General features: G+C 45.5%; 2 protein-coding genes, 1 non-coding gene and 4 pseudogenes across 14 annotated transcripts; 4 read left to right on the top strand and 3 right to left on the bottom strand.

Annotated features, from left to right (window-relative positions):
• Positions 1–29,337: 29,337 nt before the first annotated feature.
• LOC142437365 (phosphatidylinositol N-acetylglucosaminyltransferase subunit A-like) lies at positions 29,338–33,425 on the top strand (annotated as a pseudogene).
• A 25,958-nt stretch (positions 33,426–59,383) lies between these two features.
• On the bottom strand, positions 59,384–59,487 carry LOC142438219 (U6 spliceosomal RNA). The gene has a single exon (XR_012782642.1). It is a non-coding gene; the product is annotated as a U6 spliceosomal RNA (small nuclear RNA).
• Positions 59,488–129,397: 69,910 nt separating this feature from the next.
• Positions 129,398–130,754, bottom strand: LOC142437364 (actin, cytoplasmic 2-like; annotated as a pseudogene).
• Positions 130,755–154,273: 23,519 nt separating this feature from the next.
• Positions 154,274–654,298, top strand: KCNH1 (potassium voltage-gated channel subfamily H member 1). 2 transcript variants are annotated; one of them, XM_075540569.1, is made up of 11 exons: positions 154,274–154,352; positions 198,482–198,605; positions 204,647–204,753; positions 227,333–227,461; positions 237,167–237,285; positions 276,440–276,832; positions 369,361–369,790; positions 529,061–529,260; positions 534,834–535,086; positions 554,470–554,666; positions 653,438–654,298. In XM_075540569.1, exons 1-11 carry the CDS (start codon positions 154,274–154,276, stop codon positions 654,296–654,298), a joined length of 2,892 nt encoding a protein of 963 aa, XP_075396684.1. The 2 variants fall into 2 exon arrangements, with proteins under 2 accessions (XP_075396684.1, XP_075396683.1); XM_075540568.1 differs by having other exon boundaries at positions 276,440–276,913.
• An 8,401-nt stretch (positions 654,299–662,699) lies between these two features.
• On the bottom strand, positions 662,700–1,071,135 carry HHAT (hedgehog acyltransferase). Of its 11 annotated transcripts, XM_075529933.1 has the most exons (14): positions 1,071,021–1,071,112; positions 1,048,458–1,048,547; positions 1,029,341–1,029,474; positions 1,017,525–1,017,592; positions 973,271–973,384; positions 959,206–959,400; positions 949,302–949,517; positions 935,712–935,883; positions 904,920–905,070; positions 856,805–856,840; positions 754,590–754,791; positions 725,780–725,924; positions 685,477–685,547; positions 662,700–663,642 (listed from the first exon to the last, which is right to left on the bottom strand). In XM_075529933.1, the coding sequence occupies exons 3-14, from the start codon at positions 1,029,429–1,029,431 to the stop codon at positions 663,349–663,351; spliced, it is 1,755 nt and encodes a 584-aa protein (XP_075386048.1). In that variant the 5' UTR covers positions 1,029,432–1,029,474; positions 1,048,458–1,048,547; positions 1,071,021–1,071,112; the 3' UTR covers positions 662,700–663,348. The 11 variants fall into 11 exon arrangements, with proteins under 11 accessions (XP_075386048.1, XP_075386058.1, XP_075386043.1 ...); XM_075529943.1 differs by lacking the exon at positions 1,048,458–1,048,547 and having other exon boundaries at positions 1,071,021–1,071,135; XM_075529928.1 differs by lacking the exons at positions 1,048,458–1,048,547; positions 1,071,021–1,071,112 and adding an exon at positions 1,044,424–1,044,569.
• On the top strand, positions 839,993–847,438 carry LOC142429578 (small ribosomal subunit protein uS3-like; annotated as a pseudogene).
• On the top strand, positions 907,834–908,376 carry LOC142437362 (vacuolar ATPase assembly protein VMA22 pseudogene; annotated as a pseudogene).
• Positions 1,071,136–1,072,479: the final 1,344 nt, after the last annotated feature.

Raw genomic sequence — 1,072,479 nt, 5'->3', positions numbered from 1 at the left:
CAACCACTCAAACACGTTTTCCTGTCGCCTTTTGGTCACCTTTTATTTATTTTTTCCATTCTTCTGTTTTAAGAAAGAGCGAGTGCTGTCATAGAAAATAAAATTAAGACATGCTCCTCGCCCACCGCTAAGCTACGCGGACCAGTGATGCAGGAAAGGGTGCAGAGGTGAGCCCAGACCTGCTGCATTCTGGCAGTTTCCTGTCAGGAGAGGTGCTTGGTGATGTCTTAACGAATTACATTAGGCAAAAGGAATACGAAAACGCACACTGAGTCAAATCCGACTTACAGAGAATTACCCCTGTGAGTTTTCCAGGCTACAATTATACAGGAGTAGAATGCCTCATCTTTCTCCCGTGGTGGGGGGCGGGGGCGGTTTCGCACTGCTAACCTCTTGTTTAGAGGCCTGGGTAGGCCCGTCACAGCTCCTTGGCAAAAAGAAGAGAGATCTGTATTTATTCCTTCGCCACATTTGAGGTCGTCTGCTGCTATGTGCTAACCAGGTCTTGGCATGGAGGTTAATTTTTCTTTCTTTTTTTGCTCTTGAGAAGTAAGGATTTAGTGTGGACGTCATAATTAGGAATAAGATGCATGCAAAGTAGTATTTGGGTCCGCAGGGAAGTATTTTCCAAACCGTAGAAGAGAAAGATTACCTTTTCAGAATCCTTTTCACAGGTCAGTCCAGAGTAGATCAAACCAGATAGAAGGCTTTCTAGGCAGAGCAAGACTTTACTAAAGTGTAAGCATGGCAAGAGCAAGACTATCACAGTCAGGAAATTAGAAAAACCCAGGAAGCACGTAAATACTTGGCCGTGCCCCGGCCTAAAGGGCAAAGTCTCCTGGGCAGGTATAAAACCTATGTATGGTTATTTAAAGCAGCGAGCATTTCATCGCTGCCAAAGCTTGTTAGGGTTCCATTAAATATTTTAATCTTACAACTAAGTCATATTTTGCACCTTTTCACAACAGTTCAAAATTTGGAATTCCCATGTTGTTGTTTTTTTCCTACAAGGAGGAATTCCCGGCTAATTGCTGTGGCTAACCATTTTCCTTGACACTTATGACTACATTGGCGTTTTGAATCTTATGTACATGCCTGATGAACACAATTCAATCTCTCTGGACAGACAAGGGAACTGAGTGAATGTACTAGGATAAATTACACTCTGATAAATTAGACTCTTGCTAATCCCCGCACCTCATTTCTAACTCCTTCTAACCCCAGTTTTGCAATCCCTTCCATGAACTTTTCTCCATACCCGCAGGAGATCAGAGGCCAAAATCTTGTGGAGATTTGATGAGCGTTGTCACTCGTGTTTGCACCCCTCTTTGCGTTGCTCACGAAGCCCTTCAGTGGACAAGAGCTCACGCTTTCCTTGAGGACGGCGTGAAAGCCGCCGCAGAGCGGGAAAGACTTCATTCCACCTTTGGGGGAACAACCGCAGAGAGAGGAGGTGGGTTATGGCAATTTGAAATAAAGTAAATCAGATTTCTGTTTTGCCCTTAAAAACAGGAAAACACGGAAGCCAATCTGCTTCTGGAAAAGTATTGATGGGTCTTAACCCTTGCAAGACCAACTTATTTCCTGTTTTGAATTTGTTGTTGGAAAACCGTGCATTTTCAGTTATGAAGGCATTTTGAATGAAGTGGAAAAACAATGTTTGCAGTCCTACGGATTTTGATCCTATCCGTGGAACATTTGCTTCAAGGTGTGTCTGGTGTTGAAGGCCAGATGCACTAAGTGGGATGGCAGTTTCCCACTAAATCACTAGAACCAACCAAACTCACTGCTATCGAGTTGATGCTGACTCATTGCAACCCTATAGGACAGGGTAGAGCTACCATTGTGGGGTTCTGTGACTGTAACTGTGTACTGGAGTAGAAAGCCCCATCTTTCTCCCTTGGAAGGGCTAGTCGCTTCGAAATGCTGTCCTTGTGGTTAGCAGCCCAGTTTGTACGCTAAACCACAAAGATGGAAACTGTAGGTAGGCACTGTATGTCCCATGCACCACAAAAAAGTTCAAATGTTTCCCCCAAAGTTAAGGAGGGTAGTATAGCAAAGAGCTAAGGAGAAAATCTTGGGAATACTGACCTACAAGTAAACCAACTGCCCTCAAGTCACTTCTGACTGAAAGCAAACCAATGGACAGGGTAGAATTGCCCCTTTGGGTTTGCAAGGCTGTAAATCTTTACAGGAACAGAAAGCCTCATTTTCCCCCACTGAGCACGTGTGGATTGAATTGCTGACCTTGTGGTTAGCAACCCAGCGCATAACCCACATTGCCACCAGGGCTCCTTAAGGTGTTTCAAAAAGTGTGTGGAAAAGTGGAATTGAAAGATAATGGAATTTGTCCACACACTTTATTGAAGCCCTGTAATACATAGGTTTAGAGGAGGAATACACTGAGCAAGGGAGGAAGCTTTAAGAATGGTTTATAGAAAATGCTCAATGATAGAGAGTCTTGAGAATACTTGCTGGTGGTCGAACTGCCAACCATGGGGATCACAGCCCAATGCTTAACCACTCACTACACCACCAGAGCTCCATATACAAATGCATCAAAAATTAATTAATTAATTCCTAGTGGATTAATTGCCCAAGGCTGTTGTGATAAATTACCACAGGTTTATGACTTAAAACCAATGAAATTAATTTTCTCACAGATCTAGAGGCCGGAAGTCAGAAACACGTTTCACTGGGCCCAAATTGAGGAGTTGGCAGGATTGTGCTTCCTCTGGAGGCTCTAGGTGGGACTCTTTCTTCTTTCGACTTCTGGCTGCTAACATTACCCCAGCCTCTGCCTAGGACCTTCTCCTTGACATAGATCTCCCATTTTCTCCATTTCTCACTGGTTAAGCACATGGCTACCAACAGTTCAAACCCACCAGCAGCTCCACAGGAGGAATAAAGATTCGAGGCTAGGAAACCATTTAGGATCATTCTACCCCTCCTACGGGGTTGCTGTGAGTCAGAATCCACTTGATATGGCACACAAAACAAAGTGGCATTAAGGTTCATCCAGATAATTCACAGTTACCTCTTCGTGTCAAGATTCTCAGTCACATCTGCAAAGATTTTTTCTAAATGAAGGAACATTTTCAAGTTCCAGGGATTGAAGCTTCTTATATTTGGGCCGCCATTCAGCATAAGGATAAATCTTGGGGAAACATATGTAAGGATGCTAGACGAGTGCATGCATACTTTCATTTAGAAGGCTCAGCACACAGCGAGTTTTTGTGAGGCAGAAGTTAAAGATGTCCCAAATGGCCAACTTTGCCATAAACCTGCACCTCTGCTATCTCTAACATCAGCTCTTTCTCCTCCCTTCAGTAGCCCCCCCCCCTCCTTTTCCTGGCTTTGAGTTCTGTATTACTTCAGTGTCACAGAGAACTTCATACCTGCTTAAAATAGGACTTACATGTTTGTGGAGACTGCTATGTCCCAAATATGTGGACCAGGTATCAGTCCTCAGGCCTCTCCTGACTTATGTCGTTGCAAGAACTGATGAATCTGTAGTTTAAACAACAGGCTGCTGGCTCACAAAGCTGTGACTGTGGGTGAACTGGCAAATGATAGGATTCTGGCTCGAGTCCCAAGAACAGGTGTCATCCAGGCAACAGCTGCAGGATCCAGAGCAAGTGAGAGAACTTTTCCAGAGCATTTCTGTACACTGAATGCACACTATACCCTCAAAAGAACTGTACAGGGGTGCAAAGGGTAGTGATTGGGGTAAGGGTAGTAACTTGAGTCAATCCTCTAATAAGGCAGTGACTCCCGATGCATCTCATCGTAATCCTGCCTCGTTAACATAAAGGGCAACCCACTCTAAAATGGGACCATAACCATAGGCATAGAGGCTAGGATTTACAACACATCACACAATGGAGGACTATGTCTAGAAGGGCCATAGTAAATAATTCACTGTATTACAACTGAAAATTGATTTTTGAGAAACATAAGAAGATTCATTAATGGGGGTGGACAGGAGTGCGGAGTAGAAGCCCAAAGCCAATCTGTAGGCAATTGGACATTCCCTTACAGAAGGGTCGTGGGGAGGAGACTGGCCAGTCAGCATGCACTATAGCACTGGTGAAACAAACAGTTAACCCCTGGTTCTTGAATGCTTCCTCACACCCACTATCATGATCCCAATTCTACCTTACAAATGTGGCTAGACCAGAGCATGGACATGGCTACAGATAAGAGCTGTGTGTTAGTCTGGGTAAACTAGGGAAACAAATCCACAGAAACTCATATATATTTATATGTGAGAGAGTTTTATATAAAGGGTAAATATACAATAAGAAAGCATCCCAACCCAGCACTATCCAAGCCCTTAAGTCCAACATTAGCCCATAGGTTCAATACTGATGTATAAAGTCCTCAATCTCACAAAACACACACAATGAACCAGTGAGTGTGTAAGCATCTCAACGCTGGCAGGCGTCTCCACAAGGCTGCTCCAGCACCCAGGGCCACATTAGGGCAGGTCCATGTGGCTTCTCTTTAGGGATGTCTTGCAGGAAGTGAGCCTTGCCTGCTGAAGCAGGGAACTGGCTAAGGCAGCTGCACCCTGGTCTAACCATCAGAAAGCAAGAGACCTGAGAACTAGAAAGTTGAGGCTCACTGAGCCATTTATCTCACCTCTCTTCAATTAATCCCATGTGTTTACTGGCCAGGTTGGCACAATCAGCCTTTTCTATCTCAAGCTGGAAATACAGGGAATACAGGACAGACAGACTCCTCAGGACCAATATTGAGAGTAGCCATACCAGGGGGCAAGGGGAAGTATGGTATGAGTTGGGGGTGCCAGCCCTCCACCACTAATCATGGGTTTAGTAAGCACAATTGTACAGTCGAGGTATATAAATATTATATTAAAGTCATTTAGAGCATGAGAGAGAAAAGAGAGAGAGATTGAAATAATGGAGTCAGATACATTTCGTGGTAGCATGCTTACCTCAGCTTCGCTTGATGGTTCATGTGGAGAGAGGGGGAAGGGAAGAAGGACAAGGGGAAAGGGCTCCGGGGAGAGGGAACTGAGGAGAGGAGAAGAGCCTAGCAAGTGAGAGAGGTCTCTATCACTAACCCAGGCCTATATACCTTTTGGGGGCATGCAAGCCCACTAGTTACAGGTAAAGACATACGTCACAGGAAGGGGTTGCACTATAGGTTATACAGCAATGAGAGGGATATACACACAACAGGAAGAGGAGGGATTGGGGGTAGACATGTGACAAGATGGGCGGATCCTAGATTTAGGATGGCAGCCTAACTTTGGCCTAGTCTCTGGATCTCCATGGGAACCATTATCAGTAGGGTGTGAACTCCACCTACAGGAACCAAATCGATGACTGCAGGCCTGTCCATTATCCTTAACATCAGGGAGCAGGGTCCACTGCAGTCTGGCAACTGATCGTCCTCAGGGAGGATGCCTGTAAGCATCTGACCTCCCCTCACAGGGAAGATAGGGGGAGAAAGGGGGAACCAATCACAATGACCTATCTATAACCCTCTGCCAGGAGGATGGACAGCAGACAAGGGGGTGGGAGGGAGATACTGGACAGTGCAAGACATGGAAAAAGAATAATAATTTATAAATTATCAAGGGTTCATGAGGGAGGAGGGGAAAAATGAGCTGATACCAAGGGCTCAAGTAGTAAGAAAATGTTTTGAAAATGATGGTGGCAACAAATGTACAAACGTGCTTGACACAATGGATGTATGTAGGATTGTGATAAGTTGTACTAGCCCTTAATAAAATTATTTATTTAAAAAATATATATATATAATCAATAAGTGAATATCAAGGTAGGTTTGGGGGAAGAATGAGACATTTAATATATATAAGTCATCAAAATTATAAGATTATAGACTTATACTTAGATAATCAAATAAAATTTTACTTCATGTATAATAAATTACCATGTATACTTGAATATAAGCTGACCTGAGTATAAGCCAAGGTACCTAATTATTACCTGGGAAACCAGAAAACTGATTGACTCGAGTATATGCCTAGAGTGGAAAATGCAGAAGCTATTGGTGAGTTTCAATAATCAAAACAAATAAATTGAGACATCCGTGGGGTAATGTATTTAAATATTTTTAAACAAGACTTTGAAAAAGAACGTTCATAGTAATGCGCCCCCCTCTCCCCACCACCACCCTCAACAACGTGTTAGCCTGGAGGAAGGTGGAGAGTCCGTGTGGGTGGGGGATACAGGATGTGAATTAACACAGACCAGAGGGGAGAGACAGAGCGCAGCCACAGACACATCCTTACCAGTTCAGCTGCCAGCGTTAAGTGAATCACTACAGGTGCTTCTGCGAATTGGAGCTGTCCACGTCATAGGACGGCTCTGATTGGTTAGATGTGAGTAAACAAACATTCAAAGCCCTGCAGTGTCAGCGGGACTTTGAATGAACAGCGGAGAAATGGCAATCACCCATGAGATAATGGGCGCTCATCCCGTTACCTCAGAGGGGCCCCAGCGAGATGTTACACCTTGCTGGGGTACCACTGATCCATGAATAAGCTGAACCCCAGTATAGATGATACTTGAAATTAAAAAAAAGATTAAAATAAATGGATGGGCACATGTACTATGCTTATGGATTGGAGCACTCCATAGTGGGAAGATCAATTCTCCCCATATTGGTTGGTAAATATGTGAGGTTTTTCAAGTGGGTAATACCTCGGATCTTGGCTTCGCACAATAAAGAATTCACTCCGAAGCCCATTTGTAATCCAAGTGGGTTTTTATGAAGGACGGAACAAGTTTCGTGTTTTACAGTCTCACAGAATACATGCTCTTTCAGGGAAGCATGCCAAGCTACTCGGTAGCCACGTGAAAGTTCACAACTGGATACAGCAACCTCTAGTGAACTGCACACCCATGTGTGCAGAACGAAGACCAGAGAGAACTCAGCACACACAGCGGGTGCTGGGAGAGTAAGTGAGGAGAGGAGGTCCCGGAGCGTGCTTCCTTCCTTTATTCTAGCCCACCGTGACGGGGGGGAGGTGTGCTTGAAGGTATTGGTTGGGTTGAGCCCACCTGAGTGATGTGATGGGTCCAGGGGTATTTGGACTGACAGGTGTACCTCCCCTCTGGTTGGGGGCTTACATTGGAGCATGATCAGTTCCGGGGTCCTCATAAGTGGTTAATGGTCGCCTGAATCCTTCCCAACCTCCTTTATGGGGTCCTGTGCAGGCAGTGGAGGGACAACCCCCTGTCCCTGTCCTGGCTACTACCATCTGCTTGCTTGTTTAGTCTCTTATGGGAAGGTGCATCGTCACGAGGGTTCCAGGTGATGCATGCACAGCTTTATTCCAAATGGGGCTATTTATACCTATCTCTGGAATAAGGACATGACACAGATAAGTTCTCTCCGTAGTACACTTGTCCTAGGCTTCTAAGGGTGCCTTCAACAGGCCAATCAAAGAGTGGCTTCCAAGGGAATCTGCGGGGCCAGTTCAATTCAAGGGGGAGAGGGCAGCTCAGAAGGTCCCGGCGACTGTGCTTTGGGATCCCCAAGGGGATAAGTGGGTCGATTCTGTAGAAGGGCAGGACAATCAAGGGGACTTAGGAAGTTTTGAGACAATTGAAAGTGACATTGATAAGGTAGAGACTAGGACATTTGTCCTGAGAATTTTTTTCCTCCATCTCAACAGTGTACTGGGTCATTTTTTGAAGACAATAAGGACTGTCCTCCAAGAATTTCTTTGTGAAACTTTACCCCTCCTACCCTACAGCCTAATCTTTTTGCCTTTAGACTATTTTTTTTTGGTGGTTCTCCCAGTCTCTAAGAACAAATAAAAGGGACGTGATTCGAGCCTCTCAAGAATGCCAAAACTGCCCTTTTGACTTGGTATCAATCGAAGAGAGCAAAAATCTTTATTGTACAAATCTCCAATAAAATGATTTTAAAAAAATCTTCCGGGAAGGATTAGAGAGATGGAAACTCCACCATCAGGAGTGTGTAATGTAGGCGGAGGATATGTTGAAGAGGAAAGTTTCACATATGATTTTTTTGTTTGTTTATAAAGGTTTGTATGATTTTTCGCAGTACTTTTGGATTTACCCTTGTGTATCAAGATATTTACTCCATATACATATTACATTATTCTTGACTCAGTAACATAACAAAGAGCTCGTTACCAAATGGATTATAACTGTAGGCATAGAAGTTAGAATGTACAACCAATTTTTTTGGGGGGGGTGTTAGGCAGGTTTCTCTAGAGAAACAAAATCAGGACATTTGTGATTTTATATATATAAGAGGATAGATTTATACAGCACGGAGAAATAAAACATCTAATTAGTCCACACAGCAGTAGAGGGGGCTCAGTTCAATTCACTTCCATGAAACAGTATACTGGAGGTCCTTCAAAGCAGGAGGGCTTCTGGGTCCAAGGTCAAGGAAACAGGAGTCTTTGCTTGGGCAATGCAGAGTCCACTCAGAGACAACAAATAGCAGGGCAGATCACCACCAGCAGCTCAGGAGCTTAGTGAAGCATGCCTGGATGGGATATCGAACACAAACAATGCTAGATGACAGAATCCATCAGCCTCAAGCTCAAGCAATGTATATACCAGCAGCTTGGTGAAACAGGTCTTGAAGGAACCTCAAGTTCTAGTGACACAATTCACAGGCTGGCTGTCCCACAGGTAGAGTAGCTCACAGAGAACTAGCTAATGCGGCCACATGCCAGATCACCAGAGAGCAAGGGACAGGCCTTGCCAAGTCATTTATCTCTTTGTCTTCCAATGAAACTGTGACCTGGTTAATTCCACATTTCTATTGGCCAGGTGGGCACAATAAACCTATCTATCACAGGGAGATATAGTTCAAACCATAACAGTGGTACTTTAGTAATGTGGGGAAAAGGACTCTTTAATCGATGTTGCTGGGTAAATTGAATATACATGTTGGAATCAAGAAACCCTGATATGTACTCATGCCATACTGAAAGAAAATCTTAAATAGATTTTGGACCTGAATGTAGAGAATAAAACAATAGAAGATCTAGATGATACAATAGTTTTTACTTTTATGACTTTCTAAGAAACCACACCCACTGTCATAGTCAGTTCAGACTCCTAGAATAACGTAGAACTTCTCCTTAGGGTTTCTAAATCTGTACATCTTTATGGATCCAAACAACCTCATCTTTCTTCCACAGTGCAGCTGGTGGGTTTGAATTGCTGACCTTGTGGCTAGCAACTCAATATATGACCCACTGTGCAAATATTTCTTAAATAAGGCATAAAAAGGGAAAACTACAAATTCCAGGTACAGAGAAAGGTATGAGAAATGCAAGGAAACTTGAATCAAAGTGTTATGTCATTGCTTTGTATTACTGGAATAGGACATGACCTCAGAATGAGACTGGAGAGATAGGCAAGGGCTGAATCTTTTTTTTTTTCCCTTTATGGTTCCAGGTTTTCATGGCTCTTCTATCAGTCTCTGGGTAGTCTTTTTTCATTTTTTTATTTTTAAAAGTTTTATTGGCATATAATTCACAAATCATGCATTCAATAATTAAATCATATTAAGAGTTATACCATCATCACCACAAACAATTTTATAGCCTATTGTTTTTGTTTGTTTTGGTTTTAGTTAAGTCAGTTCTAGTGCTCTCCTCTCCTCTGTATTCATTGCTTGCTCCCCAAGTCCCCTCATTCTCCCAATCTCCAGCCCCCACCCCTACTTCCCATATAAACCCTTGCATCCGTTATTATCTCTATGCATTTGCTTCTTCTGTGCTTCACAAACTGGGAAATCCAACAAAAACAATAAGAAGCAGAAACAAAATCAAGTGACAAGGATAAAAAAATAATATAAAGATAAAAATACAAATAATGAGCAAGAATGAAAAGAACATCAATATTTTAAAAGCCAGGGAATAAATTTTTGTCATGGCACAAGCAAGAAATAGTTGAGTCAGGAGGGAGGTCATCTAGCCCAAGTATCAGGTTCGCTCCAGCATAATCAAGGTCACAATGATCTCTCTCTGATGGTCCGTCTGGAAAACATGCATTTTATAGCATTCAAAAGTTGGGCAGCTTACCCTGGAGATATTGGAAAAGGGTCAGAGGGATAAAAGTAGGAGTCTGGTTTAGGTAAAATAGTATTTTAGGTGAATCGAATTTGGCAAATAAATCAATTACCAGGATATTTAAATAGTTCAGAATCAATGGGGCCAGTGAGAGACTACTAGGGCAATGATAGCAAGAATAGAAGCAGGGACAGATACCAATATTTAGTTGGTATAAGTAGCAGAATCGGGATGGATTGAATATGGGGGGGGGAAGGGAAGGGAGGCGTCTATGCTAACAAGTCTATTAGTGCCCTGTGACTGCTCTAACAGAGTATGACAACCTGGACACTTCCACAACAGAAGGTCATTGTCTCACAGTTCTGGATGCCAGAAGTCCAAATTCAAGGTGTTGGCAGGGCCATGCTCCAGCTTCTTGTGATTCCTGACCGTCCTTACTCGTAGATACATCACTCCAATTTCTGCCTCCATCTTCACATAAACATCTACTCTGTCTCTTCTCTTATGCAAAGACATCACTCTATTGGATTAGGGCCCACCTTCCTCCAGTATAATTTCTCTTCACTAGCTACGTTTTCAAAGATTCAATTCCTAAACGAGGTCACATTCATAGGCCAGGGTTATGACTGCAATATATATATCAAGGTTAGGACTTAACCATATCTGTCTGGGAAGTACTCTAACACTAGTACTTTGGCTTGGATGTTTGGATGTAGGATGTGTCAACAACTGAGGAGATGTGAATACTGAAGATTTACAAATGTGCAGCCCTAGTGGTGCTGTCAGGTAAGCATTGAACTGCGAACCACAAGGTAGAATGTTCAAATCCACAGCTGCTCCGAAGGAGAACATTCGGGTTATGTGCTCCTGTGAAGATTTACAGCCTAGGAAATCTTATTTCAGGTTGCTATGAGTGCAGTCGTGCACTCACGATTCAGTGGTGGTGAGTCTTTTTGGGGTTTGGGACCAGCATGGAAGAAGAGATGGTGAATTCATTTGGGGATATAGCAGGTACTCTGGGGAGATGTGCCTTATGAAACTATGTACATAATTAAGGCAAGGATCGGAGAGAGGAATTTGTTGTTTAATGTAGTTAACTGCAGTCATGAGATCACATAGGAAGAGCATGTAAAATGAGAATTACAATTAGAGAATGAAAATGTTTGGTGTTGAGTTGGTTCCAATTCATAGTGACTCTGTCTTAAGCAGAGCAAAACACTCCCTCAGTCCTACCCCATCCTCACAAGGATTATGTTTGAGCCCATTTTTGCAGCAACTATGTCAGTCCATCTTATTGAGAGTATCCCCCCTTTTTTGTGACCCTCTACTGTACTTCCCCTTAACCAGTCTCGTTTTCGGGGACTGGTCCCTCCTGATATATGAGATCACATCTTGCCATCCTCCCTTCTAAGTATCATTCTGAATGTTTTCTTTCCAAGAGATCTTTTCACTCTTCTGATCCTCTATTGTATATTTCATAATCTTTGCCAACACCATCATTCAAAGGCATCGATTCTTCTTCAGTCTTGCTTATTCTTGCTTGCAACATTGAAGGCCCCCAAAAGGGGAAAGAGATCTGTAGAAGACACAGAGGAATAATAAAAGAGCTAAAAGAGTGTGATTTCCTGAGACCACAGGCATAGAGACGTTCGATGGGAAACACAAAGTCCCAACCTCCAGCATTACCTTAAGCTTACTCCCTGTGGGGAGTTGGACTAACTCACCAGGTTTGCCTTGTTTCTCAACTCAGTCACTTTGGAATTTTGATGACTCTTTATTCTTCAATGCAGCCCAGGTGGCATAGTGGTTATGTATTGGTCTGCTAACCACAAGATCAGCATTTCAGAACCACCAGCCTCTGTAGGAGAAGGACTCGGTTTTCTACTCCCGTAAAGAGTTACAGTGTTGGAAACCCTCTGGTCCAGTTTTACCCTTTTCTGTAGGTTTGCTATGAGTCATAATCGACTCAATGGCACTGAGTGAGTGATATTGCTCAAAGACACATATTTCGGGTGTGATTGGATATTTCAGCCTGGAGAAATCAGGACAACTCTGCTTGTAGGGTCATTAAGATATAGGAGATTTTGCGTGTGCATCATAAATGGTATGATTACCCTTTTATCAGATTCTTATGGTCAGTTTTTACATCTTGTGATTGTTTTGTGACTGGAACAATGGAAAGTACCTGGAAAAGTTCATGACTCTCCCAGCACAAAGTACGTATTCTGACAGTCTGCATTTCTTTCAGACTCCTCTTTGGTGTCACCTTCTCAAACTTCTCTGTTTCCTCTCAAACATGAAGTTAGTGAACTTGGTTCAGAGTAATACGGTCATGAGGACCGCAGAGGAGTCAAGTAAGGAAGGGACGACTTAAATGCGCATAGTGCTTTGACAAGTAAGCTTGATCTTGGTAAGAGCGGTTTTTCTGGGATGATGGGCTAAAGAGCTGGGTTACTGTGGATGAAGAAGTGAAAGAAGTAAGGCAATCGGAACAACAGATACGTACCCATTCACTCCAAGTGAGTTAACTTGATGAGTAACTGTTAGGCTGATAACTGAAAAGTCAGTGGTTCAAACCCACCAATTGCTCCACAGGAGAAGGATGAATTAGTTTGCTTCTGTGAATATGTACGTTTTAGATACTCTATGGAACAGCTCTACTCTGTTTCATAGGGTCTCTATGGGTGAGAATTGACTCAAAACAGTGGGTTTGTCCACCCCGCGCCCGCCCCCCCAACTCTAGAGAAGAACTTAAATGAATAAGAGAAGGGAAAAAGAACTACACTTAGTTGCTTGAAGCAAAGTAACCATATAGTTTTAGCCAAGGTTACTCATAGAAGTAATGCTTTATGGGTGAATGAGTAAGTATTGTGATGTCACCTTATATCAAACAGACGTTTCAAGCTGTCACTTTATGCTAAAGAAAAAAAAAAGATAAAAATTATCTGGGTCTGGGTATGTAGTAGATGGTCAATAAATGTTTACTAAATTAAGGAACAACACTTTCTAGGTTCTAAATTTTAGTGCGTTTTTTCTGTAGTAAAATTAAGGAATTTTTCATCTGAATTTTTAATGTTAATTTTGGTTTTATTAGGCTGTGTTTTCTAGAGAATTAAAATCAGTGAAGCTTATATATGTATATTTAGAATGAGATTCATATCAAGAAAATGTCTCACACAATTGTGTAAACAGGTAAATTCCAAGTCTGTGGGTCAGATGTTAGTCTGGAGTCTTCTCACTCACATAACTGCTAGGGCTGGTGAACCCAAGATTGACCGGAAAAAAATGACAAACTTGGGTCTATAGAAATAAATGACTCTAAGATCAACAGGTAAGATGGCAGGAGCAATTCCAATGAGTAACAGGCAATATGGCAGGCTGTTGGTTGAACTCAAAAGAACCAGAGGTCGGGTTGAGCCAGATACAGGAGCTATACACAGCAAAAAGCAAGTAAGTTTTTCCAGTGTCTGTTCATATTGGAAACGGTGCACCCTTGAGGAGGCCTCATCAGGGGGATTACCAGATCTTAACTGCCAAACCACTGAGAATCCTGCCCCAGACAAGTTGATACATAACCTATCACAGTCCACCATTTGTCAACTTGGTACCTGTGTATATCTTGTTAAGTCAAACACAATCTCTAAATAAAGATCCTACTAGTACATAATGATATGAGTAAGACATGTACAACCAAAAACAAACAGTCCATGTCTACATCTTATATTTTATAAATTAATGAAACTAAAATATTTGGTATTTTATTGAGGAAATAAAAAATTACAGTCCTTGTTTCTGAAAATGTCACATGACCATAGCTGATATTTAGAACTACCTTCATCCACTATGATTCCATATTCCCTTTGCCCTCAGCAACTAAATTGACTGCTCACGGTTCTTTGCCTTTTAGAACCCAAAACCAAACTCACTGCCATCCAGTCCATGCATGACCCCCTGTGGACTTCTGCGATGGTAACTGTTTAAGGGAGTAGAATGCTCAGTCTTTCTCCCAGGTTGCTGCTGGTGGTTTCCATGCAGATTGCTGCTCACTGAGTTAACCCACTACACCACCAAGGTACCCGGATGACTGAAACCTTCATTCCTGAAGAGTCTGGGCCATCAGGAGTCATGTCAGACGTGGGTTGCTGTTTACCATTGACTTTAATCGCAAGACATGGTAATACTAACAGACAACTTAAGGAATCTCCTGGGTTTAAGACATATCCTTTTTTACCTCCATTATGTAATGCCAATGCAATTTCCCTTTGGTAATCAGGATCAATCACATTTCTCACAACAGTAATATCATTCTTTGCCTGTTGATCCAGAGGCAGGAGAATCCAAAATGGCCAGGAGGCATTCTTAATTTCAAGTTCAATGGGATCTCCAGGTAGCCAGATTTCCATCATGCTTCTCCAAGACCCTGAATATCCAGCCAAACCACTGGACCCAGCCCATGAACCAGTATATAGTCACCCAGCTAGCCAATTCTCCTTCCAAGAAAAATAAACACCCAGGTGCTCTGCTCAGAGTTCTGTACATTGAGGTGATTTCCCTTCACCACTGTCCTTCAGGGAAGTCCCACAAATGGGCCTATTACTGATGCTATTGTACAGAACTATCTATAAACCAAGCATCAGTTTTCCTCAGCCAGCTTATTATAAGACACTTCCCATGTAGCCATAGCTGCACACTGCGGGAGAGAAGCTAATGTAACAACAGAGAAGACCATGGGCCTGTGAGCCTCTACCTCATGTAACTTACTTGTACCTTCAGCTCCTGCTCAATCCCAATGACATATCAACCCCTTTCATTTAATGATGAAGTATTGCTGCATGACTATGTGGGTCAGACAACACCCAGTTTATGATGGGAAACTAAGACTGCATGGTGAGTTAGTAGCCAGTGGTTAGGTGTTAGGTCTCTACTAAGACCCAGTAACAAACCAAAAGCTGGGTCTCAAAAGAAGAGTAAGTGTCTGCTGAGGACAACAGGGCTTTGCTCCAAAACCCTAAGGGTCTACCCTCTGATGCACCAATAGGTGCCAGGACTCAAAACTTCACATCTAGCTCACACTCTAAGCTCCCTTTGGTCCACTGGATCTTCTGGCCTGAGTGGCAGATTGGGTTGCAAGAAGGTGAATCTATTGCAGAGCCTTCTCTGGTCCGGGGCCCCACTTCAGTCTAGCATCTTTTCAAGCCACCTGATAAATATGCTGCAGCAGCACAATCAAGTGAAGGCTCCGTTGGCTCCAAAGTCCAGGGACCCCGCAGCTCTTGTCTTCTTCTTATTCCTAACTCCCCATCTGTTATTAATCCAAGTGACCGAAGACCAAGGATTGTGCCTCCGGTGACTAATTTTGATCTTTTAAGACCCGAGGCATGACACAATGAACCAGGATGTATAACAGACACCCTAAACAGAATTTTAGGATAATTAACTGGGATGTCCCCATGAAACCATGACCCTAAAACTCTGACCAAGGAATCCAAATCCCACAAGGTGTTTGGTTATACATAATTAGTCTCAGTACCTACTCTTTTGTTGTTTGTTTGTTTGTTTGTTTTTCTGTTTTGGGTTATTGTTGTAAATATACCCATCATACTTTTGCCAAGTCATTTTTACAGGTGTACAGTTTTGTGACAATAATTACAATGTCAAGCTGTGCAATCCTTATTCAATGTGATTTTTTTAGACCACTGTTAAATCTCCCTTCTGCCCCTGGTAATCACTGAAAACTGTTTTGTTTTTTAAGAAGAGACTCACCAGGTGTTGGGCTTCTTTTTTAGTTGTGGGAGGAGTTATATTCACTAACTTATCCTTCACTTTAGTGGGACTACCTTGACATTGTCTCACACCACCAGACCCTAGAAATTTCACTGATGTGGAAGGTGCCTGTGCTTAGTGACCCATAGCAGCAAACTCAGACTGATCCACTTTATGTACCTTGCACCATTATCCCACACCCTGAAGAGCCATCCCACTCATACATTCGAGGTTTCTGTTTGTGTATATTAGAAAACCCTAACAGATCTTTTTTTCTTTTAAAAATCATTTTATTGGGGGCTTGTACAACTCTCATCACAATCCATCCATCCATCCATTGTGCCAAGCACATTTATACATTTGTTGCCCTCATCATTACCAAAACACTTTCTTTCTACTTGAGCCCTTGGTATCAGCTCCTCATTTTCCCCCTGCCTCCCCTCCCTCACAAACGCTTGATAATTTATAAATTATTATTTTGTCATGGCTTACCCTGTCCGACGTCTCCCTTCCCCTCTTTCCCCCAGAAGTTCTTTTGGAGAGTAATGCACCTCTCTCTGGGTTGCCATCCGTACTTCACCTTTTGGTCCTTGCTGGGACTAAGTCTAGTTGTGGGTGGTAAGGCTGTTTCCTGGGAACACTCAGCCATATCTTATAAAACATCTGCCTCAGGCAATGCTGTCAATTAAAGTGACAGGTGCCTTTCCAGTATGCACAGTTGGGTTAATCTCAAATGTGGGAGAATGGGATAATATTTTTATTGATAATAGGTTAGCAGGCAAGATGAAGTAATTTCTTTAGATAGGAGGGGTGGCTGAAGTGATTCAGTGAAATTTAGAGCCCCAGTGTTTGCATTTTCCTGATTAGCTGCCAATATTCCCCCAGTCCATGTTTCAGCATTCTCTTTCTTCCCAATTAATGCTCTCACGTTAATATCAGATGCTGTTTGAAGTTGGGAATTTGGTTGGCACTGTAATTCAGCCACTCTTATGATATGACTCAGGGTTTGGTTTTTAGTAATATCATCTCTTAAGACAAGAAATAAGCCTTTCTTCCAGGGTACAAGAGGAACCTTTGAGGTCTTTATACAGACTTTGAGGAGTGACTTTAAATCTCTGAGTTCATCCCTTTCTGTTATCACTTTATTTCCTGTAAGTAGGTCAGCTAACCAGTTTCCCTGTGCTTCCCATCCTGACAGATTATCAAACACACCTAGAGCAGCGGTTCTCAACCTGTGGGTCACAACCCTTTTGGGTGCTCAATGACCCTTTTACAGGGGTCACCCAATTCACAACAGTAGCAAAATTATAATTATGAAGTAGCAACGAAAATAATTTTATGGTTGGGGGTCACCACAACACAAGGAACTGTATTAATGGGTCGCGGCATTAAGAAGGTTGATAACCACTGACTTAGAGCCTTGTATCCTGTCAATACTTGATCTATTGGTGATATTTTACATATAACTATTGCCACATCACCTTATGTATTATCAGTGCCCCATTTACTAATGGAGGTTAACTTATCTGTACTATTGGAAGCAAAATTGCCAGTGCCTTTAAAAATCAATCAAACATGAGAAAAGAAATTTAGAAAACTTACCCTTACAATGTTTCTCTTGAACCATTCTTGGAAACGAATGCCTTCGCGTGAGGTTCCTAGAGAAGCAAAAGCAATGATGCTTATATGCGTTTCTCCATAGAGAGGTTTGCATCAAGGAAATGGTTCACCCAGTTGTAGAAGTGGGCAAGTTCCACATCCATGGAACAGAAGTGAGGCTGGAGTTTTTTCCCTACTCACATAGCTTCCCAGACTGATGAAACCAAGATTGGCAAGAAAACTACAGGCTTGAGGGTGAAGAGGTGAATGAATTCAGGGTTTGTAGGTCAGGCTTGTAGCTGCAGAGGCAAATGAAGCAAAGGTTGACAAGTAAGAGGAGGGGTCACTGACAACTCCCAGAACCAGCAGGCACTATGGCAGGATCCAGCAAAAAGCATCGACAACGCTGATTTTGTCGCTTGTCATGGTGTCAGTTGTGGGGATGACTGGTCTAGTTGCAAAGCGTTTTGTTTTCTTTACATTGAGGAGTAATCCATACTGAAGGTTGCAGTCGTTGATTTTAATCAAGTATCTTTGTAGAAGTAAAGATAAAAATCAACATGAATCTATGATCCCACCCTTAAATAAGTTAAGCAGTTTTGATTTTTCTTTGCATATATGCATAATTAATTTAACTACAGCATAGACACAGAGATTAGGAAGGCTGGTTCTGGAAGGGAAGACTGGAACCAGACTTAAGAACACTGCTGGGGCTCTTTCCCTCTCTGGCATCTCCTTTGCGTCCAGCGCCTCCTCTTCACCATGGACTGCTTTTCTGCTTCCTTATCCACACAGCAGAACACGCAGCAAGGGAAGGGACAAGTTGTACCTTACGGTGCAGCTGTGTAAAGCCACGCTTATGGATCTCATTTCCAAATCCCTATGTGACAGACTCATTGCTACTTGTTCCTCTTCCCGATTGAATCAACTAAGGCAAGGGGTGGGGAAGAACATCTTGGTTGACATTATCATTGGGTTAATCCAGCGTGACCTGCACAACATTGCTGTGCCCAGAGGACACTAGCTTTAGGCCCCAGAGTTCTTGGTTGGCTCGTGCTGTGAGGCTTAGTCACGAGATCCTCTGCTACATTGGAGCACAGGTCTTTAAGAAAGAACATACATATTGTAATAATTCATGAAACAAGCATTAATAATTTCCATAACCAATTGGTCCAATTTCTAGCAAAATATTTTTAAACTTTTAATTATGAAATTTTACAGGGAAGAGCATGAGTTTTACATTCAATAATTTTCCCATACATTTTTCCGCCAGCTCATCCTGCCAACTCATCCCCTAACTCATCCTATCCTCCCCAAATCCTATATATTTTTCCTCCAACTCAGCCATTTCAACCCCCTATCATTTATCCCACTTCCTCCTAGCATTTCCTGTTTCCATGTCTTTTTCTTTCCTAACTCTGTCCTTGGTTCAGTGCTTCTCTTTAGATTTTAAGTGGCTGTTTATTCTAACCCAGTGATGCCTTCAATTCCAAACCCGAAGGGTGACTAAGGCCCATGGTTGTAGGGGTCCCGCCAGTCTCTAACCAAACAAGCCTGGCCTTTTAAAAATAATTTTGAGTTCTGTACCACAATTTTCTACCCCTCTATCCAGGACCTTCTAATATAGCCCTTTAAAAAGTCAGACACCATCTAGTTCTCAGGGCCTCAGGGTTGTAGAAACTGATGTTTACACGGTTCATTAGTCCATTGGACTGACTGCTTCCATGTGCCTTTTGATGTTCATTGCTATTCTTTACTCTGGCCTGGGAGAAACCAATGTATATGTATTTTTTTTTACCAGCTTTTAAGACCTGAGCCACTACTCACCAATGTAGCATGCAGAACATTGATTTGTGAATGATAGTGTGCCAATTGAAACTTGGTGTCCCTCTAGACGCCCTACTGTTATGATCTCCTGAGCCTACTGACCATTCCCTCAAGGCGTTTGGTAATGTCTAAAATGTCTTACTATCTTTTCCCCTTGTGTGCTCCACCACATCCATGGGTATATTGGCAGAAAAGGTAAATACACCTATACAAATATCTTCTGCCCAAACTATATATATTCATTAGTATATTCCCACTTTCCCTCCCACATCTGTTCAGCCTGAGTGTCTATCCAAGGGTTTACTCATAGACCACTACTTTGCAGGGTTGTACATATAACAGTATTCATCTTTGTTGCCTCAATCTTGCAGGCCTCCCTGCCCTCCATCAGTTTTCCTCATTTCCCTCTTTATTGCAGTCGCCTTCACCCACGTTAACCCCTTTCTACCCTTCCTTTCTTCCTCTCCCATCTCTGGTAACCGTCAAAGAATGTTTCTTTTGGTATGAAAACCTTTCTTGATTTTTTTTTACAACATAACAAAACTTTTAACACATACAAGAGTTGTCCTTTTGGGATTGACTTATTCCACTCTGCATAACGTCCTCCAGGTTCATCCATGTTATAAGGTGTTTCACAGAGTCGTTGCTGTTCTTTAACATTGCATTGTGTTCTGTCGTGTGCATATACCAATGTTTCTTTAGCCAGTCTTCCTCTGATGGACATTTCGGTTGTTTCCATCTTTTTGCTATTTGCGAATAGTGCTGCACTGAACAAATATTCATCCACTCATGTGGTGACTCTTATTTCTCTAGGATAAACACCACATAGAGGGGCTGGGTCATATGGTATTACTATTCCCATTTGTTTCTAGGAAGTGGCATACTGCTTTCCACAATGGCTGCAATGTTTCACAGTCTCACCAGCAGTTTATGAGGGTTCCAGTCTCTCCACACCCTTATTCGCATCTGCTGTCTTCTGGAATGTTGCTATTAATGCTGGGGTGAAGTATTATCTCATTGTTTTGATTTGCATCTCTCTAACGACTAATGATTTCTTCATATGCTTGTTGGTCACTTGAACATCTTCTTTGGTGAAGTGTCTGTTTATGTCCTGGGCCCAATTTTTAATTGAATATTTATGTTTTTCTTGTTGAGGTGTTGAATTTTTCTACAAATTTTGGATTAGGCCTTTGTCTAATATGTCATTGCCAAAAGATTTGCCCCAGTCTGTGGGTGGTCTTTTATTCATCTGGTGAAATCTCTGGATGCACTAAGTGTCTCATTTTCCAGCAGTCACAGTTACCTAGTTTTTCCCATGATGTGTGTTTCATTATATTCCCTAGTGTGTAGATGTATTAGGACCCCGAAGGTCCCTATTTTTCCATTGATGATCTTTATAGTTCTAGGTTTTACATTTAGGTGTTTGAGTTATCTTGAGTTCGTTTTTGTATATGGTTTGAGATACAATCCTGTTTCAGTCTTCAGCACTTTGGCTGGAAATCTAATTTTGCCAGCGCTATTTGTTAAAAAGGCTATCTCAGCTTCATTTAATGTTTTCTTGTCGGAGGAGCCCTGGTGACATAGTGCTCGCAAGTTGGGCTGTTAACTGCAAGGTCAGCAGTCTGAAACTACCAGTCACTCCTTAGGAGAAAGATGGGGCTTGCTGCCCCCCTGAAGAGTTACAATCTCAGGGACCCACAGGGATAGTTTGACCCTCTCCTATAGGGCCACTATGACTTGGCATCAACTCAATGGCAGGGAGTTTTGTTTTTTGCTTTTTTGAGGGAAGTCCTTTGTCAAAGGTCAGCTGTCTGAAGGTGAATAGATCTACTTCTGGGTTCTCAATTCTATTCTGTTGGTCTAGTCATCTATCATTTTATCAGTACCCGGCTGTTTTTGTGTAGTAGTTTTTGAGATCAGGATGTGAGATCCCCCTTATTTTGTTCTTTTTTGATAGTGCTTTGCTTATCTGGGGACTCTGTCCATTTTATATAAAGTCGGTGATTAGTTTTTCTGGATCAGCATTATATTATCGGCTGCTTAAGTAGTATTGACATTTTCCCAATGTCAAGTCTTCTGATCTATGAGCATGGAATCTCATGCATTCTTCCATTATGTAACTCTCTTTTGGGTTCTTTGTAGTTTTCTAGTTTTCTTTGTACAAATATTTTGTTTCTCTTGTTAGATTTATTTCTCAGTGTTTCATATTTTGTGTGGCTATTACTCATGACATTGTGTTCTTGGCTTTTTCAGGGTTCTCTTTGTTAACATACAGAAATTCAACTACTTTTCGTAGATCGAGCTTATATCCTTTGCTGAGTCTTTCAATTAATTCTGACAAGTTTCTTGCTAAGCCTTTGAGGTTTTCTATATATGTTTGTCATTGTTGTTAGGTGCCATCAAGAAAGTTCGGACTTATAGTGACCAATGCAGAACAGAACAGAACAGAACAGAACACTGACAGGCCATGGGATGTCCTCATAATCATTGCTATGTTTGAGTCCACTGTTGCAGGCACTGTGTCGATCCATCACCTTGAGGATCTTCCTGTGTTTTGTTGATCCTCCACTTCACCAAGCATGAGGTCCTTTCTCAAGAACTGCCCTGCCCCCACCTCCATGGCATGTTCAAAGTACATGATGCAAAGGAGCTATTTGCTCCCAGAAGATTTTAGCTATGTTTTCCCCAAGAAGTACAGTATCAGATAATCTGCAAATAGAATTTTACTTCTTTGCCAATTTGGGTATCTTCAGTTTCCCTTTTTTTGCCTGATCCATCTGGCTAAGGTTTTCAGCACAATGTTGCATAGGAGTGGTGAAAGGGCACCCTTCTTTGCCTGGTTCCCTTTCGCAAGGGGAAGGCTTTCAGTTTCTCTCAGTTGAAAGTAATGTTGACTATTGGTTTTGCATATATGCTCTTTATTATGTTGAGGAATTTTCTTCTATCTCTATTTTGTTGAGCATGTTTGCTAAATACCTTTTCTTCAACAATTGATATGATTGTGTGTTTCTCTTTGTTTTATTTATGTGATGTATTACATTGTATGTATTTCTTTTTAAAAATATTTTTTATTGTGTTTGGGTGAGAGTTTACATAGCAAATTAGGATCCCATTAAACAATTTATATTCATATTGTTCAATGACATTGTCTACATTTTTCACATATTAACATTCTTTTTTTAGTGGTGTTCTTGAGACAGTATTCCCAAATCGTACACCACCTTTGTTAAATTGCTTTTAAAATGAGTTATATATACATAATTGTTAGGTAGCTTAGCCTAGGGATTGGGAAGTCCATTGACACATGCCCAGGAGAGCCAGCATAGGACAAAGCTGGATTTTCCCGTCGGTGGGCACGGATGGGCGTTAAGCCTGGAGCAGCCCACCTGGGCCAGGTGATTGCAATTCAGTCAATGGGATCGACCTGGGGTCGTTCAGCACGCCTCCCCCGGGAATCCTTGAAAAGGCAGGAACCAAGAGGGAGAGGGGCTTGTCTTGGCTTGGCTTGTCTGGTCTTTTTCGGAGGAAAACTTGGGAGAGAGATCCTTGCGTGACCCTGAGCAGTCTCTGCCAGGCCGCGTGGTCAAAGGAATCCTATGGGTGCCGCGTAAAACCTGAAGCTTCTTTTAACTGTCATTAAATTCACTTGGATCACGAGCCCGGCTTCAGCATGAATTCTTTCTCATGTGGAGCCAAGGACGGAGGCTGAAATCTAGCCAGGAGAGAGAGACCTTACATAATTACTGTGTAAGGGTGGGTTGACTAGAGAAACAAATACAGTGATACTCATATATGTGTAAGAAAGAGCTTTATGTCAAGAAGTAATTATATATTAGGAAAACATCCCAGCCTAGTCCAACTCAAGCCCATATGTCTGATACAAGCCCATAAGTCCCTCTTTAGACTCAGGAAGCCACATTCAGTGATGCAGCACGCAGGACTATCACAGACCAGTGGGTGCAAGTTTTATGGAGACTATGATGGTGGATGTATCTACAGGGCTCTGGTACCATCAGGGTCAGCAAGTAGGAAGGAGAAGGCAGAGAGAGGTGGGGGGAGGTTTCCAGGGCCCTCCTTATGAGAAGGCCAAGCCCACAAGGAAGTGATTGACAGGCTAGACTCAACCCCTACATTTTTATATTTCAAGTTGGCATGAAATTACGTAACTACTACAATCACAATCAGTTCCAGTGCTCACAGCCGCCTTCTGGATTCCTTGTTTGCTCCCCAAATCCTCTCATCCTCCCTATTTCCCATCCTCCCACCACCACCCACACTCCCAATAAACCATTGCATTAGTTATTATCTCTATGCATCTACTCCGTTTGAGCTTCAGAAAATGGGAAACCTAGCAGTAACAATAAAACACAAAAACAAGATAAAATGGCAAGAATAAAATAATAATTATAATAGTATAAAAATACAAATAAAGAGTAAGATGGAAAGACTTCCATCAATGTTTTAAAAACCAGGGAAGAAATTTTTGTCATGGGACAAGCAAGAAGTACTTGATCCTAGATCAAATTCAGGTTGGGTCAAGATGGAGGTCAGCTTGCATCAAATTATACCATGTTTGATCCATAACCCAATTTACAATAATCTCTGTCTGATGTGAAAGCTCTTTGAGTCCATTGCCTGTGACTAAAGGGGATCTGCCGGAAGCAAAATTTAACTAGAGACTCTGCAGATGGATTTTGGGCTCCCTCGGCCCTCCATATCCTTCTATAAATTGGGTGTTCATAATTTAACCTCTGATACTTTTCCCTTCACCATATTTGGATTTTGTTAATGTCATCATTGGATCACACAAGCTGGTGCACTTCTTCCAGGTGGACTTAGTTGACCCCTCCTTTAGATGGTTCTTTGTACACAAGCCATTAAGATCCCAGACACTATTCCAATTGATAGCTGGGCACCATCTGCTTTCTTCACCACACTTTGCTGTAGCACCCTTATCTTCAGTGATATGTTCATGAAGGCGAGTATCAAGCAGAACCATGTTATCAGAAATAATTGTTCTTGGATTGGGGCTAGGGTTAAGTGGGAGTCCAGAAACTATCTGCTTATCCATGGGTTATGCAAGATTCTGGTTTATTTAGCAGTCATATATTATGACAAAAAACAAACAAACCCACAAGACCAACAGAAACAACAGCAATAAACCAGCAAACATACAAAGGGGAAACAAAACCAAACCAAGAGTAGAAACAAACAAAAGGCAGAACAAAAACCCAAAGAAACAAAAAAAGAACATTTTCAATCATCTGCCCGGAGTATAAGGCGATAGCATTGATAGCATCAACAATTTTTCCAAAGACACAAAACTCAAGCCACTGTTTATATGAATAATTTATGAGAGTATAATTCTGCTGTGAACCACAACCCATGAGTTGTTGCCCTTCACAGTTCAATTTCTCAATCGATTGAGATCTGTTTGCACTGAGCATGGAGATTGGTACAGGAGAAAACTTCCTGGCTCAATTCTTTCAAGTGCAGATCCTTGCCCAACAGTTCAAAACCTATCATATCAATTCAAGGGTGGCATCAAGGTACTAAATATATGGTGATTCTGGGTCCTTTCTATTGGACACCCACGAAGCCAGGAGTTCCAGCAATGTTCAGTGGCCGCCACTTGCACAGCCTAAGAGCAGCCACTCACTCTCTGCTTCCTCTCTCATCAGAGTATCCCAGTTCTCAGTCCAAGGTGCAGGAAACTTCAAGGCAGAGCTCAGTTCATCTAATTAGGCCCCTGGTGTGGCCCCTGGGGAGTGCCATGCTGCCTGCAAGGCCCGAGTCCAAGGTCATTGTTGTGCTTAATCCATGGTGTGCTTCGCTGAGTGTTGGGTAGAAATGCATTCATAGTGTCCACCAACAGAAATATGCGTGTTTCCTCCAAAATGTAGATGCTCCCCTTCGCTGGTCTCAATTTTCAGCAAGGTTCTCCTTCCATTTCTGTGGAGGGCCATTGATTTGTCCCCGCCTTCTCTCATTGTAGTACAGGCTCAAGCGCATGGTCTTCTCCCTTTCCCCCTTCTTAAAGGAGTGAGTCCAGCCAGTGTGAGGTCTCCTCCTTCAAGGTGGTGCTTGTGAAGTGCACATAAGGAGGTGATGTGTGCTTCGTGGCCAGTAGGTAAACATCTACCGTTTTGTTCAGGAATTGGTTCCTAAGATTTGTTTAATTGGTATTTTTCCTTATAGCATTGGACTCAGCTATACTTGCCCTTTTGTGATTGACTTACTTCACTCAGCATAATGGTTTCCAGGTCCTTCCATGTCATGCAATGTTTCATGCCTTCATCACTGTTTGTTAAGGATGCATAATTTTCCACTGTGTGTGTGTACCATCGTTTCTTTATCCATTCTTCCACCGCTGGGCATTTGGGCCGCTTCCAGTTTCTTGCTATTGTGAAACGTGCTGCTATGAACATGGGAGAGCATATAGTCACTTGTGTTGTGTCACTTATTTCTTTAGAGTATATGGCTAATCATGGTATTGCTGGATCACACAGGATTTCAATTCTCGCTGCTGTAAGTATTGCCATACCATTTTCCACAGTGGTTACATGTATTTACAAGGCCGTTGCATGTTTTTTAATGACGAATTGTACTTGCAAATTTGCTATGACTCCCACTTGGGAGTTTTATTGATTTTTTATATTGCTTGATTCTATTGGCTAATATTTGATAATTTTTGTATCTATGTTCATGAGATATTGATCTATAATTTTTTTTCAGTGATGTCTTTGCCTGCTTTTGGTATCAGGGTTAAGCTTGAGTTATGAGGTAGTTAAAGTTTATTATGCCAACCTGGCCAATAAATACAAGTGGGGTTAATTGAAGGGCAGAGGGATAAATGGCTCAGTGAGCCTCGCCTTTTGAGTTCTTGGGCCTCTTGCTTTGTGATGATTGGACCAGGGTGAAGCTGCCTTAGCCATTTCCCTGCTTCAGCCGGCAAGGCTCACTTCCTGCAAGACATCCCCAAGGAGAAGCCTCATGGACCTACCCCGATGCAGCCTGGGAGCTGGAGCAGCCATGTGGAGACCCCTGCCAGTGCTGAGATGCTTACACGCTCACTGATTTGACTTTCCTCCTGCAGTCAGCGTCATAGTGTGTATTTTGTGAGATGGAGAAGGACTTTGTTGATTGATGTCAGACATCTGGGTTAATGTTGGACTTGTGGGCTTGGGCAGTACTGGGTTGGCATGTTTTCTTGATGTGCATTTACCTATTTATGAAATAGGTGAATGTTGACCAATTTTTTGGGGAGTCAACATTCTTATATATATGAGTTTCTGTGGATTTGTTTCTCTAATGTACCCAGACTAATACAAGTTATAAAATGAATTCAGGGGAGTCCCATCTTTTTCTAAATGCTGCAATCATTTGAGCAGAATTAGAATCGACTCTTCTCTGAATATTTGGTAGAATTCAGGAATGAAGCCATCGGGGTTTGTACATTTTTTTTTTGCTGTTGTTGGGAATATTTTATTGACTGATTGAGTTTCATTGTCATACAATATTCTGTCCTTATAGTCAAGTCAAGATCCATTCGATGTCAGGAAGTATATACTTAGTTCTGGAGCAGTGTTTTCTCAACCTTCCTAATGCTGCAACCCTTTTATACAGTTTCTCATGTTGTGGTGACCTCCCAACCATAAAAGCATTTTGTTGCTATTTCATAACAGTAATTTTGTTACTGTTATAAATCCGGCGACCCTGGGAAAGGATTGTTCAACCCTCAAAGGGGTCGCAACCCACAGGTTGAGAACCGCTGTGCGAGAGCCTCTTCTGAATGTGGCTTTAATTGTTGGCAGCTCCCTGTCAAGCTGCTACAGCATCTATTTAAAATTATCTTCAGCAAAATTTTACTCATGTGCATTAAGGATATTGATTATTTGTACATTTGGGAGATCACATTTTTTTGGAATAGGCACAGACAAAGGTTTCTTGTCTTCTACATTTCTTGACATAGACTAGTGAGTACTTCCAGTACTTCAACCTTATTAAAATATCTAAATTGGCGCTGTCAATTGCTAGAGCCTTGTTTTGTGCATATTTTCAATGCAGCTTGGACTTCTTCCTTCAATAGCATTGATTCTTCATTATGGCTTAAAATGGGTGAATGTTGACCAGTTTTTCTTGTTTTGTACAGTGACTAGGTATTTCTTCCATCTTCCTTTGCTGCTTTCTGGAGTTTAACATTTTGTCCATAGAATCCTTCAACATTTGCAACTTGATGTTTGAATTGTTTTCTTCCGTTCTTTCAGTCAGAGAAATCTCAAGGCTTTAAACTCCAAGTCTTTTCACATTTCAGTATAATGCTTTACATTCTCTTCCCAGGTTGCCTTTTGAAATTTTTTGTTCAGATCCTTTATTTCAACATGTCTTCCATTTGCTTCAGCTGCTCTATATTCAGAAGCACATTTTAGAGTCTCTTTTGACATCCACTTTTCCTGCATTTAAAATGACTTTCTGCTTCCTTCCCAGGTGATGTTCTTGGTATCTTCCAGCAGCTCCTCTGGTCATCCGTCACTAGTGTTCAAGGTGTCAAACCTGTTCCTGAGATGGTCTCTAGATTCAGGTGAAATACACTCAAGGACATAGTTTGGCTCTCATGAATTTGTTTTAATTTTCTTCAGCTTCAGTTTGAACTTACTTATAAGCATTTGATGGTCTTCCATAGAAGACCCATTTGTCTTATTTTGGCTGCTGATATTGAACTTCTCTGTGGTCTCTTCCCATAGATGTAGTACATTTGATTCCTGTGTATTCCATCTGACAAAATCATATATATAGTCGCTCTTTATGTTGCTAGGGGAAAATGGTATTTGCAATGAAGAAGTCATTGTTATAGAAAAATTATATCATGGGCTTTCCAGCTTAATTTTTACAACCAAGGCTATATTCTCCAGCTACTGATTTTTCCCATTTGTTTCCAACTTGTTCATTCTAATCACCAGTAATTATCAGTGCATCTTGTTTTTGCATGTTTGATCAATTTCAGATTGAAGAAGTTGGTAGAATTCTTAAATTTCTTCATCATTGGCTTTGTTGGTTGATGAGTAAATTGGAATAATACTGACTGGTTTTCCTTATAGCAGTATCCCATCCCAGACAGCAGGATACTTGGAGATAGATCTTGAAATATCCTCTTGAATGTGCCATTTCTGGCATAGCAAACCATGACGTTGTCTGATTCACAATAGTCCATACGAGTCCATTCTGGCTTATTGTGGCATAGATGTCTTTCTTTATGCATCCCATTTCATTTTGAAGACTTCCAGCTTTCCCGAATTCATGGTCATACATTCCACTTTCCAATCAACGGATGTCTGCAGCTCTTTTTTTCACTTTGAATCATGCCCCATCGGCAAATGAAGTTCTGACAACTCTGCTCTAGCCACATTATTAAGATGGTCTCTACTTTGAGGAGACAACCCTTTCTGAATAATTTTGAGTCCCTTCTAACTGAAGGGTTCCATCTTCTGACACTATCAAACTATTTGTAAGCTTTTCAATGGTGAATCCCTCAGGAGTGGACCACCTATTCCCTTCTCCAGTTCTGGTTTTATTATGGCTGTTCAGCTGAAACCATTTCATTATGGTGACTGTACTGGTATTGAAGGACCGATGGCACGACTGCCAGCATCACAGCAACACACAAGCCACCACAGTATGACAAATTGACAGACACATTCATATTTGTATCTACCTATACATGATGAGAATATTTTTGAACAGGCACATACGGATTAGTTACCTCTGGGGACTAGTTGTCAAAAGTTGAAATGGAAGAGGAACTTTATCTTCCTATGCGTTCCTTTAGAAGTTTAATTCTCTTACTTTCTGCATGTATTTTTATCATTTTAAGACTGTCATTTTAAGAGACATGCATTTAAAATACATGCACGCATTTTATCGTGTGAAACACATATGAAACTGCTCACTACAGAGCAGTAACCAAGCACAAGCAAGGCTGTGTTTACCTTGCTTACTGGGAAGTCAACTCCTGTCAGGGATTACACATTTGAAAAGAGACTTTGGTTCTGCAGAAAAGTGATGCAGAGTTGGGAATGAGACATTAGTGTGGTGGCAAAATGGGAAATAGTTTACTACAGATTCATAAATAAGCAAAATCAAGACCATGCTTTACATGCTGATTGAGTAATCTGACACTGGCTCCATCCATCACCACCCACCCTTTTCTTTTCCCAGGGTTTAATTTTACCCTTGTGATCCAAGATGTCCCATACGGCCTCAATCATCATTACCGTGCACTGTGTAGCAGGACAGAGGAAGAAAGGCAGAGGAACCACATCTTCTCTCTTAGGGAGACATTCTGTTAGCAGCACACACCACAAATGCTGCCAGGTCAGTGTGCAGAGCTACATGAAATCCAAAGGAGGCTGGAAGTGCCAGAGTGCCCAGCTTAAAATCAAGGTTGCTTTGCTGAAGACAAAAGAGGAAAGGCGTGCTGAGAGGCACCTCACCATCTCCGTCACGGCAGTTCTTTATATGTTTGAAAACAGCAATCATGCCCACTCAAGCTTCTCTTTCAGAGTGAACATCATTCTGCACTTCACCAAATCTTCCCTCATACTGTTTCAGTAGATCTGCTGTACAAGGCCTCTTCAAAGTGTTAAAGAGCAAGGCCTCAGGTGCACCTAACCGAAGTATTGGTATTCTAAATCACCTGACATGCATGCAAAAGATGGACAATAAAGAAGGACGACTGAAGAAGAGCTAATACCTTTGAATTATGGTATTGTGAAGAATATTAAATATATCAAAGTCAGAGTCAGACTGGTCCTTAGAAGCTGTTGCTAGAGGCTATCCAGTCGGTTCGGAGTCATAGCAGCCCTGAGCGTGGATGGACACCGCTCGGACTTGCACCGTCCCCACAATTGCTCTGCTTGCATCCATTATTGTAGCCACTGTGCCAATCAAGTTCAAGGGCCTTCCTCTTTTCTCTGCCCCTCTCCAGGGACCAAGTCTCACCGTCCTGGCCTCTGAGGAGCAATTTGGCTGTACTTCTTCCAAGACAGAGCAGTTTGTTCTTGGAAACCTGTGGTATTTTCACTTCTTCACCAGCACTATATTTCAAATGCTGCATCTTGATCTTGTTCCACTGCTTTCCATGATTTGAACAATGCCATTGCACTGAGCGCTGATTCAATATGTGGCTCTCAGAGTTGGAGTAGATGTGGGAGAGCAATTCCTCTTCTTCACACAAGTATTTACCGCTCTGCTGTGAGTCTGGGAAGGAAGAAGAGGGAAGGTGAACTGTCTTCATCACAATGCACACACACTTTTATTGGTTCAAACCACAGCATCCGTGTCTCCTATGCAAGCAAGGAGATCACCGTACTCAGAGCAATGCTGAACCCCCAGAGGTTGTGTCTATCCTCCCAAATGCAGTAGATCCTACTGACCCCATTCCCAACCCGTTTCGAAGGCACGACAACTTGGTGACCATGGTCATCAGCAGGCTTGTTTACAGAAGAGGGACTGACTTCCACAGAGGCATAATCTCTGAGCACTGTCAGAAATAGCCAGATTGGAGCTTCATGCTTAGGGGAGAAGGACCAATGAGAATCATTTTGGAAGAAGTGCAGGAACGATACCAGCAACACGACAGGGTGCGTCTCTGGGGGAGCTTTAGAACACAAGGATATTCAAAACCTTGGTTCAAGGACAAACTTTTCTTTTTAAATATAAACCTTTATAGAAATTTGTGACAATTTCATTCTTACATGAGAACTGAGCTTATAGATTTAGGAAACACAAATTTCACTCATGTACACATGTATGATGCTGTGATACAGCAGTTCTCAACCTGTGAGTTTTGACCCCTTTGGGAGTTGAATGACTCTTTCACAGGGGTTGCCTGATTCATAACAGTAGCAAAATTACAGTTATGAAGTATCATGGAAAATAATGTTATGGTTGGAGTCACCACAACATGAAGAACTGTATAAAAGGGCCGTGGCATTACGAAGAACCACTGCTATAATAGAATATTAAAAAAATGTATATATCCCAATGTGACATTGTTCTATGCATATTCTTAGTGGAATTTTTTCTTCTTTCTTTTATTGGGGGCTCCTACAGCTTTTATCACAATCCATATATTCATCAAGTCTATCAAGCACATTTGCACATGGGCCGTCATCATCATTTTCAAAGCATTCTCTTCCCATTGAGCCCCTGATATCAGCTCCCTATTTATTTAACCCTCCCTCCCCCCACCTGCCCTCCCTCACAATCACTTGATAAGTTATAGATTATTATTTTCATATCTTACATTGTCCTCCATCGGCCCACACCCACTTTTCCATTATTTGTCCCCCTGGGAGGGGGTTATAGATTGATGCTTGTGATTGGTTCCCCCTTTTTCTCCCACCCTCCCCTAATCCTCCTGGTATCTCTACTCTCAATGTTGGCCCTGAGGGGTTTATCTATCCTGGGTTCCCTGTGTTGTGGGTTCTTATCTGTAGCAGTGTGCATGCTTAATTGAGGTCATGATAGTAGGATGAAGGAAGCACCAAAGAACTAGAGGAAAGTTGTGTGTTTCATCGATGCTATTCTGCACCCTGACTGGCTCATCTCTTCTCTGTGACCCCTCTGTGAGGGGATGTCCAATTGTCTACAGGTGGGCATTGGGTCTCTATCCTATGCACCACCCCCCATTCACATTGGGTATGATTTTGCTCTGGGTCTTAGATGCCTGATACCTGAACCCATCAACACCTCATCATCACATGGGCTGGTGTGCTTCTTCGATGGACATATTTGTCTTAATACCTCCCTTACCAATGCATCCTGCATGGCGATCATGGAAGCAGTCAGTTGTGGTTTACAGGCTGTAAGTACGAGGGTTGGTAGAATTCTTGAATAACAACCAGAAAATCTTACTATTTTGGATGAGCCTTTATAAAATCTCAGTATGAAGACCTGGAAAAGGCCATTTTTCTTTTTCTTTTTAAAAATCATTTTATTAGGGGCTCAGACAACTCTTTTTACAATCTGTAGATACATCATTTGTGTCCAGCACATTTGTACATATGTTGCCATCATCGTTCTCAAAACACCCACTCTCCACCTGAGCCCCTGGCATCAGCTCCTGATTTTCACCTCCCTCCCAAACCCTTGATAATTTATAAGTAATTATTATTTTATCATATCTTACACCATCCGACGTCTTCCTCACCTGGTTCTCTGCTGTCCGTCCTCTAGGTAGGAGGTTACATGTAGACCTTGTCATCTGTTTCCTGTTTCTCCCTCACCCTCTCTCCACCTTCCCGATATCGCCACTGTCACCACTGTTCCTGAGGGGCTCATCTGTCCTGGATTCCCTGTATTTCCAGTTCCTATCCGTGCCAGTGTACATCTCCCGGTCCAGCCGGTTATGTAAGGTAGACTTGGGATCATGATAGTGGAGGGTAGGAAGCAGTCAAGAACCAGAGGAAAATTGTATGTTTCATCGTTGCTACACTACACTCTGACTGGTTCGTCACCTCCCCACAACCCTTCTGCAAGGGGATGCCCAATTTCCCCCAGATGGGTCCTGGGTCCCCACTCTGCACTCCCCCTCATCCACAATGCTGTGATTTTGAAAAGGCCATTTTTCAACTGAAATCAGGAACACTCACCGCCACCTCAGAGAATATCCACAACATGGCCAAGACTTCCTACACGTGGAGGAATGTTGTGGAGAGGACCAAAAAGTGTGTGACCAGGTGGCCTGCGAAGCTGTGTTACCCACAGACAAAGGACTAGATAGACCTATCTCGCAGTGTGGCCCAATAACCAGCTGCATTTGTGCCTTGCTGGCAGTCTTCCCCTTCCCCTTCCTCATTTTTCTGTGTGGATCACCCCAGATTCCATTACTGATGTTGCAATAGATGCCGCTGGGCCGCAGGGGACCTGAACTCCTCGCCAGTGAGCTCACAGTAAAACGGGCCCAGAATAACGAGGCTTCTAAACCAGAGAGAAGGAGGCTGGAGCAGTACGATTTCAAAGATGGGGGCTAGTTCTAGGAAGATAATTGCAAAGGAGTTTAGTTGCTATTATTAACGTTAATTTGGTCAATTCTGCTACCTCTTTTTTTTTTATTATCATCCAGCGTTTTATTTTGAGGAGAGGAAAAAGAATGCAAACCCCAACTGTAGAAACTTCTTGTCCTTGTTTGAGAGGTGAGACAAGACATTGATGCCATTTGGACATTCAGCTTCTCAGACACTGAAACACAGCCCTCTAGCCGAGAGCTTTGGGCTTTCCTGTTTGGGAGCTTGGGGTGTGGAAGGGCCAAACCTTTTCTGGGTCTTTTTTGGCCAGTTTTTAATGTTACACCATTCATTAGAGATTCACCAGATGTTTACAAGTTTTCTTTAGGGAAATTCAATAACTATCTGAGCTAGGCTAAGTCCAGTTCTTAAACCTTTGCAGGGATGCTCAGTAAACATCTCATCAGACATCTCATCTTGGGAGACGGTCTGTTCATTATCAGTGTCTTTGGAGTACCTGCTCTGTTAGATCGTTAAACTGGATACCTGCTGCTGGTGAAGGACACGAGGGGCAGCCCCTCTTTACTTGGTACGTGTAGTAGTTACATTATCTGTAGTAGTTACATTATCTGTTGTCAGTTTGAGAATTAAGAGTGGAGGGGTGGAGTTTAGCCTGTCAATCATGTCGCAGCACGATGACCTATTTGGAGGTGCTAAGGTGATAAAGAGCTGCCTGGAGGAAGGACACATGCTCACTCCCTGCAAGACATTACTGATGACAACAAGCCAGGTGGGGCTACACTGATGAAACCAGAACCTTGAGCTGGAGGAGCCACATGGAGACCCACGCCAGTGCTGAGATACTTACACCGCCACTGGATCCACAAGATTTTCCACCCACTGGCCTGGGGTCTTCCTGCACTAGGTGTCATTGCATGTATTGTGTGAATCTGAAGAGGAATTTATAGACTGGTACTGGACATATGGGCTAATATCAGACTTACAGATTTTATCTGGACTGGGCTGGGATGTTTTCTTAATGTACAATTACTCTTTATATAAAGCTCTTTTCTATACACGTATGAGTATCTATGAATTCGTTTCTCTAGTCTACCCAAACAGCTGACTTTATCGCACACATTCTTGCCATGGCCAGGTGTAAATAAATAGCTGCCATGCCCCAGTGGCTGGCCGAATCTGAGCATTTTGTTGATTCAGTTGTTCAGGTTTACGTAGGGCGTCTTTAGGAGGCGTCTTACAGTAAGGACTGCTGTTTATTGGGCAGAGAAACTCCACACCTTTCGGTGCATGAGTTCATCTTCTGCAACTGTCTTCTTGCGTTCAGAGCAGAATGTGCAAGATATGCGATCCTTCAGTCAGCTGCTAGCCCGCACCTTGGCGCAAAGTCATTCCCCTTTGCTTGTGGCCACACTGATGTTGATAAGTATTGTTGTGTGCAAGTCACACCAAGAATTACCTGTTGATCTCACTCTGCATCAGACCATTACAGAACACAGTCTCTCAGTGGATGAACATTGTTATTTATGCAGTTATGGTTGTCCAAAGCCATGGGTTTTTGAACCTCAACTTTGTTGACCATGCAATGTGTCCAGGACTCGTTCTTGGAGCACTTGTCAATTCTGTTTTATTGCTACAAGCCTGGGCTCAAAAGGGTGAAGCACTTGTGGGTGGATGGGGTGAATTCTGTCAGTATGGTAATGTTAGCATGCACAAAACATCTTAAAAGTACCATGACCATAAACAGTTGTTATGAATAAAAAATAAGTTGTGTTTTATGAGTATGAAAACAACAAATGTAAGAATGTGACTTGTAGACTCTAGAAATTAAACTATGGGCCAGCTCACACCATTGAAACTTCCTGGGATGTGACTATGAAATGTGACAGTGTCAAAATTGGTGAGAAACACTAACAATTGGTTTCTTTTCTTCAGTTTTGCAATTGTTAAAGGCACATATCCTACTGTACATTGTTTATTTTTATAACCTCTAAAATTTTCATGTATATTTGGTGCTTACCTCATTTAAGACAGGATTTCAGTTGTTTTTGCCTGTAAAAACTATTGTTTGCAAATGAAAGTGATTTTCCTTGGATTTGTATGTGTGTGAAAATAAATGGAAAGTAAATTGGTTGGGCTTCTAGAGATCGTCATTTCACGCTTCCCAGATACCTTACTTGGAATGCAGTGGTGCACTGGTCAGCACGTGAAACCATGTTTGTGCTACTTCTCTTTTAACATTATACTAAACTGAACTTGGACGGCTGATGAATAGAAACATGCTCCATGTCCAAATATAAATCCCCAAATAGCATTTTGAAAAAAAGAAAATTAAATATCAGAAACAGAGAGTGGCGATGACCTTATAACATTGAGAATGTGACTAATGCCACTTAGTTGTACATATAAAAGATGTTGAATGACCATTTTTGGGTTATTTATATTTTATCACAAAAAAGCAAAGCAAAATCTCTTCTGTATTTGTGTGTGTGTGTGTGTGTGTGTGTGAGTGAGAGAGAGAGAGAGAGAGAGAGAGAGAGAGAGAGAGAGAGAGAGAGAGAGAGAGAGAGAAATCGAGGATCATTTGAAGTGGAATAAAAGGGAAATATCTGCAATTAGCTAATAACCATGTTGTCCCCTTGCAACTGTTATGAAGTTTGAAAGAGCTTTTTTAGCATCTTGAAAACATTTCACAAGAATAAGATCATTACCTGACAATATCCAGCTGACATAAAAAAATACTTACTTTTAAGAGATCATGATTTTATTTTCATGATCGCATCTAGTTTTAAAATTTACATATTGTTTCCTTTAGTAAGTTTGTAATGATTTATTAATTGTGTGTACTAATAACTGAATGATGATTTATATTTATTGCTTATTTCATTGTTAGTTCATGTCTTATTTTTTATTTAAAATGAACTAAATACCTACTCCTCTGCTTTTAGTTTATGAATTCAAAAAGCCAAGAAGAAAATGCTAATACCTTCACTGTTATGTTATATAACTGTTACATGAATCAAATGCCCCAATTCTTGTATTATCTTTATTTTTAATATAATTCCTACATAAAATGATCTTTAATATTTACCATAGGAAAATTAGGAGTTTACACCCCACCCTAGGCTGTCCAGACTCTATGAGAATAATCATAAAGCTTCATGGAAATGATTGTGTTGAATGTGGTGAAGAAAGCTGATGGTGCCTGGCTATTACAAGATATAGCATCTGGGGTACTAAAGGCTTGAAGTTAAACAAGTGGCCATCTAGCAGGGAAGCAACAAAGCCCACATGGAAGAAAACCAGCCTGTGTGATCATGGGGGTGTCAATGGGATCAGGTGTCAGGCATCAGAAGACCTAAAACAAACAATCATATCGATGCTAACATGGGGGGTCAGAGTGGAGACCCAAAGCCCATCTGTAGATAATTTGACATCCCCTCACAGAAGGTCACAAGGAAGGGATGAGTCAGTAAGGGTGCCCTACAGCACTGATGAAACACACAACATTCCTCAAGTTCTTTAATGTCCGCTCTCCCCCAGTCCCCCGGTACCTCCTAATGTCATGACCCCAGTTCTACCTTATAAACCTGGCTAGACCGGAGCATATACACTGGTAGAGATAAGATCTTTCATCACATGGAGTCCAGGACAGATAAACTGCACAGGAACAGTAATGGGAGTAGCAATACCATGAGGGCAGGAGGCAGGTGGAGGCAGAAGGTGGAGAAAGAGGGAACCGATCACAGGATTGTCGCATAATGTCCACCCCCACACCACCTCCTGGGGAATTAACAAAAGAAACATGGGTGAAGAGTGACAGCGGACAGTGTAAAATATGAAAATAATAATAGTTTATAGTTTATCAAGGGTTCATGAGGGCGGGAAGTGGGGGGGGGAAGAGAAGCTGATACCAAGGCCTCAAGTAGAATGAAAATGTTTTGAAAATGATGATGGCAACATATATACAAATATGCTTGATACACTTGATGTATGGATTGTTGTAAGAGCCCCCGATACAAGGATGTATATTAAAAGAAAGAAAGAAAAAGAATTGGGGGACTTCCAGCAAGATGACGCCTAGGTAAGCAGCTTGCATTGAGAGCTCCATGGTGATCAGTAAATTCGCCAACTAGGAGACTGAATGGGGGGTTCAGGTAAGTGAATTAACTCATGTAGCAATCCAGAGTATTCCCTAGGTCAGGGAGGTGACCTTTCCTCCATCTGCCATGCTCCGGAGCCCATAAGCTCAGCCCTAAATTCACCCGCGACACTCACTGCCGAGATCAGCCCTCTTCTCCCCACACAACGCCCACCTCTACACCTGGGACCCTCCCACTGCCAGGCAGTGGCCCCAACGGCTGTGGCTAGACCCCATCTGCAGTCTGCCCAAGCAAGCCCTGCGGCGAATTGACCCCCACACACCGCCAGCCCGTGGGCGTACCCACTGTGGTTGGAACCCACCCCTGACCCATGTCACCCACATGTAGCTCAGATGCCTGCTCTACGGTTTCATTTACTTACCAACCGCGGCCTATGCCACTGCAACCAGAGCCCACCAGCTATCCGTGCAGGGTTCCAACAGCTTGGAATGGCACACTTCAACAACTATACAGAGTCCAACTGTGACTGGATCCCTCCTCAATGAGTGGCCGCAGTTCTTAAAATAGCAGTCTGAACCCATTGCCTTCCTCTACAGATTGTCTCACAGGGCTGACTTGGATACCACAGCCCTTTGGTGGATCTGTCCCAGACTAGTGGTTTCTCTGCCAGGCCACCTTCATCCCCAAAGTTTTCCCACGCAGCATCTATAATCTTGCAGCTTTGCTGATAGGTTGCTTCTGCCCCCCAGGGCCTTATATGTAGTAATGTGGTGACTGAGCAGCTTCTCTGCCAGCTCACCCCCAACACTGGGACTTTCCTGTGGCACCACACAGCTCTGAAGACTCTTTGTTGGGCAGTGACCAACCCCCGGGATTACCCACAGTATTTATGTGAGCCTGCAGTGTCCCGGCCAGCCTATGCACAACCTGGCCTGGTTCAAAATCAAATACACAAGTGATGGCTACAGGCCATCTTCTGAGCACCCCCCCTGCTGCCAGCCACCAAACTGCAACAGCATCTCCCTTACATAGTAGCCTGATACTCGGTCCCTGTGTCTTTGGGGAATATGGTGCCAAGTGCCACCAAAACAACACACAAAGAGCAACCTACCTCCACATCCTTGACAAGAAAACAAGAGAGAGAAAATGCAACATCAAAGATAGTTCTAAACCTAACAAAACTGATAGAAGAAGCAGACGTTGATCCACCACAAAATGAGATCCTCAGAATGCTTCTTGGAGTCTTATAGAATATGAGGGAAGCAATACCGAATAAAGATACAATGATTGAAGAGATGAAGTGAATGATCGATGGGATGAAGTCCACACACCAAAGGGAAATACAAGCATTAAGGAACAAGGTAACAGACCTCATCAACAGAATAGAAGAGGCCAATAATCGTACCAGTGATCTGGAGGACAATCAGGCAGACTTAAAAAACCAGGAAAGACAGTCAAACAAGACAATCAAAGAGACAGGGGTGAACCTGACATCAATGACAGATGCTATGAAGAGGAACACTATTCAAGTAGTAGGAATACCAGAACACGACAAAATAAGGAAGTCAACAATTAGAGTAGTGAGGAAATTCCTGGAAGAAATCTTCCCCAACTTAATGAATGAGAGTCAGACAATAATACAGGAAGCAGATTGGACACCAAGTGAACTAAACCCCAGGAAGAAATCACCAAGGCACATAATAATGAAGTCACCTAACTTTGAGGAAAAAAAAAAACTCATAAGAGCAGCTTGAGAAAAAAAAAGGCAGTCACTTACAATGGTACTCAAGTAAGAATATGTCAGACCTATCAGCAGATATGAAGAGAAAGAGAGAGTGGAGTAGCATCTTCCAAAAGATGAAAAAGAACAATGCCAATCCAAGATTCCTCTATCCCGCCAAACTGTCTATCAAGATAGATGGAGAGATAAGAGTCTTCCTGGACAAAGAAAAACTCAAAGAATATGTTATAAGACTTCCAAGCTCTGGAAACACAGGGAATCTAGGACAGATGAACCCCTCAGGACCAAGGGTGAGAGTGGCAATACCGGGAGGGAAGGGGCAGGGGTAGAAAGGGGGAACCGATCTCGGGATCTACATATAACCTCCTCTGGGGATGGGCAACAGGAAAGTGAGTGAAGGGAGATGCTGGGCAGTGTAAGATAAGATAAAATAACTATTTATACATTATTAAGGGTTCACGAGGGAGGGGAGGGAAAAAAAGGAAAATGAGCTGTTTCCAGGAACCCAAGCAGAAGGCGAATTTTGAGAATGATGAGGGCAACAAATGTATAAGGGTGCTTTACTCAATTGATGTATGTATGGATTGTGATAAGAATTGTATGAGCCCCAATAAAATGATTTTTGAAAACATTTCTTATGTAGTAGAAAAAAAGTATAATTTGGAAAATTAAAAAAACAAAAAGACATCTAAACTTGCGAAAAAAATCCTTGATGACTCAATGTGGTCAGAAGATGAACATTCACCAAGAGAAATAGGAGACCACCACATAGCGCAACCCCACCTGGGAGTCATCTTGTTGAAACCAATCATCAAGATAACATTGTATCAGTGGGGAAAAGAATGAAGGCTCCCCATATATATTCAGCACAATGCTATGTGGGGAATGGGAAAAGACGCAACACAAAAGGTACAGGATGACAATGAATACAGAGTTGGCGATAATAACTCTGAATGTCAATGGTCTGAATTCACCCATTAAAATATAAAGGCTTACCGACTGGCTCAGAAAACATAATCCAATAATCTGTTGCCTGTGAAAGACACACCTTCAGCTCAAAGACAAAAATAGGCTAAGAATAAAAGGCTGTCAAAAAATATACCAAGAAAAGTGTAATAACAACAACAAAAAAACCCAAGTAGCGTTGTAATCCTAATCTTCGACAAAATCAATCTCAAGGTGCAAATTATAAAAAGAGATAGATGGTCACTATATAATGCTAAAGAGATCAGTAGATCATGAACCAGTACAGATAATAAATACATTCATGCCTAACGAGAGACCTGTGAAATTTGTCAAACAAATTCTTCAAGAAATGAGAACAGAAATTACAGACACAACAATTATAGTAGGCGACTTTAATACACTGCTAACAGAGAAAGATAGGTACCAGGAAAGAAACTCAACAAGGAAGCAACAGAGCTAAACACCGCAGTTAGGCGACTCAACCTGATAGACACATAGAACTCTCTACTCATATGCAGATAAATTCAACTTCTTTTTAAGTGTACATGGCTCTTATTAAAATTTAGACCATATGCTGGGGCACAAGTTGAGCCTGAATACATTCAAACACACAGAGATCACTCAGCCGTCCTTCTGTGACCACCATGCCATAAAAGCTGGAGATAAGCAAAAGAAAAATCAAAATAACAAGGACAAATAATTGGAAGATGATTAATGATCTGTGGAATGAGTGGCTATGGGCCCAAATTAGAGAGGAAATTAGAAAATTTTTAGAAACTCTCAAGAATGAGAACACAACATACAAAAACCTATGGGACACAGCAAAAGAAATTATCAGAGGTTGTTTAAAAGTGATTAATGCACATATGAAAAAAGAAGAGAGACTCATGACTGATACACGGTGACAAAATCTTCAGCAACTAGATCAGAGTTAACAGAACAATCCCTTCAATAGCCAAAGAAAAATAATAAAAAGTTAGGGTGGAGATAAAGGAGTGGGAAGACAAGAGAACAGTACAAAAATCAATAAACAGAAAAGGCTGATTCTTTTAAATGATTAACAGAATTGGTAGACTACTGGCAAACAGAACCAATAATAAGAAGGAGCCAACAGCAATGGCCAGGGATGAATCAGACCTTAATGAGATCAAAAGGATAATTACAAACTACTATGAAAATCTGTGAATTCAACAACCTAGAAGACATGGACAGTTACTTAGAAAAAATCCCTCCCTAGAATATCCCAGACAGAAGTAAAGAACCTCAATAGACCCATAGCAATACAATAAATAGAAATGGTTATTCAGAAATTACTAATTAAAAAAAAAACACCTCCCAGGCCAGACAGCTTCACAGGAGAATTCTACTCAGCATTCAGAGAAGAGACACCAATCCTAAATAATTCCAGAACAGAGAAAAAGATGGGAAACTCCCAAACTCATTCTACAAAGCTAGTATAACACTGAGACAAACCAGGGAAAGGATTCCACAAGAATAGAGAACTACAAATCAATATCTCTAATGAACTTTGTTACAAAAATCCTTAACAAAATATCGGCCAATAGAATACAAAAGTATATTAAACAAATCATCCATCATGACCAGGTGGGATTCAGGGATGGTTTAACATGTGAAAGTCCATCAACATTGAGAAAAAAAAATTGATACAGACCACATGATAATAACAATAGATGAAGAAAAAACATTTGACAACATCTAACACCCATTCCTAATTAAGACACTCAAGCAGATATGAATGGAAGGGGAATTCCTCAAGTTAATACACGCTATTTATAAAAAACCAACAGCCAACATCAATGGAGAAAAGACTAAAACAATCCCACTGAAAAAGGGGACCAGAATAGTATGACCCTTGTCTCCACTTCTATTCAACATCATACTGGAGGTCCTAGAGAACAACATAAAGCAACAAAAGGACATTAGAGGCATTCATCTGGGGGAGGAAGTGGTGAAACTATCATTATATTTACAGATGACATGATTCTGTACATTGAAAACCCCCAAAACTCCACAACAGGAGTGCTGCCAGCAACAGAGGAAGAGTGGCTGGATGCCATAGCAACAAACAAAAATCTATTGGATTGCTATATTCATCAGACAAGACCATGGAAGAGGAGATTAAGAAGGCAGTGCTCTTCACAATAGCCAAGCACAAATTGAAATACCTAGGGATATACCTAACAAAACCCACAGAGATTTGTACGTGGAAATCTACAGAACTCTACTACAGGAAGCCAAAAGTGACCTCCACAACTGGAAGAATATCCCATGCTTATTGACTGAAAGACTCAATGTGGTAAAGATGTCAATCCTACCCAAGGCATTATATAAGTTTAACACTATACCAATACAAATACCAATAACCTTCTTCAAAAAATGGAAAAATTAACTACCAACTTTATATGGAGAGGGGAAAATCCCAGAATTAGCATAGAACTCCTTGAGAAAAAAAGACAAAGCCAGAGCTTGCTTTACCTGACTTTAAAACATATTAAACAGCCACAATGGTCAAAACAGCGTGGTACTGGTATAATGACAGATGCTCAGACCAATAGAAAAGAACTGAAAATCCAGAAATAAAACCATCAGCATATAGACAACAGATCTTCAATCAAGGCCCAATAAACATCAAATAGGAAGTGGATGCCCTCTTCAACACATGGTCCTGGGAATAAAATGGATATCTACATGCTGAAAAATGAAGCAGATCTTTACCTCAGCCCATGCACAGACGCAAACTCAAGGTGGATGACACACTTTGAAGTAAAACCCCAAACTATTAGGGCCATCAACAAAGGAATAGGGACAAACCTGAGAACCTTGGCACAGGTAATATATAGGCTAACCCAAACAGGGAAGGACACACACACACACACACACACACACAAACACACACACACGAATCTGAAATTGATAAATGGGACATACTAAGGATAAAACACCTATATGCATCAAGGAATTTACCAAGAGAGTAATAAGAGAACCCATGGTTTGGGAGAAGATCTTTAGCAATGACAGATCACACAAAGGGCTTATTACTAAAATATACAATACCATAATAACCCTGCAACAAGAAAAAGGAAGAAAGTCCTCTGAGGAATTGGGCAAAGGACCTGAACAGAAGTTTCATGAGGGAGGAAACCCCAATGGCCAGTAAACATGAGAAAGTGTTCACAATCATTAGCCATCAGAAAAATGCAAATAAAACAAGTATGCGATACCACCTAGCACCCCTGAGGATAGCCCAGTTCAAAAAACCAGAGAGCAACAAATATTGCAGGTGATATGGCATGATAGGAACTCTCATCCACTGCTGGTAGTCTTGTAGATATGTACAGCCACTGTGGAAAGCAATCTGGCGATATCTAAAGCAAATGGAAATTGAGCTACCTTACAACCCAGCAATCCCCCTATTGGGCATATACCCAGGAGTAAGAAATAGACTGTGACCAGTCATCTGCACTCCAATGTTTATTGCCACACAATTCACAATCACAAAGATCTGGAAACAACATAAATTTCTATTGATGGATGAGTGGATTAGAAAAAATCTGGCACATACACACAATGAAGTACTACACAACTGTAAAAAACAATGATGAACAGATGAAGCACCTTGTCTCATGGGAAGAGTTGGAGAAAATTATGCTAAGTGAAGTTAGCCAAGCACAAAAGGACAAGCACAAGATGAATCCACTGAGGTAGGTCCCATCAATACAGTGCGATCAGAAGAAAAACTATTTAATACATAATTTATGGGTTGAAGGACAGGAAAACAGGCAGGGGACAGACCAAGCCCAATGATGCATACAGCATACCAACATAAAGAAGGGGGAAAGAGGGACAGAGGGGACAAGGAAAAAAGCCAGAAAGATGAAGGCAGTGGGGGAACAGGGCACTAATCCACCATGGAGAGGGTCCTGTTTATGTCTTCACAGGAAAGGGAGAGAGGGACCAGACTTCAACCTAGTGAGTCAAGCCGTTAGGGAAAGATACTGGAATAAAGCAGTGAACTAACAGAAAGTTTTGGGAGACCAGCCTGGCCCCTATCCCAGCTATGTATATCCCACCCCACCCAACCTCTCCAGAAACATGCACTACAGAAGACAATATTGAAGATACAGCCTGGGAAGAGGGGCAGGTTTTCCCAGACCACACCGGAGCAAATAACAGGGAGAGAAAGATTGAGACCAGCATCCTGGCCCACCAAGCTTCGAGGCTGACATTCCCTCTTGGAGCAGCCAATGCACAGAAAGGACCATAGGGTCAGTCTCACAATAAGATACAACGTTCCTTTACTGACTGACAACACTATGAGGGGTAGCACTGGAGAAACAGTGCAGGAATTGTGTCCGGCCTGCTCCCCCCCCCCACCCCCCGTCCCCCACCCCAACACACAAACACATCAGGGTGAAACATGAAGGGAGCTTGTGTTAGTTTAGGTACTCTAGAGAAACAAATCCACAGAAATCCATGTATAAGAGAGAGTTTTATATAAAGGTTAAGTGCGCATCAAGAAAACATCCCAACCCAGTGCTGCCCAAGCCCACATGTCCAACATTAGCCCATTAACCGATATGTCCAACACCAATCCCCAAAGTCCTCATCCATTTCACAAAACAGACGTAATGATGCCGACTGCAGGAGGAAAGCTGAGTAAGAATCTCACTCTGACAGGGTCTCCACAGGACTCCACAGGGTCTCCACAGGTCTGTTCCAGCACCCAGGGCTGCATGGGGGTAGGTCCATGCAGCTTCTCCTTGGGGATATATTGCAGGAAGTCAGCTTTGCAAGCTGAAGCAGGGAACTGCTAAGCCAGCTGCACCCTGGTCCAACCATCACAAAGCAAGAGACCCAAGAACTCGAAATTCGAGGCTCACTGAGCCTTTTATCCCTCTGCCCTTCAATTAACCCACATGTGTTTATCGGCCAGGTTGGCACAATAAGCTACCTCAGAGCTCAACAGAGCAGCAAGGGGAGCAAAGCAACAAAGTCCCCAAGGAATTCTGAAAATAGACTTCGGACCCAGGGAGGTGGGGAGCAGGGCTTGGCATTGCATCAGACTTGATCAGAGAACATTCATAAGGGTCAGTAGACAGACCTGGAACTATTCATAGCCTTTTTTCTTTCTTTCTTTCTTTTTTTTCTATATAAGATAGGCAAGATAAACAATCCCAGAGAGAAAACAATGCTATTTACAGTTGACAGTTTAGTGGGGTGGGGGGTTGAGGGGCAGGGAGAGCAGGAAGTGCGGAAAAAGGAACGGGGAGGCAACAGGGACAAGGGAACAATAAGAGATCTAACATCGAGAATGTAGAATGCCTGGTGTGGTTCAATCAAGTGCAGAGGAAATACAGAGAGCCGAATGAAGGATAAACATGATAGTGGGACAGGAGGAAAGTAAAAGGAAATAGAGGAAAGAACTAGGAGGCAAAAGACATTTATAGAGGAATAAACATAGGCATGCACATTTGTAAATATATTAATATAAAACGATAGTAGTATAGGTCTATGTACATATATTTATAGGTTAAGTATTACGGTAGCAGATTGACAATGGGCCTTTACTCAAGTACTCTCTCAATGTGAGAACATTTTGTTCTAATAACCTGGCATTTCATGATACTCACCTTTCCAACATGATCGCTAAAGACAAAATGGTTGCATAAGTTATGTGGTGAAGAAAACTGATGGTGCCTGACTATTACAAGATATAGCTCCTGGGGTCTTAAAGATGTGAAGATAAACAAGTGGCCATCTAGCAGGGAAGCAACAAAGCCCACATGGAAGAAGCACACCAGCCTGTGTGATGAGATCAATGGGATCAGGCATCAGGCATTAGAAGACCCAAAACAAATAGCTATTTTGAGGTGAATGAGGGAGGTTGGAATGGAGACCCAAAGCCCATCTGTAGACAATTGGACATCCCTTCACATAAGGGTCTCAAGGAAGGGATGAGCCAGCCAGGTGCAATATAGCACCAACAAAACAAACAACATCCCTCTAGTTCTTTAATGCTTCTCTCACCCCCCCTCCCATTATCATGACCCCAGTTCTACCTTACAAACCTGGCTAGAGCAGAACATGTACACTGGTACAGATAAGAGCTCTCAACACACGGAATCCAGGACAGGTATACCCCTCAGGACTAATAATGAGAGTCGTGATACCATGAGGGTAGGTGGGAAGGTGGGAGAGAAGGGGAAGAAAGGGGGAACAAATAGAGATGATAAATGTGGGTGAAGGAAGACAGCAGATGGTGTAAAATATGAAAATAAAAATAATTTATAAATTATCAAGGTTTCAAGAGGGCGGGAGGGTGGGGGAAGGAGGGTAAAAAAGAGGAGTTGATACCAAGGCTCAGGTAGAAAGAAAATGGTTTGGAAATGATGATTGTAACACATGTACCAATGTGCTCGATACATTGATGCATGGATTGTTATAAGAAATATAAGATACCCCAATAAAAGTATTTATTAAAAATTTTTGTAAAGAAATAATTGTGTTTATCTCTCTCCGCTTATTGATCATAAGGTATTTGATATGTATAAAACAGCAAATAATTTTATTAATTACTCTGGGGGAGATACAACGTTTAGTTTTGTTGAATGCTTGTTGAGCAAGAAAGAGAAGCAATCTGAAAGCTGGACCAACTCAGACAAACACGATTGGATTGTGGAGATCCTAAGGACCAAAAGCCAAACCCACAGCCCCGGAGACCTACTACTGATGTCTCACCAAGGCACAGCCAGGGAACCAGGAGGTGCAGTGGTTAGCGCTCAGCTGCTGATGAAAAGTTTGGCAGTTTGAATCCACTATAGATTTTATTCCTTAAAGAATACATCCTAGGACACCCTGTGGGGCAGTTCTACTCTTTCTTGTAGGATCACTCTGAGGTAGCATCCACTCCACAGGTACAAATCACACAGGACAGCCAGCCAGCTTTGTCTTATCTGCCTTTATCTTATATGCCTAAAATCGGAAACCTTCTGTGCTATATAATAAAAAGTAATAGTCATTATACTATAATAACTATTTTGAAATTTAATCTAATTGCCTGAAGTCTGTATTTATAAAAATCATCCAAAGACCTTAAATCGCGTATAAAATTTTAAAACCCGGTTTTCCTTATTATCTAAATCCTGTTTGGAGAACACCTTAGTCATGCTGAAAACGAGACAATGTAGAGCGAGCACAATAAAAGCAGTAAAATGCTACAATGGATATCTTCTAGTTAGGAGCTACAATGCAAGACCTGAGATTTCTTTCTCTTTTGCAGGGAGAATGATGCTAAATCTGTTCATCTTTCTTAATGAATTTTTCTTTCCAACCATGTAGGTTTTTGATACTGCCTTTTGAAACCCTATTATTAAACTGCTGGTGGAAATACAATAAAACCTTGAAAAAGCTGGAAACTCAGATGGAACACCGTCAGAGTGAAAGCTCAAGTATTTCCCACTAAAATGAATGGAGGCAGGAAATGTGTGTGGCCTGGAAAAACAAGGCAACCATGCCAAGTTCCCCAGCTCCGCGTTAGACGTGATGTGTCTTTAAGCAGGCCAGACAGGCCATCGAGGCCTGCCTTGGGCCGGCTGAGGCTTGGCATAGAGTTCCAGTCTGTAGAGACAGGCAGTGCACTCTGCAAAGTTACGTACACCGCATGGTAGCCTTAGGCTCAATCTGCTGCCATTCTCCTTTGAAAACCCCCAAAACTTATAGAAGATACTTACCCAGCACCCCTTAATATAATGGCAAAAATATACACATTATTTATATAAAAATATGGGTGAATTTTACGTTGGGGAAAAGTTATGTTTCTTTCATTTCTGCCCAACTGTAAATATCAGCCTGAATACTTTTTTTTGTTGAGTTGTAAAATTTTTAATTTGTTGTACTAAAACATAGAATAACATCTAAAAATCCCACACCCATCGCTTTTACTTGCACACATCACCATGGTGTGCAACCTTCAGTACAAAGGTTCTGTACGTTTGTCCGTCACAGCAAGCAGAAACTCTACCCAGTAAGCAGGGACTCCCTTTGTCTCCTGCTTGCCCAGCCTTTTTTTTTTTTTTTAATCATCTTACTAGGGGCTCATACAATCTTATCATAATCTATACATACATCAATTGCACATAAAGCACATTTGTACATTCATTGCCCTCATCATTCTCAAAACACTTATTCTCCGCTTAAACTCCTGGCATCAGCTCCTCATTTTCCCCCTTCCTCCCCACTCCCCCTCCCTCATGAGCCCTTGATAATTTATAAATTATTTTGCCATATCTTGCACTATCCGACGTCTCCCTTCACCCACTTTTCGGTTGTCCATCCCCCAGGGAAGAGGTCACATGTAGATCCTTGTAATTGGTTCCCCCTTTCCAACCCACCCTCCCTCCACCCTCCTGGTCTCGCCACTCGCACCCCTGGTCCTGAAGGGATCATCTATCCTGGATTCCCTGTGTTTCCAGTTCCTATCTGTATCAGTGTACATCCTCTGGTCTAGCCAGATTTGTAAGGTAGAATTTGGATCATGATAGTTTGGGGGTGGGGGGCAGAGGAAGCATTTAAGAACTAGAGGAAAGTTGTGGCCATCTGGCTCAGAAGCAACAAAGCCCACATGGAAGAAGCACATCAGCATGTGTGATCACAAGGTCTTGAAGAGATCAGGTATCAGGCATCATCAGAACAAAAAATCACATCATTGTGTATGAGGTGGGGAGTGTGGAGTGGATACCCAAATCCCATTTGTAGGCCACTGAACATCCCTTACAGAAGGGTCTCGGGGAGCAGATGAGCCAGTCAGGGTGCGATGTAGCAGCCTTAATATTTGATAGCAAAAATTGTTTCCAAACCTCAAAAAACCGCCTATCTATAGCCCTTAACAAACAAACAAACAACCCCTTTTTATTGTGAATTGGGTGAAGGCTTACAGAGCCAGCTCAGTTTTCCATTCTATAATTTTAATGCATTTTGTTTCATCTCATTGATTGCAGTCACGACAATGTGACATCACTTATCTCACTTCCTCTGTGTGTATCCTCTTTCTACTCCTTCTCTCCGAACCCTTCTGAACTTTATCCTTCCTCAGGTAAACGCTGCCCTTTTCATCTCAAATGGATGCTTGCTCTGAGGTGTGCTTACCTCACTAATGCTGTTGTCACCTTTACAGATCTATCTACTGTTTGGCTGAAAGTTAAGCCACAGGAGTGAATTTATTTCCAGACCAGAAGGGTAACTAAGGGCCATAGACTCAGGGGTTTCTCTGGCATCTATCTGATCATTAAGCTTATTCTTTTTAATAATTTTTAGTTATGTTCCATTTTTCCCACCCACACAGTCTAGGACCTTTTGTCATGATGCCTTTCAGGGGAGTTGTTGATAGCATCCAGGTACCACTAGTCCTTCCCATCTCAGGTGCCTGTGGTCCATCAGTCAACTGGCCTAATTACTTCCACAGCTCCTCAGTTTTCTTCAGGCTTCTTTCCTATAGACATAGAGGACTAGTAACTGCACCTTAGATGGTCCTTCAAGAGGTTTGAAGATCCTAGTTCCAAACACCTATAGATGTTTAAGTGGTTTGTTCTTAACAAAAAAAAGAGTAGTATGAGCCCCCAGTAAAATGATTTAAAAAAAGATTTAGGCATTTACTAAATCTTATGAACTTGCAGATGTAATATTAATACTTACTTAGTTGTAGCTTATACCCTGAGTTTTACTTCTCTCTAAAAAAACTTTCCATTAAATTGCAGCTCACAGTGTCCCAATGAGTGGGTAAGATCTTAAGGGAGTGTGTATAGGAGAGGAGGCATTAAGAGACTGTGAAGAAGTAGGAGGAAGTCCAAGAGAGAATGGTGTCCTGGAAACCAAGACAACAGAAGGGGAAGGTGATGAACTGGATCAAATCTGCTGAACAGTCAAACAAAGTGAGGACAAAGAATTAACCACAAGATTAGTAATTGATGAACTTTTAGTAATATGCAATTAAAAAGTAAACAACTGTAATACTTGGCATATGTTGTTATTGCTGCTGTTAGGCCCCATTGAGTCCATTTTGACCCATGAGCACGCTGTGTGACAGGTAGAACTGTTAGGTCTTTCTCCTAAAGTGTGACTAGAAAACTTTGGACTGCCAGCCTTTTGGTTAATCAGTGTTTATTCGGTTAGCTGAAAGGATGGCAGCTCAAACTCATGCACCAAATTGTGATCTGTTTCTGGTAAGATTGAAAAATTAAGAAAGCACTACCATTGAGTTGATTATGACCCATAACAACCGCATAGGACAGAGTAGAACTTCCCCTGTAGATTTCTGTGGCTGTAAATATTTTAAAAATAGTTTTATTAGCATATAATTAATATATCACACAACTTAGATAAGCTGTGTAATCATCACCACAATCAATTTCAGAACATTTTCTTCTGTCTCAATACTTACCCTCTCTTGGAATGGCCCTACATAATTATTAATCCAGTTATTATCCTGGATTTTATATACAGAAAAGTATACAAATTATACAAAACAAAATGAGAAACAAATAAACAAAAACAATAATGACAAAACACAACTCATTGATATTCTCACTCTCTTCCCATCTTGAAAAACTGACCCCAACTAAGGTCAGGCTTTTCTTTTGAAGTGTTTTTAAGATGTATAAGTTAAAGGATGACGGTTCATGGGCCATAGGCTGGCTCACTACCTTGTGGTTTAGGAGACCAGATTAGACGATAGCATGACCTGAGAGCAGGAGCCTGCCTTCACCTTGGCGATTATCCTTCTAGTAGTGGACTTGTACAATATTTGCCCTTTTGCGATTGACCAGCTTCACTCAGCATAATGGTTATCAGGTTCATCCATGTCATCAGGTGTTTCATTTCTATTTTTTAGGGATGCATAGTATTCCATTGTGTGTATATACCTGCATTTCTTTTTCTATTCTTCTACTTATGGGCATTTGGGCTGTTTCTAGATTCTCGCTATTGTGAACTGTGCTACCATGAACATAGGGGAGCATGTGTCTGTTTGTGCTCTGTCTCTTGCTTCTTTGGGGTATATGCCCAGCAGGGGTATTGCTGGGTCGTATGGTACTTCTATCCCTTTGGCTTTAGGTAGGGCAATAGTTTCACATGTTTACAGACTCACCAGGAATATGAGTCCCAATCTCTCCATATCCTCCCTAGCATTTGCTGTTTCCGATTTTTTTTGTTTTTAAATGGGGTAATTGTGGGTGTAAGTGATGTCTCATTATTGTTTTGATTTGCATCTCTCAGATGGCTAGTAATCATATATTTAGTACTCATTCGTGTGTCCTTTCTTGGTCAATTGTCTACTCATGTCCTTTGCCCAACTTTTGATTGGGTCATCAGTTTGTTTTTCTTATTGAGGTGATGCAGAATTGTACAGATGTTTAATAATTAGACCTTTGTCCATTGTGTCAATACTTAATATTTCCCCTTCCCAAATCGATGACTATTATTTTACTCTTTTTATGAAGGCTTTTGCTGTGCATAGTGTTTTATTTTTAATAGGTCCTAGTCATCCATTTGTCTTCTACTGTGTGTGCTTTCTTTATTATATTTGGTAGTCCATGTATGCCCTGCAATAGGGCCCATGATTTTGTATCGGTTTTCTAATCGACGGTCCTTATAGCTCTGGGGTTCGCATTTTGGTCTCTAGTACACCTTGAGTTTGCTCTTTGTGTTTTGCACGGGTGGGGTTCTGTTTCATTCTTCTGCAGATGGAGATCCAATGATTCCAACACTACTTGTGCCAGCAGAGAGTGTCCCTTTCACATTTCTTTATTTATGTTTTTGTCCTTTTTAAAAAAATCAGTTGCCAGTACGTGGATGGTTTTATTCTGGGTCTTCTTGTCCATATCTACCATTGTACCAGTACCAGGCTGTTTGGATCACTGTGGCTGTGTAATAAGTTTTGAGGTCAGGAGGTGCCAGACCTCCCACTTTGATCTTTTTGAGTATTTCTTTACTTATCCTGGGCCTCTTCCCTCTCCATATGAAGTGGGTAATTAGTTTTTCCATTCCTTTAAAGAATGAATTTGGGATTTGGATAAGAATTGTGTTGTATTTGTTGAATGCTTTAGGCCAGGGGTGTCAAACTCAATTAAAACGCAGGCCATTTGGGGCAACAGGCAAAATTCACGCGGACCACATCACATTTACAAATTTTGTTAAATTTATATTTTGAAGCGAGGATTCAGGAATATGGATAGGATAATTAAAACACTATATAATTGCTTTTATTTAAATATTAATTTAATTTAGCTATAAAACTAAAATGATTCTTTTTTACCCAAAACTTGCCAGCACTTTCCTCCTACTAGTTTTCACTTATCAATTGTGTTGTGACAGAAAAATATAACAAAGTAACTAGTAAAAAGCACAAAATGCTGGACAGCTAATAAACGTGATGCACAATCTTAATGGCTTCCCTCTAAAAATGTTAACTAGCGCTGCCGCTAGGAATGATTCATAACACCACAGTCCAGAGTGCTCTTTTTAACCTTTTCGCTGTTGGGATCTGCTATAGTTTATTGTGCCAGCCTGGCCGATAAACACAAGTAGGATTAACTGAAGGGCAGAGGGATAAATGGCTTGCTTGTTCTGTGCTTCAGCTTGTTCTGTGCGCTGTAAGTTGAGGTCCCTTTAAGCCCACACGGTTGGAATGTTCATCTCTGGAGCTGGGGACTGACAATTGACAGTTGGGGACCTGCCCTGCAGTTTGCTTTGGGTATATATAGCCCAGCTCTCTCTACAGAAAAAAACTAGTAACTGGCAGCTCTCAAAAACTTGAAGGACTGCTAGTGTCTCACTGCTTTATAGCTTAACTGTTAATTTCTTGTATTATCTATCTGTATATTATTTAATGGTTTATTTCTTGAATTATATATCTACCTTTATAAATATATTTATATATAATTACTAGCAATCTGGTTTGTCTCTCTAGAGAACCCTGTCCAATACATTTTGGTACCAGGAGTGCTTCTAGAGAAATAAACTATAAATATGGATTTCTTAAATTGGTTTTCCAACCTATTTAGTCTTGACGGGGATACGTCTACTACCCATACTAATCCATGGTGTGAAATAGCAAAGATAATACCTAAAGTAGCACCTAAAGTAGATGATGTGCTGGATAAAGGAGATGCTCTAGGCAATCATATATTTGATATTTTCCAGGAGTTTTGTGATAATGATAAGTATAGGGAAGCTGGTTGGCTGGTCCTTCGTACAATGGAAAGTGTTATTAAGGAGAGGGATGATCTCAGAGCCTCAAAAGCACGCCTCACATGCAGACTAACAGATTTGAAAACTTCCATCTGTGCTACAAAGGAGAGCCTTCTCTCCTCTAGTGAAAGAGCTGACATTGCTGAGAACCAGGTCCAGAGTCTCATTATACGAGTGGCTGAATGACAACGGCAGCTGAATTGCAGATCTAGAGTAGTGTCTGAAACCAAAGTAAGGGCATTAATTGGGAAAAGTTGGGACCCTGAAACATGGGATGGGAACATATGGGCTGATGATCCAGAAGAAGAGGATATTGAGCCCTTAGAAACACCTGAGCAGATTAGCCAAACTATTCGAGTTGATATGCCAGGTGGGGCTACATCAGTAGCATTACCTGAGGAAGATGCCTCGCAAGATATTGCTGAGAGCACCCAGGAAACAACCTCACCACCGATTATTTCCGCTAGACCTGTCACTAAAATTAAGTCTCAGAAACCTCCTAAAGGTGAGGTTGAGAGGATTATCCAAGAAGAAGCGCGCTACACACATAAAGACCTGCTCAAGTTCTCAAATACGTACAAGCAAAAGCCTGGAGAATACCGCTGGGAATGGTTACTAAGGGTGTGGGATACTGGTGCACGAAATGTAATATTAGACCGGTCTGAGTTTCTGGATATGGGACCCCTAAGCACAGACTCTTCTTTCAATGTCTCTGCGAGACAGGCTAAAAAAGGATCTAAGTTTTTATTTGGTTGGTTCAATGAAGCATGGACTGCCAGATGGCCTAGATTAGACCAACTTGAAGTACCTGACCTCCCTTGGTACACTGTAGAGGAAGGCATCCAAAAGCTTAGAGAAATTGGTATGTTAGAATGGATCTATCAAGATATTCCCATAGATCTAAAAAGGGGGTGCCCTGAAGACATACCCTTTACCACAACCATAAGGAATAAGTTTGTGAAGTGGGCCCCAGCATCTCTTAAGACTCCTGTAATTGCTATTCTATGTGCACCAGGATTAACAGTGGGCACTGCCTTAAGCGAACTCCGACATTTGCCCACAATGGGGCTGATTGGTCCCCGTGATGGTAGAGGGCAGGTGTCAGCACTGAATCAACAGAGACAGGGTGGGCGTGGTTATAATAGACAACAAGTTTTCAATAATAATCAAAGCAACCTGTCTCGTGTGGAATTATGGCATTGACTACTTAGCCACGGTGTCCCTAGGAATGAAATAGATGGGAAGCCTACTAAATATTTACGTGATCTGTACAGGCAAAAGAATGGTAGATCAGGTGAACAGCAGAATAGACAGTCACGATCGCTCAATCAATTCCCAGACCTGAGCCAGTTTACAGACCCACAACCCCTTGAATGAAGGGGAGGCCGGGTCCCTTGTAAGGAGGATCCTGCTACATCACTGAAGGTTTATACTGTTAGTTTTTTTTCTAGCCTTCCCCAAAGGGACCTGCAGCCTTTCACAAGTGTGACTGTTCATTGGGGGGAAAGGAAATAATCAAACTTTTCAGGGATTACTAGACACCGGCTCAGAACTGACACTAATTCCAAGAGACCCAAAATGTTTTGAAGGCCCACCAATCAGAGTGGGGGCTTATGGAGGTCAAGTTATCAATGGAGTTTTAGCTCAAGTACGCCTCACTGTGGGTCCAGTGGGCCCCCGGACCCATTCTGTGGTTATTTCCCCAGTTCCAGAATGCATCATTGGAATAGACATACTTAGTAACTGGCAGAACCCCCATATCAGATCCCTAAAATGTGGAATAAGGGCTATCATGGTAGGAAAGGCCAAGTGGACACCATTAGAATTGCCATTACCTAGGAAAATAGTGAACCAAAAGCAATACCACATTCCTGGAGGGATTGCAGAGATTAGTGCCACCATCAAAGACTTGAAAGATGCAGGGGTGGTGATTCCTACTACATCCCCATTTAATTCACCAATTTGGCCTGTAAAGAAGACAGATGGATCCTGGGGAATGACAGTGGATTATCGTAAACTTAACCAGGTGGTGACTCCAATTGCAACTGCTGTCCCAGATGTGATTACATTGCTTGAGCAAATTAATACTTCTCCTGGTACATGGTATGCAGCTATTGATCTGGCTAATGCCTTCTTCTCCATACCAGTCTCAAAGGACCACCAGAAGCAGTTTGCCTTCACCTGGCAAGGGCAGCAATATATTTTCACAACTCTCCCCCAGGGGTACATCAACTCTTCTGCCCTGTGCCATAATTTAGTCCGAAGGGACCTTGACCACCTGTTTATTCCACAAAATGTCACACTGGTCCATTATATTGATGACATTATGCTGATTGGACCCACTAAGGAGGATGTATCAAAGACTCTAGATTCATTGGTACAATATCTGCGTACAAGGGGTTGGGAAATTAACCCAACAAAGATTCAGGCACCTTCCACATCAGTAAAATTTCTAGGAGTCCAGTGGTGTGGGGCATATCGAGATATTCCTACTAAAGTGAAGGATAAGTGATTACATTTAGCTCCCCCAACGACTAAAAAAGAGGCACAAAGCCTAGTGGGCCTCTTCGGATTTTGGAGGCAACATATTCCTCACTTGGGTGTTCTACTTCCACCTATTTATCAAGTGACACGAAACGCCTCCATTTTTGAGTGGGGCCCAGAACAAGAAAAGGCTCTTCAACAAGTTCAGGCTGCCGTGCAAGCTGCTTTGCCACTGGGACCATATGATCCAGCTGACCCAATGGTGCTAGAGGTGTCAGTTGTAGATAAAGATGCAGTGTGGAGTCTTTGGCAGACCCCTATTGGTGAATCACAGCGTAGACCATTGGGATTTTGGAGTAAAGTCTTGCCATCCTCTGCAAACAACTACTGCCCCTTTGAAAAACAGCTGTTGGCCTGTTACTGGGCCTTGGTGGAGACTGAATGCCTCACCATGGGCCACCAAGTCACCATGAGGCCTGAATTACCTATCATGAACTGGGTATTGTCTGATCCATGTAATCATAAAGATGGACGTGCGCAGCAACACTCCATTGTTAAATGGAAGTGGTATATACGAGATCAGGTCAAAGCAGGACCTGAAGGAACAAGTAAGCTGCATGAAGAAATGGCCCAAATGCCAACAGTCTCCACTCCTGTCACATTGCCTCCTTTCTCCTAGTCTGCACCTATGGCCTCCTGGGGAGTTCCTTACCATACTTTAAGTGAAGACCAAAAAAGTCATGCTTGGTTTACGGATGGCTCTGCACGATATGCAGGTACCACTCGTAAGTGGGCAGCAGCAGCACTACAGCGCCTTTCTGGGATCTCCCTAAAGGACAGTGGTGAAGGGAAATCTTCTGAATGGGCAGAACTTCGAGCAGTGCACCTGGCCGTTCAGTTTGCATATAAGGAAAAATGGCCAGATGTGAGATTATATACTGATTCATGGGCTGTGGCTAATGGCTTGGCTGGATGGTCAGGGAATTGGAAGGACCATGATTGGAAAATTGGTGACAAGGAGGTGTGGGGAAGAGGTATGTGGATAGACCTCTCTGAATGGGCCAAGAAGGTAAAGGTGATTGTATCTCACGTGAACGCTCACCAAAGGATTACCTCTGAAGAGGAGGACTTTAATAATCAAGTGGATAAGATGACACGCACTGTGGAGACTGGTCCTCCTCTTTCCGTTGCCACTCCTGTCATCACCCAATGGGCACATGAACAAAGTGGACATGGCGGCAGGGAGGGAGGTTATGCATGGGCACAGCAACACAACCGAGGCTGACTTGGCCACTGCCACTGCTGAGTGCCCCATTTGCCAGCAACAGAAACCAACATTAAGTCCAAGATATGGGACAATTCCTCGGGGAGATCAACCAGCAACTTGGTGGTAGCTTGATTACATAGGATCACTTCCATCATGGAGGGGACAGCATTTTGTTCTTACTGGAATAGACACCTACTCTGGATATGGATTTGCCTTCCCTGCACGTGATGCTTCTGCCAAAACTACTATTCGTGGACTTACAGAATGCCTCATCCACCGGCATGGCATCCCACATAGCATTGCTTCAGATCAAGGAACTCACTTTACAGCAAATACAGTGCGGCAATGGGCCCATTCCCACGGAATCCACTGGTCGTATCATGTTCCTCATCATCCCGAAGCTGCCGGCTTGATAGAACGATGGAATGGGCTCCTAAAGACACAATTACAGCGCCAACTAAGTGGCAACAACTTGCCGGGCAGAAGCAATGTTCTCCAGGAAGCTGTATACGCTCTAAACCAGCAGCCAATATATGGCGCTGTGTCTCCAATAACCAGGATTCATGGGTCCAGGAACCAAGGGGTAGAAGCTGGAGTGACACCACTCACTATTACTCCTAGTGATCCCCTTGCAGCATTTTTGCTTCCTGTCCCAGCAAACCTTTGTTCCTCAGGCCTGGAGGTTCTGGTCCCGAAGAAAGGAACTCTCCCACCTGGAAACACAGCACGGATTCCACTGAACTGGCAGCTAAGAATGCCCCCTGGGCACTTTGGACTTCTCATGCCTTTGGATCAACAGGTCAGGAAGAGTGTCACCGTACTAAGTGGTGTGATTGATCCTGATTACCAAGGAGAAATTGGACTGGTACTACATAATGGAGGTAAAGAAGAATATGTCTGGAATCCAGGAGATCCCATAGGCCGACTCTTAGTGTTACCATGCCCTGTTATTAAAGTAAATGGTAAGTTGCAGCAACCCAATCCTAACAGGACTTATAATGACCCAGACCCCTCAGGAATGAAGGTCTGGGTCACCCTGCCAGGCCAAAAACCACGGCCAGCTGAGGTGCTTGCTGAGGGCAAAGGTAATACAGAATGGGTAGCAGTAGAAGGTACTTCTACCTATCAATTACGACCACATGATCAATTGCAAAAGCGAGGCTTGTAATTGTCAATGTATTTTCTTTGTATGTGATTATTGCATATATTTCCTTTGTTCAAGTATGTTATATCAGATATAATTTGACTCAGTGTGTTTTCATCTATATGTATGATAGATGATTGATTATAAGTATAAGTGTGATTTCATTAATATCTGGAAATTATATAAGTATGTATTGGTAAAGAATTGTGTACAGGTGCCAGGCTGGCAAGGGGTGGATTGCTATAGTTTATTGTGCCAGCCTGGCCGATAAACACAAGTAGGATTAACTGAAGGGCAGAGGGATAAATGGCTTGCTTGTTCTGTGCCTCAGTTTAAAGGGGTACACTACCTGTGGGATGCCTAGCCTGTGGACTGTGTCGCTGTAAGTTGAGGTCCCTTTAAGCCCACACGATTGGAATGTTCATCTCTGGAGCTGGGGACTGACAGTTGATGACAGTTGGGGACCTGCCCTGCAGTTTGCTGCCTGGGTATATATAGCCCAGCTCTCTCTACAGAAGGGGACTAGTAACTGGCAGCTCTCAAAAACTTGAAGGACTGCTAGTGTCTCACTGCTTTATAGCTTAACTGTTAATTTCTTGTATTAACTATCTGTATATTATTTAACGGTTTATTTCTTGAATTATATATCTATCTTTATAAATATATTTATATATAATTACTAGCAATCTGGTTTGTCTCTCTAGAGAACCCTGACCAATACAGGATCTGTTTACATTACGTGACACTGAGAGTGGCAGACATATCGCTTCCAAACGTCACTTAGACACGTCCACAGACCCCCAGGAAAGGCACTGGGCCACATGTCTACTCGTCTTCAGTAGTTAGAGGGTTAACGAGGGAAATGTGTGTACAGTATTGCCTCGATCTCCCCTAAACTATTTTCTTCATAACAATTTTTTTCTATTTTCATTTCATTTCAGAGCATCACGGGCCACAAAAAATTACCTTGGGGGCTGCAGGCAGCCTACTGGCCGCTAGCTTGACACCCCTGTTTTAGGTAGTATTGACATTTTCACAATATTAAATCTTCTTATCCATGAGCACAGGATATCCTACCCTTTGCTTAGGTTTCTTTTTGTTTATTATAATTATGCTCAATAGTTTTCTTTCTTTCTTTTTAAAATATGGAACGCTTCACAAATGTGCGTGTCATCCTTGCGCAGGGGCCATGCTAATCTTCTCTGTATCGTTCCAATTTTTCTTCTTTTTTTTTTTTTAGTATATGTGCTGTCAAAGCGAGCACTCAATAGTTTTCTTTGTACAGAGCTTTTGTTTCTTTAGTTAGGTTAGTACAATTTTCACTGTGTTAAAGTATGTATAACAAACATTTTGTGGTAAAAAATTGAGGATGGATGGGAAATACACATGGATGAAGCCTCTGGTGAATCCCCTCTGACAGACCATAACTGTGATTAGTTTGGATATTATGCAGAATGCATTGCAAAGTGGATTATGGCAGATACAGTTAGATTAAAATTTCAAATAGTATTATTTTATTTCCCTTTTGACCAATTTTAAATTTGTTCTAGATTTTGATATTTTCTGATTTTGGATTGAGGTTTTTCTGTTTATGAAATTCAGGATAGGTAAGTCTATAGAGACACTCATCAATTATTGGTTCCTGTAGGGATGACAGGAAAGGTTGGGAGGTGATGGGAGCTAACAACAGGTACAAGAAAGAAGAAAATGTTCAAAATCTGACTTTGGTGATGATTGTACAACTCTCCTTAATATGACTGAACTTTCGAATTGCACAATATATGAATTATATGCCAATAAATTGTTAAATAAAGAAAAAATAAAGACTTCCACCAAGACATGTTAAAAAATTTTTGTTGTTACTTTAACTTCTCAGTGTACAATTTGCTGACGTTAGTTACCCTCATTCTGTAGTACGGCGACTGCCACTAGACATGTCCAGATGGTTTTCATCATCCTTAATGGAAACTCAAAGGCCCTTAAGCAATAACTCCCCATTTTTACCCTCTGGTAACCACAAACAAATTTTTGTCTCTATGCATTTGCCTATTCTATATATTTTAATTGTGAGTACTTTTGTTCTTTTGCATCTGATTTCACTCTATAAAAATCTTTCAAGGTTTAGCTGTGTCATACCATGTGTTAGACTGCCATCTTTTTCATAATTGAAAATATTCACATATATGTATATCTCACAATTTGGTTATCTATTGATGTATAACACTTGGGTTGCTTCCACATTTTGGTTATTGTGAATAATGCTTCAATAAACGTTTGTGTACAGTATCTGTTTGGGCTTCTGCTTTCAAGTCATTGAGTGCACGAGTTTAGCTAGGAGTAAGATTGCTGGATCAGATGGAAGTGCTATGTTGAACTTTTTAAGGGGACACAAACTGTTTTCCAGCATTAAATTATATTTCTTATAAAAAGCAGCTAAAGAACTATGAGGATATTACAAATATCCAAACTATTTGGTAGTCTATGAAAACATTGAGCCATTTTCCGCTGTTGTATAAACTGTCCCGAAGTAGGCCACAATCCCATAATTATTGTTATGCGAGTAAATGTATATTAAAATCATGGTAGATTTTGAGCATATGAAATCCTACTATATTTTACATTTGTTCTCACATTTTCCCACAGTTTTTTGAAGAATAACTTTCTCGTCTGGTATGAAGTATTTATGAGATGCTGATAATATGTCATAAAATATTATTTTGTAGATAAATTTAAGACCCTTAAAAGATTGTTTCTTGAAAAACCAATTATTTTACTGTTTTAGTTTCAATTGCATCTTATTATATTTCCTCAAGATGCTTCGGTAACAGGCTGATAAGGAAGGGCTTTAAAGTAAGAAGAAAGTCTCTCCAACCTTGAATTTGAGGTCATTATAATTATCCATACAGTGGGGGTGGGGTGTCTAAGAACAAAGCTTTGTCTGTTGCCTGCTCTCATGTATTTTAGTGCACTGTATTCTAGGACTAAAGAAAAAATGTTCAACGAGCGTCTGACTTTTGATTAAAATTATTTGGTAAGGTTTTCCACATAAACATTTTATAACCCAGAGAATTGAGGATGTACTCTGTACATGCTGGCTTTGAAAAGCATTCTTATAAAAACCTAAAACTTGGCTAACTGCTTCCTGGTTTTAATATATTTCTATGCAGGGGGAAAAGCAGAAGCAGTTTACATCCGGAGAGATTTACAACTTCGGAAGTCCTGGAAAAGGTTTGTGTGTGTGTGTGGGGGGGGGGGGGGAGGGGCGGGGGGATTGGGGCAGTCCGGGTGGATTCTACTCTGTTCTATAGGTTAGCTATGAGTAGTTATTTATTCCAAAGCAATGACTTTGATTTTTGTGCTTAACAGGCTACCACAAAGAGAGGGCATCAAAAGATGGAACATTTACACCTTGGCAATAGTAGTTTTGACTTTAATAATGAAGGTGCCTTTACAGAGCATATTTACAGTTCAAAATCAAAGAAAATTCAGTAAAGGTCCTCGACCACTCCCAGACTCATTACCCGAAGTCTATCACCATAGGTGACTCTTTTGCTAATTATCCTGGTTTTGCATAAGGATTCTCTCTACATGGACATTTGAAACACTGTAAGGAATGCTAGGTTAACTTTTAGAGGCAAGCAATATAGAATATTAGAACTGAAGGCTGTTTATGAATTGTCTTTCTCTGAGGAGCAGAAACTAGTCAATGAGAGCCTGGTCAAAACAGAGGCTGGTATAGAGAGATGGGAGATACAGGGAGCGACAGCAGACCAAGCTGTGTGTGGGATGCTCAATGCCTACACTGCTAGATGGTGGTCTGATGATGCCAGTCCAAACCAGAGAAGTCAAGTGCCTGCCATCCTCAAAGAGGATGGCAGGATTAAAGTCACCTGCTGCTCATTCCGATTTTCATTTATCATTGCCAAACTTTCATCCCTTTGGCCCTGTGTTAAAGTACTTGGCCTCTTGTTGTTGCTAACTGCCATCCAGTAAAATCTCCACTCAGGGTGATCTCCATCACAATGAGACAAAACATTGCTCGGTCCTGTATCATCTCCCCGTGATCTATTGCACTGTTGGGAGAAACAGAGTTTTCAGTGGCTTATTTGTGGAAATAGATCAGGGGTCTCTCTTCCTAGTCCATCTAAATCTAGCTTTACTGCACCCTGTTCAGCACCATCACAACCCATAAAGCTTCACTGGCAGTTAAGAGGTAGTTACACATAAGCTGTTTTGACCAGAACGGAACCCCATCTACCGCACGAAAGGCATGCATCTACCACCCTCTTTCCCTTCATAAACCATTCTTTTGAACCCCCAAAGCCCACTTTACTACATGTTGCTATTAGGTGCCATCGAGCCAATTCCAACTCCTAAGAACAGAATGATACACTTCCTGCTCCTGCACCATCTTCCCAATTGTTCTTATGTTGGAGCCGTTGTTGCAGCCGCCATGTCAAGCCATATTGTTGAGGGCCTTCCTCTTTTATGCTGTCCCTTCACTCTTCTGATGTCCTTCTCCAAGAACTAGTCACTCCTGATAGCATGTTCAAAGCATTTAAGTCCAAGTCTCCCTATCCTTGCCTCTACGGAGCATTCTGGCTGTACGTCTTCCACCACAGAACTGCTTGTTCTTTGTCTATGGTTCTTTCAGTCCCAGGCATTCCAAACTGGATCAGTGGGTGCACAGGGAGTTCCACACATGACGTCCTCTCCTTTAGACCGCTAGGCCCATCACAAATTCTCAACAAGGCTAGCCCAAGTGGGCTAGGCTAAGTCTTTGAGAAACTCTTTCAATTACAGACCAGCAAAACCACTTTCTTCTCTCCTTTAGTCCCTGTGAACAAGGTCCATGGGTATCAGTGGCCAAACCGGACCTCTCTACTGCTGTTTCCCCCAATTCCACTCAACAAGTGAATCCAGTTGGTCACCTAGCAAGCATTTCAGGCTGCCTACAGGTTCCTTTTAAAGTTCAGTCCATGACAGAAGAGTGCCTTCATGGTCCCAGACTTTCTCAGCATACATGCAAAACTCTTGCTCAAAATTCAAAAAGCCAAAGTCATCTATATACATATTTTTCATCAGTCTTCTACCAGTTCTTGAGGCAAGTCTTTTCAAATGCATGGCATTTCAGAGTTGTAATATTATTATAGTTTTAAGGCAGACAACAATGATCCTCCTGTTCTGCATGTTTCTCTATCTGTGCAATGTTATATCAATATGGAGAAAGATTTAGGTTGGTCTTATTGGACGCATGCTATTTAGAGAGGAGGATGTGGGAAGGAGAGGGTTGTATGAACAGCATATTTCTGCAGGGATTCGTTGTTATTGTTTTGTTTAATTGCCATATCTCTCCCACACTCCTTAACACAAATGATGCACTGCATTGGGTAAATCTGCTGCACAAGACCTCTTTAAAACGTTGAAAAGCGAGGATATTATTTTGAGGACTATGGTGTACCTTACCCAAGCCATGGTATTTTCAGTCACCTCATATGCATGTGAAAGTTGGACATTGAATAAGGAAGACCAAGAATAATTGATGCGTTTGAATTTTGGTGTTGGCAAAGAATATTGACAGTGCCATGGGCTGCCAGAGAAAATGAATGTGTCTGGGAAGAAGTGTAGCCAGAATGCGCCTCAGAGGGCAGGATGCAGAGATTTGGTCTCACATACTTCGGATATGTTCTCAGGAGAGGAGACAAGCCCCTGGAAAAGGACATCATGTTTGGTGAAGTAAAGGGGTGCAAAAAATAAGGAAGATCCTTGACAAGATCGATTGACACAGTGGCTACAAAAACTGGCTCAAACATAAGAGCAATTGCGAGGATGACACAGGACTGGGTAGTATTTTGTTTGCTTGTATACAGGGTCACTATGGGTCAGAATAAGCAACATTGATATGGGGAGACCTGGTAGCATCATTCCACATTGGGCTGTTAACTTCAATGTTAGTTATTCACAACCACTAGCCACTTTATGGGGGAAAAGAAGAGGCTTTCTACCTCTGTAAAGATCTACTGTCTCAGAAACCACTGGGGCAGTTCTCCTCTGTCCTTTAGGATCACTGTGAGTCAGAATCTACTCAGTGCCACAGAGTGGCATAGATCTAGGGGCAAGAAAGGGACTTAGCATTTCAAACCAATAATCGAACCTAGCTGAACCATGGAGTAGATTCTCAGATTGTAAATCTTTATGGGAGCAAACAGCCTCATCTTTCTCTCAGAACCGCTGGTGGGTTTGAACTGCTTTACTTTGTGGTTAGCAGTCCAGCTCTCATCCCACAGTACCACCATAGCATTTATATAAACGTAGTTAAAGCTAAGCAGCACTACGTATGCATGAACAATTCTATGAGCAGATGGGCCTAAAATTGACAGGAGTTATTTGAACATGGTAGGGTTTGTCATTATTTTGACTTTCTCCCTTATACATTAGGTGTTGTTCATATTTTAATAAATATGAATATATTTTACTGGATATTGAACAAATTCAGACAAAAGGAAGGAGAGAAGGAAAAGGGTTCCAGGAATTAAAAGGACCCCAGAGTTAGGCTGGCTGTATAATGGCCACAGAACCATCAATAACTCCATAACATTTTCCTGAGTTTGCCAGGAGTATTTTGGTTATTATGAGAAACCACTGAGTTATGTAGATACATCTGTAATCTGGCATGTGATCAGCCTAGTTTAACTTAACCATTATCTCAAAAAAGTAACTGACCACTGAAAACCCAGGCAACTTTTAAATTTGTATAAATGTCAAAGCCTTACTGCTATCTGAGGTCTCTGAAGTGGGGCATAGAAATCAACTATTCACAAGCTCCCAGATAAGATATTTTTGCTTACTTAAACTTGGGAAGTCCTGTCTAAAGCCAGGGTTTTCTTTTTAAAAACTTGTTGTGAGGTAGGTAAAGCGTTCGGGAGCAAATGTGTTTTCCATTAAACAATTCAAACACAGTGCAGTCCTCAGAATGTAATACTATTTATCTGACTTCTTCCCCATTTCCTGTTTCTGTTCCCCCTTCTTCCCTAACACTTCTGATTTTTTTCCTTGTGTAAATACTGCCCTTTGTATCTCAAATGGTTGATTATTCCAAGTTATTCACAGCTAACTAGTGTTATTGTTCTCCTGATAGATCTGTCAATGTTTGTCTGAAACTTGAGCCAAGGGGATATGTTCAGCTTCATAAATATTTTCCTTTCAATACTTGTTCAGACTGTGTGTCTAACTTTCGTTTTGCACACTTTCCCTGCATCCTCTCTCTCATACGATGATTGTTCACAAGATGAAAACAACAACAAACTATGTTTGTCTATCGTCCTTTCAGTTGTTTTGAACATTTCTGAAGGGTCTGGGGGTTCAAATTAGAAGGATTCTACAAGTCTTTATCCAACTATTAAACCTAGTCTGTTTTGTGAATTTGAATTTTTCTCCTACTTAATCCAGGATTTTCTATTTTGAACCCTTTCAGAGTAGTTGGAAATGGTAGCCAGGCACCATCTAGTTCTCCTGGTCTCAGAGTTGTGGATTCTGATGGTACATTAGTCCACTAGAGTAATGCTTTCCATGTGTCTTTGAATTTGTTGCTCTTCTTTCTTCTGGAGAGGAAGAGATCAATAATTACACTTTAGATGGCTGCTCAACAGTCTTTAAGACTCCAGTCACTACTCATCAAAGTAAGATGCAGAACATTGTCATGTGGACAGCGTCATGCCACTTGATATTGGTATCCCTGAGACTCTGCTCCTGACTCCCTGGGCCCAATGAGTCATTTCCTTAAGATGTTTTGTTATGGCTAAGAACATTTCATAACTTTGTCCCTTTTATGCTCCATCACATTCCTGGACATATTTGCAGAAAAGGTAAAATACACACATGTCAATACCCACAATACCCTCTGTGGTTATACTCCCCATTTGTCCTCCCACATAAGTTCAGACTCTGTATCCAAAGCCAGTTTTTTGTAGGCTTTTTCCAGCATCATCTCTGTCACAGATAATTGCTCACAAGATGAAAAATAAATAAATTATATGATTATCCAGGGTCCTTTTTATTGTTCTTAACACTCAAGTAACCTCATATACAACAAGCAAATTGCCTTACCCTCCAGTTTGCTTGACTGTGTAGGCTCAGACTCAACCTTAGGGGTAACTCATGTATTTGTTCAGGAGATTGATCTAGTCATATGTGGGTGAGATTTAACAGATCATAGAATTTCTAAACTAGTCTGACCTTCACATAGAAATATTTCTAATGGTTTTGGGAAACCTCTAAGGAGTACCCTCTCTAACCAGAAAAGACACATTGGCTGTCAAGCACGTATCAGTGGACCTGGGAGCACATTCATAAATGTAGATATAGAAAAATTTCCTGAGTTTAGAATTAAAAAAAATTATATGCTCCTCTTATATTTTGCACTTAAAAGTTGGGTCTGATCTATCCCCCAGGTTAGTAGGAGGTCAGGCCAGTGGAACAAGGAGAGTCAATAAATTATAAGCCTGTTCTCTCCACTTCAATTAACTCGACCAGGGCACGGAAGCACATGTCAAGAGCTGCGGCGTCAGAGACTGTGAAGAGCATTTAGAGTGCTTGGTGTGCAGAAAAAGAACTCCAGGAGCGGGATCGCAGAGGAAAGCCCACGAGCTACAGATCCTTCAAGAAACCCGTCAAGTTGGTCTCAACAAGGGGAGAAAAATCAAATGGACAGATGCTTACCAATCTGAGCCCATTTTCAAAATGTTTCAGTCTTACAGTGAAGGAGTCTGGAATTTACAGAGCTCCAGTAAAGTTGAGTTTTCTCCTCATATTTCACATGGGTACAGTATACTGAAAAAAAAACACACACTAAAAGTGTCTGGCTCTTGTCCTCTTCCTTAATTTCTTTTCAAGAACTTAGAAAAAAAATTCATCCTCCCTGTTGTATCTTAAAAAATCTCATTTGTCTAGTTCTAAATGGAGTCATGTACTCCAGTCTATAAAACATAAGCATACAGTCCCATTTTTAGCAACATATTTGGCCAACCTGTTCCTTGTGTCAGTAATTAGAAGGGCCAATAAGAAAGTGCCAAACAAATAAAAATGTGATTAGCATGACATATGGTAACAAGTTACCCAATGGCCCTTTCTCACCCTCAAGTTTTCCACCCATTTTTCCCTTCACAACATGGCATTTGTCATTATATTAAAGTGATTGATTTCACATAACAAATCCACATGCACCGTGCGTGCACACACACCCACAATGTTCCAACTTTCTTGGCGAGAGATCATGTAAAAACATAGGGTAAAAATATATCCCCACTTTTCAGAGGACGCAAACTCAATCAAATGAATACCATGTGGCTTCAGGTTGTTTTGGAGAATCTGTAGTCTAAATTTACAGAAAAGTTTTATTTCAAACACCACACTTTCACTTCCATTTGACTGTGGTAAATGCTTTTTAAAAATTCTTCAAATTTATTTGAACTGAAGCTAAGAAGTCATATCTGCTTCACAAATGGGTATAATGTGTTTTAAGAGTTGATTTATTTCTATTTTCTTCCAATGTCAGCCTAGGCTATTGCAGTTAACTACATTTTAGAAATAAAAGGATAAAGTCAGTTAAAGTTGTTGTTGTCAAAATGACACTTGGTTTCTCTGAGAAACAAAGAAACACAAGTCAGAGTATTTTTATTTTAGCCAAATTCATTCTTTCCCCACATCCCAGGATTTAGGATGCCAAGACCACCGAGGAGGCCACCGATCCATGGCTACCTCATGATGTCACAGGAGAACTGTGCGCTGTGGGGGCTTCCAATGGATTCTTTTTAGAAGTACACCGTTAGAGTGCATTAAACAATTCATGTATGTATGCATGTGTTTTTTAATGTTAAGGACTCAACCAGAATGGTCTTAAAACTAGTACAATGATTCAGACTGTAATTCTGGCTTTAAAAGGCCAGGCGATAGATTCTAATGAGGACCAGCAGCAGTCATTTGATAGTCAGATAGTCCTGAAAATAAATGATAACTAGAGTACATATCTAGTGCGTAACAAACATTAATACCATATGGCGACACGTTAATCAATCAGTTTTGTGAGCGCCAAACTTTAGACTTCACTTCTAACCAATCCTGAGTAATTAGTGCTGCATTTGCCTTTTACCCTATACATTAGGGCAACCAGACAAGAGATGCTTTTGAGATTTTATTTAATTTTGGTTTTCAGCTCTTTGACTTTATTGTGATTGCATTCATCCTGCTTGAATCCTTGTTGAGATTTTGGATTAATTAGTCAATATGTTGCACAAAATTTGGGAATTGTCAATCATTATTCTTCAAATAATTTACCTCTCTAGTCACCATGACAGTGAATGAGTCCTCTCTCGAGAGGATAGCTGGTGTTATAGTAGGCTACATTGTTGGGCTGCTAAACACAAGGTCAGCATTTCAAAACCACTAGCTACTCCAAGGGAGAGAGATGAGGCTTTCTTCTCTCATAAAGAATTGCAGTCTTGGAAACCCACATGGACTGTTCTACTCTATCCTATAGGGTTATTCTGAATGGGAATCCACTTGATGGTAGTGAGTAGTCATCTTACCTTCAATCATTCTGAAACTAATTACATTGTCAGACAGGTTTTTGAAATGATTCACTCTTTTTTCTTTTTGATCTTCAGATAGAGTAATTTCATTTAACTTCTTTCAAGTTCAATAATTCTTTCTGCCATCTCAAGTAAGATGTTGAATCCATGTAGTGAATCGTTGTTTCTATTATTCTATTTTTCTTTTTTTTTTCATTCCACATTTCACTTTTTAAAAACGTTTTATTAGGGGCTCATACAACTCTTATCACAATCCATACATACATCAGTTGTGTAAAGCACATCTATACATTTATTGCCCTCATCATTTTCAAAGCATTTGCTCTCCACTTAAACCCTTTGCACCAGGTCCTCTCCCCCCCCTCCGTTACCCTCTCCCTCATGAGCCCTTGATAATTTATAAATTATTATTTTGTCATATCTTGCCCTGTCCGATATCTTCCTTCACCCACTTTTGTGCTTTTCAACCTAGAATTTTCATTTGTTCTGTTGTGTTTTCTGTTCACTCATGGAGACCACGTTTTCTTTTAATTCTTCAAACAAATATTCTATGATTTATTGAATCATATTTATAATAGTGACTTTGAAATCTCTGCCTTATATATTGAACATCTATCTGGCCATGCTTGAAATTGTTTCTACGAATTTCTTTTCTTCCTGAGTTGAACCATACTTTTGTTTATTTGCAAGACTACTAATTTTTGGTTGAAATTGGATATTATAGGCAATACCTTCTAACAATACTGGATAATATTTAGTATTTTAAAAAACTTGTATTTTAGTAATCAATGAACTTTCCTGGGGGGGAAAAAGTTAATATTGTCTCACTGGTTTCTTCCATGTACTCAGTTCAGGGGTTTGTTGGGATATTGGCAGATTTATATTCATATTTTGGCATGGTCTTACTTGTGGAATTCTATTACAACATTTCCAGCTGCTCTTTTTCTTTTGAAAAACTCTGTCCTCTGCCACCTTGACCCAGTAGGGTTTCATTTTTCTGCTTCTAGAGATGTGGGTGTTTGGGGAGACATTCTAAATCAAGACCACCCCCAAATCAAAATTCTTATCCATTGCAGTTGTGGATTCTCAAATACAAACTCTCTTCTGGTTTCTACCAACTATTGGTCACTATTTAATGCTGTGAAACAGTTGTTTATAAAAAATATTTTCTACAGTTATTTTTTTTAATCTGTAGTAGAATTTTTTTTAACACTTCACCCACCACATACCAGGAGTCAGACTGTCATATTTTTAAAGACTATTTTTTGCTGCGTATACATTTTGGTGCTAACAGCTTTTTCATTTTTTTATCTAAACATTTTAAGACATGTTTATTGCTTTCTGGCCTATATTGTTTCTAGAGGTAATTTAGCAGTCATTCTTATCATTTGTCCCTAGTAGCATCTATTTTCCTCTAACAATGTTTAAGAATTTTATTTATTTTTGGTTTTCCGAAGTTTGACTGATGTGCTTGATTTGTGTGTGTGTGTGTGTGTGTGTGTGCGTGCACGCGCATGCGTGCGTATGTTTGTGGGGACGGGGGCGGTGTAGGGGGTTAGAGAATGAGAATGTGTGCTGTTTTTCCCTAGTATGGGATTCATTGAGCCTTTGGATAAACCTATGGATGTGTTTTACATACTTAGGGGAATGTTTTATTAAAAGTTTCTTCAAATATATTTCCTTCACCATTCGCTCTCTACTCCGCTTCTCTGGTGTTAGACTACTTAATTTATATATCTTAATTTCATAAAACAAACAAACAAAAATAACAGAAATAACCCTATTATTTAAAAGCAATAATAACATTTTTAGTGGAATTTCTCCACTTGACTGTGAGTTTGTTATACTTTAATAAATTATGTGTTGTGTGATACTGGCAACTATACCAGCAATATTTCAAATACCAGCAGGGTCACTCGTGGTGAACAGGTTTCAGTGAGGCTTCAAGACTAAGGACAGGCTATGAAGAAAGAAACATTGGTCTATTTCTGAGAAAACAGTCATTGGAAACCATAGGGATAACAGAGAAAAATGGTTAGATATCATGCGAGAATATGAGCCTTTCAGATTAGAAGGCACTCCATACACAACTGGGAAAGGGTTGCCTCATCAAAGTGGAGCTGACATGCTCTGCAATCATGCGGCCAGCATCCCCTGAGAGAGCCATCCAACGTGCCCTCCAAACAGAATAGGGTAGGGTTAGAGGGAAACACCAGAGGGAAAAAGCCATATCCCTACTCCACTGCCAGGGCAGTTGGATACAGGCAGTCTGCAGAAGCATTCCTACCAACCTCCCCAAGAGAGAGCCGAGGGCTCTTTCATGCCTGGAAAAAATGGTGCCGAGATCCTCCAAAACCACATGCAGAAAGCACTGTCTTACTTTCAACAAAAACGGAGGAGAAACAAAAGCCAATGTTGGAGGAAGTCCTGAACTTAACCAAGTTCATAGAAGTATCAGACATTGATCTGCCACAGAAAAATCTTCACAGTGCTGTTTGGAGTCATACAGGATATGAGAGAATCAATACAGATAAAGGATGAAATGGTAGAGGAGATAAAGACCACTCACCAAAGAGAAGTGATGTGGTAACCAAAGCAAAAAGCAAAATCTCAGATGTCACCAACAGACTAGAACAGTGGTTCTCAGCCTATCGATCATGACCCCTTTGGAGGTCAAACAACCCTTTCACAGGTCTCCTAAAACCATCGGAAAACACATAAATATTTCACAATAGATAATTATATATTGTTTTGTAATTAATCACTCTACTTTAATTATGTTTAGTTATGTTCAATTTGTAACAGTGGAAATACATTCTGCATATCAGATATTTACTGTTAGCAAAATTACAGTAATGAAGCAGCAATAAAAATAAATTTTATGGTTGGGGTGGGGGGGTCACCACAACATGAGGAACTGTATTAAAGGGTCATGGAATTAGGAAGGTTGAGAACCACTGGCCTAGAAGAAACAGAGAATCATACCAGTGATGTAGAGGATAACCAAGCAGACTTGAACAAATGGGAAAGACCATCAAACAAGATAACAAGAGAAGCTGAAGAAACCCTGAGAATAATGTCTGATGCTCTGAAGAATAATGTCTGATGCTCTGAATAAGAACATTAGAATAATTGAACTAAAGTAACAAGACACAACAAAGACAATGATAAAAATAGCAAGGGAATTCCTAAAGGAAAACTTCCCCAGATTAATGAATGAAAATCAGATAATCATTCAGGAGGCAGAAAGGACACGAGGAAGAATGAATCCCAAGAAGCATTTGCCAAGGCATATAATAATTAAACTATCCAACTTTGAGGAAAAGGAGAAAAATCACAAGAGCAGCTAGAGGAAAACAACAGCCACCCACAAAGGTGCCCAAATAAGAATATGCTCAGACCTATCAGTGGACACCATGAAAAAGAGACAGTGAATTGACATATTCTGAAAATTGAAAAAAAAAAAGCAAAACCAAGAATACGATACCAAATTATCTATCAAGATAAATGGAAAAGTAATAGATTTCCCAGACAAGGAAAAACTAAAAGATTACATTAAAAGAAACCCTGAATTTTCTTTAAAAAATTCTTACTGACCCAGTATAGGCAGAAGAACAACACTCACTGAGCACAAATAGGAAACCACCACATAGAGCAACTCCACCCAGAGGTCAACACATTGGAAACAGCCCCCAAGATAACATTGGCTCAGCAATGCAAAGAAGGCAAGAATGAACCCCAAACACGTACGCAGCGCACTGATAAGAAGGGATGTAGGAAAACACCCAATACAATAGGTACAAGATGGCAGAACAGAGCCCACAGTTGGATGTAATAACTCTGAATATCAATGGACTGATTTTGACCATTAAAAGACAGAGACTAGAAGACTGGCTCAGAAAACACAACCCAACAATCTGCTTCCTACATTAGACACATCTCAAGTCTGCCAACAAAAATAGGGTGAGAACCAAAGACTGGAGAAAAATATACCAAGAAAATGGCAATTCAAAAAAAGCAGGGGTTGCAATCCTAATCTCTGACAAAATTGATGCCAAGATGTAAACTATAACAGGAGTTAAGGAAAGGCATCATACAGTGCTCAAGGAAACAGTGTACCAAGAAGCGGTGAGCATAATACATATATACGTGCCCAAAAAGAGACCCACAAAATTAATAAAATATTCCAAAAGATGAAAAAATATTACAGGCTCAACAATCATAGTAGGTGACTTTAATACACTGCTCTCTAAGAAAGGTAGATCACAGGGAAAGACACGTAACAAGGAAGCAACAGAATGAAACTCTGCAATTAGGCAACTTGATCTAATAGACATTTTTAGAGTTATCAAACTAAATGGAAAAAAAATCACATTCTTCTCAAGCCCACATGGCACATACTGGAAAATAGACCATGTGCTGGGGCACAAGTTGAGCCTATGTAAATTCAAGCCCAAAGAGATCACTCAGACTTCCTTCTTGGACTACAATGCCTGAAGCCTGGAAATCAACTAAAAGATGATTCACATAAAACAAGGACAAACTATTGGAGGATGAATAACTTTCCACTGCAAAATGAGTGGGTACTGGCACAAATCAGTGATGAAATTTGGAAGTATTTAGAAACCAATAAGAATGATAACTCTACATATTAAAACCTTTGGGAATAGCAAAGGGCATCTATAAAGATCTAAATAAGGCATATACATATGTAAATATATTTATCTATGATGATGGGGAAATAGATCTATGTACATAAGGAAGCAGATGGATATTGGGCCTCTGCTCAAATACTTAACAAAAGAACATTTTGTTCTAATAATCTGACATTCTGGGATGCTCACCTTCCTGACACAATTGCTGAACACAAAGTTGGTGCATAAGCAAATGTGGTGAAGAAAGCTGATAGTGTCCTGCTATCAAAAGCTATAGTGTCTGGGGTCTTAAAGGCTTGAAGATAAATAAGTGACCATCTAGCTGAGAAGCAACAAACCCCACATGGAGGAAGCACACCAACCCGTGTGATCATGAGGTGTCTATGGGATCAGGTATCAGGCATCAGAGATCCAGAGCAAAAAATCATAACATAAATGAGGGGGGAAGTGCAGAGTGGAAGTCCAAAGCCCATCTGTAGTCAATTGGACATCCCCTTACAGAAAAGTTGTGGGGAGAAGACGGGTCAATCAGGGTGCAGTATAGCACCGATGAAACATATAGCTTTCCTCTGGTTCTTTAATGCTTCCTTCATCCCCACTACCATGGCTCTAATTCTACCTCACAAATCTGGCTACACCAGAGCATGTACAACAGACAAGGGGGTAAAGGGAGATATCAGAGGCAGGGACAGGGAGGGGGGAGAGGAGGAAAGAGAAGAAAATGAGGAGCTGATACCAAGGGCTCAAGTAGAAAGAAAATTCTTTGAAAATGATGATAGCAACACATGTACAAATGTGCTTGACACAATGGATGTATGTATGAATTGTGATGAGTTATATGAGCCCCCAATAAAATGATTTATAATAATTTTTTTAAAATACCTTTGGGTATAACCACAGGGAGTTTGAGAGCAATAAATGCACATATGTAAAAGGAAGACAGACGTATGAATGATATGCTGGCACAAAATCTCCAGCAATTAGAGCAGAGTCAACAGGACAACAAAAGAAATCATAAAAACCAGCGCTGAGATACAGGAGATGGAATACAAGAAAACAGTTCCAAAAATCAGTGGAACTAAAAGCTGATTCTTTGGAAGGATTAACAGAATCGATAGATCATTGGCAAACCTAACCAAAGAAAGGAATGAACACATTTTAAAAGCCCATATGAGGGATGAAATGGGGGACATTACAATGGACCCTGATGAAATTGAAAGGTTAATTACACAGCACTATGCAGACCTCAAGGACAACACTCATGCTTGGAGCAGCCAACACACAGAGGACCGTAAGGTTGGCCCCACTACCAGACTGACATCCCCTCCCTGACCCACAACACCGCAGTGCACAGCACTGGAGGCACAGCTCTGGAAGAGTGCCCCGCCTGCCTCTCCCCACAACCTGGGCAGAACACGAAGGGAGCTGTGGTAGTTACATAATCTGGTGTCGATTTGGGACTTGAGAGAATTAAGAGTGAAGGGGTGGAGTCTAGTCTGTCAATTGGACCATAGCCAATGAGGCCTCTGTGTGGGCATGGCCTTCTCCTGAGAATCCTGGGAAATCCTGCATTCCTGCTTGGAGGTGGAAGACACCATCTCTCGGCTCACTTCATTGAAGACTCTCTACTGACAAGGCTGACCCTGTGTGAGACATCCCTGAGAAGAAGCCACATGGACCTACCCTGATGCAGCCCTGGGAACTGGAGAACTCATGTGGAAACTCCTGCCAATGCTGAGATCCTTACAACATCACTGGATCCAAAGACTCTCTGTTTGTCCTACATTCGGTGTCATTGCATGTGTTTCGTGAGTCTGAAGAGGATTTATAGATTAATATCAAACATATGAGCTAATATCAGACTTAAGGGTTTGGACTGGACTGGGTTGGAATGCATACTTAATGTGCAATTATCCTTTATATAAAACCCTTTCTTATACACATACGAGTTTCTATGGATTTGTTTCTCTAGTCTATCCAGACTAAGACAGGAGCGCAGCAGAACAACAAAGGGAGCAATAAAAACCCCAAGGAATCATGAAGATAGACTTTAGACTCAAAGGGCAGGCATTGGAACCTCATCAAACTCAATTAGAAAACAAGCATAGGGGTCTGTAGACAGACCTGGAGTTATTTATAGATCCTTTTTTTCTTTCTTCTTCTTTTTAATGTCTATCTATTTAAGATAGGCAAGATAATCATTCCCAAAGAGAAAACAATGGGACCAATGGTTCCAAAGGGACAGGGGAAAGGAGAGCCAACAAATTCAGGGCCAAGGGAACAACAAGAACTGGCAAGAAGCGTGTAGAATGCCTGGTGGGGGTTAATCAAGTGTAATGTAGCCCGGAGCAAATACTGAGAGCCGAATGAAAGTCAAACATGATAGTGAGACTGGAGGAAAGTAAAAGGAAACAGAGGAAAGAACTAGGAGGCAAAAGACATTTATAGAGGTATAAATATAGGCATGTATATATGTAAATACGTTAATATATAACAATAGGGTTATAAGTCTATGTACATATATTCATGTATCAAGGTAGCAGATGGGCATTGGGTCTCTACTCAAGTACTCCCTCAATGCAAGAACATTTTGTTCTATTAAACTGGCATTCTATGATGCTCACCTTCCCGACATGATTGCTGAAGATAAAGCAGGTGCATAAGCAAATGTGATGAAGAAAGAGGATGGTGCCGGCTATCAAAAAATATAGCGTCTGCGGTCTTAAAGGCTTGAAGACAAACAAGCTGCCTGTGTGATCATGGGCTGTTGATAGGATCAGGTATCAGACATCAAATAACAAAAAAAAAATCATGTGATTGTGAATGAGGGGGAATGCAGAGTGGAGACCCAGAGCCCATTTGTAGACAACTGGACATCCCCTTACAGGAGGGTCGCAGTGAGGAGACAAGCCAGTCAGGGTGCAGTATAGTACCAATGAAACATACAACTTTACTCTAGGTCTTTAATGCTTCCTACCCCCCAATTCTACCTTACAAGTCTGGGTTGAAGCAACAAATGAGAAAGGAAGGAATGAAAGCCTTTCTATCAAAAAGAATTAGTAAGCATTCGCCCATTTTAAGAAGTGTTGTACGATCAAGAACTGATGGTATTTAAAGAAGTTCCAACAGCACTGAAGGTATTAGTAAAAAACAAGTTGGCAGTTTAAAGCCACATGATGATACCTCAAAAGAAATGGCCGTCAGTCTGTTCCCACAAGGTCATAGCCTTGAGAACGATGGTGTAGTACTACACTGAAACATGAGTCGGAATTGACTTGATGGAATAGACTTCGTTTGGTTCTCAGAAATTCTTACAGCAAGGAGATACAACAAGAAGACCCAAGTCCATAAGGATGTAGGAGATAGGCTACCAACTTGTTGTAGCTGACAGTTACAGAATATTTCACCTAATGATTGGAGAATATGAATTCTTTTCAATTAAACATAGGATGTTTGCCAAAGTGCTGTCCATATTCTCTGGTCATAAAGTAATTCTCAATAAATTTCAAAAAGTTGATATTTTACAGAGAGTACTCTCATAATATACTAGAATGAAATTAGAATTCAATCGTAAGATGTTGAGAGGATCTGAATATATTTGGCAAACAAGTCACTATTATATAATCCATAAAACCCAAACCAAACTCACTGTCATCAAGTCGATTCGAACTTAGAGCGACGCTATAGGACAGGGTAGAAGGGTTTCTGTGGGTTTCTGAGACTGTAACTCTGTAGGAGTAGAAAGCCTCCTCTTCCTCCCACAGAGCAGCTGGTGGGTTGGAACTACTGACCTTGTGGTTGGCAGCCCAATGTGTCACCACTACATAGTCACATGGACCAAAGAAAAAACATCCTACAAAATGAACATATTTTAAACAAAGCAATAAAAATAATGCATCAAAATTATTTAGAGAAAATAATGCTCAAAGTAAAGTCAATTTTTTAAACTACTTATGTTAAAAAATGAGAGATATCTCTAATTACTGACCTAAACTTCTGCTTTAAAAGATACAAAAAAGAGGAGTAAACTAAAGCTAAGAAATATTAGAAAAGAAATGATAACGAGCAGAAATCAATGAAATAGGAAATGCATGAAAAATGGACAATTATTAGTTTGTAGACATTGATCTTTATAAGAAGATTCATGAACTCAATAAAGAGTTGAACCACTCAAGCATTACAGCATCAATTGGGCTCACACTTGGGCATCTTTGATTCTCTGTCACTTAAGAACTGCAACCTTTTTAAATGATAAAAAGGTGATAATTTTATTTACTTTTTCTTGTAAAGTGACTTTGGTCTTCTGTTTGAAGTCCAGGGTGATCTTATTTCTGATTTGTGTACAACATAGATTTCATTCTACTGATTACCTGCTTTCAGCATGGTTGGGGTTGTACACTTTAAGGTTTGGTTCATATGTAAAGTATCGCCTGGAAGAATTCTAATAAAAATTTTCTTTCTTTGAAAAAGAAAGAAAGAAAAATCAAATGGCAAAAATCAGACATAACAGAAGGATATTATATAGATCTGGCAGATGTTAATGAACTTTCTGGGCTGACAAGAATATTCTAAATCTTGACTGGTGTTTTGTTAGCAGACTGCACACATTTGTTAAATTGCACTGTATTGCATGAGAAAGGGCTGAATACTTCACTGTACATAAATTGAACCTGGTTTCTTTTTTTAAAAAGAAAGAATGCATTTTGCTCTCAGCATCTTTCTTTTTGTGTATGCTTTTATGCAAACCGGTGTTTAGGTGGGACTTGAACTTATTCAATCCATTCTTCAACTTGAAAGTGCAGTCTCTGACCTATTCATTTTGTAGTTACTATAATTACATGTTCCTATTTCCTTTCTTCTTAGATGATAAACTTCTTAAGAAGTGAAATCTGACTTCTTCAGACACTATTTTTCGGAAACCTCATGTGGTTCCCTGAACTCTACACGTGCTTGACAGATATCTGGATTATTTGTTGTCTCTCAGCAGTTGTTCCTAATTGAAGCTTGAGGACTTTACCAAGATAGAAGAAAATATCAGACAGTGAAGACAGTGAATTAGAGCATGCTGGGAGTGTTTGTGGGAGGGTTTCTGCATGCTTGTCTCTCCGTTCCAGAACACTCTAATGATTTCTTTTCCTCTTCGCTTCACTACTGGGTATGCCTGACTTTCACTTTGTACAAGATCAGCAAACTTCCTCAAACATGTGATTCTGTTGTATGGATATGTTTAACTAAGTTAGAGATTACTGCGATCCACCTCTTTGTCCGAATTTCATTAACGATGCCATCTCATAGGATGCATAAGAAAAAGTCGTGCAATGCCAGTATTTAATACTAGTCAAGTACATATAAAGTATGCGTAACCCCCTGAATCAAACACCAATTACAAGAAAATAAAATATGTGGAAAGCATTAAAAGTGCATTGGTATCTTGAACCTAAGGATCCTTAGCGGTGCGGTGGATTAAGTATTGGACTATGAATGGCAAGGTTGGCAGTTTAAACCCACTCGCCGGTAGAAGTTATCTGTGCCTGTAAAGATTTACAGTCTTGGGAACTCTATGGAGCAGTTCTACTCTGTCCTATGTGGTTGCTATGTGTTTGAACCTATTTGCCTGCAGTGGTGGCAGGTATCTTGAACCTAAGAGAGCTCACTAGGTTAACTTCTAAGGATATGTCTGGAGGGACAAGCAGGGATAGAGGAACCTTTCTGTCAGAGTTACAAGCCTCTGGAAATATCACGGGTCCATAGGCACAATTGTATGGTGATAATATATAAAGATTATAGTAAAGTCTTAGAGAATAAGAGAGATTGGAGAGAAGATAAAATTAAGGAGTCAGACACATATCATGGTAGCATGCTCAACCCTTGGATGGCCATGATCTCTGCAGCCAGGTCCATGCAGAGAGCAGGAAGAGAAGAGAGTAGGAGGGAGGGAGATTTATTTGTAACCAAGGCTTATATATACTTAAGGACATGCAAGCCCCCTGATTACGGGTAACTACATAGTCACAGGAAGGGGCTGGACCATAGGCAATACAGCAATAGGAAGGGGGACAATCTAGGGTTGTACATGCAATAGGAAGAAGAGGGATTAGGGTACACATGTGACAGATGGGCAGACCCTAGACTCAAGATGGCAGCCTGACCTTGGTCTTCCTTGAACTGTTTTGATTTGTTCTGAGCTCTTCTTCAGGAAAGCAATCTGCTCTTCTTATCAGCAGGGAGTGAGACCTGCCTATGGTGGAACAGTTATCCAGAGATAACTTCTAAGCCGCTTGCTTCTGAGTGTGTTACAATCATTTACTATGTGCTGCAAGCAGTGCTCTAGGTCTGACAGATATTTGGGGGAGACACCTGGGGAAAAACCTTTTTGTATCCTACACCTATCTGTGGGCATACAAAGCAGCAAGAGAAAGAAGTCAGAGAAGGATTTAATGGAATAAGTAAGGGGACTTATTTTAATTAATTATGTTCTTCTCCCTCCCTGGCTTTTCCTCACCCCCTATGACCCCCCTGCCAACCTCAATAATCATTAGTCTGTTTATTTTCATATGAAAACTCTTTGTCTTGATTTTTTTCGTTTATACTGGTGGTCTCATGGACTATTTGTCTTCATGGATTGACTACCTTTCCTCAGTATTATGTCTTCTGAATATATCATGTCTTGAGGTGTTTGATAGTTAGGGATGCATTGTATTCCACTGTATGCTTGTACAAATGTTTCTGTGTCCATTCCTCCAGGGATCTGCATTTAGCTTGTTTCCTAGGAAGGTGGACTCATTGTAAGGCATTCATCAGTTCAGAGGTTGTGTGCTCTTTTCTTTCACTCTCAACCATGGTGTGCGCTGATATTGCAGCAGACGGTCTGCAAGAGTCTGCAGTTCAAAAGACAGTTCCTGCCTTTGGGGGCATCTAAGGCTCATGGGGATATAGCGGTTATGTACAAAATGCTTTTTGGAAACCTGAGGAGGGATCTACTCTGCACTGGCACTCCATGAAGTGGATGTGCTTCTGGTCAAATGTTGAAGGATGAAGAAATACACTCTCATTGGGTCTCTGGAAAAGTGTTCCAGCCAGAGGGCACAGAATGTGTAAAGGCACAAAGGGTTGTGAGAAGAGGAAGTGTTTGGATAAGATCAACTATGTTTTCTGACTGGAATAGAGAGAGAGATGGGGGCTTGGGTTAGAGGGTTGGTCAGAGTAGGCTTGTAGGGCTTTTAGATCTGTTCCATTGTTTCCTAATATGCAGGTATTTTACCCTGAAATGGCACAACCAATGTACTCTTTCTAAGTTAGAGGAAGAAAAGAAGGCTTTTTAGAAAGTGCTATTGAAGAGACCAACAAGAACACGGGCTGTCTTTGTGGTGTCCTGTTTGAAAGCAAAATACATAGAGAACATATACTTTGTTTATGAATTTGTTGTACTTTTGTGGCTTATGTGTTTCTGGAAGCAATGTCACTGATATTTCAAATGTCAGCATGGACATCCAAAGTAAACAGGTTTCAGCAGAGTTTCCAGACTAAGAACAGACAACTAAGAAGGACTTGGTTCCCCACTTTAGAGGACAAAGCTACTGAAAATCTCATGTATAGCTTGGAAACATTGTCAAATACTGAATGCCTAATGAATGGAAGTAGAACATTGTCTGATACTGCTGGAGGATGGGCCTCTTGGGTTGAGCACTTGAAATGTGCCTGGGAAGCTGATTTCTCAGAGTGGAGTCCCCCATGGTAACATGACTTTGGTAAGGCCTGTTGGAGGGCAGCATTCAGGATCTCCATTTGCTGATGGGGCACGACTCAAGGTAAGGAGAAACAGCAGCAAAAATCTGCTGATGATCCGAACTTGGAATGTGCAGAGTATGATTCTAGGAAAATTGGAAGTGGTCAAAAATGAAACGGAACATATAAAGATCAATATCCTAGGCATTAGTGAGCTGAAATGGTCTGTTATTCTCCATTTTGAATCAGAAAATCATATGATTTGCTATGTTAGGAATAACACAATCAAGAGAAATAGCATGACATTCATCGTCAAAAAGGGTAGTGAAAGCTCAATTATGAAGTACAATGCTGTCTGTGATCTGGAGGATCATATCAATCTTCCTTCTAGGAAATCCAATCAATGCAACTATTATTCAAATTTATTCACTAACCACAAAAGCTAGTGATATAGAAATTCAAGAATTCCATCAAGGACTTGAGTCAGAAATTGATGAATCATGCATTCAAAATGCATGTATAATTATTGGTAATTGGAATGCAAAAGTTGGAAACGAAGAGAAAGGAATAGTAATCAGAAAGTATGGACTTGGTGATAGAAATGAAGCTGGAGATTCCATGAAAGGATTTTGCAAAAAGAATGACTTATTCATAGCAAATGCATTTTCCAGCACACAGAAGCCAATTACACACATGGACTACTCCAAATGGAACACACAGAAATCAAGTTGACTATATCTGAGGGAAGAAATGATGGAGAAGAAATGACGGAGAAGCCCAATAACAGCAGCTAAAACCAGGGCAGGGGCTGTTGGTGGAACACACCATCAATTCTCATATGTAAGTACAGGTTGAAGAAAATTAAAGTCAAATCCATGGGAGCCAAAATACATCTATGAGTCTATCCCACCTGAAAATTGAGAGTTTTCAAGAACGGATTTGATGCATTGAATACTGATGACAGAAGATCTGATGAGTGTAGGAAAATATCATCATGAAGAAAGCAAAAGACCACGTAAAAGACAGAAAAAAATCAAAGTGGAGCTCAGAAGAGACTCTGAAACTTAATCTAACCATAGAGTATATAAGGTGAATGGAAGAGATGATGAAGTCAAAGAGCTGAATAGAAAATTTCAAAGGGAAGCTTAAGAAGACAAAGCCAAATATGACAGTGCAAAGCCCCAAATTAGAAAACCCAAAGGGAGGAACCTGCTCAGCATATCTTAAACTGAAGGAACTCAAGAGACATTTCAAGCCTTGAGTTGCAATTTTCAAGGGCTCTATGGACAAAATGTTGAATGATGGAGGAAACATCAAAAGAAGATGGAAAGAACACACAGAGTCACTGCACCAAAAAGAACTAGTTGACATGCCACCTTTTCAAGTGGTAGCATATGAGCAAAAACCAATGGTGCTGAAGGAAAATCTAGCTGCACTAAATCATTAGCCAAAACCAAGGCTCCAAGAATTGATGGAATATCAATTGAAATGTTTCAATAAGTTGATGAAGCACTGGAAGAACTCAGTAGTCTATGGAAGATGGCTATTTGGCCAACTGACTGGAAAAGACCCATATTTGAACCCATTACAAAAACTGCAACTCAAAAAAAATGCTCAAACAAGATCATTGATATCACATGCAAGTAAAATTTTCCTGAAGATCATCCAACAACAGTTTCAGCAATACATTGACAGGGAGTTTCCAACTTCAGAAGAGAATGCGAAACAAGCGATATCATTGCTGATGTCAAATGGATCTTGACTGAAAGTAGAGAATTTCAGAAAGATATTAAATTGTGTTTTCGTTACCAAAGCATTTATTTGTGTGGGTCATAACAAACTATGGGTAACCTTGAGAAGAATGGGAATTCCAGAACATGGTGCTCATGTATCAAGATGCAGTTGTTCAAATGAAACAAGGGAATACTGCATGGCTTAAAATCAGGAAAGGGGCACATCAGGGTAATACCCTCTCACTACACTTAGTCAATCTGTATGCTGAGCAAATCATCAGAGAAGATGGCTTATATGAAGAAGAATGTGGCATCAGGATTGGTGACAGGCTCGTATTAACAAACTACAATCTGCAGATTACACAATCTTGCATGATGCAAGTAAGGAGGATTTGAAGCACTTGCTGATGAAGAGCAAGGATTGCAGTTTTCATTATGGATTACAACTCAATGCCAAGAAGACTCAAATCCTTACAACTAGACCAATAGGCAGCATCATGATAAATGACGAAAAGGTTAAAGTTGTCAAAGATTTTGTCTTGCTTGGATTCAACCAATGCTCATGGAAGTAGCCGTTAGAGATCAAAGGATGCGTTGTATTAGATACATTTGCTGCACGAGACTTCTTTACAGTACCGAGAAGCAAGGATGTTACTCTGTGGACTAAGATGTTCCTGACACAAGCCATGGAATTTTCTATAGCCTCATATGCATGTGAAAGTTGGACATTGAATAAAGAAGACCAGAGAAGAATCGATGCATTTGAATGGTAATGCTGGAGAAGAATATTGAAAGTACCTTGGATTACTGAAGGACAAATGGATCTGTCTTGGAAAAAGTTTGGCCAGAGTGCTCCTTAGTGGCAAGGATAGCGAGACTTCATGAAGTAGATGATGAAGTCCCTTCAAGTAGAGGGGTAGTGAAAAAGAGGAAGGCACTCAAGGAGATGGATCGACACAGTGACTGAAACAATGGGCTCAAGCCTAGGAACAATTGTGAGCATGGCGCAGGACAGGGCAATGTTACATTCTGTTGTACATAAGGTTGCTGTGAGTTAGAATGGACTCAATCACACCAAACAATGGCAACAACATGAATGTTAGAAGTTACAATTTGGGGAGTCATGCATAGATGTTTTACATTAACTCAGGTTTCAGGGTAACAACAGGAAACAACTCTTGACCATGAGCATGCAAATAGAGAAATAAGAATTTTTAAGTCTTAGGCCAGTCTTAGCATGTCACGGTTGCAGGGTCTAGCTTTTAACTAGGAAGAGACAAGTAAATAAGAGAAGACTCATTGTCATCTGGCCCCTCTAAGGGGCATGTGCATCCAACCTGCTTTTGTCTTGGAACAAGTTTTGAACTTTTCAGCGACTGCATTTAGTAAGGGATCCCTCCATTGAGTAAAGTAGCTTAGGTTACACTCTAATTGGAACCCTTTTCCATTGGCCAGTAAGGGCCTATAACCCTGCTTTGAAGGTACCACTTCCTAGATGGCTGCCTGGTACTTAGAGAATAAAGTCCAAACTCCCAAAGATTGACTCTAAGGTCTCCTGCAATGAACATCTAGCATTCCTCTCTAGCCTTATTCTTTTTTTTAATTATTTATAAAATTTTTCAGAGCGCGAACGCAGTCCCCTTATTCTTAACTCTTCCCCATCAACTAGATTTCCCCCATGGTATACAAGATTAACACAGCTGCTAATGGAAAGGTTGGAGGTTCCAGTCTCTTCTAAAGAATGGCCTGGTGATCATGAGGTTCCATAAGTATCAGGTATATCACGAGGTGTTGAAGGGAACAGGTATCAGGCATCAAAGAAAAAAAATCATATCATTGTGAAGGAGGGGGAATGTGGAGTGGGGACCCAAAGCCCATCTGTAGGCAACTGGACATCCCCTTACAGAAGGGTCACATGGAGGAGACGAGACGAGCCAATCAGGGTGCAGTGTAGCAACGATGAAATATACAACTTTCTATCAGGCATCAAAGAACAAAAATTATATCATTGGGTGCACATTTCCATGATACGATCGCTGAGGACAAACAGATGCATAAGCAAATGTGGTGAAGAAAGCTGATGGTGCCCGGCTATCAAAAGAGATAGTGTCTGGGGTCTTAAATGCTTGAAGGTGAACAAGTGGCCATCTAGCTCAGAAGCAACAAAGCCCACATGGAAGAAGCACACCAGCCTGTGCGATCACAAGGTGCCAAAGGGACCAGGTATAAGGCATCATCCAATATATATATATATATCCCATAGCGAATGAAGGGGGAAGTGCAGAGTGGAGACCCAAAGCCCATTTGTCGGCCACTGGAGATCCCCTCACAGAGGGGTCTAGAGGAGAAGATGAGTCAGTCAGGGTGCAACATAGCACCGATGAAGAATACAGCTTTCCTCCAGTTCCTAAATGCCCCCCCCCCACTACCATGATCCGAATTCTACCTTGCAAGCCTGGATAGAGCAGAGGTTGTACACTGGTGCAGATAGGAGCTGGAGGCACAGGGAATCTAGGGTGGATGATACCTTCAGAACCAGGGGTGTGAGAGGTGATATTGGGAAGGTAGAGGGTGAGTGGGTTGAAAAGGGGGAACCTATTACAAGGATCTACATGTGACCTCCTCCCTGGGGGACAAACAACAGAAAAGTGGGTGAAGGGAGACATCGGACAGTGTAAGATATGAAAAAATAATAATAATTTATACATTACCAAGGGTTCATGGGGGGGCAGGGAGGGAGGGGGAAACCTGATACCAAGGGCTCAAGTAGAAAGCAAATGTTTTGAGAATGATGAGGGCAATAAATGTACAAATGTGCTTGACACAATGTATGTATGTATGGATTGTGATAAGAGTGGTACGAGCCCCCAATAAAATGATTAAAAATAAAAGAATAGCCTGGTGATCTGCTTTGAAAAAACAGTCATTGGAAATGCCCTGGAGCACAGCACACACAGGGTTTCTCTGTGAATGGGATTTCCTTCAACTCCCCGGACACCTTTCGTCGACTTTGGCCGCTTTCCTGTCTGTATGTTGTTGTTCTTTTCCGCCACCTCTCCCTGTTCAAATTCTGCCCACTCTTTGTATGGTTGCCAAGCTGCTGCTCTGTGAATTGTTTTCAGAGCAACCCCAGGAATTAGACAAAATCCACTGCTACTGGAGCTCCTGTCATTCAGGAAGTACAAGGGCCTCCCTCTTCACAACAGTTAAGAACAGAGACTCTGGAACCATCCATTTGGGTTAGATCATCAACTCAGGGCAAGCCACATAGCAAGTCTGAACCTCAGCTTCTGTATCTGTGAAACAGTGAGATGGTAGTACCTCGTTCAGAGAGTCTGTTGGCCTTAAGTAAGATAATGTCCGATAACTTCCAACATAGCTCCTGGCAAAGAATAAGGCAGTTTGTTAGCTGTTGTTGAAGATTTAATTTGCCTCCAGGCTTCTGGTAGATGTTAAGCAGCTCATGAAATATTTTCAGCTCATTGCTCTCCGGGCATACACACAGCAGGATCACACTTCCTGGTTGTCGGTGAGGGGTGATGTTAGGATCCGCTTGTGGGTGCCAGTGCCAGAACATCTGGGCCAAGCAGCATTTCACTGTTTTGTGGGAACCATTCATGCTTTATTTATGTTGTGACAGTAAGCAAAATTTGAAGTGATGACTATGCCATCAGCTGAGGTCCACGAATGCCTACAATGAGTGGAGTTCCCTACTGGCCTCAGCAAAAGCATGAATGATTTTTTATTGTTTTAAGCTACTGAGATTTTGAGGTTTTGTTGTGCAGCATAAACTGGTTGCTATAGAGTTATTTCCGACTCCTGTGCTCCCCTGTGTTTCAGAGGATAGCTGCACTCTGTAAGGTTTTCAAAGGCTGTCATCACCAGGCCTTTCTTCTGAGGTGCCACCCGGTGGATTTGAACTGCCAATTGTTCAGATTGTTGCTGAATGCGTCGTCATTTGTGCTACCTAGGGACCATGTCCTAAGTACCTATATTTTGTTTCCAATTAACCCTGATTTAAAAATTGCTCATCATTTAGAACATTTTATTTATTCTGTCTTCCTGTTTCTTCTTTTGAAATTACCATTCTGAGATCAGGCATCTGAAACTGATCACTCAGAAGGATGTTTTCCCAAAATGTCAGTCTTTGATTTAAGTCCTGTTCCATTTTATGTTTTTGTTGATTATCAAACTATTGTTTCTCAATTCTAAATCCTGTTCCATATTCTGCTTTGTGATGATGGACCAACACAAATTACATTTCTCAATGGTCAATTGACTCCCTGTCAGTGGACAACAAGCAGGGACCCCTGGAAGGGGAAGGGAAGGCAGGAAACTGGGGAGAAAGAACTTCCTGTCTGTGTTCCCTGCCTCCAGTTGCAGCACTTCAGCAGGCACCAGCAGCTTCTTCTGCACCACCTCCCACCTCACCGTTGCCAGGCAGCACCCCCACTTCCAGCTCAGCAAGACCCTTCCTCCAATGTTTTCTTCAGGTAGCTGAGCACCAACTCTGAGCTGCTAGGCTCTGGTAATGGCAGCCCTTTCCCTTTTGCTTCCCCAGCACAGAGGGCCACATCAGCTTCTTACAGCTGTTACCTCAGCTTTACCCTTTGCTCACTCAGGCCTCCAAAAGCCCAGAGCATAATGAGTAAGAAAAGAGGATGCAAATTCAACGATGATCTAAGAAGTGAATTTCCTTTTATTAAAAAAACCAAAAGTGGTTACATGGTAAAATATGAGAAATGTAATGGTGAATTTTCTATTTCGCATGGCAGGAAGAATGATATTTCAAAGCACTTGAAGACACAGAAACATAAAAGATATTTAAATACTGTTGCATCTTTTTCCAAAATACAGGAATTTTTTGGGAAAACAACTAATGGTGACAAAGAAGAAAAATTAGGATTAGTAGAAGGACTTATGTCTTTTCATGCTATTAATCACAATCATTCCTTCAGATATATGGACTGTACATGGCAAGTTGTCAAAAAGTTAATCAACAAAAAATGGCCTGTGCTATAACAAAATCGGAGGCAATTGTGTATAATGTACTTTCCCCACATGCCTTTTCAGAATTAAACAAAAATCTAGAAAAAATTAACTTTCTATCCATATATTCTGATGCATCTAATAATAAGGATATAAAGTTGTTTCCAACTATTATTAGATTTTTTAAATTTGGAAACTGGAATAAAAGTTAGAATTTTAGATTTCGTTTCTGTGCCCGGCGAAACTTCTGAAATAATTTTCAGTTCCATTATTAATATTCTGGGGAAAAAATTAAAAACATAAAATGATTGCATATTGTGCAGACAACACAAATGCAAATTTTGGAGGAAAAGCAAGAAGAGGTACAAATAATATTTTTTATAAATTAAACTAAAACCTTAATCAAAACATCATCGTGTTGGTTGTGCAGTTCACATAATACATGATGCCATTCAAACAGCTGCTGATTTGTTGCCCGTAGACGTGGAAAATATTGTTATTAAAATATATTCTTATTTATACATATACACTGTGCATGTTGAAATGCTTAAAGAATTTTGTGAAACTGCGGAAGTCGAATATCAGAAAATACTTGGGTACAGTAAAACCCGCTGGTTAGCTCTTTTGTCAGCTGTAGAAAGAATTTTGAAACTATACAATCCTTTGAAATCCTACTTTCTATCACAGGACAAATGTCCTAGAATTTTAGAAGAGTTTGTTTATTAGAATCTTCAAAAATTTGGCTAGAGTTTGTACGCAATCAAGCAGCTCTTTTTCAACATGCTATAAAACTTACTGAAGGTGACAAAATTTTGGTAATCGAAGTAGCAAATGAAGTTAATAACTTAAAATTTCAGTGTCAAGAGCGGTTAGAAAATAATTTTCTTCCATTAACTATCCCTAATAGTATAAGCCAGCTAGAAGAACAAGGTGCAATAAATCGTGTAGCTATTATGAATCATGTTTAAAAGTTTGATAGTAACTGCATAGATTATTTAGAAGAGTGGACAGTACATTACAATGATATTGAACATTTTCATTGGGTTACATTGAAACAAGAACTTAACTGGAATGATGTACAAAAATCATTCGATCATATTACTCAAAAATTTCCATATAATAATATTTTCTAAAATGATCTTTTAAATGAGGTATCATTATTAAAAATATATATTGATAAGGAAGAGGTTAAATCTTGGGCATCAGCAAAAATCACAATAGAGAACAAATGGTTAGAAATATTTCATCATTTTGTAACAAACCATGTTCCATCCAATAATGCACCAAGAACTAATGCTGCGACTGAATGTGTTTTTTCTACAGTAAATAAAGTGTGCACATCAGAAAAATCATAATTAAGTGTTGAGACTTTGAAAGCCATTTTATGTGTGAAATATAATTTAACAAATTTTTGTGAAAAATTTCATGACCTTTTAAACAATCTACTACAAATTTCACTCAAATGAGAAATATGCCAATGCATAAAATAATACTATACATAATTTTTAATGTATTATATTTGTAAAATGTACTTATGTTGAAATTAAAAAAATATTACAATACTGTTTTTTGCATTCTATGAAAATTTTTGTTGCTCCATATAGACCAAATTTTTAATCAAGAACACACACCCCCTACCCCCATCTATGATATCTTGCTTTACCAATGTTAAAATCTGGTCACTTTAATATAACCAGAAGAGGCAAGGAACTAACCACGTCTAAACATTTGTGCTCCAATGTTCATTGCGGCACAGTCACAATTGCAAGGAGTTGGAAACAATCCATATTTGTATCAACGGATGCATGGAGTAAAACACTGTGGTTCATACATTCAATGGAGTACTATGCATCCCTAAAAAGCAGTGATGAACATATGGCGCACATTGCTGCGTGGGAGAGGAAATTATGCTAAGCAAAGTAAGCCAAGCACAAAAGGACTAGTACAATATGAGTCCGCTGAGGTAAACTTAAAAATGCAAATGAGTCATAGGGTAAAAGCTACTGTGTACATATATTCCTGGGGTGAGGTTCAGGTACTATGGCAGGGGCCAGACCCAATCCAGGGACACATATGGCAGCCAACACAAAAGGAGGGGAAAATGGGAAAAAACATACATGAGTAGTGGGGTAACAGGGCAATAACCCATCCAAGGGGAGGGTGTTGTTGATATCTTCCCAGGAGAGGGAGAGAGGAACCAAACTTCAACACAGTGTGCCAAGACATGAATGTAACACACTGACACGAAGCAGGAAACAATAGAGAGGTCTGTGGGGCTGGCTCCCAGCCCAACCACCTGGACACCCCCTTTCCCCTCCCAGAAGAATGCATTACAGAGGACAGCGTTGAAGCTACAGGTTAGGGAGAGGGGCACATTTGATCAGAGCACACAGGAGCTAACAAAGAGGGCAGGAGAGAGAGTGGAACACATCCTGGCCCACCAAGCCCCAAGACGATATTCCTGTTCAGAGAAGCCAATGTACAGAGAGGACCATAGTAGAGCTGTCCCACCACAATACAAGATGTCCCTCATTGACCCATATCTTTATGGGGGACAACATTGGAGGCACAGTGTGGGAACTGTGCCCACTCTGACCCCACCACACTGAGGCAAAACACTAAAGGCATGCAACAGCAGCGAGGAGAGCAAAGTAATGAAGTCCTGAGGGAGTATCAAAATTAGACTTTGGGATCAGGATGTGGCATCCCATCAAACTTGAGCAGAAAACACTCCTAAAAGTCAACAAACAGATCTTGAATTATTTATAGGCTTTTCTCTTTTTTTTTGTCGTTGGGCTTTTATTGTTGTTGTTGTTGTTTAATTTGTTTTTGTTTTCTTTTGTTGTTTTGCTCTGTGCCTTGTATTGGTGCTTATTATTGTCTCTGCATGTCTATCTAGATAAGATAGGTGGGATAAAAAATGCAGAGGAGAAAACAACAGGACCAATGGTTGGGGGTGGGAGGGCATGGGAGAGGGGAGGAGGAGAAAGGAAGTGGTATTAATAAACCCAGGGACAAGGGAACAACAAGTGATCTGAAATAAATGGGGAGGAGGGCCTAGGATGCCTGGTAGGGCTTGATCAGGGGCGATGTAACTGAGGGGAATTACTGATACCAGAATAAAGGCCGATTATAGTAGTGGGACAAGAGGGAAGTAAAAGGAATTAGAGGAAAGACCTAGGAGGCAAAGGGCAATTATTGAGGTCTAAATACAGACATGTACATATGTAAATATATTTATATATATAATTATAGGAAAATATATCTATGTACATCAAGGTAGCAGACGGACATTGGGCCTCTACTCAAGTATTCCCTCAACGCAAGAACCCTTTGTTATAATAAACTGACATTCCACGATGCTCACCTGCCCAACACGATCGCTGGAGACAAAATGGGTGCATAGCAAATGTGGGGAAGAAAGCTGATGGTGCCCGACTAACAAAAGATATAGCATTTGGGGTTTTAAAGGCTTGAAGATAAATAAGCAGCCATCTAGCTGAGAAGCAACAAAGCCCACATGGAAGAAGCACACCAGCCTGTGTGATCATGAGGTATCGATGGGATCAGGTATCAGGTATCAGAACAAAAAATCATATCAATGTGAATGAGGAGAACATGGAGTGGACACCCAAAGTCCATCTGTAGACAATTGGACATCCCCTTACCGAAGGGTCACAAGGAAGAGTCTAGTCAGTCAGTGCAGTATAGCACCGATGAAGCATACAGCTTCCCTCTAGTTCTTTAATGCTTCTCCCCACCCCACCCCACTATCCGGACTCCAATTTCACCTTAGAAATCTGGCTAGACCAGAGCATGTACACTGCTACAGATAAGAGCTGGAAACACAGGGAATCTAGGACAGATAAACCCCTTGGGACCGACAGTGAGAGTAGTGGTCCCAGGAGGGTAAGGGGAAGGTGGGAAGAGAAAGGGGAACCTATGACAGTGATTTACATATAATCCCCTCCCTGGGGGACAGACAAGAGAAAAATAGGTGAAGGGAAACATTGGTCAGTGTAAGACATGAAAAAATAACAGTTTATAAATTATCAAGGGTTTGTGAGGGAGAGAGGGTGGGGGTTGGAGGGAAAAAATGAGGAACTGATACCAAGGGCTCAAGTAGGCAGGCAATGTTTTGAAAATGATGATGGTAACACATGTACAAATGTGCTTGACACAATGTATGTATGTATACATTGTGATAGGAGTTGTATGAGCCCCCAATAAAATGATTTAAAAATAAAATAAAATCAAAGACTGCAGCCTTCAGTATGAATTACATCTGAATATAAAAAAGTTAAAATTCCTACAACTGAACTAATAGACAGCTACATCATGATAAATAGAGAAAATATTGAGGCTTTAATTTTATTTGGATCCATAATCATTGCCCATGGAGGCCGCAATAAAAGAAAACAAATGACGTATTTTGTATCAGACAAATCTTCTACAAAAGACCTCTTCGAAGTGTGAAAGAGCAAAGCTGCCAGCCTGAGGACCAAGACGCACCAGAATCAAGCCATGCTATTTCCATTTGCATTATATATGTGTGAAAGCTGGACAACGGACAGTGAAGACCAGCGAAGAATTGGTGCCTTTGAATTATGTTGTGGAGGAAGAGAGCGAATACGTTGTGGACTGTCAGAAGAATGAATGGATCAATCTTTGAAGACTTATAGTCAGAGTACTCTTTATAAGGGACGAGGATAAGCCTTGTCTCACATAGTTTGGACATGTTATCCGTGAAGACCACTGCCAGGAAGAGGAGGCAGCCCCCAACAATATAGGTAAATATATTGGTCTCAACAATGAGCTCAGACATGGCAATGCTTGTCAGGGTGGGGCAGGCCTGTGCAGTGGTGTGTGTGTGTGTGTGTGTGTGTGTGTGTGTGGGTGTGGGTGTGGGTGTGGGTGTGGGTGTGGGTACGTGCAGGTGCATGTGTGTCATACACAGGGTTGCTGTGAGTTGAAACCGACTCAATGGCACCTACTAAAAAACCACAACAATGCTTCTGCTCTTATTATTATCTCATTAGGTATTCACAGATGATGCACTTGGCATCCTTTCCTATCTGTAATGGTAAGATCATCGCAGGGGATCCTTCCTTTAGCAGCTGAGTTCAGTGTTCTCTGTGGTGGAATTCACCGGTACAACTCTCTTGTTTCCTTGTGTGGCTGTGAGGGGTTTTCCAGTCAGTGCCGACTCATAGGGACTCTGTACAGGCCCCTGTAAGCTCCCCTTAATGACAGAGCATCAGTGCTGACTGTGGCCTGGCCCCAACCTTTCATTCTGATGCCAGACCTCCCCCTGCCCAGCTGGGAGTCCTTGGCTAGCACATCTAGAATGTACCGTATAGACTCGAGTATAAGGTGGCACAAGTATCAGTCGAGGCACCTACTTTTACCACCAAAACGGCATTAAAATTGTGCTGAAAAACTCGGCTTATACACGAGTATACATGGTATCTTATATTTTCCGGCAAGTGGTATATTGTTTTTCTTCATGTGACCTTGCCTTTTATGTTCTTCCTTTTGGAGCTAAGCAAACTGTCTGGGACTATTGAGCAAATTCCTCCTCCTCTTTGTCTCACAGAGCTTTGCAATCAGCCGAGTGTCTTCAATGTATTTTCAACAAAAGTGTGTTTTCATTTTTGTTTGAAGCTTTGTATTTTCAATAACCATTTAATGCTCAGACCCCAAAGGTCTGTGATTATAGAGCACTTAGAACACTGACCCAGGAGAGGCTATATGATTTTCTTAGGATTACATGGAAAAATCTAAGTTCTAATTACTGTTATCAGTCAGACTTTGACGGAAGTTCTTATTTATTTGCAACTGTTTATGGAATTCATTTGGCCGGCTATTTTATGGTCTGTGACTCATTTATAGGTGCATTTTATTGCAATGTCATTGTGAAGAGCAGATGGCAGGAAATACGCTTTGTCTTGATTTAAAGACTTGAATTTCGTTGCATTTATAGATTGCTATTTTGAATGCTCTCGTCTCTTTTAAAGTTGTTTTCCTCTGAACTTCTGGGAATATAGAGTAAAAGCTTAATTTCCCTATCTCTAATATAACATTTATGCATATATATATATATGTCATTAGAGCGAAAATTATTTTCAGAGTCAACTACATCAGGTTTTAAAACTTGGTCTTTGAAGAAGGTATCCCCCAATGTCTTGTGTGAGTTTAGGCAGGTTCCTTCATCTGTAAAGTTGTGATATTGACTGCCAACTCCACACAACATTACCAGGAAACAAAACTATTGATCAAATCAGTCTAAATGTGTGAGACTTAATGTCATCGGAACAGACATCCTTGTGACAGAGATTCAATACTAAAAATAAATAATAAAGGGAGGTTTGGGGAGATCACAGTTAAAGAGACTAGGGCCATGGCTAGATGGATACTTTTTTAAGGTGGAGAACTGGCTGAGATTGAGTAGAATTAACATAAAGCTTTGACATATGTGTATAATGCAGTGGTTCTCAACCTTCTTAACGCTGCCACCCTTTAATACAGTTCCTCATGCTGTGGTGCCCCGTATGTGGGTATATCTGCATGTGGGCAGACCCGCCAGGAGACGGATAGAGGAGAAGTGTCTCTGTTCCTAAGATCTCCAGAAATATGGTCTTAGGCGACCCTTGTGAAAGGGTTGCCCAACCCGCGGGTTGAGAACCGCTGGTATAATGTCATTTAGCCCTGGGTTGGTGGGCTCAGAGAAGCAAAGGTCTTGAAGTGAGTCTTGTTTAACACAAAATTAAATATGGAGTTAAGATACTTTAGTTGGTTCTCAGCCATATCTCCCAGGAGTAAGTATCGAGGCTATTTTTATTATGGTGGGTACTCGTTAACACATAGAAAGGATGGTGTGCTCTTAGTCCCAGGAAAGGTTGGTTTCAGTTCTCAGTGATATTGCTAACTATGTCAAGGGATTACTGTGCATAGGAGACAGGATAGTGCATATAAATGAGGTTGGCGCTGAGTAGGTGCTCATGGACATGTAGTTTCTGATCTCTTCCATCCCAGGAGCTCTCCATGCCCTCCACCCTCCGCTGTTTTTATGTGGCGATCTCACCTTCACATCTGTAGCATGTGAAGCAGTGCTATGCCAATCTAGATACACAAGCTGTTGTCTTGTTTAACAAATGAATGAAAATCAGAAGGCAAATTAAAAAAAATCTAAACCCAATACTTTGTAGGGTCTTAATGCCAGTCTGAGTCCAGAAACTGGCTTCTTCCAAACCTAGTTCATTGTTTCCCTAAATGCAACTTTCTCATTAACTACTAGAAGAAGTCTGTCTCCTAGAAGAAGACAGGTCAGTTCTGGGAACTTGAATAACCATGGGAGAGAATGTTGGTTTTGGTTTTAAATATTTAGGCGAATCATTCAGTTTTGTTCATTCTTGTGGGACAGCCAAAACCAAACCCAACCCACTACACTGGAAAAGATTCTGACTCATAGGAACCATAGAGGACAAAGTAGAATTGCCCCATTGAATTATGCCAAGCTTGTATATCTTGATGGGAGCAGACAGTTAGTTATAGACTATTACAGACAGTTCTTTCAGAGTGGTGAATTCCAGCAACTGATCTTGTGGTTAACAACTCAACTTGTAATCCATGAAGTAGTTAGTAGCATAACCACTAACCAGGATTCCTTTTTGTGGGAAGAGTTACCCACATTTAGTAAGAGCAATTACCCCCCAAAGTGAAGTGTTCTAAAGGCGCTATCTTACAGGGATAAATTGGTAGGGGTGGGAGTGAGTAGGTCTGAAGGTGAGGTTTCTTCCTCTTTGAAGAAGTAGTCTTTACTTCCGAACACTTTCATTAGAGAGCAATTAAAGTAACTTTGTACTAAAGTAACCACTCATTCGGTTGCTATCTACTTTTACTGATAATCATTTAACACATTTGGCTTCTAACCAATGCCTTGGCAATTTGATTCACCCAGTGGTGCCTTGGAAGAAAGGTCTGATGATCCAATTCTTAAAAAAATCAGCAATTGACAACAGTGTATCACAGTTCTACTGAGCCACACGCATGGGGTAGCCATGATTCAGAGTCCATTCAATAGCAACTGGTTTGATTTTCTTAAAGTTTGATTGACACATACTTCCCGTATCATACAATTTAATCATTCAATCATGTGGTAAAGATTTATGCCATCATCATCACAATCAATTTCAGAACAGTTTCTTCTTGCACTCATTGTAGTTAGCTCCCCATTTCTTCCCTTCCCTCATCTTTCTGTGACATTCCCCTAGGCAATTAGCACTCCAGGTACTGTCTCTGTAGATCTACCTATCCTGGATTTCATGTACAGGAAATTATGTTAATCACAGACAGGAAGCAAACAAACAAGCAAGCAAAACCCAACAATGGCTGGACAAAAATTAGAAAAACCTCAATAAAAAAGGAAGCAGAAAATATTAAAAACCAAAACAACTTAAAGTTGGGTTAAAAAGATAAGGTATTACAATTTAACCTAGTGATAGATAGCTGCCACAATCAACTTTACAATGTTCTTTGTCTGATAACACACAAGTTTAATCACATCCCCGGACTATTTTCAGAAGGGATTCACTCGAGGTTTAATTGGTGTTTGAACCCTGAAAATAGATTTTAGGTTTCCACTATTGTGATAGGTAGGTTTACTGTGCCAACCAGGTCAATAGGAACATGTGGGATTAATAAGGTTGCAGTTTGATTGGAGGGCAAAGAGATAAATGGCTTGGCAAGCCCCACCTGTTTCTCTCTTGCTCTCTGGTGATTGACCAGTGTGAGATTTCCTTAGCTGGTTCCCTGCCTTACTTGTGAGCTACACTACCTGTGGGACACCCAACCCGTGATCTTGTCACTAGAGCTTGAGGCTCCTTTAAGACCTGCTTCACCATGCTGCTGGTGCATACATCGTTTGAGCTTGGGACTGTCAGATCCTGTTGTCTGGCTGACTGTTGGTGACCTGTCCTGCTGTTTGTTGCCTGTGGCCAGACTGCCTGCATTGCTCTGTGGAAGACTCAGCTGTTTGTTCCCTTGGCTTTGGACTCAGCAGCCCTTTTGGGTTGAAGGACCTCCAGTATATTAACTGTTCCATGCAAGTGAGTTTAACTGAGCCCTCTGTACTGCTTTGTGGACTCATTAGCTGTTATATTTCTTCATGCCTTATCTATCTATCTATAATCATATAAATATAAAATCACAAGTGTCCTGGCTTTGTTTCTCTAGAGAACCCTGTCTAACACAACTATCATCCATAGCCTTCTGCAAACCAGGTGTTCAAAATTTAAGTTCCGATACCATTCCTTTCTCTGGCTTTGGACTTTATTGTTCCCAGTCTGTGGCATTTACATAATCCCCTGTCAACCTAAGCGAAGGGATGGAGTCTAGCCTGTCATTCGGGTCATAGCTAATGGTGCCTCTCTATGGGCATGGCCTTCTCCTGAGGATTCTGGGAACTCCTGTCTTCCTCCCTGGAGGCAGGATACACACTCTACCTGCGAGACATTCCTGTTGACAAGACACATGGAGCTACACTGATGGAGCCAGAGCCCTAGAGCTGAAGGAGTCACATGGAGACCCACCCCAGCACTTCCACCGCCACTGGATCCACAAGACTTTCCACCCATTGGCCTGTGATCTTTCTTCCTGCATTTGGCATTATTGAATGTGTGAGTCTGAAGAGACTGATATTGGACTAATATTGGACTTATGGACTTGATCTGAACTGGGCTGGGATGTTTTCTCAATATATAATTGATCTTGGAAAGAAAACTTTTTCTTACACTTATATGTGTCTCTGGATTTTTTTTCTGTAGTCTATCTGGACTAACACATAGTCCTTGGATCACAGAGGTGGGTTTGCTTCTTCCAAACGGACTTAATTGACACCTCACTTAGATGGTTGCTTGTTTGAAGACAAGTCTTTAAGACCCCAGAAGATGTTATTTCTGACAGCTGGGCACCATCTGGTTTCTCCACCAAATTTTGCTATAGAATCCATATCTTCAGTGATCTCTTCATGGGATAGAGCATTGAGCAGAGCCATGTCATAAGAATGAATTGTTCTTTGGTTGGGGCTAGAATTAAGTGTGAGCCCCCAATCCATTCATATATCTATGATTTATATATGGCTCTGACCTACTATAGAGACATCATTATCATTTGAGGGTAGGCAATATTACAAATCATACCCCTGGAGCATAATGGTACTGTTGGAAGTGACATTAATTTAGCCAATGGTATAGCATTTAAAATATTGTTGAGAAAAGGGAATTATCCATGTATAGGCCAGCTTCAGACTGCAATACATAAATTATTGACTTTGTAGTTTAAATCTTTAGTGACTGGACATTATTTACACAAACAATAGGAGTTGATGATAGGATAAAACTTTCAAGAACATTTATTCACAAAGGCAGAACCGGGCCTATTAGAAAAATACATGCCATAAGAGAGCAGGGAAAGCATTCAAATAGTAAGTATCTAGGAGTCCTGGGCCACCATCCATTGGGAAACTTCAAAACAAGACATCTGACCCAAAGGCCAATGACTCCCAATTCCACATCCTTGGGATGGAAGTCATCTGCTTATTCTCACATGCGGGAGCTTCAGCCGTAAGTTGAAGAGAGTATACTATTTCCTTAACTCTGCAGCAGGTGAGTTTGAGGTAGCGCCCAGTTCAGTTAATGGGCTCTCCATATCCAATTGTTCCGGTGTGGCCTACGAAGGAAGTTGGGAGCCTCGAAAAGACAGAAACTAAAGTGCTAGTGGTCTATAGCACATGGCCTGGATCACCAAGGGCTGGATAGAAACTAGGTCTAAAGTGTCCAATTAGGAACATAGTGCTGGGCATACTCTCCCCTTGGGTTCTATAAGTATTGTTCAGTGTATTTTCCTGATGGGAGGTTGCTCCACTCAGTTTACCCACAAATATTGCTTGGGAGAACAGGAGAACAGATTAGATTACATGACCTGTATTTTGTCTTGGTGTTTATTCTTATAGTCATGGACTCATACAATATTTGTCCTTTTGTGATTAACTTACTTCACTCAGCATAATGGTATCCAGGTCCATCCATGTCATGAGGTGTTCCATCTCTGTTTTTCAGGGATGCATAATATTCCATTATGTCTATGTACCAGAGTTTCTTTATCCATTCTTCTACTGGTAGGCATTTGGGCTGTTTCCAGCTTCTTGCTATTGTGAACTGTGCAGCAACAAATGCCTGTCCAGTTCTGTCTCTTGTTTGGGGGGTGGGGGTTATCTGCCTAGCAGAGGCATTGCTGGGTCATATGGCATTTCCATTGCCAGTTGTCTTAAGTAGCATGATATCACTTTCCACAATAGTTTACATATTTACAAGTTCACCAGCATTTGTTGCTTTCTGTTTATTTTTAATTGGGCTATCATTGTGGGTGTAAGATGATATCTGATGATTGTTTTGATTTCATCTCCAGGATGATTGGTGATCAGGAGAGTTTCCTCATACATTTGTTAGCCATTCAAGTGTCATCCCTTGTAAATTGCCTATTTATGTACTTTGTCCACCTTCTAATTGGATTATTTGTTTTTAGTTTGATTCTTTTGTTTCACTGATAAAGGCTTTCATGTGATATGATGCTCACTTTACCCACAACTCTGACATTAATTTTCTCTCTCTCCTTTGAAAACACACACACACACACACACACACACACACACACTACAAAGAGGCTTCTGTAGGGAGTGATCTAGACCAGCAGCTTCCAACCCTGGTTAAATCCGAACTTGTCAGAAAATTTAAAGACACACATATCAGAATCCCTTTCTCTCCATTATCCCTTGAGAGATTCTGATTCAGTTAAGTCAAAACTGGGTATTAGGAATGTGTTCTTTGAAAAGCACCAGAGGAGATTCTGGGGCTCCATGAGGCTTGGCAGCCATCCCCTGAAGAGTCAAGTCTTAAGGGCACGTACAGTCCTGGAGTCCTGTGGTGTCTGCAGTGCCCCACATTCCCTGAGAGTCAATCATTCACATCAGGAGCAATCGCGTACATGCCTTCTCGTTCTGCCACTTTCCTGGTTTCAATCAGGCAGGCAGGACACATCTGGTTGCAGGCATGCTTCGTTAGCTGCAAGGTTAATAGAACTGAGACTTTTTTTGCAGGGACAGCAGGAGGGGAAGGTGAAATGAGAGGAACGGGAAATTGAATGCTGCAAAATTCAATTTTTTTTTAAAAAGAGCTGTAACCCCCTGTACTCACTCATATACACTAGATGCAAGGATTTGAAATAGTAGCTGACAACTGATTGTGAAAGCCTCACAGAGAAATGTCTGGGTGTCTACAGAATTTAGAGCCCCAGGCTGGTCTATTTTAGTTTCCAGGCAGGTGCTAATTCTTATGGCTACTGCAGGCCTCTCACTCTTTCATGTGGCATTGGACTAATAATAGCTATTCATTGTTGGCCGTTGCTATGTGCTGAGGATAACTTCAGTTCTGCAGTGTCTGGTTTAATCCTCATGACATGAGACCTATTATTCGCATGTCACAGAAAAGGAAACTGAGGCTTGGGGTGATGCAATAACTACCCCAAGGTTGGGTGTAAAGCAGAGTACAGAGCCAGGATTGATACCCTGAAGACAATGCCATCTAATTGATTAAGAGGCTGCACTCTGGCTTCTGTTTTCTGAGTTTAACCCCAGCTGTGTGACTTTGAAAAAATTGTTCAACGACTCTGTGCTACAATTTCCTCAACTGGAGAATGGGATTATTTCAAGGGTTTGATGAATAAATATAAACATTTAGAAAAATCCCTGATACATGGAAAGTACAGAGTAAATATTAGTTATTATTATCCTAATCATAATTATTAACCCAATTACTTCCTTGGAGGGAATCAAATCATTCACCTTCTTATGTGTTGGACAGCTTGAAATTTAGATGGAGGAAAGTAGTGGGCCCTTGACTACATGATGGAAACTTTCTATATATTTGGTTCCTTTTCTATAGAATGGGGAGAATGATTGTACCAACCTTTTAGGTTCTTATGAAGATTGGATAGATAGTGCTAACACATCTAAGTGGTTTAGAACAGTGCCTGGCTCGTAGTAAGTATTATTAAATGCTGTTGTGATGTGCCTTGAAGTCAGTTCTAACTCACAGCAATCCTCTGTACAACACCACCCCTTCCTCACCTTGGTTACGTCTGTGCCCATTGTGGCAGCCCCTGGGTCAATCCATCTCATGGGACATCTTCTTCTTTGGTACTACCAATCTATACCAGCCATGATGTCCTTCTCCAGGGACTAGTCTCTCCTAATAACATGTCCAAAGCATGTGAGACAGTCGCACTTGCACTTCCAAGGAGCATTCTAGTTATACCTCTTCCAAGACAGACTGGTTTGTACTTTTGGCAATACATGGTACTTTCAGTATTCTTAGCCTACACCACAATTCAAATGCAAAGATTTTTATTCAGTCAGCATTATTCAGCTTCCAACTTTTACTTGCATGTAAGACAATTGAAAATGCCATGGCTCGGGTCACGCACACTTTAGTATTGCTTCCATGAATATTGATTGTGGATGCAAGAAGAAGGAATCCTAGACAACTTCAAGTTGGCAATCTATTCTCACTAAGATTCCAACCTAAGAAGTTATGTGGGGAAAGTCGATTCTGCCATACAGGATTACTGTGAGTTAGAATCGACTAAATTGCATACACTGCTAATAACACACTATCACCCAGCCTCGGCATTCCTTGAAACTGTTCTTAAATGCACCTACCTACCTGTGTGTTTTCCTTTGCCCACTCTCCTTTCTTTCTTAAATACCTTTTGATTTAGTATTTCTGGCATTCATTTAAGGAAGAGCACATGGAAGATGCTCAATAGCTATTGAACAAGTGAGTGGACAAAGCTATAGAACTGAAACCTGGCCACAACACTTCACCTGAAAGGAGTTGATTAGATACAATATTGTTCAAATGAAAGAAGATCCAATGTTTATGGATTGGAAAACTCAATATAGTAAAAATGTCAGTTCTGCCTAAGGCACCATTTAAGTTTAATGCTATCCCAATACAAATACCATCATCTTTCTTCAAAGATTTGGAAAAACTGATTTCAAACTTCATAGGGAGAGGGAAGAAACCCCAGAATGAGCAGAGAACTCCTCAAGAAGAGGGACACAGTGGGAGGGCTTGTTTACCTGACTTTAGCACCTATTCTACAGCCACAGTGGTTAAAACAGTGTTGCATTGGTATAATGACAGCTATTCAGACCAATGGAAACACTGAAAACCCAGAAATAAAATTATCAGCATATAGACAATTGATATTCGAAAAGGGCCCAAGATATATCAAATGGGAAGCGGATGCCCTCTTCAACAAGTGGTGCTGGAAAAATGGATATCTACCTGCAGAAAAAATGAAGCAAGACCCTTACCTCACTCCATGGACAAGAATAAACTCAAGGTGGATCACAGATCTTGAGGTAGAACCCCAAACTAGTAGGGCCATCAATGAGGGAATGGAGAAAATCTGAGAATCTTGGCACAGGGAATACATAGGCTATCAGAGATAGGGAAGGACACAAAAACAGATGAGGCACAAGTTGACAAGTGGGATATACTGAAGATAAAACACCTGTGTATATCAAAAGAATTCACCAAAAGAGTAATAAGAGAGCCCATGGACTGAGAAAACATCTTTAGCAATGATACATCAGAAAAAGGCCTTATTACTAAAATCTACAGTACTCTGCTAGCTTACAAAAAGAAAAAAAAACAACAACCCTAATTGCCCACTGAGGAGGTGGGCAAAGGACCTGAACAGAAGTTTCACAAGGACAGAAATCCGAATAGGCAATAAGCATATGAGAAAATGTTCATGACTACTAGCCATAAGAGAAATGAAAAATTAAAACAACTATGAGATACAACCTAAAACCGTCAAAGATAGCCCAATTCAAGAAAATCAGAAAGTAACAAGTGTTGGAGGGGCTATGGAGACATAGGGACTCTCATCCACTGCTGAAGGACCAATAGGTATATAGAGCCATTATGGAAAACGATTTGGCAATATCTAAAACGTATGGAAATCAAGCTACCATATGGGTCAGCAATACCAGAAGAGGCAAGAAACAAGCCACGGTCAGACATCTGTGCTCCAATGTTCATCATGGCACAGTTCACAAATGCAAGGAGTTGGAAAAAAACCAAATTTCCATCAACAGACAAATAGATTAAAAACGGTGGTACATTCAAACAATGGAGTACTACGGATCCCTAAAAAGCACATTGCTGCATGGGAAGAACTGTAGGAAATTATGGTAAGCAAAGTAAGCCAAACACAAAAGGACAAGTACAACATGAGACCGCTGAGGTAAGCTTAAAAATGCAAACGGGGCATAGGAGGAAAGCTACTGCACACATACACTCCTGGGGTGAGGTCCAGGTACTATGGCAGGGGCCAGACCCAATCTAGGGACACATATGGCATCCAACAAAAAAGGAGGGGGAAAGAAAGAAAGACAGACAGACAGATAGACATGGATAGAGGGGAAACAGGGCACTAACCCATCCAAGGGGAGGGTGTTGTTTATATCTCCACAGGAGAGGGAGAGAGGGACCAGACTTCAACGCAATGCACCAAGACATGAATGCAACATACGGGCATGAAGCAGGGAAGCAATAGAGAGGTCTAAGGGGCCGACTTCAATTCTAACCATGTGGATAGTCCCTCCTCCCTGCAGAAGAATTCACTTCAGAGGACAGCACTGAAGCTACAGCTCAGGGAGAGGGACATCTCTGATCAGAGCACACGGGAGCAAATGAAGGGCGAAGAAGAGAGAGTGGAGCACATCCTGGCCCACCAAGCCCTAAGGATGATATTCCTGTTCAGAGCAGCTAATGAACAGAGAGATCATAGGGCAGACCCTACTGTGAGACAAAATATTCCTCACTGATCCATAGCACTATGGGAGACAACACTGGAGACACAGTGTGGGAATTGGGCCTGATCTGATCCCACCACATCGAGACAAAACACTAAGGGCATGCAACAGAACTGCAAGGGGAGCAGAGCAAAGAAGTCTTCAAAGAATACCAAAAGTAGACTTTGGGGCCAGGCCATGGCACCCCATCAGACTCGACCAGAAAACACTCCTAAAGGTCAACAAACAGACCTTGAACTATTTTTTAATCATTTTATTAGGGGCTCATACAACTCTTATCACAATCCATACATACATCAATTGTGTAAAGCACATCTGTGCATTCATTTCCCTCATCATTCTGAAAACATTTGCTTTCCACTTAAGCCTCTGACATCAAGTCCTCATTTTCCCCTCCCTCCTCGTTCCCCCTCCCTCACGAACCCTTGATAATTTATCAATTATTATTTTGTCATATCTTGCCCTGTCCGATGTCTCCCTTCAACCACTTTTCTGTTGTCCATCTCCCAGGGAGGAGGTCACATGTAGATGCTTGTAATCGGTTTCCTCTTTCCAACCCATTCTCCCTCTACCCTCTCAGTATCGCCCCTCACACCACTGGCCCTGAAGGGATCATTCGCCCTGGATTCCCTGTGTTTCCAGTTCCTATCTATACCAGTGTTCATCCTTGGATCTAGCCAGACTTGCAAGGTAGAATTTGCATCATGATAGTGTGTGTGTGTGTGGGAAAAGCATTTAGGAACTAGAGGAAAATTGTACTTTTCATCGTTGCTACATCACACCTTGACTGGCTCATCTGCTCCCCTAGACCCCTCTGCAAGGGGATCTCCAGTGGCTAACAAATGGGCTTTGGGTCTCCACTATGTACTCCCCTCTCATTCACTATGGTAAAATTTTTTGTTCTGATGATGCCTTATCGCACAGGCTGTGTGTTTCTCCCATGTGGGCTTTGTTGCTTCTGAGCTAGATGGCCACTTGTTTACCTTCAAGCCTTTAGATCCCAGATGCTATACCTTTTGATAGCCTGGCACCATCAGCTTTCTTTGCCACATTTGTTTATGCACCCATTTGCCTTCAGCAATCGTATCATGGAGATGTGCACCCAATGATATGATTTTTTGTTTTTTGATACCTGATAATTGATCCCTTTGGCACCTCATCATCACACAGGCTGGTGTGTTCTTCCATGTGGGCTTTGATGCTTCTCAGCTAGATGGCCGCTTGTTTATCTTTAAGCTTTTAAGACCCCAGATGCTATATCTTTTGATAGCCGGGCACAATCATCTTTTTCACCATATTTGCTTATTCACCTGCTTTGTCTTCAGCAGTTGTGTCGGGAAGGTGAGCATCATAGAATGCCAATTTAATAGAAGAAAGCATTCTTGCATTGAGGGAGTCCTTGAGTGTAGGCCCAATGTCGTTCTGCTACCTCAATACTAAACCTATAAATATATGCACATAGATCTATTTCCCCATCCTCATATATAAATATATTTGCATATGTACATGTCTTCATCTAGACCTCTATAAATGCCCTTTGCCTTCAAGCTCTTTCCTCTATTTCCCTTGACTTTCCTCCTGTCCCACTTAGGCTTTTCTTTTCTTTTTTTTTTGTCATTGGTTTTTGTTGTTGTTTTCTTTTTTTGTTTTGTTGCTTTGTTTTGCTCTGTCTTATTTCTGTGCATATTATTATCTCTGCATGTCTATCTAGATAAGATAGGGGGGATAAACAATCCAGAGGGGAAAACAGTGGGACCAACGGTTCTGAGGGGAAATGGGAGAGGGTTGGGGCGGAGGAAAGGAAGTAGGTGCTAATAAATCCAGGGATATGGGAATAACAAGTAAGCTAAAATCTGTGAGGAAGAGGGTGTAGGAGATTTGGTAGGGCCTGATCAAGGGCAATTTAGCCAAGAAGAATTACTGAAACCCAAATGAAGACTAAACATGATAGTGGGAAAAAAGGAAAGTAAATGGAAATAGAGGGAAAAACTAGGAGGCAAAGGGCATTTAAAGAGGTCTAAATATAGGCATGTATGTATGCAAATGTGATTATATATGATGATGGGGACATTGATCTATGTACATATATTTATGTATTAAGGTACCAGGTGGACATTGGGCTTCTACACAAGTATGCCCTTAACACAAGAACATTTTGTTCTTTTAACCTGGCATTCCATGATGCTCACATTCCCGAAACGATCCCTAAAGACAAAGTGGGTGCATAAGCAAAGGTGTTGAAGGAAGCTGATGGTGCCTGGCTATCAAAATATATAACATCTGGAGTTTTGAAGGATTGAAGAAAAAACACAGCCATCTAGTTGATAAGCAACAAAATCCACATGGAAAAAGCACACCAGCCTGTGTGACCAAGAGGTGTCCATAGGATCAGGTATCAGGCATCAAAGACCCAGAAAATATTGTGAATGAGAGGGAGTGCGGAGAGGAGACCCAAAGCCCATCCGTAGGCAACTGAACATACCCTTACAGAAGAGTCACGGGGAGGAGACGAGCCAGTCAGGATGAAGTATAGCACCAATGAAACATATATAACTCTCCTCTAGCTCTTTAATGCTTCCTCCCCACCACTATCATGAGCCCAATTCTACCTTACCAATCTGGCTAGACCAGGGCATGTACATGGCCATAGATAAAAGCTGGAAATACAGGGAATCCAGGACAAATAAACCCCTCAGGACCAATATTGAGAGTAGCCATACCAGGAGGGTAAAGGGAAGGTGGGGGGAGGGAGGGGTAACTGATCACAATGATCTACCTACAACCTCTTCCCGGGGGGATGGGCAACAGAAAAATGGGTTAAGGGAGACATTGGTCAGTGTAAGACATGAAATAATAATAATAATTTATAAATTATCAACGGTTCACGCGGGAGGGAGAGTGGTGGAGGGTAGGGGAAAATGAAAAGCTGATATCAAGGGCTCAAATAGAAAGAAATTGTTTTGAAAATGACGATGGCAACAAATGTACAAATGTGCTTGTCACAATGGATGTATGTACGGGTTGTGTTAAGAGCTGTACGAGCCCTCAAGAAAATGATTTTTAACAAAAAAGAATTCAATGTTGTTAGAGCAGTTGAGTTACTGATCTCACATATGGTGTAAGTGATAAGCAGAAGGTTTTATTTTCTGAGGGGACCATGCCATACAATCTAATGTGTCTTGAATTCTTCTTTTAATTTCTTGTGCTATTCTAAAATCTAGACAGTTTTCCTGTATCTTCCTTCTACTTCTTCTGAGGTTTACTGCTTTGATTATGCCACATGAATTTCAGTATTACAGAAAGCCAGTGGTCGCAGTCCTGTGATTGATTTTCTTATTTGAAGGCATCCTTTCTGGCATATTGACTTTCCTTTAAGTAAAGAAGTTTATCTATAGTTTGATTTCTCACAAGAATGTTATGAATTAATATTCTGACTTACCAACCAAATCCACTGCCATTTCATCAATACCAACTCATAGGCACCTTATATAGGGCTTCTCAGACTGCTGATCTTTACGGGAGCAATTCGCCTCATTTTCTTCCTGCAGAGCAGCTAGTGACTTTGAACCAACTACCTTGTGGTTATCACATAAATACATTCACTGTCTAATTGTAATATGCTTCACATGTTTATTGTGAAAACTAAATGTATATCCAGTGCTTTACACAGTATGGCAGATAGTAAGTGATGCAGTCTTAGTTATTATTGCTGCTACTATTGTTTAATCCATAAAACTCTTTAGAGAGAGTCATTGCTTATTGTCCTTTTATAAATGAAAAAGAAGGTACCGAGAGTTTAAACAATTTGCCCAAGTTCACACAACTAATGAGCAATAGAGCTGGATCTCAAACTGTATTCTGTTTCCAAAGCTCATATTCTTAACCACGATACTGGCCTCACACCTTTGCTTTCCATTTTCTTGAATCTTTGAAACCTCCTTGCTAGTTGATCCTCAAAAAGTGTTTGTAGTTGTTAAGAAAAGTGGTCCTTTTATGACTAATTTCTGGAAAATAACGATGGTCCCTAGAAAACTGTTCATACATCATATCCTTTTGCTTTTGCCTGCACTGATGCCAATATGATTTCTTACATGCTGACAACATGTGACAGGCTAGTTTTAGACTGACCCTCTCTGCTGGAAACCTGAAGATTGAAACAATGAATCGGTGATTCAAACAGCTGTCTAGTCTTCTCCCCATTGCTTCATCAATCTCTGTCCTGGATATTATGAGCTCATTGTGTGTGTGTGTGTGTGTGTGTGTGTGTGTGTAACACAGAGTTTTATGTCAAAGAGCAATTTTATGTGGAGAAAACATCCCAGCTCAGTCCTGATCAAGTCCATAAGTCTGATATTAGTCCATTATGTCTGATACCAGTCCCTACATTCCTCTTCAGACTCGTGTTGCCACTCGCAATGTTGTTGAATGCAGTAAAATCACAGGTTGGTGTGCGAAAACTCTTATGGATCCAATGGCAGTGGAAACATCATAGGGCTGTCTCCACTGGTGTCCACCGCAATGGCTCACTCAGGTCTCAGCGTAGCTCCACATGGCTTGTCCACAGGAAAACAGAGGCAAAGAGAGAGAGAGTGTGGCCCACCTCCAGGGAGAAAGAGAGGAAGTTGCCAGAATCCTCATGAGAAGGCTGCGCCCACATAGTTGCATCATTGGCTATGACCTGATTGACAAGCTGGACTCCACCCCCTCACTCATAATACCCTCAAATTGACACCAGATTATGTAACTACTACAAGCTACATATCTAAAAATATATTTATGGGCACACAATTATGAGTTCATTTTTTAATGTCTCTGTGAAAAAGAATATTTTCCTGTTTGCAAAATGAAATTTTTATAATTTGAAATTCTTCTTCTGTTGCTCCATAACTCTGAGTCAACACTCCATTGCCATTCTTTTCATGTGTGTCATGACCTCTAGAAGTGGCTCTCTTGCCACATCAGCTACTCCAGTGGCTTGCTAGCATCTTCAGGACCATGGTGAAATTCTCTATGCTTGTTTTGTGTAGTCCACATGATAGTTGCAGATCCATTACCTATTAGGACTTAAATAAGATCACCTCAAACCCTAGGGAATTTGTGGTCTTCTTTAATATGTCTGTGTCTCCCTGAGGGAACATCTTCCACACAGGCAATCCCACCTATGGGGTCTGGTCTTATTGGGTACTGTCTCTGCATAAACTCAGATATGTAATTTTTTACCTCCTTAAGTTAAATAAATGAGAGAGAGAGAGAGATAGTGTCACCTGAGGGATGACAGTCCTGCTGGAGCAGCCAATGCACAGAGGACTGTAGGACCAGCCCCATAATGAGATGCAGCATCCCCTCATGACCCATAGTGATACAGGGGACAGCACTGGAGACACAGAGTGGGAACTGTGTCTGGTTTGACCCACTCCACCCCCAAGCTAGGGCAAAATATGAAGGTAGCAAAACAGAACAGCAAGAGGAGCAAAGCAATGAAGTTCTCAAGGAATCTAAAAAATACACTTTGGGGGCAGGGTTTGGTACTTCATCAGAGTCGATCTGAAAGCATTCTTCAGGGTCAACAGACAGACCTGGAACAATTTATATTCTTTTTCTTTCTTTCTTCCTTTCTTTCATTTTCATGTTTATAAGATAGGCAGGATAAGCAATCCTGAGGAGAAAACAATAGGATTAATTGTTCCAAGGGGACATGGGAGGTGGGGAGGTGGGGGAAAGGAATGGAGGACCCAACAAACTCAGGGACAAGGGAACAACAAGTGATCAAAAATTGATAACGAGGTCAGCGTAGACTGCCTGGTGAGGCTTCATCAAGTGCAATGTAGCTGAGAGGAATTACTGAGAGTCAAATGAAGGTCCAGCATGATAGTGAGACAGGAGGAAAGTAAAAGGAAATAGGGGAAAGAACTAGGAGGCAAAAGACATTTATAGAGGTATGAATTCAGGCACATACATTTGTACATATATTTATCTATAACGATAGGGATATAGGTCTATGTACATATATTTATATGTTAAGTATTAAGGGAGCAGACAAACATTGGGCCTCTACTCAAGTTCTCCTTCAACACAAGAACATTTTGTTCTAATAACCCGGCATTCCGTGGTGCTCACCTTCCCAACAAGATCGCTGAAGTCAAAATGGCTGTATAAGCAAATGTGGCGAAGAAAGCTGATGGTGCCCAGCTATTAGATGATGTAGTGTTTGGGGTCTTATAGGCTTGAAGATAAACAAGTAGCCATCTAGCATTGAAGCAACAAAGCCCACATGGAAGAAGCCTTTTTGATCATAAAGTGTCAACAGGATCAGGTATCAAGCATCAGAAGACCCAAAACTAACAATCATATCGATGCGACGAGGGAGGAGGTGGGGGGAGTGTAGACCCAAAGCCCATCTGTAGACAATTGGGCATACCCTTACAGAAGGGTCACAAGGAAGGGACAAACCAGGCAGGGTGCAGAATAGCACCAACGAAACATACAACATACAACAATCCTCTAGTTCTTTTAATTCTTCTTCTTCCCCCACTATCATGATCCCAGTTCTACATTACAAATCCAGTTAGACCAGAGCATGTATACTGGTACAGATAAGAGCAACCAACACATGGAATCCAGGACAGAAAAATCCCTCAGGAACAGTAATGGGAGTAGTGATACCATGATGGTAGGGGGCAGGTGGGGGGAAAACGGGGAACCAATGATTGACATATAATCCCCCCCTCCCCAGGTGATGAAGAGTGGGTGAAGGGAGACAGTGGACAGGGTAAGATATGAAAATAATAATAATTTATAATTTATCAAGGGTTCATGACTAGGTTCATGGAAGGCAAGGGGAGGGAGGGAGGGAGAAAAATAGAGCTGATACCAAGAGCTCAAGTAGAAATAAAATGTTTTGAAAATGATCATGGCAACATATATATATATATAAATGTACTTGATTCAATGGAGGTATGGATTGATATAAGAGCTGTAAGAGCCCCTAATAAATTGAATTACTAAAATAAATTAAAAAAGAAAATCTTCTGAAATTTTTTACTCAAAGCCAATTTTAGAAAAATTTACACTGCACGAATACAAATTTTGAATTCCAACTCATGGCAACCCACGTGTTTAGGGTAAAACTGTGCTCCATGGGGTTTCAATGGCTGGTTATTCAGAAGCAAATTGCCAACCCTGTCTTCGGAAGTGCCTCTGGATGGACTTGAACCTCTATCCCTTTGGTTTGCTAGTAGCTGAGTGTGTTAGCTATTTGTACTACCCAGGGATTGCAATTGAGTAAGGTTGCTGTTAGTTGACATCAATTTAATTCCAACTCATGGCGACCCACCGAGCACAGAGTGGAATTGCTCCTTAAAGCTTAAGTCATTTTTCTTTCTTTCTTTTTTTAAACTCATATCCCAAAGTGGAGAAGCCCTGGCGACATAGTGGTTGCATGCTGGGCTGCAATCTGTATGGTCACCAGTTTGAAACCATCTGCAGCTTTGCAGGAGAAAGGCTGGGCTTTCTACTTCTGTAAGCAGTTACATTCTCAGAAACTCACAAAGGGTCACTAGGAGTCAGCATAGACTCAATGGCAGTACTGTGGATATTTTTGTTTGGTTGGCAACCTGACAGAGCTGATCACCCCGAGGCCAGTGTGTGACCTAGAATTGCCAACTTTTTGGTTAGCAGCCCACTAGGTTTCCTCCATAGGATTGTTTTGTGGTTGTTTGTTATTGTTATTTTTTATTGTGAAATGGGTAGTCACATGGATTTTTAAAGCTGTGACCTTTAACAAGCATATTTCCAGGCATTGCTTTCAAAACACCTATGTGCAAATTTGAACTACCAATCTCTCAGTTAATATTATAGAGCTTAACTGTCTGCAGCAGCCAGGGAGCAGGACTAATTGGGCCTTAGGAGAGCCTTGAAATGACTTTTAGCTTCCCAGATACCAGGAATTTCTACTGACTGTTCACTCCATAGCATTTGATTTATCTCTCCCTTTCTCTTCTCCTTTCATCAGCAAAAACGAGTGTCTTCATTTTAGGCTGGTTATGTTAGCAACCTCCTAAAATGTTTGCCTTAACCCCAGCTGACAACCATGCTGTTGTGTTCTGTCATCAAACCGCATAACAAGTGTTGTCTCAAACATGGTTATTCCTGGGAAAAAATGACAGGGCTAGCTGCTAACCTGATACATTTCCCACCTGCTTTAACTTTAACGTTGCTTTTTTCTTAACCATTTTATACTCTTTCAGCCTCATTTATTCACCAGTCCACGTCTTTCTTCTACTAGTAACGTGCTCTTTCTCAGTGCCTGGGAGCCTCTTCTGAACCCCTATCAGAGCAATATAAATTCAGCTAAAAGTGAAGCAAGGAGCCATGGAGGAGGGGCAAGATGGTGGTCAGGTAGGTAGTTCATATCCAGAGCTCTGTGGAGATCAGTGAGTGGGAGATTTCGGGGCTGAGTAAGGGTGTCATGACTGTCAGTCGATCCTAGAGACAGTCCAGAGTACTTCTCTGAACCAGAGTTGACTTCAACCCCATCTCCTGCACTCCCTGTGGACTCCCAAACTCTCAGGCCCACCAGCTGCCTCTTTTGCAATGTTCCAGGTGCCCGAAAGCCTGACTATCACCACAGGCCAACCAGTTATACAGCAGGGGCTTCCACCCTGCTGCAATGCTCTGCACAGACTAGTCAGCCGGTCACAAACCACTGAGGTTCCCAGTCCACCACGGCGCTCCATCAGACCTGCCAGCCAGCACCCCTCCCCTGCCCCCACAAGGTTCCCACCATGCAATGATGCTCTGAGTCTGCCAGGCATCCAGAAAAAGTCTGGTGAAAACCTGTGCAGCTGTGGCTTAGGGACCCAAGCCTGCGGGGCTCTCTCACTGCATTCTCCCTTCTCCCTCCACAATCACTCCTCTCCGTCCTCTCTACTCCAAGCAGTGGAACTGTACACTAACATAATTAGCAGAGCCCCCTTTCCCACCCGCCTTCCTGTCAAAGGTGCCCCTAGCCAGGAACAGACCACTCAATCCCCACCCTATCCCCAAATAACATGCACCCTATACCCTGTTCAACACTTTCCGTCAGATCGCAGTCTGCACAGCTGCGGCCACTTTCTATGGACGCCCGTGGGTGGTTGGAGCACCAAACATAATCCAAGGTGAGAAGGAAACCCCAGCAAGACAAAGGTAAACACAATCCCTCAAGGCAGTTGGCTATAGGCAGCCTACAGAAACACCAACACCAACCTCCCAAAGAGAGAGCCCAGGGCTCTGAGACACCTGGGAAAATGGCACCTAGCTTCAATAAATTGACCAAAAAACAGAAATCTGCTTCCACAGCTTCAAAAGGAGAAACAAAATCCAATGTCAGAGTACAACCTGGACCTAACAGCTGCCATAGAAAAGGCAGACATTGACCTCCCACAGAAAGAATTTTTCAGAATTCTGGGGAGAAGCAATTGAGAAAAAGGACAAAATGATAGAGGAGATAAAGGCAACACACCATGGCCCATCAGGCCTGGAGGATGATATCCCCACTCTGAACAGCCAATGGACAGAGTAGACAATATGGCTGATCCCACTATGAGACACGCCATCCCTTGATGGCCCAGGGCCCTAAGGGGGACAAAACTGGAGACTCAGTGTCAGGACCGGCCCAGACTGACCCTGTGACACCGAGGCAAACCGCTAAAAGTGTGTGGCAGAGCATCCGTGAGAGCAGAGCAGGGAGTCCCTGAGGGAGTACAAAGGACAGACTGTGGTTAGAGCATGGTACCCCATTGGACCTGACTGAAGGACACACCTAGAGATCAAAAATCAGACCTTGATCTATTTACAAGTTTTTCTTTCTTAAAAAATGTTTTTTAATTAATTTATTCTTGTATGGGGAATTGGTTTCCTTTTTTGTTGTCATTGCTGTGTTCTCACCCATCGCCTATCTTGCTATGACTTGATTTTTGGTGCATATTATTATCTCTACAGATCTATTTAGATAAGATAGACTGGATAAATAGTCTGGAAGAGAAAATGGGACCAATGGTTCCAGGGGGACAAAGGAAAGGGGGAGGTGAGAGTAAGGAGGTGGTGCTGACCAACCAGGCACAGGGGAAAAACAAGTGATCCAGAATCAGTGGCAATGAGGGTGTGAGAGGCCTGATAGGGATTCACAAGGGCAAGGTAACTGAGAGAAATTACTGAAACCCAAATGAGGGCTGAGCATGATAGTGAGACATGAGGAAAGTTAAAGGAAATAGAGGAAAGAACTTGGTAACAAAGGGTATTTACAGAGCTCTAAAGATTGGAATGTACATAGGTAAATATATTTATGTAAGAGTGTGAGAAAACAGATCTATGTGCATACATTTATAGGTTTAGTATTAAGGCAGCAGATGGACATTGAGTCTCTACTCAAGCACTTACTCAATGCAAGAACACCTTGTTCTATTAAATTGGCATTCCAGGATGCACACCTTCCCGACACGATTGCTGAAGAAAAATTGTGTGCATAACCAAATGTGGTGAAGAAAACTGACAGTGCCCGGCTATCAAAAGATATAGAATCTGGGGTCTTAAAGGCTTGAAGATAAACAAGTGGCCATCTAGCTCAGAAGCAACAAAGCCCACATGGAAGAAACACACCAGCCTGTGTGACCACGAGCTGTCGAAGGGATCAAGTATCAAGCATCAAGGAACAAAAAGTCATATCATTGTAAATGTGGGTGAGTGTAGAGTGGAGATTCAAAGCCCATTGGTAGCCAACCGAACACCCCCTTACTGAAGGGTTGTGGGGAGGAGATGAACCAGTTAGGGTGCAGGGTAGCAACGATGAAACATATAACTTTCCTCTAGTTTTTAAATGCTCTCCTCCCTCCCCCCCACTATCATGATCCCAATTCTACCTTACAAATCTGGCTAGACCAGAGAATGTACACAGGTACAGATAGGAGCTGGAAACATAGGGAATGCAGGACAGATGACTTCTTCAGGACCAGTGATGAGAGTGGCGATGCCTGGAGGGTGGAGGGAATGTGGGGGAACCAATTTCAAGATTCTACATATAGCCTCCTCCCTGGGGGATGGACAACAGAGAAGAGGGCGGGGGAGACTTTGGAGAGTGTAACATAGGACAAAATAATAATAATTTTTGAATTATGAAGGTTTTGTGAGGTAGGTGATAGTGGGGAGGGAAAGGGAAAATATGCAGCCAATATTAAGGGCTCAAGTAGAAGGCAAATGTTTTGAGAATGATAAGGGCAACAAATGTACATATGTTCTTGACACAATGGATATATGTATAGATTGTGATAGGACTTGTATATGCCCCCAATAAAATGATTTTAAAAAATGTCACACACCAAAGGGAAATGCAAAGCTAAGGGGCGAGATAACGAAAACTAATAGCAAGCTCACGGATCCCGCCCATTGAATGGAGGAGGCAGAGAACCGCATCAGTGAACTAGAAGAATCCCAAGCAGAAATTAATAAACGTGAAAAACAGTTGAACAAATCCATCACAGAATCTGAAGAAACTCTGCGAGCTATGCCTGATGCTATGAGAAGGAACAACACCAGAATAATTGGATTACCAGAGGAAAACACATCAAAGAAATCAACATCAAAATAGTGATGGAATTCTTGGGAGAAAACTTCCCTAGCTCAATGAATGAAAACCAGGCAACCATACAGGAGGCTGAAAGAACACCAATCCCAAGAACTCACCAAGACATATAATTGTTAAACTATGCGACTTTGAAGAACAGGAGCAAATAATGAGAGCAGCTAGGGAAAAACTCAGACCTATCAGTGGACACTATGAAGAAGAGAAGAGAGTGGAGCAACATCCTCGGAAAATTGAAGGGAAATAACACAAACCCATAAATACTCTATACAGCCAAATCACCTATCAAGGTTGATAGAAAAGCTAGAATCTTCCCAGACCAGGAAACTCTCAAAGAATGCTCTAAAAGAAACCCAGCACTGCAAAAGTTCCTTACTGACCCAGTGTGGACCGAAGGAAAACATGCACCAAGCACAAATAAGAGACTGCCACATAGAACGACTCCACCCAGAGCCATCAAAGGGAAAACAGCCCCCAAGATATCATTAGTTCCATGATAGAAAGAAGGCAAGTAAGAGTCACACACACACACACACACACACACACACACACAATCCACGGAAAAGAAAAGGAGGTAGGAAATCACCCAAAACAAGAGGTATAAAACGACATTACAAAGTTCAGAGGTAGATGTAATAACCCTGAAAATCAATGGAATGAACTCAGGCATTAAGAGACAGAGGCTAACAGACTGGCTTGGAAAACACAACCCCTCATTCTGCTGCCTACAGGAGACACATCGCAAGATTACAGACAAAAATAGGCTGAGATCAAAGGCTGGAGAAAAACATACGAAGCAAATAATTTTTAAAAAGCAGGGTTTGCAGTCCTAACCTGATAAGATTGATCTCAATGTGCAAACTATAAAAAGAGATTAGGAGGGACCTTATATAGTGCTCAAGGGAACCATAAACAAAGAACCACTAAGCATTCTAAAAATACAATCGCCGAATAAGATATCCATGAAATACGCTAATCAAACACTCCAAAATATGAAAAAAGAAATCACAGGCTCAAAAGTTATAGTAGGTGACTTCAATACACTGCTCTCTGAGAAAGATAGTTCACTGGGAAAGAACCACAAGGAGGTTACAGATCTAAACACTACATTTAGATGATTTGACCAGAAAGATATTTACAGAGCTCTCCACCCAAATACAAACAAATTCACATTATTTTTTAGCCATGGTACATATTCAAAGACAGACTGCATGCTGAGGAATAAATTGAACCTGCACATTGATATCTTACAGACCTCTCTCTCTGACCACTGTGCCATAACACTGGAAACAACGAAAAGGAAGATGAGGAAACAAGAGCAAACAATTGGAGGATGAATAACGATTGCAAAAGGACTGTGTACTGGCCCAGGTCAGAGATGAAATTAGGAAATTTCTAGAAACCAACAAGAATGACAAGACGATGTAACAAAACTTGTGGGACACAGCAAAGGCAGTTATCAGAAGTTTCATACCAATATATGCACACATGAAAAAGAAGAGAGACTTATGATTGATATACTGGCACAAAATTTACAACAACTTGAGCAGAGTCAACAAGATAATCCTACTAATCACAAAGAAAAGAAATAATAAAAATCAGGGCTGAGATTCAGGAGAGGGAAATAAGAAAATTGTGGAAAAATTAATGCTGCTAAAAGTTGGTTCTTCAAAAGGAAAAACAAAATTGACAGACTGCTGGCAAACCTAACCAACGAAAGGAAGGAACAAATTTCAATAGCAAGGATGAGGGATGAAAGAGGGGACATTACAACAGAACCTAATGAAATCAAAAGGATAATTACACAGTACTACAAAGGACTGTACTCCAAAGAATTTAACAACTTGTAAGACATGGACAATTTCGTGGAAAAGCAATCCCTCCCTAGACTATTCCCAATGGACGTCAAGAATCTCTACAGAATCATATGAATAGAAGAAATAGACAAGCTTATTAAGGGGTTACCAACCAAAAAAAAAAATCCCCTGAACCAGATGACTTTATAGGAGAATTCTACCAAGCATTCAGGGAAGCACCGATACCAATCCTACAGAAATTCTTCCACAACATAAAAAAAGATGGCAAACTCCAGAACTCTATGAAACTAGTATAATTCTGATACCTAAACAGGGAAAAGATCCCCAAGAATTGAGAACTAAAGACCAATATCCCCAATGAACACAGATGCAAAAATCCTTTAAAAAAATACTGGCCAATAGAATACAAAAGTATATAAAACAAATACTTCACCATGACCAAGTGGGATTCATGCCAGGGACTTAGAGATGGTTCAACATAAGAAAGACCATTAGTATTATTTGCCACATTGAAATGAAAAATTATAAGAGCCACACAATATCAATAGATGTGGAAAAAACATTTGACAACATCCAATGCCAATTCCTGTTTAAGACACTCAAGAATATAGGAATGGAAGGAAAATTCCTAAGCTATATATGAAAAACCAACAGCCAACCTAGCAATCAATGGAGAAAAGATGAAAACAATCCCTCTGAAAAAGGGGACTAGACAAGGATGCCCCCTGACCCCACTCCTGTTTAACATAGTATTGGAGGTCCTAGCTAACAGTATAAGGCAAAGAAAAGATATCAAACACATTTGTCTGAGCGAGGAAGAGGTGAAACTCTCATTATTCTCAGATGATATGGTTTTATATATGCAAAACCCCAAAACTCCACAAGGGGAGTGTGCTATAAGTGACAGGGAATATGGCAGAGTGGCAGGATACAAGATGAACAGACAGAAATCTATTGGACTGCTTTATACATTGGACAGGAGCACAGAAGAGGGGATAAAAAACACAGTGCCCTTCACAATAGCCAAGCACAAATTGAAATATCTAGGGGTATACCTGACTAAAAAACCAAAACATCTGTATGAGGAAAACTACTGAATATTATTTAAAAAAAAAACAAGAGTGACCTCAACAAATGGAAGGATGTCCCATGCTCGTGAATCAGAAGATGCAATAGAGTAAAGATGTCAGTTCTGCCCAAGGCACTATATAAGTTCAATGTTATCCTGATGCAAATATCATCACCTTTTTTTTCAAAGAATTAGAAAAACTGATTACCAACTTCATATGGAGAGGGAAGAAACCCAGAATTAGCAGAGAACTCTTCAAGAAGAAGGACAAAGTTGGAGGGCTTGCTTTACCAGACTTTAGCAACTATTATACAGCCACAGTGGTCAAGACAGTGTGGTATTGGTATAATGACAGATACTTAGACCAATTGAAAAAGATTGAAAATCCAGAAATAAAATCATCAGCATACAGACAACTGATCTTTGATAAGTTCCCAAAAATATCAAATGGGAAGCAGATGCCCTCTTCAACAAGTGGTGCTGTAAAAAGTGGATATCTACCTGCAGAAAAATGAAGCAAGACCCTTACCTCACTCCATGGACAAGAATAAACTCAAGGTGGATCACAAATCTTGAGGGAAAACCCCAAACTTTTAGGACCCTCAATGAGGGAACTGGGACAAATCTGAAAACTTTGACTCAGGGTATGAATAGGCTCTCAACAATAGGGAAGGACACAAACACAGAGGAGGGACAGATTGACAAGTTGGATACACTAAAGATAAAACATTTGTGTACATCAAAAGAATTCACCAAGAGAGTAATAAGAGAGACCACAGACTGAGAAAGCATCTTTAGCAATGACACATCAGACAAAGGCCTTATTACTAAAATCTACAATACTCTACAAACATACAGCAAGAAAAAAAACCAATTGTCCACTGAGGAAGTGGGCAAAGGACCTGAACAGAAGTTTCTCAAGGGCAGATATCCAAATGGCCAATAAACACAAGAGAAAATGTTCCAGATTGCTAGCCATAAGAGAAAATCAAATCAGCTCTGAGATACCACCTAAAACCCTCAAAGATAGCCCAATTCAAAAAAATTGGAGGGACTGTGGAGAGATAGGAACTCTCATCCACTGCTGGTGGACCTGTAGGTATGTACAGCCACTATGGAAATCAATTCGGAGATCTCCAAAACAGATGGAAATTGAGTTACCACACAACTCAGCAATCCCCCTACTGGGCATATACCCAGAAAAGGCAAGAAAGAAACCATGGCCAGACGTCTGTGCTCCAATGTTCATCGTGGCACAGTTCACAATTGTAAGGAGTTGGAAACAACCCAAATTTCCATCAACAGATGAATGGATTAAAGATCTGTGGTACTACACATCTCTAAAAAGCAGTGATGCACACATGAAGCACATCGCCGCATGGGAAGAACTGGAGGAAATTATACTAAGAGAAGTAATCCAAGCACAAAACGACACATGCAACATGAGTCTGCTGAGGTAAGCTTAAAAAATGCAAAAGGGACATAGGGAAAAAAGCAACTGCATACATGCATTCCAGGGATGAGGTCCAGGTACTATGGCAGGGGCCCGACTATAATCCAGAGAACATATGGTAGTGAACTAAAAAGGAGGGGGTTAAAAAAAAGACACGGGTAGCGGGGAAGAGGGGAGGGTGTTGTTTATATCCCCACAGGGAAAGAGGGACCAGACAAACCTGGTGTTCCAAGACGTGAATGCAACATATTGCATGAAGCAGGGAACCAATAGAGATGTCTGAGCCCAGAAGAATTCACTTCAGAGGACAGCACTGAAGCTACAGCTCAGGGAGAGGGACATGTCTGATCAGAGCACACAGGAGCAAACGAAGAGGGAAGGAAGAGAGAGTGGAGTCCATCTGGTCACCAAACCCTGAGGATGATATTCCTGCTCAGAGCAGCCAATGCACAGATAGGACCACAGGATCAGCCCCACCAGGAGACATGGCATCCCTCACTGACCCATAGCACTATGGGGGACAACACTAGAGACAGTGCAGTAACTGTGCCCGATCTGACTCCACTACACAGAGGTGAAACACTAAGGGCATGCAACAGAACAGCAAGTGGAGCAGAGCAAGGAAGTCCCTGGGGAATACCAAAAATAGACTGTGGGGTCAGGGTGTGGTACCCCATCATACTTAACTGGAAAACACTCGTAAAAGTCAACAAACAGACCTTGAACCATTTATAGGCTTTTCTCTTTTTTTGTTGTTGTTTTGTTTTCTTTCATTGCTTTGTTTTGCTCTATCTTATTTTTGTGCATATTATTTTCTATGCATGTCTATCTAGATAAGGTAGGTTGGATAAACAAACCAGAGGAGAAAACAATGGGACCAATGTTTCTGGAGAGACATGAGAGGGGGTGGCGGGGTAAAGGAAGTGGGTGTTAATAAACCCAGGGATAAGGGAACAACAAGTGATCTGAAATCGATGTGGGCAGGCTGGGAGATTGTAGGAGGCCTGGTAGAACTTGATCAAGTGCAATGTAACCAAGAGGAATTACTGAAACTCAAATGAAGGTTTAACATGATAGTGGGACAAGAGGAAAGTAAAAAACTAGGAAGCAAAGAGCATTTATACAGGTCTAAATACAGGTATGTGCATATGTAAATATATATGATGATGGGAAATAGCTCTATGTACATATATTCATAGGGTTAGTATTAAGGTAGCAGGTGGACATTGGGCCTCTATGCAAGTACTCCCTCAATGTAAGAACATTTTGTTCTATTAGCTTGGCATTCTATGTTGCTCATCTTCCCAAAATGATCGCTGAAGACAAAACGGGTGCATAAGCAAATGTGGCAAAGAAAGCTGATGGTGCCCAATTATTAGATGATAAAGTGTCTGGGGTCTTAAAGGTTTGAAGATAAATCAGCAGCCATCTAGTTGAGAAACAACAAAGCCCACATGGCACAAGCACACCAGCCTGTGTGATCATGAGGTGTCGATAGGATTAAGTGCCAGGCATCAAAGACCCAGAACAAAAAATCATATCATTGTGAATGAGGAGGAGTGCAGAGTGGAGACCCAAAACCCATCTGTAGGCAACTGGACACCCCCTTACAGAAGGGTCATGGGGAGGAGACTAGCCAGTCAGGGTGCAGTATAGGACCGATGAAACATACTACTTTCCTCTAGTTCTTTAATGCTTCCTCTCCCCACTATCATGACCTCAATTCTACCTTACAAATCTGGCTAGACTATACCATGTACACGGGTACAGATAAGAACTGGAAATCCAGAACAGATGAACCCCTCAGGACCAATATTGAGAGTAGTCATACCAGGAGTTTAAGGGGAAAGTGGGGGGAGAGAGAGGGAACTGATCACAATGATCCACCTATAACTCCCTCCCAGGGGGATGGACAACAGAAAAGTGGGTAAAGGGAGACATCAGTTAGTGTAAGACATGACAAAAATAATAATTCATAAATTATCAAAGATTCATGAGGGAGGCGGGGACAAAAATGAGGAGCCGATACCAAGGACTCAAGCAGGGAGAAAATGTTTTGGAAATGATGATGGCAACAAATGTACAAATGTGCTTGGCACAATGGATTGTGATAAGCCCCCACTAAAATGATTTATATAAAAAAAAGCGAAGCAAGGAAAACCATCAAATTTATGGTGAAGCTTGAGGGGAAGCATGCTGAAATCATTGATGCTTTCTGGAAAGTTTATGAAGGCAACGGCTCAAAGAAATTAAGAGTTTACAAATAGATGATTTATTTATTTATTCTTCCGTTTGTTTTTTTAAAACTCATTTTATTGGGAGTTCATACAACTCTTATCACAATCCATACATACATCAATTGTATAAAGCACATTTTTACATTAGTTACCCTCATCATTCTCAAAACATTTGCTCTCTACGTAAGCCCATGACATCAGCTCCTCATTTTTCCTCCTCCCTTCCCACTCCTCCCTCATTCATGAACCCTTGATAATTTATAAACTATTATTTTGTCATATCTTACACTGTCCGACATCTCCCTTCAACCACTTTTCTGTTGTTCACCTCCCAGGGAGGTGTTTTATGTAGATCTTTATAATTGGTTCCCCCTTTCCAACTCACCCTCCCTCCACCCTCCTGGCATTGCCACTCTCATTACGGGTCCTGAAGGGATCATCCTTCCTGGATTCTCTGTGCTTCCAGTTCCTATCTGTACCAGTGTACATCCTCTGGTCTAGCCAGATTTGTAAGGTAGAATTGGGATCATGATAGTGGATGGGAAGGAAGCATTTAAGAACTACAGGAAAGTTGCATGTTTCATCGTAGCTGCACTGCACCCTGTCTCCCCCTGGCGGCCATTCTGTAAGGTGATGTTCAGTTGCCTACAGATGGGCTTTGGGTCCCCATCCTGCACTCCCTCTTATTGACTATGATATGATTTTTTTGTTCTTTGATGCCTGATACCTCATCCTTTCGACACCTCATGATCACACAGGCTGGTGTACTTCTTCCATGTGGGCTTTGTTGTTTTTCAGCTAGATGGCTACTTGTTTACCTTCAAGCCTTTAAGACACCAGATGCTATATCTTTTGATAGCGGGACACCATCAGCTTTCTTTGCCACATTTGCTTATGCACACATTTGTCTTCACTGATCATATCAGGAAGGTGGGCACCCACTGATATGAATTTTAGTTCTTTGATGTCTGATAACTGAACCCCTCAGCACCTCATGATCACACAGGCTGGTATGTTTCTTGTATGTAGGCTTTGTTGCTTCTGAGCTAGGTGGACGCTTCTTTACCTTCAAGTCTTTAAGACCCTAGACACTATATCTTTTGATAGCTGGGTTCCATCAACTTTCTTCACCACATTTGCTTATGCACCTGCTTTGTCTTCAGTGATTGTGTAGGGAAGGTGAGCATCATAGAATGCCAGGTTGTTAGAACAAAGTGTTCTTGCGTTGAGGGGATTCTTGAATTGAGGCCCAATGTCCATCTGCGAACTTAATACTAAACCTATAGAAATAAATATATGCACATAAATCTATTTCCCCATCCTCATATATAAATATATTTACATATGTACATGCCTTTATTTAGACCTCTATAAATGCCCTTTACCTCCTTGCTCTTTCCTCTATTTCCTTTTACTTTCCTCTTGTCCAACTATCATGCTCAGCCTTCAATTGGGTTATAGTAATTCCTGTTGGCTACATTACCCTTGATCAAGCCCTACCAGGCCTCCTACACCCCCCTCACCACTGATTTGGATCACTTGTTTTCCCCTTGTCCCTGGTAGATGATTTATTTTAAGAAGGATTGAGATGATGTTGAAAATGAAGCTCACAGTGGCAGGTCATCCACACCAATTTGTGAGGAAAGACTTAATCTTGTTGTTGGCCTAATTGAAAAAAAACACCAATGATTAACAGCAGAAATAATAACCAACAGCATAAACATTTCAATTGGTCCAGCTTCCACAATTGTGACTGAAAGAATTAAAATTGAATAAACTGTCTCCTTGTTGGGATCCCAAATAGTTGCACTCAGATCATTTTCAGGCAATAGCAGAATATTCAGTAGAAATTTTCACAAGTGGGAATGAACTCTTGAAGCACTTGTTGGAGTAATTATAACATGAGATGACACATGTCCTTATCATCCTGAAGACAAAGCAAAATCAAAACAATGACTACCAAGAAACAGAAGTGGTTCAGTCAAGGCAAAAGTAGGCTGGGCAAGAGAAAAGCTGATGGCAATAGTTGTGGTTTTTTGGGGGATGGGAGGTGCTTGAGGCATTTTCAAGTTATTTTGCCTTTTTTTTCATGAGTTTGTTTTTTTCTTTTTTGGAGTAAGCCAAAACTTTAGCAGTAATAAATCCAGTAAAGCTTTATCAGAGAGTCCTTCTCTATCATAACAATGCCCTGTTAAGCCAGGGAAATTTTGTGAGAGTTTTGATTGGAAACCATTAGATACTCACTTTTCAATCCTGATTGGGCTCTTTATGATTTCTTTCTTTATGGTTTCCCTATAAATCTTTAAAGGGATTCCATTTTCTTCAATTAGTAATGAAAAACTATTCTATTAAAATGGTTAAATTCTCTGGATCCTTGATTCTTTAGGGCTTTTAATTAAAAATCACTAAAGCAATCAGAATAAAGTTATTTGAAAGAATATTATAATTAGTTTAATAATACCACCCAGAGGCAGGAAAACATTTCATTTCATAGCTTATCTTCTTTATGCTTTAAATAATTATCTACATGGCCCTGCTTGATGCTCTCTTTCATGAAGAGATAACTGAATATATTAGAGCTATAGCAAAGTATGGTGAAGAAACCAGATAGTGACTAGCTTTCAGAAATGTTAGTGTCTGGGGTTTTATAAGGCTGTCTTCAAACAAGCATCCAACTGAGTGAGGCATCAACTAAATCCATATGGAAGAAGCACACCAGCCTGTGTGATCAAAGGATTGTAAATAATAAATTCCTAATCAGAAAGGGAATGGTGCCAGAGCTTAAATTGTGAACACTTTTTTTCAGAAGTCAATGGATGATAGTGTATTCTCAACATCTATTTGCAAGGATTCACTGGATTAAGTGAATTCACTGGATTAAGTCTGAATGCACTGGATTAAGTCTCCAGTGAATGCCCTCTGAACATAGTCCAGGGCTGCGAATAGCCAGTCTTGCTATCGGACAGAGAGCTTTACAAAGTTGATTATGGGAGATCTGGTTAGATTAAAATGTAATACATTATAATTTCATCTTCCTTTTGATCCTTTAAAAATGTTTTCCAATCGTTAATCTCTGCTTTCTTTTTGTTTGAGATTTTCTGTTTTGTCTAGTCTTTCCCTTTATTTCTCTCCTTGCTTTTTGTTTGTGTTTTGTGTGGTTTTCTCAATGTTAAATCCAACTTAGGTAGATCCATAAAGACAGTAACTGGATTGATGATTGCCTAGGGGCATGTTAGTGGGAGGATGGGGGAATTGAGGAGCTAACAACAATGAATATCAGAAAGGGATATTCTGAAAGTGGTTGTGGTAATGGTTGTAGAAATATTCTTAGTATAAGTGACTGATTAGATTGTATGACATGTAACGTGTATTCCAATTAAACTTTTTTTTTTACAAAAGAATCTCTTAGAGAGGTAAATTTAGTATCTCTTCCCCTCTTTTTGAGTTCTCATTATAGCAACCAAAATAAACAATTGATCCTTTTTTTAAAGCACACTTTTCAAATGAACTAATTTATTTAAAAGTTTTTCTGAGTATCTATCAATGATCCAAATTATAAGATACATGTGAGAAACAAATTTCTCTCTTAAAGTGACCTCACAATTAGTTAACACACAAGGCTCAGCCATTGTAACAGTACACAGAAATACAAAATACAACACAACCAAGACAGAGCATTGTCTCTTGATTGGAGCTAAAGTTTTATATACAGAATCTCAGCCAGTTTTTTTAATGTGACTCACTGCAAAATTCATCCATGAGGTTGGCATTTTGATATGGATCACACATTCATGTTTGTAGAGGAAGCTTGAACAATGAGGTCAATGCTTGTGCTCTACTTTTTTCTTTCTTCTACTTGTAATGGCTATCAGCAATAGCATAACTATCTTAAGGACAACCCAAGATCGATCAATACATACCGATGTAAAAGTAGCTACTGAAATTTTGAACAGTTTTCAGTAAGATCAACCACTTTTTATTTATTTAATTTTATTTTATTGAGAGCTCTTATAGTCCTGATCACATTCCATACATATATCCATTGTGTCAAGCACATCTATACATCTGTTGTCATCATCCTTTTCAAAACATTTTCTTTCTACTTGAGCCCTTTGTATCAGCTCCTCTTCTCCCTCCCCTACCTCCCCCATATCCCCTTGATAGTTTAGAAATTATTCTCTTTTTTTCCCCATGTCTTACACACCGACTACTGTCTCCCTTCACGCACTTTTCTGCTGTCTGTCTCCCTGGGAGGCGGGGCATACATGGATTATTGTGATTGGTTCCCCCTTACTCCCACCCCTTCTCTCCTCCTCTTACCCTCGTAGTATCGCTGCTCCCCTTATCGGTCCTGAGAGGGTTTATATATATATATACACACACACATTTTATTAGGGGCTCATACAACTCTTATCACAATCCATACATATACACACATCAATTGTATAAAGCACATCCGTACATTCTTTGCCCTAATCATTTTCAAAGCATTTGCTCTTCACTTAAGCCCTTTGCATCAGTTCCTCTTTTTTTCCCCTCCCTCCCCGTTCCCCCTCCCTCATGAGACCTTGATAATTTATAGATTGTTATTTTGTCATATCTTGCCCTATCCGGAGTCTCCCTTCCCCCACTTCTCTGCCTTCCATCTCCCAGGGAGGAGGTCACATGTGGATCCTTGTAATCAGTTCCCCCTTATCCAACCCACTCATTCTCCACTCTCCCAGCATCACCCCTCACACTCCTGGTCCTGAAGGTATCGTCCACCCTGGATTCCCTGTGCCTCTAGCTCCCATATGCATCAGTGTACAACCTCTGCCCTATCCAGTCCTGCAAGGTGGATTCCCTCTATTGCGAGCTCTAATCTGTACCAGTATACAAGTTTTGGTCGAGACAGATTTGTAAGAGAGAATTGGGGCCATGATAGCGCAGGGGGTGGGGTGGGGAGGAAGCATTGAAGAACTAGAGGAAGGTTATGTGTTTTGTAGGTGCTATACTGCACCCTGACGGGCTCATCCCTTCCTTGTGGCTCTATCTGACAGGGGGTGTACAAGTGACTACAGATGGACTTTGGGTCTCCACTCTGCTCTCCCCCTCATTCCCACTGATATGATTTTTTTGTTTTGTTTTGGGTCTTTGATGCTTGATACTTGATCCCATTGACACCTCATGATCACAAAGTCTGATGCGCTTCTTCCATATGGGATTTGTTGCTTCTTAGCTAGATGGCCACTTGTTTATCTTCAAGCTTTTAAGACCCCAGACACTATATGTTTTGATAGACAGACACCATCAGCTTTCTTCACCACATTTGCTTATATGCCCATTTTATCTTCAGCAATCAGGCCGGGAAAGTGAACAGCACAAAGTGCCGTGTTAGTAGAACAAAGTGTTCTTGCATTGAGGGAGTACTTGAGTGGAAGCCCAATGTCCATCTGCTGTCGTGATACTTTATAAATAAATATATGTCCATAAATCTATTCCCCTCTCATTATATATAAATGTATTTACATATGTGCATGCCTGTATTTAGACCTCTATAAATGTTCTTTGATTCCCAGTTCTTTCCTCTATTTCCTTTTACTTTCCTCTGGTCCCACTATCATGTTTGACCTTCATTCGGGTTTTGCTAATTCCTCTTGGCTATGTTGCCCTGAAGATCAATCCATTTTAAGAACTTTCTAAGTCTTTTCTTCAACCCATTTCAATTTTTTCTTGAGCCCAATACAAAATTTTTTCAAATAAAATTATTTGAAAAAAAGTTATCTGAGACCTCTAAGAACAGATCTGACTCCACTTACTGAACTCCAATTTATTGAATTTATTTGATATTCTTTGAATCTACTTGAAGAAAAGTAGTACTCAATAATCCAAAATTCTGATTACCAAACATAAATTCTCCACAGTGGAAAGAAAAGGGGAGAGCAAATGGGAACCTGATTTCTAAAACCAACAGCATTTAAGGATAACTTTCCAAGGGGAGTACACCCTAACTGTTTAGATATAAACTCAGAGGCTTTGACACAAAACAAATAGGACTCAAACTTGGGAGAGATTAATCAAGATTCCTACCCCTGGTGAAGGAACAATTGTACACAGAGGGCTCAAATTTAGTGCTATATTTGGTCTCTCACCAAAAATGAGAGTTAGAGTGATATCCTTTGGGTCCCACTTCTGACGGCAAAAACTTATAAAATAATCAAAATGTAAAGAAATTAAAAAGCAGGGTTTATTCTGAGAAGCTATTATCTATGCATATAGGAAAACTATTATTATTTCCAAAAGATAATAGTTTAAGGTGACCGGATTTTAACATTGGTAAAGCGGGACACCATTGATGGGGCGGGGGGGATTCTTGATTAAAAATTTGGTCTATATGGAGTAACAAAAATTTTCAAAGAACGCAAAAATTGTATTGTAATATAAATATTTTAAAATTTCAACATAAGTACAATTTACAAATATAATACATTAAAAATTAAGTATAGTATTTTATTCTTTGGTATATTTCTAATTTGAATGAATTTTTTTAGTAGATTGCTGTCATTGTTTAAAAGGTCATGAAAATTTTCACAAGAATATGTTAAATTTTATTTCACACATAAAATGGCTTTCAAAGTCTCAACACTTAATTGTGATTTTTCTGATGTCCACACTTTATTTACCGTAGAAAAAAATGGGTTCAGTTGCAGCATTAGTTCCTGGTAAAGACAATGCATATTCTACAAATTTTAGTGCATTATTGTATGGAACATGGTTTGTTTCAAAATGATGAAATATTTCTAAACATTTGTTCTCTATTGTGATTTTTGCTGATGCCTAAGATTTAACCTTTTCCTTATCAATATATATTTTTAATAATTATGCCTCATAAAAAGATCATTTTTGGAAATATTACTATATGGGAAATTTTGAGTAATATGATCAAATGATTTTTTTTTTTTGCCATTCACTGCGGCACTTTATTTTCCTTACACAACGCTGTGTTGCTGGGGCCTATTGTTCACACATAACAGTAGAAAACCAAAATTTGTTGTGTCATCTCAAAGAGTTGAGAATTGCGTACAAAAATAAAACCTTACATAAATTAAAAGAATGAGTAAATTTACAGGTTTAAATGCAAACCGTCTTCCAACTCAAGGCAAGTAACAGCCCCCGGGGCTCCAGCGGCCAACATCAGCTAAAGAAAGGACGCTTGGTCCCAAGCCTTAGATTCTTCTGCCCCGCAGACCGCACACAGCAAGGACTGGCTGCTTCCAGTCCCCTGCTGGCCTCGGGGCGATCCTGGAGCCTACAGCTCTTCCGTGAGCACCCTGAACACACTGCCCAAGCCTCCTGCACCCCTGTTGCCGGTGCTAGGGTTGAAATCAAAGGATGTACAGAGCATTGAACACAGACCAGGGGGACAATTAACGTGAATACAAGGTCGAGATCAGCAGCAAGTCTGACGATCGGTGCTTCAAGAACAATTCTTCCAAAGGCTTCTTCCAGTTTCACGAGCCAGCATGAGGGGCCGACCTGAGCTGTCATCGCGCTCAGGCGGCAGGTGGCAGCACCTGCGGGCAGTCTGTCTAGAAGCATTTGCAGTGGACAATGGAGGGGCCTGACTCGTCGTACTCCTGCTTGCTGATCCACATTTGCTGGAAGGTGGACAGTGAGGCCAGGATGGAGCCGCCGATCCACACGGAGTACTTGCATTCAGGGGGCGCAATGATCTTGATCTTCATGGTGCTGGGCGCCAGCGCTGTGATCTCCTTCTGCATGCGGTCTGCCATGCCAGGGTACATGGTGGTCCCGCCAGACAGCACCGTGTTGGCGTACAGGTCCTTCTGGATGTCCACGTCACACTTCACGATGGAGTTGAAGGTGGTCTCGTGGATGCCGCAGGACTCCATGCCCAGGAAGGAGGCCTGGAAGAGCTCTTCGGGGCAGCGGAAGCACGCGTTGCCGATGGTGATGACCTGGCCGTCGGGCAGCTAGTAGCTCTTCTCCAGGAACGAGGAGGAGGCGGCGGTGGCCGAAGTCCAGGGCGATGTAGCAGAGCTTCTCCTTGATGTCGTGCACTATCTCGCGCTCGGCAGTGGTGGTGAAGCTGTAGCCCCGCTCCATCAGGATCTTCACGAGGTAGTCCGTCAGGGCGCGGCTGGCCAGATCCAGACGCAGGATGGCGTGGGGCAGGCGTAGCCCTCGTAGATGGGCACGGTGTGCGTGACACCGTCAGCAGAGTCCATGACGATGCCTGTGGCTCGACCAGAGGCATACAGCAACAGCATGGTCTGGATGGTCACGTACATGGCCGGGGTGTTGAAGGTCTCGAACATGATCTGGGTTATCTTCTCACGGTTGGCCTTGGGGTTCAGGGGAGCCTCGGTCAGCAGCACGGGGTGCTCCTCGGGGGCGACGCGCACGCAGCTCGTTGTAGAAGGTGTGGTGCCAGATCTTTTCCATGTTGTCCCAGTTGGTGACGATGCCGTGCTCGATCGGGTACTTCAGCGTCAGGATGCCTCGCTTGCTCTGGGCCTCATCGCCCACATAGCTGTCCTTCTGGCCCATGCCCACCATGATACCCTGGTGCCGGGGGCGCTCGACGATGTACCGGAAGACGGCGCGGGGGGCGTCGTCGCCTGAAAAGCCGGCCTTGCACATGCGGGAGCCATGGTCGATGACCAGCGGCGATTTCCTCTTCCATGGCGGCTGGAGAGATGGGCGGTGGTGGAGCGGAGAAGAAGCTGAGAGAGGTGGTGGCAGGGACTTGATCGAATGATTTTTGCACATCATTCCAATTAAGTTCTTGTTTTAATGTAACCCAGTGAAAATGTTCAATATCATTGTAATGTACCGTCTACTCTTCTAAATAATCTAGGCAGTTAACATGATTCATGATATCTGTACGATTTATTGCACCTTGTTCTTCTAGCTGGCTTATACTATTACAGATAGTTAATGGAAGAAAATTATTTTCTAACCGCTCTTGACACTGAAATTTTAAATGATTAACTTCATTTGCTTCTTCGATTACTAAAATTTTGTCACCTTCAATAAGTTTTATAGCATGTTGAAAAAGAGCTGCTTGGGGCAATCCTACTAATAGCAAAAGAAAAGAAATGATAAAAATCAGGGCTGAGATCCAGGAGAGGGAAAATAAGAAAACTATGGAAAAAATTAATATTGCTAAAAGTTGGTTCTTTGAAAAGATAAATAGAATCGATAGACCACTGGCAAACCTAACCAAAGAAAGGAGGGAGCAAATGTCAATAGCAAGAATAAGGGATGAAAGAGGGGTCATTACAACAGACCCTAATGAAATCAAAAGGATAGTTACACAATACTATGAAGGATTGTACTCCAATGAATTCAACAATTTGGAAGACATGGACAAATTCCTGGAAAAACAATCCCTCCCTAGACTATCCTCGGTGGACATCAAGAATCTCAACAAACCCATAGCAATAGAAGAAATAGAAAAGGTTATCAAGGGATTACCAACAAAAAAATCCCCTGGACCAGATGGATACACTGGAGAATTCTATCAAGCATTCAGGGAAGAACTAATACCAATCCTACACAAACTTTTCCAGAACATAGAAAAAGATGGCAAACTCCAGAACTCCTTCTATGAAACTAGTATAACTCTGATACCCAAACCGGGCAAGGATCCCACAAGAATCGAGAACTACAGACCGATATCCCTAATGAACATTGATGCAAAAATCCTTAACAAAATACTAGCCAACAGAATACAAAGTATATAAAACAAATAATTCACCATGACCAAGTGGGATTCATACCAGGGATGCAGGAATGGTTCAACATACAAAAGACCATTAGTATTATTCGTCACATTGATATGAAAAATGATAAGAACCACATGATAATATCGATAGATGCAGAAAAAGCATTCGACAACATCCAACACCAATTCCTGTTTAAGACACTTGAGAAGATAGAATGGAAGGAAAGTTCCTCAAGACAATACAAGCTATATATGAAAAACCAACAGCCAACATGGTAGTCAATGGAGAAAAGACTAACACAATCCCACTGAAAAAGGGGACCAGACAAGGATGCCCCTTGTCTCCACTCCTATTTAATATCATGCTGGAAGTTTTAGCTAACAGCGTAAGGCAAAGAAGAGACATCAAAGATGTTCTTCTGGGGAAGGAAGAGGTGAAATTATCATTATTTGCAGATGATATGATTTTATATATGGAAAATCCCAAAAGTTCCACAAGGGGAGTACTGGAAGCAATAGAGGAGTTTGGCAGAGTGGCAGGATACAAGATCAACAAACAGAAGTCTATCGGACTGTTATACACATCAGATAAGACCACAGAAGAAGAGATCAAAAAGGTGGTACCCTTCACAATAGCCAAATAACAATTGAAATATCTAGGGATATACCTGACTAAAAAAACAAAAGATCTATACGGGGAAAACTATAGAACACTATTACAAGAAACCAAGAGTGACCTCAACAAATGGAAGAATATCCCATGCTCATGGACTGGAAGACTCAATATAATTAAGATGTCAGTTCTGCCAAAAGCACTATATAAGTTTAATGTCATCCTGATACAATTACCCTCATCTTTCTTCAAAGAAATGGAAAAACTGATTACCAACTTCATTTGGAGAGGGAAGAAACCCAGAATTAGCAGAGAACTCCTCAAGAAGAAGGACACTGTGGGAGGGCTTGCGTTATCTGACTTTAGCACATACTATACAGCCACAGTTGTCAAAACTGCATGGTATCGGTACAATGACAAATACTCAGACCAATGGAAAAGAACTGAAAACCCAGAAATAAAGTCATTAGCATACAGACAACTGATCTTTGATAAGGGCCCCCAAAATATCAAATGGGAAGCAGATGTCCTCTTTAACAAGTGGTGCTGGAAAAAATGGATATTTACCTGCACAAAAATGAAGCAAGACCCTTAGCTCACTCCATGCACAAGAATAAACTCAAGGTGGATCACAGACCTTGAAGTTAAACCCCAAACTATTAGGGCCATCAATGAGGGAATTGGGACCAACTTGAGAACTTTGGCCCAGGGAATACACAGGCTATCAGAAATAGGGAAGGACACATACACAGAGGAGGCACAAATTGACAAATGGCATATACTGAAGATAAAACACTTGTGTACATCTAAAGAATTCACCAAGAGAGTAATAAGAGATTCCACAGACTGGGAAAACATCTTTAGCAATGACACATCAGACAAAGGCCTTATTACTAAAATCTACAATACTCTGCTAGCTTTCAAAAAGAAAAAAAACTAATTGCTCACTTGAGAGGTGGGCAAAGGACTTGAACAGAAGTTTCACAGGGGCAGAAATCCAAATGGCCAACAAACATATGAGAAAATGTTCCCGATCTTTAGCCATAAGAGAAATGCAAATTAAAACAACAATGAGGTACCACCTGACACCCCCAAAGGTAGCCCAATTCAAAAAATCAGAAAGCAACAAGTGTTGGAGGGGCTGTTGGGAGACAGGAACTCTCATCCACTGCTGGTGGACCTATAAGTATGTACAGCCACTATGGAAATCAACCTGGCGATATCTAAAACAGATGGAAATAGAGTTACTATATGACCCAACAATCCCCCTACTGGGTATATACCCAGAAGAGGCAAGAAACAAACCAAGACCAGACATCTGTGCTCCAATGTTCATTGCGGCACAGTTCACAATTGCAAGGAGCTGGAAGCAACCCAAATTTCCATCAACTGACGATTGGATTAAAAACTGTGGTATATACATACAATGGAGTACTACGCATCACTAAAAAGCAGTGATGAACGTATGAGGCACATAGCTGCATGGGAAGAACTGGAGGAAATCATGCTAAGCGAAGTAAGTCAGCAACAAAAGGACAAGTACAACACGAGCCCACTGAGGTAAGTATTAAAAAAAATGCAAAAGGGGCATAGGGAAAAAGCTACTGTATACAAACATTTTTGGGGTGAGGACTGTGTAGTATGGCAGAGACCAGATAAAATCCAGGGATGCACATGGTAGACAACTGGGGAGGAAGTGGGAAAGGAAAAAAAAAGGATGAATATAAGGAAGAAAAGGGGAGCAGGGTCATAGGGCACTAACCAACCCAAGGGGAGGGTATTGTTTATGTCTCCACAGGGAAAGTGGGACTAGACATCAATCCAGTGCCTCAAGGTGTGAATGCAACATTCCGGCGTGGAGTATGGAACCAGTGGAGAGGTCTGGGAGGCTGGCCCCAGCACCAAATATTAAGTGAATGCCTGCCCCTCCCCCCAGAAGAATTTGTTTCAAAGGATGACATTGAATCTGCAGCTCTGGGAGAGGGACATATCTGATCAGAGCACACGGGAGCAGATAAGGGGGAGGAGGAGAGAGTGGAACACAGCCTGGCCCACCAAGCTGTGAGGATGATGTTCCTGATTAGAGCAGCCAGTCCACAGAGAGGACCACATGGGTGGCCCCACTATGAGACATGACGCCCCTCACTGACCCATGTCCCTGTAGGGGACAGCACCGGAGACACAGTGTGGGAATTACTCCAGACCTGATCCCACCACACCGAGGCAAAGCACTGGGGGAGTGCAGCGGAATAGCAAGGGAATGGAGTGGCAAGGTCCCCAGGGAATGCTGAAAGTGGACTTCGGGGCCAGGGCATGGTGCCCCAACAGACTGGACTGGAAAACGCTCCTAAAGGCCAACAAACGATCCTTAAAAACTAAAAAAAAAAAAAAAAGAGGAGGAAAGAAAAAGAGCTGCTTGATTGTGTACAAACTCTAGCCAAATTTTTGAAGACTCTTCTTAAAAAAACTCTTTTAAAATTCTAGGACATTTATCCTGTGATAGAAAGTAGGATTTCAAAGGATCGTATAGTTTCAAAATTCTTTTGACAGCTGGCAAAAGAGCTAACCAGCGTGTTTTACTGTATTCATGTATTGTCTGATATTCAACTTCCGCAGTTTCACAAAATTCTTTAAGCATTTCAATGCACACAGTGTATATATAGAAATAAGAATATATTTTAATAACAATATTTTCCACACCTACGGGCAACAAATCAGCAGCTATTTGAATGGTGGTATGTATTATGTGCGCTGCACAACCAACACCAATAATGTTTTAATTAAGGTTTTTAATTTATAAAAAATATTACTTGTACCTCTTCTTGCTTTTCCTCCAAAATTTGTGTTCGTGTTGTCTGCACAATATGCAATCATTTTATATTTTTCCCCAAATATTAATAATGGAACTGAAAATTATTTCAGAAGTTTGGCCGGGCACAGAAACAAAATCTAAAATTCTAACTTTTATTCCAATTTCCGAATCAAAAAATCTAATATTGGTTGGAAATAACTTTATAGCCTTTTGTATAGATGCATCAGAATATATGGATATAATATTAATTTTTCTAGATTTTTGTTTAAGTCTGAAAATGCATATGGGGAAGGCACATTACATACATTTGTTTCAGATTCTGTTCTAGCACAGGCAAATTTTTTGTTGATTAACTTTTTGACAATTTGTGATGTACAGTCCATAGATCTGAAGGGATGATTGTGATTAATAGCATGAAAAGACATAAGTCCTTCTGCTAATGCTAATTTCTTTTCTTCATCTCCATAAGTTGTTTTCCAAAAAATTCCTGTATTTTGGAGGAAGATGCAGCAGTATTTAAATATCTTTTATGTTTTTGTGTCTTCAAGTGCTTTGAAATATCATTCTTCCCACTGTGCGAACTAGAAAATTCACCACTCCATTTCTCACGTTTTACCATGTAATCGCTTTTGGTTTTTTAAATAAAAGGAAATTCACTTCTTAGATCATTGTTGAATTTGCATCTTCTTTTCTTACTTATTATGTTAAAAATCTAAAAAACATCATTTAAAATGATAAATTATTATATCCATATTGCTTAAAAACACAGCAAGTAGGTACATAATTACATGAACATATTTTATTGTTAGTTTATAAATTAAATTAAATTGATTGTTATGAAGTAAGTATATTAAAATTATTTTAATTTTCATCATATTTCTTTCTAAATAATAATAATACTAACTTGTATTATTTTTTCTCTGAATTTGCCGTAACGTAAGTCATAAGTATCACTTTCAAGGCCGGTGCTAGACTTTTTGTCGCCACTATAAAATATAAATAATACGAGTACTGTCTGCTAAATTCAAGAAAATTTATGTATTTATGAAATAAATAAATAACTTACCTAATTATCTGAATAGCTGATTTGTTGACATAACTTGTTTAACTAGTACTAGCACGCAGTACTATGTGGATCGTCTTAGAGACAGTTACAAAAAGTTTTCGTCGTTGCAATGCCAAAATTGTCATTGTTCATTAAGTCTAACAATGGTGGTCGAATTCTAACAACTGATCAACAATGTGAACTTTGATAAGCACTTCTCGATAATCAGTTCTCAACAATTATTTGTTATTATTAAAGTTTAACATTATAAAATTAACAAAAATAATATAAAAGTCATATCCTGGTGAAATAGCCACATGGCAGCTGAAAATCGTACACTCTAGCTTCTTTCCAAAAATCGGGACTTTTTAAAAACGCCGCAGGACTTGGGACAAATTGTTAAAAATCGGGACTGTCCAGCCAAAAGCGGGACGTCTTGTCACCTTTTAATAATTTTAAGTGGGGCTAGTTACAACAAGGCTTATAAAGAGACGAGGAGGGAGGAAAATTGAAGATCTACTATTGACTCGTAGTAATATGATTGATTTGCTTAATCGATGAAGCAAAGGAGATGAGAATTGGTTTCTCTAACTACAGCCTTCAGAAACCTAGAAGCGGAGAGGCTTGGGGAAGGAGCATTGGTAACCATGCAGCTTCATTCCTGGATAGCAGGGTTTCAATACCACGCCCCCTTCGTATGGTCAGTTCTGCTCTGATGGCCGTTGCTGCTGTGCCTTGGAGAGGCTGACAGAGACGGAATGATTTATCTTGCCTTTTCCTGGGACTCGAAGAATGAGCTTTAGTCTGCTTAACTCGTTAACAAACACTGCTAGTTTCTGGCCTAAAACCACCAACTATTTGTTCACCCCAATTCTTAAAATGATGACAACAAAAACAAATAATACTTTAATGATGAAACTCATCACAATAGTCTTCTATACACCTAAGTAAATTATTTTTCCTTAAATTATTCCAATAATAATTGCATGAACCTCTAGCTTCTAGGGAAACACAACAAAGGCAAATTAATCAATTACAAAGCAAGCTATAGAGGTGAGCAAAATGCACAAGACTCCAGCAGTTTACTCAGGCCTAAGGTAAGTTCAGTCCATATGAAATTGATGCAAGGAGCCTGCTGGTGTCCTGGAAGATACAGGTGGTTGCTAACTACGGAGTCAGCAGTTTGAATCCACCACCAGGAGAAACTATGAAGCTTTCTGTTTCCTTTATCCAGCTTTCTCCCTTAGACTCTGGTATATTTAGCTTTCAAGTTGTTCTCTGCAATTCCTGGCTTCCTAGTCTTCCCTTCATGTTGCTTTTATCCTGGTTGTTATGTAGAGAGGGACCCAACTGTGCACACTTTCAGTCAGTCATCTTACCCCAGAAGTCTGCCTTATCTTTTCCCCACAGAAGGTATCAATAATCTTTTTGATTCATTTAAGAGGCCTTTACAATTTTCCTTGTTGTCCAGTTTTCTCTGCTGTCTAATCATCTCTGCTTTGTTTCCACTTTACACATTCCGGTTCCTAGGGTTAAACGTTTTCCTTTTTAGTTATTCCCCACCCGTGAATGAAAATAGTTTCTTTAAATTTTATTCAGAATTAGCATCAAGATACATAGTGGCTTTAAAAAGAATGTATTTCTTACCTCTTCTGAACAAAATCACTAATAATTTTTCTTGTCTTTAGGCTTCCGGCAGCTCAACATTTGGACAAACTTTAACAATACACCTTCTTTTAAAAATTTAATTTTTAATATCATTTATTGGGCCCTCTTAACATCGTTTTACATATCTTAGGCTTCAATTTCTTCTATATGAGATTGGAAGGTTGAGTATAGCTGAAATATGATTCTCCTTAACCCTTTTGTGACCCACAGAACACATAGTGTCCACATATACTTTTGTCCCCTGGGGTTTCGTAGGAAGTTGCTATCCCACTTTTAGTGCATGCTGCCATGTCGTCAGGCCTGTATAACTTCATGAAACTGAAGAAATAGACCTCTTCTTACCAACCTCAGCACTACAGCCTCCTTGGCTATGTGTATACCATTAATTGTTTTATCATATTACCTCAAAAAAGACATTCCATAAAAACTGCCTTCCATTAGTGGGAATACATGGAGTAGGGAGAAAAAAGAGGGTTTTTTGAAGCTGAAAATATTCAGATTTGAAGGGCTTAACAAAGCAGGTAATTGCAAAATGGACCTTGAGAAGCCACACATTGTCATTTATTACATTTATATGCATAAATGATAGTTCTCTGTTTTACATATTCTCTTTTTTTTTTTGCTTGAAGAATAACATTTTAGTGACCTGCAGCATTTTCTAGAATTCCCAGAACACTATGGAAGTTGTATTCTGGCATTTGCCTCACTGGTAGATGTGACTCTTGGCATTCATCGTTTGATATTTTGGCGCTATGTTCCTCCAAATACGCACATGTGGAGAGCTGTAGTCCTGGTCGCTTTATATTGCTCTTCGCTTCCTTCCTTATTGGGATGATTTATAACAGTACTTTTAGAACTGTATCTTAATAGCCAATACTTACTTTACAGAGGTAAATTGAATCAGCTTACCAATAATGAACTCTATGCAGTTCTTACTAAAATATCATTTACTAAGCAATTTACTAGATTGCCCCAGAAGGGCCGATTAATGCTGAGGTAGCATTTGCAGAAAAAGATGACCACAGTGAGTAAACAAAATGGCATTTGATGAGCAGAAGTTAGCAGACCCCATGGTGGTAAAGGGAGAAATCATGTGGTAACAAGGACAGACATTGAGTGGAGGGTGAGTGGGTTGGAAATGGGGAACTGATTACAAGGATCCACATGTGACCTCCTCCCTGGGAGATGGATGGCAGAGAAGGGGGTTAGGGAGACTCCGGATAGGGCAAGATATGACAAAATAACAATGTATAAATTACCAAAGGCACATGAGGGAGGGGGGAGCGGAGAGGGAGGGGGAAAAAAAGAGGACCTGATGCAAAGGGCTTAAGTGGAGAAAAAATGCTTTGAGAATGATTGGGGCAGGGAATGTGCGGATGTGCTTTATACAATTGATGTATGTATATGTATGGATTGTGATAAGAGTTGTATGAGCCCCTAATAAAATGTAAAAAAAGAAAAGGAAAAAAAAGAAAATGATTAGGGCAAAGAATGTACAGATGTGCTTCATACAATTGATGTATGTATATGTATGAGTTGTGATAAGAGTTGTATGAGCCCCTAATAAAATGTTTAAAAAAAAAGAAAAAACAAACAAACAAAAAACAAACCAAAGGTATACAAATAGGTTTCTCATGATTCTCCATCGACTTGAAAGCACAAATCAGTCATTCCTCAGCTGGAGTTTTGGTTCAGGATCTCACTCAGGAGAGCCCCTGTGCAGTGCTCCTCGATTCTCTGGGGGTGGTCAGCTAGTCATTCGCGTGCTCTGGACTGTAACAACCTCTGCTCACAAGGGTAGTAGTCGTGATCTGGGGCGAATTCGGGAGGCACTGCCCAAGGCAGCACTGCACAGGTAGATCTTCGCCAAAGTAGGTAGCAACACAACAGGCACCCTCCACACGGCCCCTTGAAACTTTCACAAGACGGCTACACCTGTGGAAGGACTGGGATGGGGTGGGGACAATGGCACACTTTTAGCTTCAAAGACGCTGGTGTTACGTGTGTAGCCCACGTTACTCACTGCAGTTAGCATGAGGTACTTCACTTAATGCCGTCTCGATGGAATTTTTACAGCTCACTACATTGCTCAGAGGCAAACAGGTTGGATGCAGATGTCACCAGGAAGGGCCAGATAACTCTTAAGCATCTTCTCCTATTTGCCAAACTGATAGTGTTCAAAATGGCTAGGTCTTGCTATCTGGTTAGTTAACAGACATTCTGAGACTGGCCTAAGACTTAACCTCATTATTCTGTTTGCTTGTTCATGGTGAGCAATGATTTCTTGAGATTATCATGAAACCTGAATTAACATAAAACATCTGTATGTGACCCCTAAAGTGGACTTTCAAAAGTTTTCCAAAGGTGTATCTTCCTCGGGTATCCTGCAAACAGGATGCCGTGAAGACAGCTGGTACTGATGCTGGCCTCCTGGTTGATGACCTTCTCGAACAGATTGTGTTAGTCTGGGTGTTCTAGAGAAACAAATCCACAGAAACCCATGTAAAAGAGAGAGGTTTATGTAAAGGTTAAGTGCACATCAAGAAAATATCCCAACCCAGTGCTGCCCAAGCCCACAGTTCAATATTAACCCGTTAACCCATATGTCCAACACCAGTCCACAAAATTCTCCTCCACCTCACAAAACACACACTATGATGCTGACTGCAGGAGGAAAGCTGCGTCAGTGAATGTGTAAACATCTCAGCGCTGGCAGGGGTCTCCACACGGCTGCTCCAGCATCCAGGGCTGCATCAGGGTAGGTCTATGCGGCTTCTCCTCAGGGATGTCTTGCAGGAAGTGAGCCTTGCCAGCTACAGCAGGGAACTGGCTAAGGCAGCTGCACCCTGGTCCGACCATCAGAAATCAAGAGACCCAAGAACTAGAAAGGCGAGGTTCACTGAGCCATTTATCCCTCCGCCATTCAGTTAACCCCACATGCGCTTATCAGCCAGGTTGGCACAATAAACGAACTACCTCACAGATTGAGTAAATTGGGTATGCTGCCGTAGTATGTGAACCCTTACCCATGGTTACAAGTGCCTTCAAGTCATCTTAACTCATGATGGTCACATGTCATAGAGTAGAACTGCCCCATTGGGATGTCTAGGTTCTTCCTTTACAGAAAGAGCCATGCTGGCACTGTGGTTAGAAGGTTCAGCTGCTCACTAAGAAGGGCAGTGGTTTGAACTCACCAGATTCTCAGTGGGAGGAAGATGCGGCAGTCTATTGGACAGTTCTCCTCTGTACCATAGGGTCTCCATGAGCCAGAATCAGCTCGACAGTAAGCTTGGTTTGGTTGATATTCATGGAAGCAGATTGCTAGGACTTGCTCCTTTGTAGCCTCTGGATGGATTCCAATGACGAGCTTTCCCGCCAGTCTTGCAGTTTATCAGCCAAGCATTTGACTGTTATGGTCTTTCTTCTTTCTCTTCTCACGCAGGGCACCTCTCCTCGTAAGCCCTTGAAGTGTCGGCATTTTATTTGTATAAACTCCTCTCAGAACAGTGACAGGGCATGGAAGAGTATGAAATGTATGGTAAAAAAAACCAGGTTCGTAAAGAAACAGGCAAACAAATAACGTTGTCAGGCATTGCTTTCATTGGTTGACAGTTTTATTAGCTTATTTCATCTTTATCACCACGAGGTGAAATACATATTACAGTAACCTCTTTTTACAGATATGCTGATTATAAAAGATTTCACATTTTTCCCCATTGTTTGGAGTTATTTGAACTTGCAAAGTGGCAATTCATTTAAAAAAAGACTCTTCTCATTTTACACAATTTACAGTCACAACTATCTCCCAAACCAAGTCAACCTCCCTGCCAATGAGTCCATTCCAGCTCACAGAAGGACCAGATAGGACCAAGTAGAACTGACCCCTGGGTTTCTGTAAATCTTTACCGAGCAGACAATCTCTCAAGGAGGAGTGATTCTGAAAAGATGGGGAAGAATGAGCTCGCCACTTGAAGAATCGTACAAGTAGACATTGTTGAACTGGTGGAAACACAGTCTTGAAAACACACAAGGGCAGCTCTACTCTGTCATATGGGGTTGCTATGAATTGGCATTGACTCCATGGCAGTGATTTTGTTTTTTGGCTACTGTGCATATGCTTGCATTTATCTGTAGTTCATTAAATTTTATTGTCAATAACATTCTGTTGTATGAATATACCAACATTTGGGTAGAGATGAACTGTTTTCTATTTTCATTTATTATGAATGAAGCTAAGATGAACATTTTTGAGAAAGTCTTGTGATGGATATTGTGTTAGTCTGGGTAGACTAGAGAAACAAATTCATAGAGACACTCATGTGCGTATAAGAGAGAGTTTTATATAAAGGGTAATTGTACATTAAGAAAGAATCCCAATCCAGTCTAAGCCCATATGTCTGATACCAATCTATAAAGTCCTCTTCAGACTCATGAAACATATGCAATAATGATGAATGCAGGATGATCACATGCCAGTGGGTAGAAAGTCTTTGGATCCAGTGGTGTTGTAAGCATCTGAGTGCTGGCAGGGTCTCCACGCAGCTTCTCCAGTTCCCAGGGCAGCATCAGGGTAGGTCCATATGGCTTCTCCTCAGGGATGTCTCACAGGGAGTGAACAGAGAGTCTCCAAAGGTGTGAGTGGAGTGAGAGAGGCGTCTCCCTCCTCCAAGGAGGAAATCAGATTTCCCAGAATTCTGAGGAGAAAGCCATTCCCACAAAGAGGCCTCATTGGCTACGATCCGATTGACAGACTAGATTCCACATCTTCACTTGTAATCCTCTCATATTGACAATATGTAACTACCACAGATATATACAGAATTTCTGGGTCATAAAGGCCAACAATTAGTTTCATAAGAAACTTTCAGGCTGTGTTTCCAAAGAGTTTTTTTTTAAATCATTTAATATTTTTAAATTAAGATGATAGTTGCTGGTGGTTTTAGATACTTTTCGTGTTGTGAATATTTTGAATTTCAGCTATTTGAGCAGATGGAAATGGCAACTCACATGTTGTCTATTGTTTTTCTGACTGTTGCTTCTGTGATATCCGTGTGTCAATATGATTTTCATTTTTTTGTAATGAATCTCCATTTTCATCTGGAATTAGTTAAACAGTGCCTTTTAAGATTTCTCCCCCTTTCCCTCTTACGGTGTGAAGCTTCACTGCAAATTGTCTAGCATTAGATTTGCTTGTTTGCAGTTACCTTGCCTCATGTATCTAGGCTGCCAGTCTCTTTCTTCACTTGAGAAAAACTCTTGCTCATTGAATATTCAAATACGTATTCAGATATTGCTTCTTCCTCATTCTGGCCTACTTCCCTACGGAACGCCTTTTGGACGTATGTTGGAGCCTCTCACTCCAATCTACTGTTACTTATTACACTTCCCACCTATCTGTGTATGGTCTCCAGCTCCCTCTTTACCAAGTTTCCTTTAAATTGAGTCCAGATATATGTTTAACATACTTATGGGGAATTTCGTTTTCATGAATAGTATTTTTTTAGTTCTTTCAGTTCTGTTTAGATCCCCCCCGTCCACCCCCCAAAAATATGCCTCTTACTTTGTCATGACGCCTTCCTGACTTTAAGGATTCTTTTTTCCTTTACTTTCTAAATATTAAAAAAAATACGTCTTCAAGGCTTATTTCAGGTTGTTCCAGTATGCCTTACTCCTAAGTTGTCATTTCCGCAGAGTTGCTGTCTCTCCTGCAAACATCCATTAATTACCTGGCCACACCTGGAACATGCCCTCTCCGTCTTCCAGCTCCTCCAGCCCAAGCCCAGGCCTCAATGGCCGAGGCTCGCAGACCTTCCATCAGGAGGGGCCCAGCCACACGGAGGGGCAAAGCTGTCCCTTTGGAAGAGAAGACTTCCTTCCTTGCTTCTCACTTGACTCCTATGGTCCGGGAGCCTGCTGCGCCCCCTCAAGTCTCCTCATTAACTGCTTACTGCTCAGCCTTGCATCTTTCACCAACATCACCCTCCTCTTTTTCCTCTTCCTCTCCTCAAAACAAACAAACAAACAAACAAACAAACCAAACTCACTGCCTTCAAGTGGATGACAACGGATAGCAACCCTATAGGACAGGACAGAACTGTCCCTGTGAGTTTCTGAGTCTATAACACTTCATGGGAGTAGCAAGCCCTATCTTTCTCCCACAGAGGGGGCTGATGGTGTCGAACTGCTGACCTTAAGGATCGCAGCCCAACGTGTAACCACGATGCCACCAGGGCTCGGATAGTAGATTTTCCCATGGTCATACATGTGAAATGTCAGACTGAGATCCGGGTAATAAGTGAGGAGGGGGCACCTTCTATAGGCGAGGAGTTCGGGGTCCCCTTCTCCCCTTTTGACATGGTTAGGCTGTAAGGACCAGGTTGTTATGCAAATTTTGGCAATATTAGAAAAAGGAAGAGGACCACATTGCCTCAACCCACCTCCCCAACCTGCACTTTGAATGTCCTATTGGGCCTTGTGGAAGTCACCCGCTACAGCTGTCTCTCTTTCTCACTGTTGCATGCAGAGGGACGAGGGCCCACGCTTCCCAGTATTCCCGAGCCAGGATGCCCCAAGCTCCACCAGCTTTTTCTCCCTCTCCTGCCCTCACCTTCTAGGGCAGGGGACTTCCTGTTTGTGGACAGGAGGAACTAGGTGCCATGGTGAGGAGGGTGTGCACACTGCCTTCTGGGTCCCCCTGTGAGTCCCCCACTGGAGAATCTCCTAGCTCCCACTGGTAGCTCTCTCCACCCCATGTCCCCATGAGAAATGACAATCCACAGCTTCCTTTGAGGTCTGGCTGGCCTTTGCCATTGACCTTTATGCAGTGACTGCAAGTCACTCAACCTCTGAACCCAAACCTGTTGACCCTCCCTCACATGTGCCTGCCAGCACAGGGCAATGAGGAAGCATTAGGGGTGCCCGGGGTGTGCTGGCCACTTGATGTGGGGACCCACAGGCTCCAGGCACCTGAGTGTCCCACCACAGGGCTCCTCCTGACCATGGTCTATCCTGTCTTTGCTATCCCTCGGGACTGGGGCCGAGGACCCAAACCAGGGTGTCCCTCTTCCTCCTCAGCCTTGAAGGCCACTCCCCTTTAAAACACCAGCTGTTGCTGATCTGTCCTTAGCTCTTTGTGTGCACCCAAAACCCACTGGGCATTGCCCAGTCATGGCAGGCCCCATGGTATACCCCTTCCCCTCTGCTTGGCACCCTGGTGGCCTTGGGACACCCTGATCCCTCTTACCTCCTGGGGAGGAAAACACTACACACCACAAGCCTCTTGACTATGGGTCCACAGGGTTCATCAGTCAGGGACGTTGCCAGGGACCTCAGCATTTGCACAACCAGATGTACATCATGGATGTGCAGGACAGACAATGCACTGATTCACTACTGTTGCAACTGCAAAATGTCACATAACAAGATAGTCGATAAGGAGGCGTGGATGGACCCGGGAAATGTTTCTGCACTGCTAGGGAGTAGAAGCCAATGGTAACCATCTTTTCTCTCCTCGTGCCTGGGGTGAGACTGTTGGAAACAAGTACTTTTCCATGAGGGAGAGTGGTGGTAAGAGCTCTTTCCCTCTTTTGACAGAGGCAATGAGAAACCAGGATAATCGCTTTGGCTAACCTAGATAGATTCTACAAACTTTTAAATATACCTGCTAATTAGCCACCACGCAGTCCTGAGGGCTTAGTGGTTCCGTGCTGGGCTGCTGACCACCACGTCAGCCGTTCTAAACCACCTGAACCACTCTGTGGAGAAAGATGGGGCTCGCTACTCCTGCTACCCTGTCCTATGTGGTCGCTATGAGTTGGGCATCAATTCCATTGGACTGAGTTTTGTATTTGGTTTGGTCTTTGCATGATGCCCCGCCATCTGCTCCTCTGGTCCAAAGCATTTTCTGTTCACTTGCTAGATTTTTCTTGTAGCTGTTTTGGGGCCAAGAATTTTTCAGTCATCTCTTGGACCATCTCTTTTTCAGATGAATCTGTAGTGCTCCAACTTCAGCATCTCTCTGTAGCAGCCTGCCTTCATGACTCTCCATCTTTTGTGAACCCACCAATTACGAAAGAGTTTAATTGTATGTATAAGAGCATGAGGATTGGTAGGAGTTTGCCTTTTCTCTGGGCACGAGTGTGTGATAAGGAGTACCATCCGTGCGGGGCACCCACACTGCTGAGGGAACCACTGTGCAGAAAGGGAGAGGCTGCAAACATTGCAGTAACACCGGAGCGGGCCCCACTCTTCCCATCTCAGACTCTGTGGGTCTTTCTAGGCAGTTGTAGCTCTTTTATTTGTTTGCTTGTTTGTTTGTTACAAGGAGGGACATACATGATTACATGAGAACGCTGGTCAGTTATTTAAAAGTATCTTTTAAGTGAAACGTGATCCCCCCTCCCCTGCTAGGTCAAAATATAAGGTTTATCGACTGCCATGCCAAGACACTTTGGGTGTACTGGGAATCCCTCACAAATGGCCCCCAAATCCTGACAAATGTGGAAGGTTAGCCTTAGCTCTGAGGCTCCTACAGGACACTTATAGAACCTGCAGCCACGTGGGTCCTGGACCTGAACAGAGAGTCGGGGACGGGAGCTAAAAACATAGTGTGCCCGCAAAGAAGCACCGCCAAAGGATGGTGTTTATGGAAATGCACGATTCCGCTTCTGAAAGTGCCGCCATTCTCCTCTCCCCATGTGAGAATGTCGACGCCCATGGGGCATGGACAGGTGTGGCTTCATAGGCACGAGAAGACATTCTGCCACCGTGAGTGACCTCCAGGGAAGCCCCTCTGACCACAGACCACAGACAGCCTTGCTTTCCTGCAGAATGCATCATTAAATTGGATTATTGCCGATGCAATTAGGTTACAAGCGATCATTTGATCTCCCTTTTGACCCATTTTGGAGTTTTTGTAGTTTTTCACATTTTCTAGTTTTTTTATAAACGTTTTATTAGGGGCTCATACAACTCTTATCACAATCCATACATACATCAGTTGTGTAAAGCACATCTGTACATTCATTGTCCTCATCATTTGAAAGCATTTGCTCTCTACTTAAACCCTTGGCATCAGGTCCTCTTTTTCTTGCCCCCCCTCCCCGCTCCCCCTCCCTCATGAACACTTGATAATTTATAAATTATTATTTTGTCTCATCATGCCCTGTCCGACGTCTCCTTGTTTTTTCTTTCTATTGAGCTTTTCGCTCCCTGTGCTGCTCTGTTGTTGTTGTTAGGTTATTATGATTATTTTTGAGTATGTTTTTCTATCTAAGAAATCCAGGGTAGGTAAATCTGTAGAGACAGTCACTGGACTAATGATTCCTTGCAGGGATGGCAGCAGGGGAGGTTGGAGGGAATAGGGAGTTGATAGCAGAGTAAAAGCAAGAGGAGATGTTCTAAAATTGATTGGGGTAATGATTGTGTCTCTCTTCTTGATATGACTGAACTATTGAATAGTATGCTATACGGATTGTGTTGTTTTAAAAAGATCACTGGTAGTTTAGTGTTGTTTTTGGTCTTTCCATTCCTCCAAGCATGCTCTAAGTTGTGGTACTCTAATTTTATTCCCAATTATATCGATAATATTCAAAAAGGTCACACACCTGCCCGGAGTAACTCTGTGGTGGTCTCTTTAAGATGAAAGATGCCCCTTGTTCTTTTTTCTTACCGAGGAACTGACATGTTTCATCTCAAACGAATCTTGTCCTTTTCCTCTGTGCTACAACACATGTGAGCTCAGCCACATCTGAGGAATTTTATCAACTTTCTGTGCCAGTTTCCCATTCTTTTATCTGCCTTTCACCAGCAGGATTATGAGGCCGTTCAGTGGGGTTTCAACATCTTCCTGAAAACTTCCCCCTTGGGCACGTTTGTGCAGCTGGAGAACAGCCAGTCAGAGCCTCGTTTACATGATGCAGGGAAGTGGACCCACACCAGAGGGCTCTGCACCAAATACACGCACTGTAAGTAAGTTCTCCTCAAACCCTGCTGTCTCATTTGTAATAGACTAAAGATCCACTAGACGGCGCTAGGGTTTAAGAAATCACAGCTCTAAAGCCTGTGACTGATTTTGACGTGAAGACCATTACTGGGTGAAAGAACTGTATCATTATTTCCTTTTCAAAGTATGAAGGCCTTATCCAACTCTGATAACAGCAGCCATCTGTTTATGTTGTGTCAGGTGGGAGAAAGGGTGATGTTTGGAACACCTTAATTTATTTAGTCTCTGAGGATGACGTCTGACCTTGGCATGCTGTGATTGTTTCAAGAAGATCCCCACTCCTGGGCACTCTGCGAAGAAGCTGTGATGGCACAGTGGGTTACATATTGGACTGCTAACCAAAAGGTCGGTGGTTCAAACCCACTTGCTTTTCTATGGGCGAAAGACGAGACTGCTTCCATAAAGACTTGGGGTCTGGGAAACTCTGGAGCAGTTCTACTCTGTCCCCGAGGGCGGCTGGGTCTGGACGGAGGCATTGGTGGGGAGATTTTATATGTAGAGCAGACTTGCTCAGAGGGGTCTGAAGGCTGTGATGTTTTGGAAGCAGATCCCCAGGCCTCCAGCGCCTCTGGGTGAGTTTGAACTACAACTTGGTGTTGGTAGTCTAGGACTTAACCACTTGTGCCATCCAGGGATCTGAACCTTGCCACAGCACGTTACAGAATTTAGTGATCTCATTCCATCTTTGTGAGATTGGCTGGGTGAGGATTACTTCCTCTGTTTTTGAGACACATCTACTGAGACGGGAGGTCTTTGGAACACTGGTCTCTGGGTGGTTAATGGAGACATTTGAGTTTCCAGAGTTAGGCCCGTCCCCCCCTTTTTTTTCCTGGTAGTGACTGCAGACAAGTTCTTTCCATAACAGATGCATCTTGCTCTTGAAGGGCGCCATTAAAAATGGGGGGAGGGGGAGAGGGGGGTGTCTAGTAAAAACCGTAGCTTCCAAGTAGATTCTCTGGGCCGGTTCCACTCAGGGCAGAGAGGTCAGTTCAGGGGGTGATGGTGACTCGGTATTTCCCAGGAGGACTCTTGGAGGCCCAGTGGTGTAGGGGACACTGTCAATGGACAGTGGTTTTGGTTTTTAAGTTAAAATATTTATGTTTTCTCAAAGGACACAAAATAAACATTTGAGCTTATTCTGAAGAAGTTTAATGAAAATTGAGAACTTCATTAGTGAGAAGGCCAACAAAACTTACATCGAGGTATCCCCCCTCCCCCAACAGAACTTACATCGAGGTATCCCCCCTCCCCCAACAGAACTTACATCGAGGTATCCCCCCTCCCCCAACAAAACTTACATCGAGGAACCCCCCCTCCCCCATTACAACAATGAACTTCTCATTCTTCAAGGGCAGCAAGGGCTTTCCTAGGAGAGTTTCAGTGGAAGCCTCACCTGACCGACCCCAGGGTCCTGATAGTTTCCCCTCAGACTTTGTTTTGTTTCTGAAAGTCAAAGAATATTTCTAAGAGGCACGATCTGAATTCCTCGAGGAGGCCCAATTGCCTTTGGACATGGTTCATGGAGGGCAGATCTATTCGGGGAAAGGCTAGTGAGACGGACACATCTCCTTTGGACGTGTGTACTGAATCAAAAGCTGAACCCACTGCCATGAAGCCAGTTCCAATTCATAGAACCCCTAATAGAGTTTCCAAGGCTTTGTAAATCTTTATGGGTGGCAGCAGCCTCATCTTTCTCCTGTGAAGTGGCTAGTGGGTTTGAACCACTGACCTTTCTGTGACCAATCTTATGCTTACCCAACAGCACCACCTGGATTCCTGTGCACAGAGCTAGTGAGCTGCTATGTCAAGATACAATAGCTTTAGCTCTGGATAATTTTTGTTTAATAAAGGTTTCTTTGATTCGTGGCAATTTTTTGTCTGTATTTTGAGTTTCTATAATTTTTATTCCTTAAAAAAACCCAACTTTTTATTGTGAAGGTTTACAGAGCACACTACTAGTTTTACATTCAACAATCCATACATACATTGTTTCAAGTTATCCATTGCAATCCCCTTAATGTGCCATCACTTATCCCACTGCCTCCCAGGGGTTCCTATTTCCATTTCTCCTTCTTTCTTAATCCTCTGAATTTTGTTCTTGGGTAAATGTTACCCGTGGTCTTAAATGTTAGATTACTCTAACATTAGGGTGAGTTAAGGACCAGACATGAGGGTGACACGGAGCCAGAATCTTGGGAGTTCTTCCAGTCTCTATCCAACCAGTAAGCCTGGCGTCTTTGATGATTTTGAGTTGGGATCCACATTGTTCTCCATTCTAAGATGATCCCTCTCCAAGCAATTGTTAGTGGCAGCTGGGCACCATCTACTTCTTCTGGCCTCAGAGCTGTGGAGACTAATTATTTCCATGTGTCTTGTGATTTTCATCATGATTCTTCTGGACAGGGGGAAACCAATAGTTAGTATTAACATGTTCCTTTTATAGCAGACAAACAGTCCCTGACTACACTCACTGGGGCATATATGAGGGTGAGCCAAAAAGTATGGTGGCGAGGGTTTTATGAATCAGGTTGGCTACTCACCAAATCAGTATACACACCATCGTCTTTGTGAACTATGTTATACCCATTGACCTTGGTGTCCCCTGAGATGATCATCCTGATCCTTAAGGCCCAGCAGTTCATTCCTTCAAGGCATTGGGTTATGTCTCAGAAGTTTCAGTAATGTTGCCCCCTGTATGCTCCACCCCATTCATGGACATATGTGCAGCAAAAGTAAATACCCCTGTAAAATATCTTCTGTTAAAATCACATCAATTCATGGTCATCCTCTAACTCTTCTCACCTGCCTGTCCAGCCTGCTTGTCTATCTAAGTATCTACTCAGAGATCCCCACTGTTGCGGGATTGTGTGTATAACAGTGTTTGCCTCTGTGGCCTTTAGCTCCTGCAAACCCAGCAGTGTCTTCTCTGCCTCCATCTGTTTTTCTCAACCTCCGCCTCACATGTGACCTCTTTCACACAAGGAAACACTAGTCCGCCCTTTAGCTGATGACTTGTCCCCCTTTTCTTTCCACCCCTGGAACCATCAAAGAATATTTTTTTTAACTGAAAACCTATTCTTGACTTTTCATAATAGTCATCTCAGACTACAGCTGCCCTTTTGTATTTGACTAATTTCAGACAGCATACTATCCCATAGGTCCATCCATGCTGCGAGAGGTTTCAGACCCGTCAGTATTCTTTAAGGGTGTGTAATATTCCATTGTGTGTTTGTGTCAAATATTATTTAGCCATTCGTCCACATATGGGCATTTAGGTTGTTGCCATCTTTTGGCTATTGTGATGTGTGCTATGATGAACATGGGTGTGCATCTGTTTATTCCTGTCACAGTTCTTATTTCTTCAGGATACATCCCAAGTAGAGGGATGGCTGGGTCATATAGTATTTTTATTTCTATTTTTTGAAGCAGTTCTCTATTGCTTTCTACAGTAGTTGCACTATGTACAGTCCCACCAGCAGTTTATGAAGGTTCCAGTCTCTCTGCACCTTCACCGACCGATATTTGCTACCCCCCCCAACTTTTCTATTAATCTGAGGTGAGGCGATATCTCATTGTTGTTTATATTTGCACATTTCAAATGGTTAATGATATAGGGCATTTCTTCATGTTGTTTGGCTGCCTGGTTGTCTTCTTTGGTGAATTGTCTATTCATGTTCTCTGCCCATTTTAAATAAGAATGTTTGGGGTGTTTTATTGTTGGTATTGATGTTTTCTATAAATTTTAGAGTGTAGTTTGATATGTCATTGTCAAAGTTTTCCCCAGTCTGTGGGTTCTTTTTCCCACTCTTTTGGTGAGATCTCTTGATTCACGTAAGTGTCTGCTTTTTTTTGTTTTTAAAGGAGGTCCAGCCATCTATTTTAACTTCTGCTGTTTGTGTCTTTTCATGATGTTTGAGTGTGTTTATGCCATGCATTAGGGCCTCTAAGGTTGTCCCTCGTTTCTCACCGATGATTTTTATAGTCCTAGGTTTTGATTGAGGCCTTTGATCCATGAGATCATTTCTTTTGGCAAGGAAACATTCTCTTGACTTTTTACAAGAGGGGTCTCATACAACATTTGGGCTTTTGTGATTGACTAATTTCACGCAGCACATTGTCCTCCAGATTCACTGCGTTATGAGGCGTTTTGAAGGCACACAGTCGTTCTCTCGCAGTATTCCACTGTGTGTATGGATTGAAGTTTATCTATCCCTTTTTTTCTGCTTCCACATTTATTTTGCCTCCATCTCACTGGTATTGTAAATCATTCTGTAATAAGCATGAGTCTGCAGCAGGACTTATTGACCCACCATTGTTTAGTAAAACAACAGATACAGGGAGTATGCAGACAAGTATTCCCTCCAATTAGGGAGTCAACAAGGATTTATTTAGATCTCGCCCCAAATCTCCCGTGTATGTGATTCTTCATTACACTGGGGGGCAGGTGTCAAGACTTGGAGCACCCCACTCAAGGCTCCTGTTGATTAGCGAATGCTAAGCAGAACTCAGGCCCCTTCTCAAGCATTTGTCCTGGAAAGAAGCCCAGTCTTTTGATACCTGCCGGTTTGTTCCTGTTTGCTAACACACTGCAATGCACTTAGCTAAAACACGTTATGTATGTATTTACATGCATAACTTCTTGGCATTTTGGTATATTTTTCCTGAGTGAAGCGTGAAAATCAGGTGGTCCAGTCAGTGAATTTATCAAGCAGGCAGGGGCTGCAGTTATGTCTAGACTCTAGAGGTACCTTGAAAACTAACCCAAGGAAACGCTTCCACAGTTGAATCCACCAGTCACTCTGAGAAGCCTGCTTCTTAAAATTCAACTGCCATAGCTACTAGTAAAAAAAAAAATGGCTTTATAGAATCAGGCATGTGAGGCACCTGCCTCCACAATCAAACAGGTCAAAGGGGCAGTTGTGTAATTGAGGGGTAAAATTAAAGAGACATCAGAGAAGATAAAGCATGCAATTGCTCACCTGCAGAACCGCCATGACTCCAGGATCCAGTTTCCCGCAGAGAAAACGAATATATTTCCAGCATGCAAGCCCCCTTAATTACAGGTAACCACATACGTAACAGAAAGGGGTCCTACAATAGGCATACCAATAACAAGAGGGGGACGAGCTACAGGTATACATGCAATAGGAAGGGACGGCACTAGAGGCATACATGTGACAGGCGGCATACACATAACAAGATAGGTGGGCTCAAGTCAAGATGGATGACTCACCTTGGTTGTCTTGCATTGGCTTGATGTTTGGTCTACCCTTCGGGGAAACCACCCATTATCCTACTTAGGGTGGGACAAACAATAGGGCAGGGGTTCTCAACATGTGGGTCGAGACCCCTTTGGGGGTTCGAACGACCCTTTCACAGGGGTCGCGTGATTCATAACAGTAGCAAAATGACAGCTATGAAGTAGCAACGAAAATAATTTTATGGTTGGGGGGGGTCACCACAACATGAGGAACTGTATAAAAGGGTCGCAGCAATTAGGAAGGTTAAGAACCACTTAAATAAGGGCTGATTGCTCCAGATGGCTGATAACCTTCAGGTAGATAACCTTTAAGCAATTGACCTACAAGTCTATAGTCATTGACCATGTGTTAGCAAGCAGCACCTTAGGTTTATGGCAATATATTATGGGGGCGGGGGGCAACCTGGGGAATAACTTTTCTGTTTCCCACACAGGCCAAGTAAACATAAAGCAAAGCCAGAAAAGTGTTCCAGGAGCCTTTGTTTCCACCTGACACAGAGCAAAGGAAGGGGGAGGGCTCCTCTAAGATTCACATCGCCGTGACCTTGCTGGCGTGTGAATCCAATCACTTGCACCAGAACCCACTGCAATGCTTCCAGCCTCTCGCCTCCACCTGCGTTTGCAGCGTGTGCCCAGAAGGTGGCGACGCCACCGCAGCCCCAGCCCTCGGCGGCCCGTCGCTCTCCAGCCGCAGCGGGCGCCTCCCGCGAAGCGCGCCAGCAGGCCGGCAGGGGGTGGGGGGACCCGCGCCCGGCAGGGGGCGCCGCCGGGCAAGGCGAGGCGCCCCCCGCACCCCGGCCCCCGCCCGCCCGCCCACCCGAAGGCGGCTGCAGGGAGCCGAGCCCCGCGCGAGTGCGCTGCGAGGCGGGCCGCCGGGTGGGAGGCGCGCAGAGGGCGCGAGGGTGGCTGCCGGAGGGAGTCGCCGCCGCCGGGGCTCGCGCGCCCGGCTTCCCGCGGGGCGCATGGAGGGCTTCCAGCTGCGATCGCGCGCGGACCCGGCGCGCAGCCGGCTGCTGCGGTGAGAAGCCGTGCCGGGACGCCCCCACCGCTCGCAGACCCCGACCCGCCGGGAGGATGACCATGGCCGGGGGCCGCAGGGGGCTGGTGGCCCCGCAGAACACCTTTCTGGAGAACATCGTCCGGCGGTCCAACGGTAAGCGGTCCTCGGCGCCCGGGGACACGGCCACCCCGAGCCCTGCCCGGAGCCGCGGCACGGCGCCCCGCTGCGCCCCGCGCGTCCGGCCGGGCCAGGTGCGCAGCGCGGCGGGCTCTGCCTGCTCCCGCCCCGGGGCAGCGCTCCCTCGGGGCCTGCCCCGCGCCTTCAGGTCCCCAGCGCTGGAGAGCGCGACGGCCGCGGAGAAAGTCGGGGGAAAGTGAGGGCGAGCCGGGCGCCGCGGACCGCAGGTCCCTTCGCCAGCGCTCCCGGGCGGGCGGGCTGCTCCCCGACCCCTCCTACCAGCGGGCAGCCGCGGCGGGGGAGACCGGCACCTCTGGGTGCGGACCCGTCCACCTTCCATCCCCGCACCGAAGTCCGAGGGGTACAAGTCTCCTCCCTGGTCTCCCTGCCACCGAGGCCAATCCAACTCCTAGCGACCCTACGGGACAGGGCAGAACGGCCTCTGCGGGTTTCCGACATGGTCACTCTACGGGAGCAGAACGCCTCGTCGGTCTCCCGCGGAGCGGCTGGGGGTTTCGATCTGTTGACCTTGTGGTTAGCAGCCCAACCGGACGGCGTGCAGGTGTGTGTGTGTGTGCGTGTGTGTAACTTGGGGACAGGCTGTGGTCCCCGATTCCACCCCTCTCTCCCCCCTCCCTCCCTCCAGCGCCCTGTCGGAGGTTGAGTTGCAGCAGGAGCTGGCTGACAGTTCCTCGGACTTACAGTGGGGACGACGTGTGGCCTGGGGGCAGAGCTGGTGAAGAAGTGATCGCTGATACAAACTTGCCTTCTTTCCTCTTTCTTTAGCCTCCTGCATTGTTTTACTCTCGCCCCGCCGCCCAGCTCTTGGTTCACCTATAGATCCCCAAACTCACAAACTCATACACCTCTCCCTTACTTCGTAAGCCCACCGTCAGCACGCGGAGGACTCCGGGTTCCTGTGGCTTTAGAGTCCTGGGAGCGGGGATGCGAAGGGAACACTTTCAAGTACCTTTCCGACCACAGCACAGCGATCGCGGCAGCTGAGCAGATTGGAGCTCCAGCCGGTGTTTGGAAAGCGCGCAGGCTGCTCTGGACCCTCTAGTCTCTTAGCGACAGATAACATTCTTCCTCACAGAAGGACTTGAGGGGCAACTCAGGAAATGGGTTTGAAATGTCTTTCGATCACCGCGGTGGAACATTAAGGAACGTGTGTTTAAAGCGATAAGCTTCCGCGGAGATTTAATTAGGGCCCCAGGAGTAAGGGCACAGAGAATGGCATATGCTACTATGAAATACTCCATACCTAACAAAACACCAACTTCAACAGGATAGCAAAGCATTAGGTAACACTTACGTACTTTAAAAAAGAAATGTCCATTTCTTTATATGGGGCTCCCGAGACTAAGAGGGCTGAAGGGTATTTTTGGCTACTCAATCCCCGTTCCCTTCAAGGCCTTTCTAGCACCCCATAAGAGGACGCTTAGAGCAGGTTGCGAACATCACCTGGGGACAGTAATTGCTACCTGGACAGCTCCGGGAACTCTTCTGCCATGAAGAAAACGCTGGAGGTGATCCTGGATTTCAAAATAGACTTGCTCGTTCCTTCTGGTATTGGACTGTCAGAGGGTAGGAGACCGTCCATTTCCGGTTTCAACAGCACTTCCGTTTGGGGGTCCTTTAGTAGAGGAGAGAAAGGCCATACTGAAACAACATGGCACCTGTTTTCATTAGGTATACGTAGTGTGCACTCACACAGACTTTCAGTGGGGAAAGCTGTCAAGACCAACTCACCGTGACCCTGTAGGATAGGCTGGAATGGTCCCTGTGGACTTCCGAGACCCTGAGTCTTTATGGCAGTCCCTCCAGGAGCAGCTGGTGGTTTTGAACCGCTGATTTTATGGTTAGTAGTCCAGTCCATAACCACTGTGCTACCAGGGCTCATGTTGCAGTCACAGGGTTCCTTGGGGTTTTAGGAGGACTCTAGAATCCTTGCATGCAGAGGGCAGAATACTTTCTAATTTAGTGCATTGCCTTAACGCCACCTCCCCTCTGTAAGTACATATAGCAGGTCAATAGAATATGTAGTCAGGAATATTTTTAGCAATGGCAGTTTAATTTCAGCATCAATCCGATGGCTTGCTTTCAATTAAACAACCAACCAACAATAATAAAAACAAAATGTCTTGGAAGAGTTGGATAAATTTTAAATAACTTAAAAGAAAATTTTTTGGGATCCTGAAATATGAGATTTTCATTTTTTATGAAGTCCCTTTCCTAATCTTCCCAAAACACAAATGGAAGAAGACCATGGCCCCTTCGAAATATCAGTGCATTACATTACTTTACTGCCTTGGGTCAGGCCTATTTAAAAGTATTGATTTGTCTCTGTGTAAAACCCGCCAGTCTTTTTTTGGACGTTATAGTATCGGAATAGCAGCCTACCTTTAAATAGCAACACTTTATGATTGTTTTATTAGCTGCTTTTTCTCCCAGTGGTTCTATGCAGTGTTATTGCCCCTTTTTGACAGATCTGAAAGCAAAGTCCTAGGAATATTAAGTGACGTATTCAAAGTGGCAGAGCAGACAGTGCTGGAGGCCCAGGGGTTCCTCAGGCTTTCTGATTTAGACTCTTCAACAACTTTCATCGTCCTTAACACAAACCAGCGACCCATAACGTGCGGCAGTACGTGGGGGGAAGGCTTCGTTTGGGGGTTTGTCTATCTGGTCTATGACAGAGCTGTGGGAAAAGACAGGGCTTGGGTTTTATCTCCCTGCCTGCCTTCGCCATCACTGTGCAGGTAAAGAGCTAGCAGCAAGTACTTTCTCCGGGTGCTCCAGCACAGAGCAGATGAGGGCTCAGTCTCCTGATCCCAGAGCTGTGCTCTTTACAGCCTTCCTTTCACCACCCTCGCGTTCCCTCGAGAAATATCATTTCCCAGCGGAGAGAACATAAAAATGTAATCACAACAAGAACAACATCCATTTTGGCTAACAGCCTTGCTGCCATATCCAAACAGAGTAGCAGGGCAAAGGAGCAGCTGAGTCGAGTTTCAGGAAGGATGGTGGAGCTACCTTTGTGGGTGACTTAGTCGAAGGCCTCGGCAAGATAATGAGCATTTATATTTGTGTGGCCCATTACAAAGCACCAAGCTAATTTTCAGAGGACGACGCCTTTGGCCTCATAAGTCAGCATGGAAGGTGCAATATCTCCATCACATTAAGTGATTCACCTCCAGTTAGTAAGAGGCCAGGAGAGCTAGTGGTTAAGAGTTGGGCTGCTAACCACAAGATCAGTAGTTCAAATCCACCAGCCACCCTTCAGGAGAACAATGGGGCTTTCTACTCCCAGAAACAATTACCATCTCAGAAACTCGCCAGGGCAGTTCGACCCGATTGCTATGAGTCGGCATCGACTCGATGGTAGTGAGTTTGAGCCAAAAAAGGTAGTTACAGGTAGATCAGGGACTGGCCAGTTGTCATGGATTTATTCACTAACACAGACTTATTGAACATATTTTTATTTATTGAGCGTCTTCTTGAACACTAGGGGCATAGTGGAAATTGAAACCTCTTGCCCTTAAAACAAAACAAAACAAATAGCTCGACTGTGGTCGTTGACTACAAGCTACGTCCTAAAGAATCTTGTCCCAGGGTTCTTGCTGCCATGTCACGATGTTTCTTAGTTCCTTCAGGTCCGTTGCATTCGAGAAACATTTTTTCCAGTCTTGACTGGTCTTGATGGCACTGGGATCCAGTTTAACTGTACTTGATCTGTTCTGAATGATCCAGGAAGGAGAGAGTTAATGGGTATTGTTTACCCATTAGATTGTGATCCGAAAGGACGGCAGTTTGAAACCATCAGGCTCTTTGAGAGAAAGATGGGCTTTCTACTCCTGTAAACAATGGAATTCCTGGACGCTCACAGGGCCAGTTCTACCCTATCCTGCAGGGTTGCTGGGAGACAACATGGACTCGATGGCAGTGAGCTGTGTTGTGTTGTGTTTGGGGTTTTTTATGGCTGTAATATGCATCTACAGGAGTAATCCCGACCTCAGCTGTGATTTGATTTTGCTGTGGACATGACACTCCCACTCGGATCATCTCCTAGGCTTCTCTTGACTTTGTGGCTCCGTAGGCAAAGCCTCTGGTTGCAAAGTGCAAGTCCAGAATCCTTTTGGATGGCTGCTCAATCTGCAGGCACGGAAACAAGTAGGAGATCTGTTTTTAGGAAGGCTGGCAGATCTGGGTGCCAGGAAACCACACACACACACACACACACACACACACACACACACTCATATGCACACACTATTACTGCAAAAGGTCCCATTCTAGGAGAAGCATATGTTTTGGTGTTCAGGAACCTGCAATTGGAGGTGCCAGTAAGAATCCATGCGCATTAACAGGAGTGAAATGCAGCACATTTGGGTCCAGATTTATGTACCTGTCGAATTTACAGATTGCTCAATCAGCTGTGTTTTTGTATAGTGTTAAGTTGGTTCAGGTTGTTGATATAATTAGTTAGCAAACAGGATGAGAGCCGCAGCTAATGCTGTGTATCCCCACGGGGCTGCGTTGGGCCACGGTAATGTTTATAAAACAAACGGTTGGTTCAAATCCGTGGTTGCTCTATAAGGGGAACAGATGGCAATCTAGATTATGGCCAGTTCACCAGAGTGGGGGCTCCCCCCCTTGGAGTATGTTCTAAGATAACCTTCAGCCAAGGTTCAGCTGACAGTAGCTGAAAGTGACAAAGAGTTAACTTTACTCAGTGCTCTGAGCTGGGGTAGTGGGGATAAGAGGAGGAAGGGCTTGCGATTTCACATAAGCCCATAAAAACTCACTGCCATTCAGTTGATGTTGACTCATAACGACCTTATAGGACAGGGTAGAACCGCCCTTGAGCGTTTCTGAGACTAACCCTTTCTGGGAATAGAAAGCCCCATCTTTCTCCTGTGAGAGTAGAAAGCCTTGTCTCTCCCTGGGAGTCACTGGTGGTTTTGAACTTCTGATCTTGCAGTTAGCAGCCTAACACATTTTCACTAAGCCTCCAGGCCTGCACGTAACACCAGAGAGTTTCTGAGCTCTATGCTCTTTTATGAAACCCATGCACTCTAGTAATCTGTTTTAAAAGACTCGGTGCGTCTGGGGAGCACCATGGTAAACTGAACCCTGGCTTTGTGCCTTCCAACATCAGCTGGTCATTTATGATTGGGCTTCATTTAGTAGTGGTTCCTTGGAGAGATCTTAAATTTCCTCCATTTGTCTCCAAGTTTTACCTAGTTAATGGCCTGCAAGCCAGCATTTGTTTGAAACAGAAGTTAGTTATTCATTTAAAGGAATCATTTTTATTGTTGTTGTCGAGTATCTCATTTGTACATGGCAGATACTTAACTCAGGGATTGCTTTTGTTCCTTAATTGGCCACATTTTAGTAGGAAAGAGGATAGAATAGCGTAGAATTGAATCACGGCCTCTTAGGTCTGAGAGGGCATTCCATGGAACTCCATTCCCGTGCTTGAGCTCCTGCAGGACCTCCCTCCCACCAATTACCTGGATGAGGTTCAAGGTTTGTTGATGAGACACCCACTGTCTTACAATGAGTGTTCCATTTGAAGCAATTAAGATGGTGAACTTGTTTTTCTTTCTCCTCTTTCTCCTCCTCCTCCTCCTCCTCCTATTCTTTCATTCCTGCCTGTGCTGTGTCCCCTCTTCTTTGTCTTTCTCCTGCTCCTCCATCGGTTCATCACATTTATGTCCAGAGAGCTGTTATCCATTCCAGCTCCACCCTGTGGAACAAACGGACTCCTTCTTTCTGGTAACAACGTTTGTTGAAAGAACAAACATTTTACAACAGCTTTCTTGTATTGCTTCTTCTTGCTTTTTAACATCTTGGTTGTTTAATACACAAAACACAGAAGTATATAAAAATTTTGTACAACTTAATACATTTTTAAATAAACCTAATACCAGGTAATCACCTTGTCTATCATAAAAGAGAAACTTACTAGCACTCCAGAAGTCTTATGACCCATTTGCAAGCCGAGTTATTTTATTTGAATGTAGCTAGGGAAATAACCCCTCACAAAACACAGTCCAAAGTGCTTTACCTAGTACAGTCTCTATGGAATTTTTATAACTCACCACATTGCTGAAAAGCAGACAGTTCAGGTGCAGATGTTACCTAAAAAGGGCCAGCTAATGCTGAGAGTCTTCTCTTATTTACCTGTTAGTGATTAAAAGCTGGGCCCTGCTTTCTAGTCAACCAACAAAGACATCCTGAGACTGGCCTGAGCCTTCTTGAACCTATTGTGCGGTTTGCTTGATCATGGTCAATAGTTGTTTTCCTTGTTAGCCTGAAACCCGAGCTAACATAAAGCATCTATACTTGACCCCCAGCGTGTAAATTCCAAAGTCAAAAGGTAGCGCTAGGCTAGGCTCGGTCAAGGATTCTGATTTCCAACAGGACACCACAAAGACCGTCTGTTTGGCACTGCTGTGATCTTCCTGCTGGTGCACATTCTAAACAAAAACTCCCTTCTTCCTCTAAGCCTCACCACCTTGGAGTCCTCTCCATCTCTGCACCTCCTGGCCACCACAGGGAGAGAGCCCTCCGTAACCAGGGGAAGGGAACTCCCTCTCTCTCGCTGGGGCAGTCCTGGCGTCCAGTCCTTGGGGAGATGGAACAGGGCTGCTCTGGTTCTGGGGAGTGAGCCCACTCCTGGTGCAAATTTTGTAACCTGAAATGTAGGTATTTTACCCTGGAGCTTCGGGGTCAGTTCACTCACTCGAAGTCAGAGGAAGAGAAGGCTCTTAGCTGGCCCTTTTAGGTGACATCTGTATTGAAACTGTTTGTCTTTGAGCAATGTACTGAGATATAAAAATCCCATCGGAACTGCAGTAGGTAAAGGACCTTAGGTTAACTGTATTTTGTAAGGGGGGGGGGGTTGTTCCTAACTACACTTCACTAAGATAACTTGGGTTACCTATTCCTCCATTTGAGGTTAAACATTATAGCCAACCAATTCATTTTTCTGAGCTTCAAGTGTCCCACTTTCCTGATCCCAGCTCCCTTCTCTCCTCCCCAAGGGTGCCACCTTCTGAATTCGTGGTGATCACTCCCTAGCTTTCCTCTAAATGTTACCATCTTGCTTTGCACATTGCAGTGCCACAGTTGATTTGGTCTGCCTTTGAGTCTCCCATCAGTGGAACCATACAGCATGTGTTCTTTTGACAGTGGGAGAGCTGTACATGTGCTTGCAGATCCTAGTGGTTCCTGTTCACCATGGTGTTGTGCAGGATGGCAGGACCTCCAATGCTGCTGATCCATGCTACTGCTGACGGGCATCTAAGTTGTTTTTGGCTTTATTGCTATTAGAAATGTAACCATAAACATGGGTGCATACGTCTTCTTTTATTTATTTAAACTTTTTATTGTGAATTAGAGAGGCGCTTACAGATCAGATACCATTTTGCATTAAATACCTTAAACAACTTATCAAACATCCCAAAGGCTTGCCCTGCCCCTTCCCCTTCTTCTTCTCCTTCCCCTCATTCTCCTCCTCCTCCACTTGCTCTCCACCCCCTTTCTTTTTCTTCTTCTTTTTTCCCTATCTCCTTCTTGCATATGCTGTGTGGAGGTTCTCGGCACATGTTTCCCTCCATGTATACCATATATACATGTGTGTAATATAAGCTGAGTTTTTCAGCACATTTTGATGCAGTTTTTGTTGTAAAATTAGGTGTGTCGGCTGGTAGTCGGGTGGGGTTATACTTAAGTATATACGGTACGTACTTTTAGCGCTTACAGACTTAGTTACAGCTCGTGGCCATGCCATGGAAATGACATTCCCAGGTAGACCAGAACAGTGAGTGCGGTCCAGCCCTGTGCCACCTTCCTGATCGCTGGGGTTTCCGTCCGTTGTTGTGAATGTGTGTGTTTTGAGTGTCTTCTACTCTAAGGGGGTTCTCTTCTGGTATGATATTGGACAGTATTATGTTGTGATCCCTAAGGTTTTCACTGGCTTGCTTATGGAAGTAGATCACCAAGTCTCTTCCTTTAGCCTGTCTTAATCTGGAAGTTCCATCGAACACTACCCACCATCGCTGACCCTACTGATGCTTGGAAAGACCAGTGACAGAGCTTCCAGTATCATAGCAACGCACAAATCACCACAGCACGACAAACTGACCCCCGAGGAGCGGATGTAGATCCAGGATGCATATATTTAACTACGGTATTCATTGCCATTGAGTTGATGCAGACGCATAGAGGTCCTATAGCACAGGGTACCTTTTGAGAAGGAGGTAACTTGTTATTGGAGTAGAAATCCCCATCTTTCTCCCTTAACTATGGCAGATGCTGCCAAATGCTTCTCTGGAGGGTTTGTATCCATTTACTCCCACCAGGCATGCACAGAGGTTCCCATGACTCCACATCCTTGTCAGCATTTGGTGTTTTCTCCTTTTAATCTTAGTAGTAACATTGTCCAAACAGTCTAAGAACTAGCCAGGCAAAGTCATTTAGGGTGATGTTAGTTGTGGGCACGTGATCCAAATGAAACGGAAATGACTTGATTCGGGTCCTTTGGGAGGTATCAGTACGTAGACTGTGTGATTAAAGGTTCTTGCTGCGTGAACCAAGCTCGCTCACACATGTTGCTCAATGACGTAAGAAGTAGATCTGGGAGTCAGAAGGGACTAGCAAATGATTTGTTTATTTCAGTGGCCGGAAGCAAAGCAATTGCAGGCAAGTCGATTCTGACTCAGGATGACTGCTTCTGGCCCAGAGCAGAAAGCACCGTAGGGTTTGCAGTGGCTGTGACCCTTTGGGAGAAGATTGCAGGCCTTTGTTCTTTCTTTTTTTGGTAGGAGAATATTTTATAACCATTGCAAACAAAATAGCACACTTTTAAATTTTTCTGACTATATACACATATAATCATTTTATTGGGGGCTTTAACAGCTCTTACAGTAATCCATACATTAACTGTATCAAGAACATTTGTACATTTGTTGCCATCATTTTCAAAATATTTTCATTCTACTTGAGCCCCTGGTATCAGCTCCTCTTTTTCCCCTCCACCCCCACCCTCGTGACCCTTTGATAAATTACAAATAATTATTCTTTTCATATCTTACACCGTTCACTGTCTCCCTTCACTCACATTTCTGTTGTTTGTCCCCCTCCCCCTGTGGTGGGTGTGTGTTATAGGTTGATCCTTGGGATCAGTTCCCCAGTTCTCCCCCTTCTCCCCACTCCTTCCCCTTACCCTCATGGTATTGCTCCTTGCATTACTGTTCCTGAGGGGTTTAACTGTCCTTAATTCTGTGTGTTAAGAGCTCTTATCTGTACCAGTGTATACACTCTGGTCTAGCAGGATTTGTAAGGTAGGACTGGGGTCATGACAGTGGGGGGTGGGGTGGGGAGGAAGCATTAAAGAACTAGAGGAATGTTGTGTGTTTCCTGGGTGCTGTATGCACCCTGGTGGGCTCGTCCCTTCCTTGTGACCCTTCTCTGTATGAGGGGATGTCCAATTGTCCACAGATGGGCTTTGGGTCTCCACTCTGACACCCCCCCCCAATTCACATAGATATGATTGTTTTTGCAAGCAATTTTTCCAAGGTACCTCTGAGTGGGTTCAAACTACCAACCTTTGAGAGACGATCTGAGCATTTCGACATTGATGACATACTGTGCTCAAGGCTGGGAATACCAACATGAGTGAGACTTTCATGATGCGGGGGCTCATAGAGCAATTTGGGACAAAAGCCAACGTGCATCGGGAACTCCCTCAAAGATCAGGAGGAGCTCTGGTGGCGTGGTGGTTCCTCTTTCAGCTGCTCACTGTGGTGCCAGGGCAGCGGCTCCCAGGGAGAAACGCCAGGCTTTCTACTCTCCCAGTCTCAGAAGCCCACAGGGGCAATTCTACCCTGCCCTATAGCGTCACTTGGAGCCGCAACCAACGATGACAGTGAGCATATGGACTCAACACTGACCACTTATTTCCCCATCTTTACACACCTCACATCAAGTTATTTTTACATTCGGTAGCTCTTTCGTTGGTGAGGTTGGAGGTGTGATGATTTACCCCCCAACTCAATTTAAGAGAAGGGTTCACAAGGTGTGAAGCTTTGTTTTGATGTGGTGGCAGTTTGTTTAGAGAGCTATCGCTCTCTGACTCCCTCAGCATCTGTCGTCTTGGGCAAGCTGTCTTGGGTTGCTTGCATCTCCATTGTTTCATCTTCAGCACATCCTGGGGGCCGGCCTTTGTTGGATGACTGGCAGTTCTCAGTGTAAGAGTGGTCTCGCAGGACAGTGCTCTCTCTGGTCAGCTTCAGCAGCCCCCTCTGTCCCCAGGTCTCTGCTCCAACAACCCTTTGCTTCTGTGAAAGATAAAAAGACAGGTGCAGCTCTTCTGATCGGATAGTGTACAGCTACGCCAGTGACAAACTTGTTTGCTCCTATCAAGCGTATTCGTCATGTAAATGAAAATCAACTCGATGATCTGTGATGAACGGGCTAATCTTACTGATGGAATGATTAAATCCAGAGTGCTTCTACCCACCATGTCTCATCATTTCTTAAAGGTACTGCAGTGACATCTGGCGCCCTGTAAATGAGAGATGTGTTCTGCTACCTCTCTCTCTCCTGAGGGCAATGGCACAGGCCTCTTCCACTGGCATTCTTGGAGTGTTGGATCCAGCCTTTGAAAATTGATGAGCTGAAACCAAACTCACTGCCCTTGAGTCGATGCTGGCTCAGAGCGACCCTATAGGGCAGGGTAGAACTTCCCCGGCGAGGTTTTGAGACTCTAGCTCTTTACGGTAGTAGAAAGGCCCGCCTGTCTCTCATGGAGCCGCTGGTGGCTTCAAACTGCTGATCTCTTGGATGGCAGCCCAATGAGTAACCACTCACGAACTGGCAAATTTACTGGGACTTCTCTCCTGCCCAATTTTGGTTTCTATTAAGAGTGACTTTGAAAAAGATATTTTGGGCCATAAAGTTACAACCCTGGCAAAGAAAAAGGGATTCATTTGGGTGATTCCCCATTGCTGTTGAGTCTGTTCTGATTCATAGTGACACTGTATAGAGTTTCCAAGAATGTGAGTTGTTTTGTCTATATCTCACCCCCATCTCTGAAAATTGGTTCTTTATTAAAGCCAGTGATAGTTAAGTCAAGTCTGACTCACAGCGTCCCTCTGTGAGTCCCAACTTTCCATGGTCTTTGAATGGCTGGCTTTTTAGAAGTGGATCTCTAGGCCTTTTTTCCAGGGTATCTCTGGGTGGACTTGAACCTCCAGCTTTTTGGTTAGCAGTGAAGTATACCACCCAGGGACTCCTCCTTTATGAAAAACCCTTCCTATCTGAGTGGGCATGCTTTCCTTCTGGGATTCTGAGTGATACAGTCACCTCACCATTTTCTGGATGAAGTATTTCCTTAGTCTTTGGTCTGGACCCATAATAGACATGGCGGTGAACTTGGTGCATTCAGGTACTCCTCTCAACTTGAAGCATTGTTTGTTCTCCCTGATGAGGCAGCAGCATATGCCTGTTGGTTTTCCACTCAGCAGGTTTCATGAACTACTTGGATTGTTCTTTTTCCATTTTTTTGCACCTTTTTAATAGTAGAAGTCAAGAAATAGGCTAAAAAATGAGTTTATCAGTGATATTAAACTCCCAAGCCAAACCTATTAGCACTGAGCCAATTCTGATCCATGGCGACCCTATAGGACAGACTAGAACTACTCCCCAGGATTTCCAAAGCTGCAGTCTTCATGAAAGCAGACGGCCTCTCCTGGTGGGTTCATACCACTGACATTTCATTATCAGTTGAGTGGTTCACTAAGATGCTCCCAGAGCACTCAAGTGCCAGCTAATACTAGTTATAAACAGTGGTGGGGCTCACATAATTCAACAACCAATTTGCTGCCCTAATGACTGTTTTTAGTATAAAAAAAATAATACACCGAAAGGTAGTTTGTTACTTCGTACAGTTAATACTTAAATACAAACAATAAAAGAGATACACAAAACTAGATTATAAGAATGAGTTTTAACAGTGATGAAGCCATAAGACACTTCATGACATGGAGAGACCTAGAAACCGTTTTGCTGAGTGAAGTGAGTCAATCGAAAAGGGACAAGTATTCTAGGAGTTCACTACTATAAGGACGAACACCAAGATGGAGATAGGCTTCTGCTCAGGCTATGCAGTTTTCTTATCTAGTCTCCCAACCAATGAAGTCAAGAGCCTGGCCAGTGCCCATGAAGCATCCTCTTCAAGAGAGGAGGCCTCACTTCAGCTAGGGCCAGTTTTTTTTTAAGGTATGGGGGCGAAGGAGATGAAAACTTAGTTGATACAAAGCAAAGTTGTGCTAAGATCACCCCAAGCCACTGGACACTCCTATTGCAGTGATAAGTGAACTTTACTGGAAATTCAACTCAAGATGGGGAAGGGGAGTATGCATGTCTCTGAGAAGGAAAGTCCATTCCTATTGGCAGGAAAATGTGAAGAAAAACAACAACACCTAACAATACTTATATAGAACTCAAGGAGAAAATATGCCTGGCACTAGGTTCCCAATTGGACACTTTGACCTAGTTTCTAAGCAGCCCTTGTTGACTTAAGGAATGTGCTACAGGCCAGGGGTGCTCACACTTTTTCAGCAGGTGAGCTACTTCTAAAATGATCAAGTCACAATGATCTACCAATTATAAAAATGCAAAGTATATTTATCCATCTATTTATTAATAACATTGATTCAGAAGTGCATTGAGAATTCTTTACATGTGCAATGCATATTTATATGCCTTGCATAACTGCATGAGTTTGTATTGCACAACACAATTAACTATGTACATTTTTTGTCATTACTTCTGTTTACTCTTATGACTTGCACTGAATGGACTGAGCCAGGGATGCATAGTCCAAACAGTAGCTGCTGACAGCTAGCCTCAAGCACACTTCCAAATGAGCATCAGTCACGGTGGAATGGAACTTGGACTTAATGATCTTTATGTGGGCAAAGGCTGACTCACATAAATAAGTAGAGCCGAATAATGCAGTCAAGGGGGCAGCACATTTTCTCATGTTGAGTACTTTCCCTCTGTGAGTAAGTTCCAGAACTGTTCCTGCGCTCTAGACTTCAGCTGAATGTCGGCTTGTAGTGTCAAAATCTCCCATTCCGTATGAAAGTGATACATTTTTGTCTTCTTACTTGGTCCAGCTCCCCCACTCACTTTAATTCCCTTTCTTACATTTAAGAGAAAAACCAAGGTCTAAAAATTGGCGATAACTTAGTTTGACAGTTTTCCTGCACTTAGTGCAGTTGTTTGCGCATGCGTTTGACACCTAAGATTGCATCTGATTGGCTGCCCGTACATCAGTTAAGTGACAGGATTGATGATAGGCTTACATCTATTTTTTTTAATGCCATGTGGTTTACCCATACTACATCTCCGATCGACTAGTAGATGACAATCGACGTATTGAACACCCCTGCTGTAGACTATTGGGACTTTAGACCCAGTTTTTTCAGGCACCCAATACCCTTCATCGACCACACTCAATGTGGAAACCCCACTAAGCTAGCCTGGCCCCATCTCAAACTCACCTGTAGCCCCTGGACTAAGGCCAATCTTCATGGTGTGAGAAGAAGCAGATGGCTGCTATATCAAGGTGTTGGAACTAGTGGTCATTAAATCTTGGCTCAGATATCTTGCCTTGAGGATGTCCAATGAATGGTGACCCGAGACTACCACATACTTACTATTTTAATGCCCTGCTTGCTTTATTAAGATATGGCAGGCCTAGTTTTGCCACTATCAAAGACTATTTTTAAAAGTATTGCCTTATTCCCAACACCCATACAAGTCAATAGTTCAAGTATTTCTGTTCATAGTCAGTTTATACCTATTTAATCTCCCTTTCTCAACCATGCTTTAAATTCAATATCATTGGCTAAATAAATGAAACTATTGCATACTCTAACATAAAATGACAATTATGTCTCTCAGGTGAATCGCTTAATTCTAGTCCCAATCTAAGAACAATTAGTTCTTATGAGATGACCTTGCTTGATACTCACCCTCATGAAGAGATCACTGAAGATATGGCTGCTATAACAAAAGTATACTGAAGAAACTAGATAGTGCCCGGCTATCAGAAAGAATAGCATCTGGACCCTTAGAGGCTTGTCTTCAAATGAGCAGTCATTTAAGGAGTCATAAACTATATCCACATGGAGGAAGCATACCAGCCTTTGTGATCCAAGGATTATAAATAATAAAACCCAAATACGAAGGAAGGAATGGTATCAGAGCTTAAATGGTGAACCCTCGGTCTGAAGAAACCTACTGATGACAGAGGAAGCTCAAAATCCCTGTGCAGGAACCACACAGAGATTAAGCCTCCTGTGAATCCCTTCTGACCATTGTCGAAGGATATGAATATTCTTGTTATGAGACAGAGTATTGTAGAGATGATTATAATAGATAGAGTTAGGCTAAAATGTAACATCTTATTTGATCCCTCTTTTGTCCCATTTAAAGGTTATGTCAGTTTAAAAAAAAAGTGAAGAAGAAACACACATGAATTAAGCTTCCAGCGATTCCCTTCTGAACATAGACCAAGCACGTGGATAGCCTTGCTATCATGCAGCGTGCAATGGAAGTGGCTTGTGGAAGATGTAGCTAGGTTAAAACTTAGCATCTTGTCATTTGATCTCCCTTCTGACTCATTTTAAAGTTTTTCTAGGTTTTAATATTTTCTGATTATTAAAATTTGAGGCTTTCTCTATTTTATTCTATTACTGTTTTTAGCTTTTTTTGTTTCTTTGTTTTTGTATGTTTTCAGTATATGAAACCCAGGGTGGGTGAATTTATAGAGACAGTAACTGGCTTAATGATTTCTTGGAGTTATGGAGATTGGGAGGAACTGGGGAGCTCTTTATAAGGAGTACAGGTAGAAGAAAATGTTCTACAATGGATTGTGATCTTGATTGTATAAGCTTTCTTGATTGAATTATATGATATGTAGCTTGTGTCCCAATAAAACTGTTAAAACATAGAGTTTAAAAATGCTAATGAAAAATATGAAATAATACCTGACAAAACCAATAAAACCATAACTTAAGATTTTCCCATATTGCTTCTTGATTGGCATCCTCACTTGCGACATTCTTCTACTTTATCCAAGCATCATCAGCTGTGGGATTTATCCTTAACCATCTTTCGCTGTAGGACTAGGATGCCATTCCTTAGAGATAGGTCAATAACACATAGTCATTGAGTTTAATATATTAGAAACAGGCCACTTCTCTTCTCAGCATATGTTCTGTTCACCAATGAAAAGCTCCTTTCTCTTCTGCTGAACTTAGCAATGGTTCTGACAATATTTTTAGCTCTTTGAACACTCTTAGGAATTGCAGAATTCACTCATCATATCTTGTAGGAATTTGGGGTGTGACACAAAACCGGTTGTTTTGATGTTTTTCCTATTTATGTTATATGCTTATTTACTGAAGTAACACACGCAAGGGAATGAATACGTACTATTTAATCAAAAGTATGGTGAGTTTTATGGACTGAACAACTAAATATTACAATTCTAGTTCTGTCTAATTTTTTGTACCCATGCGCAGAAGGAACATGAGCACTTACTGCAGGCGCTTGCGCAGATGAATGTTAAAAAGGATACGGAATGGAAATTTGTGATTTCCACGTTGGGTGACTGCTCAGCCGCCCACCTTTGAAAGAACTCTGATTACAAGTGCCCCTTTAACAGCCAGTTTGTGGAACTCAACAAAAAATCAGATGCTGATCTTGTGAAACCAGTGTAAAATGGCTGAATCCCACCAGTGGTTAGGGTGGGATTGAAATCATCATTCAAAATGATTGTTTTTCAGAACAAAAAAAATCATATCGATGTCAATGAGGGAGAGGCAAGATTGGAGACTCAATGCCCATCTGTAGACAATTGGACATCCCTTCACAGAAGGAAGAGATGAGCCAATCAGGGTTCAGCATAGCACCGACAAAACATACAACTTTCCTCTAGTTCTTTAATGCTCCTCGCCCCCACTATCATGGCCCTAATTCTTCCTTAAAAATCCAGCTAGACCAGAGCATGTACATGGGTACAGATAAGAGTTCGCAACACAGGGAATCCAGGACAGATAACTCCCCCAGGACAATAATGAGAGTAGCGATACCAGGAGGGTAGGGGGAAGATGAGGGGAGAAAGGGAGGACTGATCACAATGATTGACATATAATAGCACCACCCCACCACTGAGGACAAACAACAGAAAAGAGGATGAAGGGACACAGCGGTCAGTGTAAAACATGAAGAAAAATAATTTATAAATTATCAAGGACTCATGAGGGAAGGGAAGGTGGGGAAGGGAGGAGAAAAAAACAACGAGAAGCTGATACAAGGGTTCAAGTAGAAAGAAAATGTTTTGAAAATGATGATGGCAACAAATGTACAAATATGCTTGACACCATGGATGGATGGATGGATGGATGGATGGATGGATTGTGATAAGAGCTGTAAGAGCCCCCAGTAAAGTGATTTTAAAAAATATTGGCTAAAATTATGAAGTTGGACAAACTGAATAGCCATTCTCACCTGTGTGTCTGCTGTGACCCAAAGGCCTATAGATGGTATCTCCTCCAATCTTTGCTCCTCCCGCCGTCTGTGGTCAGATCACTATTTTTCATGTGGTTTAGAGATTCCGTGGATTACATTCAGTTACTTTGTGGTAGTAGAGCATCCAATGCTGGAGTCTCCCTCGCAGTGTGGTAGGTCTGAACAGTGGTGTTGAGAATAGGAAGACCCGTGTATTAACTCCTCCTCTTAGTAGCTCTGTGGTCTTAGACTTACTAGGTAGGCTTCTTAATTCATGTCATACGGAGGGGTCCTTTCTGTTCTCTTGGTTTGAAGCTCCTGTGTGTTGGACTCTATGTGCTCCTTTTCCTTATTTTGCTGAAGTCGTCCTTTGTTAATCTGATATTTTTGTTATGTAGATACCTCTCCTTCCTGCTTTGAAAGCTTATAGTTTCATCCCTTTTCTCTTGGTGTTTTGAAGCTTGTGATTATGTGCTTCGGTAGTTCTCTTTTGTTCACCTATAATGTGGGACACTCAAGGGGTCTCTTAAAATATGAAGAATTAGGTACTTTCCACAGTCTCGAGGGACAGCTAGATGAACTGGCATTGGTCCATCTAGACAATATTCTATATCCTCCTTTATTTATTTCATTTATTATTATTGATATTTTTCTTTATCTTCCTTTAATGAATAGCGAGTAGGGGTTTACAAGCTTGGGAGCGGCCATCGAGGATGCAACTATGGGTCTCTTCTTGACTAGAGCAAAGAAGAAAGAAGAGACTCTTAGATGGGAAAAGCCACCAAGGACTCATTAGTCACAGTCTCCACTACCCTGAAACAAGAACCAACTGCTTGAGCTAGGATTACAATAGAGCGACTTGGACAGAGTGGGGGGGACACAGAACAGCACATGAAATCATCCAAGAGGCCCGGCCTCCCCACTGGGCTGCTCCCTGCAAGGGCAGCCATAGAGAGGAGGCTTTCTGCCCCGGCGAGGTTTCTGGTGCAGTTCTGTCTTCTCTCTCCCACAGGGTTGCTATGAGCGGCCATCCACTCAATGGCAGTGAAAGTGAGAGTGGCATCCTCAAGACTGACTTTAATGCAAACCTGGTCATAAACCTCAGGGTTCAACTTGTAGAGAAACAAGAAAGAGACTGGTAAAGTGAATAGACCTGTAAGATGAACCCCGGGTGGGTGGGGATTTGTACCCCTCAGAACCACCAACTTTGTGAGAATTAATGGACAGCTTTTGCCCAGAACAAAGCTCAGCAGGCAGTCGGAGGCCAGAAAGGAGGATGAATGGAGACATACAAATTCCCTATGGAGGAAGTGGGAAGAGTGCTGTTACATTGTTGGGATTGCAACTAATCTCACTAAATGCAATGTTTACAAATTGTTGAATGGAAAGCTAATTTGCTCTTGTGCTTGTATACTTTCACTCAAGCCCAAATAAAAAGCTAAAAGAAAAAGGGAAAAATTTAAAGTACAATTATGTCCTTGAGCTCTGGAAAATTCTGTTATAGCTTTGATCACTCTGGAGTTGCTATTATTCAGGTAAGAGTCTGCCCCACCTGGATTAATCGTCTATGCATCTTCCTTGCTCTTTCATTTCTAGTCTTTTCTTGCTTGTTCTTTTAGAAGATTTTCTTTAAGTCATTTAAAATAATTTGGCACCCCAAGTTTTATTGCCCAACCCCATTTTCCTTCTCTTTTGAGTTTTTAAATTTCTCTTACAAGTTGCCACATTGTTCTTCTTTTAATGGGTGTAGAATATTAATTTTCTAAATTAAAAGCTCTTATAATAACCCCTACATCAATTGTATAGTCTTTTTGTTTCTCAAATTTATATTTTCTTTCTTTCTTTTTTGTTTGTGGGGTGGGGCCTGAAAGACTTATCTTGATATTTGTCTCCGTTGTTTCTGGCTGTCCTCAAAGGTCAGGGGATCGTTGGTTATTTATTTTTAAGAGTGGGAGAGAAGGAAATTTACCAATACCATGTAGATAGGCAGCGGCCTGAGGAGAAAGTAGATGGCACACATGGTTAAGAGGTGGGCTACTAACCCCAAATTTGACTGAAGCACCTCAGAAGAAATACCTGGCAGTCTGCTTCTGAACAAAGCAGCCAGTGGAAGCCCTGTGGTACAGTTTTGCTCCGACACTCTTGGGATAGCCATGTGTCAGCATCAAGTGGGTTTGTTAGCTAGAAGGTTCCAATTTGGAACCCAGGAGAGAGAACTAGTTGTTCTGTTTGGGATTCTCCTGTACTGGAATAAGCAAGCCTTTGCTTGGGGGTAATTCCCTGATCTGCTGCCTTAATTAGCCCTGTGTGATTCCCTTCGTTTCTGTCGAGCAGTTTTTCTCAGCGTGTTCCCTCCACCAGCAGTACAAGCATTACTCGGGAGTGTGTTAGACATGCAGATTTATGGGCCTCCTCTCATACTTACTCAATCAGAAACTCTGGGGATGGTCGTGTCCAGTAAGCTCTGTTATAATGAGCCCCGGAGTCTTGTTAAATCTCTGCTTTAGAGATAACCCCATCTTTTTTTCCTCCCAATTAATGCTGTCAGGTGTGTGATGGAGAGAGTAAGTGAACTTTTCCTTGATCGATTTTGGATTCATTTCCATATTTTTGCACCCATTTCATTCCTGCTCACACACGACTTAGCATTTCCCTGTCCCTGGATGAGCTCTGGTGGCATCGTGATTGCGAGATGAGCTCCAAATTTGCAAAACCCCAGCTGCTCCGAAGGGCTTTCTACTCCTGCAAAGAGTGACGTCCCCGGACACTTGCAGGGCAGTCCTACCCTGTCCTATAGTGTCACTTGTGGTGACTCAAGGACCATGTGTTTGGGTTTTTGGTTTGGCTGTACCCATTAGCTTCCTCGTTAGTAGATCTTAGTGGAATTTTGAAGCGGTGATTTCCTTGTTTATCCATCTATTTCTATCTCCCAGAAACTGTTTAGGATTCATGCCTGGCTGGTACCACACTTCTCTTTGTTGTGGTTGCGTGTATTTCGTGTAGCTTTTCAGTCATCACTCAGGAAGGAGGAAACTACTCTGTGCGCTCAATCTGCCATTTTGATCACTGAGACATTAAAAAAATTCCCATTTTAAAAAAGAGGAGGTTTATTTCTTTTTTTTCCTTTTAACAAAAAAGGGGAGGCCTGCCTTTTGTCAGATGAAGTTCCACTTTATACCTTTTCCACCTTACTAGGATGTCCAGGGATGAAGCATCCTCCAGCTCCATTGCTCACACACGACATAGCATTTCCCTGACTCTGCTGTGCCTTTTCTCTCCCCATTTTCCTCATTTACAATGCCTTATGCCCTCCCTTGAAGAGCTACGGTCGTGGAAACTCACAGGGCAGTTCTATGTTGCCCTCTAGGGTCACTAAGGGTCAGCACTGAGCGGATGGCATTGACTTTGGTTTTTGGGGTCTCCCCCAGTCTCCCGATCTCTGCCCTCCACGCGTCTCTAGTGACGTCATCACGTTGAGTTTTCTTTCTCTCCTTCTTGGTTTCGTTCTCCCTCCTGGTTCTCTCATGCACGCTCTCCCACGGTTTCTCGGCCACGCTCTGCTTTGAGCCTGTGAAGGACGACGTTGGCAAAGGGAGGAGCGCATCTGTGCTGGAGCAGCAGTGCTTTACAACGTGCTTCTCACGTACCGAGCGTGCCCGTTGTTGGGAGGGGTTGTTCTGGAGAAGGACTTTATGATTGGTCAAGCAGAGGGTTGACGAGAAAGGGGAACATCCTTCCTGAGATGGATTGACTTGGTGGCTGCAGCAGTGGACCCCAATACAGGAATGATTGTTAGGCTGGTGCAGGCCTGACTGTTGAGTTCTGTTCTCTCTGGGGTCGCTATGAGTTGGAACTGCCTCAGGGACACCAAACAATAACAACAACCCCACAACGACTATGCACTTGATCCTGAGCCATGTATCCAGAAAAACACACTTTTGCCCTCCTTAGTACTGTTAGTTATTTTTACAATGGTTACTTTGAATCACTCTTTGCTTTGAGTTCTGGGAATGGAATTTTTGTTGTTATTCAGTAATGGCCCATTATGCTTTGTTCAAAGTGCCTAGAATATATAAAAATATTCACAGATAAATTATTATAATTTTTAAAATAAAACCAGATTGATTACTTTATTGAACCTTATAACAATCACAATAATATATGTTAGCAGTAATTCAACATATCACTGACTCTTTATTAAATAAAATACCACTAAGTGATAAAAAAAGCTTATGGCATATTTTCATGTGTGCCCTTATTTATTTGCATATTGTTTGTGAAAGTATTCATCTATCTTTATTATTGTAGAATCCTTAGTTTGATTCGGAACAAACAGGGAGGTTATACTTTCGAAGCCATGCACTTGGGGGGTAACCACCCAGTAAATGAAGCATTTGAGTTTGCTTTTGAAATTGAAATCTCTTTCTTCATTGCAACTTACTGACTTAATCAAAACTGTATTTCTGTAGGATATTAAAATGAGAGGCAAAGCAAATAACTGCTCACCCTCTTGGGAGTTCAGTTGGTCGAGTGCACACATCGGGCCCTTGGCAATTTAGAAGAGTCATCCTTGCAGACTTGTGTTATTGAAAACGCAATAGGGCCACAAAATGGCTTTTGCTGCTGTTAGGATTTTAGGTGTTTTGCTTAGGCGTATCTTACTAATTTAGCCTCTTATCACTTACCCTATCCTTGCTATTCTCCCAAGTTGAATTAAAAAAGTATTTTCTAGTGCTATTTTAAGTTCAATTAAACAAAACTGTTGCTTCTTGTTCTGTGTTTAGTGCTCATGTGAGTATACATCCCAGCGCTTTCCATCATGTCTCTCCATTACTAGCTTTCTATTATTTTATTGTTTAAAAATGAAGGAAAAATGCTTTTATTGAAATTTCCTTTTTCAAAAGCACCGGAGGGGCTATGGGTTCAGCATGGAGCTTCTAGTTGTAAGGTCGACAGTTCAAACCTATCAGCCCCTCCAAAGGAGAAAGATGAAGCTGTCTGTGCCTGTAAAGATTCATAGTCTCAGAAAACCTATGTAGGGTCACTGTGAGTTGGAATCGACTTGATGGCAACGGGTTTTGTTTTGTTTTTTTTGTAGCCTTAGTAATCTCTGATACGTCAAAGTGTAAGGGGGATGTGTTATCTTGGAAGTAAAATTTCTCCGGTTTTAGAAGTATATTGCGAAGTATTTACTGCACCCTTCTAAATAACCAGGGTTGGCAGGGAACAATAAATTTGTGGGAACCGTTTGCTGAATGTAGCTTTTATCTGTGTAATTGCCCTAACTGAGTCACTTTTCTAAGTCATTGCTTTAGTTAGTTTCTCCTTTGTTATTTGTGGTAATTATGATGAAAAGCAATTTTCTAATAACTTCTTTTTAGCCTATCTCTGTGTTATGCTTTATGGGCAAATGGTAGGCTTGGAGTGCTTTTGACATTTCTGAGGACTGCAGTGTGGTTTGGCTCCTGCCCCGGCGGCTGAACAAACTTTACATGGCTGGGGGAGGAGAACCTTTTAAATATTTCGAGGATGTGTGTTTTATTCTGTGAACCAGAAGAAAACTATGTGTGGGCTGAGGAAGGTTGACTTTAGGAAACCTTACGTTTAATTGCATGTGCTCTGGCAGCTACCGGCCCTCGGGGTGGGGGTGCGGGTGGTAAAAAGGCATCAGAGGAAGACACAGAATCTGCCTAATTTGCATCAAAGACCTGGAGACACTGGGACGTTTCAGATGAGAGCCAATGAATAAATCATGACAAGGGCAGCCAGGTCGAACCTTCATATTTTACTGAACAACGAAGGAGGGGCCTGATTAGTTCAGAGAATCTGAATTTGGAGACAGGTGTGGTGCGTCAAAATGGGCTTCTGACTGATGGTTTGCTACAAAGTCTACTTGCAGAAGCACCGTATACGAAGGGGCTCCAAAAATTCTGTGGAAAGATCGAATGAAAAGGTAATGGAATTTTCCCATGAACGTTTGGAAATCTTTTGTATCTTATGTGCACACCCATACACGTATGCATAGACAGTCACACATAGCACATACATACACATTTCTTACAACACGTCAAGAGCATGAACATATGTCTTTCCTGGGCTGCACAGATTCCAAAGATACACTTAAGCATTTTCCGTTTTTGTAAATAAGCTCACCAATATGTGAGTTTTTCCTATTGTAGAATCCTTTCATAACAGGGTGTAGTTTCACACGAATACTGCACATCAGGTCATGTAGCACATCCCCACCATTTTACTAAGCAAAACCCTGAACCGTGTGGTTTACCAGAAACATGAGTACTGATTCCCACCATGTGAAGTGTTTCTTCTGTTCTCAGTGATCCAGGCTCTCCATGGTCCAGCATTTAGAGAAGTGATGTTTGCAAGACTGCCTCTGGTTGGCTTGTCCCCATGGAGGTGGCTTGCAGGTGGGGGAAGCCCCTTTTGGTTTGTTCTTTTTTATGAATCAGGTTACTTGAGCATCTTCTTTCATTGCTGTCAGTATGGAAGTTTTCTGATTCTTCCCTTCCGGAGACACATTGAGCTGAAGTGACTTCTCACGTCGGTCATCACTGCCTTTGAGGACCCGCTCTCAGCTCCCCATTGTGCGCCTTCCATGGGTGCTCTGGGAAGCCAGGGGCTGCTGAGGAAGAGGAAGGATGGCTTATGTAGGGATCTTCTCCCCTTTAGTCTTCCATTTGCTCTCCTTATTGGCCAGGGCCTTCGATCTTCTCTATGTACACACAGGACCTCTTTCTCAACAACCTGGCATCTGCATGGAGGCTCTCCATGGAGTCTCTCAGCATAGCTGGGCTTCTCACAGGACAGCGGGGAGGCTGCCAGACCCTGAGGTGTAACCCTGCGCATTGTTTTGCTCCAGTCACTTGGTGCAAGCAAGACACAGACCCACATTCAAGGGAAGTAGACTATGCACTGGCATGAACTGAGGAGGCATGGCTCATGGGGGGGGGGGCACCAGTGTAACCTTAGTGATGCATTGGCTGTATCAGTCACAGGATAGAGGATCTGAGACAAGGGAGGAAGGGGTTGGCTTCTTCTTAAAAAGGATTTCTTTTACATGAAAAGAGAGAAACTGAAAGTATTTACACAGTCCCGGCAGTGTTTTATAAGGCACCCCTCTCTATTGCTTCTTTCTCGGGAGATAATTTGTGAAGGCTTTCGCTAGTGTAATTTGGCAAGACTAGGAAGCAGGAAATTGGATTGACCTCTCAACACCCTCTGGGTCCCAGAGCTTGGGTCCTTGCTAATGTGTTGGAGCCTATTTTACCCTCATTCCCTCCAGATTCTTACTCAATTAAGATGGTCTGAAAGAGCCAAATGGAGTTCTTAATACAGCATCAGCTGCAAGGATGGCCTGGAGAACAGCACAGTGCTACCTGCTTCCTTCCGAAGATCTAGCCTGTAGTTCTAGACTGTGGAGGACCCACCGCCTCCTTGGGCATGATGCTAAAATCGAAAGAGCAGAGGTCTGGCTGGGTCTGGCAGAAGGAGGCTCTAAGTACCACAGGACACAAATCGCGCAAGCTTTCTCTTCTCCTACCATTGCTGGCGGTCGACAGGTATCAGTGACCAAGACACGCAAAATGCATTTCTCTTAATTTTGATCAATCTGATTAGGGATACAATATATAAGTGAGAATGATGAAGAGAGGAGTTGCCATTACCAAGTAAGTGGGTGGCCTCCCCTTCCCCCAGAACAATTGATTTCAGAGGGCAGCACTGAAGCTACAGCTCATGGAGAGGGGCATGTCTCATCAGAGCACACAGGAGCCAACCAAGGGGAGGAAAAAAAGAGTGAAGCACCTCCTGGCCCATCAAGATCTGAGGACAATATTTCTGCTCAGAGTAGTCAATGCACAGAGAGGACCATAGGGCCAGCCCCACGATGAGACATGACATTCCTCACTGACCCCTAGCTCCACAGGGGACAACACTGGAGACACACGGTGGGAATTGTGCCCGCCCTGACCCCACGACATCGAGGCAAGATGCTGGGGGCGTGCCACAGAGCAGCAAGGGGAGGAGAGCAATGAAGTCCCCAGGGAAAACAAAGAATAGACTGTGGGGTCAGGGTGTGGCACCCCATCAGACTGGACTGGAAAACACCCTAAAGGATAACAAATAGACCTTGAACTTTGCTGCTTTGTTGTGCTCAGTCTTATGTTTGTGTACATTGTTGCTGCATGTCTATCTGGATGGGATAGGCGGGATAAACAAGCTGGAAGAGAGAACAATGGGAAGACAGTTGGGGGGGACACTGGAGAGGGGGAGACGGGGGAAAGGAAGTGTGTGTTAAACCCAGAGACAAGAAAACAACAAGTGATTCAAAATTGATGGAAAGGAGGGGTAGGAGGCCTGGTAGGGCTGGATCAAGGACAGTGTAGCTGAGAGGAATTCCTGAAACCCAAATGAAGGCTGAACATGATAGGGGGGGGGGGCAAGATAAAAGTAAAAGGAAATAGAGGAAAGCATTAGGAGGCAAAAGACATTTATAGAGATCTAAATACAGATCTAAATACAGATTCAAGAGAAGTAGACTATGCAATGACATAAATTGAGGAGGCATGGTTCATGAGGGGGCCACTAGTATAACCTTAGTGATGCATTGGCTGTATCAGTCACAGGATAGAGGATCCAAGACAGGGGAGGAAGGAGCTTGATTCTTCTCAAAAATGATTTTTTTAATGAAAAGAGAGAAAAATATGTAAATATATTTATATTTGATGATGGGGGAATAGATCTTATGTACATATATTTATAAATTTAGTATTAAGAAAGCAAATGGACATTGGGCCTTTACTCAATTACTCCCTCAGCACAAGAACACTTTGTTCTAATAATCTGGCACTCTGAGATGCTCACCTTCCCGACACAATCACTGATGACAAAGCTGGTGCATAAGAAAATGTGGTGAGGGAAGCTGATGGTGCCCGGCTATCAAAAGATATAGCGTCTGGGGTTTTAAAGGCTTGAAGATAAACAAGCAGTTATCTAGCCGAGAAGCAACAAAGCCCATTTGGACAAAGCACACCAGCCTGTGTGATCATGAAATGTCGATGGGATCAGGTATCAGGCATCAAAGACCCAGAGCAAAAAAATCACAATGTGAATGAGGTGGGGAGTGCAGAATGGAGGCCCAAAGCCAATCTGAAAGCAATTGGACATCCCTTTACAGAAGGGTCGTGGGGAGAAGACAGGCCAGTCAGGGTGCAGTATAGGACCGATGAAACATACAGCGTTCCTCTGGTGCTTTAATGCTTCCTCTCCCCACCCCCACCCCACTATCATGACCCTAATCCTACCTTACAAATCTGGCTAGACCAGAGCATGTACATGGGTACAGATAAGAGCTGGAAATGCAGGGAATAAATTACAGATAAACTCATTGGGACAAATACTGAGAGTAGCCATACCAGGAGGGTAAGGGAAAGGTGAGGGGGGCGGAGAATGAGGGAACTGTTCACAATGACCTACTTATAAACCCCTCCCAGGGGCATGGACAACAGACAAGGGGATGGGGGAAGACATTAGCCAGTGCAAGACATAAAAAAATAATAATTTGTAAATTATGAAAGTTTCATGATGGAGGGAGGAAATGGGAGGGAGGGGAAAAATAAGGAGCTGATATTAAGGGCTCAAATAGAAAGAAAATGCTTTGAAATTGATGATGGCAACATATGTACAAATGTGCTTGAGACAATGGATTGTGATAAGAGTTGTATGAGCTCCTAATAAAATGATCTTAAAAAAAGTATTCACTTGAATGTTGTCTCCTTTAGGAGTACGAGGCCACCCCTTCCTCTCCATGGAAACCCCAGGTGTGGTTGTTGTCCCCATAAATGGTCTGCCAGAATAGTGTCTTACCTTGTTGCCACTGTTACTAGCTGCTGTTGAGCTGATGCCAACTTACGGACACCCTCATGCACAGATGAGGTTAAATGCTACCTGGCCATGTGTCATTCCTGTGAGAGGCTGCAGACTGGGCAATGTTATGTTGTGATTGATGGCCTTTTAAGTGGCCGGCTTGCAGAAACAAGTGGTCAGTCCTTTTTCCAGTCCTGTAGAGGCACTCTAGTCTGTGAAACCAGGACTCCTGGAACACTATCAGGTATTCTGAGAGAGTTGCAGAATTTGTGAGCTATCATCCTGCTGATTCAGTTAAAGAAAATTGCAGAGTGCTATAAAATTAAGAATATTAGCTTTGGTGTTAGAAGTCCTGACTTTACTCAATGTGTAGCCTGGGAAAATTCCCTTCAGTTTGCTAAACCTTGTTATTATATCCATAAAAATGGGTTCAGCCTAAGGCCTCCTTCATGGGGCCGGGATCCAATGAGTATTAAGACATTTAGTCTTGGTGATGGTGGTACCACTTCATAGAGGAGGAATGGCAGATATCCTGATGTTTCTGCGTTTAAACTCTCCAAACATATTGCATCCAGATCAGGCTAATTCTGATGAAGATTTGGGTGATATATATATATATATATATATATATATATAGCAGGAATATATATATATATATATAGCAGGAATATATATATATATAGCAGGAATATATATATATATAGCAGGAATATATATATATAGCAGGAATATATATATATATAGCAGGAATATATATATATATAGCAGGAATATATATATATATATATCAGGATATATAACATTAGTTTTGCTTGGGTTTAAATAATTGTTTGCTTACAGAGTGTGGAAAATGCTTAACAATCTCAGAAAAAAAGTATTCACTTGAATGTTGTCTCCTTTAGGAGTACGAGGCCACCCCTTCCTCTCCATTTGTCATTTGTCTCTGAAGGTAGAATGTACATCTGTACTAGAAAGTATACACCTTCACCAAAGCTCTCTGGCTTGGCATTCTCAACCAACCACTTGTAGGCATTCAGAAGTGATGGGTAAGCAAAATTGATGTCATGGAGTCCCTTGAAGTAGAACTTCCAGATATTTCTCCAGAGATCTTCATTTTCATAGTCATTCTGTCCTAATACAGACAGCATTTTATTGAACATATCTAATCTCTCTCCCCAGTCCCCTCCCCCACCCGCTGAACAGCAAGGGGGAGGATGGAAAGGGTCCTCTAAACTTCATAGTCATTGGTCTCAAGCTCTTTTGGTGGGGGGGGGGGGGTGGGGGTGTCTCTGCTTACAATTCCACCCAATCCATTTCTTACTCCCTGATGTTGTCAATTTAAGGTGCTTTATAGTTGTTAGATACTAGGTAGATTTATAGGTTCTTTAGATGGTCACATACAATACAAAGGCAATTAGATAGATGAAAGACACAACTCTTTGTTTCTTCAACTCCAAACAAGAGAAAGCTGACATGTAAGTTCAAGTTCACACAGAGAGTTGCACTGGGGACAAAGTAGCAGCAAGCTGGAACTGCAAGATGGCTTATGTGTTGTAAGTGGGGTTGGACTAGCTAGATTTCATGGACTTCCTGGAAATCTTATATTTTGAAATATTCCCTGGGTCCATGGAAGAAGGGGCCATTCCTGGGTGTTAATTATATGGGGGATCTGGCAGTCAGGCATGTCTTATGTGATCCCAGAGCATTAGAGTCTTATAAGAAAGCGGTTGATATTGTTTGTTGGTTTTTACTTCCTTTATTATTTTATTTGGCTTTGCCTGGTTTTTGCACTTCTTAATGTATCTATCTTCACATCTTTCTGGATAAGATAGGCAGAATAAATAATTCGGAGATGAAAAGAATGGGACCAATGGTTCCTGGGGGTTAAGGGAGAAGGGGAGGTGGGAGAAAGGAAGGGGCCGGGGAACCAACCAGGGACAAAAGAACAACAAGTGAACTAAAATCAATGGAAGGAAGATCATAGGATGCCTAGTGGGACTTAAACAAAGGCTATGTAGCAGCGAGGAATTACTAAACCCGAATGAAGACCGAACATGATGGTGGGACAAGAGGAAAGTAAAAAGGAAATAGAGGAAGGAACCAGGAGGCAAAGGACATTTATAGAGGCCTAAATACAGTCATGTACATATGTATATGTATATATATATATATATATATATATATATATATATATAAAGGGTAATAGAACTATGTACTCATATCTATATGTTAAGAATTAAGTTTGCAGATGAACATTGGACCTCAACTCAAGTACTCCCTAATACAAGAACACTTTGTTCTAACAATCGGCTTTCAGTGATATTCACCTTCCCGACGCAATCGATGAAGACAAAATGGGTGTATAAGCAAATGAGGTGAAGAAAGCTGATAGTTTCTGGCCATCAAAAGATATAACATCTGGGATCTTAAAGGCTTAAAGATAAACAAGTGGCCATCTACCTCAGAATGAACAAAGCCCACAGGGAGAAGCACACCAGCCTGTGTGATCATGAGGTGTCAAGGGAATCAGGTATCAGACTTCTAAGGCCCAGAATAAAACCACACCCAAGGTGAGTGGGGGGACATGGAGTGGAGACCCAATGCCCATCTGTAGACAATAGGACATCCCCTCACAGAGGGGCCACAGGGAAGAGATGAGCCAGTCAGGTGCAGTATAGTATCAATGATACACACAACTTTCCTCTAGCTCTTTGGTGTTTCCTTCACCCCACTATCATGACCTCAATTCTACCTTACAAATTGGATTAGACCAGAGCATGCACACTGCTACAGTTAAGAGTCTGCAACCCAGGAAATCCAGGATAGAAAAACCCCTCAAGGCCAACAAAGAGAGTAGAGATACCAGGAAGATTAGGGGAGGGGTGGGGGCAGAGACAGGGGAATCGGTCACAAGGATCAACTTAGAACCCCCTCCCAGGGGGATCAATAATGGAAAAGTGGGTGAGGGGCAACAGAAGATGATGTAAGATATGGAAAAAATAATCTATAACTTATTAAGGATTAATGAGGGAGTGCAGGTGGAAAAGGGAGGGGGAAGAAATGGGGAGCTGATATCAGGTGCTCAAGTGGAAAGAGAATGCTTTGAAAATGATGATGGCAGCATATGTGCAAATGTGCCTGACACACTGGATGAATGTATGGATTGTAATAAGAGATGTAAGAGTCCCCAATAAAGTATTTAATAAATCAAAAAACAAAAAAAAGCAGTTAAGGTGTAGGCTTAGTAAAGGGGGGAATCAAGAGTTACGGACCAAGATAGCACTTTTGAAATATTGAATTCCAGAAGGCAAGTGACACTTGCATGACCTCTGGGCCCTCGGATCTACACACATATGCCTATTGTCCCCTTCCTGCTCCTTGGGTCTCTGGTCATAGTCCCTTGTCTGTGTCGGCCACTGGGTGCATAGCTGATCTGTGTGGATGGAGTCTTCAGCTGGTGGATTTGTATTCTGTTCTCCTGGGTGAACCAGAACGTGGTGCCTCTTTTCCCAATGCGCACACTCTTTCTTTCTCTGTGCATATCTATCAGAGAGAGTGTGTGTGTGTATGCATGTGTGAGTGAGATTGTGTGTGTAGTGATCTAATGTAGGCTCTTTTAGGCCATCTAGCTCACTCCTGACATTTGCCTAACCCCCTACTTGATTCTAGGGTTGGACAGTTTGACATGCAGCTCTGGAGAAGGTCACTTCTCCGCTCTGTGAGAACCATCCTCTCATGTAACGTCAGCAGCCAAGAGGCAGTGGGAGTTGCTGACTCTTGTATGGGTCTCATGGGAGCTGGGGAGGCCCAGGAGTACAAACACAGCCAGGTTGGCCTGGCAGCAGCTGTGGGCTACGCAATATGGCATTTTGAATGGGGAACCAGATACAGAATCCCTTCCCTGCCACTCTCTCCTTGTATCCTTCTTCCTCTTCTATACAGTGATGAGTGAATTTGGGTTAGCGAGGTTGGTATGGAAGTGGGATTGTTGGAGAAATTGGCCAACACACTACATTTCAAAGAGTAAGAGTCAATAGTTTGCAAGTGAGAGAAGAAACAAAACATACAAAGGACAAATAAGAGAATCCACGTATTTAAAGAAGGAACAATTATTTCTACCCATTTCAATATTCCCTGAGAACACTGATGTGTATTATAATGTAAAATAAGGATATCTGTTGATAATAAGGGTAATGTTGAGTAATTAATTAGCAGTCTCATGCATAGTATTTTTGAAAAATAAAAAGGCAGAGTAATAATTCACAAAAGATCTTCATAAAAATATTTCCATTTTAGTACTTTATAGACTAAGGGGTCTAGTGTCATGATTGAAAGCATGGATCCTGAAGTTAGAAAGGCCTGGGGGCATGATCCTTCTCTATCCTGGCTGTGTCTTCAGACACAGATCTGTTTCCTTGTGAATATAATGATAAAATTTTTGATAATAAAATAATACCATCTCACAGATATTGTTTAAAGATTAAAAATACAGCATCCTCTCTCTATATATATCTATATATATGTGTGTGTGTGTGTGTGTGTATTATTAAAAACCAAAGAGGAGATCTCAGCTCAGCTAGGATTGGTTTTTCAAGATGTGGGAGGAGGGAAAAGATCATCTAGTTGCTGCCATGCGAAGTTGCTCCAAAGTCACCCCTCACCAACAGACACTCCTACCAGAGTGATAAGGGTACTGGAAAGTCAGTCAAGATGAGGGAGGGAGGCATGTATGTCTCTGAGAAGGCAATTGCATTTCTGTTGGTAGGAAAACGGGGAGGAGCAATCACCCACCAGGATAAAGTACTTAACAATAATTATATAGAACTCAAGGGGAGAATATGCCTAGTATTATGTTCCTACTTGGACACTCTTGACCTAGTTTCTATCTAGCCATTGGTGACCCAGGCCAAGTGCAGTGGGCTACGGGGACATTAGATTCTGTTCTTTTGCAGTGCACACCATCCTTCATCGACTTCATCACAAGGACTCAATGTGGAAACCCCACTCACTGAACTAGGCTTTGCCTCACACTCCCCTGTAACCCTTGGACTTAAGGACGACATCCCTAGTGTGAGAAGAAACATGGCTGCGGTCCCAAGGGCATAGTGATGGTGGACAGGTCTCTTGCCTGGAGGATGCCCAATGAATGATGCCCTGGCACTACCATGTACTTACTATCTTAAGGCCCTTCTTGTTATATTATGACAGCTACTCATCTGATAAGCATAGCTCTGCCACTGTGAATGAGTGTTACTGAAAGTTTTTCCTTTCACCACCCACCCACTGTTTGTGTAAACAGTGTCCAGTCACTTAAGACTTTAATCTGTACAAGTCAGCAGTTCATATATTGTGGCTCATAGCTGGCTTATGCTCATATAATTTCCTTTACTCAACAGAGTTTTAAATTATATACCATTGACTAAACTAATGATGCTGGCAGCAGAATGACCTTTTTTCCTAGGGGATGATTGACAATGTCCTCAATACAAAATGACAATGATGTCTCTGAGGTGAACCAGAGATGCATATAAACCATAGGTATATGAATGGATTTTGGGCTCACACATAATTCTAGCGCCAACCTAAGAACGATTAGTTCTTATGACTTAGCCCCTTAAAGAGAGATCACCACAGATATGGGTGCTGTAGCAACGTATGGTGAATAAACTAGATGGTGCCCAGCTATTAGGAAGAGTAGTATCTGGGCCCATAGGAGCTTGTCTTCAAACAATTAGCCATCTAAGTGAGACATCAACTAAGTCCACAGTGAAGAAGCACACCAGCTTGTGTGATCCCAGGATTGTAAATAATAAAACCCAAAGTCGAAGTTGGGAATGGTATCAAAGTGTAAATTCTAAACACCTGGTTGGGAGAAGACTATGGCTTACAGTGGAAGCCCCAATGTGTAGGGTCTGCAGATGGATTAAGCTTCCGATGAATCCCTCGAGATGTATAACCTTGGTATCAGACAGACAGCATTGTGAGGTCATTTATGGCAGATGTAGTTAGGCTAAAATGTAGGATCTTATCATTTTATATCCTCCTTGATCCATTTTAAAGTTGTTTCAGTTAAAAAAAGTGAAGGGGAAATATATGCAGATTCAGCCTTGGGTGAATCCCCTCTGAACATAGACCAGTTAGTGAATGACCTTGCTATCATGCAGAGGGTATTGTGAAGTGGAAGACTGTAGATAGAATTTGGTTAAAATTTAGCACCTTATCATTTGCTCTCTCTTGACACATTTTACATTTGTTCTATTTTTTAATGTTTTCTCTTTCTTTTCCATTGAGGGTTTTTAATCTGTTTTGCTTTGTGATTGTTGTTGGTTTTCATTTTTAATGATTTTCTGCATATGAAATCCATTATAGGTAAACTATGGAGACAGTAAACTGGATTAATGGTTTCTTGGGTGTATGTCAGGGAAGGTTGGGGGGAAATGGGGAGCTAATAATGATGAGTAAAAGAACAAAGAAAGTGTTCTAAAATGGATTGTACTTCTGTTCTTAATATGGTTGAACTTTTGAATTGTATGACTTGTGATATACATATAAATATATATAAATATAAATATATATATTTAAAGGTAGTTGGCCACAGCTGACCTTCTATGTAAATTCCTTTGGGTGAAAAGTTTAGTATGTTAAAGAGCACATAATTATGGACTAAGGGAAACTAGAAGGCCAGCTCATACACTTAAAGGCAATTGTCTTTCTTCAAGATAAATTTCATTTCCTCCCCTTCTAATTACTTACAAGTTTCAAAATCTTTTAGATTTTCTTCAATTTTTCATCAAGAACAAGTCACTGAAACATATAAAAGTATGTACAGCAAGTCTCTGGCACAGAGTACATGTCCATAAATCAATTCCATTCTCCTTAATACCTGGAATATCACTTATGTGGAATCTCTTAGTCCCTGATAATATATGTGATCTTATATTCGCATGCCCCCTGTCTATATGTTTATTATATTGTAGTGGCTTGTGTGTTGCGATGATGCTGGAAGCTACACCACCAAATTTTCAAATACCAAGAGGGTCAGCCACAGTGGTCAGAGTTTCCAAACTATGATGGGCAGGAAGGTCGAGGGATCTCTTTCTGAAAATCAGCCAATGAAAACCCTATGGATTGCAACCTACTATGATGTGATTTATTGACCTTGGACAGGTCATCAGGAGGAATCCACTATTGGAGGAAGAAATCATGTCTGGTGATGTTGAAGGCTATGTGGGAATGGGACGTGGGAGACCCTCCATAGACAGATTAGCACAATAGGCCTAATGATGAACTCTAACATGCTGGTGACTGTGAAGACGGTCTAGGATTGGGCAGTGCTTCCTTCTATTGCTTCTGTTTCCTTCTTTCACCCTGAGTTGGAGTTCATTTAAGCAAACTAACAACAACAATGGCATTTGTATGTGTAGCCCTAATTTGTAAAGAAGTTGTGTGTCAGGCTGGGTTCTCCAAAGAAGCCAGACCAGTGACACTTGTATGTGTATGTGTGTAGAACATGATTATATCAAGAAATGGGCCTAGACTTGTAGAATTGTCCAGTTCAAGGATGTAAACCGGAGGTTCCTCCTGACCCAGACGGCCATAGGGGCTGATGAACAGGAAGGAGGAAGATAAAGCAGGACAACCACACAGCGTGGTATTTGTTGAATGACTCCAAGGATGGCTTCTGGGTCCCCCCCCTCCCCCCGCAGGCAATATCACCGGAGGCCAAGGAATCAGATGCGGGATCTAGACCGAGCAGTGGAAGTGAGCTAGTTTCCACACAGTGTGAATTTATACTGAGTGGACCACACCCCGCAATGCAGCATCCCCTAATTCTTTCAAAGTTGTGGCCAGATTAAGGAGTTGTTATTCTGCCGCATTCTTCGCACAACTGCGTGGCTGCTTCCCAGCATATCCCATCATGGAGTTGACCACGCTGTGTCAGCACCCATCGTGGGAAGAATCTTGGTCCAGCCCCGTTGGCATAGAACTTATCACAGAGTATATTCTGGAAAGTATTTTCCTGGCCAGGTGTTTGTAAATTAAGAGAATCCAGAATGTTTCCTTCCTCAAGCCAACCATATTAGGGTAGGTGCATATATGTGTGTGTGTGCATGTGATTGTGGGCACCGGATGCAAGCAAGGGCAGGGAAAGGACTTCTTTTTTAAAAAATTCATTTTATTGGGGCTTGTAAAATTCTTATCATAAGCCATACATACATCCATTGTGTCAAGCACATTTGTACATTTATTGCCATCACCATTCTCAACACATTTGCTTTCTACTTGAGCCCTTGATATCAGCTCCTCATTTTTAACCCTCCCTCTCCGTTTCCCCCTCCCTCATGAACCCTTGATAATTTATAAATTATTATTATTTTGTCATATCTTACACTGTCCAACATCTACCTTCACTCATTTTTCTGTTGTCCATCCCCCAGGGAGGAGGTTATGTGTAGATCCATGTAATTGGTTCCCCCTCTCCACCCCACCCTCCTTCGACCCTCCCAGTATCGCTACTCTCACTACTGGTCCTGAAGGGATCATCTGTCCTGGATTGCCTGTGTTTCCAGTTTCTATCTGTACCAATATACATCCTTGGTCTAGCCAGATTTTTAAGGTAGAATTGGGATCATGAAAGTGGGGGGAGGAAACCTTTAAGAACTAGAGGAAAGTTGTATATTTCATCATTGATATCCTGCACCCTGTCTGGCTTGTCTCCTCCCTGTGGCCCTTCAGTAAGGGGGTGTCCAGTTGCTTACAGATGGGCTTTGGGTCTCCACTCTGTACTCACCCTCATTTACAGTGATATGATTTTTTGTTCTTTGATGCCTGATACCTGATCACACAGGCTGGTGTGCTTCTTCCATGTGGGCTTTGTTGTTTCTGAGCTAGCTGGCCACTTGTTTATCTCCAAGCCTTTAAGACCCCAGACGCTATATCTTTTGATAGCTGGGCACCATCAGCTTTTTTCACCATATTTGCTTATGCACACACTTGTCTTCAGTGATCATATTGGGAAGGTGGGCACCCACTGATTTGAATTTTTGTTTTCTGATGTCTGATACCTGGTCCCTTCTACACCTTGTGATCACACAGGCTGGTGTACTTTTTCCATGTGGGCTTTGGTGCTTCTGAGCTGGATGGATGCTTGTTTATCTGCAAGCCTTTAAGACCCCAGATGTTGAAAAGTGGTTTTTGTTGGGACTAGAATTCTTTCTTCCATTCATTCCAAATCCCTGGGTCAAAAGAGAATTCCTAGACTTTCTATCATATAGTGGAGTAGCAAGGATATTGTGCCCCGGGAGCTATAATTTCTTGCTTGGGCTACTGTCTGGAGAACCCTCTGAATAGATGATCGATAGGTTGGTGATGCGATTTCTATTGTACTTGCTGCTTTTTTGATTTCTTTCGTGGAGTCAAAGAAAATGCTTGTGGGCTTGCTTTTCGCAGGATGGGCTGTGCCCTATACCCCAGAGACAATAGGAATCCTGGTAGCATGAAAGATGATCAGAAACCCTTAGGAGAAATTGCAGTGACATCTGGAGCTTGAAGCTTATTCTGTTCTCATTTTATACTATGTGACAAATTAATCAGTACATTAATTTCTTCCAATTAAGTTCCTTTATCATTAAGTATATGTTATAATTTTATGGACATACTGTGTGCTGGCTGTTAAAAATCAAAGAGCGTATAATGTAAAAGAACCATCCTATGCTTCCCCCTCTCCCTGGTTTGCTCTCCAAAAATCATGTCTTCTATCTTTAGCTCCTGCTTCTTATAGCTTCTGCCATGTCTCTAAATAAGAAGCATTATGGCTATTTCCAGATTTATCAATTTTAGATATTATTTGTTGACTTCTATGAGTTCAGTTGGGCTTTTTTGTCATCTAAAGTACTTCTTGTCCCTGGGTGGACAGTGCTTAGCTGCTCACTGAAAGGTTGGAGGTTCAAGTTCACACACAGGTATCTCAGAAACATCAACAACAACAGCAACCTGGAAATTCACTTGCCGACAGTCAGCTATTGATAAGCCTCTGGAGCACAGTTCAGTGGACACACAGGGATCACGCTGTGTCACAACTGATTCTGTGGCAACTAGTTTTTATTTTTTAAATCATTTTATTGGGGGCTCATACAATTCTTATCACAATCCATACATCCATCCATTGTATCAAGAACATATGTACATTTGTTGCCATCATCATTCTAAAAACATTTGCCTTCTACTTGAGCCCGTAATATCTGTTGTTCACTTTTCCCCTCCCTCTCCACTCTCCCTACCTCATGAACCCTTCATAATTCATAAATTATTATTATTTTGTCATATATTACACTGTCTGACATCTCCCCCTGCCCTCTTCTGTGCTGTCCCTCCCCCAGGGAGGAGGTTTTATGTAGATTCTTGTAATCAGTTTCCCCTTTCTACCCCACATTCTCTCCACCCTCCAGGCATCACCACTCTCACCACTGGTCCTGAAGGAGTCATCTGTCCTGGATTCCCTGTGTTTCCAGTTGCTATCTGTACCTATGTACATCCTCTGGTCTAGCCAGATTTGTAAGGTAAATTGGGATCATGATAGTGGGAAAGAGGAAGCATTTAAGAACTAGAGGAAAGTTATATGTTTCATCATTGCTACCCTGCACCCTGACTGGTTCATCTCCTCCACACAAGCCTTCAGTAAGGGGTGTCCGGTTTGCTACCAATGGGTTTTCAGTCTCCACTCTGCACTCACCCACATTTTCAATTATATGATTTTTTGTTCCTTGATACTTGATACCTGATCCCTTCGACAGCTTGTGGTCACACAGGCTGGTGTGTTTCTTCCATGTGGGCTTTGTTGTTTCTGAACTAGATGGCCACTTGTTTATCTTTGAGCCTTTAAGACCCCAGACGCTATATCTTTTGATAGCCGGACACCATCAGCTTTCTTCACCACAATTGCTTATGCACACGTTTGTCTTCATTGATTGTATCAGGGAGGTGGGCATCCATTGATATGATTTTTATTTCTTTGATGTCTGATAACTGGTCCCTTTTGCACTTTGTGGTCAGACCAGCTGGTGTGCTTCTTCCATGTGGGCTTTGAAGCTTCTCAGCTAGATGGCTGCTTGTTTATCTTCAAGCCTTTAAGACCCCAGATGCTATATCTTTTGATAGCCGGGCACCATCAGCTTTCTTCACCACATTTGCTTATGCACACATTTTTTCTTCAGCAATCGTGTCAGGAAGGTGTGCATCCTGGAATGCCAATTTAATAGAACAAAGTGTTCTTGCATTGAGTAAGTGCTTGAGTGGAGGCCCAATGTCCATCTGCTGCCTTAGTACTAAACCTATAAATATATGCCCATAGATATATTTCCCTATATTTATATGAGTGTAGGCAACTAGTTTTTAAATTAACTCCATTCTCCTAATATCATTAATAATATTACTCCTTTCTTGGTTATCTTTGCAACTCAAAGTAATATATTTATACCATTCTAGCCACCATCTCCTAATTGTTTTTCTGTTTCCAACCCGCTCTACCACCAGGGCTCCAAACTTTTATTATATGTCTATTGATAGTGTCAGAGCTGATGAGGTTACACTTCAGTACTTTAATACTTGGGATAATTAAATGTTCCATGCTTTGATTATGTGCTGGTTCTAAAATTGAAAATTAATAGGATATTCAATTATTATGGCAATTATAGGTCAGTGTGATTTTGTTTCCCTTCCCACACAGTTATGTCACTTTTTCCATTCCTTTCTTGCCACCTCTCCCCAATCTGCCCCAAATTGTATACCGTCATATGTAATGGTCTACGTCCTTTGTCTTTAGATGGATCTTTTCTGGAACTAAGGTTTTCAAGATTATTCTGTATTGATTGCTTTCTATGATTCCCTTCCCTGCTTGCTACATTTGGAGGCACTTTTCTTTCTAGGCTCCCATGTTGCCTTCTTTCCCCTTATTATGATGGTACATAGCCTCAAGTGATTCCCTAAGAAATACTATGTGGAAAGCAAATTTCCAAAGCCTTTGTGTATCTGAAAACATTTTTATTTTACCTTCACCTTTGATATTTTTAAAGTTATTTTGGTGTGTGTGATAAAAAATATTTTTCAAGGTAACATTTTTTTTACACGTGGAGGTTGGTAACATGAATTGCATTAACCACGATGTTCATGGTCTTTCTTCATGACCAAGTTTCTCCTCACCATAAAGAGATAATACTTCTTAAAAATGATTCCTCTTTCCTCCCTGCCATTCCTGGTCACTACTACTAAGCTCTGTCTCTGTATGTTTCCCCATTGTATATATTTCATATAAGATTTATTCACATTTCATTTTTAAAAAAATCTTTTTATTGGGGCTCATAAGGCTCTTATCACAATCTGTGCATACATCAAATGAGCAAAGCACCCTTATACATTCGTTGCACTCGTCACTCTCATAATTCACCTTCCACTTGGGTTCCTGGAATCAGCTCGGTTTCCCTTTTTTTCCCCCATCCCCCTCCCTCCCCGATCCCACCCCTGGTCCCTTGATAGTTTATAAATAATTATTATATCTTATCTTACACTCCCCGGCATCTCCCCTCACCCGCCTCCCCCTTGACAATCTCCCAGAGAGGAGGTTACACATAGATCTCCAAGATCGGTTCTCCCTTTCTACATGCCCTTCCCTCCTGGTGTCGCCTCTCCCACCGCTGGTGTTGAAGGGTTCGTCTGTCCTAGATTCCCTGTGCCTCCAGATCCCCACTGCACCGCTGTACATCCTCTGGTACAACCAGGTCCGCAAGGCAAGGTAGGATTGGGGTCATGATGATTGGGAGGGGAGGAAGCGTTCAGGAACTAGAGGAAGGTTTTGAGTTTCATTGTTGTTACACTGAACCCTGTGTGGCCCATCTCCTCCTCGCTACCCCTCTGGAAGGGGTGTTCAGCTCTCTACAGGTGGGCATTGGGTCCCCATCATGCACTCCCCCTCTTTCACGGTGATGTGATTCTCACCACCACCCCACCTTTGATGTTGGAGACCTGGTCTCCTCTGTCCTTCATGGTCACCTATGTTGGTGTGCTGCTTCCATGTGGGCTTGGTTGCTTCTGGGCTAGATGGCCGCTTGTTTGCTTTCAAGCCTTTAAGTCCCCAGACGCTATATCTCTCAGTAGCCGGGCACCATCCGCCTTCTTCACCACACTTGCTTATGCACACTTTCGTCTTCAGCCATTATGTGAGGAAGTTGATCACACAATGATTGTTTTTGTTCCTTTGTATCTGCTACATGGTCCATTCAACACCTTGTGTTCGCTTAGGCCGTGTGCTTCTTCTCTGTGGGCTTTGTTGCTTCTGAGCTAGATGGCCGCTGTCTGCGCAGCTGTCCGAGGGGCCTCCCCGCGCCCGCTCACAGCCCGGGCAGATCAAACATTCTACCTGCAGTGGAGCCTGGGACTCGGCTTTGCAGTCCCTGAGGAGCTGTCAGTGAGCTCCAGCCAGCTCTCACCACCTGGGGGCCCTGTGGGGTCCCCAGTGCCAGCCCTAAGCCTGCCGCAGCCCGCCCCAGCCACCCCAGGAGACGGCACAGTGGCCTGAGCCTCCACACAATAAGGTTACTCCTGTCTCCCAGAAGCATGGGGCCTATGAAAGGATCAAGGAAAAATCAACAGACCACATCACTCCCAACAAAAAAATCAGAGAAACGAGGCACTTTAACAGACCTAACGTCACTCATAGAAGAAACAGATATAGATCAGCCACAAAAGGAAATCTTCAGAACTCTGCTTGCAGTAATACAGGAGCTTAGAGAAGCAAACCAAAATAAGGATGCAACGATAGAGGGGATGAAATGCACAATAGAGGGGATGAAGTCCACAATAGAGGGGATGAATACTATCCACCAAAAGGAACTGCAGAAACTAACAGAGGAGGTAGCAGAGGCCACACAAAAGGTCACAGAAGCTATATCTAGGCTTGAGGAGGCTGAGAACCATATCAGTGAACTCGAGGACGCTCAAACCAAACGAAGGAAGCGAGAAAAACAATCACATTTCATTTTAAAGTAATTTTAAAATATTAAAAAGTTAATAAATCATCTGGTCTTTCTGAATTTCCTATTAAAATGTTGTTCCTTTAGATTAATAGTCTTGTTTACTAATATTTTAATTTCTTGTCCTGTTTTATTTCTCTTCTACTTTCTGTGAGATTTTATTTTCCAACATTTATGTTGATTTCTTTATTTTCATTCATTTTAAATTTTGTAAGGACTCTTAGTGCTTCTGTTTGCACGTGTGTGTGTTTTCAATAACATCTTGTTTTTGTTTTAGAGATGTAAAATCTTCTCGGATCTTCTTGAGGATGATAACTAGGACATTTTTCAAAGTGTTTCTCAGTGTCTTCTGCTATTTCTATTAGTCTCATAGTAATTTTTTGCTGTTTATTTAGTTTTTTAACCCAGTTTTTATTTGGGGGTATATTTTTCATCTCTTCTAAACTTATGTTTTAGTGGCGTGTAGGATAGAAATGAACATAAGCACAGATAAAAACCAGCTTTTTAGCACAGATTTAACCATGAACAAGTATAGTCTGTATGCACATCCTGCTCTTGGTATATTAAAGGATGTTAAGGACTCTGCTTCAACAAGACAACTGGTTAAACTGACTAGACTTCATACACACTGGGAGGTAATTGAGTAAATTTTATACTTCTTTTAAGGTTTAGTAGATCAATTCAAGAGACAGAGCAATGTAAAGATTCATTCAGCCTTCAGAATAAGTTGAAGCTTTTGGATATTCAAGACCCTTCACTGTCTGTCTCGATTCATCTCCTGGTCCTCTTCTAGAATGCCCTCATTCTGTCCACGTTCACATTCTCTGCCTTGCCTGCTGCCATGTCTTTGCTCATGCTGCAGTGGACCCTGGCTACCAACTCCTCTTGAATTCATTGAAAGCCATGATCATATTGTTTGTTTCTGTAACTATTACTTTTGTACCCCTTATGCCAATGTCTTATGCCGCTTGTTATTTTTGGTAGATGCGATTGATTCAGTTCTGACCCATAGTGGCCCTACATACAACAGAAGAAACACCACCCTGTCCTGTGCCATCCTCCTAATTGTTCCTAGCTTGAGCCCATTGATGTAGCCGCTGTGTCACTCCATCTCATTGAGGGCTCGCCCTTTTCTCCATGGCCCATCCACTACACCAAGTATGGTGTCCTTTCCCAGGGACTGTAGACATGGCAATCAACGTATTCCCCAGAGGCTTTGATCCACGTGTGGATTCTGAGTGTGGATGTTGGACGCCCACTGCCATATGTAGCCTTCTGAAACCTGGGTGTGCACGATTTGCTTCCTTAAGATTTGGATTTTATCATTCACAATCCTTGGATCACTTAGGGTGGTGTGCTTCTTCCACAAGGGCCCAGGGAATGTCTCACTCAGACGGCTGCTTGTTTGAAGACAAGATGCAATTCTTTCTGCTAGCCGGGCACCATCTGCTTTCTTCACCACACTTGGCTAGAGCACCCTTATTTTCAGTGACCTCCTCATGAGGGTGAGCATCAAGCAGGGCCATGTCATAAGAACCTATTTTTCTTAGGTTGGGGCTAGAATTTGTGTGAGCCCCAAGTCCATTTGTTTTTAAAATTAATTTATGTTTTAATCATTTTATTGGGGCCTCATACAACTCTTATCACAGTCCATACATCCATTCATTGTGTCAAGCACATTTGTACATTTGCTGCCCTCATCGTTCTAAAAACATTTGCTTTCTACTTGAGCCCTTGGTATCAGCCCCTCACTTTTCCCCCTTGCTCCCCACCCCCTCATGAACCCTTAATAATTTATAGATTATTATGATTTTGTTATATCTTACACTGTCCGACGTCTCCCTTCACCCACTTTTCTGTTGTCCATCCCCCGGGGAAGCATTTATTTATCTACAATTTATTTATGTCTCTGGTTCAGCTTAGAGACATTGTTATCATTTTATGTGAGAGATAATTATTGATCTTCCTCTTGGGGCTTAAGGTACTGACCCTATTGATAATGTCGTTGATTTAGCCAATGGTGGAGATTAAAACACTGTTGAGAAAGGGCATTATGAACTTGACCACCGACCAGGGATGTGTAGCTTTGCTATCATGCAAAGTACAGCGGTGTTGTTGTTTTTCTGTCACTTGTTGTCTGTTTTTCTGGATATGAAATCTAGGATGAATAGAATGATGGAGACAGCGACTGCACCGATGGCTTCTTGGGGGGTAGAGGGAAAGACAGGGCAGAGGGGAGCTGATAACAATGAGTGCGAGAAGGAAGTACGTGCTCTCCTGTTGACTGTGGAGATGACTCGACAGCTCTTATTCATATGATTGAGTTACTGCATTGCATGATATGTGAAAGATATGCCGATAAAACTGTTCAACATTTAAAAAAATCTAAAATATTAACTGCAGCAAATTAAACTGAAATTAAATTTTAAGACATGTTTAAATGGAGCCTATACTTCTAGACTAAGATAAACTCAAATATTACCCTCCCTGCAATGTGGTCCTTTACTTCTTTGAAACAGAATCAATGATTTTCTGAACTGGCTCTTTTGCTAATTATGTTTTCCTTTCAGTTCTGTGAGCGCAGGGCCATGTCTCATCAATCCGGATATCCCCCACGGCCTCTGACTGTGTTTGGTGCCCACCCGACACTAAAGAAATATTGGTGTATAGATGGGAAAGAAGGAAGGGCTGGTGATCCATGTTTTATTAAAGCAGATTTATAAAGGAGCAGGTTTGTAGTTTACTTCATGAGAGAGCGATAGCTTACATTTTTTTTTTCAACAGATAAAAGCATTCTGTTGGCTAGATTTAGTTTTTCTTCTTCTTTTCTTTAGTCCTCTTCTCCTTTTACTGTTACCAAGCGGATAAGGTATCTATTGTGAATAACTGAAACAATACTGCCCTAGAATAAAGTAAAGCTCCCCATTAAGTGAGAGTTTCATATATCATCTTTATTTCGATTGGCATTGTGTGTGTGTGTGTGTGTGCATATAGTAGAATGGGGAAGAACTGTAGCAATAACATCTAAGCCTGGGGAACTTCCAGGCACTAAGACCCACACCGTGGCTACCACAGGGACTAAGCATCAGAATCAGGACCGAGCGGGGCTTGTTCTATTCTGCATGTGTTGAAGTTGACTCAATGTCACTGAACAACAACAGTTAGGGTCAAGAATAGCCCAAGATTAACCTCTGTGACCTAGAGGTCAGAAACACTACTCCAATTTTTTCCATTTCTGACATGAGCTCCCATGGACTGCTCTACTTCTTTGCTGCATTCAATAATCCATTGTGATGGCCATACACAACTCGCAGTCCAGACTTACCATTAAGTCATTTGTTAAAGACCAGGTACAACTTGAGGTCATGGTCAGCAGCCATACCCAGGCATCAGGCTTGGCTGGCTTAATGCACTGCCCTTGCTCCTTGGAGCAGAGTGGCCGTAGCATTGCATTCAAATGTTCGGTTCTAACAGTGCCATTTCCCCCTTCTGGAGACTATCTGGAGACCCCTGGATTGGCCAACCTTCCTCTACGTTCTCATAGATTCTCAACTAATGTTCGTGCCTCACATGCCTTCTCCTATTTTGTTTGTGTTTTTTAAACAGATACTAATTTTGTGTTGGGGAATGCCCAGATAGTGGACTGGCCTATCGTGTATAGCAATGACGGATTTTGCAAGCTGTCTGGCTACCACAGGGCGGAAGTGATGCAAAAGAGCAGCACCTGCAGGTATTTATGTTTGGGTTGCTTGGTGTCTTCCGTGTGTTGTTTGAAAAAAGGAAAGGGTTTACTGAGTTTGGGGATTTCCTTTATCTACTCAGTTTTCAATAAGGAATATTTATTGCAACATCTTTCAGTCGGGCACAATAAAAATCAAAGAAAGCCCTCATGCATGGTCCTAAAACACTGTCACCTGGCCGTCAGAGATGAGGAGGAGGAAAAACCCCAATGAGCTCATAGCAATAATTTAAAAATTGTGAATTCAAATGTTATGGAGTTTTAGATCAGATTATAGAATATTGCATACAATGAAAACCTGGAAGATTAAATTGATTTAAAGAAGCATCGGTATACTTCAAAAGATTAAACAACGTGTCGAACCCGATGGACTCGATGATTGAGCTTTTCCTCAGCCAAGATTCCTTCCATCAGAAACAGAGAAAAGAGAAGCAATATTGTGCTGTCTCTAATTCATGCTGTTACTGCTCTCTGATCTCTAATTGAAAGGCAGAGGCAGATTGTGCTCACAGTGTGGTTTGTGTAGCTGGCAGGGTTACTAACCAAGAAGGACCCTTGGGTCATGGTGTTGGACGAGCTCTTTCAAAGCCTCTGCAGGTACTGAGCTGATTATGGAGCTTGGCTCCACCAGCTGTTCCCCTGAAGGGCCTGGCAAGGGCCTGCCTCAGCCTAGGCTTTGGCTACGCTCACTCCTGGCCTTCCTCACCGTTTTCTGACTTCAGTGGCGGTTGCCTGAAGTGGAGTCCATTTCCCAAACCCTCCAAATCAGGGGATTAACACATCTTTGAATGGCAGAGAAGCCCGACTGGCCCATGTGTGGTCTTTTGTTTTCAAAAGTCGTACTTTCAGGGTATGACTCCAGGAAGGGATCTCTAGCTTGGTGAGAAGTATTAAATGTGTCAGAAATGCTTCTAGCTCATTAATTTTTAGATTTGGGGAGACTAGGAAATAAAAAATATCAATTTCTCACCCATATTGCTCAAAGCTGTAGAAGTTAGAACTCTTGAGTAATACAGTAGAACACTGTTGCTTTCTCAAAGTGCTTTTTGACTCTTCTCTATCTATAACTATCTCTGTCTCTCTCTCTCCATCGGCATCATTAATGACTGACCTATATCATCTGTGATGTACTTAGATCATGCATGTATGATAACTCCTATGCCCCGGTGGCAGAGTGGGTTGTGCATTCACCTGTTAACCACAAAGTCAGCAGTTTGAAATCACCAGCCACTTTGAGGGAGAAAGATGAGGCTTTCTACTCTTGCCAAGAGTTAATCTTGGAAATCCACTGGTGCAGCTCTAGCCTGTCCTGTAGGGCTGCTATGAATCGAAATCGACTCCATGTCAGTGAGTTTTATCATCTATCGTGTATAATCTATGACATTTACATATTCTAGACTTAGCTGCAATGTATCATCTATGATATAGCTTTCTATTTGTATCTATATAATCTATGCTACATCAATCTCTGTGATTGATCTAAATATTTTTATGGATATAACCTGTGATACATCTGTCCACGGTATAGTTTTTAATCTATTTATACACACATGTATGTACACACACACACACACACACGCATCTCATCAGAACAGATCTGGCAAGCTTGCCTCACTATTTAGTGGTCCTGAGCAGCCCTTCCTGCCTTATCGCTCATGCTTTTATTTGCTCGAAGCAGACACTAAGGGAAACAGGCAAAAGGATTTGCTAATGTAGCCAATTTTGCCATTACAATTCTATGTAACTTATTGATTTGAGAGTAGATCCATTTCCTTCTCCAGGAGGAAAATCAACACACACACACACACACACACACACACACACACACACTCAAACACCTTTGTGCTGGCTAAATTCCTAATAATTTTAAAACCCTTTTTACCGACTTGTTGCCCGGCTGGCATTTAAAATCTGATGTCCAGGCAAAGGCTACCCCCACCTACCAGCTGGGAACTGCAGCTTTCGAAAGACATGCGGCGGAGGAGAGCGGGAGTAATGACAGCACTCGGTCTTGGAAGATTCAGCTGTATGCGATTTGTTTAACCCTGGGGAGGAAATTGGTAGCATAACTGCTATCACTTCACTTACTCAGCCAATGTTCCCAGACAGAGAAGGGGGAGGATGGTAAAAGCCTTCTGAACAACTGGCTAAATCAACTGATAATAGTTTAAGTTTTTAACTCCTGGGAGAAGTCAATCTTGTTTCCCAAGCAGGGCTGATTTAGGCGCTATCTGCTTTTCTTTCTTGTGTAAGATAATTTGCCAAGCTCGGCTGTCTGTTTCCCTGGTTTTATGGGTGAAAAGCACAGCCCGGCAGCAGGGTGGTCCACAGGGATGGTGCCAGCCGTAAATGATAAGGTCTTTCAGGGTGCTGGGAAGGGACGAAAAGTAACTCAAGATTTCTAAGGTCAACAGCCAGCATGCTGTTGATTTTAGGAGTGCTGACACCCAGACGCAGTCATAAGCCACATGTGTCCCCGTGTCAAGTGGTAGTTTAGTCTTGGACAGGATTGCACTGGACAGCCTCTGAAATGCCTTTTTTTTCCCTCAGAAATTCTGTGAATCTAGTGATCAAGAAAAAAGTTAGATGGTATGTGGCATGCTCTGTTCTGGGGCTGGGAAGTGTCTTGTTTAAATCCCATACCACTTTCTGAGCTGGCCTGAGACTTGAGGACCCAGTGATGCTGTCCCTTCTTGGTATTGTAGGGCTCAGCGTGGGCAGGCTTTGTGGGAGCCCTGGGCAACCTCCATAAACAGCTCAGACTTCCCAGCCTTGTTGAGAGATGGCCCTTCTCATTTTGCATGTGACCAGAGTCCTGTGCCACAGTTTATTGTATGCCTGGTGAGGGTGGATCTTATCTCCAGATGGAGACACCCTTGTCTCTAGACCATTTCTCTAATGTCCCATGGAGCCCAGAAAAAGGAATCACCCTGTCTATTTCCCTACCTCTGCCCCAACCAGTGTTTATGGTTAGGTGAATCTGCTATCCAGAGATTGGCTCCCCCACCCTCTTTTTAAAATCATGTTTTGTCTTTACTGCTTTGTCTACTTTTCTCCCAACATGAGCAGTCGGCAGGCACATTCATAAGAATTTGTAGGATTTGTCATCTCAGTTTGTGTGTGTGTGTGTGTGTGTGTGTGTGTGTGTAGGTGGGGGCAGGTTTGGAAAGGGATAGGCTATGAAACTTCACCTATGGTGGTTGAATTGTGTGGTCCCTCCGTACCTGTTTCTTAATGTGTACTGGATAAAATTGTACCCCTTTCTTTGGTGAATTTTGACACCCCCACCCCATGCCCCATCCTCATTACTTGTTTATTTTCTTGGGAAATAGAAAAGGGGAAAAAAAAATCCCAGATTTCCTCGGTGGCCCACTTTCACCAGGAGGAGTCCTGGAATTGCATTTCTCAAAGGTGTGTCCTGTTCGTTAACTCCTTTGCTGCAAGCCTCGCCCCCCCCCCCCCAGGTTTCCCTGTGACTTTCAGAATAAAATGTAAATGACCTCACACAGTTGCCATGGTCTCCTCTGCCCCCCAGTCTTTTCATGCCTCCCTCCAGTGACCCCAGCGAACAGTCATTCCCCTTAGTCTTTATTCTACTTCTGTAGAGCCGACCTCTTCTGAGGCTCCGGGAGTCACAGTGTTCTCACCTCTGCATCTTTGCATCTGTTCATCTTTTGCCTGGATGTTCTTTACCCTCCTTTGCACAGTGAATGCGCACCTGCTCGTTCGATGTCCCTGCTGTTTGCAGAATGGTCTCTGGTCATTCAAGACAATGTTCCATGGCCTTTCTGTGTGTTCAGTAGCTCTTTATGTGTAACATAGCATGGATCATGCTTCTTTCTAAGGGCTAACATGCATCTCTCATTACACTACTAGCTTTGGGGAGGATAGGGATGGAATCTTGCTCACAGTTGAAACAATACATCTTTTTGGGGGGTGCTGATAAATACTTGTTTTTGTTCTCTCTCAGTGTGTATTCCCTAGTGCTGAGTACGATGCTGGGTAAAGAAGAGATATTGAACATACACCTGTAATAGAAGAAAATCCCTGGTGACACAGTGCATTAAGTACTGGGTGGATTACTATTAGGTTGGTGGGTCAAGCCCAACAGCCACTTGACAGGAGGAAGATAAGATGTTCTGATTCTCCACAAAGGCCCTGAGGAGCCTCCAAAATGGACTTCAGCCTAGGAGGGGCAGCTCCTGGAATTCCCCGAGGACAGCGTTTCTAGTAGCAAAATTGTAGTTATGAAGTAGCAACAAAATAATTTTATGGTTGGAGGTCACCACCACATGAGGAGCTGTATTAAAGGGTCGCGGCATTAGGAAGGTTGAGAACCACTGCCCCAGGACCAGTGGGGAGACAGTCATAAAGGTCAGCAGACAGACCTAGAATTATGTATGTTTCCCCCTACTTATTATTATTATTTCTCCTTTTACTTAATCTTCGTTTTGTCTCCATTATTGTTGGATTTGCCTACCTATATAAGATAAGCATGGGAAGCAAGCTTGAGGAGGAAGCAACTGGACTCACAGTTCTGGAGGGACTTGGGAGAAGGAGGAGGCAGGGAAAGGGAATGGTGAGCAAACAGCACCATAGACAGGGGAACAACTAGGGAATTAAAACCAACAATGAGGAGGACGTAGAGATATTGTGGGTGTTGGAGCAACAGCAATCTAATTGAGAGGAATTACTAAGAGGCAGAAGAAGGGTGAACATGATGGTGGGGCAGGAGGAAGGTAAAAGGAAACAGAGGAAAGATCTAGAAAGCAAAGCTATGGATAGAGGTATAAGCAGAGGTATGTACATATGTAAATACATTAATTCATAAAAATAGAGGTATTGGCCTATGCACATATATTTCTAAGGCAATACACCAAGGGAGTGGATGGATTTTGGGTGTCTGCTCAAGCCCTCCCTCAATACAAGAACACTTTGTTCTGACAAGCTGGCATACTGTGATGCTCACCCTCCTAGCACAATCGCTGAAGACAAAGCGGGTGCATAAGCAAGTGTGGTGGAGAAAGTGGATGGTGCCCAACTATCAAAAGATGTAGCATCTGGTGTCTTAAAGGCTTGAAGTTAAACATGCAGACATCTAGCAGAGAAGCAACAAACCCACATGGAAGAAGCACACGGGCCTGTGTGATCATGAGATGTTGACAGGATTGGGTAACAGGCATCAGAAGACAACAAACAAACAAACAAACAACAGCATATTGTTGAGAACAAGGAGGGTCAGAGCAGAGACCCCAAACCCATCTATACACAATGGGACATCCCCTCACAGAAGGGTCATAAGGAAGGGATGAGTCACACAATGAAACACACATGAAACACACACTATTCCTCTGGTTCCTTGAGGCTTCCTCACCCTCCACTATCATGACCTCAGCGCTACCTTTCACTGCAGTCTAGGCTAGAGCATGCGCCCAGGTACAGATAAGAGCTGATGACACACAGAATTCAGGAACAGGAATGGGAGTAGCAATAGTAGGAGGGTAGGAGGAAGATAGGAAGCAGAGGGAAGGAAGGGGGAGCCGATCAGAATGATGGATACATAACACCCCCCTCAAAGGGAACGAACAACAGAAACCATGGGGGAAGGGAGATAGCTGTCAGTGTAAGATATGAAAATAATAATAATTTATCAAGGGGTCATGAGGGTGGGAGGTGGGAGGGAGGGGAAAAAGAGACACTGATACCAAGGGCTCAATAGAAAGTGAATGTTTAGAAAATAATGATGGCAAATATGTACAAATAGACTTGATACAATTGATGTATGGATTGTTATAAGAGCTGTAGGAGCCCCAATAAAATGATATTTTAATAAAAATTTAAAATAAAATAGCAACAACAACAAAAAAGACTTTCTGTGCCTGTAAAAAGGTGCTGCGTTGGAAAACCTATGGGGCAATTCTGCCCTCGCTCTCGGGTTATGGTGAGTTGTAATTTACTTGATGGCAGTGGGTGGGTTTTGTAGAGGTATAAATACTCACTAAGCTAACTGAAACACTTTGGTTGATTTGTAGCTTTATGTACGGGGAGCTGACTGATAAAGACACAATTGAAAAGGTCCGGCAAACCTTTGAGAACTATGAAATGAATTCCTTTGAAATTTTGATGTACAAGAAAAACAGTGAGTATTCACATTATTCAGCACTGTTTCTTTATGTGTCTGGAATAATAAAATAGCTTTTCTTTTTCTGTTTCTGACTTTTATATTTCTTCTTTCCCAACATTTAAGTAGTGTTACTTGAAGCCATGGTACATTTGGGGGAAAAAAACCCAGTATGAATTAATTAATCAGTTATACTGTTCCTGATAGAAATGTTTTATAAAGTTATTGTTACTAAATGCTATAGATTCAATTGTGTCACCCACAAATATATGTTTTAAATCCTAACCCATTCCTGTGGTTAAAATCCCATTTGGGAGTGCATTGTGTTTGCTGAAAGACATAGGGTTAGAGTAGGCTATATTTTGAGTCAATAGCTTGTGGGAATGAGAGATTAAATAAGTGAGCCCAGCAGAGATGAGGGAAGAATGATATTAGGCTACATGAAGCTTGTCCAGGAGCAGAAACTCAGAAGAGACAAAGACCTTTCTTCAAAGCTGACAGAGAGAAAGTGTTGCCCTACAAGCCAGCATCCCCAGTGCAGACTTGTAACTAAATTTCCGTTGTTAAAGCCACCCACTTGGGGTATTTCTTTTTGTAGGAGCACTAGATAACAAAGACCCCAACTAAAACTTCTCGCCTGCTACCAAGAATTAGAGTTTTTCCAGTCCATTTACTTATGGTGAGCGGTTGACTTAAAGTCCTTGTAGACTTTCAGCCGCTTGGGAGGGAGGAAGGGAGGGAGGCGATGGGACAGAACCCTGTTTAATTCATCTTTGAATCTATCTTCCACAGCATCTGTCATGGAAAGACATCTGTAGGTATCCAATGAAAAGTTTTTGAATGAAAATTGGTTCTCCTGGTGACAAGCGCTCCTCCCTCAGTGTCAGTGCTAGCAGCCGTGCACAGCTAACTGGTGTTTGTTTGACTGCCCTTCTTTCTACCCAAATATGCTGATGAAATAGTCTAAACCTTGCTTTTCTGTTGAGCATTTCACTAGTGAATGGAGGTCTTGTATCCTTTAGTGTATTGCTAGAAAGAAGCACACACATTTTAGTGGATTGTTGTTCGGTGCCGTCTCATTGGTTCTAGCTCATAGTGGCACTGTGCACAACAGAAAGATGTGCATCTCCTTATATTGTTCTCCTGCTTGAATCCATTGTGACAGCGACTGTGTTAATACACCTTGTCAAGGACTTCCATCTTTTCCCATGCTTCTCCATTTTACCAAGCACGATGGCCTTCTCCAGGGATTGGTCTCTCCTGACAACATGTCCAAAGTATGTGAACTGAAGTCTCGCCATCCTTGCCTCTAAGGAGCATTCTGACCGTACGTTCAAGATAGATTTGTTATTTCTTCTCACAGTCCATGGTACTTCTCAATATCCCCGGCAGCAGCGTAATCCAAAAGCATCAGTTCTTCATCTTCCTTATTCAATATCTAACGTTCACACGCTTATGAGAACTTTGAAAATACCACAGCTTGAATCAGGCACAGCTTAGTCCTCTAAGTCACACCTGTGCTTTTCAGCACTTGAAAGGGTCCGAGTGCAGCGGATTTACCCAGTGCAACGCATCATTTGATCTCTTGACTGCTGCTCCCATGAGCATTCATTGTGGATGCAAGGAAGGCAAAATCTTTGACAATTTCAATCTTTTCTCCATTTATAATGATGATATGGAGATTTGGGTTTAATTTACAATGAGATGTAATCTATACTGACGACTGCAATCCTTGATCTTCATCAGCCAGTGCTTTAAGTCTTCTTCACTTTCAGCGAGCAAGCTTATGTCATCTCCAAAGCCCAGGTTGTTAGTCCACCTTTCTCCAGCTCTGATGCCGCATTCTTCATGTAGCCCGGCGTCTCTGATGATTCGCTCAGCATACGGAGGGAGTAAGGGGGTGAGAGGAGCCCATACTGCTTTTTGACCCAAGTTTTCACAACTCCCTTTGGATCCATGTCGGTGAGCACTAGGAAGTGGTCTGGAATTCCCATTCTGCTCAAAATTATCCATAGTTAGTAAGATCCATCCAATATGCTGCCTGGGCATACTCAATGAAGCACAAGTAAACATCTTATAGTTTCTGGTTTCCACCAAGATCTATCTGACCGCAGCAATGATATCCCATGTTCCATTTCTTCTTTTGAATCCAGACTGCATCTCTGTCAGATCACTGCCAATGTACTGCTGGAACCATTGCTGGACAATGTTGAGCAACATTGTACTTGCATGTGATATTAATGATATTTTTCTATAAATATGCATTCTGTCGGGTCGCCTTTCTTTGGAATGGGTACAAAGATGACTCTCTTCCAGTTAGTCAGGAAGTGGTCTTCCAGATTTCCCAACATAGACAAGTGAGTGTTTCCATTGCCTCACCAGCCTGTTGAAACATTTCTACTGGCATTCCACCAATTCCCAGAGCCTTGTTTTGGTGAAGGCTTTCAGTGCAGCTTGAACTTCTTCCACCAATACCATTGGTTCTTGATCATATACAACCTCATGAAATGGTGCAATGTCAGTTAGGTCTTTTGGGTACAGTGACTCTGTATATTCTTTCTGTCTGTTTTTTATTCTTCCTGCATCATTCAATCTTTTGCCCATGGAATCTTTCAATATTGCAACTCCAGGCTTGGAATGTTTGAGTTCTTTCATTGTAAGGCGGTTCTTTCTTTTTGCTTTTCCAACTCCAGGGCTGTGCACATGTCATTGAAATGTTTACTTTGACTTCTCGAAGTTGCCTTTGAAAATTTCTGTTCAACGTTTTGACTTCATCACTTCTTCCATTTGCCTTAGCTACCCTGCAATTAAGAACAAGTTCCAGAATCTCTTCTGACATCCATTTTGATCTTTTCTTTATTTCCTGAGTTTTTAATGACCTTTTGCTTTCTTCATGAATAATGTTCTTGATGTCTTCCCACAGCTCATCAGTTCTTCTGTTATTAGTGTTCAATGTTCCAAATCTTTACTTGTTCTCAAAGTTCAGGTGGGATAAACTCGAGGTTGTATTTTGGTTCTCATCGACTTGTGTTGACTTTCTTTAGCTTCAACCTGGACTTATACACGAGAACTAGGTGGTGTGTTCCACCATTAGCCCCCAGCATGGTTTTAGCTGCTGATAGTGAATTTCTTCACCATCTCTTCCCCAGATGTAGTCAATTTGATTTTTGTGTATTCTGAGTTAGTTTATTGTGCCAACCTGGCCGATAAACACATATGGGATTAATTGAAGGGCGGAGAGATAAATGGCTCGGGAGTCTCGGGCCTCTTACTTTGTGATGGTTGGACCAGGGTGCAGCTGGACTTCCTGCAAGACATCCCCAAGGAGAAGCCACATGGACCTACCCCGATGCAGTCCTGGGTGCTGGAGCAGCTGTGTGGAGACCCCTGCCAGTGCTTACAAATTCACTGATTCAACTTTCGTCCTGCAGTTGGCATCATTGTGTTTGTTTTGGGAGATCGAGGAGGACTTTGTGGACTGGTGTTGGATGGGCTATTGGGTTAATGTTGGGCTTGTGAGTTAGGTCAGCACTTGGTTGGAATGTTTTCTGAATGCACACTTAACCTATATATAAATCTCTTTCTTGTACATTAATTTCTGTGGATTTGTTTTTCTAAAGTACCCAGACTAATATATTATGGTACCTTGGGAGTGGGGTGCTGGAGAAACAAATCATAAGATGGAGAGTAGATGTTTGCTTGACCTCTCCCTCATGGTTGTTCCTTTTCTTTGTCTAGCCAGGGGTCAGATAAAGCCACACAGTTTACTCTGTTGTTTTATGGGGGGAATATGGGAAGTAGAAAAACAGAAAGTTTGTAAGCCCACTTGCTTCAGCCATTAAAATTTGATCTTTATATAGGTTTAGGCTATGCCTGAAAAGAAAGGTTTGAAATATGCCCCACCCAGTGCTTTGGAGTACCCAGGAACCAGTAGTCTTTGTGAGAAGTTGGAAAAAATCTGGAACCATGAAGAAAGCTCCTCTCTGGGACTGAATGTTAAAGGGAGCCTGAGAACTTCTGGCACTATCTTGGAAAATGTATTGCTTCTACTCATTACGCCTTCAGTATCTGACAGTATTTCTATATTCATAAGGTTTTGAAGTGGACAGCTCGTTCCTTCTTCTCAGTCTGATCTTAGTCTGGAAGCTCTACTGCAACCTGATTGTGCCGGGTACTCTGCTAGTATTTGAAATGCCAGTGACATAGCTTCCAACAGCACAGCAACGCAGAAGTCACTACAGACAACCTGACAGATCAGTGGTGGATTAGGAGGAAATTAGGGCCCATGGTTGTAGCAGAGCTGGTGTTGAATAGTGCTTTGTTTCTGTTGTACAGCTGCAGCCTGAACTGTAAGGGATTTTGTTATTTCCATGTAGGATTGGCTGATAGGTCATCGAATCCACAGAACATTTCCACAGTGGCCCATATGATGCATAAGGATATGTGATTATCTTGGTGGAGTACATGCCTGAGTGACAAGATTTTTGCTTTGTAGAGCAAAGGGCATCTGTCTGTGTTATCTGGAAGGAGATGGGACTCTGTTCAGACTGGAGATGAAGTTGAGGCAGGGAATTGAGAGAACTGTTGGTGTGGAGGCCTGGGCAGGAGCCCATCTGAGAAGTTAGTTCTAGATATCAGGCACTTCAAGAGGTTGGTCCAGCAGTTTTCTCAGTACATTTTTTTTGGTCTAGCTCCAGTTTACAGTAGGACTATTTACTACCACTACTATGATTCAGAGGGGAACGAAGTGAAAGGGAATAAATGGCTTTGTGCCAGCCCTTCTGCTCTGGGGCATACAATTCAAGGCTCCAGTTTCTCCCAGCAGTGGGCCTCTCCTGTGAAGATGTGATCTGCATATCGTGCTCAGACTCTAGGTTTCTACATCAACATCTTAGTGTGCTGAACAGCGCCAATGGCTCATGACGCAGAGCACTGATTGGACATGCACATTACAGAAAACATGCCTTGCATTTTTATTTTGCTTTAGAGTTTTCAAGCTCCATTAGACTATGTATTTACCATGCTTGAATCCCACTATCTGAGTTTGGCATGAAAAGGAGAGCATAGGAAACATGATTTAAATGGACTTAATGATGTTGCTTATCATTCTGTTCAGTGAGTATGTGTCCCAGAGAGAGCAAGTGATGGGTGAGGGGAATCTGCCATTCCCTCAGCAGCCTTGAAGCCTGATGGCCTCAAGGCTGTGGGTGCCTGTGGGCAAGGACGGTGGTTCTACTAGAGAGCAGTGGTTGGCCAGTGAGAGAATTCTTGCCTTCCACTCGGGAGCCCTAACTTTAACTCCTGGCCAATGCATCTCATTTGCAGCCACCACTCTGCTGTCAGGGGAGGCTTGCAGGTTGCTGGAATGCTGAATAAGTTTCAGCAGGGCTTCCAAGACTAAGGTAGTCCACTGGAAACCCCGGGGATCACGGCGGCACGCTCTGTAGCTGATCACAGGGCCCTTGCCGGATGGGGCAATGTTTTATTGCATGGTGTTTGGAGTCCTTGTGTGTTGGAGGCTGCCTTGACGGCAGCTAACAATCATACCTTTGGGTCGACATGGTCTATCATGCAAGCCAAGCAGCTAATCAGATGTACTCCCAAAGAACTCGCATCTCTTCCCTCCCCGGAGTGGCACAGCTGTCTGACCATGTGATTCTACCTGATGGCGATGCAAGGCATTTTCAAGTCAGTGTGGCCATGTGAAATTTTTACCTTACTCATTGATTTTGGAAGATAAAGTCCATGTAAGACAGGAATGTGATCTCTATTTTAAAATGCCCATCCTCAAGTCCCATGGACTACTAAAAAGGCAAACCGATCTGCTTTGGAAGAAGTACAATCAGAAATCTTAGAAGCCAGGATGGCAAGACTTTGTCTTACATACTTTAGACTTATGAGGGGGTACCCCCCCCAAAAAATACCCCAGGAATTGTGTGAGCTTTCATAGTAAACATTTTTCCTGCTAGGTTAGCATAGAACAACTCACTCTGAGTTAGTGCACCCAGTGACATCACCTGGGAAGGTTCTCTTTGGTCACAGTGAATTTTTTCATAAAAGCAGTTTTGCTGGAACCTCATTTTTTAAAATTATTGCTGATTTAAGAGAATAGCGGTGTGAGGCTGGGAAATTTTGTTTCCAGTTTGGGAAAGATGCCACAGAAACTGTTGTGATGTTGAACATAGCTCACATGGACAACACTATGGGAACAACTCAAGTGTATACGTGTTTTTGTTTTTTTCCATTTCAAAAAAGGTGAAATGTTCATTGATGACAAACCTCATTCTGGATGTCCATCGATTTCCCAAATGGATGAAAATGTTGACTTGTAGCGCATTTGGAGTGTGTTCCACCAGGACAGAGTGTTAATCAAGCATTCTATTTAGAGGTTCTGATTGCATAGTAGCATGCAACAAAAATGGCCTGACCCGTGTCAGATGGGGGATTGGTTTTGCCACCATGACAATGCACCTACTCACACAACAATCTCCGTGCATCAGTTTTTGGCAAAAAACCCCAGCATGCCTCTCTTGCCCCATGCACCTTATTCACCTGACCTCACTCTGTGAGACTTCTTTTTGTTTCTGTGAATGCAGAGGGATAGCGATTTAAATGAATAGCTTTGAAAGAAACTTTTGTTTTTTGGGGGTACCTCCTCAGATTGTCAGAAAAGCTCAGTCCCTGGAGAAGGACATCATGTTTGGTAAAGCGGAGGGGTGATGAAACAGAGGAAGGCATTAGACGGGATGGATGGACCCAGTGGCTGAATCAGTGTGCAGTGGCATGGGAACAATTTTTTGTTCTCCGGTGTTCAGGGTTCTGTAATGCGTAGGGTCGATGTGCATTAGAGCCAACTCCCTGGCACCTACCAGCAATGAATCTAGAAAAGTTAAGGAGGGTCAGCAAAGCAGCTACATTAAAAAGCTTACAATTGGCCGTGAGAACAGCAGTGGTGGATATAGGGAAGGTGGGAATGAGGCAGTTTAATGGGTTTCAAGCAGTGTATGTTTATAATCCAATTTTTGTTTTAGAAAGATGATTCTCCAGCCAGGCTGTGGAGAGGCACTGGAAATGGAGAAATCATTCTGGCGACTGGATGGTTGTGGCATGGTCCAGAGAGGAGGCACTTGGATGGAGAGATAGCCACACTGTGGATGTGCAGATGTTGGCGCCATCGAGCTAGCCAGAGTCAGAGCAGTCTCTGTGAAAATCTGGCACTCTGGCTTCAACCCATGATCAGTTATGGATGGGGTGTCATGATTAAAGGGGTTTTGTTGGCTGTTTCTTGGAAGTGGGCAGAGGCGCAGTGTCTCAAGGTGCCCATGTTATTTTATCATCATTTTATTGGGGGTGCTTACAATTCTTATTACAATCCATACATCAGTTGTGTCAGGCATATTTATACATACATTGCCATCATTCTTTTCTAGACAATTACTATATATACTCATGTATAAGCTGTTTTTAAGCACATTTTTAATGCAGTTTTGTGGTAAAATTAGGTGCCTCAGCTGATACTCGGGTCAACTTATACTCAAGTATATATGATTTTTTCTATTGAGTTCTTGGTATCAGTTCCTCTTTTTCCCCTCCCCCACCCTCATGACCCTTTATAGATTACAATTATTATTATTTTTATATCTCACACTGACCACTGTCTCCTTTTCCCCAAAGTTGTTCTTCCCCTGGAGGGCTGTGCATGTGTTCATGTGTCCATCATTATGATGGGCTCTCCCTGCCTCCCCTTCTCCCCTCAGCCTTCTTCTGCTCCATACCCATCTGGTATTTGTTTGGTGTATGCCATTGTTGGTATGCCTACTTACATAAGACAAGCATGGAACCAAGCTCAAGGAGAAAGCAACGGGACCAATGGTCCCAAGGGGACTTGGAGGGAGAATTGTGCGGTGGGCAAACAGTGCCATAGATAGGGGAACAACTAGGGAATTAAAATCAACAATGAGGAGACATAGAGATCCTGGGAGTGCTGGCACAACAGCAATCAAGCTGAGAGGAAGTATTATGAGGCAGGGCAAGCCTGATGGTGAGGCAGAAGGAAGGTAAAAGGGAAACAGAGGAATGATCTAGGAAACAAAGCTATGGATAGAGATATAAGCATAGGTGTGTCCATATGTAAATACATTAATCTATAAAAATAGAGGTATTTGCCTATGTACATATATTTATATGGAAATACACTGAGGTAGTGGACAGACTTTGGGCCTCTGCTCATAATCTCCCTAATACAGAACACTTTGTTCTAACAAATTGGCAATCTGGGATGCTCACCCTCCTGGCACAATTGCTGAAGACAAAATGGGTGCTTAAGCAAATGTGGTGAAGAAGGAGGGTGGTGCCCAGCTATTAAAATATATAGTGTCTGGGGTCTTAAAGTCTTGAAATGAAACAAGTGGCCATCCAGCAAAGAAACAAGCCCACATGGAAGAAGCACACCAGTCTGTGCAATCATGAGGCATGAATGGGACTGGCTAACAAACAAACAAACCCATATGGTTGATAACGAGGGGAGTCGGAGCAGATACTCAAAGCAGTAGACAATGGAACATCCCCCAAAGATGGGTCACAGGGAAGGGATGAGTCAATCAGGATGCAGTACAGCACTGATGAAACACACAATATTCCTCTGGTCCCTTGAGGCTTCCTCACCCCCCACTACCATTACCCCAGTGATGTCTCTCACTTCGGACTAGACAAGAGCATGTACACAGGTGTAAATAAGAGATAAGAGATTATGAGGTGTCTGCTTTGATTGGCTCTCCTAGAAGTTGACGGCACCTGTGGACACCACAGCCCCTCTAGAAGGAGCTTCCCAGCCAGCCCGGAGGGAGTATAGCACAGGGCAGGCAAAGAGTGGGGGGTTGGTGAGTGCTTGGTGAGTGACTTTGAAAGGAAATAGGTAGTTATCAAGCATCAGATGAGGGAAAGACAATGAGGGACTTGAGCAGAGGGTGGGCCTGAGCTGACTGGAGAGACTCCCCTTTAAGCCAACTGTAGAGAGAAGGATGGGGTACAGAGAGGCAGGAGGAAGGAGTTTGTGTTCTTCTTCGCCTCTGTGGTGGCCAGAGTGTGCTTCTCTCCCACCATGCATTGTTCAGTAGAGTGGATCCTTCCCATTTTAAAGCAACACAGAATCTTAAGATGGACAAGCCACTTCCATTGAGGTTAAAAACATTGAAATTTCATAACCTAAAAGAATACTTTTCTGACTTCATTTTAGTGCATTAAAAAATATGGAGACTACACATAGGCATTAAGAAGAAAATCACCCGAAAGACTCAAAAAAGTAATCATAGTAATCATCAGTTCACATTGTGGTGTGCTCCCTTCTAGCTGTTGGATGGGCGTGTTTTACATAATTAGGACGTTGCTGTGCACACCATTTTAAACCAAGTTCATTTAAATTTTTAACACAACTGTTCCTCATTATTAGAAGTCCTCAGAAATACAGCTTAGGAAGAATTTTGTGTATGCTGCTCCTGCTACTGGGTATTTATGAGGGCTTCGTTTTTCTTTACGGATTAAAGAGGCGAATGTCATTTTGCCCCAAACTTGTCAACACTCTAAAACATTTCTTCGAAGGTGAGGATTTCTGTGTCACCGAATGGGGCCTGTTTCTGGGACATTTTGCTAGACAGTTTCCCAGAAGAAGTGAGCCCATGTCTAAGTCCCTATGCAGCAGCAGGCAGAAGCGTGTGACTCAGTGTACCTCGGCAGCAGCGAACAGCGTCAGCTAAAAATTATGAGGTTGCCGACAATTAAGTTTTGGTGAATGTAATGAGCGTTTCTAGGATGCTATTGACTGAAGCGCTTCCCCTATTGATGGCTCACTTAAGATCCCCTCTCTGGGTGTGAATCACTTGTTCTATCAATTCCAGTGATTGTCTTATTGATCTTTAGAGTCTGACTCTCAGGGACTCTGGCGGGTAGAGTAGCGCTGCTTCTCAGGGTTTTCCGAGCCTCTGAATCTTTATGGGAGCAGAGACTCAGTGTTCCACCCACCGCCTGCCCCCCGCCCCCCCCCCCCCGCCACGCTGACCTTGCGATTAGCAGCCCAGCATTTAATCCACTGCGCCAAGTGGAAACTTTTTCCACTTGTGTTTTTTCTTTTTCCTTTGTTTTTTTTTCTTTTTCCTTTCCCATTCTTTTCTATTTGCAAGGAAATCTTTGTTTAAAAAAATGGACGTATCATCCATCCACTGACCATGTTAATGTTTGGCCTTTCCTTTTGCGGACCTGGGGGTATTCTCAGAAGGCCTCACTGTGGTTTGGAATGAATACATGAGATGCACGTATATATCTTGATGGATGGGCTATTTGAAAGGTTTCTTATTCTGTAATGCCACGTGTTTTGTATTGTTATTATTTCAGGTTCAGTGTGCTATATCTCATTTTTCCATCAATGTTGGAAAACTCACCCCACTGCTACTGAGTCAATCCCAACTCACAGTGGCCTATAGGACACAGCAATACTGCCCTGTAAGGTTTCCCAGGCTGTAAATCTTAGTGGAAGTAGACCACTACCTCTCCCCGCACCCCTCGGCAGGTGTGAACAGTTGGCCTTTCTGTTCGCAGCTGAGTGCTTGAGCCACTGCCATCAGGGGACCGACATCGATGATATTCATTCATCATTAATCGAGTCATTCAGTAAATGTTTGCAGGCTCACTGTTGGGCTAGGCAATTGGTTTTTCCACTTTTCAAACAAGGTAAAGAGTATCAGCCTATGGGAAACCAGCACGCGATCTTGCTCACTCTCCTCAGCTTGGGACTCAGCCTTGTGTTGTGACTGGTGGCCCTTTCTGGAGATCTGGCCCAGTTTCCCCATCAGAGATGCCTAGGGAAGGGTGTCACCAGTGAGGAGTGGCTGCTGACCGAGTCTTTAGCAGGATTCCCTGGGTGGTGCCCAGGCTAACTTGCTCAGCGTTCGTCCGGAGGCGTGAGTTCATCCAGAGCTTGGGTGGCAGAAAGGGGCAGCAGTCCACTGTTGACAGCCCGGGGGTGGGGGGTGGGTCACAGTTGCATCTGACACTCATAGGGCTGGGCCTCATGAATCCAAGCTGATCCAAAGGCAACTGGTAGGCCTCGCACTGGCTGGACACTGTGGGCCATGGAGATACAGATGTAAGAAACTGACCCTGCCTTCAAAGCTTTAGAGTCTGGTGTGACCACAAATTCAATAGGGAAAATAATCATATTTTACCTGCTTTCTAATGGATTGTCTTACTCCAATCTGGGAACTGCTTATAGCTAATGGATATTGATTCTACGTCATACACATATTGAGAAATATTTTTCCTATTATAATTTGGCCTTAAATACTTTTTTTGTCATTGTCACTTTTTTCCTTAAGTAATTTTATTGGGGGCTCATACAACTCTTATCACAATCCATATATACATGCATTGTGTCAAGCACATTTGTACATTTGTTGCCATCATCATTCTCAAAACATTTGCTTTCTACTTGAGCCCTTGGTATCAGCTCCTCATTTTCCCCCCTCCCCGCTCCCTCATGAATCCTTGATAATTTATAAATTATTATTATTTTGTTATATCTTACACTGTACAATGTCTCCTTTACCCACTTTTCTACTAGAAAAAATTTGTGTCAAAGTTTTCCTTTATGATTTCTGAGCTTTATGTAATTCTTAGGAAAGTTTCTATCTCATTTAAATAATAGAAACATTCTTCAATTTTTCCTTCTGTTACTTTTAGAATTCAGTACTAGGCCATTTAGAATATTAAAGCCTCTGGAATTTATTTTTATCAATGAGAGGAGAAAGCAATCTAACTTAATTCAGTTTTCTATATTGCTTATTTAGTTATCCCAGCACTAGTTATTAAATCGTCTATCTTGTCTTCTGGTTTGAAATGTCCTCTTCTCTGTAGACTATATTTCTACACATCTATGGGTTTCCTGTAGACAGTTTCAGGGGAGTGCTGTAGAGGTAGCGTAATGGATTGTGCACTGAATGGCTAACCCCAAGGTCAGCAGTTAGACCCCATCAGGTCCTCCATAGACAAAGGTGAGGCTTTCTGTCCTCCTAAAGAATTACAGCCCTGGGAACCCAAAGGGACAATTCTGTCCTGTCCCATAGGGTCACTATGAGTTGAAATTTGTTTGTTTTTTACTCATCCATGTGGTTTCCACATCCTTAAAACACGGAGAATACTGCAGTTCATAGTCCACCTCCGAGCCCTCGGAAGTGCTCAATAGATGACACTCTTTCATTGTCCTTCTTTACTTTGGGTTCATGCCAGTGGCTCGTCCCCATTCTATTACGTATTTATTTATGCCTGTGAATTTCAGTTTCCCATGGATTTTTACAGCCCCTTTGTATACATATAAACACAACATACAATGGAATGTGTGTACTTCAGTGACCTTGATTACATTCTTCAAGCTGTGCAACATTCTCACTCCCTCCTTCCAAGCTAGCCCACCACCGGTCAACAACTCCCAAACCCACCTCACTGCCGTTGAGTTGACCCTAACGCAGAGTGACCCTTTAGGACAAGGTCGAACTACCCCTGTGTGTTTCTCAGATGAATTCTTAAGGGAGTAGAAAGCCCTGTCTTTCTCCTGCAGAGCGGTTGGTGATTCAAACTGCTGATGTTGGAGACCAATTATGTTAGACAGAATTCCCTAGAGAAACAAACCAGGACATTATTGATTATATATATAAAACATAAGAAATAAACCGTTAATTTATCTATAAAGCAGTACAAATGGCTCAATGCAACTCACTTCCATGAGACAGCTAATACACTGGCACTCCTTCAAGTCTTGAGGGTCTCCGGATAGTCCTCTGTAGAGCAATTCAGGCTATCTGGCCACAGGCAGCAAACAGCAAGGCAGGTCACCAACAGTCAGCCAGATGACAGCAGCCAACAGCCCGCAGTTCAAGCTATGCATACTCCAGTAGTGTGGCGAAGCAGGTCTTGAAGGACCCTCAAACTACAGTGACACAGTCCACTGGTTAGGTGTCCCACAGGTAGTGTAGCTTGTAAATTGAGACACAGAACCAGCTAAGGCAGCTGCACACTGGTCTGATAAGCAAAGAGCAAGAGACAAGAAAGGCAAGGCTTGCCCAGCCATTTAGCTCTCTGCCCTTCAATGAATCCCACCTGTGTTCATTGGCCATGTTGGCACAATAAGCCTACCTATCACACCAGTGTTAACGTTCAAACAAAAACTCACTCCCATCAGGTCGATTCTGACTTATAATGACCCTATGGCCATCAATGAATTCTAAGCAAAACCTCCCACGTTCCCCTCCTTCTTACCCCTGATAGACACTGATTGCTATGGCTTACACATCATTGTTTATTTCGTGTAAGTGATGTCATACAATATTTACCCTTTCATGCACGCCTTACTTCACTCAGTATAATGTCTTTGGAGTTCAGCCTGTCGTGGCATGCACCAAGACTTTATTCCTTTTCGCGGCTGGGTGATATTTCCTTAGGTGTACGTCCTACGTTTCATTACTTCATCTGAATGTTTGAGTTGTTTCCACTTTTTTTGACTATTGTGAGAAATGCTGCAATGAACACCATTGTAAGTATGTCTGTCTGTGTCATCACTTTCAGGTCTTTTGAGTGTATGCCGCAGAATGGAATGGCCAGTGAATCTTAATTATGTAAGGGCCCCTTCCGCACATTACTTTTCTTTTCAAAAATTTCTTGACTATTGTTATAATATTTAGTTTTATTTTGGAGTTGAATGTAAAATGACTACATTCTAAGGAGTGGGGGAAAAAGAACTATCAAAGTTCTGTTAAAATTTTATCAAATTTTATATATAAAGTGGGGGAGATTTGACATCTTTACACAATAGTATCTTCTCATCTTCAGTGTGACTCTTGCCCATTATTTTAAGTTTGGCTTTATGCCCTTCAATAAAAAGTTAATTATGCTGAGTCATAAGCATTGATTTTTCTAGCTTCTGTTATGGAGATGTCTGGCCCTCTTTCCAACGCAAAGATAGAACCATAGAGACAGTCTCAGAGTTTCATTAAACACCTATCGACATGCTCTTTTTTCTAAATCATTAAACGAGTTTTGTGGGGTGAGCTTTATCATTTCAATCCTACTAGACAGTGTGAACAAAGGTACCACTTTTTGTTTCCTTGGGCACGTGGTCTGCTGAATACAGAACCACACCTCCATCAAAGCCATTGCTCTGTGTGTCAGAGCCATATCAAACTGGAAGATAGAATCCCAGGATCAAGGCAGAAGGGCCACCAGTGGAACATGTTAAAGATCTCTGTCTGTAGGGGTTGAGGCTGAGACCAAAGGTACCAGAGACTGCGGTACCGAGAACATGAGACAGAACAGAGGAGCACCAAGACTATAAGACTGTGAGGCATTCTAATCAAGTACTCCCTCACTGCAAGAACACTTTGTTCTATTAGCCTGACATCCCATAATGCTCGCCTTCCTGACAGGATCACTGAAGACAAAGCGGGTACATGAGCATATGTAGTGAAGAAAGCTGATGGTGCCTGGCTATCAAATGATAGAGCATCTGGGGTCTTAAAGACTTGAAGATAAACAAGTGGCCATCTAGCTGAGAAGCAACAAAGCCCACATGGATGAAGCACACCAGCTTGTGTGATTCACCAGGTGTCGATAGGATCATGTATCAGGCATCAAAGAACAAAAAAATCATATCATTGTGAAATGAGGGGGAGTATGGAGTGGAGACACAAAGCCCATCTGTAAGCAAATGGACATCCCCTTACGGAAGGGGCACGGGGAGGAGACGCACCAGTCAGGTACAGTATAGCACTTATGAAACATACAACTTTACTCTAGTTCTGTAATGCTTTCTCCCCCGCACTATCATGATCCCAATTCTACCTTTACAAATCCGGCTGGACCAGAGGATGTACACTGGTACATAGAAGAGTTGGAAACACAGGGAATCTGGGACAGATAAAGCCCTCAGGACCAATAATGAGAGTAGGAATACCAGGAGGGTAAGGGGAAGGTGGTGTAGAAAGGGGGAGCCAATCAAAATGTTCTACATATAACCCACTCCCTGGGGGACAGACAACAAAAAAAGTGGGTGAAGGGAGACACTGGACAGTGTAAGACATAAAAATAATTTGTAAATTATCAAGGATTCATGAAGGATGGAGGTGGGGGATGGAGGGGGAAAATGAGCTGATACCAAGGGGTCAAGTAGAAAGCAAATGTTTTAAGAATGATGATGGCAACAAATATACAAATGTACTTGACACAGTTGATGTGTGTGTAGATTGTTTTCAGAGTTGTACGAGCCCCCAGTAAAATGATTTTTAAAAAGCTGAAGAAGGAAAAAAAAGACTGTGAGGCAGACCAGTGGGCTGGCTTCTTGGCCCACGGAGGCAGAGGTTAAGCGACCACATGACTGAGAGGCTGAGGACTAGAGAGAGACTTGGCTGCAGGTTGAGGAAAGATGTTACTGTGACCAATGGCAGTATCCTTAATATTTTCTGGTCCTGGTTTTTAACTTCCCTAATAAATCCCCATCATTGTGAGTGTTGCCTGTGAATTCTGTATGGTAATTGCGACAGGCTATCAAACCCAGCGTGGGAGTAGAGTGTCCAGGAGGAATGGTTGGTGTCGGAATAGGCAAAGCAGGGCAGAGGGTGTAGGCATGTCTGACCTCTGCCTCATGGCAATAGGACAGCCAGGGAGATCAGATATCACCCCCATGTCATGTACCCTGAAGGAAAGTAATAGTTTTAAGACACTTATAGATCAGACATATGTGTTTTCACATCTTCCAAATGAGGAACTTGAGGTGGAGAGAAAGTAAAGTGATGTGGCTAAGACATGCAGTAAACAGAGAGATAGGACTCAAACCCAAGGCTTGGGATTCTAATTCTGAGATTCTCATGGGCCAATATCCGCCGTGGCTTCCTGCTGCTGCCTTTTTCTTTCTGCATTTATCATTTGTCACAAAAAAGGACACTTTGGATCAACCAATTTATTTCCTGGGGAAAGCTACCATCCTCTAGTCTAGCATGTGCTAGCACCACGCTGCCCTTTCTGAGAGTCAGTGCACACTGGTTTGATTGGTTCTGTTGTGTTGGATGCGGTTTCAAGGTCCAGCTGCCTGGTTATAGAGAGGCCGGCGGTAGGATGAAGGCTGTTGGAGGTCCCTGGTTCTCCTGTTCCTGCTGTTGTATCAGCTGGCTATCAGGGCTGAGGAACTCCAAAGCCAGGGTAGGTTGTCAAGTTCATTACTACATGATTCAAGGGAGCGACAGAAAGGATGAGAATCACAGAGCGATCAGAGAAGGCGTCGGGATGGAGTGCCTGCCCCCTTTGGCACGATGGCCTGTAAAGAGCCTCCTCTGGCGGCAGCCTGGGCCACTAGTAAGGCTGTCAGGGGCTGTGTTTTCCTGGCTTTGTGCATCGATCTTCTTATATAGAGGGTTTCTTATCGACCCTTTGTCCCTTTTCATAGAAACAGGACGCCGGATGCTGTTCTTCCATGGTGACCACGTGCACGTGGAGGCAGATCTTTAACTCCATTTTCCTGATAAGTGTATGTTAATATCCCCGCATTCACTGCCACTCCTGTGTCTTGGGATGGAGCTTGTGGCAGAATCCGAGCTCAGAGAGGCCCCCTGAAGTCCAGCCTCTGGCTCAAGGCTGATGAATTGTAGTCCAGCGTCAAAAGGTTCCTGAGGAACGATGGGGCTTCTAGAGGGCCAGGGGGGTCTGAGAATGGAAGCATTCTACTTCCATGGAGGCGATTGCTTCATATAGAGACTGCACATACTATTGTAGATAACAACACTTGGTTCTTTTAAGAGGAAAGAGTTGAAATCATTGGTCATTGCCGCTTAAGAAGGACTCATCTTTTTTTCTGGAAGAGTTTCAGAATTGAATGTTGTTTACTTGATTTCTTAGATTGATTGGGAAGGAACATGATAAAAGTGAAGACTCAAAAAATAGAGTGCATTTCCGAATAAGGGCAGTCGGAGTGGAGACCCACAGTCCATCTGTGGACAATTGGACATCCCCTCACAGAAGAGTCACAGGAAGGGACGAGCCAGTTCAGGGTGCAGCATAGCACCAACAAAACATACAACATTCCTCTAGTTCTTTAATGTTTCCTTCCCCCCACTATCATGACCCCAGTTCAGTCTTACAAATCTGGCTAGGTTTATACTAAACCTATAAATATATGTACATTGGTACAGATATGAGCTCTTGACACACCAAATCCAGGACAGATAACCCCCTCAGGACAAGTAATGAGAGTAGTGATACCATGAGTGTAGGAGGAAGGTGGGGGAAAAAGGGGAGAAACTGGGAACTGATCGCAGTGATCAGCGTAAAAGCCCCCACCCCACCCTGGGCATAAACAACAGAGATGTGGGTGAAGGGAGACAGCGTATGGTGTAAAATATAAATAATTTATAAATTTCCAAGTGTTCAAGAGGGTGGGAGGTGCGGGGAGGGAGGGGAAAAAAGGAGCTGATACCAAGGGCTCAAGTAGGAACAAAATGTTTTGGAAATGATGATAGCAACATAGGTACAAATGTGCTTGATACAATTGATGTATGGCTTGTTATGAGAGCTGTAAGAGCCCCCAATAAAATGATTTATTAAAATTTGGGGGAAAAAAGAAAAGAAAAATTAGAGTGCCTTTCATTGAAACTCAGTAAGCATCCCAAGACCTCCCAACTAAGATGGTCATGCTGCACAAATCCATCACAGTGCCTGGTGTGGAGCAGGTCCACAGCCTCACATGTGACTCCCTGCCTCCCACGGCATTTGGTGAGTCCCCTATAGGGCTCAGGTTAATGAGAGGGAGCCAGAGATCATAGCCCTGCTTTAGGGATGGACTAGGACCTCTTCAGCAAAGGTACTCGAATTATTAAAGTTGGAAAGGGACAATGCTTAATACTCTATTTAGAACCCACTGAGACCGATACGGGGATCTGGTTAGTAGAAGTTAAAGAATTACCTTTGTCACTAAGAAATCTGACCTCAGAGGATGTAGTCTATGCCTGTCAGCAAATGATTTTCCAAAATGACCCCCTAGAGTCAGACAGATTTCCCCATCTGCCACAGCTTGCACTAACCCCCTAGCCTCCCCTTTGACCACCTTTGTCCCCGCCCCCCCCCCCCTGGAGCATTTATATCATAGGGGAGCAGAGAGGAATGCGGACTAATCTCTAGGAAAGCAAGCGAAGAAAGGGCCAAGCTATGCATATAATTTCCTGTTTCCCAAATGATGCTTCAGGGGGAAAAGCCCGGGCACTAATTTTTAAAAAATCATCTTATTGGGGGCTCATACAACTCTTATCACAATCCATCCATCCATCCATCCATTGTGTCAAGCACATTTGTACATTTATCACCACCATCATTTTCAAAACATTTTTATTCTACTTGAGCCCTTGGTATCAGCTTCTTGTTTCCTCCCCCCTTCTCTCCCCCTCCCTTCCTCCCTCATGAACCTTTGATAATTTATAAATTATTAATTTTTCATGTCTTACACGGACTGATGTCTTTCCTCACCCACTTTTCTGTTGTCTGTCTTCCTGGGAGGGGGTTGCATGTATATCATTGTGATTGTTTTCCCCTTTCCCCCACACCTTCCCCTTCCCCTCCTGGTTTGGCTACTCTCAGTATTGTTCCTGAGGGGTTTATCTGTCCTGGATTCCCTGTGTTTCCAGCTCTTATCTGTACCTGTGTCCATGTTGTGGTCTAGCTGGATTTGTAAGGAAGAATTGGGGTCATGATACTGGGGGTGGTGTTGGTGGTGGGAAGCATTAAGGAACTAGAGAAAAGTAGTATGTTTCATCATTGCTATACTTCACCCAACTGGCTCATCTCCCCACGACCCTTCTGTAAGGGGGTATCCAGTTGTCTCCAGTTGGGCTTTGGGTCTCCACTCTGCACTTCCCCTCATTCACAATGATATGATTTTTTGTTCTTTGATGCCTGATATCTGATCCCATCAACACATGGTGATCACACAAGCTGGTGTGCTTCTTCCATGTGGGCTTTGTTGTTTCTTAGCTAGACGGCTTGCTTATCTTCAAGCCTTTATGACCCCAGATGCTATATCTTTTGATAGCTAGGTACCATCAGCTTTCTTCACCACATTTGCTTATGCACCCGCTTTGTCTTCAGTGATTGTGTTAGGAAGGTGAGCATCACAGAATGTCAGACTAATAGAACAAAATGTTCTTGTGCTGAGGGAGTACTTGAGTAGAGGCCCAATGCCCATCTGCGACCTTAATACTAAACCTATAAATATATGCACATAGATCTATTTTCCCATCATCAAATATAAGTATATTTACATATGTACATGCCTGTATTTTGACCTCATTGAATGTCCTTTGCTTCCTAGTTCTTGCCTCTATTTCCTTTTACTTTCCTCTTGTCCCACTATCATGTACAGCCTTCATTTGGTTTCAGTAATTCCTCTCAGTTGCATTGCCCTTGATCAAGCCCTACCAGGCCTCCCGTACCCTCCTTGCCATCGATTTTAGATCACTTGTTGTTCCCTTGTTCCTGGGTTTGTTAACTCCCACTTTCTTTCTCTTGCCTCCTCCTCTCCCATGTTGCCTGATCATTGGTCTGGTTTTCTCTTCCAGATTGTTTATCCCACCTATTATATTTAACTAGATATGCAAAGACAATAATATGCACAAAAACAAGACAGAGCAAAACAAAGCAATAAAACAACATCAATGGAAACCAATGGCAAAGAAAAGAAAAGCCTATAAAAGTTCAAGGTCTGTTTGTTGACCTGTAGGAGTGTTTTCCTGGATAGTCTGATGGGGTACCATGCCCTCATCCCAAAGTCTATTTTTGGTATTCCCTGGGGACTTCATTGCTCTACTCCCATTGCTGTTCTGTTGCACACCCTTAGAGTTTTGCCTCCGTGTGGCGGGGTCAGATTGGACACAATTCCTGCACTGTGTCTCCAGTGTTGTCCTCCAAAGCGCTGTGAGTCAGTGAGGGATGTCATGTCTCATGGTGAGGTCGGCCCTGTGGTTTTCTTGGCATTGGCTGCTCTGAGCAGGAATATCATCTTCGGGGTTTGGTGGGCCAGGATGTGTTCCACTCTCTCTCCTTCCTTCTTTGTTTGCTCCTGTGTGCTCTAATCAAATATGTCCCTCTCCCCAAGCTGTGTATTCAGTGCTCTCCTCTAAAGTGAGGACATTTATCCAGCCTGCTGGGTGTTTTTGCCCCATTTTTTTTACTTCAAAATAAGATATGTGCGGTATGCAAAGGAATTTGCTCATAGTTATTTCTTAAACTATAGTCCTGCCCTCCAACGGGTCTGAGGGACACTGAACTGTTTAAAAAGTTTGAGGACCCCTGCTGTAAGCATTGGCCTGCTGTAAGCATTGATACAGGAACAGTTCATGGTAAACTGGACCTGAGGAAAAATGAAAAATAACACATGACTAAGGCAATGGCTCTCACCATATGGGGGGTGTGGGCTGGTGTCATCAACCCCGGTGGCCACACATGGCATGGAAAGATCAGATGGGCAGTCCCAACTGGAACACGTGTGCGGGCAATCTTACGCTGTCCAGGTGCAGGAGATGGTTTGGGGATTCTAGCAGTAAAGCCTCCTGCTGCAGGACTTCCTGAGCTGGGCCTCTCAGCTGAGTTATTACTCTTTGGATAGGTTAGCAGTGTTTTACAACTATTATTACTACTACTAAAATGACCAGTTTAACGTTATCTTTAGAGAGAATATTTTTAATTAAATAATGTGTTTGCTTTTCGTTACAACTAAGAGCTGTACGTATAGCCTGATCAGTGGGACACTTCCCGCCGCTATGGCAACAATGGTTTAAAACGCTGCCCGATCTGAGGAGGTGACTGAGGAACACAAGTGTCTAAAGCTCAGTGGCTAATCCACAGGTCACATTCTTCTGGATTTCTAAATGCTAGGTGTGATGCATAGCTAGTGGATTGTGCTTTCACAATGCCCCTTTCTTAGGGTGACATAATAACCAGTTCATCTTCGCTGAGCAAATCGAAACTGGCAGCTGGTCATGGTGTGGAAACAAATTGGACGAAGGAGTAAAATTAACCTCAGATAAATATGTAGATAATCAAGTTTTAAGGAGAAAAGATTTTCATTTGATCTACTAACTACCTGCTCACACATTTTAGGATGGTGAAATATATGACTAAATAGCAAAGCCCAGTCTTTAAACTATGTTCAAGTTATATTAGCTAATCTTAATGTTAATCAGAGGTGTCTGTTTATTTGTATTGTATAGTAAGAGTTTAATGTGATTGCAAACAGAAAGACCCAGATGACCCCTTAGGTGTTCTTTTTTCCCCCCAATTAATTGGGAGTTGATACATTATATCATTCCATAGTTCACTGAAGGGATTCATTTCTTTCTAAAGAAGTTTAGTGAGTTTTCTTGTTGCTATCTCATAAAATAAATTACATAAAATGCTGAATACAGGGGGAGCTTATCTAGCACATGGAGCGTGAGGAAATTTTTACTGTATTTTAATTTTAAAATGATTATACAACAGTATATAATGTGCTGTTTCAATTATGAAGAACATGACAAATAGCCCCCCCCCCCCCCGACTATTATGCGTGCCAGATGCATGTGCGAAGAGACAGGAACTGAGAAGGAAAGAACACACCATTGCTCGGTGTCTCAGTTCATACTGAACACAGAAGAGAGGCAAGGCCTTTTTTGGATAGAAAACACTGGTTTATTTTCCGTCATTACTTTTTTTGGAGGCCAGAGGTTGACTTAGTGTAGGCATTTGGCCGTAGGTACCTGACTGGTGACCTTCCTCTGTGGAGTCAGTCAGATAAAGTCTGTCCATCTTCTTCTGTGGTTCATGGCAGTGTTTCAGAAAGACCTTGTTTAACCTCCGCTCTCCACAGAAGCAAGGGCTGGCCGTTTACACACATTCCTTGGGCTTCCTGAGACTAGACATGGATGCAGTCACAGCCACAGCTTCATGGAGGCCCTTCCTTTGCTGAGGAGCCTCAGCTGGGAGAATCAGGAGGAGGCATTGGACCCTTTGGATTTCTCTTCTAGGGAGAGGGATTGAGAACTGCAGGTTCTGATCATTGCTGATTGAGACTTTGGATCAAAGTGACAGACTCCTAAACTGGATTTCGGCACTGGGACTCTTTAGCATCGGATGGAATTTGAAATTGGAGTTTGCCTGGGCTGTTGGCCGCGATTGGCAGCTTCCATTGTGGCCCCCACTACTTAGTTGCCCTGTGTGGCCCAAGATTAGTCTTCACGTGGTTAAAGCTTTTTCTATAAGATTTAAAGGGATTTACAGCCATTTTCTCACAGTGTCACAAGGGTTAGGATAAGACATCTGCTTTTATGAAATCCTTTGAACAGAAGAAACCTCCCACCAACTGGTTCCAGCAAAAGTTTTCATTCTAGCAAGAAAAGAAATGAGGGGTGTGATGCCCTGACACCTGAAGGAACGAGTCCGTTTTTAAAAATAATTCATATTGGTACCTACTCATTCCTAAGTCTTTGCCTCTTTAGCCTCTCAAAGCCGAATGCAGATACTGACCACCTTTTGCTATTCCTTTCAGGGACACCTGTGTGGTTCTTTGTGAAAATCGCTCCAATTCGAAATGAACAGGATAAAGTGGTTTTATTTCTTTGCACTTTCAGTGACATAACAGCTTTCAAGCAGCCAATCGAGGATGATTCATGTAAAGGTTTGTAATTATGATTTGTACAAATACATTATTGCTTTTTTCTTGCCTTAACATGGCTCTTGTGACAGAGAATTTGAGGTTGCCAAGGCAATCACTGCACAAAGATCAAGATTTCGTCCCTGATTTTTTGTTGGGAAGAATGCTATGTCGTTCTGGAATGTATTGGGGGAGGGTAAAGGGATGAAGAAAACACCTAGCTTTGTTCAGGAAAGTATTTGAATACATTTTATCTATTTTTAGATGAAACCTTTCTACAGATAAAAAAGTTAGCGAGGGGAAGGTAATTAGCCGGCTCTGGTATCATCAAACTCGTTCCATGTCTTCCCATGAGAGATCGCAGTCGCCCTAGCGGGCAGTCGCTTTCCCCACATTCTCACATTCAACCCACATATATACAAGCGTCCTTCAGTTTCATTGAGGGCTAGCCTTTCGTGAGAGCTCAAATAGATCTTAGCACACCTCTCCCTCTACGGCTGATTAAGTCTGTGGCCAGCTCTTTCATTTGAAATTATTAAGACTGTGACGAGAGTTCCGTTGTTAGATGGGCATCCAGGAGAGGATGAAAAGGTCCGCCTGGATGTGCTGTCAGGGGCCGTCTCCTCTGAAGGTATGAAAGACGCCTAGCACGTGTGGTTGCTGTTGCTGCTTGCTGTGGGATCTGACTCAGCAAAGCAACACGGAATTCCCACTCCTGGACCATCCTCACAATCGTTGGTGTGGTTGAGCCTAGTGTTGCAGCCACGGTAGCAGTCCATCCCATTAATGACCCTTGACTTTACCAAGCACTGTGTCCTTCTCCAGGGACTACCCTCTCCTGCTAACATTCCCAAAGTCGGTGGGATGAGGTCTGGCTATCCTCGCTTCTAAGCAGCAGCATCCTGGCTGTATTTCTTCCAAGACAGAGTTGGGCATTCTTCAGTAGTTGCTGGTCTACAAGGACACCACTATTGGATGCATCGGTTCTTCGGTGTTCCTCTTTTATTGTCCAGCTCTCACAGGGATGCCAAAAGATGAAAAATACCCTGGCTGGGGTCAGCTGCACCTTCGTCATCCAAGAAACATCTTTGCTCTTATAAGAGCACATGGGTACACTAACATTTATGGGGTTCAGTGCACAGTGCTGTATACACTTAAAAAACTCACTGCCATTGAGTTGATTTTGACTACGACAACTGCTTACACTAGAGTGGGACTTAGGGCAGAGTAGGACTGATCTGAGGCTGTACATCTTGATGGAACACAGCAAGCCTTGTCTTTCTCTACAGAGTAGATGGTGCCCTTTCAGTCAGCCGCCTAGCACTGAACCCAATATGCTGTCAGGATTCTTTGCTATATACATTAGGGTGTCCAGATTTTTAAAAGCATTTTATAGCTCAATAAAGAGCCCTAGTGTTGTGGTGGTTATGTGTTGGGCTGCTAACCATTAGGTTGGCAGTTCAAAACCACCATGCACCCCTTGGGAGAAAGACAAGGTTTTCCACTCCCCTAAAGAGTTACAGTCTTGGAAACCCATAGGGACATTTCCACCCTGCCCTATAGAGTTGCTCTGAGTTGGAATCGACTTGATGGCAGTGAGTTTGGGTTGGATTTTTAGCTCAGTAAATTAAATTTACTTTTCCTTTTGGTTTCAAGATTATAGTAGACTTAGACTCTTAAACAGTACCTCAGTCTCCTCAACTTGACCTTTCTCCTAAAGATTTATAATTGATTGATTTCTTCTTTCTGATTTGGTGATTGCTTAAAGTAATAGTAAAGTAATATTACATGACTTTGAACTTACTAATGATTAGATGTCATTTTACTGCTGTGAATGTCTTTTTTTTTTTTACTTTTCGTGTGGTTTGGGTACAAGTTTACAGAGATCGAAATAGTCTTCCATTCAGCAGTTCATTCTCTGCTTTTTGACCTGTTTCACTTGCCCTTCGATGTAAAGGCACTCCTCCCACCTTTGCCCTGGGTGCCCTGTCTCTATTTGCCCTTCATTCCTGATTCTTTACACCTTCCAAGTTTTGATTTGGGGGAAATGCTACCCGCTTTGGACTATGATGGTTGATTGTTTTGAGGAATACCTTCTTACCTGGTGTTACCCTTCACTCCATTGGACTGTTCAGTTGTTGGTTCAAGTTGACCACTGGGGGTGGGTTCAGTTTTAGGCTTGAGGGGTGTCAAAGGGCTTAGAGATTCCATTAGATTCTACCAGACCAACAAGTCTGGTCTCTTTTTATTTTTATCTATCTCTGTCTAGAACCTTTACTGGGATCCTGATCAGAGCAGTTGGTTGTGGTAGCCTTGTTGACTCTTTCTATATAGTTTAAATATTTCATTTATAAGGGGGTTCAAAAGTTCAAGATAAAATGATCTCAAAGGATAATGGAATTTTTCTACAAACTTTTAGAATCTTCCTTGTATATTTATTACAATCTTTATTAGTTCCCTTCTTCTGGTAACTGTTGGCTTGTTGTTGTTGTTGTTGTTATTCCTTCTCTGAGCATTGGGGTTTGGGGAATAGGTGTTGATTTTGGTTCTTTCTTCTTGTTTGATGTGTGTACTTAGTGCTTTTCATTGCCTTCCGAGTACCGTTGCTGCCCCAAAGGTTTTGGTATGTTGTGTTTTCACTTTAACAATTTAAAATTTTATTTCCTCTATTACCCAGTAGTTTTTAAGCAGGGTGCTGTTAAATTACCATGTATTTGATTTTTTCTTCTTCCTGTTATTGAGTTCTAATTTTATATTATTGATATCTGAGAGAATACTTTGTAGTATTTCAATGTTTTAAAATTTCTTGAGGCTTGCTCTATAGCCTAACATATATTCTATTCCAAAGAGTGATCTATGCACACTGGAAAAAATGGTTACCATGCTGTTGTTGGATGGAGTGTTCTGTACATGTCTATGAGATCAAATTAGTTGATTGTGGGGTTTAGTCCTTCAGGATCTTTGTTAAATTTCTTTCTAGCTGGTCTGTCCATTGAAAATGGTGTATTAAAAAGTCTTTTATTAGTAATATGCCTGCTTTTTTTTAACCTAATGGACTTGTAAGCATTAGTTTAAAGACCATCATATATTTTGACAGTTATTTTGCATCTTCTCTTAAAAATTTGAAATATACAATTTGGATGAATTGTAATGCTCTTCTCCCCACTATTATGAGATATTTAGGTGCCATGCAGCTATTATTAAATTTGAAAAGCATACCCAATAGAAAAATGCTCCTTCTTCACTATACAAGGGTCTGCATTTAATTCTCTTGAAGCTGAAAATCCACTGCCATCAAGTTAATTCTGACTCCTAGTGACTTGATCTAGGGTTTCCAAGACTGTAAATCTTTATGGGGACAGAGAGTCTCATCATTCTCTTATCAAGAAGCTGGTGAATTTGAACCACTGACCTTGTGGTTCACCACTCAGTGTCTAGCCTGCAGCATCATGGGATTCCTATAGAACCCGAAAGAAGAGAAACATCACCGAGGTGTAGTGAGACCCTCACTTAGGCTTATTTTCCAGGAATAAAATGCCCTCCTGTATTTAACCTGCAGTAACAATACATTTCCTTTGTGGTAAGAGTTTGGGTGAAAGTGGGCTAAAGAGAGTTAGTGAATCATGTGCAAAATGCTAGTCCCCACTACAGGAAGGTGGCTAGTGGATAAAACTTACTGTCTCCTCAAAGTCATGCCTCAATTAGCCCGTCCTTTCCAAAGCTCATGGTGGGTGTCTTCAGAACCTCCCACACGTCCTGCCACTATGCACTGGCTTTTGTTGACTGCTTAGGACAAGGTCAGATTTCCCCTGTGTAAGAGCGTGATCATTGTTCAGCCTTGGCTGGTCGCAAGTGTGTAAACTGCAGTTCTGACCGCAAGACCAAATCTAGACGGAAAATATGCTGCCAGGGGCTGGCTTGTTCTCCTGACTGGACATTTCTCATTGACGCAATCTCAGCACTTCATGTCCAGCAGACCCAGCGTTAAGTCTGCAGAGGCTTGCTGACCCAGGCATTTCAAATTCGCCTTTGAAATGGACTGGAGGGGTTGATAATCTGATCAAGCAACCACACCTCGCTGCTGTCGAGCTGAGTCTGACTCCTGGTGACCCTACAGGACAGGGTAGGGCAGTTCCATAGCGATGCTAAGGCTGCAATCTTTATGAAGGCCACTGGCCACATCTTCCTTTTGTGGAGCGGCTGCTGGGTTTGAACTGCCATCCTTTCTTGTACTAGGTGGGCATGTAACTGCTGTTTCATCAGGCGTCCTTGGATAGTCCTAGACCCCAGGAACTCCTCCTTTTGTTGTTCGTTGGCATGACAGCATGGGGCATTTTCTCTCATGGGGTTAGTCTTTTAAGTCAATTATGATTAGATGGTTTTTAAAATGACTTTTTCTCTGCTCATGCACTGCCTCATGTTCGGGTGGGATGCATCTGAATAGTGATGAGATGCCAGTTCGTGCCTGACCTTTCCCCACAAAGCACTCACATGGCTACCCTCCCTCCCATTGCTCCGCAGATGCCCTCTTTCATTTAATACATCCCTTCTCACCACCATGGGTGGGAATGAGCCAGAACACCCGCTTGTTGCTGTCCACCTTTTGACTCATTCCCTCTCTAGCTAACAAGTAACACCCACACATGGTATGAAGCAGGAGATGAAAGTTGAGTGCAATTTGCTCTTCAGTAACTATGAGCTCAAATACTCAGATACCAATGATTATTAGGATGGTAGGGGACTGGGCCATGTTTCCTTCTGCTATCTGTGAGGTCACCATGAGTCAGAACTGACTCAATGGTATTTAGGAAGGACAGCTCTGATGTGTGTGTGTCTATTTAAAGGCTGAATGAGTGAGTAGGTCAGTTTCTTGGCCCAAATAAGACACCATATGCCCCAGGGGTATCCATTTTCCTTCATCTCTTGCTTGTCTGGCATTGTAGATCTTTGGAAGTGGCCAGCAGGACAATCTTCTCTGTCACATCCTCTTCTGAGCCGGGAAGCTTGGATAACTGGGAGAGAAAAATTAGACTGTACAGCTCATTGTCTTTCTAAATTGTTCACCAAGGATGAGTTGCCTCTCCCATTTTCTTTCTTTCCTCCCCGCCCCCCCCACTTAACTTACCAAATAATCTTGTATTAAAGGAGCAGATTGATTTTTTTTTTTAAGGAACAGATTGATTTTTTAGAGATTTATATATTTATTTCTAAGTTCAGAGCTAAACTTAGCCAGATGCAGACAGCAAAAGGGATCTAGAACTCTAAGGGGGTTATTAAGGGCCAACGAGTGAGACTCTCCAGGAGCGAGGTCTCTGGCAAGCCATTTGGACTGACAGCCCTTCCTTCCCCATGTGTCGTCACTGAGAATGTTTATGGGGCTCTCTTGGGAAAGAGAGAGAATAGTGGGCACAAGCTACAGCCCCTCCTTTCCTCTCCCCAACACTAACCTTCTAGCGCTATGCCTCAGGATGCTGGGAAGGTGAAACTTTAGTAAATAGGGTTGAAAAAAGCCATTCTAGAGACTTGGTTATTTGTACATTGTCAGAGAGAAGATCTTGGGAGCAAAACTTAAGGACACTTAGGCAAGAATCACCTAGGCAGGGGTCCCCCAACTTCTCATCCTAATCCCCTGTGTGCAGTGTTCTCAGCTGGGTGCTGACCTATCACCCCCAACTTCACCAAAAGGAGGCTTGACTCCACCACTTACAACAAGACTGGTCTCCCTTTCCTCCACAGGAGGAATAGATCTTCCAAGACTCTGTTGTGACTTCTACTCAAAGCGACTTGACAGACTTGCCCAGGGAGTGAGCCTATAGATGGGTCTTTTATCTGGTGTTGCTGGACTTTCCGTCGGAGCAACTGAGATTCAGACTTATCTCAAGACCATCTCTTCTGGCCTAGAGAGAATATAGTGGTGTGTAGGCTACAGCAGCCTAGGAGGGGCGTACCAATTAGAAACCCAGCAGATCTGTGGAGCACACAGGGGGGAAGCAGTTGTCTTTACTGAGAATTGAGGGAGAAAAAGAAAAACCAAACAGGAGTGTAGGGAGTGTAATGAGCAGCTGGGGCAGTCTCTACGTTGTGCTCCTGCCCCCAGTTTCCCGGTGAATAGATATTGAGATTCTGACACCATCAAGGGTCAGCAGAAACACCTTCTCCCTGTTGTCCGGCTACCCCACCCAGGCACCTTTCATGTTTGTGGCACCTCAGAAAGTCATTCTTTATCTCATCTGGAGGTTCTCTTGGACTTGGACCAGGGCACAAGTGCCCCCCCTCCTGCCTGCCCATCCCCCCAGGCGTATGACCCTTAATGTTCCTTGAGGAAGGGCATTGGGAAGTACAGGGTTAATAAAAACTGCTCAGGGGCACCCCACTTTATGGGGTTCTCAGAGCACACGCCAGACCTGCCAGACCTTAGGTATACCCCTGGAAAACTCCAAAACCAAATTCACTGCCATCGAGTATCGGGCAGGGTAGAACTGTCCCTGTGGGGTTCTGAGATGATAACTCTTTACAGGAGTAGAAAGTTTTGTCTTTTTCAGGAGGAGCTGATGGTGGTTTTGAACTACTGACCTTGTGGTTTGCAGCCCAGCACATAAACACTATATTACGAGGTCTCCTCTCCCTGGCAATACTTACATCTCAAAAATTTATTTAAAACATTTAAAATAATCTTTTAAATAAATCTCACAGATAGAGAGCAAACCCTGTGCTCCTAGCTAGGCAGGTCCTGGGATATTTGCCTGACCCTCTTGCTCCCAGAGTATGACGCTGGATGCGGTGATGCTGGGTGGGGTGTGTGTCTCTGTGTTAGGCAGGGTTTTCTAGAGAAATGAAACCAGGACACTTATGATTATATATATATGTTTATACCATATGAAGGAAATAACAGCTAATCAGTCCACACAGCAGTACAGAGGGCTCAGTTCAACTCACTTTCATGGAACAGCTAATATACTAGAAGTTCTTCAACTCATATGGGTTGCCAGGTCCAAGGTCAAGGAAGCAGACAGCAGAGTCCTCCCTGGGCAAGGCAAGCAGAATCTTCCCACAGACAGCAAACATCAGGGTGGGCCACCAACGGTCAGTAGCTTGGGAACTTAGCAAAACAGGCCTGGACAGGGTATCAAAAGCAAGCAATTCAAGGTGACAGAATCCATCAGCCTCAAGCTCAAACAGTGTACAGCATGACGAAAGCAGGTCTCGAAGGAGCCCTAGCTACACAATCCACAGGTTGGCCTGGCCCACAGGCAGTGTAGCTCATAGGTTGAGGCAGAGAACTAGCTAAAGCAGCAGAACGCATGCTCCAGCATGCTCTGATCGGAAAGCAAGAGATAAGGAGGCAGGCCTTGCAGAGCCATTTATTGCTTTGCCCTCCAATCAAACTGTGACTTGATTAATCCCACATGGTCCTATTGGCCAGGTTGGCACAATAAACTTAACTATCATAGTGTGTGTGTGTGTGCACATGTGCAACATTCATGCACAACTGATTGAAAAACCTGCTTAACATACTTTCTGTTCTCGACACCGTTGCAGGATTCAACCCCACTTTCATCAGAACTGAGAGAGTCTGATTCTGAAAGAGATTTTGCAAACTCTAGTTCACGGTTCCCACAGATGCTTTCGAGTGAGCCCAGTCATAAAGGGTGCTGTCTGGGGAGGTTCAGAGATCCCCTGCAGCGTCTATGCGGTCTGCTCCCATTGGCATTAATAGGACACCCACAGGCTGACCACCACGAGGCAAAACTCGGCCACCTCCAGCACTTTCGTTTCTTTGTTTTATGACATCCGGAGAAATGGAAGTACTGTTAGCTTTTATTAAAGCCCAGAATTTGGGGAACAAGATGAAAAAGAACCAATGTGCCATTCTGGCTGTATTCATAAAAAATTCCCCCAGATCAAGAGTTTTGAAATTTGTACCAAAGGCCAATAACCTGTTTAATGCTACTGACCTCTGGACAGCACCAGGAACTACGGGGCTCCACGTGAGGAACACTGTCATTGGCATGCTCCCACCCAGTCATCTGCCGGGAGCTGCGAAGACTGTGGGTAGAAGAGCCCCAGCAAGTCATCCAGTGTACCCCAGGGTTGAATAGACTGGGAAACGGCCAGGGGTTCACTCTTCCTGGGAACTAATTCAGCAGGGCCAACTGGGCCTCAGGACAACCATGTTGTAGTCCATGGTCTATAGGCAGGCATTGTTGGGTGCCATCGGGCCGGTTTGGACCCGTAGCAACCTGATGTACAACAGAGTAAAACCCTGTCCAGTCCTGCGCCAGCCTCACAATGGTTATATTGGAGCTCTTTGGAGCTGCTGTGTCAATCCATCTCATTGGATTCTTCTTCTCTCTGGCTGGTCTTCTACTTTACTGAGCATGATGCTTTTTGCAATATTCTTCACCAAATCATCCTCAACTGCATCGGCATCTCTGTGGTCTTCTTTATTCCTTGTCCAGCTTTCACACGTGCATGAGTTGATTGAATAGAGCATGGCTTGGGTCAGGCACACCTTAGGCAGGGAGAATGTTTCAATTTCCACTTTACGGCTGTGGTCACGGAGCCCCAGAAAGCTTAAACAACTTGTTGGAAATTGTGAAGCAAGGCAGAAGTGGATTTATACCAGGATTTCTTTATTCCAAGTCCAGTACCAAACTGTTTGGGCTTCTTATTTAAAGAGGACCTGTCAGTGAAAAATAAATAAATAAAAATAAAGGGGACCAGCCATAAGCCATCTATCCTGAGCCCAGAGCAGACTAAAATCTGCCCACACTTTCTTCCCACCTACCTAGAGTTTGATTTCAGTTCTCATTTCTTTGGCCTTGGAGAACACAATCCAGTGTGTGACTATGTGGGAAACATGTCCATAGGGAGCCCAGAACTGGCTGGGCCTTTGCAAGGTCAGAGAGTATGGCGACCGAGAACACCCCAAAGTGAGTGGGCAAGTCAGCAAATAAAGCTTTGGGCCAGAATGAAGGGTCTCAGTTCTAGACTCTTTCTAGTTACGTAGCCACCTCTGGGTCCCACCTTCCCTATTTGTTAGAAAGATAGATCATCACTATCAAGTTGCCTTTGACTCATGGTGCCCCTGTGTACAACAGACCAAACTCGGTTCTCTGATTGCTGGCATGCGTGAATCCATCATGACCACTGTGCTGATCCAGCTCACTGAGCGTCTCCCTCACCCCCCCCCCCCAGCCCTCTACTGTGCCGCACTTGATGGTTTACCTTCAGCGAGTGAGCCGTTCTGATGAAGTGTCTACAGCAAAAGCAGGAAACTTAAACAGCAAAGCCATAAACACGCCTGGCAAACTTTCAGAAGACGTTCACTAGAAATCATTTGCCAGACTCTTCTGAGTCTGCGCTGAAAGCTCTCCAATGTGGGTGACCCTGCTGGCATGGAAATACCAGTGGCACAGCTTCCACATCACAGCCACACACCAGCCACCGCAGTGGGACGAGGTGCCAGACAAGCGGTGGACCCTGTTTGTAAAGTGCTACTGAAACCACCTGCGTGCAATTTGTTGAGCTCTGGTTAGGCACAGGGAGAGCGAGGGTGTTGGGGTGCCTTTGTGAGCAGTGGGTCCCAATGGTGGGAAGGCAGAATGCGTCATGGACACCCCAGGGGACAATTGGGTATGTGCTTCAGCAGTGTTCCTGGTGATGTAAACATCTGTGCTCCTAGGAGACATGGCTGACCCTGTCTTTCCTCTCTCCCTTGGGATCTAGGTTGGGGGAAGTTTGCTCGGCTGACCAGAGCGCTCACAAGCAGCAGGGGTGTCCTGCAGCAGCTGGCCCCCAGTGTGCAAAAAGGCGAGAACGTCCACAAGCACTCACGCCTGGCAGAGGTAAGGGCAAAGGGTTAACTGCTCTGAAACCACACATCTGTGGGTACACGGCCTGCAAAACGGCTAATGTGCTTGCTGGCTTGGAAGGAGACTCCAGCTTTCCCAGACTCTTGTCTTGGCTAAACCGAGTACCAAGATGTATGACTTTGGGTGAGTGACCTGGTTTCTGTGAGGTTAGTGCTTTTTCACATTTTAAAAGGGATAGGTTGGTACCTGCCCTCACAAAGAGATCACTGAAGATAGTGGTGCTGTAACAAAGTGTGGTGAAGAAACCAGATGTTGCCCGGTTATCAGAAAGGTTAACACCTGGGCTCTGAAAGGTCTATATTCAAATAAGTAGCCATCTAAGTGAGTCATCAACTAAGTCCACATGGAAGAAGCACACCAACCTGTGTGATCCAAGGACTGTAAATCATAAAATCCAAATCTAAAGGAGGGAACGGTTTCAGAGCTTAAATTGTGAACATGCAGTTTGCAGAAGGCTATGGATGACAGTGGAAACCCCAAATCCATTTGCAGGTTCCACACATGGATTAAGCCACTAGTGACTCCCCTCTGGCCACAGTCAAGGGATGTGATAGCCTTGCGATCAGACAGAGATCTCTGCAAAGTCAAGGATGGCCGATGTAGTTAGATGTAGAGGTAATCATTTGACATTCCTTTTGACTTTTTAAAGTGGTTTCAGTTTTCATTATTTCCTGCTTTCTCTTTGAGGTTTTGCTCTGCTTTGTCTACTCATTGTTGGCTTTTCCTGTTCTTTGGTTTGATTGCTTCCGTCTGTGTTTTGTGTGATTTTCCGTTTATGAAATCCAGGATAGCTAGGCCTATAGAAACAATAACTGGATGGGTAATTGCCTAGGGATATGGCAGGGGAGGATGGGGAGATATGCGGAGCTAACAACATTTAGAATGAGGAGAAATGGATTGTGGTGAGGGTTGCACAAATCTTAATATGACGAAATGATTAAATTATATGATAAGTGAAACATGTGTCAGTAAACATTTTTTTTAAGTGGGAGCCAAGGATGGCTCTGTTCTAACTTTCACGAGGCTACAGAAATCAGCTCAGTTTTTTTGAGAGCACAGTTTTTTTGAGAGCTCCGCACATGCATGAAGGGGTCTTATTTCAACTGTGCTAATTTTGAGGGAGCTTAAAGCATTCAAGGAAAAGTGGAATGAAAATATAATAGGTTTTTCTCAGGAACATTTGGAAACCCTCTTTGTATGCAATGTGTAACAAACATTTACTATTTCCACCATCTTCACAGAAACAATTCAGTGAAATTAATTATGTTTCTCCTGCTGGTCCATTATCACTGTTATCCATTCCCCAATTTTCCCATCACCCTTAGTAGAAAGGTCCCACCATGAAAGGGGCACTTGAAAACTAAACTTATAAACTAAAATCAATTTTGTTCCTTGAGTAATACATTCTCTCATGGGAAAGGAAGACACAGGAGGAAAAAGAAATAATAAAATCACCTAGAGCCCCAGTAACGAGACAGCGTTGTGATAATTTTAGTGTCCTCCGTCATTCTTTTACTGGTACACAGCCTGTTTCCTTAAGTCTAAGACATGTATTTTACTATAATTAATGCTTATGAAGTGGGGATGCACCTAATATCAGCGTGCATGCTCAATATGTTGTGTTGCTTTTCTCCCCTTAATGTAATCAGAGACCTCTTTCCAGGTTGATACATCTACTTGATAAGTCATTGTTCTTTTTCACCACCCCTGTGGTTGCTTGTCATTGAGTCCATTGTAGCACATGGAGACCCCCTGAGAGAGAGTTGAACTATCCTTTTCTGGGCTGTAATACCTTTTAAAAAATTAACTAAGTTATGATTTGGGCGAAAGCATTGTAGAGCAAATCAGTTTTCCATCCAACAACCCATAGTCACTGTTCCACAACGTAACAGCACTCATTTAACATCTCTGTGTGTTCAGCGCCATGCTTCCCACTTCCTGCCCCTTCCTGCCTTTGAGCTTTGCATCTGGGCAAATGCTACCATTTTGTTCTTGAATGGTTTGTTGTCTACAGTGTTTATCTCCCGGATGCTATTGTTCACTGTATCCACCTGTCTACTGGTTGAGGGAAGCGAGTCAGGTTCCGGGCTGACACAAAGAGGATTAGTTTCAGGTTTTTCACCAGTCACTATTTGACCAATGGGCTTTTAAAAAAGGAGTTTGAGTTTTGTTCTATGTTTTATCCCCACTCTTTCCAGAACCTTCTAATGTGGCCCTTTTAAAGTGGTTGGTAGTGGTGGCCGGCACCTCAGCGTCCTGAAACTCAGGTGGGGCATTAGTCCTTTGGACTAATTGTTTCCCTGCGTCTTTGAGTATCTTCACTTGTCTTTGCTCCGGATGGGGAGAAACTAATAGCAGCTTCTTGGATGGCTCCTTGCAAGCCTTTAAAACCCCAGTCCCTTCTCACCAAAGTAGAAGGAAGCACATTCTCTGTGGACTGTGCTATGCCCACTGACTTTGATATTACTCCACCCAGACTGGTCTTGAGTCCCAGGCCCAGTAACTCATCCCCGCACGGGGTTTCATTATGCCCTAGAATCTCCAGAACTTCTGTGTACTCCAATATATACGGACACATATACATACACCAAACTCACTGCCGTTGAGTCGATTCTGCTCAGTGCCTATGCATTGGGCTGCTAGCCAGAAGTTATATCGTTATATGGGAGAGAGATGATGTGACAGTCTCAGGAACCCACGGGAATAGTTCTACCCCGTCTTATAGGATTGCTATGAACATATGAGTAAATGCCCACGTAGCTCTAGCCTCTGTAGAATTTATAGCTCATAAGTATGTTGCTATTGTTAGGTACCTCCGAATCGCTTCCAACTCAGCTACCTATGGACACATTACCTGGTCCTGTGCCGTCCTCACAATTGTTCTTATGTTTGAACCCAGAGTTGCAGCCACGGTGTCAATCTCTCTCATCCAGGGTCTCTCTCCCTCTTTGTCACTGTCCCTTTACTTTACAAAGCATGATGTCTTTTTCCAGGGGCTGGTGTTTCTGGATAACATGCCTGAAACAGTGTCACCATCCTTGATTCTCAGGAGCATTCTGGTTATAATACCAAAATATCTTCTCCCAAGACAGATGTGTTTGTTTTTTTGGCAGTCCATGGTGTCTTCAATATTCTTTGCTAGCACCTTAATTCAAATGCATCGATTCTTCTTTGGTCTTCCTTATTCAATATCCAACTTGCACATGCATATGAAGTGTTTGAAAATACCCTGGCCTGGGCCAGGCACACCTTAGTCCTCAAAGTAGCATCCGTGCTTTTCAACACCTTAAAGATGTCTGCGTAGCAGCTCTACCCAATGCAGTGGATGAAGGTCTTGGCTTCTGCTTCCTTGATCATTGATTATGGATCCAAGTAAGACAAAACCCCTGACAACTTCAATCATTTCTCCATTGATCGTGATGTGACCTATTGGTCCAATTGAGAGGATTTTTTTTCTTTACATTCAGTTGTAATCCACATGGAAGGCTGCAATCATTGATCTTTATCAGCAAGTGTTATCAGCAAGCCCTCCTCACTTTCAGCAAACAAGGTTATTTCATCTTCGTATTCCAGGGTATATGTAAGCCTTTCTCCAATCATGAAATTGAAGTCTTTTTCATATAATCCAGCTTCTCTGATTATATGCTCCGCATAAAGAAGATGGAATAAGCATGGTGATAGGATGGATATAACTCTGATGCATGCCTTTCTTGATTTTGAACTATGTAGCGTTTCCTTGTTCTGTTCACGCAACTGCTTCTTGATCCACATGTAGGCTCTGCATGCACACAACTACGTGTTCTGGAATTCCTGTTCACCTCAAGGCTATCCATAGTTTATTAAGATCTCCACCAGGGGTCCTCACACTTTTTAAACAAGGGCCCAGTTCACTGTCCCTCAGACCGTGGGAGGGCCGGACTATAGTTTAAAAAAACTATGAACAAATTCCTAGGCACACTGGATGAGTTGGCTGCTAAGTAGGTCAGGCAGTGGTGGCAAAAACACCCGGTGATCTGCATGTAGCCCGTGGGCCATAATTTGAGGACCCCTGATCTACACAGTAGATCTACACATTACATATTCAATGAAACACAAGTAAACATCTTTCTGGTATTCTCTGCTTTGAGCCAAGATCCATCTGATAACAATCATGATATGCTTTATTCTGTGTCCTCTTCTGAATTCAACTTCAACCTCTGCCAGCTCCCCATCAATGGACTGCTGCGACTACTGTTGAGTGATCAGCAAATGTTCCTTGCATGCTATATAAATGATATTTTTCTTTTTTTTTGTTTTTTTTTTCTTTTTTAAATTATTTTTTATTTTTTAACAAATTATTGGGGCTGATACAATTCTTTTCACAGTTCATACATATACATACATCAATTGTATAAAGCACATCTGTACAGTCTTTGCCCTAATCATTTTTTTCTCCTCTTTTCTTCTTTTACATTTTATTAGGGAATCCAACAACTCTTACCACAATCCATACATATACATACATCAATTGTATAAAGCACACCCATACATTCCCTGTCCCAATCATTCTCAAGGCATTTGCTCTTCACTTAAGCCCCTTGCAAGAGGTCCTCATTTTTTTCCCCCCCTCCCTCCCTTTTCCCCCCTCCCTCATATGCCCTTGGTAATTTATACCTCGTTATTTTGTCATATCTTGCCCTATTCGGGGTCTCCCTTCCCCCCTTCTCTGCTGTCCCTCTCCCAGGGAAGAGGTCACATGTGGCTCCTTGTAATCAGTTCCCCCTTTCCAACCCACTCACCCTCCACTCTCCCAGCATCATCCCTCACGCCCTTGGTCCTGGAGGTATCATCCACCCTGGATTCCCTGTATCTCCAACCCTCATATGTACCAGTGCACAGCCTCTGTCCTATCCAGCCCTGCAAGGTAGAATTCGGATCATGGTAGTTGGGGGGAGGAAGCATCCAGGATCTGGGGGAAAGCTGTGTTCTTCATCGATACTACCTCACACCCTAATTAACCCATCTCCTTTCCTAAGCCCCTCTATGAGGGGATCTCCATTGGCCGACACTTGGGCCTTGGGTCTCCACTCTGCACTTCCCCCTTCATTTAATATAATATATATATACGCATACATATATACATATACACATAAATACACATACATACACACACTTATATCTTTTTTTTTTTTTGCATGATGCCTTATATCTGGTCCCTTGGGCACCTCGTGATCGCACTGGCCGGTGTGCTTCTTCCATGTGGGCTTATTTGTTTCTGAGGGAGATGGCCGCTTGTTCACCTTCAAGCCTTTAAGACCCCAAACACTATCTCTTTTGATAGCCGGGCACCATCAGCTTTCTTCACCACATTTGCTTGTGCACCCATTTGTCTTCAGCGATCCTATCATGGAGGTGTGCAGTCAATGATATGATTTTTTGTTCTTTGATGCCTGGTAACTGATCCCTTTGGGACCACTCGATCACACAGGCTGGTGTGTTCTTCCATGTGGACTTTGTTGCTTCTGAGCTAGATGGCCGCTTGTTTATCTTCAAGCCTTTAAGACCCCAGTCACTATCTCTTTTGATAGCCGGGCACCATCAGCTTTCTTCACCACATTTACTTGTTCACCCATTTTGGCTCCAGCTGTTGTGTCGGGAGAGTGAGCATCATAGAGTTCCAATTTAATAAAAGAAGGTATTCATGCATAGAGGGAGTGTTTGAGTAGAGGCCCAAGGTCCTTCCGCCACCTTAATACTTGACCTATAAATATAGACACAAAGATCTATTTCCCCAACCTCCTATATATATTTGCATGTACATGTCTTTGTCTAGACCTCCATGAATGCCCTTTGACTCCTAGCTCTTTCCTCCATCTCCCTTGACCTTCCTCCTGCCCTACTACCATGCTTCATTGCCACCTGGGCTAGAGTATACCTCTTCTCTAAGCAACCTTACCCTTGATCATTTCCCACCTGGCCTGCCACTCCCCCTTCTCTACCCTTTGGGGTCCCATGTTTTTCCCTTGTCCCTGGGTTTGTTAACACCACTTCCTTACCCCCCCCTACCCCCCACCCCAAGTCCCCCCGGAACTGTCTATAATTTGTGCATTTTGTTGTGTCACCTCTCTTTGGAATGGATACAAATATGGATCTCTTCCAGTCAGTGGGCCAGCCTTCCAAATTTCTTGGCATAGATAAGTGAGTGCTTCCAATGCTTCATCAGCTGTTGAAACATTTCATCAATTCCTGGAACTTTTGGGGGGTGGGGGTTGGGGGGAATGCTTTCAGTGCAGCTTGGGTTTATTCCTTCAATACCATTGGTTCTTGATTATAATTTAGCTCTTGAAATGGTGGAGTGTTAACTAGTTCTTTTTGGTCCAGTGATGATGATTCTTTGATAAATTTGATGCTTCCTCGACTTTTCAGTGCTTTGCCCATAGAATCTTTCAAGATTGCAATTCCAGGCTTGAATTTTTTCTTGAGTTCTTTCACTTTAACATATGCTGAGTGTGTTTGTCCTTTTTGGTTTTCTAACTTTAGATCGTTAAACATTTCATTATAATATTTATCTTTGTCTTTTGGGGCTGCAAGTTAATATTTTTTATTCAGTTCTGTGACTTGATCATTCTTCTGTTTGCAATGAGTGCATACATGTATATTTATTATATACATCAATCTATACATGTAGTACTTAAAATATATATGTTTTATATATGCAGTCCCATTTTCCTTCCTACACTTGTTCAGCTTATGTGCCCACTCATAGATTACTGTTATTATTGTGAATGTAGGATTGTGTCTGTAATACTGTTTACCTCCCCTTCCAGAGTCTTGCTTTACCTTGGTAATACCTTGTAGATCTCCTTCTTGTATATATTGCCTTCCCCTTCAGCCAAGGTAATATGTGTCCACCCTTTACTTAGTGACTTATCCTCTTCCTCTTCCCCACTCCTGGTAACCATCAAAGAGTGGGTTTTTCCTTTGTGAAAACTTTTTCTTGAATTTTTATTTTATTTTAATTTTTGAATGTATATATATATATTTATTAATTTTATTGGGGAGGCTCTTACAAATCTTATACAAACCATCATTCAATTGTATTAAGCACACTTATACATATGTTTCCATCAACATTTCCAAAAGATTTTCTTTCTACTTGAGCCCTTGGTATCAGCTCCTCTTTTTAAAAAATTTTTTAATAATAGTGGTCTCACACTAGGGTAAGTCAAAAAGTATAGCCACAAAAACCATATCAACCTTTGTTAAACAAATAGTATGCACATCTGCAGCTGCTGCTCTTTTGGTGACCTATCCTCAGCAGGTCCACCACTTCGGAAGGCGGGGTTTCCATGTCTCTCACTCTTGGCTGAAGACTCTGCACTCTCCCCTTTGCAGCACGGCCAAGCAACAGGTTGGGTCTCCTTGAGGGACTCAATTCATATTCCTGCAGAATGTTCTTTGAGTTTAGGGAACAAAATACCTTCTGAAGGAGCAAGTCTGGAGGGGGATGGAGTAAGAATTTCCGGTGGTGCTGTCTCAAGATAGCTTCTGCTGCCCTGACTGAGTGAGCCAGTGCACCGTTGTGATAGGAAAAAAACCACCCAGCCAGACAATGCCTCGATGTAACTTTCCTGGCTATAGTTTCTCCCCAGTGCAGTTGTCCATTTCTTAAACTTCTTCATAGTAATTCCATGTGGCCATCCTGTGTCTTTTGAGAAACAACTTATCAAGATTAGTCCTTTGGAATTATAGAAACAAAAAACAAAAAACACCAGTTGTCAAAACCTCTGAACTAACCTTTCTGCCTTGAATTGAATGGGCCCAGCAGATCCCATGGAGGGCCAGTGTTTTGACTGTATGGTTTTGAAGGCCTCCTAAGGGGACTAAGACAAATGCAGTACTGGGAGAACTTGTTTACAGCCATCGCTGATTGTAGAGACAAGGTTAAACACTTTTTAATTGGAATAAACCTGTTTATTCCACATAGGAATTATAGCCTTGGCATTAAAATTATTTTATTTAAAACTCAAAATCCAATCCCACTGCCATTGAATCCATTCCAACTCGAATAAGAACGTGTAGAACGGAGTAGGACTGCCCTTTGAGTTTCTAGGAGGCTGTGTATCCATACAGGAGCAGAGAGCCTCGTCTTTCTCCTGCAGAGCATTGAGTGTGTTTGAACTACTGACCTTGCAGTTACGTCCCTAATATGTAACCTATTATGCCACCAGGACTCTTTACTTTCCTACTTAGCCTCATGCAATATCTGTCCTTTTATGATTGACTAATGTTGCTCAGCATCAAGCCCTCCAAGTTCATCCATGTTATAAAATTTATTCTTTAGCATGGCATAATATTCTATTGTGTGTATGTAGCATTGTTTTTTAAAAATCATTTTAGTAGGGGCTCATACAACTCTTATCACAATACATCAATTGTGTAAAGCACATTTGTACATTCATTGCCCTCATCATTCTCAAAACATTTGCTCTTCACTTAAGCCCCTGGGATCAGCTTCTCATTTTCCCCCTCCCTCATGAGCCCTTGATAATTTATAAATTATTATTTTGTCCTATCTTTCCCTGTCCGATGTCTCCCTTCACCCACTTTACTGTTGTCCTTCCCCCAGGGAGGTCACATGTAGATCCTTGTAATTGGTTCCCCCTTTCCAACCCACCCTCCCTCTACATTCCTAGTATTGCCACACATATGTAGCATTGTTTGTTTACCCATTCGTCCATTCGTGGGCATTGTGCTGTTTCTGGGGTTCGCTGTTGTGAACATGTGATGAACATGGGTGTGCATATAGCTACTCATGCCACAGCTCTTCGTTTCCTTGGACAGAAGTTTACTTTCTCAGAGTTTGGGAGGCTAGCAGTCCAGGCTCAGGGCACTGGCTCTAGGACAGCGGTTCTCAACCTGGGGGTCGCAACCCCTTTGGGGGTCAAACGACCCTTTCACAGGGGTTGCCCGATTCATTACAGGAGCAAAATGACAGTGATGAAGTAGCGATGAAAATAATGTTATGGTTGGGGGGGTCACCACAACACGAGGAACTGCAATACAGGGTCGCGGCGTGAGGCAGGTGGAGAACCAGTGCCCAGTGGGAAGGCTCTCTCACTCTTAGCTGTGAGAGAAGGTCCTTGTCTCTTTTCAGTTTCTGGTTTCCATTCCTTGAAGATCCTACGTGATTTGACAATGATCTTCCCCTATCTGTGTGAGTTTGCCTTTTGCTTAGCCTGCTCATTATATTCAAAAGAGACGGACTTAAGACACACCCTACAATAATATTGGCTCATTAACATATTAAAGAAAGGCCTAGTTGCACAAGAGATTGCAATCACAAGTATTGTCGGATTTACCTCACATGTCTTGGGGAGTTGGTGGGTGTCATAATTCAATCCGTACAGCCCTGCTCTATGTGCTTCTCCATATCATGCCTTTGAGGGTACTATGTAACTTACTTATTGTTCACTGGTGTGTCCTAAGCGGTATGTGCCTGGCACAAAGTCCTACTCAATAAGCACTTTCAAAAAAAATAATTGAATGAAGAAATAAAAGAAAGAGAATGACATCAGTGTTTTGTTTGCCGGACTGGGTGTCAATAGTTGTTCATTGATTGGCAATATGAGGCAATTCTGACTCATAGCGACCTTATAGGACAGGGTGGGACTGCTAACCTCAGCTGTCTCCTGCAGAGCAGCTGGTGGTCCAGAACTGCTGACCTTGTAGTTAGCAGCCCAACGCGTAACCCATTATACCAACAGCAACAGTCTGTTTTAATTAAGCAGAAATAAAGCTACCCCTGCCCGTAGCCTCTACCTGAGAATCTACTCAGTTTTCTCATTAGTGAGCGCATTGGCTAATTGGCCAAGGAATGCTCGTGGCACAGCGTTTACACAGTAAGACCTGCAGTTTCAAACCACCAGCCACTCCGAAGCAGCAAGATGGGGGGGGGGGGTTCTACCCTGTAAAGAGTTACAGTCTCAGAACCTCAGCGGCTCTGTCCTACCCTGCCCTGTAAGGTTGCTCTGAGTTGGCGTTGACTTGACGGCTGTGGGTAGTCTGAGAAGTGCATTGGCCAGATGGAGACTGAGTACGCGCAGGATTACCTCAGGGAACCTTCTCCCATCTCTAGGAAAAAAGAACTAGACTTGCTTTGAAAAGGTTCTCACGCCCTGTGCTTTCAAGGCTGGCTCAGCTCCCTGCGAGGCTACTCCTCAACCTTGAGCAGTGACCCCTTCGCAGGAGCAATTGGGCTCCAGTCCTGCCCATGTCTGTGCCCTCCCCCAGGCTCATGCGAGTAAAGAAGGAAGCATTCCTCTGGCCAAACCCAAACCAGACATGCCCTGGAGTTGGTTCTGACCCACAGTGACCCGAGAGGACAGACGATAACTCCCCCTGTGGGTCTCCAAACCAGTCACCCTTTATGGGAGTAGAAAGCCTCCTCTTTCTTCCTTGGAGCAATGGTTTCAAACCACTGACCTAGCACTTAGCAGCCCAACCAGTAACCCACTTTAGACTGTGTCCCGGCTCCATTATGCCTCATAAAATCTCAGATGGCCAACACTGAGGAGGAAACTGAGGCACAGGGAAGACAAGTCACTTATTCATTGGGTGGTGAGTGGTGGGTTGTGGATCATTGAGAACCACGTTTATTTGACATCAAACCCAGGGCATTTCCACTTAGGGGCCATTCCTTCTGCACATCGTCCCTCCTCTGCCCTCTGCTATGGCTTATACCATGGCCACCAGGCTTACCTGTTGTGGGCCTGATGAACCCAACCCACTCTCATTGAGGGTGTTCAGACTCAGTGACCCTATAGAGGATTTCTGAAGCTGTGCATCATATATATATGTATATGTGTGTGTATGTATATGTGTGTGTGTATATAAATATATATTTCTATCGGGGGCTCTTAAAACAATCCATACATCAATTGTATCAAGTATATTTGTACATATGTTGCCATCATCAATTTTAGAACATTTTCTTTCTACTTGAGCCCTTGGGATCAGCTCCTTTTTTCCTTGTCTCTCCCACCCTCCATCCCTCTTGGCCCCTTGATAAGTTATAAATTATTATTATTATTTTCATATCTAACACCATCTGCTGTCTCCCTTCACCCATGTTTCTATTGTTTGTCCCTCTCAGGGCAGGGTTATATGTAGATTATTGTGATTGGTTCCCCCTTTCTTCACCCCCTCCCGTCTTCCCCCTACCCTTATTGGATCGCTATTCCCATTATTGTACCTGAGGGGTTTATCTGTCCTGGATTCCATGTGTCAAGAGCTCTTATCTGTACCAGTGTACACGCTCCGGTCTAGTCAGATTTGTAAGGTAGAACTGGGGTCATGGAGGTGGGGATTGGGGGTAGCATTCAAGAACCAGAGGAATGTTGTGCGTTTTGTCGGTGCTGTGCTGCACCCTGGGTGGCTCGTCCATTGCTTGTGACCCTTCTGTGAGGCAATGTCCGATTGTCTACAGATGGACTTTGGGTCTCCATTCTGGGACCCCTCATTCACGACATGCCTGCTTGTTGGGGGAGGCTGTCCATCGTTTCAGAAACAGACAGCCTCATCTTCCACCTGTGCATCAGCTGGTGGGTTTGTACTCCCAACTTGGGTTAGCAGCCCACGCCTAGCTCCCAGCACTATTAGAGCTCCTCTCAGGAGACTACAGCTCCCTCATCAGGGAGGGAAAGCAAGTCAGCCACTCCTCTTGTTCTTTGGCATACCCCATTCCATTCCCCTCTGATCCTATTTCCTTCAAGGGCTGGCTTATGTTCACGTTTTAAACATGCCCGATGTCAGCACATCCCTTAGGAGGAGGCCCATCATGGACTGAGTTCTCCGGGATGCAGCGTGACGTGAAAGGGGATCACAAGGGATGTCAAAGACCCAACAAAGGCTCTGCTGGCCCATCAGGGAGTTCTGGAGCACAGTGCCCACCAGAGGGGACTGTATGGGGCAGACAGAACCGAAGTCTGGACCTGCTTCTTGTTCCGTCATTCAGGCTGCCCCAAGAAGAGCGCGGTCTCCCAGGGAGGCAGAGAGTGACTGAGAGGCAACAGCTGTGGGCTCTCAGCCTGTCACACGCCCCACAGCTGCGCAGTGAATCCTTTCGGGAAGATGGAGATGAGCGGTGGGTCTCCTTGCTGCTGTGTGCTTTCTGCTGTTTCGGAAGGAAGGCCAGTCTCTGTCAGAAAAAGCCACATATCTGCTATGCAGGACTCATTGTCCGACCTTTGTGCAGGAATGACCTTGCTGGCGTGGCCTGGCAGGACAACCCGTTGCTGCTAGTCAATTGAGGTCTCTCTCTTCTCTTTATCTCTCCTCCCTGCCCCGCTCACACCTCCCCGCCCCACTGGCCAGCTGTGGGAAAGAAGTAAAGGGGAAACCACCTTGTCCATCAGATCTTCCCACGGACGGTCTCCCCCCCAAGGAAGCCGGCCGAGGGACTTGCGTTCCTCTGCGGTATGCAGTTGTGTGGCGATGGGTTATCGAAGGCAGTCGGGAGTAAGTGGTACCAGTTCACCGGTAGGCTCTGTCTTTAAGCAGAATCAGAGAGAACACCTGGCAGAGACCATGTCTGTCATGTAGGGGAGTGGCATAGTGGGTTACAACTGATTAAAGACCATGGCCCATTTAGCAGTTTACCTGTCTGTGTGATTTTGGATAGGTCATTCCTCCACTTCCACATGGAGATAATAAGTTCAAGTTGTGAAGAATAAACGAGATTTTGAATATAAATACACGGGACATTCAACAAATGGTAGTTTGACCTTAGTTAAAGTTCAGCAAGTGTTAGTGAGTGGATGTGGGTGTGATGGGCTAGTAGAAGCAGGATTCCGGAGACAGAAGTCGTTAACACTGGCGCCCTGGGGGCATAGTGATTACACATCGGTTGTTCCTTGGAAACCACTGGCTCCTCTGTGGAAGAAGGATGGGCTTTCTACTCCTGTCAAGAGTTAAAGCCTTGGAATGCCCCAGGGGCGGTCCTACCCTGTCCTACAGAGTCACTTTGAATCTGCATGAACTTGATGGCAGTAAACTTTGGTTTTGAGAGTGCTGAGGTTTCCATTGAAAAGTTACATCGAAAGATTTTGCAGTGCCTAAAATCGCACCCCCCAGGGACCACTTTTTCAGTATTAAAGCCATTACTCAATATTAAAAGTTGACATTTTAATTAGTTTCTAAAGCAAAAGCACATGCTTTTCTTTTTAAATTTTCAACAGTTTTATTTAATTACATACATATAATTCACATATCATATAGTTCTGTAATTTGATTACATCAAGAAGAGTTGTACAATCATCACCACAATCAGTTTTAGAATATTTTCTTCATTCTTAAAAAAACAAACTTTTATCAAGGGCTCTTACATCTCTTATCACAATCCATACATTCATCCAGTGTGTCAAGCACATTTGCACATATGTTGCCATCATCATTTTCAAAGCATTCTCGTCCCACTTGAGTCCCTGATATCAGCTCTTCATTTCTTCCCCCTCCCTCCGCCACCTGCCCTCCCTCACGAAACCCAGATAAGGTGTAAATTATTTTTTCCATATCTTACATCATCCTCCATTGCCCCTCACCCATTTTTCCATTATTCGTCCCCCTGGGAGGGGGTTCTAAGTTGATCCTTGTGATTTAGCCCCCACCTCCCCTAATCCTTCTGGTATCTCTACTCTCCTTGTTGGCCCTGGGGGGTTATCTATCCTGGATTCCCGGTGTTGTGGGATCTTATCCATAGCAGTGTGCATGCTCTGGTCTAATCGAGTTTGTAAAGTAGAATTCAGTTCATGATCGTGGGGTGAAGGAAGCACCAAAGAACTAGAGGAAAGTTGTGTGTTTCATCAGTGCTATACTGCACCCTGACTAGCTCATCTCTTCCCTGTGACTCCTTTGTGAGGGTATGTCCAATTGTCTACAGATGGGCATTGGTTCTCCACTCCATCCCCCTCCCCACCCCCCAATTCACTTGGGTATGGTTTTATTCTGGGTGTTAAATGCTTGATCCCATGGACACTTCCTGATCACACAGGCTGATATGGTTCTTCCATGTGGGCTTTGTTGCTTCTGAGGTAGATGGCTGCTTATTTATCTTCAAGCCTTTAAGACCCCAGATGCTATATCTTTTGTTAGTCGGGCACCATCAGCTTTCTTCACCACATTTGCTTATGCATCCATTTTGTCTTCATCAATCATGTCAGGAAGGCGAGCATCACAGAATGCTGGGTTGTTAGAACAAAGTTCTCCAGTGTTGAGGGAGTACTTGAGTTGAGGCCCAATGTCCATCTGCAACCTTAATTCTTAACATATTGATGTGAGTACATAGGCCTTTCATAGGCCTCTATAAATGTCCTTTACCTCTTGGTTCTTTCCTATATTTCCTTTTTAAATTCCTCTTGTCCCACCATCAAGTTTGGCCTTCATTTGGGTGTAGGAACTCCTTGCTGCTATTTTCCCCTTGATTGAGCCCCACCAAACATCCTACTACCTTCCTTTCATTGATTTTAGTTTACTTGTTGGTTCCTTGTCCTTGGGTTGATTTCCCTACTCCTCACTTCCTTTCTCCTACCTCCCCTTCTCCCATATCCCCTGGATCCATTGGTCCCTTTCATTTTATCTCTGAATTATTTATCCTGCCTATCTTATTTAAATAGACAAGCAGATACATTAATAAGTGCAAAAACTAGGCAAAGTCAAATAAAATAACAAAGGAAGTCAAAACCAACAAAACAATAACAACAACAAAATAACCATAACAAAAAGAAAATCACTGACAAAAATGGAAAAGCCTATTTATCAAGGTCTGTTTGTTGGCCTTTATGATTGTTTTTGAATTGAGTCTGATGGAGTGCCACACTCTGTCTCCCAAGTCTATTTTTGGTATTCCCCAGGGGTTTCATCAGTCTGCTCCCCCTGTTGCTCTGCTGCATGCTCTCAGTGCCCCGCCCCAGCGTGATGGGCCATACCATGCATTGTGTCTCCAGTGCTGTCCCCTGCAGTGTCAGGGTTCAGTGAAGGATGCCGTGTCTGTGGTGGAGTCAGCTCTGTGGTCCTCCGATGTGTGTTTGCTCTGAGCAGGAACATCATCCTTGGGGCTTGGTAGACCAGGATGTCCTCTCCTTCCCTTTGTGTTTATTCCATGTGCTCCAATCTGATGGGCTCCTCTCCCCAAGCGGTAGCCCTAGTGCTGTCCTCGGATGGGCATTCTTCTGAGGGGTGTGGGGTGTCCACATAGTTGGGATTGGGGCCGGCTCTGCAGCTCTCTCTATTGGTTTCCTGGTACATGGCCGGTATGTTGTATTCATATCTTGGCGCTTTGGGTTGAAGTCTGGTCTCTTTCCTTCTTCTGTGGAGATATATACAAAACCCTCTCCTTGGGTGGAGTAGAGCCCTGCTACCCCCCATCCATGTCTTTTTTCTCTCTCTTTCTTTCCCCATCTTATTTTGTTGGCTGCCGTATGTATCCCTGGATTGGGTGTGGCCCCTGCCATAGTTGCTGGACCTCACCCCAGGGATGTATGTATATAGTAGCTTTTCCCCTATGTCCAGTTTTTAAGCTTACCTCAGTGGACTCAGGTTGTACTTGTCCTTTTGTGCTTGACTTATGTCACTTAGCATGATTTCCTCCAGTTCTTCCTATGTGGCGATGTGCTTCATGCGTTCATCACTGCATTTTAGGGACACCTAGTACTCCATTGTTTGTATATACCACAGTTTTTTGATCCATTCATCTGTTGATGGAAATTTGGGTTGTTTCCAACTCCTTGCAATTGTGAACTGTGCTGCGATGAACATTGGCATGCAGATGTCTGGCCGTGGTTTGTTACTTGCCTCTTCTGGGTATATGCCTAGTAGGGGGATTGCTGGGTCATATGGTAACTCTATTTCCATCTGTTTTAGATATCGCCAAATTGCTTTCCATAGTGGCTGTGTATCCCTGCAGATCCACCAGCAGTGGATGAGAGTTCATATCTTCCCACAGCCCCTCCAACACTTGTTACTTTCTGACTTTTTGAATTGGGTTATTTTAGAGGGTGTTAGGTGGTATCTCAGAGTTGTTTTAATTTACATTTCTTTTATGGCTAATTATCAGGAACATTTTCTCATATGTTTATTGGCCATTCAGATTTCTACCCCTGTGAAACTTTTGTTCAGGTCTTTTGCCCACCTCCTCAGTGGGCAGCTAGTTTTTTTCTTATTGTAAGCTTGTAAAGTATTGTAGATTTTAGTAGTAAGGCCTTTGTCTGATGTGTCCTTGCTAAAGATGTTTTCCCAGTTGGTGGACTCTCTTATTACTCTCTTGGTGAATCCTTTTGATACACATAGGTGATTTATCTTTAGAATAGCCCACTTGTCAATTTGTGACTCCTCTGTATTTGTATCCTTCCCTATTTCTGATCGCCTGTGTGTTCCCTGTGCCAAGGCTCTCAGGTTGATCTCAATTCCCTCATTAATGGCTCTAATAATTTTGGGTTTTACCTCAAGGTCTGTGAGCCATCTTGAGCTTATTCTTGTGTATGGATTGAGGTAAGGGTATTGTTTCATTTTTTTATAGGTAGATATCCATTTTTCCCAGCACCACTTATTGAAGAGGGCATCTGCTTCCCATTTGATATTTTTTGAACCCTTATCAAACATCCGTTGCCTGTATGCTGATGTTTTATTTCTGGGTCTTCAGCTCTTTTCCAATGGATAGGGGCAGAAACGTATAGAGGCTGCCTTCTTCTATGGATTGAGTTGACTTGTTTCCCCCTAAAAATAAGTGTCAAATTTCTGGTCCCTGTACCTATGGAAAAGGAGCCCTGGTAATAAACTGTATTATGAGCTGGGCTGCTAACCACAAGGTCAGCAGTTCAAACTCACCACTGTGTGGAAGAAAGATGAGGCTTTCTATTTCCATCAAGAGTTACAATCTCTGGAACCCACAGGGGCAGTTCTGCTTCATCTTCCAGGGTCGTCCCTGTGAGTCAGCATCTACTGGATGGCCGAGGGGTTTCGGTACCTGTGAATGTGCTTCTCTTTGGAAACAGCATTGTTGTTGTTCATGAGGCCATACCACTGTAGAGTGGGTCCTAATCCAAACCACTTCTGAGTTATGAGAACGACAAACTAGGCACAGAAACACACAGAAAGGGGAAGCTAGATGCCATGGGAAGACCCATCTACATGCAAAGGACCCCCAAGGATGGCTGGAGGTTACTAGAAGCAGAAATAGACCAGGTAGGACCTCTGCCTAGAACCTCTCCCTAAATTTGGGCTTCTCGCTCCTCAAATGATCAGAGCACCAATCTCTATTCTCTAAAGCCTCCCACCAATGTCTTTGCACACAGGGTATGGCTTGCCACCATCTATCAGTGCATGGAGCACAAGCCGGAGATGGCACTGGACCGGCCTCCTGTGAAGCCAGCTGGGCCGACGTGCAGAGAATACTAACTCTGAATGAGATTTATAGATTGCTCACCTGTACATCAGGCCTGCCCTGCAGATGCTCTGAGGGCAGCAGGAGGCGGGCCTGCTGCAGGTGGATTCTGTGTCAGGGAGCCGCACTCTAGGGCCCCACAGGCCAGAAACCCCAACGAGGTTGCCAAGATTCATGTGAGCAAAAAACGTTATTTTTCTTCCTAGAAACAGACTCTCTGGGACCTGAAATGGAAATGTTCTGCTCTCTGATTTGGTTTAAGATGCTGACTGGGTGGCCACACTCTAATGACCCATAACTACAGGCAGTCTCTTGCTTTCAAGAATGAAGTCCCTTTGCCAATAGGACTTCCACCACAATCCCCGGATAGTGTGTGCACTCTGTCTCAGCAACAGGCATTGACCTACCCAGAACTTTCTCTCCAGATAGAATGAGCTGTGAAGAGGTACCGACTCTGACACCCACAGGGGCAGTTCGACCCTGTCCTACAGGGTCTCTTGGAGTCAGAAGCCACTTGTTTGGTTTGGGGGATTGGGGTCATTGGGTAGTGCATGTGCTGCCCTTGCACATTTGGTGACCACTCCATGGCTTGGAAAACGTGACTTGGAGAGTGGCTGGACAAATGGCCCTCCTGCCCAAAGGGCCTGTGTGGAGTCTTGCTGCTCCCTATGTGTTCTGGCCCAGGTGCCCGGCCTTCTCCGGCCTGGTGGCTGGAGTCTCTGCTCTCTCTCTCTCAGGCGTGCCAGCTTGATTGCCCCCCCCCCCGCCCTAACCCAGGAGACACTTTTGCTTGCATTGATTGTATTTGTATATATCTATTTTATTTGAATCGACTGTTTACTCAAGCTGAGCAAAGGAAAACGCAAATCCCCAGTGAGACCCAGGATCAACAATCCACTTGATTTTCATGAAAAGGTCATAGATGATCCATTCAAAGAAGGCTTAGGGACTTTCTGTGGGGTTTTGTCCCTCCCCACTCCTTCTCCGAGACAGGATGATGTAATGGAAATGGAAGGAGACTTGGAGTCAGACTGACCTGAATTCTTCTTTAAAACGCCACTACATTCAAGCTGTGAGCCTTGTCAAAGACGCTTCACCTTGCTTATCCCTGCTCGTCCTCACGAAAGAAGGGACTCCCTCCACCGGAGCATTTCTGTCAAGATCTGTGAGGTTTTAAAAGACAAGTCTGAATTTATGATGCCTGGCTTAACATCCCCTCTGCCCCCTAATAAATGTCTTCTGGGTCTTCTTTGGGTAAATTCAAAATTGACATCATGCCTTCCAAGAATGAAATCACCTCTTCAGCCCCATGCAGCAACCTCCTACTCAGGCTCAGCTTCAGCCGATGGTACTCACACATGGGTCAGGGTCTCTCTGTCCCTTGTCCTTAGAACACGCCTTTATCTCTCCTGAAGCTCTTGCTTCGTCTCTCTTCAGGGTCCAATGTGGGTATCCTAGGCCAGGAGGAGGTCTTTCTCAACTGTCTGACTCAGCCCAGGCCATTGGTTTCCCCTCTCAGAAGAGCTCCCCTCCACAGACAGATTCCACCGAGCGTTTGTGAAACTGAGGGCCCTTCCTTCTCTAGGTCACGTCTCCGAGAGGCACAAAGCGTTTGCACTCTACTACAACCTCACCATTGGCAGTTCGAACCCCCCTCCCCCAACTGCACTCCGGAAGAAAGTCCTGGTGACCTACCTCTGTATAAGTTACAGCCAAGAAGACCCTGCTGAGAGGTTCCACCCACCACAGCTGGGATGGCCATGAGTCAGAATGGCCTCAACAGCAAGGAGTGGCTGCCTTTTCTTCCACGAAGGCAGGGTGGTTTCCCTGCTGTTCACTTTCTCTCCTGGCCAGGAAATGGAAGGCCTGACATACAGTTGGTGCTTAATAAATGTCCTTTAAATGAATGAAGGAAGAAAAGAAGCAAGCATCTAATACAATGCCTGCCACTTAGTAGGTCCTCAGTAAACATTGGTTCCCTTCTGCATTAAGGGACCCCTGATGGTGTACTGAGTTAAGAACTGGGCTGTTCATGGAAAGGTTGGCAGATTTGCCAGCCCCTCCAGGGGAGAAAGGTGAGGTTGTCTGTTCCTGTAAACACTTACAGTCTCAGGAACTCTCGGGAGCAGTTCCCGTCCATTTCATTATGGCGTCACTAGAAGTCAGCATCACCTGGATGCCAGTGGGATTTGCACACTCACCTCATCGCCACCTCCTGGTGCTTGTCTCCCAGGATCAGGCTTAATGGAAATGTAGTGGTTATGCTCTGGGCTGTTAACCACAAGGTCAGCAGTTTGAAACCAGCAGCCACTCCAAGGGAGATCGTCAAGCCTTTCTATTCCCATAAACCGTTACAGTTTGGGAAATCCACAGAGGCAGTTCTACCCTGTCCTATTGGGTCACTATGCGTCAGAGGCAACTCAATGGCCATGAGTTTGGTTTGGTTTGGTTTGGATATGACTGAAGATTCCCAAACAAAACTAAACACAAAACTCTAAGAAAACAAAACTAAGCACAAACAAAAAACCGACTGCAACACTTCTCTGCAAAATAAGAGGAAGTCTGAGAGTGCTGCCCACATGCACTCTCAGCAGGGGCTGTCTTTGGGCAGGTGTCGTGGGAGCTGGCCTTTGACTGCAACGTAAAGTGTATGGTTAAGACTTTTCACTCTTTCCACTGCTTGCACCTCTTCCATTACAGAACAAGCGCACCCTGGGAAAAGTCCTAACGCGGTGTCTGCCTGGTTTATTGAGAAAGGGGTTTATGGCTGCAGGTGCTAAGTAGTCCTGAACTGAGGATGTCTGAAGCCCCACATCAGACTTTATTTTGTGACGACAGTTCTACTCCCAGGCTCGTTCACTTCCACCTCTCCTTTTCTCTTTGAACATGGTTCTCCTGGGAAAGGCTGAGGTTTTCCTCACTTTGAGTCCTAAAGATCCAAGTCCTGTTTAAATAGGATGGCCTTTTAGAGCTCTACTTGGGGAAAGGGAAGGAAAGATGTATGTTGATATAGCTGGATAGTGTGTGTGTGTGTGTGTGTGTGTGTGTGTGTGTGTGTGCTTGGAGTGAACCTAGTGTTCTGTTCACCAGTAGTAGGAGGAATGTTTGAAGCCACTGTGGTGACTGAGAGTGATGCTGGTGTGTGTGTGATGCTCATTCTGTGTTCAAAGTGACCAGTGACGCCAACCTGGGGACTACCCGGTGGGCCCCTCTTAAAGAGGTTATCCTCTGTGTGTGACTCCAGTGTCTCGGTTGCTATGATCCAGGGAGGCCATGGCTGATTCTCCTAAGTGATGATGACTTTGAGGCTGCTAGTTCTCCACTCTCGTTAGGGCCTCTTCTGGCCCTGGCAGGTGGACCAAGTCTCGAAGCTCCAAGGAAGACTTTAGAATTCTTCCACAACTTTGTTAATTGTTTCCCCCTAGTCCAAGGCTGGGTCTTCTCGTTCCTGAAGTCTTGGGGTGGACTCATAGCAGATCCCCTGGCTCCAGACTGGTCTTATCCTCCCTCCAGGCCTGTGCCTCCTTGCCTGCTTGATAGTTGCTGTCAGGGTGATTCTGACTCGTGGCAGCCCCGTGTGTGCAGAGGACAACTGCTCCCCAGGCTTTGCAGAATAGAACTAACTGCTCCCAGAGGCCTTTCAACACCATGACCTTACAGCAGCAGCAGATCACCAGGCCTGCCTCCCGAGGCCCTCCTGTGTGGGTTCAAAGCTCCAACCTTTCAACTAGCAGTTGAATGTGTAACCAATGGCACCACTTCCGCCCAGACAAATTTGATTATGGTCCTCCGTTAACTTAAATTTCTCACCTTTGCATACAGGACACAATAAGGCATGGCCCCCTTTATATCCAGATTAATTTCTCAATATTATATTTTCTAAACACCACATCCTCAACTCCCCCACCCCCCAAAACCAGAGACAACCTCCCCATATCCCCACCATGCTTTAGCCCCACCAGCCCCCTCCCACACTGCACTCTTACTCCACCTGCCTTTATGCACCTGACCCTTTGCCCTTAACGGTTTGCTGAAAGCACCCATCCGGAGGTTTGTGGTTCACTTCTTTAAGGGAGATCTGAATATCACTTCACATTCAAGCCTGTCTGGACCACCTACGTCCTTGTCCCTTTTCCTCTGCATCTAAAGCACTTGGATGCATGCATCCTTGGCACTTATTGCTGAATATTTTAGTAATTTGCCTGTGTATCTCCCTGTTATCCTGAACGGAAGGTTCTGGTAGGCAGTTTTTGGTGTCCTAAGGTCAGTATACATTCAATTAACAGCTGTTTTCATTGAGAGACCCTCAAACACCATCAACAACCGCAAACAACGGAAACCAGTTGGTTCTGACCCACAGTGACCTCCCATGGGTCAGTCTTACTGAGCTCAATAGGGATTTCAATGGCTGAGCTTCCAAAAGGAGATTGCCAGGCCTTTTGTCTGCAGCACCTTGGGGGCCTGAACCCACTGGTTAGCCGCTGAGTGTGTTGACCATTTGCACTGCCAGGGACTTGGTCAGGGTCCCCGGACTTCATGTAGCTAGCGAAAAGGGGGAGGCCATGCTGCCCTTTTTGTTGGCACATGCATCTCGTTTCTCAGTCCCCCTTACTTCCACCTGCCAGTGTGGGCCATTTCTGTCTGTCATTCTTGGTCCTTGGTCCTTGAGGAAGCCGAGGGCTGTTTGCACCCCTTCTCTTCTGGTCTTAGGTGCAGTGTGTACACACTCGGGCTCCTCACGTTAACACCTACTCTTCCTTTTTCTCACCCAGAATCCCTTCAAACAACCTTTTTCTTTACTTACACTGCTTTTCATTATGAGAGATGGCTGAACATTATACATGTACCTATACATATCTCGGTACAGTGGTGCCATTCGTGTTAGTCTCCCCCAGGGGAGTAAGTCAGAAGCTCGGGTGGTGGAGTGGTTAAGCACTGGGTTGCTAACCAACAGGTAAGCAGTTCAAAACCACCAGCCACCTCTTGGGAGAAAGATGAGGCTTTCTACTCCCATAGAGAATTGCAGTCTCAGAAACCCACAGAGGCAGTTCTACCCCGTCTTATAGGGTCACTGTGTGTTGGAATCGATGTGATGGCAATGAGCTTCTGGAGTTTTGGGGGGCAGTAGCTCATGGTGTCTATGACCTCACCCTTGTCCTACAGACTTGTTCCTGAGCCAGGTGTTACGGAACACTTACTCATGCTTAGTTTCAATTTTAATCATAGAATAATATGTGATATAGTTCTTAAATGCCATATTTCCTAGACTAAATGGCTTAAATGTAATGTTTCTTAGATGATATGAGTACCAATGATAAAATTGTTTGTAAACTGAGGTGAAATTCTACATTATTAGTAACCAACCAGAAGCTTAGAAAACATTTTTTCTCTAATTACTACTTCATTCTCAAAAAAAGTTACTGATAATGATTCACAGATACTACCTGGCACAATGTTATAGCTAAACACCAGAAACAGATGAAATCAGCAACTAGGAAAACATTCATTAAATAACTACAACCTGACAGGAGCAGGGTGCACCCGTAGCATGATGCAGACAAACCATGTGATTCAACGCATCACAGCCTGGATCTTTCTATTGGAAGCCAGAATACACGTCTGCTGAAGCTCTGTACAAAATGTTATAGACGGTCACTTTGGTGTCTCTCTTCTGACAGTGTCACCTTATACACCCCCCCTACCCTGGTCCCCACCCCGGCTCCTCTAGAGCTGCCCCTGCTTAGAGGTCTACACTATAGACAGAAGTTCACTCGATCTTCAGAGTACCTGGGCTGTCCATGATATTAGCTTCATTGTTCAGGTGGGACTAAGGCATGGAGACCTTGGCTTGCCAAGATTGGTTGGCCAGCAAGCCTAGGTTGGGGTTCCCAGGCTGCGGCTCTGCCTGAGGCCACAGAAAGAGCAGTCTCTTGGCTTACTGACTTTGCATCTTCCGCCATCTCCTGCAGGGGCTCCCCAGACACCCACTGTCCTCTGACATGTCCCACCTGGCCTCCACGCACTGTTTCACACAAATGTTTGCACATGGACATGGAAGACTGTGGCTCATAGTTTTTAAAAATTATTTAATTAGGGGCTCATACAACTCTTATCACAGTCCATACATACAACAATTGTGAAAAGCACATTTGTACATTCATTGCCCTCATCATTCTCAAAACATTTGCTCTCCACCGATGCCCTTGATATTAGCTCCTTATTTTACCCCTCCCTCTCCACTCCCCCCTCCCTCATGAACCCTTGATAATTTATAAATTATTGTTTTGTCATATCTTTCACTGTCTGATGTCTCCATTCACCCACTTTTCTGTTGTCCATCTCCCATCGATTCCCCCTTCCCAACCCACCTTCCCTCCACTCTTCCAGTATTGCCACTCACACCACTGGTCCTGAAGGGATCATCCACCCTGGATACCCTGCATTTCCAGTTCCTATCTATACCAGTGTACATCCTCTGGTCTAACCAGATTTGTAAGGTAGAATTGAGATCATGATGGGGGGGGGGGGAGAAGCATTTAGGAACTAGAGGAAAGTTGTATGTTTCATTGTTGCTACATCGCACCCTGACTGGCTTGTCTCCTTCCCGAGACCCTTCTGTAAGGGGATATCCAGTGGCCTACAAATGGGCTTTGGGTCTCCACTCTGTACCTCCGCCCCTCATTTTCAATGATAAGATTTTTTGTTCTGATGATGCCTGATACCTGATCCCTTCGACACCTCATGATCACACAGGCTGGTGTGCTTCTTCCATGTTGGCTTTGTTGCTTCTGAGCTAGATGACTGCTTGTTTACCTTCAAGCCTTTAAGACCCCAGATGCTATACCTTTTGATAGCCAGGCACCATCAGCTTTCTTCACCACATTTGCTTATGCATCCATTTTTCTTCAGCGATCATATCAGGGAGGTGAGCACACAATAATATAATTTTTTGTTCTTTGATGCCTGATAACTGATCCCTTTGGCATGCGGCTCACAGTTTTATGAATCAACTTGCTGTCCGGTGTACATGAATGACAAATATACTTCTGAGAGAGATGTAGTCCTTTGTTTAAGGTAGCTCTGATTCTGTGGCAGAACATTTCTTCAAGGTTTAGAACTGAGCTGTCCAGTAGTTTAACCGGGGGTTGTGTGTGACTATTGAACAACTGAGAACATAACATAAATAACTATTTCAATAACCATAATTGATCATTTTAATTACACAAACTCCAAAACCACAATCACTGCCATTGAATTGCGCTGGCCCGTGGCAACCCTATAGAACAGGATAGAATTGTCCCTGTGAGTTCCTGAGACTGTAACTCTCTAAGAGTAGAAAACCTTGAAATCCCACATGTGTTCGTCGGCCAGGATGGCACAATAAACCTTAACTATCACATTTACTAAACACATAACTACACATATGGAGCTAAGTACATGACTAAAATTACTTTTACCTCTTTTTATTTACATGTGTAAACATGGCTGCTAAAATATTTAAACTCATGTGGAGACTCATTTGTGGCTTGTACTACATGCCCCCTGGAGTGTGCTGCTTTAAATTGTGGGCTTTCGACTAAACTTGGCTGGAATCTTAGATTCATGACCAAATTAACTTGGCCACTTGGCCACGGGTTGGGGCAACTTAGTCTCTCTAAAATTCTGCTTTAATCTCTAAATTAGGGACCAATATGTACCTCACATGGCCACCGTAAGGGTTAAATTTCACGGTCATGCAAAGTGCTCAGCCTAGAATCTGACACAGGAACACGACAGTTAAAAGCATGGACCCGGGTGTTCTACTGGGCAAACGTGGAATTAAACAAAGCTCTGGGTTTTGAACGCCGCTGTTTCTCCTTCAAACCTTGTGGTCATTGTGGTGCAGTTACTTTGCTTCTCCGAGTGTCAGTTCCTTGAGTTCCCTAGCCTGATGGTTGTTGCACTTGTTGAAAGCAAAGATGGGGAGGCTCGCCACAGAGTTGTTAGGATTAGATGCAGGCGTATAGGTGAACAGGTGGTTAGTTCCTAGTCTGGCAGACAAGACGCATCCAGGACAGGATAACCAAATGCACAGGCTCTTCCTGTCTCCTGCTGCTCCTTGGCTGGGGCTTTTTGTTCTTCATGGCAGTACATCTATAGGGTTGTGTGACATACCATTCTTGCTTTTGCGTGGCTCCTTCAGCTTTTTCCACTGGTGACCCCTTTTTGTCCAAGACATTTGCCACACTAGCACGCACTGCCAGGAATGCCACAGATCCTCACGCCCTCTCCACTCAGTTACACTGCCCCCTAGGGGAGGAAGACCCACAGTTTGAGAAGCGTTAGTCTATAGTATGGCTGTTATAACATTCTCAAAACATTCTTCATCTTGACCTGCGCTTCTAGGCTTTTCTATAGCTTTATTTTTTCAGCCACTCATTGATTTATCCAAGTAGATTATCTTCTTCTTCTTTTTAAATTAACTTAAGTGGAGGTTTACATTTCAGATCGTTAACGTAATACCCCACAGTCCAAACCACTAACCAACTCTTCCCCCACTCCTTTATTTCCCTACTCCCTCCTGTGGATCACCAACTTCTACCGCACCCAATTCAACACCCCATCCACCTTTCAACCCCACGGATCTATCTTCCATCCCTTACCCTACCTGCTTTGGCTAGCTCCACAGGCTGTTTACTTTGGTCTGAAAGTCTTCACTTTGTTTTTCTTGTCTTTTTTTTCTCTTTATAGCGGTGGTCTCATATAATATTTGTGATTCACTATGTGTTGGGTACTGTGCAAAGGGCTGAGCATATTTGGTGGCAAGGGGAGAAATACATGCCCTACCTTGTCAAGCTCACAGTTAAGTGGGAGAGACACCTCTAAACCACTCAGCACGAATGTGTATTATTACACTTCCTGGTGACTGCTAGGAAAAGAGCAAGCCTGGTGAAAATGGTAGAAGGCAATAGGAGGAAGGGGGTGGTGGTGAAGAAACTAGCTCTGATCAGGTACCAGGGAGGGCCTCTGTCAGGAGATAGCATCTCTGCTGAGACTGGACGGCAGAGAAGAACTCCCTCACCTGGAGGTATGGAAGGAGGTTTCTGACCTCCAACGTGAGGAAAAGAGTTCTGTTGTGTTGCAGAACCAACTGAAAGCAGGTGTGGACTAGTGTGCTCAGTGGGAGGGTGAAGGGCTTAAAGGGGGTTCTAAAGATAAACAACAGCAAGTAGGTCACTTGTGCAGCAGGTTTTCCCAGGGCAATGAACGCATCACTTGATTGCTTGACTACTGTGTCCATGAGCATTGATTGTGGAGCTAAGCAAGACGAAATCCTGGACAACTTCAGTCTTTTCTTCACTTGTCCCGATGTTACGTTGAGGACTTAGGTGTGCCTGACGCAGACCATGGTAGTTTCATTCCCCCTCCTATGCACATGCAAGTTAGACACTCAATGAGGAAGACCAAAGACAATCGGTGCATTCGAAAGTGGTGCTGGTGACGCGCATTGCAGCACCACGGACTGCCAAACGAACAACCAAGTCTGTCTCGGCAAACGTACAGCCCGGATGGATTTTAGAGGCAAGCATGGCCAGATTCCGTCTCATGTTCTTTGAACATGTCCCGGAGAAGCATATCATGCTTGCTAAAGTAGCCAGGTAGTGAAGACGAAGAAGGCCCTCAACAAGATGAATTGACCCAGTGGCTGCATCCATGAACATAAGAACAATTGTGAGGGTGGTCCAGAACCCGGCAGTGTTTCCCTCCGTGGGACATGGGGATGCTGTGAGTTGGAGCCCGCTTGAGGACACCTGACACCAACAGCAGCAGTGCTACGTCACAATGAGAATGTAGATCTTTGAAGTTCAATGGAAAGAGTTGGAACTTTTTGATCTCGCAAGGAATATGCTTAATCCAAGTTGTTATTTGGTATGCGAATTTGAGGTGGGCAAAAATTGACGGAGGTCTATATTACTTATTCTTTGCTGTAAAATTGATGGCGATGCTCTGCTCTCTCTACCTATTTGTTAAGGTTTATTGGCCATAATCTCTTAATCACTTTCAGCAAAAATCTTTTCGTGTGGTGGCATGCACGTGATAGAGGAGAGTTTTAGGCAAATATACTTTGGTCCTGCCTTTTAATCTAGTAGGCGTGGTTTGGGGACTGGAGAAGTCACACTGAGGAGAGGCAGGCTCTGACATATTGTCACTGCTTCCATATTAGTTTGGGAGCCCCGGAGAAAATCCCCAGTTGGAGTTTGTGCCTTCCACTAGAACTGCTCTCCTAGGAAGACAGGATATCATGCTGGCGTCACTCTGTGGTCCTAGAGAAAAACAGTAGTGTACCAGGCGCCTGAGCAAATAATCTGAGAAGATGGATTATATGAGGAAAATTCAGCAGCAGGATTGGAGGAAGGCTTATTAACAACCCGCGATATGCACATGACACATCTTGCTTGCTGAAAGTGAGGAAAAATGGAAGCATTTGTGTTGAAGATCAAGGATGCCAACCTTTCAGTGTGAAGTACACCGTAAGGTACAGAAGACAAAAATCCTCACAACTGGGCCAATAAGTAACATCATAATAAATGGAGAAAAGACGGAAGTGGTCAGAGTTTGCTTGCTTGGCTCCGTAATCAATGCAGGCAGTGATCAAATGATGCATTCGTCTCACTGGGTAAATCTGCCGCACAAGACTTCAGAGTATTGAAAAGCGAAGATACGACTTTGAGGACTAAATTGCACCTGTCCCAAGCCAGGGTATTTTCAATGCATGTGAAAGTTGGGCACTGAATAAGGAAGGTCCAAGAAGGATTGATGCATTTGAATTGTGCTGCTGCTGAAGAATATTCCTCAAAGGACAAACAAATCTGTCTTGGAAAAAGTACGGCCATAATGCTCCTTAGAGGCAAGGACGACCAGACTTGGCCACATATTATTTTGGACATGTTGTCAAGAGTGACCAGTCCCTGGAGAAGGGCATCAGTCTTGGTAAAGGAGAGGAGCAGTGAAAAAAGTGGCAGGTCCTCAAGGAGATGGACGGACACAGTGGCCGCACAATGGGCTCAGGCACAGGAACCATGGTAAGGGTGGCACTGAACTGGGCCGTGTTTCGTTCTGTTGTACGTGAATTCAAGATGGGCCAGAGCTGACTCGATGGCATCGAACAGCTGTAATACCAACTGTCAGGCGAGGGAACTGGATTTGGACTTAACGTGTGTCCTGAGCCATTCAGCTCTAAACAAATCATTCTCCGTGTGGGCCTGTTTTCTCAATCTCTGAAATAAGCAAATGTCAGCCTTCCCCTCTCCGGAGCGGGCAGTGGGATGTGATGCTGTATGGCCATGCACTGTGAGAGGTATGCCAGGCCTCCCAAATGGATTAGTGAAAAGCCCCAGGGGCTGGGAGCTGGGAGACTGGCTTCTGTTCTCAGCCCCTCTGCTTCCTCACCCTTCGTATGACTCGGGGTGAGTCACCTCGCCTCTTTGAGCCACCATTTTCCCGTCTGTGGGACCCCCTGACGGGGCGATTATGAAGATTTGAACAATACAATCGAGGGCTCTGGAGTAAAAGTGCTGGAGAAACGTCTATCAGCCTGGGTTTCCTGGTGTTCCTCTAGGACCTGGGCCAGACTGCCCTAGATCTGAGGGCAAACTCTAGGTCTCTTTCCATCTTCCAGAAAAACATTCCTGGCCCCGTCAATAACAAGCACTTCCGGGGGCTCAGGACAAAGCAGGATGTGGTAGGCAGAGCACTAGAGAGCACCTGAACTGCCAATTCACACCGGGAGACAGAGCGCCCCGCTGGAAGGGGCGAGGAGAGATAAGAGCTGTAATGAGGAGCCTGCAGCCAGTTTTCCGCCCTTTGAAGCTCCTTTCTAACAAAATGAATCCAACGGAGGAAACAGAAGCACAGGCCCACGTGCCAGTGATCACAGAGAAGAGCGGACTGGCTATGTCCTGTCTTTCTCCAAGAGCTTGCTCCAGCGATGTCTGGTGACGTTGAATTTGTCTGCAATGTGATTTTGAAAAGTTACTGAGCAACTAATAGAGATCAACTCCTTTTTTTTCCTCTCATGTTGCTAACAAGTTCAGATAAAAGTGACATGCATGAGGCCTTAAATCAGATGGTAAACGTTTTACCTTCTGTGAGTCTTTCGTAGCCTTTAGCATAAAGACTCGGGAAGAGACTGTGCCACATTTTGGTGAAGCAGATGTCTCAGCATCAGAATCTATCTTCATGAGGTAGATGTCCAGCCTAGTTCAAATGGAAAAGGCCCCAAGCTAGGGGTCGAAAGGGACAGAAGCTGAACACAAGTCCCCCCAGCCCCCCTTGCCGAGCCTAGTGGTTCCCCCCCCCCACCTGATGGGGCATACTTCGTAAGAACAGCAGCCGCCTTCGAGTGGATGGTCAGCAGGCATTTGGGTAATGTACGAAGACTCGATTGACTCAGGCAAGGCAGCACAATGGGAAAGCACACTTAGCAAAAACGATCGATTCTTTAGCAAACTGTGACTGGAATGGCCATCTTTCTCTGAAAGGGCATTGCCTCCAAGGGTGTCTCACCAGGAACCAGGGCGCTCTGGGAGAATTTGGCTTGCAGCCAGCAGGTGGTTCTTTATTTGTTGGTTTGTTTGTTTTCTGAGGTCTTGCCCCTCAGACTGTATCTTGCAAGCAGTACAAATAGCCCCCTCAATAAGCTACCGGCCTTTCCCCTTTGCTTTTCTCCTTCCCAGCTGGCTGTCCAGGACTATAGTCTCAGAGATGCTCATAGAACATCCACCCTCAAGTGACATTTTAAAAAATTGGAGATATTTATAGATTCACATAACGTTATAGGAAAGAATAGAGAGAGACCATGCACCCTTTCTTTACGCAATGTCTCCGAAGGGTATTATTCTGCAAAGCTATAGTGAAATGCAATGAGGATACTGACATTGATACAGTCACAGTATATAGCTTTTCTGTCACCGCAGGTGCCTGCTCTTCCACCTTTCTCTCACCCTCACCTGCCCTGGAAACCACCTATCTGTTTTCTATTTCTAGAATTTGTTTCATTCAAAGATTATGTAAATAGAATTACGTATACCTTATGGCAGTGGTTCTCAACCTTCCTAATGCCATGACTCTTTCATACAGTTCCTCATATGTGGTGGTGACCCCCCAACCATAAAATTATTTTCGTTGCTATTTCATAACTAATTTTGCAACTGTTATGAATCATCATGTAAATATCTGATATGCAGGATTTCCATTGTTACAAATTGAACATAATTAAAGCATAGTGATTAATCAGAAAATAATATGTAATTATATTTTGTGAAATATTGATTTCTAATTACAAATAAATGAAATTTTGCCTTGAAGCGTGGTGTAACATGGGTAACAGTGTTCACGCCAGGTACTTGTATGTGGGCGTATCTGCTTGTGGGAGGACCCGCCTGGAGATGGATAGAGGAGCAGTGTCTCGGTTCCTAAGACCATCAGAAATATGTGTTTTCTGTTGGTCTTAAGCGACCCCCAAAGTGGTCGCAACCCACAGGTTGAGAATCACTGCCTTATGGGATTGTTTCCCCATCAAAAAACAGTAAAAAACAGTATGACTCGATGGTGATTCATCCACGTCACTGTGTGTAGCAATAGTCTGTCTTCTTTGTTGCTGAATACTATTCTGTGGTATGGGTATTGAGGTAGCTAGTTTATTGTGCCAACCTGGCCGATAAACACATGTGGGATTAATTGAAGGGCAGAGAGATAAATGGCTCTGTGAACCTCGCCTTTCTTGTCTCTTGCTCTTTGATCATCGGATCAGTGTGCCTAGCTTGTTCTGTGCCTCAATTTGCAAGCTACACTACCTGTGGGACACCTAACCCGTGGACTGGTGTTATTGTAATTTGAGGTTCCTTCAAGGCCTGCTTTGCCACACAATTGGAATTTACAGCTCTTGAGCTAGGGACTGTCAGACCCTGTCATCTGACTGACTGTTGGTGACCTGCCTTGCTGTTTGCTGCCTGTGCCTGGATAGCCTGAATTGCTCTACAGAGGACTATTTGGTGGCCCTGAAGACTTGAAGGACAGCCAGTGTCTCACAACTGTCTCACGGGAGTGAGTTGCACTGAGCCATTTGTACTGCTTTATAATTTAACTGTTTATTTATTGTGTTATCTATCTATCTATCTATCTATCTATCTATCTATCTAATTATTAGCTATCTGGTTTTGTCTCTCTAGAGAAACCTGTCTAACACAGGTATAGGACAATTTGTGTAGTCATTCATCCATTGAAAGATAGCTCGGTTGTTCCTGGTTTGGAGTTATATTGAGATAGTTGCTATACATATTCATGTACAGGTTTGCACAGGAGCCTCAATCTTCACGTTTCTTTGGCAAATGCCCAAGAGTGTAATTGCTGTGACAGACAGCAGTTGAGTTTTCAGTTAGTTGTTTGAGAAACTTTCACATTGTTTGCTTGTTTCCAGATGCCTGGGTCCGTTTAGATTTTCATGACACTGCAGGAGCGATCAAGTTTATCTGTGTCCTCTCAGGCTCGTGGTACTGCCACTAGTTTTCTTTCAGCTATCCTGCTTGGTACTGATCCCTTCTTGTGGTGTGTGTCTTCCTAAAAATTAATGGTATTGAACATCTTTTCATGTGCATGTTTATCATTTGTCTCTCCTCCTCTTGTTTGTTTGAAATGAACGTGTTTGTCCTTAAAGATTCCAAGTTCATTTCAATTTTACTTCTCTCTCTTTCCACTCTGACCACTATTTAAGTTTGAGGGATAAGGAATTTAGTAGCATATCTTTTTAAAGAAACAGACTACATATATTTACACAGTCCTTCTCAAGAAATGAACTCAACAACAACATCCTGTTACATCATCCATGTATGTGGTTCTTTTCCATGCCCATTCCTCTTCCTTCCCTGCTCAATAACTTCACTCTTCCCTCTCTGTGTTCTCCTAGCTATCATCTTATGTCTGTTCATGTGATTTGCTCATTTTCAAATAGGATTTTTAAGGAAATGTTTTCATTTACTGTTGAAAATATGCACGGCAGAACACACACCAGTGCAGTAATTTCCTCATGTACATATAATCCACTGACATTGATTACATCCTTCATGTGTGCGACCATCCTCATCTTGCTCTTCCAAAGTGTGTCTCCTCATGAGCATCGACTCCTTCCCTCTGAGCTTCCTGTCTCACCGTTCCACTTGCTGCTGTTGTCTACTTACTCCCATAGAAACAGTCCTTTAAAATAATCTAACATTCAAGGAAGGTTTCTCTAATAATTCGAGTATTGTTTGGTTTAATGAAGACTCGGGGAGATTATCTATCTATCTATCCTTTTAAGGATTACAGTTTAAAGCATATTTCATCAAAATAGTTTCACGGGTTCATCTATTCTCAGTGGGTCTAGATTCTTTGGATTTGGGAATTTGAAATTCTGTTCTACATTTGCCCTTTTGATCAGGATTCTTCTATAGAGTCTGTGAACAAAATGTTGAGTGGACTGTTATTTTTTAAACGGTTGAGTTTTGAGATCTCTTTATATGCTTCAGAGTCTATATCCTCTGGTCAGAATATTTTCTTCCAGTCACAGTGTGCCTTTCATCTTCTTAACAGAACTTTCTGCAGAGAAGAAAAAGCACATTTTTCCTTTTCTGGATTGTACTCTGGTGTCAAGTCTGGGAACATTCTGTGTAGACCTGGATCTTGAAGATTTTCTTCCATGCTTCCTCTCAAGAAGCTTTATGTTTTCCACTTAAGACTGTGATTCATTTTTAGTTTAACCTTTGTTCACTGTGTGAAATCTGGTTGAGATTTTGCTGTTGTGTGCACGTGTTACATATAGATATACTTTCTCTAACACCAGTTGTTGGAAAGTTATCTTTCCTCCTCTGAATTGCTTTTGCAGGTGGGCCTACTTTAAAAAAAATCATTTTATTAGGGCCTCATACAATTCTTATCACAATCCATACATACATCCATTGTATCAAGCACATTTGTACATTTGTTGCCATCATCAGTCTCAAAACATTTGTCTTCTACTTAAGCCCTTAATATCAGGTCCTCATTTCCCCCCTCCCTTTCCCCTCTCCCTCCTTCATGAAACCTTCATCATTCATAAATTATTATTATTTTGTCATACGTTACACTGTCAAACGTCTCCCCTTGCCCACTTCTCTGTTGTCTATCCCCTAGGAAGGAGGTTATACATAGATTCTTGTAATCGGTTCCTCCTTTCTGCCCCACATTCTCTCCACCCTCCAGGCATCACCGCTCTCACCACTGGTCCTGAAGATGTCATCTGTCCTGGATTCCCTGTGTTTCCAGTTGCTATCTGTATCAATGTACATCCTCTGGTCTAGCCAGATTTGTAAAGTAGAATTGGGATCATGATAGTGGTGGTGGGGGGTAGCATTTAAGAACTGGAGGAAAGTTATATGTTTCATCGTGCACCCTGACTGGCTCATCTCCTCCCCACAACCCTTCAGTAAGGAGATGTCCAGTTGCCTATCGATGGGCTTTGAGTCTCCACTCTGCACTCAACCTCTTATAAAATATGATTTTTTTGTTCTTTGAAGCTTGATACCTGCTCCCTTCGACAGCTTGTGGTCACACAGGCTGGTGTGCTTATTTCATGTAGGCTTTGTTGCTTCTGAGCTAGATGGCCGCTTATTTATCTTCAAGCCTTTAAGACCCCAGACGCTATATCTTTTGATAGCCGGCAGCATCAGCTTTCTTCACATTTGCTTATGCACACGTTTGTCTTCAGTGATCATATTGGGAAGATGGGCACCCATTATTATGCTTTTTTGTTCTTTGATGTCTGAAAACTGGTCCCGTCTACACCTCGTGGTCACACAGACTGGTGTGCTTCTTCCATGTGGGTTTTGAGGCTTCTCAGCTAGATGGCCGCTTGTTTATCTTCAAGTCTTTAAGACCCCAGATGCTATATCTTTTGATAACCAGGCACCACCAGCTTTCTTCACCACATATGCTTATGCACCCATTTGTCTCCAGTGATCATGTCAGGAAGGTGTGCATCATGGAATGCCAATTTAATAGAACAATGTGTTCTTGCATTGAGTAAGTACTTGAGTGGAGGTCCAATGTCCATCTGCTGCCTTAGCACTAAACCTATAAATATATGCACTTAGATCTATTTCCCTACCATCCTATATAAATATATTTACATATGTACATGCCTATAGTTAAACCTCTATAAATACCCTTTGTCACCTTGTTCATTCCTCTATTTCCTCTTGTCCCACTATCATGCTCAGCCTTCATTTGGTTTCAGTAATTTCTCTCAGTTACATTTCCCTTGTTGAATCCCTACCAGGCTTCTCACACCCTCCTTGCCACTAATTTTGGGTCACTTGTTGCTCCACTTTCCCTGGGTTGGTCAACACCACTTCCTTACCCTGCCTCCCCCTCTCCTATATCCCCCCATAACCATCGGTCCCGTTGTTTTCTCCTCCAGACTGTTCATCCAGCCTATCTTATCTAGATAGATTTGTAGAAATAATAATATGCACCAAAAATCAAGGCATAGTAAGACAGGCGATGAATGAGAATATAGCAATTACAACAAAAAAGAATACCAATGACCCATAAAAGAATAGATTAATTAAAAGAAAAGAAAAAGTTTTAAAAAGAAAGAAAAATCTATAAATAGATCAAGGTCTGATTTTTGAACTCTAGTCGTGTCCTCCTGCCAGGTCCGAAGGGGTGCCACGCTCTGGCCCCAGAGTCTGTCCTTTGTACTCCCTCAGGGCTCCCTGCTCTGCTCCCACAGTTGCTCTGCCACAAGCCTTTAGTAGTTTGCCTCAGTGTCGCGGGGTCAGTCCGGGCCAGCCCTGACACTGAGTCTCCAGTGTTGTCCCCCTTAGGGCCCTGGGCAAGCGAGAGATGGCGTGTCTCATAGTGGTATCAGCCATATGGTCCACTCTGTGCATTGGCTGTTCAGAGCGGGGATCTCGTCCTCCAGGCCTGGTGGGCCAGGATGTGCTCCACTCTCTCTTCCTCCCCCTTCATTTGCTCCCATTTGCTCTGATGAGACATGTCCCTCTCCCCTAGCTGCAGCTTCAGTGCTGTCCTCTAAGGTAAATTCTAAAGTAAATAATGCGCCATCCTCTAAAGTAAATTCTTCTGGGGGGAGGGGCAGTTGTCTGTGTAGCTGGTATGGGGGCCAAGCCCCCAGGCCCCTTCACTGGCTCCCCACTCCTTGCTGGCATGCTGCATTCGCATCCTGGAACACTGGCTTTAAGTCTGGTCCTTTTTCCCCTGTGGAGACACAAACAATACCCTCCCCTTGGATGCCTCAGTGCTCTGTTCCCCAGCCACACAACTTTTTCCCCCTTTTCTCCTCGCCCCCCCCCCTTTTTAGTTGGCTCCATAGGTACCCCTGGATTTAGTCTGGCCCCTGCCATACTACCTGGATCTCACCCCGGGAGTGTTTGTGTACAGTAACTTTTTCCATGTGCCCCTTTTGCATTTTTCTTTTATTATTTTTTATAAACTTACCTTAGCGGACTTATGTTATACTTGTCCTTTTGTGTTCGGCTTACTTCACTTAGCATAATTTCTTCCAGTTCTTCTCATGAGGAGATATGCTTCATATGTTCATCACTGCTTTTTAGGGATGCCTAGTACTCCATTTTATATATGTACCACAGTTATTTAATCCATTCATGTGTTGATGGGAATTTGGGTTGTTTCCACTTCTGTGCAATTGTGAACTGTGCCACAATAAACATTGGAGCACAGATATCTGGCCTTGGTTTGTTTCTCGCCTCTTCTGGGTTTATACCCAGTAGGAGGGTTGCTGGGTCTTATGGTAGCTCAATTTCCATCTGTTTTAGAAATTGCCAAATTGATTTCCATAGTGGCTGTGCATACCTACAGGTCCACCAGCAGTGGATGAGAGTTCCTCTTCACCACAACCCCTCCAACACTTGTTGCTTTCTGATGTTTTGAATTGGGCTATCTTTGAGGGTGTGAGGCGGTATCTCATAGTTGTTTTGATTTGCATTTCTCTTATGGCTATTGATTGGGAACATTTTCTCATATGTTTATTGGCCATTCGGATTTCAGACTCAATGAAACTTCTGTTCAGGTCCTTTGCCTACCTCCTCAGTGGGCAGTTAGTTTCTCTCTTATTGTAACCTTGCAAAGTATTGTAGATTTTAGTAATAAGCCCTTTGTCTGATGTGTCATTGCTAAAGATGTTTTTCCCAGTTTTTAGGCTCTTTTTTTACTTTCTTGGTGAATTCTTTCGATGTACACAGGTGTCTTATCTTCAGTATATCCCACTTGTCTAATCGTGACTCCTCTGTATTTGTATCCTTCCCTATTTCCGATAGCCTATGTATTCCCTGTGCCAAGGTTCTAAGATTTGTCCCAACTCCCTCATTAATGGCCCTAATTATTTGGGGTTTTATCTCAAGGTCTGTGATCCACCTTGAGTTTATTCTTGTGCATGGAGTGAGGTAAGGGTCTGGCTTCATTTTTCTGCAGGTAGATATCCATTTTTTCCAGCACCATTTGTTGAAGAGGGCATCTGCTTCCCATTTAATATTCTTTGGGCCGTTATCAAGCATCAGTTGCCTGTACGCTGTTTTTATTTCTGTGTCTTTGGCTCTTTTCCATTGGTCTGAATAGCTGTCATTATGCCAGTACCACACTGTTTTGACTACTGTGGCCATATAGTACGTGCTAAAGTCAGGTAGACCAACCCTCACGTAGGCCTACTTTTGGTGATAATTTTCTATTATCATATTAACCTATATGTCTATCCTTCTTGTAATATCACACAGTCTTTAATATGGTAGCTATATGTACTAAACCTTGAAATCAGTTAGACATTTTTCCATTGTAGTCCTCGTATTAAAAATTGTTCTAGCTATTTAACTTTTCCCCATATACATTTTAGAATAATACTGTGAATGTACAAAAAACCCTTGCTGGAGTTTTAATAGGTATGGCACTAAACCTTTATATTAATTTGGAGAGAGTGGGCATCTTTAATATATTAAGTCTTCTGATTTATAAGCATTAGTTTGCCATTCCACTTAAAAATATTTTCTTTCATCAGCATTTGGTTTTTTTTAACATAAAAGTCTAGTACATGCTTTGCTAGATGAACACCTAAATTTGTTCTTCAAACAAGTTGCTTGGTTCTGTCTTGTAGCCGAGCTTCTCTAGACACATTCCTGAACCGAGTGTGCCTCCTGAACCGTCTAAACGACCCCGGGGAATTCAGGCGTAGTCAGGAATTGCATGCATTTTGAATTCTCTAGATCAAATTTGGGATCCTAATTCTAACGCTTGCTACCTGTATGACCTTGGCTTTCAGTCTTCCATTAAAAAAGGTCCTCCAGTGCCTGTCTGGGCCAACCACCATGGCGGACTCCTGAAATACAGGAGTGAGTGCCTCTGATTGCTCTCTTCCCTTCCTGGCTATCATCACATGCAGCGGCTTTATATCAAGAAACATATCCCACATTGGAGACGCTTTTTCATCATTCCCATCATTTGTTATAATTTTGTTCTTCTTCTGAATCCTTTGTTCTGATGGATTATCTGCACACCAGCCAGAGTGATTTTTTAATAACACACATACAGTCATTATTCCTTTGCTCACTAATACCCTGTAGCTACACCAGGTTGTACTGAGTATAAAATCCTCCCCCTCCCCGTGGTGTAGTAGGTCCTGTGTGGCCTTGTCGTTGCTTCCTTCTTGACTTCACTGGGCATCCTTCCTCAACCCTCAGTGGGCTTCCTGTACACTGGCCTTCTTCTTCCTGCGGAAAATAAAATATCAAGGTCATTCACACCAGGGCCATGGTCTCCGTTAGGCTCTCTGCCTAGGATACTTTTTCCACAGACTGGTTCCTCTTCAAACACCACCCCCCTCGTTCCCCATACAAATCACATTTTATCAACTGACTGTGTTGCACCCTTTGCATTGACTCCATCACTATTTGAGATTATCTTGATTATCTGTCTCCTGGATTGTGCTCCGTGGGAGCGGGCTCTTGTTGTGTCCTTCACTGCCCATGTACGCCCATTTCTTAAAACAGTTCCTGGCACAGAAGGTCCATAGAGTGCTTGAATCAAGTGGCTGACCTCTCTTGGGCCTCAGTGTCTCAATTAGAACATCATAGGGTAATTGGCCAATGAAACAAGTTTGTGCTTGGAATTCAGTGAGATAATAGATGATATGAATGTTAAGTACAGTGTTTCACTCATAGTAAGCCACCATAGATTGTTGTTCCATCATGAATATTTCTCATACAAACATTCACCTTCCAACCAGAATGCTCCCTAGAGAGGATGAGGAGACATTTGCTCACTGAGTTTGGATGTGATATCAGGCTAGACTAGCTCTAGCCAAAGAGACCATCTTTGGTAGTGAGGAATGGAAAACGAAGGCAACGCTTGAGGTAATGGGTTGCCACCATAGCCACAACCTGCCAAGTATCGTGAAGATGTTGGAGAGCTGGGAAAGGTTTCGTTCTGTTGCACGTAGGTCAATGTGATTCAGAGTAATGACGACTAACAACAGCGTTGACGTCTGTTATCTATTATCTATTTATTCTTAGACTTCACAATCCCTCCAGAAGGGCATGTGTGCTTATCGGTTACAGATTTTATGAGTATTTGCTGCTGGTCAGATGTTGGTAATTAAATCCTAACTCTTCACCATATTTTTCTGTGCAGGTCCTCCAGCTGGGCTCTGACATTCTTCCCCAATACAAGCAAGAGGCACCAAAGACTCCTCCTCACATCATCTTACATTACTGTGTTTTTAAGACCACTTGGGACTGGATCATCTTGATCTTAACCTTCTACACAGCCATCTTGGTCCCTTACAATGTTTCCTTTAAAACAAGGCAGAACAACGTGGCCTGGCTGGTGGTGGATAGCATTGTAGATGTCATCTTCTTGGTGGACATTGTGCTGAATTTTCATACCACCTTTGTTGGACCAGCTGGGGAAGTGATTTCTGACCCCAAACTCATCCGCATGAACTACTTGAAGACGTGGTTTGTGATTGACCTTCTGTCCTGTTTGCCATATGATGTCATCAACGCTTTTGAGAACGTGGATGAGGTTAGTGCCTATATGGGTGACCCAGGGAAGATTGATTTTGCTGATCAGATTCCACCACCACTGGAGGGGAGAGAGAGTCAGGTACATCCCTCAAATCTCAGCCCTTGTTGTTATGTTGTCAACGTTGCATTACTAAATGTGGGCGGGTCGTCAACGGAAGACTGATTACGTGGGTGGGAATGTGCATGGGTGATGTGGAGAGGAGGAGGAGCATGTTCCCCTGCCTGCGGAACCTGTGGAGGTTCGGACAATGCATGCCGGTGAATTGGGGAGGGTTCAGGAGAACCATGCGCCTGAGGTGTGTAAGCCACTGGCTCAGGGCAATGGCCTGCAGAAGACATTCATTGTCACTGTACTGGTGAATCTTTCACTCAGAACAAAATTGTTGAGTGAATACCTATCAATGATTGATTTCTCTAATTAGGTAAACTTTTCTGTCATGGACCACTGCTCTTTAACTGTTTAATGACTACCTAACTTTCGGCAATAGGAATGCCGGCTCTCCCCAAATTTTCTTTCAAAATTAAAAACATGTGTATATATATATATGAACAAAGGAATGAGTTGTTTCTTTGCTCAGAAGAGTTTTTGGAAGTGACCAGTGGCTTTCAGTTTTTCATTGTTTTCTCTGCCTGGATTTGTTGATAGTCCGGTGTCTATCACAGTTACTGGGAAGAGCGATTTTTATTGGGTTGGGCAGGATTGGATGGTTAATCCTGAGAGCACTGTAGGGAATTAAAGGAAGTGAAATGCCTGGAATCCGGATGCGTCCCAACAGCCATTGTCTGGATGGTGCCTAGGACATGTTGCAATAGGAGAGTCACTGGAAAACACAAGGATGTCAAGTCACTGCAAAGAAAATGGCCAGATCCCTATCTAGTGTAAGTGCTCTGTGGGAATGACTCTTTATCTTACTCTTGGTTGACACTCCAGATGGGTCCAGAGGAGGCAGTTCATTTGGTTAATCTTTAGCTCATTTCATAATGGACATTTACTGCTTCAGATTACAGTGAGTCCAGACATCAGAGTCTGGCTGGGCCATTTCCTGGGTGGGTAATTCAGGAAGCTGTGTGGTGGCTGAGTTGATGCAAGACTTATTCTCAGGGCTAAAGAGTTAGCGGGGCTCAGTTAGTTGGAAGGGACCATCTGCTCTCCTGGCAATGACCTCATGTCGGTTGGGTGCTATAACGTGGCCTTGCCGTCTTCAGATCAGTACCTGTGGGATAAGACACCGGGCCCTTCCTCTGGGGGAACTGACCTGTTTCATGAAGAGCAGTTCTTGCAAAATGCTGCTGAGTTGTAGAGCTGCTGGAGACCGTGAGTATTCAGAAGCTCTACACTTGGGACCACACCTGCATTTCAGCATGTGGTGTGCTTTTAATGCATTTTAAAATCCCAAAGACTCATTCTCTAGGTGGTGGCTTATGTAGATTTTGTGTGAGACTAAATGAGTTGAGACGGATCATAAACCAGAGCAGGATCATCCCTGAAGTGAATTCTGGGACCCTTAAGTGTGAATTGTAGTACACGTTGGGAATGATCTTTTTCTCTGTGAGCCCATTTCTAGAAAATGTTCCCGTGGAAAATAGGACTATTTTTGGCGCAGGGAATTTAAATGTATTTTCTCAATCTGAAAGAGCCTCTTAGACACATATGAGAAATTAAATTTAACTTTAAGAAGCCACTTACATTTTAAAAATAAACCATTTTCTGTTGATGGCAATGAGACGGAGATTTTAGAGAATAATCAGAACAGTTCTTCAACTTCTGCAGGTTCTTAGTAAGAGTTGCTGGATCCACAAACACACATGCAACAGTGTCAAGATTGCCTGTAGGCTAGAAACATGGAGAGCTCTTCCAGCAGCTTCCTGTCGGTGGCATTGGAACTTTGGGGCTAATGACTGTAAGTAGCCCCATGATGTTACTGACTTTTGGATTAATAAAATAGTTTGAAAAATAGGAGGCAGATGACATTTTCTGTACTTTCTAGTTGGTGAAAGATTGAGAATCAACGTTCTTAGTACCATTTTTAAAAATCTTACATTATAAATATTAGGGAGCTCTAGTTACAATTTTCACCCACAATGACCTGGTTTTATAGTTAGTAATTCCTTTTAAGATGCCCACGTGTAGTGCAAATGGTTACTGCACTTGATTGCTAACTGTAGGGTTGATGGTTTGAACCTGTCCTAAGGCTCCTTGGAAGAAAGCCATGGTGATCTACTTGCAAAAATATATATCAACACATGGAATTACCTCAAGATGGAATCAAGCACAATTTTTTAAAAATTAAAAGCTGTGACTGACACCCAGAAATAGTGTATTTTCATAGCACTTGTAGTAGTATGGAGAAAACAATGCGAGGAAATGGTAGGTTTCTTCTAGGCTTTTCATTGTCATCTATTAAGACAGCTAGTGAATTGGAGCGTGCATACAGACCCCACCATGACGCGCCAAACCAGGAGGTCAGCGTAACACGTGGAGGAATGCATGAAAAGACTGAACTACAGGTCCGGCCCCAACCAGAACCAGCCTGACCCCCACCCTGGAAGTGTGTGCCACAGAGAATGACACTAGACCTTCTGGTGGGGGCAAGGAACCGACCTACCATACCCAGATGGAAGCAAACCAAGAAGGAAAGAGAGAAAAGGGCAGTTGGCTCCAAAGGGGCACATCAAGTCCAGAGGATGAGGTCCCTGCATGGAGCTGCTGGGGCACAGAAAGGACTGTGGGACTACCAACAGCTCAAGACATATTGCCCCCTAACTGGAGCATATGGAGACGGGACAATAATGGGACACATGGTGTGGAGACAGTGTGGGCATGGAGCATAACAAATCAGCAGAGTAAAGCTGAGCACAGAGCCCCTGAAGAGCCCCAAGAATGGACTTCAGACAAGGAGGGGCATCTCCTAGATCCCCTCCCAGGACCAGGGGGGAGGGTCCCACGGGGACCAGCAAACAGACCTGTACTTATCTTGGGTCTTTTTCTTTTCTCTCATCTTTTTCGCTTCCCTTTTCTTTCTTCAACTGTACGTTTTCTTACTGTTCAGACTAGGACATGGCTGGGTTGCCTAAGTACATGGGCTGGACCATGGGAGGGAAGCCCCGGAAAGTAGAGGGAGAAGAAGGAGGTGGGGAGAAGGGTGTAGTAGTGAGCAGACAGCGCCATGGACAGGGGAACAACTAGGGAAGCAGAACCAGCATCCAGGAGAGGGTAGAGATCCTGTGAGTACTAGAGCAACACCAAGCTAGTGGAGAGGGAGCACTAAGAGGTGGAAGAAGGGGAAAAGTGATGGCGGGGCAGGAGGAGGCAAAAGGAAACAGAGGCAAGATCTAGAAAGCAAAGGCAGAGATAGAGAGATTAATAGAGGTGTTCACTTATGCAAATACATTAAAACATAATAATAGGGGTATTGGCCTATGTACATATATTTATAAGGCAATGCACTGAAGCTGCAGATAGGCCTTGGGCCTTGGCTCATACCTTCCCTCAATATGAGAACACTCTGTTCTAACAAATTGATGGTCTGTGATGCTCACCCCCCCGCCCTGCCCCCCCTTACATGCACACATGATCGCTGAAGACAAAATGGGTGCATAAGCAGATGTGGTGAAGACAGAGGATGGTGCCTGGCTATTAAAAGATATAGTGTCTGGGGTCTTAAAGGCTTGAAGTTAAACAAGCAGCCATCCAACAGTGAAGCAACAAGCCCACATGGAGGAAACACACCAGTCGGTGTGATCGAGACTGGGCAACGGGCATCAGAAGATTCATAACAAACAGTAAACAAACAAACAAACAAAACAAAAATGCATTGGTGAGAATGGACGGGGGTTGAAGAGGAGACCCAAAGCCCATCTATAGACAACGGAGCATCCCTGCACAGAGGGGTCACAGGACGGGTGTGAGTCAATCAGGGTGCAGTAGAGCACTAATGGGTTATGCAATGAACCTCTTTTTCCTGGAGGCTTCCCCACCCCCCATTATCATGACCTCAATGCCGCCTCCCAATCTAGACTAGACGGAGCATGTACATAGGTATAGGCAAGAGATAAAACTCACAACACATGGAACCCAGGAATTGGAATGGGAATAGAGATACCAAAAGGGTAGGGGGATGTAGGGGAGAGGTGTGGAGAGGGGAGGGCACCGATCACAACAAATAGCATACAGCCACATACCCCAAGTCAGGGGGAGGAACAACAGAACCAGAGGGGAAGGGAGACCTTAGTCGGAGTGAGATTTGAAAATAATGAACAATCTACAATCTATCAGGGGGCCATGAGGGTTGGGGCAGCAGGGTGGGAGGGTAAAAAGGAGAAACTGATTCCAAGGGCTCAATGGAAAGTAAATGTCTAGAAAAGAACGATGGAACATATGTACGAATTTGTCAGATACAATTGATGTATGGTTTGTAACAAGAGTTGTAAGAGCCCCCGATAAAATGGAAGAAGAAGAAGAAAAAAGACAGCTAGTGGGCTATACTACCTGCAGGGTCAGTTGTTCAAACCCACCAACCACTTCATGGGAGAAAGATGAGGCTTTCTGCTTCCATAAAGATTTATAGCCTCAGAAATCTACAGAGGCAGTTCTATCTACCCTGTCCTAGAGGGTAATGGTGAACTGGAATTGACTCGATAGAGCGAGTTTTGAGTTTGAGAACCGTTGTACGTATCAGGCAGCATGTCTGGACCATGACTTTCCTATCTACATCTTGGGGATAATATTATCTTTCCCTGTCTATAGGTAGGGCATTTGGGCAGTGGGTAATCTGAGACCACTACCAGCTGCAATGGCTACAGTGTGATGCCTCCGAAAATCCTATTTGCTTTAGCTTCTCCTTCAGAAGTTCACTGAAAAAACAACTAGTATCTACCGTGAGTGAGGGTGGGAGAAAGGCAATGGAGAATGAGGGGCACTTAGCCGGTGATCTGTAGAGCTACTGATGTCAGAAAACATTGAGGTTATCTGGTTCAAACTTCTTATTTCACAAATAAGATCTCAGAAAGCAAATGACTCTCTGGCAATTATTCAAATCATATAATCAAAATAATAGTGAATCTCTTCTCTCTTATGACCCTGCTCTATTTTTAATAGGGATAGCTTTGATCAAATAAGAAGGCTTGTTGAAGAATTTAGTTGTGTCAAATTCAACCAATCAGCTGATATGGAAGTGGCTTACCCTTTGACTTAGCCAAACTCAGCGGGGAAGTTGGCCCTGCAATAGGGAGGGGAACAGCTGCATCTTCCTCAAGCCAACTCCGTCGGTCATGAGATGATGTTCTAGGATGCCGGGCAGCGGACCTACTTACTGAGTGTCAAGCCTAGCACACTTTTAGACACAGGGCTTTTGTTTAAAAGTCAGCATTAAATTAATGATGACAAAGGGCTAGTGGGGATCAGGGGGGATGAAGGAGGCCATGAGAGCACCCCCTTCCCTGAAGAACTCGGATTGTGGTGATGGTTGCTATTAGCCAGTTGCTATCAAGGTGGGCCCCACGCACAAAGGAAAGAGAGCTGCCCAGTCCTGTGTTAGGGATTGGACTGCTGTGCCCCATGGAGTTTTCTTTAGAAGTAGTTGACCAGGCCTTTCTTCCTAGTGAGTTTTAGTCTGGAAGTTGTGCTGACACCTGTTTATTTATCACAGCACCACACAACCCTGTACCGACAGAGGGGTGCAGGCTGGGCATTTGCTGCACGGGCTGGAAATCATGGGAATTCTACCACTGACCATTACTGCCTTTATAGAACTGGAGTTAAACCCCACTGCCATTGAATTGATTCCTACTCAGAGAGATCCTGTACAGGGTTTCCTAGACTGTACATCTCTACCAGAGCAGACAGCCTCAGCTTTCCCCAGTGGAGCGACCGGTGGGTTTGAACCTGGATGAGGCTGGTACAAAATCTCCTCCATATGAGAATTCTGATAAGTCGGTCAAGGGGCTCATGTGTTGTAGAACTGGGAATCTAAGGTCAACACTTTCGCTTATGGTCCAAGAACTCTGGGTTCTTGCTCTGGGTGAATGTGGGGCGAAATAAGAACATGATAATTCAGTTTTTATGAAAAAAAGAAGAAAAAGCATGCAGCTGACTTCCCTCTGGTGTCCTCCTAATTATGCATTAGAATTGTGTCCCAACCAAGGAAGAAAGGATGATTACTAATAGTTTTGCCATCTGTGTATGGTGTATGCGTGCACCTGTACACACACGTGTTGGAGGTGGAGAATTCTTGAAGAAAGCATTGACCCATACGAGGCTTGGATAGAGGAAGCACTGGGTTCAGCTGACAATATCTTGTGAATTCAACCTTATAAATATAGCTGTCTCCATTATTCAAGTCACACAATTGATCCTTTGGGGCACAACTTGCTTCACTTATGTAGATGGGTCTACATTTGCGTCATTCTCCAGTCTGTTGGTAATAATCTGTGTTGGAGGCTGTTGGGAATATGTTTGCCCAGTACTTAATGGTTAGAGGACAAAGGACCTAGACACTGACTGAATTACAGCTTGGGAGGCGTGTGGCAAAATAAGAGCCAAAAGAGTCGTTTGCGAGCCGTTAGTGGGTTATTGGCCTGGCGTGCTTCATGGATTAAAGATGGAGTTGTTATTCACAAGCATTTTCACTCTCTTATGAAAAACGATTGCTTGTTGCTATTGGAGCATAGCAGTGAAAAGGGAGACTGGAACCAGGTGTGATCTCTCCAAGGTAGCTTGTTTCCTGGGGTTTCAAGGAGGAGTTAAAAGCCAAGGGACCAGGTATAAGGCATCATGCAAAAAAAAAGATATAAGTGTGTGTATGTATGTGTATATATGTGTATATGTATATATGTATATGTATATATGTATATATATATATATCATATTAAATGAAGGGGGAAGTGAAGAGTGGCGACCCAAGGCCCAAGTGTCGGCCAATGGAGATCCCCTCATAGAGGGGTTTAGGAGAGGAGATGGGTTAATTAGGGTGTGAGGTGGTATCGATGAAGAACACAGCTTTCCCCCAGATCCTGGATGCTTCCTCCCCCCAACTACCATGATCCGAATTCTACCTTGCAGGGCTGGATAAGACAGAGGCTGTACACTGGTACATTTGAGGGCTGGAGGTACAGGGAATCCAGGGTGGATGATACCTTCAGGACCAAGGGTGTGAGGGACGATGCTGGGAGAGTGGAGGGTGAGTGGGTTGGAAAGGGGGAACTGATTACAAGGATCCACATGTGACCTCTTCCCTGGGAGAGGGACAGCAGAGAAGGGGGGAAGGGAGACTCCGGATAGGGCAAGATATAACAAAATAATGATGTATAAATTACCAAGGGCACATGAGGGAGGGGGAATGGGGAGGGAGGGGGAAAAAAAAGAGGACCTGATGCAAGGGGCTTAAGTGGAGAGCAAATGCCTTGAGAATGATTGGGGCAGGGAATGTATGGATGTGCTTTATACAATTGATGTATGTATATGTATGGATTGTGGTAAGAGTTGTATGAGTCCCTAATAAAATGTAAAAGAAGAAAAGAGAAAAAAATGATTAGGGCAAAGACTGTACAGATGTGCTTTATACAATTGATGTATGTATATGTATGAACTGTGAAAAGAATTGTATGAGCCCCAATAAATTGTTAAAAAAAAAAAAGCTTCACCACAGCCATTTTCCATTGGCTTTGTAACCCCAGGCAGCAGCATGCCAGCCCATGCCCAAGGAGGCTGCAGATAGTTGCCTAGGACCCAGTCTGATGGATTCTGATAGCTGTTCATATGAAAAAGTAGCAGCACTGGGAACAAGATCCCTGGACTCCTTTATTAGAACTGTGTAGTAGCAACTGCAGGCTGCAGAGAGATAGGCGACTGTCACCCAGCTGCGGCTCTGCCACGAAGTGGTGTGCCTTTGTGTCCATCATTTCCTCGCCCTGGATTTTGTTCATCTTACCTGTTAGATGAGATCATCGCATTTCTAACGTTCTCTATTTCAAGGTGGTTATCGTTGTTCTTATTTGAAGATGAGGAGAACGGGGCAGAGCATCCTTTTGTTTAGTAGCCCTGGTGGTTCTAACCTTAAGCTCAGCTGTTCGAACTCACCAGCTGTTCCAAGGGAGAAAGATGAGGCTGTCAACTTCTGTGACGATTCAAGGTCTCTGACCCCCACAGGGATAGTTCTTCCCTGTCCTAGAGGGTCGCCACAGGTCAAAATTGACTTAATGGCAGTAAGTTTTTTAGTTTATTGTTTGGCCTAAGGGAAGTTGTTTGAGGTAGTCATGCTGTATGGACTCCAGTCTCCTGCTTCTTAGACCCGAGCTCTCCCCTGCAGGTCATGCTGTTCCTTCCTTCGGGGAACCTGGAGGCAGACCGATCCCCAGGAGTCACTCCCTGACACACTTCCTGTCCCAGCCCTCATTTTGATAGACCTCCCAGCTGGGGGAGGGGAGGGAGCAGAGGCTCAGGCCATCACCTGTCACCTTGGGTAACACTGACCTGAGGCCACTGGTTTGAATGTGCAGGGTTGGAGGGCAGGGTCTAGGCAGGGAATGAATGGCGCAGGGTCTGCTGTCCTAACAGCCCTCCAAGGAAGACCTTGTCACTGACAGCGCCCGCGACTCTGAGCTCCTGGTCTTGGTCAACCTGTTAATTCATGGCTGCCAGGCTTTGCCCGTGGGCTCTCTCTGGCTAGACGGATGCCACTTCAGCTTTCACACAGAGGCATTTTCTGTGGTCCAACAGAAGTGGGTGGGAAGCGGTCCGCTGAAAGTCATGAGATTTGCAAGGCGTGGTTTTTTTGTTCCCGCTTCCCCCTTCAGGGCCCCAGCCAGGGCAAGGGGATGGGCAATTCCACTGGGTGGTAATAGCATTTTAAAAGACATGAGTGCTGGGTTCTAGTTCCAGTGACCTTGGAGCCAGTTCTGACTCCTGGTGGCCCGTGTGGGTCAGAGAACAGTTTCTAAGGGTTCCAAGGTGGGTTTTTTTTTTTCAGAAGCAGATTATCAGGCCTTCTCCTTTGTGTGTGTGTGTGTGTGTTATTGTTTTGCTTTTTAAAAAAAATCATTTTACTAGGGGCTCATACAACTCTTATCACAATCCATACATCCATCAATTGTGTAAAACACAGTACATTCATTGCCCTCATCATTCTCAAAACATTTGCTCTCCACTTAAGCCCCTGGCATCAGCTTCTCATTTTTCCCTTCCCTTCCCACTTCCCGCCTTCCTCATGAACACTTGATCATTTATAAATTATTATTTTGTCATATTTACACTGCCCGACTTCTCCTTTCACCCACTTTTCTGTTGTCCGTCCCCCAGGGAGGAGGTTATATGTAGATCCTTGTAATCAGTTCCCCCTTTCTACCCCACCCTCCCTCCATCCTCCTAGTACTGCCACACACACCACTGGTCCTGAAGGAATCATCTGCCCTGGATTGCCTGTGTTTCCAGTTCCTATCTGTACCAGTGTAAATCCTGTGGTCTAGCCAGACTTGCAAGGTAGTATTGGGATCATGATAGTGGGGGAGGGGGAGGAAACATTTAGAAACTAGAGGAAAGTTGTATTTTTCATTGTTGCTACATCGCACCCTGACTGGCTTGTCTCCTTCCGAGACCCTTCTGTAAGGGGATACCCAGTGGCCTACAAATGGGCTTTGAGTCTCCACTCCACATTCCCCCGCTCATTCACTATGGTAAGATTGTTCTGATGATTGCTGATACTTGATCCCTTCAACACCTCGTGATCACACAGGCTGGTGTGCTTCTTCCATGTGGGCTTTGTTGCTTCTGAGCTAGAGGGCCGCTTGTTTACCTTCAAGCCTTTAAGACCCCAGACGCTATATCTTTTGATAGCCGGGCACCACCATCTTTCTTCACCCCATTTGTTTGTGCACCCGCTTTGTCTTCAGCGGTTGTGTCGGGAAGGTGAGCATCATAGAATGCCAATTTAATAGAAGAAAATGTTCTTGCCTTGAAGGAGTACTTGAGTGGACAGGCCTTTCTTCTGAGGCACTTCTTGGTGGCCTTGAACCGCTGACCTTGCAGTTAGCAACTGAGCATGTTAACTGTCTGCACCACCCAGGGACTTCCCAGTACATGAATACTCAAACCAAAACCTATTGGCAAGGAGTCAATTCTGATGCCGAGCAGCCCTATAGCACATGGTAGAACTACCCCATAGGGTTTGCAGGGCTGTAATCTCTATGAAAGCAGATGGCCGGGCCTTTCTCCTGTGGAGTTGTTGGGTTGCTTAGAACCACTCACCTCTCCTTTAGCAGTTTTTAACCACTGTGTCACCAGGGCTCTTCAGTACTGACTGCCCACCCCCTGCATCTTCCCCTCCCCGCCCTCCAAAAAACCAGACCCCATCAAACTCACTGCCATCCAGTCAATTCTGACTCTGTGACCTTCCACGACAAGGTAGAACTGACCTTTTGGGTTTCTGAGGCGATAACTCTTTACTGGAACAGAAAGCCTCATCTTTCTCCTGAGAAGGGGCTGCTGAGTTCAAACCGCGGACCTTGCCGTTAGCACCACAATGTGTAACCCGCTACACACTACCAGTGCTCCTTCAGTACCGATTCATTTAAAACAAAAACAAAACACCTGCACAGCCATTGAGTTGATGCCATTCATAGTGACCCTACAGGGCAGGGTAGAACTGCCATTGCAAGTTTCTGGGGCTGTAACTTTTTAGGGGGCACAGAGGCCCGTCTTTCTCCCGAAGGGGTCGGGGGCGGCTGTTAGCAGCTGAAAGTATAACCATTACAGCGCCAGGGCTCCAGTTTAGCCTCTCTTCCCAGGGCAGACCCCACCCTTTCCCCCACCCCTGGACTTCCTCCTCCCGGGGGAATGGAGTGAGCTGGGAGACACTGCCCTGCAGGCCAGCCTGCCTTAACATCCTACGGTCTCTCTTGAATAAAATGCACCAGCGTTTGTCACTAAGAGTTATGTCTGAGAATGCAAGGGACAGAATGACCAAACTGGATCATAGAGCATTTCATCTGCCTTCCATTGGCATTTCAACTTATTATGATGGTGCTTAGCGTTTGTACCACACAATCATTTTGGTTAAAAACCCGTCCAGCCGGACACAGTAGTTTCCACTCATGGGCCTTCTTAGTGACAGGAGATGCAGAGGATGGCACATTACTTCATTGCTGACCCCACCTTGCTAGACGTGACCATGGTTGGCACCAGGCGTTACCTGGCTGAGGTTTGATGTCATTGGCGTTATCAGTGCCCGTGCTGGCTGGACTCGGGACATGACCTTCTCTTCCCTCACACCTGGGCAAGAATCTGGCTCAGGACTCTCCTTTTTAAAACTCCATCTTCTTCCGTGACTTGTGTTGGCAGTGTGAAGGGTTGTCGAGCTTCATTCAAATAATAAGGTGTCGGGTCCTACACAGGCAACTAACTCTTGACTTTACATGGGGTGTATGTGCAGGAGTGGGGGAGTGGTGGCGGCGGCACAGTTTAGTAGCAAGAAGTGGATCCTTCGTGGCTTCCAAGAAGCAGTGACTTCATGGGGAACTATGATCACAGAAGCTATTAAAATAGCAATAAAACTGAATAATGGTCTGTGGCCTAGCAATAGCTTTGGAATTTGAAGCAAAATAGAAACTATCTGTCCCCCACTGTCCCCCAGGCTCTTGAAGTCTTTCTGTTTGTCTTGGTTTCCCTTCTCGGTGGCTCCTTCTTTGAAGACATCTTATTGACTTCATGGACAGGTGATGGGGTTTAGCTCAGAGGGTCCCTAGCTGCTAGTGACTGCTTGTCTAGTGGGGGCCATAGCAGATAGACAATGAGAGCTGTTGCTGCAGGGGTCAGCTCAGGCTATTGGAACACACCAAAGGGGAAGATTTAGAAGGAATCCAAGAGGGCTTCCTGGAGGAATGACTGGTTCATCTGGCAAAGGGGAAGGAGGATAATCTTGGAAGGGGAGAGTGCAGGAGTACAGCGTGTGCCCTCAGGGGCAAGCAGAGCATCCAAAGTGGAGAGTCAGAGAGGGAGGAGTGGTGAGAGTTGGAGGCTGGACCCAGGGAAACAGAATCTCCCTAAGGTGTTTAAATGCTAACATGTGGACCAAAAGAAACCAGCAAGGTTTTAGCTAGGGATGCTTTGAGCTGGGATTTCTGTGGGTGAGGGTAACCAGGCAACAGGGGTGAGGATGAGTTGGGGGGTGGTGTAAATTTCCCATCTCCCTTCCTTCTTTTGATGAGGTCACTGTAGTTACGCATGAATCACTGCACGGAACCCACTTACCTCTGCCCCTTGGCCAAAATGCCTGGCCAAAACCCACCCAGAGGGAACCCACTCTGCTGCCTCTTTGGGACTGTGTCCTAGTGCAGGAATGTGGCTGGAGGGCAACACTGCCACCCCACCATCTGACCACTGGTATAGCCTGGCATTCCTGCTGTGTTTCTCTGGGCAGTGTGTTCTCCAGACAGGTGAGCCTGGGCTGTGTGTGTGTTCAAGGAAACCTTGATTTATGAACATGAACTTTGGGTTTCAAATTGACATGTCACAACATGTTCTTCTTTTGATGTTTCCAGTCATTATACATTCGAGAAGTCTTTCTTTTTAGAATTGTTGTGATTTGAGTGAACGTTTACACGGTACATTAGCTCTCCATTCAATAATTTTGACACGAAAGCCTTTTATAACCTCACCTCTCCTCGGTGGCACAAACAATGAAGCACTAGGGTACTAACCAAAAGGTTGGTGGTTTGAACCCCTCCAGAAGTGCCTCAGAAGAAATGCCTGGTGATCCACTTTTTGTAAGGTTTTGTGAGGTTGCCATGAATCAAAACAGACTCCAGGGCAATTAGTAATTTCTCTGTAACCTTCCAACACTCCATTTCCCACTCTCCATCCTTGATTCTTTCTCACTGACAAAAGAGGAACAATGAAAGATCTCCACATATTCAAAATCCAGTTTCTGCCTGCATCACCCTTCTGCTTGGCCTCACTCTTTACTCATAATAAATTCAAACTCACTGCCATAGAGTTGATTTTGACTCACAGGGACCGCATAAGACAGAGTAGAACTGCTCTGGTGGGTTTCTGGGACTGCACATCTTTATGGGAGTAGAAAAGCTTGCCTTTCTCCTATGGAGTGACTGGTGGTTTCAAACGATGGTCTTGTTAGCAGCCCCATTTTTAATCCGCTAGACCACCAGGGCTCCCGATCCCTAACCATCCAATCAACAAACCAATCCATTGCTATCACGTTGATTCTGGCTCATAGTGACCCTATAGAATAGAGCATAACTGTCCCACTGTGACTCTGGAGGACAGAGTAGAACTACCCCACATAACCCTACAGGATAGAGGAGAACTTTAAATCTTCATGCAAGCGGATAGAGCAGTTGGTGGTGTCCACAAATAACCAGCATAGATTGAACTTATTTTCTCTTAGCTACTCAAGAGAATTGTTGCTTCCAAAGTTGTTTTTATCTTTTCTATTTGATTAAAGAAGGAACCCTGGTGGAGTGGTGGTTATGCGGTGGGCTGCTAACCACAAGGTCAGCAGTTTCTAACCACAAACAAGATCAGCAGTTCGAAACCACCAGCTACTCTAAGGTAGAGAGACAAGACATTCTCTTCCCATCAAGAGTTAGTCTTGGAAGCCCGGAGGGGGAGTTCTAGCCTGCCCTACAGGGTGGCTCCGGTCTGAATGGGCTCCATGGCCATGAGTTGGGTTGTTTTGGTGTCATCATTGTTTCCTTTCTTACCTAGAAACATGGACACTCTACTCCACCTTTATAAAACCTTTGCCCCTTCCTCCTCCCTAGCTACTGTATCTCTTTCCCCTTCCTCTTTCTCCTAGAAAGGCACAGAAAAGGGTTACCCAATCCCCCATGAGCTCTTCTTCATGTCCCCTCTCTCTTTTTGCACCTGTCCCCACCAGGTTTTCATCCTTGGCACTTCATTGAAACTCGAACTGCTCTTGTCAAGGGTACCAGTGACACCCTCACTGCCAAATCCCACAGAGCGATCGCAGCTCTCACCGTACCCCACCTCTCAGCAGCCCCTTAGCTCATAGAGGATATAACCCACATTCCATCTCTTGGCATAGAAGGTACTGCATGCTCTGTCCAGGAGCCATGGTCCCATAGTAGTTACGTGTTAGGCTGTGATCGGAAGGTCAGCATTTCAAAACCAGCAGCTGCTTCTCAGGAGAAAGATAGTGCTTTTTCTTCCCATAAAGCATTAGTCTCGGAAACTGGCAGGGCAGTTCTAGCCTGTCTTATAGGGTTACTGTGAGTCAGCATCGATTCGGTGGCAATTTGTTTAGTTTTTTGGGGGGTGGCGGGGGGGCTTGGTGATCTGTCCATTGGCTGAAGGCCCATTAACTTTTTGCTACCATCAGGATATTTACTCTTCCCTCTGCTGGAATATCCTTCCCCTAAATGTCTACTTGCTTAGCTCTCTCATGTAATTCAGATATCTATTTAATATGAACTGAGTAGAGAGCCCTTCCCTGACCACCCAATCTAGAACAGAGACCCATGACAATCTCTAGTCCTTTTCTCGATAGCCTCTGATCATTTCTTTGTTGCTATTCTCATTGCTTTTCTCTCTCCAATATATTTTTTGAAACCTTAAAAATTTGACATATGAAATACAGTTAAGTGGGATAATATACACTAATCTTTGGTATATGCCTTTCACCATATCCTAATTTCTATCAGGTATAGCTTCTCTTCTGCTTTTTATTTTGTCTAACATATTAAGGATAATTAGCATAATTATCCTCAATCTCTTATAATTGTTATACTATTATACTTATTTTTATGTCTGCACACAGTAACTATAATCTAGAGTCTGTAGATCCCTTATTATTATATTCTTTTGTTTCTCAAACTTTTCATATAAATACTCATATCTTCTCTCTTTGTGTTCCTGGTTATTTTTCATTGTATGCTGAATTTTCTAAAATGTTACAAAAAGTATAAAAATATTTTGTGGCAAAAAATATTTTGTGGCCTAGCACAGTATTACTTTTCTTTAGAGAAAATTTAAATGTATTACTTACAGATAGCTAAGAGCACTACCAACCAGATTCACCTGAATATAGTTGCAAGGACTTAGGGGACTTGAAGCTATAGTTTAAGATATTTTTCTGGTTCACCTTACTCCAGGGCATAGCCATACTGGTTCTAACTGAGAGCAGATTACTAGGCTCTCTTTTACTGAGAGCTTCCAGAATTAGGCTATTGACCCATTAAATACAAGACCACCACTCCTGTCAGTTTATAGCTCTGTGGTGGTTTGCATGTTGCTGTGATGCTGGAAGCATACCACCAGGATTTCAGACACCAACAGGGTCCAGCAGGTTTCAGCAGAGCTGATAGACTGAGACAAACTAGGATGAAGGAAGTGGTGGTTCACTTCTGAGGGATTAAAAATATTCACCGCCATTGAGTCTATGCTCTCATAGCAGCCCTGTAGGACAGAGTAGCCCTGTGGATCTGAGCCTGGTTGTGGAGTGATTACTAGCTTGGCTATGATCCAAAAAGTCAGCTGTTCAAACCCGCCAGCTTCTCCTTGGAAGAAAGACAGCATTTTCTACTCCCATAAAACTCAAAGGGCAGTTCTACCCTGTCCTATAAGGATCACTATGAGTCAGCACTGGCTGATGGCAGTGAGTTTGGTTTTGCTTTATAAGAGTAGAAAGCCTCATCTTACTCCTGAGGAGTAGCTGGTGGTTTCAAACTGTTGACCTTGAGATGAGCAGCCCAACATGTAACCACTATGCCACCAGGCCACTTTCTGAAGGATTAGAAACTTTATGAATAGCAATAGAGCATTGTCTGGTATAGTACCTGATGATGTGCCCCTCAAGTGGAGGGCACTCAGAATTCAACTGGGGAAGAGTAGCCTCTTTAAAATAGAATCTACCTTAATGATTTATGCGGGGCAAAGTTTTGGGGACCTTCCTTTGCTGTGCAGGCATGACTCAAAATCAGAAGAAACAGCTCCAAACATCCATTAATAATAAGAATGAGGATGTCAATTAATGTCATCACACTAATTATTAAAAAGAATGCTTAAAGATCTACCCTGAAGTACAACACTGCTGGTGATAAGATGATATCCATTTGACTATGATGAAGAACAGTTAATACAAGAGTCATTCAAAGCTACACAATAATCAATAAACCCAAAGATGAAGAATTGAAAATCTATATGCAGTCTGAAATTGACGAAACATTCGATCAAGAGGCATTGATAATTATTGGTGATTGTTTTATAAAACACAGAAACAAAGAAGGACAAGTAGCCGGAAGATGGGGGCTTTGTGATAGATTGTGATCGACTCTGCCAAAGATAGCGTAAGAGAACTTTGCCAGACCAATGATTTATTCGTTGTAAATATCTTTCTTTAATAACATAAATGGCAACCATGCACATGGACTTTCTTGGATGGAATACGCAGGAATCAAAGGAACTGAATATGTGGAAAGAGGCAATGGGAACAACCCAATATCATCCGTCAGAACTAGACCAGGTGTCCGCTTTGGAACTGTCCATCAGTTACTCATATGAATTTCAACTTGAAGCTGAAAAAAATAAAAAAAGTCCATGAAAATCAAAGTATTACCTTTAGTAGATCCCACTGAAATTCAGAGATCATCTGAAGAATCGATTTGATGCATTGAACACCAATTACCGAAGACCAGCTGAGTGGTGAGATGGCACCAAGAACACCATACACAAAGAAAGAAACAGTCCCTAAAACGACAGGAAAGAAAGAAAAGATCAAAGTAGATGTCAAAGGGTCTCTGAAACTTGACCTTGACTGAAGAATAGCTACAGCTATGGAAGAAATGATGAAGCACAGGAGCTGCATAGAACATTGAAAAGGGCGCCTTGAGAAAAAAATGTAAAGTATTAAAGAAGTGTTCAAATACTTGAAGTTAGAAAATAAAAAAGCGAAGAACATTTATTATTTCTCAAAGTGAAAGAGCTAGGGAAAACAAAGAGCCTCCAGTTATAGTATTGAAAGATTCTTGGGCAAAGTAAAATTAAAAAATCCCACAACTGGACATTATGATAAATGGAGAAATATTGAAGTTGCCAAGAATTTCATTTTACCTAGATCAATAATCAAAGCCCATGGATGCAGCAGTCATGACCAAAGGTGTATTGCATTGAGCAAATACGCTGCACAGTGTCTATCTAGATATGATAGGCAGGATAAACAATCTGGAGGAAAAAAACCAATGGGACCAACAGTTCCAGGGGAACATGGGAGCGGGGGAGGGGGAGAAAGGAAGTGGGTGTTAACAAACCCAGGGACAAGGGAACAACAAGTGATCTAAAACCAATGGCTAGGAGGGCATAGGGTGCCTGGTAGGGCTTGATCAAGGGCAATGTAACCGAGAGGAATAACTGAAACCTGAATGAAGGCTGAACATGATAGTGGGACAAGAAGAAAGTAAAAGGAAATAGGAGAAAGAACTAGGAGGCAAAGGGAATTTATAGATGTCAAAATATAGGCATTTACATATGTAAATATATTTGTATATAATGATAGGGAAATAGATCTATGTACATATATTTATAGGTTTAGTATTAAAGTACCAAATGGCCATTGGGTCTCTACTCCATCAACTCAAGAACACTTTGTTCTAATAACCTTGCATTCTGTGATGCTCAGCTTCCCGACACGATCACCGAAGACAAAATGGATGCATAAGAAAATGTGAAGAAAGCTGATGATGCCTAGCTATCAAAAGATATAACATCTGGGGTCTTAAAGGTTTGAAGATAAACAAGTAGCCATCTAGCTGAGAAGCAACAAAGTTCACATGGAAGAAGCACACCAGCCCGTGTGATCAGGAGGCGTCAATGGGATCAGGTATCAGGCATCAAAGACCCAGAATAAAAAATCATATCAATGTGAATGAGGGTGAGTGTGGAGTGGAGACCCAAATCCCATCTCCAGACAATTGGACATCCCCTTACAGAAGTATCACAAGGAAGAGATGAGCCAGTCAGGGGGCAGTATAGCACCGATGAAACATATTACTTTCCTCCAGTTCTTTAATGTTTCCTCCCTGCACTATCATGACCCCAATTCTACCATACAAGTCTGGCTAGACCAGAGCATGTACATGGATACAGATAAGAGCTGGAAACACAGAGAATCCAGGACAGATAAACCCTCGGGACCAATATTGAGAGTAGTGATACCTGGAGAGTTAGGGTAAGGTATGGGGAGAAAGGGGGAACTGATCACAATGATCTACATATAACCTCCTCCCAGGGGGCCAGACAGCAGAAAAATGGGTGAAGGGAGTCAGCAGTCAGTGTTCGATATGAATAAAAAAAACTATCAAGGATTCATGAGGGAAGGAGGGAAAAAATGAGGAGCTGATACCAAGGGCTCAAATAGAAAGAAAAATTTTTTAAATGATGATGGTAACATATGTACAAATGTGCTTGACACAATAAATGTATGTATGGATCGTGATAAGAGCTGTATGAGGTCCCCAATAAGATGAATGAAAAAAATGAAAAACATAAAACAAAGCCACCGCACAAGACTTCTTTAATAATTAAGATGTGCCTGACCCAAAGCATGCGATTTTCAATAGTCTCATGCTTAGAGAGATGACGCTTAGTCTCTTGCACAGAACCAATTTACAATAGTTTCAATGCATATGAAAATTAGATCATAAATAAGGACAACCAGAGAAGAATTGATATATTTGATTTATGGTATTGATGAAGATTATTGATTACCAGAAGAATGACATGAACACATTTGTTTCGGAAGAAACAGCTGGAAAGTTCTTTAGCAGCAAGTATAGTGAGACTGGGCATGTTATCGGTCCCTGGAGAAGGACATCATGCTAGGGAAAGTAGAGGGTCAGTGAGAAAGAGGAAGACCCTCGCTGAGATGGGTGGACGCAGTGGCCGTAACACTGGGCTCACACACAACAATGGTGAGGATGGCGCAGGATCAGGCAATGCTTCATTCTGCAGTACAGAGGTTCCTTACGAGTCCACTGAGTCACAACCGGTTCAATGGCACCTAACAACAATAGCAGCATCCGATCATTTCTGTTCATTAGTCAGAACTGTGGTATATTATCACCCTTCTTTGAAAGAGAGTGCAAACATTGTCATTTTTAACTGAGTACATTGCTGCTCCCAACTACACATGGTCCCTAGCAAGAAAGGAAAACGTGGATAGTGAATAAGCCACTAGTAATTCCAGGTACATTAATATTTTTTTGAGAACCGGATAAAGGCTAAATATTTTGTATACTCTATTACTTTAACTCTGCCTGAGGTTCTTATGACTGGAACATACAGTTATCCTCATGATAATTGTACGTGAACTCACAGAGGTCAATCTTGTGCTGAAGGGCACCCTACTAATCATCAGGCATTGGGATCTGACTATCGGTTGCTTCAACTCGAGCATAGACTTTCAGCAGTGGATGCAAGAGTAATGTGATGCGTTAGGCAAAAGGGAGATTGGGAAGGACCTGGGCTGTGAAAAGTAAGAGTTCTGACTACCCCAGATCTATATCTCATTTTCCAAGTTATTTGGATTTCAGGTCAGCCAGGTCCACTGAAACCATATTTTCTGAGCTCTCCCTCCCTTTTGCTGAACCTGGTGCTTGCTTCCTTTTGGACATGAACTTGGAAAGGAGTTCATCCTTTCAGACCCTGCCCAGAGCTCACCATCCCCACGAGGACTCTTCGAGGGACTGCAGTCCTTGCTTTTTCTGCATTCTCGTGATATTCTGTGCACACACTGGCCAACACGTCTGGAGGTGATAGCCCTATCATCTCTTTATGTGGTTAATTATGGTCCAGCCTTAACTGGAGAAAAGGGGTGCATCCCCGTTCTTTGCACCCTCTTGACGCCCAACACCGTTGCTGGCACATAGTAAGCACTCAGATATTGTCAGAATGAGGAAAACCAGGAATGGGTGAATCACAATCACACCATTCAGGCTAATCATGAAAATCAACAACAACACACCTACCCAAGTCTGAGGAAAGTGTGCTTTTATTTTAGCTAAAGTGCTAAGTAGTTGTTGGCATCCTCCACCTGTGATTACTACCAGGTGTTCATGAGCTGAGAGTTGGTGTGTGTACAGGAGAATGTCAGCAATTCTGTACTTTGAGCTAATTAACATTATGCTTGTTATGATCTTATTGCCTCTCAATGTTTGGAAAAGACTCTCTTCCCTAATCTTAAGATCACTACTTTTTATTTACATAGTGCTTTATATGGTTTATTTTTATATCGCTTCTATTTTTTTAATCTCATAAAATTTCTGTAATAAAGGCTTTGTGTGTATTACCTTAAGGAGCCCTGGTGGGGTGGTGACCGGGTTTTGAGCTGTTAACCACAAGCTTGGAAGTTCAAACCCACCAGCTGCTGCATTGAAGAAAGATGAGGCTGCCAGCTTCTGTAAGGACTTGCTGTCTTGGAAACCCTATAGAGGGTCACTGTGAGTTGGAAGTGAGTTGATGACCATGGGATTATGAATTACCTTTGAACTACTGATAAGTCCAACAAGATGCAGAAAGACAGGTGACATTGTCAGGAGGCACACAGCTAGTCAGTGACGGAACAAATCTTGTCTTCTCATTTGAGACGCCAGAATTGTTTCATGCTTGGATGGTGAGTTGGATGGTGAGACATGCAGGTTTGTCCAGTTGCTGGTCTGTATCTCAGGATGAGAGCGAGGATGGCGGAGGTTTCTGTGAAAGATAAGACTTGTAGTCTTCCTTTGAAAAACCCTAGTTTCCATATGTGTGTGCACTTTTATCTGAAGGCACTGTATGCTTTTGGAAGGCACTGATGGTGCTATTATTATTATTTAATTTGTACTCATTATGATTTATTATCTGCAGTACTGTTAAGAGTGTAATGATTTGTACTTGCAAGAGGAGTGTCACCGCACAAATATTGGAAATTAGAGTACACGAGAAACAGACCTTTTACTTACTTGTTCTTTTTTTAACCCCTTCCTTCACTTATATCCTTTCTTTTAAAACCAGCTGTCTGGACATATAATTCACACATCGTACAATCCAGTGCTTTAATCATTCCAAAGAGAGCCGTGCAAACACCACCACAACCGATTCCTAAGCATTTCCTTCTTTCTCGTGCTCATCATTGTTAGCTCCCCATTTCCCTGCCACAGATAGCCCTTCAGAAACTATTGATCCAGGCGCTGTCTCCATAGCTGTGCCTCTTCTGCATTCCACGTACAGGACAGCATGCACAGCGGAGGAACCCTCAATGGAGAGGGAACCCAACTAGGAGATGCAGCTGTTTTCGGCCGAGAGAGCCCCTAACTGAAGTGAGATTTTTCATGGTCAAAAAAAGTGTCTTATCCTTAAAATTGTTGCTTAATATTCCAGGGGTCTTATTTATTTATTTATTTATTTATTTATTTTGCTCTTTTAAAATTTATTATACAGGTTTTGATGCGTTAAACAAAGCAACTTGAATCCAATACATTAGAATTGTGAGCGTGGTGGTGGGGGCTGCCCCTAGCAGGACGGGGTGGGCAAGCTTTGGTCCCTAAGAAGAGTGTGCATTCTGCCAGCTGACCTTGGCCTTGCTGGGTGGGAATCAAGGGAGTGCTCAGAGAATGAGCATCGGCTGCAGAAGTGAGGCGTCTTCTTCCTCACGGTCCCTGGAAATGTAGCAGAAATAGTCGATGTAGGTTTAGGGCCCTGAAAACAGCTTGATAGATGCATTTGGGACTATTTAGAAAAGAGATGCGAATCCTTATTAAGGGAAAGCCTAAGAACAAAGAGAATAAAGAGCGCTAAGCAGGACAGGAGATTTCTTTTGTTTAGCTAAGGCTTTTGTATAAGCAGCGTTTTGGGAATGGATGTATACAAATGAGAAGATTCCCCTTGAATAGAAAAAGTCACCGAGGACTAATGCAATTTTAGGTGTTTGAGAGAACCCCTTGTTTATATTGCTATTCAATAAGAGTGTGTGCTAGTGTGTGTGTATGTCTGAGTGTGTGTGTGTGTGTGTGTGTGTGTGTGTGTGTGAGAGAGAGAGAGAGAGAGAGAGAGAGAGAGAGAGAGAGAGAGAGAGAGAGAGAGAGAGATCGATCAACCTGTGTTCTGCTCTTTGGGGAAAGCTGGGGTAGGCACATACCGTCTCACCTCTCGTATCTATTTGGCACAGTACCAGAAGTACAAACTGTGCTTTACGGCTTTGGGAATTTCAGAGGAAATGTAATTTCTGCAGGTTGAGGAATTTTGAGTCAGGTCTACAGGACATGTAACCACAGACAGGCAGATGGAATTGTCGGGCAGTTCCACCACCGTGCCTTTCACCACCGAGTGACAGCTTGGCAGGAAATCACCCATGCCTGGTTGCCCCTGTCTCTTTCTTGATATGTGTGCCTTGGGGCATGGGCAATCCTCTGTAAACCTTGGTTTTCTGTGAAATAAGGGCCTTGTCTATCTTGCTGTGGGGATTAAATGAGATGTAATCTGAGGGCCTGCGAACCTGTTGTCAGGAGAGACCAGTCCCTGGAGAAGGGCATCATGGTAAAGAAGAGGAGCAGCGAAAAAGAGGACAGCCCTCGAGCTGGACCGACAGTGGCTGCAACAGTGCGCTCAAACAGTAGTGGGGCTGACGCAGAGATGGGCGGTGCTTTGCTCTGTTGTAAACAGAGTCACTGCAAGCGAGCACCGTGAATCAGATCCAACTCCACAGTGCCCCACAACAGCAACAAAGGAGATCCCTGAGGGGCCCTGGTGGTGTAGTGGTTTGCAAGTTGAGCTGCTTTCCACAAGGTCAGAAGTTTGAAACCACCAGCCACTCCTCGGGAGAGAGATGGGGCTTTCTACTCTCACAAAGAGGCCGACGGGCCAGTTCTAGCCTGTCCTACTGAGTTGTCATCGGCCCAAATCAACTCCATGCCTGCTGGGAGGCCTGCCTTTGTCCATAAGGATATGGGCTTGAATCAGCTGCCGACCATCCACAACTGCAGCCTGGAAGGGGCACTAGGCATGAGTGCCAGATAATTCTTGCTTTCCCAATCAAGTGACAGCCTGGGACAGTGATGCTCAAACCTGGCAGCACATTATAATCATGTAGGCTGCCTGTTGAAAATACATGTTTTCAACATACCTATCTTCAAATGTTCCAATCCACTGTTGACAACCTGCAGGTTTTCTAGCGTCATTGTCCATTCCCTGATCTGCTGGCGATTTGCAGCTGTCTATTCCCATGTTGAGTCGTGCCACATCATCTGCTGACGTCGCTGTAGGCTTTTCTGTACCCTCAGCAGGAAGGTCTACTTTATTTTGAGGTGGCTGCTCTTCTCCGGGCGTTTTGCGCGTCGTCCCGCCTGTGAAGTGCACCTTCCAGCACTAAACCAGAAAAACACTGCTGGTATCCATCAGGTTTTCACTGGCCAGTTTCCTTAAAAATAGACCACCAGGACCTTCTTCCTAGACTGTCAGCGAACTATAAGGTCATTGGTTCGAATTCACTATGACTGACCCTGCGGGAATTTGAAATCCGGAGCAGCTTCTAGCATCCCAGCACCACCATCCAGACTACCACAGTGCAACAAACGGGCAGACGAGTGATGGGAATACCTGCCTACAGTGATGGGTCAAGACCAGGTGACCCTCTTGCGAGGGTGCCAATATGCATCTTCTTTATTTGCTCCTAGAATTACAGTTCTTTCTGCCTTAATAGTTAGGTCTCACTGGACCAGGTGCTGACAGCTTACTTGTACTATCTTCTCTGTTTACAATTGAATTCAGCCAGATTTATGTAAACCTATAGAAACAGGCTATTTATTAAGGGCACTGTGACAAGGCTGTAACTCGAGCCTGATTTGAAGGTGTTGCTGTAATCATTTGTAGGCTAATGCTAGCTAAATTGAATATTATACACCATGCTGATTAGTTATGTTGGGGAGAGAAGTATCCTGAAGGATCAGTGCGAAAGACACATGAAATATAAACGAGCTGTGTATCTCCCCAAGCAGTTGGTTATACAGAGCAGGACAGCATGTTTATAACATAACCATTTTTCTGCAATGACACAGAAGAAATAATAGGGACGGAGGAAAAGGAAAACACTTAGGAATTTTTAAAATAAATCGAGCAAGTCCCAAAGTTCCCCTTGTAAAAAGACACGCAATAGGACATGGGAGGGGAAAACAGAATATGTGACTCATCAGATAATTATCAAAGATTTCCAAATCTTGGTCTTTGTTTTCCTCTGGGATGGAGCTTTTCTTGGGCACAGTGATCTTGATGCCAATAGACTCTCTTGGTAGCCCAAGTGGTTTTCATACCATTTGGGAACTTAAGCAGCCTTCAGTCTCCTGTGGGGCTGTGCCTTCGAAGCTCCGGATCACAGGGCTTTGCTGCACTTTTCATGTTTAATCTTTGACATCAATGCCCTTGGCTACTGTGTTAGGCCAGGTTGACTAGAGAAACAAATCCAATGATACTGATACATGACATTGATATATGCTTTCTATCCAGAAGTAGTTATAATTCAGGAAAACATTCCGGCCCAATCCAGATCACGTTCATAAATCTGATACTACTCCACAATCTGATACTCATCCATAAATCCCTCTTCAGACTCATGCAGCCACATGCAATGAATGCAGGATGCAGGAAGATCACGAGCCGGTGGATGCAAAATCTTGTGGATCCAATGGCGGTGGACACATCTCCGGGGCTCACACAGGTCTCCATGTGGCTCCTTACCAGGAAGGTGAAGGCCGAAAAAGGGGGAGGTTCCCAGGACCTTCCTCATGTGGAGGCCACGCCCACAAGGAGGCACCTTCAGGCTGTGACCTGGTGGACAGGCTAGACTCGACCCCTACACTTTCGGTTGACACGAAATTATGTATACCACAGCTACTAAGCCAGAGGTGGGAGATTCAAATTCCCCAAGGAGCACCTGGGAAGAAAAGCCTGGATGGAAGTCTTCTTCCAAGAAATCAGCATGGAAAACCTTATGGACAATAGTTCTGCTCTGACATACCTGGGGCCACTCTGAGTCCGAACGGACTCGATAGCAGTTGATGCTGGCAGTGTCACGCGAGGTTGGCATGTGCCCATTTAGATGGGCAGCCCATCTTGACTATGAGAAGAACCTTCACAAACTGATCTGGACGTCTGTTTCTGCTCCCAGAATTCATATTTAATGTTTATTTTGCTTCGCACATTCATTGTGAAAGCATCTGGATATTGTTACAAACCAAACCCACAGCACATATTAACATCTCTGTGAGTCCTGACCTTAGGAAGAGGGGGGCCCTTGTGTGGGGCAACCGCCTTGACAAAGCACCTTACGTGGCTCCACTGCAGTTTCTTTTGCCTTTGGTGGGCTGGCCCATGGTCATGGCGGCACTTACAGAAGACGTGAGAATTTCCCTGTTTAACAAAACTTACTCCTGGACAAGCCACCTAAAATGAATGGCAGTAGCACCATTGGCTTATCTATTTTTGTAAAAAGCCAAAACAAGATAAAACAGAGCAGTCTTAGCTTTTTGCACTCTCGGTCGCTTTGTCGTCTGGACCTGACGCTACAGCTCAGCTGGTTGTAACTGAAGAGCTTTATTAACCTTTCTTCTTTTCCTCCTGCTGCATGTGCCAGATTCCAAGGTGTGACAGAGACACATGCAGCTAGCCGGCCGGCCAGGGTCGCCAGGGCGGTGATTGACAATTACTTGCTTTACTGATTGTTGTCAAATCTAATCTCCAAGCAGACAGCACAGCGTAAAATGCAGCTTCTGTTTTATTCTGTGTTTCTTCTGGAGTAAGAATCAGATTTTCTTCGTTTCCTCTCTGCTGGAACATGGGCAGTATCCCCACAGGGCCTCAATATATTAAACAGAAATATTTGTGTAGCGGGCCTACAGGTCTTCTCACCAAATCCAACTCCAGCGGCTGCTTCCCCAGAGTAATCACTGTGTCCATTTATTATGTCTTGGGGCAACACACTTAATTTCCAAGTATTTATCATGCTATCAGGAGATTGATTTCCCAGGTGATGGCTTATCACAAGGGACTTGGCTTTTGCCATTGTGATTAGTTTATTTGAAGTTCATCTGAAGTTTTAAACAGTCCTCCTCTGATCTAGCAACGATAAAGGTTTTATTACTTTTCACATCATTTGCCAAGCTGTTAGTTAATTTTATTCTCCACATCCCTAAGGGCTTAATTCCCAGTGGGCATGGTGAGCATTTGCTGAGAAAGGAGACAGGGCCGAGAGTGGTTCAAAGTGTAGTTGTGGATGGGGCTAGAGATGAACTTTCTTCCCTCCTAGACCAAGTAGCAACAAACACGAGACCACTGAGCTAATTCTTGTCAGCTTTGTTGTCTTAGCCTTTTTTTCCTGGGGGAATTGAGATGAGCTTGGCGTTTGCAGCCTTTTCCAACCATGCCCTTCCTCCAGCCTACACTACAGAATTACCCTCACGTGTGCACACACTCACATGTATCAGAGTGTCTAAATCTCCATGAAACGGTGACAAATTTAACTTCTCATCCCCCCCCCCCCCAAATAGTTTCCACTTCTGGAACCAAAGGTCATTGGGACCAAGGGGACAATGCGGTTGAGGGAGAGAAAAAAACAAAACAACTCAGATGCTCCCCAGGACGTTTTCCTGAGTGTCTAGTATTTTCTTTTCTTTTGCTTCCCATTGACAGCACCGGACTTTGGACGGCTTGAGCCTCACCATAGAGAAGTCTCGCTTTGGACTGTGCCATTTCCAATGGAAACAGCAAACCGCGGAGCTTTCGTGGGGGAAAGGTTTCCTCTCCGTTAATCACCCCCGGGACAGCCGTGCAGGTAGTCACTGCTGCTTACTCATCCAGAAAGGCCAACATTGGCGCTTCTTCTTGTCTTGCTGGGGTCATTTCCTTCCTGGAGAGAAGGCGTGAGGAGGGGGGACCGTGACCTTTGCGTTTCTGCTGGGGCGCGTCTTTGAAGCCATCGAGTCCCTAACGTTCACCTTGCTTCTGGGAGTCCCCGGCAGTGCCGTCATCAGAAGATCGGGTAGACGCCCTGCTGTGTCTGTCCCTCTTCTTCACGTGCTGTAAGCACGCTCTGCCTGAGGCCTCGGGAGATTTCGCATGTCCTTATCAGAGTGATGTAAGCGCGTGTTACCCCAACTCCAGAGATGGATTTGTCGCAGAAAGGTTACAGATTGAGAGACAGGGGTGTAAGAGTTCTCAAGACTGAATATTCATGGAACCTTCTCCTCGGCCTCAAGATTTAAAACTGTCCTTGGAGAAAAAGCGTAGGCCTGCAGCTACAGGACCGGGGCTACATCTTTAAAAACATTATTTTTAAAAAATGTTTTTATTGTGAGTTAGGGGAAGGTTTACAGAGCAGATCATCAGTTTACTTTCAGCAATTCATACACGTTTTGTTTCAACCCATCCATTACAATCTCCTCAATCTATACTCCCTGCTTTTCTCCAATTGTTCCTGTTTCCGCTCATTTCTTCCTCATTTTCCTCATTTCCCACCCCTCTAAATGTTGTACATGCTGCCCTTTGGTCTTCATGGTGATTATCCCGCCGCAGGAGTGAGCTGAGGTCCAGACCTGAAGCGTGACAGAGAGTCCCACTGTCTATCCAATCAGTAAGACTGCTCTCTTTTATGATCGTGAGCTCAAGTCCACATTCCCCTCCTCCCAAGCCCCTGCACACCTCCATCCAGCACCTTCTCATGTGATCCTTTTCAGAGGGGAGAGGGAGCTGAGCACTGATCGAGTTCTTCTGGTCTCGGGTTGTGGAGATTGATGCTTTTTGTGGTCCATTAAACCATCGGAATAATTGTTTCTGTATGCCTTTGGATTTTCATCACTTTCCTTTGCTCTAGATGGGAAGGGACCAATAGTTGCATCTTAGAGGGTGGCTAGTGCGCTTCTAGGACCTCCGTAGCTTTACACATAAAATATAGGGAGCAACGTCTGCCTAGTTGGCAGGGTGAACTGGATACGCAAAGGACATGATGCTCTGTTCTCAGGGGGCAGTTCTGTTGTATCACAGAGGGTTTCTGTGAGTTGAAAATGGACTCAACAGCAACTCATGAAACCATACATATATAAGCAACTATCTAGACCAGTGGTTCTCAACCTGTGGGTCGTGACCCCTTTGGGGGTTGAACAACCCTTTCACAGGGGTCGCCCTATTTATAACAGCAGCACAATGACAGTTATGAAGTAGCAACGAAAATAATTTTATGTGTGGGAGGTCACCACAACATGAACTGTATTGAAGGGTCATGGCATTAGGAAGGTTGAGAAATATACACCATGATCATTTCATTTGTGCCAACATGGTACCTGTAAAGAAGATGTGGGTGGAGTTTAGCCTGCCAATCAGGTCACAGCTTCATAAGCTCATTTGGAGGTGCCACTAAGATAAATTGCTTTCTGGGGGCGGCCACTCTCTACCTTCACCTTCAATGGGGTGAGCCACACTGAGACCTACACCCTGTGATGCGTCCACCACTCTTTGAAGCACAAGGCTGTGAACCAACGGGCCTGTTGCTTGACTGCATTTTGCATCACTGCCTGTGGCTGTGCGAGTCTGAAGACAGATTTATAGACTAGTATAGGACTTGTGGACTTGAGTTTTCCTGGGCTGGAATGTTTTCCTGATGTATAATTAGTTCTTGATAAAAAGCTCTCTCTTATACATATGAGTGTCCTTGGATTTGTTTTTTGTGTAGTCTTGGCCTAACACACACACACACACACACACACACACCTATATCTTTATATATACAGTGCACACATAGGTATGCAGTGCACACACACACACACATGCACACACACACAGTCAATTCACTGTGATGCCGTCCTGTAGTGTTCCCCTTTGTTCCTTCTCAGCACCGTCAGGTACCCAGCTGGAGAACTTTGGATCAGAGTAGAGAACAGGTGGGACTTTCTAGCCTTTCTAGTGACCAACTAACTCAGACAGAATCTCTTGGTCCTGGAATTGTATTATAAAAGCAGTATAAAATTATTCTTTCTTTCCACGTCGTGCTTCCTGCTGAGATTTCTATGTCATCTTTCAATGACATGCTTTTGTAATGCTGCAGCTTTTCAGTTCACAAGACTTTTGCTCCCGGAACCTTCTAGATAAGGGGCATCTTGGTGGAGGGTATGAGACAGAAGGATTTCAACAGTGTGCTCCCAGGAACCTCATTTTAGAGTGTGGGGAGGGATTTCAAGTCCTGTTATCAGCAGGCAGGTTCTTGAACATGCTGTCTTGTAAGTCCGACCTAATCCTTTCCACCATGGCTGCCTTGCTTGTCTTGACCTGCATCTGGGAGTCAGCTTGCATATGAGCTCATATGCCTTGTCTAGCTTCCAATTTTAGATAGTGCTTGTGTAGTGCTTGTTTCAGACAAAACCTACACAAATGCTTGCCAACCATGAGGCGAGTCCCTTCAAGTGAGAGAGAAGGACCGGACAGATTTAGGAGACAGATTTAGATAGAGGAGGAACATATTTAGTCTAAACTCTTGAATAATTTAGCATTTTGACGATATGTTAACAATGTGGGGAAATTATGGACAGCTTCATTTATTAAGGTATGTTTTCCCCAAGCTTCTTGTAGTTACCTTGGCAGCTACAAAAGACATTGTAATAAACACTAAAAAACAAACAAACCCTATATTAGAGTCTTTAATTTGTTTTTTGGGAATTAATATTGCCTCCCATTAGTATGAATTCCCTGTTAGAAATAATGTATTCCATTAAATATTTAATGAATGAATGTCTTGTGTCTATTGAACAACACTGCATAGTGTGGGGTGGAGATGGGAGATGGAGGAATTAGTTGAAAAACCACAGACTGGCTCAGAAGCTACCAACAGTTTTTAGTAAAACGTAACTTGGGAACAACAGATTTGAAATAACAGATAATACTCTAAAACCTGAAATAAAAAGCATCTAAGGAAAATTTATAAAAGAAATGTAAGATAATCAATTAATAGTAGTATATACTACACACACAAATGTTTACCACTTATGTAATGTTCATAGAGATGAGGAAAGCATCACGATGAAAAGGTTTAAAACTAAATGGATGGAAAATTCTTTTAAGGGGAAATATAAACAAACAAGAAAATGTTTACCATCGCTAATAATTAAAACTGCTGAATGAAAAAATAATGAGAGGTGGAAAATATGGACCAACCATGGACAAGTGAGAAGGCAGACAAATTCTCTTGCTACTAAGCAGGACAAAACCGATGAAATTAATCATTTTCTTGCCTTAAAACTAACCAGAGTAATACAGGAGTCTGAGAATCACTTATACTTGCAGAACTGCAAGCTTCACAGATCACAGTGGGAGCATGGGGCACTTGGGCGGGGGACCCTCTGTCCCTCTCTGGAGCTCTGTTAGCATGGGGTTGTCAGGCTGAGAAAGGCTGTGGGGATCAGCATTTATGCTGCAGTCAAAAGGGGCCATTTGATTGGGAATTGTGGGTGATGCCTGCACCCCTGAACCCTGTGAGTGGAAGAGACAATGTCAGTGGCAGGGGCAGGGGAAGGCCAACGGACGTTGCAGTCATGGTCCGAAACAAAAAGGGGACTCACTGCCATTGAGTCGATTCTGACTCATCATGACCCTAGAGGGCAGGTTAGAACTGCCCCTGTGGGTTTCTGAGACTAAATTGGTACAGAAGCAGATACCTTCATCCTTCTACCTTGGAATGGCTGGTGGTTTCAAACTACGGATCTTGTGGTTAGTAGCCCGATGGGTAGCCCACTATGCTACCAGTCCTCCTGGCCTCCATGATTTAAAACTCCCCAACCAAACTCACTGCCATCATGTCATTTTCTATTCCTAGTGACTGTGTAGGACAGGGTAGAACTGCCCCTATGAGTTTCCAAGACTGTAACTCTTTATGGGAGTAGAAAGCCTCATCTTTCTCCAGAGGAGGGGCCCAGCATATTCTTGATGAGGTTGCTCATGTGTGCAATGGAGCCTAGAGTCCACCCAAACTACCCCCATTCACCTGGACAACCTTGAGGCTACTTGCATGTATAAATGAGATAAAGTGCATACTTGCAAATGCCTTCAACTTTGAATGCACTCCCTTGTACACACAAGGAGTTTCTGGTTGGCTCAAATAGTTCCATGCTCAACTACTAGACAACATGTTGGCGCTTGATGGATCTGACCTGCCCAGAAGTGCTTCAGAAAATGTAATCTGCTTCTGAAAGCTCACAGTGCTGAAAACCTAGAGGGCAGTTCTGGCACAAACGGGGTTACTGTGAGTCAGACTTGACCTGATGACAGCTAACGACAACAATCCCCTAGATCCATTGGCAGAGGATGAAGACTTAGAGGTTCAAGATGTGTGAATACAATCTCTGTCTAATCATTGGCAAACTGCCAATTGTTTTAGACACAGGGTGACCCCAAGAGTTCAATCTTTAAATAAATACTATTATTAAAAAATATCTCAGCGGAATTATTGGGTCCACACACAGGAAGACAGAAGAAATGTCACCAATTTAACTGAGGCAAATTAGTAAACAAACAAATAACAACTTCAACAGGGAAAATTAGATTCCAGAGTCGCTCCAATATATATCTTCAAATGTATAATTTTCACCAAAAGATATTGAGACATATAAAGAAATTGGGAATTGTAACCCATACATGAAGGGGAAAAAGTAGTCAATAGATATCGCCTCTGTGTATTCATAGATATATTGGATTTAGCAGAATAAGATTTCAAAGAAGTAAATGAAATCATATTTAAAGAATCAAAATATTATCACAATGATGACTCAACAAATAAGGAGCTAGAACTTAGAAAACAAAAGGGGTTGAAAAGTATAATGACCTATATAAAATATCCACTATAGTGGCTAAACAGAAGATTGAAGATGGCAGAAGAAAGAATATGTGTTCAGAACATACCAACCACTTCCACTGAGTGGATTCCAACTCACAGCAACCCTATAGGACAGAGCAGAACTGCCTTCAAGGGTCTGAGGCTGTGATCTTTCGGAAAAGATGGCCTCTCCTTTCTTCAGCGAGCAAGGGGTGGGTTCAAACCACGAGCTTTTCAGTTTGACAGCCCAACACTTGTGCTACCAGAGCTCCTTGATCAAAAATGGGTCCGTAGAAATGATCTAATAAGGACACAGAGGGAACAAAGACTGAAGAAAACTAGAACACACGACAAAATGAAAATCTTGAAAGCAGCAGGAGGAAATGATTAGCTGAGGCGTATTGACACAATTAAAAGGCTGGTTGCTTATCTGAGGTTCCACACATTGAGCTGTGAACCCCAAGGTCAGCAGTTTGAACCCACCAGGGGCTCATCAGGAAAGAAGATGAAGCTGTCTGCTCTCACAAAGACGTAAAGACTCAGAAACGCAGAAGGCAGTTCTACTCTGCTCTGCAGCATTGCTAGCAGTTGGGATTGAGTCATTGCCCCTGAGTTTGGGTTTGGTTTGACTCATCTGAAGCACATAGGTAAAATTTTATAACAACAAGAGGGAGGGGGAAAGCCAGTGAATGAAATTGAAATCAATGTCTTTGTTCTACCAAGGTAAACAAAGACTGAGAGACTATTGTTAGCAGACATGCCTTATAAGAGATTCCAGAGGAAGTCTTTCAAATGAAAGGAAATTACATTAGATTAAACTCAAATCTACAGGAAGAAATGAAAGGGACCAGAAATGGTAAAGATACGGGTTTAAAACAAGAACTAACACAACAATTTAAAAAATGTGTATTTTTAGCAATTCCTCTCACATCTTTAAAAGACAGAAGATTTTATAAGAAATGATTATAAGAATGTATCGATGACTATTACATCTAGAGATGATATGTGTGACAATATTAGCACAAGTTCTTAAAAATAGAGAGGTGACATCTCAAAACTCTGTCTTGAAGTTACTGTGATAAAAAGTCAGCAAAGACATCTGAAGAATACTACCAGGCCAGTGTCCCTCATGAATGTAGACAAATCACACACAAAAAAAGCCCTTAGAAAAATATCGTATAACTGAATCTAGTGATGTATAAAAATAATTACGCAACATGACATAAAGGAATTTATTCTAAGAATGTGAATTGTGTTCAACATCCAACAATTCGCAAATGTACCACGCTATATGAATAGAATGAAGGACAGTCACACAGTCATCTTAATAGCTGCAGAAGAAGCATTTCATAAAATCTAACACCCATCCATGATAAAAACCCTCAATACATTAGAAGTAAAGAGGAATTTCCTCAATCTGATAAAGAACATGCACAAAATAAGAGATGGCTTCAAAAATTCCCGGAAAAACGGAATGAAAGGATGGGTTTTTTCAATGAATCCTGTGAAACTGACATGCACTTGCAGCTAGCATCATAATGGCAGAAGATCGCCTGCTTTATAAGTATGGGAAGGAAAAGGAAGAAGGTAAACAAAGAAAGACAGATGGAAAGACAGACAAATAGACAGGAAAGGAATTTAGATTGCAGGGAAAGAAACACTGCCTTTAAAATTTTTTAACAACACCTTTTTAATGAGCATTTTACAGTATCCTTTTCATGATTTGTGCATCACATATGGGGTTCTGCAAGACAACAGAACAGATATGCACAAGATAGTAAGATACTAGGTCAATATGCACAAATCAATTTTAGTCCTATAGACCAGTGACAAGAGTAACAACAATAGCAAAAATCCAAAAATGATCATAGGAAATAATTCCATCCACAAAAGCATCCACGAAAAAAAATACTAAGAAATAACTTTAACAAAAGAAATGAATGTCTTGCACATTGAAAAAAATAAAAGCATTGTTAAGAGAAATTAAAGAGCTTCAGAAATGGAAGGAGAGTTCATGTTAAAGATTAGACAATTTAATATGGTCAAGATGACATTTTGTCCCAAATTGGGCTACAGATCCAATGGAATTGCTATCAACAACCAATGTGATATTTTAAAAAGGAAATTGAAATCTGATCCTAAATTTTACATGGAAATGCATAGGACTTAGAAAAGCCAAAACAATAGAAAGGACAAAGGTGAAGGACTTACATTACTGATTTTTAAAGTTACTATAAAGGCATAATTATTAAGAAAGTGTGGAATTAACACAAGGTTAGAGATACAGATTGATGAAGCTGAACTGAGAATATAGAAATAAAGTCTTTACGTTCATGGTTAATTGAATTCCAATAAGTGTGCTGAAATAACTCATTAGGAGAAAGGATACTTTAGCAAATTGTGCTGGGTTATTAGTTATTCTTATGCATTCCTCATATCATAGATAAAAATTAACTGAATATGAATCATAAGAGCTAAAACTGTGCAAGTTCCAGAAGAAAATAGGAGAAAAATCTTGGCGACCTTGAATAAGCAGAGAATTCTTAAATGCAGAACTAGAGCATATGGAGATGTGGAACTTTTCAAATTAAAATAGTTGCATTTCAAAAGTCATCATTAAGAAAATTAAAACACAAACAAACTATAAGAAAATATTTTCAAATAATATATCTGATAAGAAATTTGCATCTTGGATATATATATTAAAATACACTTTAAAAGGTTATAATAAGCACAAAAACAAGGCAGAGAAAAGCAAAACAAGAAAACAAGAAAACAATAAGAACACTTTGTTCTAATAACCTGGCATTCCATGATGCTCACCTTCCCAACACAATTGTTGAAGACAAAGTGGGTGCATAAGCAAATGTGGTGAAGAAAGCTGATGGTGCCTAGCTATCAAAAGATATAGCATCTGGGGTCTTAAAGGCTTGAAGATAAACAAGTGGCCATATAGCTAAGAAGCAATGAAGTTCACATGGAAGAAGCACATCAGCCTGTGTGATCAGGAGGTGTCAATGGGATCAGGTATCAAGCATAAAAGACCCAGAACAAAAAATCATATCATTGTGAATGAGGGGGAGTGCAAAGTGGAGACCCAAATCCCACCTGTAGACAATTGCACACCCCTTACAGAAGGGTCATAAGAAAGAGACAAGCCAGTCAGGGTGCAGTATAGCACCGATGAAACATACAACTTTCCTCTAGTTCTTTAATGCTCCCACCCCCCACTATCATGCCCCCAATTCTACCTTACAATTTCTGCTAGACCAGAGCATGTACAGATAAGAGCGGGTACAGATAAGAGCTAGAAACACAGGGAATCCAGGAAAATTAAAGCCCTCAGGACCAATATTGAGAGTGGTGATATCAGGAGGGTAAGGGGAAGATGGGGTGAGAAAGGGGGAACCGATCACAATGATCTATATATTACCCCCTTTCAGGAGGACAGACAACAGAAAAGTGTGTGAAGGGAAATAGTGGCCAGTGTAAGATATGAAATAATAATAATAATTGATAAATTTTCAAAGGTTCATGAGGGAGGGATGTAGGGGAGGGAGGGACAAAAATAAGGAGTTGATACCAAGGGCTTAAGTAGAAAAAAAAGTTTTGAAAATGATGATGGCAACATATGTACAAATGTGCTTGATGCAATGGATGAATGTCTGCATGGACTGTTCTAAGAGCTGTACAAGTCCTGAATGCAATGATTTATTTTTTAAAAGGTCTTAAAATCCATCCATGCACTAACAATCCCATTAAAAATGGGTAAAATATTCAGGTGGGGGGAACAAACAAACAAATGTCACCAAAGGAGATCTCCAGATGCCTAATGCATGGAAAGATTCTTGAATCTCTGTCTAACTAGGGAAGTACAAATAAAAAAAATCACAAGATGGCTCTACTCCCCCAACATAGTAAAACAAACAAACAAATAAACAGAAAACCTGTATTCAGTGTTGATGAGAATGTGATGAAACTGGAATGTGGTTGTTTTATGCCGTCAAGTTAATTTGAACTCATAACCACCCTACTGGCTGCAGTAGTGATGTCCTGTAGGGTTCGAGTCAGAATCCGCTTCCCGGCAGCTGGCAGTCGGTCCATCTGCACAGAAATGGACAGCTGCATTGTTCTTCGCAGAGTGGCTACTGTTCACTGACCTTTTGGTTAGTATGTGATCCCTGCGTCCCGGGGCCTCTGACATTGTGAATGCTCAGAGAACCAACCTCACTGCCATTGACTTGATTCCTCCTCACAGCAACTGGATGGGACAGAGTGGAACTGGCCTGTGGGTTCCGAGGCTGTCCACCTTCCCAGGTGCAAAGGCCTCCTCTCCCGAGGCAGCTTCACCTTGCTGACCTGGGTACCCGACTGCACCACCTCCGCGGGGCCTCTACACCTCAGGCAGGAATGGAAAATGGTGCTGCCACTTGGAAAACATCTGGATACTTTAGAAAAGATCTCAACTTGTCATACAACCAAGAAATCCCACTGCAGATCTCTTCCTAGTAAATGAAATCATATATCCACAGAAAAGCACATATGTGAGTACTCATAGCAGCAATTTTCAGACAAAAACCTGGGAACCACACACACGTCCATTAACTGGGAACAGGTACACATTTGAGAGGTATTGAGAATATCCTAAAGCTAGCTTGCAGTGGTGATGCGCTGATCAAGATCAAGTTGCACTACTTTGCATCTTTACTAATACTCATTGAATTGTAGACCTATAAAAAACATCCTCATTTCTGTGGAGTTTGTGGTTAACTGACAGATGCAGCCTCTGAAAACTTATTAACCTTTGGGAACAAAATAATCGACATCAAGAAAAATATATTAATATACTAATTTGAACTCTTGAGCCTAATCTAGTCTTCAAATTAATTATTCATTTGAAAATAAATCAAAGGAAGAAAAATTTGTCCATGAGTATTGGATAGTCTTTGAGGCAGTATCTCTAAAAATGTAACATTGGAAGCACCTAATACTTATAATAGTGAAATGGCTTGAATGAATCAGCATTTGAATGAAACATAATGCTGCCATTTAAAAATAGCTACAGAGACTACTAACATGGATATGAATGGGTGCGCGTGTGTTGTTGTTAGGTGCCATCGCGTCAGGTCCAACTCATAACAACCCTGTGCACATAGAACCAGACACCGCCCAGGCCTGTGCCACCCTCAGCATGGCGCTATGCTTGCATCCAGTGTCGCAGCCACTGTGTCCATCCATCTTGCCAAGGGCCTTCCTCTTGTTTCCTACCCCATGCTTTCTCAAGCATGACGTCCTTCCCCAGGCTCTTGTCTCTCCTCAACTTGTCCAGAATACTCGAGAGGAAGGCTCCCTGTCCTTGCCTCTAAGGAGCATTCTGGCTGTACTTCTTCCCAGACAGATTTGCTTGGCCTTTTAGAGGTCCGTGGGGCTTCCAATAGGCTTCACCAGCTCCACACTTCAAATGCATCAACCCTTCTATAGTTTTCCTTATTCACTGTCCAATTCTCACGTGCATATGAGACAACTGAAAAAACCATGGCTGGGTCACGTGCACCTTAGTCCTCAAAAGTGCTTTTCGACATTCTAAAGAGGTTCTATGCAGCAGATTTACCCAGGGCGATGAGTTGTTTGATATTTTGACTGCTGCTTCCACGAGCATTGATTGTGGATCCCAGCAAGACAAAACCCCTGGCAACTTCAGTACGTTCTCCACGTATCCTCATGTCACCTATTGGCCCAGTTGTGAGCATTTTGATCATCTTTACATTGAATTGTAAGCCACACAAAGGCTGCAATCTAATCTTCATCAGCACACGCGGTAAGTCCTCCTCACGTTTCACACACAAGGTTGTGTATCTGTATATTGCAAGTTGTTAATAAGGCTTCATCCAGCTTTGATGCCATGTTCTCCTTCATGTAATTCAGCTTCTCTGATGATTTTCTCAGCATGCAGATTGAATAAATATGGTGATAGGATACAACCTTGGTCCACACGTTTCCTGATTTTAAACCATGAAGGTTTATTCTGTTCACACAACTGCCCCTTGATCCATGTACATGTCAAAGTAAAACAAATATGGTGCTTCAAGGGAACAAATAATGAGAAATGGAATTTAAGTCATTTACTTTGGAAGAGAAAGCAAGGAGTGGATGGGAATTTTGTTTTCCAGGTTTAATCGACATGATTTGGTGGTTGATCAATGTGTGGTTGACAGAAAGGACTCCCTGATGATGATTGCCCATGTATCTTAGAAGACACCAACAGAGACTCCAGAAAGGAAAAGATTAGTTCGCAGGCACACAAAAGAGGTTACCTTTTTGTTATTATATTATCAGATATGCACTTGAGCTATAGCTATGAAAGTGATACCAGTTCCCTTTTCAATACAGTGTGTTTGACATGCTCGTGTGACTTCCAGGTCAAATTGAGGGAATATGGGGTTTGGAGAGAAGATGAACTCAAGGTGTAAATATAGTCTTCCTATTCATTGAGAATGAAGGAAAGTCGCTGAAGCTGATAATTAGGACTCATGGTGGCAGTTGAAAGAGCAGATGAAGTAGAATGATGGACGTCTAATGTTGTAGGATAGAGGACTAAGCATCTGGGGGCTGCCAGCTCGCTTAAGTGGTCTCTTAAGACATTCCCACTGCCTGTCCGTTTGGTATACTTTGGTGGCTTGCCTGGCGTGGTTCCGAAAGTTATGCCACAGGTAATTCAGGTACCAGCAGGGTCTCGCCCGTGCTGTTCAGGTTTCAACAGAGCTTCTTGACTGAGAGACTAAGAAAGGCCTAGTGATCTATTTCTGAAACTTAGCCAGAGAAAACCGTATCGATCTGTTTTGGATTTAATTATGTCCCTATAGATACACAAAGGGGTACCCCCACAAAACAGAACTTTTTCAAAGCTGTGTAGGTGCCCAGACACGTGAGCATCTCCAAGGAGTCAGGAAGCAGAAGCTGAAGAAACAAGGCCCTTCTTTCAAACCCAACAGAGGGAGAGAAGTGTTTTCCTGAAGCTGGCTCTCTGAATTTGTATCTCTAGCCTCTGAAACTATGAGAAAATAAATTTCTATTGGTTAAATCAGTCCATTCGTGGCATTTCAGTTACTAATACAAGATCACAACAAAACGTTGGTTGACTAACTCGCTTTAGACACATCATCAGGAGGAATTAAGGACTGAAGGGGGGCATCATTTTGGGTGAGACAGAGGACTAATGAGGATGAGGGACACACTTGGTGGGATGGATGGACATCATGGCTCCAGCACTGAGTTGAATATGCTCGCAATCATGAGGCTAATCCGAGGCCTGACAACGTTTCACTCTTGTTTATGGTGGCACCATGAGACAGAGTGGACTCAACGGGAGCGCTTTTAAGGTATTAGGCAGTGAAAGGAGGAAGAGGGACGAGGAAAGACTCAAGTCAGTATTGCAACTCTGGAAATGATTTGTTACAAGAGTTTTTCTTAATATTTGTCATGAACTTTTCTTCCTTTTTGTCATAGTTAAGCCACTTTTAAAAAGCATTGTATCTACATTATCACATTCAGTTCTAGTGCTCCCTCCCTCTCCTGCATTCATAGTTTGTTCTCCAATTCCCCTCACCCTCCCCAACCCCTATCCCTGCTAAAACATTACATCAGTTATTGTCTGTATGTACCCACTCTTTCTGTGCTTCTCCAACTGGAAAAACTGACAGAAATCATAAAAAACCAGAAAGAAGAAACTATAAAGATAAAAATACAGAGTAAGAAAGAAAAGACCACCAACAATATTAAAAAATCCAGAGAGGAAATTTCTGTTGTGGAACAAGTGAGAAAATTTAAGCCTAGAGCAAAATCAGATTGGGTCAAGAAGGAGATCAACTGACCAAATATGTTATACCATGGTTTCATCCACCATCATCAAGTTTACAATAACCTCTGTCTGACAGTAAAGCTGTTGGAGTCCCTTCCAGTGGCCAGAGGGGATCTGCCACAGGTTAATCTCACTAGATACTCTGCACATGAGTTTGGGAGGCCCACTGACCTCCACAGCCTTCTACAAATTGGGTAAGGCTGAATTATTCTTGTTGCTTGAAAAGAAAACTTTTTCCCTTTGTACTGGTGGGAATGCCCACCAGCCCTTCTCTGACTCGAATGGCCACCCGCCCAGCAGATCGAGGCCTTTCCAGTGAAGCAAGTCCACTTTCATTATCTGCTATAACTGAAATGCTTGTTGCCCTACTGACAATTTTCTACTGCAATGAGAAATGAATTTTAAAAACCAATCTTTCGGTCCCTGGCCTCTGACAATGGCTGTCTCCACTGGAAAATGGAGTGGCTTGCCAATTCTGTCAGTCTATCTTTTCTACCCGGGTTTAAAGAAGCCTTCAAAAAAAAAAAAAACCCTTTAGAACCCCTGAAAAGTTATGGAGATGGAGAGGTTTCCAGATGAGGACAGACAGAAAAAAGAAAACTCCTTAGTCTGTAAAGTCAAAGGTGGATGGAGTTGGGTGGAATTGATGCCTAAATTATCGAAAGCTACAAGGACTCACTGCCTGGCTAGTGAGTCACAGACAACAGAGAGGGAGGCCGCAGCCTTCTACAGGATGAGACCTACCTCCCGGGGTCTTTGTGAGCATGGAGAAGTAGTGTATATAAAAGCGCTTTGTAATCCCTAAAGCACTATTCAGATGTGGGATGTTATTATTAGAACTTGGTGGGTGGTGTTTGGGGGGGAAATGATGGGGAAAATTGCTTTAAAGTTGAGTGGGAGCATGTGGCACGTATAGCATGAAGAGACTGTAAAATGCTTCCAGAAGGTCACAGACATGGGCACCGAGGTGGAGTTTGAAGGCCCAGTGGGTGCTTTTCTGTATCTCTCTGAGCCCTGGAAGGTGAGCTACCGTACTGCTCTGCACCACATCTATCTGTTGTCATAGCAATATATTTTAAAATTAACATGAACTGAAACAATTCCTGTGGGGGTGGGGATATTAAAATTGACTTGAGACGGTGAGGCTGAAAGAAAACCTGGCTTGTCCCATAGCCATAACAAATGGGAGTCGTCTTTAACATACTTCTAATAAAACACTAGGCCCTGGGAGTCGCACAGAGGAGTTCTACCAGGTGTTTAAGATCCACATCGCAGTACTCTTACATAAAATTTTTCAGAGACTGGAAAGAAGAAGAGATTATGTGAACCTGTTTGGGAAAGCCGGTAAAATCATGAGACCAAAGCCACACAAGGCTGTGTAAGAAAGTAGCATGCTAGGCCAAACTCATTCATGAATATAGATGTAAAATTTATAACCAAGCTATAGTAAACAGGATGCTGTAGTGTACAGCCAAGGCCACGACTAAGTTGGATTTATTCCAAGAATGGTTTATATTATAGAATGTTATGTACTCCACAAACAGAAGATAAAAGAAAATCCACATAATTACTTTAAAAATACAAAAAAGCTACTCTAATAACAGTTGATGATCCAAATCCACTCATGATAAAGACACTTAGCCAATTAAGAGACGAGAAGGTCCTTACTCTGACAAAGGTTGTTGCTTTTAATCTCCAAAAGCCTCATTCTAATGGGTATCTTTTAATACTTTTTAAATTAAATACTTTTATTGGGGGGCTCTTGCCTCTCTTATCACAATCCACACATTCACCCAGTGTGTCAAGCACATGTGCATATATGCTGCCATCATCATTTTCAAAGCATTCTCTTCCCACTTGAGCCCCTGATATTATCTTCTCAATTCCCCCTTCACCCACCTACCCTCCCTCACGAACCCTTGATAAGTTATAGATGATTACTTTCATATCTTACATAGTTCTCTGTCTCCCTTCACCCACTTTTCTGTTGGGAGGGGGTTATAAATGGATCCTTGTGATCGATTCCCCCTTGTCCACCAACCTTCCTCTAATCTTTCTGGTATCTCTATACTTATTGTTGGCCCTGAGTGGTTTAACTTTCCTGATTCCCTGTGTTTAGGGCTCTTATCTGTAGCAGTGTGCATGCTCTTGTCTAATCCGATTGGTAAGGTCATGATAGTCGGGGGAAGGAAGCATTAAAGAACTGGAGGAAAGGTGTGTGCATCATCGGTGCTATACTGCACCCTGCCTGGCTCATCTCTTCCTTGTGACCCTTCTGTGAGGGGATGTCCAATTGTCTACAGATGGGCTTTGGGTCTCCACTCCATGACCCCTCACCCCTCTTCACATTGGGTGTGATTTTGTTGTGGGTCTTAGATGCTTGATACCTGATCCCATCAATATCTCATGATCACACAGGCTGGTGTGCTTCTTTCATGTGGGCTTTGTTGTTTCTCAGCTAGATGGTCATTTGTTTATCAAGCCTTTGGGGGTCGAACAACCCTTTCACAGGGGTTGCTTAAAACCACATATTTCCGATGGTCTTAGGAACTGAGACACCGCTCCTCTATCCATCTCCAGGCAGGTCCACCACATGCAGATATACCCACATATGAATACCCAGTGTGAAGTCTGTTACCCATGCTACACCATGCTTCAAGACAAAATTTCATTTATTTGTAATTAGAAATAAATATTTCACAAGATGTAATTACATATTATTTTTGTGATTAATCATATGCTTTAATTATGTTCAATTTGTAACAATGAAAATACATCCTGCATATCAGATATTTACATTATGATTCATAACAGTAGCAAAATGACAGTGTTGAAGTAGCAATGAAAATAATGTTATGGTTGGGGGGGTCACCACCACATGAGGAACTGTGTGAAAGGATCATGACATTAGGAAGGTTGAGAACCACTGTACTAAAGGTTCCACTGAATACAAAGAGGGGGGTGAAGAAAGAAATTGTGTAAGGACTGGGAAGGCAGAAACAAAAGAAGAGGAGTAAGATACGTAGCATAGAATAGCAATATACTAAGTAGGATGGTGTTACATTGGTGTTACATTGACAAACTAACCGAATGGAAACAGACCCTGCCCAGATCGGAAACTCTGAAAGAGGACAGAGTTGCCACTACAGATCACCAGGGGCAGGAAGATGAATCAGGAACGGTTCTTGGACATTTGATTCATTGTAGGGATGCAAAGATATTAGCTCTCTTCTTCATACCACATGTAAAAATAGACTCCAGATAAATTGATCACTTAACTATGAAAGGGAAAGTATAAACATTTTACAAAAGAAATATAAGGGAACAAAACAAAAGTACCCTATGCCTTTGGGAGAGCCAAGCATTATAAAACAGTACATCATAAAAGTTTAATGTATTTGACTGCATTGAAAGTTAGAATTTCTGTTCTGCAAAAACAGCATGAAGAAATGAAGTTACAAGTTACCACTTAGGAGAAGCTGTTTGCAAAACATATGTCATGAACATGTAAGTGTCCAGGTTATATATGACATTAATTGAAATACCCTGAATTTTAGGTTGATATGAATATGTTTGGGATTGATCCAAGAATACAGAAGCCTTATACATTTATCCAAGTCTCATTTCATGTCTCATATTAAAGTTTGATAGTTTTGTTTTCATGGGGGTCACACAGATATAAAATTTACATGTGTTACTTATTATTACATGTTACATGCATATATTACACATTACACGTATGTTTAAAATTTTACATAGCATATATTTTGGCTATTTAATTAATTTTTCCCAACATCTTTCCATATTGTATTTGTAAAATTCCTGAAAAGCATAGAAGCAAAAGGTGAAAACCCAGTGAAATCGTAGATAAAACATGTGAATAGGCATTATGACAAAGAGAAAATATAAATGGGCAGCAGCCTATGAAATGATACTCTACTGTATTTGTAGCAAGACAGATCTCGTAAGACAGCAACAAGATACTTCTTATATAATCAACAGATCACAAAGCCCAGGAAATCTGACAACTTCAAGTGGCAAGAATATAATGAGGTAGCTTAAGATCCAGCCACCCCTCGATACGTTCTTGCCAGTTCTGAGTCATAGCATACAAAAGAACAAAACGCTGCTCAGTCCCGCACCAGCTCCATAGTGTTTGCTCTGCTTGAGCTCACCATTGTTCTAGACCAGGGCTCGGCTAACTGGGACCCTGGGTCCATAGGTGGCTCTTTTGGTAAGGTAAGTACATGTGATGCTTAAGTAAAATTGAGAGAATTTAAGGGTTATTCTTCAGATAACATGATTTCATTCATTTGTAAAAAATATCTTTATGACTCTCGAATACTTTTAAATTGCTTTGAGGGACTGGATTGGCTCTGCCATCTCAAAAGTTTACTGATCCCTACCTGGGCTAGAACATAGGTTCCCCAAATTAACTAGCCTACCCACCCACCCCCACTCCCACTTTCAGAAAAAGATCACTCGGTATATCCCAGCAATGAAATACTTTAGTACTATAGCCCATAATCTAGGATATCATTTCAGCACCCACAGGGGGTGGCATCATCCTCTTTGGGAAAAGTTGCTCTGGATCTGTAGCCTAGACTCTCAGTGCCAATGAGTGTCAAGAGACAAGTTCAAGAATGTTCACAGCACATTGTGTCTAGGAGTAAACCTTGGAGATAGCCCAATTCTCATTTAGTGGGAAACCATCAATGTTGGGTACTGATAAATATTGACAAGAGGACCACACAGAAAGCAAGCCTTGGAGAACTACAAAGAGTGCCGTCACACCTGGCCTTCAGATGAACAAATACGGATAAAATTCATTGGGGGGTAAGGCAACTACCTGGGTCAAGGAAAAACTCCAAATCACTCTCACTGCCATTGCATGCATGCCACCTCCTAGCAGTCCCATGGGACAAGGTAGCACAGTCCCATGTGAGTTTCTGGGGCAGTAAGTCTTTACAGGAGCAGAGAGCCCCATCTTTCTCTTGCAGAGCAGAGTGGTTTCAAACTGCTGATATTGCAGCTTGGACCTCACTGAACCCACAAAAACCAACTGCCATCAACTGGATTCTGACTCATAGGGCCTTCTCTAGGGTATACAGTGCCACTGAGTTGGTGCAGACTCAATAACGACTCTGTAGGACAGGGTAGAAGGGCCCCCGTGAGTTTCTGAGACTGCAACTGTTTGCAGGAATGGAAAGTCCCATCTTTCTCCCAAGGAACACCTAGTGGTTTTGAACTGCTGACCTTGCAGGTCACAGCTCAATAGATATCCACTATGCCACCATGGCGCAGCCTCATTTTTCCTCCTGTAGAGCGGCTGATGGGTTTGAACTGCCAACCTGATGCTGTGAATTCCTAACCCAATAGCACCACCACCAGGGCTCTCTCACAAGGTTGTAAATCATTAAGGTTCTCTCTAGGAAACGTAGAGTGGGAAAAGCTCATATTCAAAAGAGTTTTTCCCGAGTAAAGCATGTGTTGTCAAGTAATTTTGACTCACACTGACCCCAGGTGTGTCAGAATAGAACAGTATTCCACAGAAATGGCTGCATTTCCTGAAGCAGATGGCCAGGTTTCCCTTCTCAGATCCTCTGCCAATCTTCTGGTGGGCAGTGGTCCACATTAATCATTGACACCCCACAAGACTCCTTTACTTTCTATGTGCCATAAAATTAGCTCTAGACTAAACACTGTTCTGGTCGTAACTAGCAAATCTTAAAAATAAACCTCCCAAGGATCGAATTGTGTGTAAGAAACACACATACACACACAACAGGGTTCCCTCCCCCAAAATGGGGCAAAACCTCCTCTGAGAGCTTTCATAGTACGCATTTTCCCTGCTAGGTGAGCATTGAGCAACTCACTCTGAGTTAGTGCACCCAGTGGCATTGCCTGGGAAGGTTTTCTCTGGTCACAGTGAATTTTTTCATAAAAGCAGTTTCACTCCAACCTCATTTTTTGTGATGGCTGATTTAAGAGAACAGCTGGGGCTGTGACATTTTTTTTCCTGCTCAGGAAAAATGCTGAAGAAACTGTTGTGATGTTGAACACAGCTTACAAGGACTGAGCTGTGGGAAATAAGTTCATGAGGGGTTTTCTCATTTCAAAAAAGGTGCAATGTCAACTGATGACAAACCTCTTTCTGGATGTCTGTCAGCTTCCTGAAGGGACAAAAATGTGACTCATAGTGCATTTGGAGCTCCACCAGGTCAGACTGTTAATCAAGCTTTCTATTTAGAGGTTCTGAAAAGATTATATAACAGTGTGTGACAAAAAAGGCCCGATTGCTCACACAGCCACCTCACTGTGTCAGTTTTTGACAAAAAACAACATGCCTCTTTGTCCCACGTACCTTACTCATCTTACCTTGCTCCATATGACTTGTTTTTGTTTCCTCGAATGCAGAGGGACATGAAAGGACAGCAATTTGATGATGTAGAAGAGGTGAAGGAAAAAATGAGGAAGGTGATGTCAGCTATTCAAATAGACGAGTTTGAAAAATGTTTCTAAGAATGGACTCACAGATTTGACAAATGTATTAAGTGCAAAGGAGAGTCCTTTAAAAGTGATAGTTGTTTTGTAAAAAAAATTTAAATACATAGCTTCAAGTTAAAATCTGTTTGGGGGGGGTACTCCCGTGTGTGTGTGTGTGTGTGTGTGTGTGTGTGTGTGTGTGTGTGTACAACCTCACAACCATTGAGTCAATTTTGACTCACAGTGACCCTATAAGACAGAACCAAGACTTGAAAGTGACATACCTGCATGAAGGAATGAGCTAACAGAGTTCTGTGAGGCTAGCCCCAATTCCCGCTATGTGGGCCCCTCTCCCCAGAAGAATGCACTGAGGATACCACTCTGGGAGAGGGGCGGGTGTGCTCAGAACACATGGGAGGAAACTAAGAGGGAAGAAGAGAGAGAAAGAGTACTGAGTCCTGGTCCACCAAGCCCCCAGGACAATATTCCTGCTCTGAGCAAGCCAATGCACAGAGAGGACCATAGGACCAGCCCCACCATGAGACATAGCATCCCCTCACTGCACCATAGCCCTACAGGGGACAAAACTGGAGACACAAGGTGAAAATCATGCCCAGCCTGACTCCCCCACACCAGGGGGAAGCACAAAGGGATACCACAGAGCATCAAGGGGACAAAAGAAACGAAGTCTCTGAGGAATCCCCCAAATAGAGGTCAGGGGTAGGGTTTGGCACCTCATCAGACTCAATCTGACATCATTCACAAGGGTCAACAGGCAGACCTGGAACTATTTATAGGCTTTTTTGCAATTGTTGTTCATGTCTATATAAGACAGAAAGGATAAACAATCCTGAGGAGAAAATAATGGGACCAATGGTTCCAGGGGGACATGAGAGAGGGTGGGGTGGGGGAAAGAAAGGAGAGAGCTAACAAACCCAGGGACAAGGGAGCAACAAGTGATCTAAAATTGATGACGAGAGGGTGTAGGATGCCTGGTGGGGCTTGATCAAGGGCAATGTAGCCAAGAGGAATTACTGAGAGCCAAAGAAGGTCAAGCATGATAGTGGGGCAAGAACAAAGTAAAAGGAAATAGAGGAAAGAACTGGCGGCAAATGGGAATTTATAGAGCTTTAAATACAGGGGCATACATATGTAAATATATTTATATATAATGATAGGGATATTGATCTATGTACATATATTTATATGTTAACTATGAAGGTAGGAGACAGACATTGGGCCTCTACTCAAGTACTCCCTCAATGCAAGAATACTTTGTTCTAATAACCTGGCATTCTGTAATAGTCACTTTCCGGACACGATATCTGAAGACAAAATGGGTGCATAAGCAAATGTGGTGAAGAAAACTGATGGTGCCTGGCTATTAAAAGATATAGCGTCTGGGTCTTAAAGACTAGAAGATAAGCGGCCATCTAGCTGAGAAGCAACAAAGTCTACATGGAAGAAGCATACCAGCCTGTGTGATCATGAGGTGTTGACAGGATAAGGTACCAGACATGAGAAGGTCCAAAACAAACAATCATATCAATGCAAACAAGGGGCAAGGCAGAGTAGAGACCCAAAGCCCATCTGTAGACAATTGGACATCCTTTACAAAAGGGTCACAAGGAAGGGAAGAGCCAGCCAGAGTGCAGTATAGCACCAATGAAACATGGAACATCCCTCTAGTTCTTTAATGTTTTCCTGCCCCTCACTATCACAACCCAAGTTGTACCTAACAAATCCAGCTAGACCAGAGAATGTACACTGGTACAGATAAGAGCCCTTGACACACAGAATCCTGGACAGATAAAACCCTCAGGAACAATAATGGGGTAGCAATACCACGAGGGTAGGGGAAGGTGGGGGAAGAAAGGAGGAACCAATTCAATAACCTACTCCCACCCCTGCCAAGGCTGATGGACAATAGAAACATGGGTGAAGAGAGACAATGGATGGAGTAAGAAAATAATAATTTAGCAAGGGTTCATGAGGGTGGGGGAAGTTGGAAAAATATGAGCTGATACCAAGGGCTCAAGTAGAAAAAGAGTGTTTTGAAAAGGATGATGGCAGCATATGTATAAATGTGTTTGACACAATGGATGGATGGATTGTTATAGGAGCTGCAAGAACCCCCAATAAAATGATTTTAAAAAGAAGGCCAAACTACCCCTGTGAGTTTCTGAGATTGTAACTCTTCATGGGAGTAGACAGCTTCATCTTTCTCCCCAAGGTGCAGCTGGTGGTTTCAAACTGCTGACCTTGCAGCGACTTTGCTACCAGCTTGTCTCAGTATCATGTAACAGTGATATCTATCACCCAAGACAGTAACATTCATAATGTCTCACAATTGTACTAATTAAGAAAAAAATCCAGAGAATATGATGCAGAATGAGGAGACAGTTTAATCCATTGAGACTGACTTAGAAATGATACACAATGAAAGGAGCAGACAAAACATTAGAACAACTGGTTATGTTCAAGGGAAAGAGAAAAGGCTGTCTGTTAAGTGGTCTCAGGAAAGATGTTTACAGGACCAGAGTCAAGCTTTTAGAGATAGAAACTACAATGACTGACGTGAGTAATATCCCCAGGCCAAGCTTGCTAATGCTGATAATACCAGTGCTCGTGTCACTGAAGTAATTCCACCCCCTTATTTTTTAATCAAAAGATCACTTTTCTTGGAGGCTCATACAACTCTTATAACAATCCATACATCAATCATCTCAGGTATATTTGTACCTATGTTGTCATCATTCTTTTCTGGACATTTACTTTCTATTGATCCCTTGGTATCAGCTCCTCCCACCTCATGACCCCTTGATAGATTATAAATTATAATCATTTTCGTATCTCACATTGACCGCTGTCACCCTCCCCCATGGTTTCTGTTGTTCTTCCCCCTGGAGGGGGTTGTGTGGTTATGTGTTGATCATTGTGATCAGTTCCCCCTTCCTCTCCTCCTCTTACCCCCTCCCTTTTCCCCCTATCTTTCTGGTATCGCTACTACCATTCCTGTTCCTGGATTCCATGTGTTCTGCACTCGTATCTCTTATCTATACGTGTGGACATGGTCTGCTCTAGTCCGAAGTGAGTAGCAGCACTGATAGTGGAGGTTGAGGAAGCCTCAATAAACCAGAGGAATACTGTGTGTTTCATCCAGTGCTTTACTGCGTCCTGGTTGACTCATCTTTTCCCTGTGACCCCTCTTTGGGAGGATGTCCCATTGTCTACTGACTGGCTTTGAGTCTCTGCTCTGACCCCCCCCTGTTCTCAACAATGTTTTAGTTTATTTGTTTGTTATGGGTCTTCTGATGCCTGTTACTGGGTTCCAATGACACCTCATGATCACACCAACTGGTGTTCTTCTTCCATGTGGGCTTGTTGCTTCTCTGCTGGATGGCCGCTTGCTTAACTTTAAGCCTTTAAGACCCCAGATGCTATATCTTTTAATAGCTGGGCACCATCCGCTTTCTTCACCACATTTGCAATGCACCCATTTTGTCTTCAGCGATCGTGCCGGGAGGAGCATCACAGAATGCCAGTTTGTTAGAACCAAGTGTTCTTTTATTGAAGGAGGGTTTGGACAGAGGCCCAAAGTCCAGCCACAACCTCAGTAGAAATACCACCCCTTAAAGGAGATGATGACATAGCACGCACGGAAGAACTCAACTAAGAATCAACTTGTACACACATTGCAGACTTTCCCTCCACTCCCTCTTATAATATATTTCCAAAGATCTTTTCCCATTTATTTTTGTTAGCATATACAAAATCTGTATGACATGACTATAACTACAGGGGATACAATTTCTATTTCTAAAGGATCCTGTGAGACTTTAGACCTATTGCTAGAGCTAAAAGCGGAGTTCGTCATTCTGTTCTATTTTCACGTTGGCTTCTCTCACAGATGGAGTGCCGTGGTCTAAAGTGTGCGCTAGGAAGCAGATTCTTTAGTGAACCAAGATTTTTGTCTCTGGAATGTTGAAGTGTGTGTACCTAAGAGAAGTCCTAATGAAAACACTTTTGGTTTCATCTTAGGGTCTCGTTTCTAAATCTTCTACCTGTGGTAGTTCCCAACAGTGGGTGTAGTGGGCCTTCAGAAATAATATGTTACACTGAACCAACTCGATAGGACTTAGAATCCATAGGGTTTATTTTCCAAAGAGAAAACTATTGTTTAAGGTAGGAAAATTAAATGCCGACTTAGACCACTGTCGAGGCAGCTCAAAGTCACTAGGCTAAGCTTGTGAATGGACATGTAGGGCCCAGATCACCTACTGCATCAAAAAGAGTGGTGACTGATCCAGTTACATTCAAACCTAAAGAGAAAAAACCTGGGCGAAAATGATGCCATTTAGAAAGATACTGTTAAGCTACGTACTGGGAAAAATATTTTCAACTCACACATCTAATAGAGAACTTGAACCTCACATGTGCAAAACCCCTTACAGCTCAATTATTATAATAATTTGTAATAAAATAACGACTCAATTATAAGTGGAAAAATAATTTGAGACGGTTAATCAAAGTAGATGTAAATATGAAAAATAAACACATGGAAATATGTTAGGCATCATTGTTAGCTGCCATCAAGTTGGTTCTGCCTCATAGCAACCCTATGTAGACCAGAACACCACCTGGTCCTGCAATTTCTTCACGATTCTTCTCATGTTTGAGCCCATTGCTGCAGCCACTGTGTCAGTCCATCTCAGTGAAGGCCTTCCTCTTTGTCGCTGCCCCTCCACTTTACCAAATATGATGTCATTTTCCAGGGACCGGTCTCTGCCAAGAACAGATCCAAAATACATTAAAGGAACTCTTGCCATCATTGCTTCTAAGGAACATTCTGGCTGTACTTCTTCCAAGGCAGATTTGTTTGTTCTTTTGGCAGCTGATGGTACTTTAAATATTCTTCATGAGCATCATAATGCAAATTCATCAATTATCTTTGATCTTTCTTATTCAATATCCAACTTTCACATGCATATGAGGCAATTGAGAATTCCATGGCTTGGATCAGGTGTGCCTTTGTGCTCAAATAACATCTTTACCTTTCAACACAATAAAGAAGTCTCATGCACCAGGTTTACCCAGTGTAATGCATCATTTGACCTCTTGACTGTTGTGTCCCTGAGCATTGCTTGTGGATGCATCCAAGCAGGACAACATCTCCAACAATTTCATTATGTTTCTTTTTATCATGATGCTACCTATTGGTCCAGTTGTGATTTTTGTTTTCTTTACATTCAGTTGTAATCCATACTGATCTTGCAGTTCTTGATCTTCATCAGCAAGTGCCTCAAGTCCTCCTCACTTTCAGCAAGAGAGGTTGTGACATCTCCCTATTAAAAGTTGTTAATAAGCCTTCATAATTCTGATGCCAAATTCTTTCTATAATCCAGCTTCTCTGATGACTTGCTCAGCATACAGATTGAATAAGTGTGGTGAAAGGATACAACCCTGATGTACACCTTTCATGATTTTAAACCATGCCGGTTCATTTGTTCTGTTCTCACAACTGCCTCTTGACCCGTGTACAGGTTTCACGTCGTGTTCTGGAATTGCCATTCTTCTCAAGGCTGTCCGTAGTTTGTTATGGCCCACCCCGTCTAATGACTTTTCGTAGTCAATAAAACACACACAAACATCATTCTCTTTTCTCTACTTTGACCCAACATCCATCTGGCATGAGCAATGATGTCCCTTGTTCCAAAGACTCTTCTAATCCAGCCTGAATTCCTGGAAGCTAACCATGAAATGGAATGGCCAATACCTGGACTTACACATGAGCCAATTATGGTCTGTTTCACTGTCAGCAGATCCTGGATTCATTTTATCTGATGATCTTGAACTTCTCCATGATCACTTCCCACAGATGTAGTCAATTTGATCTCTGTGTATTCCATCTAGATCAGTCCATGTGTAGGGCCTTTGGGGTTGTTGAAAAAAAGGTATTTGTGATGAAGAAGTCATTGGTCCTCCAAAATGCTATCCTATTGCATCCAGCTTTGTTTTTAACATCAAGTACATATTTTCCATCAACTGTTCCTTGCTCTTTGTTCTCAACTTTCACATTCTAATTGCCAATAATTATCAATGAATTCTAATTGCTTGTTTGGCCAATTTCAGGCAGAATACATTGATAAAATTCTTCAGTGTCTGCATCACTAGTTTTAGTGGTTGGTGCATACATTTGAAGAATAGTTGTATTAACTGAGCTTCTTTGTATTTAAATAGATATTATCCTGTCACAGATAGCATTGTACTGCAAAGATAGATGTTGAAATATCCTTTTTGACAATGATGAAAACTCTCTTGATTGTGTCATTTCTGACATAGTAAACCATAGGACTGCCTGGTTCAAAATGGCCAACACCAATCCACTTCCACTCACTAATGCCTGTTTATGTATTTCATATACTTCGGATGACTTCTAATCTCCCTAGTAGTAGATATTTGTAGCTGTTTCTTCTCATTTTGACTAGTGCCCTATCAGCAAATGAAGGTCCTTCAGACTGTACGCCATCCATGCCATGATGGTCAATTTATGCCATGATGGTCAACTTATGCCATGATGGTCAACTCATGCCATGATGGTCAACTTATGCCATGATGGTCAACTCATGCCATGATGGTCAACTTATGCCATTATGGTCAACTTTGAGAAGGCAGCTCTTCCGCAGTCATATTCAGAGTGCTTTCTGACCTGGGGCTCATCTTCTGCCACTAGCCCTGACAATGTTCTGCTACTATTCTTGAGGTTTTCAGTATCTGACAATGTTTCCGTGCAGTTCATGAGGTTTTCAGTGCCTAATTCCTCAGAAGCAGAGAGCTGATTTCTTCTTCATAGTCTTTTCTTAGTCTGGAAACTCTGGTGAAACGTGTTCACTGTGGGTGACCCTGATTGTATTTGAAATACCAGTGACTTGGCTTCCAGGATCACAGCAACACACAATCCACCACAGTATGACAAACTGACAGACAAGAGGTGGTCAATATCACTCATTATCAGGAAATACGTATTAATATTATAGAGATACTACTATAAACCTATTGCTGTTGGGTGCCTTTGAATACATCCCCACTCCGAGCACCCCTCTGTAGAGTAGAATGAAGCATTGCCACTCTTGGGCATCTCCACTTTGCTAGTGTGCTTGAGCACCTTGTTGTGTATTCTGAATGCCTCCCAACATTAGAGGGTCCTCTCCTAGCACTCGATCAGACAATATTCTATTGTGATCCACAGGATTTTCAATGGCTAACTTTTGGAAGTGCATCACCAGACCTTTCTGGAAGCGCCATTTAAACCTAACGGCCACGTGTGAACCTGCTAGTACTGGAGATACGAGAGACATAGCCCCAGCATCATAGCAACACGCCATCTCTCCACTTATTAGAATGACCCAAAGCAAAGACGTATAGTAAAGGAAAGTGTGGACACGGTATAGGCGAACTGAACCTCTCACACACTGCTGGTGGGCATGTAAAATGGAGTAATTATTTTTAGAAAACATTCTGACAGTTCCTTGGCTAGGTAGATGCCCAGTATATGACCCAACCATTCTACTTTTACAAAGGAAAAAGAGAATATGACCCTATAAGGACTTGTATACAAATTTTCATAGCTGCTTTATTGGTATTTTACTTAATTGGAGACACTCAAAAGTCCATTAATGGCTAACTAAGTAGCAAATTGTATTACGTTCCTTTATACACTGGAGCACTAATCAGGAAGGTGAAGGAAAGAGATGTTATCAAAGTAATTATGTGGGATGAAAGAAGCAAGTGTATATGCTATGTGATTGCATTTTTACAAAAACACAAAGTAATCCAAGTGGCAGGAAACAGAGCAGAGGTTGGTTGGGAAAGGAAGGTGAGATTGGGCTGTTGGAGTGGGAACTGCAAAGGGAAAGAAGACGCTTCTGGAGTGGTGGATAAGCTCATCTTCTGGACTGGGGTGATGGTTTTGTGGGGCACACATGCACTAAAATGCTCAATAACACTTTAGTATGACTGTTTTATGTACAGCAAGGGCATAAGCAACACACAATGTGTGAGCGTTGTTTACTTCGAAGAGGAAGATGGAAAGGTGCATAGAGGTGGGGACAAAGGAATTGGTAATAGCCCCTTCTTCGCCTGAGCAGATGGTTCATTGTTGTTTTGTACCATATGAGTTTAAACATTTATTTTATATTCATAAATATTAAGTCATCAAAAGAACAAACTCCTGCTGGTGGAGAATACTCTTGGCAGAGATTTCTTACTCTAACTTATGAAGGCCGGAGAGAAGCCACCGGAAGTCCCAGATAGAGAACTCTAAGTCGTTTAAAAGATTTGGGGCTGGAAGTGGGAGAGGCCAGTTGCATCAGAGACTTAAGTGAAGAACTTGTCTGATGCTGGGTAGGAGAGCACTTTGTGTACAAGCCAAGGAGTCTGGGGTCCTGAGGCACTCAGGGAATCCACGCAGAGTGGAGATGGGATGAGACTGGAGCTTTTAGAAAGCATCCTCAGTTGCTCTTCATCGAGACTGGCTTGGAGAGGGTTAAGCCTGAGCCAGTGAGACACCAGCTAAAGGGCTATTGGAGTAATCCAAAAGAAACGGCGTCGAAGAGATTGCCAGGAACATAGGAGAAAAACCAAGAGAGTGTTGTTCATTAGCTAGGGGAAGGGTGTTTTATGAGAGACAAAACTGTCAATAATAATAGTCCATGCTGGAGAGATATCAGGCACGCGAGGGCTAGAAAGCTTCCATCAGCCATCAGATAGCAGGTGTGTAGTAGAACCGCTCAGGTGGGGTTCTGTACCAGATTGCCCAGGACTCAGCCCAAATGCAGATGAACTGGAGCCTATGAGTTAGAAAGTCTCTCTCCAGAAATGAGTCTGTTCCTGGAGTAAGGATAAGACCTGTTTATATACAGAGGGCTGAGGGAGATGTTGCAAACCCCAGTGATAGAGGGGATTCATGTAGAGAGGAGAGGATCGAGCTCCCTGAATCATGGGCTGCAGAACTGTATGGGAGGGCTCAGCCTTCACAATTGGGTTCTACCCCTTCCTTTAAGACTATGGGATGAGGCAAAGACGGCTGCACGCACACACACACACACACAACTATAGTTTGGGGAGAGGGAATATGAGGTAGGTGGCATATGTTGTTTTGATAATCTAGGTCAGAAGAGGAATTGGGCTAACTTTTGAACTTGGAAATAGAAGTTTGGAATAGTTACAATAGCATGTTAGAGAAGTTGCTGAGGAGCAACGACAGCCAAGCAAAAACAAACCCGTGTGGAATGATTGCTGCCGTCCATGCCACTGCATAGTTGTGTAGTTTGAGTACTGCAGAAGACGACAGAGTCCAACAGTCTTATCATCGTTTGTGTGACTGGCACATGTGAAGTAGGCAATCTGAACAACTGTCCAAGACAGACATCACTACAGACCATGGGTTGGTCAGTGGCAGAGATTTTAGGAGTGGTACAGCCCTGTGTAGTGAAAGAGACCAGAGGTGGGATCAAGCTTGGAGGTAGAGAGGAGGAGGAGGAGGAGGAGGAGGAAGGTCATGTGTCCAGGTGCTGGGTGGATTGTCTGCAGGAGCCAAGCATCATCCGTTTGGAAGTCGGGGTACCTGGAGGACGGTGAACCCACAGCAAGTGCCCTCAGGGAGTGGGAGTGCCCATAGCCGCTTAGGAGGCCTTGAGAGCTGAGGGTGGCTTGAGCCTTAAAGCAGGAAGGGCTTTTGGCAGCGGGAGGAAGGGCAACATTCTGGGAACAGCAATGGTGTATATGGCATAGTCCAGCAAACCTGGTGTCCTTGAGCCAATTCTGACCCCTGGCGACCCCATGTACATCAGAGGAGAACTGGGTTTTAATGCCTGGTTTTCTGGAAGAGGGTTGCCAGGCCTTTTCCCCAAAAGGCACATCAGGGTGGAATGGAATCTGTAACCCTTTCGGGACCAGGGGAGCACATGAACCAGACCACCAAGGGCTTGTGCGGATCAGAGTCAAACCACACTCATTGCCATTGAGCTGATTCTGACTCAGAGCAACCCTTTGTGGGATTTCTGAGATGAAATCTTGATGGGAGCAGCTCACCTCGTCTTTCTTCCTTGAGTGCCTGATGGTGCAACGGTGTGGCCAGCAGTCCAATGCTTCCCCACCAGGGCCACCAGGACCCCTTCTGTGTTGTGTCTTCCAACCAAAAAACTAGAGCCATGGCCTTTGAGTTGATTCCGATTCATACCACTCATATGAAGGGTTTCTAAATCTGTACATCCTTATGGGAGCAAAAAGCCTTAACTTTCTCCCTAGGAGTGGCAGGTGGGTTTGAACGACATCTTGTCATTAGCAGTCGAATGCTTACACAATTGAGCCACCAAGACCACTTCTGTATGTTTACACTCACTGCTCTCAAGTCAATTCTGACTCGCAGTGATCCTATAGAAAGCATCTTTCTCCTGAAGAGCAGCTGGTAGTGCCGAACTGCTGACCTTGTGGTTAGCAGCCCAATGCATAAACCATGCACCATTAGGGTTCCTGAATTAAGAGCACACCAGGGAAGCAGCCCAGTCAGTCAGGGATTTATTCTGCTGCTATGAGGTGGCTATGTTGCTTTTGCTATTGCCCTGAGTAGCATTATCCCTTTTTAATGTTTAATAATCAATTGTTACAAGAATGCTTTGGTCTTTTACCAAATTACATCATTGCAGAAAAAGCATCATCTCCAGAATTGTATTCTGTTACCCATCCATTTTTCAATGTCCAAGGATAGCTTATCCTGCTAACCCCTAAGAGCATGTAGACAGAAACAACATCTGCAGGGCAGCTTTGTGAGGTCAAAGGCACAAGCTACCAGCAGATGCCACAGCGCCCTACTGTTAGGTCAACATTGTGTGCAGCTGGCTCAAAGGCTCTTCCAGTTCTGCCACACTCTCACTGACACACAGTAGCAGCTTAGTTTTTCCCTACGGATCTCCTATGAGTTACAAACCCTGTGTGCATTTTCCTGCTTTGCATTCCCAGTTTTCTGGATGCACACAGACTCCTGCCCCACCCCCCCTCTCTTTTCCCACCTCAGCCCTGTATAAAAAGGGTCTGCCCTTTGGTGCAATGTCTGTGATGTCCTTGAGAACAGAGCAGGCCCAGCTGGTTCTTGCACTTACCTCCCCGCTGTGTGTACAGGGCAAGTTTTCAGATAGTGTCCCTGCGCATGCAGACTGAGGTTGTCTGGGAAACTCAACCCTTCTCAGCCTTCTTCGTTAAGATCGAGTCTTTACCATGGTTGCCACTTTCTGTCTTCTTAGAGCACATTAAGCAATCCCGGTGGCACAGGGTTTGAAGGCTTAGGCTTCTTACAGAAAGGGGGGTGGTTCAAAGCTACCAGCTTCCCCGTGGAAGAAAGCTGTGGCAGCCTGCTTCTGTAGAGACGGACAGCCTCGGAAACACTATGGGACAGCTCTACTCTGTCTTGTAGGGCCACCATGAATCAGAATAGGAGCCCGGGTGGCAAGAGTGGGTTATGCGTTTGGCTGTTAACCTCAAGGTCAGCAGTTCAAAACCATCAGTTGCTGCAGGGAGGGGAAAGTGAGGCTTTCCATTCCCATCAAGATTTATAGCCTGAAATCCACTGAGGTGGGGGGACATCCTGCTCTGTCCTATGGGGTCATTGTGAGTCAGGATTGACTTGAGGGCAGAGATGAGCCAGAATCCACTTGACCACAATTGATTTGATTTGGGGGTTCTAGCTCTTCGCACATTCTTGTATCACCCGTCTATTAAAGCAAGCTTCGGGTGGTTGTGTTGCCATCCTCTGTACAGTCCTCCCTACACCGGCAGATTGATTCATAACATCTTTGTAAAATGTTATCTCATAATGTTGTTGCTAAGGCCTGTAATTTGGGTGAATGGCTCTGTGTGCAGAATATAATTACTTTTTCAGCAGCTTGGAATGTGCCAAAATAATTGCCAGATGAACAATTATAATTGGCGATTCAGCTAATCACGATGGATCTGCAGAGAGCACTGATTATATCATTACTGAAGTCGAAGGCAGAAACCTGCACCATCTGCTAGTGCACCCTGTTCATTGACTGGTTGCCGCCTCACCACTATTCCACGAGCATGTGCCAGGTCCTGCTGTGCATACTGGGAGTCCTGGTGGCACCGTGGTTGAGTTAACCAAAGGGTGGCTGTTTGAGCCCACGAGCCACTCTGCTAGAGAAATAAATGACCGCCTGCTTAACCATCCAAGCCTTGGGAACCCTGTGGAATAATTCCATTCTGCCCTGTCAGTTCATTATGAGCTGGTTCCCAAGACTTAAAGATCACAGCCTTGGATACCCAGTGGGATCATTCTACTCTGTCCTGTAAGTTCGCTGTGATCTGGAGTTGACTCGACAGAAGCAGGTTTGGTTTGTTGTATAGACAAGAGTCCCTGGATGACACAAATGTTTGAATCCATCCAGGAGCACCTTGGAAGAAAGGCCTGGTTATCTGCTTCCAGAAAATCACTGAGCACCCCACAGAACACAGTTCTATTCTGAGTTCATGGGTTTCCCTGAGTCAGACAAATGGACAGACAGCCACTGCTTTATTTATTTCTGCTGCTTGTGTCTGAAGCCCTCGAGGAGGAGCTTTGGGAGCTAAGACACTAGCAAAGGGCATAGGTCCCGTCTTGATCTTGCTATCTTTTTGGGAAAGAAATTGAAAACAAAAACTCATACTGGAATGTAATGACCAGGACGGATATAAAAATTCTATATCGAAATCACTTACTAATTTAAAGGGGTGATCGTTGAGGGTTGTGGTCAGGAAGGAGAAACGCCTTGGTGAGTCTAGAGTTTGGTCTTGAGGGAACTGGTAGTAAGGCTTGTGTTGTTGGGCTCAAGACATCAGAAGGGACTTGAAATGCCAAGTCGTGTGCTGGGAAGCAGTGAAGCCAGGCTTCCGGGTGGGGATGGCTTGTTGTAGGCCAGTTGTCACAGGCTTGCATCTGTGTGAGCTCCTCTTTGAATGGGAGGCCACCGAAGAGCCAGGGTAGCTGCTTTTCCTCGTTCACACGCAGAACTCACCTAACAGTAGTGAAGTTGACAGTAAGAGAAAACTGTGACATCCCGTCACCTAGCCCGCCACCTGTTTTGGACTGGTTGATAATACATTAAATGGGAAGAAGAGTTTTAACTGTTTAATGGTTGAAGAAATAAAATAAATAAACAATAAAAACAGGAAAAGAATATTGTGTGACCTCTAAAATGATATGTAATTCAATTTTCAGTGTCCATAATTAAGGTTTTCATGAGAACAGAGCCGTGTGAGTTTGTTTGCCCGTGAGATGCCGTCATAGCAGTGACCTTGTGGCCAGCAAAGCTGAAAGCATGTGCTCTCTGGCCCTCACGGGGACAGTTCTGCCAGGCTGTGGCTGAATGCACTCGTCACTTAAATCGCGGAACGTCTTCTTGCACGCAGCTGTTCTTACTTTGCGTCATACGTGTTGTTCTGTAACAGCCCTCGGCATTTTGAGTTTAAGGCGCACATCTTGGTCGTGATTTTCATGCAGAAACAGCCCATTTCTCTCGTCTGTGTCATCATCATAACAACCCTCATGCCGAGCCGGGTGAGACCCAGCTCTGAGCTGTCAAGATGGTTAGGCCATTGGCTCAGGGCCACACAGGTAGCCAGGACTTCTGACTTCAAATTCCTTACTTATTTTCACTTTAGTTGATTGTCTCTTGGTGACTGTATAGCCTTCTCCCAAGCAATGCATGCTTAATTGTTCATTAATGGTTTCCATAGGGTTGCTAATGGTTGGCAGGGGGGTTGGTTTGGTTTGATATAGGTCCCTAGGCAACGCCAATGGCTCCTTCTGTGCTATGAGCCCGAAGGTTGGCTGTTAACGCGTCCCGCAGTGTCCCCCACCCCCATCGCACCCCCCCCCCCCGCCCGGAAGAAAAGACTGGTGATCTGCTGCTGTAAAGATTAGAGGCAAGGAAACCCATGGAGTCATTCTGCTCTGTAACGCCCAGGGATCTCCAGGAGTCAAAAATGAGTTAAGGGCCGTGGGTTGTGGAGCTTCATTTTTTGCATTGTGTGTGTGTGTATGTGTGTGTGTATGGGGGTCGGGGGGTAGTTAGTTCCAGTTCTTTCCTTCTGCCAGTAGTATTTCAGCGAACAGAATCTGTGTAACTCACTTTGCCTTCTTTTTGTTTATTTAAGGTGGAAGCATGTAAATTTGTTTCAGCATTTGCTTTTTGGCTCAGAGACCCGATGATGTGAGTGGGCCAAGGGCTGTCTTCCAAGGCAGGTGGTATAACCTTGTTCGGATACCGCCTTCTCAGGGGCCCAGTCTGATGTGCAGAGTCATAGAGGAAATAGTTGTGGGACGCTTGTGAATACAGGCACGGGACCAGGAGGGGCACAGGAGGCTGGTGCTGAGAGTGTCTCCACGCTCACGAGCTAGCAGGCACAGGAGGTGGTCAAGAAAGCTGCAGTGATATTGCGTAGTGGTGTGCACAGCAACAGGGATGGGTGCTGGGTGCTGGGGGCTTGGGAACATGGAGGGGGCCACTCTGTCTGGGAACTGAGGTTTGTGGTGGGGGGCGGATTGTCACTGTTAGGTGGCCTCAAGTCGGTTCAGACGCATAGTGACCCTATGACCAGACCCAAACACTGCCTGGTCCTGTGCCAGCCTCACGGTCGTTCTTACGCTGGTGCCCATTGCTGCAGTGACTGTGCCACTCTGTCTCATCCAGGGTCTTACTCTTACAGGCTGGCCCTTTACTTTACCGCTTCATGGAGCCCTGGTGGCGTTGTGGTAGGGCGGTGGGCTGCAATCGCTAAGGCCAGCAGTTTGAAACCACCAGCAGCTCTGGGGAGAAAGATTGGGCTTTCTATTCCAGTAGACAGTTACCATCTCGGCGGCCCAAGCATGGTGTCATTTTCCAGGGACTGGTCTCTCCTAGCATGTCCAAAGGACGTGAGAGGAAGTCTCGCCATCCTTGCCTCTAAGGAGCACTCTGCCTGCACTTCTTCCAAGACAGATTTGGCTATTCTTTTTGTAGTGCACGGTACTTTTCAACATTCTTTGGGAACACCACAGTCCACCTGCATTGGTTTCTCTTTGATCTTCCTTTTTATGAGTTTGGGAGTCGAGGGGGAAGTTTTAGAAGGGAGTTGGCCAAGTGAAAAGAGGGAAGGGAGGGGAGGGGAAGGAGCCATCCTTTCAGGCAGGGAGGCCAGACTATGCGAAGGACAGAAGGCTAGACAGAGCCCCACATGCCCGAGGAACTCAAGTAGCACAGTGTGGCCCCGCACATTGGGTGTGCGAGACCGCGGCGGAGAGAAGACGGGAGAAGTGGTAGGGGCCCGTCTGTGAGCACCGGGGATGGCTCATTCCAGAGCATGACGGTGTCATCCCAGCACTGGAGGGTCTGAATGGAAGCGACATATGATCAGATAGTGGCCGGGCGGCAGAGTGGGCACAAGGTCAGCAATTTGAAACCCCAAGTTGCTCTCTGAGGGAGAATGATGAGGCCTTCTACACTCCTAAAGATTCAGACTCTCGGTCCCCCCCATACACATAGGACCTGATACAGTGTCAACATTGTCTGGGGGGGTTTCTTCTCTTTTTAGCTCTTTCTTCATATTGGGGTTTAGCTCTGATGTATTTTGTCACTGGGGATAGCCCTTTTGAATTCTTGTTATCTGGTTTTGTTTGTTTATATATGAAGCCCATGATTGATGACCCCATAGAGACAGCAAGTCGAAGCAGGGTTCTTGGGGGGTACAGCAGGGAAGGGTGGGGGATGAATGGGTGATGATATCAAGGCATTCAAGAAGAAAGAGACTGTTTGGAAACTGACTGTGGGAACAATTGTATAATACTGCTTGATGTAATTGAACTATAGAATGATATATTTATATTAGCTCCCAATAAAAAGGGTCTTATTGGGGGGGGGGGGGAATTTATACTCTGCTAAGCCCACAAGGTCAGTTTTACCCTGTTCTATACAGTTACTCTGAGTAAGAATTGGCTCAATGGTAGTGAGTGAGATGATTCTTGCTGCAGCTGGAGAGTAAAGTAGAGAGGGGGGGCTTGGAGGCCTGGTGGTGGCTCAGGGTTGGAATTCTCGCACTCTCTGGTTTTATTGGCAGCCAGTGCAGCTCATTTCCAGACACCATCCCTCCATTGGGGAGGCTTGCATGGGGCTAAGGTGCTGAGTGGGTTTAATGGCTCTTTCAGAATAAGAGAGACTAGGAAGAAAGGACAGTGAATCCGTTTCTGAGAACCAGCCAGTGAAAACCCTATGGGTCACAGGGTGTAGGTGCAGCTGATGGTGGGGATGGCATTTCTTTCCATTGTGCCTGGCTTCCCCGGAGTTTGACTGGTGGCAGTGAGGATCAGTCATCATCATCATCAGCAGCAGCAGCAGCAAAGCTTAGAGAGAAGGGTCCAGCTAGGGAAGCAGGTGAGGCAGTCCAGGCCAGAGCATCGTGTCTGTGCAGAAGGAGGAAGGTGGGCTGGTTCCAGAAGCATAGGAGGAGCACTTGATGACTGCCTGTGCTTGGAGGATGAATTAGTAGGACGTAGCAAAAAGTTAGGGAGGGAGAAAAAGAAAAAAAGAGAGAGAGAGAGAGAGAGAGAGAAAACTGGGTACCCAGGTCTCTGACTTGGATGTTTATTTATTTTTCCTTTTTTTTCATTAACACCCCATGAAAGGATGATTGAGATAAAGGGTATGAACCTTTTAATACTCTTGATATGATTCGGGGCATTACCTTCTCAGAGAGGCTGTCCATTTGCGCTAGCAACTAATGGGCTTTTGAGCAGGGGAGTCATTTGATAAAAGTAGTGTAAGACACTAGAAGTGTGGAGGTCAGGTTCCATCCAAGTGCCCTGAGCAGTGGCTGTCAGAGGATAAGGGGAATGCACTCGCTGCGGATGAGAATGGCCCTTCCAGTGTTGATCCCCGAGGTGCCCATTCTTTCGGAATCCATTACGGAACGTGCTGCTAGGAGCTAGGAGCTGTGCTGGGTGCCGACGGGGCCATGCCGAAGTGAAAGACACATGGCCTCTGGCGCGGAAAAGCTGTATAGAAGACGGGCTTCTAAAAGCTGATGGAAAAATGGAATGAAATGAGAATGGTGGACTTTTTGAAGCACCCGCTTATGTAGTTGCTGTTAGCTGCCTTCGAGGCAACCCCTGTCTCCAAATGACCCCAAGTACATGGACTGAGTGATCCTTTGTGGACCAGACAACTGCGACCCAAAGGCTTTCCCTGGCTTCCTTTTGGAAGCAGGTCTCCTGGCCTTTCCTCCTAGCCCATTTTAGCACGGACGTTCAGAACCATAGCAATGTGCCAAGTCTCCATTGCTATGAATGGTGGCAGCCAAAGTCCCACTGCCGCTGAGTGCATTCCTACCTCTAGGGAGGCCAAAGAAGGTTTCTGAGGCGATAGATCTTCACAGAAGCAGACTGCACCAGCTTTTGCCCTCGGAGTGGCGGGTAGCTTCTACCTGCTGACCTGATGGTTAGGCTGGCAGCCCAGCTTGTCACCCACTATGCCACCAGGCGTCCCTAATCAAAGTAAGCATAGGTTTACTTGTGCTTAAGAGTTTTCTGTTGGAAAGATTTTCACAGACACATGAGGAACTGTTCACAGCAAATGCCTCAGTAAATCCATGCCAACCTTGCTGGCCGGGTACTCTGCCCCTGCCTGGGACTGTCAGTGTGTAAGAGGCTTTGGTTCCATAGCAAAGGGCTGGGAAGTTGGGAGAGAGACAGAGGCCTGCCAGACCTGGAGCACAATCTTGGATGTAGCAAATAACGTGTGAAACTGCTCAATACCGATGAATGAGGACAAGCCAGCCCATGTTTACCTGGCTTACTGGATAATTGGTCAGACATAGGCTCCCAGGCCTGGGTGTCCTGGGCTTGGTTTCTGGGCTGACACCTCCTGATATTTCCTGGAAAAGCTCAGCCACTCCTCTGGCCACAGGGATCCTGCCTGGAGATGGAAAGTCTACCCTTCCTCCGACAATGCTGTGACGGTCAGCAGCTTGAAACTGTAGGAGCCAGATGAAGGTTTCTACTCTGTAAAGAGTTACAATCTCAGAACCCCCCGGGGCCAAGTCTACCTGATCGATAGGGTCGCTATGAGTCAGGATCGCATGATGGCTGTGGGTCTGAGTGAGGTGCTATGCCCCTAAGAGTTTTGCAAACCGTGCAGAGCACGTGGATACTATGTATTCATTTCTTCAGCCCGCAACCATTGGGAGTCCCCTCCTCTGGCAACATCGTAGATGGCGAAGCTGAGTCCGAGTGGTATTTGCATTGGTGGCGAGGCGGTCAGGAAGCGCAGGGGAAGCCTGGAACATATTCCCGCTGATGTGTTGCCTTGGAGTTGTGCTTCAGCATGGCACCATGCTTCCCTGCATTTTCAGCAGGTGGTTATTTTACACAGCAGGCCTTTCTTCCGTAGCACTGCTGCGGGGTTTGAGCTGTCAACCCTTCGATGAGAGGCCAAGAGCAAATCCTTTGTACCACCTGGGTGATAGCTGCCGGGAGAAAACAAAACAGGGAAGGGCGCTAGGGCAGGTCGGGCTCCAGATTGCAATCATATTATTTTTAAGGGAGTGAGTTTCTTACTAATTTATCTTTTTCTCTCGTTCTTGAAAATGCACACAGCCAAACATACACGTACCTATGCAACGGTTTCTACATATGCAATTCAGTGACATGGACGACAGTGATCAAATTGTGAACCGTCTTCAGCCAATGAGGACATGCTTCACAACTGTGCACAGGGCCCTTGTGCGGGGCCCTGCTAACCTGCTGTGTGTGGTTGCAGGTTCTGCGTGTGTGCTGCTGACGGCAACACAGAGGTTGTAGGGTTAAACAGGGTCGGGAGGGGTGTCAGAGCAAGGCCTGTTTGCTAAAATAAAATCTGAGGATGACCCCAAAGAAGTGAGTGAGAGAGAGTGAGATGGGATATTACTAAGGGATTCCAGGCAGAGGGGAAAATAAACTCTGCTCTTGATGGGTGTGTGAGTGGGGGGGTGGGGGGAGACCGAAAATTCAAATCTACTTTTATAGAGACCCCTTTAAGCGTCTTCGATGGGACAAAGACAAAAGCGAATTGCCTGGATGAGGGAGCCCATCAGCAGGAGACCATCATGGTGTCCGCAGGATTCGCAGCTCGGTGGGCCCTTAAATAGAACTTGGAGAGCCACCCAAACGATCACAATATCATGGTTGGTGGAAAATCAATTCGTCACAGTTGCAAGTGGGATTCTGGAAGGGAAACAGGAACGACCATAGCAATACGCACACTATTATAGATTAGAAAATTTTGGAAGATTCGTTCTCAGCCCCCTGGCCACCTTGAGTAGAATTCATGATCATCCATATGGCCTTTAACTCGCTGCCACCGAGTAGACTCTGACTCACAGCCACCTTAGAGGACAGAGTAGAATGGCCCTTCTCGGGTTCACAGACTGTCACGTTTTATGGGAAAAGAAAGCCTTGTCTTTGTCCCACAGAAGAAGATGACTGGTGGTTCTGAACTATCAACCTTACTGTTGGCAACCCAAAACACAACCCCCAGTGCCTTCAGGGTTCCTCATGTGGTCCAAGTACACCAATTCCCGTCAAGGGCAGTCACCCAGGCAAGTCCTTAAGGGACTGCCCCTCCCTGGGCTGGTCCTAGGAGTGGTAGAGCAATCTACTTACAAACACACTCTGCTTTAAGATAACATTTTTAAAATGCTTATTCAAAAACTCACTGCCATCTAGTTGATTCTGACTCATAGTGACCCATAGGGCATAAACTAGGGCAGAACTGCCCCTGTGGGTTTCTGAAACTAACTCTTTATGGGGTAGAAAGCTGCTGCTTTCCTCTTTAAAGCCACTGCTGATCTTGCAGTTAGCAGCCCAAAGCAGAACTGCTATGCCACCGCCACCGGGGCTCCATCGCTGGTCCAAGGTCAAGAAAACAAACCTTGATGGAGGCTGAATCTATGAAGGGTCTTTAAATGGATTTCAGGCTCTCACTGCAAATCACAGCTTGTGCTTAGAATTCATACTCTCACCCCGCTCACATGCCCTGCGGTGGGAGCCCCTAGATGTGCCTGAAGAAAGCCTGTGATTGCGGGGGACCGTGGTGGGACAGGAGTCTGGAGGGGTCTTAAAGTTTGCATTGAGGAAATGCAGCACAGAATACAGGGGCCCTGCGGGCTTCTGTAAGGATATCGATCCTATCAGAGGCGAAGCCCTTGAACAGACTCAGTCACCGCAATTACTCTTCTCTGGCCTCTTTGCCGCTTGTCCTGGATTTGAACCCAGCTTTACCACTTACTCGCTGTATCATCTTGGACAAGCTGCTTCACCTGCTGGACCTCCTTTCCTGTGCACTGGGGATCTTAGTAGAGCGTCGCTCATGGGAGTTACGAGAAGTAAATGAAATCAAGCTTGTGACATGCAGCGCCTGGGAAGTGGTCGACGGGGTAAATGAAAGGATGAAGGACTCTGCTGTCCTGGCTTCTTCTAGATGTGGTCCCTTGGAGTAAGTTCCAGAGCATGAGGAGCGCACTCTGGGCACCGTGGAGCTCATCGCTGCTTTGCTGTTTGCTGCTCTGTATGGGGGAGTGAATCACCTCCTCCCCAATCTACGGATCCTTGATGTTTAAAGGAGAGATGTGGACTCCTGCGCCCTGGAGTCCTCTCTTGATCCAAACCCCTTGCTCCCAGAACTAGGAGCCAAAGCTTCTGTGCTCAGCCCTCTGTGAGTGTGCTTGGCTGAGCAGGCCCGCCCGTTGGCAGCTCTGGTGGGCCATCTGCTTTCCTTTCTAGGGAACCAGGGCTCTCAGGGAACCGTGGACTTGTATGGAGGGGGTTTGCAGATCAGCGCTTGGTCCTGCAGCAGAACAGAATTGTGCCCTGGTCCCTCTAGGAAGGGTTTTCAGTCACTATTTACAAATGCAGCCTGGCTTTTAGCACCCTGCCTACATAAAGCCCCTCTCCACCCACGCTCAATTGCAGAGCATTTGATGTTCACTTTCCTAACAGAGCCCTTATGAATTATTCCGCGGAAGCCTCACGCACAGTGCTGAGAGCCAGATGAGACAAAAGACGCCAGCACCAAGGGCCCCTTAGGACGTTGCTTCTTCTCTCTGGTGTGAGAAAGGGAGGCTTTGTACTCCCGGGTGGGTGTCGGGTGTCCTGGGGTATCCTCTCAGTAACTCACAGGGGCAGTTCGACTCTGTCTAGAGGGTTGCTATGAGTGGGGATTGACTGGAGTTTGGTTTGGGAGTTTCCCCTCTCCGGCATCAGGGGCCTGACGGGCTGGGCTGAGAGTCTTGGGAATCTTTTCCTGTCCACCTTGCTTCACTTCCAGGCGACATGATCTGAAAACAAAAGACTCACTGCCACCAGCTGATTCTGACTCAAAGAGAGCCTGTTGGACAGGAGAGAGCTGTCTCTGGGGGTTTTCTGAGACTCTCACTTTTTTCCTGGAGTACAAGGCTTCTCCATCTTTCTCCTGCAGACTGACCAGCTGGTGGTTTCAAGTCATAAACTTTGGTTACAGACCCAAAGCTAGCCTCTTATCTCGGTCTTGGTATGTCTGGGAAACACAGTTTATAAACATAGCTGCAGAGTCCCCGTGAAGTGCACAGGAGGTACTGCCCTGGATTGTTCTAAGATGCCCCCCACCCCCCGCCTGCCTGCCCACAGCTCCCCTTGTAGGAGCCCAGAGTTCTCCATCAGCACAACACACAGCGCAGACCGGATGGGACCATTTGCATGGCCCTCGCCCTTTGGGGAGAGAAGGCGCATCCTCATGTCATCCTTCCACAACCTTCACTTGACCTTCTCATCCGGGCATTTGCTGCACTCACGCAGCCTGAGGAGAAGGTGTGGGCCTTCAATTCTCTCCCACGGTTGGCTTTGAGATGCCTCCTGGGTGATGGTGGGAACACGGTGAGGCCGGTGTGGCTCATGCATTTGGACCAGCCACAGAAGAGCTGGATCTCCCTCTTGTTTGTGAGTCTGGCTAATAAGCACACAGCTCCTTTCTCCTGGCTACTTATGTGTCAGCTCAGTATTATAAACTCCACTCGTTGTTGGAAGCACTTGACTTGCTCCTGACTCATAGCGACCCCGAGTGTGCAGGATGGAGCCTCCACCGGTCAGAAGTGGATCGCATGATCTGCTTGTGCATTGCGGTGCCTCTGGGCGGGTTCAGCTGTCAGTCTTTCAGCTAGGTGTCGAGGGTTTAACTGCTTGTGACACCAGAGACAGCGTGAAAGGGTCAAGTATTCATATAAAATGGGGATAATTGTTGAGTTGATTTCATAAGGTAGTTGTACTAACTAAATGAGTGAGTGCGTAGGAAACACAGAGACAGAACCCTTCGATCCACTGCTATGGAGTCCCCTGCATCTCACAGTGGTCCTACTTAGGGTTTCTGACACTGTGATCATGACAGGAGCAGACAGTCTCACTGGGGGTGGTGAGGGGGTGTCTGTACCTTTCATCGCTTTTAGAAAGTTTTATTGACATATAATCCACCGACCATACAGTTCAGTGGCTTCATCGCATTATAAGGAGTTGTGCAGTTCCCCTCACCATCAGTTGTAGAGCATTTTCTTCTGTCTTGTCCTTGCATTGTTATTAGCTCTCCATTCCCCTGTACCCCCCCCCCCCGCCTACTGATAACCCTCCAAGACCATTGATCCAGTCACTGTATATATAGATTTACCTATCCTGGATTTCGTATACAGAAAACTGTAAAAAACAAAACCCAACAAAAATAGCAAAATAGAACAGACAAGACCTCCAATCAAACAGAAAGTAGAAAATATTAAACAGTAAAACCAATCTGAAATGGACTGAAAGACAGAACAAATGAGGAGGCGATAAATTTTAAGCCAATTGCATCTTCATGTAGATGGAAGTCAAGGACCCACAAGTAGTGCTCATAGAAGCAGCAGTCACGAGGCCACATTGTCCATTCCTTTGGGTAAATGTGCTGCCAAGCTTCTTGGTGTTGAAAAGCAAGGACGTTGCCTTGAAGACTAAGGTGTACTTGGCCCAAGCGATGGTATTTTGAATCATCACTTATGCATGTGAAAGCTGGATGAGTGAAGAAGACTGAGGAAGAATCCATGCATTGAATTGTGGCGCTGGCAAAGAATATTGAAAGTACCAAGACTGTCAAAAGACCACACGGTTCGATCTCAGAAGTACAGCCTGAATACTCCTTAAAGACAGGGTGGAGAGATTTTGCCTTTTGTACTTTGGCCTTGCTATCCAGAGAAACCATCCCTGGAGAAGGACAGCATGTTTGTTAAAGTAGGGGGGCAGCAAAAAGAGGAAGGCAAGATGGATCAACACACCGGCTGCAGCAATGAGCTCAAACCCGATTGTGAGGAAGCGTGGTTTCCTTCTGTTGTACACAGTCTGTTGTAGCGATGAGTCTGAACCAATTGGGTGGCATTTAACAATGGCAGCATCTGCATCAATTCACTTTCCAGTGCGCTCACATCTCCGGTCAGTGGTTAGAGGGGTCTTATTGGAGGCGTAATCCTCCTGGAGACTCTGCAAATGGATTTTGGACCTTTACTGCCATCTGTAGCCTTCTGAAACTGCGTACATAGAAGTTAAGCCCTAATACTGTTCCCTACTCAGGTACTGGATTTTATTATTTACAGTCCTTGGATCATACAGGCTGGTGTACTTCTTCAGTGTGTTCTTAGATGATCCCTCACTTAGATGATTGCTTGTTTTAAGATGAGCCTCTAGTCTAAATATAGGCATGTACATATGTAAATATATTTATATATGAGGATGGGGAAATATATTTATGTGCATATATTTTTAGGTTTAGTATTAAGGTAGCAGACGGACATTGAGCCTCCACTCCAGTACTCCGTCAATGCAAGAATATTTTTTTCTATTAAACTGGCATTCCATGATGCTCACCTTCCCGACATGATCCCAGAAGATAGGGGGTACATAAGCAAATGTGTTGAAAAAAGCTGATGGTGCCCGATTATCAAAAGATATAGCATCAGCGGCCTCAAATGCTTGAAGGTAAACAAGTGGCCATCTAGTTCAGAAGCAATAAAGCTCACATGGAAGAAGCATGCCAGCCTGTATGATCACAAGGTGTCGAAGGGATGAGATATCAGACATCAAAGAACAAAAAATCATATTGTGAATGAGGGGGAGTGCAGAGTGGTGACCCAAAGCCCATCTGTAGGCAACTGGACATCCCCTTATGGAAGGGTCGGGGTGGAGGAGATGAGCCAGTCAGGGTGCAGTGTAGCAACGATGAAACATACAACTTTCCTCTTGTTCCTAAATGCTTCCTCCCCTCCCCCCCACAACCCCCCTCACTTCACTATCATGATCCTAATTCTACCTTACAAATCTGGCTAGACCAGAGGATGTACACTGGTCCAGATAGGAACTTGAAACACAGGGAATCCAGGATGGATAATCCCTTCAAGACCAGTGGTGAGAGTGGTGATACTGGGAGGGTGGAGGTAGGGTGGGGTAGAGAGGGGGAAACCAATTATAAGGATCTACATATAACCTCCTACCTGGGATCAGACAACAGAAAAGTGGGTGAAGGGAGACATCAGAGAGTGTAAGATATGACAAAAAATAATTTATAAATTATAAAGGGCTCATGAGGGAGGGGGAGCAGGGAGGGAGGGGAAAATGAGGAGCTGATGTCAGGGGCTTAGGTGGAGAGCAAAGGTTTTGAGAATAACGAGGGTAATGAATGTACAAATGTGCTTACACAATTGATGTATGTATGGATTGTGATAAGAATTGCATGAGCCCCCAATAAAATGATTTTAAAAAAAGAACAGAAATGTACCTCTCCCCCTTCCACTGTTCTAAAGAAAAAAAAAACAAAAAACAAGCTGCTAAGACCCTAGACCAGTGGTTCTCAACCTGTGGGTCGTGACCCCTTTGGGGTTTGAACGACTGTTTCACAGGGGTTGCCCAATTCATAACAGTAACAAATTACAGTAATGAGGTTGCAACGAAAATAATTTTAAGGTTGGGAGGTCACCACCACTTGAGGAACTGTATTAAATAGTCACGGCATGAGGAAGGCGGAGAACCACTGTCCTGGATGCTTTTCTTTCTGATAGCCAGCAACCATCTGATTTCTTCACCACACTTTGCTATAACACCCATATCTTATTTTTAAAAATAATTTTATTGGTGGCTCTTACAGCTCTTATAACAATACATACATTGATTGTGCCAAGTATATTTGTACATATGTTGCCATCATTTTCTAAACATTTACTTTCTCTTTGAGCCCTTGGTATCAGCTCCTCTTTTTTCCATCCTTCCCTGCCCTCCCTCCCTCTTGGCCCCTTGATAATTTATAAATTATTTTCATATCTTACACTGACTGCTGTCTCCCTTCACCCACGTTTCTGTTGTTCATCCCCGGAAAGGAGGGGGTTTAAATGCGTCGATCATTATGATTCTTTCCCCCCTCCTCCCCTCCTCCCCCACTTTGCCCCTACCCTCCTAGTGTCAGCACTCCCATTTGTGTTCCTGAGGGGTTTATCTGACTCAATTCTGTGTGTTGTGAGCTCTTATCTGTACCAGTATGTACATCCTCCAGTGTAGCCAGAACTGAAAGGCAGAACTGGGGTCATAATAGTTGGGGGTGAGGAAGCCTCAAGGAACCAGAGGAATAGTGTGTGTTTCATTGGTGCTATAATGTGCCCTGGGTGACTCATCCCTTCCTTGTGACCCTTCTGTGGGGGAATATCCTATTGTCTACAGATGAGTTTCAGTCTCTGCTCCGACCCCCCTTGTTTTCAACAATATGGTTTGTTGTTGTTGTTGTTGTTGTTTTGGGTCTTCTGATCCCAGTTACCTGATCCCATTGATACCTCATGATCGCACAGGCTGGTGTAGCACCCATATCTTGACTGGTCTCTTCATGAGGGGCAAGTATCGATTAGGGTCAAGTCATAAGAATAAATTACTCTTAGATTAGGCCTGTAATTAAGTGGGAGCTTACAATCTGTTCATGTAACTATGTTATGTCCCTGGTTTATTTTGGAGACATCTTTACCTTTAAAAAAAAATAATATTATGTCATCTCTATGTGGCATATGGTAGTTCTATTGATAGCATCATTAATTTAGCCAATTATTAGAATTCAAAATAATGTTGAGAAAATAATTTAGCCAATATAGAATTTAAATATTTAAATATAGAATCAAAATATTGTACAGGACAGCTTTTCATACTACATTGCATGGGTTGTTGGCTTGCACAGATGTAAAACTCAAGGGGCTGGATGCTATTTATGCAAACAGTGAGCGTTGGAGCGAGGCAAAACCTTCAATAATGTTCATTCACAAAGGCAGAACGATGTCTCCTGGGCTACAGCATGTCATACAAAAGCCAAGAGAAGACAGCAATTACACGGTGGTCTGGAGTTGCCATTTGGTACACGTCCTCAAAGCAAAAAGCAGAACTACAGTCCAGTGAGTTCCAGATCTAAAACCTTGGGATAGAAGCCCTCTGTTTTTTCTCACACAAGGGTGTTTCAGCCTTAAATCCAAGGTAGTATTTGAATTCCTTTAATCTGACTCAGGTGTCTTTAAACTCATTTAATGGGTTTTCCAAATGAGCTTCTCCAGGTGTGACTGGGGAAGGATGTTACACACCTCCAAAGGACTGTCTAATGTCTCAGTTGTCTATCAGACAGCCTTATCTTTCTTCTGTGGGGCAGGGGTTGAGTTTGAAGTGCCAACCTTGCAGTTAGCAGCCCAACAAATGTTATTTGTCATATTGCATATGTTTAATAAATTGTTACTATTTGCTATTATTTAGCAGGATTGGGTATTATGGGTCAAGGTCAATAGTATACCACTCTCCATTAGAATAATCTTTGAAGTGGCATGTAAAAATAATTTCTACTCATTGTGGTTAATGAGGTACCAGATCTCTTCAAACCACATTGCAAACAGAAATGTGTGGGCATGTCATTGGAGCGCTGAATGGTGGGTTATGAGTTGGCTGCTAACCAAAAGCGTGGCAGTTTGAAACCAGCAACTGCTCTTCAAGAGGAAGGTGAGACTTTCTATCCCCATAAATATGTACAGTCTCGGAAACCCAGAGGGAAAATTCCACTCTGGCCTATAAGGTCACTGCGTTGGAATGAACTAGATGGAAGTGAGTTTTAGAAATAGGTCCCATTATCTTAGTTTTCATTATTTTCTGGTACTCTTAAGTGTTGTTTTCTGTCCTACATTAGGCGAAGCTCGCTTTTACTTACTGGCAGGGCTTCACAGAGGAACCCTGGTGGTGTAAGTTAAGCCCTTGGTTGCGAATCAAAGAGATTGATCATTCAGACCCATCGGCTACTGCACAGGAGAAAGACGTCAAGTTTTACTCTGTCCCATAGAGTTGCTAGTAGTTAGAATAGACTTATGGGCAGTGGGTTTGGATTTTTGGCTTCATTTTCAGAAACACAAGGCCAAGGTTCCCTATCTGTTTCCCTGCAGTTCACACAGTAATCTCAGTCCAATACCCTTGATTCCTTGTGTTATGGAATGACTTGTGTGTCCACAAAGTAAGTGCTAACTAAGCTGGGCCATGATTCCCACTAGTGTGTCCTTGTCCCCCATTTTGTGATCGGATGTAATTATCCTGTATGCTGTATATCCTAACCCCTATTATGTTAATGTCTTAGGGTTAGAGGCAGTTATGTTAATGAAGCAGGGTGCAATCTTCAGGGTTAGATTGTTTCTTGCTTGAATGTCTTTGGAAATGTAAAAGGAATTAGCAGTGAACAGAGATGAGAGGGACCTGCTATACAACCAAGAAAAGCTGGGAGCAGAGCTTGTCTATTGGACGCAGGTTCCCTGTGTTGGGAACCTCCTAGACCCAGTGAAACTTGATGTCAAGATCTTCAAAGAATTCCGGGCCCACCAATGTTAAAAGGAGACACGGACCTTCTCCCAGAACTGACAAATAGGGAACGTCTTCCTTCAGAGCAGCCACCATGAATTCAGCCCTCTAGCTGTCTACACTGTGAGAGAGTACATTCCTCTGTCTTAAAGCCTCCTTCGTGTGGCCTGTCTGTTATAGCAGCATGAGGTAACTGAAATACCGGGCTTGCAACTTTCCAGAGCAAAGTCTCTCGCTAGTTCTCACCTCGAGGTGATTCCTCTCTGACAGTGCAGCTCCCTTCCCTCCTTTTCACTCAAGGGACATGGCCTCTTCCCTCGCGACTCCCTTTTCTACTGGGCTTGGTATTTCCAGCGGCCAACAACCTCTCCTTCTGTGAGCATTGCCGGTACCAGCTACATGGAGACCTCATGTGTCTCAGGGTGGCACTGTGCTCTGAGGGGTGTTCAGGGATAGAGGTTTCAGATGTAGACCGCCAGGCCTTTCTTCTGAGTTGCCTCTGGATGGATTCGCACCTCCAAACTTTCCATTCGCGGACTGTGTTAACCATTAACCATGGGGACACTGCAGGGAGCCCTTTGAGGACATACACCCAGTAGAAGTACATTTTTCAGGACTCTTTAGTGAGCATTTATTTTATAGAACTACGTTTCCCCGGGGTGACGACTGAAGAAAGGGAGGTGCGGAGCGGGTGGAGACCCTCTTGAGGACCAGGGCTAGTGAATCAGTGTGTGTCAGAAGCAGAGCTGGCCCTCAACCCTGCTTCCTGCATTTCCTTATGAGATAGCGCACCTCCCCCCCACGGGTGACTTCAGGTGGGCATGGGGCTCCTCATGGTGGCAGGTGAACCCCGGAAAACAGTTTTATTGTTTCCCCTCGCCTTCTCAAAACCTAGAGTTACTAATGATTTTCATCCACGCAGAACAACGAATAGCTTCACTTGCTTCTGCCCGCTACCAGCCGCTTAGAGCTCTATTCTGACCAGAGACCTCTTAAAGGAACCATCGTTTCCCTTCCAGTGTTCCTGCAGAGGCGGGTATCCTCAGAGCGCTGATGGCAGGCCAGTTGCTTCAGAGAAGCGCGCGTCTGGAGTGACTGAGTGGCCTTATGACCGTGCACTGCTGAGGCTGCCAGGCGGACGGCCCTTGTGGGCCTAAGTCTGTTTGTGAAGATGCGGCAGCCAGAGGACCGTGGGTGATGGCAGAGGACAAGCACCCAGGCTTCTTCCTCGGGGAAGGAACCCTTGAGGTTACAGCCACCCTGTCTTCTGGGCTAGCTTCTGTCTCTCCCCTCCCTTTCTTAGGACACCCTCTGTCTGTCACGCCAAGAAGGGTCCTGGGCCAGATTCGTGCTCCATGGGGTCCCGCTCTCGTTGTTCTGTGGCTTCGCACAAGTGTATGGAGCTAGTTTACAGGCTCTTTCCCTGAACGGGACCTTTCTCCCGAGGGCCTTTTTCTGCTGACACTGACTCCCTGCCATCCAATGCTGATCATCCCCACGCCGGGGACAGAGTAGAACTGCCCCTGTGGGGTGGTGAGGCTGGATATCTTTACGGGAGTAGAAAGAAAGCCTCCTCTTTTTGCTACGGAGAGGCCCAACTTTGTGGTTCAGCAGCCCAATGTGACCCACTATTCTACTAGGCGTCTTGTTCGCCAATATAGGCCAAACCAAGCCTAAAGACTAGGAATACTTAGGCCCCTGCCCTGTTCCCGCAGACACGCCCCGATGTCTGCTTCCCTAACCTGCATCTCCTAGGCCTGGCTCCCAACTCCTGGGAGCGCTCAGCTCCCACATTACATTCAGCTGCTCCTGCCTCCTGCCCTCCCTGTGCTGGTGGAGGTCTTAAGGCCAGAGACCAGGCACTGGCAAAGGACATCATGTTTGGTGCAGGCTCAGTGAACACGATGCAGACTCTCAATGAGGTGGATGTGGATGGACACAAGGTCCGTGGCAATGGGATCCAGCTTACCGAGCATGACTGATGATCGTGAAGACTGGCAGGAGGGGCGATGCTTCATTCTTCTGTTGGACAGAAGACCACTAGCAGCCGGAGCCCCTGGGTAGTAATTCACGATGACAGTTACCCCTGGGGCTGCTGTCTTCTTACCCTAAGCTTGGTTTGGCATGAGGCGGGGACTAACGTGGATTGTATTTGAGGGTGTGTGTGTGTGTGTGTGTGTGTGTGTGTGTGTGTGTAAGAAAATTAGAATGCTCGGCATAATGTCTGTGACTCCTCTCTAATAGAGAGTGTTATCACAGCTGGGCAGCAGGTCTCAGTGCTTCTGCACATCTGAAACCGAGGTGTTTGGTATCAAAGGCTCCTGCTGGGGAGTGACAAGTGGGCTGAACTCTACTCAGGCGCCAAAGCTGAAAGCACCTGTGGACTCATCCTTATTAAAGTCACTGGAATTTTCACCTACACTGGATCATTATATAAAGTCCTAATAGTGTAGTGGATTAAGCACTGGGCTGCAATCCCACCATTGACAGTTCAAACCCTCTAACTCAGTGGTTTTCAACCTGTGGTTGCGACTCCTTTGGGAGTCAAATGGCCCTTTCACAGGGGTCGCCGAAGACCATCAGAAAACATATTTCCGATGATCTTAGAAACTGAGACCCTCTCCTCTATCTGTCTCCAGGTGGGTCTGCCACATGCAGATACACCCACCTACGAGTATCTGGTGTGAAGATTGTTACCCATACTTCACCATGTTTCAAGACAAAATTTCATTTATTTGTTATTAGAAATCAATATTTCACAATCTATAATGACACATTGTTTTGTGATGCATCACTATGCTTTCATGATGTCAATTTGTAACAATGAGAATACATCCTGCATATCAGATATTTCCATGACGATTCATAACAGTCGCAAAATGACAGTGATGAAGTGGCAACAAAAATAATGCTATGGTTGGGCGTCACCACCACATGAGGACCTGTCTGACAGGGTCGCGGCCGGAGCAAGGCAGGAACATGGCTCTCACTGATGCACAGGATAGCGTTGAGGCAACCTCTTCTTGTGAAGAGCTGCAAGCGCAGAAAAACTGGGTGCAGGTCTCCTCTGCCTGGGCAGGGCAATTGCCTCAGTTCCAGGCAGTCTGAGCTTGTTTGTTTTGTCTTTGGGAATTTAAATCCAATTAGCTTACAGCAAATGAAAGCTAATTGGTTGATACCATATCTCTGGTAGAGCTTGTGGGGCTCACCACCGTCATTTGATTGGCTCCTTTGCTGTGAGAGAAAATGCATTCACTTCTCGGCAAAGAGAAAAAAAAGAGCTTGTTATTCTGAGTAAAGATGGAGACACGGCTTGATACCACCAGACTCCACTCTGCATCCCCTTGGATGTTATTTGACCAGTGATAAGGGTTTCAGTGGTCAGTCCTCTAGAAAGAGAAAAAGCCCGATGATTTATGATCGCAACAGACTACACAGTTTACTTCGTGGCTTGAATTGTCAACAGAAAGAAAAGTGGGTGGTTGAAGCCACATCGCTATTCTTTCTCCAGGGACTGTTTTCAGGGGAGACGGCAGATGTGCCTTTTTGGATACACTATTGAGTTAAACCAGTGGAACACTATACGTGAGCCCAATTTTGGCTAAGAGCTCCCCTTGCACTCAGCCACCACATCCTTGCCCTCCCTGAACGTGGTTAGCAGAGCCAGCACACGGACTAGAGAAATATTAACTTTACCCACGGACACAGGACGTGCGCTCATCCAGTCGTTACAGAGGTGGCTGGCTTGGGGTTCTTGCTGCATTTCAGTTCTCTGCTGGCTTGTGTTTCTCTGTGTACCGAGTGCAGACTACATGAAGGCAGGGGCTGTGTTCTCCTGGGTTTTTGTGGGGGTTTTTGGTATCACTGCCTTCCTGTGGTAGATTTTCAGGAAATGATGGCTGAATTGAATTAAACCAGCCTAAAGTAAAATGTTGAAGCAATAGAAGGGAAGCAAATTATGTTTAAGCTTCACTGAGTAACTCCCAATAAAATCTGGTAAGCCAATTTATTGCATTATGTGGCTAAAATGGCTCTGCCGTTCTCAGAATGGTAAGCGTCCTCACGGAACATTTACTCTGGAAGGTGTGCCTGTTTTTAAGACAGCAATCACAGCCGGCCCCCTTAATGAAGTCATCCATCCTTGTTACAGCCCAGTATCATCACAACTCCTTCTTAGGAGTAAGGCACGGTGTGTGTTTCCCTTCAGCAAGCATGTGGCGAGCGCCTGCGAGGGGCGACAACTCTAAAGATGGGGAATTCAGATGGGATCTATAAAGGGACAGACCTGGGGAGATATGCAAATAGGCTCCCCTAAGATTACAAAGCACCAATCGATTCTGATTCATCGTGACCCTATATAGGGGTTTCCAGGTTATAAAATGTTTTCAGGAGTCAGTGGCCCCATTTTTCTCCCAGAGCATCTGGTAGCTTTGAACCACCGAGCTTCTGGTTAGAAGTTCAACGCTTACCCAGGGCTTCTTACAATCAAGAAAACCCAGTGGCAGTTCTGCTTGGTCACAGTCTGTCCCTGTGAGCCAGAATTCATCTCCTGGCATTAACAACCATGACTATACGTCTTTCTCTCCTGAAAGTTGGAATTCAAGAGAAAGAGTGATACCATTATTGGGATAAGATCAATTCACTCTCATATTCACTCATTCATTTGATAATTTATTTTATTGTGCTCTTATGTTGAACAGACACACAGCAGAACACACACCAGTTCCATTTCTACACGCACAGTTCAATGGCATTGTTTACAGCCTTCAAGGTTGTGAAACAATTCTCACACTTCATCTCACCCTTCATCCTTCCCCCACCAACCTAAACCTAAAGCCTGCTTAGCTTCCTACCTGGACTTTCCATTTGCTATACCAATGTTTGATCCCTACAGATAGCTCTTAAGAGTCCACAGTGTCCCAGGCAGACATTCTTTACTAGTTAAGTTTAACTACGGTTTGATTTTATACTCTAGAACTTTTCTACTTCAAAAGATAAATGGCCTGAATATAGTGTACAGTGACAATTTTTAGTAACACATAAAGTGTGATCACTGAAGTATTGAGAAATGTATTTGAAGATGGGTTGGATTTTGCTAAGCAGACAGCCAGAGGAATAGCATTTGAGGCAAAAGAAACAGCCAGTATGAAGGCGTGGAGGCACAGCATGAGTTGGGAGCCACATGCCAGTGGGTCTGAGTGCAACCAAGGATACCTGGAGGGAAACTGTGACACATGAGCTTGTATGGACTCTGTTAGAAAGGCTTTGTTTGCTAGACTCAAACTCATGCCACTCAGAGTGACCCTATAGTATGTATGCTAGGGAAGTACCCAGAAACTTACTCTGAGTTAATGCACCCAGTGGCATCACCTGGGAAAGTACTTTCTGGTCACAATGAATTTTTCATAAAAGCAGTTTCATTCAAATCTCATTTTTTGTGACGGCTGATTTAGAGAACAGTGTGCAGTTGTGAAATTGTGTTTCCTGCTCAGAAGAAATGCTGCAGAACCTGTTTTTATGCGGAACACAGCTTACAAGGACAGCACTATGGGAAAAACTCAAATGTGTGAGTGATTTTCTCATTTCAAAAAAGGTGAAATGTCGATTGATAACAAATCTCATTCTGGATGTCTGTCAACTTCCTGAACAGATGAAAATGTCTACAAAACGCATGTACTTGGGCTCAAAGACTGAGGATGGACCATCATAGAGATGAGGAAGTTATCTGGACTATCTTGGGGCTCAGTTCAGCAAATTTTAATGGAAGATTTGGGAAGGAGAAGGGTCGTTGAGAAATTTGTGCCTTGGGTTCTGACTAACCAGGAAGCCACCCAGAGTATTTTCCCCTCAAGGTCATTAATGGTGATGAGGCCTGGTGCCATTCTTACTACCCAGAAAGCAACATCAAATGAAGGCAATGAAAGATGCCATTCTCACCTCATCCAAAAAAAGCTCGATAAAGTGCATTCAAATACCAAGACGATGCTCATTTGTTTTTGATGTGAGGGGAATAGTGCATTTGGAGTTAATTCCACTGGTCAGGCTGTTACTCAAGCTTTCTATTTAGAGGTTCTGAAGAGATTGCATAACAGTGTGTGACAACAGCAAAAAAAGTCTGCTTTGTGGCAGATGGGGGACTGGTTTTGCCACCACGACAATGTACCTGCTCACACAATCATCTCAGTTCGCTAGTTTTTGGCAAAAAACAACATGCCTCTCTTGACCCATCCACCTTACTCACCTGACCTCCGTGCAACTTCTTTTTGTTTCTGTAAATGGAGAGGGACATGAAAGGACAGCGATTTGACCACGTAGAAGAGGTGAAGAAAAAAACAAGGAAGATGCTGTCAGTCATCCAAACAGATGGGTTTGGAAAATGTTTGCAAGAATGAAATCAGAGATTTGACTAATGAATTAAGTTAATGGAGAATACTTTGAAGGTGATATGATTGTTTTGTAAGAAAAATTTATATACATGACTTTGAAAATAATTTCCATTTGGGGGGGTATCCCCTCATATGTCATGAACAGTTTCCCTCTGTAGGAATAATCTGTGTTTTAATTTCCAAAGAAGAAAATATAGATATTTTATATTTTTACACAAATGACAGTGAAATTACCCACCATAAATGCCAATTTGCTTTACCGTTACCCTTCTTCAAGGAATATTCACTGAAGAAATGTATGATGATGACACCCCAGTTTTCCCTTGACAGATTGTAGACTCAGAGCACATCTGCTGAGTCAGGGAAAAGGAAATAAGCTATCTTGTTTTACACCAAGCCAATTGGTGTTGATTGATTCCAACTCATGGACCCCATGAAGTTCAGCGTAGAAATGGGCTTCACAGGGTGTGCAATGGCTGGGATCTTTTGGGAGTAGAGGGTGAGTTCTTTCTTTGAAGGTGCATTTGGTTGGACTTTAACTGAGAACCTTCTGGTTAGTAGGCACGTGTGTAGCCATTTGTGCTGCCCAGAGGCTCCTCATTAGTGTGTGTTGTTGTGTGTCATCGAGCCGATTCTGATGATGGGAACTCTGTGTAGAACTTCCCCCATAGGATTTCCAAGGCTGAAGTCTTTGCAGGATGATGGTCAGGGGTTTTCTCCCAGAGAGTTCAACCCACTGACCTTTTGGTTAGCATCTGAGTCCTTAACCACTGTGCCACCAAGCTCCTCCCGCGAGGTATTTAAAGCCCCGTGAGTGCATGCATTTACCTTATGAGAGGAAGGTGTATCGAAAAGAGAAGGAGGCTCCAGGGAACAATTGGGTACAAAGAGGGGTGCTCTGAGGGCACCACAGAATAGTCCAGTCCACGTTGGCTGCTAACCACCAGGTCAGCCTTTGAAACCACCAGCCGCTCCTTGGAAGTAAGATGAGGCATTCCAAAGGGAGTGAAGGGAGACATCAGACAGAGTAAGACATGAAAAAAATAATTTGTAAATTATCAAGGGTTTGTGAGGGAGGGAGGGAAGGAGAACAAATGAGTTACTGATACCAGGGGCTCAAGTAGAAAGAAAATGTTGAGAGAATGATGATGGCAACACATGTACAAATGTGCTTGACACAAGGAATGGATGTATGGATTGTGATGAGTTGAATGAGCCCCCAATAAAATGATATTTTTTTAAAAGTTGAGTCTTTCTTTTCCCATAAAAAGTTACTGTCCTGGAAATTCCAAGAAGCAGCTCCCTTCTGCCCTGTAGGTTTGCTCTGAGTCGGAATCTACCTGATGGCAGTGCATTCGATTTGGTTTGAGGAGTAGTGAGGTTCAAGTCTGCTGGGTAGAATGAAGATTTGTGGAAAGGATATGAGGTACTCACAGACATTTTGGAATGAGCAGGGCATCATTTGGAGGTTCTGCAGCAAGGAACCATGTCCGAAACCACACCGTGGACCTGGTTCCCTGAGTATCCTCCTGCTTCTGCTACTGGGCCCGACCCAGCAATGTGCGCTGCTGTCCACCAGCCAGGCAGGCGGGATCCTACTTCCTGTGGGCTTTGGGAACTGGGCAACACTGCTGTGTGCTTGTCCAAAGGGTTTCTGTGACGTTCCTCTCTCACTTAGTTCAAAAACAAAGCCAAGAGCAAACTCTCACTTGGACAGGGTTATTCAGAAAAAAGGGAAAATGTTGCAATAGGGAGTTTTCTGAACACAAGGTCAGTAGGAGTTAGGAAAAAGTTTTGTCGTTTGTTTGTTTGATTTTTAAATAGAGCCTGAGAGTGCACAAAGTTTTAAAAAAAAATAGGTGTGAGGGAGTGGGATTAAAGCCTGACGTCATGGAATAATCAATCAGAATGTGTTATGCTGAGGTCAGCCAATTCTCCCACAGGGCCCTAAAGGAGGGGTAGTATGCTGAGGCTGAGACTGGGCCAAAGTTCAGGGACTTGGTCAACAGACAGTTTCTTTCTAACTAGTCAGTGGGGTAAAGCATTGCAATTATTCATTGATGTGGCAAGGAAGAGGATGTTGAGGGTCTCTGTGAGGCCTGGCCTTGGCAAACAAGGAGACTGTCTAAATCAAATGGGGGAGGGCAGGAGCAAGGGTTAGTTGGTTTAGGCCTGGTTGTCAGCCTAGTCCTATAAAATGCTGATAAGGGGAACGCATTCTACCCTTTAAAACTACATCCTAAAGGGTCTTGGACAAGCAGCGTTCAGGGGCCACAGGAAGCAGAGAAGCCTGAATAAAGCGTAGTCCGGGCAGCGTTGTTGCTGTCAGGGTCAGTGCGTTAGCTCCGGCTACTCATGACCACCTTGTGTATAACAAGACCAATGTGCATACTGCCCGCTTCTGTGTGTTGGAGTCCATGTGTAGTACTTTCTAACACAGGGGGCTATCTTTTAGCAATGTATCCAACAGTGGTCTCCTGTGATTCATAAGGTTTTCATTGGCTCATTCTCAGAAGCTGATCATGACTTCTTTCTTCCTAGTCTGTCTTAGTATGTAGACTCCGCTGAAACCTTTACTCCGTGGGTGATCCTACTGGTATTTGACCTACTGTTGGTGTCACTTCCAGGATCACAGCAACACAAAACCACCACAGTGAGGCAAAGTGACACCAACGGTTGGTGATAAGACAAAGCAGAGGGTTAAAAATGGGCAATTTTGAGCATGTGGTCAGTTAACATTTAATGATTGGGGTCAATGTCTCTGATGAGTGGATTGCAGGTAATGTGCCCACATTTTAATGACAAAGGGCTTGGAAACATGAACACTTGAGCTTTTAAAATTTCTGTGGTGGGAGGCAAGCTCTATGTAGTAAAGTAGTGAGTCTGAGCACAAGAAGAAAGTTCAGACATTGCGTGGCCATGAAGAATGTGAAATGTTGAAATGGGTACAAGTGAGAGCTATAACGAAGTATGACAATTGGGCGGTAGGTGACCTGAGGGAAAGCACAGTCTTGGAAGTGGTCCAGGTGGCTGTCTGATTGCAGTGGGCTGAGAAATGAAGTAAAGATGAGGAAATTGAGGCAATGTGCATTGATTATGATTTTAGGATGGGGCATTGGGAAGGACAGAGAGTGAGCATACTATTAGAGAAGAAGAGAAAGGATTCAAGATTAGTGACATGTGACTATAAGTCTACGAGATGGCCCGTGAAGAGGGAGCAATGGGGATCAAGGAGGAGTGGAAGATACGGTTGCTAGTTGAGGGTATGATGTCCGTAAGTGGGTGCAGGGATGGGTTTGGACACAGGTGCCGGACAGGCAGGTGCTATGAACGCACATGCTTGAAGGTGTGTCGGTGGAATAGGGAGTTAGAGTACACCGTGGAAAGAGTAATGAGGCTGGCTGAGAATTAGAGGACACATGTCATAGAGGGTAACACGATCAGGAATATCTATTGACCAGAAGCGGGAGAACGATTGCTGAAGGAAGTAGAAGAGGACTGATGGGAAGCATCTAGAACCCAACTGAGAACGCGTATGATAGTGCAGTCCAGGTTGTTGGATCCATAGTGTCCTGGATTTGGCGGGATAAGTGTGCGGGGAGGAGGTGAGTCCAGAATGGTGCTGTTCCTTGTTGTCGTTGGGCGTTTCCGACTTCACAGAGGCCCTGTGTTGAATAGAGTGGGACACTGCCCAGCTCTGCCCCACCGCCATCACTGTTACCAGGGTTGAGCGTCCTGTGGCAGCCACTGCGCCAGTCCACCTCCTGAGGGTCTTCCTCTTGTCTGATGACCCTCTATTTCACCAAGCATGTCTTTTTCCACGTGCTGATCTCTCCTGATGCCTGTGCAAAGTAACATGAAATGAAATCTTGCCCCCTTCGCTTCTGCAGAGTATTTTTTCCCAGACAGGTTTGTTAGTTCTTTTGGCACTTTCAATTTTCTTCACAAGCACCGTCATTCGAACACACCAATCCTTCCTCGGACTTCCTTATTCATTATCCGGCTTCCACATGCCTATGAAGCAGTTGAAAATACTATGGGTTGGGTCAGGTGCACCTTAGTTAGTTCTCAACATGACATCTTTGGGGTTTTTCGTACTTTAAAGAAGTCTTATGCAGTAGATGTGCACAATGCAATATACCTTTGATCTCTTGACTGCTGCTTCCATGGGCATTGATTGTGGATCCAAGCAAAATTCCATGACAACTTCAATCTTTTCTCCATTTGTCATGATGTTGTCTATTGGTTCAGTGATAAAGATTTTTGTTTCCTTTATATGGTGTTTCAATTCATATTGAAGGCTGTAGTTTTTCATTTCTATCAGCAAGTGTTCAAAGTTGTCTTCCCTTTCAGCAAGCAAATCTCTGTCATCAGCATGCAGACAGGAGAAGTACATAGAACACACACAATCCTGACACACACCTTTCTTGATTTTAAACCATGCAGGTTTCCCTTGGTGTTTGAACAACTGCATCTTGATCCATATACAAGTTCCTCATGAGCACAATGAAGCATTCTGGAATTCCCATTCTTCTCAATGTTATCCATTGTTCATTATGAGACACACAGTCCAATGCCTTGGCATAGTCAATAAAACACAAGTAAACATCTTACTGATACTCTCTGCTTTCAGTCACTACCTACCTGACATCAGCAATGCTATTCTTTGTGCCACCTCCTCTCCTGAACCTGGCTTGAGTTTCTGACACTTACCTGTCAGTGTAGTGCTGTAACCGTTTTTGAATGATCTTTTGGGAAATTTTACTTGTAGGTGATATTAATGATTTGGTTCTGTAATCTGTGCATCCTGTTAGGTCGCTGTTCTTTGGAATGGGTACAGATATGGGTCTCTTCCATTCAGTTGATGAGGTAACTGCCTTTCAGATTTCTTGGCATAGGTGAGCAAGTGCTTCCAGCGCTTCATCAGCTTGTTGAAACATTTCAATTGTTATGCAGTCCATTCCTAGAGCCCTATCTTGACTAATATTTCAGTGTGGCTTGGATTTTCCCTTCAATACCATTAGCTGCTGGCCATGTATCTGTTGGACTGGGCGACTGACTGTCTACATCTGGTACAATGACTGTGTATTTCTTGCATCTTCTTTTTGTTGAATAGCTTTATTGGGATATAGTTCACGTGTCATACCATTTAATTGTCCAAGTTTATTGAGAAGAGCTGTGGAGTGCTCACCACAAGCAAGTTCAGAACATTTTCTTCTCATGGTCATTGTTGTCATTGAGCTTGCCCATTCCTCCTCTCCTGCCCTGCCTAGGGAACTATTAACCCAGTTCCCGCCTCGATAGATTTACCTACCCTGGATGCTATAGACAGAAGACGACACAGAACGCAAACAAGAAGCAAGCAAACAGAAACCCCAATAACAATATCTAGATAAAAAATAAGAGAAGCCTCAATCAAAAAGCAGAAAATATTAAAAACTGAAACAACTTTAAAATGAATCAAAAGGAGTAAAAGTGTGTTAGTCTGGGTAAGCTAGGGAAACAAATCCTCAGAAACTCATATGTATAAGAGAGAGTTTTAAATTAAGAGTAAGTGTACATTAAGAAAGCATCCTAACCCAGTGCTGCCCAAGCCCATACGTCCAACGTAAGCCCATATGTCCGACAGCGATCTACAAAGTCCTCCTCCATCTCACAAAACACATGCAATGATGCCAACTGCAGCAGGAAAGAAAACCAAATCAGTGAGATGTAAGCATCTCAGCGCTGGCAGGGGTCTCCACATGGCTGTTCCAGCACCCAGGCCTGCATCAAAGTAGGTCCATGTGGCTTCTTCTCAGGGATGTCTTTCAGGAAGTGAGCCTTGCCAGCTGAAGCAGAGAACTGGTTAGGGCAGCTGCACCCTGGTCGGACCATCAGAAAGCAAGAGACCCGAGAACTGAAAGGTGAGGTTCACTAAGCCATTTATTGCTCCACCCTTCAATTAATCCCATATGTGTTTACCAGCTAGGTTGGCCCAATAAACCTTAATACTCTTAGTCAGGTAATAAGACATTACATTTTAACCTATCTACATCTGACATAATTAGTGACTTTACAATGCTGCCTGATAACATGGCTATTTACATCCTGGTCAGAGGGGATTGACCAGAAGCTTAATCCATGTGTGGATCCTGCAAATTGATTTTGGGCTTTCACTGTCATCCACAGCCTTCTACAAATCGGGTATTCACAATTTAAGCTCTGATACTATTTTCTCCTTTGGATTTAGGTTTTATAATGTATAATCCTTAGATTACACAGGCTGCTGTGCTTCTTCCATGCGGACTTAGTTGATGCTTCACTTATATGGATGCTTGTATTTTAAAATTCCAGAAATTATTCTCTCTGATAGCTGTGCACCATCTAGTTTCTTCAGCACACAGTTCCCACATCTTCAGTGGTCTCTTTATGATGGTGAATATTGAGTAGGGCCATATCATAAAAACAAATTTTCCTTAGATAAATTAAGCATGAGCTCAACCTCCATTCATATATCTATGCTTTATATTTACCTCTGGCTCACATTAGAGACATTTTATGATATTTATTATCATTTTATCGTGGAAAACATTATAAATCATCCCCCCAGAACAAAATGTAATTCTACTGATTATTCATTTAGCCAGTGGCATAGAATTAATTTTTTTTGCCCATAGAATTCTCCAGTATTAAAATTCAAGGCTTGAATTTTTCACTCAATTCTTTCAGCCTAATATATACTGAGCAGTGTTTTAAAGCCTTCTAACTTTAGGTCTTTTCATATGTCCTTGTTATACTCATTTTCTTTTTCTTGAGTTGACCTTTGGGAGGACATATTACAGAGGGTCTGGAATGGTAAGAAGTGAAATGGAGTTGGGAGAGAGGTTATGGTTGGAAGATCAAAAGAGAAATCAGACTCTCAAAGAGATGGCAACGAGTAGGATAAGGTGGAGATAAGGGAAATCCCAACAAAAGGGGGAGGACTGGAGGTGTAATCATATGCTGCCGGGTAGGGTTTCAGAGGGGGCGCAGCTTCCAGGATGACCGGCCGTCTGTAGGTGTGGAGCAGGGACAAAGACCATTGGAAATGGAGATGTCAAAGAATTAAGAGGCCAGAGTGTTGAATGCTAACCCCCACCCCCCACGACCCTGCAAAGGAGATGGACTGTGGAACCAGGTGCAGTGACCCAAGGCATGCGAGGGAAGCACCAAGTTGACAACGATGATATTTAATGGAACGATTTTGCCCACATTCTGGGATATTGGTCACCATTCCGTAGATATTATCTGTTAATAATCTGATGACAGATGTGTAGTGGAATTGTTGGATAGCATACGTTTTAAAGGGACATTTTGCTTCATTTATTTATTTTCGTGATAAATGGCATGCACTTGTTTGGAAACGGCCAGTGTGGAGTTTGAAATTTCCTTACTTTTAAATCCAGACTGTAGAGGAGAAGAAGCAGAAGTGTGGTGTGCTGGGGAGAGTCAGATTTCAAGGAAAGTAAGAAAGTGGCGTGAGTAATTGAGGCGGGGACTTTGTAGATGGCTGTAGAGTCCGAAGGACACAGGCAGAAGTGTGTGAAGGATTTTTTTCAGCCAGAAGGAAATGCAGGAGGCTAATAGGTTTCGAGCCATCGACACAAAAAGGCTACCTGTAGAATTTTCTATGGATGCCCCTGTGAAACCACAGTTCTTTGCCATCACAGAACTTTGTCAGTCTGTGACATTAAAAAAAAAAAAAAGGTAGAAGGGAGCATAAATTTGGTGGCTGTGGGAATATGCAAAACTTGATAGTTCACACTCAGATGAATCTGTATCGTTCCCAAATACCCATGTCAATTTGGATTGCATCAATATTATGGACATTTCAGACGTGTTCTTTCCAGGCCTAGTTGTTGGCCTTCATTGATGAAGGTTATCCCCACTGGCTCTTGTGATCTATTTTGTCAGGTTGATCCAACTCGTAAGTGTGGGTCCTATATAATTTCAAGGTTATGATAAAAAATGCTCTGGAAGCCTTTGAAATGTGAGGTGGGTTTTGTGATGCATGAAATCTTTGGGGAAAATACAATTCTCTACCATCTGGTGCTGTCATGTTTTTCATGTACTAAAATAAAATTAAAAATTGGCATGCTCTGTTTTATCTAGCTCATCTACTGAGCTTCAGGCATATAAATAAATAAATTAGTCACTGGAAATTCTTTTAAACGACTAGAATTCCAGCTGTTAATCTAATAGAACTTATGCAACCACCATGAATCGGAACAGCAGTATGCACATACATTTTAAAAAGCAATGGATGAGTGCTTATTGTATAGTCTTCCAGGGTCTCCTTAAAAATGAGAAAGAATTCTCTAATCATTCAAACTCTTCAATTCAGTTTGCAAAATGTTTGCGATCTCCTTAGACAAAATACTGAGTTCTAGACCGTGTTGGGGCTTCTAGAATGAATAGTAAGTGGCATCTGCCTTCAAGACGTGCCTAATACGATGGAGGGATGAGTCTGTTGTAGTTGTCAGTGTCACCGATAGGTCCCAAAACACAGTGACTGTATGTGCAACAGAAGAAACCCTGCTCCAGTTCTGCGACATCCGCAGTATTTCTATATTTGAACCCATTGTTGCAGCCTCTGTCAGTATATCTCATTGAGGGCCTCTCTCTTTTTGGTTGATTATCTGTTTTACCTTTTATAATATCTTTTTCCAGAAATTAGTCTTTCTTGAAAGCTGCCCAAAGTCTGGCTATCCTGGCTTCTAAGGAGCTTTCTGGAAGGACGTCTTTCAAGACAGATCTGTTAGTTCTCCTGCCAGTCCCGGTACTCTGAGTAATCTTTGCCATGACCATACTTCAAAGGCATGGATTCTTCTCCAGTCTTTCTTATTCGTTGTTCAGGTTTCACGCACACGGATGACACAACTGACAATCCCATGGTGCACCTTGAGTGAGGTGCACCTTAGTCCTCAAAGTGACATTTCTGGGTTGTAACTCTTTAAAGAGGTCTTGTGCAACCGATTTGCCCAGTTCAATATGTTCTTACATTTGATTTCTTGGCTATTACTTACATGAGCATTGACTGTGGATCCAAATAAACTAAAGCTCTTTACAACTTCAGTCTTTTCTCTGTATATCATGATGCTGCCCATTGGTCCAGTTGCGAGATTTTTGTTTTCTTTACATTGAGTTGCAATCCGTATGGAAGGTTGAAGTCTGAGTTTCACTAGCTATGTGCCTCAAGCCATCCTCGCTTTCAGCAAGCAAGATTGTATCATCTGCATATTGCAGGTTATCAGTGAATTGCATTTCACATCCTGCAGTCCCAAACCCATTGCTACCAAGTCAATTCTGACTCATAGCTGGCTTTTACAGTTTCCAAGATGGTAAAATCTATACTAGAGCAAACAGTCTCATCTTTCTCCTGTGGAGTGGCTAGTGGCTTTGAACTGCGAATCTTATGGTTAATAGTCCAGTGCTTATACAGCAGTACCGCCAGGGCTCCTTTTATATAGTTAGTTCAGCGTCTCTGTTGATTTGTTCAGCATAGATCAAATAAATATAATGGAGGGATACCAACTTGATACACACTTGATTTTAAACCATGCCTGACATAGCAGAAAAATTAGTATAGGTAACTATTTTGGGCAAGGGGCCCTGGTTGACCAATGGTTAAAGCTCCAAGCCCAAACAAAGGAAAGGTCAACTTTCATTCCCACCAGCAGCTCTGTGGGAGAAAAGACCTGGACATCTACTCCCATGAAGAAGACTGGTCAGGAAACCCAGTAGGGCAGTTCTGGTCTGACTTCTGGTCTGCTCCGTTCTGTTCTGGCCTCTGTAAATTTCAATAGACTCACGAACACACAACAACTGTAGTAGCTTCCGTGACTGGTATAAATGGTTAACACACTTGACTGCTAACCAAGCAGATGTTCAAGTCCAGCCAGATCGTCTTTCCGGAAGGCAGCCATCAAGAACCCTAGGGCATAGTTCTACTCTGACACACAAGGGACAACCAGACATTGGAGTGGCTGTAATGACATGTGGTTTTAACTCTCATGTCAGGCAATATGTTCAAATGGTGAAGCTGCTGAGTGTCATGGACACATGAGGCAGAGTATGGCTGGTTGTCACTACAGGGCAGTCATGAAGGACAGGTGAGGATGGGCTAGTATGTCACTTGGATAGCATTGGCCTTCTGGGCTGAAGAGACATGGAAGTGCAAGTGTGCATTCATGAGGCGGGCTGCTTGAGCTGTTCTGAGTGTGCATCAGAAAACAGCATGGCCTGTAGGTAGTAGCTGGGTTGGGATGGACCATTGGGAAGGGATGGAGAGGGAAGAAGGATGAACTGAGATGGGAGATAAGGAGAAAATGTGAGAATTTCACTGTTCACCTCCATGCACAGCAGTCACCGTGCGGAACTCTCCAGAAGGAGTGGGGATGAGCGTTGTGTGAGAGGGGTTGGGAGACCATTGTGTAGGGAGGCTGTCGAGTCCATTGTGGAATTCGGTGGGGAGGGGTTGGACTAAGTGACTCCGCATTCCCTCTCTGTTCCTGGGTGGTTAGGTAGAAATAGCTTCTCATGAATCACATCTTGCTTTTTCTCACTAGCTTTTAGATGTTTGCCTCCTCAATCTTTCTGGAAGTCTTTCATGTGCTAGGTGCTGGAGATAAAGCAATGAACTAGAAACCCATGGCATCGTTGGTTGCCCATAGGCGTTGCTTGGGATTGGTTGTGCTGAGGCCGTGACGAGGCGGCTTTGCCTGGGGTAGCACAGGAAGTGCAGGGGCAGAGAGCAGCTTTGGAAGAAGATGGTCGGGACCTCCTCCTTGGGAGGTGGAGAGGAGGTGGCTGCTTACACCAGGTTTGATTTCTTAGTCATCAAAAAGGCTCCTTTGCCTCCTAAAGTGTCTCCTACACCCAGCCTGCTGGGGGCTTTTAATTCCACTACTGGAAATGTGAAAATCAAGGTGTTTTTCCTCAATTAAAGTGCACGAGCCCTGTGGCAGAGAGGCCATCGTCTTTGATCCTTATCAGTCTTCTGCACCTTCCCGTAGGGATTGCCTCAGCCATCTGGTACAGGAGGAAGTATGCGCCTTACCCCCCGGGTGACACCAACATCAGCGCTGCCACTGTCGCTGTGGTTGGGCGCTCTTTGGAAATATTAATCTGCTGGCATTTGGAGAAGATTAAGAGGGGCCCCAGTTCCTGTGTTCATTGACTGGATAAGGGAACCAAGACACATGAATTGTCTAAACCATCCAGCAAGCTAGTGCCGCTGCTTGGGTCCGAGGCCCCGTTTTGCCGATTTCTACTCCGGTGTTCTTCCCACGATCACGTTCCCTATAGTGTTGCCTTTTGGAGAGGAGCCCGCCAGGCAGAATAGGGTGAGCCCGCCAGAAGAGAGGACGCTCGACCCTGCACACGGAGGTTCAGCTCTCTGAGTTCCTGATGGGTAGCAGTAATGCAGAGGGTGGCTGATCGCCACCAGCCTGATCAACCCACACAAAGTGACAACTTTCCAAGCCCTGGTACATTTTCTAGGAAAATAGAGTCTGGGAATTTCAGGGGTTTTGTTTAAAGTAATTAACTCTTCTGTCCTTTTAAAAATCTGACTTGGTTTAAAATATCAACTCGGTATAATACTGATATATTTATGATATGCCTACATATATGCCTACATATATATAATATGCCTTCATATATATGATATGCCTACATATATATGAAGGGCTTCAAAAATTTGTGGGAAAACTGAGTGAAAAGATAATGTATGTGTATTTATGCATAACTAGAACGAATGCTATATGTGTCTCTGTGAACAGCTATTCAGATACAGCTGTTTGCTCTTGATTTTTCGCTTACTTTCCTATTGTGAGCATTTTTTCTTATTATTCATGCAAAGACTTTTTTTAAGATTGTATGATATTGCATCTTGGGAACCAGCATGGTGGGGAGAAGGGAAAGGTTTTGCCTCCTTGGTCTTTGGCCCTGACGCCGTGTTCCTCTTCCTCCCAGGGCATCAGCAGCCTGTTCAGCTCTCTCAAAGTCGTCCGGCTGCTCCGCCTGGGCCGGGTGGCCCGTAAGCTGGACCACTATATTGAATACGGAGCTGCTGTGCTGGTGCTGCTGGTGTGTGTGTTCGGGCTGGCTGCTCACTGGATGGCCTGCATCTGGTACAGCATCGGGGACTATGAGATCTTTGACGAGGACACCAAGACAATCCGCAACAACAGCTGGCTTTACCAACTGGCCATGGACATTGGCACCCCGTACCAGTTTAATGGGTCTGGCTCTGGGAAGTGGGAAGGTGGTCCCAGCAAGAATTCCGTCTACATCTCCTCCTTGTATTTCACCATGACCAGCCTCACCAGCGTGGGCTTTGGAAACATAGCCCCATCCACAGACATTGAGAAGATCTTTGCGGTGGCCATCATGATGATTGGCTGTGAGTATGACGGGGGGACTGAGGCAGTGTGTGTGTGTGTGTGTGTGTGTGTGTGTGTGTGTGTTCCTTTCTGTTGGTTGGAAAATCAGCTAGGGTGTCAGGAGATTTGGGATGTAATAATTGCAAACCAGTGATAGCTGTTTCTTTGAAAAGAAAGACTGGCTTTATTGATCCCCTAAGAGATAAAGCAGGACCTGTTTACGGCAATGATGGAGAAAATATTGGAGAGTACAAGGTAGAGAATAAAGATCATCCCTAAAGCTTCCCTTTCAGAGATACCTACAGTTGCTTTTTGGTGTCTGTCCTTACAGACTACTTTCTACACATATCTGAACACAGAGATGTGGATTTTTATAAAATTAAAATGAGATCATGTCCTACCCACAATGTTTGGAATTGCATGTTTATAAAATTCAACTATGGAAGATTTCCCATGTCAAATTGAACACAGCTCTAGATCTGTGCAGTCCCATATGGTGTGAGACAACAGTGCATAAAAATGGGCAGTACTTGTTCATTATCTGTTAGATGGCTTATATTTTGGAATCAGTGCAGGCTGAAAATATAATATTTCTTGGTATAGTTAGTCAAATCAAATATTCTATTGTAACTGAACTTGTATGTTTCTTTTTATTGTTTTCAAATGGCTACTAGAAAAACGTAAATTTTTTGTTCAACAGCACTGAACTAGATCCACATTTTTGTTGTCTGCTTGATGTAAAATTTCCAACTGAAAACAACAACAAGGACAAAGGTCTTATTCTGTTGACAAGTAACAGGTTTGGGGATTAACTAGAATAAGTAATGGGTTATTGGATTGACTTCACTCTCAAAGAAAAAGCTGAAAAGAGCTTCCGAGGAGTGTAAGGTTGTGTAGTCTTGAGACCAGGCATACGTTGGAGACACAGTTCTTTTCCAGGCCACTGCAAGAACGGGAGTTACATGGATTGTTTATGTCTGGTGCCTGTGAAAGTTATGCCTGTACAATCGCTATGCCCTATCCTCTTGTCTCTGGAGGTGGGGAAAGACAAGGCTGTCTGCTCCTATAAAGATGTACGGTACGGTCTCAGAAACCCAAACGGGCAGTGCTACCCTGTTCCGTAGGGACGCTGTGGGTCGGAATGGACTCGGTGGCAGTGTATTCTGTCGTCTGCTAAGTGTAGCAGTGCTGTGAAAAAGCAAGTTTGAAATATCATAAGAATGACCAAGATGTGACACAAAGCCACAACGTGATCACTGATGTGCCCATAAACCTTCAATTCGTAAAAGGGCCGAAATCTGTGAAGAGCAATAGAGCTCAGCCTAATGAAATCAAGTCTGCCCGTGCTTTCATCAGAAGCATTTGCACTAAGCATGTGCGTAGTGCCGCCTGCTAGGTCTGGAAGCCTTTGGCCGACACCGTTCTCATGACGGGAGCCTTGGGCAGGCGTGGACCTCACTGGTCCGAGGAAAGAGCATGAACTCGGTTGCTTGGAGTCCCTTGGGGAAACTGCCGAGCCTGAGGGCTCAGCGTGCTTCCTGCCATTGCTACAGGGACAAACGGTGACAAGGGGAGAGGACGTGTCGTTTGGTTGCACACCATGAGCCTTGCTTGGGCTCTGGTTCCAGTTGGCAGAAACAGCTTAGCGTGATGTGTGGCCCTCGAGGGTGAATCATTTGTGAAGTCCACCAGGGAATCTTGAGGCGCCTGCTTGCCTTCATTTGTCCAACCGACCAGAGACACGGTGTCACTCTCCAAACCTGGGGGTTCCTTCCCGCAAACTGTGAAATTCGCTGCTCTCGGCCCGCCTTTTGTAACTCCCTGTCCATCCCCCAGGCAGCTCTTTCAAAGAACCTCTCCCTGCAGGCTCCAAGCTGCCCTCAGAGGGTGTGCAGAGTGTGGCTGGGGGTAATTGATTTGTGGGAGCCGTGTGCCAATGGAGCTTTGGGGTTTGCTCCTTACTTTAAAATGAGTTTTAATCGAGATGATTGCCTGGCCATAGGAAGCAGTGTTAAATATCTGTGGGTGGCTAATTGCCTCAGCTTAATTAGCACACGAGGATTATTCTCATGTGGCAGAAAAGATTTTTAAGACCTTGCTCTTGTAGAGTGATCTCAACCTTCACACCTGTTTCCCAGGCACTTGGGGGCGGCATCTTCATGAACCTCATGTCGCCCAGTCAACGAACAGATGCACTGGACACTCAGAGGAGAGATCTTGGCAATTCAAACCCCCTATTAGGGCCAGGACAGAAGTGTGGGTAACAGTGATCTGTTAGCAGATGAGCTTCATTTCAAGGGCTCCCCAAATGCTTTCAAACAGGAGAGGTCTTCCTTGTCATTTCTTACCTGGGAAAAGAACATCGTTCCGGTGGCATGTTAAACTACTAAGCAGTTTAGTGTCTCCTAAACCACTCTTCTCTGGGTATCCTATCCCAGGGAAACCTCAAACCATTAGGATCAGCTCGTCTGTCTCCTTCTGTCCTCGGGACCCAGCCGAGGTAGCCACGTTTCTAATTCCTGAAACCAAACGGAATGCCCGTGTACTGCTTGAGTCATCACCTCTGAGTCGGTGGCAGAGTACAGTGATTAGTTAGGCAGGTCTGACAGCAACTCTCAGTCACTCCTGTTGCTTGAGCACATATTCTGTGCCGGACACGGTGCTAAGCGCTCAACCTATGGCCTAACGATGCTGTAGATCAGCGAGGATTATGTCCATCTACTAGCCATGGGGAACAAGTCCCGCTGGCGAAGTGGTTACACACTCGCCTGTTACACAGAAGGCAGGCCCGGAGTTTGAACACACTAGCCACTCTGTGGGAGAAAAGATCGGCACCGTGCTTCTGTAACCTTTTAAAGCCTTGGAAACGCCTAAAGCGCCAGCATAAGCCCTACTCCAATTGATGAGAGTGGATACAGGGATTCCCTACTTTTCGAAAGTTGCTTTCTACCTCTTAGCTTTTACCAATGCCTTACACTGATGAGTACTGGTTTTTACTAACCTAAAGCAGTTTGAGATCCAAAGAGGATTTTTCCTTTGATGCAAGAAGCTCCGAGCTGTTGTAAGGCAGCACACACCTCGAGCAGGCAGTGTGGGTCGCGACAAGCTCCTTCCCAGGACAGACACCCAGCATCTCAGCATCAAGTGGCCACAGCTCTGCACCGTATTTTTTAGGTAGTTTAGGTACAATGTGCTACTTAGTTTGCTGTGGTGGGCTATTTTCTCAAAAACGTTTCCCACGTAAATTAATGAGAAATGCTTCTTGGCTTGCCTCTGTTTTTTTTTCCAGCTGCGGTAAAGTTGTGTCGGAATCCTCCACTTTGGGAGAGCAGAGCACTCCTACGTAAGGAAGTGTAGACTCAGAGACGTTGACTCACTTCCCCAAGAGCACAGGGCTAGTAAACAGCAGTCAGGATTCAGATTCAGGCCCTATGAGTTATAGCCCATTGTCTCCATGAAAGGCTCCTTGGTGGCGTAGTGATTATGTGCTGGGCTGTGAGCCCTGAGGTCAGCAGTTTGAAACCATCAGCTGCTCCGAAGGAGAAAGAAGAGACTTTCTGCTCCACGAACAGCTATGGTCTCAGGAACCCACAGGGGCAGGTGATCCTGTCTTAAAAGGTCGCTGTTGGTCAGACTTGACTTGTTGGCAGCGAATGAATCCCCACTGAACGGGGTCCCTGGTGATACAAATGATTCAGCACCTGACTGCTAACAGAAACGTTGATGGTTCAAACCCATCCAGGGGCGCCGAGCAAGAAAGTCCTGGCAACCAGCTTCTGCAAGCTCACAGGCACGGACACTCTGTGGGGTATGGTTCTCTGCAGCACGCGGCGTGCCCATGAGTCAGAATCCACTCAGCAACACCTGTTGTGAGTCCTGCCTGTGAGGGTGTGGTCTCTAGGTAGGCTTGCTGCACTCTGAGATGGACATACTGAGTTTCTCTCTCTCTCTCTCTCTCTCTCTCTCTCTCTCTCTCTCTCTCTCTCTCTCTCTCTCTCTCTCTCTCTCCCTCCCTCCCTCCCTCCCTCCCTCCCTCTCTCCCTCCCTTCCTCTAAACTGTGACAAGCCAGTGATTTCTGCAGTCAGGACTTTTTCTCACGCTTGTTTCTGTTCACTTAAGATGACGGCGGCGGTGCAGATGCAGGGGGCCAGGTGCGCAGGACCGCCATCGGTCGGCTGTCATTTTCAGTCACAGCTGTACTCTTTCCGAGTGGCACATGGCCGAGAAAGTCTGGTGCTAGCAGCCAGGTGACTGCACTGGCTGTGGTGCAGCGGGGATGACCCCGGGAACTGCGCACTTGGACAACCTGCGTTGAGGACGACGGCGGCTGTCTTGTTAGATCTGCCGGCTGCCTTTTCGTCTTGCTGTACTCCGTGTGCGCACACACAGGTGCATGCACTTCCTTCCTGTAGGCCACACAGGTTTAGGTTAGCCCCAGAATCGTGAGCTCTGGCAATGGGGAGCCAGCAGGTTTGCCAGCAAGTCTGTGCGCCTCCCTCCTGGCATTGATCCCTAACAGGTATAAAGAACAACAGAGCCCTAGGAGTTTCCATGTAATACTTATGCCATGATACACCCCCCCCCTGCCCCTTTGCCTTTCATTTGAAATGGCTAAGTCATCATAGTTGCCGTGAAGTCAGTTCCCTGTCTCATGGCTACCCCATGCACAGTGAAAGAAAATGCTCCCCGGTTTGCACCATCCCCACGATCAGTTGAGGGCCAGACCATTGTCATGCATAGTGTTCTCATTGGTTGATGGTTGGATTGTCAGGCCTTTCTTCCTGGTCCCTCTTAGGAAGTGCCTTTGAAACCTGCAAAGCATCATAGCAACATACAAGCCTCCACTGACAGATGGGTGGTCACTGTGCCTGAGATGCACCGGTTAGGATGCAAACTCAAGTCTCCCAGAGGAAAGGCAAGAGACCGACCACGGACCTCCCACTACCTCCATGCAACAACCGCTGTTCTGTACAGGCTATTAGCAGATGATTAGTTGATTATTCAAGTCTCTGTTGCTTCTCCCCTCTGCTCTGTCTCCAAACACCTTACACCAGTCTGGCGAATTCTCCAGTGAATGCCAGGAAGAAGAAAAGCTAAATATGTTCAAGCTCTAGTTCTGATTTTGTAAAGGATGTGCCGGGAAGGTGAACACTGGGGGCTGCGTGATTTTTTGTGATTAGCTGTCAGGCTAATCTATGTTGTCTCCAATGGCCTGCTTTCAGGTCTCAGTTTCATCTGGGGTCCTGGTGGGGTCCTGAGACAGGTCAGCCCCTGGCCTGGTCTCCTTGGCCTCTCAAGTGGGCCTGCAGTAGTCGGGTATGAGTGTCCTACAAGAGTCCACCTTGATGTGTGGGGAGTGGACTCACTCTTTTGCACACATGTTCATCTTGTGAGCTGCTCACCCTGAGAGAAGCTTTAGTGGCAGTGGTGACATCACAGCGGGCCTCCGAGACACCTGGGAGAACCTGCCTCCCATTTGAGGACCGATAGACGACAGGTGTGGTTGGTGCTCTCACGGAGGCGGTGCTTGGTGGTCCTGGAGGGATGTAGGAAGGATGGAGACAGAGCCCAGGAGATGGGGTCTTCATTGTGGCATGAGCGGTGCATGGGCCTCCGAGGGAGCAATCAGAGAAGGAAGAACTGCTGGGGGCGGGGGAGTCTTTACCTGGAAGGTGTCAGTCTCAGGAGAGGGCTGCTACTCTCTTAGGGGCTCTGGAGGGAGAGTGCAGCCCTGACGAGACAGTTCCCAGCTTCTTACTACCAGCTGTATGCTTTTCTGATTCTCCCCCTTATAATGCCACTGCTGTCATCTCGTCATTGTAATTAAGCCACATTCATGCTTCTCTCTCTGATTATGGCAGGGGGTCTAGACATTGTACTTTTACTGCAGAAACCTCCACATCCCTCGGCTCAGCACGGCCCAGCCCCTGTCACTTTGGATTCATTTCTTAATCCCATTCCTCCTCTTCCTCGACTTCTTAAAGCCACAGTGGGAAGGCTGTGCCACTGAGACCGTGTGCGCATCTGCCGAGCCCAGAGCTCTCTCTCCTTAGAGACCTGCTGCTTGGCCCACCGCTCCTGCTGCTCTGGTCAGTGCTCCAGCCAACTTCCAGACACACTGCAGGGAAGAGTCCTCCCACAAAACAGGTGGCTTATCCTTTTGGCGTCCTTATATCCCCCTGCATTTCTAAGGGAGAAGGGACCTTAGTAGCCATTGGCATTCTTGCCAATTGACCTTCCTGCCTCACAGGCTTGCAGCCCAGGCTTGGTGTCCTTCTTTGGGCTCTGATTGCCACTTGCATTCAATTAGGAGCTTTTCTCTATTTCCGTTGTGATCTTATCACAGCATTTACTATTGCTCTGCCCCACCCCACCTTGCTGAATGCCTCCTCCGCTAGCCTCCTTCCCCAACACACTGCTGTTTCCAAACAATGGAGTCCCAACTCCCCGGAGCTGAAGATCCCCTTGGGAGCTGTCAGCACAGAGCGGAGGTATTTATTGAATCGCAACAATTGGAAAGGGTTTGAGATGGGCTCTGCCATGCTATTGGTAAGGCTTCTCCGTGAATTACTGTGTCCTTTTCACCAGTATTCTTTATGTTACCTCTCAAGGTTCTAATATCCATTACAATGGCTCCAGAGAAGTCATGGGCAATAGGGGTGATCATTGGTTTTGTAAGGAAGTGGGCAGGTGAGACATGCTCAGGATACTGTTGATCATCAGGACATGTTACAGAGTTTTCTCAGAGCTGATAATAAATGCCCAGACGGGCAGACCACGCTGTTGCAAGCTCAACCCAAAGGCATTCTTGAAAACTTAAGCTCTGTGGGTCAGCAAACTCAGCTCCCTGAATTAGGTGTTCTCAGTAAGCCTTCAGCACCACTTCTGTGGGTCAGAAAGCTCCGCTTCCCCAAATTAGTAACCAGAGACACCCCACTCCACAAGCCAGCCTCTTGCCCCAAAGCCTTGAGTTTCACTTATCCTGTGGGCGGAGTTCCACTCAGTTCCATGTTTGGCTCCTGGTTCTGCTGTTGGTCCTCCGATGTTATAGCTGTCATCTGGATCCAGGAGGTTCACTGAACAGGGATCTTGGGTCTAGGCACACGCTTCTCCTATCCTCCTGGTGAAGAGATCCCTCCTGCTGCTTCCCAGAGGGCTCAATCTATACCCAGCAGGATGCCACTCCAGGGAACCCTGGTCTCAATTACTCCCAGGTGAATCCACTTTCTTACCAGACCCATGCAGCCAAAGGTCATGTGGCGGGACTTAAAGACTTTGACTGGAAGAGTCACATTAAATAATTCACTGCTTCTGCAGTTAGGATGTGGGTAATACCGCTACGCAGAGACCCAAGGCACAGGCATGAACCCCACCTCCAAAACACAAACCAAGTTGATTCTGACTCATAGACCTCAGAGACCAGAGTAGAACAATCTCGGCGGGTTTCTGAGACTGTCCGCTTTATCCAACCAGATCCCAAACAAAAAACATACTCACTTCTTCTGAGTTGATTCCAACTCCTAGCGACCACATAGAGCAGGGTAGAAGCGCCCATATGGGTTTCCTAGACTGCAATTCTTTATGGGAGTAGCAAGCCGCCTCTTTCTCCCCATTCTACCTAGCTAGTGGTTTCTAACTGTGGACCTTGTGCACGCAGCCCAATGCACTCCATCACGAGCCTCACCGTTCTCCCAAGGGGCAACTGATGGTCTCAATCCCAAGTCATCACCACTATCCCACCAGAGTTCCTTCCAGCAAGGTCCAGGCCTTTATTGCCTTTATTGAGGGTCTGCGTGCTCTGCAGTCATTGGACATTCAGGCTTCTCTGGCGTCCACAGTGGGAGACTTCCGTATCAGGATCCCACTGTTGCAGGTTCATCCATCATGGCCTTTTCCCCAGAGAGCAGGAAGGTGTGGCAGAGGAACGGTGGGCACACTCCTCCCCTTTGAGAACAAGCCTGGGAAGTTGTCCACATTCCTCTGCTCCCATCACCCGCGCTGGGACTGGCATCCAGACAGGACCCCTGGGGCACAGTGGTTGAAGCGCTGGAACTGAAAGGCCAGCGCTGCCCGGGAGGAAAGCATGGGTGACCTGTGCCTGGAACGATGAACTCTCACTGCCATCAAGTTAATTCCGACGCAGAGGGACCCGAGAGGACAGAGTGGAACAGCCCTGGGGTCTCTGCCATGGTAACTCCTCGCCAGAGTAGAAAGCCTCATCTTTCTACCTAGAGTGGCCGGTGGTTTTGACTTCGTGGTATCAGCACGACTCTAACCCGCTATGTAAGGATTCCAGCCTGGGAGCCCCTGGGGACAGTGCTGCTCTCTGTCCTCCTATCGGGCTGTGTGAGTTGGAATTTACTCCTCTGTACCCAACAGCAACAGGTAACTTGGTCACACCACCACAAGGAAGGAAGGAAGGAAGGAAGGAAGGAAGGAAGGAAGGAAGGAAGGAAGGAAGGAAGGAAGGAGCACTATTCTGGGCGGACTTATAAATATACACAGTATAGGCAAAGAGAACATATGAGGAGGTACCCCCCAAAAATGGAAAATTATTTTCAAAGCTTGGTATTTAAACTTTTTTTTTTTAACGAAACAAACTTCTCAGCTTCAAAGTGCTTTGCATTACACTTAATACGTTTGTTAAATCTGCGATTCCATTCTTTGAAACATTTTTCAAACTCAGCTGTTTGGATGGCTGATATCACCTCCCACGTTTTTTTCTTCACCTCATCGATGTCATCAAATTGCTGTCCTTTTATGTCCATCTTCATTCGTAGAAACAAAAAGAAAGTCGTACCAAGTAAGGTCAGGTGACTAAGGTACATGGGGCAAGAGAGGCAGCCTCTCTTTTGCCAAAATCTAGCACCCTGAGATGGCTGTGTGAGCAGGTGCATTGCTGTGGTGGCAAAACAATCCCCCATCTGCCACAAATCAGGGCTCTTTTGTCCCACACTGTTGCACAATCTTTTCAGAGCCTCTAAATAGAAAGCTTGTTTAACAGTCTGAGCTGGTGGAACAAACTCCAAATGCACTATTAGTTGACATTTTCATCCATTTGGGAAGTTGACAGTCATTCAGAACGAGGTTTGTCATCAATTGACATTTCACCTATTTTAAAATGAGAAAACCACTTGTACACTTGAGTTTTTCCCATAGTGCTCTCCTTTTAAGCTGTGTTCAACATCACAACCGTTTCTGTGTCATTTTTCTTGAGCAGGAAACAAAATTTCACAGCTGCATGCTTAAATCGACTATCACAAAAAGCAAGGTCTGATCAAAACTGCTTTTATGAAAAAATTCACTATGACCAGGGAGAACCTTTCCAGCTGATGCCACTGGGTGCACTAACTCAGCAAGTTGTTGGATGCTTGCCTAGTGGGGAAAATATGTACTATGAAAGCTCAGCCCAGCAGAACTTTTTTCAATTTGGGGGATGGGGGAGGTACCCCCTCGTATACTGGGGAACAACCAGCAGTGCCTGCCTTAGCCCTCCTCCCTCCCCTAGCTCCTCTTGGCTGATACAACAAAACATGTGATTTCCCATTAAAACAGGCCATTTTGAGTCTTAGCCCAGAATTCTAGTCAAGAGATCTTTGCTTCAAGCCCGAGACCTATTCTGTTGTTTTGCGTTGCACTCTTTAACCTATCCAGCCTTGGATTCTCTTGATGTGAGTTACGTTCAGGAAAGAGACTCTGCTGGTGGTCTCAGTTGATGGACGTCAGAATTAAATGAGATAGTAAAGGACGATATAATCCTGTGAAAAAGTTGGAAATTTTGCATTCAGATGTGATTTGATTGCTGCTAATAACAATGATGGCTTCTTTTTAAAAATTGGATTGTGGCAACATTTTATATATAATAAGTCATTTATCATGTCTACCATTTGTAACGGTCCAACTCAGTGACATCGCCTACAGTCACCACAATGGGCTAATATCACCAGTGTTTGTGTCCAGAAGTTCTTCTTCACCTCAAACAGAAACTCAGTACCCTTAAGTAATAACTCCCTACACTGCCTGCTTCCTCCCCCGCGGTCACATGAGGCAGAGAAGCCATACAGGACAGGGGAGAACTGCCCCTGTGGTCTCTGCCACAGCAACTCTACCGGAGCAGACAGCTTCATCTTCCTCCTGAGGGGTGGCTGGTGGATTCTAACTGCTGACCTTGTGGTCAGCAGCCCAACTTGTAACCCATCATTCTACCAGAGCTTTTCTTACCCGCTAGGCCAGTGGTTCTCAACTTGTGGGTCGCAACCCCTTAGGGGTTGAATGACCCTTTCACAGGGGTCATGCAATTTATAACAGTAGCAAAATGACAGTGCTGAAGTAGCAACAAAAATAATTTTATGGTTGGGGGGTCAACACCACTTGAGGAACTGTATGAAAGGGCTGTGGCATTAGGAAGGTTCAGAACCATTGGTCTAGGCCCTGATAATCACTGATAAACGTTCACAGTACTTTTGTATTGTGTCTCTTTATCTTTTAATGGACGCTTGGGTTCTTTCCACCTTTTGGCTATTGTGAATAGTGTGCGATGGACATTGTTGTTGGTGGTGGTAGGTGCAAGCGGCCTTATGTACAACAAAATGAGACACTGCACTTCCCGTGTCCTCCTCACGGTTATTCCTATGTTTGAGCCCATTGTTGTAGCAACAGTGTCAATCCATGTCATTGAGGGCCTTCCTTTTTTGCTGCCCCTCTGCTTTATCAAACACGATGTCCTACTCCAGAGACTGGTCTCTCCTGACAACATGTCTAAAGTATGTGAGGCAAAGTCTTGCCATTAAGGAGCACTCTAGTGGAACTTCTTCCAACACTAATCAATTTGTCTGTGTTAGTTGGGTAGACGAGAGGAACAAATTCATACACACTCATATGTGCATAAGAAAGAGCTTTATATACAAGAGCAGTTAAATATTGAGAAAATATCACAACTCAATCCAGATCAAGTCCTGATATTAGTCCATGTGTCCGATACCAATCGATAAATTCCTCTTTATACTCATGAAACACATGCAGTGATGCCAAATGCAAGAAGACCGTAGGACAGTGGATGCAAAGTCTTGGAGATCCAGTGGCAGTAGAAGCATCTCAGTGCTGGCAGGGGTCTCCATGTGACTCCTCCAGTTCCCAGGGCACAGGATCTAATGGTGTCATGTGTCTTGTCATCCAGAGTGTCTCTCGGACTGAGCAGAGAGAGTGTGTGTGTGTCTCCCGCCTACTAGGAGGAAATACAGGAAATCCTAGAATCCTCAGGGGAAGGCCATGCCCACACAGAGGCCTCATTGGCTAAAGAATGATTGACAGACTAGACCCCACCCCTTCACTCATAATCAGATTATGTAACTACCACATCGTCTTTTTAGCAGTCCATAGTACTTTCAATATTCTCCTCCAGCACCATGATTCCAATGCACCAATTTTTCTTAAGTCTTCCTTATTCAATGTATAACTTTCATATGCATATGAGGTAACTGAAAATACCATGGCTTGGGTCAGATGCATTAATTCCCAAAGGGACATCTTTGCTTTTCAATACTCTAAAGCAGTGGTTCTCAACTTTCCTAAAGCCGTGACCCTTTAACACAGTTCCTCATGTTGTGGGGACCCCCCAACCATAAAATTATTTTCATTGCTACTTCATAACTGTAATTTTGCTCCTGTTATGAATCTGGCGACCCCTGTGAAAGGGTCATTCAACCCCCAAAGCGGTCATGACTCACAGATTGAGAACTGCTGCTTTAAAGAGATCCTGTGCCTCAGATTTACCTAATGCAATTTGCCCTTTTATCTGTTGACGCTGCTTCCATGAGCATTGATTGTGGATCTTTCTTCTATTTATCATGATGTTGCCTATTGGTCCAGTTGTATTTTGGTTTCCTTTGCATTGAGTTCTAATTCATACTGAGGGCTGCAATCCTTGATCTTTATCAGCAAGTGCTTTAAATCCTCCCTACTTTCACAAGGAAAGTGGTGTCATTTGCATATCTAATCAGCCTTCTCTCAATCTTGATGCCACATTTCTTCTGCATATAATCTGGCTTCTCTGATGATTTGCTCAGCATGCAGATTGAATCAATTTGGTGAGAGGATACAACCCTGATGCACACCTTTCCTGATGATAAACTATATAGTATTCATTTGTTCTGTTTGCATAATTGCCTTTTGAGTCATGCACAGGTTCCTAGGAGTACAATCCCTAGGAGTTCTGGAATTCCCATTCTTCTCAAGGCTATCCAAAGTTTGTTATGACCCACACAGTTGAATGTCTTGGCATAATCGATAAAACACAAGTAACTATCTTTCTGGTATTCTTTGCTTTCAGCCAAGATCCATCTGACATCAGTAATGCTATCTCTTGTTCTATTTCCTCTTCTGAATCCATCCGGAACCTCTGGGAGCTCCCTGACAATGGACTGCTACAACCGATGTTGGATGATCTTCAGTGACACTTTACTTGCATGTGATATTAATGCTGTTCTTCTGTAATTTGAGCATTCTGTTGGGTCTTCTTTTTTTTGTTGTTGAAATGGTTACACAAGTGAATCTCTTCCAGTCAGTTGGCCAAGTCATTGTCTTTCCAAATTTCCTAGCACAGAGGAGTGCTTCCAGTGTCTCATCAGCTTGTTGAAACATTTCAGTGGGGATGCCATGAATTTTGGTTAATGGTGTAGAATTATCTACTCAGTCTCTGTTTCAGACCTCTTGTGCATCCACCTAGGAGTGGAACTGTGAGGTCATGTGGTGATTCTATGCTTACATTTTTGCAGAATCACTATACTGTTTTCCAAAACATCTACAAGTTTACATTCCCACAAGGCTCTGATAGCCATACATCTTGGCCAACACTTGTCATCTTCCATATTTTTAAGCACAATTATCCTAGTAGGTATGATTTATTGATGTCTACTTTTCTTTGGCAGAGTTTCCTTCTCTGTTGTTTGGGGGGAAATTAAAAAATAGTCATTACTGTTTGCTTCTCAGGAGCATGATAATTCCGCTGGCTTTTAGGTTGCGTTTATGCCTATTTGGGGGAGTGGGCTGGTGTCTGCAGTGCTGTGGGTGGGCTCACCTTCCTTTCTACTTTATGCTCAGCGTCTTCTTCTAAGCACCAAAAATCAACCGGTTTTTCTTTGGAACCTGGCTTTGTTTTAAAGTTCGCCTTCCCACTGTGCATTTCAGCAGACTCTCGTTGTCTTTGGCAAAGCTCGGTCTACTTCTTGTCTCGTACACCTCCCTTCTTCCTTCCTCCCGAAAGCAAACTCTGCTTTCTCCCACCCGGTTCTCAGCACTTAGCTGTCTTCACGCCGCTGAGGCTGAGGGACCAGGTCAGGGGTTTATTCACTTGCACTTACTTTATATTGATGCTGCTCTGTAAACATTCTTTAGTGCCCTGGTGGAAAAGTGGTTAAAACACTTTACTTCCACCAGCAAGGTTGGTGTTTCGATTCCACCAGCTGCTCCACGGGAGAGAAATATGACGGTCTGCTCCTGTAAAGACGCCCAGCCTTAGTGTCACTATCAGTTGGAATTGATTTGATTGTCCCAGCTTTGGAAGGGGGAGGGGGCATCAGACAATAATTTTGAAACATTCTTTTTATTTTCTTTTAAATCATTTTATTGGTGCTCTTACTGCAATCTATCCATCCATACATTGTGTCAAGCACAGTTGTACATATGTTGCCATCATCATTTGCAAAACATGGTCTTTCTACTTGATCCCTTGGCGTCAGCTCTTTCCCCACCCCCATCCTCTCTCCTTCATGAATCCTGGATAATGTATACTTTTTCATTTTGATTATTCTTAAGACTTCATCGTTATCTTCTTTGCCTGTATATTTTGTCAAGCTCCTTTAGACTTCAAGCTCTGAGAAGGCAGGCAGGGCCCTGGGTCTCCTGTTCTTCCTCTTTTCCTTTGCTGTTGGAAGGAGGGGAGAAGCATGGACTCCGGAACCCTCCAGTTTGGGCTTCGTCGCCCACCTCTACCCTTGAGTGATGCTTTGAACTTAGTCAGCATCCTCCACTGAAAATGGAGATACTAGGTCCCACCAACTTGATTTGTAGTTGGGGACTTGGGGGGTGGGGTGGGGTGGGATTCCCAGCAAAGTACTTCAAGCATAGGGCACTCAAACAATGCTGGTGGCCCTGTTCCAGACCCACTCCTCCTTTCCCACTCCTGACGCACGACAGGGCCCAGCAATCAACCACCTTTCTCAACTGTCTGCCAGTGAATCCTCTGGGTGTGCTCCTCACTAAAAGAATTTAAACTTGCACAAACTACCGTGTGAATTGTAAAATTTAACATAGAGTTTATTACATATATCTGGACGTGAGGTTCCCCCACCTGGCGGGGGGGCAGGGTTGGGCCTCTGTGTGCAGGCCTGAGGGGCAGACAGTGTTTATGGATAGCAGAATGGGGTGCCTCCTGAACAGTGGGGCAGCATTGGAAAGGACTATGCTGTGTCACCCATTATATGCTGGGATTTCCATAGAGTTTTCATTTTGGATCCAAATACCCAACAAGCCCAGAAAGCGACTTTATTGTTTCTATTTGCAGCTATGAAATCAGAGGCTCATAGGTCCTAAGACTGTGGTCCAAGGGCACAGTGTCAGAGGGTTTGATCAGACACTCAGGTCTTTTGTTTGGGCTTGTCACTTCCCTCACTTGAGATTTGGAGATGTGGGAAGGGCGTATGTTCTCTGTTGTGTGTGCATGTGTGTCTGGTGTGAGGCCAGAGTAAAGAGGTGAGGAGAGAAGAGGAAGCTGTGGAGGGTTGTCGGGAAGGGAGTGCTCTCCCTGGATTTGAATTGTGACTTAGGACTAGACTTATTTCTGGTGGCATAATCCGATCACACATGTTATGAAAAGACAGCTTCTTTGTAGCGGATGACCTCACTGGGCTGAAGAGCTCACAACAGAAGTCGGGCGTGTTTGGAGCTTTGCCAGTGGAAAGCCTACTGGAGGGTGTCCTGTTTCTGATCTTATTGCTCTCCAAATAATTTTCCAATGCCTTTCCTCTTTGAAAAAGTGAAATCATTTCCATTTCAATGGAGGAAGGAATAAGGTATTGTTATCAAATCCTTTCTTTCTGTTTTTAACTTTCTAGACAACTGTAGGTGAATGAAGGAGCCTGGTGGCACAGTGGGCTATCCCCTGGGCTACGAACCTCAAGGTCAGTAGTTCAAATGCACAGGTGGCTTTGCAGGAGAAGCAGGAGGTTGTCTCTGCCCTCATAAAGAGTACATTCTCAGAAACACAAAGGGGCACAGGGTTATTGTGAGTCAGAATCCACTAGATGGCAGTGGGTTTTCTTTGTGTCTCACCTTCTTTGAAGATCATAACAGTCCGCAGGATATGTGCCATTCTCGCGCATTTTGTGCATAATGAAATGGTGGAACAACTTGCTGAAAATCACACTCCTGGTGAGAAGCAGAGATGGACTCAAGCCTGGGCCATCACTCTCAGCTTGGTAGTTTTCCAGACTCCCAAATGGCTGTGACAATAGTGGGTACTGGTAGCCACTGGCCCACCAGTTATGCCACTAGATTGTGGTAGCTGGTCCCTGCTGGGATGTCCTCAAAGCTTAACGAGAAGGGGTGAATGGTGGGTGATTCAGCTGAGGAATTTGATTAACCAACATACACACCTTTTCTTTTTTTTAAAAACATTTTATTAGGGGCTCATACAACTCTTATCACAATCCATGCATATACATACATCAATTGTATAAAGCACATCTGTACATTCTTTGTCCTAATCATTTTCTTTTTTTTACATTTTATTAGGGGCTCATACAACTCATCGCAATCCACACATATACATACATCAATTGTATAAAGCACATCCATACATTCTTTGCCCTAATCACTCTCAAAGCATTTGCTCTCCACTTAAGCCCTCTTCATCAGGTCCTCTTTTTTTTCCCCTCCCTCCCCACTCCCCCCTCCCTCATGAGCCCTTGATAATCCACAGATTGTTATTTTGTCATATCTTGCCCTATCCAGAGTCTCCCTCCCCCCCCCCTTCTCTGCCGTCTATCTCCCAGAGAGGAGGTCACATGTGGATCCTTTTAATCAGTTCCCCTTTTCCAACCCACTCACCCTCCACTCTCCCAGCATCGCTCCTCACACCCTTGGTCCTGAAGGTATCATCCACCCTGGATTCCCTGTGCCTCCAGCTCCCATATGCTCCCTCTGCCCTATCCAGTCCTGCAAGGTAGAATTCGGATCATGGTAGTTGCGGGGAGGAAGCATCCAGGATCTGGGGGAAAGCTGTGTTCTTCATCGGTACTACATCGCACCCTGACTGACCCATCACCTCTCCTAAACCCCTCATTCACACCTTTTCAACAGCTTTTTATCAAGTCTTTATACTGTGCCTCTTCCTTTGCTGACTGACAACTACAAGCCTCCAGAGAGAAGTCATAAGAGAAGGAGGATTTTACTTTTCTTCCCTAAAATTGGTGGGAGAAAAGTCCACAAGGGAAGTACTTTTAAAAAATAAATGAGTAGGTCTGACAATGAGAAAACAAAGTTCAATTTCTGTGAAATTCCCTAGAACCTCAACTGGTCAGTGGTTAATTGAGCACCACTTGGTTTATTTAATGAACAGTTTTGAAAGTCTGCATGCTCTAGGCACCAAGTTCACACTGGAGACAGGACAGAGTGCGAGCTAGATATAACCTCTCTCCTCCTGTGGCTGAGGTCTTCCGGGGGAGCTGGGTAAGGAAATAATGTCTCTGAAGTGAGAGGAATCTCGGCTCAGGAAAAGGCAGGTTGCTATGAAAACCTGGGCAGGAACTATGCACCCACTCAGGGCACAGGAAGGACAGGCACCCCCTCCACATTTATTTGGAGAGAGTCCTGAGCAGGCCCTAATAGTCTCCCAAAGGTTCATCACCTTGTGTCTGTTTACAGTTATCAATGCAATGAAAATTCAAGCTGCTTTGGGCAGAAGCTATGTGGGCCAATTTCTGCTCACATTGGGCTCAATAACTGTTGAAAAATGAATAACGGGAAAATAAGAGTTCATTGATTCCTCGATTTGTTTACTACCATCTCGAGTTGGAATTAAAATCACACATAGGAAAAGTTCTGGTGAGGTTGCCTTTTTTCCCCCTGTTAAGTATCAAGGCGTTGGTTCAGACTATCAGGGAACTTCTGGGCAGCAGTACAAACACCACCTTGTCCTGCACCATCCTCACACTCTTCACAATGTTTGAGCCCAGGGTGACAGCCATTGTGTCCATCCAGCTCATTGAGGATCTTCCTGTTTGGGTTTTTTTTTTTTCTTTTACTGGACATCTACCAAGAATGGTGATCCCCTTAGGGAATGGTCCCTTCTGTTCAATGAACAGCCTCAGTTCTAAGGATAATTCTGGCTATACATTTTCCAAAGCAGAAGACCAAATAATTGTTGGAGGACATCATACATTAAGTAAAACACCATGAAAAAGATGGGAACGAAGGAAAAGACCAAAATCAATGTCAGAATAGATTCTGAAACTTACAGTTAAACATAGAGGAGCTAAAGCAAAAAACAGAAATGATGAAATAAAAGAGCCGAAAAGAAGATTTAAAAGTAAAGAGATGATAAAGTAAAATATTATAATGAAATGTGCAAAGGCCTGGTGTTGGAAATTTAAAGAGAATTGTATTCTTTCATTTCTCCACCTGAAAGAACTAAAGAAAAACCCAAGCCTTGAGTTGAAATACTGAAGGATTCTCTGACCAAAAGACCTGAAGGGCCTAGGAGGCACTAAAAGAAGATAGAAAGAATGCACTGCGTTACTGTCCCAAAACAATTGGTTTCTGTACACCCAATTCAGGAGACAGGCTATGATCAAGAACTGAGGTTACAAAAGAAATACATCAAAGTTGTACTGAAGACATTGATGAAAAAGAAGGCAACTGGAATTGATGAAATAGCAATTGAGATGCTTCAACAAACAGATGCAATACTGGAAACTCTCCTTCATCTCTATGCTGAGAAATCTGAAAGACAATTACCTGGCAACAAACTAGGAGAGACCCATGTACATTTCAAACAAAGATGCTCCAATGAAATGCTGAAATTATTGAACAGCATCATCAATATTGCACAAATAAGGTTAATTTTTGTGTGTGAAGCTGGAAAATAATAAATGTTCATGATAGGCAATAGTCTTTACTCTCAGATAAATTCCAGTTTTCCTAGATTCATACTTGGAAGCTGTTAAAATGAAGCAGAACATATAAGATATCCTAGGAATTAGTGAACTGCAATGGAATGGTATTTGCCATTTTGAGTCTCACAGTCATAAGACTTATCATGCCAGGAATTACAAATTCAAAAGAAATGGTGCCACATTCATTGTCAAAATAATGATTCAAGATCTATCTTGAAGTACAATACTGTGTGTGGTAGTATATTATCTATATACATATTATTCAAATTTACAAATCAACCACCAAGGCCTATGATGAAGAATTAAATAATTCTACTAACTTCTTCAATATGAAATTGAATAAACATACAATCAAGCTACATGGATAAAGACTGGCTATTGGAATATGAAAGTTGTAAACAGGAAGGATCAGTAGTTGGAAAATATGGCCTTGGTGATTCAAATGAAGTTCAAAATCCCAGAATTTTTCAAGGCCCTGGTGGCATAGGATTACGCATTGAGCTGCTACCTACAAGGTCAGCAGTTTGAAACCACTAGCCGCTCCTCAGGAGAGAGCCTAGGATTTCTAACTAATAAAGAGTGACTGTCTCAGAAAGCCACAGAGGCAGTTCTACCCTGCCCTGTTGGGTCACTGATTGGTTTAGTGACTTTTTCATTGCAAATATTTTATTTTTAACAACATAAACAATGACTATACATGTGACTCTTGCCAGAAGGTATAGACAGGAATCAAATTCACTGTATCTGTGGCAAGAGATGATGGAAAAGAAAAACATATTCAGTTAACACAGCCAAGAGGTTGATTGTAGAACAGATGATAAAATGTGTGCACAAAAGTTCAGGTTGAAGCTGAATAAAATGAAAACAAGTTTATGAGATACAAAATATAACTTTGAGTCTATCCCACCTGAATTTAGAGAACATCTCAAGAGCACATTTGACACACTGAACACCAATGATCAAAGACCAGACCAGTTGTGGGGTGACATCAAGGACATCATACAGAGGAAAGCAAAAGGTCAATTAAAAGACAGGGAAGAATGAAGGGACAAAAGTGGAAGTTAGAAGAGCCTCCGAAACTTGCTTTTGGCTCACAGAGTAAATAAAATGATTGGGAGAAGCGATTAAAGAATTGAACAGAAAATTTCAAAGGTCAGCTCAAGAAGACAAAGTAAAGCATTTTAATGAAATGTGCAAAGACCTGGAATTAGAAAATCAAATGGGTAGAACTCACTCAGCATATCTCTAGCTCAAAGAACGGAAGAAAAAACTCCAAGCACTGAGTTGAAATATTGATGGGTTCTTCGGGGGAAAAGATTGAATGATGCAGGAAGCATCCAAAGAAGAGAGAAAGAAAAAGCAGTCAGGGTGCCAGAAAGAATTGTTCTCCATTCCACCATTTCAACCGGTAGCATACGATCAAGAACCAATGGTAGTGAAGGAAGCAGCCCCACCTGCACTGAAGGCATTAATCAAAAGCTAGATTCCAGGGATTAATGGAAAACCAAATGAAATGTTTCAATAACTGGAAACACTAACTCTTTTATGCCAAAAAATCTAAAAGAGTTGGCCAACCAATGGGAAGACATGTTTGTGTCCATTTCAAAGAAACTAACTGTAGCAGAATGAAGAATTGCCTAAAAATGTCATTAATATCACATGCACACAAAGTTTTGCTGAAGATATTTAAAAATCAGTTGCAGCAGCATATCATTATCCAACGATTTCACTGTCATTCAGTCAATGCTAACTCATAGTGACCCAATAGGACATGGTAGAACTGCTACTGAGTTTTTTAGACTATAACTCTTTATGGGAGTAAAAAGCCTCATCTTTTCCCTAAGGAGAAACTGATGGTTTTGAACTGCTGACCTTGCAGTTAGCAACCCAATATGTAACCAATACACCATTCCTTAGAGCTTCCAAAAATTCTCAATCAGATTCAGAAGAGTACAAGAAACAAGGGAAATTATTATTTTTAAAAATCATTTTATTGGGGGGGGGCTCTTACAAATCTTACAACAATCTGTCATTCAATTGTATTAAGCACAAAAACTTGTACATATGTTGCCAAGAACATTTCCCAAACAATTTCTTTCAATTTGAATCCTTGGTGTCAGTGCCTCTTTTTCCCCTCCCTCCTCCACCCTCCACTTTTGTGAATACTTGATCAATTATATATTATTATTGTTATTTCATAGCTTACATTGCCCTTTGTCTCCCTTCATCCACATTTCTGTTATTTGTTTCCCTTGGAGTGGGATGTGCGTGGCTATCTATCCAATCTTGCGATAGGTTCTCCCTTTCTCCCTCACCATCCCCCTACCCTCATGATATCACGCTTCTCCCACTTCCCACTACAGTTCCTGAGGGTTTTTTCTGTCCTGAATTCCATGTGTTGAGAGCTCTTGCTTGTACCAATGTTTGTATTCTGGTCTAGCCGGATTTGTAAGGTGGAACTGGGTCATGGAAGTGGGGGCGGTGGGGAGGAAGCATTCAGAAACTAGTGGAAAGGTGTGCGTTTTGTTGGTGCTATACTGCTCCCTGGTTGAATTGTCCCTTCCTTGCAATGCTTCTGTGGGAGGATGTCCAATTGTTTACAGACAGGCTTCGCTCCAACTCTACTCATTTGCATCAATTTAATTATAATTGTTTGTTTTGGATCTTTTTGTACCTGATACCTGATCCCATTGACCTCGTGATCACACAGGCTGGTGTGCTTCCGTGTGGGCTTATTTGCTTCCCTGCTAGATGGCTGCTTGTTTAACTTCAAGTCTTTAAGACCCCAGATGCTACATCTTTTGATAGCCAGGCACCATCAACTTTCTTTACCACATTGCCTTATGCACCCACTTAGTCTTCAGTGATCATGTTGGGAAGATGAATATCAGAGTGCCAGGTTATTAGAACAAAGTGTTCTTGTGTTTAGGGAGGCCTTGAGTAGAGGCCCAAAGTCTGACTGTACATTGACTTCTATCTCTATCATAAATTGATATATTTTCCATTTATACATGCCTATAGCTATACCTCTATAAATATATTCTGCCTCTTAGTTCTCTCTTTTGTTTCCTTGCACCTTGCTCCTGTCCCACTGTCATGCTCACCCTCCATTCAGCACTCAGTAATTCCTTTGGGATACATTGCACTTGATCAAACCCCACCAGGCATTACACACCCTCCTTGCCATCAATTTTAGATATCTTGTTGTTCCTGTATCCCTGAGTTTGTTGTCTCCATGTTCCCCCTCCCAACTCCCACCTCTCCCATGTCCCACCAGGACAGTTCCATTGTTTACTCCTCGAGATTATTTCTCCTGCCAATCTTATATAGATAGACATAGAGTGAAACAAAACAAAGCAAAAAAAAAATAATGATCAATAGTTCCAGGTCTGTCTGCTGACCCTTATGAATGTTTCCATTTGGATCTGATGAGGTGGGAAGCCCTGTCTCCTGAGTCAGAAGTCTATTTTTAGGATTCCTCGGGGGCTTTGTGACTTCTCTCCCCTTGCTGCCCTGTTGCACTTCCTTTGAGTTTCGCACCGCTGTGCATGGGGCAGACAGGACAGACTTTCCCCACAGTGTCTCCAGTGCTGTTCCCTAGCATTATGTGTCAGTGAGGGGATATCATGTCTTGTGGTGGGGATGGCCCTATGGTCCTCTCTGTGCATTGGCTGTTCTGAGCAGGGATGTCATCCCTGGGGCTTGGTGGGCCATGAGGACAGTCCTGCCACTCTCCCCAGGCTATATTTTAAGTGATGTCCTCTCTATTACATTCTTCTGGGGTGTGGGGTCAACATAGCTTGGCTTGGGCCTGGCCCGTCATCCTCTCTGTTAGTTTGTTGCTCCATGCCGGTATGTTGACCTCAAGGTTGGTGCTCTGGGAAGGGGTCTGCTCCCTCTCTCCCTTTCCTGTGGAGACAGAAACAGTACCCTGCCTGTGGGTGTACTAGTGCCCTGTTTCCCCCATTACCTTAGTTATGTTTTGTCTTTCTCCCTTCTCTCTCTCTCTCTCTCTCTCTCTCTCTCTCTCTCTCTCTCTCTCTCTCTCTCTCTCTCTCTCTCTCTCTCTCTCTCATCCTCTCCTTTTTAGTTGGCTGCCATATGATTCTCTGCATTGAGTCTGACCCCTGCAAAAGTGCCTGGACCTCGACCCAGGATTTATACATTAAGTAGCTTCTCCTCTATGTCTATTGTCCTTTTTGAGCTTACCTCAGTGAACTCATGTTGTACTTTTCCCTTTGTGCTTGGCTAACTTCACTTCGCGTAATTTCCTCCAACTCTTCCCAGGTGACACTGTGCTCCATGCATTCGTCACAGCTTTTTTAGCACTTCATAGTACTCCATTGTGTGTATATATCAGAGTTTTTAAATCCACTTGTCAGTTGATGGAAACAGATTGTTTCCAATTCTTCATGACTGTGAACTCTACCACAGTGAACACTGGAGTGCAGATGTCTGATCTTGGTCTGCGTCTTAGTTCTTCCGGGTATATGTCCAGTAGGGGGATTACTAGATCATATGGTAGCTCAATTTCCATTTGTTTTAGGTATCACCAGATTGAGTTCCTATAGGACCACCAGCAGTGAGTGAGAGTTCTATCTCACCACTCCCCGCTTCAGCACTTGTTACTTTGTGATGTTTTGAATTGGGCTATCTTTGAAAGTGTTAGGTGATATCTCATAGTTGTTTTAATTTACATTTCCCTTATGGCTAATGATCAGGAACATTTTCTCATATGTTTCTTGGCCATTTGGATTTCCACCCCTATGAAACTTCAGGTCTTTTGCCCACTTCCTCAGTGGGATCTTTGTTTTATTCTTGTTGTAAGCTAGTAGAGTCCTGTAGATTTTAGTGATAAGCCTGTTGTCTGATGTATCATTGCTAAAGATTTTTTCCAAGTCTGTGGACTCTTTTACTACTCTCTTAGTGAAGTCTTTTGATGTGAACAGATATTTTAGCTTCAGTATATCTCACTTGTCAATTTGTGCTTCCTCTGTGTTTGTGTCCTTCCCTGTTTCTGATAGCCTATGTATTCCCTGTGCCAAAGTTCTTAGATCTGTCCCAATTCCCTCATTGATGGCCCTAATCATTTGGGGTTTTATCTTGAGGTCTGTGGTCCACCTTGAGTTTGTTCTTGTGCATGGAGGGAGGTAAGGGTCTTTCTTCAATTTTCTGCAGGTAGAGATCCATTTTTTTCCCAGCACCACTTGTTGCAGAGTATCCACTTCCCATTGGATAATTTTTTGGCCCTTATCAAAGATCAGTTGTCTGTATGCTGATGAATTTATTTCTGGGTTTTCAATTCTTTTCCATTGGTCTGTGTATCTGTTGCTATGCAAATATCATGCTGTTTTGACCACTGTGGCTGTGTAATAAGTATTAATGTCAGGTAAAATAGGCCCTCCTACTTTGTCCTTCTTCTTGAGAAGTTCTCTGTTAATTATGAGTTTCATTCCTCTCCACATGAAATTGATAGTCAGTTTTTTGAATTCACATGGTGTATTATTATTGATGTTAGATGTATCTTGATTAAAATCAGAGAATACCAGGAAAATGTTTATTTCTGTTTTATTGAATCCATAAACACATTCAACTATGTAGATCATATCAAACTATGGAAACATTGAGAAGATTTGTAATTCCAGAACACTTAATCTTACTAATGTAAAGCCTGTATATAGACCAAGAGGCCAATTGTTAGAACAGAACAAAAGAACACTTCACAGCTTAAAATCAGGAGAGGCGTGTGTCAGGGTTGTATCCTTTCATCATAGTATTTAATCTGTGTGCTGAACAAATAGTCCTAGAGTCTGGACTGTACAAAGGACAACAACAGGGCATCAGGATTTGAGGAAGGCTTATTAACAACCGGAGATAAGAAGATGATCCAACTTTTGTCACTGAAAGCAAGGAAGACTTGAGGCATGCTCTGATGAAGTTCAAAGGCTACAGCCTTCGGGATAGATTCCAAGTCAATGTGAAGATAGCAACAATCCTCTCATGCTGACCAATAGACAGCATCATGATAAACGGAGACAAGATTGATGTTGCTAAGCATTTCATTTTACTTGGATCCACAATCAACACTTACAGAAGCCACATTTAAGAAGTCAAATGATGTATTACATTTGACCAATCTGCTGCACAAGATGCATTTAAAGACCCATTTAAAGTTTAGGAACGAAAGTGCATCTGACCCAGCTGTGATATTTTCAACTGCCTCATGCGCATGTCGAAGTTGGACAGTGAATATGGAAGATCAAAGAGGAATCGATGCGACTGAATTACGGTGTTGGTAAGAAGTACTGAAAGTACCATGGACTGACAAAAGAGCCAATACTCTGTCCTGGAGGCAACCAGAAGGCTCTTTATAACTGGGATGGGGAGACTTTGTCTCACATACTTCGGTATGTTATCAGGAGGGGCTGGTCCCTGGAAACGGACATCATCCTTGGCAACATAGAGGGTTGGGGTGAAAGAGGAAGACCCTCAGCAAGGTGGGCTGACACAGTGGCTACAACAGTGGGGTCAAACAAATCACAAGTGTGGCGCTGGTAGTGTGGGGCTTTCATTTTGTAGAAGACAGAGTCGCTGTTCAATCAGATGGACTGGAAAACACCTGACAGCTGCAACAGCAACAGCGTGCTTTCTGATTGTGTGACAGAAGGGATTTTTTTGAGTAACAGGGAGTGCTATTAAAAAGGGGTCCTCTTAAAAAGGAACTATTTTATTTTTCCAGCAAATAAAGGGCTAGATTTGCATCACTTAGAAAGAAGAGCAGTCAACAATAGTATTAATAATGATGAGTTATTAAACACATACAGTTTGCAGAGCAGCTTATATGCATTCTTCACATCTAATGCTAATGTAAATATCATAAATCTCAATGTAAGGAAGACCCAAATCCTCACAACTGGACCAATAGATAACATCATGGTAATGGAGAAAAGTTTGGAGCGGTCAGGATTTTGTCTTGCTTGGATGCACAATCAATGCTCATGGAAGCAGCAGTCAAGAGATCAAATGATGCATTGCATTAGGGAAATCTGGTACACAAGAGCTCTTTAGAGGACTAAACAGCAAGGATGTTACTTTGAGGACTAAGGTGCCTGATCCAAGCCATGGATGGCCTCATATGCATGTGAAAGGTGGACATTGAATAAAGAAGACCAAAGAAGAAACAATACATTTGAATTGTGGTACTGGAGATGACTATTGAAACTATAGACCAGCGGTCCTCAACCTGTGGGTCCCGACCCCTTTGGGGGTTGAACACCCCTTTCATAGGGTCTCCCAATTCATAATGGTAACAAAATTACAGTGATGAAGTAGCAAAGAAAATAATTTTATGGTTGGGGGGACTCACAACACGAGGAACTGTGTTAAAGGGTCGGGGCATTAAGAAGGTTGAGAACCCCTGCCATCGACCACTAAAAGGACAAACCAATGTGTTTTGAAAGAAGTATGGCTGGAATACTCCTTACAGGTGATCCCGGTGAGTCTTGCATATTTTGGGCATATTGTCAGGAGAGACATCAGGCGTGGTAAAGAGGAAGGCCCTTGATGAGATGGGCTGACACAGTGACTGCCACATGCCTCAGGCAGTGAGAATGGTGCAGGACTGTGCAGTGTTTCATTCTGTTGTGCATAAGGTGTCTGTGGAGCAGAACCGACTCAATGGCACCTAACGACAATGCTACAACTACATAGGTGCGATTAGCCCAATCTACAGGTGAGGAAACAAACGTTGAGAGGGAAATTATGTGCTCCCATGGTCAATATTTATGAGAATGTGAGGACAGAGTTCAAACCCAGGTCACCGAGCCCCGCCAATCTGTGCCCACCTCCCCCAGGCACCAGGAGCCATAGACTGCAGGCCAGTCTCCCACCTCTCTTAACCAAGTATGGGTCAGCTCTGTGCCTCCTTCTGGAGAGCCCCTTCCTCCCGGAGTGTCTGCAACCCCTATCACATGCCGGGAGATGTGTATCACATCCAGTTACGATGTGACTACTTGATGAATATTTTTAAAGACCTATATCTCCATCCTCTTGGAAACCAGGGCTTTTCTTTTGTTATGCTAATGATCACATGAACTTAATCCTTTGTGAGTACTGTCTTTGAGAAGGGAGAATGGAGAGACAGGTACATGAGGCAAAGAGACCTTGGGAGGAACTGTCTGCAGACTAAGGGTTACCAGGCAGCCCAACTTTACAGCACCTGGTAGGGGTCTCAAAGGCAGCGATTTGAAGTCACCACCCCAGCTTTAGGAGAAAGATGCAGTCATGCTCTTCTTCTGAAAAGATGCCAGTTTCGGAAACCCACAGGGGCGGTACTACTCGATTCCACAGAGGCACTATGCATTGGCCTTGATTCAGTGGCGATGGGTGTTTTACAGACAAGAAAAGACATCCCCACGCAGATGCCCTCATTTAGACATTTCGCCTCCCAAGCTAGGAGACAATACATTTCTGTTCTCTAAAGTGACTTCATTGTGCTATTTGTGCTGAGGCTGGACTGGGTACCTAAGATATTTGGCAACATAATACCTCTCTTTCAACCTACTAGGTCTCTGTGCTTGTTCATTTATTCAACAAATGGCTAGCTTTGGGTAGGGTTTTCGAGGTACGGGGAGGTATCTGTGCAAAGATGGTGACCGGGAAGAACTATGGACCCTGAGGGCTTGCTAAGTGGTTGCTTGTGGAGCTACACGTCTCGAAGGCAATCTTAGGGTGACGTGGCTGCAGGAGGAGGAGCTGTCAGGACCTGGGCCAGCTCCACGGAGCCCCACCTGACCGTGCCTCTGCAGAGGTGCAAAGCATTTCCATTTCCACTTTTCCTCACTGTGGTCCTCTGAGAGCGTGTGTGAGAGGATCATTTTAGCTGTCATCAGCAAGAAGTCTGGCTCTGAATCAGAGCTACGTGCTGATAACAACTCACTGCTGCCGCAAGCAAGCTTGGCAAGAAAAGAGGTCGCTGTGGGAAGAACAAAAGGGAAAGAGGAGGAGCCTGAAAGAAAATCAAACAGGTGAACATTGTCCAGAGGGTTCTGAGGAGCTGCCAGTCCCCTGATGCTGGGCTAACCTGTCCAGAGGGGGACCCTTGGCTCCTCCTTGGGGGAAAAGGGAAGAGGGGCTGGGGGAGCAGGAGTGCGGTGGCTGTGGGTGGCCGAGCCAGAGGAGGGGCCCTCTGCTTTTTAGAGCGCCCCAGGGTTTGGATGAAGAAGGAACAGTAAACTAGCGAGTTCTTATAATGCAGGGCCCAAACGTGTCAATTAGCAGAATGGAGGAGTGGGTGCAACCTGCAGAGACACACAAAGCGAGAGTGACTGGAGCAATGGGATCAGCACCAGGCTGAGCCTTGCTGCGAAGCAAGCCGGAAGGCAGAGGAAGGAACAGACAGAAGCCACAGCTTACCCACCAGCAGTTGTCGTTTGCTTCTGTCCCTCTGGGGAAATGCAGGTGTTTAATTATCCTGTGCTGAGCTCACATGCAGGCCCTCGCTCGCTTGGAGTCTTGGCAGGAATCCAGAAGCTTAACAGGTGGCGGGCGGAAGGAGGCAGTTTCTGAGCAAAGGCCCGCAGGAACACATGGATGTACTTGTGACTTGGGCCTTCCATATCTGCTTCTCTAGCTTCTTCCATCCACCACTAGTTATTACCCCCTACTCACACTTAGAAATGGTATGAGGACAGATGGATAACCAACTGTCCCCCCTCCCCACCAGTTCTAATGAACCGGATCCCCAGCAATCTTGTGGGTACTCACAGTATTGGGATTGAAAAGGGTCTCCCATGTCACCGGGATCACTTCCTTGTTATATTCTAGGGTTCTTTCCCTCAAGTCTGGGCACCCCCGGAATGTGACCGCTCCCTTTCCAGAGAGCTCAGTGATTAAAGGGTTTTGTCCTGGGTAAAGCTAAAACCATTTCTGTGGATGCCCTCCCCCGGAGGGGCTGGCTCTTTACAGTAGAACTTCCTGCTACAAATCTAAGTTCCCTATCTTCTCCTTTTGCAACAATGCTTTGAATATCTCAACTCCCCTGAGTCTTTTCCCCTCTATGATGGATAAGCCAATTTCGTCCATGTGCTTCTGAGGACTTGCTCCACTCTGCATGTTGATGAGGGCTTCTCTCGCTATTCTGTCGCGAATGTGGGACCCAGGTTTGACCACAGCAGGGCAGAAAAGGACTGCTGCATCCCTCCTTTAGGCCATTACACTCCTGGAATGAGAGAACATCAGAACTAGAAGAACTCAGAGCTGTCTGTTCTAGGAGCTTCAGCAAATGCATGAAAACTTGGGCCCAGTGAGAGGAAATGACTAAGCAAGAGCAAGGAAAAGACCCAGGCCTCTAAAGACTGAAATTCAACCTTCCAAGGCCCGAGCACTTCCCACTGTTCCCCACTGCAGGTCTTCTTCTTTCTAAGCCCCACCCCACCCCCCAACAAAACAAACCCCACCCTACTGCCATTGATTCCACTTGGACTCAGAGCAACCTTCAGGCTTTTGTTCTTGACCCCTACATTCATTCTTAATTAACATTGAACTAGCCCAGGGCTATAAGTCTTCCATTATTTCTTAAATTCTGCTGTGAATCACATTTCTGCCATCTTTTGCTTTTACAGTGGACTTGTTGGATGCATGCCCATGGCTTAACATTTATTCAAATTTGTCGCCTTATTCCCAGTGGCTGAAACAAATCTGGAGAGTAGTCATGGAATAGCGTCAGAATAGGAGGAATAATTCGATTTTCCCACCTATTTAATTTCTTTTGCTTACCACCAAACTTTTTTTTGGCAGAACCCACAGAACTGTTTCAAGGGGATTAGCAGACTCACATGTGGACCATAATTGCCCTCATTTTTTTGCACTTATTAGTATCTCTCTCTTTCTCTTATCCACTCTACCACTTCTAACCTGTCGCTTCTCTGAACCCCATCCTGCTGGGTCATGAACCTTTTATTCTACAAATATGCTGTTACTCCTGCACGCCACTCACAGGGACATGTGAGAGCTGTGTGCTCTGCTCCAATGTGGGGACATGCCCCCCATTCACCTGGGCTCAACTCTGACACCAGCATATTGACAGCAAGACAGCACTTTGCTTGGAGTTGGTTGCTTTACAAAAAGGCACAGATTATTCCAGTTTCTCCTCTTAGACCTTCTCATGGATTCTCTTGAGTTTGACTAGACAGCACTGTGTGGTACTACATGCTTTTACTAGAGCTCCTCCCGCAGGATCCCATTCTGTACTGTGCTAGTCTGCGTAGACGAGAGAAATAAATCCAGAGACATTCATATGTGTACAAGAGAGATATGTATATCTAAGAGGAGTTGAATATTGAGAAAATATCCCAGCCCAGTCCAGATCAAGTCCATAAGTCCGATATTAACCCATATGTCTGATGCCAATGTATAAAGTGCTGTTCGGACTCATGAAACACATGCAATGACACAGAGTGAAGGAAGATCACAGGCCCATGGATGGAAAGTCTTGTGGATCCAGTGGCAGTGGGAATATCTCAATGCTGGCAGGGGTCTCCAGGTGGCTCCTTCAGCTCCCAGGCTCTCTAGTGTAGCTCCATGTGTCTTGTGAAAAGGTCGGTCTCCCAGGGAGTCAGCATGAATCTCACCTCCAGTGAGCCATTTATCTTCTTAGCACCTCCAAATGAGGTCATCAAGCTGCAACCTGATTGGCAGGCTAAACACCCCATCACTCATAGGTCCCAAATTAGCAACAGATTATATAACTAATACATGCCAATGTTCTTGCACTCAATGAGGTGAGCCTATTCATTTGATTGTCTTTTTTTTTTTTTTTTGGTTGAGTTGTAAGAATATAAGAGGTCTTTCTTTATCACTACTAACCTCTTGAAAGATTTAGAATTTGAAAATAGGTCTGTCCCTCTCCCCCCACGCCTCTCCCCCTCAATTCAGGGGTTTGTCTTTTTCACTTTCATTTTTTGACTTTGAAGAAGAAACTTAAATTCTTTGTGAATTGGGCGAAGGTTTTTAGAGCAGGTCATTTGTTTTGCATTGAACGGTGTGTGCCCCTCGTGTTTCGTGTCATTCATTGCAATCCCCACAATGGACCATCCCCAATCCGACTTCCTCCCTGTGCTTCTTAACCTTCTCTGAACCTGGTTCTTGGATAAATGCTTCTCATTTGCTCTCAGATGGTTGCTGATTCTAAGGTGAGTATGCCTTGTGTTACTGTTCCCCTTACGTGTATGGCTTGGCTGAAAATGGGGGAGTCAGCACCAGATTTGATGAGTGACTAAGGATCGTAGATCAGGGGTCCCACCATCTCTGTCCAAATAGTAATAAACCTAGTCTCTTTTATTATTTAGCGTTTGGTTTCATATTTTTCTCCTACTCTGTTCAGCACTTCACAGCGTGATCCTGTTCAGAGCCGTTGGTAGTGGGAGCCAGGGACTATCTAGTTCTTCTCGTCTCATGGTTGTGGAGACTGACGTAGGCATGGTCCATTAGTCCATTGGACTAATTTTTTCCACGTAATTTCAGGTTTCTTCACACTTCTTTCCTGTCAATGGAGAACAACCAATTGTCGCAACTGAGATGACCAGTCGTGTGCTTTTAAGATCCCGGTGTCTATTCACCAAAGTAGGAGATAGATTCTATTAAAGAACATTGTCTCTGTAGTCCCCTTTAACATACAAAAATTTTAAGTTTGGATGAAATTCAATCTATGTGTGTGTTGGGGGGGGGGCTCTCGTATCCACTCTTTTGGTGTCATAGTTAAAATCCTGCAGTATTTAATCTACCCTCATGGTTATCACTTCCCTAGCTCTAGGTCAAGGAGCCCTGGCAATTCAGTAATTGCTCATCCACTAACTGAAAGGTTGGTGGTTTCAACCAGAGGAAAAATCTGCTCCCCCAAAGATCGTTGCTGTTATGCAAGCAGATGCTATGGAGCCCATTCTGACTCTCAGGGACCATGCATGTGCATATGTACAACAGAATGGAGCAGCGCTGAGAGGCAGGCCCTCCAGAGCAGTTCTCTCGGCCATACCAGGTGGCTGTGAGTTGGGACCGACCTGACAGCACACATCAACCACAGCCACAGCCTCAAGGCACCTATGCACTTGATCAGCCTGCCCTCAGTTGGAGAGTGCTCTGGCCCATTTAATTCCCCACGGTGTCTTGTGTAAAGATGGTGCACGCAGTGCCAGCCCCAGAGACACACTTCCTCTCTGGTTCACTTCAAGAGCTTGCAGAAGAGCGCCCGGAATGCAGCAGTCGAAGAACCAGAGTGAATGGGCGGGGAATCACGGATATATTGGTGAGGCATGTAGCTCATGAACTCTACGTCTTTATTCTGGAAAGGCTATTCTCCACAATGCTTGGAAACATTGGCGTTTGAATTGCACCCACTGACCATGACAGGAAATATTTCGGAGTGTCTTCATTTGGTGGGGACAAGGCTGGAAGCAGGGGCCCAGACTGTGATTGCGTCTGCTGAGGATAAGCCCTGCTCTCGAGTGGGTGTTCCGACTGGTCCCTGAGTCTGGGGGGGGGGGCGATCAGTCTGCTCTGCTCCGCAGTGATAGCTGGCCTGGCAGCTTCTTGTCATCCCCTGCCCTGGTACCAAGTCTGCCAGGATGCTCTGGCAGCCAGACATGGCTGCTACTCGCCCCTCCTACTAAACCACTGACCAGTTTTCCATAGTCAGCTGGGCCCTGGAGACCCACTGTCTCTAATCCCCAACCTCAGAGCCTGGGCATGAGGTTCGGGGCTGGGTGAGGACTTGCATGACCCACAAAATCTACCTCCAGGAGTGCACACCTGACTGGGCACTTGCCATTCGTGTTGCCCATGACCAGCCGCTCCCAAGAGACCCTGAAAGCAGCTGAGGGTGTGCACAAGAACATGCAGGTGAGGTCTAATTTGGAAGGAGGTAGAGGTTGGCACTGGAGTGGGGGTTCAGTTAAGGCAGGATGAAAATATTCTTTATAGCTCCCTGATCCTGGGGAATGTCCCCAAACATCAACACTTTTAGCTGCTAACTGAAAAGTTGGAGATGCGAGTTCATCTGGATTGCCAGGAAAGAAAGCCCTGCCAATCTGCTTCCAAAAACACCAGCCATTGAAAACCCTGTGGAGACAGTCCACTCGGAACCCCTGGGTGCTGGGATCAACCTGACAGAAACGGTTTTTATGTTAATGTGTCTTGCAGCAAATGGAGCATTTGCATGCATGATGCCACTTAATCCTCATGGAAGCCTTACCTGCCATATAGTAAGTACCAAAATATGTCACAGTTGCTCTTCCTTGTCATTCCCGTCTCTCCTGGGGATAGTCATTGTTGCCACCAGGGTTGAGATAGTGAGGCCCAGAGCAACTGATTGCTTTTCCTATGGCACATTGGTGAATGGGAGAACCAGGCTGACATCCGAGTCTTCTGAGGAGTTCCCTTAGAATCCCACGTCTGCACATTGAGAACCCCACTGAGAAGGTTGGCTTATATCAATTCTACCTTCTTCTTTTTTCACTGAGATGGAAGGCATGATTGCTCGCACAGAGTTTTCTGGCTTTAAACAGTTTATTGTGAGCTATCGGCTCAGTTCATTGGGCATGGAAAGATTCCAGGAACTGGAAGGCTAAGTTACTTTCTGCTGATGGAGGACCAATGCTTTGCTTCAGGGAGGTGTCCACATCGGCCACTGGGGTCACAATCAGTGGAAGGGAGCTGACCACCCCACAAGTGCCCGGTGCTCTGTGTCTAGAAGCCCTGTAGGGCCAGGAGATCTGGGTTGTATAAGTCTGAATGATGGCAATGTTGATGACGATATTAAGGTGATATAGTGGTAATGTGGGTCATAGTGGGCAATGTGTTGGGTGGCTAGCAGCAGCAAGGTGTGTGGTTTGAAAGCGCCAGCTGCTTTGCCAGAGAAATGGAAAGCTTTCAACTCTCCAGAAGATTTGCAGTCTCAGAAACCCTGTAGGGCTGCAGTGAGTCAGAATGGACTTGATGGCATGGAGTGAGAAAGCAGCTATCAAACAGCACGAGGCTCCAGGCACTCCCAACTCGTGCTGACACCTTTCATCCGACAGCCCTGTGAGGTGGGACCATCATCATTTTTACACAGAAGAAAGTGGAAGCCGCACAAGGTTATAGTCACGTGTCTCAAATGAGCGGGACTCAGCTTCTGATTGCAGGTATTCACGCCCTCTGTGCATAGGGTCCGACCTCATCTCTCCCACCCCCTGGGGCACAGTCAGCTTTCGAGACATGGCCCTGCCTCTTTCCGTGTCACCTGTCCTCCCGCCCTCTGCTTCTACCTGTTTAAGCGGCTCATGGAATAGGGAGTTTATTTGCCTCGCCTTTCCTACTCTTTGTCAGTGTGGCCTTGGGCAGTTTCCAAAGTCAGGGCTCCCCTCCTGCGCTCCAGAGCCCTCACCTCTAAAGCGAGGTGATCATATTCACTTGGTAAGGTGATTGTGAGGATTAGACATAACGTCTTGGAAACTCCTGGTGGGCTACCCGGTGCACGTTGTTGTTGTTGTTGTTAGGTACCGTTGTGTCAGTTCTGAATCACAGCAACCTGTGTCTAACAGAATAAAAGCATTTCCCGGTCCTGCAGCGTCTTCACGATGGCTTCTCTGTCGGTGCTCATTGTGTCAGTCCCTGTGGCAAGCCGTCTTGTGGAGGCTCCCTCTCTTTCACACACCCACTTTACCAAACGTGATGCCCTGCCCTTCTCTAGGGACTGGTTTTCCAAGAACACGTCCAAGGTACATGAGGCGAAGTCTCACCATCCCAATAGGTATTAAGTACCAAATATGTACCTGTTGGACTTCCTAATCGCCATCGTTATCCCTTTTCCTTGTTATCCACCCTGAATGGAGATGTGGGTATTGCCTAGAAGTTGTCTGAATCTAGCCCTTGTCTCAGAATTGGTATAGAGGTCTACCCATGACGTGTAGGAAATGGGAGTAGTGGCCAAGGTAACCCCGGCACCAGAGTCCTCCTTTCACTGGGCATAGAATCGTACCATCAACTTTTGGAAGAAACTAAGTAGTTCTCCGAAGCAAATTCCTCCAAGTCTTCTACTGAATTTATTAGCCCTGCTTTCCCGTGGTGAGGCCTTGGCGCAGTGGGACTTAGGAGGCATGGGAGGGGCAGGGCCAGAAGTCCAAGCTGGCCACCTTCCTCTCCAGGCTGTTAATGAGGTCACTGTTCTCTCTGCAGGGCTCACATTGCCACTGCTTCCCTGCTTGAACCAGGCTTGCTGCAAAGTGGTTTTCTCATTATTCAAATATCCCTCCATTGAATGTCTCACATTTATAACTTAATACCCTTAATTATATCTATTAGTGGGAAAAGTACTTGTCATTGCCTTGCAGCTGCCTGCTGACATTTCGTGATTCTCTCTAGGTGTGAGGTAGGCTGATGAATGCCTGTTTCCTGGTCATGTTCATCAAGAGATCGCAGAAGAAGAGGGTTTGAGCCGTGGACCTTTCCATCTGATGACACTCACTGTTGTCAGAGGGCAGGTGTGCACGGCATGGCTGTGTCCCCTCAGGGAGGAGGGACAGAGGGAGAGAGCAACTACTTGGAGTGTTGTTCCAAGGAGCGATTCTACTTTTGGTGCCTTGGCGTCACCACTTGGAGTGTGGGAAAAGTAGCCCGCAGCTCTCCTCCACCCTTACTAATTACCATTGCTTCCATTCTGACTCCCGATGAGCGCACCCATGCCCCAGTGGAACTCTGCTCTGGAGGTGTGTCAGGGGCTGCTTCTTCAGAAATAGATCACCAGCCCATTCTCCTCTCTTAGCTCCTCTGAGAGGATGTGAACTTCCAGCCTTTTGATTAGAATCCAGGAATATGAAACATTTTCTCTACCCAGGGACTCCCGGGGACCCTGCTGAACCAAATCCACTGCCTTATTGGGTTGATCCCAAATCCCAGTGACCCTTGATAGACTCTCTGAGACCATAAATCCTTACCAGAGAAGACCTAAAAACAAAATAACCCAATTCCCCGCCTTAGGATTCTGACTCACTGCAACCCTGTGGAACAGGCCTTGTGTGTTTCGGAGACTGTAGCCCTTTAAGAGAAAAGAAAGTCTCATCTTTCTCCCGTGGAGTGGCTGGTAGGTTTGAACCACCGACTTTGTGGTTATCAGCCCAATGCTTCATCAACAATGCCACAAAGGCTTCTTCCCAAAGGGAAGGGGTTGGGGTAAATTTGAGTTCTACTCTCCAGCTTTGGGCTGGAAAGGACGCCTGTAGGGAAGATCTTGGAGGCTGGCACGTGGCATGCTGTTGCCCCAAGGGGAACGTGAATTGTATCAGTCCATTCCCCAAACTTCTTGAGTGTTCCTGTGTGCACAGTACATAACAGCGACCTTAGGGTAGCAAACAGTCCTCCTTCGACGCTGAACCTCTATCACTGAAAAAAGTATCTGCTATTTGCTGATGTGATGAAATACTTCATCTGCCCCCCACCTGTCCTTAAAGGGTGGGTGGGGATGCTGTTGATCCATCTAAAGACAAGCCTCCTGGCCTACCTAGGCTACAGGTGGATAGCAGGGGGCTCATCATCTTCTTGAGCCTGCCACCAAAAGTTGATGACTTGCTCTATATGCCAGTGAACACGGTTTGTTCATCCATTCCATGACAGATGGGGCAGCTAGACGCTGCCATTTTACTTGTGAAGAGGCTATAGTTTACTTGCAAGGAAATGCCAGTCTAGAAGGATCACAGACAGACGCACGGGCAATTTCCATGCAGTGTGAGAAGTGCTGGCATTGCGGTCACATATGGACTGCAAAGGGAAGACACGGGTCCTGGTTACCACAACCAAGTCTTGGGGATCAAGGCACAATTGCCGGGTCGACTGTGGTCTGTAGCCAAATGAAAGTCAGTCAAGTGGGAAAAGGGGAGATCAGAGGGCGAAGAGGCAATCCAAAGAGGACAGTGCATTTGGAGACATGAAATGACTTCAGATGGCTGGCACATTGGGGGAGAGAGAACAGATAGCAAGAAGCTGGGCTGAACAAAATATTGGGGCCAATGTTAAAGGGGTTGTGTATGTCAAGGATGCCATCTGGCTTAGATCCACAATCGATGCTCATGGAAGTAGTTGTCAAGTGATCCGACAATGTATTGTAATGGATAAATCTGCTGTACAAGATCTCTTTAGAGGGTTGAAAAGCAAGGATGTCACTTTGAGGACTAAGGTGTACCCGACTTCAGCCATACTCTTTTCAATGGCTTCATATGCATGTGAAAGTTGGAGATTGAATAAGGAAGATCAAAGAAGAATCAATGTGTTTGATTGGTGTGTTGGTGAGGAGTACTGCATGTGCAGTGGACCATCAAGTGAACAAGTATGTCTTGGAAGAAGTGTAGCCAGAATGCTCCTTAGAGGCAAGGATGGTGAGACTTTGTCTCCTGTACTCCGGTCATGTTGTCAGGAGAGACCAGGAAATTCCCAGGAGAAGGACGTGATGCTTAATAAAGAAGAGCGTCAATGTAAGAGAGGAAGGTAATCGACAACCTGGATGCCTTCCAACATGAGAACAATTGTGAGGATGGCGCAGGGCTGAGTGGTGTCTTGATCTGTCGTACCTAGGGTCGCTATGATTTGAAACCTACGCCCCGGCAACTAACAACAACATGGACTAAAGAGATGGTGCTGGGTGACACCGAGAGATGGCACTTGGCTTGTCTAGTTCGGAGGATGGTGCAGGACCACACAATCTTTCTTTCTGTGGTACAGAGGGTGACTATGAGTTGGAGCCAGTTCCCCAAGAGCCGAACAACACAATTAACGAAAGGTTGAAAGTTTGACCCACTCAAGGGAGCCACGCAAGTAAGGCCTGGTGACTACTCTTGTAAAGCTTACAGCCAAGAAAACCCAATAGAGTGGTTCTACACTACAGTCCTTGGAATCCTCTGAGTCAGAATCTGCTCAGTGGCCCCAAGTTGCTGAACTAAAGAGCTTGCACCTCCTCCTGAAAGGAGGAGCAACTATCCAAATGTTTTAAGCAAGCTGACAAACCACAAGAGACGGGATGGAGGGGCTGAAATAACAGCCAGGAGGTGTCAGTGCAGCAGCGAAGGCCTGGGCTAGGCATTGGAGAGAAGTGGAGTGGAGTCATTCCGTGAGTATTAAGAAGGTAAATGAACAGCTCGTAGCGGTGCCCCTCCCTGCCGTGGGTAGAGTGTGTCACTGACTATCGAGAGCCCAGGCCTCCGGGGACGTTCTTACCCTCTAGGCAGGTTGATGCAGCGCTGTAACCATGCCCAGAACACCAATCTGCCATATGGCAGGTCTGTGGGCGGCTGGGTAGCTACAGTGGGGAACAGGGGAACTGGCAGCCATGAGGAATGAGCTGATCTCCTAGAGCACCCCTTCTCCTTCACTCTCAAATAGAGTCACCTCCCTCCCACCAGCAGCCCATGCCAGGGGAGCGAGGTCCTGGGGTCCCCTGGTGATAGTTTTGGCCCCGCCTGCTTTGTGTGGAGGGAGGCAGCGATCCACAGCTGCATCTGGGCTTGGCTGGCCTTTTCCTGCCGTGCCCTTCTCCCGAGCTCCTCAGCAGCAGAACGGAGGAAATGCTCTTTCTGGAGCTCTTGTGCTAAAGGAACAGTTGGTCAGATCCTAAGACTCACTTCCCAGCCAAGCATCAAATATGTTATTTGTGAGCTCCACACAATTGGGACCACCTGCTCCTCCTGAGGGGGGGCTTGCACTGGGTCACGTGTTTGTGGCTAATGCGTCCTGGGACTGTTCATACCATCTCTAGGGGCTCTTGCTGTTCCATCCCATTGTGGCACCCAGAGGTGGGCAGCTCAGGGCCTGGACTCAGGACAAGATGTTGTTTTCTCCTTGGCGACACCAGCCCTCAGATCTGACAGTGGGTAGTTGATGTTTGGGGAGGGGGTAAGGGGTTGGTATGGGGGGATGGGGGCGGGGACTGCTTTCCGTCCTGTCCTCCAGCTACCCAGGCCTGGGAAGCCTGAGCACTTAGAGCTTGGCTTCTGTTTGGGTCTGTAAGGCCCTGCTGCAAGCCTCTAGCCCTAGGATCTAGATTGAGCCCCCCTTTGTGTTCCTTACCCAGCTTACTCCACCCTCCTCCTGATCTTGCAGCCTGTGGCAATGGCCTCTCTGGTCTCCAAATTCTCTCCATTCTGACTGTCCCTCATCATCCCCCACTGCCATCTCTCTCGCCCCGCACCGCAGGCACGTTCCCAGCAGCTCCCTGGTTTTGCAGGAGCGACTCCGCCTGTCCCTCAGCCAGCCGTGTCCCTGTTGCTCTGCTAGGAGTGTCTTTCTAACGACCAGGCTGAGGAAAAGCTCTCCAGGGAGCTGACCGGGAGCACAGAGGTCCCCGCTATAGGGAAGAAGACCACCATTCAAACCCTTGGCCCTGAAGCCCCTGCTGGGGGAGGGGAGGATGGGAGAGGGGCCAGGGTCCTGGCCCAGCATTAGTTGTGAAGAAGCCACTTCAAGGCAGAGGGGCTCCTCCTTGCTTGGTCTCCTAGAGACACTTCAAGGGCACCGTGGACCTGGATTAGAGTGTACAATGCAGGTGATCTCCAAAACTCTTCATTTGTGCTCCTGCCTCATCTCACCCCTCCAGCCCAATACCTAAACGTGGAATTTTCTTTCAGTCACTAACTAATGATGGCTAAGTCTACTTTGGAACTGTCTGTTGGAACCTGAGCAGAAAAAGAGTGAGGGAGGATGAGGTCGGTGAGGGCGTGTGACCACCTGCCTGTTAAACTCTGGGTGGAATGCCCATCCAGCGCTTCAAGGCTGGGGTTCCACAGAAAGAAGCCTCGCCTTCTGTCCCACGGGTTGCCGAGACCCTGTTGTGAGAGCCAGTTGGGAGCAGAAGCGTCCTCTGGCCTGAGGGAGCACAGCAGATGCTGTCCAGGTGCCTCTCGGTTCCCCCAACCTGGAGTCTTGCTCTCTCCTGTCCTCTTCATCTCCACTGGCTGGACACTTGCTCCGTTGGTCTGGGAGTAGGCTCCACTGTAGTGTACAGAAAAGTCAGAGTGGATCGTCCCTATGGATTAGGGTGGGGAGGGGAGAGCACCCCTGTCCTTGGAGAACTGTGAAACCAGCATGAAGCAGTAGAGGGCCCCATTGGCCAGTAACCTCCCGGGGTTCTCCCATTCTTACTCTCGTCTCCTTTTGTCTTACTCAGTCAGCACTTGTTTCAAACCTTGAAGCAATACCATGGTTTAAAACTCCACACAGAAAGCTGTATCCATGGACTGTGTTTTCTTCATTCCTTCACTGATCGCCGTCAGGTGGAATGCTGTGTCCCAGGCTCTGGGCTCTGTGGGGATTCCAGAGGAGACTCAGTCTCAGAGCCTGTCCTCAACTCTGGTGGCCCAGTAACCAAAATAAATGAGCAAACCAACAAAAACAAACTTACTACCATCAAGTTGATTCCAACTCATAGCAACTATAGTAGTTAAGTGTTTTTATGTCAAGTAGACACTCTGGGCTAGGGATGGAGTCAAACCTGTCAATCCATGAGCCACTGGGAACTCTTTCTCTGCTTTCCTGCCTGTTGGGACTCTCTCACTGATCCAGAGGGCTTCCAGTGTCCTGCCATGTTGCCACCGACTTTGGGTCCACATGACTGCCCACCAGCCTATGATCATCCTGCATTCTGCATCATTGCTTGTGGCTACAGGAGTCTGAAGAGGGACCATGCACTAGTAGCAGACTTATGGACTTAAGTTGGGACAGGATGCCTTTCTTCATATATAAGTACTTCTTGATATAATGCTCTTTCTTATACATAGATAAGAATGCATTCATGTCACTGAATTTGTTTCCCTAGACAACCCAGCCTAACACAGAGTAGAACTGCGCCTATAAGACAGGGTAGAACTGCCCCTTTGCATTTCTGAGACTGTAGCTCTTTATGGGAGTAGAAAGCTGTGTCTTTCTCCCTGGGAGGGCCTGGTGGTTTTGAACTGCTGACTTTGCGGTTAGCAGCTCAACATATAACCCCCTGCCACCAGTGCTCCCCTGGCAGCCAAGTAGATGGCTCAGAACCAAAGGGACTGTGATCAGTGCTACAAACGGGGCTGTGGGTCCCGGACTCAAGCAGATAGAAAAGGAGGAGGCAGAGGTCCTACCCACTTGGGAAGAGCCAGTCATTTTGTTGGCTTAGAAGACAGATGTCAACAAAACAGAAAGCAAATAAGGGTTTCTCACAGCCGAAAGTGCCAGTAAGAAAGGGGGGGGAGGTCCACGAGAAGCTGGGCTGGAGTGACAATGAATGAAACTGAAGAAGAGGCACAGAAAGGTACTTGGAAATGAAGTGTGTCATTCAGCGCCACAGGACATAGTTCCAGGCCCAAGCAGCTCAGTATCCAAGTCCTACTAGACACTTTCACATCAAACATACACGGGGCACGGGCCTTGCGCGAAACTCCTCCTCTGCGGTCTCGGGGCCAGCACGCACACTTGCTCTGACTTCTTCAGCTTTGTCGTCATGCCACGCACCCCCAGCTGCCAAGCCCAAACAGCCCCTCTCTGCCCCTGGGACGGCTCGTCCTTTCCTTCTGCATCCCCAGCAGAGTCTCAGCCCACGTGATCCTCAGCATCCATCTCCCCCTTTAGGATCCTTTTGCCAAACCCGATTCTAGTCCACACCAAGACTTCAGGACACTGCCAGGGACCCCTCCCTTGTTACCCTACTTCTTGCTTTTCCCTTGTCCAACTATGTCTACATCCCATTGGCTCACCTGCTGCAATGGAGAAAATGACTTGGAGGCTGGGGTGGGGTGGGTGGTGGTGGCGTGGTCGTGGTGGTAGTGGTGGTGGTCGTGGTGGCGGTGGCGGTCATGGTAGTAGGTGGTGGTCGTCGTGGTCATGGTGGTAGGTGGTCACGGTGGTGGTGGTGGTGATGGGTGGTCGTGGTGGTTGTGGTGGTAGTGGTGGGTGATTGTGGTCGTGGTGGCGGTGGCGTTCAAGGTAGTGAGGACTGGAATGCATGCCAAAAGTCCTTTGTGGAGGATGCTGTGCTTGTCCAGGTGAGAGCTGATGGCAGGCCCCGAGGATGCTGCTGCTGCTGGCACTGATGGACCCAAGTGGAAAGATTCAGGACAGATTTGAAAGCAGGATCAATAGGACCAGCTCACAGATTTGTTCTGAAAGGTCTGGGTGAGGGGTCTGTGAGAATAGAACCTTACTTGAGGCTGTGTCCAATGAGGCTGGACCAGGTGTGGAAGGAAGGAGGGGGGAGGTAGGCAGAAGGGAGAGCATGTACTTGAGTTCAAGAATGTTGCATTTCAGCTCTCTAAGAACTACAAAGGCGCTTTTAAAAGTTCATGGGAAAATCCCATTATCTTCAAAATCCATCTTCCCACCTACTTTTGGAAGCCCCCCTTTGTATAAATAGTGAATTGGTCTTTGGGGCTGAGCCTTAGGGGGATAACTCTGAGAGCCATTGGCCTGTGAGTCCTGAGTGGCAGACATGGTTAAGCACGTGACTATTAACTGGAAGGCTGGTGGTTCAATCTCCTGATAGATCCCACAATGTGCAGGTCTTCTCTGAAACCCCGAGGGTTGCCATGAGCTGGAACTGACTCCACAACAGCAGGCTTGGTTTGGTGTCTTCAGCTGTAACATCCCAGTGAGATCAGGGTGTTAATTGAATACATACTCTTATGTGCTACTTTCCTACCAAAGGCCTTGAAGGTAGTGTGTGCATTTAAAAAATTTTCCTCAGGTGAGTGAGCTCTGGGCGTCTGGGATGGAGTTCTAAAGCTGGGCCTCCTTATGTCTTCCTAGACTGAGGAGAGAGATGGGAAGAGCAGAGAGTGGGTCTTTAAAAAAAAAATGTCCCAGTGTGGGGAAGCTTGTGTCTTTGTCCCGTGACTGTGAAGATGACTCTGGCCCTTCTAGCGGTCCTTGGAGAGATGTCCCTGCGGTCTCCAGGGACACCTCCGACTAGTGTTTGCTCACCGGGGCCAGGAGTGAGGCTGACTGCACCGAACCCACGATGGCACCACCCACAGCCCAGTTAGTCTTTCTGTCTCTGCCCAGGGTGATATTCCAGAAATCCTCTAAGGAGACGAAACAGACCCGAGGGCTTCACACCTCCCACAACCTTCGCTAGCCCATCAGGCCTCATGAAGCGGATTTGCCCTTTCGAATGGAGCAGTGTTCTTGGCTTTTCTGGATGTAACTGTCTAGAGATGTCGGTAGTTGAAAAAGAAAGCGAGGAACAAAGGGACTTTCAAATGCCCTTCTGCTCAGACTCATGGTCTCCACAGCCCCCGCGCAGAGCCCAAGGGCAGCACCGGGGCGGAGGGGAGGCAGCTGGGCTCTTGCCTTTGGAACTCGCTTGTTACAGAACTGGGGACTGCTCTGAGCAAGCCTGCTTCCCTGCAGATGGCTCTCTTTTGGAACGGCTTTCTATTTGACTGATGATTTGCTTAAGCTCTGCCTCTGCTGTTCTACCTCCCTCTCGCTGCAAGTTGTAGGTGGACTCCTGGTTTCCCAGGGTAAAGGACAGTGCCAAGCAGGTCACAGCAAATTAGGTCGCAAGGATTGTACTCATTTGGTGTGATGGTGGGGTCCTGTTGAGTCTATTATTTTTGACTCATAGTGACCCCATGTGACAGAATCAAACTAACCTGTAGGTTTTCCGAGGCTGGACTCATGGCATGGTGAGTTACAAGTTGGGCTGCTAACCTCAAGGTCAGCAGTTCGAAACTACCAACCACTCCCTATGAGAACAATGAGGTTTTATCCTTCCATAAAGAATTACTGTCTGGGAAACGTGTTGAGGGACTCTTTCTCTGTCCTACTGGCTGGCTAAGAGTCAGAATTGACACCATGGCAGTGAGTGTGGTTTGGGGATATTTTATTCTTTACAGAGTGGCTGCAGATCTTACTCTTGTGGAGGCCCTTTGGGTTCATTCAAATCACTGCCTTTCTGTCAGCAGGTAAGCCCTTACCCACTGCGCCACCAGGGCACCTTACAATTCTGTGTCCACGAAGCACTGTTGAGTTTCTCCTTCATGGCGGGGCTCCTTTACTTCGGTGATTAAACACACCTTAAAACCTTAACATCAACCACAACAACCGAACCCTTACTTTAGTCAAGAACGCCTTTGCACTGTTGGCTTCGCGAGAATGTGATCCAGTTACCAGCCCAGGCCTTTCCACTTGCTAGCGATGAGTTTGAGTTCTGTGTTGCCAACCTAAAAGCCGTGTGACTTCGGACCATATCTTCAACAGTCTGCAATGAGGATGAGTTTGTTATTGTGAAGATCAGGTGAGACCTGGTCCGTTGCCCAGTCCAGCAATGAGCTACGGTTAAAACATAAAAATGCATTTTGAGAGCTTGCCTTTAGCACTGTTCTTTGAGATCAGTATGGTTCTCAAACCGCTCACGAGACCCCTTTATACTTTGAAGAATATCAGAGATCAGAATAAGCTTTGGTTTCTAGAAGTGTTAGCAAAATCTACTGCTGTGGAGTCCATTTCCACTCCCAGAGACGCTACAGGACAGGGGAATATGGAGCCTCCCAGTGTGGCCAAGGCTGTACGTTTTCCTGGAAGCAGACTGTCTCGCCGTCCTCCCATGGAGCCTCTGGTGGGTTTTGATTAGTAGCTTTTTGATTAGTAGCTGAGCACTTTAACCACTGAACAACGAGGACTTTTTATTATGAGAGTTACATCTATTGATCTTGTTGGTATTCGGAATTAAAACGAAGATGTTTTAGAAATATAATTTATTCATTCATTAAAAGAAATGTATTATCTGTTAGTTATAGATTTCAAAGCAAAAAAGTTTCATGTGACGAGCAGTGCTTTCAATTGATGATGTAGGGAGTTAAGCACTGCACTGCCAACCAGAAGGTCAGTGGTTTGAGCCCACCAACTGCTTGGCAGGAGGAAGATGAGGCTGCCTGCTTCTGTAAAGATGACAGCCCGGGAAACTCTATGGAACAGTTGCAGTCTGCCCATAGGGTCACTGTGAGTCAGACTTGACCCCACGCTAGCAGTTTGGGCTTTGGTTTGGGCTAATCAATGACAGCGCTATTCGGGTACAAGTGTCTCTACACTCAGTCCATTGCCGGATCATACATCATGCAGCCTCTGGAAAATTCATTCATTGTCTATGCAGATGGGAACAAAGAAGGAAAATAATATTTTAGTATCATTAAGAAAATAATTATGATGATGTGGACTCTCACAGAAGGATCTAATGGACACGCCCAGTGGGTCCTGGCCCTTTTCTGAGAACTGGTATTCCAAGTCTGGGCTCTGCAAATGAAGACAGTGGACAATATTTTATGCTAATCTGAGTAAGGCAGGCAGCCAACCAGAGGGATCCAAAGCCTGGGTGAGTCCAGCCTCCTGCAGCACTGTCAGAACCTCTCAGCTGGCCTTTCACCTGTCCCCAGCTCCATGTTTTCTGTCTCCACCGAGCCTAAGCCTTTGGGACCCCACACCTGAATGTCTTCCCCAGGAGCCTGCTCTTGGATGTGACCGGGTGACAGAAGAGAAAGAGCATGGGCCTTGGGATCACCCGGCCCTGCCTGCAAATTCTAGATTCCCTTGCAGCAAGGCATTGGCACCCGCATCTGCACCAAGTGACTGGCAGAGCCCCTCTCCTGGGGTCCTTGTGGCTTCTAAGAGAGCATGAAGCCCACACACCCAGAAGAGGTCCTCCTCCCAGGGGGGCTCCAACAGTGTTGGCTCTGCTCCTTCCCAGGAACATTCATTACTGAGCTATCACTGCGAGCCCTCTCCTTACTGAGCTATCACTGCGAGCCCTCTCCTCGCAGCCCTGGGGTGCCCAAAGCCAACCCTAGGAGCACTATCCATGCATTCATTTGCAGCTTGTGTTGTTTCCTAACTCTTTCAGTGCCTACTTTCTTCAGATGGAGTGTAAGTCTTCAGAGGGTAAAACCAGGCCTCTCACCCTTTCAGGACCTCCCACGGAGTTGAGGTTTGCAAACCCTTATTGCTTGGTGTAGAAGAACTGGAGGATACTTTTTCTGCCCTTGTCAACAGGTGTTTTAGTGTGAGAGCACATTCCATACATACACGGAGATGTTGACATGCGGAGAACGTGGTATGACAACCCAGGGGTGATCAGCTGGCAGGTCAGACAACGGGAGCACCACTTACTTCCTGCGCTATGCCGCAGGATCCCACGGGGCTTTTTGAGGTGGCGGTAGCCATGAATGTGGGGCTTGCCCATCTCCAGCCTCCTGAAGAGTTCATAGCCAGCTTAGTCCAAATTCCCAAACCAAACCCACTGCCCCGCAGTAGATTCTGACTCCGAGCGACCCTGCACCGCAGAGGAGGGCTGCCTCAGCGAGTTGCTGAGGCTGTGTCTGCTTAGGGCAGTCGAAGGTCTCATCTTTCTCTTGGGGCACGGCTGGTGGTTTTGAACTGCTAACCTCGTGCTTAGCAGCCCAACTCTTAACTCGCCGCACCAACCTTCCAGTCTTGGCAAACCCGGGGGTAAGTTCTCTCTCGTGGGGTCGCTGTGGGCTGCACATAGACTCAACAGCACACCCCACCCCAAAGGAGCATCATTCTTTCCACCTGAACAGCTGTTTCCTGCCGGGAAAGCAGTGGTAAGCTTGCAACTTGCCGAGAGGAAGCTATAGATCTGTGGTCACCCAGCCCTCGGTCATGGCGGGGTCCATTGTGCTCACCCTGGGAGCGGGGTACATCCACCAGGTGTGGAATGCCCATTTTGGAGACCGCCCAGTCACAGGCAGGAGCTTGTTTGCCCAGACCAAATTAAGTGTGTTTAGAAATGTCAAGCAAGGACATGCTGTGGAGGGAACCCGTTCTCCTGGGAGAACGCCGGACGAGATGGGAGTTTCCACTCGGGAAGCATCTACAACACTCTCAAGAGGAAAACGGAATCAGAAGAAGGCCTCTCACTCCTTTTTTTGGTTTTCTTTTGCTTATTTTTCTCTTTTGCTTCTTGCTCTAGTCTCTTTTCTCTCTTCTTCCATCCCTGTCTTCTTTCTCGTTTTTTTCTTTTTCTTTGTGTATCAAGCCGGCATGATTCCACTAGGGGAAGCTGAGTAGGGGAATCTGTTCACTCACTCACTCACTCACTCTCTCACTCACTCATTCACTCACTCACTCACTCACTCACATACTCACTCACTCACATACTACTCACTCACATACTCACTCCCTCGCTCACACACTCACACTCTCACTCACTCACATTCACACACTCACACACTCACTCACTCACTCACATACTCACTCACTCACTCACTCACATACTCACTCACTCACATACTCACTCACATACTCACTCCCTCGCTCACACACTCACACTCTCACTCACTCACATTCACACACTCACACACTCACTCACTCACTCACATACACACTCACATACTCACTCACATACTCACTCACTCACATACTCACTCCCTCACTCACACACTCACACTCTCACTCACTCACATTCACACACTCACACACTCACTCACTCACATACACACTCACTCACATACTCACTCACATACTCACTCACTCACACACACACTCACACACTCACTCACATTCACTCACTCACATACTCACTCACATACTCACTCACTCACATACTCACTCCCTCACTCACACACTCACACTCTCACTCACTCACATTCACACACTCACACACTCACTCACTCACATACACACTCACTCACATACTCACTCACATACTCACTCACTCACACACACACTCACACACTCACTCACATTCACTCACTCACTCACTCACTCACATACTCACTCACTCACATACTCACTTACTCACATACTCACACACACACTCACACACACACTCACTCACACACACACTCACACACTCACTCACATTCCTACACTCACATACACACTCACTGTCATGGAGTTGATTCTGACTCTTAGTGACTCTGTGGGACAGGGTAGAACCACTTCTGTGGGTTTCTGAGACTGACTCTTTCCGTGAATAGAAAGCCTTGTCTTTCTCCTAAAAAGTAGCCCAATGCAGAACCACAAGACAGGTTTCACCCAGGCTTCTGGGAAAGGCCTCTATTTTGAATCCAATGTCCTTGGTTAATATGAGAAACAAATTCGGTCTTCAGTGATTGAGCCAAGAGACCAAGCTACTGTTCCTCTCGTGGCTCTCTCTGCTCTCTGCCAGGTTCTGGTCCTCACACGGTCTCCCGAAAGACAAGGGAAAGAAGCAAAACCGCCGGTCTTTCTTTGGGCAATCGTGGAATTTTGTTTACACATTTTGGCCTTGCACTAGTTAGAGGGCTTGGTGGGTAACTATTCTCACCCCCTAGCCACTAGGCAGGTTTTCCCTAGGGTTTAGGTTTTTGGTGGTAGAGGTTTGCCAGGTAACACTTGTCAATGAGTTTCTATGTTGGTGACACCTACTTCATCAATGACATATGGTTTGGGTAGTTGAAGTCAGGGTCTTGTAATTAAGAACTGGGAAGCAAACAGTTTTGGAGCTGGTCATTTAATCATGGTGGATTTTAGTTCCTATGTGTCAAAGGAGGCTCATGGTCCTAACTTCCAGGGCTGAAAAGATTCACCAAGACTATTGGTATGAAAGTCTCTCCCCTCCCCCTCCGCCCTCCCCCCAACACAAATACTCATGATGAGCAACAGCAGTAACCATTGCTGACATCACCCAGCCTCTCCGGTGACTTCTGCAGCTCCTCTCACTGCCTCTCCTCATCTCAGTCATGTGTAATGTGTGTCTGTCTGTCTGCATGCATGTGCCTGGCTGTGTGAGAGGGAGGAGGTTTGTAAAGATAGTTCCGGTTAGTGAGAAAAATGTGAAAACCACGGAGCAATGTGAAGCTGGGAAATGAAGGGTCCCTGCCTCCCTCCCTGGCCTCCCTTGGTTTGAGGAACATCTCTTCCCTAATACCACCGCCACCTCAACCTTTTGCTCCCCGCTTTAAAAAAAAACAAAGTTTTATTGGTAGTTGTTCAGTCCTATTAAGAACAGCTGTGTAATCATCCCTACAATCAATTTCAGAACATGTTCTTCTGTGCTCATTCCCATGACCCTCCCCTGCCAGGCTCCTAAGGAATGGTCGAATTACTATCTCCATAGGTCTACCTATCCTGGGTTTCATATATGGACAATCATACACGACACAAACAGGAAGCAGACAGAAGACCCAGCAACAATAACTAGACAAAACTGAGAAAAACCTCAATTGAAAAGAAAGCAGGAAATATGAAAAAACTGAAACAACTTTTAAATGGGTCCAAAAAAGGAAATCAAATGAAAAGAAACCTAAGGACATCTGCCATCATCACCTGTAAACCCTCTGAGAGCAAGCTGCTCCCATTCCTGGAATGTAGTCCCAAGGGAGTCACCAGAGCCTTGACCTCTGTGTGGGCTCTGCCGGTGGATTTGGGGTTCGCACTGTCATCGATATAGCCCCTGCACACTGGGTGCTCGGAACACAAGCTCTAACGCTGCTCTCGCCTCTGGATTTGGATGGTCTTATTAATAGTCCTTGAATCACATAAGCTGGTGCGCTTCGTCTATGTGGATTGAACTGACGCCCCTCTTAGATGGCAGCTTATTTTAAGGCAAGCCTTTGTTTCCCGATGGCCTTCGCTGTCTGATTTTTTCACCGCACTTTGCTGCTCTCCAGTTTTACCCTTTCTTTGCCGGTGGTCCTGACATCTTACTCTTTAGAGGACAGCATCTAATTGGTCCTGCATTTATTTCTGACCCCTGTTGTCATGTGTTTGTGGGAGGGCAGAAAGACCTCCCATCAATTGAACATCAGGTCGGCTCTGATCCCTGGTTAAGGGTCAATTGCAAGGCTCTGTGTTTCAGAAAAAGATGAGACCGAGGACTTCTGTTGGGTCGCCTTTAAACCTGAAAAACTGTCCATGTCCAGCAGTCACTCTCGCCATCCCCATGAGATTTATGGCCAAGGAAATGGCAAAAGACATCATCACTATGCGATATTGAAAAATGCTTGTCAAGTGTTAACTGGATCTATATTGTGGTCCCTAGTGTGATGATATGAAGATGAATACAACAGGATTTCAGCCTGGTTCTACCGTATTCATTCTTCGACAGTGAAGTGAAACTGGGACAGGCCAGAAAGTGTGAAATGTGGTGAACTGCAGTGATAACTGAAATAAGAAAAAGTACAGGTCAGAACCCTGTTAAGAACATATTATTTTTCTTGGAAGATAAGGGCAATATATGTATTGCATAGCAACCAAACATCTTGGCAGGCACAGTCAGGAACAGCAGCGCCATCAGGAGAAACCCGGTGTCCTGCATAGAAGACCGGGACTTCTACTACTGAACCAGCATTGCCCATTTGGCTTAGTTAGGGATCTTTAGAAAAATAGATGCAATGTGTACATGTATTACACATATGAAGAGGGAGACAGAGAGAAGGAATGATGGTTTTTCAGGAGTTAGCTCATGCAATGGTGGGGGCTGGCAAGTCAAAAACCTGTAAGTCAGACAACAGGCTGGAGATTCTTACAGGTTTGCATCCAAGACATCCAGGCTTGTATGTAAAGACGTACAGGCCAAAGTGAAGCGTGAGGGAGTTCTAGCAAGGGGCCTATATTCTAGAGACTGAACACAACCTAGAGAGAGCTCTCTTCTTGTTTTTAAGGTTTCAAATGATTGGGTGAGGCCTACCCACGTTATGCTTTACTCAAGACCCACTGAATCAGTCACACATAGCTACTTCATAATAGCATCTTTACAGCATCTAGGCTGGCGCTTGACCAACCACCTGAGTACCGTGCCCTAGCCAGGCTGACTTACAGATTAACCACCAGGGTGTACTGGGCACAGCTGAGAGCTATTACTGGCTTCAGAGTTGAGGCGGTTGACGGGTCATTGTCAGAGCTGGGGTTTACAGAGGCTAGCATCATAACAGAGCCAACCTTCACCCATGGCTTCACCATCTGTGCTTGAGCCTCCAATGAGCTTTGCTCAGTCTTCCATCAGTATAATGCATTTCTGCTGAACACCTTCTATTTTAGACTCTACTAAATTTCGCCTATTTCCTTGTCCTGCCTGAACAATTCAACCTTCTCCCCCATCGCTGGGCATTGATGAAGGTGGGCTGCCTTATATTGAATAGCCTCATCCTGTGAATTTATATAGCCCATAGGTTCCCAAACTTATGTGGCCTACGAATTTTCAGCAAAAAAGAAAAAACATCAGCGTGCCCTCCTGACAATGCAAACGTTTATACTGTGAAGTACAAGGTAAAGTGCAGGTCTCTGCTTTTGCAGCCTGTGCATCATTTGTTCTCTCCACCCCCACTCGCCCCCCCAGCACTTTGGGAAACACTGGCATAGCCCTTCCTCTACGCAGGCACAAGCCTTTCACGTAGCTTTGTTTAACCTTCTCAACACTGCCATGTGGTATTATTTTCATGCACTTAAAGTCAAACGAAGAAGCCCTTGAATGGGTGGTTGGCAGTTCGAAACACCCTGCTCTGTGGGAGAAAGATGTGGCGTCTGTTTATGTAAAGACGTACAGCCCTGGAAACCCCATAGGACATTTCCACTTAACATACAGGGTCGCTGTGCGTCAGAATCGACTCAGACAATCTCGTTTGTGGTTGCTGCAAAGTTAAGCTGGGATTCCTGGACAGCACAAACCAGGCATGCAATCCACCCGCTAACTGATCCCATCTACCGAGAGGCAGTTCAGAAGAAAGGCCTGGAGATCTTCTGAAGATCAGCTACTGAACAGGCAGCGAAGCACAGTTCTCCTCTGACACACGCAGGGACGTGTGGGTTGGGATCCACTTCAGGGCAGCTGGGTTAAGTTGGCCAGGATGCAGAGACTCATCAGCTTGCTTGAGTGGCCGAAATAGTCTAAGAAGTGATCTCCGGATTCAACCTTACTTTCTAATTCTAGACGTAGAGTGCCATCTCATGAGAGGGTCTAAAAAGAGCTTTGGACAAGAAAGGGTCACCATGTCGGGCTGTGTCCTTTGTTTTGTTGTCCAGCTGGGTTCCTGGGGAAGCTTCTTCCGTCCCAGGTTTGGCCTGGGTCCCTTTGGTGACTGAGATCCGGCAAGTGAGAAGCAGCTACTAGGTTAGCCTCACCCACGGTGCCCAGGAAGAAGAATAGCTTTTCCCTGGCAGAAGCCAGATCCCTGTTGGCATCCTTTGTCTTCATTAGCACCCGGAGCTTACTGTGTATGACTGAACTCATTTACATCCATGCCGCTGAAAAGGCCCGGACTTCCGATGGAAAATCTTTCTAAATGTTCCCCCACCCTCCACCTATTGCCTCTTTCTGGTCTGTTGTGTTTGTAATTTAAGAAGAGCATTTGGTGACTTCATTTTTTGTTAAGGGCAAGATTTATTCCTCCTCCCCTCCCCCCTGCTGCGGAGGCTTATTGCGGTGCTCGTTCGTCCACGAGGCGCCTCTGCGGAACGCCAGGGGCTGCGCGCCTCGCAGCCTCTTCCACAGATTCCTCGCGTCCCTGTGCGTGAATGGCTCCCTTTTGCAGGGTGATGATGTGGTGGTGTCTTTTTTCTTTTCACGAACTCAAAAAGATTTAGAGATTCTGCCTGTCCTAACTAGTATGGAAGCGTAGTGGCAGGCATTGGTTTGAACGCAGCCTCCCTCCTGGACGCCGGCACAGGAAATGTTTCCTCTTCTCTCTCTCATCTTCCTGAGGCGTATGTCTTCGTCCCCCTCTTGGGTGGCATGGTGGTGGCACAGTGGTTAGGAGTTGGGCTGCTAGCTATAAGGTCAGCTGTTCAAAACCACCAGCCCCTCTAAGGGACAGAGATGAGGCTTCCTACTCCCTGAAAGAGTTACGGTCTCCGAAACTCACAGGGACAGTTTCACCCTGTCCTATAGGGTCACTATGAATCAGAATGGCCTCAGTGACAGGGAGTTTGGGTATTTCGTTTTTTTGCTGTTTACATCAGCTGCTTCCCTGATTCAGCAAAAGAGCCGCCAATTGTCTCTTCTAATCTTAAAAGTTACACTGGTTGCGTAAGAGAGGGGCCAGTGGGTTTGTCACTTGAACACGTCCTGGCATCTGCAAGCCTCGTTCTCTGCGTTTGGAATTCTTGAGAACTGTGGTGATACAGTGGGTGATGAGCTGGGTACAACCACAGAGTCAGCAGTTTGAAACCACCAGTTGTTCCATGGACAAAAATGAGGCTTTCTACTCTTGTTAAGATGTACACGCTCAGAAACCCACGGGGGCACTTCTATAAATGGACCCAGTGGCAGTGAGTGAGGTCAATTTTTGATCCTTAAAACGTGGGAAGGAGGTTAGGGCTGTCCACAATTTGTGAGGACACACATGCCTGTCTTCCCTTAGGACCTTAGTCTCTCCGTGGGATAACGTGTTCCAGTGCCAGCTTCCTCTGAGCATGGGCCTGGCTTCCCTGTCTCTTCCAAAGAATTTAACACCTTTTGGTCAAACCCAGAGAGTGACAGGTGCTGCCTAGATATCATCCTGTAAGGACATCGCTTACCTGGTCAGCTTGGCATATACACTCAGGACGACATGTGTCATGACTGCACATGTCCCTGGGGCACTTCTTTCTAACGAATGCTACAGGAGATCTTCTAACGGGAGACTTCATGAAGTCCAAGGATGACCAACATAGAGAAACAATTGAGCACTGCTTTTTTAACAACAAAAAAATACTTTATTGGGGGCTGTTACATTTCTTATCACAACCCATACCTTCTTCCAATGTGTCTAGCACATTTGCACATATGCCACCATCATCATTTTCAAAGCATTCTCTTCCCACTTGAGTTCTTGATATCAGCTCCCTCCATCCCCTGCCTGCCCTCACTTAAAAAACCTAGATAAATTATAGATTATTTTTCCATATCTTACATCATCCTCTATCACCCCTCACCCACTTTTCTGTTATTTGTCCCCCTGGGAGGGGGTTCTAAGTTGATCCTTGTGATTGATTTCCCCCTCCCCCCCCACCCTCCCCTAATCCTCCTGGTATCTCTACTCTCCTTGTTGGCCCTGAGGGGTTTATTTATCATGGATTCCCTGTGTTGCACGATCTTATCTGTAACAGTGTGCATGCTCTGGTCTAATCCGATTTGTAAGGTAGAATTGAGGTCATGATAGTGGGGTGAAGGAAGCACCAAAGAACCAGAGGAAAGTTGTGTGTTTCATCGGTGCTGTACTGCACCCTGACTGACTCATCTCTTCCCTGTGATCCCTCTGTGAGGGAATGACCAATTGTCTACAGATGGGCATTGGGTTTCTACTTCACATGCCCCCCATTTACCTTGGGTATGGTTTTATTCTGGGTCTTAGATGCCTGATACCTGATCTCATCGACACCTCATGATCACACAGGCTGGTACGCTTCTTCCATGTGGGCTTTGTTGCTTCTGCGCTAGATGGCCACTTGTTTATCTTCAAGTCTTTAAGACCCCAGATGCTATTTCTTTTGCTAGCTGGGCACCATCAGCTTTCTTCACCACATTTGCTTATGTATCCGTTTTGTCTTCAGCAATTGTGTTGGGAAGGTGAGCATCACAGATTGTTAGAACAAAGTGTTCTTGTGTTAAGGGAGTACTTGAGTGGAGGCCCAATTCCATCTGCAAACTTAATTATTAACATATAGATATGAGCACATAGTTCTATTCCCTTCTCATTATACACATATTTACATATGTACATGCCTATATTTAGGCCTCTATAAATGTCCTTTATCTCCTGGTTCTTTCCTCTATTTCCTTTTTATTTCCCTTTTGTCCATCATGCTTGGCTTTCATTTGGGTTTAGTAATTCCTAACTGCCGCCTCACCCTTGATTTAGTCTTGCTTTGTATCCTATGGCCTTTCTTCCATTGATTTTAGTTCACTCGTTTTTCCCTTGTCCCTGGGTTGGTCACTCCCGCCCCCAATTTCCTTTATCCCACCTTCCCTTCTCCCATAGGCCCCTGGAACCATTGGTCCCATTATTTTCATCTCCAAATTGTTTATCCTACCTATCTTATCTAGATAGACATGCAGATATATTAATAAGTGCAAAACCAGCCCAAACCAAATAAAACAACAAGGGAAGTCACAATCAACAAAGCAATAACAACATCAGAAAGCAAGAACAAAATCACAATAACAAAAAGAAAGCCAAGGACAAAACTTGAAAAGCCTATATAGTTCAAGGTCGGTTTGTTGGCCTTTACGAGTGTTTTCCAGTCGAGTCTGATGGGGTGCCACACTCTGTCTCCAAAGTCTATTTTGGTATTCCCGGGGGTTTCATCACTCTGCACCCCGCCCCACGGCTCTGCTGCATGCCCTCAGTGCCCCGCCCCAGTGTGATGGGGCCAGACTCCTGAGTGCTGCTTTAAGTTTGCATACTTGACCTGTAATTCAGAAAGATAATTAAGTAGTGGCATTATGTATACATTTCATTAGTTTCCATGCATCTGCATGTTTGGCTTACATCATTAACGACAGGAGGAAAAAGACTGTTCATCCATTCCAGAACGCACCACCAGCGTGACAGGCAGTCTCTTACTGTAAATACAAGAATAAACAGGAAACCAGTTACGACGTAGCCTAAGAATTCATACTGAAATGGTCAGTGGGATGAATGGACTCCCTAAGCCAGTGGTTCTCAATCTGCTGGTTACGACCCCTTTGGGGGTCAAACAACCCTTTCACAGGTGTCACCTAAGACCCTGGGAAAACACATACATATTTCACAATGTATAATTACATATTGTTTTGTGACGAATCACTATGCTTTAATTATGTTTAATTATGTTCAATTTGTAACAATGAAAATACACCCTGCATATCAGATATTTACCTGACAATTCCTAAAACATAGCAAAATGACAGTTATGAAGTAGCAACGAAAATAACTTTATGGTTGGGGGTCACCACACATGAGGAACTGTGTGAAAGTGTCCTGGCATGAGGAAGCTGGAGAACCACTGCCCTAAGCAATGCAAACGGCTAATGCATTCTGCTGCTGATGGAAAGGTGGGAGGATTGTGTTCACCTACAGGTGGTTCGGAAGAAAGGCTCAGTGATCTATTTCCAAATTCTCAGCCCTGGAAATTCCACAGTGTGCAGGCCTACCCTGACACTCGCTGGGCTGCCATGAGGTGAGGCCAACACTGGTGACTGGTTTTAAGTGGATCATTGGGCAAAACTGAAGTTGTCTTTGCACCCTTTCTCCATCTCTGCAAAGATGCAGGGCCCCCTCTCATCTCGTGGGTGGGTGATAAGTTTCTCTTGAGCACCGTGAAATCTAAGCATCAGTTAATATCAACCAATTGAAAGAGGCCATCCTTATTTGCTTTCAGGGAGTGCAAAGCACCCAGCTCTGTAGGGGGACTAAAGGATGTTTTCCTTGCTCATGGAATGCCTTTAATTTCTAACGGTCACTTATTGCCCTCTCTGACCCCTCTGAGTGTTGGACCAAATGCACGTCTGACTTGCTTTGCCTCTAGTACGCCACAGTTACGAAGCAACTCAGAGGGGATTGCCCGCCCCAGCTGCCTGTCTTCACCCCTCCTTCAGCACGGAACCTTTTCTCAGAGGTAATGGGCTCCCAGGTCATTTGGGGGCTCCTCTTCCCTGAGGGATACCTCAGTCAACTCATGGTCTTGCTGAAAGAGTCACCACCACAAAGTCTAGTTTCCACAGTGTGCTGATCAGTATACGAGTTTTGTCAGCAGAAAGTGCTGTTTGCTGTTGGAGGCAAAAAGCTGCCTTCTTCAAATGTGTCGACTTTGCCTCTCATTAAAGGGGAAGTAGATGAGGTCCTTTGCATGGGGGGAGGGGGTGGTGGTGAGAAAAGGGCAGACGCGGGGACAGGTGAAGGTGGAAGACAGGGTTGCAGGAGTCAAAAGTGGATCCATGGAGGAGAGCAATCTCATGAGGGAGGCTCGGCAAATCAGCTAGCAAAGCGTCTCAGAACCCCATTTTTCTCCAAGGAGGGTGGAAGAAGCTCCATCCTCGGGACGGAGAAGTCTAGCAAAGCCTCTAAGACAGGCCACCACTTTGAAGCTGCAGCGCACCCCGTTTTACAAACTTGCATCAGGCCTCCACCCCAGCCCCATCAGTAGCAGTACCGACAGTGAGGGGACTCTGTCAGCAGCCAAAGCTGCTCCTGTTCAATCCATTTATTCTATAAAGGACCTAAGAGCTCCTGCGGCCATCTCATGGTATCGCCCTCTGAGGAAGGTATAAATGGCCACTTTGCCCTCGATCCTTATACTCCCCCCACCATTGGGAGTATTGAGTCCTGACTTAATGTTCTTTTCTTCTCTAGATCATAAACTCCAGGATGGCACCTGCTGTCCAGTTAGCCTCTGACTTATGGTGACTCCATGGACCATATGATCGGACCATTGTGATCCAGAGGGTTTCATGGGCTCGAGGTTCAGAAGTACCGCACCTGGCCTTCCTTTCCAGTCTGTCTTAGTCTGGAAGCGCTGCTGAAACCTGCTCAGCATCATAGCAACACACACCTTGATTGACAGGCAATGGCTGTGCCTGCATGATGGAATGCTCTCAGCCACTCCACGTTATTTATCCAGTCCTGAGTGATGGCCCAGGGGACCTCCAATGCTTTGGTACCACAAACAGTGCTGCACTGAGCATCCTCGTTTGGGCCTCCAAACCTCCAGCACAGGCTTCCTGGAGTATGTACAGAGGAAAACATGGCTGTTAGCTAGATTTTCTAATATTCACCAAGCCTTACATTCCTAAGATAAACCTGTGTGGTCTTCGTATCAGCAATAAATAATAGAAGCTTCTAAAATTGGTTTAAACAATAGCAAAAGAGATTGTCTCGCCTTATAAGACGGACTTCTTCAATGCTATTTAATTCAGTGACTCAGAGACAACATCCTGTTCCTTCCATCTCTCCGTTCCACCATTCTCCACCCTGCTGTTGCCCTTGGATAAGAGTTTAGGAGGGCACAGGCAGGGGCTACTGTGCCCAGCAGATGTAGAAGGAACTTTCTGCCTTCGCAGAAGCTCCCACACCTATCTCTAGCTGATTTTCCTTTGTGCCTCATTGGCCAGAAGTCCATCACACCCAGAAAACCAATCACCAGCCAAGAGGATGAAACCGCCACCACTGGTTAGGCCAGTAGCTCTCTGCCTTAACTGCAGAAGAATCACTTGGGACGTTTTTGAAATGTCATCAGAAGGTTTCAGTTCCACTAATATTTTATTAAAGTTTTTTTACCACTCTCTTTCTTTAATAGTTACTTGTTTATTTAAATTTTAAAGGGATATTTGATTTAAATATTTTATGATCCTAAGCCTCTATGAATTTTTAGTATCTACTATTTCTAGAGTAATTTCTTCATTTCATGTGGAATTTTTATACTCACTTTTGTTTCTATTTCATAGTTTTAAGAAGCTTGTCCATTTTATTCATTGTTTCAAGGATCCAACTTTTGATTTTGTTGATCATTACTATTTAAAAAGTTTTATTTTAGCAGTAGCTTTATTGATATTTATTTTCTTTATTCTTTGTTGTTTGAATGGATTCTCCCCCCCCCCCCCGTAGCTTTTAAAATGGAATACTTGAATTATTCATTTTCTCTCTCTCTCTCTTCCCTGATAAATCTGTTTAGTACCTTAAATAACTTTTATATAAAAATTTAGCTTCTTCTAACTGTTGTTAGATATAATGCAATGATCTGCAATTCATAGCAACCATGTGTGCAACAGAAGGAAACAATATCTGGTCCTGCACTTCTGCACACTTTTGTCAGGTTTGAGCCCACTGTTGCAGCCTCTGTGTCAATCCATCGTGTTGAGGCCCCTTTTGCCTCCCCTCCACCTTATCAAGCATGAGGTCTTCCTCCAGGATCTAGTCTTTCCTGACAATGTCCAAAATATGTAAGACAGTCTTTTAAAAAAATCATTTTATTGGGGGCTCTTACAGTTCCTAGCATAATCCATACATACATCCATTGTGTCAAGCACATTTGTACATATGTTGCCACCATCATTTTAAAAACATTTTATTTCTACTTGAGCCCTTGGTATCAGCTCCTCATTTTTTTCTCTCCTTCCCTCCCTCCCTCATGAACCCTTGATAATTTATACATTTTTTTCATGTCCTACACTGACCAAGGTCTCCCTTCACCCACTTTTCTGTTGTTCATCTCCCTGGGAAGGGGTTATATGTTGATTATTGTGATTGGTTTTCCCTTTCTCCCCCCACATTTCCCTTACCCTCCTGGTATTACTACTCTCATTGTGTTACCGAGGGGTTTTGCTGTCCTGGGTTCTGTGTTTCAAGCTCTTATCTGTAGCAGTGTACGTGCTCTGGTCTAGCCAGAGTTGTAAGGTAGATTTGGGATCATGATAGTAGCAGGGAGGAAGCATTAAAGAGCTAGAGGAAAGTTGCATGTTTCGTTGGTGCTATACTGCATTCTGACTGGCTTGTCTCTTCCTTGTGACCCTTCTGTGAAGGGTTGTCCAATTGTCTACAGATGGGCTTTGGATCTCCACTCCCCCCCCCCTGCCACCCCATCCATTCACATTGATATGATTTTTTTATTCTGGGTCTTTGGTGCCTGATACCCGATCCCATCGACACCTCATGGCCACATAAGCTGGTGTGCTTTTTCATTTATATGTTAAGTTTTAAGGTAGCAGATGGACATTGGGCCTCTACTCAAGTACTCCTTCAATGCAAGAACACTTTGTTCTAATAACCCAGCATTCTGTGATGCTTACCTTTCCAACACGATTACTGAAGACAAAATGGATGCAAAAGCAAATATGGTGAAAAAAGCTGATGGTGCCCGCCTATCAAAAGATAGAGTGTCTGGGGTCTTAAAGTCTTTCCATTCTTGTCTCTAAGCTTTTTGGTTGTACTTCTTCCAGGACAGATCTGTTTGTCCTTTCAGCAGTCAATAGGACTTTCAATATTCTTCTCCAGCACCACAATTCAAATATACAAATTCTTCCATGGTCTTCCTTATTCAGTGTCCAACTTTCATAGGCATATGAGGCTTTAGGAAATGCCATGGTTTGGGTCAAGTGCACCGTAGTCCTCAAAGTAACTTCTCTGCTTTTCAGTACTCTAAAGAGTTATTGTGCAGCAGATTTACCTAGTGCAACTCATCTTTGGGTCGCTTGACTGCTGCTCCCAGGAACATTGATTGTGGATCCAGGCAATACAAAATCCTTGACAACGTCAATCACTTCTCCATTTATGATGATGTTACCTATTGGTCCACTTGTGAGGATCTTGGCCTTCTTTACATTGAGTCATAATCCATACTGAAGGCTGTCATCCTTGATCTTCATCAGCAAGTGTTTCGAGAGCATTTGTTAAGCAAGGCTGTGTCAGCTGCATATCTCGGATTGTTAATAACCCTTCCTCCGATCATAATGCTGAGGTCTTCTTCAGATAATCCAGCTTCTCTGATTATTTGAACAGCACACAGATTGAAACTTGTGGTGAGAGGATACAAGCTTGATGCACTCCTTTCCTGATCTTAGACCATGCAGCGTCCCCTTGTTCTGTTCGCACAACTGCCTCTTGATCCATCACACGAGCACAGTGAAGCGTTCTGGAATACCTATTCTTCTCAAGATTATTCATAGTTTGTATAATTCACACAGTTGATTTCCATGGCATAATTAATAAAACACAAGTAAACATCTTTCTAGTAGTTCTGGTTTGAGACCAAATCCATCTGACATGAGCAATGATATCCCTTGTTCCACATCCTCTTCTGAATCCGGCCTGAACCTCTGGCAGCTCCTTATCAGTGTACTGCCGCAATCCTTTGTGGATGGTCTTCAGCAAAATTGTAGTTGCATCACTATCAGTGATATTGTTCTATAATTTGAGCATTTTGTTGAGTCATCTTTCTTTGGAATGGGTTCAAATATGGACCTTGTAGCTGCCATCTAAATTTCCTGGCAGAGCTGAGTCAGTGGTCCCAGTGCTTCACCAGCTTGTTGAAGCATTTCAATTCATATTCCATCAATTCCTGGAGCCTTGTTTTTGGCTAATGCATTTGAGTGAAGCTTGGACTTCTTCCTTCAGCACCATTGGGTCTTGCTCCTGTTACCTCCTGCAATTGTGGAATGTCGGCTAGTTCTTTTTGGTACAGTGACTCTGTGTACTCTTCTCTTGATGCATTGCCCATAAAATCTTTCAATATTGAAACTTGAGGTTTAAATTTTTCTTGAGTTCTTTTAGTTTAATATATATCGAGTATGTTCTTCCCATTTAGTTTTCTAGGTCTAGGTCTTTGGACCTTCTATTTAACTCTGACTTAATCATTTCTCCCTTACGTGTTAGCTAGTCTATGAGTAAGAGCAAGTTTCAGAGTCTCTTCTGACATGTACTTTGATCTCTTATTTCTTTCCTGACTTTTTAATGACCTCTGCTTTCTTCATGAGTGATGTTCTTGATGTTTTTCCACAGCTCATCAGGCCTTCTATCGGTAGTGTTCAATGCATCAAATCGGTTCTTGAGATGTTCTTGAAATTCTGGTGGAATAAGATAAAGGCTGTATTTTAGCTCTCACGGATTGTCTTAATTTTCTTCAGCTTTATTCTGAATTTACATATGAGCAATTGGTGATCTGTTCCACAGTCAGCCCCTGGCTTGGTTTTAGTTCCTGATATTGAGCTTCTTCATATCTCTTCGAACAGATATATTCAATTTGATATCTGTGTTGACATGTGGAGAAGTTCCTGTGTTTATTCACCTTTTGTGTTGTTGAAAAAAGTTTTTTGTTATGGAGACGTCATTGGTTTTGCAAAATTCTTTTCTTTGATCTCGAGCTTTGTTTATATCACTAAGTTCATATTTTCCAATATTGATCCTTTCTCTTTGTTTTCAATTTTTGAAATGATGATTCCAATAATTATCTATGGATCTTCATTGCATGTTTGATCAATTTCTGACTGAATTAATTGGTAGAACTCTTCAATTTCTTCACCATTAGCTTTTGTGATTAATGCAAGTATTTGAATAATAGTTATATTGATTAGATTTCCTTGAAGGCAGTTATATATGCATTATCTTATCACAGACAGCATTGTACTTCATGATTGATTTTCAGATGTCCTTTTTTGACAATGAATTCCATGACATTCCTCTTGATTATGTTATTCCCAGCATAGTGAATCAATGCCTTTCTGATTCAAAATGACCAGTGTATTTCAGTTCACTAATGTGTAGGACATTGATCTTTATGCTTTCCATTTTTTTGATGACTTCCAATGTTCCTAGATTCATACTTCACACATTCCAAGTTCCAATCATTAGTGGATTTTTGTCGTTGTTTCTTTTTACCTTGAGTCATGCACCATCATCGAATCAAGACCCTGGAGTCTCTACTCCTGTAGCCTTTATCAAACTCATGTCACCATGATCAACTCCACTCCAAGAAATCAGCTCCTCCTCGGGCGCATTTTACATGCCCTCTGACCTAAAGGGCCCTCCTCTGGCACTATCTCTGACATTATTTTGTTTCCATGCATTTGACCCTCAGTGTTTGACAATTTTTTGAAGCAATGCATTAGTGTTTCAGAGGCTCATACCTCCTCAATGGGGAGCTGAACCTTTCTTCGTTGTCTGTTCTTAGTCTGGAAGCACTTCTGAAACCTGTACACTTTGGGTGACCCTGCTGACATTTGAAAGACCACTGAGATCGCATCTAGTATCACAGCAGCACACACGTCACCACAGTATGACAAAACTGACAGACAAGTGGTGTACACAAGGTCTTAGCTATTATATTCTTGTTAGTTGCTTTCTTTATTCACTTAGAAATATTTTGTGTTCCCTTTGGTGTTTTTAGCTTTAGCTGCTATTTTATGTGATGCAAACATTTTTTCACTAGTGTTATCTAGAGAAAGAAATCAAGTGACAATCATATGTATGAGAAAGAATGTGATATTGGGAAATAATTATATATCAAGAAATCATCTTAGCCCTGTCCAACTCAAGTCCTTAAGTCTGATACTAGTCTGTCCCTCTTTAAACTCACATATCTGCAGGCAATTGCCACAGAAGAGTGACACATTCAGCAGGAGGATCACAGGCTGGTGGGTACAGTCACGTGAATCCAAGTTTGGTGGAAACATGGCAGGCACCAACAGCTTTTAGGGTTGCGTGGCCCACAGAGAGCTGCCTCTGGAAGTAGCTGGAGTTCCAGCAAACCGGAAGAAGAAAGAGCAGAGGGGAGTTCCATTTCTGCTCACTCTTATAAGAAAGCCACACCTTCAAGGAGGCGCCATCAAAGTACCACTTGATTGACAGGTTGAACTGTGTCCTTGGCCAGGAGTGTTTAGTTGATATGATATCTATTCACCACAAGTAGCTTCTCAACTTTTGGTTTCTATTAGCTACTAACCTAATATTAGAGATGGTAGCAGATCTTTTTATATTTTAAGTCTTTTAGGGACCCTGATGGCAGTGGCACTGGTGGATAAGCATTGGACTGCAAACAAAAGGTCTGCAGTTCAAAGTCACCAACCCCTCTGAAGGAGAAACATGAGGTTGTCTGCTCTATATGGATTTACAAAGTCTTATCAACCGCATATAGGGTCATCATGAGTCAGAATTAACTCGATGGTAGTAGGTTTGGGTATTATTTAAGGGTGTCTCTTGTAAAGTATATGGAGCCGTGGTAATGTAGTTTTTATGGGTTGAGCTGCTAACTGTAAGGTCAGCGGTTTGAAATCACTAGCTACTGAGAGAAAGACCAGGCTTTCTACTCCTGTAAAGAATTGCAATCTTGGAAACTCACAGGGTGGTTCTACACTGTCCTACAGTTGTCACGAGCTGGCATCTGCTCGAGGACAGTGAGTTTGGAGATTTTTAGTTCTCATAAAGTACCCAGTTGGACTTTGTTTTTTGTTCTGATGTGAAATAGATGACTTTACAATTTTAATCAGTGGTTTTTAATATTGTTATATTTAATATGATTGACATGTTGACTCTCTTTTTGCTAATTCATTTAAGTTTTTCACTAATCCAGATTCTATTTTCATGCTCCCCCTTCACTCTCTGCTTCTGTGTTTGATACAAATATTGCCTTTAATTTTATTTATAGGCTGTTACAGTAAATTCTCATTTACACAAGAATCTTATTATAGCCTTTCTACACCACTGGCAAATAGAAATAAGCATTTAACCATGTGTCTTTTGGCCAGCTCTGGTTTTGCCTAATGCAAGCTGTGCTCAGCTGGATTTGGTGCCAAGTTTTAGGGTGCATCTAGGTCTCAACCACATACATCTTTGGGTCCTTGGATCTCTGGTATGTTCTCATAGAAAAATGTAGGAGCACTAGAGGGGACCCCTTCCCCTCACCCAAGTAAGTATGCACATTTCATGTCTGTTTTCAGTTACAATTTTCAATAGCCAACTGTTTAAAGAAAGTTACATGTTCAAGTCTAAAAGAAAAAATCATTACCCCCATCGGGAAGCTGTTACTAAGATTAGAGAATAATATTTCTCAGGAGGATGAAGAAGTAAGATTAACTGAGCTGTCAGATAAGTGTTGGCCTGCTCATCACAGCCACTCTATGGGAGAAAGATAAGACTACTTGCTCTCACAAAGAGATGCAGCCTTGGAAACGTTAAAGTTGCTGTGCGTCAGAAATGTTTTAGACCACTGGTAGGAAGTTAAAAAAAATAGTCTAGTTGAGCTGTCAGGTAAAGTGAAAGAAGAGTAGGTTAGTAGTCAAGAAACAAGGGCATAGCATTCTAACAAAAGCTATAGAAATCCCAAGAACTAGTAGGAATTGTAAAAGGCCACTCACTGTGGCTCATACATGCTTTTGAGAGAAGATGAAAACATTATAGACTAAAGAGAGTGAAGAACCAAGTGAGTTGAAGAGCCATAGGGTGAACATTAGGCTGATGAAAAACTGGGCCAGGGGAGAAAGGCATCTTTCCCTCTTTTTGTTTGTAAAGTAGGGAAGAAGGAGGGTGTCTAGGAGAAGAAATGGAGAACAAAGGTACTTGACTTACTAGAGAATAATTGTAGTTAAATATGGTGGGGAGAGGGGTTGGTCTACAGAGTACCTGGAGGCCATGCTAAATCATCACCACCATCATCATTTATTGTTGGGTGGTATCAAGTCAATCCCATGTACATCAGAATAGCACACTGCCTGGTCCTATGGTGTTTCTGAGGTCCAACCACTCTCAGAAGCATGCTTGAAGCCATTGTTGCAGCCACTGTATCAGTCCATCTCATCTCGTTGGCGGTCTTCTTTTTCACTGACGCCCGTAGCTTCACCAGCATGATGCCCTTCCTCAGGCACCGGTCCTTCTGTCTGAGGTATGAATGCCCGTGCAATGAACTCTTGGCCATTCTCACTTCTAAGGAAACTGGATCGTTGGTCTTACTTCTTCATTATTTTAAGCCATAAATGTTGTCCGCAATGTCATCAGAGATAATACCTACTTAGGTAATATTGACTCTGCCGCCACCCCCCAGCACTATGTAAAATACTTTACATGGCTTATCTTGCTTAATCCTTAAAATAACTTTAAGAGCTAGACATAATATATCATCCTTATTCCTCAAACATTGAAGCAGGCCCAAAGGGCTTCAGCAAATTGCCTAAATCTATGCAAGTAATAAATGGCAGAGCTGCTACTAAGCCATCAAGACAATGTTACTTAACCTAAAGAAGGATAGCTGTGGAGGATTGGTGGGAAGACGTTAAGATGCCGATATATCCCCCAGGTCTGATGATCTCATAATCATAAAGTATGGAGGGGCTGAATAAGGAGAGGAACGGGGAGTTACAGTAGAATATTTAAGGGTGAGATGAGAAGGGTCAGTCTGCAGTAACCTAGTTCTCAGCCCCCTATCGAGGATCTTCCACTTGACTATAGATACGAAGAGAAGAGGATTTGTAATTTTACATGAACACTATTAAACATTTGTAAAACCCTAAGATCAGGATAAGATTATTGGGGAAGAGCTACCTGGTTAACAGAGACTACATCTGTTGGTAGACATTGCAATGTATTTCCAGTGAGATGAGGGTGGGAGCGGGGCAGCTAAGGACATGGCTCAGAATAGGAAACAGATGACTGAGAATCTTGATTGGGGATGACCTGTGCTTTCTCAATCTAACTCTGGTGCTGGGGGTGCACAGGGTGTTTGGGGAGTGGAGAAAACCACCAAATCGAAATCAAATCTTGAGTATTCCTCACAGAGAGACAGTAGGATGGGGTGGGGCAAGAGGAAGAGAGCACTGAAAATTTTCCATTGTATTAAAATACAAGTCATGACTTTTAATCCCCGGAGAAGGACTGGGACTGGACTTGCCTTCCTACTGTAAACCACTACGACACTGGACAAAGTACATGCAACAACGGTTTTCAGGTTTTAGACAATGAGCAGTGCCATTCTAGGATATTTGGAGAAGGAAAGCAAAGGAAGCACGTCCTAGAGAAGCCTCAGCGTTTGGCTTGGAGGCAGCACTTTTTCCAGTTGGACTCTGACCCAAGCAGAAGTCTTGATGAGTTGAGAAAATAGGACCTGGAATCTGCAGAGGCTGCCTTGGCTGGAATGTGCAGCCAAGAATACTGGCAAGGAGGGAGCTCAGCAGAGAAAATGCTCAGGACTCTGTATAGAAGTGTTCGTTCGTGCAGCCACTGCTGAGTAGCCAGCTTCACGTGGGTAGGGCCAAATGGCAGGCGTCAGACAAAAGTGACACAATAGCAGTGAGCTGGCTGGTTTGCCGATGTCACACAGGGATGGTGCAAGTTTACGTTCTGATCAGCGAGAGTGGCGCAGCTGGTTGAACATCACCCAGGGCATTCCACAAGAGACCTCCACGGGGTTCTAGTTTACTAGGAGGATTTAATGAGCCCTCACATAATGTCTACTTAATAAAGCTTTAATACAGCTTAGAAACAACCCTCAAAAAGACCAAGCAGATAATGAATCAATGAACTGTGCATAAATTAATGGATGGAAAAAGCATAGCATAATTAAAAAAGACAGAAACATGTAACATGGAACAATATAAAAGTCATAATATCCGCTATCCACTAGAAATTTAGATATGGAAAAAGGCAAGAAAATATGGCTCATAAGGAAACCAAACCAAACTCATTGCTTTCAAGTTGATGCTGACTCGGAGTCCCTACAAGATGGGTTGGACTGCCCCCTATGAGTTTCCAAGACTGTAACTATTTTAAAAATCATTTTATTGGAGACTCATACAGCTCTTATCACAATCCATATGTATATCCATTGTGTCAAGCACATTTGTTGCCGTCATCACCTTCAAAACATTCTCCCTCCACCTGAGCCCCTGGCATCAGCTCCTCATTTATTTTCCTCCCTCATGAACTCTTGATAATTGATAAATTATTATTAAATTATCATATACCACACTGACTAATGTCTCCCTTCACCCACTTCTCCACTGTCCGCCCCCCTGGGAGGAGGCTATATGTAGATCATTGTGATTGGTTCCCCCTTTCTCCCTCCACTTTCCCTCCACCTCCTGGTATCACCACTACCACCTTATCTGCCCTGGATCCCTGTGATTGCAGCTCCTATCTGTCCCAGTGTACACGCTCTGGTCTAGCCGGATTTGTAAGGTAGAATTGGGGTCATGATAGTGGGGGGGGGGGGGAGAAAGCATTAAAGAACTACAGAAAAGTTATATATTTCATCAGTGTTACACTGCACCCTGACTGGCTCATCTATTCCTGTAACCCTTCTGTAAAGGGGTGTCCAATTGTCTACAGATGGGCTTTGAGTCTCCACTCTGCCCATTCCCTCATTCACAATGATGACTTTTTGTCCTGGGTCTTTAATACCTGATACCTGATCCCATAGACACCTCATGATTGCACAGGCTGGTGTGCTTCTTCCATGTAGACTTTGTTTCTTCTCAGCTAGATGGCCGCTTGTTTATCTTCAAGCCTTTCAGACCCCAGGCACTATGTATATCTTTCAATAGCAGGGCACCATCCTCTTTCTTCACCACATTTGTTATGCACCCATTTTGTCTTCAGTGATCATATGGGGAAGCTGAGCATCAAGGAATGCCAGGTTACTAGAGCAAAGTGTTCTTTAATTGTGGGGGTACTTGAGTAGAGGCACAATATCTGTCTGCTACCTTGATATTTAGCATATAAATATATGTATATAGATCTATTTCCACATCATTGTTTATCAATATATTTACATATGTACATGCCTGTATTTAGACCTCTATAAATGCCCTTTGCCTCCTAGTTCTCTCCTCTACCTCATTTTACTTTCCTCCTTCCCACTATCATGTTCGGCCTTCATTTGGGTTTCAGTAATTGCCTTGGTTACATTGCCCTTGATCAAGCTCTACCAGGCCTCCTACACCCTCCTAACCATCAATTTTAGATCACTTGTTGTTCCCTTGCCCCTGGATTTGTTAACACTCACTTATTTTCCCCTCCCTCCCTCTCCCCGCTATCTCCCCTAAACTGTTGGTCCCATTGTTTTCTCCTCCAGCTTATTTTTCCTGCCTATCTTATAGCTATGCAGAGACAATAATAAGCACAAAAACAAGGCAGAGCAAAACAATGAAAACAAAACAAACAAACAAACAACAACAACAACATTAAAAAAAAACGACAAAAAAAGAAAAGCCTGTAAAAAGTTCCAGGTCTATTTGTTAACCTTTAGGAGTGTTTTCTGGTTGAGCCTGATGGGGTGTCACGCCCTGACCCCAAAGTCTACTTTTGGTATTCCCTGGGACTTCATTGCTTTGCTTCCCGTGTTGCTCTGTTGCATGCCCTTAGCATTTTCCCCATGTGGTGGTGTCAGCTCGGGAACAATTCCTGCACTGTGCCTCCAGTGATGTTCCTTGAAGTGCTATGGGTCAGTGAGGGATGTTGTGCCTCCTGGTGGGGCTGGCCCTATGGTCCTCTCTGTGCATTGGCTGCTCTGAGCAGGAATATTTTCCTCAGGGCTTGGTGAGCCGGGATGTGTTTCCACTCTCTCTCCTCCTCTCTTTGTCTGCTCCTGTGTGCTCTGATCAGATGTGCCCCTATCCCTGAGCTGTACCTTCAGTGCTATCTTCTGAAGTGAATTCTTCTGTGGGGGAGAGGGGTGTCCACATGAGACTGAAACTCTTAACAGGAGTAGAAAGCATTGTCTTTCTCCTGCAGAGTAACTGGTGCTTCTGACCTTTTGGATTGAAGCCCAACTCATTACCACTATGCCACCAAGGTTGTTGACTTATAAGTAAGAGGGGGTGGGACTACTATAACAGAGGAACTAAACAGACAAAATCTTTAAAAGAACTAATCTGCCAAGGGAGATATCAACTAAGTCCACACTGAAGAAGCAAACCAGCCTGTGTGAACCAAAAATGACAACAACAAAATCCAAATATGACGAAGGGAAAGTATCAGAGCATGGATTGTGAGCACCCAATTTGTAGAAGTCTATGGGGTACTATGGGAGCCCACCTGCAGAATGTCCAGTCAGATTGAGTCTCTGGCAGCTCCTCTCTAGTCCCAGGCAAGGGGCTCAGACAGGTTCACTGTCACACAGAGTTTATTGTAAACTTGATTATGGTAGATCGTACTATGGTAACTTTGAACTTGATCTTCCTCTTGACCCAACCTGAGTTTGTTCTGGGCTCAAGTAGTTCTTGCTTGTATCATGATAGAGATTTCTTCTCTAGCCTTTTAAATGGTGAAGCTGCTCTGTTCTTACTTACTCTTTGCTTGTATTCCAATCATTATGTAATTATTATTATTTTCTTCTTGCCGATTCGTTTTGTTTCTTATTGTTTCTGTGGGGTTTCCTAGTTTGTGACGCACAGAAGGAGTGGATGCATTGAAACAATAACTGATGTAATGGTTCATCAGGCCTGCGGAAGCAGGGTGGGGATGGGAAGGTGAGGCAATTTGTCGAGCAAACAGTGAATGCAGGAGGGGGAAAGGAGCACTAGAACTGATTGTGATGATGTATATATAACTCTTTTCAAAGGTGACTTAACCATGGAAGTGCATGCTATGTAAATACTATATATTAAAATGAATTAAAAATGAAAAAAAACTTGACCAATGGATACCATGAACGAAGGAGAAAAAGTTGTTGCTTACAGGGATGTGTTAGGCCAGGTTGACTAGAGAAACAAATCCAGAGAGACTCATATGTGTGTAAGAATGAGCTTTATATTAAAAGTAATTGTATATTAAAATACATCCCAGCCTAGTCCAGATCAAGTTCATAAGTCTGATATTAGCCCATAAATCCAATATTCGTCCAAAAATCCTCCTTCAGACTTGTGCAGTTACATGCAATGATGCAAAACGCAGGATGATTACAGGCCAGTGTGAATTGTTGTGGATCCAGTGGTGATGGAAGCATCTCAGCTCTGGTCTGGATTTCCAGGTGGATCCTCTGGCTATTTGAGTGTGACTCTTCAACAGGAAGGTGAAGCAGAGAGAGAGAGCTCTTTCGGGGCTAAGAAGTCTTCCCCATGGCTTGTTAACAGGAAGACCAAGGCAGAGAGAGACAGGAAGTTCCTAGAATCATCATGCCCACAAGGAGGTGTCATCAGACCATGACCTGACTGACAGGCTGGATTCCACCCCTTCACTATTAATACCCTCAGATTGACATGGGATTATGTAATCACCACAAGGACATTGAGTTTATGACAGTGATGGTAGAATAATTGGGAAAGGATATCAATAATGCTTATACAACATAAAGCGTATAATCAATGGCACGGAATTATCCATGTAGAAGTTGTAGAGTTGAAGAATGCATTGTTGTGTATTTTTTTGCTACAATTAGAAAAAAATTGCAGGAATAACAGCGAGTACAAGGAAGAAGAAAATTTTCTAGAATTGAATGTGGTTATAATCGTACAACTCTTCTTGATATGATTGAATTATTGAATTGTATGATGAAGTGCTAATAAAACTGTTAAAATAGCTATTAAATAGGCATGTAATTAGAGCTACAGAAACAGGGACCAAATAATGTCCCCAGACTTTTCATATTTGAAGAAATTTATAAAGTTGAAGATTAAAGCAGTTCAGTGATCCCCAAACTGCATAAACACAAAAGAAAATCGCACCAAGGTGATTCATAATCAGATTACTGAAAATACTTGATTACATAACAGAGAAAAAGATATATTTCACACAGAGGAACATATTTCTAGTTGGAAGCTATTTTATGTCAGAAAGAAAGGAAATGACAGTTTTTAAGCTGGAACAAAAGTGAAGTGTCAACCTAGAACTCTACATAAAAGTGCAGTTTTTAAAAACAAACAAACAAACAAAAACCTTCAAAGATAACTTGAAAACCTTTTCAGGCAAGCAAAGTTGGCAGAATTCTTTACCAGCAGAACTAAATTGCAGGACATGCTGAGAAGTAACTCCAGTGAACCCAAATCATTTCCCTCTATACAAATCAAGGAAGAGCACCAAGTGTGGTTAGATAGGAGAAATAAAATCGAACCCCCAAAGGCAATATCATCTATGGTTCTATTTATATGAGTCTATGGAGAAAAGATCAGGGGTTAAGAACAGATTAAGGGCTAGGAAAGAAGGGGGAGTGGAGGGGAGGTAGATGTGGCTACCAAGGGGCAACACACTCAAAACCATTGAGTTGCTTCCAACTCATAGCGACCCTCCAGGACAGGGTAGAACTGCCTCTGTGAATTTCTGAGACTGTAACTCTTTGTGGGAGTAGAAAGCCCTGTCTTTCTCCCATGGAGCAGCTGGTGGTTTCCAACTGCTGCCTTTGCAGTTAGCAGCCCAACACGTAGCCACTACACCAGCCAGGGCTCCCTCACAAAGGGGCACCTGGAGAGAGCTTTCTGATGACGGAAAGGTACTAGGATATTTCAGTGAGGAAGATAATCTTTTCAACAAAGGAGTTCAGAAAATCAGATATTTCTTGGTAAAAGACTGAACCTCAACTCTTGCTTGCTTTAGAGTAGACACAAAAATAATTTGAAATAGATCACAAAAAGTTCATGGGAAAAAATCATTTATCTTTTCATTCCATTTTCCATCAACTTTTTGAAGCATTTTGTACTGAAAGATAAAAACTGAAACTATAAAACTTCCACAGTTCAGAAGAAGCCTTTCCCCCCTTTGGGCAGGTAAAGGTTTCCTAGGATACAAAGGGTTTGGAACATAAAACAAAAAAGCAAAGATACCTAGGATATCATCAAAGGCACCATTAAGAAAATGAGATTTCTAGTCACAGACTAAAATAAAATAAAATATCTGATGAAGGGTTTGAATCCCGAATACATAGAGAACTTGTATAACTCAGTAATAATATAAAATACATCAACTCAGTCTTTGAAATAGGAAAGTGATTTAGACAGACACTTCACACGAGAGGGTATATGAATGGCTGAAAAGCACAGAAAAACATGTTCAACGAGGTTAATTGAATCAGTGCATCAAGGAAGTGAAGTTTAACACCACCGTGAGATGCCAACCAGGATGGCTACAATGCACACAGACTGGAGCCGCTCATGTATTGCTGGGATGAGTGAAATAGCATCAACCTGCAGAAACCGCTTGGCAGTTTCTTATCAAGTTAAGCGTGCATTTCCCAGACGACCCAGTTATTTCATTTTTAGGTTTTTATCCAAATGAAAACATATCCACACAAAACAAAACATTAATATTTATAGTATCATGAATTTGAAACTCAAAACCAATACCATTCTTCATCAGATCAATGGGTACACAAAGTGCAGTGTGTCTATCCAATAGAACAATACTCATTAATAAAGAAAAATACACTAGAGATAAACATAGCATAGGAGATTTAATGCATGCATTGAATCTCAAAATATACTGTTTTTTAAGCATCTTATTGGGAGTTAATACAGATATCACATCATTCCATAGTTTAATCAAATCAAGCAGTATTGTACAATTGCTATCATAGTTTCAAAACATTTTTCTCTTTTTCTGATTTTTTGTTAAGCCAGAGAAAAAACAGTACCTTTATTATTTCATTTGTATACAATTAAAGCAAGGGCAACTAAAGTATAATGGCATGAAGCGCTCCATGGTTGGCTGGGGCTGAACAGTGGGCATAGACTATCAGGAGGACAGGGGGCTCTTGAGGGCAATAGGAATGTCCTTGGTTTTGATTGTCTTGGCGGTCACATGGTGATTACATCTGTCCAGACTTATCCAACTGTCCGCTTCAAGTGGGTCCCTTTGCCATATGGAGAAATATGGGGCTCCCTACTCCCATAAAGATTTGGTCTGGACACTCACAGGGGTAGTTCTGCCCTGTCCCGTGGGGTTGCTATGGGTGGCGTGCTGAAGGTGAAGAGGACGTGGAGAACTTAGATGAAGATCAGGACTGCAGCATTCAGTCTTGATTGCACCTCAACACAAGACAATAGAAATCCTCACATGTGGACCAAAAAGCAGCATAAGGATAAACACCGAAAAGATCGAAGTTGTCAAAGCTCTCCTTTTACACGGATCCCCAGTCAGCACCCACAGTAGCAGCAGTCAAGAAAACAAGTAACATCACACTGGGTACTTTTGCCTTTTCCAAAAAAAGAAAAAATATCACTTTGAGGACTAATTTGTGCTTGACCTAAACTATGATATTTTGGGTTCCTGCTGTGTGTGTGGAAGGAGTCCTGGTACCACTGGTAGCATAGTGGGCTACACAGTGAGTTGCTAAACGCTCAAGGTTAGCAGTTCAAAACCACCAGGCACTCTGTGGGAGAAAGATTAGGCTTTCTGCTCTTACAACAATTGAAATTCTCAGATACCCAAAAGGGACATTCAACCTATAGGGTTTCTATGAGGCAAAATTCACAGGACTGATGACGGTGGATTTGGTTTTGGTTTGGGGGCATACTATACTAAGCTGGATAATGAATAAGGAATACCAAAGAAGAATCTATGCCTTTGAATGATGGCATTGGTGGAGGATATTATATTAAATGTACCAAAGACTGCCAAAGTAATTAGCACATCTGTCTTGGAAGAAATACAGTCAGAATGACCCTTAGAAGTAAGGATGGTGTGTTAGTCTGGGTAGACTAGAGAAAAAAATTTATACACACACATATGTATAAGAAAGAGCTTTATATACAAGAGCAAATGAATATTGAGAAAACATCCCAGCCCCATTGCAATCAAATTCACGTCTGGTCTTAGCCCATATGTCCAATACCAATCATTAAGGCTCTCTTCTGACTCACGAAACATATGCAATGATGCCAAATGCAGGATGATCACAGGACTGTGGGTGGAAAGTCTTGTGAATCCAGTGGTGGTAGAAGCATCTCAGTGCTGGCAGGGGTCTCCACGTGGCTTCTCCAGCTCCAAGGCTCTGGCTGCCATCAGCCTGTCTCCTGCAAGATCTCACAGGGAGTTAGCCTGTGTCCCACTTCAAATGAGCTATTTATCTCCTTAGTGCCTCCAAATGAGGTCATCAAGCTGTCACCTGATTGACAAGCTAAACTCCACCCCTTCACTCTTAATCCTTTCAAATTGACAACAGATTATGTAACTACCACAGATGGCAAGACTTCATTTCATGGACATCTAATAGACACCTGAGAGACAGAATGGCAGGAAGGACCAGAATGGGTATTCACCTCATCTCTTTGGATTGTACTTTGCTCACACTCCAAGCTAAGTATCAGTCTTAAGGGGATAGGGGAAAGTTATGGAGGGGACTTGGGACAACAGAAAAATGAGATTCTGGGCTGTGCCTTACTTGTGCTCACTCTGGGAAGAGTGCTTGCTTGGCTGGGGAGAGTGGATCAGCAGGGAAGTTCCTACATCTAGCTCCCACCTCATCTGGAGATACTATTATGTCTTTCTGTGTCACATGAAATACATTTGTTACCAAGAAAGAGCATTGATGATTTCTACAGATTAGTCGTGGTATTATATGTGCACCCAGCCTGACACAATTTGGTACTAGTAATTGTGTTAGACTCGACTATCTAGAGCAGTGGTTCTCAGCCTTCCTCATGCCACCACCCTTTAATACAGTTCCTCATGTTGTGGTGACCCCCAACCATAAAATTATTTTCATTGTTACTTCATAACTGTAATTTTGTTACTGTTATGAATTATAGTGTAAATATTTGATAGGCAGGATGTATTTTCATTGTTATAAATTGAATGTCATTAAAGCATAGTGAGTGATTCATCACAAAACACTATGTGATTATGTATTGTGAAATACTTATTTATAATGACAAATAAATGAAATTTTGTCTTGAAGCATGGTGTAGCATGGGTAACAGACTTCATGCCGGGTACTCGTATGTGGGCATATCTGCATGTGGGCGGACCCGCCTGGAGACAGTTAGAGGAGCAGTGTCTTGGTTCCTAAGCCCATTGGAAATACGTGTTTTCCGATGGTCTTAGGCGGCTCTTGTGAAAGGGTCATTGGACCCCCAAAAGGTTCTCAACCCACAGTGGGTTGAGAATCACTGGTCTAGAGAAATAAAACCAGTGATGAACATACACGTTACAGAAAACATTTTATACAAAGATGTAATTTTATATCAAAAAGACAGACCAGCCTAGTCCAACTCAAGTCCATGGGTTCGATGCCAGCGGGTGCCCTCTCCAGACTGTGAGCTGATGATGCAAACAAGAGAAGTTGAAAGCAGGGAGATCACAGCCTGGTGGGTGCAGAGTCTCCTGGATCCGAGGTTAGTGGGTAGATGGCAGGGCACCAACAGCTCCCAGATTGGCTCCCAGGATCAGCAACCCACATGGGGCTCCCCCAGGAGGCAGGCACAGAGACCCAGCGAGCCTGGATCATGAAGGAGCAGTGAGAACAGAGAAGTTCCCAGTGTCTCTCTTATACGAAGGCCACCCTCCCCCACAAGGAGGCAGAGTCAGGCTGTGAACGGATTGACAGATTGGACTCCACCCCTACATTTCACACGTGTGCAAGTTGACATAAAATGTAACTGCCACTTGCCTCCTCTATCCCTTACAAACTATGTGGCCTGGTAGGTTATCTGACTTCTGTGAATTTGGTTTCTTGGTGCACGATTAATGGTAAACTACTTTGTCATCCAATTTCAAGGGCAGAATTAATGAACTGTCATATGAAAATCCTTGGTCCAGATCTAGCTCAGAACAAACACAGACCTGCTTCAGGAGAGCATGGGGCATTTTCTTAGCTGTTGACAAAATGAGCAATAGGTGACTCCTAAAGCTAGGTGCACAAAATTCTGCCCGCTTGCTGGGAATGCTCCCTCTTAGAAGCCAGCTGCTGTGCCGGGAAGAAACTTGAGCAACCACAGAGAGAGGCCCTGTGTCGTGTTCCAGCTTCCAGTCTGAACAGGCCTCCTAAGTCACCTCCAGAATCCATCACCAGGCAAGTGAGTGAGTCAACCTACAGACTGAGTCCTGTCTCCAGCAGTCAAGTCCTGCTTAATATTTGAATCTCCAGGGAAGACTCCAGGCCTCAAAAAATCAACCAGGACCCCTGTGGTGTCCTTTCCTAATTCTTGATCTATAGTGTGTGATTAAGTGGTGGTCAGTTTACACTTCTAATGTTGGGGTGATTTGCTCTGCAGCAGTAGAAACGAAAACATCGTAGTCCAAGTGGCCTGCTTCCTCCACAGCAGTAAGTGAGAGGATTGGGGGCACCAAAGCTTTATCCCAAATCCCTAATGGTGCCATCTGCTTCGCTGCGTGTCTTGGCAGACACCCAGTGCTTCGCATGTACTTCATCCTCGCAGCAGTCCAGGGAGCCGTCTTCCCCTCCTGTCTTTTTTTCTCCCAATTGCTGTATTGGTCGTTGGAGAGGAGGAGCTGGTGGACATACTTACTGTCAGCGCTGTTCTTCAAGGGACACAGAGGGCCTGCAGCCGAGGGAGAGACAGGAGCCCTATGACATCTTGAACTTTCCCTCCTAAGCTGCCCTTGGTCTCCCATGTCTTCACTGCCCTGGCTACCATGCTGAGGGGCCATGGGTGCCATTCTGGGGCTGTGCCTGGCCCAGCAGGGAAGGCAGTCAGTCTGCTGTCAGGTTGCACTGAGCCTGGCCCCAGCACTATCCTCTCCAAGTCACAGGCCTGTGCGAATGGAATGGTGCTGAGCTGTGGTTGGAGGAGGACCAGCCAAACCTCTGTGGGTCTGTTGAGTGTTAATGCCACTCCTCAGCAATTAACACACGAGACTCTTCAGAATGTGCTGTTTCATCCTGCAGTGTTCCAATCAGAGCCTGCCCTGGCACCTCTCCTGAGAAGAGTCCATGTGTGTATGCCCTCCAGAGCTTGAAAAACCCTGCCATCCATGGCCCTTTAGGTTGGCACCCAAGAGGCTGGGCTAATGGGTTGGCAGAGTTCATGATACACCTAATGTGCTGGAACAGAGCGTGGGATTGTTCAGCCTAGAGATCTGCTCCGGGAAGGGGAGACCCTGTGGTTCACGCAGCTCCAGCCTTGCCCGCCGGCGTGAGAGTGGGCAAGGCTCAGCTCCCATAGACCTTAGTTGCTAGCCTTCCCTACTTACTTAGTGGAAGTAGTATAGGGTGAGAGGACTTAAGACACAAAATGCAATCCCAGTGATGGGAGTCCAATTGACACCGTCCACAAACACACGCACACAACCACTCTGTAAAACCTGTATGCTCAGCTGGAGATGTTACCTACTGTGATCAAGGGGGAAAGTCATTTGGGGTAGTTCATTCCCCAGTTCAGTGACTTCTGATGGTTCTATCGTCAAATTCCCGGTCCTGGAGGTTAATATGCTGTTGAGTCTGTCCTGGCCATCTTCCCAGATTGGAACCTTGCTGGTAAATTTATGCTCAAGATCCAGTGTTAGATAAGGCTCCCTATATCTTCTGGGCATGGGCTCTATCTTTTTTTGTGAAATGATGGGTCAGCTTCTTTGACCTTGAAGTTTTCCAAAGTAAAAAGAAGCTTAGCTCCTATGAGCTAGTCCCCTCTGTCCCCTCACCCCTCCCTGCCTAGGGGCAATGGTGCCTGCCTAGGGCCAGTGATGCCTGCCTAGGCCATCTAAAAAGAGGGAGACCCTCAACTAAGTGGATTGACATGGTGATTGCAGCAATGGGTTCAAAAATAACATTGGGAAAATGACACAGAGTGGGCAGTGTTTTGTTCTGTTGCACGCAGGGTGCTTGCTTGAAGTTGGAACCAACTCAAGGGCACCTAACAATGACAATGACAACAAACACTCTGCTCATTAAAGAGAATGCATTCTGTGAGTACTGAGTGGTGGGTGCACCTCCTCCTCTCCCCCAGCTCTGGCCCCACTCCTTCTTCAGGCAGTAATGAGTTCACAAGTCAATTAGTCTATGCTCCTGCCCATTGGCTGGTCTGCACCTAGAGCGTCCTCTTGGAAGGTCCCCCTGCCTTCAAAGATGTTACTTGGTCATTTCTTACTTTTTTTGTTTGTTTGTTTTTGAGGAGCTGATTAGGAATATAAATATATTTTCATTAAATACTTTTCTTGGGGGTTCTTATATCTCTTATCACAATCCATGCATTCATCCATTGTGTCAAGTACATTTGTGCATATGTTGCCATCATCATTCTCAAAGCATTTTCTTTCTACTTGATCCCTTGATATCAGCTCTTCATTTTCCACGTCCCTCTCTCACTCTTCCTCCATCATGAACCCTTGATAAATTATAGATTATTATTTTAATATCTTACATCATCCTCTGTCACCCGTCACCTACTTTTGTGTTATTCACAAAGGGAGTTTTATGTTGATCCTTGTGATCAATCCCCCTTTCTCTACTCACCTTCCCCTTATCTTCCTGGTATCTCTATTCCCATTGTTGGCCTGTTAAGAACAGACAATGCACAGAGAAGACCATAGGGCTGGCCTCACCACGAGACACAACGTCCCTCACTGAACCATAGCGCTACGGGCGACAACACTGGAGACACACTGCGGGGATTGTGCCAAATCTGACCCCATCGCAGTGGGGCGAAACACGTTTCTTACTTTATGGGAAATAAGTGATTCTTCCCCTTGCTGAGAACACAAGTTCTCAAGGCATCACTCAATGCCATGTCCTAGTGTTCCTTTCCCTGCCTTCCAGGGTAGGGAGCATTCTGGTTAGTATTTGCCAGGCAGCCCCCCCCGGCTCTGGAGACTGTGGGGAGGAAGAAACTGAATTACGTAGCAATGCGGTGAGGCCTTGTCTGGGATATGGGCCTCTCCTCTGTGCGCTTTGAGTGTGTCTTTAATGATACTCTTGCTAGGGGATCAGGAACGGGGTCTCGCTGCTAGTTGGGTCTCGCTGCTAGTTGGAAGCCTCGCGTTCAGCAGAGCAGCCGTCACTTAGTGGCTGTTCGGGGGCTGCTTCATGACTAAAGCAAGAAGGGAGCACCATGGGTCCTGTTTCTGACTGTTGGGATAGTCAGATAGCTTCAAGTATCTGGGTGTCACTAACTGCTTCATTTCATCCAAAGGTCTGGCCAATTTGGCATCAGCACTCACCGGGTGAATTCTGGAATAAGGACTCCGTATCCTGAACCTTGTCCTCTTTTCTCTTCCCAGATGCTTGACATTCCATTGCATGGGAAACCCCTCTTCATTAACATTCATAAGAAATGTTACACATCGTTCCTGGTGTGAACAGTAACCTATTGACCTACATCTTCTCAGTCAGTGCCTCTCAGACTCTAATACATGTACACATCACCTGAGAATCTTGTTACAGATCCTAACCCAGGAGACCTGGGATGGGGCTCATGGTTATGCGGGTGTTACTAGCTCCAGGTGATGCTGCTGTTATTGGCCTGTGGACCACCTTTGAACAGAAGTTTCCAAGTCCAGTGACTCAATTGGTCACACCAAAACCCGTTGCTGTCATTTCCTTCTAAGACTGAGTAGAACTCTCCGTAGGGTTTCCAAGGCTATAAATCTTTACCAAAGCAAACTGCTGCATCTTTATCCCCGAGAGGGACCTTAACATCCGAGTGCTTTAACTCCTGTGTCACCAGGGCTGCTTCTCAGCTATTAAAACATTTCGACTCCATACGTCCGTTATAGAGTGACTGGGTGATCATTTCTGGTATGAGTCGTTTTTAAAAGTTTCACCAGAAACTTATACCTCAGCCCCATGTAGGAGCCCTGGCTAAGGAGCCCTAGTGGCGCCATGGTGAAGCGCTGGGCCGCTAACTGAAATGTTTGAGCTCACCAGCTGCTCTTGTGAGGTTGTTGTTGTTGTTGTTAGGTTCCAATGAGGGTTGCCCACAGTGAGCCTATGCGCAACAAAATGAACCACTGGCCAGCTCTGTGTCATCCTCACAATCATTCCTGTGCTTGAGCCCATGGTCGCAGCCACTGTGTCCGCCCATCTCCTCGGGGTTTGGCCTCTTTTTCACTGCCCCTCTGCTTCACCAAGCGTGCCGTTCTTCTGCAGGGACTGGACTTCCTGACAACATGTCCAGAGTCTGTAAGATGGAGTTTCACCATCGTTGCCTCTAAGGAACACTCTGGCTGTACTTTTTCCAGGACAGATGTACTTCTTCTCTTGACTGTCCATGGTACTTTCAATATTCTTTGTGAGTACCACAATTCAAACTCATCCACTCTTCTTCCATTTTCTTAATTAAGTATCCAACGTTCACATGCAAATGAGGCAATTGAACATACCATGACTTGGGCCAGGCGCACCTTAGGCCTCAAAGGAGCATCTTTCCTTTTCAACATGCCAAAGAGGTCTCGTGCAGCAGATTTGCCTAAGGCGATGCACCACTTGATCTCTTGACTGCTGCTTCCATGAGCATTGACTGCGGATCCAAGCAAGACAAAATCCTTGACAACGTCAATCTTTTCTCGATTAATTATGGTGCTACCTCTTGGTCCAGTTGTGACAATTGGGGTGTCCTGGGCTGCAAACTCTAGGAAACCCTGAGAAAAAGATCACCCTAGCAGAGAGGCCCTGTGTGTGGAGGTCCACTCCATGGCAATGGGTTTGGATTGGGGAATTTGGATAAGGACTAGTCCCAAGAGTTTCTCCTGATGGGAGTTCTACCTCTGGAGTCAAGGTGAGGGAGGGCTGTCTGGTGATCACGGCAGAGGTCTCGACAGAGGAAAGCTTGACTTTTGGGTTGAGAGTGTGCCTGCAGGAGTGACTTGTCCACACGGCACCGAGCCTGAGCTGGGAGAAGAGGGGAAAGGGACATAGGCAAAGGCCTTTGTTTTCATTCTGTTCAGCTAATGCGCTCATCACTTCAGCTCCCATGTAAGCCGCCCCAGAGGTCAGTACGGGAAATGGGCCTCAGTTAGGAGTAGGGCGGCGATAATCATCCCTGGATACGCACTGGAGAGCCAAGGAGCAGCAGACGTTCTCCTGCCACCCAGGGGTTGTCCTGGAGAAACAGGAGTGAAGAACCACTCCAGACAGACTCTGACGTGTTACAGGTCAAGCAACCATATCACAGAGGGTCTCTCGAAAAGTCGGTTGGCACGCATGCTAAGAAGGAGTTCAATGAAAACGTTTGCCTCTAGCTAAGTATGGAAAATCAGATTTTGAGATGACAGCTGCTCAACGAGGTTCAGAGTCTTGCTCTGTAACAGGCTCAGTTCAGAACTGCAGAGTCAGTGGGGAGGGATGTTTGAAAGGGTCTTGGTAATGAGAATGAAGTAACATGGGAGAAGCAGCAGAGGTGACTCCTGAATGCAAGCTCTATTTCCTGGGGCCAGGATCAACTGCCAGCCAGGTGGCATATTAGAGCAAGCTAATTGCCTGATTATTTTCTTAAGCTTGTGAGATTATTCTTTGAAAATAAAGAGCTCTCCAACTCCAGTTCAAGTCCTGGCAGGTGGGATGAATCACTGCAGGGAGATTACAGCAGGGCCCAGCCCCTAGATCCTGTGTAAAAGAATTCTCTACATTCCCGGCTGAGTCATGAGACTCTGCCTTAGAAAACAGCAGGTGGGTGGAGAAGGCTGAGGACTGAGTATCCCATGAGGCATCTGTTCATGCTGGAGCTGGGCTTGACCTGACTCTCCAAATCCCTGGGCAAGGGGCTGATTGGCAGTGCTGCGAGAGCTGCGTCAAGCCCATTGGCTTGGAGAGGCCAGCCCCTGAGAAAGGATACCATGCTTGGGAAACTGGAAGGGCATTCAAAGAGGAAGCCTCTCTCTGTGTTGGGCTGACACAGGGACCGCAACAAAGGGCTCAAACACAGCAACAACTGTGAGGATGGTACAGGACCAGGCAGTATGTCGTCTTGTTATATCTAGGGCCATTATGAATTAGAACTGACTTGACAGCACCTAATAACATATTCTTGATACCTCCATCTTCTCTGTTTTGCACTTCCATTCCAGTTCATCAAAGGAGAGCATGGTCAAGGGCACATCCTTAAAAACTGATAGACAGCTTCTAGCTGTCTGGACTTCCCTCGTCTCTCCAGGTGCAGCCTGTAGTCTTTGGTGGATCCAGCGGTCACTGCAGGAGGAGCATTATCTATCTATCTATCTATCTATCTATCTATCTATCTATCTATCTATCTATCTATCTATCTATCTATCTATGGCTCGCCTTCTTTTATTCTTTTATTGGGGGCTCATACAACTCTTATCACAAGCCATACAGCCACCCATTGTGTAAAGCACATTTATTCCTTTGTTGCCATCATCATTTTCAAAACATTTTCTTTCTACTTGAGCCCTTGGTATCAGCTCCTCATTTTTCCCCTCCCTCCTCACCCCCACTCCCTCACGAACCCTTGATAACTTTGAATTATTATTATTTTGTCATGTCTTGCACTATCTGACATGTCCCTTCAGCCTCTTTTTGGTTGTCTGTCCCATAGGATGGAGGGTTATATGTAGATCCTTGTGATCAGTTTCCCCTTTCTACCCCACCTTCCCTCCACCCTCCTGGTATCAACACTGGTCCTGAGGGTTCCTTTACCTTGGATTTTCTGTTTCTAGTTCCTATCTGTACCACTGAACATCCTCTGGTCTAGCCAGATTTGTAAGGTAGAATTGGGATAATAATGGGGAGTTAGGGGACATTAAAGAACTAGAGGAAAGTTGTATGTTTCATCGCTGCTACACTGCATCTTGACTGGCTTGTCTCCTCCCCACGACCCTTCTGTAAGGGGATGTCAAGTTGCCTACAGGTGGGCTTTGGGTCCCCACTCCACACTCCCCCTCATTCACAATGATATTATTTTTTTCTTTGATGCCTGATACCTGATCCCATAGACACCTCATGATCACACAGTCTGGTGTGCTTCTTCTTTGCATGTTTTGTTGTTTCTCAGCTAGATGGCCACTTGTTTATCTTCAAGCCTTTAGGACCCCAGAAGCTATATCTTTTGATAGCCAGGCACCATCAGCTTTTCTCATCACATTTGCTTATGCACCCGTCTTTAGCGATCGTATTGGGAAGGTGAGCATCATGGAATGCCAGTTTAATAGAACAAAGTGGTCTTGCATTGAGGGAGAACTTGAGTGGAGACCCAATGTCCATCTGCTACCTTAATACTAAACCTATAAATATATGCACATACATCTATTTCTCCATCCTAATATATAAATATATTTACATATGTACATGCCTGTGTTTATACCTCTATAAATGTATTTTGCCTCCTAGTTCTTTCCTCTATTTCCCTTTACTTTCTTCTTGGCCCACTATCATTCTCAGCCTTAATTTGGCTTCAGTAATTGCTCTGGGTTACATGTCCTTATTTGTGGGCAAGTGAAACTTTGTTTGGAAGCTCATGGAACGAATACAGAGGAGTTTGAGGAAGCCTGAGCTTACCTCTATTTGCCACTGAGCATCTTTGTTCTTTGAGAGTCAAAGTCTGCTCAACCTCCTGCCATTTCTGCTTCTTATCCTCCTGTGTTTCTGTCCTGTGGCTGCCATGAGTGCCTTTGTCTGCAGCTGGGGATCTCAGTGGCCGGAGTCATGATTGGTTTGAAGGTGGATAAAACATAGCTGGAAGGAGACCCCTAGAACCTTCTCACACTTCTGCTCTTCGCTTCCTTTTCTTTTGTCACGAAACATGCGTGTCCAACCCTAGTGGTGTAGTGGTTACATGTTGGGCTGCCAACCAAGAGGTTAGCAGTTTCAGACAACCAGCTACTCTGAGGGGGACAGATGAGGCTTTCTATTCCTGTAGAGGGTTACAATTTTGGAAACCCACAGGGGCAGTTCTATGCTGTCCTATAGGGTTACCATGAACCAGAATTGACTCAATGGCTGTGAGTTTGGTTTTGGTTTTGACCATTCACTACCTCAGACCCAATTGTGACTCAAAATGACCCTATAGAACAGAGCAGTACTGCCCTATAGGGTCTCTTCAATGATAAAGGAGCAGACAGCATCATCTTTCCTCCTTGCAGTGGCAGTGTTTGAACAGTTGACCTTGCAGTTTATTAGCCTGATGTTTAACCCACAGCACCACCAGGGAACCTGCACCCAGCTCATGACAGGTTAAAATGAATATGGAGATCAATCTATTCAGGAGAAAGAAACTGACAAAAGTAGACTGAGGGGTGAGCATCAGGTGTTTTTAGCACCAGCTCAAAATGAATGGTCTTAGCTAGCATCTCCTCTTTTGGGGTTTCCTGACATGAAAACAAAAGTGCCCCATTTTTTGCACCCAGACATGCTCTGCTGGATACAGGCCCAACAGGTCAGCCCCGGGTGGATGGTGCATTTGCTTGTCATTGATGATGATTGGTGGACAGCTAGGCAGCCTGGTCTTCAGGCCTCCCCTGACAATAGCTCGATAAGATTCCTTTTCATTTCATTGTTAAGAGATATTTACACAATCACCCAAGGAGCAGTCTTCCTATGAAGATGAGACGATGGGATCCAGGTTTAGGAGGCTTTTGACCGTACTAGATTCATGCACTCAGCATTCATGCCTTCTCTTGAATCATCCCAGGCAAGTCATTCTCTGAGCCTCAGTCTCCTCATCTACAAATGGAAGAAACTACATGGAACTTCTCATTACATCAGTGTGATACTTAATTGAAATTGGAGGAATAAATCCATTATTAAATTTGTAGCAGAACATTGAGGCTGTTCAAGTAAATGTGTGGATTACAAAGAAAGGCCCTGTCTCTGATTTTTTTAAAGGTAATTTGTTACAGTTTTCCGACTAAACCCAGAATCGTAGACATTGTGATGGTAGCCAACATGTTTTTGGAACAGCATGATTTTTTCTTTGAATATTTCATCTTTTTGATAAAAAATCATGAAGATGATAAAGCACATTATAATAATATATGAATAATTTTTTCTCATTTTTCCCCCTAGATAAACTTTCTTACCAGTTCGGACTATTGAGTTCCCACCTGAGACAGACTCTTCAGTCTCCTAGGACAAGAACAGATACCAGACAAAGAATTGACAAGAGGCCAAAGAGAATTGAGCAGACTTTAATCAAGGTGGTCTGACTATAGGCAAAATTTAGACAAGAGTATTGATCAGAAAGGCAGGAACAACCAAGGCAGGAAAGATGTAAGGGTATGCTGACATTTGAGAGATCTAAAAATTTTGTTTCTCTGACAAGGATGAGAGAACGCAGTGGCTTTTTAAGATGGTAGAGATAAGTACACCCATGGGTGCTGTGGGCTGTCTTTCTCCTTGTGAAGGAGAGATAATGTTCTTGCCCATCAGGAGCCTTAGGTCTTCAGGTCAGAGTAGGGGGTTGGGACATTCTGACGTCAGTGAGCTCAGTGGAGTTGGTCTCTCAGGGCAGGATCCATCTCTCTCTCAGCTTCATGAGTCTCAATGGCCGGCCTTCAAAGGAATACTGCTGGCAGCAAGGACTTTGCTACATCCCGACCTTGGGCTGTCCTCCACGCCTGGCCGTCTGCTATTTTGTGGTGTCAGGCTTCATACAACTATGGTAGGTGCTTTAGGTAATTATTCTTTTTCGGCCACCCAAGTCCTGCCAGGGATGTGTTATCTCTGTTTGACAGAAGGAAAGCTCGACTTGGAAAAGGAGAAACGTTCATGGGACTGCAGTGGCAGAGTTGAGATTTGATTCCAACCCTGCCTCGTTCCAAATCCTTTGCCTTGTCGATCACAGCCAGGAATATGAACACTGTGATGGCTTTCAATCCCACTTCTTCAGTGGGTCCACGTTTATGCTTGATTTCCACCGGAAGAGCCACCAGATGATTGGATCTGAGTCACAGGTCTCCAATAGAGGATGCATCTGCTCTGATGAGATGTGTTATGAAACCCAATGCTTCCAAACATGATCAAGTGGCAGAATTGAACATAGGATGCTTTAAATGTGCTTTTGCTGTAAGGTATTTGTGGTAGTTACATGATTTAATGTCAGCTTAATAAATATAAGACTGAAGGGGTGGAATATAGTCTGTTAATTAGGTCACAGCCTGGTGATCCCGCCTTGTGGGTGTGGCCTTCTCATAAGGATTCTAGGACTTCCTCTCTTCTTCCCTAGATGCAGGACACACTCTCTCTGCTTCACATTCCTGCTGGCAAGCCACATGGAGCTACACTGATGGCAGCGAGAGCCCTGGAGTCATTGGACCCACAGGACTTTCTACCCACTGGCCTGTGACCTTTCTGAATTCAGCATCATTCCAGGTGCTACATGCATCTGAATAGGAATTCATGGGCTGATATCAGACGTATGGGCTAATATCAAACTTATGGACTTGAGCTGGACTGGGCTGGGATGTTTTATTGATGCATAATCATTCTTGATATAAAGTTCGCTCTTACATATGAGTGTCCCTGGATTTGTTTCTCTAGACAACCTGGACTAACACAGTCTTTCTAGGAGGATAGCTAGGAAATGCCAACATATATTGTTGATGAAGAGTCCCTGGATGGTACAAATAATTAATACGCTTGTCTCCTAACCAAATGGTCAAGTCTACCAAAAGGTAGCTTAGGAGAAAGCCCAGTGATTTACTTCTGAAAAGGCAACCATTGGAAACCCCGTTGAGCACACAGTGCTACTCTGACACACGTGGCGTGGCCATGAGTTTGAATCAACTTGATGGCAACTAGTTTGGTTCCTTGGCTTTGAGCCAAGCACGTTTTGCTTAAAATACTATCTAAATAGTGTATCCTTAACACAGCGGTTCTCAACCTTGGAGCGTGACTCCTTTGGGCGTCGCCCAATTCATAACATTAGCAAAATTACAGTTATGAACTAGCAATGAAAATCATCTTAAGGATGGGGGTGGGGTCACCCAAACATGAGGCGTTGTATTGTATTAATGGGTCGTGGCATTAGGAAGGTTGGGAGCCACTGCCTTAACATTTAGTGGGTGAGATAGTGGCTCTAGGATGGAATTCCCTTTTATTTTGTGATTCATAAAGAATAAGGGACCCTTTAAATGACTTCCCCCAGAAATTTGTGGGATCTTAGTGATCATGTAGATTATAAGCAAAATATATGCTAGTGGAAAAAAGAGTCATTCATACGCAGCCTGTATTGACTGAGGGCCTCCGATGTATACAGCACAATGCCAGCTTTGTAGGAGGTACCACCAATCCAGACATCTCTCTCATCTCCAAACTCCCAGCTCCACAACTATGCTTCTCTCTGTTCTTGAACATGCCAAGATTTTTTCCCATCCTCTGGGCCTTAGCCAATAACATTCCCTCAGCCTAGAATCTCCCTTCTCCAGCTGTTTCCTTGGCTGCTTTTCTCTATTCCTTAGAGATGCTTTCCTTAGCTCCTAGCCAAAGGAAAGTCCCACGTCCCCATCCGACTTCCTCTCTAAGCACACTATTCTCTTCCTCCCTCGCACTTCTAATTAGGGATTTCAGGATTGTTTGCTGATTGACTCTAACTCCATTAGACTTTAAACTGTGTGAGGGGCAGGGCCAATCCAGATCCATCCACCAGAATCCCCTTAACCTTTAGTACAATGTCTGGCACACAATAAAAACAACTTCAATACATATTTGCTGGGTTTGAATAGGTATTCTTGTTCCCAATTGATGGAACTGAAGATCAGAGAGGTAACGTGACGTCTCAGAGTCACTCAGCTAGCGAGCGGTATAACCAGGATTTTAGTCTAGTTCCTTCCTCTCAAGTTCTGTGCTCACTCCACTTCACAGCGCAGTGCTGTCTGACTCCCTCCCACCAGATCTTGTTCTTTTAATGTAATTTTATTTTATTTTGTGAAAACATGCACAGAAAAGGATACACTATTTTTAACAAATTCTAAATGTCTGATCCTGTGATGATCCCTGTAATTTTCAAGTTGTGTGACCATTCTTTCTGTCCATTGCCAAATCACCCTACCATCGTCCACATTGTGCCAGGGCGTCCTTAAGACTCTCGTGTGACCTCTCGAGGTTCTATTGCCTGCATGAGAGCACAAAGCTCCGGGTTGACTTAGTTTACTTGCTTTTATTTGGTTCAAAGCTGATTTGTGAGTTAAGTTTCGGTTTAAGGTTTAAAGCTTAAACTTATCCTGAGCAATAATTCCAGGTTCGCTCAGCCTTAATAGTTCCAGAAACGCTATAGTCTTAGAATGTATTTGGAGAATTTTGCTGTTGTGACACATTCTTGGGCTGTAGAAACGGGTGCTTTTAGCTGTTGGGGTCATGTCTTCCCTCAGAATTAGGGAACGTTAACGAAGGAGGCATGAGAGCACATCAGACCAAGAATGCTTTGTGAGAGAAGACAGCGGATCCTTGGGATCAAGGCCACACGTGTCCAAAGGCGGGCCCTGCGATAATCACAGTGTTGGCTTGGTTGACTCCCTTTTCTGTGCCCCACAGCACCCAGGGCAGGACTCTGACTTCGAGGGATAACCAGATCAGGCAGACTGATTGTGCCCAGCTCTGAGGTAAAAGCAAGAGGCTCCATCTGGCAGGGGTGCAAAGGCAGAGGGCTGCCCCTTCTCCCCGAGAGAAGCAGAACCCAGTTCATAGAGGCCAACCGACCCTAAAGAGACCCCTGGAGCAAGCTGAAGAGAATGGGTGTTTAATGCTGACTACCAAAGACCGTTTCCGTCCTCAGATGAAAGACTGCTGTCTGGTGTCCCCTCACCGTCAATCACTGATATTAGAGTGTCATTGTTCTGCTTCTCGGCTTGCTGTGTGGGCTGTTGTGTCAGGCCTGAGCTGGTGGCCCAGTGTCCCCCAGGAATCCCTGCCAAGGCTGAGTGGGGCAGCGTGTAGGAGGAGTGATATGCCTCCCCTGTCTGGGGCCCTCGGTGGATTCAGCAGTTAGCACTGGTCCAGATGCTTTCAGACAGAAATAAATGCGTTGCTTTATCCATTTTTTGCAGAGCAGATCTTTCTCAGCTCTGTTTTCCTTCTTCTCCTATGTGCTCAGCCTTCCTCAAGCATGCTTCCCGGGGAGAAAAACGGCAGAAAACATACCATTCCTCTAGTGGCCAGACAGTGCCGCTGTGTGGCAGGTGCTCCTCAGAGACCTCCGCCTGAGTTCCAGACAACAGTAGGAAGGGGCGGGGTGATCATCAGATCCAGGGCTTCCACTCTGGGGGCTTCGGCAAGCTAGGGAGAAGGTCAAGGCAAATGAGGCTCCCTTCCTTGCTCCCACCCAGGAAACCACACTTTATTTATTCTACATTTGAATTGCTAAGTTGTTCCTTGGACCAAGGGCTCTGTGGCTTAAAACCATTGTTTTACCATCAGGAGTTTAGAGGATAGATACCCTCTTACTTTTTTATTCTATCTGAATTGTAGTCATGCCGTGAAATGCTTAGAGGAATCTCTGTCCCCTAAACCCTTTGCCAGTGAGTCCATTCCAAGGCTGTACATCTTCCTGGGAGCAGTGGGCCTTCTCTTGTCCCCCTGGAGCCACTGGTGTTGGAGTTCAGCAAGTACCCAACATGGCCACCAGGACTCCTGGGGAATCTGTTTAAAAACCAAGCTCACCGCCAGCAAGATTATGTGGACTCATGGCAACCCTATAGGACAGGGTAGAACTGCCCCTGTGAATTCCCTAGACCATAACTGTTTATGGAAGTAGAAAGCCTTGTCTTTCTCCCATAGGATGGCTGGTAGTTTTGAACTGCTGACCTTGTGGTTAGCATCCCAATGTGAAACCACAGTGCCCCTGGGTCTCCGGAGGAATCTGTATAGGTATATGCTTACTTTAGGATGTGATCTACCTAGCTAGTTTTCTATCTCCACTTCCAATGTCCACATCTCTAAAGAAGTCATTGATATCCCTCAGTCTGGAAGACACACTGCACAATATGCCGTTTCACTATTTTTCCTTGTAACAATTGTCGTACCCTACTTTTAATTTGCAATTAGTTATATGTATCTCTCCCTTGCTGGTCTCTAAACCCTTTAAGGTTAGAGACACCTAACCTTTGATCTTTGTAACCTCCACAACACCTAGAAGTGTGATTTTCACATGCAGCTGAAGATTTGGTATGTTGAGAATCATAAAGTGGGGAGAAGTATTGATTTGTTGATAAAAATATTGTGTATTGTTATGAAATCCACAGTTCGTATTTGGGCCTCATAGGGACCTAATTATCCTTTCAAAGGGAAAGGCACTACTGACCACTTTGCTGGGTCTGAGCAGACGAGCATAAGATTCATGAGCTTCTTGCCCCTTCCTTTCAAGGCCTGTAATTCTCTCTGACATTCCTGCCTCGCAAGTTCTTCAGCACTTAAGTAGGCATGATCAGTTCTTAATGTGCTTGAGGTCACCTGGCAACCACTGCTGTTGTTCAGCTTACAGGGTGATCACCTTCGAGGCCCTGGCCCTAGCTTCTTCTCCAGTCTTCTCATTCCCTCTCCATCGCTGACCCGACCCCCTGGGGACTGGCCAGCTTCTATAGAGCATGGTTCCTGGAAAGCTCGGCCACCAGAGAGATGCTGAACTACTTCTAGAAATCAGAAAAAGGAGTGATTAGTCCATGTGTTACAACACACTGCTGCCTGAAAGCTTGACTTACTTTAGGTCCCAGAGGGAAGTGCTAGATGAAATGTAGGTTTGGGTGTATTATCATTTGCTGACGGGCACTAATGGTGATAATGAAACTTCACTTCCAACCATCGATTATAATTTACAGTGGCAGTGAGGGGACTCTGACTAAGAGAAGCAGTCCTTGGGCTCCTTGGCGGTCTCCTCATTCGGGCTTTAGTAGTGACACACGTCCTGGGTCTTTTCAGTTTGGGGGTTGGGTGTTATTCTCTACATAAGTGATGAGCGTTTGTCACCTGGCCCTGAAGTCTATTGCCAATTTCACATGATAGTTTGGAGGGGCAGGATAGCTTTGACTTCCCCATAGACTGCACGGCAAGAACTTGCCTTTCTCGGTGTCCTCGCTGGCTCTGCCTTCCTCCTTTATGGAAAAGTCAGTGATTTTTTTAAACTCCATGGGAAATGTTGGCATTCCTGGGTTAATGACAATCTCTGCGTGCGACAGTTCATCTCATTAGGTGTCCCTTGTATCGGTTACGCTTTCCTCCTGAAGAAGAGGTTCCCGCTCATTGTTCTTCCCCGTGTCCCTCCGACTGCTCGTCTGGAAGCTGGCTCCCTTCAGCGTTTCAGCACTTGGGCCAGGCCCATGGTTTTCCACCTTTCGATCCCCAGCACAAGTTTGGAGTTCCTACCTCCCAGTGCCGCCGCTTGTCATTGAGTTGATTCTGGCACATCGTGTGTGGGGTAAGGGGAGGATCATGCGTGTCAGGGTAAAACGGCTCTGTCGTGTATTTTTTCAATGGCTCAGTTTTCAAACGCAGAGTGTCAGGCCTTTCTTTTGCTGTGCCTCTGGATGGACTTGAACCCCCAGCCTTTAGTTTACAGCTGAGTGTCCCTCCATCCGGGGACTTCTGTGGTATGGAGTAATTACTTAATAATGTTTGCTCAGTTGGATCAATTGTGTATGGATAAAGTTGGGGGGGGGAATCTATGTTAGCAACTCTAGTTACTTCTAAACTTCTTCTCCAAGTAGTAACAAACGACTATGTTTGTTAGTCCACAAAAATGCTTTATGAACCTTTCCATTCCCCTTCATTTTACTGCACTCATAAAATTAATGATCCGCATGCAAGGTGAGAAGTGGAGGAAAGGAGGAAATGTGTATTCGAATGCCAACTTTGTGCACGGCACCATGCTAGGAACGATCACATACAATATCTGACATTGTCACCTAGGTGCGCTTATTGTGCCAGCAGCTTTTGTTTGTTCTTAACAACAAGCTGGCTGGCCGGTAATCCCTAACGGCATCGCCTCCGGATGAAGAGGACGAGGAATGATAGTCGTGAGTCATGACAAGAGTCCTTCTTGGGGAGGGCGGGGTCCTCGTCAGTAAACTGGCGTCTGCTGGGAGGACAGCTCCGTGGCAGGTACCCTGGCAGTGAAATAGATTATTCCACTTGAACCAGTCCGCAGGGTGCTCTTCACCTGGGTAGGGTAGCCGGCTGTCTCTGAAGCAGGGCTCTGTGTGTGGAACCTAAGAGGCAAGTCCCCCTCCGGGTGGCTGTGCTGTAGAAGGAGATGAAATAGAAGACAATGAGGGAAACATGCTCCTAAACCAAAAGGTGATTCTCCACGGTCTCTGAGGATAACCGTGAACGTTGACGCGGTGCCCTTTCAGATGCATGCATGTAGTCAATGGACGTGATGCTGTGGCCCGTTGATAAACATTATCTGCCATCCCATTGAAACCAGTGGGAGGAGCAAATGGTTAATGTGCTCAACTGTTAATTGAAAGGTCGAGGCAACTCGAATCCACCCAGTGGCATCTTGGAAGAAAGCCCTGGCCATCCATTTCTGAAGAAGCGGCCCTTGAAAACCCCAGGAGCAAGGCCTACTCTGACACACATGGAGGTGCCCCGAGTTGGAATCCACTCAACAGCAATTGAGTCACTTGATGACTTTTAATCACCTCACCCCCTGGGGGCGACCGTGTAAGTGTATATAGTATCCAAATGAGGTCCATGGAGCTAGTCCCCCTCAGATTTCAGGTGTTGGGAAATGTAGTGTAAAAGAAAAACATCCCAACTCAAACAGTGGCTGACAGCAGACTCCAGTGTAGACTATAGAACAGAAAGAGCCACGTTCAGCAGAAATAGAGGATGCACTAATGTTTTTCAGATGGTCAGCTTGGCCCTTCCATCTTCTAAGGAGGTAAGCATATTAGTGGTTAGTTTCCTAATAAATTATACAACAGGATGCTCCAGGTGGTCCATTTCCTGATGGTGATTACTCAGCATCATGGGGCACCAGTGCTGTGAGCATCATTAATTGTCCATCAGACCGGTCTCGTGGGCTAGAAACGCCACTCTCCTATTTCTTGGAAGCACATTGATTCACATCGAGGAGAAGGTGCCATGGCCCAGACAACTGATGCCCTATGATCATCCCGTTGTCTGGCTTCCTCTAAGTGAGCGCTCCTTACCTTCTTCACATGTGGTGGTGGGCCATCTTATTCATTTCTTAGGACCGCCATAACAAAGCTTCCAGTCCCATTGAGGGGGGTCAGAGTGAGCCCAAGAGCAGAGTAGAACTTGGCTATCGGGGTGCCAAGGCTGCAGCCTTTAGAGAAGCACACTGCCACGCCTTTCTCCTGCTGAGTGGCTGATGGGTTCCTCTCGGTTAGCACTCAAGTGTTTTAATCACGGTCCCTCCGCTTCTGTCATGACAGAATACCAATAATGAGGCAGTTTACAAGGAAAATAAAGTTACTGTCTCATAGTTCAGGAGGCTAAGCGTTTGAATTCAGAGTGTCCGCACAGCGATATTCTTGCTAAAGCCTTAAAGAGTATCCTTTCTTATCACTCCAGCAAAGAGCCCTGGAGACTTAGTGGGTGGGCTATGAGTTGTGCTGCCAACCTCAAGGTCATCAGTTTGAACTCACCACCTGCTTTGAAGGGGAAAGATGCGTTCTGCTCCTAATGGCCTCAGAAACCCACAGGGGGCAGTTGTACCCTGTCAGAATCTGAGTCAGAATCCACTCGATGACAGACTTTGGTCTCTCCGGCTTCTGGCTATTGTCTTTAAGTGCCATCGAGTCAGTTCTGACTCAGTGACCGTATATGCAATGGAACAACACTCTGCACCATTCGCTTTGTGCCAGCTTCACAGTGGTTCCTGTGTTTGAGCCTGGGTGGCAGCCACCCTGTCACCTTCCTCTTTTAGCTGCCTCTCTACCAAACACGATGCCCTTCTCCAGGGACTGATCTCTCCCGCTAACGTGCCCAAGGTATGTAAGATGAAATCTCCCCTTCTTCTCTCTAAGGAGGACTCTGGCCATACTTCTTCCAAGCCAGATCAGCTTGTCCTCTTAGCAGCCTGGTGTTTTGAATATTCTGTTCCAGCCCCATAGTTGGTGCAGTTCTGAGGACTTGGGTTTTCTTTACATTGCGCTGTAACTCATATCGAATGCTCCGGTCTTTGACTTTCATCAGCAAGGGCTTCAAGTCCTCCTCACTTTCAGCAAGCGTCGTTGTGTCGTCTGCGTATGTCAGGTTGTAACAAGCCTTCCTCCAATCCGGATGACACATTCTTCTTCCTGTAATCCAGCTTCTCTTCCGGTAGCCAGATGCGTTCCGTGGCTTGAACGCTGGTACAGTGCCATTGACACAGTGCCATTGACACAGTGCCATTGACACATGGCAATCGGACTCTGCGTCTTCGTAGAGCTTCTCTTTGAGCGGGGGCCACCCAGCTTGTGGTAGATCCAGCCAACTCCTTTATGACCTCAAGTTCATTTCATCGATATGCCTTCAAAGACCTGATTGCCAACCAAGTTACCAGAGGTAGCACTGAAAAATGGGCGGTTGTCATGGTGGTGCGATCAATAATTACTTAAAGCTCTTGGGCATTTACAAATGCTTATTCACTGCAAACACATCAAACAATACAACAATCTTCACACTAACTTCAATGATGACTATGAGGGCAACAGTCAATTAATGCAGCATCGTTGTCCCATTAAGCATTGCCTTCATCTGTGTACTCACCCCGGGTAGAGTTGGAGAGAGCAGGAGTGGATGTCTCCTTGGTTCCTAGCTCTCTGAATTCCCAGTCTCTCTACCTGGGTTTATATAAGCAGATCAGCTGGCCATTTGACGTCATTCTGGGTCTTATCAGGGTCCCCCAGACTTGTCTGGGGTGGCTCCTCGTCCCCTTGTTTACTTCGTTGCTGTGACTCCGCGTTTCTGCTGGGCCTTGTAGGACTTTCACTTTCTTTCAAGATGGAGTTGCTTGTGTTCATCATCCGTCCTCTTGCAAGGCAGTTCCTTATCACTCTCATCAGTAGGTGGAGACACGGTTCAAGCCATGAGAGCTAGCAGTAGATGATCTTATATATCTGGGAGCACCCACCTTACTCCTGACGTGTCTCTCCTTGACTCTGGCTGACTGACTTGTGAATATATGGGAGGAGTGCAGCTACGGGGATGGAGAAGCCCACTCCTCCAGCTGGCAAACAGCAACTCATTGGCGTTCCTGCAGTCTGCCGGGGCCTCTGCATCCTCAGCCTGCCTGCCTTCCACCTCCTCTGTCCCGTCATCTGAAATCCGGACGCTGCAGTGCTGCTCAGGGGAGCTGTAAGGAATAAATGCCGTGCCATGATTAAGGAGCCACAGCCCTGTGCCCACACCAAGTAGCCACGCAGTGGGTGTTGGTTACGCTTGAATCCCCCAGCATCCCAGCTCATCCTGTATTAAATTGCGGTGCCTTTGGCTAGCATATGACGGGCATTTTTCATCGTGTCCCTTTGTTAGCTAACTCCCTCACCATCTGTGTTCCCAATATGTCTACCCACCTAGAAAGATTCTCCTTGGTTTTAATTTGGGGGATTAATATTATCAAGTTACCCGGGCTTTTCTAATAAAAACAATTAGAGTATTCCCACCTTAGTAATCAGTTTTGGTTGGAATATCATACACTCAGCACAGTGTGACTTTCATTCACGGTGTACTGGGATCCTAGTGCCAGGGCTAGAAGTGACCTTACGGAGTAGTTAATTTATCGCCCTAATTTACAGGTCAAGCAACTGAGGCTAAAGACTGTATCACTACTTAGTGGCAGGATCAAGACTGGGCCATAATTTGAAAGTGAAAGTTCACTGAACTACCTCTCCTGGGAAGTCTCAAATCTCTCATTTCAACTATTTCTATGATTACCGTAACTTTCACTGCAGGTTAAATGACATTTTATGATGGCTGTCATGTGATCACCTTAAATATCTACATCCTCCCATTTTACCATCCTATATTAATATTTGGGTGGTCAGAGCCTATTTTGATGTCTTATATCTTCAGAGATGTGTACAGAAGTTTTGGCATTTGCTGCATTCATATATATCATTAGTGGGTGTTTTAAGTTATGCTATATGTAGATTTTTATCTTCATTTAAAATTTTGCATTTTTATATGATGTAGCAAAGACTTTAATGTTATCTCTGTTAGAATTTTTTTCTCTTTACTGTTAGACTTTATGTAGCCTGTCCGAATGACCGATTCTTCTGTTGTAATGTTATTGTTGTGAATGGTCATGTGGAATGGTTTAAGAGAATTTACTATATTGTGAGTATAATTATATGGCTTCTAAAAATTTAGTAGGAATCTTTCCATCAGTGTGGGAAACTCAGAAAATTGCTTTCTACTCTATGATCTGGTAGTCTTCATAGATTAAAGTTTATTTTTCTCTGAATAAAACTTACTCAATGAAGTACTTATTCTTTCAAGTGAAAAAAGAAGAAAGAAAGTATCTCCTTCTGGTGATAAATCAAGAGTTTGATTTCTTTAGCAGACACCTTTTATATTTTGGTTTATTGTACGACATAGAGATATCAAATATTATCGCTAAGACATAGCTTTGTGTCTCATCAAGATGACCAAGAGCATCAGTGAGATGAGCGATTTCAAGGGCCAACCTGAGTGAATGATGTGAGAGAAACGGGCGGGAAGTTGAGGAGGAGATGGGAGAAGGTAAGGATGACTATAGACTGAAAAGTATGCAGGTGAAGTGGGAAAAAGAAAAAGAGCCTGGCCTGTGTCTTTGGTCGAAGCATCTGTCTTTGGTAAGCATCTAACATCTACTTCTTTTGAGCTCTTCCACACTTCCAGGGTACCTCTGGGCAGAATCAAACTTCCAACCCATCACTGCCCTTTAGCCATTTGCCCCACCCAGGCATTCCCCTCTCTGTCTACTGGCCCATATTTGCAGACCAGCTGGCTGGGAATGTCCATGGATCTGAAGGAGTGCAACGGGTCAACACCGGCATCAACACCATGGGTTTGGCTTCATTAAGGGATGGGTGCTCACCGGGGGTATGAAAACTGATGGCTGGTAAGCTTGTGATTTGCTGGGGTTTTGTTACTTTAACCATAGCAGAGAGGCAGCTAAATAGCTTAGGAGACCTGAAGGAAAGTTTGTGTCTGAAATGACACTTGGACAGAGAAAATGGAACACTCTTCATCTAGGACATCCCCATGACTTTGACCCCTGCCTTGAACATATAGGTAGCCGTCTCGTCAACATCTCTAGACAAAACTTCAAACCTGCTTTTGCAGAATGCTAGAAGCAAGTTCTTTCCAAACATCTCAACCCGGTCCCACCGGACGGGCGGTTCTTCTTTCCCCTTTGTCCTTAGCTGTTGGGATGTACAGAGGAGCCACCCATCATCAGTCACAGTGGGTCCCCTCCACACCCAGCCGCCTCTCCTGAGGACCCCAGCCATGTGGGCAAATGACTATGTGTCAGGCAGTCCTAGTCAGTTTTCTTTGCATGCCTTTCTCCCCTGGGTGTCTCGCTTTTCCCTTGTGGTCTATTTTCTTTTCCTGGATTTTCATGTAATACCCGCAAGTGCTCTTTCTTGAGGTCTGGGCTGCTTTCTGGGAAAACAAAACCAGAGCCATTTTTGAGGTGTGTGCTTCATCTTTCCTGAGAGAACAAAATGCTTTAATTCCGTTAATGCTACAGATGACTGACATCTATTTTATGACTCACAGTGTCACAGGCTGAGGAAAATAAATATGTGATCAGATATTTCGTGGAGAAATGCTTTAAGGGAAAACAATACAAAAAGCAAAGAATGAACTCCTTTTCTCCCCACCACCACCCCTCCCCATTCGCTTGCCCGTTGGCCATTTCTTCTTTCAGATGGGCAGGCAACCAGTGATTCTTCATTGTGTGAGGAAAGATGGGCTACAGCCTCAGAGGGCTGCATTCCTGCCCCTAAAAAACCTCCCCCAATGAAAGTCTATTGTCTGTGTTTTAAAAGATGCCCAGAATGGTTCTAAAGAAATGGAGTAGACTATCACATCAAAATTGGAGTATAATTTGATCTAAAGTGATTCAGTCCTATATCCCTCAGGGGGAGTACTCTTAGTGTAATCTTCAGGAGACTTCATAGAAATGCTGTTCTATGTCTGAGATAACCGATAATGGCATTGCTCTCTGAGCAACCTTGCAGCCATGACCTCAACAAGCATGCTAGCTAGCTAGCATCTATCGAGCCTGCGCCGCATGACAACGATGTTGTCAAAGGCTTTCTCGGCATTGGCTAGCTCATTTCGTTCTCTGAATAACTCTATCTTGTGGGTCTCCTGGTTTTCAAGAAGGCACTGAAGTCATACAGCTAAGGCGAAGAATTCAAATTCCATATGACTGAGTCCACGTTTCTTGTACTTTCCACTGCCCTGCGAGGGCTCTGACAGCATCTCCTAAAAGCTCATCAAAGGATAGCAGAGAAAGGAAATTTCCCAAGAGCTTAAAAGCCAAGCATTCAGGAATTTACAAGAAGAAAAACCTGATTGCTTGACATTTACAAAAATCATGCCTTAACAGATACAAGACTGTTACACCTTATTTTGCTAATCTGCAATGTTTTAACAACAAACTATCCTATTGATATTTGAGGCGGGGGTGGGGGAGGGAGGGGACAGCTTGAATGAATGCTCTTCCTGGGAGCATGCTGGGGAAAGGATCAGGAGGAGGGGATGAGGGTCCCCTGAAGTGTGCTGGCTGGCTAGCTTCTGAGGGGTGGCTCAGAATAAGCTCCAAATGGGGTGGTGGGGGGGGGGGGTTAGAGTGTGGCCTCCATCTTTGACAGAAGTCTCTCCTTGTGTCAAGCACCTAATTCTTTTGAGTTCCTTCACGTCTCTTTATCAGCATTGTCAAGTGAGAAGCTGGAGTTTCAGAGAAGTTAAATGACATGCTCTGGCTTCCCAGCCAGAAAGTGACAGAATAAAATTTAGCATTGTTTTCCTTTGACTGTGTTTTCCTCCTTAAATGTCAGGGGTCACGAGGTCAAACTTTTCTCGAAGTCTGAGCATCCCTGGAGTCCCTGTTATGTGTCTGGTACTGCGTTAGCCTTTGGTGACACTAAGATAGTGTCCTGCTCGCAGTCACACGAGACCTGGGTTTGGAGAGCTGGATAGCTAAGCCACATTGACACATGCAAGCAGTTTGATAAATGCATTACTAGAGCTTAGTACAGGTGCTCTGGGAACTGTTCTAGGGGAAAATGACTTCAAATTAAAATATATTTTATAGAAACAAAAGCTCAAACTAACTGCCATCAAGTTGATTCTGACTCACAATCTGTCTCGATAAGACTGAGCAGAATTGCTGTTGTGGGTTTCCAAAGGTAATATTAGTAGGGAGTAGGAAGCCTCATTTTTGCCCACAAAGCAGTTGGTGGTTTCAAACTGATGACCTTGTTATTAGCCGCCTGATAGATAACCCGCTATGCTGTCAGAGCTCCTATAGAGAGAATTCAGGTCCCTTTTGGAGTTTTAAATAGGACAAAGACAGACCATCCGGTTGAGGGAAATCATCGACATAGAGTTATAATGGCAGCCAAGGGATTCATGGCCATGTGCTAATTTATGAAATTAAGAAACCGTGGAAATGTGTCCCAAATCCTAACTGTTGGCCGAACTGTTGTAGGCAGGGCTTTGGGATCAGGAAAGGGCCTATGATTGGTATGTGCACAGGATTTCAGTTAAGCAAAGTTTACAGAATTGATTTGGGGGTCTTATAACTAACAACCTTGGTCAGGGGATGACCCATGACTGAGAACCCCTGGTCCCCCAATTTCTAATATGGGCCCATCCAGGCACGTCTCTGCGGTGAGACTGCCCCTCTCTGTGTTTGCTAAGGGACTAGTGGGAATCTCCTTCCTAATGCACACCAACCGTGAAAAAAAGCTTTTTATATTGGTTATTAATGGTCACAGTAAGCTCAGTGGAGGCTGGCTTTATGCCAAAACTCAAAGTGAAGTTGGGGCTCCACTGTAAACCTTTTGCTGTTGTTGTTAGGTGCCATTCAGTTGTTTCTGACCCACAGAAACCCATGCATGACAGAAGCATGCACTTCCTGATCCTGCACCAATTCCACACTTGTTCCTGTGCCTCAGACCCTTGCTGCAGCCGCGGTGTCAATCCAACTCCTGGAAGGTTCCCCTCCTTTCCCCTGCCCTCCGCTTTACCCAGCTCTCTGTACATGGTAGCCTTCCCCAAACCCAGTGCTTCCAGCTCGAATGCAGAATACAGGAGGTGGGGATGGGGATGTAACTCAGCCTGGGAACCATCTGAGGATGCTTTTTAGAGAAAGTACCACTGACGCAGAGTCTCCAGAAATGAAAGGGGAGAAAGGAGGAGTTCTAGACAGAAGAAACACTTTCACGAAAGACACATGTGAGAGCATGGCATCTGTGGGGACCTGCAAGAACTTCTATATGGCCTAGGTTTGGGAAGTATGAACAGGGAAATGACCAGCGTTAGGCTGCAGATGACCTTGTAAGCCATGATAAGCACTAGTGACTTGTGCAGTTGGGCGGGAGCCACTGGTGGGTTCTAAAAATGGATGCATCAGCAGATGATGCGGATGGTATCTGTCCGGCATCGCTGCTGTCTAGAGTGCTTTCGTTTGATATTTGCTTTCTTGGCTAGTAAGGCAGGAAAGACAGGAGACCCACTTTGGAGGCCAATGCAATTGTCTAGGTAAGAAATGGTGAGGCTTCTTGTCGCATGCAGAACAAAGACGCTGCAGAGAAGAGGACAGACTAACAGAGAGTTGTGCCATCGGCTAACAGAGAAACTAAGGTGATCCACAGATTTGTTGTTTAGCTGACTGTGTAGTACCACTTTGTTGATTTAACACATAATATTATATATGTACATATATGTATATATATCAATAAATATAGGTATGGGAAGATATGTTAAATATTGGACCAGTTGCATGAAAGAGTAGGCTATTGAATCGAAGTGATAAAGTGATAATGGGATAGAGCCACGGAACATCAGCCTAGAGGGCAATTTCAGAAACACAGATGTCATTGACCTCTCCATAGACAGAACTGGAATCACCAGGGCTCAGGCTGGGCCACTGGGAAATCATCCATCAGACTTTGCTAGGATAAGCTAACTGTAGTCAGTTGTAGCTTCCAACTGACCCCACGAAACCCTTGTTTTTACAACGTTTGCCTTTCGGACCTGCGACTCACGCCCCTATCCCTCATGGTGGACTCTGGCTCCTGAGGGTGACTACTGTCTCGCTCTTATTTGTACATTAGCTGCAGGAGTACCGTGCCGGGGCATGTCTCTCAAATGCACAAGGGGGAGAACATCTGTGTAGCACGGCTGCCGTCCATAGGTCTTTCTGGTGAGGGAGCAGAGAGGGAACCCGGTGGTCCCGTGGTTAAGCCTTTGGCTGCTCAGGAAAAGACCGCAGGGACTCAAGAGGAGACAGTCTGCTCTGCACATCACAGCCACGGAAACCCTCCGAGGCGGTTCTACTCCATCATATGGGGTTATTGTAAGTTGGAATTGATTAGATGGCAGTGGGCTTGGAGTTTTGGGCCCTAACATATAGTTTCTTATGTCAAACTGGCTCCTCGGCTGTGAGGAAAACTGTGCTGTCTTTCCTTGTAAATTATGTGGCAGGGTGACCATTTAGCTCAGGAGCTTTCAGAGTTTCTTTATTGTTTGGAAAAACAATAGCCTACCTGGAAGCATAATACATTTTTAAAAATAGGAGAAACTGCTCTTATTGAAACTAGAGGCCAGCTAGGGGCCCCGACACCGGTCCAGTTCTCCATCCCAGTCCCACTTCCAAATAAAAGGGCTACTGATTAGGATCATCAGCTGTTTCCTCCTGACTACTCCCTTCTCACTCCACTTCTCAGAGAGTCAAGCTATAATTATACACGCTTTCCCCTAGACAGCCATTTCTTTTTGTCGTTATGTGTGCTCTAAATTGCTGATCTTCTTTGGGCCCTCATGTCTTCCAAGAAGAATAAGATCTGGCTCTTCTGCGCCTCCAGTCCCAGGTGGTTATAAACCCGTTCTCCAAGATTGACTGGAGGCCATTCTTGTACCTGCAGTAGTTGCCTGCAAGGACCCTCCATCAGAGGTAATCACCACATAGATGAAAGATTTCCTTGAAAGGATATGTATTAAGAAGATAATATTTCCCTTGAATTCATGAAGTTTAGAGTTCTGGTTAAAATTTAATTATACCTCATGGAGCTCTGGCACAGGTGAATATATTTCATGACTTTTGTGCTTTGACTCCATGTGTTCAAATTAATACTTGGTCTTTCATCACAAGAGGTTGAACTCTGTGCCCTAAGATTTTTCAAGATAACTAAGAAGCTTAGAGAGATCAAAGAGACCTCAGTTTGTGCCTCGTGTGAAAAAGGAGTTGTTTACTTTTACTGAAAGCACACATAAAGGATTCGCATACATACGGTTTAGTAAAGGGATACGGATTAGAAGAAATGAAAGGCATTCTGTGGGTATGCATTTATAAGCACTTGTTTGAGAGGTTCAGTCCAGTTTTCCCTGTCTTCGGTGCACTTACCCTCTTCTGTCTCCAGAAGTCTTTCTTTCTTGCAAGTACACAGAAGAGGGACCTGTCTGGTGGCCATGGGGTGACTTTGAAAGAATTCCTTTCTGTCTAAGAGAATCTAGTCTGGGGTTGTACTCGATGCGAAGAAATCTAATTTCCATAGTCATTCTCAGATCTAGTTGTTTGGTGCTGTCTTCAGGATCCTATAGATAAAGTCAGGTTCCATCTCCTATGACAGTTCCTCTAAGAAATGCTTTAGGTTCTTAGTCCTGTTTGTTTAAACTTCCCATTGAAACTCTCGTCTGCAGCAGGTCTGGGTGCAAGTCTTGGCACCCATCGAGTGGAAACTTAACTCAAGTATGCTGAGCAGACATATTAGAAGATATATTATATGAAGAAGAACACGGCATCCGGATTGGAGGATGGCTTATGAACAAGCTGTGATATGGAGATGACATGCCCTTGCTGGCTGAAAGCAAGGAGGGCTTGCGGAGGAACATTGATGACTGCAACCTTCAGAATGGATTGCAACTCAGTGTAACTCGCTCTTACTGTCATCAAATCAGTGCTGGCTCATAGCATCTCCCTGTGAGTTTCCAAGACTGGGGCTATAGCAGGACCCCAGACCTTGACGCTAATCCGTTCTAGAAGGAGCGTCGAGATTCGATGCAGTCGAGTTCCGAATCAATTTTTCCATAAGAAATAACTGAAAATGGATTAATCTCTTCTTGACCACCAAGTTTTTACCCTAACCTTGCCTTTTTATAGAAACCATTACAAGAAATTTCAAAGTATATAAATTCAGAATTTAATATAATTTAAATAAGAAACACAACATTTAAAAATGTTTTTAGCAATCATATTAGGGCCCATACCCTGAGACTGATGAGGATCTGTATCTGTGGACATGGATGTGGAGAGGAGGTATGGAGAGCGAGTCATTGTTTGGAAGGGGAAGCCCCTTCCATAAAATCAACTGGTAGCTGCTTTTCAGGAGTTTTTCCCCTTCTTTGCCTTTTCTCATTAGGACCTGGCTTTCTCTTAAAAAAAAAAACAAAAAAACCAAAATCTAATGTAGTCTGCTGTTGGTGTTTCCTTAATTGTTTTCTAAAAGGGTTTATACTCAATTATCATCAACAATGTTGATAACACAGTTAACCAGTTTCTTATCCTCATGATTCTTTTCAAAAACCTCTTTCTTAGGACCCATGTTTTTTATTTAAAAACAGTACAAAAAGCCACAAAAACTAAGGAAATTATAGCAAAATGCTTGGAACATAGCTACAAAGGTTTAAACAACATGTACTAAGAATGCCAACTAACATCCAGTGACAAAAATCATGTGCATTGGGTCGGATTCCAATGTTTTGTTCAAGCTCTGATGCAAAATGTCCTCGACATTTCGCATCAAACATTGATTATGTCTAGTACTGATGTGGTTGAATGAGTACCGGGGTTCTACTAAGAAATGCCCAGCCTTTCTCTTGAACAGCTGATGATGGTTTTGAACTGTCAACCATTTGGATTGCAGCCCAACATGTAACCCCTATATCACCAATAGATAACATCATGATAAGTAGAAAGAAGATCGATGTGGTCAAAGATTCCCTCTTGTTCAGACCCGTAATCAACACTCATGGAAGCAGCAGTCATGGCATCAAATGACGCATTGCAATGGGCACATCTGTTGCACAGACCTCTTTAAAATGTTGAAGCGCATGGATGTCATGTTGAGGACTAAGGTGTGCCTGACCCAACCCATGGTATTTTCAATCACCCCATGAGTTCTACGGGAGAAAGACAAGGCTTTCTATTTCCATGAGCAGTTATAGTTCTATCCGCCTATAGGGTCACGAGGAGTCAGCATAGATGCTGTGAGTGTGAATGAGTTTGCGTTTGCATGAGAATGTAAGTCAGATCTAGTAGGGGTCCCTATTCACTTTGCACAATGCTTTTGCAATTGAATGTTCCAACAGTTCTTATAGTCCTCGCATGAGTTTCAGTGGTTGTTTATAGAACCGTCTGCAGTAGGGGGTCTGGGGGGCACAAATTAAGTACTGCGTCCATACAAAGTTACAGTCTTGGAAACTCACAAGGGCAGTTGTACCCTGACCTATAGGTCACTGTGAGTCACACTTGACTTGATGACAGTGATTTTGGTTTTTTGGAGGCGAAAGGCTGGTGGTGTGAAGCCACCCAAAGACATGTTGAAAGACAGACCTACTAATCTGTCTCTGAAAGGCTTGAAAACCCCACAGTGTAGTACTGCGCTGCATGCATGCAGACACTGAGAACCGTGTGTAACACAGGTGTACTCTAACACACGAGTTATCATGAGCTGGAGTCAATCTAATAGCAATTGGTTACAGGCTCTTTGAAGAACTATCTACAATATTGATGAATTAAAAAGGGTCTTCGTGGAAATGCATATGATGAAAAAATATGCACAGATTTAAAAAAATTGTACCCCAAATAAACTCATACTATTAGCACTCTAGATGAGGGACTAAAAAGGGGGTGTCTCCCCAATGCCTACATACGGTCATAACAGAGGGATTGCAGGGAGATCAGGCACACTAATTGGACACCTGTGGAAAAGATCCAAACTGAGCATGCTCAGACACAGCTTCGTGAGGGAGATCCACCTGGGCACACAGACTAGGCCCAGCCACATGGCAACACATAGTTGGGCCTAGACTCAGCCAATAGGATTGACCAATGTTCTCAACCACACCTCTCCCAGCTAGGAGGGTGGGAGAGAATAAGCCAGGGGCCCAGTCCAGCTGGCCCTCTTGCCCCATGCCCAGTCTCTCTTTTACTCTGCTCTTGCTCAGGTGCATGCTATAAGCAGAGGACCCCCTGTGTGGGGGGCATGCATGCGCCTACGTGCTGCCTCGGTACCCTCCCTCTTGGAGCCCTCTTGGCCTCCGGGGATTTCACAGTTCCTGTGTGGGTTTCATGCTCGCCTTTGCAATATTCTTTCCACGTGGTTTTTTGTGCCCTGTGCGGCTTCCACACAGCGTGGAATGTTTTCCAGAACTAGAGTGTACCTTTTCAAGACTGTAATACCCGAAACTTTCCCTTTCCTCCATCAATCACGTGGCTTACAAAGTGCTTCTGCCACGTGAATTCTTTCAGCGTGTGAAACAAAGAGCCAAGGTAAACCCAATCCAGTAACCTAACACTGACTGGTTATAACATGTCTGAACACGTTCCAGTTTGAGGCACTAAGAAAGATAAGACATCAGTGTGAAAAGAGTCACATACATTCTGTTAAAATTGAACCAAGACAAGCATCAAATTCATGGTGGAGCTCGGGTACAAGAATGGTAAGATCATTGATGCGTTACAATACGTTTATGGTGGCAGTGCCCGAAGCAGTCAGCAGCTAGCAAATGGATAACTGGCTTTAAGAAGGAATGAGGCAATGTGAAGATGAAGCTCACAGCAGGCAGACCATCCAGATCCATGTGCCAGAAAACGGTCAAGTTCTGGTTCTAATTGAAGAGACCCAATGAGGAACAACAGCAACTATAGACAACACCACCGACACTCTCAGTTGGTTCAGCATGCATAATTCCGCCCGAAACTTTGAATTTGAGTAAAATTTCTACTGGATGCCAAGACTTGCACCCAGATCTGCTACAGATGAGCGTTTCAATGAAAAGTTTACGCAAAAAGTACTAAGAACCTGAAGTGTTTGTTAGAAGAATTGTCGTAGGAAATGAAACTTGACTTTATCAATATGATCTTGAAGACAAAGTACAATCAAAGCAATGGCTACCAAGAGGTAGAATTGATCCATCAAATAGATGAGTCCAGAGCAAAAGCCTGGGCAACCATCTTTTGCGGACATGCACTGCATTTTGCTTGTTGACTTCCCGGAGAATGAAAGCGTATGCTTAGTATGAGGGTGTTTGGGGAAAGTGGGTCCAGTTTTAGCAGGACAGGACCCAGGAAAGTTCCACCAGAGAATCTTCTCCACCATGACCATAGTCCTCCTCATTCATCACATCCAATGAAGGCAGTTTTGAGAAAAGTTTTGGTGGGAAATCGTTAGGCATCCACCTACAGTCCTGATTTGGCTGTTTTGAACATCTTTTGTTTGTTCCCCTTTTTAGTTTTGTTTCATAATCTTAAAAATGCACTTACTTTTCTTCACTTAATAATGTAAAGGAAGAAGACTGTACTCACATGGTTCAAGCCACAGGCCACCCAGTTCTTTAGGGATGGGCTAAGTGGCTTGTATCTCGGCTTACCAAACAGCCTTGGCCTCGATGGAGCTTATGCTGAGAACTAAAATGGTATGTTTTTATTTTTCATCCTTAAATTCCATTTTCCCACAACTTTTTGATGTTCCTTCAGAGTTCTGAAGTAATTTAAGTTCCTAAAATTCAACTTAGTTTCTCTATTTCTCTCTCTTAAAAAACATCAACATACAACAAGCAAATATTGTAATTTGTTGTTGATTCACTATAAAATGTGCAGGATGCTTGGAGCACAAATGATATCTGAAACCCACCCTGAGGTGGCTGCCAATAGCCCTGCCCACACAGAGACTACGGCTCTCTGATTTTGATCCCTGCCATGTGGGATGCCTAAAAGGAGGAGTGTGTCTGGAAGTTTTCTTTTCACTAGAATACGTTTGCTGTCTTTTGAGAAGGTTACTCTTTTTAAAAAAAATATATTGTATTTTATTGGTGGCTCTTACAGCTCTTATCACAATCCATACATGTATCCATTGTGTCAAACACGTCTGTACATATGTTGTCATCCTCTTTTTCAAAACATGTTCTTTTTACTTGAGCCCTTAGCATCAGCTCCTCATTTGCCCCCTCCCTCCCCACCCTTCCTGTCCCATGCCCCCTTGATAATTTATAAATTCTTCTTTTTTTCATGTCTTACACCCACTTTCCTGCTACCCATCCCCCTGGGATAGGGGCCATACGTTGGTCATTGTGATCGGTTCCCCCTTACTCCTCCACTCTACCTTTACCCTCCCAGTACCACTGCTCCCCTTACTGGTCCTGGGGGTTTATCTGTTCTGGATTTCCTGTGTTGTGAGCTCTTATCTGTACTAGTGTACATGTTCTGGTCTAGCCAGATTTGTAAGATAGAATTGGGGTTATGGTAGTTGGGGGTGGAGGGAGCATTAAAGAGCTAGAGGAAGGCTGTGTGTTTCATCAGTGTTATACTGCACCCTGACTGGTTCTTCTCTTCCTTGTGGCCCTTCTGACAGGGGGTGTCCGATTGACTACTGATGGGCTTTGGGTCTCCACTTTGCCCTCCCTCTCATTCCCATTGATATGCTTTCTGTTTGTTTATTTGTTTTGTGTCTTTGATGCCTGATACCTGATCCCATCGATGGCCACTTGTTTATCTTCAAGCCTGTAAGACTCCAGACACTGATAGCCAGGCACCATCAGCTTTCTTCATCACATTTGCTTCTGCATTTTGTCTTCAGGGATCGTATCAGGGGAGTGAACATCACAGAGTGCCGTGTTAGTAGAACAAAGTGTTCTTGTATTGAGGGAGTACTTGAGTGGAGGCCCAATGTCCATCCACTACTGTAATACTTTATAAATAAATATATGTACATAGATCTATTCCCTTGTCATTGTACATAAATGTATTTACATATATACATGCCTGTATTTATACTTCTATAAATGTCCTTTGCCTCCCAGTTTGAGAAAGTTACTCTTTATTATCTACTAGAGGGAGACAAAAGAAACTGACCAATAGAAAAAGAAAATTTTAAATATTTATGTTTGCATTTTTAAGGTGTTTTCTATAGTTCTAAGTAGTCTAATGTTGTGGAGAGTCACAAATCAAGCAGAAAAAGAAGATAGAAAATCTGAACAGATCTGAGAAGACGGAAAACCCACAGCCATTGAGTGGATGCTGACTCACAGTGACCCTATAGAACAGGGTAGAACTGCTCCTGTGGGTTTCTGACTCTGTAACTCTGTGAGAGTAGAAAGCTTCCTCTTTCTCCCAGTAGGATGGATTGATCAAGAAAAATGGGCTTACGGAATTATACCAACATATTTGGTTATTAATGTAAACTACAAATATGAAATCATGTCCCAAATGCTTACTTGGTTAGATTATATCCAAGGAGAGGAATGTCCAATATCTGAGTATCTAGATATAAAAATCTAGATAGCTAGGTAAGTGATCTTTAGGGGAGAATTTACTAGAAATCTTTTAGTACATGCTTTTAAAATTTAGAGAGGACGCTACATGAGAAGGCTCTCTCTACAAGCCATATTTTCTGATAAATGAATGAAGAAGCAAGAGCCATTTAACAGAGAAAGAAAGATTTGGGGAAAAGAGGTCATGAGACCTGTCTCTAAATCTGCATTGTCCCGTATGAGGACCCTCAAGCACATGTGGCTATTAAAATTAACTACAAATAAATAAAATTTCAAAATTACTTCCTCAGTGACACTAGCATATTTCACGGACTCAGTGGTCATATGTGGTCAGTGCTTATCATATTGGCTATCACAAAGTACATGTCCATTATGGCAGAACAATCTGTCTGACAGTGCTGTTCTAAATACTTGGAAGAATTCCATGTTAAAGGAAGTATTGACATCTTAGGAATCTCAGAATGTAAACCATTCCCAATGAAGAAGAGCTAGAGGGACAATTTTCCCAACGCTTGAATTGCTCTGTAACAGAAAGAGTCAGAGGGGAAATATTCAATGTTGGATGAGCCTCGTCTTAGATGCTCCAGGAGGTAGTCTGCCTAGAGGACTTCTGCAGCTTGCCAGCTATTCGATTGTGTGTGGCTTCCTTGTGCCAGATGCTGTGCTACAACCCAGCCAGCTCATTCGTGTATCTGATCCTATTTCTCTCTATTGCCAGGCCATAGAAAGTACCTTGTGGCCTGGCTACACCCAGCCTCCACTTTATATCTCAGTTGTGTCCTACTTCTCTAATATAATGCCTCTTTAACAAGGATGCTAATCTATAGGACTTGTTAAAAGCTTTCAGTAAAATCCTGCCTAGAGAGAATTTATTTCTGGAAATACAAAACTGAAGATCTATTTCTTGAATACAAATTTGGGGAGATGATTGATTGGGAAGATCCTCTATATATTCAAATGCATAAATTTAAGCAAGTTTAAACATCAATTCTCATCTGCCAACAGCTTTTGCATGGGGCAAGTCACAAAGCAAATAATTGGCCCATGTGTTTGGAAAGATCTCTTAGCACGTTATGTAATGACACAGTCATGCTCTCACTGTAAGATAATGTAGAAAACGTCTCTTATCTTACAAATCGAATGTGTTTGAGACGGGTACAATCTGCAAGGGAAAACACAAAAGTTAGGGCCCAGGGGTCTCTGCAGTAAGACACTTCAGGGCCCAGAGCTTTATTAGGTGAAGACTTCAGTCTTAAATAGTTTCCCTGCATGCAGCATGTAACACGTGACAGCTTTATACAGAAGAACAATTTACAATTCTTTAAGAGTATGCAAAGGAGTATTAACACTTCAGCCAAGCTATTCATAGATGGGAGGGGAGAATGACTGGGAACATTAAGTACCTGATAAATGTGCAGGTGGCTGCTTTCTGCAGCCTCTGCCAGGGAGCAGGGGCAAGTGTCTGTTTTTCTCAAGTGGGGAGACATGCCAGCCTTTTCTTCATAAGCTCCCATGGCTGAGCTATCTGCGCTCCCACAGGCCATGGGCTGTGGAAGGTGATGGTCCTGTCCTGTTTGGCTAAGGAGTAAACAAACAGCTTCCCCCCACATGCTCACCAATACTTGGTCTGCCTGTCAGAGACGTGAGAGAACATAATTAGTAGGTATTTATAAAGCTATCTAATAGCTTCTAAAGAAGAGTGTCGCTATGAGTCAGAATTGATTCGATGGCAATGAGGTCTTTTTTGTTTATTTAAAGAAGTTGTGCCTAAGTACTCACAGAATCGTTTCTGGAAATTCAAAATCAAGGTTGTTTAGCTGAGAACAGTCCTTAACTGAAGCTTGATGGTGTTGTCCCGCAGAAGTTCAACTCAGGTCAAGCCTAGCTAGGCTTATTGGTCTTTGCGAAGTTCTCAAGCAACCTGAGGGTGACTCAGAAGGACAAGGACATGAATTAAGATACGTGGTCTGTCTGAGAGGCAAGGACAGAAAGAACTCCAGTTCTGTTCTAACTGGAGATAGGTGTGGCCTTCAGCAGATCTTGGCAGCATGGTCTTGAAAACCCCAGTCATCTTACTGACTTTGTCATTTCCCAAACCCTCCATGGAAGTCATTGTCTACATTTATTATTGTTGTTATTTGTTTGCTTGTCTTTTGTTGTTGTTCAGTGTTAACAAGTCAGTTCCCACTCATAGCGACCTTGTGTACAACAGAAGGAAACACTACCCAGTCCTGGGCTTTCCTCACAAATGTTCGTATGTTTGAGCTCATTGCTGCAGCCTCTGTGTCAATCCATCTCCTTGAGGGCCTTTGCTGCCCCTCTGCTTTGCCAAGCATGACGTCTTGTTTGCCTCCGGCTATCCACTCCAAATGTCTTTTGTTGGAGTGTGGGCAGTTGGCGTGCCTTCTTGCAGTTGGCCTCCTCTCCCCTCTTGTGTTCTACCCAGAATCTGACTTATATCGATCGCATGAATAGGGACCAACAGTGTGGTGGGGAATATGTGCTTCCTGAGGCTTTCCAGGCCACCCTGTGCATGCTTCCCAGGTGTCTTTTTCATGCCCTGGTCCTCTGGAGAAGGTATGTTGCCTTCATTTGCCCAGAGCCTGGTTTCTTCAGAAAGCATCCTTGGTTGGATAGTTGACATTGAGAAAGAAGCTCCTGACTATGTCTGTAGGTGGTCAGGGCAAGGTCCTCATGGGAGGCCGTGACCCACTGAAGACTCAAAGGATGAAATGAGTAGGAGTTTATGGGGCAGAAGAAAGAAGCCATTCCAGGAAGAAGGAGTGATCGCAAGAAGTTTAAGAAGCACCAAGGGCTTTGTGAGTACAAGAAAGCTGTGAATTTAGTTCCTGTGTAGAAAACTAGTGGAGAAATATTTGATTCACTGAATAACTAGTTATTACATAATCCTGATGATCCGGATTACATAACAAAATGATTACTCATGATCTCTAACGTTCTTGGAAGGATCCTTGACACATCCTAAGAGCTATGCAAGTGGCTGGTGGATAAATAAACTCCCCAATTCTAGTTATTAGAAGGCAAGAGTAGGTCTCTGGGTGGCAAAAATGGATAAATACTCAACTATGAACTGAAAAGTTGTTAGCTCTAGTCCCCCACCCCCCCCACCCCCCAGAGGCGTTTCAGAAGTAAAGCCCGGTTATCTGCTTCTGAAAGGTCCCTGCTTTGAAAACACCCTGGAGTGTTTCTACTCCCCATGCACAGGGTCGCCATGCTTTAGAGTCGACTTGATAGCAACTAACAACTTACAGAGCGTTGCTGGTTTAGACCCTCCCAGAAGCATGGAGGAAGAAAGGCCTGGCTACCTGCTTTTGTGAAATTCCTAGTCAAGGAAACATGTGGAGCGGCTCTACTCTCTAACACAGGCAGGAGCCATGAGGCAGATTTGACAGGCGGGGAGGGTGGTTTATTAGAGGACAGTAAGGGCACCATGGCGGAGATTGGTAAAGGCAATTGGAAGTGCCAGCGAAGTAGAGAGCAGGTTTTAATTTTAAAAGAACTTTGAAAAGACACAATTTAGCACAGACTTGAAAGGGGTTAGAGATGGAATGATTTGGGGGATGAGCCAGTGCAAAGGCAGGGCAGGGTCTTCAGGGAGCAGAATGGAAGCCAGAGTAGAAGGGTAGGCTTAGAGAGGTAGGAGGGGCTGGGCCTGAGGGATTGCTAGACCATCATAAAGACTTCAGCTTCTACCCTCTGTGAAATGGGGACCTCTGGTGGGGTCTACAGCCACTCTGACTGCTCTGTGAAGAATAGACTCCGGGGGCAGAGGGTTGTGGGGAAACACAAATGACCTCCAGAAGCAGGGATCAGTCTGGAGAAGACTCTGGACTACTACTGGGAAAGTATCAGGAAAACATTGCTCTGACCAGAACAGATCTGAAGGGAGGTACGGCATTTCGGGAGACGTGCTAAACCCAGGGACATGTTTGCTGACTGCTCAGTGAGGAGGAAGAGCCTTGAAGGCACACTGGGCTAAGCATGGGGCTGCCGGCGGTAAGGTCGGTGGTTTGAACCTACCAGCCATTCCTCGGAGGAATGATGAGGTTGTCGGCTCCTTGAAGATTTAGTCTTTTAAAGCACACGGGGATGTTTTACTCCATCCCGAGGAGGTTGGGCCCAGTGAAGTGCAGGCACTTGGCTTTGCTGAACAGGAAGTACATTGGGGGCCAGAGCGGGAATGTCTGAGTTAGAGGGAAACCCTCCATCCTCACTTGCCTCTACTCAGTGCTCAATCTCCTGGTAGACCTGGGTCCTCATCGAGCCCCCTCTTCCAAGACCAGCTAAGTGCTAAGGAGAAATGTCCTGGCCAAATCCTGGGAGACCCTGCCGGCCCCCCATAACATGCACAGTGATGTAAACCATACACACTTCTGTAGTCTCCAGTTTTCTCCCCCTCCTGACTCCATAGGACAATGTTCTAGCTCTTTCACTCTGGGGGCAGTTTTATTCCTCTCTCTGTTAATGATGATTCTTGTTCATTGCTATTCTCAGAATCATTGCAAATCTTTTTGGAAATGACCTGCCCTTGGACAATGGAGCTTGGCCCCGAGGATTGGCTGCTGCTGTCCTCAGAGACGTGGGCCCTGCCTGGGTGTGGAGACCGAAGAAGAGGGTGAATAGCTCCCAAACCATATTTCAGAAAGTACAATCTAGTCTTCAGAAACCTAGTCAGATTCAGCATACTTTTGTTGAGTGTCCATTATACAACAGGTCCTTAAGGACAAGAATAGGCCCGTGTCCTGGACACATGAGTCCCAAACTCCATGATCTATCCATGCTTATACAGGCAATAAGGCACAATTTCGCAAAATTTCCTAGAGCTCAGTCTGTGGGGGAGGTCACCACCCGTGACAATGGTAATATAATGTGATAAGGCTCTGGGATCTAGGTGTTAATATGGGGACTGTGAGGCAAGTCCTTAAACAATACCCAATTTGCCACTTTTGTTTAATTACTTTATAGCCTTTCTCTGTTTGTTCTTTGACATATTGAGATCCTGTGCTGGGGTTGCTTGTTTGTTTGTTATTTTCTGTGAATTGCAGCCCAAGTAAACAGGGTCTTAATAAAGAAATCTGATAGAGTAATGATAACTCTCACCATTTATTGAGTCCCTCTATCTTTATAAACATGTTCCTGATGAATTCCCCAAAGTTGCCTTATGGAGGCATGTCTTATCTCCATTTGATAGGCAAGAACCCCCAGGCACAATTAGCACCTTGCTTTGTTAATTGGTTCAAAGTAAGGAGGCCTGGTGATGACTATTAGAAATGTCTTGTGAACCCAGAGCCAACTGAGCCCCAAACCATGGTGTCACCTTACTATGGTCAAATTTATATAGCATACATTTGCTGCTAAGACCATATTTGAGTGTACTCTGCAGTGACTTAGTGATACCCACAATGTTCAACTCTCCCACCATCCACTGCATCGCTTCACACAGAGACTCTGTGTTCAGTAACTCCTCCTCTAGCCCCTCCAGTCCCTGGTACCCTCTAATCTTCCTCCTGGCGCTAGGATTTTGCTAGTTTGAAGATTTCATAGATAAGTGGAATCGTATGATATTTCCCCATATTTCTTGGGCTTACATGCAGAACAATATTTTCAAGGTTGATCCATCCTGTAGCTTGATTCAGAATTTCATTTCTCTTTATTATTGAACAATATTCCATTGTATGTTTGCATCATTCTGTTGTCGGGTGCTTCTGCAATGAACTCTTGGATACAAGACTCTGTTTGAGATCCAGATTTCAATTCTTTTGAGTGTATAGCTACACGTGGAATTGCTGCATCCTAGGGGAATTCTTTTTAAAAACTTTAAAAAGAACCATGAAACTGTTTTGCACACAGCCACACACTTGACGTTCTTACCCAAAGTGCACAGTCCTGCTGGCGGGGTGGTTGGGAGGTGAGCTGCCAACTGCAAGGTCAGCAGTTGGAAACTCCCAGATGTTCCTCAGAAGAAAGATGGCGCTTTCTACTCCCCGAAAGAGGTACAGATTCAGAAGCCTCCGGAGCAGTCCCGTAGACCTGTTATGAGTTAGCCTCAATTCAACGGCAGTGAGTTTTTTGACCTGAAATGCAAGAAGATTCCAGTTTCTCCACCTTCTTGCCAGCGTTTGTTCGTTTCTGATTTTCAACACCATAGCCGTCGTCATAGGTGTGAAGGGGTATCTATCTCGTTGTGGGTCGTAATTGCATTTGCCTCATGCCTGAGGGGGTACAGCATCTTTTCCCGCACTCGTTGGACTGTTCAAATCTTGGCCCGTTTTGAAAATCAGCTTCTTTGCCTGTTTACAAGAAGATAATTTAACTTACAGCCGAGCCTTTAGCTCTTCTTTGGGAAAATGGGAATAACCCTCCTTCTGAATGGGTCACCAGGAGCCCTGCCAGCAGTTCAAACCCAGCAGCCGTTCCTTGGGTCACAGATGAGGCTTTCTGCTCCAGTAAGGAGTTACAGTCTCGGAACCCCACAGGGACGGTTCTACCCAGTCTACTGGGTGTTTGTGAGTCAGCATTGACAGGACAGCAGTTGCTGCTGCTGTTGCACCGGTGGCAAGCATAATTAAACAATCGTGTTTAAATATAAGGTGTTAAGAGCATTATTTGTTGTGGTTACATGTCATTGAGTCCATTTTTACTTGCAGGGACCCCTGTTTCCACCTATGTAGTGAAAACCTGTTTTTTTACATAGAAATTGATTTTATCTTTGATCTTACCAATTTCCAGGCCAGATCCTTGAAAGGCAGTAGCACTTGTTAATGTTCCCTGAATGATGAGAATGAGAAGTTAAGGAGGGAGAAAATATAGGGCCATTAGGGTTTGGCAGCTGGTATATTTTGAAAGACTGCTGTTGCATTTATGATGTTGCAAAAAAGTAAATTTCCACTCAGTTTGGGTTTAAGAAACTGCAGCTCTGATGGTGATGACTTCTCACCAGTCTCCACATCACAGTGTGCCCACTCTGCAGGCACTCCTGCCCAGGCGCTGTCTGTCGGGAGGGGGTGGGGAATTGCTCACCGGGCTCTGTCCACAAAGGCCCGTTTTGAAAAGCTGCTTTTTGCCGACTTGACTGTAGGAAATGTGACTTCCAGACTAGAAGTCATTTTACTTCGTATGTATTCAGAGTGGCTGCAGAATTGCTGTAACAGATAATTTCATAGTGAGTAGAAAAATACGTTTTAGACAGTCTTCGCTGAACTCCTGAAAGCTGCATTGGGCACTCCCCATGCTCTCCTGAGCAGCTGGTCTCTCATTAAAAAGAAAGAAAAATAACCACAAGGTTCTTCTTTGCACCCGAGAGACGATGCTGTGGCCCGTCTATCAGTTGACCTCTTTGATGAACCCTTGATGGTTGGTGTTATTGTCTACAAGGGAGTTGGACTGATTTGAGTGCCCCCTCATTATTGTGCCCACTTTGTTCTTAGTGGACACTATTACTAATGTCCTGAAAAAACACACGTGAAACTGTGGGTACAGGGACAACAGGATAGGAGATGGGTGTAGATGGCTTCTGGTAAACCCCTTCTCAAAAGCTACAAACACACAGTACACACTTCATGATGATGAGCTAGGGATTAGCCACACAGGAGCATATAGAATGGACACACAGGGCTTCTTCTCCATCTTCTAGTCCGATGCTTCTAAAGCTCTCTGTGGAAGAACTCTGTGTGTGTGTGTTTCTTTAAGTATCCAATTCATCTTACGCTAATATTTTGTCAAAATATAATAAAAATAGATTACTAGGAAAATTGGATTTTGAAAAGATGAATAAAATACTGGCCTTGTTTTTATTGTTGTATTTAACAGACATAAAATTCCATCTTAGTCAATATACTCAAGGCAAACATAACAGAATTAACAGAAAAGAATTATAGAAGCTGGGCTCATTTGCTCATTGGAAGTGAACATATTGTCTTCATTGCTTAGCCCCACAACAGCAGAAATAACACAAACAAAAGATAAAAAATCATTTTCTTACAGCTCGGGAGATTAAAAACACAAATCAGGCTCTCATCACTGTTAATGTCTTCTGCGGGCTTCTCTCCTAGGTCCAGTGGTTGCTGGCAATTCTTTGCCTGTAGGAGATCCTTACTCACTGTCTGCCTTCCCCATGTGTGCATGTGACCCAGTCTTTGTTCTACCCTTGTTATCAGCTAAGCTCAACAAAAGCGATTGAGTTTAGGACCCACCTACTATGGCATGCCCTCTTTAGCATAAAAAAATAAGATTCCTATAGAAAAGAATGATGGCAATATTTGTACAAATATGTCGGATATTATTGATGTATGGATTGTACCCAGAGTTGTAAGAGCCCCCAATAAAATGATTAAAAACAAAAAAGAAGATTCCTACTTCCAAAGAGTATTCTATTTAAAGGCTCAGAGATGAGGACTCCAACACATAGTTTTGAGAGGACACAATTTAATCTATCTTAATGATTAATATAGATAAACCCCATAACATTTAGAACTTTATCTTCACACTTATAGCTTTGTCATTCTGCAATCATAGCTCAGCCAAAGTACAAGTGGAATAGCAATCGTCATTATCAAGTAACTCTGCACCCACTTGGTGTGAACACAGGGCAGCAGAAGCTTGCTCCTGCTTGCTTGTTTACCTAGTCTAAGTGCGGAGCCCTGCTTCTTCTTGTGCATTTACTTAGTTTGAGATAAAGTGCGGAGCCCTGATGCCATAGTGAATTACGCACTCAGTTGATAACTACAGGTCAGGAGTTCAAACCCACCAGTTACTCATCAGGAGTAAGATGAGATGTTCTAGTCCCATAAAGATTTATTACCTCAAAGGGTTTCTGGTGCTCTGATCTGTAGGGTCAACATGAGTTACAATCAGTTCAAAAGCATTGAGTTTGGTTTGCTTCAGAGGATGAAGTGACAAAACCACTATTCTCAGGGGACAGACCTTGGGGAGAGATCTGAGTGTGCCAAGACACAGAGGAAGAGCTCTGCAAACACTGAATTGACGTAGATCATTGAAGCTCAGATTGTCCTTCTTCAAATGTCTCTTGGGGGCTACTCAACAAGAAGGGTCTGAAAATCTATTTCTGTAAAATTGTTGCTAGTTGTCTTCATCTCCTGGAGTCTCCATGCACGTGCATTCGGACTGCACTCCAGAGGCCACTGAAAACCCGGTAGAGTACAGTTCTCCTCGGACATGCTTGGGGTTGACATGAGTCAGAATTGCCTCAACAGGGATGGGTTTGAATTGGAATTTTATCCATGTCAATGATTCTTGGGACTCCACTTCTAAGCAGGGGCCACGTCTTTAAGGATAACAGCAGCCAATTTTCAGCCAATCCTTAGCCAGGCCCCATTATTTAAGGGCAAGCCATTTCAGAACTGATTTGCAATGGTGGTTGACATGCATCACTGTTACTGGAGAGTGGAATAAAAGTGGCCCCAATTAGGAGTTACAATATTCTCCTATAGAGTCCAGAGTTAAGCAAGGAGGGCATCCTAGAAGTGTATTTGTATTGTTACTGTGTTTGTTATGAAGGGCTGTCAAGATATGGACTGGCTTTGTTGCTTCTGAGCAAGGTGGCCGCTTGTTTACCTGCAAGCATTTAAGACCCCAGATGCTATATCTTTTGATAGACAGGCACCATCAGCTTTCTTCACCACATTTGCTTATGCACACATTTGTCTTCATTGATCATATCAGGAAGATGGACACCCACTGATATGATTTTTTGTTCTTTGATGCCTGATACCTGGTCCCTTCTACATCTCGTGGTCACACAGACTGGTGTGCTTCTTCCATGTGGGCTTCGTTGCTTCTGAGCTAGATGGCTGCTTGTTTACCTTCAAGACATTAAAGCCCCAGATGCTATATCTTTTGATAGCCAGGCACCATCAGCTTTCTTCACCGCATTTGCTTATGCACATATTAGTCTTCAGCGATTGTGTGGGAAGGTGTGCATCATGGAATGCCAATTTAATAGAACAAATTGTTCTTGAATTGAGTAAGTACTTGAGTGGAGGTCCAATGTGTATCTGCTGCCTTAATGCTAAAACTATAAATATATGCACGTAGTTCTTTTTCCCCACTAGCCTATATAAATGTATTTACATATGTACATGCCTGTATTTAGACCTCTATAACCAGCCGGTGTGACCATGAGGTGTTGAAGGAATCAAGTATCGGGCACCAAAGAACAACAACAACAAAAAATCATAGCATTGTAAATGAGGGTGAGTGCAGAGTGGAGACCCAAAGCCCATCTGTAGGCAACTGGACACCCCCTTACAGAAGGGTCACAGTGAGGAGACGAGCCAGTGAGGGTGCAGGGTAACAACGGTGAAACATACTACTTTTCTCTAGTTCTTAAATGCTTCCTCCCCTCCACTATCATGATCCCAATTCTACCTTACAAATCTGGCTACACCAAAGGATATACATTGGTTCAGATAGGAACTAGAAACACAGGGAATCCAGGACAGATGATCCCTTCAGGACCAGTGGTGAGAGTGGCAATACCGGGAGGGTGGGGTAGAAAGGGGGAACCGATTACAAGGATCTACATATAACCTTCTCTTTGGGGGATGGACAACAGAAAAATTGATGAAGGGAGACGTCGGACAGCATAAGATATCACAAAATAATAATTTATAAATTACCAAGTGTTCATAAGGGAGGCAGGGGAAAAACGAGTAGCTGATATCAAGGGCTCAAGTAGAAAGCAAATGTTTTGAGAATGATGATGCCAACGAATGTACAAATGTGCTTGACACAATGAATGGATATATGGATTGTGATAGGGGCTGTAGAAGCCCCCAATAAAATGATTAAAAGAAAAAAAGGTATGGACTGGGCATTACTCCTTTGGGCAAGACTAAGAGAATGGGCCTTCAGGCAGTCTGATAGAATGTTGAGAGTCTAGCAAGTTCAACATTACTTAGAATGTTTCTTTTTAGTTTTTATTCTAATTGAAACAAATGATGCTTTGTTTCCAAATAGATCTTCTGTTTTTCATCAATATTTAGTTCCAAAATTATTAGTTAAGTTTAGATTATCTTTGATCAGGAAAATAATAATCCATGGATTTTCAATACATATTATCTAGAAAGATAAATCGCAAATCTTCTATAAATGTATAAAATGTATGATGACAGCTTATCTTATTGAAGTTGTGCTATATTAATAGCATCGCCTCCTTCATTGAGGCATGTTAAATTCTCGAGCATTACATAATCTCTAATCCCGTAAAGTTTCTAATTTAGGTTTTGGTTCTTTGATTATATGTGCCATTGAGAAATGCATTCCATTCCTACACATGTTTCTTGACAATAAAAAGATCAGTGATATCAGATAAATAAGTTACTCTGGCTGCCTAATTTATATCTTTGTAAAGGTGGAGCTCAGCTGCTTCCTTTTCTTACAGAGACACTCAGAGTCAGTCTTCAGTTCAGATTTTTTGGACAGATTTTGACATCTTGATCACCATTGCATCATGGCATGCCGTAATTGCTATGGTAGCTTCATTCTGAGTTATTCACTTGTGACTGTTTTCAAATGAACTCATTGGTCTTCATGTCATTCACCACAGTTACTACACCACTAAGCACAGTGTTGAGTTGAGTTCACATACTTTGAGCAAAGTTTTCCTCAACAAAGAACAAACCAAACTCACTGCCACCAAGTTGATTCTGAGCCATAGTAACCTCCTGGGACAGAGTAAGACTCCCGAGGTGGGGTTCAAGGCTGTAATCTTTGCATGAGGAGAAAGCCTCATTTCTCTCCTGAGGAGCTGGTGGTTTTGAACTGCTCTTGCGGTTAGCAACTCCACCTGTAGCCCCTGCACTACCAGGAACACATTGATTTGTGTTTCAGTGAAAGTCGATTCATCTGCGTTACCATTTCAGATTCTTTTCTAATCATTGCAGCTGTGCTGTCGGAACACATAGCTATGGACAAAACTGGAACTCTAAGTCAGATCTGCTAACCGTGCGATTTTTATTTTATGCATTTCAGAACTGGTTGTGTCCATTGGCATTGGACATGGGAAAAGAAAACAGCAAGATCCTCTCCATAAAACGAACGTGTTCCAATCACACAAACTTATATTTTGAAAGATGACACCCCCAGCACTATCAGTGTGTTTGTAACATTTCAAGAACAATACTCTGCATGATTCGTTTGCTCTATGAGTTGATCTTCCATATCATTATCCTGTTGTTGACGATGTTGTTAATCCTTGTTGTCATTTGAAAGCGGTCCTGGTGCTACCTTCTTCCCATCACCACCCGACACACCCAGGCCAACCCCTCTGACTCAGACTTTCATTCGTGCACTTTAGATTAATGTGTTCCTGTCATTAGTGAGCACCTTTAGAATGTGTTCAGTTCTACATGGTCTTTTAGTCTTAAAAAAAAACAGACAAATAAACAAGCCCACTACCATCCAATTAACTGAGCCTACAGAACAGAGTAGAACTGCTTGGCAGAGTTTGCAAGGCTGTAAATCCTTATAGAAAGAGATCCTGACGTATTTCTCCCACTCCACTAGTGGTGCATTCAAACTACCAATATTTTGGTTAGCAGTCGGGAGCTTAGCCACTGCATCACTAGCGGCTCATAAAATCAAGTGCCTCTGTTTTCAATATATTTTCACTTACAGCTGACAGACTAACCTTAGAAATCTCACCGGAGACAGCATGGTCCTATTGTGCCCAACTCATGCTCAGTTCCCACCACGAGTGAGTCACCGTGTGGATTCAGTGTCACTAGACTGTGCTCTGTGAGCTGAGCCCACTGTCCCCAGGACTGGATATAGCACTACTGTTGAATTACTTAGAATGTTTCCAACAGATTACTTCTAATTTCTGTACTTATTTTTTGATGGTCGCCTAACAAACAATTTGGTTAGCACCGAATCGCAGACCACTCTTGAGGGGCATGATCAATGTATATGTAAACGATCCACTAAAAGGACAAGACATTAATGTAGCAATGATGAACAGTTCATTGAGATGGCTTCCACACTGCAACTGAGTTTTAAAGACTACTACTTGTTGAGTGTTTGGGTAATAATAAAGAATAATACTTCTGGTTATCTGAAAAGGCTGTTAAAACGTGCTCTTTTCTAATTACATATCTGTCTGAGGCTGACTATTCCTCATGTACGTGAACACTACATATCATATATAACCGGATGAAGCTTCCAGTGTAGTCTGTCAACTATTAAGCCAGTCATTAAAAAAGGGGTACAAGAATGTAAGGCAGTTATATACCTCTTATTATTTTCTCTTTGTCTTGGAAAATATAATTTTTAAAAATAAAAAACCATGTTACTTAGGTTGACATGTAAATAAATTTCTTATTTATCTTATTTTATCTATACATTTATTTTTGTTATTGTTGAGAAAATACACAGCCAAACGTACACCAGTTCAATTACTAATGTGCCAATTAACCAATTGGTATTCACCAATTAATGTACAATTTCTACGTACAACATTTCAGGGACATTGATTCTATTTTCTGAGTGGGCATCCATCCTCACCCTCCTTCTCTGAGATGTTTCCCTCCACTAACATGACCTCATGATGCCCTGAAATGCTCGTGTCACCTTGTGAGTTGCCGTTCTCAGTTTGATTCCATATCGATTAAAAACACAATGATCAAGGCAGACCTCTGTTACTATTTAAACTAAAGCAATGCTTGATTTTAAGCAGGAGGCATTTTTGGTTTAAAGTTTAAAGATTTCCTTAGGACAATACTTTTTAGGGACTCCTCTAGCCGCCAAGACTCTAGAAAATCTTGATTCCATGAAAATTTAAAATTCTGTTCAACATCGTCACCCACCCCACTCTTCCACCCCCCACCTCCCCCCTTTTATTCAGTGTTCTTTTTTAGTACCCTCAATGTGGACATTCAGTCATGGTGCCAGACTCTGCCCGATCCTGGTCCCTTGGCAAAGGAGGCAGCTGTTCACGGAAGCAATTCCTTACACACAGTACTTCCTCTTCCGATTCTTACCGTCTCTTCTTCCTCTGTGCTCCAGGCCAAGGGAGACCAAGTGATGTACCTTGTATGACTGTTTTCAAGTTGTTAAGATCCTAGACCAGCAGTTCTCAAACTGTGGCTTGCGACCCCTTTCGGGGTTAAATGACCCTTTCACAGGGGCACCTAAGACCATCGGAAAACACATCTTTCCGATGGTCTTAGGAGCCAAGACACTGCTCCTCTATCCGTCTCCAGGTAGGTTTTCTCACAAAGAGTACCCGGCATGAAGACTGTTACCCATGCTACACCATGCTTCAAGACAAATTTTCACTTACTTGTCATTAGAAAGAAGTATTTCATAATATATAATTACATATTGTTTTTGTGATTAATCACTATGCTTTATGTTTAATTATGTTCAATTTGTTACAATGAAAATCCATCCTGCATATCAGATATTTGCATTATGATTCATAACAGTAGCAAAATTACAGTTATGAAATAGCAATGAAAATTATTTTATGATGGAGGGTCACCACAACATGAGGAACTGTATTAAAGGACTGAGGCATTAGGAAGGTTGAGAACCATGCCCTGGATACTACTCAGTAAATTAGGTAGAACAGAAGGATTGAGTATACTATAAGGCGAATTAAGTGGGATAGCCCATGAAATCATGCTGGTAAACTTCCAAACAAGGAACCAAATCTGTGAGGAGTTTGGTTGCACATAAGCAGCTTCAGCAGCGACTCTTGTTTGTTTGTTTTTTGCTTATTGCTGTAAATGTATTAACTATGAAACTTTGTCAGATCAACATTTTACAGGCGTATGCTTTATTGACATCAATTACTTTGCAAACTCAACCTTGCTCAATGCAAATTTTCTATTACCATAACTGAAGCTCAGCAATCCATAAGCAATCCCCCTCCCTTTCTTTTCCTTCTCCCTCTTGTCCCTGGTAATCACGTATGAACTTTGGTCTCTGAGCATTTATCTGTTCTTGTCTTTTTTTATAAGTGAGGTCATATATTTGCCCTTTTGTGATTCACTTACTGCATTAAGCATACTGTCTTCAAGCTTCAGCGTCTTGTAGCATTGCATCAAGATTCCATTTTTCCTAAGGGTTGAGTAGTATTTGATCATATATATGTGTGCCACATATTGTTTATCCATTCATCTGTTGGTGGGTTTTTCAGTCGCTTCCAATTTGGTGCTATTGTGTGAATAGTGCTGCCTGGTACTCTGGTGTTCAAGTATCTTTTTGAATCTCACCTTTTGACTATTCATGGTATTTCCCTAGGAGTCTGTACCCAGGTGTGGCATGGCTGGGTCAATCTTCTAGTTTCAGAGTTCTGAGAAACCACCACCTTGTTTGCCACGATGGCTGTACTATTTGGTATCCACCCCACCATGAATAAGGCTTCCCATTTCTCCACATCCTCATCAGCAGTTTGTGATTTTTTTCTATCTGTTGTTTTTGAATCTAAGCCAGTGGTTCTCAACCTGTAGGTTGAGACCCCTTTGGGGGTCAAACAACCATTTCACAGGGGTCACCCGGTTCATCACAGTAGCAAAATGACAGTGATGAAGTAGCAACGAAAATAATTTTATGGTTGGGGAGTCAACACCACATGAGGAACTGTATGAAAGGGTGGTGGCATGAGGAAGGTTGAGAACCCCTGAGCAATCTCTGTGTGGTTCTGATTCCGATCTCTGGTGGTGGCGTGGTTGCATATCGGGCTGCTCTCTGCAAGATCAGTGGTCCAAACTGCTGCTCCTCGGGGGAAAGATGGGTCCTTCTACTCCTGTCAAGAGACACAGTCTTGGAAACTCATGGGGCAGACCTTCCCTGTCGTACACAGTCCCGATGAGTCGGCCGCAACTTGATGACAGTAAGAGCTTTTTGGTTTGGTGGCTAGTGACTGGGTATCTTTCTATGTCCACCATTGAAATGTCGGTTCTCGTCCTACGCTGATTCTGTGACTGGGTTGCCTTTTTTCCATTGTCAAAATGTAATACACACACATAGACATTGTTTCTTAGATTTTTAAATCATTTTATTGGGGCTCTTACAGCTCTTATAACAATCCATGCATCCATCGTGTCAAGCACATCTGTACATCTGTTGCCATCATGCTTTTCAAAACATTTCCATTTTACTTGAGCCCTTTGGATCACCTCCTCATTTTTCCTCCCTCCTTTCCCTCCCACCCTCATGAACCCTTGATACACTATAAACTATAAATTATTATTTTAAAAATATTTTATACTGTCCTGTGTCTCCCTTTACCCATGTTTCTGCTGTTCATTACCCTGGGTGTGGTGGTTCTACATCAATAAATTGCAATCAGTTCTCCCTTTCTCCCCCTTTTTAACCTCACCTTTCCCCTACACTCATGGTATTGCTACTCCCATTATTGGTTCTTAGGGGTATATCTGTTCTGCATTCCATTTGTTGAGAACTATTATCCACACCAGTGTACATACTCTGGTCTAGCCAGATTTGTAAGGTAAAACTGGGGTCATGATAGTGGGGAGGGGGGAACATTAAAGAACTAGAGGAATGTATGTCTCATAGGTGCTACACTGCACCCTGGCTGGCTCATCATCCCTTCCTTGTGACCCTTCTAGAGATGGGCTTTGGGTCTCCACTCTGGTCACCTCCATTTGCATTGATCTGATTATTTTGGGTTTTCTGATGCCTGATAACTGATCCTGTTGACACCTTGTGATGACACATGCTAGTGTGCTCCTTCCATGTGGACTTTGTTGCTTCTCAGCTAGATCGCTGCTTGTTGATCTTCAAGCCTTTAAGACCCCAGATGCTATATCATCTGATATTGTAGGCACCGGGCACCATCAGCTTTCTTCACGACATTTGCTTATGTACCCAGTTTGCCTTCAGTGATAATGTTGGGAAGGTGAACATCACATAATGCCGGGTTCTTAGAACAAAGTGTTCTTGCATTGAGGGAGTACTTGAGTGGAGGTCCAATGTTCAGCTGCTACCTTAATAATACTTAAATATCCCTATAGTTATATATAAATATAGTTACATATGGATGTGCCTGTAATTTATACCTCTACAAATGTCCTTTATACCTGTAATTTATACCTCTACAAATGTCTCAAGGGATCTCCTAGTTATTTCCTCTATTTGGGGACATTTTCTCATATGTTTATTCGTCATTTGGATTTCTGCCGTTGTGAAACTTCAGGTCTTTTGCCCACCTCCTCAATGGGCTATTTGTTTTTTCTTATTGTGAGCTAGTAGAGTACTGTAGATTCAGTAATAAAGCCTTTGTCTAATGTGTCATTGCCAAAGATGTTTTCCCAGTATCTGGGCTCTCTTATTACTCTCTTTGAGAAGTCTTTCAATGTACACAGGGTTTTGTCTTCAATATATTCTACTTGTCAATTTCTGCTTCCTCTGTGTTTGTGTCCTTCCCTATTTCTGATAGCCTATGTATTCCTTGGGCCAAAGTTCTTAGGTTTGTCCTAGTTCCCTCATCAATGGCCCTAATAGTTTGGAATTTTGCCTCAAGGTCTACGATCCACCTTGAGTTTAGTCTTGTGCATAGAGTGAGGTGAGGATCTTGATTCATTTTCTGTAGGTTGAGAGCTACTTTTTCTGAAGCTGTTCTCTCTGTCAGCAGTACCTTGTCTTTTCACATATTTTGATAAAGTTTTTTTAGAACAGGATTGAAAGCACAGAAGTAAACTTACACATCTGTGGTCAGATGATTTTTAACAAGGGTGCTAAGTCTATATGAGAAGGGAAGAAGAGTCTTCAATATGTGGGGTTGGGAGAATTCAATTTCTAAATGTAGAAAATGGATTCAGGATTTGTGCCACGCTCTGTACAAAGTCAAACTGGATCAGAGATAAAACTGTGAAAAGCAAAATCATAACAGATCTAGAAGAATCTGCAGGGCCATCAGTCAGACCTAGCGTTCAGCAATGGCGGCTAGTTTAATGGCGAAGCACAAAGGGCAAAAGTCAGAATAAACAAAAGGGACCTGATAAAAAGTTTAAAACTTTTTTTCATCAAAAACTTTACCCCAAAGTGAAATTGTTATTTTTAAGTGAACACATAAATCAACATGCGTTTTTGTTTTCTCTGACTTGATTTCTAATATAGTAGACATTGACAGATATAGTCAACGTAGACAATAGCTCTTTGTGTGTCTTTCAAAGTGTGAGAGGAAGAAGGGTCCTTAGACCAGTGAGTTTGAGGACTAAATTTAAGAGGCTCACCTTCATCAGAATAATAGGCTTGCTGGGAACAAAGCCTCGGGAGCTGGAGCGAGAGAAGAGGCCACATTCAGAGCACGGGGCATAGTTCCATCGGGTTTTAAAAATGGCTCACTCACCCGACTGGCAGGTTGCGCCATGGTTGTAGCAACTTGGCTGGGAATTCACCAGGCCTGTCCGCCAGAGACCTAGGTTCTGCTCCACGTGGGCATCTCTGCAGGATTCCTGGACAGCCTTGCAGCAGGATGACTGGGTTTCCAGCGTGAATGCCTCAAGGGATCAAGGCAGAAGCTGGAACTCCGAGGTCATGTAGCTTATCTCCTGCCATGTGCTATGGTTGATGAGTCAAAGACCTGCCCGGGTGAAAGCAGAGGGGTGCACAAGCCCCTCTCCACAGGAAAAAGCTAGATGAGACCCGTGCAGTGGGAGCATGCGCAGGCCTTCCGTTGCTGAGTTTCAGATCTTAATCATAATCATTACTTGGTTGCTGAGTGATTAAAAGCAAGTTATTTAACCCGTCTTTAATGCTGGTTGTAATATCTAACTCAGAGATAATGGTAACACACTGCGTAGAGTGGCTGTAAGGAGGTAATGATCTAATCTCTGTAAAATCCTTGGCCGACTGCCGGACACTAAGGAAGTTCTTAAGACACGTTCACTGCTGTTTTTCTAAGGAGCTGAGAAGCCAGTAAGAGGGAGTGATGGGCTTTAAAGCTGGAACGAGGCCTGAAAGAATTAAGGTGGAGTATAGAAAGACGAGGCTTTCTACTCCGGTAACGCTGTAAAGCCTCGGGAACCCACAGGGCCGCTCTCTGTGGTTCTTTAGGATCACCGTGAGTCAGCATTGACTTGACGGCAGGGAGTTTGCTTTTGAGATGATAAGAATTATAAGGAGGCTCCATGGTGACGTGCTCTCTCCTGTAGAGTCTTTAGGGGTGAGAAGTGATTCAATGACAAGGAACGACTGGGGTGGTAAAAAAGATACAGGGGGGTGCACCTTGTGGGCAAGACTTGTCTTAATGCACTGTGGGTCTCTGGGAAAGCAGCTATGCCCGAGTCCCATGTGAGACTCTTGTAATCAAAGTCTTCACCCTCAGAAAGTCTCTTGGGCATTCCAGTGCACCATGTACTTTGGGAGGCAAGATTACATGTGATAGGATTCATTTCTCTTTTGTGGAAACAATGTGTTGGTTTGTATGCCTTTCAAAGTCAGGTGTTTTTGTGGCTGTTGTTTGTTTCCATTTGTTTCCTTTTCCTGTTTCACTCCCTACACTCCTTCATGTGCATTCTTACTTAGGAAGGCATTTCACTCTCTTCAAATAATTGGCTGCTTGGGACCCCGTTTTACATTACTGTCCTTCTCGAGGTGGCCAGAAAGTTACCACAGCGGAGTCCACAGAACTAGAGCTGATGGGAAGCAGCTCCCATGGAGAGAGGCGCTAGTGGTCAAGGAGTCACTGGGTAATAATACCCTAAAAATAAAAACCCCCAAACGTTTCTGCCATTGAGTCAATGCTGCCTCGTAGTGACCTCCTAGCAGTTTCTGAGACAATAACTGATTATGGGAGTAGAAAGCCCAGTCTTGCTCCTTTTGATAGGCCAGTGGTTTCAAACTGATGACCAGCCCAACCCGTAGCCACTACACCACCAGGGCTCTCTACTGGGTCATAAGCAGCAGTGAAATTGAACTAATCAATACTCTATTGAGTGTTTACTCTGGCCAGGCACTGCCGGGCACTGGAGGTGATAGACTACCATCACCCACTCCTACCCTTGAGAAGGGTGTCTTTCCTACTGAAGAAGAGGGCGGTCAGACATGTCTGTGAACAACTGCATCGAGATCAGACATGTCTGTGAACAATTGCATCGAGATCAGACATGTCTGTGAACAACTGCATGCAAGTATTGTGTGACAAGTGCCTGGTCAGACGTACAGACCAAGTGCCCTGGCAGTCCAGAAAAGCGTCTGCTTTAGGCTGTAGGAGACTAGGAAACACTGGGTGGCATTTGAGGTGGGTCTTGAAAGATGGGTCAGGCTGCACAGGAAGGTCTGGGCCTATATGGATCTTCACATGGAGAGAATTGCATGTATAAGAATAGAGCTATTAATACAGGCAGGACCAGCTACATGATTTGTGGGGCTCAGTGCAAAACGGGAGCCCTGGTGGCATAGTGGGTTATGTGTTGGAATGCTAACCACTAGGTCAACGGGTTGAAAGCACTGCATAGGAACTCACATGAAGATTCGCAGCCTCTGAAACACCCAGGGACAGTTCGACTCTGTCCTGTAGACTCTCTGTGAGTCCGAAGTGACTCGATGGAATGAGTCTTTTTGAGAAAACAAAAGGAAAATATAGAATCCTTTGCTAGAAAGCGATTCAGAATTTTAAACTGGCGACACCCAAGCATTAACCAAGCATGGAGTACCTCTGGGTGTGAGGCTCCATGTGGCTGCGTGGATTACATGCCCATGAAGCTGCACCTAAATGCAGGGCACACACAAGGAAAGGAGGCAAATCTGGTTGTCCTGAGCCACCCACCGCCCACGTGAGGGCGAGGAGTTGAAAGCCCGTGTGCTGAGGGAGGTGCAAGGCGTGGAGGAGGGACGTGCTGTTGCACTCAGCAGGAATCTTTGCAGATCAGCATCAGAGAAGGCATGCTCCCAAAAGGGAGGTGGCTACTGCCATGCAGAGGTGGCTAGCAGGAACTGCGGGGTCCCCGGGGTGGTACCGACAGTTAACATGCTAAGCTGCTAACCGAAACGTTGGAGCTTTGCGTTCATCCCCAAGTGTCTCTCAAGAAAGGCCTGTTGGGCTACTCCTGGAAAGTCAGCCTCAAAACCTGAGGGAGCCCAGTTCTGTTCTGCTGCACGCACGTCACCATGAGCAGGGTCCACTCACACACAGCTGGTTTAAAGAGGGACTGAAGGGAGGGACGCGGTTGAAATGTGGCCTTTGGACAGGGTCGATTCAGACCTCCAGAGGCAGCAGCAGAGTTGGCTTGGAGAATCTGGACAACAGAGACAAATAAGAAACAGAGCTTTCAGGCAACTGAGGTGAGAAGGGTGAGAAAGGGAGGTTTAGAAAGTAGTGCTAAGAAATTAGCCTGAGTGAAAAATCCAAGGAGAGGGGGTGTGAGAGGATGCTAGGCCTCAACCCATGTGGTCTTCAGTGATTGGCTGACTAATCTGTGATTTCATTACTTTGTTGGTTACACAATTTCATGTCAACAAGAATGAAGGGGTGGAGTCTAGCCTGTCAATCAGGTCACAGCCTGCTGATCCCTTCTTATGGGCGTGGCCTTTTCAGGAGATTCTGGGACTTCCTCTCTTCTTCCCTGGGGATGGGACACACTCTCTCTCTGCTACATCTTCCTCTTGACGAGCCACATGGAGCCACACTGTGGCAGCCAGAGCTCTGGAGATGCATCCTCCACCACTGGATCCACAGGATTTCGCACCGGCCTCTGATCTTCCTGTATTTTGGCATCATTACATGTGCTGCATGAGTCTGAAGAGGAATCCATGGGCTAATATTGGACACGTGGACTATATCAGACTTACGGACTTGATCTGGATTAGACTGGGATGTTTTTTCAACATACAATTGATCTTTCCTATACATGTATGAGTCTCTCTGGATTTGCTTCTCTTGTCTATCCGGAGTAACACAAATACCCTGCTAAGATTTAACACAAGCAATAAGAGTTAAATGGTGGAAATAACCAACTATGTATAAATTTTTCATCAGAAGACAGTCCCCCTTCCCTCATTATATTTAAGGAAGCTCTGAAAATGTCCATGAAACACTCTTGTGGCTTGGTGTGCAAGTTTTGATTAAGTACCAACTCAAGCACCTTAGTCGTCATACCTGATGTATGCCCACCTCTCCATCTCCTCTCTCACCACCCCACCCATGCGCCATGCCCCAGTGCTATGAACCAGCTGCCTTGACTTGGACATCTTTCTTCCTCTTCCTCTGCCATATCTATAACTCCCGCTTATCTTTCAAAGCTCCTCTGTGGTCATGCTGCCCACTCTGCTACCTCCCGTCACCCCTGGTCTAGATTAGGGACTCCATCCCAACACCCTTCTTCAGTAAAATAGAGGGTCGGTGAAAAAGAGAAAGTCCCTTGATGAGGTGGATTGACACAATGGGTCAAACGTAGCAATGGTGAGGATGGTACAGGATTGGGCAGTATTTCATTCTCTTGTACATAGTACATAGGGTCTCTGTGAGTCAGAACCAATTCAACAACAGCATAGCGCCTTCACCACACCATGTCTCCGTTTCTATTTTAAGGGACCAAATCTTATTGGACATTGCACTGTGAGTGCCAAGTGCCCGGGAGCCCTGGCCGTGCAGTGGTTAAAAGCTTGGCTGATAACTGAAAAATAGGCGTTTCAGTCCATCCACTTGCTCCACATGAGAAATAGCTGGCAGGGTACTCCTGTAAAAATTACAGCCTAGGTAAGACTAGGCAGCCACCCTTTCTGCCACACAGGGCCAACTTATGGCACTAACAACATCAGTGCTGTTCCTAGCTCAGCGAGAAGGGATCAGGGTAGGTGAGAACATAGCAAACACTCATGGAATAAAAGAATTAAGCACTGGATGCTGTCCATTGGACTAAAACCCATTACACTAGGATTAAATAACTATTTATACAATTTCTAGTTCCAAAGAGGGCATATGCTTAGTGGGTTCTATAATGGAATATACTGCTATTGATTAACCTTTCTAAGCCAAGTGGGGCTCAGAGAATCCCACTATATCATTCTGAGCCCCATTGCAATCAGAGACCAGGAGCAATCATGGGCTTGCCAAGTGGGACGAAGGAGTGAGAGTTTATACTAGGTGCAGGCAATAAGGGGATGTATTGTCTTCAGATAAGTTACAAGCATTACAATCCTGACTAAAGGTTGTTGTAGTATTTATCATCATTATGCATGGGCGATTCTGATGATGTTAATAATAAAACCATCTTATTTTTTCAGAGAGGGCTCTCACTGCCTCTCCCTGCCTCTCCTCCAGAGAAGCGATATGCCCCACGGAGGCAGCCCAGGGCTTGTCATAGATGATGCCTCTGCTCTTTCTCTAAGTTTTAATCACTAACCACTCCCACCTCCATCCTCTTAGCCCCAGAATCAGAGTTGCATATCAATGTCAATATCATTGGGCTCTTTCCAGTGCTAAGCTTATCACGTCTACAGACATCCCTGCTTCCCGACCACTTACCTTTCCGGTAATATAGACAGTGTGGTGGTGGAGGTGGAGCTTTTAATGACCTTCCAATCCCATGGATTGTCCAAGTCAGGTCAGAGCTGTGTGCCCCGAAGGAAGTAGGAACGGTGGCTTTGGGTTCCTTTTTGCCTAGCATGTTCCTGCTAACGACAGAAGTGAGAGTTGAGAACTGTCCCTTCTGGATTATCTTTCTCCAATAGCTATTCGCAGACTCTCTCTTTGTACATTGCCTCAAGGAAAACAGTCAGAAAATGCCAAGAGGACCCTCTGTGTCATCGGCTGGTGGTGTTTTCCTCAGTCTTTGGGAACAGATGCCATTGGCTTTTCCATCTTGCCTTTCTTACACAAAGGTCACTTGGGCTGATGAAGAAAATCAAGGACACCTAGAAACAACGAGTGCAAATAACTAACAGATCCCAGGAAACCCAGCTTCGATGAGATCTAGATGAGATCCAAAGAATTAGGTGCCCGACTACCCTTGCTGATCACCTTCAAGGGGATCACAATAGTAGGCTCTGGATAGAGAGGGAGAAGGTAGAACAAAGCTGAAAATCATTTAAACAGGCCATGTTTACTCATCTGATAGGGACTGATGGAACTTCTGGGGCTATAGACCTTAGACACTTCTTTTTAAAAAATGACATTATTGGGGGCACATACAACTCTTACCATAATCAATTAACCTATCCATCCATCCATCCATCCATCCATCCACCCATCTATCCATCCGTCCACCCATCTATCCATCCGTCCATCCATCCATCCATCCATCCATCCATCCATCCATCCATCCATCCACCCATCCATCTGTTGTGCCTTAGACATGTTTCAACTCTGGAACAGAGCTCACCTGAGAGGCCCAACTTACAGACGAACAATAAACAGGCCTACAAGCTGAACAGTAACATCAAGAAACTATGCAGCTCTTAGATATTCACCTGCACAGAGAGGACAGCATTTGCCCAGGATAAAGCTCAGCAGGCAGGAAATGATCCGGAAAAAGCCTAATGAAAATGCTAAAGATGGGGGATAGGTGGGAAGAGTGCTGTTGCATTGTGGGGGCTGCAGCTAATGTCCCCAAACCAAATGTGTACAAATTGTTGTATGAAAAGCCATTTTTTCTCCACAAACCTTCACTCAAATCAAAATAAAAGTTTTGGGTTTGTTCTTCCATTCACTCAGGCTGGCGAGTTCTTGCTGATCCGGAAAGGAGGACCTGCTATTATTGGTGCTGCTGTTACAGATCTTGTATTAAGGAGATTTGGCCTGCGTTATGGATTTGTGCTTACCCACCTACATTCCCAACCCCACAAAGATATATTGAAATGCAAACCCGATGTACCCATGATGTGACCTTGTTTGGAAATAGTCTTTGAAGATGTTACCAGTTATCATGAGGTCATACTGGAGTCACGAGGTTCATAAGCCAATATGAATGGTGTTCTTATAAACAGAGAAAAAGAGACACAGAGAAACAGTCAGGGGTAAGACGGCCATGCAAAGACAAAGTAAGGGACTGGAGGGATCTATAAGCCACAGCACGGCACCAGAAGCTAGGAGAAAGGTAGGGAGAGATTGAATCAGTATCTGATGTAATTAGTATGATGGATACACTGACTTTAGACTTAGTTTCCAGAACTTCAGGATAATAGATTTCTGATTTTATAACCACTCAATTCATGCTACTTTGCTATGGCAGCTCCAGGAAACTAAGACAGCCAGGAAATCATTTCTTTTGATTAATCACAGATGGTTCTTTCTTTCCCTACATCAGGATACAGAGGAGACCAAAGTCACTGTAGCTCAGTACATTTCCCCTTCATCTTCAACAAGGGGGCCCAGTTGGCTAGCAAGTGCCTCTCTGAGTGGGGCTGAGTTTTAGAAGAGAAATGGAGGGACGAGGTTGTCTGTCCATGTGTGTGCCCGAGAGAGAAGTGTGTAAGGATAGGAAGAGAATGAGGCTCCACTTGCAATTTGCTGGCCCTTCAATGCCTTGTGCACTTTACTCGGTGCAAACGAGTCTTTCTGAAACGTCTGTCCATGGGCTACATGAAGTTGGGAAGCAGTGCAAAGGCTACAGGAAGTATGCCAGTTGGGAATTGCTATCTTACTTATCTAGGGGTGCTATTGCAGGAGTACCACAAGTGAGTGGTTTAATAAGCAAATGCATTTTCTTGTAGCTTTGGGGCTAGAAGCCTGAGTTGAGAGAGCCAGCTGTAGGGGAAGGCGCTCTCTGCTCTAGGAGAACTTCTTCCTCTCTCAGCTTCTCTTCTTTGGCTTGTGGATGGTCTCCACATGCTGCTCCTCTTTGCTCTTCATTTTCTGTGCTGATCCTCCTCCTCTTCTATCACATAGGCGATTCACTTAAATCACAGGGTACCCTGATAGCACTGTTCACATAACAAGACAATTCCTATTCCCAGGTGGGGTTACATTCACAGGGATGGAGGTAAGATTGAACACACACACACACACACACACACACACACACTCACACACACTACATATTTTTGAGAGCCGCAATTTAATCCATAATATTAACCAATACTTTATACCAAAATTAAACCCCTAAAACTTATTTTTATTCAGTCAAGTCATGGTAACCCCATGTGTGTCAGATTGAAGTATGCATCATGGGGTTTCAGGGCTGAATTTTAATTAGTAGACTGAGAGCACTTTCTTCGGAAGTGCCCTGGGTGGACTGCAGCCTCTGAAGCTCAGCCAGCAGCTCAGTGCACTCACTATGGGTATTACCCAGAGATGGTATCAGAGTTAGCAAATCCCACGTTAATTTTATAATGTACATTGGTACCCTGTCTTGGCAGGCCAACCTAGTCAGTTTACTTTGGGGTAGTAAGCACTTCATAAGCACCTAGATAGTCAGCTCTTTGAATGAGCACCCAACCCCCAGCAGCTCTGCCCCCTGGGCCTCATGACTAGAGCCACATCTGCATCCTGGGACGCTGGTCCAGAGACTGCTGTCTCTGGGCAAGCCTAAGGAGCCACGTGACCACACCTAAGGTGCCTTTCATGACATGGGTCCCATTCCATCTCAGCCTCCTCTCTCGCGACTATCCCACGGCGTCTGCTACCGTGAATCTGGACACCACCTAGCCTGAGACTTGGAATGCCTCACGCAAACCTTGTCCTCCCAGCTTTCCAGCCTAGACCGTGTTAGCCCCTCTGCCCAGAGTGTTCCAGAAGAGTTCAAGATTGAGTTCTAGCACCATCTCCTCCAAGAGGCCTGTCTCTACTCAGTCCCCCAAACCATTAGGTAGATGCTCCTTCCTTGACTGCCCATCGCAACTCTACTTCTCTCACAATACTTATCACGACTTGTCTGCTGCTCACTCCACCACCAAGCGATAGCCTCCTTGACGGCAGTAACTCTATGACAGGTATCTTTATGTCTCATGCCTATCTGTATGCCTGCCCGCGTGGCGAAGGCGTCCATAAATGCGATAGGTGTAGTGTGTCGAATAAATGCTATAGATGTAGCGTGTTTCAGTTAGAAGCACTCCTATGAATTCCCACAGGACAGGCCAGCCTGGCTGGCTCTTTGTAGCAAAGGAAGTTTCTCTGGGCTCCTGCTGGTGGGAAGGGTGGCTGCTTCTGTTTCTTGTCACTTCTCCATTCTCAGGAGTGTCTACTCTGCCCTTACTTATTTATGCACATTCAGATGACGTTTGGATTTCTCTAGCTCTATAATGTTAGAGTATAAGGGTCTAGACCATACTCGCCTTCCCCTCTGAACCTTTACCCCTTCTTTGTTCTTTTCTGTCCTGGAATAGAATCCCTGTTGTTCTCAATGCCATCTTTAGTGGGTCTCTGTCTGTTGGTCTCTTTCTGTGCTGGATGTATGCTGGGGGCTCAGCTTTCTCTCCTTCTCTTACACTGTAGCCAGCTTCTCCACTCCCCCAAACCAGCTTCTCTCCTCTTGTTTCCCCTCTGTGGCCAGTGGGTGCTGGATCTCTTCTGGGGTCCACCCTTGAAATGCAGCTGTACAGACCACTATGATGACGTTGACTGAACATTTGATTGCAGGAGGAACGAGGTGAAACCCAGAGTTCCCTACTAACTTGCCCAAGATTGCATTCACCCTGGTCCTTCATCCATTAACATGATTTTTAAAATTTAGGATGATGTGTTTTTTTATACCAGTGCTCTGTATTAGTTTCTAATAGCTTCTGTAAAAAACTACCATAAACTTACTTATGTAAAAGAACACAGCATGAATTTAGTCTCTTTCATTCTGGAGACTGAAAACCTAAAATAAAGATGTTGAAGGTGCTGTGTTCTTCAGGGGAGAATGTTTGCCTTTTTCTGCTTCTAGAGGCAACCTGGTTTCCTAGGCTTGTGGCCCCTTCTTTGAAACACTGCAACCTCCTGCTTTCATTGCCACATCTCCCACTTCTGCCTTTGACCTTTCCAATCTCTTTTGTATAGGGACTCTGCTGATTACATTGAGTCATCCCAGATAACCAAGGGCAAGCTCCCATCTTGAGAGCCTTATCTGCATTACATCTGCAAAAGGTTTTTTTTATTTTTCCTTTTCTTTGTGTGCCATGTAAGGCAACATACCCATTGATTTTGGGAATTAGGATGTGTTCATCTTTGTGGGGAGGGTGTCATTCTGTCTACCACATGCTGGATGATAATATGACATTAAATCAAGTGAATAAAAGGCGAATGCTTCCATTGAAACAGACCATACAATTCTGTACAAGGGTAAGGGGAAATTATTGCTCAAAATCATTGACACCTTTTTTCTTAAAAATATCACAACATGAGACTATTATTTCCTGACCTATCCTCATCTAGGTCTATACACTTCAGAAAGCAGGGCTCAGTCTCGTGACACCATCTCTGGAGGACCATTGGTGGTGCTGGGTAGGGGGGGGTGGGGGGGGCACTGGGCATGAGCCTGCCTGCTCCTCTACAGATTTGCAGTCTCAGAAACACCAGGGTCTCTGGGAGTCAGACTGATTGCATGGCAGTGGGTTTGAAGCTTCTCCTGACGACTCCTGTGCTGCCCTTTGATTTACATCATTCTCGGGAGACTCAAATCATGCTCCTTGGAAACGTTCTTTGAATGTTTGGAATAAATAGAATCCTGAAGGGCTAGGACCAGGGCTGCAGGTGGATGGGGAAGATTTCTCAGTGAAAACTTCATAGGGAAGCTTTTGCCACCCTTGAAAATGAACCGATGCATTGTCATGATGGAAGAAATCTTTGTCTTCGTTTTCTCTAACTGCAGCTTTCTGGGCCTTTTTTGCACCAGTGCATTTTTTTCTTTTCTTCAGATTTCTTCATACTAAGCCCTCATGATCACCTGTGTCCTTTGAGAAAGAGCTGTCAAAATTACACCTCTGGAAACCCAATAAGCAGTCATCATAACTTTTTGAGCTGATTTGTCTGCCTTGAATCTAATTGCACCAGCAATCCCCATAGAAACGACGGCTTGGCATTTCGCTGTGAAGGTCTGATGAGACCAAGAATCGTGTCTTCGTGAGAGAACTTGCTTACAGCCACCCGTGACCTCAGAAGCATGATTAGAGCTGTTTCCTTGGGAATAAACCTGTATATGTATGTCTAACTGCAATACTTTTTGACTCGCCCTAGTATTAATTGTCTGTTAATTAATTCACCATCCCTAAACATATTTTCTATCTCTGGGATTTCTGTGGGTCAAGTATTTAAGGGAAGCTGAGTTGAAACCAGCCCTTAGCTGGGGCTGCAGTTATCTGCAGGTGAGACTGGGGCCGGGAGGTCTACTTCCAAGGTGGCTCCATCACATGGCTGGAAAATATGTATTGCTTTATGTTTGCATCCCTTTGGTAGCTTCAGTGTTTTAAGAGTTTCTTTTGATGCCATGGAAGGCAACATGCCCATTGATTCCGGGAATTGGGGTGTGCTCATCTTTGTGGGGAGGGTGTTATTCTGTCTACCACGTGCTGGATGATAATACGTCACTAAATCAAGTGGATAAAAGGTGAATGCTTACATTGTTCTAAGGGTGCTGGCTTCCCTTAGAGCAGTGGTTCTCAACCTGTGGGTCGTGACCCCATTTGGGGGTTGAACACCCTTTCACAGGGGTCACCTGATTCATAATGGTACCAAAATTATAGTTATGAAGTAGCGATGAAACTAATTTTATGATTGGGGGTCACCACAACATGAGGAACTGTATTAAAGGGTCGCAGCATTAGGAAAGTTGAGAACCACTGCCTTACAGGAAGTGAGCCAGAGGCAAGAGGAAGACTTCAGTGTCTCTTATGACCTAGCACGGGAAGTCGCACCCTGAGCTTTCCTCATTTCTTATTGATCCCTGATGTGGGGCAGGCAGGGACAGTGCAAGGCAGGCATGTGAGGACCTAAGCAAAGATTGGGAGCCATCACAATGCATTTGCATAGCTTATTTCTGGGAGTTATTCGTTCAGCAAACACCTCTGCAGGTGAGTTTCTTTATCACAGAGTGTGAGCGTGAGATCTGAGCATGTATACTCCTAGTCTCCTCCTTAGACGGCAAGGAGACCACGTGACTGCCGAGCTGGAGACTGCTGCAAGGGAAGGCCCTGTGACGTCTCCCTCCCGGCCGAGGCTTGTCTCCCTCACGTATCTGTGGGCCGTTGGAGCTGGAGGAGACATCACAGCGGAGTGCATCACAGTCGCTTCACTCTCTAGACAAGGTCCCTGTAGCCGGAATGTTAGACGCTACAGTTGTGTAGAGCCTGACTTTTATTTCCATATATTTAAGTGCTGGGTAGCTTCCCTCAGTCACTGTGTGGGGAAGAAGACCTGGCAATCTGCTCCCATAATGATCACAGACTAGGAAGTCTGACGGGTCGCTTCTACTCTGTTGTGTAGAGTCGCAATGAGCGGAAATGGGCTCCAGGCTCCCTAACAACAGCTGCATGGTGTCTCTCAGTCACCTCATTTGCACCTCCTGTCAGCCACATTGTCTCACTTTCTTAATACTACCATGGCCCCCTCCCCCGAGAAGAATGTATTGCAAAGACAGTATTGAATCTGCAGCTCCGGGAGAGGGACTTATCTGATCAGAGCACACAGGAGCAGATGAAGGAGGAGGAGGAGAGAGTGGAGCACATCCTGGCCCACCAGGCCTTGAGGACGATGACCCCAATTAGAGCAGCCAGTCCACAGAGAGGATCACTTGGCCAGCCCCACTATGAGACATGACATCTCCCACTGACCCATGGCCCTGCAGGGGACAACACCAGAGACACAGTGTGGGAATTGCGCCTGATCTGATCCCGCCATGCTGAGGCAAAACATTAAGAGGGTGCAACAGAACAGCAAGGGAATGGAGTGGCGAGTTCCCCAGGGAATGCTGAAGATGGACTTTGGGGCCAGGGCATGGTGCCCCAACAGATTGGACTGGAAAACACTCCTAAAGGCCAACAAAGAGTCCTTGAACTAACTACAAGCTTTTCTGTTTTGTTTTGTTTTGTTTGTCATTGGTTTGTTGTTGTTGTTGTTGTTTTGTTGTATAGTGATGTTGGTTTTGCTCTGTCTTGTTTTTGTGCATGTTATTACCTTCGCAGGTCTGTCTAAATAAGATTGGTTAGGTAAACAATCTGGAGGAGAAAACAACGGGACCGACAATTCTGGGGGGACATGGAAGAGAGGGAGGTGGGGGGACAGGTAGTAGTGTTAACAAACCCAGGGACAAGGGAACAACAAGTAATCCAAATCAGTGGTGAGGAGGGTGTAGGAGGCCTGGTAGAGCGTGATCAAGGGTAATTTAACCAAGAGGAATTACTGAAACCCAAATGAAGACTGAGCGTGATAGTGGGACAAGAGGAAAGTCAAAGGAAATAGAGGAAAGAGCTAGGAGACAAAGGGAATTTATAGCAGTCTAAATAAAGGCATGTACATATGCAAATATATTTATATATGAGGATGGGGAAGTAGATCTATGTGCATATATTTATAGGGTTAGTATTAAGGTAGAATAAGGACATTGAGCCTTCACTCAAGTACTCCCTCAATGCAAGAATACTTTGCTCTGTTAATTTGGCATTCCATGATGCTCACTTTCCCGACACAACCACTGAAGACAAAGCGGGTAAATAAGCAAATGTGGTGAAGAAAGCTGATGGTGCCCGGCTATCAAAAGATATAGCATCTGGGGTCTTAAAGGTTTGAAGGTAAACAAGCAGCCATCTAGCTGAGAAGCAACAAAGCCCACATAGAAGAAGCACACCAGCCTGTGTGATCACGAGGTGTCGAAGGAATCAGGTATCATCAGAACAAAAAATCTTACCATAGTGGATGAGGCGAGGAGTGTGGAGTGGAGACCCAAAGCCATTTGTAAGCCACTGGACATACCCTTACAGAAGGGTCTCGGGGAGGAAAGGAGCCAGTCAGGGTGCAATATAGCAATGATGAAACATACAACTTTCCTCTAGTTCCTAAATGCTTCCTCCTCCCCCACTCTCATGATCCCAATTCTGCCTTACAAATATGGCTAGACCAGAGGATGTCCACTGGTACAGATAGGAACTGGAGACACAAAGAATCCAGGGCAGATGATCCATTCAGGACCAGTGGTGTGAGTGGCGATACTGGGAGGGTAGAGGGAGGTGTGTTGGAAAGACGGGCTGATTACAAGGATCTACATGTGACCTTCTCCCTGGGGAAGGACAACAGAAAAGTGGATGAAGGGAGACGTCGGACAGGGCAAGATATGACAAAATGATAATTGATAAATTATCAAGAGTTCATGAGGGAGGGGGAAGCAGGGAGGCAGGGGGAAAAATGAGCAGGTGATGCCGGGGGCTTAAGTGGAGAGCAAATGTTTTGAGAATGGTGAGGGTCATGAATGTACAAATGTGATTTATACAATTGTTGTATGTATGGATTATCATAAGAGTTGTATGAGCCCCTAAAAATTATTATTAAAAATATACATACTGCTATGGCAGATTTACCACAAGTGGGTAGCTTTAATGAACCAAAATTGATCGTTTCACATTTAGGAGGCTAGACGTCTGAGTTCCGGGCATTGACTCTGGAGGCAGGTTTTCTATCTGTCAGCTCTGGGGGCAGGTCCGTGTCTCCTCTCTGGTTTCACAATCCTTGTTGTTTTTCGGTGTCACCCGGTATCTACCATCCCTCTTTGATGCCTGCTTGTTTTGGTGCCCAGTCTTTTCCATTTGTATCTCAAAAGTGATTGGCTTAGCAATGAAAGGTGGTCAGGGACTACCATATATTTACTATTTTAATGCTCTCCCTGCTCTCTTACGACATGTTTAGGTGGGCATGATTCTGCCTCTGTGAATGAATGTAATTGAAAGTTTTGCTCTTTCACCAAGCCCCATTGTTCATGTAAATAGTCTCAGTCACATAAGAACTTAATATATATAAGTTGACAATTCATGTATTGTATTCTGAAGCAGACCTACATGTCTCTAATTTCCTTTTCTCATTAATCTTTTAAATTCTATACCACTGACTAAATTAATGACACTATCAACAGAATTATCCTGCACCCGAGAGGGATGACTGATAATACTCTCTATCATAAAATGATAACGATGTCTCTCTCTAAAGTGAACCAGAGACATATAAACCATAGGTCTATGAATGGATTTGGGGCTGGCACTTAATTCTAGCCCCAATCTAAGAACACTTCGTTCTTATGACATGGCCCTGGTCGATGCTAACCCTCATGACGAGCTCACTGAAGCTAAGGGGGCGACAGCAAAGTGGGGTAAGAAAATTAGATGGCGCTTGCTTATCAGAAAGAATAGTGTCTGGGTTCTTAAAGGCTTCTCTTCAAACAAGCAGCCCTCTGAGTCCACATAGAAGACGCACTCCAGCCTGTGTGACCCAAGGACTGTAAATCACAAAATCCAAATCCACTGGAGAGAATGATATCAGGGCATAAATTCTCAATGCCCAGTTTGCCCAACAATGGGACAATGGGAGCCCCAAATCCATGTGGAGGGTCCTCACATAAACTAAGCTTCCGGTGAATCCCCTCCGACCCAGTCTTGCTATCAGACTGGCATCACTGTAAGGACGAGGATGGCGATGTCCTTAGGTCACAGTGCTGTGTCTGAGCATTTGGTCTCCTTTTTGTCCCATTCTAGAGTTGTCTCCATTTTTAATGGCGTTTGCTTTCTTTTTGATTGAGGTTTTCGATGTTTTATCTAGTCTCTGTTGGTTTCTGTTTGCTTGTTTGCTCCGGTCTGTGTTTTATATGATGTTCTGTGTATGAAATTAAGGATGGGTGAATCTATAGAAACAGTAACTGGATGGCTAACTCTGTAGGGGCATGGCCGGGAGTGATCGGGGCTGGGGGTTGGGACAGGGAACTAACAACAGTGAGTCCGAGAAGAAAATGTTCTGAAATTGATTGTGGAGATGATTGTGCAACTCTGCTTACCACACCCAGATAGGATGCAAATAGGGGGAGGGGGGAGTGATGGACTTAAAGATACAGAAACCCCAGAGGAACTCATCACTCAGGCCTTTTAAAAAATGGGTTTATTGGCGCATACTTCATAGAGTATACAATTTAATCATATTCAGTCATGTTCAATCATATTAAGAAGCTTTGTGCAATCAATTTCAGAATATTCAGGCCTTTCCAATTAAAGCCAACAAGACTATTAAGTGCCTGGTAGAACCTAATGCTTTCTGATTGCTATAGTTTGCTTGGCAATCTTCCATATATGTCAGTACTGTGGTCAATTGAATCACCCCCTACAATATGTGCTAAAAGCCTAACCCTTGTACCCGTAAATACGACCATGTTTGGAACGAGGGGTCCCTTTTCTTAGGTCAAGGAGTCCTGGTGGCAGCGTAGTGGTAGCTCTTGGGCTGTGATCAGAGAGGTCCACCCTGTGGGGAAAAGACGGGGCTTTCTGCCCCCACAAACAGTTACAGTCTTGGAACTTCACAGGGGCAGTTCTACCCTGTCCTGTAGGGTGGCTCTGCATTGGCATTGACTTGATGGCAGTGAGTGTGGCCTTGTTATGTTAATGGAGTTGTTCCAATGTATATGCTGGGCTCAAAACCTCATTATTCTTGAGTTATGCAAAAAATGAAAAGACCCAGAGGCATACACAAAGGGGGAGAGAGGGAGACAGATGGCGGACACCGATGCATCCGTAAGACCAAGAACGTCAACAGAAGCTGAAATGGACCAAGAAAGACAGTCTCCTCCTTTAAGCTTCTAACCTCCTAAACAGCGGCTCTCACCTTCCTCAGGCCGCAACCCTTTCAGACAGGTCCTCATGTTGTCGGGACCCCAACCATAACATTATTTCCATTGCTACTTCATCACTGTCATTTTGCTACTGTTATGAATCATCATTCACATATCTGATATGCAGGATGTATTGTCATTGTTACAAATCGAACTTCATTAAAGCAGGCTGATTCATGACAAAAAGTATGTAATTATATACTGCGAAATATTAATTTCTAATGACACATAAATGAAATTTTGTCTTGAAGCATGGTGTAGCATGGGTAACGGTCTTCACGCCGGATACTTGTATGTGGCATATCTGCATGTGAGCGGACCCGCCTGGACACGGGGAGAGGAGTGGAAATATGTTTTCCGATGCTCTTAGGAAACCCCAGTGAAAGGATCATTCAGCCCCCAAAGGTGTCGCAGACCACAGGTTGAGAACCGCTGTCCTACACTCTGAGAAAATAAATTTCTGTTCCTTAAAGTCACTCCTTTGTGGGATTTAGATTTGGGTTCCAGCAGCAGTTGATAATTTACACGGCAAATAGCTAAATGCAAGTTCAGTACTGTGTGTATGCTTTCTCTAACCTCAATTTAGCCTAAAATTTAGTGTCTTTATCCTCTCCGAGTAAGAGTCATGGTCTTGTGACCTGCGTAATCCAGGGCAGGAAGACCAGGACTCAGCCTGCCCAAGACGTCATGGCAGACACTCTGCCTGACTGTGAAAAGCGTTTGCAAATCTGTGAAGGTCCATGGCCCTGGTTCGTGGCCAGTGTGCCTTACCCAGCTCTCTTCCTGAAAACGAACGACCTTGCTAACTTCAAGGCTGGAAATCACCTTTTTCTCTATGCATTACCCGTTAATCCTTTCTTTTCTAGTAAGAAAAAATAAACACTGCAATAGCTTCCTAATCTCTGTAAAATATGATTATTTCATCTCCATTAAGGGGAAAAATACTTAATCAACTCAGTTACTAGTTTCTTCAATGAACTACTCTCCCTCCCCACCCCCTTAATCATCACTACCCAATTAACATTAAGCCCTTCTTGGCTCAGCCTGTTGTTTTAAATTTCTCTCATAAAGGCATCACTTCCCCCCCTTGAACCGTTTTTGAAGATAGTTGAACACAATCAGACTTATTTAAAAAACAAAAATGCAACCAAGACTTCCAGTGGGTACTCACAATCCTCAATCAGAGGTTTGCAGATGGAAATGAGGTCACGTGCTATCGTAATCATAGGGCGTTTGAAGGTTTCCACTAGCTCACCCCACTCCCCACTGTCGGTAACCTCGTGTGACCATTATTCCTCTGAAGCTCTCAGGTGATTCTGCTACAGCCCTTGGCTGAGAGTACTGTTGCGTTCCACCCTCTGAGCATGCTTGCTTGCCACATGGGAGGGGCTTCAAAGAGTTCATGGAAAATGGAATGAAAAGGTTATGGAAGAGTTCCACCAACTTTGCAGAGCGTGTGTTCAAAGAGGCATCTGGGGCTGCGGTTGTGTGTGTGCCTGCCCCAGCGTGCCTACGTGTGAGCCCCTCATCTGCCGCTCACTTGCTGTACAACTTTGGACAAGGCAGTTCAACATTCTTAACTCAGATTCTTTAATCAACAAAGCTCACTGCCATCAAGTCAGTTCCGACTCATAGCGGCCTAGTGAGGCAGAGGGGAACTGCCTGTGTGGGTTTCCAAGGCTGTACGTTTGTGGGTGTGGATAGCCTCCTTTTGCCCCTGAAGAGCACCTGGTGACTTCGAACTTCTGGCTTTGTGGAGAGCAGTCCAATATGTAATCCACTAATGCCACCAGGGCGTGGGGGGCGGGGGGTGTGTGGGGTGTCCTCGTGATTATGCATGCTTCACTCCTTGGGTGGATGTTTGGGTTTCCTGTGGGAGAGAGATCAGGCTGTCTGCTCTCAGAAAGAGGTGCAGTCTTGGGAACCCTGAAAAGGGTCACTGAACTGGAATCGACTTGCTGGAAGTAGGTTTGTTTAGTTGTTGTTGCTGTTCTACTTTTTGTTTCATTTGTGCCCAGGAATGCAGCCCCCTGTCTTCCAGCTACTAAACAGCAGTGTCAGGATTAGAACTGGTGACATATAGTGCTGTGTGATGGAAAGAGCATTCTCCTACCCTCCATGGAACAAAGTCGCTCTGTCCAGCATTGGAGGTGTATGATGCTCTCTGCTTGTTGGCTTCCTGTGTCCTTGCAGCTGGGGCCTCTCTCATTCTGGGTAATTATCTTTGGGACACCAATGTGGGGAGAAGGCAGTGTGACCCACAGTGTCACTTAGCAACCAAAGGACGGCGAATCTAAGACAGAGGAGGAGATTCACCCCTCTGTGTGGGGCATCAGATGCTGGAGGTCAGAGCTTCTTTGAGTAGACAAAGCGATTTTAATTCCTCTCCACTGGTCATTATAGAAAGCGAACTTTCTTTAAAAGACACCTTCTGCCCAGTCATGTTGACGCTCCAGTTGAGTTTGCCATGGTAATGGTAGCGTCTCCTGAGAAAGCTTCTTCTCGACCTCCTTGAGATGTGCCAGAAAGAACAAGTTTGAGTTGTTTTTTTTAATCATTTTATTAGGGGCTCATACAGCTCTTATCACAATCCATACATATATCCATTGTGTAAAGCACCTGTGTACATTCATTGCCCTCATCATTCTCAAAACATTTGCTCTCCACCTAAGCCCCTGGCATCATCTCCTCACTTTTCCCTTCCCTCCCCACTCCCCCTCCCTCATGAACCCTTGATAATTTATCAATTATTATTTTGTCATATCTTGCCTTGTCCGACGTGTCCCCTTACCTACTTTTCTGCTGTCCATCCCCCAGGGAGGAGGCCACACACAGATCCTTATAATTGGTTCCCCCTTTCCAACCCACCCTCTCTCTACCCTCCCAGTATCGCCACTCACACCACTGGTCCTGAAGGGATCATCTGCCCTGAATTCCTTGCATTTCCAGTTCCTATCTGTACCAGCGTGCATCCTTTGGTCTAGCTATATTTGTAAGGTAGAATTGGGATCATGATAGTTGGGGAGGGGGAAGCATTTAGGAACTAGAGGAAAGTTGTGTATTTCATCATTGCTACATCCCCCACTGACTGTCACTGTCTCCTCTCCTCCCCGAGACCTTTCTGTAAGCGGATGTCCAGTGGCCTACAAATGGGCTTTAGGTCTCCACTCCATACTGCCCCCCCCATTCACTATGATAAGATTTTTTATTCTGATGATGCCCGATCCCTGATCCCTTCCACACCTCATGCGTGCATGGGCTGGTGTGCTTCTTCCATGTGGGCCCTGTTGCCTCTGAGCTAGATGGCCGCCTGTCTACCCCCAAGCCTCCACGACCCTAGACACTACATCCCTTGATAGCTGGGCACCATCAACCTTCCCCACCACACCCACCCATGCACCCACCTGTCCCCACCTGTCATGGAGGTGAGCACACAATGAAATGACCCCTTACTCTTCGATGCCCAACAACTGATCTTTTCAGCACCCCGTGATCACACAGGCTGGCATGCCTCCTCCATGTGGGCCCTGCCGCCCCTGAGCTTGATGGCTGCCCATTCACCCCCAAGCCTTCAAGACCCCAGACGCTATACCCTTTGATGGCCAGGCCCCACCAGCCCTCCCCACCACACCCGCAAGTGTGAGCTTTGTCAGAGCTTACCACATTAGGAGGAGCCAGAGCTGCTGTTGGGAAACAAACCCGGTTAAGGTTAACAAGCTTGTTGAGATGGCCTAAAATGTACACGTTATTTTAAATAGCTTTGTTAATTAGATTCTCTTTGCTGACTCACATCGGAGAAATGGAAGCGTGAGGCAAAGCAAGACCTGCGCGTGCCAACCTGCCAGCCCCTCCGCCTTTCTCCAGGCGCACTGTAACGGAGGGGACATCGCTTTGCACTGAGAACCCAGCGAGCACACATTTAGTAAAAGTATCAAATTATTTGGAGACCTTTTAGAACCCGTGTTTGACCTTCTTGATTCATTTGAAGAAGTAATTGGCCGTGGAAATGGCTGCGCTTTTATCGGCGGAGCTATGGAACCGCTGGGTGAAATGAGGTGGCGCAGAATCCCTCGTCGAAGGGTTACCGCGGAGCAGGGCTCTTGTTCTATCCACAGATGAGATTGGCTGACAGTAACCTCCTGCCTCCCTCTAGAAGGTTGCTTGTTAAGTGACATTCGCCAAAACGGCCGAGTTTGAATGTGGCCTGGGCATGTGTGCTATTCTTAGGCGGATATTAAAAGAGAGTTTTCAGACGTTTCTGGTTACAAGATAAGGAATGTGTGCTATAAACTCCTCTTTCGGTCTGGGAGGCTGCTGCTTCTGCTCAGGGAAGTGGCTAATTAGGCTGAGGATGTAAGAGGGGAGGGTGCTGGCAGAGCTTAGCTCTCAGCTTCCAACAGGGTCCCATGCACTGCGGTCTCCCTGACCTGCGGGATGGTCCTGCTCCCCTGCATGCTTTTGCCATTTCTCTGTCCAATGGGGTAGGTTTAGGGACCTTCCAGATCTCTTTCTGTATCCGCAACAGGGCAGGTTATGTTTTCCTCTTTTGACTAAGCTCCCTTCCTCCAGTCTCCACCTCCCTCCCTTCTCTCTCTCTCTCTCTCTCTCTCTCTCTCTCTCTCTCTCTCTCTCTCTCTCTCTCTCTCTCGTGTTTAAAGATTCCAGAGTTCTGGGATGAGGTCTGAGAATTTGCATCCTGAAAAGTCCCAGGGTGGTGGTACTGCAGCTGGTCTGAAACCACGCTCTGCTAAAGGGCGGAGCTTTGGTGGCAAATGCCAAGGTCTGTGGTTCAAGCCGCCCAGCTGCTCTGCAGAAGGAAGCTGAGGCTGTCTGCTCCTGTAAAGATTTACAGTTGCATAAAGAGAACTTAAACTCACCCCTCTTCTTGCTGTTGTTGTCGTTAGGTGCCATTGTGTTGATTCCACCCAGGGAGACCCCGTGTGCACCTGAACAAAACACGGCCTGTCCCCGCACCATCCTCACGCGTGTTTATGTCTGAGCCCATTGTTGCAGACACAGTGTTAATCCATCTGTCCTTCTCCGGAGACCGGCCTCTCCTGGCAACATGTCCAACATACATGTTGCCAACCTTGCTTAGAAGGAGCATTCGGGTTGCTCTTCTTCCAAGACAGATTTGCTTGTTCTTTTGGTAGTTCATGGTATCTTCAATCTTCTTTGCCAGCACCACAATTTGATAGTTGGGAAACAGCATGTACACACACACACACACACACACACACACACACACACACACACGCATGCACACCCTGAATGCAGAGCCTCTGTAGGAAGATGCCCCTGAAATGAGCCCACCACAATGCCTGCACTTGGGGCCTCTACTTAAGGCAAAGCCCAGGCCAGCGTAGGACAAGAGAGCGACAAGTGGTCAGGACAAGTGGTCGAGGGAGGATAGCCCTGGTGCTTCTGGACAGACAACCGTGCCTGGCTGTGGACCGTGCCTCCTGCCAGGATGCGGTTGGCACTTGTTTTCCTAACACACCGAGTCTTCACAGCAACCCCGAGAGGGGAGGATTATCTTCCTCCTCTCACAAAGGAGGAAACTGAGGCCCCTGTCCTCTGAGTTAGTGGCCTGGCCACCAACTCACTCCCACACTGCTGTCTCTTCGGAGGGTGCACTGTTTTCCTCCCGCCACGTTGCTCCCCCGGCCGGTTACCACACACGTGCACACTCAGTTCATGTTTGCTAGAGCGAAGCATCTGTTGGTTAAGTTAGCCAGGGAATGTTTTTAGGAAATAATCACTGATGGGGGGAAATGGCTCTTCAGTTGTTGACCATGCTGCCCTTTTTTTGCTGAGTGTTCATTATGCTGCAGGTCCTGTGACTAGGTCTGCAGGTACATCATCTCACTCAATGGAAAATAAAATAGGTAACTAGGGCCTCCATTTTATACATGAAGAGATTTCAAGGGGAGGAACCCCTCCCAGAGGTTGGTGGCGGAGCAGGATTCCAGGTGACAGGCAGCTCTTGTCCCCTGCTCCTTGTTTGCATTTAGGCATGAGCCTCTTGGGTGGGGCGATCAGTCAGCCTGGCAAAGGAGAGCACATTTTTCCTTCCCATCACTACTCACTTCTGCCACGGCCATGCGATGCCTAAGTGTGCATTTGCAATCACAGGAAATAAGACTTTAAATACTAGTGCCCAGGTACCCTGCCAGTGTAAGCACGATCCTCATATCCACTCCCTTGTTCACACATGAGCAAAAGCAGTTGCTACACCAAAGACCAAGAACGTGACGTTAGCAAAGTTCGATGCCCGGCAGTCACTGTCCCAGGGCTATACAAAACAGAGTGAGGACGAAGCCTGGTTCTCAGGCCTTCTTCCCGATCCTCCTGACTATGGCACCCCTGACCCCCCTGTTTATACTTCTTTACCCAATTCATCGACAGCACTAATCACAACCAGTCACCATTTGAAATTTCAGCTGATGTGTGTCAGATTCCTTGTTCGTGCTATTAGTAGCAAGTCCGTTCTAACTCACATCGACAGAAGGAAACACCGCCCGGTCCTGCACCATCGTCAATGTCATTGCCAGGCCTGAGCCCATTGCTGCAGCCGCTGGGTCAGCCCATCTGGTCGAGGGCCTTCCTCTTGACCAAGCAAGAGCTCCAGGCACCTATGGCTCTTACCTAGCCTTTGGGAATCACTCCATGGAAGTGTTTCTGTTTGTTGGTTGGTTTGGTTTGGTGTGCATTAAAAGACCAACACATTTCAACGATGTAAATCTATTTAAGGAGCAAGTGAAAGGGATTGTGATGGAGCATGTGTGGTGAGCAGGAGCTGGTCCAATCATTCCAAAGTGAGGGCAAATGATCACAACGTTATGACATTGCTTTGAGCACTTCGCTTTGAAGACTAGCTGTCAGTTTTCATAAGGCTCTCCTTAGGTGAAAACCAAACAGTTTAGAGCCTTTGCAGCGCATTGATACTGCTTCTGCTGATAGTGGTTGAACAGACACATCTGTTTATTTCTTACCCCTCCTGAAACCCTGCTAAAGCAACGCAAACTTATTGTCGAATGAATAGATGCAGCCATTTAATACACGTATTCATTTAAATATACACATACACGTGCATTCATTTTTTCAAAAAGAGAAGGGGCAACAGTGGCATCATTTTGAACGCCAACAGCAGTGATTGACTTGGCAGACGTGAGAGCTGACTCGTCAGCTGACAGAAAGAAAACGTGGGAAACCAATTGGATTGACACCATTGCTGTTTGGGGCACTCTTTAGCTGATCCCAACTCCTAGCACAGTAGAACCGCCGCACGGGGCTCCCGGGCTGTACTCTCTAGGGAGCACATTGCCAGTCCTTTGCTCCCTGGGAGCCCCTGCTGACTTCTGCCTGTGGATATTTTGGTTAGCAGCACTTTAATCATTGTGTTAGGAGGGGTGCTTGATTTATACCCTACCTAAACCAAACCAAACCAAGCCTATTGCCCTTGACTTGATTCTGACTCCTGGTAACCATGGGGAACAGAGCAGAACTGCTCCTTCCTATTGCCAAGGCAATAAATCTTCATGGGAGCTGACAGCCTTATCTCTGTCTCTGGGAGAAGCTGGTAGATTTGAACTGCTGACCTTGCCCTTAGTAGCTCACTTTGTAAGCTACTATGCCACCAGGACTCCTTTTTGAGTCATTCTATAGGATCCGCAAAGGCTCAGACAATGACAGCAACGAATGTTTCTGGACATGAAGCGGAAAGGGGGGCTAAGTGATGGAGGGCTGGTTGAAAATAGGCTTAAGAAGCAGATACCCTCTTTCATGCCATGTACCTCGGCCGTGGCCGCTTCTTGACTCATAGAAGATTAATTTATTCTTGGAAGCTCTCAGGGCTGGAAGATTCCAGGAAGTCCAGGGTACTATATGAAAACAGACATTAAGGAAAAGTTATATGTCAAATATTAAGACCTTCAGCCTTCTCCCCATTTGAATGCTGAATGCCGACAGCATTCTCCAAGCAGGAGATTGAAAGAATCTTCTGTGGGACATCCGAGCAGTACAAAGGGGCCATCCCAACGCTGATGACGTGGTGGGTTCTTCAGCCTAGAGTGAATTCTCACAGCTGACTATCTCTCTCTCTCTCTCTCTCTCTCTCTCTCTCTCTCTCTCACACACACACACACACACACACATACACACACACATGGATTTTCATCCCTTTTTCTAGGGCCTCACTCTTAAATAGCAGCAGACATCTAAGGATTTCCCTGCTTTTTATGATATGGGACACAAATAAACACACAAAATAATGAAACAAAGGTGGGAAGAAGAAAACTTAAAAGTGCAGTTGTCCTTTATATCCTCTGAGAAAATGAGAACATTGCATCAAGGAAATAGAATGGAATGCCATTAAAATGGAATATTCAGAGGAGAGAAAGCTCCTGGAACTTAAAAGCATGGCAGTGGATTAGCAATTAAATTAAAAAGCACAAAAGTTAAAAGTTGAAGAACCCTCCACAAAGTTGCAGACAATAGAGAAGAAAAATAAGAAAATTAGATTACTCCAGGAGCCCAACTGTAGGTGAGTCTCGAATAAGAGAACAGAGAAATGGAAAAGAAGAAATCATTAAAGAAGCAAGACAAGAAAATCGCCCTGAAATTAAAGACATAAATTTCCATCTTGAAAGAACTTAATGAAAGCCTGGCAGGATGGATAAAAAATGGAATCATGGGAAAAGGCATATTACTATGAATTTCCAAAAATGGGGTGCAGGTATTCAACCCACTTTTAAGTGAAGGGGCTCCTCAGGATGCTGGTGAAGACAGGTGCAGACACCTGCCAGTGGACTAGGTCAGAGGACACCTGCCAGTGGACTAGGTCAGAGGACACCTGCCAGTGGACTAGGTCAGAGGACACCTGCCAGTGGACTAGGTCAGAGGACACCTGCCAGTGGACTAGGTCAGAGGACACCTGCCAGTGGACTGGGTCAGAGGACACCTGCCAGTGGACTGGGTCAGAGGCTCCAGGGGAGATTTATTTCTTCAAGGAGGTGAATTTTACCATGCGTTTCAATATGTAAGAAGAGGGTCACTTACCTGGGAGAAGTGTGGAATTGGGTTGGTGACAGACAAAGGAAGAGACAAAGACCACCTTACCTGCAGGGAAAGGAAAATGCTATTGGAAAGGAAAAGTACCCAGAGCATACATACATCCACCAGAGCTCAGCGTGACAGCAGTGTCCCTTTCGTCATCGTAATAGAGACACAGAAGCCGATCTAACCAACATGACAATGCAGCTGTATTGTGAGCACGGGACAGTGGGGAGAAGTATATGCTATGAATGTTTGGTAAGGACGAGGTAATAAAAAGGAGCGAAATCCTCGTTTGTTCATAGTGGAGGCTGGTGAATAATGCGCAAGGGATAAGGACGCATTGGTATAAACATGCTATTCGGATATGGACCATCAGTAGAAAGTAGTCCGCAAATACAATTGAAATGAAGTGCCTCTGCACAACTGGAAACGTGGTGAGAAGAACGGAGTAGGGGACAAAGGAATGACTTTTAAATGTCTGAGCTGCTTAAAATTTTAAGTTAGGCGTAGTATAATATAGATGAGAATAACAGCCAAGTTTTCACAAGGAAACAAGCACGTTTTCCACACTACTGCTAAGAACTGCACATAGCCATGTTGAATTGAGCAGCGATCCCAGATATGTGCACCCAGCTGCTGACCGAAAGATTGGAGGCTTGAGTTCACCCAGGGGTGAGCAATCCCCTGGCAATCTGCTTCTGGAAAGCCAGTCATTGAAAATCTCACAGTGCACAGGTCTACCCTGAGTCACGATCAACCCCATGGCAACTACCCCCGCCCCCACAGCCCGCCAAAGAATACCCGACATCTTGTTTTTCTTTGGGAAGGACTCAGAGCTCTCACAGTCTGAATCCATATTTTGTTTGGGGTTGGGGAGAGATCTCTTTACTTCTTTGTCAAAAAAGTAAGGGCCCAACTAATCCACTGTGAGGCCATGCTTTCTTCACACTCATGACCACCACCTTATAATCTGCCTTCCCCTTCTCTGCTCCACACTCACACGGCTGTTGCAGAGCTAGCTGGACTTGTGTGTCTTCTTTCCCAGGAGAGCCTAGCAGCTCTCCAGTCAGCTCTCGGCTCATGGCAACTCCATGCCCTTTGGGATCAGACTGTTGTGATCCATTGGAGTTTCATTGGCTGATTTTCAGAAATAGGTCACCAGGCCTTTCCTCCTTGTCTGCATGAGTCTATAAGCTCCACTGGAATCTGTTGAGTATCACCAACCCCTCTGAAATGAAGCCATAGAGTTGATTCTGATGCATAGGGATTCTATATAGTGTTTAGGAGACTGTAAATCTTTATTATAAACTACAGCTACATCTTTTTTCCTGAGAAGTAGCTGATGAATTTGATCCATTTGAAATTTATTCTAGCTTTTCTTATCTTCTCCTTTCTTTTGGACTTAGGCATCCTGTGTTTTATTTATTTTTTTGGCGGCGGGGAGGGAGAGGTAGGGGTTATCATATGATGTTTCTTAAAAGAAATCCAGGATAGGCAAATGTATAGAGAACGTAAACAGAATAATGCTCCCTAGGGTCATGGCGGAGAGGTTGGGGAATAATAACAATGAGTAAAAAAGGAAGAAAACATTCTCAAATAGATTGTGGGGATGTTTTCACAGCACTTTTTTATATGTTGAAACCATTTAATTATATGGTACAAGAACCATATATCAATACAATTTTAAAATAAATCAAAATGATCAAAAAGGAAATGGGCAAAGGATTTGAATATATATTTCTCCAAGAAGATATCAAAGGAGTCACTAAGCACAGGAAGAGGTGTCAACATCCTTCGTCACTGGGGTATGCAAATGCAAACCACCATGAGCTGGCAGTGCACAGTCACTAACCCGGCAATGTCAAAAAGACAGAGTGTAGCACGTGCTAATGAAGATGTCGAAACTGTGCAATCCTGAGAGACCACACGTGGGAATGCAAAACGGTGCAGCCACTTTGGAAAGCTGTTTGGTAGTTTCTCCCGTTATTACATAGAGTTACCATAGGACTCAGCGATTCCAATTCTAGTATATGGCCCGGCGAATTGAAAACATGCGTTCACATAAGTGCTTGTGTAGAAGTGCTCATGGCAGCACTGTTTGGAGCAGTGAAAACTTGGAAACTTCCCATCACTAATGACTACATGCACAAAATATCCCCTCTCCTCATGTTGTTACTAGGTTCTAACTCAATGACCCTGCAGTGTAGACCGGAACTTCCCCGTAGGGTTTAGTTTGTGTCTCAGGGAATGCATTGCTAGTTTGCTTGTTTTTCGCCCAAAGAGTGACTGGCAGGTTCAAACGGCCAAGCTTTGGGTTAGTGCTTGTGGTAGTTACATAATCTGGTGTCACTTTGGGACTTGGTAGGATTCAGAGTGAGGGTGGAGTGGAGTAAAGTCTGTCAATTGGATCACAGCCAATGAGGCCTCTGTGTGAGCATGGCCTTCTCCTGGGAATTCTGGGAACTCAGTATCTCCTCCTTGAAGGGGAAGACACTTCTCTCTCTACTCACTCCCTGGGAGACGCTCTACTGACAAGACACAGGGCCCTACGCCCTGACAGCTGGAGAAGCCACATGGGCCGACCCTGATGCAACCAGACCTCTGGAGCTGGAGAGGTCACAGAGAGACCCTGCCAGTTCTGAGATGCTTATAACACCACTGGATCCAAAGACTTCCACCCACTGGTCTGTGATCTTCCTGCATTTGACGTCATTACAGGTGTTTCATGAGTCTGAAGAGGACCTTATAGATTAGCATCAGACATATGGGATAATATTGGACTTATGGACTTGATCTGGACTGGGCTGGGGTGTTTTCTCAATATTCGACTGCTCGTGTATATAAACTTCTTTCCTATAACACATTTCTATATTTATGAATTTGTTTCTCTAGTCTATCCGGACTGACACAGCACCCAATCACTTAACCATTATGCCACTCAAAACAAACGAACAAACAAACAAAAACAAATTCACTGCCATTGAGTTGATGCTGATGCATAGCAGCCCTACAGCACACGGTAGATCTGGCCCTGTGATTTTCTGTGACTGTAACGGTTTACAGTAACAGAAAGCCTCATCTATCGCACATTATGCCATTAGGGCTCCTTAATATCCCTATATTAAGGGAATATTATTCAACAACAATAAAGTAGTGAAGTATTGATACATGTTTCAACATGGTTGAACCTTGAAAACATTGTTCTGCATGGAAGAAATCAGTTATAAAACATCACATATTCTACCATTTCCTTTATATGAAATGTTCAGAGTGGGCAAACCTATACAGAGAGGCAGAAAGTAGATTAGCTGTTGCCCAAGGCTGGTGAGATGGGGGGAGTGGGGGAGGCTGGGCAGTGCCTGCAAATGGATGCAGGGTTTCTTTTAGGGCAGATGAAAATGTTCTAAACTTAGTGGTAATGGTTACATGGAATATGCTAAAAAAACTATTAAATTACATACTTTCAATAGAGAAATTTTATTATGTGAGAGTTATATCTTAATAAAACATTTTTTAAAATAGGACATACTGTATGATTCCAAATATATAAAATTCTAGAAAATGCAGACTGCCCTAGAGAGACAGAAAGTGGCTGCTTTGGACTGGCAAGGGTGGGCTGGGTAAAGGGATTGTAAAGGAGAGTGACTCATCTCTCTGGAGTGATGGATGTGTTCACTTGATGCTTATGAGGTCTTTGTGAACATAGATGAACAGAATTCAACATTTTGATGTAAAAGTTCCATTGCCTTTAAATTCCATCATTCCACAGAAGTTTTGAAGCTTCCTTATATATATGAGGGGATACCCCCCCCAAAAAATTAAAAGCTCCTCTGTGTGGAGCTTTTGTAGTATGCACTTTTTCCTGCAAGGTGAGCATCCAGCAACTTGTTCTGAGTTAGTGCACCCAGTGGCATCACCTGGGAAGGTTCTATTTGGCCACGGTAAATTTTTTTGTAAAAACAGTTTCGCTTAAGCCTCATTTTTTTGATGGCTGATTTAAGAAAACAGTGTGTGGCTGTGAAATTTTGTTTCCTGCTCTGGAAAAATGCCACAGAAACTGTTGTGACATTGAGCACAGCTTACAGAAATAGCACTATGGGAAAAACCAAAGTGCATGGGTTGCTTTCTCATTTCAAAAGAGGTGAAATGTCAACTGATGACAAACCTTGTTCTGGACTTCTGTCAACTTCCCTAATGGACAAACATGTCGACTAGTAGTATATGTGGAGTTCATTCCACCAGGTCAGGCTGTTTATCAAGCTTTCTATTTAGAGGTTCTGAAAAGATTGTGTAGCAGTGGATGACCCCAAATTCTTGATTTGTGGCAGACGGCTGACTGGTTTTGGCACCACAACAATACACCTGCTCAGGCAATGACGGTGCCAGCTTTGGGCAGAAAGCAGCATTCCTCTCCTTGCCCCACACACCTTACTCACCTGACCTTGCTCCGTGAGACTTCTTTTTGTTTCTGCGAATAAAGAGGGACATGACAGCACAGCCATTTGTCGAAGAAGAAGTGAAGGAGAAAACAACGGAGGTGCTGTCAGCTCTCCAAACAGATGAGTTTGAAAAATGTTGGCAAGAATGGAATTGCAGAGTTGACAAATGTATTAAGTATAATGGAGAGTACTTTGAAGGTGATAAGGTTGTTTTATAAAAAAATTTTAAATACATAGCTTTGGGGAAAAATTCCATTGCGGGGGAGGTACCCCTTCATATGTAAACACACAAAAAACTGCAGAGAACAGTATAGAAGCCATGGAGCTGAGCACTCTGGACATACGGTATAGGGATGTTGGTGTGTGACAGGCAGACAGGAAGGAACCTTTAGTTGTCGAGAGAAGTGGATGAAGAGGCCGAGAGGAGCAGATGGAGGAGCAAGCAGCAAGCAGAGACCGGGGAAAAGAGATGCCTTGCCATGCGCAGATCAGTGCTGAGCTAGAGCGAGGGCCGTCCGGCAGGGTCAGGAGAAAAAGCCTACCTCTAAAGCAGGCCTTCTGAATTTGGACAATTTGCCTCTAAATTGTGAGAATATCAATGTCTGTTCATTAACAATTCGGGAGTGTACACTTTAAATATAGTTTATTGATGCCAATATTATGCCAAGTCCTATGTGCAAGGAAGTTTGGAAGACAGCTACTAGGTCAATTGACAGGAAGAGATCCACATTTGTCCTATTCCAAAGAAGTGACCAAGCCTAGAATGTGAAAATCATAGAACAATATCACAAACAAGTAAAATTTTATTGAAGATCATCCAACAACAGTTGTAGCAGGACATTGGCAGGGAGCTCCCGGAGGACCAGGCCAGATTCAAAGAAGACATGGACCAAGGGATATCGTTGCTGATTTCAGGTGGATCTTGGCTGTTTATGTGTGCTTCATTGACTATATGAAGGCGTTCAACGGTGTGGATCATAACACACCATGGAGAGTCTTGAGAAGAACAGGAGTTCCAGAACACGTCCTGTGAGCATCTAGAAAGAGCCTGTGCACAGATCAAGAAGCCGTCGTTTGAACAGAAAGAAACCACTGTATGGTTTCCTGTATGCACAGGAAAGTTGTGATTCAGGTTTGTCTCCTCTCACCACACTTTTTTAATTTGCATGCTGAGAAAATAATCAGAGAAACTGGATTATATGAAGAAGAAGTCGGCATCATGATTGGAGGAAGGCTTATTAACAACCTGAGACATGCAGATGGCACAACCTTGCTTGCTGGGTGGGCTTTGGGTCTCTACTCCAATCCCCTTGTTCACATCAATATAATTTTTTTTTATCTTTTCATACCTGATACACTTTAGTGTTCCTGTGCAGAAACCTAAAGCCCATCTGTAGACAATTGGACATCCCCCCACAGAAGGGTTACAAGGAAGGGATGATTCAACCAAGGTGCAGTATTGCACCGGTGAAACACGCATCATTCCTTTACTTCCTGAATGTTTCCTCCCCCTACTACCATGACCCAGTCCTATCTTACAAATGCAGCTAGACCAGAGCACACACATTGGTACAGATCAGAGCTCTTAGCACATGGACTTCAGGACCGATAAAACCCTCAGGAACAGTAGTGGGAGTAGTGATAGCATGAGGTTAGAGGATGTCTGGGGAAAGGGTGAGGAAGGGGAACCCATCACAAGGTTGGATATATAACCCCCCTGGAGGGAGATGAATAACAGAAATATGGGTGAATGGAGACAACAGACATTGTAAAACACAACATAAGAACAATAATATATAATTGATCAAAGATTCACGAGGGTAAGAGGGTGAGGGAGAGACAGGAAAAAAGAGGAGCTGATACTAAGGGCTCAAGTAGGAAGAAACTGTTTTGGAAATGTTGATGGAAACATAAATGCTAGTGTGCTTAGTACAACTGAATGATATATTGTTATAAGATTTGTGAGAGCCCCCCCAACAAAATGATTAATAAAAAATGTGAGATTATATATTCAAGTCCTGTTGCTCCCATTATTTTATTTTCTCTCTGAGGATCGAAACTGGGTGTCTTACCACCCTCTCCCCAGCAGGTGTGTAATTGTTGTTACCAACAGCCCTTGAGCCAACCTCAAATTGATGGCGACCCCATGAACAATGCAATAAAGTACTTTCCGGGCCTGCACCGCCCCCGTGATAGTTTGAAGACCGGACTACTGTAACCCATAGGGTTTCCACTGGCTGATCATCAGGCATTTCTTCATACTCTGCCATGCTCTGGGAGTTCTGATGAAACCTGTCCGGCACCACAGCGACACAAGCCTCTTCAGACACCGGGGGAGGGGCGGGCAGCTCTGTATGCAGTGCATTGACTGGGAATCGGGCCTGGGTCGTTGCAGGGAACGTGAGCCTTCTACTGCTGAACTAGCAGTGCCACGTTGCTGCACAGCAGGGCTGTGTGGTGACCATTTGCCGGTGATGCAGTGGGTAAGTGTACGGCTAACTGGAACGCGAGTGGTCTGAAACTTCCCAGCCACTCCATGGGAGAACAATGTGGCCGTCTGCTCTGGAAAGATCGCAGCTTTGGGAACGTTATGGGCAGTTCAAATCTGTCCTATTAGGTCAAACTGAATCAGTACAGACCCAACAGAACTGAGTTTGGTTTTGCATGGTGTATGCAGGACCACATTGGACTGTCAACCTCAGGCATGGCTGAAACTTGTTGTGAGAAGTATAAAGTGAATCAGTCCAGCAGGTCCCCCGCCACCACCCCACTCTCCCTATTCCTATCTCCTCGCTTTGGCCTTGGTGGCCCCTGTCCCATCCACCAGAGTCCTGCCTCCCACAAGGTTATCCGCATGGTTGGTGTGTCAAGGGAGCAGCACAGCCTACCTTGCTAGTGCGATGGCAGCGCCAGCCATGGGCGTCCTGTGAATACACTGGCTATCTTGGGTCTGGACTCAGAGCACTCACATGTTGTTTTTCCTTCTTTTCCTCACCTCTAGCACTTCTCTATGCCACCATCTTTGGGAACGTGACAACCATTTTCCAGCAGATGTACGCCAACACCAACAGGTACCATGAGATGCTCAACAGCGTTCGGGACTTCTTGAAGCTCTACCAAGTGCCAAAGGGCTTGAGTGAGCGAGTCATGGATTATATCGTGTCCACCTGGTCCATGTCCAGAGGCATTGATACAGAGAAGGTAAGGAGTGGGTGATGCTTTCCCCAGTCTGAGCTGAAAGCTCTCCAAGGACAGTGATTCTCAAGGCTGGATGTGTGTCACCTGCTATTCAGTTGGATAATTTTGGATTTCTAGGTCTTACCTCTAGAGGTTTGAATTGCTTCTAGCTCAGCCTTACTCAAGACTAGTAAATTAGAGCCATTCTTTAAGCAATTGGAAAGGCATGGATCGTCTCTCAGGGAAGAGAGAAACTGGAAGTCTAATTATGCAAGGCAGAATTTCCTGAATGTGTATGATGATAAGAATCAGGACTGGGACTAGGGCGAGGCCATCAGTTTGACTAGATTTCCCATTGCTTCAGGCCCCGGTATGTCACAGTTCTGTCACTGATCCTATCTGCATTTGAAAAGCTGATGTTTTCTTCCCCATGGATTCTTTGCCATAAAGAAATTATTTTGCATTTTTGTCTTAAATGGTGATTTATCTTCATCCCTCAGTTTCTTGGTGCACCCTTCCATTCTACATCCTAAGCCAATGTCTGGCTTATTTTGCCCCAATCCCAGCCCTGATAAGAATCCTACAATGTGCTCATTAAAAGCATCTTCTTTCCCCATCCTTCGATCTGTGGGATCAGAATTTGGGGATGAGGGAAAAGTGGAAATCTACATTTCTAATAGTAGGCCAGGTCATCCCATTCATCAGATCCATCTGGAAAGCAGCAATCAAAGCTTGTGCCTTCATCATCAGCTGACTCGGCCAGAACATCACTTAGGCTCCTCTCTGGGCCTCAGTTACTTCACCCCATTACAAGCACGTCACCTGGGAAATGGATGTGGTAGGAAACCCCTCTGCCTCTCTAAACATCCTAGTATTTTAGATGATTTTCAATAAGGTGAGGAAAATTTGATGGTACTTGAATGAATACAAAGAAGATGCAGTTGACTTTCTACTACTCTAGATGGATTACCTGCTTTGAGTATTTTTGTATTGCCAATCTGCCAGGACCCAGAGAATCTAGATTCTTTTCAGTATTGTTGCTCTTATTCCATACAATAAGGTCGCTTCTGACTCATAGCAACCTGATGTACGATAGAACAAAACACCTCTAGGTGCTGTGCCATCCTGACAATTGTTCTTATGTTTGAGCCCATTGTTACAGCCACTGTGTCCAAGCATCTTATTGAAGGCCTTCTTCTTCTTCTTCTTCTTCTTCTTCTTCTTCTTCTTCTTCTTCTTCTTCTTCTTCTTCTTCTTCTTCTTCTTCTTCTTCTTTTTAAAATCATGTTATTGGGGGCGTATACCATCATCCATCCATCCATTGTGTCAAGCACATTTGTGCATCTGCTGCCATCATCATTCTCAAAACATTTGCTTTCTAGTTGAGCACTTGGTATCAGCTTCTCATTTTCCCCCTTCCCTCCACCCTCTGTCCCTCATGAACTCTTGATAATTTATAAATTATTATTGTTTTTTCATGTCTTACACTGACTGATGTCTCCTTTCACCCACTTTTCTGTTGTCCATCCCCCAGGGAGTAGGTTATACATAGATCATTGTGATCAGTTCCCTCTTTCTCCCCTGCCTTGCCCTTCCCCTCCTGGTATTGCTACTATTGGTATTATTGCTATTATTGGTTCTTGAGGGATTTCTCTGTCCTGGATTCCCTGTGTTTCCAGGTCTTATCTGTACCAGTGTACATCCTCTGGTCTAGCCCGATTGGTAAGGTAGAACTGGGATCATGATTGTAGAAGTGGGAGGAAGCATTAAAGAACTAGAGGAATGTTGTATGTTTCATCAGTGCTATACTGTGCCCTGACTGGCTCCTCCCCACGACCCTTCTGTTAGGGGATGTCCAGTTGCCTACAAATGGGTTTGGGGTCTCCATTCTGCACTCCCACTCACTCACAATGATGTGATTTTTTGTTCTTTGATGCCTAATACCTGATCCCTTTGACACCTCATTATCATACAGATTCGTGTGCTTCTTCCATGTAAGCTTTGTTTCTTCTCAGCTAGATGGCTGCTTGTTTATTTTCAATCCTTTAAGATCCCAGGTGATATATCTTTTGATAGCCAGGAACCATCAGCTTTCTTCACCACATTTGCTTATTCACCCGCTGTCTTCACCCAAGCTCCATATTGACATCTGCAATAGAATCCCTTATTCCGCATCCTCTTCCGAATCTGGCCTGACCCCTTGTCAATGCACCACTACATCTGTTGTTGGATGATCTTCATCTAAAGTTTACTTGCATATGATATTAATGATACTTTCCTATAATTTTTGAATTCTGTTGGCTAACCTTTCTTTGGAATAGATACAAATATGGGCCTCTTCCAGTCAATTGAATAAGTAGCTGTCTTCCAGATTTGCTGGCATAGATGAGTGAGTGCTTCCAGTTTTTCATGAACTTGTGGAAACATTTCAATCAGTATTCCATAAATTCCTGGAGCCTTGTTTTTGGCTAATGCTTTTAGGGCAGCTTGAACTTCTTCCTTCAGCATCATTGGTTCTTACTCTTATGCTACCTCAATGTTATAACTAGTAAAATAAAAAGATAGCATCATTGCCAAAATACTTTAGTCCATAGCCAAAGTTAGTTCCAATGGCTTTAGGATTGGTCATCCATATTCCTGGTTTTCCTCCATTATAATAATCAGTCGAGTGGGAATCAAATGGCATTTAATTGGGCCGATATCTGCCCTTAATACAGCAATGACACAGCGCCAGCCATCATTTGTTTAGAAGACACAAAGTACAAATATTTTGCATGTACCGGAATGCCTGGTCCTGGACTAATGTTTCACCCATAATTCTCCACTTCGACTTCACACATACTTTGGAGGGAGATGAGGACGCAGAGGCCCAATGGACTTTGCACACTGCCCTGGGTCATACACAGTGAAGAAATGGGGAAGTTAGCATTTGAGCCCAGTTTGGTCTGACTCCGAAGCTTACGCGTTTCTCCTGCTATTATCCTTTGGTTGTTCATATTCTTAATCAAAACATTCACTGAAAGGAAGAACTAGTCTAAATGGGGGGTTCTGGTTTCTCAAATGGGCAAGTCGTCAATTTAGAGCAGGGCTTAGCCCCTGCTTTTGCCAGTCACCAGTCGCAGACTGGCCCATCGTGCCTGTTCATCTCTCAACAATGCCCTAGGGCTGGCGCGGGGTGGGTGCCTGGCAGCCGATGGAGCAGAAAGAAACTTTGATCTCTTTGTCTGCGGCTCATTTTCCCAGGGGCCAGGATGCCTTTGTAAATCCAGTTTTCTGGAAATTGGACATTCCCTCCTCTCGCTAGAGTTGAGCCTGGCAGCTACCCAAGGCAGACGGCACAGTCAGCATTTGCCTTCTGTTTCCCTCCTCGCTAGCTCTCTTTCCTGAAGGGCTCTGGGATTTGCCCCAGGTTTCAGTCCATGTGGCTGCTCCTCCTGGCACTGGCTCTGACAGGCAACTGCTTGTCCCCACCTTGCCCTGCTTTCTCTTTCTCCATCTCTTTCTTCCTATATTAATTGAGGCAAACAAATATTTATTAAAACATTTGACAACTCAACAGTTTTCACATGAACAATTCAAATACATTCATCATGTTGGGCAACCATCACCATTATCCCCCGAGTTCTCCCACCACCATCCATAGAAACACGCTGCCCTTTTACCTAATACTGCCCTGGCCATGCCCTTCCAGATCAGAAGAGTCAGGGGCGACCAGGGGAGCCTTATGGGTGTGACCAGTAGTTAGTTGGCGGCCTTGAGAATGTCATGTGTTCCTCTGAGCTTCAGTTTCCGTGTCTCTACACCTAGAAGCTCGATGGCCTATAGTGTTCTTTGGGCCACAACCTTCTGGAATTCCTAGCCGCTCTCCGGATGACTTGTTGCTGCTGCTTCAACAACAATGCAATCATCTACATGCATGGAGCCCTTGCTGTGCACCCAGCATTTGTGCCAGGACTGTGTCCCCAGCCCCTCATGGAATCTGCAGGACCACTCTGTACACACGTTGGAAACTGAAGCCCCTGCAAAGAAGCTTAGGATTGCTTCAGCTTCACATGACTTCTGAGTGATGGAGCTGGGACTTGAGTTCAGATCAGTCTGGTCCTAAAGCCGCTTCTCTTTGCCCTGGCCTTCCAGCTTCATTTGCCACCTCTTTGGTGACATCTCCCTATCACTGCCATCCAGGTCTTCAAGGGACAGCACCGAATGAATGATACCTTCTCCGAATCAAGCAGCGAGGGAGGTGGACTGGGTGGGATGTGGGATCTGGGGTCCCATCGTTGATGCCTTCCCTGAGGCAAAAGTGTTCAAGACTGTGCCTCCACCGGCACCTCCCGTCCCCATCCCTCTGTGCGGCCTGCAGAGTCGAGAGGGCTGATGGAGGTGACGGATGGCCGTGGCAGACTGTAATTTCTCCAATCCAGCTTCCTCCATCTTCTTACATGAACTCTCCAGCAGCCCCGGGAACGGTGCCCATGAATAAAACATTGTTCCCGTGCCAGGGCTTCTGCCAGCAAAGCCCAGCCCAGGGGAAGCCAAATATTTAAAGGTGAACTCACCTGGAGGATAAATCTTGGTTCCAAACCGCTGGGCACAGTGTTGGCAGGACATTCAGAGCATTGCTCCCTCTCTGGTGTTAAGCTGGGAGAGAAGACGGCCCAAATTGAATTGGTAGTTATGCAGGAAACTTGTTTTAATGAGCCTTGAGAAGTACTTAGCACGGATACGAACAAAGCCTCGGCAGTTGGGATTTTTCTCCTTGCTTTGGCCAGTCAGCCATTCCCCCCTCATTTTCTCTTGTCCTGCAACCTGACAGCTAAAAGGTCCACAGAGGGAGAAGGCCCATGCTGAGCCCTGTTGGGGGCCCCCGCACTTCCCGGGAAGTGTGTCACTGAAGGTTCTCACATCAAACCACTATCCCTCGAATCCTGGCAACCCGTTTGTCAGAGCTGATCTGTGCTCCATAGAACTTTCCGTGGCTGATGTTTCTTTTCTTTTCTTTTTTGGAACTAGGTTTCCAGGCCTTTCTCTGGAGAAGTCTCTGGGTGGACTTGAAACTCCAGTCTTTTGGTTAGCAGCTAGCTAACCATGTTGACTGTGGGGGCCACCCAGGACCTCTAAGCCGAGGCTGACAACCTGCATTTTATAGGAGAAACAGATGTGGAGAACAGCTCAGTGATCGCATGCCGTGTGGCCCCGGCCTGTTTCTCTGACAGAAATGTGAGGTTCCCAACGACACAGGCCAATGGCAGCCTTGTTCACTGGGGCCTCACTCACTGCCAGTCAGGCGATTCTGGCTCCCAGTGATTCTGGCTCTGGCTCCATAGGGTGGGGTAGACCTTCCCGTGTGCATTTTGAGGCTTTAAATAGGGAAGAGAGAGACTCATCCTTCTGTGGAACTCACTGCTGATGGGTCTGAACCGCTGACCTCTTGGTTTGCCCCCAACTCAGAACCTGCTGTGACACCAGGGCTCCTGGTCAGTAGTGCCTAGAAGAGTTTCTATAGGGCAGTGGATGTTGCTTCTGCCCTGGGGTGTGAAGAGCCGTGGGTTGGCTGTCCCAGTAGAACCTTCATGCTGTTTCCTCCTGTACCTTGTCAGGTCCTGCAGATCTGTCCAAAAGACATGCGAGCTGACATCTGCGTGCACCTGAACCGCAAGGTGTTCAAGGAGCACCCAGCCTTCCGGCTGGCCAGCGATGGCTGCCTGCGGGCACTGGCCATGGAGTTCCAGACTGTACACTGCGCCCCGGGGGACCTCATCTACCACGCGGGCGAGAGTGTGGACAGCCTCTGCTTCGTGGTCTCCGGCTCCCTGGAGGTCATCCAGGACGACGAGGTGGTGGCCATCCTAGGTACGTGCACGTTGCCTTTGCTGGACCCTGCCAACCAGAGATCGCTTCTTGGGGCAAGGACGATTGTTAGTGTTCACCCAGTTCTCCAAGAAACACATATTTGAATGCCCTTTATCTGAGCGCCTTTGGGGGATGAGTTGCTGGAGGCACTTGGGGTGTTTTAATGATAAAAGAATGGGATTTTCCCCCTCAAACAATTAAGCAGGACAATTAAGCAGGCAGCAGCAGTGCAGCAAATGCAGCGGAATCCAGCCCTGGGTGCCCACTGTCTGGGGAAGCCTTCTGGAAGAAGTGACATCGGCTGAAGTGCAAACGCTGGGAAGGGAGGGTTGTGGACTTTACATAGAGGTGGAAGCTGCTGCGAAGTCCTGCCGAGACAGCGAGCTGGGGCAACGTGTGGGCAGAGTGGAATCCAATTCAACTGAGGAGATTCGAGTGTGTCTGTGTGGCTGGAACACACAGAGCAAGAAGGGTTGATTTGTCAGATGACACTAGAGAGGGAGCCGAGCAGGGTGCATGGCGGGTGTCAGCAGGTTCTGGCAGTCTGAGGCAGGGGCTTGGTTTTAATTTGGAGGAGCCAATGAAGGGTTAACTCAAGGAAAGAGTGGTGGCCAGATAGGCATATGAGTTTGGAAACATGCTACCCAGGGCCAAGTGCATGGTGATCTTGACTAAGACTGGTGGGCAGATGAGGAGGAACAGATGGAGTTGAGTCATGTAAGAAGGAGCCTGGCTGGAACCTGATGATGGATTTGCCGTGGGAGAGAAGGGAGCAGTCAAGAAGGCCTACAAGGCTTCACACTTGCTTAATTGGGAGGCTGGGGGGCATCTCCTATTCTAGGGACCCTAAGAGGAGGAGCAGGGCCATTGGGAGACATGGTGGCCTTTGAGATGTCGAACATCCATGGCCTGTAGGAGAGATAGCTCATGGGCTGAGGTCACACAAAAACAGCTCTTTCCTGGGACACGCCACTTCCTGAAAGGAAGGCAGTCATCGTGTAGCTAGCACTTATGCGTCCTATATTCTGTCCTAGGCTAAACCAAGCTCACAGCCATCGAGTCAGTGCTGACTCAGCGATGTCCTGCGGGTTTCCAAGACTTTACCTCCAGATTCTCGTGTAATCCTTACAGAAACCTTATGAGTTGGCTTCATTCACCCATTTTGTAGATAAAGCCCAGAGAGGTTCAGGGATTTTCCCAACCAGGCTGATGAGGTCCCTGGAGCCAGCATCCTCCAAACCCTCTGACTCAGTCCTAATGGTGAATGATGTAGTTTCCTGACCTGGGAAAGCCACTGTAGACGTATGTCTTCTTATTTGCATGTGATTTTACGGGAAACTAAGGTGGGGAGAGATTAGGTTCTACCAGAGGCATTATTTAACTTCAGGTCTAAGTAAATACATGTTGCTGACAGCTGTTGTCAAGTTGATCCCAGACACGTGATGGCCCTATGCACAATGAGATCACACCATTGTGAACTTTAAGGGTTTCACTGGCTGATGTTTGTTATAGATTGCCAGACCTTTCTTCCTACTCTGTCTTCCTCTGGAGCCACTGAAGCCTGTTTAGCAACATAGTGGCACAGAAGCCTCTGCTGCTACATGATTGGTGCCTGCACGTGAGGTGCTTGACCAGGAATCAAACCCAGGTCTTCCACATGGAAAGTGGGAATTTTACCACTGACATACCATTGTTCCCTGTGGAGACATCCAAAAAAACCCAAACTCACTGCCACCGAGTTGACGCTGACTCACAACTGCCCGATAGAACCACTCCTGTGAGTTTACAAGACTATGACTCGATAGAGGGGTAGAAGGCTCTGTCTTTTTACCATGGAGTGGCCACTGGTTTTGAACTGTTAACCTTTTGGGGTCGCAGCCCAACTTGTACCCACTATGCCACCAGGGCTTCTTGAAGATACATAGGTATTATTCTTTAATGCCCAAACTTTGTTCCTGTTTGATTTTGGAGTGTACAGGATTGTACCCTTCTTGCCCAGCTGGCCCCAAGCCAACTTGCCCTCTGGATTGCATGCTGCCAAGGTCAGCCCAAGCATGATTTTGGTTCCTTCCCATGTGCTGGCACATGGTCAGAGGGAGACTCAGGGAGTGGGCTGGGGAGGGAGGCTGAACTCCCCAGGGGAAAATGGGTATTCTGATTGTCAAGGCACCCTCTGAGGTCCACAGACCAGCACTATTCCGAGCCTCTGAGCCTCCCTCATCCAGAGGAGTGAGGTTGGGCTGTGTTTCAGGAACAGATACATGAAGATTAAAGACAATGTTTTAGTGCATCCGATGGGAAAGGACACGTGTTCTCGGGGGGCCTGGTGGCACAGTGGTCATGTGTTGGACTATGATCCTCAAGGTCGGCAATTGGAGAGCAGCAGCCAGCCCCAGTTTGGGAGAAGGGAAGGGGCTTGCTCATCCAGTAGAGTTACATTCTTGGGAATTCTCAGGGGGCAGTTCTACTCTGCCCTGTAGGGTCACAATCAGATGGCATTGACTTGATGACAGTGGGTTTGGCATTGCGTGCTTGGCTGGGTGACAAGAGTGACAAGTGATAAGAGAGTAGTGAGTCTACTTTCAATTGAATTTGAATGGACTCTTTGGTCTAAGGCAAGGGCTTGGAGTTGTCTTTCACCTGATCACACAGTTTTCCAAGGAATCTACTCTTAGGACCAGTCCTAGGTCCGTGAGAAAGATATCACTGTTTGGGGGACAGAAGCCCTGTTGAGCACGACAGAAATCTTTGGGAGCTGTTTAACAGAGATGGTTGTAAATACGGTGAACGTAATTAAGGTCGCTGGACTGTACATGTGAAGCATATGGGAACGGCCACCGTTTTGTTACCTAGACATTTACCACCATGAGAAAAGGCACAACTAGACCAAACTAAGCCAAGCCCTCTGGGCCACAATGATCCACCCGCACCCCCCAAACTGATCATGGGCGTGACACAGGCACAGGACTGGCCACCTTTCCTTCCTTTGCGCATGGAGTCGCCCTGAGTCGAGGGCTAAGTCACCGACAGCTGACCACAGTGGCAGCACCAACAACCCTGTGCCACCAGAAGTCCAGGGAGGAAGAAGAGTGTGCAGGGGCCCCATGGTGATAAACGGAGAGCTTAGGAAAAAGCCCAGCCTCATCCAGCTCGTGCCGTTGCTCACTTGTCTCTTGTTAACAGCTTACTCATTTACATTCTGCCTTCTGCTAATTGGCTTCCTCCTTCCAGTTCTTATGTTCCACCCCACTCTCTGTTTAATTTTAGCATAGACTCCCGGAATGAGGATAAGGGTCAGTCTTCATAGCTGGATGTGTTTAGTATGTATTAAAAATAGCGCTCTCTCTAATGAGAGCTCTCCCAGCCAAAAGTAACAACACAGAGACACGGCCCTTGAGCTGATTCCAACTTCTAGCAGCCCTATAGAACAGGAAAACTGCTACATGGAGTTTTCAAAGCTTTATTCTTTCTGAAGAGGAACCCTGTAGGTATTGTGTTACTCGTTGTGCTGTTAACTATGAGATCGGCAGTTCAAAACCACCAGCCGCTCCTCCGGAGAAAGATGAGGCTTTTTACTTCCATAAATATTGTATAGTCTTGGAGATCCACAGGGGCAGTTCTATGCTCGCCCTACAAGGTCACTATGAGTCAGAAGCAATTTGATGGCAGTGAGCTTGGGGCCTTTATTTTCTAGGACAGCAGGCGCCATCTCCTTTCTTCTCTGGAGCAGCTGGTGTGTTTGAACTGCCAACCTTTCAAGTACCATCCCAACTTCTAACTCACTTTGCCACCAGGCCTCCTTCAAGAATCCTCCTCATCAGTGCTCTTCACATCTCTTAAGCACAACCCATATACCAAATACATATATGTGGCCTACGAATATACACACATGCACACAGTTATACATGAAACTAGGCATTTACCCTTGTTATATAAAATGCAACCTGATATTTTCTTTTAGATTTTCTTCATGTTTAAAAAAAGTTGTGTGTGGGGGGGGGGGGGTGGGGGGGTCGTGACCAACTAAATTGCTGCCTTGACCTGTTCACAGCTCCAATTCAAAACCACGCTCCCACCAGCCCAGGCGATTTCTCTCCTGGATGGAAAGCCTTGCTGTCCCTTGAGGACAGAGGACACATTCGATGATATCTTCCTGTCGCCTGCCTCTTTGATGGTCCCTGCCTGAGCTTTGAGATGACTTCCTCCCAATTTCCTTTAGGAATTCTCTTAGAAATCTGTTACCGCCTTCCTCGAATTTAGTTTCTTGACTCCTTGAAATAAATGTGAGCATTCAGCATGTGCGTTTCATCTGTTAGATTGTTTCAACTTCATGCCTCCTAGTTTTTAATATCAGAAGACAAAAGCATGCGGAGCCATTTTGCCCATGCTCGAGTAGCCACTGTGGACATCTGCATTCTTTTGTCACTGCCAGTGAGTCAATTCTGATGCTGTAGGACAGGGTGGAACTGTCCAGTCAGTTTCCAAGACTGTAGCTCTTTATGGGAGTAGATTGGCTTGTCTTTCCTCAAGGAGTGACTGGTGGTTTCAAACTGATGACCTTGTGGTTAGCAGCCCAACACATAACCACTACGCCACCAGGGCTTCTTCATCATCTGCAAGTTAGCTTTTCCTCCTGTGTTACGCTACCTGCCCATTCAATGAGCTGTGGACTATCCTTGGGGCTGGTGATCAGTGTGATATACCTCTTCATGTTTCTATCATCAACCTGGTTATTGCATTATTTGTGTGGCTAGGGTTGTACTGCTATTTAGTTCAAGTGGGAGGATGACCAGGACCAGGCAGCCTTTGGTTCTGTTGTGCATAGAGGTTGCAATGAGTCAGGCTCAGCAGCAATAACCTCATATGGGATGTGGGCTTTGCACTTGAATACATAATTTTAATTGTAATCATGGATCATCTTGCATCTCTCTATTTTTCTTTCTCTCTCCTCTTCTGTTGGGCAAAGCAGACATCTGCCCCCCCCCTTTCTCCTAGTTTATAATTGTGAAGACTTTGCACAGTTAACGTCTTTCTGCCCGTTGACCCGGGTTGGCTCTTAGTGCAGCCTCTGTATTTCGCAGCTTCCACAGCAGAGTAGGGTGTTAGTTTGGTGGAGGGAGTACGCAGAGAGGAAACTCTTAGAGGCGTTCTCCCTCATTTGGGGAGACAAATGCACAGTTGCTGATAATGAGTAGCACAGGTTCTTTCTCTAGGTTTCCTGGAGTGAGCAGGGAGATCTTCACGCAGGAGGTAAAGCATGGACTGCGCTCTGGATCTGCTAGGCTGGCCGGTGGGGAAGGGGGAGCAGCTGGAGCACCAGGAAGCTGCAGAGGCAGGAACTTGACGGAGCACTTCAGTCAGGGCTAGCTGAGAAGACTTTGGAGCTGGGTCAGTCAGCGCTTCTCAATGTTAGCCAGCATGCGGCTCAGCTGGAAATCTTGTTCAGAGTGCAGAGGCCCCAGCTGCTTCCCCCTCGGTTCTGATTCTGGAGCTCAAGGATGAAGTTTGGGCAGATGCATTATTCATGAAGCTCCAGCACGATTCTCATGTGGTTGGCTAGATTTTAATTTACCAAATCATACACCTCTAGTATGGGGGGTGACAAGTGTGTGGGGGTGACATTTGGAAAGGAAAATCTCTAGGATTGTCAGTGGTCGGACAGAGGGAGCAAATAGGAAGATGTCTCAAAGGTAATTCTAATGTCTGGGTGAGTGGGGAAACGGTTCAGTCGGAGGGAGGAGCCTGAGAGAAAGGTGACAAGCTTGGTTTGGGCTTGTTGGGTAAAAAGGCCAATGGGGAGTTGAAGTGGCTTGTTCAGCAGTTACTCAGAAAGTAGCCCTGAAACAGGGCAGGGAAGCTTGAGCCCAAGACCATGCTTTAGGATCAAGATGAATTCCGTGATTGGAAGTAAAAATGACAGGTGCAAAGAGAACACATGAATGCTGTTCTGAATGGCCGTCTCTGTGCGCTTTAGAGGATCTACAAAGAAATGGGAGGTAGCCGTTCAGAATGCTTGCAATGAATTTTAAATGATCTGATATCTTTCAGAGGAGAAGTAAAGTAAGGCAAAAACCATTTTTAAAAATACAGTATGGTCTCAGCTGTGAGCACAAAAATATTCAGACATAAAAGTCCAAAATCAGCTTCGCCAACAGGCTGAGTGAAATGGATATCTCTGGTCCGTGAGACTGGGGGAGAGTTTCTCCACTTTTTGTTTTATAACTTTTAAGCCTTCCTTCCAAAAGCCTGTGTGATGTCTAAAATAAGGAGAAGTCATCATTTTAAAGTAGGTCTTGAGAAACTCAACACTGTTTCAAGAATTTGAAAGAATAATTTTCTTTTTTGCATATAATTTATTATTATTATTATTAAATCATTTTATTCGAGGCTCTTACAGCTCATAACAATCCATCCATCAATTGCATCAAGCACATTTGTATATATGCATTTCCTGTGTTATTTACTGAATCAATCTGGAGGGGAGGGGAGGCAATTTTTTTAGCATCTATTTGAGCATATACTGCCCAGCTCCTCTCTTCCATCCACTCTGATAGAGAAAGTCCGGCTTGACAATGCTTACAAAGTGGCTTCTTTGATAAAGATTGTGAATCCCTAGATGGTACCAATAGTCACTGTTGCTCAACTACTAATGAAGATTGAAAGTTCGAGTCTACCCAGAGACACCTTAGAAGAAAGGTCTGGTGATCTACTTCAAACTATTAGCCATTGAAAACCCTAAGGAACATGCCTACCCCCTGACATCCCACCAGACAGAGGCAGTTTGGCAGCCACTAGTTTGGCTAACATTGGACTGCTGACCATAAGGTGGCTGGTTCAAATCTGAACACCACCCACTCAGAGGGAAAAAGTGGAGGTGCCTGCTCCTGTAGAGCCTTACAGCCTCAGAAATCCTCTCATAGGGTCTCTGTGAGTCAGAATTGACTTGGCGGCTGTAGCTGTGGTTTTGATGTGGGGTTCAGTCAGAAAATGAAAGCAAGACATCATCTCGACATAAGTCTTAGTCATTTTCTGAGATGCAGAAGTTGAATTCTCCCAAGATGCTTCCTACGATTCTTGGGGGCTGGTAGTTGGTAAGGATGCTCCACTTTGCTCCGGGGACTGGGTGAAGGTGCTGGGTGAATACTGCTGTCACGCACCTAACGTATTGCTGTTCACTCAGGCTTAGCACAGGAGGAGATGATGCGTCAGACTCTAAACACTCCAACCAAGCATTAATATTCATATAGCTGTTCTATCAACCAAAGCAATTACCTTAAATCCACACGCGGATCGAGGAGCTACAGTATGAATAATCGAGCACTCGGAGAGGCAAAGGCTCACTCACACTGGCTGATGCGCACATTGTCTGATTGACAGAGGGAGGTGGAGCGGGGACTGGGCTCTTTTCCCTAATTTGGCTTTTGCTTAAGCAATTTTAAAAATTGGTCTGCAGTCCCTGTTGACACGGCAGTCAGGAGAGTTAATAGCTTTTTCTAAGTGAAATTCTCAGAACTTTCCTTACCCAGACATAAGGAATTAGTTAAATAATAAATTACGGCAAATCAAGACTGTGGTTATGAGAATGATACAAGGAAGTTTTACTGGCATGCATAATGTTTCAGATAAGAACAAAACAGAACATCTAACTCAATAAGGAGCCCCAGGAGGACAGAATGGTACGAAACACCACTAAATGAAAGGTCAGTATTTCAAGTCCACAGCTGCGCCTTGTGGAGAAAAGAGCTGGTGATCTACTGCTACGAAGATTAGTCTCTGAAACCTGGGGTGGGGCCATTCTACCCTGTGTCGCGGGGTTTCCATGAGTCAGAATCAACCCAGTGGCACAGAACATCAATCACTGCAACACAGAACTCTGCATACGCAACTATGCAGAAATGCATACATGAATAGAAGAACTATGGAAGTGTCCCAAAATGATGCTAAGTGTGTTTTCTGGGTGGAGTCATCCCTAAGGATAGCTTTGGTTTCTTGTAGGTCAGTAAAAGAGTCCAGGGTTAGGTATTCAATTGACAGTTCAAACCCACCAGTTGCTCCACAGAAGAAAGCAGAGACTCTCTGCTTTTAGAAAGATGTACAGTCTTGGAAACCCTAGATAGTGTTGCTATGAGTCCGAACCAAATCGATGGCGGTGACTTTTTGTTTTTTTGTTTTAGTTTTTGTTTCTGAACCCTGTGGCTCAGTAGAGTTTGGCATTGGACTGCTAAATGAAAAGTTTCCAGTTCAAATCTACTACCTGCTCTGCAGGAGAACGATGAGGCAGAATCCTGTTAAAAGAATTACAGTCTCAGAATCCTATGGAACAGTTCAACATTGTCCAAATCGACTTGATGGAATTGGCTTCGGTTTTTGATGTTCTGCTTTATATTTGTTTGCTTTTTTATGTTTTTTGTAGGAGCGCTGGTGGTATAGTGGTTATGCAAGGGGCGATGAACTGAATGGTTGGCAGTTCTCCTGAAAGCAGTTACAGTCTTGGAAACCCACAGGGGTTCCCTATGAGTCAGTGCTTACCCGATGGCAATGAGGGAGATTTTGGATAGAAAGCTGGGAGTCTCATGATTCAAGGGGACAACTGAACCCAGGGAAGGGGCTGAGAAAACTCGAAGTGGAGGGTAAGAAGGGATGGGGCCTAGAACAGAGCCTTGAGGAATATTAGTTTATACAGGTGTGCATAGGGCCTGGGAGACCAAAATCCTTACAACTGGACCATCATGGTAAATGGGAAAAAAAAAAAGATTGCAGTTGCCAAGGATTGCATCTTGCTTGAATCCATAGTCAATGCTCACGGAAGCAGCAGTCAAGGAATCAATTGACTCATTGCCTGGGTAAATTGCTGCACAGACCTCTTTAAGCTGTTGAAAAGCAGGGGTGTTACCTGAAGGACTAAGTGCACCTGACCCAGACCAGTTTATTTTCAATCACCTCATATGCATGTGAAAGTTGGATATTGAATAAGAACGGATGCATTTGAATTGTGGTGCTGGGGACGAAAATTGAAAGTACCATGGACTGCCAAAAGAACAAACAAGTCTGTCTGAGAAGTACAGCCAGAATGCTCCTTAGAAGTGAGGCTGATGAGACTCGGTCTCATATACTTAGGACATGTTGGCAGCAGAGCCCAGTCCCTGGAGAAGGACCTCCGACTTGGCAGAGTGAAGAAGGCCCTTGATACGATGGACTGACACAGTGGCTGCAACAATGGACTCAAGCAGAAGAGCAATTGTGAGACTAGCGTATGACAGGCCAGTGTTGTGTTCTGTTGTGTATAGGGTCGCTGTGAATCAGAACTAACTCAACGGCACCTAACTACAACAACAACAAGAATCAAGCTGTCGATTCAACCGTACCATAGCATTGGTTGTAGTCTATCCAATGACTTCAGAGAGTTTAAAATGCTAAACACTATAAGCATGGATTAGAATTTTAAAAAGACTAAAAGCTGTCTCTCCTAGGCTCGTCATCCAAGGTCTGATGCGTGTCGGTGGGAAGAGCAATGTTAGTGAAAGGTTGGGTTAGAAGCAAGAGGAGAGTCATGTGAATACTGAAGAGCAATGGACTTTGGGCTCAATTTGCATAGACCTTCCCAGAGTTCCAAAGCAAGAGAAAGACAATACAAAAGAGCACATTGGGGTGTTTCCCGTCAGAGGGACTATTGGGACATGTGATTAGTGTCTGACTGGTGCAAAGAGTTACCACACTGAGCTTCTGACCGAAAGGTTGGAGATTTGAATACACTCAGAGACGCATCAAGGAAAAAAAACCTGGCAGTCTACTCCTGGGGAAGCAGCCTTTGAAAATCCTACAGGCGACAATTCTATTGTGACCCACACAGGGCTCTCGGGAGCCAGAGCTGACGTGACAGTGACTGCTCATCTACATGCAAGGATGCTTTCCACTCCGACGGGCTGGCCACCACAAGGTTCCTCTGGAAGGGCCTTCCCTGCACTAGAGCTCCGAGGGGCGCAATAGCTCACTTCCCGTGGACCAGCAGATGTGTGAGAGAGAGGAAGGGACTGGCCCGTGCCAGTGCCACTTATCTTCCCAAGCTCATCGCTCAGATGGGAGGGAAAGAGACGCCAAGAGGATGCTGCAACTGGAGCTGCGTTCACCTGGAAGAAGACACCTGAAGTGGAGACCAGGCATTCTCTGAGCAATAAGAACGTGGTGTCGGTGTAAAGAAGAGTGTCCTCGTGACATAGGGCTGCCGTAACCCAATGCCACGATCAGGGAAGCTATGAAGAACAGAAACGTCCCACCGTTCTGGAGAATGTTGTTATGGTTACATGCCGTCACGTTAGTTTGGACCCATAGCGACCTTATGCATGACCAGTCCCGTGCCATCTTCACAGGTGTTCCTCTGCTGGGGCCCATGATGGCAGCCACGGTGTCAGTCCATCTCCTTGAGGGCTGACTCCCTTTTCACTGCCCCTCTTCTTTCCCAAATAGGATGTCCTTCTCCAAGGTCTGGTCTCTCGTTAAAGTCCCAATTCTGGTTGTCAGCAAGGCCTTGCTCTCTCTGAAGGCTCTTGGGGATGATCTGTTCTTGTCTGGTGAGCTTCTGGTAGTTCAGGCAATTTTGGGCTTGCAAGAAACCAAAAGTTGGTAGCCTAACTCCAGCATCAGGGAGGGAAAGGGGATTGGGGGGATGGATCATGAGGGTGGGAGTGGGGAGGGAGTGCTAGAACTGATCATGGTTGCACAACACGTCTTGAAGATAGATGCGGTGTTGATTATAAATTCCCCTTGATATGATTGAACGATTTGAACTCTACACAATTGTATGATATGTAAAACTGTTGGAAAAATAATGAAATAAAACTATCTAACAATAATAAATAAATAAGAATACCATCCAGGTTAGATTAGGAGCCATACTACTCCATGTCATGTCAATTTAACTAATTATGTCTTCACTGGCCCTTTTGCCAACCAAGGTCATGTTCCCAGGTACCATGGGTTAAAACCTTCCACATATATTTCATGGGATACATTCAATCCATAGCAAATACTATCAAGAAATTTAGCTATAAAAGAAGGATGACATTGTCTTAGACCAGCTATTTTCATTCCTAACTATCCAACTTGGAAAGACTCAGAAAGTGTCTTCTCTCTTTATTTGTCTCTAATTCTTCTGCTTCACCATGGGAGGCTCTATTCCCATCCTATCTATGAACTCTCCTTAGCCTTGCCTTGCCCAACCTCCCACACATCATAGTATTTGTTTGTTGCTTGTTTTATATAACTTACACTTTGTTGACTTATACTTCAATGCTGTATACTTTTATTTCATTCAGTTTATACTTTACACTTTTACTTACATATACTTATACATGTCTGACTTCTTACATTGTAAGCCCCATAAGCATAGAGATGATATGCCATGTTCTACTTTAATGTTCATTTCCATTACTAGATGCTGCCTGGTTCATAGTGGATAAAACCATGTTATTGTACTAAACTGAATTGTGTACAGAGACAGCACTCAACCCTACTTTTGTGAACTCCCAAGTGAATCGCTAGGCACGAGCGAGAGCGAGTCAGGTGCAGTTCACATCAGACCTGGAGTATGATATTACAGGGTGAACAGGTGTGTGGCCAACCTACCCCTCTGTCCTGTTGTTAGCAGTCAAGTTGAGTCTCACTCATGGTGACCCATGTGTACAGAGTAGAACTGCTCCAGGTGTCTCTAAGTGTGCGACCTTTTGGAAACAGATCCCTAAGACATCTCTAGTTGGGTTTGAACCATCAACCTTTCAGCAAGTAGTCAAGTGCTTACACCTTTGCACCCAGTAACACTATGTCTAACGAAGACACCAAGAAATGGTTTGCAGAAGGCCATGATCATTGCTCTCTTCTATGCCAACCTGAAGATCAGACCAGTTCCTAGGGCATCTCGGAGCTCTGCTACAAAATAAAATAAAATAAAATAAAATAAGAATCGAAAGGAGGATGAAAGCTGTCTAAAAGGAGCTACCCCTCAGTGGTGTGTGATGAGGTGGTCGTCAACCATCTTGGCACCTCCAGCCCTCGCTCTCACTGTTGGCATCAAAGAAAGCCAATGAAAAGTGGCCCGAGCATCCGCAAACACAGTGGGATACAGCTGGGACTTGGAGCTAAGTCTTTATTCCTGTTTGCCTATTTTCACAATTTGGGGAGGCAAATTGAGGAGGTCTTTGGCGTGTCTGTGTCTTTGACGGAGTTTCTCAGCTCGGTGAACTGTAGCAGATGAAACAGAGGTCACGGACCGCCAGCAGCACGGAGTTTTGCAGTAAAGACGAGCAGAAGGGCCTTGGGATGGCACGACAGATAAGAGAAGGCAGCATTTACAAGATGTCAAAACGTTGCCTACCTGCTGTGTCCCCATGAGGGGAACAGCTGTAAATACCTGTGGGAACCACCTCAAAGAACTTGCACTTGGGCAGACAGCACACGGCACACAGTGGGTGTCTAGAGCAGGGCCCTTGGCCAGTTTCTGAGTCTTAGTACACATGGGTCCTCAGAACGAGTCCTGAGCTCCACAATGAGGTCCGGATTGGGGAGAGCAGAGCAAGTCCCTGGAACTCTTCCTGTGGATGCGCTGTGGAGCCTCCCGCATCATGTGGCTGCTGGGTCCTGTGGGGCATGGAAGTCTGCTCGAATGGGTTGTTAACATGGCACTTGTAGTCAGGGTTCTCGCTAAGGTGGGCGGCTGGAAATCGTAAATTGACTTTCCTTGCGCTTGTTTAACATTCATCTGTGCAACAGGGTATTCTGAGCGCCCGCAGTAATGTTCATTCCGTCCATAGGTATAAGACATTAGATGGAACTATGCTTGTAGTATTTATTTATTCGTTTCATAACACTCTGTGGTAGTCACCCAATCTGATGTCAATTTAAGGATTGAGTGTAGGGGTGGAGTCTAGGCTGTCAATCTGGAGATAGCCAATGAGATTTCTGTGGGCACGGCCTTCTGCTAAGAATTCTGGGAAATCTGGTACTTTCTCTTTGGAGGTGGAATACACCTCTCTCTGCTACTCCCTGGGAGACATTGCAGAAGACAAGCCACATGGACCCAACTAGACCTCGGAAGCCAGAGAAACCACAGAGAGACCCCTGCCAGTGCTGAGATGTTTCCAATGACACTGGATCCAAAGACTTTCTACCCACTGGCCTGTGATCTTCTACATTCGGCATCATTGCATGTGTTTTGTGAGTCTGAAGAGGACTTGATAGATTGGTATCAGACATATGAGCTAGGACAGGACATGCAGACTTCACGTGGACTGGGCTGGGATGTTTTCTCAGTGTTCAATTGCTCTTCCTTATCCACATATGTGTGTCCATGGATTTGTTTCTCTGGTCTACCCAGACTAACACAAACTCATTGTGTTCTTGAGGAAAAATACTTTGTTTTATTGCATTTATTTCATTGCATTTATTAATTCTATAAACAAACAGAGACCATAAAGAGAAAAGGTGCCAAAGAAGCAGAGGGGCACGCTGTTATTCCTTTCAGCTTTTGTGACACCCCCAAGTCCCCAAATTACGTCATTCCTAAAAGTGACTAAAGGGCTAAAATATTGTCAGAACTATTGCTGTGAGTTCAGCAGAAAAGAGATTTTCGAAAATGAACATACTCTGTTCGGAGAAGTCTCCTATTTCTAATCTATCAGACACAATGACTATTGTCTAATTGGCCTTGTCTCTAAAGGAATGGAATGCTATACCTACGGAGAAGATAGGCAAGGATAAGTCACACAGCTGATGATGCCTGTAGTGAAGGAGATTGCAAGTGAAGACACCAATCAGGGTGGAATATGGAAATATCTTCAGTCAAGTGTGCTAGTCCAGGTAGACCAGAGAAACAAATTCATCGACATTCATGTGTGGATAGCAAAGAGCTTTATATCCAAGAGCAATTGAATATTGAGAAAACATCCCAGCTCAGTCCCGATCCAGTCCATAAATCTGATATTAGCCCATATGTCTGATACCAATCTATAAATTCCTCTTCCGACTCATGAAACACATGCAATGACACTGAATACAAGAAAATCACAGGCAGATGGGTGGGCAGTCTTGTGGATCCAGTGGTGATGTAAGCATCTCAGCCCTGGCAGGGGTCTCCGTGTGGTCCCAGGGCTCTGGCTGCATCAGGGTAGCTTCATATAGCTTCTCATCAGAAATGTCTTGCAGGGTGTGAGCCTGTGTCCCACCACAAGTAAGCTATTTATCTGCTTAGCACCTCCAAATGAGTTCATTAAGCTGCCACCTGATTGACAGGCTAAACCCACCCCTTCACTCTTAATCCTCTCAAATTGACAACAGATGATGTAACTACCACAGTCAGGTATGACTTATTTTTTCCTTAATATTTTAAAACTCATAACATAATCTAGTTTGTATACCTCTTTTATTTTTCTTATTTAAGTATTAATTTTATGAAATAATAAACTGCCTTTTGGTATATCAGGGTTGTTTTTTTGTTTTGTTTTTTTGTACTTAACATGGCCATTAGCACAGTGAGCTGGTTGTTAAATTATTTGAATCCCACCACTGGTCAGCGTCCTCTCAACAGGAAGCTGCTTATGTTTAGTTTTCTTGTTGTCTAGAGACCTACAAACTGGCTGTCAGATTCTATCTTAATTGCCTCTCTAGGACTTTTTAACATTCAAGTTTGGTCCTTCCAGGGCCTGAGCTCAACACCTCTTGGTTTTACCTTGATCAGTGCGCCAGCTCCGCCCTTCATTAAACCAAACTCTCTACAAGCCTTGATCTTCTCAAACCCATGCTCCTCTCGGCGGTCTCCTCTCCCTCTCTCTGGGCCACCTTAGCCCTGGCTCTCCCTCCGTCCATGTGCTATGATCGTATGTCTACTGCAAGAGCACAAACAGCGCACCTCATCAGACGTAGGAGGAGAAAGGATTTATTATCCCCGAGTCGTTTGTCTGGAGTTGTAGTTAGGCGGCCTTTTCTTATTTCCCGGTTCTTTAGCTCAGAGATCCAGTGAGTGTTGGTATTTTAGAGACTTGGGATCGTGGGGGTTAGTGCCCCGCATCTTGTGTCTGAGTGTCACCCACTCTGCCTCCAGCGGCTTCACTGCCAAGTGCGTCGGGTGCCTTTTGTTCTTGAGGGGAGTGATCATTAGACTCTCAAGAGCAAGAGACGAATGTGGGTGTTGCTGTTGCCTAGCCCGTGATTTGTGGCTCGGACCGAGGAAACTCTCGTTCCCAGTGATGTGTGTCGCTTAGAAATGCTCCATCTCCTTCCCCATGATGATTCACATCAGTTACGTGTGTCATAAATATATTTTTCATTTGCCAGGAGAGAACTGGGTTTGTTTTGAATCTGACAGGTCCTTACGACGGGATAATTTATATTCCCAATGCTGCCTTGACAAGGGAGGAAGATTGTCTGATGTTCAATTTGGGCTGAAAAGCAAACCGATATTATGACGACATGAAGACTTCCTGTACCCTGCAGATTAATCTTGGTTATCTTGCCATGACACACTCCTTGTAGTAGGAACTAATCTCCATTTCTTGTTCCTGTCAAAAAGTTGATTGGAAAACTTTTACTATAGGGACATTGTCATTTCTAAAATCCCATTCATGTATTTCATGTTGCGTTCCAACCACAGGATAGTCACACTTTTTTTTGGACCCAGAAGAATTTCTATAAATGGAATTTAAAAAATAAACACACATGTTAAGGATCATTTATCACATGATTTCTAATAGTTGGGGGGGGGATCACCCTACATTACTTTGAGAAGTGTATTGCTCTTACAGCAGGCTCTGTTTACATGCAGTCACATAAATAAGAAGCAGGCAGGACTGTCAGTGGTCTCCTGATCATAATAGTGCCAACTCAGTTGTCAATGCAACAGGAGACTGCAGGTTCGGGAAATTCTGCATTTTATCGCTCCTACTCGATTGTTCACCCAGTAAGTTTGTCACCTGTTAGCCTTTCTTGTCTCAGGAAGTACAGATGCCCCAAGAAGCTGGCATAGAACATTAGGTAAACTATGAGGTCATCTCTCAGCCTGCAGTTCCATAAGTCTCTGTATTTTTGGTTAGCTACTGGTGTAGCAAATCACTCCTCAATGTAGTGGTTTAAAACATGTATGACTGTGTCTCAAAACTCAGTAGGTTGCTTGACTCAATTGGTTGGTTCTCCTTGATGGCTACAGTTTGATGTCCGGTAGGGCTGCAGTCATCTGATGGCATCACTGGACTGGGCAACAAAGATGGCACCCTCACACAATGGCCAGTCAAGTTTGGTTGTCAGCTAACTGCTCAGCAGAGCTATGGCAAGAGCTCTCACACATGGCCTTTTCTATGGCTTATGCTTCCCCAGTGGGTTGGGCTCCATGTGGGGTGTCTCTTAAAAGCGAGTGTCCCGAGAGACCAGGAAGACCTGGTCTCAGAGTCTCAGAGCAGCATTTCTGGCACATCCCACCGGGCAAAGGCCGTGCAGATTCAAGGCGCAGAGGATCAGGCTTTGCCTCTCGATGAGGGTTTCAGCGTGTGCGCACAGGACAGAAAGAACTGGATGGTGTCTGCTTTTTGAGTCTCCACCACATTGCATGTCAGAGGAAGAAGAGTCTTTAGAGAAATATAATTATTTAAATATGGAGGGCAGAAGAGATCCCGAGGATGGGGATGAGGGAGGCTATGGAATGTTCACCTTGCGCAAGTGGTTTACCCAAACTAGTCAGTCAGCACTCAGGGCAGGGTCGGGAGCACACACGAAGTGAGCCAGTTAGCATCCCACCTACTGACCCTAGTCTGAAATTAGATGGCCCAGATTGCAGATGATTGAAAAAGGACTTGTTAAGGGAGTCTAAATAGCACAGTTTGAAAGACAGACATAAACCCCAAACAATAAATCCTCAAAACCCCAGACCTCCTGCCAATCGGTTGATTACAACACATAGCAAGCCCCTGTGTGTCAGGCCAGAGCTGTACTTTGTAGGGTTTTCAATGGTCTCTTCTAATGAAAGCAGACCCCCGGGACTTTCTTCCAGGGCACTGCTGGGTAAATTCAAACCACCAACTTTTTGGCTAGTAGCCAAGGGCAAGCAAGCCATTTGTACCACCCAAGGCCCTTCAAATACAGGGATAACTTCAACATGTTAACCAGAAGCTATCTCAAGCCAGTGCAAACGTCCTCTTAAATTCGAACTGCCTATTATTTCACAAACACGGAGACAACTGTGAAGTAATGGATTCGTGCATTTGGTTGTTAACTCATATGTTTGGAAGTACTTAGAGAAACCTGTGCCCAGAGAATGCCTTATATACTTACTCTGAATACTTTTTGTTTGATGTTGGAGGAAAAGTCAAGGTCTACCCAGGTACTTGAATGTATAATTGCCTCCTTAGCCTTCATGAGGGAAATAGCTGCCTAATTAATTATACTGAGTCAGAGGTGCCTGGATTCCAGCCGCGGGGCTAGGGTGATCTACCTGCAAAGGCTTACACCTCCCTTGAATTCGTTCCCTTTAACTCTCTGTGGCAGGTTTTCCTTTCCCCGTGCATACTCCTCTCCGGCTCCTGGAGGACTGACAGTGGTGTTTATCTGTGCTGAAAATCTAGAGGCAAGTTAAGCAACATTTCAAACTATTTACACCCAGAGGCTGTTCCAAGAATTAGTTAGGTTTTGCATTAGATGCGTGTAAAATTGTTTGCTGCTGGGGAAGGTGGAAGGAAACGGCTTGTGTGTGAAAGCAGTTGTTGAGGAGAGATTGAGAGAAGCTTGATCAGAGTGTGACTGTTTGGGATCGATACCCTTATTGACAAGTCTGCCCCGGGTGGCGCATACGATTAAGCACTCTGAAGCTAGTGGAGGGTGGGTGTGGTCGGACTCACCCAGGGATGTCTCGGGACACTCTGAGTATCTGCTTCAGAAGGGTGCAGCCTTGCAAATCTCTTTGAGCATTTCTCTGCACACGTGGGGCCACTGTAGTTGGAATTGACTCCACCGCTACTAGCAATGCCAATGACAGCAGGAACTCTACTGCCTATTCAAATGATCTCTGTGACTTGTAGGGATAGAAGGTTCTGGAGGTGCCATTTTTATAGGGCCCATGTTTGTATTCTACCTGTTAGGCATTTGGCAAAGGTCAAGAGCAAAGAGGAAGGAGAAGCTGGATAGAGGGATGAGGAAGGAGACGCCATGCAATGCAAACCTTAAGGCAGTGGCTGGACTGTGGAGAGAACGGACCTATGCTTGCCTGACATCCTCCAAGGGTGGGGAACCTTTCTTCCCAAGGACCATTTGGATATTTACAACATCCTTCATTGGCCACACAAAATTATCTACTGACAAAGTAGTCTCCTATATTTGGTCAAACATTTAATGAGCTCATCCCTAATGTTATTACTGGAACTGCTTCTCTTAGGGGAGGTGTGTGATGCTATCTGGTGTGGATGATTTCATGGGCTTTATAGGGCCCTCGGTCTGGATGCTCCCCACCCCTGCATGAGGTGCTCTTAGACCGAGGAGACCCCTCTTGTTCTTAGCTCCTCCGGAAAGGGTTCACACCGCAGCTCAACTCTCAGTCACACGAATGTAGACCCTGGGTCCACCTTTCTTCCTTGCTTCATTTCTGTATGCAAATGTTTTAAATAACTTTTTTATTGGCCATATGTTCCAACGACAGTATTTTCCCCTCCCATGTAGCCTTCAAAGTCTGCTGCCTTGGGTGTGAAAAACATGTTGTCTTTTTATATTAGTGGTCTCACTCTGTATTTGTCTTTCCGGGATGGACTAACTTTGCTGAGAATAATAGCTTCCCCATCTGTCCATGTCATGGGGTGTTTGACAGCTGCCTCGTGGTTTTTAGAGACATGGAATATCCCATTGGGTGCTTGAACCAGAGGGTATGCACGCAGTCTCCACAGTCAAGCCGTTGGACTGTTTCCGTGTTTTTGCTACAGTGTGTGTAAAGCCTTGACGATGCTCTCACACCCTGTTCTATAGAGAAGTGAAGTGTGTGAGCTATCCTATCGGGAGACAGAGAAGAAACAAATGTTGCAATTACAGATGATGACTAGTGCTATTGAAGAAAGGGCTTGCGGTGACGGATCACAGGTAGATCCTGTTTCAGAGAGAAGAGCCCCAATTGCCATCTGAGGAAGAGATATTAATCCATTCAAGGATATTGATTAAACATTGAAATGTGTTATGTGTTGGTATAAAGATCCTTAAATGGAATATTGTATTTGAATTTAATAATTCAAATTAAAGCCACGTTTGTCTTTTCCTGAACTCGGACAGCAGAATGGCAAAAGGTAACAATTCTAGAGAGCAGGGCAAGTTAGCCTGGTGACCAGCTCCTTCTTGGCCAACACTTTCCTCATGACGACTTTCTCTCCTCAGGGAAAGGAGATGTGTTTGGAGATGTGTTTTGGAAGGAAGCCACTCTTGCCCAGTCCTGTGCCAACGTTAGGGCCTTGACCTACTGTGACCTGCATGTCATCAAGCGGGACGCCCTGCAGAAAGTCCTGGAATTCTACACGGCCTTCTCCCACTCCTTCTCCCGGAACCTCATTCTCACCTACAACTTGAGGAAGAGGGTGAGCTGACAATTTCCATTTCTTCTCGACAGAGAGCCATGCCTGTGTCCTTAGGATGACTGCTTGGGCCAGGCACGTTCTTTAGCGATTTACTTCTGTGGAGCGGTCGGTTCAATCGAGTTCATTGCTAGGTTTTCAAAGCGTTTGTCACGCAGCGAGGGCGAGAGGGAGGTGGCTAGACTAAAGGATAGATTAATTTTGGTGCAGAAAGGATTTGCTCATGTGTCTGCCTGTGGGTGTTTTTCCTAGCAATATCTAGACCTGGCATTTTGAAAAGATGAGTAAGACATAAGGTTTTTAGTCAATAAAATGGCTCAGTGGGGACACTTAATTAATGTCAACAGAGTTCTCCTGGTGACTGGGACTGGCTGGGTGGTGTGAAACCATTAATAAGCTACAATAATAACTTTTAAAAAGCATGAAGGCAATTTAGCTGGGTCCAGGAAACCAGAAAGACATGGAATCTGATAGACTAGAGAATATTTTGTATAAACTGTCAATTTTACAGACTGCTGAAAATGACTAGTGGGTTATGAACCAGATTTCTCATCGGAAGCTGTTTGCATCTCCAGTCGTGAGAATGGCTCTGTCTGGCTCTCGAAGGACCGCGATACTTGTCTGTACTCTTCAGGTCTCCATGGCTGATCTGCTTGCACTGGGTCAACAGTCACAAGGGTAGCTCCAGACCTAGAGCCTGGAAATCATGTCCTAGAAGTCCTCCCCAGAAAGTCCTCGGTTCTGTGTTCCAGACTCCTACCATTAAACTAAGCCAACATTCCACTTCCAACGCTGTGAACTCCCTTGCCACCATTGCCTTGTGCTCCAGCCCGGAGAGCTGAGAGGGCAAGGTCTTGGCACCTTCGTACCTGCAATGCCCAACTCTCTGTGGGACACTTATGAGGGCATTAGTCACTATCTGAGGGTGGCAAAGAGCTAGGTGGTGTCTCAGGGCCTGAGTTTCCCTGTGATAAAGCGCGTGGCTTTGGCTTGATGGTTTTTATGGTTCTATGCTTTGAAACATGATCACGTAAAGGCCAGAGGGCCGTGGGGTGAATCGAGTGTCCCCAGTTCTTCCTTGTTCAGCTGTTTGCCGGGAACATGGGATGTTTGCTGATGATCCTTGTAGCAAAGGGGATATTCTTAAGGTCTATATTTATTTATTCCTTTGAAAGCAAGCTGATTATAATTGGTTTTCAGTGTTGCTGGATAATACAGGTTGAGGGGGTGGGGTGGATGCAGTTGGGGTTTTTAGAGGAATATCATCCTGGGATAATTGCAGCAAATCTGCCTTAAAACAACAACAACGTAAACAGAAGCGACAACAAGAACACCCCCCGCTGAGCAGTCGGAGGGTTGGTGTGGCACAGGAGATGGACGATGCTGCAGAGGAGGGGATGCTGTGTCACGCCTTTGAAGAGCTGCCAGCGAAGAAACTCACGCCAGTGCTGGCAGCTAGCTCCCAGGAGCAGGGACAGAGCCACCGCTTCGGAGAGACACAGTCCACAGTCGTAGCAGGGAGACCTGTGGGAAGACGACAGCTGCCCAAGGAAAGGGCTGGAAGAGGCTGCTTTGAGTGGTCTCTAGTTCCTTGTCCTGAAGGCACTGAGGGCGCTCCCTGGAAACGCAGGTTCAGAAACATTTCAGGGGGATCTTTCACATCTCGTGGGGAGATTTAGACTCATTGACCTTGACAACCCTCTCAACCCAATGGGCCTATGGGTGGGCACTGGACTTAGCAGCATTTCTGAGAGCTTCTTGACGGAAGAGGTAGCGATTCTCTTTTCTGGAAAACGGAGGTTTAGCCATTGTCATGCCTCCCTGTGTCCTTCTGAGAATTAATTCCTAGTTCCAGAGGGCAGCGAAGACAAGAACATTACACGCATGGATTCTTCTGGCAGCTCGTTTCTTTCCCTGGCAAGATGCGGAGTGTTCTTGTGGCTGTTTTGATCTTGGCAAAACCAAGTGTGTTATTTGCATAGGTCCTGCGAACACAATGCCTCCAACAGCTGCCTGGGGGAAGTTGGCTCGTGTCGACCGCCCCCGGTGTACAGCCAAAGCTCTGGGAGGAAAGCATCCTCACCAATCCCAAGTCCCTCCCGCAGGCGCTGGCCCCCGTCCTTTCAGGCCTATCCCATTGCATAGAAATCACAGAGACAGGTTGTTCACTCAAGAATTGGAGTTAGAAGTAATTTGTCTTCTCACAACTCAGACCTCTTTATTTCTAAATCTCATGCCTTTCACCCTAAACCAGTAGGTCGCAACCTCCCTAATGCCGTGACCCTTTAATACCGTTCCTCATGTGGTGAAGACTCCCAACCATAAAATTATTTTCATTGCTGCTTCATCACTGTAATGTTGCTACTGTTATGAATCACACTGCAAATATCTGATCTGCAGGATGTATTTTCATCGTTACCAATTGAACATCATTACAGCATAGTGATTCATCACAAACACAATATGTAATTATAGATTGTGAACTATTTCTTTCTAATGACAAATAAATGAAATTTTGTCTTGAATCATGGTGAAGCAGTCTTCCCACCGGGTACTCATATGTGGGCGAACCACCTGGAGACGGATGGAGGAGCGGTGTCTCAGGTCCTAAAACCATCAGAAATAGGTGTCTTCCAATGGTCTTAGGCGACCCCTGTGAAAGGGTTGCTTGTCCCCCAAAGGGGTCGAGACCCACAGCTTAAGAACCGCTGCCCTAAGCCCCTGTTCAAGCACTCCGCGTTGCTCTTGGGGTGAAACTCCAGATACAACTGCTTTCTTCTACTCCCGTGAAAGCACGGTTGCCTCTGGGAGGAGGCAGAACCCGGGTGCCAAGCTCGCCTTTTGACACCTGGCGTCTCTTCCCTGCGCACTGAGCTAGTCAGGGCCCCAGACTGGATCCCGTCTCTCCCACTTTGAACGGCTCACACTCTGAGGAAGTTCTCAAAGGTTTGCTTTGCCATCCCCCGGGGATGATGACAAGGTCTAGCCGGTAGGACAGTTATGAGGGCTAAACCCAGGCCAAGGACGTCGTAAATGCTCAATTAATTGTGGGTAAGTCTTATTTTGTTTACAGGAAGGATACCCTTCACCACATTCTCTGTGTATTTTGCAGCGGGCTGAGGCGGGGTGGTGGGGGTGGGGGGAGCACACAGGGTGTGCTTGTACTCTGGAATGTTCTGCGAACTGAGTGTCACCCCAGGGTTTGTTCCTCTGTATTTCTTGCTGCAAAAGCAGGTCCTGCATCCAGAAAGCTGACCCCGTAGCTGACCCCACTGTCCCTTTGGGCCTATTCATTCCCAGCAGGGAAACCAGGCTACTCCAACATTGAAGGTCAGGCACTAGGAAACAGAGGCTTTGCCAAGAGTAAAGCACTTGTTTCTTCTCAGCGGAGTGGGGGCCTGGGACTGTTCATGGAAAGATGGGGAAGTGGAGCTGCCTTGCTCAATCCCTTGGCTTCCAAAGGTGCCAGGATGGAAGGGCCTTTCTGTCCAGACTCTGAGTCTTCCATCTGCAATCAGAGCTTCGTGTGCCACTGATGGTAACTTGACCAGTGACTTCAGGGCAAGCGCCATCATGACCCCCAGGTGTGTTACACTCCCCACCCCACCTCCCCACTCCCCCTGAACCATGTGGTATTAACTTTGGCACTCAGCTTCTCCCACCTTAGCCCTCTTTGGCCTCTACTTTCTTCCGGACTGTTGGCTTTTGGAAGTTTTCGGCATGTCTCCCATGGTCTTCACTATCCCAGCTGCACCCAAAAAGGTGTATAGTTAAAACCACAGTAAGACCCCAGGTTAAGAGCAAGACATGAGAAGCTCTCTCCTCATAATGAAACCTCACAATACATGGTTGGCCATGATGGGAGTCATTAAACTCTTCAGCTGCCATCTTGGTTAGGCAGCTGGCCAACGTGGTCACGGTATCAATAACTTACACGTACTAAAGAAAACAGCAGCGTCGGGGCTGTGGATGCAGGTTTGAAACCTCAGTTGACAGTTGACTAGTCGTGAGCCCTTGGGTAGTTACCAAAGTCTTCTAAGCCTCGTTTTCTTATCTGTAAAAATGGTTAATAAAAGCTCTGTCTAAGTCATCTTATTATTATCGATGTGATTGTTAGTTGCCATTGAGTCATCTTGAACCCATGGCCCAATGTTAAATAAAACAACCAAAAAGTTGTCAAGCCCCCCACTGTCTTCAGGATTATTGGGACATTTGAGTCCCTTGTTGCAATTGTTTGACAATCCATCTCATTAAAGACTTGCCCGTGTTCACCGGCCCTTTGCTTGGTCACTCACGAAGTCCTTGGATAGCAATGGTCTTTCCAGACGACAAGCCCAAAGTCAGCAAGGTGAACCTCACCATCCTTGCTTCATAGAATCAGTAAGTAAACACAACAGAAATCAAACTTGGCGTTATAAATACCCATATGAAGTGGGACAAAACACAAGCCAGTTTCTGTGGAGTAGATTCTTGTAGGAAGTGCCCCACAGAGACTGACTCCCTTCTCGTCCCTACACCCCCACCCGCCCCTCGTCCACGAGTCTTGGTGTTTCTGAGTCTGTGAGTTTTCTTGGAGGTTTCTCCACACACCACTTGGTTTTCCACCTGTTTACAGTCTGGAATGAGGTCTCACTTCCCCCGTGCTATAGAGCAGTGGTTCTCAACCTTCCTCATGCCACCACCCTTCAATACAGCTCCTCATGTTGTGGTGACCCCTAACCATAAAATTATTTTTGTTGCTACTTCATCACTGTAATTTTGTTACTGCTATGAATCAGGCAACCCCTGTGAAAGGGTCATTCGACACCCCTCGCCCAGGGGTCGCGGCCCACAGGTTAAGAACAACCACTATAGAGCATCAGGGTCCTCTTACTTGTCATTTGGACAGTAGAGGAAATGTACCACAATTAAATGATGTCTTGCAGATAAACCATTATAGAATTAGCAGCAGTGCATGGGGTAGTTGGCATGTATATAATTGGTAGGGTGGTGCTCATTCTCCACGTTGGGGGTTTAATTTTGAAAGCCAATATTGTTGTGTGTTTGACTATGCTTTGCACAATGTTTGCTCATACTAATTGGCTCCAGGATAGGTTTTGTCTTGGCTTGATAAGGCCCAACCTAGGGAGTTTGGGAGGGAGTTAGATAAGAATGTATATATATGAACTGTGAAAAGAATTGTATGAGCCCCAATAAATTGTTAAAATTTAAAAAAAAAAAAGAACCATTGGTGCTTTCAAAGCCGGGCCCTTCTGGCGCCTGTTTTCTGAAACTGATGGTGCCACAGGGAACAGTTTTGAATGCTGTGTGTGCATTTCTAGCCCACAGTAGCCAAGGGACATTTTATTCCAGACAAGATCAAAGCATCTGAGGATTGGTGAGAGCTCTGTTAATTCACGGGCTGAAAACACCTTTCCATTTTCTCCCTGGAAAAATTCGTGGAGAAAGTTGATAAGATGGAAAGAAAGACTGAAAAGCTAGGTGACTAGAAATGTCATCCACTTCCCATTTAATCATCACAGCCTAGGTTTTTTAAGCGATCTCCACATAGCCCATATTTTCCTTGTCATCTCCCCATATTGAAGGCTTCTGTGAGATTAAAATAATCTATTAGACTGTCAAGCCATGAAGATAATAGAATCAGGATGTTGGAATCAGGGGTGGGAGAAGGGAGACAGACGATGTGAGTGGCATGACCATACTTCTTTTAGAACAACAAAATGCAAATCAACTTCCAGTTTCGTTAGCCTCAGGATATCAAGGAGCAGTGCTAGGGACTTGTGTGATCTTCCATGGATGTTTCCCGAGCTTTCTGAGAAAAGAGCCCATTCTTGATCTTGGGGTGAAGATAGTAAAAGTGCTCTATGCTTCATGGTGTAGAAACCAGCATAGACTGCCGCTCTTTGGCCATTTTCCAGGAAGCAATAAGCTTCTGGAATGAACGTGAGCATTGAAGCTAGATCTTCACATCTAGGATCGGAGACTAGCTAGAAGACTGACCAAGTTGCTCAATTATTAGTCTTCTGTGGGTTGACACTCTCCCCGCTTAATGGGTAGTTGTAGGAAAATAAGACAAAGCACTGAGCAGGGTGTTCTGTTTCTAACAGGTGTGTAGTTGTGTTAGTTGTCTTCCATTATCTGTTGGAATGGGGACAAGGGAGTCGAGGAGGAAAATGGGACTCATCATATTCCAGCTCATAGAATAATTATATGAAGGCAATAAAAAGGGAGCCCCCAAAGGACTTTGTCACCTTGGGGGAAACAGATAGCCACATCTATTGCTCACAGGGGGCATCTGGTGAATTCAAACCACTAACCTTTAGATTAGCAGCCAAGAGCTGAACAACTGCACCGGGAGGGCAGAGTTTGAGTGTTTGGGTTCAGATCCTGGTTCTACTCTGTTATCTTAGGCCAGTTACCCAGCATCTCTGGACTCCATGAATAAAACGGGGCAAGAGTTTCCTAGTAGGTTCTTTGAGTGGACTGAACGCTCCGCATGCGGTTTTGTGCTCATCGTTGTGGAGGAGGAGGAGGAGGAGGAGGACATTGACCATCAGCAGCATTGAACCTGTACTTCAGTCCTCAAAGAATGCAGAGCCCCCGTCAGGTGCCAAAAGTTTGAAAGGGAAAGTAGAGGCTGAAGTTTAGCAACTAGAAATCTCCCTGGCAGGTAATTCTTAAATCCGCACCCGGGCCCTTTAAATAGTTCCAAAGAACCGGAGTGGTGCATCAGTGAGGCTTGGTAAAGAGTGAGTTCTCGGGGGCATCATGGATCTGATTTCCTTATGCAACAAAAGAGATGGAGGGACATTTTGGTTCAGAGTGGGGGAGGGAAGTTGCAACTTAAAAGGATACTAGGTCCTTTTAAGTTGCTCGACATTCAGCTGCATACTGTGCTTACCGCAAATGAGAAAAGATACTGTCCAATTCCCCAGCTGTGAAACTGGCGCAGTCCTTTAGAGAAGACTATCCCTCAGTCACATTCCCGTGCAAGTGTCTGAGGGAGGATAAATAGAGTAGTGACAATGAGTCCCAAGTCATAGACCCAGTGTCCAGGTGCACACATTGGCTTCTTGTTGCTTCCCAGACAAGACCAGCCACCCCACACCCAACCCTCTACCTTACAGTTCCCAGGAAATTTGTCCTGGAAAAGATAGGAAAACACATCTAGGCCCCTGATTCCAAAGACATCCTATAGAACACAAGTTTTGATAAGCTTTGCTGAGAAGTCAAACCAAGTCCCATTGGAATCCCAAATGCAAAGAGAATTCTGAAATTCTCTTCAGAATGCCAGCCATATGCTTTGGGGTCTCAGCACACCATCCACCCACCTTGGGACTTACCAACTTCTGCAGCCACATCTCTCTCTAAGCATACACATTAATGCAGACACACAGAGCGAATGAGATCGCATGTCCTGGTGATGTTGTGAGGTAAGCACTGGGGTGTTGATTGCGAGACAGGCAGCTGAAACTCACAAGTTGAGAGAAAGATGACACTGCGGGGTCCCATAAGGACTGGCAGTCTTGATGAATAGTGGGTTTGGTTTGAGATGTGTGTATGACACGCGCCATTGGTTGTACTTGTCTAGAGAACCTAGCCTAAGATGCACTTTATGACATGATCACAGAAAGGGTGCCATCGACCAGACCCATAGGGCAAGGTTTACAAGGGCTCCAGCACAGCATTTCCATGCCCCCAAAGGATGTGCGATCTTCTCCAGGCCCTAGATGTCTTTCACCAAGTAAAAAGACCATGGAGCGTCCAAGTTCAGTGTCATTATGGGGGTTTCATTAGGTGGGCATGACTGATGACATCAGCCCCCACTCCAAGGTTGGGCTGACATCATGAGCTGGGTCTTTCTGGCATGGTTAGCCTTCCCCCAAGAATCACTTCATCAGCATAAGCTCTCCAGTGTTTACAGACCTCATTAAAGTTGCTTCAATTATGGGAAATTCCAAGATTAAGACCACATTAATTGTAAATGCCGCAGATTTTAATAGATATCTAATAGTCCATAAGAGATCATTGATAATTTTTTTAAAGACCACAAGGTGTAGAAGGGACCAGTTATCGCACATCAAAGACCTAAAAAAATCATATCAGTGGGTGCTCACCTTCCTGATATGATCATTGAAGACAAATATGTGCATAAGCAAATGTGGTGACGAAAGCTGATGGTGCCCGGCTATCAAAAGATATAGCATCTGGGGTCTTAAAGGCTCGGAGATAAACAAGTGGCCAACTAGTTTAGAAGTAACAAAACCCACATGGAAGAAACACACCAGCCTGTGTGACCACAAGGTGCAGAAGGGACCAGTTTTCAAGCATCAAGGAATGAAAAATCATATCATTGTAAATGTAGGTTAATGCAGAGTGGAGACTCAAAGTTAATCGATAGCCAACCGGACACCCCTTACTGAAGAGTTGTGGGGAGGAGATGAGCCAGTCAGGGTGCAGAGTAGCAATGATGAAACATATAACTTTCCTCTAGTTCTTAAATGCTTCCTCCCCACCCACTATCATGACCCCAATTCTACCTTACAAATCTGGCTACACCAGAGGATGTACATTGGTACAGACAGCAACAGGAAACACAGGGAATCAAGGACAGATGACTCCTTCAGGACCAGTGGTGAGAGTGGTGATACCTGGACGGTGGAGGGAATGTGGGATAGAAAGGGGGAACTGATTACAAGAATCTACGTATAGCCTCCTCCCTGGGGGAGGGACAGCAGAAAATAGGGTGGAGGGAGACATTGGGCAGTAAAATATATGACAAAATAATAATAATTTATGAATTACGAAGGATTCATGAGGTAGGGGGAGTGGGGAGGGAGGGGGAAAATGAGCAGCTGATATTAAAGGCTCAAGTAGAAGGCAAATGTTTTGAGACTGATGATGGCAACAAATTTAAATAAGTGCTTGACATAGTGGAAGGATATTTGGATTGTGATAAGAATTGTATGACCCCCAATAAAATGATTTAATTTCTTTAAATTTTAAAAGGCTCCTTTTTAAAATAATGGGCTGAACAAAAGTTAAACAGTTTCCACAGCACAAGACTTTTCAGGGCCCTTAATATATGAGTGACCTTTGTGGGTCTTCAAGTGTGGGAGAGGACACAGGGAGAGAGGGTCTGCAGCATTTCCCCCAAATGGAGCGCTGTGTACAATGGAGGGCGACAGGTACTATCCAAAAGGTAGAGAGGGGGAGAGAGAGAGTGTGTGCTTCATGGAAGATTCATCTTTTTAAACATTGGGAAATAAAACATTAAGTAAGTTTCACAGTGGTGCAGAACTTTTCAGAACCTTTGTTGCCCTAATGAACATTGCCGTTTTCCAAGGAGAAGATGGGGGGTGGGGGTGGGGGAGGAGTGTGCCTGTATAGCAACTTTTCCTTTGAGAAATGACTTGCAAGACAAGTGTTTGTCAAAAGCACTGTTTTATAGCAAAGGAGACAGGCACCCAGAGACCCAAGGTCTTTGCCCATGACCACATGACTGCTTCGTGGTAGAGCTGGGACCAGATGCGGTCTCCTGACTTCCAGCTCACTACTCTTTCCTGTCCTACGCACTATCTTGCAAGAGCAGCTGGATGAGTTCAGATGGCTCATGCCTGTTGATTTTCTTTCTCCTTTTATCTTTCCCTCCCCTCTTTCTTTGTTAATAATTCCACTGACTTTTATTGAGCATCTACTATGTGGCTTTATTTTATTGAATGACAAAAGCCAAGAGCAAAGTACTGTGATAAATATGTTGCCTGAAACACTCCCATGATTTTCCGTCCATCAGCTTAGGGAGAGAAGGCCTTCTGCCCGTGGGGGTCAACGTACCGACCGCAAAGGACTGTGTAAAGGTTAGGAGAGGGTATGTGGAAAGTGCCGAGCACATGCCAAGATCATCGTAGCAATTCAAGTTATATCAATCCAGTTCCCTTCTTGCCTTCCTCTTTGACAAGATATTGGGGAGTTGATCTTTAGTATCATCTGTTGGGGGGATATTAGTGGCTCAGTGGTACAATTGCTTTCTTTGAGATTTGATTGGATCAAAGGTTTGATTCCTAGCCAATGCACCTTCTGCACAGTTTCCACCTGACTGTTCATGAAGAGTTGAGTGTGGCCAAGATGTTGAGTAGGTTTCAGAGAACATCTTGCTCGGCTCTGCAAGGGGTCACCAGCATTCAGGAACTGACTCAATAGCAGTTAACAGCTGTTGAGTTAAAGTCAGGAGACTGTATTCAGTGGGGAAAAGCTCTCAGCCCCATGAACTTCAAAGGTACTCCATCGATGGGATACTCACTCACTGGGCTCTTAGTAAAGGCACAAACACGTATTACAGGTGCAGCCTCCCTGCTTTCAGAAAATTCTCCTGACCTCAGCTTTCCCAGCCCCAGGACCTATAAGCCCATTCATTTTCCAGGGAGCTTCTAGCCGTGTGTTCTCAGTGAGCACTCTGGCCTCACGTTGGCCGCACATGCGCTCATAGAAGACTGATTTCTCACTGGCTGCATGGCCCCTTGCATGTTCTTCTAAAGATCTCACTGCCCAGGACAATTTCACATTTCTTCATTCCCTTCCATGCCTAACAATTTCTTTGGGTTTTGAGCATGTAGGAACATGTAGCCAGTTAGTCCCTCTGGAGCTTGGTCTATATTCCAATACTATCTCCTTCCCCTTTGCTCTCCCTAGGTAAAGGGCTCCGGTATGCACAGCCTCTCAGCCTCGGCCACGATCTCTGATGCTAGCATAAGATGACTTAAGGATAACCACCTCCATTCATTGGGTGACGGTCTCCTGGTGGTGTAGTGGGTTATGTGTCGGGCTGCTTACTGCAAGGTCAGAAGTTCAAAACTACTAACCCTGCCAAGGGAGAAAGATGAGGCTTTTTACTCCCATAAAGATTTACAGACTCATGAACCCTAGGGGCATCTCTACCCTGTCCCATAAGGTCACTGTGAGTAGCGATTGACTCCATGGCATCACATGAATGAGATTCGTTGCATGCCTACTCTGTACGGTGTGCGTGCTAAAGCCTTCATGTGTCTGATTATCTTATTCATAGATGTTCAGGAACCTGAGAGCCACTGAAATGAAGTCATTTGCCCCAGACCTGGTGAGGGAGTGGAGCTAGAACTTGAATTCAGGGCTGGCAGTCGCCAAGACCCACATTCTTACTTCGATGCTACACTTCTCTAAATGATGGCCTGACCTGACTTCACGGAGCCTGGAGAGCAGCTACGGCTCCTGGGACCTCAGTGTCCTGAGGAGACTGTCAGCCAATGCTGGTTTTGGAGGCTGCCGCGTGCCCAGCCTGGCTGCTGCAAAGTATCATTAAAGCCGCGGGCCCTCAACAGCCGCCCCAGGGAGTCTGGGCCTCCCAGAGGTGCCACAGAGTTTGATGGCTGCTGGCATCTGAGTGCTTTCTGGTTGTTCAGAGATGGGAGAAGGGGCAGGGGGTCAAGTCACTTAGTCTGGTGATGGAGCCGAGCGAGGCGGAGTGTGCTTCCTGACAAGCTTGTATTTGGCAGGGGGCTGATGTCTCAGAGCTGGCATGTAGAGCTCGGTGATTGTCTGGGTCAGGTATGTCCAGGGCAGCAGTTTGGTTCTGTGCATCTCCAGATGCCAGAGGACTGACCTTCTGCTCTAGGTAGGGTGGCCAGCTTGGCTGGCGCCAGGCAGGACTGGGAAGAGGTCCTCAAGTCAGAAGGGGTCTATGACAGCCCAAGTCTGAGTTCTTTTCTGACCCAAGGAATCCTGCGGATAGGTTTCATGGAGGCTGAAACTTCTGAGCTGGATCTTAGTGGAGATGGCCATTGAGTGGCATGAGAGAAACCCAGCTGCTTACCCAGCCTGTGCTTCGTGGAGGGGCCTTGGGTCGTATGTGGGGCAAGGTTCAGAGCTGGTTGATGAAATGGCCGTGCTTCATCAGGAAGGGGCCTGGGTGTCGATTAGCCGATGGGGGAGCAGACAGTGCATTTGAATTGCTCATCGGTATGAAACAGGGGACAGAGACTGCTGAGGGGAAAGCGCTGCACACTTTCCCGCTGGCCCCAAGCACTTTCTGGCTCCTTGTCTATCAGTTTTGTGGTTGCTTAATGTACAAAGAAGTTCCCTAAAGACTCCAAAAGCCTGAGTTATTTTAAGTTCAGGTTTATGACGTAGAGAAGCCGTCACAATCCAACTTTTCAGGAGGTGTTTGGACGGCGGGGGGGAAGCGGTTCCACACAGGTGAAGAGGTGATGGCAGCATCTGAGGGGACAGCAGTGAGCTTGACAGCTCTCCAGCCTCCATGCCCTGCCCTCCCTGGCGACCTGACCGGAGCCAGCAGCTCCCCAAACCTTCCTTCCTAGGGCCAATGGTCCCTGGGTTGCCAGAAGGAGCCGGAGGGAGCATGTCTTCCACGACAGCTCTCTTTCCCCTCGCTGCAGGCAGCGGGCCGCACCTTGTGCCTTTATCCCTGGAGGACCCCGTCGCAGGCAGCTCCTGTGTTCTGCTGTCTTTTCCAGCACATTTTTTCAGAAGCACAAACTAGACGTGAACATAACTTTGGGTTCAGAGAGTATGAATTTTTAAAAGAAGATGCTTGTGCATGCAGCAGCATTGAATCCCCTGCATGCCTCGGGTGAGCACAGGATACAGTTGGCACTCCTGTGGGTAAGCTGTGGTAATGAACCTGAACTTTATTGGTCCTCTGTTCAGCTGCAACCCACAAGGTCAGCACCTTGAAACCACCAGCAGTTCCGAAGGAGAAAGACAAGACAGGATTTTCTACCCCCATAAATAGTTACAGATTTAGAAACACACAGGGGCAGTTCTACCCTGTCCTAGAGGGTCAACATGAGTTGGCCTGGACCTGATAGCAGTGAGGTTTTATTTTGATTTGGAACCATCTAGACCAGGGAGAAAGATGAAACTTGCTATTGCCATAAAGGGGTACCATCTTGGAAACCCACAGGGGACAGTTCTATCTTGTCCTATAGGGTCACTGTGAGTCAGAATTGACTCCATGGTAGGTAGTGTTTGGGTTGTAGTGACTTCAAATGGGGAGGAGGTTGGATCCAGATCTAGGACAAATTTTTTGGCAGGTGGGAAGGTGTAAAGAGATAACACATGAAAAGCAGAGCATGCCCACCGAGTGAGGCAATGTTATTATAATACCAAAAATTCCAACCAAGCTAAGTGTCCCACTGTGGGCTCTATAGGAAGCCACAGCACCAAGCAGTACCGAGACTGGCACCCTTGACTCCTCTGAAGGCCCAGCCTCAAGCAGGTGGAGGAGTTTTGCCAGGGGGATTTCACTGCATTTGGTTTTCTTTTGTAAAAGGAGGAAGTGGTTACATAAGGCTCGGGAAGTCTGAACACCGTCTCTATTTGGTTTGCCTGTGGTGCCTCCGACAAGCTTCTGGAAGGTGAAGACTTGCTCCTGCCGCAGGAAAGAGAGGCTCTGAGGAAGGGATGGGGCACCTGGAGCGAAAGGGGCCCTGCCACCCAAGGGCAAAGGGGGCTGCAACGAGAGGGTGGCAGGAGGATGAGCTGATTTTGTAACTGTTGTTTGTTGAGGAGAGGCAGCCAGTGCTGTTTCGTGTAGCTGAATTTCCAGCTCAGGGAGGCAGATATTTTTGCTCTCCCTGAACTGTGAGCTTTGGTGGAAGGAACACCCAGGAAAGGGTGTGCATGCTAAATCCAACTTCCCCAGCCCTTCTGCCTGGATGTCAGAGGAAGCTAGCTGCAGTGGTTTGGCTTTGTTTAGCTAGTAGACTGCCTGTGGAGACAGCTGGGAAGCTGCCAGGATTTTCATCCTGGGCTCTCTGCTTAAGCCCTTCCTAATTCCACTCTGACTTTTCTCTCAGGTTAGAACCTGAGCAGGGATGCCAGTGGCCCTAGGCCTGGTGACTCATGCAAGAGGTATCTCCCTGATCTGTGGCCAAAGCTCCACAGTTCCCGGGCCCATCGCCAGTCATTTCCAACTGAGCTCCTGCTCCACCAGCCTCAACTAAACTGTTCGCTGAGTTCAATTGGACACACCCACCAAGAGCAGCAAGCCCCCCTGTGCTCTCTGTGCTCCCTCCCCCCACCGCTGGGGACTGCTTTGCCTGTGCACAGAGCCACACCTGTGTCATGCCAAGGGCTTTGGCTACTCCTGTCTGCTGCAGAGTCCGCTGCAGTTGGCTTGTGCATAGGCTCTCTTCTCTCATGCCCACGGCTGGATGTTTGCTTCTTCCTGATGGACCCATCTGTCTGCCAGCAGTCCTATCTGCTACGGCCTGGGTGGTGGTGGTGGTGGTGGTGGTGGTAATGATCACAGTGATGGTGGTGATTGTGGTGGTGATGGTAGATGTGGTGGTGGTGGTGGTGGTGGTGGTGGTGGTGGTGGTGGTGGTAGATGTGGTGGTGGTGGTGGTGGTGGTGGTGGTGGTGGTGGTGGTGGTAGATGTGGTGGTGGTGGTGGTGGTGGTGGTGGTGGTGGTGGTGGTAGATGTGGTGGTGGTGGTGGTGGTGGTGGTGGTGGTGGTGGTGGTGGTAGATGTGGTGGTGGTGGTGGTGGTGGTGGTGGTGGTGGTGGTGGTGGTGGTAGATGTGGTGGTGGTGGTGGTGGTGGTGGTGGTGGTGGTGGTGGTGGTAGATGTGGTGGTGGTGGTGGTGGTGGTGGTAGATGTGGTGGTGGTGGTGGTGGTGGTGGTGGTGGTGGTGGTGGTGGTGGTGGTGGTAATGATCACAGTGATGGTAGATGTGGTGGTGGTGGTGGTGGTGGTGGTGGTGGTGGTGGTAGATGTGGTGGTGGTGGTGGTGGTGGTGGTGGTGGTGGTGGTGGTGGTGGTAGATGTGGTGGTGGTGGTGGTGGTGGTAGATGTGGTGGTGGTGGTGGTGGTGGTGGTAGATGTGGTGGTGGTGGTGGTAATGGTGATTGTGGAGATGGCAGTGGTGATTGTGGCGGTAATGATCACCGTGATGGTGGTGATAGGGACGGTGATTATGGATGGATGTGGTAGTGGTGGTAATGGTCATAGTTGTGGTGGTGATTGCGGAAGTGGTGGTGGTGATTGGGGTAGCGGTGGTAATATTTATGGGAGTCATAGCAATTGTGGTGGGGTGTCTACACACACAGCATTTTCTCCTTCCATTGATTAATCCAGAAAAAGGTAACCAGGGAAAAGAGGGCTGCACAATCCATGCAGAGATTCCCTAAGGCAGTAACCCTGGGCATCGTGTTCCTTCGTTGAGCCGTATTGCTGGTGGGGCAGTTGTGTGTTACAGGGAGTTTTGTTTTCCATGTTGAAACTCAAGGTAAAGACTGGCCTGATATCTATGCTCTCAAAACCCTGCAAGGCTCGTGCATGTTTGAATCTTGGGGATAAATGACCTCCCTGGGCTCACTGGCTGGGGTGGAAGAATTTGAGTGGACTGTGAGTTGGAGGGGGAAAGGGCTGGGACTGTAGAAACTAAGTTTTGTAATGGGCTGAGGTATGTCTCCCAGAAAGCTATATTTAAGCCCTAACCCCCAGGACCTGTACATACTACCTTATTTGAAGAAAAGATCTTTGCAAATGTGATCAAATTACCATGAAATCATACTGGAGGAAGGGGTACCTAATTTGATGGCTGGTGTCCTGTCAGAACAGGCCTATTTGGACACAGATTCAGACACAGGGAAGAACACTGTGTGAAGACAGAGGCTAAGAGTGGAGTGATGCCTCTAGAACCCAAGGGAGGCCAGAAATGGCCAGCAGGCTCCCAAGTCTGGGTGGAGGCAAGGAAGGATTCTTCCCTTGGGACCTCTGGAGAGAACGTAAGCCGCCTATTCGTTCATTTCAGCTTCTAGCTTCCAGCATTGTGAGAGAACACCTTTCTGTAGTTTCAAGCTGCCCGGTGGGTGGAGCTTTGTTAAGGCAGCCAAGTTCAGGGCCCTTTCGTGCTGTTTGCAAATAATTCATGCCTACAATCATTCAGTGAGTTTCCCATGGCTTATTTATGATCCTGGTGCTTTGATTCCAGAGACAAAAGGTGCTTCTCCATTGAAGCCAAAGACTTAGGCCCCATCTCAGGAGCAAGTGTTAAGGCCGCTCCTACTTCTTTGTCTCCCTGAGGCCAAGGGGAGCCCCATGGAAGAGCCTGGCCTCTAGGCTTCTTGGACTACCTGCAGCATCCCATCTCCTTATTTCCATTGTTCTGGATTTGATTCCACCTGACCTACATGCCTTTGCTGTGATCTGCCTGTGCCCTGTATTGTCCACGAGTCTCAGATTTTCCTTATCATGCTGAATTCTGAAGAAAAAGAAAACTGTCACGTACCCACTCAGACAAGGCATCCCCAGGGGTCAGAGTTTTCTGTCTCTTCCCTCACTAGCTTCCTTTCTTCATCTACTTTCTCCTCTCTTTCCTTGAGTCCCTGCCCAGCACAGGAATTTTCTTTCCTCACAAGGAATATTCTTGTTTATGCTATGCTGCTGCTTCTCCTTCGTGGTTATTAAAATTAGGTCCCAGTAGTTAGCCATTCCACTGAACCTCCAGGTAGAAAATTTTCCTTTGCCTTCTCGTGAGCAGTGTCTGCTTAGATCCCAGTCGAACTCTCCTCTTGAAAAAGATGTTCACAAAGCACAGGGATCCTGACCACGGGATTTGTGTCTGATAACTCGGGAGAACTTCCTGTTGGTAGTGGGTGTGAGGCGGGCGGGTGGTACACCCCAGCAGGGTGTTGACTTCCCGTCACAGAGATGACGAAGAATCACTTTTCATTGGCTTTGTCATTCTAATCTCGGACATTTTATTGTTCTAAAATATGTGCTAGTTTCTTCTTGCTTTAGAATAAAGTCTAGACCCAGGGACTTGGTCTTGTATGTCTGTCACAGAGTGCTGCATCACCAGGTCGCTGCTTGACACCTTGGTCTACTCCTCTATGACTGCTCTTGTGAGGTGCCATTGAGTTCACTCTGACACACAATGACCCTAGACACAATGGAGCGAAACACTGCCCGGCCCTGTGCCACCTTCACATTTCTTCTTATGTTTGAGCCCGTTGTTGGACCGCTGCTGCCGTTTATCTTGTCAAGAATCTTCCTTTTCACGGCCCCTCGACTTTACCAAACACGGTGTCCTTCTGCAGGGACTAGTCTCCCGAGATTCCCCAATGACTGCTGCAGAAGGTGAATGTGCTCACTGCTCATAGAGCCTCTCAGGCAGAATGCCCTTCATTCGATCTCATCTCCTCGTCTTTACACCCAGTCCGGCCTTTCAAACCCAACTGAGATTCCACTTCATGCATGAAATCTCTTCCAGGCCATGCCCAGCTGGAATTTCGCTCTTCTCTAATTGGTGTTTCCATTGTATTTCTTTCCCCGAGAGGAGGGATTGATCATTATTTCTTATATGAAGGACCTGTTTTAGTCCTTCTCTGGAGTTTCAAGCCTTATTCATAGTTTTTTTTCTATGCATGCTTTATACAGTACCTAGTATTGGTAGACAATAATTTAGGCTACTTAAAATCACAACTCAGTCCCATTCTCTTTGCAGCTCCATCCTGAAGGTCACAGATGGAGATTCCAGCCCCAGGTTCTCAGCAGTCTTCTCTTACTTTCTCCAACAGGTCCCCTGAGATCAGACAGTCACCTCCCACAATGCCCACTCTCTCCACCAGTCTGTCTGGGGATGGGCTGGTTTTAGCACTTAAAGCCCCACATACCAGGAAACTCCTCAGTCCCTGAGATAGCTGGTCACCCTACTTCCTACTTACCTATCACTGGTTTGTGTTGAAAATTCCCATGCATTGAATTGTACACCCAAGCCCCATCTTTCTCTAGCAACTGTTCATATAGATGTGAAGACTGCAATGGAGTGTCTGGCCCTGCCCTGGCACCCCCAAAGGTATTCTCTAAGTACAACTTCATCAGTGTGACCTCTGAACTTTTCACTGGCTCACCCTCCTTGCTTGTTCTCTCTTTCTACACTGTTGAGCCTACATTCTAACTTGGACAATATGACTGAACTTCTCAGGCCCACTTGCTCTTCCCCTTCCAATTCCTTGCCTTTATCTTATCAAGAAGGGCCCAGTCACATCCCTCCGTTTATAGATCCTCTCACATCCCTAGTCACATCCCTCTGTTCATAGATCCTCTTTCCCAAAAGCTCTCTCCAACAAACTCTTTCGTACATCTCGCCACCACTCTATCATTCTTCCTTAGTTGGGTGGGGAGCTGCCTACGTGATTGAAGAGCTCAGGAGCTCTTGGGAAGTGCCAGTGCTGTGGGCTAGTTGTGGCGAACCTGGCTTCTACCTCAAGTTCTACCACCAGGGCAAGTGCTGAACCCCAATTTTGTCATTTGTAAAATTAGGAAGTGAACTGAACTCTAATATTCTTACCAGCCTGACCAGATTTGAATTCCAAGCGCCCCTGCCCATTCTGGCTGCTCTGGTGAGCACGGAGTAAATGTTGTAAGCAAGATGACCCTGGAAGGGGCCTCGGAAACTTGGTCTTGCCTTGGCACATTCCCCACCACCTGCCTCAGCTTGATGTGTAATTCCCATCTTTATCCTTTCATCCCGGAGTAATCCCATCCTGGCTCAGCTGTGATTAGGACAAGAAAGCCACCCCCTAAAGATTAAGCAGCTACTTAGGCACACTAGAAGACCACGGGTATTTCCCCATGACTTGGATTACCAAACCCACGTCTTGAGAGGGAGGTTACATTTCTGAGCCTTGCCCTGGGCCCAGATTCTGCCAGCCCCCAAACCCTGTCTGACTTTTCCACTCTGAGCTCCAGAGCAAATTATTTGCTGCTGTTACCCGGGGGTGTCCTCCCTGCTGCCGCACATTCTGAAGAACTCGGGAGGAGCTAGTACAGGGACTCCCCAGAGGTGACAGGAGTCACAGAGGGACAGATAGTCCAGCCATGGAGGGCCACCACAGAGCCATCTCCAGCCTACTGACATCAAAAGCCCGGGCTGGGGCAGGAGCATCCTTGGTGCAAAGAGTCGCATCTCCTTGGGGTCATGTTGTACTTGTTGATCTTGGTCTAGCACCTTCTGGCAAAGCAGCCTGTTTGGGTAGTGCTTACTGGGCTTGCCTAACAGTGCCATAACCTTTTATTTGTGTGGGCTGTTTTTATGACAGCTCCCCAGTAATGAGCTTCTCGCTAGCACGCAGTCCCGGGCGAAGCACTACGTTGGTTCTAAAGCCAGTCTACAGACTTTAGGACAGGGATTACGGCTGTGGAGCTCTGCGGGTCAGGGCTGTTCGATACATGATTTATTAACCAAGGATTTCTTTCTCTTTCGGGTCTTTAAAAAGTGGATTTCTAGGAGGCAGATTGTGTTTGTGTGTGTATGTGCACTTTCTTTTTGAAGGTCAGCATTGGGCTTGAAGTTGTGGGGATCGTGGGGCCCCCACCACACTCACCTCCATCCCTACAGCAGGGGTTTGGGAGCATGGCATGTTGGCACCCTTCGGCCTCCTGCATCTTCCACATGACGCATCACCTGGGGCATGGTCTTCTCACCCTAGGGCTTGTGCCCTTTAGCTCGGTGAAATCAGTGCTGCACCCCAGAGCAGAGCCAAGACACATAGCTGGTGATGTCATTATGCCAGCACACACACACGGACACATGCATATACACACGTGCATGCACAACACTCCCCAAGCTGGTTTACTCAAACAGTGGTTCTCAACCTACCTAATGCCATGACCCTTTAATAAAGTTCCTCATGTTGTGGTGACCCCCCCAACCACAAAATTATTTTCGTTGCTACTTCATAACTCATTTTGCTACTGTTATGAATCGGGTGACCCATGTGAAAGGGCCGTTCGACTCCCAAAGGGGTCGCGACCCACAGGTTGAGAAGTGCTGGCTTATAGCAGTGCCGTTTTCTCTGGAGAGTGGCTCCGTGCACAGTTCGGGGCAGTGGATGAAGCATTGAGAGTGAATGTGGCGAGCATGCCACAAACACAAAGCAGTGGAGAGAATAGTCCAGTCAGAACCCAGGGAAAGCCGGAGCCGTGGAAACATGTGAAGCACAACGGGGAACGTTCTTAAAACCATGCATATCCACTGACAATTCAAGACAGTAAATGGTACCTTTTAGGGAGCTGATTTTAACAAAATGGCCAAGTCATTTTGAGATTCCAGAGAACAGTGATTTGTGGGTAAAAATATCCAGGCAAACGTTTTTTTGTTGTTGTTGTTGTTTTTAAAGACCTTCTCTTCTTTCTGAGTCCCAGTAGCTGATTAATCTGCTCATGAACCTTCTCCTCGCGAGCGTGGTCATGGCGGCCCTGGCCCTCCCAGCCTAAATACTAAGGACTAGGATCAGAGGGGAGACTTGGTTGCCCTCACATACCTTGGCCTGGCCCTTCCTCACGGCTCAGCCAGAAACAACAGGCTGAGGGGCAAGCCCCCACGAGGCCCGGAGGTGTGCCCCTGACCACCCTGCGGGACCCTGATGCCTCGCTGCACCGACCAGGGCCAGGGAGGTGGTCACAAGGTTGCAATGTGACCACGCCACTGCAGTTCTCCAGGACAACCAGACATCCCATGGAGGGCCCAGGACAGCAAGCTCACAGAAACCACACAGTTATAGAGTGGAGACCGTTTTAGAATCACGTTTACCATGAGTCTCTGCTTAATCAATCCATCCCTCTGATGACTTTAAAAACTCACTCCTGCTCCAAGCCTTTCTGTCCCTCTCTAGCTCAGTCTTCTCTCAGTACAGGGTGTAGCTCGGGTTTCCCCAGGAACTGCATGGTCTAGCCTGGGTCACTGGGCCAAGAGACACCCACAGCGGGGTGCGAGGGGGAAGTTCGGGGGGAGGTTTGCGGGACTAAGGATTTCTGCCTTCCTTTGTGTCCTTCCACAGGGCCCCTAGAGTGCCTCCACCCAGGCCCTGAGAGACCACGGGGCTCAGATAAGGAAGGGTCTGGAAATGCCACTGAACAGCGCTGCACCATACTGAGACCAGGCAAAGTCAGTGGCCTGGGAAGTGGAATGGAGGTGTTGAGAGGTGTCAGGTGGCTTCAGCAGAACACTGGCCTCTGCGCCAGGCTGCACATCCAACTCATAATACCCCTAGTAATTATGTGACCATCGCGTCCCCATCTCCTGGTAAGCGCGAGGGGTTGCTTCTCATAGACAGGAGTGAGGCGGTTTATTTAAAAGCCTCATAGGTGCTTTGTAAACTGAGAGTGTGTGTGAGCATACAGTGCCTCCGGACCCTTGACCCAAAGCTGGGCAGGGCAGTAGCAGGCCCCAGAGCTGGGCACCATTAAAACTCAGAAGATGATGTCTCCTCCGAGGGTAACAGCACCATATCCATCCACATAAATGCAGAAGATGACCAGTGGCAAATTGGCTCACGGCAGGCCCCCGCCCCTTGTGTGGCTTTCTAAGAATGTACCTCTCTCTGGCATGCCCCCCGGATGTTGACCAGAGCAGCCTTCTGTGAGAGCGAGCACGACCCCAGACTGGCCTTGAAGCCAGAGTGACACCTGTCCACCTTCACCCCGCCACCCGCCCAAAGGCTGAAGCATTACACCCAGACACGGGGGCTGACTCACCTCTCCCCAAAGAGGACTTGTGGCCACATAGAACTACAAATGTCCTCCTCCACCCTCACCTCATCCCCACTCCCGTGGGGAGCCTTCCAGGAATGATAGCCTGAGGAGGAGGGAACAGCTGTGCCTTGTGGCTGAGCCACGCAGGCTGCTTGGGGTGAGGAGGAGGAGGGCTAAGGGAAAGGCTTTAACTTGCATGAGTTTAATTTGCATGGGTTTAACTAACAGCTGAGCCAGACAGGCTGCTTGGGGTGAAGAGGATGAGGGCTAAGGGAAAGGCTTTAACTTGTATGAGTTTAACTAACAGCTGAGCCAAGCAGACCGGGTGGGGTGAGGAGGAAGAAGAGGGCTAAGGGAAAGGGTTTAACTTGCATGCCTTACAGCAAGCTTCTCCATCAGAGGAAAGCCAACACTTCATGTGGAGAAGCTTTCTAGAGAAGAATGGAGAGGAGCCCTGGCTACACACTGGTCTGCTAAGCACAAGGTCACCGGTTGGAGCCCACTAGCTAATCTGAGAGAGAAAAATGAGGCTGTCTGCTCCCATCAAGATGACAGCTCTGCCTCAGCATCCCCGTCAGTGGGGAGGAGGGTCTCGGTAGGGTGTGACTCCTGTTCTGTTTATAACAGAGGACGCCTCCTTAACCTGCGATCAGCCTTTGTCAGTTGATACACGTGGTCCAGTCGTAGGCCTTTCAGCTCATGCTGAAAGCAGCGTCTAGAGCAGCGGTTCTCAACTTCCTCGTGCCTCGACCCTTTCAGACTATTTCTCATGTGGTGGTGACCCCCAGCCATAAAATTACTTTCCTGCTGTTTCATCACTGCCGTTTTGCTACTGTTCTGAGTCGTCATGTAAATATCGGATGTGCAGGACGTATCTGCTCCTGCAGAGCAGAGTGTTGACTGATAAAATACCAGCATATCAGTGTAGAATGGGCCCAGAGCGAATGCCGCCTGCCCTAGATTATCAAGGGGCCAAATGCACCCGTACTGCAACTCCTCAGCGAGACTTCGCGGGGCCCCGGAGCTCCTACCACAACTGAGTCCCCCACTTCCCACGGAGAGTGATTCACGGCACTTCCCCTCCTGGTGATGAAACAGTGAGCATGGTCCATGCAGGTCTGGTCTAATGTCTGCTTCTCAGAGTAGCTTTGTTTGCCAACATGGGCTCCCTCTACCTGTACCTCTCCTGCAGAGAGCAGGGGCTCTCAGTGGGCCAGCCCCAGTGCTTGTTTGAAATACGAATTTGTGGGCTCCCCACTAATGCTGTTGAATGAGGTTCTCTGAGGAAAAGTTCTAGCAACCTGTGTTGCACCGAGTCTTCCAGGGACTCTGACACCCCCACAGTCGGTGCATTCACAGCTGGGACAAGGTCTGCAGTGTAGTGCAGGGTGGGTCCATCCGGGAGCAGCTCCCCTGGGGAAGGCCTGCATAGGCTGCGGATCAGGAAGTGAAGAGAGGCCTGGGACCCTCAGACACTGACCATCCTTTAGAAAGATGCTGGCACCTGTATTCCAGGAAGAGACTCCACCCCTCCCATCTCTCTCTTACAGGATAAGGGAGGACTCCGCTCCACTTGTCCTGGTAGATCCAGAAGGCCAGTTGGTTACAGGAATGACTTGAAAAAGTCTCCTTCCTGGGGCCCATGAGAGGTCACCATGATGAAGAAGTGGCAGCCACCAACCCTAGGGAGCAGCGGTTGGAGGTGAGAAGGAAATGCCCCCAGTGGCAGCTAGCTCATTGCCCAGACACGCCAGAGCAGGGCATGTGGGGTTAGCCCTGGTCACAATCCAGGCATGCAATAGGCTGTTTTTATGTCTATCTTCACAGTAGGGGTGACTGAGGAGCCCTGGTGGCTTAATGGTCAGCAGTTCAAAGTTAAAGTCAGCAGTTCAAAACCACCAGCAACTCCTCAAGAGAAAAACAAAGCTTTCTACTCCCACAAAGAGTTACGGTCTTGGAAACCCACACAGGCGGCTTTGCTCAGTCCTACAGGATTGCTAGAAGTTAGCACCAACCTGAAGGCAGAGAGGGGTGACTGCGTAGGGTGACTTTCAACTCTAAAGCTGATGTTATTGTACAGTTCTTGCTGGTCACAGTAGACCTGCGGCTGCTTTGAATATTTAACTCATAAAGTTCTCCTTGATGAACAGGTCAGATTCATTAGCCTCTGCCCTGTCCCTAGACTTTAAAAGCAAGTGCTCTTGTATTGGATACCCTGCTTCCTCACGTCATCGATGCAGTCACCCTGGCTTCGGGGGAGTGTGAGGATTCCGGGACACCACTCCCCTGGTCGTAACCAGCACTCCCAAGGTGCCAGCCCCACACAGATCAATGGAAAGCTCTCTTCTCTGAGTCCCAGGACCAGCAAGACAGAAGGAGTAACAGAGAGCACTTCTCTCTGCGTGGTTGGCCTTGAAAGCTTTCCATGAGCTTGCTCCCTGTGCTAGTCTGGGTTGGCTAGAGAAGCAAATCTGAAGACACTCATGTGTGCAAGAGAGAGCTTTATATTAAAGAGCAATTGTTCATTAAGGAAACATCCCGGCCCAGTCCAGATCAAGTCCATATGTCCAATATTAGCCCATCTGTCCAATGCTAGTCCACAAATTCCTCTTCAGACTCACATAGCCACTCATAATGAATGATGCTGAGTGCAAGAAGACCACAGGCTGGTGGGTGAAAAGTCTTGTGGATCCGGTGGTGGTGGAAGCATCTCAGCACTGGCTCACATCAGCTCTCTGAGGGTTCCAATAGCAGCAAAGTGCAGCAGAAAAAGAGAGTGTATGGCCCACCTCCAGGGAGAAAGAGAGGAAATTCCCAGAATCCTCATGAGAAGGCTGCGCCCACAAGGAGGCATCATCAGGCCGTGACCTGATTGACTGGCTAGATTCCACCCCTTCACTTATTTATCAAGTTGACATGAAATGATGTAACTACTCTTGACTTGGTCCCACCTCTTCCCAATAGCACCTCTCCCAGGACACACTCACTGACTTTTATTGTTTAAGGAGCTGCCTCTGAACAACTGAAGGAAGCGCATTATGCAGAGCCTTCCCTGACACCTTTTGGAAATGACAGGCCTTTCCTGTTGGGCGAGTCCCCACTCCCTGCCCCACCCCGACCATGAGATTTCACTTCTTTCTGCCTCTCCCTCCTCTGTGCTTCTCTTCCACACACTTGAGAAGTAGTCTGTTGAATTTATCACCTGCAACATTTATAAATGATTCCCTTCCTTGACTCTTAACTCCTTCTCCAGGCTTTAATCTTTCTCCTCTTTACTTTTCCTTCCTCCTGGAGCGTATTTCTGGGCCTATAAATAATGCCGCTGATGATACTTTGAAGTCTCTTTGCGGCCTTGGCCACCCCCGAAGCCTCTACCTGCTCATGCACAGGCCGTGGGCTGAGCCTCCTCAGTGTGTTCTCGTGGCTTGAGTCTCTCAGGCGCAGTTTCTTCCTCTCATTTGGCATTCAGGTCCCAGCGGCTCATTAGACCAGCTCCAAGATCACCTTCCAGACTGCTTTTCCAGAAGCCTTCCTGCAGAGGGGAGAGCTGGGAAGCGGGGGACATGAGGACGAAAATCAGAGCCTTTGTCCTTAGGGTCCTGCACTGGGAAAGGGTCTGAGACAAGCGATTCAGCCCCTAACCCCAACACTCTCGCTCAAATGCAGCCCCACCAGGCTCCACAGTTTGCCACAAAAAATACTCCGGCAGGAGTACAAGGTAACCTACAGGCATCCAGCGCTTCCTGGAGTCCTGCTGCGATTTGAGATGATGAGTTCTAGCTTCCTGTCTGCTGTGGCCCACGGTGACCCAACTGGTGACCCGGAGAGAGAAGCCACAGGTACCTGTGCATGTGGACTTGTGAGTGAGGGAATGGAAGCCTTTCATGGGAAATTATTCTCTTTGCTCAAATGTCACCTTGAGCCAATCATTCCTTTTTGATAAATTTTTCCCCCAGCCAAATATTCTCAGACATATGATCAGATTTGCTCCATCCACATTCCCAGTAACAAAATCATTCCTCAGGGTTCCGGGGAACTAGATTTGATCCGTTGTCATTTTCTTCATGATTTGGTTTTCTCTGCCCTTGTGTGACGGGACTCAGTGCTTCTGGGAAGGTGGGGGCGGTGCTGCCCCCTCCTGTTCTTGGTTCCACCAGGTGACTTCCGGACTGGGTCCCTGGCAGCTCACCCAGATGTCTTCCTTCCAGGGGTTAGGGCAGCACTGTCTCAAATCCATTTGCTTCAGGCAAATTAAACAAGATTATGGCTTCCAGGAATCCTGTCCACGCTCTTTAACTCTGCCCTTCTCTCCCCCACCCCCAGCCCAATGCGGTCCCCTTACATTGTTCTTTATAGTAGTCCCACATGGATGTCGGGCAAATTATCACAGAGCATCTTTGTGGGAGCAAGCAAGTGCCCTGGGCTCCCTCTGTGTTGGACTGTTGACTGCGTCACATGATGCCTCAGGAAGGGTCAGTCCCAGAATACCAAACACTGGCTCCCCTGACAACCAGGGAGGTACAGCCTGTAACTGTCTGCTGAGGACCTGCAGTCACCCCCTGTGCCCCTTCCTGCTGATGCCTGCTTCCCTCAGCACTCCTTGGGAAGAGCAATTGCATAGGTTTAGGGTCCCCAGGCAAGAAGATGGGCCCGGGTATAGTTTTCCTCTGCCAGACCCCGATTTGTACAGTGGGTTGCTTTTTACCTGTTACTCACAGGTTTCCCTGCACTTCTCTATGTTTGGGGATTTTCTTGCACTATTCTATAGAGCATGCTATCATACATGCTGTGAATCGGGCATTGGGGCTTCCAGCCCCAAGGTCAGTGGTTCAAATCCACCATCCACTCCTCGGGAGAAAGATGAAGCTGTCTCTTCCCATAAAGATGGAGGATTCCTATGGGTTCGAATCAACTCAAAGGCAATGGATTTTCAATGTTCTGTTACCAAGATGTTTCTATTTGGTAACATGAATTCATCCAATCCATTGTTGGTTAACTGTAAACTTACCCAAGAAGCAACAGGGAGAGTGTTGAGCAGTATGTTTGTTATTAGTCTTGCGCCTTTACTGTCATGGATCACACAGTGATGCCAGCCCCCAACAGCAAATGCCCTGGCCACTGGAAGGATCTCCAGTGTATCTCCCTCTACGTCAGGCCAGTTAAGAGCAGCCTATGTGCCTTTGGGTGGCGGTGACTGACATGTTTGAGTGGCTTGGCTTTCTGTGAGGAAAGTGAGCATCTTGAGCACCGTGAGCAGAGAAGATAGAGGAAGTCCGCTTCAGTTCAGGGGTCCTTTCCTGTCTCAGCCTCTGGAACTGGCTTTGGCTGCCAGCCTGAGATTCCTCCGGGGACAGTGACTATTGCAGAAATGTTCCCACCCCTTCCTGCTCAGGCGCATGCCCTTCACTACTTTGTAAAAGAGAAATGATGAGTATCTTTTAGTCTGTACCTGACTCCTCAAAAGACTCTTCACTCATGGTGGAAAATATTTTTGAAGTCATAAAATTGAATCCCCTTTTCTCAAAATAGGGAGAAAGGGAAGAGAAGGTAAGGAGCTGGCCATTCAAAGCTGCCTAGTTACATCCTGGCAGACACACAGAAAGCGAGCAAAGGCACACAGGGCAGCAGGTGAGAGAAGTCCAAGAACGCTTTCCAGAAGGCTAACAAATAAGACCGTCACTCATCGAAGCTACAGTGAGGTGCTAGCTCACCCCTGCAAAAATGGCAATGGGAGAGAGAGAGCAGGAGCCCATGATGACAAGACTGTGGGGAGACTGGAACACTGTTACATGGTTGGTAGTACATGTAAAATAGTAAAATGGTACAGCCACATGCAGAACTGCCTGCACTACTTCAAAAAGCTAGAAATGGAAATATCTTTTAATCCAACTATCCCACTCCTAGGCATATATCCAAGAGAAGTATGATGAGCGGTGATACAAATAAACATTTGCACCGTATATTGACTAGAGGATTATTCTCAATAGCAAAAGTATGGAAGGAAGCTATGCGCCCATCAGTGGATGAACGGGTAAACAGACTATAGCACATCATAGACAGGAATACGACCCAACGCTATAGAATAATGACTAAACGTCAGTAGTCGGAGCCCCCCAGCTGCTCCGTGTAAGAAAGATGAGACAGTCTGGTTCCATAGAGATTTACAGCCCTGGAAACTCTATGGGGCAACTCTCCACTATCGTGCAGGCTTGCTCTGAATTGGAATCAACTCAACAGCAGTAGAGAGAAAGAGAAAGGTCATTAACAAATTTGACAATACTAGGAGTCAAGGAAAGTCACATTTTGATATTATCATGTTTTTGAAACCAATGAAATTCACCTTGTAATTTCACGCCTCTTTTAATTATTGTTAATAGCCCCAGTGACAACACAGGGGAAGGCTGCTGTGACCTTGTTACAGAATCTTTTTGGAAAGCGCTAAGGATTCCAATATGTATGAATAGCATAATTATACTCATGTTTTATGAACCAGTAATTCCATTGTTAGAAATTTATGCTGAGACAGTTTTCTAACATATGAAAGCATTGCTTCTACGAGAGGAAAACTGAAAGCAACCGAAATGTCTCAACAATTTGAAATTGGTTAATTAAGCTGTGATGCAGCAAGTGGGTAGAATGTGTTGTAGTCATTAGAAATGTTAACATGGAATATATGATTCAGTGTTGAAAATATTTATAATGCTTCATGAAATTTTTTTCTATGCATTCATTAGTTGTACATCACATATAATGTGCATATGTGGATATGCTAAGGTGGTTGAGTGGCTACTTTTTTCTTTTCAAAAATACTCCTTGAGTAATGCTTTTTATGTCCTAAAAAGTATTTTTATAGTTATAAAATATTACATAAACTACAATGAAGTAAATATGCGGTTAATAATGTCCTGGTAAACCAAGAATACCCAGATTTCATTACTTGTAAGATTGGTGGTAATTTGTCAGTATCATGAACCAAATTGTGCTCTCTCCCCTCAGTGTGTCCACTTAGCTAGGCCATGATTTCCAGTGGTTTGAACTTTTTGCAAGAGTGAAAATACATCTCCCTTGTAATGTGATCCGACGTGACTGGGGAATCAATTTTAAGAGGATTGTTGATGTTATTAGGTGCCACCGAGTCAGTCCCAACCCACAGGGACCATGCACAACAGAACGAAACACTGCCCAAACTTGCCCTTTTGTCACAATTCCGCTCCTCCAGGGCCCCTCCACTGTACCAAACATGACGTCCTGCTCCAGGGACTGGTCTTCTCCCGACAACATGTCCAAAGTATGTAAGACAACATCTTGCTATCCTTGTCTCTACAGAGCACTCTGGCCTGACTTTTTCCAACATAGACCAATTTGTCCCTTTAGCAGCTCATGGCACCTTCAATATTCTTCTCCAGTTCTACAATTCCAACGCATTGATTCTTACTTGGTTTCCTTATTCAGTGTCCACCTTTCACTTGCAGAGTGTGAATTCTCTGACCATGGAGAATACCATGGATTGGGTCAGGCATACCTTAGTCCTCAAATAAACATCCTTGCTCGTCAATACGCTCAAGAGATCTTGTACAGCAGACTCACCTAATGCAACTTGTCTTTTGATCTCGTGACTGCTGCTTCCATGAGCATTGATTGTGGATCCAAGCGAGACAAAGTCCTTGACAAGTTGGAGCCTTTTTTCATTGATCATGATGTTATCTATTGATCCACTAGTGAGGATTTTGGTCTTTTTTACATTGACGTGTAATCCATAATGAAGGCTGCAATCCCGGATCTTCATCTGCATGTGCTTCAAGTCCTCCTCATCTTCAGCAATTAAATTTGTGTCGTCTGCATATGGCAGGTTATCAATAAGCTTTCCTCTAATCCTGACACCACATTCTTTTTTAGATAAGCCAGCTTCTCCGAAGATTCGTTCAGCAGAAAGATTGAATAAATATGATGAGAGGATATAACACTGACAGATACCTTCCTTGATTTTAAACCATGCAGTATTTCCTTGTTCTATTCACACAACTGCCTCTTGATCCATGTACAAATTCCGCATGAGCACAGTGATGTGGTCTGGAATGCCCATTCTTCTCAAGGTTATGCATAGTTTGCTATGATCCACACAGTACAATACCTTGACATAGTCAATAAAACACAAGTAAACATCTTTCTGGTATTCTCTGCTTTCAGCCAAGATCCATCTGACATCAGCAATGATATCCCTTTCTCTACATCCTTGTCTAAATCCAGCCTGAGCTTCTGCAAGTACTTCTATCAGTGTACTACTGAAACCATTGTTGTATGATCTTCAGCAATATTTTACTTGAATTTTATATCAATATTTGTATATAATTTAAGCATTCTCTCAGTCACCTTTCTTTGAAATGGTTATAAATATGGATCTCTTACTGTCAGTTGGCCAAGTAGTTATCTTCAAATTTCCTGGCACAGATGAGTAAGTGCTTCCAGTACTTCATCAGCTTGTTAAAACATTTCAATAGGTTTTTCATCAATTTCTGGAGCCTTGTTTTTGGCTAATTCTTTCAGTGCAGCTTGAACTTCTTCCTTCAGTACCACGGGTTCTTACACATAATTTACCTCCAGAAATGGGAGAATGTCAACTAGTTCTTTTTGATAGAGTGACTCTGTATTCTTTCTATCTTCTTGTGATGCTTCCTGCATCATTGAATACTTTGCCCATAGAATCTTTCAAGATTGCAACTCAAGCCTTGAGTTTTTCCCGAGTTCTTTCAGTTTAACACATGCTAAGCATGTCCTTCCCTTTCACTTCTCTAATTCTAGGTCTTTGTGCATTTCGTTATAATGTTTGGCTTTGTCTTCTCGAGTTGCCCTTTGACATTTTTCTGTACAGCTCTTTGACATCATCATTTCTTCCATTGGCTTTAGCTATTGTATGGGTAAAAGCAAGTTGCAGACTTTTCTGAAATCCACTTTGATAATCTCTTTCTTTCCTGTCTTATTGATGACCTGTTGCTTTCTTCATGAATGATAGTCTCGATGTTCTCCCAAAGCTCATCAGGTCTTCTGTCCTAGTGTTCAATGTGTCGAATCTGTTTTTGAGCTGCTCTTGAAACTCAAGTGGGATAGTCTCAAGGTCACATTTTGGCTCAAGTAGACTTGTTTTAGTTTTCTTCAGCTTTATTCCTAACTTACAGATGAGCAAATAATGACCTGTCGAAGAATAAGCCCCTGGCCAGGTTTAGCTGTAGATATTGAGCTTCTCCAGTGTTTCTTCCCACAGATGTAGTCTATTTGTTTTCTGAGTATTCCATTTGGAGAAGTCCATGTGTGTAGTCATCTTTTGTGTTGCTGATAACCTATTTTCTATGAAAAAAAAGTTGTTGATTTTGTGAAATTCCACCATGCAGTCTCTGGCTTTGTATCTATCACCAACTCTTTATTTCCCAACTACTGTCCTTGCCTCTTTGTTTCTAACTTTTGAATTTTAATGGCCAATAATGTCCAATGTGTCTTGCATGTTTAATCAATTTCCAATTTAAGACATTGGTAGAATTCTTTAATTTATTTATCACTAATTTTTGTGAATGGTGCATGAATTTGAATATGGATTTATTTCCTTGAAGGCAGAGAGATATAATCTATCACAGACACTATTGTATTTCATGATAGATTTTGCAATGTCCTTTTTGACAATGAATACCATCCTCTTGATTATGTTATTCCCAACATAGTAAATTATGATTTCTCTGATTCAAAATGGCCAATACCAGTTTGTTTCAGCTCACTAATGCCTGGGATATTGAACTTTATGCATTCCATTTCATTTTGATGACTTCCAATGTTCCTACATTCATACTTTATATCTTCCAAGTTCCAGTCATTAGCAGATTTTTCAACGGGTTCTCCTTGCTTTGAGTCATCCTCCATCAGCAAATGAAGATTCTGATGGCTCCGTGCCCACACGCTTTACCTGACTCATGTCACCAAGGTCAACTCCACTCTGAGAAATCAGCTCCTCCTCAGACACATTTTCAGTGCCCCATGTCTCCAGGTGCCTATCCTGTGGCACTGTCTCTGACAAAGTGCTACTTTCCCTTCATTAGGCCTTTAGTTTCTGAGTGTTTAGAAGCTATGAATAAAGTTTTTAGCAGATCTTACCTCTGAAGGGGGAAGCCCAGTCCTTCTTCATTGTCTGTTCTTAATCTGGAAGCTCCACTAAAATGTGCTTGCTTGGAGGCATTTAAATACCAGTTAGATCGCTTTCAGCATCACAGCCACACACACGCCACCACAGTAGGACAAACTGACAGACAAGTAGGGTGAGTGGTAACCCCTCTAATTAGGTCATAGTCCTCAACCATTTCACTTTTTAACTTCCAAAAGACAAAAGGAGAAAAAACTGAGCAGAAAGGAAGGACCTCCTACTGTCAAGAGTGAATTAAAAGTGAAGTGTGTCCTTTGGACTCAGTGTCCCAATAAGGGGAAACTCCTTGACCCAAAGAAAAATTGATAAGAAGACCGTCTCCCAAAGCCAGTCAACAAAGACATTCTTTCCCAATACATGGTGCTCTGAATTTGGACTTCCAACCTCCTAAACTGAGAGAATTGATTTCTGTTTGTTGAAGAAATAACTAGAAGGAGAATGAAGAGTCTTAGAAATATGGCATGATGAGTCTGGAGGACCTGGGGCTTAGCAAAATAAGTCAATCAGAAAAGGCCTCTCACTTTCCCTGCCATCCTGAGTGTAGTGGATCTCTGACTTCCCCATGCCATCTCATAAGGCGTTCAGGACGAAGAGATTCCTGGCCAAGAAACAGAAGCAGAATCGGCCCATTCCCCAATGGATTCAAATGAAAACGGTAATAAGATCAGGTACAACTCCAAGAGAAGACATTGGAGAAGAACCAAGCTGGGTCTGTCAGGAGCCCCCTGAGGGATAGCACGTGTGGCCACATTTTCCAGGCTCACTAGCGGTTGGTCATGCTGAGTTGGATTAAGACTTTTGCCACCATCTGATCAATTGAACTTGTACTGGAAAACAATCTGGTTTCTTCCTTAGTTTTTATGCTTCTGCATCAAGAAATTAACAATAAATAATGTAAGGACATCGGTTTAAACAAAATCAGAAAAGGACAAATATTTTATGGCCGCAATATTATAAAGTGTCAATACTAGATAAACACCTAGAAATCAATGTTATTTGATGGGGACAGGGTGGGAGGAAGAAGGGGAAACACTTTCTAGGTAGTAGATAAGAAAGGCAATACCAAATATGGGTGGTGAGCACAGCTGGACCAAGGTAAACAAAGTCACTAAGGAGAAGGGACAGTACATAAACACGGGGCAGTTTTGGTAAATAACATAGATACTTTTACAACAATTCTAATGACAACAAAAACGTGTGTGTGTATGTGTGTGTGTGTGTAAAATGTCCATGAACTATCAAGTCTAGAAACCCAAATGGTCAATATTTACCAAAAACAAAGATGAAACAGGAAAGGGGAAGGGAAGCCAGATAAATGGAAACAGAGGAATGGAAACGCTCATATATGTGTGTGTATGTGTATACACACATACATACATGTATATACATGTGTAGGCAACCATGTTTGTAGATGCACACATGTGTAGATTTATCTATAGACATGTGTGCATATACTTTTGTATATGCTGCATGTGTGTCTGTATATAATATAGGGAGAACAGCTATGGCCACTTCATAGGTGTATCCATGTAACTCATAAGATTGGTTTACTGCCTTAAGGTCGTTAAGACCATAGTCTTGGGCGACAACTTAGCCAACTTCCACAACATATTATCCATAAAGATAGTGTTCTGTACCCTCATTTATTAAGCACCATCTGGGGTTTAAAGCCTTTGGAGCAGTCATCTAAGATACAACTGTGGGTCTCTATTCACATGGAGCAAAAGAGAATGAGGGAAACCACAGACTCAAAGAAGAAACAAATCCATAGGAACCACAACCTCTTTGAACCTGAGGCCAGAAGACCTAGATGATGCCCAGCTATGACTATTGACCCTCATGACCAGAGACACAATCCAAAGCCCCAGATAGAAAGGGATAAAAATATGGAGCAAAATTCAGGTTCCTAAAATAAAAGTTTAAACCTACTGGACTTAGAGACACTAGAGGAATCCCTGAGACAAGCATCCTGAGATATCCTTTGGACTGGAAACGGAAACTATTTCTGTAGGTCTCTGATGGAGACAATGGATCGACTGGGTGGTAAAATAAACAGTGTTGCCTGTGAGTAATGTGCTTCCATGAATTACCAATTCTAGAAGAGCAAATGGTCAACACTGAGCAGAAGTAAAGAGGGATGGGGAGCCCGATCGATGGAAGCAAACCAAGATGAATGGAAACCTTGAGATTGTTGCTACATGACACAAATGGTAACTGAGGTTATTGAACCACAAAATTATTAACGTGGATCTAATTTGCTAAAATTCACCTAAACTACAGTGACTTAAAACCCAAACCAAAAACGTTTCAGAAGTATCAGTTCCCGCCAGGGTATAGGGCTGTGGATCCGGGAAAAGGGAAGCAAAAAGAAGCCTGGCCATAGTAGAATTGGACAGTCAGGGGAGGCAGAAGCAGGGAGAAGTCTCGTGTGATGGCTAGCATTTCTTAGGTCTAAATATAGTGAACGCTGCTAGTAGGCAAAAGTACATTTTTAAACAATGATAGTGGGAAGGAATGAAAAGAGCTTTATCAGAGAGTGACTCTGTTCGAAGAAGCAAAGGGTGGAGGATTCTTTTCAGGGATGGTGTTTCCCCAGGTGGTGGAGGAAAACTTTGAATGCATCGATGGAAGTGCATGTGTCGGGATTGATTGTCTTTTCCACCATTATCTATCTGTGTCTCATTGACCTGGGTGCCCTTCACTCTATCTTATCCAGCTCCTCCCTTCCTTCAATTCCTAGGCAGGTCTCACTTTTCCTGGGAAGATTTCCTGTCTTTACATAAGCACAGGCCCTGCCAGCGGACCCATTTTTAACTCTTTGGATCTGCTGCAGATTACATCGTGGTTTATTTGTGTTCATGTGTCTACTTTCTCCCCTCCTCGCCTGGGATCAGGAGACCTTGAATAGTGCAAACAATTAGTGCATTCAGTTGCTAAAGGAAATCTTGAGGTTCAGGTCCACCCAGAGGTATGTTAGAGGTTTTGGCCATCTGCTTTTGAAAAATCAGCCATTGGAAACCCTGTGGAAAACAATTCTACTCTGCAACATGGGGTTAGAATCTGTAAGTTAGGATAGAGGCAACAACCAGTTTCCACTCTTGAATCTCCTTTGGACAGAGACTTAAGAGAACAGCTGGGCTTTTCCGCATGCAGAGTGTAGGACTATCACAGTGAAGCTGGGTTCCAGTTGTACTTTCTGGCCAGCCTTGCCTGGGCAGAGAATGCGCTGTCCAGGGTTCTGATCGACTGTCTCATGCAATTAAAACCAACCCAAACCCAACTCAGCCCTCGACTCTATTCCGGCTCATAGCAACCTTTTAGGGCAGGTTAGAACTGTTCCGTTTGGGTTTCTGAGATTAAAACTCCTTACAGGAGTGGAAAGTCTGGTCTTTCATATGCAGATAAGGTGACCGCTAACTAAGGAACCCTGGTGGTGCAGTGGCGTAGCTGACCACATGTTTAGCTAACCGTGTGGCTGCTAAACAAAAGGTCAGTGATGGCTTGCATCCACCGGGATGGGAAGATACAGTTGTCTGCTTCTGTATATGTTGCATCTTTGGAGACTCGTAGGGCCATTTTCGTCTGTCTCACTGAGGCCAAATGGACTCGGTAGCAGAGGTTTCGGTTGAGACTTGAAATTTGTTCTGGCTAAAGCCCCATGTGGCCAGTTTTCAAACAGAACGATGAGAACATTCAGTTAAAGTTGAGAAACATTATCAGTGAGAAGTCATGTCAGAGTACTAAGAGATTTTGGTTTTGTCAGCCCTTCGTTCTCCCTTACCCTTCCTGGACTCTTGTCAGTCTCATGATAAGCCTGGAGATGTCAGAGGAACTGTGCAGAGTCGTGTTGCACTGAAGCTGCGTGTGTTGCACTTGAGTCCTGAGGGACTGGCACCATTTGTGAGCATGGCTGTAGCCATATCTTCCCTCGCAAAGGCAATGAGTGAAGGCATGCAAGCCAAGAGGGGTCTGTGGCCATTGCTCAGGGGGCTGCCCCACCTCAGCAGCCATGGGTCACGGGGGAGGTCAGTCCTTGAAAATGCACAGGAATACAACTGATACCTCAGTTTTAACCCTTGCCAAGATGGAGTGAGCATTTTTGAGCATAGGACTGGCTAATAATCCTTGAATTCTGTGTTATTTAGCAAATCTGATTCTCATCTGGACTCATTTCAGATTGTTGGGTTTCCGTGAAATCATCAGTAAAGCAAGGAGTGGGCTCAGCTTTTAGAATTGAGGGTGGGTGTGGGGCCTGCTGTATCTTTTTCCGGTCGTGTAGTTGCATTTTATAGGGAGGAGAGTTCCGAGAACCATAGCAAGCCATCCGAGAATGTCCATAGCAAGACATCTAGCCTGACCATCCCTCCCAGGGTGCATGTAACCCTTTGGGTGAGGGCTTAGAGAGCAAAGCACGGGGAAGTCCATGAATTGAAAAATAGGACCGTCAATAGGTCACTGTGAGTCAGAATCAACTTGATGGCAGTGGACTTTTTTGCCCAGAGTGCTTTTGTTTATTTTTGTTTTTTTACTGATGAAAATTTTATTTTTTTTAATTTTAAAAATTCATTTCATTGGGGGCTCATACAACTCTCATCACAATCCATACATCAGTCGAATCAAGCATGTTTGTACATATGTTGCCCTCATTCTTTTCTAGACATTTGCTTTCTATTGAGCCCTTGCCATCAGCTCTTTCCCCCCTCACCTTCCCTCACCTCATAATCCCCTGATAACATGTACATTGTTATTATTTTAATTTCTCACCTTAACCCTATCTCCCTTCCCCATGTTTTCTGTTACTCCCCCTGTAGAGGGGTGTATGGTTATGTGTCGATCGTTGCAATCAATTCCCCTTTTCTCCCTTCCTCTCTCACTTCTCCCCTCCCCTTCTGGTATCACTATGCCCACTCCTGTTCCTGGACAATGGATTTTCTTAGTCATTTAGAGTTAATAAATTCCAAGCAATAGAAACTGACATTGGCTACTTTGGGGGGGGGGAGGAGAAGGATTTATTAGATGAAGGTAGGATAGTTCATAGAATTGAAGGGGTAGCTGAAGAGTCAGATTGAGAAAATATAGGATCCAGAGCCTCCAATAAAATGATCTTTTTTTCCCCCCAAATAGCCCTGGAGAATTCTAAACAGGAGAGTGGTGTGCTCTGACTTGGATTTTGAAAACATCAGTCTGGTAGCTGTGATGACAGAAGTGGAGCAAGGGTGCCAGGAAAGGTGCAGTTAGAACACCAGTGATCCAGGTGCGAGGTGATAGGGACGGGGTTCAGGAGGGGAGGGTTGGACGTGTCAGGAAAGTGGTCCGAGCTATGAATAGATTGGCTTTGGGAGAATGGGAGAGTTGAGTTTGGCCACTGGAATGACGGAGCTGTTACTAAGCTTACAGGAGCTTTGGGGGAATCAAGTTTGCTGGATGTGAATCAGAAGTGCAGAATTTTAAAAAATCAAACAGATGTCTGAGCATGTGAGGTAGACGTGGGTGTCATCAGCATTGGGATGGTGTTGAAAGCCACAAGACTAGAGGAGCAGTAAATACAGAGGGATCGGAGACCGGAAGTCTGGGTACAGTGTCAATCAACAATATTAACTGAATGTGGAACATAGAATTTTTTATTGTGGTAAAAATAAAACACATCTGCAAACACAGAAATCTTTCCATGCATTCTTCAGTGACATTGATTGCATTCGTCATGTCGGGCATCCATGGTCACAATCCATTTCCAGATCATTCCCTCTCTTCATGTAAGCCCTGTGACACCCCTCTCCATAGTGTGTGGATGCCAACAGGTAAGACAGCAGACAGTCATATAGTGTCTGGTCCTGACAAAAACAGGTGGAGGCAGGGGGAGAGCACACGCTCAGTCCGGAGCAGCCTACCCTTTCATTAGGAAACAAATGCCTTCATTTTCTTTTTCTCTCAGTCTCTTCCTTCCCTCACAGTGGCTTTCTCTTTCACTGAACCACTCCGAGCTAAAAACACATCCCGGCAGCATCGCAAGGACAGATACTTGCCACTGTGACCTCTGGCTGCCCAACGAGCACTCTTCTTCTCCACTTTGAAATAATTGAGCGGAAACCCAGGTGTCAGGGCGTGAAGAGGCTGATTACCCCTCATCTCCAGCCACTCTTGGGTTACCTTTCCTTCCTTGCTTTGATCTTTTACCAGAAAGTGGCTACAGCCTCCTTTGACCAATCCGAAACACATCATTGTAGCAAAAATGATGGTAGGATATTGCTCTCAGGGAGAAGAGAGAGAAATCGATGCAAGCTCCTCAGATGGCAAAACTCCTGCCTCAAGAATAATGCCCACTGACCATGCTGGGCAGCAAACCTGGGTAACCTTGGAAGGAGGTGTGGTTCATTTGAGGATTATAACCTAGCAGTCTGGGAGGTAGTCACAAGGACCACTTCAGAAGTTCCTGCTGTCTTATCCCCTCACTCTCTCCAGGAGAGAACGTGTTGGGCTGCTAGCCACAGGGTCAGCAGTTTGAACCCACCAGTCTCTCCTTGAGAGAAAGATGTGTCTTTCTACTCCTAAGAGTAGAATTACAGTCTTGGGAAGCTCCAGGGGCAGGACCTTTAGGACCTGGAATCCACTCCCTGTCAGCGAGTTTGGATTCTTCAAGTTTGCTCTCTCTAGAAACTGGACCTCCTATAACCTAAACATCAAAGGGCCAGAGATTATTTTGGGCACAATTATATACACTTTTTAAGAATCTATATATATTTTTCTGAGTTTGTTTTTAGTCTCTACTATAAATTCCCAATGTCAGGGATTGTTCAAGACCTCTGAATTCTAGTCATGAAAAATTTTCATAACTAAATCCCATTTTTAAAAGTCTAAAGGAGAACTGGAGATATAATATTAGCAAAAGACAATAATCTAAAATTCAGCTTGCAGATAGTAAAATGGATAAGATCATGACAGTGACTATAATAAAAAACAAAATCTTTAAGAAAATATCTGCAAGAGCAAAAAAGAGAATTTGGGCAAAATTGAAATGGCTAGAAACAACTAATGCGATTTTCCATGGTGTGTGTGTGTGTGTGTGTGTGTGTGTGTGTGTGTGTGTGTGTAAAACGATGAGACACAGTATCCTGGATCTGTGTACACAGTTGAGTGGAGAGGATTGATGCATAGTGAAACCAAGTACCCATTGTGGTCAACATCTAGAAACCATTTTGGCAGCCCTCTTGTCTTACAGCATGGGATGAGGACTCATCAGCAAAATTGGATAAATGAGGCCCCACCCTCTGTAGCTTGAGAATCCATTTTGCAGGCTGTAGTGTTGAACAAATATCTTCCCTAGCATCCATCATCCCTCTCCAGCAACACACACACACACACACACACTCATTATTAAGTTGATCACCTATGAACAGACAACAGATATAGAAATGAAGTTCCACTCGCCAGGAAGCTGGAATCGGAGAGATGCCATGGATGGCAACAAAGAGTGGCAGTCACACTTACTGAGTGTTGCCTTGGGGACACACAGCAGGTCTGTGGAAGCAGAAAGGACTTAAAACTCCTTAGCGACAAGGTGCGTCTTCCTCCTGGCTCTCGGCAGGTGAGGAGGGGCGCACCCATGGGATGGGATGCTTCAGGGAGAGCATTCGGGGAGCACAATCAGCACACATAGTGCCCGGAGGAATGAAACAGGGCTCGTGGGACCTCTAATAATCCCAGGCTATACAATGGGGTAAGAGGTAGAGGAGGAGGCTGAAGAATTAGCAAGTGAGGATTTCCCGGTGCCTTGGTGCATTCAGAAGCCTCTAAAGAGCTTGAAGTCCAGGAAAGATATGAGCAGATTTTTCTTAACTAGATAAGGAGAGAAAGGTCGATATCAGTAGCTAACAGTTCTTGAGTGCCTGGTGTGGAGCATGACACATTGATTTAAGTCTGTCATACAGCCCTGTGGAGTAGGTACTACTAAGGTGGCACTGTCGCATGAGCTCCTCCCCACCCCCCGGCTGTAAGACGTCCCATGAAAAGAGTAGACATCACGGTCAGGGGTCTGCAGTTCCCATGGGCTCCTCCTTCTACCGAGCAGAGCATCTGCTCACAACCGACCCAGACATGAGCCTCCCTGGGAAGACTTCTACCTCTGTTCTCCAAACCCTGCTTCTTGGAACATGAATTTTCCTTCAAAGAGTTTAGAGGGAATGATATTGGGATAAAAACAGATGTTTTACAGCAGGATTTAGACTACAATATAGCTGTTTAGTGCTATTTTGTCTGGGGAAAAAAACCCAGATGTTTTATGAAGTCCAATGAAAATCTTGCCTAACACTAAGATAAAATGTAAGACTTAAAGAAAAAAATGCATTGCATTTTTGATGGGCCTGGAGCTGGTCCTTTAACCTTCCTCTTATTTGCTGCCCCTTCTGGAACATTTTGGAAAAATGTGAGGAGCGCAGGAAGCCAGCTTTCTGACCTCTTGTAGGAACAGCTGCAGCAAGATCACTGCAAATGGCAGCTGCATGGGAGCAGCTGGGACTGCCTGATGGAGGCGGGGGTCTTGTTTGAAAGGGCTCAGCAGGAAATCCTCCCAGGTAATCCTTTGCCACCCAGCTCATCAGCCTTTTGAGTTAATTATCTTTAATCTGATAGCATTCGGTACAGTACAAATGGACAGACATGTCAATTTGGAGTTTTGCAGTGTATAATTGCTTGAAACCAATGTCCGAGCCTTGTCTGGTAGCACCATGGACAGAGCCTTCTGAGCCAGAACTGGTTTGTTTGTTTGTTTCTAAGGTATTACATCCAGTGAGGATGTATTGTATTACTCACTAGCAGGTACTTTACAGAACGAACGCGAAGCTGACACGGGGTGTAGGAGAAGGATGAGGGTTTCTACTCCTGTAAAGAGTCACTGTCTCGGGAAGTCTCAGGGGCAGTTCTACCCGGTTTTATAGGGTCACTATGTGTGGGCATCCACTCAGTGGCAGTGAGTTTGGGGTTTTTTGATCAGGTGTGTTTGAAGCAGTGTCAACCATGGACTCTGTTTACTCTTGTGAACTTAGCCGTCTCACTTCCAGGAGTGTTGGTCAGAAACAGGAGCTGAATGTTCTGATCTCCCTACCAAACAGCTTGACGGTGCAGCAGCTTTTGTTGGGTGCCATCAGGTAAGGTCCAACCTATCGTGACCTTATACACAACAGAATGAAGCACGGCCCCATCTTCAGCCAACCTCACAATGGTTCCCATTTGTGAGTCCATTGTTGCAGCCATGGTGTTAATCCATTCTGTTGAAGGTCTTCCTCTTTTCACTGCTCCTCCATTCTACCATGAGGCCCATCTCCAGGGACTGGCCGCTCATGGCAACTGATTTTTTTTTTAATCTTTTCTTGGGCCAATTCTGACTCACAGCAACCCCAAGAGACCTGCGTGTCTGAGTGTGGTTTACCACCCCTTTGATGGTGGTGGTAAAATATACATGATAGGAAATTTGCCACTGTGACTGTTTTCAAGTGTACTGCTCAGGAGCATCGGTCATACTCAGTGGTGAATAACTACAACAACCATCCATTTCCAAAAATCATTTGACCACCCCAAACAGAAACTCTGTGTTCACTAAGCACTGACCCCCAACATCTCCTTCCTCCTGCCGCTTGCCAACCACTCACCCACTTTCCCTCTCTGTGCACTTTCTTATTCTGGATACACGATGGAAATAAGATCGCACAACATTTGTATTTCTGTACCTGGCTCATTTCACTCAGCATCTTGTTTTCAAGGTCCGTCCAGGTGGGTAGCAGGTATCAGAAATGCATTCCTTTGTTATGATGGAATAACAATACCAAGTGTGAGAAAAGGAGACATTAGCTGAAGGTGTTCTAGGTATTCCAGGCATTAGATTGTTGGAAATTTAAAAAAGCAAACAACTAATGAAAGAGGACAAAGCCTTGTCCTCTGTACCCATCCTCACTGCTCTTTCTCCCTTTGAAGTACACCTTACATTAATTTGTACCACTGCCCAACTAGATCCTTCCTTCACAGCTCTGCCCAGCTGCATCTGTGCTCATTCCAGCTGCATCCTGAACGAGAGTCCTCCAGGCCTCAGTCCTGGGAGGTCTTCCTCTGAATCCCAGGATGACTGGTATATGCTGTGACTGGTGTGACCTACTCTCCTCAGGGTTCCATTCCACTTTCATAACTGTCGTAATATCGTAAAGTTGCTAAAACAAAAACACCCATGCAGAAGCTTACTTGAGATAAAGTAAATATTAATGACATATGTCCATGCATAGTGGTAGGCTGGCAATGGTAACTCAGGATGAAAGGGACTTCGCAGGGCACTCAGACCCCTATTTCATTTGCATGTAATACAAATCCAGAGTGGAACTGTAGCTATCCACTTGGATTAACCCTTGGGTGGGTGCCAGCCCTTCCACAGATTCTCATGTACTCTGCTTCCCCCTTGCTCAAGTGAGCATCTTTGAAACTTAAGATGATTTGGCTTGAGGTCCTCTCAGAAGATCCTTACATGATGCTCAGGGTTTTCAGAAAAGGAGAATCATGTTCTGTGTAAAACTTGAAGCCAAAAAGAAAAGAAGAGAGATTCAACCTGTCCAATGATACTTTTGTTTTCAAATCAGCTTCATTTAATCGGTGATTGGCTCATTTGACTCGACTGTGACTGAATCCCAGGAGAAAGGAGCCTGTCATTCCAGCTCTGACAGATCGAGGGGTTGATCTCAGAGCGCTGCTGGGTCCTGGGCTTTGGATGATGTCTTACTGAATCCAACAAGTGTGTGTGTGTCGGGGGGCATCTTAAGTGATGGATACCCAAGTAAGTTCTATCCTAGATAAGACTTTGAGCCAAGGCAGTAGAGGAGTTGCTCTTCCGGGAGTTCTTAAAGGGCAGAAGTCAGCCTTGACTCCAGTCTCAGGGAAGAGCTCTGGAGCTCCATCTAAAGGGTCCTCATTCCGTATCTGACCTGCTAGCTCCCCAGGCACCTTTCCCCAGCATGTTCATGGCTCGCCGGGTTTTCTGATGGTGGAACTTCAGAGTTGATGGTGCAACCGGAAGAGCCCCGGCAGGGTCACCTGGTTCTACCTGGTGGGAGGGGACTTAGGAGGCAAACCCTGCCTCCTCACCCATCATGTGTTTTGGCCCAAAGGTCAGGGCTGCAGCCACTACCACCACCTTGGATGTTGTCAGAGCTGGGTCTGCCTTTGGATCTGATGAGCTCCCGGTGATTGAGATCTTTCTGGACCTGAGGAGAGCAGTTACTTGCTTTATTTTCTCCCCCTGACACGTCTGCTTTGCCCAGATGATTACATCAGAAGAGTCCCGGATGAAAGGCACACTCTCTCCTCCTCAGCACGGTGGAGCACCCTGCCGAGCCAGGAGGAGGACTCATGCAGGGCCAGCTTTCCATATATTGATTCCCTCACTTGTTCAGGGTTTGCTCAGGTCTGTGTCTTAATAAATGTACTAGGAGCCCTATTGCTCTACCTGAGCACTCCATCACAGCCCTCCAAGGCAGCTGTGTATTTGAACAGCAACTGATGTGTTTAAAGAGGCCATTTAATCTGTATTTCTACCAGCTGTTTTCTGTTCAAAGGCCTTTGGGCATTTTTGAAAACCCACCTGATTCACACAGTTCCTCCAAGTTACTAGAATGAAGACCTTGAGTTTCTCTCTTTTCAAGACTTCTGTGAACAACACCACGCCCCACGATTTTCCTAAACCCACCTGTTTAAGCCTCGGTGAAGGGATGTTCTGTGGAGAGATAACACGCTGACGGAGAAGAGAAAGAGAACTGCATGGACCAGGAAGGGTGTGACCAGGAAGGGAAGGTGGTGAGTCAGGGTGGGACTCTGATGCTTCACACCCCCCCCCCGCAAAAAAAAAACACAAAACAAACCCCAACTCACTGCCATCCAGTCAGTGCTGCCTCCTAATGACCCCCCACCCTCGAGCTGTTGACTCGAGCAGAGCCCCGCCTTTCTCCTGAGGAGTGGCTTGTGGTTTCAGATTAGTGAAGGAGATGGGAGCCAGGAATGTCCCACCATGGTTTCTGTGTTAAAAACCTCTCACCGTGCCTGGACAGATAAAATCTAGGAAAATAACAGTTATATTCTTAATATAACAGACCGACATATGCACGCCTATGTTTATTGCAGCAATTTCCATAATAGCAAAAAACCTGGAAACAACCAAAAATCCCAGCCACAGAGGAACGCATAAACAGACTCTGTTACATTCACACTTTGGGATTTTATGCATCCGTGAAAAACAAGATAACTCTTGTAAGGACCACAAGACATGGACAAAACTAGAGTGATTAGCAAACTCGGTCAGTCTTACAAACAGAAACATTAATATCACCATCATTATAAGGAAAAAGAACGAAGGAAGAATGTGATTGATTCGTCTACAAGTAGACAAGGCTTTGATGCCTACATGGAGGCCATGGGCAGAGGTGGGGACAGGAAGAGGAGAGGCATGGGAGGGGAACAAAAGTGGAGGGGTTAACTCAGAAAAATAAAATTGCTTCATATAAATTATTTAACAGTCCAGATTCCTTATGCCTCAGATCTAAATATTGGTCTGAGTGGGTAAAAACGAAGGGAAAATAAAACTGAAGTGGAATTGGGGTCTATAGTGGCATACAAGTTCATTTCGAACACATCTATAAGACAGAGAGACAGAGAGAAATAAAAGTATAGTCAGCTCTCAAACGTCTCTCTAGCCCCTCTGATCAACTGACCCCCTCCGTGTCAGACAGCTGCCTTGTAAGGACACACTCCTCTTCTGTAAAGACAGGCCAAGTTCGGCCAATGACCCGGAGCCGTGGGGGATGGCCTGAGGGAAGGACACAATGGTCCCTGAATCACAGTTGAGGGTGCTGGGTTCCTGGATAGGGGTACCTCAGTTCTTTGCTCCGTGGTGCCAAAAGAATTCATGCAACAGAAGCACTTTTGTCATCTGGTTTTTGTGAAAGAAAGGGAAGGTTTCAGGTATTACAGTCTCGAAGAGGTACACGCTATTTCTGGAAAGCATGCCAGACCGCACAGAAGCCTTGTGGTGTTTGCAAATGGGCTCCAAAAACCACGCAGAAAGAATACAGGAACGGGGAGCATGAACCCCACCTGTGCAGACTGGGGAATCCCCGGTGGCCAAGAGAGCTTGTGGGGCCCAAGCGGGAATGCAGGTGGGTACACAGGTGCACCTGCACTAGGGAGGAGTCTTGCTCTCCGCTTACAGCGTGCACCTGAGCAAGAGCAGAGTATACGAGGGCTGGCGGCCTGAGGCCTGGGTATTTAACCCCTGTGTCTGGGGAGGCATGGCTGAAGGTATTGGCTGATCTTACTGGGTGAGTTTGGACCTACTTATGGGGTGTCATGTGTCCAGGTTGTAGCTTTAGGCTTAGGTTTCACCTGTGTTAGGGAGCTTAGTCAGCACATGCCCAGTTCTGGATTTTTCCATAGGTGTCCAATGGCTGCCTGATTTCTTTCCAACTAATTTTTGCTTAGCGCGGGCATCGGACAAGACAACCCCATTGTCCTTAATATAGCTACCTTATAAGAACAGAAAGAGCCGCTGGGTTTGCTGACAGTGGGACATGATGAGTAGGCAGCATGGGTACCCAAGCGTCATTTGAAAAGGGACAAAGCAAACACCTGGGGTTGAGCTGTGCTCTTGTGTGCATCCGAGGCATTCTGCATGGCCAGGCAGCCCTGGAGGTTGGTTCAGGCATCCAGATGGAATTCAGGACTGTTTGCTGCATCATGCCCCCCCCCCCCGCCCCTGTCTGCTTTCAAGCCACCTTACTCCCATACCTTCCCCGACTTTCCTTCATGGTCACAAGATACCAGAAGAACTGCACTGGAAGGAATGCCAGGTTTCACCACAGATCCTTAGAGACATTGGAACTGCTGGCGAGGCAAGGTCAGAGATGAATCTGGTCACTGCCCAGCTGTTCTTAACTCTACGCCAACTCACTGCCCTTAGAACGGTGACTTACCAAGACGCCACTGTGGTCCTGCAGGTCACCTGGTGAATAGGGTAGCCCTGCCCACTCATTATTTCACTGCCCTGTCAAGAGCACTTTCTGACGTAGACAAGCTTTGACACCCAGGGATTTAGCTCCGACCTTGTCCCTTTGGAAACCGACACTACCTCCCTTTTAGAAAGAAAAACCGGAGAGAGTTTGGGCAGTGAGGGAAATCGTTCTGCCTTGCCTCAGGCAGTGACAGTTCTCAGCCTAGGCTTGGGGATGTCATCATCATAATAGCAAACACTTAGACAGCATTTACTGTGGACTCGGGACTGTCCTCGGCACTTTACAGATGTAACTGGTTTCGTCTAACCAGTGTGTCCCAGTTGTTGTAGAAAACAACACTACAGGCCCGTGGGTCAGAGGGTGCCTTTTGCTTTACATTCCAGCTGCCTGTAGGAAAGTTTGGGGAGGGCCCAGCCAGCGGCTGCCGGGCTCTCCAATCTCAGTTCCTTGAGGGACCTCATCAGGCCGGGATGGTTTATATTCATAACAGGGTGGGGTGGACGTGAAAAGACAATGAACATTGTTTAAATGCAGCCTGTCTCACATCTTTGGGTTTGACTCAGACTCTACATTGACAAACGTAGGGAGCTATTTGTAGACTACTGATACCAAGCTTTTGTCAGGGGCCATCACCTTCCTGCAGGGAGAAGGACCTTATTTTCCTAGGACGATCTGGGTTATTTTCTCTGATAGCCTGGGAAACAAACAGCCTATTATCAGTTCTGAGTGAGGTAGACTGATTTCTGTTTCACAGTACGTTATGACGTGTTGTATGAAATCATTCATTGCTAATGGCACTCAGATGCAAACATTTGTCAAATGCTTGCAAGCCAAGGCCATATGACTCGCATTTCAATTTGCCTTCTCAAGTGAAGAGTAGTGTGGAGATGTGGAGGTTTGGTTCTTAAGCAAGAAGACTACAGGACAATGCGTAGTGGCAATGCACTTGAACTTCCAGGCCACATAGCTGTGTGGCCATAGCCTTCCTGAGTATTTGATGTTAGGTGGGGACTATCTCCATCCGAAGTTTCCCCTTCACCTTGAAGCCTGAGAAAAGGACAGCCAATGTGGTTTCCCTCCTGGTTTTCTATTAACCAAAATTCAGACCAGCAGGACAAGGTGTAAGACATCACCAAATTAAAGCAAGCCAAAAGAAGAGGCTACTTAATGTGGCTGATTTGCATCCTGAGTTCTGAATTCCCTTCCCCTCTCCACTTGCATGCTGGGAAATGTTAAATGCAGCTAGCTTGAAGAGAAATCATTCTTCTCCTAATCCTTTTCTGCCTAAATTAGAAGCCTTGAATCACAATTTTTTTCTGTCATCTAACCTGATCCACATTAGAGTCCACTTCAGGTCCCTCTCCCTTGGTGTTTCTCTTTGGTTCCTCCCCAAGGACAGTATTTGCTTTGGCTTGTGAGCCTCCAAGGGACAGGAACCACATCAGAATGGCTCCAGGCGATGCCTTCAACAATAAAGTACTTAGGAAGGGCCCTGTGGCAGGGCTGGGATGCTATGTCTAGGGATTATAGAAGAGAAACAAGTCCAGGTGCAAGTCAGGCAAGACATTTACACCTGAAGTGATGCGCTGAGTCGTCAATACCCAGAGCTGCTCTTTCTATGTAAGGGTTGTCTGCTGAAGAATGAACTTTTTCTTTGCACATACTTAGGATTATGGCTTTCTGGTTTTGAGCTGGTCAGTATTGGTTGAAGCAGCTGTGTGAGTGTGTGAGTGTGTGTGCGTGTAAGCACAGGAAACATGCCCGGGGTACCGTGCAGTCTTCAAACCACTGGTCTCTCTTTTCCAAGCGAGTGACTTGGATTTAGCAGAGAATTTAAATATATATAAATATTTGCTTACCAATAAGGCAACAAATCCATCCAAGTTCACATTTGATAATTTCTACATTGACATCAACGATCTCTCCATTAGCATCCACCTTTCGTCCATCCAATCACAGCTCCTTCTAGGGGACCTTTCTGTATAGTCTGTCTACCCATTCAACCATCCAGGATACAGTGAGAATTCATTGTACGTTAGGAACTAGAAATAAAAAGCACACCCATGGTCTCTTTCATTTGGCTTTTCTGAGGTCAGTACTAAGAAAGGCACATGGTCTGGAAACAAAGCCCATTAGAAACAGAGCAAAGCAGCCATTTTTTTAGACTGGCAGTTGATCATGGCGTAGAGCAGTTGATTGACAATTTCAGTGCCAACCTCTAGAGATTTAGATTTGGTAGAGGTTGAGTGTTCCCTGAGAGCCTGCCATTTACCAAGTCTCTCGTGTGACTCTGACACAGGTGGTCTACTGCCCATTGAGAACATGGGTTTAGAACCTCCAAGTCTCCAAGCTTTAGGGGTTCCTCCACAGTTACTTTGTGTTGCAATTGAAGTCAGCCACTTTTGGGGGGAAGATCAGTAAGATTCTTGTGAGATTAGTTGTATAAACCCATTGAGACAGGAGACAGGCTCCAGAGGGACATTGTTTTTAAATGCTTTGCTGCACCCTATCCTGCCAGTCTTCTGGTCCATTTTAAATATCAGAAGAAGGACTTAAAAAGTGTTCCCAACTCTTTCCTGTTAACTAGAACGGAACTTTAAAAAGAACTTGCCAAATTATTTACAAACAAGGACAGACTTCCCCACTACCCCATATCTCCATGGAAAGGAGCTTGTTTTATTTTAAATCAGGACGTTTTGAGTGTGTTTCTGATTTCGGTGTATAGACACCTCGATACATTCTTTGGGACCACCAGATCTCATCTTTCTCCTGTGCCACTGGCTATACCCAGCCCTTGGGCTGTTTCTTCCTGGACAGTGAAAAGCTAACCAAGGGCCTGTGTCCTGTGGGTTTCCTGAGGGTGATAAGCCTTCGTGTGCTTGTTAAAAGTGGCAAATGCCTCTCAGGAGGGAGCTCCAGCAGGAACCGGACTGAGTTGCTGATAAAAAATAGGGCTTCAGCGTTGGCGTTCATTCTTCTTTTTTTTTTTTTCCTCATTTGAAAGGCACTTGTCTCTCTCCCATGGAGACCAGAATAGCTTCTTCTAGGGAATGAAGAATCGTGATAGAGCAAGAAAGACATTCGTGCTCTTCATAATCCCAAATGCATCAAGACATAATGAGGAGTAGTATCATTATTAATGATTGTTGAGCCTTTAAAACATGCCAGTGGAATGCCTCAGTGGTGGAAATGGTTCAATTCTAGACTACTAACCACAAGGTTGGTGGTTCAAACCTACCCTGGTGCATCTCAGAAGGTGATAGACTTGTGAAAGACCACATCCTTGGAAATCATATAAGCTCCTGTTCTATTGTGCATAGACGGGGTTGCCTTGAATTGGTAGTTAGTGGCTGAGCCAGACTGCGGTGACAGGCCTGACCTCAGCCTCCCTGAGCTCACAGTGATTCCACTACCGCAATGCATTTGTGGTGAAAAACATAGGAATAATGTCCATATATGGAGAGGGACCATGTTGGCCCAGTCACTCCTTCCTGAGGGTTGAGTAGAGGCCTGAGGGTTGAGAAATTCACTTGTGGATGAAAAGAAATCATGCTCGACATACAATGGATGAGTGGATGGATTGTGATAGGATTTGTATGAACCCTCGATAATTTATTTTTTAATCTTTTTATTGGGGCTCATAAGGCTCTTATCACAATCTGTGCATACATCAAATGAGCAAAGCACCCTTATACATTCGTTGCACTCGTCACTCTCATAATTCACATTCCACTTGGGTTCCTGGAATCAGCTCGGTTTCCCTTTTTTTCCCCCCCATCCCCCTCCCTCCCCGATCCCACCCCTGGTCCCTTGATAGTTTATAAATAATTATTATATCTTATCTTACACTCCCCGGCATCTCCCCTCACCCGCCTCCCCCTTGACAATCTCCCAGAGAGGAGGTTACACATAGATCTCCGAGATCGGTTCTCCCTTTCTACATGCCCTTCCCTCCTGGTGTCGCCTCTCCCACCGCTGGTGTTGAAGGGTTCGTCTGTCCTAGATTCCCTGTGCCTCCAGATCCCCACTGCACCGCTGTACATCCTCTGGTACAACCAGGTCCGCAAGGCAAGGTAGGATTGGGGTCATGATGATTGGGAGGGGAGGAAGCGTTCAGGAACTAGAGGAAGGTTTTGAGTTTCTCGATAATTTTTTTTTAAGAAAAAGAAATGAGAGTGACCAGATCATTTGTATGTGGTTGCTGTCCGTGGTCCTGAAACTGTCTCACCCAACTGGTTGAGATTCATTGTAGTACTGGAGGAATACTGTTGTCAAATCCAGTTCTTCAGAACCTTGCTGTGGATCTGAAGGTGCTGTTCTCCAACTGAGGGAAATGCTTGGGTTCTAGGCTTTGGTGAAGGGTACAGGCTCTGGCTACAGGAAAATATACCTCGTTGTGCCACAGACTGGTCCAAGAGGATTAGAGTCTACATGCACTTTGGTTTTGGTCTGAGGAGTGGAGCTGGCTGACCTGGAATGATTCACTGCACATTGACCCCCAATTCCCTGACACTTCAAGGTTCCCTCTGTCCTCTGCAAGAATTATTACAGGTGCCTGAGAGGAGTTTCTTGAGTTGTGGGTTGTACTTGCAATCATGAATAATCAGTTTGCTCCCAAGTCCCCACATTCTTCTCTGCCTGCTTATGGTGTGATTGCGCATGTAAAAATCACTAGAGGAGACTTCTTGGTCAGGAGTTGGGAAAGTGCTGTCTGGATTTTGAGTGTGTGATAGTGGGATCCTAGGGGTTCCTTTACCTGTACCCTGTGTTGGAAAAAACTCTGCTTTCTGCTTTGGCCTAAATGAAAATGCATGCAAGGTTCTGATATGCTACTTTATTTGTAAATTCATTGTCAAGAAGTCACGGGCCTCCCATCTGCCAACTTCTGAGAATGTGATGATGAATAAGAGGAAGATCCCGTTCTCCAGAAACGTACAGCCTAGACAGGCAAACAGATAACCGCAATATAAAAAAATACTGATTGCCCAGCATAGGCTGGATTTGTCCTGCCCCCAGAACCAGGGGAGTCCTTAGGGAAGAAATAAAATGTACACTGGCTGTGGATGGAAGTTTCCTGATGAAAACTATAACCCCAGGAGGAATGAAAATGCTTCGATGTTGCAAGATCTAGCTGGGAAACGGTGACTAACGGTGGATGCCTTAGCCCAGGGAACTGGGGAAGAGAGGGACTAGAAAGCTAAATTGAAGGGCCTTGAAACCTTTGGGTGAGGGAAAGTGCAACAGTCTACAAAAGTGAGCTTCTGCACTCGTCATTGCACCCTGATTACCCTCCATGTCTCTGTGCAAACGCGTCCTCCATTCAGACACCCTCTTGTCCAGGGCCCTTCCCTGGCCCCCCACCCCCTGGGATGTGTTCATATGTTCCTCTTATCACATGACCCCTCCATTGGCCGCCACACCGGGCTCTTATTATTCTGTGTGCTTCTGGTTTCCACATCAGACCCAGCTCTCCCTGAGGCCAGAGGCTGGCCTGTGTTTGGTGAGTTTTCCCAGGGTCCTAGTGTGGTATCTTGGATGAATATCTGCAAAACTAAATGAAAGCCCCCAAATTCCCTGGGAGATAACCCAATGTGTCACATTCTAGAGCTTCAAATATTCTTTCAGAAGGAACACAGCCACTAAACGGTGTCTATGTGGTGTCGCTATGCGCTCCGGGCAGGAGGAAGCTGTTGGGACTACAAATTTCACAAGAAGAACTTCTCAAGAGGGAGGCCTTGAGGCAGATGTCAGTTCTCCTCTGGCCCCACAGAAAGGGTACATTGGATGTCCATGAAGGCTGATGACTCCCATCAGCCCCTCCTTTATTACACACTCCAACCAAGATGCCTCAGCTACAGTGGCAGCGATGGACATGGCATTCATGCTTGGGAAAGTGGGCCTTTTCCCAGGGGAAAATGAGTTTCATCATTTCCTCATGACAGTACAAGTCGGGGAGATGGGATGTTCTGTTCCAGGTAGCAGTCAGCAGAAGCTGTTTTAATGCTGTGGCTTTGCCCTAGGAAATAAGGACTATTAACCAGAGCAGTCACTGGAATTGGCAGGCAGAACCCATCTGTCTGAACTGATGAGCTTTGAAGGGGGCATTGGCTACGGTGCCTTTGTGAGTCAACACTCCCCTTTGGGCCCCAGAAGGTGACCTGAGACTCTGAAGTCAAGCCCCATGCAACTCCACCTGCGGCGCAGAGCTGGGACTTGGTGATGTAGGAAAGGCATTGTCAATGTCTCCGACTCCTGCTCCCAAAGCCCATGCACTTGGCTGCGTAGGAATGACCCTTCACCCACAGCTTGTGTCTTACCCTTGAATAAATTTCAAATGGTTGTGAGGGACAGACTTAGCTCTACTGTTGAATAAGTCTGGACTACTGTTAGTAACTGCTGTTAGCATAGCTGATGATGCATTATGGAGGGACCATGGGAACTGGTAAGCATGAATCTCCAATAGGATCGAAACTGGCCACACTCTCTCCAGAGCTCCAGTGGGGACAGCGCGAGAGGCTTGAGTGGCTCAGTGATGCTTTGGTCTGGGGGAACAGTCAGCAACCTCCAAGAAGGACAGCTCCGTCCTTCTTCCCACAGAAGGCCATAGGTTATTAGCTCCGTCCTAAACCCACCAAGCCATCACACTCACCAGCCTGATTCAGCTCACACATGCCTTGTTAACCTTCTGAGGCCTGGAATTCCCCATTCTTGGTGGCTTCATGGGTTACATGCTGAACTGCTAACCACAAGATCAGCGGTTTGAAACTACCAGGCACTCAAGGAGAAAGATGAAGCTTTCTGCCCCATAAAGAGTCACAGCCTCAGAAACCCACAGGGGCAGTCCTCTGTCCTATAGGGTCCCCTTGGGTCAAAATCGACCCAATGACAGGGAGTTGGTTTTGCTTTTGAGGGTTATTTTGTGCCCAGCTTGCTTCTGATGGTTGGTCTAGAATGATTGATTTCTTTGTCCCTTTAATCTGAAAGGATTCAAGACCCGGAAGTCAGGGGAATGAAGAAACGATGATTTTATTTTTCACTTTGTTGTTGATTCTATGTTTCACACGAGCTCATAGTCCCCGGACCCTGCCATCAAAGGGCCTTCTTTTGGTTCGGACTGGTCACCATCAAGGCTTCCAAGGAGCTTCACTGCAGAGGGAAGGGTTGTTGAGAAAGAGTTTCTGCTTCGTGCTACTTGGTGAGGGCTTCCTGAGGGCTGGGATGGAAGTGACTGCCTTCCTTTCTCTACTCCACCTCGGGGAAGCGACTGGCCTCTCACCTCTGGCCAGCAGTCCCCCCTCAGTCAGAGATCATTGGGACTGGCCAGCATGATAAAGGGTCTAACCCTCTACTAAAGGTTTTATTTTCAGATGGCTAATAAACAAGAGAAGCCCCATTTTACTCAATCTGATAGTAAATAAAAAATGTAAAGTACTTCTTCCCCCACCACCCCTTTGTTTCCACTTTAGGGAAGAAAGGGATCTGAGAGGTTTTCAGAAACAGCCCATGTAGGTGGGGCTGGCAAGTTTCCTGTGGCGGCTGGAATTCTCTGTCTGCCCTGATTTCTTTTTTTTAAGTCCTTTGGTCAAACGCCTTTCCTAATTAATTTCTCTGTTACAGTGGCATGTCCTTCAAAGGTCTGTGTACATCTCCATAAGCGGCTGTTGATCTTATCAGGTTAAGTTGTCTCCTCTGAGGCCTGTCAGAAACAGGAAGCCCATTCACCCCAGCAAGACAAATGTGAGTTGTTTCCGGAAGGCTTTGGTTTCTCAACACAAACAAGAGCTCAGACACCCGGTGACATTTCCGGGAGACTGCTTGGCCCCATTATGCAAATGGAATCTCTCTGCTGCTTCTATTTTAGATGACTATATAGTATAGGACCCCATTCTAGAAGATCTCAGAAACCCACAGTGAAAGAAAGACATTGTTCTTTCAACGAACGTGTAAGGACGACTCTCACTGTGCCAGGCGAAGGGAAAGGGGGCGAATCGGACCCCTCGGTGCTGAGGTAGCACAGAATGGACTCAGCATCGCAAATAGACTATTGTCATGCCAAGGCATGAGGCACCTACTGGCAGAGATGACATCACTGGGGTTGACTCTGCCAGCCACTCCTGCCCCCTCCCCCGCCCCCTGGGAGAACTTCAAGTCCTTTTTCAAGGAGCTCCAGCTTGCCCCCCCAACACCCCACTTTGCCGAGAGGCAGTACCCTGCTCTCAGCAGTAGTGTTGCTTTTGTTAGTTACTCTTGGAGCTGATGTCTACGTGTGCAGAGCAAGTCTGCTCTGAGAGGGTGCCTGGTCACCTTTTAGAGCCAGATCACCAGGCCTGCCTTCTGAGGTGCCTTTGGGTGGGTTCAAATGGCCACCTTTTAGCTTGTAGTTGCACACTTACTGTTTGCACTCCCAGGGACCCTACGATCTATGGGCACGAAGGAAGTAATCATCAGCAAGGCAGCCACCGTCTGTCTGTCTGTTAAGGTTCGACCCATGGCAGAGCAGTGGTCAAATTCTCACCTTTCATGCAGGACCCCAGGGCGCAATGCCCTGCCAATAGGCCCCCCAGGCAGTTGCCATCGATCATGCGTGTTGCTGTGAACCTGAGCAGATTTCAGGAGAGCTTCTAGATTAGGGCAGACTAGGGGGAAAGGCCTGACAATGTACTTTGAAAAAAAGCAGCTAGTACAAACCCTATGGATCTTTTTCATCTGATCTGAAAGCGCTCCTCAGGATGGCAAAAGAAAGGACAACATTGTGTTCTGTTGTTCACCCTGAGTGGCCATGAGTAGAGGGGCCACCATGACAGCCATCGGGCCCAGATCAACATGTTTGACTGGACAGAGACACAGGAGCCCCGGGGTGTACTGGGTTACGCTCTGGGCTACTAACTACAAAGTCAGCGGTTTGAAACTGCCACCCAACCCAGGGGATAAAACAGAGGCTCTCTACTGCCCTAAAGGGTGACCATCTCAGAAACCCTCAGGGGCAGGTCTACCCTGCCCTAGGGGGTCGCCATGAGTTGGAATTAACTCCCTGCCAGTGAGTTTGGGTTTCACCCTGAGAGGCCCCACAACCAGCAGTCTTGGAGGCCCTACTGATCAGTACCTTCATCTTTCACAAAGCGCCTTCCTAGTCTCACCATTGGGCCCACTCCAGCAGCGCAGGGAACACTGCCGATCTCATGATCCCTGTTGACCCAGGTTGGCGAGGGGTGAGATTGAAGTACAATATCTTGACCTTAAAGCAGCGTTTGCATTTCTTTTTTCCCCTTGTACCTATATCTCTCTGAAGCTCACCGTTCTTTAAGGATTCAGCCCAGGGCTTTGGGCTTGTTACAGAGCCAGGGCTAGGGCCACTTGGGGAGCTTACTAAGTGTTCCCTGCAGGACTGATTGGCAGGCAGTAGAGGGACAAGGACATGTGAGGGCATCCAGGAGGGAGGGGTCATCGTCGGCAGTCTCCGTGTTGGCTTAGAAGCATATGAACAGAGAGAACACTTGGTCTGGCCTGTCCTTCCCTTCTAGCAGCCACGGGGAAGGGCACAAATCAGAGCTGGCAGACAGCTTCTTATTTCTTTTTAAAAATCATTTCATTGGAGGCTTGTACAGCTCTTATCACAATCCATCCATCCATCCATCATGTCAAGCACATTTGTACGTTTGTTGCCATTATCATTTTGAAACATTTTCTTTCTACTTGAGCCCTTGGTGTCAGCAACTAATTTGTTCCTTCCCTCACTCCTCCCTCCCTCATGAACCCTTGATAATTTATAAATTGTTATTATTTTTTCATTTCTTACACTAACCACTGTCTCCCTTTACCCACTTTTATGTTGTCCACTCCTCTAGAAGGGGGTTGTATGTAGAACACTGTGATCAGTTTGACCTTTCTACCCCTACCTTCCCCTTATCCTCCTGGCATCGCTACTCTCATTATTGGTCCTGAGGGGTTTATCTGTCCTGGATTCCCTGGGTTTCCAGCTCTCATCTGTATCCATGTACATGCTCTGGTCCAGCCGGATTTGTAAGATAGAATTGGGATCATGATAGTAGGGCAGTGGCGGAGGAAGCATTAAAGAACTATAGGAAAGTTTTTTATTTCATCAGTGCTGTACTACACCCTGACTGACTAATGTCTTCCTTGTGACCCTTCTGTAAGAGGATGTCCAACTGTCTACATATGGGCTTTGGGTCTCCACTCCTCATCCCCCCTTATTCTTATTGTTATGATTTTTTTGTTCTGATACCTGATGCTGGCAGCCAGCTTCTACGGCTTCTTCCTGAGGCTTTTGATGTGTCTCAGAAAGGGGCTGCCACAGAGTCCACTCTGTGCCTGGTTTCCTGGGAGCAATCATGTCCCTACACAGAGGGAGAATCGAAATTTTATTCTAGCCATCCACTTCCACGCCGCCTTGTGTTAAGTTGCAGAGTCATATCTGGGATCTCATTATTCTAAAAACAACACAAGAATATCTCCAGAGAAAAGACGTTTAATAAGGTCTAAAGTTTTTATTAACCCAAGCCACCTCGAGCATAGACAGCTGGTGGCAGCCTATGTCAGCCAGAGCGCTTCCAAGACGTTTCGTCAGAATTAGAAGCCACTCTGATTTCTAGGCTGGCTCCAGGGGGGTGACTCGATGCCGAGACAGAGCCTGACTTCTGCAGGTTACACTGAGACACTTTAGCATCAAGCACGTCTTGTGTGTGCAAGCCCCGGGTCAGGGGTTCAGGTCATTGGTTAGTGTCTTGCTCTCTGCGCCGTTGGGTCCTAGCATAAAATGAGGTTGAAATTGTTGTCAGGCGTCATTGATTTGACACTGTCTCATAGCAACCCTGTGCACCTCAGAGAGAGCCACTGCCCACTCCTGCCCCATCCCTATGATCATTGCTGGATTGGGGCCCATTATGGCAGTCACTGTGTGGATTTGCCTTCTTAAGTAGGGGGTGAGCTAACTCTTAACTGAACCCTCACTTTACCAACTATGATGTCTTTCCCCAGGGACTGGCCTTTCTTGAAAACATGCCCAAAGTACACGAGACAAAGTCTAACTGTCCTTGTATCTAAAGAACATTCTGGTTGTGCTTCCTCTAAGACATGTTTGTTCTTTCTGTTTGGGTTTGTTTTTTTTTCTGGCAATCCAAGGTACTTTCGATATTCTTCTCCAGCATCATACTTCAAACGAGTCAATTCTGCTTCAGGTCAGCTGGCCTCTGCACAAGCAGCAATCAAAAGTACCCTGGCTCAGGTCAAGTGCACGTTGCTCCTCAAAATGACATCCTTGCTCGCCAACCCTTGAAGGTGACCTTGTTCAGCAGCTTTTCCCAGAGCACTACATCGTTAGATTTCTTGACTTCTGCTCCTCGGAGCATTGATGTGAATGCACGCAGGATGAAATCCTCGACAACTCTTCCATCTTTTCTCCATGTTTCCTTTACACTGAAGTTGCAGGAGCCCTGGTGGTGTAGTGGTTGGACTGCTAACCACAAGGTCAGCAGTCTGAAACCCCCCACTGCCCCATGGGAGAAAGGCAGAGCTTTCTAGTCCTGCAAAGAGTTGCAGTCTCAGAAACCCCCAGGGGCAGTTCTGCTGTGCCCTCCAGCATCCCTGCGAGTTGGCAGGGACTCGATGGTAGTGAGTTTGGATCGGTTTGACTACATTGAGGTTCAGACACGGGTCTTCAGAACTCTGGGAAACTTGCTATTGGTGGCTCTGTTCGTTTCTTGTGCCTTCTGTAACAAAGGTCCACAAACTGGGTGGCTTAACTGAACAGAATAAATTCTCTCACATTTTCGGAGGTTTAGAGTTCAAAATCACAATGTCAGGGTATTACTCTCAGGATGTCTCTGGCCTTTGATCATCCCATCTCAACCCCCCACTCCACCCCCAACACACCAGGGTGCCTGGGCTTGCAGTAATCTAACTCCAGTCTGCTTCTATCTTCATAGGCCATCTCCCTTGTGCCTGTGGACCTCTTTCGGTCTCAGTTTTCTCCTTCTCCAAGAGTGCTACTCATAAAGAAATTAGGGCCCACCCTGCTCCAGTGTGACTTCATGCTAACATAACTAATTCATCTGTAAAAACTCTCCTTCCAAACAAGGTGAACTCTCTTTCCAAACAAGGTGATGTTTTGGGGTTCCCGAGGTTATGCAAAACAAACAAATAAAAAGTAAGCAAACAAACACAAACAAACAAACAATCCCCTGCCACCCTGTCAATTCTGACTCATAGCAACCCTATAGGACAGAGTAGAAGTGATCTTGGGGGTTTCTGCTTCTGTAAATCTGATTGGGGCAGGCAGCCTCATCTTTCTGCCTCAGAGTGACTGGTGGGCTGGAATCAATGATCTCACAGCTGGCCCCTCAATGCTTTACCTCCAGTGCTCCCAAGGCTCCTTCGGTCTTCACAATGTGTGTTTCCGAGGACCCCATGCACCTATAGCAATTGCTGACTCATCAGGCAGGGGACGCAGAGGGAAGAGGCAGCATCCCTTCCAGGGATCATCCTTTTGTCTCAACAGACAGAGTTTGTTGCCATTTTCTTCCCACTACCCGCCTGAGCAGGCCCAGCTTGCCTGGGCCACACTGAGGGGTCCGGAGAGCATTCGAAGCTGCTGTACATGCTCCTGTCCCTGCTGGGAGAGAGCGGTGGCCTTTTCCCAGGCCAGGGTCACTCCAGGCAGGGATGTGCCAAGGAGAACAAGTGAGACAATGCCAGATGCCACAGCATGATTTATTACCCACTGTCTTTGGGCAGAGTTTAGAGGCAAAAGCAAGAGCTCTCGATTGCTCTGCGTTCTTATAAGCAAGCAAGCTGAGTTACCCCATTTCGAGAGAATTAACACTGCATCCCTTACAAAGTCACCTTTTGTCTTCTAGCTCAGCTCACCTCCAGCGCCTCCACTTGCTTTATTCGCAGCTTGCTCTCACTGGGGGTGCTCATCCCCGTGGCACATCACTCCCACGAGGCAGTGTTAAAGAGGAAGAGCCTCCTGAGCTAGAGCGGCGCTGAGGCTGCAGCGATTGGCTCAAACCTGTGATTGGGAGGATGGCGCAGGCCGGGCAGTGTTTCATTCGGTCATGCACCGGGTCACTATGCGTCGGAACTGACTCGATGGCATCTGACAATGACCACAACAGTGGCCATAAGGAGCCCTGGTGGCACTGTGAGATAAGCATTGGGCTACTAACTGTCAAGTCAGGGGTTCTAAACCACCAGCCACTCTAGGGAGAAAAGTGAGGCTGTCTGAATGTACACTCTCAGAAACCGTCTGGCCAGTCCCTGTGAGTGGGAGCAGACTTGCTGGCTGGGATTGGTTGTAATTCAGCAGCAGGATGGGGTTTTATTTTAGGTTCTGGACTGACCAGTGCCATGTTGGCCTGCACTGAAATTACCGCCTGGTTAAACCCTCCTGCCCCTCCTCCTTCCATCTGCTTGGATAACCCCTCTCTCTCTCATTGAATCGAAAGAGTGCAAAGGGGGAAAAGATAAAACCTGTCTTCATTCCCCCTCCTTCTTCAAAAGCCGTTCACAGTGCACGTGTGCTTTAACAGGTGCTTTATGGTCAATAGAAGAAGGTTGAGCACAACCTTGCAAACACACCTTTCTGGCCTAATCGGAGCCACCTCAGCATTGGGTTTGGGTTTAGGGGTTAAGATGGTGGCCTGAGGACAGCAGGCATCTCTTCCTATGAAAGTCCTTGACTTCTGTGACCAAGGGGAAGCTGCAGCCCAGAACAGCGGGTGGAGGGCAGACTGGCCTGCCCACGAGGTCCAGACCCCTGGAGTGAGTTCTCTAAGGAAAGGCAGTAAATAAGAGGTAGGTGGACCAGGGCTGGTCTGTCCTTAAAGGAGAGGAAATGTAAGGCCCACAGCTTTGGCACCCTTGACCCCATTGGAGAAGACAGGCTAGTGGAGCTGGGAGGCTGAGACTTGGGGGGACCGAACGATCACGCGCTCACTTATTTTGGTACCTATTATGCTCTCTACTCCTTTGTAACTGGACCAGGAAGCATATTTATATGCAAGGAATCACGCTGCAAGATTCAACTATAGCCATTAGGAAGGGACAGCAGAAGGGGAAGGCAGGCGCCAGTGGGTGGTGTCAGAGAAGGGGAGCTTGTACTCACAGCAGGGGAAGGGCCCAGGTCGCCAACAGACCACCTTCCAGAAGTGCCCGCCCACCACTTTTCTTAGTGTTAGGAACATCTAGCCTGTCATTACATGGCCTGGCATACGGCATCTCTTAGGTGCAGGAGAGACCAAACTCATTTGATTTCTCCTAGAATCTGGAAGCTCATTCTGTCTTCTATAGAGAGCTTTCCTCCTCCCAACCATCCAGCTCAGGAGCCTGCCCTGTGCTAGGTCACAACTCCCTCGGCCACTTTATGTCCTACCTGGCTCTGGAGGTGTTCCTAGTGTACAAACCTGTGATTGTGAGGATGGCACAGGACAGGGCAGTGTTTCATTCGGTCATGCACAGGGTCACTATGCGTCAGAACTGACTTGATGGCATCTAATAGTGACCACAACAGCCACCATAAGGAGCCCCGTGGCACTGGGAGATAAGCATTGGGCAACTAACTGCCAAGTCAGTGGTTCAAAACCACCAGCCACTCTGTGGGAGAAAAATGAGGCTCTTGTTTTCAGGGTAGTGGAGACCTGCCTGCTCCCCGAGGAGAGGGGACTGGGGAAAAGAGGGAAACACGCACATAGGCACAACCCTGGAAGGGGGAGGGAGAGGGGCCTGGGATTGGATGTTTGACCTCCCATGCCTCCTGTGAGCCTTACTTACATCACCTGTGAAGTGCCAGAGATTGCTTCCAAAGTTACAGGGGACGCAACATGTCCCCCCACCTAAAGAAATCCCCAAACTCACTCCCATCAAGTTGATTCCAACTCATAACAACCCTATAGGACAGGGTAGAACTATCCCTGTGGGGGGGGGGTGTTCCAAGACTGCAACTCTATTTTTGTTTTTTAATTTTAATAAATAATTTTACTGGAGGCTCTTACAGATCTTATAACAATCCAGACATCCATTTTATCAAGCACATTTTTACATATGTTGCCATCATCCTTTTCAAAACATTTTCTTTCTACTTGAGCCCTTGGTATTAGCTCCTTTTTTGTCCTCCCTCCCCCACCCTCCCACCCTCATGAACCCTTGATTAATCATAAATTGTTATTATTTTCATATATCACACCACTCAATGTCTCCCTTCACCCATGTTTCTGTTGTTTGTCATGGAGGGTGGTGGGGAGGAGGGGAGGTTTGACCTCAATCATTGGGATTAGTTCCCCCTTTCTCCCCCTTCTCCCCGCACCTTCCCCTCATGGTATCGCTATTTCCATTACTGTTCCTAAAGGGTTTATCTGTCCTGGATTCTGTGTGCCAAGAGCTCTGACCTGTACATGCTCTGGTCTAGTGGGATTTTTAAGGTAGAACTGGGGTCATGATAGTTGGGGAAGGGAGCATTAAAGAACCAGAGGGGTGTTGCGTGTTCCTTCGGTGCAAGACCTTGACTCCTTGTGGATTAGAAAGCCTCGTGTTTGCCCTGAAGAACCACCGGAGGTTTCTAACTGCTGACCATGTGGAGGAGTTTCAAAGAAATATGAATCAGGGAGAGAAGCCATGGACTTCATTCCACAAATTCACAGTTCCACCCCAAAATCTGTGACCTTATTTTTCTATATATCAACTTAGATTTCATTACAAATGCCCAGTCCCTAGAGGTGACAGCCCCTTCATCTCAGGACATTGTGACTGCTCCCCATCTCTCCTGGGGGCTGGTCCACATGCTGGTCATCACTGCTAAGTAGAGCACCCTCTGCCATGAGCCCCCTGGCAGCCCCAGCCACAGGTGGTTCCTCAGCATTTGAAATGTGGCCAACATGCTACGCTAATGACATTTCATTTTAATGTAATTTTACCTCATTTACATGTCAAGAGCCATGTGTGATTAACAGATACCATATTGGAAAGCTCACAATTTGGTCAGTTTTTGTGCTCTAGAAGAATTTCGAGGGTCTGGGTGGGGGGCTCATTCTTGGAATGGTCATTTGTCACCTTCCAAAAACCCAAACCGAACCCACTGCCATCAAATGGATTCTAACTCATAGTAACATGATACATGGTTTCTGTGATTGTCGATCTTTATTAGAACAGACTGCTTCATCTTTCTCCTGAAAAGCCATGAATGAGTGGATTGGAAACACCAACCTGCACTTAGCTTATCCCATATCCACCCCAGGGGTCCTTAATCAGTCACATTCACTGCCTTTGAGTTGATGCCAACTCACAGTGACCCTAGAGGACTGGGCAAAACTGCTTCTGTGAGTTTCTGAGACTGTGGCTGCTTGTGGGAGTAGACAGCCCCATCTTTCTCCGAGCAGCTGGTGGTTTTGAACTGCTGACCTTGAAGTTAGTAGCTCAATGTTTAACCCCTATACCATCAGGGCTCCTTCTGTCACATTAGCAATCATGAATTTATGTTTGAACAGTGACTTTTGTTCACTTTGGGCTGTCCAAGTGAGTCATGGGTCCCTGCATGCTGCTGGATCAGCCCTGGCTCCTGAGCCTGTGCCTCTTTTAGGACTGGTCTCCCCCTAAGCATCACTTCACACTTCAATGGCCCTAGGGTGGCCCCAAGGCATACGTGGGTATTGAACGCTTGAATATAGAGCCGATCAGAATGGAGGTGTACTGTAAGTGAAATATACAACAGATTTGAAGATTTCATTTAAAAAATTAGTCCAGTCTCTAGTTGACACACATGATCAAGGGTTGAACAGTTCAAACTCAATCAAAGGTGCTGCAGAAGACATGCCTGGTAATCTACTTCTGAGAGGTCACAGCCTTGAAGGGAGAACTTTGGAGAGTAGTTCTACCTTGCACACATGCCGGTTGGGGGTGGGGTCACCATGAGACTGAACTGACTGCCTGGTTACTGGTTTGGTGTGTGTGTGCGTTTGTGTGAAAAACATGTCAATCATCTTGAATGACGAGTGCATGTTGACATGATAATATTCTGAATATGCTGAGTTAAACACACTATGAGGATTCATCTCACCTATTTCTTTTTTAATGAAATTACATAGGAGGCTTTCATGTGTGGTGTGTGCTATATTTCCATCCATTTCCAAGACCTGGTCAGTAGTAGGTCAGAGGAATTATAAGGATGACAAAAATATGATGGGGTGGGGGGGTGTTCATTCATAATAGGACTCTATCACCCAACCAGTTGGAATTGCTAGTGAATTCTGGGAAAGGATCGAGTTCGAGGCTTTGAATCTATGGCAAGGTGGCTGAGGGTTTGTGCAGGAGTAAGTGGAGGTTCAAAGGAAGGAGAGAGAGAGAGAGCTTCAGGTATAGCAAGATCTGCTTCAGTGGGCAAAACCAGAATCCCTGAGGGTTCTGGAGCAGCGATGCGGGCTCGGGAGGAAGGTGCCTGACCCACCAACTTCTGACAGAGGGTTCTCATCACAGCCCCTGTGCAGCTCTGCACCAGGTGTGACTGCCCTTCAGCATGTTCAATCCCAGCATGCACTGGGGCAGCAATCACATCCCAGATTCTGCCCATCTGGCCCTCAGAATCCTCCAGGGAATGTTTATTGACTTTGAGTTGGGCACTTGAGCCAAGATCTCCCCCTGCCCCCCCCCCACACACACACAATATCTCCCATGGTCCAGCGGGTTCTAAATCCCCAGGCAGCAAAGAGAGACCACTGGTAAGATGTATGGGTTCTTAGAAATTCAGTGCCATGTGGTCACGTGCAGAAGACATAAGCCCATCCTTTTTTCCTCTAAGTTGGCCAGTCAGCTGTGTGCTCCACACCTACTCCTTGCAGAGGTGAAATTGTCTCTTTCCTGGATGAGAGGGACCAATAGTCCTGAAGGAGCCTGGTGAGGGAGGCAGGATGCACACGCCTCCAGTGAAAGCCTTGCCTCCACCCCTCCCAGGCAGGGAAGCGTGGAAGGAACAGAAGGTGTGCACAGGAAGCTTCAATTGATGGTGGGATGTGTGGGCACGTTCAAGTTCCTTTTATCCAATTCCATTTTGGATGCCTGTCCGGGAGCCTGCAGGGAGTGCTGGTTGAACCGCAGTTAAAGAGCTCGGTTGCTTGATTCAAAGTTGGTGGTTAGAAGCCACCAGCCAGCTGTGGGTCAGCATGTCCAGAGGGCTGGCACTTCTAGTAGTCCTTGTTCTCTTGTTTGAGGACTTGCCTGTGCCCCAGAGTCTGTCTCAGAGTCTGTGCTGAGGGAGAGAGAGCCCTTGGAGGACTCTGATCCCAGGCCCCCTGAGAGGAGGTGTCATGCCCGGATTTGCTTCTGTGCTTCTTTCTGGGTTCTAACACCACCCTCCCCACTTTCTCAGCCCAGAAAAAAACAAACAAACAGGGACTTATGATTGTCTGCAACAATTAGCTTTTGATAGGAAAATTATGTCCTAGAGATTGTAGTGTAAAACCCTGAACATGTTTTTATGAGAGATTAGTAATGCAAAATTGAACCCAGACAAATGAATCCTGTACGGATTTATTTTGTGGGATGTGTAAACCTGGCTGGGGTTCAAGGCAAAGGGGGGCCAGGCTCCTGGTCCATCTGTCCTCACAGGGAGCCGGGTAGATGTTTGGGCTTGGCCCTCCTGGAGGACAGTTGGCAGAGCTCTCTTCCCAGAACCTTAGCTGGGTCAGGGTGGGTCTTTTCTGCTGTCTGGCCTCACCAGGGAGGAAGAGCCTTTCAGGACACGGACCTGGAGCCTGCTCTGGACACCAGCCTTCCTTCCAGGACAGCACAGAACTCAGACAGAGAGTGTGTGCCGGTCAGATGGCATCCCCGAAGGCCATCTGGGGAACCAGTTATTCTAGAGTGCACCCTTCAGAATATTCCTGGAGGTCACCCTCCCTCTGAGCAGGACGCAGGACAGCTGGGGCCTCGCAGAGAGATATACTGTGTGAATCAAGCTCCCCAGACTCCTTCCTTACCTCCTTGGCTGTGCCATCCAGAAGAGATGTCACTAGAAAGACAAAACAGTAAGCATGGGAGCGCAGGGTGCCTAGAGGAGAAGACGCAGAGTGTATCTGCAGTGCCCCGAGGAGGGAAGAACTGGCACCATGCACCTCTGTCTCCAGACATAACACAGGACCAGGCACGAGGTGAGTAGGTCAGTGAGTTCATGAGTGAGCGAGTGAGTGAGTGAATGCCTCAGCGAGTGAGTGAGCAAGTGAATGAATGTGTGAGTGAGTGAGTGAATGTCTGAGTGAGTGAGTGAGTGAGTGAGTGAATGAATGTCTGAGTGAGTGAGTGAATGAATGTGTGAGTGAGTGAGTGAATGTCTGAGTGAGTGAGTGAGTGAATAAATGTCTGAGTGAGTGAATGAATGTCTGAGTGAGTGAATGAATGTGTGAGTGAGTGAATGTGTGAGTGAGTGAGTGAGTGAATGAATGTGTGAGTGAATGAGTGAATGTCTGAGTGAGTGAGTGAATGAGTGTGTGAGTGAGTGAGTGAATGTCTGAATGAGTGAGTGAGCGAGTGAATGAATGTGTGAGTGAGCGAGTGAATGAATGTGTGAGTGAGTGAATGTCTGAGTGAGTGAATAAGTGAATGAATGTGTGAGTGAATGAGTGAGTGAGTGAATGTCTGAATGTGTGAGTGAGTGAGTGAGTGAATGCTTCAGTAAGTGAGTGAATGAATGTGTGAGTGAGTGAGTGAATGTTTGAGTGAGTGAGTGAGTGAATGAATGTCTGAGTGAGTGAGTGAATGTTTGAGTGAGTGAGTGAGTGAGTGAATGAATGTGTGAGTGAGTGAGTGAATGAATGCCTCAGTGAGTGAGTGAATGAATGTTTGAGTGAGTGAGTGAGTGAATGCCTCAGTGAGTGAGTGAATGAATGTGTGAGTGAGTGAGTGAATGAATGCCTCAGTGAGTCAGTGAATGAATGTATGAGTGAGTGAGTGAATGCCTCAGTGAGTGAGTGAGTGAATGTGTGAGTGAGTGAGTGAATGAGTGAGTGAGTGAGTGATCGAGTGAATGCTTCAGTGAGTGAGTGAGTGAGTGCTTGAGTGAGTGATAGAGCAAACACATGGAGGATTTGACCAGCCGTAGGTGAGTGACCATGTCACACAGACAGCTGCAACATACTCATGATGCCCGTAGTCCCATGCAGCCCTCCACGGACCACCCAGTGAGGTTTGCACTGGGTTTGGGGTTCAGCATCTCCCCTAACGTCCTCTCATGAGAAGCCACTCATCAAGGTGTATTCTTCAGGGTTCTCCACACAAACAAAACCAACCGAAGGGTGCTGTTTATGTCTTTGTTTATTTAAAGAACTGGGTTCCTGCACCTGTGGGGGCTGGCAAGTCCAAAATATGCAGGCCAGCTGGGGGCTCCACTAGGGTTACCGTGTCGCAACCTTGTGGCAGAATCCTTCTCTCGGGACACTTCAGCTTTTGTTACTAAGGAAGGCCTTCAACTGATTGGACCAGGCCCACCCACAGCATCCAGGGCAATCTGCTTGCCTTAAGGCCAGTAAAGGCAAATATTAACCAACTCAACAAGACATGTCCACAGCAGCTCAGAGACTGGCGTTTGACCAAACCACAGGTCCCCACAGCCTAGCCAAGTTCACATCCACCCATGAGCCCTCACACGCTGTCAGCCCATGATAGGCCCATGCTCTTGAGCAACAGGGCCCGAGTTACCCACTGCAGGTTAGAGAGAAAGAGAGGTTCATTGGCGAGGATGCCAGCAGGGAGTCCGATGACAACCTACAAAGGCAGACTGCACGGAGCCCTGTTTGTGAGCAGAAAACAGAGAATTGGTATCCTTAGAGCCTAGCACGCACACTCTGGAGGAGTCAGGTCCTTCCCATGATGTCACCACCAGGTGTAAGTGCCGCCCATCACACTCCAATAGAACAGTAAGTGTACCATTTATGAAGCACAAGTAACCACCTTCCATGTCTCAACGGACGGACCTCCAGGCAGAAGCGTCCAGAGAGTCACACACCATGTATCTATTGTAAGGCCATTCAGGCAGTTAGACAGATCCCACCAAGGCCCGGGTGAGGAACAGGACAGACGGTGTGAGTTGAGCTAATGGCTCACAGGGAGTCAGTCAGGTCAACGCTGGCTGGCAGCACTCTGATAGGCTACATACCAAGGGCCAGGGCCAGGGGCTGTCCTGTTACTGACTCTGGGAGATCTGTGGGAGTCAGAGTAGAAATTGTGCCCCCCCGGGGGGTTCACAGTGGCTGATTTTTCAGAAATAGTGCCTCCAGGTGAATTCGAACCGCCAAACTCTCAGTCAGCACCCCAGCACATTAATCATTGTTCTCCTCCCATAATTCCCTCTGCCCACTCCCCCCTGGGCAAAACCTCTTCAAAATCAAATCCAATTGCGTTTCGGTACATGAAACCCAGGATTGATGAACTTATAGGGACAACAAGTAGCATAAGGGTTTCTGGAGTGGGGGGTGGGGTGGGGGAGGAGAGGGGAGTGGGGAGAGGGAGGGGCTTGTAAAAATGGAGACGACGTCAAGGAGTCCAGGAAGGGAAAAACATTTGGCAATGGATTGTGGTAGCAATTGTACAATATTGCTTGATGTGATCGAACTATGGAATGATATGAACTCCCAATTTAAAGAGAGAAACAAAGTAAGGCCTTCTACTTCTTTAGCGGGAACATAGGACATCTTGGTGTATACTTTTGCCAAGGCACAAGACTTGGCAATGAGAAGGTGCTCGTTTAGTATTTATGAAAGGCAGGAGAGGGCCGGCCACATTCCCCAAAGCTGATGCTGAACTGCCTCTGTGGTGACGACGCACCATGGGGCACTGAGAGTAAGGGGCCAGGTGCTTGGGATCTTGTGGCTCCCAAATCATGCTGCCCTCTTTGCTTTGGCCTCTAGGAGACTCAGAGCCAAGTCAGTAGCATTTGGGGGAACCTTGCCATCAGCATCTTGGCAGTATCTCATTTTTTGCCTTTATTTTCCTTCTAGAGCCTCACGCGGAACAAGTATTTATCTTGCATTTCATGTGTTTAAACAAGCACCCCTGCACCTGTTAGGTTTTTAAGCAAGGCAGAGAGAAATAGAAGGGAAGTAAATCCAATACATGGAGCAAACAGGAGCATAGCTGAGGCCAAAGTCCCCTGCCCGCATGACCGCACACTTCCCGATGATGGAGAAGGTGGGATGAGAAGGGTGTTCACAGGTTCTCAGAACAGGTGTCAGAAGGACCAGAGAGCAGACAGGGTGGCAGGCTCTGCCGCTGGGGAAGGAAAGGAGAGTTTCCAAGGATGGAATTCCAGATGTGCTGGCAGAAATTCCTGCTAATGGGCCCAGGCAGCTCCTAGAACTCCCTCGGATGATTTAAAATGGGAGAGAGTGGACCACATGCTTCAGGAAAGCAGAGGCGAGCATCCTGAAAACAAGAGGAGCCCGGCATTACAGCTACAGCCAGCTTTGCCAGTGCCTTCTCTCCACATTGACTTTGGAGGAGTGGCTAGTCACCCTGGCTAGGAGAAGTCAAAGCAAACTGTGCCTAGCCCTGAGAGCCTCACTCCTGCACCAGACACTCAGTCCCCAGGTGACAGGCCTGGGCACGTCAGAAAAACTGCTCTCACTTTCTCCCACGAACTTGCACTAGCGTTATCTCTGTTGTGTGTTGCTCGGTCCCCCTCTCCCTCGCTCTGTTCTCTCCCTCTCTGTAATCTCCCTCTCCACCTGTGTGTGCGCCTCTCTTGCTCTAGCTCTTTGTGTCTCTCTGGGCTCTATCTGGATTTCACTCTCACTCCCTGCCCCCCTCTCCCTGGGTGTGTTTTTCTCTGTCTCTCTTCTCTCCCTCCCTCTGAGAGGGGCTCCCTGCCCCAGCCCAAGCCAGGCCCCCTCTTAGGGCCGGCATCAGGAAGTGTCAGGCAGCACCTCCACCAGCCATTGTGCATGGATGTGAAAGCTCCCCTTGCCTTAGCCGAATGCCCGACCCTGGCTTGGCGCTTGGTGCATAGCAGCAGGGCTTGACTTTGGGAGCTGCTGTTTGAAGGAAGCGCACTGTCCCTCGGGGTGGAGGCAGCAAAGCTGCCTTCTGTGCAGGGATTCTGGTTTGATGGTAGGGTTGTGGGCACCTGTGCGTGCTCACCTCATGCTCACCTAAGGATGCCTGTTAGCTGTCCCACTGCTAACAAAGCCACACCTGCTTCTCAGGGGAGAGCTGCAGCAGTCTCCTGTAGAGAAGGACAGTCTCTGAAAACCCAACGGGCAGTTCGACTATCCTATTCCTCCATGCTTGCCTGTGCTCCCTGCGAAATTTCCCAGTCTGTGGGTATCCCCCTGTCCTCTGAAAGGGCTTGTGGATCCAACTGGGGTCCAAGTTGGCCCCAAGCAGGGGTGTATCTGCATGTGTTAGTCTGGGTAGACTAGAGAAACAAATCCAGGGAGACACTCACCTGAGTATGAGAAAAGAGCAACTTAATATTGAGGAAACAGCCCAGCCCAATCCAGATCAAGTCCATAAATCCCATATTAGCCCATATATGTGATGCCAATCTATAAAGTCCTCTTCAGACTCACAGAACACATGCAGTGATATTGAGTGAAGGAAGATCACAGGCCCATGGGTGGAAAGCCTTGTGGATCCAGTAGTGTTGTAAGCATCTCAGTACTAACAGGGGTCTCCACGTGGCTTCTCCAGCTCAGGGCACTAGCATAATTCCATGTGTCTTCTCAACGGAGATGTCTCATAGTGAGTGGACAGAGAGAGAGTGTGTGTGTCTCCTGCCTCCAAGGAGGAATACTGGAGTTACCAGTATCCTCAGAACAAGGCCATGGCAATATAGAGGCCTCATTGGCCATGACCTGATTGACAGACTTGACTCCACCCTTCACTCATAATCCTCAAATTGACACCAGTTTATGTGAGTACCACACTCTCCTCATGGACGACAACATCTCTGAGACCGTGGCTACTCGAGCCGCCCTCTCCATCTCGGGCTGGTGGACTTCTCTGGAGAAAGCAAACGGACCCGGGAGAGTCCCAGATTCCCCACCGGGGCTTGGACACTTGGTGGTTTGCCCTGCCCCATGATGTGTGAGCCTTGGGGAGGTCAGGTGAGGAGGCAGGTCCCTGCCCCCAGAGCCTTCTCTTGGTCAGGAACTCTGACAAGTGAATGACCCCAGAGCATGATGGGCGCCACTGGATGTTAAAGATGATAAAGACACTCCTGGTGTGGGGAGTCCCGGGGTGGTGAGCCCTGGCTGGATGAAGAGGAGGACGGAAAGCAGCTCAGGCTGCAAGAGCAGCATGCTGGACATCTCAAAGGTGAAGGGCTGGAGGACTCACGCCTCTCCTGGCTGGCCGAGGCTGGCCTCTCCAGTCGGATGGCCATTGACATCGCTGACTTGTCACTCTAGTGAGCATAAAGGCATTGCCTCAGCAGGAAGGAGTGAGCACCTCTCTCTTCCATACAGTTCATACTCACACGGACTGATTCCAAACCAAACGTGTTTAAGCATGTCTCTGTGATGAGCGGAGGGCTGCAGACAAGTTCTCTCAGCAATCCACTTGTCTTCGTCTCTTTAGAGCACCTTCCAAACAGAGATCCAATCAGAATAGTGGCCGCAGGGGTATATGCTGGGCCCATTCAATTATGCTGTATTAGGGCCCATCCTAATGACCTTGTCTGAATTTGCTCACATCTGTAAAAACCCTGTTTCGAAACAAGGTCTCACTCTCAATCACTGGGATTTAGAACTTCAATGTGTCTCCTGAAGGAACATACGCTAACCCATAGCACCTATCCAGACTCCTTCGGATAGTGGTCAAGCATCATTGTATATGGAAAACTGACCCCAGGGCCTTCCTAAACCAGCCCTGCAAAGATTCCCCCCCCCCCCCCGCCGTCTCCCCACACACACACACTCACTTCAGCTGTTTTCTGGGACAAGGAATCCTCAGAGGAGGAGCCCTGATGGCACTGTGAGCTTGGTATTGGGTTACTAACTGCAGAGTCAGCAGTTCAAACCCACCTGCCACTCTTTGGGAGAAAATCAAGACTGTCTGCTCCCATAAAGATTTACACTGTTGGAAACCTTACCCAGGGCCATTACGATTAAGCGCTGCCCCAATCAAAGTGGTTTGATTTGGTCTGGTTTGGTTTGTTGTGGTTAGGAACTGTGTTTTTCTCTGTGCACCTAATTGTTCTTGGGATGCGTGACATTGGTTGAAATGTGAGCTCATAGGGAGAAAGTCAGACACTGCCAGTCAGGAAGCTCCCGGGCTGGTGCTCTCCATCTCCGTCCAAAGCCCCGAGCCTCATTTTCCTGATCTGCCAAATGAAAACCCGCCGTCTGTCTACCCAGGCAATGAGCACAAAACAAGAGCAGCACCAGTTTCACTGACTGGGCTCCAGTGCCTGGCGACTCCATGGGTGTCGGCGAAATGCTGTGCTCCTTGGGGTGTGCAGGGGCTGAGTTTGGGGAAGGAGGTCGCCAGGCCTTGGTGGGTTTGAGATTCGGCAGCGCTGGCTCCCAGCTCCCTCATCCCTACTGCCTCATCCCTACCGTTCCCCTCAGGGGCTCCACGTTCTCCTTGGTGACACAGAGATGATGAACCACATGAGAGGTACTTTCTAGGCCTGAGGATAAGCAACTGGAGTTAAATAAGGAAGCACCACGCAGCCAGCTTCCGGTCACCAGTCACGGCTCCCACTCAAAAATCAGGGCTAAATCCCTGACTATTCTAACGTGACTCTCAGATGTGCTGCTCGCGAGGGGCTAGGGTTTACTCTCCACCCTGTGCTTTGCTCGTGCAAACACTCTCCTTTGTCGGCATCTCCCAAGTACATGGACGATGATGGGAGGGAGGGAGGGACAGCAAGCCCTCCAGGGGACAGGGCCCAGTCGGGCGCAGTCCACGGCTGCCAGCATCGCTGTCTGAGTTCCCTGAAACTGATGGCAGCTGAGGCGGGGTGAATGCCCCTTGTCTGGATGGGGCACTTCCTCTTGTGGTTGCCTCTGAAGGCTTTGTAGAAAGGGAGGACTTCAGGAGAATTGGAATGAGTGACATTGAAGAGCAGAGTTAATTGCCAGAAAGATGGGATCTGGAGCCCAGCGCTTTAGGTTTGGATCTCCGCTCTACCACTTGCTGTCTCCAAGTCTCAGTTTCCCCATCTGTAAAATGGGGCTCATGAGAAGACCTATCTTAGGGTCCTTGTAACAGTGAAATCAAATGTAATGGGCAGAGAGTATATGCACCCCCTCTGGCTCTTAGGCAACATTCAGGGGTGCTGCCGGCTGTAACTGTAGTTGAGGGGCACTGTGCAGGGGTGGTGTGGCATCCAACCAGACTAGTATTGGGATCGGAGAGAGGCAGGGATAGGTTGGTGGGGACAGGCCATGGAGAGAAGGTCAGAATGGACGATGGCAGGATCACAAGAGGGTGAGTGTATCAAGGAGGAGGCCCCTGGCTCAGAACTCCAGGGCAAGGGGGCAGTACTGACCCCAGGAGGGGAGGAAAGACCAAGGAGAGGCAGAGTGGGGGCCTCAGAGGCGAGCACCCTGAAGTCAGTCTTCTGAGTGCTAGCAGCCCCCGACAGTCGGAACCCCTGCTGGGGAGCTGACCCATGGCCGCCTGAGGCCTGACCGAGAACTGCTCCTGGCATGTCGTTGGCCGTCACCCGCAGGGAAACAGTGGGCCAGCCTTCAGCGGGTGGGCCAGTAGGAAAGCACAGCCCTTTGCACGCAGGGTGGTTTTAGCCACCCCCCCTTCCTTTCTATGATATTGTTATTGTTTGCTAAAGGAACTGCAGCTGAAGGGTCTTTGGTCTCAACCAGGAGTGCTTGTGACCCAAGGGAGAGTAGAACTCAGCTCTCGGGGCCCCCAAACCTGTACCTGCCCTGCTAATAGATGCTGCTGGGTGAAGCAAGCCCTACTCACTTTGGGCATTCCTTTCCCTCACCGAGCCCAAGCCCTCGGTGTGGGCACTGGGGTAAAGGTGGCCGCCCCAGACAAGAGAGACTGAGAGGCCTGCGAATCTTCTCAGTCAGCTCCATGAGCTCCTCAGGGACGCCATTAAGACAGCCAGAGGAAGGCGCAGATCAGAAGGTTTAAAAGAAAGGGTTTCTCACCAAAGGCCTGACGTGACAGCGCTGGAGCTCTGCTAGCACTGTGGATTAGGCACTGGGCAGTGGGGTGCTTCTGACCCACCAGCCACAACTCCTAGGGAACATCTGCTCCCATCAAGACTGACAACCTCATCTCAGAAACCCCAGAAGGGTCCCTGTGAGTCAAAACCAACCAACTCCTGGGAGCGATGATGGCTTTGAGTTCTCCCTGGAAAGGCTGGCTTGTGGAGCGCACGGTCTTCAGGTTCTTCTCCACGGGTGCGCTCCTAGCAGGGAGGTGATTGGGGTGCGGCACAGTGCCAGCTGGGAATGTTCTCCAAGATCTCAGTGCAGATAAGAGAAGAGCCCCGTCCCCATGACAGGCATGACCCCAATTCCCCTGCTCCTGCTTCTCCCCAAACCCTGCCTTGGAGAACGCAGGGAAGCCCCTTCCCCATCGCCCTGAAACCCTCACCCAGGCCCCTGCTGACTAGGGAGGGAAGAACAACTTGAGCTTACAGCTGCCCAAGAGAAGGCTTCTGGATGAATCTTGGGCTGCAGGGTGTCTGTAGGCGAGAAGGCACCTGCCCTCCCGCGGTCAGTGAAGATGGATTTACACAGTGATAGAGGCAGACAAATGTGTGTGCAGGAGCGCTGGGCTATTGGATGCACCAGGGACTGCAGAGTGAATATTGGACTTCGGACCTGAGGGGCCTTCACAAGGAAGGGTGGTGTTGAGGGCATGAGGGATTCAGGGCATAGCTTCTCTCAGCCATTATCTCCTTGTCTATTCAAAATAGGAACCTTTGCCCATGTTCACTGTAGGGTCACCGTGTTTCCAAATGAGACTGTGTGGGTGCCAGCTTCCTTTTCACTGAAACACCAGGGACAAGTGCCCATCATCATATGGTTCATGACACCAAGTTTACTAGCTGTCTGCACTAAAGGGTTTGGAAGGCCACTGGCCAAGGACAGAGCCCTGGACATGTGTCCTCACAAGGGTCCTTTGTGATCCGAGGTGCTGCCATCTGGGGAAACAGAGGTGGCAGAGGTGGGTGCATGTCTGGAGGAGAAGGTCTGTCAGGACCGGGGTCTATAATCTGTAATGCTTCTCTCGCTGCCATTGAGCCCAGGCTGACTCATGAGGACCCTAGAGGACAGGGAAGCACTGCCCCTGTGGGTTTCTGGGGCTGTAACTTTTTATGGGAGCAGAAAGTGTCATCTTCTCAAAATGCTGACCTCGCTGTTAGTGGCCCAACTTGTAAGCACTGCACCCCAGGGCTCCCAGTGTGCAGGGCCGCTGTCCTCGGATGGAAGCATGATAACTGGAGCAGTGCAAAGGCCGCAAGTCAAGCACCCTCCCCTGTTGAGAAACAGAGTATTGGGTGGCTACTGGCCTCCCTAGGTCCCCTTCAGACTTCCCAGCAGGGACGGGAAGGGTACCTGCCTCTGAGACATGCTCTCAGGTGACCCCAGTATCTCCCTTCACTCTTGACCGTGCCTCCCCTGAAGTTTTCATTGGGGTGTCTGCCTTGGCCCAGAGCATCCCTCCCCCAAAGGATGTCACCTCCTTAAACAGACAGCTGGGTGTCCCTGATAGACAGCCCTGAAGTGATCCGCCTCAGCTCTCTTGGGCACTCATCTGACTGTCAGGATGTCCCAAGTCATAGCCCCTGTGGCACCTGCAGGACCAGCCTTTGAACACTAACCTCCCCTGCCTGGAAGGTGGGTTCCAGTCATTCATTCCAGCTGCTGCCCCCTGGGCCCTGGGGCCTGCATAACACAATAGGAAGCCCAGCCCAAGCCCAGGATGCTGGGTGTAACCTAAGAATGGACCCTTATGTCCCCACAACAGGTGTTTACTGACTGTTGGATGCGCAATGGACCACACAGTGCCTTTGTCGCCGCAAGGAAGCATGATAATTGGAACACTGCAAAGGCCAGGAAGTCGAGGGCCCTCTCCCTGGTCAGACAACAGAGCGCTGGGTGCTAGGCCCTGAAAGGGACCCAGAAATAGGAGACCTGGTCTCTGTCCTCCAAGAGCGTATTGGAAAAGTAGGAAGACAGTATTTAACTCGTTTCTGTACAGCTTCAAGGACGGTGAAACACAATGTTGGGCTCAGATGTGGGGTAGGTTGTCATAACCATTGTCATCACGTCCATTGCAAGTCATGGTGAACCCAGGTGTGTCGGAGCAGACCGGTGCTCTATAAGGTTTTCTTTTCTTTCTTTTTAATCGTTTTATTAGGGACTCATACAACTCTTATCACAATCCATACATACATCAATTGTGTAAAGCACCTTTGTACATTCATTGCCCTCATCATTCTCAAAACATTTGCTCTCCACTAAAGTCCTTGGCATCAGGTCCTCTTTTTTCCCCTCCCTCACTGCTCCCCCTGCCCTCACAAACCCTTGATAATTTAGAAATTATTATTTTGTCATATCTTGCCCTGTCCAATGTCTCCCTTCACCCACTTTTCTGGTGTCCAACCCCCAGGGAGGAGGTCACATGTAGATCCTTGTAATCGGTTCTCTCTTTCCAACCCACTCACCCTCTACTCTCCCAGTATCGCCACTCACACCACTGGTCCTGAAGGGATCATCTGCCCTGGATTCCCTGTGTTTACAGTTCCTATCTGTACCAGTGTACATCCTCTGGTCTAGCCAGATTTGTAAGGTAGAATTCGGATCATGATAGTGGGAGAGGCAGGGGGAGGAAGCATTTAGGAACTAGAGGAAGATTGTATTTTTCATCATTGCTACATCACACCTTGACTGGCTCGTCTCCTCTCTGAGACCCTTCTGCAAAGGTATCCAATGGCCAGGTTTTCAGAAGTAGATCACCAGGCCTTTCTTCCCATGTAGCTATGGTTGGATGTGAGCCTCCTATCTTGTGGTTAGCAGCTGAGCATGTTCACTGTTTGTACCACCCAAGGACTCTGCTACCAAGGAGCCCTGGTGGCATAGTGGATTTTGCTCTTAAGGGCTCTTAAGCACAAGGTCAGCAGTTTGAAACCACCAGCAGCTCCTCTGTGTCAGAAAGACGAGGCTTTCTACTCCTGTGAAGGGTTACCATCTTAGCAACCCTCCCGATTAGTTCTCCTCTGTTATATGGGGTCAGAATCAACTTGATGGCAGTGAGTTTGGTTTGGGTTTAATAGTGCTAGAAAAAAGATTAAGTGTTGAGCTGATAACACACAGTTGATGGCTCAAAGCCACCAGCCGCACCAAGGGAGAAACCTGAGGCTATCTGCACCCATACAAATATACAGGCTCAGAAACTCTATAGAGTAGGTCTACTTTGCCCTATAGAATTATTGTGAGTTGGAACAGACTCAATGGCAGTGGGTTTGGGTTTTGTTTTTGTTTGTTTCATTTTTTTTAATGTAATGTTAGAATCACCAGGATCAACTCAATAGCAGCAAGAATCCTGGAAAGGCTCTACTCTGTGGGTATGAAAACCCAGGAGGAGCCTTTGACCCTGGATAGCTCCCACTCCCTCTGGCAACTCAAGCCCAGGTGGTCAGAAGGGCACGGGGAGCTTATGAGCCTCCTTGGGGAATGTAGCAGGAGCATGGGGACCCCGCCAACCGGGTGGGGGAGGAGGAGCTGTCTCCTGCCAATCCTGAGGAGCAGAGCCATGCTGAGAAAAGTCCGCCCAGAGCAGGGCCTCAGAGGCCCGCCTTGCTGTTTCTCAAAGCCTTATGAAGGCGTCTAAACTGTTGTAATCGGCACCTGTGGAGAGCTGTGTCTTCTGAGCAATAGCTTGGTCCTCTTCCTGACTTGCCTGAATTGGCTGGCTGATTTTCACTGGACCCAGGGAAGGTAGGTGTCCTCTAACTGGGGTGCTCGCTGGGGTGAAGGGGGCCCAGGGACCTTCAGCTCCCAGCCCCTGAGGTCTCAGCCAACTCAATCCCCAGAGCCAGCACTGAGGAGCGCTTAGTCCTCAGCTGCTGGGAGAGAGGAAATCAGAGACAACTCAAGTATGTGGGCTCATACCTAGGTAAGAATCCCAGCCCCACCAACTACCTGCCAAATAAACCTGGCTGGTCCTCGGTGCCTCTGTCTATCAAAGATGTGAGAGCCATTTAAGTCCAGCCCCCAGCGGTCCTCTCACCTGGCTAGGTTGTTCTTTAAATACAGGGAGAAGCTACATGCAGAACATGGGATGCCAGGTTGGTGGCAGCAGGGCTGCTGCAGTGTCCAGGCAGTGTACCAGACAAGCCTAGCCTCTCCAACTCAGTCACTGCGCACCCTCTCTCGGCCTCAGTGTCCTAATCCATGTAATGGGATGACAGTGGGTTTGTTGGCTGGATTCACTGAAACAATGCGTGTAAACATAGCAGTGCCTCACACAGGAGGGGGGGCCCACACCTGGCAGCCATGCCATGACCAGATGAGTCCGGGCTCCCCCTGTGGGGCAGCCTGGCCTTCTTGGTGCTTTCGGCACATGTGGACACATTCCTCTTCCCTTGGCTGTCTCTGCTCTCTCTTCTCTGTCCTTCCTCTTACCAGTATTTCTTTCATGTCTCCCTCCCTGGGAGGCCCTTCTGCAAGGAGCCTTTACCCCGTTGTTCTATGCTCTCCCCCACTCTTGCACTGCGCCCCTGTCCCTCTCAGATGCCCTGCTCCCGTCTAGCTGGAGCAGGCACTCCCTGGACCCCCTTCTCTCGCTTCCTCCAAGCACCTTGGGCCCCTTCCCCTTGCTCACTGGGTCAGCAGCCCTGGTGGTCAGAACAGGTAAGCAGGGCCAGTTTACACCCTGACCCTTCTTGCTGAAGAGAGCCACTAGCTAGTGTCACACTGCCCAGCCAGCTATGTCACATCCAGGGACTGGGTCACCTATGGACCTGGATGGTTTTCACATGCCCTTCTGTCCATTTAGGCTCATGTGACCCTGTGTGACAGGCTGGAAATGGATTTTCTAGGCTGTAATCCTCAGGGGAACAGGCCTCCAGTCTTTCACCAGCAGAACTTCTCTATGGTTGGGCGTTTAGCCCTTGCACCACCAGGGCTGTGTGGGCTGGAAGGACCAATTACCAGGCCTTAGCTACTCTCACCTTCTTGTCCAAGGCAAATGCTCAAGGTTGTTACTATGTGGACAACGTCATCAGGGCAGTGTATGGGAGCCTGAAGGCCTGACTCGGCAGCCCAACAAACCAGCCTTCCTTTCTCCATCAGCTTCCAGACTGAGCGCTGCCAGTCCTGTATCTAAGGGGATGGTGCGCTTCACCAGCTTTTGTGCAAACAGAAAGAAATGCGTAAAGGAAGTGGGAATTGGACAGCCACTTTCCACGCACAAGGCCCACCCCCCATTCTGAAGCAGCCAATGCCCCTTGCTGGTATACACTGGTGTGGGTTTCTGGACTGGGATCAGGCTTGCCTGGCATGGGTTGTGACTGATGGGTCCTTGCTGAGTGCATGGCCAGGCCCCCTCAACCGGGCCTGAGTCATGAGGGCCCAGATCCAGAGTCTCCTGCGGGTCCCAGCTAGCTCCCTCCCTGTGGCAATGATTGGCAGCAGTCTAAGCGTGTAGTCAGCCTTGCTTGGTCTGGGAATTCTGCACCAATATGCAATTTCGGAGACAAATGGCTGCATTTGCTGCCTCGGAAGGAGGAGCTCCAAGTGTGCCCTCTGGGATGGAGGCAAACACAGCCCGGGACCTACATTTGCCAAGAGGGTCTTGCCAGGTCACAAGCAAGGCCGATGACAACCTTGAAGGCTGACTTGAGTTCTCAGTGCATCAGGCCTATGGCCTCATGCTCGGGCAGGGCTAGGGAACCAACAGTGACCAGACTGTGAAATTCTCTCAGTGATGCTCAAGGTTCCCTGTGCTGATCCAGAAAGCCCTCTTCACCCTTATTTTTTTTGGGGGGGGGGGAGTTAAAATATAACTTATGGAGACCTCTTTATTAAGTGTGATCCAGAGCAAAGACAGGACAGAGATGAATCATCTGAGGGAGGGTGATTGTCGGCGTGAGGCCAGAAAGGTGTCCCGAGGTTGCACGGCCACAAGGCTAAATGATCAAGCAAGGAAAGCAAAGCAGATCCATCACAATGTCATGGTCGGCGGCAGATCCATCTATCAGAGTTCCAGGCAGGAGTGCAGAAGCAGGAACGGACCCTGACTGGAATAAGTACTCTTGTAGATTAGAAAAGCTTACGAGATTGGCTGCAGGCATGACTCATGACTGATGACCCTTGTCTCCAGCAAGCATCCCCTCTGCCCCCCCCCCCCAAGGAAGTTCCTGAGGGCCAGGGAGTTACAGCAAACTCACTCGGTCTGAAAGCATGGTCAGTCAATGGTCAGAGAAAACCCGATGGAGACGAAATCTGGGTGGTGATTCTAAATGGATTTAAGGCCCTCCCTGTAAATCACAGCCTTTGGTGAACCTGGTCCTCAGAACTTAGCCCCTCAAAAAGCCTCCAGGGGCTCAGCTCTCTACAAGGCCCTGGAGACCTTCTCTGATCAACAGAACCTCTTGCCTCCCATCGGCCTGTAGCTCTGGAATCTGCTAGGACTCCAGCTCCGAGGACAAAGCTTGACTGTCAGCAGACTTGGGCTCTTCATGTACTGATAAGCCGATCATAAACCATCAACCAAAGACTGCCCCTCTGGAGCCTGAATTTTCTCACCTTTACCCAGTGCTGTCAAGGCGATTCCCACTCAGCAACCTACATAGGTGCCTGAGGCTGTAAATCTTTACAGGAACAGACAACAGCTGGTGGGTTTGAACCACTTTGAAGGTGGGATAGTACTGCTCATACTCCCTGCCCTCAAGTCACTTCTGACCCATAGTGACCCTTGTGAGTGTCTGAGCCTAACTCTTTAAAGGAGTAGAAAGCCCTGCCTTTCTCCCTCAGAACGGCTGGAGGTTTCATACTACTGGCCTTGCGTATCTTAGGCCAATGTGTAACCACTACACCGCCAGGATTAGTCCACCTTTAGAGGCTTGCGGTGGCGCTCTGAGCATCCTCTCAGTAGACAACCATTCATTTCCCTGATTCGCCAAAGGCTATGGCTAGGCCAGAGGTGATGGAGCCAAAGACCAAACCAAACCAATCCTGGTGTCATTGAGTCCAATTCGACTCCTAGCAAGCCTTTTTGAATGGAACAGAACCACTCCTCGGAGTTTCTAAGACTGTACAGCTTTAAGGGAGAAGATCGCCCCATCGGCCACAGAGCAGCTGGTGGATTTGAACCTCTGACCTAGGGTTCAACCCACTATACCACCAAGGCTTCTTCATCCACACACAGTATTTTCAAAACAGATATGGTTCAAACCTGCCACCAGCTCCCCGGCACGTCTGAGCTCACGGTCATCTGAAGCTTGAGGAGCAACTGGCCCCCTTGCTGAGGAGTGTAGACAGAGCAGTGGGAAGAAAGGGATGGGCCCACTGGGCCGGTAGCCTGAGGACCAAGGGAAGATCAAGACCATGTCTCTAGCACTCTCAGCTCCAGAGAGAGAAGCTAAATGCAGATGCTAAGGACTGGGTCAGAGGCGACATCAAGCATGCCCAACCCACCCTCGTAGGCGGCCTATGTAAATAAAACAAGGCTTGTGGGTTACTGGGTAAGGGTTCAAGTTCTTTTCCCTCTTGTGCTGCTGGTTCCTTGGAAGGAGTCAACAGCTCCTGATGTTTCCGTTTGAACATTCCTTCATCAGTCAGGGTTCAGGCAGGAAAATAGAACCAGACGCTACATGGCTGTTTGTTGATTTTGTTGTTTTTCCAGAAAAGCTGTAAATCAGAGAATTGGTGTTGAAAGGCGAGGGGGAGTGGAACAAGAGATGCCAAGGAAGGCTAGAAATTAATAACAGAAAGCAGGAGCCACATCTCCTAGGGATTGGGAGCAAAAAAAAAAAAAACCCAAAACAAAAACTAGTATTGACCAAACCCAGAAGGCTGGAGGAGGTGCCTAGTTGTTTGTCAGATGTTTGGCCAGGGCAGGTGATATCACCTCTGAGTAAAGGTGATATGTTTCATCTTCTCCAAGTTAAGGTGATATGTTTCATCTAAGGAGGGGGCACCTGGTAGCTTATTCCCAGGCCTCTCTCTGGGCAGACATGAACAAGGTTCCGGTGTGTACCCAGGAGATGTGGAGAGCTGGGGAGTGTGCCTCTGTGCTTGCACCTCTAGACAGCAAAGCTCTGCTGATAAGAGCCAAGGGAAGGGGGCTGACGATCCTGGAGTCCCTGCTCTTCTCCCACCCATCCATCTCTTGTCAGGACCCATCCTGTGCAGAACCTCATGGAAAGCCAGCTAGCCAGGGAATCTGGGGGACAGGGGGACCCACACGCAGCCCAGCATCTCTGAGCAGAAGACAGAGAAGGGACTCAAATCTGGTAGATGAATACTGTGCCTGTAGACATCGGGGATCTAGTCATCGCACGATGGTATTCCCACATCATGAAGGACCAGAGAAACGCATTGACTTGACCGCCAGTGCACCAAGCCCACGCCCAAGCCACCGCCATTGAGTCAGCTCCCACTCAGCGAAACCAGATCACACATCACCTGAAATGCAGGGATTGTACCCCAAAGCAGGCCAGCCAATGCTCCCCCTCCAAGTTAGAGGAAGAAGTGATGTTTGTTCAGAAGGGACCCTGAGGAGACCAACAGCGCCCCCGTCTGTCTTTGTGGTGCCCGGCTTAAAAGTGGAATACACCTTTGTGAGCGGGAGATACACCTTTGCCTTTGGAATTTACACTTTGGGGAGTCATCCTTAGGAGTTTTCCATTAATTGGGCTTTCAGGGTAACCATAGAAACAACTGTTGACCGTGAGCAAGCAAACCGCAATAAGGTCCTTTGAGTCTCAGGCCAGTCTCCTCATGTCTTTGTTGACCAACTAGATAGCAGTACCCAGCTTTTAATGACTAACAGTCAGGTAAGTAAGAAATGACTCCGCTTTATCTGGCCCCTCTAAGTGCCATCCGCACCCAACCTATTTGTCTTTGAGCAATTTATAAAAATTCCCAAGACTGCATTAAGTAAAGTGACTTAAGCTAACTGCATTCAGTAAGTGGCATTTTCCCCACCATTAGGTAAAATAACTTGCAAGACCATACAGGGATTCTGAGGCTGTCAATCTTACAGATGTCCATAGTCTCATTGCTCTCCCCCAGAGCGCCTGGTGTGTTTGGACCACCACACTTGCAGTCGACGATTAAGAAATGAGTGATGTCAACGAGGTGCATCTTAGGCCAGAGGCTGGACTGTGCTGGGTTACCTGGGTATGACGAAGGAATGCAGGGACTGACCTGTCTCCAAACTCAGAGACGAAGAAAACACTGTGAGGGCCTCAGGCCTCCCTCACATTCCTTCTTGGTTGGTCATCTGAAAAACATTGCTGCTCCCCAGCTCAGAGAGGACCAGGGAAATGGAGGCTCCTGGGGGTGGGCCCTGTAGATTCTTTAAATGTGTACCCACCATCTGTGTACTGAGTTGAGGAAACACCCTTCTGTATTCAGTAGGAACTACATGAGGACCATGTGGATGATTGATTGGGCTGTTTCTTTTTCTTTTTTAATTGAGTCATTTTATTGGGGGCTCAAACAACTCTTATCACAATCCATATATCCATCCATCGTGTCAAGCACATTTGTACATTTGTTGCCATCATCATTCTCAAAACATTTGCATTCTGCTTGAGCCCTTGGTATCAGCTCCTCATTATTCTCCTCCCTCCCCACTCCCCACTCCTTTGTGAACCCTTGATAATTTATAAATTATGATTGGGCTGTTTCCATGTGGCATGAGATTTTGGAGAGTTTGCCATCTCTCCAGGATGGGAAAATGAAGCTTAAACCAAGGAGAGGTGCTTGCTGGGGTCTAAGTAAGAAAGGGAGTCATGTCATTGGAGGTCACCCACATGAAGTTGTGTAAGAGTTTATCCGTGTTTCCCTATATGAAACCCAGCAGTATTAAAGTTACAGTGACAGCAAGTAGAATAAGGGTTTTTTGTTTGGGGTTTGGGTTATTTTGGGGGGGCATGTACAGTGGTGGTGAGGTGTCAGGGGGTGTGGGTAAAAAGGAGATGACGTCAAGGAGTCCAGGAAGGAAAAAGAATGTCTGGAAACTGATTGTGGTAGCAATTGTGTGATTGAACTATGGAATTATATATATATATATATATATATATATATATATATATATATATATATATATATATATATATATATATATATATATATATATATATATAAAATAAAACTGAAAAACAAAGAAAGGAAGTTACTGAGGTCTCTTCCAGGACCCGGGGACTCTCCTGCTGGGCCCTAGGGCAAAAGGCCTGCCAACCGTCCCCAAGAGGGATGGTTCCCTGGGGTCTGTCCAGTGTCAGAGCGATACGCTATGTGACACCAGCCCCTTCTGCTCCTGAGATCCCCACGTGGTTGTACCTGCAGACCCCCCAGAGAGCGTCCTTAGCACCTGAGCTGTGAGGTGTGCCTCCGATCCCAACGCTATGTGGCCTGCGGGCAGAGTACTCAGGCAGCGCAGATATAAATAACCCAAGGCCAGGCCCAGCTATTTTTGTCTTCAGTGCCTGAGGCCTAAGCCCAGAAAACGTGGGACACCGGGGAAGAGGATGAAGTGGCCGCCTGGTGCCCTGAAGGGGAAGGCAGAGGGAGGGATGCCCTAGGCAGCTGGCAAGGACACGGGCTCCCTGTGTGCAGCTGGTACTCAGCTGATACTCAGACATAAAGAAGGGGCGTCTTGTCTCCTGAGCACGTGGGCGCACAAGTGCATGTGCACGTGAATGAGCATGCGTGAGTGTGTCCGCATTCATGCAAAAGCTTGGCAAGTTTGCCCTGTGGCCCAGTGTGTGTCTTTAATGGGGACAATCTTTGCTTCTAAGCTTGGACACTGTTTCGCAAAGAGAGGTGGAGGGTACTGTGGGAAGCGGGGGTTTGTGGGGTGAGGTGGTTGTGGTGCACAGAAGGGGGCCCCTCCTCCTGGTTGAGAAGCACTGTTGGCTGGGGGTGGGCTGGGAATGGGAGAGTGAGGGATGAGCCATGACGGGCACACACACTGGGCCTTTAGAGCAGAGCGCTTGATGAGGCGCAGAAGGAAGTTGAATGCTCTTCAGTCTGTACGAGATGCTGTGAGTTGGGACTTACCTCTCCAGGAGTTCTTCTCTGAAGGTTTCTCCTGAGAATGGGGCAACCTTTTCCTTATGAGAGGCATTGTGCCCTCCTGGGGAGGCCAAAGGGGCCAGTGGGGGACCCCAGAGGAGTGGAGGCATGGACACGAAGGCTACCAAAGCCTACCACTAGAAGAGCTAAGGCATACCAAGATTTCCAGATTGTTCCATCTGGCTTTCTAGGGTGGGGGACAGCGCCGGGGCCAGATCCCCATGGTAATGCGTGGAATATCCTCTATGACGCTTACTCTGTCCAGGACGGGGCACAGGTGAACCTATCAGGACAGTGCTCCTCCTCCTCACATTGTGACCTGGTGTGTGTGTGTCTGGAAGCAGAGTCTTGCTGGGCTGTCTCGGCTCACTGTTCTGCCTCCCTGGACCACTCTCTCCCTGTCTCTCACAACTCTACCCAGCCTGCCTCCTTCTCTGCTCCCCCACCGGCCTTCAAGCCCCATAACTTCATGCTCTGCCCATAGAAAGCTCTTCAAGGTTCTGATGGCAATGCCCAGAGACATCTCCCTGGCTGGGAGAACACATGGGCATAACTAAGAAGTGGCACCACAACATTCTGCCACATGCCCACCCACAGAGAAGCAGGGCAAACGCGAGTATCCCCAGCTTCCTGGTGAGGTGAGCCAAGCAACTCAAGTCACTCAGCTGGGTGTGACTCTGACCAGGTTTTCTGACACTAGGTAAGGCCAGAGAGAGGTGCAGGGACCAAATGAAAAGCAAGCCCCGCCTCTGACCATTTCTACTTCTAGGTTTAAAGGAGGCTGGGGAGCTCTGGCGGTGTAGTGGTTACTCTCTGGGCTGTTAATCACAAGGTTGGCAGTTTGAAACCACCAGTTGCACCACAGGATGAAGACAAGGCTTTCTATTCGTGTACAGTTACAGTCTGGGAACCTCACTGGGGCAGTTCTACCCTCTCCCATAAGGTTGCTATGAGTTCGAGTCAGCTCAAAAGCAATGATTTTGGTCTTGTTTGTTTTTCAGCAGGCAGGTGGAAGGCCACTTGCCTCTTCCTCCCGCTATGTAACCAACCCCCCCCCCCTCCCTACAGCAGCCCTGATGGTGAGGCCAATGAGACTCTGGGGCTGGGATATGGGGTCTCAATGCACAGAGACTTCTCCCCAGTAGCACAGAATGGCCAGCCAATGGCAGGAGCTAGAGGCTGATGCTGCCAGATAAACGCTGGACTTGAAACCATAAGACCAGTGGTTTTAGCCCACCGGCTGCTCCTCCTGAGGAAGCTGAGGCTGTGTATTCCCATAAATATGCATAGCATAGAAACCCAATGAGTTGCTATGAGTTGGAATCTACCTGATGACAGTGAGTGTTTTGGGGTTAGAGAATCCATCTAGCCCACCCCACTCATGTGTGCCTCTTATATCCCACGGACAAGGCAACTTCGCCAAGCTTGAGGGCATCCCACTGCTGCAAGTGGCCAACTCCGAGAGCCACTTAATGATCCCACTCACAGCCATCAAGTAAGTTCCAACTCACAGGGACCCCACAGGACAGGGTAAAACTGTCGTTGTGGGTTTCCAAAAGCAGAACTCTTAGCAGGAGTAGAAAGCCTCATCTTTCTCCAATGGAGTGACTGCTGGATTCAAACAGCTGACTTTACAGTTAGCGGCCTAATGCATAAGTCTCCTTAATCAAGAATCAGTCTTCCCCTCCCAAGGATACTCCCAGCCCTCCTTGTTCTTTTCACACTGACCCCGGCACAATCCAGCGGCCCAGGGCCTTTGCGGGTCCGCTGCAGCAAGACAGATTCTTAGCAGCGAAGCTCCCAGACCCTCCCTGCCCTCAGGAATAGGTGGAGCAAGGGTGACTAGTCTCTGGAAGAGCCCCACACTTCATTCAGAATCACTCTTTTGAGAGCTTAGAGGGGGCTCAGGGACTTGGGGGTACCTCAGAGAGAAGTGGCCCTCACTCAGATCCTCCCAGACCCCTCTCAATTCTTCCCACCCCGTTAGTGTGAGTAAGTTCCCTGAAGATAATAGGAAACTACCTCTAAAGATGAAGCATGGGGGAGTCAGATCAAATCCCTTGTCAAGTAGCACAGTGCCAGCGAGTGTCCTTAGCAGCTGAGTGGCTGCTCCCCGATGACAGGGTAGGTGGGCACCCCCATCCTTGGAGACACTAGGCCGGTACTAAGTTCAGTTCTACCAGTTATATCTCCTCTGGCTTATGAGCTGTTTAATGGCCTTGAGATTCAGCTTCCTTATAGGGGAAATTGGGATTTTAACAATGGAATCGAAAATTGTTCATTGGGAGGGTTAGATCTTAGGATCAGCCATGCAGTGAAATTGCCGTGGTCATGTTTGGATCAAAATGGCGCCAATTGCATGAGTCAAAGAGATGTTTGCCCTGGATTTCCATGCCTTGGGCTGGTGCGGTCTGTGGCTGAACTGACAACCCCAGTAGACCCATTGCCTGCCCAGAGCCAGCTCTCCATGTGGTCAGAGTTCTCAGTTATTCAAGGATATGTTGTGTACCACATCTTTTAATCCTGAGACACTAAGAGAACACAAGATGCTGGGGATTGACCGATCTTTAACTTATTGTCCACTTTAGGGGGCAAAGAAGAAAAAAAAAAAAGGACTACTACCTTAAAGTTACCAACCCAGAGCCCACCAACTCCCAGGGGTATTTGGGGAAGTGATTTCTCCTGTATCTGCCCCACAGGGAGGTCACGAGGAATGGGCAAATCCTGAGCCCAAACCTGACCTGCATGGAGGGCCTGGTGGCTGTTGGTTTGAGTGTAAGGATCAGACGAGGGAGGAAGGAGACATGCTGCAAAGTGTTTCAGAAGTCAGGGGGCAGCAGTGACCGTGTGATGCCTCAGTATATGTCCTGGGCTCTCCCTTCAGGTCTTCCCTCGCTGCTGTCTGCGCCATAGACCCTCTCCTCAGCTTCGGGTCTCTCTCCTTCTCAGGCAGCAAGGCAAAAGGAATGTTGAAAACCATCTGCCTGCATTTCCCAGTGCTGTTACCAGAGCTCACCATCAGGAGGTGATCTCACAGAACAGAAATGCATTTCCTCCAAGTCCTGGAGGCTACAAGTCTAAGGCAAGGTCTTGGTCCTGCCAGTTTCTTCCTCCTTGGTAGGCCCTGGGTTCCTGGGCGATCCTCGCAGACATCTGTCTTCCCCTGTGTGTAGGAAGGGGGGTGGTCCCTGTGTGTGATCTACTCTGATTAGTAAAACAAACAAAATCATCATTCTCTAACAAAATCACACCCGTGAGGTAGGGAGTGAGGATTCCAAACCTAACATGAAGCGACCATTTAGTTCCGAACCACCTCCTCCCAGCACTGTGTCCAGGCTGGAGACCAGCGAAGGAGAGCGGGAGCGTGCCGGAATGAGAGGGCACTCTTTGGAATGCAATGCCACGGCCCAGCTCGCTGAACACAGAGAGGACTTGGTGTAAGGACTGATGAGATCAAAGACTGTAGTCTTCAGTATGGATTGCACCTCAGTATAGAGAAAACACGAACAGTCACAACGGGACCAGTAAGTCACATCACAAGAAGCACAGGACATCATGATGCTCTCGAGGACTTCACTTGCCTCGGTTTCATTTCCCACTCCCTGCCCGTGGGGCAGCAGTGAAGGACTCAAAGGACACGTGGCATTAGGGGACTCTGCTGCAAAAGACTTCTTCAAAGTGCTAAGGAGCAAAGATGGTTTGAGGACCTTACTAAGGGGCGCCTGACCCAAGCCATGGCATTTCCAATCACCCCGTCTGCAGGGGAAAGATGGGCAATGGATAAGGAAGACCGGAGGAATTGGTGCTTGTGAATTATAGTATTGGTGACAAAATCTTGAATGTACCACGGACTGTCAGGAGATTCAACAACCCTGTCTGAGAAGAAGGACAGCCAGAATGCTCCTTAAAAGTGAGGTGGTAAGACTTGATCTCATGGACTTTGAGAATGTTATCAGGAGGGACCAGTTCAAACCCACCAGGCACTCTACAGGAAAAACCGATCTGGCAATTAGCCCCTGTAAAGACCTCAGCCTAGGAAATGCTGTGTGTTGGTTCTCCCCCATCACATGGGTTGCTATGAGTTGACATGGATAGGTCACCAGGACTTCACTTCCGTGGTAACACTGGCTTGGTTCCATCCTTTAGGTTAGCAGTTAGCACCAACTAGAGCCTTCCCAGGAATACGGTTCTATGAGCTGCCATCAACTCGATCGATGGCAGTGAGTTGAGTGAGCGTCCTCCCTAGCCAGGGAGGAGGAGGTCACCAGCTCCACATGTGACTCTGTTTTCTCCTGGCCTGACTGGTGACATCACTCATCTTGAGAAGACTTGTGGGAGGAGAGACTGCTCTGGGCAGAAGAGTGGAGAATCTAGGACAGCGGTTCTCAACCTGTGGGTCACAACCCCTTTGGGGGTTGAACGACCCTTTCACAGGGATTGCCCAATTCAAAACGGTAGCAAAATTACAGTGATGAAGTAGCAACAAAAATAATCTTATGGTTGGGGGGAGGGGTGTCACCACAACACGAGGAACTTTATTAAAGGGTCGCAGCATGAGGAAGGTCGAGAACCACTGTTCTAGGATACATTTAGGTAGCCATGCTCAGCTTGGAGATTTCCAGGCTCAGAGCTGGAGACACAAAAAGCAATACTACTTGGTCAATGTGAAGGCAGGACCTTCTTTCAAATGGCCTCTCATCACCCCCAGAGAGGTTTGAAGTGGTTGTTGTGTGGCTGTGTTGGTGGTGGTAGAGGTGGAGGTGGTGGTGGTGGAGGTGGAGGTGGAGGTGGTGGTAGAGGTGGAGGTGGTGGTGGTGGTGGAGGTGGAGGTGGTGGAGGTTGTGGTAGAGGTGGAGGTGGTGGAGGTGGTGGAGGTGGAGGTGGTGGTGGAGGTGGAGGTGGTGGTGGTGGAGGTGGTGGAGGTGGAGGTGGTGGTGGAGGTGGAGGTGGTGGTGGAGGTGGTGGAGGTGGAGGTGGAGGTGGTGGTGGAGGTGGAGGTGGAGGTGGTGGAGGTAGGTGCCATTGAGTCGATGCCCACCCATAGCAATCCTAGGCACAACTGAAGGAAACACCGCCTGATCCCGCACCATCCCCACAATCGTGCTCATGTTTGAGCCCATTGTTGTACCACTGTGTCAGTCCATCTCGTCCAAGGTCCTCCCCGGGAACTGGTCTCTCCTGGCGACATGTCCAAAATATGCAAGACGAGTCTCACCATCCTTGCCTCTAAGGAGCGCTTTTGCCAGACTTCGTGGAAGGCAGACTTGTTTGTCCCTTTGGCAGTGCATGGTGCCGTCCATGCCCTTCACCAGCATTGCCACTGACGAGCATTGATTCTTCCTCAGTCCTCCCTATGCAGGCCTTTAGACTAACCGTAGGCATCCTCTACTTGAGACAACTGAGGCTTAGAAAAGCAAGTCTTTCCCCAGTGTCTGCAGCCAGCACACACAAGGTGAGCTTTGCTTTGGGGTCTCCCCTGCACCTCTGCCGGCCCTCAGCTGCCTAGAGCATGAGCACTGAGGCAGAAGGACCCCGGGACAATGGCTGGGTAGAGGACAGAGAGCAGAAGGCAGGGCTTTGGTGGGGGGTAGGGGGGAGGCAGTAAAGGAAACCAAGGGTGAGCAAATCCCCAAGAGGTAAGTATGACCCTGCTGAAATGCCACCAACCCCTCCCTGAACCACCGCGGTGTCTCTTCCCTGAGCACCAACCAGGGGCATGTCTCCTTCACTAGCAACCTTGAGAAAGACCCTCATCCTTCAGGGATTCCAATTTTCCTAAGGACACAGGCAGGTGTACTTCAGTGGTAGGATTCTGACCCTCCTTCCATATGGGAGACACAGGCTCAATTCCTCATCAAGAAGCTTCAAGTGCAGCCCGCCACGATCCATCTCTCTGGAGAAGCTGGCAGGTTGCTATCACGCTGAATGGGTTTCAGTGGCGCTTCCAGACTCACACAGACTCGGGCTGGTGGTCAGCTTCCAAAAGAGCAGCCAAATGAAAGCCTTACCCATCACTCGGGTCCAGCCAGCAACTTACTGTGAGGATGATGCAGGGCTTGGCAGCATGTTGTGCTGCTGTCGCATGGTTCTCGTGAGTCCAGCCGGCATGGCAGCAGTTGACAACCATAACAAAGACTGTGGAAGAAGTGTCACAAAACACCGGGTAGATCATCCACTCTCGGCGCCCACCACTCCCACAGTGAACTCTTACAGGAAGAGGTGGTGGTTCTCATCTTGGTGGGATGTCGCTGGAGTTTGGCAAGGCCTCTCTAGATGAATACAGATGGAAGCAGAGATGTTGAATGGGATGAGAAAGACCAGCCCATGAGCAGCGGCCTGGGAGTTAGTAGGCCGGTCACCTCGGCAGAATGTCTTTGGCCTGTCGGTTTTCCATGGATTGAGTCCACTGTGACCTCTGTGTACTCCTGTTCCTCCTTCCCCATGCCCTGAGGCGGCCAGTTGCTGGCAGAGCTCATGGCAACCCCGGGATCCTCCAGGGAGACAAGAGTTTCCAGTAAGCAGCGCACTCAGTCCCACGTGGTGTACAGACCCCTTTTCTTGACTTGACCAATCAATCTTGATTTCGTGGAAATTCCTTCATCCTCCTGACCAACGGAAGGGCCTGATAGAGCCTAGCATAGCCTAACAAAGCGGAATGAATTCATCTCCTCCTTCAGGTGTTGGGAGCCCCATTTGCTTCTTGGATTTCCTCCCCCTTTTGGTCAGGCTCCGCAGGGCTGCACTGGAGGTGGCCGGGAGGATGCTGAGGGGCTGATGGTAATGAGAAGGGAGGGTGACAGAGAGGAGGAGAGGACCGCAGCATCCATCGAGAGCTGATGGTCCTCTTCTCTAACAACTAAGGTGTTTCCCTAGCAGCGTGGCGTAAAGCGTGGGCATGGGCAGGGACATGGGTGCCCTGGGTGTGTATCCTAGCTCCCCCTAGCTATGTGTTGTGGGGAGTCTCTTACCTTCGCTATGCCTCAGTTTCCTCATTTATAAACCCACTACCATGAATATGCTTCCGACTTGTAGAGCCAAGCAGACGTACCGATAGGGCGTCTAAGGCTGTGCTCGTTACGGGAGCAGACAGCTGTCCTCTGCTCATATGGGTCAGCTGTGGGTGAACCCTTTCACCTCAGGCACCAGGGTGCCTGCGCTTGGAGGGCGAGCATAAGACCTGCACCCACCTCCAGGGGTCGTTAGGAAATGGCAGGTGGAAAAGCACATGGAACATTTCATGCGGCACCAGGAACATTGCTGGTTTTCCCTGCAGGGCCAACCTGTGCTGCCAGGCCTGTGTCCACAACGACCCTGCAGACCACCTCTGTGTTTGTGTCTGCACGTGGGCTGGCCCTGTGAGAGCCCCCTTCTCTCAGCCTTCCGGGGTCATCTCCAGGGTCACACGCACACAGAACAGTAACGCCAACCACCCTTCTTGAGGGCATACGACAGTGACCCTCTGGAATCCCCAGATCGGCTTTGTAGCCTCAGTTGTTGTACCCGCTTTCACCAGGGGGAGAACAAGACCCTGAGTTTGACTCCATGAACTTCCCCCTCTCTCGAGCCCCCATTTAGACCCCCTAACACTTTGGGCTGAAGGAGGGGGCTACTAGTCTGTCTCTGATAAGCCTGGGGAGCTTTGGAGAGGAGCCCCTAGCCTCAGGCACTGGCCCCACAGAGTCTTAACTCAGTGAGTGAGTGAATGAGTACTGACCAGAACTGGCTTCAGGCCCCCTGGGAGCCCCCTCCCCTCCAGCCGTGCAGGGCCTCACAGGCGCTGCAAAGTTCCCAAGCTCCTGATGCAGTTGAGAGAACAAGTTCAGCTTTGGACACCACGATGCGCAGCTGAAGAATGGCGTTTTCAAAAGCAAAGCTGGTCCTTACTGTTCTCCGTCCATCTGCGGTTTGTATTCAGTGGCCCTGTTTGTGAATCTTCATCTTTTGCTTACACTGTCGTAAGGCCAGCAGTCAGGGCTACTGGGGGTGGGAGCTGGGGGGCGGGGTGTGTGTGTGAGGAAACTAGGAGGAAGGCAACTGGGTCAGGCTGCCTGCCTGCCTGCTGCTTCTCCAGAAGCCAGAACCAAGGGCCTCTGATCTTGGGGAGAGACCCGAGCCCCAACATTGACGGCACCATAGGCGTGTCTCACTGAGTGCTCTGCATGCAGTTGATGCTCACGAAATGTTTGCCGCTCCTTCTAGATAGTGAACCAGTTTGTTTGTTTGTTTCAGTTCTAGGGAGAAAGAGAAGGAACGCCTGGTGGTGTTGTGGTTACTTATTAGGCTACTAACCACAAGGTCACCAGGACAAAACCACCAGTCACTGCTTGGTAGAAAGATGAGGCTTTCTACTCCTTTAAAGAGTTACCGTCTTAGAAACTCACGGGGCTGTTCCACCCTGTCCTAGGGGGCTGCTGAGAGACAGAAGCAACTCCGTGGCAGTGAGTTTTGCTTTTGTTTTTTAAAAAGGAACAAGGAAAACAGTGGCGTTTTGTTTTTTGAAGTGGAATAAGGGAAGCAGGGTCCATGGTCAATGTCACACCTTGCATGTGACCCCAGGGTTCGATTCCCAGCCAGTGATCTGATGCACAGCTACCACCCATTCGCCAGTGAACACCCTTGTGTTGATATAAGACGGAAGAGCTTTCAGCAGAGCTTCTAGACTAAGATGGACCAGAAAGAAAGGTCTTTGACAATCTTCCAGTGAAAGTGGTCCCCTCTGCAGCCCATAAAGGGGGTGATGCAGGACCAGGCCACATTGTGTTCCTTTGTGCACACAATCACCATGCGTCGAGGACACAATGACTCACAACGGGTGTACGTAGCCACAAGGAGTCATGACTAATTGCAGGGCTGGCCAGCTCCCTCTCGGTCATCTCTCGGGCATCAGGGGTTAGGTGGCTGCCCTTCATCCTGTCCCAGACAGTGCACGGGATGGCCAAGGCAGGCTCAACACGAGGGCTCAGAACCTGAGGGGGCGAGGGGGCTGTGTGGCATATGCCACGCTTGCATGTGAGCATGTGTGCACACACAAGATAGTTGAATGACCTCACAAGACATTGACCAGGACTTCCAGGACCATGGTTAGCAGAGCTGAGCCAAGCTGCCTGCTTCTGGCTGCCCTGGGGAGCTCATTGCCAAGGCCACTTTCTGACCATGCAGCAGTGGTAAGTCTAAACTCAGGAGATCCTAGGTGGGGCCCCGGAATCTAGATGTTTAATAAGCCTTCCTGGGGCATCTAACATGCAGTTTGCTGTGAAAGCCATGGATTCAGGCCAGCCAGGAAAGGACATGGCTTGCCCAAGGTCACAGCAGCTGGTCAGTGGGAGAAACGGGAGTACTTCAGGCCGACAGCTGCTTCTTTTTACTGCTCTCTGCCCTGTTTCTGATTAGAGATGTGTGTCTGAGTCCAGCGATAACCAAAATGGACCCTGTGTTAGACCAGGCTTGAGAGAGAAACAAGTCCAGGGGCACTCATATATGTATAAGAAAGAGCTTTATATCAAAGAGCAATTGTATAGTAAGAAAACAGCCCAGTCCAAGCCAGATCAAGCCCACAAATCTGACATTAAGGGACATTAAGTCCCTCTTCAGACTCACGCAGCCACATGCAATGATGCCAAATGCAGGAAGATCAGAGACCAGTGGGTGGGAAGTCTTGTGGATGCAGTGGTGGTGGAAGCATCTCAGCGCTGGTGTGGGTCTCCACGGGGCTCCTCCGGCTCTCCTGGAGTAGCTCACACAGCTGGTCAACAGGAAGGTGGAGCAGAGAGTGTGGCCCTCCTCCAGGGAGAAAGAGAGGAAGTTCCCAGAATCCCCCTGAGAAGGCCACACCCACAAGGAGGCATCACCAGGCTGTGACCTGATGGACAGGCTAAATTCCACCCCTACATTTATTAATCAAGTTGATATGAAATTATGTAACTACCACAAACCCCTTTAGTTTATCTGTGTGTGTTTTCATTATTCACATCTCAGTCCCTGCTCACGTATTCAAACAACTAGGAATTGACCTGTTGCTGTTGTTACATGTCATTAAGTCCCTTTGGACCGACTCATAGCGACCCTGTGTACAACAGAATGAAGTACTGCCTAGTCTTCATGGCTGTTCATGTGTGTGCGCCCATTGTTGCGGCCTCTATGCCAATCAAGGGAGAGCCTGCCACTTTTCCGCTCCCCCGCTGCTTCATCAAGCATGATGTCCTCCAGGGTCTGGTCTCTCCTGATACCATACCCGAAACAGGGTATGAAAAATGGACCCTAGCTATATCTTTTTTGGAGTCAATGGTGGTACAAATGGTTCAGGCACTTGGCTGCTAACGTTGGCAGTTTGTCTGCCCAAAGGTGCCCTGAAAGAAAGGCCCGATGATCTACTTCCTGAAACACTGCAGAGCACAGTTCTATTCTGACTCACGTGGGGTCATCGAGAGTTGGTACCGACTCAGCAATAGCTGACTCAGTCGTATATGCATAAACTCCCTTAAGTCACTGCCCCCTCTCGGCTGCCCTCTAGCATCCTCTGTGCTCTCAGAACTGCAAAGTCGATTACCCCCAGGCCTGCCTGTCTCCCACACCTGCACCAGGGCCCCTCTTGCTCAGGCACCCGAGTGAGTGACCTCTGCGCCCACTCTCCTGGTTTGCCTGATGTTTGAGCAGAGCTCAGGCATGAGAGGGACCAGGCTGCCTCTGTGGCAGCTCGAAAGAGGTGGTGGATTGCCCCGACTCAGGTCAGATGCTAGAGGAATTGGATTTCCAAACAGAGTGGAGAATCACAGGAAGCCCTGCCTCTTGAGGAGCCAAGGGTGGCAATTGGGTTCAGCTCCACACGACTTTATTAAAGGCTTCTCACACTTGGGGCCTTTTGATAAGACACATTGATACATTGTGGCACCGATGGGCTATGAGACCTATTGTGAGGATGGCATAGGGTCACTGTGGGTCGGAACTGACTTGAGGGCACCTCTTCACAGTAGACTCAGGGTCACTGCTTGGTGCTGCCTGTGAAGGATGCTGAGCTAGATGAGCAGGGAACAGTGGTCCTCCCTGCCCCAGAGGCATCCTTCCCTCAAGTGACACTAAGTCTTGTGCTTCCCAGCATTCACCCTGACCTCCCTAGCCCAATGCCTCAGACACAGGAAAGCGCATGCCCCACCAGCTAACAGGAGGCTGGTTTCCAGAGAACACCTAGCTTTATCCCACCTCTGGCTTCTGGGGAGTGGTCTGTTCCCAGTGTGCCGGGCCCATCCTGAGGATGATTAGGAGGTTGCTGGGCCACCCTGTCCAGGCAGACGACTGTCTTGTGTGTAAGAGTCCCTGATGTGACAAGAAGTGGTGCCCAATCCAGAGTGCTGGCAGATGTGTTTCTAACTAGTCCTGTCTGCTTGCTAAGCTTCAGGTGGCTCCGCTCACAGATTCAGATGGAGGTGCTGTGCACCTCAGGGGAATCGTGGATGACGGGAGACGACGCACTTGACGATGTACGACATGCCGGGAAGCATGCACAAGCAGAGTAGTGGCTTATTAAAACCATTCATTGTTTGTTCTGAAAGAGTGGAACATTCCAGAACATCCTTAAGGGATGATCTCATCCAACTGCTTGCAAAACAGAACCCTTTCCCTACATGAAACCTTACAACTAAGCCCAATAAATAAAAGGAAGCAAGGAAGTGGGGAGGAGGGAAGGAGGAAAGGATGGAAGGAGGGAGCCAGGCAGTGTCGATCAGAAAGAAATGGGGAAGAAAGCCTTCTGTCAGCAAGGGAAGAGGGGACAGGTTCTTGCTCTACGCTCAGCCCTGCTGGACCCAGAGGAGCACCCAGTCTTCCATTCCCCATCCTGGTTCATTTATTGGGGGCTCGTACAACTCTTATCACAATCCATGCATCCATGTGTGTGTCAAGTTATTCTTGAGACCTGCCCGAGGTCACACCGCTCTATACGTCTGTCTCCGCATTGCTGTCCTCGGCTGGCAGGGTGCCCCAGGCACCAGAGGATGAGAGCGTGGTTGGCCCTGCCTCGTCCCCTTCGGACGGTGGTGGTCCGTAGAGTTTCCATTGGCTGGCTCTCCTTATACAGCCAGACGGTGCCATTGCACTTTGCTGAGTCTGTGTGTGCTGCATGGCCCAGACTGAGGGTTTGTGGCCACCGGTTCAAATAAGCCTTTCTGTGGCACTGTCTTCCCCATAGCCTGCGATCACTTTGTGTCTCAGTGTCAGATCCTGGTAATTCCCACAACATTGCAGACTTTGTCAGGAGACCATTACACCGAGCGTCTCTAGCACAGTGGAAGCATAACTGTCACATGCACCGGGAAACCAAAATATCCGTGCAACTCACTCGGTGGCAGTTTGGGGCCAAACCGGCCATACCGTTGAGGTCTGTCTGGACCACCAAGCCCACTGCCATCGGGTCGATCTCCACTCAGAGTGGGCCTACAGGACTGAGCAGAATCCACTGTGGGTTTCCAGCCTGTGGGTCTTTACGGCCACCGCCTGCCTCGCCTTTCTCTCGCAGGGCGGCTGGTGGGTTCAAAGCGCCAACCATTCAGTTAGCAGTCAGGTGGTTAAGGTTTAAGCGCCTGTTGTTAGGGCTCCATGGGACACTTGGGAAAAGCTGGGCCACCAGTCAGAGAGCCTGTTGAGTGTAGAGACCCTCTGGGTTAGGGGGTCCTGTCCATCCTTGCGGGGGCATACCCCAGCTATGGCGAGCACCTCTGAACAGAGAGCTCCTGGGGCTGGAGCCTGGCGGTCAGGAGTCATGCTTCCCCTCTGCCCCCCGCCCACTCAGATCTAAAATACTCGTCAAGTGCAGGGGCATGGCTGCTGCCTCAGAGACAAAGCCCCATGACTTCCTTCTCCAAAGAAAAAAAGAAAAGCACCCGATACCAGGACCCAGAGCCCTAGATCACAGATCCTCCCAGGTGCCCATCACCTCGGTGAGAATGCCTTTGGCTGTGTAAGGTGGAGGTGGCTGGTTTTATTCCCTGATTCTCAAAGGAGGGGGCAGAAGATCTGATAAGCCAGGGAGGTTCCTTAGTTGAGACTGATGTGCAGGAAGCACCGCGGGTGCCATTGGATGCACTGGGGTGGCCTGGGGGGGTGGGCAAGAGGTTCTGAAGATCTAGACACCCATGTCTGTGACCAAAGACTGTGTCCAACCAGTGAGCAGCTGACATGCCCCCATGGCCACTGCAGATGACCATGCCACAACATCAGACTGCGCGGCCTGGCTTAGGCCAGGGTCCCCACCCCACGCAGGTGGTAGTTTGGGACTCCTGACTTGTGGTTAGCAGACCAGCTGTGGTGAACACATCAATACCACCAGGGCTCCGAGCTGTAAATCTTCATCTTTCTCCATAAGGGTAGCTGCTGGCTTTGAACTGCCAGCCTTGGGCTTAGCAGTCCAATGCTTACCCAGCAGCACCACCAGAGCACATTCACAGTTAAGTGGCATTAATTATGTTTATTGTGTTGCTCAACCGTCGCCGTTCATTGGTTCATGAGCTTCTCTTCTGATTCTGAAAGCTTTCCATACCTTTGGTCCCTGATCAAGGAACTCACATAAAAAAGACAGAGATACTGCCTGCTGCTCCCCACAAGTTCAGACACGGAAGGGGTGGAAACATGCCCCAAGGTGTAGCTTCCCTGTGTGACGTGCATGCGATAATCAGACGTTTGCCCAGAGGAAAGCCCTCTACTATGTGACTTACACTCTGCTCAGAGCCCAGAGCAGGAGTCTGTGTGACGGCCTGTCCATGCTCTGCTGGATTTATTGCTTTTGTCACTGTGTGCCCATTGGCCACCTGTTGGCTTTATGCTTTGGGTGCAGGCCCATGCTGGTCAATGGCTCCATTATGCAGCACTGAGCCCCCTGAGTCTTGATTGCCTCTCCTCTAACAGCGGGGTCATAGGGGGTGCCTCGGTGACATTGCGGTGCTCTGGCATGGATGGCATGAATTAACATGAAGGGCTCTTTGCGTGACCCACAGTGCTGCCCAATAGTTATCATTACTAGGACAAGTGTGCATGCACGTTCCTCTACTGTGAGCTCCCCAAGGACCAGGAGCGCTTTCGTGGAGACTTAGCGACCACACTCACTTCGGTTTCAGGTCTGGAGAAGGCACTGGAAGCTTTGCCTGCAGCCCTGCCTGGGAGGGGCCTATTCACTGAGTGCTATTGCCTTGGGCTGTGACTTACAATGTATACCAGACGTACTTCCTCTCGCCCACCTCAGAATCAGCTGAAATTCAAGACACCAAGCTCCTCTTCTCCCTTGGGGCTGCTGGCCTTGTGGTTAGCAGCCCAACGCACAGCCCACTGTGCTACCAAGGTGCCAGGATCTCCTGGGGAGCTTTTGGAATGACAGAAGCCCAGCCTGACCCTCTGGAGACCCAATTGCACTCTGGTTTGACCTACAGTCAGAAGAATGATGTTTTTGCAAACTTCAGCCAGGGATGGGTGGGAGGCCAGGCCAGTCCGTGGGGAAGATTCTAGGTGGAGTGACTGGCTCCTGGCTTGTGAGGACAACAGAGTGGGGTCAGGCTTGCTTCTCTTGGAGGATGGCAGTGACCACCCATTCCTGGCTGTTGGAAAAGCCAGGGAAGAAAAAGTCCATGGTGTCCACCACTGTGCTCGGGGCCCAGGAGGTCTTGCAGGCCCAAGCAGTCCCTCAGGGGCCTCAGCTCCTTGGGGACAGGCTGGGTGATGGCGAAGTGGGGATGGGGTGGTGAGCTGAGCTCTGTGGCTGGAGCTGCTGTTCCCCGGGGTTAACGCGTGTGTGTCCTGGGTGTCATTTCAGATCGTGTTCCGGAAGATCAGCGACGTGAAGCGAGAGGAGGAAGAGCGGAGGAAACGCAAGAACGAGGCGCCCCTGATCCTGCCCCCCGACCATCCTGTGCGGCGTCTCTTCCAGAGGTTCCGACAGCAGAAGGAGGCCAGGTTAGCCGCGGAGAGAGGGGGTCGGGACCCGGAGGACCTGGATGTGGAGAAGGGCAACGTCCTGGCAGAACAGGCCTCTGTCCATCACAGCATCGTGAAGGCCAGCGTGGTCACGGTCCGGGAGAGCCCCGCCACGCCCGTCGCCCTCCAGCCGGGCCCTGTCTCCGCGGTGGCACCCGACCATGCCAAGCTGCATGCGCCTGGCTCCGAGTGCCTGGGCCCCAAGGCGGTAGGGGGCGACTGTGCCAGGCGCAAAGGGTGGGCCCGCTTCAAAGATGCGTGTGGCAAGGCGGAGGACTGGAACAAGGTCTCCAAGGCCGAGTCCATGGAGACGCTCCCCGAGAGGACAAAGGTGTCAGGGGAGGCCACGCTGAAGAAGACGGACTCCTGCGACAGCGGCATCACCAAGAGCGACTTGCGGCTGGACAACGCTGGCGAGGCCCGCAGCCCCCAGGACCGGAGCCCCATCTTGGCCGAGGTCAAGCATTCGTTCTACCCCATCCCTGAGCAGACGCTGCAGGCCATGGTGCTGGAGGTGAGGCACGAGCTGAAGGAGGACATCCAGGCCCTGAGCGCCCAGATGACCAACGTGGAGAAACAGCTCGCCGAGATCCTCAGGATACTGGCTTCCCGGAGGTCCTCGCAGTCGCCTCAGGAGCTGTTTGAACTCTCCCGGCCCCAGTCCCCAGGGTCAGAGAGGGACGTGTTTGGAGCGAGCTGAGGGGCCTGTCACCAGAGAAAACCATTCAAACAGGCAGAAGCCTCCATGTCTGCGCTAGACACCTCCCGCCCTCTCCCAGACACCGCCCCTCCACCACCAACCCCTTTCCAGTGGGCTTCTGCTTACAGAAAAGCCAAGGGGGACCAGTCACTGGACATTCCTTCCTCCTCCTCCTCTCCCTCATCCTCCTGCCCCCCCTCCTCTCTGGAAGAAGACACTCGCCACCCCCGTGAAGACAGAGAGGAACTGCAGCCGAACTGTCTTGCACAATTTTGGAGGGGGGCGGGCAAGCTGTCCAAAGGGTTATTTTCCTTCATTTGTAGAATTTTTTTAAAAAACTACCATGGTATTTATAAAAGCTCAAAACTCCCCGTGCAGAGCAGCCATGGTGGGGATTGGCGGAGAGAGTCTGAGGACCTCTCATGTACATACCATGCTGGGCATCTTCGTCAAGACCCCTGACAACGCCCCCCCCACCAAAAAAAAAACAAACACAACCAACTATGGTGGACACAGGGATTTCCCAGTGCCCCCTGCCCTTGTACAGCTGTGTTTGACCTCACCATATATTTTCCTATAGCTGTCATTTGTACCAAGTCTGGGACAAGGTGGGCATGGAGGGGCAAAGAGGACAGAGTCCTCTTGGCTTCATGTCTCCAATGACGAAGGCCAGAGAGCAGCTGCAGGTGCTGTGGGTGTCTCCCACAGACCCACTGAGCCGGGAATCCTCAGGTGCCCCTGAGCCGAGAGAGGGGACACATGTGCCAGAGCTGAGGGGAGTCCTCGTGGTCCTGGGGCTCTCTGTTCAGTGCCCCCTCCCTGCCGTCGACCTCACTTACTCATTTATCTTCCTCCCCAGGGTTTCCGTGAAGATCCTCAGGATGTGGGGCATTGGCAGGAAGGGTCATGAACCCAGAGTTGCTTTATTCACACACATACACACACACACACACACACACACACACACACACACCTCAGAAAAAGAAAGAACAACACACGATTGTACCAAGTGCTGTATTTTGACTATGATGTCCATTGGAGTTCAAGGACACTTCTGAAATGTGCAGTTCGTCCACAGCGTGGAAGTCACAAGAGGATGCATGGGATTCATGCTTGGCATTATTATTGTTATTGTTATTTAACACAGCCTTTATCTCTGACTGAAGGCAGGAGGGTTTCAAGTGAAGTCTAGAAAGGATCGAGGGACCGTGGCTGGACCTCCTTCAGGGGTTGGGGCAGGAGAATGAAGTGGCAGGCCCTCATGTCGTCCCTATGTGGGGATGGCAAGCAAGGACTGTGGGCCGTGGTCCTCAGGAAGAGTCTAAGCTCAGAGCAAGAGCCATGGAGCCACCTGTGGGCCAGCCAGGTCCCCATGCTCCCATGCTGAGCACTCCAGAGCCTCACGGGCCCCTGGTGGCAGGTGGCTCCTATATCTGCACCTCTCTCAATGGTGTCTGAGAAAAATGGAGCAAGCCTAGGTGTGTGCCCCTTGGAGAGAGGCGAGGGACCTCAACAGTGACCAGGGAAAAGTAGGTAGCATTCCAAGTGTAGGCATTCCCCACACGGCAGCTGGCCTGGCTCATTATCATGGACTGGTCGGGGCTCTGAGCAGAGAGGGCCAGGCGTTAAGCTGCAGGGTTCATACATACCCTCAGTCCCTCTGCCTGCCATTGGTTGGCTGAAGAGATTCGGAAGCCAGGGATCGTTTCCCCTCCACACTAAAGGTGGTCTCATAGGTTAGGATCAGACCTCCATGCCTTCCCCTTAGTCCTGCTCGGTGGCCACATCCCAGGCACATCCCTGCTGTCTGGACACAGACTGGCACAGACAGCCCCAAGGAATAGGGCCCAAATGGCAGGGTCCTTCCCGGAGGCCACACACACATGCAGGTTTTCATGAGGCCTGGAGGGGTATTAGATTGAGTCTTAGATTGAGCCTCAGTCCATGGTGTACTAAGAAGAGGGATTGTCATTTTCCAAGACAACATTTTCCCTGTTTGTGATTTGATAAAGCTGAGGGCCTTTCAGCCAACTCATGCCCTTAAAGCAGGTCCACCCACCAGATGCCCCCAAGTGTTCCTTTGCTGTTCTGAAACGTGCACTAGACTGCTTCTAACTGTAGGACCTGTGCACGGTGTTTAAAGCCCTTGGCTTCCAACCACAAGGTCAGCCGTTCAAATACACCAGCTGCTCCAGGGAAGAAAGGTGGGGCAGTCTGCTCCTATAATTATTTACAGCAGCGGGAACCCTTTGGGGCAGTTCTACTCCATCTCAGAGGGTCACCATGAGTCAGAATCAACCGTAAGACAATGGATTGGGGTTTGGGGGTTTGTTTGGTTTTTTTAACTTTCAGGTAGGGCAGGGCACCTCATAACGCCAGCTTCAGAAGTAACTGCCCCTGCGGCTTTTCATTGCCTTCCACCTCTGGGGACTTGGTGAGAGCCTCCTGCAGTCCAGTGTGGAGAGGCCTTTCCCTTCCCTCAACCAGATGAGGTTGGTGCAGGGGAGGCCTTGGGACCCCAAACTGTTAAGTGGTGGGAGCAGGAAGGGGCGGTGGGGTGAGGCTTTGGGAATGTACTCCCAGCCTGACTCTTGGGATTCTAATTGTGCTAATGACTGGAAGTCCAGATCCTGGCATGGGCATCTACTCATCTCCAGGCTGCAGGGCTCACAGCCAGTAGCCTGGTGGGTGACTGCATGTGCTTGTCTAAGTGTGGGTTCACGTCCATTGAGCAGCTTTAGGCACTTGTGTCTTCTTGGAAAACCACTGTAAAATAAGCCAGACCTTTCCTCCTTCCATTTCGATGACCTGCACAGGAAGCTGTGTCCCAATGACCTACTCTTGCCAGGGTGCTGCTAGAGCTCCCAAGAAAGGTCTGGGAGCTCCCAGGGCCAGTGCTGTGAACCTTCCAGTATCAAACAAGCACCAGTTGGCACCTGGGCAGAGAGTTGTCGCTGTTACGTTGGTTTCCACCCTGGTGACTCCACAGACAGCAAGACACAGTGCTGCCCAGCCCCGCCCCACCTTCAGGATCCAAGTCCATAGGCGTGGTCACTAGGGCATCATCCTGCAGTGCTCCACTGGACACGAGTCTATTAAGATCCATCGGGCTTCAGTTGGCTGGTTTGGGGAAATAGATTGTTTACCTTAATCTGCAAGCTCCTCAGAGAGCTGACCACCATGGGTGACCCTGCTGACACTCCAAACAATGGAGACATAGCTGCCAGCATCGCGGCCACTCCAGCGCTGCAAGCTGACAGTCAGGTGGTAGGAGAGCAAGTAATTGAAAAGTCACTCGGTATTGCAATGCACATTTAGAAAAAATATGCGGAGAGATGGCTGCTCTAAAGATCTCTCTCTCTCTCTCTCTCTCTCTCTCTCTCTCTCTCTCTCTCTCTCTCTCTCTCTCTCTCTCTCTCTCTCTCAGAGATGGATAGATCTAATGTGCTGCACCCTTGCCCAGTGATTGCATTCTAAATTCTTTCCTGTGGGCGTGCTTTGTTGGCAAGCTCCATTTCCGAGAGAGGCAGCTTTGGAATAGGGAGAGCCTGCCCCTAAGATTTGGATGCTTGTTCAACGTGTTCTTCCCTCACCGCCGCCCCCCGCCCCCCAACACCCAGTTGCCCTCAATAATGCAGTGGGTGTGAGTGATGTGAAGATGGAGGGAATAAGATGGTCAGTGGGATGGTAGGTGAGATCTTGGTTGAGGGTACTGGCTCACCTGCTGCCATCCATGCACCCACACAGGGCTCCTCCACTGGGCAGCCTATGATAGCCAAAGGAAGGGATGCAGCCCGGGTTGAGAAGCCTGGGTCTACTGCACCATTTTGCCCTATTTTTGCCCACCCACTTTGTTCATAGCTCATACCCTCTAGCTTGGTTCTCTCTTTATATTCTTGACCTCCACTCAGGCCGAAGGGCAACGAGTCCAGGTGTAGGCAACCAGTGACTTTTACAAATTCAGATGCGACAGTAACATGTGCCCACGTACTTTTAGAAGTAACAGGTATTGCTTTGATTTTGTCTTGTTACCCGACCGGACCTATTTTACCCTCAGCCTCTTAGGTCCTAGATGCTGTTGTCGGTCAAACACCGGAGCCCTTTCCCAGACTCCTCCTCCTTCAGCACTGAGGCAAGCATCCGGTACCAATACACTCCACCCCCACTCCCACCCACCACCAGACTTCCCTCGAGAATCCTTGGGTGAACAGTGAAGACACAGAGCCCACGCTCGGGTTGTTTGTCCAAGTCTGCGAGGGGGCTTCTTTCGAAATGCCAGGGACAGACAGACCCCCCTCTCTCCATTGTTGCACCGACCACCATTTCTCTCCCTCGCACACCTGCGCACCCACTCTGGGCAAGGTCAGGAGCCCTGGCGGGGGGAGACGAGTTGCGGATGTGGCTTTCGATCTGATTGTACCATGATCTGCAATAAAGAAATTGAGCCTTACGACCCTGTGGATCAAACCAATACCCCGTCCTCTCTCCTCCCTCCTCACCGTGTTGCTTCAGGAGGGGGCCCCTGTCCCCCAGGACAGCCTGTCCTCTGTCCGTAAGTCCTGTCTATTGCTCTACACACTGCCTTCTTCCTCGCTTGAATGAAAATGAACTTCACCAGCTCCTGTGCCATCCAGTTGGGGGAGACCTTCCTCGTCCCCTCAACTCCAGCAGCACCCATCCCAGGAAGCACCCCTCTTCTCACGGACGGTGTCCACACCGGCGACTCTTCATTCTGCCCCTTCCACAGTTCCACGGAATGTGAATCTACTTGCCGCTTCAGCTGCTCATTCAGAGGAAACTGCATTCTCTTGAAAGCATATCAGACTGATTCTGGAACCTCAAGAACTGGATTCGCCTGCAGTGAGGGACCTGGTGGGTGCCTGCCCTGCCCCGCCATCACACTCTTTTCATGAGGACCCTGGTTTCTTTCTCAATCTGTGACCCACGACGAATCACCCAACGGATCCACCCTTTGTTCAATGAGATCTTGCCATCAGGGTACGAACTGATTTTTTTTTAATGTTAAGACGCCACACCTCTAATGAATGTATTCTCTACTATTCAGACGCTGGGTATTCGTGCATCTGTTGGGGGCGATGCTAACCTTCGCGGCAAGGCCACTTCTGCTCATGCACGGTTGGTCCTTCTGGGGCTTCTCCTTCTACCGACACTCTTTCCGCTGAGGCCCGCCAAATGCTTTACTGGGCTCTTCTTTTTCCTTTGCATCTGTCACTTTGTCCAAATGAGCATGAAGAAGCAGAAGTGCAGACGAGTGGGTACTATTGGTATGGTCAGCCGAGGCTGCCGCCTGTGTGTCTGCGCCTTGGGAATGCCATGATGAGGACCACGTAGGCCACTCTGCGGACGATATCGCCTCAACATTTTTTTAAACAAGCACAAATGATATTTGTAAAAAGGAAAAAAAGTTTAATTTTATTTATTATGGTAATAAACTATTTTATACATGATCCGTGCTTTGGCTTTTCCTTCCTTAAATGGTAAGGCCTGTTGAATTTGGTGTTCTGACCTAAGATGATGGAGGAAGGGTGGAGCGTCTGGCTCCTTTCCAAGCGCTTAGGAATCGCTAGCCTTTGTTTTGTGTTGCTAAACATGTTGACATTTGCCATGTCAAAGGTCGTCACATGCACAGTTTCGTGGCTGCGTCCATCCAGCTCACGGAGGGGCCCCTTCTTTTCTGCCGACCCTCTGCTTTTCCAAATACGATCTTCTTCTCCAGGGCATGGTCCTTCCTACTGACACCCAACGTATATGAGATAAAGTCTTCTTACCCTCCCTTCTGAGGAGAATTCTCGCTGCCCTTCTTCCCAGATTTCTCCCCTCTCCTGAAATCCATGGTATATTTCATATTTGTTACCAGCGCCATAGTTCAAAGGCACCGGGTCATCTTCCGTGGGTATGTGGGGTGCCTGCACATAGAATGGGTCGGCCAGTGCACTGTAGTCCTCAAAGTGACATTGCTTCTCTGGCCTTCAGCAGACCTGCCCTGTGCAACACTTCACGGGCTGTCATAGAGCCTTGCAGGGCAGTGCGATGCCTTCAAAGCCTGGAAAATCACGGGACGGCATATACGTAGGCTCCCATACATGCCCACCTGACCTTCCCTGGAGACTACAAATGTTTACAATCCAGGCCATCTGTGCGGAAATGTGTAGGAAACGTGTGCGTTCTGACCAGTGGTTAAAACAGAGTTTGGGAAAAGCATAACTGAATGGCTTTGTGAGGCCTGGCCTATGCAACAGGTCACCAATGGGCCCCAAAGGTATCAAGGTAGAGGAACGCTTGCCCCTAGACTATCAGTCCCTTACGCCGGCACTGCCTCGCTTCTGTGGTTATTTTACCAGGCATTGCTTGCTCGGGATAAGAGTCCACAGACAAGAATTCCACCCCCAATCTCTATTTAGTGTTCAACACTCGATGCCCAAGGTGCCCAGCGGGTGTGTTAGGGTAGGCTTTGGGCTGCTAAGGAAGACACACTCCACAATTGAAACCCACCAGCTGCTACTTGAGAACAAGAGAAGTCTGTTTTGGTCATAATTTACCATCTCAGAAACCCTAGATGGCGTCACTGTTGAGTGGGAATTGGCTTGATGGCAGAGAGTTTGATTTGGGGTTTATTTAATACCCGTTTTTAAATAACTCATCTCTTTTTGGAGACAATCTAACCTAATTCTTAGCTGAGGCAAATTCAGGCCTCTACTTAACCTCTTTGGGCCAAGTATGAATATAGCATTTTTAATGAGGTTCTCCTCCCCCCTCCTGATGTAATGACATTACAGAAAGGAAGGTGTCATAACAATAACCTAAGGGTGGTCTTGTTGAAACTCTCAAATAACACATGCTCATTTGAAAACAACAACAACAAACAAAGTCACTGCCATCAAGGCAATCCCAACTCATAGCAACCCTATAGGACAGAGCAGAACTGCTCCCGTGGGTCTCCAAGGATTGGAACTCTTTTCGGAAGTAGAAAGTCTCATCTTTCTCCTGAGGAGTGACAGGCGGTTTTGAGCCTGCTGACCTTGAAGTTAGCAACCCAGTGCATAACCCACGGAGACTTTAATGTCAAACTGTATCCCAATGAAGCCCCCAACACCACATCCATTAGACAGCCTTCAAGTTGAATGGCCAGAAGGAGTGGTGAGACAGAGCCAAGCCACGGCACATTTGGGGTTTCGAGCTGGTTGCCTTTATGAAGAAAAGAGGGTAATTTGGGGAAGGCAGGCTGAGAGGATTTCTGAAAATGCACTGCTACAAGCTATTACTGTCAGGGTGCATGGCTTCTCGCGATGACCAGTCTGAGGGGCGCCTATACAGTGCACACCGACTCCAAAACCTACCCGTTTTGGTTACCGTGCCATCTTGGTTAAAGCATTGCATTATTATTGGAAGTCTGCAAAATGAGTGATCTTAATTTCTCTAAAGGAAACCCCCTCTCACCCTGCTGACTCAGCCACTGTCCTCCCAATAGCCAGGCCACAATACGATTCTATGTATAATTGATCTCTCTTCTCTAAAGCTCTAGCCCTCAGTCTAACCAAAGATTTCCTGCCGTCACTTCCAGCAAAGTGATCACAGGACACGGTACAATGCTTGGAGGTCTTCCTGCCTGGCCCCCAAGAATCAGTCTAAATGACCGGGGCTTAGCGGTGCTTCAGACATCTGGCTGTCCTCTGTGGGGATGGCCTGGGAAGCTCTGCTCAGAGCCAGGTTGGGTTCAGAGAATCCTGGAACTGGAGCTGACCTTGAGGCTCTTCTCATCGGTTTCCCAGCATCACGTGAGAGACTGCAGAGGGCGTGTGGCCGTGGAAAGCGATGTGTCAGATGGGCCTCAGCTGGAATGGCTATCTGCACAGGGACCTCGAGGTTTTTCCTTTTAAACAACTCTGAGAGCGTAGTTCATACGCATGAAGGAGCAGGTGCTATCACTCCACATTGCGGAGAAGTGAGAGGTTCACACAGGAAGACGAGGCGCTGGGATAAGCTACCCTGGTGGTGTAGTGGTTTCTCATTGGGCTGCTAACCAACCTTCAGGTCAGAAGTACAAAGCCCCCAGCTGCTCCTTTGGAGAAAGACGAGGCTGTCTACTCCCGTGAAGAGTCACAGTCTCAGAAACCCACAGGGGCAGTTGTACCCTGTCCTGTAGGGTCACTATGAGTCAGAATTGATTCAATGACAGTGAATTGAGTTGAGGGCCACTAGTGACCTGTCAAGTATCCTTCTAGAAGATTGAAAAAAATCCACAGTTAACTGATATGTGTTTAGATTTTCACTATTTTCTTTAAAAAAACACCCTTCAAAGCAATTTTATACAATATGTGAATTATGGACATGCTATAAGTGGCTCCACTTTATTGGAACAAAACCCAAGCAAAACACTGAGTATGCAGGAAGGTGACCATTTGGAGCTTTATGAAGAATTGAAAAAATGACACACACAAAACTCCACGCGTTTTGTAAATTGCTTGGTAGCACCATTTGATATATAAACTATTCCCTGGCATTTGTATGTTTGGCCCATGTTTTAATTCTGCCTCTTTATGGTGCAACAATGACCTGTTTATAGAAGAACTCCCATACTCAGACTTCTCAGCCAGCCCCGGGAACCACAGAGTCAGAGTTTGCTTCCCACGCTGAGGTTCAAAGAACAGGACTCTTTGGGTACTGCTCCTGGGAATGCCACGGGGAAGCTTCCCATCTGTCTGTCACTGGGCAACGGGAATCAGCTGTGCCTTCATCTCCTTCCTGCTGAGGAGCTGGAGCATGAAGCCTCAACGCCTCATATGGATTCTAGACTGCAGTGCAGGACATGAGGAAGGACACCCTTAAATATTACCAAAAGGTTTCAGAAATGTGGTCCAGTGGAGGAAAGGTCTGTCACTAACTGGGATTGCCATGCCCTGATGAAGAGATGTGTTGAATTCTTGGTAAGGAAAGCAGAACCCAGAGGGCCCTTGAGGCTGGGTTCACAATACTCTACTGTACGAGATCTCAGCCTAGAAAACAGGGACACGATGGGAGGTAAATGCTTTCTAAGGCCTGGTACTGAGAAGCTTCTGTGGCTGGACAGTCTTAGGAGAGCCCAGGCTGTAAGTCCTGGAGGGATGTAACTTGAGCAGCAGAGGAGTGGACCAGACACTGGTTTCTTGGAGACCGTCCTGGGGTGTGAGGTCAGGGTGAAGCACCATTTGTGGAGAACACTGGCAGTGAGGGCTGTCCTGGGGCTCCGCAGCCTTAGTCCTGGGCGTATGTCTGGGCCCAGGCAATGCCCACGTGGGAGTAGCAGTACAGGAATGCCAGCACAGAGAGGGTCGCCCATGGCCAGCCTAGGAAGGAGAAAAGCATGGAGAGTCATTAGAAATGCCTGCGGTGGGGCATCTTTGGGAGAAGGCGGCCTCAGAAGCAGCATCCTTGAGACAATGAGGCTCTTCCCTGCTGCGATGTTTGCCCTAATGGGAAGTGCAGCCCATGAACGCTCCATTCCCACTGGGCTCAGCAGAAAAGGGGTGGGGGGAGGGGGGAAATGTAGGACCACAACAGAAACCAAGTTTCAAAATAAGGTAACCACTTAAAGAACGCGTATTTAGAAGTCAAAAGCAGCTAAAATAATCATTTTTACAAATCCAGGAGTCCCCTGGTAAAGCTCAAACATGGACTGGCCATCGTCTTGAACCAAGGATGACTGAAAAGCAAACAGAAGAGGGAGACTAAATATTTGCTTTCAAAAGTCAAGGGTTTTTTTTGTATGGTTCTGCTTATATGAACTATGGAGAATAGGAAACTGCATAGTTTATTAGTAGCTATTGGGTGGAGGTGGGAGAGGTAACTGGGAAGTTGTTCTTTTTTTTAAAATCAGCTTATTCTGAGCTCATACAACTCTTATCACAATCCATAAATACATCAATTATGGAAAGCACATTTGTACATTAATTGCCCTCATCATTAAAAAAAATTTTATTAGGGGCTCATACAACTCTTATCACAATCCATACATACATCAATTGTGTAAAGCACATCTGTACATTCTTTGCCCTCATCATTTTCAAAGCATTTGCTCTGCACTTAAGCCCTTTGCGTCAGGTCCTCTTTTTTTCCCTTCCCTCCCCCCTCCCCCCTCCCTCATGAGCGCTTGATAATTTATAAATAATTGTTTTGTCATATCTTGTCCTGTCCGACATCTCCCTTCACCCCCTTTTCTGTTGTCCGTCCCCCAGGGAGGAGGTCACATGTAGATCCTTGTAATCCTTGTTCCCTCTTTCCAACCCACTCTCCCTCTACCCAACCAGTATTGCCACTCACACCCCTGGTCCTGAAGGTATCATCCGCCCTGGATTCCCTGTGCCTCCAGCTCCTATCTGCACCAGTGTACATCCTCTACTCTATCCAGATTTGCAAGGTAGAATTCGGATCATGATAGTTGGGTGGGAGGAAGCATATAGGAACTGGAGGAAAGCTGTATTCTTCATCGGTACTACATCGCACCCCGACTGACTCATCTCCTCCCCTAGACCCCTCTGCAAGGGAATCTCCAGTGGCTGAGGAATGGGCTTTAGGTCTCCACTCTGCACTTCCCCCTTAAATCACTCTGGTAAGATTTTTTTTTGTTCTGATGATGCCTTATACCTGATCCCTTCAACACCTCGTGATCGCACAGGCTGGTGTGTTTCTTCCATGTGGGCTCTGTTGCTTCAGAGCTAGATGGCCACTTGTTTACCTTCAGGCCTTTAAGACCCCAGATGCCATCTCTTTTGATAGCCAGGCACCATCAGCTTTCTTTGCCACATTTGCTTATGCACCTGTTTGTCCTCAGCGATCGTATCATGGAGGTGTGCACCCAATGATATGATTTTTTTTTGTTCTTTGATGCCTGCTAACCGATCCCTTCAGAACCATGTGATCACACAGGCTGGTGTGTTCTTCCATGTGGGCTTTGTTGCTTCTGAGCTAGATGGCCGCTTGTTTACCTTCAAGCCTTTAAGACCCCAGACGCTATATCTTTTGATAGCTGGGCACCATCAGCTTTCTTCACCACATTTGCTTGTTCACCCGCTTTGTCTTCAGCGGTTGTGTCAGGAGGATGAGCATCATAGAATGTCAATTTAATAAAAGAAAGTATTCTTGCATTGAGGGAGTACTTGAGTGGAGGCTCAATGTCCTTCTGCCACTTTAATACTGAACCTATAAAAAAGTAAGTACATAGGGAGGTCTAGACAAAGACATGTACATGCAAATATATATAGGAGGTTGGGGAAATAGATCTTTGTGTCTATATTTATAGGTCAAGTATTAAGGTGGCGGAAGGACCTTGGGCCTCTACTCAAACACTCCCTCTATGCATGAATACCTTCTTTTATTAAATTGGAACTCTATGATGCTCACTCTCCCGACACAACGGCTGGAGCCAAAGTGGGTGAACAAGTAAATGTGGTGAAGAAAGCTGATGGTGCCCGGCTATCAAAAGAGATAGTGACTGGGGTCTTAAAGGCTTGAAGATAAACAAGCGGCCATCTAGCTCAGAAGCAACAAAGTCCACATGGAAGAACACACCAGCCTGTGTGATTGAGTGGTTCCAAAGGGATCAGTTACCAGGCATCAAAGAACAAAAAATCACATCATTGACTGCACACCTCCATGATAGGATCGCTGAAGACAAATGGGTGCACAAGCAAATGTGGTGAAGAAAGCTGATGGTGCCCGGCTATCAAAAGAGATAGTGTCTGGGGTCTTAAAGGCTTGAAGGTGAACAAGCGGCCATCTCGCTCAGAAGCAAATAAGCCCACATGGAAGAAGCACACCGGCCAGTGCGATCACGAGGTGCCCAAGGGACCAGATATAAGGCATCATGCAAAAAAAAAAAGATATAAGTGTGTGTATGTATGTGTATATATGTATATATGTATGTGTATATATATATTATATTAAATGAAGGGGGAAGTGCAGAGTGGAGACCCAAGGCCCAAGTGTCGGCCAATGGAGATCCCCTCATAGAGGGGCTTAGGAGAGGAGATGGGTTAATTAGGGTATGAGGTAGTATCGATGAAGAACACAGCTTTCCCCCAGATCCTGGATGCTTCCTCCCCCCAACTACCATGATCCGAATTCTACCTTGCAGGGCTGGATAGGACAGAGGCTGTACACTGGTACATATGAGGGTTGGAGGTACAGGGAATCCAGGGTGGATGATACCTTCAGGACCAAGGGCGTGAGGGACGATGCTGGGAGAGTGGAGGGTGAGTGGGTTGGAAAGGGGGAACTGATTACAAGGAGCCACATGTGACCTCTTCCCTGGGAGAGGGACAGCAGAGAAGGGGAGAAGGGAGACCCCGGATAGGGCAAGATATGACAAAATAACGAGGTATAAATTACCAAGGGCATATGAGGGAGGGGGGAAAGGGGAGGGAGGGGGAGAAAAAAAAAAGAGGACCTGATGCAAGGGGCTTAAGTGGAGAGCAAATGCCTTGAGAATGATTGGGGCAGGGAATGTATGGATGTGCTTTATACAATTGATGTATGTATATGTATGGATTGTGGTAAGAGTTGTTTGAGTCCCTAATAAAATGTAAAAGAAGAAAAGAGAAAAAAATGATTAGGGCAAAGACTGTACAGATGTGCTTTATACAATTGATGTATGTATATGTATGAACTGTGAAAAGAATTGTATCAGCCCCAATAAATTGTTAAAAAAAAGTAAGTACATAGATCTATTTCCCCATCCTCATATATATATTTGCATTTGTGCATGTCTTTGTCTAGACCTCTACAAATGCCCTTTCCCTCCCAGCTTTCCTCTCAAAAGTCAAAGTTTAAGGGCTTCCTTCTGCAAGTTTCTGACTTAAAAAAAAAGAAAGAAAAGAATTCCCAGGCCTTCCTGCCAAGACTGTGTCACTGACAGTCAACACTCTGCATGCCTTCTCCATGGTTCACTCATTCAGGTATCTCCTGGGACCGTTGCAGGGCCCGGCATGCTGTGGAAGAAACCAGATGCTAACATGCTGCTGCTGTTGTTGGTATTACCAGATGCCATGGGGTGGGCTCCACCCCATGGCGACCATGCGCACAGCAGAACGAACACTGCCTGTCCTGGGCCATCCACACAACCGTTTCTGTTCTCGAGAGCCCACTGTTGCAACACGGTGTCCATCCATCAAGAAGAGCGCCTTTCCCTGCTCCACTGCCCCCTTGACTATCCAACATGATGTCCTTCTCCAGGGACCGGTCTCCCCTGAGAGGCTACAGTAGGAAGATTCAGTCCTGTGTCTGGGGTGCTCCTACTCCAGCTGGGAGAAGACAGCCGCTCCGTCCTACCATGCATGCTGTGAGCAGTGCAGGCACACTGGAGACTGGTGTACACGGAGCGCCTATCACCTGGACCGTGTAGGATAGTAAGCGTTTGCCATCTATGAAAGGACAGGGACAAGCTCACAGAGAGACTACACATGATGTATGAGTCTAGCGGGCCATCTAAGGAAGGGGGACCATATGATGTGGCTGCCGCAGAGAGCGGGAGCAAGTCGGGGAGTCTCGGGCAGACCATGGGGAGCCAGTGAAGGGCAGACTCTGGTAAGCTCTCTTACTGCTTTATCACTAATCCTCACTGCCATCGAGTCACTACTGACTCATGGCATTGCTGCAGGAGAGGGTAGAATTGTGTCATTGTGTTTCCAAGACTGTAACTCTTTACAGGAGTAGAAAGCTTCATCTCTCTCCCATAGAGGAGCTGGTTGCTTCGAACTGCTCACCTTGCAGTTAGCAGCCTGACCTGTCATCACTACTCCACGAGGGCTCCTTTATCAATAATTAGCTGCTGTCATTCTTAATGAGGCCTGAGTATATCAGCACCAGAAGGAGGAGGCTGTCTAGGTCTGTAAAGACTTAAAGGGACAGAAACCCAAGGGGCTGCTCGGAGCTAGGACCCACTCGATGGAGGCGCGTGCGGCTTGGATGGAGGCACGTCAGAATGACATGATGCAGCGGTTCATGGGCAAGCTCTGAAGCGGGAGATGAATTCCAACCCTGGGTCCACCGCCGACCAGGGGCCAGTGAACACACCTCAGCAGTCAAAGAGGGAACAGACTGGTCAGGACGGTGTCACTGTGGGAAGACCTGCACAGTGCCTGGCCCAGGGTCAGCACAATGAAAGGGAGCCATACCGTGGTCCTCGGCCAGGGAGGTCTAGCGAGACCAAGATGAGACTGCGCTTGCTCTGAATGCCAATTTTTAACTCGGTCCTTAGACTGAGAATCCAATTATACTTACAGTCTCGGAAACTAACAGCGGCAATTCTACCCGGACCTATAGGGTTGCTATGAGTAGCCAGCGAGATTGTTTGTTTGTTTCGCAGCCAAGAGAAGTCCCTGGTAAGCAGAGGGCCTCAAGCAGCCTGGCTCTGAGACCAGACCTGTGGTCCCAGCTCCACTCTACAAGTCCCCCGGTATGTCCTTCTCGGGGGCGCTGCCAAAACAAGTGGCCACCGTGGTGTGACTTGGAGCCAGAGGATTGTACTCCCTCACAATTCTGGAGACCAGAAGTCTAAAATCCAGGTGGTGGCAGAGTCATGCTCTCTCTAAAGGCTTTGGGGGTGGGAGCTGGAGATAGGGGGATCCTTCCTCACTTCTGCAAATTTATAGGGGCCCCAAACAGCCCTTGGCTTGCAGCTGCATCCCGTCACAGAGCCTTCTCTGTTTCATGTGTGGTTTCTTTCTCTTATGAAGACATCATAAAACCTAGGGCCCATCCTAGACCCAGGACAATGTATTCTCAAGAGCTTTAACTAGTGAGCCCTGCGAAGACACTGCTTCCAAATAAGGTCACAGTCTGGGGTTACAGGTGAACATGGACTTTTTGGGGGAGAGGGGGGCTATTCAGTCCACTATAGGCCAGTCCTTTACCGGGTCCTAGGGTGCACCCATCTGGTCTTGGGGCCCCCTGTGGCCGCAGACACAGAAAGCAGCCAGGGCACCTCCTGTCAACACCTGTTCCTCAGGGGGCTCAGGGAGCAGAGGCAGGTGAGGGGGCTTCAGGCACAGGATACCTGCCCAGGTTTCAGCTGTGTTTGGGGTACAGTGCCAGCGGGTGTTTGGGAAACAAGGAGCCCAGTGGCTGGCTGTGGAGGTGGGCGGCGGGGTGGGGTGGGGGGGGTGGAGTGGGAGGGGGAACAGACTCTTTCACAGACACAAAGCTGCACTCGCACCTGTGACTGGTGGGAGGCAGGTCTGCCCACAAAGGACTACAAGTAGGATCACCCCCAACAGTGCACAGAGGGTAGACACACCCGGTTTTCCTTTGGGCCACTGGGGCACCCTGAACATTCTCCCCACCTTGGGTATGTGTCACTCAGAAAGGCAGGCAGGCAGGAGGTACGAGGCCCAGACTGTAAGCCTGGCTCGGCATAGTTGGCTCATCTTTCCTCCATCTACACAGCAGGATTTTTTGGAAAAGCCACGTGAGAGAAACTGAGCTTGGGTAGTGCTTTCTAAAAATAGTGTAACTAAAATGCACGGGATTAATACAGGCTCCTCTGAGACCTCTGCTATGTACACACAGCGCACTAGCCTGCCGAAAGCACGAGCCGTTCCCACGGACAGTCACCCTGGTGTGTACAAAGCAGCTGCCAAGGATGCCCTCCCCCCTTTTCCTGACCTCGGGAGTTGGCTGTTTGAGGGCAAGGAAGAGACAGATGCCACAGGTCATCTTTCATTCATTGGGCAGCACCCACCGAGAGTGCACTGGCTAGGCGCCTGGCCCTAGCCAAGGTGGCTGTCTCTGCCTGTGGCCGCTGCTAGCCCAGCCCTGAGAGGGTCCAGGGCGGTGTGGCCAGGTGGGGCAGGAGGGGGCTGTCTCAGCTCCTCTCCACCATCGCCCAGGTGTGAGCCCGATGGTGAAACTGGGAAGACCCGGGGCTGTGCTTCACCCTGGCGACATTCTGGCAGGAGGCCCATTCATCCAGACCTGCCAGCCATGAACAGGAAGCTGGCCTCAAAAAGTCAGGTCCTTCAAAACAATAAGTTTCTAGCCTTCCAAGTTGACCTTGCCCTCCAGGCCTTGCCCTCCCCGCACCCCCTCCCCGCTCCGCCTGTCTCCACACTGCCTTCTCCTTTCAGGCTTGCTTCTTGTCCAGCTTCCCCACCCCCAGCAGCCAGGGCACCCCGGCACCCCCTCAGGGCCCAGCCACAAACACACACACCCTCACACTCAGGTACCCATGTGCTTACACACACTCACACCCAGAGGCCGGCACACACATGCCCCGGGAGCATGGCACACCACGTGTGAGGTCAGTGTGGTACTCATGACATGAGAAGTTCCTTCCTGAGAAGGCCCTGCGGGGCCTCAGCGTCCCATACACACTGGGTCCCAAGCACAGCTGGCCCCCAGAGTCATGGGGTGCTTTGCTACCGGGATCTGAATGGATGGTTGGTCAGTGTTCATTTAGCCAGCATTTTGCTCATGACTGACAAACTTGAATGAGTCTGCACCATTGGCTCCTGCATCTTCTCGGCTTTGTGGAGCGGCACTGAGCGACACCCCAGTGAGGAGGAGGTGGAAGCAGCCTCTGTTCACGCCCCACCCATGCTCCACCCTCTAAGAACCACGACTGGGGCTGCAGTGGCCACAGTCAGAGGCCTTGGGCCTTATGGATAACCATTCAGAGGGCAATGTCAGCACCTAGGACAGGGCCAGGCACCCAGTGAATGCTCACCACCTGTGTGCAGCATAAGGTTGAAAGGAAGGAAAACCACTAGCTAAAGAGTGCCCTGGTGGTATAATGGTTAAGCCCTGAGCTGCCAACTTTAATGTCAGCAGTTTGATACCACCAGCCGCTCCATGAGAGTAAAGGGCTTTCTACTCCCATAGAGAGTCACAGCCTGGGAAACTCACAGGGGCAGGTCTACCCTGTCCTCTAGGGTCACTATGAGTAACCGCCAACTAGGTATCAGTGAGTTTGTTTTGGGGGTTTTGTTTTTTACACATATGAACTTGGGTGAAGGTAAAGGCAATAGGCATTAAGGAGTGAGTGTTGTATTCAGTACAACATTATCAAAGGCAAGGAAGACCGTGGGAATGACATGGGAGTAAAAGGCAACACAGGTAAGTACTATCACTAATACAGCCTTGGATAACAGTAACGACAAACAATAACCTATGAGTAGACCTGCACGCTATACAGATGTGGGAGACAAAGGGGGTGAGTGTATATCCACTGACACGTATACATAGGTTTGGCAGAGGACAGTTCTACACAGATACTTGAACGTGTGGCAAATTATTCTGTGGATATATAGATACACACACACACCATACTGGGGCAAAGTTCTGAAAACATCTGAGTCATACCAAACACCTAGAGGGACTGAGTCACAGAGCTTGAGAGATGAGGGCCCACAGTGGCAGGGGCATCTGGGTCAGCTGGCATAGCAGGATCCACCAAGACACTGCTCTCCCTCACCTTTCAGTGAGCATTGACCGGGGTCTTTAACGTGTGCTACCAGCCATCTAAGATTCATCTACTGGTCTCTTCTAGTCCGGAGGGCAGAGAGTGAAGGAAATCAAAGATTGGAGAAAACAATGACTCCAGAGAATTAATGGACCCCCCCACCCCCACCCCCCAGACCACAACCTGCACTACCCTGAGACCCGAAGCACCAGACAGTTCCCAGCTACCACCACCAGCCACTCTGACTGGAATCAACATGGAAGGTCCTGGAGTGGATGGGAGAAAAAATATATAGGCCGAAATTAAAAATCACATACAAGATCGGTCTTACGAGACTAGTAGAGGCTGCTAGGACCTCTGAGACTATAGCCTTTAGATACCCCTCAAACCAGGAACTGTACCTATCACCTGGGACCAGCTGACAGCTAAACAACAGATAGGCCTATAAAGTAAACAACCGCACCAGCGAGTCCTGATGGACTCCCAGAACAATCAAGCACACAGTGAGACTGAAAGGACAGCATTCATAAAGGACAGGAAGAGGCAAGGAAGAAGGACGAATGGAAACAGGGAAACCAGGAAGGAAGTGAGAAGGCTGCGGTTACATTGTGGGGGGTGCAACCCATGTCACAAAAACGAAGTGTCTATCAGTTATTGAGCAGATGACCCCGCAGGACCAATAATGAAAGCAGTCATACCAGGAGGGGAAGGGGGAGAAAGGGGGAATCAATCATAATGATCTATATGTAACCCCCTCCCTGGGGGATGGACAACAGAAAAGTGGGTGGAGGGAGACATCGGTCAGTGTAAGACATAAAAAAAATGATAAATTATCAAGGGTTCATGAGAGAGAGAGGGCAGGGGACGAGGACATGAGCTGACGCTGAGGGCTCAAGTGGAAAGCAAATGTCCTGAAAATGATGATGGCAACACATGTACAAAGGTGCTGGACACAATGGATGGGTGGATGGATTGTGATAAGAGCTGTATGAGCCCCCAATAAAATGAATTTTTAAAATATACATTGAGTGGAAAGGGGGGGCAGGCTGCTAGCAAGTCAGATCACCACTACAAAAGGTTGAGTACCGAGTAACAGGGCAGATCCTTAGACAGGCAGAGCTACGTGCATAGAAGTAAAATGCATGGCAGAGTAGAGTCCATTCAGAGGACTGATGTAGGTAGCATAAGAGCTGGAGTTTATGGGCTGAGGTGGCTGTGCCATGGTTTCATTAATGAGATATCATTGGGATACATAATGACAGCTAGTGAGGCCCAGACAGGACCTGGGGGATGGGCAATAGTGACCGAGGGCCCAGTGGCATTTTACCAGAGGTTACTCCAGCCCTGCAACTTTCTGGGCAATCACAGCTTTCTGAAAGGATGGGGAAGCCTGGAACTCAGGATCCTGAAGAGAATGCCTTTAGCACACAGGCCTGGGAAGTCAACGGAGGGAGAACCAGAAGGGGAAGTCCTCCTAAAGCTGCTGTTTAAAGCGGCCACACCAGTAATCCACAAGCTTGCAGCAGTCACCTGCTGCCCTGTCCTAGACTACTCAGGCCACAAGCTGGTCAAACAAAAGATGCAGGAACAATACAAGAACACTTTGTTCTAACAAATTGGCCGTCTGAGATGTTCACCCTCCGACATAATTGCTGAAGACAAAACGGGTGAATAAGCAAATGTGGTGAAGAAGGGGGATGGTGCCCGGCTATTAAAAGATATAGCATCTGGGGTCTTAAAGGCTTGCAGTTACACAAGCGCCATCCAGCAGAAAAGCAACAAGCCCACATGGAAGAAGCACACAGCCGGTGTCAGCATGAGGAGTCATTGGGACCAGGCAATAGGCATTAGAGATCCAAAGCCCATCTGTAGACTATGGAACAATCCCCCCAAAGAGGGGCCACGGGGAAGGGATGCGTCAACCAGGGTACAGTAAAGCATCCATGAAACATACTAACAAACATCCTCTGGGTTCCTTGAGATTTACACACACACACACACACACACACACACCCATGACCCCAGTGCTGCTTCTCAATTCAGACTAGACCAGAACACGTACACAGGTATAGATAAGAGATGGGTGCTCAAGACACACAGAATCCAGGAACAGGAGTGGGAATAGTGATACCAGAAGGGTGAGGGGAAGAGGGGGAGAGAAAAGAAGAAAGGGGGAACTGATCAAAATGATTGATACGTAATCATACACACCTCTTCAGGGGGAAGAACAACAGAAAATATGGGGGAAGGAAGACAGCGGTTGGCTTGAGATATGAAAATAATAACAATTTCTAATCTATCGAGGGGCTAAGAGGGTGTGGGGAAAGGTGGAGGTAAAAATAATCATTTATAATTTATTAAGGGTTCATCAGAGAGGGAGGGTGGGGGCGGGAAGGGAATAAATGAGGAGCTGATATCAAGGGCTCAAGTAGAAAGAAAATGCTTTGAAAATGATGATGGCGACATATGCACAAGTGTGCTTGACCCAATGGATGAATGTATGGATTGTGATGGGAGCTGTAAGAGCCCCCAATAAAACCATTTACAGTAATAATATTTTTTAAAAGATGCAGGAAAATCATCATTGGCTTTTTAATTGAGAAGGGGTCTCAGTCTTTCACCTCCTGAAGGGAGGGGCCTGGTCAGTGCTGAGGACTGAAGTTAACTCTCCGTTCATGTCTGGGTCCTCTGGAGCCTCTCTGACAGTCACCTGAGAGCAAGCAGGCAGAAGGCTTCTTCCATTGAGTCAGCGCGAATCCCTAACCCAGGGAAGAAATCAACTCTTCCTAATGGGTCAGAAGTTAACTGAGCTGCTGAGTTGTGGATGGGCTGTCAATTACACCATCACAGCCCCGCGCCCCCCCCCCCCCCTGGTCAGGCTGGGCACACTCCTCGGGTTGGAGGCACCACCTTGGCACAAAAGGGACTTTGTCCCCCAAAGGGCAGGTCCCACTGGTCACCGTTTTTAGATTCAAAGGGCTGGTGCCCAGCGTATGAGCTCACTTTTCAGGGAAAGCATCTTTCATGCCTTCTTCCCCGCCAACCCGCACAGAGAGAAAGCACAAAATCTCCGAACCACGAGTAGGCAAGCCAAACAACTTACAAAGGACAGATCGTCTACTACCCCATGTGCAGAGAGTGCGCAGTCTTAGTTAAACCTCGCCACTTTAGACCGTCTACTACCCCATGTACAGAGAGTGCGCAGTCTTAGTTAAAACTCGCCACCCTAGACCGTCTACTACCCCATGTACAGAGAGTGGGCAGTCTTAGTTAAACCTCGCCACTTTAGACCGTCTACTACCCCATGTACAGAGAGTGGGCAGTCTTAGTTAAACCTCGCCACTTTCCAAGGTGAACATTACTGCATTCCCTTAAGAGGGAGAGAGGGCTGCTCATGCAGGTGAATGGAAATTGCCAGAGATGGCAATACCAGCAGGTTCTGGAGCTGCGCTTTAAACCCAGTAGTCTTGTTTGAAGTCAGGGAACCATACAAAGGCTCCCCGTCCACTTCCAGGGTGCCAGGTACATGCTAATTAGAGCCTAGTCTGAAGGTTTCTGGCTGTGGTTGGAAATCCTGGGGTACCACGGCTCAGCACCCACATATTACCCAAAGGGTGTCAGTAGGAACACATCCAGTGTTGCCACTGAAGTTCAGCTTCAGTAAAGATGACAGCCAGAACGAGCCTCATCTTAACCACCTGGGTGTGCACACGATGCTACCTTGCTTGCTGAAGGTGACAGGAAGTAAAGCACTTATTGATGAAGATCAAGGACCGTCGCCCTCGGTGTGGATCACAACTCACTGTAAGGAAGACCGAAATCCTCACAACTGGACCATCGGGATCAGTGGAGGAAAAAGTTGAAGTTGTCAAGGATTTTGTCTCGCTTGGATCCACAATCAATGCTTAAGGAGGCAGCAGTCAAGAGCTCAAGAGATGAGTTGCATTAGGTAAATCAGCTGCCCCAGACCTCAATAAAGTATCCCAGAGCAAGGATGTTACATTGAGATCTAAGGTGCCCCTGACCCGAGCCATGGTATACTCCATTGCCTCATATGCATGTGAAGGTCGGGCACTGAATAAGGAACAGTGGAAAAGAATTGATGCATTTGAATTTTGATGCTGGAGAAGAATTATTTAAAGTACCATGGATCGCTAAAAGGACAAACCAACCCACATTGGGAGAAGTACGGCCAGGATGCTCCTTGGAGGCAAAGATGGCAAATCTTCATCTTACGGACGTTGGACGGGTTGCCAGGAGAGACCAGTCCCTGGAGACGAACATCGTGTTGGTAAAGTGGAAGGGCAGAGAAGAAGAGGAAGGCCCTCCCTGGGATGGGGACACGGTGGGGGCAAGAACGGGCTCAGACATAGGCATCATTGTGCGGATGGCGCAGGACCGTGCGATGTGGCCTTTGTTGTGCAGGGTTGCTATGGGTCGGAGCCGACCTGAGGGCAGTTTTCCATAACAGAAGACCCTCTGGGGCAGCCCTCCACTGGCACATGGAGTTTCTATGAGAGGGGACTGGACTTGATGACAATAAATGAAAATGTGGTTTGTTACAATCTGAGTCTCTCGCCCTGTTGCCCACAGCCCTTTCAGCCTACCCCTGACTCAGTCTGCACCTCCCAGTTCCAGTCAGTCCCTGAGGATTGAGGAACACCGGGCATGAGCCTCCCAATTTGATTCTGGAGTTCCTCCAGCTGGCCTGTGGACTCCTATAGGATTCTTCCACGGAGTGAGGTTGCCCAGTGACTCAAAGTCGCTCTCAGGAAGAGAAAAAGCAAAGGAGTGCCCCATTGCTTTGAGAGGCTTGGGATGCCATCACCACGCTCCTCGCTGGAGCCTACACCCTCCGCGCTGAGGGGCACAGCCTGATGTTGACACACCCCACGCAGCCATCCGTATCCCTGGGCAGATGTGTGTGTGCTCCAGGTGCACATCAGCCAGCCTCTATCCTGGTTACGGCCACCTCCATCATCTCCTTCTTTATTCAGAATGGTGTCTGCACCCTGAATTTTCAGCCCCCAGAGAGGACCTTCGTTAATGGTCCGATGTTGGAGGAGGGCAAACAGCGGAAACATGGAATGAAAGGTGATTCAGTGAGACTGCAGAAGAAAGACTCACAAGAGTTGGTGACTTGTGGATATCGGAGCCAACGACTACTTCTTCACACTCTCAGGGCTGACATTCCCTTGATGTGCATCGGACAGATGATAACCAGTCACCACTGAGCTGACTGACTCTGGGTTGCACAGTAGGGTTGTGCCCCAGAAGGGGTACCAATGGCGAAGTTTTCAGCAGATCGCCAGACCTTTCTTCTGAGGCATCTCTGAATGGGCTCAAACCACCAGCCTTCTGGTTAGCAGTCGTGTGGTAACTGCATGCAGTACCCAAGGACCCTACCAATTAGTAAAAGCCACAGCTGCAGCCTCTCCCCGGTGGCCTGCCTTGCAAACTAACACACCAGGAGAGCACCTGGCTCCAGAGGGGCCTATGACCAGCATCGTCCTTCCTCCCAGCCCAAGTCTTACCAGCTGTGGGGCAGTTTGAATCTCAGCACGCCCAGCCTCTGCACACATTGCACAAAGTGGCGGCGCCTTGTCCTCTGAGGCCACTGGGGGAGGAGCAGCGCCTGCCTTAGAGAGCTAGCTCCTGCATCAGACCCTCCCAGAATGCTCGGGGGCTGCCCCTGCACACCAGCCCACTGGCTCCACTACTGTCATCTCATTCATTATTCAGGACGGGTTCTGCACTGCAGCCTTCGTTAAAAGAGCTGGCTCCTGGAAGCACTGTATTTTTAACGGGGCTCAGGTCTGATCAGGGGAAATGATAAGGTAACTTTATTTAATTCTATTTACTACCATAGGGCCAGCCTGGTGATGTCGCAGAGCCATTCATCAAATGGTCCTGAGCCTGCAGACCTTCTTCCGGAGTTAAATTTAGAGCCGCAACCTTAATAAACCTATTGGGCAGGAGCCCTTTCCCGTCAGAGGACTGTCTTATCACAGGGGACGCAGCAAGAGCACAGCCGCCCGGGCCGAAGCCTGAAAACCCCTGGGTCCCTTTTCACCTACACGGGGACATGGACCACAGTGTGGAAGAGCATAGGCCCTGGTTCTCAACCTGTGGGTCGTGACCCCTTTTGGGGGTCAAACAACCCTTTCACAGGGTCACCTGATTCATATCAGTAGCAAAATTATAGTGATGAAGTAGCAATGAAAATAATTTTATGGTTGGGGGGGTCACCACACCATGAGGAACTGCATTAAAGGGTCACGGCATGAGGAAGGTTGAGAACCACTGGCTTAGTGGGAGAGAAGGCCTTTTTTCACCTTCAGCGAGTTTTTAAATGTGAAGCTCCAACCGAGGTTTTCTAGTCTCAGCGGTTTCCAAAAACTCTCAGCAGCTTCTTTCCCTTCTCTCGAGAGAAAGAGCGACTGGATGGTTTTCATTTGGCTAACATTTCAGAAGCGCGGGATCTGGGAGCAGTGGTGCTCAGGCTTAAGCTGCCCCAGAGTCACCTGGGTGGGGGTGGGAAAGTCCAGTTAAACTGTAGAACCCACCCCACCCCCACCCCAAGAGTTTTGGGTTTTGCATCTCTAGCCGAGTTTGCAGAAGCCCTGGTGGTATAGTGGTACAGCTGGGCTACCAACTTCAAGGTCAACAGATCGAAACCAGGAGCCGCTCCTTGGGAGCAAGATGGGGCTTTCTAATCCTATAAAGAGTTACAGTCTCAGAAACTCACAGGGGCAGTTCTACCCTGTACTCCAGGGTGGCTATGCGTTGGCATTGACTCCATGGCAGTGAGAGTGAAGCCAGTTTTCAGGGCACGTGGATGTGGCTGGTCCAAGGACCTCACCTTGAGAGCCACTGTTCCAGAGAAAGGAGTCCCTGGGCAATGTGGGCAGTTAAGCTCTTGACTGCTAACTGAGAGGTTGTCAGTTTGAATCCACCTAGAGGCAACTTGGAAGAAAGGCGCGGCGATTTACTTCTGAAAATTCCACCACTGCGAACCCTGGGGCACACAGTTCTACTCAGACACATGTGGACTGGCCATGCGTTGGGAATCCACTCAGTGGCAACGGGGTTGGTTGGCTTCATTATGTTTCAGTCAGTGTCTGCAAAAAGGCAGCAGGAGCGCCTTCTACTGGCAGAGCCAGGTACTGTGCAGGGCACAGCCACTGCTCACAGACCCCTCAGCAGGTAGGACCTCACAGACAGCAAGGGAAGGCTCAGAGAAGTCAAGTCACTTGTTCAAGGTCGAACAGCAAATAAGTGGTCAAGAGGCACGTGGAATTCAGGACTACATGACGCCAAAGTGTGCTAGGTGATCGACAGTCACAAACCCGTCACTTGTCTCCGGCTGCACAGTGAAGCAGTTCAAGACAGGGCAACCTGCCTTCCTGCCACGTAGATGCCTTTCTGGTAAAAAACTTGTGACCTCCGGGTCTCATGACTGTCCCCTTGCTGCGGATGCTGTTGACAACAGGGGAAGCCACATGCTTCGTGTTTGAGAACCTCTTCCCTCACGGACTCACTTGGTCTCTGTCACCCCTTCTGCTGGGCCCTCCCCTCTCCATCTTTGTAATGGGGGAGAGAGGAAACAGCCACGAGCCTGTATGTAGCCTTTGCCTTGGATAGCGTCGGGGTCAGTCTGGGCCACTGCAAGTGACTGGTTGATCCCTTCCTTTACTACATCAAACCTGACACACAGCCGTCGAGTCATTGCTGATTCATGGCCACCCACCATAGGGTTTCGGAGACTCTAAATCTGTAAGAGAGCAGACAGCCTCGGTCTCTCTCCCAGAGCTGCTGGTGGGTTTGGACCACTGACCGTGGGGTTATTCCACAGTGCCACCAGTGCGCCCTCACAGCGTCCTGATCATTGCAGGGACCTGGCCTGCCTGCTTGTCTGAACACCTGACTCACGGAAGGATAGGGCTTTGTCCTGGTGTCCTTTGTCCTCTCATTCTGGAGTTAAAAAAAAATTCAAGTCAATTCTGACTCATGGTGACCCTATAGGGCAGGGTAAAACTGCCCCTGTGGGTTTCTGGGACTGGAATTCTTTGTGGGGGATAGTAAGTCTCTTCTTTCTCCCAAGGAGGGGCTGGTGACTTTGAATTGCTGACCTTGCAGATCACAGCCCCATGTGTAAGCACGATGCCACCCAAACCCACAGCCATCAAGCCACTTCTGGCTTTGAATCTCCCTGTACAGGGGGTTCTTTGCTGGAGCAGAGTCTCGCCTTTCTCCCAGTGTGGTGGCTGCTGGGTTTCAACTACCAACCTGGGGGTTAGCAGCCCCATGCTTTTCCTGCAGCGCCACCAGGGCTCTGTGTTTGGCCCCAGTCCTGGGCCGAGCCTCAACAGGGGTCCTGCATGGCTCCCTTGGTGGTAGGGCAGGGGGTAGGGTGTGGGGGCTGTGTGCATATTCCATCTGGCACCAGTCTTTTGCCATCAGTCGATTCTGACTCGCAGCGACCCTGTAGAATGGGCCGCTAGGCTTGCAAGGCTGTCAGCCTTACTGAAGCAGACAGCCTTGTCTTTCTCCCACAGAGCACCCAGTCCACCACCGACCACTGGGTGCCCTTTAATGACTGCGCCACCGGGGTTCTTAGGGGACCCAAAGAGGCAGCCTGGACTAAGTCACGTTGTTCACAGTCACTTCCTGCTGTAAACAGCCTGGGATGCATCTTTCAGCCTCCTCCCTTCCCCCCCCCCCCCACCCACACACATCATGGCAGGCAAGCACTTGGCAAGGTGTTCACGACCACGGAGTAAAGCCAGCCCCTGACCCGCAGAAGCAAAGGAAACAAGCCCCAGCCACTTTCCAGTCACCTGAGGGCACACATGCCAGGCAGTGCTGAGAAAACACACATTTCTCTCTCTGGGGACAACGGGGTGGGGGGCCTGCTTTGCAGAAAAATGCCCCTAGCAGTCAGTGTCATGCCCCCTGGGGCCAGCGGCCAGCAGCTCCCCTACCAGAACATTCTCCGGAGCAGTATCTCCCACTCACAATGCATGTCTCCTGCTGAGCCCTTGTTAATTCATGGCCACGCCACGGAAGGACACTGCCCAGCCCAGGAGCTCACAAGGCTACTTGGCAGGCACAGAGGGAAGCCACGGAGTATGGCAGGCTCCCCGGGACAGCTGCGCACCCACGTTGGCACTCACCACACACCGACCGTAAGCCTCCACGCTTCACCACGCCTGAGGCCTGGTGAAAGGGGCACCCAGGGCTGAGGGTGTTCTGGGGCCGCCGAATCGCCACCCACATATAAGACCAGTCCGCCAGCTCCGTGATCCACACGTGCGGAAGGCAACAGGCTCAGGGACACCACAGCCAGAGATAGAATCCTCCGACAGCTGGGGCTGCCAATCATAGATAGGAATTTAGCAAGCATAACAACAGAGGGACGCAGCAACGTTTTCTTTTTTCTGTAACACAATTACATATGTATGGGTGCTCTGTTGGCGCAGGGGGTTAAGCATTGGGCTGCAAACCGCAAGGCCAGTGGTTTGAACCCACCAGGAGCTCTGGGAGAGAGACGAGGCTGTCTCCATGAAGATTTACAGCCTTGGAAATGATACTCTGTGTCCCACAGGGTCGCTGTGAGTCAGAATCAGCCTGGTGGGAGCAGGTTTGCATCACTCTGGGATGGTCCAGGTCCTTGGTCATCGGGAAGCATGAAGACTCTGGAGACCACAGCTATCTCCAAAGAAAGAAGGTCTAGCCTGCGGATGAGGGACCAGAAGACCCCTGAGCACCTCCAAGGGCAGAGCCGGGGGAGAGAGGGGCAAGGGGGCACCTAGGCAGCTGCAGCTCTCTGGCCTGGGCACGGGATTCCTATGGCTGGAGGAATGTAGTCAGATGGTTCCTGCGAGTGGATCACAGGCTGGAGGGTCAAGCCCACCCACAGCTCCTTCAGAAGAGAGGCCTTGAAAACGGTGCAGGCCCCAGTACTTCGCAGGCACAGGCACAGGCGCAGACTCCGCTCCATAGCATCTTGTAGGGAGACACCGCCCGGCCAGACCCCAACACAGGAGCCTCCCCCAGTGGGCGGGTGGGCAGGAGAGCAGTCTGCCTGCTCCATGAATCTGCCTTCTTTGGCTCAGGCCACTGGGGCCCGATGTGTGTGCTACAGTGGCCAAGGAGAAGGGAGAAGCAGACATGGGACGCTGACTTTTGAGTACTCCTTGAAATGCCTGCCTGGTTCTACCTGCAGGTCACTCAAAATTACAGTGTGGTGCTGGCACCCCAGAACAAGAAGTTACACTCCCAGCCACCCATGTGGTCACCACCATCCAATCCGGAGGGCATGGGAGGTGCCCACAGCCTGGGCATCTCTGCACATGGAGGTGAGCTGGGGGAAAAGGCAGCGAGGATGTAGGAGCCAAGGGTCTGCAGGGCAGGGTGCCACCTCCCCCTCTAATGAACCCTGCGGAGAGAGCCCACCAGGAGCACCAAAGAGCGATGCCCAAACCCTAAGACGTCTGAAAGGGGTGTCGTCAGCGGATGTGTCTGACATGCTCGCTTCCTCCAGCGATTGTTAGATAAAGGATTATAAATGACTTGACGTGAATTTCTGAGCAAGAAATGGAATGATACAATCAAGCTTGCCGAGGCCGTGGCAATGGGAGCCGCGGCAGCTCTTCCAGGAGGCCTCAGAAGCAAGGGTGGCTGGCGGATGCCAGCTGCCACTTGCTTCGGGGAGAGGAAGGAAATGTGCCCGCCTGTCAGAGGCGGCTTTGTTCTCACCAGTCTCTCCCACTCACCCTGTCTGCAGCCTCCTCTTCTGCTCGCCTCCCAGTGGCGATGGGCTTGCTTGGCAGGCTGGAGGTACGATGGGGACATGAAGCAATGCTGCGCGTCAGCACCATCTCCTAGTGGTGCTGCTCTGTGTCTGGGAGTGGGCACAGCGATTGGGCCATCCCCACCAGCTGGGCTGTGGGCCTGTTTCTTTCTCAACTACTGAGCCCACAGGTCAGGCTCCCGAATTGTGGCCCTCACTACCTGGCCTACTTATTACCTTTCCTCTATAGGAACCTGGACAGACGCATGCGCAGAGCAGTTCTGAGATGAATTCAGAAAAGTCTGGCTCTAACATGAAGCAGGAGGCTGTAGGGCAAGGGGTGTTCCAACACTCAATGACATCTAATCTCCATAGTGACGGTTCGACTCCACCCAGAAAGGCCTTGGAGCAGTCAGTCGGCATTGAGGAGCTTATGAAGCACACGTCAGGCTGCCGTCTGTCAGAATCCCTCCTTCCGTGAACTGGTACTGGCCCTGCACATTAGAAAAGGTACCTGGTGCAGGCATCTCATCCCTGAGGTGCTGGGGAGCGGGCATGATAACACGCAGGAGGGGACTTCCCACTCAGGATGCGCAGGCCCTAGCAGTGTCCATGGCTTCCCTGCAGCTGGCCAGCTGGACAGGGGAGCAGTTGGCATGTCCCCCAGAAGTCCAGAGCAGCTGGCAGCTGGGTGGTCCTCAGCCTCCAGGGACAGGCTAAGTAGGACAAGGGAGCCTGGGCCTGGCTGTCCTAAGAGCTTCTCCAGGATGGGGCAGGAGACCATAAGTTCTTGTTCAGCATCATCTCCTAGCTGCTCTTTGGATGGATATCCAATGGATGGATATAGCCGTGGAGACATGTGGGAGCAGGGGGCAGGCGCAGTGGGCCAGACCCTGGACATCTACCTAGTCAAAGTCAGTGCTCTGGTCACCTCAGGCCATGTGGGAGGCAGGAGGCATATGCAGCCTGAGACTCAGAGAGGGCGCATGGACATGAGTTTGGACGAAGGCTCGGTTGACCAGGTTTGGCCACCACACTTTACAAGACACATTATCACTCAGAAGCCACTTCACCGAGGGTCAGAGAGGGCTCCAGACATCGTGGGCAGAGACCACAACTCAAGGACAAGGAGAGGGCCGTGCGGACACATGGAAAGGGAACCGGACTTATTCCCCGCCACTCCAGAGGGCAGAACTGGGGCCAGTGGATGACGGGGGCAGATTGTAGCTATTGCCAAAAGGAGAAACATCCAGGGTCTTGAGAATCCACGGAGAGGCAGCCAACAGCTACCAGGAGTGTGTGCCGGGCTCCTGTCTGGGGCAGACTCAAGCAGAGGTTGGGCAACGCCTGCCCTGAGGAGAGGCGGCAGGGGGACATGAATGACCTCTCCGGGGGGGGGGTCCATTCCAAATCCTGTTCAAATGCAGGTCCTCGAATCACCTTCCACCCCTCCCTCTTCTGCCCCTTGCCTCAGGAAAGGTTCAGGATGAGACCAAGGTCTACCCTGCGAAGCCCTGCATTGGGGTGAGGGTGGGGGTGGGGGTGGCCTCCCGCCTGTGCGGGGAACAGAAGGCAGTATTCTAGAAAGTGGTAGAAACATCAGAGGGAGAGCAGATTTTGCTGTGACGTACTTTATGAGGCTCCTTACCTGACAGATAAAGTGACTCAGACATTTGCGGTGGGTAGGGGGCGGGTGACAGGTTTGACTCGGGTACCAGAAAGATGTGTGTGTGTGTGTGTGCCTCAGAAACCACAAGCTTGAGGAACATCAAGTTCCCCGCCAGCTCTGGGCTCTGGCTGAGGGCCCCGGGCGTGGGTCTGTCTGGGACAGAAAGCAAGTACAGCGTGTGGCTGGGAGCCCAGGCGAGATGTGTCTCTGAAGAGAGTGCCTTCCAAGCGACCCTGTTCACAGAGAAGCCTGGATTCCCTGACCCTGTACAATGAATGATCCTTTGCAGGAAGCAAATATTCAGCCAAGCCAAGGACCAAACTCACAGGGATCCTATAGGACGGGGTCGATCTCCCACTGTTGGTTTCCAAGACTAATTCTTTACAGGAGTAGAAAGCCCCACTTTCGCCTGGTGATTTCAAACTGCTGACCTTGCAGTTAGTAGCCCAACTCGTACCCACTGTACCACTAGGGTTCCTTGAGCAGACAGCAGCGTGGGAAATATCAAAGACGGGTGTTCAGCTTTCTCACCTGCTGATTTAGTCTATGTCAAATACGTGGACCCCTTTTCTACAGGGGGCAGCAGAGGGGGCGCAGATAAAAGGCAGCCGAAGTCTCCCAGGCCTCTCAGGAATCACCCAGCTTTGGCGCAGATAACATGCAGCAGGTGGATCTTGCCCAGCTTCCGGGGCCCATTATATGCATAGGCATGCCATCTGCAGGAGGCAGGGATCCCTGCTGGGCTGGCCGCTAACGAGGCCTGGGCGTCCTCCCCTGCCTCCCCTGGGCCTCACGCTCAGTCAGCAGGCCTGGCAGGGAGGCCTGCGGGTCCTCTGGGAAATGCTTCCCGGCTGTTCACGCTCTTCCTGGTAGCCTTTGCATGGCTAATGGTTGGCCTCCAGGGATGGGATCTCAGCTGCAGCCGTTTCTGGCTGGTTATGCTCGTGACCTCAGACCCCATATTTATTCTATGGTTTCAGTGAAGAGATTCCAGATGCTCCCTCGGTTGCGGGTCAGCTTGGGGCGTGGAACCAGCCCGCACTGTACTTCCTCTAATGTCCTAACATGACAGGGCAGTGTCCACCAGAGTCGACTCTATGACTTGGACTTCTTCCTGTCTGACAGGGCACACCCAGTTAGTCCTCTTTCCTAACTGGTGTCCCAGTTTCCCCTTCCCATGCCTGCTGGATGAAGCAGCCCTCGGAGGGGGTGCTGAGCTAAACTTTTCATACCTTTCACACCACAGACCAACCACTACCCACCTGTGTGTCGGACTCTGGCGCTCGTGTGTTGCTATGATTCTGGCAGACAGGTCCCACACCAGGAAGCTCACCTATGATAGACAGGTTTCAGTGGCACTTCCAGACTATGACAGACTAGGGAAAAAGGCCTGGCAATCTACTTCTGAAATCAGCCAGTGGACACACTGTGGGGTGCAACAGAACACTGTCTGATAGAATGCTGGAAGAGCAGTCCCCTGGGTGGGAAGGCATTGCACATGGGTCACAACCAGGCAGCCCAACAAACCAAACAGCCTCAGACAGCACAGGACCCAAACCAGACCATGTTTTGCTACGCTGTGTGTGCCAGGCCAAGAACTGGGACTGGCTTGACAGTGGCTGACACAGCTCATTCCATTGCCTCACCTCTGCCCTTCCTGGGGGTCTGACATGAGCACCATTTGGGGGAGACATGGTTCTTCGGCTCCCAGTGAAGGATCAGGCGGATATAAATGACACCATCAGTGAGTGTAACTGTCATCATTCTACGCTTACTGAGCTCTGCATCCATCCAGGGTACAGGAGCCTGGTTTGTGGTTATGGACACAGGAGTTAGCTGTAGCAAGGTAAGTCATGTCCTCAGAGCATGTTACACATTGAACTGTGTCCCATCAGAGTACACTGGAGTCCCCAACCCTGCACTGGCGAGGTGCACGGGACCTTGTTTGGGAGAAGAGCGTTTTGTTTTTCTTTAATTTTTTCTTTGTATCTAAGTTAACTGCCGTACTTTGGAGAAGGACATCATGCTTGGCAACGCAGAGGCAGAGTGAGAAAGAGGAAGACCTCTGTTGAGACGGATTTGAAGAGACGGACGGACCCGTGGCCGCAACAATGGGCTCGGCCATAAGAACAATGGTGAGGGTAGCAGGAGACGGGGCAGCATTGCTTTCTGTTGTCCATGAGGTCACTAGATGGCACCTAACAACAATAGCAACCACCACCTAATGAATAGCTAACCAATAAACCATGCTGAAGTCAGGTCCCTCTGAGTGGCATCTAATACAAGAGGAGGGCAGGACCCCCGAAAGTCACCCCACTGCTGGGAGACGGTGTCATGTGATGACAGCAGTTGAGAATGCCCATGGTGGGGGGCAGGCTCTACCAAACAGGAGACCGGTCTGCACCAGTCCTCTGCCAAAGGCCTCAGGAAGAACTGGCGTGGCTGGTACTCTGATCAGGGCCTCCCGAACTCTGAGAAAAGGCGTATAAGTTCTTTAAAGTGATTCACCTTCGTCTTTCAGCTAGAGGAAACTAAGGGTATTACCCTATGTGAAGGAATAATAAAAGTCAAAATTCAACACTTAGTTAGCATTTTCCGTGTTGAGCCGTTTAGGCGCAGTTGTTACACATTGGGCTGCTAACTGCAAGGTCAGCAGTTTGAAACCACCAGCTGCTCTGCAGATACAAGAGGGAGCTTTCTACTCCCATAAAGAGTTAAGTCTTATAAACCCACAGGGGCAATTCTACTCTGTCCTAGAAGGTCGCTATGAATTGGCATCGGCACAGTGGCAGTGAGTTTTGGGTTCTATGTCAAGGGCTAGGGGGATGGGCTCGGAAAGACAGGGCCTTGCCCTCAAAGAAGAGGAGGCAGGGGCTCAGGTGTTAGTGCAGTGTCCAAGAGCCAAGGAGGCACCTGACCAGGCTGGTGGGAAGGCTCCCTGGCTCCCTGAGGACAGGAACACAGAGGAGCAGGAGATGTGGATGCCTAGATTTCTATCACCACCCTGGAGGGAGCAGGAGGGCCAGTCCATCCACCCCAGCTAGTGCACCTTCACCACCATACACATTCCAGCTATTTCCATTTCTGGGCAAAGCTTCCCACACAGGAGGCCTGCATGGGGTTCCTGCCTACTCTGCCAGCTCCCCAGCAAGCCTTGGGAGTTGTTTCTTTTAAAAAAGGTATTTCCTTTCGACTGGGTAACACACAATGTAAAATTCAAAGCATACATACGAGTAAAGAGGTACCATTTGTCCATCCTCCCAGACTCTATTCACATGTTCGATCCACCTGTTTCCTCTCCCCAGTCATCTAGTGGCCCCAGTTCCCATGTCCCCACTCAGAGGTCTTCTATGCCCAGAGGCAGAACTACGCACCATTGAGCCTCGTTATTTGTCGGGTTTCTCCTTGTGAATTCACTTACTAAAATGTACTTAGACCTCCGTAATCAATATTCCCAACACTCGGGCTATCATTCGGAGACAACATGTGTGCCCAGCATCACAAAACACCCATGTTGTTCACCACACACATTCCCAGCCGAGGTCAAACAGCTCACTGTGTGCTAATTCAGGGATTGCAGCCCCTTTATAGAATACAACTACCAAGAACAATGGGAACTGATATCTATCTATATTTGTTTCTACACACACACACACATATACATACATTTACACAGAATCCGATTAAGTCAGACAGACTACCCAGGAGTTCCCAGGGTATAGCTGAGTGAGCCAATTCCATTCTCATCTCAAAATCAGCAGCCATCAGATTAATTCTGACTTTACATGGACCGGGCTCGGAGACACATAACCTTAACAAGGAAGGAAATTAATAGTATATGCAGCATTCTGCCGTGTGTATTCAGAGGCGATATAGAATTCTGGTGCGGGGAAGTAATCAGCCCTGTTGATGCCATCGTTTGGCTTCTGTTTGCCCCTTGCTCTTTATGCAGAAATACATGTTGAATTTGACCATGTGTGGTAGGACACTCCGTGTACTTGTCATTTGCCCATTTAAAAAAAAGAGGCATATCTATGTCTCAGGGATTGTTCCATACACATGCACACAAAGTGGCTTTGTTCTTTTAAAATATATAACCCTCTGTCACCCTTCAGGGCTGACACTGAACTCAGCTCCCTGTTAGAATAATCAATCCCTGACCATCAAAAGGGCAGCATTTACCCAAGGGCAGAGTTCGGTGAAGGAAGGAGGTGGGGTGGGGTGGGGGGGGGAAGAGGAATGGAAACAGAAACACAGGGAGGAAGTGGAACAGCCATCGCACATTGAGGGGAACCCAATCGTGAGTTGAAACCAACTCTGTATGGATTGTTGAAGGTAGAACCATGGTCGGCTCAGTAAACCTTCGCCTAAGACACAATAAAAAGTTTTTGTTTGTTTTTTTGTTGCTGAAGGGATATATGGTCCTTTGTTTAGCTGGTCCCCTCTGGTGAGCCAGGTCAGTGTACTCCTTCCAAGCTTCTGCTACAGCAAGCAACCGCAGGTACCCTTGCATGTGTTTCACCCACACGTGTCAAAGTATCTCTGAGAGAAGAAATCCTACGAGTGACATGGCTGGGTCAATTGTGACAGATGTTTCCAGATTGCTCTCTGGTAAAGTGTGACCTCTAGATAGTGTCTCATTATCTGTTGTTACACCCAGCCTGCAGACTGTCCTGCAATGATCTAAGGGAGGTGAGGGAGAGGGTGGTTGGCCACAGGCAGGGGCAGACCTGGGGACAGTATGACTAGCCTGGAGCAGTCTCACATGATCAGTCAGCCTGAGCTGCTCAGGGGTCACAAGCAGGCTCCTGGGGTCAAGGAATACAGAAAGATACCTGATTCGGTCTACCAGAGCAGCTCAGTGTTAAACTTTTATTGAGAAAAATCAAAATTAACATTCTTACCACTGGCCTCAAATTCCTGGGACTCGGTGCGTAAGTGAGCCAGGCAGGAAGGTTGTGTGCTTTGTCTCTTTGTCTCTCTACAACACTTCGGCTGAAGAGCTAGAGGCAAGGCTACCTTTGCTTTGCCTAGACTTACCTGCCGCCTTTCCTCATTTCCTTCCCCGTCGCCTCCGCGCCCTCTTGTCTTCTCCTCGCCTCCATGTCTCCAACCCATCCATCACCTGGTTCATATTGATTGCTTTTCTCCCCGAGTCTGCTCTCATGAAAGGCTCAGTGTGGTCGGATTGCCGATAAGTACCTGGCATCTGTTCTAATTCCTTCTCAAATGATTCCTGTTAGCCCGTCTCTCTTCCCAAGTCTACCTCCCCAGTTCTCGACAACTCTTCCTTCAGTTCCCAGCCAGTCACACTGGGTAAAAGCAAGGATGATGTGACTTCTTCTCCGCAGCACCGTGCAGCGGGCCTCTGTGAACAGCTGGTATGCTCAGCTGCTAGCTGGTAGTTGGTGGCTCAAGTTAATCCAGGAGGAAGACGTGAAGATGTACATTCAAAACATCCAAAGCAAATGGGAAAAAAGGATCAACCAAACCCAAACCCACTGGCATCAAGTGGATTCCCATGCACAATGGATCTATATAGGGTTACTAGACTGTAAATCTTGACGGAAACAGTCAAGCCTCATCTTTCTATTGTGGAGTGGCTGGTGGGTTCGAACTACCAACTTTGTTCTTAGCAGCCCAACAACCTATCCCACAGTGCTACCAGGGTCATGGAAAACCCTATGGGGGCACAGTTCTACTCTGGTACACTGGGGTGGTCATGATTTTCTCCGAGTGAACTGCACTGGGCCTTCCAACTTCAGCTCCACCAGCCCCTCCTCTGGCAGTCAAGTCCTGGCCCTGAGTCCAACCAGGGCCAGTTCAAGATGCCTGCTTTATCTACCCTGAGGCCTGGGGTTGTGCTGCTCCTCTGGGAGAGTGCAGGGCACCATTATCACTACGTTTGCTTTCTACTCCGATTCTGAGTGATTCTTATTGGAATGTAGGAGAGGGGGTGGGGAGAATAGAATTCCCCCCATTTCTACCTCTCGACAGGGTCCCTCCAGCCGCTGAAGGTGGTGTTGTCACCAGTCTTGGGCTTTGTTCGACACAGTGGCCTCAGCAGTCCTCACCTCCTGTGAAGCCTGAGTCTCAACCAGCTGTGCGGGAGCTCCTCCTCAGAGATGCAAGCAGCAGCTATGGGGTTCCCCTCAGGATTGAACACCAGACACTGGGGTATGGGGGAAGAAGTGGGTGTCTCTTCTAAGAGCTCCTAGGTTCCAGAGCCTGACAGCTTCCTGGATTTCTCCTAGTCTAAAGGTGGTCATAGCTGTCTTCAGTTACGACATTAGAGGTCGCTCACTGTCCCCTTTTGCTCTTCAGCCCTGACTTGTGCAATTCCCAGTATTGAATCCTTTCTGTTTGAGATACCTAGCCTGGTTTCTGTGTCCCTGACTGCACTTGACAGCACATCTTCTCACTCCCAGTTCTAGACCCGAGCCTGGTAAATCACCTCTTTGGTGGTGGGGCAGGAGCCCTGGTGGCGCTGTCAGCACTGTAGGACTTCTAACTGCAAGGTGAGAGGTTCAAACCCACTGGTCACTCCATCAGAGGGAGATGAGGCTATCTGCTCCCTTGAAGACTTGAAGCTTTGGAAACTGTATGCAGGGCAGCTGGGAGTCCTAATAGACTTGACAGCAGTAGGAGGGTGGTGGAAGGGAGGATCCGAGAAGACTTTCCAGTGGGAGGGGTCATTATGACGAGCCTGCAGAGGTGAACCGAGGAGTCTCACAGCCCAGTGAGGCGTGGGGTGGGGGTGGGGGGTCCAAGACTCTAGCAGCTCAACCCTTACAATATAGCGACTGGAGACATGATCATCCTAGTGTCAGTCCCTCCCACAATTAGAGCTACTATCTGCCCCAAAATATAAAGTTCGCTCTGGCTACATTTGGAGGGGATTTCCTTCCCTTCTTTGCCAAGGGGCGATAGTGCATCTCTCGCTCAGCAATTAAACGGGACTTTCCAACATGCTAGACATCACTGGGGGTACAAGTGGTTTGGCTTGATTGGCTCTGAATGTTTGTGTTCCATCACCAAACCCAGATGCCACCCCTCGCGTGTCAGCGTGGACCGTGGTGACTTGCATGGTGCTGTGATGTGGGAAGCTAAGCCACTGAAACCTCCTGTCCCAACAAGGTCACCCACGGCAGGAAGGTTTCAGTGGCGCTTCCAGACAGAGCCAGACTAGGAAAGAAGGCCTGGCAATCTAATGCCAAACATGAGCCAATGAAAACCCGTGGGTAGCAAGCTTGTCTGATCCAGCGTGAGAGGATGCATGCCTTTGTCAGACACCAATGGGCTGGTTCAGCCACACAGTGGTGGTAGGGAGTGTGGCCGGACTTAGGCAGCCCATCCTGACAAGTGGGAGAAGGGAGCGGGGCTTGCCTGACATCTGCATACTAGTGGCGGTCAGGGCAATTCCACCTCGTGGTGACCCCGCAAGTCAGAGCAGAACTATGCTGTGTGGGGTTTTCAGTCGCTGATGTTTCAAAACTAGATTGCCAGCCCTTTCTCTTTAGGTACTTTGGGCTGATTCAAGCCTCCAAGCTTTGGGTAAGCCGCCAAATCCTTTAACTATTTACACCACCTAGAAATGCCAGAGCTAGCGAGCTCTGTGGCATAGCAGGTTACATGTGGGACTGCCGACCACTTCAAACCCACCAGGTACTCCGCGAGCAAGACAGAGGCTGTCTGCTCCTATAAAGGCTTACCACCACAGAAAACCATAGGGGCAGTTCGACCCTGTCCAGTAGGACCGCAGAGAGCCAGAATGGCCCTTCTGAGTTTATCGAGTCCATGCTATAGAGAAAGGGAGATTCATCAGGTGCTTGGTGGGCAGAGGGAACCAGAATATGAATCCAAATGCTCTCTGAAGACTACCACATATCTGAAGATACCCTCCATACACCACTATAGTTGAATGTTCACTGAAGTAGATGCTGATATTCCTTCTACTCTTCATACGTATTTAGCTGAGTCCAGCATTATACAGTTGGGCTAACGCCAATGAATTGAATTACTGGAAGCTGTTTTCATATACAGCACATTGGGCTGCTTAACACAAAATCTGGCGGCACTCGATGCCACAGTCTGAATAAATTACAGGCTCATTATGCTGGGAATGGCCTGTCTCTAAAAGGTTCAATCCTGGTGTCACTTAAACGGAACCACAAATTCCCCGAACATGTCTGCATGCAGGCATGTTAACACAAGTGTTCATAATACAACCCGTTTTTGCATTTTGCATAATGCATGGTCCGACCTCCGTGTAATTTTAAAAATTAATGCTGCATTATGCATTAATACACATGCAGTACAAATTATTTCTCTGTAGAACAATAAATCCTCACCTGGAGAGAGAAAAAAAAATTTTAAACTACCACCCAGAGAATACATGTGATGTTGTACATGAATAAATCAGCATGTGGGTCTCTAACACTGAGTTCTAAAACACAGTTTGTGGGAAAAATGGAATTAAAATGAGTAAAGGGCGCGGGTACTGAGGACACGTTGGTGGTCTTGTGCCACTGTAACGGAAATGTCACCAGACGGTGGCTTTCACAAACAGAAACGCATTCTGTCACAGCTCAGCACCTCTCAGTGCTGGCCAGAGGAGACGGCTCTCCCCTACCCTCTGCCCCAAGGAAGCTCCTTGTCTCCTCCGCTTCTGCTTCCTGGGTGCCCGCAGGTTGCATGTCTCTTGGCATCTACTTTACCGCTTCTCTCTGGGTCACTATTTAATCTCTCTTATATCTCAAAAGAGAATGGCTCAAGATACACCCATTGCCAACCCAACTTCATTACGATAACAAAGAAAACCCATATTCCCAAGTGAAACCATAACTGCAGCAGGTCGCTATGGCTGCTAGGTGCCATGGAGTCCATTCTGATGCATAGCGACCCTACTACGTACAACGGTACGAAACTCCACCCGAGTCTGCGCCAACCTCACCATTGTTGACATGTCCGGGCCCACGGTGGCAGCCATGGTGTCAGTCTGTCTGGTTAAGGGACGTCCTCTTTCCCACGGATGCTGTGCTTTCCCAAGCATACTGCCTTTTTCCAAGGACTGGTCTTTCCTGACAACATGTCCAATATGCATGAGAAAAAGCCGTGCCCTCACTTTAGGGGGCATTCTGGCTGGACATCTTTCCAGACAAATTTGTGGTTTTCTTCTGGAGTCCATGGGATTTCGATATCTTTGGCAGCACCGTAAAGCAAACGAATCAATTCTTCTGGGGTCTCCCTTGTGCACCATCCAGCTTTGACAAGCATCTGAAGCAATCGAAAATACCAGGGCTTGGGTCAGCGGCACCTCAATCCTCTGAGAGAGACTGGGAGTGACAAGCGTGCTAGAGGGGCGGGGCATAATTCCAGCAACAATGTGGCAAGATGGAAAAACTCTCCCAGCAAGTAGTGAGCAAGAGCAGCAAGATGGGAGACACAGCAAACGCCGTCGGGACACCAGGGATCTTCTTCCCGTGTGGCTCCGAAGGACTTGAAGGACAAATGCAAGGCTTCGAGTCTCCTTCAGCCAAGCAGGCACTGACTGCGGGCTTATGCTAGTCGTTTGACGTTAAACGAAGCATCACTCCGTTTACTGAAAGACTTTTTAATCCTTTATGGTGAATGCTATGAGGATTTACAGAGCAGATTATAGTTCTACACTGAATAATTTATACACCTTCTGATTCAACGAATTTGTGTCATCTCCGTGTACCACCACTTCTGCCACTCTCTCCCTGTGTTTCCTGTTTCCATGCCCCCTTCTTTCCCCACCTTCTCAACGTTGTTCTTGGGCAAAGGCTGCTCTCTGATCTCAAAGGGCTGGTTACTTTAATGTGGAGAAGAGTTCCATTCTAAAGCTGAAGGGTAAGGGCCTGGTCTTGGGCTTTTCCACCAGTCTCTATTCAGGCAGTGAGCCTGGTCTCTTTTACAATGTGGAGTTCTGTCGCTCGTTTTCCTCCCATTCTATCTAGGACCTTTTCATGTGATCCTATTCTGAAATACTTTTATCTTGTGGTTAAATACTGTTGATTCCCTGTGGTAGTTACACAATCTGGTGTCAATTTGGGACTTGAGAGGATTAAGAGTGAATGGGGTGGAGTCCAGTCTGTCAATTGGATCATAGCCAATGAGGCCTCTGTGTGGGCATGGCCTTCTCCTGAGGATTCTAGGACCTCCTGTATTTTCCTCCTTGGAGACGGGAGACTCTCTATCTCTGCTCACTCCCTGGAGACTACTGACAAGACACATGGCACTATGCTGATGGACCCCATGCCCTGGGAACTGGAGAAGCCACGTGGAGACCCCTGCCAGTGACGAGATGCTTACAACACCACTGGCTCCAAAGACTTTCTACCCACTGGTCTGTGATTGTCCTGCTTTCGGTGTCATTGCATGTATTTCTTGAGTCTGGAGAGGACTTTATAGATTGGTATCAGACATATGGGCTGATATCGGACTTATGGGCTTGGACTGGACCGGGTTGGGATGCTTTCTTAATGTATAATTACCCTTTATATAAAACTCTCCCATATACACATGAGTGTCTATGGATTTGTTTCTCTAGTCTACCCAGACTAACACACTCCCTGATCCATGCAACTAGAAAATCAATTCTGATGCCAAGACTCGGGCACCTAACCCAAGGCTATTGAGTTGATTCTGACTCAAAGCAACCCTACAGAGAGTTTCTTCAATTTTATGGGAAGAGGCAACCGCATCTTTCTCCATGGGCTTGAACCCCTGACCCTGCGGTTAGCAGCCCGATGCCTAACCTACAGCATTCTGAGATGAGAAGACACCCACACCTTCTGAAATGGTTTGAGAGGAGGGACCAGCGGCTTGGCTTTTACTGTGGGTGAGGTGTGTGGAGGCTCAGGATGTGTGGTGGCTGACTTGGCACGGTTTGAAGTTCCCACTAATTTCCAGGGCAGTCTGCTTGTGCTTTCTTACTGGCCTGCCCACCTGAGAGGCACCAGGAGATGGTGAAGGGGAGGGCGGGAAAGCTGCCGGCAGTCAACTGGCAAGAAATGGATCCAGATCCGTATTATGATTTCCCTTTCCTCGATTATCATTTTGGGATTTTTAAACCCTACTTTGATATTTACAGACTATGTGACTTAACCAGGAAATGCAGTGTAACATTCCCAGTACCCATCTCAAAGGAAACCGGCCCAGGGCCTGCGCTAAACAGGTGCTCATAATTATTTCGGAATCTGCATCTGGGGATTTCAGAGGGGAAAAACAAACAAACATATGCTTCTTCACATAGTTCTTCCTTTACTTTCAGTGTTTGGCTCACGTAAAACCCAGAGAGGGGCCGCTGGTTTTGAAACTCACTGGCACCTACTTAGTAGTGATGACACTGGAATAAACCCAACTCACTGCCATCCAGTCAATTCTGACTCACAGCGACTCTACCAGACAGGCTAGAACCGCCTCTTGGGTTTCTGAGACTGTAACTCTTTTCAGAAAGAGCTGCACCTTTCTCCTGCGGAGGGACAGGTGATTCCTAACTGCTGACACCTTGTGGTCATCAGCCCAATGCATAAGCACTAAGCAACCAGGGCTCCTAACGAGGGATTAGGAGGCAGGATAGAAGAGTCGAGTAAAAGTCGGTATAAGGCCTATAGGATGGGTGGTGTAACGTCAAAGGGTACATGCTGCTTTGATGTCTGGTGAAATCTAGAGGGGCTCTAATAATCAACCCCCATGTTTTCATCCCCACTCCTACCACTAGCCAAACAAGCCTCCTGGTCAAATGGACCAGAGGCAGCTCCTTTTGATTAGTAGGGTTCATTCCCTGCCAGTCCATGGAATGGTCCAAACAAGCCAAGCACATCTACCCACCTCAGCCACGGGCACCCCACTTGCTTGATACTACAAAGGATGCCTCCCGCAGATCCTTTTTTGGTTGTGTACTTGGCACCCAAGTACAATGCCCAGGTGGCCCTGTGTGGCATGCAGGGTCTTCCTCTCCTGAGTGTCAGTGCATGTGACCCTTATCCTAGTGCCCATCCCCTCTGTCCAATGCTGTATGCTCGGCCATTGCCATGAGCTGGGGAGGGATTCCTCAAGTCACCTCCGGCACATGGCAATCACAAAATAATGCCTAGTCCTGCCCCGTCTTCCCGATGGCTTCAATGCTAGAGTCCACTGTTGCAGCCCCTGTGTTTTCTGAGTGCCTTCACACTTAGGGGACTCATCTTCCAGCGCTCTATGGGACGAGGTTCTCTTGTGATCCACAAGGGGTTCAAGATATACTTTTTAGAAGTCGACTCAACATACTAGGCCTTTCTTCGTAGTCTGTTCTTCGTCTGGTAGTTCTGCCCAAAACTTTCCATGGACGGTGGCTCTACTTCAATTTAAACTCCTGGTGGGATAGCCTCCAGCACCACAGAAGCTACCACGATACACACAACAAGCGGAAAACAGTGTGTGTGATGCAGTAAAGAGGGGCGTAAAACAGGAGCAGGCAGAGGGGTGCTCTCCTCCAAGAGCTCCCCCAAGATATGGCATAGACATTTCTGTCTGCAGTGTCTCTGTGATCACAGCAGTGGAGAAAGGACAGAAAATGGGAGAAAATATATCATATATTACTTTCACCTTGTTCCCTCCCCCGCTTTATCCCCTAGGACATTTGAGTATATAATTTTAGCCTAAATTGAAAAAAAAACACAAAAAAGAGTATGCTGAAAATTTTGTTTTAGAGCACTGAACACATTGCATATAATCATATCTGGATGTACACACCTAGCTTTTTTAATACCTCAACTATTATCTTGAATAAATGAGAGGAATTCAAACAGACAGGGTGAAAATGGAATTGAAAGATAAGATTTCCCACAAGTGTTTGGAGGCCCTTGTACATAAAGTAATCTAGAGATTCTGCTCACAATCATTTGTGGCTCCCTAGATAAAATCCTAGCAAATTCCCAAACACATAATAAAGATGTATTTCTGCAAGGGAAGTCCAAAGGCTAACAGTGATTTTCTCAAGGAGTAGGACTATCTAACACTTGTTTTGTATATGAGAGCTTCAAAATGAATGGAAAATATAAATAGAAACATAGTGATTTTTCCCATGAATGCTCTGAAGCTTCCTCCTAGTTTGAAAAGAAGCACACTCTTCACCTCCTAAAACGCAAGCCCACTGCCAGCGGGTCGTTCTGACGCATGTGCACTATGACGGTTAGGTCTGCGTCAACCTGGGTCATTCAGAACTCTCAGGAGCTTGGCAGTTGAGGTCTCGTCTCCTCCATGATGTGACTCTTTCTTGCGAGCATCCTTTTTGGATCTCGCTTCCCACAATTCCGTGGCCCCCACAAAGCCTTGTAGAGCTTTATAGAGTAGTCCCAGGCATGCGGAGAGCAGGTGGACCAGAGGACCTCCAACGCTGCAAATTGCCCTTCAAAAATGCTCATGGGTCAGCCTCAAATATCCAACGCAGGAAGAGAAACAAACATGTCTCCGCGACATAAAACTTTTCAGAAGGATTACATCTCAATTCTTGGCATGTGCATGGATCCTTTTCCACTGGCTCTAAACACCACTGGCTCATCTATGCTGTCTCCAGATGCTTCTGCAATTAGCTGCATTGTATTTAAATTCTGTCCACTAAATTGAATAAGATGTTCTCTCTTCCGACAAAGCCAGTCTGGCAGCAGAAAATAATGGAGCTAATGAGGGACTGACAAGGCCAAACTCTGCAGGCAGGTGGCTCCCACTAATGTTTATGCGATTCACTTCCTGGTGGCAAAGAGTGACACCATCTCTTGCCCACCCTCAAACCCCCAACATACATATCCCAGAAGCCTATTCTGCATCACCAACTTCACCTGGTGTGGCTTCAATGACAGGTCACCAGAGATGAAGGAGAGACCCAAATGGGAAGTTCTTGAACACTTGGAACACATTGGAATCTCCCCCCTCTACACAAATAGTGATTTCACCAGTGATTGGTCAAAGACCAGCGCTCACACTCATTTTATGTTTCTTTTTTCCTAAATAAATTATTGTACAGACGTCAATTCCCCTAAAGGTTATCTACATATTCCATGCAATAAGACACCAAGACGTGTGTGTGTGAAAAACTGACAAGATGCTTCTAGATTTTAAATGGAAAGTCATTGATACAAAAGAGTCTTGAACAATTAAGTTAATGGAATTACATTACCAGCAATAAGAATTATAGAATGTCACTAATTAAGACATTATGGTATTGGCTGCCAAGAGACAAAAAGAATCACTATACACAGATTTACAACCAAAATCACAGTGTACACCAGTGGGGAAATGATGATTGTGTTTTCAAGAAATGCTTCCTGGTCAATTAGATAGGGCACCCTAGTAGTTTTGAACTGCTGACTATGTGGATCACAGCCTAACATGTAACCACTACACCACCAGGGTGCCTCAATGAAATCTAAGATGATGAATAATTCCCCAATGGGAAGATGACACAACCACTGGCCCTCGTGCACATAGAGAGGATAAATTGGTGCAACTACAGTGGAAAATAGACAGCATCTACTAACACTGAGTAGGCAGGGAGCCTATGTCCTAGCAATTCTGCTTCTAGCCATATAATTGTTCCTTCATGTATCGATCATGGAGGAAGACATTTACATCCTCAGAAAAAGTATTATAACAGAGCGGACAGTACTGGTTATTTTATTTGAGTAGAAATGTGTACACGTGTGCACTAAAAACATGTACAAGATTGTTCGCCGCGGTACCATTTGTCATCACTCCAAACTAAACACAAGTAAGAGCCCATCGACCATGGATCAGATATACAAATCATTGTCTGGGCACACAATAGCATACTCTACAGCAGCGGCCCCGAACAAGGTACTGCTGCACATGATGACGGCTCGCGCAGACATGGTGCTGCAGGAAGCCAGGCACACAGAGGGCATGGTGCATGTGCTCCGAGCAGTCAGACCCTGGACCACAGCCATGAGGGGGCAACAGGCTCAGGAATAAAACATTCACACCCTTTGTCCTAGCACATCAACAGAGAGATTCATCATGTCGTTTTTACATGGTTTAATACATGCATGTGTACACCCCACAAATATACATATGCAAAAGGAAATGCACAAACACAACAATGAACAGCACCTTATGTTGGGAAAGACTTGGAGTTCTTTGGTTGCAGCTTCCCAGTTGTTGTGAAGTAGAGGGAGGAAGACTATTTGAAATTGGGCGGAATCTCATGACACTTGATGTGGGCATGTGGCAGTGAAGTGTAATGATGAGGTTGGGTTCCTATGTGTGTGTGTGTTATGTGCTCCGACCCATCCCGGTTCAGCTGGGTGAAGTTTCCTGCATTCACCCAGAGGGTGAATTTCCTGAGGGCAAAACTGTACATTAGCAAAGACAAAATTGCATTATGCTCAAATTGTTCCCCAATGTACACATCATGATGGAACAGATTTGCATTTTCAAAGCAAGCATGATTGCAGAATTGACTGAACCTTATTATTCTATTTTTAAAAGTTCAAATACAGAAAGATATAAGTGTGTGTATGTATGTGTATATATGTGTATATGTATATATGTATGTGTATATGTGTATATATAAATCATATTAAATGAAGGGGGAAGTGCAGAGTGGAGACCCAAGGCCCAAGTGTCGGCCAATGGAGATCCCCTCATAGAGGGGTTTAGGAGAGGAGATGGGTTAATTAGGGTGTGAGGTAGTATCGATGAAGAACACAGCTTTCCCCCAGATCCTGGATGCTTCCTCCCCCCAACTACCATGATCCGAATTCTACCTTGCAGGGCTGGATAGGACAGAGGCTGTACACTGGTACATATGAGGGCTGGAGGTACAGGGAATCCAGGGTGGATGATACCTTCAGGACCAAGGGTGTAAGGGATGATGCTGGGAGAGTGGAGGGTGAGTGGGTTGGAAAGGGGGAACTGATTACAAGGATCCACATGTGACCTCTTCCCTGGGAGAGGGACAGCAGAGAAGGGGGGAAGGGAGACTCCGGATAGGGCAAGATATGACAAAATAACGAGGTATAAATTACCAAGGGCACATGAGGGAGGGGGGAATGGGGAGGGAGGGGAAAAAAAAAGAGGACCTGATGCAAGGGGCTTAAGTGGAGAGCAAATGCCTTGAGAATGATTGGGGCAGGGAATGTATGGATGTGCTTTATACAATTGATGTATGTATATGTATGGATTGTGGTAAGAGTTGTTTGAGTCCCTAATAAAATGTAAAAGAAGAAAAGAGAAAAAAATGATTAGGGCAAAGACTGTACAGATGTGCTTTATACAATTGATGTATGTATATGTATGAACTGTGAAAAGAATTGTATGAGCCCCAATAAATTGTTAAAAAAAAAAAAGTTCAAATACAGACATGGTTGAACAGTTGGAAGACAGGACGGTGGTTTCCTCAGAGGTGACGATGATTAGAGGGATTTTTATAAGCATCATCTAGAGTGTGCAACTGAAGCACCAAACCCACGGTTGCTGGTGTCTTCCTAATCATAGCGACACAGTAGCATCGAGTAGAACTGCTATGTGGCTTCTGAGACTACTGTTCAGAGCAGAAAGTTCCATCTTTCTTCTACAGAGTGGCTGGTAGTTTTGAACCGCTGACTTTGTGGTTGGTAGCCGCCAGGATTCCTGCTTTGAGACCATTGCAACCCTATATAGAGTTTCCAAGGCTGTAAATCTCTATGAGAGAAGACAGCCTCATCTTTTTCCTGCCAGGCAGCTGTTGGGTTTGATCTGCCTCATCTGCAGTTAGCAGTCCAATGCCTACTCCTCAATGCCACCAAGACCCTTTTAGGTACGGGGTGAATCGGAATGTCTTCTGTTCATGAAAACAAATCATGCTGGCCACCTAAGACCTGCGTCTTCATATGTGATGTACAGACACTCACTGCTGTCAGGCGATTCTGACTCATGTGACCCTGTGGGGCAGCATCACACTGCTCCTGAAGGTTTCCCAGACTAAACCTTCCTGGCAGCAGACTGCAGCATCTCTCCACCTTAGAGAAGCTGGTGGTTTTGAACTGCCAACCTTTTGGTTAATAGGCCAGTGCTTAATCCACAGCACCACTAAGAACACACACACACACACACACACACACACGGGCCTCAAAAGTTGTGGGAGAACAGAATTAAAAGATACTGGAATTTTTCCACAAATTTTTTGAAATCCCTCGGTATAAACCATTAACGTAGACAATTAAAGTGCAAAAACTTTAAAACTAAGAAAGTTTTCTGGGCTAAAAAAAATACAAGTGATTAGATTTTTCTGCCTCATCATATGATCATTGCCTCTCTCCAAACACACTGATCACCGATGCCAGCATCTCAAATATTTACACTGTTTGCATCATGTGGCACTCAGAGGTTGATCGATCGTACCTCAAACACCCAAACCCTCTGACACGGAATGCTTTCCTATACCTAGTGACCCTACAGGACAGGGTGGAACTGCCCCTGTGGGATCCTGAGACTGTAATTCTTTGTTGTTGTTGTTGGCATACAATTTCCATATCATACAATTCAGTGGTTCAATCACATCAAGAAGGGATGTAGGACCATCACCAAAATCCATTTTAGAATATTTCCTTCTTATGCTCATCATTATTAGCTCCCCATCCCCCCCTACCCTAACCTCCCCAGCCAAATCTCCAAGGAACCATTTCATACACAGAAAAGCATATTTAAACACCCCATCACCTCCAAAGCCCCCCAAATCTAACAACAACAAAGTAAATCACATTAAAAACTTAAAGAGAAAGTAGAAAATATTAAAAATTAGAACAAATGTAAAATGGGTCAAAAGGGAGATCAAAGGGTAAGGTGTGAAATGGCTACCTCGCTGCATCTGCAATCATCTGCTTCCCAGTGCTCTCTGCAGGGGGGCCAGGCTGCTCACAGCCCAGGTCTGTGGCCAGAGGGATTCAACAGAGGCTGGAACCACAGGTATTTCCCCTTCACTTAAAAAACAACAACGGACAACTGAAATAACTTTAAAATGTGTCAAAAGGGAGAACAGGTGATAAGATAGTATCTTTTAACCAAACTACATCTGCCATCATTGGCTATCTAACTCTCTGTCGGAGAGCAAGGCGATCACAACTATCAACTATGGTTAGTGGGAATCCACTGGAGGCCAAGGGGGAACACCGTAGGGATCTTGGGCTTTCACCATCATGCAGAGAAAGCCTGGTCTTTCTCCTGAGGAGCAGCAAGGTTTTAAATTGCCAAATCTGCAGGTAGCAGCAATCGCCCATTATGGAGACACACTGATGGATGGAGCCAGAGCCCTGGAGCTGGAGGAGCCACATGGAGACCCACACCAGCGCTGAGAGGCTTCCACCGCCTCTGGATCGACAAGACTTTCTGTCCACCGACTTGTGATCTTCCTGCATTCAGCATCATTGCGTGGCTGCGTGAGACTGAAGGGGAATTTATGCACAGATATCAGACAAATGGGCTAATATCAGACTTACGGACTTGATCTGGACTGGGCTGAGATGTGTTCTCAATATACAATCCTCTTTGACATAGAGCTCTCTCTTTAACACATATGAGTGTCTATGAATTTGTTTCTCTCGTCAACCCGGACTAACACGCAGTCCCACGTGTAACCACAGACCCTGCAAAGGCATTGTGAGGGCGAGGGAACCGGTACGCTGACGGATTTCTGGCTTCCTCAGGGAAGGGTACATCCACACATCATCTGCAGGTGTTCATAGATTTGAGGGACATTAGACACCCTGTTTCCACCTCATTGAGGTCAGTACTTAGATATGTGGGCTCAGAGAAGGGTGGGCACAACCAGCATCTTCATCTCCTGATCAGTTGTCTTTGTTGTGCTTTTCCTGTTCATTCGAGCAACTTGGAGGATAAAAATCTGATCTCTAACAATATGCCTTTAAGCCTAAGTGCAAGTTAACTGGATACGTTGCAATTATCTATATCATTCTGAGATATAATAAAGTTGACTGAAGATATTGTTTTGTGCTATTTTGTCTTCCAGAATAATTTCAATGTACAGTATAATTCTGCCCATTAAACTCAGTGGGGGAGGCTCAGACACTGATGTGTCTTCTAAGCCAGAGATCAACTCTTTCGGGCTTAACGAGCGAGGTATTTGGAATGGAAAGTAGACATTTCCTATATTGGTAACTGGCATGAGCTGATCAATTACCATGGAGTTCCTGAGGCTGATACCAGGAGCATTTTCATCAAAATAGTAAGAGATGATTATTAAGATTCAAGTTCTTGGTCGCCACCCAAGACATACTGAATCAGAATGCCTCCGAGACAGTGCCCCAAAGTTCTGCATTTTAAATAAGCCTTGTGGGTGACTCTCATGGGCAACAAAATTAGAAAACAAGTGTAATGGAGGTGGGGCAAGAAAATCGCTGGCATCGTCCTGATTACAGCAGACACAAGGGGAGCAGTCTCATTAAGAAAGCTGTGTTGGGCCAGGTCAACCTTGAAATCATTCAACACGGTGTTAATGATGAGCAATGCAGCTACCAGGAATCAAACCTGCACCCCGCGACAGGCAGGAGACAGAAGTACATGTCATGCATATTGAACACTGAGTTGTCACAGCAAATAAACAAAACGATTACATTTCCTGCAGCCCATCCTGAGGGCTCCTCAGAGAGGAGATGTGACCCAGGTGTTCCTGACATTTCACCACAGCGCTCTCTTCCCTGCATCCGCCTGCTTACTGGAAGGGCCGATGGGAGCTTTCCTCTGGAGAGCTTGGAAAAGTCACATTTACCAGTAGCAGTTACAAAGCATACGGACACCAGAAACACTCAACTGGCAAGACGAAAGGCGGGAACTAACATCTGGTCTTTAACAGATGCTCAATGGATTTGTCTATCACCACTGTTAAAGGAGTTGGGGAGGCGGAAGAACATAAAATGGGACAATGCGGGGGGAATAGAGAGAAGGGTGAATGGACAGAATAAGTGGACTGATGGCAGGAACAATGATGGAGGATGGAGGATGGATGATGGACGGAGAAGTGGAAGACATATGGGTAGATGGATAAAAGGATCAGGCCAGACATGTTATCCCCATACCATTTTTCAAATCTTTATTGAGATAGGATTTATATACCATATTTCCCACTCATGTAAAGTACACAGTAGTGGTTTTTAATATATTCACAGTTGAACAATCATTACTACAACCAATTTTAGAATTTTATATGCTAAGAAGAAACCCTATGCCCATTAGCCATCCCCACCTAAGCCCTTACCCATCTGTTTTTCTATAGATGTATTTGTCTATTCTGGACATTTCAGATAAAGTAAATCATGTGCTAACTGGCCCTTTGGGACTGACTTCTTCCATTCAGCATAAAATTTCCAAGGTCTATCCATTTTAGTTGGTGTCATTAGCATATATCCATGTTCCCTTTATTTTTATTGAATATTATTTCAAGGTATAAGTATCTTAAATTTAATATAGTCATTCAGCAACTGATGACCACTTAGTTGTTTCCACTGTTGAGCTGTTAGGAAAAATGCTATGCATATTTTTATGTATATTCATTAACAATTAATGTACACTTTATATAGGCAGATATTTTCATTGTAAAGATTTGTACATATCTCAAAACCACTGGCCACTCTGTGGGAGAAAGAGGAGGCTTTCTACTCCCGTAAAGAGTTACAGTCGCGGAAACGCACAGGGGCAGTTCTATTGTGTCCTCCAGGGTCATTCTGAGTTGGGATTGACTCAAGAAGAGAGAGAGCTTGGCTTTCCTCCCTAAGGGGGAAGCTTGTGGGGGCTATGGTCACTTTCTATTGACCCTGTTGAAAAATTGCTCAAAGTGGCTATATTCCATGTTCTATTTTGACCCTTAGTCACAATGTTTCCACATACATCCTAGCCCCTCACTTCTTATTGTCTACCATTTTAATGACAGCCGTCAGAGTAGATAAAGTACTGCCTCGTTGTGGTTTTCATTTGAATTTTTCTGATAGATAATGATGTCGAATATCTTTTCACGTGTTCACTGGCCATTTCTTCTTCTTCAAAAAATGCTCAAAACCTTTGCTCCTCTTATTTCCTTTCCCTCCTAAAGAGTGACTTCTTTATATTGTTAAGCTGCAATAATTCTTCATATGTTATCCCTTAGCAAATATATCATTTGCCCCCCCAAAAAATGTGTTTTCATTCTGTGGGTTCCATTTTTACTTCTTGATGACATCTTTTGCCATTATAAAGTTTTCAGTTTGATTATGTGTGGTATATCTATTTTTTGGTATCTTATCTTGTTATTGTTGGTGGGGTCCTTTGTGCATGATTTTTTGCAGTAGTTAGACAAATTTATGTCAAGTTGAAGATGGATAAAAGTGTAGGAGTGGAATCTAACCTGTCAATCAGGTCACAGCCTGATAATGCCTTCTTGAGGTATGACCATCTTATAACAGGAATAAACTGGGAATAAATCTCTCTCTCTCTCTCTCTCTCTCTCTCTCTCTCTCTCTCTCTCTCTCTCTCTCTCTCTCTCTCTCTCTCTCTCCACCCCCCCCCTCCCCATTGCCTTCCTGCTTCTGGGACTCTGCCACTGACCCCAAGTGCTGTTGGCATCTTGCCATATTTCCACTGACCTTGGATCCAAATGACGCTGCACCCACCGGCCTGGGATCTTCCTACATTCTGCAGCATTGCATGTGGTTACGTGAGTTGAAGATGGACTCATCAGTGAGTATGGGATTTATAGACTTGAGTTGGACTGGGCTGGGATGCCTTCTTAAATGTAATTCCTTCTTGATATAAAGCTCCTCTTATACATAGATGAATATCACTGGATCTGTTTCACTAAACAAATAACTAGAGAAACAGTAACTAGATAGTTTCTTAGAGTTATGGCCAGGGAAGCTGAGGGGAAAGGTAGAGCTAATAACAATGAGCATGGAAGTGAAGAAAATGTTCTAAAATTGATTGTGGAGATGACTGCACAACTCTTTCAATCTGTTCAAACTACTGAATTATACAGCAAGTGAATTATATGTAAATAATGCTGTTTTAAAAAGAAGATATGCACCTTGTTCAAGATCTGAAAGCTAGTAAATGACTCAATGTTGTCTTAGTCAAGAACCCTTAAACTATCTGACATGGAGTCTCTAACATAGCTCCCAGAAATAAGGGGAGTCCCCCAACACGCCCAACTTTCTCTTACCTGCCCTGCATGAATGCACTAGCCAAGAGTTTGCTTAATGCCTCCTATTTATATTTGAAGCTATTGGTCATTTCTTAGATGTTTCAAATGGCATCTTTGACTCAACGTACAAACAGGATGTCTACAGAGTCTAAGGGAGATTTCCATTCCTGACACTGACAGGTAATACAATTCTCCCTCTGCGAGGAAAACCAGAACCACAGCAAACATTAAACTTGCCGGATAAACATTCGTTACACTTTTCACAAAACTGGTCGGACAGTAAGAAACTGGGCACTAAGAGGTTGTTTGGACAAAATCTTAGAGAAAATGAAAACTAGGGGAGGCAAGGGATAGTCTCAAACCTGTTTCTGTCCTGAGGACATTTGTTTGTGTCAACTGTGCTGCAAGACCCGTAGTATGGTAAGAGATATAAAGTCCCAGGGACTGCCAAAGGCAGTGAGCCTAAGAGTTGACCCATTTGCTGGGGTCTAGAAAGGAGTCATAACCTTTAGTCCAGGGGAAGCTAAAAGTAAGCTTAGACCCCTTCTCCACAGGTGGGAGAGAGAGAGAGAAGGGAATCCTTTCTAACAGGGATAGAACCTTGGGGCAGGCTCTAGATGTATGGCAAATACAAGCACACATTTCTTTTCTGGGGAAAGTGCTTTCTTATCAGACCTCGGAAAACCTAATTTATAACTATGCAAGACAATGGGCAGCACACAGTCACAGATAACCACATTTGTAAGGTAAGCGGCACTATGGATAAGAGACAGCAGGAATCGAAGACACCATGTACCGACAGATGTGCACAGACTTGGAATAGTAAATGTATTAGACACCGGTTCTAAAGCAGCTGTGGTTAGCACAAAGGCACCCTGTTGCTGCAGTTAGGGTCACTGACGGAAGGTTGGGCTGCTCGCTGAAGGTCAGTGGCTTGAACCCACCAGCCTGCTGGAGAAAGATAAGGCAGTCTGCTTCCATAAAGATGTATGGCTTGGGAAGCCCTATGGAAACTCTATCTTATAGGGTCACCGTGAGTTGGAATTGGCTTGACAGCAAGAGGTTGTTTGGGACTGAATGCTTAGCATGCTGCAAGAAATAAACCATAAACCTGAAATGATCTTTAAGACTCTATATAAAAATGGTAAAAAAAAAAATAGTAACAACTATGCGTGTGCGTATATACAAATCTTTCTCTCTCTCTCTCTCTCTCTCTCTCTCTCTCACACACACACACACACACACACACACACACACACACACATACACGTTGTTATAGTTCTAAGGGGCCATCACACTGGTGCTGACTCATCGACACTCCACATACACAATAGACCAAAACCCTGCCTGCACCTTCACAGCCATTAACCTTGGGAGCCAACTTCTAAGCTGTTGCTGCCCTGCCATGTTCCCACCAGCTTTGGATCTACTTGGCTCTGCACCCACCAGCCTATGATCCCTCTGCATCCGCTTTATCTTTCTGTGTCACTGGCCTGCAGCTGTGCGAATCGGAAGAGCGTTCAGCTAGCATCAGATGCATGGACTTGATTTGGACCAGCGAGGATGCCTTCTCGATATAAAATGACTCCTTGCTGTAAAGTTCTTTCTTATACATATAGCACTGTCACTGGCCTTGTTCCTATAGACAGCCTATAGACTCACAGTGACCCTATGTAATGTTTCTCATACTATAAGTCTTCATGGGAGCAGACAGACTCATCTTTCTCCCACAGAGCAACTGGTGGGTTTGAACTGCCAAACTCGCAGTTAGCAACCTAATGTGTATTCCACAGTGCCACAATAGAACTCCTATGGGGATGTTCCACTCGGACCTGTGGCGTCACTCTGCGTCAGAACTGGCTCAGCAGCACACAGTTCTCAGTCTGCCTGCCTTCCTGCCTTTGTTCATTTCTTCGTGCCTGCCAACCCGCCAGCCTAGAAATCTATCTTCCATTGATGCAGAACACACGCCCGTTCTGGGGCAAATCTAGACTTGGGGGAAAAAGTATTCCTTTGGGGAATTTATTGGGCAAATGTTTCTCCACCGTGGCCCTGTCTGTCACGGCACTTTCCTGGCACTTGCATAACCCCTCAAATCCAAGGTCAACCAAACAAGAGACTCAGTCGCAGCCATCCTCCAAACTTCAGAAAGTAATCTGGTCCGAAAGCTGCATAACTGATTATTGCTCTATTCCCAGGCCCCGCATGATGGCCAGGAGGAATAGCGAAACGGAGGAGATCTCCTTCAAGTCATTTTCTCTGTAAACGGATCTAGCCACAAACCCAAGCGGACATACCCTCTGCCCCTGTTTTGCCCGACTTCAATAAGGGGGCCGCTCCCTGCCAGGATGCTTTTCTTTGACATAGCTCTTTGTAGCTCTTGGTAGAGCCCTTGCTGAGGACAGCAGATTTTAAAACAGCAATGTGAAAGCTCTAACCCAACCCTCCAGCAGTCTTGCTGGGGCAGCCACCGAAATGAGAAAAGCAATCAGCAAGCCAGCTTCAGATATGAAGAAAGTTATGGGTAACTGGGGGCACACACAGAATTTTAAAATAGGATCAGGAACGATTCGGTTATGTTTAAATGAATCCCTCTTCGTCTGACCTGGCAAAAATCAATGACTGACTTTCGGAGGGGAAAAGAAAGAAAGAAAAGAAAACTGGATCCAAGACAGGCCTGTGCAGCTGGCCGCTAGAGGATGTTTGCAGTGGTGTCTGAACGTCAGTAACTAGCAGGGAGATGGCCGCCGTCTTGCCTGCATCTTTCAGATCATCTGTGACTGACAATCGTCAGAAGGCTCCCCTTCTGTGACTAATTCAACAGAGATGTGCAAAGGCCTCGCGACTTGGGAGATTCTACTTGGAACCCACAGTAATAGCAATCAGACGGGGGAAAGGAACGGGAGTTTATCAGGCAACAAGCTTTGCTCCTCTCGCTTCGACTGGGTGTGAGTAGTGCTTGGCTGTAGCTCACCTCCCAGCGATGCTCGTCTTCTCCCTGACAAGGCACAGGTTACGGGTGCATGTCCCTTGCCTCTGGTTTCAGCCAACTACCTGATTTTCCCTTTCCCTTGACTGATTGTGAGGACCTTCCCAGTTTTGTTTTTTTATCAAGGACACATGAAAATGCAACCAGAAATATTAGCAACAACAATAGAAGTCTTGAGATCTGCTGCTTGGAGACTTAACTGGAGCTAAAATTAGCAGCTGCCGCCTTCTCTGGGTGAGAGCGGGCAGCAGCCGGAGCGTTACAAACCCACGGGGAAGGGAGGGGAGCCAGGGTGCTCGTGAGTATAGGGCCAGGCCAGGGTCTCAAGACAAAGGCTCAGACCCCAGGTCAGCTGGAAGCCGGGAATCGCCCAAGTGGAGAGCCAGCTCCATCTGCTCTCCCCGGAAGCCACAATCTGCCAGCCAGACACGAGCTGCCATCTACTTCCCAGCCCACGACTTCTCTCTGCTGCGCCTGTATAATCCATGAAGCTGATTCTACAGGCGCTTCAGATAGTGAAGGCTCCTGAAGGGAAAGCAAATATTAAGGTGGTGGCTTTTGTTTTAAAATCAGTTTATTGAAAAGAAGGTTGGTGATTCTTCAAATAGTCAAATGGAATTACTATAAAGCCAATAAATAAATAAACCCACTCTGCCATCAAGTTGATCCCAAGTAATAATGATCCTGTACAGAGTAGTCTCCCAAAGTGTTTTGGCTTACGGGTCCCTTCTCAGGGGAAAAGAAAAATCCAGTACCTCCTGGCAATCACAGACTTCTGTCCTATATCCATAATCCAGGATAAAGTACAGGTATCTGCTTTTGCAGCCCCTGGATCGCGCCAACCTTGCAGTGGGCAGTGCCCTCCACTTTGGGATACCATGCTAGATAAGGTTTGGAGGACTATACATCTTTATGGGAGTAGACAGACTCATCTTTTTCCTGCCGAGTGGCTGGGAGATTTGAACCACTGAACTTGTGGTTAGCAGCTAATCCAAGTACCTCTAGGGCTTCTTAGAATTGCCACATAATCTAACAAGTCTATTTCTACCCCAAATAAACAAAAGCAGGGACTCCCAACAAGGGTACACTAATGTGCTTTGCGGCATGATTCAGATTAGCCAAAAGGTGAAATGAGCAGACACACATCCATCTGTGGAAGAATGGACGCACAAGCTGTGCTAGCTCCACATCTTGGAATCTCAGTCACCCCTAAGAACAGTGAAGCTCCACCCAGGTCCCAGCGTGGCTGTGCCTTGGAAACACCACAGGTTAGAGTGAGTCCCTCATAACAGGCTAACCGTGGCATGGTTCCTTTGACATGAACTGTCTAGAACAGATAAATCAGACAGAGATGGGCAGTGAACCCGTGGTTACTTTTGGGGGCTGGGGGAAGGAGGAAGCAAGGATTGTTGCGTAATATGCACTGAGTTTCTTTGTGGGAAGATTGAGCCATATTGGCTACAGATACTGGGGACCTTGCTGCACCTTATTGTGCGTGTAACTGTGTGCATAGCACACTTAAGTGGTTAAAACGGCCAATTGTATGTTTTGTATGTATTTTACCACAACAACATCCCATAACCACATTCTGTGAATTGTGAATCCCTCTGTAGTCATCATGGGTCCTTGCTTCTGTTTTCCCATCTTCGCCAGCACAGGGCTGAGGCGAGATGCTGCCAAATGGATTCTGACTCATAGAAACCCAACGGGGCAGAGTCGAACTGCCCCTCCAAGAGTGCCCTAGGCCACCATCTCTACTGGAGCGAATCGTCAAGCTAGTGGGTCCCAACCAAGAACCTTCCCATTGGCATTCTACTGCTTCACCCTGGTACTACTGGAGCTCCCCACTTGGCTCACTGCCATGCGTTGCACTGAGCCAGATGATGAGAGACAAGAGTTCCCCAGAACTAGAGGGCTGACCAGGCCTCAGGTGCAGAACTCCTTTACTCCGGGTGACCTCGTAGTGGCTGGGCATTTGACTGGTCCCACCTTATTGCCCACCATTGGCAAGTCTGTCTCTTGGCTCCTACCCAGAGGGCACCGTTTAAGCAGTGGATGTCCCACTTGAAACGGTTCAAGATTCATACTCTAAACTCCGTTTCTTATCATGAAAATGAGTCCGTATAAGGAAGGGCCTTTTTGCCTCCCAGCCCCACCCCACCCCAAGTCTGGGCAGATGACACGTGATAACAGTGCCATTATCCTCGCTCCTAAGGTGCATTCTAACTGTACTTCTTCCAAGGCAGATCTGGTCATTTCTAGCAGTCCCTTCAATATTCTTTGCCAACACCATAATTCAAATTGCATAGATGTGTTGAAGAAAGCTCTTATGAAGATGGACTGATAGAGTGGCTATCACAGTGGACCCAAGAATAGCAATGGAGGTAAGGACGATGCCGGACTCGGATGGCACTGGGTTGCTATGGCCAGAACCAGTCAATGGCCCCTAGTGACACCAATAGCTGTATAACTTTGAACAAGCTCCCTAACTGCTTTCAGCCCCAGCATAACTTGTAACACTGTGATAGTGTCTGCCCCCCCCCCATCTCACTGGTATTTCATGAGAGTGAATGAATAGAAATCATAAAGACTCAAAATAAAGCAATGGATTCTATTAAGAGGCAGTAGATTATGTTTGGTCGGAGGACTAAGGGAACATCTGAATTCTAGGTGACCCAGACATCTATACAAAGAGAAGTAAGGTAACCCTTGGCTGTGAGCGGGGGCTCGGGACCCACATCCCACACAGAAGGCCACTTGGCCTACAAGGATCACAGGGAAGTTGGCAAACTGTGGCCCACGAGCCACATGTGGCTCTTTCAGCATGTGCATGTGGCTCTGAAGGAAAACTGAAAAAATAATTTAAGGATATTATTCAGATAGTGGTGATGCCATTTGTTTGTGAAGATATATTTATGACTCTCGAATAATTTATCGTGAGGGACAGGATTGACTCTTCCATCTTAAAAGTGTGCCGACCCGGGCCCTAGATTATAATATAATCTCATACACATGTGCATACACATGTAGGCACACCCACCCACCCACATGCATGTACTCACACCAGCAAACAAGAGAGTGGATGGCTATTTCCACAAACTCAGGAAGACTCTTCCCTAGTCTTCCCCACCAGGACTGCAAGGGGTCTGGGTCACTCCACAGCAGGCCAAGAAAGGAGAAGAAGGACACGAGGACCAGAGAGAAGCAGGGGAGAGGGATCGCACAGCGGGACCAGTGTGGTGCTTGCTACATCGCTAGCCTCATAGGAGACGCTTAGAAAGATGGAGTTGACTTTTTATTGGGAATTGAGTAAAGGGCTACAGAGCAGACCATTGGTCTTCTACGCAACAATTCACTCCCATTTTGCTGCATGTCACTGATTACAATTCCCTCCGTATAACATCGCTTATTCCATTTCCTCCCTGTGCTTCCTGTTTCCATTCTTGCTTCTTTCCTCGCCCCCTGGGATCAAGGTTGGGCCAGTCTGCTGGGCAGCAGAGTGCAGCGTAGAGCCGAGCAGAGTCCTTACCCATTGTGCTATCAGGGTGACTTCCATTCAGGCAACAGCCCTGGCAATGGGGGGGGGGGGAGCATTCTCCTCTGCCACACAGGGTGGCTCGGAGTGGGAAGTCCCTCCGCAGGACACGGCAGGGTGCTGGGTATGGAAGAACCTGGAAAGCAAATCCAGCCGACAGTTGGCACCTGGGCCAGTACACACACACTCTGATCAAGAAAACCGCTCTTAGACAAAATTGCCTGGGGGAAATGAAATAAGAATGTGAGATCACAGGACTCCTCCACGTGACAGCCCTGTTCATGGGCATTGTTTAAAGGATCCCTGGTGGAAGCAACCCTGGAGGTACAGCGGTGGGGCACTCGGCTGCTGACCCCCAAACTCCCAGCCTTGGGACCCCTAGGTTCCACTCAGCTCCAGGGTGACAGGTTTGTTTGGAGGCTCCGTGTTTCCACAGAGGCCTTTCACCAAGTCTTTGCTTCCATGGGGTGCCTGGGGGGTCTGAACCGCCAAGGTACTGGTATGCAGCTGAGTGCTTTCACCCTCGCGCCACCAGGACACCTTGGGGTGAATGGGTGAACTCCGCTCTGCCCCATGCTGTGTTCTTATTGCCCAGCAGGCCTGCCCAACCCCGATCACTGGAAAAACATAGTGTCCCGGGAGAGGAGAGAGAGTCTGCGGATCTTTTTCAGGCTTTGGCACGGAACAGAATAGGCACATTGCCAATTCTGCCAGTCCTTTGGCCAAAGCACTCCTTCGGGCCAGCCCAAATTCAAGGGTAGGGGATATATACTGTCCCCCCTACTCGGGGAGCTGTAATCTTGCATTGCAAAGGTGTTGCTACAGGACAAAGTGGAAGAAGGTGCTCTCCTTTGTAAGCTCTGCCAGTGGCATGTGCAGAGGAGACAGAAGGGTGGGGGCATGAAAGTGGTTTCCTCTTCATGGGACCTTTAACCACCCTTCGGGTCTGGGACTGAACACATGCTGACGGCTCCATTTTTCAGTCAAACAGATAGGCAGGCCTATAAGGGGAGCAATAACCCCAGGGAGACGTGCACACCTTAGAATAACCAGCTCCACAGCTAACAAACAGGTGGGTGATTTGAACCTACCAGCCGCTCTGTGAGGACAGATGTAGCGTCTGCTTGTGTTGACACCTCAGCCTTGGAAACCCGATGGGGCCGTTCTGCTCGGTCCTATGGATTTGCTAGGGATGGAAATCGACTGAACAGCAATGGGGCTTTCTGGTGTTTGTTTCGTTTGGGCTCAAACCATACATTAGTCAGGCAGAACGCACGGACCCTGAATCAGAGACGAAGGCCTTCATTTCTGCAGCAGCACGGGAGCATTGGTGCCATTTCCCAAACCCGGCTCCCACCAGGCACGTACTGCCTGCACACATAGTGGGTGACAGTGCAGAAGATAAACCCCAGGCTTGAGAGAGTGAATCTTTGATCATGGACCTGCCTGACTTTGCCCCAGAGAGAGACATCCTCTTCATTAGCCTAGTCCATGAACATGCCTGCCCTTTGCTTAGGAAGGCGGGTTGAGCTCTGTTTCCCCACACTGGGCGCTGTGCAAATATTCCTGGAGAGATGGCATCATTGTTGCTGGGCGCCTTGGTGTCGGGTTTGGTTCACAGCAACCTCATGTGAAAGGAGAGCCGCTTCGTTGGGTTTCTTGGCTCTTCTTTTAATGGAAGCTGATCACTAAGTCTTTCTCCCCTGGAGTCACTCGGGTGGGGGGCCAGCCCAGCACTCACTCACTGTACCCCCACAGCTCCTTTCGGAAAAGATAGGGACAAAGGCTGGCAGTGCCTCTGTCTACAGGACACACAGAAACACAGAGAACCCTAGAGAATTCCCTTCTGACAAAACAAAACACCAACCTTCTGCAACTAAAATGTAGACAGACATGTTGCATTTAGGCATTGCTGGATCTCAAATATACACACACACCACTCATAGAGACCCTATATGACAGGATAGAACTGGCCCTGTGAGTTTGAGGGAGTAGAAAGCCTCATCTTTCCCTCACAGAGCAGCTGGATAGTTTTGAACTGCTAACCTTGGGGTGAGCCGTCTAACGCATAACCCACTTCACCACCACCAGGCGTCCTCTGGTTGGGTCGAGGGTTAAGACAATGTAAGGCTTCAGCTTCTCGCTGGCAGCTCTGCTTCCTTGGGCGCTGGCTTTCCTTTCTACTTGCCTTTCCATTAGTTGTAGGAGCCAGCCACCCCAGCCCGCAGTCTGCCCTCCCAGCAGCCCCAAAGGAAAGATTCCTTCTCCTTCCCAACATTCCAGTGAGAGCTCTGAAATGACAGGACTGCTCAGACTGAGAGTCGGGTGGGGAAAAATTGACTCCCAAGGAAAAATCCAGGCACTTCCCAAAGGAGGAGGAACCAATCCCAGGAAGGGCGGATGCAGCTGTCCCCACATCACCCGCAAGGCCCCTTGAGATGATAAATCACAAACACGTACGTCTGTGACGTTCAAGGATTGCTCTGTTTCCAGGATGGCCCCCGTTTTAATAAGGCAAGTGTAATTCCAGATTGTCATTTTATAATCCCATCTCTTTAGGAAAAAAAGCTACTGTAGTGCTGATCGGGAGCGGGTGTTCTGTGTAATAGTAATTGCTCTTTCATATAGTGTTCTCTTATCAGAATTGTTGCTATCTCCTAATAGTGATGGTTATATCGTGGAATGGGTGGCTAAATAAAATGGCTCCCTCTGAGATGTCTCAGACATCTAATTCTCAGAACCTGGGGGGGCACCTCAGATACAGCCATGGGGGCTTTTCACAGGCCATGAAGATAAGGGTGTTGGGAGAAGGAGATGATCCAGGTAGGTCCTCGGCAATCACAAGGGTTCTTATTAGGGGAATGCAGGTGTAGGAGGTAGAAGCAAGGTGATCACACTCCCAGGAAGGCCGAGAGCAAAGAATCTAAAGGTGACACAGTGCTGGCTTTTACGATGGAAGAAGGGGATGGGTTGTGATTATTAGGATTCATGATAACTGGGCAGGGCCAGGATTCTCCCATGAGGTGGTTACTTCCGTTATAGGATCTTCCGTGAAGCAGCCAAGCAGCTGGGAGGAGAACAGACCTCCTCAATCTGGTCCCAGCAGGCATCCTCAAACTACAGCCCGCGGGCCCCATGCAGCCCACCAGCACATTTATCCGGCCCTCCGGGTGTTTGTGCCCCGTTTGTTTTTCTACTTCAAAATAAGATCTGTGCAGTGTGCATAGGACTTTGTTCATTAGTTTGTTTTTTTTTTAACTATAGTCCGGCCCTCCAACGGGTCTGAGGGACAGTGAACTGGCCCCCTGTTTAAAAAGTTTGAGGACCCCTGGGTCACAGCCTTGATATGATTGACTGGGTTTTTATTCCAGGTGTGGCCTACTCGGTATAAAGGGATGGTGTGTGGAAGCAAGCTGACTTCTGTTGCCGGACTTGTATCCTGTATCTGGTTTGACAACCTCCTGTCATATTGCCTGCCAATCCCAGGAGCCATCAAACTGCTGCCCTTGGCTTCTTCAGCCAATTTCGGATTCATTCAGCTCTGCATCTGCCAGCTTGTGGTCTTCCCACTTCATTCTTTCCTCTGGCTTCCTGTTCAGCAGCCCCAGCAGCCACAGGAGTTGGGAGGAGCCTGCAGCGTGCATCTGATGCTCATACTTGAATCAGACTAGACTTACCCACTTCTGCTACTGTAAGTGTCTCTAGAGAACCTACCATAGCACACAGGTCCTGAGCCAAGGAATGCAGATGGGGCTGGAAGCTGAGAAGGGCCAGGGGACAGATTCTCCCCCTGGAGACTCCACAAGAAAGCAGCTCTGCCCACACCTGGCCTTGAGCTCAGGGAGACGGATGCTGTAGTCCTCAGCTCCTGAGCTTCAAGACAATCAATTTTGGCCATTTTAAGCCATCAGGTTGGTAATGATGTGTTACAGCAACCAGATGAAAGCACCCAGGACAACATAGGGCAAGCGGGCGGCCTGAGCCGGCCAGTGAACTTGCGAGCAGGAGCAAATGTGAGTGTAAAAGAATTCCTCCCCAAAGCTCAGACACCTGGGCAAAGCCTCTTGCTGGATTTTTATTTCTGATACCAAGTGTTACAGAATCCTCTATTAAATATTCTTATCAGCTTTTAAAAACATGCTTCGTAGGGGTTTGAAGAGACACTGATGCTGGTGCTGGTGATAGGAATCAGAATGCCACTCTCATCTCCGACTCGAGCCTCACTGTGAGCGTATGTCAATGCCCACGACCCTGCCCGGACTCAGCGTCCAACGCTGCACAGCTGGAAAGCACTGCCCCAGCACTCATGGGTAAACTAAGATAGGAGCCAGGATGAGTGGTAAAACACATCAATGATGAAAGCCCCAGGACATGCGGTGTGTCTCAGAACCACACACCCACTGCAGTCACCGTGATTCCCGGGCTTGCATCCTGGAGTGCAGACTTGGGAAAGTGGCTGGAGATACCCTCCTATATTTTTAACATCTGTCACCTGGTGAGCAATGTATAATTTATATGTATATATCACTGTTGTGAGGTGCCGTTGAGTCAGTTTGATTCACAGTAATGCTGTGTATAACAAAGAAATACTGCCTGGTCCTGTGCCATCCTCATTATATGTACATGTGTGTATACGCATCTATGTGTACACATCTGCGTATGTACACACATACATCTATATACACACATACACGTGCACATAAACATGTGTACAGTACAGTGGTGCTGGCAAAGAGTACTGAAGGTACCATGGACTTCCAAAAGAACAAGTGGGTCCAGCCTGGTGGAGGTAAAGACAGAATGTCTCCTGGAGGCGAAGATGAAGAAACTGTGTCTCCCACACTTGGGCCTGCTCTCAGAAGAGACCAGTCCAGGAGAAGATATCAGGGTAAAGCAGAGGGGCAGAGGAAAAGGAGGAGACCCCGGCCGAGACGGACCGACCCAGTGACTGCAACCACCGTGGGAACGGTGTCGAACCAGCAGTGTTCCCTTCTGTCGTGCTCAGGGTGGCTAGGAGTTGGGACCAACTGACAACAACAGCAATAACTGAGAACAAAGAGTAGTATATTTAAACATTTCTATTACCGTACTTGTAATAAATGTTTGAATATTAACTCACAAATACATAACGGGGCAGAAGGGGTAAGGGCCAATGAGAGGTCAGTGGTGAGTTGAACAGAGATTTCAACTATGGCCTGTTAATAAATATAAACCAGTAAAGATGTAAAAGTATTTCACTTATATTTGATCAAGTGTGTCTAAGCCTTGCTAAGGCGTCATGCATGCTCGAGGGTTAGGCGCTGGACTGCTAACAGAGAGGGAATGGCTCAGACTCATCCAGTGATTCCAAAGGAGAAAGAGCTGGCAATTGGCTCCATAATGATTCTCTGCCGCTGGCATCCATGCCAGCTCCTAGTGACCCTATTAAAACAAAAACTCACTGCCATAGAGCCGATGCCTATTCATAGTGACCTTATAGGACAGAGTGGACGGTCCAGATGGGTCTCTAAGGCTGCAACTCTGTATGAATAGAAAGCCCTGCCTTTCTCCCTAGGAGTGGCTGGTGGTTTCAAACTGCTGACTTTGCAGTTAGCAAGCCAATGCATAACCCCTATGCCACCAGGGTTCCTCAGTGACCCTATAGAACAGGATTACCCTGTCCCTGTGAGTTTCCAAGATGACCAGCTCAGTGGCTGGTGGTTTTGAACTGCAAAGCAATTCGAGAAGCCCAAAGCACGGCCGCTCTGGGGACAGTTCTTCTCTGTCCCGCGGGTCACTCTGCGTCGGGATGGACTCCACAGCTCAGCTCCTAGCAACCTCAACGAGCCTCCCTGGTCCTCACTTGATATTCTATTTAAAGATCTTTCAGAATGTTCTCATGTTCCATGGACCTCTTCTCAATGTGAACATACAGAAACTCCGAGTTAACGGGGAGCATTTTTTGGAAGACATCAGCAGAAGTGAGAATTAAATGCACTCAGTTCAAACGCCTTTCTAGATATGTGAAACTTTTCCTCAGTCAAGGGACTCCGGCAGCACAGTGGTTCAAGCATGCATCTACTAACCAAAAGGTCAGCAGTTCAAAGCCACCCAGTTTACAGACTTGGAAACATTTGAGAACAATCCTATTCTGTCCCACAGGGTCACTATGAGTAGGACTTGACCTCAGAGCATCTAACGACAAATCAATCGTGGTTTCCAAAAGTCTTAAAACAGCCTCTAAGAATGGTCAGAAATGGGCCCTTGTTTTTGTTGTAACTTGATGCCATGGCAACGAACTCATGACAACCCCATGCCCAAGGGAACAACAAGTTGCCCAGCCCTTTGGATCGTCTTGGTCATTGGAACATCTGAATCCACAGCTTCATGCCTTCCGGCCTAGGAGGCCATCGTTCTCCAGGGCTGATTTTCTGAAGTAGGTGGCTGGCCCGTTCTTCTTAGTCTGTCTTAATCTGGAAGCTCTGCTGAAACCTGCCTGCCATGAGTGGCCCGCCGGTGTTATAAGTCTCCGGGGCATAGCTTCCTGCCTCAAAGCAACAAGCAGGCCGCCACAGTACGGCAAGCTGACGGATCAGTGGAGGATCATTGTGCAGCTTAATCTGTATCCACATATGAACCCCATTTCCAGTACAAGCCCCTGCTCCCCAAGCTCTTCTAGAACATGCCAAGGATCCAATAAGGCAGAAGCTGAGCCAATCAGAGAGATGGAAATGCCACCTTACAGGTTTGAGATAGTGAAGCCGGTGACACACAGTGATCCCCAAGGGTGGTCTTGGACACATGAACACCTGCCCTCTGTCTTCTTGCATCAAAAACGAAATGTTAGTTTCACCAAATTAAGAAGATGTGAAGGGGGTGAGTTTCTATTTAGTAACAACCCTCCAGAAATTCCAGGGCAATATTCCCAGTTCAGGTTAATGAAATGCCTGTCCAAAGCCATTTGAATCAGGAGAAAAGAAACTGCCCAGACAAGTCATCCTGGAGAAAAACAAATTTCTCCCTTCTCAGCTAGAAATAGCAAGCAAACACGACAGTGGAAAGATTCTGCCTTGCATGAAAAGTTAAGTAGCCTCATTTCTCTTTGTAGTCTGGAGGAAAAAACATCCAATTCTCCTCGCCTTGGCCAAGGGCCAGTCCAGGAGCTAAGTCCTGAGGGGAGTTTGCCAAACTAGATGAGGTAACAAAATAAGAGAAAAGAAACATGTGCACGTACCTGCATATGCACATGTGTGCGTCAAAAGAAGTCAGGTAGGGTCGTGTATGGTGGACTCCATGTCTCCAACAAGCTCCAGCAGTATTCCAGGGATGCAAACAGTTAAAGTGCTCAGCTGCTAACCAATGTGGGCAATTCACGCCCACCCGGGACACCCTGGGAGGCTTGGTTGGTGATTCCTTTCTGAAAGATCAGTCACTGCCAGCCCTATGAGCCCAGTTCTACTTGGACTCACATGTGGCCAAGACAAGTCAGAATTGACTGCAAGGCAACTGGTTACAAAGCTCTGATTGCTACAACCCCCTAGTCTCTAGGGCAGGACGGGTGGCACCATCTCTTGGGAGGCAACGGGCTCCCTCTCTTATGAAATCTATACCTGCCCTTGCTGGAAGATGGCGTGTTCATAAAGAACGCCATCAGACAGAAGCCATTATCCTCTCAGCCCCCACCTCCCTTGCAGACTCATCTCCAACATAGCCCCACCCCCTGGGGGATCCTTTCTGCCCATCACTTCAATGCCACTGAGAACAGGAGTGAGCTTAGGCAACGGCTCGTGTATGGCATCTGGCTGCCCACATTTGGAGTCACAAGTCATTTTTATTTTCGAGTTACAGAGCCATCATCAACGACTTGTTCAAGAAACGAACCTATGTTTCCACGTACAGATGTCAGGTAGACGTGAAAAATTCCATTCCTTCCATCAACACATGCTTTCAAGAGCCAGTGGGTCATGTAGAAAGTGACCCGCACTTGCCTCTGCAGAGCTCAGTGCAGCCAGTCCTTCCTAGGGCAGGAAGAGGGGGCCAGGCACTAACATCCCCCTCAAATCCATGGAGCCAAGATTCAAAAATCCCACAAACCTCACTGCCATTGAGTTGATTACAAATCATCGTGAGATATCACTGTGACCGCCATGGTTAATATGAGTGGTCACAGCCTTTCCCATGGAGTCAGTGCCCACTCGTAGCTACCCTATGGGGCAGGTAGAACTGACCCTGTGGGTTTCTGAGATGGTCACTGTGTACAGGAGCAGCTGGTGGACCTCGTGGATCAGCACGGAAATACTAGACCATCAGGGCTCCTATGCCTTTCCTTTATGAAGCTCTGAAATCTGAAGGCTGAGCTCAGAGGCACAGACTCCATCGCTCGCTCCACTGTACTATCATGTGAAGAGATGATCTCAGGGATGTAGGTCCCATTGTGTGGCTGAAGGAAGACCCCAGAGCAACCTGGAGTTCAAATTGGCGACTGACTCAGCAGCAACTACCTTCGCACACTGGTTGACAATCATCTGTCAGAAACCTTTGGGACTAGATACATTTGAGATTTCATATTTCTTTGGATTTTAGAAAGCTACTATATTTACTACCCCAGTGGGGTGTAAAGCAAGATCCTTTAAATGAATTTTTTGCGGGCCAGAAAATTCATTAGTATGAATACTCATACTAATCCTCTATCAGATCAAGTTGAATTTTATCACTAAAAGCTAAATCAATCTCAATGGCTTCCTAGCCACCCTAAAAGACTGGGTAAAACTGTCCCTGTGAGTTTCCAAGAGTGTCACTCTCTACAGGGGTAGAAAGCCCACCGCTCTCCCTACAGGAGTGGGAAAACAAACCCAGAGTTCTGAGAATGGCGGATCTGCCACCAGCAAGGTCACTTTCCTCCAAGACATATCTGAACCAATCATTCAGGGCCCAAGATCCACAACAGGGAAATGGCAAATGGGGCAATTGCCACAAATCCAGCAGACATTCTCTGACTCATGAGGCCCGATGCCACAGAATAAAACTGCCCTGCAAGGTTCTCTAGACTGTAACACTCATGAGGAGATCATCTGAGATACGGCTGGGTTCCTTTAGTGAATTCCTGATACAGAAAATGTCTTCAAAGTTGAGCTTGTCTGACCTAAGAACACAGCCAAGAAAGGATCCGATAAAGCCAAAAATCAAACCTGCTGCCGTGGAGTTGATTCGGGTTCACAGCAGCCCCCTAGGTGACAGAAGAACCACCCACAGAGTGTCCCAGGTGGAATCTTTATGGAAGTAGCCTGCCATACACATTTTTGTTCAGTGGAGTGGCCAGTGGGTTCAAAGCACTGGTCTTAACAGCCCAACACTCGACCAACTGCACCACTGGAGTACCTTACCGATTCCACAGGGCCTTGCATATTTGAAGTGTCAAAGTCCTTGGGAGCATGGTCGCTGACTCCAAGGAGGGCGTAACCTTTTTGGTATATCCAACCCGATACCACCTAAAACTAAAAACCAAACTCGCTGCCATCACATCAGTTCTGAGTCAGATCGACGCTAAAGGACAGAGTAGAGCTACCCCTATGGATTTCCAAGGTTGTCAGTCTTCATAGAAGCAGAAAGTCTCATCTTTCTCCCTTGGAGTAACTGGTGGGTTTGAACTGCTGACTGTAAGGTTAGCAGTCAAACGAGTAACAACTCTGCTACATAGCAGTACATACGCAGTAACAGCAGACCAGATTTCTCCAGGCCCGGCCCCTTGTGACTAGTCATACCTACAAGGCTCAGGGCAAGCGTGCTGTGCTCTCTCTGCCCTTCAGAAGCAAGAGGAGCACCTTGGAGCTGCCACTCATTATTCTGCTTGGAGAAAGGCCAGCACCCCCGGGATCTGCCTCTAGTCCTCTGCTAATGGCCTTGCCTGCCATTGTGACGTCTTTGACTCCCACATCGGAGTCATTATTCCCACTCTCCTCCTCAATTCCAACTCATTTTCCAACTGCCTCTTGGCCACCTCCATCCAGAGGCCTCATATGCCCCTCGTCTGCTGCTGTGGCAGGACGACTGGTTGCCGTGGGCTTCTCCTTTGTCCCTGCTTGCAGCGAGGATGGTCAGATGACTGGCTCTGGCCAACAGAGGGTGAGCAGAAATGCTGCTTGTCACTTCTGGGGGAGACAAGACTATGGAGACTCCAGACACCGCCCAGGTTTTAGAAGAACTGCTTAGAAAAAGCCTGGGTCCACATCAAGCTGTGATAAGAACAGAACTTGCATGGTACAGTGTACTCTGATTCTGGGGTCATCTGGCACATGGGTTGCTGCTGTGGTCGGGTGTTGGTGATGTTGGTCCCAAGCCATGGTGACACCATGCGACAGAAATGAACTGCTAAGGAGAGTTTCTCAGGTTGTAATCTTTATGCAAATCCGTCGCCAGGTCATTCTCCCGTAGAGCAGCAAGGCAGTCTGACCAGTTGGGAGCCCTTTGGTGAGTAGTCTAGGGCTTACCTGTGGTGCCACCAGAGCTAGAAAGTTAATGATATCGAAACCAGAGGCTTCAGGAAGTTGATGTAAAATGGCATTAATCTTTTCATTCCGTGATTTCCCATGAAATGGTTGATGCCCCATTGTACATCTGCCTTCGCCACTTGGCAAACTCGTATACATCCCTCAAAACCTCAGTTCCAATGACACCTCCTCTGTGATACGTGGCTTGCACGAGAGTCAGTCACTCCACCTGGTGATCTTGAACACTTTGCTCCCACATCTGGTGCAGCACTTGCCTGTCAGCATGTGGGTTTTGTGTGTGTGTGTGTGTGTGTGTGTGTGTGTGTGTGTGTGTGTGTGTGCGCGCGCGCACGCGGGCCCATCCCATTTGTTGTGCCTTTTAAGAGCAAAGGCCTAGTATGTCTGATTTGCTAAGTCAAAGATCAGCTTTTTCTCACTCATACGACAAGCAAACCCGAAGCCAATGTGTTTTTTTTTCCCCCCAAGTCCATGTTCTTGGCATTTATGCAAGAGGAAAGAAACACAAACAGACCCAGCTGCCCACCTCTGGGAGCTTTTCAACTTTGCATCCACCGTGCCCCATTGCTTCCTGTCTTGATTGAAGGTTCCACTTAGAAAGCTCATGGTTGTTTCAGGAACAACCAGCTAGAATATTTCTCAGAAAGCAAGATCAAAGAGGGGAGGGGGTTTGTGTAGTGATGAGATTAGAGTAGAACAAAGTTCTCTCAGTTCCTTTGAGTCTGGCTCACTCGGTTGGTGGTGGCTTAGATCCTTGATCTGACATTCTCTAATCGAATCGTAGGGCTGTGCCTCTGTCTGTTATTACTGGTGTGAACGAGCTGCAGTGGAAGTAAGGCTGCCTCTTCAGGAGCCCAGATGTGGCTAGGACAGGCCAGCTATGCCAAGCCAGGTCACCCCACTTGGCAAATCTGCCCAAACCTAAAGCATAAATAAAGCCATGGCACTGGCCCGGGAAACAGGACAACACCTCTTCTTTTAAAAACTAAAGTGCCTGGCTAATTCTCCAACTGCTCTTAAGGACCTGACGTAATGTTAGACCCAGGCCAAGGGCAATGGCGATCATAAATCAATGATGATCAAGTAGCAATGCAGTCTTTCCCACTCCGATACAAACATGTAGCCTCTGGTAGGTGTAAGTTTGACTAGTTTGCTTATTATCTATTATACATAATGTTGGCCGCCAATGTTAACATCTCTGAGTTCAGACCACAGCATCTGTGGGGGCGGGGGGCTGCAGCTGTGGGAGAGCAGGCGGGGGCTTCTAGGGCACATTTGTAAGGAGGGCATGAGGCTGGTGGGAGAAGCCTCACCCTCCAGGCAGAGACACAGGTTCCATTCCAAGTACTCTGTACCTTGTCACAACTACCATCCCTTTGTCAGCAGAAGTTTCTAGAAGAAAATGAACTAGACCTAGAAGCCTGGAGGTGAGCTTCTGAAAGTCCCCCCTTGAAACCACGTGCACCACAATGGTCTGATCCACAACCCAGCACGGGCAAGGTGCCCAGGACCGGGCAAGGTGGCATTCCATCGTGCCCATGCCCTGAGTCAGGGGTCACCTTGACAGCAGCTAGCAACCATAGTGGGCCTGCTTCTAAGAGGATGTTCAGAGTGACACATGGACCAAGGTCAGAGTTCACGGTCTATGTAAAGCTGGGATCTATAGATGGGCAGTAAGAAACCTCGCAAAAAACTCAGTGCCATCAAATCAATACTAACTCGTAGCAACCCTCTAGAGCAGGGTGGGACTGCCTCTGCATTTCTGAGGGTGTGACTCTTCATGGGAGAAAAAGCCCCATCTTTCTCCTACAAGAGGCTGGCAGTTTTGAACTGCTGACCTTGCAGTTAGCAGCCCAACTTATAACCACTATGCCACTAGGGCTCGCTTAGGTAGATTAGGAGAAGGGGGGGGGGGAAGGTTGAGCAAGGAAATGTAGATTTGGGGGAGGTTGTGGGACATTTTGAAGTTATCTAAGTATCGCACATGGTAGATATCAACTCAAAACCCAACTCACTTCCATTGAGTTGATGCTGACTCACAGCGACCCTACAGAAAAGGGCAGAACTGCCCCTGTGGGTAACTCTTCATTGGAGGAGAAAGCCTATCTTCCTCCAACAGAGCCATGGGTAGTTTTGAACTGCTGACGTTCTGGTTAGAGTCCCATGCATAATCCACCACACCACCAGGGCTGCTAAAGTGAGAGCTAAACACAGGCCCTTGTTCTTTTCTCACCTGCATTCCTACAGGTTGTACACCACGAATACAGTAATGAATGACTGCCCCGAGTCCCAGTCAGAATACCAACTGCAGACCATACTTGGGAAGCACCACATTAATTGAAGATGCCTGTCAGACAACTTGACAACTTACCTTGTACAAAGATCCTAGTCCAGTAGGTCTTCCCAACTTGGTTTCCCCCGAGAAACACCAGGTTGGACAGGATCAACATCGAGGTGGCACACGACGCGAGGGCAGCGTGGCAGCGGCGGCGAGCTTTGGGGGAGAGAAACCGGACCTGCGGAGGAAAACGACAGATGGCATCTCATTACAGGAGCGGGAAACTGAGATGTTGTCCAAGTCTTTTTTCCAGGCTCTGTCAGCACGCTATCACCTGACAGCTCCCCTGAGTCTGGGTCACGGTCATTACAAACCTCACTGCCATTGAGTCCGTACCGACTCATGGTGGCCCTGTAGAACAGGCTAGAACTGCCCCTCTGGGGTTCCCAGACTGCAACTCTTTACAGGAATAGAAGGCCTCGTCTTTCTCCCATGGAGGGGATGGTGGTTCCAAACTCCAGTCATGACAAGGGGGCTTCAGAAAGTTCTTTGGAAAAATGAATCAAAATATCATAGCATGTTTTCACAAAGTTTTGGAGGGCCTCCCACATTTAAACAACTCTGAAACTTCCATTCCAGCAGCGGGCTCACTCTGGTCTGAAGAAAGGAATCCCCCAAGTGACCATCCTTCTGCCAAAGGGGGCTTGCCTCTGACCTGTGTGATCCGCGTACTGAAGCTAGTGAAGACTAATGCCCTCCCCCTCTGGCTGAAATGTCTCTTGCACGCAAATCCATAGGTGCCAGAAGCAGAGTTTTTGTTTTTTAAATGGCTTCCCATGCTAACTAGCATGGTGCCAAGAGGTGAGGTCAAGAGCAGAGTGATCTTCTTTCTGGGCCTTGACTTGGCTTTAGGAAGCACACCAACCACTCTGTGATGCTGGCCCACTATGACAGATAAAGGAGACCTGGTGGTGGAATGTGGAGCCCTGGTGGTGTAGTGGGGAAGGGTTGATCTATATGAACTGCAAGGTCAGCCGTTTGATACCACCAGAAGAGACTTTCTACTCCCATCAAGAAGAGACTTTCTACTCCCATCAAGAAGAGACTTTCTACTCCCATCAGAGTGACATTCTCAGAAGCCCACGGGAGCAGTTCTGCCCTGTCCTGTAGGGTCGCCACGGTCTGGTGGGCAGGGAGTTTGGTAGTAGCACGGTTAAGCACTTGGCTGCTACCGGCAAGTTTGGCAGTTGGAACCCACCTATTAGCTCTTCATGAACAAGACCTGGCGATCTACTTCTGCATGGATCACAGCCCAGGGGACCGCATGAGGCAGGCCTGCTCTGTCACATGGGTCAGTAGGAGCTGGGCCATGCTGATGGCACCCAGCACTCACAGCATCAGGAGGGAGCCCACGAGGTGAGTGCAGGAGACACAGCACGAATCAAAGTAGCCCAGACAGGGAGCCCCAGAAGACAGCGAACAGCGCGGCATCTCCCAGCGCTGGAGCCCATTCAGGGTGTCCAGGAGCCATGAGACCGACATGTGCTCATCCACCAAGCTTGCCATTGCCCTCGGCTCCTTCTCCCTGGAAAGTCTCTCCAGGTGTCGCGTCACAAACAAAGTGTTTACTTCCCAGCCCTGACCTGACGTGCGGTCACAGTGCCGTGACTGGGGCATGTGAGTGCCACCAGCACAGGGACCGTCCCTCAGCACTGTGGGTGTGCTCAGAATGAGGACTCGGGCAGACCTACGACCAAGCTTATGAAACCCTGGGCTGTCAGGAAAACACCTCGGCTGAATCCAAAGACGCAGAAAAGAGGGAGGAAAAGGCCTAGAGAAGTTTCCTGTTCTTCAAACCTCCACATCCCTGGGGCCAAGTCCACACTGACTCCGATGGTACAAATGGTTCACAGGCTCAGCTGCTGGCTGAAACGTTAGAGGTTCAAGCCCAGCCGGAGGCAGTTCTGAAGAAAGGCCTGGTGATCCACTTCTGACGAATCAGCCATTGAGAACCCTGAGCTGTGCAGGGACACCCGGGGCTGCTGGAAGTTGGTGTGGACAGCCACTGGCCCCAGTGGGAATGACCGGCAGGATTCTGGACGGCCCAACAGTAAGAACTGATGCCATCTTGAGTGGCAAGCAGGACTACATTGAGAGTTAGCTTCCCACAGAAGGTGCACTTACTTAGAGCGAGCCTACTGGGGACCATCTGTGGACACTTTGTGGGTCTCAATCAGTGTGCCCCTTCCCATCTGTCCAGCCCTGCATCTGCCCCGTGCATTTAGATCTAGCTGTTGGGGTACTACTAGAAGGAGATGGGGGATGTGGACCACATTCCTGATGCTGTCTTGGGAGTGACACAAATATGACCCCGAGGCCTGCAGGGATAGAGTGGGAGGTGGGCTGGCATCACAGAGGGAGGCTCACCAAGCAGTGGTGTCATGAAGTTGTGTCGCCCCTCCCCTAGAGTGGTAAGCTCTATTGAACTTCTCCCTATCAGTCAGGGCTCAGTGGAAGGATGGGCAGCTGAGCCGTCAGTGGGCAGAGACGAGGGTCTCCACCTTGACCAATGGGGAGGGGGGAGGAGGAGTAAGGGAAGGCTGGGAGGGGTGCGGTGAATGATGCTCAGCCTTGCAGTGGGTACCTGGCTACTTCCACCATGGGTGTGGGGACAGTTTGCCAGCTGGCCCCAGTCACAGTGAGTGACATCATGAGTATCAAATCCTAGTGACACTACTGCTAGCTGCCACCATGCATCTCCTCATCCTTATCCAGGGTTCTTTTCTCCATCCCTGCGGAGGGTGGCTCTGCTCCGACCAAACTGGGGAGCATGACCTTCTCATGCATCCACCAGGCATGAGGCTCTGATGGCGTTGTCTATGCTTATTCTGGAAAGCTCTTCAGTGGTACTGAGCTGCAGACCAGGCCCAGGCCAGTGGGCAAGATGACCTCTGGTCTCTCCCCCAGTGCTAGGAGGCCAGGAGTGTGTTCAGGGGCATGCTGGGAAACAGGGCAGAGCAGGGACAGCTTCATCCCACAAAAAGCTGGTGATGAAAGAGGTAGAGGCCAAGGCAGGCTGGTGGATCGGCACCCATCACCTCTGAGATTCAGGGCCAGGCAGCCACCAGGCCCTGCACTTGAAAACAGGAAGTTACTCTCTAGAGAATATTGACTTCATTACTAGCCACCCTGAGGAGGGGGGCGTGAGAAGTGAGGGGAGGGAAGCAGCTAAGTGGAGGAAGCAAGGAGCTATGGCAAAGAAAAAATAAATTTTTAAATAGTAATAAATTAAAAATGAGTGTGTGACTGAGCAGAGTAAAAGAAAAGGCTTGCCGTAATGGGCATACACGTAATTAAGGCTTGCCGTAATGGGCATACACGTGTCCAAATGCCCGTCTCCAGGTAGGCTGCTGTTGTAAGGTATTGCCAAGTTGGCTCCCACTCACAGCCACCCTCTACACAATGGAGTAGAGCGCCGCCCTGTCAGGCACCGTCCTCCCTCATCGGCGCAGTCCCGGTGTCAGTCTATCTCATCAAAGCCCTTCCTCTTTCCTGCCGCTCCTCCACTTTAGCAAGCATGATGCCCTTCACCAGGGACCGGCCTCTCCTGACAACCTGTCCAGAGCATGTGAGACAAAGCCTCGCCATGCTTGCCTCTAAGGAGTGCTCTGTTGACTTCTTCTGAGACAGATTTGCTGTCCTTTGAGCAGGCCAGGGCGCTTTCAATACCCTGCCAGCACCACCATTCATTCAAAGGCATCGAGTCTCCTTCGGTCTGACTCAACGCCCAATGGTCATGTGTGTGAGGCAATGGAGAATCCCATGGCTTGGGTCGGGGGCACCTTAGTCCTCAAAGCAACACCCTTGCTTTTCAGTACTCTCAAGAGGGCTTGTGCAGCAGATGGTGTCAAGGCAACTGCTCTTAGAATCTCTTGACTTCCACGAGCATTGACTGTGGATTCTAGCCGGATCCCAGGAGCTGGTATAAGGGCCATAAGCAACACGATTGCTTTTTAAGGGACCCAAAGAAACATACTTTGTTCAGAAATCAATTGTAGCCCACCAGTTTCCTTCTACTCTGTGGGGGGAATTCAAATGCCTTGTATACTATTAGTGCTAACCACAGAGAGGGAACTTTAAGTTGAGAATGCCTCCCCTTTGCCAGGAAATTAGTGTAATGATTACACAGACAACACAGAGAGACTGAGAGGGCAGCACTAGCTATCAGGCTGGTAGGCAGGGGCCATGGTACCAGGCTGAGGAAAAGGGATGGGTTGTAACTGGTGGCCCAGCTGAAGATCAGGCCATTGAGAGAGAGGGAGAGAAGGAAGATGTGCCCTGGAGACACGGGATTCCTGCTTCTCCCCCTGGAATCCCTGAACGCTACAGATTGGCCCTGGATTCTCCCATCACCCCAGCATCTTCCGTAGTTACACAATTCAATAAATTCTTAATTCTGCTGGCAGCCTAAACCATAGCAACTGTGAAGCAGGAAGGAGGTCACCTAAAATCAGAAATGACGGGCTGAATCCAAGGGCTAGCAAAAGTTGATTGTCTTTCTCGCCTTTTAAGTAAGCAGGAGTGCTCAGGGCACAGCGTGTCAGAATCGATAAACTTAAGAGACACAAAGGACAAACCGAGGCCCCCCTAGCCCTAAGTAATTCTCAGTTCTTCCCCTGGATGAGAGGGTGGGAGACAAGAAGGATCATGATGCATGAAATCCAGAGAATACCCAAAGACATATATTTAACTAACAGCCGTAGCCGCTCGGTCGACAAAAGTAGCCTTGCCGAGAAGCAGAGAAGTTGGTAGAGCGCGGTTCTTTCCTTCGAGACTCAGTGGGAGGACAGAGGAAAGGGTAGACAAAGGGCATCCATGGCCACTCACTGGACAGCGGGAGTCCAGCCAGAGGCGCTTGCAAAGAAAGGCCTGGCGATGCACTACTGAGAAATCATGAGTGGCAACGTCCTGAGCACTGCTCGACTCCGACACACAGGGGTCACCATGAGCATGGGCCACCTGGAGATGGGCTGACGTGGCTAATCCACAAGCGGATCACGATTCAACAGCAACTGAGATCCAAGTGTTCACTGCAGCCACCTGTTTTCGGTGACCACGGTGACATTAGCAATCCTTCCCTCTGCTTTGGGGACCATCTGGTCTTTCAGCCACTCCTCGTGGGAACTCTAGTGGTAAGCGTCACAATGAAGGTGGGGAGATGGCACCTGGCAAGGCTGGAGGGTGCATTCCCTTAGCATTGCCAGTTCTCTCCATAAACTTGACTTTCTCAGTCTCTCGGGCTAAAGGACCAGAGCCCCCACTTTAATCTCTGTGTTTCTTTGACACTCACTCCTCTCACCGTCTACAGCCATACTGCCGTCCCTCCTGTGGTCCTTCGTGCTTAGATGCGGCTTGGTCAGGAGCTGGGACCATGCTTCTTCACTGGTCACTATCCTCAAGGCTACAATGCTTGAAATTGCCCGAGTTGGCGAACACTTGGTTTGGGGCGTGTACACATCATCAGGAAAACACCAGGGCCAAAAAAAAAAACGGGGGGTTGTCAGATGAAAAGAAAAATTGTCAATGATCATATAAGACCATGGGCCAACAAAACTTGATTTTTATGAACATTGACGTATGAGTTTCTGCATGTGTGTGTGTGTGTGCGTGTCTGCATTTTTAAAGGAGTCCTGGTGGCGTAGTGGTTACACATTGGGCTGCTCATGTCAAGGTCAGCAGTTGGAAACCACCAGGTGATCCAAGGGAAAAGACGGGGCTTCCTACTCCATAAACAGCTCCTGTCTCGTAACTCCCGGATGCTCTACAATCCCTTCTAGGGCTGCTTCAATGACGGCACAGATGAGTGGCATGGACTCGATGGCAGTGCGTGTGGGTCGGTTTTGGAATGACTAAGAGGTGCTTGTGGGCAAGGGCTAGGGAAACACACGAACAGAACCCGCTGCAATGTGCAGGGGGGTACTTTCTACCCCCGGCGCCAATCGTGTCCCGTGGAGGAGGTGCGGGCTGCTTTCTTGCACGGTCATCATGGCAAAGGTTGCCTCACCACGCGCCAGAATCCACTTCGCAGTGGTGGGTTTGGTGCCTGGGCTTACTCTGACTCACAACGCTATACCCCAGGACAGGAAGAGCTTACTTTAAATGCTCCCTCCCACCCCTATGCACAAACACAAACCCACCGCCTAGCCATTCCAATTCACAGCGACCCTAGAGAGGGCTTCCAAGACTGTAAATCTTAATGGGATTAGGCAGCCTCTGCATTCTCCCCAGCTGGGTTGGTAGGTTTGAAAGGCTTATCCTGGAGCCCTACCAGACCCCCTTCCCACCTCGCATCCTGGAAGGAGGGAGCGCAGAGAAGCCTCCTCTGTGCAGCCACAAACAGGCAGGTGCAGCCCCCAATTATACGCCTCTCACCTTCTGGGCCCCAGGAACTCAGAAGGAAGAGGAAGAAAAGGTCATACTTCCCTGTTACAAAAAAACGGAGGTCGGGTAAGCCAGAAGGAATCCCTTTGTTTCCATACAAGTGACCTTTTACCTCCCTGGTTTCTGGTTTAGATGACACAGAGGTGGGGTGGGGCAGCCTCTCTCCAGGTGAATGTCAACATAACCTACCAGCCAGGTCCAAGGGCAGTACTGAACCTTTGGCTGGAGCATGGCGAGCCCCTCACAATGCCCAGAAACACGGCAGCCCGGGACAGCCTTCTAAGCCTTTTGCTGCTATACATTGTCCCCTATTAAAAAATAAAAACAAGGGAGGTCGCGTGTGGGAATATCAGAAATCCGCATAACGGTGACTTTAAAAGTCCTCCTGTGCCAGCGACTTCTAAGGGTAGGCAACGTCATCCAAACAAACATAACTTTGGGTCTCATCTAAATTTTCCTGCTGACTCTACCTGTTTATTCAGATCTCCATGGCAATACCTCCATTTGGCACCCACCCCCAGTCTCTGGAAATCACAGGATTGACTAGACCCACGAGCTTGGGCCTGGGGTGGGGTGTGTTTGTAGAATCTGGGTCAGGACTGAGGCACAGGAAAGAGGCAGGGCCGGGAGGCAGATGGCACCAAGGGGTGGAAGGCTGCCAGCTCCACGGCCCCTGGCTCGCTGGTCCACGGAGGGGCTGCGACGGAGGAGAGGGCAGGCCGAGCATCTGGGCGAGCAGATGGGCCGGAGGGATGGCTGCTGGAGACTGTGACAAAGGCTTGGCAAGTGGGACCTGAAGCTGTTTATTTTTAAGTGGGGGAGAAGCTAAAAATTGAAACCGAGTGGGCTTGAGCAGCTGGCCACCCTTCTTCCTTATAATCGCGGAAGTGCTTCACTGGCCGATAACAACCGCCAACCTGAGGCTAAGGGGGGTGCAACAGCCGCACATCACACCACGATGGCTGCTGGGAAAGAGAAGGGCGGGCTGAGCCCAACGCCGAGGACGGGAAGACACACTACAGTCTTTCCAGGGCCTCTTCCCCAGCCCTTCCTTCCATCTCTGTCCTGCCTGCCAAGCCCCTGCACCTCTCCCCTCCTTTCCCAAGAGAACTCGCTCATTTTCAAACTGATGGTTTGGTTGATGTTCTTGGTGAACACAGCAGGGCGTACACCAATTCAACAATTTCTACCTGGACAATTCAGTGACCTCGATACCTCGCTTTGGGGTGTGTAACCATTCTTGCCCTCATTTTCTGAGTGGTCTGCCTCCACTCACATATCCCTCTGCCCTCCGAGGTTCCTGTCGCCTCTTCCTGAGTCCAGGGGTCACGGTACCACTTGGACCCTAGGAAGACAATTCTTAGAGAGCACTGTGGTCAAGGCAGGCATTCTTCATGAAAGAAGCGAAACTACTGTTTGCTTTTAAGAAACCTTCAAGGGTTAAAGATGAAATCAGGGAAATAGTTTCCCGGGTTTATCCAACCTCAATGGCTCCAGGAAGTTTGGAATCTATTTGGTCTCTTTGAATTGGAATTCTGTTTGCTGTCTGTCTGCCTTGTTACCAGTTCCTCACTCTTCTCTCTCATGTTCCTATAAGCTTAAGTTCCTGAAGGATGAGGTATCACTCAAAAACCCCCACCACTGCTGCCCCCCGACACACTGCAGGTGCTCAGAATGCCCCACTCCCAGCCTCTCCTTTTGCCCGTCCCTTCCAGAATCTTCTGCACGCCCTTCCCATTCTCCGCCACCCTGCATCCAATCCAAAGGAACGCACAAGGCTCTCAGACGACTGGCCTCCTGCCGGTGCCGCCCCCCCCCCCCGAGTGGAAGGCACTGCCACAGAAGGAAAACACCAGGTGGTCAGTGCAAGTTACACTGCCCAGGCTCTGTTTGTTGTTGAAGTCTAAGCAATGCATGACCCCGAGAGAGGGGATCACGGACCTGCAGAGAGGAAGGCCGAGCTGGGGAGAAGCTGGGCCCCACCCACCACACAGCTGGTTTGGGGGCTCCATGATCTGAGATGCCCAGCTGCAGGTGTCAGAATTCAGTATCCACATCCATGTGCACAGGAAGCAATTTCAGAGAACTTCTACCCAACCAGGAATCCCGGGGCGGTGCCAACGGTTACCACACTCCGCTGCCAACCAGCAGGCTGCAGGTGGGAGTCCACGCAACGGCACGTGGCATGAAAGGTTGGGTGATAGCCCTTCAAAGAAACACCAGCCACTGAAAACCCTACAGAACACATGGAGTCTATCTGGATACAGATGCCAACATACTCTGTGTCATCGAGTCGATGCTGACCCATAGTGACCCTTTAGGACAAGGCAGAACTGCCCCTGTGGGTTTCCAAGACTCTACTGCTTTCTGGAGCAGGAAACCTCATCTTTCTCTCTTGCAGTGGCTGGTGGTTTAAAACTGCTGACCTCGAGGCTGACAGCCAGCGTCTAACCCACTATGCGACCAGGGCTCCCTTGGTACATATGAGGTAATGCAAAATAATGGCAAATATTGGTCATACCAAATAATGAAGGAAACAACTTGTCCTAGGACTTGAGCCATGTTCTAGATGCCCACGGGCAGGATGACTGTACTGGAATGACCAGAAGTGCTGTGGTACCCTAAGCCCCAGCCCCTGCCGCTGTGGCCCTGCCTCCAGTCAGTGAATCTCGACCTTGGACTTGGTGAAACTGGCATGTCCTACGTTGGTCTTTCTCCCTCCAGGTCATTCTCCATTCACCATTCCGACAATGTCCCTCCACATTACAGTAGTTTGAAGATATTTTATTGCTTAAGGAGCCCAGGTGGTACGGTGCGTTAAGTGTTGGGCTGCCAACTACAAGGTCAGCAGTTCAAACACACCAGCCACTCAGTAGCGGAAAGGTGAGGCTTTCTGCTCTCATAAAGATTTACAGTCTCAGAACCCCTATGAGCAGATCTACTCTGTCCTATAGAGTATGAATTGGAATCAACTCAATGGTAGTAAGTTGGATTTATGGCTTTGAGACTAAAACACAAGGCTAGTCACAATCCGACCCATCTCCTTGTTCAGCCTATTTCCTACCACACTATGCCAATGCCAAGCTCGGTTTTCTCTTCTCCAGACACAACACACACATCTTCCCCACCTCCGTGCCTTTGCACAAGCTGTTCTCTCTACTTAGGCTGGATCTTCTTCATTCACTCTGACCGCCCCAGCTCCAGAAGCACAACAGCTTGGAGTCCAGTTCTGGTTTCTACTTTTTAATGGTAGGTTTTACTTACCTACTTTGCTAGCTGCTGGTATTTGCTAAATGCTAGGTCACTGGTGGGAGAGTAGGCTAAGCACTGGGTAGTTAAACACGAAGTTAGCAGACTGAAACCACCAGCTGCTCCTCGGGAGATAGATGAGGCTTGCTACCCTGTAGCTCCAGTCTCGCATACCCACCAGGATAGTTCTACCCTGTCCTGGAGGGTCTCCTTGAGTCAGAATTGAGTTGATATCAGTGAAGTTGGGTTTTGGAGGTCACTCCAGCCCTGGAAGAGTCATTCATCCTTTGTCTACAACCAGTGGGACAAGTGCCCACGTATCTATCTGTTTTTACGGCAATCACAACTTCGATGCACAAATGCCACTGGGTGAGGGGTTTTATCCAGATTACCATGTTCAGACCACAACTGCAAAGTCGGGGAATGCAGTCCTAGTGCGCAAAGCGGGGATTTGAAGAAGACCAGGGTGAAGTGATCTGCCTGAATTCTGACACCGCTCAGATTGGGGAGCCGCAAAACTAGCCGTGAGTGGGGCCCAGCGTCTCCACAGCCTGGCCTTCCTCTCTGCATCTTACAGTTCCCTCTGCATCTTACCGTTTTATGTCCACGCTGCAGGTTAGGGTGAAAGTGACAACTGGGAAGGAATTATGGGGCTAGATGAACAATCTGATAAATAAAAGTAACATCATGGAATTATACATGTGAAGAATGTTGAAATGGATAATGTTTAGTTGTGTATCCATTTATTATAATAAAAGAAACGACACTGGAAAGTTGAAACGTAATCAGAACTCACATTTATAGTAGGAAGCTTAGAATAACTCTCCAAAAATGTAAGGGCTTAAGTGGAGAGAGCAAATGCTTTGAAAATGATTAGGGCAAAGAATGTATGGATGTGCTTTGTACAATTGATGTATTTCTGGATTGTGGTAAGAGTTGTATGAGCCCCTAATAAAATGTTAAAAAAAATGTATGCCTCTCAGATGTAAACGAAGGCTGCTGAAGAGCTGAATAAAAATTAACAGGTGGGGCATTCTACTCTTAAAAAGGGTTACAGTCCCAGAAACCCCCTGAGGCAATTCTATCCTGTCCTGTAGGGTCGCTATGAATTAGCATGTACTCAATGGCAGTGACTTTGGGTTTGTTTGTTTAATGTATTAGACAGGGAGCCCTGGAGGTGTAGTGGGTTGTGTGTTGGGCTTCTAACCACAAGTGAGGCATTCAAACCCACCGCTGGCTCTGAGGGAATGAACGTGGAGGCTGCCTGCTATCGTGAAGAGTCACAGGCTTGGAGACGCAGGAGGAGGGTGCTTCTACTCTGTTCCCGAGGCTCGCATGCATCAGGATGGACTTGATGGCAGTGGGTTTGGATCGAGTGCACAACCATATAGGACAATGAGTCCATGCAACTTTTAAAAATCATTTTATTAGGGGCTCAGACAACTCCTATCACCATCCATACATTCATCCACTGTGTCAAGCACATGCAATTTTTATGTAACATGTTCAGCATAATGAAAACTGAACAGACGCATGACCAGGGACAGAATATGAACATGTTCTAAAAAGCTACTAGGAAGCCAAGCTCATCGGCAACAAGGCAGAAAAGTAAGAGATGAGCGACCATACAAGTTTGCAAAACTGAACCTCCCAGTGAATTAAGTTGGGGGAGGGGGGTGGCACGGGTGGTGGTGGTGATAGTTTCGTTCATTTAAACTAAAAGTTCTAATTTTTAGAAATAACAAAACTTAAAACTCAAAGAAACAAAAATAACCTTTGGTAAATATGATCAACTAAAAAATAAGGTAAAATGGAGACACGTTTGGTGATTCTCTAGCAATATATTTGGAAACCTACCTGGAACTGGTGACTTATCCAGAAGATATACTGTATATCCATCCCTCCTAGAAGAAGTGGAAATCCTGTACGTTCATAACTGGAGAAAAAACTAGACAGTAGCTAAAGGAAAATGTTCCCAGATGATTTCACTGGGAAACTACTACCAGGTAGTCAAAGAACACATAATTCCCGATCTTGGGGCTGTTTCCAAGGCAGGAAAATCCCAGAAGCATCTCCTTCATTTATTGAAACTTTCTTCTATTTGTTGCTTTACCGGATTGCTCCTGCTGTCGAGTAGATTCTAGCTCTGGGCAGCAGCATGAGTTTGGGCGTAGACCTGTGTTCCACAGGGCTCTCTAAACACTGACTTGAAAGTAACTCATGGGTTTCTTCCAAGAAACCTCTGAGTGACCTTGAACTCCCAATCTTTAGCCAGCAGCCAATATGTATCGTTTATTCTACCCAAAGCCTCCCAGCCTACTGCTTTAAACATTCTAGCTCTAATATTGGCAAACAGAATATAGAAGCAATAGGAAAAAAATACTCAAGTAATATGTAGGCCAGAAACACAAGGAAGATTCAATATCGAAAAAGTTAGAAAATCTATGTAATTCATCTATGAAATAATTAAAGGAGAACAACCTTATGACTGTGTAATAGATTCCAAAGAATCACTGGATAAAAAAATATATATCGATTTACAATAAAAGCCCCTAACATACAAGGAAGAGAGGGAAGCTTCTTAAGGAGATAAAGAGGGTATGCCAAAATTATACCACTAACATAGTACTAGCTTAAGGAAAAGAAAAAACAAGCTCATTGCCATTGAGCCAATGCCTACTTAAAGTGGCCCTATGGAATAAGGTAGAACTGCCCCTGGGCGGTCCCCAGGAACTCATTATGGAAGCAGGAAGCCTCGTCTTTCTCTCTTGGAGGTGCTGATGGTTTCAAACTGCTTAACTTGCCGCTAGCAGTCCAACTCCTGACAACTACGCCACCAGGCCTCCTAAGCTTAAAGTAAGCCAACACATTTCCACTCGATCCCTCAAAACTTTACTGAAGGACCCAGTGGATTCAATAAGATGATTAAATTCAATAAGAGTTATAATTGTTGACAAAAACTAAACTATCATCGTTTGTGGAGACTATGGTCCATCGCCTTCCCAAACCAAGCTCACTGCCATCGAATCAACGCCACTCACTGGTTCCCGGAGTAGAAAACAGTCTTTCTCCCTCGGAGAGGCTGGTGGTTTTATTTTGCCAACCTTCAGGGCCACAGCCCAGCGTCCAACCACTACCCCTCCAGAGCCCCTGGCCATCCCCCCAGCAGAGTCCAAAGAAGCAGCTGGCAAACGACTAGAACTGACAGAGGAGTTAAAGGTAAAACAACCAACTCAGAACAAAAACAATACCTTTCTTATACAACAACAATCATTCAAAAAGAAGCACACGAGACTTCCGATGGAGCATTGTCTAAGGACATAAAGGGAGGGAATGCGTGAGAAACCGCTCACAGAGGATGACAGCATCACAGTCGTGTGCCCGCACTCCAAACTAAGTTACAATGCGAATCCGATAAATTCCAATAAAAACATCAAAGGGAATTTCAGAGAACTTCACCAATGTTAAGATTCCTGTCAAAGATTCAATGTGCAAAATGAGCCAACACAGTTCTGAAAAGCATAGGAAAGAGTGGAAGGCGTTCCCCACCAGGTACCAAGAGGTCACGTCATACCAGTCTCTCTTCTAAGGAGCTTTCTGTCAGGTCCTCTTCAAGGGAGCTGGCTTCCTTTCCCTAGCAGTGCATCGTCTCTGCCAAGTCCAGAGTGGAGCTGTTCAAATGGGCCAGCTCTTCTTCAACCTTCCTCCCTCACTGTCCCAGTTTGACGTGCATGCGAGGTTACGGACAATCCCATGGCTTGGGGCAGCTATCTGACACCTGGGCTTTTAACAGTTTAAAGAGGTCTTTTGCAGCTCATTTGCCTAATGCAGTAAGTCATTTGATTTCTTGACTGCTGCTTACATGGACAACTTCACGATGATGACTTATCATTTATCACGATGCCGCTTATTGGTCCAGTTTGCTTTAGTTGAGATATAGTCCGTACTGAAGGCTGAGGACTTCCATCTCTATCACTAAATACTGCAAGTCCTCTTACTTTCAGTATGCAGGCCTGTGCCATCTGCATACCACAGGTTGCTAAAATACCTTCCTCCAATCCTGATGCTACATTCTCCTTCATCAGCCCAGTGTCTTGCGTTATTTGCTTAGCAGACAGATTGAGTAAATAGCGTGAAAGAATACAATCTGAGTTTATGCCATGCAGTGTCTCCTTATTCTGTTCAAAGAACTGTCTCTGTGTCTCTACAGTTTCCACATGAGCACAATGAACTGTTCTGGAGTTTCCATTCTTTTGACTATCCATAATTTATTAGGATCCACATCATCAAATGCTTTTATATTATCAATAAAATACAGGTAACACACCTTTCTGGTTTGGCTTTCATTTAAGATTCATCTAAAAATGGCAGTGTTTATGCGCATCCATATTTTCTTCTGGGTCTACGTTGAAATATAAGCTGTTGGGGGCTAGGGGGCAGGTTCTCTACATATTTGGTTTCTAGATACATGGCTCTTTTTGTTTCGGTAGCTCTAGCTATTTCTTGGCCATCCATGGTTGCTTGCAAATGTACAAAGGGGCTTTTAAAAGTCCTTGGGAAAAAAATCCATTATCTTTTCATTCCATTTTTTCCATGAAATTTTTAAGCCCCTCCCCACCTGGTACCTTCACCAGATATGTCGTGTGTGTGTGTGTGTGTGTGTGTGTGTGTGTGTTCCCTTTCAACAGAGGTCACTCAGAAGGGACTAGGTTTTATAATCTTCCCACTGCATGATTTCCTCATTAACAACAACCGAAAAAAGCTTCCAAATAGGGTCATACTAACACGACTAGGGGCAAAGATTTCAACACAACTTTGGTGGGGACACAATTCAATCTGTACCAAGTTCTTTCTCAGATTTAACCGCCAGGGAGTCCTAACACAAACTAAGGATGTGCACTTTCCCCAAGCTTCGAATTTCCTCATCTGGAAAATTAGAGGCAATGTCATCTAGTCTGGCATCTGGCCCATTGTGAGTCAAGTAACAAACTCACGGCCCCTAAGGCAGAATCTGTTAGAGCAGGGGGGCTCAAGGCATTGATCGCGCTCTACTACCATTGCAAATGGAGTGTGGGCAGATCCCATGGCATTAAAAAACTAGACGTGAGCCTATCAGCAATCCCGTCACTTAACTGAGATACAGCGCAGCCAATCAGATGCAATCTTAGGTGTCAAACGCATGCGCAAACAACTGTGCTAAGTGCTGCAAAACTGATAGGCTAAGTTATCGCCAATTTTTAGAGTTTTTTTTCTCTTAAAGATAGGATATTAAAATGAGTGGGGATCTGAACCAAGTAAGAGGACAAAAACGTATCACTTTCATACGGAATGGGAGATTCTGACACTACAAGCTGACATTCAGCTGAAGTCTAGAGTGCACGAACACTTCTGGAACTTACTGGCAGAGGGAAAGTACCCAACATGAGAAAATGTGCTGCCTCCTTGACTGCATTATTCGGCTCTACTTATTTCTGTGAGTCAGCCTTTTCCTGCATAAAGATCATTAAGTCCAAGTACCTGATGATCATTTGGAAGTGTGCTTGAGGCTGACTGTCAGCAGCTCCTGTCCAGACTGTGCATCCCTGGCTCATTCCATTCAGTGCAAGTCATCAGAGTCAACTCAGGTCATGACAAAAAATGTGCAAAGTTAATTGTGTTGTGCTGTGCAATATGGACTCATGTGGTTATGCAAGGCACATAAACATACATCATACATATAAAGAATTCTCAATGCATTTATGAATCCATGTAATAAATAAATAAAAACACATGTTCTGCATTTTTGTCGTTGGTAGATCATTTGGCTCGATCGTGTCATAAGCAGCTCGCATGCTGAAAAAGTGTGAGCGCCCTGCGTTAGAGCGTCTTCTGTGATGGAGCATGGCACCACCATAGCATCACAACAGTCACCTTCCACCTCTAACATCAAGCAGAGCCCCCCAAGGATCAGCCCATCTGGCGGCCCCTCCGCCTGCAACCTTTAATTACACGAGGTCAGTGTGCTCGCTGCAGGAAACCCTGGAAAGACAGAGAAGCAAAACCAGGAAGACACCTACCACAGATAACTGCAGCAGTAAGCTTGAACCTGCAGTAACCGTGCAGTCCCTGGGTGGCCCAAACACGCTAGCCCATGTGGCTGCTAACCTAAAGGTTCTCAGTTACAGTCTGCTCCGAGTGGGCTTGGAAGAAAGGCCTGGCAGTCCACTTCCACGTAACCAGCCACTGGAAGCTCCAAGGGGCACAGTTCCAGTCTGATGCACACAGGTCCACAGTCAGAATTTCCTCACCAGCAACTGTCTTAGTTTTCATTGGTATGTTTTGGCATTTCTGTATATACACTTCTACGTTCATATGTAAATAAAATCAGGTTCTTATGACATGTGCTCTCTTATTTCTCACTCTTCATGTCTCCATCATACATGAAGTGGTAGTTACATAATCTGCTGCCAACTTGAGACTTAAGAGTGAAGCGGTGGAGGTTAGCCTGTCAAGCAGGTCACAGCTTGATGACCTCATGTGGAGGCGCTAAGGAGATAACCAGCTCACTGGAGGCGGGACACTCACTCCCTGTGAGATATTCCTGTGGACAAAGCACAGGGAGTTACCCTAGTGCCCTGGAGCTGGAGAAGCCATGTGGAGACCCCTGCCAGTGGGGATATGCATACAGCGCCACTGAATGCACAAGACTTTTCACCCACTGGCCTGTGATCTTCCTGCATTCGGGGTCATTACATGTGTTTCATGAGTCTGAAGAGGACTTTATAGATTGGTACTGAACATATGGGCTAATATTGGATCTATGGACTTTATCTGGACTGGGCTGGGATATTTTCTCAATGTTCAGTTCTCAATGTTCCTGTAGATACAGCTCTTTCTTATACACATATGAGTGTCCCTGGATTGCTTTCTCTAGTCTACCCGGACTAACATGAACATAGTCCTCAGAATAAAATCATTCTGAGAACTGTCATGCACACTCACCCTAGTAGATTTTGGCCATCTTTTACTCTGCACTCTTTCCTGCACCCCTAGCCCCCACCAGCTGATGTGACGGGCAGTAGCCATTCACGCACTTACCCCAGCCTGCCGTCCAGAGTGGCACTGAAACACAGCGAATCGGATCTAAACGGTGTGTTTCCATACACATCGGTAATTATCAGACACTCACTGCCACCACCCAGCTCATCACAAACAAGGCCGCAGCTGTGCAGTAGGCTTTTTAAAGCAGAGTTTATTTCTAGATCTTGGGAGGAATGTGAGAATATTTTAGAAGAATTTTATTTTGGAAGTCCTGTACATCTTTCTCTTCTCAGAGCTGGCAAGAAACGAACATATAGAGAACATAAAAATGTACATATCACACATGTACAAGCACAGCCCACAGACAAATATAAATGCATGCCATGTGTATCCAGTGCGGTGTGTTTTGATAGCATGTATATGATAGCATGTATATGAATATGATATGGGGAAGAAGTAACGGAGCCAGTTCATTTCATTAGTCACAGAGAAACTGGAAGCTCGAGCCCCATTGCCATTGGCAGGGGGCAATCTGAATTTTCAGAGCAGAAAGAGACCCTGTTTGGCAAACAAAGTTCCAAAACTTCCACGTGAACACAAAGACACGAGCGTGTTTGCTTGTTCCTGAGTTCATCTTGTGGAAAGTCGCTAGGCCTGCGATGAGAGTCACCATCGCAGAAACAGAAAATGTTCAGGTAGTGAGTTTAATCACACCTCCTCAAAAAGTCCGTGGGAAGCATTCCCCTTCCTGCCTCTCATCCTGGTCCCAATACTGTGGCCCAGGGTGAGACCTCACAAGGGGGCTCACGGTGCCACCAAACAATCAGCGAGCCCCGCCACACACCTCACCCCAGGCTCAAAGGAGAAGGACCGGAAGCCCAGGAGCTGACCTGGCTCGAGGGCTCAGCATCCATGAATAGCCGGGCTCAATTCTATTTCAGAAGCTTCGCTCTGTCAGAGGGAAGACGCTAGAATGGGAAGTTAAAATGAGCCTCTGGAAATGCATTTGCCAAACTAAACGTATTTCAGCTGAAAGGTGGAATTATGCTCAGAGTTCTACCTCTTAGACAGAAGTTAAGGCTTGTGCTTCAGATTCCCACAGAGAGGAAAATGTGTAACCAGTGAGTGGCGCAGTATTTCCTGCATCGCTAATGAACCTGCGGAGGGGGGGGGGACAATGGAGGGGGGAGCCAATAGGCCATAATCCACCAAGGAACACACTGTGCATGCGACATGCACAGCGTTTTGCAGACCTGGGGCCTGGGTGAGTGCTAACAGGCCAGGACAATAGGCTAATTTGGTGCGTGGGATTCATATGCTAATTTAACGCCATTTGGTTAAGTGGTCTTGGTTGGTATTGCAATCCCTTTATATCAGGAACATGGAGCCCCTCTGGGAGCCCCTGGCTGGCACCGACAGTGAGGCGCTCCATGACTCACAGAAAGGTTGGCACTGTGAGCCCACCCAAGGGGGCCACTAGAGAAATACATATCAGATCTGCCTGGACATGCCTCCAGACTACAGCTCGCCTCTGACATGCAGGAGTGGCCTGGGCTGGCATTGACTTGAAGGTGATGGGTCTAACCTCTGTCCTCCCCATTCCACCAAGGGACAGTGCCCTTCTGCCATGTCAGCCATTCTCACCTGTGCATGGCCCGGCCTGCTTGTTCCTGGCCCCTCCACGCTGACCAGTTCATCCTCCTCAGAACCCTTCAGAGCTAACTCAACTCTCCTCTCAACTCATGCCCTAGCTCTTCCCACAAAACCATTCCCAATTGCTCAGCTCACAGTGACTGCCGCCCCTCAGGATGCCGGCCGCCTCAAGGGGACACTCTGGGGCTCTGCACAGGACGCTCTACACTGGTCAATTGGTTCACACGCATCTTGTCTCTCAGATGACACCGCCAGCCCCGACAGGGCGGGGGCCGGAGAGGCGGTGACTCACCACTGTGCTCTCTCACTGCATCATCAGCCTCCCTCATTGGTCCCCTCACAGTGTTTGGGCTCAATAGAAATAAATGTCTAGAAAAGAATGATGGCAATATAAGTACTAATATGTCTGATATAATTGATGTATGGATTGTAACAGGAGTTGTAAGAGGCCCCAATAAAATGATCTTCGTTTAAAAATTAGTGTCCGCACCATCAACCATCCCTCATTGAAATACCCCTTTCTCTTGGTTTCTTCAAGTCACCCTTTAGATTTGGGGGGTCTCCAGGTGCCTGGAGAGTCCTGGACTCTCTTTTCTTACCTTCCTGTACTCTCTTTCTCTGATGTTGATGAGGCTGTGTGCCACACACTCGATTCCAACTCACAGCAAACCCGATGGGGTCGAGTTGCCCCATTGGGCTTTCTTGGCTGCAATCTTTATGGAAGCTGATAGGCAGATCTGTTCTCCCATGGAGTCACTGGGGCCTCCACACTGCAGTTGAACATCTAACCTTTGTGTCCTCGGTGCTCCTTTCTCTCTCTCTCTCTCTCTCTCTCTCTCTCTCTCTCTCTCTCTCTCTCTCTCTTTCAGATCTCAAACATGCCCCGTACCCATGGCTCCAAAAGTCACCTACATGCTCCCTAATTTCTGTCTATTGCCTGGATCTTTCTTCTGAGCGGTGTCTGAAGAAGCTTAAGTCAATCAATGTTTTATCATATTTATGAAGATAAGTTCTTTTTGCGTATGGATCACTAAGCGGTCCATAGAGGAAAGCTCGTGTTCTCTGGGTTTGCTGCTTGTTGAATCCATAGCAGTTACCTTGAAGATGCCTGTCCTGACAGAAGGTCGGGCGTGGTATAGCCATTCTTGGAAGAAAATGACTAACCATGGGCTCGTGGGCTTCACACTGGTCAACCAGAACATTCTCTGAAGCAGGAGGGTGCAAAATGATTATGAGAGAGGGATCAAGTCTCACTCAACTTCTCATTCCCCAGTGTTCTGCAGTGTCTCCCACATTGGGCATTCGAGTTCTTTAGTTTTACCTAAATGAATACAAGGGCAAATGAAGGTACAGGTTGACCCTAAGTCTTTGAGTCAACCTCCAAGTCTAAGGAGACCTGATAAAATGGAAAAATGTTTGGCTGCTAAAAAAAAAATAAATAAATAAAGGCTGGTAACTCAGTGGGAGAAAGATCTAGAAATCTCCTTCTGTAAAGGCCACGGACTGTTGTACTCATCACACGGAGTCACTGTGAGCCAGAATCCACTTGGTGGCCTCGAGCAATACCAAGCTGAGTGTGCCGAAGGTGAGTACAGTGTAAGGATGTTTCCGGTGGAGGGGCTGCAGTCAGAGAAACTTAGAAGGCACTTTACTCTTCATTGGTTGCAAAGAATCAACAGACTATATGCCGTTGGCACGCAACACGACTCTTCTCAGGCAGGTTGCTTGCTGTGCTTTCCCCAGAGGTAGTGGGGCTGTGACCACCGAGCCCTCCGGAGAAGGGTGCTGCGGTCGGGTCAAAGGACGTGTCAGAATCACACGGAACTGAGCTGTGCCCGTCCTTTTACAATCCTCCATTTAAAACAGTGGCCCTCCCCAACTCCCTGGTGCCCTCTGTGTCCATCTGACCAGTATCATTGATGAGCATCAGGGACAGAGTCACAGACACAGCCATGGTCTTTGGGTTCCTCCTGACATTCGAGTACACCAAATCCCTCCCTGGGCCCAGCAGGCTGATTTTCACTGGAGGCATGTTTCCTCCAGAAAGCCTAAAAATAGGCATTTTACTGCTTCAGAGAAGAGCTAAATCAACTCTGCAGGACTTTCTTGGGGCTAGGGAGAGGGGACAAGGGCTGGGGGCGGAGGGTATATTTAAATGATTCTGTGGAACAGAAACTCGGGCTGGGCGGACGGCAGGGGAAGACTCTCTCCTGTGGGTAGGAATTCGTGACGAGCCATCTGGAAGGAAGGAAGGTGTCTTTCTTCAAGGGAGCGAGCAAAGGGAGGGTGGTCAAGAAGCTGTGTCCCTCACGTGATCTTCCAAAATATTCCACTGAGTAAAGTATTGCAATGCTGAACACACACTCTCGCTCCCCGGGAGAGCACAGGCATGGGGTGGGAGGGGGGGGAGTCGTGCTGCTTTGGCAGCAGCTGCGCTACATCCACCTCACTCTTGTGCTCTGCGGAAATCCCCCTTGTCAGCTTCCTGCAGCTCTGGGCCTCAGTGAGTCACAACTAATAATCCCCCCTCTCATAAAGCTGCAGGGCACCAGGAAGGCTCCTTCCTCCCTACCCCTTTCTCTCTTATACATATTTTGTGCGCTGAATATTAAAATAGCATTTTGCCATCACTGGTCCAATTAGTATCTGCCCGCTGCAGACAAAAGAGGAAGACAGGATCTCCCAGTACAATGCTCATTAAACCTCAGCCTCAGTGAGCTCTTCCCGCGCACAGTCGGTCTTCTTCATGATGCTGCTCATGCCTGCTTCCTCGTGCACTGCCCTTAGTGGAGTCAGAAGGCGTCCTTTATCCAACCAGTTATTCACATGCCAGAGATCTAAGCCAAGCCGGTGGTAGTCCAGTTGACTCTGGGACTCGTGGCAACCCCCTGTGAGTTGGAGCACAGCCGTGCTCCACGCGGTTTTCAGGGGCTGATGTTTCAAAAGTATATCACCAGGCCTTTCTTCTTAGGTGCTTTTGGGTCAACCAGAACCTTTCAGGTAACAACTAAGCAGATTGACCATTTACACCTGCTTGCTTACCCTGTGCCTGGCATTGTGATAAAGGGCTAAGGAAATGTTATCTCTGACCTCATGAAGCTTATTATAGGATTTATTATGAGGATTTTATCTCTCATGAAAATTAAGCACTCATGTCCATCAAAAGATCTCCTCAAAAGAATCCAAAGACAATTTTACAGACTGGGGGGAAAAATCCTTGGGCACAACATATCTGATAAGGGTCTACTCTAAAGCAAACAGAAATATTAACAACAAAAAAGACAAACAATTCGATGAAAAAGGCACAGAGGACAGGAACAAATAGTTCACCCAACAGGACAAATAGCCAATGAGTGGAGGAAAAGGTGTCGGCAATGTCCAGTCATAAGAAAGATACAAATAAAGGAAAAGTGAGTTAGCACCTCACCTCTGCTAAAATGACAATGGCCAACGGAACAGAAAGTGGCCAATGCACCCTTATCTTCTGCTGATGGGAATGCCACGATATCAAACAGGGTCCGCACTTCATCAACAAAAGTAGCAATAGTACTACCCTACGATCCAGCAATCCTAGATACATTCCCTAGAGATCTGAAAAAGTGACAACACAAGCAGACATATATACATACACCTCTGCTCATTGCAACGCAAGTTACGATAGCAGGATGGATACAGTTTGGCCGTCCATCGATGGATGGTACATATATACACTAGGGAGCATGATACAACCAAAGAGCATGGTGAGTCCTTGACACATGACATGGATGCACACACAGCATGCAACTAAAAATACATCAATCCCAGAGTGATAAATATTACATGATCCCATTTTAAATAAAAAGGCACAAATATGTATATACACAGAAAGCAACATTCATGGTGGTTACCAGAGTTGGGTGGGTGTGGGCGGGGCAACCACTTTAAATAGCAGACATTTGCTATTGTGAGTGATGCAAGGATCACCCCAAATGTGCGGCGCTTGACCAAGTAAATAATGTCGTTCAGAAATACACGCACACACACAAAGGATCGTTTTGGTAAAGGCTAGAAAATATATATACACTTGCAATAATTATTTTTTAAATATATGTACGGTTACCTATGTAAGCATGTGCTTATGTGTACAGGTCGGTACGGATGTGTGCATATACACATATAGGAAGATGCGTATCCATGTATATGGGTGGACTTGTATGCATACAGCACATTTGGGCCACAGTGCGATTTCAGCTCATATGAACCCTGTGGTAAGTACATAATGTGGTGTTAATTTGAGAGGATTACGAATGAACGGGTGCAGTCTAGTCTGTCAATCACAACATAGCCAATGAGGCTTCTGGTGGGCATGGTCTTCTCCTGAGAATTCTGGGAATTCCTGGATTTTCTGCTGGGAAGCAGGAGACACTTCTCTCTCTCTCTCTCTCTGCTCACTCTCTGAGAGATGCTCTATTGACAAGACACATGGCACTACGCCCTGGGAGCTGGAGAAGTCACATGAACTTACCTTGATGAAACCAGACCTCTGGAGCTGGAGAAGCCACATAAAGACCCCTGCCAATGGTGAGATGCTTACACCAACACTGGATCCACAAGACTTCCAACACACTGGCCTGTGATTCTCCTGCATTTGGCATCATTGCATGTATTTTGTGAGTCTGAAGGGGACTTCATAAATTGGTATTGGACCTATGGGCTAATATTGGACTTATGGACTTGATCTGGACTGGGCTGAGATGTTTTCTCAATAAGCAATTGCTCTTGCATATAAACCTCTTTCTTATATATTATGAGTGTCGATGCATTTGTTTCTCTAGTCTACAAAGACTAACACACACCCCACAGCAACAGAACAAAACACTACCTGCTCTTGTGCTAACACCAGAATCCAGACTATGCCTGAGCACACTGTTGTAAGTATTGTGTCTATCCAGCTCCTTGAAGGGCTTCCTCTTTTTCACTCACCATCTATGTTTTTTTCTCCAGAGGCTAGCTTCTCAAATATGAAAGCAAAATTAAGACATTTCCAGGAAAACAGAAATAAAAGACATTTGTGAAAACCAGATCAACTTTACAAGAAATAATGAGAGTTCTTCAAATAGAAAAGAGTGGCAGGCTGTCAAATGAGCTTCACATGCAGGGCAATTCCACACAAAAGGTATGGACGTCGTCAAAGGAAAACAAACCTAGAAAACTGGAAATCATTAACCAGAGACATCGATTTGTAAGGAAGATGATTACAAAGTAAGAGGAGGGGATAGTGGAGTTACAGAACTTCCATACGGAGAGGGAGTCAAGCAGATTTCAAGAATCTGGGTGCAGGGGAGAGCAGTATAAAACGAGAGGGAGGTTGGTAAAGAATGATGGAAATGGGGAGGATCCTGGGAAGAGCCCAAGAGTTAAAGACTATGGAATGAAACACTGTCATATAATGAAAACCCTGAAATATCGGTGATCAATGAGTACAGGCACGGATTGATATAGGGGCTGAGTGGAAGGGACAGTAAAAGTACACACACACACACAATATTCTTTGCTAACCTCGGGATTCAAAGGCAGTAATTCCCATCAGTTCTTCCTTATCCGTTGTCCAGCTTTGGCATGAATACGGAGTGTAATATACCATGGCTTGGCCCAGGCAAAACCTAGCCCTCAAAGTGGCATCTCTGCTCATTATCACTTTTGGTCAATGCAACATGGCATGTGATTTCTTGACTGCTGCTTCTGCAAGTGTTGATTATGGATCCAAGTGAAATAAAATCCTTGACATCTTCAATCTTTTCTTAATTTATCAGGATGTTGTCAATTGGCCCAGGTGTGAAGATTTTCATTTTCATTACTTTGAGTTGTAATCCACACTGAAGGCTGTCGTCTTAGTCTTCATTTGTTAATGCTTTAAGCAAGCAAGGTTGTGTTACCGGCACATTGCAGCTAGTTAATAAGGTTTCCTCTATTCCTGATGCTGTGTTTTTCTACCTAGAATCCAATTTCCCAGATCATTTGTTCTGCATACAGATTGAATATATGTGAACGGATTCAACCCTGATGTACATCTTTCCTGATTTCAAACCTCACCATTTTCTCTTGTTCTGTTCAAGTGCCTGCCTTGGGGACTATGTACAGGCTCCTCATGAACACCATGGAGTGTCCTGGAATTCCCATGCACCACCGTGCTATTCTGGACGTGTGAGGATCCACAGCATTAAATACCATTGCACCGGCTATAAAACATCACTTTATCCAGTTTTGCAGGCACCTGAGGTTACTGAAAGGAGCATGGCTTGTGTGAGGTGGACCGTGGTCACTAATGTAACCTTGGTGCTTTTGAAAACACCAAAGAGATCCTTTGTCGCCGATTTTCCCACTGCAGCCTGCCATCTGATTTCTCGATGGCTGTGTTCACAGATATTGAATGCTGACTCGGGTAGAATCAATCTCTGACAATCCAACTTGTCCTGCATTTATCATGATATCGCTGATCAGTCCAGTTATGGGTATGTTCCTTTTCTTCACGCTCAGGTATAGGTCACGTCTGAAGGTCATCAAAGCCCTGTATACACCATTCTGTTCAAGGTTAACGATACTGTTAGTCTTCACGAAAGAGATTGGGCTGCCCTCTGGCTTTCATGGGCAATGCTTTGACTTTCGGGCACTGTCGGGAGAGTGGTGGGGGAAATCTTGTTCGGGGGAGGAGTGGAGTTGAGGACGAAGATGAAAACCTTTACTACTGCTGCTGTTGATTCTTCCATGCATATAGCCAGGGCTTTCCTTCTTAACTATCCTTTTTCTCTTAGAATTCACTGACTCGTTTCCCCCTGCTGATTGTATGGTACTGCTGCTGAAATAAATGACTCATCTATATTATTATTATTATTTGTGTCACTAGCAAATGACTTATTTCTCAACACACCTGAGCACACTTAAATTCCTGCAGATGTTTTGTTTTGTGACATGTTTTGTCTCCATTTATACTAAAATCACTGGCCACTTGTACTATGGCTGTCTGTATAGAAACACGCTCACACTTTGGTGCTTGCTTTATTTTATGCATTTATTTATCTATTTTGTTTGAGATGAACTTGTTTGTCACTACAGAGTACACGTCCAGTTCAGTCTTGTGTTTTATGTATTGGTTGTAGCTGTGTGGACTGGGAGGAATGCAGTTCCATTTATCATATCCCGGGAATTTCACTTGTTTTTTTACCTGCCATGAGCATTATGCCAGTATATTTCTCTCACACTAATTTTTTTCAGGGTTAGCAGAATCTCACTGCCTATTCAGAGCTGATGACATTCTACAAGTTTCTAGAATATCGGGTGCCTTATTTACATAATGAAGTATTTGTCCATGCTCACATACTTTAGAATCATTTAAAATAGGTGTGGAAGAGAAAAGTACCTACTTAGTTTCCAACGAATTTTCTCTAGGGTGATAATAGGTCTCTATTCTTTACCTGTTGAACTTCTCACCAGATACAGTGCCTATCCAATTAGCAAAGATTAAAAGCACCAATATGGCTGAGAGAATTCTCATACACTGCTGGTGGCAATGGAAACTGGCACACTGTCTAAAAGGTTTCTACATAGCATACATGGTACACTGTAAAAATAGGAGTACCTTTAACTGGGCGATTTCATTTATATGAGTTGGTTCTCACTATAGTAACCTTCTCGATCTTAAGAGCTGTTACACAACTGGGATTAATGTGATTCTTCATAATAGAAACTAATGGACTAACGTTCCATTGTTATCCATAAGGTTTTCAATGGCTAATTTTCTAAGGGTACTACCAGATCTTTCTTCCTAGTCTGGAAATTCTGATAAAACCTGCTCACCAGTGATCCAAAATCGGTGGCTAGGAGGGGGTAGGAGACCTGGTAGGGCTTGATCAAGGCAAATGTAACTGAGAGGAATTATCTAAAATCAAATGGAGGCTGAGCATGATAGTGGGGGAAGAGGAAAGTAAAAGGAAACAGAGGAAAGACAAGGAGGCAAAGGGCATTTATAGAGGACTAAATAAAGGCATACATGTATGTAAATATGTTTATATACGATGATGGGGAAATAGATATATGTGCATGTATTTATAGGTTTAGTATTAAAGTAGATGGACATTGGGCCTCCACTCAAGTACTCCATCAATTTAAGAACACTTTGTTCTATTAATCTGGCATTCCATGATGCTCACCTTCCAACACGATCACTGAAGACAAAGTGGGTGAACAAGTAAATGTGGTGAAGAAAGCTGATGGTGCCTGGCTATCAAAAGATATAGCATCTGGGGTCTTAAAGGCATGAAGATAAACAAGTGGCCATCTGACTGAGAAGAAACAAAGCCCACATGGAAAAAGCACACCAGTGTGTGTGAGATCACAAGGTATCCATGGGATCAGGTACCCGGCATCAAAAAACAAAAAAATCATATCATTGTGAATGAGGGGGAGTTAAGAGTGAAGACCCAAAGCCCATGTGTAGGCAAATGGACATCAGTCAGGGTGCAGTGTAGCAATGATGAAACCTACAACTTTCCTCTAGTTCTTTAATGCTTCCTCCCTCCCGCCCCCACCACTATCATCCCAATTCTACCTTACAAATCCAGCTAGACCAGAGGATGTCCGCTGGTACAGATGGAACTGGAAACACAGGGAATCCAGGAGAGATAAACCCCTCAGGACCAGTGGTGAGAGGGGTGATAACGGGAGGGTGGAGCAAAGGTGGGGTGGAAAGGAGGAACCATTAACAAGGATCTACATATAATGTACCCCCTAGGGGATGGACAACAGAAAACTGAGTGAAGGGAGACGTCAGACAGTGTAAGACATGACAAAATAATTTATAAATTATCAAGGGTTCATGAGGGAGAGGGGTGTGGAGGGAGGGGAAAATGAGGAGCTGATACCAAGGGCTCAAGTAGAAAGAAAATGTTTTGAGAATGATGATGGCAGCAGATGTACAGATGTGCTTGACACAGTGGATGGATGGATTGTGATAAGAGTTGTACGACCCCCAATAAAATGATTTAAAAGCAAACAAACAAAACCTGCCCACCATGGGTTACCCTGCTGATGGGATTTTAAATACCACCCTAGCTTCCAGCATCACAGCAACACACAAGCAGGACAAACTTGACAGATGAGGATGTGTGCCGAAGAAGTCATATGAGCAGCAGCATGATGTGAAGAACACAGCACCAGGTTGGGAGGAAGGCAACATATGGTATGCAAATAACACAACCTTGCTTGATGTAAGTGAAGACAGCTTGGATTACTAATAATGAGGGGCAAAGAGTGTAGCCTCCAGTACTGAAATTGAAGGAAACAAAAACCTTTCTAATTAGATAAACAAACAACAGCATGATAAATTAAGAAAGTGAAGTTGTCAATGGTTTCATTCTAGTTGAATCAATAATCAATGTACATGGGAGCGACAGTTAAGAAATCACATGCTGTCTTCGGCACTTTAGCTGCAAAAGACCCATCTACTGTTCCCAAAGCCAAAGAGGCCACTTTATTAAGATGTGCCCATCCACGCCCTGGTCTTGTCCGTTCCCTAACATGTATGAGAAAGTTGGGCAAGGAAAGAGGAAGTGGAAGAATGAAGCACTCAATCTGTGGCGTCGGTAACGAATATTGAATCTACTGCAGAGTACCAGAAGAACAAACAAACCGGTCTTAGAAGAAATAGAACCAGAAGGCTCCTTAGAAGCGAGGATGAGCAGGCTTTGGCTCACAGTGGGATATGCTGTTAGAAAAATCCAGCTGCGACAACAGGATGTTGGGGTTGGTAGGAGGTCAGCCAAACAGAGGGAAGCCCTCAGTGGGAGGGACCGACCCAACAGGGAATAGAAGAGGCTCATGCATATGGGTGATCGTGACGATGGCGTCATGCACGAGGGCACAGCGAGTTGGAACATGCATTATGACAATAACACATGGAATAAATTATGGCATATCTGCACAGTAGAAACTTACATAGACATTCAAAAGGGTGCCTATAAATGGGTTGAGTGGCATGGTCAGGTAGTCCCAATATAATATTACAATAACCATTTATGCAGATGACTACACACATATCCATACATGGAATATATATTTTAAAAGCCGCTGCCATTGAGTCAGTCCTGACTCACAGTGACCCGTAGGGCAGAGTGGGTCCAGCCATAGAGTCTGCAAGACTGTACATTTTACAGAATCAGCCTGCCAAGTCTTTCTCCCACGGAGCCGCTGGGGGCTTCGAATCACTAACCTTTGGGTTGCCCTATTAGGCTTCCTAAGTTTAGAAGAATGGGTGTAAATTGTTATTCCTGTCTGGGAGGTACCCCACCCCCACCCCGCACGGCCACTTCTTGTCCAAATAAGTATTTTAAAACCACTGAATGGACGCAGAAGTCTCTTTTATTCTAGCTCACCGATGCCAATCATGTGTATCCGTCGATCAGGAAGAGCCGATGCCACTTACTCCCCCAGCCCAGCTCTGTGCCCACCCCCCACCCGCACCCGCACCCACCCCCACCCCCACCCCCAAGCAAGGGCCCTGGCTCACCAAGCGGTCCTGGACGCACGGCGTCGCCACCAGCCATCGGACTCTGTTCTCCACAGTGACTCCCAGCCAGTTGAGGGCGGCCCAGCACCAGAGGTCATCGGAGCCGCCATGCCAATAGCCCACAAATGCAAACGTCATCGCGGTGGAAAACAGTGTTCCCAGCAGGCCGTGCTGGGACCCGCCGACCGGAATGTACACGTACCTGCAGAAAGAAGAGGCCGGTCTCTGTCACACCCCTGCTCCCCGGGCTGGGTTCTCCTTGTCACCCACCGCGGGGCCCTGGATGCTCCATCAGGCAAGGAGCTGACAGAAACAGCCCTCGGCTCCCTTGGGCTTTCTGTGAGATGACCGCCCAGGGACAAAGCACCCAGGCAGGACCCCAACAAGCCGGGAAGGAAGGCACAGTGCGTGCCGAGCTGCGGAAAGGGGCAGGCCCAGCCCGCGTGTCCACGCACACACCACCAGTTCGCTGCTGGCTATCTGCGAACACCAAACTTCAGGGAGGCACGTGTGTTCTGCTGAAGCCGGGAAGATTATAAGAAGTCTGTTATCTAATGGCATTTGGTGAACGCACACCCTTAAACTGTAGTCCTGGGGGACCCGAGAAGTGCCCAATGCGGTTCCCTCAGCTTTCCAGGCAGGCTGCCCAGGGGCAGCCGTGAATGTATAAGCGAAGGGAAGAGCTGGGGCTCCGGCGGGTCAAGCCATGCCCTCCCCTCACCCCCTCCCCCAATGCACAGCCACCCCTCACCATGTGCCGCACTCGGAGACAGCTGGCTGGCAGGGCCACACCTGCGAGCAGGGCTTTCCCCATAGAGCGGCCCACAACTCACACGTTGGGCTGCCAGGCCCTGAAGAGCTGGAGCCACACTCTTCTTGCCGCAGGAATTTGAAAGGTCGGCCTTCCTTGTTGGGAGGCCCTGGGGAGCACTCATACTTAGCTCTCAGCTCCTAACTGGAAGGCTGGTGGTTGGAATCCCCCTGCAGGTGTCTCGGGAGTAGGGCTTGGGCAAGCCAGTTCCAAAAACATTGAGAACCCTTTGGGGCACATTGCACTCCGTCAGGAACCTCAAATGAGAGGGGATCCGCTCCACGGACACTGGTTTCCTTTACTGTTAGGCAGTGTGTCTGATCCAGCTCCTCAGGAGGGAAAGGGGAACAATTGCTTGGATACTCAGTGTGTTACAGGGACAGAATTACAGTCTTCATACATGTGTTTTGTATGATCCTTTGAAGCATCGTATGGCTTACACCTGATTTATGCCTGTCATCCTAGCCAGCTTAGTGTTTTCCCTGTTTACATATTATTTTCATTTCTTAGAAGAAATTTTATTTTGAAAAGAGTTTCTTTTTATCATTTTATTGGGGGCTCGTACAGCTCTTATCACAATCCATACATCCATACATTGTGTTGAGCACATTTGTACATGTGGTGCTATTTTGCCATCATTTTCAAAGCATTTTTGTTCTACGTGAGCCCTTGGTATCAGCTCCTCAGAAAGAGTTCTTGACTAAGCCCATGGCCAACATGTCAAGTCCAACTCGCAGTGACTGGGATAGTCAGGATCTGTGTCAGCTCCACAGGGCATGCGCCCTCTGTGGTTTGGCAATTGAGATCTAGTAATCCCCCGTGATGTGATCCAACTCCATGATGAGATCTGCCGTGACCAGTCAGCAGTTAAGGGAAGATTGAGGTGAAGTGCAACCCTTTTGTTTAATTGAAAGGACATTTTTTCAGGGATGTGGCCTAATTTCTATGAAAGGGGATGCTGCGGAGAAAGATTGTTAACTTTTTGCTGGGTCTGAATTCTGCATCTAGCTTGTCCACCTCTGGTTCTTTGAACTTCAGACAACTGCCTGACATATGACTTGCCAACCTTGGGGGCCATCAGTAGATGGCATCTGACCTGCTGCCTGGGATGTATTCATTTCTTCAGTCACAAGCCTGACTTGCTGACCTTGGCTGCGTTCACCTTTTCAGCCTATGGTGTTCCTGCTGATCCTGGGTGCATTATCCCCGATGCTACTCACGTCAGGAGAAGCCTCCAGCTTAACACCTGACCCAAGGAGTGGAAACTGAACTGGACCTACCCACTTCTACAACTGTGTGAGGCATTTTCTTGAGATAAATGTCTCACTACCTACCTACCTACCATCTATCTATCTATCTATCTATCTATCTATCTATCTATCTATCTATCTATCTATCTAACTGTCATGTGTCTAGTTGTCTTTGTTCTTTTGAGAACTCGGTCTAACGGACCTAGGGTTGTCAAGGCTGTAATCTCTACAGAAGAAGACGACCACATCTTTCTGCTACAGAACGGCTGGTGGCTGGAAGCACCAAATTTAATTTTTGACTAGAATATCTTTTTTATCATCAAACCAAAAAGAAAGAGAAAAGAAAAAAAACCAAATCGATTTATATCAATAAATATCTCAAATGGTGATATAATTGTACATTCAAATTATATTTATTTTTAGAGTATTCCCTTTCACTCTCCATGGGCTTCATATAGATGATAAATGTATGATCACCCTCAAACAAAAAAACTCACTCACTGTCATCGAGTTGGCTTTAACTCGGTGATCCTACAGAACAGAGTAGAATTGCCCCTGTGGTTTGAGGCTATACATCTTTATGAGAGTAGAAAGCATCATCTTTCTCCCAGGGAGCAACTGGCAAGTTCAAACTGCTGACCTTCTAGTTAGTAGCCCCACTGGTAACCCAGCAACCCACCAAAGCTCCTTGGACAGTCGCCTTTCATAAATGAGCAGATTGCAGATACCACGGCAGCTTGGTCAAGGCACGCAGCTGGAAGGGAAAGAGCTGGAATAGAGACATCTCGCTCTGCACCAAAGTGAGGCTTTTCCATTTCACCTGAGTTTATCTTCAAAGCTATCACTCGCTCTAATCTCAGATGACCACTTGACAGCGCAGCATGTAAACATGTAATCATTTTCAAAACAGAGAAACAAAGTACAACAGCGTTCTCCTGTGTAATCACACGGCCATCTTGGCAGTGGTGTTCACAAACACGGAGCAAGTACATCTGCTATCACTCATGGATCTGGGGCTCCGGGACACTCCCAGTATTGTGGTAGCACAGACAGGTGACAGTGCGCCTGCCAAAGGACAAGTGAATTTGGTTGTGAAACAATCGCAGACAAGCTCCATAGTAGGTGTGGGAGTTGTAGACCAGACCACACCACACCTCACTCCACCAATTCTGACTCTGTAAGACAGAGAAGAACTGCCTCTGCGAATTTCCAACAATGTCACTCTTTATGGAAGTAGAGAACCTCATCTTTCCAGGAGGACTTTAAGAGGAGGGTAGGAGGGAGGTCAAATGGGGTATGGAAAGTCGTAAGAGCAATGGGAAGGCATATAGCAGCGGTTCTCAACCTGTGAGTCAAGACCCCTTTAGGGGTTTAATGACCCTTTCACAGGGGTCGCCGGATAAATAACAGTAGCAAAGTGACAGTTATGAAGTAGCAACAGAAATAATTTTATGGTTGGGGGTCACCACAACATGAAGAACTGTGTTAAAGGGCCGCGGCATTAGGAAGGTTGAGGACCCCTGGCCTAGAGGATGGGTTTTACTAGGCAAAGGGGAGGAGAATGTATTCTCTGTAAAGACCCCACCAAAGACCTCAAGAGGGACTGGGTTAAGAGCCACAAGTCAGCAGAGCCCTGGGCAATCTTATTTGATGCTCTGCTGCCCCCTAGAGGCGGCTTGGCTATCAGTGGTAGGCAGGTGCAGCGGCCAAACTTCAACCCCAATTCTGGGGGCCTTTCCACCCCCGTAGAGGTGAAGGCTGAGACTGCACCCACCTGGGCATTTGTTTCCCTGCGTCACCCTTCATTTTATGCAATGTGTTGCGTGTGACAAGGCTGCTGGGAAAAGAAGAAGAGCATGAGCGAGCTAAGTTCGAGTCTAATGAATGACAACTGTTTAAGGATAACTTGAAGCTATTTTTATTTCTTATGTTTTTGGAACACAAGTTGTCTAATCACTCTCCTATCCCAATGGGCCTGTTTCACGCTGTGGTTGCAGTTCTGTTTGAATCTTACTATTGTAAGAAGCAAGTTGCAATGTACGTGTCACACAAAAATCATTGTGCGTTAAAATATCAAAATAAAAAGTGCCAACCCTTCCTTTCTCTTCATCTCATCATCCACACTAATAGCACTTAATATTGGATTCAGTGCTTTAAAAGGGCACACTCTCAAGCTTGTGACGAGGAAGCATCGTGCCATAACTACACTCCCAGCTATTTTAGATGTCTCCTGGCACGATGGCTTTGTGACTTTGCCTTCGAAATGACAGCCGACAGAAATCTCTGGGAGCTACTTTCATTCCAGAAATTCATATGGCAGATCTCCAAGGACATGAGGCTGCTTATTTCAAATCAGAATGGGGGATGGTTCCAGCCTTCAAGAGAAAAGCCTTTTGTTTCGTTCCGGGTGTCTAGAGGCAGTAGGCACTCCTCAGAAGTGAAAGCAGAGATGGCACCTGCTCCCTTGGCCATGCTGCTGTTGAGGCAGATGTCTGGCCACTGGGCTAAAGAAGTGGGTGTTCCATGGTCACTGGGGTGAGAGATGAGCTGCTGCTGGATGGGATAAGTGAAGGGGAGAAATCTCTCTCCAGGACCCCCACTATCAGAAACAATACAAGAATCTGCTCTGCAGCTAGAGGTGGGAGTGATGGTGAGACCACCATCTGGTTAACACGTTAGTCTTCAAATCACAGTGTTTTGGATGTGACAGGCCAGTTCTACTCTGTCCTACAGAGTCAGTCTGTTGAAACTGACTCCATGACAGTGAGTTTGCAGTTGGGTGGACCAAGGAGAGTTTTCAGCTATTGCTCGGTGACAGAGGGGCAGAGGTACAAATTCAATTTCTGATTAAACCAAAGAGTTCTTCTCATGGTGCAGTGGTTCACTGTTTGGCTGCGAACCCAAAGGTCACGGGTTCAAACTCACCAGTCACTCGCGTGCAGAAGGATGGGACAGTCTACACCCGTGAAGGTTTACAGCCTTGAAACCCCTTTGGGGTCATTGAGTTGGATTCTATTTGAGAGCAGTGGGTTTCGTTTAGGGATTTTTGTCTACCTGCACTTTATAGGACAATGAATGGTGTGTTTTCTTTTTACAGATTCAATCATAGTCCGTCCCATGATTAATACAAACAGAATACTGCCTGAGACCTGCTGCACAGTGAAGCTGATTTCCCAGCGGACGGAAGAACGCAATCAGCCTCACTCCCTGAGCAGCAGCAGTGAAAGGAGTGTTGCGTGGCAGTGGCCCTGGGTGTGGCTGGCTTCGCGTGGTCACTGCTCACGGAGAATGAGGGTCGAGGAGATGAACATTTACCTTCAGCCACTTTTCACATCCACAAGCACCTCCTGGCGTCAATTCAACACAGCACACCCCTAACTCAAAACGACGAGTCGCCAGCCCGTGCTGCTGTTACTGCGAGGTGCCATCAGGTCAACTTTGACTCGCGGTGGCCCCATAGACAACACAACAAAACGTTACCCAATCCTGCCCCATCTCCCCAGAGGCTGGCAATGTGTGAGCCCGTTGGATTCGCCGCTGCATAGTTGTATTGCATTTTAACCTAAGGGTTCATTTTCCAGTGTCATACAGGGATGCTTCTGTTGTCATCCATAGAGCTTCCCTGGCTAATCTTCAGAAGTAGATCAGTAAACCTTCCTTCCTAGTCTGTCTTAATCTGGAAGCTCAGCGGAAGCCTATCCACCATGGGTGCCCCTGCCGGTCTTTGACATACTGGTGGCATAGCTGCCAACATCAGAGTGGTATCCAAACCATCAGAGTATGACAAACTGGTAGAAGAGTGGTTGGTGAAACCTGATAAACACTATTAATCCTGAGCGCCCATGCTCCAGGGGGTTTGTGTACAGCAAAGCAGGCGAAAACCAGAACCGCTCTGTGATAGTTAGGTCTTTTGTGCCAACATGGCTCCTGTAGGAACATGTGGGTGGAGGTTAGCCTGTCAATCAGGTCGCAGCTTGGAGGGCACCTGAGATCTCTGCCTTCACCTTCCTTTGATGAGCCACATGGAGACCTGTGTCCTCCCTGGAGATGCTTCCACCACCATTGGATCCACACATCTCTGCACCCACCGGCCTGTGATCTTCCTGCAGTCTGCATCATTGCACGTGGCTGCGTGAGTCTGAAGAGTGATATATGGAATAGTATAGAACTTAAGGACTTGATTTGGACTGGGCTGGGAGGTTATATATAAATTAGTGTCCCTTAATTTGTTTCTCTAGTCAACTTGCTCTAACACACCATGTTAAGGCAGAAACCTTTCATTAAAAAGTTCAAATATTTTCCACAAAAATGACCAATAGAAAAGTAGTAACACTGTAGCCTGTCAAAGGTGGAAAACTAGCAAGATCTAGAAAATTTAGGGAGTCCCATTGAGTTCTCACTCTCACTACAGATAGTTTCTCTGTGTATTGTCCCATGTATATATAGGAGCCCTGGTGGTGTAGTGGTTCTCGTCGGACTTCCATCTCCAAAGTCTGCAGTTCAAAGCCATCATCTGCTCCTCAGAAGAAAGGCGGGGGTTTCTACTCCTGGAAACTGTTACAGTCTCAGAAACTCACAGGGGCAGTTCTACTCTGTCCTGGAGGGTTGCTATGAGTCAGAATCACCTCAATGGTAGGGAGTTTCTTTCTTTTTTGAGGTATAGGTTTCACTGTATGTTGTTTTTAATCGTTGAGAGTAATTATGGCCAGGACTACTTTATACGAGAGAGATAGGGTTTAAACCTAGAACCCTCTGGTCTAAGGTCTGTGTTCTATTATATTACACCCCTTATCATAAATGGAACGTTTCTTGGTAGGCCAGTCCTTTTACTTCACTAGATCTCCCAAGAAGTCTTTACAGAAATGCCCACTAGTATTTTATTAACTGAAGCCATCCTTTCTAATAAAGGAGTCTTGCTCCAAAGAACAATGCTCAGTATTTATGAAGAAAGTAGACCAAACAGGAGCCTGGTGGTGCAGTGGCAAGAGCACCCAATTCATGAGCCAAAGGTCAGCACTTCAAACTCACCAGCCACTCCATGGGAGGAAGGTGTGCCAGTCTGCTGTGTAAAGATCATAGTCTCGGAAAACCGATGGGCTGGTTCGACCCTGTCGTACCGCATCGCTGTGTGTTGTAACAGACTCCACAGCAATGGGTGTACAGTTAGGGAGACCAATGAAATCTTTAAACTATTGCTCAGAGCCAGAGACCAGAGCTTTAAACTCAATATCTGGACAGACCAAATAGTTCCTCTGTCATTCCAGCAGGCATGATGTCGGCTATCTTAACCATGCTAGTATCCTGTAGCTGTCTGGTCAGTGGCCATAAGGAATGGATGCTTAGTGATAAGTGGGGTAGAGATGGAGCTGCTACTGAGTGGGTATATGTTGGAGAGGAGCACAAATCTCTCTCCTTTGGATCCACTGTGAGGAACAACTTAAGAATATAACTCACATAGTAGAGTTGGAGGTGGGGCTGGTGAGACGCCACCTGATAAGCACATTAATCTGAAAACCACCACTTTCTTCCTTTCCAAGGATTTATACACTATCTTTAAACATGCCGTCATTGGCTACTTCCAGGCTCCCAAGAAGGCAAGAGGATAAGGCACCTAACACACTCACAAACTTAGTTTTAATGTCCCACTGATAGAGTTGAGCTGGACTTGGAAGTTCTTAGGATTCTATGACTTTTGGTTTCATAGGGTGAGGGCAGTGACTTCTCTTCCAGAAAAGCAAAACCAGTGAAGCTTGTACATGCACATCTATATACACGATTTACATCAGGAAAATGGCTTATGCAGTTGTAGAGGCAAGCAAGTTCCAAGTATGTTGGTCACAATCAGACTGGAGGCTTCTCCTGACTCATGTTGCTACAGGGGTTGATGAACCCAAGATTCAGGGGCCAGATGACAGACTCTGCCTTCAGAGCCAAATGACTGAAAGTTTTACAGTTTGTTGGCAGGCTGCTGGCAACTTCTAGGATCGGCAGACAATGTAACAGGCTGCTGGCTCAAGTTCAAAGAACCAGAAGTCAGATGATGAGCTAGACACAGGATCCCGACCCAGTGAAAAAGAAAGCAAGCTTTTCCACAGCCTCCATCTACCTTGGAAACAGAGGGCGTCCCTGAGCCGCTTTCATCATGGGGAAACCAGTACATATGAACTGCCAAACTCCTGAGGATCTTGCCCAGCCAAGTTGACACAAAACCTCGATCACAGGCAGGCAGGTGTCATGCGAATCAATCTCTGCCTTAGCTTTCTACCTTCTATCCCATTGTTCTCTTGAAAAATCATCAATACTGAACAGGAGATGTCCATGCCTTTGGCGATACCATTTTTGCCTCTAGATGTTACTTCATCTTTTCTGATTTTCCTTTTGCTACTGAAGAGTCCAGGTAGTTTTCTACCTCTTCTACAATGTCTCCCTTTGAATAGCCCAACCCTATTAACAGGCAGAAATTGTCTATGCCACTGAATGAATAGTTAATAATTTTCAGTGGCTTGGCAGACCTTAGACAGGTTGCTCGTCCACAACATAATATAATATAATGTAATGTAATGACGTTCTATGATGTGAACTGATATGGTCAACCAGTCAGTTGAAAGGGGGTTTCCTGAAGGGTGTGGCCTGCCTCCAGGATGTACATGGATATTCTGGCCAAGTTCCTCTTGCTCAGCTCTGAGACCTTTACTCTTTGTATCTTCTGGCTTCTGGCCCCTGGGAAGTAAACCTTCAGAAATCTCCCATCTGCAGATTTCTGATTCACCAGTCCCCACAGTCCCATGAGCCATCAGAGGTCTTCAGCCTGCCACTTGACCTAGGAATTTGGGACCGGCCAGCCCTCACTGCTTCCAACTGCGGGAGCCCTTTCTTTGAAGAAAATCCATCTCCATAGATACTGAGAGAGATTCATGTCTGACTCATATTGCCCCTCCAGAGAAACCAGATTAAGGCAGATGCTTACCAAAAGTTTTCCACAGGAAGAGACACACAGAATATAATTTGCTTTTAATATCTTCATGCCCAGGACAGATGATAATAGAATTTTAATAAGCAAAAACCAGCAGTTGGTTAATGGACAACTAGACACTTTATCCTTTCCAGAGGCCAAATAAAAAACGAAACTATAAAAACAAAACCACTGCTTTTGAGTCGATTCCAATTCATGTGACAGAGTGGACTTGCCTCCGAGGGTTTCCACGGCTATGTAGCTTTATGAAAGTAGACTCCCTCACACCGCCCTTTTGCTCAGCAGGTAAACCTCGAACCAGTGAGCCACCAGGTCTCCTTTGCAGAGTCTGAGAAGGAGCCCATTTCACAGCAGAGGGCTCGTGCTCAGCTCCTTTACAGAAGTATGCTGACTGTAGGTTTCAGACGCAGCTCTGAAAAATTACCTGTTAAAAATGCTACGCCCTACTTGGCAAACAAAATGCTGTAGACGTTATGAAATAGAAATTAAAGTCAAGCTATCTTTAGTGCACACTTAAACTTTTAAGTTCATTTAATTAGATGACAACATTAAATATGCACACATATTTCATTTCACAAAGCGCAGGAAGCTAAGAGTAGTACTGTGCTGGTAAAACCCAAACCTATACCTTTCGTCCCAGAGGTCATTCTGAACCCCATTCTTAGGCCCGAACCCTAACACGGACTTAAAAACTTCTCTAGCTAGCTTGCTCCCAAGGAAGAGGTTGAAAGAGCATGAGTGATTCTGTTTAACTACCTGCCAACAGAGCAGCCTAACAGGGACAGCGGCAATGCAGGCGACAAGGAGGAGCACGGTGCTTGGAAGACATGGCATTGGGTCTTGCTCTGGCCCCTACCAATGTGTGTAAACCTGAGCTTATGGTTACTTGGGCCTACTCAGGTGCCTGCACGGGAATACGAATGCCTGCTTGGAGGACAGATTGCTGTGGCCAGGCTTGTTCAAAGCTTTGGAAATGTCCTCATTATGCAGACGGCAGGATGCATATTTACTAATAATGGGCTAGCAGCACTTTGGTATTTGAGAAAAAAACCAAAGGCTATGGTCATAAAGGCTTAGCATCCCTATGTCCTTAATAACTATTTGAAGGACAGCTTACTTAAAGATGCTCTTTACTTAAAACTATTAGCCATATATTCAGATACCTAATTCAGACTACTTACCTAGGATGAAGGGTCAAAAGCTATGAGTTTAACGTGCACATACAAGGCTTGTTGGTTCTGGTTTAAGTTGATGGATAAGCCATACCCCACATGACTGTTCACCATTACATGGGATATTGGCTACTCAGGTGCCTATAGAGAGTATGCAGGTGAGTCACAGAAACACACCTTTGCCTAGCTTGGTGCGTCACCACAGCTTTACATGAAATCACCCTTACCCTTCCACTCAGGTTCCCTACTAGCTACTGGGCACTGCAGCCATTCCCTCTGGCTCCTGCACTGGGCAGGGCTGAGAGAAAGTCCATATGCAGGTTTTCTTTTAATAATCGTTTTTAAAATTTATTTTACTGGGGTCTCTCACAGCTCTATCACAATCCACATATATACCCATTGGGTCAAACACATCTGGAAATATGTTGTCATCATCTTTTCCAAAACATTTTCTTTCTACTTGAGTCCCAGGCATCAGTTCCTCATTTTTTCCCTCCCTGCCATGTCCCCTTAATAATTTATAAATCATAATTCTTATTCTTCCTCTTTTCTTTTTTTTTCACTTTAAGTAGCCTAAATAGTGGTTCGGGAGTCCATAGGTGATACACAGTTAATGTGTGCAGCTGCTAAGCAAAAGTTGGAGGGCTGACTCCTTCTATAGGCACATTTTGAAATAAAGGCCTGGCCACCTTCTTCTGAGAAATCGGCTACTGATAACTTGTTGGTGCTCTGACACATATGGTTTTACTCTGACACATATGGAGCCGCCACGCATCAGCACCAGGTGGAGGTGAAGATTCTCCCAGGGGGCTCCGGTGGTTCAGCGGTAAAATTCCTGTTTCCCGGGCAGGAGATCTAGGCGTGGTTTCAGCCTATGCACCTCCTGAGCGGAGGCCTGCGTGTTGCTCTGATACGGAACACCTTCCAGAGGAGCTCCAGATTCAGATCAGACTAAGAAGAGAAACCTGGTCATCTTTCCCCAAGATCAGCCGATGCGAACCTTATGAATCACCACAGTGCCACCCCAACCAATCGTGGGGCTGCAGCCGCTCGGCGGAGTTCGACTTCATTGAATGTGGGGTCACAGGGAGTCCGAGGCACCTTGGAATAACATACGAGCCTCGGTAGCATGACAATCCTCACACAGATTGGGGGGGCCCTTCTTTATTACCCCCTGCTGCAGAACCAGCTTCTAGGCACATCCGGGGACTGGTTGAAGCACAGGGAAAGGTGACACCCACAGGAGGTGTGCGCTGTCTCCCTCTGTGGCATTCCCCACTGGCTTCTGTGGCCTGCATGCACGGCAAGACCTCTGCTCCCAGGGCCCCAGGCCCGTGTCTATTCTGGGTTATGCATAAGCAGCGTATGAAAGAGATTTCTTAGGAGGTTTGAGCAAAGGAGCCAGAGAGGTAGTTCGTTCTCTTTGGTGCTGCGGAGGCGAGTCTAGTCACTACTAAAAAGGTCCTGGAAGGCGCAGTGGAGTAACCACTAAGATCTCCTGGCCGCCTGCCTGTCTTTCCCCCTTCCTCCCAAGGGGAGGATAAAACCATGCATGCGCTTCCCTAGGCCAGATGGGAAGGGTGTGCATGCAAAGTCAGCTCCTAGCTGGTCCTCAGCACCTAGCTGGAGGGGTAGGGGAGGTGAGGCTTGGGATACGTGTGACTTCCTGATGTCAGAGGGAGAGAGTGGGGTGTGTGTGACTCCCTACCCCCCACATTCCTCGACCCCAGAGTCACCAGCAACCTCCCAAACCCAGGAATCGAAAGGGCAACCTCCCTGAGCACTGCCTCTTCTGAGTGCCCAGGGCACTGTTGGCTTCTCCTGGATGTTTGCTTGCTGCCCCTCCTGCTCACCCACCTACTGCTCTGGGCCACCCCGGCCGGTCCTCAGCACCTAGCTCCCTGACCATGGCTTTCAGGGGAGCGTCCACTCCAAAATGAACTCGTGTGACAGAAAGGTGACTGGGCTGGTACAAGGACTGGACACCTCTAGAAAAAAGCATTCTGAAGAAAAATGCAGTAAAGAAATGTCTCACTGGCTACCATCTCATTTCCCATCTGTTTCGTTTGTGTGTGTGTGTGTGTGTTGATGTTCAAAGCCCTCACAGAGGAAAGGGGCATGGCCTTGCCAGGTGCCTACTATAGGTTCCCATGGCAACAGCAAAAAACAAACTGAATCTATTGACCCCGACTCATAAGGAACCAAGGGGGTGGAGTAGAACTGCCCCCAGCAGGTTTCTGGGCCTGTCAATCTTTAAGGAAGCAGGCAGCCTCTTCTTTCTCTTGACAAGGGGTTGATTTGAAACCCTGGCCTCTCAGCAGCTCGATGCTGAACCCACTGCTGGTGCCAGCGCTCCTACAGGAAGCAGTTCATCACCATCGAGTCCCGTCAGTAGTCGGGCAGTCGGTGCCAAACGTTAACAGCTGAGGGTGGAACAGGAAGGGAAAGGGGACAGGCAAGCCCCATTGTCCTCTCTGTTAATGACAGCAACGTTCTTACCCTCGGGGTCCCATCTACAGTACTCTCAGTACATGCATGTCTCCAACACCGCAGCCACGTTTCTTCACAGTCATTGCCCAATCAGACTAAAGAACCCCAGTGGGTTACTACCCTTGAGGGTAGTCCAAACCCACCAGCCTTTCCACAGGAGAAGGAGCAGTCTGTCTGCTCCCATAAGGATTTACACTTCAGAAACTCTGCCCTAGGGGTGGCTACGGGGCAGAACTGACTTGGTGGCATTGAGTTAGGTCTCCACCTCCATCTTGAGTCTCCAGAACTGGAGATTTCCCACTGGAACCAAGGAACTGTCCCTTTCTTTCCACCCACCACCCATCGAGGGGCCCCAGCCACCTTTTCCACCATCTGGACCCAAGGGCACTTTAGGAGGATCATGCCCCATTCCAGGATTCCTCTAGGTTCATTTTTTTTTGCTTTTCGCGCATTTTCAGCGGAAGTGCTTCCTCTGGGTTGCTGGTGTGCAGCTTGTGAGCATCTCGGGGTGAGGCTATCAAGCCAGCAAGTGCAGATGACGCCTTCCCTGCCGGAGCGCACCACTCCTACAGGGCCATCACCGCTCTTCCTCGTTCCCCTCCAGTCCGAACTTAGGGAGCGCTCCAGGAGTTCTGATCACCAGCCAACTGCCTTCTTTCCTTGCCCTTTCCTTCCTCTCCCTTGTTCCCCGGGCTCCTGTCCTTTCCCTCCTTCATTCTTAGACTGCCAGCTTCTCTTTACACAAAGGGTGATTCTCCAGCGATGTGAAGTGTGACTTCCTAAGTAAATGTCACTACTCCTTTCTGCAAGGCATGCTTTCCTTTGAAGTGCTAAGGGCTTGGGAGGCCAATCTTTACAAAGACAAAACCACAGAGGCCCACAGGAGGTACCCTGAGCAAAGGGACCAGCTGGCAGGGAAAGAGAAGGTGGGCACGTGCCAACTTCCCCAGGAAGCTGGCAGACAGAACTCCCCGAAGGGAAAGCGAGATGCAACCAGCAAGCAAAAGGTTAGTGTTGAATAGTTTTGTTTCTGAAACCCCTGAGTTGGAATATTGAAAACTTGTGACTTTAGCTTAAAAGCCCCAAGTCAGATGATGGATGTGTCCATCTGTAGTAGCGAAGCGTCATCACCGAGCGGCAGTTCTTCAAGGGGAGGGATAGACGGGAGGTGCCTGTAGAGCTGATTCCCACGCAGTGGAGGTCAGTCATCTCTCCACTCTCCAATCTTTCCATCTTTGCTGACATCAGCAGCCTCCCCACTCCCCGCCCCCCACCCCCACCCTCTACAGCACTCTCTACTTCTCTGCTGGGTTGCAATGGCTGCACAGAAGTGACAGCCCATACTCATGATCATGTGACTTATTAGGGAAACAACAGGCTACAATTCGGGATCAGGTTAAAGTTGGAAGTAACAGAATACAACTTAGAAGACGGTGACAGCTCTGCATTCAGTACAGCTTCCCAGGCTTGTTCTTGGCTATGCCTGCTGGGCATAGCTGGGCACACTGCTGGGCTTTGCTGGGCCTCTGCCCTGCTAGGGCAACTGTTATAGCTCTTTAGCTCTGCCAACAAGTGCCCAGCAGTACCCTACTCCCCCAGAAAGGCTGTCCAAACCTAAAGATGCCCAGCTCCTCATGGGTTAGCAAACCCACTGTGGCCACCTTTCTCTGTGTTCTGGAAAATATCAGCATGGTTGTTTACCAGTCCTGTGGATCTTGTCACTCACGCCGATGTCACTGTTTCTTTGCCACTGGGCTCTGCTGGGATTCTGACCACTTCTCCCTGGTCAAAGCCATCATTCGGGTTACAGCGCTCTCTCTCTCTCTCTCTCTCTCTCTCTCTCTCTCTCTCTCTCTCTCTCTCTCTCTCTCTCTCTCTCTCTCTCTCTCTCATACACATGTAGGAAGTTCTCAGCAGAGAGACCCTCAGTCCTGTACATGCTTATTTAGTTCAGGCTCTTCTTTTGATGGTAGTGCGGTCGCTCTCAACCTCTCTGTAATTCGCCCTGATGTCAGCCTACTTCTGCTAATTTGAAGCCGTGGCCCTCCCACCAGACTACAAAGTAGCCCACCCCCTTGGGAGACTACACTCACTTAATTTGCCCAGTACTTGAGCAGGTCCCACAACGTCGTTCAATCCTGCCAGAAGGCTGCACACACCCTGTTTGCATAGTACATTGACAGGGAACTCCTAACGGTTCTGGCCGGGATTCAGAGGAGGACATGGAACACGGGGTCTCATTGCTGACGTCAGAACGTTCGATCCGGGTTGAAAGCAGAGACTATGAGGAAGACGATCACTTGTGTTTTATTCACCACACAAAAGCATTTGGCTGTGTGTGTCATAACAAACTGAATAACCTTGGGAAGAACAGGGATTTTAAAACTGAATTGTGCTTATGTGGAACTCGCACACGGATCAAGAGGCAGCGGTGTGAACAGAACAAGGAAATGCTGCCTGGTCTGAGATCAGGAAAGGCAGGTGGGCGTCAGGGTTGTATCCTCTCACTGTATCTATTCAATCCATGTGCTGAGCAAATGATCAGAAAAACTGGATCATATGGCGAAGAATGTGGCATCAGAATTGGAAGAAGGCTTATTAAAAACCTGTGACATGAAGGTAAGATAACCTTGCTTGCTAAAGGTGAGGAGGGCTTGAAGTACTTGCTGATGAAGATCCAGGATTACAACCTTCAATGTGTATTACAACTCAATATGAAGAAAACCAAAAGCCAATAGGTGACACCGTGACAGGAAGAGAAATGTTTGAAGTTGTCAAGGATTGTGTCTTGCTTGGATCCACAAACGATTCTCGTGGAAGCAGAAGTCAAGAGAGCAAAGAATGCATTCCACTGGGTACATGTGCTGCACAAGACCTGGTGAAAGTGTCAGAAAGCAAGGACGTTACTGTGAGGATTAAGGAGCACCTGACCCAAGTCATGGGATTTCAATTCCCTTGAAGAAGGAAGGCCAAAGAAGAATCAGTGCATTTGAATTGCGGTGCCGGTGAAGAATGTAGAAAGTACCAGGGACTGCCAAAGAACCAACACGTCAGGGAGAAGTACAGCCAGGATGCTTCATAGAGGGAAGGATGGCAAGACACTGTCCACCATCCGTTGGACATACTGTCCAGAGAGACCAGACTCCGGAAGAAGGACGTCATGCCTGAGAAAGGAGAGGAGCTGTGAAAAAGAGAAAGGCCCTCCACCAGAGAGATGGACCCCGGGGCTGCCACGGTGGCTGCAGCCTGTTGTGAGCATGGCGCAGGGCTGGGCAGGGTTTCCTTCTGTTGCACACAAGGTCACTATGAGTCGAACCAGCTCGAGGGCACCTAACAAGAACAACATTTGTATAGCAAACTAACCCTTGCAAAGTACTTACACTCGTCTAATCACAGGGCAGGTTACAGCCTAATCAATTATTTGGGGGCAGAATTATAAGCCAAAAGAGAGAATTGGCACATATACAAGAAGCCCGCTGCAGTACGTATATGTGAACAGGGAGTTCATAAGGCCGACAAGAGTGTGACTTTGACATTTTACCAGATCACTCAGCTTATCTTTTCTAATAAAAGAGTATTGAAATCTCTTCCTTGGTTGTGAGTGCCACTTCCAGCTTCGGTGTGTAATAAGAAGTACAGTGGTAGAAGAGAGTCATTTTGGGGAATGAAAAAATAAGCAAGTAAGCACACGCACATGTGCACGTGGACACACACATACACTCACACACACACACTCACACACACTCACACACACTCACACACACACACACACACACACACTCACACACACACACTCACACACACTCACACACACACTCACATTCACACACACTCACATACACACTCACACACACACTCACACACACACACACACACACACACACTCACAACACACACTCACACCACACCACACACACACACACACACACTCACACACACACTCACACACACACACTCACACACACACTCACACACACACACTCACACACACTCACACACACTCACACACACACTCACACACACACACACACTCACACACACACTCACACACACACACACACACACACACACTCACACATACCTCAAGACTGAGAAGGATGGGAATGGAGCTTTGTAAGCGAGTCTCAGAGATTTAAGTGACAGTCACTTCCTGAGGCATTGATGATTGACTCGAACAATCCATGGGCAGGGAGAAAACTAGGGACGGGGGTCCTCAGAGTTCCACACATTTTGCACATCAGCGTACATGCATGTGTCTCTGAAAATGTATGCTAAATCATGACAGTGGATTGTTTTGCTATTGGCTTTTATGAAAACAGCAAGCTACTCTCTTCTTTAATTGATGGGCAACACAGGGGGCTCCTGGAACATCGGCTTATGTCCCTGAATTCCACTTACAACCACCCTTCTGTGCTGCCCTGAGAAAACGCTGGTCCGCTCACCAGCATGGAATGTGCACGAAAGGTCTTTTAGAAAGAACCCTTGCCTAGTACTAAATTGATGTCGTTGTTAGCTGTCAGACCTAACTCATGATGATCTTATGTTTCACACAGAACAAAACAGTGGCTGGTTCCATGCCATCTTCAAGACCATGTGGCTCTGCATCACCCGTCCCACTGAGGATTCTTATCATCTTTGCTAGACCTCCACTTCACCTACGGGATGTTCTTCTCCAGTGATTGGTCCCTCCTGCTGAGGCATCCAAAATAAGTGAATCAAAATCTCTGCCAATATTGGCTGATTTGGGGAATAAGATCACCAAGCCTTCCTTCCTAGTTGGTGTGGCAGTTACATAATCTCCTGTCAACTTGAAAAGGGGTGGAGTATAGCTGGTCAATCAGGCCATAGCTATTGAGGCCTCCGTGTGGGCATGGCCTTCTCCTGAAGATTCTGGGAACTCTGGTATTCCTCCCCGGGGTAGGTGACACTCTCTGTTTCATCTTCTTGCTGACAAGCCACCTGGAGCTATGTTGATGTAGCCAGAGCCCTGCAGCTGGAGGGACCACGTGGAGACCCACGCCAGTGCTGAGATGTTTCCACCACCACTGGAACCACAAGACTATCTACCCATTGGCCTGTGATCTTCCTATACTCTGCGTTACTGCATGGCTGCATGAGCCTAAAGAGGAATTTATGGACTAGTATTGATATATGGGGGATATCAGACATATGGACTTGATCCAGATTGGGCTGGGATGTTTGCTTAATGTACAATTTCTCTTTGATATAAACATCTCTCTTATACACATATGAGTGCCTATGAATTTTCTCTCTAGTCAATCCAGACTAACACAGCTGGTTTTCACCTGGAAGCTCCACTGAAACCTGTCCATTATAGAGAACCCAGCTGGGATTTGAAATACCAGTGGTATAGGAGCTTCATCAATTCTATAGGCATGTGTATGCTTTTGCCCCTTGAAGGAGGCACACAGGTGATGAGAATGTTCATTTGGGGCAGCCCCACACAGAATCCAACACCCAGCAAGGGAGGAAAGTCAAAATTAGTGCCAGCGGATATCATACGGGCACTGCTTTCAAACCACAGCCATTGCAGACAGACTGCTTTCTGAAGAAAGTTTGGCGGGGAGTGGTGCAAGGGTGAACCCGGAGGCTGAAGTTATTTTCAAAAATAAGCAAAGTAAAATGGTTGCTGTTGACAAGAATGAGGCTGCTCCCTCCCTTGACTGAAATCAGAGCTCTGACAAATCAGCTTTGACAAGACTATTTCCAAAGCTCCTCATTCATCATCATTATGATCCACCAGCCCAATCGGAGACTGTACCTTTTAAGGCTGGCCACTGGGGGGGGGGGGGACCAATAATGCTTGGGGATGGGCATGAATGACAATCAATCTACAGCACCATACACACACCCGTGCCAGGCAACACTTAGGGAAACAAAGCAAGAGCATTACCCCGTGCCCAGGAAACACAACGCATTTCCCCCCTGATACGCATTTCCCCCTTAATGCAGTGAGGGCCGCCGGATGCTGCGGCTTATCCAAAAGTCTGTTGGTAATTGAATGAACTCTTGAGTGCACATTAGAGATTAATATTTTAAGAGCTGGAACTTTACAGAGGCAATCTAAGGTTGACATTTAACGCGTGTCACAAAAGACAGAGCCTGGCTGTAGATTAAAACTGCCACTGCGCAGGCAATCAAATCATAAATCCAAAATGTCAGCCACAGATCTGGACAATACCATGGCAGTCCAGCCTGGGGGACGGCAGCCTCCCAGGGGGTAGGGGAAGAAGTGGACCATGCTTGATGGCACTTTGCTCCTCCCTTGACACCCTCTAGATGGCATCAAATAGGGGACCATCGTTTTATGGGTTCGAAAGCACTGGCTGTGACTTTGCACTTACCCCAAAGCAGAGGAGAGGTCACCAATGACTTTCCAGCTAGAGGTAGCTAACTGGCTGCAGAGAGAAGTCAGACCCAGAGTCTGGGGGAGCAGAGGAGCAGCCATGACTGAATGAAGGAATGCTGTCCCCAACTCTTCCTGCCCCCGCCACCATCCTGGCTTCGAAGAGTGATGAAGGGGAAAGTGCAGACAAGAGGTGCTCTCCAGAGCAGAGCCATGGCATGGAGGTCAAGGAGCAAAGACAGCCTGCTTCACGCTCCTGAGTGTCTGTGGAGCTTTAGTTCCTGGGATGCCATGGACCAACAGGGATCAGTTTTCCCCATCACCGTCAGCTTCCTGACAAGACAGGAAAGAGTATGAAGAGACGTAACACACCTGGCTCATAGGCCAAGAGCCCAAGGGGAGGGCAAAGGAAGAAAATGACCCTGAAATGACTATCCTGGTCTTGGGTGGCACAGATGAGCCCACAGGCATGAGGAAGGTTACTTTGAGAGCACAGGAAACAGACCTTTATTTGATTCCATGGCCAAGGTTCCACCCCGTCTGTCAGATTGTAGTGAGTTGCCTGTTGCTGTGATGTTAAATCTGAGTCATTGGCATTTCAAATACTAGCAAGGGCAGCGATGGTGAACAGGGTTCAATGGAATTTCCAGAATTATTCGGTTGAGGGAGAATGTTCTAGTGAGCTACTTCCAAAAATTAGCCAATTCAGTATGACTCATGACAGAATGTTATCTGATTAGACCCTAGAAGAGAAGTTGCCTAGGTTGGAAGGTACTCAAAAAACACAGCAAGTGCAATAGTGGAGTCAAGGATGCATCTGGAAGACGGTGCGGGACCAGGTAATGCTTCAAGGTCAAAGGTCTTTCTTTATTTCGCTCAGGGCACAGGTTTCCAGAAACCAAACCCAAACTTCTAATGGCATCTTTGAGTCTCATGTGTCTGTTCTGGTGTCACATAATGATTTACTGACTACTCATTAGAATTAAACCAAGTGACTCTCTGTTCCCAGGTATGCTTGTGGCTGTGAAATAAATATGTTCACAGAAAAAAAATGCTGAGTGCCTCCATATGCTAGGCACTTAGCAATGCTGGACCACAGTGTCTCCATCTGGAAGGTTTATTGTACAATGCATGCCACAGGATTGTGCATGATGATCAAATAAGAAGAGAGATGAAGAGTAATTTTGAAAATCATGTGAAACAAATGATAGCTACTAATAGATACTAATAGTATGCAATAATAGTACATTATAAATAAAAGACATGAATAACTGAGAAGGATAATTATATTACTTAAGGGGTCCCCCCCAAAAAAAAACCAGAAAAAAGCTCTGCTGGTAGAGGTAGGCAAGCTTCAAGCAACTTGCTCTGAGTTAGTGCACCAGTGGTGTCACCTGGAAAGGTTCTCTGTGGTCACAGTGAATTCTTTTCATACAAGCATTTTCACTCAAACCTGGTTTTTTGGGATGGCCTATTTAAGAGAACAGTGTGCAGCTGTGAAATTTTGTTTCCTGCTCATGGAAAAAATGCCACAGAAACTGTTGTGATGTTGACCACAGCTTACAAGGAGGACAGCACTATGGAGAAAAACTCAAGTGTTTCTCATTTCCAAAAAGATGAAATGCCGATTGATGACAAACCTCATTCTGGACGTCCATCAACTTCCCAGATGGGTGAAAATGTCAACAAAATTCATGCCCTTATGCTTGAAGACTGATGATGGACCATTGGAAAGATGGGGAAGTTAGCTGGACTACCTTGGAGCTCGGATTAATGAATTTTAAAGGAAGACTTAGGAATGAGAAGGGCTGTTGTGAAATTTGTGCCTCGGGTTCTGACTGGCCAGGAGAACTAATGTCAAGTGGAAACATGCCGTGCTTTGAAATAACAGCTCTGAAGTGACCCAGATGTATTTTTCCAAGGCCACTACCAGTGATGAGACATGGTGTCATTCTTAGTATCCCCAAAGCAAATGTCCATCACACCAGTGGAAAACGCCATTGTTACCTCACCCCAAAAAACCTTGTCAAGTGAAATCAAAGATCCAGACTATGTTCATTTGTTTTTTGTTTGTTTGTGTGAAGGGGATAGTGCATTTGGAGTTTGTTCCACCAAGTCGGACTGTTAATCAAGCTTTCTATTTAGAGGTTCTGAAAAGATTGCATAACAAGGTACAACAACAAAAAAGAACTGATTAAAAAAAAAGACCTGATTTGTGGCAGACATGGGGTCTTGTTTTGCCACCACTACAATGCACCTGCTCACAAAGTCATCTCAGTGTGCCAGTTTTTGGCAAAAAACAGCATCCCTCTCTTGCCCTACACACCTTACTCACCTGATCTTACTCAGTGGGACTTCTTTTTGTTTCCACGAATGAAGAGGGACATGAAAGGACAGTGATTTGATGATGTAGAAGAGGTGAAGAAAACAATGAGGGAGGTGCTGTCAGCCATCCAAACAGATGAGTGTGAAAAATGCTTCCAAGAATGGAATCAAAGATTTGACAAATGTATTAAGTAATTGAAGGTGATAAGGGTTTTTTTAATTTTTTGTAAAGAAAATTAAATACATAGCTTTGAGAACAAAAAGTCCGGGTTTTGGGGGGGGGGTGGTACTTCCTCATATTATAGATAATATCCAGGAAGGAAATTCACACTAAATTGAATATTACATTACATTGAAGAGGAGAACAAAGAAGACATCACTAATGTGAGCCAGGAACTGTACTTAGCATTTCACTGGTGTGAGTTTGTAAGTCTATCCTGTGCATTTATCTTTGCTTCTTTTTTGCCCACCTATTATTTATATGATGCAGAAAATAAAGCTCAGCGAGGCTGGTTCCTTTCCCTGTGGAAAAGCTGACAAAGTTGCATCCGAGAACAAAAGCAGGACCAACGAGCAGACATTAGGAATGTTTGCTCCCCACCACCTGTCTGTCAGTTTGAATCCTGTGGGGGCGTGTGTGTGGCTGTGATGCCGGAAGTTGTGCCACAGGTGTTCCAAATACAAAGAGGAACACCCGAAGTGAACAGTTTCAGCAGAGCTTCCCGACTACGCACAGACTACAAAGAAGTAAGAAGCTGTCCACTTCTGAGGAATGTGCCACGGAAAACCATACAAATAGCTTTGAAACATTGTCAGATACTAAAAGCCTCAAGAATAGAAAGGTAACATTGTCAGAGATATGGGCAGTCGGTGAGCCCCTCAGATCAGAAGTCACTCAAAATCAGACTGAGGCAGATTTGCTTTCTCACAGTAAAGTTGACCGTGATGGCGTGGATGGAATCAATCCTGTGGGATTAAAGCTTCCCGGACCTTCCACTGCTGATGAGACATGACTCAATCTGAGAACACAGTTGCAAACAGCCATCAATAATTGAAATTGGAATATGTGAAGCATGAATCTAGGAAAATTAGAAGTTAACACAAGTGAATTGGAACACCTAAAATTCTATATTCCAGTTGTTTGTGAGTTCAAGAAGACTGGTGTTGGCCATTTTGAATCAGAAAACCATGTTGCGGGAAGGACACACTGAAGAGGAATGGTGTTTCGTTCATTCTCAAAATGGACCGTTCAAGATTTAACTTGATGCGCAATGCTGTTTGTGAGAAGATAATGTCTCTCCACATTCAAGAAAATCCAATCACTACAACTATTATTGAAATTTGCGCATCAACCAGTAAAATTCTTCAGAAATTGAAGAGTTCTACCCAAGTCTCTGAAATTCATCAAACATGCAATCAAGATGCATGGTTAACTACTGGCCATTAAAATGCAAACATTGGAAACAAAGAAGGAACTGCAGTTGGAAAATATGGCCTTAGTGACAGAAACTAAGCTGGAGAGCGGATGACAGAATTTTGCAGGACTAATGGGTTCAAAAGAGTCAAAATATAACCTAGAGTCAATCGCACCTGGGTTTGGAAAACATCTCAAGAACAGATTTGATGCATTGAACACTAATGACAGAAGACCTGATGAGCTGTGGGGCGACATCAGGAACATCACTCATGAAGAAAGCAAAAGGTCATTAAAAAGACAAGAAAGAAAATATCAAAGTAGGTGTCAAAAGAGACCCTGAAACTTGCCGTTAACCATAGAGAAGCTAAGGTAAATGGAAGAGATGATGATGTCAAAGAGCTGAATAGAAATTTTCTAAAGGGCAGCATGAGAAGACAAAGCCAGGTATTATAATGAATTGTGCAAAGACACAGTTAGAAAACCAAAAATGAAGAACACACTCATTTCAACTGAAAGAACGCAAGAGGAAATTCAAACTTTGAGTTGCAATGTTGAAAGATTCACTGGGCAAAATATTGAGTGATGCAGGAAAAATTAAACTTAATTCTAGCTCCACTCTAAGACCATTTAATTTGCATGGCATGGCTCTTCTGTATGCTCGCCCTTATGAAGAGATCACCATGGTATGGGAGCTACAGAAAAGTGTGGTGAAGGAAGCAGATGGGCCCAGCTATCAGAAAGAATAGTGCCTGGTGCCGTGAGGACTTGTATTCAAGTTAGTAGCTGTCTAAATAAGGCGTCAGCTAAGACTACAAGGAAGGATCACACCAACCTGTGTGCTACAGGGATGACAAATAACAAAATCCACATAGGAAGGAGGGAAATAGAGCTTAAATTGCAAACACCCGATTTTCAGAAGGCTGTATGGGTGACAGTGGGAGTCTAAAATCCATCTGCAGCGTCCCTGTGTAGATTACGCCTCTGGTGGATCCCCTCTGACCACAGCTGAGGGACAAGATCACCTTCCTTTCAGACAGAGACTATCGGAAACTTGATTATAGCAAAGACTATTAGGTTATAATGTGATACTTCATCATTTGCTCTTCCTCTGGACCCATTTTGGATTTGTTCTAGTTTTAAATATTTCTTGATTTTCTATCAACAGAGGGCTTTTTTCTCATTTATTTGAATATTGTTGTTGATCTTTTCTTTCATTCTTTAAAGAATATATATTTTCTTTTCAAAAATATATTTTCTGCAAAGGATGTGTAGGTAAATAGTGAAGATTATTGGTGCAATGGCTTATCGGGGATACAGGGGGTGGGCAGGGTGTAGGAGAAGGAGGTTGGAAAGAAAGGGGGAGCAAATAAGCACTATAGGAGAAGGAGGGATGTTCTAGAACTGATTGTGGTGATGAACATATAACTCTTTTAAAAAGACAACTAAGGAAGTGTATGATATGTGATTTATATCTCAATAAAACTGTAAGGGGAAATGTTTTGAAAAATTAACTACCTTTATGTATCAAAATAAAAATTAAAAGACTATGTCGAGTCATTGTACCAAAAAGAAGGATAAAAGCAAGAACCAGCGGTGCTGAAGAATGAAGTCTTCATGATGCTCCGCAAGCATTAGTCAAAAAGAAGACTCCAGGAATGGATGGTACACCCATTGAAAAGGTGCAACAAGCCGAAGAAACACTGGAAGGACTCACTCGTTCATCTATGACAAGAATTTTAAGAAAACAGCTATTGGTCAAATGACAGGAAGAGATCCATATTTATACCCAGTCGAAAGGAAGGTGACCCAACAGAATACTCATCATAGAGATCAATATCATTACTATCACATGAAAGTAAAATTGTGCTTAAATTCATCCAACAACGGTTGCAGCAGTACATTGAGGAGGAGCCGCCAGAGATGAAGGCCGGATGCAGAAGATGCGGAACAAGGTATATCACTTCCGATCTTGACTGAAAGAATAGAATACCAGAAAGATATTTATCTGTGTTTTATTGACTATACCAAGGTATTTGACTAAGCAGATCATAATAAATTATGGATAGTCTTGAGAAGAACATAATTCTAGAGCACTTCAAGCAGAGCTTACACGTGGATCGAGAGGTGGTTGTGCAAAGTGAACAAGGAACTACTGCATGGTTTCAAATCAAGAAAAGTATGCCATGGTTGTATCTTCTCACCATACATATTCAATCTCTATGCTGAAGAGATCATCCGAGAACCTGGAGTGTATAAAGAAGAATGAGGCACTGGGATTAGAGGAAGGTTTCTTAACAACCTGGGATATCCAGATGACACAAACGTACTTCTGGAAATGAGGAGGACTTGAAGCTCTTGCTGATGAAACCTTCAATATAGATTATAAACTAATGTAAAGAAAGCAAAAATGTTCAGAACTGGATCAAGGGGTAACATCATGGTAACTGAGAAAAGATTGAAGTTGTCAAGGATTTCATCTTGCTTGGATCCACAATCAATGTTCCTGGAAGCAGCCGTCAAGAGATCCAATGGTGCATTGTGTTGGGCAAAGCTGTCACACAAACCTCTTTAAAGTGCTGAAAAGCAAGAATGCTACAAGTAGGCTAAGGTGCGCCTGACCCAAGTCATGGTATTCTCCATTGCATCATATGGATGTGAAAGTTGGACATTGAATAAGGAAGAGTGAAGAACCGATCCATTTGGATTATAATGGTGGCAAAGAATATTGAAAGTGACATAGACAACCAAAGAACAAACGCATCTGTCTTGGAAGAAGTATAGCCAGACAGCTTCTTAGATGTGAAGATGGAGAGATTTTTGTCTCACATACTTTGGACATGTTGTCAGGAAAGAAAAATCCCTGGGGAACTGTATTATATTTGGTAAAGAAGAAGGGCAGCAAAAAGGAGGATGGTCCTTGACAAGATGGATTGACAGTGGCGGCCACCATGGGCTCAAGCAATGGTTAAGGATGGCGTAGGACCAGGCAGCGCTTCTTTCTGTTGTAAATGGGGTCACTGGGAGTTGGAACTGACTCTGGCATCTAACAACAGACAAAGAATAATATGTTCTTTTTCTAGTCATTGATTCATGTCATCAACAAAGATTTCCTAAGCATCTACTATGTTCCTAAGCTAAACACTGCAGACATACAGGAGCAGGCCCAATAAGATTGCCCTCACAGAGCTCACACACAGCTGCCTATCAATGAAGCCTGATGTGAGATTCGTTTCAGGGTGTGCTTATCTGATACCGAAGTGTTGGGCCTACTACTTCTCTGAAAAAGTACAAATCATCCTAGAAGGGCAACCTCATGCTCTTCCCAACCATGTACATCTTTATCTCCACCAGCATCGACCCACTCATTCTTCTCTTCTCCCATAATGGATTGACCTCCTTTTCCTAGAGCTAACTCTGCTATTTGGCTCTGTCCCCTCTGGGCCCTGAGGGACTAAGTTTCCTCAATTATCTGTCCCCTTCTTCCTCACCCTTGCATCTTCACCCAGCTTAATTTGGACATGTTCACTCCTTCGTGTAAAGATGTAAACCTATATTTTATTCTACAGTCATTCCCAGCTCCAATCCTAACTACTTCATCGCCAAAATCTTTGAAAGTGTAATTTACATGCAGTCTTGAAGGCCTCCGCTCCCATTCATGCCTTCACCTTTTCCACTCTGGACTCAGTTCTTCCCCATTCCATGGAAACATCTTTTGTAAAGGCTATCAATGATTCCAGGATGGCCAAGGTCAATGGATGGATGTATAACTTCTCACTTGTCCTGACTGTGATGTTTGGCATTGAATGTGCCTTCCAACTTCCTCTTTACATGCTCTGCTTTATGTCTTACCACACTATTACTTACAGTTGTTATGAAAAATTTAGAAATACACGTAAGAAAAACCATCCAAAAATAATTAAAAATGACCTTTTTGTGTATGCCCTTTCCAGCATTTCCCCCCAATAAATACACATGGAGACATGTCTCTTATAAGCAAAGAGTCACATACAACTACTTAACTACTTTAGGAAACATATGTTTGCCCACCTATCATCAGAATCCTTCTGCAACCCCAATTTCCCCATTCCCATAATTCTCCCCTGGCTCTCATGGGGCCACTGCCTTTGCTTTTCTCCTAGCCCAGGAGCCACTACTACGCAGGCTCCATTACTGGCTTCTTGCTGTCTGTCTACATCAAAAATGTCATCACCCACAGGGGCTCTGTTCCCGGAGCTGTCAATGTCCACACTGGGAGACCTCCTTGGGACATGACTAAAGCTATTGCTCTGGTGTGGGCTTAGGGTTCATCTATCACATTAACCGTTTGGTCCGCTGAATTGTAGAACAGGTAAACGTTAGTCTTAGTAGATAACCAGTGCTCAAGAAATATATGCTGAACTCAGAGCAAGAGGAGAAGAGCCGGAGTGAGGGGTACAGCTGGGGGAGGCCACAGAAAAGGCACAGGCCAAAAGAAGAAGAGCATGGGAAAACGAAAGGAGCAGTGGGGGAAATTGCAGAGAAATATCAAAACCAACCTCTCGCCTTTCTCCATCCGGGAGGCTGGCTCTCTCATGCAGTTGCTGATTATAAAGTACTGAAGGGGCAAGAATTAGTTTCTAATTCTCCCCCTGGGCAATGCGCCTCCAACAATCATCAAGCAAGGGTACCCTTGGGAGTGGAGTCCTAAAATTGATCTTCCTTGATTTCACTCAGCTGCAGAATTAAAGAACTTTCCCTGCCGCCCATCCCACCCCCACCATGTTTTCCACCTTTCTGCCTGGATTAAAGCCAAGCCCATTGCCAACATGGAGCTTCCTACCCATGGCAACGTCATAGGCCAGAGCGCAATGGCCCCACAGGAGTTCCAGGGCTGCAGTCTTTACTGAAGCCAGCTGGAGGTCTTTCGTCCCACGCAGGGGAAGGTGCTTTCAAACTGCTGACCTTTTGGTTAGCAGCCAGGCTCATTAGCCAGTGTTCCATCCGGGCTCCTCTCTCCTGCACACCTAATGTTCCATAATCTGTCCTCCACCTCACTGCACTCAATCCTTCTCGGATAATATTGTCCACCAGTCAAAAACAAATTATGACCCTGGAGCTTACCTTTTCTGCTTTTCCTAAATCCATACAGCTTCTATAATTACATAATTCTCCAACTGGGTTCTTTCATTTCTTATGCTGAGACCCCATGGGGCTGAAGTCTAGTCTGTCACTGCACCTACACCCCTGACCGCCCACAACACACCTGCATTTCCTCTAGGTGCCGGCGACAGGCAGAATTCCTGGATGCCAAGACATTAAGGAAGGAGTGGCCTCAAGGTAAAATGGTTAAGGGTGCAGCTTCTGCCCTGGGCTCAGACTCCACCTTCACCTATTACTTATGAGGCTCCGTGTAAAGAGCTTGTTTTCTCTGAGTCGCAAGTCCCTGACTTGTAATGGAGGTGATGAAGCCAACCTCATGGAGACGTGATAAATACAAACTGAGACACTGAACATACGGAGCTCAGAAGAATGTCTAGCATGTAGGGAACATTCAAGAGATATCAGATATTAATTCTAGAGAAGAAAAGAGACCAATTCTCCCCCACCCAAAAAAACCTTGAGATAAAATTTCTATTAATAGATGAACAAACTGTGGTACAGACCTACAAATGGAATATTATTCAGCAATATAAAATGAAGTTTTAAACCTTATATAACATCCATGAGACTTGAAAGAATGCAGAGTAATGCAAATATGCTCAGATATGGAATAAGTACCGAATGGTACCCCATAGACAGAACACCTAGGAGGGAGAAAGGCACAGAGACAGAAGTAGAGCTGTGGTTCCCATGTGCTTGGAGGGGAAAAGGATAGGAAACTATTGATCATTGGGTACAGTGTGCATTTGGGCTGATGAAAACGTTTTGAAATAGAGAGTGGTGACAGTTGTCCAACAAATGAATGCAATTAATGCCAATAAACTGTACAGTTAAAATTGTTAACATGGCTAATTCACACACACACACACACACACACCCCACACACACACACACCCCGCCAAGGGTAAAGACGCATAAGTGGGTGAGAAATGCTTATTGCTGTGGCTGTAGAGACATCAGTGCTTTGAAGAGAGAGGAACGGTCAGTAGTGTTTGCCTCACTTTGCCTTGCAGGTATGTATATCTCTTTAGAGGCATCCTGGCAACATAGCGGTTACTTAATCCTCAAGGCCAGCAGTTCAAAACCACCAGCTACTACTCCCGAGAAAGAGGGGACTTTGTACTCTGTAAACAGATACAGTCTAAAAAATTCACACCCAGAGACTCACGGTCCTGCCCTATGACTGTGAATCAGCGTCAACTTGGTGACTGGGTTTGGTTAATTGTCTCTTTAGAGTCTTATTGTGGAGATAGATAGCCCGATTGCTGTTGTTGCGTGCCACTGTCTGGATCATAGGGCTTCCAACTTATAAATCTTTAAGGACGGGCACTGCCAGGTCTTTTCTCCTGCAGAACTGCTCAGGGGCTTGAACCGCTGACCTTTCAGTGAAGAGCCAGGTGTCGCAAACCTTCACAAGAACAGCGATACGAATTCTTCACTCCAAAAAAAAAAAAGCTCCACTCACCCTTGCTTCTTTTGCCTTGGTGCTTTGGATTGAAAAACAGAACAACCACTCTTCTGTAATCACTCTTTGTGTATGAACTCCACATGCCTTAATGAGCTTGATAAATGGAAGCCCCCCCAGTGTCACCAATTCAGATTAGAAAACTACAAATTATTCCCAAGTGCCTTCTCTAATTAGTGTTTGCATGATTTGTACCGCTAATATAGTTTACACTAAAGGGTGCTCTAGAAATAGCAGGCTCTATCTCCGAAGTGCCGAGCACCTACCTGAAATGGAGTTGGCTTGCTCCGTGATATTTGTGAATGTAAACCTGTAATTAAGGCTTTATCAGTGCCTGCTAGACTATGATGCAAGCAACACCACAGTCAGTTAGTCTCTGCCAGCTCCCTACAGCCCTTCCTTAAATGAAGTCATCCTAGGAAATCCTACAGCCCACCAGGCACTTGGCGGGGCCTGCAGACACTCCGGTGGTGTCTGTGACAATTTCAGAGCCCTGCTTTACCATCGCTAAATGCACCTTGCTTACATGCAGTAACATAGTGAGTGGCCCTCGGCTACCTGCATTAACGTGGTAGGTAGCCCTTGGGTACCAGGGATTGAGCTAGGCGTGAAGAGGACCATAAAGATGAGAGACACACACTTAAAAAAACAAACCCTCCGAACTCACTGCCATTGCATTGATTCCAACACATAGCGACTCTCCCAGACGGAGTAGAACTGCCTGAGTGAGGCTGCCAGGGTTCTGAGGCTGTAACCCTGCCCGGGAGTAAAGAGCTTCTCTCCTTTCTCTTGTGGAATGGCGGGTGGCTTCAAACTTCTGACTTTGTGGTTAGCAGCCCAATGCACTCCCCCACCGTGACTCCTCACACGAGTCAATGTCTCACTGCCATCGAGTCATAGCGATCCCCTGGGGGTTTCCGAGACTCTGCTTGTTTACAGGAGCAGTAAGTCCAATCTTTCTCCCAAAGAGCTGCGGGTGGTTTTCAACCTCGAACCATGCAGCTCACAGCCCAACGGGGAACGAGTACACCACCCGGACCCCCACACTTTAGGGAGCTGGTAGTCTAGCTGGCTAGCACAGCAGGCAGCAGTGTGAGGCAATATGAGGAGCAAGGAGAGGGGCTATGAACGAACCCTGACTCAGTACCTCCTCCTATGCGCCAGGTGGAAGGAGCCCCGAGGCACGGGGGTTAAGCACCAGCTGCAGACGCTTAGGTCAGCAGTTAGAAGCCATCAGCCAGGCAGCCACTCTGCAGGGGAAAGATGCGGCAGTCTGCTGGCCTAGAGACCAGACATAGCCGCCCCACAGGCAGGGCTATCCTGTCCTATAGGGTGGCTATGAATCAGAATCAATTCCAGGACAATGAATTCCATTTCTGTTTTTATGTATCAAGTAAGGAGCCCTTGCAATGCACTGTAAGCACGCATTGGTCAACCGAAGGCTGGCTACCTGAACTCACCAACTTCCCCCAAGAGGAACAATGTAGCAATTGGCTTCCTTAAAAACTGCAGCCTTGGCTGGATAGGGCAGAGGTTGTACACTGGTACATATGAGGGCTGGAGGCACAAGGAATCCAGGGTGGATGATACCTTCAGGACCAAGGGTGTGAGGGGCGATGCTGGGAGAGTGGAGGGTGAGTGGGTTGGAAAGGGGGAACTGATTACAAGGATCCACATGTGACCTCCTCTCTGGGAGAGGGACGGCAGAGAATGGGGGGGGTGGGGGAGGGAGACTCCGGATAGGGCAAGATATGACAAAATGACAATGTATAAATTACCAAGGGCACATGAGGGAGTGGGGAGAGGGGAGGGATGGGGGAAAAAAAAGAGGACCTGATGCAAAGGGCTTAAGTGGAGAGCAAATGCTTTGAGAATGATTGGGGCAGGGAATGTATGGATGTGCTTTATACAATTGATGTATGTATATGTGTGGATTGTGATAAGAGTTGTATGAGTCCCTAATAAAATGTAAAAAAAGAAAAGAGGAGAGAAAAAAAGAAAATGATTAGGGCAAAGAATGTACAGATATGCTTTATACAATTGATGTATGTATATGTATGGACTGTGATAAGAGTTGTATGAGCCCCTAATAAATTGTTTTAAAAAAAACAAACAAATTGCAGCCTTGGAAACCTGATGGGGGCAGCTCTACTCTGTCCTTTGGGGTCGCTTTGAGTTGGGATTGACTCAATGGCAAAGGGTATGCCAAGTTGGGCTCCGTCCAAACCTCTGAGATGAGTTACAAACCCCACGCCTACTCCCTGTTTTATAAACTAGGAAATAGATTCACTGAGTCTAAACTTGGACTCAGATCTGTGTCAACTTGACATCTGTCACCATGTCATGCGTTAGCCTCACCTCATTTAAACTTCTTTACACAGCTAACACCAACTTATAAAAAATGAGATATAAAAAGGTTCAGTACATTCTTCATATTATTAATATGAACACAGTTTTAAGATTTCTCAAAAAGAGCTGAACGTAGACTGACCATAGGACCCAGCAAGCCCAGTTCTAAGTACTATCAAAAACACTGAAAGTTGAAATAAAAGCAGAAACCTCTACACCAATCATTATTGCAGCATTTTTCACAATAGTCATTAGGTGTGGGGAGTGTCTATCAACCGATAAATGGATAGGCAATAAATGGATAGCCAAATGTGGTGTACACATGCCCAATGGAACACAACTCACCTATGAAGAGAACTAACGACCTGACACACACTGTAACCTGGAGGAACTTTGAAAATACTATGTTGATTATGAAATAAGAGAATATATAGCAGGTCAATTCCAACCCTATAGGAAGGAGGAGAAACCTTTCGGTTTCTGAGACGGTAAATCTTTACAAGAACACACAGCCTCATCGTTCTCCCCTGGAGTGGCTGGTGGGTTTGAACCACTGGCCTCATGGTTAGCAGTCCAATGCTTAACCTTCGACACCACCTGGGCTCATTAAGTGAATCTATATTACTTGTTGTTTGGTGTTATCGGGTCAGTTCCAACTCACAGCCGCACGATTAACAACAGAATGAAACATTATGCCATCCTGACACTTGTTCCGTTTAAGCCCATTGTGGGTCCAGTCATGGTGGGGGTAGAAGGGAAGGAGAAATGAGGAATTTTTGCTTAAGGGAAACTGGGTTTATGTTAATGGCGGTGGAATGTTTTAGAAAATGATAGCAAGAACTGTTGCCCAACTTGAAAAATAGAGTCAGTGCCACTGAATTGTATGAGTGGAGGTTGTGGGATTGGTGTGTGGTTTATTGTGTATATTTTCACCACAATACGCGAATAGAGAATTTCTGTTTTGTTTTGCTTTGTTTTGTTTTGTTTTGTTTTGTTTTGTTTTGAAGAGCCCTCTGTCTGCCTGCTCAAAGCCAAGGACCTCCTCTCTCCCCCAACGAGCGGCTGGTGCTCACTCGGCAGCGGGACCAGCCCAGGGTCCAGGTGAGGGAGAAATCACCGGCCCTGAGGAATCCTTCCAGACTCGTCAGTCAGAAGCTGAAGATGGCGAATGTCTGTGCTTCAGACCAGAACAGGGGTGACTGCTCTCACCAGCTGTGTCCATTCTTTCTTTGAGAAAAGGTCTATGCAAGAAGCTCATCGAGGGCTTGGCTCCCAGAAGCCCATTAGCCGCTCTTTGTGGCCAGGCTCTCTCCAGTCCAACGCTTGGCCGTTATTTACTCTTTTCAAAGTGTTGTAAAAATACAGATGACACAGCATTTGCCAACTCAGCATTTTCTGTGTGTACATTTCAGTTAGACCAATTACATCGATCCTATCGTGCAACCATCACCGAGATCCGTGGCCAAATTGCCCATCATTGTACACAGAAATGCCAATGATTGTGTCCTCCCTCAGCTCCTGGTGACCACTATTCAACTCTGATCTTTATACATTTGAGGATTTGGCATTCCTCAATCAGAAAAGTCCTCAAAATCAACACGAAACGGGAAAGAAGCCAGCTCCACTGTACTGTTCCACTCATCCCGACCGACGATGCCACTGTCACCTCCCTCTATCCACTCGGTGGAACCTGTGGCAAAGGGCTCTGAACAAGGATACCCTCCAAAGGAGCCAGTCTCCACTCCCAGGAATGACTTCCCAGGCCCAGCATGCCTCTAAGCAGTTACATTTTGGGGAAACCAATAAGGTGCACGAAAGGCAAGATAGACACATTCTTTTTTTCACCCGCTGAGAAATTCAGAGACACCTCGCCCTGTTCTTTTTACATTACATTACTGGGTCATGGTGCTGGAATAGCCATTGAACAGACCCTAAAAAAGAGGATCATCTCTAGGAACTAGACATCAACTCAGAGGAGGGTCTTGGTCCTTAAAATCCTGGGGGAGAGAACCAGAGGACCACACACTTTGGTAATCAATTTTCACAGGATTCTAAGAGTCCATACAAAGAGGAAAGCCACAGAGCTGGCGGAGCCCACGGGTGGCCAACATCAGAGAAACCAACAGAGATCCCAGGTCCTAAGCCTTTTCTAAAGGCCATTGTGAACCGAAGCATCTACATTCCACCCTCAACACAGCCACCTTCCCGCGAGGATTCCGCCCAACTGCTTTCAGGATAATAGGCTTGCCTACCTCGCTAAAAGTTTCTCAGAGAAGAAACTGTGGCGATTTTCTGAAACTAGTAGTCAACGTTATTGGGTGCACTGTGATGATTTCAATAATTCCATATTAAAAAATGCTTTCATTGCTAAAGAGTAGATGCTTGGAAGGAGACACCGCCTAGGTGGAAGCCACTCTGTTGAGCTGAAGCACAGCACTGCAACCTTTAGCCAAGCAACCTGGTCAATGTAGACCAGATTGGGTCTCAGTTTCCAATCGGTGGTTCAGAACATTTGGTGGGAAGGCCTAGCCATTTCTGTGGAGGATAGAAAGGGAAGTGGGAGATGTGGACTTAGGAAACAGTAAGGACTGGCTCCAAATTCGAGCTCCAGTCCTCAATCATCGGTGTGACCTTGCAAAGTGACTAGGGCTTTGCACCGAGCTCATACAATGAGTGCTAAATAATAGTTCATGGGGAATGGAACCGAAAGCTAGAGCCATTGCTAAATCCTGCTTCAAGACAGCTTCCACTGGCAAACCTTAATGAAAGCACTTGCAATCCATTCTATTCGTTGAGCCAGGATTTATTGAGCTCCTCCGATGGGCCAATGACACACGCATTAGGTAGCTTATTTAAAATTATGAATGCAACAGACAAAAACTCACCTCTTGTTAAGTATTCTTGTTGGGGAGACAACAAAGCAAACAGTGAATAGCAATATACTTTTAGACTAACAGAGTTACAGTCTCAGAACGCTGCAGGGGAGGCAATTCTACTCTGTCTTACAGGGTCACGGTGAGCCAGTATTTACTGGATCACAATGAGGATGAGTAGTGTCAAGGCTAGAGTCGGGCCACATAATTTAGAATCACAAGGGTGTTATTTTTCTAAAGAGGACCTATCTCCTGAGCTAGGTTGTCATTGTTTTTTAGGCACAGGGATGTTCTTCGTGTGAAGTGCTCTCAAATCAGTTTTGACTCATAGCAACCGGAGGGCCAGCAGAACGAAACATGGCCCGGTCCTGGGACATGCTCACAATTGTTCCTGTGCTTGAGTCCCTAGTGGCAGCCACTGTGTCACTCCATCTTGTTGAGGGCTTTCCTCTTTTCCGCTGCCCCTCTACTTTACCAAGCATGCTGTCCTTCTCCAGGAACTGGGCTCTCCTGACAACATGCCCAAAGGACATGAGAGGAAGTCCCTTCATCCCTGCCTCTAAGAAGCATTCTGGTTGTACTTCTCCCAAGACAGATCTACGTGTTCCTTTGGCAGTCCATGGTACCTTCAGTATTGTTTGTCAGCAGCATACTTCAAAGGCATCGATTCTCCTTTGGCCTTGCTTAGTCAATGCCCAACTTTCACATGCATATGAGGTGACGATAAACACCATGCACCTTAGTCCTCAAAGTAACATCTTTGCTTTCCAACACCCGAGCAAGGTCCTGTGCAGCACATTGACCCACCGCAGTATGTTTTCCTCTCTCGACTGCTGCTTCCATGAGCATTTGTGGATCTGAGAAAGAAGAAATCCTTGACAACTGTAACCTTTTCTCTCTTTATCATGATGCTGCCTAGTGGTGCAGCGAGGACTTTGGCTTTCTTTACATTGAGTTGTAATCCACCTGAAGGCTGCAATCTTTGATCTTTAGCAGCAAGTGCTTCAAGTCCTCCTCACTTTCAGCAAGGAAGGTGTGACAACTGCATATCACAGGTTGTTAATACGCCTGTCTCCAAGTCTGATGCTCCGTTCTTCTTCATCTAATCCAGCTTCTCTGTTCTTAGAAATCTATTTTCAGTTGGAAGCTCTGCTGAACCCTGTTCACTTTGGGTGCGTCCTTTGGTGTTTGAAATCCCAGTGACACAGCCTCCAGCATCGCAGCCACACACACGCCACCACAGCACCAAAAACTAACAGACAAGAGGTGGGGCACAGGTATGGCACCTTATAAGTCTTATTTCCTGGGATAGCTATTAAAGTGGTGAACTCAATCCACTGCTATCTAGTTGATTGTAACTCATAGCGACCCTACAGGGCAGGAGAGAAATGCCCGCGGTGGGTTTCGGAGACTGTATATCTTTATGAGAGTAGAAAGCCTCATCTTCTCTCATGGAGTAGCTGGGAGAATCAAACTGATGACCTTGTGATTAATAGCCCAACAGGTAACCCACTATGCCACCAGAGAAAATGCTTGGTAAACTCTTAGCAATTGACTAAGAATACGTGATGAAAGGATTCCACCACGTTTTGTTGTTAGCCGCCCCTGAGCTAGCTCCAACTCATGGTAAACCCAAGGAAAACAGAACAAAATACTGCCTGGTCCTGCACCATCTTCACAGTCACGATATGCTCCAGTCCACTGCTGGGGCTGCTGTGGATCTAGTGGCTTCCAACCTAGGACACTCACCTTTTAGCACTGCATCACATAAAATAGTACAATGATCCAGATAGTTTGCATTGGCTACCTCTCCAAATTAGATTGCTAGATCTGTCTTAGTCTGGAAGCTCCACAGACATACCCGCCATGATGACTCTCTTGGTATATGAAATAACGACATTGCTTCCAGCATCATAGCAACATGCAAGCTACCACAGGAAGACACATTGACTGATGGATGGTGGTTAGACACAATCTAATTCCATGTATTACTTGACCTCATTCGGAAATCAGCAGAAACTTTAGAAATGTAATCTCTTCACTGTTTCCAGACTAGAACTTCATTCCTAAATAGCATCTGATGAAAGCTCTTTGCAAAGTGCGACAGGGAATCCAGACCTGAGTGAGTAAGAAGAAAACAGATACCCTTTTGTTATCGTGTCCTTCCATTCTCCACGAGCCTTTGGAAGCTCCCTCGTACTGTCGGTGTTTCTTCTTACTCGGGGTTGGAGTCCCTGCAGCATCCTGCAAAGAGCTTCTCACTAGACCCTAGTTAGTCTCGTATCCATACAAGGCAGATGACACCATGCTCATTGGCCATGCAAAAGCAAAGTTCCCTGAGGATCCAGCTCCTTGTAAACTGCTGCCACTTGCTCCGGGCCTTGTGGATGGCCAAATGCAGAAACTGGTCTTCAGGTCCTCCAAGAACGTGTCCACATGTCTCTTGGGACATGATCAGCTGGTCTTCTCTGCCCACCTGAACTGACCACGGACAACCAATAGCTTATCACAGAGACTACAAGGCAGGAACCATTGATGCAGAAACATAACTTGGGACATGACCTTCAGGCTGGGGAAAATTCCAATGATCCACACTCTGAACAAAGGATTCGGAAGCTTTAGGGAGGAGGCTGGCTTTTCCTGGACTCAGTTGCTTGTCATTCAAAGAAGCACTGAGGTTCCTAGGGTAGTGAGAGCAATGAACCAAGCTAAGTGCACAGCAAAGATCTTCGCAATGTCCCGTGTCAGTAAATATACTGAATTTCCATTCGTCACATTAAACTCTATGTAAAGCTTCTTCTGGTAACTTTTCTGCTCCCGTGTTGAGTTCTTTTCCTCGTCAGGCTCCTGCGACGTCCCTTCAACTCATTCAACAGCAAAGACGACCAGTCCGAGTCCCGCCCTGCGCACAGGGTAACAATCAACACAGTCGGTAGGAAGCTTCAGGAGTATGAGTCCCCTGCCCCCTGTTTGACAGGCTCAATGATACATTCTTCTCCAGGCAAAAGAAAGAAACTCCTATCTCACCCATCCGGAGAGGCTCTGAGAGCTTTCTCCAGCAGCATTGCATTCTGTTGAATCTTACATGCTTCCTCTCTCAGAACAAATCATCCTCATTATGAGTGGCTGGCTGGGTGAGGGGTGACATCTGTGGGCAGAGCCTTGTTATTCTTGGGCAAATTATATGAAGTGAATCCAACACTCTTGGTCTCATCAGTCTGTCTCTGCCTCAAGGAGCAAATCACCAACATCTGCCAAATCTGCAATCAATCCAACGTGGTCCAAAAGCAAACGTGTCGCATCAGTCACTTGTTGTGAAGGGTTTGGCCCACATCTGTGGCAAACGATGGTAAGTGTGTTTATCAGCGGATGGAGAGGCTGTGTGGTTTGAAGCACCACTGAATGCTTGCGGGGATTTGGAGGGAGCAAGCCAGCATTGTGACGGGCAGCAGTGAGCAGTGGGAAACAGGCTAAGCCTCATTCAACCCATGTTTTCATTCAAACATGCCCTTAACAAATATCTGGGGCTGGCCATGGTGGGGAGATGTACCATACCAGGTGCTGTCAAAATGACCCTAACTCTTGGTGACTTGGAGGGGAAATTGAAGCACTTACTGATGAAGATTAAAGATGGCAGTTTTCAGTGTGGATTGCAACTCAATGTAAAGAAAAACAAAGTCCTCACAACTGGACCAATAAGTCACATCATGATAAATGGAGAAAAGGTCGAAATTGTCAAGGATTTCATCTTGCTGGGACCCACAATCAATGCCCATGGAAGTGGCAGTCAAGAAAGCCAAGCACCTATTGCATTGGGTAAACCTACTTCACATGGCCTCTTTAGGGTGTTGAAAAGCAAAGATGTGACTTTGAGGATTGTGGTGTGCCTGACTGAAGCCATGGACTTTCCAATCATCTCAGATGCATGTGAAAGCTGGACGCTGAATAGTGGAGACAAAACAAGAATTGATGCAATAGAATTGTGCTGGGAAAATATTGAAAGTCCTAGGAACTGCCCTAAGAACAAAGAGCTCTGTCTTAGGAGAAGTGCAACCAGCATGTTCTTCCAAGGATGCTCTGACATGCTCATCAGGAGAGAAGGACATCATGCTCGGGAAAGTGGAGGGATGGCGACAAAGAGAAGCGCCTTGAGGAGATGGCTGCCACGGTGGCTGTAACATGGGCTCAAGCACAAGAATTGTGAGGATGCAGCTGGACCAGGCACTGTTTCCATGTGTTATGCATCAGGTTGCTATGGGTCAGAACCACCTAGACAGCACGTGAGAACTACTACTACTACTACTTCTACTACTACTAAATGGTGATCCCATGAGTTAGAATAGAAGCCTCCACAGGGGTTTCAATAGCTCACTTTTCAGAAGCATATCACTATGCCTTGCTCTCAAAGTACCACTGAATGGACGGGAACCCCTAACCTTTCAGTGTACAGCTGAATATAGTAACCCTTTGCACCACACAGGAACCCCTCCAAAAGCCAAACTCATTGCCATCATATCAATTCTGACTGAGTGACTCTATAGCACAGAGTAAAACTCTTTACAAAAGCAGACTGACGTATCTTCCTCCCTCAAACTTCAGACAGGCAACCTTAACAACCTAACACTTAACCCGGTGCACCACCGGGACCAGGGGATGTGGTGATAAGCAAATGGACATAGAAGAACACCTTGTATCAAGGTTGGAGTCAAATTATAGAAGGTGTTGCTACCTCCCATTTGGTAATAAAACAGGCAAAAGACCCCCATTGAAAAGAAACTATCAAAGGAGTCCTGGTGGCATAGTGGTTACTTGGCTATTGCAAGGCCAGCAGTTCGAAACCACCAGTCAGCTCCGTGGAAATGAAGATGAGGCTGTCTACTTCTACAAAAAGAGTCACAGTCTCAGAGACTCCCAGGGCTAGTTGTACCCTGTCCTCTAGGGTCGCTATGAGCCAGCATTGACTCCATGGCACTGAGTTTGGTTGTTGGTGGTGGGATTCCCAGAGATCAGGTGACATGAGACATGAGACAATACTGTAGGTGGCCTGTGGGGCTGTAAGGTGGTCAGTGCCAGTCACTGGCTAAGGAAAGGCAGAGAGGAAGGAAGGAAGAGGAGCCACCAAAAAGAATAGAATCTCTGTTGATCAAGGCTCTGATTCTTCACAAAATGTTTTCTCAAATAAAATTTGTCACCTGAAAAAAAAAAAGTAAGAAAGAAAAAGAAACAGGAAGGAGGGGCGAACAGGAGGCGAGAGTAAAGACGGCTTCTCTTATGAGAAGAGGGACTCAAAGCATCAACATTAATAAGCAAATTTATTGGTGAGAAGAAAGTCCAATCAATACTAATCAGGCTCAGCTGGCCCAGTTTTCTCGCAGGGTTTAATAACACTTCCCAACCCTTATCTGATTGGAGTCTGTCCCCTTGCATACTAATGAAGCCACACTGCAGAATCTACTGCCAAGCTTGCAAATGGTCCTGATGAGCTCCTTCTTGGTCCCCAAGTACATGCCAATCAATATAGGAAGTAAAGCCATTTAAGTTCAATTGACTTAGTGGTGAGACCCAAAAGAGTCCACCCCATGTGCATAATCGCCATTTCTGCTGTGCTGCTGGGTGCCATCCCGGCGGTTCCTCATGAGCTCCTGATGGAGCCGAACTTCCCCCACAGGCTTTTCTTGGCAAATTGCCAGGTCTTCCTAACACAGAGTTTCTAGGTAGATTTGAACCCCTAGTCTTTCAGGTAGCAGCCAAACTCCTCACCATTGTGCTACCAGGGTACATCTCTCAATGCTGACATGCAGGGCCTGAGAGGGGCAGCACATGAGAGATGGGACGGCATGAAAGAGCGCAAGCTCACCTGTGGAAACAAAACCAAAGGCTTTGTTCTTTTGACAGGGGTTTAATGATGGGCTCTTCTCGCATCCCTTTGGTACTCACAGCTATTGACTGTCATCTCCCCTCTCCCAAGGGCCCATTGCCTGACAAGTGGCCAGTACCTTAATAGAGCTTTGATCCAACTCCAGGATTTCTGTCTTGTTCATCTCACAAATCCAGTGTCAGGCAAGATCTAGAACCTTTCTCCTTCTTTCAGCCAACACAGGCTGGACTGTTTTGTGTCCTACCACGTGGGGCAGAAAGGAAAGCACCTTCTCTGTACACACCTGCCCTCCCTCTGCTCTGTGCTTCCTTTCTTCTGGGGGTAGGAGGGGGACTAGGAAAGACCAGGGCTGAAGAGAGGTATTTTCAGGTGCATGTTTATGGGAAGGAAATCTGGCTCCTTCTGTTGGTTGTCTTGCTTCTTAAAACTTGCTGGTGTTACCTTCTTTGCCACCATGTGTCCAAATATCAACTCATGTCTGGAAAGTTTGTATTGGCTCCTGGGTCTGAGATACCCACCTCACATTCACCCCTCTTCTGGCATCTCTCGCAGGAGACCCGTCCATAGCCCTGTGCTTCTGGCAGCCACTTATCTGGTGGGCAGCTTTCTGGGCAGGTGGGAGATGGACAGAAGAGAAGATAGCTTATGGTTCAAGTCCAGCCACCTTCCAAGGAGCTCACACTGAAAAAAGAACCTCACATTCGGGCCTTGTGATGGCAAGGTAACTGACTGATCGTAGGTCCCTGTCCTTCCAGCCCCGTCATCACTATGTACCCTGGGATCCAAGCTGTAGCAGCATTAGGAGTGTGTCAGTCTGGTGGGCTGCCAACTTCAGGAGCAAGGGAAGCACTAGTCATGATTAACTGAGGGGTTGGTCATCCCCAAACGTCGAGTTTTCCTCTCTCAGCTTCAGGGAGGGGACGCACTGCTTCTCCTTCTGCCTAAGGATACAAGATGAAAGGAATGGGTAGCCCCTAATTAGAAACACTTCACCTCTTCCAAACTTGGAACAAAACTGCCTGGTATTTTGCATTCCACAAGGTCAGATTGGGCTCAAACTAGCATGGGCCAGAGGGCTTCCATGGACTTATTTTCAGAATGAGACTGCCACCCCTTCTTTCCTCGTGTGTCTGAGCCTCAAAACTCCCCTAAAACCTCTTCAATATCACAGCAACACACACATTCCCTCTTGTGTAGACAGGCAGTCAATGTACAAGAGATGCAAGTGAACCGGGATATCTCAAGCGGAAGACAAGAATGTAACCACTGACCCATCACAGCCCTGTCTGCTCGTGTGCAGTCCCCCAGTGATGGCGAGCACAGATCCACAATCAGTGCGCATGGAAGCAGCAGTCAGGAGATCAAAGGACACATTGTATTGGCCAAATCTGCTGCACAAGACCTCTTTACGGTGTTGAAAAGCAAAGATGTTACTTTTAGGACTCAGATGCGCTTGACCAAAGCCATGGTATTTGCATCCATTGCTTCATAGCCATGTGAAAGTTAGACATGGAATAAGAATGACGGAAGAGGAAAGGATGCATTTGAATTGTGATGCTCACCAAGAATAGTGCAAGTAGCGTGGACTGCCAAAACAACAAACACATCTGTTATGGAAGAAATGCGCCGATAAGATGCATAACCACTATGTCATCGGGGCTTCTGTATGTACCACATGGCTCAGTAATTCCACTCCTCAATAGATACATGCCCCAAAGACTTGGAAGTGGAGATAGAAAAAGACGCATGTACATCAATGTTCATTGCAGGACTATTCGCAATAGTCAAGATGCAGAAACAACCTCAGCATCCATCAGCAGATGAATGGATAAAGAAAATGCGTATATACACAGAGGGAATATTATTCAGCTATAAAAAAGGAATGAAGTTCCCATGCATGCTAGAGCATGGGTGAACCTCTCATCTTTATAGGTCAGGATGCACACATCTATGGTCAATTGGTTTCCAGCAAGAAAGCCAAGTCCTCTCCATAGGGGAAAGGAGAGACTGCTCAGCAGATGCTACCAGAAACTGTATGTCCACCTGCAAGACAGCAAAGGTGGACACGTGCCGTGAGGTGACCTCTAGTCAGTTCTAACTTGCAGCGACACTGTGCACAACTGAACAAAGCGCCGTCAGTCCTGCGCCATCCTCACAATCGATGTTATGTTTGAGTCCGTTGTTGCAGCCACTGGTCTTCAGGGGTCTTCCTCTTTATTGCTGCCCGTCTGCCTTAGCAAGCATGGTGTGCTTCCCCAAAGACCGAGATGACAACATGTCCAAAGTAGGTGAGCGCACATCTCACTGTCCTTGCCTCTAAGGATCATTCTGGCTGGACTTCTGCTGAGACAGATTTGTTTGTCCTTGTGGCAGTCGTGGTATCTTCATGACTTTGCCAGCACCACAGTTCAAACACATTGATTCTTCTTTGGCCTTTTTATTCAACGTTCAACTTTCACATGCAGATGAGGCGATCGAAAATACCATGGCTTGGGTCAGGCACACCTGAGTCCTCCAAACAACATCCTTGCATTTCAACACTTTAAAGAGGATTTGTGCCGCAGATCTACTCAATGCAATGGGTCCTTTCGTCTCTTGACTGCGGCTCCCATGAGCATTGTTTATGGATACAAGCAAGATGAAATCCCTGCAACTTCAATCTTTTATCTGTTTATTATGAAGCGACCTCCTGGTCCAGGTGGGAAAATTCTTGTCTTGTTTACATTGAATTGTAATCCTTGATCTTCATCAGCAATCGCTTCAAATCCTCCTCACTTTCAGCAAGCAAGTTTGTGCCATCTGCATATGTCAAGTTCTCAATAAGCCTTCCACCAATCCTAATGCCAGTCATCTTCCCATAATCCATCTTCTCTGATTATTTGCTCAGCATACAGATTAAATAATCGTGGTGAGAGAAGTCATCACAACTCTGATGCACACCTTTCTTGATTTTTAAAGCCATATAGTATTTCCTTGTTCTGTTTGCACAACTGCCTCTTGATCCCTGTACAGGTTCCACTACGTACCATTAAATACATTTTTTTAAAAAATACTCTCACTGGCATGGAATCAATGCTGAATCACGGCATCCCCATAGGACAGGGTGGAACTGCCCCTGTGGTTTTCTGAGACCATTAGCTCTTTCAGAAGCAGAAAGCTGTCTTTCTCCCAAAGGAATGACTGATGGTTGTCAACTGCTGACCTTGTAGATAGAAACCCATGCATAACTGTGATAAGAATTGTATGAGCCCTCAATAAAATGATAAAAAAAAGAAAAGTAAAAAAACAAACAAAAACCCATGTATAAGCACTACACCACCAGGGTTCCTGTATGTGCCACTCCTAAATACATACCCCAAAGACTTGAAAATAGAGACAGAAAAAGACACATGCATATCCATGGTCATTTCAGGACTGTTCACAATAGTTAAGATGTAGAAACAACCTCCGTATCCATCGGCAGATAGATGGATAAAGAAAATGTTATACACACAGGGGAATATTATTCAGTCATGACAAAGAGCTGAAGTTCTGATGCATGGTACAGCATGGATGAACCTCTCACTTACACTGAGTGAAATCAATCAAACACATAAGGGCAAATATTACATGAAATGTAACATTTTATGAAATGTCTAGAACAGGCAAGTATGTAGAGCCTGAGTTTATTAGAGGTTACCAGTGGTGGGTAGGAAACCAAAGGGTAAGCTATGGCTTGTGGGGTGCTGAGTTTGTTGAGGGTGGTGGGAAAATTGGGAATGAATAGTGGTGATACATAAACTACATGGTTGATAAAATCACTGCCACTGAATCATACACATAAAATGATGGAAATTTCAAATGTTTTGTTGGCTATAGTTCTTCACATGCACTCATCTACACACGGGACAAAGCCAGAAACTGAGGCTAAGGCTCTAGCTCGGGCGTTCTCAAACTAAGGCTCGTAGGCCACATGCAGCCTGCCGGGTGTTTTTGCCCCATTTTGGTTTTTCACTTCAAAATAAGATATGTGCAGTGTGCATACGAATTTGTTCATAGTTTTTTTTAAACTGTAGTCCAGCCCTCCAACGGGTGTGAGGGACAGTGAACTGGCCCCCTGTTTAAAAAGTTTGAGGACCCTGCCTCGCTGAGTCAGAGGGGAGGACTGCAACACTAGAATCCTAGGAGTTTAATTTCCTTGGGAATAACTAATTCAACCATGGTTCCTTGAACCCTTGTATGAGGACCGAAGGAGCTCGGGTGGCCCTGTGGCTCAGACAAGGCCAGCAGTTCAAACTCACCAGTCTACAGGAGAGAGATGAGGCTGCCCCGGTAAAGACTTGCAATCTCAGAATTTCTATATAGGGTTGCATTAAGGACAGCAATGGGTCGGGGCTTGGTTTGGGTGTAACAGACGCTACAGAAGGTCCCGGGGATACCACCGCGAGGAAAGCTCTGTACAGGGATACCCGTGGGTGCCTCCATCCTGAAGTGAGTAACTCATCTGGTGGCTTCCTCATGATTATCATTATGACAACTAACTTCCATCATCTTCTGAAAATACCTGCTGGAAAAAGCAAAGCCATTCACTTCCTCTCCCTGCCCCTCCACGGGTTTCATAAACCTCGCAGCCCTCAGTGACAGTCACTGCAGCGCTCCCTGAGCCTATGATGTATGGGGATATAAACAGAGCCCGCTTCACTTGGGATTCTCAGTAAAAACACAGGGCTAAGTGATTAATAGTTTATCCCGGGAAGAAAACAATTTCAGGGCCATTTCCAATAAGCCAGCAACCCCAAACAGCAGGGGGGAGGGAGCTGGAGAGTAATGAGGTGGTGGAGAAGCCCCAGGCCCGGCTGGGGCTCCATCAGACCCCGGGGGGGGGGGGGGGGTTGCTCCATCAGACCCCAGGGCGGGGCTCCATCAGACCCCAGGGCGGGGCTCCATCAGACCCCAGGGAGGGTGGAGGAGGCCAAGCCTGGAGCAGAGCTGCATGTGCATCCAGCAGCCCTGCCCCATCTCCGCAAGGGAGAAACCAAGGCCCGCAGAGATGTGATCTGGTGAGGTCATTTTTCGGGGCTAAGCCTGGCCTGAACCTCAAGCTGTTTAATCTCTGGCTTCAGAGAGGAGCACTGTGACTATATGATGCTCTCCCAGCTTTGAAAGGTGGTTGGGGAAAGGCTGGAGGATCCGGTGGAACTCCACAGTTACAGAAGGAATGAATCCAAAATGTAGGGCGTTTTTACTGCCTCACGCGCTCACTCATCGCTCTGAAGCGTCTCTCTCTCGGTCTATCGCCCATGACTGCAGAAGCCCCTTTACAGCATACCTAATGCCCCTCCCTTCCTCTGCCTAGAGGGCTCTTGAGAAAAGGGAGGCTTCTCACATCTTGGGAAATTCAGCTTTGGGGTCTAGCGTGGCAAAAACTGGGCCAGCTCCCTCCTGAGCAGCCATGGAGTCAGTGGAAGAAAGAAGCTTCCAGAGATTCCTGTCAAAACCCACCTTTCTCTCCCCCACCCAAGGGCACTGAGATTCTGATGCAGCAGGTGAAGACAATGAAGCTTCTGAGCAGAGGAATGCCACAGTGGGATAAGCAGAGCCCGGTTCCCAGTCACTGGGAGGGGGTGGAACAGCACTTCCTGAGCACAGGCACTCCTCTGCCCTGCCCTGCCCTGCCCTGCCCGCTGGATGGGCTCTGGGTCAGACCTGCTCCTTGCCTTCATGGAGCTCATAGCCCAGCAGAGACCGAATGCCCACACTGCGGAAGACCTCAAAGGGTCAACCTAGGAGGCAAGTAAAGTCCAGAGCAGCTTCTCATAGGGAATGATGGCGATGCAGCCAAATAGGGGAGACTGCCACACTTGCTAGCTGGAGGCTGAGCTTCTCTCTGGAAACGTCCCTCAATCAGAGAGACCTATGTCATACAAGGACCCAGCCCCTCTCTGCAGGGAGCCCCCATCTAATAACCGATTAAAAGGGAGAGGATATAAAGGCCCTGGCACCTGGGAGCATAAGGCAGGCCATTGTTGGGTCAGCTTTATCAGTTGAATTTTCCCACAATCAACCTGGCTTCCCTCCCTCACTCCAAGGTGTTCATGACAGAGCAGTAAACTGGACCAACTGCTGTGAACTTGACCCCAACTCAGGATACCCCCAGGTGTGTCAGACTAGAACTGGGCTCCTGAGGGTTCTCAGTGGTGGACTTTTACAAAGTAGATCACCAGGTCTGCTTTTGAAGGCGCCTGTGAGTGGACTTGAACCACCAATCTTCCGATTAGCAGCCAAGCATGTTAACTATTTGCATCATCGGGGGACACCCTGTTCCTTCCCGCCCCACCCCCAGTTAAGTGACTGCATGCAATTCTCCATCTGGGAGTTCATTTCCGGAGGACATGTCCTTGGCCAGCTTTAGGGCCTGAGCAGAGTTTCTGGGGAGCACAGCTCAGGAGAGAGCTCAGACTTGCACGCTGCTTACATTTGGAACGAGCAACGTACTGCTATTTGCCAAAGATACCAACTCTCAAATATGAAAGGCCGTGAGGGATCTCTTTGGAGAATTCCAATGCCCAGAGGAGTTTCTCAAAGAGCCCTGCTCCCACTGCCCTGCACGCATCTGCTCACATTCTCCACGGCTCTGCCTAGCCAAACAAACACGATGTTAGAGCTCTCATCAGGGATGTGGGTGCGGGGAAAGTAGTTCCTGAAACAAACTGATGAGTCAGATGGAACTACGCAATATCAGAATGTTTCTTTTCTTTTTTTTTTTAAACAATATATTAGGGGCTCATGCAACTCTTATCACAATCCATACATATACATACATCAATTGTATAAAGCACATCTGTACATTCTTTGCCCTAATCATTTTCTTTTTTTTTCTCTTCTTTTCTTTTTTTACATTTTATTAGGGGCTCAGACAACTCTTATTACAATCCATACATATACATACATCAGAATGTTTCTTCTCAAAGCTGCTGGTCATGGGTATGAAGCACAAAGAAAGGAAGCCCCACTCAGCACTGTTGAGTTGACTGCCAGGCAAGAACAGCTTGCTTTTATTGTGGACTGTTTTGGCCTCTCTGTGGAAAGGTGGAGCTTGGGGGCAAGTGAGAAGGCCCTGAGAGAGAAGAGAGTCACGCTCCAAACCTGGTCCAGTAGCACAGAACTTCTTAGGAACATTTTCTCTGTGTAAAGTGGCTTTGTTCACAGCCAGCAGCGCTTCTCCAAGCTACCTTTGTTGCCCAAGTGGCCTGGCCGCTGATAAGTCAATGTATTCTCCACCCGAGCCCCTTTCAATAAATCGTTCATTAAGGCTGTTATGACATTTAAAGTTTAAAATGGTTTTATGACTTGGGATTTAAAAAAGAATTGTTCCAATAAATTTCTTATAACTGAGAGGATTCCTGGCATTTTGATTAAGTAGTTCCTTGTGGTGATAAAGTTTTATCTTGAGTAATGAAGGGGAAGCATTAATCACTGGAAAGTCACTGCTGGCTTGGCCCCCGGAGCCAACAGCCTTGCTGCCTCTCCTGGGGGATTAGTCCAACACACGAGAAGAAAACAGACCAAAGCAAACACACCAAGCGATCATGTCTGGCAGGGTTAGACCTTTCAGGATCACAACTGAATCGCCAACTTCCAAAAGCATTATTTACTTTACTACCTTTGTAAAAGCAAAAAACAAAACAAAACATGGCTGATAGGTAGCAAGGCATTGGTCATTTCAACCAACCCTATGTGTGCCCTTAACAATATGTGTCAAATATATTCAGGTTTGAAAATCACTATTAATCACTCCTCCCAACGTTTTCCATCAGCACTCCTCTTTGATCCCCGGGGTAGATGTCAACTCCTACAGAGGACAACGGACTCCTGGACAGAGTCACAATGCTGCAGCTGAACACCAAACTCTGGCTAAAGTGAAGATTCTTCGCATCATCAGATTCCACTGGCTCTGGGTCCGGCTTTGGAAGAAAATCCCATGCCTGCTTGAGAACCCCCCACCTCCAAACAATGGGCAAACCAATAAGGCTTACGTGTGGGGTTTCAGTGGGCTTAGTAGTACCAGTTACCGTCAAGCCGATTGTGATTCAGGGTGACTCCATAGGCGTCAGGGTAGGACTCTGTTTCATGGGGTTTTCAATGGCTGACTTTTCAGAACTACATCGGCAGAACGATCACCTACCATGCCCTTGAATATAATAGAATCTCCAAAGTTTGGGGTCAGCGGCCTAGTGCATTAGCTATTTGCATGACCCAGAGACACATTAATTAAAAGCATCCTTTTCTCACCTCTCCTTCTAGTCTTCCCTTTTAGTGGGAAATTATTAAAACAACACTAACTGAATGTTCACCGGGTGTCCATCACTGTCTGCATAGCTTTATATTACTTACATCAGAAGGTGTCAATGTCACCATTTCACAATGGAGAACACTGAGACTCAGAGAGTTTACATAACCTACCCAAGCACACATTAAAAACTCTTATTGCCATCCAGCTGATGCCAACTCACAGCAACCTATAGGGCAGGGCAGAACTGACCCTGTGAGTTTCTAAGACTGTAACTCTTTAGGGGAGCAGAATGTCCTGTCTTCCTCCTATGGAGTGGCTGGTGGTTTCGAACTGCCAACCTTGCAGCTAGCAGTCCAATGCATGACCAATAGGCCACTAGGAATCCTTCAAGCACACCCCCTGTGTGTGTTTGCACACATGCAGGTGCCCATTCTCACACAGCTCAGAGCCCTGGTTAACAAGGGAATATTCAAAAGGAGTACACTGAAGATATCTGTGGAAGAACCGACGCTAGTACAGTAGAAAAATCTCTTTGGAGCTTGAGATTGGAATCTGATCTCTGCCTTATTCTGACTCTCTATGCTGGGCAATAAGTGTGATAGGAAGAATCAACTCACCAGGAAGCAGCACTGAAGGCTGCAGCTGGGGTCGGCACGGTGCACAGGAAGGGTGGTGATGGGAGCTGACAGCAAGCACCCTCACCTTTAGTCCTGGTGAGACTTTGCTGGACAGTCAGTAAAAGGGCGCTGAGCTGTGTGAGAATGTGCACCGCCATGTGTGCATCCACACACAGGTTGTACCTCGCAAGAAATCATGAGACTGCTGAAATGAAGACCCTACTGGGGACCCTGATGAGGCAACCCCACTAACATCTAAAAGGAAGCCCATTCAGCCAGCCAAAGTGACCCCTTTCTTCCTTGTGTCCCTGTGGGGAAATCCCATTTCAAAAACCTTGCTCTTGTTCCCTAGGTGAAAGCTCACAAGGCCGGTCATCAGTTTTACACTCAACGGTTTGAGCTTGTGCCCTCTCCTGCATCCCTGGGAGGTGGATCAGGAGCCAGCAAGTCTCGTCAGCGACTGTCATCTACCAAGGTCAAGTGCTGTGCAGCGACCCTAGCTCATTCTCTTTCCCTCCTCCTCTCGCTCTCCCCTCTCCCTTCCCTTCCCCTCCTCTTCTCTTCTGTGTCCTTCCGTGTGTGCACGCGCACACATGCATGTGTGTGTGTGTTTTCTTGGGGGCATCTGGCCTCCTGTGCTTCCTGGCCTACTTTTCAAACAGACGCTTTTGAACAGCCCTGCGCTGGGGCCAAGGCAGCCAGCAGTACAACGGCTCCTGAGGCACAACTTCTCTGGGCACCCCCTGCAGTATGTGCCCCAGCTTCTGCAGGCAGCCCCCCGTTCCTTTGGACAGGGCCTTCTTGGCCATAGTGTTATAAGTCTCAGCACGGCCCAAGCACCTGCCACTGTCCAAGACGGCCGGTTTGGATCCCGTGCTGGTACTTGCTCTCTCCCGGATCTGCTTGCTCAGGCCCAGACTCTAGCTGCTTCTCATCCTCCACGGGGTGCCCAGCTCTGCTGGCTGCCTCCAATCTGCCCAGTTCTGCAATGTGAGTGACTCCCTCCGCTGCTGTCATTTCTCTGGCGCTGGCTCTGCTGGGCTTGTCACTATTTCACTTGTTCTTCAGGGTTTCTAGTTCTGTGCGACAGCCCTTGACCTGTACTGCAATGTCTAGGGGGTCTCAGAGCAAAGGCTTGTGTCCAAAGGACACGGGTAGATCAGGCACTGGTAGATGAGGAAGCTTTGTTCTAGGATATCCATCAGCCACAGGGCAATCCCAGGAGGGATAAACTACTGGCATAGTCCATCCATATAAAGGCAGGTTGAAAACCAACCCATTCTTGCAGGCTGCTTATGCAGACGGTCAACTGACAGATCCCTTGCCAACCGCTCATGCAGGGAGAGAACCAGCTAAGCTACTGGTGCTGATAGCAAACTGACCAACCCATTAGGAGACTGTGGCTCTTCTGATGATTTTGAGAGCATTACAAACCCACTGCCAGAAAGGCCACATAAAAGACGGCCCACTGCACCACTGGCTCTCGGACTCACGCTGTTTACAGTCGGCCAGATGAAGAGGACGGCGCTGCTAACACATGCATTTCAGAGAAGAGAGCACTGTGTCCGGCTGGAACAGCGAACAGCTGGAGCGGAGGTGGGGCACAGAAGCTGGGCTCCGAGGAGGAGTGGCGTTTAGACAAAAGGAGGTAGGAAGAATAAACCCTCCTGGAAACGGCTGGGAATCACATGGTGCACGAGCAGGGTAGTGATGGGTGCAGACGGTAAGCACCATCCACCCTGGCCCTGAGGAGACACTGGTACATTTCTCAGGATGCATGATGATAATACATTTTAAAGCAAATTGCGAGCTGTGTGGTCCAATTTAACAATAAAACTGTACCGCAGAGAGTGGACTAGAGAGTGGATTTGAGCAGATGTAGTTAGGTTAAAATGTATCCCTTTATCATTCGATCACCCTCTTGACTCATTTTAAAGTTGTTCTAGTTTTTAATATATTCTACCTCCTTTTCAGGTGAGGATTTTCTCTATTTTATTTTGTTATTAGATTGGGGGGTATGTTTTTCTGTATATGAAATCCGGGTTAGGTAAATCGACAGAGACAGTAACTGGATGAAGGGTTTCTTGGAGATATGGCAGGGGCGGTTGGAAGGAAATGAGGAGCTAGTAACAATGAGCACACAAAAGAAGAAAGTATTCTAAAATCGATAGTGGTGATGATTGTTAACTCTTTATTAATTCTTTAATTTTATTCATTTTATTGGGGGCTCTTACAGCTCTTATAACAATGCATATAGCCACTGCATCAAGTACATTTGTACATATGTAGCCATCTTCCTTTTCAAAACATTTTCTATCTATTTGAGCCCTTGGTATCAGCTCCTCATTTTTCCCTCCCTCCCCCACCCTCCTACCTTCATGAACCTTTGATAAATTATAAATTGTTATTTTCATATCTTATACCATCTGCTTTCTCCCTTCACCTATGTTTCTGTTGATTATATAACTCCTCTGATATCACTGAACATTTGAATTGTACGTTTGTAGACTATGTGCCAACAACACTGTTTAAAAAGAAATTTAAAAATAAAAATGTACTGCATTTATGGCTATCTTAGTCTTTTTGAAACATTCTTGTTGTCTTCTCTAGTAATATTTGGTAAAGTCGGGGTCGGAGAAAAAGAGGAAGAAGCTTGGCAAGATGGACTCACAGGTAGCTACAACAATGGGCTTGCGCATAACAATTGTAAAGTTGCCCAAGGCGTGTTCCTTCTGTCACCCATGGCTTGAGTCAGAACCATCTTGATGGCCCCCAGCAACGTCAGCCACAGGGATGCCACCAGGAGCAGTGGTAGGCTAACAGCGAAGTACTTGGCTGCTAGCCGCTTCGTGGTTGGGATGCTTGGTGGCTCCATGGGAGGAAGACCTGCCAAGCTGCTTCCAGAAAGATGACGGTTTGCAAAGCCCAAAGGGACAGTTCTACTCAGTCACATGGGATTAATATGGGTCCAAATTGACACAATGCATCCCCGACTAAACCAAACAAAGCAATGCCACGGGGAAAACAAACCATGTGTTATTCTGATCCCTTCGTCAGTAGGAAAAATGAACGGTGAAGCTAAAACTCACGTCTTTTGTTTGCCTGGCTCATTGGGGGCAGAGATTCCTCTCATTGAAAGGCCTTGAAGAACTGACAAGAGCTACGGAACCTCAACTGTGAGGTGGCCCTCTGCCCACACGGGTGCCCAGACAAGCTCTGGAGTCCAGGGAGACCTTCAGTTTAGCCTGAACTTCCTTGGGGGTCTGGGACTGTGAACATACACCTCTACACAGCGCCACGGTCTCCAAGTCTATCCTTCATTTAAATAAGCAAATGGAAAGAGCTCGATGCTGACCCTGCATTCTAAGAACTTAACCCTGGGTTAAAATACAGAGAGAGGCAGTGTCGAACACTACTCGAATGACAGCAAGGACACAGACCCCACCATTACCCGACTTAAACATCTTCTCGCGTATTTGATCCTCACAGTAACCCTCTGAGATAAGCACCGTTATCACCTCTATTTTATCATTGACAAAACAGAGGCACAGAGATTCGCAAGTGGCTGAGCCAAGTCTGAAATCTGAGGCTCCGTTTCCAGCGTCCATGCTCCCAACCACTGCCAGCAGTGAGAACCTAACACTGAAGTTCAAAATACCTTCCCACTAGTGAGTGGACTCTAATTTAACAGTAGGGACTCAGGTTCTTCCCAAGGGTCATTTGGATATATGTAAAACATCATTTGTATGCCATACTGCTCAAACATTTAATTAACTCACCCCTACTATGACGACTCATTTAATTAACTCACCCGTACTATGACGACTCAAACATTTAATTAACGCACCCATACTATGACGCCTGAAGGAGCCCTGAGTTACACACTGGGCTGTTAACCACAAGATCAGCAGTTTGAAACCACCAGTCACTTCAAGGGAGAAAGATGAGGCTTTCTACTCGAGGAATGTGTTACAGTCTTAGAAAGGCACAGGGGCAGTTCTACCCTGTCCTATAGGGTTGCGGTGAGGCAGGATTGACTCAATGGCAGTGACAGAATGGGATGGGCAGCACTGGTTCTCTCTGGGGAGGCATGTGATGGGAGGTGGTATTGATGATTGCAGACCTTATACGACCTGTGGGCTGGATGTCCCCTACCCTTGTATGTAACTAACCTGTTGACAGATATCCAATGCACCAGGAAGAACCCATACCCTATAGATAGTATAAACAATATATAGTTAGGACTCTACCCCCACCCTCTCTACCCACCTGCCACTCTAGCTCAGTGGAGGTCCCTGGTTTCTGTTCTGGGTGTTTGGCGTGGACCTCATTCATTCATTCCTATAAGTTACAGGTAATGATTACGCACATTCTGTTGAAGACCTTGTGGTCTCGGGATGCGGCTTTACCAGACAGTTAATGTTTCTGTAGTCCTTGCACCCACACAAACAAAGCTGCCTGATGTGTCATGCCTCCACCTGCCTGCTGCAGGTGCTCCTGCCACACTTCCACCAATGGCCAAGATCAGACTTTTGAGTTCACAGTAATTAGGTTGGCTGTGGGAACTGGGTGTTTATGGGAGCTCTCCCCATGTGGCCTTTGCCGTGGTGCCCCAAAGTGAGCACTGAGAATTCACTGGAGATGCTCAGTAAAACATTGGCAATCCCCAAGGAGGTCCCTTCGCACGGACCACAGCCAGCAGAGCAGGATGTGAAACAAGTGAGCAAGTCATGCAGCTGTCTCAGCAGCGTCTCTCCCCCCCCACCCCAAACATTCTTGGAGCCTGTTTTGTGTAAACACCACCTTGCCACACTGTTGTTTATATCAACCCTACAAGGAATATTTCCATACTTGGCTTTTCAATGCCAACCTCCACTTCAGAGCCAATCTGCTCGCCACACACACCGGAAAGCTACCACCTGTGTGGCGTGGTGCGTCCACCCAAATATCTCCAATTCAATAGAGGCAGGGGGAGATGGGGCCTTGAGGGAGATGCTGGAGTCGCTGGGGTACATGGCCAAAATTACAAATTAAAGCTATTTAGGTTCACATGGGGAGTTAATTACCAGAGACTTTAGCAGAAAAGAGGTTTTCCGTACTCAATCGTATTTCTTACAACACCTGGTTCAGCATTATGCACACAATGGGGGTCCAATAAGTGTTAGCAAACACAGTAACTGAATTATTGGTGCATTGCCAAATAGAGGTCCTTCAGGATGCTCCTTAATGAGCAGATAAGAACAATGTACCCTCATCACCACTAGCCTGCGTGCTCCTTAGGGGCTGGGGATCTATTTCCATAATGCGATTACACACGGCCCTGTAATGTGCTGTTAATACTATCAACAATTCTGCTAAGTTTCTTTTCACGGGGAACTGCTTCACATATCTGCTTAGCCCCTATTGAAATGACAAATCAAACTAATTCTTTTTACTTGTAATCTATGAAATTTCGTTTTCTGCATCATATTCCAGCCTTCCCTGCCCCTTATGGCCAGCAAAGCCCTCTGGGGCCATTTGAAAGTGTCCAGAGATGCCTTGGGGATTGCTAAATTCAAACTAGCATCATCAATCAGTTCGCCTTAACTAAATACCTACCAAGCCTACCCTGACACCACTTTCCCCTCATTCAGATCCACCAAGAATATCAATCCTCAATATCGTCTGAGTCCACTTATAGGAAATACCCAGAACAGACAAGTGCATACAGACCTAAGGTTATTCGTGGTAACCAGGGTAACCGGGAGGGTGGGGAAAAGGGAAACTAGCTGCTTAGGGGAAATTGAGCTGCTATTAGGGGAGATGAAAAATTGTGGACTTAGATAATAGTTATTGCTGTATAACATGATGTCCAAAATTCCTGTTACTCAATTATACATGTGCAGAATTCAGAAATGGAAAACGTTATGCTACATAAATACTTACAGCAATTTTAAAGGAAATATTTTGAGTCCTGACCCTTCAATTTTCAACAATGAGCCCATCGTTCCCATTTCTGTTTTCATGGCAACAATTCCGCCCCTTCTCATTTGTCGCCACAGTCTGTACTCCTCCCCGGGTCTCCATCCTTATCCCCAGCGATGCCCCACATTCTCCACACCAATACCAGCGCAATGTCTTATAAACACCAAGCTGACCATGTCAAGCCTGGGCTTGATGCAGAGGCTCCTCACTGGCTGAGTCAGGGTAGGTCCAAGTTCCCTGGATTGTCACTCAAGACTCTCCCCTCTGGCCTCCCTCTCACCCCAGGCCCTCACATGGGCCTAGACCTCTGCTACAGCAAAACTAGACCTTAGTCCTTAAAAATGCACTCTCTCTACTGTTTTTTTCTTGTTTTTTGTTTTTCTTTTACCCATGTCTATCTTTGTAAGATAGGCAGGATGAACAATCCCGAGGAGCAAACAACAGTATTGGAGCTTCCAGGGTGACATAGGAGAGGAGGGGTAGGGGAGGGAGAGAGAGGAGCCAACAAATCAGACAAGGGAACAACACGAGATCTAAAATTGATGGCGAGGAGGGAATATAATGCCTGATAAGGCTTAATAAAGTGCAATATATCTGAGAGGAATTACTGAGAGCCCAATGGAGGATGAGCATGACAGTGGGACAGGAGGAAGGTGAAAAGAAATAGAGGAAAGAAATCAGAAGCAAAAGCTATTTATAGAGATATAGCTATAGGCATGTATATATGTAATATATTAATTTATAATGAAAGGGACTTTGGGCCTGTACTCAAGGCCTCCCTAAACACAAAACATTTTGTTCTAATAACTTGGCACTCTTTGATACTCACCTTCCCGACATGATCACCGAAGACAAAATAGGTACATAAGCAAATGTGGTAAAGAGAGTGCATCATGCCCGGCTATCAAAAGATAAGGTATCTGGGGTTTTAAAGGCTTGAATATGAACAAGCAGCCATCTAGGTGGGAAGCAACATAGCCCACATGGAAGAAGCACATCAGCCTGTGGGAATCATGAGATGTAGACGGGATCAGCTACCAGATAACAAAAATTCCAAAACAAACAACTATATCAATGCAAACGGGAAGGATTTGGAGTGGAGACCCAAAGCCCATCTGTAGATAATTGGATATCTCCTCCTCCACCCCCAGAAAGGTTATAAGGAAGGGATGATTCAACTAAGGTGCAGTATAACACCGGTGAAACATACAACATTCCTCTAGTCCCAGAACACTTCCTCTCCCCACTACCATGACCCAGTTCTACCTTACAAATCTGGCGAAACTAGACAACACACATTGGTACGGATCAGAGCTCTTGATACATGGAATTCAGGAAAGATAAACCCTCAGGAACAGTAGTGAGAGTAGTGAAATCATGAGGGTAGGGTGATGGTCAGGGTGGGGGAATGGGAGAAAGGGGAAACCCATCACAAGGTTGGATATATAGCCCTCCTCCCCAAGGGGATGAATAACAAAAATGTAGGTGAAGGGAGACAATCGACAGTATAAGGTACAAAATAATAATAATATATAATTGATCAAGGATTCATGAGGGTGGTGGAAGGAGGTGAAAAAGAGGAACTTATACCAAGGGCTCAAGTAGAAAATGTTTTAGAAATGGTGATGGCAACATATGCACAAATATGCCTGATACAACTGAGAAATGGAATGTTGGAAGAGCCCCCAATAAAATTATTTTTAAAATAGAAATAATATAATTGTGTTAGAAGTTAAAATATAATAAAAATGTCTATCTTCAAAAGAAAATGCACACTCATTTCCCCCCCTCATAATCTTGCTGCTTCCTCTCCAGCAACATGCTCTTTCCCCGTTTGCCAGGCCAGATGGACTCAAATGCAAATCTTCACATCCAGATACCTTACTGTCTCTGAAAAATTCCCTCAGAGTTGATGCCCTGTTCAGTATTTTACCAGCACTGAAATAGCACGACATCATGCTCTGATGAGCTAGGGAGCACTGCCGTTCATGGACCATGCCTCCTCCGTTCTTACGTCTCCGAGGCCCAGTGTGTTTCTGGCACACAGTGGACTGACCTTAGAGACTATTGGATGAACTGATGAGCTGAACGACAGAGGAATTGAAGTTGGCAAGGACCAGCATAGTATAATCCACGAGGGAGCACTTAGAATGAACCTGAAATGGGAGGAAGAAAAGGGGGAGGAGTTTTAGGGTTTCACAAAATGTCATTCTCATTACAATGTGAAGACTAGTTTGAGGACAGGCTGGGGAGAATGACTAGAGGTTGACTCTTTAGGAAACTCTCTCAGCTGTTCAGAGAAGAGATGATCATAGTCATAGAGATTTGGACATAGTAGAATCAGCAGACGAAGGTTAGGCGGAAAAGGGAGAAACAGAGTGTGGGAAAACAAGTCTGGAATGATGGGTTGGGCTTAGATGTGAAGACTCTTCAATTCAAGGCAGAGAGTCTGAATTGTGTCGTGTGGGCAAAGGAAACTATCAAAATTTCTGAGGCTGGAACATTCTGCCAGTGTTCTGAGATGGCAATCAGGCAGTAGAAAAGATGGGTTTCTAACGGGAAAAGAACATAGAAGGTGATACAGAGCTTAGTGGGAAGGCTATTGACGGTTCCTATAGAGGAATGATGAGAGCCAGAACCAGGGATTGACACAGGAATGGCGGGAGTGGGGGAGAAATGGTTCTTAAAATAGAAGTTTAAGTTTTAGAAGAGTCTGGATAAATTATTTGAACAACCCTATTTAATTTTGCAGATAAAGACTCCAGAACCAGTCACTCATTTGTTCAAATAATTGATCCCGGCGTAAAGATTTGTACTCCCCCAGCCCCCATGCCCAGCATTCCAGCTTTAAAAAATTTGCTGGATTTCTTTTACTTCAAACCACACCTGCTTTGTCAAAAGACACGCTCCAAGTTTCTGCCCCTGGAGTTGGCAAAGACACCTGCTCTCCTGCTCAGCAGGACTGGCAGCCAGGAGAGAAGATGTAGCAAGACATCAAGTCGTTGGCACCACTCGGTCACTGCCGTGCAGCAAAGGAAAGTTCCCATCATGACACCAGCCTGGGAGCAACAGTGCCGCGCCCGCCCACCTCTGCCGATGACCTGTTTCTGACAACTACCTCTGAACCTTTGGCACCCGTCAAGCAAAGCAATCAAAGGTAGGCACAGATGCATATGCATTAGCGATGCGCTATGTCTATGAAACATAACTTAGGACAATATTGATTGTCTTAAACACAGCGCTGAAGTGGCAAAACCAGTTTGAATATTTTATGAACTTTCTGAAACGAACACTGGAAGAGCCAAACCGAGAAAGAAAATAACACTCTCCCTAGATTCGGGATGAATCGAAATGTGTTTTCAAATACAGTAACACTAGAGGGATGACACTTTTCTTGATAAGCCCGGCGATTAGGTGGCAGCGAGAAATCTGAGCAGCCGGAGGCCAACCTCCCGGTCCGACCTATTCTGTGCCTGCTTAGAGGTGGTGAACGGGTGACAGATGGAGCTGTCGAACGCTCAAGATGTACAGGAATCAAAGGTATCATTTCTATCAATGGCGACAACTTCCTCTCCTGCCCACCTGGAGATAGATTGTATGTCACCATCTTTTACCAGGCAAAAATTAGCGATGGAAACAGAAAAGAAGAAACAGCCAAGAGGGTCTCAAGGGAGAGGACAAAGGAAAAGCATTGTGGGAGGGGAACAAATTGAACCCACCAACCGTTCAGCCACGTGGGTGCAATGGGTGGTAAGGTTTGATTTCTGTCCCCGGCCCAGAAAAGGACATGTTGATGCACTATCCCTCACCCTAGTGAAGGGGGCCTTCTTTAGGGAAATAGGGTTGTTCTGTAGGTTTCTGTTACCTTAATGAAATCAGAGCAGAGGCTGGTGTGTCCTAATCCTAATTGCTTCTGAGTGGAGTCTTGGGAGGAGGAGCCCTGCTGTCATGGGGGGTTACAGGGTGGGCTGCTCACCACAAGGTCAGCATTTCAAAACTACCAGCTGCTCTTCAGGAGAAAGATGAGGCTTTTGACACTTTTAAAAAGCCAAACAGGGAAGAGATGAGCCAGCCAGGGTGCAGTACAGCACCAATGAAACACACAACTTTCCTCTAGTTCTTTGGTGCTTCCTTCCCCCCACTATCATGACCTCAATTCTACCTTACAAATCAGATTAGATCAGAGTATGCACACTGCTACAGATAAGAGCCCACAACACAGGGAATCCAGGATAGATAAACCCCTCAGGGCCAACAAGGAGAGTAGAGATACCTGGAGGATTAGAGGAGGGCGAAGGGAGAGAGGGGAAATCCATCACAGGATCATCCTATACCCCCCTCCCAGGGGGACAAACAATGGAAAAGTGGGTGAGTGGTGACGGAGGATGATGTGAGATATTAAAATAATAATCTATAACTTATCAAGGGTTCGTGAGGGAGGGCTGGTGGGGGGGAGGTGGAAGAAATGGGGAGCTGATATCAGGGGCTCAAGTGGGAAGAGAATGCTTTGAAAATGATGATGGCGGTATATGTGCAAATGTACTTGACAGATTGTGATAAGAGATGTAAGAGCCCCCAATAAAAGAAAATTTTTTTAAAAGTCAAGAGTCTCAGAAACCCATCAGGGAAAGTCTATGCTGTCCCATAGAGTCACTCAGAGTTGGAATCAATTCAATGGCAGTGAGTGAGTGAGTTGAGTGAGTGAGTGAGTGAGTGAATGTGTGAGGGAGTGAGTGAATGTGTGAGTGAGTGAGTGAGTGAGTGAGTGAGTGAGTGAATGAATGTGTGAGTGAGTGAATCTGTGTGTGAGAGTGTGAGAGTGAGTGAATGAGTGAGTGAGCGAGAGGGTGAGTGAGTGAGAGAGTGAGTGAGTGTGTGAGAGTGTGAGTGAGTGAGTGAGTTGAGTGAGTGAGTGAGTGTGTGAGAGTGTGAGTAAGTGAGTGAATTAGTTGAGTGAGTGAGTGAGTGAGAGAGTGAGTGTGTGAGTGAGTGAGTTGAGTGAGTGAGTGAGAGAGTGAGTGTGTGAGAGTGTGAGTGAGTCGAGTGAGTGTGTGAGAGTGTGAGTGAGTGAGTTAGTTGAGTGAGTGAGTGAGAGAGTGAGTGAGTGTGTGAGTGTGAGTGAGTGAGTGAGTTGAGTGAGTGAGTGTGTGAGGCAGTGAGAGAGTGAGTGTGTGAGAGTGTGAGTGAGTGAGTGAGTTGAGTGAGTGAGTTGAGTGAGTGAGTGAGTGAGTGTGTGAGGCAGTGAGTGAGTGAGTGAGTGAATAGTCTTATGAAATTGGCAGACAAGGAAACAGCTATACAAGAAGAAGACAGATGCCATGTGATGACAGACAAACACATCTATAAGCAGTTGTCAGAACCTAGGAGAGAGGTGCAGATTAATTTGGATCTCATAGATTTGGACTTTCCACATATAGAACTGTGAGAAAATAAATTCCTGTTCTTTAGAGCCACACTCTTTGTGGGAATTCCGTTATTGCTATTACAGCATCCCTAGAAAATGGACAGGCACTGGACAATGGACAGGCACTGGAGTGAACCATGACAGACTCCGCTGCCAGCCTGAAAGACACGCCCCAAGGCAAGCTAAGCTTACCGGGCGGACCTGAAACACACAGGGACAGGGAGCCTATTCTTCATAGTGATCAAGCTCAGTAATGAGATATAAAAGGTCCATCTCAACCCCAGGCTTATGTAGTAGGGTTGGGAGAGGACCTTTTGAAGTTAAGGGGACCTGAGTTCAAGTCCCTATTTCATTCACTTACCACTTTAGAGTCATTTAAAGACTTAACTTCAAAAAACTTGAGTTTTCTCCTTTAAAAAGTAGGAATACCCCACACTCTCTTTGGGGATTCCTATGAGAAAGTTTCAAAACAAATTTGGATAGCACTGAGAAAAATTCTAGAACATTCCATCGTGCTCATGTGGAACCTGTACATAGATCAAGAGAATACAGAGCAAGGGGACGCTGTTGATCAGCAACAGTGTGTGTCAAGGTTGTTCACAGTACGTATTCAATATTTTACGCTACTACTCAGAGAAGTCAGACTACATGAAGATGAATATGGCTTCAGGATCAGAGCAAGGTTTATTAACAACCTGTGGTATGCAGATGACAACAAGCTTGCTTGTTGAAAGTGAGGAGGGCTTGAAGTACTCGCTGGTGAAGGTCAAGGATTGTAGTCTTCAGTGTGGATGACAATTCAATGTATCCTCACAATGGAACCAATAGATAACACGATAAACAGAAAACATCGAAGCTGTCAAGGATTTCAGCTTGCTTGGATCCACATGCAATGTTCCCAGAAGCAGCAGTCAAACGAGACAATACATGGGGTCAATCTGCTGCACACGACGACCTCCTTAAAGTGTTGAAGATCAAGGATGTCACTTTGAAGACTGTGGTCCTGCTGATCCAAGGGATTTCAGTCACCTCGTACGCGAGTGCAAGTCGCACATCGAATAAAGAAAACCGAAGAAGAATCGATGCATTTTAATTAGGGCGCTGATGAATTTCAAAAGCATCATGGACTGCCGAAAGAACAAACAAATCTGTCTTGGAAGAAGTACCACCAGAACACTCATTAGAAGAAAGGAGGGTGAAACTTGGTCTCACCTACTTGGGACATAGTATCAGGAGTGCCGAGTTCCTGGGGAAAGACCTCCTGCTTGGTAAAGTAGGACAGCCAAACAGAGGAGGCCTTCAAAGAGATGGACTGACCCAGGTCTCCAACAATGGGCTCGAACATACATAATTGTGAGGCTGGTGCAGGACCTGGCAGTGTTTCCTTCTGTAGAACACAGGGTCCACATGAGTCGGCTCCAACTCGATGGCACCTAATAACAACAAGACCTGTAAGGAACCCAAGCACAGTAGGTACACACAGCTTGCAGCTGACAGCTAATCCAAAGCTTGGTTGTCCCAACAAACGCAGCAACTCCACGGAAGAAAGGCTTGGAAAACTGCTTCCTGAAAGATTACAGCCAAGAAAGCCCTATGGGGCGGTTCTACTCTGTAACGCATTGGGTCGCATGAGTCAAGGGCCAACTAATGCAGCCAATGGAAGCAAGTTTTATTTAGAAATGCCACTTAATATTGTCCAGAATGTTTTCAACTATAAAATATCAAAGCATTAAAAAACCAATACATAACCTTCTCTCTCTCCGTGTGTGTGTGTGTGTGTGTGTGTGTGTGTGTGTAAAGAAAAATTACCTATTGTTCCACCACCAAAGACAATCCTATCAACTTTAGTTTTGTATTTTTCCAGTTTTCACCTTGAGGTTCAATACATGAATGCTAGCTAGATTACTGTAGGTATATTTAATTACAACTCTAATTAGGGTAATAAATCCTACCTGTGAAAGATAGTCATACCAAAACATTTTTTAATGGACTTCAAGATTGCCTGAGTTAGTAATAATGATCCTGAACAATATTCCTTGTTTTCAAGACTCATTCTAGAGGCCACTGTGAAGAAAGTAAACCAAACACTCACTGCCATCAAGTTGATGCTGACTCATGGTAACCCCATAGGACCAGGTGGAAATGCCCCCTGGGAGTTCCAGAGCTCGAATGGGATAGAAAGCCCCGTCTGTCTCCCAGGGAGCAGCTGGTGGCTTCAAACTGATGAGCTTTCAGCCCAGAGTATAACGGCCCTCGCCACTGTAGAAAGCACCAGCAGATCCTTGTCTATGGCATTCGAGTGGCTGGGTCGTCTGTAGCTTACAGGTGACACATCTCAGAACATTGCTGATAAAGTGGTATGAAGCCTGATAAGGATCTCACAGCGCAGTTCAATCCTTTCATATGTCTTCATTTCCTGGTTTATAATTGCTATTTCACTTCAAGCAACGTTTTCAATGAAAGCCTGCTTGGAGGTATGCTTCCTGAGACCTTGGTTTACCTGAGAATGTTCTTGTACCAGAATTCTTCCGGACTGGAAGGAATGGGCGTGAACTCATGTCCGGGAGGATTTATTGTAAAGACACAGAACAAAATTCAAAGGATGACAGGACTTCATGGGACCAGAAAGGAAAAGAGACTCTCTGTCTCCCCTCGTGGCTCCTCTGCTTCTCTCGGCCCCCTTCCTTCTCCCTCCCACGGGCGGGCATCTTCTGCTTCCTCACGGTTCCCCCCAGAATGTTAGCTTGTGTGTGTTAACACTTTCCACGGTACTAACAACACCCATCACTGTGATTCTGCAGCTCCTGCCCCCCTACCACCCACCACAGCCTCTATTCCAAAATCCTGTGGAAGAATCTACTTGGCCCAGCTCATCTCAGCCAGGTCTTCCGGCACTGCTCACTGGTTGGAGATGGCTATTCCTACTTAATTTGGCTTGTTGGAGATGTCAAGGTCACCTGACTCAAATGTCTACCTACTCCGTGTGTCCTTTGAATTGAAGGTGACTCACTGAGAGGGGCATGGGTCATTCAGGTACCCAAAGGCATTATTAGGGCAGACCCTCATTGATTTAACACATGGAAGCAATTTCACCGGTAATAAAATTCCTGAGCCACAGTCTTTTCCTCCCTTGCTAGGCATTGTTCTGCAGTCTTCTGCCATGAAGCGTTACCAAGCAGATGTCTGATAGCGCTTTACTTTTTATAAATAACCTTATTTTCATGCTTGGATCCTGTTACAGCTGCTCTTTCTGTTCAGCAATTTAAAAATTAGGGCAGAATGTGCCTCCACATGGCTCTCTATGTATTTTACCGATAATCTAGCTGGTCCTTTTAAACCAGCGAAGTTTGCCTTCTTACTGCTTCACTTTCACTGTTCTGGTTTTATCTTCAAGAGCACCACAATTCTATGGTTATCCTTCATATTCATTATTTTCTCTCATCATTTTCACCTTTTAAAAAATTCCATCTTGTGTAAGAATGCCTCAAGACTGCCTACTACCAATGTGAATCATTCCTCGGCCATGCCAGTTCTGATTCTTACACTCTCCAAAGTTTATTTAATTATCTGATCATATTTTTATTCTTCCAGCAATCTTTTCTTGTTTCACCAACCCCATTTTTTTCTTCTAATCCTCTACTTATGGTTTGTTGATCCTGTTGATCCAATTTCATATATGTGACATCATCTTATATCATCCTGAGGATGGTAACGGATTTTTAAAATAGGAGGCTAAGTCTGCTACCAGGCAGAGAGCATTGTAAAGTAGATCATGGCAGATGCAGTTAGGTCAAAATGTAATATCATTTGATCTCCCTTTTGAGATGTTTTAAAACTGTTTCAGTTTTTTTGTTTTGTTTTATTGTTTAAAAGTAAAGGGGAATTACACATAAATTAAGCCCTTGCTGAATCTCCTCTGACCATGGACCAGGGTTGTGAAGAGTCTTGCTATCACGCAGAATGCTCTGGAAAGTGGATTGTTGCAGATGCAGATGGGCTGAAATTTAGCACCCTGTCATTTGATCTCCTTTATGATACTTGTAAATTTGTTCTAGCTTTTAATATTTTCTTCTCTTTTTGTGATTGAGGTCTTTATCTGTTTTACTTTGCTATTGTTGTTGATTTTTAATGTTTTTCTAGATATGAAATCCAGGATAGGCAAATCTGTAAAGACAGTAACTAGATTACTGGTTCCTTGGGGAAGCTGGGAGGAAATGGGGGACTCCGGTAACACTGATTTATATAAGAATGAAGAAAATATTCCAAAACCGTGGTGTGATTGTACAATTCTTGCTTATGTGACTGAACTACAGAATTATATGATATGTGAATTATGTGCCAATAAAATTTATGGGAAAAAATAAATTTCATTTCACCACATTTATATCAATTATATGTTGAGATGGTGATATTTGGGGCATATGGGGTGGAAATAAAATGTATTCTTAAAATTTTTTAAAATAGGGTAAGTAAAAAAGTATTGCTACAAAACCACTCACCTTTATCAAACAAATAATATGAAATCGTTGTTTCTCAACATCTAGGTCTACCTATTTCTAACAGTGTTTCCAACTCTCTAACCATTCCCGGGGGGGGGGGGTCTCTGCATTCTTCAGTGTACTACATCAAAAAGAGTATGATCCGCATGGTCAGTAGTTCAAAATCACCAGCAGCTCCACAGGAACAAGACTGGGCTTTCTACTTGGAAACCCACAGGGAGGTGGCTATGCATCAGCACCCACTCCATGGCAGTGAGTTTGGGAGTTTTTTAGTTTTTTGTTTTTTTAGAAACTCAAATTGTGTTCTTTTTAAATGTTCTTTGTGTTTTAGAAACAAAAAAGTGTGACGGGGCAAAAGGAAGGCTGCCACGTTAGGGACTTTTCAAGTCCAAGTCTCCAATTCCCACCAACCGACTCTTTCCTGCTTACGTCTGGTAAGATGGTAGGGCAGATACTGATAGGATTCATCTGTAAGCAATCAGGACTAGGATTTCCTATTTTACTTCTCTGGGAAGCCATCCTGCTGTGTCGCATTGCTAGCAAGACCTAGGAGTGGAATGAGTCCTTTAGGCCCGTGATCCCTGCACAATGAAGCCCTGGGATCCAGAAAACAGCTCTGCTATCGGAAGAGCAGCAGCAGAACCAGGATCCGGCACATGGGAAAGTGATGGGTTTCCCAACCCATGGAGTAAGTAAAGCTGAGTGTTTGTGTGCGGGAAGCTAGGTCCAACTGCCTCTGGACACCTCATTCAAGGAGCTGGGTTTGCCGACCCATGGAGCTTAAACCACACACCTTCGGGCTGAGGATAATAGCAATGTAGTATGCCCTTTGGGCATTTATTAGCAGAGTTGACAGAACGGTGTAACATGGCCTGATAAACAACTCAACCCTGAGCATTTCTCACTGCTATTACAACTTTTTTTTTCATTCACCCCCCCCACTTTTAATGTCCTTAATAAACCCTTTAACTGTGGATTTTGTCTGTGCCACCATTGCAATGGATGCTAGAACCCAGAGAAGTAACTAGAGAACACTCATTAAGACCTTACCGACAGCCTGTCCTACACCCTGAAGGGATAAGCATATGCATGTCAGGATGGGAAAAAATACTTAGCACAATTTTCTGGCCTTTTTCTCACCACCATAGTTTTCAAATGTCTTAAAACTCCTTCCTAAGAAGCCTCTTGATTGCTGGGGGTCCACTAGGAAAATCTATCAGTATTATCCCTTTGGAATAAAAACAAAACAAAACAATGACAATGACTTTCTGTGATCATTGGGTTTTGGGTGGACTTGGCTTGCCAGCTTCTCCCATGATGTGATCTAACATTGGTGGTCAACTCCATGATGGGATCTTCTGCAAAGCAGCCAAGGAGGAGAGGGGGGAAGGGACCCCCTTAATCTGGCCACAGCCTAGATACGATTGAGAGTATTTTCATTCAGGGTGTGGCATGCTCTTCGGATCAATGGACGGTGTGTGCAAGGTAGCTCACTTTTACTACTGGACTTAGAGCCTGCATCTGGCTCACTGACCTCCTCCTATTAAATAGCCTGCGGATCCCAGGAGCCATTAATGGACAGCAGACCTTGGATCCATTGGCCATTCTCTGCCAATCCATTCCACTCTGCAGCCACCAGCCTGTGATGCTCTGTTACCAGCCTCTGCAGTGCTAGGAGTCAGGAGAAGCTTCCTGCTTACATCTGACCCAAGGACTTGAACCGGACTGGATTTACCCACTTCTACAACTGTGGGAGTCATTTCTGAATATCAGTCTCTTTCTATCTACCTATACCTACAAGCGTCACTGGTTGCTTCTCCAGTGAACCCAGCCTAACATACCTCGTGAGCTGACCTCTTTGTCTTACATTTAACTGAACCATCAAATTCTCTTTTGAACCTTTTGTTGAAGGTACCCTATCAAGGATGACATGTACTATGGAAATAACATGTCCGCAGTCACCCGCTGCTCACAGCGTGTTTGGTTGTGCGTATGAGAACTGGAATCTCAGTAGCAATACATTGTGGTGTACCTTGGAGTTCTTCTGCTGCTTATAATAAATTTCCTATCCTCTGAGCAGGCAGGCCCTTTATAATGGAATATATTTTCAATTGCCACATTTCCCCCCAACTACATAAATCCTTAGATGAAGAAAACACATTAAGATTTAATATCTGGTGCCTATCAACTTGGAGTATCTTGCCTTTCATTTCTTTGTTTAATGTTACACTAGGCATTACATTTCAGTGGGGGAAATAATTCATTTTCAGAATACGCCAGAAAAAATAGCAAATTACAGCCCACACTAAGTCCATTCTCATTAAAGTCTGCATGGAGAAAAACAAAGAATACAGAGGGAGTACGGATGTTTAAAGGAAAACTGTCAAGTCACACAAAAGATATTCAAATCATTCTTTCTAATTACAAAGAGAAAATCCATTTTTTAAAAGTACAGCCCCGAATTGCCAAAACCAAAACAAAATCCAAGTCCAAACCTCTTCCTCACAATACACGATGTGTGCCAGAATCCAATCCAAGTTCAAGTTCCTAGTCTTCTCTGATATGGTTCCTTGTGTCTCAGGGGCAATTTCGTCTTCTCCCAGTACTTGTTTATCTGATCAATTAGCCTACAGGACTCAGTAAGATGGCAGTTCCTGGTGGGTTTGGTGGTCCTTTCTATCTCCAGTGTCATGCTAACACCCAACATGGGCCTGAGCAGGCCATTTCCTGCAGATGGAATGCATCCTCCTCAGCCCATGCCCATGTTCCTCACTTCCTATCTTCTTGTTTACTTTTGCTGGAATCTCCAAACTGAGGCAGAATAAGAAATGCATACGATGTCAGAGGAATACCGTGATTGTGTTGGGGCCCGAAGCAACAAGCACATGAGAGGCGTGAACAGCTCGCCATTTCCATTGGAACAGATGAGATCTTTCAGAAATGGGGAGAAGGGACAGGTTTCATTGTTCAGTCAGTTGCTACATGCTCTGCTAACGGCAATGTCTCATTAATCTGACAGTGGGTTTATGTGAAATTCAGTGTTCGCTTCCTTTCCATGTTGTCTAGGCTACAGACTGGGCAGTTGGGTGAGGCTACACCAACAGCCATAGACAGGCATCGTTTTAAACTTGAAACCATGTCTCTACCTTTTCACATCCTACCCTCTGCACAATTAAAAAATATGGCTTTTAAAAAAATAGCAATGGTTCTTAACCAAGGGCAACCCACGTACCCAACAACTGGATATTTGGCACTAGCTAGTGGGTTAAGGTTTGAGCTGCTAAGCACATGGTCAGCTGTTCAAACCCACCAACCTTTCCTCAGGACAAAGATGAGGTTCCAGTTTTGCAATCTCAGTGACCCAAAGGTGCAGTTCTGCTCTGTCCTGCAGGATCACTAGGAGTCTCAGTGGCTCAGTGGAAGTCGGTTTGGGGGCTTAGAGACATTACCAGGCTCCTGGTGATATGATGAATTAAGTGCTGGGCTCTCAGCTGGAAGGTTGGCTATTTGAACACACCAGCTGTTCCACAGAATGTGGCAGTCAGCTTCAGGAAGATTTCCAGCCTCGGAAGCCCAGTGGAGACATTCCATCCTGTCCTACAGGGTCACTCCAAGTGGAATTGGCAATGGGTTTGGTTTGGTGTTAGAGTCATCTTTGGTTGTAACATCTGGGGACTGCTGCTGGCATCTAGCGGCCGGGAATGCTGTAAAATGTCCTACAGTCATATCAAGGGTAAGGTTGCTTAGAGAAGAGGTATAGCTGTAGCCCAGGTGGGGACGGAGCATGGTAGTAGGGCAGGAGGAAAGTCAAGGGAGATGGAGGAAAGAGCTAGGAGTCAAAGGGCATTCATGGAGGTCTAGACAAAGACATGTACATGCAAATATATATAGGAGGATGGGGAAATAGATCTATGTGTCTATATTTATAGGTCAAGTATTAAGGTGGCGGAAGGACCTTGGGCCTCTACTCAAACACTCCCTCAATGCATGAATACCTTCTTTTATTAAATTGGAACTCTATGATGCTCACTCTCCCGACACAACGGCTGGAGCCAAAGTGGGTGAACAAGTAAATGTGGTGAAGAAAGCTGATGGTGCCTGGCTATCAAAAGAGATAGTGACTGGGGTCTTAAAGGCTTGAAGATAAACAAGCGGCCATCTAGCTCAGAAGCAACAAAGTCCACATGGAAGAACACACCAGCCTGTGTGATTGTGTGGTCCCAAAGAGATCAGTTACCAGGCATCAAAGAACAAAAAATCATATCATTGACTGCACACCTCCATGATAGGATCGCTGAAGACAAAGGGGTACATAAGCAAATGTGGTGAAGAAAGCTGATGGTGCCCGGCTATCAAAAGAGATAGTGTCTGGGGTCTTAAAGGCTTTTAGGTGAACAAGCAGCCATCTAGCTCAGAAGCAAAAAAGCCCACATGGAAGAAGCACACCGGCCAGTGCGATCACGAGGTGCCAAGGCACCAGGTATAAGGCATCATGCAAAAAAAAAAAAAAAAGATATAAGTGTGTGTATGTATGTGTATATGTATGTATGTATATATGTATATATATACCATATTACATGAAGGGGGAAGTGCAGAGTGGAGACCCAAGGCTCAAGTGTCGGCCAATGGAGATCCCCTCATAGAGGGGTTTAGGAGAGGAGATGGGTTAATTAGGGTGCGAGGTAGTACCGATGAAGAACACAGCTTTCCCCCAGATCCTGGATGCTTCCTCCCCCCAACTACCATGATCCGAATTCTAGCTTGCAGGGCTGGATAGGACAGAGGCTGTACACTGGTACATATGAGGGCTGGAGGTACAGGGAATCCAGGGTGGATGATACCTTGAGGACCAAGGGTGTGAGGGACGATGCTGGGAGAGTGGAGGGTGAGTGGGTTGGAAAGGGGGAACTGATTACAAGGATCCACATGTGACCTCTTCCCTGGGAGAGGGACAGCAGAGAAGGGGGGAAGGGAGACTCCGGATAGGGCAAGATATGACAAAATAACGAGGTATAAATTACCAAGGGCACATGAGGGAGGGGGGGAAAGGGGAGGGAGGGGGAAAAAAAGAGGACCTGATGCAAGGGGCTTAAGTGGAGAGTAAATGCCTTGAGAATGATTGGGGCAGGGAATGTATGGATGTGCTTTATACAATTGATGTATGTATATGTATGGATTGTGCTAAGAGTTGTATGAGTCCCTAATAAAATGTAAAAAAAAGAAAAGAGGAGAAAAAATGATTAGGGCAAAGACTGTACAGATGTGCTTTATACAATTGATTTATGTATATGTATGAACTGTGATAAGAATTGTATGAGCCCCAATAAATTGTTAAAACAAAAAAAAAGAAAAAAATGTCCTACAGTCAGGTGACAGCCCTTCACAACAAGGGTTTACATACGTTAGCCTGTGGTTGTTGTTGTTGTTGTAAATATATATTGATCGCTCAGTGTTTGCCAATCCAACTTTTTACAGGTGTACAATTTATTGGCAACAATTATACTCATTGGCTATGTGAGAGACATTAATTTTGATCAGAGTGTTGAAAGATCACCAAGAAGATGCTTTGAAGCACATCCTTAAAATACCAGAAGCATCTATGACTCATGAGAAAACAGCAGGAGTCAGACTCGGCAGTGGGTGGGTGAGGGGCCTCTGAGCCGAAAAAGGCTGTTTATACGAATGTTCTAGAACACTCAGATGACTCCTTCTAAAGCTGCGGCTGCAGAGAGTAGGTAATTACTAAGGCTCTAAACATATATTCACTGATTCGAAAGAAGAAAACCCTTTAAAAGGAATTCCACCATGTTCTCTTCAGCACACTGGTATGCCTAGGACCCCAGCCCTCTGTGGAGAGCTCTCTGAGTGGGCAAGCTGGGTGTGGTGTTGTTGGTAGGTGCTGTGGAGTCAGCTCCAACTTCGAATGACTCTGTGCACGACCCAAGGCAACCCTGCTGAGTCTTGCACCAGCATCGCAGTTGCATGTTTGAGCGTCTGTTGCAGCGTCAATCCATCCCACTGAGAGTCTTGCTCTCGTTGACTGATCCTCTGCTCTTCCACAGGCTGGTTAGCGTCCTGCTGTTTCCAGGATAAAGGATGAATGCTCCCCAAGGTGCTCACTCTACCACGCGCTCTCTTACCACTACGGAATGGGGCTCATGCCTTGCAAACAAGCATGATTGTCTTCTTACAATTATTTGGGTATGGTTTGGAATGTTGTTTAGTTTGTGTGTTTAGGTTTGTTTTGTTTGGGGCCCTAAGAGGGATTCTTCCTGAGTGAAAAAAAAACAGATTTTGTGTGTGTGTTACTTTAATCAAACCTTTTTGGTATTTCCCAAGCTTATAGTGCATAAGGAAACACAAAACTCAAAAGTAGTTTCCAGTATAAAAGACCGATTCAGGCCTGATCTTGGGGTATTTACACACCAAGCTGACTGGCATTTCCTCTCCTCTCCTCTCCCCTCCCCTCCCTTCCCCTCCCTCAACTCTTTCTCTCTAACCACAGAGCTTCCAGCCAATGTCTGTAGAATCATCAAGCAGATGTTAAAAATATTTATCTAGGATCCTTCTCTTACATCTTTAAAGAGAGGACATGATATTTCCCCACTTGGGGAAACAGGGTTTCAATGAGCTAAAAGAGCGTGCCTTGTTTCCTGGCCCTCTGGCACACAGTGGGTTACCCAACAGGCTAATGATAATTCTACTGTACTTCACTATGAGCCTGCCACGTATCTCACCTGGCCTAGTCCTCACAGCATCCTCTTATTTAGGGACCATCTTTCTCTGGACAAATGAGAAAACTGGAGCAGGGCGTAGGCACGTTCACAAGGCCAGGTGGCAGAAAGGCTAACTTCAAGTCCTGTAACCACCGCGGTCCATCTGCCACTACTCAGGACAGAGGCTCGTCTCTCCTCTGGGCCTGCCCCAGAGAGGCCGCTGCAGCCCTGCCCAGCACCCACCGCAGCAGGGCAATCCTATGAAAAACACGAGGCTGATCAGGAAGCCTGCTTAAGTAAAAGTAGATGCCAAGCCAACCTCTTACCAAAGGGATGACTCCCATGAGTCCATCCTACGAGCACTATGTTCACAGAAAACCAAGAGAGGTTAATCCAATCTACAGAGTTCTGACCAATGGGCCGAAAGGGGGCACCAGTCTGTAGGTATGTTAACTCTGATAGGACTCTCTAGCTGAACAACACAAAACCCAAACGCATTACTTTTGAGTCAATTCTGATTCATAGTGAGCCCAGAAGGCAGCGTAGACCTGCCACATTGGGGCTCCAAGGCTGTAACCTTTACAGCAGCAGACTGCTATGTTTTCCTCCTGTGGAGCAGCTAGGGCGTTGGAATGGACTGAATCATAATCCCACCAGGATGTTTCTTTTGTGAGTCTAGACCTCCATGTAGCTGGACTTTCTCAGGAAAGTCCATGAATGCTTCGGGACATAGGAGGATCTGGGGAAGGGATTAGGGGGTCGGGGGCCAGAAGGGAAGAATTATTTAACAAAAAGAACATCTGACCAATAAAAATTAAATAAATAAAATGCAGTGAGACCCAATAGGGGGTGGGGTGGGGGTAGAGAAGTATATATCTCTACTCCATGTTGCATGAATAATCACCACGCATGCTCTCAGGCTACCAGAGTTAAGTACAACCCAAGTGCACGCTTTTTCCAGAATGCCCATGTTCTGATACAGTCTGAAGTCAGAAAGGAAAGGTCTTCACATGAGCCGGCAGAGGCAGGAAGAACTCAGACACTCCTCTGGGCCACAGATGCTGGCTCAGCACTCCTAAGACGAGAGCAGATCGAAGCACCATTAGCCCGGAGCTGTTTCCCCGACAGCCTGACACTCACAGTTCCTCCACGGGGTCTACAGGACTAAGAGGCAGCCGCAGGTTTCTCATCCTCCCTCTCTCCCGATGGGCCCCAACTCCATGGCCCATGCTGATGTTGAAAACGAGTGAGCACCGTGGGGCCGTGCCAAGTCAGGTGCTAGTGCAAGCTCACTGAAGCTAGGTTTTTTGTGTGTGCTTTTGGAATCAAGGTTGATTTCTAAGAAATTGGGCCACGTCTGTTGCTGGGAGCTGCTGTCGAGTCGACTGTGACTCGTGGCAACCTTCTGCAACATCCAGTAAGACGTGGCCTGGACCAGCGTCCTCCTCACAGTCCCCACTGTGTGAGTTCTCTCTGGCCACCGGGGCACTGCTCTCACCGACGGGCTCCGTCACCTCCCAAGGCCTCCACTCCGCCAGATACCACACCTCTGGGGCCGGGTCCCTCTGGGTGAGGTAGCCGCAGCAGGCGAGGCCGACAACGCTTTGCTGGGATCCACATGGTTTTCAAGGACAAATTTCTAACTGCAGGATAACCGGACACTTCTTCGTGGTCCATCCCTTGAAACCTGTTCGCATACTATTGGTGACCTTCCTGCATGTACTTAGGGTGGTGTCGTTTTCGGCAACACTCAAGTTACCTTCCCGTGGCACACTGACAGACAGTGTTGGTGACAAAGTTGAGTGAAACTGAAGTATCAAACCCTAGAGTTTCATGCCAGACAGCAAGACAGGTATATCAAAACTGTAGAAAACCCCAAACCACATTTCATTTCATAGCTTTGCTGGCAGCATTATGGAAACTTAAAAAAAAAATTATCAACTTAAACTTAAAGTAGTGATGGAATAGCTGGATTTTTTCCCCTTGAAAACATACCCTAAAGTTTAGCCCAGTGCGCCCACGCACACACACACACACACACACACACAGACACACACAGACAAACACACACGCACATGCACACACGCATGCACGCACACACACAAACACACACACGCGCACGCACGCACAAACACACACGAGAAAGAGCTGCCACTTCCCTGCCTGCCTCAGAGCAAGGTGAACCAGGAAGCAGCAGAGTGCTTAGCAGATAGAAAGCTGTAGGCTAGCTGGCAATTTCAGAAGTAACGATGCACATCTTTAAACCCTGGAAAAATCATCTTCATCCACAGCTGGAGAGCAGCCTCCAGGGATGCTGCTGTTTCACCCACCTGCACTGACATCTAGTTGATTATCACCCAAAATGTCACTTTCCCAATAGGCTGCTCTGCCAGGACTGCTCAGACAGCGACGCCACCCCTGAGAGAGGACAGCTTCTCCTGGCCATTACCTCTCTCTGGCCGTCACCATGCTGACTCCTGCTCCCATTCAGGTGTCAGTAAGCAAAGGTAGGGCCAAAGTGTGAGGCGCTTCCAGTCTCTGAGATCGTGGTCTTGAACACAGTGCTGCATAAGATGCCAGTGGGTTTTCAAACAGGAAGAAGGAAGCGTGGTCTTTAAACTCATCAATCTAGTGCAGAAGATCACACTAACTACAAGCCCCCCCGCCCCACCAAAAGAAAAGGATGGAAGTTAATGAATATGTCAGATTCGGGTTTAACAAAATGAACAAGAACCCAGGTTCCGTTATTCAATTACAAACACTGTCTGTCCTGAAGAAGTGATCGCATTCTGGGATAAGCACCGCTAGGACTCGCTTGGCCCTTGCTATTCCAGAACGCTGATCCAGGCCTGCGGTACAGCCCTTCTAACTTATTTCGTCTCTCTCCTTATGCCACAGCGTTTGCTTTCCCGCTCCAGCCAGACCACAGAGAAAGTAGGAGGCTACTTACAGTCACTGGCCCTAGAAAGATCCTGGCTATAAAAGGAGCCTTGCTGATCCTGCTTAATAAAACATAGACCCCCGTGTGGTACCTTGGGCACAGGGCCTGGAGAAGACCAGAGGCCGGGACGGCTCAAGTGCTTGAAGGAAACGGTTGGCCTTTGTCCAGGCACACCATCCTGACCGTAGAGAAGCTCAGAGTTGAAGAGGTCCTTCACGTTGCAAAGTGTTGCGTGTGCGTGCACATCTTCAAAGAGGACAGTGACGGTCCCTCTCAAACACCGTCTGAGATGTGTTTTTCTGGGTTCAAAGGCTCAAGGCCTTAGTCCAGAGGCAGATTACTCAAGGTAAGCATGAACTTACATGTGCTTACTGATCTTTAGTGAACCGTGTCACATATTTTAAACCACAAATACTGTTCATTACAGATTAGTAAATAAGCACAAGTAAGCTGACGCTTGCTCTGTTCCTGTGGGAGTAATGCTTACAGAGTAGGCCTGTCCCGGATGGTAACTTTGGAAAGAGGCTTTGATTCTGGAGGAGCATGCTGCTGGGAAAAGATGTCAGTCATACGGTGCAGGAGAATCTTTAAGACGGTGAGAGAATGTGAAAGTGCTCATTCCTGGTCAGTAAGTAAAGACGAGTAAACCCATGATCAGCCTGCTGGTGGGGTAATCCAACACTCTTGTGTTGTCATGAGCCAACACAAGCAATTGGCATATTATAGTTCATAAGGTTTGTGTTCTGCATCCTTGTGTAGTGAGTAACATCTGGGGTCCTAAAAGTATATTAGGGTCCATGAAGAGGAGCAAAAAAAAAGAAGGGAATCATTGTCATGGGGGTGGAGGGAGGAATCTAAAAGGTTGCACAAACCTCTCCACTGAAACCAGAAAACCTACATGGTGCCCGGCCACCCCCACCTGTGGTCCTATTCAGGCTGTAACAGAGAGACCCTGATCGAAATGAAGAAAAGCACAGAACAGAACTCAAATTCTTTTTTTTTAATCATTTTACTGGGGGCTCATACAACTCTTATCACAATCCATACATCCATCCATTGTGTCAAGCACATTTGTCCATTTGTTGCCATCATCATTCTCAAAACATTTACTTTCTACTTGAGCCCTTGGTATCAGCTCCTCATTTTTCCCTTCCCTCTCCTACCCACCTCCCTCATGAATTTTATAAATTATAAATGTATAAAATTTTTCATGTCATACACTATCCAATGTCCCCCTTCACCCACTTTTCTGTTGTCCATCCCTCTTTGAGGGAGTTATGTGTAGATCATTGTGACTGGTTCTCCCTCTTTCCTCTCACCTTCCTTGTATCTCTATTCTCTTTATTGGTCCTGGATTCCCTGTCAGAACTCAATTCTTAAAAGGTCATTCTTACTGGATCACTGGGGACTACAGGACTCCCTGGGATTATTACAGCCCTGAAATCCTCTTTAAATCCCGAACCAAAAATATCCCAAGATCGCCTTTTCATAGAATGGCAGATGGGCACACAAAATACAGGATCCTACAGGGGAACAGGGTGCTTCATTGCGGAATGCGACAGTCTGGACTAATAATGCAGTGGTTATGTGCCAGGTGGCTAACCAAGAGGTGGGCAGTTTGAACCCACCAACTACTTGGCAGGAAAAAGACATGGCAGTTCGCTTCCCTTGGAAAGTCCATGGGGCAGATCTCCTCTGTCCTATAGGACCGCAATACATGGGAGTCAATTTGCAGTATTGAGTTTTGGTTGGTTTATGGTGCTCCTTTAAGTGACCATCTCCATGACACCAGGAGGTCGGCAGTGACTCTGCAGCAAAGCTAAGGTGGCAGGGGAACTAGAGCACAGGGAACGGAACAAGAACACAATTAGAGAGAATGCGGCACGTTGTGGGACACGGCACTAATGTCACTGAGCCACTTGCAAGAAAGCAGTCAAATGAAGGTCCGGTGTATTGTGTCAATTTTCACCAAAACTCTGTACTATATATATATATATATATATATATATATATATATATATATATATATATATATATATATATATATATATATATATATATATATATTAATTGCGAACTGTTGCACAGTAGGGTGACTGACGCCCAGAAAGGTGAAATGACTTCTTGAGCTAAGAAGCAAAAGAAATGCCAACATTCGCGCCTGAGGCTCTTAAACATTAGATGAAAGTGAAGAAAAACAAGTCCCAGAAGCCATAAAGCCTCTTCCCAGCAGAGCAGAGGGGGTGATGTGTATTTGCATCTCTTTCCAACTGAATAAAATGTCTTGGAGAATCAGATACACTTATCCAACTAAATGCTTTCCAGTTCATTATTTTGCCTGAAAAATGATTAAAAGCTTCAAAATAATGATCTATTTCCATTTCCAAAATGGATTTCAACACAATAAACTTGATATATTAATAAACACACACAAATGGCACTCTTCGAAAAGCATATTGTCTGCAAATAATCTTTCAGTTAGAAACAGATGCTGTGGGATTTCAGCTTCCAAAGAAGTTTTTTTGTTGCTGTTGTTTTAATTGTAATGGCCTGGTCACAACTGAAATTAGGCTGGTGGCTAATAGCTTATACTTTCAGTTTTGACAGTTTGACCTTCCCTTGGGACCCCACGATGCTGCGCAGACACCAGGATCCTCTGCCGGTTTGTGCTGAATGTGCTCTGAGCCTGTCCCCTCAATGAAGGTCATCCTCCGATCTAAATTACGCTCAAGCACAGGAGTCCCACCGCGGGAGGCGCAGTTGATAAGGATACGCTCCTTAGATTCCAACTCAGCAATAGGTAGTGGTATGTGCGAGACCCTTAGAGAGGCATCACACGCGTTTTGCTTCCCATTCCTGAAGCAGATGGTATTATCAAGGGATGGGTGAGAAACAACAAAAGCCATCACGTAGGGAACGAAGTAAGTTACAAGCGTGAACACATTGAAGATAGTGTCGTATCTCCATGCTGCCCAGGTAAAGGCCAAGCTTCAGCCTTACGTGTGGTGGACGCCACAGCCTCCGTCATTCAGTGACCCAGCCCTACGTGTGGTGGACACCACAGCCTCCGTCATTCAGTGACCCGGTGAGTGCGAGCAGAGCAGCGTGGGCTCCATGGGGTGGTCAACGGCTGATCTTTCTGAAGATGATCATCAATCCTTCATGAGAGGATTCAAATCTTTGGCCGAAACACCAGTTGTTCTTCAGGGGAGTCCTCCTCATGACAACACCAAGTGAGTTGGCCTCTCTGTGTCCTATAAGAAAGTCTACTGTCCTCCCATCCTTCACTTATGGACAGGGGGCGATCGCTGGAGGCTCATTGCCTGTGTAGCTCCCACAAATGTATCTGGGGCTCCCACTGTCATCCACAGCCTTCTGAAAACCAGATGTTCACAATTTAGGCTCTGGCATAATCCCTCGGTGACTGGTGTTGGTGTGCTTCTTCCATGTGGACTTAGTTGGCATCTCACTTAGATGGCTGCTTGTTTGGAAACAAGCCTTTATGACTCCACACCCTATTTCATCCGGTAGCCGGGCACCATCTGCATTCTTTGCAGTATTTTGCTCTTGCACCCCTATTTTCTGTGTTCCCTTTCTGAGGGCAGGCGAGTATGGAGCAGGGCCATGATGTAAGAACTGATAGTTCTTGAGTTGGAGCTAGGATTTAGTGCAAGCCCAAAACCTATTCCTGGATCTATGTTTTGTTTGTTTGTTTTTTAGCTTGCTTTGGCTCCCTTTCAAAACCTCTTTGTTAGTTTATGGTAGAGTCTTATCGACCACCCCCTGGGGCATAAATAATCTTCCAATGATATTGTCTTTGAGTAGCTCCTGGTACTAATGTTTTAAAGCCCTGTTGACAGAGGGACATTGGGGTCAATGCAGGCTAACTCCATATCACAGTACCTGAATTATTCACTTTTACAGAATCAGTCCTTTCATGGCTGGACATATTTACACAAACAATTGGGGTTGTCGTGGAAGATTACAATAATTCACTGAGAATGTCTACCACATGTTTGCCGGAGAGGAGTACAGAAGATCAAAGGTATAAACCTGACTTGAACAGTTAAAACTCTCTCAGTTGGTCCCCACTCTGGTGTATGCTGGACCTGATCTGGTTTTCAACATTTTTGGTATTTTTGTTTGGTTTAGTTTGGTTTTTGTTTGTTTATCTCAGAGGTGCTATGTCATTGGGGGGCCACCTTCTTGCAGTTGTGTAATATGTTTTTCTGTTTTTCAGTGTATGAAACCCAGGATAGGCAAACCTATCGGGACAGCAAGTAGAATAAGGTTTTCAGGGTAGTGGGTTGTGGGAGGGGGAGTGGGCTGTGAAAGGGAGGCAATGTCAAGGAGTCCGGGAAGAAAAGGGATATTTGGAAACTGATGGTGGTAGCAATTGTACAATACTGCTTGATGTGATTGAACTGTAGAGTGATATATGTATAACTATCAAGTAATTTTTTAAAAGACAGTATAGTCTTCTATTTAGCTTCCTCTCCCTCTTAAACAATGCTGACGATCCTTTGTGTACAGACGAGACACCCTCATCTTTAACAGGGCACTTCCAAAATCCGATGGCTCGATTACAACACCTGCTCCTTTCCTCACCAGAGTCCATAGGTAATTGGTAAAGAGGGAAAGGATATCTCTGAAAAACAGAACCTGAATGGGTTGTCAGGAATATTTCCTTAGACTGATAATAGTTTGCCTCCAGGTAAAAACAGCTGGGCATCAAGTTGACTAACCGGCAAGCTGCATCACTACCAAACATCCATTCATCCTGCCCCTTTCCCATGACCTTACTTGATTCATGCACAACCGCAGCCCAGTTCTCCCAAATACTTGCGATAAATTCCAAACCAAACCCACTGCTGGGGAACAGATCCCAAATAACAGTGGCCTTACAGGACCAAGCAGAACGTCCCCACAGGGCCCCCAAAAGCGCAGCCTTTGCAGAAGCACGTGATAGAGCCCCGTTTTCTTCAGAGAAGCTGATGGGTCAAATTGCTGAGCTTTGGATAGTAACCAAGCAGCACTTGGTCCCTGTGCCACCAGGTCGCGTTGACCCTATCAAAGAACAGCACCACACCAGGACCTAGAGCCATCAGTGGGGTGCAAAGGCTCTCCGTGCCTCAGCAGCCTCCAGCCCTCCCCTTAACCCCTTTCCTCACATTACCATCATGGTCGAATCTGATATTTCCTAAAATATTTACTTCCTAAGAACTGGACATGATTTTTCAAGGACGCAAACATTTTTAGTAAAAGTTATCTTATTTTTCTGAATACTTGCTCAGAACAAAATGGAACAGGTCTTGAGTGAACTACCCCAAATATATATTTCCATAGGTCTTATTATTTTTATGGGTACAAGAAACCATCACGAGGTTTCTGGGTTTGCATAAGCTGCATCCTAGCAGAAACACCTGAACTGGCCAGCATAACTGACAGTCTTGAACTTTACCTGGCGACTCCAAAGTTTCTGTATTCTTTCCTCAGCAGCACCGAGCCGCTGAGAGAACACAGAAAATGATAACCTGGCTGTGTATGCATGCACCCCACACACGTATCTACTCACTTTTACCATTTAGAGTTTTGATTACCAATGACAAAAGCCATCGAGCGACTTTAAGCAGGTACTCGGACTCTGGATGGGCGTCAGCCCCCAGAAGGTCTGGGCACAGCAGCTAATTATCCCACAGGACCCTGATGCCAGCATCGGGTCACAGCACCACCCTGGGAAACCTGGCCTGACCGCATCTAAAGCTGCGCTTCTCTCTGACCCTCCGGCCAAAAACAGCCCTGTGCGGTACCCTCCTATCCCCACAACTCAATTCTGAACCAGCTCCACCCTTGGATTCAGCCAAAAGAGGGCATGGGGCACACTCGGGTACTAGCAGCAGGAGACCTCAGATGGGGATCACGGGTTTGCCGTGAGAAGGCAGAGTTCATAAAGATGCCCAAACACTGGAAGGGGATTCAAGAGGCCCAGACGAGTCAGGCTAAGGGCAGAGACCCTCTACACTGACGGAGCAAGGTCCACACAAGCCTCAGCAAGCGGATGCCCTGCTGAGCTTCTCCGACACAGCATGTTGGTTGGCCTTATTCTTCGGAGTCTGCTCATTTCATGCTCTGTCTGATGTACATTTAGCTTAACAGTATGTATTTTCATTGTGATAAAACTTGAGCATACTCATTGACAAACATTTGAACCATCCTCAATGTTCCAAGGCTTCACACCAACGCATTCGTGGATGAAGTTCAAAGGTAACACATTCCCACAAACCCACCAAGATTTAGACACCCTCTGTGTTAGACTGGGTTGACTAGAGAAACAAAACCAGATATATTCTTATGTGTTTAAGAGAGAGCTTTATATCAAAGAGCAATTGTATATTGAGAAAACATGCCAGCCAAGTCCAGATCAAGTCCATATGTCTGATATTAGCCCATATGTCTGATATCAGTCTATAAATTTCTCTCTAGACTCACAGGGCATCTACAATGATGTCAATGCAGGAAGATCACAGGCCGGTGAGGGGAAAATCCTGTGGAACTAGTGACAACAGATGCATCTCCAGGGCTCTGACTGCCATCAGCGTGACTCCATGTGGCTTGTCAACAGGACGGTGAAACAGAGAGAGAGTGTGGCCTGCCTCCAGAGAGGAAGAGAGGGAGTTCTTACCATCCTCATGATTAGGCCACACCCACAAGGAGACATCTTCAGGCTGTGACCTGACAGACAAGACTCCATCCCTTCATTCTATCAAGCTGATATGAAATTGTGTAACTACCACACCCTCCCTGCCAAACAACAACAACAATGAGCAGAGAAGTAGATACATACTCCTGCTCACAGCACGGCCACTCCTCCCTAGTACATTAACGGCTCTTGGTGCCTGACAGAGACTGCAGAGTGTGCCTGCCTCCCACCTCACTGACAATATGGCTACACACGTATAGTACTCTAGAAAGGATGTCATAATGTGTAAAGGTATCTGCCCAATTAATACAAATCATTAGAAACTCTGGTGTCATGTGCATCAGCAGATTCGTGGTAATATCCCTCACCAGGTATAGGTCCACTCCAGCATATGTATGAATAGGCATCGCGGATCACTTACTATTGAATGCCAAGTCCCTTCACAATGTCACTCCCACTGTTTAATCAAGAACTTGAGATATGCTAGGCTACATATGCATACGCAATTTCTAACCGTAGCTGCACGTCCACAGCAAACTCCTTAGACATGGATTTCTGCACAGCTGCCAAGAACCACTGCCATCTGCACAATGGCCTCCAAGTTTGGCCTGGCCTGACCCAGGACGGCCCCCTCGCATTTTGTGTTCCAGCCACAAGGCCCTTCTTTTTGTTCTTCCTCTGGCATGCACCCTGCTCCATCCAACACAGGATTCGGAGCATTCTTTCCCCTCTGCCATCTCCTCAGAGGATCGTTCTTGGGACGGAGGGGGAGGGGGTGTTCACATGGTCAGCCCCTGCAGGGTCCCTGGGACAGGTGCCCTATTATAGACATACATGGCACCATGGGTCTCTCCTACTCGGCACTAATGGCAGAAATGGGTAGCACCTCCTGACAAATAGCTCTCTACCCGACCATAAGCTCCGGGAGAGTAAGAACCATGTCTCTTTGCTCACATTTGAGTTGCAATGACTCCGTAGGGTTTCCAGGCCCTAGTGGATATCTAACTAATGAATGAATGGATCTGTGCATTATGAGACAGTCAATCTCACCCATGTAGTATTTACTTGCTTGACTTAAAGTTTTATATTGCCTTTAATCCAGAAGGTGGTGATGTCCCAGTCCATACCTGGGGACACTGAAATGGGGGCATTACATAATCTGCTGGGAAAGTCATGGAGCTAGTAAGTGCCAGGGTTGGCTTAGCTTGGGCCACAATCAACTCCATTCCTCAGTGCCATAAGACAGAGAGAATGAGGCGCTATAGGAAAACGCTAAACAGAGCAGGCTCCAGAATTTAGTCCCTGTGAGACACAATGCAAAGTCATCACATCTTGGAGGAAAGTAGAATTGTGCATTTCCTTTAAAATAGTTCGAGATCGCCACTTGGTCTGTAAATATCCCAGAAGGTGCTTGTGATGGTTATAATTTATGTCAACTAGACATAGCTCAGTTGGGTGGAGTCCAACCTGATGGCACCTCCTTGGGGGTGTGGCCTTTTGCGAGGAGAGGCAAAACCAAACTCTTTTTTTCCCCCTCATCTTTCGCTGCATCTGGTTTGTTGTGTCACCTACTGGTCCCAAGAGCTGTTAGCAAACTACTGCCCTTGGGTTCATTTGTTCGGCCTCAGATTCATTAACCTTGAGATCCACCAGCCTGTGGCCCTCCTGCTTCTTCATCTTGCTTCCTGTTCATCAGCCTCCACAGCTCCACTAGTCAGAGTCAGAAGAGCGTTCAGCTTAAATCTGACCCATGGACTGGACCTGGACTGTACTTAGCTGCTTCTACAACTGTGTGATATCATTTCTTAATATCAATTTATTCGTTTATATACACAAGTGTCACTAGTTTTGCTGCTCAAGGACCCACCCTAACCCAGTGAGCACAGTGGCCAGCGAACGGATTATAATGATGTTCAAGGCTATGTCAACACTGACAACTGCATTATCGAGTGTTTATACTGAAAACTTTATGAGGAGCATGTCATTTAATGTTCACCAAATGAGGAGAGTGGAGCACAGAGTTATCACGACACATTCCCAGAGCCACGAGGTCAGAAAGGATGTAATATCAACACTCAAACCCAGGCGGCCTAGCCCCGGAGCTTGAACTGCAAAGCACTGGGGGGTGGCACACCCCCTACAGGGGTGTCTAATTCTGCCCACGGAGACCCAGCTGGAACGAGGAAGAAACCCTGGTGAGAATCGTGATCAAAGGCAAGTGAGACGTGGCAGAGCCTCGATTATGGCCTCTGTAGGTAGAAAAAGGAAAACGGACATGTCTGATGAATATTCAGTTCGGTACAGAAATACACAGTGCAGTGGATAACCTAAGAACCAAATGGGCATTGGCGGGGAGGGAGGAAAAATGTCTAGAATACGTCTGAGGTTTATTCCTTGGTTGGGGTGAGTGCGGTTGATACTCCCCGAGACAAACCACAGAAGAACGTGCAATGGCAAGGACATTTGGGACATGCGGGGGAGAGGAAGTAGATGATGAGTTCTGATTGGGTCACCTAGGTATAAGGTAGCTCTTGAGAAAGTCAAAGGAAGTAGAGGAAAGAAATAGGAGGCAAGGGACATTTATAAAGGTCTAAATACAGGCATGTAAATATATTTATATACAATAATAGGGAAATAGATCTACGTACATACATTTATATGTTAAGAATTAAGGTAGCAGATGGACATTGGGCCTCAATTCAGTACTTCCTCAATGAAAGAACACTTTGTTCTAATAACCCGGTATTCTGCGATGCTCACCAACCGGACACAATCGTTAAAGACAAAATGGGTGCATAAGCAAATGGGGCAAAGAAAGCTGATAGTGCCTGGCTATCAAAAGATATAGCATCTGGGGTCTTAAAGGCTTGCAGGTAAACAAGCAGTCAACTAGCTCAGAAGCATCAAAGCCCACATGGAAGAAGCACACCAGCCTGAGTGATCATGAAGTGTTGATGGGATCAGGTATGAGGCATCAAAGAACAAAAAAAGCATATCATTGTGAATGAGGGGGAGTGTAGAGTGGGGACCCAGGGCCCATCTGTGGGCAACTAGACATCCCCTTACAAAAGGGTCATGGGGAGGAGGTGAGCCAGGCACCAAAGACCCAGAACAAAGATTTGGAGCCGGTGGTTGGAGGTAGGTTATGGGAGTTGTCTCTGAGATTAGAAACACAAGGCTTGCCAGCTAGAAAACAGTGAGATTGGGAGGCACTTTCAGAGCTTACTTGGCATAAGACACTCATTTCACAAATAAGAAAACAAGACCCAAACAGACATGACTTGCACAAAGTTAATGCAGCGTGAAGGAGGGAGCAAGGGAGAGACAGACCAGAGCCTTGCTCTTCAGCTTCTGGCCCAATGTCCTTTCCATCTCCCAGGCTGCTCCTGCTGCTGATGCAAAAATAGCTGCCATTTCATTCCACGCGGGGGTACAAAACTCAATGCCGCTCCTGGGCAAAGCCAACTCAGGAATGTGCACTTTCCTGCTGAACTTGACAGCCCAGACAGCAATAGGGCCCGTTTTCTAAGTTCCAAACAACAGAATCCACTTGTGGTTGTTAGCACACAAGAGATTTATGAAAGAAGGTCCAGACGCTTGCGTACTCTCCAGGAGGGCACAGAAGCAGGCTTTGGTGCTCCACAGTAAGAAACCGCTGACACATCACATTGCTACTGCTCTGCTGGGGAGGAGCCGGCACTGTAATAGTTAAGCCCTCAGCTGCTACTCTCCCCAAGACACAGCCATCTGCTTCCATAGCTCTGATTGTGAAGACGCCACCATGGGGCAGTTCTACTGTGTCTTGCGGGGAGATATGAGAACAAGTACGGCTCCCCTCTGGAACCCTGCCTCTCAAAGCTGGCTGTCCCTGCTGCCACACTCATCAGAATAGACTCCAGACCCCAGCCCCGTCCACATGTCCTTGCCATCAGAATCTAAATCACAGAGGCAGGCAGAAGACCTGAGCCCCTTGGTACAAGGAAGTACATGCGTTGGTGGCTCCCCCTTGGTGCAGCCAGCCCCTAAGACAGAAAGGCCCTGAGGCATTTGGAAGAGAATTAAAAAGAAGATGCAAGACAAACCCCACTTGACAAATGTCCTGTCAAGTAAATGACTCATTTGTTTTGGTTTTGGCCATGTATCTGATAACCTGATGATTGACTCAGCAGCATCCGCTGGCTCAGAGCAGTTTACATTTGACACTGGGTCTCCACACTGCACGCATCCAGAGTAAGTCACCAGGGGCTCTTTCAATTTATGGTTAAAAAGGACATTTATTCATAGCATTATCTGTCAATGGGTTAGACGTAAGAATGGCAGGCCCTGAATTATGCATTTCAGCCCTCCAGCACCAAGGGTTGCTTTTATGCTTAGTTTTGTTTTGAATTTGAATTGTAAAATTAACAAACCCATCCCAAGCCCAGCATGGACAGGAACCATGCTCAAAGGTTTTTCCACAAAGACGGTAGCAGTAGGATCAAAGTAAGAGGTGCTTCAGTGAAGTCCTCTAAGCCATGGAAATGAATAAAACGTGAGCCCCAATCCCAAAGGAAATTCTACAGAGGTGAGAAAAGGAGTACAAATCACTCAAGTCTTTGAGGAATCTACAGTTGAGAAATGCTGTCTTGGACAGAGGCTGTGATGGAGGAAGCTAGCCCTTGACAAGAAAGGGAAGAATATACCAACTTATAAGCCAACCGCTTAGGTGGGTGAGCCAGGTGGAGCTCTGCGCAGCTGGACCAAGAGAGGGCACCAAAGTGATGGCTCTAGAAGGTCTCTGTATCCTAGGGGGCGCTATCTTGGAAGAGAAGTAGGCACTAAGTCCAGAGTACGGAGGGGTCAAAGCTGGGCCTTCGGAGACCCTGCTGATGAACGGCCCAGAGAGAAAGGTGGGCCAGTGAAGGAGCTGGAGCCTGGGCTACCAAGGAGGTCACAAGCTGAGATGGTTTCTTGTCACTGTAACAAGCTTCCATCCCAAGGGGAGACCCCAAGGCTGGCCTGCTCTCCCTAGAAGGAACTTCCTGCTGCATCACTGTCATTTGACTGACTACATATCAATGCTCAGATGAATAACCACATATTTGACAATGCACTAAGCAAACATAGGAGCCCGGGGGGCATAGTGGATTAAGTGTTGGGCTCTGTGTTAGTCTGGGTAGACTAGAGAAACATGTTCATAAACATGCATATATGTATAAGTAAGAGCTTGATATACAAGAGCAGTTGAATATTGAGAAAACATCCCAGCCCAGTTTATATCCAATCCGTAAGTCCGATATTAGCCCATATGTCCGACACCAATCTATAAAGTCCTTTTCAGACTCAGGAAACACATACAATGATTCCGAATGCAGGAAGATCACAGACCAGTGGGTGGGAAGTCTTGTGGATCCAGTGGCATTGTAAGCATCTCAGCATTACATCATTCCTCCAGCTCAGGGCACTAGCATAGCTCCATGTGTCTTGTCAGCTACAATGTCTCCCAGGGAGTGAGCAGAGAGAGAAGTGTGTGTTTCCAGCCTCCCCGGAGGAAATACAGGAGTCCCAGAATCCTCAGGAGAAGGTCATGCCCACACAGAGGCCTTATTGGCTATATCCTGATTGACAGGCTGGACTCCACCCCCACACTCTTCTCAAATTGACACCAGATTATGTAACTACCACAGACTCCTAACCATAAGGTCAGCCCTTGGCAGCCATCAGCTGCTCCGTGGGAGAAAGATGAGGCAGTCTGCTCACGTAAAGATTGACAGCCTCAGAACCCACAGGCTCAGTTCTACTCTGTCCTACAGGGTCACTATGCGTAGCAATGGACTCCCGTGAAGTAAGTTTCTTTTGTTTGGAGCGCACATATCAGGAGGAAATGAAATGTTATGTTAATTCCAGGCTATTGCTATCCAATTCAGAGCCGCTTTCGCAGCACAAGTCTTCCCTGAAGAGCCAGGGCAGTCCTGGATTGTGGAGCTCAGCCTTGTGGTAGAGGAGCAAGGTCAGTCCTCGGCCACATCTATCAGTGACCTTTTCCCCATTTTTAAAATATTTTCTTTGTTGTTCTCGAGAGTGTCCACAGCAGAGTCTCCATTGATTCAATAATGTCTCCATTATACACTACAGGGCTTCAAGTGGTGCCACCCCTCCCACCATCCTTTTCCCACCTGTTCTTCCCCAATAGCATCATCCCACTGACCTCGAAAGCTCCTGTCTGACCTTTGAAGTTGCTGCTATCAATTTGATTCCATATAGATCATTCATTGCCATAGAGTCAGTTCCAACTTATAGCCTCTTCTTCCTCTCGAGGCGGTGGGTGGTGGTTTCACATTGCTGACCCCTTGCGGTTAGCAGCCCAACGTCTCACCCACTAGGCCACCAGGGCTCCTGATCCCACGTCCATAGGTCTTCACAAGAGCAGGATGCTCAAGACAGAAGTGACTTCTGAATGCTGGGAACCAGATCCCACCACTCCCTCTCGGAGAGCTCCGCAAGGGTGCTTTGCTCATTGCACAACTAATCCAATCCCCCAGTCCTCTCTGGTCACTGCCTGCCTGTTCCTCTGCACTCCTCCTGGGCTCCTTGCTGCCCTGCCTCCCCACCGGCAGGCTTCCTTCCTGCCTTAGGGCCTTGGCACTTTGCCGTCCCCTCGCCCGCAATAATCAGCTCCAGATCTTCCCTGGTTGCATCCTCCTTGCTCAGCGTTCAGTGATGTGCTGCTGCCTCCGAGAGTCCCTTGCTGCGCACCCAGTCTAGTTCAGTGCACACACCTCAAACCCTCCAGCACGCCACAGGGACTACAGCGGTGCTTTCCTCTGCACTCACCTACTCTCCCTCTCCGCCCGCCAGGGCCACGTGAGAGGAGGGAACAGACTGGCGATCTTGTTTGCGACTGCCATTCTAGACTCGAGAACAGTGCTTGGGCTGTTTAATTCCCTGCATAAATACAAGATTGAAAGGAAAAGCTGCCAATTACTCAGTTCTTTTATACGTTTGAGATGAAGATGTAATCATTCAAGTGTTCTTAAAGGTATTAGACAAGGTTGGTGGTCTGCACCCAGTCCACGATACCAAGAACGAACGAAAGGCCTGGTGATCTGCTTCCCTGGAGATGGTTGCCCAGAAAACCCCACAGATCGGGGTACCCTGAAACACCTGAGAACTCCATGAATCTGAACGGGCATGACAGGTTTGGGGTTTGCTTTCATTGGACACTGTGGGTGCACCATGGTGAAATACTAGAATGAATCAGAACCCACTCTCTCGGCATATCCAACACACAAAAAGAACTCTATTGAAAACCATGCTTCTCGATCTTTCCCGAGCTTAAGAGTCACCTGGACTGACTGGCAACTCTATTGATGCCCAGGTTCCTCCCAAACCTACGATATCGTATGCTCCTGGAATAGAACGTAGGGAGCTAGGATGGCCCCATGATCCCATCTGTCTGGGAGGTACAGCTATCAAAGGGAAATACTAGTAGGTTTGCGGAAGAGGTATCATCTAAGGTGGACTCTTTACTATTATGACTTGCTATTTTAAAGGGTATTTGGTAATATAAAAATACTCCAGTTACCATGTTAAATGCCCTGAAAAAGGTAACTCTATATCGATGTAGAGAAAAGATTGCCATCTCTCTCCAAAAGAAACAGCAGAGGCGGCCGTGATGACCTGAGTGATGAGCAGCATTGGTACAGAGTGCTACCTGTTTGAACCTAACAAATGATCCCGAGTCAGGAATTATTATTTCTAACTTAAAAATAAACAGCCATGGTTACCTAAGATCACATGGGTAGGAGAACCAGGACTAATACTCTGCTCCTTGGATCCTGGGAACAGGGGAGCTAACCTTTAGAAAGCCCCCACTGTTTGCAGACACGGAACTGAGTAGCTTGGATGTGGTGTCTTCCTAGGCTCGCTCCTTCTCCTTAGCACCCTGCCTGCATTTTCATTAACTGTCTCGGTGGGGCTTGTTCTGGTATCTGACTTTCTTCACTCCCCAGTTCCTCACTTTTTATTTAAAACAACACTTCAACAGGAACAGCACACAGATCATTAGCTCTGGTTTTCTGGTGCCACCGGTGAAATTAAAGGAAGCTTTACAAGGAATACTGTGATGGGGAAGTTGCTTCAAAGGAGATGAGTGTGCGGCAGGCAGAGATGAAAGAGATGTAGTATTCCCCAGGGGTCCTGTCTCCCCTCACCAGGATTGAGCTGTTTCCACCTAATAACAGGACGGGGGACCTGCTCCATTGGAGTCCCGGAGGCGATACAAAAGCAGGTTGCCTTACTTTTCACCCCAGGAGCAGTTGGTGAGTTTGAACCACCTACCATCTGGTTAGCAGCCCAATAGTTTTTGTCCACCAACCAACCATGTCACTGTGATGGAGTTCACTGAGACTCACAGCAACCCGATAGGACAGGGTAAAGCCATCCCCAGGGTTTCCAAGGCAATACATCTTTACAGGAAGAAACAGCCTCATCTTTCACCCACGCAGCGGCTGGTAGAGCCCAACTGCTGACCTTTTAGTTGGTAGCTCAAACATAACTTACTATGCCACCAGGGCCCTTACGAGAAGATGAGTGCCATTCTTAGGCCACAAGACACAGGTATTAGACCGCAGGCTCCCAAACACATTTGGCCTACCAATTCCTTTTCAGGGAAAACACACATGCACACACACACACACCTCTCAATGTCCTAGGGCAACTGAAACCTTTGTTCTGTATGTAGCCCACAATCTAGTATAAAGTTAGGTATCTGCTTTGGGAGTCTCCCTAGTTCACTCCAGTGCCCACAGTAGGGCAGTATTGGCCACTTTGGAAAAGGCTGCTTTAGGCTAAACACAAGCAGGAGCAGCTATTTAAACAAGCTCATTCTTGTTTTAAAAAACAAACTTTTTATTGTTTGTTATAGGTTAGGTGGGAGTTTACCCTGCAGATCATCAACTTTGTATTTGATAGTTTAAACTACTTATCAAAAACCCCCAACAGGTTACCTTTCACCCACTCTTGGTTCATCTTCTCTCGTGAACTTCTGCCCTCCATTTCATCCTTGGTGACACCCTAGGGGTAGCAGTGAGGTCCATTCACCTTTGACACCACTATTTCGAATGACTTATCTAGACCACCAGTAGTTGGTTAGATTTTTTAAAGTAACTTCAATTCCAATCTGCGGTAACAAAGCAAGTATTTCATTTTGCCTCTGATTTATAGCCTGTGTGTGTGGTGATTTTTAAATATATTCATAAGGGCTTTTATCTTTCTTTCTCAGGGGGCCATGCATGTGCTCTAGCTGTTTCTAAGCTGCCAGAGGGAACACAGACTCTAAATAGCTTCCTGTTATCCTCTTGTTCTAACTCCCAGAACACACACCCACACTCCCCTGAATTCCTCTGTTTCAAAGCAGCCCGAGCCTAAACAGGTCTTTCCTGCCCTTCAGGACCCAAACTCCTTCTTCTTGGCCTGAGTCCTTTCACCCAAAGGATGCCTGCACTTGCCCACCTGCCTTCTTAAAAAACAAGAACAGCCCTTTTGAGCATTTCAGACATCTCATATCCAAGACAAACCCCAAACAGTGGTGGGCAGACTTCTCCATCAAAAATTAACCACAGGATGATGGGATTTGTGGAATCCAGGAATATTTTTAATAAAACTATAATGTGAGCTAATAAAAATTAAATCTCCCTCTTTCATATTTTTCTTTTTTTTCCCCCATCCAAACAGTCCTTCTGGTCTTTCTTTGGCACAGTCTTAAGAATAAGTGAGGTGCAGGGTGACACCCGGAAAAAGTGCCGTGCCTGTAATAGCAGATTTGCTCCTTGACAGTGTCTGGTGACCCATCAACCCGTCACACTCCAATACCCTCTGCAAATTCAGACTCGAGAACCAGGAGACTCCTCAGACCAGCCTACAGAACAAACCAAACGCCCAGCAGGGAACGCCTGTCTTGTTCTACCTTCTCTCTCTGGTGGCTGGATATAAATGTCAATTGTGTACAGGTTCACATCTGTAATGTAGTGAATGCCGATCTATAAGCACATCAGTGAGATAAAAGGAATTTATCTTCCAAGGATCATATTAACTCCAGGGATCTCCATGCCTTTTTATATTTGCCTAGCCTTACGGGGTCGCCACTTAGCCCTGGTGGCGAAGTAGTTCGAAATCGCCAGCCGCTCTACAGGAGAAAGATGAGGCTTTCTTCTTTTATACAGTCTTGTTTTCCTCGTACAGACTTACGGTCTCAGAAATCCTCAGGGGTACTCTGTCCTATAGGGTGGCTATGAGTCAGCATCGACTGGATGCCAGGGAGTTTGGTTTGGAGTTTTTAGGAAGAAGTATCAATAGGCTCATCTTGGCGTGATCTTGGCATTTCTGCTACCCTCACACCCATCAGGGTCACCGTGTCCTTAAGACAAAGAGTCCTGGCGGTTTCCTTTCTGGTGGCGCGTGGTGCAAGATGCCGAGCAAACTTTCAGGAAGAGGAAGGTAGTGACTGAGGGCCTCGTCACAGCTGAACTGAATGAGCTCCTCGCCCAGGAGCTGGCTGAAGATGGGGACCCTGGAGTGGGCCTGCCAGTTCCCCCAGCCAGAACAGAAATCACTGTCCCCGCCGCCCGGGCACAAAATGTGCTTGGCGAGAAGGGTCGTGGGATCCAAGAGTTAAGTGGGTCGTTCGAAAGAGATGTGGCTTCCTTGTGGGCAGTTTTTCAGCTTTATGCAGAAAAGTGGCCACCAGAGGCCTATGTGCCATGTCCCAGGCAGTCTGTGCGCTACAAACCGTTCAGAGGGCTCGCTGTGGGGAGGGCCTGCTGCGGGTGATCACGGAGAGAGAGCGCGACCAGGGCCACACGGTCAGGGTGTCCGCGAAGCTGCGAGGACACACGGCTAAATGGACGACATTCCTGCGCAGGCTGATGATCCACAGCGGGGACGCCGTTATAACTACGACGTTGGCACGTTGGTGAGCCACGTGCTGCTCAGGCTGAGTGTTCTAGGCATCACGGTGAAGATCATGCTGCCCTGGGGCCCACGTGGTAAAACTGGCCCTACGAAGCCCCTGTCTGACCACGTGGGCATTGTGGACCCCAAGGCTGAGATCCTACCCTGCACGCTCACCTCGGAGCAGAAGGGCAGGAAGCCAGAGGCACCAGCCCTGCCTCAGCCAGTCCCCACTGCTAACAGCGTCTCCTTGGCAACTGGATCTGGCGCGTGGATGTTGCTCTGTAAAGATCTTTAATAAACACTTTTTTAAGGACTTAAAAAAAAAGAGTATTGGTACTGACAAATCCCCTCATGATCCGTAGAATATGTACAGGATTAGGTAAGAAACTTCATGTTGATATTTAGAGAAAAACAACAAAGGTGAGGCCCTACTTTAAAATTAATTTAAAACTAAAATATCAGATGATATATAGGAAAAAAGGGGGTAATATTTGTCTGATGTTCAGATGAATATGCCTAAGGGCAAAACAAAAGTCAAACTGATGAATTTGATCTTTCAAAGAAAAAAAAGTCGAAGAGGGTACACTTTGACCCCTGAACAAAAACCATGGTGATTTCTCCCAGGAAAGCAAGTATAGGTCAAGGTAAGGAAACCAGTCCATGGAACATACCATGGAAAAGAACCCTGTGATTATCTCAATGGATACAGAGGGGCATTTGACAAAATCGAATACCCTTGTAGCTCATTACAGTTAGAAGGGAATGTCTTTCACATGAGAAAGGCTATTTAATGAAAAGACCCACAATGTAAACCATTCCGGTTGGGAAAGAGGCAGCTCCCTATCCAAGTTAACAAACAAGATAGGTGCTGGGCTAGGTAGAGAGCCCTCCCTGCCCACATGGGGAGAGTGGATTCAGGAGTGGGCCAGACAAGGGTCCCAGAAGCTGGTGCTGAGGTTCTGCTTCTGGTGGGGAAGGCTGGGAACGAGACAGTGGCATGTTGGCAGCATACATGGTGAATGGGTTTAAGACCCCCATCTTGTACACGTAAAAGTAGCTGAAATGGCCGATGTTGTTTGCTTTGTGAGTCCCAGTGGCACCCTGCACCACTCAAACCATTTCCCAACCCACAGACCTTGCTAGCAGACACTGCTGCCAAGGGGGCAGGGCAACTACAATTCTGAGTAAGAATTTAAAACATTCCAAAAAAATTTTTTCTAAACAGCTCAATCAGCATAAAGGAAACCCAAGAGTACACATCTTTTTCACTGGTTGGCCAAAGCTAGGCAGACAAATAAGAACAAAAACTCAATAGAAACAAGGCACTCTCTTAGCAATTTTATTCTATAATCAGTTTTCCCAGGCTGCTGTCTTTGTTCTCTTCGGCAGCACCCACTAAGAACTCTAGCCACTAGTCTTCAGAAGCGAGTCTTAGGTGATGCAATGACTACTTCCTTAAAGTCGTGCCTCTGTTTTCTGTAAGAGGCAGAAGGATTGTGCACCCTGAGTTTTCACACCATCCTCATGAAAGCCTAGACCCAAATCACTCCTATTTCATTAACAGTGACAGCTCCTTCCTGCCGGGGCTCAGGGAACATTTCAACAGCTGAAGTGGGAGCTGCCCTGTCCTTGCTGCTCACTAAACTGAGATCACCATCAAGGCTCAGGGCTGTTTTGAAAGTTAACTCGTTCCAGAGAAAAGCACATGGCTTCCACCTCTGTAAAAGAGGTAGTTGATTAATTTTAAGCAGGTTGAGTTTTTTATGCCCCAACGGAAGCATCTAGTGCATCCTGGCAAACCAGCATTCACATTCAGAGCTTGTTGGGGCAGACCGGTGTCTGTGTCTGTTTCTTTCATGGTCCCTCCTGTGCAAAGGGAAATAGATGTTTCTCTTGGCCATCACAGTCAAAAGGATCTCTTAAGCATCAGCCCTTGAATTCTCGAACCCTCTAAGGTGTTTCCTAGTGATACGTTTACAGGAGAATGTAGCTGCTCTCTGGGGGGCTACTAAGGACCACTCACTGCTGTCAGGTCCACACTCCCCTCTCAACCCTAATCTGCTTCGCGCTACTCAAATGCTTTCTCTGATGATGAAGATGGCACTTTAGACCTCCTGTTGGCGACATAGAAAAGTCCCTCCGATTAGGCAAAGGACATGAACAGACCCTTCATCACAGAAGACGTGCAAGCAGCCAATGAAGTGAGGCTTGAGATGATTAGCCGTTACCTACTGCCCTGGAGTCAATTCCAGCTCACAGTGATCCTATGAGACAACGAGATGGTGTCTCCTCGTGGTCATCGTAGCAATGATTGGAAAAGGACACAGTAAATGCTGGTGAGGGTGTGGGGACATTAGAACTCATTCACTGCCAAATAGTACAACGACAATGGAAAATGGTAAGGGGCTTCCTCTAGAGGTTAGACATAGAGCTACCATCTGATATAGTGATTCTACCAGTGGGTGTCTGTCCTACAGAAACAAGAGGCATGACATGTTCATCACAGCATTAGTCACAAAAGCAAAACAGACAGAAACCACCTAAGCGCCCACCGGTGGATGAATGGATAAACAAGCTGAGATGAATAAACAAGATGATATACACAATGGAAAACTATACAGCATTAAAGAATAATGTCCCGTTGACCTAATAGTCTCTATCTACCCCATTACTACATTGTTACTGTAACTTGATGATCAGTCTGGAAATCAGGTCGCATAAATACTCCAGTTTTGTTCTTACTCAGAGTTGTCGGTGTCTTTCTAGTCTTTTGTGCTTCTATGCGTAATCTAAAATACGTCCGTCAGTTGAGGCTTTGATTGTGTGACTATTGAGGTAGTTCCAGTTTGGAAGATACTATGCACATTCATGTTCAAATTGAATCTATTAAAATTGGGGGGAGAATGCACATCTTAATACAAGGGCAAATCGAAACGGCGAGCCTAGATGTCCCTGTTTAATGTCCCTAATGTCCCTAATCTTGAAGAGAAGTCATTGTCTTTCATCATTGTACACAACATTAGCTAATGGTTTTGCATAGAGAGCCTTCATCAGGTTGAGAATCTCACCACCTATTTCTAGTTTGTTGAGAGTACTTGATCAGAAAGGGGTGCTGGGTTTTGACAAATGTCATTTCTATAATGACAGAGACAAATTCTATGATTCTTTACATTTTAGTCTATTTTATGGTAAATTTGATTGATTTCCAAATGTGTAAGCACACCTGCATTCCTAAGATACATCTACGCATTTGTGACATATCTTGTAGGTTGTAATTTGCTAAAAATGTACTTAAATTTTTGAAACCGATGCTATTAGTAGAGATTGATGGGCCTGAGTTTTTATTTTCTTGAAATATCTTTTAATGTGAAGATGATAACAGCCATTTACAACCATGGGCTTGATACAATGTTTCGTTTTAAACCTACCATACCATCATCTTTTTTGGAAGGGCAGCCCAACATTGTTTTAGCTTTAAACAGTAATTTATCATTTAAAGACATTTTAAAATAACAATATTTTCCTATTTACCCACACAATTACTGTTTCCAATGCTCTCCCACTCCTCGAGGCGGATCCAGAACTCCACCTGATACTTTCATTCTGCGTGAATTACTTCCTTTAACATTAGCTTATATGTCTGCAAATAGCCTTATTTCATTGATTTTCTATTTCATTTGATATTCTAGGTTGATAGTTGATAGATAGTTGATAGAATTCTAGAATAGAATTCTAGGTTGATAGTTCTTGTTTTATTCTCCATACTTTAAAATGTTGTTCCACTAACCCCATCATTGGCATCGACATTCTTATTTGTGTCCCTCTCTCTCCACTGTGTCTTCTGTCCTCTGGCTGCTTTGGAGAATCCCTCTACATCACCCCTTCCCAACAAGTGAAATATAATATGATTTTCTTTAGAGCACTTGGGAGTTGGAGTCAGTTGAGCTTCCTGGGCCGGTTCTTTTATACTTTTAATCCCACATAGAAAATTATCAGCCTTTCTTTCATTTTTTTCCCTTCTCTCTTCTTCCCTAGCCTTGAAAAACTCTAATGAGATTATAATATTGGCCTCTTGGAGTTGTTCCACAGTACACGGATTTTCTTCCAGTTTTTTGTTCTTTCTCTGCCTTTCCCTCTTTCTCTGTATTTCCTTTCGTCTGGCTTCTATTAATTGTCCAAGGTGACAATTAATCCCATCAAGTGCACTGTCATTATATATATTAGTAATTTTATTCTACATGTTTGATTAGTTCTTTTTTCCATCTTGTACGTACCTATATCATTTTCTCAATCTTTTATCTACCTCTAGAACACATGGAATACTATTATAAATATTTTCAAGTTCTTCAAGTTTATTATTTATCATTTCTGGGTCAGTTCCCATTGCTAAATTTAAATAATTCTATAATTTTACAAATATGATTTAAAAAATACTTTTATTGGGGGCACTTACATCTCTTATCACAATCCATACATTCATCTAGTGTGTCAAGCACATTTACACATATGCTGCCAACATCATTTTCAAAGCATTCTCTTCCAACCTAAGTCCCTGATATCAGTTCCCTATTTCTTCCCCTCCCTCCCCTGCCCATCCTCCCTCACAAACCCTTGATAAGTTATAGATTATTATTTTCAGATCTTATATCATCCTCCATCGCCCCTTCCCCATTTTTCCATTGTTCATCCCCCTGGGAGGGGTTATAGGTTGATCATTGTGATCAATTCCCCTTTTCTCTCCCCCACCCTCCCCTAATCCTCCTGGTATCTCTACTCTCATTGTTGGCTCTGGGGGGTTTATCTATCCTGGATTCCCTGTGTTGTGGGCTCTTATCTGTAGCAGCGTGCATACTCTGATCTAATCCGATTTATAAGGTACAATTGAGGTCATGGTAGTGGGGGTAAGGAAGCACCAAAGAACTAGTGTGTTTCATCAGTGCTATACTGCACCCTGACTGGCTCATCTCTTCCCTGTGACCCCTCTGTGAGGTGATATCTAATTGTCTACAGATGGGCTTTGATTCCCCACTCCATGTACCCCTCCCCCAATTCACATTGGTATTATTTTGTTCGGAGTCTTAGATGCCTGATTCCTGATCCCTGATCCCATCGATACCTCATCATCCCACAGGCTGGTGTGCTTCTTCCATGTGAGGCTTGTTGCTTCTGAGCTAGATGGCTGCTTGTTTATCTTCAAGCCTTTAAGACCCCAGACGCTATACCTTTTAATAATCGGGCACCATCAACTTTCTTCACTACATTTGCTTATGCACCCATTTTGTCTTCAGAGATTGTGTCAGGAAGGTAAGCACACGGTAATTTTTTTAAAAAATTGAATTTCAGATACTGTATATTTTACCTTATTGGTTGCTAAAGATTTTTTGTATTCCCTTAAATATTTTTTGTTTACTTTTTCTGTGAAGTAGGCTAAGGTTTACAGAGAAGATCATAGGTTTACATTCAGCAAGTCATAAACATTCTGATTCAACTTATCTCTTACAATCCCTTAATATACCATAACTTATCCCAAGATAATAAAGCTTGCTTGCATGAGGATTGTTTCCTCCTCCTATCCTCACCCTCTGAACTTTGTCTTATGTAGACGTTGCTATTTTGATCTTAAATCGTTATCTAACATGAAGGTATGTTCAGTTCTAGACTGAAAGGTAAGGACCACCACTTGGGGTGAGCGGAGTGGGGGGGGCCAACATTCTCCATCTGATCAATAAGCTTGATCTTTTTATAATTTTGAGTTCTGCTCTACATTTTTCTCCCACTCTATCTAGGGACTTTTGTTAATTACATAATTTCATGTCAACTTGGTAAACAAGTATAGGTGGAATCTAGCCTATCAATCAGGTCACAACCTGATGATGCCTCCATGTGGGCATGGCCTTCTCATGGGAATTCTGAGAACGTCCTCTCTTTCTCTGGTGGTGGGCAGGCGGGTCACAGTCGCTCTCTGCTTTGCCTTGCTTTTGAAGAGACACACTCAGAGAGATAGAGGAGCCATGTGGAGACCTGCGACAACACTGAGATGCTTCTACCACCACTGGATCCACAAGACTTTTCACCCATCAGCCTTTGATCTTCCTGCATTCAGCATCATTGCATGTGCTGTGATAAGTCTAAAGAAGAATGTATGGACTAGTATTGGACAAATGGGCTAATATTGGACTAATGGACTTGATCTGGATTGGGCTGGGATGTTTTCTCAATATACAATTACTCTTAGATATAAAGTTCTCTCTTACTTATATATGAGTGTCAATGAATTCATTTCTCTAGTTAACTGAGCCTAGCACAACCCTCTAATGTTAATCTATTTATAGTAACTGGTAGTGGTAGGCAGGTACCATCTAGTTCTTCTGGTCTCAGTATTGTAGAGACTGATGTGAGTGTGATCCATTAGTCCATTGTACTACATGTGTATTCCCATGTGTCCTTCCATTTTTGTCCACTCTTCTTTCCTCTGTACAGAAGATGAATAGTTACACCTTAGTTGCTCACTAGTAACCCATTCCCTCAAGGTGTTTGGTTATGTCTAAGGAATTGTCATAATTTGTTCCTGTGCATGCTCCACCACTTTCATGGATATTTGCAGCAAAAGTAAACACACATACACAAGCATCCTCTGCCAAGCATAGATATAGAGATAGAGACAGAGATAGAGATAGAGATATATTCATGGATACACTTCCACTCTCCCTCTTCCACTTGTTTAGCCGGGATGCCTGTCCAAGCGTCTACTCAGAGGTCTCTACCCCTGCAGGAGTTCGTACATAACAGTATTTGGTTCTGTTGCGTTTAACTCGTGCAAAGCTCCTAGTACCTTCCGCTGCTCCCATCAGCTTTTCCCAAGCTCCTGCTTATGGTGTATTGCCTTCTCCTTGAACACAATTGCATTGCTTTACAAGAGAAGGTTCTTTCCTCATTGACTTTGAGCTTTGTTAGGTGGAACCAGGGCAGGCTTTAGGCAGGAGTTAATTTCCCCACGGCTCAGTCAAGAGTCTTCTGAGTACTCCTATCTGCCCTCGTTCTGTCTGAGACAAACACAAACTACTCTAGTCCTGGGTGAGCTCTGAGGGCTATTCTCATTCCTACTTGCAGGTGAGCCTTTCCCCAACCTCAGGTAGCTTCACCAGGTGCACATTCTGAGCAGTACTCAGTTGAAGATTCAAGGGGGATTTTCTGCAAATCCCCTGATCTCTCTTCCTGAGAGCTGTCTTCTCAGCGATGTTCTACTCTGTGGACACTCCCCCTCCTAACTTTCTCCTCATCTCCAGGAGACCACACCGTGCTACCTGCACACCGCCCCCACTCCTCCCTGTGCGGGAGTCCGAGAATTCTGTGTACGGAGCAAATTGGGGATCATTTGTTTTCCTTTTCTCATGGATCTCTGTGCTTTGTTACCTATTGTTTAACGAGTGAAAATCATGATTTCTATATTTTCCCCAGTTTCCAAGTCATTTCAGGCAATGGAGTAACTCATTTTCTGTGACTCTTTGGTTTAAAGTGGAAGTTTCCCGAATGAACCAGGGACACAACATTCTTGTAGCATGTGGCTCCTCTCCTTCAGAAGTATGTATCAATGTGCTTGACACAATGGATTTATGTGTGGCTTGTGATAAGAGTTGTAGGAACCCTCAATAAAATGATTTTTTAAAAGAAGAAACATGTGTGATACTTTCCATTTTACAGATATATTTATGATTCAAGTAATTTCTCTCTTTCCTAATGGACTCTAAGTTAAACAAGAGCTAGGATTGTGTCCATTTTTGCTAACAGTGACATTCCCAATTATAACCAAGTAAATGGTGTGGTATGCAGTAAGCTTATTAATTGTTTTTTGAATAAACAATTCAATAGATTCTTCTCAATCTTCACCTTTCCTGTCCTTTTGGCACCATTTCATTCATTGACTCATCCATCTATATCTACCACAAATGTTGATTCCATACAAGTCTCTGGGCTTAATCATAGAAATATGATTCTATAATTAGCATCACAGAAATAGGATTAAGACATGATACCTACCCTCAAGAAACTTAGTATCAGAAATAAGAAAAGTACAAAAGTACAAAATTTTCATTCACTGCAAGGAATTATATGATCACTGCCATGGAAGTAGCACAAAAATACCAATAATGTTCATGCAAAACCACCCAAGCCCCTCCCTGAGATACACAGCCTTTTCTTTTCTTTTTTTTTTTTTACACAACCTTTTCTAATCAGTTTATACACGAAATCCCTATGCCTGAGTCTCCTATGACATCTGGTATTTTGCCCCTCTTTCTAAAATGCAGGAGCCCTGGTGGCTTAGTGATTCCTCATTGAGCTGTGACCCACAGAGCCTGCAGTTTGAAACCTACAGCCTCTCCGTGGGTGAAAGATGAGGCTTTCTACCCCTGTAGAGAGTTACAGTCTGGAAACCCACAAGGACAATTTTACTCTGTCCATGAGTCAGCATCAACTTGCCGGCAGTGAGTGAGTTGAAGCTAAAATGGGTTCACCCATGTGTCCACCCAAGGGTAGTGGTTCACACTATGTACATATCGGAGAAGTTCAGGGCAATTCCGATTCCGGTTAGCCCAGAAGCTTTTTAATGTCCAGCCATGGATCAGGCTCTGGAGAAGAAGACAACGTATGCATGGTGTCTCTGGGAAAATCACCACCCTACGCAGTGCTGCGTAGAGGAAATGCTGTCGGTTTAGGAGAAAGGTGGTGCGATGATCTACATTTCTCCTCAGAGAGCATCATACTAATGGGAAGACGGACATGAACCATGGGAAATTGAACCGCCATACACCTATCCAAATCCATACTTGATTTTGCAGGTTCTTTGTACCACCACACTTAAAAGACTCTAGCTTGTGTTAAATATTAGGTAATTAAATAATGAGCATTGCGCATTTAAAGTCACTTATTTGCAGAAAATGTCTCACTACACTATCTGACTTCTAGCTCTCTTGTCATCTTTAGCTTGTAGTCTTTGGCAATCATTATCATTTCCCTGATTCATTTCTGCCAGGGCATTTTAATGATATATTTTTTTAAAACTACTGTTACTGCTACATATTCTCAATGTAGAAAAAATTTCTTACGAAATACAGCAAAGTTGATAGCAGGAAAATATGCAGATGCATACCAACATCCTAGTATATTTCTCATGTATCTGTTTGATTTAAGACCTATTCGAAATTATTTTGTCCCACAAGCCTAATCTGATCAAATCACCGATGTACTAGGCTATAAACTGCCAACAGTAATCTCTTTGCCTGGTGATCAAGAGGGCATTACCATGGCTACACAACGACCCGCAGGCTGGGTTTAATCACAATAAGCCCGGCACAGAGAAAATCAGCGAAGTCTGTGGCCTCGTGACTGAGAAGAAGCTGGCACCCTTCATGTGTCAATTCCAGCAGGCTAGTCGCTGTACCTGAATTTTCCTAAGCTCTTGGGCAACTATCTTCACATATAAATCCCTTTAAACCAAGATTTTTATAATTAAAAAAGGGATAATCTCGTGTGTGATTGTGATAGGGCTATTTTCTTGACGAGTACCCATTGCCATTATTCATCGAGAATTTTATTTTCCACTTCACCTTCCTGCAGTAGACATGCTACTCAACGGCATATAAAATAAGAATTGCTGGCTTACCGAATTAGGAAATTATGCAGTCCAACATCAAAATACCTGTTCAAGGAGACATAAGCAAGCATATCAATTAAAGCTGTTTAAAGCAATGGCCCACTTGAAGTACAATATATAATTTTCATTCATAGCATGGCGTATAAATGGATTACTCTCTGACAGTGGTTCTCAAAATATGGTCCCAGAAGCAGTAGCAGCAACACCGACTGCAAACTTTGACATGCAAATGATCAGGTCCCACTTCAAACCAACTAAATCAGAAAGGAGGCCCAACAATTAGCTTTGACCAGCCCTCAGGTGATTCCCAGCAGAGCCATTGTTCTACAGCAGCAGAAGTGTCTCCGCAAGTTTCTCTCCAGTAATACGGGTTGAGTGGATTTCCCAGGAGCATTTATTTTTCTAATAGGTGAATCCTTTTATGTCACCTCAAAGGCTCATGTACTTGAACATTAATCAAATATTTTAGAAGCACAAAAATACATACTGGTTAAAAAGAAAAGTAAGGATGAGAGCTGTCGGCTCTGGCCATCAAGATTTAGGATCTGGGGCCCTTCACTGGAGAGAGCAACCTGGCTCCATTCCTGGGTCTGCCCACGCTGCTAAGGGAGAAGAGCAATGTCGCCTTCAGTAGTTGGTGAGAAAGACACGATGCTTAAGACTCAGAACAGGCATAGGAAAGTTCTGGGCAGTGGCAGACACTTTAACTCACAGCCTTCCTGCAACACCACCAAAAAAGATGCTTGTGGCTGCGGTTCTAAGCTGACAACTAACAGTCACGCTACATACAACAGAATGAAATACCGTCCACTCTTGAGCCATTCTCACAACTGTTGTTAAATGTTTGAGCCAGTGTTGTAGCCAACACCAGTCCATCTCATTGAACGTCTTCCTTCCCCCTGCCCCCACTAACCCTCTCATTAACCAAGCATGTGTGCTTCTCTAGAGAGCGATCCCTCCTGATCAGAGGTCTAAAGTATGCGGCTAAGTCGTGCCTTCCTTGCATGCCAGCGGTCCTTCCTCCTAGACAAATTGATTTGTTTCTCTGGGAGGCCATGGTGACATCAATATGCTTCAGTAACACCATCATTCAAATGCACCAATTCTTCTTTTGCATTCTCTGTTTACTGCCCAGCTGTATGCATATGAGGCAATTAAAACTACCATGACTTAGATCAGGTGCACTTCAGTCCTCAAAGTGACAAACTTGCTCTTTAGCACTTTAACGAGGTCTTGTGCAATAGATTCACCCAATGCATTACATTGTTTGATTTCTTGACTTCTGCGTCCATCAGCATTGATTGTGGCTCAAAGCACCCCCCCAAAAAAAAACTTTGACAACTTCACTCTTTGCTCCATTTGTCCAGTTGTGAGGATTTCTGTTGTCTTTATGTTGAGTCGTAATCCACATTAAAGGCTGCAATCCTTTATTTATCTGTGTTTCAAGTCTTCTTGGCTTCCAGCAAGCAAAGGTATGTCGTCTGCATATCAAAAGGTTGTTAATGAGCCTTCCTCAAATCCTGATGCCTTATTCTGGTTGAACAACTGAGATCACACATGAACACAATTAAGTGTTCCTGAATTCCCATTCTTCTTAATATTATCCATAGTTGGTTATGATCCATATAGTCAAATGTCAAGTAAATGTCTGCCTTGATCTCCCTAGTTAGCGTGTCTACTCTCCTGACCCGTCTATCATTTGCTTGGGCTTCCATCCAGCAAATCAGTGTCCTTCTCTCCTTGGATACAGCTATATGTAAACACTGCATCTCCAGAAGAAAGCTTTGAACCAGTTCATTCCAGTTTAAACCCTTGTTCAGAAATTTCTACCCCAGATACAAGCTGGGGCTTCAAAAAAAAACTCGTGGGGGGAAAAGTGGAATTAAAAGATAAAATTTTCCACGAACTTTTTGAAGCCCTTACTGATTCAGAATCTACATAAATCCCTAGGGGATTCTTATGAAAACATAGCATCTCACTTCAATATATCTGGGGAGGAAATACACATTTTCAGCAGGGCATTGAACCCAAATAAACTGGTCCAAAGCTCTCGTCCCGAACTATGCCTGTGCTAGCCAGCAAGAGGAGTCACTGTCCCTAACATCTAGAATATGGTTGTTGTGTCCAAACTGCCAGAGGGCATTCTGTCCCCTCAGATAATAAGCAGCACACCCAGAATTTACCCTACAGAGCGGGTGAGTGGAATGCAACTACCAGCCCGAGAAGGCTTCATCCAGCCTGCACTGTTCCCCATCAGCATTTTTGTGTGACATGCCGGGACACACCCGGGCACACAGGTGTAAGCTTACCTCTCTACCTGGAGCCTAACTACGCAGGTGTGCAGGGCTGTACCAAATAATGAGTGTCAGACAGTTTCTCCTCCTCGCCCACTTGGGAATGGCTGGCGGGGATTCAGGGTGGGGCATGTGGGGGGTTTTAAGCAGGCACGCTTGAGTCAGCAATCTCTTGGAAACAAGTCAAACAGAGAAGGTCAAAAGAGGAATTTGAAGCAGAAAATGTATCAGGAAGCATGCACAGAGAGGCAAACAAAAGGCCCTCGCTGTTACAGATGCCCTCAATCAATACTGGCTGCAGTTTGTTAATGCCTCGGGGCTCCATGCACTGCCCTAAGGGAGCCTCCCTCTCTGGGGGGGTCACATTATACGTGGAAGGGGGCGACAGTGCATAAGCAGGGAAATGAATATGGTCACGGGAGAGAATGCAGACAGAGTGAATGACCGGCCACCCTGAGTACTCAGTGAAAGGTTCACTGAAACTCGGTGACATTGGGGTTGAGCGCAGAGTAGTGAGAAAAGCCAACTATGCACAGGCGAGAGGAAATGTAGTCCAAAAATCAGGACATCTGTGGGAAAGTCGGAAAGAAATATGATTGGCTAGAGGAGCAGAAATACAGCCAACAAGGCTGGAGCAAGATTGGTGGCTGTGGTAGGGGTGGCGTAGGGTAGGGGAGATGTGGAATTGGGGTAGGCTGAGGTAGGAGAGAACAGGAAGCAGATCTCAAAGGGTGGTGAATGACAAGTCCTTTGGATTTTATTTTATTCTAAAAGAAAACCAATAAGGATTCTCAACAGGCGCTTTTTTTGTTTGTTTTGGTGGGTGGAGTTAGGTGCTTAGGTTTATGCATTAAAAAGATGACGCTGGTTAAATCCTCCCTTCTTTGTAACCCCTCTGTGGGGGGATGGCCGAGGGTACAGTACAGCACTGACGAAACACACATCATTCCTCTAATTCCTGGCTGCTCCCTGCCCCTGACTACATGACCCAGTTATACCTTACAAATCTGGCTAAACTGGAGAACACACATGGGTACAGATAAGAGCTCTGGACACATGGAATTCAGGACAGATAAACCCTCGGAACAGTAGTGGGAGTAGCGGTACCATGAGGGTGGGAGGATGGTGAGGTTGGGAGAGAAATGGGAACCCCTCACAAGGTTGGATATATGGCCTCCCCCACCAGGGGGAGCAATAGCAGAATGTGGGTGAAGGGAGACAAAGGACAGTCTAAGGCACAAAATAACAACAATAATATATAATTGATCAAGGATTTAGAAGGGTGGGAAAGGGAGAAGGGGGGAAAGAGGAGCTGATACCAATGGCTCAAGTAGAAAGAAATTGTTTTGGAAATGTTGATGGCAACATATATACAAGTGTGCTTAATACTATTGAATGACAGACTGTTATAAGATTTGTAAGAGCCCCTCTCCCCCAAAAAAAGATTACTCTGGGTACCCTGAGGAAAATGCATGGTAAGAAACAAAGCAAGATTAGATAAGAAGACATTACGGTCCAGGTGAGCTGTGGTTGAGGCTTTGCCCAGATGATAACAGCAGAAATGAGAGACAGAGCTGGATTCAGCTATGATTTTGTGGTACGTCTGAAAGAAAGCTCATTGGTGGGCTCATGTGAGAGGAGAAGTTGGACAAATACGAAAGGGATGCCGTGCACAACAGTGCTGAGCGCTTCCCACGACTCTGTAGGAAACCAAACCGCCAACTGGCTGCAATCAGGCCTTCGAATTCTTATGAAACTGTGAGTGATGCTTTGTAACTCACATCCACATAGAAGGGGTGAAGATGGCTGTGGAGCTGACTTCCTTTTAGCCTGGATAAGGGGTCACCCACCGAAACACATGTGAATCATGTCTAAGGACTTCTTAAAATCAGTTTTATAAAATCCATTGCTCATCAACACCATCATTCTCTTTAGACCAGACCATGGGCCTGGAGAATGATGTGGGGTCAGTTAATTCTTTTCCATTTCCTCCTCCACCTGTTAGCTGCCTCCATTTCCTCCTCCACCTATTAGTTTCATGTGATCTCTCTACTGAGCTCTAAGTTTTAACACCCTGCCTGCTGAGTGTTTAAAAATGGAACAAATTTAAAATCACATTTAATAAAAAAGCAAAACCCCTGAAGGCAAAATAAATGTATCATGCCATAATTAGCTAATAATGAGGAATGTATTCATTCTTAGAGCGTACCCTGATATAAAATGCTGAGTTTGGAGCGTTATAAAAGTACCCAACCTTTAATGAAGCACTGATGCTTCAGTGGTAGAAGTCTCACCTTCTACAGGGGAGACACAGCTTTGATTCCCAGCAAACACATCTTGTACATGGTTGCCACCTGTTTGTTATTGGAGGTTTATGCGTGGCTACCATGCTATATTAATTATGACTAGATGGATTAGAAAGAAAGGCAGAGAAATGTGCTGACCAAAAATTAGTCAATGAAAACACAAGGGTCTGATCGGCAACTGACCGGGAAAGAGCAAGAAGAGCCCCCTAAGATTACCATTGATGTGACCCCTACTGAAGTCGGGATCTCACGTGGTTGCGCATCTGCAATTTCAAGTGCATACCTTGGCCTCAGTCTGCTTTGGGCTTGATGGATGTCAGAAGCAGTCTGCTACGGTTGCTAGCTCAACGACCTCCCCTCTGTCTTTAAGCAAGTCTTTTAAGACAATTTTGTGAAATGATCATAACCAAGGATGAGTATTGGATTTACCAATACCACCCAGAGTGCACGGTCTTATCAAACAGTGGTTTCTGAAGGGATCTGCTGTGCCCATTTATTTAAGGCAGAGAAGTCAGTGCTGAAGGAGATGGGTTTTTTGGGTCTGTTGGTTTGTTTGTTTAACCCAAAAGGGTTTTCCTGATAGACATAAGATAATCACAGGGGCTTGTTATGAAGAAGTTTTGAGAAACCTGAACACTTCGTTGATGAGGAAAAGGCTAGGAAGTTGCACCAAGGCTTTGTTCCCATCACAACAACACACCTGCTCATTGTCCAAGGGCAGCAAGCGCTGTATTCCAAGATAATTTGGTTTGGGAACTTTGCCTTACCCAGCCCACAGCCCTGATCATTTCCCTCTATCCTGGCAGGGTTCTACCAAAGTTTAACTCTCACATTTCTGAGTGGAAAGTTTGTATAGGGCTAAGGGTGAAAATCATTCCAATTACAAGGAGAATGGAGTTTATCCTTAGATTCAAGAGGCCCTGATTAGTTCTAGCTGGACTGGCAAACTTAATTGCAGAAAGCTGAGAAGATCTGAACGTTTATCTACTCAAACCTCTTGACAGATTAGGAAAATGATGGATCAGGATGATGAAATAATGTGAAACGGAATTAGTAGAGGGCCTGAGGTGAGTCCAAGTCTCCTAGACAACTGCTTTGAGCAAAGAGCCAAATTCCGCAGCGTGCCATTTTCATCTCCCTCTCTAAATGTGATGGGTGTTGTCTGCAATATTCCATTTCCTCGCCTTCTTGTGATCCTTCAGTCTCAGGGGGGTGACTACAGAAACAAATCCAGTAACTAACACTCACATAAGTATAAGAAAGAGTTTTATATCAAAGAGTAATTGTATATGAAGAAAACAGCCCAGGCCAGTTCAGAGCATGTCCCTAAGTCTGGCAGTAGTCCATAATGCTGATACTAGTCCATAAATCCCTCATAAATCACGTGCAATGATACAAAATGCAGGAAGATCACAGGCCAGTGTGTGCAGTCTTGTGGATCTAGTGGCAGTGGCAGTATCTCCAGGGCTCTCTCCGGTCTCAGTGTGGCTATGACAGCTCCCCAAGTGACGCGACAGCAGGAAGGTAAAGGCAGAGAGAGTGGAGGGGCCGGCCTCCCACGAGCCATTCATCTCAATTGCCCTCCAATCAAGCTGTGACCTGATTGACAGGCTAAGCTCCACCCCTTCGCTCTTAATACCTTCAAGTTGACACGAGATTATGTAACTACCACACCTTCCAATGGTCAGGTGTGCCTCACCTGTACATCCATATAAGAGTCACAGTCTATTCCATATAAGAGTCACAGTCTATTCCTACCCTTGTGTATATTCTAGAAACAAGCCCTTTATCAAATATGTGATTTGTAAATATTATCTCTCAAATCTGCATTTTTCTGTTGGGAGCCGATAGCCATTAAGACCTTGGCTTCAGACACGTAGCAGAATCTTGGCCGCTTTCTAACAGCAAGACTTTGTTTCCTGCCCAACTTCGGCCCCACAGTCCAAGCTATGTGCTCAGTAGCATGGGCAGTTGCGATAACTGACCTTGTTGCCATTAGTCAAAGTACTGAGCACCCATTGAACTGCAGATATACCATATTAGGAACATAGTGATAAGTTCACCCGGTAAGCCTTAATTTGCATGCGGACGTCACCACAGACGTCTTTGAGTACTGTTGCGCAACCTTTGTACCTTATTAGGAACATGTGGCTGATTGGTTGTACAGTGTGCGGTTGTTACACAGTGTGCTTCATTGGAATATGTGCCTCCCACTTCTTTCTCTGTTGTAAATATATACCCCGAGTTTTGGCAAAATAAATGGCCTTGATCAGCACTTGTCTTACCCCACGTCTGTGTCTTTTTTCCATCCAGGTTCGTTGCCCCTCCAGGTCACCGCATGAGGGTCTCGCTGGACGAGATCCCAACATTTTTCTAATAATGTCTTTTGTAGCATAAGTTTCAAATTTATGAGATATTCAACCAATCCATTTATTACTATTATAAAACATACTCTGGTGTTATATCTAAGAAAATTTTGCCTAACCCAAGGCCATGAAGATATTCTGTTTTCTTCTAAAAGTTGGATAGGTTTAGTTTTTATATCTAAGGCTCTGGTCCATTTTGTGTTAATTTTTGCAAAAATAGACTAGATCGCTTAGGGTACGAATCATGGGAGGATTAAAAAACCCAGTGCCGAGTCGTGAGAAACTCCACTATTTAGCAGATACAATAGAGCAGACATGGATGTAAACATTCATGACAAGAACATGTGAATGGCAAAAACTGAGAGAAGAGACTCTCAAGGAGAGACTGGTCAACTGTGCCAAACACTGAGGGGTCTTGTAAGACGAAGAAGAATGGTCACTAGATTTGCCAATGTGGAAGTCAGTCAGTACCCACTTCAGCAAATGCAATTTCATTGAGTGGTAAGACATGGAAGTCAAAGAAGAGTCAACTGAAGAGTGAATGAGGAGAAAAATAGAGACGTTGGGAATAGATATCGTGACCAGGTTGGTTCTAAAGAGGAAGGAGAAGCGTGGGAGCTAAAGAATGCAGCAAAAGAAGTTGGTTTTGTTTGTGTCTTTGTTTAGCACAGGAGATTCTGGAGCATGACTGTAGGTTGTTGGATATCACCAGCAGAGGGCAAGAGAGTCAGAGAACATACTATCTAGGTTACAACTGGGAGAACTAAGTAGTGAAGAAAGGAAAACTCTTCCAATGTAACAAGCAGGAAGAATGTGAAGATGGGTAAAGATATCGGGCCAACTATAGATTTGGTATAGATAAATATTTTAATAAGAGTATGAAATAAAGCCATCAGGTGGGAGAAGAGTAGAGAGGATATGTCAAAAAATTTTTAAGATTTTTATTGGAGGATCTTACAGCTCTTATCACAATCCATACATTCATCCACTGTGTCAAGTACATTTGCACATATGCCGCCATCATCATTTTCAAAACATTTTCTTCCCACTTGAGCCCCTGATATCAGCTCCCCATTTCTTCTCCCTCCTCCCCCTCACTCTCTCTGATGAACACTTGATAGGTTATAGATTATTTTTTTCCATATCTTACATTGTCCTACATCACCCCTCACCCATTTTTCCATTATTTGTCCCTGGGAGGGGGTTCTAGTTTGATCCTTGTGATTGATTCCCTTTTTATCTCCCCACCCTCCCCTAATCCTGCAGGTATCTCTACTCTCATTGTTGGCCCTGGGGGGTTTATCTATCCTCGATCCCCTGTGTTTCAGGATCTTATCTGTAGCAGTGTGCATGTTCTGGTCTAATCCAACTTATAAGAGAGAATTGAGGTCATGATAGTGAGGAGAAGGAAGCACCAAAGAACTAGAGGAAAGTCATGTGTTTCATCTGCGCTATACTACACCCTGACTGGCTCATCTCTTCCCTGTGACCCCTCTGTGAGGGGATGTCCAATTGTCTACAGATGGGCATTGAGTCTCCATTCCATGCCCCACCTCATTCACACTGAGTATGATTTTATTCTGGGTCTTAGATGCCTGATTACTGATCCCTTCAACACCTCATGATCACACAGGCTGGTGTGCTTCTACCATGTAGGCTTTGTTGCTTCTCAGCTAGATGGCTGCTTGTTTATCTTCAAGCCTTTAAGACCCCAGGCACTATCTTTTGATAGCCAAGCACCATCAGCTTTCTTCACCACATTTGCTTATGTACCCATTTGTCTTCAGCGATCGTGTCAGTAAGGTGAGCATTACGGAATTCTGGATTGTTAGAACAAAGTGTTCTTGTGTTAAAGGAGTACTTGAGTCAAGGCCCAATGTCCATCTGCAACCTTAATTCTTAACATATAGATATGAGTACATAGGTCTATTCCCCACTCATTACATATAGATATGTCAAATTTTAACCTAAATGAAAGTCAAGTGAAAAGATCAAGTAGGCAGTTGAACTCAGAGAGAAGTCCTGGTTGAACATGTACATTTAGGAAGAAGGGGGGTTATTTAGAAGCATGTTTGCTTGTTTCAAGGGAAGACACAAAGCATCTGCTCCTTTTCTTGAGGAACAGAAGCCTGCCTTCCTGGTGGGGTCTTCAAGCTCATCAAGAGTGCCCAGTTCTAGTAAGAGAGTCAGTCCTGCATATCTGGCCCCATGGCTCTAGCTCGTTTTGAAGTAAGAATAGAAGTTGCTCCAGTGAAGGCCATATTGGTTGACAGCTTCACTGAGATAACTAAGTAAACTATTTTATCCTCTCCTAATCCCTCAAACTGAAATATTGAATGAATCCCTGCTTGGTGTGCCCCTATCAAGAAATGCAGACCAGTCCATCCTTAAGATCCTTGCACCATTACCCGGCATCCCATCAGACTGGACTGAAAAATACTCATAAAGGTCAACAAGCAAACCTGGAACTATTTATAGGCTTCTCTCTCTCCCTCTCTCTCTTTGGTTGGGGTTTCTTTGCTATTGTTTTATTGTTTCATTTTGTTCTGTCTTGTTTTTGTGTTGGCTATTTGTTGTCTCTACATATCTATCTAGATAAGATAGGATAAACAATCAGGAGGAGAAGACAATGGGGCACAGGAGAGGGAGAGGTGGGGGAAAGGAAGTGGGTGTTAACAAACCAGGGATAAGGGAACAAGTGATCTAAAATCATGGTGAGGAGGGCATAGGATGCCTGATAGGGCTTAATCAAGGGCAATAAATCGGAGAGAAATTAGTGAAACCGGAATGAAGGTCAAACATGATAGTGGGACAAGAGGAAAGTAAAAGGAAATAGAGGAAAGAACTGGGAGGCAAAGGGCATTTATAGAGGTCTAAAGACAGGCATGTACATATGTAAATATATTTATATATAACAATAGGGAAATAGATCTATGTACATATATTTATATGTTAATTATTAAGGTAGCAGACAGACATTGGACCTCAACTCAATTACCCTCTCAATGTAAGAACAATTTCTTTTAATAGCCTGGCATTCCGTGATGCTCACCTTCCTGGCACAATTGCTGAAGACAAAGTGGATGCATAAGCAAATGTGGTGAAGAAAGCTAATGGTGCCTGGCTATCAAAAGACATAGCATCTGGGGGCCTTAAAGGCTTAAAATAAACAAGCAGTCATCTAGCTGAGAAGCAACAAAGTCCACATGGAAAAAGCACACCAGCCTGTGTGATCATGAGGTGTCGATGGGATCAGGTATCAAGAATCAAAGACCCAGAACAAAAAATTGTATCAATGCGAATGAGGAGGAGTGTGGAGTGGAGACCCAATGCCCATTTGTGGACAATAGGACATCCCCTTACAGAAGGGACACAAGGAAGAGATGAGCTAGTCAGGGTACAGTATAGCACCAATGAAACATACAACTTTCCTCCAGTTCTTTACTGTTTCCCCCACTCCCCCACTATCATGACTCCAATTCTACCTTACTAATTTGGCTAGAACAGAGCATGTATACAAGTAAAGTTTGGAGCTGGAAACACGGGGAATCCAGGACAGACAAACCCCTGAGGACTAGAAATGAGAATAGTGATACCAAGAGAGGAGGGGTAAGGTAGGAGGAAAGGGGGGAATTGATTACAATGATCTACATATAACCCACTCCTGGGGGACAGACAACAGAGAGGTGGGTGAAGGGAGACATTGGTCAGTGTAAGACATGAAAAAATAATAATTTATAGATTATCAAAGATTCATGAGGGCGGGAGGGTGGGGAAGGGAGGAGGTAAAAATGATGAGCCGATGCCAAGGGCTCAAGTAGAAAGAAAATGCTTTTGGAAATGATGATGGCAACAAATTTACAAATATGCTTGACATGATGGATGTGTATATGGATTGTGATAAGAGCTGTACAAGCCCCTGATAAAATGACTTTTAAAAGAGAGAGATTTTTTTGCAGAATCTTTGATCAAAATGTTCAGTAATGTTAGCTGGATACCAGCCACTTCTGATCTCAGGACAAAGGGGGCAGTTGTTCCTAGAAGCAATTAGACACGCATTTTATATCCTCCGCCTAGTCCTGAATCTCCTTCTTCCTCTGCTGGCTGAGGCAAAATGAGACCAATTATGTTTGGGATGGCCACTTGCAAGCTTTTAAGACCCAGGTACTTTGTAACAAACTCAGCCATACAAGGTAGATGCACGGAAACATTTTTAATTTAATCCACTGAGATGTTCCATGAAACTATGACCCTCAACCTCCAAACCAAGGAGACAAATCCCAAACAGATACAGAATAGATGGCAGAAGAAGGTAATTTAAATATCAGCTGCAGTCATGTGACCTATTGCATAAATAAGATTCTGTTCTGTGAATGTTATGAATATGTCCTCTTTGTAGGCAGGCATAAAATATTTTTGTTTTTTCACTTATGAAATTAAAGCTGTAAATGGGGTTAGTACAGTTTTAGCTGTATGCATAATGTTGTCTCATGATAGACATACATATGACCATATTGTTGCCTTTGTTTGTAAATTATGTATTGCTTAAGGCAAGGTAAACAGGGGCCACGTTGCCAAGCTGTGGACTATGATTGGTTTTGTGTCAACTTGGCAGGGCCAGGATTCTCAGTAGTTTGGCAGTTGAGGTCCCCTCCATGATGTGCTCTAACGTGATATAACCAACTCCATGATGGGCTCTCTTGTGAGTAGCCAAGTAGTTGTTGGAGGAAGGTCTAAATGGAGTGTATCCCCCTTAATCAGATCAGAGCCTTAATGTCAACGGAAGGATGCTTTCTTAGGGGTATGGCCTACTCCTATATAATTAGACACTGTAAAAAGTTTGCTGGCTTCATGCTGGTCTGAATTTTGCATCTGCCTTACGGACTTCCAGTCCTTGGGACTTGAGACAATGGTCTATCATTTTGCCTGAAAATCCTGGGAGGCATTAGAGCAGCGGTTCTCCACTTTCCTAATGCCACAACCCTTTAATACAGGTCCTCATACTGTGGTGACCCCCAACCATAGAATTATTTTCATTGCTACTTCATCACTGTAATATTGATACTGTTATGAATCGTAATATAAATATCTGATATGCAGGATGTATTTTCCTTGTTAGAAACTGAACATAATTAAAGCATAGTGATTAATCACAAAAATAATATGTAATTATACATTATGAGATATTTCTAATTAAAAATAAATGAAATTTTGTCTTGAAGCATGGTGTAGCATGGGTAACAGTCCAGGAGGGCAGAAGGCTGACATCAAGGTGTTGGCAGAATTGTTGGTTCCTTCCGATGATTATGAGAGAGAATCACCCCTTGCCTCGCCTAGCTTCTGCCTGCTTATTTCTGGTCGCTTTTTGCATTCCTTGGCTTGTTAGCATCATCCAAATCTCTGCCACTATCTTCACCTCACCTTCTTCTCGATCTCTCTGTGCCTAAATCTGCCTGTCCTTTGGCTTGACTTAACAGTTGTCATTGTGGTTAGGGCCAGCCTGATACCATCTCAAGATCCTTAATTTCTAAACAAACAAACAAGCAAACCTCTATTGCCAGAAAAGGTCACAGGATGATGTGATGGGCACACCTGGGAGCCTGCTGAGAATAATAGGTTCCCCACTGGTCCACTGTGACTCTGGGGGATGGTGAAAGTCCTCAGATACAAGATCAAACAGGCCTCAGGACTGTGACTGTGTGGCTGACAGGCAGTACGGACTTTCTGACACAAGAAAAGCAAGCAACAAACCAGAAGGCTTTCCTGTAAAACCGCTTCTGACCAGTTGATTGGCAGCACTCCTTTTACCCCAAGAAGCTACTCCATTTGAAAACTCCCCCAGTTCTCGATTGAGAGCCAGTAGCCATATGTTCTCATTCAGTGCTGTGCTTTCCTGGTCTCTTTAACTGTTAAACTAGAGGCTTCTGGTCTGCTTATGGATTATGAACACTTCAGAAATATTTGCTCTTTTTCAGTCACTCATGCTAGTAAAAAAATTAATCAGCTAAGAGAGTTAGAGTATATTTAACTTCCACAGCAAGGTATATTAAGTTGCATTAAAAATCATGTCTGTAAATATGCCATAAGATTCCTTTAAGTAGGGTGCATGCGTGTGAGTATTATACCCTCTATGCATAAAACATGAAAGTTTAATTATACTCCATCCACACTACAGGGTCGCTATGAGTCGGAATCCATTCCACACCAATGGGTCTGTCTGCAGATCTCCCCTGTCGGTTGGTTGTACGGTGGGAGCTTGGGTGCTGGCGTGATGCTGCAGCTGTGCCGTCGGCATTTCAAACATCCACAGCATCATCAGTGAAGGGCAGGTTTCAGCAGAGTTTCCAGATTAAGACAGACTGGGGGGAAAGTCCAGATGAACTACTTCAAAACATCAGCCAATGAAACCCCTATACATCACAACAGAAAATTGTCCAGTATTATGCTGGAATGAATCCCCTTGATGAGAAGGGACCCAATATGCATAGTGGTCAAAGCAACGGGATGGAGCAGACCAATGATTATGAAGATGGTCCCGGGCTGGGCAACATTTTTGCATAGTATACCGGGGTCACCATGAGGTAGAGCTAACAACAAAAATCTACAGGTAGACTCTCTCATAAACTCTCATGTTCAGACTATACTCACAAGTCTATTAGAAAGTAGGGGTCGGGAGGCAGGCAGACATGCAACTTTATTCAAAAGTCTATGTGTTGTAGTATAACAGAAAGTGGAATCTTTACAGTGAACCTGTCACGTTTGTACTATTATCGTGCCCATTTTGGAGATGAAGAAGCTGAAGCCCAGAGACGTAAACCACTGTCCTCAGGGGTCCCAGCAGTAAGTAACTGAGGCACAGGCCTGAACAGGACGTGTGACTCCAGAGCTCACAGTGGTCCCAGGTGCCTTCATTCCTCCTCTAAGAGCACCTACAGGCATCCTCAAAAGGGGTGACAGTTTATCCTAAGAGCCACAATGTTGCTGTTGGATACCAGAGTAGTCCACTTTGACTCAATGTCACCCCATGTAGCAGAACGGAGCTCCCCCTTGGGTTTTCTTGGCAGAAGGGACCAAGGCTAGAGATGGGGAGAACCACTAACCTTCTGGTAGCGGTTGGGTACGTAACTGGTTACACCACCAGGGCACCTTCCTAAGAGAAATAGGGACCCACTAAACAGGATTTAGTAGAGGCTCCATGGAGATGTGCCTTCTAGAAGAATCGCATTCTGGCTTTAAGGGTGAGATGGGACGCTAGCCATGAGGTCTGTGGTGAGATGAGCAGGAGGGGCCTGGGCTTGGCTCCAATCACCTTGGCATGGCACTGCCTGAGGTCAAAGAGGACTTAACAAATACAACCCCTTCCCATTTCCAACCAAGGACTACAAACTAGCCAAAAGGGTGTTGGTTGGTCACATAATGATGAAGCTTAAAATATGTAGTGGCTGTTCTCAACTGTTTATAACTAGAACTCCCCACCCCATTGCTCCTAACAATGTAATGGGGTTTTGTTTCCTAGTGTGAAGTGTTGGTTTTATAAATTTCATGTTTTAAATATTTTACTAGATTTAAAATTAAAATATTGTGGATTTTTTAAATAGAAGGATTGGCAGACTTTACTGATTCTATACTTGACAAAAATTAAGACATGATACTCTGGTTAAATGGCACAGACTTCAGTTTAAGTTTCTGGTATAATGCCAACTTCAGGTCAGTGGGTCTCTGTTCCAATCTCTTTGTAAGAATATTAGTTTTGACTAATAGTCTCATTAGGATGTTTTGCCTGAGGACACACATGAATCTCAAATGTGGAAAGTTCTTCGAGGTGTCTGATTCTGTCAGACTACAACTTTTTGGGCGAACATGAAAATGCTTAGGCTTGATTCCTGAGTCTTTGCTTTAGTGTCCAGGGTAATTCTGCCCTCCAAAATTCTCCTGAGAACAAACCCAACTAAGGTCCACTACAACTCCAAACAAAGACATGCAAGGAAAGTAGGGAGACAGGTCTCCACTCACTTAAATTTGAGGTCATAATTTCTGGCAGGCCTTGCTGGTGGTCCAAATGCCTCTGAAGTTCTTAGAAATGTGTTCTATTTCTTTAGAATGAACTGATGCCTGACTCAACGCATCTTTCTCTCCCCGCTTCTAAGCCAAAAGTTTGTCGCTCCATTCAGACTCTAGGTCTTTTGAAGGCTCTGTGTCTTAGCCAAGGTTCTCGAGAGAAACAGAGCCAATAAGACGTCCATCTATTCAGATATAAGGATAATGATAGATATTTTGATACTGTTATGTATTTATTTTATACACACACACATATATATACACTTGTTGTAAGATACCATCAAAGTCCGTTTCGATCCATAACAGCTGTGTGTACAACAAATGGAAACACTGCCCCTTCCTGTGACGGTGTTTGAGCCCACGATGGTAGCCATTGGGTCAATCAATCAATCGATCATTGAGAGCCACCTGCTTTATCTCAGTGGTGGGGTGTGCAGGGGAGGCGGTTTTGTTAGATGCCAAGGTGGTTTTCGACTCCCAGCAACCCCATGACAAAGTAGAACTGTGACACGGTTCACTCGACTGTCATCCTTAAGGCGAGATCACGAAGCCTTGCTCCTACAGAAGCCCTGGGTGGGGTCAAGTCCCCCTGTTGTTTCTTAGCCCTGTGCCGCCAGGGCTCGCTCACCTGCTCTTCAAACGCGCATGGGCAATTCCACTGCCTGACAATTCCATGTTTCCAGATACTTCTTGAAGCCCACGCCGTGTGTGTATGTGTGTGTGTGTGTGTGTGTGTGTGTGTGTGTGTGTGTGTGTGTGTGTGTATGAAGGGGCGGGGGAGAAAGGAGGGGTGATAAAGGAGAGTTATTTTAAATAATTAGTTCATGGAATTGTAGAAGGCTAAAAAGTTTAAAATCTGTAGCTCCGGCTATAGACGGAAGTCTTGGGTCAGTCTTGGGTTCCAAGGAATGAAGTTCTTCCAGGATACACGACCCAGGGAAAACTCTTCCACAAGGCTTACAACTGAGTAAATGAAACTCTACCACATTACGAAGGGTAATCTGCTTGACCTAAGGTCAACTGATTTACTCACACAAACGGACAAGCAGCCCCCAGGTTATGAGCCTCCAATATTCAGACAGCTCCTGCGTGAGTTTAATGCTGGGTTTCAAACAGGTTGAGTCATAGTCAATGAGGTGAAACAGACCCGAATTTTGACAATTTTGGTGACCTCTGACAGTAACTGGAATGCATCGAAACCTTGGAATGGGAGACTCAAAAGAGGTGTGTGCTAAGCCTTTTCAGGAGGCTGGGGGTGACATTGTGTTATTGGCAGGTCTGTGGCAAAGCCACGCATGTTCAAAGCAGCTGGGTCGACTGCCATCGTTGAAGACCTGCTTTAATGCTTTGCAAACTTGCCCTCACTGTTTATCCTGTCCGTGACCTTCACTACTTGTTCAAGCAGCTGTTAAATGATGAAAAGGCTTCGAGCCTTTTCTTGCACTAAAAACAAAAACAAAACTCACCACCACAAAGTCAATTCCGACTCCTAGGAGCCTAACAGGACAGACTAGAGCTGCCCCCTTTGGTTTCCAAGGCTGTCAGTCTTCCCAGGTGCAAAAAGCCTTGTCTTTCTCCCACAGGCAACTGGTGGAGTCCAAGTGCTTTGTCATTAGCAACCCAACACATAGCGAACCCACTCTGCCAGCAAGCTTCTCTTGCACTGAAGCAGGGGAACCTGCTTCCCCGGCTTCATTTCCCCCACCCTTCAGCCAAGGGCCTTTGGATATTTATAGCATCATTGGAGAGACATACTGGTCAAACATGTGAATTGCTGCATCCCTAATGTGATGGTGGGACCTGCTTCTCTTGGATGAGGCACATGATGGCAGCTGGCATCAATGATTTAAAAGGCCTTACATGGCCCACAGGCCTGACATTCCTACCGCTCCACTAAAGAACGAATCCACCTGTCCTGACTGCCTTACACATTCTTAAAGACACAGTTAGGAAAAGATCCTGTTTGTAGCCAGAAAGTTCCTTATTGTCTAGCCAGATTGACAGTAGTATTTGATGAAAACAACTGAGCATAACCTTGTTGACACATAAAATTAACTAAGACATTTCATCGCCTTTGGATCTGCGGTCCAGAGACCCCTTGTTTAACCACCATGGAGCAAAGCTCACATGAAAAACTTAGGCTGACTCAAGGGTCCTAGTACTGGTTGAGACCTCAAAATAGTATGCCTCAAACACACGGTGGACTTTTTAGCGTTTCCTTTCTAACCCGAATATACGTGCAAAATTCCTTGTTTCTATGTCTCAGTGGTTAGTAGAGACTCTATGGAAAGGACAAATCTTTGAAGAGTATGCCATTGACCCCTCTCAACTCAAGAGGTGTGTGAGCTGGTTAATTTGGCCATGAACAGTGGTCCTGTGCACACAGGACGCTTTACCCGCACCCACTAGCGAGCTGAGACGCAGGGGCTGACAGTCGTTGCTGTGGAGGAGAGAGAGACATTACAAAAAGAAGTCCTGGTCAGGGAGAACGTAGTATATTCGTAGGAGGTGAAAATAAATAAAACAATCGCACGAGGACACCATCAGTGAACACAAATCAAGGCGCACAAGACAAGATCCTCAAATTAGGCCTGTTTCTCTGTCATGAATACTGGAATAGAAGTTGGCCAATATTGATGGATTTAATTACACAGTGAACCTGACAGGGTTCCGAGTGGCTCTTCTTAAATGATACTAGTTTATTTGGGGGGGGGGGGTTCCTCTCCCCCTCTTCCCTCCAGCTTGGCTAATCCCCTCACTGCCCATTCTTAGCTCTTCAGGGCCAACAGAATACTCTTCACTAACAATACAACCTTTCATGAACTTGTCACATTTTTAAGAAATGACTCACACTGCACTCAAAATGCCAGAATGAGTCATATCACAATAGTGACTCTTTATCAGACTGAAGCTTGGATGAACAAGTATGGGTGGAAACTCCATTACTTGGGATTTTTCGACTAATAGAATTTATTTAAACTGTTTTTTCTCTCTTCTTAAATGAAACTTACCGATGGGGTTCCTTAGGATCTCATTTTAATTTTTTGGCTGTCTGCAATTGTTTTACATTTTATGCATTTTGTTCACTCAGGCAACAAATGATAGTTCGCCACCCTTGCCTGTGTCAGGCATTGTTTGGGCTCCGGAAGATCCCAGGGAGCGAGAGAGAGACAAAGATTCCAGGCCCAATGAAGCTTCTGTGTGGGGAGAGACACCATTTGCATCTTATTGTCATCTAGTCAGCTCCAATTCTGATTGACCTCAACCTAAGGAAGCATCGCCTGCTCCTGCACCACCTTCATGGTCTCAGAGGGCTTGAGCCCAGTGTTGCAGTGCTTGTGTAGCACCTTCCAACAACACTATATCAGATGATGTTCTGTGGTGAGCCACAGGATTTTCACTGTCTGGTTTTCAGAGATCGATCACCAGGCCTTTCTTCCTAGACCACCTTACTCTGGAAGCTATACTGAAACCTGTCCACCAGGTGACTGTGGTAGTTACACAATTTCATGTCAACTTGATAGAGTGAAGGGGTGGAGTTTATTCTATCAATCAGGTCACAGCTTGATTGTGTCTCCTGGTGGGCGTGACCATCTCATGGGGATTCTGGGAACTTCATCTTTGCCTGGAGTTGGGACAGGCTTACTCTCTCTCTCTGCTTCACCTTCCTGTTGACAGGCCATAGGGAGCCACGCTGATAGCAGTCAGAGCCCTGGAGCGGTGTCCACCACCATTGGATCCACAGCACTTTCCACTCACCGGCCTATGCTCTTTCTGCATTCGGCATCATTGCATGTGCTGCATGAGTCTGAAGCGGAATTCATGGGCTAAGATTGGGCATATGAGCTAATATCAAATTTATGGACTTGATCCAGATTGGACTGGGATGATTTATTGATGCATAATTACTTCTTGATATAAAATTCTCTCTTACACCTATGAGGGTCTCTGGATTTGTTTCTCTAGACAAGCCAGCCTAACACAGACAAGCCGGCCTAACACAGCGACCCTGTTAGTATTTGATGTAACGGAGGCATAGCTTCTGGCAACATGCAAGCCATCGCGGTACAGCCAGCTGCCTGCCCGGTGGTAGACGCCTCAGATAAGCACGGTCTACAGTCGCAGGGCTACACGTGCTGGAACACATGGGGAAAGTAGCGCAAGGTGAGCAGAATGCCAAGATATGTGGGCTGCCATTTTAAACAGAATGGTCCGAGTAAGCCTTATTTTGAAGATGGCATTTGAGCTACCCCTGGAAGGGGGTGAAGGGCTGTGGGATGCAGGTACACAGCAGAGGGCATTGCAAGCTGAAGGAAGAGCGGGGTGACCTTTCTGCTTTATGAATACCTGTACCTACCTGCCGAGTTCTCCACCACTCGCTATTGCACTTCCAAACCACTCGCGCTTCATTCCTCTCAGGGTCACATCACACATGTGGGCGCACCCATGCGCACACACACAGACACACACACTGAGTCAGTCTTTCCTGGCTGTCCAAAGAAAAGAGGAAGAGGAGGGTGGTCTCTGGTGTCCAGCATGAACTTCCCTTCAGATGACCCCTAAATCTCCCTCAGTCTTTCAGCGGGATAGCCAAGAGGACTATTTTTTTGAAGTTCAAGGGGAAACTCAAGTAGAAGTTGAGGAGCTCTGCAGGGGACCATAGGAATAGCTAAAGGCCCTCCTTGTTAGTTTTTGTTACGTTAAGGCCCTCGGGCGCAGCCTCCCTGAACCACACATTTGAGCCTCCTTTGTGTGTTCTGCCCCCCTCGGCCCTCGGTCCACCTGCTGCTCTGCCATCTGAGCTGACCAGCAGCCCCTTTGTGGAGGCACACAGGTGCCTGGCAGGCAGTCCTCTCCTTCTTGCTGCCCCTCAGCACCAGGGCCTGCGCTCCTCAGAAGTGAAGGCATGACAGTCACATCGTAAGTGCAAAGACTAGCCCCTGGAAATAACACAAAATAATTGTGTGGTAGGGCAAGGAACTGGGGACTTCAGCATCCCTCCTTTCGCATTCTTCTGAGATTGGGTTTCCTCCTGGCTGAAGAACGTTCAAAGTTATCATATAATCAGCTTTCCTTCAGGCTTCCAGCCTGCATAAGAGTGATGCCGCGAGGGAGGAGACACGTGTTGCCTGTTACCCACACCAAGAAGAAAACCAAGAGGCTTGGGCCCGGATGGTGGCAATCCCTGAGCTAATGCTCTTGACTCTGGAGCTTCAGGAAGCCCCTGATTTCTAAGTATACCAACTACCAAAAAGAGACTCTTAGAGATGGACTGTAGCTACTGAGGGCATCTCTGTAATTGAAAGTCTCAGAAGCTGGCCTGCGGTGTGTGAAACATCGTGCTTTCTGATCATCTACACAAACAGTCTTAGAGTCATTAGTCCTACCTTGTTCAGGTACATAAGGACATGGGCTGCGGGCAGCAAGAGCACTTGAGAAGAGCAGCCAATGTCACAGTCAAAGCCCAATTACGCATCATGTGAATAGGGCTTTCAGTATCTCTAGGACAATCTTTCAAAATGAGTGCAGAGGAAATGAGAAGTCTATTGAAATGGTTTTGTTATCAGGATGTGATAACTTGATGTAGTCTTAGAAGGAATGAAAAACCATGCCCTGTAACAAAAATGAGCCCTGGAGCAGGTTGTTAAAAAAAAATTCACTTCCCTTACGGGGCGAATACTGTGGGTCTGCATACGCCAATGTTATAGCTAGTAAATGTATTCATTAACAACCTGATTATAATCTATCGGGGATAATGCGGGGGGGGGGGGCTGCTTAAAAAGATAGCAAGCAAATAGGCATTGGGAAATGGCTATTCTACTCAACTAAAGAGAATCCTTAGGGTTAATGGGCATGGGTAAATATGCAAGAAAATTAATTTAAGCACTTATAATTCCTACCTCACTTGTCAGAAAATTTTGAAGCTGAAAAAGACAGCAAGGCTCATATAACTCTAATCTCTTTTTCAGCATTAAAAAAAAGATAACGTGATAGCTTATCAAATATCCCAGGTGTGTCTGTATGTGTGTACATACATACATATGCATATATATGTAAATGTATATGCCCTACCGCTGCCCACTGACAGAAGAGTCAGTGGGTCTAGAATAAAAGACATCCTAAGAACAATGAGCACAGCCAATGGTCTGATCTTCATTCTTTATCTCCCTGGTCCTTAAAGCTATCAGCTGATTATAAGGATGACTCATTGAAAGGGCACCAACTGATTAAGTCTGGGGCAATTTGAGCACCAAAGTTAAGTGCAGTAGTGAATTACAAAACAGGACTCAAAACTCCTTATAGTAGTGCTTCTCAACTTATGGGCCGTGACCCCTTTGGGGGTCGAACAACCCTTTCACAGGGGTCACCGAAGACAATCAGAAAACATATTTCCAAAGGTCTTAGGAACTGAGACACCGCTCCTCTATCTATCTCCAGGCAGATCCGCCCACATGCAGATATGCCCACATCTGAGAACCCAGCGTGAAGACTGTTGCCCATGGTACAACGTGCTTCAAGTCAAAATTTGTCATTAGAAATAAATATTTTATAATATATAATTACATACTTTGTCATTAATCACTGTGCTTTAATTATGTTCAATTTATAACAATTAAAATACATCCTGCATATGAGATATTTAAATTATGATTCCTAACAGTAGTAAAACTACAGTGATGAAGTAGCAACAAAAATAATGTTATGGTTGGGGTCATCACAACATGAAGAACTGTATGAAAGGTTCATGGCATTAGGAAGGTGGCGAGCCACTGCCTTATCATCTATAAATGGCGAATCAGAAAATTTTAAAACTTCACAGACCTCTTGTATTACCTAACTCATGCTAAATCTTGTAAAAATAAACTTAGATGACCAGCTTGCCAATCGGTTATAATCCCAGCATTCTGAATGCATTATGCTCCTTAAAGAAATAGATTTATACTTCTAGAAGCAAAATTTATAGTATACAAATGGGTTTATTGTTCTAGTATCATTTCAGTTGTGGTTTGAATCCCCTTTCTAATGAAACTTTCAAAAATTCAAGACCTACAAATACAGTGCCTACAACTAAATATACACTCCTATCATTGGGTTGGCTATAATGGAATTGGTTTTAATCTGAGGTTTTGGTTCATTTAGAAACTAAAAAAAACAAAGTAAGATAACACCAGGTAAAATAATTCCTTCCATTTGTATTACACACATTTCTCTAGGTCACGGCTACTAAACACAATAGAATCGGACTTGTTTTCACACTGCAGCTGGTCCTTAACTCAGGAGTTAGGGCCCCAGCCCTTGCACCATCTTAAAATCTTTGCATAACTTTAATGTCCCACTTCCTGCCCCACAAAGTATTCATTAAGTGGAAGTAGATCATCCTTAAAGTCTCCTTCCTCATCTACTTCCCCCTAAGCAGGTGGAGGAGGCAGCGGTGGGGTCGGTCTTACAGTCTCAGGATGGCAAAAGTGATGGAAGGGGAGGCAGGGAGGAAGGCGGACTTGGTGGAGCCTTACAAAAATACATCACCAGTTCTGTACTTTTTGTTTTCTCTTCTCATTTCTTTTTAAAAGGTTTCTATGTGGTACCAAGGCACCCTGGTGGTATTCCAGTTAGTTAACATATTGGGCTGCTACCTACAAGTCAGTAGTTTGGAACCAGCAGCCACTCCATGGAAAGGCAAGGCTGTCTAGTCACATAAAGAGTGATAGTCAAGAATCAGTCAGGTCCTAGCATAGAGCCGTGCTTTATGTTCGACAGACACTCCTACCAAAGTAGTAAGTGAACCTTACTGGGAACTCGGATCAAAAGGAGAGCAGGGCCAAGTGTCTGTCTGTATTGCAGAGGCAATTACACTCCTGATGGTGGGTAAACCAAGTGTGGGAACCGACATGGAGAAAATCATTTAACATTACTTATATAGACCCCAAGGGAAAAATTACCCCCGGAATATGTTCCTAACTGGGCACCTCTGACCCACTTTCTCTCCAGCCCCTGGTGACTCAGGCAAAGAATCATAGACAACTGAGACATTAACCCCTCTCATTTTGCGGTACACAACACCCTTCACAGACCACCCCCAAAAGAACCTGAGTTGGAAGCCCCACTAAAAGATCTCATTTTTTTTTTACCTTAAATTCATTTGCAGCAAATCTAAGGCACGGAAATACTCCTTTGAACTTAAAATGCGCTAGTGGGAGGAGAAGCGGGTGATCATTATCCCCAGGTCAGGGAAGTGGTGGTCGTTGGCCATTGGTTTGGTTCAGACCTAGGACTTTAAGGGTGTTCCATGAATAGAGACCCAGGACAAAACCAAACTTGCTGTTTTCATGCTCTTTCATTTTTGACATGAGTTAGTCTCCCAGACACGGTTCTGATTTTGTAAAGGAGTGTTACTGAAGGTACTGCCATGTCTCCAGCCTCAGGATGTATGTAACTAGTGTCCAGTCACCAAAGTTTTGAAGCTATACAAGTTGTTAATAAATCATGTATTGTGGTTTAAAAAGATGCCCTATACATGTATCCATTACTTTCCTCAACAGTTGTGTTAGACAGGGTTCTCTAGAGAGACAAAACCAGATTGCTGATAAATTTATATATATATATTTATAAAGACAGATAGATACATAACACAATAAATGAACAGTTATATACAGATAGATAATACAAGAAATGAAAAGTTAAATTATAAAGCAGTACAAATGGTTTAGTGCAACTCACTCCCGTGAGAGAGTTGTGAGACACTGGCCACCCTTCAAGTCTTGAGGGCCGCCAGGTAGTCCTCTGTAGAGAGATTTAGGCTATCCCAGCACAGGCAGCAAACAGGAAGGCAGGTCACCAACCATCAGCCAGCTCACCAACAATAAGTCCCCAACTCCAGAGATGTACAATCCAATTCTCTGGCGAGGCAGGTCTTAAAAGGGCCTCAAATTACAGCGACACAGTCCATAGGTTAGGTGTCCCACATGCAGTGTAGCTTGCAAATTGAGGCACAGAACAAGCAAGGCAGCTGCACACTGTTCCAATGATCAAAGAACAAGAGACAAGAAAGGCGAGGCTCACCGAGATCTCTCCGCCCTTCAATTAATCCCACATGTGTTTATCGGCCAGGCTGGCACACTAAACTATCTCAACAGTGTTTTAATTTCTACACCATAAACTATACACCGGGGCATATGTACACCATAGGTATATAAATGGACTTTCAACTCTTCTTCGATCACAGTCCTCATATAAGAACAATTAGCTCTTGTGATATGGCTCTGCTCAGGACCTACCCTCATTGGAACATCGAACAGTCAATAGTAAAGAAATCAGATGGTACCTGGCTATCAGAAAAAATAGTGTCTGGGTTTATAAAGTCTTGTCTCAAAATAAGTAGGTGTCTAAGTGAGGAGTCAGCTAAGTCCAAGGATTATAAGGATTGCATGTTCCAAGGATTGTAAATAATAAAACCCAAACCCAGAGGAGGGAACGGTACCAGGAGCTAAATTCTAAACATCTAGTTTGTGAAACATTATGGATAACAGTGGAATCCAAAAATCCATTTGTAGGATCCCGACATGGATAGTCTCCGGTGAATCCCCATTAATCATAGTCCAGGACTGTGAATAGCCTTAATATCAGGCTGGAATGTCACACCTTGTCATTCACTCTCCCTTTTTATCTATTTTTAATTTATTCTTTTAAATATATATTAATTAATTTTTATCACTTTTGGGGGGGGCTCGTACAGCTCTTCTCACAATCTCTACATATAGCACACTTGTAGTACATGTTTTGCCATCATTTCCAAAACATTTTCTTTCAGCTTGAGTCCTTTGTATTAACTCTTTTTTCCCTCCCCCACTCCCCCTCCCCCATGAACCCTTGATAATTTTTTTTTCATGTCTTACACTGATCGTTGCCTCCCTTTATCCCCTGAGAGGGGGTTATATGTAGATCACTGTGTTCAGTGTCCCCTGTGTTCCCCCACCTTCTCCTTACCCTCCTGGAATTGCTACTCTTACTATTAGTCCTGAGGAGTGTATCTGTCCTGGATTCCCTGCGTTTCCAGCTCTTATCTGTAACCCTGTACATGCTCTTGTTGAGGCAGATTTGTAAGGTAGAACTAGAGTCATGATAGTGGGGGAGGGGGAAGCATTAAAGAATGAGAGGAAAGTTGTATGTTTTGTTAGTGTTATACTGCACCCGGACTGACTAGTCTCTTCTTTGTGACCCTTCTGTGAGGGGATGTCCAGTTGCCTACAGATGGGCTTTGGGTCTTCACTCTGCACTACCCCTCATTCCCATTGATATGATTTTGTTCTGGGTCTTTGATGCCTGATACCTGATCCCATCGACACCTCATGATCACACAGACTGATGCGCTTCTTCCATGTAGACTTTGTTGTTTCTCGGTTAGATGGCCACTTGTTTTTCTTGAAGCCTCTAAGACTCCAGACGCTATATCTTTTGATAGCTAGGCACCATCAGCTTTCTTCACCACATTTGCTTATGTACCCATTTTGGCTTCAGCGATTGTATCGGGAAGGTAAGCATCATGGAATGTCAGGTTATATGAACAAAGTGTCCTTGCATTGAGGGAGTACTTGAGTCAATACCCAAATATCCATTTGCTACCTTAATACTTATCATTTTAAGTACATAGATTTATTTCCCTATTGTTATATATAAATATATTTACATATGTACATTCCTGTATTTGGACCTCTATAAATGCCCTTTGCCTCCAAATTCTTTCCTCTATTTTCTTTTACTTTCCTCTTGCCCCACTATCATATCCACCCTTCATTCAGGTTTCAGTAATTTTTCTAGGCTATATTGCCCTTGATGAGGCCCCACCAGGCATCCTATGCCCTCCTCACCATCAATTTTAGATCACTTGTTGTTGTCTTGTTCCTGGGTTGGTTGACACCAATCCCCACCTCCCCTTCTCTCCCGTGCCGCTGCCCCCCACTCCCAGAACCACTGGTCCCATTAGAACCGTTGGTCCCTTTGTTTTCTACCCTGGGTTGTTTATCCCACCTATATTATCTAGATAGACATGAAGAGATACTAATAGACAAGACAGAGTAAAACAAAGCAACAAAAAAAAGAAACAAACAAGCAAAAAACAATGACAACAAAAACAAAGTCTATAAAAAGTTCCAGGTCCGCTTGTTGACCTTTTAAAAAATATTTTCTGATTTCTTTTCAACTGAGGTTTTTCTATTTTATTGGTCATTGATGCTGGGTCTTTTTAGATTTTTTGTTTTATATGTTTTTCTGTACAGGCAAGTCATCAGGGTTAAATATGAAGACAGAAACTGGATTAATAATATCCTGGGGCCACGACTGAAGGGGAGGGTGGGGGAAAGTCAACAGCTATGGATATAAGAAGAAAGAAAATGTTCCAGAGTTGATTGTGGTGATGATTGTACAACCCTTCATATAATTGAACTGTTAATGGTTTGATGTGTTAATTACGGCTCAATAAAGCTCATTTCTAAAAATAAAAGAAATGTTTTTAAAGAATCAGCTTAACAGAGAAAGAAAAGGAACAACAGCCTTGGAACCCCACAAGAACAATTCTATACGCTGTCCTTCGGGTCACTGTGCGTGGGATTTGACTTAGTGGCGGTGAGACATATGACACCAATCCTTCCACCATTTGCTTTCATTTCAGTGCCAAGGAACTAGAAGGCCCCATGTCATAAAATAAGTGAAAAGCCATCTTGAATAATTGAGACTTTGCTGCCGGATTGTGTGCTTATACGTGGACCTGTGTATTTCAAACCCACATTTTTCAAGGGTCAAGTGTATATCCCCCATCTTCCATACACACTCCTGGTCAGAAACACACACACACAGGAATAAAAAGAGGGATTAAAGTTAGAAGGGTTGCTAGAAATCAAGGCGAACTCTTCACTGTCTGCCGATGATCAGGCATCAGTAGTCCCACTTCATTGATGGGGCAGTCAAGGCTCAGCAATCAGCCGACTGAGCTTCATGTAAGCCCCCAGCGGTAGAGGAAGCTTCATATCCTCCAGGAGCTCGGAATAGAGTTCATTCTTTTAAGCAAATGTAGACCCTCTATCCCTGCACTGTACGTGTGGCTCTCTAGCTCATCTTATATGGCATTCATGTGGTTTGATTCATTACATTTAACTTCTCATTATATGAATCATCCCCAACACGGTCCCCATCTCAGGAGACATAGAAAGGGTCATGTGGATTGTGTGCCACTGAAACAGAAGGGAGTGCTTTCTTAGCTATTAATTGCAATCCACTGGTGGAAACGCTACATGGGGTGCATTCCTGTCAGACAATGTGGATAAAGGATAGCCCTCCCCAGGGCCTTGATGTCTCTATGTGCAAGAGAGGCTACAGCTACATGGTGCTGCGTCTTTGTCTTTGACTGTGGCGGAAGCTGCGATCTTCATGAGTGCAGGAGGAAATAAGCCGGGAGTGATGAAAAGCTACTGTCATGAGCATATTACACCTTTTAAGCCATGAGAAATTCATTTAATGAATCGATTGAAGTCTGAAATCTAATTAAACCTAAAAGAGGCATCAACCTGAAATGCTAATAAGTTCCCACTTAAATTGCATACAAGGGAGCTCAGCTGGGCATGCCTTTAATAATGCATCACCTGAAGCATTGTCTGCATTCGTTAAAGCTGAGCAGCGGCAGGACATGAATTACTTCCACATTCTCCTTTGGATACAAATACTCTCCCATAGCCAGCCTGTATGGCCATTGTCCCTGTCCCAGCCAAGGCAAGTGAGAGGTGGTTCTCCAGGGCTACGATCAGGGGTTCCAAAAAAGGAAGCTCAAACTTTGGCACCGAACTATGTGTACTTTTTTATTCAGGCAAAAAAGTGAAGTTGAACAGGTGCTATTCTAATGACAGGCACCCTATATTTAAAATTATCTGAATGCACAAAATCAATAATGCAGAAGGCCAAACGACTTTCTGGAAACTAATTTCATTTAGCTCCATTTCAAACTGGAACACATCTTCGGGTAGGCTTGGGCTGCTCTGGGCCCTAAAATAGTCCTTGTCACCCTCTGGAGACACTGCAAACACGGCAGCCAGTTCCAGAAGCTGTGTTCTATGTGGAGGGTGGGAGCGGTTTGAGGCCAGGGGACATGCAGGAACGGTCTTTGAAGTTACGTGAAAATGACTGTGTTAGAGATAGACGGTTATGTTATGAACCCCCACAGTAAGGTTTGCTATGCTAGCCCCTACCCCTGTGGGTGTAATCCTATTTAGAAATATGGCTTTCTGTATGGTAATTAAGGAGAGCCACTGGCTCTGTGTGCTGGGCACTGGACTGCTAACCATAAGGCCAGCAGTCCAAGCCCAACAGTCGCTCCAAGGGCGATAGATGAGGCTGTCCGCTCCTGTGAAGGTGTGCAGCCTCAGAAACCCTACCTAGTCACTTGGGGTTCTAATCAACCTGATGGCCATGGTTGGTATATGTTCGCGAGAATATAAGCTCATAGGATGTATCATAACCCTCATCTCTTCTGAGTTATAAAAGTGCAGAGCAGATGCAAACACACTCGGATGGGCAGAGAGATAACTGGTGGTCACAGCTGCATCCACAGACCCAGGAACAGCTCGGAAGAAGCCCACGTAACAGCTATGCACCTGAGCTAGCCAAAATGTTGACAGTTCGACCCTACCAGCCACTCTCTGGGAGAAAACCCCCAACAAGCTACTTCTGTGAGCATGACCTACAGCACCTTATGGGGGCAGTGCTAACCCATCACAAGAGCTCACTCTGAGCTTGATTAGCCTCAAGGTCCCATAGCAAGAGCAATACTAGAAGTTGAAGCAGACAAGGAAGAAACTCCCCTCAAGCCATCTGTTGAGTTTGAACTTGCAGCCCTCCTGAGTGACGAGAGAGCAATGCTTCTGCTTCAAAAGCCACTGGTGGTATTTCTGCTACGGCAGCACTAGGAATCTAAGGCCAATGGTTATGCCCATCTCAGGATGCCCGATAGTCAGGCTGGATTCCCTGTGGGCAGGGAATCTCCTATTCGGCTCTGGGTTCACAAGCCAGGAGCTGTCCCATGCATAGGTGTCTCAAACTGAACTAACATTTGACCTTTAGGCATTGCATGTATTTCTCTGACAGTCTATACAAGAAAGAACATGAATTAAAACAACCTAGACCATTTGGGAATCGAATAGGGCCTTTCTGCCCCTATGGAGTGAAGCGCTCCAGGCAACTCAACTCAGTACCAAGAAAGCATCCCGGCTGCCAAAAGATCCAGTGCGTCCACTGATGTTTGAGTTTCATGTAGGAGCTACACATGCAGGAAAACATATCAAAAACTCGGCTCACCTAAGCTGTCATCTACTGAGTCAAGACTCCATAAGAGAGGTGCTTCCACAGAGCATCATTCTCCCCACTTCACCTGACACGCTTCCCTCCGCACAGCTCCACAGCCAGGGGACCTGACACCATCAGGACACTGGTACGATGATTCCCTGATCAGAGGCAGCCCCTCCCTCTTTGCTCAGAATCCTTCAAGTCAAGGACCACAGCCAAAGCCCATGGACTGCGCCAGAGCGACGAGAGGAGCTAGAAGTCTCAGCTCTGCTGACAGGACCAGGTGACCAAACTCTTGAGAAAGAGAAATACAGAGAGCCCATTTCAGTTGCTAAAGATTGAGCTAAAGGCAACATTCTGGCAGGCGGTCTTGTTTGTAACGTCTGAGACATGAAATAGGCCGTCAGACGGGAAGCGGAACACAGAAAACTTACTATACCAAACTAGCCCTTCGGGTTTGCCTATGGGTCAGTCTAACTGGGGATTGGAAGTAAGAGGAGCTCATAACTATTAAGGTGAACGACAACCTGCTTCAAACACGCCATGTAGCCCTCTGTGGTGCACACTCGCCTGAGAAATCCCAGGGAACAAAGATGCCAGTGCTGTATTTTTGCATAAAAACCAAACACAGCAACCATGGAACCTAACAACAAAATATAAGGAATCTGAGAAATATATTGCTACAATAATTACTGATACCAATTAAGTTAACTGCCAACTAGACAGTAGTACTATTATATGCAGATTTATGTTACGATGGCAACATGTCATATTGGGATTTGGGCTACCGCCACCACCAAGGTTCTGAGAGTCCATTTTCCTCAGTCCCCCGCTCTCTGCTGCAGCTGAAGCACCGCGACTACAATAAAACAGCGAGCAACCGTGCTGGGATGCCCCTGACTTACTTACTAATCACAACTCAGCTGGCACTTGCTGGCTACCCATGATGTATATTTTAATTAACTTCTTAGCAAATCCTCCCTGCACTATGGCTAGCAACATTTCCAGGAAATATAATGACAACTTTTATCTATCATCTCTCCCATCCTAAGGCCATTCCCAAAGCTTTGCTTTACAGTCATCCAGTGAGCCAGGCTCCCTGTGTAAACAATGTCACAGGGAACCTTGTCCCACCCTGCAGTGGGCATCAGGAGGGTGATCCTCCAAGGTCAAAGGAGGGTTGTTTCAGGTCCCAGTCAATGCCCAGGAGACCCTGAGCTTGCCTCCTTTGAGAACACAGTCACTTACCTTTTAGATACTCTCCGCTGATGAAATGGGTATGTGTAAGGCTGTGAACTACAAGGTCGGCAGTTTGAAGCCACCAACTGCTCCATGGATGATCCTTGAAGCTGCCTGATCCCACAGAGAGAGAGTCACAGTGTCTGAAACCCACAGGGGCAGTTCTACTTTGTCCTGTCAGGTTGCTATGAGTCAGAATCAACTTGAGGCAATGAGTGTGGTTTGGGGTTTTGTGGCGGGGGTGGGGGGATGGGGAAGGTTGAATTTATAGGCTTCTTAACCATGAGGAGAATTGTAGGAAAACAATGGGAAGAAGGCAGAGAAAAGAATTCCACGTGTAGGAAAATACAACGGAAGACAAAAGGAGTCGGTGAACAACTCACTTTTGCTAAGTTGCTGTAACTATACAGGTGGTTTAGTTGTCTTAAGACTGCCTTCTTAGGTTTGTCATCTCCTCCATCAAAGACCAGCCCTCCAAGATCCTTCCTTGGCCCAGTCCATCGCCCTCTATGTCTGCAGTCCTTCTGTGGTTCCACCTCCTGGGAAAGTCAGTAAAGGCTCCCTTTCAGGTTCCTCCGGGGCCAGCTCCCTGTGGCCCATGTGAATGTAAGATACCGAATATGGAAACATACTGACAGTTACTCAGGGTCATTGTCCACATGGCCTATGGAGTCATGGCACATCAGAAAGGCGGGGTCCTGAGGAGTTATCCAGCCTACCTCTGGTCTAATCTTAATGTGCATACAATGCTTTAGGGAGATCCTTTTAAAAGGCAGCTTCAAGTTCACCAGATAAATTTCAAGCAAGCTCCTATAACACAATGAGGCTGCTGTTCCACCCAACACACTTTAGGTCGCAAGGATCTAAGATGAGTATACATCTCTTTCGAAATGTACATTTGTAAAGAAAAATACCAAATATAAGTACATTCTTATACCCTACTCTCCCAAAAGCTCAGCGAGCTAGGCCCAGGGACAGCATGGCCATGTGGCAGGGGTAAAATACATGAATGTACAAAGTGTCATGGAAGCACCACATCTTCCTTTGCGGGGTGGGGGGGGGGGGGTAGGACGGGGGTAAGGGGGTAGGGTGGGTGGATGTCGTTTGACAGAGAAAGTGACACTGAAGGTAGGTCTTTCTTGAAGAAGAAATAGGTATTTTGCTTGATGGAAGGAGGGCCGCGGAGGCTGAGCACTGCAGTACTAGAAAGCCAGCACCAAGGCACAGCAGTTTGAGGAAGGTGTGAACGGCTAGCCTGAGGAAAGGGGAGGAGTTCGGCCTCGCTAGAATGCTTGCATAAGCTTAGAAAGAAGACCCTGAAACAGTAGGCCGGAGCCAGGTTTGTAGCGCATTCTAAATAATAAATCATTCTTGCCAAGCACAACAGGAAGGGAATTGGCCTTAACCCTATAGGTTAATATGGTTTAACAGTCTTAATAGAATATGAAATATTCATCTTGTCACTAGATTAAGTCGTTGGAAAATTTCAGAGTTCTTGTTATACCAAGAGAAAAGTCTTCAAAAGTCTACTCCAGACAAATAAATCAGAAAAAAACTATGGTAGCTAAGTCTGCGTTAGCAACACGAAGCCAACGGCGGTCCAGTTGATGCCAACTCACAGCGATAGGACAGGGAGAAGTGCTCCCGTGAGTTTCCATGACTGTAACATTTACAGGAGAATGAAGGCCCATCTTTCTCCTACTGGTGGTGGTTTAGAACTGCTGGCCTTGCAGTTAGCAACCTAATACGTAACCACTATACAACTAGGGCTCTTTGCGGTACGTTAAACTAGTCTAAACTCGCAGGCTTCACAAATGGATGACACTGAATAGTTTGGCTTTTCTTCTTAGTATTATAAGGAAAAGAAGTCTATCCCACTCCTGAGTACATCTCATCAATGAGAAAATGCATCCATGCGCCACAGCCTCCCACGTCAGTCCACTCCATGGCACGCTGAAAGGGGAGACTCCGGGGCTCCAAGTCCAAGCAGAGAAGCTCGGACTTGACTTTTCCAGGACTGTGTTTGATCATCTAGCAAGAGTTTCTTCAGCCAACACAGGTGGCCAAGTCCGAATAAATTACTGAGGCCGAGTGAAAACGAGAGTCTAGTTAGCATCTGCGCGTCTCCATCAGCAAGGCTGTAGAGAGAGTCTGCATGATCCAGAAGATAGAGCGTGGAAGGTGGTGAGATGAAAACCAGGAAGCCTGATTTACAGCTACCGTGATTTGTGGTGAGAGGAGCTCACTGCGAGCAACCTTAAGAAGCATGGCCTTGCCAGAGCCGGTCAGAAGAGCTGGCTGACACCACTCAGAAGGAGACCGGGCCCCAGCCAAGCCATAGTTACCAGTCTCTCTGCCGAAGATTCCACAAAGTTCAGTCAGACTACTGAAATGCTCTCTCTCTTTAAATCACTTTATTGGGGGCTCTTACAGCTCTTATCACAATCCATACATCCATTGTGTCAAGCCCATTTGTACATATGTTGCCATCATGCTTTTCAAAACATTCTTTCTACTTGAAATTCTCTTTGGAGTCCAATTCAGTAGGGCTTCCGCCCCTGCCGTGCCAGTGCTGTCCTCAAGACCACCAATGGCCTCTGTGGAACCCAAGTCTCTTGTTCTTTCTTGTCAGACTGATTTCAACAAACAATACCGGGCACGTCAGAAGAAAAGAACGGTGAACTGAAAGACCGGTCAAGAGAGATGATCAACACTGAAACTCAAAGCGGAAAAGCAAACAAACGAACATGGAGGGAAAAACCAGAGCCAAGGTCTGAGATGACATCAAACAGCCTGACACGCATTTAACTCAAGTCCAAAAGGAGAAGAGAGAGATTAAAGTACAAAATATGTATAAGGGGACTTCAAAAAGTTCATGGAAAAAATGGAACTAAAAGATACTGGAAATTTTCCATGAAATTTCTGAAGCACCCTTATATTTGAAGAACTAATATCTAAGACTGTCCCAAAGCTATGAAAGAAAATAAACCACAGGCCCAAGCAGCTCAGAGAAGCTCAAACAGAATAGAGGGAAAGGAAAATGCACTGAGCACATGCAATAAAACAGAGAGAGAGAGAGAGAGAGAGAGAGAGAGAGAGAGAGAGAGAGAGAGAGAAGTCGAAGGTAGTGAGGCTGGGAGTAGGAAAGGGGAGAGAAATATCACATGTAGAGAAATAAAAAAGACTTCTTGCAGAAACGATGAATTTTAAAAACAATGGAGCGGCATCTTTAAGAATCAGTAATATACTAAAAGCAAAAGCATTAGTCTAGAATTCTTTATCGCAGAGACTCTTTATCCAGTTAAGAAATGTATTCCGTTTTATTTTTATTTTGATATTATTATTTTCTTCTCTTTCAGTTTGGTTTTGGTGTTAACAGTTTGCGTTAGGTTTCCTAGTTTATGAAGCAGAGGGGTGGGGACACAGACACAATAACTGATGCAATGGTTTGTCGGGACAGGGGCTTGGGGGAGGGGACTTGGGGAGCAAACAATGAATGTGGGAGGAGGGAGGAACCATCGAGCTGACTGTAACGATGTATGTATATATATATATATATATATATATATATATATATATATATATATATCTTTTGAAAAGGGACTTAACGATGGAAATGTATGGCTTTTGAATATTTTATCAAGGAAAACACTTTTAAAAAAGAAACCAAACATGCCCTTTGGCTATCACAGGTGCAAGAGGAAGATACGTGCTTCTGGGCACTGAGCTTATGTCAATGTGGAGGGAGAACTCGGGAAAGCAGGCCAAGGCTGGCAGCAAACATGAAGAGGATGAGCAATGGCACTGAAATATCCATGTGAAAGTGGTTGAATTGGAGAACGTTTTCTTGTGCATAATTTCGACATAATTGAAAAAATAATTATATGAATAAATGAGTATAAGGAAGAAGAAAATGTTCTGAAATTGATTGTAATGATTGTACAATTCTTCTTGGTATGATTGAACTACTTAATTGCATGATATGTGGATGAAGTGCCAATTAAACTTAAAAAGTAAAAAAAGAAGAAATAGACTCAGTAGCCTTGCTATCTGAAAACTGGATTATTCTAGATATAGTTAGATTAAAATTTAGCACCTTCCCATTTGATCTTCCTATTGAACCCTTTTAAACTCGTTCTAGTTTTTAATATGTTCTACTTTATTTTTGATTGAGGTCTTGCTTAGTTTTATTTTGTTCTTGTTGTTGGATTTGGTGAGGCTGTATGTTTTTCCTGTGTATGAAATCTAGGATGGGTAAATCTATAAAGACAAACAACTGGATCAATGGCTTCTTCGGGCTATGAGCAGGAAGGCTGGGGGATGGGAGATAACAACACTGCATACAAGGAAGAAGACAGTGTTCGGAACTGGTGGTGGTGGTCTCACCACGATTTTTAATATGACCGAACTATTGAATTGTATGATACGAATCATGTCAATAAATTTGTTTTTTAAAAAAAGAAAGGCATTCAGGCAGAATGAAGTGGGGCATCAGAAGGAACACTTGGATTTAGACAAGCCAACGAAGAGAAGTAGAGTTGTCTTTTACTCTCTCCTTTTTCCTCCAGACCTAAGCAACGCACCTCCCTGTGGAATTCAAACAGCGAGTCTTTAATACACACACTACTGAAGTAAAAGCCGTGCACATTGGAAAGGAGCACAGAATCCAAGAAGGAAGGATGCCACCAGAGTGGGAGCCCAGGAAGAGTACCAACTACAATGTAAGAATCAAAAAATGTGGCGAACGATGACACTCTGTATCACTGATAAAGGCAATGGGATGGCTGTTGAACTGCTGGTAATGAAAGAAGTGAGACCCATACTTCTCAAGTAAATCAATTTCCTTTCTCTCATTTTCAAGAGTGGGTGGGGAAAGGGAAGTATTAGATCGTTCATTATTTCACGAAGGAGCTATCTGTTGAGTGCCTACTTAGTGTTCCAGGCACAATGCTAGGAGGTGGGGGACTCTGGGGAGTGGAGTGTAGTCTGCTGAGAACATAAAGAAAAAGCACAGACAGAAAACTTTCAGGAGTTTGTGCAGCCCAGGATGAAGAAGCCCTGCCCTGGGAAAGACACATTTCAGATGGAATAAAGAAAAACTTTTAAACATATCGCCCAAAGTAAAATGTATTCAGAAAGAAAGAGATATGCACACAAAGGCAAAACTGATATATCAAAATTCTCTGAACATTTAAGACTGCATTAATCCTTGGATCTAAGGTGTGGCAAAGACCACCACCAGTTTGCTGAAGGGAGGGCCCGAAATGGAAACAGTGGAAATTGGCCCATGGAGGGCTATCTTCCTTCCTCACTGGCAAAGAGTGCTTAACCTGGAAAAGTGTAGGAAGACAGTCATCAAGGTAAGACCATACGCAAAGGGAACACAGAAGGGGACGTAGGCAGGAGAAACAAAAGTCCACTTTCTATGTGGACATCAGGTAAAGCCCTCTCCATCTCCCTCCCAGCCTATCTCCCATCTGCCAGGCAGCTTGGACTGCTGTAATATAAGGAACGTACCACATGAGTAAAAACACTCATGTGGTCACACACCATACACCAGCGAGTTATTCTGGTTTAAAGTGGTGACTCAGTTAGTGCACACAGGCCAACCCCCTTGCCCACTGTGATCCCAACCCCATTGCTTCCTACACCACCTCACTTTCTAGAGTCATGAGTAGATAAGTACTCCCTCAATGCAAGAATACTTTCTTCTATTAAATTGGCATTCTATGATGCTCACCTTCCTGACACAATTGCTGAACATAAAGCAGGTGAAAAAGCAAATGTGTTGAAGAAAGCTGATGGTGCCCGGCTATCAAAAGATATAGCGTCTGGGGTCTTAAAGGCTTGAAGGTAAACAAGTGGCCATCTAGCTCAGAAGCAACAAAGCCCACATGGAAGAAGAACACCAGCCTGTGAAATCATGAGGTGTTGAAGGGATCAGATATCAGGCATCATCAGAACTAAAAAATCATACCATTGTGAATGAGGCAGGGAGACCCAATGAGTGCAGACTGCAGAGTGGAGTGCCAAAGCCCATTTGTAGGCCACTGGACATCCCCTTGTGGAAGGGTCTCAGGGAGGACACGAGCCAGTCAGGGTGCGATGTAGCAATGATGAAACATTCAACTTTCCTCTAGTTCCTAAATGCTTCCTCCTACCCCGCTATCATGATCCCAATTCTATCTTACAAATCTGGCTAGACCAGAGGATGTACACTGGTACATCTAGGAACTGAAAACACAGGGAATCCAGGGCGGATGATCCCTTCAGGACCAGTGGTGTGAGTGGCGATACTGGGAGGGTGGAAGGAGGGTGGAGTGGAAAGGGGGAACTGATCATAAGGATTTGCATATAACCTCCTCTCTGGGGGACGGACAACAGAAAAGTGGGTGAAGGGATATGTCAGACAGTGTGAGATATGATAAAATAATAATTTATAAATTATTTATTAAGGGTTCATGAGGGAGGGGGAAGCGGGAAGGGAGGGGACAAAATGAGGAGCTGATGTCAGGGGCTTTGGTGGAGAGCAAGTGTTTTGAGAATGATGAGGACAATGAATGTACAAATGTGCTTTATACAATGGATGTATGGATTGTGATAAGAGTTGTCTGAGCCCCTAATAAAATGATATAAAAAATAAAAGATAAAAAAAGAAGTATAAGTAGAACAATGTCAATGTTTGCTACTATAACTGGGGTTATTGTTTTGTTGTGGTGATTACTGAGCCAACTCTTTACTGAGCTGCTACTGTGACTACCCCTCATTCTAATTCTACTCCACTACTCCTACAACGACTACTACTCCTACTCCACTACTCCTACACCAACTACTACTCCTACTCCACTACTCCTACAATGACTACTCCTACTCCACTACTCCTACACCGACTACTACTCCTACTCCACTAGTCCTACACCGACTACTACTCCTACACCAACTACTACTCCTACTCCACTACTCCTACACCGACTACTACTCCTACTCCACTACTCCTACACCAACTACTACTCCTACTCCACTACTCCTACAACTACTACTCCTACTCCACTACTCCTACACCGACTACTACTCCTACTCCACTACTCCTACACCGACTACTACTCCTACTCCACTACTCCTACAATGACTACTCCTCCTACTCCACTATTCCTACACCGACTACTACTCCTACTCTACTATTCCTACACCAACTACTACTACTACTCCACTACTCCTACAATGACTACTACTCCTACTCCACTACTCCTACAACGACTACTACTCCTACTCCACTACTCCTACAACTACTACTCCTACTCCACTATTCCTACACCGACTACTACTACTACTCCACTACTCCTACAATGACTACTACTCCTACCCCACTACTACTATGCCTACAACTCCTACACTGACTATTACTACTACTCCACTACTCCTACAACTACTACTCCTACTCCACTACTCCTACACCAACTACTACTCCTACTCCACTACTCCTACAACTACTACTCCTACTCCACTACTCCTACACCGACTACTACTCCTACTCCACTACTCCTACACCGACTACTACTCCTACTCCACTACTCCTACAATGACTACTACTCCTACTCCACTATTCCTACACCGACTACTACTCCTACTCTACTATTCCTACACCAACTACTACTACTCCACTACTCCTACAATGACTACTACTCCTACTCCACTACTCCTACAACTACTACTACTCCTACTCCACTACTCCTACAACATCTACTACTCCTACAACAACTACTACTCCTACTCCACTACTCCTACACCGACTACTACTCCTACACCTACTACTGCTACTCCTATGACTTTGACTACTTTGTTTTTGTTGTTATCTGACACTGAGTTGGCTCCAACTCTAGATTTATGTGCAACAGAAAGAACAGTCACAGTCTTGCCCCATCGTGATGTTTGGAGCTGTGAATTAGAAGGGCCTCCAGTCCTGCCTCTTCCATTATAACATGTAGATTAGGAAGCTTCCGTATCGCCTTCAGAGAAGTTCTATTTCCAAAGACAAACATATGTCAAATCCTTTATCATATCAGTCTTAACTGAATCTCTCTCCTCCCTTTTAAGTTCGCAACTTTCTCCCTCATCCCGTAGGGAGGGTGTGCCACAAGTCTGATACAATAATGATAGTAATTAGAGTCTTTCTCAAGGGAATTGCAGGTAGACACAATATTTTGACATGCCATCCACTGAGAGTCACAGTTAAACCAGGGAAAAACAGAAGGTGGAATAGCAACAGTGGTCAGGACATGGTACACGGAGAGCACTAATATGTCCCAACCTATACTACAGAGCAGTGGTTCTCAACCTTCCTCATGCCGCGACCCTTTCATACAGCTCCTCATGTGGTGGGGACCCCCAAAGCATAAAATTACTTTCGTTACTACTTCATAACTGTCATTTTGCCGGTCATTGAACCCTCAAAGGGGTCGGGACCCACAGGTTGATAACTGCTGCTATAGAGGGGAAACTGCCTGTCAGATCAAAATAGCTGAAAAGATTACTAATAAGCCTGAGGGTCTTTTAAAAAAAAAGAAAACGCAATTATCAGAATTTCAGAGCATAGATTTCTCTAGGATCCACTAAAGGCTGGGCACTGAGGAAGGGACTGGAGCTACAGTGTTAAACAAGAGCAAGACACAGTCACTGACTTCAAAGACCTTAGTGTCTGGTGGCAGGGGGGTGCAAAGAAGGAGGTGATTACTGTAGCGTGACAGTTGCCATGAAAATGCAGTGTTTCCTACGTGTGGGCTCCCTGAGGTCTTTACTATGCATCTCCGTTTGATAGACAAGGAACTGCAGCAGAAGGGCTCACCCACGAGAAGGGGTGGAGCTAAGATTCAAACCCAGGCAGTCTGGCTTCAGATGCTGGGCTCTCAAACTATGCTTTGGTGACCAAAGACCAGAATGGACAATCTGCTCTTGAATGTGCCCCTGAAGTCTCTGAAAGTCTACCTGGCAAGAGTTGGCTCAGTAGTATATGAGCTGAGTGACCTTCCATGCACTCAGGTCCCAGCTATCGTTGAGATAAAAATAAATTCAGGAAGCAATAGGTAAAGATGATTCATAATATATGTCTCAACTTGATATTCTATTTCCACCTTGATTTATAGAAGTCTTTGTTTGAAAGAAAAGGTATGGAGATTTTAAAATATGCATGTTAGGAGAGGCAAACACAATCTCTCAGCCTATTGAGAACGGACCTGGAGAGTTGATTAAGAAAGGCGCCTAAAGATGTGAGCTAATGCCAATGTCAAGCAGCTAGAAGCCTTTGCAATGCTGGGTTACCTAATGAGAATACCCCGACGGGCGTAGATGGTGGATTTCAGGACCCTCACCATGTCCATTTGAAAGCCCTGCCTTCGGTAGGTTACCACCCACCTCTACTGACCTCTGCCTCCTTAAACCATCCTCCCCACCATGCCTTTCTGTTCATTAAAAGACAGACAAGCAAAGAAATAAGGTACAATTTGACTTTCCAAACTGTCATTGTGATGCTTAGCTACCATGTTGGAGTCTACAGTGTGCCTGTTCCTATGTTCAGTGCTTCAGGAGATGATCTAATTTAACACCCTCAACAGCCCAAGAAGTAAGAACCAGAGTACCCAGGGCTGCTGAGTTGATTCCAATGCAGGGGTCCTATATGTCGTCTCGGAGACTGCAAATCTTTATGGGAGCAGACAACTTGTGTAATCAGCATGGGGACCACATCAGACCTCCTCTGGCGTCCCTACTGCCATGAGGCAGAGGTCAGACATGCCTCCTCCCTCCATCCTTCTTTACCCTATTCTGACACTAGCCTTTCTTCCTTTGTCACTCTACGTCGCCGCTGGCTTCCGTAATTCATTGCAGTAACCCCATGCCACTCACAGACAATCCTCACGATTAAGGGGGCCTGGGAGGTTATAAGTCAGTCTCACAGGATGCCACAAGTTAGGATCAGAAAACATTAAGGATGCAGTCATTGTTCTACAGCAACATCTCTCTCCTCAGAGGTCCCTTGGGCCCTGCCCTGTGGGCCACGAAGCCAGCCCACAGCCCTGCCTGTCTCACAGTCTCGGTATGACACTTCAGCTGTCTCATGGCCTCCTGGCCTCAGACTCTGGTGCCTCTGGTCCCAGCCTCTGCCACTTCAGACAACAGAGATCTTGAAGGTGCCGCACCGGTGGCTGTGTTTCCAAGGTCCTGGAATTTCTCAGTTCCTGTGGAGGCGGCTCATCCGGACAGCCAGGGCAGTGGCCAATCTCCTCCTACCAGTGTTACAGACTCCCTATTTGCATAGGCTCACCCAATCGTTTGGTAGGAGAGGGACAAGAATAGAAGAGTCATATGAGGAACTTTCATAATCTATTGTCAGTTTGAAACAAGAGTGAAGGGATGGGGCTTAGCCTGGAAATCAGCTTGATGACCTCATTTGCAGGTGCAAATAGGAGATAAATAGCTTGTTGGAGGTGAGACGCATGCTCACTCCCTGGGAGACATTGCAGCTGACAAGACACATGGAGCTACGCTAGTGCCCTGAGCTTGAGGAGCCACGTGGACCTACCCTGATGGAACCAGACCTCTGAAGTCGGGAGAAGCCATGTGGAGAGCCTGCCAGCATTGAGATGCTTAGACCACCACTGGATCCACAAGATTTGCCACCCACTGGTGGGTGATCTCCCTACATTCAGCATCACTGCATGTGTTTCATGGGCCTGAAGAGGACTTTATAGATTGGTATTGGACATATGGGCTAATATCAGACTTATGAACTTGATTTGGAGTGAGCTGGGATGTTTTCTTAATGTACAATTACTCTTTATATAAAGCTCTTTCTTATACACTAGTGTCTCTATGAATTTGTTTCTCTATTCTACCTGGACTAACACACCCGAGACAGCCTCATCTTTCTCCTGCAAGTTCTTAGCTCCATGTTAAGACGTTGGAGGTTAACTAACTAGCCCATTTCCATGAGCGGTATGAAGGAACGTTAGCCCCTGCTGCTGCAGGTGGTTATCCCAATCTAACATGGCTGGGACGTAGGGAAAGAACTGCAGGGGGATGCAGACATGATCTAGTGACAAGATTCTGTTCCATGGTTTTCACTCAACACAGGAGAAAATTGAGACCAATGTGATTCGACTAAACCTCTCATTTTCCCACCATAGTCCCCGGGGCGGTCAAGTTTATACGCCCGCTTGGCTAGACAAGGGCACGAAGTTGTTTGATCACACACTGGATGGGTTGCTATTACCAAGTAATTCTACATGTTTACATCATCTGAAGGTACCACTGATGACTCCTACTATATGGTCCATCTCAAGCAATCGCCTGAGGCCTAAAAAGCACAAAGAAATGCCCTGAAGGAATAGTCTGCCTCCAGACTATAGACAGACCTTTTGCCAGTGTACCCTTACCATTCACTCATCTTAACACCTGACTTGGGCTTACCAGCCCCTCCCTCACACACCCCCTACGTCACTCTCTCCATCACATCAACCAACTCCTGGAAGTAGATTTCGATGTAGCTATGTGTCTGTGAATTTTGAAGCCCCCTTGCATCCCACTGGTTCTGTTTTCCTAGAGGTCAATAAGATATGAGACTCTGGATAGGGCAAGATATGACAAAATAATGATGTATAAATTACCAAGGGCACATGAGGGAGGGGGGAGAGGGGAGGGAGGGGGAAAAAAAGAGGACCTGATGCAAAGGGCTTAAGTGGAGAGCAAATGCTTTGAGAATGATTGGGGCAGGAAATGTATGGATGTGCTTTATACAATTGATGTATGTATATGTATGGATTGTGATAAGAGTTGTATGAGTCCCTAACAAAATGTAAAAAAAGAAAAGAGGAGAAAAAAAGAAAATGATTAGGGCAAAGAATGTACAGATGTGCTTTATACAATTGATGTATGTATATGTATGGACTGTGATAAGAGTTATATGAGCCCCTAATAAATTGTTTAAAAAAATTTTTTTTAACCTAAAAAAAAAGATATGCCCTAGCTCTTAAGTTCGGCGCTATTCTAGAGCCTTCACTCCCCAGGCCAGGCCATCGGCCTGCCTAACTTGCCAGTCACCTACGGTTGTGTTAGCTCTTCAACAAACAACTAGCAGCAACAAGAAGATGAGAAGCTGCCCCTTTCTGAGGGCCATGATCAGTTGATCCTCATATGGCCCCTATGAAATAAGCACTATTATCATCCCCATTTTAGAGATGAGAACATTATCCCAAAGAATTTGAGTTCCCCAAAGTCACACAGCTAGTAAGTAGCGAGCTCTTAGACACTAGGTTGTCTTACAAAAGGATAAATTCTGATTACAGCACCTGTCCTGGTGTTTCTCCTTTATATCCTCCTTATGCTCCCCCGGGCCATTCTCCAACCCCGAGCGCTGCTCAGTGTGCCGCGCCTGCCACCCTGCCTCACAACATGAGGCTAAGCGTGATTCAAAGCCAGGCCTGATGCAAAGCCAGCAGGTGGTAGAGCTGGTCTGTATCATCTTCTAGTGGATGTGTGGACTACCTGTCTAGAGAGAGACCTACCTTGCCTTCTTATTAGCCTAACAGCCCATGCAACCAATGCCTACATGCAGGAAGGGACTCAAGCCCCTCTGCATTCCAGCCCAAATATGTCCCCATTTGGTAAGATATAGCAGCCACACCAGGATCCCTATCTCTTTGGGGTCAGCAGAGACGCATGAGCTTGCCTGGAGGGACCTGAGAGCATCATTACTTAAGCAGTGTCGAAGGCAAGCTGGGTGAGATTCCTGAGAGTGTTGAAATTAACCCATAACTCACTGGCCACCATGGGAAATTCTAGCACTTTGCACACGTTGCTTCCATAGCTGGAAACGAAATCGGGTACATGGTCATCAGATTTCTAATTTGGAACTTCGGACACACAATGTCATCTTTAATGAGTGCTGGCAGCAGAGGCTCATTACAGTTCTCAGCTCCCCTAGAGTAGAACACAAGACCTAAGAATTAAGCAGAAAATTCTCAGTATTTCAGGCCCTTAAGACACAGAAAAGCCATTCAAGCAAGAATACTCATATTCCTTGGGGTCTTGTTATGCCGGCAAATATTTGAGCAGTCACTGTATGAAAGAGAAGAGGCTACGAGGGAAATAAAATAAACAGACCCGTCAGGTCCAAATTTACAGGTTTGGGCCTCAGGTGGATAGCAATTATTTAGGGTGAATTGGAAGTGTCATTTCAAGGAATATATATCTGTGTTGATGGCCCCTTTCATCTGTCCTATGATATAGAATTGAGTGTCCCCTGACACAATAGATTGCTGGCTTCAAATCTTACCTCATTGCTAAGTGGACTGAGGATGGCGCCATCAGTCCACTCACTGGCCAGGCTCCTTTAAAATGGAAAGCTACAAAGTTCATCTTGCATCTTCCATTCTAAACCTCATTCAGAGTGAATTTTCTAGAATTTGTGGTAGTCAATCAATTTCTAAAGATATTTTTCCCAGTCTGTTCCTTCCATCTTGTCCTTTGAATCACTGTATGAATGACTACCAGAGACCCAGGAGGTAATTTCCCCAACCAGCTCCCACATCTAAATCAGATGCTGTAAGTCAACTCTGACTCATGATTATCCCAAGTACATCCTAATAGTTTTCCAGAACTTTCTTCTTCAGAAGCAGGCTGGAGCCTCCATCCTGTGGATCATCTACTCGAGAGAAATGCAGTTAGACTCAGGACTAAGCTCTTCTGAGACCAACATCCAGGGGGAGAAAGCGATTCTCCTTCTGCAGCAAGGCCTCCGTCGATGGCGTAGAGGTGAAGTTAGGTGTAAAGAGAAGCTCAAAACGTATTTTCTCTTGCTGTGCATTCTTTCAGCAGGGAGCTCAGCGAACACGGACCAGGGCCAGTAACGGTCATGGCACCAGACCCGGAGCGTGAATTGGGTGAACTTCCGCATACGGATCAACGAGCATCGGCATAGAGCACAAAAGATAACCTTTTTAAATCAAGAAACTATACTTAAAAACAAACAAAACTATTCTTATGAGCCTTAAATTGGGCCATTTTTCTCAGAGAGTTCATATTCCTTCCTAAATTCAACTACTGGACATGAAATGGCCATAATGGACAAAGAATGAAGAACCTAATTGGCAAACCAGAAAAGCCTTCAAGAAGCTTCAATACGACAAAGGTGTGAAAGATAAAGCCAAACCCGCCGTTCATACTCAAGGAGGCCAAGGTCAGAATTTAGGTCACTTCCAGGTAAGACCTTGCTGTGATTTTGTCACATGTCCTTGTACAAAATTCCCTTGAGAGGCAAGGGAAGGGGTCGCTCCAGAGGTTCATCTTCAGAGTAAACGTTCATGATTAATCTCTCACGCACATGTGCCTTAAAACTTTCACCGAGAGGAAGGAGAGGGTCTCGATCTAATCAAGATGACAACAGTCTTGACAGGCATGCTGGCTCCTCCGCCGTGATCTATATGACTGCAGGTGGTGGAGGAGTAGATCAAATAAATAAGGTACAAGAAGACAGCCATTCTAAATATAAAAGTTAGTCGGCTGTCTATACTCCCTCTTGCAACACAAGCAGTGGATTAGTAATTATGGACCAGGAGACTGGAGCCAGCAGGCCTGCCTGGGCGTCAGGAATGTTTATAAAGCCTGATGACACTGGAGAAGCCCTGTTAGGAGGAGATGCTTCCCACGAAATCTATTAATGCAAATGTGGACCTAGAAGAGCGAGAGCATGCTGTGCTCACATGAGACACTGATGACACCTCCCTAAATCCTGAGTCCAGACCCATTTATTCAACAGTTCTTATGAGCACGTCAAAGGTCAACAGCCTTCTAGCCAAGCTCACTTTTTAAAACAAGATCACTCCTTGGCCTCAGAGTTCGACAGAACCGCCTTGCCAGCAGTCTCCAACCTTGCCATTAAAACAGGATGATCGATGATGATCAATGAAGTAATTAAGGGTAAATCAAAGCAACGACTTGGCACTCCTTTTAATAACCATATGGGATTTTTGGCTTCAAGAAGTACACCGGAACAAATGAAAACATGAGTTTAAATAAGGCTTCACTTCCATATCTATAGGTGGGAGCACCAAGATGCTGAGTCTTCTCACTACCATTGTAACAGCAATGTCCGTTGGTGGTTTCAGTTGTGTCAAATCACCTCTGATGGATGACGACTTTTAGTATAACAGAACAAAATGTTACTCGGCCCTGTGCCACTCCGTGATCTTTAGTATGTTTGAACCCATCTGTGAGGGTTAGATGTTGTGTCAACTTGTCACACATATGGGGGAAGTACAATCTATCCATCAGGTCACAGCCTAATGATGTCTCGTTGGGGGCGTGGCCTACTTATAAGAAGCCCAGTGGGAAACTGATTTCCCTCTCTCTTTCCCCTCTTCTTCCTTAGATCCTGTCTACAGCTTCTGGGGCCAGTGATCCACTGGGAGTTGCTAGTGCCCCCTGCCTTGTTCCTGCAGACCTTGGATCCGTGCAACTCTGTACCCAATGGCCTTAGATCGCCCAGCTTTCCACTCTGCCTCCTGCTTCATTGACTGGCAGCTGTGAGAGTCCAGAAGAATCTCTAAAATGGGCTAACATCGAACCCATGGACTTGAGTTGGACTCTGCTGCAGTACTTCCTTGGTATAAATGTATTTTTTGATAAAAAAAGTCCTTGAGTATATATATGTGTGTGTGTGTATATATATACTTATATATATTATATATATATGAGTGTCACTGGCTTCACTTCTCTAGAAAATACAATGTAACACCATTTGTGTGACTAATATGTCCATCCATCTCACAGAAGGTTTCCCTTATCTTGGTTGATCCTCTCCTTTACTAAACACAATGTCCTCTTCCAGCAACTAGAGTTTTTGATGATGTGTCCTAAGTGAGCATTCATGAGCTTTTCTTCTCATGAGCAGTCTGGTTTGATAACTTCGAAGACTGACTTGTTTGTTGTTCTGGAGACCCAGGATATAGACCAAATTCTTCAGGAACAATACAATTCAAGTGCAACTAATTCTTGTTTCCTCCGCTTGGCATTGCCCAACTTTCAGGTGCATATCAGACAGCTGAAAAGACGACAAATGACCGTCGCTTGAGCACCTGAGGTGCTAAGGTCGTGAGCACCTCTTGTTACAGATTTACCCAGTGGGATGTACCATTTCATTCTTGACCACAGCTTCCTTGGGCAAAGAGCAAGGAACATTAGATGCAACAATATGCACCCAGTTCATCCCTGATATAAGTCTTTGTTTTCTAACGACTGAGATGAAATATTTGACTCAATGAGGCACCGGTGGACGCAGGATGGTAATTCTGAGCAGGGCCAGGATGAGGATGAAGTCAAGAATGTACCTAGAGTACAAAACTCAAGTAGGCACTGACTCTCAGGGCCATGCAAGCGACTAGCTGGAGGGACATGGATTTGGTTTGCGACTGCAAAGCAGACCTGTCGCTTGGTACAGACTGGGAGTGAGGAGGAAATCACCACCATCAGCAAGCAGGCCCATCTGAGAGCAGCCTTCAGAAATGCAGAGCGACTGAGGGAATCCTTTTGAACAAAGACTCTAGGCCAAGGGTCCTCAAACTGCGGCCCACGGGCCACATGCGGCCCACTGGGGACATTTACCCAGCCCGCCGGGTGTTTTTGCCCTGTTTGGTTTTTTTTTTACTTCAAAATAAGATATATGCAGTGTGCATAGGAATTTGTTCATAGTTTGTTTTTTTTTTTTAACTATATTACAGCCCTCCAACAGGTCTGAGGGGCAGTGAAGTGGCCTCTGTGTAAAAAGTTTGAGAACCCCTGCTCCAGGCCAACCATAAGTTTATGGGACAAATAAAAAGCTGTGGGGCCACTCAGGAGGAGGATTTGCAGCAAGTATCTGAATAATTATTGGTAAGCGCTAACATTTGTAAACATGCTCATTTAATCTTCAAAACTGCGCTCTGTAAGCAGCGGGGGTGGTATGACTTCCCATTAAAGAGATCAGAAACTCACGCAGACTTTGGTTACATTGCCTAAGTTCTGAGACTTGGTAAATGGTAATACTGGCCGCTGTTATCAACCCGTCAGTTTCCTCTGATTTATTTTAAATCTATTGCCCCACATAGATGAGGGGGCGTCAAAAAGTGTGTGGGACATGCCATTAATCTCATTCCATTTTCCCCACATACTTTTTGAAGCCCCGGCACAAAGATGTCATGTCTAAGAAGAGAAAATCAAGACACAGTGGCGTGTCCTCAGTTCGTCAGAAACCACCCTAAACTTAACCTTCTGTGCAGCCGTAAGGCAAACCAGCTTTCAAAGAACCTCCCGCACCTCAGCCTCGCCTGAAGATACTGCGGAGAGGCCCAGAGGCAGGAAGGTCGCCCTCTTAAGGAGAGAAAGAAACTAATGTTCCAAATCAGCTTGAGTGAGAGCCGGAGAAGTGGCTTCGCCTCAGTCCCTTTGCAGTCAGCCACCCCGTGCTTCTTCCCACCGGACGTGAAGGGATTTAATAAGTCACACCACTGACCTCCACATGCCCGTGAAGCTGAACATGGTGCTCACGCAGCGTGGCAGGGGCGGCGGTTTGAGTCCATCCAGGCGCATGAGCAGAGCAGGGACGCCAAAGAGCACCAGGTACTTCACATAGAAAAACAGCACGTGGGCCAACGCCAGTCCTCCTGAGAGACAAAGGGGCCGTTAGATGCACCACGAGATGGGGGAGGACCTTCCCTAACTCTGTGACCCCCTGGCCCTGCTGCTGTACTTACCCATAAAAAGATACCCACGGTAGTGTTGACCAATGAAATATTTGGATTACCGAATACTGCAATCTTCTTGATGAATGTTGACAGACAACAGCATTCTTAGCACTTATACTTTTAACCATACCAAACCCAAACCATACTCCCGCCAGCCTGTCAATTTCCACTCGTAGCAGCCCTGGAGGACAGATTAGAACTGCTCCTGTGGGTTTCCATGGCCGTACACCTTTATAAGAACAGCCAGCCTCATCCTTCTCCTGAAGAGCAACGTGTGGGTCAGAACCACTGGCCTTGTGTTTAGCAGCTCAATGTGTAACCCACTATACCTCCAGAGCTCTTTAATGATACTAGGAAGGAAAGAACATGATATATATATATATATATATATATATATATATATATATATATATATATATATTATTTTTGAAATCATTTTAAAGGAAAAATTTTTTCATCCCCCTTCAAAAGCCTTGATGAGGGTCCTGTCCTATAAGGGACCAGGCTCTAAGGTGCACACAGAGCCCCATGGGCCCCACTTCTCTCCTGCTAGGGTCAGGGCACTATATCCACTACCACTTCTCCTTGGACTTCCTAGTCAGCAGCTTCAACCTGCTTGCCCTTAGAGGAGGGCCCAAGTCCAGGCAGGTTCTGTTATTGTTTATATCGCCACAGGGAAAGAGGGACCAGACTTCAACCCAGTGCTCCAAGACATGAATGCAACACACCAGTATGAAGCTGGCCCCAAACCCAACTACAAGGACAGACCCCGCTCCCCACAGAAGAATTCACTTCAGAGGACAGCACTGAAGCTACAGCTCAGGGAGAGGGACATGTCTGATCAGAGCACACTGGCGTACATGAAGGGGGAGGAAGAGAAAGTGGAGCACACTCTGGCTCACCAAGCCCTGAGGACGATATTCCCGCTCAGAGCAGCCAAAGCACAGAGAGGACCATAGGGCTAACCCCACTATAAGACATGATGCCCCTCACTGACCCATAGCACTTCGGGGGGAAACACTGGAGACACGGTGCGGAAATTGTGCCCAATCTGACCCCACCACATTGAGGTGAAACACTAAGAGCATTCAACAGAGCAGCAAGGGGAACAGAGCAACGAAGTCCCCAGGGAATACCAAAAATAGACTGTGGGGCCAGGGCATGGTACCCCATCAGACTAGATGGGAAAACACTCCTAAAAGTAAACAAACAGACCTTGAACTATTTACAAACTTTTCTTTCTTTTTTTTTGTCATTGGTTTTGTTGTTTTGTTTTCTTTTCTTGCTTTATTTTTCTCTGTCTTGTTTTTTGTGCATATTATTATCTCTGAAGGTCTATCTAGGTAAGATAGAAGGGATAAACTATCTGAAAGAGAAAACAACTGAACCGATGGTTTGGGGGACATGGGAGAGGGGGAGAAGAGGGAAATGAAGTAGAAGTTAAAAACCCAGGCACAAGGGAACAGCATGATCCAAAATTGATGGCGAGGAGGGTACAGGAGGCCTGGTAGGGCTTGATCAAGGGCAATGTAACTGAGAGAAATTCCTGAAACCCAAATGAAAGCTGAACATGATAGTGGGACAAGAGGAAAGTAAAAGGAAATAGAGGAAATAACTAGGAGACAGAGGGCATTTATGGAAGTCTAAATACAGGCATGTACATATGTAAATATATTTATATATGAGGATGGTAAAATAGATCTATGTGCCTATATTTATAGGTTTATTATTAAGGCAGCAGATGGACATTGGGCCTCTACTCAGGTACTCCCTCAGTGAAAGAACATTTTATTCTATTAAGCTGGCATTCCCGACAGGATCTCTGAAGGCAAAGCGGGTGCATAGCAAATGTGGTGTAGAAAGCTGATGGTGCCTGGCTATCAAAAGATATAGCATCTGGGGTCTTAAAGGCTGGAAGATAAAAATGTGGCCATCTATCTGGGAAGCAACAAAGCCCACATGGAAGAAGCACATCAAAGAACAAAAAAAATCATATCATTGTGAATGATAGGGAGTGTAGGGTGGACATCCAAAGCACATCTGTAGGTAACTAGACATCCCCTTACAGAAGGGTCGCAGGGAGGAGACAAGCCAGACAGGGTGCAGTGTAGCAATGATGAAACATACAACTTTCCTCTAGTTCTTTAATGCTTCCTCCCCACCACTATCATGACCCCAATTCTACCTTACAAATCCGGCTAGACCAGAACATGTACACTGGTACAGCTAAGAGCTGGAAACACAGGGAATCAATCCAGCACAGATAAACCCCTCAGAACCAATAATGAAGAGTAGCAATACCAAGAGGGTAAGGGGAAGGTAGGGGAGAAAGAGGAAACCGATCACAAGGATCTACATGTAACCCCTTCCCTGGAGGACAGACAACAGAAAAGTTTGGTAAAGGGAGACATCGGTCATTGTAATTCATGAAAAACTAATAATAATAATTTATAAATTATCAAGGGTTTGTGAGGGAGGGAGGGAGGGAGAGAGGGGATGGAATGAGGAGCTGATACCTCATTTTTCAAGGTATCAAGTAGAAAGGGCTCAAGTAGAGAGAAAATGTTTTGAGAATCATGATGGCAACAAATGTACAAATGTGCCTGACACAACAGATGGATGTATGGATTGTGATCAGAATTGTACGAGAGTGCCCCCCAGCTTGTTTGTGTAGTGTAGACCATGGCAGGACCAGACCTCCGGGCCAAGTCGGGCACCCTGCTCCTGCAGCTGCTCCAGGATCTAGAGGAGCTAGAGGCGAAGCAGGCAGTCTTGAATGCCCACGTGAAGGAGGGCAGGTTCTCTCTCACCAAGGCTCATTACACCATGGGTGCCAAGTCAGGAGGACCTCTGCAGTAATGCCACCAGTAATGGTGTCCCATTGGTGCATCTGCACCCATGACATGCAGGGCAGACTGAAGAAGTTATGTGTGGCAAGAGCCATTGCCCAGATCCCAGAGGAGTTGGGATCCCATGAACCAGCTCTCCACAGACGTAAGGGCCTTCCAAGTCTCCAGAGCCAGAGCCCTCTGAAGCACCTGGAGACCCTCTGAACTGGTTCGGGATCCTGGTTCCTCCCAGTCTGTGACAGGCCCATGCCAGCTTCAAAGAAGGCCTGCAGCTGGCTGGAGACACAGCAGCCACCAGATCCACATCGATTGGCATCAAAGCCAGTTCCGGGAACTATAAAAGAAACTTAGACAGCTCGAGCCTAGAGCTGCCTGAACCTGTATCCCCAGTCTGGGCAGTGAGCATAGCTCTTCTCAGACATGGATGCCCCTGACCAGGCCTTCTTCCTGTACAGATTGCCCCTAATCCACCTAAGATCATCATCTGCCCCTCCTTAAAATGCCCCTGGCCTTTATGTTGCCAACATCCTTAGGTATGAAAGTTTGAAGAGGCAACTTGAGTCATGCTGAAAGCCCCGACTTTGAAATCCTTTGAAATCTAGGTAAATGGTTTTATACATCTTATGTTTTTAAAACTATGGTATTTCATTATGTATGTAGACCTTGGATTCTAACACCCTATCATCTTTACCTGGAGTCCTAGGGTGTTGCCAACATTTAAGCACTTGACTCCTGGCCACCGGGTTGGGAGTGGGAACCTATCCAGAAGTGCGTCAGCAGACAGCCCTGGAGATTTGCGTCTGAAAAGTCCAGCCCTGGACACCCTATGGAGCAGTTCCACCTGCACGCATGGAGCTGCTGTAGTCAGAATCAACTTGACGGCCACTGATGGCATCGTCACCGATATGTAGGGACATGGCCCTTCCTTTGTACACTCAAGTGAAACCAACATCTCTATTTTTGTACTTGTTGAATTGTCATATGCAAGATTGCAGGATGTTCAAGACTCCCTCCTCATTTCCACCTGGACAAACATCAGGCTCCCTGAGCATCAGGTACTTAATACAGAGTAACTTGATCATGAGAATACTGCTAACAGTCAGAAGTTCCTCCTGGGGACGGTACACAATGGGTCTGAATTATATTAGAGCCCCTTTCGAATTGGTGAGCCCCCACCACCACCACCCATCTTCTTGGCAATCACCCAGCCTGTGCCAGCTGAACCCTAGCATGAACGACTGAAGGAGTCGAGTTGGGCTTTATGCTAGCATTCCCTGAGGAGTGCAGAGAGAGGCGCCCAGCTGTCAGCTGGCTGATAAACCGCAGCCTTTCCATGCCTGCAGCCTCTCCACCCAAAGGCCATCATCTAGTTCCAGTTTCACTGCTGAGACAGTTTTGTCTCTCTCAGGAGGTATGACTTGTCTCTGACAGCTTTCCCTACCGGACGCAGCCCTCCAAGCACCCTCATTTCTCCCAGGCACCCAACCCTAGCACACCCTCCTCAGTCCAGGGCCTGACCTCACGTCTGCTCTTTTCTGCGTCAAGATAAATGACTGCAGTACCAGCCACCTGATTCCCAGCTAACCTAGTCCAGAGCTCCCAGAAGGGCTTTGTCATGACGTCTGTTCAGACTCACACCAAGACCTCCATTTCTCATAGGATTTAACATGACCTCTCACACCATATTATGGACTAAACTGTGCCCACCTTCCACCCCCCAAAAAAGATATGATGAAGTTCTAGCCCCTGGCGCCTGGGCGAGTGACGTTGTTTGGAAATCGAGTGTCTGTAGATATTATCAGTTAGACGAACATGAGGTCAGCCTGACGGAGTGGTGTCTTCAGGAAAGAAGCGGCAATGAGGAAGAACAGCCATGGAACAAAAGGGTTCTGCTGCAGCTGTGAACCTGGGGCATCTGGGATTCTCTGAAGCTTAGAGATAAGAAAAGCTTGTCCCCTGGAGTCTTCAGACAGACATGGCCCTGAGAGCACACTGAATTGGACCTCTAGCCTCCAGAACAATAAGATGGAAACATTTCTGATCTTGAAAGGGGAGTTTCACCACCAAAATGCCACTCTTCAAAGAAGGCATATTGCTGAGGAAGAGGAGAAAGGACTACTTTGATGAATTATTAATCCAATTTGTCCATCGTCTTTCCTTGTTCATGTCTTGGGAAAATGGTGACAAGTCACAGTAAAAATCCTACTTAAGAGCCAAATTATAATTGTCCCATAAAAATATCAACGACTTCCCAAAATGCAGCTTTACACAAAATCAACGTGTTCCAGACACATGTCTTGGTATTAGAAGCCCAGAAGAACACTGACAAGAGTGGTGCAGTAGAACAGAGACGAGCTGAGTTCAGATACATAAGTCCCCGGTGGTACAGGGGTTATGTGTTGGGCTGGGATCTGCATGGTCAGCAGTTCAAAACCACCAGCAGCTCCTCAGGAGAAAGATTGGGCTTTCCATTCCCATAAACAGTTACAGTCTCAGAAACCCACAGGGGGTTGCTATGAGGCAGCATTGATTCAATTGCAGTGAGAAGGTTTTTAGAGGAAACTCGGCCTGGTGATGCAGTCCTTAAAGCACTCAACTGCTCAGCAGAAAATTGGTGCTTAGAATCCACCAGTCATCCCTACTGGGAGACTGCTTCCCAAACCAACGGCCATGCGTGGAACCACTTGAACCAGTTCCACTCAGTCCTGTGGGTCACTATGGATCAGAATCAATTTGACAGCAGTGGGGTTGAAATCTAAAGAAGCCCTTCCCCGTCTTCCCTATAGCCTGGCCACCGGCCGACTCCAGCCTATAGCAGATCTAAAACATGACAGAACGGAGGCAGCACACACTGACAGCAACCAGGGGAACCAGCAACCCAAGACTGAAAGAAGTGATGGGGCGGTGGGGAGACATTTACCTGGGACCACAGGATCCGAAAGTTCCGGAAAGCACCTTTTTAAGTAAAGCTTTAAGTAAAGCTTGCACCAGGTTGAAGTCTACTGTTTTGCATTTTCTTGCTTAAAAGTGACTCTTCACCCAACTGAAGCAAAATCTGTGTGCGGAAATGAATTGCAAACTAACAGCTAATTAAAGAATTACATTGCCAGCCCTACAAGGATGCAAAGAACCCCTGTAGAGGGAAACAATTGGCTCCCCAAAGTATCCAACAAGTTCAGAGCTTCCTACATCAACTTGACTTAAAGGAATGATACACTTGTGTTTTAATTATCAGTATCTAAGAAGTTATCTCTACACCTCGCTACCTGGGCACAGGAGTGGACTGGGTGAAAAGCAGTAAAGAGCAACAGTGTGGAGATACTCGGGAAATAAAGGATGTTTTCAGTACCTGTGGTGCCCCTTGCTCCCCTCTGGAAGGCCACGAGAAGCAGGCACCCCTCGCCTTCTGCAAGCGTGCGCCATGCCGAGCCTCTCACCGCACGGGGCTCTGCAATTGCACGTCGCCTTCCCCAGGACTAAAGCCCAGCACAGCTTCAGGCTTCCACTGCATTCATTTTCACAACCGCAGCATCGGAAGCCAAGATGAGGACTTATAAAAATTACATTTTCTACCCCCGATCTTGTGTGGCTCCGTTAAAGAAACCTCGGTACATTTACCATCTCAGAAGAGCGACATAGGAAGATAATCATATGCTATCCCTCATGTGTGTGTCTCCAGAGTTTAAAACAAACGCCAGGTGCCATCGCCTCATCTCCTTTGCTTCCTTCATTGTGGAGGGATTAGGATGAGGAAAAGCCAACAGGTACTTCAGTTAACATTTTGTGTGAAGCTTAGTCACCAGACTAAACAAAACTCCTCTGGCTATGCAAGTAGGAAGTGGGCTTCTAAACCCCAACCAGTGCGCAGTCAAGGTTCTCAAAGAAGATGCTACTTCGCATTCCACAGAGCATTGCTTGACCATCTTAGCGGTACCATGTAAGAACAACTAACGGGAGATTGGGTTACCTTCCCACCTGTTCGCTTTCTCTCAAGTGCCGTGTCGAAGCTCCCTTGTCTGCCCGCAGGCTCCTGTACCCTGGGCAACTCCCCGGGTTTGCCACGCTCGGGCATCGTGCAATCATGAGCCCAAAGCTCACGGTCTTTTTTAACTCCGGCAAAGGAAGCATCAGTCCACGGCCCATGCTCTCCTTAATCCCAGGCTTTGTCAAGTCGCGGATCGTGGCAGGCTGTCTTTTGTTTGAGTGAGGGTGTTTATTATAAGCTTCTGAAATTCAACTTCTTATCTTCCAGGGATACTACTAAAATGTGATAGCTACGGATAGAATGTCTGAGATTTGCTTCAAAATAATAGGGAGAGAGCACAGCTGGGGGGAATAAAAATATGGCCATGCGTTGATCTGTGCTGAGCCCGGGTGGTGAGTCCATGGGGGTCACTGTATACTTAATTTCCCAAAAGACAATGTTTAAAAGGGGCATTGAGAGCCCCCAAGGCATGAGGTGAATCAATGCGACAATCCTCGTCTCCCATGCAGGTGCCCTGGGTTGGATTCCCCGCTGGGGCACCTCCCAGCCGTCACCACTCATCTGTCAGCAGAGGCTTGCCTTTGGCTCGGAGGTGGAGGTTTCGGTGGATCCTCCCAGATTCAGTGGCAAAAGAAGAAAGGCTGACTTTCTACTTCCCAAAAACAGCCCATGAAAAACCCTGGGGAGTCCTGACCGAGAGGATTGTGTAAGACTGGGACCATGGTGCCTGGTGTGCCCGTGGGTCAGGTCTGGTCCAGTGTCCGCCAACAACAGGAGCTTGCACCTGAACCCTGACTTTAAGCCAGCAGACCCAGCTGCTTCCTAGCCTACCCACTGAATGCCTGAGCAGGGGACCAGAGCAAATCAAAGCTACCTCAAGAAAATACCTCCTTTCTTATCACTCCTTGGACAAAGAAAGTCTGAGAGGGGAGGGGTAAGCAACGTCTCAGAAGGAGAACTGAAAGACAGCCAAGGAACAAAACCACCATCTAGCTTTTCATTCTCAAAACATGAAATTGGCTGCCTTTGACGTGGTATTAGAATTTTTTTAAACATATGAAAAAGATGGCGCCCTCAGGAACAGTGATGGGAGTAGTAATACCATGAGGGTAGGGGGAAGGTGGGGGGCAAAGGGAGCTAAATGAGGGACCGATCGCAATGATCGATAATGAACAATGTAGAGCCCCCTCCCTCCCAGGATACACAACAGAAGTGTAGGTGAAGGGAGACAGCGGACGGTGTAAGATATGAAAATAATAATTTATAATTGCTCAAGGGATCACTAGAGTGAGTGGGAGGGAGGAAAAAGAGAGCTGATACCAAGGACTCAAGTAGAAAGAAAATATCTTTAAAATGATGATGGCAACATATGTACAAACGTGCTTGAAACAATAGGTGTATGGATTGTGATAAGAGCTGTAAGAGCCCCCAGTAAAACAATTTATTTAAAAATAAAGTCATTACTTTTTAAAAACCTATGAAAAGGTTCATCACAGATTACTGTGTAAACACAGGTACGCCTGTGCTTCCCTTAAGCACTGGATACTCCATCCTGCCAGGGGTTATTAGTAGAAAGAGAGGCTTTGATTCTGTAGGAAGATGTTGTGAGTTTGGGGGAGAGGCAGCTGCCAGTCACACTTAGAAGCCAAATCTGTGATGTGGTGGAGAAATGTGATTTTTTTTTTCTCATTGTAGATTAGCAAGTAATCAAAATTAAATCCTTGCTTACTTTCCTGACTGGGTCCACCAACACTGGTATTTCTCAGTTTTTATCTGGTCTTACGGATCACGTAGATAATAAGCTTACAGATTCCCAGGGCTCCCTGGAGAGTCAGATTCAGTAGGTCTTCTCCAGAGTCTGGAAGCCTGAGTGCCAAACAAGTTTGGGAAAGTAAAGTTGGCAAGTTTGATAAATTCTGAGTAAGAAAGTCTACCCCTCGACCCAGCTCCCATTTTAAAAGACATACACCTAGATATTAATAACCAATGTCTTGGGGATGGTAAGATGATATTTCTGCTGCTCTTCTTCAATGTATTCTAATTTTTATTTACAGAAAAGAAAAATAAAGCCACTTCTCTTGTCAATCTATTTGTTACCTGACAGAATTTCAAAGGTAACAGTTCTAATTCATTCTGACATCCCTCATGGAGTTACCCAGAAAGAGAACATGCAGGGACGTTCAATGGAAAGTTTTGTGCCTAAGGATGGATCTCAAGTTTGACGATCTCAATGTGCGGGTGCAGAAATATGCTTTCTTAGCTTGAGAGGGGAGATCAGCAGCCACCCATGCCCAACCTACTGCTGAAACCAAGCTTTAGACTTCCCGGCAGGGAGCTCTGCCAAACAAACACCTGCCCCAGAGCAGCGCTACATGGACTGCGGGTCTCCTTGTCACTGTGAAGTCATTTGCCAGGAGCCCATTACGATCGTGATGAAAAAGGACACTGTGGGACATAGCTTCAACTTCCTTTTGGAAAGCAGACTTACTGGATACGTGATCACTGAACGAGCTCCTGAACCTATTGCCTGGAACCATCTCTAAGTAAACAAGTTAGTTCATTCACTAAAGGACGCTCACTCGCTGCCATCGGGTCAATGCGGACTCGTAGCGACCCGATAGGCAGGGTAGGCCAGTCCCTGTGCGCTGCTGAGACTGTACCTCTTCACAGGGGTAGAAAGCCCATCTTTCTCCCAGGGAGCAGCTGGGGATCTTGTGGTTGGCAGCCCACGCACAACCACTACACCACCAAGAATGTTCACTGTACCGTCTACCTGCAACCAAACGGACACCCCAAAACCCAGCACCATCGAGTCTGTTGGAACTCACAGCGATCCTATCAGACAGAGGAGAGCTGCTCCACAGGGATCCAAGGACCACCATGGTGTGACGCCTCTCTCCTGCAGAGCGGCTAGTGGGTTTGAACCCCAGACCCTTCTGCCCAACACCTGACCCACCACACCACCAGGACAAGGCCATGCTGTTAGGTGTCATCCAATCCGTTCCATAACTTTAAAATACACTAGATGGGAAATTTGAAGGTGCTGTACACCACAAACGATGGTGGTGAGACAAGGTGAGGCACATAACCGTGTAAAAATTGCAGACTGGATGTATATTTTGTTTTGTATATTTTCACCAATTGAAAAAAAAAGAATAGCAAAAAGTATGTTAAAATGTTTTTTAAATATTTAAAAGGCAGTGCTACAAAACATGGGGCCAAAGCAGACCACGATCCTATCCTATAGTATAAGGACTAGCGTAAAAGGAAAAATTTAAAGTTACTGCTGGTCATGAAAACCTCCCCAAGAGATAAAACTGAAATATTCGCTGTCAGGGTGCTTCTGACACATGGCTACGCCAAGTGTGCCTGAGAGCTGTGCTCTATAGGGTTTTCAACTACAGATTTTTGAGAAGTCGATCACCAGGCCTTACTTCTGGGGCACCTCTGAGTGGACTTGAACTGCCCACCTTTCCACAGCAACCAAGTGCATTCACCACAGACTGCTCAGGTAATTCTCAAATATGGTAGCATTAAAAAGAATATGTCTCTTCCATGTGGGCTTTGTTGCTTCTGAGCTAGATGGCTGCTTGTTTACCTTCAAGCCTTTTAAGACCCCAGAGGCATCAAGGAACAAAAATTCATATCATTGTGAATGAGGGGGAGTGCAGAGTGGTGACCCAAAGCCCATCTGTGCGGAAATGGACATCCCCTTACAGAAGGGTCTTGGGGAGGAGAGCAGCCAGTCAGGGTGCAGTGTAGCGACGATGAAACATAAAACTTTCCTCTAATTCCTAAATGCTTCCTCGCCCCCCACTCTCATGATCCCAATTCTACCTTACAAATCCAGCTATACCAGAGGATGTACACTGGTACAGATAGGAACTGGAAACAGGGAATCCAGGACAGATGAATGCCTCAGGACCAGTGGTAAGAGTGGCAATACCAGGTACAGGGAATCCAGGGTGGATGATACCTTCAGGACCAAGGGTGTGAGGGACGATGCTGGGAGAGTGGAGGGTGAGTGGGTTGGAAAGGGGGAACTGATTACAAGGATCCACATGTGACCTCTTCCCTAGGAGAGGGACAGCAGAGAAGGGGGGAAGGGAGACTCCGGATAGGGCAAGATATGACAAAATAACGATGTATAAATTACCAAGGGCATATGGGGGAGGGGGGAATGGGGAGGGAGGAGGGAAAAAAAAGAGGACCTGATGCAAGGGGCTTGAGTGGAGAGCAAATGCCTTGAGAATGATTGGGGCAGGGAATGTATGGATGTGCTTTATACAATTGATGTATGTATATGTATGGATTGTGGTAAGAGTTGTATAAGTCTCTAATAAAATGTAAAAGAAGAAAAGAGAAAAAAATGATTAGGGCAAGGACTGTGCGGATGTGCTTTATACAATTGATGTATGTATATGTATGAACTGTGAAAAGAATTGTATGAGCCCCAATAAATTGTTAAAATTTTAAAAATGAAAAAAAAAAAAAGAGTGGCAATACCGGGAGAGTGGAGCAAAGGTGGAGTAGAAAGGGGGAACCGATTATAAGGATCTACATATAGCCTCCTCCCTGGGATATGGACAACAGAAAAGTAGGTGAAGTGAGACATCAGAGAGTATAGATATGAAAAAATAATAACTTATAAATGATCAAGAGCTCGTGAGGAAGGGGGAAGCGGGGAGGGAGGGGAAAATGAGGAGCTGATACCAAGGGCTCAAGTTGAAAGAAAATGCTTTGAGAATGATGATGGCAACAAATGTACAAATGTGCTTGACACAATGGATGGCTGGATGGATTGTGATAAGCATGGTACGAGCCCCCAATAAAATGATTAAAAAAGAAAATGTCACCATACAAGGAGATATATATGCATTTTATTCAGACACCTATCTGGTCTGCATCTGCATTACAAGATCCTCCCTCTGTTAAAACCATAGCTTCTCTGGCGTGCGAAAACGATTACAATTCACCAACCATAAAAGACATAAAATGATAGGACTAGGAAGTGACACTCCGCTGAACTGCCCTGTCCGCGGGAGGAATGTGTCCAAGTGGGGTGTGTTCCAGGGGTAGGAGGGGGTTGGAATCTCCTGCACATTTTTCCGGGCTGTCATCATCCAGTTCAAGGACCTTGATGACCATTCTTTCCTACTTTATCCCAAGTAGCATCACCAGCACCGATACTTTCCTGGATTCCAGAACTGTGGACGCCACCTCCTCTGAACCTTCTGCCCTCAGCTCTGTGCTTTGGACCCGCATAAGATACCTGCACGCAGCATGGGCCTAATAAAAATTTTGTGTGGGAGAACCTTACGAAGGTTTAAAGAACGCTTGTTGAGTTGATTTGAATTAAATGACCATCTCTTTTCCCTTGATTATAATTCGATCTAAAGAGGGCAAGCACTTAACTCGATCATAGGGCGCTGCAGCATTCTGTTGTGTTGTGCATGGGGTCGCTCAGAGCTAGCGGCCAACTCAACAGCAGCTAACAGCAACGGCACGCTCACATAGCTCTTCTCAATCATTTAGTCTGCCACCCACCCCCAACCTCCTTCAGTCTACGCGAGAAGGATGGGGTTATCACTCCTGTGAAGAATTGCAGTCTCAGAAACCCACAGGGACAGTTCTGTCCTGTCCGATACCCTGACCTAGCTAGTGAGAGACCCAGGTTCAATGCCCAGTCAAGGACATTGCATGCACACCTATCATCCACTTGTCAGTGGAGGTGTGTGCCTTGCTATGATGCTGAACGGGCTTCGGAGGACTGTGTACCTTAAGGGGAACTAGGAAGAAAGGTCTGGTACTACTTCTGAAACTCTGCCTGTGTGAATCACAAGAGTCCAGTCTGTAGCCACTAACAGGGATGCACACACAGGGCCGGGCAGGGTCTCCCGCTGGTGTACGTGGAGTTGCCACATACCGTTGGCTGACTCTAGCGTCGTTCGCAAGAACAAAAAGCCCCATGTGACAAAGCAGGTGGTCCTTCGGGTCTTTCTCCTGCTCAAAGGTAGCGCACTGTAGCAGTGATGGGGTACAGGGAGGTATCACCTATCATGAGGGGTCGGGAGAAGTCACCCAGAAAGGAGCGTCTATTCAGACGCAGGAAACTTCCTGGGACGAGCGGCTGTAGGGACAAAATGTGAAGGTATAAAACATCCCTGGCAGGTTGGGGGGAATGCAAATCTACATAGAAATGGTGACTTGGAGTTAGTGGCGGGGAACAGCCTGGGCACAAAGGGCCTGGCTGTCAACCAATCACCCAACTTGATGTGGAAAGGTCTGAGAGAGCACATAAGGAGCCAGCCTTTGTTGTGAGTGTTTGGAAAACCCGCCTGTGACAAAATGGAGAGACCCTAGCAGAATGGGAAGGGCAGAGCAACATGGGTGGGGGCAGATCAGAAATGACAGTTGACACCACAAAGCCACACCCAGCGCCTTCAAGTCGATTCTGATTCACGGCGACCCAGTGGGACAAAGCAGAACTGCCCCGTGGTGTTTCCAAAGCTGCCTTCTTTACAGAGGCAGATGGCGGCCACATCTCAAGAAGTACCTGGTGGGTCCAAACCACCGAACTGTCAGCTCACCACTGAATGCTTTCACCACGGCCCCACCACGGCGCCCTGGCAACGGGAACAGGAATGCCTGGCTCTCCACTTGAAGTCACTTGTGTGCCAGTCTCTCAAACTACTATCAACGTCCTCCGCACGCACACGAATGCCACGACTGAACAGATTCATGTTGAGAGTGTGCGTGCACACACGAGTGTAAAAATAGCTGACTGCCAAGCGTTAACCATAGCAAAGCTCAGAGGGGCGAGACAGCAAGCTGGCCCTCCAAGACCACTAATGCACGGACACCAGCGAAGGGGCACGGGACACTGCTCAGTCCACAGTCCAGCTGACGTGGAAATGAAGGGGCTGGGAGACCGGCACTGCTGAGAGCCAGCGACAGCCTCACGCCCCTTTCCCCACAGACCTACACTCTCATCTGTGAAAACATGCTCTTCGTGAGATCTGAAACTCAGCATGGATTGAGCCCCTTTTTGAACACAGCTAAGAGAATGACAAGAGCTTGAAGTGACAAATCTCGGGGGCACCGTGAAAGCTGGGGTGAGAAATGGTAACTTTGGCAGACCACCTCCCTGATCAAGAAACAACATTCCCATCCCACCCACTCAGCCCCACCTACCACTTTCTGAAGCGCCCAGCACAGGCTGAATAGTCAACTAATAAGTGTCCAAGTTCAATGGCTCATATGACTAGCAAGCCTCTACTGCCACCTCCTGGCCCTCTCGAGTATGTCAACCCTGTCAGCACCAGCACCACCACCGCCCCCAAACCAAAGGAACACCCCCGCAGCAGTGGATTCTGACTCAGCAACACGAGGAGACCGCAGAACTGCGCTCTGAGAAGTCCAAGACCGCCAACCTTTCCAGACGCAGAGGGTCTCCTCTTTCTCCCACGGGGCAGCTGGGCCCTTTCAGCTGCTGCCCTTTCAGGGTACAGCTCCACGACTAACCCCCGTGCCACAATCCCACGCAAACAAAATCCATTCTTGCACTCAAAAATCCCCACTATAACAGAGAGAGCTGAGAGAAAACCGTGCGTGAGAATTCTCCCCTACAAGCTCAGTGGGCCCTTACAGCTTCCCGGGGGGGCTCTCCTGCCTGGTCACCCAGCCACCTAGGATGCCAAATCACGCATTGAAGAGCTGCGAAGAGACGGACGGCAACCCCATGTGGCCGCTGCCGCCCCAGTCTGTGCCCTCCCCCCCCCCGCCCGGGAATGAGTGTGGATCAGACCATGGTGAACCACAGGGGTTTTGCTGACAGTATTGGAAGTCGCTCACCAGGCCTTTCTACCTCTGCCAGCCGAGACTGTCTGGCATCATATCACACACCCCCATCCCCACCCCCCAGTTCCCACTGACAGACCGGCAGTGGCTGCACAAGAGGTGTACTGACTAGGAATCGAACCCAAGTCTCTCACATAAAACTCTAGAATCCTACTGCTGAGCTACCACTGCCCACATATTCGAAAGACTTAAAAGAATGTATCTTGTAAGAAGGAGGCAGGTTTATCTCATCTGAAAAATACATACCTGCAAGTTGTCACAACACAGCCTCAAGCTCCCGGCCATGGAGTCGGTTCTGACTTGAAGTGACCCTATGGGGCTGGGTGGAACTGCCCAGGGGGGTGTTCCAAGATTGTAACTGTTTACCGGAGTAGAAGCCTCATCCTTCTCCCCAGGAGCGGCTGGTGGTTTCAAACTGCTGACCTTGTGGTGGGCAGCCCAGTGTGGAACCACTGCGCCACAAGGGCTCCTTTTTGCCTAAGTGGCAGGCTCTGGCAAATCTGAGTTACAGAAAGTCCAGCCAGACTCCCGGAAGGGCCAGTTGTCTTTGTGAAGAGGCGAGTCCAGAAACGCAGGGGAGAAAGCCGGGGCTCCCCACCTCACCAGCTCTGACAGCCCCTTCTCCCACAGACTCAGGCCTCAACCCATCTGACCCTTCCCCCTCAGATCACGATTTGCAAGGCAGCCTGGCAGCTGCGTCCTCCCCACCCTCACAGATCAAGCTGCCCGACAGCACGGAGGCGTAGAAGAACACCCTGAGAGAAGCAGAGGAGGGGAGTCAGGAAACCCGGAGCAAGAGAGACAGAGCTGCCTGGTCTCCAACATCAAAACTGGGTGCCTGAGAAAAACCAGGGCCCTCCACAAGCATGGGTGCATCCTGTGGACCCGGGGGAAGAAAACTGGTGCTGCCTTTCTGGTGCCTTGAGTAGCAAAAGCCACTGACCGAAAACATGACCCTGAGGAAATCATCGGAGCCCGGTTCAGAAAAACTTCTGAAGATACCTGGCTCCAGGTACACTTCTAGCCCAGCAGAACTGCAAGCCCCGAGCACAGGGACGGGACTGAGTTGTAGTAAAGCCAGAAACCCAAACCCAGCCAGGTGCTGTGGGGTCCACCCCGACTCCTGGAGGCCCCATGTGCGTCACCGTGGAACTGTGACAGCCGGAGGATTTTCAATGACTGCCTGTATTGGAAGTAGATCACCAGACCTTGCTTCCAAGGCACCTATGGGTAGACTTGAACCTCTAACTTTCCTGTTAGCAGCCATGCACTTGCCTCATTGTATCAGGGAAGCCAAGGAATGCAGCAAGACTGGTTTAAAAAAGAAAACTGTATAGCAGCAGTTCTCAACCTGTGGGTAGAGAACCCTTTAGGGGTCGTCTGATTCATAACAGTAGCAAAATTACAGGTGTGAAGTAGCAACGAAAATAATGTTATGGTTCGGGTGCGGCATTAGAAAGGCTGAGAACTACTGCTCTAAATGATTTCACCACAGAAGGAAAAGGTCCTAAATCTAAACAATTAACTTTAGAAAGACAATCCTGGGTGGGAGGCGGGGAAGAGGGGGAGCAGGTAAATGAGCAAATCTCTGAGGATAACCCCAACAGGGAGATCAAAGGCCCCTGGGAAAGGTGGAGGTGCAGAGACGAGACATCCTCAACATTGCATGTTACACTCCTCTGCACTGTGCATGAGCACGTGACGGTTGTTAAAAATTCGTGTGGGAACAGTTTGCTCTCAAGAAGACTCGGATAAAGATAGGTCAGAGTCAACAAGGTCCCTTTTGGCCACGGCATGTGGGCTTGTCACACTGCCTTTGTGGGAACCTGATTACAGCCCCTCCTCTTCCCCAGAGTCCCTGCCCCTCTGCACACTGCCAGCTCCCTCGGCTGAGAGGCCCCAACTGACTTCACCACCGGAACACTCGCCCACACTGGCTGATGCTCCAGAGCAAGTGAAGGTGGCAGAAGGAATTATGGCCTGGAAGTCAGCACACCTGGTCCCACCTAGTCTTGCCCTCAAGCCAGCGGACACCTGGAAGAAGCCACACCTCCCCGGGGAGCCTCCATTTCCTAATGGAAAGGTCAGCAGATCACCTGTAAAGGTGAACTTAGCTCCAACACTGGCATTCAGAATCCCTCAAATGCCTCACCTCTGATGAAAGAATTAGACACCAACACCACCACCACCACCACCACCCCAGAAGAATTTATTTTAGAGGACAGCACTGAATCTGCAGTTGAGGGAGAGGGACATGTCTGATCAGAGCACACGGGAGCAAATGAAGCGGGAGGAAGAGAGAGTGCAGCACAGCCTGGTCCACCAAGCCTAGAGGACGATATTCCCACTCAGAGCAGCCAATCCACAGAGAAGACAATATGGCCGGCCCCACTAGGAGACACGACACTGACCCACAGCCCTACAGGGGACAACACTGGAGACACAGTGCAGGAATTGCGCCAGATCTGATCCCACCACACCCAGGCAAAACACTAAGGGTGTGCAACAGAACAGCAAGGGGAACAGAGCAAAAGTCCCCAGGGAATACCAAAAATAGACTGTGGGGCCAGGGCTTGGCACCTAAGTTAGTTTATTGTGCCAACCTGGCCGATAAACACGTGGGGTTAATTGAAGGGCGGAGGGATAAATGACTTGGTGAGCCTCGCCTTTCAAGTTCTCTTGGGTCTCTTGCTTTCTGATGGTTGGGTCAGGCTGAAGCTGCCTTGGTTAGTTCCTTGCTTTAGCAGGCAGGGCTCACTTCCTGCAGGACGTCCCTGAGGAGAAGTCACATGGACCTGCCCGGATGGAGCCCTGGGTGCTGGAGCAGCCATGTGGAGACCCCTGCCAGCGCTGAGATGCTTACATGTTCATTGGCTTAGCTTTCCTCCTGCAGTGGCATCATTGCATCTGTTTTGTGAGATGGAGGAGGACTTTGTGGACTGATGTTGGACATATGGGTAATGGGTTGATGTTGGACTTATGGGCTTGGGCAGCACTGAGTTGGGATGTTTTCTTGGTGCGCACTTAACCTTTATATAAAACTCTCTCTTAGACATGAGTTGCTGTGGATTTGTTTTTCTAAAGTACCCAGACTAATACAGCACCCCATCAGACTTAACCAGAAAACACTCCTAAAGGCCAAAAAACAGTCCTTGAACTAACTACAAGCTTTTCTTTCTTGTTATTGTGTTTTGTTTTGTTGTCATTGTCTTGTTGTTGTTGTTGTTTTCTTTTCTTGCTTGGTTTTGCTGTTGTTTTTGTGCGTGTTATTATCTCTGCAGTTCTGTCTAAATAAGATAGGCTGGATGAACAATCTGGAAGAAAAAGCAATGGGACCAACAGTTCTGGGGGGACATGGGAGAGAGGGATGTGGGGGTAAAGGAAGTGGTTTTAACAAGCCCAGGGACAAGGGAACGACAAGGGATCCAAATCGGTGGGGAGGAGGGTATAGGAGACCTGGTAGGGCATGATCAAGGGTAATGTAACTGAGAGGAATTACTAAAACCCAAATAAAGGCTGAACATGATAGTGGGACAAGAGGAAAGTAAAAGAAAATAGAGGAAAGAGCTAGGAGGCAAAGGGCATATATAGTGGTCTAAATAAAGGCATGTACATATGTAAATATATTTATATATGAGGATGTAGAAATAGATCTATGTGCATATATTTATAGGTTTATTATTAAGGTAGCAGATGGACATCGGGCCTCCGCTCAAGTACTCCCTCAATGCAAGAATACTTTGTTCTATTAAACTGGTATTACATGATGCTCACCTTCCCGACACAATCACTGAAAACAAAGTGGGTGCATAAGCAAATGTTGTGAAGAAAGCTGATAGTGCCCAGCTATCAAAAGATATAGCATCTGGGTCTTAAAGGCTTGAAGGTAAACAAGCAGCCACCTAGCTCAGAAGCAACAAAGCCCACATGGAAGAGGAAAACCAGCCTGTGCGATCACAAGGTGTCGAAGGGATCAGGTATCAGGCATCATGAGAACAAAAAAATCATAACTTTGTGAATGAGGGGGAGTGCGAAGGGGAGAGCCAAAGACCATCTGAAGGCAACTGGACATCCGCTTACGGAAGGGTCGCGGGGAGGAGACAAGGCAGTCAGGGTGCAGTGTAGCAACGATGAAACATACAACTTTCCTCTCGTTCCTAAATGCTTACACACACACACTATCATGATCCCAATTCTACCTTACAAATCTGGCTAGACCAGAGGATGCACACTGGTACAGATAGGAACTAAAAACACAGGGACTCCAGGGTGGATGATCCCTTCAGGACCAGTGGTGAGAGTGGCGATACTGGGAGGATGAAAGAAGGGTGGGGTAGAAAGGGGAACTGATTACAGGGATCTACATATAACTTCCTCCCTGGGGGAGGAACAACAGAAAAGTGGGTGAGGGGAGATATCAGACAGTGTAAGATATGACAAAATAATAATTTATAAATTATCAAGGGTTCATGAGGGAGGGGGTAGCAGGGAACAAGTGGGGGAAATGCCAGGGACTGATGCCAGGGGCTTAAGTGGAGAGCAAATGTTTTGAGAATGATGAGGGCAATGAATGTACAAATGTGCTTTACACAATTGATGTACGTATGGATTGTGATAAGAGTTGTATGAGCCCCTAATAAAATGATTTTTCAAAAAGAAATAACTAAAAAAATAAAAAAGAAAGAACTAGACAGTGGCGAGGGGACAGCCACATCTATCAGGTGCACGGAGCATCTTCCCGTGGTAACTTGGTCTGCACTCACCCTCACAATTCCTGCAAACGTAATTGCTGTGCCACCTCTCTGAGTTGCTTGGGAGGCTTCCCTTTGGCACAGCTGGGAGTGATGGCAGGTTTGATCCCAGAGGACTAAGGAAGTGAATATTTAAATAAGGCACACAGCATGTCGGTCTCCCGGTGCATCTAAAAATGACAGTTGCACCAATCTGTAGTCGATCAAGTGTACAATAGCATTATGAAAACTTTTGAAATGTGCAAATTACCAAAATGTGACACAAGGACGCGAAGTGAGCTCAGGCCATCCGAAGACCTGCTTGAATCTTTATGCAAACCGCAATTGCATCTGCTCTGTGCTTTCAGGTGAGGCGCAAGAATAAGGCGCATGCCTGTGCTCGACCCTGCACCGCTTCCACGCAATCTTGCTCCGCACTCAGTTCTTATACTGATTCTCCCAGGATTGGAAAGTGCCCTGGGATGAGACTTGCATGGTAAAAGGCAGATAGTCCCCGACAAGCCAGGAGCTGGTCACCCTGTTACTGCTTATTGCTGGGCACCCTCAGTCACATCTGACTCGTCGTGACACCATGTGACAAAGAACATCGGTCCCATAGGTGTGTCAAAGCTGTGGTCTTAAGGGAAGCTGGTCACCTGGTCTTTCTCCCGATGAGCCAGCCTTTCAGTTAACAAGTGGGCACGGAAGCCATTGGCCAGCAGGGCTCCTTTAGTCACCCTACCTCCTAATATAGTCTGGGTCCCTTCTCCCAGCACCCTCCACACTCACATCAAGACAAAATACCACCACGCTGTGGCTTAGGTAGACATCTAAGCTCAAGCCAACTGCGATGCACCAACAATGAATTCCTTTGGTGGCTTTCAGGACGCTTTCATCCTCGGATTCCTATCTGCTCTGAGAGCAGCAGGGTTTTTCCCCCGTTTAAAGTCAATACAGAAATCCCTGTGGAATGTTTTATACGTATGCAGCAAAAAACACATGAGTAGTAAGAACACCTTGCTTTAGCAATGAAACGTCAGCATACGTGATATCGCTGCATCACCGATGCCCTCAACCAGACTGCAGCTGAGGGAGTCGCAAACAATCCATTGCTCACTCACTGACTCATTGGATGAAGTCCCGTGAGGATGGAGGAGGGATAATGACAGCGAGCTTGCAACCTGCGTGTTCGCTCCTCATTAAGTCCTCAGAAAGCCATTGTCATTGGGTGGGTTCCAACCCACGCAAGCCCGTGTGTCTCAGACGACACCTGGTGCCTCACAGGGTTTCTTCCAATGGCAGATGTTTCTTCCCAGTCTGTCTGGATCTGAAAGCTCTTTGGAAGCCCATCCACCCCGGGTGACCCCACTGGTGTTTGAAATGTCCGTGGTATAGCTTCACACCAAGCTGAAAACCACCACAAAAGGACGGACAGACAGGGGCGGAGTGAATGCCGGGCACTCCTGACCTTGCTTACCTATTTCAGATATCACTCAGCTCTATAGCCTTGCCTTCATCACTATTCTTCTGTCATGGACGGCAATATGGGGTGCTAGCTCTGTCAACCCCCACCCATGTTTCTAGACCATGCTCTGGCAAACAGCCTGTAAGGTGAACTTTAGTTACATGTTTAAATCCCTCGTGAATGCTGGAAGAAAAGGTTCTTGTGTAGTACAGCACCGACGAATCACACATCATTCCTCTAGCTCCTGACTGCTTCCTCCACCCCCATTACCATGACCCACTTCTACATTATAAATCTGGCTAGACCAGCGAACACACATTGGTACAGATAAGAGCTCTCAACACAAGGAATTCAGGACAGATAAAACGCTCAGGAACAGTAGTAGGAATAGCAATATCATGAGCGTAGGGAGGTGGTCAGGGAGGGGGAAGGGGAAAAAAGGGGGAAATTTTATATCTATAAAGGCTATATAAGGGGCTATAGAAGGATCTATAACCACCACTACCACATGAAGGGGCAAATAATGGAAATGTGAGTAAAGGGAGACAACGGACAGTGTAAGATAAGACAAAATAACAATATATAATTGTTCATGGATTCACATAGGTGGGAGGGCGAGGGGGGGGAGAGAAGCTTATACCAAGGACTCAAGTAGAAAATGTCTTGGAAATGACCATGGCAACATACATACAAATATGCGTGATACAATTAATGTATGGAGTGTTATAAAAGTTGTGAGAGCACCCAATAAAAATGCTCAGAAGGAAAGGAAAGGTTCTTGAATGAGGTGCTCTATACAAAGTCTAGAGTCCACCTTTAATACCCTAGGCTTATCATATGCACAACAGAGCTTACCCTCCTGTGCTGGAGACAGAATTGAGGACAACAAACTCAACAATCAATGACATTAGCTTCTTGTTTGTGCTTAAAGCAAGAGGAAAAGAAATTCCTCAGCATACGAATAAACCCCATGCCTTGGATTTTTTGGTTTTGTTCTTTTAAAAATGTGCCGCAGCACTGAGTGATCCTGAGATGCTACTATGAAATCCTAGGAGGAAAGAACTCGTGCACGGTTCTGAAGGTCAAATACAACTTCTTAGTGAAAGGATAACTAATTATCCAACAGGAAAGCCCCGGTTCAAACAATCAAATGCTGCAATGGACAATAAACATGAATATACTGGTACCTGAAGAATTCTTAGCACGGTGACCCATGCCTAGGAAGACAGAGTATGTATCCGAAGACGCAATTTCAGAGAGGGAAGCACAACTATGAGGCCTAGTGATAGTGGCTCGGATGACTTACTCTAAGGGCCTGTTGACCTGAAGGGCATTGACCTTGAAGCCGCAGGATCAGAATTTGCAGAACAAGTACTCTGATGGTTGCGTCTGGCTCAGGCTTCAGAGGCATGGCTATCTGAGGAGCACGTGAACGGAAATTGCTGCCACTGGGAAATACTCAGGCATGTGTTTGGTGCCTGGCCCAGGTGAGAGGCCTTCCTCAGCCACAACTTGACAACGAACATCTGGCCTCCCATTTTTAAGAGGTCCTCCGCTCTCGCTTTCAAATAGCTGAGACCTACAAGGAAGTGCAATCCATGGCCAAGGGCAGGCTGAAATGAGACTGCCCTGGAAAATACCAGGGGACAGTTGCCTAACAACAGCAATTTCACTGGACATCCCCTCCTCGCCAACAAAATATCTGCAAGTGACTACACCCTGTTCATATGGCACCACACAGAGATAATGCACTTTCCTAACAGGCTTGCCCACAACAGAAACACTGGGACAAGCACACCAGCAATATTCAAATCCATTCCCTATTTCTCAATCTATCTATCCCAAACCCACCACACCAAATCTATTCTAATTCATAGCGACCCTATATAGAATTTCCATGACTGTAAAATCTATATGGGAACAGACAATTTCATCTTTCCGTGCAGAGCGATGGATTACTTTGCACCTCCAACGTTGCGCTGTCAATCTTGTGGTTACCAGCCCAGTGCGGACCCTACAGGCCACCAGGCTCCTTGTATACTCACACTTGCCCACTGCCTATCTGTCAGCTTGTTGCACTGCAGTGGCTTACATGTTGTTAAGATGCTATAAGTTTGGTGCTTCCTTCCCCCCACTAGCATGACCTTACAAATCGGATAAGACCAGATCATGCACACTGCGACAGATAAGAGCCCAAAACACAGGAAATCCAGGATAGCTAAAACTCTCAGAGCCAACAATGAGAGTAGAGATACCAGGAGGATTAGGGGAGGGCGGGGGAGAAAGGAGGAACCCATCACAAGGATCAATCTAGAACCACCTCCCAGGAGGACGAATAACAGAAAAGTGGGTGAGGGGAGGAGGACGATATAAGAGATAGAAAAATAATAATCTACAACTTATCAAGGGTTCATAGAGGAGGGCAGGCAGGGGAGGGAGGGGGAAGAAATGGGGAGTTGATATCAGGGCTCAAGCGGTAAGAGAATGCTTTGAAAATGATGATGGCAGCATATGTGCAAATGTTCCTGAAACACTAGATGAATGTATCGATTGTGATAAGAGCTGTAAGAGCCCCCAGTAAAAGTTTTTTTTTAATTTATAACCTTTGAAATCCTAGATAGGTTCACCATGAGTTGGAATTGACTCAGCAGCCATGGGTTTGGGTTTGCATTAGTGTGGTACATTTTTTACAACGGACATGATGCATTATTGATATAATGATGAACCGATGTGAACCACTATTGATAACAGTATCATTTATATAAGTCCACAATTTTAAAAGAAAGATGTTAGAAGTAATAGTACCAGTATTTCAAATATAAATAGGGTTACTCATGGTGGCCAGCCTTTAGCAGTTTCCAGATTAAAACAGAGTAGGCATAAGGAAGTGACCATTTGCTTCTAAAAATCAGCCAATGAAAACTCTACAGATGACAAGAGAACGTTGTTGGAAGTCATCGAGCACCCTGAGCTTAGAAGGCACTCAAAATACAACTGGGAACACTCGCCTCTTCAAAGTGAAGTGGGCCTCAATGACATGGATGGAGTGCTGATCTGGAACAGCTCAAAATGAGGGTAACAGCTGTAAGCCCCCATTAATCATCAGAGAAAGGTTGAATCTGGGAATATAGGAAGTAGTCAAAAATGAAGTGTGGTGGGTGAAGATCAATATCCTACTAAGCAGCTGTAAATGAAAATGGACTGATCCTGGCCACATTGAATCCCACAGCCATGTACTATAGCATTCCAGAAAAGCATGGAAGAGGAATCTCGTGGTGTCCATCCTCCAGCCTTCAAAAAGAACATTTCAAGATCTCTTCTGGATACTTAATTGTGCCTGCCCCAAGTCTGTACATGGATCAAGAGGCAATCTTTCACACAGAACGGGAGGGAGGGTGGGGGGTGCTCTGTGGTTTCGGATTAGAGAAGGTGCAAGTCAAATGTTGTATCCTTTCCTCCGACTCAGTCATTGTACAGTTGAACCTGGGTACTCGACCGCATAAGTACTCGACAGAATCAGATTTTGACTCAAAATGTGGAGAAAATTTTGCATCAGAGCTCGAACAAAACATCAGAATCTGACCAGACACATGTGATGTTGATAAACAAAACCAATTCGTGTTTCAGTCGCATGGCGCTGGTCGGTGTTATTAGTACGCGTTGTTTAAACCTTTTGTGGCTGTGTTCCTAGCGTTTTGTTATATTTTTCTTAGTTTTTGTGACTTTTGTACTGTTTTTAAATTAAAAAACATGGGTCCTAAGGCAAAAAATTTTTTTAAAGAATCATCATGGTAAGGAACTGGTTAACCGTGTTATTGATATTGTTGATAGTAATTTGGTAAACCCTATTAGAAAACAGTTACAGAAACACCAAGTGCAGACCAAATTAGACAGCGTGTTCTTTAGAGAAAACCAGCCAGGTCCTAGTGAAAAAAGGCAAAGACGGGAACAAACTCCTGAAAAGCAGCTCCCAGTTGATTTTATGGAAGAGGATTACCTTGCAAACAATGCCTCTCTCTCCATCCCCCCTCTCCACGTCCCTGTCCGCAGATCCAGAGCCTCATCCAGCTCAAGGTATGAGCCAGACTGCAGCTGTTAAAATTATTTTAATGTTTTCTTATTTAAATTGTATTATTTAACTCTGTACCCATTTACTTTGAGATGTCTGTATAATGTTTTGTATAAAAAGGCAATGTTAGGGTAAAAACTTGGAGTTCGAGAACAGATTACTCCATTTTTGGTTATTTCTTATGGAAAAATTGTTTCAGAACTCAACTGCATCGCATCTCAACGCTCCTTCTAGAACGGACTGGCGTGTGTTGAGGTCCAGGGTTCTACCGTATGAGCTGACTAAGTAACCCGAGGAGCTGGGCTATGTGAGTAAGCACCAGGCATCAGAATTAGAAAAGACTCATCAATAACTTGATGACATGACACAGTCTTTCCTGAAGACGGCAAAGAAGACTTGAAGCACTCACTGAGGAAGGGAAGAAACTACAGCCCCAGTATGGATTATACCCGAACAATAAGAAAAACAAAAATCCTCACAACTGTTCCATTTAAACACCACCATTATTATGTTTTACAATCATTTTATTGGAGGCTCAGACAACTCTTATCACAATCCCTTATGCCAAGCACATAACACCATCGTCATAAATGGCAAAGAAATTAAAATTGTCAAGGATCTCGTTACACTTGGATCGATGGTGTACATGGAAGCAGGAGTAAAGAAATCACACAACACATTGCATTGTGTACAACTGTTGTAAACGACCTGTTCAAAGGGCTACAAATAAATAAATAAAGACAATGCTTAGGTGTGCCTGACCCTGTCATGATATTTCAACAGCCTCATATACATGTGACAGGACACTGAAAAATAAATATCAACTAAAAATTGATAGCACTGAAGAATATGTTTGGGTTATTATGTTGGCTAAGAGTTTTTGATATTCATGGACTTCCAGATGAATGAGCAAATCAGTCTTGTAGAGACAGTAACTGGGTTATTGGTTCCTTGAGGGTACAGCAGGGGAGGCTGGGAAAATGGGAGCTAATATCAGTAAGTGCAAGGCCGAAGAAAATGTTCTAAAACTGACTGTGGTGATGACTGTACAACTCTTTTTATGTGTTTGAGCTACTGACTTGTATGATGAATCATATGCAAATAAAACTGTGGGGGAAAATAAAAAAAGAAGAAAAATACCAGTCTCGTAAGTACAGCCAGAAAGCTCCTTAGAAATGAGGTGACACATTGAATGAAGGGGGAAGTGCAGAGTGGAGACCCAAGGCCCAAGTGTCGGCCATTGGAGATTCCCTTCACAGAGGGGTTTAGGAGAGGAGACGGGTCAGTCAGGGTGCGAGGTAGTACCGATAAAGAACACAGCTTTCCCCCAGATCCTGGATGCTTCCTCCACCCAACTACCATGATCCGAATTCTACCTTGCAGGGCTGGATAGGACAGGGGTTGTACACTGGTGCATATGGGAGTTAGAGGCACAGGGAATCCAGGGTGGACGATACCTTTAGGACCAAGGGTGTGAGGGGCGATGCTGGGAGAGTGGAGGGTGAGTGGGTTGGAAAGGGGGAACTGATTGCAGGGATCCACATGTGACCTCCTCCCTGGGAGATGGATGGCAGAGAAGCGGGGGAAGGGAGACTCTGGATAGGGCAAGATATGAAAAAATAACTATCTATAAATTACCAAGGGCACATGAGGGAAGGGAGAGCGGGGAGGGAGGGGGAAAAAAGAGGACCTGATACAAAGGGCTTAGGTGGAGATCAAATGCTTTGAGAATGATTGGGGCAGGGAATGTGCAGATGTGCTTTATACAATTGATGTATGTATATGTATGGATTGTGGTAAGAGTTGTATGAGCCCCTAATAAAATGTTTTTTTAAAAAAAGAAATGAGGTGACTGGACCTGATCTTGCTGACGTTGAACACCTCATCAGGAACGATCAATTGCTCAAAAAGGGCAGCCTCTTGGGGAAAGAGCGAGTGAAAGCGAAGGAACTTCCCCATGAGATGCACTAACCCAATAGCTTACCACAGAGGCCTCAAAAACACCCACAATTGTGAAGATGGTGCAGGACAGTGTGATGTGTTATTTACTTGTACATCTAGTCTCCATGAGTTTGAGCCTACTTGACAGACAACTAAATGTCTGCTTCTTTACATATGAGACACGTACTCATTCAATACATCCTGCACTCATCCATCCCGTTCACATAGATGCACATACTCCGCACTGTGTTCAGTGTGGTAGCTCCAGCCACCTCTCCACTACCACTGCCCGTGCAGCATCCACGTGCCCGCTTGTCTTGATTAAAACAACAACATTGTCACTCAAGTGGCCGCGTGCCCTGTAAAAGTAATCCACCGAGGAGCTGCCAAGTAACTCAGGTCTAGTCAGTAAGTTACCTGCTTCATCAGCTCCTGGCATAATGTATAGATTCTTTTCGTTTTCTTTAACTAAAAATAAAAGAAGAATCTGAAACCCATCTGTAGTCCCCGTTGCTTCTCACACTTTTCCTTCCTCCAATCCATAGGCATTGGCTTAAAAGGGAAGAAGCCAACATGAGACCACCCACGACGGACAAGGGAGCAGAAATCCTGAAGGAGCCTGGATCTCTGGTGGGTTCTCAGAGCAGCTGCTCCGGCGCTGACTGACCTGCTCACCATCACACTTCTTGTTCGGTGAGGGAAACTGAGCTCCGGTGTGGTTGTGCCGCTCCGGGCTGCCTTCTGATAGGTGCAGACCAAATGGAGATGCAACAGTCAGCAAAGATGAACTCTGCAGCCACCATGCGGAGCTCACTCTCAAAAATGAATGTCCACGAGTGGCCGGTGATGTACTAACATGAAAAACAACAACAAAGGCGAAAACAGAAGCTTGCAGGAGAGAAACCCTGCAAAAAGATTAAAGGAACCTCCCCAAGCACAGTCTACATCACAAGTGAAACAAGGGAAAGTGACAATCATCCATGCTACCAAAATGCTAAAACCAACAACGACGAAGACTAGCATTCAGAGAGAACAAAAAACATACCGTGTAAGAGTAAAACTACAGGTGCCAAAATTTTAAAGACCTCCTCATAGGCAAGGTGGACCCCAAACACAGACGGAGGAACTGAAAAGAATGAAGCACGGGCAAGAAAGCACAGGAAATTATAGACCCAGTCCAGGTTGGGAACAGAATGAAACAAAACAAACAAACAAGCAAAAACTAAAAAGAAGGAAGAAATTGTGAGAAAATAATCCAACAATGAGCAATACCCAGAATTAAAGAAAACACGTTTCCTTTTTGAAAGGGCCTCGAAGTACCAAATAAAATAGATAAAAATAATCCCAAACCAGGACATATCATTGTGAAATTTTAGCACATTCTAAATGAAGAGACGACCTTCACAGCTCTCAGAAAAGGCCAGAAGCCAGATTTCATGCACAAGATGAAGGGAAAGTTGGCAGCAGACTCTACAGCAACGCCATAAACTAGTACATAAGGGAACATTGTCCTTAAACTTTGCTGAGGGAGAATGATTCCCAACTTAGACTTCTGTACAGACACACAATAGACCATGAGAGAGAGCGGGGGAAGACGGTGCGGAAACAACTTGCCTCACGTGCATCCTTCCTTAGGTTTCTGATGCAAGTGCCAGGGCTCGAAGCCATGACGAGCGGGACCCCGGAGAACTAGAATGAGTTTTCATCAGGACTCGAATATCCTGAGCCCCAGACCACGTGAGCATCCCTTGTCCGCAGTAGCAGCCTCTCATCCCTAGGGGACAAAGCTGACCTGGTATGGTCAAGGGGCCCTTTCAGGGCAATCCCTGGGGGAACTGCTGCGTGCCTCATCCCTTCTGCACCCTCCCTCCTCACTCTCTAGAGATGAACCCCAACAGGCTCCTGGGACCTGTGACAAGGTGAAGTCAAAAAGCACTGCTACAAACCCAAAGCTACCCTGAAAAAGCAAAAGTGCCGACATGTGAAGCAATGGATTCTCACTGAATCCTCCGTCGAGGTCTACACGTTCTGAAAGCCGTGGTTTTCTCTCTCTGATCCCCACCACCAAAAAAAGAATTCTGCATGTCTCCATCTAAACCTCACCAGAATGGCAGTGTGGCACCTTCAACTTGTGTTCCTTTGGAATCCTCTTTGAACATTGGAAACTGAAAGACATCTGAAGGGGCAAGATCGGGGCAGTAGCATGCAGGGGGGAAGGTTTCCCAAAAAAGCCTTTCAGGACAGCTCTGGCTACATTGTAAGTATACGCAGACGCAGTGTTACAAAGGAAAAAAAAAATCTGTGGGCACAATTTCCCCAGTCATCTTCTCACCAATTTAGTTTTCCATTTTCTTCAAAGTTCTTCATAATAAGTCCCTGCATTTGTCTCATGTCCTTCAAGAGAATCTATCAGGATCGCCCTGTCGAGATCCCCACACACAAGACAAAATGGCACCATAACCCTCTGTACTGACTTCTCCACCTTCAGTTTAACTGGCTTGCTAGTTCCCTCAGAAGAAAGCGTTTTGACTGGATTTTATTGCTCACGCTACTCAGAGACGGAGAAAACTTACAGGGAGCACCTGTCTGCAGGGATGTCCTGTCGGCACAGGCATGTGCACACACATCCGGTTTGTTATAAACCCACTCATTCGTGTATGAACTAACACCAACACTTTCTGACTTGCCCCTTGCCCAAGGCTTCCACTTCAAAGTGCTGTAAGGTTTTGCTACCTTCGTGGATAGAATTTGAGTCAAATCAAGCACCGTGGTTTCTCCACAGACAGCACCGCCATCCCACCCTGCTGAAGAAATAAGCGGTCCATCCCTCCTCACTGGTGGGGACCAAGAAGGGGTAGAAAGGTAAAAACCAAAGGAAACGGACCCTACGTGTTCTGTCTTCCAAGCACTCCACAAGGTAAGTGCATCATATGCAAACCTCTCAAAATAAACCCCGCCAAGTGTGTCTCCGCCACGCTGCCATGTTACAGATGAGCCATTTTGAGCTAAAGCTCAAATGAGCCCTGGTGACACACTGGTTAAGCACTCAGCTCCCCACCAAAAGGTTGGCCTTCAAACCCTGCCAGCCGGCCCATGGGAGACAGACCGGAAGACCTGTGTCCGAAGAGATGACAGCCCGAAAAACCCTGGAGGAGTGGCTCGCTCTGCAGTACGGGTGATGGTAACTTGGAGCTCAAAAAGGAAGTGCAAGCCTGGTGCCTTCTAAGCAGCTGCCCCAGGCCGCCCACCAGTGCTTGAGTCCAAGGCCACATCTGTCTTAACTCTGACATCCATTCTCTGCTTTAGTCCTCGTGCAGAAACAGAAACAGGAAAGACGGTAGAATAGCTCAGTCTTAGAGAACCACACTCTAGAAGGGCAGATTCAAACACTGCCCCCACCAGCGCTCGCCCTCTGCTGCCACACACTACACTGGTCCCACCAGGCAGAGCCAGACCCAGCGAAGTGCGTTCGGATGCCATTAGGAGGAACGCTGCCCTGTTCCGGGCTCCCGGGCCCCAAAGCAGGGCCGCCCCCACCGCAGTCACATAATCTTGCCCCCCTCTGAAAGGAGAGAATACAGGTTTCTGTCCTCCGAGCGAAGGGCCCCCTCCCAGCCCCGGCACTTGGGGCCTGTCCGCCCATGGTGGTTCCCTCAAGTACCTAACGTCCAATAGGAGGCGGCCTCCAGGAGCGCGGTGCTGCTGTAGAGGGCGTGCATGTACATCAAGTGGACCATCAGCTCGGCCAGCCACCACCAGCAAAGGAGGCGGCCCAGCCCCCGAGCCAGCGCGCGGAGGTTGGTCCACAGGGAGCATGGCTCTTGCTGCCGCATCTAAAGTGGAAAGGAAACCAGCGATTAGATTGCGAGGTGGCTTGTACGTACAGGGTCTGTCTTGGGAGAGGACTCAATGTTCTTGGGTGTAAAGGCCATTCTCACGCTTGGAAACTCTGCCCCGGTGTTAAAAATAGGGTTGGGTCCCAAGCTAGTCTAGTACAGGGGAACCAAGACGTGTTCTTGCATCCCTAATCCCAGCAATACATCCCCACAAGATGCAGGGTGGATGGAAGGGCAGCACCTGTGGGGACCCCTCAGGAAGTTGGGGCCACTTGGCGCTTCAGGTATCACTCAGCACCCAAACAAGTTTGTGGCTGCGAAGAGTACAGTCTAGCAGGGGTAAGAAGTGGGAGGAAAAGGGATCATGAAAGAAGAAGGCAGAGAGTGATGGAAAATCGAGTGTGGGCGTGTTACTGCCTGAAGTTATCTCTGGAGAACAGTAGAGGGACAGAAAACAGGGAGACATACGGACATGCAGAAGTCTTTTGTGGAATAGGAGATATGGAGCCACCGTTTAGGTGCTGGGCTGCTGACAGCAGAGTTGGTGGTTCAAACCCACCAACTGTTCCATGGATAGAAAACACGATTGTCTTCTCACATAAAGATTTACAGTCTTACCAAACCTATACTATAGACTCATGTGATGAAGTTGACGTGTTCCATCCACCCACTGCCATCAAGGTGATGGATACAGTGTCACAGTTCAGGATGTGGACAGGAGAAGAAACAGGAAACAAATTCTAGCACAAACCACACAGCTCTGTGAGCCTGGGCAAGTTACTTAACCTCTCAGAATATCACATCTCCTCATAAAGACTGCATGGTGATACAGTAAGAGAAAATATTCATCTATAAAGTGCAGAGCTGGCCCATCAAGAGCACTGAATAACTGGTCGCTCACATCAGATAAGGGGTTCATGTTTGGAGCAACAGTTAAGATGCTTGGCTGCTAACCGAAAGGCTGGTCAGTGAGTCCACCCAAAAACCCCTCAGAAGAAAGGTCTGGCAATCTCCTTCTGAAAAACCAGCCATTAAACCCTGTGGAGCACAGTTCTACTCTGACACTAGTGAGGTGGTCACGAGTCAGAATCAACTCAGTGGCAAACAATAGCATCATCAACTGGCAATTGTGTGTCTCTAGGTGGCGTCATGGGTTACCAGGTGGGCTGCTAACCGCAAACTCGGCAGTTCAAACCCAACAGTCACTGTGGGAGAAAGATGGGGCTTTCTAATTCCATAAAGAGTTAGAGCCTCAGAAACCAACAGGGCTGTGCTGCTCTGTCTTAGAGGGTGGCTCTGAGCTGGAATCGTCTGGGTGGCAAAAGTTTGGGTGTATTGATTTTATGTGTGCCTTCTACATCGTCTTTACTTGGGTTTCCCAGACTGCTGGTTACAGGGCTGAATCAGGGGAGGCATGCCCTAGAATCAAACTCAGCAGTTGCGAGAGAGGTGTTTAGATGGTTCACAGATATGAACTGCTGAGAGTGTGCTCAATGTGTGTAGCGAACAAAGTCATCCCCTACCCACCCCCCCAGTCTCCGCTAAAACGAAAAGAAAGGAAAGATCTACTAAAGTGGGCTGGATCCGTTTATAGCAAGAGAAGTAATACGATATTTGTCTCACCTCATTGCCAGTAGTTTAGGGACCGTATGCTTTCAAGTCCAGATTCCAGAGTGCAGAATAAGCAGGTATAAAAGCTCATTCCAGAGCATGCAACTCCTAGTTCTGTCCTGTAACTCAGAGGCCAGGAACCCACATCGGAAGATTAGGTAGAACAGACACCAAACCAAACTCACCGCCATGAAGTCTGACTCAGAGGGACCCCTGTACAGAAAGCCAAGTCTCTTTCCCTCGGAAATGCTGGTGGTTTCGAACTGCAGACCATGCAGATCAAGCAGCCCAATGCATAACTACTGCATTACCAGGGCTCCAGAAGGCACAAATAAAACCAAAAATCGAATCCAAGTTCAGCCTCACACGACACTAACACAAGCACAGAACAAGGGAGCATATACGTTGTCTGACTCTTAGAAAAAGGCTTTCCCAGCCTGATGTCTGCCTGGAAACACGGAGGTGACGGGGCCAACATTAGCTGGCCTGGAAAGGGCTTTGATCTAGCGTTTGATAGGGCGAGCCCAGGCCGCTCGGAAACCAGGAAGAGCGATGTCTACTGGAAAGTGGTCCAGAGGAGCTCCCTTAAGCTTCTACACTCTCCCAACCAGCAAGAGGAGAAGGAAAAAGTTCTACACCAAAGGATTTTATTTGTATTTTTATTTAGGTATTTTATTTTGAAACGTACACAAACTACCATTTTCTTAAAGTGCTCTCTAGCAATAAGCTGAGCAGAGAAAAATTTTTGGTTGGGTTGATGTGTTAGGTAGGCCAGGTTGACTAGAGAAACAAACCCAGTGAATATATCTATTTTATATCAAGAAGTCATTATGTATCAAGAAAGCATCCCAGCCCAGTCCAACTCAAGTCCCTAAGTGGGATACTAGTCCCCAAGTCCCTCTTCTTCGGATTCACGCAGCCACATGCAGGAAGATCACAGGCCTAGTAAGTGCAGAGTCGCATAAATCTAAGAGCTGAAATTCAACTGTTTGGTTTGTTTCATGTAAATCAATATGATGGACAGAAATTTTCTTTCCCTGTTGTTTTCAATTCAACTGAGGAAAATAGTTTGTCCAACCATAGCCACCAGAGAGCTCGGGACGCAGCAGAAGCTGCTTTGAAGAAAGGACTCACGCGGTCAGTTTTGACAGGAGCGCTGCCTAAACCAGAAGATGGGGCCTATGGGGATATGCACAGAACGGCATGGATCTCCAACTGCAATCACAGACACACCAGAGTGAAACGGTTACATTACAAACCAAACAGCGGCATCCAGTCAATACAGACTCGTGGAAACCCCTTGTGCATCTCAGTAGAACTGTGCTCACCAGGGATGTTCATGACTGACTTTTCTGCAGTAGGTCACCACCTGACTTTTCTTCCCAGGGGCCTCTGCGTGGACTTGACCCAAGAAACTTCCAGTTGACAGCGGTGGCAGCTACATAATCTACTGTCAACTGGCAAAAGGGTAGAGTCTAGCCTGTCAATCAGGTCGCAGCTGGATGACCTCATTTGGAGGCACCAAGTTGATAAATAGCTGACTGGAGATCAGATGGATACACTGCCTGTGAGACATTCCTGTTGACAAGACACACGGAGCTACCTACGCTCAAGCCCTGGAGCTGGAGGAGCCACGAGGAGACCCCTGACAGTGCTGAGATGCTTCCACCACCACTTGATCCACAAGACGTTCCACCCACTGGCCTGTGATCTTCCTGCATTCAGCATCATTTCCTGTGTTGCATGAGTCTGAAGAGGAATTTGTAGATTGGTATTGGGCATATGGGCTAATCCTGGACTTACGTACTTGATCTGGACTGGGCTGGGCTGTTTTCTCAATATACAAAAGCTCTCTTTTAAACACATATTTGTTTCTCTAGGTAACCCGGACTCACACAGTAGCCAAGCACATTATCCACCTGCACCACAGTGAGCCAGTACCAGCCTCTTTGGGGCCATAAGGTTCTGTTTGCATCCTTACATCAAGCACACATGTTCTGATGACCCCGTAAAGTCTGTGACAGATTCCTGTAGATCAGAGAAACCTGGGTAGAAAAATAAACACCTGCCTTCCAGGACATGACGGGTCTGTGTTGTGTAATTGAGAATGAAATAACCCAAACCTCCAACATGAGTTAAATGCACAACCGCATCCAGCTACCACCAGCAACTGAATGCTAATAGCGACCCTCCAAAGGGTGTCTGAGACTGTCGGTCTTGAAGGAAAGCAGACCACCTCTGCGTTCTACCAAGGAGCAGCTAGTGGGTTTGAACAGCCAACCTTGCCATTAGCAGCCAGTGCCTGTCCCACAGTGGCACCAAATCTCAGTACTGCACTGCCATGAAAGATATTTTTGCTGGTTGTGCATAAATACTGAGAGTCTAGAAGGATACACACCAAAATGACTGGGTAATCTTCAGACTGGCAAGATGTGATGATATTTTACAACAAAAATTGATTATTTTGTAATCTGAGGAGCAAGTAATGTCACTTGAGGGCAGTCTGAAGACCTCAGATGCCTCTGCTGTGAAGAAAATGTACCCCAGATCCCTCTGTTTTGGCACTCTGCTTCTCTCAATGCCTGGCACTGGGGCATCCCAGCATCCTCTCTCCAACTCAGTGTTTCTGTCTCTCTCTCTCTCTCTCTCTCTCTCTCTCTCTCTCTCTCTCTCTCTGTCTCTCCCTCTCTCTCTCTCTCTCTCTCTCTCGCAGGACCTAACTGTATTTGTCCATCTTTTCTCACCTCACCTTAGTATTTCTTAGCTACGGGTCTCTGGGTGGTACAAATGGTTTATTCTCAGCTATGAACTGAGTTTGGGGGTTCAAACCCAGGCAATGATTCCAAGGAAGAAGAAATTGGTTATCTGTAGTCCAGTGCTCCTCTACAACACATGGGTCACCATGAGCAGACACCGGTGCTACTCTGTGACATCAGCCAGTTTGTGGATGTGGTTTGGATCCCTAGTGTCCTCTTTCTTCCATTCCTCCCTGTTTGCCTTTCCAATGACTATTGGCCAATCCTACAACGAGGGAACAATGAAGAAGACAGCACTGTGGCATCTGTGGACCCAGGAAGAACTGCTATTGATAAGGCAAAGCCATGAAGAACAACCAAAATAATTCCCATACAATGGGTAGGCATTCCCTGGCTCCCAAAACTCTAGGAGGGCAGCAAGTCCCCAACAGCAATGGTGCTGATGGTCCTCCCTCGCCCCAAAATCTCCCAAGTTTCTAAATGAGCAACCTGTACCTTGCCTGCAGACCCCTGAACATGAGCCACGGCAGGCAGGGCCCCCTGCGCTCAGGGTTTACACCAGCCTCTCCAGAGCTGTGCTGCCTCTAGGTCCGTGGCCCACCCAGAGTCTGACCACAGCTACAGGAAGGGGGCTGAGAGGAGGCCAGAGGAGCAGCCCCACTGGGCCATGGGAAAAGGTCTATGTAATCCCCTCCCCTCCTGGCAATCACAGCAAAGGTCTAGTCAGAGCCTCTCTTCCCCTCCCCAAACAAGCAATGCACCATCTACGACAACACAAATATCTGCAATTCAGAAAAACATAAGCATTCTGTGGCTGATTGGCTTCCCACTACTGATTTACCTACTCTCCCCAGGGCGAAATGTCCCCGGCAAGTTTAATAAGGTGTAATCATGTGTCGCTGCAGAACCAAATAGGCAGGAATTTTCCCACCCGCACCGCCTGCTTGATATTGAAGGCCATCTCCTTCCACCACAGAAAAGGGGATGCACCTGCTGCCTTGTTCGCACAAACCCAGCAGAACACAAGCCAACCAGCGCTTCATTCTATTGGCTTTGACCAGACCGGGAGAAAAGTCGTCTTTCTTTCGGCCGTGTCCTTATTACAATCCACTTATACCTTCCCTGCAGTCAGCTGCTTTTTCTTTAGAAATGCAGCATTTGTCTCTGCCGAGTCCACCAGGACACAGCTCACCTCACCAGCAGGGCTGCTGCCTTTTTTGCATATAAAAGATTTCACTTCAATTATTTCAAACGTGAGGTTGGAGGGCCAAGCTGCAGATCAGTGGGAACTGGGGTGAGGCTGCCCCTAAACTCAGACACAGACCTCAAGACATGTACAGAGTGCATTTTAAAACCCATTACGTCTAAAATTTTCATTTCATGCAAACTGGTTAAAAAGCAACGGGGGGGGGGGGCCTTTCTCTCTGCTCAGGGGTATTCGGATGTTGGCAGAGGACAGCTCACAATGTTCTTTCCCTTCACAGACAAATCATCTCTCTTTTGGGGGCGGGGGCAGCCTAAAGCCTCACCCAGAGACAACTGCTCAACTGTGCCACCCTGCCAATGACCCTCCTGTCCCGTGTAGGCTTAGGGGCACTGGGCCAGGTCTCTTCCCCCATCAGGGTGGTGCTCTCTCTCCCTCTGGTGGGCACAGACCACACCCCTCCTCCCAATACCACCTGCCTGCTGGGACCCCACGGGTGTGAGCAGAGGAGCATTCCGCAGGGTGGTTTGGTTTCCACTGCTCACAATGTATTGTGAATTGGGCCTTTAACGGTGCACCCCCTAGCCCCGACTGTATATTGCCCAGCTTTCCCCAGGTTGACCGATGACTGCTGGTGGCTCAGAAGGAGGTCATGGAGCCTTTCCTTCCAGACCCCTCTGGTTGGGGTCTGATCTTTGTAGCAGCTGAGGGGGGGCTCCCTGCTCCAAACGGCTCGATGACTGCAGCTGCCTCTATGCAGGCCGAGGCTGGGAGACTGCCGTCTCTGCCAGAGCCGTTCTGGCGGTGACACCTGGGGCTGCTGCCTCCAGCACCACATCCCTCCTCCATCTCCTGGGAGCTCCACCAAGGCAGCATGTCAAGACTTCTTAGTATATAACCACCTCCCCACTCCAGACTGCATTGTCAGTCTGTCCCTGCCTTGGTCTCCCCATCTGTCAGGCAGTAATAAGAACAGCATCCCTCTCTCACGGGGGTCTGGGAAGGATTGAATGGATTAGAACCTGTGGTGCCCGGTTCAGAGAAAGTGCTCAGTAAATATCACTTATTCTCATTTTCATTAGTCCGGGTGCCTTTCTAGGGCCAGAGCCCGCCCCAAACCCTGAACAGCTTTATTTGGAACACAGACTGCCTGCCAAGTTCTCACTGGCACCCTCCACTCGGGGGCTGGCCCACGCGGTGCCGACAGCAACTGTCCGGGTGTCTCTTCCAAGCAGATGGGAGGACAACACTGTCCTCCTCTCAGGCCAGTGACAGACGGCCTCTGCCCAGAAAGGATCCCCAGCTGTGGTGCCCACCGACCAGCCGAACCACACGGACCTCAGTCCTCACTTAAAGGAACCCTGCCGTGGCTGTCGAGTCAATTCCAACTCAGAGCCAGCTGACAGGACAGCACGGAACTGCTCCACAGGACGTCCAAGTGCACCTTGACAGGGAGCAGGCAGCTTCAGCTTTCTCCACAGGAGTGGCTCCTGGGTTTGGAACTGCCCCTGACTTTGCAGTTAGCAGCCCGATGCTTAACCCACTGTGCCACTCGGGCCCTTTGAACTCTCCAGCCCTGGAGAGTAGCACTAGCTGTGGCCGCTAGCGCATGGCAACTGCGCTGTAGAGCGTCCATGTACGCTAGCTGCCGTGGAGCCCATTTCCCTCAGAGGAGATCGGAGCTCCGTAGGGGTTTAAGGGCCTGGTGTCTCAGAAGTTCACCAAGCCTGTCTTCCAAGGTGCCTCTGAGTGGTCTGAACATCTCTACCATTTGGGCTAACTTTCAAACAGATGAACCATGTTCACAACCCAGGGCTTACATAGGGTTTATATAAAGTCAAAACACATTAGATAGACCTCTATAGAATCAGTTATTCTTCACGACGATCAGATGAGGGGCAGGCGATAACTCCCACTATCCCCAGGGGGTATATAAACAGACAGACTCACCAAAGGCTTGAATTGAAGCAGGACAGGAATTTAACTCCTGGGAGTTGGGCCACGGAGGTGGGGGGGACGGGGACACCTACCATCCCATGTTCCTGTTGGAGCGTGGGCTCCCTCCCTTGAGTAAGAGCACAGCCCTTGGCCAGGAAATCCCCCTGGTCCTCCCTCATCGGCTCCCCCTCTCCTCTCATGCTGCTCTGCTCCCCCACCCCACCCCGTGGTCACCCCTCACCAGCTCAGCCTCCTCACTGCTACCAGGGAGCTGTAGCAGCCTGTGGGAAAAGCAGGCAACAGTCTGTCCTGACCCCCCTAAACCCTGCCCACCGGGCCCCTACCTCACCCCGACTCAGAATCTGCCTTCCTTGAGGCCAGGGGAGAGAGGGGGAAACAACCAGGGCCCCTGTCATGGAAAAGGAAGCTTGGTGGCGCAGTGGTTAAGCACGGGGCTGCTCACTGAAGAAGCAACTGTTCCCAGCCGCCCCCCAAGAGAAACACATGAGGTCTTCTTCTGCCAAGATTACAGTCTTGGTGACAATGGGACAGCCCTGCTCTGTCCCACGGGGCACTAGGAATCCGAATGGGCTCACGGTGGTGGGTGCAGTTTCCTAAAACTAATGGTCATTAGCAAGCTTGCCATTCCTCCAATTAAGGTGCTGGGAACGTCTACCAGGCAAATGCTTGCGTGCTCGTGATGGGTGTGCCTAAATTTCCTATACCTTTCACTGCACAGTGCTGCAAAGCCGGAGGACACGCTCTCCAAGGTGCCGCACAGAGCAGGATTTTACAGATTCCTAGGTCGGTTTCCTCTGCGAGGCTAGGCCGCCCCCTGGTGGCACAGCCCCATTCTCCTGTTCGGCAGGCCTCTGCCTTCGAGTGAGAATCTGGCAAAACCCAGAACCTCAGAAGAGTGGGTGAAAGGGGATGTCGGACAGTGTAAGACATGGAATAATAATAATTTATAAATTATCAAGGGCTCGTGAGGGAGGGGAGCAGGGATGCAAGGGAAAAATGAGGAGCTGATCCCAAGGGCTCAAGTAGAAAGAGAATGATGACAGCAACAAATGTACAAATGTGCTTGACACAATGGATGGATAGATTGATGGATGGATGGATGGATGGATGGATGGATGGATGGATGGATGGAAGGATGGCTGATGGATGGATTGTGACAAGAATTGTATGAGCCCCAATAAAATGATTTTTAAAAGAAAAATACCCAGAACCTCAATATCACCAGTCCCGGTGGCACAGAGTTTACACGATTGGCTGCTAAGAGCAAGGCCAGCAGTTTGAACTGACCAGTTGTCCCCTGAGGGAAAGACGAGGCTTTCTGCTTCAGTAAAGGTTTTCAGGGTCAGCAAGCCGATGCAGCAGTTCGCTTGTCCAACGGGGTCACTATGAATCAGATTCTATCAGTGTCGGGGGAACACACGGAAGCATGATGGTTAAGCATGTTGCTGCTGGCCGAAGAGGTCAGAGGTTAAACCAACCAATTGCTGGGCAGGAGAAAGATGAGGAGTCTGCCTTCACACAGATGTACAGCTTTGGGAACCCTATGGGGCAGTTCCACTAGACAGCATTGGTTTGTTAATCCAGGCATCGTAAGGAGTTGCACTCAACCACTGTCATTCATTCAAGGGCCAGTACAGAAGACATCATGCTTACAGGTTCTTCCGGGTCACTCTTCTCCTCCCCACCCCAGCCTTTTCCTCTTGGTCTCCCTGAAGAAAGCCTTTCATGTACTACTTCAGCTTCTTGGCTCATCCCCTCTTCTTGTAGGCAGTCAGGGCCCCAATAGGTACCTTCAGCGACACATGATTCCTACTGCCTTGTTTATTGACCCTGCTGTTTACCACACCTCACGTCTTTTCTTGACTTGTGAGGAATAGAGAACAGAGTTTTACTGTGCCTGACTGAGGCCTCTGCTTTCAGCAATTGCGTCTGCTTGGAAGAGCCGAGATGATGAGGAAGAGGGTATGAGAAGCCACTCAGGGTCTCTAATGCTGAGCCCTTTAGTTCGGCGTTACATCGACGAGGTGAGCTAACGTCGTGTGGCCAAGTCCATGATGGGATCCTCTGTGAAGTAGCCAAGCAGATGTGGGAAGAATGGGACGGGATAACAACTCCGTTTTCTGGTCACAGACTTGATACAATCGACAGAAGGTGTCATTCCGGCTGAGACCTACTTACACAGATTGACCCTGTGGGGAAGCTAGCTCACGTCTGCTGCTGGCTCCGGGTCCTGCATCTGGTTGAACGACCTCCTTGCCCTATCCTCTGCTGATCCCAGGAGTCATCATCGACCTGTTGACCTTGGATTCATTCTGCTCTGCACCCACCGGCCTGTGGTCTTCCTGCTTTGTCGGCCCCTGCAGCCACAAGGGTCAGGAAAGGCTTCCAGCCTACCATGTGACCCGTACACTGAACCACATTGGACTTACCCACTCTACAACTGTGTGAGCTGTCCCTTGATATAAATCGCTTTCTAGTCACTTCGGAGTTGTATAAACAGAACTAGGGAACACTTTATGGTTTCAAGGCAAGGAAGGTGTGCATCAGGGTTGTATCCTCTCTTCATACTTATTCAATCTGTATGCTGAGCAACTCATCAGAGAAGCTGTGTCATACATAGAAGAACGCGGCATTAGAATTGAACGAAGGCTTCTTAACCTGCGATATGCAGAGGACACGACCGTGCTGGCTGGAAGTGAGACAGCCGTGACGCACTTGCTGATGAAGATCAAGGACTACAGCCTTCAGTATGGATTTCCACTCATCGTGAAGAAAACCACAATCTTCGCACCCAGATCAGCGAGTAGCGTTATGTATGACAGAAGGAGAGCATATTGAAGTTGTCGAGCATTTCATCGTGTCTGGATGCACACTCAATGCTCATGGAAGCAGCAGTCAAGAGATCGCTGACTCATGGAAGCAGCAATGACTGTGGAAGCCGCGGTCATGACACAGTGTGTAAAAAAAAAAAGACGCATTGAATTGGGGGAATCTGCTACACAAACTGCTTTAAGATGTTGAAAAGCAAAGATATTACACTGTGAGGACTAAGGTGCACCCGATCCAAGCCCTGGTATTTTTCAAGTGCTCATGGACAGGTAAAGGTTGAACATGGAATAAGGAGGATTGAAGAAGCATCAATGTGTTCTCAGTGCCTCCGCCACTCACTTGCCCTGCATACTGAGCCCACTCCTAGGACCATGGCAGCCGTGAGAGGAAGATACATATTGTTCCCCAGCAAGGTTGTTTTTTTAATATTGAGGGATGGGGGGTGGGGTGGTACAGAAATATTCCTTCAAAAATACTATCTTATCTACTGTCAAGAATACCATTGGTTAAGGAGCCTTGGTGGCACAAGCAATTAAGCTCTTGACTGGTAAATAAAAGGTTGGCACTTCGAAGCTACCTTGGGGAAGCCTTGGCAAGCTGTCCCTGTAGAGATTACAGTCTAGGAATCTCTTGGGGCACAGTTCTGCCTCATCACCCACAGTCACTAGTGCCCTGATAGCACACACGCCAACCCAGGCAAAGCCCACTGCCACTGCCATGAAGTCGACTCCATTGAGCAGCGCGGAAGAGCTCCCTTAGGATTTCTGAGGCTGTGGCTCCCTCCTGGAGCAGACAGCCTCATCTTCCTCCATAGAGCGATTAGTAGGCTTGAACTGCAGACAGAGTGGTTATAACCCCAACACTGAACACCAAGTACCACCGGGGCTCCCAAACACCACCACCACCAGACGCCCCATCAGAAAGTTGATGTGCTCCTGGCAAGAGCTACAGTTTCTGAAGTCGCAAGGGCAGTTCTACCCTGTCCTACGGGGTCATCATTAGTTGGAATTGGCTTGATGACCATGAGGTTTTTTTCTTTTGTTTTGTCTTGTTGGAGGAGGGAGGAGAGGAAGATTGGTGGCTTTACAGTTAAAACACTTGCCTGTTTACCAAAAGGTTGGCAGTACAAACCCAGTCAGTCGCTCTCCAGGAGAAAGACTTGATGGATCGGCTTCCAGAAAGACGGCAGCCTGAAAAGCCTATGCAACCCTCCCACCCTGTCCCATGGAATCTCCGAGAGATGGAACTGACTCCACAACACCTGCCACCGCAGCCACCATCCCTGCCACCCCTACCACGACCACCACCATGGGCAGACTCACTCAGCAAGCCTGCTCTGCGACCAAGCCTGTTCACTCAGAGTTCGGAAAAGGTTCCAAAGAGAAGAAACACAAAGGCAGCTGGGGCTGGGGCCTCAGGCAAGGAGCTGTTCAGACAGAAGACAGCGAGTTCCTAAGCAGACGCAGGCACCCAGCCCCGACCCCGGGGCTCCCTCTGAACCGCGTGTCCCTCCCTCCCCTGCTTCCCCAGCTCCGCCCTGTGCCGCTAGCCCCCTAAGCAGCGTTTCATGCCGGCCATTCTGTGCAAACAACAGGATTTACCCACCAGCAGCCTGGACGGGTTCTCTGCATTCCTTCAGATGGTACTGCCAGAATCAGTGCCAGGCTCACCCTGAACGTCCTGCTGCACCCTCACACGCCGCTGCCACCCCCACGCCGTTGTTACCACAACACGCGGAGACTGACAGTGGGAGCATTCAGCTGAACTACACAAAGGTGCGTCCAACGGTCCGGCCACACAAGCCAAGACGCCATCACGACACGGAAACGGAGAAGTTGAAGCTACAGTTCCTGGTGCCTGCTCGCATCTAGGTCTGCCCACTGCTGAAGGCAGCACTTCCGTCTGTCTAACCTTCCCCAGAGAAGGCTGCGCTCCAATCGGCACCACACCCAAACGGCGTTGGGCATCTTCGAGGGACTCACATGGCGCCCCTTTCAATAGTCTGTGAGTTAGGGAACCGAGCGAATCTGAGGGGCCAGCGCAGGACTGACTATACAGTGGATCATAAGATCGCTGTCTCATGACGGGAAAGCAATCTTTGGCACAACTTTCCTGGCCTTTTCTCACCCGTACTCTCTCAGAATTGTTTCTTCTAACTTATCCCTAACAAGCCTCCAGATCGTCCTGTGTCCTCCCATTGCCTTCTGGGCGGACCTCTCTGCCTTGATCTCCATCTCTAAATGTTCCCACCTGCCTTAACCCGGTGGTCCATCTGAAAGCTTGCCTCGGTGGGGCAGGTCCTTGTAGATGTGCTGCAGTGCTGCGCTGGATGGGGGAGGCATCCAATTGAATTGTGAAAACTTGGTTCGGATCCCCGACCCCACAATCTTCCCCCGCCACTGAGGGCATTCAAAGCACCGTTTTTGTTTTGTTTTGTTTTTTGGGTGGGCGGGTAGGGGGGGGAACATTCCAACCAGACTAAGACAAATGTGTGATGGAGGGAACTTGTCTGCAGTCACCACTGATCACAGAGACGCGTTTGGTTTGGAATAAACCTGGGTGGGTGGAAGCTGGAGCCCCACCAGCAGGGAGATGCTTTGACTCGCCCTCACATTGTAAACAGGTTGACCTTTTGTGAAGACTTTATTTCCCCTAAATACTTCATTCATTATGTTAAAAATTGAAGCAATTAACAGGGGTGATTTCTCCCCACTGCTTTTTAACCTGTGGGCCTTAGACGTCTGCTTTTAAAGCAGACGTCACCTGAGAGTCACCCAGAGCAGAGCATCTTAGACTCTTTCTTTTCTACCCAAGAATCCTTTTCGTAACATGGACAATCTAGGATCCATTCTCCATCTGATTTCAAATTAACTGGGGCCATCGTGCATCCAAACACCTTTTACTCGTGCCAAACGTTTCTCAGCCCCACACCGAGTTAGGTGACGGTGATGGGCTCGTGACCCACACTGTAGGAGACTGAGAGTCCCAGGGGGCTGCGGCAACAAGCGGATGGGCTTGGTTGACAGATCCCCAGGCCATTCCCCAATGGGCTCTACCTGTGTGAAGAAGTCTGGGAAGCTGAGGATGGGCCCGTTGTGGAAGACTGGGTAATAGAAGACGTAGGCCAGCATCCAGGCGAAGGAGTAGGACGCGCTCTCAGTGGGCAGCCGCTTCCAGCATGCCTCGAGGCTGAAGCTGCTGTAGTAGAGGCAGCGGACGGTCAGCGTGAACTGGAGCAAGTAGTATTCCTCCTCCGTCTGGTACCACCTTCTCTGCAAAGACAAATGACAACCATCATCGCGTGGCAGAGAGAGCTATCAGCCAATCGACACCATGGGCCACCAAGTCCTCCGGGACCCGAGAGGTCTGGACGGTCCTGGGGACAAAAGGACTCCTCCACGTCCAGAGCTGCAGTGTTATAAAGGGAGCCACGTTGAACTCAAATTCCTCAAGAGTTTAGACGTACTGCATCGGTTGAGACTAGGGGCCTCCCTAAAATTATCACCCGGGGAAAAGCTTTTTTTGCCTTTAACCATTTTATTGGCATAATTTGTATATGATACAATCCAATGTTTTAAATATATTCAAGAGTTGTGTAATCATCGCCACAGTCCATCTTAGATACTTTACTTCATTCTTCTTTCCGATATTATTAGCTCCCCACCTCACCCAACCGCTCCTAGGGAGCTATTCATCTAGGTACAGTCTCCATAGATATCATCTGAGGATAATAATATATATGTATAAAATATACATATATGTGTGTGCATACATATAACCCAACAATACCAAAATAAATCACACAAAAATCCTCCATCTAAAAGAAAGCAGAAAATAACAAATCTAGAACAAGTTATAAATGGCGTCAAAAAGAAAAAACAGGGTAAGATGTTGAGTTTTAACCTTAACTATATCTGTAGTAATCTACTTTCCAGTACATTCTGTCTGAGGACAAGACTATTCACAACCCTGGTCAATGGGCTCAGTGAGTTCGGTGGAGGCGTAATCCACCTGGAGAACTCTGCAAATATGTTGCGTTTTCACTGTCATCAGTAGCCTTCTGCAAAATAGGGAAACAGTTTGCTCTGAAAACTTTCACTCAAATCACATTTATAAAAAGCTTTATGAGAGAGAAGGAAAGGCAGGCCTAAGCTAAATCCACATGGAAGAAGCACCCCAGCCTGTGTGATCCAAGGGTTGTAAATAATAAAATCTAAAAACAGAGGAGAGTATTGTATTGGAACTTAAATTCTGAACACCCAGTTTGCTGATATAAGCTTTAAGTCTTAGACCAAAATTATACATTGAGATCACCTGATAGGTAAATAACAGGTTGGATCATAAAATAATGAAGAGTATCTATGAGAAATAAGCTTCTTTTAAAATTCATCCATAAGAGAACAGTTAATTTTAAAATGCCTCTCTAGCAAAGATGAGAAGACAGGGTAATGGAAACTAAGGCACTGGAAATGATACAACCAAATGAAATGAATGAGATGACGACCCAAGCCAAAAGTCCATTGCTGTTGAATGAGTTCTGACTCAAAGATCCTCTACAACAGTGTAGAACTACTCAAATTTTTGGCCATAAATATGTATGGACCCAGACCATCACATTTTTCTATTAAGGAGTAAATGATGAGTTTGAACCACTGACGTATCAGTTAGCAGCCAAGTAGTGTGCCACAAAGGCTCCCTCTCCTTACTGCCACAGTCTAAATTCTCTGCCTCTATTTTTATCTGTCACACAGTCACCCAGGACCACCAGACAGCCTTCTCAACGACCAGGACCCGAATTCCCACAACCAGACCAATAGGCTGCCTCATGATAAATGGAAGGGTTTCGTTTTACTTGGATCCACATCAACTCCCATGAAAGCAGCACTTAAGAAATCAAATAATGTATCGCACTGAGGAATCTGCTAAAAAATACCTCTTTCAAGTGTGAAAAAGCAAAGTCGCTACTTTGAAGACTAAGGTGCTCCTGACCCAAGCCAGGGAGTTTCTGATCCCCTCATCAGTATGCAAGCACTGAACACTAAAAGAAAGAAGAGCAAAGAAAAGTCAACGATGCTTTTAAATGACTGTGCTGGCCAAGCTTATAAACGAAACTGTGGACTGCCAGAAGAGGTACAGCCAGCATGCTTCTTAGAAGCAAGGATGGTGAGAGTTGATCTCGTATGTTTTTGGACATGTTGTCAGAACAGACGTGTCTTGCAGAAAGACATCATCCTTAGGGGATCGGCGAAAAAAGTGGAAGACCCAATCCGATCTGGATCAACCCAGTGGCTACCACAATGGACTCAAACACAGTAATGGGTGCGAAGGTGTCAAAAACTTTTTTTGTTTTTGTTATGCATGTGGTTGCTATGAGTTGTAAACGACTTGACGCACTTAATAATAACCTGGGACTCCTTCTGGGTGGTGTAAACAGCTCATGTGGTCGGCTGCTCATGTGCTCACGTCCACTGAGCAGCAGTGCAGAAGAAAGACCTGGCAACTGAGTTTCAGAAAACCCGATGGACCACAGTTCTACTGCTACAGCTAGTGTCACCGGGAGCCGCAATCAACCCGACAGCAACTGGTTACCTGGTTGCACTCATCACAGAACAAGGACAGGACAAGGGATCGTCAGTTAGCATCTAAGGCTCTTTCTACAAAGAATAGCTAACCACTCACTGAGCAGGGTTTCTTGTCCAAGCCCTGGGTTTCATTACCCCCCAAGGGTTAAGATGATGTTCAAGGATGAGCTTCCAGGAGGATGTGCAGATGGAGAAAACTGCAAGGGCACAAACACATGGAAACGCAAAGCCAATGGTGTTGCATCGCTTGCCATATTTTTTTTCAATTCACCAATCTGCATAACAAATGGAACATGTATTCACCACACATATCCATAATGGATGCTAACTGTCCACAAACTGATGGTAAATACAGTTGGGTTGTACTTAGGTTACTAGTGCCCCACAAAAAATTAGGAGTTAATTTTTTTGCCTTTGCAATTAATTCTACTTTGTAAACACACTGGAAAAATTGTACTTAAGAGACTGTCTTATCAATAGTTCTGGGAAGTGAATTACCTTTTATTAAGAGATCTGCTACCTAATTTACTCATAAGCCTGTATTTTTATATACATGCTGAAGGTATTAGCTCCAGTCCATTGGTGAGGGTACAAAAAATTATGATAGCACAACATCAAAAAACACACCTTGTATTTTTGTGTCTGGGGTCTTCAAAGCCTGTGAATGCCCATGTAAGATACACTATAGGTCTCTCATCATCTTTTTGTTAATCATATTATTAGGGGATCATGCAACTCTTATCACAATCCACACATGCATCAATTGTGTAAAGCACCTTTGTACATTCATTGCCTCATCATTCTCCAAACATTTGCTCTCCACTGAAGCCCCTGGCACCAGCTCCTCATTTTTCCCCCTCCCTCTCTGCTCCCCCCCCCACCATGAACCCTTGATAATTTATAAATTATTATTTTGTCATATCTTGCCCTGTCCGATGTCTCCCTTCACCCACTTTTCTGTTGTCCGTCCCACAGGGAGGAGGTCACATGTAGATCCTTGTAATTGATTCTCCCTTTCCAACCCACCCTCCCTCCACCCTCCTGGTATCGCCACTCTCACCACTGGTCCTGAAGGGATTACCCGCCCTGGAAACTGGAAACTGTGTTTCCAGTTCCCATCTGTACCAGTGTACATCCTCTGGTCTAGCCAGACCTGCAAGGTAGAATTGGGATCATGATAGTTGGGGCGGGGGCAGGGAGTAAGCATTTAGGAACTAGAGGAAAGTTGTATTTTTCATCATTGCTACATCGCACCCTGACTGGCTTGTCTCCTCCCTGAGAGGTTTCTAGTCATCTTGAGCAAAAGAGAAAGAAAGAAATCCAAGAAACAGAGAAGGAATCTGATTACAGGTCTCCACAAACCAGTCTCCTTTTTCTTGAGACCAGAAAAACTAGATGGTGCCCACTACTACCACCACCAAATGTTCTGATCAAGGTCACATATATGGACTTGACAGAAAGAATCAAAAAGTGGAAAGGAACTTCGAACTCACAAAGAATCCAGACGTACTGAATCCAGTGAGACCAGAGGAGGCCTCCAGGCTCGGAAATACTCTGTAAAGTTTGAAGAAAACGGTCCCCTGAAGTCTCTGCTTACCTGAATTACAGGTTAGCTCAAAAAGTCAAAGATGTCACTCTTGAACACATGGTTGTTTTCAGAAATCACGTAGATGAGCAGTGAGCCTATGCGCACGAGAGTGAGCAACTAGAGCCGGGATCTTGGAACGCTGGCGCGAGGTGAGGAACGTGGCCGTGTCACTGAGCACCGATGCAGAGACTGTGGAATGGAACCCTGCTTTGCTGTGTACGCTTTCACACATACAAAACAATGGCAGAAGAATATTATCCCATGAAGTGTGCATGTAAAATACTAACAAACTATGTTTTCCCAACAGTAACTTCTATTATTCTAAATGCTAATAAACTGTTCATTCATATCTTTTAAAATACATAATATTAAAATTTTTACAACATTGCTTAACATACATTGTTCTCTTGTTCAATCTCATGAAGAAGAGCTATTGTCCTGTTTCCAGATAATGAAATCAGGGTCAAACATCTGCCTACAGTCTGGAGTCTTGGTGGCAGATAGAAAATATTAGAAAGTAGGACATCTATTGGCTCCAGGGCCAGGTTCTTGCTGATCCAATGCAAATCACCTCAAAGTGCCTGTCAATGAATTATTGAACAAAAATAAAGACAGCTAGGAGTTATAATTCTACTATAATGAAAGAAAAAATATTAAAACTTGCCAAGATTTTAATGCTCCTAGGGTGAGGAGCCCTGGTGGTATAATAGGGACACGTTGGGCTGCGATCCACACGGTCGGCAGTTCAAAACCACCGGCAGTTCAAAACCACCAGCAGTTCCTCGGGAGAAACACTGGGCTTTCTACTCCCGTCAGCAGTTAACCGTCTCAGAAACCCACAGGGAGGTCTCGGTGAGTCAGCATGGGCTCAGTGGCAGCGAGTAAGAGGGTGAGTACTCCCTAGGAAGCAGGAGGAGTAGCATCTAGGTGACCAGCATGACGTGGAGCATGACGTGGAGCCTGCACACAGCCATCTCAGCCCCACACAGTCTGCAACAGAGCCACGCCTGCCTACCAATGGGCACCTGCAGAGGGCTCTTATGGAAAGGGAGTTCTGTACTGATTAGGCTCCTGAGGGAAATACAAAAGACCCAGAAACACTGCAGTAACCCTCAAAGCATGTATATCTTGGTCTGCAAGACTAAGTGCAGGAGTCACTTAATCAGAAAAGCAGTAGATGTCTATGTGATACCATGTAACATGAATGCAATAAATCAATCCACAGTTAGCTTAGAGCCAGCATGGATGAAGCCCAGTCCAAAAAAAGTGGGGGAGTTGCCATAAAGTCAATCCAACTCATAGCAGCCCCCTCACTCCAGAATAGAAGTGTGCTCAGAGAGGACCACAGGCCAGCCACACCACGAGACGTGACGTCCCTCACTGACCCAAGCACTACGGGGGACAGCACTGGAGACAGTACAGGAATTGTGCCCAGTCTGACCCCACCACACCGGGCAGAACACTAAGGGCATGCAACAGCAAGGGGAGCAAAGCAAAGAAGTTCCCAGGGATTACCAAAAATAGACTTTGGGGACAGAGTGTGGCACCACATCAGACTCAACTGGAAAATACTCCTAAAGGTCAACAAACAGACCTGGAACTATGTATAGGCTTTTCCTGTTTTGTCACTGGCTTTCTTTTTGTTGTTATTTTGTATTTGTCTTTGTTTTTTTGTTTTGTTATGTTTTTTTGGTTTTGCCTTCCTTTGTTTTTTGTTTGGCTTTGCCTTCTTTTTGTGCTTATTAATGTCTCTGCTTGTTTATCTAGATAAAATATGCAGGATAAACAATTCAGAGAAGAAAACAACAGGACCGATAGTTCCAGGGGTACATGGGAGAAGGGGAGGTGGGAGAAAGGAAGGGGGGCAGGTCAACCAACCTAGAGGCAAGGGAAAAAGTGAACTAAAATCAATGGAGAGAAAGAGGTAGGGTGCCCTGTGGGGCTTGATCAATGTAACAGTGAGAAATTACTGAAACCCAAATGAAGGTTGAACATGATAGTGGGACAAGAGGAAAGTAAAAGGAAATAGAGGAAAGAACTAGGAGGCAAAGGACATTTATAAAGGTCTAAATACAGGCATATATATGTAAATATATTTTTATATAACAATAGGGACATAGATCTATGTACATATATTTTTATGTTAAGTATTAAGATAGCAAATGGACATTGGGCCTTGACTCAAGTACTCCCTCAACACAAGAACACTTTGTTCTAATAATGCGGCATTCTGTAATGCTCACCTTCCCGACATGATCACTGAAGACAAATGGGTGCATAAGCAAATGTGGTGAAGAAAGCTGATGGTGCCCGGCTATCAAAAGATATAGCATCTGGGGCCTTAAAGGCTTGAAGATAAGCAAGCAGCCATCTAGCTGAGAAGCAAAAAATTCCACATGGAAGAAGCACACCAGCCTGTGTAATCAGGAGGTGTCGATGGGATCAGTTATCAGGCATCAAAGACCCAGAACAAAAAAATCATATCAATGTGAATGAGGGAGACTGCAGAGTAAAGACCCAAAGCCCATCTGTAGACATTTGGACATCCCCTTACAGAAGGGTCTCAGGGAGAAGACAAGCCGGTCAGGTTGAAGTATAGCACCAATGAAACACACAACTTTCCTTTAATTCTTTAATGCTTCCTTTCCCTCCCCTCCCCCACTATCATGACCTCAATTCTACCTTATAAATCTGAATAGACCAGAACATGGACACTGCTACAGATAAGAGCCTGCAGCACAGGAAATCCAGGACAGATAAACCCCTCAGGACCAATAATTAGAATAGAGATACCAGGAGGGGAAGGGGAAGGTGAGAAGGAAAAAGAGGGAACTGATCGTAAGGATCAACATAAAATCCCATCCCAGGGGGACGAACAACAGAAAAGTGGGAAAAGGGAGACAGCGGATGATGGAAGATATGAAAATAATAATTTATAAATTATCAAGTGTTCATGAAGGAGGGGGGGGATGAAGAGCTGATACCAAGGGCTCAAATAGAAAGAAAATGCTTTGAAAATGATGAATGGCCACATATGTACAAATGTGCTTGACACAATGGGTTGTGATAAGAGCTGTAAGAGCCCCCAATAAAAGTATTTAATTAAAAGAAAGAATAGAACTGTGCTCTATAGGGTTTCTTTTCTTTTTTAAGTAAATTGACAAGTCTTTTTCCTATAGTGTTTCTGAATGGACTTAAACCTCCAATCTTTTGTTTATCAGCTGAGCCTGGTAACATGGTTCACCACCCAGAGAGGGAAGAAAGGAAAGCTACATGAACAGCCTGAGCAGTCCTACCAGGTCCTAACTTTGACTTACACAAGCAGGCATGCGACATGCATGTTACCAAGACAACCAGACAGTCTGGAGCTCTCCAAGAGGATTGGAGAACATATCACAGGAACCAAAACAGTGCACAAAGGCTTCCCTGAGCAGTACAGTCGGCTCAGCATTGCATCAGAGCCCTAAACTCAGGGTGCCATCTCTTGGTCTTCCAGTATCCCCGGGACCAAACCTGGTGGCCATTCACAAAACAAAAAAGCACTATTTTCATTACTAAGAGACTCTCGGGGCACTGTGGGTAAGGTATTTCGCTGCTGCTTGGTTAAGTCAGGATTCTCAGTAGTTTGGCAGTTCACACCTAGCAATCTTCCATGACTACACCTCACTCATCACTGTTGAGTCAATTCTGATGTATAATGACCCTAAAGGACAGAGTAGAACTGCCCCTTTGGGTTTCTAAGGCTGTAAATCTTTATGGGAGGAGATATCCTAATCTTTCTCCCACGGAGTGGACGGTGTGTTGGAAGAGCTGACCCTGTGGTTAGCAGCGTACCTCATAACCCACTACATGACCAGAGTTTCTTTGACCTGACCTGATACAATGTAATTGGAGCCGACTAGTCATAAGCCTTCATAATGTAATAAGATTAGGATGGAAGGTGATGTCTATACTCAGGTCACAGCCTTGATGTAATTAATTGCCTGGGGTGTGTGGTCTGCTTCCAACATAAGGGGATGCTGTGGAAAAGCTTGCTTGCTTGCTTGCTTGCTGCTGGATCCATTTCCTGCCATCTGGCTCACGGACCTCCAGTTCTATAGACTTGAGCAAACTGCCTGCCATATTGCCTGATGATCCTGGGAGTCTTAGCAACTTGCCATCTGACCTCTTGGCTTTAGATTCATTCATTTCTGCAGCCCCGGCGTGTTGTCTTCCTGTCAACCACTGGTTCTTCAGCTCCCATAGCTATGTAAACCAGGAGAAGCCTCCAGCCTAACATCTGACCCTCAGATTTGAAATCTGATCAGACTTGGACTTCTATAGTTCTACAACTATGTGAGCCATTTTTGATATAAATTCCTTCCTATATTTACATATATGAAGCATCATAGGTTTTGCTTCTAAGAGAACTGCGATCAGTTAAGTTTGATCATTCAAACTCATGAGCCACTCCAAAGGAAAAAGAGAAGGCTTTCTGCTTCCATAAAGATTTACACTCTGAGAAGGGTTAGGGGATTTGAGGTGCAAACAATGAATGCAGGAAGGGGCAAAGAGCAGTAGAAATGATTGTGATGATGTATATACAACTCTTTTTAGAAGTAGTTTAGCCATGGAAGTATAAAACATATGAACCTTAATACAATAAAACTGCTAAAAATAAAGAAAGAAACCAAACTTGACCAATTGCAAAGAGTTGTAGCTTAGGGGGCATTGAGTTTATGTTAGTGGTGGTGGAATAATTTGATAAAGGATATCAATAATGGCTGTACAACATGAAGAATATAATCAATGACACTGAATTATACATGTAGAAATTGTGGAACTGGAGAACGTTTTGTTGTGTCTATTTTTGCCACAATGAAAGAAAACAATTACATGAATAACAATGAATACAAGGAAGAAGAATGTTTTAGAATTGAATGTGGTGATAATTTTACAACTCTTCTTAATATAATTGAATTATTTCATATGTATAACATGTGAATGAAGTGCTAATAAAACTTTTAAAAAGTGATTTACCATCTTGGAACTCCTATACAGGGCCCCCATGAGTCAGAACCAATTCAATAGCAAGGGCTTGGTTTGAGTTGAAGATCTTATGGCTAAGGGGGGAAAAAAGTTAAGAACATAAATTCCTGTAAAAGAAAATCCTACTAATGTAAACAAAAGCTCTGTAAACATGGAGTTTTGATCCTATGTCGTCCTCCATTAACACAATTAATATGCTAATTGTTAAGATTCATTTGTGTTTACAAGAATAAGAGCTTGGTCGTACCCTTTGGGACAAAGCACGTTTGGGACAAAACATGTTGTTTTAATTTTCTAAATTCAAAGAGCTTCCAGTGTGTACGTGAGTAAATATTCAATAAACCTGTTTCATCATCTAAGAGGGAGAACAATCCCCTCCTTATTGTCTCAGGAGCTCCTGCAGGTATCGCAGGAGGTACATGGGAGGATCCTGTAAATTAAAGAGCATTTGACAAATACATTCTATTAAATGCCCTGGGGAATTATTACTTGCTAATTTCCTTTGTCCTGAAATTCTGTTCCTGTGACTTCAGATACCTGTGCCTACCAAACTGCAAGCCAAGATACGAGGTTGACAGTGGGCAGCATAGAAGGGCTAGCTAGGATCTAATCACACACAAAAGGTTAAGACTTGCAAGATGCAAGACCACATTCACATGTATGTATCACATACAGCCACTAGGGGGAGCCCGATGAAGGTTCTTCAATAGACGCCTGCCTGAAAACAAAAGCCTTCAAGGTGAGTAAGCCAAACCCACTTACCTTAATGTCTTCCACCCCTTGCAACCTCAGTGTGGAAAGCAGGAGGAGAGAACAGAGCCACGACAGGAGCGGCGACTGGAGCTGTGCCACACAGAAGGAGATGGTGGTATGGAGAAAAACCGTGGATACCCCTGGGGCCCCCAGAACACACCAGCAGGCCCACATTCCATAGACCATGAGGATCCAGGGTCTGTGCTGGACAGAGAGGGGAAGGGAGGAAAAGAGAGAGTGAGAAGAGGTCATGGGTATTACTACTCAATGATCTGCATACACAAGAATAATGAATGTTTAGTGATTCGTGAAGCAAACTCCATTTCCACTGATTCAGAATTGAGGGAAACACAGACAAAGAGAATTCCAAGGGACTGGCCACATTAGCCCCAGAGTAAATTCTGGGCTAACCCCCGGGTCTCTAGAAGAGGGTCAGTTCTGCCCAGAAGTAAGTAGCCACTCTTGGGCCTCAACCAGACCACGTCGGCCCCTGGATCCCACAATCATAAGATAATAAGATGGTGTTTGGGCTTATCCTATGGAGGCCAAAAGACGGTTAAATGACATTGTTCAACTTGGGAGGCAGAGGAGAGACTGCTAACATGGACTACTGCATCACAAACAGGCATTATCCATCCAAGCTGACGGAGAAAGGGAAACCGGTGTGCCTGTCTAGGCAGTCTGGCAGAGAAGGCATTTCTAGGGAGCTTTCCTGCACAAGCTGGACCAGCCCAGTCACAGATGCCTTCTGAATACCAAGTCAGCGATTTAGAATCAATTAGACATCAAGCTCTACTTTATCATCTTTAGTTTAAAGAATTATATATTATTTATGTAATACTGAGGACCTTTGCAGTGTCGAGATGATTAGTATATTTACACGCACCTTAGGAGAATTATGGGACGAAGACAAAACTTTCTACTCCCCAAAAGAATTCGTCTTGGAAGCCCACAGGAACAGTTCTACCCTGTCCTACAGGGTCACTATGAGTTGCAATCAACCAGATCATCGGTTCTCAACCTGTGGGTCATGATCCCTTTGGGGGTTGAATGACCCTTTCACAGGGTCACCCGATTCCTAACACCAGGAAAATTACAGTTATGAAGTAGCAACGAAGATAATTTTATGGTTGGAGAGTCACCACAACATGAGGAACTGTATTAAAGGATCATGGCATTAGGACCACTGAACTAGATGAAAGTGAATTGGGAGGGGGGGGAGAACTTGGTTAGCAGAATTAAAGAGTCATGTTCTCTTTAATTCTCAAGCTTTATAAGCAATGACATTGAATATTAAATAAACATCCTGCTTTTACAACATAGTTTTAGTCAGATACAGTTGGTAAACCCCCATTTTAAAAAACCACCATAATGTCTTAGCGTTGTTTGCGAGGCAACATATAGCAATTGTTCGATTGCTTGAACTTCAAAGTCCAGCTGCCGAAGTTAAAATTCTGGTCTCCCATTAGCCAGCTCTGTAACCTTCGGCAAGTTGTTTAACTTCCCTGGGCCTCAGTTTCTTCATATACAGGTAATCACAGCATCCACTGCATGCAGGTGTAAGGATTAAATAAGTGAACACGTGTAAATGATGAGTGTGCGACACCCACAGTCATGACTGTACAGATACCGGTTATTGTTCCAATGGGGCGACACGATGTGCCTTACCAGTGTGCACGGCACGCTGTGGTCTCCAGGAACAGCCTGAGGTTAAAACGTGAGGGCAGGCTGAGTGGAGGTGCTCTGTGAACACAAATGCCTGCTTTCAAGAAAAGACGGGCGTGGGGGGTGCATCCCACGTCCCATCCTCAGACGCTAACTCTTCCACCAAGATGTTGTCCAAGAACGACTCTTTCCCAAGCCCACAAGGGAACATTCTAAATGCCAAGCTAGGTCAGCCATTTCCAAGTTCCAGGATAACCAGTAAAATCTGGAGTTCATTTTTACTATTTTTCCATCTTACTACCCACAGCAAACAGCCACATAAACGTTCTTCAAACTTTCCCCTACAACATCCACTGCAGGGCAAAGTCCAACTGGAAGGAACAAGGTCGCAAAAAAAAAAAATTCTCTTCTGAGGTAGTTTTATTAACAAATAAAAGAAGAAGGCTATTTTCTCAGCCTGACAGGATTATTACTTAAAATTTTCTTCTACATGTACGTATACACCTACATTTTTATTAAATGTTATTTGTTCCTTTTGCGGGGAAAGGGAAGGACGGTGGGTTGGCATTCGTTTGGGAATTTACCACAGACTGAAGCAGCTTCAACTTGGAAAACGCTGAAAGAACCTTTAGAAATTACTTCATTGTGCCGGACAAATTCCATCTGCTTGAACGTTTCTAGGATGAATTTAACTGCACTCTCAAAAGCCACCTTGGAGCAGTCAAATGTGTCCCACACCCTCACCCTCCACCTGCTGCCAGACACCAGTAATACCGGCAGACAACGTGTACTGCCGTGCTCTCCAGGACAGAGGAAGAGCTGTCATAGGAACCTCGTGTTCTCCACTAACTCCTGTATCACCCACTGGTTCTCCTTGATGTGGACAAATGATCCCACTCTATTCACTCCCGGTGGGCAGGTGGGGGAAAGGATGACATGATAAGAAGCAGTTCTACAAGCCTGCTGTGTACAGTAGAGTCCCATTAAAATCATAATTTTCTTAGGCCATCTCTAAAAATTCTAGGGGAATTACATCTCCAAAACACCATTAGGATCCTGATACAGCCTGCTGAGCTACGCACACCTTGCTCTCTGATGGTGTCGGAGCAGGGCAGTCACAACAGAAGCAGATTTTAAGCCAGACCTCCTACAGCCACTGACCCGCCAACACACAAGCCTGGGGCTGGAAGCACCGAGAGGAGCCGAGGAATGATAAAGTGACATTTGCCTAGCAGTGCGAAGAACGTCCTCGTGAGTGACCTGCTTCCCTAAGTGCAGCCCAACAAATCCCACAGCCACTGAGTCAATTCCAACTCACAGCTGCCTGAGTGAGAGAGGGTTTCTGAGACCGCAAGACAGCCTCATCTTCCCCTTGGAGTCAATAGTGGGTTTGTACCCCTGACTGACAATTAGCAGTCCAGCCCTGGACCTTTAAAGGCAAGCTGGAAAGCACTCAGGCTGTTTCAAGTGTTCAAGACCAGCTTCATAATCAAAAGTCTAATGGCAGCACAGACCCACCTCTCCTTTCTGCATATGAGCTCACGTATTTCATTGACTGACCTTCTGCCTACCAGTAAACCAGACATTTTGTAATCTTTTCAAAAAGATGGTGAATTTTATTACCTTGAATTCCAAAACAAGTCCTCTGACACATCGCTAGAAGGGCAGTAAGACTTTCTCCAAGCTTTCAGGGTGATCTGGGCAGATGCACAGTGCTTTGGTCATACTCACCCTCAATGTCAAGTGGGAATTTCAAAAATCTACCAAAACGTCAGAGGAGACCAATTCATTTCCAACAGAGAGGTTCAAAAGATTGGGAAGGATTGGCTGTTTGAACAGGGTCACATTGATCAGGCCAAGTGTACCCCAAGCCCACGATCTTCATGTCATGCTGGGCTCTGATGGCGCTGAAGAACAGCCAGAAAGTGGCCTCGAAGCAGGCACAGCGAGACTTCCCCTCCCAGGAGAGACCAGTCCTGGAGAAGGCCATCATAACTGGTAAAATCCAAGGACAGTGAAGAAGGGGAAGTCTTTGGACGAGATGGGCTGACTCAAACAGCCATTGTGAGGATGGCCCGGGGCCAGGCCAGCTTGCCTTCTGGTCTCCATAGTCTTTGGTCTGTCCAGTTGCCAAGGGCAGGAACCCACTCAAAGGCACCTAACAGCATCAAGGGGGCTCTAAGCCACAAATTAGAATCCAATCAAGGGCCACTTCTACACAAGGGCTTTTTTACACAAGGCCTTTTTCATTTAAATGTGTATGGAAGTAATTGTGTATTCAGATGATGTTACAAGAGGAAATACAAAGAGTGCAGGGTTCCCATTTCCCCCTCCCCACCCCACCCCCACAAGGATCACAGTTTACAAAACTGTAGTACACTACCACACCTAGAATACTGGCATGGAGACGGTCATAGAGCTTATTCAGAGTTCCCCCGTTACCTGTACTCATTTGTGGGGATGTCCAGACTAATTTTGCATGTGTAACTTGAGTACCCGCCACCACTCTCAGGACCCTGCACAATGCCAGCACCACAGGGGGCTCTCGCAGCGGCGCTCTTTATAACCCACCCTGCGATCACTTACCTGTTGCTGGCTATCTGGGCTGTTTCCCGCTTAGGGCGATTATGGATAAAGCTCCCACGGGCACACATGTGCAGGTTTTCATGCAAACATAAGTGTTTGTGTTTGGGGGGAAAATGTCTAAGAATGCAATCTCTGAGTTTTATGGTAATGGTATGCTCCTGTTTGTTTTGTCTTGCTTTAAGAAGCTGCTTAAACCATTTTGCAAGTCAGCTGTGCCGGTTTCCATTCCCACCAATCATGAGGGAGTGGTGTGGTTTACCCACAGGAGTTGGTGTTTTAAATGGTTTTTCTTTTTCAGTCACTCTGATAAGGGTGTGCTAGTCTGAGTGGACTAGAGAAATAAATTCACAGACACTCACATGTGTATAAGAAGGAGCTTTAATACAAGAGCAGTTGAATATTGAGAAAACATTCTAGCCCAGTCCAGATCAAGTCTATAAGTCTGATATTAGCACATATGTCCAATACCAATCTATAAAGTCCTCTTCGGACTCATGAAACACATGCACTGACGCTGAATGCAGGAAGATCACAGGTCAGTGGGTGGGAAGTCTTGTGGATCCCGTGGCATTGTAAGCATCTCAGCGCTGGTGGGGCTCTCCATGTGGCTTCTCAGGTTCCAGAGGTCACAGGCTATGTCAGAATAGCACCATGTGTCTTGTCAGTAGAGCGTCTCTCAGGGGGTGAGCAGAGAGTGTCTCCCCCCTCCAAGAAGGAAAACCAGAGTTCCCAGAATCCTCAGGAGAAGGCCATGCCCACACAGAGGCCTCATTGGTTATATCTTGATTGACAGGCCAGACTCCACCCCTTCACTCTTAATCCTCTCAAATTGACACCAACCATTGCTATCTCACCGTGATTTTAAATGTGCATTTGTGGCATTCTTTTTACAAAGAAAGTAACACAGTGTGAGCGGCTTAAAGCTTGAGAATAAGATGGGCTGATGGAACTTTCCTGAAGTGCAGATGCCAGCCCCATCAGACTACTTGGACCCCCTTCCATTCTCTTCATTCCAGGCGCTGCAGTTACCAAAGACTTTGCTGGGGGAGTTGAAATTAAGCAGGACAAAAACACTAAGGGCCCTTCTGGTTAAGACATAGCACCTACTGCCTAACCAGGCTGCAGTGCATGCCCATTCCAGCTACTCCCTGCGTTTACCGCATCGAACCGCTTCTCAAAAGGGGCCAGAGTTGCCTCTCTAGGTGATCAGCTCCTTTGACAGGCTGAAAGCCTACCTGGAACATAGGCCCAGAACCTACCGCACAGCAAATGGTGCCTGACACATCAGGTCCGTAGGCAGTGAAAACTGTGTGATCAACTGTTAACCGTAAGAGTGGCGGTTTAACCCACTCACCACCTCCAAAAAAAATGGCAGCCAAGAAAAGTCTACAGAGTAGCTCTCCTCGGTAGCCCACGGGCTGCCACTAGTCTGAACTGACAGTATGTCCAACCACCACCACTTGGCACAAAGCAAGTGAACAGTGGGTGGAAATAATGAACTGGTGGCAGGAATAGTTGGACAGATACAGAGCTGGGCATGCTTCCCCAAGACTGGAAATGTACCTGGTAGTTCTAAGAAGTAACAATAAACTAGCCCACGAATGTGAAAAACTACTGTTTTCCCACGTCTCAACTTGTCCCATCGAGACTCCAGCAAGCAAAGGCTTCTCTGCCGATGTGGTGGGACAGAGACACTCATGCATATCTGGATTCCACCATGGGAGCTCCTTACAACTCTACTCATATCGAATGAGACCTCAGCTAGGAACAGCTCTTAAAGCACAGGTACCAGCCTAAGAAATGGATGTCTGCTCTCTGTCACCCTTCGAAGTCCGCTTAAAAGACTCTCCAACTCAGCTAGCATTTCTCCCAGACCAAAATCAGTCCTCCTCACGGGCTTGCTCTCCTGGCTTTAGTACATCTGTAAGTGGAGTTCTGGTGGCATTGCAGCTGCATGTTGGGCTGCTCACTGCGAGGTCAGCAATTTGAAACCACCAGCAAGCAACCCGAGAGGAGACAGAAGGCTTTCAACTCCCATAAAGAGTGACATTTTCTGAAACCCATAGGGCAGTTCAGAATTGACGTGATGGCAGTGGGTGTTGAGTTTGTATTCTTCAAGCCTCCTTCCTAGGGGATCAGCACCAGCCTTGGGTAGAAGCGCCTGGCAAGGCCCCGCCTCACACCACCTCGACCTCTCTCTCTTATGCTCTGGGCAGCAAGTGATCATAGGACGTGCCTGCGAGTTTCCCTCATTAACCTGCTTCTGAGGAGGTGTGGACGCAGAGAGCCCTAGGTGGGAACTCCTGTTGCCCATCCGATCAGACTGGCTCGCAATCACTTTCCTTCCTACGTCTGCTCAAAGAAGCTTCTTAGCGGGGGCACTGTTTGAGAAATATAATACCCAAAAAGCAGTCAATATTTCTGATAGGCACCATCATTTCCTACATGCACAAACCCTGTGCTGCTACCGCTACCACCACCACCACCAAATGTCTGCATCACCATAACAAGCCAACGAGGGAACCACCAGCATCCGAACAACTGGATTCGGACCTGCTTCTCCTGGGAGTGAAGGTGAGTGGTCGCAGACAGAGGAAGTGCCTTAGCTGTGCGCCCACAGAGGTAGAAGGGTCCGGTTTCCACAAAGGCATGAGGGGCTTCGGGAAGTTTGTGGGAAATGGAATGAGAAGACCATGGGATTTCCCACACGTTGCAGTGCCCGTCACGGATGAGCTTCCCATGTGGTGTGAGGAGAGTGTATTCAAGAACACGTTGACAAGAAGCACCGTGAACATAACGCCCAAGGAATCCCCTCAAACTCACAGCTACCCTACAGGGCAGGGCAGGGCAGCCCTGGTGGGCTTCCGAGACGGACACTCTTTGTAGCAGTAGAAAGCCTCGTCTTTCTTCTTAGAGCGGCTGGTGGCTTCAAACCATGGACCTTGTGGTCAGCAGCCCAATGTATCACCACTTCACCAGCAGGGCTGCAGCAGGAGTCCATTCATCTCACCCAACACCTCAGGACCACACTTTGAGCCCCAGGCATCCGCTGTGGCGGGTGAGCTCAGCCCGGCAGGGCGTGGTGCTAACGAGGTGAGTTCTGCTGACAGACAGACAGTGGAAACTCTGTTCTGTGGTCGGCACTGCTCCCACCCGCAGCCCCCAGCACCCAGCCACCTTCTCAGAAAATTTGCCTCGGGTATTTTTAGTTCTGAGGGCAGAGAACGTGGTGTCTCAGGTGACGGGGAGGCCACGGTGGCAACGGTCTGCCCAGCCCAAAACACCAGCCAATCCTAACACGCCTGCTGCCAAAGCTCCGAGCCATGACTCAGCTCTCCCTCTCAGGGCCCTGGCTCCTGCTGCCCTCCCACCAGAGCCCGCCAAGAGAGCTCTGCCCAGGGAGAAGGCACTTAACCCTGGCCAAGGAAACCAGTGGAAAGTTTTATTACTTGTCAGTCAAGTAAACTGCATTAAAAAAAATAATTTTTTTAAAGAAAATGGTGCTTTTGAAAATAAACTAGGGCTTTCTGGGAGGAGACGCAGCCAGCTCAGGAAGGGCCATGATTGAATGCAGGCGGGAAGCATCCTTTAGGGTTGGAAATGTGGTAGACAGGGCTGCTAGTGCCGGTCCTGCCACAGCATCAGCCCTGGTTTATGATGCCTGGGGGCATGTGCAGATACGTGACCACCTCCGCCCAAATCTTCTACCCTGAACAAGGACCAAACACATCCACCCAAATGAAGGCCATCTGGAACACTCAGTCCAGGTGGTCAAAGTCCAGAGCTAATGAGGCCAAAGTTGTGGTTCATACTTAGGAGGGCCAAAGGCACTCGGACAAAGAAAGCACTGTGGCCAGCCACAGCCGGAGCCCTGCCCACCAGCTGTCTCGCAAATCAAACCTGCGGTCACCCAGGGGAGGAAATCGGACACACACGGAGGGATGACTCAGTGCTAGCTCGCCTCCTTCCAAGAAAAAGGCATCCAGCAAGCCCTCCTGAGGGTGCGTAAGAAGACACAGTCTGCAGATAAGGACAAATCCACCCGCCCGCCCAGGCCAGGCCTGATAAGGAGCTGCAGGAAGCTAAGATCAATAACAACTGCCCTTCCTTCACACGCAGCTTGGGAGCGACCTTCTGTCATGACATCATCCCAAGGAAAATTCTGCCTGCTCCTTCTCCCATGGACCACTGCATCCAGGAAAGCATCATTTGCAGTCTCTGCATCCTGACTCTACTGCGGCTCCCCAAAGGAAAGGCCTGTGGGCTTGCTCTCAACCTTGCCCCCCTCCCCACACACACACACAGACACACACACACACACAGCCCGCACCCAGGATACAGCACACACACACACACACACACACACACACAGAGACACACACACACCCCCCGCACCCAGGATCCAGCGCGTGCACACACACATACACACAGACACACAAAGACACACACACACACCCCGCACCCAGGATCCAGCGCGTGCACACACACACACACACACACACCCCGCGCCCAGGATCCACCGCGCGCGCGCACACGCACACACACACACATACACACACACCCCGCACCCAGGATCCAGCACAACAGGCCCAGGTGAAAGGGGTTAACAACAGGCATTCATGACAGGAATGCTGGTAAGGCTTCTGTCTCCCGAGACGGTGGTATCTCAAGACAGTCCCTCCTGTTTTCAACACCACCCGGGGGACTGCTCTCAGTCACACGCAGACCACAGTCACTGCACGCCGAGGCCGCAGCAGCAGGCTTCCACTGTACACAAGCACAGCCTCCAACAGCAGAGCGCACCCTCACACCAGCCCAAGGAGGAAGTGGCATCATCCCCATTACACAAATCAGGACAAGGGCTCAAAGACAGGAAGGTGCCGCCTACGGACGCATGGCCTCAAAGAGGCAGAACCAAGCTTCCCCCATGTGTTCCTAGAGGCAGAAGCTGTTGGTCGCTGGTGAGCTGTTCCACTTCCTGGCAGCCCTGGGTCTTACAAACAAAGTGTTTCCCGGTCTCGTGCCACCTTGGTGAAGGTTGGTGTGTTGGAGGTCATTGTCATGACCGCTGGATTTCTCTCATCTCCCCGGGCCCTCTACTTTACCAGACAGGATGTCCTTCTCCAGTGATTGGTCCCCCTGATGACACGTCCAAAGAGATCCAAAGGCATGGACAACATTCAATGAGCCTTCAGGTTGAAGGCTAATTTGAGGGAGATCACCAGGCCTTCCTTCCTAGTCTTAGTCTGGAAGCTCCTTTAAAATCTATCCTGATGGTGACTCTGATGGCATTTGAGATACTAGTGGCATAGCGTCCAGCATCATATGATCATGCGGCCACCACAGGACAACTGGCAGATAGTCGTAGAAGCCAACTCTGCACACACATTAAACAGAGCAGTACCTATAACCTATTGCGGGTCGCTTGCTGGTGATGCGAGCCACAGTTGGAAATGCAGGAAGCGTGTGAAAGGAAGGAGCCTGTAGTCAAGGGGAAGACATTACCGTATACCCTCAAGTATAAGCCAATCCAAATATCCATGGAGGCACCTAATTTTTTTTAATCAATTTATTAGGGGCTCATACAACTCTTATCACAATCCATACATTACATCAATTGTGTAAAGCACATCTGTACATTCATTGCTCTCACCATTCTCAGCTCCTCATTTTCCCCTCCCTCCCCACTCCCCCCGCATGAACCCTTGATAATTTACAAATTATTATTTTGTCAGATCTTGCCCTGTCCGACATCTACCTTCACTCACTTTTCTGTTGTTCATCCCCCAGGGAGGAGGTTATATGTAGATCTTTGTCATCAGTTCCCCCTTTCTACCCCACCCTCCCTCCACCTTCCTGGTATCACCACTCTCACCATTGGTCCTGAAGGGATCATCCATCCTGGATTCCCTGTGTTTTCAGTTCCTACATGTACCAGTGTACATCCTCTGATCTAGCCAGATTTGTAAGGCAGAATTGGGATGAGAGTGGGGGGCGGGGGGCGAGGAGGAAGCATTTAGGAACTAGAGGAAAGTTGTATGTTTCATCGTTGCTACATCACACCCTGACTGGCTCGTCTCCTCCCCGAGACCATTCTGTAAGAGGATGTCCAGTGGCCTACAAATGGGCTTTGGGTCTCCACTCCGCACTTTGCCCCTCATTCACAATGATATGATTTTTTGTTCTGATGATGCCTAATACCTGATTCCTTCGACACCTCGTGATCACACAGGCTGGTGTGCTTCTTCCAAGTGGGCTTTGTTGCTTCTGAGCTAGATGGCCGCTTGTTTACCTTCAAGCTTTTAAGACCCCAGATACTATATCTTTTGATAGCTGGGCCCCTTTCTTCACATTTGCTTATGCACCCGCTTTGTCTTCAGCGATTGTGTCGGGAAGGTGAGCATAAAGGAATGCTAATTTAATAGAATAAACTATTCTTGCAGTGAGGGAGTACGTGAGTGGAGGCTCAATGTCCATCTGCTACCTTAATACTAAACCTATAAATATATGCACATAGATCTATTTCCCCATGCTCATATGTAAATATATTTGCATATGTACATGTCTTTATTTAGACCTCTATAAATGCCCTTTGGGAGGCACCTAATTTTAACACAAAAACTACATTAAAAATGTGCTGAAAAACTCGGCTTATGGATAGGGCAAGATATGACAAAATAACAATCTGTGGATTATCAAAGGCTTATGAGGGAGGGGGGAGCAGGGAGGGAGGGGATAAAAAAAGAGGACCTGATGCAAAGGGCTTAAGTGGAGAGCAAATGCTTTGAAAATGATTCGGGCAAAGAATGTACAGATATGCTTTATACAATTGATGTATGTATATGTATGGATTGTGATAAGAGTTGTATGAGTCCCTAATAAAATGTTTTAAAAAAAAAACTCGGCTTATACGAGACTATATAAGGTAATTCACATACGAATTTTCTCAGGGACACTAACACTCTCCCCAAAGGGGGTATCGTTTCTTGAAGGCAGAAAAGTCTGCTCTCTAAATATCAGGTGCAGATATACAAGGGCATATCAAAAAGTGTGTGGGAAAACTTCATTACTTTTTCATTCCTTTTTCTCACAAATGTCTTGAAGTCCCCTTGTATAAACACAGTGGATAAACAGACACTGAAAATTGTGATACCTCCCAAATACGATTTTGTAAATGACTGAGCCATAACCCTGTTTGTCAAAAGTCCCGTTTTTTTCCACACTGTCATAAAATCACACTAGCGGTGTGGGGCTGGGGCATAGTGTTGTCTGAACTATCTTTCCCCGCCCTTTAGCTTTCCAACTTTCTGCGGGCTTGCGTTTTAAGTTGACCTAGCTAAGAAGCACATCTCTGGATGATTAGTAGTTTTAATCCAGCTTGACAATACCTTTTCTTTGGGGGGGAGGGACAGCAGGAATTGAGCCCATTTCTGATTTATTAGAATTTATTTCTACCATCGTTTTTGTGCTTTTCCTCTGCTCCATTTCTCCCAAGTCTCATCTTCACTTTTGATGACGAAATGGCTAACAAATGGAGCTTGTCATACTGGAAGGGGGAGGGGGGGAGAACAATACAGTCACAGCATCCCCATTGTACAGATGAGGAATGAAGACTCAGTGGTAGAAAGCTCTCCCAAGGTTAGAAGGCCAATCACACAGCCATGGACTAAACAGGGCACGTTCGGTGTCTAACACCGGGATGTGACACTGCGGCGGTCGTAAGAGTTGCTGGATCTCACAGCCACCCTCCCAAGGCTTCATCTACTCCTCATGGAGGAAGAAAGAGAGATAGCAATCCATTCAGACGGAGAAACCAAGAATGAGCCATTCATCCACGAGAAACCCGAGTCCAAAATAAAAATGTGAAATCCCTAGGAAGTTAAGGTTTAAAAATTAATTTTTAACATACCTTCGTGGGGAAGACTAGTTCATTAATAGGGGCTGAGGTAGCTGAACACTTTACTAGTCCAAACCCACCGCGGTCAGTTGATTCTGGCACATAGTGACCCTGAAAGACCGAGGAGGAGGACGACTCCCCAGCATTTCCAAGGTCAGGCATCTTTCCGAAGCCGATGACCTCATCTTTTTCCTGGTACATTCAAACTGTGACCTTATCTGTCTGCTGCTAAACTCACTGTGCCACCTGGGCTCCTAGATTCATTTAGGAAACCTCGCCCTAAAAGCACAATTTATTATACGAGTATTCAAAAAAATTCCAATAAAACGTTAAATATATTCAAATCTTACAGCTCATATTTTTTTTGTAATTGCCACCTTAGAAAAGTAAAGCAACACTCAAAGTAGAAAAAAATATTCTTATTCATGCAGTAGATAAATCAAGGACAGTTATTGGGATTTCCTATCTTCCAGGAGACTGATTTTTATAAAAGAACTGAGCACTGGGCAAAGCCGGGTACGCATCCCTAACCCCGTGGAGCCAGTGTCCTCATCTCGTGCGTATCCTAGGCCCTCCCTCCCTCCCTCGGGCTTCTGTTTCTCCTGTCCCTGTAGTATCACCTCCCTGAGCCGCTGAGAATCAAACGTGTTTCCTGGGTTTACTTCTAGGTCGGCTCTTTGGTTGTGGTGTGTTTTCACTTGGGGGGGGTTCCAAGCACAGACTCGTTTCTTTCATATCAGGAATCTAGAGCAGGCAAGACAGGAGTCGGAGGGCACCCCACAGAGGCCAAAGAACGCATCCTCCCGGCAGGACCTTGGCCTCCTTGTAGCCAAACAGGTGAAGAGGGTCTCGATCGTGCCCCACGAGAAGCGCTGCCCAGACACCCGTTGTGAAGAATCCCACGTCCTCTAAAACACCCAGGGGAGAGCACAGTGCTGCTGGAACTCCAATCTGCACGTTCCAGCTGCAGAGACAATTATCCCGCTCCTTCATGCGATCCTTCTGCCGATCTTGCGAGGGAAATCACGTTCATTCTCAACAGCAGCCAATCGTGTGTGGGCTCGTTTGATTAGGAAGGATCTTGAGGGATACCACCTGGACCTACTTTTACCCCAAAGCCTTCATAGGGAAGAGCTTGAAGGATAAATTTTTGGAAGAAATCAGAGGAAACGAATGGTGAGATCTTTATTTTAAATGTCTCACTGATCATTGTTATGGAAGCACTAAATCAAAAGACTCGCAACTGGCCAGTGGATGCTGACTCACAGCACCCCTGGAGGAGGGGCAGGCCTGCCCCTGTGAGTTTTCGAGACTGTGACTCAGCCTCATCTTTCTCCTGCAGAGCAGGTGATGGTTTCCAGATGCAGACCTCGCGGTTAGCCGGCCAACACATAACCACTACCCCACCGGGGCTCCTATGGCTGAAATACTGCTCCTACGACAGTGAGGTAGACACCCTAAACTCTGCACGTGGGAATGCCATTTAGAAAGGGGTGTTGTTTTTTCCTTTGGGGATGTTCGCAGCACTCAGAGGAAAATGAGTCCTAATCTGCTCTGAAGAGTGTTCTCTGCAAGGCGAGGGCAGACACAGTGCGAGGGAAACAGAGAGAAAGTGCGCCAAGAGGCACGTGGGAGACCAGGAAGGATTGTCCCCTAGAGTGGCCAGGAAGTGTGGCCCGCTGGTGGCTGAACTTGGCCTCCTCACCTGCCGAACTGTGAAGACCATAACTTTCTGTCCCTTAAGGGCACCACTTGGTGACACTGTTTAGCACCCCCAGGAAACTAAAAGAGTCCCAGACAAGGTTCTCCCATCCTTTCCAGGCTTCCCAAACTAGAACGCTTATTCCTGGTCCAGAGCCCAGCACTCTTTCTTCTCAAAAGCAAAGGGAAAACTGGCCCATAAGGAAATGGTGCATGTCACCTTACCTTCCCGGCAAGCAACATCGCCATCTGAGACACTGCCAGGTGGCCAAGGAAAAGCCATGCCAGCCGCCGCTTCCCCCAGCCCATCCAGAAGCTCCATTCGAAGTCCGTCGGGTCCTAAATGGGCCAAAACAGAAGTTCATCAGAGGGCTTTTAGTACCTATCTGAAGTGGAAAGCAATCTCCATTGAATCAATAGCCAGAGAGAAGAGGCCACCAGGAATCCATGCTCTACAAGACTGGCATTTACACAACACTTCCAGCCTGTCCCCCCGCCCTGTCCCCCGCCCACACACCTTCTCCCCACCCACGTCCAGCTTGGCTGGTCTCATTACCATTCCCAAAGGAACTTCACACTTTCTAGGACTCAGTGTCTTTGTTACAGTTGATTCCCCATGGGATGGGATCTTTTTTTTAAAAAAATCATTCTTTTTAAATAAAAGATGAAACTGGGGCTTCCAAGGGCTCCATCAAGCCCCAAATCACACAGACAGTACAAGGATTCTATTGGGGGGGGGGGCGGATCCAAGTTGAAAACACCTTGATGCTTTCACTAATGAAAACAATGTCAGTTGGACACTGATAAAGCTGCTTGCAGTTAATTATGTAAACTATTGCTGCCATTTACGGGCAGCAGAATAACTCGGTAGAGAAATAACTGTATAAGTTAATGTACGCTGATAATTAAACAAGGAAAGGTTGATTCCCCTAGCCTCTGGAGGCTCTGTGTCTGTGTCGGGGCCAGGCTGTGTACATGGAGCTTCCGAGTTGGGGCTGGCGCAGGTGTGGCATGGGGAGGTGCTAGTTAGGGACTCTTTCACGCGAGTGGATGTGGGCCTGGCTGGGAAGCAACACCTGAAACTCCTGGATGGCCTCAGAGATCCCTGGGAACATCGCAGTGACTACGTTGAGAATGAAGGAAATGAACACAGTGATGGGCCAACCTCAAATGGGAAGTTTGTCGTCTCTGGGGTCGTTGGGGACTGTCAAGTCAGCTCTGACCCAGCAACTCGACATGCCTCAGAGCAAAAAAATGACAGTCCTGCACCAGCCTCACAATGGTCGTGATGTGTGAGCCCGCTGGGGCCAACACTGGGGCTATCCATCTCCTGCCCCCTTGTTGCTGACGTCCTTTGTCAGAGACTGGCGTCTCCTGATGTGGTAGTGGTTGTGAAGAGCCGTCAAGTCAGTGCTGTCCCACAGTGTCCCTGCACACAAAGGAAGAGAACACCGCCCGTGCACACGGCCCTCAGCATTGCTGTTTGGACCCTCTGCTGCAGCCACTGGCCTCGTCCATCTTGTCTGGTTCTTCCTTTTCTTCTTGATTTTTGCACTGCCCCGGCTTTACCAAGCACGATGTCTCTCCTGACAACATGTCCAAAATACAAGCGATGACTTCTCACCTTCCTCCCTCGGGAACACCCTGCAGGCACTTCCTCCAAGACAGATTTGTTTGTTCTTTGCAAGTCCGGGGTATCATCTTCAGTAGTATTCGCCGCACTATAGCGCATCAATTCTTCCACAGCCTTCCTTATTTTCTACCCAGCTTTCCCAGGCAATGAGGACACTGAAAATGTCCCGGCGTGGGTCAGGTCCCCCTTAGTCCTCAAAGTGACGCCTCTGCTCTTTAACACGTTAAGAGGTCTGTGCAGAACATGTGTCCAGTGCAAGACATTGCTTGGTTTCCTGACTGCTGCTTCCAGGAGCATTGATTGTGGCTCAAGGTCAAATGAAAGAATGACAGCCTTGCCAACCTCAGTATTCTCTAGTTTGTCAGGATGTTATCCGCTAGTTCGGTTGTGAGGATATTCGTTTTCTTTATGTTGAGCTGAAAACCAGACTGAAGGCTGCGTGCAGTCTTACAGCTTCATCACCAAGTGCCTTCCTCAACTTCTCCTTTCTTTCCCAGAGCAAGGTGTTCTCATCTTCCTGTTGAAGGTTGCTAATGAGCATTATCCACAGCTTAGCTTCTCAGATCATTTGCTCAGCATAAATATTGAATAAGTATAGAAAAAGGATATAACTGACACATGCCTTTCTTGACTGTAAACCATTCAATGTTCCCTTTTTGTTTGAATGAAGCCTCTTAGCCCATGCACAGGTTCGATATGAATACAAATAAGTGGTCAGTAGTTCACGTTCTTCACAATGCTATCCATAGCTTGTTGATTCAGACAGTCAAATCTCCTTGCATTGTGAATAACAACTATACATCTTTCTGTTACTCTCTGCTTTCAGCTTCATGTCTAACACAAAAGCCATGTTTTCACACAAGAACCACCTGACATCAGCACCGAGGTCCCACATGTCGTGTCCTCTTCTGAATCTGGCGGGAAGTTTGTCTGGCAATGCACTTATGGAAGTATTTTTTAATTATATTCAGCCAATTTTACTAATATGATTCAACATTTTCATGGGTCACCTATCTTTAGAATGGACACAAATAGGAATCTTTTCTGGTTTGTCAGGCAACTGTCCTCCAAATTTCTTGGAATAGAAATCTGAGTGAGTGCTCCCATCAGTGTATCCATTTACTGAAACATTTCAACTGGTATCCTATCCATTCTTAATGCCTTCAGCGCAGGTTATACAACTCCGTTCAACACTAGCCATCTTTGCTCACAGGCCACCTCTTGAAGCCAATTATTTTTGGTACAATGACTTGGCGTATTCCTTGCAGCTTCTTTCTATGTTGACTGTATCATTCAATGTTTCTCCCATAATATCCACACACTGAATTTTGCTTCAGTTATCTGAACTTAAGATAAGCTGACCATGTTCTTCCCTTTTGGTTTTCTAACTCCAGGTCTTTGCACATTTCATTTTAATGCTTTACTTTGTTGTCTCAATTTGCCCATAAACATTTTTGTTGAGCTCTTTGACTTCATCACATCTTATATTTGCTTTAGCTACTGGGTGTTTGAAAGCACATTCCAAAGTCTCTTCTAGCATTCACTTTGGTCTTTTCTTTCTTCCCTTTACAATGGCCTTTGGGCCTTCTTCATGGACCAGTTTCTTGATGTCATCCTATAACTTGCCAAGTCTATGGTCATCAGTGTCCAAGGCACCAACTATGCTCTTCAGATGTCCTCTAAGTTCAGCTGAGATACTCAAGGTCTTATTTTGGCTCTCTACATCTTAAGACTTTCGTCACCTTTACCTGAACTTACATATGAGCAATTGATGTTCTGCTCCATAATCAGTCTCTGGACTCTTTTTGACTGATATTGAACATCTCCAATTCCCCCCACACATCTGTAGTCAATTCTTGTGCATTACATCTGGTAAGGTCCATGTGAATACCTGCCATTTATGTTGTTTTTAAAAAACGTATTCACAATGAGGAAGTCATTGTTCTTGCTAAATTCTAAATGCAATCTCTAGCTTCATTTCTAACAACATAGCCATATTTGGGTCCTTCCTATTTCCAACAATCAAATTCCAGTACCGAATAATCATCGATGCAAGTGTATTATATGATCAACTTCAGACTGAAGGAGCGCATAGAATTAGTTCTTCAATTTCTTCACCATTGGCATAAGTAGTGGTTGATGGCAATATTTAATAGTAGGAAGCCTCAGAGGTCCTCAAATTTTTGGCCAAATTGTGTGGCGAGAGGGAACTCTCCAATGAGCACTGACATGAAAATCTTGTCATTCTCTGTAAGTACAACTTACAGGCAAATTTAATTGAATTCGAAGGATAAAAGCTGATTTTCTGAGACGGGAGCTTCAGGGGAGGATGCTGTGCATAAAACAGTACCTGAAGATTGAGGGACTATTTCAAGCCATTGCATATACCATAAAACTTTTTCCAGAAAGTAAAATATAAAGTTGATCTTGATTCATACCTGAATATGAATTCAGAAGTTGAAACATAGCCTCTAAGACCACTGATTGGGTTTGGATCACAGATGACCCGCATATGGGCTACGATGACCTTGAGCTCAATACTTGCCCTTCTGCTCTGTTTTCTCATTTGATAACAATAGTTAACATTTAGGAATGTAAAAGTTTCCAAGGAGAGCCTCTGTATTCCTAGAAGTTCCCAGTGCACAGTTGGTGTTGTTGTTGGTGTTGTTAGTGCCACCAAGTCCATGCCAACTCACGGTGAGTCCCTGTGTGCTGAGTAGACTGCTCCACGGGCTCCTCAGCGCTGTGGCCTTTCTGAGGCAGATCACTAGGCCTGTCTTCCACAGTATCTGAGTGGGGTCAAACCAACTTTTCAGCTAGAAATTGAATGCTTGATCATTGTGACACTGATGGAAATCTTCCCTGTGTACCGTGTATACTCGTGTATAAGCCGAGTTTTTCAGCACATTTTTAATGCAGTTTTTGTGGTATACTTAGGTGCCTCGGCTTAAATTTAGGTGGACTTATGCTCTAGTATATACGGTAGTACTGAACTCAAACCCACTGCCATTGAGTTAATTCCAGCTCACAGGACCCCTCCATAGGGCTTCCAGAATTGCGGCTCTTTTGGGGAGCAGTTAATCTCCTCATTCTCCGAGAGAGTGACTGGTACATTTGAACCACCCACCTTGCAGCCCAGCAACAGCACCAGATGTTACCTGCTAACTGCTAGTCTCATTGCTTACGTGCTAGTCAAAATTTTAATCATGTTTTACTTGTGTCACTTGCTTCTACAAAGTAAGATTTTCTTTTTCCACTTTCTAAAAATAACATTGCACATTCTCAAATCCTCAGATAACACATGCTCCCTGTTCCCAAGATCCAGGACACATTCTGTTCCGAGGCCCTACCTCCAGCTGAAATAGACCTGGTCTAACTCCACCCACGTACAGACAAAACACATCAGCACCCAAGATGTGCCCACAGCTTCCCAGCGCCTGAGCCCTGCTCCAGACTCCATTACCCCATCTTAACTATTCCAAATGACCAGAAAGCCAACTCACTGAGTAGGGTAAACAACTTCAAAGTTCACATGATGAAGCCAGACTAGAGAAATATCATCTTGGTAAAAGCACTACAGGTACGAAGACTAGATTTTTTTAAATTTTAATATTCCAGTGAGCAAACCCCATCTTTTCAGCTTCTGCAATATAATCAATATCTTTGAACAGTAAGCATCACATTTAGAACTTATATCCCTAGGCTTCCTTTGTCTTTCTCGAGTTTATTTTTTCAGGAGAGAGAAAACAAAAAATTCAGTATCTCCTAAATTCTAAGAAACAAGAAAATCACTATACTCCACCTGAAGGCCCAGGACAACCGAATATACTACACTGGGTAAAAGTCCATGCACAGAACTTTACACAAAGTCTATAATCACTAACTCTTTCATCAGATATGCATCTACAGGAAAGAAAACCTGTTATCTTTTGCCTGTGCTCAGCCATTTAAAATATTTACCGAAAGAAAAAAATGGATGGACAGAAAAGCTAGCCCAGTGGGTATGCCAAGATGACCGTCACCAGCAACGAAGGATGTGGGTGAGAAAAGCGTGGACTTGCTTCTATGAGCCAAAGCTTTATAGACTCGGAGCTTAATTGCATGCTTCAAGGCAAATTTTAGAGCCTCCAATCAACTTTTCCACATTCTCCTCTAACCTTATGAAAGACCATGGCCCCAGCTGTTTGGCCAAATACTAATCTAGGTATTGCTGTGAAGGTACTCCGAAGTTGTGATGAACATTAGCCATCAATTAGCATGAGTTCACAGGCTGTTGGCCAGTCTTACAGGTTTCAGACTCAAGACTAAACTATTCACTCCTCCCTGAATTTCCATTCTGCCGGTCTGTCCTCCAATGTCCAGACTTCTAAGTCCCCACAATCACATGAGCCAATTCCTTAAAATCAATCCATCGATCTGTGTGAGTGCGTGTGTGCCTGCATATCAGCACATGTCTGCAGCACACATGCATAGATATGTTGTTGTTGTAGGGGGGGACCATCAAGTCAGTCCCCACACTCATATGTCCAACAGAACAAAACATTGCCCGCTCCCATGCCACCCTCCCAAGTGTCCATCAATGCAGCCACTGTGTCAATCCACCTTGTTGAAAGTCTTCCTCTTTTTCACTACCCGCTAATGTACCAAAATGAATTGGGAAATAGACAAATGAATTGAGAAATAATGGATTTTTTTCTACAAACTTTCTGAAGCCCCTCATATATAAATGTGGATAAGCTCATCCACACTGTTTTCCGTTGCCACTGGTTGCCACTGCTGGTTGCCAAGTGGGCACCGACTTGGGCAAACTTAAATGGAACAGAAAACAAAAAATGGACTGGCACTGTACTATCTGTCTACCTGTCAAGAGAACCCTGACTGACACATGCTTCTTCCCCCATTTCCCTTCTTGACCGTTCAGGTCTTAGTCCATTAGAAACAACTTCTGTCAAATAAACCAAAAGAGAACAGACATATCTGAGATGCATCCTAGGCAGGTGGTACCAGGAAGATTTTACTCCATGGAGGCGGGGGGCTGTACTCCAAAGAACACTAACGGTCTTGGTTTCTCAGTGCTATTATAACATAAATAATACAATACGGGTAGCTTGGAAGAACAAAATTTTATTTTCTCATTATTCAGGAGAAAGGAAGCCCAAATTCAGAGCATTGGCTAGATAGAGTCTCTCTGTCCACTCTGGAAGAAAATCCTTCTCTCTGCTTCTAAGCGCTTTTTAAAACCAAACTATATCCTGCTATAAAAAATACGTGGTTTATCTAAGTGAGAGGTCAGCTAAGCCCACATGGAAGAAGCACACCATCATCTCCTGAAGCATAGAATCCAAAGTCGAAGGATGATTAGTATCAGAGCCTACAGTCGGAGGATCTGGTTTGCAAAAGACTCTGGGTGACAGCGGGAGCCCAAGAGTCCTTGGTGGAACTGTACAGGAAATAAGCCTCTGGTGAACTCCCTCTGTCCACAGTTGAGGGACAGGAGGAAAGAGGTCACTAAATGGAGAGCATCGGTGAATTAAGTACAGAAAGTCAAAGGCATACCCCCTATGATGCATGCTGGACCTGATCCGGTTTTCAAAATCTTATGTATGGGGAGGTTGTATAGTTTGATTTGGTTTTTGATTGTACATATTAGGGTGCATTTCAGGAGTGTTATGTCATTGGGGGTCACCCTCTTGAAGTGGCAGTAGTTGTTTTTTTGTTTGGGGGTGTATGAAAAACAGGACTGATGAACCTACAGAGTCAGCCAGTGGAATAAGGGTTTGGGGGGAGGGGGGCACAGAGGGTAAAGAGGTGATAATGTCAAGGGATCCATATTGGGAAAAATAATGTTTGGAAACTGATTGTATAATTCTGCTGGATGTGACTGAACTCTGAAATGATTTGATATATGTATTAATCCCAGTTAATTTAAAAAAACTTGTTGTACAAGTCCTAATCTCTATGCCTGTGATCACAATCCCACTTGAGAATGATTGGCTTTCTTATGTTAGTGTGGGATGAATGTCTAATTCACTACTTTTGATACGAAAGAGATTGCATAAGCAATCACAGAGCAGCAATGAGAGACCAGAGAAAGGCACCACGCCATATTATGAAGTTTATCCAGGAGCAGAAGCACAGTGAGGCCAGGGCCTTCCTGCAGAGCAAACAGAGAGAACGCCTTCTCATTGAGCCAGTACCCTGAATTCAGACTTTTAGCTTCCTAGACAATGAGAAAATAAACTCTCATACTAAGGTCAACCACTTGTGGTATATCTGATAGTGTATCTAAAACTCCAAAAGCTCACTGACAGCGAATCAATGTTGACACACAGAGACCTTATAGGACAGGGCAGAACTGCCCCTGTGACTTTCTGAGACTGTAACTCTTTACGGGAGGAGAAAGTTCTGTCTTTCTCCTGAGGAGCTGCTAGTGGTTTTGAACTGCTGACCTTGAAGTTGTTAGCCCAGCCCAGTGTGTAACCACTAAGCCACCAAGGCTCTACATCTTTGATGATGCCTCTCTAAAGCTGGCTGTCCTTAAACCCCGAGACTCTTGAAGAGTCACCACCCCACCACATAGCTTAAGCTGGACCAGGGCCAGATGAAAAGATATAGGTGCTTATTCATGCATTCAAATGAAATTTTTGGACAACTGATACCTTAAACCAGTGGTTCTCAACCTGTGGATCACAACCCCTTTTGGGGTCAAATGACCCTTCACAGGGGTCGCTGGATTCTTAACAGTAGCAAAATTACAGTTATGAAGCAGCAACAAAAATAATTTTATGGTTGGGGGGGTCACCACCACATGAGGAACTTTATTAAAGGGTCGTGGCATTAAGAAGGTTGAGAACCACTGCCTATGTCCATGTGTACCTTGTTTCTTGGGTAAATCCATCTGTGCCAGGGGCACGCATGCTAAATAAAGCTGGTTTTTCACCTCACGTTTACAGACTTAGGGAAACCATCTTCATGTACAACATTGAAAGCTCCGAGCACCTAGATCTAAGAATCCTCTAAATTGATTATTTTTCTCAGCCTTCAATTAGCAACTGGGCAATACTGAGAACTCTCTACAGCTGGTTCCATTTGGATCTATCTTCTCCCCTTGCCATCTTCTCAAGAGCCTTCTCCTGGCAGTTCACAATCCCAAACATGAAGTGGGCTACTTAGGAATGGGATGTGCGCTAATATTTTTTTCCATAAGAATTAGTGCCAAACTAGTCTCAAGAAATTGAATCCTGAAAAGTTTCCAAAAGTAGATACCTCTTGCAAGATGACAGTCTGCTCCATTCCCTCCACCACCACCCCCGCCCCAACTCCTCCCCAGAATATTTTCCCTCATGTCTCCCTGAGTACACTCCCTCAAATCACTGCAATGTCTCGCCAAACTCACAAAAGTTTAAAAAAAAAAAAAAGAAAGAAAACGTCTCACACAGTGCTGGGTGCAATTCAGCCCAAAGTCCGAAGGTCAGGCAGGGTAAGTCAGAGGCCGGGGAGAGGATTCACTCCACTCCTGCCTCTCGCCAGTGATGAGATCACACTTCCTGCATCTCGGTGGGCTCATTTTATAAGCAAGCACCAGGATGGCACTGCAGGGAATCCTGCTCACAGTTACTCACAGGTGAACCCTATCAGTATCTTCCCCCACCTTCTTACCAGACCCATGTGGTTACATGGAAGTTACATGATACAATCAAATTTTGCCCAAGTGTAATAACCTATTCTCAACCCCTAGACTGTATCTCATAAGACCTGGTGCCTCTGGGAAAATATTTCCAGTAGGCATTGGCTTCCTATTCATCTAAATCAAGCAGGCTTTTCCAGGCTGCTCCAGAAGCAACTTTCTTTCTCCTCTCAGCTGCATCATATAATTCCTTACATCCATAATAATACATAATAATGACTGTGATAACCATTAAACAAACAGGACAGGGCGATTCACACCCTCTCCTAAGGCCAGGACTCATTCTCATTCCATACCTTTGTTCTAGCAGATAATGCCCCAATGGGACCACAGGCCCAAGTATCTGAAACGCAGAATTATGATATAGCACATAAGGGGTTGTGGCTGGAAAGGCCACATGGAGTGTGACTCAGAGAGACACCCACATCTGGGGGAGCTGAGGCCACTTCCGCTGACCCACAGTTCCCAGGTGCCATGCCACCATAATCCTGAGTCTCTTAAATTGTCATTCTGACTTCTACCTTTTTCCTATTTTTAACAAAGGCAGGGAGCAGGACCTGGTGTTCTTAGCTTCCTCTTGGCCTTGACCTATATACCAGGAAAGCTTTGCTCTAAACATGGTGGGAAAACGTAAAAGAATAGTTCACCCTTCAGGAGCTCACAGTCTAAATGAGTCAACTTTCAGCGCTACTACCACCACACGCCGCAATCAAGATGCTCTCCAAACTAACGGCAGAGCAAGGGAGAAAGCCTGGTGCAATCCAGCAACATGTGTGCACAACTGACAGCGATCTCTCCTTTCTTCTCAAGCAAATCACTGATTAACATGGTAGGTGTACGTTTTCTCACTGAAAACTCACAACCACCCTTAAAGTTGACTATTTTCCCCTAAATTTCATGTTACAGATGCTGGTGTATAGTACAGATGCACGGTCCCTGTGTGGTACAAATACTTGTAACACAGAAAGTTTGTGGGAAATTCCATTCTTTTAATTCTACTTTTCCATGAACTTTCTATAGCTCCCTTCTATATGTACAATAGGGAGACTGACACCTAAAATTGTGATATCTTAAGGAAATGAGATTTTTATTATTTAAACTATAACCCTGATTACCAAAAAGCATGCTCTTTTCAAGTTATTGAAGAAATGACACCAGCATTTTTGGGAGGGGAGGGGTAATACTTCTCCGAAATATCTTTTACTTTTACTTTCAAATTTGAATCTACCACAAAATAAAGGCCTGGTAATGCAGAAAATTGTAGCCAAGGAAAAACACCTCTGAAGCACATGGGCCCCGTGAGTCGGTCACAGCGTCAGCAGGTAGAAACCAGGTCGAAACCAACCGTTGCTCTACGGCAGAATGAAAGGACTTTCTATCCCTGTAAAGAGTTACTGGCCAGAAACTCACCGGATTTTCCCATCCTGGCCTCATGGCAGTGGATTTGGTTTGGTTTTGGTTTACTACATGGCCGAGCTGGGTTTCAAACACTGGCCTGTCTGATATCAATGAGGAAGGTGTTTCCAAGATGTCTCTACTTGTGCTGGCCTCTCTATCTAGAGACACACACACACACACACACACACACAATACTCTATCTGGCCAAACCGTGGGCAACCTTGTACGTGCCTCCTCCATGCTCCCCATAACTACAGAGCCAGCCCAATGACCTGACAATGCATGGCCCAGTTCAAATGTCAGTTCAAGTGGGACGCCTTCCCCAGTCTCCACGTTGACGGTCCATGCCTTCCCCACATTCACCTTCCACTCCACCCCCATCTTCCCACGCCATTATTTACACCTCAATTCTAACGTTCTTAATAAAGCACATTGTATGAGTTCCTCCTCTCATTTTCCTTTCATGGGGAAAAGGATGATAAAGGCCCTCCCTGATAGCAAGAACCTTGGCTTTAAATGTGTGACATGAGGACCCAACACTTAGCAAGTGGCAGTGGGAGTAAGAAGGAAAGCGGCTCTCTTCACAGCTCTGCCCTCGTGTGAGCTCGGACAACTCACTTCGCTCTGACGTAGCAGGAGTCAAAGGTTCCTTTCAGAAGCGGAAAAGATAGTTCCTCTCCAGATTATCGGAAAGCGAGACCATGAGGGTGCTGGTCACCTGACGGAGTGCTCCCCATGCAGGAAAGAGAAGATGGCTTCTCCAAGCCCACCCATGATTAGACAGGGCACTAGAGTCCATGCCTAACCGCCCTGGTCTGTGCCAGAACGTGCCCCTCTGCCCCCGATGGTCAGAAACTGTAGCATACAGCTTATCTAGGCGGCATGATTCAGCCCACAGCCGAATGGGAGAGGGACCTCAGAGAGGTTAACTCGCAGGTCACACAGCCAGTAAGTGACGACGTCTATCTTCCAAGTCAAGTCTCAGGTCCTCAGGCTGCACATCTGCATTTAGAGGTATAAATCAAACATTAACATTTCTTAATGTTGCACATGTAGCTTTTAACGTTTTGATGTTTCAAAGGTTTCCTTACATTTCCAAGTGATCCTTTTTTAATGTGCATTCTTATGCCTGGAGGTGAAAATCCTTTTCAAAAGTATAAGTAGTTCAAGGGCAGAAAGTTAAAAGAAGAAAATTCCTGGCACATGACTAAGTCTGTCAAGTCACCCATGAGTGGATCTTTCTTTCCCCCTCCCACTCCTAGAATCCCATCATCAGTGTGGGAGGGATCAGGATCCTGCACTCTCACTCCCAGTCTCCTAGCTAGGATGGGCATTGTTATCCCAGGGAATGGCGGCCAAGATCCGGGTTCTGCGCTCTCTGGCATTCCCCAGACAAGGCTGAGCTCAGCCACAGGCTTAAAGCCTATATTCCAGCCAAAGACAACACAAGCACATGGCCAATAAGGCCAAGGTCAGGACCGAAATATTGTTAAAGCGCCAAGTGCCACATAACCCCCGCCACACCCCCAGTAAAGCAGAGAAGTCGTCTAGCAGCTGCCACCAGCTCCCCCTTCTCAAACTCACAGCTGCTACTTTAATCAGAGAATTAGGGTCTAAGAAGAAGAATGGCCATGACGCTCACCTTCCCGACACAACCTCTGAAGACAAAGCGGGTGAACAAGCAAATGTGGTGAACAAAGCTGATGGTGCCCGGCTATCAAAAGAGATAGTGTCTGGGGTCTTAAAGACTTGAAGATAAACAAGCGGCCATCTAGTTCAGAAGCAACGAAGCCCACATGGAAGAAGCACACCAGCCTGTGTGATCACGAGGTGCTGAAGGGATCAGTTATCAGGCATCAAAGAACAAAAAAATCATATCATTGTGTGCTCACCTCCATGATACGATCGCTGAAGACAAATGGGTGCATAAGCAAATGTGGCAAAGAAAGCTGATCGTGCCCAGCTATGAAAAGATATAGTATCTGGGGTCTTAAAGGCTTGAAGGTAAACAAGTGGCCATCTAGCTCAGAATCAACAAAGCCCACATGCGAGAAGCACACCAGCCTGTGCGATCACGAGGTGTTGAAGGGATCAAGTATCAGGCATCATCAGAACAAAAATCATATCGTAGTGAATGAAGGGGAGAGTACAGAGTGGAGACCCAAAACCCATTTGTAGGCCACTGGACATCCCCTTACAGAAGGGTCTCCGGAGGAGACAAGCCAGTCAGGGTGCAATGTAGCAACGATGAAACATACAACTTTCCTCTAGTTCCTAAATGCTTCCTCCTCCCCCACTATCATGATCCCAATTCTACCTTACAAATCTGGCTAGACCAGAGAATATACACTGGTACAGATAAGAACTGGAAACACAGGGAATCCAGAGCGGATGATCCCTTCAGGACTAGTGGTGTAAGTGGCAATACTGGGAAGGTGGAGGGAGGGTGGGCTGGAAAGGGGGAACCGATCTACATGTGATCTCCTCCCTGGGGGACAGACAACAGAAAAGTGGGTGAAGGTAGACGTTGGATAGGGAAAGATATGGCAAAATAATTATTTATAAATTTTCAAGGGTTCATGAGGGAAGGAGGAGCAGGGAAGGAGGGGAAAAAATGAGGAGCTGATGCCAGGGGCTTAAGTGGAGAGCAAATGTTTTGAGAATGATGAGGGTAATGAATATACAAATGTGCTTTACACAATTGGTGTATGTATGGATTGAGATAAGAGTTGTATAAGTCCCTAATAAAATGATTAAAAAGAAGAAGAATGTGTCATCAGGATGGGAGGAAGGCTTATTAACAACCTGCGATATGCAGATGACACAATCTGTCTTGGTGAAAGTGAGGAGGACTTCAGGCACCTGCAGATTGCAGCCTTCAGCATCGATTACAACTCAATGTAAAGAAGACCTAAATCCTCACAACTGAACCAATTAGTATCATCATGATAAACATCATGAGAAAAGATCAAAAGTGTCAGAGATTTCTACTTCCTTGGATGGATCCACAATTCGATGCTCATGGAAGCGGTAGTCAAGAGATCAGGAGACGCGTTGCACTAGGTAAATCGGCTCCACAAGACCTCTTTAGAGTGTTAAAACGCATGGAGGTTACTTTGAAGACTCAGGTGTGCCTGATCCAAGCCAACGTACTTCCAATTGCCTCCTATGCATGTGAGAGTTGGACACTGAATAAGGAAGACATAATAGCTGTTGCCTTTGAATTGAGATGCTGGAAAAGGATATTGAGAGTCCCACAGTCTGCCAAAAGATCAAACAAACCTGTCTTGGAGGAAGTCAGCCAGAGTGCTCTTAGAGGATAGGATGGCAAGACTTCATGTTACGTATGTTGGACATGTTGCCAGGAGAGACCAGTAGAGACTAGTCCCTGGAGAAAGACATCATCCTTCATCAAAGAGGTCGGTCGGGAGGACTGACACAGTGGCTGCAACAATGGCCTGGATAGGCACCACTGTGAGCATGAGGAAGGACCAGGCAGCGTTTTATTCTGGTGTGCACAGGGTCACTGTGAATCAGAACACACTCAATGGCATCTGACGCACCACCACCGCCACAACCTGAGCCCAGAATCTCCCCAGACCTCGCCCACCGTGGGGAGAATTGTTTGCTGAGCAGTAACCAAAATTTCATTTACTGTTGAAAGGATCTGCCAGAATTTAGAGACTTACAGGGCTGCAACTCCATATCTTAAATATTCCCCCCACAAAAAGCTTGAGCTATTTTTGCGTCATTTTGTACGTCGGCTTGTTTTACTGAGGCAAAATCCACACGACATAAAATGAACCATTCTAAAGCATACCATTCAGTGGCACTTAGAGTGTTCCCAGCATGGTACACAACCATGACCTCCATCTTTTCTCCAGATGGAGCATTTCTTCACCCCACACGGGCCCTTGTGTCCACTCAGCTCCCCATTACTCCTCACCTTCCGCTCCCTCCAGCCCATGGCAACCACGCATCAGCTTTCTGTCCCCGGGGTCTCCCTGCTCTATGTGTTTCGTGTCCATGGGATCATACATGGGCTATTGTGATTGGTTTCTTCCACTCAGCACAGAGCTTGCAAGGCTTTGGTAGCCCATTGGCTCAGGAGAGCTCCTTCCCACGGCTGGTGGGAAGTACTGGTGCACTGCCTTTGCACGCCAGGCCTAAGCACTGGTGTTCCACCCACCTGTTGTTGGCACCCGGGTGGTGTCCTCTGGGGGCTGTCCACTAGGTGCTGCAGTGGGACTCACGCGCAGATGCTTGCCAGAGTCCCTGTGGCCAACTCGTTCAGCTCTACACCTAAACATGACACTGCTGGGGGGGTGGGGGGAATTCTAAGGTCATCCCGGTGGCACAGCGGTTAAGCGCTGCTGAACAAAAAGTGGGCTGAACCGAGGGGTAAAATAAAAAACACCCCAGTGATCAGCCTCCATCTATCTGACAGCCGGGGACCCCTCTGAGTCCGTTCTCCTCCGTCCCCCAGGGTCCCTATAAGTCAAGATGACCTGGCAGCTCCTAATTGCATGGCGTGCGGTGTACAACATTTGAGGGCCCGCCAGACCGCCTTTCCATGGAGCAGCAGCAAGTGTGAGCTTTCCAAGCCCAAGCAGGGCTCCCTAAAGTCCTTCTTCTCTGAGGGTTGCTGGTGTTGCGGAAAATCCTGTCAGGTCAGCGCGTTCTGCAAGCTCTCTGCCTGCTCTAACCCCCTGCCTCCTCCTGGGCAGACACATGTGGAATCTGCTGGGCCGACATTCCACGTTCATCCTCAGGGCAAGTCTGAGCCTTGGCCGGAAACAAGAGAGCACACAGACTGGATTTGCAACATGCTCCCGGAAATGCGCAATCCTGTCTGTCGGCAGGAGCTGGCTCAGGCTCTGAATGCCGAGGAGGCTTTTTGTTTTTCTTTTGAAATTGGATAATTCTCTAGACCCGTCTGAACTCATCTTTCTGTTCGGATCAACAGTGGTGATGTGGTGAATGAAGAAATCTGCTTTGATTGACACGTTTATTACGGGCACCAACACGACCAGGAACTGAAAGACTTGACAGCGATCGACTGGGCACAGACCATGTTGGCACGGTGCCTACGAGAAGAGGGTTCGGGACCTCAGGATGTCAAGGGAAGCTCTTCGTGGATCAGGCAGAGCTCCAGCCCGACTGGAACGTTCCGCTGCCTGAGCAGTCTGCGTGGAACCAGGCCTGCTGTCAATCTCTACTCTTCTCCAGGGCCTTGCAGCGAGAATGGGTGGCTGGTCCCACAGAACGAGCTGAAGGAAGGAATGTCACCTAATCAATTCCCGTCAGAGTAAAGGACTCCAACAACTAGACAGGAACATAATTACAATGAGCGCTCTCAGAGGGCGGAGCCTCGTGGCCTAGAGGGTTATGTGCTGGGCCGCAAACCACCAGGTCGACAGTTTGAAACCACCAGCAGACCCTCAGAAGGCTCATGAGGCTCTCTACTCCTGTACAATGGAACAGTCTCAAATGATTCTACCCTGTCTATAGGGTCGCCATGAGAATCAACTCGATGGCAATGAACTTGGTTTGGGTTTTTGCTCTCAAAGACAGGCCTTCTGGAGAGAAATGGAGAAAGCCCAGGGATGGGGGCCTGCCATGGGCCAGTTCCCTTGAAGCCAGGGTAGGACTGGGTGGGACCTTCGATTTCCAGCAGAAACTAGTTTCGCCATCGGGATCCACTGGAGCCAGTGGCCTGCTGTGTGTGGCAGGCGCTGTGCTTACTTAACCTCAGGAGACTCATCAAGTTCCAGCACTGTCCTCAATCGCTGTATCACCCTGGACTCATCAGTGCTCACACATGTCATTCTAATTCTGTGTGATCATGAATGTTCAACAGCTTGTTGATAAAGCCCAAAAGCCATCTGAACTTGAACTCATTTCTCCAAATCTATGCTGTTTCTTGCTATTAAATAACCCCTCTAAGGAAAAAGTCAGCAAACCTAACACAAAGGGCCAGATAGCAAATATTTTTGGCTTTGGGAGCCACGTGATCTCGGTAACAACAGCTCAACTTTGCCCATGAATCCAGAAGGCAGCCACAGGCGACAAACTGGGCATGGGTGCGTTCCAATAAAACTTTACTTACACGGCAGTGCACCGCGTGTTTGGAATCCAGCTATGTCTGAAGAGAGGACTGACAGAATTTGCTGTCAGGGAGGGAGAGAGAGGTCAAAGATAACTCAGTGGCTGCTGGAGTAAGCACATTCTGTCCTGTGGGCATTTAATCCTAAACCAAACTCACTGCCGTCGAGTCAATGCTGACTCATAGCGACCCTCTGTGGTGTCCAAGAGTGTAACTGCTTATGGGAGTAGAAAGGCCCATCCTATTCCCTCACAGAAGGGTCACAAGGAAGGAACAGGTCTGCCAGGGGGCAGCATAGCACCGACGAAACACACATTCCTCTAGTTCTTCAATGTTTCCCCCTACCCCACCACCTCCATCATGACCCAGTTCTACCTTACAAATCTGGCTAGACCAGAGTATGTACACTGGTACAGGTAAGAGATGGAAACACACGGAATCCAGGTCAGATAAACCCCTCGGGAACAGGAATGGGAGTAGCAATATGATGAGGATAGGGGGAAGGTGGGGGGGGGTGGTGCGCGGTGAGAAAGGGAAAACCGATCACAACAATCCACATATAGCACCACCACCCCTCCAGGGGGATGAACCACAGAAACGTGGGAAAAGGGAGACAGCAGATGGTGTAAGATATGAGAATAAAAATAACTTATAATTTATCAAAGGATCATGAGGGTGGGGGAGGGAGGCAAAAAGGAGCTGATATCAGGGCTCAAGTAGAAAGAAAATGTTTTGAAAAGGATGACGGCCACATATGTATAAATGTGCTTGTATGTATGGATTGTTAGAAGAGCTGTAAGAGCCCCCAATAAAATGATTTTTTTTTAAAAAGTCGATCTTTCTCCCAAGAAGCAGCTGGTGGTTTTGAACTTCTGTCTTTTTGGAATAGCAGCCAAGCCAAGCCCATAACCACTCCATCACTAGGGCAGCACCACAGATGACAGCAGCCGCAAAGCGAGAAAAAGCTCAACTGCTCAGAACTCCGTCAACATGCCAGGGGAAACCTTCCCCTCAAAGTAAAGTGCCTGCTCTGTATGTCAGGCCCCGCCCGGTGGCTCCCTCACTGCTGCCCCCACCCACTTCTGGCATGACTTCCTAGTACTGGCGGCTAGAAGGCGAGAAACTTCCATTTCCCACAAGTCCTTGCAGCTGCACAGGACTGAGCTTCTGATGACAAATTACCACGAAGACTTAGAAGGCGAAAGAGCGGCGGGACCCAGCAGGGGCGCTGTGAGGCTCTTCAGAGAGAGGCCCTTTGGTGGTTTCCCGCAGCATCCACAGAGGAGACACAAGGTCAAGGTCCATCGGAGGTTCCTTGAAGCCAAGGTAGCGGCTGTGCTGGAGCTGCCCAACTGGGTGGTTTGCTAACGCACCAGGGCACTGGCTGCTCGCAGCCAGCAGCTCTGCAGCAATTTTGCAAGCCTGCTCTAGGAACTCGTCCTGAACATGCACTTGGTCATGGCTCCCACCACCCTTTCAATGGCTCCGACATCCACCTGCGGCCCTGCAAGACATGCTTTTCAGCTTAAGATGACCGGAGTGGATTCTAGCGTGCGTAAGGGAAGCTAGAACCAGCTCCTGTGGGAAGAATGCCCGTCGGTGTGGACAAGCAGTGGCAGGCAAACCATTCCCTGTGTAGCCCACCACTCAGGCCTGCAGCTCCCCTGGGGAGGAAGCGGGAGTGGAGCGAATCCTGCCATCCAAATCAAGCAGAGCTGGCCCACCCCCACCCAACAGTCTGGGCTTTCCATTAACCCAGCACCTTCACCTGGGCACAGCAAACAGCGGCAAGGTGAGTGAGGCCAGTGACCATTTTCCCCATCCCTTACACCCAGCTCGTATGCAAACAGAAATGCTGGGGGTTCCCCGTATTTATTTCCTAAGCAGCGGTAAGCACACATTATTTACTTTCAGACAACACAGTAAATAACTCCAAATGACACTGAGGAAGAGCCGTCCATCAACCGAAAGCGGTGCTAAGAGACTTGAAACGAGAAGTGTTTCCCTGCTCACTCAGACACCAAATTCACCGCAAGGGCCCATCACTCTCCAGAGGAGCAAGAGGCGGCCTCGATGTGTAGGCATTCTGCTCTCTGGATGAACTCGAGCTAATGATTCATTTAGCAATTATTGGAAGGGCTTTCTTTTTCCTTCACCAGATGCTCAGCTATTTATAAAGTGATTTGGACGAAATCATTTTCACGTCTCACAATTTTGGCACAACACTCTCTCCCCAACCAGCATTTCCTCAAAGATAAAAATGTTTCTCTATAATAAATATATATAATGCAAAATTAGTAAAACCTAAATTAATGTTGCTTATACCAAAAAATGTTTTCTCTAATAAAACATTTTTGTTTGTTTGTTCCTGTAAATAACACACTCTCTGCTTCAATGGCTTTGCCAGGTGAAACAGATGCTCACGAGGGTGAGGAAGCCATCCTGTCCATGGCCAGCACCCACTGCACCATTCCCACTCTGTGTGAGTCCCACTTCTTAAACGCCCCTCCTGTCCTCTGCTGGGCAAAGCAGGGTGAGCTCTAATGAAGGAGAGACGGGGAGGAATGGAGAGGGGAGAAGACCTCATTAGATCAAACCAGAATTCACTGTTAGCCAACCGATTCTGAACCACACAAACCCCACAGGACAGAGCAGGACTGATACCCAGGGATTGGAAATGCAAACGATACATGTAAACGCTTCCAAAAATAAATAAACAATTACTTTCCAAAAAAATGCTGTCTTTTCAATAAATGATGCTGGGGCAAGTGGACTAGCATGAGTAAGCCTCAACCGAACACAATGTTGCGCTGGAGGCATAGTGAGTTGGGAGCTGGGCGGCTCACCGCAAGGTTTAGCAGTTTGAACTGACGCGTTGTTCCTGGGAAGAAAGATGCGGCTTCCTGCTCCCATAAAGATTCACACCCTCAGTAACCCCGGAGGGAAGTCCTGCTGTGTCCTACAGGCTTGCTCTGAGGTGAAATTGATTCAATGACCGTGATCTTGTTGTGCTTATTTTAAACTAATATTTTAAAAATCTCAACGTGGTTCATAAATTTAAATATAATAAAGTGTACAACTAATTAAAGAAACCATTAGAAGAAAACAAAAGAGCCGATCTTTGGGTTACCTGGCTAGGCTTAGATATGACACTGAAAGCACAATCCGCAAAAGAAAAAGAAGTCCGTAAATGAGCCCTAGTGACCAAACAAGCTGAGAGGTCCAAAGGCAAGGATGGGAAAACCAGGCAAAGGCTGAGAGAAAATATCTGCAAACCACCTATGTGGCAAAGGAATAGTATGTAACGTCTACAAAGAATTAATTCTCTAAGCTCAACTGTAAAGAAATAAATGACCCAAGTGAAAAATGAGCCCGCGATATGAGCAACCATTTCAGCAAGGATGACAGACAGATGACCAGTGAGGACTTACAAAGGCTCTCCACATCAGAAACTACTAGGTAAATGCAAATGGAAAGTACAATGAGATGTGACAGCCTAAATTAACAACAGTGATAATGCCAAATGCTGGCAAGGGCACAAAGGAACAGAGTCTCTGATCCACTGCTGGTGAGAATGCAAAACAGCACAGCCACTCCGGAAACCCGCTTGGCCATTTCTTCTCAAACTAAATGGGCATTGATTTTACAATCTGGCCATCATATTCCTAGGAATCCCTTGATGAGAAACGAAAGTTTCATGTTGACACAAAAATCCGGATGTAAATGATCAAGGGTAAGGTAACATAACGAAGAGGTGTAGCTGTAACGCTGGTGGGGATGGAGCAGGATAGTGGAGCAGGAGGAAAGTCCAGGGAAATAGAGGAAAGAGCTAGGAGGCAAAGGGCATTTATAGAGATCTAGACAAAGACATGTACATGCAAATATACATATATGAGGATGGGGAAATAGATCTATGTGCCTATATTTACAGGTTTAGTATTAAGGTGGCAGAAGAACCTTGGGCCTCTACTCAAGCACTCCCTCAATGCATGAATACTTTCTTCTATTAAACTGACATTCTATGATGCTCACCCTCCCGACACAACCGCTGAAGCCAAAGCGGGTGAACAAGCAAATGTGGTGAAGAAAGCTGATGGTGCCCGGCTATCAAAAGAGATAGCATCTGGGGTCCTAAAGGCTTGAAGATAAACAAGCGGCCATCTAGCTCAGAAGCAACAAAGCCCACATGGAAGAACACACCAGCCTGTGTGATCATGTGGTTCCGAAGGGATCAGTTATCAGGCATTAAAGAACAAAAAATCATATCATTGGGTGCATACCTCCATGATACGATCACTGAGGACAAACGGGTGCATAAGAAAATGTAGCAAAGAAAGCTGATGGTGCCCGGCTATCAAAAGAGATAGTGTCTGGGCTCTTAAAGGCTTGAAGGTGAACAAGCAGCCATCTAGCTCAGAAGCAACAAAGCCCACATGGAAGAAGCACACCAGCCTGTGCAATCACGAGGTGTCAAAGGGATCAGGTATAAGGCATCAACATCAAAAAAAAAAAATCTTACCATAGTGAATGAAGTGGGAAGTGCAGAGTGGAGAACCAAAGCCCATTTGTCGGCCACTGGAGATCCCCTCACAGAGGGGTCTAGAGGAGGAGATGAGTCAGTCAGGGTGTGACGTAGCACCAATGAAGAATACAGCTTTCCTCCAGTTCCTAAATGCTTCCTTCCTCCCCCCTACCCCCCAACTACGATGATCTGAATTCTACCTTGCAAGTCTAGATAGAGCAGAGGTTGTACACTGGTGCATATGGGAGCTGGAGGCACAGGGAATCCAGGGTGGACGATACCTTCAGGACCAAGGGTGTGAGGGGCGATGCTGGGAGAGTGGAGGGTGAGTGGGTTGGAAAGGGGGAACCAATTACAAGGATCTACATGTAACCTCCTCCCTTGGGGATGGACAACAGAAAAGGGGGTGAAGGGATACACCAGATAGGGCAAGATATGACAAAATAATAATTTATAAATTATCAAGGGCTCATGAGGAAGGGGGAGCAGGGAGGGAGGGGGAAAAGAGGACTTGATGCAAAGGGCTTAAGTGGAGAGCAAATGCTTTGAAAATGATGAGGGCAAAGAATGTACAGATGTGCTTTATACAATTGATGTATGTATATGTATGGATTGTGATAAGAGTTGTATGAGTCCCTAATAAAATGTTTTTTAAAAAATCCGGATGTAAAGCCAGAAGCTGCCCAAATGTCATTCAGTGGTTGAACAGTTGCACGAGGCTCAGCCATACCATGGGGAACACCTTGCAGTAGGGTGGCGCATTGGAACACATCACATTCACTTCCATTGATGTCAGGGGAGTTACGCTGAGTAAAATAATTAATCTCAAACAATTGCATGCTGCATGCTTCCGATGATATATGGTCAGCATTTCAGAATAGAGACCGGAGACTAGGTGCCTGGGGAAGGAGGTCTGGAGATACAGTGGTAAAGCATTGGGCTGCTAAACCAAAGGTCAGCAGTTTGAAACCAGCAGCCACTCTGTAGGAGAAAGATGAGGTTTTCTACTCTCATACAGGGTAACAGTCTCAGACCCACAGGCCAGTTCTGCCCTGTCCTACAGAGGCCCTTCGAGTCACAGTTGACTCATTGGCAGTGAGTTTGTACTACCACACCTGTGCTGAATTGAGAATGATTCATCAATAATTTCTCCTTTTTAACAACATTAGCTCTACTGAAGGTCTCAAAAAAAAAATCAAGTTCTTCCTTTCCAAAAAAATCGTTAGAACAAAGTAAAAGATGTATACAATCTACGGACAAACCAGTGTCTATACTTGGTTGTACTGATTCCCGACTCCAGTGACGCTGACTTTTTACCCCCAGCAGCTTGGGCAAGGAACTCTTCCAGGAGAAGGCTTATCCTTAGCAATAGCCTTTTAAAACTTACAGGTACTGTGCAATGCAGCCAGAGGAAAAGTGCTGAGTTCTTGGAGAGCGTAACATACAGTCTCCGCAGTGTCTTCAGAGCTGCCACTAGGGGGCAAAGCGGAGGCCTGCTGGGCTAGGGTGTACCAGTAACCTGTCCTGGTGCACACAGTCTTATGGGGATGATGTGTGACATGCCTTTTCAATACTGTTCATCTCTCTATTATTTTTTTAAATCTGTGAAATCAAAGTACACTCACCAGAAGCTGCAAACATAGGACAGAGAGATCCTTTGACCCAGCTTCTCCATTGGGGAATGCTACATAACATCTTAAAAGGACTAACCCGGGAAATTAGCATTGATACAATCCACAAATACAATCCACAGACCTTTTTCACATTTCGGTAGGACAGGCTAGAACTGGCCCTGTGAGTTTCCAAGACTAACTGTTTACGGAGGTGGAAAGCCCCGCCTTTCCCCGCGGAGAGGCTGGTGGTTTTGAACTGGTCACTGTGCATACCCGCTCTGCCGCCAGGACCTCGCCCCTGTAAGACAGAGTGGGAAGCCCAGTTAGCAGCCCACAGGCCAGGCTTTGATTTCGACTTGGCAGCTACAAAGGAGCCCTGGTGGCACCGTGGGTACGTGTTGGGGTACAACTTTCAAGGCCAACAGTTCAAAACCCCCTGCCACCTCTCAGAAGAAAGACGAGGCTTTCTACCACCATAAACAGTTAGTCTTCAAAACTCACAGGGAAGTTCTAGCCCATCCTATAGGGTCACAATGGTCGGCATCTACTCGGTGGCAGCGCATTTGCAGTTAGAATTCTGCTAATCAGCATAAAAAAGGCTTAAATAAATGTGTTTTCCCTGGTAGAGTCTGTACCTTGTTAATGAGCCTAATAACTAGCCGGCTAAAATAATTTGGGGCCATCATCTTAGGTTCAAGAACCCAGGAAAGCTGAAACCTAACACCCTTTGTAAGAGTTCTGGGGCGTGGCTGCAGCTCCTGTATTGGCCACAGGTGTACAGACAGCATCTCTGGTTGCCTGGTGCGGCAGAGAGTTCAGAATGTCCCCTCCTCCAGCTAATCCTCTGCATTGAAGGAACCGTTACGCAAGGAAGTGATGTGAGCTCCTAAGAGAACAAAGAACTGAGCCGTCATCGAGCCTACAGAACAGGTTGGTGTGGATGGTTTTCTACGAAGGCCGCATAACTGTGTAGTCATTGTACATACTTGATAGAATTCGGTCTGCAATTTGCTTCCATAAAACCTGGGAGCAAAATGCTGAGGGGCTCACTACCCCTCATCCACCTCACACTTTGCAGCCCCTCCCCTTATCTCCCACGGGAACCGGACTGTGGTCGCAGTCCGCTCTCCACCCGAACAAAGAAACCACCCTTCAGCGACTTCTCCCATGGCCTCCAGCATCTTGCTCTCAACCTGCGACGACTTCTAATTTCTCCTTCTCTGAGACTTATCGACTGTCATGTCATGATTTCAAAAGGCAAAACCCATGTGAGGAATCTTGACAGGCATCACTTTCAGGGAGAAGGAAGTGTTTCTGCTCCTCCAGTTCCCCATCACCAGCCCCCACCCCCCCAATAGCAGCTCTAAGCCATTATTCCCAACCTCCCCCGCGTGGAACAATGCCTGTCCTGTTCTTTTCTCTGAATCCTATCAGTCACACAGAGATTTTCTTTGGTTTTTAAATCTATTCACATCAAATCCAATTCAACTCATAACAGACGGAGATCTGCCCCATCGGCTCCCCACGCCGCCGCAATCTTTCTGGAAGCAGAAGGCCACACCTCTGGGCAGCGGCAAGCCTGGAACCTCCAGCCTGTTGGCTAACACTCCAACACGCAACCCCTGCACTGCCTGGGCTCCTCACACATAAAATCCACAACCGTCGCCACAAGTAGATTGCAACTCGTAAGTGTCCTATTGCGTTTCCGGGGCTGTAAACCTTTACTTGAGTTAAATAGTCTCATCTTTCTCCTGCCAAGTAGCTGGTGGATTTGAACCAAGGACATGGCGGTCAGCAGTGCAACACTTAGCCACCAGGGCTTTGTCATGTAGAGTATGCATAGATCAATTAAGGGGAGGCCCTAGGAGCCCTGATGACATAGTGGTCATGCATTGGGCTGCTCACCTCAAGGTCAGCAGTTCAAAACCACCAGCCTCCGGAAAAAGACAAGGCTTTCTACTCCAGTAAAGAGTGACAGTCTCAGAAACCCACAGGGGTAGTTCTACCGTGTCCTATAGAGTCACTATGAGTTGGAATCGATTCCGAGGCAGTAAGTTCTGTTTTTCCCTTACACTCACAGTGGTTAATGCACTCAGCTAGTCACCTAAAGATCAGTACTTAAACCACCAACCACTCCCGTGGTAGAAAGATACGGCAGTAAGATGCATCGGGTCATTCCATTCTGTCCTGCCAGGTTGTGGTATTAGTTGGAATCACTGTGACAAGAGTGTGTCAAGTTTGATCATTGACCTCCTAGGAGCAATTGTAACCATGGGAAATGTCGCAATCCACACTCCAGATGGGTGTATTGAGCATCTAAAAGATCTCCATCAGAAATCTACACACTACAGAAGCAACCGTTTCAATATCGGCATCTAAAGCGACATCCGTAAGTTTATCCGCATAAAGAATGGTAGTTGCTTTATTTTGTTTTGTTTTGAACTAACAAAAGAGCAGAGTGTCTGCTTTAAACCAAAAATATCCCCTGAAATCTTTTGAAAGCCAAACAACGGTTGAATTCATTAGTGAAAATATGTCTGCCTTGAGCATTATGTTCTTTTAAGAACTAGTTCTATGGGATCCAATTGATCACAGCGACTGGAAAGACTAGATAGGAACCTTAGGGGGCAGTAAATTTATATTAACAGGGAGAAACGAAAAATAACTCACTCCCAGCAAGTCAGCGCCCACTCATACAGACCCTATAGGGCAGGGTCCAGAAAAGCTTTATAGGAATAGAAAATCCCGTCTTCCTTCCATGGAGCGGCTGGTGGTTTTGAACTACTGGCCTTGTGGTTAGCAGCCCAACACATAACCACTACTTCACCGAGCTCCTTAAAAGGGAGGGAGAAAATGATTGCACAACTGGAAGAAGGGAATCAACATCACGACATGGTACATGTAGACATGATGAATGGGCAGCTGAGTATTTTGAACAAAATACCGTAAATAAAGAGTAGTGTTCAACATATACGGTGGCTTAGAAATCTAGTCTGGCTCCAAACCCATGGAGGGATACCAAATTAAGAATCCTTTCCCCATACCACCCAAAGCTCCCAGGAGAACAGCTCTAGCTCTGGAGCTCAGCTTTTGAAAGCTCTCTGTCGTGTTCAGACCAGGAAAGTGTCGGCTCCAATTGCAGCAGCCTCAGAAGGAGCCTGTCCGATGAGGCACTGCCTGGACAACAGAAAAGGGGCATCACGTGCTTTCAGAAAAGGGTTCAGTACAGGCTTCTACATCTACCTAGTGATCAATGTACAGATATTTAACAAGCAGTATGGGCCGGGGAATCAATCTACCTGAACAGACAGGAGTTGTACACAAGCAAAATAACTGACCCAATAAGTGTTCCTGGCTGAACACCCACCTGGCATCACATCAATTGAGGTATGTCCTTATGCCCAAGTCCCCAAGGTTGGCATGCACCACATTTCTGACTGAGTTTCTAACTTTAGCATGACCAGGCTAGGCTCCCTGGAGGAGGGGAATTCCTGAGCGATAAAGAGCAAGATTGTGTTTGAAGCCAAAGTTATAGGGAAGGAAACACTTAACTTCCACCCACTTTCAATTCCCAAAGCCCCCCCAAGCATCACCAAAAGAGTTAACCAAATACGTTCTGGTCAGTTCCAAATATAATCCTTTTTTCAGAGCTCAGTTCGAATCTCCCTCCCTCCAAGGAGCCCTCCCTGGTCATTCGAAGGAGAGACACTCTTCCAGAAAACATTGGTCATGTCAGCCATGGACACGTGGGCATAAGGACATGCCTCATCAAGTGGAATGCCACGTGGGTTGTCAGCCAGGAACATGTGTTGGGTCAGCTGCCCTGTCAGGGAACTAACTGCTCATATATGTTCAGGTTAATTGGATGCCAGTCATGTGTTGAGTCCCACCCCTATCAAAGCTATATGACAGAGGGAAGAGGAGCGTCCCGCTTCCCGACTCCTACCTTTACTTCCACTCCTACCTCATATCACAGAGCAGGTGGTAAGCCAACACTGTATTGTACACTCAATGGTTTCCAGCTGAAAAATCTCTCACCCTTCCAAGTGTACAACACCCCCCGCCCCAGGATTTTACCAAATATTCATGTGGAATCTCACTTTCTCACTCACTGTCGCTCTCACACATACTTGACCTTTTTAGTTTTGTGGTTCAATTCTTCGCATGAACTTCATCCTAAGGGAATGACCAAACCCACTGCCATCGAGGCGACTGGGACTCGTGGTGGTGACCCTCTAGGATGGAGGGTCTCCGCGAATGGAACTGGTTACGGAAGCAGACTGCCTCGTCTTTCTCTCACAGAGCTGATGGCTTAACCCACTGCACCACCAGGGGTGCTGTATGCTAGGATTTTTGTAGTAAGACGAATAATATTTTCCATGCACTGGTGAAACAGAGAGAGGAGAGCAGGGTGCTTGGTGGCTGGGCGTGAGTATGCAAATTCAGTATTACCAGGAGCATTGCAAACCCTATTTTCCCAGAAGCCAGAGTGCTACAATACCCACTCTTATTAGCACCCATAGCATCAGCATCCATCATCCTGAAATCACTACTACTTCGCCATTTTTCCTGCCTGGGTGCAGACCTGTTTTTCTTTTTATCCATCATTTTTGGGGGGCTCATATATCTCTTATCACAATCCATACACACCTCCATTGTGTCAAGCACATTTGTACATTTGTTGCCATCATCATTTTCAAAACATTTCCTTTCTACTTTAGCCCTTGGTATCAGCTCCTCATTTTTTTTTCCATCCCTCCCCCACCTCCCTCAGGAACCCCTCATAATTTATCAATTTCTTTTTCATGTCTTACACTGACCGATGTCTTCCTTCATCCTCTTTTCTGTTGCCCGTCCCCCTGGGAGGGGATCAGATAGATAGATCCTTGTGGTCGGCTCCCCTAGGTGCAGATCTTGTGCGCATCAAGGAGATCCAGCCGGGGTAAGAGTGAACGAGAGGTGACATGGCTGGCAGTGAAGGGCAGGGGCTTTGTATTAAGAAGAGGGAATCAGCCCAGGACGGGCTCAGGAGGCTTCCTTCCATTGCTAATCTGTAGGTTTCTTGTCCCTATCCATAGGGTTTCATCAGCCCACATTCCCTCTGCCTGGAGGGGCTGGCACAGGGCCCAAGAATGTGCCGGCTGCGGGGCAGTCCCTCAGGGAAGGAGCAAACCTGTATAAATTCATTTTTCTACTAATAAGGACAGGCTGAGAATCCACTAGCACAGTCACACTATTTAGGAATCTGCCCCCGTCAGACGGAGGGTGGCAGAGATATGGCAGGAATGCTAGAACAATCTTGAAGAGCGTTAAGGCTTAAGAAAGTGAGGTAAGGCCTGAACTCACAGAGTTCAGACATATGAAGCAGTACAAGCTTTGCCAAGGGACCAATGTTCCCTCAGGAAACGTCTCCCACCGGGAAGGCATCCATCTCTGTCCGACACATGCTTTATTTCCCTAGAAGGGATGAAAGTTAGTCCTTCAAAGTCGAGCTTTACAGATAACTACTGTGTAACACGGGAGGAGGAGTCTTGGGCATCAAACTGGGAGAACAGAGAGATGATAGCCAACAGGGGGCAGAGTGAGGGGAAGGCAGTCAGAGAGGGTGACAAGAGGCAGCATGTGAGCTGGCCACCAGGGGGACATGTGGCACCAGTCTCCTGAGGGGAGACTTTGAAGAGGTCTTGTGCAGCAGATTTGCCAACATCATGTCCCCTGGTTTCTTGACTGCTTGCTTCCATAAGCATTGGTTGTAGCTCCAAATTTAAGGCATTCCTGGCCAGTGCAATCTTTCCTGTGTCCCTCTCTGACGTTGTTCATCAGTCCAGTTGTGAGAACTTTCACTTTCTTTGCATTGGGTTGTGTTCCATACCACAGATGGTCGTCTTTCATCTTCATCGCCAAGTGGTCCATGTCCTTTGGCTTTCAGCAAGCAAGGTTGGGTTATCTACATATCAAAGGCTAATAAATCTTTCTCAAATCCTGGTGCCATAGTCTTCTTCATATAATTCAACATTTCTGATTGTTTACTCAGCATGCAGATTGAATAAGTATGGTGAAAGGATACAATCCTGGCACACACCTTTCCAGATTTCAAACCATGCAGTGTGACTGTATTCTATTCAGTAGACTGTCTCCCGGTCTATATACGGGTTCCACCTGAGCACAATGAAGTGTCCTGGAATTCTTCTCAAAAGTGTCCAAAGTCTGTTATGGCCTCGACAGTTGAATGTCTTTGTATAGTCAGTAAACCACAAGGAAACATCTGTCCTCGGCTTTCAGCCAGATCCATCTGACATCAGTAATGGTATCCCTTATTCCATGTTCCCTCTGAATCTGGCTGAAATGTCTGGCAGCTACCTGTGAATGTACTGCTGCAACCATTTCAGCAAAAATTTACTTGCAGGTGATTTTAATGATATTGTTCAATAATTTCCATATCCTGTTGGGTCACCTTCTTTGGAATGGACACAATTATGGATTGATTTCATTTAGTTGGTCAAGTAGCTGTCATCCATTTTTTCTTGGCAAATTTCTGGCTTCCAGTGCTTCATTGGCTTGTTGAAGTATCTCAATTGGTATTCCTTTTATTCCTGGGGCCTTGTTTTGGACTAATACATTCAGTGCAACTTTTAGGCTAATACCTCTAGACAGGTATAATCTTGACAAAGAGAAAGTCAAGGCAGGAAACTCAGCGAAGAGTCTTCTGAAAAAGGTAATAGAAGAACAGCCAATGGCCTGAAATTCTTCAGTGAATGTCCACTGTCCTGTAGATAAAGTCTGGACTCTGCAGATGAAACCCAGGGCCTCCATGTAGCTCTCCTTTCTTATACTCAAGCTCCTAGCAGAGGCAAGTTCTACCCTCTCTCAAATTCAGCTCCATCTGCACCTTACTCGCGTCACCCTGCCTGTCCTCCAACCTCTCCCTCCTTTACCCCCGGCCTCCCAACCAACACCTCAGCATCATAGTGAGAATACGTTCCCTGTAAGCCTGGACTGTCTGGACTTTTGAGTTCAATGAGCTTGTCTTAGTTTCCGAGGGCTGCTGTACAGGAACCCAGCGGATGGCTTGAAAGAGCAAAGACTCAAAACTGCATTTCTCACAGTTCAGGATGCTGAAAGTCCACATTTAGGGCACTGGCTGTCTGTTGGCTCCAAGGGATGATCCTTGTTTCACCTTTTAGAGCCCCAGTGTTGCTCCCGGGTTCCTTGGAGATCCCCACGTGGTTTCTATCCACCTCTCCCCACATGTCTAATCTGTTCTATTTCTTACTCAGAAATGATTAGGTTTGGGGCATACTCTACACAGATAGGCCCTCATTAACATAACAAAGAGAACTCAATTCCCCTATGGAATCACATCCTGAAGTACAAGGATCAGGACCCAACACATACTTCGGTAAGACACAATTCAACTCATAACAAGGCCCCAAAGGATGGCTGCCTTTGTTATCGCTTGCCTCACTACCTGCTAATCAACCGCCTCCAATAGCCAGCCCCCTCCCCTGAAGTCAGGAGGCTGACACAGAAGCACAATAACATTACCAGCAGCCACCACACTGCCTGAAAGCTTCCCACACCAGAGGTGCTCAAGGACTGTTTGTTAAGTGAATAAAAAGGGAACAGCATGATTTTCCCTAACCCTGAAATACAGATGGATTTATAAATAAGTAAACTCTTAATAGTCAAAATGTCACAAAACTAAAAACAATACCTTTCCTTTTAGATAACCCAAACCTATTGCCATGGAATAGACTGTAATTCATAGTGACGCTGTAGGCCACAGTAGAACTGCCACTGTACAGAATTAGGCCTCTCCATTGGAAGCCATCGGCAGCCGACTGTTTAACCACTGCACCACCAGGCCCCTCCACTTTTAGGGGTGCATCTCTATGACCACCTCATGTAAATACAGAAGCAGCCAAGCATACCTTTATGGCCTGCCATATTTCCCGCCCTCTGAAAGCCACTGTACAGTCTTAACTTCATCTGCATTAATCCACTTTTCAATGTACTCAGACAGCAAGACTATTCACATCTCTGTTTGATGGTCCAAGGGGATCCACCTAGGGGCTTAATTCATGTGGGGACCCAAAGCGGAGTTTGGGCTTTCTCTGTTATCCATAGCTTTCTGCAAACTAGGTGCTTAGGATGCAAGCTCAAATATTATTCCTTCCTCTGATCTTGGGTTTTATTATTTACAGTACTTGGATCACACAGGCTAATGTGCTTCTTATGGGTGGACTTTGCCGACACCTTGCTTAAATAGCTTGTTGGTGTACCAGCCCACAACAGTCAAACGGGTCATGATGAGCGACTGAGATTATGGAAAATAATACAGAAATGGATATAGGGGCTCCTTGTCCCTATGCTAGGACCAAGAGAGCAAATGTTCTTTTCAACGGGTATATACAGTCATGTAAACTACAAAGCTTTCTAAAGGCATACAAGTCATATCGTGAACACAGAAGAGAGTGAATAGGTAACATAATAAGCACACCATGGAAGGAGACAGCAATTTGACCTATTATGTTCCTGAGCCCTCCTCTGGGGAACAATCTGCGAGGTGGTACCCCCAAAATCTGGAATTTTTTTTCCAAAGCTATGTATTTAATTTTTTTTTTACAAAGCAAACTTATCACCCTCAAAGTACTCTCCATTACATTTAGAGTAATACACTTGTTAAACCTGTGATTCTATTCTTGGAAACGTTTTTTCAAATTCATCTGTTTCAATGGCTGACAGTGCCTCCCTCATTTTTTTTGTTTTTTTTTTTTTTCACTTCTACATAGTCAATTCGCTGTCCTTTCATGTCCCTCTTCATTCTCAGTAACAAAAAGAAGTTACACAGCAAAAGGTCAGGTAAGTAAGGTGTGTGGGGCATGCCATTTTTTGTCAAAATTGGTACACAGAAATGGCTATGTGAGCAGGTTCATTGTTTTGTTTTTTTTGAAATCATTTTATTGGGGGCTCATACAATTCTTATCACAATCCATCCATCCATCCATTGTGTCAAGCACATTTGTACATTCATTGGCATCATCATTCTCAAAACATTTGCTTTCTACTTGAGCCCTTGGTATCAGCTCCTCATTTTTCCACTCCCTCCCTCATGAACCCTTGATAATTTATAAATTATTATTATGTAGTCATATCTTATATTGTCCGATGTCTCTCTTCACCCACTTTTCTGTTGTCCATCCCCCAGGGAGGGGGTTATATGTAGAGCATTAAGATCGGTTACCCCATTCTCCCCCCACATTCCCCTTCCCCTCCTGGCATCGCTACTCTCATTATTGGTCCTGAAGGGTTTATCTATCTTAGATTCCCTGTGTTTTCAGCTCTGATCTGTACCAGTGTGCATCCTCTGGTCTAGCATGATTGGATTATGATAGTGGGGGGGGGGAGGAAGCATTAAAGAACCAGAGGAAAGTTTTATGTTTCATCTTTGCTACACTGCACCCTGACTGGCTCGTCTCCTCCCTGCCACCCTTCTGTAAGGGGATGTCCAGTTGCCTACAGATGGGCTTAGGGTCTCTACTCTGCACTCCCCCTCATTCACAATAATATGAATTTTTTGTTCTTTGATGCCTGCTACCTGATCCCATCGACACCTCATGGTCACATAGGCTGGTGTGCTTTTTCCATGTGGTTTTTGTTGCTTCTGAACTAGATGGCTGCTTGTTTACCTTCAAACTTTTAAGACCCCAGATGCTGTATCTTTTGATAGCTGGGCACCATCAGCTTTCTTCACCACATTTGCTTATGCACCTGCTTTGGCTTCAGCGATTATATCAGGAAGGTGACTATCATGGAATGCCAGTTTAATATAATACAGTGCTCTTGCATTGAGGGAGTACTTGAGTAGAGACCAAACATCCATCGAGCAGGTGCATTGTCATGGTGGCAAAATCAGTCCCCCATCTACCACAAATCATTTCACAATCATTTCAGAACCTCTAAATAGAAAGCTTGATTAACAGTCTGACCTGGTAGAACGAACTCCAAATGCACTATGAGTTGACATTTCCATCTGTTTGGGAAGTTGAAGGACGTCCAGAACATGGTTTGTCATAATCAACATTTCACCTTTTTTGAAATGAGAAAACCACTCATACACTTGAGTTTTTCCCATAGAGCTGTGCTCAACATCTCAATGGCTTCTGTGGCATTTTTCCTGAGCAGGAAACAAAATGCCACGGCTGCACGCTCTTCTCTTAAATCGGTCACCACAAATAATAAGGTTTGAGTGAAACTGCTTTTACAAAAACACCTACTGTGACCAAAGAGAACCTTCCCATTTGACGCCACAGGGTGCACTAACTCAGGGCAGGTTGCTTGATGCTTTCTACCAGAGAAAACACACTATGAAAGCCTCACTCCGCTCAGTGTAATTCCGGTTTTTTCGTGGGTACCCCCTCGTATGATCAGCTTCAGAAGAAGACATCAGAAGAAAGTTTGCTACATGTTAGGGTGGGACAGGCAATAGAATCCGATTGCTCTTATCAAAAGATGACCTCCAGACGCACTTAATAGCCAGACACGGGTATGAAGCATCTTTTATGGTAGCTCCTTTATGACAATTCATTTATGGGGGACTATTGTAGGGACTGTTTCAGTCATGAGAATGTGTATCAAGATGCATTTATATCTCATAACCATGAGGGCCTTGTCCCACCACAGTCAGCTTTCCAGACCCGTAATTATGAGCATAGAAAATTTGGCTGCTGGCATTCCCTCAGTTTACCACAATGGCTGCGTGTTTTAAGACAAGTCTTTAAGACTCTAGATGCTATTCTTTCTGATTGCTGGGCACCATCTGATTTCTTTAACACAATTTGCTATAGCACCCACATCTTCAGTGATCTCCCTATGAAGGGGAGCATCAAGCAGGGTCATGTTGTAAGAACTAATTGTTCTTAGGTTAGGGATAGAGTTAAGTGTGAACCCCAAATCAATGTCTATATCCACAATTTAGAGATGTCTCTGGTTCACTTTAGAGACACCATTATCACTTTAGAGACACCATTGAACATTATAAATCATCCCCAGGGGGCATGTGGTAATTCTATTGATAGTATCGTTAATTTAGCTATAGAATTTTAAATACAGTTGAGAAAAGAAAATGTACATGCATAGGAAAACTTTTCAGATTCTAGACTTGTACCGATTAAAAACTTAAGGAACTGAATACGGTGTGCAAAAAATGAGAGCTGGAGATAGGGCAAAAATGTCAATAACACTCATTCACAAAGACGGAACTACGCCTCTGGACTACAGCATGTCCTAAAAAACCAAAGAGAGTCTGAAAATAGAAAATATGTGGCAATCTTAAATTGGTATTTTTGGGGCACCCTACAAACATGAGACTTGAACGAAAGTGCAACAATTTCCAAATACGTATCCTTGCAGAAAATAGTCATCTGCTTCTCTCACTAGTTCATTTCAGTCTTAAGTTCAAGGGAGTCTTTCTGTTCCTTTAATCTGTTACATGTATGTTTAAGGTAAAGTTCAGGCCACTTAATAGGGACTCCAAATAGGATGTTGCTGGTGTGGCTTCTGGAGGATGTTGTGCATCTCAAAATGACAGAGTCTAAAGTTGCGGTTGTCTATAGCACATGGCATGGATCACCAAAGTCTAGTCAGAAACTCTGTCATAAGTCTCCATTAGGAACAGAATGTCACATGTCTTCGCCCCTTGGGTGTCTATATAAGTAATATTATATGTTTTTTTCCCAATAGGCTGTCACACCAGAAGTGAATGACATTCTCTGACACAGATAAGCTCCTCCCCTACTTCTGGAGTTGAACTTCTATCACAATCCCTGAGTACCCTTGCAGGAGTGTCTGTGGATTTGGCGTAACCACGGAACAATAGATAGCAGGAACTGATTGATCTTCTTCATCCCCCTACAGTATGAGGAACCAACCCCAAATGAAGTGGTTACACATTGGGCTGTCATCCACAGGTCAGCAGTTTGAAACCACTAGCCGCTGGACAGGAAAAAGGCAGGGCTGTGTACTCCAGGAGAGTTACAGTCTCGGAAATAAACAGGGACAATTCTACCCTGTCCTATAGAGTCCTTTTGAGTCGGCCTGGACCCGATGGTAGTGAGCTTGTTTTGGTTTTTATTAAAGGGGTGATATATGGATCGAGGTGCATGATAGCTGGAGTATGAATGAGTAGGCACACCACCTCATTCCTTGGAAGAGCATATTAGAAAATTACATGCCCTGAGGATAAATGCCTGCCTTTGTCTTGGTGTTTATCAAGACTGCCAGTCTTTATGGGAGCAGACAGCCTCATCTTTCTCCCACAGCATGGCTGACTGATGGGCTTGAACCACCAACCTTGTGATGAGCATCTAACCACTGACCATGCTGTGTCACCATGGTCCCTTGACACCATCGACTGGGGTGGGGTGGGAGTGTGGGTTGTAACAGTAAGTACTGAGACCGCTGCACATACATGCTCATGTCTTATATCCATCACCTTTCCCCATTACCTCCCGCCCCCATAGTCCGCATCACAAAAGCGAGGCTCCGAAGAGGTGGATGATCTCCCCCAATGTAGCCAAGTCAAATTCGAATGCCAGCCCATCCACCTCCAAAGCCTGTATTCTTTCCTGAATGCCAAGACTCTTGAATCAGAAATAAAATTAAAAAGAGAAGGAAAAAACAAATGACAATACTGCAACGTGCACAAAGCTTCGTTTGTATTCCTTTGATCCAGGCTGTGCTGTCTGGAAATACATGACTGCCTCAAGTAAGGAGCGTGGGCAGTAACATACTGTTTATCTCCTTGGCACCACTGGCGAGCAGGCTGCCAAGAGATGGAGAGAACTCCACACCCGACTGAAAACAGCCAGACCGGGAGGAGCTCTCCACCCCCAGGCTCTCAGCACACAACTGCCCCAGGAGGCCGCTGATGCTGCTGAGGCTGGTGGAGGGCGCGACTCCCAGCAACTGGAAGAACAGACTTAGGAACCAGGAAGTCAGAAGCACAGCATATGGTGTCTGAGCAGCCTCTGACAGCCGCACCTACACCAGCTCCCCCGCCCGCATCTGGCGTCTCAGCAAGTGCAGTCAGCTATGCACCACAGAAACTAGTGGGCGCCAGGCATCCCCTGATACAGATGATTAGCCACAAAATCCTGACATCCTGAACACTGGAGAGCTGACACTCCGACCCAGCGACCCAGCTCCCGGCACCATGCTAAATGAGCCACTGCCACCCAAACACTTCCTTCCCTTTTCCCAGCACACCGCGCCCCTCTGGACCAGCAGCTCCTTCGCAGCTGCCCTGGCCAAATCCTCATCACACTCTGGAGCTCAGCTGATGGTCCCTGCCTTCCCAGTAGCAGTCTGTGGTCGCTTGTGCCCATAATGGTCTCTCCAAGTTCTGTCTACAAGCATTGTCCCACTGAGCATTTACCAAAGACCTGTGTCTCCTTCCAGGGCGATACCTCTCACGGGTAGCCACCACCCATCTGTCAGAGGACGTTTGCAGATGGGGTGATGTGTACACGTGGGTTTCAGTGGAGCGTCCAGACTAAGAAGGACTACAAAGAAAGGACTAGTGATTTACTTGCCCAAATCGCCCAAGGAAAGCCCTGTGGAGCACAACAACCGATCCACAGCCCATCTTGGGGCTGGCCCAGGACAGGGGTGCATTTCATTTCTTTGTGCTCAGGTTTGCTGTGAACCAGGGGCAGCAAACGCTACGACCGCGTCCCCCACCAGACATTCAGGAATGATGCGCTTTATTTCCAAGTTGCAACCTACCACAGTGCTGTGCCTTCTCCACCCCCACCCAAACACTTGGCTTCCTTGTGACCAGCACTGAAGATACAAAAATGATCAAATTCCAGCCCTCTCCTGGTGGGACTTAGTCTACGGTAGGACAGGCAATGTAAGATAAATTTGTACAAATGACATTATCATATTTGGGTAAAAGAGACCCAATCCAAGGCATTCCTATCACATAACTCTATTCCTCGCATAGCCTTTAACTCCGCCAATAGCCATGCACTTACTCAGGGTCTGTGTCTCCCACTGCAGGAAAGTAGGTGCCCTGGGGCATAGTATATCAGCATGGGCCTGCTGGTTACTTGCAAGTCAGCAGAGACCAACCGGCTGCTCCTCGGGAGCAAGGTCAGGCTTTCTGTTCCCAAAAGGACTTGCAGCCTCAAACAAAAACCCCTACTTTATCATCTTTCAGGGTTGCTGTGAGTTGGAATTGGCTCCGTGGTAGTGGCTGGGTTGGAAGGAAACATTAGGATGGGAATCTTATTGGTCTGATTTGCCACTGTAAAATCAGGGCCACGTCTAGCCTCCTCTAACTTCACAAGGGGAAAGAGAATCAAAATCACCAGCCCAAGGCTCATCCCCAGGAGGCACAGGGCAGATGTGCTTCCTCCCTCCCATTTGCACCAGATCTGTCACCGTCCCTCCCCTGGTGTTCTATGTCTCCCCTGGATTCCATAATCCCTCCCAATGGCTACAGAGACCACAGAAAAGATCAAGATTCTGTAGTTGATAAGAGAAGGAACAGGTTAAAAGCTAGGTTCAGAAATGCTCAGGATGCAGTTTTTCCACCAGGAAACCTCTGTTTAGCCACATCCACAGGCGCACCCTTCTCAGTCCTCGCAAGGCCTGGCCTCCTGTTTCTCAGGCAACCATTACCGCGCGCTGTCAGCTATTCAGCAACAAGGCACCTCACTCAGCCAGTCAGCCTGCTGCCTGAAGGCACCATGAAACCCACTGCACCTTCTCCTGCCGATCTCCATGCTGCTACTGCTTCCCTACCAACTGCTGCTCACCATCGCTGTCTCCTGGAGCAAGTCCTCAGCCACAGTTCTATCTCCTGAATCAGGGATCTTGGTTTCAAAGGACATCTCCATTCTTGGTTCTTCCTTCTTGATGGTAGCAAGGATCCTCCTTTCCATCCCTGGAATGGCTCATGGTAAGCCTAGCAGGATGGCAAACCTGACCAGTCCCCAAACACCTAATGTACATGGTCCAACCACTACAAGGGTACCATTTACCTTGTTTACAGTAACAAGCTGTGATAGGTAGGTTTATTGTGCCAACCTGGCCAATAGTAACATGTGGGATTAATAAGGTCGCAGTTTGATTGGAGGGCAAAGAGATAAATGGCTCGGCAAGGCCCACCCCTCCCTCTCTTGCTCTCTGGTGACTGGACCAGCATGTGGCTGCTTTAGCTAGTTCTCTACCTTAACTTACGAGCTATACTACCTATGGGATAGCCAACCTGTGGATCATGTCACTAGAGTTTAAGGTTCTTTCAAGACCTGCTTCCCCACACTGCTGGTGTGTACATTGCTTGAGCTTGAGGCTGGTGGATCCTGTCATCTTACATTGCTTGAGTTCAACATCCCATCCAGGCCTGCTTTGCTAAGCTCCCACCTTGCTGTTTGCTGCCTGTGGCCAGACTGCCTGCATGGCCCTAGGGAAGATTCACCTGTCTGTTTCCTTGACCTTGGACCCAGCAGCCCTCGTGAGTTGAAGAACTTCCAATAGACTAACTGTTCCAAGGAAGTGAGTTGAACTGAGCCCTCTGTACTGCTGTATGGACTAATTTGCTGTTATATTCCTTCATATCTATCTATCTATACATACTGAGGTAGTTTATTGTGCCAGCCTGGCCGATAAATACATTCAGGATTAATTGAAGGGCAGAGAGATAAATGGCTCAGTGAGCCTCGCTTTTCTTGTCTCTCGCTCTTTGATCATCAGACCAGTATGCAGCTGCCTTGCTCGTTCTGTGCCTCAATTTGCAAGCTACACTACCTGTGGGACACCTAACCTATGAACTGTGTCACTATAATTTGAGGTCCCTGTAAGACTTGCCTCACCAGAGAATTGGAATGTACATCTCTGGAGCTGGGGACTGATGGTTGGTGACCTGGCTGACGGTTGGTGACCTGCCTTGCTGTTTGCTGCCTGTGCTGGGATACCCTAGCTCTTACTACCTGGTGGCCCTCAAGACTTGAAGGACTGCTAGTGTCTCACAACTCTCTCATGGGAGTGACTTGCACTGAGCCATTTGTACTGCTTTATAATTTAACTGTTCATTTCTTGTATTATCTATCTGTAATTTAACTATTCATTTCTTGTATTATCTATCTATCTTGCATTATATATCTATCTGTATATAATTTAACAGTTCATTTCTTGTGTTATATATCTATCTATCTTTATAAATATATACATATATAATTATCAGCAATCTGGTTTATCTCTCTAGAGAACCCTGTTTAATACATTTAAGAGACGGGGTCTTGCTATGTTGCACAGGCTGAAGTGCAGTGACTACTCACAGGCGCGATCCCACTACTAATCAGCACAGGCATTTTGACCTGCTCCGTTTCCGACCTGGGCCGGTTCACCCCTTCTTAGGCAACCGCTCCCGGGAGGTCACCATATTGATGCCAAACTTAGTGCAGACACCTGATCGGCACAGTGCACTGCAGCCCAGAATTCCTGGACTCAAGAGAGCCTCCAGCCTCAGCCTCCTGAGTAGCTGGGACTAGAGGCTCGCACCACCATATACATACATCATAAAATCCTAAGTGTCATGGTTTTGTGTCTCTAAAGAACCCTGTGTAGCACACAAACTATCCAATCCTTTTAGTGGACCACAGGCACCTCACATTGGCATAGTCGTACCCAGTCATTGGATGAGAGTGATCAAGTGTGTTAGGCTGGGTTATCTAGAAAAACAAAATCAGTAACCCACATGTATGTATAGAAAAGAAATGTTTATCAAGAAGCAACTTTACATCAAGGTGTCCCAACCCAGTCCAACTCAAGTCCACAATTTGATCTAGCCCGGGCCCTCTTCAGACTCGCATAGCTGCAGGCTGGTGACACCAAAAGATGAAGCAGGGAGATCACAAGCTGGTGAGTGCAGAATCACATAGCTCCAAAATATGTGGAAACATGGCAGGGCACCGATAATTCTCAGGGTTGGTGACCCACATTGGGCTGCATCTGGAGGCGGGCACAGAGTTCCAGCAGGGATGAAGGTGAAGGACAAGGAGGGGGCATTGTTCCCAATGTCTCCCTTATAAGAAGTTCACACCAGCAAGGATGGTTCACACCACCATCAGGCTGTGACCTGATTGACAGATTAGATTCCACTCTCGTACGTTCAAATACATTCAAATTAACATAAAACTATCTAACTACCACACCAAGACTATGTTTAGAAGAGCTATATTACGTAATCTAGGGTACCTCAGAACTCATTAAGGATTCAGGCACAGAAACACACATTAGAAGCTGTATCTGTCGACAGAGGTGAGAAGGGGCAGAAACGTGTCAAGAACTACAGGCACGACACCCAACTGAGAAGTCTGGGCAACACTTCCATTGACAAGGAGCAACCTGAGTGAGCCCTAAGGAGAGAGTAAGGATGAGAGAGTGAGGGGATGAGGCACAATCCAGCCAAGGGAACAGGGAGAGCCAAGGGGGAAAAGGGAAACCACAAAGGCACTGGGGGTGAGGGAAAGCGCTCCAATGTAACTGTAGGCCTGCGGTCCTCACTGAGGGTGTTTTCAATGTCCAGAGAGGTTGTTTTCTTAATTGAGGTATACAATTCAACATTGTGACGACCTTCACATGCACCGTTCCGTGACTTTAACTATGCTTGTCAGGTTGTTCAATCTGTGCCAGCTTGTTCAACCTCTATCCATTCCCAGACTGTGTCATCACTTCACAGAAGCTCAGTTCCCCCTAAGCATTGAGTCCCTCATTCCAACTCACCCCTGGTAACCATTAATAAATGTAGCTATTGTCTGAGTCAGGACTTCCTAGAGGAAAAAAAAGTGAAATGTACATAGTTATAAAATAAATAGATAAAGCAAGAAAAACTAATTTCAAGGAAATGGCTCATGCAATTGTGATACAGTGGAGCACCCAATTGTGGGGGCTGGCAAGGCCCAAGCCCAGTTACCAGGCAGCAGGCTGAAGGCCTCTGCTGGCTCGTACGATTGTATGGTCTGGCATAGCCCAAAAGCTGCATGTCAGACAGCAGGCCAGCCACTTCTACAGGCTTACTTCCAAGATCCAGAGGAAAACTGATGAGAAAAGTGCAGGGTCAGGAAAAAGAAAGAGCGCTGTCAGAACATCAGGGGCAAACCACAGCACCAAAGAAGCTTCTCTTTCAAGTGACTGGCTGTTGAAATCAGATCACAAAAGGAAAAGGGACCACACTATATTACAATGGGGAACAGCAATAAGTTCGATGTTTGCCAGACCACGGAAGACCATAGAGTGGCCAAGTTGACACATTGCAATAACCAGCACCCATTTTCGATATTTCATATAACTGGGATGTTCCAGAGTTGTCCTTTGTGAATGATTTATCTCAGTTTTCAAGGTTCATCCACGTTGCAACATATCTTAGGACTTCGTTTCTAATTTTGCATGGTGACATGCCATTGTACACATCGTTACACACCCCACTGTGTTTATACATTCATATGTTAGTGGGCATTCAGGCTGGATCCACTTCACGGCTATTGTCATGGGTGCTGCAATGAAGAGGGACCAGACTTCAACCTGGTGCTCCAAGACGTGAATGCAACATGCCACCTGGAGTAGGGAACCAGTGGGAAGGTCCAGGAGGCCGGCCTCAATCCCAACTACTAACTGGGTACCTGTTCCTCCCCCAGAATAATTTATTTCAAAGGATGGCATTAAATCTGCAGCTCCGGGAGAGGCACATATCTGATCGGAGCACACGGGAGCAGATAAAGGGGGAGGAGGAGAGAGTGGAGCACATCCTGGCCCATCCATGAGGATGATGTTCCCAATTAGAGCAGCCAGTCCATAGAAAGGACCACATGGCCGGCCCCACTATGTGACACAAGATCCCTCACTAACCCATAGCCCTACAGGGGACAACACCGGAGACACAGTGTGGCAATTGCGCCCAATCTGATCCTGCCACACCGAGGCAAAACACTAAGGGGGTGCAACAGGACAGCGAGGGATCAAGCAGTGAGGTCCCCAGGGAATGCTGAAGGTGGACTTTGGGGCCAGGGCATGGTTCCCCAACAGACTGGACTGGAAAACACTCCTAAAGGCCAACAAATGATCCTTGAACTAACTACAATCTTTTCTTTCTTGTTGTGTATTTTTTTGGGGGGGTCATGGTTTGTTGCTGTTGATGTTGTTTTGTTGTACATTGTTGCCTGGTTTTGCTCTGTCTTGTTTTTGTGCATGTTATTATCTCTGCAGGTCTGTCTAAATAAGATAGACTGGATGAACAATTTGGAGGAGAAAACAACGGGACTGAGAGGGGTGGAGGAGAAAGGTATTGGTATTAACAAACCCAGGGACAAGGGAATAACAAGTGATCAAAATAGATGGTGAGGAAGATGTAGGAGGCCTGGTAGGGTGTGATCAAGGGTAATGTAACCAAGAGGAATTACTGAATCGCAAATGAAGACTGAGCATGATACTGGAACAATAGGAAAGTCAAAGAGCATGATAGTGGGACAAGAGGAAAGTCAAAGGAAATAGAGGAAAGAGCTAGGAGGCAAAGGGCATTTATAGAGGTCTAAATAAAAGCATGTACATATGCAAATATATTTATATATGAGGATGGGGAAATAGATCTATGTGCATACATTTATAGGCTTAGTATTAAGGTAGCAGGACATTGGTCCTCCACTCAAGTACCCCCTCAATGCAAGAATATTGTGTTCTATTAAACTGGTATTCTATGATGCTCACCTTCCCGACACAACCACTGAAGACAAAGCAGGTGAATAAGCAAATGTTGTGAAGAAAGCTGATGGTGCCCAGTTATCAAAAGAGATAGCATCTGGGGTCTGAAAGGCTTAAAGGTAAACAAGCGGCCATCTAGCTCAGAAGCAAAAAAGCCCACATGGAAGAAGCACACCCGCCTGTGTGATCATGAGATGTTGAAGGGATCAGTTATCAGGCATCAAAGAACAAAAAATCATATCATTGTGTGCTTACTTCCATAATACGATCATTGAAGACAAATGGGTGCATAAGCAAATGTGGTGAAGAAAGCTGATGGTGCCGGCTATCAAAAGATATAGTGGCTGGAATCTTAAAGACTGGAAGGTAAACAAGTGGCCATCTAGCTCAAAAGCAACAAAGCCCACATGGAAGAAGCACACCAACCTGCATGATCATGAGGTGTTGAAGGGATCAGGTATCAGGCATCATCAGAACAAAAAATCTTATCATAATTAATGAGGGGAGGAGTGCGGAGTGGAGACCCAAAGCCCATCTGTAGGCAACTTCACATCCCCTTACAGAAGGGTCTCGGGGAGGAGACAAGCCAGTCAGGATGCGATATAATAATGATGAAACATACAACTTTCCTCTAGTTCCTAAATGTGTCCTCCTCCCCCACTATCATGATCCCAATTCTACCTTACAAATACGGCTAAACCAGAGGATGCATACTGGTACAGATAGGAACTGGAAATGCAGGGAAACCAGGGCCAATGATTCCTTCAGGACCAGGAGTGTGAGTGGTGATACTTGGAGGGTGGAGGGAGGGTGGTTGGAAAGGGGAAACTGATTACAAGGATCTTCATGTAAGCTCCTCCCTGAGGGACAGACAACAGAAAAGCGGGTGAAGGGAGACGTTGGACAGGGCAAGATATGACAAAATAATAATTTATAAATTATCAAGGGTTTATGAGGGAGTGGGGAGGAGAGGGAGGGGGAAAATGAGGAACTGATGCCAGGGACGTAAGTGGAGAGCAAATGTTTTGAGAATGATGAGGGCAATGAATGTACAAATGTGCTTTATACAATTGATGTATATATGGATTGTGATAAGAGTTATATGAGCCCCTAATAAAATGATTAAAAAAAGAAAGAGTGCTGCAATGAACACTGGTGACAAGAACCCATTTTATTTAAATAAGAAGCATTTATAATTTGATTCAAGCCACAAAAGATTCCATTTTTATTCTAGTCCCAAACACGGCTCTCCCACCATGCTTCTGTTCTGAGCAGGAAAAGAGAGAAAAGCCACCCTACAAAATCACAATGTGCCTTCAGGTAAATCGGTCACACTTTAATGCAATATTCACCAAATGTTGAGTGGACACATACAGGCAGGATTCAACTTGGAACTTGGAAATTCGCTGTCTTCCAAAAGTTTATTTGCAAATCAAGTATTCAGAACTTGAAAAACAAGTCATCTATGGCCAACCCAGACCACAAAAGCTGATTGGACTTACACCGGGTACTTTATGCAATGTAAAACCAGGTTTTTGGGTGTTTTTAAAAAGTGTTATCCTGTTAAAGCCTATCGTGATAATTGAGGAGTCCTGGTGGTGTGGTGAGCAAACATATAAGATTAGAACAGAAAAGGTGCTATAATTGTACTTCCATTTGTTACTGACTCCCGCTGGGGTCAACACAAAATACCAGATGATACAAAATGCTGACATCTGATTGGGAAGTTAAGAAGGTTTGTCATATATCCACCGCCTACCTTCTTCAGTCGTCCAAATAAAGTATCCGTCTCCAGCTCATATTCTTGGTCCAGTTCCTCTTCATGTGCTGACAAGAAAAAGAATGTCCATGAGTTACGAGTCCAAAGAGGGATGGGTTAATTTGATACCAGGGGCACGAAAAGCAATGGAAATCTATCCGTGGGAAAGCTGCCTGTGAACTCAGGAACCAGCATGGAAACATGTCTCGCTCCTTGCCCTGCCTCTCCAGTGTTCAGTGACCTGATTTCCTGGAAAACACACGCGAACGTTGATGGAAATGCCCTCTTCTGCTTCTAAGAAGGGTCGCAGAAGGAGAAGGGGGTCAAGACAGAAAGGCTTCTGGCAGACGGAAGCATAGGAGGGCTTAGTGCTGATACTCTTGCATAAAGAGACAGTTTAAACGCTTTTAACAAATCAGCCCAAAGTATTATGGTGACCATAAACATGTTATATGATAGAATGCTAACACAACTATGGGGCAGTGGTGCCACAGTGGTAGAACTCTGATTTTCTAAGCAAGAGATGAGGTTCATTTCCCAGCACAGACCTCATGCACAGGCACCTCTCATCTGTCAGCAGAGACTTGTGTGTTGCCGTGATGCTGTTTCAGTGGAACTTCTAGATGAAGGAGCTCTGGTGGCGTCAGGGGTTGTGTGTTGGGCTGCGAACCACAAGGTCTGCAGTTCAAAACCCCCAGCTGCTCTGAGGGAGAAAGATGAAGGGTTTTACTCTCATCAAGAGTTATAGTCTTGGAAACCAACTTGGGCAGTTCAACCCTGTTCTTACAGGGCCTCTATGGAATTGACTTGCTGGCAATGGGGTTCGTTCTGTTTGGATATTTTACTAGACTAACAACCAAGTAGAAGAAAGGCCAGGTGATGTACTTTCAAAGTCAGCCACTGGAAATGATACAGACCATAGCAGGCTGATCTGGGAATGGTATTAGCACACTGCTTCTCTATGCATGAAGCAAATCGGGGACTGATTCAATGCAGGGTACCAGCAAGCTCATAAAATGGAACCATGTAATATAACAGACATACTTATAAATAAACAGGTAAGATTTAAAATCAATGATATAACCAAATTCTTTCTGGAAATGCGTCTTGTGAGTGTACAATAAGCAAACACAGTGGCACACAAAAACCTCACTGCCATCGAGTCAAATCGGATTCACAGCGACGCTACAACAATCCTACAGGACACAGGAGAATGGCCCCTGTGGGTGCCCGAGGGTACAGATCTGTATCAAAAAGCCTCCGCTTGCTCCTACAGGCCGGCTGGGGGGGTCCCAACTGCTAACTGGCCAACAGCCCGATACATAACCCACGATGCCACCCGGGATCCCAGTGGGAAGGAGGAAGGATGAAACAGGACAAAAGTGGCCTGACTTTCCCCTCCGGGCTTACAGTACACTGAGGGAAATGCACAAGTACACTTGGGGAAACAGACAAACAACAACGGCAAGGCAATGGTGCTGCTGAGCACGTGAGGCGGAAGGTGTGTGGCTACACTTGGTCACAGACCCTTTCTGTGACAGCTGGAAACACGCCGTGTGAAGGATGCGCAGAGATGCGCGGGCATGCCTCAAGGAAACAGAGGACAGGTGGCAAGTTGCTGACACGCCGCCAAGAAGCTAACAGAAACCTCTGGGTGTGCGAAGGCAGCGAGGCTGGGAAAACCCTCGTCCCGCTTCTGGTTTGGTTTCACGTCCACAAACATCGCCGTGTCTGGAGACACCCAGAGTCGGCAGCATTCAGACAGAGTGAACACCGCCTTCTTGCCCTCCACCCCACCCGACCCCATTCTTCAGGTGTGGTGAAATGTATAGCATAGGAACCAGACTTCCTGGACCTGCAATGTATCTCCCTCTAGTGGGAAAGGGGAACTTTCTATGTATCGCCAAGCGGGTTAGGAAACCCAGGCAAGCCCTGCCAGGGCTTGCATCATACAGTTTAAGATTTCTAGCAGCCCCACTTTGGAAAGTGCAAAGAAACAGGGAAAGTGAATTTTAGTACATTTTGCTTAATCTGAAAAACGAAGCCAAACTCATTGCCATGAAGTCGATTCCAATGGGCAGCGACCTTGGCGGACACAGTAGAAGAGCCCCTTCGATTCCCGAGGCTGTAATTCTTTATGGGAGCGGAGTCTCACCTCGCTCCCGCAGAGCGAGCAGCTGGCAGGTGTGAACTGCTGCCCTGCAGCTACCAGTCCAACTCATAACTAACGCTCTGTGTCACCGGGGCTCCTTTCCCTTATCCCCGGGGACCCAAAGCACTTCAACACGTAAGGATTGTCAAAACAGTTGTTAATGCCTTGTTAAACTAACTCTTTAAAACATGGTGTACACGTTACTGAGCCCTGATGGCACCATGAGCTAAGCATTGATCTGCTAACCAAAGATCGCAGGTTCTAACCCACTAGCTGCTCCTTGGGAGAAAGATGAGGCTGTCCTGTAAAGATGTACAGTCTCGGGAGCCCTACGGAGCAGTTCTACTCTGTCCTGTAAGGCGACCATATGTTGAAGTTAACTTGATGGCAACGAGTTGTGTTTGTTGTTTGTTGATACAAGTTGTCCTTACCACACATCCCAATTAGGAGTAGCCACGGTTAACGTGCTTTTTAGTCCCCTGTGGTTAATGCCTACAGTATTAGACAGCATGGTGCTGAGCCCAAAATCTCCCTCATGTTTTAGAGAAGTCTTCCATTACACTGGTCGGATTGCTTGATCCAAACAAATGCTGTCTGAAATATATTTTAAGTGACCACAGCTAAAACCCATTTTAGTACCTTCAGGGTGCTAAATATCACTGTCTTAAGGTTTGAATACCACTGTCCTAAGGTTGCTGAAATTTCACAGCTTCAGAATTCAATGATTCTAAGAGCAGGGAAGCTGGGCCAGCACCTGCAGCAGGATGTTTTCACATGAAGAGTTAAGGCCCTCAGTGCTTGTGTTAGTCCGGGTACTTTAGAGAAACAAATCCCCAGAAACTCATGTATAAGAGAGTTTTAAATAAAGGTTAAGTGCACATCAAGGAAACATCCCAACCCAGTACTGCCCAAGCCCACAAGTCCAACATTAACCCATATGTCCAACACCAATCCACAAAGTCCTCCTCCATCTCATAAAACAGACGCAATGATGCCGACTTCAGGAAGAAAGCCAAGTCAGTGAACGTGTAAGCTTCTCAGCGCTGGCAGGGGTCTCCACACGGCTGCTCCAGCACCCAGGGCTGCATCGGGATAGGTCCATGTGGCTTCTCCTCAGGGATGTCTTGCAGGAAGTGAGCCTTGCCAGCTGAAACAGGGAACTGCTAAGGCAGCTGCACCCTGGTCCGACCATCAGAAAGCAAGAGACTCGAGAGATGGAAAGGCGAGGCTCACTGAGCCATTTATCCTTCCGCCCTTCAATTAACCCCACATGTGTGTATTGACCAGGTTGGCACAATAAACTAACTGCCTCAGTGCTTTTTGGATTGTACCATTCTGGGTCCCCTTGGTGATGCACATGGTCATCCCACTCAGCTACTAACTGAAGAGTTGGAGGCTTGTGTCCACCCACAAACACCTAGGGTGAAAGGCTCATCAGCTATGAGGGTAAGACAAAGAGTATCACTGCTAGAATCCCAGTTCATACATGGAGACAGTATGTGCTTAAGCAGTCCTCTGCCATTGGCGGATGGTACAGACAAGTTCTCTCAGCAATACACTTGTCTTAGTCTCAGTCAGGTGCCTTCAGGGGGGGGGGGGGAATGTCCAATCAAAGCAGTGGCTTGGAGGGGATCAGCTGAGCCAGTAAAATTCACAGCAGACAGGTCAGCTCAGAAGGGATTCCAAAGAAGTCATCTTGAGAGATTTTCCTCTATCAAGGAGGGCACAGGACACGCACAAGGGGCTTATTAGAAATAAGTTTTATGAAAACTCAAAACTGCTTGGGTGAGACCAAGGCCATGAAAATTGCACCAAGGAATCCCACCCCACCCCCAATCAGGACAATGCCCCTGCTCATTCTTCAAAGGTTAACAGGGTTGTCCTAAGAGAATTCCCTTGGGAAACCCTTACCTCCTCCACCCTACAAACTTCCTGTTCCGAAACTTCAAAGAAAATTGAAAGGAACATGGTTTGAGTCCCTGGAGTCCATCCCCCAAAGGTCATTGTGGCAGAGTGTCAACTGAAGGGTGAATAGCATTGGGGGAAGGACTAGAGAGAAGGAACCACCGCCTTTGGGGGCCAGGGGGTGGGGTGTATAGACCTGGATAGCAAACATGTCCAGAAACAATAGGTTCATGGTTGGGGCGTTTGGCTTCAATAAAGATTTCTTTTTGTGGCGATGCTTGTGGACTCATCCTTCGATTTCAAAATGAATCAACTACTGGCAACTCTACGGTGCCACTCTCGGGGTGCCACTAGACAGTGTCTGCTGGATCACAATGTGGGTTTGTTCTGCTTCTGTGTCTGTTTTTCTAACACTGGGGTTTTCATCATAACTTAAATCTAGTCAAGCCCAAAGGGTGCTACAAATAGAGAGACACCGTCTGTGCCTGGGGAGTTCTCTCCCCACCACCAGGATGGCCACAGGGCAGAACCATGACTTTCTTGGGGTATTGGGGGTGCCATGCTCCACAATTCAGACTGCCCCACAACTAACCTGCCTGAGAGCACAGAAAGGAAGTCACTGGGCTAAGGAGCCCTCAGCAGCAGAGTGTCAGCGGTGGCCAGTCCCCACCCTACTCTGGAAACAAAGGACCACATCAAAGCCCTGTCCTGCCTACCCAGGGAGAGGATTTGCATTTTAATCCACTAGCAATGAGCTGTGATGGTAAGGCATTTACTTAAAACCCCTAACTAACCTTCCCTTTTCACCAAAGGGAAGGTTAGGGCTTTAGGTAAATGGCTGACCATTACAGCTCAAAAGGGAAGGTCAGTTAGGGGGTTTAAGTAAATGGCTTACAATGGCAGCTAACATTTGTATGCAAAATTAATCCTAGGATGGGATAGAGAAAATATGACTGAATTAATTGAGAAGAGGCAGAAACACGCGCGCGCGCGCGCACACACACACACACACACACACACACAGGTACATCTCCTACAAGCTACTGTCAGGGACTGCACACCCAATCATGGTAAAAAGTGCCCTGCTGTTTCTATGCATTTGAAAAACTCTAATCAGCTCCTCCTGATTCTTTATTTCTCTCTGAACGTATACTGTGTAGAAGTCAATGAGAGCAGAGACAGGATGCAGGAAAGATGGACTGTCGATGGAAAGAGAATGTCAAGATAAACAACGCTTAAATACCCATCTGTAGACTATTCACATAGAAGAGTGTCCAGGGAGCTTCGTCTCTCGTGCCCTCCTACAATTCCTGCCTCAGAGAACGAAAACGTGGCTCAGCTGAAACCCAAACAAAAGCAAATCAGATATGTAAATAGGATGCAAAAATGATAAATGGCATAAATACCCCCCCCAAAACTTCCTAATAGGGCTGCTACTCACCTAAGGAATTCTGGGAGTGACAGAGGCACCACCAGGAGTACAATTTGCATGGGAATCCTCAGAGTAGCTGATAGAGGTAGCAGGAGTCCCAGCAGGACTGGGAACTCTCAAATAGGAAGCTGCTTGCATGTTGATAGGGTGGGCGGGGGATGTGGGTTGCAAACTAGAACACTGGCTGTGGGCACAGAAGAGAGGGAGGGCTCTGGGGTCTACCACAAAGTGTCCCTAGCCTAGGCCCTGTCCCCAGTCATTGTGAAAGTTTCATTAAAAATGTTAAAAAACATTTTTAACCTGGGGACCAGTGGCAGCCCGTAGAAGCAAATTCCAGCACAAGCCTAAGAGGAAGCATGGGCTAAGAGACTTGCAGTAGGTGGGTGGCAATTCAAGGGTCAAAGACGTCTGAAACTGTGTTCTATGTCCTTGGCATTAGGTGGCAAAGGAAACAAGAATCAAATAGAATGTGAAGTACAGCCACTCAGCACCTTCAGAGCCTCAGCTGTGCCCCAACCCCCTCCATTACTAACAGGGTTTCTGACGCTGAATGCTCTTTACAAAAGTGGAAAACCTTGTCCTTCTGAGGAGTTTCTAGGGCAGTGGTTCTCAACCTTCCTAATGCCACGGCCCTTTAATACAGTTCCTCATGTGGTGGTGACCCCAACCACATTATTTTCATTGCTACTTCATCACTGTAATTTTGGTATTGTTATGAATCAGGTGACCCCTGTGAAAGGGTTGTTTGACTCCCCCAAAGGGGTCTCGACCCACAGGTTGAGAACCGCTGTTCTAGCGGTTTTGGATCGGACAGCTGACCAGCACATATCCCTCCTGCCACCAGAGTTCCTGACAACCAGAATGAGAAGTTACCAAATTGCACGAGCCATAAAAAAGGCAGAATTCATCTATAAATGGCTCTTAATTATAATCATGTAAGAACACCTCGTACATAAAAACAAAGAAATTGGGGGTGGCAATTCAAATAAATACTTCTCTGGATAAAAGCCTGTCTTAAATATCAGGGCTCCCTGGGATCCTAGAGTTTATTTAGAGAAACATTAGCTGCTGATCACTGAAGATTAAAGAATTGAAAATAAGGCACCTGTGAAATGAAAATGCAAATCAATGGAAAGCACAAGCCCATTAATAAAAATGTCATTAATATGCAACTCTTCGGGAAGCTGTTTACTGTACAAAAGAAAGTATGCTATCTCCCAGAAAGCAAAAGGGCCCAGGGTAACTGCTGCTCATTGGGAAGTAATCTATCAGATTAGTAACAGAACATTAGAAAGTAATAAGAATTTTTTAATGGTAGAATTTATAAATAAATTCAAGAGTTTGCTCTTTGAAATGGAGAAAAAGCCTACTAGCATACACAAATCTCTGATGAATCTAAAACGGGGGAAATTAGACACACAGGAGGTTCAAATCATTATGAGACTGTGATATTCAAATGCGTATTCACATAGTTTAAAATATCAGCAAGCTGGGAAATATACATTACAAAACCCGACTTGAGCAGAAGTAGAAAATCTTAGTAGCGATTGCCGTGAATGCGATGAACAAGTTTACAATGAATCTACTCCCAAAGTGACTCCGTGCCAGACAAACTTCCCATGAATGAAATCGCAAAACTATTTTGTAGACATTACAGATGCTGCTTTAGCAGTTTCATAGGAGAAGAAAGAGGAAATGTGAAAATTTCTCAATGAGATGGACTGACACAAAACCAGCAATAGTGAAAATAGTGCAGGGCCAGGCAACCTTTTGTTCTGTTCCACGCACGTAGAACATATGGGCTAACACAAGGTCAAAGCCAACTCGACACTAACCAATAACAAGAGGGCACTCTATTTTGGCTCCAGATACAAACTCCCCCTAAGTAAGTTCACCAAAGAAACGATTTTCCCAGCGACTTACTTCTTTCTCTAACACGAGAGAGTAGCACTTTCCCCGGAACTAGAAAGTGAGGCAGCGAGCCAAGAAGGCTCTCACAGCACAGTTGACATTCTACACAAAGCAGGGTGCTTTGGCTTCAGTTATCTGAACTGAGGAGGAAGACATGTTCTTGGGAGTGGCCTGAGAAACACTTTGGCTCTGATAATTTTTTATGGAAAGAGTATAAAGGAGTGTAAGAGCCCTGGTACAGGAGTGGATACACATTGGGCTGCTAACTGCAAGGTTAACAGTTCAAAACCATCAGCTACTCTGAGGGAGAAAGCTGGGGCTTTCAGTTAAGAAGCTTGATTCCGTGTGCATTAGCATAATGATCACAGTTGTCTTCTGACTGGCTTTTAATTGGAGGAGTAAACAAAGCAAAACTGATTGATACTCTGCAGTCAGTAGATCACTGTGGCTTCACAGTTGAATGCAAAAGCCTTATCTGTGTCGGGGTACAGGTCCCCAACAGTCGAACGGGTCCTCAGGAGAGACTTTGCAATTGTGGAAAATAAGACAGAGAGGCACAGGGGTGCCTCGTCCTTATGCCAGGACCAAGAGAGTGAATGTATTTTCCAATAGGTGTATATAAGGGGGCTTATTTCTCAAAGGGCATACATGTCATACAGATCTTTCAAAAGGCTTACACACCATACAGCAAACATTACATAGTCAATGGATAATATGATAAGCGGGTAACATGATAAACAAGCAATGAGGAGAGTCATCAGCTTGACCTAGTGCTGGTTGACACTCCTGAGCCTTCCCCAGAGGAGTAATCTATGATCGGTATCAGCAAGAGAAGTCAAAAGAGGGTTTGCTACCTCTTACCGTGGGCCGGTCAACAGAAGCTGACTGCTCTTATCTACAGACAACCTCCAGGCACAGGGAGCAGCCAGAAGCAGGAATGGTTCATCCTCTATGGCAGCTTCTTTATGACAATTCATTTATGGGGGTTTAGGAAGGAGTGTGTTCAGTCATGAGAACGTGTACTAAGATTTCTTTATATCTCATAACCAGAGTCAGCTCTCCCGACCCATCATTATGAGCTCAGGGGATTTAGCTGCATTACATTCGCATCCAGCCCCTCAGTTTACCACATATCAGATCATTTAAAGTGGGGCCTTTAAGTCGTATCATTGTTGTTATGCGCCATCCGGCCAGTTCCGACTTTTAGGGATCCTGTGTGCCACAGTGCAGGCTTCCCTCTGTTTACACTTCCCGTCGATAGCCCATGTTTTACAGACGGGCTTCGGTGGTTTCAACGGTTTATTTCCTGATTACCAAGGGATAGTCAACAAGACGGACTGACCAGGTGGCTGCAATGATGAGTGACGTGACAGCAATTGTGAGAGAGGCACAGAAGCAGGCCGTGTAGTTAGGGTTGTACAGAGCCTTGCGGTGAGTCAAAAGTACTACACAGCACCTAGCCACAGCAACATGGGATGCTACCAAACCTGACGCATGACTTCTTGACTATGGCCTAAACCAGGGATGCCGCCCCTTGGGGGACACGGGAACAACCCAGGGGGCTGCAAAAGCGGGTACCCACAGTTTATCCTGAATTATGGGTTTGAGAACAAGAGTCTTTCATTGCCAGGGAAGAACTGAGAAGTATTTTGTTCTGAAAGGGGGGCAGTAGGCCAGAGAAATTTTGGAACCAATAGTGTACCTTAATTATACAAATAGAGTGGAAAGTAGAAACAATTCCAGATTGTTGAATAAGGGTAAATGAGGCCAAAATTCATTCTGAAATTGTCAAAAGACATACACAGTGTATGCATGGGTGCACTATGCCAGAATTTTTTTTTAAAACAACTTAATCATTTCCACACATCCTATATGTATGCATGTCCTTTACATGGGCACGCTATTTATAAAAAAATACAGCATATGTATGACTTTAAATATGTTCTACATCTCAGGCAGGAGAACCCTTCAATATTCATAGAGCAGTCAGAGAAACGCATGGCCTCTCACCCTTTAAGCAATTGTGTTAGGCCAGTGGGCTAGAAAAACAAAGTCAGCTAGCACTGATATGTGTGAAAGAAAGAGCTTTCTATCAAGAAGTAATTATTTATCAAGAACACATCCCAGCCCAGTCCAACGCAAGCCCTTAAGTCCGACACTAATCTATCAGTCCCTGTTTTAGACTCACACAGCCACATGCAGGATGCAGAGAGCAGAAAGACCAAGGACAGGTGGGTACACCGTCATGTGAATCTGATGACGGTGGTAACATCTCAGGGTTCTGACAGCGATTAGGGTCAGCCAGCAGGAAGTGAGGAGAGAGAAGGGGAGGTCTCAAGGCCCTCCTGTGAGAAGGCCATGCCCACGGGGCAGCACCATCCGGCTGTGACCTGATTGACAGGTTGAATACTACCCCTACACTTTTATATATCTTTACGCTGACATGAAATTACCTAACTAACTCAGCAATCACCACATTTAATCCTCTGTCCTCCACCCCTAGACATGTCTCGATGTACGTGCATAAAGCCATGGCCCTCCAGCATGGTGGATCCAGGAGACCATGGTCCCTTCAAGATCTTACTTAACCAGCTTGTTTTTTGCCCCAGGGCACTCCAGCAGTGGTTTTTCTCCCCTCGGCTACAAAATGTCATTCTTTACATTCCTTTCAGCCATACAGGTAACAATAACCAAGTTAGTATTTATTTTTTGTGTCAACTAGGCTTCCGTAGGAATATGTGGGCAGAGTTTAAGCAGGCTGCAGCTTAATTGGAGGGCTACAAAATAAATGGCTTTCAAGGCCGCCCCCTTTCCCTCTTTCTCCCAGCACTCTGCTGCCTGAGCCAGTCCTTTGCTTCAACCATGTGCTGGCTATCCTGGGTCAAGCCCCTGTGTCGCCTTGGCACACATGCATCGCTAGAGCTTGAGGCTCCACGGAAACCTGCTGCACCACGCTTCTTAAGCATCCATCAGGACCACTTCGCTATGCTCCCATATTACTGGCCTCTGTTACACCTCAACTTCTCATCTTCCTGCTGTTCCGGGCCCACCCTGCTTGTCTCGTCTGAGGGCAGACTCTGCTGTCTGCTTCCTTGACATTGGACCAGCAGCCCCAGTGAGCTGAAGGACCTACAGTATATTAACTGTTCCACGGAAGTAAGTTGAATGGAACCCTCTGTACTTCTGTGCGGACAAATTAGCTGTCATATCCCTTCTCTCTGTATAAACCTATATCTATATATCTATCTCTATATATAGATCACAAGTGTCCGGGTTTATGTCACTAGAGAACCCTGCCTAACACAGACCCCCTTCTTCTTTCTTTTCTAAACCTCATGTTTCAAGAGTCTGAAGCCACTGCAACAAACCCCCTCCTGACACCAGCCATGCAGTTGGAAAGCAGAGCACTCATCCGGGCTTCCCCATCCCTATCCTCGTGGTTTTCAATAACCACGTGTTCCTTCCACATTTCCCTGCCATTGAAATAAAGTCCAACTTGCCAGCCAGCTGGACAGTGTCTTTCACAATCTAGTCCTGCTTCTTTATTTCGGCTCAACTCTTACAGCATCCCGGCCCCGTACTCTATAGTCTAGCTCTACAGAATTGGTTTGCAATGCCAAGGTCATGCTGTGATTTCAAGCTCACAGAAGCTTATTTATGTGTCTGCAAATCTCCCTCTTGCCAAAGAGTCTCTGCCCTCTCTGCTTGATGGGAGAAATCCTGCTCTTCTTTGAGACAAGATAGTAAACACGCCTCCCTCTCAGAAACTCTCCCTTGCAATTTCAGAGACTACTCAAGGTCTTCTAAAATTCTTTCCCCCTTTCTTCCACAGTATACATAATACGCTAGCTCCCAGCCTCCTTTGCTACTACCTGAATCATGTGACACCATGCTGGCCAATGGAGAGTGAACGAAAGTACTGAGTGCTACTTGCCACATGACCCTTAGAGGAAAGAAAAGTTCTCATTCCCTTTCCTATGGGCTGGAACTCATTTCCAATTTGGGGATGACTCATTTCCAATATACAGAAAAAAGCAGTTCGCTAAGACGGCAGAGCAAGAGGATGAAGGAGCCTGGGTCTCCACCGACCCTGAGCTGCCTCCGTTTATCTGAGAATAGTGAGTTGAAAGAAAAAATTAAGAGGGTTCTGGGAATGATTCTGCAAGTCCTCCTAGATCCTTCCATAGCCATTAGATCAAACAAACCCTCCTATTACAAGAGAGCAGCCACAGAGCACCTGAAAGCTGGAGGATTGGGGTAGAAGATGTCACTGACTTGGGCCGTTAATTCGAACTGGGGAAGCAGGGCCAAAGTCACGCTGAGCCTTTCGGGCCATCTTCCAGAATCTTCCATTTCTGGACATTTCCTTTACCCCCTTTCCTCCCTTGACAAGGACCAGAAAAGCCAGGGTCTTACCTCTGGAGACTTGGTAGACTTCATAGAAAGAATAGAAGTGGAAGCCGAGTGAGGCAAGCAAGTAAAAGGAGAGCTCCCATTGGGCCAGCATCCTTCCTTTTCATACAGGCTCCAGGCAGCCAGGTTCTGCGAGCCTAGGACAAGAAACAGAATCAAAACAGTAAGCCAAGGACATGACACAGCAGGATCCTAAAGAACCCCATTCTCATCAAGCAGTTACTTTAAACGCTCAGTAGATATAGATATAAACCCCTTCTGGTGAATATGTCCAACTGTCTAGTCAATACACACACAGACCCCCAGACCCAGCCTTCTCCAGGCTGGTCAGGTCTTTTCCTACAAGCGCACACAGTCTCCCTCCTGCCTCTCCCATCACAGGATGCATCACACAGACTGGATTCATTACATGACACACCTGGCTCTCCCGCACAGAATAAACCTTTAGAGCAGCGGTTCTCGACCTGTGAGTTTAGACCCCTTTGGGGGTCGAATGACACTTTCACGGCGGTCACCTAAGACCATCAGAAAACACATAAATATTTCACAATATATAATTAGATATTGTTTTGTGATTAATCTCTATGCTTTAATTATGTTTAATTATGTTCAATTTGTAACAATGAAAACATATCCTGCATGTCAGATATTTACATTACAATTCATAACAGTAGCAAAACGACAGTGATGAAGTAGCAACGAAAATAATGTTATGAGGAACTGCATTAAAGGGTTGTGGCATGAGGAAGGTTGAGAACACTGCTCTGGAGATTAATATAATCTCTGACTCATAACACAGCACCAGGAGAGCAGCAAGAACAGCTACAAAGAGTTTGTCACAGATCAAATGGTGTGTCCCTGTCACACGCCCCCCCCCACATACACACACAAAATGTGCTGAAATCCTAACCCGTCTGTAAATATGTAAAGGTTACCTTTTATGTTACTGTGGTTTACCAGAGTAGAATAGGTCCTATACCTAGCAGCTGCCTTCTCAAGGCAATCCTACAGGACAGGTTAGAACAGCCCCAAACAGGTTTCAAGGTGCAATCATTACAATAGCAGGCTGACACTTGGGTCTGCCAAGGCCAAGGAGCAGCTGATGGGTTGGAACCATCAACCTTCTGGTTAGCAGCCAAGCACTTAACCACTGGAGCACCAGGGCTCTGAGTTCCACACCTAATGAGCAAACTAGACACAGACACACATGCAGGGAGGGGCCAGATTCTGCCAAAGGGCTGTCTACACCCAACAGAACTCCCAGGGCCACCAACAAGGTCAGACTTGCCACGGAAGCCACACCCAGAATTTGGTCCTCTAGCCTCTTGATCCACAATCCAATAAATGCCCTCTCTTCAAAGATACCCACTTAGACTATTATGTTGTGCAGCAGCAGGAGAAAACTCGGCAAGTGCTCTTCAAATGATAAATGGCTTCAGATTTGGAATCAAAGGGATCCACGGATGATTTCCAAACGTGTTCTAAGCCAGCCAACAGCCTGAGCTACCTCACTCTCCCCTTCGACCCTGTCCACAGTGTGTCTAAGCAAGGACTGGTCTAGACAGCTCTCCCGTCCATGCTTCTTGCACACTTCTGAAAGGGGATTAATGATGATCCAGGGCAGCAGCGGCAGAGCATGCTCAGTGCCCACCACCCCTAGCTCCAGTTTCCATTCCTACACAGTGGTCGAAATCTTAGCTGGAAACCCGGCTGCTAAGCTGAATCCTATATTACAGCCAAGTGCAGAGAAGCAGAGCAAGGTTTAGGCAAAAGGGAAAGAGTCAAAGGGTGTAATGTTGTGGTCATGCCTTTCTCCTTTCCATCCCTCCCTGCTTGACAGGAGATGGAATATCCACCCAGAAGTGAAAGTCATGTGGAAAAGCAATAGACACATATCTGACTCCATGCACCCACACCCTCACCGATTAAACCATCCTGGACTGCTGCTCCCAGCAGGTGATTACCGAGAGAGAAAAGAGGCTCCTTGGTGTGAGGTAGGGATGTAGAGACAGCAAGGTGGACAAGGCAAAGTGCTGGAACCAAACAACACTGATTAGGAAAGCTACTTGCACGTGATAGGCAACTAGTCCAGCAGGCAGGAGGGAAATAAAAACATAAAGCAGCAAGACAACCAATCACAAAGAAAAATAATATTGATGAAAGTGAGAAACCTGAGGCCAAAAAAGACAGAGTGAAAGGAAAGTCATTTGAGCAGATGGACTTTGGACCTCTACTTAACTCTAACCTCAGTACAAGAACGGTTTGTTCTATAAACGTGGCAACGTATGATACTCACCTTCCCAACATGATCGCTGCAGACAAAATGGGTACATAAGCAAATGTGGTGAATAAAGCTGATGATGCCCAGCTCTTAAAAATACATAGCACCTGGGGTCCTAAAGGCTTGAAGTTAAACAAACAGCCATCTAGCAGTGAAGTAACAAAGCCCACATGAAATAAGTACACCAGCCTGTACGATCATGAGGTGTCGACAGGAATAGGGACCAGAAGTTCAAATGCAAGCAATCAAATTGATGTGAAGGAGCATGGACAAAGTGGAGACCCCATAACCCATCTGCAAGATAATTGGACAGTCCCTCACTGAAGGGCCACAAGGAAGGGATGATATATCCAGAGTGCAGTCGAGCACTGATGAAACACATAACTGCTCTCTAGTTCTTTAATATTTCCTTCCTTTACTATTATCACCATCATTCTTGTTAGACCTGCATATGTCCATTTGTATAATTAAGATCATTGGATGCATGAAAGCCAAGATAGAGAACCCTTCAGAAACAGTAACGGGAGTAATGATTCCCTGAGGATATGGGAAGAGATGGGGGAAGGAGGACCTGATAGCAATGATGACTGTATAACTTCGCCCAAGGGGAACAAATAATAGAATTATAGGTGAACAGATACGTTGGATGGAGAAAGATACAGCAAATAATAATAATGAGATTTTTTAAAAGTTTTTTGATATTAGGCCTTGAAAGGAAACAATCGCAGTGTTGTCCCTGGAATTAGAGAGACTGGACAGAATCAGGACAGGATCACAGGCCGCTGTTTCTGCCTCTCTATCAGGCACATGAGTCCTGAGGCTGGATTCCAAAAGAATTGTTTCTCTGGGAATTAAGGAATTCAAGACATGTTATCAGGAGGAAGGACAATGGACCTGGTAAAGTAGAGGGCAGCACAAAAAGGGGAAGGCCCTCAGTGAGATGAATTGACTCAGTGGCTGCAACAATGGGCTCTGGCATGGGAACAATTGTGAGGCCAGAGCAGGACTGGATGATATTTCCTTCTAAGGATCCCTGAGCATCAGAACTGACTCAACAGTGGCTGGGAAGGGGATGGGACTCAAGAGTTCCATAAAATAAAATCTCAGCTGTCACAGGACAGGAGTCGTTCCCCTAACAGAGCCTTTTCTATTCCACAGCAACTTCTACTTGCAGTTGCCATTGACTCAGATCCTTGCAGGAAACGTGTAACTGTTTGCTTACAATTAGGGATTGGAATCCCACTCAAGGAAGAGAAGCAGCCTGCCCAATGCTATACAGAGGCCAGAACATGCTCCACAGAGGCCAGAACTGGACAGAAAGTCAGAATGCAGGTTCACCACTCCCACCCTCCTCCTGTTAGGTGCCTTTGAGTCAGTGCCTTCTGTACGAGAGAAGGAAACCCTGCCCAGTCCTACACCAGCCCCAGCCTCCTGCAGGCAGAAATCCTGTCCCTCAACCTGTGTGGACAAGTATGCTGTGCTGAATCGGCCCACTGTGCTGACGCTCTGCTAGAAGATGCCTTTTCCCCAGAATTTCCAATCTCATTTCAAAAGGATGTTATCTTTAGTTCAGATGCATGTGGCAAGCAGAATCCAGCACTTCTGTTATATATTTTTCCTGCTCCTTCACCTTGAAACCAACATTAAATGGGCTATATCCACAGGTCAAAGTGCATTAATCCAGACCCACTGCCATCAAGTTCACTCATACTCAGAGCAACTGGTAGCTCGAAAGAAAAGTGCATGTCCATTAGCTCCGAGGCTGGAATGTGAGGAAGCAGATGATCGGGGGAGAAGAGGGAGGGTCCCACCTGCCAGCCTATCAGCTGTGGGTGAGCAATTTAACCACCGCACCAACAGGGCTCCTGCCAAGGGCACCAATGAAACCAAACGCAAGGCCATCGAGTCTCTACTGACCCATCGCGACCATCTAAGAGAAGGTAGGCCTGTCCCATGAGTTTCTAAGATTGTAACTGTTTACAGGAGTAGAAAGCCCATCTTTCTGCTACGGCTGGTGCTTTCTAATTGCTGACTTTTTGAATTCGCAGCCCCACGAGGAACGGCTCCACTCCACCAGCCCTCCCTGCCAAGGACACCAGAGGGCTCTCAGGAGGCTTTCGTCAGTAATGAAGGTACTGAGAATCCTTCAGTACCGGCTGCGCCAGCGCCACTTCTACCATCTACCTCACAGGGCAGAACTGCTGCTGGGACTTTCCCAGATTGCATTTCTTTATGGGAGTAGAAAGGCCACCTTTCTCCTACGGAGCAGCTGGTGGTTTTGAACTGTGGACCTTGAGGATTGCAGTCTAATGCATAACCATGACACCCCCGCTCCCCCCAGAGTTCCTCAACCCCTAACCTGAGACCTTCCTCTACTAGGCTTTCTCAGTGCGCCAGGATCCAAAAACCAAACATGCCCATTGTCGCCAAGTCCAAGACTCGGTCTGTGCAGAGCAGCGCGGCACTCTGTAGGGTTAAGGAGACAATACATGTCTCTCAAACATATATTGACAGGACCATTAACACTAAGTGCCACTGACATTAATTATTTGTGTCACCCAGGAGCTCAGTACAGGGACAGCTGTACTGTAACCTCAAACTAAACTCACTGCCATCGGGTTGATGATGACTCATAGTGACCCTTCAGGACAGGGTAGTCCTGCCCCTGGGAGATCTCCAAGGCTGTAGCTCAATGGGATGAAAAGCCTCGTCTTTATCCTGCTGAGAAGCTGGTGGTTTTGAACTGCGGAGCTTGTGGTTTGCATAATCCGCTACAAAGATTCCAACAGCTGGGCTACTGCAGGTCATATTGCAGACCACGTCTGTAAGCTGCACAAGCACTTGGGGAGAATGATCTCACTTAACCTTCGTCATTATACTTTGAGGTTGGTACTATCAACACCTCCGTATTTACCAGTGGAAATGAAGACCCCAAAGCTTCCGAAGCTTGCGCCACATCACACAGCAATAAGCAGTGGCGCTCATATTCCCACCTCCACGCCCAACTCTGCAGCCCTCTTCCCAACCACTCCACGTTCTGAGAGTGCAGTGAGTCACTGTTTCCCCAAATCGATGCTGCAGTCCTGTGTCAGGAAAGCTAGAAAGTCAAAAGGAAAAACGCTACATAAATGCAATAGAAAAAAAATTCAAGTCACGTGAAATGGAAACATTCTGCTATGGATGAAATTGTGCCTCCAAAAAACAATATGTGAAAGCTCATTTGGAAACCGTTTCTTTTCATTTGCTAATGAGGCCATATTCAAGCCTGGTGGGCCCCAGCCCTAATTTATTTTGAATGATACAACTAAAGTAGAAGAGACATGATCACACACACACACAAAGACGGATGCCTGGTGAGAATCTAACTAACAAGCAAAGTAAACTCCAAGGAGTGTTAGCCGGCAGTGAAAACCAACAGTGAGGGCCCATCCACCGAGCCTATACTCTGATCTCCACTGGACTGCAGCTTCCTGGACTGGAAGAAAATAAATTGTGATTCTTTAAAGTCACTCAACTTGGGGTATGTTTTGTTACAGCAGCCCTGCGAGACGAGGACCCTCCCTGAGAAATTAGGAATATTTGAAAAATCAATGAAATGCCAACATAATGCAAGACAAAAACAAACACAGCCACGCACACACCCAACTGGCGTGCATCCCTTAAAAGGCTTCCTAAAGAAGGCAAACCCCACCAACCAATTTCCGGTGACTGTCTGAGAGGAAAATCAGTACTTACGAAAAGATAAGGGCTGAACAAAATTGGAATGGTTCTAAATTTAGGGGCAGATGAGCACTCTGAAAACCACCAAGTAATAAAAGTAAAAGGCGCGCACGCCTGCTGAAACCACACGACTTTGAAGGGAACCAGGCAGCAGGGACACTGGGAAAGAACTGGGTGCGACTTTTTCCGCTCTTTTCCACAGTCCAATTTGATGAAACCAAGTCCTATTTTGCCAAATATAAATTGCATGCCTTTCCCCGGGAAAAACAAGCCCAGACTAACCATGTCCTCCCACATCGCCATATCTGCCAAAGCCCACTTAAGACTCTTATTCTTCTACCCACATAATGATGCTGAAGAGAACCATTTCTCCACACCCAGAATGCCCGATGGCGGAATGCTTGGACTGAGTTGAGTGGAGGAGGCAGCTGGCCTGGGCAGAAAGTTGCCGTTTTAAAATGCACTCTGGTGCTTCCTAGGGATGAGGCCATCAAGCGTTCAGCTCAGGTACTCTGGCTATGTCTGCTTCACCAAACACGATGGCCTGTGCTGGCAGCTGCTGAACGCCCATGTCCTTCTCTGTAAGACAGAGAATTGCTCTGAAGATTCAGTGTCTTTTGTCAAGTGGTAGTGCGGGGCCTTGGCAATTGTAAGCTCTGGAACATTTGTTCCTGTCATCAGTAGCACTACTGTGGTTATAATTAAGTAGACGGAGCGGGCGTCATGATTGTGCCCTAGAATCCTTGAAGAGAATTCCAGTGTCACTCACCTCATCCCAAGTCCCCTTCCAAGTTAAAGATCCAGGATTCCTTCAAGCCTTCTTCTATTTTTATTTATGTATTTAAGTTCCCAGACCCTTTACCATGCTGTTTGTAGGTAGTCTCTTTTTAAGCATGGGCAGCTAGACCCAATGATCATGCGGGTAGAGCAGGGAGCAGGGAACAGTGCATCCTGATGGACCCAGGGTCGCCACGAGGTGACGCTGCATTCAAAACGGAACTAAGAACTAGCAGGACAGGCCGGACCATGACTTCTCTTCTTTCAGAGACTACACTTCAAAGGATCCGATCTTAGATCTACTTCTTCACCCAGCAAAGATCAGTGAACTCCTACTGCAAACACGATGAGCACAATTTGTGGCTAGACAAAACTTAAAGGGTCCCATCTGTGACCAATAGGATGACCCCTCAACGGCTGTCCACATCTTTCACCCTGGGACCCCTGGATATGTGATCTGCTCCCTTCCCAGGGCAAAGAAGGCTTTACAGTTGTGATCAATTGTGTTTTTTTTGGGGGGGGGGTTAAATCGTTTTATTAGGGGCTCATACAACTCATCACAATCCACCCATCCATCCATTGCATCAAGCACATGTGTACATTTGTTGTCATCATCATTCTCAAAACATTTGCTTTTGACTTGAGCCCTTGGTATCAGCTCCTTGTTTTTCCCCCTCCCTCCCCTGAGTTGTGATAGTCTTAAGGACCATGAGAAGGAATAATGATTCTGATTATCTAGGTGAGCCCAATATAATCACAAGGTCTTATCAGAGGGAAACAGGCGGATGAGAGGCCCAGAGGAAAGGAGGCAATGGAGGCAAGAAGGTTGGAGCAGGAAAGGACCACTGAAAATGCAGACCACGTCTCAAAAGCAGACAAACAACGAGCTCGCTGCCAAGGGGTCACTGTCGACTCAGGGTGACCCAATAGGACAGGGTAGACCTGCCCTCGAGTTCCCAAGACTGTAACAGAAATAGAAAAACCCCGCCTTTCTCCAGGAGGGAGTGGCAGGTGGTTTCAAACTGCTGATCTACTGCACGTCACGACTACATCACAGGGCTCCATCAGACCACTTCTATGTGCTTGAAAAGGCAGAGAAATGGATTCTTTCCCCTGCCCTCCGAATTTCCAAAGGAATGCGGGCTTGCTGGCTCTTTTAGGATTTTGGACCGCTACCCAAACTGTAATATGATAGATCTGTGTTGTTTGAAACCACGTGATTGTGGGAACTTGTCACAACGACAATTGGAAGTGAATGTGCTCTCTCTGCCCTCCAGGAGGTCACGGCCCAGTGGGAGGGGAGCACCTCACTCAAGGACTCATAGAGTAAGAGCTCATTGTTTTAAAACCAACGATGATGGGTTTAGAAGCTAAGAAGTCAGGGCTGCTTCTTATTTTAGACACGTATTCTGGAAAAAACTAACCACTAAAACACAGGGCATTACTTTTTAAAAAAAGGCAAAAAAGTAATCACTGTCAAAGGATGATGCAAAGGCGTTGGTCTGACTGGGTTTGACTGTGAACCATGATGCACTGCGGATAACCTTGAGAAGAATGCAGGTTACAGAATTCTGCATGGTGCTCATGGGGAACTGTACGTAGATCAGGAGGCACTTGTGCAATAGAACAAGGGAACACTGCATGGTTTAAAATCAGGAAAGGGCGCATCCGGGTTGTAAATCCTCTCAGCATACTTATTGGAGCCCTACACTGAGTAAGTAATTAGACAAGCTGACTATTATGAAGAAGTATGTAGCATCTGGATTAGAGGAAGGCTTATTAACAACCTTTGACATGCAGACGACAGAACCTTGCTTGCTGACACGGAGGTGGCCTTGAAGTACTTGCTGATGAAGATCCCATTTGCAGCCTTTATAATGGATTACAAGTCAATATAAAGAAGATCAAAATCCTCACTACTGGCCCAATAGATGGCATTAGGATAAATGGGGGAAAGAGTGACATTAAGGGTTTTGTCTCTCTTGAATCCACAATCAATACCCATGGAAGCAGCAGTCAAGAGATCAAATGACAAGGTGCAGTACAGCTGCTGCACAAGACCTCTTTTGAGTACTGAAAAGCAAGGATGGTACTTTGAGGACTAAGGGGTGCCAGACCCAAGCCACGGTATTTTCCATTGCCTCATACACATGTGAGAGTTGGACATTGAATAAGGAAGAGCGAAGAAGAATTGACGTGTTTGAATTGACTGGTGGTGCTGGAGAAGAATATTCAAAGTATCACGGACTGCTATAAAGACTGATCTGTACGCACTGGAAGAAGGTCAGAGTGTTTCTTAGAGGCAAAGATGGCAAGACTCTGTGTTACATACCTTGAATTCAGGAACCACAAGTCCGTGGAGAAGGACATTATGCTTGGTAAAGCAGAGGAGCAGCGGTCAAGGCCCTCAGCGAGAGATGGACGGACACAGTGGCTGAAGCAATGGCTCAGGCATGGGAACTGTGAGGATGATGCAGGGTGGCGCGGTGTTTTGTTTGGTTGTGCATAGGTCACTGGTTTGAAATCAACTCATTGGCTCCTAACAACAACCACCAGAGGGCATCATGTTTGCTAAAGCCAGTGGCCAATAAAACACGAGGAAGCTCTTCAATGAGCTAGATTGCTAAAATTGCTTCAATCACACGCTCAAATGTATCAAAGATCAGAGAGATGGGATAGGACTTGGAAGCTTGTTGTGCCGTTAGACATAAGGTTGCTTTAAGTTGGAGTCAACTCAACAGTCCAATATATTATACATTTAAAGTATACTCTTGAAAGAAAACCAAAACTAAAAACATTATTTTGTAACCAAGTTCCACTTGAGCATTTTTTGGCTTCCTCTTCACCTTCATATCAATCTTATCATCAAGAGCAACTTTTAAGTCTTTTTATATGAACTACCCTAAAAACAACCCCCAGTTGACATAATAGTCTACACCGAGGTCTGTGATCTGCAAGGTCAGCAGTTCAAAAGCACCAACTGGTGCAAAGAAGAAAGATGAGGCTTTCCACTTTTCTCCATAGAGTTTACAGCCTTGGAAACCCACAGGGCCAGTCCCACTCTGTCCTAAAGAGTCACTCTGAGTCAGACTGAACTTGGTGGCAGTGAGTTTTTGGTGTTTGGTTCCTTAAACCACATCTCTGCTGAGAATGAGTGACAAAAAAAAAGAGTTATTTGCATACACAACTCAATTCAATAAACCAAGTGATGCGGTATTATGAGAATGAATCTCTCCCCTAACAATTCTCAGCCATTTATTTTAAGCATTTTAGTCACCAAGAGTCATGCCCAGTATATCGTAAACTCCCTGATTTAGAGCATATGAATTAGCAGGATGGTTTACAATAGACTCTAAATCAATTTTATTAAAATGTGTCATAAAAAATCTCTTGGACGTTTCAAAATTGAAGTCACCCAAGGAGCTACCACTCAGACGAAAACCTGAATGCCTCACCACTGAGATGGAAAAGTATGTGGCCCCGTATGTCCCTCCTTAGTCACCATCCTGACTACTATCACAATTCAGTTTTGCCTGATTTTTAAAATTATATTTTGTTTATGGTTGAGGACAAAATAAGCCCCAAACAGAACTCTCTGTCATCGATTCCCATTCAAAGCAACCCAGTAGGTCAGAGTAGATGAGAATGACCCTGGGATTTCTGAGACTATAAATCTTGACGGGAGCAGGAAACCTTGTCTTTCTTCTGAGGAGCAGCTGCGAGGTTCAAACCGCTGACCTTGTGGTTAGCAGCCCAACATGTAACCCACTGCACTACCAGGAGTCCTATACCCAGCAAAACATACACCAAGTCAACAGTTTCCCCATGAACCACTGAGTGGCATTACATACTTCCAGCTGTGTGGCCATTGTCAGCCTCCTTTTGAGTTGTTACTCTCCCACCAAAGTAACTCTCTACCTCCTGATCTTCCTGAGCTCCAAGTTGCTGCCGCGATTTAGAACCCATATAGATAGCTCTTGAAATCATATCAGTGGGTCTCCACCTTCCCAATATGATCTTTGAAGACAAATGGGTGCATACGCAAATGTGGTGAACAAAGCTGATGGTGCCCAGCTATCAAAAGATATAGCGTCTGGGGTCTTAAAGGCTTGAAGATAAACAAGCAGCCATCTAGCTCAGAAGCAACAAAGCCAACATGGAAGATATACACCAGCCTGTGTAACCATGAGGTGTCGAAGGGATCAGATATCAGGTATCAAAGAAGAAAAAATCATATCGTTGTAAATGAGGGGGGGTGCAGAGTGGAGACACAAAGTCCATTGGTAGGCAACTGGACACCCCTTTACAGAAGGGTTGTGCGGAGGAGATGAGCCAGTCAGGGTACAGTGTAGCAACGATGAAACATACAACTTTCCTCTAGTTCCTAAATGCTTCCTTCCCCCCTCCCACGCCCCCCCACTGTCATGATCCCAATTCTACCTTACAAATCTGGCTAGACCAGAGGATGTACACTGGTACAGGTTAAGAACTGGAAACACAGGGAATCCAGGGTGGATGATCCCTTCAGGACCAGCGGTGTGAGTGGTGATACTGGGAGGGTAGAGGGAGGGTGGGTTGGAAAGGTGGAACCGATTACAAGTATCTACAAATAACCTCCTCCCTGGGGGATGGACAACAGAAAAGTGGGTGAAGGGAGACGTTGGACAGTGTAAGATATGACAAAACAATAATAATTTATAAATTATCAAGGATCTATGAGGGAGTGGTAGTGGGGAGGAAGGGGGAAAATGAGGAACTGATGTGTGTCTGTAGTGTGATAAGAGCTGTATGAGCCCCAATATAATGTTTTTTTTTTAAGAGCTATAGTCTCAGAAATCTACAGGGTCAGAATCAACTCAATGACAGTGAGTTTGGAGTTTTTGAGGGTGCCCAGGAAGAGCTCAGGAGGAAAAACAATCACTAAGCAGGACTCAAAGGGGAGCAAGCAGTTAAGTGTTCAACTCCTAACGACAAGGTAATGCGTTCAAGTCTGCCTTCAGGTGCCTCAGAAGAAAAGCCTGACAGTCTAGTTTCAAAAAAGTCAGCTACTAAAAAAATTTTACAAGGCAAAATTCTATTCTGACACAGTGGAGGTTGCTATATACTGTTTGATAGCAATGAGTTTTATTTCGGTGTGTGTGTGTGTGTGTGTGTTTTAAGAATCACAGCTCAAAGCCTAAGATGCCAATACCAATACCAACACCATTCTCAGGCTTCACAAAGTGAGTAGGATTCAGGATGTGTGAACATACCCATTGTCACAAACCTCCAACTGAAATTAAGCAATTCAACGAATGAATTACAAACCACAGTAAGAAGACCCATTCAGATGACGTTGTCACCAAACTAAAGTAACAAATCTAACATACTTCACTATCGCCCTGCAGTTATTACAGATAATCAATAAATATATTGTACATAGGTATCAGCACTTTGAAGCTATGTGTTAGTTGGTCTGCCACTGGATTTGGTTGTTTAGTATATTAAGACCATTTATTACCCTCACAAATTCATTTATTACACTACTTTTATAATGTGTCAACATAATTTATTACCCTATGCACCTGTTCTGAATACCTTTAAAAACACATGTGTAATATATGAGCAAAAATGTCCTTTAAAACATAAATGCCATGATGGCACTGTTGGGTAAGTGTTGAATTGTTAACATCTAGGTTGGTGGTTCAAAACCACCAGTCATCAACGATGAGGTTGTTCTCTCCTGTATAGATTTACAACCTAAGAAACCCTAAGAGGGGTCATTATGGGTCAGAACCCACTCAGTGACAGTGGGGTTTTGTGTGTTAAAACATGTGGCATTGGCTTCAGCAGACCCCAAAGAAGGTCTCCTGCATACTAGCAAACATTCCACCCAGGACAGGAAACTCAGTGGTCCCGTTGAAGGCAGTGGTTCTCAACCTTCCTGATGCCGCCACCCTTCCATGCAGTTCCTCATGTTGTGGTGGCCCCCAACCATAACATTATTTCATTGCTACTTCATAACTATAATTTTGCTACTGTGATGAATCAGAATGTAAATCAGACTGTGTTTTCGAATGGCAACCCCTGTGAAGGGGTAGAGACCCACAGGTTGAGAACTACTGGCTTAAGGAGCATGTGCTCTTGGGCCAGGCCCAGGGCTGGAAACAAGACACACAGGTGCAAGTAGTCCCTCATGCTAACTCGTAGTCCCTATGACCTGCAAAGCTCCTGCCACCATTCGGAGGCTTACAAAAGTAACTGTCTTCTCCCTTCACCCTCAGTTGGTCCATGCAACTAACCTACTTGCCAAGGAGGGTTACAGTCACAGAAGATAGATGAAATCAACTCATTGGCTCTTAACAACAACCACCAGAGGGCATCATGTTTGCTAAAGCCAGTGGCCAATAAAACACGAGGAAACTCTTCAATGAGCTAGATTGCTAAAATAGCGTCAATCACACACTCAAATGTATCAAAGATCAGAGAGATGGGATAGGACTTGGAAGCTTGTCGTGCCGTTAGATATAAGGTTGCTTTAAGTGGCTTGACTTGTGCTAGCCTGGGGCTCTGCCACCTTCTCCAACAACTCATTTGCTGCCACTGAGTTCGTTCTGACTCAGAATGACCCCACAGGGCAGAGTAGATCTGTCCCCGTGGGTTCCCGAGATTGTAATTCTTTACAGGAGTAGAAAGTCTCAGCCTTCTCTCGAGGAGCGGCTAGTGGTTTTGAACTGCTGACTTCAGGCTTAGCAGCCCAAGATGTAGCCCACTATGTCACTAGAGCTCTGCAAAACTCACCTGCATTGAGTAGAGTCCCGTGCATAAGGACCTATAGGGCAGAAAGGAACCGCCCCTGTGGATTTCCAAAACTGAAGCTTTGCGGGAGTAGAGGCATTCCGCTTCCTCCGGGGGACCTGCTGGTGGTTTCAATCGGCTAACTTTGCAGTTATCGTCCAACGTTAACCCACTAACCCGCCAAGCCTTCCTTTATTGTGCTGTGAACAGGGAGAACACTACCTACCTTTCCCACTTGCTGTGAAATTCATATCTAATAATGTAGCAACAGGGTGGGACTCTGACACTATTACTAGTCGAATTAAGTTATTACTAGTCCAATCTTCTTGGTCAGAACATTAAAACGGTTAAGGACTGCAAGAGAGAGAGGGATACAGCAACGCTACAGAAAAGATGTCACATAAAGATTGTAAGGGTGAGTGGGGGGGGGAGGCAGGAGAGGTGGATTCTTACTCAAAGCCCAGTCCCAAAAGTACCACCTCCACGGTGAAGCACGCTGCAGAAGGCCGCTGGTGCTGCGAATAAATGAATACTGCAAAACAGAAAGGGCCGAGCGCTGAGTCCCACTTGACCTGCCACAAGGTGGATGCCGAGCCCCCAGTCCCACTGCCCCAGTTCAAGGGCAATGAGGGCCGAGAAGAGCACATTTCTTCATATCAATACCATCCGTAGGTCCCTTTCCTTTCTTTGGGGCAGGCTTTCCCAAATGAAGAACGAAGCCACCTGAAGGCTAGATGCAGAAGCTGCGGGAGGAGGGTGGGGGGAGTGTAAGGGAGTCGCGGGCACGGAAAGCGAAGGACATCTCTAACTGGAGGGTGCCAGGAGTCTGCACTCTCGATGCAGCAGGCAGCCGAGGGGACTCGAGTGTGCCAATCCCTGGAACAGGGCCCGAAGCTGGCCACCGAGCAAGAGAGAAGGGGACGCGGGCCAGGGCGCGGGGTCTTGGCCTGGCCAGCCTGGTGGAGGCAGGAAACCCGCACCGGCCTGCCTGGGGGGCACCCTCCTATAAGCCCGGGCCCCCGCCGCCTTTGTGTGCTGCTGGGAGCGGGAGTTTCCTCAGTCCCGCCCTGGGCGCGCCCGCGGGGAGCGGGGAGGAAAGGAACACGGCTTGAGCACTTGGTTTCCACCACTCAGCAGACGGAGCAAGGAAGTGGGCACCTAACCCCCCCCCCCGCACCCCCAGAAGCCCCTTAAGGTCGCTCGCTACCAACCTCCGGGCTGTTCCCGGCGGTGGCGGCGACATCCACGCCGATTTCCCAACACTGCCCTTCCGAGGCCCGCGGCGGCGCGCCCTCTTCCCCGAGCGGCTCCCTGCAGGCGCGCGCGGCCGGGAGCGCGCTCCCGCTGCCGGGCCCGCGCCCCTCCGCGCCCAGCGGGGACCTGGGCGCCCGCGCTGCGGCCGACCGGCCCCTGGGCACCCAGCGCCTTGCACCGTCCTGCAGGGTCCCTGGCCCCACGCACTCTGGGCCCCGGCTCCTGCCCCGGCCCGCTGTGGCCTTCACGCTGCTTCCAGCCTGGGGGCGGCAGGTACCTGAAAGTCCACGAGGCTGGGCCCTGCCCGACGTGACGTCCGGCGGCTTGGCGGGGCAGGGAGGCCGCCTGCTGGGGTGGGAAGGGGCGGGCTTAGCAGCCTGGGCGCTTGAGGAGCCTGCAGTTTGTACTTAGCCCCTGTGACCTTCCTTGCCCTCTCCGGGGGGGGAAAAAAAGGAAACACCTTTCCCGCTTTCCTTGGGAATCAGAGTGAGCGAATGGGATGAGCGTTAAGGACTGGGAAGCAAGCTACAAAAGGAATCGCCGCTGCCCAGTGCAGACCAGGAGGCCTGCGGATGAGCGCAGAGGGAGGGAGTTCACAACATGCCTCCTCCTGGCTTTTGCTACCTGCTGGTGTCCAGAGCTGCCCGAGCTGGCCTAAGGAACCGCCTTGGCGGACTTCCACACGCTTAGCAGGAGAATCACTTGGGCTCTTGTAAAAAAAGAAAAAAAGAGCCCCCAATAAAAGCAAACAAACATGGCTTCTGGATCCCTCCCCAAACGAAGGAATCAGACTGCCTAGGGGTGGGAATCTCAGGTAAGTGTGGAAGACTGCCTAAATCTTCACGAAACTACAGAGGCGGGCTCCAAGAAGGGTAATCTAGCACCCCGGAAATGATGGTTCCTGGTTGCAAAGGCATCTGGGAAACCAGAGTATAAACTCTGAGGCCTGAGAGTGCCTTCTCTTTCAGCTGCCTCCATCCACCCACCCCAACACCTGCTCCAAAAGGGTGTTAAGTCAGCAGATGCTGATAAACTAGTCTAAGTAGGATTGCCTAATTTAGCAAATAAAAATGCAGCACTCTTAAAACTGGGTGTCAGATAAACAATGATTTTTTAAAAACATTTTATCAGGGGCTCATACAACTCTTATCACAATCCATGCATATACATACATCAATTATTTTAAATCTACCGCACAAGACATCTCTAGAGTATTGAAAAGTAAGGAGGTTACTTTGAGGACTCCGGAGCACCTGACCCAAGCCATGGCATCCTCCACTGCCTGGTTCGCATGTGAAAGCTGGACACGGAATAAAGAAGAACCGATGCATTTGAATTGTGGTGCTGGCAAAGACTATTGACAATACCACAGGCTGCTAAGAGGACAACCCTATCTGTCTTGGACGAAGTATGGTCAGGCCCCTCGTTGTCAGGAGAGACCAGTCCCTGGAGAAGGACATCATGCTTGGTAAAGTGGAGGCACCGAGGCGAAGAGGAAGGCCCTGCAGAAGGTGGACTGGCACAGGACCGGGCCCTGATTGGTTCTGTTGTGCTTAGGGTCACTGTGGATTGGACCCAACTTGGTGGCACTTAAAAACAACAATGGTTCCTATAGTATTTGAGGCATGCTGGTGCTTAAAGGATGTTATTTGTAGTTTGCCTAATATTCATATTCAAGGGAGCATCCGGTATATTTAAAATTTTATTTTATTGGGGGCTCTTACAGATCTTATCACAATCCATACATTCATCCATTGTGTCAAGAACATTTGTTGCCATCATCATTTTCAAAACATTTTCTTTCTACTTGAGCCCTTGGTATCAGCTCTTTTCTCGCCGCCCCCCCACCATCCCTCCCTCATGAACCCTTGACAATTTACAATTTTTGTTTTCATGTCTTACACTGCCCACTGCTTCCCTTCACCCACCTTTCTGTTGTCCATCCCTGTGGTCGGGGATTACAGGTAGATCATTGGATCGGTTCCCCCCATCTCCCCACCTTACCCTTATCCTTCTGATATTGCGAATCTCAGTATTGGTCCTGAGGGGGTTATCTGTCCTGGATTCCCTGTGTTTCCAGCTTTTATCTGTAACCATGTACATGCTCCGGTTCAGGCAGATTTGTAAGGGCGAGTTAGAGTCGTGATAGTGGAGATGCAGGGGGAGCATTAAAGAACTGGAAGGAAGTTGTATGTTTCATCGGTGCTACCCTGCACCCTGACTGGCTCCTCTCTCATCTGCCACTACTTTAATTGCTCCCACAGCACTCCCCACCTCTCTGCTGGGTTCCATAATTCATGGCAATGGCCACACAGAACCCACCCATGGGGCTCATGATTATGGGGTTTCTTAGGGACATTACCAGGTTACAGTTCAGGTGAGAAATGCACAGTCGTCCAGATAGAACCGTTTCTTCTCTGCTGTGCCCACAGCAGGCCTCTCTCTGACCCCCGGCCTGTTGCTGGGCATCTGTCCCGCTCAGGCAAGGTTTCAAAGCTCTTTGGAGCTGCTAATATATATCCAAATGAGCCTATTATATACATGTTCCGTACAATTAATAGGAACACTTTGGAGCCAATTATAAATGAGAAAGACACATGAACGGGCCATCTACCACAAAAGGGAAAGAGAAGAGCACAATTAGGAAGCAAATACATTGTGAAAAGCTCAAAGAAATTAAAAGAAAAACAATTTTTTTACATTGAAAAGTTCACAAAAGAGTCACAAATAACAATACTGACAGGGTGCTGAGAGGTGGGCGCTTTCTAATTTGGGGTGAGTGAGAAATTTGGCAAGAAGAGAACTCTAAAAATAAGTCAAAACTTTTAATAAAGTTCAAACCTAATTTTGGGTTTTATTTATGCAACTATATCTAAAGGAAATAATCTATAATGTGCAAAGTGCCTTTTATAGGCAGAGATGTTAAAGACATTTCATTGATAACATTTTATGATAGAAAAAAATAATGTGGTATCTCTTAAAAACAAAGTGACAATTGGCTATGACTCTTAGGCACCCTTTAGGCCTGGTACTAAACATACACACACACACACACACACACACACCTGATTCAATTTTCAACCTAAAAGTGGACTGGTGGAGAAGGGGAACAATATCACGGGGGAGGGGGTATGTACATGTACAGCTTAGAAAAATCAGCCACTTGAGATCAAACGGCAGCATTTACCTAAGAACAGCCTTCAGAGGGATTAGGAGAGGAGGAGAAATTGAAACAGCGAACACTAGGAGGAGGTAGGCTAAGTGGAGGTACATTACCGGGACTAAAATCGAGTACATGAAACAAAATGTATGAATGTTGAATGGAAAACTGATCTATTCGGTAAACTATTACCCAATACACAATGAAAGGGGGGGGGTTAAAATTCTTTTTCATTTCCGTAATTGAGTTTTATGGATTCTCAAATCCTACTACTGAATGCTGAGACTATATGGCATGTATAAATAAGCTCTGCATGTTTTCGGTTAATCTGCAGTTTACCCGATGTAGATTCTTTTTTTTTTAAGCCAGCCTCCCTGATTATGTGCTCTGCATACAGACTGAATGAGTATGGTGAGACGCTACGACTCTGATGCACACCTTTCCTGATTTTAAACCATGCACCATGCCCTTGTTTTGTTCACACAACTGCTTCTCGGTCCATTTACAAATTCCTCATAAGTACAGTGAAGTGTTCAGGAATTCCCATTCTTCTCGAGGCTAGCTACAGTCTGTTATGAATCACACAGTCATATGCCTTGACATAGTCAATAAGACACAAGTAAACATCTTTCTGATTTTCTCTGCTTTCAGCCAAGATCCATCTAACATCAGCAGTGCTATCCTTTGTTCCATGTCCTCTTCTGAGTCTGACCTAAACTCCGAAGCAGATTCTTAGTACGACATTGATTCTCTTAAAGGTCAGGGTGGGATTAGAAGATATGGACAGGGGACACAAATCCCTCTAGCACATTAAAAAAGAAAGAGTTGCCATGAAGCCATTTCCAATCCATGGTGGCCCAAGTGTCAGTGGCTAACTTGGCTCCATTGGGATTTCATGGTTGGGATCTTTCAGAAGAAAATGCCAGGTACCTCTGGGTGCGTTCAAATGTCCAATCTTTTAATCAGTAATCTAACATGTGACTACACCACCCAGAGCCACTTTGGCGGGAGTTACAGGTAAGATCATTGGAGTAAGTCAATGTCAAAGAAAATTTACACTGCAAATGAGATTCCCATTTGTGTTAAGTTCTCTAGAGAAGTAAAACCAATGTTGCTTATATAGAGAAATTTATAACAAGAAAATGGCTCACAGGATTGTAGAAGCTGGTTAAGACCAGTCTAGTTCAAGTCCATGGGTTGGATGTTAAGCTGGAGACTTCTGACTGGTGTAGCTGTGGGGCCTGGTGAATCAGAAAAGAGAAATATGAAGTATGAAGACCGCAGGCTGGTGCATGCAGAGGTGGATAAATTCATGGTCACCCGGTCAGACCATGGTTTTAGAATCCAATGAATCCAAGGTTCAAAGTTCAGATGGCAGGCTGCTGATGGTTCCCAGGGTCAGCAAGCTATATGGTGGGCCATTGGCTCCAGTTCAAAGAACTGGAAGCAGAGGAGTCAAATCCAAGATCTAGCCCCAGCGAGAAGCAAGCATCCCACAGCGTCTGCTTACATAGGAAGCAGCCACACCCTGAGGGGGCTTCATCAGAGCTGCGACCTGAGTAAGATGTTTACAGTTCACTTAAACCTTCTTACAACTGATCCCATTATGGAGTTGATTATGTTGTGTTAGGTCACATTATGGGGAATTACTAGGCCTTCACTGTCAAACCACTGAGAATCCTGGCTCAAGATCACATCCTTTAACAAATTCTACACAAATTATTCAGTCACACTGGTTACATTTTTCACATGCTATCCTTCTCAATCATTTCATCAAGTTGTACCATTTCTGGTAGTCTAGTTTCCCTTTCATGTTACCTTCGCATCATTTTTGCTTTAGAGTAATTTTTGATCATTTGATTTCTGAGGAATCATTTTTTAAATGAAGCTTTTACTCACGGGTCATTTTTTTTCTTTTGCATTTCCGCCAGGTTTATGTTCACAAAGCAGGGTACCCATGCAAGACTCAGCATGTCCCCAACAACCTGGCGTGGGGAGACGCCAGCCCGTCCTCCTTCCCACGGCTTTCAGTAGGTACAAGAGAGCAGGGGCCATCCATCTGGCAGCCACTGCGGACCAGCTGCCCTCCAGGGCCCAGGGTAGAAGCCCGGTCCTCCCACTCTGTCTTCCCAGCAGCACAGTGGTACGGGTGGGGGAAATATGCACAGCATCCCATGGGGTCATGGCAAACGGCCCAAACCAGACAGAAAATAATTGGCGAAGAGGAAACAGGAAGAAGCCTGTCAGTCCACCCCCAAAAGACACAGCTGGGAGAAATAAGCTACTTCTATTGCACATGGGCCCCCGGGACGGGGCTGACTCTAGATCTCGTCTCCATCCATCAGCTCCCGCCTCATGGCCTCTATCTCAAGCTCCCTGAGCTCCTCCCCATGAAGCCCTCATGGCGTCCCCAACCAGGGCCTGTCTGAGCAGTGGACTCTCTCCCCACTGTCCTCATCGCTGCTTGCACCAAACTCTGGCTGAGACGTATACAAGAGGCTGTGGCTGGGCGCTGGCAGAGCAGCCCCGTGGCACATGGGCACCGGTGCAGCACCCTGTCAGGCTCAAGCTCCCAGCTGATGAGGTCTAGCATCCAGCAGGTGGGGTCATGACACAGCTCGCCCTCCGTGGTCAGCGGTGTGCACACTGGAAACAACAGGCCTCTGTGGAAGGCACAGCACAGCCCGGACTGGCAGTCCCTCTGGTTGTTGCAGATGGTCCCGTTGCCACCTCTGGTGCCCGCTGTGGAACAGTGACCCCCGACACACAGCTGGCCTCCACAGCACTTGCTGTCCCGGGTACAGAGGGCCTGCTGGTCCCGGCACAGCTGGCAGGTGTACTGGAAGCCGGCAAATTGGCAGTACTGGGCCAGCCCACAGACCTGTCAATGATGCGTTCCGCCAGGAAGAAGGAAGGAGAGAGAGAGCATCTCCAGGCGTCACATTTTTAATTTTTAAATCACTTTATTGGGGGCTCATACAACTCTAATCACAATCCATACATACATATATACATACATGCACACACATACACACATACATACACACACATACATACACACACATACATGCATACATTATGTCAAGCACATTTGTTGCCCTCATTCTCAAAACATTTGCTTTCTACTTAAGCCCTGATATCAGCTCATTTGTTCCCTTCCCTCCCCGCCCCCCTTCTCTCACAAACTCTTGATAATTTGTAAATTATTATTATTTTGTCATGTCTTACACTGTCCGACATCCCCCTTCACCCACTTTTATGTTGTCTGTCCCCCAGGGAGGGAATTAGATATCAGCTCCCCCTTTCTACCCTACCATCCCCTTATCCTTCTGGTATCTCTATGGTCCTCAGAGGTTTATCTGTCCTGAATTCCCTGTGTTTCCAGTTCCTATCTGTACCAGTGTCCATCCTCTGGTCTAGCTGGATTTTTAAGGTAGAATTGGGATCATGGTAGTGGGGGTGGAGGGGAGCATTAAAGTACCAGAGGAAAGTTGTATGTTTCATCATTGCTATACTGCACCCTGACTGGCTCATCTCCTCCCTGCCACCCTTCTGTAAGGGGATCTCCAGTTGCCTACAGATGGGCTTTGGGTCCCCACTCTGCTCTCCCCTCATTCACAATGATATGATTTTGTGTGTGTTCCCTTGTGATCGCACAGGCTGGTGTGCTTCTTTCGGGTGGGCTTTGTTGCTTCTGAGCTAGATGGCTGCTTGTTTACCTTCAAGCCTTTAAGACCCCAGATGCTATATCTTTTGATAGCCGGCCACCATCAGCTTTCTTTGCCACATTTGCTTATACACCCTCTTTGCCTTCAGAGATCTTGTCGGGAAGGTGAGCATCATGGAATACCAGCTTAATAGAACAAAGTATTCTTGCATTGAAGGAGTACTTGAGTGGAGGTCCAATGTCCATCTGCTACCTTAATAATAAACCTACAAATATATGCACATAGATCTATTTCCCTATTGTCATATATAAGTATATTTACATGTGTAAATGCCTATATTTAGACTTCTATAAGTGCCCTTTACCTCCTAGTGCTTTCCTCTATTTCCTTTGACTTTCCTCTTGTCCCACTATCATGCTCAGCTTTCATTTGGGTTTCAGTAATTCATCTCGGGTACATTATCTTTGATCATGCCCTACCTTATTTTTTATTTTATTAGTCACTCTGTTGTTTAGCTAACAGGTAGCCTTAAGGGATATTTTCAGTTTAAGGTTTAAAGTTTATCTCAGGACAAAAATCTCAGGTAGTACTCTGAACTTATCTAGTCCGGCAAGTCTAAACTTTATAGGAATGTGCATTCTGTTCCACATTTTTTCTCTCATTTTTTGGTGTCTTGTCTTTTGTGGTTATGATCAGAATGATCAGTAGTAGCAGCCAGACCCCGTCTAGTTCTTCTGGTCTCAACGCGCATGTGGCTGTGGTTCATGTAGACTACTTCATATGGTTTGTGTGCACTACTTTTCCTCTAAGTCTTTGGCTTCCTTCTTTTTCTTTTGTTCCAGATGAATGGAGGCCAATAGTTGTATTTTTGGTGGATGCTTACAAGGCTTTAAGACTCCAGATACACCACACTGTGACGAAGAATCATTACATTCTTCTTTCACATTTTCTACATGACAGTGAACTTATTTGCTTTCTCTTATTATTAAAATGTATGTCAGCAGTATCCAGACCAATTGGAAAGTACCATATGTCAGTATATGATTAAAGGAAGTCAATGGGTTAGAGCTGGCTTTTTTTCTTTCTTCTAGTGCAAGGGCATAGAGCAGAGAAGAATAGAAAATATCATAGCACATGTCACTGAACTTTTATTTTAAATTGTGGATAGTTTAATATGCATGCTACTGAATCGCTAGGAATAGAATTAAGAGAGATGGAAGACTGAGGGATATCTGTGAGTAGTGCAAGTTCTTACAGGTGGAATTGTGCTGCTCAAAAATATGTGTTGATGGCGGGGATGTGGCGCAGTCTGAACCCCCCACAGCGGGGTGAGTCAAGAAGGGAACATAACAGATCAGCAACTAGAGCAAAGCAAAGTGACGAAGCCTCTGAAGAACCCCCCAAATGGACTTCAGGCTGGGAGGGGCAGCTCCCAGAGCTCCCCCACAACCAGTGGGGAGATAGTCATGAAGATCAGCAAACAGACCTGGAATTATGTCTATGTTTTCTTCTTTTCTTTTTTCAATCTTTTGTTTTCTTTTTGTTTGGTCTATGTCATAGTTGGTCTGCCTACTTAATAAGACAGGCATGGGAAGCAAGCCCAAGGAGACAGCAGCAGGACCAATGGTCCCAGGGGGACTTGCGGGGTGCGGGTGGTGGGGAAAGTGTGTGGTGAGCAGGCAGCCCCATAGATGGGAACAACTATGGAATTAGAGTCAACAACAAGGAAGAGATAGGGATCGTGGGGGTGTTGGAGCAACAGCAAACTAGCAAAGAGAAAGTTCTAAGAGGTGGTAATAGGGAGAAAGTGATGGTGGAGCAGGAGGAAGGTAAAAGGAAACAGAGGAAGGACCTAGGAAGCAAAGCAATGGAAAGAGGTATAAGCATAGGTGTGTACATATGTAAATGCATTAATCCACAAAAATAGAGGTACTGGCCCATGTACATATATTTATGTGGCACTACACTGAGGTAGTGGAAGGACATCTGGCCTCTGCTCCCTCAATACAAGGACGCTTTGTTCTAACAAATTGGCATTCTGAGATGCTCACCCTCCTGACACAATCACTGAAGACAAAATGGGTGCATCAGCAAATGTGACGAAGAAGGTGAATGGTGTCTGGCTATTAAAAGATATAACATCTGGGGTCTTAAAGACTTGGAGTTAAACAAGCGGCCATTCAGCAGAGAAGCCACAAACCACATGAAAGAAGCACACTGCTGGTGACATCACGAGGAGTCATCGGAACCGGGTAATAGGCATCAGAAGACACATAACAAACAAACAAAAACATGTTGTTGAGAATGAGGGGGGCAGAGCAGAGACCCAAATCCCACCTGTAGATGATAAAAGATCCCCCCACAGAGGGGCCACAAGTAAGGGATATGTCAACCAGGATGCAGTAAAGCATTGATGAAACACAATATTTCTCTGGTGCCTTGAGTCTTCCTCACCCCCCACTATCAGGACCCCAGGACTGCTTCTCAACTCAGACTAGATTTGAGCAGGCGCACACGTATACATAAGAGATGGGAGCTCACAACACACGGAATCCAGGAACAAGAAGGGGAATAGTGACACCAGAAGGGTAGGGGAAAGGGCCAGGGAGAAGAAGGGAGAAAGGCGGAACGGATGACAATGATGACACATAACTATATACCCCCTCTCCAGGGGAAGAACAACAGAAAGCATGAGGGAACTCTAGCAAGGGGCCATGAGGGGAGACAGGGATAAAAAGAGGAGCTGATCCCAAGGGCTCAATAGAAAGTAAATATCTAGAAAAGCATGAAGGCAACATATGTACAAACATGCCTGATGCAATTGAAGTATGGATTATAACTAGAGCTGTAAGAGCCCCTATATGATCTATAAAATGATTTTAATAAAAGAAGATGGCTTGGTGAAGAAATTAGATGGTGCCTGACTATCAGAAAGAACAATATCTGGGGTCTTAAAGGCCTATTTTCAAATAAGCAGCCATATAAATACCCTTTGTGATATAAGGATTATAAATAATATAATCAAAATATAAAGGAGGGAATGGCAAAAAATAAAATATATATGTTGAACTTATAATTATCACCCTGTTTGGAAATAAGGGGGATTTTGTTATGTAAATGAGAACATGGGGTTTGGAGGATTCTAATCACTTGTGAGACACTGTGAGACTCATCTACAAGCAAAGGAATATCAGAAAGCAGGAGACATACTACAGAAGGAACTGATGTAGCCAAAGTCTTGATTTGTACGTTTACCCTCCATAACTGTGAGAAATAAATTCCTGTTCTTAAAGCCATCCACTTGTGAGATTTCTGTTACCATGATACTAGCAAACTAAAATATATGCCATTCTAGGCACAAATATCTCATTTGATTTTTAGGATAGTCAATGATTTACAGTGTAATTTTAAGCTAACATTTTCAACAGGTGATTGTAAAGAATTATTTTCTGATAGGATACTGGGGTAGCTGCATAATCTCGTGTCAACTTGAAGATATATAAAAGTGTAGGGGTGGTGTTCAACTTGTCAATCAGGTCACAGCCTGATGGTTCCTCGTTGTGGGTGTGGCCTTCTCATAAGGAGGGTCCTGAGAACCTCCCCTCTCTCTCTGCCTCCACCTTCCTGCTGGCTGACCCTGGTGTCTGCCAGAGCCCTGGAGATATGTCCGCCAACATTGGATCCACAAGACTTTGCACCCACAAGCCTGTGATCTTCCTGAATGCTGCATCATTGCATGTGGCTGCATGAGTCTGGAGAGGGACTTATGGACTAGTGTCAGATTTGTGGACTTGAGTTGGACTGGGCTGGGATGTCTTCTTGATAAATAATTAATTCTTGATAGAAAACTCTTTCTTACACACATGAGTGTCTCTGGATTTGTTTCTATAGTCAACCCAGCCTAACACAGACATGTTTTGGTTTTGCATATGGTGTACATTTAACTAAATGCATATAGTTTCCCCTTAAAAGGACATCATTGTTATTCACAAGAATGATGGATGAAAAACAGAGTCAAGATCAACCACTCAAGAGAAGTTACGGAGGCGAAGCTGGCATGAAGTTCCCCAAGGTTCCTCATAGGGCGTATTTCGGACCTCAGGTGGACGCCACTGTGTTCTGGAAGTCTCTTGTCACTCCCCAAACTGGACACTCTCCCGCTCTGTGCACTCCCAAACCAAACTGGCATTGAGTTGATTCCCACCACTCGCGACCCTATCGCACAGGCTGCAACTGCCCCGGAGGTTTGAGACTGTTAGTCTTTACTGAAGTAGAAATCTCCTCTTTTGCACATGAAACGGCTGGTGGTCTGAAGCTGCTGCCATTGTCACTAGCAGTCCAAAGCATAACCACTGCACCTCCAGGCTCCTGTCACCCAGTATTCCTTATCATTCATTCATTCTTCCCTCCCTCAACAAGTCCTTGATGAGCACCTACTGTGGGCCAGACACAGAGCAGGGAAGAAGGCCCAGGTTGCCAGCGGTGGTGGGTGGTGGCCCTCGTCATGAGGAGGCCAATGGGAGCAGTCAGGAGGGAGGCGAAAACTAGCTGAGAGTGGTGGCCAGACAGCTCAGAAGTGAGGGGGAAGAAATGGTCAGTGCCTGGCGTGCTGCTGCAGGGCTGGGTGAGACCACGAAGGGGCTGCTGGCTGAGGTAGAAGGGAGCCCTGAGTGAACATCGCAAGGGCTAAGAATTTGCCTGGGAGAGGAGGGAGTGAGGAGGAGAGAGAGGCAAGTCTTTGCAGAGGGTTGACCGATTGTGGGGGAGAAGAGAAATAGGGAGGAAACAGAAGAGGGCTTGCGGCCAAGGGAAGGCTTCCTCCTTTTCTGGAGCATGGAGAAACAGACGCCTGCTGAGAGCACTCCCAAAGGAGATGAGAGGCTGAAGGCTCAGGTCAGCTAGTGGTGGGTGGCAGGAGGTGGGTGCAATGATGAAGGAGGTCCCCTCTGAGGGCTTTGGTGTTCTTCCCTAAAGGGGAGGTGAGGCCCCCCGACAGGGAACAAGGACAGGAGGGGCTGTGGGCGGTGTCAGGGAGGAAACAGCTGCAAACTGTCAAGCAAGCGTGGGAGAACTGGGTGGGGGTGGGGGACCAGGCTGCTGGCTGTGGGGAGTCAGAGATCCTCCTGGTTGTGTGGATGCCCGACCTCACCCCCTAGCCATGGACAGGGGGCATAAATGGGGGTTCCCACCAGGATGGATGCCTCCTAATGGGTGGGGGAGAGTGGGACCAGGGGACTGAATTCTGTAAAGAAATTCATCAGATTGAAATACAGGTAACCACCTTGAGACGGATTCTTGCCAATGTGCTGTTATCCCGGTGTGGCTGTGGAGTCCGACTGTCTAGATGAGGCCTGGCCCTTGTCCAAACCCACTACCATCCAGTCAATGCTGACTCATGACCTCCTGTGGATTTCTGAGGCTCTAATTGTTTACAGGAGTAGAAAGTCCAGTCTTTCTTTGGTGGAGCTGTTGGTGGTTTCCAACTGCAAACCATGTAGATTGCAGCCCAACTCATAACCACGATACCACCAGGGATCCTTTGGCCCATATCAGGTATCCATTTATATTATTTTTGAAAAAAAGATAGAGTGGTTGGAAGGTTGAGTCACTCACAGTCATCCAGCTAAGAAGTGGCCTTCACCTTCGATGTTGGTAGGTGGGATAAGGGAACCCTCTGTGCCTTCTCACTGCTGTTGTCCTACTAAAGTGCTGTCTGTGACCTTCATTCCCTGTGAAGGTGACTCTCTAGAAGGTGGGAGTAATATGTGATAGACATTAAGGAAGCAGGGCCTTAGCCTCATTCCTCAGCAGATGAATCACACCAAGGCCCAGGGCCTTTGGCAAGACCAGGAATGCCATCCTTGGCTCAGAGCCTTTGGCCTTCAGTCTGCATCCCCTCCCAGGCAAAAGAGAGAGAGAGAGAGAGAGAGTGTGTGTGTGTGTGTGTGTGTGTGTGTGTGTGTGTGTGTGTTGGGGGTGGGGTGGCATCCCAGGGTCTGGGAGAAGGGTGTCCTTAGCCTTGGGAGAGACACTTGACCCTGAACTGGGTGGGGGTAGGGCTCTTCCAGTGTAACCGGGCATCTGGCTCCACTTCTTAAAGGCCATTTCGGCATAAGAGACATAAGTGAATGCAGTCACTTCCGTGAAGTTAATAATGCTGCAGAAACCATGGACAAGAAAACCATGATTATTTATGCAGGCTTTAAACCATAAAACCCCAGATCTCCCCTGCTAGGAATGTATGCCCTGAGCTGATGTAAACTGTCCCCATATTAAGCTCAGGTTTGAAGTAACATAGAAGAAAAATACAAGCCATTCTCTGCTTTAAAAAGAGCCAACCACTATATAGCTATAACACTGGAAGTACCATGGAGGTCTAGAAGAACACACAACCTGTCCTGGGGCAGAACGCTCCTTGAAAGTGCGGGTGGTGAGACTTCACCTCACACACTTTGGACATGTAGTCTGGAGGTCCCCGTCCCTGGAAAGAACATCATGCTTGGTAAAGTAGAGGGTCGGGAAAAAGGAAATAGACTGACAATGCCCGCAACGAGGGGTGCAGGCATCGCAATAATTGTGAGGCTAGTGCGGAACTGGGGAGTGTTTGATTGTGGTGCACACAGGGTCTCTGTGAGTCAGAACTGACTTGATGGCAGCTAACAGCCACCACCAACATCACTAGAATTGTAAATAATGATGAGGTTGAGAAAAATACGGATTCAAATGAGCAAGCTCCAACTCCATTTGAGGTGCATTCTTAAAAAGTGAGAGAAAAAGAAGTGGCAGACTTTATGAAGTAGATAATTTTAAAATATTAATGTCTAAAACCTAACAAAAGTGTCAAACCCCAGTATATTGTTTGTTGATTTGATGGTAGTGTCAACGTGACATAGAAAATAAGGTCCAATGCTGATCTTTGAACCCAGTAGAGATAGTAGAGTCTGTGCCCTCAACACCAAGTTCTATTGGTCTTCATAGAGTCTGTCACCCAGGGACCAGCCAGCGCAGCCACGTGGTCACTTTCATTCTGTCCTCCTTCCCACGCAGCCACACACTTGTTCCTAAGAGCTGAAGTTAGAGCTAAAGAGTAGTTGTCTCTTGACCACCTGGGCTTTTCTTGTTGTTGTAGAATGTGTATCACCTCCCCCTTTTCAGGCTCAATAACTATCACTCATCTGTGGCCAACAAATCCATAATTATCTCCGCTGAGCTGAACATCTTTGGTATTCCAAAGAATTATAAATGAAAAACAGAAGTCAAGATCAATCACCATATAGCTAGAATTTTGAAGGTAGACTTTTAAAAGAACAAATAAATCTGTCCTGGGTGATGTACAGACACCACTAGCCCCAAATTATCTCCACTTCTATTACAGTATATTCTTTATAATGATACCTTGTAAGCTAGCAGGACACAGGGAAATATAAAAGGCTTAACTTGTCAAAACGATCTTAGAATATTTTAAAAGGAAAACTAAGGACACAAAGTGATTGACATAAGTCTTAGTTGCTCTAGAGACTATTAATTATGTTTAGTTGCACATGGATTGGCAAAAGAGAAAATGACTCATAGAGATGTTGGAAATGCCTTTAGTGAGTTCATATCCATCAATAGGATGTTTGTGATCTTTAATGCTAAGCCAGCTCATAAACGAAAAATTACCACTCTTCTTGGGGCTGTTAGGTGCCATCGAATCAGTTCCAACTCACAGCAACCCTCTGCCCAACAGAAGGAACCACTGCCCAGCCCTGCACCATCCTCACAATGATTCCTGTGCCCGAGGCCCCTGTTGTACCCATGGTGCCAATCCATCTTTTTGAGGGCCTTCCTGGTCTTTGCTGGCCCCACACTTCACCAAACATGATGTCCTTCTCCAGACACTGGTCTCTCCTGGCAACATGACCAAAGTACATGAGAGGAAGTCTCACCATCCTTGCCTCTAAGGAGCAACTCTGGTCATACTTCTTCCAAGACCGACCGGGTTGTCCTTTTAGGAGTCCATGGTGCCTTCAACATTCTTCCATAGCACCACCATTCATATGCATTGAATCTCCTTCACTCTTCCTTATTCAATGTCCGACTCTCACATGCCGATGAGGCGATAGAAAATACCGTGGCTTGGGTCTGGCACCCCTTAGTCCTCCATGTACCATCCTTGCTTTCCAGTACTCTGCAGAGGCCTTGCGCAGCAGTTGTCCCTAATACCAGTCACGCTTTGCCCTCTTGACTGCTGCTGCCATGAGCTTTGATTGTGGATCCCAGCGAGACAAAATCCTTCATGACTTCAACCTTTTCGTTCTTTGCCAGGATGTTACCTATTGGTCCAGTGGTGAGGATTTTCGTTTTCTTTACACTGAGTTGTAATGCATACTGAAGGCTGCAATCTTGGGTCTTCGTATAGTACTTCAGGTTCTCACTTTCAGCAAGCAAGGCTGTGTCATCTGAAGGTCACACGTTGTTAATAAGCCTTCCTCCAATCCTGATGTCACACTCTTCTTCGTGTAATCCAGCTTCTCTGAGGATGTGTAAGTCTGGGTTGACTAGAAAAACAAATTCATAGACACCCATATGTGTACAAGAAAGAGCTTTATATACAAGAGTAATTGAATATTGAGGAAATCCTCCCAGACCAGTCCAGATCAAGTCCATAAATCCAATATTAGCCCATATGTCTGAAACCAGTCTATAAATTCCTCTTCAGACTCATGTAACACATGCAATGGAGCCAAATGCAAGAGGATCACAGGCCAGTGGGCAGAAAGTCTTGTGGATCCAGTGGTGGTAGAGGCATCTCGGTGCTGACAGGGGTCTCCATGTGGCTCCTTCAGATTCAGGGCTCTAGCATAGCTCCAGGTATCTTGTTAGCAATCATGTTTCACAGGGAATGAATGTCTTCTGCCTCCAGCGAGCTAATTATCTCCTTAGCACTTCCAAATGAAGTCATCAAGCTGCAACCTGATTTACAGGCTAACCTCCACCTCTTCACTCTTAAATCTCAAATTGACAACAGATAATGTAACTACCACAGATGATATGAATATTTCTAGTCTAATCTGTACTACTGCAAAAATTTCTAGAATTATGCCTCACATGTGGTTAAAATCCAGTATAGAGTTTGACATCCAGTCTAGCTGGAACATGGCTATTGTCGGTGGTGCAACAACTTTAGTTTATGCTAGTTGACAAGAAGGCTCTGGGGAAGTGTGTTGTCGCTTAAATTTAACCTCACACACAAAGGATTAGAGATACTTACAGACTAGAGAAATATGTTGCTGATCTTTATCTGTTAAACTGGGAAATATAATCTGATATAGCCAGCTGATACAACTAGAAAACATGGAAAAACTATTAAAATGTTAGAAAGCAAAAAAACCCACTGGTGTTTGGAAGTCAGACCCTTGGAGAATCTTAGCGAGAATTTAAAGCTATTCAGCTGTATTTTGTGGGAGTGTTGCAAGGGATAAATTGTTGCATGAAGGTTGTTACCTTTAATAAAAAGGGCTCGTTGGATGGTTAAAAATGTGCAATGTTTTGCTCAAAGATTAGAACTAGTCTTACCTTCTTGCTGAATCATACTGAAGTTAGGGGGTTGCCCTGAAGAAAACTAAGGGAAATTTCTAAGTAGGGTGAAGAAAGTCAGAAAGGAGAGTCGCATTGTTCTAGTTGAAAAACAGTCTCATTTAGCAAGCAATGTCATTTCCAAAGATGATATTTGGAATGCGGAATTGGTATGTTTAACTGATGTTGTTGGTATTTTTAATGAACGTAAATTGGAAGCACGAGGGAGGAAACAACAATACAATTCAGCATGTCAAAGATATCCAGGATTCCAAACTGCATTTTGTTATAACAAGCACGACTTGAAGGCAATCATCCCAGTTCCTATTTGCACCCAATGTTGTTACAGCAGATTGAAGAGGACATTATTAGTAAAGACAATGTGACTGAAATAAAAGTAGGGAGACGGTAACCTTTTAATGTCAGTTCAAGAGTGTAATTGTTATTTTCCAGAAGAGAAATTGCATTTCTCCAGAAGAGAAAGCAATATTCAGATGAAAGAATTATTTTCTTTTCAAAATCCTGGATCAATACTTGAGCTAACCTTGGTTCCCAAAAGAGAATGAATGACATAAATGAAGTTTGCGTTTGCATTACAGGATGATCACAAGATATTACATTTCTCAGTAGCAGCAGAGATTATGGAAGCATTTCCTTCACTAGACAAGAATAACGTCGCTGTTATTTCCATTCAAAATAACCTGTTGATATGAACCAGGATTTTCAACCTTTAAAACCAATTGGAACAAAGGCAAGAACCAGGTTCAAAAGTGTTTGCTTATTGTGTTGTGTTCTGGGATGGGCTGGCCTTGGAAACAGACAAACACATCTCGTGTGTTAAATCACATCTTTCTTATTTTTTGTTTTTGGGTTGCTTGTGTAGCAATTTTTTCTATGCTACTTTTAAATATTAAGATAATATTACCAGGGGTCTGAGGGGCGAGGCTTGGAGAGTAGAGGGTGAGTGGGTTGGAAAGGGGGAACTGATTACAAGGATCCACATGTGACCTCCTCCCTGGGAGATGGACGGCAGAGAAGGCGGGGAAGGGAGACTCCGGATAGGGCAAGATATGACAAAATAACAATCTGTGGATTATCAAGGGCTCATGAGGGAGGGGGGAGCGGAGAGGGAGGGGGAAAAAAAGAGGACCTGATGCAGAGGGCTTAAGTGGAGAGCAAATGCTTTGAGAGTGATTAGGGCAAAGAATGTGCGGATGTGCTTTATACAATTGATGTATGTATATGTGTGGATTGTGATAAGAGTTGTATGAGCCCCTAATAAAATGTTTTAAAAAGGGGAAAAAAGATAATATTAACTGTGTTCTTCATTTTTATACATAAGTCAGTACTCTTTTTTAAGCTTTAATTATATTCTGGAAGGATAATAAATGTACAGATTGCTATGTAAAAAATAATTTCTTACTGGGGTGCTATGTTAGGCTGGGTTCTTTAGAGAAGTAAAACCAGCCATGGTTTTATAGCTAACTAGCTAACTAATATGAAAGTATATCTGTCTGTCTATCTATCTATCTAGAGAGAAATTTATATCAAGAAAATGAGTCACACACTGGGGAAGCCTCTAAGCCCAGTCCTGGTCTAATACATGGGTCAGATGTTAAGCTGGAGGCTTCTCCTTACTTGTGTGGATGCAATCAGGAAGCAGGAAGACCACAGTTGGTAGATGCAGAGGTGGATGGATCCAAGGTCAGCAGGTAAAGCTTGTGGCTGCAGAGGACCATGAATTTGAGGTTGGCATGTCAGATGGCAGGCCACTGGTAGCTCCTAGGATCAACAGGCAATACTGCAGGTCGTTGGCCCCAGTCCAAAGGGCCAGAGACTGATAAGCCAGATACAAGTTCCAAATTCAGCAAGAAGCAAACTCGTTCTCCACAGTCCACTTATATAGGAAGTAGACCACACCCCCAAGGTAACCTCACCTGAGCTGTAACCTGAGTAACAGGGATTGCATTCCACCCAATCTTGTTAAACTGATTGGCTGCTCATGCAGAACCCATTAAGGAATTTATTACACTGTTTGGGCCACCTCATGAGGAGATTCTAAGCCCTAACTGCCAAAAAACTGAGAATCCCGGCCCAGCTAAATTGACACCAAATCCAACTATTATAGGTGTTTTTGTTTTGTTTTTTTTTCCAAAAGAAAATTGAAAAAGCACTTTCCAATGTCTGTCCTCCCTCAAGCCCAGGCCATATAGAATGTAAGGAATCCCTTACTTACATTAAGGAATCACTTAGCATGCCCAGATGCTACCTGAAAGTTTGGCAGTTCAAGTTCTTTCAGAGACACCAAGAAGTTCAAGAAAGGCTTGATGATATACTTCTGAAAAATCAGTCATTGAGGACCCTAAGCAGCTTAGTTTTACTTAGACACACGGGCGATCAACATAAATCAGCATCTACTTGATGGCAGTGTGTACTACTTCTTACAGAATAGAAGGTCTCTATAGACATGAATCTAGTCAGTCCTATTCAACACCACACCATTAGCAACATCTAGTACATCATGCATGGCCTTAGTGTTGTTAGGTGCCTTAGAATCCGTTGTAATTCATAAAACTCCAATGGACAACAGAAGAACCTGATTGTAGGCCCATGCCATCCTCACACTGCTTGCTGTGTTTGGGCCCAGTGTCATAACTCCGATGTCAATCCACCTTGTTGAGGGTCGTCCTCTTCTCACAGACCCTCCACCGAGACATCCGGAGACGGCTTTCACCAGATACGAACCCTTCCTGATCACTGGTCCAGAGTACATGAGACGAAGTCTAGTACATCTTGCTTCTAAAGAGCATTCTGCCTGTACGTCTGCCAAGTCGGATTTGTTTGTTCTTCTGATAGTCCATGGTACTTTCAATATTGTTCACCAATATCCTAATTCAAAGGTATCAGTTTTTCTTCAGTCTTCTTTATTCATTGTCCAGCTTTTGAATTCATAGGAAGTGATTGAAAATATCAAGGTGTGCCTTAATCTCCAACGTCACACTTTTGCTTTTTTAGAACTTTAGTCTTTTAACATTTTAAAGAAGATTTGCCCAATGCAATATGTTGTTGATGTCATGACTGCAACTTCTTATGGGCGCTGATGAGCGATCCCAGGAAAATGAAATCCTTGCTAACGTCATCTTTTTCCCATTTTTCAGGATGGTGCAGTTGTAAAGAGTTTTGTTTAATGTATGCTGAGATGTAATCCATACTGAAAGTTGTTGTCTTTGATCATCATCAGTAACTATTTCAAGTCCTCTTGGCTTTCATTTACATATCACAGATTTTTAATGATTCTCCCTCCAATCCTGATAATATGTTCTTCACATAGTTCAGCTTCCTGGATGAGTTGCTGAGCCCATGAATTGAATTAATGTGATGAAAGGCTAAATCTGATGTACATCTTTCCTGATTTTAGCCATGTTGTGTCCCCTTTGAACAACTGCCCCTTAGTCTATGTACAGACTCAACACCATCCTGTACAGTGGAGTGTTCTAGGATTCTTTGTAATAGTATATAATTCATTTTGATCCACTTAATCAAATGCCTCTGTTAGTCAATAAAACTTTCTGGTATTCTCAATTCTAAGCCAAGATATAGATGGATCAGGACAAGGTTTTTCAAATGGAAGGTTGAGATCTCCTCTTGGATCATTAAGTTGATTTATGGGATGAAAACCAGCATTAAAAGAAATGCAATAGAAAATACCAGAGTAAATTGCAAGAAACACAGGGAAAATAACACTTCATAAAACTGTTGTATTGTGCGCATATGTTGGCCAAAATGGGAAGTGGACCAATGTGTACCACAGTAGAGAAGTGTGTACATCTCCAAGTCAAGGATCTATAGGCAGGAGACACATCTGTCCCTATTCTCACTCTCCCAGGGAGAAGGAAAATCCTAGGAAGAATCCCCTTCTCCAGCCTAGTTGAAGGAGCCATCTGGCCCTCAGGCCATATAAGGCCTATGAAATCATAAATCCCAGCTGACATCACATGCGTCATCAAAGAGAAACCATCCCAGCCATCACATTAGGGGTGCATGAATTAAAGCTTTGACTAAACATAGCAGCCTAATTTTCAAGCTGACCATTTTGTATGGCCCACAAATGACGTTATAAATACTCCAGTGGCCATAGCAGAAATCAGATCTCCCACCACTAGTTGAAGATAACTGCGGAGAGCGGCAGGCCTGTTGCTAAACCAAACCAACTACTGCCATTGAATTGATGCCAACTCATAGTGACCCTAGGTTTTCTGAGACTATACATCTTTATAGGGAAAGACAGTCTCATTTTTTCCCCTCAGAGCAGCTGGTGGGCTCGAACTACTGACCCCAAGGTGAGCAGACAAACACTAATCCCATAGAAGCATTAAGGCATTGCAAAAAGAACCTCTTTTAGAGATTAACACAAGACTACACTTAATGAAATGAGGATTAAAGATGCCCCAAATGTCCAACATTTCCAAAATGCTATACCATCCCCATTGTCCCTGATATCAACCACCACTGTTCCCCTTAATATACCCCCTCACATCCTAGGGTTCTACATCCTAGGTTGCTGCAAAGAATCACAGAACTCACACCCTTCAGGAAATGGTTCATGTGGTTGTGGAAGCTGGTAAACTCCAAATCCAAAGTTCAGATGTTCGTCTGGAGGATCCCCCTCATGCACAAACGGGTGAATCAGGTCAGGTAATAGGCTACAACTGGAGTCCCAAGAACCAGAGGTCAGGCAGAAGCAAGGCAGGTGCAGGAGAGCAAACTATCCCAGCGTGAAAGCAGGTCGCCCTGGCTTGTGGTTATTAGGTGCCCTGCAGTCTGTTCCAACCCATAGCAACTCTATGAAATGAAACACACCCCTCTGCTGCTCACATCTGAACCCATTGTTGCATCCACTACGTGAGTCCATCTGCTTAACGGTCTACCTCTTTCTTGCTGACCACCTGCTTTTCCAGGGACCGTCTCAAATATATGAGACAAAGTCCTACCATCCTCGCTTCCAAGGAGCACTCTAGCTGTACTTCTTCTAAGACAAGCGTGTTTGTTCTTCTGGCAGCACATAATTTCAATATGCCTCACCACACCGTAACTCAAATGCACCAATCCTTCTGGGACCTTCCATATTCCTTTCCCCAACTTTCACATCCCTTCGAGGCAATTGAAAATGCCATGGCTTGGCTCAGGTGCACGTTAGTCCTCAAAGTGACATCCTTGTGCATCGATACTTTATGAAGTTCAGCTTCTTGGATTGTTTGCCCAGTATAAAGATTGGATAAGTATGGCAGAAGGATGCACCCTTACACACATCTCTCCGGCTTGTGAACCATGCATCAAGCATCATTCCCTTATTCTGTCCACATGACTGTCTTTTGATCTATGTACACTTGCTACACAAGCACAATGAAGTGTCCTTGAATTCTCCTTCTTTGAAATGTTATCCATAGTTTGTTATGATCCACATATAGTTGAATGCCTTTACCTAGTACATAAAGCATAAGGAAAACTATTTCTGTTATTCTCTGCTTTGAGGCAAGATACACCTGGCATAAACAATGAGAAGCCCTTGTGCCAATCCTCATCGGAGTCTGGTTTGGATTTCTGGCAGCTCGCTCTCAATGCACTGCTACAATCATTTTTAAATTATCGTCAGCAAAAAAAGTCCTTGCATGTGATATTAATGATATTGTTGGATAATGTCCACATTCTCTCGAGCTATCTTTTTTGGAATGTGTACGATTATGGATCTCTTCCAGTCAGTTAGCCACGCTGCTGTCTTCAGATTTCTTGGTGTAGACTTGGCACAGTACTTCCAGTGCTTCATCAGTTTGTTGAAACCTTTCCTTTGGTTCCATTCATTCCTGGAGCCTTGTTTGTCACTGAATCACTTGGGACGTAGCGGGCTGTGCGTTGGTCTCCAAACCACCAGCTCAGCAGTTGGAAACCACCAACTGATCCACAGGCAAAAGATGGGACTTTCTACTTTCGACAATAGTTACAGTCTCAAAAACCCACAGGGTTGCTATGAGTCAAAATTAACTCTATGGCAGTGTGTTTGGTTTAGTTTTCCCTAATACCTCCAATGAAGCTTGGATGTATGTCTTCCTTCAATACTACTGGTTCTTGATCATATGCTACCTTTTGAAATGGTTAAATGTTGACCAATTCTTTTTGGTACCATGACTGTATATTCTACCCATCTTCTTTTGCTGCCTCCTGCATTGTTCATTATTTTGTCCATGTAATCCTTCAATATTATAACACGAGACCTGAATTTTCCTTCCAATTCAGTAAGCTTAAAGTATGTTGAGTGTATGCAAGAACACTTTGTTCTATTAAACTGGCATTCCATGATGTTCACCTTTCCAACACGATCGCTGAAGACAAAGTAGGTGCATAAGCAAATGTGGTGAAGAAAGCTGATTGTGCCTGGCTATCAAAAGATAGATCGTCTGGGGTCTTAAAGACTTGAAGATAAACAAGCGGCCATCTAGCTCAGAAGCAACAAAGCCCACCAGGAACAAGCACACCTGTCTGTGTAATCAGAAGGTGTCAATGGGATCAGGTATCAGACATCAAAGAACAAAAAATCATATCATTTTGAATGAGGGGGAGTGAAGAGTGGGAACCCAAGGCCCATCTGTAGGCAACTGGACATCCCCTTACAGAAGGACCAAGGGAAGGATACAAGCCAGCCAGGGTGCAGCATAGTAATAATGAAACATACAACTTTCCTCTGGTTCTTTAATGCTTCTCCCCCCATTATCATCATCCCAATTCTACCTTAAAAATACAGCTAGACTGGAGGATGTACACTGGTACAGATAGGAACTGGAAACACAGGGAATCCAGGACAGATAAACCCCTCAGGGCCAATGGTGAGAATGGCAATACCAGGAGAGTGGAGAGAAGGTGGGTGGAAAGGGGGAACCGATTAAAAGGATCTACATATAACCTCCTCCCTGGAGGACAGACAACAGAAAAGTGGGTGAAGGCAGATGTCAGGCGGTGTAAGCCATGACAAAATAATAATAATTTATAAATTATCAAGGGCTCATAAGGGGTGGGGAGGGGAACAAATGAGTGGCTGATACCAAGGGCTCAAGGAGAAAGCAAATGTTTTGAGAATGATGATGGCAACAAATGTAGACATGTGCCTTGACACAATGTATGTATGGATGGATTGTGATAAGAGTTGTATGAGCCCCCAACAAAATGATTTTTTAAAAAGAAAAGAAAGAAGTTGAGTGTGTTCTTCCTTTGTGGTGCTCTAACTCCAGGTCTTCACACTTTTCCTCATAATACTCTACTTTGTCTTCTTGAATTTTCTGTTCAGCTCTTTTACTTACTCCTTTCTTCCATTTGCTTTAGCTACTCAAGAACAAGCTAGAGTCTCTTTTGACTTCTGTTTTGTTTTTGCCTTTCCTGTCTTTTAATGACCTTTTTCTTCTCTTAAGTATGATGTTCTTGATATCATTTCATAACTTGTTAGGTCTCTGTCATTAGAATACAGTGCATCAAATATGTTCTTGAGATGTTCTTTTAATGCAGGTGAGATAGACTCAAAGTTGCATTTTGACTCTTATAGACTTGTTTCAATTTTCTTCAGCTTTAACCTGAACTTGCATAGAAACTATTGATGGTCTATTCCACAGTTGGCCCCTGGTCTTGTTTTGGCTGATAATCTTAAACTTCTCCATTGTCTCTTTTCATATAGTTAATTTGATTCCTGTGCATTCCATCTGGAAAAGTTCATGAGCAGAGTCATGATTTGAGTTGTTGATAAAAGGGATTTGCACTGAAGAAGCCATTGTTCTTGCAAAATTCTGTCATGCAATCTCTAATTTCATTTCTAGCACCAAGACCATAGTTTCCAACTACTGGTCTTTCTTAATTACTAATGCATCTTGATTCATGTTTGGTTAATTTCAGACGGAAAAAGTTGATATAATTGTGGTAGTTACATAATCTGTTTCAATGTGAGACTATTAAAAAGTGAAAGGGTGGAGTTTAGCCTGTCAGTCAGGTTGCTGCTTGATGACCTCATTTGGAGGAGCTAAGGAGATAAATAGCTCACTGGAGGCGGGACACATGCTCACTCTGTGAGAGACATTCCTGTTTACAAGACGCATGGAGCTACGCTAGAGTTCTAGGGTTGGAGGAACCACATGGAGACCCCTGCCAGCGCTGAGATGCTTCCATTGCCACTGGATCCACAAAACTTTCCACCCACTGACTGTGATCTTCCTGCATTTAGCATCACTGCATGTGTTGTGTGAGTCTGAGAGAAATTTATAGATTGGTGTCAGACATATAGGCTAATATGGGACTTATGGACTTGCTCTGGACTGGGCTGGGATGTTTTCTCAATATACAATTACTCTTTATATAAAACTCTTTCTCGTAAACATATGAGTGGCTATGAATTTTTTTCTCTAGTCTATCCAGACTAAAACAAAATTCTTCAATTTTGTCATCATTAGCTTTAGTAGATGATGCATAAATTTGAATAATAATTGTAATCCATGGACTTCCTTGCAGGTATAAAGGTATTATCCTATGATAGAATTGTGCTTCAAAATAGATCTGGAAATGTTCTTAGTGATATTGAATGTGCCTCTTGAACTTGTCATTCCCAGCATAGTAAACTGTATGACTGTCTAACTCAAAATGGCCAATACCAGCTAACTCCAAAAACCATCAAGTCAGCGCTGACTCAAAGTAACCCTCGGTGATTTTCCAACACTGTAACTGTTTAAGGGAGTAGAAAGCCCTGGATCTACTGGTGGTTTCAACCTGCTGACCACGAAGATCACAACCCAACTCGTAACCACTGCACCAACAGGCTGAGTATATCCTAACTTAGGAAGATCACCCTTTCCCCTGCCAAGTAGACAATGGGTGCTGAGTTGCTGAAGTCAATTCTAGGAAAATAAAGTAACATCTCTCAAAACCAAGGGCTTTGACTGCGTGTGATATCCTGATACCTCAATCTTAATGAGGCCTTTGAACTTGGCAATGAGAAAGAGTGATCTCCCAGAGGATAGTTTCTATGGAACAACTGGGTCAGTTGGTACCAAGTGTAGACTAGTCTGCTCTTTGGAGGCCCTGGCCAGAGGTCAAGGGCGCGTTGAGCATGGGTAGCAGGGTAAGGAGAGAGCAACCTTAAAGTAAAGGCAGGCACATCAGAAGTATTGGCAGAGTTGGGTCAACACAGGCTCTCCGGCGGTGTGGTGGTTATGTGGGGCTGCTAACCACAGGGCAAGCAGTTAGAGACCCATCTGCCCTTCAGAAGAAAGAGCAGGCGGTCTACTTCCCTACACAGTTATAGTCTGGGAAACCCGCAGGGGCCGTTCTGCACTGTCACGGTGAGCCGATGGCAGTGAGTCTGGTGTAACCTTTGGAATGCTGAAGGCAAGGAGAGCTGTCGGGTACAGGAGCTCCGGCGGCACAGTGGGGAAGCGCTCAATTGCTAACTGTAAATTCTGCATGAGAATCCCACCGGACAGCCTGTCTGAGGGAGAAGAACGAACAGGGCAGTCTGTGTCCTTGAAGATTACAACCTTGGACACCTGCCAGGGCAGCTCTCCTCTGTGCTGTAGGATGTCTGAAAGCTGGAACCGAAGGCCGTGGCATGCGTCAGATACGTTTTCCTTGGGTGAACGTGGCTACAATTAGCCAAGAAAAGGCGGTACCTTCTCCAGCCAGGCAGCCTTGTGGCTGTACCTGCGGGTAGAGTGCAGAATGGGAGCCAGCAGGGAGGGTAAACGCCGGGGAGCTGATCCTCTGAGGCCTTGGGGGTGCCAGCGGTTACCATGCTTGGCTGCTCACCGATAGATTAGGATTGTGAGTACACCCATGGGTGCCTGCGAAGAAAGCGTACACACACTCAAAAGAGGAAAACCCTAAGGACGCGGGCTCACCCGGACCTGGAATCGACGCCATGACCGCTGGGGGTGTCCTATCAGCACTGGTCTGCCATGTTCATCTTCCAGCTCCGCCTTCCTCTCCTTGTCCAGCACCCATGGGGCCCAGGAAGGACCTGTGAGAAGGAGCCAGCGTGCCCCTTCCTGGAGCTTCATTTACCGTTGTGGACTAAGCAACCGTAAACCGGTTGCCCTGTGGCTTCTGAGCTCTGCTGACTCCTCTTCACCGGCCCACAGGGCCCTGATGCGCCCCTGCACCCTCGGCAGTCCCTGCTGCTTCCCAGCCAGTCCCAAGTCTATGAAGGAACTCCCCTGTGGACTTCACAAGTGAGAATGAGCTCAGCCCAACAAGCCTCTCAAAGCCTGACTTTTCTCAGGAAACAAGGGCTGTCTGTCCGACCTTGGCCCTCATCCTACTCCCCCGCCCCCATCCTCTGTGTCAAAGGCGCTCTAAGAAGGAGGCCCTGACATCACTTCCTTCTGTGGCTCGGCCTCGCACCCAGCAGCCCTTGACCGCTGATCCCTGCGGTCAAGAGCTGGGCACACCCTCCAGTTAGCTCACCCTCCTTCGTCCTCTGGCTCCCGGTCCAGGGTGGTCCCAAATGCCTTGGGGAAGAGTCGTCTTCAAACCGCCATGCTGCTCTCAGTCTTCCACACGGCTCCTTCAGACGTGGATCGGCGGGGATTCGGAGGGGCCACGAGGGGGCGGCACAGGACCTTGTTTCTGCAGGTGCAGCACCAGCTCTGGCTACAGAGAGACTTCCCCTTTCCTGCTGTGTGTGTGTGTGTGTGTGTGTGTGTGTGTGTGTGTGTGTGTGTAACAGAAGTTTAAGAAAAGCCGCTGTTGCAATATTGAAGTTTACAAAACGGTTTAGGGATATGAACCTTGTTGCTAGGTGCCATTGAGACCTGCCTGACCCATAGTGACCCATATATACCCATAGTACAACAGAGGGGACCACTGGCCGGGCCTGTGTCATCCTCGCAATTGTTCTTCTGTCCGAGCCCATTATTGCAGCCATGTGTCAACACATCTCCTTGAGAGTCTTCCTTTTCGCGGTCCCTCCACTTAGCCAAGCAGGATGTCCTTCTCCAGGGCCTGGTCTCTCCTGGCAACATATCCAAAGTCTGTGAGATGAAGTCTCACCATCCTTTCTTCTAAGGAGCACTCTGGCCATCCTTCTTCCCAGACAGTTTGTCTGTCCTTTTGGCAGTCCATGGTACTTTCAGTGTTCTTCGCCAGTACCACCACGCAAATGCATCAATTCTTCATACCTATAAAGGAAGGCGCTCAATGCTAATCAGGAACAGAATTCCCTGAATGCTTTTCATTATTTTTAGAGCATAGATTACTTAGCAGAGAAACTGAAGTGTTAGCCATTTCTGCCTCCAGAAATGAATCGGATGTGAGGGTGTTGAATGAGATCTGTGACTCATCCATAAACTCCTCTATGACGCACTGATTCACGCGTGCATCTCCATTCATGAGGAGAAAGTTCATGGGGGCCTACTATGTGCACAAAGACATTTGTGGTTCAGTAGAAGAATTCTGGTCTCCTGTGCAGAAGATCTGGATTCAATTCCTACACACCGTACTCCACCCATTTGTCAGTGGTGACTTAGGAGTTGCTATGATGCTAAACAGGTTTCAGGAGAGCTTCCAGATTTAAAAAGACTAGGAAGAAAGATCAGGTGATCTATTTCCCCAAAAAATCAGGCAGTGAACACCCTACGGATCTTAAGGGTCTGGTCTGTGCCCTGTCCTGTGGCTGGCCCGGAGCTGGGCAGCCTTTTGAACCCAGGTGGTTGCCATGTGGCAGGGGCAGTCTCAATAAGAGTTAGCAATAACTGTGCGCACACCCTGGTTTACTTGCTGAAGAATCAGTTGTGAACAAGTCTGATGGAACCTCTGTACTCTGACAGAGCTGACATCGTAGAAAAGCGCTGACACAGAACATGCTATCCAGCTCTGTCATGACACGCTTCCTTAACCCAGCCTTCCCAGGGAGCACATGGGAAAA

Source organism: Tenrec ecaudatus, chromosome 1, assembly GCF_050624435.1.
Source record: "Tenrec ecaudatus isolate mTenEca1 chromosome 1, mTenEca1.hap1, whole genome shotgun sequence".
Lineage (NCBI taxonomy): Eukaryota > Metazoa > Chordata > Mammalia > Afrosoricida > Tenrecidae > Tenrec > Tenrec ecaudatus.
This window is presented reverse-complemented; position numbering and strand designations above follow the sequence as displayed.

Excerpts from the sequence above, each read along its gene's own strand:
- KCNH1 (XM_075540568.1), top strand. The coding sequence starts at position 154,274 with ATGACCATGGCCGGGGGCCGCAGGGGGCTGGTGGCCCCGCAGAACACC. Across the intron at positions 154,353-198,481 it reads CATCGTCCGGCGGTCCAACG|ATACTAATTTTGTGTTGGGG; the intron begins GTAAGCGGTCCT and ends TTTTTTAAACAG. Across the intron at positions 535,087-554,469 it reads CGAGGTGGTGGCCATCCTAG|GGAAAGGAGATGTGTTTGGA; the intron begins GTACGTGCACGT and ends TTCTCTCCTCAG.
- HHAT (XM_075529943.1), bottom strand. The coding sequence starts at position 1,029,431 with ATGCTGGCCCAATGGGAGCTCTCCTTTTACTTGCTTGCCTCACTCGGC. Across the intron at positions 905,071-935,711 it reads CGCCTCCTATTGGACGTTAG|GAGGACTGGCGTTGGCCCAC; the intron begins GTACTTGAGGGA and ends TTTGTCTCTCAG. Across the intron at positions 856,841-904,919 it reads AGCTTCACGGGCATGTGGAG|GTATTTTGATGTTGGACTGC; the intron begins GTCAGTGGTGTG and ends CTCCTTGAACAG.